The following is a 1,047,274-nucleotide window of genomic DNA, read 5'->3' as shown; positions in this document are numbered from 1 at the left end:
GATATATGCGGGAAGTTTTATGGTCTTGTGTGATTTTTGTTTTCATTCTTCTGTGTGTCAGATGCCAAATGCTCGGATGAAGGCATTCCACTAGTTACAACCACACTTGCATTCTGCTGATGATACTGTTGTGTTACTGGTGTGCAGTGATGGGTTTCTGATTCATGTTGCATTAATTCACTGAATAAAACTGACAGTTTCTGTTCACTGCTCCACCTCATATTCACTGTACAATAGGCTTGATACTTCTAGGCGCATGGGACCAGGACAATCTTGAGCTGTTGAAATATTTGAGTATAGACTGTGCATTGAGATCACATCACCATCTGGAGAGCAGGATGTCAGTTGATGTCTCCTCAGACTGTTGTTCCATATAGCTCAGGATAGCCATCGATGTGACTTGGCATTGGTACAATCTCAGACTCGTCATGCTCATCACTCTCACATTGTTTCAGGGTATTAACCACGCCAATTTTAGAAGAGGCTGTAACTTTCAATTGTTGTCTGATTTTAACAGTTTCTGTGGTTTCTGCCTTTTCACAGACTGGCAACCTGTCCTCTTTGTCAAAATCTTCAGTTTCTGTGTTTAGCCTACTTCCCTGTAAAATTTTTCTCCATGACTTATAAATTGTATCCTGATTTTTCTCTCGCTCCTAGATTTACTGATCTAGTACACAATGTCCTTCATAGTCACTTTCCTTAAAGCTCGTACCATGCTTCCATGACTCCCTAATGCGCAGTTGGTGGCAATTGACGATGATAATTTTTCTTCAGGAAACGGAAACAATGTGTGAATCCCATCACGCAACCATTTTTAACACTTGTCTGTGAGGATGCATTATCTGTTGTCAAAGCAGCTTTGCATGGCAATCCCTTTGCTTTTAACACTTTAAGAGCCAAACCTGTAAAATTTACTGACCTAGGATCGCGCAAAAATCACCAGACCCGTAAAATTTGTAATCATGCCTTGGCGGGGTTTATCAGACACAGAAATTGCGTATTTGATTAATGATAGCGGCACTCTGGATAATGTAGTGTGATTCTGACGATTCTGAATACAATGGTGTGTTTGAAGGTATGTGTTCCCGAATTTTCAACGACATATCACTGCTCGTAATTGTGCAGTACACACATTTCTGCTGAACATGTCTTTTGTGAGATATATATGTAGTTACATATCATGTGATACTCCTTTTAGAGGACAAGATCAACGACGGCTTGTCTTCAGATGCACACGAGAATAATGTTAAAGGTGTTATTTGAAATCCAGCAGCTGTGCTGTATCCAGAAGATGTTAAGTGGACTGAATTGGTCACCTATCGACCTCTGCCTGTCAACACTATATCCAGGCAGATTCTAGTGAATATTGATGACTCAAGTTCTGTACTGGATTGCAGTAAAGTGTTACTAAACAGTGACGTAAAGGAACTCAAGATACAAATTTGTATGCATCACAGACAATCCAGAAGAAAAGAGGAGGAAATAACATGAAGCTTAATTCAGTTTTGAGTTCCTGGAAGCCAGTGACTAAAAGTGAGATGAGGTGTTTCTTGGGTATGCTTTTCCACATGAGTATTTCAAGAAAGCCAAAAATTGTGGACCACTGGGGCACTAATCCTGTTCCTATTTTAAACTTCTGTCCCCAAGTTATGAGTCGTTTGCGTTTCACTCAGATACTGTCGTGCTTGCACCTTGTTGACAATTCTAAACAGAAAAAACCAGGTGAAGATGGATTTCACCAACTTTATAAAGTTTTACCTTATTATAAGAATTTGGACAAGCGATGTATCTAGGCATATCGTCTCTCAGAAAAACTGACACTTGATGAAGGAATATGCCCATTTCGAGGTTGTGTGAGCTTCGGTGTTTACATGCAAAAGAAGCCTCAAAAGTATGGACTGAACGTTTATGCTGTTGCTGAAGCCAGTAGTGGCTCTGTTGTAAACTATGAAGTTTATTGTGGTAAGCATATTGTTGACAATTCATCATATGCTGTTGTATTGTGATTGTCGTCTGACGGTGGCTTGGTGAATAAAGGTGATACTGTGTATTTAGACTGATTTTATTCCCATCCAGCGCATTTTCAACGACTGGCTATCAAAGGTACTGGAGCTGTTGGTACTGTGAACAAATGTAGGAAAGGATTACTTAAAAGATTTAGTATCTACTAAGCTGAGAAAGGATAAAACGTCTTCTCGGTGTAAAGATAATGTATTAGCAATGAAGTGGAAGGATAAGAGGGATGTGTACACATTGTCTACAAGGCATAAGGCCACATTTGGTACGCATACTAAGAAAAATGGGTCTGTAGTAATGAAACCACTTCAGGTACTGGATTACAACCTGAATAAAATTGGAGTGGATATTGGAGACCAGCACCTGCAGTACAAGCCATTCCAGCACAAAACTGTGAAATGGTGCCGAAAATTATATTTCCATCTGCTGCTGATGGGTGTATCAAATGCTTTTGGCTATACAATGCAGTGCACAACAAGAAACTCGCAATAACATACTTCATAACAGTGCTTGCAGCTCAGCTTGTTGAAGATGATACATTTGAAGTCACACAAAGGAAAGAAGGAACGAAGTCTTACAAAGGAATGAAGTGTAGGTCGGCTAACAAAGAGACATTTTTTGTAGCACATACCTCCAACTACGAAGAAATGTGCTGTTCGTGTGTGTCGTGTGCAGTGCCGGGAGCTAGAAAGAGGATGGCAAAACTTCTCGCAAAGAGACACGGTACGAATGTGAATGGTGTGGTGTTTCACTCTGCCTGGAACCTTGCTTCAAAATTTTCCGCACTAAAAAACAATATGATTCTGTGTGAAATTTGTATGCAATTATTGTAGACTGGCAGAAAGATGTTACGTAGTGCCACAATATTAGTTGAAAATAAATAACAACTGCATTCTCTTATCCGCATGACTTTTCTAAATTCTTAAAAACATCTATGTGATTTCTATGCATCTATGTGATTTCTATAACTGTACCTTAAAGCTGAGAAGACAAGAAAAGAAGAGAATAGAAGCTTTCGAAATGTGGTGCTACATAAGAATGATGGAGATTAGATGGGTAGATCACATAACTAATGAGGTGGTACTGAATAGAATTAGGGAGAAGAGAAATTTGTGGCACAACTTGAGTGAAAGAAGGGATCAGTTGGTAGGACATGTTCCGAGGCATCGAGGGATCACCAATTTAGTATTGGAGGGCAGCGTGGAGGGTAAAAATCGTAGAGGGTGACGAAGAGATGAATACACTAATCAGATTCAGAAGGATGTAGGTTGCATTAGGTACTGGGAGATGAAAAAGCTTGCACAGTATTGCGTAGCATGGAGAGCCGCATGGACTGGAGGCAACAACCACCACCACCTTAATGCTGTGCATTCCAAAGTAGTTTCTTCTGCACAGAATTAAAGTAGAAAAGTGAAGCTTCAGAATGTTAACAGATTTGCCACAATCGAAAAATTGCATTTGATGCAGCAATTTTTTAAATATTGGCAAAATTGCCTGGTTTCTAGGGGCGGGTACATAAAATAGGCCTGGTACAGAGAGTGTTGAAAACATCTTGCCCTCCAATATAAATGAGAGTTCAAAGGCCAGATCTTGAAGATTTCCTGGTACAACCAGACATTATTTTGACACATGTAGATAACCAGTAGAGCTGATAATAGACTTCCCAATCACAGCCAGTGTGTTTGTGTTGTGGTAGCCAGTTGCATTTTAGCTGCCATAACTGTGAGCAATTACTTCCATTTTTTTGTACCCAGGAGCAAGTATTTTTTCGTAAGAAGAAAGTGTTTTTCCTAACAACATTTTGAAATTTAAATCAGTTTTGTCACTGTTGTGAGTTTGTTCACTACATAATTTATTTATTTATTAATATAAACTCCATAGTAAATTTCTCAATGACCTCAGTTACCAGAGTTATTCTCCGTGTGCATGAAGTTGACACTCTCCATATATCTTCTTCCATTTGCTAGGCAGTGCGTACTAGTTACAAAAACTGTCAACTTCAGCCTGCAGCTGGTTTCTAAAAGAAAAGAAAGCAAGGCTTTCTTCAGCAAGAAGTGGCAAGAAATTTGAGGCCCCTGCTGTCTTCGTTCTGTAAACCACATGAACAGCTTCTCACTTTTTCTTTGAGACTCTGACTTCTGTATAGTTTTTCGGTTAAGAGATTCTACGGTTCATTTCTTTCAAGACAACTGTTCCATTTGTAAGTTGGTTTCTTTTCCAGATGTCAAAAGTAACTTTCCCAACACCATATCAGAGAGCAAGATTTTCATTGTTCTTCTTTTGTCATGTTGTTGCAATGCTTCTAACTTAACATTCAAAGGCACAAATTTCCTTTTATTTGTTATAGCTCTCACTTTTAGAAGTTGTAAAATAAAACACAGTGAACAAAGAAAACAAAACATAACACCATACTTCACTGACAAGTGGCAAACGTAAAACACCACTTTCAACAAAATATTTGCTTGTGTGAACAATTAAAGTCTAGGGGTAGCATATGCCTGGTTTCATTTATACAGACACAATGAAGGAAGTGAGTGGTTCAATAGGCTTGGATTCACGGGAAGCTTGTATTTCTGAGACTCAAAATATCAAAATTGTACTTTATTAAATTGGAAGCATACTACAGTGATACAAGCCACTTTCCAAATTACATTGAGGAATATGTGGGCACACACTGGAGAATGTGTTTTTGTTGTTTCACAGGATACACATTTCCTCTTACTGCAGAGAAGTGGTCAACTTCATGTTCAGTTGTCGTATTAAGTCCAGATGGCATGTTCATTAAGATCAGGTTAAACTTTTTATTCCATAGGTTGATGGCAAGGAGATAAAGGATGTTGAAGTTTATCAGTTTCATGTTCTGTGGTTCATTTGTATAACAATCCATTCATACGTAAATAACGCTACATGCTAATCTTCCTCTTCTTGTTCTTGCACAATGCATATTTACAAGAAAATGCATGAAATTGTTCCTTCCTCTGCTCATATGTTGAATGTTACCATGATTGTCATGGATGTGGAAAAAGTAGAAAACGCGACATTTTCATTTAAGAGGTAATATTGAAGTTTTCACAAATGCGAAAATGTGTATTCACATAAGTGAACAAGAGAATTCTGTTAATTTGTAGGCTATTGTAGCAGCATATTGTCAACAGAAAGTAGTAGAAAATTCATTACATTGCTGTAACAAAGATGCATAGAACTCACATTGTATGTAACAATCACTTTATTTGTTATAAATAATACATACATTAATACACAATGGTGAAGGAAATGACCAACAATAAATCCTTTAAGCTCTTCTTCCTGAGTTCACTGTACAAATAATTTCTATTCCAATTTTTTGGACTGTTAAACTTTAGCTTGGCTTGATGAGTTACCCAAACGTGATCCAGTAGGACATCATGGGAGGGCCATAAATGAACTAAGCCAGCCTTTTTTTATTTTTTATAACATCTATATGTAACTATTCCATTGTGAATAAAGATTTGTTTAGGTGTCCTGCAGTACTGTCGTAAGCTCCTCACGAATTTATCATCAAGTTGAAATCTTAAAAATGATATTCTGTAATCTCTTTTAGTTGCTTGTCTGCGTATTGCGTACATACACGGGAAGGAAACATCTTCAGTGTTCTGAACTGCATATGGTGTGTCTCTTCAGAGATAAACATGTACATGAATAATTTCTTAACTGCACTTTCTACAACTATACTTAGTTTGATTGTTGTTGCAATATTTGTATCAACTGCAAACAAAACTAATTTGGCACGTGATAATTTTACTAATGAAATTTTAATATAGCGAGAAAAAGTAAGGGCTTTACAATGAAGCCTTCTGTGATCACATGCATTTAGTATCCAGTTCGACGACTGACGACTTAATAGAGCACGTGTCTCTATTGACAGCCTTTGTTTCCATTCAGGGATAAGATCAGCATTACCTTTTGTAATTTTATGATACAGCATAATACTTCAAATTTTCGTAAAAGGATGATGTGATTTACACAGGTAACATAATATACGATTAGCCCGTAGTTTGTCTGATGTGAATTGCATACATTCTTGTTGTATGTGTGCATACCCTTCTCAGTATAGGAAATACAAATACTGATTCCCCCCCCCCCTCTGCTATATATTATTTGTGGTTGGATTGTTAAAAAGCTCGTGTGTATTGCCAATTCTCAAACTTTGTGCAACCATCAAATGCCCGGGAAGGGAGTTTTAAAATCTAGTCAGGGAGACCATTGGTGCAAGGTTGCTTAATCTTTCAGTTGCGTAACACTGTTGAAAACTTTTCCATTTGAAGTTCCGTAGTGGAACTGTTCATTAATTGTAGGTGTGGACAACACCTGGGATTCGGCTATCGTACATAATAGGAATAGCACTGTTGAAACTTGCGTGTCACAATATTTTGAATGCACTATTCACTCTTTCTTCTGTATTAGAATGTCTAGTAGCTCATTTTTTTTCAAGTGCTTTGGACTTCATGCAGCTTTTACTTTTTGAAGTTACACCTAATTTATATGAAAGAATATGTGAGGGGTTAATGGCAGGTAAGTTGGTATGTTGTAATAAAACTTGAATGTCTGCAACAGCAACCCATTGTTAAAATATAAATTTTTATCATGTCTGCTGAGAAAGTAGAGTAGCTCACATTAGTTAATACATATTTCTACAAGGTTCTAATGTTTAATGACATGAAACACTTGTATGGCAAGTATATATGTTCTGTGTTATAAGACTTTCTACTGATATTTGGCATTTTAGGAGCGTCTTAGACAAGTGGAGTGCAGGATGTTATACAGTGAAACATTCCTGGAAATTGGTTGTTCGCTGTTAGTACATAATGGAGATGAATAGGTGGTGTCAGTACATATACCCATTATATTTCCTCCATCATTGATTGTCCTGCATTTCGTTTGTGTGTGTGTGTGTGTGTGTGTGTGTGTGTGTGTGTGTGTGTGTGTGTGTGTGTACTAGATGACTGTTATAACAGTAAATGCATAGTGTCTTATTGTTTTGAAACCTTAAACTTTGAGGGGAAGTAAGTTTTTCCACCTTGTTGGAATCTTGTATTTCTCAATTAGACCAACCCTGTTTTAAAATATTGACAGAATAGTTCGTAAAGGTAAGAAATGTACTGGGTCATTAGTTGGGGTGCTTTGGAAGAAATGTTGATATACTGGCAATTGCCGTTGCAGGTGCAACTCAATCTAAGGTTCTGATTCAGTGTCCCGCAGGTATGAGCTGGGTTGTTGTTCATATTGATTCAGTAGTAATTAATGGGGCACTATACAGTATTCACCAGTTAAATAAATAAATAAAAGTATGTTGACTTCATCCATACATTATTCTAAACCATTAATCTCATTACCCACACATGCTTTCCTGCAACTGAAATATTGTATGGCAGAAAACTGAAGTCTGTAGCAGCTTTCATGGACAAACTGTTTTGATTACCTATGAATCTTCTAGTTTACTTTATATTCATAGTACAATGTGTACAGTACCACTGGTACTTTCCAAGGCACATCACTCTGATAATGAACTCCTCATTCAGAAAGGTGTCACCTCATATTCTGGTTTGTCAGTTTGGATAGAGTTAAATAGATATTAGTTGGCAAGTAGTGACCAATTCTGTTACATCCTCCATCCGAACCTGTATCCTGCCCCTGTCCCCTCCCTCCCCTCCCCACAACTTCTCACCTCACAACATAAAAGATGTTACAAATAATTAAACATGCCACTCCTAACATTGCTTTCATTTATTGAAATGCAATAAGGTGCGGGCAATTTAATATTCCACAAGTCATGCATTTAAAAATGTCATCTTGATTATTCATGTTTTGCTAGCTATTATTATTTAAATACAGCATAATCAGTTGTAAGCAATTTGAAAAGCAATCATTCAGAAATGAATATTAGAATTACTGTTGTGCTTCCCTGCGTAAAGGTTTTGAATACATGGTTGACTGTTAACTCTTTTGATGTTTTGTTACTCTTAAACTCAAATAAATCAATGTTGTTTAGTTTAAATCTCTGTTTTGTGCATCAGTGACTATAAAAGCAACACTTCCCTCAAGAAAAGAAATTTTAAGTGAAATATTGTTTCTGACCACAACATTATAAACCCAACAGTATGTGGAAATGTGCAGATTGTTAGGCCATTGATCAGTTTTCTGTAGACGACAAAATAGATAATTCCAGCTGCCCATACACAATAGACATTGCCTGTAGATTAAATGAGATGATAGTGAGCTTAGAGAAAATGTTTCATGACGTCAACATGTCTTGAGTTAGTATTCGACATATTTCATCTCTCTCTCTCTCTCTCTCTCTCTCTCTCTCTCTCTCTCTCTCTCTCTCTCTCTCTGTGTGTGTGTGTGTGTGTGTGTGTGTGTGTGTGTGTGTGTGTGTGTGTTTTTACACAACACCACAGACACATTGGCATTCACAAATTTTAATGCACAGTTCCGAAAGAGTAGTGTTTGCCATTTACGTCACATGTAGAAGGGTTCAGAAAAATGGACACACACTGTGATATTCAATATTACTAGAACAAAATGAGATGCTGTTAAAATTCTTGCATGGGGAGGTAATTTTTTTTGTTAAGAGACCCCCATTAGCAACCAAACAATGTCGATGCCACTGTACTGTTGAGTGAACTATAGTTGCCAGTGTCATTGCTGTACAGGATGCCTTGATGGTTTCTTGTAGCTTGTTCAGTGTAGCTGGTTGTTGTTGATAGACTTTATTTTCTAATTTAAACTAATTTAATTTTTCAAGCTGCCACATGTTAGAAGTCAAGAGGTGTAAGGTCTGGAGATCGTGGTCGGTACTCAACAGCTCCTGTTAGGCATACCCATTGTCCAGGTAGCTTTTCATCCAAGCAGACTCTGACATCTCTGTGGTCGTGAGGCAGAGTGCCGTCTGTTTTTAAGCAAAGTCTTTCATTTCCAAACACCTCTCGGATGACAGGAAAAATCGCCGTTCGCAGCATATGAAGATACACCTCGCCAGTTACAGTACCTTCAACAGAGCATGGGCCTGTCAAGCCACGTTATGGCAGACGACACAACACATTAACACTCAGTGGATTAACATGTTTGTCCATGCAAGTGTGAGGATTTTTAGGAGCCCAGTCCTCATAGTTGTGGAAGTTTACAGTTTGAATTGTGCTTTGTCAGACCAGATAATAGTCCCTGCAAACCATTCATCCTCACGAAACATGCCTTAAAATTTCTCTCCATCCTTCGATCCAGCTCATCCTCTTTCATAGCATGCAGTGATCTTGGAATGTTCACTTCCCACTTTTCAGCCTTCAGAATTCGTCGTATACTCGTTCGGCTTACCGTGCTTTCATGTCAACCCTGCTTCATACGTTTTTTTGGTGGCCTAGTGAAATGTTTCAACACAGCTGTGCTGGAAGCTAGACTGACATTTTTTTATCGGTCGGACTTTTATTTATCTACATCTGGAACAGTACCATTGGCTTCAAATTTATACCAATTATGATAAATTGTTCTACATGTTCGTGGTTTAGTTCCATACACATTACACCACTGCCATTATACCTTCATCATGTTTTTGTATTTCCAGTACCATTTCAATATGGCCTTGCTCAAATGACAGTCTTACTGTATTCATTAATGCGCTGTTATCTGCTGGAAAACGAACACTCTGATGTGTTGAGAAGACAATGGGCTACGCTACCAAGCAAAACTGCAGCAATGTATCGTTTTGTTCCAAAGATATTAACTATCAGAGTGTGTCTGCACTTTTCTGGACCCCTCTATATGTTATTGTGACCCATCTGTGGGGTGGGAGGGATCTTGGAAAATGTGAACTACCTCCTCTGGACTAATCAGTCGCTAGCATGATATGGAGAACATAAAGGATTTATGATTGAAACTTAAAAAATGCTTTCTCTTTTACTGCAACTTACTGCTTCTTTCATTGTCCTTTTAGGCTAGGTTGACATTCGCAAGTTCCAAATCGGAAACCATTCTGGTGAGGGTCAGTTATTTTAGAATAGTGGGTTAGAGTGTTAAACGTGTCACAGGTAGGTCTGTTAGTGTCAGAACATCGGTGCAGTGAAATTTGCCTTTTCCAATCTCCGCAACATTCAGTCTATAGGCATACAATTGCTATGGGACTCAAACCACATCATTAGGAAAATTTTTCAAACAGAATAGTAGTTCCACCATTCGTACAAAATAGTGAGAACGCAAGAACTCGGTGAAATATATTGGGCCAGTCGCACAGCTCGTTGTGAGACTATCATAGAAGTCATTTCAACTGACAGCAGTCTGCTGGCTAGTGGTAAAGCACACTTTTATCTGTCAGGCTATGCCATTAAACAAAATTTTTGGTACTGGACCACAACCAATCCTCTCTACATTGTTCAGTGCCCACCACAGCGATCATGTTAGTGTTTGGTGTGCTATCACTGGTTTCAGAATTGTAGGCTCATACTTCTAAGAAGACAGAACTGTGATGGTAACATCTGATCGTTCCATACAACTGCTACGCATCTTCCTGCAGCAGACTCTCGTTGACCTAGAGAATCCTGCTGTGTGATTAAAACAAGATAGTTCTGCTGCACACCCAGTCAAGGCATTCATAGGCCTCCTAGGTGATGATGATCAGTTGGCAACCCATTCCCCCAATCTTCCCTCCTGTTAATTCTTTCTCTGGGGATACTTCAAGGTGCATGTCTCTTGTCGTAAGCTGTGAACCCCACATGACCTGGAAGCTGCCATCCATCATGAAATTGGGGCAGCATCACAAGACATGACCAAGAGGGTCATGCTGAACTTACAAAGTGACTTCAAATGTGCGTAGAAAAGGAGGGTCATTGTCTGGATGATAAGATTTTCGAAGGTTAGTGTGTATGTGATGTAAATGGTAGACACTACCCTTTCAAATTGTGCATTAAATTTGTGAATGTCGTTTTGCATTTTTGTGTTATCTATGTTTAAAAGTTCTGGAATTATTTCTACTACACCCTGTATGTCAAGGCACTATTTACTACCGAAATGGAAAATAAAACTTGTGTATTACAGAATAAAGTTTGAATGCTACACATTATCCTCCCACAACGTCTTAAACATTGTCAACTTCACAAAATATAAATTCCTTGGCTCTACTACTTACGGCAGCACAGCATGTAATACTCCTTGCTGTTTCAGTGATAATTCTTCTTGGGTGGAGGACATTTCAAGGGTTAAATATGTAAATTTCATACTCCATCTGATTGTCGTAACGTGGCGGAACTGTATATATACACTTCATAATTTGTCTGTAAAAAGTGTCTTTGAGTATTATGCAAGAAACCTAACAATGCTTTACCAATACAGCAGTAATACCATACAAATCTGTTTATGCTTTTATTTCCTAGGCGTGTGCCCCCCCCCCCCCCCCCCCCCCCCCACACACACACACACACACACACACACATGCTGACATAATTAACAGTATTTTAGGTTTTTCTATCAATTGAAAACAATAAAATGTTGTTCATTGAGGTAGGTGCAGTTGTGAGGAAGGTAATCAGTTCCTCAGTCGTTGGAACCATTAAGTATTTTCCATAAGTAGGATATCTTTCATTTTGTAGCAGTTCTCATATGAAATTTATGTTAATAACTCTATCCATCATCATAGTTTCGCATATATGCAACTAAACGTAATTCTTCACTGCCTTATTTCATAACATAGATACCATACTGACCAGTTGTGTGGCAACTATCTACCACATATCTTGGCTTTTATTAATACTGGAGTGTTGTAATGGGATTAAGAGCCTTAACTTTGCCAAATTGTATGCAAATCAGAAATATCTGACAAAATTATCTGGCCAAACCATCTCCCATGAAATTGAAGCAAGTTTCTCCATTTACAGTTCCATCAAAAAAATGAGGACCGATGATAACGTAACAAATCGCTTCCCACAAGCACACTCTTGGTAAGTTGAAACCATTTTTGATTGTCACATGGGGGTCTCCTCACACCAGTGTACTTGATTTTAGTTTTATGTGGCTGTGGGGTTTAAGTACTGAGGTATGGGGAATGGGAATTAACTTGGAAAGAAAGGGGTTCCTCAATAAATTTCTTTAGCACCTTTGATAGTGACTGTGGAGTCTTAACCTTTAGATGGCTGTTCTTGTGATAGTGTCAATTGTGTTTTGATACTTGAGTAGAATGTTTGCTCTTTGTTTTCATCCACACATGTATCATGTCCTTCTCTCCATTCAAAACTTGTGTGTCTCAATTTATTGAAACCACACATCATGAAGATTTCAGAGTTCTGGGAATAGTTGGTAATGGTTTACACTTTTTTCTCTGCCAGCTCTGATGTCATTGCCCTGAAGGCAGTACAGTGTGTGACTAACAATTCCATTGAAAACAGTGGGTTTCAGAATAAATGGTGGTGCTGTCATAAAATTGGTTAAGTCGTACATTGTTCTTCAAACACACATCACTACATATAGCTTTATATACACTTACATACAAAACTTAATGTTTGAACTTAATATGTTTTAATGTATCTTTTTCCTGATGTATTACATGTGTTCTGATAGTGAAGTGCACTATTAACGGTAGGGAATGGGGCGGTACCACATTGCATGGAAACAAAATTGTATTTCAGTGCATTGTTGATACATTATCATGTATTTTGTTGTTCGTCATGTTTCTTAATAATAATAATAATAATAATAATAATAATAATAATAACGTATTTTGTGAAGTATCGTACCTGTATCAGTTTTTCTCTTCCATTAGCCCACAGGCATACAAGTGAAAGTCAGTTGGATATGATTGTTTTATTGTTCATGCCGAAAGAATTCTGATTCTACACATAATAGTTGTCAGTAGTTTTGCTTTTACGAAATGAGTGCTGTAAGACAAGACTTTCATGCACATTTGGATCCAGATTTGTTTCCTGTCAAGTTTGTTATTCCAAAAGCTTTTTTTTTTTAATCCATCTAAACTTCAACAGAGACTAAACTGTTCCAGGCAGATAGATTTCAAATGGGGATGTCATTAAGGAATAGATATTGCTACTTGGCTTCATATATGACAATTTGGGAATATTATATACCCAGAGACTGGGGAACTAAAAGATAGACTTAGCTGAGAGCCTGCTTTTCTGTTTGCATAATGGGAGATAATGTTAAGATGTATATCTAAAATTTGTGTGTGTGTGTGTGTGTGTGTGTGTGTGTGTGTGTGTGTGTGTGTGTGTGTGTGTGTTCTGAATGGTAGGGCACACACAAGATTTAATGCATTTGAAATATAAAGTGTTACATAATTACTTGTTATATTTGTGTTTATTTTTTCTTGACTCAGCACTTGTTGTTCAGTGAATTCACTTTTTCTTTCCAGCCTCTGAATACACCAGACCCATCTAACCACCATTCGCAGAAGCCAGAGCCGTCAGAAGTGCATTAACAGGGTACACCCTGAAAATGCTCCCACAGGCCCAGCAAAGGAGAAACTTATCCTGCGAGGAGGAAAAAATTCATGTCTTTGTTGATTTTTGTAATTGAATGTTTAAGGAAAAACCAGAAGTTAACGATTTTTCCCATCTCCTGCACAATATCGCCTTCAGAAGAATGAAGAGTTTACAGGAGCAATATTAACATTCACATCTTCATATCTACTGGTGATACAGCATGTTCTTTATTCTGAGTGTGTGTGAGTGGAAGAAACTGGTGAACCAAAAGTGGCCAGACTTTTGATCTGTGACTTGTAGGAAAGGGTTGAATGTTAGACATACAGATGTAGCCCTGGTGTTCCTCCATTTTCTGCTACCTGGGTGTTCCAGCACTGGAAAACTTAAATAAGTTCGCATTTTCTACATAAGGAATACAACACAGTATTGTTTCTGCAGTTTCAGATATTAAATCTGTAAATCATTCTAATTGTTTGTCGTGTTTGGACAGTGCAATTTGATATATGTACAAATTGCGATGTCTGTGTTGGACAGTGATAAAGAGGGATTCTGACACATCACTTAGTGTAAAATTAAGATGAGAAGTTCTCTGAGAAATAGTAGTAAGAGTGATAAGATAGAAATAATTGATTTTTATTGTAATAATTCAGTTTTAGTTCTAAATGAACAACATTAATTTTGAGGAGGCACATTTTTTAATGATTTGAAGAAATTGTTCTTGAGATGCTCCACTTCATCTACTTTCTGTTAAATAAGAATGAAGACATGCTTATTCAGCATTGCCTCCATGAAGCATTATTATCGAAGACAGATGCAGTAGCATGGCAATTGGAACCAAAAGTGTAAAGATTTTCTCATGTATGTATAGTTTCTGCATTTATATTTGCAAATGTACATTTTGTTCTTCTCACATTTGTGTTGTCAGGTGATAAAACGATGCATCTGTTTTTGATAACTGTTCACACATCAGCTGCTGTTGAGTAAAAGGCAACACTATACTTCTCATGGTTTCAGTGTTCGAGTGTTTATAAAAAATAGTCTAGGTCTCTCAATAATGTTTGTTAAATACTTTTGACGAATTCTGTGGTGTAGAGAACCAAATTTATTACCAAAATGCTGAAATAAGGATTTTATTGCATGTGGAAACTGTGCAATACTGCTTTTGTTCATTTGGATATTGGTAAAAAGTACATGAATTTTTAGAATACAGTTTTTTTTTGTTTTGTTTTAAGATAGATCAGTTGTGAATCATATTAAACCATTTCTGAAACCCCACATTTAAAAGTTGTGCATGTGTATACTGTGAAAAGTTCAAAAGTGCTGTTTAGTTCCAATTTGTGAAATTACCAGATTTTGAATAGTGCCACTTAAGTATTGAAGAGTTGTCACTAAATGAGCTGTCATTTGTTTTTGTAGCAATCATAAAAAGTAAATATCAGTCGAATGAAATAACTCTTCAGATAAAATTCATTTCAATCTAATTTTAGTGCCCAAGTAGTAATAAATATGGGGTTTCACAACTGTAGCAATTTTAGTGACATTTTTGTATCACTTATATGCCCAAATATAATTAACTTTATTTCTAAATCTTAAGGTTGTTTTTTTTAATCATTGGTCCCAATTTTTGTTGTTGTCCTGTTTACAGTGTTGCTAACTTACATTTGTCTGCCTGTTGAAAACATTGTGACCTTGAGTTTTTGCAACACAAATTGTATGTCACTTGTTACACTGTAGGCATACACTTAGAACTGGGGAAAGAGAACTTTTGGGAGCTATAAGAAATTGCTTACAAATCAAGAGATGCAGAAATTAATGACACTTCACCATACTTGTTACTCATCTTTTACCAACAGTTGTAGATACTGTTAAATACTATTCTCAGTTAAAAGATAGTCCACTCTGCAATGCCCAAAATTTTAGAAAATTAAAAACACCTGGGCCTAATTATTTCAAACTGCCATGTCACAGCACTTGTTAAATAAAAAATTAGAACATCAGATTATATTCATTGAGTTCACTTCAGCAAGCAACAAACCACTGTCAGCTTCAATTATCATTATTGTTTTTTTTAATGTGATGTGTGGCACTAGTTGATAATGTCAGATACTCAAGTACTGCTATCTAGAATCTATTTTTTAAGTAGTGCTGTGAACAGTTGATGTCTTCCTATTTCCGCTGCCTTTACCAGGGCACATCTGTCATGTATTAACATTCAGGATAAAATATGCAATTTGTCAGACAATTTGGGAAGTAATTTTGTAGAGCGGCATTATTTGGTTGTCAGGAGGAGGCAACGTAAAGCGTGAAAGCTGCCAGTGTATATCAGACTTGTTTGCAGAATAAATAAGTAATTATGAAGTGACTTGAGAAAGATTTCAAAACTTCGTACCATCTGTGAGCACTATTTTCAGTGCTGTGGGTTTCTTTTGCAAAAATGATCATGTTTGGCTGGGTAATGAAGAACTGTCTTTGAAAAGTAAGACAGAAAATCATTTGAACTGGTTACTTTCAACTTTGTTGAATTCTTTGGTTCCTACTACAAACAGGCATTGTGCTAAAAGAAGATTCTTGCTTCCGAATATTCTGGCAGTGGAAAAAGTGCATTAAATCTGTGAGGCTATAGGGAAATTCTAGTTACTTCTGTTCTCTAGATATTACTTCAATCAAGTAATATTTGAGTTTTAACAATGGATAATATTAGTGCATCGTGCATTGTTGCTTTGCTGTATTCCACATGTTACAACTTTTTTATATAACATACTTTCTTAAATTCAGGGAATGGCTATGTTGGTATTTGCTCATTACTCAGAGGTGCAACTTCAAAAAGGGAACCTCTAGTTCTGTCATGACTCCATACCCAGTATAGTTAAGTGATAAACAATCTGCAAAAGGTGGTGTCTCAGCCAGTTAAGTATCATGTAATTTTTAGGTTGAAATCTTTTTTTGTGACATTGCTGAGAGTTCCAGCGACAATTGATGTTTGCTGTACTGCATATTGTAGTATAGTTATTAGTGTTGTACAGGCACTGATGGAGCAAGTGGGAAAACTGTAACAACCTTGTCATAAAATGGGAGAAACAGTAAGCTGAACATTTCAGGTGAAGCTGCTGCTGTTCCAAGATATTTTTTATAATGATGTTTTGCTGTTCATTTGCATTGTTAGAATGTTCAAATTTTAAATTTTTGAACTATGATTGTGCCAAGTTAAGAAATAGATGATAAAACATATCGGCTTGGTCTCATTCCACTAGTTAAAGTTTTTGAAGGAGTGCATCATAAAATATAATTATTATGAAACATCACTTTCAGGTATGTGTGTGTGTTTGGAGTGGTTTTTCTGCTGATAAACATCACAAATTCAAGGACTTGATGCAGTATGTAATGGACATTTCATGTAAGCCATTGTGTAGTAATTTGGTGGGTCAATCCGTATTGGATGATGCAGTGAAGTAATACAAATCAGTAGCTTCCTCTAAGAAGTTCAACTGCTCTGTATTCATGTATTGAAATTATCTTGTCATGATCTCTAGTGAAATGCTAGTGTATTTTGTTTCTTGTAGTGTTAAGTGAAGGAATTTCACCACGTTTGGAAAATAAAGTATTATTCACCATGGCACACAATTTCTGAAATGCCAGTGTACTGGCCTTTTCAATGGACAGGTGTATTAAAAGATGAAGCATTGGTACAAACTGTGCAGTTATTTTTGTTCACCTATTTTTGAACTACATAACAGTTAAATCACTGAACTTGCTACCTCATTTCCTATAAAACCTCTCCTCACACAATAAACTTCTTTGAAAACTCACATGATTGACTTTTCGGTAGCCTGTTTTCTTATGTAATAGCAATATAAAGGGCGCTTTAAAAAAATGCGTCCTTACAATGTATTGGTAAAAACTAGATGAAATGTTGTAATATACCTAGGAACCCATTCCTGTTGAGATAAGGTCCAGTCTATCCTCAGGGCCCATCTGTCCTCTCTTTCCCATCTGATTGTTACATAGTAGATACTGTAGATCGTGCTGCATGTGGTTACACACATTCAGACACACCTTCCAGCCCTTCTTCGCAGTGAGGTATACCCTATTCGAAATACATCTGGCTCAATTTGGAGTGCATCACATGCACTGGCCTCACACTCTTGTAACATAGGTTGGTCATGCAACAATACCTTTGATTGCCCACCATAGCAGAAATCCAATGGATTCAGGTCTGGTGAATGGGGAGGCCATGCAGCTGGACCACGTCACCCATGAAACTGTGCGGTAGGTACTGTCACTCGTGGCCCATCATGCATAAACGACAGTCATTGTCTTTATGCCATTGTAACAGTCTCAAATATTGTAGGTGATTTGTTGCAAAGAAATTGGTGATACAGCACCTGTTAATCTATTTGGTAAAGTGCATGGCCCTATGCGTCTTGCCACAAACGATTCTGTGCACATTATCAACACTTCCTCACCTCCATGATTGATCAAGAATTTGCACCTGCCCACGTGTTTTGTGAATCCTGCCTTATATTACAAATTACTCACCACAAGAAAAATGAACCATATCAGCATAGATATTGGTTCCTGGACGTACAGTTATAGGCAGTTTTCTTCTAGGTTTGATCAAAACTTCATCTTTAAACGGTCTGTAATAGCAAAAATGAAACAGCAATAATCGAAGTCAGTCATTGCTCAGAAATGTGTAAAAAGCATTTCCATTCTTATGCAAACAAAGACCAACAAGCATTTTACATTTTTTTCCTTGCCCTAAATCTTTCATAGAAACATTTTATGGGGTCAGTATATGTAAAATACTTAAACAGCAGCAGTAACAAGTACTTCATGCTGGTATCAAGTAATCATGATGATATAAAATTTCATCTTGGAGTGGGTAATATGTAGATATCTAATGAGACTGCAATTGCAGCAAAGTACAATAGGGCTGATAGTGGTTTTGTGCTTTTCTTTCATAGTTTATGAATTTCACAAATGTTTGTAAGAATTGTAAAACATTAGATGAAAATTTTTAGGGGAAGGGGGGGGGGGCAGTTACTGTGGTGTACAATGTTATGATGAAAGCAAGAGATGTTTTTGTCTTCTTGGCTAGTGGGATAAGGAAATAACTTACTGATCAGCTCCCATATTTTAGGTACTGATATTTATTGTATGAGTAGTAGTAATATATTTTTAACCACCACCTTGAAAAAATAAAAATATGTAATTTGTTCGTTTGAAGATACATCTGCAAGCCTGGCACAGATTGAAATCCCTTCACCTCAGTACTTCAACGAGAGGGGGAGGGTGGGAAAGGGAGAACGGGAGGAGAGAGGGGCATTGTTAAACATTTTGGCTCCACTAGCAGGGTGCTGTGGTACTGTGATGTGAGCGGTTTGTTATTCGAGACTGCAGATTAGTACCTACAGACAAACGAAAAATCAGTTAAATAATTTTTTTTTGTAAGTGATCATCAAATTATTCACAAAATAGGTATCGCATAAGTAAAGATGGAAAAAAAGGTATCAAACATCTTCAGAGCATCTGTTTGGCCTGCCTCAGTAGTTGTTTTGCAGGAGTGTCCCCTTTTCACTATCCAGCAATAGTAAATATGGTTGTACTCTGTTCCTCTCAGCACCTTTGCACTATTAATGATATTCTGGTGATAAGCACTCATTGTTCACATCAATGCAATTTGATTGGAAGAAATCAGATGTGACAGCAAAAAAGTTCATTTTTTAGTGACATTTTACCTTGCAGATATCCATACTAGTACACTAGACCATCCTAAAGTGTGTGTGTGTGTGTGTGTGTGTGTGTGTGTGTGTGTGTGTGTGTGTGTGTGTGTGTGTGTGTGTGTGTGTGTGTGTGTATATATATATATATATAAAAAACAAAGATGATGTGACTTACCATACGAAAGCGCTGGCAGGTCGATAGAAACACAAACAAACACATACATACACACAAAATTCTAGCTTTCGCAACCAATGGTTGCTTCGTCAGGAAAGAGGGTAGGAGAGGGAAAGACGAAAGGATGTGGGTTTTAAGGGAGAGGGTAAGGAGTCATTCCAATCCCGGGGTGGGATTGGTATGACTCCTTATCCTCTCCCTTAAAACCCACATCCTTTCGTCTTTCCCTCTCCTACCCTCTTTCCTGACGAAGCAACCATTGGTTGCGAAAGCTAGAATTTTGTGCGTATGTTTGTGTGAGAACTATTTAATATTCTAAGCATTTGCCATGGTATTCTCTCTCTGCCCTTTGGCACTGCTTCAAATTCTCTCTCTGAAAAATTCTCTTATCTGGGATTTTTCAAAACTAAACTTTGGGACCTTTTGATGTAAGTTAATGCAGAATTTTATATGTATGGAAGTATTGTACTTGGCTCCAAGAAAAGAAGAGGCCCTGTGTTATACTGAATGTGATATTTGAAGCTATCCGAGTGGTGTTATTTCTTAAGGCTACGCTGACGCTTGAGCAAGGCCACATGATGTTGCATTGCGATTTGGTGATCAATGCTGCGTTGTCAGTAGTCAGTTTGAAGCTTGTTCCGAATATAGTTCTGCAAAAAGCCTTTCACAATCAAAGAAAGAGTGTTTTAACAATAAACTTTTTTGGATGTAAATTGTTTAAAATTCTAAGTGAAAGATCTGCAATAAAATATCCAGAGACAGCTGCTCGTACAAAAGGTTGTGCAGATACTGAGCACAAAACTTTGAGCAACTGATTCACTCACTAATGCCAAACACAACTGTGTAAAGAAAATTTGTTAGCTGGAAAATATTGATTATGTTCAGTAGTCTATGGTAAGAAGTCCATGGAAATCAACTAGACTTCTGTCCTCCAAACTACAGACCAAACGAACAACATGCCAGAATATATTAGAAGCTGTTACATGTGTGACCGTACTGAGGAACAGCGATGCAAGCATTAAAACATATGGATTACACACGATGACACTATTGCAAATGATTACTCTGCATGTTGCTGATGGTTATCTGGATCCATATCTTTAATTCAGCTCGGACGAAGCATGGTTTCGCCTTAACAGCTATGTGAATTCTCAAAACATGCTATTGGTCAACAGAAAATCACAGTGATTGCTTTCAGGTGCCTCTGTTTGGTTGGAAAGTAGGCATTTGGTGTGCAGTTCTAGGCCAAGGGATTGTAGGCCCCATTTTCTTTAACAATAATGTGAAATGTCAAGTGTATGTAAAGGAATTGTCAAAGCCATTTATAGTGAAGCTAATAGAGGAAAAAAGAGACTATGCGTTTTCACAGCAAGCTGGTGCCATGGCGCATACTTCAAAATTTTCAATGTCAATGCCTACAAAGCGTATGGAGAAGAATGTAGAGGTTCAACAGGTTTGTGGCCTCCTAAATTGCTCGATCTGTTTATCTCTGATTTCTATTTGTGGGGTAATTTAAAGGCTAAAGTTACAGTAACAGTCTACATGCAGTTAAAGAGTGGAAAACAAACATTTGCAATGCTATCGCAGAAATCATACCAAATGAATTGGCAAAAGTTTCCAGAACAGTTTGAGGTGTGCTGAGTTGTGTATTGAAGTCTGATGATGAACATTTTCAGCACCTCGTGTGAACTATTCACCTATAGATTGTTCAGTATGTGTTTTTCGACTCTATTTTGAATTAACGATAAATGAGGGGAATTGCATGTATATTGTTAATAAGACAAGGGCCTCTTTTTAATTTTGCCTCCCTGTGCAAGACATTTTGCAGAGTACATCTTAAGAGTATACAACTCCTCATTGTTTCTTCATGGTGACACTTTTTTATGGGGGAATTTTTTGTAATTTTGACTGCAGAATTGATTCTCTAGCAAAGAATGTTATTGTATCCTTCTACTGGAGAATGATACTGCAGCAATAAAATATAAACGAGAGGGAAAAAATATAACTTTAGTGGCAAAGGAAATGTGCAATTTACAACAACAAAACACCGTGTACGCACAAGACAAGTGTCTGCAAATAGCAAAAATATGTCAAAGGCCGTAGGGCACAGACTGTAGTTCTTCGTAACAATAAACTGCTTTCTATGAGCATGACGTCACTATCCAATCTCCTGGTTTCCCACCTCCGGAAAGGCAACTCACTCACCCTTCACAACCTTTCCAGCAAACCTCAACCTCCTCTCATTGCACACAAACCCAGTCTCTCCCATCTACTCAATCTCCCACTTCCAGCTCCACTCCCTCCAAAACCTCAAAATTCCGATCAACACAATCTGGAACCACAACACCCCAATTCAGTAGTTAACCTTTCCTCCAAACCTCTCTCCCAATCCGAAACCTCTGTCCTATCCAAAGGCCTCACCTTCAGCCCCACTCCCAGATTCAACCAAACAGCCCTCGTCAAAGATTTACTGTCCTACACCCGTACTCTCTGCTGGAAGTATCACTTTGCCACGAAGAAAAATGATCCTAATCCTACTCCTAATGATCCGACTCCTCAAGACACCATCCAAATTGAACCCTGCCTGGAACAGTTCCGTCCTCCGTCACAGCGGGACCCACCTCCTCTTCCTCAAAATCACCCTCTCCAAACCTTCCAGGAATTTCTGACTTCCAGCCTTGCATCTCAATCCTTCTTAAAAAACCTTAATCCTACACCCAACATTACCACTGCTGAAGCCCAGGCTATCCGTGATCTGAAGGCTGACCGATCCATCGTCATTCTTCCGGCGGACAAGGGTTCCACGACCGTGGTACTTGATCGTCGGGAGTATGTGGCTGAGGGACTGCGTCAGCTTTCAGACAACACCACATACAAAGTTTGCCAAGGTAACCCCATTCCCGATGTCCAGGCGGAGCTTCAAGGAATCCTCAGAACCTTAGGCCCCCTGCAAAACCTTTCACCTGACTCCATCAACCTCCTGACCCCACCGACACCCCGCACCCCTACCTTCACCTTCTTCCTAAAATCCACAAACCCAATCATCCCGGCCGCCCCATTGTAGCTGGTTACCAAGCCCCCACAGAACGTATCTCTGCCTACGTAGATCAACACCTTCAACCCATTACATGCAGTCTCCCATCCTTCATCAAGGACACCAACCACTTCCTTGAACGCCTGGAATCCTTACCCAATCTGTTACCCCCGGAAACCATCCTTGTAACCATTGATGCCACGTCCTTATACACAAATATTCCGCACGTCCAGGGCCTCGCTGCGATGGAGCATTTCCTTTCACGCCGATCACCTGCCACCCTACCTAAAACCTCTTTCCTCATCACCTTAGCCAGCTTCATCCTGACCCACAACTTCTTCACTTTTGAGGGCCAGACATACCAACAATTAAAGGGAACAGCCATGGGCACCAGGATGGCCCCCTCGTACGCCAACCTATTCATGGGTCGCTTAGAGGAAGCCTTCTTGGTTACCCAAGTCTGCCAACCCAAAGTTTGGTACAGATTTATTGATGACATCTTCATGATCTGGACTCACAGTGAAGAAGAACTCCAGAATTTCCTCTCCAACCTCAACTCCTTTGGTTCCATCAGTTTCACCTGGTCCTACTCCAAATCCCATGCCACTTTCCTTGACGTTGACCTCCACCTGTCCAATGGCCAACTTCACACGTCCGTCCACATCAAACCCACCAACAAGCAACAGTACCTCCATTATGACAGCTGCCACCCATTCCACATCAAACGGTCCCTTCCCTACAGCCTAGGTCTTCGTGGCAAACGAATCTGCTCCAGTCCGGAATCCCTGAATCATTACACCAACAACCTGAAAACAGCTTTTGCATCCCGCAACTACCCTCCCGACCTGGTACAGAAGCAAATAACCAGAGCCACTTCCTCGTCCCCTCAAACCCAGAATCCCCCACAGAAGAACCACAAAAGTGCCCCACTTGTGACAGGATACTTTCCGGGACTGGACCAGACTCTGAATGTGGCTCTCCAGCAAGGATACGACTTCCTCAAATCCTGCCCTGAAATGAGATCCATCCTTCATGAAATCCTCCCCACTCCACCAAGAGTGTCTTTCTGCCGTCCACCTAACCTTCGTAACCTGTTAGTTCATCCCTATGAAATCCCCAAACCACCTTCCCTACCCTCTGGCTCCTATCCTTGTAACCGCCCCCGATGCAAAACCTGTCCCATGCACCCTCCCACCACCACCTACTCCAGTCCTGTAACCCGGAGGGTGTACACGATCAGAGGCAGAGCCACGTGTGAAAGCACCCACGTGATTTACCAACTGACCTGCCTACACTGTGATGCATTCTATGTGGGAATGACCAGCAACAAACTGTCCATTCGCATGAATGGACACAGGCAGACAGTGTTTGTTGGTAATGAGGATCACCCTGTGGCTAAACATGCCTTGGTGCACGGCCAGCACATCTTGGCACAGTGTTACACCGTCCGGGTTATCTGGATACTTCCCACCAACACCAACCTATCCGAACTCCGGAGATGGGAACTTGCCCTTCAGTATATCCTCTCTTCTCGTCATCCACCAGGCCTCAATCTCCGCTAATTTCAAGTTGCCGCCACTCATACCTCACCTGTCTTTCAACAACTTCTTTGCCTCTACACTTCTGCCTCGACTGACATCTCTGCCCAAACTCTTTGTCTTTAAATATGTCTGCTTGTGTCTGTATGTGTGGATGGATATGTGCGTGTGTGCGAGTGTATACCTGTCCTTTTTTCCCCCTAAGATAAGTCTTTCCGCTCCCGGGATTGGAATGACTCCTTACCCTCTCCCTTAAAACCCACTTCCTTTCGTCTTCCCCTCTCCTTCCCTCTTTCCTGATGAGGCAACAGTTTGTTGCGAAAGCTTGAATTTTGTGTGTGTGTTTGTGTTTGTTTGTGTGTCTATCGACCTGCCAGCGCTTTTGTTCGGTAAGTCACCTCATCTTTGTTTTTATATATATATATATATATATATATATATATATGTATATAATAGAAGGAAACATTCTACGTGGGAAAAATTATATATAAAAACAAAGATGAGGTGACGTACCGAACGAAAGCGCTGGCAGGTCGATAGACACACAAACATACACACAAAATTCAAGCTTTCGCAACAAACTGTTGCCTCATCAGGAAAGAGGGAAGGAGAGGGGAAGACGAAAGGAAGTGGGTTTTAAGGGAGAGGGTAAGGAGTCATTCCAATCCCGGGAGCGGAAAGACTTACCTTTGGGGGAAAAAAGGACAGGTATACACACGCACATATCCATCCACACATACAGACACAAGCAGACATATTTAAATATGTCTGCTTGTGTCTGTATGTGTGGATGGATATGTGCGTGTGTATACCTGTCCTTTTTTCCCCCAAAGGTAAGTCTTTCCGCTCCCGGGATTGGAATGACTCCTTACCCTCTCCCTTAAAACCCACTTCCTTTCGTCTTCCCCTCTCCTTCCCTCTTTCCTGATGAGGCAACAGTTTGTTGCGAAACCTTGAATTTTGTGTGTATGTTTGTGTTTGTGTGTGTATCGACCTGCCAGCGCTTTCGTTCGGTAAGTCACCTCATCTCTCTCTCTCTCTCTCTCTCTCTCTCTCTCTCTCTCTCTCTCTCTCTCTATATATATATATATATATATATATATATATATATATATAATCTTTCTTTTTATTATTAAAAGTCTCTTCAAAACTTCTCTGCCCCGTCTTTTCTTTTTTTTCTCCGGTAAGTTCTACGCGATTGTATAAAATGTTAACCATTCAAAGGATTGATAAGTTTCACAGTTCTGAGGGAAAATATACGGAAAACCTACTCTACTGTCACTTAGCACAGAAAAAGTGTATTTTCGCCCGGGAAAGAAGCATATTTTTTAAACGGGATATCCGAGAATGATCCGGGAATTTTGTTTCCTTGTCCCCGTATACACCCTGTATGTGTTGGCAGACTTTGTCCAAATCTAAAGGCGGTGCCCATTATTGTCCTGTTCCCTTGTCATAGAGCCAAAATATAAGAAATATGCTTTTTTAGTATATAGAAACTGTAACTGAACAGGTCCTCAGAGCAGATTGTGTCACAGTTAATACAATGGAAACTATTAGTGTTTTTACGAGGCATATGTCTCTGTTAACAGTTGATTACAAACTGTAATTACATCACAATTAAATGTTCGTGTAAACACTTAGAGAAACTTAAAAACACAACCATTAGTGTAGTTCGCCACTGCTTCATAAGACGTTGCATTTATATCCAGTTGACGTATTTTCTCTGGTTAATTGTTCATTATGGTTGCATACTTTGTGACAGCAGTTTGCTACTGGAAGATATGGAACTTCGGTTATTCACTATTATGGATTTTTAAGGATATGTACTGAAAGGTCAACATGTGGTACTGAAGATATGACAATGTCACAAAACTATCTGTGGCCAATAAATCGTTTTGACGCAGCTGTTCATAATAACTTAACAGAAATGTTTACAGTTCTTTGGCAACGTGTGAAGGACACCTGCAGAGCATGTAGCAGATTATGGGTTGATACCTTGCCGTGAACCGAGCTAGGTAGCACAGTGGTTAGCACACTGGACTTGCATTCAGGAGAACGACGGTTCAGTCCCACGTCTGGCCATGCTGATTTAGGTTTTCCACGATGTCCCTAAATCGCTCCAGGCAAATGCTGGGATGGTTCCTTTGAAAGGGCACAGCCGATTTCCTTCCGGTCCTTCCCTAATCCGATGAGACCGATGACCTCACTGTTTGGTCTCTTCCCCCAAACAACTCAGCCCAACCCTTGCTGTGAAAAGTATGATAGGATCGGGTACTGCCTTCAGTTGCTTTTGTGGGGGGTGTGATATTTATTGGAAAAATTTAAATAAAACTTTGCCTTGGAAAAAGAAACCTCTGTGAATGAGGAAATATTAAAACACACATCCATAAGAACAGACGTCCTTTTAATTAATTTAGTTGTATTGATATTTATTCAAACCATGACCGGTTTTGAGATTCTAAAGTCCCATTTTCAAGTGTATGAAATTATTGTATTTGGTAAAACACAACATACGCTGGGCCATTTTGATCCTGCAGCCACTATGAATCTAGACACAAAGGAATTAGACATTAGCTGCTAGTGAATGTTTATGTATATCAGTAGGCATGTTCAACATTTGTGGTGGACTGTGTTTCGAAGCTGGGTCTCCTGCTTACTAAGCAGATGTGCTGATCATTACACGAAGTGGATGCGGGTCGCTGCAACTTCATGGACTACCCTAGCGCACCTCCCATCAAAGACGCTCAACTTCTGTCGGACACTATTGATGTAGTGCCACTGATCATTAGCCTCAGTACTCACGGCATGCTGATTCCTGTATGAGTATGAGCCGAATAAGGTGATTACAGCCAACGATCCCTTTAGTGCACATGAACACCAGGGTTGAACTCTTACGAGAATCGGCGGGATACCCCAAGTAATGAGCCTAACGAGCAGGGGCACGACGTAAGTAGTTTGTGGTCTGACAAGAGACATGCTAGGGTAATCAGTACAGTTGCAGTGACTGCTGTGTCCAGGTGGCATAGTGTTCAATGCATCTGCCTAGTAAGCAGGAGACCTGGGTTTGAATCCCAGTCTGGCACAAATTTTCAGTTTGCACCATGATACAAATCAGTGCCCACTGGCAGTAATGTTTTTAATTCCTTTGTGTCTTAGTAATAAAAGATGAAAGTAACTGATTAAATGAGGTAGCATAAACTTTTTTCCGTGTATCATCTTCTAAATAACCGAGTTCCATGTAGTTGGAATTTTCACAAATACTATTAAGCACTCCAGTTACAGTTAGTTATTATAGTGTGCAGATCAAAAAGTTGTTTGTGGGGTCCAACAAAAGTTGATCCTGACAAGGAAAAAACCTGCAATTACTAAGGTTTTATTGATTGCTGTGGAGGCATTGCACGAGTGTGTGTGAAGAAGCTTGTGACACTAATGTAATTCTACAATGCCTGCTAAAGGTATTAGTTCCACTTGCTATTACTAGGTGCCAGAATCAAATGTAAGAAACATTATGGGGTTAAAACAGCCCATGAAGTTGGACATGAGAATGTCATTGTCTAAAGCTGTATCCCCTAAAACTGCAGTTACTTCTAGTCGATTACATCAGTTCCATCTGTCTGTCGTACTTTGTAATAACACAGTCAATATCTTTACTGACAAAGCCATTTCATTTGAATAGTGAAGTAAGTGGAAATTGATTAGTAGGAGGATGTGTGCAAACGTACCACTAGTATCGGGACAATTTGTGTGAGTGAAAGTTAATGTTGCCTAGCATACCATAAAACTCATTTGTCAAAGGCAGTGTTGTAATGACAATTGGGTCACAGAAAGCCTGCTTTTTCAGCTTTATGAGAACAATGATAACTTCGTACTGCAGCAGGATAGTATTCAGCTGCACTAGTAAGGTCAGAGCACCTTTTAACAAAATACCTACTGTTTCATACATATGTATGTCACAATACAATTTTCATGAAAGGATTTACAAATTGCACCTTTTTCCCAAAATTCTGGATAACGTTGTGCACTAATGTGTTGCCTCCTAGTAATTTAAGACTGTTGTTAGTGAATAATCAACAGTTTGCAGATCCAGAAAGATTGCTGAAACCTGGTCCTCATTATGTATCTTCACTTAGTACTCCTATCATTCCTCTTAATGTGTACGCGTCCCGAGATTCTTCAGGTAATCGTGTGTGTGAACAGGTCTCTTCGTAATGGAAACTTCTTGGCCACATTAAAGATGGCGGCCAACGAAAATATGAAGTCTGTCAAATTGGTTACAAGGTAAAATGCTTGGTGAGATTTAATGAAACATTATTGCAACTAAGTTTGACTTTTGTAGGTGCAGTCCCAAAATGAGATTTAAAATGTCATTTTAATGGGATGTAGTTTCTAAGGAATTCCAATAAGTAAACAGTGTTAAAAATAAGCAGACTCCAGGCACACTTTCTACCAGGAAACTGGTAGAAATAAAGACCTGAAACTTTTTTTACAGAATATAGATTATGCAAATTGCATAATAAGTGGTTACTGTTTTATATGTTATGAGAAAAGCTTTTTTATTATAAAAGAAAAAATTAGTTTAACTTCGTGGAGCTTGCAAATTTTTTCTTGATGTCACTACAGGTTCCTTTTTTATGTGATTAATCATCATTTTATTAACGACAGATACTGAAAGTTTCAAGTATTTATCAGTCTTACTTTTTCAGGAAAGTGTGCCAGAATATATAAAAAGAATTTTGAGAAAAACTGTGTTAAAGTTGTAAATATAAGAAATTAATTTACATTTTCGTCCTGTTCATTTACTTTTGTTTGCTTATCTGGCTATCCTGGCAACTGTGGTAGCATTTCCTGTAGTAATTCCCAAATAATGGATCATGTCTTTGTTGATGCTTTTAGTTCTCTTTCAATACTGATGCCATTTGTTGCTCCAAGAACCTTAACACCAAGTTTTCTTCGTCACACCAGGATTGAAACACATCATTGTATCATGAATCTCAAACTTTTGTAATAAAAACAAATGTCAAAATAAAAAACTTTCATTCATATTCTTAGTGTTACAATGGATACACTCTTTCAGTAGCTCTTGCAAATAGGATAGCTTCTGGACTGGAATGTTTATGCTTATAATTGGAAGCTGTAGCTGGGCTATAAAATTTGCACTGGTTGCCATGGGCAATGATGATGATGATGATGATGATGATGGTTATGTGGCTTCTCATTTGTTAATATTTCATGAAAGAATATAGCCCAGATATGTCTGTCTGTTGCAGTTATTCGTAACTGTCATACCATAATTATTCTGGATACTGTATACTTAAACCTTTCCCAGACCCCTATTACCACCTAACTTCTTTTTCTTACATATCTCCAGAACTTGTGACCCTACTTGTTTTTGTACATGCCGTATACACTCCAGGATATCAGTGTTGACTGTAGGCCCACACAACTTCTCCTCTACCACTTTCTGATTAGCCTCTCCAAAATTAGTTGACTGCTTAGAGCTGATGAAAATGTGAACAACGTTGGCCACTTCCATTCCTCAATTAGAACCATTAATCCTTACTGCTCATATGTGGATTTTTGCCACAAATACTGCAAAACTTAGTAATTATTTCAATATCCAGTACCAAGAGAAATGGTTCACATAACACGAATTACAGATTGTGCCCATGTTTCTGTCAACTGCCATCAAGACCACAGCAATATGCCTTGGGTCAGATTTCAGATCAGTCAACTGAACACTGTTTTTGCTGCTTTCACCATAATACAAGGTGTACAACTATGCTTCTGCCGTTTTTTCCCCAACATTTGAGGCTTTAATGAAACAAGTTGGTTACACATGTATCATTCAAAGTATATTCCATCGCTGGCCACTACTTTCTCCCATCTTTTGGCCAGTGTACGAAGCCTGCATTGAAAAAATTGCTCGTCTTTTGAAGCGATCAAATTTGTGACTTCTTCATGAGATTGGAAGTGTTGGCCAACCAGGCCACATGCCATTAATCTACACAGGTGATAGCCAGAGGGAGGATTGTCTAGAGAATACGGCGGGTGTGGTAGGACTTCCCATTTTAACGTTTTGACCTCTTTTGCAATGTGGGGTCAAGCGTTGTCGTCCTGCAAAACCACGTTATCTTGCCTCTCGCTGTATTGCGGCCATTTGTCTTTTAATGTTCTGCTCATATGCATTAATTGCATTCAGTAATGAGCACCTGTGATTGTTTCACTTGGTTGTAACACCTCATAGTACACGATGCCGAGCTGGTCCCATCAAATGCAGAGCATGATCTTGGAACCGTGAATATTCGGTTTGTCCGTCGACGTGGAAGCATGACCGAGATATCCCCATGATTTTTTGCATTTAGGGTTACCGTAATGAACCCGTTTTTCATCCCCGGTCACAATGCGGTGCAGAAATCCCTTCCATTTTTGCCTCTGAAGCAACTGTTCACAAAAACACAAACCCCGTTCAACGTCTATTGGTTTCAGCTCACACGGGACCCAAGTTCTTCTTTCTGACTCATGCCCAAGGCTATGAGACATTTTGAAATGGCTTGCTGTGTCACTCCCACTAATCTTGACTTTGATGCAAGTCTTCACTCAGCAATGTCTCCAATTCTGTATCTTCGTAAACAGTCTCTCTTCCACCACTATGCTGGTTTACGACGTTAAAATCACCTTACTTGAAGCGTTGAAACCACTCACGACACATTCTTTCACTAATGGCATCCTTACCATATGTACTTGTATGTACTTGAGAGACTCAGCTGGTGTTTTCTTCATATTGAAACAAAACAGTAACACCTCCCGCAATTGACGAGAATTAGGCTCGTAAACTGACAGCTTCAATCAAGAACAACTTTTTGATGCAGACACAAATTGACTAATGTTTGAATGAGGTTATGTTGACCAATGTCCAAGCTAACTGCCTGACGTCTGTGATCTGTTTCTTTCGACCGCTACTTACCGTTGTCGCCACCTGTCGGCAAACGGCGGAAGCAAAGTTGTACACCTTGTAGACTCAACTCAGCTACAGCAGCACCATTAATCTTGTTGTAAACAAACTTTCTGGGAGGTGGGGGAATATTTATCACTCCACAAAGAATTGCTCCTGAATTTCACCCTTTCCCAATAGATGTAGGGGCATATAGTAATCATTTCTTGTTTTCATACACTCTGCTTCTTGTTGCATGAGATAACAATATTGGCAGAAAATTTACATGGCAAATATTTTTGAACTATGTTAGAAAACAGTTTCCTAGGTTTTCCTCACAACCTTATACAAAGTGATGTAGAAAACAGTTTCCTAGGTTTTCCTCACAACCTTATACAAAGTGATGTTTCCACCACAGTCATTATAGCACATGTGTTTTTCCATAAGTTTACATTATAATCTCATGGAAATCAGACTGTGTGTGTTAGTAGAAGCAGAAACACTGTTCATGCCACATGTTTCACTGTCAAGCATTTGAGAGGCACCTGGAAAACAGAAAGCACCAAGAAGTTAATTACTTGAAGTGCTGACACTCGGGCTGGTTTCACGATTTAATTTTGTAAATTTATTTCCATGAAACCTGCGATTGTACCCAAACTTCCTTATTCTACCCATTCTGCTTATACCTTTCCAGAACTCACACTACAACATCACTTTTGTATCACCAAAACATAAACAACAAAGATGAGAGCTGACAAATTATAGTCAATAATGCAAATAGGCTGGCAAACATCGAAACAGTTCTCTGTTGCAACCAAAATAAGAATATCTGTGGAACTCAAATAATGGCTGTACTGTAGGCATTTCTCAGCAGAAGTGGGCCTGGAAACTAGTTACTATGCATCATGAAAAAAATTAATAACTCAGTAACTGATGGTCAGATTTGAACGAAACAGATGGCATTTTGTAACCAAATAATTGGAGCACTAAATAAAACTAAAAAAATCAATTTTTTAAGCCTTTTAATGACTGTGTCCCTTCAATGTTCTACGCTCATTTGCCTTTTTAAAATACTTGTCAAACTACATGGAGCTCCTGTCCAGGATTCTGTACCCTACAACTATTACACGAGGAGGCCCACACCTCTTTCTACGCACTTGTGTGCCTTATTTACATATGATGTAAAAGGGTAGGACTGTTTAGGGAAAGGGAAATGAATGAAACACTCCAGAATTTCTCAGTGCATTTTTTGGTATGCAAACCTTGTGAGAGCCTTGGGAGTGTAAACATGCATCCGATGATATGATTTTGCACCAATGTCTGAGGGCAACAACAAATTCAGACATGGCCAAAGCAGAGCCATTTACAGAGGTGCGACCTTCTGTTCATAGCACAGTGCTAAATGGTAGTGTTGCGATGCCAAACACTGTACTGGGAAAATTGTAGTCCAGTGTCACCAAACACAATATTAGGATTTTTCAGTCATTTCATTTTGGTGTGAGAATACTGCATATCTATATTTAAAATTAATGGCGATGAAGAGGAAATCTTGGGTCAGGAAATATTTTGTGGATTTCACAGAAAATTAAGTTCAGTGTCATTTTGTTCTCAGTAAATCAGTTTAGAAATCTAAAATACAACAGACATAATTTGCCATTTGAAGAATCAAGGAATATTTCAAGGCATTCAGTTGTCAACGAGTAGCTCTAGTTTGTGAGTTACTACTACAACCGAAAACTTGAATATCGTACTCATTTTCTGTAGGTGAAGATTTTTTTTTTTTTTTTTTTTTTTGCATGTGTTCTATGTTACTAACACAATTTGTGACAGTTTTGCCATAAGTATGGTGTACATTGGATTGATTTTCTTTGTAGCAGCTATCTTCATACACCTACAGTAAGTGTAGATTGCATCCAGATGCCGAGATATATTTGCTTTTGAGTTTAAACAAGTTTAACAAGATCATATGCTGCAGTATTTATTAAAATCAAAAAAGTGAAACACTGCTTGAAGTTTTATTGTAAATGATGCAGTCATCCATTTTTGACCACTAGCAAGTACTCTCATTTAAGGTTCCTATTTTTTCTTTTAATTGTCTGTGGTCATATCCTCATGGTAACATCAGTTGAATGAATTTATTGTTTTTTTGCACAACGACAATTTGACGTTGAAGATTTTGTGGAGATGAATAACTGTTGCAGCGTCAGCACACAGCAGACCAAAAATTCGAAATTGTTTCTCGAGAAGCGCAGTGAAAAGAAATAATATACATATTGTCATACTAAGTGCTATTGCAACCAGATGTTTTGTTTCCTCCATTCAAGTACTCTTTAGAATCATAAATTGACCGATTCTATCAATTTTAATATCCCCGTTTTCTTGGGCACCATGTACATAAGTTTTATTTGCAACTTGATTGCTTTTAATGCTGGTTATTCCATGAAAGTTTTAAGATGTGTAAATCTGGAGATTGGATTTTCTCAGCTGTTTCGGAATGTTTTTTGGGGACCTCATTTTAGTATTTGTGGCAGTATGCTTAATACCATTTTCCTCTTGGAATATGAAATTTTCTTATACATTTATAGACACCACCATGTGATGTGTGATTTTTTTTTTTTTTTTTTTTTTGGGGGGGGGGGGGCGGGGGGGGGGGGGGGGGGGGGGGGTGGAGTGATACTTCACGTAACAAAACTTAGTTTTTCCACACTCTTGCACTGCTGATTGATACAATTAGTTCGTGTTGCCCATTAGTCCATCGAAATGCAGGTTTCTGATTTCAGCACAAACAAGGAAGCACTGACTTACCTCCATATTTCGTGATACAGTACTTCTTTGGGCTACACCTTTGTGTGTTATAGATACAAAGTTGAAAAAAATAAGTCATGGATGTCAGCATACTAAATTATTTTGATATAGAAAATGCTATGTTCATTTCATTAAGAACAGAATAAACTCTTCTAGGAGGGAGCAGCAGTTTGTGTTTGTATAGAGTATGTAGTTTAGTGTTTTCTTCTCATGAGCTTCTATCAATTTTAGTGACTCTACCTAATTCCTTTGGTCCTTATAAGGGCATAGGTCATCCATGAGAACTTGCAATTCGTTTGTCTTTTGCCATTTCCCTCATTTCATCCCAAACCTTGCTAATTCTCCTTGCTTTCCCTTCCGCTCTGTAACTTGGATATTATCTTCTTGGTTGCTTTCCAACTTCCAGTGGCACATATAATCACAGCCTTCACAAAAAGGAAATTTTTGTTTTGCATGTGATGTTTCTGTTTCACTATATTGAGTACAACTGACGTGCTGAGAACAGAAGGCCTAATGATCATTGTTGTCAATTTTGAGATTGTAGCATGTATGCCTTGCTTCTGATGCCTGTTGATCTTATGGAAAGCCAAGGTTATCCTTGCTGCAGGCCAACGTTGTATATATGAATATTCATGAAAAGCTGTCTCACCAATTTATCTGATACTCACTTCCATGTGGGCCCAAAGCATAAAGCATAATTTTGTTGACAGCTACACTTTATTGGTGTATGATGTTGACTTAAGTCATATCAAAATAGTGATGTTTGGTACCAAGTTACCTGCGAAACAAAGCTAGCTAAACCTTTCATAGTCTGTCAAATGAACACTGAAGATTTACAATCTAATATTGTTACCGATCTCACTACCAAACCAAAAGTTGATCTACATGGTAAAAATGTCTCTTCAGGAATTTTACAATGATGTTTTCAACAGGTTGCAGAGAACTGTTGTTTAAAGTAACATATTCTTCATTATAGTCTTTGGAGATTTCTGCAAGTCACCCTAAGGGAGACCACAGTTTGCCATTTCCCAGTATCCTGTATATATCTTGCTAAATCTAGTTCCCAAATGAGTATGTGGATGGCAAATATCACCCTTGAAAAACAGGCTTAATAAAACTACTAGATTTCATGCTGGTAGTGGGCAGGCAGGTTTATCTGAACCTCAAGCCACAGAATGTGCATGATGAAAATAACAAGGACCATAAAGTCTTAGAATAGATCAACTTGTGTGTGTGTGTGTGTGTGTGTGTTTTTGTTGCATTTACTATCACTTTTTATGGTCCGATTCTAGTTTCACATTATTAAAAACTTTACAACTGTTAAAAAGTCACTATTTTCGCTAGCGTATATATGAAAGTTTCGTGGATTAACATCAATAGTAATAATAACCAATAGTAAATAAAATTTTCTAACAAAGTGAGTACATTATTTTTTCATGTGAAGTATGGGATGATGATACTTTTTTTAATCAACTCCAATCTGTGAGACGTTTGCTTACAAATTTGATTTTCACAAACATCTGTTTTTCTCAAAACTTATAAACAAAAGTACTTTCAAGTTCCCAGAATTTAGTTTCATTTCCTTTGTATTACCTTCATTTATCTGGAGGCCAGCAATATCAGCTTCTCTCTCTCTCTCTCTCTCTCTCTCTCTCTCTCTCTCTCTCTCTTTCTTGACACGTCCAGAAATGCTACAGAGTAGCTTCAAGAACAATCTTCTGAGTTTTAAACACTTTCGCTGGCCACCAAACTCCCCGGACATGAGCATTATTGAGCATATCTGGGATGCCTTGCAACGTGCTGTTAAGAAGAGATCTCCACCCCCTCGTACTCCTGTGGATTTATGGAGAGCCTTGCAGGATTCATGATGTCAATTCCCTCCAACACTACTGCAGACATTAGTCGAGTCCATGCCACGTCGTGCTATTAGGCAGGTGTACCAGTTTCTTTGGCTCTTGAGTGTAGTATCAACTGAAGAATAGAATGCTAGTAGTAGTGGAGACAATAGCAACGGCGAGAAAGTTGACATACATTAAATTTGTATATCGTATTGCAGTTAACCTATATAGATCAGGTGAATTTCGGGATACAACTTGTATATGTCAACTGAGGCAGACCATGTTAACATTACTTTTGTCCCCTTTTTTTCCACTAGTATTCCATTCTTCAGTTGAGATGTACTGGTCAGCTGAAGATAAGGATACTAGTAGGACTAAAAGGAGCGATATACCTAATATTATGTTCGGAATATATATGTACAATATGTTCTCTCCTTCCTACATTCCTTTGTTTCTCAATATTTGTACCGAGCGAGGTGGCGCAGTGGTTAGCACACTGGACTCGCATTCGGGAGGACGACGGTTCAATCCCGTCTCCGGCCATCCTGATTTAGGTTTTCCGTGATTTCCCTAAATCGCTTCAGGCAAATGCCGGGATGGTTCCTTTGAAAGGGCACGGCCGATTTCCTTCCCCATCCTTCCCTAACCCAAGCTTGCGCTCCGTCTCTAATGACCTCGTTGTCGACGGGACATTAAACACTAATCTCCTCCTCCTCAATATTTGTCTTTGACGTTAAAACTGTGCAATACGTCATCTCTGCTAACTATTGACATCATTCGTCAAAGCCGACAGGTTGTACCCATTCTTCAATCCAGTACCGTGTTTCCCAAGCATCCTGCATCCAGCACTAACGAAAGACATTTACACTTTGTATGGTCTTTGTTAACTGTGTATAACGCCAAAATGACGTTGTGTGTGCATGAAGTGTTTGAACTACAGGTCTCGCTGTGAACTGTCGTCTACAAAATGGTCCGCCATCGTATCACTGGATTTAGTTCACTTTTGCACCAGAGATAACTGTAGATCTGAGATATGCCAGAAGAGACAGTATGAAAAAATACTTCATTGTCAAGCCAGTCTTGTTTCGTAGGCCACAGGAATAGTTATGATATTTTACATAATTTTCAATAGGAAAATCAAAATGTCCAAATATGACATAAGACCATCCAATTAATCTAAATGGATTCTGGTCAAGGTTACGAGACTGGCTTGAGGGCGCGTGATTTTCCCATGACAGCAGGTGTTTTCCCAGAATCCGTTGGAAAGAAATAATTCTTGCAGGAATCATCAACTCTCAAAGAAGTTCTATTAGTCAGAGCAGGAAGTAACAAATGGAGGAAATGCTTGTATTCTCCTTCCATTGTTGTTTCCCTGAAAGGCCTGGATTTTGAAACAATTTGACTGAGCTGTTTGGAATTCATGAAATTAGAAAGATAGTCCGTTGGCAGGCCTTGCTACAGTGAGACATACATAGTGAGCAGGGGCGTAGCTACCGCCATATCAATGGTACGGGGAACCGGGCTACAGGGACCCCGACGTGTTAGTGAAGATTCATAAAATGTGTGGTGTCCTGCCCATTCGTCTCTTATAGGGTGCCTAAAAGATGCTGCTTTCTCGGATAGCTATACAACAATTCAAGCAAATCACGTTAGTGGTTTTTATTACAATAACGCAGATTGACAATAATTAACTTTGGGTCGCAAGCAAATGGCGACATGCAAATAATCAATATCTTTCGCTATATACAGTGTCCAATAACTAATTCACACAAGTTCATACCGATCACTAATCACGGCCCTTCTAGTGCCTCTCTTCTAGTGCGTGGTTTCTAGTCCGGGTCTGCTAGTGCGCATCTTCTACTGCCCAGCCAAGGCTGGCAGGAGCAGCGCTTATATTGTCTTCGGATAGAGGCCGATCCTGTCATGGTGCGGTCCTACTCAGCATACTATTGGCTGACGTTGCCTCAGCCTTCTCTGCGGTTACGTTCTTGATGTGCCGGCGCTTGTCGTTACGCTGGAATATTCCTCCCCCCCCCCCCCCCCCCCCCCAAAAAAAAAAAAAAAAAAAAAAGGCGACGGACCGTCGTCGTACAGTGAGACAGGGAGTGCGACAACGGCGAGGGAGGCAGAAGTGTGGGCACATCACTGGACCGGAAGCTGTGGCTGCAGGGTACGTCAGGATTCGCTCGTAACCCACCATCCACCCTCTTCGCTCTGGCGGAAACATCCCCCAGGAAATGACCAGAAGGGTACGTGTTCACCACCTGCTGCCATGAACTAAATGAAGGCGGCGACTCCTGCGGTGTGGGCGTTTCCAGCTCCATTATTTGAACAGTTTACGAGAAGTGAGTGTGTCTGCAGAGCGTTTTACATGCGTTATTTTGATATTTTACGAGTTGTTTTCGTGTGTTCAATTCAGTGTACTGTAATGTATTATTTTGGTACTGTAATGTAATGTAATACTGTAATGTATTATTTTGGTGATTTACAAGTAGTTTACAGATCAGTATGCTGTGTGCTGCAGTATTTCGGTAATTTATGAGTTATTTGCCTGTCTGTACATCAGTGTACAGCATTATTTATGAGTAGTTTGCAGGTCTGCAGACTGTGTATTGTGACCCCAAGCACATCAGGGCAAGTGTTTCATAACAGTGTGATAAATGAACTAAATGAAATCCGTCCCTAAATAAAGTGTTCCAAAACTTATAAAGTACACTCCTTCCTCTCTCCAGCAGCCCAGTGCAGGTTGAGTCATTTTCCCACAATTTTCTCCTACAGACCACCATCTTGGATTATGTCACAGGAGGGATGACAGCGCCCTCTGGTGGCAGTACTGTGTACCAGGTCAGTTGGACTCCGGACCCCATGGTGAACACACTGGATGGAGGTACTGCCTATAATTGTTTAAATAAAGACTGCATGCAAAATAAAGACTTACGTCCAGAACAGTGTGAGTCCTTTTCTCCACCAGTTCCTAGGAAGAGGTGGTGGTTGGATGACTTAGGTTAGTGGAAATAGCCCAAGTGCCCTTTCTTTCCCAGCATTTTCTTAGGTTAGTAGAGATAGCTGTGGTGTGTTGCATTGTCCTGCTGGAAATTGAACTTCCTGACAGTTCCTAGGAAGAGAGGGCGGTCAGTTGAATTAGGTTAGTGGAGGAAGCCCAATTGACCTATCTTCCCGCCATTTTCTTAGGTTAGTGGAGGTAGCTGTGGTGTGTTGCATTGTCCTGATGGAATTTGAACTTCCCACCATGGCGGCACTTTCCCTCCAAAAGACGCCATCTTGGATAATGGTACTTGCCTCATCAACTGACGTCACGCCCACCATATTGGATAACGGTACTAGCGTCATCAACTGACGGCACGGTCGCCATCTTGGATAATGCTACTTTGGAGTGACACGAAGATTGTCCCCCTACTACTGGGTGCTGGACCTTTGCCTGTTGCGGGTAACTGCTGTAGCAACACATGTGGGAAAACTTGTGAATGTAAAATTATGGAACATATTTTCCTATAAAGATGTATACTGCATGAGTACAAATCTAGTGAACAAGCAGCTCGCATTTATTTATCCAGTGCAGTTTGTTCGACTAGACGACAGACCTAGATGCAACTTTTCATATGCCACTGGTCTCTACCGACATGCACTGCAAGCGCCCCCTTAATCTAACCCTATCGTTTATTACCCTAATTCAATAAATTTACATATTTTGTACACTTCTGTGATGATGTGTAATGATACTTAAACGAATTCCACGCTGCGTAACCTGACCTAAATTATAAACAAGAAGTCTTTTTTCCATGGAGGAAGATAAGTTTTTAGTACTTACCATTGCAAAGTAAATCGCTCACAGAATGTGATTGCTGAAAAAATGAAGAAATTTTGGGCAATTTCTTTAGAACTTCCTCCTTTTATTTATTTATTCTATTCATAGCTCCACTGGAGTAATCTCTCTTTCTTTCACAATTAAACTTACTAACGAACAAATAATAATTAGATTTACAACGTTTGAACGTCATGAACCGCATGTACAGACTGAAATAAACGCGTGTAGATTGTTCCCATTGAACTGAAAAGGAGAAATACCGTAATCATTGTTATCTGGTCACGAGCGCCTCGGGAAATCTGAGACGTTCACTGTTGCTAACATTTGGGTGCCTGGTTGATTAAGTGTTTAGTGTATGGCCTAAGACTTAAGCATTCACCTTGAGTGAAATTGTTGAAAACATTTTGTTCCGGCGTAACGACAACCGCTGGCACGAAGTTCGAAAACGTAACCGCAGAGAAGGCTGTGGGATGACGTCAGCCAGTAGTACGCACCACGACAGGAAGAGAATATAAGCGCCCCTCGTGCCAGCATCGGTCGGACAGTAGAAGACGTGCACTAGCAGACCCGGACTAGAAAACGCGCACTAGAAGAGAGCCACTTGTGTGAATTACTTTTATGGACATTGTATGCAGGGTGTTACAAAAAGGTACGGCCAAACATTCAGGAAACATTCCTCACATAAAGAAAAGATGTTATGTGGACATGTGTCCGGAAACGCTTAATTTCCATGTTAGAGCTCATTTTAGTTTCGTCAGTATGTACTGTACTTCCTCGATTCACCACCAGTTGGCCCAATTGAAGGAAGGTTATGTTGACTTCGGTGCTTGTGTTGACATGTGACTCATTGCTCTACAGTACTAGCATCAAGCACATCAGTACGTAGCATCAACAGGTTAGTGTTAATCACGAACGTGGTTTTGCAGTCAGTGCAATGTTTACAAATGCGGAGTTGGCAGATGCCCATTTGATGTATGGATTAGCACGGGGCAATAGCCGTGGCGCGGTACGTTTGTATCGAGACAGATTTCCAGAACGAAGGTGACCCGACAGGAAGACGTTCGAAGCAATTGATCTGCGTCTTAGGGAGCACGGAACATTCCAGTCTATGACTCGCGACTGGGGAAGACCTAGAACGGCGAGGACACCTACAATGGACGAGGCAATTCTTCGTGCAGTTGACGATAACCCTAATGTCAGCGTCAGAGAAGTTGCTGCTGTACAAGGTAACGTTGACCACGTCACTGTATGGAGAGTGCTACGGGAGAACCAGTTGTTTCCGTACCATGTACAACGTGTGCAGGCACTATCAGCAGCTGATTGGCCTCCACGGGTACACTTCTGCGAATGGTTCATCCAACAATGTGTCAATTCTCATTTCAGTGCAAATGTTCTCTTTACAGATGAGGCTTCATTCCAACTTGATCAAATTGTAAATTTTCACGATCAACATGTGTGGGCTGACGAGAATCCGCACGCAATTGTGCAATCACGTCATCAACACGGATTTTCTGTGAACGTTTGGGCAGGCATTGTTGGTGATGTCTTGATTGGGCCCCATGTTCTTCCACCTATGCTCAATGGAGCACGTTATCATGATTTCATACGGGATACTCTACGTGTGCTGCTAGAACATGTGCCTTTACAAGTACGACACAACATGTGGTTCATGCACGATGGAGCTCCTGCACATTTCAGTCGAAGTGTTCGTACCCTTCTCAACAACAGATTCGGTGACCGATGAATTGGTAGAGGCGGACCAATTCCATGGCCTCCACGCTCTCCTGACCTCAACCCTCTTGACTTTCATTTATGGGGGCATTTGAAAGCTCTCGTCTACGCAACTCCGGTACCAAATATAGAGACTTCGTGCTCGTATTGTGGACGGCTGTGATACAATACGCCATTCTCCAGGGCTGCATCAGCGCATCACGGATCCCATACGACGGCGAGTGGATGAATGTATCCTCGCTAACGGAGGACATTTTGAACACTTCCTGTAACAAAGTGTTTGAAGTTACGCTGGTACGTTCTGTTGCCGTGTGTTTCCATTCCATGATTAATGTGATTTGAAGAGAAGTAATAAAATGAGCTCTAACATGGAAAGTTAGCGTTTCCGGACACATGTCCACATAACATATTTTCTTTCTTTGTGTGTGAGGAATGTTTCCTGAAAGTTTGGCCGTACCTTTTTGTAACACCCTGTATAAGCGCCCCTCGTGCCAGCCTCGGTCGGACAGTAGAAGACGTGCACTAGTAGACAATTACTAGAAAACACGCACTAGAAGAGAGGCACTTGTGTGAATTACTTTTATGGACATTGTATATAGGGAAGGACACTGATTATTTGCATGTCGCCATTTGCTTGTGGCCCAGAGTTAAGTATTGTCAATCTACTTTATTGTAATAGAAACCATTAATGTGATTTGTTGTGTAGGTATCCGAGAAAACAGCATCCCTTAGGCACCCTATTAGAGACGAGTGGGCAAGACACCACATTGGCGACGAGTTATACAACGATCCAGTGTCTGGCGGCCACGGAATTTTCGTTTATATTTTGCTGGCGCTTTAATTCTCCCTTGTCTTCTCTCTGCAGAGGCGTTTACTTGTTTTAACAGTATCTTTTGCTACAGTGTTTTAGGTGGGCGTCGCGGAAATTTTCTTTGCTCTTGTCCTTATTTTGGTTGCTTGCCTTGTCTGTCTGTTGCATTGGTCTCTTCCAAAATGCCCACCCCGCCTATCCCGCCCCCCAGCTCAGGCCCCACAGCCGCAAGCGTTAGATGTCACACAGCAAATGCTGATGTTTCAGTTCCAGACTTTGGTTTATCGTGGCTTTTACTGTCTGGTTTGAGTATATCGAAGAACAAGCAAATAATAATAACTAATGATAATAGTATGTGATCAGTTTATACGAACTTTGCGCACTTGACAATGACTTTTGCGTAAGGCCCGTTCATTGTGAATTGACCGTGATTTTTTGAAAATATCGGGCTTCGTAGTTTCAATAATTCCAAAGCTTTGGTTCTTACTGGACCTTTGATATAATTTGTAACACGGAACCTTTAGCCTTGCCAAGACGCCGTTTAATTGGAACAATAGGTTGCAACATAAATGAAACACACGATTAAATAACATCACTGTATTCATAAAATATTATACTAAATTAAACCATATAGACACATTAATTCTGTTCTTGTGTGCAACTATGAGTACGCCTAGTGAGATTGCGTCTCCTAGAATGACGGCGGTGTGCCAAATAATTATCTGCAGCGGTGGCAGAAATGCGTCCGGCCAGGACGGCTTCCAGAACAAAAAAGGTGCTATCTTCTCCGCAAGACAACTGAACAGCGTAATTATTCTGAAGTTTCAGCGGTTGTACGCCACAATCGATACAACCGCTTATACTAATTAATATATTATGTAATTCTTTATTTATATTCTGAATTTATATCTACGTTTTTGCTATATATCCACGTCCACAACACGGTGCAGCAGCTACTGGTCAACGCTGCGCGTCCAACGAAACAAGCACCACCTACAGCAACACATACTGCTATACCGCCTTTTTGACAGTTTCGTGAACAAGAAGAGGAATGGCTCGAGTGGCTACAACAGTTTGAAGCACACATCCTCGCTCACAACGTACCAGGTACTGTGAAAAGCCATTATTTCTTATCCACAGCAGGACAGACAGTTTTCCGCTTCATCACCAAACTATTTCCTAACGTCTCTCCGAGTGAACTGTCTTGTGAACAAGTTATCGAGTCGCTAACTAACAATTGAATGTGGTAGCAGCTAGGTATAAATTCTTCAATTGCAAAAATGGTCAGAAAACACTCATCGTGAATGGGTGACAGATTTGCAGGATACGACCATGAAATGCAAATTCAAATGTGTTTGCAGTGCTTTATATTCAAATGTTATGTTGCATGATGCGATTGTGTGCAATGTCCCAGATGCCAAACTCTGAGAACAGGTTCTGGAACAGTTTGATCCATCATTTCAGCAGGTAGTGCAAATACTACATCAGTACGATTCCGGTGCCTTGTCGACCCACAAATTTGAGCAGCCAGCTATTTGTCGGGTTGAGTTCTATGTATGCGATCGGCCCATTCAGTGGCAGCTTGCACTAGCCACGCCTCGTAAACACAACTACATGCATCGTAAGCAGCTAGCTAAACAGCCGACTACACAGGCTAACAGAATTAAGTCTTGCCCTCGATGTTATTCACGGCACAGACGCCAAGACTGCCCCTCCCAACATGCTCAGTGTTACACTTGTGGAATGAAAGGACATGTACAATTCGTATGTTTGCAACGCAACTAGCATAAGAATTTGGTACACTTACAAAAATCTAGTCACAAGGACCATGTCATTACTGCAGTATATTCAGTCTGCAACAGGCATTTGCAAAACTAGCAAGCGCGCAGTTTCTTCAGTGATACGCCAATCAAACAAACTTTTTGTTCATTTTTTGTTGTTGTGGGAAACATGGGAAATTTCAGTTGGATACGGGTGTCTCTGTCACATTGCTAAATGGTCACACATATAAACTGTTAGGCTCCCCACACCTGTCTAAAACTAGTACGTAACTGATGGCTTATAATGGACAAGACATTCTTGATCTAGGAAAATGTACTTTGCCTGCCATGTATCGCTTGCATACACGAACAGTGACTTCTACTGTGCTACAATCACGCGAGTGCGAAAACATATTTGGTATTGATTCATTTGATTTGTTTGGTTTCAACATTCAGGACAATGTGTTGTCAGTGTCTTGCTAGCTTGCTAAAAGAATCCTTGGACCTCTTTTCTGAACGTGTACAGGTGTATGTACATGGATGTCAAATTTTACGCATTTCGTGCAGACCGTATTAAATAAATTTTTATCGTGCACAATCAACAAGACGGTGATACATAAAATTTGTTTGCAACAGTGAGATTACGTCAGGAAGAGATCTCTTCCAGCCAGCACATGTGGTGTTGGAAGGGCGATGAAAAGTAAAATCAATGTAGATTTTATTAAACACACATTTAATAAAATAAAATTTTAATCAGTATAGTATGGCATTACTGTTTAACCTCGCTAGTTCGAAATCGCTCAAGACAAACTCATGGTTAACGCGAAAAAAATTTGGTCCAGGCAGGAATACATTAGTTGTAATAGTAAATTTCATCGGTTAGAACGAATTTCGGTTTAGGCGAAGTACGAACTCTTTCTGAGTCGCAAACGTAATTAAATTTCATTTTAACACAAACTTCCAATATTATAGTAATTTATTCCGAAATGAATGCAAGAAATGTAACAACAGAGCTAACTACCTATTGTTGACTTGTTTCTAACATATTGTAGGTCGGGAGTCGCGTTTATCAGCGTGTACCGTTCATTTCACAAAAGATTATAAAAGCATGTTTTACAGATATTTGCACATTGAAAGATGAAAACGTCTGAACCAGCGATGCTATGGATGGTATGTTAGATGTGTTGCCTTAGCTGGTTAGATATTCCCCAAGATCATTAATTTCGTCTTAGAGCTGCTACAAATATTTGTTTCTAATTTTGATGCCCCTTGGAAAACATCACAGGTCAATATGCTTACATAGTATTTATTTCAACATTCATTTGCCACGAATGGAGAGTATGAAAAAATAGTTCACCAAAGAAAGGGAAGGCACATTTTATATCGAAAAAGAACAGGGACACTACAGTATATGTACATAAGTAATATTTTGCTGAAGTGTAACGCGAACGAACAGAAATAGTTCTCGATATACACCGAACTTACAGAGGGCTACAAATGGGGAGGAGCATACATTCAGAGAGGTCAGTCAGCGCACATTGCAGTTTAGCAGCTATTGCAAATTGATATTAGCGTGGAATTTTTTTTTTTTTTTTGCAAACAAATCGCTAATACTCTTTCATAACACACAGACCAGTCACTGTTACGTTCACCGGTGCCTGCGCAGCCGCGAATTCTATTTTACATTTCACATTTTAATAGGAGTGTTATACTTTCAATCTCCAGTGCGGACTTGGTCCACTCGGTTCTATAAAAATCTTCCCTTGGAGGTGCCGAAACGCTGTTCCGGCTCAAATTAAGCCCTGTTCTCCACTATTTTATTCTTATTTTGACGATCCCCCTATTTCTGAAGAAATCTCGCCTGTGATGCTTAGAACTGCTTTGAAGCATCACCTATGCGGTGATCATTTGTGTTGCGCTACAGTGTCAGTTACGCCGTGTATGTTTTATTGTTGTTATTATAGCTTTGTTGAGCGCTAAGTTGAATTTCTAATATTACTAGATGGGCGAAGAAAGTTTTCCTGGCACATTATCTATTACTTTTTCAACGCCTCAAGGGCACGTAATAGGATCGTGTAAGTTTAAAATATACCGTATTTTAAATGTCAGTCTTCTCTTACTTATGAAATACACTATGTGAACAAAAGTATCCGGAACTTCCAAAATCATACGTTTTTTATATTAGGTGCATTGTGCTGCCACCTACCGCCAGGTACCCCATATCAGCGACCTCAGTAGCCATTAGACGTCGTGAAAGAGCAGAATGGGGCTCTTCGCGGAACTCACGGACTTCGAACGTGGTCAGAGGTGATTGGGTATCACTTGTGTCATACGTCTGTACGCGAGATTTCCAAACTTCTAAACATCCCTAGATCCACTGTTTCCGGTATGACAGTGGAGACGTGAAAGAACACGTACAGCACAAAAGAGTACAGCCGACTTCGTCTGTTGACTGACAGAGACTGCCGACAGTTGAAGAGAGCCATAAATTGTAATAGCCAGACATCTATCCAGACTATCACACAGGAATTCCAAACTGCACCAGGATTCACTGCAAGTACTATGACAGTTAGGCGGGAGGTGAGAAAACTTGGGTTTCATAGTCGAGCGGCTGCTCACAAGCCGCACATCACGCCAGTAAATAATTACTATTAAAAACAGTATTGATCACTATTTATTTAACAAGGTGACCGGTTTCGACCACTACTGTGGTCATCTTCAGACCATTGAGTAGGAACCCCTTTCTGTTGTGATTCTCCAACAGAAAGGGGTTCCTACTCAATGGTCTGAAGATGACCACAGTAGTGGTCGAAACCGGTCACCTTGTTAAATAAATCGTGATCAAGACTGTTTTTAATAGTAATTATTTTTTTTTTCTCCAACAGAAAGGGGTTCCTACTCAATGGTCTGAAGATGACCACAGTAGTGGTCGAAACCGGTCACCTTGTTAAATAAATCGTGATCAAGACTGTTTTTAATAGTAATTATTTACAAGACATTGATCACTGCTGTTCCCGTAATGCATTCAAAAAAAAAAAAAAAAAAAAAAAAAAAAAAAAAAAAAAAAAAAAAAAACGCCAGTAAATAGTAAATGCCAAACGATGCCTCGCTTGGTGCACGGAGCGTAAACATTGGACGACTGAACAGTGGCAAAACGTTGTGTGGAGTGACGAATTACGGTACACAATGTACCGATCCGATGGCAGGATGTGGGTATGGCGAATGCCCGGTGACCGTCATTTGCCAGCATGTGTAGTGCCAACAGTAAAATTCGGAAGCGGTGGTGTTATGGTGTGGTAGTGTTTCTCATTGAGGGGGCTTGCACCCCCTTGTTTTGCATGACACTGTCACAGCACAGGCCTACATTGATGTTTTAAGCACCTACTTGCTTTCAACTGTTGAAGAGCAATTCGGGGATGGCGATTGTATCTTTCAACACGCTCGAGCACCTGTTCATAATGCTTGGCCTGTGGTGGAGTGGTTACACGACAATAACATCCCTGTAATGGACTGGCCTGCACGGTGTCCTGACCTGAATCCTATAGAACACCTTTGGGAAGTTTTGGAACGCCGACTTCGTGCCAGGCCTCACTGACCGATATCGATACCTCTCCTCAGTGCAGCACTCCGTGAAGAATGGGCTGCCATTTCCCAAGAAACCTTCCAGCACCTGACTGAACGTATGCCTGCGAGAGTGGAAGCTGTCATCAAGGTTAACGGTGGGCCAACACCATACTGAATTCCACAATTACCGATGGAGGGCGCCACGAACTTGCAAGTCATTGTCAGTCACGTGTCCGGATACTTTTGATCACATAGTGTATCTGTATCAGAACAAACTTACTTTAATGTCATATTCTTTGATAGAAAAATGTGCCAGATACGAATATCAATGGCTCTGTAAGGAAAACGCTTTCACGAAGTATCACTTGTATTCATTGATTCTCCACCACAGCATTTGTGCGGCACGACCGGAAAATGGTACGTGTGGGCTCGTGCGCGTGTGTTTTGTTTGCATTGAATAAGATGGCGCAGATTTGGCCTATTTATTTCACTCCTTTCACCGCACCGTTGTTCATCCGCCTTCTGCACCTTGTACTCCCACTCTGAACAACCTATAAAATATGGCCCGCTTTGACGTCGCACGTCATCAGGGAGGCCCGTGAAACAATTTGGGTTCGCAGAGCCTGGTTTAGAGATTAACTAAAAAAATTAATGATTTGTTTAATTAACATTTTTAACTTTACTGTTTTGAATAATTTCCAAAAATTCTCAATATTAATTTTACTTCATTTTACTTTTATATTCATCTGGAACACATTGTCTGCCAGAGGTTCGAAAATAGGAGAAACTCATTCCGAAGATCTTAATAAGCCTGAGAAATGTTTTGATACATCTTCGTCAGACAGAGGAAATTTTGGCGACAGCCGTACTGAATGCGAACGAAAAATAGTTTTTAAATTGGGCGCACTTAAACCACAAGGACCGTTTCCAGAGGATCCAGAATAAAGCGACGTTTTTCAGCCTGTCATTATTCATACTTCAATAAGGCTGGTATAAAAATTTCAAGGCCATGACTATGTTATTCTAATGTTCTAAACAAACCGTATTGTCACTTCTGTTGGTTGTTTGCAGATGGTCAAAACGAATCATACTCCTCCGCATGGGTTACCGGTGTATCACTTAGAAGCAATTTTACACAATGTGAATCTGACCATGAAAACTCACAGCAGCATATTAACGTGGCTCTATCTTATAATAACTGGTTACAAGGTAATACCATCGGTACTTTACTGCAAAGTGCAATCAATGGTAAAATTAATTTATGGCGAGAACTATTGCATCGTGTTATTAAAGTCACAATTACTTAAGTTTCATGCAGTTTACCTTCTGAATCTGGAAATATCATGTCAGTTTTACGTTTACTATAAAATTATGATCCCATTTTAAAAGAACTTCTTTTAAAGTAAAAGTGAAATAAATTATTTCAGCCCCACGATTCAAAATGAGATTGTTAATTTACTTTCTAGGCCAGTTAGAGAAAATATCGTTTTAGAAATTAAAAAACTTCATTTCTGGCGATTATTTTGGATACAACTCAAGACCTGTCAAAAACTGGCCAACTTTCTGTTGTTTTTCGATACGTGTCGATAACAGAAAATGATGATCGTATGCTTAAGACCCACCATGAACCATGGACCTTGCCGTTGGTGGGGAGGCTTGCGTGTCTCAGCGATACAGATGGCCGTACCGTAGGTGAAACCACAACGGAGGGGTATCTGTTGAGAGGCCAGAAAAACGTGTGGTTCCTGAAGAGGGGCAGCAGCCTTTTCAGTAGTTGCAGGGGCAACAGTCTGGATGATTGACTGATCTGGCCTTGTAACACTAACAAAACGGCCTTGCTGTGCTGGTACTGCGAACGGCTGAAAGCAAGGGGAAACTACAGCCGTAATTTTTCCCGAGGATATGCAGCTTTACTGTATGGTTAAATGATGATGGTGTTCTCTTGGGTAAAATATTCCGGAGGTAAAATAGTCCCCCATTCGGATCTCCGGGCGGGGACTACTCAAGAAGACGTCGTTATCAGGAGAAAGAAAACTGGCGTTCTACGGATCGGAGCGTGGAATGTCAGATCCCTTAATCGGGCAGGTAGGTTAGAAAATTTAAAAAGGGAAATGGATAGGTTAAAGTTAGATATAGTGGGAATTGGTGAAGTTCGGTGGCAGGAGGAACAAGACTTTTGGTCAGGTGAATACAGGGTTACAAATACAAAATCAAATGGGGGTAATGCAGGATAGGTTTAATAATGAATAAAAAAAAATAGGAGTGCGAGTAAGCTACTACAAACAGCATAGTGAACGCATTATTGTGGCCAAGATAGACACGAAGCCCATGCATACTACAGTAGTACAAGTTTATATGCCAACTAGCTCTGCAGATGATAAAGGAATTGATGAAATGTATGATGAAATAAAAGAAATTATTCAGGTAGTGAAGGGAGACGAAAATTTAATAGTCATGGGTGATTGGAATTCGAGAGTATGAAAAGAGAGAGAAGGGAACATTAGTAGGTGAATACGGTTTGGGGGTAAGAAATGAAAGAGGAAGCCGTCTGGTAGAATTTTGCGCAGAGCATAACTTAATCATAGCTAACACTTGGTTCAAGAATCATAAAAGGAGGTTGTATACATGGAAGAATCCTGGAGATACTAGAAGGTATCAGATAGCTTATATAATGGTAAGACAGAGATTTAGGAACCAGGTTTTAAATTGTAAGACATTTTCAGGGGCAGATGTGGACTCTGACCACAATCTATTGGTTATGAACTGTAGATTAAAACTGAAGAAACTGCAAAAAGGTGGGAATTTAAGGAGATGGGACCTGGACAAACTGACTAAACCAGAGGTTGTATAGAGTTTCAGGGACAGCATTAGGGAGCAATTGACACGAATGGGGGAAAGAAATACAGTAGAAGAAGGATGGGTAGCTCTGAGGGATGAAGTAGTGAAGGCAGCAGATGATCAAGTAGGTAAATAGATGAGGGCTAGTAGAAATCCTTGGGTAACAGAAGACATTGAATTTAATTGATGAAAGGAGAAAATTTAAAAATGCAGTAAATGAAGCAGGCAAAAAGGAATACAAACGTCTCAAAAATGAGATCGATAGGAAGTGCAAAATGGCTAAGCAGGCATGGCTAGAGGACAAATGTAAGGATGTAGAGGCGTATCTCACTAGGTGTAAGACAGATACTGCCTACAGGAAAATTAAAGAGACCTTTGGTGAAAAGAGAACCACTTGTATCAATATCAAGATCTCAGATGGAAACCCAGTTCTAAGCAAAGAAGGGAAAGCAGAAAGGTGAAAGGAGTATATAGAGGGCCTATACAGGGGCGATGTTCTTGACGACAATATTATGGAAATGGAAGAGGAGGTAGATGAAGATGAAATGGGCGATAAGATACCGCGTGAAGAGTTTGACAGAGCACTGAAAGACATGAGTCGAAACAAGGCCCCGGGAGTAGACAACATTCCATTAGAACTACTGACGGCCTTGGGAGAGCCAGTCCTGGCAAAACTCTACCATCTGGTGAACAAGATGTATGAGACAGGCGAAATACCCTCAGACTTCAAGAAGAATGTAATAATTCCAATCCCAAAGAAAGCAGGTGTTGACAGATGTGAAAATTACCGATCTATCAGTTTAATAAGTCACAGCTGCAAAATACTAACGCGAATTCTTTACAGACGAATGGAAAAACTGGTAGAAGCCGACCTCGAGGAAGATCAATTTGGATTCCGTAGAAATATTGGAAAACGTGAGGCAATACTGACCTTAAGACTTATCTTAGAAGAAAGATTAAGGAAAGGCCAACCTACGTTTCCAACATTTGTAGACTTAGAGAAAGCTTTTGACAATGTTGACTGGAATATTCTCTTTCAAATTGTAAAGGTGGCAGGGGTACAATACAGGGACCGAAGGGCTATTTACAATTTGTACAGAAACCAGATGGCAGTTATAAGAGTCGAGGGGCATGAAAGGGAAGCAGTGGTTGGGAAGGGAGTGAGACAGGATTGTAGCCTCTCCCCGATGTTATTCAATCTGTATATTGAGCAAGCAGTAAAGGAAACAAGAGAAAAATTCGGAGTAGGTATTAAAATTCATGGAGAAGAAATAAAAACTTTGAGGTTCACCGATGACATTTTAATTCTGTCAGAGACAGCAAAGGACTTGGAAGAGCAATTGAATGGACAGTGTCTTGAAAGGAGTGTATAAGGTGTACATCAACAAAAGAAAAACGAGGATAATGGAATGTAGTCGAGTTAAGTCGGGTGATGCTGAGGGAATTAGATTAGGAAATGAGACACTTAAAGTAGTAAAGTAGTTTTGCTATTTGGGGAGTAAAATAACTGAGGATGGTCGAAGTAGAGAAGATATAAAATGTAGACTGGCAATGGCAAGGAAAGCGTTTCTTAAGAAGAGAAATTTGTTAACATCGAGTATAAATTTAAGTGTCAGGAAGTCGTTTCTGAAAGTATTTGTATGGAGTGTAGCCATGAATGGAAGTGAAATATGGACGATAAATAGTTTGGACAAGAAGAGAATAGAAGCTTTCGAAATGTGGTGCTACAGAAGAATGCTGAAGATTAGATGTGTAGATCACATAACTAATGAGAAGGTATTGAATAGAATTGGGGAGAAGAGAAGTTTGCGGCACAACTTGGGAAGAAGAGGGGACCGGTTGGTAGGACATGTTATGAGGCATCAAGGGATCACAAATTTAGCATTAGAGGACAGCGTGGAGGGTAAAAATCGTAGAGGAAGACCAAGACACGGATAAACTAAGCAGATTCAGAAGTATGTAGGTTGCAGTAAATACTGGGAGATGAAGAAGCTTGCACAGGATAAGAGTAGCATGGAGAGCTGCATCAAAGCAGTCTCAGGACTGAAGACCACAACAACAACAACATGCCTAAAGAAATAAAAATCTAAGAGTCATTTTCGGGATTTATATCAGTAGCTGATTGTAGTACAGAAGGGCTTAAAACTGGAATTTTTAATAGTATAAAAGAATATGTAATTTATTTGTCCATATCTAGAGGGCAGAGCTACGATGGAGCGAATGTTATGTTGGGTGTGTATAGAGGATTACAACCCCTTATAAATGAACATGCACCAATGCCGATTATATTCATTGGGCGGCACACGCATTAAATGTAATTTTAAATGATGCTACGAAATGTGTTCCTAAAGTGTCAGTTTTTTCGATAATTTGGAAAAAATGTGTACCTTTTCTTGCAATGGTATAAAACGCTTGTCTTTGCTGAGTAACGATAAATATTTAAAATATAAAATCATCCTTAAGAAGGTATGCTTCACTAGATGGTCTTCAAGACACGACGTTTTATCGGGTATAAAGATTAAATTTTTCGTTAATAATAAAAACTCTGTACCAGATAAATTTAATTTCCACTAAAAAGGCGAGCGTGACGAATGTAAAAGTATAATTAATATTTTACAGAACTGTGATTTTATAGTGCTTGTCGCCTTTTTAAATTCATTATTTGAAAACATTAATCCAGTTTGTGAGGCTCACCAGCATGAAAATAATGACTTATGCAAAGCTAGTATTTTACTAAGCAATGTTTTCACTAGACTGAGCGAAATAAGAAATCAAAATCATTCTATGGTTTGCTAGGCGAGTCCAGAGACCTATCAAAAGCGTGGGGGGTAACAACTGTTTTCAAAAATAAAAGACGGAAGATGACGAAGCGATATTTTGATGAGTTATCAGAATATGAGAGAATTTCAGACCCCGTATCGTACTTCAAAGTCAATGTGTACTATTGCTATTTAGATTTATTAATTCGTCAAACTAAATAAAGATTTCGAAGCCTCTGTGACCTTGGTAATTCATGCGAAGTATTACAACCGGAGAAACTCCTATCATTTGCAAATGAAATAATAAAAAAGGAAGCGGGAAAACTGGCTGCTAAATACAGTGAAGACATGTCGTTTGATCTGTATGAACAATTAATTTTTCTTTGAAATTGTGCTTAAAAACATAAATTCAGAAAATCCATTCCATTAAGGAACTCACGGAATTATTACTAATTAAATCCAGTAGCCTTGCATCCAGTTTTCCAGAGGTAATAACAGGATGTTTCCTGTTTTTGGTCCTTTCTGTAAAACTGCAACAGCTGAAAGAAGTTTTCGAAATTAAAACTAATTAAAAACTATCTTACGACTTCTATGAGCCAAGGAGGCTTTCACACTTGTCAGTGCTGTCTATAGAGGCATAACATTTCGAAAAACTAAAATCATGTTCAGCTATGGATATTTTAATAACTAAGTTTGCCGAAAAAAGCCGAGAAAAGTACATATTTGAATTGTTTGGTTAGCTTGGCCCTAGGAACATTAATTGTAAATAATTACTTATCTATGTAATGCTTATTTTATTCAAAATGAGAGTTTTTGTTTCATTTGAGCTTCGACCCGCTACAAATATTGATACAGGGCCCTCTAAGGCAAGCTACGACACTGATAGTGAGTCCAGAGGGATGGAGATGCTGTTTTAAATGTTGAGTCCATCAGATCAGTGGTGAGAGATTCCAGGTTGTTGTGGTTTCGGCCAGTATGGGAAACTTTGAAAGTGTTCCCAGGTGCGTTTCCCTCGTGCAGGTGTGCAATTCTGCATGATCTTCTAGTTTTCACAGTGAATGTTGTGGATGAGTGAGTGTGCACATGCTTAGCAGCAAGAAACCTTACTGGAGAGTTTATAGAATTTTTCAACTTGGGGAAAATACTTATATGGGTGCGTAGTACTAACAAGGGAACCTCCCCATCGCACCCCCCTCAGATTTAGTTATAAGTTGGCACAGGGATAGGCCTTGAAAAACTGAACACAGATCAATCGAGAAAACAGGAAGAAGTTGTGTGGAACTATGAAAAAAATAAGCAAAATATACAAACTGAGTAGTCCATGCGCAAGGTAGGCAACATCAAGTGTTAGCTAACGAGCGCCGTGGTCCCGTGGTTAGCGTGAGCAGCTGTCGAACGACAGGCCCTTGGTTCAAATCTTCTCTCGGGTGAAAATTTTAATTTTTTATTTTCAGATAATTATCAAAGTTCAGGCACTCACACATAATCAACTTCGCTCTCCAAAATTCCAGGACATGTTCAGATTTGCTTGGACATATACAGAATTTGACGGTCTACGCACGGAAACATTTGAAAACGTAAAAAACATATGTTTTGACAGAGCACAGGGAAAACTGTGCGACTCTGAAACTGTTGCATTCATTTGATGCAGTTTATGTGACAAAATCTTATGTTTTCATCACTTTTTTTGGAGTGATTATCACATCCACAAGAAAACCTAAATAGGGCAAGGTAGAATAATCTTTTTACCCATTCGCCAAGTGTGCAACTTAGGTGGGTCGACATCATATTCCTGTCATGTGACGCACATGCCGTCACCAGTGTCGTAAAGAATATATCAGACGTGTTTTCCTGTCGAGGAATCGGTTGACCTATGACCTTGCGATCAAATGTTTTCGGTTCCTATTGGAGAGGCACGTCCTTTCGTCTACTAATCGCACGGTTTTGCGGTGCGGTTGCGAAACACAGACACTAAACTTATTACAGTGAACAGAGACGTCAATGAATGAACGGACAGATGGTAACTTTTCGAAAATAAAGAAAGTAAAATTTTCACTCGTGGGAGGACTCGATCCAAGGACCTTTCGCTCCACAGTCGCTCACTCTAACCACGAAACCACGGCGCTCATCAGCTATTGCTGTCCTTTATGTTGCCTATCTTGCACATGGACTACTCAGTTTGTACATTTTGCTTATTTTTTCATAGTTCCACACAATTTCTTCCTGTTTTCTCGATTGATCTGTGTTCAGTTTTTCAAGGCCTATCCACTGTGTCAATTTATAACTAAATCTGAGGGGGGTGCGATGGGGAGGTTCCCTTGTAAGAAACAGATAAGTTCTTCACCGCCTCCTCCTCCCCCCCCCCCAATAGGGAGGGCGCGTCCTACATCCCCCCCCCCCCCCCCCCCCCCACACACCAAAAGACAGTTTCCTCCATTTTTAATCTTTTGCACAAAAATTGTTTATTTTTAGAAGAGACAGCTTTATGAAGTTTCCGGTGTGTTCAGTGTTGTTGAAATGAGAATTATGTGCCCAACAATGAAAATGGGAAACTCCCCATCCCATTAACTCGCCGTTGCCCTAGCAATGTCGTTGCCGTTTTTTCCTATACGTGTCCAGTTTATAGTTTTATGTCGTGAACTTCTAAGATTCGTTCAGGACAGTTCAGTTTGTTGTGTAATGTAGCGTTTTTCCTTATTCTCTTTGCTCTTCTGTGAACCGAGAGAAAAATAACTCCTGGCCCTATACCTGTTTTGATTCGGAAGGAGGGACACCAAAAGCGGTTGGAAACTTTGATACGTGTCAGCATGAGGCTCACACTCCTCTACAAAACGTTGGGATCAATGAACTACACAAGCTACGTCAAGCTGAATATATTAAGCAATGTATCGTAAAAAAACTAAGTAACCAGGAAGCTGCACAAATAGGGGAAAGAAGTTTAAGATCGCTTTCGTTTTATCCATTCAGTTAAAACAATGACTATTTCACACGTGCTGAAAAATGTGACTTAGAAGCTAAAAGAAAAACCACTCCAAAAACGTCGTGGAATGTTTGAAGTTCGTGGAAGAAATGCCAGTTAGGGAAGAAGAGAAACAACGTAGTAAAGACTGTCTTTCTGGCTTGAGTGGAAATGCACCATCCTTCGACGAGTCGGAAAAGATCAGGTGATGCGAAAACTGGGAAATCAATTTGTTGACAGGGGTGATATCAAGCAAAGAGAAAACACCTCACAATTGTGGATACAATACTGAGAGCTCGTTGTCCTGGCATTGCATTTCATCCAGACAGAGCGCATTGGGAATAGAAAACTCCACGTACGTGTATAACGTGTGATGGCTAAGCTTCCCATTTTCCACTTTCCCTATGCTAAGACGGGCCATTTGTACCTCCAGTAAATGAACAAGCTGAAAGAAACCATGAATCCTGCGCAGTTTGATAAATTCACAAAGGACAGCTTTATCACTGTTAACTCTCTGATAAGTATTTTTATGGAGTATGGACCGACATAGTGATCGAACAAACTCTGATGAAGAACTTGAAGAACGCTGGGGGGACGTTCCACATGGAAGAGGTTTCACCAATAGTGTGTATACCAATAGCCCATTACGTATCTGCAGCAATAGAACAGTTCTGCAATGTCTTCAGTGAGCAATATGTTGAACTGAGAAGTTGGAGGATAAAAACTAATGGGAAAAATTCCCAAAACATTTCACCTACGGCTGCAACAACACTTTCCATTTGTGTACAAGGAACAATTGTATCCAGTAGCATCTGGATCAGTTGCTTCTGAGGACGTAAACAGCAACGAAGATGTGTCCGTTAGTGAACAATCTCTTCAAAGAATAGGAACTGACTCGACAAAATTTCGTTCTCTGAAGCTTAAAGTCTAGAGGTCCGATTTTTACATTTTCAACATTTTCTTTGAGGTGAAATAAGATAAGTCACACAATGGTTACATGCTTTGATCAATGCATCTTTTACCTGCATTAAAAATTTTTTTTATCCAAAAATGTTAAGGGGCTACTAAACAAAATGGCGCCGATGATCGTAATGCACGCCGTGCACCACTAGGCGGGTGGATCTGGTTCGGGTAACTAGGTGGTCTGAAACAGACCAGACCTAAAAATTATTAAAATATACGAGTGTAGCTATGCTCAGACTACATGAAAACTGAAAAAGTCATTTTTTCACAATATTGCGGCTATTTGAAAAAAGTAAGAAAAATGGACTTTGTTCGGGCCTCCAAAGGTACATAATAAAATCGATATTTTGAAAATTGGGAGGTTCCCCTGGGTAACCCTGGGTAACCTTGATCAATTCTCGGTGGTTCCCTGGGGGAGAGAGTGTGGAGGTGAACCCGAATTAAGTCGGCCAAGTGTGTAACCTGACATCGGATGTCCTTATCAATAACCTTGTGATAAGAAACCGGTTACAGCTGATTTGGTGGTTGAAATGATACTGATAGCCTACTAACATTGACCAGTGAGTGTAACGTGTTCAATGGTTCAGAAATCAGTATGCCCATGCAACAGTATACCTCCACACACTGTAACACCTGGACGACCGAAGAGGTCGACAATGCATGATGTACCCTCATATGTGGAGAGGTGGGAACACGTAATGCACCAAGGAACCATTGTGTCCAGTTTTTCTCTTAAAAAACATCAGATGGTAGAGCACTTGCCCGTGAAAGGCAAAAGTCTCGAGTTCGAGTCTCAGACCGGCACAGAGTTTTAATCTGCCAGGAAGTTTCATATCAGCGCACACTCCGCTGCAGAGTGAGAATCTCATTTTGGAAACATCCCCCAGGCTGTGGCTAAACCATGTCCCCGCAATATCCTTTCTTTCAGGAGTGCTAGTTCTGCAAGGTTCGCAGGAGAGCTTCTGTAAAGTTTGGAAGGTAGGAGACGATGTACTGGCAGAAGTAAAGCTGTGAGGGCGGGGCGTGAGTCGTGCTTGGGTAGCTCAGATGGTAGAGCACTTGCCCACAAAAGACAAAGGTTCGGAGTTCGAGTCTCGGTTCGGCACACAGTTTTAATCTTCCAGGAAGTTTCAAACATCAGAGGTGTTTGGCCATTGGAACCTATGGATCTTTCCACCATCATCTACAATGTCGAGTTCTGCCTATTGAGGCGTGATATAGTAGTTGCTGCTTTCGTCGTCAACGCTGCAATTGCAAACAACTGTCACTGGTATGAGAATGCAGTTTTAAGTAGTGATATTCTTAAGTAATTGCTTCACCTAGTTCTTGCCATTTCAGATTAGTTCAAGTAACTGGGTTGCAGTCGTCTAGTACCTATGGGTCTCATAGCAACGCTCAAAACAATAGCGAGAGTCTGAGGTGCAAGTAACTGAATTTTTTTATTGAAAGAAGACAGAAATTGTTGTGCTCTTTATTCTTGAAAGACTTTTGGAATTCGGATTTGCATCAATCATCTGTCTTAAAAAAATGCTATACTGACTTATTTGATACACGCCAATTATTTCTAGAGTCGAAGGCAGAATTATTAGTCCGCCTGCTTAGCTGAGTGGTAACTTGCTCGCCTCCCATGCAAGTGGGTCCGCGTTCGATTCCCGGCTAGTTTGGTGATTTTCTCCGCTCAGGGACAGGGTGTTGTGTTGTCCTCGTCATCATTTCATCCTCATCACCGGCGTACAGGTCGACGTCACATCGTCGAATGAAATAAGACTTGGTGGCCGAACTTCGCCGAATAGGGGCCTCCCGGCCAACGATGCCATACGCTCATTTCCATTCCCGTACCATTTAACATGGCCCCCAGAGTAGAGGACGTCACATTTCATGTGTCATGCAAATGACAGGACATGAATATGGGGACACAAACACAAATATCATGGAATGAACTTGGAAAAAGATACAGGAAAGAAGATGAAGATACAAGGAGAAAGACGAAGACCCAAGAAAAGAGGAAGAAGCAATTTGGGGAAGAAGGGGAGTATATCTGTCCAGTTGGTGTTATAAATTCGAGTTTGGCGAACTTCCAAGACGTCCAGCTGCAACTTCACTACTGGCCATTAAAATTGCTACACCAAGAAGACATGCATATGATAAACGGGTATTCATTGGACAAATACATTATACTAGAACTGACATGTGATTACATTTTCACGCAATTTTGTGCATAGATCCTGAGAAATCAGTACCCAGAACAATCACCTCTGGCGGTAATAATGGCCTTGATACGCCTGGGCATTGAGTCAAACAGAGCTTGGATGGCGTGTACAGGCACAGCTGCCCATGCAGCTTCAACAAGATACCGCATTTCAGCAAGAGTAGTGACTGGCGTAGTGTGACGAGCCAGTTGCTCGGCCACCATTGACCAGACGTTTTCAGTTGGTGAGAGATCTGGAGAATGTGCTGACCAGGGAAGCAGTCGAATATTTTCTGTATCCAGAAAGGCCCGTATAGGACCTGCAACATGCGGAAAGTGCTTTATCCTTCTGAAATGTAGGGTTTCGCAGGGAGCGAATGAAGGGTAGAGCCACGGGTCGTAACACATCTGAAAAGTAACGTCCACTGTTCAAAGTGCCCGTCAATGCGAACAATAGGTGACCGAGACGCGTAACCAATGGCACCCCATACCATCACGCAGGGTGATACACCAGTATGGCGATGACGAATACACGCTTCCAATGTGCGTTCACCGCGATGTCGCCAAACACTGATGCGACCATCATGATGCTGTAAACAGAACTTGGATTCATCCGAAAAAATGATGTTTTGCCATTCGTGCACCCAGGTTCGTCGTTGAGTACACCATCGCAGGCGCTCCTGTCTGTGATGTAGCGTCAAGGGTAACCGCAGCCACGGTCTCCGAGCTGATAGTCCATGCTGCTGCAAACGTCGTCGAACTGTTCGTGCAGATGGTTGTTGTCCTGCAAACGTCCCCATCTGTTGATTCAGGGATCTAGACCTGGCTGCACGATGCGGATAAGATGCCTTTCATCTCGACTGCTAGTGATACGAGGCCGTTGTGATCCAGCACGGCGTTCTGTATTACCCTCCTGAACCCACCGATTCCACATTCTGCTAACAGTGATTGGATCTCGGCCAACGCGAGCAGCAATGTCGCGATACGATACACCGCAATCGTGATAGGCTACAATCCGACCTTTATCAAAGCCGGAAACGTGATGGCACGCATTTCTCCTCCTTACACGAAGCATCACAACAACGTTTCACCAGGCAACGCCGGTCAACTGCTGTTTGTGTATGAGAAATCGGTTGTAAACTTTACTCATGTCAGCACGTTGTAGGTGTCGCCATCGGCGCCAACCTTGTGTGAATGCTCTGAAAAGTTTATCATTTGCATATCACAGCATTTTCTTCCTGTCGGTTAAATTTCGCTTCTGTAGCACGTCATCTTCTTGGTGTAGCAGTTGTAATGACCAGTAGTGTATTCTATCGAGACAGAAGCATCATCAGAGTCGTAATACTGAACCACCTCTCCTACTACACGATGTGACGAGGCAGGAGCAGTATTTCACAGGCGCATTCCAGGTGCCACCAACAGCACTCGCAGTTATGACTATCCCAACAAAACATGTTATGCATCGTGAGTAAGATCGATTAATAGAAATTTTGCTTATAATCACTGACTGTGTGTGGGAGAACAGACATTGTCTGCGAGGAAAATAGATTAGGAAAGACAACATGAAGTCGGTACCAAGACTATTGTTTAGGTTAGAAAATACTACACGAAGTATCAAAAAGAATCTTTCGTATTGGCACGTCTATATTTCTGAAACTAATGAACATAGACAACGAATTTTGTTTTTTAATGAACAGGAAACTCAAAAGTTTTTTTCCATACCTTTTCATAGGTGTTCAATATGCCTCCCCTTGAGATACACGAATTGTTCTCACACTGCAGCGAACATGTCTTGAGCTACAGCTTCCAAGCTGATGTTATGCGATGTCTCAATTCATTCACATTATGACGGTTCACCTTGGAATGTAGCCTCGTCACTAAACACTAAGAGCGGAAGAAAACTGTCATCCCCCATCTTGCCAAGAACGAAATTACTGAACTCCACATGTTGTTGTTTGTCACCTTCACGAAGGGCTTGCAGTAGCCGAATTTTGTACGATTTCATGTGTAAACGTCGCCGCAACACACGCTGGATAGACATCGGGGGCATGTTGAGCTGTCGAGTTGCGGACTCCTTCTGAAACTATGGAGGATGAGCTCGACGTCTGTGTCGGACACTCGGGGACGGCGCGGGGATTTGCCTTTACACAAAGAATCTGTTTCTCGGAATTGTTCATGCCATCGTGTAACGCTATGTGCTGTAGGAGGATCCACACCATACATAGAACGAAAGTCACACTGAACAGTTATTACTGACCCACACTGCGCAAAACGTAGAACACAAAGCGTTTCCTGTTGTCCCGACACCATTTTTGCTGGAGCTGAAGTGGGCGCATGCTGCTGCTACCTAGCGGGAACCATGTAAAACTCAAGAGTTTGCCCTTTCCAACAGTACGTTGTTCACGTGCGTGTTTCAGATAACGTATCAGTTATATTTTTTTTTCAAATCGGATGATTCTTTTTGATACACCCTGTATTTGGTCAATGAGTACTTATTTCTAATAGGTGATGACAGTGGAATCTGTTACTACTGCTGCTAGGAATTTATGTATTACTGGATTATCATCATTAAGAAGTGTAACATGTCTCGAGTGTGTATTTGCTAAGCATGGAAAAATACTTTAAGGTAAAATTTTAAGCAGTTTCAAATACTTGCTTATAATATTTAGAATAACGGAAGAATTCGATACATGTGAGCGTAAGTGGAGAGAACGTTTAAACAGAATGCAACAGAGGAGATAACGTATCCTAAAATAGCATTGCAACATACACTGCTCTGCAGAACTTGAGGTAGAGATAAATAATGTAACATAACATAGAAAGGAATCGGTGGAAATGAACGAAAGTGCGGGAACGTGTTGCCAAAGGTCTGCTAGTCGCGCACAGTAAGTTGGACGTCGCATGCGGTGACCGAGCGAGGTAGCGCAGTGGTTAGCACACTAGAAATCGCATTCAGGAGGACGACGGTTCAATCCCGCGTCCGGCCATCCAGATTTAGGTTTTCCGTGATTTCCCTAAATCGCTCCAGGCAAATGCTGGGATGGTTCCTTTGAAAGGGCATGGTCGACTTCCTTCCCCGTCCTTCCTTAATCTGATGAGACCGATGACCTCGCTGTTTTGTCTCTTTCCCCAAACAATAAAAAAAAAAAAGTCGCATGGGTTGACGACAGCTGTCTGTAGCGCCAAACGGGGCTGGCCCCGCAACGTGGAACAGTTGAAGGAACTTGAAAAGACAGAGACAGTTACGATGTACTGTGATGGAGTTCTTCATTACAAGACGGTCCAGAAAGAACATATGGATGATTTCACATGGAGAAGAATTATCGGGAAACTGGAATAAGAACGAAGTGTGATGAGCATTACCGAGATGTCTGGTACTCCTCAAAGCATTGTTTCAGGTGCATGGGGAACTTCCTGAACCACAAGCTTTGCTGCCCAAAGGAAAGGAAGTGGTTGACCACAGTGAACTACCGCAGCAGCTGACTGCTACATTGTGCAACATGCAGGAAGAGACTCTCATCACAGCGGGTGCAGTCGCTACCATATTCAACAGGACTGCGGAGCGTGCATGGTTACGCTCCATGGTGGTATGGCTCCTGTGTGGGGTTGGCCTGCTTGCCAGATGACCAGTAAGTTGTGTACCGTTGACACTCGTACATCGTCGGCATCATTTACGATGGCACCAAGAGCATAGAGACTGGATCAAAGAGGACTTGGATTGTGTGCTCTTCTCGGATGAGAGCTGATTCCGGACGTACCCTAACATGGCGAGAGGTGGGGACACCTAATGCACCCAAGAACATTGTCGAACGTGATACTTTTGGTGGTCCCGGTGTCAGGCTGTGGTAAGGCCTGATATTGCATGGGCATACAGACCTCCAAATCTTCGAACATAGTACACTCACTGGTCAACCTTATTGCGACGCTATATTCCTTCCCCACGTGCTTCTGCCCAGGGTGCGTTCAGTTCTGGCTTCATTTTTATGGATGTTGATGCGTTGGTAGGGGAGCTCTTCGAATGACAGGATATTCATCGAATGGATTGGTCTGTCAGTGACGGCGACTTATATCCCACCATCCCATTTAGGATGTGTGGGATCCGTTGAGGAGACATTTGGAGAACATCCACGTTCACCAGCGACCATCTAGCGGTTATTAACCGCGCTCGTGGAGGAAAGGAACATCCTGCCACACGATCTCCGTACCCACTCTGTGGCCAACATAGGAACACGTTGCAGAACGATGTATTGTCGTCCGTGGTGTTCACAGACCCTATTAAGAACCACGTTCCGCCTTTTGTAATGTCCAGAGAGCCATCTTGATTCGCAGTGAGTTCAGTGTAAGTACTGTATTTGAATAAAAATGTCATTTGTGTGCCTCTCACAGCGTATTTCTTTCAGTTATCTTCTGTACTATACGGTCTGTTTCTAGTATATAATGAAAACGGTTTATCTGTATGAACAACAGCAGTACCACAATTCCTATCACCTTGGACACCAATGGAAAAGGTACGATAAGCAATAATGTCTCTGTCATAATATGACTCTAATCCTGGTAACGGTTTGTCACTCCCTCGCACTATAGCAAGAGTTAACCAGGAATTACCAGTCACAACCTCGGCAGTAGTGCAAGAGAAATTAACCTTGCAACCAGGCTCAGCGAACCCAAATTGTTTCACGGGCCTCCCTGATGACGTGCAACGTCAAAGCGGGCCATATTTTATAGGTTGTTCAGTGTGGGAGTACAAGGTGCAGAAGGCGGATGAATAATGGTGCGGTGAAAGGAGTGAAATAAATAGGCCAAATCTGCGCCATCTTATTCAATGCAAACAACTTCTGTCCTTAAGTCTTGGACACCAGTGTACATCGAAAGGGATGATGGACTTGAGAAATGATGGACCTAAGACGCTGAAGCCGAAGTAGGCTCTTCGAAACCCATGAGTGCAGATGATGATAATGATGATGGTGAAAAAGTACTAGATCCAAGGGTTGTAAAGTCCGGATAGGTTCAAAAATGGTTCAAATGGCTCTGAGCACTATGGGACTTAACATCTGAGGTCATCAGTCCCCTAGAACTACTTAAACCTAACTAACCTAAGGACATCACACACATCCATGCCCGAGGCAGGATTCAAACCTGCGACCGTAGCAGTCGCGCAGTTCCGGACTGTAGTGCCTAGAACCGCTCGGCCACCGTGACCGGCCCGGAAATACGTTCTGTGGTTATGTTAACATGGAAACTGATTATGATGCTAAAAATGTGTTCTGTTGTTGCGTTGATTCGGTGGAAGAGACTAAACGGCGAGGTCATCGGTCTCATCGGATTAGGGGACGATGGGGAAGGAAGTCAGCCGCGTCCTTTCAAAGGAACCATCTTGAAATTTGCCTGAATCGATTTAGGGAAATCACGGAAAACCTAAATCAGGATGGCCGGATGCGGGATTGACCTGTCCGTCCTCCCCAATGCGAGTCCAGTTGCGGCGCGGCACGTTACTTTTTACCGCACTGCCGGTGTCCAGCAATGTTCATTTGTATAGCTAAAAGCTGTAGTAGAAAATACTAGACCACTACTGTCTATTGCAGGTCGCAACATACATAGAATTGTCCGGTAAACGGGATGTGGCTAGCTACTGAAATAAAAATTTTAACTTGGCAATGTAAATTTTCAGGTGTATTTTTACGATAAAGATCACAGTTAATACTGCCAAGTCCGTACTAAGTGGCAACACAATGTAAAGTTCACACGCACACCCAATCACAAACGTAGCCAGTTTATGGCATTTACACCAGTTACTAAAGTTAATAGAGTTCACCGGATCGTTTAGTTATGAAAATGCTCGCTCAGATGTAGTGCACTCTGCTCTACATGTAATACCTGTTCCCGTCTTAGATCGCACAACACGCCACGCGGTTTTAACTAACAGTCAAAAGCAATAATTTTGATATTCCGTCCGAAATCCCACACGACTTCCACTATACCGTTCACTTAAATACACTTTGTACTACTTCGCGAACTCGTAATTAACATTTTTCCGCGATTTTACTGTACTTTCATCGGAGCTGCTTTCAATGAGATGTTACTAGTTCGAACCCTCAGCCCCGACCCGCCCCCCCCTAGATGACACCAAAGGCTTTGTTCCCAGCATAGACTGACGCGAGCTGATATCACAAACAGAAAATCAGGTTGCAGTATTATCCCGCGCTTTACTTCAATGACCAATCACAGTAAAACATTTCTTTCTATGGCAATTGCTAAATAAATAAATTTAGAAAAGTATCAGATATAAAATTACTCCTTCTGAAATTACCGATTAATTTGTGTTCTACTCACGATTTATTAGTACCGTAAACTGACTGCACATTTAATTATAGTAAATCCCCTGTATAGTTTAACTGGTACTTCGAGAATAAACAAAACAATTTTCATTTACTTCTGTTCTTCTCCACTCATACAACACTCACACTGCTAATTACTACACATATAAAACAATTATAATTATGCAAATACATTAAATATTAAGCAAACATAACTTTATAACATCGTTTTGACTACGACTGCTAACACTGTCCGTCAACTGCTGACCTCTGCCGCCTACTAGTACAACTATGTGTAGCTCTGTAACTCAGGTCCATGTCAGCTGGTGATATCTGTCGATGACTCATGCCTTTAACGATATCGTCCTAACAAGTGACAGGAACGACGCGAAGGCGCTACGCCTCACAGTGTGCTAACCACTGCGCCACCTCGCTCGGTATGTTCAGTATTTGCAGAGTATGAAATTACACGGGAGAATAACAGTAGTTGAATTGACAAGTCGATCTATTTTTAGCCAAAATACTGCAAAAGATGTAAAGGAAAATGTAAATAACGTAGAGGGTGTACCTCAGAAGGAAGTAGTACGTAAATAAAAAGATTTAAAAATTCTGAAGGAGAGAAGAGTTGCTGGAGTGGTCGGTAGACCAACTGCCCATCTAGTTTTCTCGCAGCTATGGAACGATAGCAGGGTTAGCAAATGTGGTAAGGACGGCACCATTTTCGACCACACTTGGTGCGTCGCGCGCCTCACGCAGCTGTATGAAAGAACGGCACTTGTAAGCCTCCTGCCACCAGGCCGGGGCCATGCTCGCTCTTCCATCGCTTGCTGTTCTCCAATGGGTGGCGTCACGCATACACCAGAGGACGCTAAACCGAGATGACGTCACTGCTTGCGACTTGGATTGACTGGTGCGTCTCTTTCAGCAGCCGCAATACATAGCTTCAGCTCATTTTCAGGGCTTCTATAGCCTTATCAACATTAGTATGGAAGAGTGCAGCGATGATAATACATGATGTAGTAGAACGCTTATAACCATTACTAATATTCAGAGTCAATGTAAGTGTATGTGGTTTCAAGACTTTGTTTCTCTTAAGAAGTTTCTCTGGTTGTATACAGGGTGTTATAAAAAGGTACGGCCAAGCTTTCAGGAAACATTCCTCAAACACAAATAAAGAAAAGATGTTATGTGGATATGTGTCCGGAAACGCTTAATTTCCATGTTAGAGCTCATTTTAGTTTCGTCAGTATGTACTGTACTTCCTCGATTCAAATGCGGAGTTGGCAGATGCCCATTTGATGTATGGATTAGCACGGGGCAATAGCCGTGGCGCGGTACGTTTGTACCGAGACAGATTTCCAGAACGAAGGTGTCTCGACAGGAAGGCGCTCGAAGCAATTGATCTGCGTCTTAGGGAGCACGGAACATTCCAGCCTATGACTCGCGACTGGGAAAGACCTAGAACGACGGGGACACCTACAATGGACGAGGCAATTCTTCGTGCAGTTGACGATAACCCTAATGTCAGCGTCAGAGAAGTTGCTGCTGTACAAGGTAACGTTGACCACGTCACTGTATGGAGAGTGCTACGGGAGAACCAGTTGTTTCCGTACCATGTACAGCGTGTGCAGGCACTATCAGCAGCTGACTGGCCTCCACGGGTACACTTCTGCGAATGGTTCATCCAACAATGTGTCAATCCTCATTTCAGTGCAAATGTTCTCTTTACGGATGAGTCTTTATTCCAAAGTGATCAAATTGTAAATTTTCACAATCAACATGTGTGGGCTGACGAGAATCCGCACGCAATTGTGCAATCACGTCATCAACACAGATTTTCTGTGAACGTTTGGGCAGGCATTGTTGATGATGTCTTGATTGGGCCCCATGTTCTTCCACCTACGCTCAATGGAGCACGTTATCATGATTTCATACGGGATACTCTACGTGTGCTGCTAGAACACGTGCCTTTACAAGTACGACACAACATGTGGTTCATGCACGATGGAGCTCCTGCACGTTTCAGTCGAAGTGTTCGTACGCTTCTCAACAACAGATTCGGTGACCGATGGATTGGTAGAGGCGGACCAATTCCATGGCCACCACGCTCTCCTGACCTCAACCCTCTTGACTTTCATTTATGGGGGCATTTGAAAGCTCTTGTCTAAACAACACCGGTACCAAATGTAGAGATTCTTCGTGCTCGTATTGTGGACGGCTGTGATACAATACGACATTCTCCAGGGCTGCATCAGCGCATCAGGGATCCCATGCGACGGCGAGTGGATGAATGTATCCTCGCTAACGAAGGACATTTTGAACATTTCCTGTAACAAAGTGTTTGAAGTCACGCTGGTACGTTCCGTTGCTGTGTGTTTCCATTCCATGATTAATGTGATTTGAAGAGAAGTAATGAAATGAGCTCTAGCATGGAAAGTAAGCGTCTCCGGACACATGTCCACATAACACATATAACATATTTTATTTCTTTGTGTGTGAGGAATGTTTCCTGACAGTTTGGCCGTACCTTTTTGTAACACCCTGTATAACTCACCATTACAAACAAACCTATAGCACTTTAAAGCTATGTGTATCTCACTTATTAAGTGTAGCCGGCCGGTGTTCCCCAGCGGTTCTAGGCGCTGCAGTCCGGAACCGCGCTGCTGCTACGGTCACAGGTTCGAATCCTGCCTCGGGCATGGATGTGTGTGCTGTCCTTAGGTTAGTTAGGTTTAAGTAGTTCTAAGTTCTAGGGGACTGATGACCTCAGATGTTAAGTCCCATAGTGCTCAGAGCCATTTGAACCATTTATTAAGTGTAAGTGTTGTAAACAAACTTATAAAGGTGTTACCGTTTTGTAGATGTCTGATGAACGAAATAGCAGTGCCTGTGTTTTCAGCAAGTTTGATGCAGTGTCCCTTCAGACTCGCATGTGTGTCCGAAGGAACTTGCATCGTACTTGTTAATGACACAGGCACCGCTATTTCGTATTTACGCGCCAATAGCAGGCCCTCGACTCTTAGTAGACACGTCCGTTCTGCACGGGAATACACGTAACGTATGAGTGCCAGTTGGGACACAAGGACAATGACACATAGAAGTTTAGGGCTGGCCGTCATTTCTGCATGGATAGCCGAAGCAGTTACGGCGACCGCTCAGGCAAAGCAGAATATCTGGTTCGAGTCCCGGTTCGGCACAAATTTTCACTGGCGTCATTCCAATATACAGCCGAAGGTCGTTCATACTCGCAACTGGGAATACATTTCCTGGAAATATTTTAGACCTTGCAGCTATATAAAGGCAGCACCTTATCGACGGTTTCACCATAGAGACCGTGATGTCGATACAGTGACTATGGTTACTAAAGTTAATAAATCACTCAAGAAGGCTGGGAGAGTTTTTCTGCTAGAAAGAGCAGATAAGCTTTTGTTAGCATCTCACTTAGTGAATTGAGATCATTTAGTTCCAGTATGATGGACATAGAGGAATTAGGGCAAATTTTAAACAGATGGTAAATTGCGCTCTGAGAAGTATGTGACTAGTAACTGGATTAAGGACGGAAGAGACCACCGTGGTTTAATAACGAAATTCGGAAAATGCTGAGGAAGCAAAGGCTGTTGCACCCTCGGTTCAAAAGAGAACGTGCAAATGACGACAAGCAAAGGCTAGTAGAGATTCGGGTTAACGAGTTACGTGCGTCTGTAAAAGGATCCATGCGCGGAACATACTCAGCTACCTCTCACACCTGGCTGAGAACCGAAAAAAATTATGGTCCTATGTAAAACTGCCAAGCGGCAATAAGGCTTTTCCATCCAGTCACTCGTTGACCAGTTTGGTGAGGCAGTAGAAGATAGCAAGAAGAAAGCCGAAGTTTTAAATTTCGCGTTTAAGAAATTGTTCACGTAGGAGAATCGAACAAACATACTGTCGTTGCGCAAACTCCCGTAAGAATGACATAGTAATAGTCCTCCCTGGCGTAGAGAGTAATGTCCTCCCTGGCGTAGAGAAGCAGCTGAAAGAGTTGAAAACAAGTAAGTCGCTACGTCCGGATGGAAACCCAGTTCGGTTTTACATTGGCCCCTTCCTTAGTTTGCCTCTATCGCGAATCTCTCGCCCACAGCGAAGTCCCAAGCGAACGGGAAAGATCGCAGGTGACTGCTGTGTATAAGAAGGGTAAAAGAAAGGATCCGCAAAATTACAGACCAATATCCTCAACACTGGTTTGCTGCAAAATTCTTGGACATATTCTCAATTCGAATGTAATAAATTTCCTTGAGACGTAAAAGTTTCTGTCCACTAATCAGAACGGTTTTAAAAAGCATCGCTGTTGTGAAACTCAGCTTGCCCTTTTTCTCATATTATATATTGCGAACCATGAATGAAGGGCAACATGCAGATTCCATATTTCTGGATTTCCGAAAAGCATTTGACGTGGTGCACCACTGCAGTCTTTTAACGAAGATAGGTGCGTACAGAATAGGTTCCCTGATATGTGAATGGCTTGAAGACTTCTTAAGTAATAGAACGGTGAGTGTTTAACAGAGACATGGATACTGTCAGGAACGCTCCAGGGAAATGTTATAGGACCTCTATTATTTTCTATATACATAAATGGTTCAAATGGCTCTGAGCGCTATGGGTTCAAAATGGCTCTGAGCACTATGGGACTCAACTTCTCAGGTCATTAGTCCCCGAGAACTTAGAACTACTTAAACCTAACTAACCTAAGGACATCACACACATCCATGCCCGAGGCAGGATTGGAACCTGCGACCGTAGCGGTCTCGCGGTTCCAGACTTTAGCGCCTAGAACCGCACGGCCACTTCGGCCGGCTGAGCGCTATGGGACTTAACATCTCAGGTCATCAGTCCCCTAGAACTTGGAACTACTTAAACCTAATTAACCTAAGGACATCCATGCCCGTATATACATAAATGATCTGTCGCATAGGGTGGATAGCAGTCTATAGTCGTTTGCTGATGCTTCTTTGGTGCACGAGAAGGTGTCGTGGTGTCGTCATTGAGTGACTATAGGAGGGCGGGAGTACAGTAGTGGAAATCAGTATAAAGGCACCGTTCCTACAGTGGTAATATACGAAGTCTGAAGCATACATGTATCGAGTTTATTATAAAAGTAGTAGATCCATATAAGACATGAACACTCGTGACTGAATTACAAATCTTCTTTCATAACAAAAGTAACAAAATTAGGCGTTTGCATTTCCTGTATGGAAATTGGTATAAAGGCAGTCACCGTTCTCTTGTGTTATCCCATTGTTAGTACTTTGTCCAACTTCCGTTCTTCCCAGTTACCTCAAAACTTCTCGTCCGCAGCTCGTGGTCCCGAGCACGGGGTGCCGGGTTCGATTCCCGGCGGGGTCAGGAATTTTCACTTGCCTCGAGATGACTGGGTGTTTGTGTTGTCCTCATCATTTCATCATCATTCATGCACGGGGCAAGATTGGACTGAGAAGAGGTTGGGAATTTGTGCGGGCGCTGTTAACCGCGTAGTTGAGCGCCCCACAATCCAAACATCATCACATCATCAAAAATTCTCTTCAGTATTGATTTTGTTAGGATTTGTAATGCTTGCAGTGAAATTGTCGCTCACTCTTTTCCTACCGCTCTTTTCAGCTCACATACGGCCTTAAATTGCCGTCCATCGTGACAAACACGCCTTGTAAGGATTCGCCCTAAGTTTTCCACGGGGTTCAAAGTCAGGCCGGGGCAAGACATCTTCAACCATTATTCCAACCGGCCATGTTAATTTTCCTGCAAATATCCATGCCTTTGTGCTGGTTTCCACCACTCTACACCTAACGGATGAGTGTAGTTTGTGACACATGGACGATGACGTATGGAAGTTTGTGCCTGGCCGTGGTTCGTGCACGGATAGCCGAAGCAGTTACGGGACTAGTCACGTGACGCGGGAAATCACTGTCGTCATTTCAGTACGCAGCCCATGGTGGTACACATTCCCAATTGCGAATGCATTTCCTGATGTCTGATTGTGTTTATTGATCAGCACTTCTAGCGAGACGTCACGTGTCACTTTAATGTGAGCGTAGGTTGTTGTTGTTGTGGTCTTCAGTCCTGAGACTGGTTTGATGCAGCTCTCCACGCTACTCTATCCTGTGCAAGCTTCTTCATCTCCTAGTACGTACTGCAGCCTACATCCTTCTGAATCTGCTTAGTGTATTCATCTCTTGGTCTCCCTCTACGATTTTTACCCTCCACGCTGCCTTCCAATACTAAATTTGTGATCCCTTGATGCCTCAGAACATGCCCTACCAACCGATCCCTTCTTCTAGTCAAGTTGTGCCACAAATTTCTCTCCTTCCCAATTCTATTCAATACCTCCTCATTAGTTATGTGATCTACCCATCTAATCTGCAGCATTCTTCTGTGGCACCACATTTCGAAAGCTTCTATTCTCTTCTTGTCAAAACTAGTTATCGTCCATGTTTCACTTCCATACATGAATACACTCCATACATATACTTTCAGAAACGACTTCCTGACACTTAAATCTATACTCGATGTTAACAAATTTCTCTTCTTCAGAAACGCTTTCCTTGCCATTGCCAATCTACATTTTATATCCTCTCTTCTTCGACCATCATCAGTTATTTTGCGCCCCAGATAGCAAAACTCCTTTACTACTTTAATTGTCTCATTTCCTAATCTAATTCCCTCAGCATCACCCGACTTAATTCGACAACATTCCATTATCCTCTTTTTGCTTTTGTTGATGTTCATCTTATATCCTCCTTTTAAGACACTGTCCATTCCGTTCAACTGCTCTTCCAAGTCCTTTGCTGTCTCTGACAGAATTACAGTGTCATCGGCGAACCTTAAAGTTTTTATTTCTTCTCCATGGATTATAATTCCTACTCCGAATTATTCTTTTGTTTCCTTTACTGCTTGCTCAATATACAGATTGAACAACATCGGGGAGAGGCTACAACCCTGTCTCACTCCCTTCCGAACCACTGCTACCCTTTCATGTCCCTCGACTCTTATAACTGCCATCTGGTTTCTGTACAAATTGTAAATAGCCTTTCGCTCCCTGTTTTTGACTCCTGCCACCTTCAGAATTTGAAAGAGAGTATTCCAGTCAACATTGTCAAAAGCTTGAGCGTAGGTAACAATATGATAACTTTGGACATTCGTCCTTCCAGTTTCACAATCGCGTCGCGGAGGTAGGTCGCACAGAGCGATGGCGTGTGAGTTGAAGCCTGGTGTGTGACACCGTTATCGCATTTTTTTTTATTCCCGAGTAGTAAACAAGTGAGTGGGTTGCCACAGACCAAAGTGGAGCCGACTCCCGCTTTCGGACGGTGCGGCTCTTCCTGGGGGCTGGTCGGCGCGTCGTTATACAACGAATGGGCTGTCCGAGCGCCGCCCGCAGGTGACCGGCAGCCGGCCAGCCGGTTCGCCTTGGCTGTTGCCGGACGTGTCCGCCGCAGAGGCGTGGCGGCCCGGCTCTACCGGAGAAAGGAGAGCGACGGCGCCCGCTGTTGCAGCGCGGGAAAGGTCGTGGCGGGGAGGGGGTGGCGGCAGGAGGAGGGGGCAGAAAGAGACAGCGGCCGGCTTTTTGCAGCCGCGGGGATTTCGACTCGTGCGGGCGAACCGACTGCCCGACCAGCGCTCTTCACCGCTGCCCCAGTCCGCCGACTCCTGAGGACACGCGAAGCTGACGTGACCGCGGGGGATGCTCATTGCTCAGTGCCACCACCGGTGACGCTCTTCCGCATCTCTAGGGAAACCGACCGCGGCCAGTGCGACGTAGGGCGCGCATGTGAGAAGACAGTGTGTGCTGCACCTGCGCTGCCGACATCTTATCTCGAGGGAGGAATAAACGACTAAGGTAGGTACGCCCGGTCGCCTTCTGTGTACAGTTTACGGCTGCGTTTCCCAGCAAATGCATTCCCTTTCCTGTCTCTACTGTTATCTCAACGACGATGTCGGCTCTTTTCGACAACTTACGTATGTACTTATTAAGTTAACCCCATATGAATCTACACCCACAGGGTGTTTCACAATTCATGTTACACACTTGTAGAGGTTGTAGAGCGGACATGGTAGGTCAAATTTTACATAGGAACCCATCCTCGGAAGTGTCATCCAATGATGCTCTAGAGCGTCAAAGTTATAAGCACCGGCGCCTGTAAATGTATGTATATATAAAATGATTCCGTTATTATGTTACGAACTTTCTAGAATGATGGAGAAGAATAAATGTATCAATTTGAGGTAAACGTCTCTCTACCGAAAACGAACGAGTCGAAAATTATAAGCGAAAATCGTCCTGGTACCTCTGACTGTGGAATACATGTGCCGGTACTGTTGTTGCTAAGATTGTAGGGTAGGCAAGTTTCAGAGGTGGCAGTATGGACCAAAACAAGTAAAAATGTCTGGTAAATATCGGCTCTAAAAGGCATACGCGAGGAGCTATGAGTAAGCATTTTAGAGCCCATATTTACTAGACGTTTTTTCTTAATTGGGTCCATACTACCACCCCTGAAACTTCCCTACCCTACAATCTCAGCAACAACAGTACCAATACATGTATTCCAGTCAGAAGTATCAGAACGGTTTTCACTTCTAACTTGCGACTCGTTCGTTTCCTGTACAGGGGACCTTGCCTCAAATTGATACATTTATCCTTTTCCATCACCCAGAAAGTCTGTAACATCATTACGGGATCACCCTGTGTATACATAAATTTACTATAACTTTGATGCCCTGTAGCGTCGTTGGATGAAGTTTCCGGAAATGGGTTCCTATGCAAAACTCGATCTACTAAGTCCCCTCTACAACCTCAAGAAGTGTGGAACATGAATTGTGAAACATCCTGTACATATTCATCCTTACTCTGGACAGCCAGTGTGAAGGACATGACAGAGGATACATGGCATTGTAACAGTTTCTAGTTTTTCCCGTTCCATTTGCGTATGGAGCGCGGGAAGAACGACTGTTTAATTGTCTCTGTACGCGCTGTCATTCTTAAAACTTGTCTTCGCGATCCCTGTGGTAGCGACACGTAAAGGGCTGTACTATATTCCCAGATTCATCATTTAAAGCTGGTTTTAGAAACTTTCAACATAGGTTTCCACCGAATAGTTTGCATCTATTTCCAAGAGTCTGCAGTGCAGTTCCTTCAGCGTCTTCGAGACACTCTTTCAAGGGTCGAACAAACCTGTGACCATTCGTGCTGCCCTTCCTTTTATCCGTTCATTTTTGGTGCAAGTTCCACACACTTGAGCAATATTCGAGGACTATGTGCAGTCTCCTTTGTTGACTGATTGAACTTACGCATTATTCTATCAATGAGCTGCAGTCTTCCAAGCTCTTTATCTACGACTGCGACTATATGATATTTTCATTTCATATCCCTATTCAGGTATTTTTATCAGCTGACCAATTCCAAATGTCCTCATTGGTATTGTAATCACAGAATGCTACTTTTCTGTGAGGTGCGCAGTTTTACATTTCTGTATATTAGAATCCAGTTGCCAATCTTTGTACCACTTGGAAATCTTATCGAACTCTGACTGAATATTTTTGCCCCTTCTTTCAGACTGTACTTCATTATCAGTAACTGCTTAGTCTGGGAAAAGTCTGTGGTTAGTATTAATATTGTCTGCAAGATCATTTATATTCAACATGAACAGCAAGCGACCCAATACCACCCTGGGATACACCAGGTGTTAGGAGAATGATTTTCCATCCAAGATAACTTGCTGCGTCCTCCCCACCAAATTACCCTCAATCCAGTCACAAATTCGCTTGATAACCCACACGATCGTACTTTCGACAGTATGCTTTTCGGGACTCGAGAAAGACTGTACCTAAGTCGCAGCCTTGATCCAAAGCTTTCATTGTGTCATTTGAGAAAAGTGCGAACTGGATATGACATGATCAGTGTGTTTGGAATTCATGATGGTTCGCATGATGGTGGTCATTCTGTTCGAGACACCTCACTGCATTTGAGCTTATAATATATTCTAAGAGTTTGCGACAAATCGATATCAGAGATATTGGATGACAGTTTTGTAGATCACTTCTGCTATCCTTCTTGTAGATGAGTGTGACCTGTGTTTTCTTTCCAACTACTCAGCACTTTTTATTGTTCAAGGAATCTACGGTAGATTATAGTTAAAAGAGGGGCTAACGCAGCCGCAAGTTCGGCACAGAATATGACAGGGAGACCATCGGGCCCTGGAACTATGTTCAATTGTAACGATTTCAGCTCTTTCTGAACACTACTGACACTAACATCTATTTCAATCATCTTTCCAGTAGTACGAGAATTTAACTGTGGCAGCACTGCTGGGTTTTCCTTCGTAACGGGACATTTGAAAACGGAGTTGAACATGTTCTGCTTTTGCTTTGCTATCTTCAGTTTCAGTTTCTGTCTCATTCAGTAGTGACTGGACACAAGTTTTGGTGCCATTAACAGCCTTTACATACGACCAGAATTTCCCTGGGTTTTGTAAGAGATCTTTCGTTAATATTCTGTTGCGGTGGTCATTGAAACCTTTACGCATTGCTCTCTTAGCCGGTAGTCGCGTGTCTTTCAACATCTCTCTGTCTATAGCCCTAAGCTTTCTTGTAAACCTAATACGGAGTAGTCTCTGTTTCTTTAGGCGTGTCATTACTGTGACTGTATACCATGGTAGGTGCCTCCCATCACGAGCTGCTCTACTGGTTACATATCTGTCAGTCATTCTTTTAAACTTGTGCCATAATTCCTCTACATGTCCCTATCCAAAGTTAAGAGTTTCAGATTCCACATTGGGATGTGACATAATTGCTTTTTTATCTAGTTTAGTGAACATATAAATCTTTGTACTTGATTCAGTTTCCCTTTGTACTTTGATAATCATTGTTGCTACAAATTCCTCATGGTAACCGGTACCAGTTTCGATGTGGACTTTCTCAAATAGGTGATGCCTATTTGTTGCTACTAGATCTATTTCCATCACGACAGACTTTTGAACCATTAGTTCTAGGTAGTTCTTTGGAGAAAGCATTTATTAATATTTCACAGGATGACTTGTCACCCCTACCACTAACAAAACTGTTATTGTCCCAATTCATTGTTGGATGGTTAGTCTCCTCCGATGATTGCAGTATGATTGAGGTTTTTACTAATATTTTCGGTTACATCAGGAGTCGGATATTGTAATTTTTTTAAAAATATTCTTTTCAGGCTCCTATATACAGTCAGGGAGTTTCCGGGCAAATACCAGACGTTTTAGTGCTGGGTCAGAGAGAGTCTGAGATGGTAATATGTAGGAGGGGATTTTCAGTTTCCGCATCTGCCTTACAGCCAAGGAAAACCTCTCCAAAATCTTGGTCAGAACCGGGGAACAGGAATAGTTTTAGTGTACAGTGTGAGCATAAAGTCTTTTCCGAATACGAAAATTTATTTCTAAGGAACCATTTTAGGAACAGCTACACGGTTTGTTAAAGTGATACCTTAACTCATAAATGTTTTTTTTTTAATTTTTATTTTTTTATGGGTACACTTCCACATGTCGTCCATTTTTTGCCCATATCACGTCTAGGTGACACTCACTTTCTCGCCATGTATTTACCAACTTCTTTTCCATTACCGTCTCTACAGCGCCTCGTATCCATGAGGGCGATGGTGACCTCGCCGTTGAGCGCCCGTAAGCACCAAACACCTCTTACCCATGACGCACGAGTTTGCACATCTGGAACTGCTGAACTGGGCACGTTATCCTTAACTTAACCCCGTAAAAAAGTCTAGAGAGATTATGTTTACCGGCCGTTGTGGCAGAGCGGTTCTAGGCGCTTCAGTCCGGAACCGCGCTGCTGCTACGGTCGCAGGTTCGAATCCTGCCTCAGGCATGGATGTGTATGATGTTCTTAGGTTAGTTAGGTTTAGGTAGTTCTAAGTCTAGGGGACTGGTGACCTCACATGTTAAGTCCTCTTTGTGCTCAGAGCCCTTTGAACCAGATTATGTCTGGTGAACGTGGTGTCCATGACATTGGACCGGCTCTACCGATCCACCTGTCCGGAAAGGAGTCACCCAAGAAGAACTGCCAAACAAACAACCCTCAGTGTGGTGGTGTACCATCTTGAAGCACTTGAAATTCCTGTAACAGATGCTGTCAGAACACATTTAGAAATGTACGTATAAAAACTTCATGAGTTAAGCTATTGTTTCGAAAACACTGTACTTACATGTGGAAATGATGTTGTCAGAGGACATGTAGAAGTGTCTGTACCAATGCTTTGTGAGTTAAGCTAGCTTCTGCAAATTACCACATAGATATGTTTTAGTGTATCCAATAGAGACGTTATTAGTTAAGCTGCCTAAAAAAATCGAAGCCTAATGTATGCGAAACTGTATTTGTTTATGCGTATACAGAGTCAAGTGAATCGATAGGAATAGTGAATCTGAATGCCTACCGATTACAGTGGGTGCGAACTTCGCTGATATTGTAAAAATCGTGAAGTATGTTAGCTGAATGAGAGCACACTTAACTACGAACAGCCACTTACGTAGTGTTACTTTATTTCCGTTAACTAGTGTTCGCACCTTTTCAGGCTCATCAACAGATGGGAACATACAGAATATTCTTCATTCACGGTTGAATGTGACGCTGGGTACAGGTGGTTGCCTGCAGCGGCAGTGAAGGCGGTACTGGTATTGATATCCGCATGGTAGTTTCCATTTCCATTGCCTGTCGGCGACACAACTGAGTGATTCTGTGGCCAGTGCGTTATGAAAAAGTATGCTACCAGGTGGATATCTACACCAGTACCGCCCACACTGCCGCTAGGAGCCACCTCCAGTACCCAGCATCACACTACACACATGGATACATATTATCTGCTTACCTCTTCTGAAGAAGAGCCTGGCAATGTTCTAGGACAGTTCAACGGAAATAAATATTTAGCAACTGACTCGTTACTGTTACCTGTATCTATTCTAAGTTCTACATCGATAGTATTCACCACTATGAAACTCATGGGTGCGGGTACTTTCCGCTGTACCTTTACATTAGGTTGGTATCCCTGTCCATCTGCATGTGAAGCGCTGCAGGGATGACTGCTCGAATGCGTCTGAGTGCGCTGTAATACTTTTCGCCTTCAAGCTCTCTACGGAAACGACAAGTAGAGGGCTGTAGCATATTTTTGGAGCCTTCCGTAATACTGGTTCTTGAAACTTTGTGAGCATGCTTTCGCGTTATCCATGGCGTCTGTCTGTCTTAAAGCGTTTGCCAATTAAGGTTTTTCTGTATCGCCGTGCGCTCTTCAGTGAGCCAAATGAATCTGTAACTGTTCGTGCTGCTCTTCTTTGTACACCCCCATTTGATGTGGGTCCTCAACACTTGAACAATATTCTAGCATGAGTTGCACGAGTGTTTCGTAAGGTACCTGTTTTGTAGACTTACTGTATTTCTTTTTTAAATGTAGCCTTTCGTGGACGGAAAAATCATACTTATTAAAATATTCTTTGATTTTTCTCAATAGATAAAAAGAATTACCGCAGACTACAACAGGACTACAATATGTGTGAACCACAAGTCCAGTTATTCAATTCACATAAATAACTGGGTGTAACAATCTGTGGGGATATGAAATGGAACGATCACATAGGCTCAGTCTAAGATGAAACAGGTGGCAGACCGGTTCACAGGAAGAATACTAGGAAAATGCCATCACTTAACAGAATATTTCTGGCTAATGATGCTGTGGTGGAATGAATTTCTTGGAGAAAAGCAACGTTCCGTTCCCATCAATGGAGGACATCTTTAAAGGGCTGAATGCTCGGGTCATGGTGTGAATCAAACAGTCACAGAACGTACAACCTTCCCTCCTCCCCCTTGACTATGTCCTCCACAACTGGGGAAGAAACGTTGGATTTATCCAAGAGACTCATTCGACAAGGGCTAATTAGCCCAGAATATTCTGCTGTGTAGCTGCGTTTTTCCGGTACGCTCCCAATTTTCTGCGAATGGTCTCACTCTCAGTTTCGAAAAGACGCAACATATTCAGGCGATACATTACTGCAATGCCTGTTTTTTTCCAAATTGCGATGCAATTTACCTTCTAACATGCATGCATGTCCGGAGGATCGACACTACAGCGACTACGGCAGTTATGAAACACAGGAAATGTATTCGCAGTCGCGAATACGGACAACCATCAGCTGTATAATGGAATAACGACAGCGAAAATTTGAACCGGACCGGAAATCGATCGTAATTCGGAATAACACAGACACTGCTATATTTATCCGTCGACACCGGGCCAACGATTTTCAAGTAAACTGTCTCCCCTGCACGGGAATATACATAATGGATGTAGGAGTACAGATTGTAGACCCATGGTTGACGACATGTGGAAGTTTGGGTGTGACCGTGAGTCGTGCTTGGGTAGCCGAATGGTAAGGCGACCGCTCGCAATAAGCGGGAAATCTCGGATCGAGTTCCGGTAGCCGACCTTTGTGACCGACCGGTTCTAGACGCTTCACTCTGGAACCGCGCGACCACTACGGTCGCAGTTTCGAATCCTGCCTCGGGCATGGACGTGTGTGATGTCCTTAGGTTAGTTAGGTCTAAGTAGTTCTCTGTTCTAGAGGACTGATGACCTCAGATGTTAAGTCCCATAGTGCTCAGAGCCATTTGAACCATTTTTCGAGTTCCGGTCCGGCACAAATTTTCATTGCCGTCATTCCATTATACAGCTGATAGTTGTCCATATTCGCAACTGTACGTTTCCTGTACAACATATTCAGTTCTGCACATCTAGAGGTACTATGCCAGTGATATCACATGACGAGGAAATAATAATTGGGGATGGGCACTTCAAAGTTTTTAGATGTCCATATTGATGAGAATTTAAACTGGAGAAAACTCATTTTGTAGCTCTTAAAATAACTTATTTCAACCACATTTGCGCTTAGAATCAGTGACTATCTTGGGGAGAGAAAAATTAGTAGGTTGACGTATTTTGCGTAATTTAATTCAGTAATGTCACATGGAATAATGTTCTGGCGTAACTCAATTCTTTGAAAGAGAGTCTTCATTGCTCAGAAACGTACTGTGAGAATAATATATGGTGCTCACCCACGACCATCTTGTAGACATCTGTTTCAGGAGTTTGGTATTTTTATTATTGCTTCACAGTATATTTATTCCCTGATGTACGACGGTTGACTGAAAAGTAATGCCTCCACTTTCGTAACTCTTCAACAGTTTGCACCATTGGTATGCGGCAGGTACTGGCTTCTTCCGTAGCCTCTTCTCCGCAGCTCCAGCTGGCGGGAAGCCTTAACAGTGAACGGTTGTGTTGTTACAGTGTAAAGTATTGAACCCTGCGCAGACGGTCGGTCAGTGCGATTTAAGCAACGTGCAGTCATTGAATTCTTGACAGCAGGAGGTGTCACCCCAAAGGAGATTCATCAGAGAATGAAAGCAGTTTATGGTGATTATGTTGATGTGAATACTGTGCGTCGGTGGGCGAGTAAGTTTAAAGATGTTGAGGCGGGAACATCTGATCTGCGTGTCAGACAAGAGTTGGGCGTCCTGTGACAGCAACCACGGAGTTTCACAAGCAAAGTGTTGACAGATTGATTCACGACGATCTTTGTATCACTCAGAGAGAAACTGCAAGCACAATCGGCATTTCACAAGAACGAGTGGGTCACATTATTGCTTTGCTTGGCTATCGGAAGATCTGTGGACGGTAGGTGCACCGGATGCTGACCCCTGAAATGAAATCTCACCACCGCACGGCATCCTCTGTACATTCCAGATTTAGCACCCTCTGACTTCCATGTGTTCTCGATAGCGAAAGACGATCTGCGGGGACATCATTACGCTTCTGATGAAGACGTTGAGAGAAATGCGAGACTGTGGTTGCGGAAACAGAGTATCGACTTCTTCGGTGATAGCTTCAGTAAACTTGTTCATCGTTGGCGAAAAGTGAATATTGTTAATTAAAGATCACATTCTAAGGATTATTTATGCGTTTGATTTATTAAAATATTCCCGTCCAAACCCAATTAAAGACGGTGGAAGCATTACTTTTCATTCAACCCTCGTAGTTTGTCGTAAATAATCCATTGCAGTTCAAAAGGAACAGTCATGTACATAAATACAATACAAGAGGAAAAATATGACATTCATTATTCACATCTATATTAGAAAACACCTTGCAGGTAGTCAGCATGTAGCTGTATTTACAAATTAACGTGTAACGTGAGTGTAAAATGATTCCTTCCACATCATTACGAATATTCGTACAAATGATCCATGGAACATTAACTAACTACGAATCGGTGTCTGCCATCTCCATTACCTTCGACTGAACTGATGTGATCGTTCCGTTTCATACCCCCACAAATTGTTACACCTAGCTATTTGTATGAACTGAACGACTCCAGTTGCGGCTCATTGATATTCCAGTCGTATGATACTGCGTATTATCTTTTGGGAAAACACGGGCTCTAGATTTTAAGCTGTGAAAGTAGTTCTAAGGTAGTGTTCGCCTTTGTTCTCAGTGATGGTCAGTACCTAACTAAAAGGTCCGCCTTAGGCCTTGGTAGAAGCAACGGTCTTTCCCCTGTAGTTGGTGTTCTGGAACTACTGGACGAACTCAAGGCTGTGAGGGTACTCATATCAATAATTGGACCAAAGAAATTGAATCGTACTCTTATGCAGCTTTGGTTTTCTAGAATATATATTGCTGAGTGCGAGGTTGGAGTCAGGGGACACTACTGCGCAGTTGCGCCATAATGACCAAGCGCTGTTGCGAGTACCGCACGATAACGGAAAGCGAAAGTCCGGCGTGTGCGGTGGTCGGATTTATCGTGGTAAGAGTCGTTTGCTTATAGGAGAATAATACAATCATTCGAATTTATATGTGCAATAGCAGAATAATTATCATGCAGAACCCAAGAAGTGAGACAGAATTATTGCGATGTGTGGTCTCTGTGTTGACACTCCCCTCAACGTCCCACAGAAACTCTCCAACTCACTGGACGAAGTTTCCGCCCGCAACATTCAATGTCTCATTCTTACATGAGTGCAACTTTCTTAATGGTAAGTTGGACAGTTAAGAGTGAAATTCAATCTACGTTTCCTAATCGCAGTGGAAACTCAGATGCGAGATGTCTAATCCTAATTATACACACATTCTTCAATTAATTTAATTAACTATCACTCTGCTTCTATTTTACATACAGACAAGCAGTATTTCTTGATCGTGTTTCTAATCTTAGCTGAATCACTCTACGGAGTTTTGGAATCTACCTGCAGTATGGAATATTCCTCCACTGCACTGGCGACCATTTCGTGGCATAAGTTCAGCCATGTTGATGTGAACGACAATTGTAAGTGCAGCACGTTTGTTGCTTCACAACACTCTGAGGTAAATCGTCTTTTTTAAAAATATTTTCTCGGTAGCAATGCGAAAAATGTCTGAATGAATATGTCTTCATTCAGCTTGATAAGATTTCCGCAAGTAGCCGAAAGGCCGAATAATTATTTTTAAATTTCATAAATCGTTGTTTCTCCGAGCTGGATTCCGTGCACGTGTAGTATTAATATCATTTTCATTTGCTTCGAAGAGAGATGATTAGTAATAAAATTGATTCCAAATGTTAAAGAATATGTTCTAATATCCCTCCTTAAAGCATAATCGAGAGGAAACATACGTCGATAGCTAAATATGCAACTTCGTACAAAAATTGTTCGAGAAATGTAGTCGATGTCGTTTAATGACACTTCACTACATTTTTATTGCATACAGTGTGGACCTGTGTATTCATTTGTATGGAACAACTGCACTTTACAGTCAGAAAACACCGCCCTTAATTAAGATATTTGTTCCACATCTATCACTGAAAATGACAGACGAGCTCTTAGCATATCAGAAATCAGGGAAACTTGTTTTTCATGTTTGACTACTTTGCTAATATGGTATTAGCATGACCTAAACGGTCAGGGTCCAGCTTTCTATCGCTCCTGGAATTAATTTTGCCGTGTACCGTAACATGACTGACATATGTGGCCCAAATTAGCTGCATGAGGAAAGATTCACAAGTATAATTTTCTTTGAGTTTCGGTGCTAATGCTCAGGCACCATTATGAATGGGTGGGTGAAATGTTTCGGCACCAAGAGAAAGACAATTACTTATTATTTCCTACGGGTGGACACTTAAGAAAAATCTTCTGTTGCCTAACCCAATTTTACAAATATCTTAGGGAGCATGAGACGTAGCTGCAAGGTGAGCAGGTACGTGGTACTAACCGTCTCTAAGGAATGCAGTAAGGAAGCTCAGGCTTTAACGTGTCGTCAACGAGGAGATCATTAAAGACTGAGCACAACCTCGGAGACGGAGCGAGGTGTCGCCTTGGGAATACATTGGACTCGCTTTCGGCAGGACGGAGACTTCTGTTGAGTCATTCAGATTTACTTTTGCTGTGTTTATCTAAATCGCATAGGTCCTTTCAGTCGAACATTTTCGTGCAATTCTGAATTTCTCAATGGGATTTCGGAATTTTATTTCTCAAGAGGTATTCATCAAATACAGTTTGGCTCTTGTGCTATATTTGTATGCGTTTCTCACGGGAATCCACAACAACCGCTCCAGAAAAACTCCCCGATGGTACGTTACCATTCAAGTGTACGGCCTCTCTCTTATTTACAAATAACTATAGGCTGTCATGTTTCTTTGTTTTCAGTTAGCCACTGGTGCTATCAATTCTGAAAACGACTGCCACAGAGGTCATGCAACAATAAACTACAATCGGAACGAATGACTGACGCTACGATTACTTTTTGTTCAGTTGTAACTCAGAAAGAGTGTGTTCCAGTCAACACTGTCAAACGTTTCCTTCAAATTTACAAATGTTACAAACGCAGGCTTGCCTTTCTTCAGTTTAGGATAAGTCGTACAGCCAGTATTGCCTTGCGTGTTTGCACATTTCTTCGGAACCCTATCTGATCTTCCACAAATTCAGCTTCTATCAGTATTTCCATTCTTCTGTAAATAAAAAGGGAGCGAAAGGTTGTACGCAGCTTGTACAGAAACCAGACTGTAGCTGTAAGAGTCGAAGGACTCGAAAGGGAAGTATTGTTTGAGAAGGGAGAGAGACGGGGTTGTAGCCTAGCCCCGATGTTATTCAATAAGTACGTTGGGCAAGCAGTAAAGAAAACCAAAGAGAAATTTGGAAAGGGAATTAAAATTCGGGGAGAAGGCACCAAATCAGAAAAGCAGCTGAACGGAGTGGATATTGTCCCGAAATTCTTACGAATTAAATTTCAAAAATTTTTTAAAGAAGGTGATGGAGTCGAGTCGTACTAAAACAGGCGATGCTGAGGGAATTAGGTAACAGGACACTACAGTAATAGACAACTTCTGCTTATAAGTGACTGCTGCTGAAGGAGGGGCATAGATGATACGGACTGGCAACAACAAGGAAAACATTTCTGAAAAATAGAAGTTAATTAACATCAAACATAAGTTTAAGTGTTAGGGAGTCTTTTCTGATGGAATCTGTCTAGATTGTAGACTCGTACAGTAGTGAAACGTCGATGACATCGATCTCAGAGAAAAAGAATAGAATTTTTTGAAACGTAGTGCTACAGAATAATGGTTAAGATTAAATGGAATCGGATTATTAATGGGGAGTTACTGAATCAAAGTGATGAGAAAGCAATTTTATGGTACAACATGACTGCAAGAAACAATCGGTTGATAGGGCTCATCATTACGCATCAAGGAATGTCTATTTGGTAATGGAGGTAGTTTTAGGGTAAAGACTGTAAAGGGAGACTTAAATAGAGTAAGCAGGTTCAAATGAATGTAGCTTGCGGTAGTTACACGCGGTGAAGGGGCCTTGTATAGGATAGAATGGCATGGAGAGCTGCATCATACCAGTCTTCGGATTGAAGACTACAATAGCAACTGAGAAGATGGAATGCGAGATCTGGTGTGGCGATGAAACGCACACAGTTCGTAAAGTGACAGTGATGCCGCCCACTCAAATAGCGTAATTAGAGCGCCGCATGAATCAAGTTTCCAGAATCGAATCCTTCACTGTGCAACTGAGAATCGCCCCACAAAATTCAATAATCTTTCGCTACCTCACAGTGCAGAGCTAGCAGGAGACAGAACATGGTTTAGCGACGACCTAAAATTTGTTTCGCGGTGGAACCTTTCACTCTACAGCGATAGACCATCGGTGAAAGCTAGAGATCCAAGAGAATGACCGCGCGTAACGCTGTTTCATTTACCGTTTACTACAACCTACATCTTGTTGTAAGGATGAAATAATATTCCGCCTAGAAACTGTACAGGGTAAATATGCTTTTCCCGACAAGTTTACAAACGTAACAAGATAGCCTCTGCCAAGTTTGGAACAGCAGAAAAGAACACGTGTTGCGTAGTGATGTGTGATCCGGTAAGTCAGTGTAAACGAATCGAAACGTCAGATTTAGAGAGGGCAGAGCCACTCCTTTAATTTGTTTTGCCCTACTAGGAACAGGAAATACAGCAGATATGCAGTACTAAACAACCTGAAACATAGTGACGAGCAGATTTATTTTGACTTAAGAGCAAATATTACCCTTCGCTTCATTAGAGACAGAACATTATCTGAGCTCTCAAAAGGCTATGGGAAGCATGCGAATGTGGCCTTGTTGAGCGATGTAGCCTGGTGCGGGAAGCGAGGGAACAAGAAGGAAGGTATAACAAACCGTTACCTTCATGATCATTATAGTCAGAAAAATGCATCAGATGTTAAAGTAAATATAGTTCCATTCTGTTTTAATGTCCTTTTTTAAAGATTACCGGTTTCGAAGAAAATAATCTTCCAGCGTCAGGTAGCTTTAATAATGGGAAATCATTACCACGGGGCACAGAATTGGTTTCCAACCTCCAACCGTGGCACCAGGAAGAATATTAGGCGTGCTTCACCACATGATGTCGGCCTTCCAGAGAAACCGGGTTCCCAGCCCATTTTATTGAAGGCAAGCCACCCATTCCAAGCCGTATGGTTATCACTGCACATGATCATATACCTGAAGATGAAAGATTAATCTTCGGAAACTAGTAGCCTCTCTTAATGGACGTTTGTGTTGGAGATTGTATTTACTGTAATTAATAACTGCCCCGATAGAATTGTAAATGGATAAGCTTTAGATCACAAACATAGAGATCGCTGACGGAATCGGCAGCAGCCTTGTGAAAGAAATCATCCTAACTTCCCCTAAGGTGATATAGCAAACCACAGAAATCTAAACGACAATGGCTTTCTTTCGCTGGGTTTCACAACCTCTTAGAATTCATTGAAGATTAGAATAATGAATCAATCAGTACTGTAAACTTTTTTTGTAAAATTAAAAATTTATTGGAAATTTGTGCATGAAAGTCACGGAGGACTAAATTTGGCTCTATGGGCTTACCACAGTGTAGCACAGTGTAGGAATAAAACTGTCATTGAACTGGTGGCTAATAACATGTAGATAACGGCGATCACCTTCTCGTCTTGCGTTATAGAAGCCACTGTCTCACATAATTACCTTAAATAACAGCACATCACTGAGTACAGAGACTATTTCGGATGAAGGAATATAAGAGGGATGAAACTTTAATAGTGGCAACTATTTATTTACAGCTCGTACAAATTAGATACGTGTTTCAAAGTTTTACTGACCTTCAAAGTAGTCACCAGCATTGTGTATAACCCGTTGCCAGTGATGTGGAAGTCGTAGGATAGTCTTAGCAGTGCTAGTTGTGTTTTCGAGCGGCGCGGTCTATCGCCCGACGAATTTGTAGCAGTTCTGAAGAGAGTGTGGTGAAGTGTTTCCTTCAGTTCAGAAAACGAGTTGAACTCACGAGGGCTTAAATCAGGGGAGTGCAGTTGGTGGTATAGCACCTAGCAGCCCAATCAGTCAAACAAATCAGTAACAGCTTGCACTGTACGTGCTTGAACACTCTCCTGCAAAATGATGGTCAGGCCCTGCAGAAAGTGTCATCATTTCTGTCTCTATGCTGTTCATTTTTGGAACACAACCTACGACCAGCTTAGAGACAGAAGTGATGACACTTTCTGCAGGACCTGGCCATCATTTTGCAGGACAATACTCAAGCACATACAGTGCAAGCTGTTACTGATTTGTTTGACTGATGGGGCTGCTAAGTGCTATACCACCTACAGCACTCCCCTGGCATAAGTCCTCGTGACTTCAACTTGATTTCTAAACTGAAGGAAACACTTCACCTCATTCTCTTAAGAACTGCTACAAATTCGTCGGGCAATAGACCGCGCCGCTCGAACTGTCAACACAATTGGCACTGCTAAGAGTATCCTACGACTTCCACATCGCTGGCAACGGGTTATACACAATGCTGGTAACTACTTTGAAGGTCAGTATAATTTTTAAACACGTATCTATTTTGTACGAGCTGTAAATAAATAGTTGCCACTATTAAAGTTCTAACCCTCCTAGAAGCCATCGTCTCTACTAACCACACATCAGAGTGGAGTACAGAGTTTAGATCGTGTGAAGTAATATGGCCACTGGATGCTCTAAATGGATATGGGAGCCATCCGGATTGATGCTTGTTGGAAAAGCACTCCCGTCACAAGTTATTAGTGTGCCTAAATGCAGTGTGAAAGCGGGGTATATTTGATTGTGGTGATGATGCCCTGCTATGAGGAAATCTAGGTCGTGTAAAATAGGATCCATGGTATGTCTACCAAGGTCCCTCTTACCAGAAAACGATACGGAGACCTGCTGGCAGATCATGTTCTCCATTTTACTCACAACACATACGGGGGGGGGGGGGGGGGGGGGCAGGGTGGATAAAAGTATGAAAACACAAAACTACCAAATCTAATACAGTGTAGGAAAAGCCCTGACATTCAAAAATGCTTCCAGTAGTCTCGGAAAGGATAAGTATAAGCCTTGTATGTTTTTAAAGAAACCTTTACCATTATTGCTACAAAATAGTGGCAAGTCCAAGTAATAATGATGGAACTGGACAGCGATAACGCATCTGTCTCTCCAAAGCAGACCACAGAGGATCAATAATAATGAGATCCGCTCATCTAGTGACTGGAGGAGACATGACAGTTCATCCTCGTGCTCACAAAACTAGTCCTGGACTGTGAGATTTGAGAACAGGGGCCTTCTTGCCTTTGAACCTGGCGTCACCATTGGCAAACAAATATTGCACCCTAAGATGGACGTGATCAGCCAATATGGTCACTTAACCCTTGGAAGTAATGCGACCTTGCACCACGTTTCCCTATTATGGGCTTGCATCACTAATTAGTAGTTTTGGAATGCCACCATATGGAACTTTCCTTCTTTTTTTTACGCTGACAGGGCTCGAGAGTGCGTCATTCAGTTCTGCAATGACTTCGGAAGCTGTTGCCATCTTCTTTTTCGTCACAATCCTCTTCAACGACTGTATGTCACACACTTCCGTACGCGTTATGCGTTAGGGGATGATGTTTTTCCGCTTTCCCTATAAGCTTTATAAGTTTTCGATAAGGTGCCTTTTGAAAGAGTAACTAGCTACCTGGTTTACGGAATCACTTACCATACGAGCACCAACAATTTTCCCACGTTCGAATTCACTTAGCACTCCGTCGACAGGCCACAAGTGGCCCATCGGGACCATCCGACCGCCGTGTTATCCTCAGTGAGGATGCGGATAGGAGGGGCGTGTGGTCAGCACACCGCTCTCCCGGTCGTTATGATGGTTTTCTTTGACCGGACCCGCTACTATTCGGTCGAGTAGCTCCTCAATCGGCATCACGAGGCTGAGTGCACCCCGAAAAATGGCAACAGCACATGGCGGCTGGATGGTCACCCATCCAAGTGCCGGCCACGCCCGACAGCGCTTAACTTCGGTGATCTCACGGGAACCGGAGTATCCACTGCGGCAAGGCCGTTGCCTTCGAATTCACTTAGTTCCGACAAAATACAATTGAGATTAAGGGATCATTAATGATTTTAATTCGTTGCTCCAATTGTTGTAGAGCTTTTCTTAGTTTCTGTTGTCCGTGGTCTGACAGCTGAAAGCAAAAGCTGATAGCTAGTTTGAACACTCGATATCTAGAGCTTTTCACCTATTGATTCGAGTGAACTCGTAAGCTTATGACACTACTATTACAATTCCTCGAATTTGAACGATGCCTTAATGTAGTGGTTTATAGATTTCAATTTCCTATTAGTTCTTTTAGGACGTGAAGCCATCTCCAACTGCACCCGTAGCCAACTAAAATCGTTTGGCATACCATACCTCGCTTGTCAAGATTTCCTACTGGCGTGGCGCACGGAAAGTCGGCAACCCGGCTAACAGCACTGTCGTCGAGCAGAGTACTTAGCAGGCGCTGAGCCCGTATTTAAGGTTGGTTGGTTGTTTCGGGGAAGGAGACCAGACAGCAAGGTCATCGGTCTCATCGGATTAGGGAAGGACGGGGAAGGAAGTCGGCCGTGCCCTTTGAAAGGAACCATCCCGGCATTTGCCTGGAGCGATTTAGGGAAATCACGGAAAACCTAAATCAGGATGGCCGGACGCGGGATTGAACCGTCGTCCTCCCGAATGCGAGTCCAGTGTCTAACCACTGCGCCACCTCGCTCGGTCCCGTATTTAAACCGACTGTGGTTCCGTTTCTAAGGGATCGCGCAGAGTCATGGTTTTCATACTTTCTTTATTTGATTTCAGAAATGGGTAGGTAACAGATTAATTCGCCACGTCGTTTACCTCACTCCCCTCCAACACTGTTGTGATTCCGATCCGATATTATTTTTTTATTTAATATTTATTTGATTCACATTCAGGCACTATACAATATACAGTCAGTCTCATTGTAAGCTGTTGAATATGAAATGAAGTAATTCCAGAATAGTAGTCATTGGATGAGATGGAAAGATTGTATTTTAACGGGTTTAGTTATTAAAGACCCATCTGTTGATTCGTCAGATGCAAGGGCATCCTCAGAACAGCCCCAGGGAAGAGTGATAGGACCGCTTTTGTTCTCTGTACTCATAAACGGTCTGAAAGACAGAGTGAGTAGTAATCTGCGTCTGTTTACTGATCACTGTAGTGTACGGAAAAGTGTCGATGTTAAATTACGATAGAAGGAGACAGGCTTACTTACACAGAATTTCTGTTTGGCGTGATGAATGACAGCTTTTGCAGATGAGTAGGAAAAACTAACCTCTAGTGTGCGAATTCAGTATTAATGGTGTGCTGCTTGACTCAGTCTTGTTGACTGAATCCCTAGGCGTTAAGCTGCAAAGCGAAATGAAATGGAACGAGCACATAAGGTAGGTAATAGGAAAGGCGACAAGTCGACTTGGGTTTATTGAGAGCATTCTAGGAAAGTATTTGCTCGTGTATAGAACACCTGTGAGCCCCATCTTCGGGGTCGACGCTAGCTCAGATTGAAGGAAGACACCGTAGAACTCACAAGTGTGCTGTTAGAGCTGTTACCAGTAGGTTAGATTAACAGGCGACTGCTACTGAAATGCTCCGTGAACTCAAATGGGAATCCGTGGAGGGAAGACGACTTGCTTTTCGCGAAACGCTATTTAAAGAACCAGCATTTACAGCTGACAGCAGAACGATTCTATTGGCACCAACGTACATTTCGCTTAAAGACCGCGAAGGTAGGAGAAGGGATATTAGGGCTCGCACGGGAGCGTGTAGACAGTTGTTTCCCTTTCGCTCCATTTGCTACTGGAACGGGGAAGGGAATGATTAGCAGTGTTGCAAGGTGCCCAATGCCACGCGCCGCAAGGTACCTCGCAAATTATGCGTGCGGATGTAGACTGATGGCGATAATGGGGGTGGGGGAGGGGGGGGGAGGGTAGCCGTGCTTCAGAATCTTCGACCCCCGCTCACTTTTGCCCCCGCCCTCCCTCCCCTATTTAGCCCTCGTGTGTTTGACGTTAATATGGCTATTAACACTGCGCTTTAATTTTAATAATGAACAGCCTCAGTTGCACCGTTTACCTAGAATTTACCTAGGTTTCAGTCGGGATAACCCAACCTTCTTCAGAATAACAGTATCTATCGTTTGTCGATAGTGGACATCGTCAAGCTAAAACTACAAATCCACAAATTATCGTCGAACTGTAAAACTTATCTGGCACTGCCTTGGCCCCATTTCGCGACCGCGATGCGGCAGCCACGAGTGCTGTTCAAAAAATGGTTCAAATGGCTCTGAGCGCTATGGGACTTAACTTCTATGGTCATCAGTCCCCTAGAACTTAGAACTACTTAAACCTGAATGAGATTTTCACTCTGCAGCGGAGTATGCACTGATATGAAACTTTCTGGCAGATTAAAACTGCGTGCCGGACCGAGACTCGAACTCGGGACCTTTGCCTTTCGCGGGCAAGTGCTCTACCAACTGAGCTACCCAAGCGCGACTCACGCCTCGTCCTCACAGGCACTGGCAGAAGTAAAGCTGTGAGGACGGGACGGGGCGTGAGTCGTGCTTGGGTAGCTCAGTTGGTAGAACACTTTCCCGCGAAAGGCAAAGGTCCCGAGTTCGAGTCTCGGTCCGGCACACAGTTTTAATCTCCCAAGAAGTGTACTTAAACCTATCTAACCTAAGGACATCACACACGAGTGCTGCACTGGAACTCCAGTACAGCACTCGTGGCTGCCACATCGCGGTCGCGAAGTGGGGCCGAGGCAGTGCCAGATACGTTTTACAGTCTGTCGATAATTTATGGATTTGTAGTTTTAGCTTGACGATGTCCACTATGGACAAACGATAGATACTGTTATTCTGAAGAAGGTTGGGATATATCGGCTGAAACCTAGGTAAATTCTAGGAAAACTGTGCAACTGAGGCTGTTCATTATTAAAATTAAAATTAATATTTATACAGTTGCTGACAGGGCCGCGAAATGTTGAAGATATTTGTATTCCGTTTTGTCTCTAGCTACGGAGAGAAGACCTTATCGTTGAGAATTGGAGGTGCTTAATTCCTTGCCGGCATTCTGGTCCAAACACCTGACAATCACAAATTTTTGTTTATCATCCTAGATTAAGGTTGATCTTTACACGCCTAAGCATGCTTTTAGCTTCATACGTGAAGAGCGCTTCAAGAAAAGAACATTAAATTTTTAAAAACAAAGACCGTTGTATTTTTTACACGGAGAACAAGATTTTGTAGAATGTGGCTCTCTTTTTGGAAAAAGATGGCCTATTAGAGAACGGATTACAGTTTAAGAGTGGAGCCTCATGTCCGTGGCTACTCCTTAAACAAAAATAATAAGGTAATTGTAAATAAGAAAGAGAAAATGAACAGTTTTCTCAAAAAACGGATAAGTCCCATGATACGAATCCAAAGCCGTAGGACTCACTGTGGTCACTACAGCCTCGTTAACTCTGAAGAATGACATCGTTTCCACCTGTGTGTATTTTACAAATCGTTCTTTGTTATGTGCCACTAGCTATCCTCGAGGTTTTTCTCATTCTCAAAGGTTTAATGGATCTGGAGACATCATCCTCGTAAGTTCTGTAACACAGAAGTCACATGCTACGCACAATTATAAGTAGAACGGTTGTCAATGTGCACCACCTTCGGACGTGTATCCACAATTTAGATACACACATGGAGCGGCTGTGCCACATGTGTGCGAGTGTGCGCAGGACAATTTGGAACTCAAACCATACGGAGAATCTGCAGAAAATAACACAGATACTTGGTGGATGTTGATTGAGAAAACGAAGAAAACTTCTTGATTAAAATGGTGAAAAGCAAAGTGATTTCACCGCTTACATGGCCCAACTTTTAAATTAATTATCTCTAGGATATCACAGAAGAAACTTCTAACTTCAAAGCTGCGTCCATTATTTTTACACAACCGGCTATTAAAATTGCTACACCAAGAACAAATGCAGATGATAATCGGGTATTCATTGGACAAATATATTATACTAGAACTGACATGTGATTACATTTACATGCAATTTGGGTACCTAGATCCTGAGAAACCAGTACCCTGAACAACCACCTCTGGCCGTAATAACGGCCTTGATACGCCTCGGCATTGAGTCAAACAGAGCTTGGATGGCGTGTACAGGTACAGCTGCCCATGCAGCTTCAATACGATACCACAGTTCATCAAGAGTAGTGAGTGGCGTATTGTGACGAGCCAGTTGCTCGGCCACCATTGACCAGACGTATTCAATTGGTGGGAGATCTGAGGAATGTGCTGGCCAGGGAAGCAGTCGAACATTTTCTGCATCCAGAAAGGCCCGTACAGGACGTGCAACATGCAGTCGTGCATTATCTTGCTGAAATATTGGGTTTTGCAGGGATCGAATGAAGGGTAGAGCCACGGTCGTAACACATCTGAAATGTAACGTCCACTGTCAAAGTGCCATCAATGCGAACAAGAGCTGACAGAGGCGTGCAACCAATAGCACCCCATACCATCAAGCAGGGTGATACACCAGTATGGCGATGACTAATGTACGCTTCCAATGTGTGTTCACCGCGATGTCGCCAAACAAGGATGCGACCATCATAAGGCTGTAAGCAGACACTGGATTCATCCGAAAAAATGACGTTTTGCCATTCGTGCACCCAGGTTCGTCGTTGAGTACACCATCGGAGGCGCCCCTGTCTGTGATGCAGCGTCAATGGTAACCGCAGCCATGGTCTCCGAGCTGATGGTCCATACTGTTGCAAACGTCATCGAACTGTTCGTGCAGATGGTTGTTGTCTTGCAAACGTCCCCATCTGTTGACTCAGGGATCCAGACGAGGCTGCACGATCCATTTCAGCCATGCGGATATGATGCCTGTCATCTCGACTGCTAGTGATACGAGGCCGTTGGGATCCAGCACGGCGTTTCGTATTACCCTCCTGAACCCACCGATTCCATATTCTGCCAACAGTCATTGGATCTCGACCAACGTGAGGAGCAATGTCACCATACGATAAACCGCAATCGCGATAGGCTACAATCCGACCTTTATCAAAGTCGGAACGTGGTGGTACGCATTTCTCCTCCTTACACGAGGCATCACAATAACGTTTCACCAGGCAACGCCGGTCAACTGCTGTTTGTGTATGAGAAATCGGTTGGAAACTTTCCTCATGTCAGCACGTTGTAGGTGTCGCCACCGGCGCCAACATCGTGTGAAAGTTCTGAAAAGCTAATCATTTGCATATCACAGCATCTTCTTCCTGTCGGTTAAATTTCGCGTCTGTAGCACGTCATCTTAATGGCCAGTAGTGTATAATAATGGGACGTAAAGATTCTTAATTCGGTCGAAAGCATTGATTGTGCGTGTCACGTGAACTCCGCTCGCCCACAACAGCGTGCTGTGCGGCGCCTCTTCGTTTCAGTGATGAGAGCACTCTTATTAACAAACGCCACATTTGAAACGTCCTGGCAGACTGAAACTGTGCACCGTGCTGGGACTCGAACCCGGAACCTTGCACCATTTGTAATCCACTAGTAAGTTTCAAATCGGTGCACGCTCCACTTCAGGGTGAAAATTATTTTTGGGAATACCCCATTAGTTATGTTGTCTACGCTGATCGTGTGTTAATGGTGTGGATATCTTTTACAACTCACAGTAGCTGCCAGTCTCAAAAACTGCTTTGTTGAGCTTTCCTTTATTTTGAGGGAATCTAGAATCTTGTAACGCATAATCACTATGTATATCTACATCGCACTCCGAAAAACACCTAATGGTGGGTGTCGGGAGCTACTTCTGCTACCAATATCTGATCCCTCCTACCACATTCCACTCGCGAATGACGCGTGGGATGAATGGTTGGCGGTAAATTCCTGCATTGGTTATAATTTCTCAAATTTTCTCATCGTGATCATTTACGCGAGATATGTGTGGGAGGAAGTAATATGTTGTCCGACTTTTCCCGTAAAGTGCTCTCTCGAAATTTCAATAGTAAACCTATCCATGATGCACACCTGTCTTGTAACACATTGCCACTGGAATCTGTTGAGCATCTCGATAACGCTCTCGTGCCGATTAAACGATCTTGTGACGAAACGCGCCGCTCTCCGCTGGGTCTTCTCCATATCTTCTATCAGTCCTACCTGTATATACCGTAGTGCAGTAGTGATTAAGCTAAGAGTACTTCTCTAACACTGTTTACCGCTGGCAGTTTCTTAAGATAACCATCCGTAACTCTGAATACAAATCAGGAACCTGAGCAATGTGAATTTTGTGACTGGCTGCTGCTGTATGATGTAAAACATCTCCTATCTATTCATTCATAGCGCACACGACACTACTCTAAACGTTCTCCATAAATTAGAATTGTATTAGCGTTCCTCATCGTCTGGGACAGATGTTCTTCGTTTTATACGTTTTCTGAACGATTAATGCTAAAGTCGTCACGAGTGAAATTGCCAGTACAGGTAGTTCTATCATTATGAATACTGATGAATGGCTTGCAGTTGCTACGCTGTAATAAAGAAATGTTTTTTTTTATTCACATTTAACATTAGAAATTTTCGACATTTGGTTGCCATGTTGGGGAAAAGGCGCCGGAAACCTCCCAGCAACCGTCTCACAGCGGTTTCTGAAATATCACTATCAAAACAGTTCTGCTACTGATCAATACTTCTACGTACGAAATAACTACGCTACTGAAGACAGGGACACTTACTTTTCTTTCTAATCTAAGTGTTCACAGTGATTCAACAACAGCGTAAGTGGGCACGCTCTCAACGCCGATGTGCATGATGTAATTCCGTGAGTGACTTCTTGAGAGTCATTCTATTCAGTATGTCGTTACCATTCGATTTTGCAGCTAACCTTTTTTTTCCTTCTTGGAATCATGTTTTTCGGTGGTCCGGCACCCAACGTTTCCCCGTCGTCTCAACTCTGACTTTAGCTTTCTCTCGGGATTAACGCGATTTAGAAAGCTGCTCTGGCAGGTACAGTGACATCCCATGAATCAGCCCTACTCATACGTGTTCCGGTGAATGCGTTGTACGAAGAGTTCGTAAAAAAACTGAATACGAACATTGCGTCTCTGGAAACAATTGAGAGCACAGTTGCCCTGTTTAGTGGTTAACTTCTTCACTTTAGACGTTTCATGTTTTTTGTAAGCAAGACGACCTATCTAACACTCAAGACGCTCAGTTATTTCTTCACAGTAATGAAATGTACGAGGCGTTTCTTGTTTTAGGAGTCGTGATATATGATAAGATACAATATTCATCACGCTTACTGTAGAGTCACATCTCTGTGTTGTCACATCTGTTATAGCGGGAACATTTCGCAGTGTGTTGTAGTGACTGAGCTACTGGAATAGAAGTCGGTGACACTGGAACTCCAGTCATTTTCCTAAAGGGAGGGACTGGGAATAATGGTTTTCTTTTACGACCAATTTCGGCGTTAATTTTTGCGAATTCAGATATTTTTGCTTTGAGTTTCTTGTCTTTTTGTTCCTTACACAGTCCGAGAAACAGACATTTTGTCATTACTTTTTGTTAGATGATAGATTAGTCTTGATATTTTTTGGGACCTGAATTCATATCTAATCTAAGTTTTCTCTGTCTGTCACGAACTGTTCTACCACAATGTGACTTCGTTATAAACTAATATTAATTTTAGAATCTCAGAGATAATCAACATGCTTTACTCTAGTTTCGCTTCTGATAGACGAGGGAACGCCTCGCAGAGATACTTAAAACGTACTCCATCTGTGGGTACGGCTTTCACAAACTGTTCAATTAACCCCAACATAATGTACAGAGGAGGTGCTCTACAGTGCATTGCATCAAATCAAATTTTAAAAACCGTTGATATTATTGATCTTCTGCAACCGTAGGCGAAACGTCGGTTTTGTTCGACTGTAGTTATTTTGCAATATGACGCCGCACCATATCAAAAAGTACATCTATGGCAACTGCTTTTCATCGTTTTCCTTTACTATTAAAATCGCTGAAAATTTTTGGTAAAGAGGACTAGGTGTTTGTTAATTTTAAAATAATGATGAGTGATACAACATTTCTGTCATCTTACGAACTCACACACTAAAAACTACTTGACCTGTGTATTTTTGGCTAAGTAAGTGGCAAGACAGATCAATAGGGAATGAAATAACAAAATATAACAGTGCATGTAAACGCGTTGAAAATACAGTGTACTGCTCTTCGGATGGAGAGGTGCACACCTGGATACAATCACGGTTCCATAAGCAACCGCAAACATTTTTTCATGAAGGCACTGACGGCTTCTCTTACATATTAACAGTTATGGCGATTACTTTTGAAATTAACAGTTTACTTGCTTTTTTCCATCCGTCTCGTTTTCATTTGGCTGCCTCTTGTAGAAGGGGAGGAGAAAACGAAATGAAACTTCAGCGGTGAGTTGATATGTGGTGTTATTGCAGTGATTAGAAAATCGAGCCAGATTGAGAAAGAACTTGGCAGTATGAGCCTACTTCTCAGTATGACGATGTATCATCTCTTGCCTGGAGGCATGCACTGTTCAGCTGGTAAGGGTGTCATAAGGCCGTTGTATGCTCCCCTGACGCAAGATGGTCTACCATTGGTGTAACTTGTCCTTGATTTCCAGGATATTGCCACTGGAACGATGTCCGAGCTGGTCCCACACGTGTCTATTGTCGACAGATCTGGGGATCTCGCTAGCCACGGGAGGACCTCAACATCATGCAGACACTTAATAGGAACACATATTATGTATGTACGAACACTGTCCTGTTGAAAAATGGCACCACAATACGGTCACACGAGAGGTGAAACACGAAGACGCAGAATGTCCGTCACGTACCGGTGTGCCGTCAGAGTTCTCTCAATCAGTACCAGCCGTAACAAGTCGTAACCGATGGGCCCCCACATCAAGACGCTAGGAGTAACTCTGCTGTGTGTCTCCAAAACGTTGGAAGAGTGGGACCTCTGGACCTCTGTCCCAAGTCTCCGCCTACCTGTCGATGGTAGTCATTTGAGGAAGTGCAGAACCATGTTTCATCGCCAAACACAATGCGAATCCACTCATCAGCAGTCCAAATTCCCCAGTCACGACATCGCTCCAAAGGCAGCGGTTTGCGTTCTGGTATTAGCGGCAGCGTCCGCATGGGACGGTTATTCCATAGTCCGGCTGCTGCTAGTCTCAGATCAATGGTGTAGGATGAGACAAAATGATACTGAAATGTAGACTTTCACGGCCGGAAATGTCATGTCCACTATAATTATCCGGGCTGTTATGCCGTGGTCGGTTGATGAATTCTGTGTCAATTCCCAACGTTTCGTCCCCGTCTGCGGAGGACATCTTCAAGGGGGTCTGTAGCTCGATGGAAGGTCCAACACATCCACAGTAGCGAGCCAGTGGGTGTATTGGACCTTCCATCGAGCTACAGACCCCCTTGAAGATGTCCTTCGCAGACGGGGACGAAACGCTGGGAATTGACACAGAATTAATCAACCGACCACGGCGTAACAGCCCGGATAATTATAGTGGACAAGAGACAAAATGGTGCAAAGAATTGTTGTCGGATGACAGGCATGGGTGTCGAGGGGTACTGTGTACCCTATACAGCTATCCTCCTTCCTGGTAGTCAGACATGGTTAATCAGAAGCTTAATGACGAGTGCGCATGCCCTCATGTTACCACGCAGTCCAGCCTCGGCCTACTGTCACATCCGTATGTCCCACAGATCTGGATATTGTTCGATTCGACCAACTAACCGGATCGTGACCCTCAGTGAGACTCCTTCCAAACGCTCTCTTGTACGAGTAAGTAGCATCTCCGTGTCCTTCACAATGATCACTCAACATTTGACGCTATTTAGCCCCTTATATACCCTACCAGGCCTGGTAACAACAGTAAACACGAACAACACTGATGCACTGTGGTGGCCATTCTACCTTTCGCAGAGTATTGCAGCTCTGTTCGTGGTGTGTACGTATACAAAGTTACACTGACTTCACACAATGTCTTCACTTTTTGGCAGGCACGGTGTATTGTAAATACTAATGGGCCTGTAAGCCTACCTTGGCGTACCTCAGAAGTTACTTTTACATCCGCCTGTTTCTCCCCGTTATGAACGATTTTTTGCATTCTATATGCTGGTAAGTTCTGAATCCAGTTACCAATCTGTTCCCATAATGGGAAAATTCGCATTTTGTTCACTAAACGACGTTGTGGAACTCTATGGAATGCCTTCCTGAAGTCAAGTAGTACGGCATCAACGTCATCGCCTTTGTCTATGGCGATCTGGATTTCGCGAAGGAGTTGGGTATTCTAAAACACAAATGTTCAAGACGCATGACCCCTGGGGCTGCAGACAGAGCAAACTATCCTCGGTCGCCCTGTGACGTCATCGTAATTGTAGCCCCGGCAGGCGGTCGCACGCACCTCGGTGCCCGGTGCGTGTCCCAGATACGCGTGAGTGGCTGTTGGGCAACGCGCCCAGCTCGCGCCCGCTCCCGCGCCTGTCCCGGCCGGGACCAGGCGGCGCGAAAGTGGAACCGCTCTGCCGTTCACCAAACAGCCGGCCAGCGGGTTCTTGCTCTGCTGCGGCAGCGGAGGCGCACTGCGCCACAGGTCGACTTAACAGGCGTTGCAGGAGCAAATATCGCCAGTGTTATTCCATTTTCCGCTTCAGTCTGGAACCACGCGGCCCCTACGGTCGCAGGTTCGAATCCTGCCTCGGGCATGGATGTTTGTGATGTCCTTAGGTTAGTTAGGTTTATGTAGTTCTAAGTTCCAGGGGACTGATGACCTCAGATGTTAAGTCCCATAGTGCTCAGAGCCATGTGAAACATGTGTGTTCTTCCATTTTCCATTCTGCCACTTACCACAGGTTTTTATTACCATCTCGAAAAAAAAATTAAGCTGAGATCATGAAACATACTGATGAAGTCCGTCTTTATCTACATGTCTGACATAGAAACTTTAGCACCCAGAGGGGAAGAGGAAATAGAATCAAACTTGAAAGGTCGACAGGGCATGTGATGTTATTTCAGTGATCAGAATACCCTCAAGCGCCAAAGAAACTTGTATAGGCATGCTTATTCAAATACAGAGATGTGTAAACAAGCAGAATACGGCGCTGCGGTCGGCAACGCCAATGTAAGTCAGCAAGTATCTGGCGCAGTTGTTAGATCGGTTACTGCTGTTACAATGGCAGTTTATCAAGATTTAAGTGAGTTCGAACGTGGTGATATACACTCCTGGAAATTGAAATAAGAACACCGTGAATTCATTGTACCAGGAAGGGGAAACTTTATTGACACATTCCTGGGGTCAGATACATCACATGATCACACTGACAGAACCACAGGCACATAGACACAGGCAACAGAACATGCACAATGTCGGCACTAGTACAGTGTATATCCACCTTTGGCAGCAATGCAGGCTGCTATTCTCCCATGGAGACGATCGTAGAGATGCTGGATGTAGTCCTGTGGAACGGCTTGCCATGCCATTTCCACCTGGCGCCTCAGTTGGACCAGCGTTCGTGCTGGACGTGCAGACCGCGTGAGACGACGCTTCATCCAGTCCCAAACATGCTCAATGGGGGACAGATCCGGAGATCTTGCTGGCCAGGGTAGTTGACTTACACCTTCTAGAGCACGTTGGGTGGCACGGGATACATGCGGACGTGCATTGTCCTGTTGGAACAGCAAGTTCCCTTGCCGGTCTAGGAATGGTAGAACGATGGGTTCGATGACGGTTTGGATGTACCGTGCACTATTCAGTGTCCCCTCGACGATCACCAGTGGTGTACGGCCAGTGTAGGAGATCGCTCCCCACACCATGATGCCGGGTGTTGGCCCTGTGTGCCTCGGTCGTATGCAGTCCTGATTGTGGCGCTCACCTGCACGGCGCCAAACACGCATACGACCATCATTGGCACCAAGGCAGAAGCGACTCTCATCGCTGAAGACGACACGTCTCCATTCGTCCCTCCATTCACGCCTGTCGCGACACCACTGGAGGCGGGCTGCACGATGTTGGGGCGTGAGCGGAAGACGGCCTAACGGTGTGCGGGACCGTAGCCCAGCTTCATGGAGACGGTTGCGAATGGTCCTCGCCGATACCCCAGGAGCAACAGTGTCCCTAATTTGCTGGGAAGTGGCGGTGCGGTCCCCTACGGCACTGCGTAGGATCCTACGGTCTTGGCGTGCATCCGTGCGTCGCTGCGGTCCGGTCCCAGGTCGACGGGCACGTGCACCTACCGCCGACCACTGCCGACAACATCGATGTACTGTGGAGACCTCACGCCCCACGTGTTGAGCAATTCGGCGGTACGTCCACCCGGCCTCCCGCATGCCCACTATACGCCCTCGCTCAAAGTCCGTCAACTGCACATACGGTTCACGTCCACGCTGTCGCGGCATGCTACCAGTGTTAAAGACTGCGATGGAGCTCCGTATGCCACGGCAAACTGGCTGACACTGACGGCGGCGGTGCACAAATGCTGCGCAGCTAGCGCCATTCGACGGCCAACACCGCGGTTCCTGGTGTGTCCGCTGTGCCGTGCGTGTGATCATTGCTTGTACAGCCCTCTCGCAGTGTCCGGAGCAAGTATGGTGGGTCTGACACACCGGTGTCAATGTGTTCTTTTTTCCATTTCCAGGAGTGTAGATGGCGGACGAGCTATAGGACACACAGCATCTCCGAGATAGCGATGAAGTGGAGATTCTCCCGTACAATCATTTCACGAGTGTACCGTGAATATCAGGAGACCGGTAAAACACCAAATCTCCGACATCGCTGCGGCCGGAAAAGGATCCTGCAAGAACGGGACCAACGACGACTGAAGAGAATCGTTCAACGTGACAGAAGTGCAAATCCTTCCGCAAATTGCTACAGACTGCAATGCTGGGCCATCAACTAGTGTCAGCATCATAGATATGGGCTTTCGGAACCGAAGGTTCACTCGTGTACCCTTGATGACTGCACGACACAAAGCTTTACGCCTCGCCTGGGCCCGTCAACACCGGCATTGGACTGTTGATGACTGAAAACATGTTGCCTGGTCGGACAAGCCTTGTTTCAAATTGTATCGAGTGGATGGACGCTTACAGGTATGGAGATAATCTCATGAACCCATGGACCCTGCATGTCAGCAGGAGACTGTTGAAGCAGGTGGAGGCTCTGTAATGGTGTGGGGCGTGTGCAGTTGGTGTGATATGGGACCCCTGATATGTCTAGATACGACTCTGACAGGTGACACGTACGTAAGCACCCTATCTGATGACCTGCATCCATTCATGTCCATAGAGTATTCCGACGGACTTGGGCAATTCCAGCAGGACAATGCGAAACCCCGTACGTCCATAATAAATACAGAGTGGCTCCAGGAACATTCTTCTGAGTTTAAACACTTCCGCTGACCACCAAACTCCCCAGATGTGAACATTATTGGGCGTATATGGGATGCCTTGCAACATGCTATTCAGAAGAGATCTCCACCCCCTCGTACTCTTACTGATTTATGGACAGCCCTGCAGGATTAATGCTGTCAGTTCCCTCCAGCAGTACTTCAGACGTTAGCCTAGTCCATGCCACGTCTATTGCGACACTTCTGCGTGCTCGCGGGATCCCTACACGATATTAGGCAAATATACCAGTTTCTTTGGATTTTCAGTGTAGGAACAAATTGACGAAGAACGCAACACCTCTATGTAGCCTGGATGGCTGCACTGATTCAGTTGGGAAGGGTCATAATGCCGTTCTGTTGTCTCCTAATGCAAGCTGGCCCACAACAGTTGTAACTGGTCAGTGATATCCAGGATGAAGTAGACGTCTGAGCCCATTACACACAAGTTCTATTGAGAATATATCTGGGGATCTCGCTGGCCACGAGAGTACATGAACATTACGCATACAGTTCATACAGACACTTGTTCTTTTTCGACGAGCATTGTCCTATTGAAAAATGGCACCACGATACTGTCTCATGAGACGTAACTCATGAGCACACAGGAGGTCCGCAACTTTCCGGTGTGCTGGCGAATTTCCTTCGATAACTACCAGTATGATCCGAAGTTGTAACCTATAGTTCCCCACACGGTGACCCCAGAGAAACAACGCTGTGCCTCACCAGAACATTCGAAGTGTGGTGTCACGTATCGATACCACCATACGGGCGATTGCTATCGACTCGCTATTTCGTTGCCAAGATCGCGACGCCGGTGTGATGGGATCGATACGTGACACGACAGGAAGAATGGGACCTCTCCCCAGATCGCCCCCGACGACGTCCATCCGAGATAGTGCAGAACCACAATTCATCACACAACACCATATGATGCCTTTTATCTGCTCGCCTTGCTTCCCAGTCACGACACCATTCCAAATGTATCCGTTTGTGTTGTAGTGTTAGCAGCAGTCTACGCATGAACAGTATTTCACTAGTTCGGCTACTGCTAGTCTCTGACCAATGGTGTTGGATGATCTTCTCGGATTGCAGGCGCAAAAATGAAGGGGTTACGATGTGCTTCGTGCAAAGTAGGGCAATCCTCCCTGGTGGTGGTCGGACGTGATCAAGCGGAGTCATAACGACGAGCATGTATGTCCTTACGTTCCCATACAGTCAAACATCGGCCCACCGTCATGTCTGAATGCCCCATAAATCTAGAAATCGTAGGATTCGACCAACCGACCGTATCGTGACCCACAACGAGGCCCCTTTCAAACTCTGCCCGGTGCCAGCATTTAGGTCGTTAACGTGCGTAATCACTAGTGAGCAGCGTAGTTAACGTACGTAATCAATAGTGAGCAACGTGCTCAGGAGGGGTTCATGAGCCACTCGGAGGAAAAGCTGATACAGCGAGCCTGGCCTAAGCCCCATTGCTCGCGATCACGAAAATTTTTATGGGTACGCAACAGTGTCCTCTCCATTTCGGCCCTTCCTCCTCACCAGAAGAAAATAGGCTACCTGCGCCGAGCGGCTCACAAGTTTACACATTTGACAGCAACGTGCTCGGGAGTGGCTCATGAGCCTCTCGGCTCGCAATCTTTAGATCCGTCGAAAGCGTCCAAACCTATCACGACAACACTGCCAGCTGTCCTTCAGTGCAGAAACTCTCGTTAGCCACCGGAGGGACGACCTAGTGGCAGGTGTAGTACCTTCCTTTTTTAAGAAGGTACCATTTACAGGGTAGTCAGAAAGTCTCTGCATACCTGAGCTAAATACATTTAACGGTATAACGTGGTAAGATAATTAAGTTTTGAAGTTCTCATCCTAATCATTGATAAGAAACAGTGCTCCTCACGTGAATTGCATTGTGATTGCCACGTAACTACCACGTGACTACCAGCAGAGGTGAATAAAGTGCCGGCCGGAGTGGCCGAGCGGTTCTAGGCGCTACAGTCTGGGACCGCGCGACCGCTGCGGTCGCAGGTTCGAATCCTGCCTCGGGCATGGTTGTGTGTAATGTCCTTAGGTTAGTTAGGTTTAAGTAGTTCTGAGTCCTAGAGGACTGATGACCTCAGAAGTTAAGTCCCATAGTGCTCAGAGCCATTTGAACCATTTGTGAATAAAGTAAGTGAGTTGACCAATTCATTGCTCACTTTTCCATGTTTGGTGAAGTAAAATGACAGATGCCTGCGACCTCACTTTCAAGGAGGGCTTTTTTTTTGTCATCAGTCTACTGACTGGTTTGATGCGGCCCGCCACGAATTCCTTTCCTGTGCTAACGTCTTCATCTCAGAGTAGCACTTGCAACCTACGTCCTCAATTATTTGCTTGACGTATTCCAATCTCTGTCTTCCTCTACAGTTTTTGCCCTCTACAGCTCCCTCTAGTACCAGGGAAGTCATTCCCTCATGTCTTAGCAGATGTTCTATCATCCTGTCCCTTCTCCTTATCAGTGTTTTCCACGTATTCCTTTCCTCTCCGATTCTGCATAGAACCTCCTCATTCCTTATCTTATCAGTCCACCTAATTTTCAACATTCGTCTATAGCACCACATCTCAAATGCTTCGATTCTCTTCTGTTCCGGTTTTCCCACAGTCCATGTTTCACTACCATACAATGCTGTACTCCAGACGTACATCCTCAGAATTTTCTTCCTCAAATTAAGGCCGGTATTTGATATTAGTAGACTTCTCTTGGCCAGAAATGACTTCTTTGCCATAGCGAGTCTGCTTTTAATGTCCTCCTTGCTCCGTCCGTCATTGGTTATTTTACTCCTTAACTTCATTGACTTCGTGACCATCAATCCTGATGTTAAGTTTCTCGCTGTTCTCGTTTCTATTACTTCTCATTACCTTCGTCTTTCTCCGATTTACTCTCAAACCATACTGTGTACTCATTAGACTGTTCATTCCGTTCAGCAGATCATTTAATTCTTCTTCACTTTCACTCAGGATACAAGTGTCATCAGCGAATCGTATCATTGATATCCTTTCGCCTTGTATTTTAATTCCTCTCCTGAACCTTTCTTTTATTTCCATCATTGCTTCCTCGATGTACAGATTGAAGAGTAGGGGCGAAAGGCTACAGCCTTGTCTTACACCCTTCTTAATACGAGCACTTCGTTCTTGATCGTCCGCTCTTATTATTCCCTCTTGGTTGTTGTACATTTTGTATATGACCCGTCTCTCCCTATAGCTTACCCCTACTTTTTTCAGAATCTCGAACAGCTTGCACCGTTTTATATTATCGAACCCTTTTTCCAAGTCGACAAATCCTATGAAAGTGTCTTGATTTTTCTTTAGCCTTGCTTCCATTATTAGCCGTAACGTCAGAATTGCCTCTCTCGTCCCTTTACTTTTCCTAAAGCCAAACTGATGTTCACCTAGCGCATTCTCAGTTTTCTTTTCCATTCCTCTGTATATTATTCTTGTAAGCAGCTTCGATGCATGAGCTGTTAAGCTGATTGTGCGATAATTCTCGCACTTGTCAGCTCTTGCCGTCTTCGGAATTGTGTGGATGATGCTTTTCCGAAAGTCAGATAGTATGTCGCCAGACTCATATATTCTACACACCAACGTGAATAGTTGTTTTGTTGCCACTTCCCCCAATGATTTTAGAAATTCTGATGGAATGTTATCTATCCCTTCTGCCTTATTTGACCGTAAGTCCTCCAAAGCTCTTTTAAATTCCGATTCTAATACTGGATCCCCTATCTCTTCTAAATCGACTCCTGTTTCTTCTTCTACCACATCAGACAAATCTTCACCCTCATAGAGGCTTTCAATGTATTCTTTCCACCTATCTGCTCTCTCCTCTGCATTTAACAGTGGAATTCCCGTTGCACTCTTAATGTTACCACCGTTGCTTTTAATGTCACCAAAGGTTGTTTTGACTTTCCTGTATGCTGAGTCTATCCTTCCGACAATCATATCTTTTTCGATGTCTTCACATTTTTCCTGCAGCCATTTCGTCTAAGCTTCCCTGCACTTCCTATTTATTTCATTCCTCAGCGACTTGTATTTCTGTATTCCTGATTTTCCCGGAACATGTTTGTACTTCCTCCTTTCATCAATCAACTGAAGTATTTCTTCTGTTACCCATGGTTTCTTCGCAGCTACCTTCTTTGTACCTATGTTTTCCTTCCCAACCTCTGTGATGGCCCTTTTTAGAGATGTCCATTCCTCTTCAACTGTACTGCCTACTGCGCTATTCCTTATTGCTGTATCTATAGAGTAGAGAACTTCAAACGTATCTCGTCATTCCTTAGTACTTCCGTACTTAGTGGCAAGTTTGTGGGTTCATGTATGGAAGCACAACAATGAAAATCAGACACAGGCGACGGATAAGGTCCGGTAAGCAGCGACCGAACCCTCAGATTCTGATCACGTGGGAGAAGAAAGCTTACCGCTTGGTAAGTGTTTTCGGTATCCATTCCTCTGGTCCATCAATCTGAAGGGAAACATGTGCTGAAGCTAATGCGTCGGTGTTGCGGTCACCCTCCAAGTCGACCACAAAGCGTGCTGCAGAACTACGAAATAAAAGGAGCACGACGCATTTCCACGCGAAAATGGAATGCATGCATTCCTGACAGTGGCAGTCAGTGCACCACAGACGATGACTTAAACCGTCGGAGGTTTATCAAGCTGTTCAGGGATAGTGGTTGTGCACCTACGAACGTTTTGGACGAGGGAATAAGTGTCATTAAAGTCACAATGAAATAATTTCAAGTGTGGTGGTCTTTCTCCCCACCCTGTTCAATGCATCGGACTTTGCCGATATTACGCTGTATGGAGCAGGTAGTAAAATGTTGACTAGGTACGAGTATTTCACAAGAACGGAAGATTAAAAATATGTAAGTAATGCCCCATGGAATGTAAATCTTATAAAATTTGTTTAAAAACCTGTGGGTGGCAGGAAGCTCGGCTGGAAAGTTGTCAGAAGCAGAATCTTCTTGCGTGTCGGGTGCAAGAAACAGCGAAGGGTGTACCCCAGAAAGGCGGAATAATAATAATAACAACAATAATGCCATTAGGGCATCATCAAAAAAAATGTTGAAATGTGTGTGAAATCTTATGGGACTTAATTGCTAAGGTCATCAGTCCCTAAGCTTACACACTACTTAACCTAAATTATCCTAAGGAAAAACACACACACCCATGCCCGAGGGAGGACTCGAACCTCCGCCGGGACCTAGGGCATCATCAGTTTCAATAAAACTTCAATTACAAATGAAACTCTTTTTAATCATAGAAATTGCAGTGATTAACATTTTGTTGAAACTGTTGCAGATTTTAACATAACATTTGAAAACAAATGTAGATTTTTAGAAATGTAACCTTTATTCTACCACATGACTGTACCGATCTGTAACTATTAATAAGCGAAGTGCAGAAGTAGATAGACAACATAATTGTCTTAGAAAGTTTATTTTTCTACTTCCCGCAGCGCAAGGTGAAATAAAAAATTGAGTTTCTGATTTCTTACAACAGTCTGAAATAACTTCGCGATTGTAAACGAGGCATTCTAACGGCTGGTGATGGCTTTAAAAACTGCTGATCGTCGTCGTTCGAATAACTGTTTTCTAAGACTACTACTACGGTGGAAAGAGTGTACGATTCTACTTAGTTACGTTTTAATTTGTCATTGACAACGACGCCACAAAAAAGGGTTCTGTTCAGGAGCGCAGGAAGAGGAATACTCCTGAGGAACTTGGCAGAGCTATTGAAGGTCGAAACCAAAGAAGGAATGAAGGAAAATTACGGTTTAACATTCTGTTCTCGTTGTCTCTAAGACGGAGCACGAGTTGATGGCGAAGGTAGTCGGCTGAGTATTTTTCAAATGAATCTTCGTGCTATTCGCGTTCATCGGCTTCTGGAAACTACAGGAACAGCAGCGCTTGGTAGTGAAAGCAAAACAAAATGGCTGCGTTATGCTCTGGCGGTGTGCTACGGTAGTGTGACGCGGGAATGTCAGTGTGTAGCGGGACTGCAGACACGTACCTCTAAAGAAACGAAAAATTAATTACGTAATTCTTCTCTTGGTGACAGCTAAAAAGCTTTCGGAAACACCCCTCTTACTTCAGAGGAAGCTGTCGGTGTCTGGTACGCTTTCTCTACTACGTTTGCGTCGGGCTCCCATAACTGGGCGTTGTAAACCGATTTCCTGTACCTCTTCAGTTTGGCCATGTGAACGCTGCAATACAGAATTAGGAAATGCTGTTCCAGCTGCCGGATTTCACTTTCCACAACTGATTTTCGCCCACATGTAAACACTCAATTTTTTGTTTAAAATGTATTTTGGTTTTCAGTTTCCGTCGTGTTTAAAAAAAATATCCACTAATATACACCGACTGATCTTTTTTGTGCAGCGAGGGTGAATAAAAGTAATCTTAGTACTGAAATGAAGAGAAACAACCATCTTACCAGCTAAATTGGAAACTAGAACTGCTGATTTCCAGAGGCCCTTCGTGTAAAATAACTGCCAATAGGAAAATTTTTAGTTGGCCATGCTATCAAAATAGCCTCACAATTAACATGCAAATTACATTGAAGAACAGTTACCGAAATTAGCTTTCGTATTCTGATAAATGTGTCACATGCAAACGTAGCAAATGTCTGTTACTTTTTGTTTTTCTTCGGCCGAGATGACACGGGCTGCTCCCGTAAGCGGCATTATAACAATGACAAAATCGCTTTTTAATAGTTTAATATTGACATGATTATAAATTAGACTTCCTTATATTACTATTTCTTTGTAGGAATGCTCAGTCAAAATAAGAGTGACGTCGTTTACGTCGTCGTCTACTGCGGCTGAAAACTGCTAGATGCGTACGATACTTCAGGCTTAGATCACTAATCAAGAGCGCCTTGTCACGGTCCGTGCGGCTCCCCACGTCGGAGGTTCGAGTTCTCCCTCGGGCACGTATGTGAGTGTGTGTGTGTGTGTGTGTGTGTGTGTGTCCACATCGTAAGTTAGTTTAAGTTAGATTAAGTAGCGTGTAGGCTTAGGGAACGATGACCTCAGCAGTTTGGTCCCATAAGTCCTTATCACAAATTTCCAATTCACTAATCAAAACAGACCTAGTAAGCAAGGTTAAATGCATGTGATAGAGACCATCTGACTTGTTCGTGAAGTAAGTTACCTCTAGTCGAACGGGAACTTACTCTGCTTTCATATTGATAATGCCGAGCGAGATGACGCCTTGGTTAGCAAACTGGACTCGCATTCGAGAGAATGACGGTTCAAACCCACGTCCGGCCATCCCGGTTTAGGTTTTCCGTGATTTCCGTAAATCGTTTCAGGCAAATGCCGGGAAGGATCCTTTGCAAGGGCTCGGTCGACTTCCTTCACCAATCCGATGGGACCGATAACTTCGCTGTTTGGTCCTCACCCCCCAAATCAACCATCCAACCAACGCTGATAGTCCGACTTCTTGCCCTAGAACATTTTCGCTCCCTGCCGCGTTTGCGGTAGGGTGATGTGACACGTCTTTCTACATGAAGGTTTTTAGCATTAGTACTAGGCGTTATCAATAAGCAATGCAACACTTTTTCTGAAAGCAGGTTGGTTTTAATCAGGATTGCAATACACCATATTATTCATCACTCTATCGGCTACAAAACCCAGTTTTTTCAACATAATTTCCGTTCAATGCGATGGCCTTAGGCCACCATATTGGGAGGGCCTGTATGCCCGCATCATACCACTCTAGTGGTCGACGACAGAGCCAATATCGTTCTGCATCAATAACCTCCCCATCATCCACGTACTGTTTCCCGCGCAGAGCATCCTGCACTGGGCCAGACATGTGGAACTCGGATCCTGGCTGTAGGGTGGATGAGGAAGAGAGCCGCGCGGGATTAACCGAGCGGTCTATGGCGCTGCAGTCATGGACTGTGCGGCTCGTCCCGGCGGAGGTTCGAGTCCTCCCTCGGGCATGGGCGTGTGTGCTTGTCCTTAGGATAATTTAGGTTAAGTAGTGTGTAAGCTTAGGGACTGATGACCTTAGCAGTTAAGTCCCATAAGATTTCCCACACATTTCAACATTTTTGATGAGGAAGAATAGTTCAGTGACGTTCAGTGAGCTCCTCCCGGGTGTGCAGTTTTGTGTGAGGCCTTGCGCTGTCACGGAGAATGAGAAGTTAGTTTGCAGTTTTGTGGCGACAAATGCGCTGAAGCCATTTCTGCAATATCCTGAGGGTAGCACAATACGTTTCAGAGCTGATCATTGAACGAAGAGGGAGGGCATCAAACATAATAACCCCTTCAGAGTCCCAGAAGATCGTCGCCGTGAGTGTGTGGCTTTGAACATTTTGTTCGGAGGACAAGTGGTGTGGCGCCACTCCTTGAATTGCAGTTTTGTTCCCGGTTTGAAGTGATGAACTCATGTTTCATCACCTGTGACACTGTTCGAGGAAACATTGTCACGATGAACGTCGCATAGCGCAAGCAATTCCGCACAGATGGTCCTTCTTTGCTCTTTATCGTCTTCTACTGGGCGGCGAGTAACCCAACCGGCACACACCTTTGAGTACTGGTGGGTGCGCGTGTCTGTCCAGTTGAGCAGCGAGGTGTTTGCTTGTGATTTGTCGATCACCTCGAACGAGAGTATCCGCACGTTCCAACACTGCAGGAGTCACAGCTGCGTGCGGTCGGCCGGCGCGCAGGAGATCGAACAAGTGTGCGGGGCCTTGTTGCGATGATGTCAGACGTCTCGCACAACGACTCACCGTGCTTTTGTTAACTGTCAAGTTTATTTAGCGCCTATGAATATCTGTGATGCTCTGGTTTTCCGCCGAAAGAAACTCGTAACTCAATGAGAGCTCTCTTCTTGGAACGAACCTCTGTTACAGGTGCCATTTTAAAAGCTACTATAGGGCCGCCATCTATCGGATCTTCATGAAACTATAGGGGTTGAAGCGGGAATATTCCACAACGTCCTACAACAAATTCTGTTTTTTTTTCCAACCGAAATTGGCCGAGAAAAAAAAGTGTTGCATTACTTATTGAACGCTCCTTGTAGTATTACAGTACACCGAAACTGCGCCCTTAGGGGACAAAGAGACAGTTTATCGCTTTTCGCTTGCTACAGTGAAGTAAAATCTGCAACTTACCCACTTCAAATCGACGGTATTTTCAAGAAATAAATTGAGACAGACTCAAGAAAACCTCTCCCCCTCCCAGATGATGCCCTCTCTCCCTCCATTTATCCCTCCTATCAACTCTGATCCTCACCTCCCCCTCCCTTCCTCTGTCCTTTTCCTGGGCTCCCTCTCCCCCCGCCCCCCTTTCCATCATGTTTTTTCACTGCCTACCCTCTCTCTACCTTCCTTCTCTCCCCCAAGTCCTTTTGCATTTCCCTCCTCTGCCTTTCCTCATTCCCTCTCGCGTCTGCCCTGCCCCCCCCCCCCCCCCCATGAGTCCTCTCCCTCCGTCGGTTCCCCCCACCCCTTTCGTTTTTCCTCTCCTCCCCCCTTTTTTTCTCCTCATCTGTCCAGGTCCCCTCCCATCTGCCCTTGGCTGTGATGTATCATTTTCGTGGCGACTTTTTGGTGCTGTGTTTCCAGTGATTGTTAAGTGTTGTGTGTCTTTTCCGAGTGTTGCTAATGGACATCAAACTGTCGCTGGGTGTGATTTTTCTATCTCCTGCGAAGAGAAACCAGACTGTCACCGTGTTTTTTAATTGTCTGTCTACTATTTTACCTGTCTGCTTCCTGTGTATTTTATTAGCAACCCCCCCCCCCCCCCATTGTTTATGTTTTAACTTTCCACAATTTTCCGCCGTTTTACAATTTAAGTCACCGTTTTATCTCCTGCTTTTATTGTTTCTTATCTTCTTATGTTTTAAAAATTCTGTAGGATGAAGAGCATCGTACTACCCTGCTGCCAGCCCGCCCCCTTCGGGGGGGGGGGGGGGGGGGGGAAGGGAGGGGGGAATCGAAATTCAATAAAGAAAAAAAAAAAAAAAAAAGAAAACTTCTGTGAAATGAGGCAGCAGTACGAAGAACGAAATGGAAGGAAGAGAGATTTGGGGGTTAATGTTCTATTGTCGACGAATTGAGACGCAGCATAATGTCAGGTTTGGGGAAGGACATCGGCCGTGTCCTTTTTAAGAAAACTATCATGGAATTTGCCCTAAGTGATTTAGCAAACCGCAAAAGACCTATACCTGGCTCCCTCGGTAGTAGTGAAAGAGAGCCAACGTGAGCGAGAGGTGGCTTGACGGGCCTGCGAAAGGCACGAGAGGGAAACTTGGTCCCTTCTGTTATAGAAGGTCGCGTTCTGGACGTTTCTCGATAATCGGGACAACACCTTATTGCCCCTCACGAGCGTGGAGAGTAATTGCGAGGAAGGAAGTGGAGAACGGAGTCCCTTCTCTCTTATTTCGATATGCTTTCCAATACGTTATGCACGGGAAGATTTTAACTTGTTGAGCTGGTTAACGTCACGCTCACGGAAGGACCATTACAGAGCAAGCGGCTGTTATCAGTAAGCTAAAATATGAAAGGTGATCGGCCACAATCCTGAGTCGAGAAACGAAAGATATTATGGTGAATGCGAATCATTTGGAATTTAAGCCAGAATAACCGATACAAATTGCAAAACACGAACTTTCAAATTAAGATCGGGCTTGTTACCACAACCACGCTGAAACTGGGCCATAAATGGAGAATCATACGACAGCTATGAAACGCATACAAGACGTTGCAGTACACATTGGCGCAAAAGTCTGGTCAACAGAAACTTTGCCCCTCCTCCCCTTGCCGGTCAAGTACTGACTGTGTAAATTTCTTCCACTACTAAGATTCGAACTGGCTACATTCGAAGTGAACGCTCAGGGCACGACCTCGACTACAGATGTGGGTGCAGCTCTTAGAAGACAGATTCAGTATAGTTAAATGTTCAATGATTATACTAATTGCTACAAAATATTTGTCACGGAATTGAAAAACAGCATTGAAAAATATTGCTGTTCAGAATATTGTTTGATAGCTATTGTTTGTAGCGACTGTACACAAACACTTCCGACACGAAATCTTCCGATTCCTACTGATTCAGGATTAGGTAATCCAGACGCTAATATACCGAGCGAACACGGTCATCTTCCTATTTCTATCAACACAGTTTATTGTTTCAAACAGCCAATATAATATTTACGTACATCTTAGTGGATTCGCTAACGGTACTACGCAATAGTAATACTAAACATTATAGGCCAAACGATGTCGTGGATGGCTATTATTGCTCAAAGAATCAGTTCTGTAACAGTTTCGGTTATGATGTTTACCTGTTTTTTCTGGTTGATATTGAATATTTCAACAGAACAATAGCTAGACAAGGATTAACGTAAGGTCAGTTACTGGAGAAAGCATTGCTTACTGACAACGCTAGCAATTTTGTAGTGTATGATAATAGTGCTCAGCATTTTGTCAAAAGAGTAGCGGATATAGATAATTGCATCAGCTGAGCATTTACCCTGACAGATGTGTTAAATCGACGGACGTTGTGCCCGAAGTAATGAAGACACTGAATTCGAGCTGCAGAAGAATCGAGATCAAGTCAGCATCGAGCTATCCAGAATTAAAGTCTCTATGGTTTCTCAAATTCACTTCCACATTGTCACAGTTCTTTCCTTTTTTCTCTGTTACTTTTCACTCTCCCGCAGGAGTGGACTGCCAACAGGTAGTACTTGCTCTTCAGTCATGCATATTTCACACACAGAAAGAGGAAAATTAAAACATTCGAAGATGAAAAAATCAGATACTATTAATTAAAACTAGTCATCTTGATGAGACAATGGATGACTACGACAGCGATAGAGTCGGTGTTGTTATGCTGCAGAAGATGTTGATGTTGGAGCTGCTATAGTTATATTGGATGTAGTCTGTCTGGGCCATTGTGACCAGCTCCGGGTAAAGTCACTTTCTTTTGTCTCCTGAAGAGGTATGAAACGGTTCCTTACAGGGCAGTTTATTTACGATTCTCTTGTAGCCGGTAGGTATACAGCGAAACCGTAGCTCTCGTTTAAGAACAGAGAAGTCTAGTAAACCGATGACATAACCTGTTGCAGAAAGACGTCATATATCTACTCAACAACGTGAAGTTTTGTTCACTACACTTCTAGGTAAATCGGTGAATGCTTAACGGAAGAACCTTGTGTGGAATGCAATACCTACATTATTTAATTCCCCAAACAAGCCATCACAGCAGCAGCTGAAGGGAAAATCACACAGAAGTGATAATAAATCGTCAAAAGCAATAACACGGCTTCCCGCCACAGAAGAAACCAATTCCACGGTAATTCTTGTTGCGACATCTGAGCCACAGACGGCAATAGTTTACAACACATTCGCTTTGGAAGCAAAAGCAATTACATTTACAAAAGTATTCCTATTATTAGAAAGCAGAGGGAAGTGTGAGAATGTGCAAATCATTAGAGTCCATACAAGATTGTTACGTGTCAACGAAAGTGCCTATCGTAATAAGAACAAACAACAAAATGCGCTGTCCGGTACCATTAACGTTCAAATTCAAATGGCTCTAGCACTATGGGACTTAACTTCTGAGGTCATCAGTCCCCTAGAACTTAGACCTACTTAAACCTGACTAACCTAAGGACATGACACACATCCAAGCCCGAGGCCGGCCACAGCGGCCGGCTTCTGACATGTGGTCACATTAATGTGACTGGACAGTGTATATGCCTCATATGCATGAAACATGTGTTTATATCCTCTTGCTTTCACGGAATAAGCTGCAATTATACATATACATTATACATATATCCGGAAGCGTTGGCCCTGCGGTTCTAAGCGCTACAGTCTGGAGCCGAGCGACCGCTACGGTCGCAGGTTCGAATCCTGCCTCGGGCATGGATGTGTGTGATGTCCTTAGGTTAGTTAGGTTTAATTAGTTCTAAGTTCTAAGCGACTGATGACCTTAGAAGTTAAGTCGCATAGTGCTCTGAGTCATTTTTTTGAACCGGAAGCGGTTTTTTGGAAATTTGTGGTAAGGTCTTATTGGACAAAACTGTGGAGGTCATCGGCCCCTAAGCTTACGCACTAGATAATCTAACTTAAACTAACTTTCGCTAAGGACAACATACACTCATGCCCGAGGGATGACTTGAACCTCCGACGGGGGAACCGCGCTGACCGTGACAAGACGCGAGAGAAGTCGCGACGAAAGCGTTTCTTCATGTATAAGTTATAGCTGATGTCACTGCGTCAATGAAATTCCGGCAGTTTTTCCGTTTATTTCACGATCATTCATGTCTCTTGATAATTTACTAACGCTTGGAACGCAAAACTATAATAATTTCGTTAATCAAGTATAAGTTCATACAACCGATTCTTGTACCGTTCCAACCGTCAGACGATAACTTTCACAGCAGTGAGTGTTGCGACTGTAAATGGTAGACTGTGGCAGAGCTCAATGTGACCAGAGATTAGATTGGCACAAACGATGAAATGTCACTCGCAGCGTATTTTGTATCATTACGGTTTATAAACAGGGAACATACTGATGTTAAACTAATTTAAAAAAAAAAAATGGTTCAAATGGCTCTGAGCACTATGGGACTTAACATCTATGGTCATCAGTCCCCTAGAACTTAGAACTACTTAAACCTAACTAACCTAAGGACAGCACACAACACCCAGCCACCACGAGGCAGAGAAAATCCCTGTCCCCGCCGGGAATCGAACCCGGGAACCTGGGCGTGGGAAGCGAGAACGCTACCGCACGACCACGAGATGCGGGCAACTAATTTCAACCCCCAGATTTTGACCCATATTTTCGGTAGGCTCCAGATGGTTATTAGGTTCAAAACGGTTCAAATGGCTCTAAGCACTATAGGACTTAACATCTGAGGTCAGCAGTCCCCTAGGCTTGTTGTTGTTGTTGTGGTCTTCAGTCCTGAGACTGGTTTGATGCAGCTCTCCATGCTACTCTATCCTGTGCAAGCTTTTTCATCTCCCAGTACCTACTGCAACCTACATCCTTCTGAATCTGCTTAGTGTATTCATCTCTTGGTCTCCCTCTACGATTTTTACCCTCCACGCTGCCCTCCAATACTAAATTGGTGATCCCTTGATGCCTCAGAACATGTCCTACCAACCGATCCCTTCTTCTGGTCAAGTTGTGCCACAAACTTCTCTTCTCCCCAATCCTATTCAATACTTCCTCATTAGTTATGTGATCTACCCATCTAATCTTCAGCATTCTTCTATAGCACCACATTTCGAAAGCTTCTATTCTCTTCTTGTTCAAACTATTTATCGTCCATGTTTCACTTCCATACATGGCTACACTCCATACGAATACTTTCAGAAATGACTTCCTGACACTTAAATCAATACTGGATGTTAACAAATTTCTCTTCTTCAGGAACGCTTTCCTTGCCATTGCCAGCCTACATTTTATATCCTCTCTACTTCGACCATCATCAGTTATTTTGCTCCCCAAATAGCAAAACTCCTTAACTATTTTAAGTGCCTCATTTCCTAATCTAATTCCCTCAGCATCACCCGACTTAATTAGACTACATTCCATTATCCTTGTTTTGCTTTTGTTGATGTTCATCTTATATCCTCCTTTCAAGACACTGTCCATTCCATTCAACTGCTCTTCCAAGTCCTTTGCTGTCTCTGACAGAATTACAATGTTATCGGCGAACCTCAAAGTTTTTATTTCTTCTCCATGAATATTAATACCTACTCCGAATTTTTCTTTTGTTTCCTTTACTGCTTGCTCAATATACAGATTGAACAACATCGGGGAGAGGCTACAACCCTGTCTTACTCCCTTCCCAACCACTGCTTCCCTTTCATGTCCCTCGACTCTTATAACTGCCATCTGGTTTCTGTACAAATTGTAAATAGCCTTTCGCTCCCTGTATTTTACCCCTGCCACCTTTAGAATTTGAAAGAGAGTATTCCAGTCAACATTGTCAAAAGCTTTCTCTAAGTCTACAAATGCTAGAAACGTAGGTTTGCCTTTCCTTAATCTTTCTTCTAAGATAAGTCGTAAGGTCAGTATTGCCTCACGTGTTCCAGTGTTTCTACGGAATCCAAACTGATCTTCCCCGAGGTCGGCTTCTACTAGTTTTTCCATTCGTCTGTAAAGAATTCGTGTTAGTATTTTGCAGCTGTGACTTATTAAGCTGATAGTTCGGTAATTTTCACATCTGTCAACACCTGCTTTCTTTGGGATTGGAATTATTATATTCTTCTTGAAGTCTGAGGGTATTTCGCCTGTTTCATACATCTTGCTCACCAGCTGGTAGAGTTTTGTCAGGACTGCCTCTCCCACGGCCGTCAGTAGTTCCAATGGAATATTGTCTACTCCGGGGGCCTTGTTTCGACTCAGGTCTTTCAGTGCTCTGTCAAACTCTTCACGCAGTATCGTATCTCCCATTTCATCTTCATCTACATCCTCTTCCATTTCCATAATATTGTCCTCAAGTACATCGCCCTTGTATAGACCCTCTATATACTCCTTCCACCTTTCTGCTTTCCCTTCTTTTCTTAGAACTGGGTTTCCATCCGAGCTCTTGATATTCATACAAGTCGTTCTCTTATCTCCAAAGGTCTCTTTAATTTTCCTGTAGGCAGTATCTATCTTACCCCTAGTGAGATACGCCTCTACATCCTTACATTTGTCCTCTAGCCATCCCTGCTTAGCCATTTTGCACTTCCTGTCGATCTCATTTTTGAGACGTTTGTATTCCTTTTTTCCTGTTTCACTTACTGCATTTTTGTATTTTCTCCTTTCATCAATTAAATTCAATATTTCTTCTGTTACCCAAGGATTTCTACTAGCCCTCGTCTTTTTACCTACTTGATCCTCTGCTGCCTTCACTACTTCATCCCTCAAAGCTACCCATTCTTCTTCTACTGTATTTATTTCCCCCATTCCTGTCAATTGCTCCCTTATGCTCTCCCTGAATCTCTGTACAACCTCTGGTTCTTTTAGTTTATCCAGGTCCCATCTCCTTAAATTCCCACCTTTTTGCAGTTTCTTCAGTTTTAATCTACAGGTCATAACCAATAGATTGTGGTCAGAGTCCACATCTGCCCCTGGAAATGTCTTACAATTTAAATCCTGGTTCCTAAATCTCTGTCTTACCATTATATAATCTATCTGATACCTTTTAGTATCTCCAGGGTTCTTCCATGTATACAACCTTCTTTCATGATTCTTAAACCAAGTGTTAGTTATGATTATGTTGTGCTCTGTGCAAAATTCTACCAGGCGGCTTCCTCTTTCATTTCTGTCCCCCAATCCATATTCACCTACTATGTTTCCTTCTCTCCCTTTTCCTACACTCGAATTCCAGTCACCCATGACTATTAAATTTTCGTCTCCCTTCACAATCTGAATAATTTCTTTTATTTCATCATACATTTCTTCAATTTCTTCGTCATCTGCAGAGCTAGTTGGCATATAAACTTGTACTACTGTAGTAGGTGTGGGCTTCGTATCTATCTTGGCCACAATAATGCGTTCACTATGCTGTTTGTAGTAGCTTACCCGCATTCCTATTTTCCTATTCATTATTAAACCTACTCCTGCATTACCCCTATTTGATTTTGTTTTTATAACCCTGTAGTCACCTGACCAGAAGTCTTGTTCCTCCTGCCACCGAACTTCACTAATTCCCACTATATCTAACTTCAACCTATCCATTTCCCTTTTTAAATTTTCTAACCTACCTGCCCGATTAAGGGATCTGACATTCCACGCTCCGATCCGTAGAACGCCAGTTTTCTATCTCCCCCTAGGCTTAGAACTACTTAAACCTAACTAACCTAAGGACATCAAATCAAATGGTTCAAATGGCTCTGAGCACTATGGGACTTAACATCTTAGGTCATCAGTCCCCTAGAACTTAGAACTACTTAAACCTAACTAACCTAAGGACATCACACACATCCATGCCCGAGGCAGGATTCGAACCTGCGACCTTAGCAGCAGAGCGGTGCCGAACTGAAGCGATTATTAGGAGAATGCCACAACTGGAAGGCTCTCCAAAATATTCCCGGTGGGCATTCCCTCTGCCTCTCAGCCCCCCCCCCCTCCGCCCCCCGCCATTCTGCTTGGATATTTGGCTTGAAAGAACCTCCAGGTCTCAGACACTCCGCTCCACTTCTCGACGTAGAGAAAAATTTCAGATAATGCAGTCTCTTTTGCCGTATGTTCTCACTAAAAATCCTCTGCCATAATTCCAACCTACTGCGATATTTATCATAATACAATAAAGTTTGTTTTGCAACAGAAGCTATCCAACATTGAGGAGTATGGAGTGGAAGTTGTGAAAGAAAAAGGTCAGTCAGCCCACTGCTGAGTGTGAATCCCGTGCCTCCACTGAAGCCATGCGCGTGCATTTCAACTTCCACAAGCTCTTCAATGAGCCCCAGTAGTTCAACGCGTAAACAAGAATTGCTGTGTACAGCTTTGTACTCGTTGATAAAGAGAGGTGGGCCGCAGAGTGGTGCGTCAACTGTCGTCGTAGGGGGACTGGACAGGAACAGAAATGATTAGCAAACAAGTTAACAGAGTAAACGGAAGACTTACTTAACTTGTATTTTTCGAAGAGTACAAAGCCTTATTGCAGATAATGCAGCAAGAAGAGCCCAGCTCATACTCTTATCAACAAAGATGAGGCTCTTGGTATTAAAGCACGGACTATGGAGTCAGAGCCACGACTAGGCAGCGTTTGCGTAGTGTCCTGTAGCGAACTGGCTCTGAGTACGAGTGGGCCGTCTGTCTACCGCCAGCCGAGCTATACTGCGGCGGCAGAGCACGCCCGTGGTAGCGAGCTGCTGGAGGTGTGACTCAACAGGCGAGCTGCATTGGGTCAGCTGGATCCCACACAACCGCTATCGTCTGGTGGAAACTTCCAATTCCGCTGTTAACTTTGCCGCCCGTGGGGTGGTATCAGTACTTGATACCATAAGAACAGGCTGTCCCGTGAAATTACTGCCACACTTACATGGAATATTATAATCAAATGGGACTCGGAGCCGCCACAGTAGATTAGTGATCAGTGTGGCTGACTGCCATGCAGGCGACCCGCGTTCGATTCCCGGTACTGGCAGCGATTTTTCCATGGTGCGGGCTACTGGAACAGGGTGCACTCAGTCTTGTGATGCCAACTGAGGAGCCACTTGACCGAGTACTAGCCCTACCAAGTCTGCCAACCCGACAGTCGCCGAAAGAGAGGTATGCTGCCCTCACACCCCTTTATCCCACATGTCGATGACGCCCTTGGCTGAGCATGACACGGCGATCGGTTGGGCCCATCTGTTTCCAGAATGACGGCGATTTCTTTGAAACTCGGAGGCGATGACTATACGTCAAAGGACGAATCAAGTGATTTCTTAGGCAAACGAAGAACGGTTTTAATCTCAAGATTCGTCCGATTTTACCGTTCTTTTCAACCCTAAGAAACAACTTCAAAAATTAAGAAAAAATTGCTTTTTCTGGACACAGCCAAACGAATAGGCAGAACATCATGTTCGAGCAGACACAAATTCTAGTCCACACTTCGAACTACTGGGACTATGTCACCAAAGAGGTTTTGGAAATTAGAGTGGTGGTGTACAAATTTAATAGGGATACGGCTTTGGGCCCAGCCACTTCATAGCGAGAGACTGCATAGGAGTATGTCCTGTACTGTACAGGGTGTCCCTTTGTTTTGACCACCCCAAAACAGTTTTTTGTACAGAAGCAAAACAAAAACTACATCAAGCAAACGTTATTTAGCTGCCCGGAGGGCAGGGGGGGGGGGGGGGAGGTTATTAAATAGCTGCCTTTCTTGTCCATTTTTTCCTTACCTTCTTAAGCATAACGCCTTTTTTTAAAGTATCACTCTATATTTTTTACTCGATGAACTACCTCTTCTCGTCGTGTCCTGTTCAAAATCGTATCACAGTGCGCAGTTCATGTAAATATGACGTTACTAAACACTTAAAAACGTAACACAAAACTGACTGACTCTCCTGACCTAGCACACCGTGCAGGTACTGGGCTTACGTAACTTCTCCACTTGTTGAATTTGAAAGTAAACGCATGGAAACGCAAGGAAAATGCGCGCCCGTCATTAATTAAACGACGGAGGTATAAATCCTACATATCGTTTAAAAGTACTGCAGTATTGTACTAAATGCACCTGTATTGTAAATAAAAAACCATTATTACAGTTACTGTTCTGCTAACTTAAATTCTCCATAGACGATTTCTACCATTTTTTTTCTGGTGCGCACTGTACTCACACAAACCCTCAACTGAAGACGCTTGACTGAGTGACTGGTGTGCAATTTCCGTAGATTTCCATTTTTCTACCGTCAACTCCAGCAAGTGAAGAATTTCGCTTGCCCCGCTACCGGCTCTGTGTGCTAGTTCAGTAGAGTCGTCAGTTTTGTGTAACGTTCTCTGTAACTGTATGTTTAATGAAAGATTCACAATGATACTTTTCTAAACAACTCTTTAGGGGAAGAAGTAAATCACCGAATAAAAGAATATAGGGTGCTATTTAAAAATGCACTGCTTTTAATACCTTTGTAATGAATAAAGTTCAAGAAAAACAGTTGTGTTGGTTAATGTCCCTCTGGCACCTAAACAACATCTGATTGATACAGTTTTTGTTTTGCTTCTGTAACAAGTTATTTGGGGTGGTCAAAATGAATGGGGCACCCTGTACATCGTGACAGAAACAAAGTCGCTGAGAGTAACGTTTCATCGTTGGCGGCAATGTAATTACTGAACGCTTTGAGCACTACTATGTCAGTTATATCTGTGTAATTTCTTTACTTCCTCGACTGCCAGTTGCTTCGCGAAGATAATGGTGGATATTGTCAAAATCTCGGATTTTCGTCGAAAAATTGACACAGTTGCACCTAGAACATTTAATACGACAAAGTTGTCGCGGAAGACTTCGTGATTACCTGTTTAGTTGCCTGTAGGAAGGTGGTGGGACAGAATGAAGGCGCGCATGTACTCGAGGCCATCGTCGTTCGTCGGAAAGATTTTGTGGCTCGACAGAGACCTCGTCTTCTTTATTAAAGCTTCAAGAATAGCCGCCATCAACGATACATTTACTTATTGAGAATATAGAAAAGAGGCCTGAGCTCTACTTAAAGGAAGATTTGGACGAGAGTAATAATTTTGCTCTTTCGCTAGTTCTGGAAAACGGAAATGCCGTGTGGCTAGGGCCTCCCGTCGGATAGACCGTTCGCTTGGTGCAAGTCTTTCGAGTGTACGCCGCTTCGGCGACTTGCGTGTCGATGGGGATGAAATGATGATGATGATAAGGATAACTCAACACCCAGTCCCTAAGCGGAGAAAATCTCCGACCCAGCCGGGAATCGAACCCGGGCCGCTAGGTATGACAGTCCGTTGTGCTGACCACTCAGCTACCAGGGGCGGACTCGCTAATCCTGATACTTATATTTCCCAAAGAGGACGAGAAATTTCAAACTACAATCGAAATATTTCAAATATTAAGAAGGATAAACGTAAACAAGAAAACTGCCTTAAAGCGAAATATCACAAACTGCTCTATCGAACATACACAACTCGCTGCATCATCTTCTGTGTATTAACAGTTACCCTACTTTGAACGCTCTCCAGCATCAACTCCGCAATCAGTGGAAAATTGGTCAACATCATATATAACGCATTTCAGCCGTTAGTCACAAAGTGTTATACTTGATTTGCCATGATTTGCAGTGTCTTTAATTAGTATAAAAAGTAATTAAAATCGTTGGAGATAAGTTTCATTTGTCTCAAAATAACATTTTATTTTGATGATAAAGAGAGCTGCCATGATGTGTCGCGACTCTAAAGGTTCGTATGGAACAATGGCTGAGTCTTTCATGAAAACTTGTATAAAACTTTAAAAACTTTTCTCGCGTCTTCTTCAGATTAAAATGAAATGTAATGATAATGGGATGTTCTGACGTTTTGTTTTATGTTCTAATATTGCAAAGAACAGGTGAATACGTTTCTGCATTACAATTTTAGTAGGTCATAGCTTGAGCAGAATGTACGCACACAGAAACTTGTTAAGATATTTCTACGAAAATGTTTTTTTTTTTTGCGTACTCTTCCAAATAAACAGTTTAGTCTAGTTGAAATCGGATGGATCTTCGATTTTAGCTCAATAGTTGAGTCGACGGAACTATCGGTGGAAACTGGATGGGGATGTGGGGAGTAAAATGGAGACGGATATAGGCGAAGAGCTGATAAGAGTGTGGTTTGGAGACCGGAATTATCATGCGAGATTTGTGAATATTTGGAGAAATAAAACAAGATGTAGCTGCTCTAGTGGTTGATTTTGGGGGCAATAGTATTGGAAACACTGCATGAGATAGGTTAGGAGAGAGAATAAACAAAGACGGGAGAAAGTGAAATGGGGCTGGTTTTGACGGTATGTGGTGAAATATCGAACAGGAAGCTAGTGTGATTTTTTGGAAGATGTGGGATCTCTCTAAGTGCGGGGGAGTTTGGAGAACGGATTGGTCACTACTTTTTTTTCAGTTTTACGTCAACAGGTTAGAAGTTGGTAAAAAACTTCGTCATACATTTATAGGAATAGGTGGAATGGTATAGGTTGCAAATTTTAGATGGGCACAGACATTTTAGGTTAGAACATTATTTCATGAACTGATGTGCGATGAAATGTGGACAAGTGGAGGGATTTTTATAATTTTGGATGAGATGGCCCTTGTAGATTAGTCAGTCGTGGCCTTCGGCCATCCTTCTCTATTTCGGGATTATGATCTGTCTAATGGTCTCGCTGTCGACTGTGAGTCAAATTACTAATATCTTAACTTTCCTAATCGCTATTTTTTTAAGCATAACATATTCTGAGTACGTCCAAAGCTTGTCAAGGAGGACTGACGATTAATGCTACCTAAAGATGGCAATCTACAGTAGTCACTGTTTTGACGACTGGCTCGGCAGTTTAGCAGTCCCAGACAACGACGCATTGGCGATGTAGAGAAACCACCAGAACTAAATCACACGTTGACTGTTTCGGCAACATAGTCCTCTTATCAGTACCACAATTCTTATGCAGAGTACTTGTAGACTTGCATCTTGCTAACAGAACGAAGATGGTGTACCATTGGCAAGCGAGCCACATACATGAAAGTGATTTTCCCTCTGATTGGAACGGCTTCACCGTCCCAACTATGTGGACTAGCCGCCGCTGTTGTGCCCGCAATAACGCCTGTGAGCTTGCGGTAAGCGAGGTCGCCGCTGACGCCTTGAACAAACCGGTTCACCTCTTACCCGTACATCGAAGTCTCCAGTTGGCAAACTGCTTTGCTTCTTCCACATGGGCTAATAAAACGGTGTACCGATTGCATCACTGTGCAGAACTTTCTACAGTAACAGTCGTTGTATTACCTTTAGTGAATTTTTTACTAATATTGCCATTACATTGCTTACGACACGTGTTACTAAGTGCGACCAGTATCTCAGTAGAGCGTAAGCCTACTTTCACCTCTTACCTTAAAGATAGAATGAAGCAGTTCGTATCGGCGACAGATCAGCAAGTAAACGTCGTATCGTAACTAGTCATGATGATTTCGTTTTCCTTTTTATTTTCTTTCGAAATACTGCAATTAATTCAATGACTCTCTGTGAGTTTGACCGCAATTGTAGTCTCATCTGACTCTTTCGAAGACGGGTCAGCTGTGAGTTCATTTCATAACTGCACCTAACTTTCGATGTATGAATCATTAAATATAACAAAATGTTCATGAGGAAAGAACGTACGAAATTTAGTAAAGATCTATCTATTTTTATCCTCTGGGTTATGCGCTCACTTTTTATCGTACATTTAATGGCTGTATTTTAATAAATAGCGGCCGTAGTGATCTAGCGGGTCGAGACTAGACTCTGTCCTGGGAAGTCCCGGGTTCAAGTCCGAAGAGCGGCGGGGAATTTTTTTGTTGCAGTCCTTCTAGGACCGCCCCAGGCCAACTCAACCTACTACTCAGTGAGTGCCGGTGATATTTCTCGAGGTTAAAGACAGCAGGGACGATGGACTTTCCACCCTCCTCCTCCTAGCGCAGCAGTGAGGAAACCCTGCACTCTACCTACAGTCAGGGCAGTAGACCAGTCGCGGGCTGTGCACCACAGGCATTTTTACGTTCAATAGACTAGTGTCACAGCCATAGCATGAAACTTATTATTGTCATATTGTCCAGACAGGCGGGAAGCTGACGTGCAGAGAGGTGCCTCTTCTGGGTCAGCCCTTCAATCCGTGGTGCTTTGCGAGGAACACAGCCTTTCTATTGAAGACCTGCGGAGTAAATTCATTATAGGTTTTTGAAATATGAGCAATTAGATGACCAGGTGTTTATCACACATATCCGAGTATTTAGCCTTCTTGTGGCACAGATCACTAAATAACACTGTGGAAGGAAGGAATCTTTCCTCTGCTGTGATCTGTACCCTGTTTTGAAACTTACTGCAGATTAAAACTGTGTACCAGACCGGGATTCGAACCCAGAATGTTATTTTTCGCCGGCTGGTGTGGTCGAGTGGTTCTAGGCGCTTCAGTCTGGAACCGCGCGACCGCTACGGTCGCAGGTTCGAATCCTGCCTGGGGCGTGGATGTGTGTGTGAGATCCTTAGGTTAGTTAGGTTTAAGTAGTTCTAAGTTCTAGGGGACTGATGACCTCAGCTGTTGAGTCCCATAGTGCTCAGAGCCATTTGAACCATTTTTTTGTTACTTTTAGGGGGCTTACCAACTGAGTCACCCAAATGGTTCAAATGGGCCTAAGCACCATGGGACTTAACATCTGAGGTCATCAGTCCCCTAGACTGAGAACTACTTAAACCTAACTAACCTAAGGACATCACACACATCCATGACCCAAGCAGAATTCGAACCTGCGACCGTAGCAGCAGCGCGGTTCCGGATTGAAGCGCCTAGAATCGCTCGGTCACATCTGTCGGCTGAATCACCCAAACCTAAGAGATGACCACTTACCAGCCCCACTTCCCCTCCCCCAAGCTTCACAGCTTCGCTTCTGCTAATACATCTCTCCTTCTTTCCAAACTGCTCTGTAACTCTCCTGCTTGTTTTGTGGGACAAGCATTCCTGGAAAGCAGCAGAGAGGTGCAGGAGTTGGACAAAAATGCGAGAAATGCATGCGTGAACATAAATGCGAATGTCAGCTCAGCATGCAGGTTACGCTGCCATATATGACCACAAAAGTCACCTGAAACTATCTGTCCACACAGTACTTTGGAAAACTATGAAGAAGGAAGATTTGAGTTTGTAGTGTAGTCAGCATCGACGTCACCAGTAACGAACAACCAATTCGGGAATGTCACGTCGTCATCGTCCTCAGTTTTCGATGGCATGGAGTACAACAGCTTACATAAAGTCATACTGATAATTTTTTGTTTGTTAAACGCAATCGTTACGTTTGTCTTCCGTAAATCCATATTCTTACCACTATTTTTATAGGTATCTGTAAATCATACAACTACAGATAGGACAAAAGTGTTCACTTTTGATTGTCAGGCATTGCCTTGAAATAATAAATACAACTTTTCCTGCTAGAATTTTTATTTTTGACCTACCCTAAATTTCTGTAATATCTTCAATGTCTTGACAGGTTGGAGTTAACATATCTCAATTCCCATGGAAAACATAAGTGAATTTTGTGAGGCCCGCGCGCACGCGCGCGCGCGCGCGCGCGCGCGTTTGTGTGTGTGTGTGTGTGTGTGTGTGTGTGTGTGTGTGTGCGCGCGCGCGAGAAATGTCTGATATTACAGGGTGTGCCACAAATACCCTTACAACATTTGCACGTGGGTTACACTAGAACATTAAAAATATTCAAACTTAAGGCTCAAAGTCCTTTGACTAATTGGAAGTTTACATTCACCTTGTTTCCTACAACTGAAGCTCATAAACAATAACTAAAATTAATTGTCTTAGTTACAGCAATTTTGTTGGGTGAATGAAAATTCTCGTGGTACATTTTAGGCTAGAGACTAGCAGGTGTCCGCCCCCAGTAGCTGAGTGCTCAGTGCGACAGACTGTCAATCCTAAGGGTCAGGGTTCGATTCCCGGCAGGGTCGGAGATTTTCTCCTCTTAGGGTCTGGGTGTTGTGTTGTCCTAATCAACATCATCGCTTAATGCCCATCGACGCGCAAGTCGTCGAAGTGGCGTCAAATAGAAAGACTTGCACCCAGCGAACGGTCTACCCGACGGGAGGCCCTAGTCACACGACATTTACATTTACTAGCAGGTGTCCTCCTCTAGCTGCCTCAGTGTCACGGGAAATATCGCATCTAGAACAATATGATTGAGATATTCTGGAGCTGCATCACGCGTAAACCACATGCTTATCCCTTATTTGCAAATGCACGTCCTGTAATAAGTCTGAAAAGTGTACTGAATAGAGACCTTGTAATCAGCACTTAAAAGACGTGCTTGGAGAACATGTGGGTCTACCAATGACCTATAATTCTAGCTCACACATTATTTGAAACAGAAACGCGGCTGAAATTCCAAAGTTCTTCACAGTATGTCAAGGGGTGAGAACATGGGTGTAAATGTTTATGATTATTAAATAAACAGAAGAAAGATTCTACATCTACATTTACATGTCTACTCCGCAATTAACACTTAAGTGCCTGGCAGAGGGTTCATCGAATCGCTTTTAGACAATTTCTCTACTGATCCATTCTTGAACAGCGCATGGGTAATACGAATTTCTCCGTGCGAGCTCTAATTTCGATTGGGTTTGATTTGGGTGTAACGTCCCGTCGGCAATTATATTACTGCAGATGGAGTGGAACCTTGAACAACCTAACGAAAGCGAGCAATATCTAAGTGCACAAGGGGCATCGGGGCAATTAAATTCTTGCCTCCCAAATGAAACGCAATTTATGATTATGCGTCCTTCGCATACGGACGTTAAGATGGGAGGTCCCGATGGTGCTATTTTTTTCCTTCCATACTTATTCATGAGTATACTACGCGTAGCAAGTAAAAATTACAGTCACCCAAGGAAAAAAGATATACACTTCACCCTTCATGCCCGCCCGACTCTCCCCCCCCCCCCCCTCCCTCCTGCCTTCCACCCCTCTTTTGGAGCTGTACCTGGTCGGTGGTTTTGATTATGAGGTTTACAAACGGCTAAATCTCTGCTGCTTACTTCTCCTTTTTCATTTTTACTTGTTTCATAAGATCAAGGGTCACAAATCACTGTGCTTTGATGCTGTCATAATACAGTGTCATGTTGTATATGGGCTCTCTGGTATTATAAGTTTCATTCGCTGTTACAAAAACCGCAGGTTTGTTTGTCCACTGATTTGCTTTAGTTCATTACGACGAGAAAATGAACTTTCTTGTGCATTCTTGTTGCAGAGGCAGTCGCCATGAAGCGGACTGCCGTCTTGGTTCTGGTCCTGCTAGCAGTGGTCGCGCATGCACAGAGATCGTCATCGGTGAGTACTGCTCAAGGTTCATCATATCCGTACTTCAGATTGATTTTGCACAGGGCATAGCTATCGGCGGAGGTCGACTGGCGCCATCTGTAATGTATGAGAACTTGGCTGAATTAAGAGCCGCTAGCTCGTTGGCTAACTGAAACAGTGCCAGTGAAATGTAAAAGTACTTTATCTTTCTTTTCGGTACAGTGCGCACTTATAAACACTGCACTCTGTTCTAACAGGCTGCTTATACACTCCTGGAAATTGAAATAAGAACACCGTGAATTCATTGTCCCAGGAAGGGGAAACTTTATTGAGACATTCCTGGGGTCAGATACATCACATGATCACACTGACAGAACCACAGGCACATAGACACAGGCAACAGAGCATGCACAATGTCGGCACTAGTACAGTGTATATCCACCTTTCGCAGCAATGCAGGCTGCTATTCTCCCATGGAGACGATCGTAGAGATGCTGGATGTAGTCCTGTGGAACAGCTTGCCATGCCATTTCCACCTGGCGCCTCAGTTGGACCAGCGTTCGTGCTGGACGTGCACACCGCGTGAGACGACGCTTCATCCAGTCCCAAACATGCTCAATGGGGGACAGATCCGGAGATCTTGCTGGCCAGGGTAGTTGACTTACACCTTCTAGAGCACGTTGGGTGGCACGGGATACATGCGGACGTGCATTGTCCTGTTGGAACAGCAAGTTCCCTTGCCGGTCTAGGAATGGTAGAACGATGGGTTCGATGACGGTTTGGATGTACCGTGCACTATTCAGTGTCCCCTCGACGATCACCAGTGGTGTACGGCCAGTGTAGGAGATCGCTCCCCACACCATGATGCCGGGTGTTGGCCCTGTGTGCCTCGGTCGTATGCAGTCCTGATTGTGGCGCTCACGTGCACGGCGCCAAACACGCATACGACCATCATTGGCACCAAGGCAGAAGCGACTCTCATCGCTGAAGACGACAAGTCTCCATTCGTCCCTCCATTCACGCCTGTCGCGACACCACTGGAGGCGGGCTGCACGATGTTGGGGCGTGAGCGGAAGACAGCCTAACGGTGTGCGGGACCGTAGCCCAGCTTCATGGAGACGGTTGCGAATGGTTCTCGCCGATACCCCAGGAGCAACAGTGTCCCTAATTTGCTGGGAAGTGGCGGTGCGGTCCCCTACGGCACTGCGTAGGATCCTACGGTCTTGGCGTGCATCCGTGCGTCGCTGCGGTCCGGTCCCAGGTCGACGGGCACGTGCACCTTCCGCCGACCACTGGCGACAACATCGATGTACTGTGGAGACGTCACGCCCCACGTGTTGAGCAATTCGGCGGTACGTCCACCCGGCCTCCCGCATGCCCACTATACGCCCTCGCTCAAAGTCCGTCAACTGCACATACGGTTCACGTCCACGCTGTCGCGGCATGCTACCAGTGTTAAAGACTGCGATGGAGCTCCGTATGCCACGGCAAACTGGCTGACACTGACGGCGGCGGTGCACAAATGCTGCGCAGCTAGCGCCATTCGACGGCCAACACCGCGGTTCCTGGTGTGTCCGCTGTGCCGTGCGTGTGATCATTGCTTGTACAGCCCTCTCGCAGTGTCCGGAGCAAGTATGGTGGGTCTGACACACCGGTGTCAATGTGTTCTTTTTTCCATTTCCAGGAGTGTAGTTGCGGACGCTATTAATTCCTACATCTGGCCTGCAGGTTGGGTCAGTAGCTCGTAAACTGCCAAGAACGAGACTGACCTTCATTCCTGCGCGGTTTTTGAAGATACGTTATCATCATCCGCTTCATCAAACAGCTGTGTCGAAAGTTTGTAGCAGATTAAATACGTGGGCCCAACTGGAGGTCAACTCCTTGTGTTAGGAAGTTTTATTACAATGTTTACTCATTGCAGACTTAAAGAATAATTCTGTACATTGCATAGATAGATGATAAATCGTTGTCTGCTGAATACTTCCTCTCACAGGTGATAACGCAATAGAGACTGCGCAAGAGCCTGTGTGAAGTGTGGGAAGTTCTGGCAGACTGAAGCTTTGGAGGAGCCGTGAATCGTGCTCCGCTGGCATAGTTGGCAAAAATCTTGCCACCATGGCGTAGTGATCCAAGTTCGAATACGCACATGTTTTTGGCTTCAGGACTGTTATTGACGGAGTGCTTCCACTCTAAAGAAGAAATTTCCATCGTGAAACAACTGCATCGTATGCTAAAAATGACTAATTACCTTTTATTATCGAACTAGCTTTCTTCCATTGGCTTCGTACAGCTATACATGTGTCATATATATTTCACAAACATTTCTACATTTAACACATTTCAGACATATTTTTCGACATGTTTCGTATGTATCTGAAGCCGATGTTGTCCTTGATAACCTGTTTCTGTTTCATCAAAATAGTTTCACTTTTTTTCTTTCCAATGAATCTAATCGACAGACTTAAGTTTCGTTTGAGACATACTGCCGACAGTGCCTGATTGTCATTTCGAAAAAAAAAGGACTGTTGTTGTCAACGGTCTCCTTCTGTGATGTTTTACAAAAATGGTTCAAATGGCTCTGAGCACTATGGGACTTAACTGCTGTGGTCATCAGTCCCCTAGAACTTAGAACTGCTTAAACCTAACTAACCTAAGGACATCACACACATACATGCCCGAGGCAGGATTCGAACCTGCCACCGTAGTGGTCACGCGGTTCCAGACTGTAGCGCCTAGAACCGCTCGGCCACTCCGGCCGGCGATGTTTTACACCATGCGACGCTAGAGAGGAGGGGAAATGTTTTACTCGTAGTGGTATTGAGCCGTTTCGCATTACCTTTGACCCGCAGACACGCTGACAAAATTATTGGCTAGCTGCTGCGTTAATTCTCGTAATCTGGTTGACATACAGAAGAAGAGAGGTAAGGTACATACTGCGCTTGAAGCATATTCCAAGTCAGCTGAATACAGCGAAAAAATCAACAGGTCGTTTCCAAATAATTTTGACATTTCCATCTCTAGGGGCAGTAGGGATATCTTACTCCCACAGTACTTCTATACAAATAATGAGCGTTGAGTGTACCAAATTTGGTTGGAACTGCTGCATGCGTTCTCGAGTTATGATTTTATGTCGCATGTTTTCAGTTCCACGCTCAGTCAATGGGATGCTGATACGAGTGTTAAGTTTGGTAAGTCTTGCTTCAAGCGTTACACTGTTGATACATCATTTTGTTTGCAACACCCCCCCCCCTCCCCCCAGGGCTGAAATGGCATCAGGACTATCGCCAACGAGCCTAGCGATCAAGCTCGGTACTAATACCGGTCTTTATCGGATATTTTTATATATTTGTTCCTGCTTCTCACCCCAATCCCACCCCTAGAGGTGGTAGAGATATGTTTATTGGTTGAAATGGCTCTGAGCACTATGGGACTTAACTTCTGTGGTCATCGGTCCACTAGAACTTAGAACTACTTAAACCTAACTAACCTAAGGACATCACACACATCCATGCCCGAGGCAGGATTCGAACCTGCGACCGTAGCCGTCGCGCGGTTCCAGACTGTAGCGCCTAGAACCGCTCGGCTACACCGGCCGGCGGTATGTTTATTCCCACAGCATTTTCATGAGTCATGTATATAGAAAATTTGATTCAAATTGCTCTAGGCGTTGCTGAATTATTCTTCTATATCATGCCTTTCTCAGCTCCATTCCACCCTACGTGAGATGTAGGAGATTCTTATCCTCACAGTACTTCTTTCCAGATAGATATAAGTGCTTTTAGATCATCGTCGGGTGACCTGAGCACTCCGTCTTCAGGCCACGAGTGGCCTACCGGGACCATCCGACCGCCGTGTCATCCTCAGTGAGGATGCGGATAGGAGGGGCATGTGGTGAGCACACCGCTCTCCCGGTCATTATGATGGTATTCTTGACCGAAGCCGCTACTATTCGGTCGAATAGCTCCTCAATTGGCTTCACGAGGCTGAGTGCACCCCGAAAAATGGCAACAGCGCATGGCGGCTGGAGGGTCACCCATCCAAGTGCCGGCCACGCCCAACAGCGCCTAACTTCGGTGATCTCACGGGAACCGGAGTATCCACTGCGGCAAGGCCGTTGCCTCAGGTCACCTGAGGTGGTTCATAATAGACGACTACTACTGGACCAGAATGGACTTTGTTAACTTTTCAGCTTAAATATTTTCGACTATACCTATAGCTGAATACTACTCGAGCTGCTACCGAAAGAGACGTCGAACGCATAAAAAGAAGGGTAGCACAAATGAAGACAGGGTTGTTTAGAAAATCGGTCGAGTGTCACAGAAAAATATTTTCCATATAGACCTTGCCTACTTGTATGGGATTTAGAGTGGCGTCCCGTGTTCTGCCGTGAAGCTTCTCAGCGAGTTGCGGAGTGATATAAAGCAAAAAATTGAGAATACCTATAAATTAAAGAGACGTGAGACATTCCTACCTGACTACTCAGATTGAAAGATTGAAAACTTCTTTTAACTAGGTGCCAAGAAGATAATGCTCATTGCAAATAAATCTCTACTTTTATGGTACACAGATAATGCTATTCTATAGTGAATATTACTGCACATGTTACCATAATAACAGCAGTATTAAGAGATCGGGGGCATTATTGCCATGAATGCTAGCGAATTTATTATTTATTTTACTATGTTAAATTCAGGTTTATTAAGCAAAAATGACCTACACTAGCTAAAATATAGTTAATTACTAATGTACTTTCTAACATCTACCATATTTGATTAATATTTTCTTTGGTCGTACCACATTCTCAAAGTTATTCCTCACAAAGAGGTGCGCGAAACATATAAAAATTCGCACATATCACGCCTGCAATGATTATCACGATAGCAATAATAAGACCTCGAAGCGGTATTAAAGAGTTATCCTTGTACTCCGTCCATCAGTAGAAAGGAAAGAAACTTCAGTGTACAGAACAATAAAAAATACCTCTCGCTACGAAAGTTTCTGTGATTTTTATATACGAGGGTTGGAACTTAAGTAGTGGCAACTATTTATTCACAACCGATACAAAAGAGTTACGTGTTTGCACCTGTTACTGTCCTTCAAAGTAGTCACCAGCGTTGTGTAGAACCCGTTGCCAGCGATGTGGAAGGCGTAGTACACCGTTAGCAGAGTCTGTTCTGTTAATGGTGCGAATGGAGCGGTCTATTGCCTGTCGAATCTCTGGAACAGTTTTGAAGCAAATGCCACGAGGTGGTTCCTTCATCTTCGGAATCAAATCAAGGTCACAAGGACTTAAGTCCGGGGAGTATGGTGAATGGTACAGTACCGACCAGTCCCATCGACCGAACAGAGCAGCCACAGCTTGCGCTTTATGCGCCCGCGCATTGTCGTGCAAAATGATGGGTGGGTTGCGCAGAAACTGTCGCGGCTTCTTTCGCAAAGTTGGTCGCAGGTGATTCTCCAAAAACGAACAGTAATACTGCACATTGGCGGTGCCGCGGAGGAACGTAATGCGTTAGGATAACACCATCACAGTCGTACACGAGAATCACCATAACTTTCTCCATACTGGAGCTCTGACGCACTTTCGACTTTCGCGGCGACCCATAATGACGCCATTCGTTGGATTGGCGTTTCAGTTTTGGCTCGTACGATGTGGCCCATGTCTCATACATTGTTACGCTACGGCGTAAGAAAGCCTCTCCTTCGCGCACATAGCGCTCAAAGTGCGTCTGAGCAGTGTTGTAACGCATCCATTTCTGCATTTCTGTCGAGTCATGCGGAACCCATCGTCATGCAATTTTTCGCATTCCTAGGCGTTCCTTCAGGATACGAAGCACAGTCGTATGCGCTAATCCGGTTTCGTGGGCGAGCTCACGAATCGTATGGCGTCGATCACTGTCCACTAACGCGGCAACAGCATGCACTACTTCTTCAGAGACGCTAGGACGACCTGCCCGACGCATGTCTGCCAAAGTTTGCCGACTTCTTTGAAGGCTTTTACCCAACGTGCCACTGTTCTGTACGGCAATGCCGATTCCCCACACGCCTCTTGAAGACCTTGATGACACTGTCGTGCTGTACGACCTTTGACACATTCAATGTTGATCCAACTCCGTTGTTCCTGTTTCGAAAGCATAATGACACCGTTACGTTAGACCGCTCGCTCACAAGTTACTGTGTTTCCTTCGACTGTGCGCACGCCGGTGACGTGGGATGGCATTTGCTCGGAGGTAAGATAGATATGTCAACAACGTGTGCTATCAGCGACAATAGTAGATTCCATTCATAGTGTCTACACAGCAGTGTTGCCACTATTTAAGTTCCAAACTACGTAGTAAGTATCAGATATTCTGAAATAGCTGGTTCCAATTTTTTGTATCCGTTTCTATGATGCTAGCACATTAGTAGTACAGTCCCATTAGGAAGCTGATAACGTAACTAATGAGGAGGTACTGAATAGAATTTGGGAGAAAATAAATTTGTGGCACAACCTGACTATAAGAAGTTATCGGTTGGTGGGACACATTCTGAGACATCAAGGAGTCACCAATTTAATACTGGAGGGAAAGGGGGGGGGGTCAAAAATTGTAGGTGGAGACCAAGAAATGAATAAAGTAAGCAGTTTCAGGAGGACGTAGGTTGCAATAATTGATGAAGAGGCTAGCACGGGAGAGCTGCAACAAAATATTTTCGGACTGAAGACCCTAACAACAACAACAGGAATCTCATTATTACGTTCATTTCTACTAAAAGTAAGTACTTGCTCGGAATAAATATACTTACGCACAAAATACTTCCGATACGCCATAATAGAGAACTTTATAAGATTAAATGTAACAAATTTGTTGGTATATTTGCTAAGTTGACGAATAATGTTACGTCAATAATCGTCACATTTCTTGCACTAGAAAACAAGTTCTTGTCAGAACAGCAGTGAAGTGTTTCACAGCACTTATCTAACGAAACACGACGTGTGAAAACCAGGAAATTAAAAGATCTCGAAGCGAATATGTACTGAATTTTTGTAAGTGAAGTGGATGTGTGCCCTCTAACCTATGACTATATGAAAGAAAAAGCAGATTTTGGCACGACGGACGAGTAACAGCAGGTAACATTTCATCCACGTACAAATTATAGTGTGAACGGTTTCGAATCTATCGTATCACATGTCGAAACAAAACCGTGTTATTCTATTAAAAAATCCACCGGAGGGTCCTTTAATATATAAGACGAAAACGTCTGGAACGTAAATAAGTATTAAATTACAATAAGAATGGCGTTTGAATTTTCAAAACAAACAGATTAAATTTGTTGGATGAGACAAAAGTAACGCTTTACGTCTGGGAGCATAGCACTGAGTGTGTGCAACCTACATGGAAACAACTTTGTGGAGGCAGAAGAGAGCAGTAATGTTAGAAGGGACGGGCTGTCGTGTACGCGATGCAAGCTGCACTGGCCACGCCGTGGTGCGTCGGCTCCGATGTCGAAGTTACGTGATGGGCGAGAGTCGACTTGAAACCGTGCACTACACCACTTTCACTTCCGGCGAGATGGTTCAGCGTTACGAGGTATGTAGCTTACTGTGCTCAGAGCGAGCAACAGCCGAAGTATTCATCTTGACTTTCAGGATGTAAGTCACTTGTCATCACTCCGGCGGTACTTGGTTCTCCACAGTACCACTATCAATGATAAATGTTACGTCATTACGATGTTTACTGAGTGGTTCACAATGGTGATTATTCAAAAGAACGACGAAAATCAGAAACTTACGCAAGGAATATACGTAATCCCAAAAACTAGAGCGAAGGTGTTAATAAGACTGGCATTACTTGACAGTAGCCTGGGTGAGTTCAGTGTGCTTTGTAGTCGATTGATATTTCCAGTGTTGTATTTCACGAGGTACTTTCTTTACAGTTATATCACCTGAATGAAACTTTGCGGATGCTACCCGTGGAAAGCGTTGTGCATCGTGCAAAGTCGCCTTTCCTGTAGACTGCGACAGAACGCTCGACAAGATAGCGCCAGAGACCATCATGTGCCTGGTGGTCAAGGTAATGTACTCGTGTGATGGATGAGTTGTGGATCTAGTCGGGTTGGCCATTCTGAATTAGGTTTTCCTGGGTTGCCTTACTTCCAGCGAGTGCCTTAGTGGGACTGGAATTGATGAAGTTGTACCGTTCTAATTCATTATAAACACCGAGAGTTACAAAATGGACTGTCTTCTTCTAGCTAACCGCCAGTAATGGCTGAAACAGGTGCAGCAAAAAAATCTGAATAAATAATATACACTCCTGGAAATGGAAAAAAGAACACATTGACACCGGTGTGTCAGACCCACCATACTTGCTCCGGACACTGCGAGAGGGCTGTACAAGCAGTGATCACACGCACGGCACAGCGGACACACCAGGAACCGCGGTGTTGGCCGTCGAATGGCGCTAGCTGCGCAGCATTTGTGCACCGCCGCCGTCAGTGTCAGCCAGTTTGCCGTGGCATACGGAGCTCCATCGCAGTCTTTAACACTGGTAGCATGCCGCGACAGCGTGGACGTGAACCGTATGTGCAGTTGACGGACTTTGAGCGAGGGCGTATAGTGGGCATGCGGGAGGCCGGGTGGACGTACCGCCGAATTGCTCAACACGTGGGGCGTGACGTCTCCACAGTACATCGATGTTGTCGCCAGTGGTCGGCGGAAGGTGCACGTGCCCGTCGACCTGGGACCGGACCGCAGCGACGCACGGATGCACGCCAAGACCGTAGGATCCTACGCAGTGCCGTAGGGGACCGCACCGCCACTTCCCAGGTAATTAGGGACACTGTTGCTCCTGGGGTATCGGCGAGGACCATTCGCAACCGTCTCCATGAAGCTGGGCTACGGTCCCGCACACCGTTAGGCCGTCTTCCGCTCACGCCCCAACATCGTGCAGCCCGCCGCCAGTGGTGTCGCGACAGGCGTGAATGGAGGGACGAATGGAGACGTGTCGTCTTCAGCGATGAGAGTCGCTTCTGCCTTGGTGCCAATGATGGTCGTATGCGTGTTTGGCACCATGCAGGTGAGCGCCACAATCAGGACTGCATACGACCGAGGCACACAGGGCCAACACCCGGCATCATGGTGTGGGGAGCGATCTCCTACACTGGCCGTACACCACTGGTGATCGTCGAGGGGACACTGAATAGTGCACGGTACATCCAAACCGTCATCGAACCCATCGTTCTACCATTCCTAGACCGGCAAGGGAACTTGCTGTTCCAACAGGACAATGCACGTCCGCATGTATCCCGTGCCACCCAACGTGCTCTAGAAGGTGTAAGTCAACTACCCTGGCCAGCAAGATCTCCGAATCTGTCCCCCATTGAGCATGTTTGGGACTGGACGAAGCGTCGTCTCACGCGGTCTGCACGTCCAGCACGAACGCTGGTCCAACTGAGGCGCCAGGTGGAAATGGCATGGCAAGCCGTTCCACAGGACTACATCCAGCATCTCTACGATCGTCTCCATGGGAGAATAGCAGCCTACATTGCTGCGAAAGGTGGATATACACTGTACTAGTGCCGACATTGTGCATGCTCTGTTGCCTATGTCTATATGCCTGTGGTTCTGTCAGTGTGATCATGTGATGTATCTGACCCCAGGAATGTGTCAATAAAGTTTCCCCTTCCTGGGACAATGAATTCACGGTGTTCTTATTTCAATTTCCAGGAGTGTAATTAATACAAGAAGCTTTGGTCGATACTTAGGTGTCAAAAATGAGCCCAATTATCCAAACGACGTTGCAAAGCATCTGGCCTAGATGAACGCACTGATTCAGTTGGGAAGGGCATTATAAAGTCGTTGTATTCTCTCCTGCGGCAGGATGGCTCGCAGCTGTTGTAAATGGTCTTCGATATCCTGGACACGGGGACTGGGGCTATTCTGGATACTGGCAGTGGTACAGAAATGACATCCGAGTTGGTCCAACACTCCTGTGTGGGTGACAGATCTGAGGATCGTGCTGGCTACGGGAGTACTCCAACATCATATAGAAAGTTCGTAGTGACAAGTGTAGACGAGCGTTGTGCTGTTGAAAAATGGCTCCAAACTACCATCGAATGAGAGGTAGCTAAAGAGGACACGGGGTGAGCGTGTCGCACCGCTGTGCCGTCAGACTTCCCTCACTCACTACCAACCCTGACTTGAAGTAATACCAGATGGCTCCCCACACCATTATGCCTCACTAAAACATTGGAAGAATGGCATCTATCCCCAGATTGCCGCAAGGGCAGAGCAAAACTTCAATTCATCGCTAAACACAATGCGACGCCGTTCATCATCAGTCCTTGCTTCTCGGTCACTGCACCGCTCCACATGCAGTCGTCTGTGTTGTTTTGTGAGAATCGGGACGGTGTTTTCCGAGTCCTGCTGCTGCCAGTTTCCGACCAATGTTACACGATGACGAAGATTGTTGTGGGCAGTCTAGACGTGTCCGACCGGAATCTTGATGACGAGGATGTCTGCCCTCACCTTCCCATGTGGTCCAACATCCGACCAATGTCACATACGAATGGGTTGGGTTGTTTGGGTGAAGAGACCAAACAGCGAGGTCATCGGTCCACATACGAATGCCCCACGGGTCTAGATACGGCAGGATTCGATCAGCCGGCCAAATGGAGACGCACAATGAGGTGACTTTCAAATTCTGTCAATTGCTGAGAACGCTGTCTCACACGAGTACGCGGCATCTTCACAGTGATCACTCAACATCTGACGCTCTCCACGCTTTTATGTACTCTACCAGGCCTGGTATCAACACGAAACACGAACAACAGTAATGCACTCTGATGGCCATTCCACCTGGCACAAAGAATCACAACTCCATTCATTAACATACCTGCCGGCGACGTTTTTGTGTACGACGTTGCACTGACATCCGAGCATGTCTTCAAGTTGCTTCACTTTTTTGTCAGGTAGTATATATTAAATTTTAACACATTACTTACGTTCAGAAAGTCTTTTCTTGTTATTGCGAGTTTGTATTTTATATCCCTTGCACTTCAACCATCGTCCTTTTTTTTCCTGCAAAAGAAAGTCAACGCCTGTGAAGTTTGGAGGCCGCGCGGAGTGGCCGCGCGGGTAGAGGCGCCATGTCACTGAGTGCGCGGCCCCTCCCGCCGGAGGTTCGAGTCCTCCTTCGGTCATGGGTGTACGTGTTCTTCTTAGCATAGGTTAGTTTAAGTAGTGTGTCAGTGTAGGGACCGATGACTTCTTCAGTTTGATCCCTTAAGAACTCACACACATTTGAACATTTTGTGAAGTTTGGAAAGTAGCTGAGAGGTACTGGCGGAGGTAAAGACGTGAGGGTTGGATAGCTGATTTATTAAGAGTATTTACAACGAGAGGCAAGGTTCCGGGTTCGAAGCCCACTCCGGCAAACACTTTTAATCTACCAGGAAGTTTCAAAACAGCGCACACTCCACTGCATAGTGAGAGGATCAGTTGACGGTCTGCTCTTCTTTACATAAGATAAGAACTGACTTAGAAATATGAACATGTGTCGGGTGACCGTACCAGATAATCCCGCAACACGTGTTAGTGATGTTCCAGCGAGTAAAGTCCGCTGCAGTTTGCTGGGAATCAACAGAAACCAGTGGTGACGGACTCTGACGTCAAATGCACGCACGTCGTTCATCGATATTCGCCAGGCACCATTCCTCGCTTTCCTATCCGATTACGCTATCGCATGCTGATTCCTTGCCAAGTAGACTCACTGTCTGGCGACACTGGCTTCATTTTGCGTCTCGAATGCGTTTAAATCAAATTGCTTGCAGTCAACAGCAAATTTAGTACGTACAGCAGCCATGTATCGTGCATAAAACAGAGTGATTTTATAGTCGGATAACAGATGAAAAAGGCAGTAAACGAAACCAAACAGAGATGTGAGACGGAAACAAATTTCAAGGGGAGAAACAAAATTCTGAACTTTTAGCGATGAAACTGTGTTTCTGCCGGACAGAGCAAAGGACTTGAAAGATCAGTTGAATAGAATTGAAACTCTTTTGAAAAGAGATTGTAAGTAAACGTCAGCAGAAAAAAAGTAAACCAATTTAGTAGAATTAAATCAGGCGGTACTAAAAGAATTAGATTAGAAAATGAGATAGTGATAGTAGATGGAAGGTTTTACTTCTTGGGAACGAAAATAACTAGCGATAGCTGAAGTCAAGAGAGTACAAAATGCAGACTTCGAATCGCAAGCAAAACTCTTCTACAAAAGAGAAATATGTTAAAGCCTAAAGTAAATTTAAGTTTTATGAACACTTTTCGCAGTAATACGGAAGTGAAATGTGGGCGGTAAACAGTACAGACAAGAAGAGAATCGTGGTGCTACAGACTATTGCTGAAAATTAGATCGCTGGATCGGATAACTAGGGAAGAAGTACTCAATCGAGTCAGAAAGAAAAGAAATTTTTAACGCAATCTAGTAAAAGAAGAGATAGGTTGATAGGACACGTCCTGAGGTATCAAGGAATAGTTTGGTAATAGAGGAATATCTAAAGGGATTAAAATTGTAGACAGAAAGCAATGCTTGATTACAGTCAAGTACGTTCAAGAGGATGTAGGTTGCAGAAGTTATACAGGGATGAAGAGACTTACACAGGATAAACTGGCGTGGAGAGCTGCATCAAATCAGTTTTCTGACTGAACACCACAACAACATAAATGAGTTCAAACAAGAACCTAATAACATCTTCGGACGATATAAATGAAGTACGTAAGTAATCGTACAAAGCCAGAAAAAGCAGGAGGTTGACATTAAACTAGGAGCAGCGTTCAAATCAACTCAGATTCATACTTTCCGAGCGTCCCATAAATAAATGATGTCATTGTCATTACGACTCCTCTGACAGAACTCTGCAATAGCAGAAAAGTTGTAAGAGCGGTATCAATCACGCAAATACGTTGTGCTGATAATGAGTAAAATGCGAATCTCAGTGAATGTGTAGTGCTGCTAAAGTCTTGAGGAATTCAGTTTTTATAATTCTAGAAGAAACAAATTTCTTACAGCTGTATATGTAAATGTAAGCGTTTGCTAGAAAGCGTAACTGTAAATGAACATACGCGTTGATCAGCTAGACAGATAAAGTGTCAATCCTCTAAAAACGTTTGCAAACGGCTACAGTAGATTGTAAGTGATAAGTAAGAAAAGTTTACAAATAGAGTATAATTTAGGCCATTGGCGACGCGTCAGGAAACAAAAAATGGAACATTAAAGAGTATCTCAGTTGTTTTGAAAGATACTCTGTACTGACACTGTTTTAAAATCTTTGAACCCACAAAAATTTTCACGCCGTACATATTTATCTCTGTACTTGACAATGGCGTAACAGCCGAAAAACGATTCGTGAAATAATAAATATGGCAGAATATTATACCACTGCCGTGTGTTTTTACATTCATGGTGTATAAAATGTCCTACCAAGAACCAAAGGAACAATCAGTTAATGGAAATGTTTGCTATGTATTCGTGTTTTCTGAAATAGTCTACATCCTGGAGGATCTCCTCATTCTGGATCTATTGGAACGAAAAGTAAATCTAATCTAATCACTTGACGAGTCGGGAAGAATGACTGCTTGAATATCATTTTGCACGATATAATTAGTCGAATCGTGCCCTAGAAATTCCTACTGGTGTGATACGCAGGGAGTTGTATTATATTCCCGTGCCATCAATTAAAGTTGGTTCAAGAAACTTTCTAAATAGGCTTCGCCAGGATAGTTTGCATGTATATTGAAATGTCTGCCAGTTCTGTTTCCTCGGCATCTACCTATCTCTCGCCAATGAGCCAAACATAGTTGTGACCGTTCGTGCTGCCCTTTTTTGTATGTAGTGAGTTAGGGTAATTTTTACCTCTCAGAGTATCCTTGTACCACTTAATATTTTTGCTTCAAATGGCTGGCGTTCCACGTACTGCCATTATTTTAGTCTAAATGTAAAGCAGGTAATAAAACTGTTACTTTTCAAACAAAATAAGTAGGTGGAATATCAGCCATTTGAAAGACAAATAGTAAGTGGAGAGAAGATGCCCTGTCAGGCAAAAAATTATCCTGATTGACTGTACGTTCAATACCCCCTTTTAGTCCTATTTGGCACGGTTCCACATTCTTGATCTATTTTCTAGAATTAGTCGTACGAGTGTTCTGTAAGCACTCTCCTTTCCAGCGACACTGTATTTCTTAGAACTGATGACCTTAACAACAACACATCCCGATTTACATATTGTGTAGTTACCCTAAATCGCTTTACTCACAGACCAGGAAGATTTCCTGGAAAAGGAAACGACCGATTTTTGACCCTAATGCAAGCCTCTGCCGTGTTTAATAACCTCGTCCTTGACAGGACGTTAGAGCCTAGCCTTCCTTCATTCTTTTCTGATACTCTTCGTTGTGGTTAGCTGACGACATACAGGAAGGGGCTGCGGTGGGGGCGACGTACTTGCCTCCAGGGTGGCTAGTGGGCCCTAGGGAAGCAGCTGCGAGTTGCAGCGTGCCTTTCTCTTCCGGCCCGGCTGTGTTCCGTGTGCTGCTGCCGGGTACGAAACCCGTCCCCCGGCGCCGCGCCGGGCTAACGTTCTGCACGCTCCGCGCCCGCAGAGGAAAGCGAGAGGTATGCACGCCCGCCACCGCCATCTGTCATGGCTAGTGCCTGCGTCTCAGCCAGTCGCTAGCTGCATCACAGCACGTAGCTACCTAGATCACGTGCGTTTTGTTTCTGCTCATCAGTACAACTAGGAAGTTAACCCTTTGTGCGTCACATTTAGAAAAAAAATTGGGGAAAATTTTTGTGACGAATATTTACTGTATATGTTGCACATATGCCACATCCATTGAAAAAGTTCTTTTGGAGCTATTGGTTAATAAATAAAATAATGACATTACCATGAAATGAACACCCTTAGCTGCTTACAGGCGTTGACATACGTCAACAGGAACGGATGAAAATGTATGCCCCGACCGGGACTCGAACCCGGGATCTCCTGCTTACATGGCAGACGCTCTATCCATCTTTTTTTTAAAAAAAATCTCATTTTGCTCTATATTGGTCGATGAATTTGTTCGTGGCGGACGTCAGACGACAGCCGTTCAGGTTCTTTGTTGATCCGTTCACTCAGATTTTTTTATTACAGGGGGAAGCTAACCCTTTGACCGAGCGGGCTGAGCTACCGTGCCGGCATCCATCTGAGCCACCGAGGATACACAGGATAGCGCGGCTGCAGAGATTTATCTCTGGCATGCCTCCCGCGAAACCCACATTCTCAACGTATTGTCCCGCGCTACATTCGTAGTGCCCCCGCCCATTATACTCATTACCCGCGGCGCGTTGCCGATTCCCGTAAGAGTTCGGGCACTGTTTGTGCATTCGCACAGAAGAAGAAGATGATCAAGTGGCCGGTGAGCCTTAACTATATATGTACTAAGATGGTATCTGTTCTTTCGGACGTGTCCGAAAGAACAGATACCATCTTAGTATATATAAATAAAATAATGATTCCAAATGGCATCATTAGAAATTACATAATAATTACTCAAAAATGCATACATAACTGTGTTGTAAACTTACCGTATTTCTTTCCCTTGCCCTTGAGGAACTACGTAAAGTTGGTTCCATAACCAAGAATTCCACTATACACAGAATAAAACTAAACACAACAGTTATTGTTCACTCACAAATGCACTAGCACAGCTCACGACACTTCTCTGTTCTGCACTTCAAACAAACGGCGAGTCACGAAAGGAAACGAAACTGTCATCTGTTGGCCAAACTTGGAACTACGTGAAGCGATGCCAAACGGTATCATTGAAGCATTGGGAAGCTTGAAAAAGCCAGGAATACTTAATGATGCCATTTGGAATCGCAGACGCAGAAAGGGTTAAAGTGCTAAGGCATAAACATCTTCACTTTGTAAATGAATTCATTTAGTTCTCTCGTATTCAGGTCCAAAGTCTCAAAGTCAGAATCATTTTCCAGAATGCATTTTCACTCTGTAGCGTTTTCACTCTGCAGCGGAGTGTGCGCTGATCTGAAACTTCCTGGCAAATTACAACTGAGTGCTAAGCCGAGGCTCAAACCTGGGACCTTCGCCTTTTGCGGGTAATGTTCCACTGACTTAGCTATGCGAATAGCGCTCCTGACCCCCGCCAACAACCCTACTTTCGCCAGTACTTGGTCTAGTACCTTCCAAACCTCTCAGTTCTCCCGCATACCTAGCCCTAGCGGAACTAGGGACTAGCACTCATCGAAGAAATAATATTGCGGAGACATAGACAATGCCCCACGTTCGAGTCCCGGTCCGGCACACAGTTTTAATTTGCCAGGAAATTTCAAAAACATTTTGTCAACCACGGGCTCAATAATTTATTAGAACACATTAAATTACGAAAATGTGGGTGTTAGCTGCTACATTTGTTAAATGGTGACTAACAACAAGTGCTGAAACGAATTTGTCAGTAATGTTTAGACCATTGTAAAACGGTCGACCGATTTTTTTCCCTGTTTTTCTCTGTGGTTGAGGTGCGTGCCTACCACTTCACGCGAGTAAAGAGGAAGGCAGGTTAAGAATTTAACGTCCTGTCGACAACGAGGCAGTTAGAGACATGACAGAGCTCAGATTACGGAAGGAAGGGGAAGGAAATCGGCTGTAACAGTTTCAAAGAAACCACCCGGTATTTGCCTCAGGCGATTTAGGGAAATCGCGGAAAACCTGGAGTTGGGTGGGCGGATGTGGTATTTGAATCGTTGTCCTTCCGAATGTGAATCCTGTGTGCTAAACACTGCGACACTTCGCACGATACACCAATAACGAAACAACAATAAAAACCGTGGCTAAAAACTTGCATCAGAAAAAGAAGCGGAATTCTATCTGTCAGAAAGATAGCGACCAGTGTATTCCGGAATATGAAAGAGATTTTTTTCGCTATCTTGCAAGGAGGGAAACAACATCTGAAGCATCCTATGCGAGAGTCCTGGACTAGATAGCCGAAAAAATACACGAAAATTATCAGTTGCAAACGAATAAATCAGGACACTGTAGCCGCCCAGCATATTGCTTTTGCACAGTGGACTGTGAAATAATCGGAAAAGAAGGAAATGCAAGCGTTTGAGACGTGGTGTTTTAGAAGGGTGCTGAAAAATTAGTGGACTGATGAGAAATGGAGGGGTTCTCCGCAGAATCAGCGAGGAAAGGTATATTTGGAAAACATTTACTAGAAGAATTGACAGGTTGGTAGGAAAGTTCAACAGACGGAGCCGTGGAGGGCAAAAATTGTGGGGGAAGACACAGGCACGACTACATACAACAAATAATCGGAGATGCTACACTTGGATGTAAAGCTTGTCACAGTGGAATTTAGAAGACATGACAGAAAACTGTTCTACTTTGGCAGTGAGAGAACTTAGGTATGTAAAGTACGAACTGCTGGACCCTGGACTTTAGTTTTAGCACTCTCTAACATCAGAAGAAACTGGTGAGTATAAAAAATTTCCAGTCTAGTGATGATGTTATGGCAGCCAACGATTGGTGCTTTACAGGCCTTCTAGAATCGCATTTCAAGGACAAGTCCACACATTGCAAACACGTAGAATAACTTCCGGTGACATTGAAAAAATAGGTGAATTTTTTTTACTTAAAAATACAGTCGGTCATGGTCATAACGAGAAATTCTTATCTAGCCTTCTACCATGATATCGATGTCAGCCTCTGAAGATTATCGGTTGAATTTTTACATACGTTTGTTGGAATGATAGAGCTGTATGAACGGTGCACCCCTTAGATATTATCTCTCACTACTGTCCGACTGTTGATGTAGTGAAGTCGAGCAGTGCTACATCTGGTGGAGTGATGACTCACGGCCCGGGGGTAGCAGAGTACCAGGCGGGGTCTGTTCTCTCGCCGCGGTGTCCCCCAGCGTGGCTTCATTCCGACAGCGGTCTATCGATCGCGGATCGCACGTCGAGGCATTCCCAGCACGCGGCAGGCGCCAGACCAACCATGCGTGTGATGCAGGCGCGACGTCCCTCAACTATGCGACACTTCAGTACATCGTTTTGTTCTTTTGAACAATAGGTTGAAACTGAAGAGGATAAAATAAAAAGGAATGTATCATGAAATACAGGGTGAACACGAACTTCACCGACAAAATTTCTAAGGTTTTTCGTAACTGTGCAATATTATGCGATACTGCTAAAACAACAATTTATGTAATTTACAATTTACACAGTTTACGTAACTGAAGAACCTCCCCAAAGGCGTACCCTCGGCAACATCGGAAGTTACAATGAAACGAATACCCCTAGCTGCATATAGGCGTTGATATAAGTTAACAGGGACAGTTGAAAATGTGTGCCCCGACCGAGACTCGAACCCGGGATCTCCTGCTTACATGGCAGACGCTCAATCCATTTCTTTTTCTTAATCTCATTTTGTTCGCTTTCGTTCGTTGCATCTGTTCGGAGCGGACGTCGTAAGACACCCGTTCGTCGTTGATCGGTTAACTCAGTTTTTTTTTTTTAATTACAGAGGGTAACTAACCCTCTGACCGAACACGCTGAGCTGCCTTGCAGGCATTTTTGTTTTGTTCAATATTGTTCGTTGACTTTGTTCGGGCCGGACGTCCGATGACATCCGTTTAGGTTCTTCGTTAATCCGTTCACTCAGTTTTTTATTACAGAGAGTAGCTAACCCTCTGATCAAACACGCTGAGCTACCGCGCCGGCGTGTTCCCCGACCGGGACTCGAACCCGACAGCTCCTGCTTACATGGCAGACGCTCTATCCATATTTTTTGTTTTGTTTCTTTATTTTGTTCGGTGTTGTTCGTTGCGTTTGGTCTGGGCGGAAGTCACATGACATCCGTTCAGGTTGATCGTTGATTCCTTTACTCAGTTTTTTTTTATTACAGAGGGCCACCGCCTCTCTGACCGAACACGCTGAGCTACCGTGCCAGCGTCCATCTAAGCCACCGAGGACACAGAGGACGGTGCGACTGCAGGGACTTATCTCTGACACGCCTCCCGTGATACCCACATACCCCACTTATTGTCCCGCACTATATTCACAGTGCCCCTGCCCATTATACTCATTACTCGCGGCTTTTTGCCGATTCCCGTAAGAGTTCGGGCACTGTTTCTGCATCTGCACAGAAGAAGATGGTAAAATGGCCGATGAGCCTTCTATAAAGGTGGTATCTGTTCTTTCGGACATGTCCGAAAGAACAGATATCGTCATCACATAAACATCGGAAGTTACTGAATATTTCCTGGCGATTCATCCTTTTAATTCCAGAAGATTGCTCCACCTCGATATCATTGAACAGTGCTAAGATCTGGTAATGGTAAATCCAGACACAATCTTGCCAAATTGGGACTTCCAAAGAACCGACACAATTTAACTGCGTAGGAGAACAGACAGTGGGTGTCCTGTGCCACTGTCCGTGCTGCCCTGAATCGTACAGTGATGAGGAGCTAATGAGGGCCGAAGACAGTACGGTGCTCATTCTGGGCGAAGACTCGTCATCTCTGGATTTCGTTTGATTTCTTACCACCCTCCATGTGTACTGCACTGAAAATATCTGCAAAACAGTGCAAATGAGGACGGTATACGCTGTGTGTTTTGTTTGGAAACAAACTTATTCCATTAACTCCGATACTTGCTATTGACGACGGTAATGCCTATTTCACTTTCAATTTTCAAGCATGCATTCAATGCTGCTAGATTTTCTTTTTCTAGCAGTGTCAGTTGTACGTTAACGGCGGAACACAGCAGTTTTACTGCTGAAGAGGTGTCCGAGATGCACCTCGTGTACGGATAGAATGAATGCAATGGAAGGGACAGAGAGACAACGGTGCTATGCTGAGCTTCTCCCGCAGCGATTTATTAGTTTGTTGCGAGCCGACGGAGACCGAGAGGTCCTTAAACCAAAGTGCAAAACCACCCTGATTAATCTCAGAAACTTTGTCGGAGTTAGGGTTCACCCTTCAGAATATTGTCAATTTTGTGCACATAATTTTCAACTTCCTTCTATAGCGCCGCGCCTCAAATGCTTCAGTTCTCTTCTTTTCCGGTTTCCCCACTGTCCACGAGCCACTTCCATACAATGCTGTGCTTCAATCGTACATTCTCAGAAATTTATTCCTCAAGTCCGGCATTTGATACTAACAGACTTTTTTCAGCCAGGAATGTCGCCTATGCCTGTACTAGTCTGCTTTTTATGCCCTCCTTGCTTCGCTTGTTATGTGATATTTTAGATGAAAAGTAGCAGAATTTCTTCTCGTTGTCGCCCTCATCTCATGGACTAGTTAATAGCGTTGCTGCCTCTGCATCATGGGGCCCCGCGTTCGATTCCCGGTTGGGGATTTTCTCCGCCTGGGGACTGGGTGTTTGTCTTGTCCTCATAATTTCTTCTTCATTCTTGAAAGTGGCGAGACTGGACTGAGTAAAGATTGGAAATTTGTACGGGTGCTGATAACCGCGCAGTTGGGTGCCCCACAAACCAAACATCATCATCTTCGCATTAGCGATATTGTTATCATCATTTCTGATGTTAAGTTTATCGCTAAATGCATTTCTGCCACCCATGATTACATATGTCTTTCTTCAGTTTACTCTCAATCCATTGTATTTGTTCATTAGACTCTTTAATCTGTTCAAAAGATCCCATAATTGGACCTCACCGTCACTGATATAGGTAATACGCGTCGGGAATATGACAGGATTAGGAACTGTGGCTACTGATAAAGCCACATGTTGCCCTAAAGACGTACGTACGAGTATCTTACAAATATGTCTCACAAACTGACGTAAATTCAGCTGATAATGGAGGTGCCACACTCCGAAACACAGTGGAAAGAAAAATAAATTTTGACTGCGCTAGAAACACTTTACTATCATTCTTTTTTTGTTTTCTGTACCGAGCGAGGTGGCGCAGTGGTTAGCACACTGGACTCGCATCCTGATTTAGGTTTTTCATGATTTCCCTAAATCGCTTCAGGCAAATGCCGGGGTGGTCCCTTTGACAGGGCACGGCAGACTTCCTTGCCCGTCCTTCCCTAATCTGATGAGACCGATGACTTCGCTGTTTGGTCTCTCTCTCTCAAATCAAGCCAACCCCACCCTGTTTTCCGTCTTTCCCTTAGTTGCTTTAAATTCGTGGAGGTATGTTCTGTCCACGCAAACCCGCCAGATTAGCCGAGCGCGCTAACGCACTGCTTCCTGGACTCGGGTACGCGCGCCGGCCCCGGATCGAATCCGCCCAGCGGATTAACGACGAGGGCCGGTGTGCCGGCCAGTCGGGATGTGGTTTTTAGGCGGTTTTCCACATCCCCCTAGGTGAATACCGGACTGGTCCCCACGTCCCGCCTCAGTTACACGGCTCGCAGACGTCTGAACACTTTCGCACTCTTCCATGGATTACTCTAGTCGCAGACAGTTGGGGTTCACTAATTGCCACATCCGATTAACCATGCCGAGCCTGTGTATCCGCGGGAAAAACGGGACAAGCAAATGCAAAAAGCAAAACATGTTCCGTCTACGCAACAAACTGAAGGCAGTTTGTTTACTGCCATACACGTTTCGCTTCTTTTATTTAGGAAGCATCTTCAGTGGCGACATCCCGCGCTGTTAACTCATTATGTTGATGAGATAAAGGAAAGTGCAAGTCATCAACATAGTTGATCACATAATGGAAAGTCCAAGTGATCAACATGTGTTGAATACGTAATGGAAAGTGCAAATGATATATGCGATGTGACTGAAAAAACGTCAGAAATCGGCCGGCTGGAGCATGGAAACTAACGAACACATCTCCAAGACCACAGGCATAACAGCGCTGAAAATCGCCACTGAAGAAGTTTCCCAAATAAAAGAAGCTAACGAGTATGGCAATAAACAAACTGCCTTCAATTATGAAACTTCCTGGCAGATTAAAACTGTGTGCCGGACTGTGACTCGAACTCGGGACCTTTGCTTTCCCGGGGAAGTGCTTTACCATCTGAGCTACCCAAGGACGACTGACGCCCCGTCGATACAGCCTTACTTCTGCCAGTACCTAGTCTCCTACCTTCCAACTTTACGGAAGCTCTCCTGCGAAACTTGCAGTACTAGCACTCCTGAAAGGAGAGCTTTTGTAAAGTTTGGAAGGTAGGAGACGAGATACTGGCAGAAGTAAGGCTGTGTGGACGGGGCGTGAGTCGTGCTTGGGTAGCTCAGATGGTAGAGCACTTGCCCGCGAAAGGCAAAGGTCCCCAGTTCGAGTCTCGGTCCGGCACACAGTTTTAATCTGCCAGGAAGCTTCATAGCACCGCACACTCCGCTGCAGAGTGAAAATCTCATTCTGCCTTCAATTAGTTGCATAGACGGAACATACCTCCACGACTTCACTACCTTTTTTGGGGGGTGGGGTGGAGGGGGGGTTTGGTGGTCGCAATCATGAAGTCCAGGACCACACTCTAACCCCCCCCCCCCCCTTCCCCCGGCCATTCCCTCACCATGCTACCGCACTTCATACTGTACTCAGACCCCATCTATAATCTCGCTCTGCACAGAAGTAAAAGGCGGAACAGTGTGGCCGTCATTAGAAGTCATACATTTTGCTTTCAGACGTCTCTTAAGCAGGAGTGAGAGCATCTGAATGCGGCCGGGCTTCTAGCTCGGTTGCCGTGTCTAGCCGGTTCTAGCTGGGCTAGTCGGCGACGGCTCAGCCGCCACGGGTCCCGGGAGTGAGTCGCTCAGCCGTGTAGAAAGCGCTCGCCGCCTGGGCGTGGCCCGCGGGGTCGCCTAGCCTAGATGTGCTCGTGCCGGCCGCAGTGGCGCCGACCAGCGGGAAAAACAAAACGAGATCCACATTGGGCAACGCCGGCCGCCGTGCCCGCCGAGTGAAGCAACCGACCGCGTCAGCTGCGATCAAGGCGCCGCCGAGCCGAGACTGTCCCAGGCGAGCCGCAGTGTCCGACACTCTCGCACGTGGCTTGGACTCACTCACAGCTGCTCATCAGGAACCCACTTTTGACCCATCTCTTGAGTCAACTAGTTGAACTTCCCGTAAGTGCCAGAGTTCCAGAATCTCGGAGCGTCCAAAGTGTTTTACCAGTCGCTCTGATTTCTTCAATCGACAATGTCAAATCAGCTGCTGACTTTACTGTCCTAAGTGAAAGCGAGGAGTTCTTTTACTTCCTTGTGACAACAATCACAAAAGCGTTCTAAAATGTACACTACTGGCCATTAAAATTACTACACCGAGAAGAAATACAGATGTTAAACGGGTATTCATTGGAGAAATTTATTATACTAGAACTGACATGTGATTACATTTTCACGCAATGTGGGTGCATAGATCCTGAGAAACCAGTATTCAGAACAAACACCTCAGGCCGTAATAACGGCCTTGATACGACTGGGCATTGAGTCAAACAGAGCTTGGATGGCGTGTACAGGTACGTCTGCCCATGCAGTTTCAACATGATACCACAGTTCATCAAGAGTAGTGACTGGCATATTGTGACGAGCCAGTTGCTAGGCCACCATTGACCAGACGTTTTCAATTGGTGAGAGATCTGGAGAATGTGCTGACCAGGGCAGCAGTCGAACTTTTTCTGTATCCCTGAAGGCCCGCACAGGACCTGCAACATGCGCTCGTGCATTATCCTGCTGAAATGTAGGGTTTCGCAGGGATCGAATGAAGGGTAGAGGCACGGGTCGTAACACATCCGAAATGTAACGTCCACTGTTCAAAGTGCCGTCAATGCGAACAAGAGGTGACCGAGACGTGCAACCAATGGCACCCCACACCATAACGACGGGTGATACGCCAGTATGGCGATGACGAATACACGCTTCCAATGTGCGTTCACCGCGATGTCGCCAAGCACGGATGCGACCATCATAATGCTGTAAACAGTACCTGGATTCATCTGAAAAAATGACGTTTTGCCATTCGTGCACCCAGGTTCGTCGTTGAGTACACCATCGCAGGTGCTCCTGTCTGTGACGCAGCGTCAAGGGTAACCGCAGCCATGGTCTCCGAGCGGATAGTCCATGCTGCTGCAAACGTCGTCGAACTTTTCGTGGAGATGGTTGTCTTTCAAACGTCCCCATCTGTTGACTCAGGGATCGAGACGTGGGTGCACGATCCGTTACAGCCATTCGGATAAGATGCCTGTCATCTCGACTGCTAGTGATACGAGGCCGTTGGGATCCAGCACGGCGTTCCGTATTGCCCTCCTGAACCCACCGATTCCATATTCTGCTTACAGTCAGTGTATGTCGACCAACGCGAGCAGCAATGTCGCGATACGACAAACTGCAGTCGCGATAGGCTACAATCCGACCTTTATCAAAGTCGGAAACGTGATGGTACGCATTTCTCCTCCTTACACGAGGCATCACAACAACGTTTCACCAGGCAACGCCGGTCAACTGCTGTTTGTGTATGAGAAATCGGTTGGAAACTTTCCTCACGTCAGCACGTTGTAGGTGTCGCCACAGGCGCCAACCTTGTGTGAATGCTCTGAAAAGCTAATCATTTTCACATCACAACATCTTCTTCCTGTCGGTTAAATTTCGCGTATGTGGCACGTCATCTTCGTGGTGTAGCAATTTTAATGACCAGTAGTGTAGTTTACTGGTCAGCAATCATCATCAGAACGTCTTCTACAAGATGTGACGTATCAACAAACTTACGTTGACAGCGCAGTGGGAATGTTACGATACTGTTTGCAGCACGTGCATTTACATAGTATGATGACGATCACAGACAAGTCCACCGCTAATTGCATTTTGAAATGCTTTTGTGATTGTTGTCACAATGAAATAGAACAAGATTACTACTCAGTCACGTGATCTCCGTCGCCAATATTTCAATTTGTCAACGTGAGGCAGGGGTACTGGAACTGTTGACAGAGACATATCAAGGTGATGCTGCAGCCCTGGCAGAAGTCCCATAGCCTCTCACCGTCCTGCCACCTCCCACCTCCCCCCTCGAAAACTACCTGATTTCAGTTTTTTCCGCACATATTTAGCAAATTTTACAACCTGTAAGGAGACAAGTTTTTGCCACCATACATTCAATATTCTGTATATTCTATTTAATTTATATTTATATTACACTGAAGAGTCAAAGAAACTGGTACACCTGTCTAATATCGTGTAGGGCCTCCACGAGCACGCAGAAGTGACGAACACGACGTGGAATGGACTCGACTAATGTCTGAAGTAGTGCTGAAGGGAAGTGACACCATGAATCCTGCAGGGCTGTCCTTAAAACCCTAAGACTACGAAGGGATGGAGATCTCTCCTGAACAGCACGTTGTAACGCATCCCAGATACGCTCAATAATGTTCATGTCTCGGGAGTTTGGTGGCCAGCGAAAGTGTTTAAACTCAGGAGAGTGTTCCTGGAGCCTCTCTGTAGAAATTCTGGACGTGTGGGGTGTCCCACTGTCCTGCTGGAATTGCCCAAGTCCGTTGGAATACACAATGAACATGAATGGATGAATGTGATCAGACAGGATGCTTACGTACGTCTCACTTGTCACAGTTGTATCTAGACGCATCTGGGGTCCCGCATCACTCCAACAGCATACGCCCCACACCATTACTTGAACAGTCCCCTCGTGACATGCAGGGTCCATGGATTCATGAGATTGCCTCCATACCCGTACATGTCCATCCGCTCGATACAATTTGAAACGAGACTCGTCCGACCAGGCAACATGTTTGCAGTCATCAACAGTTCAATGTCGGTGTTGACGTGCCCAGGTGAGGCTTAAATGCCGGCCGCGGTGGCCGTGCGGTTCTAGGCACTTCAGTCCGGAACCGCGAGACTGCTACGGTCGCAGGTTCGAATCCTGCCTCGGGCATGGATGTGTGTGATGTCCTTAGGTTAGTTAGGTTTAAGTAGTTCTAAGCTCTAGGGGACTGATGACCTCAGATGTTGAGTCCCATAGTGCTCGGAGCCATTTGAACCATTTTTGAGGCGTAAAGCTTTGTGTCGTGCAGTCATCAATGATAAACGAGTGGGCCTTGGGCTCCGAAAACTCACATCGATGATGTTTCGTTGAATGGTTCGCACGCTGACACTTGTTGATGGCCCAGCATTGAAATCTGCAGCAATTTGCTGAAGGGTTGCATTTCTGTCACTTTCAACGATTCTCTTCAGTAGTCGTTGGTCCCATTCTTGTAGGATCTTTTTCCGACCGCAGCGATGTCGGAGATTTGATGTTTTACCGGATTTCTGATATTCACGGTACAGTCCTGAAATGGTCGAACGGGAAAATCTCCACTTTATCGCTATCTCGGAGATTCTATGTGCCATCGGTTGTGCGCCAATCTTGGTTCAAATGGCTCTAAGCACTATGGGATTTAACATCTGAGGTCATCAGTCCCCTAGACTTAGAACTACTTAAACCTAACTAACCTAAGGACGGCACACACATCCATACCCGAGGCAGGATTCGAACCTGCGACCGTAGCAGCAGCGTGGTTCCGGACTGAAACACATAGAACCGCTCGGCCACAGCGGCCGGCGCGCCGATCTTGATAACTAGTCATTTTAGCAGCAGTAACGGATGAAACTACTGCGCCCGACACTTATTTTCGTATATAGACGTTGCCGACCCCAGCGCCGTATTCTGCATGTTTACATGTCGCTCTGGTTGAATACGCAGCCGTATACCAATCGCTTTGGTGCTTCAGTGCAGATCATTGTTTGTAATGCACAACTGGATTACTGATCATTTCATTGACTAATACTAGCTAGCACTATGGTCTAAGAATTTCTGTTGTAATGCATGTCTGAGAGTTAATTAGAGCTGAGCACTGACAGAAAGAGCAACGTGGGACACGTGTCCTTTAGAAGTCGCTGTCGGTTAAAGAGAGACTTGTCGTGTCCTGCTGAGAAGGACATTTACTGCCCTGAGAGAGAGAGAGAGAAGAGCGAGAAGGTGGCAGTTTACAATGCTGGAAGCAGCGAACCCCTTTAGTGCGGACAGTGCGGGTGGGTGGTTGCACTTCTGTAGAACGGGAAAAAAATGAGAATAGCGTACATGGAGAAGGGATAATGGAGGCTACAGCTTAATGTGCAGTTTTTTTAAAAATTTGTGGTAAGTTCTAGGGGACCAAACTGCCGAGGTTATCGGACGCTAGGCTTACACACTACGTAATCTAACTTACGCTAGGGACAACACACACATCCATGTCCAAGGGAGGACTCGAGCCTCCGGCGGGGGGAGCCTCGCGATCCGTGGCAAGGCGCCCGAGACCGCACGGCTACCCAGCGCGTCTGTGTGCAGTTCCCTGCGTATCTTCACATCATTCAGAATTGAAGGCTGAGCCAAGGGCAGAGCGAAATATTCCGTGGTCCGCCCGGGATTCCATACCACGACCTTTCGTTCCTGGCACACGCTTTAGCACTAGACTACTAGGTCCGGCTTGCACATAACAATCTACTGTGTTCTATTGTGTTAAATAAATTACTAGTTGCGTAAATTAAAGTAAACTTATTTGTGTGACAACTACTGTACTCTGGTTTCTGCGTGATACATAATATTGAAGCTTCTCATAATGAAAAATGAGAAGGAGTGATCTGCATGTACTTTAAATAAGTTTTGTATAGGCAAGATTGCGTTCCAAACTGTTTTTTAGTGGCCGGTTTCAACAAGTAATTCTGTCATCTTCATTGAAAAACTGTTTTCGTTGTCCATCATGTTCCATTGTGTATTCATTACTCATGCCATTTTAACATTTTAGTGGAGAGTATATTGCACAATCCACATAGGTTTGTCGAAAATAAAATTACAAACAGGTTTGTCACAAGTAAAAATATTCACAGCCAAAATGCACCTTGTGGAACTTGGCATGTTTATGTATGTAGCACTTCTTTGATGTGAGACCTTAACTTTTCCCGGCGAATTGAATGTTCAAATAACTTACGGATTTGCTGCCGGGTGACGATGTCGACCACCGCCGATATTTCGACAGGAGCGCACCCTCCATTCTCAAGGCACAACTGCTTGGAATCCGGCTCTGTCTCTCATCAAAAAACAGAGGGACAGAATTAGTGCTACCTCACCTGCTGATTAATAGTCACTATCGATATTTCTGATGTTGGTTACCTTGGTTGCGTGTTGACTCTGCTGTTACTTGTTCTGTATGTGGTATCTTCCTTGTTTCTCCTCTGTGAACTGAGGTATTGAATTCTCTTGCACATTGCTTCCTCCTTGCAGTTGTGCCTTGAGAATGGCACGGTTCAAATGGTTCAAATGGCTCTGAGCACTATGGGACTCAACTTCTCAGGTCATCAGTCCCCTAGAACTTAGAACTACTTATATCTAACTAACCTAAGGACATCACACACTTCCATGCCCGAGGCAGGATTCGAACCTGCGACCGTAGCGGTCACGCGGTTCCAAACTGAAGCGCTTAGAACCGCACGGCCACACCGGCCGGCAATGGCACGGTGTACTCCAGTCGAAATATCGGCGGTGGTCGACGACGTCACTCGGCAGCAAACCCGTAAGTTACTCGAATTCATTGATGCTTGTCAGTTCTTAAAATCGATACAATATACACTACTGGCCATTAAAATTGCTACACCAAGAAGAAATGCAGATGATAAGTGGGTGTTCATTGGACAAAAATATTATACTAGAGCTGACATGTGATTACATTTCCACGCAATTTGGGTGCATAGATCCTGAGAAATCAGTACCCAGAACAACCACTTCTGGCCATAATAACGGCCTTGATATGCCTGGGCATTGAGTCAAACAGAGCTTGGATGGCATGTACAGGTACAGCTGCCCATGCGGCTTCAACACATTACCACAGTTAATCAAGAATAGTGACTGGAATATAGTGATGAGTCAGTTGCTCGGCCACCATTGACCAGACGTTTTCAATTGGTGAGAGATCTGGAGAATGTACTCGCCAGGGCAGCAGTAGAACATTTTCTGTATCCAGCAAGGCCCGTACAGGACCTGCAACATCCGGTCATGCATTATACTGCTGAAATGTAGGGTTTCGCAGGGATCGAATCAAGGGTACAGCCACGGGTCATAACACATCTGAAATGTAACATCCTCTGTTCAAAGTGCCGTCTGCGAACAAGAGGTGACTGAGACATGTAACCAATGGCACCCCATACCATCACGCCGGGTGATACGCCAGTATGGCGATGATGAATACATGCTTCCAATGTGCGTTCACCGTGATGTCGCCAAACACAGATGCGCCCATCATGATGCTGCAAACAGAACCTGGATTCACCTGAAAAAATGATGTTTCGCCATTCGTGCACCCAGGTTCGTCATTGAGTACACGATCACAGGCGCTCCTGTCTGTGATGCAGCGTCAAGGGTAATCGCAGCCATGTTCTCCGAGCTGATAGTCCATGCTGCTGCAAACATTGTCGAACTGTTCATGCAGATGGTTGTTGTCTTGCAAACATCCACATCTGTTGACTAAGGGATGGGGATGTGGCTGCACGATCCATTACAGCCATGCGGATAAGATGCCTGTCATCTCGACTGCTAGTGATACGAGACCGTTGGGATCCAGCACAGTGTTCTGTAGTACCCTCCTGAATCAACCGATTCCATATTCTGCTAACAGTCATTGGATCTCGACCAACGCGAGCAGCATTGTCACGATACGATAAACCGCAATCATGATAGGCTACAATCCGACCTTTATCAGTCAGAAATGTGATGGTACGCATTTCTGCTCCTTACACGAAGCACTACAACAACATTTCACCAGGCAATCCTGGTCAACTGCTGTTTGTGTATGAGAAATTGGTTGGAAACTTTCCTCATGTCAGCACATTGTGGGTGTCACCACCGGTGCCAACCTTATGGGAATGCTTTGAAAATCTAATCATTTGCATATCACAGTATCTTCTTTCTGTTGGTTAAATTACACGTCAGCAGCACATCGTCTTCATTGTGTAGCAATTTTAATGGCCAGTAGTGTAGTAACAGCGCACACTTATGTCGATATTTACATTTACATGGTGAGTGAGGGACGTCTTGGAACCTTCTCCTTGAAATGCATAGTGCAATAGTCAGGTTGGTACCCCACCGTTGTCCGGGGCGTCTCCAGAAACGTCTTCACTGGTCATCATGGCTCAGTACGAAGTGGGACTCATCACTGAAGAGAGTTCTACTCCAGTCAATGATATTCCAGGCCGAAGAGGAGTCTGGGGGCGGCCGAGACAGCGGTGGGATACCAACATTATTCTCGCTCGACATATGGGTGGTCTGATGGCCTGGAGCGCCAGTTCAACTCCTTTGGTTGTCATCCGCGGCATTCTTACAGCACAGCGGTAGATGGACGATATTCTGCACGCTGTTTTGTTGATCTTCATGGCAAACAGTCCTGGACTTGCATTCCAGCAACATAATGCCCGCTCGCATACGACGAGGGTTTCTACTGCTTGTCTTCGTGCTTGCCAAACCCTACCTTGACCAGCAAGGTCGCCGGATTTCACCCCGATAGACATCATCCAACCATCTCGGGAGTTTCACGTCTAACGCGCCAATTGGCATAATTTGGCGCGATATCCTTCATCAGGACAAACAACAACTCTGTCAACCAATGGCAAGCCGAATAACTGCTTGCGTAAGGGCCAGAGGCGGAGTAACGCGTTATTGACTTGCTCAATTTGTGAAGTTCTTTCTCTTGATTGAATCATCCAGTTTTTCTGAAATTTTAATCATTTATTTCTCTGTACATGTGCATCACATCTACGGAATTCCGTCCCATTCGGATCGTTCTTTTGTGGTGCTTCTTTTTTGTCTTAGTATGTATACACATAGTCCTGCTACATGGTGGGGGCGTTGGTTAAAGGAGCCACTTAGAAAGGTTTGCGGGTGCAGACGAGTGTGTTGTGGGTTCGGCCCAGCGCATGGCACCGCCCACCGCTGCCACGGCGCCGCTCTCTCCACGTGTGTTCCGATAACTGAGTGCCATCGCGTGTGCCGTACGTCTTCTGTGGCCAGCTTTCTCCGGCCAAATTGCTCTGCCATCTCGCTCGGGATTCGCAGGATTCTTCCGCCTTCGATACAGCGTTACACATACGTTGTTACATCATGTGTCTCCTTTCCCTTTCTTGCCGACAATTTTACCATCTGCTAGTGACATGCAAACATCTGTTGTTCAGATATCCGTCATCATTAGCTGTTCAGTAAAATACATTGCTTGACAAAAAAAGGTGAAGCACCGAGGAGGGGAGGAAACGAAATGAAGCTTCACGGACTGATGAGGTATGTTACGTTATTTCAGTGATTACAAAATCGATTCAAATTTACAAAGAATTTTGCAGTATGAGTCCGTTTATCAGCATGACGTTGCACCCCCTCCGATATTGGTGCTTGCACTGATTCGGTTGGTAAGGGTGTCATAAAGCCGATGTATCCTTTCCTGAGGCTGCCTGTCCCACAATTTATTTAACTGCCCCTTGATATCGTCGATCCTGGCGCTGGGACGGAGTTGGCTTTCTGTCTGCTTTCACACATGTTCTATCGCAGACAGATCTGGGAATCTTGCTGGCCACAGGAGTACACCTCAGTGTCCCTCATCTGAAAACACACCGTTTGTGATCCTCTGTCGATTGCATAATTCTTATCTTAATTTATGTGGTTTCTAAGACTAATCCCGTTCGAAAACTGGTATATTAGTTAACACATCAATGGTCGATTTTTTCCCATTCTAGTCCAAGTGAAGTTCTGATTCAATGTCGACACGATCAAAAATCATAATTTTAAGATCTTCCTTCATTTATAAAACCGGAAGAAAGTGGCTTTTTCATGGTTGAAGTACCATATCGTTATCTTATGAACTGATTCAGAGTAAGCACAGGACACGTAGCTCAAAGGGTGTGAACTAGAAACTGAACTGCGCTATTTTCGACATCGAATTTAGTATCTTCACCACCGACTCAGCCCACTTCGATTTCCATGATTGACTTCCGGATCATGTACAATCGGCTGCACAATGGCTAAATAAAAGACCTCGGCTTACTGGCAGAGAGATGGGAAAGTTTAACACATATGAAATTGTAGAATGTTAATGCCTTCGTAACAGTTTAATTTTGTCCGTGGGGAAGATTTTCTTCTCAAAACGCTTCAGGAGATTTTCCTCGTAATTTTTTATTTGATAAGTGTGCTGTTCTGTCTTCTCTGTTCGGCTCCAATAACGCCCGACTCTACCTGGTCGATAAACAGAAGGCCTAGTAGTTTCTAAAAATGTACTCTTGACTTCTGTTTCTTGTGATTCCCAGGTGTGAGGAAGGTGAAGCAAGGAAAGCTGAAAGAATTCTTGTTGACAGGTTCCCAAATTCTTTACTTCAGCTTTCCCTGTCAACACATTTTGCCTTTATAGCATGCCTGTTAACTCAGAGTCCAAAAGGGAACCGGAATTTCCGCGCTGGGGCCACAGAGCAGAGCTAGAAATGTCAGAAAAGGAAAGCGACGACCCGCTGTCGCAAATCATTAGAACTGTTACATCCCATGGCTTTCCTGGAGAACAGACAAGTGATTGAGGGAAGAAATAAGAGTTGAATATGTTTCACTCTAGATGAGTTAGCGACATCCGAACTGGAGCAGGACCTGAGAATTTCCACGGCCGCATAGTCACTCAGCACACATCTCTCCGAAAGGAATATTTTGTTACCTCGTAAAGAGTAATGAACTGTTTCTTACAGGCGATTTTCGTATCGGAAACATTTTTAATGTTTTAATACCATGGACCACATAAAGACATTAATACGCTAACGTGCATTCATGGAAAATCGTCGTCTACATTCTGTGGCGAGCGGTCAGAAGGTTTGAGAAGGATGGAGTGGTTCCAGCAGTCGCGGGCGCAGGATCCAAGCATCGTGTAAGCAGGTAGGTTTAGCAGATACTTATGTGATCAAAAGTATCCGGACACCTGGCTGAAAATGACGTACAAGTTCGTGGCGCCCTCCACCGGTAATGCTGGAATTCAGTGTGGTGTTGGCCCACCTTCAGTCTTGATGGCAGCTTCCACTCTCGCAGGCATACGTTCAATCAGGTGCTGGAAGGTTGCTTGGGGAATGGCAGCTCATCCTTCACGGAGTGCTGCACTGAGAAGAGGTATCGATGTCGGCCGGTGAGGCCTGGCACGAAGTCGGCGTTCCAAAACTTCCCAAAGGTGTTCTATAGGATTCAGGTCAGGACACCGTGCAGGCCAGTCCATTACAGGGATGTTATTGTCGTGTAACCACTCCACCACAGGCCAAGCATTATGAACAGGTGCTCGAGCGTGTTGAAAGATACAATCGCCATCCCCGAATTGCTCTTCAACAGTTGAAAGCAAGTAGGTGCTTAAAACATCAATGTAGGCCTGTGAGTGCCATGCAAACAACAAGGGGCACAAGCCCCCTTCATGAAAAAGACGACCACACCATAACACCACAGCCTCCGAATTTTACTGTTGGCACTAGACGCGCAGGCAGACGACGTTCACCGGACATTCACCATACCCTCGCCCTGCCATATGATAGCCTCATTGTGTACCATGATTCGTCACTCCACACAACGCTTTTCCAACTGTTGAGTCGTCCAATGTTTACGCTCCTTACACCAAGCGAGGCCTCGTTTGGCGTTTACCCGCGTGATGTGTGGCTTATGAGCAGCCGCTGGACAACCACGCAGAAATATCAAGAGAAAAAATTCAGAGGCAGAAAATAGTCTGATTTGAGGAGGAAAGCTGCAGAAAATTTAAGTAGATGTATGTAATCAACTGAAAAGAGAACGCACGGAAGAGACAACCATTAAAGATATGGACAGCTTTCGTAGAGCCATTTACAAAGCTAGGCGAAAAATTCTACAAACATTACCTACAATTACTCAGGAAGTTCATGTTGTTCTGAACACTTTAAGCATGAAAACTGCAGACAGGGCGGAGTTGTTTCCACATAATGATGCTGAGAAAAATGTTTAATATTCTGTGAAACAGAAAAACTCAAAATACCGAGTCAGTTGTAGGCAATATTCGAGTATTTTGATGAAAGTTTCGAGTATTGCACGACTTTTTTGTCAGTTATGTAGGATCCATGGGTTTGTTAATGTCTTTTTTGCTGTTAAATTTGGTAATGTAGGTCTGAAATTATCTCTATCAAGAATGTTTTCAGACTTTGAAGGAAGCATTATGAAAGCTGGCAGTTAAGTGTGGACTGATGTAAGAATCCAAGGATGTAAATTTCATCTAACACGGAGCTGGGGCTAATGAAACAGAAGTTGGGATTTGCACACGACTACTATTATTGAAATGAAATCGTGAAGGTTCTGTCTTATGCATCTGGTTTGCCAGTGCTGGATCCTGACGCGGTTAGTGAGAATTTTATGGAAGACTTAACGTCAGCAATGTCTGTGTGTGAAAAACTACAAATGTTCGGCGAATACTTGTTGGAGGCTTGTTGTTCCACAGTCCAGAGACTGGTCTGATGCAACTCTCCATGCTGCTCTATCCTGTGCAAGCCTCTTCATCTCCCAGTACCTACTGCAGCCTACATCCTCCTGAATCTGCTTAGTGTATTCATATCTTGGCCTCCCTCTACGATTTTTACCCTCCACGCTGCCCTCCAATGCTAAATTTGCGATCCCTTGATGCCTCAGAACATGTCCTACCAACCGGTCCCTTCCTCTTGTCCAGTTGTGCCACAAACTCCTCTTCTCCCCAGTTCTATTCAATACCTCCTCATTAGTTACGTGATCTACCCATCTAATCTTCAGCACTCTTCTGTAGCACCACACTTCGAAAGTTTCTATTCTCTTCTTGTCCAAACTATTTATCGACCATGCTTCACTTCCATACATGGCTACACTCCATACAAATACTTTCAGAAACGACTTCTTGACACTTAAATCTATACTAGATGTTAACAAATTTCTCTTCTTCAAAACGCTTTCCTTGCCATTGCCAGTCTACATTTTATATCCTCTCTACTTCAACCATCATCAGTCATTTTGATCCCCAAATAGCAAAATTCCTTTACTACTTTAAGTGTCTTATTTCCTAATCTAATTCCGTCAGCATCACCCTACTTAATTCGACTACATTCCATTATCCTCGTTGTGCTTTTGTTGATGTTCATCTTATATCCTCCTTCCAAGACACTGTCCATTCTGTTCAACTGCTCTTTCAAGTCCTTTGCTGTCTCTGACAGAATTACAATGTCATCGGCGAACCTCAAAGTCTTTATTTCTTCTCCATGGATTTTAATTCCTACACCGTATTTTTCTTTTGTTTCCTTTACTGCTTGCTCAATATACAGATTGAATAACATCGGGGAGAGGCTACAACCCTGTCTCACTCCCTTCCCAACCACTGCTTCCCTTTCATGCCCCTCGACTCTTGTAACTGCCGTCTGGTTTCTGTACAAATTGTAAATAGCCTTTCGCTCCCTGTATTTTACCCCTGCCACCTTTAGAATTTGAAAGAGAGTATTCCAGCCAACATTGTCAAAAGCTTTCTCTAAGTCTACAGATGCTAGAAACGTAGGTTTGCTTTTCCTTAATCTATTTTCTAAGATAAGTCGTAGGGTTAGTATTGCCTCACGTGTTCCAGCATTTCTACGGAATCCAAACTGATCTTCCTCGAGGTTTACCATTCGTCTGTAAAGAATTCGCGTTAGTATTTTGCAACCGTGGTTTATTAAACTGATAGTTCGGAATTTTTCACATCTGTTAACACCTGGTTTCTTTGGGATTGGAATTATTATATTCTTATTGAACTCTGAGGGTATTTCGCCTGTCTCATACATCTTGCTCACCAGATGGTAGAGTTTTGTCAGGACTGGCTCTCCCAAGACCGTCAGTAGTTCCAATCGAGTGTGGTCTACTCCCGGGGCCTTGTTTCGACTCAGGTCTTTCAGTGCTTGAAGGCTTAAATAGACGAAAACACACTGTTTCCCCCACCCATGTGGACAGAACTAAGTTGCAATGGACAGAGAACCACCAATGCTTGCGAAAGTTTCCACAGGAAGAACATTAGCTATACCCCTGCAATCCAGATAGACAGGGTAGTTCAGCTGTCCCTACGGCTGGGTGTTTTGCAGCCCGCACCTCCTTCAGAAACTAACCACGAGATTTTCAAATTCTCTCACTCACTATATGCTAACCTTCTTGTAAGAAATTTAATGTAATTAAATTTCGTATAGGGACGAATTTTCGCAGCAGGCTACAGTTTTGGAGCTATTCAAGAAAACGCGTTTGACAGTCACTTTTGTACGTTTTTCATGAATAATTCGAAAACTACGGGGCTCTAGCGAAAATGTATCCTAGCACAAAATTTAGCTACATTAAATTTCCTACAGAAATTTCCATTTATTTTTTTCTGTAGGACTAATAATTTGCACACAGCAAACGAGAGAACACGAAAATCTTGCGCACGGTATTTGGAGACACTTTTATAGTGTGAGACGTTTGCTTCTTCGTAGTGCACCCTGGCATGAACTGGTACAGACACCACTGATCTACATTTTAGCAATTGAGGCTCATTTTCTTCTGATAACGAAGTGCAAGATAATCAGAGTCGTATTTCCCCATTATTTACGACAGAAAAATGTTGTACAGCTTGCACTGGAAGTATATACGTTACTAGCCGCTTTGAACGCAGCAACCGGGTTCCTTCTTTGACTGCGGGACCCCCAGGTCTTGCAGTCAAGCCACGGGTCCTATTTTTCTGACCGCGCGAGACGAGGAATCGGTAGCGCTAGGATTTCACCCGGAACAAGTCCCGCCCACTCACCCCCGGTTTTCCCGGACTTGTTCGGCGCCTGGGCATCGTTTCAGTTGACACACGTGGTTTGCCGCGTTCGGCTGCACTTGGAGTGAATGTTAAATTAATATCTTGCTACGTCTTAAATTTTGCCACATAGTTAAAAGACACGTTTCAAAAAACGCACACAATTGGCCTCAGCTGTGCCAGGTACTTCCACAGCAAACATAAGAGAAAACAATTTAGCATTGAATTCTTTAATTATGAGAACTCAGTATTCAGATGAATAGCTTATGAAGAAACATACTTCTGTGTGAGATAAAACAACCAAAGCTACAACAGGAAAAAACTACCCTCAAAGAATAATTTGCTTAGAGAAAGAGGAACCACAGTATACTTGACACTTAAGTTTCAGAACTCAGACAGTATATGTGAAACAAGTACCAATGTTCACTATACTTCCAGAGGGCATCAAAGTTACTTTGTTCTTGCTAGATCGAGCCAAGCTGTTTTGACGTGTTATTCACTGAATAGTTCTGTTGAAAAGTTTTAGGGGTGGAAGAAGGGCTAGCACAGCATGAAGGACGTTTTACAGCCGTGAAACACTGCAGCATTTATTTCCTCCATAACTGCTCTGTGACAAACATACACATAATAGGGACTGATGGCCTTAGCAGTTAAGTCCCATAGGTTTTCACACACATTTGAACATACACATCATCATTATCATTTTAAAAAAATGGTTTGAATGACATTTACGAAATTAATAAATCTTTTGGTTGAAAACAGACAGGACAAAGAATAACGACAGATTATTTTCCTGGGACGCTTGCAACAGCGTATAGGACACTAATCACACAGAAGCAGCCATAATTCTTTATAACCTCGTTTATAATCTGCAGGTATAGCATTGGAAGAATTTACAAGTTAAAATTCACCCATTACCCATGCAAATACTAACGAAATATGTCATATAAGCAGATATCTTATTGCTTTCATTAGGCATTTCTGCTTTATGACATTATTATATTCTTTAATTTTCGTGAGCTACTGTGAGGGCCTACATCAACAAAACGACTTTGACTTATTTCTATAGAATGTTGATTTTAGACAACAGAGTTATTCGACTGTATCCGTGGCTTTACTGCCGACATGACAGATTCAAGACCATTGTTTTCGCATTGTATGTTTGCTCTGCTGTTTCCCTCAAATAAACGTATTATAATAAGTGAATTAGTTAATGTAAATTTGTCCTTATTGCCCTTAAATAACATGACGTTATTTTTTTGTTTTCTATTGTTGGCGATACTTTCAATTCTCTATAAATATTTTTATTTCTGTAATAATGCACGTTCATATTATATTACTATCCAGAAGCAATATTTCTTATCATGACTGAATTTCATCACAGTGCAACATGTGTTGGACTGTTTAGGGGAGGGCCTTACACTGTGGATAGGCATGGAGGGGGGTGAATGGGCGGGACTTGTTCCGGGTGAAATCATAGCGCTAAGGGCACGTCGCGAGGCGTGGGTCCTGTACCCGCAGTCGCGACCCCTCCGGAGCTGCCACAGGGGTGCCTGCGGGTAACGGCGTGCTGACGTCAGCGCCGAAACGCAGGACGGGGCGGGCTGTCGCTTATCGCCCTTCGCCTTGGCTCGTTCTCCGCCACGCGTCCGGGTCACGAACTGCGGCCAGTGGCAGGGCGTGGCCGCACGGACCCGCAGCTCAGCTCGGGGCCGTCCGGCGAGGATAACTATACAAAAAAAAAAAATAACACCGGCTGCTGGCCAGCCTGTTGCTGAGGTCAAGGAGGGGGCGCGGGGACGCCGGACACGCCGAAATACAGCCACAGGCGTCTCCCTTCTCTTCACACGCCTCGCTGCTCACTCGGTATCGGTTCCCAAACGCTGCCATACAGCCGGCAGTTAGAAGGCGTACAGAACGGGTGTGTCTGATCTTGGCCGTTATGCAATACCAGACTGGCGCACAGAGTCAGCTGCCCAGAAAGCCGAAGTCAGGAGCGCACTCAGGAACGACAGGTAGAAGCAGGGTATCACGTTCAACGTAGGTTTGGTTCTGGGGAAGGAGGCATATAACTTACGCCACTACAACTTTTAAAGTGCCAAATTAATAATAAAATATATAATATGTTCTAATGCGAGGGTATTGTAATTATGTTAGAGACAGCAAAGGATATGGGGGAGCATCTGCACGAAATGGATAGTGTCTTGAACAGAGATTATAAGATGAACATCAACAAAGGTAAAACAACAGTAGTGGAATATAGTCGAATCAAATCGGGGGCGATGCTGACAGAATCGGATTAGGAAGTCGTAGATGTGACTGAAAAACGTAGTAGAGGCGTGCGGCCGTTATAATCACAATGATGAAAATACTTTTAAAACAGCTGCTTAGTCGCAAAATAACAGTCACACTTTGTTTCTCAATCCATTTTTTTTTTTTTACGCGTTTCAGGCTCTACCCACCTTCATATGGCCTGGTGATAAATTGATAACAGAAGAAGTTTTCTTATACTCTTGCATTTTTTTTCTTTACTGTTATTTCATACCCCTTCCCCATGGGGGCACAATTCGCAGCTCTTCAGCCAAGAGACTACATAAAACAACACAGGTGAACAGAACATACATAAAAGACGGGGATAAATGAGGAAGTTTACACATGAGAAGGAGATATAATTGGAGTTAAAATGTACAAGAAAAAGAGGTAGTTTGGCGACGCACGTTTACGTAAAATCCACATATAACTATAATGGCACTTGACGAAGACATAACACATAGACATTGGCGGCACTAGTAGCACAATTAAAACGGCGTTCACAATATGGGACGACGACACTGAACACACACTGCACTGAAGTAACGTACACGGCGAGCATCAAAACACGACGGAGAGTAACTGGATTAAAACTGGAAGGACCTGCCAAGGGCCGGCCGGAGTGGCCGAGCGGTTCTAGGCGCTACAGTCTGGAACCGAGCGACCGCTACGGTCGCAGGTTCGAATCCTGCCTTGGGCATGGATGTGTGTGATGCCCTTAGGTTAGTTAGGTTTAAGTAGTTCTAAGTTCTAGGAGATTGATTACCACAGCAGTTAAGTCCCATAGTGCTCAGAGCCATTTGAACCATTTGAACCAACCTGTCAAGGGAGGGGAGAGAGATGGGAGTCGGCGAATGAGGGGGCTCTTGAAAATTTTCAAAGATGAGGTATGCTAAAATATGACTGAACAACAAAGACATTGAAAACAAAAAACATTGCATTCAGTACCGAATTAACACACAACTTTGACAAGAACATCAATTAATGTCGAAAGAAACATAAAGTCCACTACTCCATTCAGCAAAGAACTTTATGACCTAACATGTGCGCTAGTTACAACCCAGTTACGTGGATGGCAGACAGCCTCACATAACAGAGCTTGTTGACGTTAGATGGCCTAAGCGCTGTGGAACTGCCGTATGTTGCCGGTTCATAATTGCATGTTGTAATTTCAATATCTACTACAATATTTGTAAAGATTTTTCTTGCAATATAAACAAAAATTAGCACGAATTTAAAAGACATAATGACACCTGAAGTATGAAGTTCGTAGTATAATAAAATTCCTGACTGCAAAAATAGTCTGCCACGTTAAAATTTGCACAAAGATAACGAAGCATGGAAATGTGTGAAGCTGCTTTTCGAAAAAATACCTCCTGTTTAATGACGGATGAAACAATATTCATGATGAAGAACGATCAGGCCGAACTTCAGTTGTAACTGACGAATAAAAGACTGAGCAAAAACATTAAAAAAGATAAACGTTTCAATACCGACGGGCTGAGACTGTGGTTTCCAGAAATTTCGCGATCAGTTCTTTATCAGAACGTTAGTGGTGATTTGGGCGTAGAGAAGTGCATGCCAGGTAGGTTTCTCGTTCGACTTTTGAAACATGAATCGGAGCTACAATGACTTTTCTCACTCGTTGCCAGGATGCAGAGGAGTTTTTGAAGTAAGTTGTTATTGGTGACGAGACCTGGGTTTCACACGAAAAGTCCAGAAACAAAGCGCAAGTCACGTGAGTGCCAACATTCACGATCCCCCACCGAACTAAAAAAAGCCAAGAAAGTTCTAAGATCTTACTGAACTTTATACCTAGATGAGGGGCCATAAATGCCCTAGTGTCAGACTCTTCATCGACTAGGCCGCGCCATTTAACACAAACGGCTTTGTTTGTTGTCCGCTTGGTATCATGCTTCTTCACGATAATGGCCATCCACAGCCTGCTGCATTGACATAAGTATTGCTTTGACAGTTTATGTGCGAATTTTTGAACGTATACGCTACAGCATGGCTCCGAGTAACTACCTTTTTTTCCCCTATTGAAACTTTTGGGTGGAAAGCAATACGAAAATGACAACGAATCGAAAGAGGACGTTAGTGGCTCGTACAACTCAGCGGCAACTAAGTGTGCAGAACACATAGCGAAGCTTCTGGAGCGCTAAGACAGATGCTTCAAACTGAACGGCGACAACCTAAAAAAATTATATAAGATATCAAAACAATTTCTAAAATAAGATTTCTTTCATTATCTTTCAATAAAAAGGCCTGGAGAAACAAATAATCTTTACTTTTACAATAATAAACTGGATTATTGCGGTGAAATACATAAAATATTAAATATAAAAATAATAAAATTTTTAATTACAGTTCAGAGAAATACAGCATTTGAAAAGCATCGCTTCGAACATTTGAGAAGTTCATGCGTCATGCAGTTGGTTGAAGAACTCATAATTTTGACAACGTCACAATACAAACAATTCACCATTATAAGTACTCGTATTTCATTTAGTACTACGATTGTGCTCTGCAGACTGTGGCCATGTGAACACCTAAATGAGGAAAATACCATTTCTTTCAATCGTTTTCATCTCTGTTTGGGAAGTTCAAATGGTTCAAATGGCTCTGAGCACTATGGGACTTAACATCTTAGGTCATCAGTCCCCTAGAACTTAGAACTACTTAAACATAACTAACCTAAGGACATCACACAACACCCAGCCATCACGAGGCAGAGAAAATCCCTGACCCCGCCGGGAATCGAACCCGGGAACCCGGGCGTGGGAAGCGAGAACGCTACCGCACGACCACGAGATGCGGGCATTTGGGAAGTCATCACCCCCATGAACCCCACCCCCTGCCCTCTCCCACAACCAACCTCTCTCCCCCCCGCTCCTCCATATTGGACCCGCGCCTGGTTCAACGTGTATGCGATGACCTTCTTTAGGAAGCTGTCCTATTCATAAAGCATACAGAGCACAGCGTAGAAGCTTGCCACAGGTGACTGTTGCGAACACCGCCTCTTTCGATTTTTAACCATCGAAATGGCCACTGTCTTATTGAATCCTCGATTTCGCGCTATTAGCGATATTTATTGAAGCAGATACGTGCATCCTCTATGCTACTGCAGGTATCCTGTGGTGAATTTGGACTACACGAGCGCCAAGACAGGATTATCTGGCTTATTTCTTGCTGAGTGACTTCCTAACGTGGTGTAAAAGCACAAATTGTTAATAAATCAACGGCGAGGCAAATTATAAGAAGAAGTGGAAACTCACTCGCACACAGTCACCCCATACCGTCTGTTAAGTGAAAGGCACCACTGAGATAACACCATTAGACTGATGGCGGAAATGAACGGTCGGAACGTTGGAAAGTGAAGGGCGGAAACGTAGGGTTTTTTTTCAGAGTGTGAGTCAGCGTCAAATGTGCGAGCATTTCTTTTGCGCCAAGTCGATCCGGCTTAAGTGCTGCAGGTCTAACTGCTCCCCCCCCCCCCCCCCCCCCCTTCCCCCAATACAAGATGAATGGCTACAGATAAGTGCCAAGTACTGCGAAACAGGCCATGAAATGATTTTGGATAATCCACTTATATGAAGTTTTCTGCTGAGACTGAGGCGGGGCATAAACTCATCACCGGTCGGAGCTACACACCAACTTCGCGTTCCGGTCCCGGCAGGCCATCGAGAGCTGACTGGCTGCTATTTCACCTATCTGTCTTACGGCGTTATTTATCTGCGGTAAGGAGCGTCATGGGGTCAGCTTTACAGACTGGGAAACGCTATTTCTCACTCCAGTAGCCTCTCAGTTGGCCTCCCGAGGATGACAGCAGGAAATCATCCCTAGCAGCACCAGGAGTTGAACCCAGGCCCCCCCAAGAATAGCAGTCTGGCGCTTTGAGCACTCGCCTACGGAGGTGGACCGAAGCTTTATAAGGCGCGAAAATAACTACTTTTTACAAATTTACTTATGTGATACGGAACACGAAAACTGTTTTAAAAATGAAAGCAACGATCAGAAACTACTAGGGTTTCTTTCCCTTTAGGGGGCTTAAAGACGAAATGGTTGGGGAGAAAGTAAACAAATAACACTATCCGTTATATCTCGACGGCGTTTCAATACTGGCACAATGCTACAGCACTAACAGCTCGGCAGATTCATATTCTTCATTCTACTATGAAATGAATCTGTTGAGATGAGATGATACTTTTGTTCGAACCAGATATTCCTATCATTTGGCTAGTAATTAGGGAAGCAGCTCAGACACAAGCCATGAGACGCTCTACTGCCTTGGAGTACCTCACAGTTTACATATGACCCCCCCTCCACCCGACGGCTCCTCTTCGAAAGTAGTCCGTTGATGTCAACGGTTTAACATCCGGTCGAACATAGCGACTGTTAGACATGATGGTGACAGAGAGGGGAGTTTATAAGTTCATGTTTCCTCGGAACTGGTTGCCTACCAGAAGGCTCTGCTGTTCTGTGGCATCGTTGGACACCTTATTCAATAACACGAAATGTTTCGGAATCATTTTGTTACACTCTGCATAACGTAACAGCGTTCCGGCTGCGCTCCTGCCTAGCACTCCGAGCGCGGTAGCGAATAGGGCTGAGGGGCAAGGAATACCAATTGCGTTGAATTAGATTTACATTCTGCATTAGGTACGCGATGGCGTCTACGTACTTATCAAAAAAATGAAACAGTGGAGAAGCAAAATCATTCAGTGTTGAATGGGAATTGGTTTATTTATCGTATAGTTTGAAGGCCGCGCTACGTGCATAAGACGCCATTGAACTATTAGAGGCTAGAAAAACATTCACTGGAACACCAGCGACAAAGACGATGTGATGTACTTGTCTTCTGACGAACGAGAGTGAATGCTGGCTGAACTTAACATGACCATTAGGAAACAACACAGTTAAAGGTAAACAGGTTAGTGAAATAATCGTTTATGGTCGACGTCACCAATAATTTGATTTCATTGTGTCTTTTAATATAAGAGGAAAATAATTCTGTAACGGATATGACGGAAAAGCGTGATGCTGTCAAACAAAAATTAATCCTATGCAGAAATCAACTCCAAGTCCACGACATGGAGCATTTCCTGCATCTCAGGGCAGTCATTTTCGGACCAGTCATGACGGCTACGTTTCAGTAAATGAAATATTTCATCATGGGTCCTCAAAGAGATTCCAAGACTTTTTTGTACGATACAGTCGGTTGCGAGATGGAAACCACAACGAAAATCAAAAGTGTTTTATTTGCAACCTTCCAGCTGCTTCTCTACATAGTAGCCGCTCCGAGTTAGACATTTGTCGTAGTGTGCTACCAACAGCCTCGTCATAGAATGCAGCCGCCTGTTTTTTCCCCAATTCTCTACGCTGGTCTGCAGCTCGTTGTCTGTGCCAAAAAATGTTGTACTCACAGCCAGTAGTTCATGTGAACAAAGAGATGAAAATCAGAGAGGCCAAGTCCGGGCTGTGTGGTGGGTGATCAAACACTTCCCATCGAAAAAACTCCAGCAGTGTCTTTGTTGCAGCTGCATTATGTAGCCGAACATTGTCATGGAGGAGGAGAACGCCCAATGAAAAAATTCTTCTTTACTTGTTCTGAATTGCCCTTCACAAACGATTATCTCGAATCACCCCATTCACTCGCTGTACCAAATCATCGGTTGACGCACGCTTCCTTCCCTGACCGCGTGCATCATGAACTACTGTACGTCCTGCTTCAAAGTTCCTGCACATTTGACAACTTTGCTCTCAGGCATGACAGTTACGTTATGTGGGCTGCATGGAAATATGGTGGAAATCGAATGACAGCACGCACTTCACACTTGGCGGGGACCGAGCGAGATGGCGCAGTGGTTAGCACGCTGGACTCGCATTCGGGAGGACGACGGTTCAAACCCGCGTTCGGCCATCCTGATTTAGGTCTTCCGTGATTTCCCTAAAATCGCTTCAGGCAAACGCTGGGACGGTTCGTTTCAAACGGCATGACCGACTTCGTTTCCCGCCCTTTCCTAATCCCATGGGAACGATGACCTCGCTGTTCGGCCCCTCCCCCGAATCAACCAATCAACCAACCAACCAACTTGGCGGGAGACTCTTTTGTTCTAGCCTTCTTTATGTGCTCACCGAGCGCTCGGAACTGAAAAGTGGGGCGGACGACTGTCATACTAGACACACTGTGCAATACATCTGCGCAAATCTTCATCGGATTTTCACTGTGGTTTTAATTTTGTGACCTGCCGTACTTTGAAAAAAAAAAAAACATAGGCCTCGCAGATGTGCTCAGAATTACAGAACTGCTCGAGAGCTCATATCACGTCGGTGTAAGGTGAGAATCGCGTAATGTAAGCAACGTCGTCACCGAATTGGAATGCTTTTGAGCTACACAGCAACGAACGAGTTGGGTTGCAGCGCCTGCAGAGAGAGGTCACGGCGGACAGTTTGGCCCAGTTACCGCCTGCTGGGTGCTGGGGTCGACGTCTGTTCTGCCGGCAACCTCAGCTAGACAAGCAAGCAGCCGCTCCGCCTAGCCTGGTGGGCCGTGGGCGCGTCTGCTGGCGTTTAGCAGGCACCACGTGTTGTGTTTAAAGCGTTGTGATGTCAATAACTATAGATTCAGTAACCTTAAACGAAAGTGAAGAGAAATTTATGTTACGATGGGAGAAATTATTTTGAAGTGGAAGACTACGATATACTAGCAGATAGTTCGGCTTCATTTCCATTTCTGGCACATTAATAATTTGACGTACTCCAAACTAAAGCAAGCGATCTATTTCGATTGTTCTCTTTTACTCAAAAATGCCTTGACGTAAATTGGCAGACATATTACGGTGAACCGGTTTCGGCTGTAATGTTTCATCATCAGAACTAAAAATTAATTGACAGTTATTAAGAGTTTATCTGTTTGTCCAATAGATTTATCTTGCATATTATACGTTTTCTCTTTGAACTTTATGCAAGTTATGATAAATTACAGTTCTTTTTTGCAGCAATTTGATTGAATTATCAAGAGATCTTGGAATTAGGAACTGATTGAATTATCAAGAGATCTTGGAATTAGGAATTGATTTACTATGTATTTAATTCGTGCCAGGAAACGCGATTATACGATTTACACAATAGTATATTGTTGGTTAAAACAGTTGTTTATACTTTTGGAGTTAAAACATGATTTTATAAGGCAAAATTTAAAATTATTTGTGACCCTTTTATGAATCTGTGAAACTTAAACTACGGTTAGGTTCCCCTTTGTTTCGTGTTAATCATACCTACCATGGTACTATTAGTTGAGGTCTTCATAGACAAAGATTTTGTGGTATCTCATTCCATTCAGAGGAATCTACTTCATGGCTTATAACACACGATTGGCTCTACTTTATTCCCTTGTTTATAAATCTCTGTTACCAGAAAATCTTTTTAGAGTTATAATTTTCCTCATTTATAATTATAAATTATTTCAGTTCAAGGGGTGCTTACGATTAAGAGGAGGTGGGTTACAACAGATTTGTGTTTATAACGGATTTACTTACACTAATATACCCACCAAATGCGATCAAGGTCATTGTGAATAAAAAGGAGTAATTCAAGTAGGTCGCGTGATTTGGTTTCTACAATATCAAATATCTTCGAATTGATTCCTGGTTTGACAGAATAACAATGAAAGAACGTGGGAAAGCTTTCTTCAAGAACGTCGACATTCCTGCCGCGGTATCCAGCTCGTTAGCTAATGAGATGAAGCTTCAACCTTCCGCGGCTGCGTCATTATCGAAGCGATCAAAATTCTGTTGTCACTTCATTTTACATTCACGTCAAATATTTTGTCATGGAGAATAAAGGCTACACTCTTGCTTTTTATGCGCTTAAGACTATTTTAATTTTTTAGAAGTATTTCATTTGTATCGCTGTTTCTCCAATGATGTTTATACATTGAAGCGCCAAAGAAAATTGTACAAGCATGAGTGTTAAAATACGGATATATGTAAACAGGCAGAATATCGTGCTGCGGTCGGCTACGCCTATTTAAGACAACAAGTATCTGGCGCAGTTGTTAGATCTGTTACTGCTGCTACAATGGTAGGTTATCAAAATTTAAGTGACTTTGAACGTGGTCTTGCAGTCCGTGTACGAGCCATGAGATACCTCCGACGTAGCGATGAAGTGGGGATTTTCCGGTACGACCATTTCACGAGTGTACCGTCAATGTCAGGAATCCTGTAAAACATCAAATCTCCGTCATTACCATGGCCGGAAAAATGATCTTGCAAGAACGGGACCAATGACGACTGAAGAGCGTGACAGAAGTGCATTTCTTCCGCAGTTTGCTGCAGATTCCAATGCCGAGCCATCAACAAGTGTCAGTGTGCGAACCATTCAACGAAACATCATCGATATGGGGTTTCGGAGCCGAAGGCCCACTTGTGTACCCATGATGACTGCACGACACAAAGCTTCACGCCTCGCCTGCCGGCCGCGGTGGCCGTGCGGTTCTAGGCGCTGCAGTCCGGAACCGCGGGAGTGCTATGGTCGCAGGATCGAATGCTGCCTCAGGCATGGATGTGTGTGATGTCCTTAGGTTAGTTAGGTTTAAGTAGTTCTAAGTTCTAGGGGACTGATGACCTGAGATGTTAAGTCCCATAGTGCTCAGAGCCATTTTTTTAACGCCTCACCTGGGCGCGTCAACACCGACATTGAACTGTTGATGACTGAAAACATGTTGCCTGGTCGGACGAGTCTCGTTTCAAATGGTATCGAGCAGATGGACGTGTATGAGTATGGAGACAACCTCATGAATCCATAGGCCCTGCATGTCAGCAGGGGCTGTTCAAACTGGTGGAGGCTATGTAATAGTGTGGGGCGTGAGCATTGGAGTGATATGGGACCCCTGATGCGTCTAGATACGACTCTGACAGGTGACACGGTGATATGGGACCCCTGATGCGTCTAGATACGACTCTGACAGGTGACACGTACGTAAGCATCCTGTCTGATCACCTGCATCCATGCATGTCCATTGTGCATTTGGACAATTCCAACAGGACAGTGTAACACCCCACACGTCGAGAATTGCTGCAGAGTGGCTCCATGAACACTCTTCTGTGTTTAAACATTTGCTCTGGACACCAAACTCCCCAGATATGAACATTATTGAACAAATCCAGGATGCGTTGCAAAGCGCTGTTCGGAAGAGATCTCCACCCCCGTCGTACTCTTACGGATTTGTGGACAGTCAAGCAGAATTCGTCACGTCAGTTCCCTCCAGCACTGCTTCAGACATTAGTCGAGTCCATGCCACGTCGTGTTGCGGCACTTCCGCGTGCTCGCGAGGCCCTACACTGTATTAGCCAGGTGTACCATTTTCTTTGGCTCTTCAGTGTAAAAATTATTATCTAACTTGATGTTGTAAATGCTTTTATGAACTTCGTGATATTGTGTGGGCAGAAGCTGGTGGTTAAATAAGGACATTTTATCAACAACTCTTGGTTGTAAATACGTCAAATGATCATCTTCACTTGGACGTAGCTGTCGGCGGCGTTCGCTTGGAGAACTAGCGGCTCAGCGCGGACCAGATGCGGAGCGTCGGCGACGGCAGCAAGTGAAAGCAAGGCGAGCTGCAGACCAGGGAGCAGGTCCGCGTGCCTGCGGCCGGTCCCAAGGATAGCCGGCCGGCGCTCGGTTCAGCCGTACAGTCTGCATGTAGCCTGGCAGGAGCGAGGGCGGGGCAGAACGGTAAAGCAGCCAGCCACACATGCTAGCAGAGACGACAGCTGGGCCAAAGTACCACTATGTCGTGAACTGGGACCAGGCTGGACACTAACAGACCGCACCTCGTCTCGGGCTAGGCACAGGATACGGATACTTCAGCAACCTTTTGTGTTGGCTGGGTGCAAAGACTGGCAACTTGCCTTATGGGTTCATAAATGTCAAAACTCACGCTAAATGAAAGCGTCAGACGTAGTATTCAATGACAATAATATTGGTTTTTACATTTACAACACTCTCTTGTAGTAACGAGGCTCTAAACACGACAAATCGGACCACTTCTCATCCGAGGATCTGCCTTTCGTCGCCTTGCGCTATTCGTGGCAGCCCTTCGCCACTGTTGTCAAAAAACATGATAATGTCCCCTGTCTCCAACCGGACGCGCAGCACAGAAGGTTCTAGAAAGTCAGAGGTACATGAATATACGAATGGACTGTCTTGATCTGACTATTAATATCACAGTCGATATACACTCTAGTTCGTCCCACCGACACAGAATACCATCGCTCAGAGAAGAAGAATATTGTTCCCTTCAGCCGAAGGTAGACCTTCTGGTTAGACAATGTGAATCGCTAAGGTCAGAGGCTAACTACACCATAGGACTACTTTAAGATCCTAAAATCCAGAGACATTGTTTATCCAAAAATTAAAACGCAGTGTCTTATGACTACAATATCAGTAAGACCCTATGTGAATCACTCAACTCATGCAACTGTCTATGTGTAATTACATGTGGGCGATTGAACTGGAATGATCGCATAAGCTGAATGGTAGGCAAAGCAGTTAGTAGTCTTAGTTTCATTGACAGGATAGTTGGCAAACGCAAACCGTCCGCATAGAAGACAAAAGACAAAACACTAAAGCGATCCGCCCTAAAATGTTGCTCAGCTGTCAGGGACACATAGGAGTTCAAAATGGTTCAAATGACTCTGAGCACTATGGGACTCAACATCTTAGGCCATCAGTCCCCTAGAACTTAGAACTACTTAAACCTAACTAACCTAAGGACATCACACACATCCATGCCCGAGGCAGGATTCGAACCTGCGACCGTAGCGGCCGCGCGGTTCCAGACTGTAGCGCAAAACCGCATGGTCACACCGGCCGGCCACATAGGAGTACTAGGGTAAATTGAACGAATACGAAGGACGGCACAACGAACGAAAGGTGACAGGACTGTTTGACTCACGGGATGGCCGCTCTGTTATTTTGGAAAACCTGAGCTGCCAAACACCTGGAGATAGACGCCAATTATCCCCTGAAACTTACTTCCCGAGTTTCAAGAACCACCTTCAAGCGATGAATCTAGGAATATACACACGTCAAAAAATGTTTTGTATCACCCCAGTTTCCAGAACTCCTGAACATAGACGTTGACTGTGGATATTGTATCATAGACACAGTCCCTTCGACTGTTCAGAGGTGTCACTAAACACCCCCCCCCCCACCTAAAAGATGTATACAACCATGCATGAGCAGCACGGAGGGGGTCCGACAGCCGATCAGTTCCAGTCATTCCACCAGGAGGGAGGTACGCGGCTCGTGTTTTCTGTATTTCAACCAAGCCTGGACAGTCAATAGCGCAGTTCGATCGCGTTCGCAATGTTATTTTGTGCCAGGAAGGGAAGTGTCAAGGCGTCTCGGAGTGAAACAAAGCGATGTTGTTCGGACATGGAGGAGGTATAGAGAGACAGGAACTGTGGATGACATGCCTCGCTCAGGCCGCCCAAGGGCTACTACTGCAGTGGATGACCGCTACCTACGGATTGTGGCTCTAGGAACCCTGACAGCAGCGCCACCATGTTGAATAATGTTTTTCGTGCAGCCACAGGACGTCGTGTTACGACTCAAACTTTGCCCAATACGCTGCATGATGTGAAACTTCACTCCCGATGTCCACAGCGAGGTCCATCTTACCAACCACGACACCACGCAGCGGGTACAGATGGGCCCAACAACATGCCGAATGGACCTCTCAGGACTGGCATCACGTTCCCTTCACCGATGAGTGTCGCATATGCCTTCAACCAGACAATCGTCGGAGACGTGTTTGGAGGCAACCGTATCAGGCTGAACGCCTTAGACACACTGTCCAGCGAATGCAGCAAGGTGTAGGTTCCCTGCTGTTTTGGGGTGGCTTTATATGGGGCCGACGTCCGCCGCTGGTAGTCATGGAAGGCGCCGTAACGGCTGTAAGATACGTGAATGCCATCCTCCGACCGACAGTGCAATCATATCGGCAACATATTTTCGAGGCATTCGTCTTCGCGGACGAAAATTCGCGCCCCCGTCGTGCACATCTTGTGAATGACTTCCTTCAGGATAACGTCTTCGTGCGACTAGAGTGGCCAGCATGTTCTCCAGACATGAACCCTATCAAACATACCTGGGATAGACTGAAAAGGGCTGTTTATGGACGACGTGACCCACCAACAACTCTGAGGGATCTACGCCGAATCGCCGTTGAGGAGTGACACAATCTGGACCAACAGTGCCTTGATAAACTTGTGGATAGTATGCCACGACGAATACAGGCATGCATCACTGCAAGCGGACGCGCTACTGGGTATTAGAGGTACCAGTGTGTACAGCAATCTGGACCACCACCTCTGAAGGTCTCGCTGTATGGTGGTACAACATTAAATGTGTGGTTTTCATGAGCAATAAAAAGAACGGAATTAATGTTCTGTTGATCGCTATTCTAATTTTCTGTACAGGTTCCGAGAGTTTCGGTGATGCAAAACTTCTTTTGATGTGTACTACAACGCTGCCTTCCCCCCCCCCCCCCCCCCCCCTGCCCACCGATGTATAGCCACCGTGAGGACCACGAAGAGGGATGACTTCACAGTGCTTTGTAATCATCAGATGTAGATGTAGAGCGAACGCCATTGGCAAGCATCTACAAACTTTCAACGACGCGTCACGGCCCGGATATCCATACATATTATAAAGATGTGTGTGTGTGTGTGTGTGTGTGTGTGTGTGTGTGTGTGTGTGTGTGTATGCCTATTCCACATCTCCTCCTAATCCACTAGACCAATTCTGACCAAACTTGTTACACATATACCTTACTGTCAGGCGACAATCGCTGTGGGGTAAGAACCATCTACAGTACCTATCAAAAGGGTAGGGGTGAGGGCCGTGGTGAAAAGGAAGCGTAACCGGTGACGCGTGAGTTGCCAGACTTTATTCACCCAGTATTTGAGAATGAGAGCACGTGGCGATGTGCAACAAACTTCACATAATTTCAAACCTTTAGGAAATTTTTTCTCCCTGACGACCCTTGATGAGAGTAAAAAAATTTATTAAATACTACCTTTCCGCTGTTCATGCAATAAAAGTACTGCATGAGGCAAGATGTTATAATTTGTTACTTATTTACTACTAACTGTATTCACTATACATTTTCCAGACAGTATGTACACATAGCACTGAATGTAACTGTAAAATTGTATCATTGTACGATATGTAGTTCAGGAGACATGACGTATAAACAGTGAGATGCGTGAAAAGCTGCCTCATCATGCATGGCGTTTAAATTTATTACTTCTTTGCTAGTAACTCTATTCGCAAAAATTTCTCACACAATAACCATACATGTCGCTGAATGTACCTACAATATTAGTTCGGGAAATATGACGTCATAAATGGCGAGATAGTCAAAAACTGCCACATCGTGCAAGACGTTTAATTTTGTTATTTTGTTGCTACTAACTCGATTCGCAACACTTTTTGGAGATAGCATCCACATATGCCGCTGAATGGACGTACAAAATTAGATCATCGAGCGGGACGTAGTTCAGGAGAAGGGAGATATTACTCGTACCTCATAAACATTAAGCACAAGTCCATACGCTGAGTAGTTGGGGGTGTGAAAGCACAGCTATAAAGAAACATCTGGGGAAGTCGAGTTTCTCTGCTAGTAGGCAGTAAGTAACGTTATCCATGTAGAATTGTGCCCCACGTAAAAGCAGCGTGGAACCTCCATTGGTTAACTTTGTATAGCCATAATTTTCCTTCCATCTACAAGTGAACAGCACAAGTTTCCACATTTTATTACTTGTGTTAGTGGTCAGAGCTGTTATCTCCATTGCTATAAACTGGGCACAAACCTACAAGAATGGCGTTATAATTACACTGAGGGGCGAAATCATTATGACCACTGCCCACAGCGAGTTCTGAATACCGCAATATGGCGTTGGGTGCACGTGACGCGGTAAGAGAGCATACAGGCGGGAAAAATACGAATAAGGAATCATTCTAACAACCAAAATGGCCACAAATAGGGAAATCCTCTGACAGAAGCGACTTTGACAAAAAGCAGGTCGTTCTGCTGCGGCACCTAGGATAGATCATCTGGGAAACAGCAAAGCTGGTGGGCTGTTCGTATGCTACTATTGTGAGCATCTACGGACATGGTAGAAGGACAGTGAAACCAGGAGCAGGTGACAAGATGTTGGATGTCCACACCTCATCACAGAACTTGGAGGTTGGAAACTTGCCAGCTCTGTAAAGTGGGATAGGCGGCGATCTGTGGCACATCTCACAACACAGTGCTATGTTAACATAGGCGAAATTATTAAGACGCACATCGCTCAACGCACGTTGCCGAACATGGGGCGCTACAGCAGATGAGCCCTGCATATTCGTATGTTGACCCAACGACATCGTCCATTACAACTACAGTGAGCTAGCAACCACTGAGATTGGACCATTAATCAATGGAAAACGTGTCGACTGGTTGGATGAATTTATTTCTTCTTATATTAGGTTGATGGGCATGTCCAGATATATTGTGTTATGGCGAAGAATAATAAGGGGTAGAAAGTAGAGGACTTTTATTAAAACTCATTCACACTGCCACAGGCAAACTCAAGTCATGACAGAGACAGAGGCAGAAGCAGGAAGTGAGCCAGTATGTTGCAAGTGGATCAGGTCGTCGACACATTAAAACACTATCTGCCAAGTGAATGTACAAATTCAAGAGAAAGGAGACTGAGACAGAAAACCAAAGGAAGTGAGACAAGCATATCTGTAAGCTCATAAGACATGTTGCAAGAACCTCTCTCCTTCACAAGTGCACATAGTAAGGAACTGACACAGCAGTTAACAGCCTTTTAAGTGAATGTAGCAGAAGGAGGACATGCAATCATTAAAAACTGAGCCTTGGGTCATAGCATCACACTAGTTCCCTTTAAAAACCTTAGCCCTCCAGCTCTCATCATGAGTTGATCATTCGGATCGATAGCATTCACAGAAACAGCTCTCGATTCCATGGCTATGATACTGTAACGAGTCTATGCCCTAGATGCTCCAGTACAGTCTATGAATCGGCCAAAGATGTACTCAGGATGATGACCTTCATCTGATGAACTTCGCACTGCTAATCGCTTACCATCTACTGATGAAGGAACTGACTGTCTTCCAACAACACAACAGCATAGGATGCTGCAAGCGCTGAACTTCAGTGTGGACGCCAGCAACAGGGCCCCGTGGAATCCACATTCCTGTTCAACCCTCAGGTGCATCCAGTTGCTGAAACCTATCAGCCAGTAGGGAGTAGGTCAATTGAACACATGACTAGCGATATCAGGTACATATTGGATGGATCATCAAGGGTCATTGTAGAATTTGGAGTGGGACCGATGACACTCCAACAGCCTGAGACGACCTCAGACTGGACCATGGCCTTATTCGCTCGCCGGCAAACCGCCATGTTGCCAGGGGCCCCGACATCTTCGTGTAGGCTGCAGTCACTGAGCTGACTCAACGAACGTCAGATGTGATCCAGCCTGCAGCAGAACGAGCAACATCCACGGAAGAACGACGACTTGCAAACACTGAGAATAAAAGATTGAACACCAATAATGTTTTACTAGCGTGAAAGACGCTTCACAGGTTCTCAGCAGCTATCCTGACTTCATGCAGAGGCGTCTTTGCTTGGCCTTCTGTTGCTGTCATCCATGCAAATGGCTGCTCAAAATATGCCATGTGCAGCAGGCACAGGAGGCACAGTTATACAACGATCAGCTCAATAGCGTATTATGCTACGGCGAACATTCACATTTTGGACATGTGGTAGTAATAGAAGGCAACATGCCATCTGTGGAGTAGGTGAATGTTATTGCAGACCATTCATGTTTGATGTCTTCTCTGCTGACGATGGCGTACACCGCGTCACAAGATAAGAGTCATACTACATTGGTTTGAGGAGCATAGTAGTGAAATGATATTGATGTCTCGAATACCATAATCGGCTGCTCTGATCCTGATGGGACACATGTGGGACACTGTCAGGCGCCAGCTTTGCGGCCAAAAACTACCGGTCCGTAACCTACAGGAACTGCGTGATGTGTGCACAGACATCTGGCGCCAGATATCTATAGTAACGTAATAAGGAGACTCCATGCCTCACAGAATCGCTGCAGTGTTGCATTGCAGAGGTGGAGCAACACGCTATTGAGCAGATGGTTACAATGTTTTGGCTGATCATTGTATATCTGTGCTGTGATACGGTGGAGAATATTTATAAACGCTTGACAGCGGCTTGACAACGAAAAGCAAATAACATAATAAATAACTTCTACAGCCAAAAGCAGAATGACATCGTGTGACTTTTAAAGCAATTTCGTGTTAGTCACGGTCCACTCACTTTAATGTGACCACCAGCTGTGTTCGTCGGCAACGTGCAATAAGCGCTCACAGACTGCAGGTGGCAGCACTAGCAGTGGAGGGTATACAATGAGTGTCAGGGAGACGCAGGAAACAGTGCAGTCGTTGTCGTAATATGGACTTCCAAAATGGGCATGATCATTCGCTTTCAGATCAAGGGTGGAAGCATTTACGAAACGGCTAAATTTGTAAACTGCTCACATGCTGCCATGGTTAAAGTATGCCATGCATGGAAAAATGCCGCTATCCAAGACTGGCACCAAGCTATCTGTGGTGCACCACAGGCCGTAAATGGCAGATGAACTAAGGGGTTACGAACAGTGGCTCGTCAACGGTAGTTCAGTGAACGTTGTTGCGTATGGGCCTCTGCAGCGGGTGCCCGGTTCAAGCACCCATTCTGACTTCCGTTCATTGGCGACGAAGACTGCTTACCAGTACTGCACCTGGACGCCCACTGAGTGGCGACAGGTGGCCTTTTTAGATGAGTCACGTTTCCTGCTCCATTGGACAGAAGGTCATTGGCCCTGCAACAATCGTTGGAAGGGTTCAGCTCAGAGGTTGGTTGATTTGGGGATGGGACCAAACAGTGAGGTCAATAGTCCCATCGGATTAGGGAAGGATGGGGAAGGATTTCAACTCTGTCCTTTCAAAGGAACCATTTTGGCATTCGACCGATACGATTTAGGGAAATCATGGAAAACCCAAGTCAGGATGGCTGGACGCTGGTTTGAACAGTCGTTCTCCCGAATGCGAGTCGAGAGTGCTAACCACTGCGCCACCTCGCTCTGTCAGCCCAGAGGATGGAGCATTATAGTATGGAGAATGTTTTGTGCCATTCCCTAGGTGATCTTGTGATTCTGGAAGGTACAGTGGATCAACACAAGTAGACATCTATTCTTGGGACCGTTTCCACCAGTACACGCAGTTTGGTATTCCTAGGCACGATGGCATCTACCAGCAGGACAATGTGTCACACAGCTCGAGGTGTAGATGCGTGGTTTGAAGAGCACCAAGATGAGATCTACCGTACTCCTCTGGCCACCAAACTCCCTGGGTTTAAACCCTATCGAGAACCTGTAGAGCCACCTCGATCGGTCTGTTCGCGCCATGGATTCTGGACCTAGAAACCCAGCGCAGCCACGGCACTCGAGTCGGCGTGGCTCATCACCCCTGTTGGTGCCTTCAAGAACATCATTGACTCCCTTCCTGCACTTCCGCACTGCAAAAGGCTTTCGACAGGTGGTGACATTGATGTGACTAGGTACTGTACTGTACACTGAAACCTTGAACTTGAGCGAAGAAATGACGGACATCGTTTACGGGAATCTAATCACAAGGCTTAAGATTTGTCCCTCCACGCCAATTGATGAACTCTCTGATTCTGATCTTTGGACGGCGAGCGCGCCGGAGCGGCCCTGCGTCACACGCGGAGAGGTGAGAGGCGCGGCAGACAATGAGGAGTCACGGTCGTGACCCTGGCACTGCGCCGCTCTCGTCTCGTCTCCTCTCCTCCCCTCTCACTGCAACAAGTGTGACGACACCTGCCGGGCTCTCTCCCGCGCGTACTGATGCGTCGCGTAACTGCCGCACTGTCTCCCGACCGGGGCAGCGACTGGCTCTCCAGTCGCCACTCAAAAGCGGAGCGCCGGGCGCGGTGGCCGAGCGGTTCTAGGCGCTTCAGTCCGGAACCGCGCGACTGCTACGGTCGAAGGTTCGAATCCTGCCTCCGGCATGGATGTGTGTGATGTCCTTAGATTAGTTAGGTTTAAGTAGTTCTAAGTTCTAGGGCACTGATGACCTCAGGTGTTAAGTCCCATAATGCTCAGAACCATTTGAACCATTAAAAGCGGAGCACACGTGTCATCAGTATCCATTACTAAATAAAGTCGGCCCTTTAGACTTTGTCAAGCTTTGCGAGTTTCAGCTGCTTCTGAATGTCATCTGTTGTGGAACCTCATCGTCTCCCAGCGGATCGAACGTTCAGAAACTTAGTGAAATTCAGCCGGGCAACGTCCTCGACAAGCGCAGAAGTTTCGGCATTTATTTTTATATGAAAGAACAAACAGTCTTGTCTGCAAAACTGGATTTTTTTGTATTATTTATCCTCCAATGACGCATTTCGCCGCATACAAAGCCATCTTCAGATTGGTTTTCGAGAGAAAAATATAAAAATGTATAAAAAAAATTATTGGCAAAATATGATGTTAAGCTTACAGGATGCCGCGCATAGAAATGTCCCAGCACGAAACTGCTGTGGCAAGAATTTGAAAAAAATAGAAACAGAAAAAATTGTGCTATGTCCCATAACATAAAGAGTAAAATATATCGAAATATGGCAGATAAAATGTTCAGAAGCCAGTAAGCAGTCTAATACGCTAAAAGCCTAAAACACATTCAGATCAAATTCAAAAGTGTATCAAAATACGTTACTGACATAGAAGACGTTAAGTATAAGGGAAAACCGCGCCTAAAGTAGACGAAAGCTCCAGCAGGTAGCGGCCCTTGTGGACTTTTAAGGCCTCGCGCAGTGTCTATAAAACACATCACCTCGAGAATAGCCAATATCTCACAAGAGCCAGTAAAAATAGGCGGCAGATTACCTTGTTAGGTATGCAGCGCCCTCCGCATCCACTAAAAGGGGGTCAAGTCTGCATCACACAGTAAATACGTAGGAGGTGTAGCTGCTCACGCTTTCGGCTGTGCACATAGTACTGGGCATAGCAACGTACAGGAAGTAGGTGGCTAGTTTGCAGCCCACAGCAGATTACACGTGTGGGCAATGGGTGGCGATGGCGATAGCTATTAGGTTTCCACATACAATCACAAAGAGAAACATGACAAAGAGTAAAGCCGAATAAGAGATCTTGCTTACAATTACAGGTAACATGTTTGTACAAATGGGTCATAGTAAACAATAGTAAATAAATTTTAAAAAAATCAAAAAGTATAGAAGTATTTATTGATGTGACGCAAACGAATAAAACTTGCTCGAGGGAACTAAGAGAACTAATTTCCCTGTGGGCCAGATAATACTGTGGCTAAAAATAATTTCATACCCTTCAGTCCAAATTAGGCCACACACGCGCTAAATAGCGTCATATTACAGTCAGTAAGCTCAGAAAGTAATACAGAATCAGTAATACCCTATCTGGATGCTAATAACTGAGTAATAATATATTCCATTAGAACAATGACTGATAAAAATCTAACGTAGAAAAAATATAAAATTGCGTCATTACTATTATCTGCAATAGCTAAGCATTCCACCCTTAGATACTTTTGCGGACCATATGTTCCATTAACGACGTAATTAACAAACGTACAGTATACTGCCTGACGAGAAAGGAAAGTACACAGGAGATGAGGAGGAAAAGAATTCGGATACCACTGTTTGAAACGGTATCTGATTTTTTTCCAGTGGTTGCAAAACTGTGTCAAATTTACGAACAACTTGGAAGTATGAGTTCACTTTTATGACTGAAATGGAGACAGAACTTTTGGCTCCTCTGTTTTTGATTTCTTCAGAAGATGCCTGGTTCTGCATGGGAAGGTATGTGAACTATCACAACATGCACGGTGTAGTGGCTTGCGGAGTGTGTACGTACATTGTGCATCAGAAAATCCCTATCAGTACATACTTTGAAGTGTTTGGTAAGACGAGTTTTTCGCCAAACCGTTAATGCCCAGAAATTGTTTAATCCCTATGTGGCTCACCTCATAGAAGCAGCAAGATGGGGCAGCAGCACCACCGCCTTGACAACCTGGTCACGAGTGTATGAGGAGATGATAATAAGCAGAGGCAGTGCATTCTCCTGGCCACTTCGATCTCCTGATCTCTCCCACATGTGATTTTTACCTGTGGGACAAATTGAAGGGTCAGTTGTATTCAAGTAATCCTCACGCTCTGCAAGAGCTAAAGAAAAACACTGAAAATGCTATTGCTGCTATTCCTCAGGCAGAGCTGCTACGCGTGTCTCATAGTTTATAAATCGAGCTCAGCACTGCATCGAAGTAAACAGTGGCCATTCCTCCATCTTCCGTAATGTTCATTACGAGGGTCAGTCCCGTGTCAGTCTTATTACAAACGGTTTCGGATCAGTTTTAGTTCCTTCACCCTGTATCTTCATCACCATTAAGTTTGCATGTTGAATGCTGCAGCTGTCCTGTGCAGAATGAATTCCTTTAGCTACCACTTTTTCCGAATCGTATATTTACATCTGGGTTAAGCGCTCTTACTTTTATTGTTTGTACAGAAATAAATACAGAATAATCTGTACATTCTACATTCCTAGTCTGACTTACATTTGATTTTTCAGACTGATCTACTGAACAAAATTCGTTATTCTGCAAATGGTTTCTTACGAAACTGCTACTAGAAGTATAAATACATTACAAATTGAGAAAGGCGAGACCTCTCATGCAACGTAATGTCGTACTCCGGGTACGCCCCTAATCATTTTTCAGAGGCCTAGACCATGAGCAAGTTAATAATTAAAAATATATATTCCAGCGTTACCACTTCGTGTGCAAGTCTGCATACTTTCGCGGCTGTTATAAATGGAGGTGAAATGTTCTAGGATGTTAGGCTGCGTCACGTTACTTTTCAGTTTCCTTTCCTCGATCGACGTTTCGTCCCCTCTGCTGTGGTCTTCTTCAGGATCTTGCGGTGTTTACGGTTAGATCCTGAAGGAGATCCCAGCTGTGGGGTCGAAACGCCGATTGAGAGGAAGAAATCGAAGAGGAAAGTGTCGCGGCCTAACGTCCTAGAAGATTCTACCTATGCTATGAAGCAAAAATAAACATAACTATTGTTACCTGGCTAAAAAAAAAAAAAAAAAAAAAAGTTCAAACGTGTGTGAAATCTTATGGGACTTAACTGCTAAGGTCATCAGTCCCTAAGCTTACACACTATTTAACCTAAATTATCCTAAGGACAAACACACACACCCATGCCCGAGGGAGGACTCGAAGCTCCGCCGGGACCAGCCGCACAGTCCATGACTGCATCGCCTTACCTGCCTCACACAGGCGTATTATTGAGCCCTATACTTATTCATTGAACACAACTGGAGCTTGTATTAACTGCAGTATTTAAATACAATCCAGGCAGCTTACATTTTGTATCAAAATTGGCAGTTTCGTTTAAGGTAGAGTATTACTCTAATCATGTCCGTCGCACAAGGCATCAAATTTTATAACACACAGCGTGTTTGTTGTGCACTGCAATGTTGCAAAGATCTCTTTAAACAAAATACTTTGACTCAAACTACCGCTGTTTTTTCGTACAGACGTTGCGTCTAATATTACTGACAACCCTGAAGGGTCTGCCAGACTGAACAGCGTCCCTGAGTTGGAATAGTTTGTCTGCCCACCTGAGATAAGTGTGGGAACTGGGCGGGGAGATACTTCGTGAATGTGGAACTGGTCGTTATGCGGTTTCAGACGAACACTTATCCGCCGAGATATCAACGGACCGAAAATTGCTCCGTCGTGTTCGCCGGCCTAATTGCAGCGTGTCTGGCTATTTGGAAATCCAGTGGCGTTGCGCGTACATTGAACAGCTAAAGAGGCTTAATATGCTGGAACCACGTCAAACGTCTGAGATGCTCGATATTTTTGTGGTTATACAGGAATTTCGCTTATGCGGTTCGGTGAAAGAAGGAATAACTTCACCTACAGCACAAACGTCGCCCTCGTCCACGTTTCTTAACTGTGTCTTAACGTGTTGCTTTCAGCGCGGAAAGATTGTTTCGTGGGAACTGAATGCCATCCAAGTTCATCTGCTGCTAGTCTTCGTGTGAAGTCAAGCACGTAACGTATAGTGTGGGCAGTCCGAGGGCACCAATGAAATCAATGCGTTAACTATTGTCAGTAGCATTTTCGACGAGATACAGTGAATTCCGAGTAAGTCACGTTGGTTGTTTTATATAGAGCTATTTTGTTGGAACCTGTGTTACAGTACAGTGAGATTTAGGACTGAGTCTGTGATACTTCATCTACGTTCAATCACCGTGGAACATTCTCGCATCAGTCCCTATAGTTTCACGATCTTCCGGTAGGTGGCGGCGCTATATGTAGCCTTTTTGGAGGAAAACCAAAGCGTCGCAAATCTTCACAGGCGCTTTCAAAATTTCTACGGAGACCTGGTAATGAACAACAGCACGGTGAGTCGTTGGGCGAGGCGCTTGTCATCATCGCAATAATGTCGCGCAAACCTGTCCGATCTTTGAAGTGTATTGTGCTAGCCTCAGGAAACTGAAGAAAAGACTTCAGCATGTTCGTTGCCACAAAAACGCAAACGAAATTCTCCTTCTCCATGACAACGCAGGGCCTTTCACTAGTCTGCTCGCCCTAGAGGATCTTAGAAAAGTTCATTGGATTGTTGTTTCTCAGCCACCATACAGCTTGGTCTGTGTGGAAATACGCACACCACACGGAATTTCAAGTTCACTCACATTGGTTCTATACAGCTGGTGTCTACTGGATCTTATATACTACGGGGTGTTATTCGACCTGACTCATTCAGCAGTCATGCTTTGTACATTTTGACGAGCATCTTTTGGGCTTACTCAATTTTTTACGAAAACCCACCAATGTTCAAAATGGTTCAAATGGCTCTGAGCACTATGGGACTTAACTTCCGAGGTCATCAGTCCCCTAGAACTTAGAACTACTTAAACCTAACTAACCTTATTTCATCACACACATCACAGGGTTATTTGGTAACCGTGATAGCGTTACGGAGATGTTTAATAAACTCAAGTGGCAGACTCTGCAAGAGAGGCGCTCTGCATCGCGGTGTAGCTTGCTCGCCAGGTTTCGAGAGGGTGCGTTTCTGGAGGAGGTATCGAATATATTGCTTCCCCCTACTTATACCTCTCGAGGAGATCACGAATGTAAAATTAGAGAGATTAGAGCGCGCACGGAGGCTTTCAGACAGTCATTCTTCCCGCGAACCATACGCGACTGGAACAGGAAAGGGAGGTAATGACAGTGGCACGTAAAGTGCCCTCCGCCACACACCGTTGGGTGGCTTGCGGAGTATAAATGTAGATGTAGATGTAGATGTAGATGCCCGAGGCAGGATTCGAACCTGCGACCGCAGCGGTCGCGTGACTCCAGACTGAAGCGCCTAGAACCGCTCGTCCACTCCGGCCGGCCAACCCACCAATGTGATTTGACTCTTAACGTGGATAGCTTCCCGAAAGCTGGGACTCCGTAACAGTCCATGTACATTTTAGAAATATAACCATTACAAAGCTGAAGATGCGTCTATACTGGCGTGAAACCGATGGTTGCGAATAAAGCGCTTTCATACAGCCATGTGGCCATTGGAAACACCTCATTATTCATGTCTTTTCAATTATTATGTAATTTGAATGATTATTGAGTGTCGACTATTGTTAGTCACAATATCTCTGACCTGTGGTTGTCCTCTCCAGAAAGTTGCTTAAATCAGGAAAAAGCTAAATCTGGATGGTGGGGATCTGAACCTTCGCTAAGGATTTAGGCTGCCACTGTTAAACACTCAATGTGAATCGCTCTGCCGCTTCTACAGATGTTCGTGGTGTGGCATTTGACCACACTACAACTCAGATCCGAACTCCACCGACAAAACCTCTGAGGTTGTTCAGGAATATTTTCTGGGTATTTTGATATATGGTTCCCGTGGCCTCCAATAAGTGCTTACGAAGTAATTGATAATTATGATTTATTTCATTTATTAACCTCAATGATCTTTGTTTGTCTGAAAATACACTGATCGAGTGAAAAATCCTATAATATGCAGTTACCAAAATGTGCAACGTACATACAGAGGCAAAAGACTGCGGTGTGGTTGCCGTTACTTCGTGACCAGCGGAGCATAGCGTCCTTGTGCCACTTTTCCATTGCATTCTGTGGACGAATACACGACGTGCATATAGGCCAACTCTTCATCACTAAACCTTTCCATACTGCTACCTACAGTGGCTGCACAAAAATATCGAAACAGCACGAGAAATGCATGCTTGAAAATAAATGCAGACGCTAGCCGAACCCGCAGGAAGTGCTATTGTATTTGACTACGAGCGGCATCTGTGCAATGTCCTCAAGATGTTTCAAGTTTCACTCGTGAAGAGAAGCGTTCTGTGTAGTTGTGATTGCATTATGCCGCGGCTAGCCGACCGGTGTGGGCGAGCGGTTCTAGGCGCTTCAGTCTGGAACCGCGCGACCGCTACGGTCGCAGGTTCGAATCCTGCCTCGGGCATGGATGTGTGTGATGTCCTTAGGTTAGTTAGGTTTAAGTAGTTCTAAGCTCTTGGGGACTGATGACCTCAGATGTTAAGTCACATAGTACTCAGAGCCATTTGAACCATTTGTCGCGGCTAAGTGAATTCGAATATGGGACGATGGCGGAGATGGCCATCGAAAGCTCGAGGATTTTATTCGAATAGACGCGGCTGGAAAACCGAGAAAGTTTTATTCATGTATGCCGTCGCGAAAGACTCTGAGGACACATGGGAAAACTGTGGGCGCTCATGCAGTGGATGCTTCCGTAACCAAGGGAGCCGATGTGTTTATTGGTACAAGAGGCGCCATATTGAAGATTTATAACGCTTTCAGGGGATGCGGAAAAACACCATCAGCTACTTCACAACACGGACGTAAGTTTGTGTTGAGTAACCTTGATATACCCCTAGCTGCAGAGTATTGTGACGAATAATAAGGGGACGGTTGTTTCAAAAGTCATTGCAGAACTGAATGTCACACTGGCGAACTCTGGCAGCACCAGAACAACATGAAGGGAGCTCCATAAGCTGGGAAATACAGAGCGGTCTGTAATTCCAAAACCACACGTCAGTGATGCAAATGCGCTTAACGGGAAAAAGTGGGGCCAGAGCCGCAAAATCTGGACTGTGGAGCAATGGAAGGAAGTCATTTCGTCGGATGAGTCTTGTTGCATGCTGTTTCCAACTTCTGGCCTAGTTTACGTCCCAAGAGTGGAACATGATGGGATTTCGATGATGATTTGGACAGCCGTACCTTGGTATTCTAAAGGCTTACGGCTACTCGGCTAGATGCAATTACTGCCAAGGGTTATGTGGCAATTTTGGATGATCAGGTACATCCAATGGTGCAGTGTCTCATCCCCAGTGGTGATGCTGTGATCCAAGAGGAGAGTGCCCCTTTACACACAGCTCCATTCTGCTTGGGGTACCGTGCGGTCTAGGGCGCCTTGTAACGGTTCGCGCGGCTCTCCCCGTCGGAGGTTCGAGTCCTCCCCCGAGCATGAGTGTGTGTGTTATCCTTAGCGTAAGTTAGTATAAGTTAGTTTAATTAGTGCGTAAGTCTAGGGACCGTTGACCTCAGCAGTTTGGTCCCACAGAAACTTACCACAAATTTCAAAAATATTTCGCATCGTCCAGGACAGATCTTGTGTGCACGAGGATGAATTGTCGCATCTCCCCTGACCACTACAGTCTCTAGATCTCAAATTTTTGAGCCTTTGCGGACTACTTTGGAGAGAACGGTGCGTGATCAGTATCCATCTCCGGCAACGTTACCTGAACTTGTCACTATTTTGCAGGAAGAATAACAGTCCCTTGAAGACGATAAAGGATCTGAATTTATGCTGTCTGTAGACGACTGGAAGCTGTCTTGAAGGTCAACTGGGGTCACACAGCGTATTAAGCATGATAATGTATTGTGTTTTTGGTGTTTCCACGTTCTTGTCTACCTGCTGTATCTTTGTTAACGTAAAAGTTTTCACGCTGACCATTCACCACCTACCGGGGGCGGACGAACGTAAAAGTAACACTGTGGGATAAATCAATCAAAGACATAGTGAAGCGGCACTGAATGCAACTTTGAGGGTGAACAGCAAAGAGGACATTGGTGTCAACATTAGCTGCAATGAGTGAACGGAACAAGTTTTTTTGCAAACAAAACACAGGGCATAAGCTCGAAATTTAGACAGGTGTGTATTGAATCTCAATGTAGACAAATGTAATGTGCTGCGAATACATAGAAAGAAAGATCCTTTATCATTTAGCTACAATATAGCAGGTCAGCATCTGGAAGCAGTTAATTCCATAAATTATCTGGGAGTACGCGTTAGGAGTGATTTAAAATGCCAGACTGAGATTCATTGGAAGAATCCTAAGGAAATGCAATCCGAAAACAAAGGAAGTATGTTACAGTACGCTTGTTCGCACACTGCTTGAATACTGCTCAGGTTCGCACACTGCTTGAATACTGCTCAGCAGTGTGGGATCTGTACCAGATAGGGTTGATAGAAGAGATAGAGAAGATCCAACGGACAGCAGCGCGCTTCGTTACAGGATCATTTAGTAATCACGAAAGCGTGACGGAGATGATAGATAAACTCCAGTGGAAGACTTTGCACGAGAGACGCTCAGTAGGTCGGTACGGGCTTTTGTTGAAGTTTCGAGAACATACCTTCACCGAAGAGTCAAGCAGCATATTGCTCCCTCCTACGTACATAACGCGAAGAGAGCATGAGGATAAAATCAGAGAGATTAGAGCCCACACAGAGGCATACCGACAATCCTTCTTTCCACGAAGAATACGAGACTGGAATAGAAGGGAGAACCGATAGAGGTACTTAAGGTACCCTCTGCCACACACCGTCAGGTGGCTTGCGGAGTATGGATGTAGATGTAGATGTAGATGCAGTACAGCTACAAAGATGAATAGGAGTAAAAAAACAAGCGAAATGCGATTACTGTGTAACCAGCCGATGGAGAGCAAGGTGTCGCTTCCACCGAAGTAGAAAATATCCCCGGTGAAGTTCAGGTTCACCCTTCATACCGAAACTGAGCGAATCGATTTCGTCCCAAATGGAACGGCTGTAAGAGAAAGGCCGCAAAAAAGGCTTAAATACGCTATATGACTATACAGGCGCTCTCCCGTGTGTCGTTCCTTCCCGCTTACAAATTATTCTCGCGAGTTTCTTCGTCACGACTCGCTGTAACTCATACCCGTTAAATTCGGTCTTTACTGCGGGTGTAAGCGACTAATTCCCGCTTGCGGCTGTGAGGGTTAGTTTCACTCGCACCTCTCAGCAAAATGTGCCCGGCCTTAACACGGTCGTTCCTGCAGCTCGGCGTGACATTGCACGATTGGAGGCGGCGCGCGCGGTGGCGCCGGAGAAAGCAGCCCAGAGTGGGAAAGGCGAACCCCTCGCCGGCCGCGACACTTGTGGTCCACCGGGGACGCTCGTCCCAATGACCCGGATGAGGCGACAGCCTGCTAAAACCGGGCACCAGGGCGCTCTGTGGGGCTACAGAACTGCGTGATAGCCCGGCGCGAGTGGAGACACACACACACACACACACACACACACACACACACACACACACTCACAGAGAGAGAGAGAGAGAGAGAGAGACAGAGAGAGAGTGACACCACAAAGAGGAAACTTGAAGATCCACCATGTAAAGCTAAATGTGGCCTCGGACACATTAATTCACGTGACAACTCATGACTGAAACTTCCTGGCAGATTAAAATGGTGTGCCGGACCGAGACTCGAACTCGGGACCTTTGCCTTTCGCGGGCAAGTTCATTCTAGAAACATCCACCAGGCTGTAGCTGAGCCATGTCTCCGCAATATTCTTTCTTCTAGGAGTGCTAGTCCTGCAAGCTTCGCAGGAGAGCTTCTTTGAAGTTTGGAAGGTAAGAAACGAGGTACTGGCGGAATTAAAGCTGTGAGGATGGGGCGTGAGTCGTGCTTGGGTAGCTCATTTGGTAGAGCACTTGCCCGCGAAAGGCAAAGGTCCCGAGTTCGAGTCTCGGTCCGGCACACCGTTTTAATCTGCCAGGAAGTTTCATATCAGCGCACACTCCGCTGTAGAGTGAAAATTTCATTCTAACCCATGACTACTCACATATCCAAAATAAACTGCCTGACAGAAAATCTAACCATACAGAAGGCATGGTTCCTTCGTACATGTTCACACTATCGGTGGGTATGTAAATAATGCTGTAATTCTCTATGACTGGTAGAACGGCCACCAGAGTGTACTGGTGTTGTCCGTGTTTAGTGTGCCATGGACTGCAAGTATAGAAAGCCATCAGAGGAAACATGTTGGACGACACTTTGATGTTAAGTTAACTGAGTCTGTAGGAATTTATTCATTACGATATATAACACGATCTTGCAGTTGATTTATTTTGAAATTTAATATGAATTATTTACGCAGCAGCCACCAACATAATTTGAGAAAATAAATTAAGCTTCAAAAATATGGCTCTGAGCACTATGGGACTCAACTGCTGAGGTCATTCGTCCCCTAGAACTTAGAACTAGCTACTTAAACCAAACTAACCTAAGGACATCACAAACATCCATGCCCGAGGCAGGATTCGAACCTGCGACCGTAGCGGTCTTGCGGTTCCAGACTGCAGCGCCTTTAACCGCACGGCCACTTCGGCCGGCCAAATTAAGCTTCCTTCCACAGTGGGATCCGAACTCGGATCTCTTAATTTTCCTAAGTAATCTTCTTAACTGTTCATACCCGCTGAGCACGAAGAATGAGTTCGTGCCTGGCTGGTCTCAATGGTTCATGAGATTGTTCATGGTTAGTAGGTGGTCTAGCTTCGACCCCAGTCTGGCACAAATTATCATTCCTCACGTCAAATTAATTAGATCTCAGTTTCAGATGTTCACTGATACAATTTCATGGCACTACATTTGACTGACTCCATCCCCACGGATCCCATTAATTACTTTCAGGTATGTCAATTTACTTTTGCTAACACATCCCCAGCTTTGAAAAATAATGGAGAGCTTTCTTAGCCGGCCGCGGTGGCCGAGCGGTTCTAGGCGCTTCAGTCTGGAACCGCGCCTCTGCTACGGTCGCATGTTCAAATTCTCCCTCGGGCATGGATGTGTGTGATGTCCTTAGGTTAGTTAGGTTTAAGTAGTTCTAAGTTCTAGGGGACTGATGACCTCAGATGTTAAGTCCCATAGTGCTCAGAGCCATAGAGCTTTCTTATGGATCACCACTCGTTATGTAATCATAATTGTGTTAACATAATAGTGACAAAGACATAGGTGTACGGCAATGCTTATACGAACTACACCGAAAGTTAACTCGTATCAAGCAGTAAAGAGAGTAACAATAGACTGATGTACAGGAACGTCTTTGTAATCACTGTATCAACGTAAGTTATGGTTCAAATGACTCTGAGCACTATTGGATTAACGTCTGAGGCCGTCAGTCCCCTAGAACCTAGAACTACTTAAACCTAACTAACATAAGGACCTCACACACATCCACACCCGAGGCAGGATTCGAACCTGCGATCGTAGCGTTCGCGTGGTTCCAGACTGAAGCGCCTAGAACCGCTCGGCCACACAGGCCGGCCATAAGTCATGATTTCACAGCATATGATATATCTTATTTTTGACAATGAGATTTGATGTATCTAAGCTTCTTAACAAACTTGCGTCAATTGTGCCTGCTTCATAAAAGATTCGTACCTATCCGTACTTTCGTTTATTGACGAGCAGGAGTGAAGTTTTAGTCATTATTTGACCACCGGCTGAAAGATACATGCGTGGATAAATCTTTTTACGAAACACATAAACTGACAGAAGGAATATGAAATTAATAAAATCACCAGTTTAGAACCGCTCGGCCACACCGGCCGGCCATAAGTTACGATTTCACAGCATATGATCTATCTTACTTTTGATAATGAGATTTGATATATTTAAACTTCTTAACAAACTTGCATCAATTGTGCCTGCTTCATAAAAGATTCGTACCTATCCGCACTTTCGTTTATTGACGAGCAGGAGCGATGTTTTATTCATTATTTGGCCTCCAGCTGAAAGGTATATGCATGGATATAATCTTTTTACGAAACACATAAACTGACAGACGGAATATGAAATTAATAAAATCGCCAGTTTATTACTAGGTCTTAAGCCAAGCTCAAAGGACACATGTTCATTAAAATAGTGTGAAAACTGTAGTTGAATGATACGTATATTGTCGAATTGCACATCTATCAGAATCAATTATTCGGTACGTTCGGTACGTAAAACAAATGAAAAGACAAATAAACGTGGAGACAACATAAATCCACTAAAAAAGTAATGATATAATTTCGCCATAATCAATAGAACACAGGACAGGTAACCAACGGAATGTAAGACAGAGGAGCTCAAATGAAGCAGTGACTGATGTTCACACTCTCATATCAAGACTTCGTGTTTTCAGTTGATGTATTAGCAAAAATACACGTTCACCTTGATTTGAGACGATAGTCGGACCAAAGAGTAAAACCCTGCGATGAATTGTAATTTCGTACGTACAATGATGATTCATTTTCAGTTTATTTTTAGTTTAGACCTTAAGGCAAACTTCAAACAGTACCACGCAGTTATTACGCAAATTTTACATTTCTCTCAAGGAGAGAGAAACTATCATAAGGTTTTTAAGGAACGCGTTTTTGCTGTGATATTGACATGAGTAACCTATCATCGTGAAAATATTCTTTGTGTGTGTAGTGACCCTACACTAATAAGTGTACAGTTATCATATTCAGGCCAAGAAGCTCTTATCAGAGTATCGAGAAGGCAGCAGTGAGAAGATGACGTAATGTGGTGTGAGGTATCGATAACAGATAGTTTGTTCGGTACGGGTATCGTGAGAAAAACCACCTAAATTGTGGTCCATCTCCGCGATTGGCTGCTGAATTCGGAAGTTGCACGCCAAAATAATAATCTTCTGTTATTAATGTTAGACAAACTAAACAGCGTATTTACTTGCATTTCAAATTAAAGCATCTCTCAATAGCGTGCCATCGTTCCATTATTTCACAAGTATTAATAACCAGCAGAATAATAAACAACTGCTAAACGAAAAGGCAGACGAAACACTTCGGTGATCTTCGGGTCGCGCCCAGCTTAGATGGCGGGCGAAGTGGTTCCACTGTAAGGTTAGAGCTGCTTTGTCAGTCTCAGAGGACAGACATTATGTCTGCCGCAGTCTGCATCAGTTAAGACTTAATTTGCATGTCTACTTTGTAAATGTGAGACTGTAATTACGAAAATACGCAGTTCATTAATTTGTCGAGGAATGGAAATTATTTTTGACTCTAAAGTCGAATGTAATGTGCAGTTTCTCGTGTTAAGCCAATAAAAAGCGAATGGCATCCCGTATAAACAAAATGATCGGAAATTTAATTATTTCTAAAATAACAGTTCCTCGCTAAGAGTTTCTTACAGCCTCAAGATTACGGATTCACGACCTACGTGCTGCCCAGGGGACAACAACTGTAGAAGATTGAAGGCTGGTGAACATTTATTAGAACTGATACATTCCACGCAGGGCGGTGGAAGCAAATAGGCACCTAGCGTGTACTGCAGTCATATCACAAATGAGATCAGTGACACGTCATCTGTGGTAATACAGAGGAAGTATGAAGGAGAGAAATTTTTGAGGGAGGGGTTTATCATACGGATGTAAATATCACCCTCTCTCCCTCTCACTCACTCTTTTTCAATTTGCCGTAGTATGGAGTCAGCTTTGTAGGCAATGAGACATTATCGCCTTGTCGTTGAATTAATCGTAACCATGACATTTAATGACATTCTACTCAGCCTTTTTCTATATTGACTGTAAAAGAAACTCGTTCTCAGAGTTCTTGATACTTCTGTAATGCCTTTCTAAACTATTATCAAGAACTAATGCACCATTATATAGTGCAACAAATTTGACTGTCAAAGAGGACGAAATTATATGGCCTCAAAAGAGGTAAAATACTGTAATAACTGCGACGTCTAAACTCACGTCGTGATAAACCACTTAGAACAGAAGTTGAACAACCTTTAAAGAAAATCCCTGACATAAAAAGCGTGGGATTAGGTTAACACATGAGGTGCAACTGTCTGCTGGCCTCTAGCTCAGGGTTTCACACTTGTGTGAACTCTTCTAATTGGAGTCGTCTTTCTAACTGGGACCTTCCTCATTATGAGTTACCTCAACTGGGAAATGCATTTAATTAGGATTGCGACCTCCGCAAGAACTGTTCTAGTAGGTCACGAGAAATATAATTCACAATAAGAAGCTATTGTTTAGTGGGACAGGAGGAAAATGCTCTCAATGGGCCACAGTTAAAAATAGATACAATTTTCTTTTATGTACGGACCGTAAGAAAATGGCAGAAGTCAGTGAATGAGAAACTATATAAAATACAACGCTCAGCGAGTGGCAGTTTTTCTGTTTAATACGACGTTCCACGCTCTTCAAACTGCATCTCCAATAGGAGTCAGCACAGATATTGCTTATTTTTGATACTTAGCCACCGTCTGCTAGAGCTAATAGTCTATGACCTCTCTGAATCGTACTGAATACAAAATACAACGCTTTACGAAAAGTACGTATTTTGACATTTAAAACAATGCTCTATGCTTGTCAAACCACATCTTCAATAGGGTTAGCATAGATGTTTTTTAGTTACTAGTTGACGTCTACTAAACGGAATACTTTATAGTCTTTGTTAACCGTACTATCTACGACCTCTCGTGGCTACTGGCAAAGCAAGTTAATGAATAATCGGATAACTAACACATTTTCCATGTCACACATTTATTAGTTGATTTAGAAACTGTAGAACACTGGTGTCGTAATGGAAATGAGACAACTACGAGGCTCATTTTTTAATATTGCCAAAGACTTACTCTTACAATACGCCTGGTCGAGTAGCTGTATCGATAGACATCGAATGCCGTTGATAGGCAGTGACTGACTAGACGGTCTCTACACGAAACCAGAAGTGACGAATGAAATTACGATAGATGATATTTTTGTATGTTATCGACTTAGAATAATTTTAATCTTTGACATGTTAGATCCATAAAATGTTGTCTACTAGCTAACGAGACAAAACCAATCAATCCGATATTTATTGATTCAGATATTCTCCTTAACCACTTTGCCAAGAGTCTTCGTAAATTGCGCGTACGGGGTTGCTGAAATAATCATCTCAACTTCCCTTACAAAAAGCACTCGAAGCGTTAGTAATGTTGCGATGGAAACAAGATTGTAGAGGCTAAGTGTCACGTGCGTCTCCTATTAGTAAACATAGAAATCGGGTTCAATGTATGTATCTGTTCAAAACATTGAGAGTTCATTTACCAGTCAGGCCTGCACATCAAAAAATAATCTTGATAATTACTGCACAAACAGCTCTGTCAATCACGATGAAACAAGTTCTAGACAAAACTTACATTTACCAATAAAGAATAAAACTAATTTAAAACAGCATTTTCTACCAGAAAGAGCTTATTCACGAGATATTTAAGTAATACATTCTTTACAGCGATGCATAACTTAGATAACACACAGCAAAAAAGTTTGGTGCCACATGGAACACACGCATATAACAACAATAGCAAAAATGTCTGTCATTTCATATAATACTTTTGAACTACAATGATTTTTTTAAAAAGAACTTCACTGCTAAAGCTCTGCAATGTATTGTACTAACACCATATCCTGTTTCTGACCTCAACATCTCACTCCTTATTGATGGATGCTGACTCAGTTTTTCAGCCAAGCAAAGGCAAAGTTACGGTAGACACAATGGAAACCAAACACTATCGCTTCGTTCCTGACGGCAGCTGGTAGCATACGTAGTGAAATTGTTTATAAAGTGTGTAGTGACTGGTAGCGAGAAATGAATGAACATTATAACAATAAGTAGCATATGTAGCGAAATTAAGTGTGCATAAGGTGTGTAGTGACTGAGCGAGAAATGAATGAACAATGCAACAACAGGTTTTTACATTATTACGGAACTGCTTTGCAAAACGGTATTGTGAAAAAGGGATAAACCGTACGGGGCTGCGCTGTTTTATACAGACTGTCCCTGAATTGGTGAGGATGGAAGCTCCAATATTAATTGGGTCATTCTGATTTAAAGTTTTCGTAGTTTCCGGACATAACTACAGACAAATGCCTGAATGGTTCTGCTATAAGGTCACAGCCGACTACCTGACCCATCTTTGTCAGACTGAACCCATATGTATATAAGTGCCTGTTATTATAACACAATTTTTTCTTGTTTTTAAATTGTACTACTGTAACCACTACTAAATTACCAGCATTCTGTTTGTTCACGTAGTTCTGTTTTAATAAGCAATCTCTTTTCTCTTATTTTAACAAATGCCTAACACTTATGTAATTTAATGCAACCGTAGATGGCATATTCGAAGCGGAAAACGACTAAGATGTTCTTGATTGAAACAAATATAGAGAACGTTTAAGTTCAATGCATCGCGATTTCCTTCTTTTAGGTTATAAGTCTAATCCTGGACTCTGTCCTTGAGAGCTGCTGGTGTTGCCGCTTATCTACTGGAGTTGCCGCTGAGCGACAGTTCAAGGACACGCCCCGACCTCATTCTCTGACGTCAGCTGTGTGATGGCCAATCAGGGCAGGCTCTTTGCTCGGCCAGGTCCACGAAATGCATGACGAGAACCAGTTCCGCGTCCTTGAGCTTTCTTTTCAATTTGTGTCGCGCTTCTACGGACCCGGTGAGGGCATCGAGACAAAAAAGAAAGTCACGCTGCGGAAATTGGTTTATCTTCCTCTTACGGTTTTATGGAACGGTGGTTGCGCTCAGCTCATCACTAAGCTGAAACAAGTAATGCATTAGAGGTTAAATATATTATGCCTACACCTCTGGTTTTTCATTTGCGTACAAGAAGTGTGACTAAGTGGTAAAACTGTCAGACTACAAATCCAAAGGTCTCGGCTTGCACCCCCGGTCAGTACTACCATTTTTATCTGTCACTTATTTCTTTCACGTGTGGCAAAGATTTCTGATGTGAAAAATACCGAGTTGCGCGTGATTCGGAATCTATGCTAACCTGTAGGCATCCGTACCTGGCTGGGTAAATCAGTTGAAAGGTCGGAGGAAGTCAATTGCATACCACCTCCATCATAACCATGTCTAGTAAAGCACTATGGCGTTCAAAACAAGCTTCGGACTGATGACTGATTTACTTACTACAAGACGAAAATAACACCACCACGTCACCTTCCACAGTGAAAGGAACAAAGGAACCTTAAATAACGAAGGGCAACAACAACGGTGGCCCTTAAATGAACACTAAAACGACTCATTGTAGTGCATCTGTCGTATGAATCAACTATTTAATACGGAATACAGAGAGAGACATACACTATTTTTCATACCCTAATTCATGGCGCTTGAGTACTGCAGTGTATAACGATGCCACCAATGTGATTCACATACACATCGAAAAAGGTTACTGTGGGCATACATGCATATTTGGATCTCAATTGCATTCTTCATTATCCTAAGTACACTAAGAAGGTTTTGTAATGGGGAGCTATAGCTGAACTAATTACGAACTGCTTCACCACAAATTTAGGCTTGACCGTAAATCCACTGCACCACAGGCATCTGCCTTGTCCAGTAAGTCTTAGCTTTTAATAAGTTACCAGCGTGACATGTGCTTGTACACGGGAAACTGATGTGGAGTGTTGTCTCCAGAGATGACTGGATCAGTGGTTGAAAAAAAAGTATCGACGAAAGATCTTTAGAGACTGTTTGACTATATTCACATGCTTCAGAGATTGTTGGAAATGTAACTTCAACATTGAGTGGTATGGCTTTCATGGAAAGCTTTTGATTTTCCTGTTCAATGAATTCGTCGAAATTGCGCATCGTTTCGATCAGTGTAACTTAAAGCAAATGTAGATGGCATATTCGAAACCGAAAACGAGATCATATCGACATATGGCATTGTTGTCTGAGAGACCTGAATACTTGGTTCAGCTGCCTAATTCGAAATTCTTTCTTTCTTTGCATACAAAGCCAAATGTGAGAGCTGTCCCCTAAGTGTTGAATGTGGTGAGTGGGTGTGTAATTTTAGTGTCGTATTTGTGTTGTTTACGATGATACTAATAAGGGAGTATGTGAAACCCAGTGTAGAGACAGCCTGTTCCTCTTGAGAAACACCAAGAGTGTATCGATCTTGACGACCACAACATTATCATGATGTCTTTGCGCCAGGTTATATCGAAGAGATTTCAAATTTGACCTAGGAATTTGACGTAGAGTCTGGCGATCAGGATCCGTCCGCCACCAGATCTTCACCTCTTACCGGCCAAACACATAGTTAACGAAAACTTTCTCACCACTGGGAATCGAACAGACTACTTTCGAGTCTAGCACTACCACACAAGCATCTAGTAGCGTCACCGGCTTCGAGTACGAGCCTTCTCGCCACTCAATGAAGATAATGTTGCTGCAGTACAGAAATAAATGAACGGGGACGGCTGTATCTCGTATCACAATCACACAGTACAGTGAGGAAGATCTACTCTGTGTGAGTCTCGAACTGTACGGGGAAGAATTTGTCGAAGGGGGTTGAGTGCTTCAATTAAATGCTTATAATATTCGAAAGTGGAGGATCTCGCTATGTGAACGGTATTGTTACACTAAAAAAATGTGTCTTTGTTATACGGTAGTGCAGCCTAGCGCGTATTTAAAGATGAAAATTGGCTCTCAGAGAACGGAAGGCATGGCCTATCAAAACAAGAATGGCTTTGAGTCTTTTCACCTTAGGGGGAGTGTTGAAATTTGTCGTGCTCGGCTAGTAAACACAATCACTGGAAATGGCTAGTGAAACTTTCTTTTTTTCTAGAATTGGAGGGGGGAGCTCTTTGTCTTTAAGGATCGAAACCCACTCAGTTCTTTCAGCCCCGAAATGTTCCAGGTCATCGACTTGCAATTTATCGGCAAGAGCGGATATCATGATCTTATATACGAAAGCCCTTGTCCAATGTATCTCCATCACGGGGAGTATCCGAGTGCACAGCAGACGGTTTTTTATCAGAAAAATGAATAAGGCAGCTCAGAGAGCTCCAAAGCAGCCTTTCTAGAAATATATTTGTGATGCCATATGAATATGGTGAAGCAATCTCTAAAGTTCTTCGTCGATAATTTTATCCAATTACTGATCCAGTCATCTCTCGAGACAACACTCCACACCAGTTTTACTTTCTTCAAGTAAGTATACCTCTTGACGGTAACTGATCAAAAGCTAAGATGTGCTGGATTATCCACGGGGTGTGGGTGCAGTGCACTTACGATCAAGCTAAACTTGCTTTGAAGCAATTTCTGAAGCTGAAAACGCATGCGCATGAGTATAAACAGAACAGAACAGATCGATTATGTGACTTTTTCCGCCCTTTGTAAATACTACGTTTGGAATCTGTAACGAGGAATGAAACTTAGAGGTATTCGACAAATGTTGCTGGCATTCTGCGAGGGATGTGCTCGTATGTGCGCGCAGTGTCATGGGTCGAGGATAACTAGGCCTGCAGCAAGGCGGGTGAGAGCAAATGTTTCTTGCTCTGAGGCTCAGGAAGTCATCAGGTTCAGAGCGGCAAGCAGCGTCAAGGTACTGGGACGATAACTCCTCTGTACCATCTTACGACGTATTTTGTGTGGCAAAAACAATGACCTTGAACAGTTTAAGCGAAGCTTTCGACTCAACCACACTTATATGTTAATCATGTAAAGTTAAATATAGGTACAGATGAAATTAAAATGCTCTCGAAGATGCAGTCGCAGTTTTTTCATGCATTCGTCACGTCTAGCGTGGAATCACTCTTTTCTTTGGAGTTCCAGATCTCAGAGATAGCGACTCATGTTTTCCGAGGAGCACGAAGTTTTCGACTCAACCACACCTATATGTTAATCACGTTAAGTTAAATCTAGGTAAAAATGAAATTAAAATGCTCTCGAAGACGCAGTCGCAGTTTTTTCATGCATTCGTCACGTTTAGCGTGGAATCACTCTTTTCTTTGGAGTTCCAGATCTCAGGGATAACAACTCATGTTTTCCGAGGAGCACGAAGTTTTCGACTCAACCACACCTATATGTTAATCACGTAAAGTTAAATATAGGTGTAGATGAAATTAAAATGCTCTCGAAGATGCAGTCGCAGTTTTTTCATGCATTCGTCACGTCTAGCTTGGAATCACTCTTTTCTTTGGAGTTCCAGATCTCAGAGATAGCAACTCATGTTTTCCGAGGAGCACGAAGTTTTCGACTCAACCACACCTATATGTTAATCACGTTAAGTTAAATCTAGGTATAAATGAAATTAAACTGCTCTCGAAGACGCAGTCGCAGTTTTTTCATGCATTCGTCACGTTTAGCGTGGAATCACTCTTTTCTTTGGAGTTCCAGATCTCAGGGATAACAACTCATGTTTTCCGAGGAGCACGAAGTTTTCGACTCAACCACACCTATATGTTAATCACGTAAAGTTAAATATAGGTGTAGATGAAATTAAAATGCTCTCGAAGATGCAGTCGCAGTTTTTTCATGCATTCGTCACGTTTAGCGTGGAATCACTCTTTTCTTTGGGGTTCCAGATCTCAGAGATAACAACTCAGGTTTTCCGAGGAGCACGAAGTTTTCGACTCAACCACACCTATATGTTAATCACGTTAAGTTACATCTAGGTATGGATGAAATTAAAATGCTCTCGAAGATGCAGTCACAGTTTTTTCATGCATTCGTCACGTTTAGCGCGGAATCACTCTTTTCTTTGGAGTTCCAGATCTCAGGGATAACAACTCATGTTTTCTGAGGAGCGACAACCGAGTTTTCGCGGAGGTTGCAGCGCGGGCAGGAAGACATTTATGAGAGTTTGTGGTACGGTAGGTAGTTACAACCAACAAACACACCGTTACAAAAATAAGGCAAAAAATTAAAAAAAATCACTATTATAGATTCTAATCCTTAGCTTCGAAATGGAAAACACTGCGCTGGATACACTTTGCACGAAAATTGCCATTTTTCGACGAAAATCTGTACTGTCTTTTCACTCTCTCTCTTTCTGTTTGTCTGTCTGCCTGTCTCACTCACTCACTCACACACACACACACACACACACACACACACACACATACACGGAACATATCAAATGAAGATCTATATAATAGCAGTGATCATTCTGCGACTTTTATTAATGTGTTGAGTCTAGGTCGTAAGTGCCTGACTGTAACACCCTGCACCGTAAGCACAGTCCTGCAAGGAGATGCACTATACCAGATGCTTAACTTCTGTGATCTAACGATTTCCAAGTAGCAGAAACAAATGTGTGACATGTAAATAATTAAAATATTTACGATCTAAACTAAATGCATTAATCAAAAAGAAGATATTATTTTATTCACGCTCAGGGCACTATGTAGAAACTTAACGAAGCAGACACTCAGTAATGGAGTCTCTTCGGTATTTCGTAACGCAGCTGTGAAGATGAGCTCGATCTCACGGAACCTGTTCCATTAGTGAAGGTCGGAAGGTTAGACGCGCACTTCAGGAGGCGACCAGTGAAAGGCGGAAGCAGATATCACCTTAGAGCGAATTGTTGGCAGGTTTAACGGGCAGGTTCCGCTGTCACACTGAGGCACGTGCAGTCCAGTATTGTAATGTAGAATGCCGCTACAGCGTCTCTCACTCACCAAGTACGCATTTCGGGGTTGCCCGTGATACTACACATACGTTACCACCTTAGCCGCTCCCTGCACACACACACACACACACACACACACACACACCTCGCGGTTCGTGTACTGCATTCCTCGCTGACGGCACGGTTACTCAGCCATTGCGCAAGGCCTGTGAAAGGCTCCAGTTGCTCCCACGACCTGTTCCCTTCACCTATCCACCTGCGGCCGTGTGCATCATGACCAGTACTGCCAATATGCACCCCTAACGTCTTTTGGACGTTTTCTTTTACTATAAGAACTGATCACAAATCGTATTTTAGATGGTGGAAATGATGTTACATGTCACATAACACAGAAATACGCTACTGGCCATTAAAATTGCTACACCAAGAAGAAATGCAGATAATAAACGGGTATTCATTGGACGCCGGCCTGGGTGGCCGAGCGGTTCTAGGCGCTACAGTCTGGAACCGAGCGACCACTACGGTCGCAGGTTCGAATCCTGCCTCGGGCTTGGATGTGCGTGATGTCCTTAGGTTAGTTACGTTTAAGTAGTTCTCAGTTCTAGGGGACTGATGACCTCAGAAGTTGAGTCCCATAGTGCTCAGAGCCATTTGAACCATTTTTATTCATTGGACAAATATATTATACTAGAACTGAGATGTGATTACATTTTCACGCAATTTGGGTGCATAGATCCTGAGAAATCAGTACCCAGAACAACCAATTCTGGCCGTAATAACGGCCTTGATACGCCTGGGCATTGAGTCAAACAGAGCTTGTATGGCGTGTACAGGTACAGCCGCCCATGCAGCTTCAACACGATACCACAGTTCATTAAGAGTAGTGACTGGCGTATTGTGACGAGCCAGTTACTCGGCCACCATTGACCAGACGTTTTCAGTTGGTGAGAGATCTGGAGAATGTGCTGGCGGGGGCAGCAGTCGAACATTTTCTGTATCCAGAAAGGCCCGTACAGCACCTGCAACATGCGGTCGTGCATTATCCTGCTGAAATGAAGGGTTTCGCAGGGATCGAATGAAGGGTAGAGCCACGGGTCGTAACACATCTGAAATGTAACGTCCACTGTTCAAAGTGCCGTCAATGCGAACAAGAGGTGACCGAGAAGTGTAACCAATGGCACTCCATACCATCACGCCGGGTGATACGCCAGTATGGCGATGACGAATTCACGCTTCCAATGGGCGTTCACCATGACGTCGCCAAACACGGATGCGAACATCATGATGCTGTAAACAGAACCTGGATTCATCCGAAAAAATGACGTTTTGCCACTCATGCACCCAAGTTCGTCGTTGAGTAAACCATCGCAGGCGCTCCTGTCTGTGAAGCAGCGTCAAGGGTAACCGCAGCCATGGTCTCCGAGCTGATAGTCCACGCTGCTGCAAGCGTCGTCCAACTGTTGGTGCAGATGGTTGTTGTCTTGCAAACGTCCTCATCTGTTGACTCAGGGATCGAGACGTGGCTGCACGATCCGTTACAGCCATGCGGATAAGATGCCTGTCATCTCGACTGCTAGTGATACGAGGCGGTTGGGATCCAGCACGGCGTTCCGTATTACCCTTCTGAACCCACCGATTCCATATTCTGCCAACAATCATTGGATCTCGACCAACGCGAGCAGCAATGTCGCGATACGATAAACCGCAATCGCGATAGGCTACAATCCGACCTTTATCAAAGTCGGAAACGTGATGGTACGCATTTCTCCTTCTTACACGAGGCATCACAACAACGTTTCACCAGGCAACGACGGTCAACTGCTCTTTGTGTATGAGAAATCGGTTGGACAGTTTCCTCATGTCAGCACGTTGTAGGTGTCGCCAACGGCGCCAACGTTGTGTGAATGTTCTGAAAAGCTAATCATTTGCATATCACAGCATCTTCTTCCTGTCGGTTAAATTTCGCGTCTGTAGCACGTCATCTTCGTGGTATAGCAATGTTAATGGCCAGTAGTGTACTAGTCAGTAACTGTATTCGTCAGGTTTGGGGAAAACGTCTGTCGGACACACCAAAACACTGATGTACGAGGGTTGTCGAGAAAGTAAGTTCCGATCGGTCGCGAAATGGAAACCACTGGGAAAATCCGGTAAGGCTTTGGACAGGTGTGTTGGGCAGTGTCTTTGGTATGCCCGTCGATCGTGTCGCGTCGCTCTTTTCAGTTTTAAGTCAACAGTGAGCACGTAAAGATGCGTAGGGAATAGCGTCTCCGGCCAAGTATGAGGGCCTGGTTAGAGATTTCGCCTGTGCCATGCAGTGCACGTAACACAATTGTCGAGCAGTTCTTTCTCCATACCAATTCTCGGCCGCACACTGAAGGAGCAATGAAGACGCTCCTGCAGCGTTTCCGATGAGAACTGTTTGATCACCCGCAATACAGTCTGTAATTGGCTCCACCTGAGTCTTATCTCTACTCACAAGAACCGCTGGCTATGAAGACAAAATTTTTCCACAGTCAACGAGCTGCAGACCAGTGCAGATACCTGGCCGAAAGCATAGGCGTCTGCTTTCTATGACGAGGATATTGGAAAGCTGATACAACAGTACGACAACACTCGAAGTTGGAGCGGCGACTATGTAGAGAAGTAGGTGGGAGGTGTACCTAACCGTTGCAAATAAAACGTTTCTGGTTTTCACTGTGGTTTCCATTTCGCGACCGATCGGAACTTACTTTCTGGACAACCCTCGTGTATAGCAGTGTACTTCAGTCTTGGCGAGGATACTTTTTCTTCTTCTTCTTTTTCACAAATTACGAGGGCCATTCGGGAAGTAAGGTCCGATCGATCGCGAAATGGAAATGAAACTTTGCACAGATGTGTTGGGCAGTGTCACTAGTATGCCCGTCGATTGCGTCACGATTTTTTTTTATTAGCGCACAATGAGCACGTAAAGATGTCTAGAAAAAAGTGTCTCCCGCCTAGTGAGTGTGTCTGTTGAGAGATTTCGCCTGAAGCTATTCAGCCCACATAACATGAATGTCTTGCGTTTCCTTCTTCATGCCAATTATCGCCCGCACTCTGCAAGGTCAATGAAGATGCTCCTGCAACGTTTTCGATGTGAAGTGTTTGATTACCAACAATGCACCCCGTCGTCGGCCCCCACTGAGTTTAGTTTCCGCTCACATGAACTGCTGAGCTACGAAGACAAAATTTTGACACAGACAACGAACTGTAGACCAGTGTAGAGATTTGGCGGAAAGCACAGGCGGCTGCCTTCTATGACGGGGGTATTGAAAAGTTGGTATAACGCTACGACAAATATATAAGTCGTAGCGGCGACTATGTAGAGAAGCAGATAGATGCCGTAGCCAAATGTGTCAAATAAAACATTTTTGAATATCACAGTGGTTTCCATTTCGCGGCCAATCGGATCTTACTTTCCGAATAGCCATCGTAAGATTCAAACATAATGCTGCAGAGTTACCTTTGAATGTTATTAACAAAGATTGGCCTTAAACAGTAAATGATCAAGTTATAAAGCAGCGTCTCAGAATGTTCAAAGCTGCCTATAATTCTCTTGAAAACAGTAAATGATCAAGTTATAATGCAACGTCTCAGAATGTTCAAAGCTGCCTATAGTGCTCTTGAAAGTGAACGACATCGACGTTGTTCGATAGTATTGGACTGATCTTATTAGTGCAGTCAAATCATTAGCAAAATATGCTGTCTGTCATAGATCAAACAAAGTGAGTTTACATCTCAAATGTGATCATTCTTAGCCCAAATGTAGAGAGAATAACGACAACGTTGAGAGCACAAATTCACACAAGAACATTGTATTTCAACTTGGAAGTTTTATATTTCCGAAATGATTGTGCCGGTTTGATACAGTACAAGTAATGTCGATACAAAATGTGATGATCCCAAATACTAATACAGTGCAAACAGCGATACGAGACGTTCTTAATGTCGGTGTCTGTGCTTTACAAAGGAAGCGAACGCCATTTTCCTTGCAGAACTGCTATGCGGTTGAGCTTTGTCACTTTTTTTAGTTGAAATCACTTATATCGCCGGTACAACGGCCTACATAATACCAGTGACTTTATCTCTACGTGCCTGCGCAGCCGCACTCCTATCTGGAGCCGGCCGGTGTGGCCGAGCGGTTCTAGGCGCTTCAGTCTGGAACCGCGCGACCGCTACGGTCGCAGGTTCGAATCCTGCCACGGGCATGGATGTGTGTGATGTCCTTAGGTTAGTTAGGTTTAAGTAGTTCTAAGTTCTAGGGGACTGATGACCTCGGATGTTAAGACCCATAGTGCTCAGAGCCATTTGAACCATTTTTTTTTCTATCTTGAAAATAGGCCTGTACGTTCACTTAAAGACATCCCCTCCTATGCATAGACACTGCGTCGTTCGTAGACATCCCTTTCATTGATATTTGACGAGTGACAATGAATTCCTAGTGCCTGTCAATCGAAGTGCACACACAGCCATACTGAGAGCTAATCTGATACCCTTACATGAGGAAGACACCCCTCCATTGATGTAACATCTAGCGTACCTATTAATTTGCCTCTTGCAGTCACTTTTACGTAGGCAAAGAGTGGCAATTCACAGCTGCGAATGTCACATGCTTATTACTTCCATGGTGCCTTTCTATTCTCGTCGAAATAACGCTTCTGATATACGTATGCACACGATCGATGGGATGGTATAATTTCATATCACTCAGCTAAGGACGTTCTAGGCCTTGGCCACCCTTGACTGAATCAGTTCTGATTCGTAGTTAGAAATTGTAGCCGCAGTCTATGAATAACAGTAAAAAAATTTAATCACCTTTACCTGAAATTGGTCTGCAGTCTGTACGCACTTACGTCTCCATCGGTGTTCGTGAGGTAAATGATGTCTCCACGACGAAGCTAATTACGTCTAATGTATATATTCACTATCGCACCACCATTTGCTATCCTACACTTACACGTACAGTTGCTGCTACACACAGATCAGCTAAATGGATTGTTGTCTCAGCGTTTTGCATGTGATAGCTTTCTGCAGTACACTCAACTTTCGAGTCAATTGCTTCATGTTTTTCTTATTTATCGCTTTCGGTTTTTCCCTAATTTGTAGAAACCAGACCATCACTACGATACCATATTATTCTACCAACACTTGCAAGAGACACGGTAAAACAGTTCCTAACAATCCACGTAACTAGACATTAAAATACAGCCTTTTTTCGTATCCAGGACAGAAACGCTCCTTCGAAACAGTGACGTATGGCGGAAAATAGCTACTATAAGATGTCTGGTGTGCAATGGATAGGTGCTGACTAATATTCCAAAACACATCATTCGAATAAAATGACATTCTAGTGCTACTCATTACACGATCTTGTTAAATGTCTGGTGATGAATTCCGAACAATACGATCGTCGGTCTAGTAACAGAACATCGAATTCATACTAGTTATAGAACTTAGAGGTGTGTTTATCATTGGATAACACCTATTTTCATGTAGGTTAATTTCCGCGAACTTACTGTTCTTGAAGCTAAAATACATAAACCACTACAGGAGAATGCTTAAATGGTTCATAGCCTTTTTCTTATTCTATTGATGACCATCAATTTAATGGTCGGTTTCTAATGATTCCGATATCAAAGGTACGTTGAACTGTTCATATGGTTTCGAAGCAGACTACGCCATTATAGTCTGCATTGTTTATGTTCTCGAACGACTTCGGTGAATGTGCAAGCTATATGAGTATATTGTGATACAATCACTTATCTACACTCAATACTTTGCTCAAGTATCGCACCAAGTTCTTTGCACGGACGCCTTCCATGAATGTACTGGAATGGGTCTGCATATGGATTTTTAAAATTACTTTTTTTATAATCAGCTTTTAAGAAGTGAAAGGAAAGATGTGAGAGCAATGCCTCTGACATGATCGTAATGCTGAGGGTCATGCCGCTAGCACTTTTGCAACCTTCACGGGTCATCGCAGGCTTCATAACCCGCTGCAGATAGCTATCTGATTTGTGTAGCTGAGCACTCTTTCACTAACAGCGTAACGCAGACTGCCAGTTTTAACGGCGAAGTGTTGTGGTTTCCAAAGTTACCAAAGAACTAGCTCTGAATGTTTCGTCACCATTAATGTAGCTTTTGGCATACCTACTTAATGTCTCCATAATGAATCAAATGTAAAATCTCATGAGACTGAGCGTAGTGACGTCTCATTTGGTGGTGAATAAAATAACAATATTAAGCAAAATATAAAATGTGTAGATCCTCGTTATCATCGATCAACTCCTGAGATCCCAAATACTTAGAGACACTACCTTTACTGTGTTTGAGGATTATACATAAGAACCGGCTTTTTGCAAACAATATATGTCTTTCCCATGTTGCCTGCTTGTCTGTCTTTGATTATCCAGAACGCATTTCCCTCCAGATCTGAGAAAATAACTCTACTAGATCTAGAGAATTAGGATCTGTCTTAAACTCAACGTTCTACGTATTTCTGTACTTAATACGCAATTAAAATGTAAATGTAGGGAAGATTATGGGATTAAATAAAATGATAGAGAGAACAGGATATAGTAACAATATTATTACCAAAGGGGCTTCACCAATGCGAATTTTTATTATAAAAAAAAGAATGTAAAGATTTTTCAGCTTTTTTTTCACACATGTGGGCAACCCGGTTCAAGGAAAATGAGTCCAGTGCGGTAGCCCATCCTTAGGTGTGTCCTTTTAGCTTCGTCCATCATACATTATCTTCAAAGGTAGCAGAATTCCTTCACTTCTTCTTCTTCGTGTTCCATAATTCTGATATACGTTTCTTACTAATTTCATTTCTGCTACTCCTCATTACTTTCGTCTTTCTTCAATTTACTCTCAGTCCATATTCTGTGCTCACTAGATTGTTCATTCGATTCAGTATGTCCTGTAATTCTTAAATAGTAGCATGTTCTCAAAAAAATCACTTTCATGTGTAGCTTTCTGCTCCTACGGCAGACGCCGCAATTGTGATCTGTAATTAGTACCACTAGTGCAAGTGATAGCTTTCGTAGTGCCAGTTGTCGTTTTAAGACAACAGAGATACGTTGATGTTTCAGTGCAACACCGGTAAACTCTGCAAAGACTTTTGAAAGCGCGTTTCTTCCACCTGTTTTCGACGGCGGCAGGAAGAAGCACCGTGACCTACTGATGCGTGTGGTCTCTCCCGCCAAAGCAATTTATGTCGGACGCCCGGGCAACTTTCGCCGGAAACACAGGCGGTCCTGGTACATTTGGGTACAATCTGCAAACCGCCGTGTGAAAGCAGGGGAAACAAAATAAGTCTGCGCGCCTGCGTCTGCCTCATTGGGGGGACCCCAGCGGACGGCGGGAGCACACTGTGACCTGGGAAGAAAGCTGAGGGCGCTCCCCGGAGTTGAACCCGCGACTCGCTGGTTGCGTAAGGCGGCTGCACCCACGTCTGAACCGCTCGGCCCGCAGTCCACTTTCGCTGGACGCTCGTCGGACACGGCAGACGCTGGGTTTCAGCGCATGCCGCAGCACACAGGGCTACGCGGGTCTAACGGCTCGCTACTGCGTACTGCGTGAACCGGCTGGACTGTGTCGAAAGCTGCCCGGCAGGCTTCTCCAGACAGCAGCTGGCACTTCCTGGACGCTCCAGCGCCGTCTCCAGTCCCGGTCTTTCAATTAAGGGTCCCTTTCCCTGGCCCTTTCTCTTAAGTAAACGCACGCCCTCCTCCTCGCTTCTTACGAACAAAGAACAGAAGAGAATAACTCTAAGGTTTCGCAACTGGATGGTATCTGCCACCCTTGTTCGTTGTCAAGTTTCCAGCAGCCGTTTGCTGATGGGCCGTCCTGTCTCCCTATCTTAAGCTCTGAGGGTACATCTCTCTCTCTCTTTGTGTGTGTGTTTGTGTGTGTGTGTGTGTGGGCGGTTGGCTGGGGTTGTATGTCACACAGTCTCTCTCGTCCGTTCTCGAACCGAACAAGGTGGCGCAGCAGTTAGCACACTGAACTCGCATTTGGAAGGACGACGGTTCAAACCCGCGTCCGGCCATCCCGATTTAGGTTTTCCGTGATTTCCCTGAACCGCCTCAGGCAAATACCGGGACGGTTCCTCTGAAAGGGGACGACCGACTTCCTTTCCCATCCTTCCTTCACTAATTCGATGAGGCCGAGGACCTCGCTGTTTCGTTTCCTCCCCAACTAACCAACAATTGGTTCAAATGGCTCTGAGCACTATCGGACTTAACATCTATGATCATCAGTCCCCTAGAACTTAGAACTACTTAAACCTAACTAACCTAAGGACATCACACAACACCCAGTCAACACGAGGCAGAGAAAATCGCTGACCCCGCCGGGAATCGAACCCGGGAACCCGGGCGTGGGAAGCGAGAACGCTACCGCACGACCACGAGCTGCGGACAACCAACAATTCTCGAACAGGAACTTGTCTTCGTATGCTCATCACAGATAGACTGGAGAATGCCAGTTTTTATTTATTTCTTTTTTGTTTTTTTCAAGTGTGTATGATTCCTTCAACAAATAAAGCAAGAAACTTAAATACAGCTGATGTACTCATTCAGATCAGGGCGCTGTTTCGGTATATATTCGAAACCGTGGTACATCCCAACCAACCAAACATTCTCGAACAGGAACTTGTGTTAGTATATTCATCTTCAGACCAGGGAATGCCAGCTTTTACTAGTTTTTCTGAAGTGTGTGTGATTCCTTCAACAAATAAAGCAAGAACCTTAAATACAGCTGATGTACTCTTTCTGACCCGGGCGCTGTTTCGATATGTAACCGAAACCGTGGTAAAATTTCTTTGCCTGTAGCTGAGCAGCCAACTGCTTCGTTTCAATTTGCGTAGTCTCCAGTTTGCTGAAGTGGTCGCAGATGAAGGAATTATAATGAAGAGAAAAATAGAAACCAGTATTCCTTCATTTATTAGTCGATTTTTACGCGTTTCTGCGTCAGCCGTCATCAGGATTCTGGTTCGGATGAAAGCCATGGTTGTTGCAAGTCAACCATGTAACTATGTAATCCTCTGGGTTTTACCTGTACCAGGATTCTGACGATGGCTAACGCCGAAACGCGTAAAAACGGATTAATAAATGAAGGAACACTGGTTTCAAATTTTCTTTGCTTTAAAACTTCGTCTGCAGGCTACGCAAATTATTCACCACGCTCACCTCCCTCTTGGCTGCCTTTATGGCATACATTTGTCACCTGCTTTTCGTCTTGCCATGATGCATGCTCTCTCTCTGCCACGCCGACTTAACGGCGGTCCGCGTGAGCTCGCCCTCAGTTGTAGACCACCAATAATGGCAGGATGGCCTTCCGAGGACAAGTGCTGGCAGCCACGTAAAGCATAGACGCAATGAGCAACACCCCAAATCGGGTGTCGTTTTGAGCGAGTCTGTGCTCCTATTCTATCAGCTCCCAGGCCAGAGAAGCACGTCGCCCGGATTTGGTTGAAGGCGGCCGTGGAACTTTTTTGTATCTTCAGAAATCACGGGCACAGCGGAATTGCTGAACCGTATGATATTGTTTGGTGAGCTCCTTAATGTGTAGAACCGTACGAACTGCTATTCGGAGCTTTGCCCATTTGTTTCACAGTTTTTTTTATAGTGCCTCATTGGATGTTCTGAGCTAATAATTAAATATTTATGTTGGATTTCTTGTTATTTACTATTTGTTGATTGGAACGTTTTTCTCTCTCTTCCTGTAATACCTGAGTTCACAATGTACGTTCTTTAATTTAATGGCTCTGAGCACCATGGGACTTAACATCTGAGGTCATCAGTACCCTAGAACTTAGAACTACTCAAACCTAACTAATCTAAGGACATCACACACATCCATGCCCGAGGCAGGATTCGAAGCTGCGACCGTAGCAGTCGCGCAGCTCCGGACTGAAGCGCCTAGAACCGCTAGGCCACCGCGGCCGGCAAAATCAGCCGAGAAGAACTAAAATTTCAGTACTGCTGGAAACCCATACAACGAAAGAAAGATCACAAAAAATCTCGATCCAGTCAACAGTTGAACCACCCATTGCTCACACTGGTTTTTCATGTAGGGCACTGAGTACTCATTCAGACGAGATACCTATGATGCCAGTTCACGTCAGTCTGATGAAAACTGTAAGCAGGGAAGGAGATTCAGCACAGCGGACATCGATTTTTTTTTTGCCCCGTATGAGATATATAATGATTATATCCCGGAATCCACGTGACCGTCATATAACATAGAGACCTCTGAAGATGGTATAACGTGATACTTAAATCGACTGCATATAAAATACGTAAACGATCGTTCACAGGCCTTGGATAGCTCCACCGGTACCGACCGACCGCCGTGTCATCCACCATTGGATGTGGTATGGACGGGCGTAGGATCAGTACACCGCTCTCCTGACCATTGTCAGTTTTCGTGACCGGGAGCGGCTACTACTCGGTCAGGTAGCTCCTCAGTTGGCATCGCAAGGCTGAGTGTATCCCATTCTAGTCCATCTACCAAGGAAATATGCGTGGCGGTACCGCCAAACGAACGCGGGCCTTCCGCATGGCAGTTAGCCGCGTAAACCACTCTGCTACGGGGGCAGACGGAAATAAGACCTATAAACGCAACTGAAGATGTCTTCCCTGCTACATAAAGAAATGCAGGGTGATCAGAAACAGTATTAAAATCCTGTAAGGGTGTTGCAGGGTAGGGTGTACTGAGAAATAATTGAAAAAAAAAATTCGATTCGTTGCTCCGTTTTCAAGATAATTAACATTGAATTAGCCAATCAGGCAACTGTGAGTGCAGATTCAAGCGTCACGCTAGATTCAATTAATGTCGGTTGTTCTCACAGTAGCCAGCTGCGGTGACGAGCGGTTCTAGGCGCTTCAGTTCGGAACCGCGCAACTGCTACGGTCGCAGGTTCGAATGCTGCCTCGGGCATCGATATGTGTGATGTCCTTAGGTTAGTTAAGTTTAAGGGGTTCTAAGTTCTATGGGACTGATGACCTCAGATGTTGAGTCCCATAGTGCTCAGAGCCATTTGAACCATTTTGTTCTTACAGCGTATATCAAGGGTAGTCAACCTAGTCTACCTGCCGCACACTTCCGTATCTTCGTTAGTCGTAAAATTTTCCAGTCGCCCACCATTTCCACGGTAATGGTGATTTATAAGGCAGGGAAGTAACTTTATAAAATTAATGAAGTAGATTTATAGCAAGTTAAAGTACTTAATTACAATTATTTACGAAATGCTTTATGTCAAATTTTAGAGGGGAAAAACTAATGAAAATGTTTTTGAAATCCGTGCCGTCTGCCGCCCACCACGAAAGCTGGACTTTCAGACCAGGTTGGCCACCACAGGCGTAGATGTAGCGCACGAGATTGCTCAGTCATTTCGGTGTTTACTACCATTCCACGTCCAATTTTTGTATCGCTCTCTTGTTCGGTTTTAAGAGGCCAAAAGAAGAATGCGTTTGGGGCACCGTCTCTGCCGGGCCGCTTGAACTTGTGCATACATCGACCTGATCGGCTAACTTCAGTGTTATTCGTAATTAACTCGGAAACTGCGCAACGTATCATGTTTTTTAACAATTATTTCTCAGCACCATCTACCCTGCAGTTTCCTTACAAGCTTTTCAGACTGTTTCTGATCACACTGTAGTTTATAGCTTTCGTCCCATGATCTATGAGAAGATGGATATACAGGGTCTCAAATCGCTTCGGACAGCATATTGTTTCCAGGATGAAATTTTCACTCTGCAGCGGAGTATGCGCTTATATGAAACTTCCTGCCAACTGAAAACGGTGTGCCGGACTGTGACTCTTAACTCGGGACTATTGCCTGTCGCGGGTAAGTGCTCTACACAGCACGACTCACTATCCGTCCTCACAGCTTTACTTCCGCCAGTACCTTTTTTCCTACGTTCCAAAGGCAAAGGACGCGAGTTCGAGTCTCGGTCAGGCACACAGTTTTGGTTTGCCAGCGTACTGTATACTTGCGTTAGAAGCTACGGCAGCCACTGTCAACGGACGCTAAGGCGGGCCCAGGGAGACGCTGAGCTACTGGTTGGGTCAACAGCCTCCACTACTGGAGTGAAGTAGGCGACCCTTGGCGAGGATGCGCCTGCAAGTGGTCGTGAGGGCAGTGGCGGGGGCGGAGGTGGGAGTGCGAATCACGACGGCGGTCACGGCCACATCACGACAGGCGACTTGCGCGCGGTCGCTGTCTGGCCCTCCGGATAGCGGTTGCGGCACTGCAACTCACAGGCCACAATACGTACGAGGAGCGCTGCTTGCGTTACGCAGTATACGCTCTGCTTCAAGACTGCTTTCGTCGCAGTTATAGTCATATGTTATTGGACACTTTCTTTGACGTGTCAAGGCTGCACATCTGGTCGGTTAAGAAAGAGTTGAAGTTTGTGATGTCTGAAGATGGGTATAATCCCGAAGCGCGTAACATGTTCTACTAAAAGAGTCAATTGAACGTCTCATGACATTATTGCGATTGTACAGCACTGGTTGCCAATTATTGACATAAAAATGATCGCAGGCATCAGACGGGATTTTATGTCCTATACATCATATTTTACAAGTGTGTCATCTTACAGTGAGAAAATGCTGCTGCTTTAGTATAAATGAATAATGAAACTGTAATCGATCATTAAGGATTAAGTCAGGAATCTGTGATTGACATTTAGTAATAGCCAGAATTTTCAGTACCCATGGCAAATGATGGTATTGCAATTTACTTCTTTTTGTTTAGGCCAGTCAGACATTGGGTTTACGGATCTATACTCATACCTTTAGCACCTAAAACAATCAGCATTATGTTATATTTCTTATTTTGCACTCATGTCAAATTGAAGCATTCCAATTTTGCGCTTTTTCGTACAGTTGTATAATCTTTAAACGTCACACATCTTTAGAAATAACATTCCTTGTACAGTTATAAGCCCTCGCTTAAGTTGCTTGACGACATCTAAAAGTTCTAAAGCCGATCCATAACAGAATATAAAATATTTTTGTGGACCATTAATACTGTGTAATTAATATATTTATGTTTGTGCAAATGCCGACGGAATATCCGATGTTTGTCATAAAGTTTAGATTATCGTCTGGAAATAATGAATCTGCGACCATGCAACTAGATACTGGTTCTTCTCTACACGTTGACCCTTCAGTACGACACATTTTTTCTCAAAGTTGGACATACTTCTCAGTACAGAATGATCCGAGATGGTTATTTTCAGAAAATTTATTTTCAGTTTGTCGATCACTATTTTATTGTGTCAAAATTACCGGTTTGAGTAACAAAGCCCCCCTTCGGATCATTCTGTTAGTTACAGAGTGAATTATCTTAACGGAAACACTATGTATGACAATGAAACAATAAATATTTCCATTAAGGCAATTAATTCTGTAACTGCGCTAATGATCTGAAAATGGACGTCTCTTCACGAAACCGTAATTCTGATACATTAAAACAGAGATTACAAATTTTTCCCCAAGAATGGATGTCTTGGCGAAGACTGTGGTTCTAGAAGTATATATTCTGACAAAAAAAAATCGCAACACAAATAAAAATAATTAATGTAGAGTAATGAAATTTCTGAAATACATTTGTCTAGGTAACATATTAAGATCACAGATTAATGTAAGCACGAGATAAACCATCGTAAATGTTAAATGTTGGTACAGTAATAATTGGTGTAGCCTATCGCGATTGCTGCTCGCGTTGGACGAGATCCAATGACTGTTAGCAGAATATGGAATCGGTGGGTTCAGGAGGGTAATACGGAACGCCGTGCTGGATCCCAACGGCCTCGTATCACTAGCAGTCGAGATGACAATCATCTTATCCGCATGGCTGTAACGGATCGTGCAGCCACGTCTCGATCCCTGAGTCAACAGATGGGGACGTTTGCAAGACAACAACCATCTGCACGAACTGTTCGACGACGTTTGCAGCAGCATGGACTATCTGCTCGGAGCCCATGGCTGCGGTTACCCTTGACGCTGCATCACAGCCAGGAGCGCCTGCGATAGTGTACTCAACGACGAATATGGGTGCACGAGTGGCGCAAAATTTGTCAGACATTATCTTTCAGATGTAGGAAAACGCTGTTGTAAAACTCCTTTTCGATATTGTGACTTTTTCCGTTAGTGTACTTTGACTCCTCAGGAAATGTTCCACCTCGAAAATAACCTTATCGTCAGTCTGGAAATGACAGCCACGCAATGGTTTATTCTTTTGAGGAAAGGGGAAGAAAACACTCGTTGTCGAATACAGTGGATGAGGCAAGATTTGATTGCCCAAAGAAGCAGCGTGTATGTCAATATCCCGTTCTGAACAAGCTGTCACATTGTCGTAGAGCAAACAATACACCATGAACATTCACGCAGAAAGAATGGATGAATGCATGTATGACCGTGATCATAACTGATACTTGCACGGTGCAAAGACTGAGGTTAGACAGATGATATTCTGAGTGCGCAACCGTGGAAGGGATGAAAGATGACCCGGTAACCGGCTTCTAGAGAAAATTGCATCTGTACTTATATGACTTATTTTAAAAATATTGGGCTGAGAGGTAATTATGGACTGCTGTGGTGGTAGTTTTGTTCGGAAAATGCTCTTAAGTCGGACGTTGCACCTCATAATTACTAGCGATCATTAACAACTCTTTAGGTTCTGTTAAAACACGCCAGACACGCCAAACACGCTACACAGACACACACACACACACACACACACACACACACACACAAGTTCGCTTCACTTTCCCACTTCTCTTGAGCTTACAAACTGCTGACACGACATGCAACAAGCACCAGCCACTGTAATTAGAAAGCAATGGTCTAAACGTTGGCAGTCTGTCTTTTCTCTCTTTTACGTTTACATAGGGTCGTTCTGTTTTTTGTGGCTCTTGCATCTGCCTGTGGCTACTAGATCTTTTACGCTCCTCATAATTTTCACCATCTGTGCCGCTTTCCTCTATGCGCCTTACTAACCGGGAATACTTAACTGTGAGCTGCAACGATCCGTCTGTACTTCCACAATATAACAGACTGACAAGGAAATATCTGCAACCGTTCTTTCATTTTGTCTCGAATGGGCCTTACGGATACAGGTATGGGAAAACGTATCAGCGTTATACAGCGGTAAACTTGTTGGCGTCGCTAGAAAATGTTTGTACGTAATTTTTCTACTCATTTAATACAAGAAGCTTCATGATTCTTGATAATAATCAGCTCTTTATTACTTTTTTTAGTAACTTCATTGCCGCAATTCTTCTGGTAAATACCGAGCGAGGTGGAGCGGTGGCCAGACGTTGGACTCTGATTTAGGATGACGGCGGTTCAGATTCCTGTCCGGTCACACAAAATTTGGTTTTCCGTGATTTCCCTAGATCACTTAAGGCTAATTCCGGGTTAGTTCCTTTGAGAAAGCACAGTTTATTTCCCTTTGCAATCCGAGCTTTTGCTCCGTCTGTAGTGACATCACCGGCCGGAGTAGCCGTGCGGTTCTAGGCGCCACAGTCTGGAACCGAGCGACCGCTACGGTCGCAGGTTCGAATCCTGCCTTGGGAATGGATGGTGTGATGTCCTTAGGTTAGTTAGGTTTAATTAGTTCTAAGTTCTAGGCGACTGATGACCTCAGAAGTTAAGTCGCATAGTGCTCAGAGCCATTTGAACCTTTTTTTTTTTTTTTTTTTTTTTTTTTTTTTTTTTTTTTTTTTTAGTGACATCGTCGTCGATGTGAATTTGTGAATTTAAATTTAAATTTTCCTCCCTTCCTTTCCCGTAAGTGTGACTGACGTGAACTCATTAGTAGCTCTTTATTGTACATTCTTTTTCATGTTCAAAAGGTTGTAGATGATTATTTCTGAACATTCTTGTGTCTCCGTCAATAACGTTGAAAGACTTCTACCACAATAATAGTTATTCTGTGGACATCAGAGAACCCAAACTATGTTTTGCAATATTCATTCCCATCTTTACACTGAGGTAAAAAACCGAAGGGAGTTTTCGTTACGTTACAAACTTGAAGCTCACGTCCGCCATCTTACATAGCCCAAAACGTTAGGCTCACAGCTTTTATATCTCCATGATTTACCTCGGTGATACTTCCCCGTGGTATCACTGTGACGTGCCCGTGCCCGGTTTTGATCGTTGGGGATATCTATCGCTTCTTTGGTCGTATCCCAAACAGCTTCTGATTTTTAGACTGTTTGGAGACGTAGAAGTTTAATAAAAAAATGACAGCTTGCGTCGTTTACTGGTGTACTAATCGATTCGATCGCAATCTAAAATTTAAAGGAATCACATTTCATTAGTAAGTGGAGCCATTCAAGGAATATATATATATATATATATATTTTGTATGCATGAATTATGGTTGCGTTGTTTACTTTTATTCTCTACTGTGTATTTCTAAATAGCAAACACTCCGACATCCGAGCCACAATGTATCAAACGGTCTCGTACCCGCACAACACACGGCCACGTGACCGCGCAAATGTTTGGTGCAGCATCTCATGCCCTAAATTCCTCCCACCAATAATTACTCCTTATTCATAGTTCCTCCTCCTTTAAGAAAGATTCTGGCTAGAATAGGCGGAGACAGCGATCATGTTTGTGTGAGCTTTTTATGTGTGATTGTGTGAATGTGTGTGTGTGTGTGTTTGTATGTGTGCATGCTTTTCTTCCTTTGTGAAGAAGGCTTTGGTCGAAGACTTACGTGAACACACTTTTCGTCGTACCTGCCTGCTGCTCGGCATGTGAGTGAGAATCTATCCGCTTCCTAATAGAGTTATTCCCTCAATGAAGTTTGTTGTAAATAATCCACTGCTTTTCAGTTTGATGTACATAATGACAATAGCAGAATTAAAAAAAAGACATCCATTACACCACATTAATCTTGTCTGTAGCACGAAAAGGGGTTCAAAATGCTGCAATTAAAACTTTTGACCGCTTACCCAGTGATATAAAATGCGTGGCAGATACCAGAGTAAACTGAAAACGTTTGTCTTTGACAGCTCCTCCTATTCCGCAGAAGACTATCTGTTACTGTAAAGCGGTGATGCATAGAAATTACTAAAATCTGTCTTACATTAAAAAACACAGAAACTTGGTTCAAATGGCTCTGAGCCCTATGGGACTTAACTGCTGTGGTCATCAGTCCCCTAGAACTTAGAACTACTTGAACCTAACTAACTTAAGGACATCACACACATCCATGCCCGAGGCAGGATTCGAACCCGCGACCGTAGCGGTCGTGCGGCTCCAGACTGTAGCGCCTAGAAGTGCTCGGCCACTTCGGCCGGCCACAGAAACTAATAAGTGATTAGCATGGAGGCATACTTAAAAAAAAAGTTAATAGAAGATGACACCACGATTTAGCGTGCGAAATGATACACAGGACATGAAACTAACTTACTATTGGTGTGTCGCAAAGCATGGTGTAAGCTTATATACCTTGAAAACCTCAAAATTCAGAAATAAAACGAAGCAGATGATCAAAGTAGACCTACATTCCAATTGCGATATGTTTGGTTATTCCTGAAAAACTGACAGATACACATATAGTGACAAGACATATTTCGGGAAAGAAGAAAATAGGCTACTGTCGGAAAGGTAGGCCCACATGTTACACAAAAAGTGGTTCAAATGACTCTGAGCACTATGGGACTTAACTTCTGAGGTCATCAGTCCCCTAGAACCTTTTTTTTTTTTTTTTTTGGTCATCAGTCTACTGACTGGTTTGATGCGGCCCGCCACGAATTCCTTTCCTGTGCTAACCTCTTCATCTCAGAGTTGCAATTGCAACCTACGTCCTCAATTATTTGCTTGACGTATTCCAATCTCTGTCTTCCTCTACAGTTTTTGCCCTCTACAGCTTCCTCTAGTACCATGGGAGTCATTCCCTCATGTCTTAGCAGATGTCCTATCATCCCGTCCCTTCTCCTTATCAGTGTTTTCCACATATTCCTTTCCTCTCTGATTCTGCGTAGAACTTCCTCATTCCTTACCTTATCAGTCCACCTAATTTTCAACATTCGTCTATAGCACCACATCTCAAATGCTTCGATTCTCTTCTGTTCCGGTTTTCCCACAGTCCATGTTCCACTACCATACAATGCTGTACTCCAGACGTACATCCTCAGAAATTTCTTCCTCAAATTAAGGCCGGTATTTGATATTAGTAGACTTCTCTTGGCCAGAAATGCCTTCTTTGCCATAGCGAGTCTGCTTTTGATGTCCTCCTTGCTCCGTCCATCATTGGTTATTTTACTGCCTAGGTAGCAGTATTCCTTAACTTCACTGACTTCGTGACCATCAATCCTGATGTTAAGTTTCTCGCTGTTCTCATTTCTACTACTTCTCATTACCTTTGTCTTTCTCCGATTTACTCTCAAACCATACTGTGTACTCATTAGACTGTTCATTCCGTTCAGCAGATCATTTAATTCTTCTTCACTTTCACTCAGGATAGCAATGTCATCAGCGAATCGTATCATTGATATCCTTTCACCTTGTATTTTAATTCCACTCCTGAACCTTTCTTTTATTTCCATCATTGCTTCCTCGATGTACAGATTGAAGAGTATGGGCGAAAGCTACAGCCTTGTCTTACACCCTTCTTAATACGAGCACTTCGTTCTTGATCGTCCACTCTTATTATTCCCTCTTGGTTGTTGTACATATTGTATATGACCCGTCTCTCCCTATAGCTTACCCCTACTTTTTTCAGAATCTCGAACAGCTTGCACCATTTTATATTGTCGAACGCTTTTTCCAGATCGACAAATCCTATGAAAGTGTCTTGATTTTTCTTTAGCCTTGCTTCCATTATTAGCCGTAACGTCAGAATTGCCTCTCTCGTCTCTTTACTTTTCCTAAAGCCAAACTGATCTTCACCTAGCGCATTCTCAATTTTCTTTTCCATTCTTCTGTATATTATTCTTGTAAGCAGCTTCGATGCATGAGCTGTTAAGCTGATTGTGCGATAATTCTCGCACTTGTCAGCTCTTGCCGTCTTCGGAATTGAGTGGATGATGCTTTTCCGAAAGTCAGATGGTATGTCGCCAGACTCATATATTCTACACACCAACGTGAATAGCGTTTTGTTGCCACTTCCCCCAATGATTTTAGAAATTCTGATGGAATGTTATCTATCCCTTCTGCCTTATTTGACCGTAAGTCCTCCAAAGCTCTTTTAAATTCCGATTCTAATACTGGATCCCCTATCTCTTCTAAATCGACTCCTGTTTCTTCTTCTATCACATCAGACATATCTTCACCCTCATAGAGGCTTTCAATGTATTCTTTCCACCTATCTGCTCTCTCCTCTGCATTTAACAGTGGAATTCCCGTTGCACTCTTAATGTTACCACCGTTGCTTTTAATGTCACCAAAGGTTGTTTTGACTTTCCTGTATGCTGAGTCTATCCTTCCGACAATCATATCTTTTTCGATGTCTTCACATTTTTCCTGCAGCCATTTCGTCTAAGCTTCCCTGCACTTCCTATTTATTTCATTCCTCAGCGACTTGTATTTCTGTATTCCTGATTTTCCCGGAACATGTTTGTACTTCCTCCTTTCATCAATCAACTGAAGTATTTCTTCTGTTACGCATGGTTTCTTCGCAGCTACCTTCTTTGTACCTATGTTTTCCTTCCCAACTTCTGTTATGGCCATTTTTAGAGATGTCCATTCCTCTTCAACTGTACTGCCTACTGCGCTATTCCTTATTGCTTTATCTATAGCGTTAGAGAAGTTCAAACGTATCTCGTCATTCCTTAGTACTTCCGTATCCAACTTCTTTGCGTATTGATTCTTCCTGACTAATGTCTTGATCTTCAGCCTACTCTTCATCACTACTATATTGTGATCTGAGTCTATATCTGCTCCTGGGTACGCCTTACGGTCCAGTATCTGATTTCGGAATCTCTGTCTGACCATGATGTAGTCTAATTGAAATCTTCCCGTATCTCCCGGCCTTTTCCAAGTATACCTCCTCCTCTTATGATTCTTGAACAGGGTATTCGCTATTACTAGCTGAAAATTATTACAGAACTCAATTAGTCTTTCTCCTCTTTCATTCCTTGTCCCAAGCCCATATTCTCCCGTAACCTTTTCTTCTACTCCTTCCCCTACAACTGCATTCCAGTCGCCCATGACTATTAGATTTTTGTCCCCCTTTACATACTGCATTACCCTTTCAATACCCTCATATACTTTCTCTATCTGTTCATCTTCAGCTTGCGACGTCGGCATGTATACCTGAACTATCGTTGTCGGTGTTGGTCTGCTGTCGATTCTGATTAGAACAACCCGGTCACTGAACTGTTCACAGTAACACACCCTCTGCCTTACCTTCCTATTCATAACGAATCCTACACCTGTTATACCATTTTCTGCTGCTGTTGATATTACCCGATACTCATCTGACCAGAAATCCTTGTCTTCCTTCCACTTCACTTCACTGACACCTACTATATCTAGAATGAGCCTTTGCATTTCCCTTTTCAGATTTTCTGGTTTCCCTACCACGTTCAAGCTTCTGACATTCCACGCCCCGACTCGTAGAACGTTATCCTTTCGTTGATTATTCAATCTTTTTCTCATGGTAACCTCCCCCTTGGCAGTCCCCTCCCGGAGATCCGAATGGGGGACTATTCCGGAATCTTTTGCCAATGGAGAGATCATCATGACACTTCTTCAATTATCCTGTGGATACACGTTACGTGTCTTTAATGCAGTGGTTTTCATTGCCTTCTGCATCCTCATGTCGTTGATCATTGCTGATTCTTCCGCCTTTAGGGGCAAGAGAGTGCCCTGAACCTCTATCCGCTCCTCCGCCCTCTTTGACAAGGTCGTTGGCAGAATGAGGCTGACTTCTTATGCCGGAAGTCTTCGGCCGCCAATGCTGATTATTTATCAAAATTTAGGCAGTGGCGGGGATCGAACCCGGGACCGAAGACGTCTTGATTATGAATCAAAGACGCAACCCCCTTTTTTTTTGTAATCTCATTTTGTTCGCTTTTGTTCGTTGAATCTGCTCGGGGCGGACGTCGTAAGACATCCGTTTAAGTTCGTTGTTGATCGATTAACTCAGTTTTTTGTTACAGAGGGCTGCTAACCCTCTGACCGAACACGCTGAGCTACCGTGCCGGCGTGTCTGCTCGGGGCGGACGTCATAAGACATCCATTTTATGTTCGTTGTTGATCGATTGACTCAGTTTTTTTATTACAGAGGGCACGTAACCCTCTGACCGGACACGCTGAGCTACCGTGCCGGCACCCCTAGACCACGGGCTACCTAGAACCTAGAACCGCTTCAACCTAACTAACCTAAGGACATCACACACATCCATGCCCGAGGCAGGATTCGAACCTGCGCCCGTAGCGGTCGCGCGGTTCCAGACTGTAGCGCCTAAAACCGCTCGTCCATCCCGGCCGGCCATGTCACACCGGATAGGCTATCATTACTAAATATAATTACTTACATACGTGTTAAAGCGTTTGAGAGCATTCCTTTAATCACATTTATAGTATTGCAAAATGCTGGAAGTGTTTAAAACGTTAAATCGTTTTTTTACCCAGAAAATTATTAATGGTCACACACTGAATGACACATCATAGGTAAAATTTCAAAGTGAGTAGATGTGTAAATTATAGTGAAACTAACGAACTGACATCTTCTTAAAACAAGAACTCTATTCTGCATGGAAGTATACCTCTACGCAGTTCTGTTCCTTTGACATTTCAATAATCGTTCACTTTGCTGACACGCATATGGTACGATCGCTTCCCTTGTTTCTTTCCTCATTGCACACGTTTATGCGCTAGCATAGAACACGTAGGTAAGTATTTTGCAAACGTGAACATCAAAAATATTGTGCATACGAGTTGAAAACTGAAAATCTAACGAACAAGAAGCTGTACCAGTAAGCAAACAAGCATTGGTTTGGGGATTCCAGGTTCATTTGCTATCGTCATAAATACAGTAAAAATGGAATTAAATGGATTACGGAAGCTTGATTTTCACGTCACTTCCTTGTCTTCTTGGTTATTCGGAATATATCAACAAAAAACAAGTTACATTAATGAGGCCAAATGTGTCGTATCACTAGAGCAACTATGCGTTCACGAAAAGAAAAACGTTTGAAGTTGCCTTCCTGACGCTACGTTATTCTTGCAAGCATCGTAATTTTTAGTATTTAAAACAGTTGTTGCTTGCACACAACAGAAATAATGAACTAGAAGCAATGATAAACAGCAGTCTTCTTATGTATTGGGCTATTTAAGATAGCAGAATGCACCGCCCATTCTGGCTTCAAAACAACGTACGGCATAAGTCTGTAGCACCTCTCCCTTCTTTTTTTTTTACCTCTGTGAATCTTTAACTGTTTCGCTCCCCAAGTTTTGTAATAACCCATTGTGAATTAATGCGTGACGGGAGGCCCTAGCCACACGGCATTTCCATTTATCAGAAAGAACAGACACTGCGTCATCTGCATTCATTTTGTATTTCCAAGCTCTTACTGGTATTATCCCTTCCATTTTTCATTATATTCACTAACGCGTCCAACCACTGGTTATACTATTAGTGCTTTACAGACACCTGCGTTGTAGAATCTGTTTAGATTAGGCCAAAATTGTTCATTTTGGCACGTTTCTGCTGCTTGTATTTTGCTTTCTTCCGTTCGCCTGGGGTTCATACATTAAGGCAAGCAGGACATTTTCATTAAACTTCAGTTCTGTACATTCCTGTTACTTGTTTTCAAAATCTGCTGTACGGTCTAAGATTCTGGAATTTATATATTTTATTATCTACGTCATCGTACTTGTTGAGATACTACATAATATTTTTAACTCTACGCCCAGTGGATTGTACTGACTTTCTGGCTGTATGCTCGACTTACGCTGTCGAATAAGCTGCAGGGATTTTCGCTAAATGTTTTAAATAGTTGTTGCGAACATCACGAGTGCTAAATTCGGAACACTGCAAACATATTGACCAGATCTTTTTGTGACAATATTATGTGAAACCTGTAATTTACGTTTCGAAGTGAAAGCGGTAAACTCTCTTGACAGGCTAAGTAATATGCTGTTTGGTGCGATGTAAGAATATAATAGTCGTTTTCGCTCGTAACAGACTTTTTACCCAGTGTTCGTCACAAATTTTTATTTACTTGTGTCCAGAACATAGCGTACCGTACGTATATAGCCGATAGACAGCAATTTACAAATAATATAAGTACATGATTAAATTCCATATGACATCAATTTACAAACAATATAAGTACTTGATTGAATTCCGTACGACATCCAAAATTCCGCCATTTGAACTGCTGTGTCATTGGCAATAACCAGATCGCCCATCGGGCATGGGGCTGGGAGGTTTCTACAGTTGAGCAGGTGTTGATGATCTTCTGTTCGCCACATTCGCATAGTTCATCTCCTGGAGAGAAACCCCATTTCCTAAAATTGACCTTGCATCAGGATACACCAATTCTCAGCCTGTTGAGGGCTTTCCATGTTTTATATGGGAGGTGACGTCCTTTAGCAAGCTTTCTTTAGGGTTGTGAGTTACGCCAAAGATGTATTCGACGGTTTGCAGGTGACGTTAAAAGTGGTTCTGTTGAACGGAGGAAACTCTTTCTTGATCTTAATATTGGATGTAGGTATTCACATCCGAACAATGGGTGTCTTGGATCTGTCTCCTGTTTCCGCTTCTCTTTTTCTGCTGCTGTTCTTCTTCTGATATGTGGAGGTGCTATGCCCAAGAGATGATATATTTTATTGATAGGAGTTGCCCGCAAACAGCCAGTGACAATGCGTCCTGTTTCATTAAGGGCAACGTCCACTTGTTTGGCATGGTTGGAGTTCTGCCACACGGGTGCTGCATATTCAGCAGCGAAGAAGCATAAGGTCAATGCAGATGTGCGAAGAACATCTGGTTGTGCCCCCCAATTGTCACCTGTCAGTTTCCGAATGATGTTGTTCCTAGCAGATACTTTCATTTTTGTGTCCTTGCAGTGGACTTTGAAGGTGAGGGAACGGTCTAGCTTTACTCCCAGGTATTTTGGGGTATCGCAGTTGGTCAGTTGTTGTCCTCTCCAGTTTATGTTTAGGTTCCTTCTAGCCTCTCTGTCCCGTAAATGGAAAGTACACACTTGTGTTTTAGAGGGATTTGGGATTTGGTTACAGGTAATTGTGATCATAATAGGCAGGCAGTCTTTGAAGACCTGTAGTTAGTTTTTCTTCCACATCCTCAAAGGTTCTTCCTTGCGCAACAGCTGCTGTATCACCTGCATTGATGAAAGATCTTGTGACCGGTTCTATTGGTTGGTCATTGGTATAGATATTTTATAACAATGGGGCTGACACACTTTCTTGTGGAATGCCATTATTCTGTATCCTCCATCGACTTCGTTTGTTTTGTAGAGTAACAAAGAAGCGTCTATTTTGTAATAGACATCTCATAAATTGCGTCAGATGGTAGTCTTTCGCCGCGCGGGATTAGCCGAGCGGTCTCAGGCGCTGCAGTCATGGACTGTGCGGCTGATCCCGGCGGAGGTTCGAGTCCTCCCTCGGGCATGGGTGTGTGTGTTTGTCCTTAGGACAATTTAGGTTAAGTAGTGTGTAAGCTTATGGACTGATGACCTTAGCAGTTAAGTCCCATAAGATTTCACACACATTTGAACTTTTTTTTTTTGGTAGTCTTTCGTAACAGCATACCTGTAGGTCTTTTCTAATAATTTCCTTTGGTTGATGGTGTCATAGGCGGCAGTGAGATGGACGAATGCAACACCAGTTATCTGTTTGCGTTCGTAACCGTCTTCTACATATTGTGTCAAATTCAAGATCTGCCCACAACAAGACTTCCCTGGACGAAAGCCCGCCTGTTCTCTTATAACGTATTACAACTCCGAAATACAATCTCCTGAGATATGTCTCGAACGAAACTTTGTCCATTAGCAGGTTATTTGACGGTGAAGTTTAATTAGTCGTCCGAATGGGTACAGCTTTCCGCTCTTAGTGCCGACATGGAGAGCAGTAGCGCTGCTTCTGAGCGGCGCAAACAGGTCGCGGGTGGTTTGCTGAGCGGTGTAGCCACCTTTCACTTCCGCCAGCAGTGTGAGCAGACCCGCAGAATGCCAGCGGTCAGGAATTTCCAGCCATCGGCTAAAGTTTCGACCTATTCTCTTCCTTTTCTCCTGCAGCAGCACGACACCTTAGTTCCACACGAGAAGAGCTTCCAGGAAAGAATGTGAATTAATCGCAACATGTAGTGCAGATTCATCACCAGCAGTCACAACAAAGAGGATGAACCCGATAGTATTTGGCTACAAGATTAGCGCGAAGTTTGTACTAACAAATGGTACAAGAGACCAGGTATCAAAATTTTTAACATTTTAGTGCAAGTGATTTCTCATTTTTCCATTTGTAGTTTATGAAGCTGGCCAGTGTGTGGCCAAAACTAGTCACGATAAATGTGGCTAGCTTTGATTTATGTAAAATTAAAAAAAAATGTAAATGTCGCGTCGGTAGTTACGATGCCACAACGTAGGTGCACGCTCTCGTAAGTTGGCACTACGAGAGAAGACGAACCACGCCGACCACAGTGCCCTCTGGCCGACGCTGTGGAGCTCAGCGAATGCCGTCTTGATTTCTGCCCTTTTCATCAAGGGCAGACGGCCTGAAAATTCGCTTCTACTACCGAGTGGGCTAGCTTGCTACTGAGCCTACGTATTAGTTACGTTCGGTTAAAGTTTGGACAGCAACGAGTATTTGTTAGTTTTGAGATTACACAGAACAGTCATCCTAACTTCGCAGGATTAGACATGGATTACGGCTTCACACCTACGTGCTCGTCCTAGCCAAAGTGATGTATGCATTCGATATTTACTTGTGTTTTTGATTCTATTAAAAGTGTTAAAGTTACATGCAGTACCGAAGTGCTTCACCTCTCCTGCTCCTGCTCGCTTCCTTCACTCTCGGCCTATATTACAGAAGCTGTTCACAGGAGCAGACCCACGCACCGCCTATCCAGGCGGGATACGAAAGTAAAACTAATAAAAATAAGAGAAATAAAACATCTACTACACTATTTTCATTGTCATATATACTGATCTTGTAACGTGCAACACGTGCAGCCATTTCAGTATGAGTTATATGCATATTCTGTACACTGATTCCTTCTACGAGGAGCGTTCCATAAATAATGCAACAAATTTATTTCTCTACCAGTTATGGTTGAAAAAATGCGGTCTTTGTTGTGGGACATCGTGGTATATTCCTGCTTCAGCCCTTGAAAAAATGCAGAATTTGTTGTGCGGTATCGTGGAATATTTCCACTTCAGCCCCTATAGTTTCATCAAGTTCCGATAGGTGGCAGCGCTATACGTAGCCTTCAAAATGGCGTCTGTAACGGTGCTGCGTTCCAAGCATGGAGGTAAAAATAAGAGGAGTTGTCATGACGTCACAAACTTGAAGCCGACCCAAGAGAAGGTCCGCCATGTTAGCTACCCCAAAACATTCGCTTCTGGTGGTTTGATTCAGTGTAGTCGTGAAGTGTTTTGATAAAAAATGCCGGGCCTGCGTCGCTCACGGGTGTACTAATCGTTCTGATTGTAGTCTAAAGTTTAAACAAATCACATTTCATTCGTAAGTGGACTTATTTAAGCGCTATTTTCTTATATATACTTGAAATTCTGATGCACTGTAAAGTTTTACAGTATGGTTTTATTTCTGTGATTTAACTTTAGATTTCTATCAATCCAAGGCGAAGAGCTGTCTGGAAGTGAGCATTACACTTGGTTTTCACTGTGTGGTTATTCTGAAGTAACTGAAAAGTCCTGGCAAGAAATATCCTGGAAATGGGGACTAATGTTTTAAAATCCAATAATTTAATATAAAACTAATGTAACTACATGTAGTTAATTAAATCTTCAGTAAAATGTGTGGAACACCTGTTACAGTGGTTAAATTATAAGTACTTAAATGGTTCCATATTTGTTAAAGCAAAGTTCCCTATCGAAGTCCAGGCTTAGATCATTACATTAATCACTGTGTTGTCGTATTACCCTGTAAATTTCTGTTCTTTGCCACACTGAATGTCATTTGGTAGGTTCAATTTAAAAAGAAAGCAGATGTGGAAATTGCAATGGGCCTGACAATCTTAAATTCAGTTCTGTTCCTTCGTAATTTAACGTATTTTTCACTTTGTTGACCGACAGCTGGCTTGTTTATATCATCCCTGCATACATCTATGGGACACCAAAGGAAATAAGGTAAGTTTCTTGCAAACGTGAACATTTAAAATTTGCATTTGACTTGAAAATGCAACGAATACAAATCGGTGCCTCTAAACTATCAATCATTGTTTTTGGAGTTCTGGCTTTATCAATTATCGACACAAACACAGTGAAAGTGAATAGAAATGGATTACAAAAGCACGCTTTTCATAGCACATACGTCTCTTCTCGGTTATTCTAAGTGTATAAACTAAAAGGAATTACAGTACTGAGGCAAGAAGCGTAATATTTTTACGTATTACTGTATCGAATACGCATTTAAGACCAGAAAAACGTTTGAAGTTGCGTTCCTTATGCTGTGTTGTTCACTAAAACCGAGTAACATTTACTATATAAAACAAATATCACGTGCACACGACATAAATAACGAACAAGAAGCAATTGTAAACACTCGTCTGCTAATGTTTTGGGGGATCCAAGATGGCGGCAGGCCCCGCCCACTGCCTTCAAAACAACGTACAGCGCAAGTCTGTAGCGCCATCTCCCCTTATTCTACTTCCATGGTTCCAAGCAGAGATCTGTCACTGAGTTTCTTTTGGCGGAAGACCAAAGCATCACAGATATTCGTAGGCGCTTGCAGAATGTTGATGAAGACCTGGCACTGAAAAGAAGCACGGCGACTCGTTGGCGAGGCATTTGTCATCATCGCAACAAGATCGGGCAAACCAGTCCGTTCATCCAGGTGCCGGCCGGCCGCACACAGCTGTGACTCGTGCAATGTTGGAAAGTGTGGACACTCTCATTCGAGTTGATCGACGGGTCACAATCAAACCCCTCGCTGCACAGCTGGACGACTCAGTTGCTGATATACTCGTCCATCAGCTGGGTATTTATAGGTGTGTGCTCGCTGGATTCCTCGCGGCCTAACGCAAAACCGTAGGGGACAAAGAAGAACCGCCCATGCGGAATTGCTGACGCATTACGTGCATGATGCGGAAGTTACTGATGCAGCAAGACGCTATGGACCAGTAGAGTGGTACCATGCATACAAGCTCTCAACTGTGGCCAAGACCGTGGCACTGAACGGAATTTATGTTGAAAAATGGGGTTTTGTAGCCAAAAGAGTGAGGAATGGTATGGTGTATTGGAATCCTGAATAAAATCGACCTGCTTTGAAAAAAAAAAAAAAGATTGCTGCATTGCTTACTGAACGTTCCTCGTATATTACAACGATATACGTTGTAAATGATCTTTGAAACATACTAGTAACTAATGATGAGGTATAAAGCTTCGAAAATGTTTCTAGTACGTTGTGAAAGGCGACGAGAGGGAATACTCCTGCCTGTGAAATACTTTTCCTCCCACAATTTAAATCGGATGGGTGTTGTGGTGAATGGTGGGAAGAGCAGAGAAGAGGGGGCTCCATGGAGCAAGCGATTCCCTGGCGCAGCGTTTAATGAGGCTAGGCGGGCAAGCAGAGGTTCCGCTCCAGAGACCAGCAATGCAGCGCCCTGCAAGTTGGGTGTCAGCAGCTTCCACAAGAAGAGACCGCGCTAACAGCTGACTTCCTGTAACCGGACCGGATTTCTTTTCCAAGCGGCATTCGGCTTCCCGGCTATACAGCCAGTTCATTCATTTTTAAGTCATCCATCGCATGAAAGCAAAGATTTACGTGTTGCTGTACTCGTATTCGTGTCCAGCTGAAGTGATATTTGAAAATGTTTTCCAAAACTGGGTCGTGAACCTGGATGCTTTCTTTCCGCTAGGTGTTTCTTACCAATAGGTAATCAGTGTGTACCATATTGCCTGACCCATATTCTCTTAGTTCTACAATTTTTCCTCCTCTATGACGAACTATTATACAGCGTGTTTCTGTAAGAACGTGTGAAGATTTAACGGTACATAGAGGATGCTCCACTCAGCAATTTGACGTAGAGGACCTAAGGTGGGAGAAGCCAGCTTAAGGAGATAATAAGAATAAAAACACATTACTGTACACTTTTTTATTTACATTAGGTACAGTTAATTGCAAATACCCTCATTGACACAATGAATGTACTATTTGTGCTGTATCTTACAAAATGTGCTGAAACTGACGGCCATCATCCTCAATGCAAGCATGGCATCGGCGAACAAGATTCTGGCGCACCCTGACAAATATCACTGGTGTGTTTAGAATCTCATCACAGACAGCTACAATTCTGGCATTAATGCTATCCCCGTGTCCACTGGGCTCTCATACGCAAGTGACTTTAGATATCTTCATAGGAAATAATAAAGGGGACTAAGGTCAGGTGAACTCGCAGGCCATAGAATAGGACCTCCCCTTCCAATACAGCGACCAGGAAATACAGCACTGAGCTGTTTGCGGATATCCACACTGAAGTGAGGCGGTGCACCGTCATGTCGTATCCACATCCGCTCACGAACAGCCACTGGTACGTTCTCCAACTCGGGTAGAGCTAGTTGCACGAATCTCAAGTACAGGTGGTTAATCAGATTCGTCCTCCTTGTTTCCTTGCAAGAAATAAAGGATGTACAAGTAAATAAACAGCACAGTACGTGTAAACTTGTAAACACGTTAGTTTAAATAAGCTGGAAAACAGTAATGCAAGACAAAGCGGTAGACAAGTTTACTTCCATATCTCCTTAAGTTGGCTTCTCCGGCGCAAGGTTCCCTACACCAAATTGTTCAGTGGAACATTCTCTATGTCCTGTTACAGTTTTGCACGCTCTTACGGAAACACCCTGTATGCAGACCGTTCTTTCAACACGTAAATATTATAATTGCAAAGGGACGGAGATGAAACACTGTTCGTACACAGGCAGGTCATATACAGTAAAACCAGCCTACATCACCTAAAACATTGTGATGTTTGCGCCGAAACAGCAGATTCCAGCCAAGGCTTTTCACCTTTAGCACATGTTTCGAATATTTTTACGGAAAGTTTCGTCACAAATATGAAACAGACTGTCCGAATTATCAAATTTCAGTCTATCATCTTTAATGCGTCTGTAAACTCTCGCGAGCAGTCTTTGCTAAAGATATCTGTGTCCACTAGTCGATATCTGTGTAGTCACTCCGGGCTATGCTACGGTAGTTTGTCTTAACTACGGTGTTAGCGGCGATCGGTGGCTCAGTCAATGAGTTCCCGGGTTCGATTCCCGGCGGGGTCAGGGATTTTCACTGCCTCGTGATGACTGGGTGTTGTGTGCTGTCCTTAGGTTAGTTAGGTTTGAGTAGTTCTAAGTTCTAGGGATCTGATGACCATAGATGTTAAGTCCCATAGTGCTCAGAGCTATTTGAAGTCAATGAGTATTCGAGTCGGTCGTAGCAGACGGTATAGCCAGTGGGTCTGAAGAGGAACAAAGATTGGTATTCCGCTCTGGTTTCCGTCCTGTTCGGTTCTCGTGTGTGCATCGATACGGTAAGAAATCTGGCTGTTCTAAATATATTCAGAAGGGAAGGTCGTTATGTGTGATTGCAGCCTGGGTTTGCATGTCTGTAGTCATAATGCCGCAAATAGCATTTGTCTGTGGCAAATGCATGCATGGCGTACCATACTGAAATAAGGTGTTATCGTCTCTACTGAGCCAGTTTGAGTAGCAAGTTTAGATTAGTATCTGCCAGTCTTTGTTTTCTCTATATAATATATTTGATTCGCAACCAGGCTGAGTAAACACACTCTTCATTCGCCTAATGTTTCTTTGCATTTTTGGTTTCACGAATATTTTGTAAACTAAACCTTATTTCTGGTCACGTGACGGCCACGACGTAGTTATTGTAACACTAATTATGGTGTTATTGTTAATTAACTGTACATTTTGAGTCCCAATAATTATCAAGTCATACGAAATTTCATGCATTTATTCACACAATTTCCATCATAAAATTGAGCTAAAATATGACGCTTATTTTAGGTAACAATGTGGCCATGAACTTATCCATTATTGAGTAATGACACCCAACTGTAATCTTTTGCCTTCAGCATGTTTATCTGTTCACTTGGAACCAGTCTTCATGTACATAAATTCAGACAACGTGAGATTGCCTGCAGTGTTTTCAGTAGATTTGCACCCTACAGAAAGGAAGTTTCCGTCGAGATCTCTGGCGCAGCATTTACTGTGCCATTTCCCATGCAATAGTCTACGAAAAATCACTATTATAACGTTCTTTGTAGAAAGGTGTTCTAAATTACAGTTTTGAGCAGAGCATGATCAGTGCGAATGTTTTGCCTATAAGGTGTGACATATGAAATTGTTGCAAGATCAAGTGTTACTTGTTTTGATAAGTTGCCCAATCATTAAAGAGACTTAAGCAATCCAAATGCCCGATCGAATCGTTGCGTCAGGTAATTTTGTCTTTGTTAAATTATTCATTAACTGAAGACAGACTGCGTTATAATAGTACTTTTCCGATTCACATTCATAGAGAGTGGGCATCTTCAGCAGGGTAATTTTCGGTGGGGTATTTCACTGTCAATTTCATTTATAAACCACAGGTGCCTATAAACATTAACCAGCATTACATCACTATTCTCTTGTTTTCAAGAACTTTCGAATGCCGTTAATAGAAACGTACATCGTTGTATTCTAAAAACATACTTACTTCAATATCTCAGTTGACAAGACAGTTAAAGAGAATTACCCACACATAAAAATCGCGAGCCGCTTTCCCTAGTGTTATCACCTGCTGCAAACCTCGGTCTGATATCTTGGATCTTTGACGTCCAACTTTTACAATGGAGAACACACAAGAACCTTACGTGGAAATGAATGGGAACTTACATTCAGCAAATAATTTCCATTGGCGCTTACTTTTGGCAAACAGCTCTCACTGACATACCGCAGTCCAACGAGCCATATACGTGGTGTAATATCAATGAGACAGAAGCCGATGACGTAATTTCCTGTCGAAAGTATGTCCTCAATCTCATTTCGTAACAGTTGCAGGAAATGTCCAGTCTACGGGACATGGACCGCTGCGACTATAGGCCTCATTGCGTAACAGGCACCGACGTGTAATGGAGACGGACAGCTGCTGGCAGTAAATGGAGGAACCAGGATGGCTGCGTGAGAAAGTAACATGTTCAGGATGTCACTCTTAAAAGGCAAAATAGATACGAATTTGCGTCTGGAATCTGTCCGAGTTGTTCTGTGACGTTAAACTACAGTCAGGAATTAATTTTGCACGCGTGGGATTCTTGTTCCCTCTGTAGCACTGTGCACTTGACTTTTCACTTCGCTAAGATACCCTGTGAGTCGGCTTGCCCTTAGTATTCATTAATAATGAATGTGGTCCATGGCATAGATTTTAAAAGGAGCTTCCTAAGTTTTGAAAAATGGCTACAAAACAGTGATTTCAAAGCCTTCACCAAAACGTCTGCCGCAACGTCCAAACATTGGTCCTTCAGTTGCAAGCAGAAAAATGGACTAATTTTTAGGTAACTGGGGAGGAACTCTAACTCTTAAACTTAAACCCCTAAAGAGTTGAACTTTTGTTCCTTGGCGTTGACCGTTGTCAGCTTTTACATCATTGTAGCAGTATGGGAATTGCTTCAGAAGAAAGAAAACTGGAGAGATATACATTTTTGGCATTTTCTTTCTTTTTATCAAAAAATAACTTCAGAGTCCTTTCAGCCATAATGGTCCAGTCATCGGTAAACACTACTTCATGAGAATTGGTTTTGATATAAGCAATATTCCCTGTCATTCACAATTTAAAACATTTTATATTAGAACACCTTGAATGAGTTCTTGATTTTTTACGGTAAATAGCAGAACTTTCACATTTTCCACTATTAGCAGTAAAATCAGGGCATGAGCTCCAAAATTTCGGATTTAAAATTCTTTTGAAAGTAAAAACCTCTTCTTTCTTTCTTTTGCTCTGAAAATAATTAGGAGACATTTCTTATCACTGCCGCCTTCTAACTGAATTTCTTCATTTTATTTAGAATAAATGGAAATATTCTGTTGATGATATGGTGTAGTGTCAATTTTTGTTTGTTTGGCGTATAAATTAGCGAATTCGAATTATTCAACAATGTATTTGTTTCAGAATCGCTACTTTTCTAAATCGATGTAATTGTATCAAATGTTGAAAACTTCTAGAGTAGATCTGAAATCTGCATATTTTCCAATTGTCTTGGAAGGACCTGTCATCCAATAACATGAAGCTATGGACCTGACAGGACTTAACAAGTACTGAATAATTTATACGAAAAAGTTACAAAAATTTTCTATGTTCTGTGCTTCTAAACAGTTATTATTGTAAACAGATTTACCAGGAAACTGGGGAAATATGAGGACCAGATTATCACAGTGTACACTCAAAACCAAACACAGAATAAGCCACATTCGGCTACAGCCAACAGGATAGCGTGAGCACTGCAAATGCTGAGATTCAAACTGCTCTGGAGGAGCCACTGATAATACATCCGTAAAAGTTCTTCGATATGTTAATAATGTATCAGACTAAGAATAAACGGTTCGCAACAACCCGACAGACATTTAAGGGAAAGTAATATCTTATTCTCCTTTTTTCTAAGGTGAGAATCGAAGTTCCGTCAGATTATAAAGGGTTAATCATATGCGTAATTTCTCAGGAGGAAGATCGTACATTCACTAGCATTCGCGGGTTTCACTCATCCAAGGGCGTGTAGTGGATTGTAAGAGAAATGCCTTAGGTCCGACATGTACAAGTGAATGAAACCAAACGGTACCACGCCGTACGCGATCCGTGTTTATTTTTTGCAAGGCATCATCAGTGGCGAGGTTTGTAACAGCTGCTCTATGTGAGTAATAATCTGAAAGCCTGGAAGGATAAAATCAGCAAAGCGAACGCTCATGTAAAGCAGCAGCTACCACTGGTGATGCCTTGAAAAAGAAAGGTGGAACGCTTGTGGCATGATAAAATTTGATTTAATTCAGTTGTTCGTGACAGACCTAACACGACAATTATCAATATAATGTTACAAGCAGATGAGGACAAGAAAAGTTAAAGGTGTAAGAGAAATATTCTTTGTTGTCATGATTTCCACCGTGCAGTATAGATTCCGGCCACCATGATTCGAAGGTGCAAACTTGCATACCCTCCACGACACACCGTGCAGTTGCGTGCGAACGACCGATGTAAATGGCGGAATCCAAAGTTACTTTGGCGGTAGTAACTTCGCGCATTCAAGTGTCATTTCCGACTTCTTAAAGTTGCAATAACTACTTTTCATAATTTCTGTTTATTCTGTTGTTGATGAGTGATATTAATTCCTTCGACGATCTAAAACAAAAGATAAAAATACAGCTCTTCAATGAGGCGCATGCGACCACGCGAAGTCGATCGACAGATGCTTCATCCTTTGGTAATATAGAGTCGTATGCTCCATGCACCGCTTTAAAATCGTCTTACGAATGACAGCTACCGTTTCGCCTTCGACTAGATCCTCGGCAGTTCTTACGAAGCTCGTATCTTGCATTTATCCACACACGAGGCGGAGTGCTGTTCACTACACACAATGGAAATTTTCTCCAAGTCGTTACGCATTTCGCTACAGCTGGTCGGCAATGATACTTGTGGACAACACTTTCTGGTGCTCCTTCCGACAGACCGTTCAGACTGGTGGATGTAATCTATTGGGATAGTCTTCAGGAAGCAGCTACTGAAAAATAAAAAAAAAAAACTTGAAAGACCCCTTATAAGAAAAATAATGGATGCAATACAAAGTACAGATGGTTGGAAGATGGGAGATAATGAGGAGATCTATTAAAATACACAGAAAATACCAGAAGTAATGGCGAAGTGAAGATAAACCTTCTTTCAGCACAGAATGGATAGCAACAGGCTACAAACGAAGTAATTATTCCTATATTTCTGGAAAAATAAGTAATCAGTAGTACGGATTACATAAATACGAAAAGTACTAAACAGAAACAGCGTCGAAGAGACAGAAACAACAGAAAGGAACTATTTTGAGGATAAAATACCGACCTTAGAAGGCTTTCGTGGCAAGAAGGAAAACGAAATCAGGAGCGAGAGGGACAGAAGAAAATAAAAAGATATCAGTGTAAAAGGTGGGGAATTTGAAAAATGGGAAACAATGAAGAGAGAAGTGCAACTGAAGTTTTTGCGTGAGCCTATCTGTCTACTATGAAAATTAAAAAATAATGAAACCAGTTTTCACAAGCTCATGTCTGGAAAAACATACGAAGCATATGAAAACAAGTATCCATGTGATAAGGAATACCACTCACTCCATGATAAGAAGATTGCAACACTGCATTGATACCAATGGTCATCACTTCGAACACCTTCTGTAAATGGACGTTCATGCCACTTTTATGACTTTCGTTGACCTTCAAACACCTTACTATTACACATCATTGGATTCGTGTCGATAGCTGCTATCAGAAAATAAGTACTAAACTATAGCATCCCATTAAAAAACAAAAAAAAAACTTTACCTTCATATGTCTGAAGCGACCCCACCAAACAACAAAAAACCAACGTCATATTATGGCCCCCGTTATTCCATGGAGCTTTTGTCCCACGAACTTTTGAGCTCTTATCATACTTTCTGAGTTATTCTAAGTGGCAATATTAGTGACTCATCATATATATAGCTTTTTGAGATTTTTGTTACGTTTCCCTACTATTAAATTTATAAAAATTATATATTACGTATACTGAAAATAGGGTCATAAAAACACAAGCGTATTTCAAGGCAACGCAATGTCAAAATTTCAAAGCATTTGGTCAAGAACATTCGGAGATTTACGATTAGAAACATTTACAGTTTCTATATAAGTACAACGTAGATGTTCGTTTCTTCGAAATCTCAAATCTCCATAAGTTCTATACGGATTGGTTTGAAATTTCGACACAACATTGCATTCGAATACTCACTTGTTTTATACATACCGGGTGATCAAAAAGTCAGTATAAATTAGAAAACTTAGTAAACCACGGAATAATGTAGATAGAGAGGTAAAAATTGACACACACGCTTGGAATGACATGGGGTTTTATTAGAACCACCCCACATTGCTAGACGCGCGTCGTTTGGTGATGATCGTGTCTCAGCCGCCACTTTCGTCATGCTTGGCCTCCCAGGTCCCCAGCCTCAGTCCGTGTGATTATTGGTTTTGGGGTTACCTGAAGTCGCAAGTGTATCGTGATCAACCGACATCTCTAGGGATGCTGAAAGACAACATCCGGCCGCAATACCTCACCATAACTCTGGACATGCTTTACAGTGCTGTTGACAACATTATTCTTCGACTACAGCTATTGTTGAGGAATGATGGTGGCCATATTGAGCATTTCCTGTAAAGAACATCATCTTTGCTTTGTCTTACTTTGTTACGCTAATTATTGATATTCTGATCAAATGGCGCGCCATCTGTCGGACATTTTTTGAACTTTTGTATTTTTTTGGTTCTAATAAAACTCCATGTCATTCCAAGCATGTGTGTCAATTTGTACCTCTCTATCTACATTAATCCGTGATTTATTCAGTTTTCAAATTTATACTGACTTTTTGTTCACCCAGTATATACCTACTGTGAAACCATTTGGTAAATATGAAATATGTATGTAATAAAAGGGGAAACGTTATAAAAAAGTAAATGTTGGTTTGTTGAAAGTTCTTCACCGACTGCTTTGACATTTTGACGCAACGTTGAATTCCAATATGGCTTTGTTTTAGATGTTTAATTGTTTAATGTATATACAATAGTGAAACGTTGTTAGCAAGCAATATAACTGTATTTATAGGTTATTGGTTTCGGATTGGAATACTATTACGGAATCTGAATTTGGATTGAGAATAAACAAAGCTCAAAGTCAGAGAGGGAGGGGGGGGGGGGGGAGAGGAGATGGACAAAGGGATGGCAGGAAATTGACATAAAAAACGGGAAGGAGGAGATGGACAGAGAGAGAGGGGGGCGAGAGCAGGTCTAAACAGAGGAAGGGAGGAGAAGATGGACAGAGAAAGGGGAGTAGGTGATGGAATGAGGGAAGGATAGACAGAAGGGGGCAGGAGGAGATGGAGAGGGAGGGAGGGAGGAGGTGATGGACAGAGAGAGTGGGAAGGAGATGATGGATAGAGAGAGGGGCAAAGAAGTGGAGATGGACTAAGAAAGGGGAATGGGAAGATGGACAGAGACAGGGGGAGGAGAAAAATAGAACGTATATCCTAAACATATTAGAAACGTGTCCTTCCTCTTTTCTTTCCATTTAACCATACAGAGCCACAGCTAAGCTTGGCCAGGTTCAGCTAGTGAGAAATATAATTACAGTCAAATGGCGAAAATGCTATCATTTAGGCCGTGCGGTTCTAGGCGCTTCAGTCTCGAACCGCGTGACCGCTACGGTCGCAGGTTCGAATCCTGCCTCGGGCATGGATGTGTGTGATGTCCTTAGGTTAGTTAGGTTTAAGTAGTTCTAAGTTCTAGGGGACTGATGACCACAGATGTTAAGTCCAATAGTGCGCAGAGCCATTTGAACCATTTTTTTGCTATAATTTAGAAATTGCCGTGAGTGCTAGCACACCTTTTAGCGTATACACTAAATTAAAAGTGAGCAGGAAGTCCGGAATCAGGACGACGTAGCAGTCTGCTACGTGGGAGCGCAAAGAGACGTGTATGGGAGAGCAGCGTCCGCTGGTCACTGCAAGGACGCTAGCAGCCTTGGCGTCGCTGCAGAGATAAAGGGCAGGCAGCAGAGCACCGCTGCAGCGCCTGGGGAAAGTGGTGCAACTGCTCTGCTGGTGCAGGGCTCTCTGGTCGGTGTAGATGCAATATGGTGGACGTTCATTCCTGATTATACACAAAAACCGCAACATTGTTCCTTTCCACGATAGTATAGCAGCCGTATCTGTATTCCAGCGACCGAAACGTCTGCAGTATGTACACTGGTTCTTTTAAAAATCATACAAAATTAATCAAAAAACAGCAATTCATTGTGTAGGGATTGGCAACTGACACTCAGCATAAACGAACGTAACGTATTACGCGTAAATACGAGGAAATGGTTTACGTTACACTACATGACTTGGTTGCTTTCAGTTTATAGTTCACGGATGACACGTCAGTAACCAGAATGTATCAGAATGTTGCATTTGTCCTTTTCTTCAGTGAGAAACGAAAACTTCACCCCATCGATCATTCACTTACGTGTACATAATTCCAGTACTATTGCTATTAAGGGGAGGTTTAGTATCTTTTGGTTCAAAAGATCCAATTTTTTAAAATTGCATTTTTGGATCCATAAAAGTGTTTAGAATCCACCCCTGAAACGGTTTCTCCGAATACGGAACGGAAATGTTTGTTATTCGCGGTTGAACAAAAAAATGCACCTGCCTGCAATCGGCCTTTTTCACGCACTAGTTTTTTTTTTCGTGAATTGCAACTTTGTAGCTACGAAAAATTATTCTATGTGCTTGCCCATGACTAAAACTGATAAAGTGATCAAGGAGCTTAAGACGTACTACGGCTTGGCAATTCGACGGCATTCCAATTCGGTGGAACAGATGAAGAAGGCAATTTGAGCAACGTATTTCCACAAGTCTTCGACGGATGACCACCCACAACATCAAAATTGTCCGGCTGGGGAAACTAGTTGGAGCAAGTGGCGCATTGCAGAGCCTGCCGGACATCTGGACGAATATCAACACGACCAGCCGCTCTCCAAAGAAATTCAAGAAGTGATTCATCCGATCTACGAGGCCCCTTCGGAGGACGAGTTATTGTACCGGTGCTTGGGAGGAAACACACAAAACTCAAATGAAAGTTTGAACGCGTGTGTTTGGATGTTAGCCCCCAAACATTTGCATTCTGGTGCGAAGACTGTGGAGATTGCGACTTTCCTGGCAGTGAGCAGCTTCAACGAAGGGTATTCAGCAATTCTGAAGACCACGGATTCAAGCAGCCGAAAACCGCTTGTCACCGGCCGTACGAGCGGCTCTGGAGCAGCGCAGGATGGCCCAGATCGAGCAGAACGCCCTCTATGAGGAAGAGGAAGGACTAGTTTATGGACCCGAAATAGCAGCTTGCATAAGTTGGATAATATTGCATTTATATGTAGTCAAAACTTCAAACGCGTTTTTATCGAAATGACTTTTTTTTATCGCGCTGTATGGTAACTTCAACTCTACTGAACCGATTGGCATGATTCTTTGTTTCCGACGAAGCTAACTAAATTGTCTAGGGGTTGTACCACTTTTATTCCGATGCATCAACTATAAATATTTTGACTTGGCCGACAAAGTCGAAAAATAGATGGAAAAAATCCTTTTTTTTCAAATGGCCGCCGTTTTGTTTCCTGTGGTCCAAATAACTTAAGCGAGGTACAACTCCTAAAGAAACTTATATACTTCGCTAACGTCAACTCAATTTTGATTTAAGCCGAACCGGCTGACCTGTGACATACCGCGCGTGGAGGTCTACATCGAAATTTTGCTTCGTTCCGACGGCACTTCCGCCTTTACTTTTCGACGTTTCCGTTCGAAAAAATTCCAATTTGTAGAGGCAATATCAATAAACATTTGACCAAATTTGACACTGATATCTACAACACATAATAAAGAAAAACATATGTTTAATTGGAGCTTTCTTGTTTCAAAACGACAGATTTTAGAAAAGTAGTTAAATGCTGTCAGGAGGTAATGTTTCCGACTGTGAGAAAACCATTTTCTATGTTCGCAACACTTCAAGGTAAGTTGTTTCCTTGTGAACTATGCAAATTGCAGAAGGCTGAAAGATGGTACTGTTACATCTATAGTTTTCCGAAGCATATACGGTTGAATTTAAATTACTTTTGTAAACCAAAGGGCCTGTCATGTTCTATTCTACCAACAGAGGTTTAAAGATGCTGTAGTGCAAGCAAGAGGAGAATTCACGCGTAACTTTACCACCACAATGGCCGCTATTCAGTTTGTCGACTGTTCACCTTAGACCACTCACGGTATTGTGGAGCCCGCATCTCGTGGTCGTGTGGTAGCGTTCTTGCTTCCCACGCCCGGGTTCCCGGGTTCGATTCCCGGCGGGGTCAGGGATTTTCTCTGCCTCGTGATGGCTGGGTGTTGTGTGATGTCCTTAGGTTAGTTAGGTTTAAGTAGTTCTAAGTTGTAGGGGACTGATGACCATAGATGTTAAGTCCCATAGTGCTCAGAGCCATTTTTGGTATTGTGGAGCCTTGTAGCAGACGAAAGCATGGGCAAAATTGTCTTTGCAGCCTGCAAGTGCCTCGCAACTCGCAGAGTGTTACATTGCATCAAATACATTTGTAACAGAAGGTGGCAAAGGTTGAAAAAGTATGGGACGAGTCTTACTATTGTTTGGGTGTGTATCATGCATTCGGCGGAGGGCACAATGAACATTTCTGAAAGGCAAATGAAAGCTTTGGTCTTAAATGTAATTGTAAAAAGAACCACAACGTTTGTACGTGCGTAGTTTTACAATATATACTCTTGTAAAATGGGATGGCTCTTTTGAGAACAAAAAGTTTTAAGTACTATATGTAACATAAAATTTACCGCAAATTTGCATCTTCATTCAAACAGCAGACAGTCTCGTGGAACTGAACGAATCTTTTATGAAATACCCTATATTTTCAATAGATTGTACAACAATAATGCTCTGCTTATAAATTGTAGGCAACTTTTCTGCGGAAGTGTCCAAACCAATGAACGTTCACAGTTGCTTTATCGCCAGGCACAAAGAGGACAGAGTGCAGCATTCCACGATCACCAGAGCCTGTTCTCACAGAGTTCCGTGGCGCTCGACTCCGGCGTTGCGCAACAGCCGCTCAGAATTTTTGCCTTTGTGTCACGGAGAGGCCAGGACGGCAGTTTGTCACGCTTTCATTCTGCCATTACAGAAGTCACGGCTTTCAGCGGATCGAGAACTGGACGTTCCACTGCTGAATGCTCCAGTCTGCGTCCAGCGTAGGTAACAGACCGCGGACGACAGGGGTGGTGAGCGTAGTCGCCAATCCACGCCGTCCACTGCTCTACACTAGCTTGAAGCTAGACGACGCAATTCATATCGCTTGGAAGGAACTGTCAAGTCATTTAGCCGCATTGATGTGGAGCTTACCGTGTACTGCTGTCATACTGCGACATTTTGTCCACGGACGCATGTCTCGGCGGGTTCCAATTACGTATGAGGGGCGTTCATAAGTAATGCAGCACACTTTCTTGTCAAAGCATATTGATTTTATTCAGGATTCCAATACACCAAATTGCAAATTGTTTCCCACTAAAAAAAAAAAAAAAAAAAAAAAAAAAAAAAAAAAAAAAAAAAAAAAAAAAAAAAGTTCAAATGTCTCTGAGCACTATGGGACTTAACTACTCAGGTCATCAGTCCCCTAGATCTTAGATCTACTTAAACCTAACTAACCTAAGGACATCACACACATCCATGCCCGAGGCAGGATTTGAACCTGGGGACTGATGATCTTGGAAGTTAAGTCCCATAGCGCTCAGAGCCATTTGAACCTCTCAGCTGCGCAAACTTGTGTGAGGCCTCGTGTTTTCTCGAGAAGAGAGAAGTTGTGGCGATGAACACGCTAAAGATGTTTCTTTAATTACCTAAAGATAGCACAATACATTTCAGAGTTGTTTGTTGCACTGTGAGGGAGGGCATCAAACGGAATAGCTCCTTCAGTGTAGCAGAAAAAATGGCTCGGAGCACTATGGGACTTAACATGTGAGGTCATCAGTCCCCTAGACTTGTAACTACTTAAACCTAACTAACCTAAGGACATCACACACATCCATGCCCGAGGCAGGATTCGAACCTGCGACTGCAGCAGCAGCGCGGTTCCGGACTGAAGCGCCTAGAACAGCTCGGCCACAGCGGCTGGCTGTGCCAGAAGACTTCACCGTCTTTGAACTTTTTCTTCGGAGGTGAGGTGGTGTGGTGCCAGTCCATGGATTACCGTTTTATTTCCGGTTTGAAGTGATGCACCCATGTTTCATCGAATGTCACAATTTTCGAAAAAAACTGACACGATCAGCCTTGTACCGCGCAAGCAACTCCAACCAGATGGTCCTTCGTTGCTGTTCATGATCTCCTGTTAGGCGTCGAGAAACCTATCGGACGCACAACTTTGAGTACCTCAACTGGTTGGCAAGTATTAAAGACTCACCGTGCTTTTGTTCACTGCCATGTCTCCTTAGACTTCTGCAATGAGTATCTGCGACGCTCTCTTTATCCACCAAAGTAAATTCACTTACAGCTCTCTGCTTGGAACGCACATCCGATACAGACCCCCCATTTTTAAGGCTACGTATGGCGCCGCCACCTATCTGAACTTCAGTCCGGAACCGCGCTGCTGCTACGGTCGGAGGTTCGAATCCTGCCTCGGGCATGGATGTGTGTGATGTCCTTAGGTTAGTTAGGTTTAAGTAGGTACAAGTCTAGGGGACTGATGACCTCAGATGTTAAGTCCCATAGTGCTCAGAGCCATTTTTGAACGGGAATATTCCACGATGTGCCACAACAAATTCCGCATTTTTTCAACCGAAATTAGCAGAGAGAAAAAATGTGTTGCATTTCTTATTGAACGCCCATCGCAGAACACGGTGCTTGTCACTGCTGCATGCGCTAACATTTCTGAATCTTTTCAATTACGCAACGTTTTCCTCGGGTCATCGCCTTTTCAGGAACAATAGTGCTCCAAAGCCAGAGATTTGTTTTCTGAATAGCGAAGTTTGAGTTGTAAAGGAAGTAGAAAAGAACCAAAGAAGAGCAGAGCGTTTCGTTACATGTTAATTTAAGAAGAGCTTGAGCGTCCCGGAGATGCTAATCCAACTCCAGTGGCAGGCGTTACAAGATAGGCGTCGTTTATTATAGTTTCGTTTACTGTTAAGTCCATGAGGGTACTATCGTTAGAAGTATCAACAAATATACGGCTTCCTCCTACGTACATTTCGCAAAAATATGGCGAAAGTAACATTATACCGATACGAGCGCACATGGAGGCTTACCAATAATCGTTCTTGTCCCGCCCCATTCATTGCTGGAATAGGAAAGGGCGAAATATACAGTTGTACACAAAGTATCCTTCGCCACACACCAAACGATGGCTTGCAGGGTGTATAGATGTAGATGAGTTTAATATTCGACACTGGGTCCTACAAACAGTGCACCTTTCAAAGCTAAGTACTTCGTAGTTATAAGGCAAAAACTACCACTATGACTGTACAAAGGTTTGTTATTAAAACAACGACCGATTTCTCGCCAGTCTTAGCTCATCCTCATGTGACCTAAACAGGTATTAGAAAGCAAGTATTTCTCATTTTTTCTTGTTACATTGGCTTAGGAAATATTTTTATGTGGGGTAGAATAGCCCTGTACATGAGGCACTTACATAAATTCTGTCCACACCATTATTTTACGCTGTCCTGAAGCGTTTGTCATATTGATAAAAAGGGGTTGTCGCTAAAACAAAGTAATACGAGTATTTGGTGCGGACAAAATGAACTGATCCCAGCAAAGCGTGCGAAAATGTGTATAAACACCAACAGATTCATACACGGCCATAAAGAACTCTGACTATCTAGAACCCTATGCAAGCATGTATGAAGAAAACTACATTGGCCGTGGTATCCCAAAACCTAGCTAGATGCCGCTAGAGAAAGTGGCGCTAATACACCGAACGGCGGTGCTATATATATATATATATATATATATATATATATATATATATATATATATATATATATATATCAGGAACGGCCTTTCCGCAGTGGTAACAGATCACCGAAGTGCTTGCCTAGAACTTGGATGGGTCACCGTAAACACAACGGCTGGGAGAGCTGTGTGCTGACCACAGGCCCCTCCGTATGCGCATCCGGTGAAACCTACGGTCTCAGGACGACACGGCGGCCGGTCGGTCCCGTTGGACCTTCATGGCCTGTTTGGACGGTCTTTGTTTGTTTTTAAGTGACAGAAAACATAGTGATGCGTGGATAGAAAACTAATACGCATAATCCCATATGAAGCAGGCTACTAATATTTATAATGGATTTTATTCCAGGCATTTTAAAATTCGTTGGAGAATTTATAAACAGTAAAAGTTTCTGCATTCCGCAGAATACAAGATGAAAAATAGGAACAATAGGCTATCTGGTTAGGTCATCAAAATATCCTAAAATATCCCTATAATTCAGTTCAGTCTAGGTGTATAAGTTGAACTCATGAGATTTTTATAAGACTCGTAAAATCGCTATTTTGTCTAAAATATTAAGGTTATTACCCTTATTCTCCGCATAAATGATTTGTATACCCTCGCGTATGTCCGTGATCTGATGTCTTGTGCCTTGTAAATGATCCTGAATTCACACACTCAGTATGCTCTTTAAACCGAGTTGAGTAACTTTTCCTTTTTTGGCCATTGTATTTGGCGTCACATTGCTGTCAGTGTGGTAGTTAATGAAATCCTTGTTTTAACAACTGGCCACAAAACCGTTTGTTACGTAGCGAACCAAATTTAGATGAAATCAGATACCTGTCAAGGAAATCATAAATTTTCTGCACGTTTATGAAGAAACTGCGATCCTCTTAACTCTCAGAGCACCTTTGGAAGTGCCTACTCAACGAAATCTATTGGTCGATTAAGACCATCTCCTCGGTCGTATTTTGAGAGCATTCGGACCGAAACGCATAGAAATAAAATCGGTGCTGCCAGTCTAAAATCTCTTGTAACCCTGTAGGCGTTTTCAACTAGAAAAATATAGAAAAACTGAAATGCGCAATGTTTTGAACAGCCAGTACTGGTGACATGCTCTGACGATTTTGGAAAGAATATTCCCTGTGAATATTCATAAGTAAAAAACTCCAAAAGAATACACCACTGACCGTAAATGGTCTCACTTTCAAGGCAGTTGACCACTTCAAGTACTTAGGGAGTCTTTTTAGCAGAGACAATAGAGCAGAAATAGAAATAGACGCCCGTCTAGCAGCAGCTAATAGAACTTTTTACAGCTGTATCAAAATTTTAAGGATGAGATCACTTAGTACTGAATTCAAAATCCGTTTTTATCAGTCAACTATTGTACCAGTAGCATTATATGGATGTGAAGCTATTACATTCAGGAAAAAAGATGAAGAAAAACTGTTGATATTTGAAAGAAAAATACTAAGAAAAATATTTGGACCAATCTTCGATGAAAATGTCATGGAGTGGAGGATAAGGAAAAATGAAGAACGACGGGAGCTGTACAAACATAGTACCATTGTGGAAATGTTAAAGAAGAGAAGACTGAACTGGGCTGGTCATGTAGCAAGGATGCCGGAGAACAGATTACCCAAAATAGCATCCACTAAGAAATTAGAAGGAAAGAGAAGAAGAGGAAGACCTCGAATTAGGTCGATGGAGAATATCCGGGAAGATGCAGCTAGGATGGGCATCAACTCTGATTGGACAACAATTTCCCTGGATAGAAATAATTGGAAGAGGCTCGTAGAGCAGGTGTATGGTCGATAAGGCCTTAGCCACGTGTAAAGTAAAGTAAATATTCCCTGTGAACAATTTCATCTTTGTCTTTTGCCCTGCAACAAAACTCAAGCAGAAACGTTTTTCTTGAGAATTCTGTAATCTAGCATTTCACACCCGCCAAGTTCATAGTAGTCATACAAAGACCTGTCGTCGATAACCCGTCGTTCGGAAACGGTACTTTCATATAAAGCTTCAATGGAAAGAAAGTGAGACAACCTTCACCTTTGCAGTGGCTGACATTTGCAGACCACACTTTCAGTTCTCGCTGCTAGGCTGACCGTGCTACGTCTGCAGACACAGACCGTTTCAACTGATTATCTCCAAGTGGACGGTGGATCACGCGATGCGGACGCGCCCGTGACATTCTTAAAGCAGCGAAGTCTGCAGTTAGATCGAGTAATTGTATCTAACTGACACATTACAGAGGAAGAAAACACGCGTAGCTCGCAAAAGGGTTTGGCCTTGGATCCGAGAACTGTATTTTCTGATTCTGCAGTCGCAAGATACTTTCACTTCTAGAACTTGACAGAAATTTTGTGGGCACCTATACTTTAACGCCACCACACTGACAATTCGTCCCCTATGTTGGATTCCAAAGCACTTACCGACGTTTAATAGAGCAATCGTTTAAGTATCTGTAGAAACAATTGCTGCTTTTAGTGCCTCACCGACATCGACATTAGAGACGTAGCATCAAGTCAGTTGTGCATAGGAAATGCAGGAAAGGAGCCGTAAGACACTCAAGAGTTTACGTCGGTGTCTTCTTGATATTTTTTACAGAAAAACAGCGTTATGCCTCAGTCAGGTATACTCATCAGCATTTTAAACCCATTCCTCCTGGTTATCAGTCTGTGATCATAGTCACCAATCGACAAAGGCGATGCTTCATTCTATGAGGTCTCGGGATTGCAGCCGGATCATGTTGACTTCTTGCTACAATATTTCGGCTGGCAACCGTCCAGCCATCTTCAGGTGAGTGTCCTCCACTGGAGATGGCTTGTGGCAGCGGTACAATCCGCCGCTCTTCAGTCGAGTGATACATTTAATAAAAAGATGAAAACAATACATATAAAAGGCGATAAAAAAGGAGGCCACAAGAACATAAGAAGGGGATACAGTGGAGGTTAAAATATACACTTACACAGAGACGTTCATGTGGGATGGTTAAAAAAAAGTCCACATAAAGATAAAATACACAGTTGGCGATTCGTGGAGCATGTAAAATACACTGAAGTCCAATGCACAAGGTAAAAGTTGGCCACAGTATTAAAACACACCAAAACATCGACACTTTAAAACTGCAGTATGAGACACGGCACACAGAATGAAGAGTAAAAACTGTGGGGAGCGACCTGCAGAGGGAAGGGAGGCCAGAGAGGAAGGAAAATGAGGGGTCAGGAGGGGGCAGCAGGGGAGGAGGGCTGGAGAGGGTGGGAGGAAACACAAATGGGTCAGGGGGCGCATAAAGGGGCAGGAGATGGGCAGGGTGGGAGATGGAAGGCAAGTCAGGAGGGAGCACAGAGAGGCAGAAGGGATGCACTGGAAAGGGAGAGGGCTTACGAGGGAGGGAAAAATTGCTCAGGGAAGGGAAGAGGAGGGGAGAGGGAGCCCTGAGGAGGAGGAGGAGGGCTGAGGTGGGCTTAGAGTTGGTGGGAGGGGGTAGATATCAGGGCAAAGCTCCTCATCCAAGAGGGGTAGGCACTGGAAGTTGCGTTGGTAAAGGAGGTGGAGGGTGTGGAGAATGAGAGAGGGTGGGACATCACAGTAAAGACACAGCAAAGGGCTGGGAGTAGAAGGGATAGAAGATACCAGGGGGTGGGGAGGATCGAGTCTGTGGATGATGTACAGGGTGCAGATGTGTTTGAGGAAAAGGAGAAAATGTGGGAAGGGGATGAGCTCAAAGAGGATCTGTGTGGGGGATGGGAGGCAGGTATGGAAGGCGAGGGGGAGTGCATGGCATTCAAGAATTGGAGGGCTTTATAGGATCTGGGTGGTGCAGAAATCCAGGTGACACTGACATAACAAAATATGGGACGGATCAAGCATTTGTAGGTATGAAGTATGGTGGAAGAATATAGTCCCTATGTCTGGTTGGATAGGAGTTTCAGGAGGCAGAGTCTATTGTGGACTTTGTGTTGGATCATAAGGAGATGAGGAGTCCAAGTGAGGTTGCAGTCGAGGGTGAGGCCAAGGTATTTCAGGGTAGGAGTGAGGTGGATAGGACGACCATAAATGGTAAGGTAAAAATCTTGGAGCCAAAAGGACTGAATGGTACAACCTATGATGATTGCCTGGGTCTTGGAATGGTTGATGCAAAGGAGCCACAGGTTGAACCGGGCGGTGAACTGGTCAAGGTGGGTCTGAAGGGTACATTGGGACCATTGAAGAGTAGGATAGAGAGACAGGGAGGCGGTATCATCAGCAAATAGGAGGAGGTGAACAGGCAGGGGAAGTTTGGGCATATCTGCAGAATACAGGAGATAGAGGAGGGGGGAAAGGTCGGAGCCTTGGGGCACGCTGGTGGTGGAATAGAAAGTATGCAAGTTGGTATTGTGAACAGTGACATAAGAGGTACGATGGAAGAGGATGGAAGCAACGAGATGGGCGAAATTGATGGGGAGATCGTAGGTTTGGAGTTTAAAGAGGAGCCCAGGATGCCATACACAGTAATGGGCGTTCTGGAGGTAAAGGGAAACAAAGATAGCGGAGTAAATTTGGAGGGAAAGAAGATTTGTAAGATGAAGGAGCTGGTCATCGGCTGAAGAGGAGGGTCAGAAGCCACACTGGGTAAGGGGAAGGTGGTGGTGCTGGTTAAGGTGGTGATGAATACGGCAGAAAAGGATGGACTCAAATACCTTACTGAACACAGAGGTGAGGCAAATGGGCTGGTAAGAAGAGGTGTCAGAGGGGGGTTTGTTGGGTTAGGGGAACAGCAGGATGCAGTAAGTCTTCCACAGGTCAGGGTAAAAGCCAGTGGAGAGGAGGACGTTATACTGGGTAGCAAGGACAGCCAGTAAGGAATGGGGGGTGGGGGAGGATTCCTTGAGGTGGTGTAGGTGACACAGTCGTAACCAGGGGCTGGGTTGCGTTTGGACCAGAGTATGAGTTTGGTGTCGTGTGCGGTAATGGGAGTGTTTATGTCTGAAGAGGATAACTGCTCCAAGTACTGGAATCTGGGGGCGAGTGACAGGACAGATGTATTGGAGCAGTCAAGGACTGTAGGTAGGAGGGAGTAATCAAAGTGAGGATCGTGGCGAATTGAGAAGACGTTGGAGAGGTGAGAAGCAAAATGATTACCCTTACTGAGGTTGTTAGGCAAGGGGTGCTCGTCTTGGGGAAGGGGAGAGACTGCTAATTCGCGGTGTCGGCTTTATAGCAAAAATTGGCGCAGAGACGCATGCGCATTGACGGCCATCGCAGGAGCGTCCTCTATCGAAATCCGCGCCCTCTGGAAATACTGTTCCATCTGTGGCGTGCAGGCGCGAGCTTGGTGCACAATACGGAGATCCTCCCTTGTCGTCGTCAGGTGTGGCCAATCAGAACCTCGACGACGAGTATACCTGCTCTCACCTCATGCAGTCCAATATCGGGCCATTGTTACATCCAAACGCGCTACAAATCTGAATATTGGACAATTCGGTCAGTCGACCAAACGGAGATCTTCAATAGTCTTCCAAACGCTGGTACTCATAAAGCTATTTCCATGTCCTACACAATGATCGCTCAACACCTGGCGTTGTACACACTCCTCATACACCCTACCAGGCCTGGTAATAATACCAAAGGCGAACAACACGGATGCACTACGGTGGCCGTACTACCTGCCACAGAGGATCGTGGCTCTAATCATTTACATAACCGCCAATGGTGAATGCCTACCTTTACATCCGACCACGTTTTCTGGATGCTTTACCTTTTTGTCAGGCAGTTTATGTCAGAATTATTATCAAGAGTTGGATTCCATATTATATGTAAGTCTTTTTGTAATGAATGTTATCTAATACGTGAAGAATCCCTGGTCAGATGTAAGGAAGAGCGTACTAGTCCTTAACTTGCCAGGATAAATAAATTAAAATGAAAATAAAATTCTTGGTATCTTTTAGTGTCTGGTTAAGATATTTTCTCGTTGGTGACGAATAATCTGAGGATAGAAAGTCAAGGGAAGAGCTGCCGCCATTTGTAGACATGTCCTGTAAGAGGCCGAATGTTGCGACCAGATGCGGCATTTGGCGCGAGTGTAGGCACCATATCGGAGCAGTCTGTTGCAGACAGATGTACAGTGAACACGGCAGCATTAGGCGAGTTAATCGACTTCGAATGTGGGACAATTATGCATGTCGGAGAATACTCAAGAATTTGGGCCCACGAAGTCTAGGATGGGTCTTCTGTTTCACGAAAGGACGTCACATCGTCTCCGCAGAGCCACAAGAGACTATCGACCGTCTAAGTCTTCAGATAGCCGCCGATTTGAATGTGTGACGTCAGGAACCCATTTCTAACAGGACTGTACAGAGATGAATGCACCGCGTAGGCTGCTGCAACCGACGGCCGATTCGTGTGACTGCGTCTCCCCATGACTCAAAGTACTACCATTATTGACATTTCAGGGTATGTACATTTTGTAATTGGTTTCTGACAAAATAAATATCGGACGAAAGAAGATAACTGTGGCTAAGTTAATACAAGGTTAATGCTTGGAACAAGCCCCTTGGGTGGAGAAAGCGTGAGCGATGGCACCGACGCCGACGTATCGTCAACTTTCTATGCGCCGGCTCTGCCCCGTGGTCAGAGGCTACTCTGTCGTGGAGGGGGATCGAACAGCTTCCTTCACGCCCCCACGCCCCACCCGGACCGGTTCCTCGAACTACAAGGACGACTTCTTCATATCCTGGTGAGTCAGGGCGCACTATGGAAAGCCTCTGATGTACGTTTAAATTATTGAGTAGGTCCACATTACGCTGCAGCAAGTTGTGCTGTCATAGAACCCGGTAAGCAGATACAACGTGGAGGGAAGCCTGCGTCACACGATGAGCTAACGGATTACATTACGATGAATAATATAGATCATATTACCTGAGTGTAATTGCTCCCTGAGGGGTAAAATATATTTTTTTTAGGGGGTATGTCTTTCGGCGACAAAACGAACCCATTTTTAAAAAGCATTACTGCTATTACTATTTCGTCATGCTGTAATACTTAGTACATAAAATATCAATAGTTACATTTTTTTGAAATACTAGTACTATACGTGCCACAATGTGGTCGTGGCTATAGCTAGTGAAGCAAATGTATGAAAATAGACCGAGCGAGGTGGCGCAGTGGTTAGCACACTCGACTCGCATCCGGGAGGACGACGGTTCAATCCCCCGTCCGGCCATCCTGATTTAGGTTTTCTGTGATTTCCCTATATGGCTTCAGGCAAATGCTGGGACGGTTCCTTTGAAAGGGCACGGCCAGCTTCCTTCCCTAATCCGACGAGACCTATGATCCCGCAGTTTGGTCTCCTCCCACCAAATCAACCCAACTCTGTGAAAACAACCTTCCTTATACAGTTCAACTGTTACACACATTCTTTTTATCGAGTGTGTTAACACTGTCAACCAGCAGATATGCGATCCGTTGAAAACATTTTTATTTATTTTAGGGACAGAAAGCCCACGAAGTCAAGAACGCACATGGAATCTTATTTATTTGAATTGGTTACTAGTTTCGGCTAACAATCTAGCCATTCTGAGTTTACAAAACATTCTTGATTGGTGTTGCCTCCATTCGGGTTTCACATGGCATTAAAATGTTTTTTTTTTTTGTTTTTTAAATGTCGGCATCCAAACATGACATAATTAAAAACAGCTTTTCATCGTTTGTGGCCAGTGTAATTCAACGATGATCATAAAACAAAAGCGTTATACCGTCACAGCTTAGTAAATGATACAATGAGTGTATACATCATTTCATAACAGAGATCGTCATTTGGTCAGCAACTGACATATAACGTTCTCAGTTAATAAATAATATAAATACTGACTGTGTCTGTTAGTAGCTGTAACAGCATGACGCTCTTGTCTTACGACCATCGTCCAATTACGCTGGCCGCGAACGGTGAAAAGGTGTTTTTAATTATGTCGTGTATGGATGTTGTCATTTTAAGACAGATTTTAACGATGTGTGAAGCACCAACACTAATCAAGAATGTTTTATGATCTGAAGACGGCAATATTGCTAGCCGAAACTAGTAATCAATACAAATAAAGAACATTTCATGAGCGATCTCGAATTCATGGGTTTTCAATATGTAACACAAATAATAATAGTAACAACAATAATAATAATAACATACTTTTTAGTTTGTACGAAGCATGTACGACAGTAAACCTGTCACATATACATCACATGCTTAAATATTTTATGAAATGCCTTCTCAGAGTTGTAATTCCAGCAATAGACGATAAATTGCTTCGCTATTCAATTCGCAACAATAAACAAAATAATAGACACCACAGCACAACAGTAACTATGCAATGGCTACTACACTGTAGTAGGGCCTACACTGTGGTATTATTATTAACATTGTCAGACACAAAGCAGTGGCAGCATGAACTCTTTAAATTTCTTGTAGTTCAGAAGTAAAGCGTCCAGTAATCACATTAACTTGATTGATTTCAACTGACGGTGCAGGATATAAGTGAAGCAACTGTCGCTAGGGACAGGCGTGGTGCAGAGGAAACATGTCTTGTAACAAGTGTCTGCCCTCGATGTGGGTACTTAGCTTTCTTTTCTGAGAAGAAGTTGTAGGTAGCACGAGCGAGAGCTTCGTCATTCTATATAAAAAAAAAGCTGTTACAAATAACCAGTGCCAATTGCCTCGCTAACTCATTAGTTGGTGGTTTATTAAAATGCCCACGAAAACTAAATCCTTTCGCCATCTTAGAAATGAAAGTCTTCAAAGAAAAGTCTTTTCATTCTGAAGTTCAGTTAGGCGCTAACCAGTCATGTTCAGGGCTTACTTTGTCATTGTACCAAACAGCAGTCAGATTCTAGCATCTTAAATACATCCAAGAAGTTAACTGTAGTTGATGTTATACTAGATCTATTTTGAGACTTCTTGTACCACCCACAAGAGCTGTTTTGGTCCAGCACTAAGAGGCTAATTATGAGAAGTTTATCGTTTCAAAGTGGAGATTTTTTGAGTACTCAACTGCGCACAAGCGTGTAGTTCGCTATCATGTACCACTTTCACAACTCATCTTTCATGATTTCATCTGCAGCTGGATACTCTATAAATCACACTTAAGCGCCTCTCAGAGGGTGCATCGAGCCACCTTCACAGTAATTCTCTATTATTCCACTCTCCAATAGCGCATCGAAAAAACGAACACTTACATCTTTCTGTGGAAGCTCTGATTTCTCTTATTTTATTATGATGATCGTTTCTGCCTATGTAGGTTCAAATGGTTCAAATGGCTCTGAGCACTATGGGACTCAACAGCTGAGGTCATAAGTCCCCTAGAACTTAGAACTACTTAAACCTAACTAACCTAAAGACATCACACACATCCATGCCCGAGGCAGGATTCGAACCTGCGACCGTAGCGGTCGCGCGGTTCCGAACTGAAGCGCCTAGAACCGCTCGGCCACCATGGCCGGCTGCCTATAAAGGTCGGCGTCAGCAAAATATTTTCGCGTTCGGAGGAGAAAGTTGGTGATTCAAATTTCCAGAGAAGATCCCAACGCAACGAGAAATTCCTTTGTTTTAATTATGTCAGCCCCAATTCCTATATCATGTTCGTGACGTCTCTCCCCTATTTCTCGATAACACAAAACGTGCTGCTCTTCTTTGAACTTTCTCAGTGTACTGTGTTAATCCTATCTGGTAAGGATCCCACCACCGCGCAGCAGTACTCCAAAAGAGAACGGACAAGCGTGGTGTAGGCAGTCATTCTAGCAGATCTGTTACATTTTCTAAGCGTTCTGCCAATAAATCGCAGTCTTTGGTTTCCCTTGTCCACAACATTTTCTGTGTGTTCTTTCTAATTTAAGTTGTTCGTAACTGCAATAGGTATTTAGTTGAATTTATGGCCTTCAGGTTAGACTGATTTAACGTGAAACCAAAGGTTAACGGATTTCTTTTAGCACTCATGTAGATTACCTCACACTTTTGAATATTTAGGGTCAATTGTCAATTTTCTCACCATAGAGATATCTTCTAACTCGTTTTACAAGTGGTTTTGGTATTCCCATGGCTTTACTAGACGATAAACGACAGCATCATCTGCAAACAACCTAAAACGGCTCGTCAAATTATCTCCTTAACCGTTTATATAGATGAGGATGAGCAGAGGGCCTGTAACATTACTTTGGGGAATGCCAGAAATGGCTTCTGTTTTACTCGACGGCTTTCCGTCAAATACTACGAACTGTCACCTCTCTGACGGGAAACCAGGAATTCAGTCGCATAACTGAGACGTCACTCAAAAGCCACGGATACATTGGCTTCTCCTGAGGAAAAGCTTGATAAAGTGACTCAGGCAGTTAAATCTGAGCAGTATAAAGATGGCCGGCCGGTGTGGCCGTGCGGTTCTAGGCGCTTCAGTCTGGAACCGCGTGACCGCTACGTTCGCAGGTTCGAATCCTGCCTCGGGAATGGATGTGTGTGATGTCCTTACGTTAGTTAGGTTTAAGTAGTTCTAAGTTCTAGGGGACTGATGACCTCAGATGTTAAGTCCCATAGTGCTCAGAGCCATTTGAACTAATTTAGTATAAAGATGTCATGAATCCTGCCAGCCTGAGATACGGAATTTTATAATAAGGTGGTCTGTGATAGAACTATTACGGATGCTACATATAGTTTATCAGAAGGAGATACAAAATGAACTTCTTATTAATCTTCCATACCACTGACTTTTATTAGGCAATATATGTTTTTGTAACTCTCACGCTCATCATATTCGCTAACCTGCAAAGTACAAATTGTTGTTTCTTTAGTTACTTGTTTATTTTTTAACGGAACATTCAAAAAACAAAGTTGTTTGGTGGAAGAGCGAGACAAGTCCAATTTTTTTAACATTCATTAAATATCTCAATAAATCTTTGTTTGGTTATGTAATACTCCATTGCGGTTTGTTAAAGAATACGAAAAGGCAAGATCGATTAATAAAGTTTTCCAATTTCTGGAGAGTTTTTTGTTTTACTGGGAAGTACGTAAACGTGATTTATCTGTTTATTGTACCAATGCCTTCAGTTGAGGAGCTACTTAAGTGAGAAGTAGGGACTCAGAGGTCTGGGAAGCCGGCAACGGCCGGGAGAGCGCTGTGCTGGCCCCTTGCCCCATCACACTGCATCCAAATGATGCCGTAAGGGAATACCGCATCCAAATGACGCCATAAGGTGAAGGATGACACGGCGGTCGGTCAGCAATGGCTAACCCGTCAGGATCGGATCGCGCATCTGGTACGAAACAAATAGGAATCAGTTTTTCCAACAGATTTGTGAAACATATTGTACAACACTTCTGTCTTAAACCGACAGCCCCCAACTTATCACATAAAGGGTTCAGCAGCGATAAGCGGCACGTGTACGCGAAGAGCGAATTACAGTTGTGCGTCCGTTAGCCACGCCCGCTGCTATGCGACCTTGCCGACTGTATGCCGCCGTCTGTACGCAACGTTGCGCGGCAACTAGCATTTTCCTGCAACGAGCTCAGTAGCGAATCTCAGCGCTAAGGGGGGCTCGCAGTGGGAGCCGACCTGCAGACAGCGTCACGATAGCGTTCACAGATTTAAGTCACGTAAGGCGAACGTGGTACGTCGAGAAGTATCCTCTGCAATGCACTTCACAGTGGTTACTGGGTATAGATGTACAAATAGATGTACGTTTACTCATAGGACACACCGGCAGCACTCTGGGTCTTCAGAAACTTATACTCACAAGTTTGTAGCGTGTAGTAACGAACTTATGAGTCTTCGTTATCAATTACCACTCCCTTCGAAGAAAGTACTGTTACTGAGAGCCTTACACAATTGAAGCTCCAAGCTTTTTGTAAAGTATAAGCTCTGTGCTCGCAAAACTGGAGTAAAGCGCAGTATTTGAGTCAGGGGTGTCTGTCACAGTAAAATATCTGTTCAACACTAGCGTATCAGGAGACATCAAAGTCTTTCGTAGAATACCAGCCTGATTTCGTAGTCAAATGCTGTCTCTCATACGGTAAAATGGAAATGCCCGCCGTGTAGACCGATCGCCTGCTGCAAGTTTTTCGAGTTGACGCCACTTCGGCGACATGCGTGTAGATGGGGATGAAATGATAAGAACAACACAACACCCAGTCCCTGAGCGGAGAAAATTCCCGACCCAGCTGGGAATCGAACCCGGGCCGTTATGCATGACATTCTGTCGCCCTGACCACGTTTTTTTTCGTATTGTTTGGTATGGTTCGTTGCGTTTGGTGTGGGCGGACGTCACAAGTTGATCGTTGATTACGTTACTCAGTTTTTTTATTACAGAGAGCAAGCAGCTCTCTGACCGAACACGCTGAGCTACCGTGCCGGCTACCACTCGGATACCACGGGCGGACTCTCATTAGGGGGAGTGTACTGAACATTTCTGTAAGTGCGGGAGCGCATACCTCTCTCTCTCTCTCTCTCTCTCTCTCTCTCTCTCTGCTGTGTATGTGTGTGTGTGTGAGTGTGTGTGTGTGTGTGTGTGTGTGTGTGTGTGTGTGGGCGAGCGCGCGCGCGCACCTTGTGCGTGTGACTATTACTCCCGTCTGAGCACCACTTACTGTTAACACCGTCGAAGGTGAAATACTGAAATACGAATCTGAAATGCCATTTATGCCGCTTGAGAAATCTGTATGTTAGTTCGTTACATGCTCCGTGTCTCATTTGTAAGCTGTAGCGCAATGGCGTGGAGCGAGTCAATTTATACTCGTTAACTTAATTTACACTTAAACACCGTTATGGTGACTAGGTGCAGATGAGGTGACAGTGAAGAAAAAAAATTTAATTAATAATAGATGTATGTGAAATATGCGAACTAAATGACACAAAAGCTTCTAAATTTGTTTCTATCATATAGAAACAGATGCACGTAAGGATCTTTTTAGCTTACCTTTAAATTTATTCCCGCAATTTTCCAGGCATTTAATAACACTAGACAAGTCATCAGAGAATTTGGCATTAGTGTTACTCGGCCTGTTACGACCTTACTGCAACTTTAATCTTCCAGTATTCTGGTTATGACCTTCATTATTCCTTCAGAATGATTCTAGGCTACGGACAAATGATTTGGAGGGAGAGCATATGTACTGTGATGATTTAGTTAAAATACAGGGATGGACAGAAATATGGAAACCCCAAAAACTCAACACCTTACCATGCCTAATATGATATAGGAAAATTGTTGGCTTTCAAAAGAGACCTCAGTCGTCTTGGAATACAAAAGTACAGTTCCTGTATGATTTTCAAGGGAATCTTACACCATCCCTTAATTGATGCGTCTCATTTAATTTATGAGTAATGTTACATCATTTAATGTGCAGAACAGAATATACTGTTTCTTTTTTAATCCATGGAGAGACGGTTCGTAGGGAACCTGTCATCACTTCTTTTAAACAAATTATGTACCGTTTCCTCTATCGCAAAATCACTGTTAGCGTTGATTTCAATATTTGATAGCTGCAATAAACGTCTTAGATGTGTACTAAACGAAATATCATATTTATATGTAAGATAGTGGATTAGAATAATGTTTGCCCTGGGAATTAAGACAAGCTTTTTAAATAACACAATATAATATAAAGAAGTTCATTCGACGTGTGACAACGTTCTGTTTGGAACATTTCACGGCTAGTTAAAATTTATGCCAGACGGGGAGTCGAACCCAGATTTCCCGTATATATAATAGAAAACATAGCCTAACGGTAAATGCGACTGTGTGGAAAATACAGGAAAGCTGGGTTCGAATCCAGTCCGCATCTGGCACAAATTTTAATTCGTCGTGATATATTCAAAACGGAACGTTATCACACACCGAAAGAATATATCGCTCAGCGATGAACATCTCAAGAGCTGTCGAAAACATGAAGTCAGCGAAATAGAAAAATAACGATTGCTGTGTAGTAGCACCCTTCCAATTCTGCCTCAAACTTTTACAGTCATTTATTTCCTTCTATGAAATTTTAAATCATGCGTGGCGGCGTGCTCATGCAGCCTAATAGTTAAGAGCACAAAATCGAGGTTCGAGTACTGGTCTGCCACAAATTTTCATTAATCACAACGTATCCGATACATATCGGCATTTCTGAGCATAACTTAGCTGCTTTCATTTCATATCATTGCATTTTTACCTCCTCTTTATTAGTGAAGGGTGTCAGTGCTTGACTTTGAGATGATGATCGGGCTGTATAATTTATTTGAATGTTATCGTTCTGTTGACACGATAAATATCACGGAGCTTTGTGGTACGAAAAGTTAGCCTTTGTGGAGTATTCCGGAAATGAAAACAAGAACGGACGGAGGAAAAGGCAAAGTTGTCTTCTTATTACAGACCGAGGGACTTAGATCAATGCACCATTGTGAACCACTCTTACAATTTGCTGATTCACAGTTAGGAATTCATTTTCATGTTTAATGTAGTGAACAGCCAACTTTAAAAAGGCAACTTCTTCATCCGTGCCTTGTCGACTACTCTAGAATGGTTCAGTCACTCGTATTCTGCGTGAAGCTGTTACAAAGGGCACTAGTCGGAATTCAGCGTACTTGGCGCGCTTCCACCTGTTGCGTGACCTTACCTCAGGCAGCGTGCGCTACGCATACTCATTGCGTACTCCGGATCGCAGCGAACGCATTGTCACAGGTAGGCTGGCGCATCAAGCAACTCGCTAACCTTCTAGGCTGGCGTACAGTATGACCTCGAATCGAAAATGGAACCGTGACCTATACCGTACAGTGTGTACTGTCTGATACCTAACACGTGATCTTTTTTTCTCTTCAGTAACAGTCTAGGGGCCTGTGGAAAGATCACTTCGATTCGCCTTCTACTGCTTTGCTTTCTAGTTTTGTCTGTTTGTCATGATAATCTGTCGAGAGTTTTCCTTGCATACATACGTAGATGCACAGGATGACCTGCAGGAGTGGGGAGGGGGAGAGGGCCTTAGCTTTCACTTTTTTACCTAAACTACCTATCTGTAACATTACGTCACGTTACACAGTCACGGCCTGTGTTTCAGCAGCCACTCTCCACTTTCTCTTCTTGATTCTGGAGATATTTGTCTCTGGAATTTTCTGTTAAACCACAAGCCGTTTCACTCTGTTACGCACGTTGTCTTTTGCACACAAGTAACGATTAACTTGGTCAATTCAATTATAATAAGGCTTTTATATGAAAACAAAATGATTTCATTACGAGTGTCTCTTAACTCCATGTCTGTACACCAATTAGCATAACATCATCTGTGCCGCGCGGGATTAGCCGAGCGGTCTAAGGCGCTGAATCATGGACTGTGTTCGAGTCTTCCCTCGGGCATGGGTGTGTGTGTTTGTCCTTAGGATGATTTAGGTTAAGTAGTGTGTAAGCTTAGGGACTGATGACCTTAGCAGTGTGTGTTTGTCCTTAGGATGATTTAGGTTAAGTAGTGTGTAAGCTTAGGGACTGATGACCTTAGCAGTTAAGTCCCATAAGATTTAAAATATTAAAAAAAACAAAAAAAAAACAGCTATGCTTTTTACCCACCCGAAAAGTTACCGCTGATCGAAGTGAGATACGGTTAAACACAACACCTGTCAGTAGTGGGACTGTCATTCCCTTTCGGGTATCCCCGCGTATTTTTTCTTGTATCACCTACTAGCTGACGAACCCGGCACTTCCCAGGTATTCATTTTGCCGATTTTCTATTAGAAACTAGAACAAAAAAAAAAAAAAAAAAAAAAAAAACACTGTGCTTGTAGTGTAATATCGAAAAAGTTTCAATTCCATGTATTCGTGAAAACATGTTTGGGATTATGAAACAGTTTCTATACGCTGGGCGCAACTGCTTCTCGTACCTACAACACAATTTTTTAACGTCTTATGATAACGCCTTTTCGTAGCTCTATAGACGGCTATTGTTTTCACCTACAACTTTGAAGTTGAAGACTATCAAAAGCACTGTCAAGTGTTTAGGATTTCCTTAAGCTTCCTCGACTGTAAGAGTATCTTAGTAGTAAAGAATAAATATATTAAAACAACATACATACATTTTTCTCAGAGTTTATGAGCTCATATTTCTTGAACTATGTGTCGTACAATGATGTATGTGTGGAGTTACATTCAACGGCATACGTCGATACTATCTGCAGAATACGCTGCGAATAGAGTTAGTAACAAAGAAGTAAATAATTTAAACGCCATGCATGATGCGGCAGTTTCTCACGCATGTCAGTGTTTATGACGTCATATCTCCTGATCTATATATTAATGGGAGCCCTCTCAAGTAGCGGAAGCTTAATTATAACTACCCTGTATACTGCTAATCTACCATTAGCCAAGTAAGTGAATTTAAATATCTCGGAAGCACAATAACTGAAAACTTGAGATGTCACCAGGAGGTGAAATCTCGAATTGTCATAGCGAAGGAGGCATTCAACAGAAAGAGGAGACTCTTATGTGGCAAATTAGATAAATGACTAAGGAAAAGGTTTGGCAAATGTTTTGTCTGGAGAGTGGCACTATATGGGGCAGAAACATGGACGCTGAGACGAGAGGATAAAAAAAGGTTAGAAGCATTTGAGATGTGGATGTGGAGGAGAATGGAGAGAATAAGATAGATGGAAAGAGTGAGTAATGAAAGAGCATTGGAAATGGTTGGTGAGAGAAGGTGTCTGCTGAAGGTTGTAAGAGAAAGGAAAAAGAACTGGTTGGGACATTCATTGAGAAGGGAGTGCTTGCTAGTAGATGCTTTGGAAGGACTGGTTTGTGGGAGAAGGCTGAGAGGAAGAAGGAGATACAAGATGATAGACAACATAAAGGGAAGAGGAAATTATGCAGACCTGAAGAGGATGGCAGAAAACCGGACAGCCTGGAGAACTACCATGTGAAGACCTGCCTTTAAGCAGAACACTGATGATGATGATGTATACTGCTACGCCTCAACAACCTGCCTCCCTTGACTAGGCACGTTTTCCGCATGTAGACATGGTCACCTAATTCTTCTACCAAGTTTGGTCACACAATAGTAAAACATTCCTGAATCTTGCGTGGTTTCATTGAAAGGGTACATCCCATTCCGAGGTTTTGCTTTTTCCGATGACCTCGCCGTAGTTGAAACATCAAAGCCTTATCTTTGTTTGCGTTCTACATTTTCTGACCAATGTAAAGTATGGCATCATTGATGTATGTTCTACCGTGACACGTAGATTCGCTTAGCGATTCGGTTCTAAGGGGAAGAAGGCGAAACTCTTCAGCTGAACTGCGTGCGACTCGAGACGATAGGGAACAGCAGTCCAGCCAGTGTCCTAGTGAGAACGGGAGGGCCTTTCTGCCTGTTAGTCATTCTGCGGCACGAGCACCGACAGATTTTACGATCTCCTGTCCCTCGCGTCGGCAAACACGTTCGCCCGAGGGCGCCGCTTGGGAAACAACTGGCCGGCCGGCCACTGCGGTCTTCGCCTTTCGCCCAGCCGGCACGATCTCCCAGTCTAACAGTCTGCTCGTTAATTGGCCCCCTATACGTGGGACTGGACCACTGGACACTGGGCCACGAGTTGCGCAACGAGCGAGGCACAGCCGGCAGGTGTCTCGAGGAGGCTATCCAGTATTTGGTCGCTCCTTATATGCAGTCTATACTTTAAGAATGAATGTACACTGAAGAGCCAAAAAACTGGTACACCTGCCGAATATCGTGTAGGGCCCCTGCGAGCACGCTGAAGTGCCGTAACACGGCGTGACGTTGACACCTTGAATCCTGCAGGTCTGTCCATAAATCCGTAAAAGTACGAAGGGGTGGAGATCTCTTCCGAACAGCACGTTGCAAGGCATCCCAGATATGCTCAATAATGTTCACGTCTGCGGAATTTGGTGGCAAGCGGGAGTTTTTAAACTCAGGAGAGTGTTCCTGGAGCCACTCTGTAGCAATTCTAGACGTGTGGCGTGTCTCATTGTCCTGCTGAAATTTCCCAACTCCGTCGAAATGCACAATGGGCATGAATGGATGCAGGTGATCACAGAGGATGTTTGCGTACGTGTCACCTGTCAGAGTCGTATCTAGACGTATCAGGAGTCCCACACTACTCCAACTGCACCGCCACACACCATTACAGAGTCTTCACCAGCTTGAACAGTCCCCTGCTGACATGCAGGATCCATGGATTCATGAGGTTGTCTCCATACCTGTAAGCTTCCATCCACTCGATACAATTTGAAACTAGACCAGGCTACATGTTTCCAGTCATAAACAATCCAGTATTGGTGTTGACGGCCCCAAGCAAGGTGTAAAGCTTTGTATCGTGCAGTCATCAAGGGTACACGACTGGGCCTTCGGCTCCAAAAGCCCATATCGATGATGTTTCGTTGAATGGTTAGCATGCTGACACTTATTGATGGCGCAATATCGAAATCTGCAGCAATCCCCGGAAGGGTTGCACTTCTGTCACGTTGAGCGATTCTCTTCAGTCGTACGGGAAAATCCTCACCTCATCGCTACCTCGGAGATGCTGTGTCTCATCGCTCGAGCGCCAACTACAACACCACGTTCAAACTCATTTAAATCTTGATAATCTGACGTTGAAGCAGCAGTAACCGATCCAACAACTACTGCCAGACATTCGTTGTCTTATATAGGCGTTGCTGACCCCAGCGCCGTATTCTGCCTGTTTAAATATCCCTGTATTTTAATTCGCATGCCGGTACCAGTTTCTTTGGCGGTTCATTGTATACTGTTACTCATGAAACCGTTTTATAATGTTTTCAGGACAGCTTCACTTTGTAGTGTCTAACAATGTCCAAATGACTACATAACGAACAACAAGGTGTTTCGTAGTTCGAGCCGTCCTTGACCGGTTACGTTATGAAGTTTGGCGTGTGCCGTCACATGATCGGTAACAGGGATAATGTAAAGCAATGACATGCAAAGACTCTTCAGAGAGACCTACTAATCATAATTTTTTGTTAATTTACTTAAATTATTTAACAAAGCAACACCTTTCAAGGTACAAACCTCATACTCAGGCTAGAATGTCAATACAAAAGCATTTAACCGAAGTACACATAAGTATTAAAATTGATCTTTAGAGAATTGGCCATCTCGCGGAGAAAGAGATAGATGACCCACTATAAACGAATGCTTACTACGCTTGTTGGTCTGCTGTTCGCAAAAAAAAAAAGATATTAAATGCTTTCAGATCTGAAGGTGATTGTGCCTGACAATAAACAGCTTTAAACAGCAGGTAGGTTAGACTATAACATCTCGTCGACATTGAAGTCAGTCGAGTTTTGAGGGGCCAAAGATGGTCGAAAGAAGTGTCTGTCAGCTGCTTAAGGAACCAGATAACAATCTCTGGACAATCATTAATTTATTTATTCAGTTTTTACACTTCCCTCTTACAGCTGAAGATGCTATAACATTAAAGAATATCCATCACGCTATTACGGATATATCACAACTTTTTTGGGATTACACTTTCTTTTCATTTTCTTTCTTACACGGTTAATCACATTTATCGTCTTGCCTATGAAGTTAATTTTGTTTTAGTTCTCCAGACCTTTACGGAGATTATTTTTATTTAATTTTACTTTATTTTCATTTATTGGCATCTGATCAGTGGTCAACATTTTATTACAAAAGTTGCACACGTGAACGACATAAAAGACAAAGAGTGCGCAACAACAGACAACTGATCAGTTATCACATCATGGTATCTGGTAACAAGTTCAATCATCTAGATTGTTAAGGGGGAAAAAAAGAACAATACAGATAAAGCAATTTCATCAGAAGTGATGTCGCTGTCTAAAATTTCTGTTGTCCTTGGGATCCAACAAGGTAAAAATTAAAGAATACGTAGATATGTCTCTACAGGCGGACTGGCCTTCCATGGGATGGTACGGGTATTCGCTGTCGGAATAGGCACTCAATTTATGTGTAGACTACAATTTGTTAACAAGTCTATGGCAATTTTATGAGACGTATTTTCTGGTGCGAAAATGGTGATGTTATATTCGGGAAAAACTGTTTCAATTTGATTAATCTCTCGTACAAAAAAAAAAAAAAAAAAATGCAGGCCGCAGCCGTTCACACGAAAAACGTAGGTGTGTTTAATCATTTTCTGATGCTACGTTATACGACAAAGTTGGGGAGTCTCTGACGCCCATTCTGTAAAGACGACTGCCAAGACTGCTACCATTTCGTGTCAAGAAAATGTTCCATATCCAGTCTGAAAAAAATGATTTAGTCTTCTCCCTAAATTCTTTTCACATTTTGGAAAGGATTTCTCCAGCACAACTGCCACTTGTCTGCAGTTGACAGTAGGCACAAATTGCCTGGCCGTCTCCCTTACAATGGTAATAAAGCCACAGTCCTCTGTGGCTTGTACTCGTCCACGGAGCATTGCAACACAAGGACACTAACGCGAAAGAAACTGAAATGATAAAACGAGATGCTCTCCTTCACGCCGCTCGCTAAACAGGTTTGTAACTGTTCCTCTGCGGCTTCGTCTGCCTTGGAACGTCTTCATCATGTCGAGGTCGGCTTCCCGTTACGAAGCAGAAGGCACTCCATGAAAATATGCAAGCGTGAACTTCGCTTTCGCTTATTAATTTCTCCCCCGAAGCACGCTTCTGGGCGTCAAAATTACCTTCCTCGGAGAAAAAACTGCTTGATTATTACGGCTACTTTCGCTACTATGCACGATAAGGAACAATTTTGTTGCTTAATGTTTCTTGGAAGAAGAAATATGAAAGTACTTTTCGTTTCGTTCGTTTTTCTCGGGGCAAATCTCCTGTCTACGTCGATGTCTTTAGAGAAGAAGCAAAAAAATCAAACCCCCGAAGATTATCAGGGTTCTCGTACGCTCTCGATGAAGGTAGATGCAGGCGTTTACTGCACTGAATAAGTGAAACTACTGAAAACTAACTCATAATGGCACTGAATGAAATAATGCAACGAAAATTTTTTCGGAGGCAACAAGTGCCAACGTCCGCATTTATTTTGAGTGTGAGTGTGCCTTTATGTATCTCAGTATGGAATACAGATTTTACCTAAGGAAGTGTTAAAGGGCTATCATACAAGTTCTCGTACAGTGAAAACATGCTACGTCGTGAACAGTCCTCTTCACACAACGAGGGATCAGAAGCTCTTTGAAAAATTCATAGATTTACATTTTCGGTAATTTTCTGGAATAACCGCTGGGAAATACCAAATAAAAAGTCTTCTGAGTTTGAGACAATAATAGCGAAACAAAATTCAGAGTTCTTTCGCAAGCTAATTTTTAAAGTATATGTAGTAAGTGTAATTTCACTTTCAGTAAGCTCTATAAACCCATTATCGTGTGAAAGCTAATATAGTTTCAGTGAAAGATTAAGTAGTTATAGTAATAATCATTTTAGAAGCACTTTCCTTGTCCACGTTTGCTTCTTAATATGTAACACGGAAATGTGGTTCTACCTTGAGCATAAGAAAATGTGATTCTTCCTTCCTTCCTTCTTGTTTTACTACCCATATATGTTTCGGAGAAGTTTCTCCATCTTCAATAGGTTTTATATTAATTATTGTCTTATTATTACATACTGGTGTTCACAAGCCCGTTTGGTATTTGCAGCATAGCTGTTATATTTCCATCGTGTTTCTACACCCTATAGAAGCCGGTATGTAACAGTGAGATAATAAATAAAACCCACTGAAGGTGGAGAAACTTTTCCGAAGCATGTATGAGTAATGAGATAAGAAAAATTGTGTTTGCACAAGGCTGGACAACATTTCCATATCATATAGTAATGGTAAAAAATTTTCCAAGTGTTGTACGTGAGATGCTTCGTCAGCTGCCATCGAACATACAGTCACAGCATGTAAGCAGCGGACTATGAGTCGTAAAACCTACTAGAACCTATTCGAAGGCGGAACAGAGCGCAGAAAAGCCGGGCCTACGTTAACAAAACGAAAATGCTGCTGCACATCTACTTCTATTGAGAATTACTGGAAACTACAAGACTTCGCACGGAAATAAGTGTGTGTTTCGGTGTCATAATTCTGAGGTTATGTTAGCCGATTACTGCGTGGATCATCATCTAAGCTGCCCCCACCCAATTTAAACTCGTTTATCCACTTGGAAAGAGCTGAATATGAAGGAGCAGTGTCCCTGAGTGTGCTCTCAAAATCGGCGAGAATTTCCTCCTCTTTCTTATATTTCTTTACGAAGTACTTTATCACTGCTCGAATCTCAATATTATTCCATCCTCACAAATCACTACATGGGCACAACAACAGAAAGACGCCCGCATCACAGATCCCTAGCCATAGCGTTGACGCATCACTTTTTACTCACAAAAGATGATTTATTATTACTAGGGAATCTCGTTGCACTAGCGCTGACATCTGGTGGTGATTTCTCGACCTTCTCAATGCCCTCCTAAGAAGCAGTGGGAGTATTCCGAATCTTACAATTTTAACGCCCCATCGTGTCTAATGTATTTCACTGTTATCCTGACGCACTCTTATAGAATACCAGACTCGACCGGTTTCCTTGTCCAGTGTAAACTAGGACTCGAAGTCGCCTGGCCTTTAAACTCTAGGTAAAAAAAGAAATGCAGAATATTGGTGTCGCAGTGAAAGTTTCAGATCTTATTACAGATGGAGGAACGTAGCAACCAGTCCAGCGTCAAGCATTTTCTGTAACGACCTTTCACCCACAAATTCCACTGTAGGTGTCTCCTAAATTAGCGCCTTACAAGGTGCAAGCAAGTCCCGGTTGACATCATAACTGTCTGGAACCACACTTCCGGCTGCCACATGTGTAGTTCTCATTAAGGACAGTCCGCTAATGACTTCATTTGCTGTACCAACCGACTGTTGTCTGAACGTGACTGAGAGAATATTAGAACGAAAATTGAACTAATTTGTGCGCTAGTAAGGTAACAAGCAATGTTCGTCCAGTGCGACACAAGTTTTCTTCGCATTTTTTGCGTATTAAGAGAGATCGCGACGGTGCTCCATGTTTGTACTGTTCCTTGCTCCGATAGGTGCAAAATCTCCAAATTATTACTCTCTTAAAAATATGCTACGTCACAGTCTTTTTCCAAGCTCCGTCTCTGTCTGTGTTACTAAATGCTTAACCCGGTTCAAGGTTCATGGTGCAAGATGCCTATTTTTCAGGTTGCCTATCAAACGGTCTTTAGGGACAGTAAAAAATTTCATTTTCAGTGTCTTATATAATTGTCGACCGAATTTAAAAATTTAAAATGCTATCACAATCTACTCTTTAAGGGGATACGGAATCGGATTTTGGGTTAAAAAATCGAATTTTTTTTTATTGGCGTATTATATTCTGCCATGTTTCCTCTTTAAAATGACGTATCATACATAGCTCTACTACAATTATAACTATTTTATTTTTATATATTTGTGAGATCGGGTATTGCGCTTTAGTTATACACGTCTCTCGTGGCTGACCATGAACTTTTTGGCAGTACCTTTAAAGTGACATGAATTCAAATATCCCGGTTTCCAGCGACTATTTATACACTAGTTGCCCGAAAATGTTTCTCTCTGGTTTCCTCAAGTTACTCTTTGACTTTGTGGCGGGACTGTTTTGTAAACAGTGTGATATAAGAAAGTAGTTGTTGTTGAGTTATTTCGTATTTAGTGCTTCATTTTTCGCAGTGAAAATGCCTAGAGCTAAAGCAAAAGTATTTAAAAAGCGTGTGAACTGGCAAAAGAAAAGAAATAATGATTCATTAGCAAAGCAAAGCAGTTCATCATCATCACTGTTGGAAAATGTGAATCCACTTATTACTGATTTGCCGAACGAACTTACACCAAATGAAAACAGTGCTTCTCATAAAAAACTAAGAGATTTGGAAGAGAAATATAATTTACTTGATAGAGGGAATGAAGTTTTTGAACTCATTGATACGAATATATTGTGTGAAGCTCTTGAAAACAGTTTGTGCTGCAAAAAATGTCATGGAAACGTTTCTCTGAAAGTAGAATCCCATGTTGGCCTGGCTGCCCAGTTTAATTTAATATGCAGTGTTTGTAAATACAGCTGTAAGTTTCCAAGTTCGGTTTCAGTAACTGTAAATAATGGATACAAGAAAACTGAACTTTATAGTGTAAATATTAGGTTAGTTTATGGATTGCGAGCAATTGGTAAGGGCAAAGCAGCTGGTGATATGCTATGTGGTGTTCTAAATCTTCCAAGTGCACCTTCAAAGTTTGAAGCTTACAATTATGTACTAGGATCTGCAGTTGAAGATGTAGCACAGAAGTCAATGCAGGTTGCTGTGGAAGAAGCAGTGGAAGAAAATGACGGCAGTCGTGACCTCACAGTGGCGTTTGATGGCACGTGGCAGAAAAGGGGCCACACCTCCAACAGTGGTGTTGTAACAGCAACTAGTGTTGATACTGGCAAGGTTATTGATGTTGCAATAATGTCTAAATACTGTAGGTGCACAGGCAGGCTGAAAAATGAACACAGTGATGACTGTATTGCTAATTATTATGGTAGTAGTGGTGGCATGGAGGTTGCTGGGGTGAAGAAAATTTTTCATCGCTCTTCACAGTGGTATAATGTTCGCTATGTCAAATATCTGGGAGATGGTGACTCTAAAGCATTCAAAGAAGTTTTGGAAAGCAAACCATATGGGAACAGTGTAAATATAAGCAAACTTGAATGTATAGGACATGTGCAGAAGAGAATGGGTGCCAGGCTGAGAAGGTTAAAATCAGTTATGAAAGGGAAAAAACTAGATGATGGGAAAACCTTGGATGGCAGAGGAAGATTGACTGATTCCATAATAGACCACATTCAGAACTGCTATGGCCTTGCAATCAGGCAAAATACAGGCAATCTTGAAGAAATGAGGAGAGCTATATGGGCTTTATATTTCCACACCGCATCCACGGATGAGCATCCACAACATGGTTTGTGCCCCAAAGGTGAAAACAGCTGGTGTAAATACAATAGGGGACTAACAACAGGAGAGAAATACATTCACCACCACAGTCTACCATCAGCCATCATGGCAGAAATAAAGCCCATTTTCAGAGATCTGGCTGACAGAAGTCTTCTGATGAAATGTCTTCACGGAAAAACGCAGAACCCCAACGAGTGCTTGAATAGTGTGATATGGCATCGTCTCCCAAAAACAGTGTTTGTCGGAATTAATACACTACATTTTGGTGTGTATGATGCTGTGGCAACCTTCAATCTTGGAAATATAACTAAATGCCAGGTCCTTCAAAAGTTGGGTATGTGTGTTGGTTCCCGTACGGTACGTGCTATGTTCTTTTTAGATCAGCACAGACTAAGGCATGCTGATAATATAATCAAGACATTAGTGAAAAAAGCAAGACAGGTGCAGAGGGGTGCCAAAAGAAGACTTGAAGATGATTATGAAGACTGTGAAGGGGGTATTAGCTACGGATCAGGAATGTTTTAATCTTCTTTCTCCGTTTCCCGTAAGTTTACTTTTTACTTCATCTAGGAACATTATCTCAGGTACTGGTCAACCTAGAAGTCTGAAATTTTTATGACGTAGTGACATAGGTCCCTATTACACACTGAAACAACGATTTTTTAATTACTTGATTTACAAAAGACTTAGGGGTGATAGTCTAGTAAAAAGCGATGGAAAAAATTTACTTAAAAATAAATGTACAATATCTCTGTAAGAAAATACTTTGACAATAAACTGTTGTTTCAGTATTGTTGTAACATATGAATGCACATACAGTAAAATTTTTACCTCTCTGTCTCCAGTAGTTTGTGAGAAAATGTTCCCTATAGTAGGCATATATTAACATTGCGGGGATAAGTGATTCCGTATGAGGTACAATCTTACGTTAAAGGTTTACACATCAAGGCAAGTACAAAAGTTAGAAACTGTGTATATGTCCTGAGAAAGAGCAATTCACGACGCGCAAATCGCCCAGACTATGTTCACCCAGTATTTGAAAATGGGAGCACTTAGCGACTTGCAATTATAAGCTTTGCACGTAATTTAAAACTTTTACGAAACTATTTCTCACTAACACCCCCCTTCCCCCCCCCGCACCCTCCCCCCACCCCGCACCACCACACCCTCGCTGCCACAAAATCATTATTTTATTACTAATTCTATTCGAACACATTTTACGGACAGTAGCCACATATACAACTGAACATAACTGCAAAATTATATAATTGTACGAATCATAGTTCAGGAGATATGGCGTCATAAATATTCAGATATGTGTAGTTTTTGCTTAAAACGGACCGCAAAGTACTCACAATATACTCATCCAGTGTAAAGACAGCGCATAGTGACTTCCAACAAACCTTAACCATTATTCCAAACGTCTTCTAAACTATTCTCGTTCGCATGTTTGACGTCAGAAGTTTAACACATTAACTCACATGTAAAGTAATCAGATGTTTGAAACTGCTTGATACATGGAAATTCGACTAATTAAAGAATCGAGGGTTCACTGGTTGTTCACCAAAATTTCCGTACAGATAAAATTAGCTTATGCTCATCAACTGTCCTATGTACGCGATCGTCATTGAAAAGTACTAATACAAACTTCATTATTCTCTTCTAAATTTCGGACAGTTACTTTTTCGTATTTGCATTTTCCATACATTCTCTGTCTCACCTAGCAAGCTTGCTTTTGGTGTTTATTTGGGCTACATAGCCGACTTTAAATTTTCATGCTGCCATTCTTCTGCTGTAACAATTTGTATAAGCTTGCAAGGCGATTTCATTTTTGAGCCTAACTTTCTGTAAACACCATCACTCTTAGGCTGAAATTTGCCCATATTTTTCTGAGTCGGGAGAAATAATCGGTTTTATACTTGTTTACGAAATCATAATGAATTCTGGAAATAATTTTCATCACGGAGATCAAATAGCGAGCTAACTGAGTGCGTGTCTAGTACACTGTGTTGTAGGCTACAGATTCATAAAAGGACGAATTCACTTTCATTTCCATGGATGATGATAGTGTTGCGAAGCTAATGTCGCATATTAAGTATCTGTTGATGATCGGTGAAAATCCTCTCCACAAAAATTTATGGTAGTACATCGCTAGCTTGCAGAACTACTGTGCAAGATGGTGCCAGGGCCGATGTTAATACTGTCTTTTGAAGTCGTAGGTTTTAAATCTTCAGCTGCAAATATTAATATATTATTTTGATATATGATGTTGAAAGGAAGAGACTTTGTGCAACTCACTTCAAATATCTTTATCATCGTAGACTGATTGTACAAAACACTTCTAATTGAAAGCTGAAGACTAACAGTGGCACTTCTCATCTTGCCTATTATAATACTCGCATAGGACGATTTCTTACAAAAGTTTACTATACAGAATGATTACATACTCAGGAACAGTATGAAAGACAGAAATTATAGGTAACAGCTTTATATAACTGGCAATGTGGTCACTATGCTTACTAATTTCTAGATATTGAACAAATGGTACTAAAATTTAGATTCTACGTTTATGGGCTAAATTTTGGGCACGTACTATTTTTCGGCTACCTAGCAACATGACGACAGAAAATGTATCCTCAAAACAATAAAACTGGCATTTTTGAACGATTACATCCTAAAATTCGAACATTTTGGTATTCTCACAACAACAATTAGTTTGGATTAAAATATTTACTAAATTACATATTTTTCAAAAAACGTAATGTTATATACTAAGAAAAATATAACAGTTTTCAAATAAAGTATGTCAAACCTAAAACAAACAATTATTAACATGTTCGAGAACTTCCAGAATCTAAACATCTGAAGATTTTCTCAAGTCGACTGTTTTCAATCAAACTATTGATAAGATTGCCATGAGTCAAACTTCAATTACATCTGAGTAACACAGAATATAAAATTTAATGTTTACCACAGACTTTGTTTGTGCTACATAGAACGCTGCACTTATACAGGCTATACTCACAAAAATCGTTGTATGTACCGGGGGATCAAAAAGTCAGTATAAATTTGAAAACTGAATAATCACAGAATAATGTAGATAGAGAGGTACAAATTGACACACATGCTTGGAATGATATGGGGTTTTATTAGAACTAAAGAAATACAAAAGTTCAAAAAATGTCCGACAGATGGCGCTTCATCTGATCAGAATAGCAATAATTAGCATAACAAAGTAAGACAATGCAAAGATGATGTTCTTTACAGGGAATGTTCAATATGTCCACCATCATTCCTCAACAATAGCTGTAGTCGAGGAATAATGTTGTCAACAGCACTGTAAAGCATGTCCGGAGTTATGGTGAGGCATTGACGTCGGATGTTGTCTTTCAGCATCCCTAGAGATGTCGGTCGATCACGATACACTTGCGACTTCAAGTAACCCCAAAGCCAATAATCGCACGGACTGAGGTCTGGGGACCTGGAAGGCCAAGCATGACGAAAGTGGTGGCTGAGCACACGATCATCACCAAACGACGCGCGCAAGAGATCTTTCACGCGTCTAGCAATATGGGGTGGTTCTAATAAAACCCCATGTCATTCCAAGCATGTGTGTCAATTTTTACCTCTCTATCTACATTATTCCGTGGTTTATTACGTTTTCAAATTTATACTGACTTTTTGATCACCCAGTACATTCCACATCTTCTCCTAAACCACTCGTTTGATTTTAACCAGACTTGGATACATATTGGCCTTGCCGCAGTGGTAACACCGGTTCCCGTCCCGTCAGCTAAGTTAAGTGCCCCCAGGCTTAGCTAGCATATCGAAGGGTGAGCGTCCGAATCTGCCGAGCGCTGTTGGCAAGCAGGGTGCACTCAGCTCTTGTGAGGCCCATTGAGAAGCTACCTGATCAGAAGTAGCAGCACTGGTCACGAAAACTGACAACGGCCGGCACAGCAGTGTGCTGACCATATGCCCGTCTGTATCCACATCTAGTAACACCTGCGGATTCAAGATGAGATGGCGGTCGCTCGGTACCGTTTCGCTTTCAAGGCTTGTTCGGATGGAGTTTGCTTCTGAGTCTGAAATACACTGAAGAGACAAAGAAACTAATACACCTGCCTAATATCGTGTAGGGCCTCCGCGAGCACGCGGAAGTGTCGCAACATAACGTGGCTTGGACTCGACTAATGTCTGAGGTGGTGCTGGAAGGAACTGATACCGTAAATCCATTAGACTACGAGGGGGAGGAGATCTCTTCTTGAGATATGCTCAATAATGCTCATGTCTGAGGAGTTTGGTGGCCAGCGGAAGTGTTTAAACTGAGAAGAGAGTTCCTGGAGCCACTCTGTAGCAATTATGGACGTGTGGGATGTCCGATTGTTCTGCTGGAATTGCCCAAGTCCGTCAGAATGAACAATGGACATGAATGGATGCAGGTGATCAGACAGGATTCTTTCGTACGTGTCACCTGTCAGAGTCGTATCTAGACGTATCAGGGGTCCCATATCACTCCAAATGCACAAGCCCTACATCATTACGAAGCCTGCTCCAGCTTGAACAGTCCGCTGTTAACATGCAGGGTCCGTAGATTCATGAGGTTGTCTGCATACTCGTATACTTCCATAAGCTCGATACAATTTGAAACGAGCCTCGTCCGACCGGGCAACATGTTTCCAGTGATCAACAGTCCGATGTCGGTGTTGACGGGCCCAGACGAAGCGTAAAGCTTTGTGTAGTGCAGTCATCAAAGGTATACGAGTGTGCCTTCAGCTCCGAAAGCCCTTTCGATGATGTTTCGTTGAATGTCAGAATGAGATTTTCGCTCTGCAACGGAGTGTGCGCTGATATGAAACTTCCTGGCAGATTAAAACTGTGTGCCGGAACGAGACTGGAACTCGGGACCTTTGCCTTTCGTGAAAGAGTGAAAATCTCATTCTGGAAACATCCCCCAGGCTGTGGCTAAGCCATGTCTCCGCAATATCCTTTCTTTCAGGAGTGCTAGTTCTGCAAAGTTCGCAGGAGAGCTTCTTTGAAATTTGGAAAGTAGGAGACGAGGTACTGGCGGAAGTAAAGCTGTGAGGACGGGGCGTGAGTCGTGCTTGGGTAGCTCAGCTGGCAGAGCACTTGCCCGCGAAAGGCAAAGGTCCCGAGTTCGAGTCTCGGTCCGGCACACAGTTTTAATCTGCCAGGAAGTTTCGCTTAGTTGAATGGTTCACACGCTGACTCTTATTGATGGACCAGCATTGAAATCTGCAGCAAATTGCGGAAGGGTTGCACTTCTGTCACGATTCTCTTCGATTGTTGTTGATCCCGTTCTTGCAGGATCTTTTCCCAGCCGCAGCAATGTCGGAGATGTGATGTTTTACCAGATTCCTGATATTCACGGTACTCTCATGAAATGGTCGAACGGGAAAATCCTCACTTCATCGTTACCTTGGAGATGCTGCTTCCCATCGCTCGTGCGCCGACTATAACACCACTTTCCATCTCACTTAAATCTTGGTAACCTGTCTTTCTAGCAGCAGTAACCCATCTAACAACTGCGCCGACCGCAACGCCATATTCTACCTGTTTACATATCTATGTATTTGAATACGCTTGCCTATATCCTTTTCTTCGGCGCTTCAGTGTATATGAAGAACTGTATCTGACAACTGCGCCAGACACTTGTTGTCGTATATAAGCGTTACCTAGTGCAGCACCATATTCTTCATGTTTACATATCTCTGTATTTGAATACGCATGCCTATACTAGTTTCTTTGGCGCTTTAGTGTATATACAGTGTTATATAAGATCTTCTTCTAATGTTTGAGAACAGCTTTACTTTTGTAATGACTAGAAATGTCCAAATGATTACATAACAAATAACATGGTGTTGTTACCCAACGAAGAATTGTGATTTAACGGATGTGCAAAGACTTTCGAACAGCATACTTTTATTTTGGTAACTTTTTTCTTTTTATTTGACAGAAACGTATGTTGTTTAGTGTCAAAATGATTATTCTTTCGCTGCACCCTCCTCTTGATGCTGAATCTACACGCAATGCCAGATATGCAGGTAGTCATAAATTTCTTTGAGCAGGTGATTTTGAGTCCTTAGAGCGCTAGCAAGATGTTAACGGTTTCGTTAGCGCCGCGCTGTTGTACAGGGGATTCGGCACGCACGTCGAAATCAGGGTCACCTTGCGGTACGAGAGTTGCGCGGTAGTTGTGTTCGAGACTGTGTACCGGCAGCGGTCGCAGACGCAGACACATTCCGGACGTGTGTCTGCGATTCGTATCGGCGGGCGGGCCATGCCGGGCTGCGGAGTCGGGTTCGCTTCCTGACGCGGAGGCGGCGGCAGCGGTGAGCGGCGGCGAAAGCACTCGCAACAGCGGGCAGCCACTCCCGACTGCGTCATGCGGCGAGAAAGGCGCTGCACAGGCACGCTTAGGAACATATTTAAAGGCGGCGCACTGGGACCGCCCACGCGCTTGCGAGGGCTCGATTTCTGCACCCCTAAGGTGATCAGCGCTTCCGTTTCGTTCTTGCACTAAGGGATCATCGTATCTAGCATCTCCATATTATTTTTGGGATCTTACATTGCTCATTCTGGAAACTGGATGTCTCGAAGCGGAAAAAACTGACTCTAGACACATGCATAACGCAATATCCAGAACTGATCTAGCTGTTGTTATCTCAAGCTTCGTTTTTCTGATTTTGACACAGTATCTTTCAATGTTATACATCGACATTTCTAAGGTACTTCCTCTCATAACAGACTCTCCTTTACAGACTGCCGTTTGCTTTCCTTGTTATTTTAAGAATTATTATCTGCTGCGGCGTTGCCGTATTTTATTTAGCACTAGTGAAACTGACAGTACTTTGGAATTGCTAAATATGTATGGGAACTGGATATACATCCTAAGGTCTTCTCTCGCCCCCCGCCCCCCTTGCCAACTATACCATCTCACTGTGCGTCACCCCGTCCCCCTTTCTCTCTGTCCATCTCCTCCTGTCCCCTCTCCTTTTTTTTCAATTCCCCCCTCTCTGTCCTACCTCTCTCTCTCTGACCTTGAGACATCTATAGTTATAGCAGACGAAATCTTGATTGTGAACTAATGTCGCTTAAAATGAATGGGTAAATCAGTTAGGATCGTTGGTATATGGGGTATGAGATACACCTTTCTATCTGCTGGATCTGTGAGGATAGTGTTTCAGTGACAGTGTTTTTCGTTAGAGTATCGTGTCTAAATTTGAAGTAAATCGGTGAAGATCTTTTCGAGATTTTTCGTAACAACATCTTCTCTTTACGTATTATGTACATATTGTCTATGTTAAAAATCTATAGCCCATGTCCATCCGAATGTTCATTCGACTACCATGTAAAAATTTGAAGTGAATCGGTTAAGAATGTTTCGAGTTTCTTGCTAACAACGTTTCCCCTTTACTTACCAGATGGTTATAATTAATATTTCCCTATTTAACACGTTATAACACGAAAACTAATTACAGTACGAGTACAAAACATGCTAGTATTAATGTCCAGAGTATGGGGTGCATGATTTCCATGCGTCACAGCGCCACCCTCCAGTTCCAAGTATGGCCACCAGGTGCCATGATCAGTCATAGTCTCACACACATGACGAGTCGCAGTGCACTTGTTGACGTGTCAGCATGAGCTTGGACAAAAGTAGCAGGGCATTATGGCGAAGTTCTATTATCAAGTAATGCCGCAGCTGCACTTCGAGAATATTGGTAGCTGAAAGGATTGCGGAAGAGTACTCTTTCTCTACCTGATGTGCGGAGCATGATGAAGTTCGAATCAACTGGAGAACTGGGCGTCGCTCCAGGGGAAAAGGCCGACGACCGGTTGCACCACAGGTGGTTGATGAAATCGCTGTTGCTATGGCAGACAACGCTCCACGCAATTCCCGATCGTCAGCCAATGCACGTACGGAAGGTGCTTCGAATCATTCTCAAATGGTATCCATACAAGACTCCGCTGTAATTTCTGGTTGTGGGGCTACCTGAAGGACAGGGTTTACCAGGAGAACATTCACACACGTGCTGATCTGAAGCGCAGCATATCAAGGAGGGTAGCCAGAATACCTATGGACATCTTTCATTCTGCTGTGCAGAATGCAATCCTGCGCTTTCAGACTCTTCTGGACACTGATGGGTGCCATATTGAGCCTCCTTTGTAGCAGTAATGGTACCGGTATGTAATGGTACGATGTACCGTGGCAGAACATTAAAAGTATTTCAATTCAATTGAGTCTGCATTATTTCTCTTCCCCAAGTCCTTTACATTAATGCTAGCAAGTATGGTACTCGTATGATAATTAGTTTCCGTGTTATAACATGTTAAATAGGGAAGTGTAATTATAACGACAGGTATTACATATATAGTTACATATTATGTATATATAAAAAAATATATAGCCTATGTCCGTCCGAATGTTCGTTAGAGTATCGTGTAAAAATTTGAAGTAAATCGGTCAAGTACTTTTTCAGATTTTTGGTAAGGAAGTTCAACAAAGACTTGTCTCAAACAGTAGCAAAGATGAAGAGGAAATAGAGAAGGTGCAAAGAAAAGCAGTACATTCCGCCACAGGTTCGTTTACTAATGTACTAATCTACACTAGTGTGTAGAATAACATAACATCGTCCTACAGTTCCCATTACACTCATTCAGGATAGTGAGTTCAGAATTCAGATAAGAGCCTGGAAAAGATATTCCACATCACCTATTCTCACAAGACTTACAGGAAGGCTTCCCTTCCTTAAATTTGTTAATCGTACATATCTCAACCATTTTCTTTGTGATAATAACAGAGAACTGTTTGTCTCTAGTGCAGATTAACCTCAACAATAAGAAAATAAACTTGAAGGGTCAAGTTTGAAATAAGATTTAATAAAGCAGTTATAAAGAGTAATTTAATACACAAAGGGGTTCAAAAAGTTAGTTACTCATTATTATGGAAGGCCAAGCAGCTTTTATTGAATGCTGCACTACACTTCTACTTAACAAAGATACATGACACTATTTTTCGACATTCATTCATCTACGATAGAAATCCGCATCTCAGTCACGGAGAAATTCCGCTGTTTTTGGACGTCCTCATCGTCGGAAAATCTGGGACTGCTCAGAATCAGTTGCGCGACTGCCAGGACATTGTCGTCCGTAGGTGATGTCATTAGGGAGCCACCCCGATCGTCGTCACCAAAGTCAGTGCGGCCTTGGTCAGATTGTTGCCACCATTTCACTACGGCTGATGTACAACTTAGACGTTTTGCCCACAAGAATCGTGCTGTCCCGCCTACTTCAACTTTAGAGTACGTTTCTAGTTGCCGCGCCATTTCACCCCCACTCTGCGATGTACCTGTGATCCGTAACGCAGCAGAGCTATGTCATCAGGAAGTCCAGAACACGTGCTATATTCTGACAGTGCGCTAGCTTTATTTCATAATGGTCTTAATGTGGCACGGCTTGTGTAACTTACTTTTTGAAGTCTGCTCGTGCAATCAACGCACTGATAATAATGTGGTTCGAATTCACAATTAAGTCATAGAATTATTGATCAGATACTTTATTTGGGGCACCTGATGACGACTGGACGGACAGGAAAAAAATGAACGCAAGAACAGAAGTGGCCTGGCTTGCTTTTGATAACCGAAATAGGGTTTCCAAATATGAGCCTCCGACGTGTCTGAAACGGAAAGTTTACAGGCGGAAAGTATTATCAACTTTGATTTATGCTGGTAAGATATGAACTTTTAAGGGGAGGTACCGGTGAAATTTCAGCCCAGTCGTAAAAAATTCGCAAGGGGCTGAGAATTTGTTTCATGGCATATCTTGGAATGCTGAATTCAGTGGGTAAATTCAATTTGCTAAACAAAAATTTTTGATTCTTGAATTCTAAAAACAAAATCAATATTTTTTTCCAGATCCTAGATCACGGAACGTAGTCACAAAAAAAATTTGAGCCAAAAATATTTAAAATTGACAGAGATGTAGCATTTTTTTAATTGTGACCTTTTTGATTTTTTTTTCAAAAAAGTTGAAGTATAGTTAATTTTTTGTTAGTAGATAGATACATACGGCGCAGAAATTTAATTGAAAAATAAATTTATATAAATGTGTCTGCATATGTGCATAATCTGTATGAACACCCGTAATCGTATATGTATATGTGCCTATCTACATGTACATCCGAAACCAACGTAAATAAATAAACTTAACTAAAATTAACATATTTTTGCAATTTCGAGACATGTGGTTTTACGTTCGCGGTGGACTCAATTGTGAACTGGATGGGTGGCGGCGGGGTATGAGGTTCTTAGGGCGAGCAGATGATTAACAATAGAACTCAGTTCTATTAGTTTACATTGCTTTATTCATACTAAAATACATACATACGCTCTATAGGTAACACCGCTTCAGTCTACCAACTCTAACGCGTCGCGGAAGCCCGGAGATTGACGCCTGGTAGCCAGAAAAGACCAGCTTCTATTCCACGTGGCCAGCTACACCCGCGGCCGACGAACCGCCTGTGCGCACGCAGAAGACGGGAATGTGTGATGCAAATACGTAAACTGAAAATAAATAAGACAATCTTCAAACGTATCAAGTCGTCTTTTATTTATTTTTCCTTTATACTGAGCCAAACACTGCATAATGTCGTAGTGATTCTTGTCACATATTATAAATACACAATTTTTATAATTTATTTACACTTTTCGTTTATACATAGTGTCAAAAATGTCATTAAACTTCAATTTCTTTGAAAGATCAGAATGGCCGAAACGAAAAAATGCTACTCCTCCGCCAAATTTAAAATTTTTCGTCTCAAAACATTTTAGTGAATATTTTACCTGATAACCAACAACTCCACGTATGGGTTTGAAAAAAGTATTGATTCTTTTCAAAACTCAGAAATCAAATAGTATGAAAAGAATTTTGTTTAGCAAACTAGATTTACCCACTGAATTCAGCACGCCAACAGATTTTCAGTCCCCTGCGATTTTTTTCCGACCTGGTTGAAATTTAACCGGTACCTCCCCTTAATGCTGAAAACATTCAGAAGTGACGAGCCCATTGTGGTTTAGTGCACTGGTCTGAGGAATATTAAAGATTCTAAAAAGCTATTTCATAAGATTCATGCGTATACAAGTGATTAACTTATCCTGTGCGTCAATGATGCAAATGGAACAGTTTACTACAAGGAAAGGAGTTCTTCTCTTAAAGAACTGTTTAACATGAAACTATTGGATACAGCGCAAAAATAATTTTGGCGACGATGGCTTTGACACTGATGATCCGCCGATTGTTGGACGATGTCGACTGTCAGATTTCGTTACTCGACCAGCATTTCGGCTTGGGGCTAACACATGACGACTTGCTTTTCCCTCGTCTGTCCGTCTTTTCCTGCCCTGTCTGGTTACTACAGACCATGGCGCCATTTGGCAGTTCGTAACTCCGGCGTACCTATCACCGAGAACAACAAAGATGGTTCAAGGTTAATCTAGACGTCTGACAGTTCAAACCGCAGGAATTGACGGTAAAAGTGGTGGGTGACAGGCGACAACGTGGTGGTAGAGGCAAAACATGTAGAGCGTCAAGATAACCAAGGTTACATATCGCGCCATATGCAGCGAAGGACGTAGTGACTGAACAGGTGCAGACACAGCTGTCATCAGACGGTGTCCTGACCACCACGGCACCAAAGAAGGTTCTCTCTCCAGAATAGGGTGGTGAGCGAGTTGTGCAGACGCGTGTTCCAGCAGTTACCAACTAGCAGCAGTGGGGAGGAGAGAAGATGGAGCCGTGAATACTCCACTGCTGATGTACAAACTAAGTTTTGTACTGGTTGATAGATTATATTTTTGTATTTTCATTGTACTTTCTTTCAAGAAATTTAACATTCATTTTTCTGCTTATCATCATGGAGGTGTTATGTATGTGAAAGACTGCATTTAATGATTTTTGAATGACTTTAGTTTTCTGTAAGTGAAAAACAATGTTCCAAACATAACTGTTTGAAGAATACATTTAGTCTACTGTTTGTAGTAATGCGTAGTTCTCACAATTATAAGACTGACAGTATTTGTATTGATATTCAATAAAAAATTTCTCTGAAAAAAGAAAGTTGATCAGTGATCGGTGCAAAGTTTCGTTATGCGAATTCCTGTGGGAAATAGAAAAAGAAACAAACGGATTAGATAACAAACTGCCATGAAAAACGTAATTATGACTGCACTAAAAGTGAACTGGAAATAGTGTAGATGTAGCTAGTTAAATGCAATTTAGATGAACAAAGCAAGTTCTTTGCTAGATTCAGTTACGTTAGAAAAGACATAGATGACGAGCTAGTGGAAAATAGATAGAAAACATCAGAAAACGTGCAGGATCAACAACCGCGCTAAGATCGTGGTAGATGGAAAAGTCCAGAGGATGTTTTTATCTAACAGTGGACGCCAACTGTCAGCTTTTGCTGATGGTGCTGATCATACGCTATTAATTTGATCCTGTATATCGTAACTCCCTCGTGAACGAGTTGTTCTCAGTTTTTCAAGCTGCTTTTGTCAGCTGTGTCACTATGTCACCAAGGTTACGATTCCATTCCTCTTCGTTACTTATTTACCGATTTCCTAACGTCATTGCTAATTCTGTACACTTTTTTCGCTTCTGAAGCTATAGTGCCAATGAAGTTATCAAGACACTTCAAAAGTCGAGTTCGCTAAAATGCATATGACAGTGTGCTCGAACCGGGAATGGAGCGTTCCTTATTGTCAGTGGAGTAGACGTGACGGGGTACGATGTCTGCCACATAGTGCACAAATATGTTCAGTCGTGAAATTGTGGCAATGTGACGTGCGATATTGCTGATGGCGTTTCGTTCGTTGGATGAGAAATATCACCCTTGCTGTTCGAAAGAAACAGGGTATGAGCTGACACCAGATTTCGCTTTCTTCCTTCTTTTCAATTCCACAATCATCCATAACACACAGACACCACACTATACTGCCACATACTCTACAAAGTCGTCCATGGGTCCGCAAATACCCGCTCGACATACTTCGGCGATTATAGTAAAGAGACTGCATAACTTTTTAATATCCCAAGAACACCAATTGCAATATACTATGAGGTTCCTGTTATAGTAGTCAGTAGTATTCAAGACCTCAGGACTACGTCTGTTCGTAAAAAGTCCTCTATAATGCAGTCCGCTTACATTTATTCTCTTCCTCCGTTGGGTATATAAATGTGTAAATAAGTGACATGCTGTCCACCAAGAACTAGCTAAGAAAATGAGTAGCATACATCCGAAAAACTGATCGTACAATGAAACCTGAGACACATCCACAAATAAATTTTCTAGGTCTCAAAGTGTACAAGAAAACTTGGCAAGCGTCCCTTCCAAATATCCAGCGCGCCAAAGAGCACTGACGTTATTATAAACGCCAAACCATATCATTCCTTTCAATGTAAATACGATTATTTCTCCTCACGCATTCATAGCATTCTTCGTCTTCCCACAGAGCAGTTAGAGATAACGAAGGATCTCAGTACCCTACGGAAAATTGTCCAAAATATAGAGTATGATCCGAAAACAGTCGACTCCATATGTGACAAAATTACGAAGAAGATCAACACTTTACAAACTCCGGATCCCCAGAAGAGAGTAAAGTTTATTACCATGAAATATATAGGCGGGATGTCTCACAAATGGAGCAAATGTTCCGTACGAATAATACAAAAAAATTTCCTCCAGAACGACAAATATAACATTACAACACAAGTACGGCATAAATTAAGGAAGAGAGAGAGAACAGTTAGCAACGTTTGGGTGTTCATAAAATTTCATACCGCAATTGTGATATAAAATATGCAGCCAAGAGGGATAGAGAATTCTATTTTACAAAGAAGAATCATCATGTGTACACCCACACTACAAAACGGTTGAGGCTGTGAGACAATCCTAATTGCAAGCTGCCATCTGATAGCTTACAGTGGCAACAAAAATTTGATGTTCAGTGTTTCATTTATTGACCGAATTTAAATTTTTAAAATGCTTCCGTAATCTGTTAATCGAAAAGCGTAAACTTACGTTAAAGGACTAACACAATAAGCTACATCAAATTTGATCGTTAGAAATTTTATAGGCCTATATGTCCTGAGGTAGCCCAACTGACGGCCCTCCAATAACCCAGACAATAGTCTTCCAGTGTTTTAGAACGAGAGCCCTTAACTATTTCCAACAAGTTTTACACGTAACTTTAAATCTTTTCGAAATTTTTTCTCGCTGACTCCCACCCTTCCTCTCCCAAACAAAATAGTGAAAGGGGAAAAGTTTATCGCTTACTACATTTGCACTTTTCATGCAGTAAAACTTCAGTTATCAGTCGTGAAGTTTTAGTTTATTACTTCTTTACTACTAACATTATTCGCAACACATTTTGTTTTTGCAGATAGCGTATACAAACGAGCTGAGTGTACACTGAAGAGCCAAAGAAACTGGTACACCTGCCCAATATCGAGTGGTGCTGGAGGCAACTGACACCATGAATCCTGTAGGGCTGTCCATAAATCCGTAAGCGTACGAGGAAGTGAAGTTATCTTCTGAACAGGATGTTCCAAGGCATCCCAGATATGCACAATAATGTTCATGTCTGGCGACTTTGGTGGCCAGCGGAAGTGTTTATGGAGCCACTCTGTAGCAATTCTGGACGTGTGGGGTTGTTGCATTGTTTTGGTGAAATTGCTCAAGTCCGTCGGAGCGCACAATTGACATAAATGGAAGCAAATGATCAGCGGAGTTACTTACGTACATGTCACCAGTCAAAGTCGTACCTAGACGTATCAGGAGTCCCATATCACTCCAACTGCACACGCACCACACCATTACAGAGCCTCCACCATCTTGAAGAGTCCTCTGCTGACATGCAGGGTCCATGGATTCATGAGGTTGTCTCCATACCCGTTCACGTCCATCCGCTCGGTACAATTTGAAACGAGACTCGTCCGACCAGGCAACATCTTACCAGTCATCAACAGTCCAATGTCGGTGTTGACGGGCCCAGGCGAGGCGTAAAGGTTTGTATCGTGCAGTCATCAAGGATGCACTGGTGTTTCGTTGGATGGTTCAGTCGCCGACACTTGTTGATGGTTCAGCATTGAAATCTGCAGCAATTTGCGGAAGGGCTGCACTTCCGTCTCGTTGAACGATTCTTTTCAGTTGTCGTTGGTTCCGCTCTTGCAGGCTCTTTCTCCGGCTGCAGCGATGTCGGAGATTTGATGTTTTACAGGATTCCTGATATTCACGGCACACTCTTGAAATGGCCAACGCTACCTTGGAGATGCTGTAGTCCATCGCTCGTGCGCGGACTATAACACCACGTTCAAACTCGCATAAATTTTGATAACCTGCCATTGTAGCAGCAGTAACCGATCTAACAACCGCGCCAACCGCAACGACGTATTTTGCCTGTTTACACATCTCTGTATTTCAATACGCATAGCTATATCCGTTTCTTTGGCGCTTCAGTGTGTATAAAGAACTGTATCACTGTATGACACATAATTCAGGAGGTATGACGTCATAAACACAGAGATACGCGAAAGTCTAACTTTACATAAAACAGAGCGGAAATTATCCGTACTACGAGTATATTGATCCTATTCTATACATGGGAGTTCGATTCTTTAAAGAATCGGCGTCGGAAGAGAGATGTTGTGGGGCTAGTGATTGCCTCTGAGATAAGTTTGGTATTGTGAAATGATCATGTATTTGTATCACAGAAAAGGAACATATAGTCTTTCATCTTCTCTGGTCCTTTTATTTCTTCATTTTCTATCTACGAAACAAGTCACCGGCTGTTAAATGCGACACAAACTGAAGGTAATGTTTTTTTTTTTAAGTGAATACCACCACCCCACCAGATTATTGCAGCCGGTCTGTTGTCGTTTGTAACGAAGCTTCATTTCGCTGATGTTAGCCAGTTTGTCAGTGACACATCGTGTATCAGGACCTAGACTAGGCAGCATCCCCACAGCAGTAGCATCGTTTGCAGACACTTTAGAGACCTTTCTGTGTCAACCGCGGCGTGTCAACAAGTTTGCAGAGGCGTTCACAAACGAATGTTAACTGGCTTCTGATTGCGCCACTTGTTAGCATCTCGGTTCTAAGCGTTTTATGGGCTCGGCGCCGCTGTGAAGCTGACAACGTCAGAGCACCGAGATATATTGCCTCTTGATGAGTCACTCAGCTACAGCTAATCTACATCATTTGTCCCAAGCGGCCATCATAGACGCAAAACATCTTTAGTCCGAACGTAAACATAAAAATATAATCAGGTGACAGTCTCAGAGGTACTCTCTGAAAAATGGTTCAGATGTGTAAATACAGTGCGGCTGTATCATGCCATACGTTGGACAGAGTACAGATATCAGATTAGATTAGATTAGATAAGATTGGGTTAGCTGCGTAGATCCATAGTGAGCAGATTCTGAAGGTTGCAGAACATGTCATAAAACAAGAATACACAATACATATTCACAAAGAAAAATAGATATGTAATGCACCGTCCACAGATCCAAAGTGAATTGGTCCTCACGGATGTGGCCTAAGTTCAAAAGTGGTTCAAATGGCTCTGAGCACTATGGGACTTAACTACTGTGGTCATCAGTCCCCTAGAACTTAGAACTACTTAAACCTAACTAACCTAAGGAGTACTGCGTGAAGTCTGACTTCTGTGCACATTCAGTTCACTAATGTGATCAATGTAAGCAAGTATTGTACTGATTGTCTGTAATTTATCTGTTATTGTACCTTTATATAGTTTGCGACAAGTTCATTACTTTTAAATGAAAACGTACTTAACATTTTTTGATTTAGGCCACATCGCCGGCCGCGGTGGTCTAGCGGTTCTAGGCGCGCAGTCCGAAACCGCGCGACTGCTACGGTCGCAGGTTCGAATCCTGCCTCGGGCATGGATGTGTGTGATGTCCTTATGTTAGTTAGGTTTAAGTAGTTCTAAGATCTAGGGGACTGATGACCTCAGAAGTTAAGTCCAATAGTGATCAGAGCCATTTTTTTTAACCCTTTAGAAATCCATTCTTTGGCAATACATTATTTCTTGTCAGACGGTTTAGAAGCCCATTGTATATTACCTACTCAGAAATTTTCAACGATGCTAGCCAAACTGAAATCGGACGAAAATTTGACGATATTTCTTTACCTCCTTTGTGATACAAAGACGTAACTTAAGCAAATTTCAGCTATTCGGGAGATGTTCCACTGGTAAATGGTTACGCAGATAGCTTCACATTCGTGTGTTACTAAACACTGAAGAACACTCTATAAGAACATCTGAACAAATATGTGAGGAACACAAGCGTTACATTAATTTTCATTGGATTTTATATCATCCTGACTTGAGACTACACATGTGCTTGTCAAAAAGAATGTTTTGTCTATCATCTATCAGTCAGCGTGTCGGCAGACAAGTCTAGGGTTTTTCTCAACTCGCAAATAGCCCGGAAATTTCGACAGCACGGCGATAATGTGCACTAGAATGGCCCCTAAGAGAGGGTGCCTGCTACAAGGAGAAAGTTGTTGACATATACTTCTTATGCGGAAATGTAAGTCCTGTTCGGAAAGCGTGAAGTTGCACGGTATCCTGTTATTGCCTGCGAAGCAAACGTTCACGGTTTGGAAGTAGAAGCGGCCACATCTGAACCGCATACAGCGACAGTAGCTACATCCTCAGTGTAATACCACTAAATGTCGCAACTGTCGTAGTAAATGAGAACGGAAAAGGAAGTTTCTAAAGGCAAGAAAGTAATCAATTTCATTAAGATAATGAACTAGGAAAGATGATGGTTAACTACAGACATTACAATCACCTGCTTAACAGCTGGTTTGCCGGCCGAAGTGGCCGCGCGGTTAAAGGCGCTGCAGTCTGGAACCGCAAGACCGCTGCGGTCGCAGGTTCGAATCCTGCCTCGGGCATGGATGTTTGTGATGTCCTTAGGTTAGTTAGGTTTAACTAGTTCTAAGTTCTAGGGGACTAATGACCTCAGCAGTTGAGTCCCATAGTGCTCAGAGCCATTTGAACCATTTGAACAGCTGGTTTGTCCGTCTTTGGAACGAAATATGTCACTGATTCTGCGCATCAGGGATCCGGCAATTGGTTAGTAGGTTTGCGGAGGTATGTGGCATTAGAAGTCTGCGCACAAGTCGCGTAATTCGCGTAAATAAAGGGCTGATTTGCGTACGCGGTGATGGCGCCCCAAAGTGATCCAGAAGGATTCCATAGGATTTACATCAGGCGCATTTGGTCGCCGAGACATCAACGTGAGTTCACTATAATGCTCCGCAAACCACTTCATCACGGTTCTGTCTCAGATTCACGGAAAATTACACTGCGGTCGGGGAAGACATCAAGCATGAAGAGATGCAGGTGGTTCGCAGGTGCCAGTGTCTCTTCGATTACTACCACAGATCTCATGCAAGCGCAGGAGAATGTCTTCCATAGCACAATACTCCTCCCAGCAGCCAGCGTCCGTGGCGCGCTGCACGTTTCGAGTCGCCGTTCACCTCGATGACGCCGTTTGCGGAAACGGCCAACAACCCATTGTAGCAAAAATGTGATTCACTCGAAGACCCGACACTTTTCCATTGATCGACGGTCGAATCTCGATGGTCCCGTGCCCACTGCAATCGTAACTGACGATGCCATTGTGTCGACATGTGAACACGTGTGGTGGTCTGCTGCGGAACTCCATGTTCAACGATGAACAATGAGTGCTGTGCTCCGAAACACTTGTGCGCGCACCAGTATTGTGCTCTTTTGGCAGAGATGGCACACATCACCATCTATCCTGCTTTACGGCGCAAACAAGACTCCGAGCACCACTTTCTATGAACAGTTGTGGACGTCCGACCATTTAGTGTCTTGTGGTAGTTTCATTTCTACCACTTTCCATAGATGCTAACAACAGTAGCTTGTGAATATTCGACCATCTTCGCTGTTTTTGAGATACTCGTTCACAGGCTCTGGGTAATAGTAATCTACTCTTTGTCAAAGTTGCTTATCTCAATGGATATTCCAGTTTGCAGCCCATATCTTCGCTAGGGTGATCCTCCGCCCGTGTTCGCTCCGCTTACATGCTTTTGTTACCGCGCCACGTGTTCGCAGCGCCACCACGCGGCATCCAATGTTGCGGTGGACAATGGTGATAATATTTTAATTGATCAGAGATTATCACAGATCATCTGGATGTTTTGAATTTTTACTTATCCTAGAGCTGGTTAACAAGGTAAAAATTTTAACAACAAACTAAACCGAACGGTGTGCTCTTCCTTCCTGCAGGTTTTTGTCTGTTCGCGAAAGTGATGATTATTTGAAGTGTCAGCAAATACGTGAGCTAAGGAATAATTTTTGTGACTCCGGACCCTTAAGTGTTTTTGATGACTTTTTTGATTCTGTTATAGTGACTGCAATGACTTTTGACGTTGAAGTGTACTGATATGCAGTGATGTACGGTTAAAAGGTAAACTTTTTCAGGAAAATTTCTGAAATAATTTTATTTGGTTTAAGGCAGCAAAACATATATCGTTCGCAACACAGACGCACTAAAGTGGCGAGAGTGTATGCCTGTACGTGGCTTCCCGAGGAAGTATCCAACTCAGAAAATTAACAAATCGAGGTTGCGACCGCGCGAGTGAGTGACGGAGACAAAATCGCATTAGTTGCCTGAACTCATCTGCGGTGCAAACATAAACTTGATGCTTATTTCCACTCTGACTAAAATAAATCCTGTCCCACGTTCATTCATTACAGTAAAACAGTTGTTACTAATACGTGGACTTCCATTGTGGTCGCTAATTCGGTGTTCGATAGAGGCGAGAATATTCCTGATTCATTGGTCGTTTCTTAGAAGGATATCTTCTCTGTTTATTTGTTGACAAATGAAAAAGCGACGATAAGGTAATTAAAAAAATTTATTCTAAAATGCAAATCTAAGGTGTAATTCTACATCTACATATATACTCCGCTATCCACCAAGCAGTGTGTGGCGGACAGCACAATTCGCGCCAAAGTCATATTCCCCCCCCCCCCCCCCCCCCCCCATCTGTTCCACTCGCGGATCGCGCAAGGGAAAAACGACTGCTGAACGCCTCAGTACGAGCTCTAATTTCCTTTATCTTTGAATGGTGATCACTGCACGACTTGAAAATTGGTGGTAATAATATATGCTCTACATCCTCGGTGAAAATCGGATTTCGGAATTTAGTAAGCAGCCGCTTTCGTTTAGCGCGCCGTCTCTCTGCAAGTGTGTCCCACTCCAAACTTTCAATGGGATTTGTAACGCTCTCGCGATGTCTAAGTGTACAAGTCGCGAGTCTTGCCGCTCTTCTTTGGACCTTCTCAATCTCTTGAATCAGACCCAACTGGTAAGGATACCATACAGACGAACAATACTGTAAGACTGGACGAACTAACGTATTGTAAGCTATTTCCTTTATTGAAGGACTGCATCGCTTCAGGATTCTACCAATAAACCGCAATCTAGAGTTCACCTTACCCATTGCTTGTGTAATCTGATCATTCCATTTGAGATCATTTCGAATAGTCACACCCAGATACATGACGGATGTTACCGCTTCCAAAGACTGGGCATTTATTTTGTACTCGTACGTTAATGGGGATTTTCGCTTTGTTATACGCAATAGATCCCACTTACTAATATTGAGAGATAATTGCCAGCCATTACACCATGCATTTATTTTCTGCAAGTCGTCATTGATTTGTTCACAACTTTCGTGTGATTCTACTTTCCTGTAGACTACAGCATCATCGGCAAACAGTCCAAGGCCGCTGTCAATACGATCAACCAGATCGTTTATGTAAATCGTGAAAAGCAGCGGACCTGTTATGCTGCCCTAGGGCACACCTGAAGTTACGCTTGTTTCTGTTGAAGTCACCCCGTTCAGGACGACATACTGCTCCCTGTCTGTTAGAAAACTTTCTATCCAACCGCATATTTCATCGGATAGACCGTAAGCGTGCACTTTTTGGAGCAACCGACAGTGCGGAACTGAGTCGAACGCCTTTCAAAAGTCGAGAAATATGGCATCAGCCTGAGAGCCGGTATCTAGAGTCTGTTGTATATCATGCACAAAGGGGGCCAGCTGTGTCTCGCATGACCGCTGTTTCCTAAAACCTTATTGGCCAACTTGTCAACACTGCTTATCAGTGCTACTGTTAGACACTTGCCACTGATGTTTTCTTGTTTTTATTGTATTCCGCTAACCTACATCTACAGACTAGGGAAAAAAATCGATATGCCTTTACCGTATGCTCAACGTATGAAAATCAGTGATGAAAGAAGACGAAGTGATGAAAGATCAAGAGGAATCGAGAGATAAACGAAGAGCTGCCACAGAAAGCTGTCGGGAATTGCTTGGAGTTGTGCTGTGTGATGCTCAACTGAGAAATCACATTTACCTGTCGGAAAATAACGGCATTTATCTCAACTTTCATAACAATGATAGACTTTTGCCTAGGATTCGGTAGCGGTTTCTGTAGTGGGATGCTGTTTACGACACCACTCTATAACGCACGGAATCAAGCCGTGAATACGGTATGGCTGTGACCATATGCCTGTATGTTTTGACATTGTAGTCTTTCGTGTTTTGAAAGGGTTTGGGATTACAAAAGTTTTTTCTAAAATTTTCGTTTCAAACGTTGCTGTTCTGGCACACTACAGCGTCATTCTTAGCTACTTTCTCAAAAGGTACCATTTAGGTATGAAAATGTACCACTCATCGAACGATTTTGAGTAGTAAATTGTTCCATAAAAAATAATATTTATTAATAGACTGATAAAATAGCTACGAAAACTAAACATACTCGCCATTTGTGCGATATCACTTTCTAAAAATGCTGTTCTGATATTTTAAACTGATTGAGAAATACTAGAACACACCCGTTTTGCGTCTGCATCATTTGCACCCGCATGCCTATTACAGTGTTAACAGTAGAACATTTTGAAACTAATTAGGAGAGAGTCCTCTAATATAATCACCTGCAGCTCACAAACAATAGAGCTTTTATTGAGCTCTGACAGCATAGTTCAACCCGCTTCTCGACAACATTTGGGGCCCATTGCGTGAAGTCACCGGTATTTGATCCCGTCCTCTATCGATTCCAGTACTCAGCAGCGTCACCCACGACAGAATCTAGCTGACGGGTATCCTCTAATGACTTCTCTGCCGATATTAAATTATTGATGACTGTGCTAACTGATTACAGGTTTCACAATTTTCAACAAGATGGAGGAAGGGAATCTAGATACTGCTTTGACGACTAGGTCCTTGCTTATTTATTTATTTGTTTATGCATTTATTTAACTGACAAGATTAGGAGCGACAGGCCCTGTCTTACGCCTAACCAGACATGGACCTGAGTCACATTAAGTTTACAGTCAAGACTGAGCATTATTTTGCTGTTCCTTCAGGCTACAGTTTTGCCTTCTCACGAACATTACTTAACACTGTGCTTAGTTGAAGCTATTGATTCCTAGTGTTGTTTCTTCTTTGCTACCGAAGAGGCGGATTTATTAATTTGTTTCTTATTTTAGTTAATTGTTTTAGCTACCTACGGGCTAAGACTGCACATTTTCCGCCACTCTTTAAGTTCTTTTCACCTTCGCAAGCAATCTTTCGAAGTCTAAATTATTCTTGCTCGCTTTTATTTCGCAAATACTCTTTCGTTCCTTTTGTATTCCGTTGGTTAAATCTACAAGCCCCTCTATTTTTGCTCTGAACTTCTTTTTCCTACATCTTGTTCAATGATTCCACATAGCATAGATCTTGGTGTATCCTCTCCATCTGTAGGAGTAGTGTCTTTCTGTTCTCCTGGTAAGTCAATACCTTATTTGTAACTGCTTAAGATTCCATTCTTTTAACGCATTAGTAGAAAACAGTATTCCCTGTGGGAGGGATCTTTTCAACTGTGGTTGAGATCTTTTCAAATTTTTCGTGTAATTCCGTTTTTTATCTTAAATAATGTGTAAACCTAACAGCTGTCCTTTGGACTTTTCTTATTCCCGGTTCCTTCTTGGAAATTATGCCTAGTGTTACTCACATGGACAATAAAGGGAATTTCTGGACTAACAAATATTGAAAAGTATACCAACATGTATTCGAAAACGAAAAAACACGGACTGAAGTTATGTGGGCATATTACAAGGATGGAACCAACTAACTAGACACGATGTGAAATTCTATGAAGCTCATAGTGAAGCAAAAACTGAAATAATACAATGGCTCGGTGCAACAGAAGGCCTGAAGAAACCAGGTGTAATAACTTGATATACGCGACAGGAGAATATTTAGGCAGAAAATTCACGACTGGACAGATAGTCTGGAAGAAAAGCCCAAGACCGATCAACTCAGTAGGATGAGTGGAAAAGAGCCCATTCTGAGAGGGTTAAAGTAATATGGGCACAAAAGAAAGCTAAAACAAAATTCTGAAAATGTCTTATGTTGCTCAGCGCATGGTCCAATACAGTTCAAACGTGAAAAATTACACATTTCAATTGCTGTTTTTGCTCACCGCAACAACGTATTATCTAGCCATAGTTTTTACACAAGCCGCTATCAGTAGTCTATACTAACGGTAAAGTATCTGGGGAGTCCCAAGTTCCTGTCTCTTCTCTGCTGACAACAATTTAATGACTTTTGCACCAGAACATAAACATCCTTTCTGAATCCTAAACAATGTACATAGTTTATACGTAAATTTCCTTTTAGGTCTAATATTCTAGTTTTGAATTTTATTCATGCTAAATTCGTTGTTATTAACCACAAATGCCAATATGAAATAGACATCGTGGTGAGTGTTGGAGTACAGAGTCTGGGAAGAGACCTCTGCATTATGTTGGGTTAAATGGTTCAAATGGCTCTGAGCACTATGGGACTTAACATCTATGGTCATCAGTCCCCTAGAACTTAGAACTACTTAAACCTAACTAACCTAAGGACATCACACAACACCCAGTCATCAGGAGGCAGAGAAAATCCCTGACCCCACCGGGAATCGAACACGGGAACCCGGCGCTATGTTGGGTTAAGAAGGTCACATAACATTCTTACTGTACGCTTCTGTTGAACAAATACTTTTGTGACACATTGCATCCTTTCTGTTGATACTTTTTACATCTTAGCGCAGTTCCCCGTAAGATTATACCATGGCGTTGCATTGCGTAAAAGTGTGCAAGGAACGCTAGCAATTCCGCCTACAGGTCAACGCAGTAAGAGAACTTTTTTAGTGAAAAGTGTGCAAACGTGGCCATTTTGCTTAACTCATCCTGATAATGGAACCTGTTTGTTATCTGTCTGATTACTGCGAAATTTCACAGAAGAGTTTAATTAATTGTAGGTCCACTGATAGCTATTTGTGGCATCTGCAGATCATTGTCATTTATTTGGAGTTCTATAATATCGGTCTTAGTAACATTAAAGACTAAACTTTTTTGCTATGAAGTAGTTGTAATCCGTAAAGGTATATGTAACTACAAAAATATTATTTATTTACCCATGCACACTTCATTTTATTCATTTCCAGCGTCGTCAACGGTCTAAAATAAACCATACTTTCAAGCTTGGTTTGCTTCTAGGTCCAAAAACAGTTCATTACAAAAAATATAGGAGGGTGTGTTTTTACTTACATCGTTCTTGTCTGATTTCCGCTCACATCTGAATGTTTTTAGCCTGGCACTCCACAAATGTGAAATTACGCTTGGAACGTCAGTGACAAACCCTGGAAAATGTACAAGCAGACGACACCTCCAGATGTAAACAGACGTCCGACAAAAACGCTGTGAGTAAAAATGAGTTGCTTTTATATCTAGAAGCAAGCGATAGTGATAAATATGTTTTATTCCAGACCAATGACGATTTTTAAGTTTCCGACATCCGAGTGGGTTAATACCGGACTTTTACGAAAGTCCCGCCACAGTTACACGATTCGCACACGTTTATAAAACCGCGCAATTTCACATGGGACAACACCAGACGAGGACAGCTGCGGTACAGAAAATCCTGTGCCGTGCGGAAGTGAGGGTGGGGGGCGGGAGGGATGGTGACAGGAAGGCATCTCGCCACACCCGAACATTGATCAAATGGCTCAAAGCACTATGGGACTGAACATGTGAGGTCATCAGTCCCCTAAACTTAGAACTAAGTAAACCTAGCTAACCTAAGGACATCACACACATCCATGCCCGAGGCAGGATTCGAACCTGCGACCGTAGCAGCCGCGTGGTTCCGGACTGAAGCGCCTAGAACCACTCGCACACAGCGGCCGGCCATAACATTGTCAAATCTAATAATTAACATGTCGACCCCGTGACGATACGGAATAAAGGTCAGGGAAAAGTAGAAAAAGACTGACGATGTTTTTAAATGAGTGAAACAAAACGTGTATGGTAAAACGATTAAGTATATTTTAGTAGTTACGAAGGTGGATTTGAAATACCTTTAATAATCATAAAGCACAAGAAGATATATATATATATCAAGAAGATATATATATATATATATATATATATATATATATATATATATATATATATATATATATATATATATAATAAAGCGGTAATCTCTTAACAAAACGTTTGTGACTATAGACGTACATTAAAGGAAACCTAATCGTAAAGCAGTTATGTCACTATGGCCATGCAAAACGAGAATCACTTTGTAGTTTTGTTCCACGATTATCAGGCTGCATGTGATATGGATGTGGTTGGGCTTTTATCAGTTGTACCAACTGCCAACGGAGCAGGCTTTTAATAGTTCTCTAGTTTCATAGGAATTGGTTTGTGTAGGTTAAGAAAAGGAGTGGACCAAGTATCGAAGCTTGCGGGACTCCACATTTTTTTTTCCTGCATAAATGTTCTGTAACTGAGCTCCAGCTTGTAATTGTGTCAGCCTGGTCGAATCGTGCCCCAGGTAACTTAGCTGGCTGACATGTCGTAGACTCCTCGAATTTCCGCCGTACGGGTAAACAGACTGGCGATCGCAGCGCCGCTGGACAGCTGACGGCTCGCCGCGGAGAGCGGTCCGCGCAGATCCCGTTGCCGGGGCCGGCCTCTCCTTGGGACTAATGAGACGTAGCGCAAGGATAGCGGCGATGGCTGCTCTCGCTTTTTGCCGCCCGGTTCGACCTTGCTGGCCGACCCGCACCGCCGGCCGCAGCCGCCGGATCACATATCGTGGAAACGGGGCAGTCGTCCGTGGCGGCTGCGCACAACACGTGTCTCTCTGTCGTCGTGTAGTCCACGGGGCACCAAATATACGTGTGCTCTGGTTTCGAGGCCACGTGTAAACACGCTTCCCGATTGCTGCAGAGTTTCGCGTCTTAACGATCGTATGCCACAAGCGACTCTCTCGTCACGGTTGACTATTCGTGACAAGTCAATCTTCTAAAGCGCCCTTGGCGTATTTATTTATTACACGTCTAGTTCCGTAGGACCAAACTGAAAAACCATGCACTTACGTCTTGAATTGCATTCATACAATGAAGGCTCTCACGACCGGATGTTTCAGCCGCCGAGAATTCTTCCAGGTCCATGGAACTCTTCTGTCCCTGACGTTTCGTCCAAAGCTACGTTGGACATCTTCGGAGGTGCTCCTGGTTGTACTGAGTCTTGCCGACTGACGAGTCGGACGTCGAAGAACGGCCTAAGTACCGTGGAAAGTGGGTGTGGTCTGGATTTCACGTGATAGCAGAGATAAACCTTGTCAAGGATAAAATATAACTATCGATCATTGTACGTCAAAGATAAAAACTTATCATCGATTCTGTAGTGCCACTGTTCATATATCGCTGAGTTTCACAGCTTCTTCTTTTATATTAAAATTATTCCGAATTTTATGTATTATCCACGGCTATATAGAACACCCATCGAAATATATAAACATGGAGATAATTGTAACAGAAAAAGGTATGAAACTCAGCGATATATGGACAGAGGCGCTACAGAATCGATGAGAAGTTTTTATCTTTGACGTACAATGATCGATGGTTATAGTTTATCCCTCACAAGGTTTATCTCTGCTATCACGTGAAATCCAGACCACGCCCACTTTCCACTGTACTTAACCCATTCTTCGACGTCCAACTCGTCAGTCGGCAAGACTCAGCACAACCAGGAGCACCTCTGAAGATGTCCAACGTAGCTTTGGACGAAACGTCAGGGATAGAAGAGTTCCATGGACCACGGCCATACAACTCGGAAGAATTCTCAGCGGTTGAATTCCATTATTTGATACATTGCATATGTTTCACCCAGCGTCCTTCACTACTAAGCTAGTGTTATCAGTAGACAGAAATATTTTAGTATCACCTGTCATATTATAAGGCATACCAGTTATACAGGATGAACATTAATGAAACCGACAAACTGCAGGGACGGAGTACTGGTGGGAAATGGAGGAAAAAAGGTTCTATGAACATGTGTCCAGAAATGGACGGTATGAGTGCAACAAGAACAAATCGTCCCGGAAACCAGTACAGTGATGCATCGCATCCACGTCACAACAGTTGTTCATAGTGGCCTCCGTGGGGTCCAATGACCGCTAACATACGTCGCATCATAGATTAACGCAATCCTTTACACTTACCGGCCTCTCTCCGAACAGTGTCACAGGCATCGAGAACACGCTGTTGAAGGGTGTGCACATCAGGAATTTGTTTATCATACAATACGCTTTTCAGATGCCCCCAGAGGTAAAAATCCCTGGAGAATATTCCGCAGTAAGTCTTGGTACGTTCCTTCGTCTAGGCGTTCTGGAATAATAACCGGTCTGCATATGTGGTCGCCAAAAATTCCTGCCCACACATTGATGCTGAACTAATGCTAATGAGACACCTCAGACATTCCCTGAGGATTGTATATACCCCACAGATGATGATTATGCAGATTGATGATGCCAGCTGTGGTAAAGGTTGCTTCGTCAGTAAAAAGGACTGGTGACAGAAATTCCATAATTTTGATGGGCCGGTGAAAAAATAATCGGCAAAATCCTTCCTGTAGAAGGAAAATAATCATATTTTGGCTTACATCATGTTAGCGGGCCACTTGCGTGGATCTTGTACTAGGGTTCGTTTCAATATCTTATCAAACCCAGTCCTCCAAATCTGGTGTACGCACTGTCCACCACCTCCCTGCAGATTCGTCCAATTGAAAGGACTCATGGTCACACAAATGCCCCAAAAGGGCTTGGAATGTTGTATGATGTGGTTTGTGTCTGTGAGGGTACCTGTTTTAGTGTAGCTATGCTGCCCCTCGACCATTTCCATCAGCGAACAGCATCTTAGCTTGTTCCCAACACGAATACCGGACCAATTCTGCTGCTTACGGTGCACAGCGTCAATCACATCGCCTCCATTTCCAGTCATGGATCCATCTCACCAGTTCGTCGGTTTTATTAATGTTCACCCTGTATCTATAAGAAACAGTAGTGGTCCCAGCACTGACCCCTGAGGCACCCCCACACTTACCAGTGCCCCAATCAGCAGCCCTCTCAAAGCCATTGTGATTGCTGTGGAGACTGACCTTCCACTGTTTGTTTTAAAGCATGAGAGGAACCACCTGTGAGTTATTCCCCATATTCAACAATGGTTCAACTTCTGCAGTAATATTTTCTGATCAACACAATCAAACGCCTTAAATAAACCAAAGAAGACGCTAAATGTTTACAACATTTTGTTTAGTCCTCCCAGTCCCTCACAGAGAAAAGAAAATACAGTATTTTCAGTCGTTAAACCACTTCTAAAACCAAACTGTGCGTTTAACAGCGGATTACTTGAACTAAATGATCATTTACCCATATACATACAGCTTTTTCAATAACTTTTGCAAACACCGATGGCATCGAAATAAGTTAAAAATTGGCTACGATATCCCTTTCTCCTTTTTTAGAAAACTATTTCGCTATTCAGTTCTTCAATCGTTCAAGAAACAGGGCACTACTAAATGCAAAATTACAAATGTGGGTAAATACAGGCCCCACATATCCAGCACAGTGTTTAGTATTCTGCTAGATAACTCATTACATCCAAGAGAATCCTTACTCTTCAGCCATTTAATTACTGACTCACTCTCCCCTTTGTCAGTATCACGGAGGTGTATTTCAGGTAAGACTTGGAAAGTCATTTTGAAAGAGAATTGCATGTTTCCCTATAAAACCTAAGTTCTTAGTTAATTCACGTGCTATATTCAGTGAGAAGTTGCTAAATAATGTACATACAGAGTGTTCCAGGAGGAATGATCAGTATTCAGGTACACGACAAGAACGATCAACAGAATCAAAAAAAAAAAAAAAATAAAATAAAATAATGTAGTAAGCGTGGGCTCGCAAATGTGTACCTTACTAGCAATGACCATTTCTACATCTCCGATAGTGTGAACCAAATCTCTTCTACTGCAAGCTCTTTGCTTTCCGTATTTTGGGAGAAGGTGGTGTGAACCAAAACAGGAAGAAAAGACTAGAAACATGTGCTTTAAAATGCATAGCTTAAGAGTTCTGGGCACTTGATTCAGTAAAAGAGATGTGATTCACAGTAGCGAAGATAAACAAATGCCATAGCTCTTATGGTATGCACTTCAGAGCTAATGTTTGCTGGGTATGTTTTTCTTCTTTTGGTCGATACTGCAACCTCTCAAAATATGGAAAGCAAAGAACTTCCAGTAGAAGAGATTTGTTTCACTGTATCGAAGATGAAGAATTGCTCAGTCATAGGTCGTAAGGTACGCATAGGTCGTAAGGTACGCATTTTACTAGACTTTTTTGCTTCGAACGATCGTGCCAGTCATGTTCCTGAATACTGACCATTCCTCGTGTGACAGCTGTATATCAGTAACAAGTACATGATTACTACATACTGACTTTGTATCTTAGACAATGTGGTGGTGTGGGAATCGCCTATCACGAATGCTCCTTTTTTGTCTTTACGGGTTGCCGCGAAAATTCTGTGATTCGTGAGTGAAGTTTGCTGTGCAATTTTGCATCTGAATAGTGAAAGTGATGTTCTGAAGCTCCGACTTTCTTAAAAATGTCGAAATACAACAGCAAATTTAAGAAACTAGCAATGATAATACAGTTATTAATTACCAAAGCAAAATTCGTACTGGATATTCTTGAAAAAGATAGCGCGGTAAATTCTCCTCACTGCTGAGAAAGGGGGGAATAGAAAAAAGTTATTTCTAAACATTCATTTACCCGAGAATATTTTTATACAAACATGTCAAATAATATTCAGACGGGAGTACGTCCTGTTTTCCTCCTACGTGCCAAATACACTCCTGGAAATTGAAATAAGAACACCGTGAATTCATTGTCCCAGGAAGGGGAAACTTTATTGACACATTCCTGGGGTCAGATACATCACATGATCACACTGACAGAACCACAGGCACATAGACACAGGCAACAGAGCATGCACAATGTCGGCACTAGTACAGTGTATATCCACCTTTCGCAGCAATGCAGGCTGCTATTCTCCCATGGAGACGATCGTAGAGATGCTGGATGTAGTCCTGTGGAACGGCTTGCCATGCCATTTCCACCTGGCGCCTCAGTTGGATCAGCGTTCGTGCTGGACGTGCAGACCGCGTGAGACGACGCTTCATCCAGTCCCAAACATGCTCAATGGGGGACAGATCCGGAGATCTTGCTGGCCAGGGTAGTTGACTTACACCTTCTAGACCACGTTGGGTGGCACGGGATACATGCGGACGTGCATTGTCCTGTTGGAACAGCAAGTTCCCTTGCCGGTCTAGGAATGGTAGAACAATGGGTTCGATGACGGTTTGGATGTACCGTGCACTATTCAGTGTCCCCTCGACGATCACCAGTGGTGTACGGCCAGTGTAGGAGATCGCTCCCCACACCATGATGCCGGGTGTTGGCCCTGTGTGCCTCGGTCGTATGCAGTCCTGATTGTGGCGCTCACCTGCACGGCGCCAAACACGCATACGACCATCATTGGCACCAAGGCAGAAGCGACTCTCATCGCTGAAGACGACACGTCTCCATTCGTCCCTCCATTCACGCCTGTCGCGACACCACTGGAGGCGGGCTGCACGATGTTGGGGCGTGAGCGGAAGACGGCCTAACGGTGTGCGGGACCGTAGCCCAGCTTCATGGAGACGGTTGCGAATGGTCCTCGCCGATACCCCAGGAGCAACAGTGTCCCTAATTTGCTGGGAAGTGGCGGTGCGGTCCCCTACGGCACTGCGTAGGATCCTACGGTCTTGGCGTGCATCCGTGCGTCGCTGCGGTCCGGTCCCAGGTCGACGGGCACGTGCATCTTCCGCCGACCACTGGCGACAACATCGATGTACTGTGGAGACCTCACGCCCCACGTGTTGAGCAATTCGGCGGTACGTCCACGCGGCCTCCCGCATGCCCACTATACGCCCTCGCTCAAAGTCCGTCAACTGCACATACGGTTCACGTCCACGCTGTCGCGGCATGCTACCAGTGTTACAGGCTGCGATGGAACTCCGTATGCCACGGCAAACTGGCTGACACTGACGGCGGCGGTGCACAAATGCTGCGCAGCTAGCGCCATTCGACGGCCAACACCGCGGTGCCGTGCGTGTGATCATTGCTTGTACAGCCCTCTCGCAGTGTCCGGAGCAAGTATGGTGGGTCTGACACACCGGTGTCAATGTGTTCTTTTTTCCATTTCCAGGAGTGTAATATCCAAAAATATTCTTACCCTTTAGCAGAACTGATTTTTCAGTGTTGAAGCAGTTTTAATTAAATATATTTCGTATCTATTTACGTTCTTCTTTACGTACACTGTCGGTATTGGAGAAACTGAATAATTATAATGTTTTGCTTTCAGATGTTTGGTTCCTCTTGTCCGAGGCACTTGCAGGAAAAATATCACATCTTCATGTAGCCACTCTAGAGTGTCAAAAAAATAAAGCAAACATGAAGATCAGGGACACAAAGTATAAAATTCATCACTATAATACGAGTGACAGCGGGGGGAAATTTTTATCTTCTGTTAGCAGAACGAACCACAGCCGCTTGCTTCTTCGCTTGCGTACTCTGCAGCATACTCAGAACTCAACACTCGGTACAGTTAGTTGATCACTGACCCATTCGCGGCTTACTTGGCAGCAGACCTATAGGCTAGCATGTTACGCGCATCCACCACGGTTAGTCGATTTAGACAAGAAATTGCTCGTCTATAACTGGCTGTAAACGGCGACAAGCGTTTGTAGTAGCGCTGCACAGTGACCTCGGCATCGATTTCGTCGTTACGTCGTAACACTGCAACCCTCCTGTGGTGAAACCGCAGACTCTTGTTGCGGCCAATGTTCTACCGTTTCCCAGTAGATGCAAGGACGAGATAAATAAAAATGAGACACAGTTATTTTTTATAGAAAAACACGTAAGATTGTTGTAAGGGTGTTGGCTTCCGCGGTCGATGTCATCTGACGGTGCACTGCTGCATCAGCCTATAACTCAAGCGTTAAACTCGCAGGGCGAACGACAGCCGTTGTGATCTTCTCGGCGACAGTGGATGTACAAAAGTCTTTTTTATTTTGCTGGTTCTTTGCACAGGCTTTACTTATGACCGTGTAACTTAACTTCCTGTTCAGACTACACTGGTATGCCTTTTTAGGTGTAATCGAGCCTAAGGCATAGTCCTACCAAGAACTCTCCGATATCGGCGGGTATCGACCACTTCATTTATAAAAAATTTAGAACCTTGTGTAAATCGAATTATAAGTAAACTGTATACTTTTTGAGCTACTGATTTCCTTCGGTATGAGTAGAATAATTTTGAAGCTAATTAGCTAGAACACATCAATAAATTTACACTGTGTTCACTTAATACTTGAGCTATATAGTTTTGAAAGCTGTAGGTTCTTCTGTGGTGCTGAGTAGTACTCGATGACGTTATTACTGCACTTGAGCTGCCGTGTCCTTTACCGAAAACATGCGGTGACGTTACATTATATGTATGAAGATGGTACCTGTTCCTTCGGACATGTCTGAAAGAACAGATACCATCGGCGACCGTGCAGCTCGTTATTATGGAATTACAATTAAATCAATACAATGAAATGAATACCCTTAGCTGCATACAGGTGTTGATATACGTCCACGGGGACAGTTGAAAATGTGTGCTCAGACCGGGACTCGAACCCGCGATCACCTGCTTACATGGCAGATGCTCTAACCATCCGAGCCACTGAGGACACAGATGATAATGTGACTGTCCCCGTTGATGTATATCAACGCCTATATGGAGCTAAGGGTATTCATTTCATTGTACTGATTTAATTGTAATTTCATTCTAACGAGCTGCACGGTCACCGATGAAATCTCTTCTTTCGGACATGTCCGAAAGAACATACCATCTTCACATATATATATAGTTAAGGCTCACCGGCCATTTGACCATCTTCTGTGCGGAGGTACACACATTGCCCGAACTCTTAACGGGAATCGGTTAAACCGCGAGTAATGAGTGTAATGGGCATGGGCACTATGAATATAGTGCAGGACAATAAGTTGGGAATGTGGGTCTCATGGAAGGCGTGCCAGAGATAAGTCCCTGCAATCGCACTATCCTCTGTGTCCTCGGTGGCTCAGACGGATAGAGCGTCTGCCATGTAAGCAGGAGATCCGGGGTTCAAGTCCCGGTCGGGGCACACATTTTCAACTGTCCACGTTGACGTATATCAACGCCGGTAAGCAGCTAAGGGACGTTAAATTAAACAAGTGTAATGGTGATTAGGGAAAACTCATCGCACTGTCAATGATTTCAGGGCACTTTTGATTTTAAGAAATAGTCCTGACTGCTGATAGACTTATATTTAGTAAGGCGTAGTAGCAATATTCTGCTTTGATGCAGTCTTCCACCCTAACCCAGAACAATTAGTGCACGGTACCTGGGAGCGAGCTCGTAACTGCGGCTGCTTAAAACTATATACCGGCCAATCAGATTTGCGTGCAGTGAGGTCATGTCAAATCAGAGTCCTCTATTAGCACCACACGACGGAGAACAGCGACCGATGCAAGAGATTTAAAAACGCCGTTTCTCGCATAGCTGCCAGCGCCGTGCGACACACTGCGTCACCGCGTGCGGCTGACGAAGAGGCCTTCTATATTGCACTACGTAAATTTTATAAAGTTATTTACAACAATGTTTTCACTAACTTTTATTATATGTACATAAATAATACGTGAAAAGTCTATTTAAATACTTCCGCTGCCAACAATGTAAATGATAACTCCTCGCCTACAGTTGTAATCTCTCTGATATCGCTCGCATCGCGGGATTAGACGGTGTTAAAGTCAGATATGTTTCTGCAGTCATACAATTTCGTAATTTATGTGAGCAGATGAAAATTATATTACTGTGGAAGATGAATGATTATTGTGAATTAGTTTTTTGAGTATTTAGAAAATACAGAAGCTAAAATGAATTTCCTTTTATTATTTAATATTTAAAGTTGCACATTGAGCTATTACGATTTTGGAAAGTTCTATATTTCTTTGTACAGGGGAAACTCGAGGTAACAACCATACTCCGAAGAAGAGAACGAAGACAATTTACGACCAACTAACTGCCAGATTTATAATTTTATCAAAGTGGCAATATCTGCTTTCAATTTTACGAATAATGACGAATATCCGCAAAGTTGATACGCCACTGGGTTTACAATCCCTTTTGAAAGAACATATCACAACTTCCCAGCAATTACACACCATAATTTCGACGTTATATTAAAATCAAACAATGGAAAATCCAGGATCGAATCATGACAATGTTATGAAAATGATAGATCGCTACTCACCTTACAGCGGTGTTGAGTCACAGATAGGCACAACACAAAGGCAGTGTTCGACCACTTCAGTGACAAAGGCTAATCGGACACGTGTACAATGGTTATAATTTTTGGTTCGGATGTAACTTGCTGTTGCAGTGAAGACGTAGTACTAATTCATTTCGATAAGCTTGTCTGGAGGAATCAGCCATGGAATTCTTGAAGGTCTAACACCGGTACTTGAATGAAACCACTTAAAATCGGCATTGCCCGATATTTCGTACACCACTTCTCCTCTCAAACATCGCATGGCGTCATAAATTTCTACGCAAGTTGCTTTATTAGGACTCTTACAAATAACTATGTTAGACTGTTTATCGAATTGGTTACCTGATGCTACGTGGCCCTGGCAACACTTTTTGTATGCGAACGTTCACGCGGAACAGTTGTTACCAGTCACGACTATACCAGCCAGTCTCTTAGTTGCGAAATTCTGTTCTGCTGCTGGAAACTGAAAGCGTCGACGCGGTATAGTAAAAATGAAAGTACATACAGCCAATGGCGCACAGTTGCTGTGTAGTGTGTTCACAAGAAGCAGTTTTCTTTATCGAGCAAGAAAGATCAGTCTCTACAGACGTGTGCAGAAATGCGAGACAAGGGGTTGTGGATTAACAAACACGTCTGTCGTTGAAACAGAACTTTATCTCCACGGGAAAAGGCAGAAATACTTTACTGTAAGGTTTAATTCTGTACTGAACTGTAATTAACAGAATTGTAACGAACAAAGCAGTCTATAACATGATTTTTTTTACTTTTTTTGACATGTTTCGGCCTAACTAGACCGTCTTCAGCTCTGAATCTAAAGGCAGGAGGACTACTGATACCTTCAGTTTGTCACTGCCGTCAGTTGGTGTGTTCCGTTACAAAGAAATTACATCAAGATAACTTCATAACAGTAAATTCCAAATGGATGGCCCTTCATTTTCGTGTTTATGTATTCGATATTGAATTCGGAAAGAAGGTCAACGTTAGTAACGTTAACGCAGACAGTGCGGATCTACGTGATGAGCTAAAAGCCTTCGTAGCCATTTCGTCTGCCGAGTTCGTGTCAGCAGTTGGCCGGCTGTGTGCAGGAGGCACGCCTCATGCCAGTGCTCACTTTGCTTGCCATTTCTGTAGTTTCCCTGACACCAAAAATTCCAAAAATTGTCTTCAGCTCCTCTTCGTTACTGTCATCAGTTTCATTCCTGAAAAGCGAGCGCGGGAAACGTGAAGAAAGATTTTATCTACGCAGAGATGCTGGAAGATCCGGATCACCTATCACCAGAGTATAATCATCCGAATATGAATGAAAATGAAATTCATCATCAGAATGTCAGGCTATAAATAGCCTTTCTGTATCCACGTTTGGCAATGCCCGCTTGCACATCCTCAATCTGGTTCGTTACATGCCCCTACTATGTATTCTCGCCGAAATGAGCAAATGGTGAATAGTGAAGCTTCTTCTGCCATCTGTGAGCAATGTCATAGGAGATACTAGTACGAATAACAATTTCATGAAGCGCTGTTGATAAAGTCATGTTGCCTTAAGGCATCGAAACATGTTACACGGAAAAGCCAAAGAAACTGGTACACCTGCCTAATATCGTGTAGGGCCCCCGCGAGTACGCAGAAGTGCTGCGACACGACGTAGCATGGACTCGACTAATGTCTGAAGTAGTGCTGAAGGGGACTGACACAATGAACCCTGCAGGGCTGTCCTTAAATCTGTAAGAGTACGAGGGGGTGGAGATCTGAACAGCACGCTGCAAGGCTTTCCAGATATGCTCAATAATGTTCATGTCTGGCGACTCTGGTGGCCAGCGGAAGTGTTTAAACTCAGAAGAAAGTTTCTGGAGCCACTCTGTAGCAAATGTGGACGTATGGAGTGTTGCATTGTCCTGCTGGAATTGTCTAAGTGCGTCGAAATGAACAATGGACATGAATGGATGCAGGTGATCAGACAGGATGCTTACGTACGTGTCACCTGTCAGAGTCGTATCTAGACGTATCAAGGGTCCCATATCACTCCACCTGCACACGTTCCACACCATTACAGAGCCTCCACCAGCTTGAGCAGTTCCTTGCTGACATACAGGGTCCATGGGCTCATGAGGTTGTCTCCATACCCGTATACGTCCATTTGAAACGAGACAGGATCTTTTTCCGGCCGCAGCGGTGTCGGAGACTTGATATTTTACCGGATTCCTGATATTTGCAGTACACTCGTGAAATGGCGGTACGGTAAAATCCCCTCTTCATCGCTACCTCAGAGATGCTGTGTCCCATCGCTCGTGCGCCTATTACTAGGGTTGGAACTTTAATAGTGGCTAATATTTATTTACAGCTCGTACAAAATAGATACGTGTTTCAAAGTTTAACTGACCTTCAAAGTAGTCACCAGCATTGTGTTTAACCCGTTGCGATCTGGAAGTCGTAGGGTACTCTTAGCAGCGCCAGTTGTGTTGACAGTTCGAGCGGCGCGGTCTATTGCCCGACGAATTTGTAGCAGTTCTGAAGCGAATGCCATGAAGGGTTTCCTTCAGTTTAGAAATCGAGTTGAACTCACGAGGGCTTAAGTCAGGGGAGTTCAGTAGGTGGTATAGCCCTAAGCAGCCCCATTAGTCAAACAAATCAGTAACAGCTTGCAGTGTACGTGCTTGAGCATTGTCCTACAAAGTGATGGTCAGGTCCTGCAGAAAGTGTCATTATTTCAGCCTCTAAGCTGGTAGTAGGTTGTGTTCCAAAAATGAACAGCATAGAGACAGAAGTGATGACACTTTCTCCAGGATCTGACCATTTTGCAGGACAATGTTCAAGCACGTACAGTGCAAGCTGTTAATGATTTGTTTGACTGATGGGACTGCTAAGTGCTATACCACCTACTGCGCTCCCCTGACTTAAGCCCTCGCGAGTACAACTCGATTTCTAAACTGAAGGAAACACTTCACGGCATTCGCTTCAGAACTGCTACAAATTCGTCGGGCAATGAACCGCGCCGCTCGAACCGTCTACTTGACGACGATGACGGCGATGAATACTTCGGTTGGCACCGCAGGTAGTCGGGGAAGTGAGGGTTGGGTTGTTTGGGGGAAGAGACCAAACAGCAAGGTCATCGGTCTCATCGGATTAACGAAGGACGGGGAAGGAAGTCGGCCGTCGCCTTTCAAAGGAACCATCCCGGCATTTACCTGGAGCGGTTTAGGGAAACCACGGAAAACCTAAATCAGGATGGCCGGACGCGGGATTGAACCGTCATTCTCCCGAACTGTCTACACAACTGCCACTGTTGAGAGTATCCTACGACTTCCACATCGCTGGCAACGGGTTATTCACAATGCTGGTGACTACTCTGAAGGTCAGTAAAACTTTTGTGAATAAATAGTTGCCACTATTCAAGTTCCAACCCTTGTATATAATGCCACGTTCAAAGTCACTTAAATCTTGATAACTTGCCATTGTAGCAGGAGCAACCGATCTAACAACTGCGCCAGGCGCTTGTTGTGTTATATAGGCGTTGCCGACCGCAGCGCAGTATTCTGCCTGTTTACATATCTCTGTATTTGAGTACGCATGCCAGTTCCAGATTCTTTGGCGCTTCAGTGTGTATCCAACACTCACACTCCTGGCGCTGTTTACTACTGCCGCATATACATACTGATCCCGTGATGATGTTACAAACTATCAGGGATGATGGAGAAGGATACATGTATCAATCTGAATCAAGGGACCGGAAACGACCGAGTCGAAAGTTATAAGCAGAAAGAATTTCTGATACCTCTGGCAGTGGTAGTAGGGACAAAAACAAGAAAAAAATTTGGTAAATATGGACTCCAAAAAGCATAGCCTAAGAGTTATGAGCACTTGTTCATCTTCGCTTCTGTGAATCATATCTCTGCTACTCAAGTGCCCTTAGCGCTTAAGAGATCCCTTTCAAAACCCATATTTACTAGATTTTTTTCTTCTTGCTTTGGTCCAGACTATAACCTCTGAATGTTGCCTATCCTACAATTTTAGCAAGGAGATTACAGGTACATCTGTTCCATTGCCATATTTTAATTTTTTTAAAAAAATCTGAAATCCGAAAGCTGATTATTGAGATAAAGCTATCGAGTAGCTCGGCCTTGAGCCTCAGAGAAAGGAACAAATTAGAAACTTGGATTCGAGGAGGGTAATTTTCAGTTTCCAAAACCAAGGCTCGTCGCCACTCCATCACAGAGTCGATGGCTGTCGCAGAGGGTGCCTGTGCAGAGGCCGGGCTGCGCAGCACGAGACATTACGGCTCCCGCCGGACTGAAATTGCTGTCTCACAGATGGAGAGGAGAAACCGGCGGAGCGATCGCTTTCTCGGCTGCGGTGAATTTTCACTTGCGTGCAGCTGCGAGGCGTGTCCCCAAGGCGACTGCTCGCTGGCAAAAAGTGATGCAGTGCCGCCTCAAAGAGACAGCCGCCTTAATTGGCCTTGTCATCCCTCGGAGTGTTGGAGACCCCGCGAGTGCGTGCAAGTCCCCTTAAGCAGCTCAGCTAGAGTCCTGGTTCAACGAACTGAATCTCTAGTTTCCACTCCGAGTTGCAGTTTAAATCCGTGTGTCGGACAGACAAAAATAATGGAACGCAGACCTCAACCTTTGCTGTCCCAGATGAGCTACATGGGCACATCGCTTTTACGCCAACCCTTGCCACCTCTATTCTTTCTTGGTGCACACTTCTGCCTTATAAAAAGAGCACACTGCTATACATAATTTTTCCCTAACGTATGTCAAGTCATCAGTTTTAAAGAGAAAAAGTGTAGCAAGTTGGACATTGCTACCACACCACATTTGGAAAAGTCGTCTCCACGAAAAGACGGACTCGATGCGGCGTGTGTTTCAACAAGTCGAGAATCTTACGTGTTTCACTCAGAAATATCCGTCTGCTGCTTTCCGCTTGTTCGCCCAGAAAGGTTTTGTGTGATTCGATGGATGTCCAATCAAATGCAACTATCACACTACTAGAATTAATTTAGAAAATTAAGGGATTACCAAGCCGGCTTTCGGAGGAACAGATCAACTATAGAACAAATATTCACCCTGCGTCAAATTTTGGAAAAGAAATGGGAATACAGTAAACCAGTTCATAATCTTTTCATAGATTTTACAAAAGCATATGATTCAGTGTTGCACTCAAAATTATACAGAATTCGTTTGGAATTTGGAATACCAAAGAAGTATGTTAGACCTATAGAAGCGAGTTTGAAAAACACAAAAGGTAGAGTACGCGTGGGGAAATTGGAGTCAGAAGAATTTGTAATAAAGAACAGACTTAAGCAGGGAGATCCCCTGTCTACGCTACTTTTTAAATTAGTCCTAGAATATATTGTACGAATGGCAGCAGATAATTCAGAGGGTGTGGAGTTAAATGGAAATATTAAGATATTAGGATATGCAGATGATCTAAACATCATTAGCGATAGGAAATAATCTGTAACAGCAAATGCGAATGCGTTAATCAAGGCTAGTGAAGATGTAGGTCGAAGGATAAGTGAAGACAAAACTAAATACCTGGTTACTATTAGAATGCCAACAGCAGTAGCTCAGGAAATGTTAAGAGTTGGAGACATGCAGTTTGAAAAAGTGAACACATTTAAGTATCTGGGCGTGGACATCACTTCGAGAAATGAGATTGAATCCGAACTGAAGAAGAGATTACGGGCAGGAAATGGGTGCTGCTTCTCACTGAATAGATTACTTTCATCACGGATATTGCGTAGGAATTTAAAGATTAGAATATACAAAACTATTATTCTACCAGTTACGCTGTATTGGTGTGAGACTTGGTCTCTCACTGTGCAAAATGAAAAGCCGTTTCGAGTATTTGAAAACAAACTTTTGAGGAAAATTTTCAGAGCAAAAAGCGATGACATTAGCGGAGACTGGCGAAAACTGCATAACGAAGAGGTTCACGAACTCTATTCAAGCCTTGACATAATCAGTATTATTAAATCACGTAGGCTGCGATGGACGGGTCACGTAGCTCGAATGGATGAGGGCAGGGCAGCGCGCAGAGTACTGGTAGGGCACCTACAAGGAAAACGTCCTGTGGGGAGACCGAGGCGTCGATGGGAGGACAATGTGAAGGCTGATTTGAGGAGCCTAGTTATTGAAGGTGAATGGAAGGAAATAGCCCAAGACAGGGACAGATGGCGAAAATACGTTGCTGCGGTAATGGACTCTCGAGTCCGGTATGACCAGTAAGTAAGTAAGGAATGAGTATTCGTGCTGACTCCTCAAACAGCCTGCATTCGCTGACGTTTCACGTACGTATCGACTACAGAAGTAAGAGAGTAATTTCGCCATCACACAGTTTCTCTGTGCTCTGTAAAAAATTTGTTTTTAACGTTTTTGAAGCTGCGTTCCGTTTTGGATCTTTTGACTCTTGAATTCCTTTCTTGTAACACAGTTCAGACCCCTTTATTTGTTGTTTTCATTTCTGTGAGACTTACGCTCGTATATGTGGTATCTCACCTGATCTCACTATTCACAACGTTCACTTGCGACTAACTGAACGGACAGTTCGTAATGTTGCGAAAAAAATAAAAATAAATACAAACGGCACGAGGGAGTTTTGAACCCGCTTCCTCCGCTTGATAGTCCAACAACTCGACCACTTTTTTTTTAGTCTCATTTTGTTCGTCGCATTTGTTCCGTTCGGAGGTCCCCTGACATCTGTTGAGGTTCATTGTTGAGCCATTCACTCAGTTTTTTGATTACAGAGGACAGCTAACCCTCTGACCGCGCTGAGCTATCGTGCCGGCACTTAACTTTGGCGCCGCGGATGTTAACCTCCGGTCAGTATTACACTCGTTAAGCTTGGACCGTTAACTATTTTTATTTTGCTGTTTTTTTTTCACAGTTCAGTCACACCTTCTTCCTGTTTTTATACCTGATTTGTGTTCAGTTTTTGAAAGGCAATCCACTGGGCCCTCTTACACTAAATCCGAGGCGACTGCGATGGGGAGTTTACCTTGTTAGTACTGAAACGTCCCCTTAGAAAAATTATTGAATTACTGTGCTGGAGACCCTTAAGTTATTTGATTTTCAAACAGCTGAGCAGAACTGAACGTACTCTGACATTTCGCTCTTTACTTATTCTGACCAACACTAAACTGGCACACAATATTTTTAGCGCAACGCAATCTGACTTTCAAAAATCACTACAAAAGAATGGCCCTGACTAACATTAACCTATACTTTTCATGAATCACTTACCTCACAAAAATCTTCGTTACTCGAACTACTGCAATACAGCGAGCGCCACTACTGCCAGCTAAATAAAATATTCTAGCACTACTTCTTCAAGACTGCAAGGAAATCCACTATATCCGTGTGCATTTTCTTTTCCTGCTCAGACTTTGTGCATAAAATTGTAATTAATACTGTGATGAATGATCAGGACTGTCTTTATGGACGGTGAGAAAATCTTTGCTTTTGGCCAACAGTGTACCAATAAGTGTGTGCATTTGATATCTTTGTTATTGTAATTATGAAAAATTTTAACAAATATGTATTGGCCAGTGCCCAAAACAATTTGTAAAATTTTTTGTGGGGACAATGGGGGCTATGTAAGTAGGCTGTTTAGGTTTTTTTTATTGGTAACGCCACGTAGCGCTCTGTATGAAAATCACTGGCTGTGCTGTGCGCAGACTGTGGCTGGTTTGCGTTGTTTGCTATTGTAGTGTTGGGCTGTTGGCTGTTAACAGCGCGTAGCGTTGCGCAGTTGGAGGTGAGCCGCCAGCAGTGGTGGATGTGGGGAGAGAGATGGCGGAGTTTTGAGAGCGGATGGTCTGGACGTGTGTCAATCAGAGACAGTACATTTGTAAGACTGGATGTCATGAACTGCTATATATATATATATTATGACTTTTGAACACTATTAGGGTAAATACATTGTTTGTTCTCTATCAAAATCTTTCTTTTGCCTACTATGCCTATCAGTAGTTAGTGCCTTCAGTAGTTTGAATCTTTTATTTAGCTGGCAGTAGTGGCACTCGCTGTATTGCAGTAGTTCGAGTAACGAAGATTTTTATGAGGTAAGTGATTCATGAAAGGTATAGGTTATTGTTAGTCAGGAACATTCTTTTGTAGGGATTTTTGAAAGTGAGATTGCGTTGCGCTAAAGATATTGTGTGTCAGTTTAGTGTTGATCGGAATAAGTAAAGAGCGAAATGTCAGATTACGTTCAGTTCTGCTCAGCTGTTTGAAAATCAAATAACGTAAGGGATTTACCACCACAGTAATTCAATAATTTTTCTAAGGGGACGTTTCAGTACTGATGCTCTCGAAGTCTGCGACCGAACTGGTGCCGACAGGCGATGGACGACTGGATAAGTCAGCGTTGACAGGTGAAGCTAAACTCTGTTTTTCCGGAAGTGTGGCGCTACCCACTCTTTCCACAGATGCGGTTCAGTGCCTTCTCGATGCCGTTTCGCGGCTCTGTGCTGTTCGGTGTGCAGTCGATGCTTTAGGACTGCAGACACAACCCTCTCCACCAACTACTTTTCCTACTCCCATTCTGGATGCTTCACTGTTTTTGGCAGGCAATGTAGTTCCAAAAGATCTGCACGACAACAGCTACTTCCAAGTAATCTCTTCATCATTTTCTTTCCAAATTACGTTATTTTATCAAATTGCAAACCGATGGAGTAATTCGCTGGCGTCTTTAGCTGACCAGTATTTGGACGTAGTTTGTAAATAGTAATGTTTCGACTTACATGAATTAAGATTTGGACGCGCACTGGGATTTGAACCCGAGTCTCCTGCTCGTTCCTTTTTCTCTTATCCCAATAGCTGGAAGTGCATGCAAAAATTGCCCTTTCGTTAATGACCTGTGCCAAGACAATATTTTGCAATAGCAGATTTGCTTGGCTGTTGTAAAGTTGAGTGACGCTTACGCTCAGTATGACGTGGCAGAACTCCAAGGAATACGGTAAGCATACGCCTTATGCAAACCAAGATCATCCTATACAGGAATTAAATGGAGTTATCTTATATAGTGGTCGAGGAACGCATTTCAAATCATATTTCGGAAAAATACGACCAGTCCTACTGGAAATGCTCCTTGCGTTAGGCAAAAAGGCCGTAGACTTTGGTGCCAGACTTTGGTGCCACCTTACTACTACCATCACGCACGTCCATAGCGCAACGCACGTCTGATCTGTGTTTCACTATAACCATTCCGACGAAAGATGACATCAAGATGGGCTAACCCAGCTGATACTCTCAGGGATCGAGATGGCGTGGGCCCTGTGAGTGAGTTAGGAGTACCCATTCACCCTGAGCTAGATGGTGACAGTTCAGCTTGTAGATACAAGTCAGTATGAGTAGGCTTCCTCTGAACGGATGTCCATCGTACCATCCATCAGCTTTCTTTTTGACCAACACCTCAAGGTAGGGAATGCAACTATCGTTTTTACGTCCATTTTGAAACATTCCGGTGAACTGAATTCAAATGGTATTAAAAGTTGTTCTAATTCTTACTGCCACGGGGCCGAATAACAAAAGCATCGTCTACACGCCGGAAAAAATACGCAGCTTTCGAAACCACATCAGAACCTCAAAAGCCACCGTCCCCAAGACACGTTTCTCGAAGTCTTTGAACGAGTCTGACATCCAAATAAGTTTTGATGTGATCTCTCTCTTCACATTGCTTCGTCTGATTCGTTACGATTCATTGAGGTTAGATTTGCTGTTGAATTAACGAAACTGTTTCGGCATGTGTTGACTTCCAATTGCTTTTTATTTAATTATGCTACGAGCAGAAAGATGGAGTTGCGGTGGAAAGCCCATTGTCACCTGTTATTGCCAGTTTGTGTCCCTGATTACTAGTTAAAGACGCCACCCTCAGAACACAGGTACATTTTTTCTAATTTTTTAATGGACTTCAAATAAAGAGTGACTGAAACAGGAAACCAGTATTATTTGTTTTTTTTTTTTACATTTTTTCTACTAACGTTACTTCAATTTTTTCGGATTAAGCGTATCTTTAAGCAAATTTTCATTGCTTTTCCCTGTTTCCGGCACGATGTAACTGACAGGTAACAAACTAGAACCGATGTAAAGTAAGATTACTTTCACTTTTTTAGATGAAGCTAAGTATGGCATTTTCCGAATATTAAAGAATATCGATTTAAATTGATTGTTTTCTTAACAACCTGAAGAGTGATAGATTTATAATACGGTTTGAATCCCTTACGATATGTTTTTCACCTTTCGCCATATTTTTTAAGGAAATACAAATAGCTTGAAAGGTATCTGCAATATCAAAATATTGTAGCGGTGCTGCTCTCTACTGCGTTCCTTTTCCCCACAGCTCCTTCAGTTTGATTTTATCCGATGCCTTTATACTATGATAATATTGTGGGTATGTTAGCCACAATAAATAATACGCATATCAAAATGCTGAATAAGAACTAATTTAATTACTGCTTGTAAATATACACACAACATTAACCTGCACACTATACAACAAGGGAATGTGCCTAGTACCTCAGAGAGAGCTGCTTCATTTATAACCGTGCAATAATTCACTAACTCGTTTTTCATAAGCATGTTAGTTCGATGATGATGATGATGATGTTTGGTTTGGGGGGGGGGGGGCGCTCAACTGCGCGGTTATCAGCGCCCGTACAAATTCCCAACCTTTGCTCAGCCCAATCTCGCCACTTTCATGAATGAGGATGAAATGATGAGGACAACACAAACACCCAGTCATCTCGAGGCAAGTGAAAATCCCTGATCCCGCCGGGAATCGAACCCGGGACCCCGTGCTCGGGAAGCGAGAACGCGACCGTGAGACCACGAGCTGCGGGCATGTTAAAAAAAAAAAAATGGCTCTGAGCACTATGCGACTTAACTTCTGAGGTCATCAGTCGCCTAGAACTTAGAACTAATTAAACCTAACTAACCTAAGGACATCACACACATCCATGCCCGAGGCAGGATTCGAACCTGCGACCGTAGCGGTCACGCGGTTCTAGACTGAAGCGCCTTTAACCGCACGGCCACACCGGCCGGCGCGGGCATGTTAGTTCGAGAAATATATCAAATGAACCGAGACTTACTTAGCTAGATTTCAGAAGCAGAAAAGACCAAGGTTACTAGACAGATGCGCTATCCATTATTCCACATTGACACTGTAGCTTCAATAGCTGCGTCGAATATCCTAGTACGTCTGCCTCGCCGATACGGATTCCAACTCACGCCACAGCCCATGGTGCTAGGTGGAGTGCCCATGTGGCACCACAGGTAGCGCATCTGCTTCGTAAGCAGGAGACCCCGGTTAGAATCTTTTTGCTGCTACGAATTTTCATTGCTTCAGCTTTATCATTAGTGTAGAATACGGTGAGATTCAATATGTCTCAGAAACATCAACTGTATATGGTTTGTAAATATTCAGGACTTGAAACGATGTCATGCGAGTACAGAATATCCGTCGGTATTGAACCTTTCAAGATGAAACTGATGATGTTTGGTTTGTGGGGCGCTCAGCCGGCCGGTGTGGCCTAGCGGTTCTAGGCGCTGCAGTTTGGAACCGCGAGATCGCTACGGTCGCAGGTTCGAATCCTGCCTCGGGCATGGATATGTGTGATGTCCTTAGGATAGTTAGGTTTAAGTAGTTCTAAGTTCTAGGGGACTGATGACCTCAGATGTTAAGTCCCATAGTGCTTAGAACCATTTGAACCATTTTTTTGGGGGCGCTCAACTGAGCAGTTATCACCGCCCGTACAAATTCCCCAACTTTGCTCAGTCCAATATCGCCCCTTTCATGAATGATGATGAAATGATGAGAACCGCACAAACACCCAGTCATCTCGAAGCAGGTGAAAATCCCTGACCGAGCCGGGAATCGAACCAGAACCCCCTGCTAGGGAAGCGGGAACGCGACCGCGTGACCACGAGCTGCGGACAAATCTTTCAAGACATGCACTCCACTTTTAACTGCGCCCGTTCCGACCGCGGTTCCAAACAAGTTGCAGTGACGGCTTCCCACGTGCACGCACTGTCGCGTCGTTCGTTACTTGCACTCGTGGATGCAATTACGGGAACTCTTAGCCGTGCTCTCTAGTGCAGCCCAGAAGAAGTTTATGCAGAAAGCGTGAAGGCTTGGCTTGAGATGGCTATCGCTGTTGCCTCACCTCACGCGACACGGCTTGCTCCGTAGCTTGCTGCGAGAGCAAGCAGGCATGTCTTGGGAGGGAGAAGGAAAGAACCGCTCCGCAGCGCACTCTCCATTTCGTCGAGAGGCAGGGGCACGCCTAAAAGGCGGTCATTAACGACCAGCAAGCGCGATGGCGGGCGAGCAGGTTAACAAGTCAGTAAAACATCACGTGGGCGGAGGCGAGGCGAAATGTGTTCCTCGACCGCTCGATCGTACCAGAGCTGTTGCGCTGGAACAGCACAGTGAGTGGTCAGGACGTAGGTAGTGTACTGTTCTCTGCTGAGAAGAGTGTGAGCGACAGAAATGCGGCAGTACATCGGATGTGCTTTGTGACGTATGGCAGAATAATACGAGTCGCTCTAAAAACATTAGCGAAGTGCATGTCTATCAACTTTGTACACTACTGGCCATTAAAATTGCTACGCCAAGAAGAAATGCAGATGATAAACGAGTATTCATTGGACAAATATATTATACTAGAACTGGCACGTGATTACATTTACATGCAATTTAGGTGCATAGATCCTGAGAAATCAGTACCCAGAACAACCACCTCTGGCCGTAATAACGGCCTTGATGCGCCTGGGCATTGAGTCAAACAGAGCTTCGATGGCACATACAGGTACAGCTGGTGAGAGATCTGGAGAATGTGCTGTCCAGGGCAGCAGTCGAACATTTTCTGTATCCAGAAAGACCCGTACAGGACCTGCAACATGCGGTCGTGCATTATCCTGCGGAAATGTAGGGTTTCACTGGTATCGAATGAAGGGTAGAGCCACGGGTCGTAACACATCTGAAATGTAACGTCCACTGTTCAAAGTGCCGTCAATGCGAACAGGAGGTGACCGAGACGTGTAGCCTATGGCACCCCATACCATCACGCCGAGTGGTACGCCAGTATGGCGATGACGAATATACGCTTCCAATGTGCGTTTACCGCGATGTCGCCAAACACGGATGCGACCATCATGATGCTGTAAACAGAACCAGGATTCACCCGGAAAAAATGACGTTTTGCCATTCGTGCACCTAGGTTCGTCGTTGAGTACACCATCGCAGGCGCTCCTGTCTGTGATGCAGCGTCGAGGGTAACCGCAGCCATGGTCTCCGAGCTGATAGTCTATGCTGCAGCAAACGTCGTCGAACTGTTCGTGCAGATGGTTGTTGTCTTGCAAACGTCCCCATCTGTTGACTCAGGGATCGAGACGTGGCTGCACGATCCGTTACAGCCATGCGGATAAGATGCCTGTCATCTCGACTGCTAGTGATACGAGGCCCTTGGGATCCAGCACGGCGTTCCGTATTACCCTCCTGAACCCACCTATTCCGTATTCTGCTAACAATCATTGGCTCTCGACCAACGCGAGCAGCAATGTCGCGATACGATAAACTGCAATTGCGATAGGCCACAATCCGACCTTTATCAAAGTCGGAAACGTGATGGCACGCATTTCTCCTCCTTACACGAGGCATCACAACAACGTTTCACCAGGCAACGCCGGTCAACTGCTGTTTGTGTATGGGAGATCGGTTGGAAACTTTCCTCATGTCAGCACGTTGTAGGTGTCGCCATCGGCGCCAACCTTGTGTGAACGCTCTGAAAAGCTAATCATTTGCATATCACAGCATCCTCTTCCTGTCGGCTAAATTTTGCGTCTGTAGCACGTCAACTTCGTGGTGTAGCAATTTTAATGGCCAGTAGTGTATAATTGACTTGTTCACGCGCAAACGATGCAAATATACAAGATGTTTATAAAGACCCTTACTGTTTATGTTTTAACATTAAAAATTTTGGTTTTTTGTGGGTGATATAAAAGAATGTACACAACAGAAGAAAGAGCATTTGTTGTTGCTGACCAACTGCATCCGGGACTATGTGAGTAACTTTTTTCCTGGGAGATGAGTTGGTCATATATCGCCAAGACTGCGCTTCCCGCTCGCCCGGTTTGACGCCAGTGAACTTTTTCATCTGGGGATTTATCAGGTCCGAGGTGTATCAGGTGCAAATCAGTAACCTTCAATAGTTGAAAGGCCGCAGTTTTGCAGATGGGGAACAAACAACGCCAGCTACGTTAGCAACGATGTTTCAGGCTACAGAGGAACGATGGAACTTGTACTTGCATCTGCAGGGTGATGACATTGAAATGAACTAAATTTGTGTCAGGAAATGTATCAATGTACGTTCATGATATTTGTAGCCCATAATAAAGTGGGAACTGCTAAGTGACACTATAAACTACCTGTACTGTTGAATCATCACACCATCTCAGCGTAGTGATATTATCCGAATAGTATCAGTCAATGTCTTAATTTCTGTAGCTACGATATTGACAGTGAAATATAAATACATTGCGTGACAAAAACTAAAATAAAGTAAAGCACCCAGAAAATATGGTCGGATGTCAATGTTACTTCTTACTCATACAAATCATCGATGAGTATGTAAATGATTACAGTTCCGATTCTCTGCGACAAACAGAACGACGACCAGTGCGGGCACGACTCGGAAATATGGGAAGGTCTTGATCGCGGAATTCTTTATTAAGCGTTACGCGTTTCAGAATTTCGTCGCCAGACTAAAGATTTAAATCAAACTTTAGTAAACAGCTCACGTAAGTGAGCACGTAGACTCAATATAATGCCATAATCTATTCGAAGTTAACTAGGTTTTCACTGAAGTTTCATTTAAATCTTCAGCCTGATGATGAAATTTTGAAACGCACAACGTTTAATAAAGAACTGTGCGATAAAGACCTTTCCGTATTTCAAACATGTGACAAGTGTGAATGGCTCACCACCTCTGCCATGGACGTATTTATCTATCGAGTAATGAGACCACTAGAGTGTATTATTGTTGTTCGTATTTAGTGTTGTTACCAGGGCTGGCAGGGCATATTAGGGCGTGAACAGCGTCTGATGTCGAATGAAAGGCCGCGTACACGTACGAGACAGCGTTATCAGCACCTGACAGTTTGAAAGGGGCTTACAGTGGGCCTCTAGTTGGTTGGCTGGTCGAACCGCGTAGTGTTCATGTTTGTGGGACATTTAGATGTGACAGTGGCCTGATATTGGAGTGCATGGGAACGAAAGAGGAGGTATAGAGGAAGACAGCAAGTATGAGCCACATAAGCCAAAACTGGTATAAAATATTTGTTGTTTGTGTTGAAGTGATGCATAGCTGCATAAAACCTTTATTTAAATGTTTTTTTGTATGATTGCCGAAGAAAAAACGACGCAAAGCAAGAAAAGATTCGAGATGTTCAGAAAAAATGTTGCGTATTATGGGCCACACAACAAAACAGAATTGTGATTCACAAATAAATTAATCTGCTTTTATATCAACATTACAAGATGATAAAAACATAGTTGGTTAAAAAACTTTTCAAACTCTGCAAGACATTTCTAATTGTTTCTTCGTCAAACTCTCCTAGAAGTCTTCACTTGCTAGTTTCATTTCTCTGTTAAATCTGTGAGGCAGTTATAAATTTTCTGTCAAATCGTAAACGAACGCATAAAACTCAATTTTAGCTAGCGGCATTAACCTAGAATCTAAATCTCTCATGTGCGTAGCAAGCATTTCTTCGTAATTGTCTTCAAATATTTGTTTGAAAAAACCGCGTCTGTGGTGTCGTAGATGTCGCTGATTCCCTACAATTCATTTTAATCTCCTTTTTTATGTAGTTCTAGGGACATTAAAATGCATTAATTCTGGTCTAGCTGTGAGGCGGTGGTGATAGTTCCCATGTGATTCTTGTTTACAATGAGTATTTGATGTGTGCATGGATGTTTCACGAGAATTTTGACTTATATCACTGACACTGTAAATACAAAAATTGGCGGGAAAAATCAATGTCAAAGGTAAAGTTCGTCGCTTTTCGTAGGAGAGAAACATAGCATAGAACACGCATGCACACACATACATGAAAATAATATTCGTATCAATTACTGCGTACTAAACACAGTGTTTCAATGCATAAACTAAGAGAATGCCAGCAACGAAACGCGACGCAACGAATTTACATCCAAGTCTGCCAGGAGAACTATATTTTTCGAACGGCCGATACCACTGATCATATGCAGTCGCGGAACGGTAGGGGGCCAGGGAAGAGGCTTTGAATTACTTCATTGCCGTACAAAAGAGCTGGAACTGCCATCATTTTGTAGATTTTCGTCTGTGTCTCCCTGTGGCTGTCTTTCAACAGTTATAACTCGCCTGCACATTCACACGAAAGTAGCTAACTTCCGATGTCTTGGTCGCCGCTTATGTGATTATGCAGCCTAGGTAAGTACTGATACTTTTACGAGACTGGTGCTACATACGCGTATTTTTGATTTTACATCGTCCTTTCAGGTGATACTACGCTAAAAGTAGTAGAGCAGTTTTACCATTTTGAAAAAACGCGCTATGTTCATATATGTAGAATGAAAAATAGTCATAGGTACCAACAATTGATGTAACACATGAGCACGAGTCAGTAAATAGCGCAAAACGCTCAAAGTTTTTAGGTGTACTTACAGATGACAACTTAAACTGAAAGAAGCACTTTAACAAGTAAGTTCAGCTCTCTTCGTACAGTTGGTAATCTTGGAAACAAACAGATTAATATCTTGACATGTTTTGCACATTTCCACTCAACAATGTCTTATGGAATAATTTCACATGGTTACTCATCACTTAGAAAGAAAGCATTAACTGCACAAAAGCGAGCAGTAAAAAGAATATGTGGTGTTTACCCACGGAAGTCATGTAGCTACCTCTTCAAGGAGCTAGGCATTTTAATTACGCTGTTCAAAAAATGTGTGTGAAATCTTATAGGACTTAACTGCTAAGGTCATCAGTCCCCAAGCTTACACACTACTTAACCTAAATTATCCTAAGGACAAACACTAACACCCATGCACGATGCAGGATCGAACCTCCGCCGGGATCAGCCGCTCAGTCCATGACTGCAGCGCCTTCGGACTAGAACAGTGCACCAGAAAAACTGCTACTTGTGTTCCATATCAATTACTTGCATGGACATACTAAAGACCGCTCGGCTAACCCCGCGCGGCAATTATGCTGTCATAATACATGTATTCGCTAGTGGAATTCGTCGTAAATAATCCATCACAATTAGAGAAGAACAGTAATGTCCATGCCTACAACACTTCAGTGAAAAATGACCTTTATTACCAATTATTAAGGCTTTCAGTGGCTGAGTATGGAGTCCAACATGCAGCAATAAAAATTATCCTTCTCCACTTAGAGACACTCATTCTTAAGGTTATTTTATTGAAAATCACTCTGTCAGTTTACAGGGGGCGGCATCATGCAGCACACTTTGTTAATAGACCCCGAAAATCGTCGAGCAGCCTCACTTGCAGCAGCTTTGACACATACTAGTGATGCCGCGTTATCATAGGAGGAGAAGGCATTCGTGCCCTGCAGTATACAAAGCTATTGATAATATTGCTATTAGTATGAAGAATGGAGTAGGTGCCCAAGTGATTTTGCATGGCCCATCAGTCTTTTGCGGGTGCGTATTGAATTGCACGCTTACGAACGCAGACGATAATAGACATGGTAGTGGTTGTGTTACTGTGGCTGTAGTACGTGGTCCTCAAGTAGACACTGTAGCAGGGCAGGAGACATTTAACAGTCGAGAAATTATTGCTTATCGGACATTTCAGATGTGTGAAGTCTGTAACAGAGATTGAGGTACATCTTATTATATGTCTACAATGCCGTTAGTTCTCAGGACGAGGAATCATCGTAAAATAAATGAGTCAGAATCTGTGTCCGTATGGCTTAATGGAGCTCTTAACTGTAGCAAGATTAAAGTTGTTTGTGATGTAACACATTGTTACAGAAACTTAAACAAACTAGCTATCCCTTCCTTATCTCCCGTGAGATTAAAAAAAACAACAAAAAAACAAAAAAACAAAAAAAAACAATCTACACATTGATCTTGCCAGAAGTCAAGTTTGGTAAAATCTCATCTCGTTATCCCAGGGCCAGCGAATACTAAAGGACGGATAATGTAGCCAGGAAGCCCCTACATACACTCCTGGAAATTGAAATAAGAACACCGTGAATTCATTGTCCCAGGAAGGGGAAACTTTATTGACGCATTCCTGGGGTCAGATACATCACATGATCACACTGACAGAACCACAGGCACTTAGACACAGGCAACAGAGCATGCACAATGTCGGCACTAGTACAGTGTATATCCACCTTTCGCAGCAATGCAGGCTGCTATTCTCCCATGGAGACGATCGTAGAGATGCTGGATGTAGTCCTGTGGAACGGCTTGCCATGCCATTTCCACCTGGCGCCTCAGTTGGACCAGCGTTCGTGCTGGGCGTGCAGACCGCGTGAGACGACGCTTCATCCAGTCCCAAACATGCTCAATGGGGGACAGATCCAGAGATCTTGCTGGCCAGGGTAGTTGACTTACACCTTCTAGAGCACGTTGGGTGGCACGGGATACATGCGGACGTGCATTGTCCTGTTGGAACAGCAAGTTCCCTTGCCGGTCTAGGAATGGTAGAACGATGGGTTCGATGACGGTTTGGATGTACCGTGCACTATTCAGTGTCCCCTCGGCGAGCACCAGTGGTGTACGGCCAGTGTAGGAGATCGCTCCCCACACCATGATGCCGGGTGTTGGCCCTGTGTGCCTCGGTCGTATGCAGTCCTGATTGTGGCGCTCACCTGCACGGCGCCAAACACGCATACGACCATCATTGGCACCAAGGCAGAAGCGACTCTCATCGCTGAAGACGACACGTCTCCATTCGTCCCTCCATTCACGCCTGTCGCGACACCACTGGAGGCGGGCTGCACGATGTTGGGGCGTGAGCGGAAGACGGCCTAACGGTGTGCGGGACCGTAGCCCAGCTTCATGGAGACGGTTGCGAATGGTCCTCGCCGATACCCCAGGAGCAACAGTGTCCCTAATTTGCTGGGAAGTGGCGGTGCGGTCCCCTACGGCACTGCGTAGGATCCTACGGTCTTGGCGTGCATCCGTGCGTCGCTGCGGTCCGGTCCCAGGTCGACGGGCACGTGCACCTTCCGCCGACCACTGGCGACAACATCGATGTACTGTGGAGACCTCACGCCCCACGTGTTGAGCAATTCGGCGGTACGTCCACCCGGCCTCCCGCATGCCCACTATACGCCCTCGCTCAAAGTCCGTCAACTGCACATACGGTTCACGTCCACGCTGTCGCGGCATGCTACCAGTGTTAAAGACTGCGATGGAGCTCCGTATGCCACGGCAAACTGGCTGACACTGACGGCGGCGGTGCACAAATGCTGCGCAGCTAGCGCCATTCGACGGCCAACACCGCGGTTCCTGGTGTGTCCGCTGTGCCGTGCGTGTGATCATTGCTTGTACAGCCCTCTCGCAGTGTCCGGAGCAAGTATGGTGGGTCTGACACACCGGTGTCAATGTGTTCTTTTTTCCATTTCCAGGAGTCTATTTGAGGCAAATTACTTTGAAACATCATTTTTAAGGAAGAAGAACGGACCCAAAACTGAACCTTGTGGGACTCTCTTCGTATACAATTAATTAATTATCTTTTGGATTTCCCTGACGATGAGCACATACCTCGAAACATATTGCGGAAATCAAACACTTCTAGCAACACAACAAAGAACCTGTTTATAAATTTCATCAAACGGTCACGGTCGAACAGCAACTGATACGGTTATAAACTGTTCGATGGAGCCGCTTCGTCGACTTGGCATCGAGGCGTGGACGGGTGTGCAGCAGCGACAAGTTTGGGCGGCATTCCGCGACCGGCCGTGGAGAAAGTCGCTCCATTTGCAGCGCGCGACTCAGCGGTTGATAGGCTCGTTCTCCTAGCGGGGCAGCCCGGGAGAAGCAGGAGGAGTAGGAGGTGGGTCCACTGGCCGCTCCGCTTGCGACACCTCGCCAGCGCTCTGCGCTCTACATTGCCCTCTTATACTGTCTCTGCTCTGGACAGCCGCGCACACATTTGCATTAATATTTCCTGTTCCATTCCGTCTCTCAGTGGTATCCAGCTTTGCGACACGCACACTGCTTTATATGATCGTTAGATAACCTGGGCAGTCCAGGAAAGGGATCGCTCACGACTGCGATGTCGTCATCTTTCATTCCCCGCTCACTGAAGAGTATGTGAAGTTTCAATTAAGTGGTAGTATTACAATGGTAAAGCTGCTATTCCAATTTATGGCCCACGATCCTCAAAAACTGAAACTAAAATCAAATTTATTGACACTATGGGAAAGGAAGTTGTTGTGCTGTCAGTAAAGACATGTGATGCAACTTTCCACCTAGTCAAATCCTGCTCAGCATCCTCATTTCTGCTTAACTAATCCAGCCTACATCCATTTGAACCCCACACTTCTCTTCAGAGCCGAACGAAAATTCCTAGATGCCTCATGACGTGTCCTACCAACCGATCCATTCTATTAGTCAAGTAGTGCCATAAATTTCTTTTCTTCCCAACTTAATTTAGTGCCTCTTCATTAGTTACCCAACCTATGCATCTAATTTTTATCATCATTCTGTAGCATCACATTTCAAAGCTACTATTTCTTTATTGTCTGAATTGTGTATCGTCCACGTTTCATTTCTGTGCCATGCTACATCCCCAACAAATACCTTTTTATAAACTTCCTACAACTTAAATTAATATTCATTGTTGACCTCAATCAGTTAGTTTTCTGTCCAAAGCTAGGTAGTTACATAGTCCACAGACCATTTGGACGATTCTTTTATCGAAATGATGGAAATTTGTGGTGAGAACTATGGGACCAAACTGCTGAGGTCATCGGTCCCTAGGCGTACGCTCTATTTGATCTAAATTAAGCTAACTTACGCTAAGGGCAACACACGCACCCATGCCCAAGGGAGGACTCGAACCTCTGACGGGGAGAGCCGCGCGATCAGCGACAAGACGCCCCGACCGCACTGGTACCCCGCGCGGCTATCGAAATGATATTGAAAGAGCCAGTTTACAGGGTAACGTATTCATGATTGTATTGTATGTCAACCGGGGGCCTAGAAACGATGGAGAGGTTCCGTCCCCGCCGCAGCTGCAGTGCTCCACAACCCCACGACGACTGCCGCAGTCCACTTCACTCCTCCGCCGCCCCACACCGAACCCAGGGTTATTGTGCGGTTCGGCCCCCGGTGGACCCCGCCCCCCCTTCCCAGGGAACGTCTCACACCAGACGAGCGTAACCCCTATGTTTGCGTGGTAGAGGAATGGTGGTGTAGGCATACGTGGAGAACTGGTTTGCGCAGCAATTGCCGACATAGTGTACTGAGGCGGAATAAGGGGAACCAGTCCGCATTCGCCGAGGCAGATGGAAAACAGCCTGAAAACCATCCACAGACTGGCCGGTTCACCGGACCTCGACACAAGTCCACCGGGCGGATTCGTGCCGGGGACCAGGCGCTCCTTCCCGCCCGGAAAGCGGTGCGCACGGCCAACCGGGCGGGCCGTATTCATGATTAGTGTTAACATTAATGAACACATTATTTTCAGTCCTAGTCATGCAGCTAAACTTAAAAACAAGTTTTGGAACAGAACGAGTTGTCCAGGGGAAATGATTTAAGTTCGATTTAAAACTTGTTTTTTACTTGTCAAACATTTTGTTGGCATTGGATAAATGATAAAAAATTTTAGTTGCTAACAGTAATTTATCCTGCTGCTGCAAGTGCAACTGCTCGACGACTACTGGAGTCTATTAACAAAGTGTGTTGCATGGTGCCGCCCCCTGTAAACTGGCAGAGTGATCTTCAACAAAATAACCTTAAGAATAAGTGTCTCTGAGTGGAGAAGGATAATTTAAAAGCGAATTAGTAACTTTAATTTTGTTTGGCATACTCCCTTTCATTTGGAGAAGTGACTGGCTCATAGGCAACACACAACGCATATACACGACGCAGAGTGCCTACGCCCTGCCGCCTCTCACTGGCAACACCAATACAAAATGACGGTATGGCCAGTGCACATTTTCCAGAATGAAATTTTCACTCTGCAGCGGAGTGTGCGCTGATATGAAACTTCCTGGCAGATTAAAACTGGGTGCCGAACGGAGACTCGAGTTCGGGATCTTTGCATTTCGCGGGCAAGCGCTCTACCATCTGAGCTACCCAAGCACGACTCACGCCCGCTCCTCACAGCTTAACTTCCGCCAGTACCTCGTCTCCTACCTTCCAAACTTTAGAGAAGCTCATTTTGGAAACAACCCCCAGGCTGTGGCTAAGCCATGTCTCAGCAATATCCTTTCTTTCAGGAGTGCTAGTACTGCACGTTCGCAGGAGAGCTTCTGTAAAGTTTGGAAGGTAGGAGACGAGGTACTGGCGGAAGTGAAGCTGTGAAGAGGGGTCGTGAGTCGTGCTTGGGCACGTCAGATGGTAGAGCACTTGCCCACGAAAGGCAAAGGTCTCGACTTCGAGTCTCGGTCCGGCACACAGTTTTAATCTGCCAGGAAGTTTGAGCGAACATGTTATCTAACAAAAGTGATGTATCACCTCTCCACGTTTGGTGCGAAGTTTTTGGAACAACCTGTATATGTGAATGGCCTTCCACTTAACATTCATCAAACAGAATTAGTCCTCTTTAGAGACGATACTAGTACTGCAATAAATTCCTTTAGTGAGAAAACGACAGAAGAGATTATTAATGACATTTTTCAAAGAATTATGAAGTGGTTCTAAGAAAATGGACTAAATTCTGAGAAGACACAGCTATATTCAGTTCTTATAACAAACAGACGCATATGAACAACTGAAGTAGCACATGAAAAGGAGTCAGCAAACAGGGTAGAAGGCAATACATTTTTGGATATACTTATTGATGAATACTTTAACTAGAAGTACCTTATCACTCAGCTGCGTAAAAAATTGAAACCAGCTTCTATTTCTCTTCATGCAATTGCTAGTCTTGGAAACAAACATATGAATCTCTCGACGTATTCTGCGCATTTTCACTCAATAATGACTTACAAATTTCCTGGGAGAACTCATCATTTACGAAGAACGTACTGATTTAGCAAAAACGAGCGGTTAGAATAATATGTTACTGTACCATAACTATAGATATATATTCGCTAGTGAAATTCGTCATGAACAACCCATCGCATTTTGAGACGGATATTGACGTCCATACCTAAAACATTAAAGGAAAATTGACTTTTATTACCCATTATTAAATCTGACAGTGGGTCAGAAAGGAACTGAATATATAGCAACAACAGTGTTCTATAATTTGTCCATAAATATCGTACATGACAAACCTAAATTCGAATATATGTAGTGATATTTTCGTATTGAATATAGTGTGTGCACGCCGTAATTTGTAACTAACTTACTTTTTTTCATATAGTTCAACAACTGTAACCCTGTATCTATATATGTATATGTAGATGACGCAATTCGTTGATGGTTTCGGTTTTGTGCTTGTATCTGCAGAGGACGTCAGATGACTCGCCGAGGTCTTCGCGGGGCAGCCGCAAGTTCGACAGTACGAGCGCGCGCGAGGAGCTGGGCGTGTCTGCCGCGGACTGGGAGGCGGCCGTGACGCCGTCCCTGGGGGCGGCGCGATCTGCCGGCTCTCGCAGGGGGCCGTCCGCCTCCAGGGGGCAGTCACAGCAGCAGCCCGCCTCCAGGAGGAGACCGGCCGCCCCCGTCGCTCGCCCCAAGATCGACCTGCAGGTACGGACACGAGAAACCGACCCGTTTAAACCGATACCGGTATTTTAGTTCTGATTAACCGGTATTTGTTTAATCTCGACTACAACAGCTTTGTTTTTCATTTTTAGGTTTCCGTACCTCAATCTATGAAAACGGAAACCTTATAGGATAGCTTTCTTGTCCATCTGTCTGTCTTTTTCTCTGTCTGTGCGATTGTTAAGAACCCTTTACCTCAGGAACGGGTGAATGTATCAAGTTCAAATTTATGTCAACTATCAAGATTTTCGGTTCCCTGACAGTGTAAAAACTTTGAGCTTCTAAGTCAATTCAATCAGAAGATCAGGCCATTTATGTCAAGGAATTTGATACTTGAACTCGCACATCAAAGCCTATAGGATACTTTCCGTTGACCTAGAATCATGAAATTTGGCAAGAAGCAAGGTTTCACAGTACAGGTAAAGGAAAAAATCCGAATATTGTTGATTTATAATTATACCACACATAAAGAATTTTTTAACGTTTTTTATCCATCTGTCTGTCTGACCGACTGCTAAGATCCCATTTTTTGGAACAGGTTGGCGTATCAAGTTCAGATTTATGACAGATACCAAAATCTGTAATTCCTTGGCGGTGTAAAACACTTATGATTCTAAGTCAATGCAATCAAAAGATGCAAAATCGTTAGGGAATTCAATATTTCGAGAATTACAGTGTCAGGGGTGTGCCAGAATGCCAAATTTCAGGCATTATCTCTCACCATGGACAAAGCAGTGGCCAACGGCCTTCACTTAACGGCTGAGAGCAACAACGTTTGCATAGAGTTGTCAGTGTTAACAGACAAGCAACACTGAGTGAAACAACCGCAGAAATCAATGTAGGGCGTACGACGAATGTATCCGTTATGACAGTGCGGTCAAATTTAGCGTTAATGGACTACGACACCACACGACCGACACGAGTGCCTGTGGTAACATCATGACATCGCGAACAGCGCATCTCCTGGCCTCGTGATCATATTGATTGGACCCTAGACGTCTGGAAAACAGTGGCCTGGTCAGATGAGTCCCGATTTCAGTTGGTAAGAGCTGATGGTAGGGCTCTAGTGTGGCGCATACCCCATGGACCCAAGTTGTCAACAACCCACTGTGCTGGCTGGTGGTGGCTCCATAATGGTGTGGGCTGTGTTTACGTGGAATGGACTGGGGCTTCTGGTCATGCATATATTCGGCTACTTAGAGGCCCTTTGCAGCCATTCATGGACTTCATGTTCCCAAAAAAAACGATGGAATTTTCATGGATGACAATGCGCCATGTCACCGGGGCACAATCGTATGCGATTGGTTTGAAGAACTTACTGAACAGTTCGAGCGAATGATTTGGCCATCCATATCACCTTATGAATGCCACCAAACATTTATGGGACGTAATCGAGAGGTCCGTTCATGCACAAACTCCTGCACCAGCAATACTTTCTTAATTATGGGCGGCTATAGAGATAACATGGCTCAAAAATTCTGCAGGGGACTTCCAATGAACTGTGGGGTCCATGCCTCGTCGAGTTCCTGCACTACGCCGGATAAAAGAAGGTCCAACACGATGTTAGGAGGTATTCCATGTCTTTTGTCACCTCGGTGTAAGCACATTCGAGAAACAGTCACGTCACAGGGGCATCACACTAATAAGGTGTAACACTACCTCTAGCCTAGACGACGGCCTCAGTTCAGCGAGCATGAAAATCCACACATTTCTTCCGGTGCGCCAAATCCAGATGAAGATTCACTTTTGGATGATAAGGTCCTGTACAGCTACCAAATTGTGGGGACGTTGCTAGATATATTTCACCTGCTGTTCGAAATACCAGTAGGCATTTTTATCGGTTTGAGATGAGGTGATCTAGCGGGCCAATTGAGGTACGGCAGGGTGTTTGGGTCTTCATCGAGCCAGGAACGTATGCGTGCAACCGTATGAACACGGCTGTTATCTTGTTGGGGGGTGTCAACAGCATACTCATCACGAATACGGTATGGAGGATATTGAAATAAGCATCCTGGTTCATGCTGACGGTAACCTAATAGAGCAGGAGCAATTAATGGTACAAAAACGACAAAAAAATTTCACATAACAACCACCAACCTCAACTACACCCTCCGCACCCTGCGGCTAAATGCTTAATCGGATCCTTGATCCACCCCATCCGTTGCATCATTTGGAAAGAGGATCGTCTAGCCACATTATGCGCCTCTATTGGGCTACCTTTCCACTGCGGTGACAGGAGTTATGGGATACTTGCCAGTATCGTGTCGGACCTTCTTTCGCCCGACATACTGCAGGAAGTCGGCGTGTCGTGGCCTCAAGAAGTCGTTGGAAGGCCCCTGCGGAAATAGTAAGCCATGCTGTCCCTATAACCAGTGGAGCATTTTGTGCTCGAATTGGCGTCTCGATTACGTTCCATATATATTCGATAGTACCCAGGTAGAGAGATATGGATGGGCAAATCCAGAATGTTCTTCAAACCAGTTGCAAAGAATTGTAGACCGATGACATGACACATTGTCATCCATAAAACTACAATCGTTGTTTAGCTGCAAAAGTCCTCCAAGTAACAGAACATAACCAATTAGTTCAGGAGCCCAGGAAAGGCGATGTCGCGCTGTTAGCAAAGGTACTCTCGTTGGTCGTCTGTTGCCATAGCCCATTAACGCCAAATTTCGCCTCACAGTCCTAACGGATATGTTCGTTGTGCGTCCCACATTGATTTCTACGGTCATGTGACGCAGTGTCGCTTGTCTTCTAGCACTGACAGCTCTACGATAACACTTTGGCTGTCGGCCTCTGCGTTTTCCGTGGTAAGAGGTAATGCCTGAAATGTGGTATTCTCGGCGCACCCTTGACACTATGGATCTCAAAATATTGAATTCCCTAACAAATTCCGAAACAGAATGCCCCATGCGTCTAGCTTCAACTACCATTTCACGTTAAAAGTCTGTTATTTCCCGTCGTGCGACCATAACCACACTAGAAACTTTTTCACATGAATCATCTAAATGCTATTGACAGCTGTGCCAATGCACGGCCCTTTTATACCTTGCGCACGCGATACCGCCACCACATATAAATGTGCATATCGCTATCCCATGACTTTGGTCACCTCTGTGTACGTTTCTGTGTTGTGTGACCACTGAAGGCGCAGAATGAACAGTGATCTTCTACGTGGTACATGACTTCATACTCCACTGCATCCAGTTCAGTCCCCACTATTCGCTCTGAAACTGGGTGAGAAGGATATGCATTCACTGACAGAAACAGTTCCTGATGGGTTTGAAACAGACAGCCATTGAAAAGGGTTGACACTTGTCTACGGCCCCTGACGGTCATGATCCGTTTATGACCACTGATCGTAAGCTTTGCTACATGGCTACGAGCGGCGCGCCATTTATTGTAAACATAGTGGACATCCTGCGTTGATCTCGCTGAGGTTCGCGTCCACCTCAGCGAGTGCAGGGGTCTGCCATATAGCATGTGAAGCACTTAAAAATACTTTGCGGACTGTCAACCCATGCCCATCGAAGAGATATGTTGCATTGTAAATAAAATATTTAAATATTGTTTGTTCGAGCTTCGTAATGTATTACATTCCATATCTTACGTACCTATTTGAAGAACTATTTTCCCCAAATAGATTTCACAAGAAAGGAGGTGGAACAACGGTGGACAACCGCTGCTCTATATCACTTAATCGGCTCTTCTGAGGTAGACTATCCGAATCCTGCTTCATTCAGTGATATAACCTGTGCAAGTACGATTGACTATAGTACCAACTTACCCACATTTTAGACATTTTTGTCATTCATTCTAGTTTTTTTGTGTCAAAAAATTGTTAGTCCTGTATACCAGGTAGGTCTTACATCGGTAGTTGATGGTCCTTTTACTACTGATGTTTTATACTGAACGTATTTTCTCAGCTTTTCCTAACATCTTTATTTTCTTTATTTCATTCCTCTTTTTACTCCTTACAAGCAGACAGAATATTGCAATATTTCGTGCATTCTTATTTACTTTTCTCACTGCAGATTATTTCAAATGAAAGTTTTTATACTTTAAATTTGTGAAATTTGCGTTTTTTACAGAAGAATGTAGACTTTATGATTCTGTCATTTTAGAATAACATAATGATAGATTACGATAATTTCTTGAGTCCTCTGCATTAGTAAAGCAGCAGCAGTTAGGCCCAAGCCTTCTTTTTCCCATTGCAAGTTCCCTGTAGTAGCCGACTCCTTGAATTTTTCAGTCATTTTGATATTATAGGCATTTCCGATGGGTACTGGCACACAATGATCTATGCAGAATGCTTGGCGAATGGCTAATGTATTTCCTTAGTGTACGTCTCTACTGCTCCTCTCTTCCGTTATACCTTTGGGTTTTCGAAGCAACTCCTTCCACTCTGTAGTGGTCATCTCGAATGGCCATTTTTAAAAGGTTATTCCCACTGATCTGAGGCGTGATGTTACATCTGCGAGCAAGAAATCTGTCCAGAGCTAAAAGACAGTAAATTTGAGATTCTACCAGCACTAAAGTCTACGCTGAGGAGCGTAAGAGAGGGGTTGATGATGTGGGAAGCGGTGATGTAACATTTCAATTATTAATAGGTTTTTTTTGGAGGGTCGCACTGGGATACTTCCAAGAATGAGAACATCATCTGAAAATAAAGTTATAATTATCATTGAAATGCTGATTCATTAATTATTACAATAAAAAAATGGGTGCAGACACAAGTTCTTAATCTGAATGGTTGATGTATTTGGTTATCTTAGCTGTGAAAGCTAGTAATATAGTAACTAGTTTAAAAAGAAAGAACAAAATATGAGAAACCCATCACTTTGGCCAAAAAAATGCATGCATGTCCAAAACAACTTAGCATCGTAGAATAACACAGGCACTGCAATATCGTATTTACCTGCCGTACCGTTGTTGCAGTCGCTGGAGGTAGAGCAGGTGGCGGCGTCTTCGGTGATCGCTCCGGTGACGCAGCAGTTCGTCTCGCGCCGCCCCTCTGCAGAGAAGGGCCGCTCGGCGCCGGCGGTGGCGGCGCGCCGCAGGGACGTGGAGACGCCGGGCGCCGCCCCCGAGTCAGCGGCCCCCACTCGGCGCCGGCCGCAGCCCAGCAGCGACGCAGACCTGGCGGCCGTCGCGTTCGAGCCCACCTCGTACACCCGCCGCCGCCCCTCTCCGTCCGCCTTCAGCAGCGAGCTGTCCGGCGGCACCTACGAGGGCTCGTCTTCCAGCCGCAGGCGGCCCGCGGCCGCGCCGCCCACCGCCGCCCCCGCACCTGTCGCCGAGCCCCCTGCGCCTCCGCCGGAGCCGTCCACTACGACGACGACCACCACCACTACCACTACTACTACAGCGGCGCCCGCTCCGGAGACACCATCCACTCAAGAAAGGGTAAGACTGCGAAGCACCGTTTCGTGCTGCCCACTTCCATTCTCATCCAGTAAAGTCGAAACTACACCTCGAGTTCCTCAACGAAGTGTGATAGGCCCTCTGCTGTTCATTATCTATACCAGGGCCGGCCACGCCGTGCCAAATTTCACTCGGGACGAGCGTGCGAAGATGGACCGGCCAAGGCTCAGCCTTTATTGTCTTTAGAGAATGAGATTTTCACTCTGCAGCGGAGTGTGCGCTGATATGAAACTTCCTGGCAGATTAAAACTGTGTGCCGGACCGAGACTCGAACTGGGGACCTTTGCCTTTCGCGGGCAAGTGCTCTACCAGGTTCGCAGGAGAGCTTCTGAAAAGTTTGGAAGGTAGGAGACGAGGTACTGGCAGAAGTAAAGCTGTGAGGAGGGGGCGTGAGTCGTGCTTGGGTAGCTCAGTTGGTTAAAAAAAAAAAAGAAAAGAAAAAAAGTTGGTAGAGCATTTGCCCGCGAAAGGCAAAGGTCCTGAGTTCGAGTCTCGGTCCAGCACACAGTTTTAATCTGCCAGGAAGTTTTTATTGTCTTTGCTCGTTCCTTCCCGGAAGGACTCGCTTTTCTTTCTGTTTTTTTTGTTTGAGGGGGGGGGGGGGGTGGAGTCATCACTCTTCTGACTGGTTCGATGCGGCCCGCCATGAATTCCTCTCTAGGCCAACCTCTTTATCTCAAAGTAGCACTTGCAACCTACGTTCTCAATTACTTGCTGGATCCATTCCAATCTCTCTCTTCCTCTACAGTTTTTGCCCTTTACAGCTCCCTCTAGTACCATGGAAGTCATTCCCCCATTTCTTAACAGATGTCCTATCATCCCGTCCCTTCTCTTTATCAGTGTTATCCACATATTTGGAAATTTGTTGAGGAATGGGAGAGCAGAACAGCAGTAAACTGACACAGTATGCCATGCATCTCTAGTAAACCAAAAGGATTTGATTGCCCTCGCAAAGTTTGGTCAACTCTTAATCGCATCAGAACCAACTATGGGAGATGCGCCGACTCCTTATACAGATGGGGTAAACTTCCTTCGGCCGCTTGCGACTGTGGCGCTGAGAGACAGACGGTCAAACAAATCGTGCAGGAATGCCCACTAAGGGCATATGAGGGTGACCCACAGGATTTCCTAATGGCGACCCAAGAGGCAATCGACTATATATTATCTAAGCTGGACGTTTGTTTGTGATTGCTCTTCTGTGAGTGTACATTTACAATTGGTGGTGTCCTTATATACAAACTGTTATTTATTGTTCTGTTTATGCATATGTGATTTTTTTAAAATCGTGTTGTTTCTGTAATTTTTACTGTGATGTTATGAGCCATACGCAAAATAAATAAATTGGAAATGTGCGATAAAAAATGGTTCAAATGGCTCTGAGCACTATGGGACTTAACTTCTGAGGTCATCAGTCCGCTAGAACTTACTTACACCTAACTAACCTAAGGACATCACACACATCCATGGCCGAAACAGGATTCTAACCTGCGATCGTAGCGGTCGCTCGGTTCCAGACTGTAGCGCCTAGAACCGCTCGGCCACTCCGGCCGGCAATTTGTGGTAAGGTCTTATAAGATCAAACTGCTGAGGTTATCGGTCCCTAAACTTACACGCTACTTAATTTAACTTAAACTAACTTACGCTAAGGACGACACACACACACACACACACACACACACACACACACACACACACACACACACACACACCCATGCCCGAGGGAGGACTCGAACCCCCGACGGGGGAAGCCGCGCGGACCGTGACAAGGCGCCGTAGACCGCGCGGCTATCTCACGCGGCTTTCCACATAGTTCTTTCCTCTCCGATTCTGCGCAGAACCTCCTCATTCGTTACCTCCTCAGTCCACCTAACTTTCAACATTCGTCTGTAGCACATCTCAAACGCTTCGATTCTCTTCTGTTCCGGTTTTCCCATAGTCCGTGTTTCACTTCCATGCACTGCTGTGCTCCAGACGTACATTCTCAGAAATTTCTGCCTCAAATTAAGGTGTATGTTTGATACTAGTAGACTTTTTTGCCATTGCTAGTCTGCTTTTGATGTCCTCCTTGCTCCGTCCGTCATTTGTTATTTTACTGCCTAGGTAGCAGAATTCCTTAACTTGACCTACTTCGTGACCATGAATCATGATGTTAATTTCTCGCTGTTCTCACTTCTGCTACTTCTCATTACTTTCGTCTTTCTTCGATTTACTCTAAAACTATATTCTGTACTCAGCAGACTGCATTTCATTCAGCATATCATGTAATTCTTCGTCACTTTCACTCAGGATAGCAATGTCATCACTGAATCGTATCATTGATATACTTTTACCTTGAATTTCCACTCGTGAACCTTTTTTTATTTCCATCACTGCTTCTTCCATGTACAGATTGAACAGTAGGGGCGAAAGACTGCATCCCTGTCTTACACCCTTTTTCATCCGACCACTTCGTTCTTAGTCGTCCACTCTTATTATTCCCTCTTGGCTCTTGTACATATTGTATATTACCCGTCTCACCCTATAGCTTAGTCTGCAGCTCCTGGTCTCGCGGTCGCGTTCTCGCTTCCCGAGCACGGGGTCCGGGGTTCGATTCCTGGCGGGGTCAGGGATTTTCACCTGCGTCGAGATGACTGGGTGATTGTGTTGTCCTCATCATTTCATCATCACTCATGAAAGTGACGAGATTGGACCGAGCTAAGCGTGGGAATTTGTACGGGCGCTGCTAACCGCGCAGTTGTTCGCCCCACAAACCAAGTGTCATCATCCCTATAGCTTACCCCTAATTTTCTCAGAATTTCGAACATCTTGCACCATTTTACATTGTCGAACGCTTTTTCCAGGTCGACAAATCCTACGAACGTGTCTTGATTTTTCTTTAGTCTTGCCTCCATTATCAATCAGAATTACCTCTCTCCTACCTTTACCTTTTCTGAAGCCAAACTAATCGTCATCTAGCATTTTGGGGTCGGCACAACTCTCTTCGGTTCGGCAGAATCGTGGTGCCTGCGCTGCTTATCTTTCGCTGTTTTTTCGTGGTATAAAAAACGTGCACAGGTCCACTGGATGTTTGCAGTAAAGGAGCAGTGTAGCGATCTATCGTCACAAGCTTTTAAAATGGATGGGATCAACAGAAGAGAGGGATGAGAATTCTCAATACATAAGCGACCGGTGCAGCAGGTTTCCTAGGAGACGGTATTACAGTATATTAGAGTACCATCCAGGAAAAATTTAAAGATCCAGTTGACAATGGAAGAGCAGAAAATTACAGCGATCGGCAAACGGGATTCATTGTTCTGTACATCAGGCATGCAGCAAGTGAACATATTGGTGATACGAGTAGTAAATTTTCTGATGTCGCACGCGTTATTCCAATGCCAGTTGCAACTGTTTCCGATGGAACTGAACAAAAGTATGGGGACTTTATATATTACAGCAAAGAACATTGGTTGTATCAGGGAGCAAGCCTGGAACGATTTTTCGGTTTAAAACTCGCAATTCTTGAGTTTATGAAGGAAAAAGAATGCAGGAAAGAAAATTAGACCATCCAGAATGGACTACGCACCTCGCATTTTAAGCAAGACATTGCAAGATGAGGGACAACTTCTTCTGATTTGATGGGGGATGCATCTAAAAAGAAAATCGCGTTATAGCGTTGCAGGAGTGACACATTTTGATAAACACAGTCCAGTTCCCTAGGCACACTGCCGATAAAGAAAATGCGCGGTTTAAAGAATTCTTTGTGGCCTTGAAAGAGTTACAAAGATAGTTCACTAAACGTTTTGTCTATTTTCGAGTTGTTTTCGAGACCGTTTTCCGTTTCAGTTGAAAGCGCCCCTGCACGTGTGCAGATGTAACTGATCGATCTGCAAGATAGCTCCCGTTTCAATGACAAATCTTTTTATACTAAAATTGTCCAGGATGCCGACATTGCTTTCCTCAGATAGAGTTTCCACGTTTCCATAATGAAGTTGCCAAGTGCTACAGTATTTCGCTCGATATATTTGTGTGAAGTGCTCTTCTCAATTACGAAACGAAATAAGTCACAATTAGGCGGCAACTTGAGTGCGAAAATGTGCGAAATTGTCAGCGTCTGTCAATTCGGCAACGGTTTGTACTAGATAAAAATTATGTCTTAATGGCGCCAAGAATAATTAAATAACACTGAACACTTGTTTTGCCTGTAATATTGTTGACAAATGTGAAATATAAAACCATGTCGTACGCAGTGCGACTATAGTGCGATTTAAATGCGACGCGTTTCCAGTTTCCTCCTCTTCCCCCTCCTCACGCTCAAACACCATAGCTTGGCGGTGGGATATATGTGCAGCGAAGTTGATTGTTATGGCACTCGTACCAGGTAACAGCCCGCGAGTCGAAATCTTAGTCACTACTGATCTATTCAGAATTTTTTTAAAAAGTATTGGATACTTTGAAGCGTCGTAATATACCAAAACGAGACAAAATTGCCCGGTAATTCTGGGCTCTAAAATGCATACCTTAAGAGCATTTACCACTTGTTCATGTTCACTACTATGAAACACACCGCCTCTACTGCAAACATTGCTATTGCAAAGCGATAGACACGCTAAGACCCACACACGCAAACAAGACGATGCACCACGAAGGAATTATCCGAATGGGACGGAAATCGGTAGAAGTAATGAACATGTACACACAAACAAATGATTACAATTTCAGAAAAATTTCACGAATTATTAAAGAGAACGAGCTTCACAATTTGAGCAGCTCAATAACGCATTGGTTCATTTCCGGCCCTTATGCAAGCAGTTGTTCGGCTTGGCATTGACTGATAGAGTTGTCAGACACGATATCCTGAGGGATATCGTGTCGGATGTCGTCCAATTGACGCATTAGGTCGTCAAAATCCTGAATTGGTTGGAGGGTCCTGTCCGTTATGCTCCAAACGTTGTCATTTGGGGAGAGATCCAACAACGTTGCTGCCCGAGGTAAGGTTTGAGAAGCACGAAGACGAGCAGTAGAAATTTTCGCCGTGCGGGGGCGGCCATTGTATTGCCGAAACGTAAGCCCAGGATCACTGCAGATTACTGCTTCCAACAGAGCCCCGATGACCAGCGAACACATGCCTGGAGATCGCCTGGACAGCAGTGGGGTACCAAATTCACTGTCACCCGCCATAATGCCTGACATACAGGAGAGATGGTCTGGGGTGTCATCCGCAGCATTCTTACAGAACAGCGGTACGTTCACGATATTCTTCGTTTCGTTTCTTGCCCTTTATGGCAAGCCGCTCTGGGCTTACATTGCCGGGCCGCAGACGGCAAGAGTTTCTGCTGCTTATCTTCGTGCTTGTCAAACCCTACCTTCGCCACTAACGTCGTCGGATCGCTCCCCAGTTCAGAGCGTTTGCGGCGTTGTGGGCCAGGCCCTCCATCCAGCTAGAGATTGTGGCGGCATAACGCGCCCATTGGACACAATCTGGGATGATATCCCTCGGGATGACATCCAACCACTCTATCAATCAATGCCAAGCAGAATAACTGCTTCCATAAGGGTCAGAGGTGGACTAACGCGTTGCTCAGTTGCTCAAATGGTGAAGTTCGTTTTTTGAATACATCATCCCCCAGCTCGGTCGGAGATTTTCTCCCCCCAGGGACTGGGTGTTTCATCCCCATCGACGCGCGAGGTGACGAAGTGGCGTCAAATCGAAAGACTTGCACTCGACGAACGGTCTACCCGGTTGGAGGCCCTAGTTCAAATGGCTCTGAGCACTATGGGACTTAACAGTTGAGGTCAACAGTCCCCTAGAACTTAGAACTATTTAAAACTAACTAACCTAAGGACATCACACACATCCATGCCCGAGGCAGGATTCGAAGCTGCGACCGTAGCGGTCGCGCGGTTCCAGACTGAAGCGCCTAGAACCGCTCGGCCACTCCGGCCGACAGGCCCTAGTCACACGACATTTACAGTTATTCAGTTTTTCTGAAATTGTAATCGTTTGTTTGCCTGTAAATGTACATCACACCTACGGATTTCCGTCCCATTAAGATAATTCCTTCGCTGTTCCTCGCACGGAGATTTCCAGAAGCGATTTCATACATGGGCATCACACAAAAGCCATGTATTGCCATGGTTTACAACTAGAATTTGGAGGCGTGTATTGGAGCGATTTTTAGCTCCAAAGCTAGCTACCAAATAGCCAGGAATTCAGGATTAGTCTCTCGGAGTAATTGGCCATTTCCTCTCCACAATAGGAGTCATCAACTGGACGTGAACATGAAAAGTGACTCCATTTCCAGAATTTTTGTCATAAACAACTAAGAAAAAAAAAATGGCTCTGAGCACTATGGGACTCAACTGCTGAGGTCATAAGTCCCCTAGAACTTAGAACTACTTAAACCTAACTAACCTAAGGACAACACACACATCCATGCCCGAGGCAGGATTCGAACCTGCGACCGTAGCGGTCGCGCGGTTCCAGACTGTAGCGCCAGAACCGCTCGGCCACCAGCGGCCGGCAACGAAGAAAAGATCAACAAAGTGATGAAGAGTATGCACCAAAAGAGGCATTCGAGAAGTGACAATCTTATTGTTGTGCAGAGTGTAAAGTTTCTTTCGTGTAGCACTACGTTCTAAAATGCTTCACACAAAAATGATCTGCAATTATGTGAAAATGAAACACCAGTCTCTTCTGTAACACAGTTTATTTGATACTAATCCACTTTAGTTTTCAGAATGAGATTTTCACTCTGCAGCGGAGTGTGCGCTGATATGAAGGCAAAGGTGCGCTGATATGAAGGCAAAGGTCCCGAGTTCGAGTCTCAGTCCGGCACACAGTTTTAATCTGCCAGGAAGTTTCACTTTAGTTTTGTTCCATAAACTAAAATCAACAGATAAATGTCTTAATGAGTGGGAAAGTCACGCGATGCGATTGTGACGGCCAGTCAATTTATCCAACTGAGACAGAGGAGCGCACCCGAAGAATACCTGGCTAAGATTATGCTTATCCATTACGGATATTTTAGAACCGTGACTGTATATTGCATGTAGGTAAGTTATACAAAACTGCAACCAGTCACTTTTTTGAATAATTTTGTTTTATTCCATGAACCGGTTTTCGAGCCTTTTCAGGATCATCTTCAGATGGTTTTAGGAAGTTACATCATTATTGCTAGCTGGGTGCTGGCACTATGAAAAACAGGTGGAACACACTTTAATGTTTCGCCATGACTATATCTGTCGATATGGATGTAAATTTAGTTTTTTACTTACTGCGACAGTATAGGCGGCTTTCTTCGGTTAGTGTCCATCTCTCTGTCTCCATTTTGACGTCCAGTTGTTATATCGCTACACACACTTCCACACAATCTATATTAATTTACAATATAGTTTTTGCGGACGTGTGTGTAGTGATATAACAACTGGACTTCAAAATGGAGGGAGACAGATGGACAGTAACCGAAAACAGCCGCCTATACTGTCGCTGTAAGTAAAAAACTAAATTTACATCCGTATCGACAGTTAAGCTATAGTCATGGCGGTACAGTAATGTGTGTTCCATCTTTTTGTCATAGAGCCAGCACCCAGCATTATGCTAGCAGTAATGATGTAACTTCCTGAAACTATCTGAAGATGAACCTGAAAATGTTCGAAAACCGGTTTGTGGAATAAAACAAAATTATTCAAAAAAGTGACTGGTTGCAGTTTTATATAACTTAATTACCTGGTTAAGAGATTGATTATGGGTACTAGTGTCTCTATCAAGCTTAATTAGCGGGTAGAGGATATGGAATAAGATCCCAGATATGTGAGTGGCTTGAGGACTTCTTACGTAACATAACCCAGTATGTTATCCTCGACGGCGAGTATTCATCAGAGACAAGGGTATCACCAGGAACGCCCCAGGGAAATGTGATAGGCCTGTTGTTCTGTATGTACATAAATGATTTGGCGGACATGGTGGGTAGCGATCTGCGGTTGTTTTCTGATGATGCTGTGCTGTACGGTAAGGTGTCGAAGTTCAGTGACTGTAAGAGGGTACAAGATGACTTACACAAAATTCTTAGTTAGTGTGATGAATGGCAGTTAGATCTAAATGTAGAAAAATGTAAGTCAATGCAGATGAATAGCAAAAACAAACACGTAAGATCGGATACAGCATTGGTAGTGTCCTGCTTGACACAGTCACGTTGATAAAATATTTGGGCGTAACGTTGCAAAGCGATATGAAATGGGACGAGCATTAAAGGATTAAAGTAGGGAAGGCCAATGGAAGAATTTTAGGAAAGTGTGGTTAATCTGTAAAGGTGTAAGGTGCCAGGACACGGGCACTTACACGTTAGCTTACCAACATTAGTATTAATAATAAAGGAACTGGCAAGGGCATCAGATCATGACTCTATTGAATTATGATAAATATGAGGCACTCTCGAGCAGTATTCCCTGCATGTCTGCATGATTAAGTCACTAACTTAAATCGTTGGTGAAAAGTGCCGGAAGTTGAAAATTATGGAATATAAAGTCTGCAGCTGGCCGTAGCTCGCCGGGCCGCCGTGGGCGGCAGGTAGCGGTCACCGGAAACGCGGGACTGTACGGCGCTTTTGGGGATAGCCCGGCATCCGGAGCCACCTGCGCTGGGCAACACGTGGCGAAGACGGGAATTTCGTTTGCCTAGGGGCGTTATGACCTACTCGATCATTGGGTAGATCTCAGAAATGTCGTTGGAGGGATTTCGGCGATGACAGAACATTCGACATTGATCGAAACTGAGTATTCTTCCGCCGCGTTTTCGTACGCGTGGGAGACGGGAGAATCGTGGAGAGAGTAGACTTCGCCTTCAGCCATCGTGCGGTACGAACTTGGAGACGGCGTCTTGGCCATCGTCTTCGAAGGGAAATATACGGTCTGTATCGCAGCACTGCACCAACGCGTGTTCCGTGCAGAGTTCTGCGGTTAGAGCTCTTTGTGTGCTCAGAAGCGAGATTTTCACCAACGCTTAACCACTTCCAACAAATTACCTAATATTCTTGATCTGGTAGTTATCCTTGCGAGGTGCCGAGTATTTATCAACGCAGCTGCCGGTAATAGGGGCGCGTAATTACAAATTATTAATGCGCCATTCTCAGGAGTGTATGGGTGGACAAAGAAATTCACATTTTTTTGTAAATTTTGTCAGTTGTGGGGGATATCAAATTAAAATGCCAATATTACAGTCGAACTATCGACTTCATTGTAGCTAGCATTTACCCTGTCCCAGTAAGCTTTACATGTACTCTAGTCAGTGCACAGCTTGCCCAGACGGGAAGGAAAGAAGGTTTGCGGTCTTCTGTGTCAGCGACGGACAAATAACCTTACAAAGGAGTTCGCATATAGGACGCTGGTGCGACCTACTCTCGAGTACTGCTCGAGTGTTTGGCATGCGTACCAGGTTCAAAATGGCTCTGAGCACTATGCGACTTAACTTCTGAGGTTATCAGTCGCCTAGAACTTAGAACTAATTAAACCTAACTAACGTAAGGACATCACACACATCCATGCCCGAGGCAGGATTCGAACCTGCGACCGTAGCGGTCGCTCGGCTCCAGACTGTAGCGCCTAGAACCGCACGGCCACACTGGTCGGCGGTGCCAGGAATACGCCAAAGCAATTCAGAGCTAGATTTGTTACCAGTAGGTTCGAACAACACACAAGCATTACAAAGATGCTTCGGGAACACAAAAGGGAATCCCTGAAAGGAAAGCAACGTTCTTTTCAAGGAATCCTGTTGAGAAATTTTGGAGAAGCGGTATCTGGAACTGACTGGAGAACGATTCTACTGGCTACTGCCAACAAAATTTCGCGTAAGAAGCACGAATATACGATAAGTTAGAGCTCATACGGAGCCATAAAGACAGTAGTTTTTTCCCTCACTCTATTTATGAGTGGAACAGGAAAGGAAATGAGTAATAGTGGTACAGGGTACTCTCCGCCACGCACCGTACGGTGGCTTGCGGAATATCTACATAGATATACACTACTGGTCATTAAAATTGCTACACCACGAAGACGCAAAATTTAACCGACAGGAAGAAGATGCTGTGATATGCAAATGGTTAGCTTTTCAGAGCATTCACACAAGGTTGGCGCCGGTGGAGACACCTACAAAGGGGATGACATGAGGAAAGTTTCCAGCCCATTTCTCATACACAAACAGCAGTTGACCGGCGTTGCCTGGGGAAACGTTGTGATGCCTCGTGTAAGGAGGAGAAATGCGTACCATCACGTTTACGACTTTGATAATTGTCGGATTGTAGCCTATAACGATTGCGGTTTATCGTATCGCAACATTGCTGCTCGCGTTGGTCGAGATCCAATTACTGTTAGCAGAATATGGAATCGGTGGGTTCAGGAGGGTAATACGGAACGCCGTGCTGGATCCCAAAGGCCTCGTATCACTAGCAGTCGAGATGACAGGCATCTGTGCGACTGCTACGGTCGCAGGTTCGAATCCTGCCTCGGGCATGGATGTGTGTGATGTCCTTAGGTTAGTTAGGTTTAAGTAGTTCTAAGTTCTAGGGGACTGATGACCACAGCAGTTGAGTCCCATAGTGCTCAGAGTCATTTGACCCATGACAGGCATCTTATCCGCATGGCTGTAACGGATCGTGCAGCCACGCCTCGATCCCTGAGTGAACAAATGGGGACATTTGCAAGACAACAACCATCTGCACGAACAGTTCGACGACGTATGCAGCAGCATGGACTATCAGCTCGGGGACCATGGCTGCGGTTACCCTTGACGCTGCATCACAGACAGGAGCGCCTGCGATGGTGTACTCAACGACGAACCTAGGTGCACGAATGGCAAAACGTCATTTTTTCGGATGAATCCAGGTTCTGTTTACAGCGTCATGATGGTCAGATCCGTGTTTGGCGACATCGCAGTGAACGCGCATTGGAAGCGTGTATTCGTCATCGCCATACTGGCGTATCACCGGGCGTGATGGTACGGAGTGCCATTGGTTGCACGCCTCGGTCACCTCTTGTTCGCATTGACGGCACTTTGAACAGTGGATGTTACATTTCAGATGTGTTACGACCCGTGGCTCTACCCTTCATTCGATCCCTGCGAAACCCCTACATTTCAGCAGGATAATGCACGACCGCATGTTGCAGGTCCTGTACGGGCCTTTCTGGATACAGAAAATGTTCGACTGCTGCCCTGGCCAGCACATTCTCCAGATCTCTCACCAATTGGAAACGTCTGGTCAATGGTGGCCGAGCAACTGGCTCGTCACAATACGCCAGTCACTACTCTTGGTGAACTGTGGTATCGTGTTGAAGGTGCTTGGGCAGCTGTACCTGTACACGCATCCAAGCTCTGTTTGAATCAATGCCCAGGCGTATCAAGGCCGTTATTACGTCCAGAGGTGGTTGTTCTGGGTACTGATTTCTCAGGATCTATGCCACCAAATTGCGTGAAAATGCAATCACATGTCAGTTCTAGTATAATATATTTATCCAATGAATACCCGCTTATCATCTGCATTTCTTCTTGGTGTAGCAATTTTAATGAGTAGTAGTGTAGAATCGTCTGCTTGCCTGGAATGACCACCGTGTACCCTGCAGGTGGTACCTCCGAGATTCGACACCGGCCGCAGACGCGGCGGCGGCGGCAGCGTGGCTGAGCCAGAGGCGACGTTCGGCCCCAGACAGCGAGGCGGCGGTGGCAGCGGCGGCAGCAGCAGTCGCAGGTCCGGGGGCGGCAGCTCGCGCCGCGGGGGCGTGTCCTTCCAGGAAAGCGAGGCTGCCGCCACCCTCAGCCGTGACCGCGCCCGCGGCAGCCGCCGGGAGCAACTCGTCACTACGCCCAGGTATCCTACTGCCGACTCGTATTTCTTAGAGAGTTATTCGTCGTACAAACGGAATGTTTCTATATATTATTGTAACGGTAAATTTTTAATGCAAATGTTTTGGGTCAGCAGTCATCTGGCTGCTTTGACTTGCTGATCTCTTCATTTCACGGGAATTCTTGTTGTTGTTGTTGTTGTTTTGGTCTTCAGTCCAGAGACTGGTTTGATGCAGCTCTCCATGCTACTCTATCCTGTGCAAGCTTCTTCACCTCCCAGTACTAACTGCAACCTACATCCTCTGAATCTGCTTATTGTATTCATCTCTTGGTCTCCCTCTACGATTTTTACCCTCCACGCTGCCCTCCAGTACCAAATTTGTGATCCCTTGATGCCTCAGAACATGTCCTACCAATCGATCCCTTCTTATAGTCAAGTTGTGCCACAAACTCCTCTTCTCCCCAATTCTAATCAATACCTCCTCATTAGTTATGTGATCGCCGGCCGCGGTGGTCTCGCGGTTCTAGGCGCGCAGTCCGGAACCGTGCGACTGCTACGGTCGCAGGTTCAAATCCTGCCTCGGGCATGGATGTGTGTGATGTCCTTAGGTTAGTTAGGTTTAAGTAGTTCTAAGTTCTAGGGGACTGATGACCACAGCAGTTGAGTCCCATAGTGCTCAGAGCCATTTGAACCATTTTTGAAGTTATGTGATCTACCCTTGTAATCTTCAGCATTCTTCTGCAGCACCACATATCGAACATTCTGTTCTCTTATTGTCCAAACTATTTATCGTCCATGTTTCACTTCCATACATGGCTACACTCCATACAAATATTTTCAGAAACGACTTCCTAACACTTAAATCTATACTCGATGTTAACAAATTTCTCTTCTTCAGAAACGCTTTCCTTGCCATTGCCAGTCTACATTTTATATCCTCTCTACTTCGACCATCATCAGTTATTTGGCTCCCCAAATAGCAAAACTCCTTCACTACTTTAAGTGTCTCATTTTCTAATCTAATTCCCTCAGCATCGCCCGACTTAATTCGACTACATTCCATTATCCTCGTTTTTCTTTTGTTGATCTTCATCTTATATCCCCCTTTCAAGACACTGTTCATTCCATTCAACTGCTGTTCCAGATCCTTTGCTGTCTCCGACAGAATTACAATGTCATCGGTGAACCTCAAAGTTTTTATTTCTTCTCCATGGATTTTAATACCTACCTCGAATTTTTCTTGTGTTTCCTTTACTGCTTGCTCAATATACAGATTGAATAACATCGGGGAGAGGCTACAACCCTGTCTCACTCCCTTCCCAACCACTGCTTCCCTTTCATGCCTTTCATGTCCCTCGACTTTTATAACTTACGAGGAATAAACTCGAAATTTTACTGTTGCATAGATCAGCTCTCTATCCTCTCTATTTTGAAATTAATTCCAAGCAGCTCTATTTCATTATGTTCGTTTATTATGACCGATTTCGAAGGAAGAAAGAAAGGAAAGGAAATTAAGAGCATAACATCCTGTCGATCAGCGAGGCCATTAGAGACCGAGCACAAGGTCGAATTACAAAAGAATGGTCAAGTAAATCAGCCATGCCCTTTTCAAAGGAATCATTCTGGCGTTGCCTGGAGCAATTTAGGGAAATCGCGGAAAACCTAAATCTGGATGGCCGTACGCGGATTTGAAGTGCCGTCCTCCCGAATGTGAGTTCAGTGTGCAAACCACTGTGCCATCTTGCTCGGTGACCGATCAGGCACGTGCCGTGAGAATCAGATTACCGCACACCAGCAATATATACAGGGTGATTCTGTAATGATGGTACAAACTCTCATGTGTGATGGAGAAGAGTTGTGAAACGAAAGAGTCGAAAGTTATAAGCGAAAATTTTTTTTACACCTCTAGCAATGGACTTCTTCGACAGCAAGCTCTTTGCCTTCCATATTCTGGGAGAACGTAATTGGACCAAAACAAGAGAAAATTATCTAGTAAACATGAGCTGTAAAGTACGTACCTTAAGAGCTGTAAGCACTTGTTCAGTAGAAGAGATGTGTTTCACAATAGAAGTGATGAACAAGTGCCCATGGCTGTTTAGGTATGAAGTTTGGAGCACCTATTTTCTGGACTCTTTTTATTCTTTTGGTCCACACCGCATCCTCTCAAAATATGCAAAGCAAAGCTTTTCCACTGTTACTTCAAATTGGTACATTTACTCTTCTCCATTAACCCTGAAACTTCGTAACATCATCATGGAATCACTCTGTACATCTTGACAAGCATAGAATTGTCAACATCAAAACATCAAGTTGAACAATATAGTGGGTACGTCGGGCTGGGCTAGCATTTGGATGGGTGACCATCCGGTCTACCGAGCGCTGTTGGCGAGCGGGGTGCACTCAGCCCTTGTGAGGCAAACTGAGGAGCTACTTGATTGAGAAGTAGGGACTCCGGTCTCGGAAACTGACATACGGCTGGGAGAGCGGTGTGCTGACCACACGCCTCTCCATTTGCGGATCCAGTGACGCCTATGGGCTGAGGATGACACGGCTGCCGGTCGGTATCGTTGGGCCTTCACGGTCTGTTCGGGAGGAGTTTTTTTTTTTTTAAATAAACAGGTATACATGTGTAGCTGCAGAGTAACTAGCAACACAACAGGCAAAAACGGCTGTTGTCCGTTACGTCGGAGTTACACATGTATACTTGGATATTTTGTATCCACGATAGTGTTCGACTTGGTCTTTCGGTTAATGTTGCCAATTACATAATTGTGAAGATATAGGTACTTTGTGGGTGTGCTGCTATTTGGATGTCACGAGATGTCCCTGACGTGGATCCATCAGAGCTTCGAAATAAACATCATCAAATATAGCTGTTTGGAATAAATTTCAAACTAAAGAGTATAAACAGTTGCTCTACGCAACAACACTACATCGGCTGATGCCCGCATCTCGTCAGAAAATGGAACAACAAAAACCATAATGTTTTAATTACCACTTAGAAAAAAGGAAGTATCGTAACTAACTTTTTGTTTATTTGTACGTATATGTCTTGATTCCCAGTATAAACTGTAATTTCCACACCACAGCACTGTAACACACTTCTAGAGGAACCAAAATAAAATGGAGCACCCCATCTCCACTTCTCAGTGGGCTGCGCCGAAATTTCAATGTGAACCATGACTGCAGGCAAATATACATTGCCGGAAAAAAATTAGTACACCCCGTCGGGCAGACCGTTCGCCGGGTGCCGGTCTTTCAATCTGACGCCACTTCGGCGACTTGCAGACAATGAGTATGATAATGGTTTCAGCGTCGTCCTTCAACAAATAGCGGTAGTGACGTAGCTACTAGAACGCCACCTGTGTCTACTCTGTAATAGAGAATGGACACAGCTCAGCGTGGCGCAGCCGTGTGAAGGAGGCAGACAACCATGCCACGGACACACGCTGGTGCTTGCTAAAACCAAGTGTGCGAGTTTGAAAGGGGTCAAATTGCGTCGTTCCGAGTGGCGGGATGGCCCTTTCGAAGAATTGCCACTCAAGCTGGACGTGCTGCGTCAGTTGTGCAGTGATGCCGGTAGTGGCCACGTGAACATTCTTACGCTCGTCGACGAGATTCTGGACGTCCACGTGGCACAGACATCCCCCCAGGATCGTGGTACTGTAAGGGCAGCAGTGGCAGATCGTACAGCTACCACAGCACAGATAAGAGAGCTTGTGAGCCCAGACGTGTCAACACGAACTGCTGCGAACCGGTTATTAGCAGTGGGGACTACGGGCACGCACACCTGTAGCCCGCCTTCCACTCACGTCCCAGCATCCACGTGCACGGCTCTATTGGTGCCGTCAGAGGATCACTTGGAAGATGGTATGGCGCGCTGTGGTCTTCAGCGATTAAAGCAGATTCTGCCTGCATAGAGTTGATAGTCGTTTGCGTGTACATCATAGATCTGGAGAGCATGTCTCGTAGACTGAATTCGTTCAAGACATACTGACCCCACTCCAGGCCTTACGGTCTGGGCTGCGATAAGCTACAACTCGCTTTCACCTTTGATGTTTATAGAGGAGACGCGAGCCAGCATTCGGTATGTACAGATTGTTGTTAGATCTGTTCATTGCCTTCTTTGCAGCAGAAAGGTGACGTGTTGTTCCAACAGGATAATGCTCGCCCACACACTGTCCGAGAAACTCAACGTGTCCTGCACGACGTGCAGCAACTTCCCTGGGCAACACGATGCCAGGATTTGTCTCCAATCGAGAATCGAGTGGAATGTGATGGAACGAGAAGTGACTCGTGCGACTCGTCAACCAAAAACTGTTACATAACAGCGTGAACTGGCCGAGCAGGCTAGGCAGAACGTATCCCACAACAGTATTCGCCACATGTACGATCGACAGGATGCCGAATCAGCCCCTGGAAGGTACACCACGTACTAATATGGGTGTTTCAGCATGGTCGATAGCTGGTACCTCAGAACCGCTTGTGCTATTGATCTTTAAATGCAATCATTTCATGTGCTCCTTATGCACAACAGATTTTGAGTGAATTGGAAATCTGTGAAAGGGTGTATTAATTTTTGCCGGCAGTTTATGCGCAAACAAACAAAATAACAATAATTATTGTGATCGTTATTACCTTTTTGGACATGTAGTTTTCTATGGAACTAAACAGAGGGCTGTTTCCTTTTATGCCACATGCATTTCGCTTTCTTTTACTTAAGAAACATCATCGGTATGGATTCCATGGGACCTTGTTATCCCATAGAAACAACAAAAGTTTTGAAATAAGACTCAGTGAAAGTGAAGTGTTTAGATGAAATGTGCTCACAAACGCCGAAAATCGGATATACTGGTGTAAGCAGGACCATATTCCAAGACGATGCCTCTGTGATAACGAAACCCCATAAAACACCACTGTTGACGCTTCGCAAATGGAGGGAAGCGATTCGAGTATGACATAAAAACAAAAAGCCTTTTACTTGGTTGCAAAGACCATACCTCCAATAATGATAATAATAATAACCATAGTAGAAGCAACTAAGGAACTACAGAAACATAAATACATTAAACTCTTCGCTAATCCGGCCATTCCTTGCATTTGTGGGTGCCGGATTAGCGGAAGTGCCAGGTTACTGAGTGAGTTTTAATTTAGTGTAAATGTATAGGCATTGTACTTTATTAAATCCAGAAGTAATTTGATTTTTCATAAAAAAACTTAGTCCTTGAGCGTGTACATATACAATAATATCACTGACTATGAAACTTGTTCCAACTTTCTGTTTGTCGCAATGCTAATGCGCGACGGCAGTACGCTTAATCATACAACGGTACAAGCATTACTTCGGTACTGCATGTTTCTTACTGTTGCCTAATGTACTCCAGGAAGATGTGTGCGTGTTCAGCACCAGCAGTGAGAGATGTCTTTTTGTTCTTTCCTTCTGTGTCCTCTTCTTCGTCACTTTCATCGTAACTTTCCTGTACGCTTTTGATTATCTCGTCGTCTGTTAAAGTTGCTAGTCCAACACTGTACTCAGCAGTAATGGCTTTCTGCGAAGAACCTCATTTCTTCTTATCTCTAATTTCGAGTTTCTGCTTGAAGTCTAGCATAACGTGTCTCCTTTTAGAAGGCTTGATACTGAACTGTAAAGAAAGCCACAAATTTAAACATATGTGACATTCCAGATTGAGATTTCCACTCTACAGCGGAGTGTGCGCTGATATGAAACTTCCTGGCAGATTAAAACTGTGTGCCCGACCGAGACTCGAACTCGGGACCTTTGCCTTTCGCGGGCAAGTGCTCTACCAACTGAGCTACCGAAGCACGACTCACGCCCGGTACTCACAGCTTTACTTCTGCCAGTATCTCGTCTCCTACCTTGTACTTGCCCGCGAAAGGCAAAGGTCCCGAGTTCGAGTCTCGGTCGGGCACACAGTTTTAATCTGCCGGGAAGTTTCATATGTAACATTGTTTAACGTCGTCATTAATTAACAACTTTGATGCACACAAGAATTCATTATTGTATGCGTCATTTCTGCTTCAACGACTAGAAGTTTGAGGCCGGACTACTCAGCGCCGGATTAGCGAGAGTTTAGTATAGAAAGAAATAAAAAATTAATTATGTAAGTTTATTTTTACGAGGTTATAATCAAAGCTTAATCATTATCCCTCGTGCACCCTGCGTCCTCTTTTTTTTTCTTGGTTATATTCCAATCTCTCTATCCCATACAGTTTACGCTTACTGTGGTTCCCTCTACTATTGCGGAAGTTATGCCTTATATCCCACCACAACCTATCCATTCTTCTAATCATTGTTTTCCACATATTCCTTTCCTCGAAGAAACACTTCATTACTTATCAGTTCACTTAATTTTTCCAACTTCCTTCTGTAACATCGCATCTCAATCGCACCGGTTATCTTCTTTTCCGGTTTTTCCAACAGTCTATTATTCACTTCTATACAATGCTGTGCTGTAGAACTACATTCTTAGAAATTTCATCCTCAAATTAGGAACTAAGTTTGATTCTTGCGAACATCTTTTAGTGAGGAACCCTCTCTTTGCCTTTGCTGGTCTGCTTTTTATATACCCGTTGCTTCGTCCGTCATGCCTTATTTTCCTTCCAGTACAGGCTGCCCAGTTTTGATAAGTTTATCGATAATCTCATTTCTGCTACACGTTACTACTTTCATCTTTTGTGTGCTCTTTTCACATTCTGTGCCCATTACACTGTTTATGTCCGCAGCTCGAGGTCTCGCGGTAGCCTTCTCGCTTCCCGAGCAAGGGGTCCCGGGTTCGATACCCGAGTGTTAGGGATTTTCACCTGCCACGAGATGACTGGGTGTTATTGTGTCGTCTTCATCATCATCATTCATCCCCATTACGGTCGGAGGAAGGCAATGGCAAACCACCTCCGCTGAGACCTTGCCTAGTACAGCGGTGCGGGTCACCGCATCGTCCCCTACGCTCTGTCGAGGAGTATGGGACTTCATCATCATCACACTGTTTATGACACGCAAGGTCATGTAATTTCTGCTTTCACCGAAGATTGCAAAGTTGCCAGCGAATCTCAACTCTGATGTCACTTTACCCTTCGTTGCATTTTCTGTACTCGAAGCTGTCACATGGAGCCGTTACTTCTTGGAGTTCGTTCGTCTATCGTCGGATTCGGGTTGCATGATGGACGGAAGAGTTCCGTGTTTCAAGGTGACGAGAGTGCTGCGCGTGCCCCTACAGGTCGACCGCTGCGCGAGGGCGTGGCTCGTCAAGGACCACAGGCAGCTCGACCACCTCAACAACGACGACCACGACGACAACCACGACCACGGAGGCTCCCCTGCTCACCAACCCGGACACGGAGGTCGCGCCCGAATTTAATGGGTGAGCCACTTCAACTTCTACGCTCCAATTTGCTTTTTTGGTTTAGTTATTAGCTAGAGACATTCACCGACCTTGCACAGGTAGCGCTTAAGTATCTACGGCCAGACTGGTTGTCTGGCGTAGTAGTAACAAATCATATGGACAAACGTGCCTCGTGAATCAGTCAGTGAAAACAGTATCAAAACCCCTCTATCCAGAGACAGCAGAGTGGACCAAAATAAGAAAAAAGTATCTAGCAAACATGGGCTCTAAAAGGCATACCTTAAGAGTTATGGGCACTTGTTCAGTAGAAGAGATGCGTTTAGCGGTATCAAAAATGAACACGCTCTCATAGCTCTTAAGTCATGTGTATCAAAATTCCTACATTCAGACGTGGCAGTATAGATCAAAACAAGAAAAAACAGTCTAGTAAACACGGACTCTAAAATATGTCCCTTAAGAGGTATGGGCACTTGTTCAGTAGCTGAGATGTGTTTCACAGTATCGAAGATGAACGAGTGCTTGTAGCTCTTACGATACGTGTAACAAAATCCCTACAGTCAGAGGTGGCAGTATAGACTAAAACAAGAAAAAAAAGTGTGGTAAACACGGGCTCTAAAATACGTCCCTCAGCAGCTATGCGCACTTGTTAAGTAGCTGAGATGTGTTTCACAGTATCGAAGATGAACGAATGCTTGTAGCTCTTAAGGTATGTACAGAACCGGTACATGTATTCCTGTAAAACAGAAGTGATTTCTGGCTTTCCCCAAAGTAGTGTTATAGACCCTCTGCTGCTCCTTATGTATTTAAACGATTTAGGAGACAATCTGAGCAGCCGTCTTAGATTGTTTACAGATGATGCTGTCGTTTATCGTCTGGTAAACTCGTCAGAAGATGAAAAGAAATTGCAAAATGATTTAGAAGAAAAGATATCTGAATGGTGCGCCGGCCGGTGTGACCGACCGGTTCTAGGCGCTTCAGTCTGGAACCGTGCGACCGCTACGGTCGCAGGTTCGAATCCTGCCTCGGGCATGGATGTGTGTGATGTCCTTAGATTAGTTAGGTTTAAGTAGTTCTAAGTTCTAGGGGACTGATGACCTCAGATGTTAAGTCCCATAGTACTTAGGGCCATTTGAACCATTTGAATGGTGCGAAAATTGGCAATTGACCGTAAAAAATGAATAGTGTGAGGTCATCCACATGAGTGATAAAAGGAATCCGTTAAACTCCGGTTATGTGATAAATCAGTCTAATCTAAAGGCCCTACATTCAAGTAAATATTTAGGAATTACAATTACGAACATTTTCAATTGGGAAGAACACATAGAAAACATTATGGGGAAGGCAAACCAAAGATCGCGTTTTATTGATAGAATACTTAGAAAACATAGCAGATCTACTAAAGAGACTGCCTACACTACGTTTGTCCGTCCTCTTTTGGAGTATCCTTACCAGATAGGATTAACGGAATACATCGAGAAAGTTCAAAGAAGAGTAGCACGTTTTGTAATATCGCGAAATAGGGGAGAGAGTGTCGCGGACATGATGCAGGATTTGGGGTGAATATTATTGAAACAAAGCCGTTTTTCGTTGCGGCGGAATCTTCTCACGGAGTTTCAATCACCAACTCTCTTATCCGAATGCGAAAATATTTTGTTGATGTAACAGACCTACATAGGGAGAAACGATCATCATAGTAAAATAAAGGAAATCAGAGCTCGCACGGAAAGATACATGTGTTCGTTTTTCCCGCGAGCTGTTCGAGAGTGGATTAATAGACAATTATTGTGAAGGAGGTTCGATGAACCCTCTGCCAGGCACTTAAGTGGAATTTGCGGAGCATCCACGTACATGTAGATATAGTTGTAGATTGTCAGAGGTGTCAGAACGACTTTCGCTTATAGCTTTCGAATCAGTCGTTTACGTACCAGGTCGGCTACCTCAAACTGATACCTTTAACCTTCTCCATAGTTCCTGAAAGTTTGTAACATCATCACGGAATCACCCTGTATATCAGTGCAATCAGGAAAGACTAGAATTTTACAAAGTTGTAAAAAAAAAAAGTTGTCTCAGAAACTGACATACGGCTGACCACATGCCCCTCCATATCCGTATCCAGTAACGCCGGTCGGCTGAGGATGAATGGCGGCCGGTCAGTACCGTTGGGCCTTCATGGCCTGTTCGGGAGGAGTTTAGTTTTAGTTTAGTTTTTGTAAAAAAAATCCATTTTACACGATTCAAAAGTATTAAGTCGTTCTTTATTTCTGTGTTGTTTTCCTAGATAGTGTATGCTACCGTCAGTAACGTAGTTATAGATATTAAAGTTCAGTTCCCAGCTCTCCTGACATCGATGTTTGGTGCTTGTATTACCGTCAGTAACGTGGTTATAGATATTAAAGTTCAGTTCCCAGCTCTCCTGACATCGATGTTTGGTGCTTGTATTTTGCAGTGGCGACGAAGACAGCAACGCAGTGCAACAGACAGACGCGGCGACGGCGGAGAGCGCAGCGCAGGAGCTGCCGCCAGTTCCGGCCGCCACCGAAGCGCCGCAGGGGGCGGGGAACCCCCGGGCAGAGACGTCTCGCCGCAAGAACGCAGACGACGGCGGCGCCACTAGGCAGGCGCCGGCAGCGCGGCGGGGCTCCGTCAGGTAGCGCACGCTTCTGTAACACTGTGCTCACTACAGTGGCCGACACGAAAATAGGCAAACCAAAGTCATCTACCGTCTTATGCCTCTGCAGTTAGTGATAATTTTAAATGTTAGTAAAATTCCGAAAAAATATCAGGTGTATCTATTTGTAATTTAGAATATGGTGGAGTACTTTCGAAAACAAAATTCTTGCCACTTGCCAGTCGTTATGATGTTAAAAGAAATTTTCAAGAAAGATATTTTGCTACTTCATTCTTCCAAAAAAAAAAAAAAAAAAAAAAAAGTAAAATCAGCAAATGCCATAATCCGATTTTCCATAAACTACGCTTAGTTGAAGAGGGATCAAAATAAGCGAGTATGCCCTGTCTTGACCGTAGATACTTGAGCGTTTCTGAGAAAACGACGGTCAAAGTTTTCGAGGTACTTTACTTGTCTTTTAGCGAGTCAACAGTTCGGCTGAAGCGTTGGCTCAGTGGCTACTGTCGTGGCTTTAAACTTTTGTGCGCCGTGTTCGAAACCCGATTATTATTTTTTTTCTTTTTCATTTATCTGCCCATGTCCACTGAAGATTACTACAAAAACATTTTGCAGTGTATATTGAAATAACGCTGTCCTTATCCGTTTACTAATTGTATGTCTGGTGAATAAACGACAAAATATTATAAGCAGCCTAAATGAATGGAAAAATTATTTGAAATTGTTTTCAATGAAATTCCTGTAGCGTAATGCTATTTTGTCTAAAACTGACATGGTGAGACCGTGGCTGCGTACAATTAATGTAATGACATTTCTTCGCGTGAATCTCACTCGGGAAAGAAACGTCGTTAACATTGCTAAGGATTTCACTCTAACTACGCAAAATGGATAACTTGTCCGAAAACTGGAGCTTGCAGTTGATTATGTGTCAAGATACGCTACAGGAGGTTAATTCTTACAAAGAAGAAAACAGCAACGAGCCACTATTAATACTGCCATTTATTTAGGTAAATAGCGCCGTTACCGGTTTCGAACTGGCAAGTTCATCGTCAGACGGCAGTTCACATGATTTTCAAGATACACTACATTATCGTCCGTTTTCGATTTTTATTATTCCAATGTGGCGAAGTGTGTGTGTGTGTGTGTGTGTGTGTGTGGTGCTTTGCACAATATGGTGATGTACAAGTTACGTAAGTAATGGATGTATTTAGGAATATGCGAAAAATACAATCCTGCAACTTCGCAACAAAATGGCGCGCAATTTTCGAGCGCAACAACACACCAAAAATACTTCGCCACAGTGGAATAATAAAAATCGAAAACGGACGATAATGTAAAGTGTATCTTGAAAAATCATGTGAACAGCCGTCTGATGATGAACTTGCCAGTTCGAAACCGGTAACGGCGCTATTTACCTAAATAAATAGCAGTATTAATAGTGGCTGGTTGCTGTTTTCTTCTTTGTAAGAATTAACCTCCTGTAGCGTATCTTGACACATAATCAACTGCAAGCTCCAGTTTTCGGACAAGTGATCCATTTTGCGTAGTTAGAGTGAAATCTTTAGCAATGTTAACGACGTTTCTTTCCCGAGTGAGATTCACGCGAAGAAATGTCACTGGCGCTAACCTGCCTCCGCGCCATGCTCGTGTTGTCTGGAATTTTTGTGTTTAGAATGTTTCTACGAACGGTATCGTTCAACAAGGGAATGAACCAAATCTTCCCTAAGAAAAAACATAAGAATAAAATATAAGAATCAAGGATTCATATGAGAATGGAATATAACAATATGAGACTTTTAAAAGATTGTGTCCCCTGAAAACACCATACACACATATGTTATACGAGGGTTCGAACTAAAATAGTGGCAACTATTTATTCACAACCGATACAAAAGAGTTACATGTTTGCACCTGTTACTGTCCTTCAAAGTAGCCACCAGAGTTGTGTAGAACCCGTTGCCAGCGATGTGGAAGGCGTAGTATACCGTTAGCAGAGCCTGTTCTGTTGATGATGCGAATGGAGCGGTCTACTGCCTGTCGAATCTCTGCAACAGTTCTGAAGCGAATGTTACGAAGTGGTTCCTTCATCTTCGGAATCAAATCAGTCACAAGGACAATGTCTGGTTCCGATTGTTGAGGAAGAACTGGATGCTGCCCATCAACAGACTTTCAGAAACTTCACGATAAATGATGACAGCCAAAACAGTTGCAGGATAAAGGTTAATTAAAATTCTTGACCAAGGTTTCGGTATATACAAATATACCTTATCTGCCCTAGGGCTTTCACACTCTCTTCACGACAGTTCATAGGCGAAGTACTGATGCTAAACTGTGTTCGCATCGACCCTGTGTCCACAATCGTGTTGTATAAATGGAGATGATGTCTTAACTACTGACGACGCCTTTGGCATAATTGTTTTATTAATCTCCATTGCAGGATGTAATTTTAGACATTTTACTTCTTGGTCAAGAATTTTAATAAATCTTTATCCTGCAACTGTTTTGGCTGTCATAATTTATCGTGAAGAATTTCAACAGTTGCTGTTTCAGCCATGTTTAAATCTTGAAACCTTCAGAATCCTCACTGAAGGTGTCCCCATTTCAAATCATCATAAAGGCAAAGGATGGACACACCCAATTTTAAAGTCACCAATAGGTGTCCGGTTACTTTTGATCAGATTGTATAGTAAACCGTCCCACCTTCTCAGTGTCTCACGTGCAGAGTTCGTCATGAAGCTGAATATGAGACTGCTCAGTACGCTTCTACTAGGAAGGACAAGGAAGGCCTGGGCAAATGTAGGTTGAGTATCATTCGTTATAAAAATTCACATAATTCCAAATCAACACTCCTAAAAGGTTGGCCCCCAAAACTAGAGTACTGTTACCAATTGCAAAATTGAGAGCATTGAGCATCTGAGAGTAAAATTACATAATCTTAACGATGTAGGGCTTTAAATAATATAAAACAACATTTAAAACGTTTTAGCTGTTCGTGTAATAATTTACATAAACTGACAGTAACACCTAACTGAACATTAACTGGACACATTCTGCGACATTTAAATCAATCTAAATAACAGTTTAAGAAAAGATATGTACAACTATTCCCATAAGAATGTGGAAGATGAAACTTTTACAGAATACTCTGAGCAATCGCTTGATTCTGCGAGCGGTTCGCAACAGGTGGTAGATCCCTTGACACTACACAAGAACACGGCCAAGTAGCCTAAATTAACTTTTTCTAAAACATACACAAGGATATTATTACAAACAATAAAATTAACGCACACAAGATGGCTTGGCAACTAATAGCTGAATCTTAAACTCGGGGGATTAGATTTAGGGATTAGCAGCTCCCCTTCCTTCAAAGCCATTCTGTTTTACCTTATAAGAAAGGAAAAATAAAAATTCCTGGTACCAGGTGATATAACAGAGAACTACAGCACTATCGGGTTTCATAAAACAACCCCATTGATAGCTTAGAGAGCCCAGCCTGCCTCATCTCCACAAGAAGCACCTGCAAAAACACAGATGGAGCGTGAAGTCACACCAAAACTTTAAGCTGTTCACAACGACAAACATTACTGAATATAACGTCGTATGTCCTTCTTCATTTCTCTCACCAAAGGACCAACGTAATAAACAGCAAGGATGTAACTATAGGGAAGCTTTACCATGGTAGGCTGAATCTTGTCAAAGGAATCGAGTGATTTAAATAGCGAGATGATAATTAGCGGCTATTGCAACTTCACTCGGGCTTGTACACAACATTTTACCATGACTCGTCTGCAAAAGGGGTTCGGTTGTGCACAGTTGCATTCGCGCTCTATATCGAGTAAATAGCCATCCTAAGTACAGCAGTGAACGAATTTAAGTATTTGTCTAAATCACGATCGTTCACAAATGATTTACACCGACAACAGTTTAGAATGAAAACGTTTTCTATTTTTCTAAATCACATCCACAAAACAAACTGATGGCCACATGATACTATGTCGGCGGCTCTTAGCCGCACCGACCTTACCGCACCGACGGACCACGATCAAAAGACCACGACCTTTGTCCACTATCCTCTGTCCTGTGTCCGGTCACGTGACACTGCATTAGTCAAATATATTATTTCGAAACATGGCCATCGTGCATTTACAATGTTACAATATTGGAATACATAAAACTAAATACCTTATATTGTTTTGTAGACAATCATCAGGTTATTTACACATGTAAGGGCACTCCACTTTTTGGCAGTTTCACCCCTCTTCTTTTGTTTAATCACGTCTTCGCCTAAAAGGTGTGGCATACGAAATATTCATTTTGCTCTACATAGATCGAAAACTGAACAGTACCTTCACATTAAAAGACAATAACTTATTATGCAGAGGTTCTCAAACATCCTTACAACTTTTTATATAAACATGTTCTTTAATGTCCAAAATATTATCCCTGCTACTATGCTTTAAATTTGAATTTTGAGTTATTTTGAAGAGCTCTTATGTTTATGGAGTATTCCTATTTCAGTGATCAGATACCTAGCTAATCCAATGATTAGCAAGGCAAGCACACCTTACATTATTAACATATGTACTAAGTTATGCACTGAGACATAGGCAATTATGTAACTAACAAGGGAACCTCCCCATCGCACCCCCCTCAGATTTAGTTATATGTTGGCACAGTGGATAGGCCTTGAAAAACTGAACACTGATCAACCAAGAAAACAGGAAGAAGTTGTGTGGAACTATGAAAAAAATAAGCAAAATATACAAACTGAGCAGTCTACGTGCAACATAAGCAACACAAAGACACTATAAGATCAGGAGCGCCGTGGTCCCGTGGTTAGCGTGAGCAGCTGCAGAACAGGAGATTCTCGGTTCGAGTCTCCCTCGAGTTAAAATTTTAATTTCTTTATTTTCGCAGTTATGATCTGTCCGTTCGTTCATTAACGTCCCTTTTCACTGTTATAAGTTTAGTGTCTGTGTTTTGCGACCGCACCGCAAAACCGTGCGATTACTAGACGAAAGGACGTGCCTCTCCAATGGCAACCGAAAACATTTGATCGCAAGGTCATAGGTCAACCGATTCCTCCACAGGAAAACACGTCTGATATATTCTATACGACACTGGTGACGGCATGAGCGTGACATGACAGGAATATGTTGTCGACCCACCTAACTTGTACACTTGGCGAATGGGTAAAAAGATTCTTAGGTTTCCTTGTGGATGTGATAATCACTCCCTAAAAAAAGATGAAAACATAAGAGTTTGTCACATAAACTGCAACAAATGAATGCAACAGTTTCACAGTCGCACAGGTTTCCCTGTGCTCTGTCAAAACATATGTTTTTAACGTTTTCAAATTTTTCCGTGTGTAGACCGTCAAATCCTTCATATGCCCAAGCAAATCTGAACAAGTCCTGGAATTTTGGAGAGCGAAGTTGATTATGTGTGAGTGCCTGCACTCTGATAACTGTCTGAAAATAAAAATTTAAACTTTTCACTCGAGGGAAGACTTGAACCAAGGACCTCTGGTTCCGCAGCTGCGCACGCTAACCACGGGACCACGGCGCTCCTGAGTTGACACCATCCTTGATGTTGCATATCTTGCGCATGGACTATTCAGTTTGTATATTTTGCTTATTTTTTCATAGTTCTACACAACTTCTTCCTGTTTTCTCGATTGATCTGTGTTCAGTTTTTCAAGGCCTACCCACTGTGCCAACTTATAACTAAATCTGAGGGGGGTGCGATGGGGAGGTTCCCTTGTAAGTAATTCAATGTGAAACTGTTATATGCTGCCTCCTCTCTTTATCAAGAAGGTGACTCCATAAATATATTGACTTGTGCTGGCTACACCCCAGCTGTTTTTCCACAGTAAACAGTACCAGATCCAGCAAATTAGTTATACTATTACAGTATCCCTTGTAACCTCACACTATCAGATTCTGTCAGAAGTCCACCTAAAAAAAAAAAAAAAGGTTCAAATGGCTCTGAGCACTCTATGCGACTTAGCATCTGAGGCCATCAGTCGCCTAGAACTTAGAACTACTTAAACCTAACTAACCTAAGGACATCACACACATCCGCGCCCGAGGCAGGATTCGAACCTGCGACCGTAGCGGTAGCCCGGTTCCAGACTGTAGCGCCTAGAACCGCACGGCCACTCCGGCGGCAGTTAACGAACATTACCCAAGTTAGAGCACCTTGCAAGACACTCGGATGGTATGACGTGTAACTGCGCGTAGAACAGTCATGTTGCACTGCTAAATGTAAGAAAGCACTTCAAAGCTTCTCACCGGTTATTAATGGAGAGACGTAAACATGCAGCTTGCGGTCCCGTATCAGCACGCCGAGTAGAAGCCTGTCCCAGGCGGCGGTTTGCAGCACCAGTTCTTAGACTGTAGTGAAAATGGCCGCTCTTCCCGTTACACCACCAGCTACGGCGGAGCACGGCCTGCATGGTTGATGTCAAAAGCACAGTCGCCAAACCGGACTCCCAGGTGCTCAGCACGCCACACGAGTTCTGCTAGGCACCACCAGTCTTCTCATCGGACTGTCTGCGAGAGAGCGAGTTCCTCAGATGCATATTAATGTCCACTAAAGGATGTCCGGATACTCTTGATCAGATTGTGTACGACGCTGAAGAGGGCGCAACCCCAAACACCACGCAGGTTTGCCCTCTGAGCTACTGGACTGGCAGGTAAAGTTTCAGTTTTCATAGGGAATGTGCCAAGTGTGACTGTTGACCGCAGGTCGCGGGGCGGGTCCAGCGCCGGCGACGAAGGCAGGAGCGCCACAGCAGCCGTGAACAGCCGGCGGTCTGGCTCTCGTGGCGGCAGCAGCACCAGGGGCGGCGCCGCTCAGCCTGCGGCCGCACCGGCCCCATCCGCCCCCGCAGAGGACGTGCTGCCCACGGGGGCGGGAGCACCCGCAGCCTTCGCCAGGACGGGCTCACGTCGGCCTTCCCCCAGAAGCCGGTAAGACACAACAGCACACTGCTGGCCACTCAAATTGCGCACCAGCGAGCATGGCAAGTAACAAAATTATTTCACTTACTGTTCATTGCTATCTATCTTTTTCCCTCTGCCTTCAATATATATATATATATATATATATATATATATATATATATATATATATATATATATATATATATACTGGTTCACCTGCCTAATATCGTATATATTATTGGGTAGGTGAACCAGTATTTTTGGGTCTTCAGTATATATATATATATATATATATATATATAGAGGGCGTCCCAGCTATCTTGTCCACCCAAAATATCTCTGGAACAATAACAGCTATTGGAAAACGACTTTCACCGGTATCAATGTATGGCTGGGGCCCATGAATGTACATATTTGGAAACATTCTAAAACGAAAGCATATGTGTTTTTTAACACAAACTTATGTTTTTTTTAAATGGACCTCCCATATTTTTTCTTCAGCAATCCATAGCATGACAAAGCACATACACAATGGCGTTGATTGCATCGCAATATTCCCATTACATCCCGAGATATTAAGACGCGAAGTTGGCGCTTGAAACACCCGACATGCGCTGCTAGCGCACGTCCTGAGGCTCAGGCGTGAACCCCATGCTGCCCGTAATCGCGATGTGATTGACATGCGTAATCACACTTCCATACTTATCAACATAAGGTCATGACACAAGGTGCAGTAAAATCACAGCATGATTCTTCTTCAGGAAATAGGACTCCAAGGTAACATCGTGATGAGAAATGAAATTTGGCAACAAACTTTTAAATATTTCTTGCTTATGCCTCCTCATTGTTTCACAAAGGGTTCATTTCTCTTGTGAGCTTCAATTGTAAGTGGACGAGACCTAAAAAAATTATCAGTGGTGATCCTGTAATCTTCTCTACGCAGCTAGTTCGATCCAACACTACTCTTTGTTCTTGATTTTTTTTTCTGGGACATTCCCTTCTTTTTCAGTATACACTTGTAAGTTCAGTGAACAATTTGATTTGGCATCAACCAAACCCCTATACTTTCATCTGTCCTTGGCAGTTTCTGAAATCATATGAATAACAAACAGGCAATGCCTCTGGAACGAACAAAGTGGTTCATCTACTGTAAGGTGTGAATGAGAACTGTAATTAGATTTTCAGTGGTTGGCAAACAATGTGAAGACATCTCTGACAGCAGAGAGTGTGTCATTCTTTCTCCTTTTGTTTCCTGTAGTAGTGTCATCAAATCTGATGAACGTAGATCACAGCTGAAATCGAGTTCGAGACATGGAAGCAAGGAAAATATTTCTTTTGGATATAGGATTCGAGCTCCACAAGTCCACAAGCTTCCATTTAGGTTTTCAACAGTCATAGTTGTCACACTCCTAGAAATGAGAATGTCGTCACCATCTGTCAATAACCATTGTTTCTGCTTTTATGGATATCTTGCGCCCCATTCCTCATAATACGTCTGGGCCTTTATGTTGATACTGTCCACAATCTTTTGTAATACCGTCATCAAAGAACAATTTGAAAGCATCACTTACTGATTCAGTGTCACTAGTCGCACCTGTAACTCTGGAAAGACTTCAGTAACATTATGAACTGTTCAAAACACATATCGGTGAATTTCTAAACCGAAATATTCCATTTTTACTGACATAATTTTCATTTACATTGTTTTCTATTTCATCTGCAGTTTCTTCTTTTAACTCTTCCACAGTCTCATTTTTTGAGTCGCTTGCGCTACTATCATTTTGTACCATGGAAATTACTTAATAAAGATGCTCATATCTGCCATGATATATTTCTGTCATTTTTATTTCACTGGCATAAACAGCACTTACGCTAAATAATAAACTAAATGAAAGCAGACAAAACAGCAATGGCTGCTCATGCTCCCAATAATGAACGTACTGAAATACTTATTAGGTGCATCATTATTGCCAGTGGAACGAAATCATTTACATAAAAAGAAATTTTTGTATCATGCTGATTGCGAAGTGGGTTCCATAAAGAACCCATTAAATAAAAATAAATATTATTTTCATCTTATTCGCTTCGTTATGTAACCAACTCAAGAGACATGAGGTAACAAGCGAATCTGACCGTAATGAAAAGTTACATTAAGTGCAACTGTTCATTTGACGTCAAAATAAGGGAAAAGTGTATGGAATCTCGCGAACCCCGCTTGGTAGTTTGAACGTTAATAGAACTAGGCTACTTGATTTGAAATGTTACGTTGCTTTCTTTGTTACTGTTGTGCCGTAGAGATACATCGTTATTGTAGCGTGTAAACGTCGTCATAAACCAACCATTTCTGTTGAAGATGTCACAGTATTTCATTCCCCTGAACGGCAAACAAGTTCCCGTCATTAATTTCAGGAGACATGCGGTTTGAGGTGGTACGGAATCCGAAATACGGTGTTTTACATTGTTCCACAAAGATTGTCAGACGTGAAATTCGCGATACCAAGAAGAAAAATTTATCATGGACGGGTTTTTAGTACATGCTGTAGGTTTAGGCGCTGTTATATACCGGATTAAACGATGATGTTCTTACGCATAATAAACGTTTTTGATTATTCGAACGGAAAGGACTAGTGGATAATTTATTAACAAAAGCGTGATTACAAATATAACAAGATTTCGTGTGCGTCTACTCTTGATTTTGCAGACAGATTTCGTAGCACTTACCACAAAAATAGCGAGTATCACCGTCAGTCCACTGATATCTGCGATTTCTGCTGAACAGTACCAGGGTTCGGTTTAGGGGGGGAATCAGTTTGTCGCTTTGACCCTCTTCACCAAATATATAAGTACCATTTTTAACGTGCCACGGATGGGTACGAGTTTCATAATAATAATACTAAAACACACAAAATATTTTAATATACCGTTACCAATATTAAAAATTTAATTGTCATAAAATATGTATGAGTTGTTTTAATGCACCGATAGTAATAGTTTGTTTAATAAGTTAACAGAACTTTGCTTTAGTATGGTGTCCAAGACATTTCATTTGGAAAAATACTGCCTTTACAAAGCATATTCAAAAAATTGATAAATACATGTGTTATGTAGTTAATTTAAAAACTGGAATTATAATAGCAACAAACTATCGTGACTTTGATAACGCCATAATTTGCACAATATAAAATCAAATGCACACTCGTAAATTAAGAGTATTTCACTAAGCACTGTGAATGTGAACAATAGTAGTACGAGTGTGTGAATGTGAGGAACGCGGTTTTTTTTCGATCGTTTCCGCAAGCGTTTGCGAAGTCACTTTTTTGGGAATCTTCTCTCGGTCTTTCCTTACTCAATTTTCCATCTTTTGCAGGCTGTACGTGTGAATTCTTTTTTTACGTTCAGTCATGCTACTTTATTCTCTGAAAGTTAGCCTACAACACGTGATCAAAAAGTAAGGAAATTTTGTAGTTTCTCATGTTGTGTTAGTCCAATTCACGCGATATTTCCGTTGTTGTGTGAGAAACATATCAGAAAAATATCCACATAATGTTTAGATATCGTCTGTTTTTAGCACGTAAGTTCCCAAAGGCGGGTCGGTGCGAGGGGGCGGGGAGAGTCCGGATCGCCCCCCCCACCAATATCTCTTAAATTAAATTACGGACGACCCGTTTAGACAAACTGAAAGATATTCTGATTTTCAGTCATACGACGAAATGGTATACGCGTTGTCGATAGTAAAGAGGCCATCGATAAATTGAAACTCTCGATATATTGATAACACTATTGTCTAATCACCCTCATTTACTTTAGCCAAGACATTGTTGGCCTTACTTTAGTACATGTGTTGTTCTGTTATTCAGTTCCGTTCCAAGTGTTTATGCTGACCCTGTTTGAATGAGCTCACTTTTCTGGGATTAGTAGACTTAATGGTAGAGGTCTTCAGAGTAGGAGATTGGTTAGTTTAGAGACAAGGGACCAAACTACATGGTGATCAGACCAAGAGTAGGAGACAGTTAACATAAATCATAAAGTATGTGTAACAGAAAATTTGGAATAATATAGTAATTTTCTGCAGAAACTGATTACACCAAGCATTTCTACCAGCTGCCTGAAGGGTATAGCCTTTCAGAAATTTGTCTCTGCAGTAAAATGTAAGCATTATTAGTCTCATTTGAAACGTTAATATAGGTCCGGTAGATGTTTAAATGTTGTTTGACAGACTTCTCGGTTGTCATCAGAATTGAAGGAGGAGATGACTCTTACAATTGTGGATTGTACAGAGCTTAATTATGTGTCTGTTGTTTCCAGGCCCACAGCAGTGGACTTAACTACTGCTGACACATCACAAAATGATGTGCAACCTCGCTCATCCACGAGAGGCCGTAACCATGCAGACAGTGTCCCTAGCAGCAGCAGCAACAGCAGGAGGTCAAATCGCAGAGGCTCTGCCACATCAGATGTAGATGCTAGTGGGAACTCTGCAGCAGGTGCCTCTGTGCAGAGAACGAGCCGCAAGATCAATGCCGAAACGAATGCACGTCCCAGCTTTAAGGTACAGTGGTGTAAAATCTGTAGCAAATGCGTAACCACTTCCTTAGCCCAAGTTTTTCAAATTCCATCCTTTCTTTGAATGAACCTTTTGTACATGATTGATTGAACTCTGGCAACACAGTCTCAGTACAACTCATTTCTCTCAGTCTGACCACACTGTTTATTGGAAAAGATAGAAAGAACGGCCATAAGTTCAGATTTTTCTGTCACATTTGCTCACAGATGGCAAAAAGTTGTGGCAGATCCGAAGCAGAGTGGCTCCCCACAAAGTAGAAGGGAAGACACATTTGTATACAGAAGGACATTGGGAGTTTTTCATAAAGCAGGGGGGGGGGGGGGGAGGGGGGGGGGGAGGTTAACATTTTATGAAAGTGAATGTGTGTGCCAAAGTAGCAGTTTTGTACAGTCCTTGACTCACAGTATTACTAGTTCCCATAGACACTGCCGTATTAGCTATCTGCCATCTGCAGAATAGTCTTACAGATAGGTGTCAGACTATGCCACGCCAGTCTGGTCGCTTTAACCCCCGCAAACCAACCAACCAACTGTTGTTGTTGTTGTTGTGGTCTTCAGTCCTGAGACTGGTTTGATGCAGCTCTCCATGCTACTCTATCCTGTGCAAGCTTTTTCATCTCCCAGTACCTACTGCAACCTACATCCTTCTGAATCTGCTTAGTGTATTCATCTCTTGCTCTCCCTCTACGATTTTTACCCTCCACGCTGCCCTCTAATACTAAATTGGTGATCCCTTGATACCTCAGAAAATGTCCTACCAACCGATCCCTTCTTCTGGTCAAGTTGTGCCACAAACTTTTCTTTTCCCCAATTCTATTCAATACCTCCTCATTAGTTATGTGATCTACCCATCTAATCTTCAGCATTCTTCTGTAACACCACATTTCGAAAGCTTCTATTCTCTTCTTGTCCAAACTATTTATCGTCCATGTTTCACTTCCATACATGGCTACACTCCATACAAATACTTTTAGAAACGACTTCCTGACACTTAAATCTATACTCGATGTTAACAAATTTCTCTTCTTCAGAAACACTTTCCTTGCCATTGCCAGTCTACATTTTATATCCTCTCTACTTCGACCAACATCAGTTATTTTGCTCCCCAAATAGCAAAACTCCTTTACTACTTTAAGTGTCTCATTTCCTAATCTAATTCCCTCAGCATCACCCGACTTAATTCGACTACATTCCATTATCCTTGTTTTGCTTTTGTTGATGTTCATCTTATATCCTTCTTTCAAGACACTGTCCATTCCATTCAACTGCTCTTCCAAGTCCTTTGCTGTCTCTGACAGAATTACAATGTCATCGGCGAACCTCAAAGTTTTTATTTCTTCTCCATGAATTTTAATACCTACTCCGAATTTTTCTTTTGTTTCCTTTACTGCTTGCTCAATATACAGATTGAATAACATCGGGGAGAGGCTACAACCCTGTCTTACTCCCTTCCCAACCACTGCTTCTCTTTCATGTCCCTCGACTCTTATAACTGCCATCTGGTTTCTGTACAAATTGTAAATAGCCATTCACTCCCTGTATTTTACCCCTGCCACCTTTAGAATTTGAAAGAGAGTATTCCAGTCAACATTGTCAAAAGCTTTCTCTAAGTCTACAAATGCTAGAAACGTAGGTTTGCCTTTCCTTAATCTTTCTTCTAAGATAAGTCGTAAGGTCAGTACTGCCTCACGTGTTCCAGTGTTTCTACGGAATCCAAAATGATCTTCCCCGAGGTTGGCTTCTACTAGTTTTTCCATTCGTCTGTAAGGAATTCGCGTTAGTGTTTTGCAGCTGTGACTTACTCGTATTAAACTGATAGTTCGGTAATTTTCACATCTGTCGACACCTGCTTCCTTTGGGATTGGAATTATTACATTCTTGTTGAAGTCTGAGGGTATTTCGCCTGTTTAATACATCTTGCTCACCAGATGGTAGAGTTTCGTCAGGACTGGCTCTCCCAAGGCCGTCAGTAGTTCCAATGGAATGTTGTCTACTCCGGGGGCCTTGTTTCGACTCAGGTCTTTCAGTGCTCTGTCAAACTCTTCACGCAGTATCATATCTCCCATTACATCTTCATCTACATCCTCTTCCATTTCCATAATATTGTCCTCAAGTACATCGCCCTTGTATAGACCCTCTATATACTCCTTTCACCTTTCTGCTTTCCCTTCTTTGCTTAGAACTGGGTTTCCATCTGCGCTCTTGATATTCATACAAGTCGTTCTATTATCTCCAAAGGTCTCTTTAATTTTCCTGTAGGCAGTATCTATCTTACCCCTAGTGAGATAAGCCTCTACATCCTTACATTTGTCCTCTAGCCATGCCTGCTTAGCCATTTTGCACTTCCTGTCGATCTCATTTTTGAGACGTTTGAATTCCTTTTTGCCTGCTTCACTTACTGCATTTGTATATGTTCTCCTTTCATCAATTAAATTCAATATTTCTTCTGTTACCCAAGGATTTATAATAGCCCTCGTTTTTTTACCTACTTGACCCTCTGCTGCTTTCACTACTTCATCCCTCAAAGCTATCTTCTTCTACTGTTTTTCTTTCCCCCATTCCTGTTAATTGTTCCCTTATGCTCTCCCTGAAATTCTGTACAACCTCTGGTTCTTTCAGTTTATCCAGGTCCCATCTCCTTAAATTCCCACCTTTTTGCAGTTTCTTCAGTTTTAATCTACAGGTCATAACCAATAGATTGTGGTCAGAGTCCACATCTGCCCCTGGAAATGTCTTACAATTTAAAACCTGGTTCCTAAATCTCTGTCGTACCATTATATAATCTATCTGATACCTTTTAGTATCTCCAGGGTTCTTCCATGTATACAACCTTCTTTCATGATTCTTAAACCAAGTGTTAGCTATGATTATGTTGTGCTCTTTGCAAAATTCTACCAGGCGGCTTCCTCTTTCATTTCTTAGCCCCAATCCATATTCACCTACTATGTTTCCTTCTCTCCCTTTTCCTACACTCGAATTCCAGTCACCCATGACTATTAAATTTTCGTCTCCCTTCACAATCTGAATAATTTCTTTTATTTCATCATGCATTTCTTCAATTTTTTCGTCATCTGCAGAGCTAGTTGGCATATAAACTTGTACTACTGTAGTAGGTGTGGGCTTCGTATCTATCTTGGCCACAATAATGCGTTCACTATGCTGTTTGTAGTAGCTTACCTGCATTCCTATTTTCCTATTCATTATTAAACCTACTCCTGCATTACCCCTATTTGATTTTGTGTTTATAACCCTGTAGTCACCTGACCAGAAGTCTTGTTCCTCCTGCCACCGAACTTCACTAATTCCCACTATATCTAACTTCAACCTATCCATTTCCCTTTTTAAATTTTCTAACCTACCTGCCCGATTAAGGGATCTGACATTCCACGCTCTGATCCGTAGAACGCTAGTTTTCTTTCTCCTGATAACGACATCCTCTTGAGTAGTCCCCGCCCGGAGATCCGAATGGGGGACTATTCTACCTCCGGAATATTTTACCCAAGAGGACGCCATCATCATTTAATCATACAGTAAAGCTGCATGCCCTCGGGAAAAATTACGGCTATAGTTTCCCCTTGCTTTCAGCCGTTCGCAGTACCAGCGCAGCAAGGCCGTTTCGGTTATTGTTACAAGGCCAGATCAGTCAATCATCCAGACTGTTGCCCTTGCAACTACTGAAAAGGCTGCTGCCCCTCTTCAGGAACCACACGTTTGTCTGGCCTCGCAACAGATACCCCTCTGTTGTGGTTGCACCTACGGTATGGCTATCTGTATCGCTGAGGCACGCAAGCCTCCCCACCAACGGCAAGGTCCATGGTTCATGGGGGGGGGACCAACCAACTATGCCGTGCAATATGAAATAAAAAGTTAAAGTAGGTGTTTCCACGGGTGTATCCAAAATGACAGTGTTATGTTTGTGAGAGACTGAAATGGAAGGATTACATGAGCTGCTTGAGCAAGATTGCGCCGTGGAGTGCCTCTTGGACTACTGAATTTCCTCACTGAGTTTCCATTCATCTGTCAAACTGGTGTTGTGACGAATTGTGGTCGCAGATATGTCCAGGTTTCTCACATGTGTTGTTTCTCCTTATAACGTAACTTGTTGATTTTATTTGTATTTTCCCAGTACATACCAGTACTATTATAATTTCCTTGCTCTTTTTTTTACAGTGTTATCACTGTAACATCATGCAAAACTTTAATTATCATGTTCTTTCAGATAATAGTTTAGGGCTGTCCTAGGCAATATTCAGTCTCTTTCCAGTGTGTGTGTCTTCAAATTATATAAAGTGGAGCTAACCTTATAAATCAGCTCATAGAATCATTATTTATTATAACAATCTATTGCATCTACATCTACATTTATACTCCACAAGCCACCCAACGGTGTGTTCCGGAGGGCACTTTACGTGCCACTGTCATTACCTCCCTTTTCTGTTCCAGTCGCGTATGGTTCGCGGGAAGAACGACTGTCGGAAAGCCTCCGTGCGTGCTCGAATCTCTCTAATTTTACATTCGTGATCTCCTCGGGAGGTATAAGTAGGGGGAAGCAATATATTCGATACCTTATCCAAAAACGCCCCCTCTCGAAACCTGGCGAGCAAGCTACACCGCGATGCAGAGCGCCTCTCTTGCAGAGTCTGCCACTTGAGTTTGCTAAACATCTCTGTAACGCTATCTCGGTTACCAAGTAACCCTGTGATGAAACGCACCGCTCTTCTTTGGATCTTCTCTATCTCCTCCGTCAACCCGATCTGGTACGGATCCCACACTGATGAGCATTACTCAAATATAGGTCGAACGAGTGTTTTGTAAGCCACCTCCTTTGTTGATGGACTACATTTTCTAAGGATTCTCCCAATGAATCTCAACCTGATACCCACCTTACCAACAATTAATTTTATATGATCATTCCACTTCAAATCGTTCCGTACGCATACTCCCAGATATTTTACAGAAGTAACTGCTACCAGTTTTTATTCCGCTATCATATAATCATACAATAAAGGATCCTTCTTTCTATGTATTTGCAATACATTACATTTGTCTATGTTAAGGGTCACTTGCCACTCCCTGCACCAAGTGCCTATCTGCTGCAGATCTTCCTGCATTTCGCTACAATTTTCTAATGCTGCAACTTCTCTGTATACTACAGCATCATCTTTTTTATATAAAATAATACTCCCTATTTATTCCGAGTATTTTTCTCCCATATCAATTTCCTTATACATATAACTACCCTATGAACTTTTACTGAAGTTAAACAGTTCTTTGTACTATGGAACAGTTACTAGCATAATACAGAACAGCTCGTGATGTAATACAGACACTCTCTGCTAACCCATGTCATTTGCAGGTTGTTTTATGTAGCATGCTTCATTATGAAACCAGATTTGTATTTTTCAAGGAATCCCTCTATGTTAGGCTGCTACCCTTATAGCCCAAGGGTTGTGCTTTGTTTACTCCAACCTACTTTGAAATTTAGAAACAGTTGATGTCCAGTTATCTAATTGCTCACATAAATATTTAAAATTCATCAACAAAGTGTGTATTAATGAGTAATTATAGCCCGTTTAGTATATTACAAAATGCAGCTCCAGCAGAAAACAACTGAGTTGAGTTTGAACTTTTAATATGTATTGAAATAAATTTCTTAATGAGTTCATAAGACAGTTTTATAATCTTAAGACTGCTATTTGCAAATGAATGTTGTGAAAATGAATCACAGGTTTCCCTGTACTTGGTACTGACACCAGAGTTTACCTACATTTCACCTTCCAGAACACAAGAAGAGGCACTTCCAGTAAAAAATTAACAACTGAAACTACTTCAGTAAAAGATGAAATTGATGAGTCTGAGAACTATCCTCCTGAGTTCATACACAAGATAAAGTCTTCTGTTGATACAAAGGTAAGTGCAGATATTTAACTTCTAATTAATTGTATAACATATATTAGACAAAACATATCACATTTCTGTCCAAGATACCCTTAGTTTTGCAGAGGAAGTCAATTTAGCATGTAAATAATTACTGCAACACATCATAAAGTAATTATTATATTATAACAATGCAAAAGAGGATGTGGTTATAGTGCACTTATGGTGTCTTGTGGTGATGTTGGCCATTTGTTGATGTTGGTTGCAACCAATTGGGTGGTAATGCACGGTAGCCAGTGACAATCACTGAATGTAATGATTTATTTTGGTATAAGATACAAAATGATTACATTCCTTTTCAACACAGAGAGTCCCAGAATAACTTTTACTGATCTCTTTATTATGAATTTTATGGTTGCTTACAAATTTTTATATTGGTTTGATGACTGGAAAAAGCTAGCTGTGCTGACAGAATAGACTGACCTTTAGTGAAGTCTAAGGCCATATTAATTTGAAATGTGACATTTTGGTTGTGAAACTTCCCACAAGATTAAAACTGTGTGCCAGATTGAGACTCAAACTTGTGACATTTGCCTTTCACAAACAAGTGCTCTGACAACAGGATCTTCTGAATTTCATAGGAGCTCTCATGTGAAGTCTGCAGTACCAGCACCAATGGAAGAAAGGATATTAAGGTGACAGAGCTTGGCCACAGTGGGTGGGATGTTTGCAGAATGAAATTTTCACTCTTTGTGGAGTTTGTACTGATGTGATACTTCCTGACAAATTAAAACTCTGTGCGAGACAGAAGACTCGAACTCAGGGCCTTTGCCTTTTGTGGGTAAGTGCTCTACTGACTGAGCTACCCAATTGAGTCCTCACAGCCTTACTTCACCCAGTACCTCACCTCCTACCTTCTGAACTTTACAGAAGCTCTCCTGTGAAACTTCAAGGTCTAACACTCGTGCAAAATAGGATGTTGCAGAGTCATCGTTTCACCACAGCCTGTGGGATTTTTTCAGAATGAAATTTTCCCTCTGTAGTGGAGTATGCACTTACATGAAACTTCCTGGCAGATTAAAACTGTATGCCGTACTGATACTGGGACTTGGGACCTTTGCTTTTTATGGCCAAGTGCTCTGCAAATATATTTTTTTTAATTTATAAAATATTTATTTATAGGATTAACAAGTGGGAACTATAGCAGTGCACATGAAAAATAAAAACAAATAAGGTTGTGGATGAAAGTTATCTGTGAATAAACGTGTAAGGGAAAATATTTAGAAGATGAAGAGAAAACAATTGGTCAAGTGCGAGTGCGACTCACGCACTGAGGGCTCAGTACAAACTGAATTATCTATGTATGAGTATAGTATTCCATGCAGTAATGTTCATCTATTATGCTTTTGACAGATGGTGAATGCAGTGTATATTCTAATGCCAAAAAGATATTTTTGTGTGATAGACTTTACAATTTTACAGTTTTTGGATTTTTTTTGCTGTACTTGTACTGTGAAATCTTACAACTTGCCGAATTTCAGGATGCATAGTCAATGGGAAGTATTCTATAGGTTTTGATGAGTGAGTTTGCAAGTATCAAAATATGTACATAAATGGGTGAATCTTTTGGTTGCATTGGCTTGGAAGGTTAAATCTTTACACCACTAAGGTGCCATAGACTTAAGACATAGATCTGAACTTGATATGCCAACTTGTTCCAGAGAAAAATGGGTCTTAACAGACAGATGGACAGACAGACAGATAAAAACTGAGAGAAATTTTTTGTGTGTTTTAAGTACAAATTAACAGCTTATGGATTTTTTTCTGTACTTGTATTGTGGAATGTTGCTTCTTGCCAAATTTCATGATTCTAGCACAACGGGAAGTACTCTATAGGTTTTGATGAGTGAGTTTTTGAGTATCAAAATATGTGATTTAAATAGCCTAATCATTTGATTGCATTGACTTAGAGGCTTAAATTTTTTTTTACACCTCTTATAGATCATAGACCTTAGTATGTGACATAATTATTAACTTAATACGTGTACCCGTTTCTGAAAAAAAGGGTTCTTAACTATCAGACAGACAGATGGGCAACAAAGAGTTCTGTTTTTACAGGTCGAGGCTTGGAACCCTAAAAAAGAAGGGGGAAAGTTAAGGAAACTATGAAGAGATGTGGTGTCAAGTTCAACAGTGTCTTGTGGTTGGAACAACGTCTACTCAGATAGTGGAAAGGGGGGATGTCTCGTCTCGTCTCGTCTTAATTGATACGCTTCATCAAGATTCCAACTCCTGGACTGGTTGACAAAAATATACTGTAAATAATTCCCCAAATTGGCCCGATAGTGTTGGATGTGGTGTGGGATGTGGTGTTGTACTTGGAGACACATCCATGAGTCTACCATACTGATGATGTCATCCATACCATTTAGATGGTAGGAAATCAGAAAATATCAGCATGGTAGGAGAGCAGTGATGTTGTGGTACACTGGGGTAGAAAGCCATGATCTTCTGTACAAGGGTCCAGATGTCCGCTGCTGCTCATCACTCGAAACTGTGTAAATCCGTATCTTTGATATTACACTTGAGGCACAGGGGTGAGTCCACCAGCACAGTGCGGTACAGTTTCTGTCTTGTAGCATATTTGCCATTGACGAAAAGATACCTCATTGCTGTAGTGTCAGTGGTGTAGTATGTTTGATGGATAATTTTCCAAACTGTGGTCTACAAAATCTGGGGGTGGAGACAGTTGTAGAAGATGTTAGATGTCTTGGGTGGTCGTCTTCCTGGTTCCTGGGAGCTTGGCACATATGTAGAGATGTTCCAGAAGGAAATGGCCAATGTGTGGAACTGGAGGTGCAATATGTGCCACTAATGTTGGCGGGCATCTCAAAGTAGGTGTGAATTCAGCAGTCAGCAGTCCAGTGAATCTAATATCCTGGAATCTAATATCCAGCGAATCTAATATCCACAACCAGGCCATGGCACTGGTGTAAATTGCTGTGGCCCTAGCTGTAATGTTAACCTGAGCTAGACCACCATCTCACTTCTCTAAAGTGAGGGCATCATACTGGACTTTCAAAGATATCTCCAAAACATATAAAATACCCAAAGGCCGCCTGCAGTCTGGCCACCATTGTTGCAGTGATGGGCAGAATCTGCGTAACGTGGGGTATCTGGGCTGCCAGAAATGGCTTGGAAGGTTAAATCTTTACACCACCAAGGTGCCATAGACTTAAGACATAGATCTGAACTTGATATGCCAACTTGTTCCAGAGAAAAATGGGTCTTAACAGACAGATGGACAGACAGACAGATAAAAACTGAGAGAAATTTTTTGTGTGTTTTAAGTACAAATTAACAGCTTATGGATTTTTTTCTGTACTTGTATTGTGGAATGTTGCTTCTTGCCAAATTTCATGATTCTAGCACAACGGGAAGTACTCTATAGGTTTTGATGAGTGAGTTTTTGAGTATCAAAATATGTGATTTAAATAGCCTAATCATTTGATTGCATTGACTTAGAGGCTTAAATTTTTTTTACACCTCTTATAGATCATAGACCTTAGTATGTGACATAATTATTAACTTAATACGTGTACCCGTTTCTGAAAAAAAGGGTTCTTAACTATCAGACAGACAGATGGGCAACAAAGAGTTCTGTTTTTACAGGTCGAGGCTTGGAACCCTAAAAAAGAAGGGGGAAAGTTAAGGAAACTATGAAGAGATGTGGTGTCAAGTTCAACAGTGTCTTGTGGTTGGAACAACGTCTACTCAGATAGTGGAAAGGGGGGATGTCTCGTCTCGTCTCGTCTTAATTGATACGCTTCATCAAGATTCCAACTCCTGGACTGGTTGACAAAAATATACTGTAAATAATTCCCCAAATTGGCCCGATAGTGTTGGATGTGGTGTGGGATGTGGTGTTGTACTTGGAGACACATCCATGAGTCTACCATACTGATGATGTCATCCATACCATTTAGATGGTAGGAAATCAGAAAATATCAGCATGGTAGGAGAGCAGTGATGTTGTGGTACACTGGGGTAGAAAGCCATGATCTTCTGTACAAGGGTCCAGATGTCCGCTGCTGCTCATCACTCGAAACTGTGTAAATCCGTATCTTTGATATTACACTTGAGGCACAGGGGTGAGTCCACCAGCACAGTGCGGTACAGTTTCTGTCTTGTAGCATATTTGCCATTGACGAAAAGATACCTCATTGCTGTAGTGTCAGTGGTGTAGTATGTTTGATGGATAATTTTCCAAACTGTGGTCTACAAAATCTGGGGGTGGAGACAGTTGTAGAAGATGTTAGATGTCTTGGGTGGTCGTCTTCCTGGTTCCTGGGAGCTTGGCACATATGTAGAGATGTTCCAGAAGGAAATGGCCAATGTGTGGAACTGGAGGTGCAATATGTGCCACTAATGTTGGCGGGCATCTCAAAGTAGGTGTGAATTCAGCAGTCAGCAGTCCAGTGAATCTAATATCCTGGAATCTAATATCCAGCGAATCTAATATCCACAACCAGGCCATGGCACTGGTGTAAATTGCTGTGGCCCTAGCTGTAATGTTAACCTGAGCTAGACCACCATCTCACTTCTCTAAAGTGAGGGCATCATACTGGACTTTCAAAGATATCTCCAAAACATATAAAATACCCAAAGGCCGCCTGCAGTCTGGCCACCATTGTTGCAGTGATGGGCAGAATCTGCGTAACGTGGGGTATCTGGGCTGCCAGAAATGTGTTGGCAAAAATGACCCTCTGGCACACATTCAGCAGATGGCTCTGTATGTTTGCCTGGATGCATTGTAGAAGCACAAAAAAACTGATCGCTAAAGTCACATGTGTACACCTTTTAAAGACACCAGACGGCATCCATCTGTTGAAGGGGGTTGTGTTACCTATGGGAAGGTCCTGGCTGACCCTTGTGGCACATGATTTTGTGAAATGTGCTGTAACAGGCAATCCTGTGCTTTGTAGCCTCTATTTTGGCCACTAAACGTACACTGAGGGCCAAGTTGTCTATGTAGGTGCAACATCGGTAAACATGCTCCTGGAGTGGAATACCCACCAGACATTTCCGTAGACCACAGATGAGTGGTTCCATCGCAGTGATGTAAAGCACAGCCAACAGCAGGTAACCCTACCATACTGAGTGCTCAGTCCATATGGGTTGGCTGTGTCTTCCATTGGCAAGAAGCCAGGATGTTGCCCCTTGAAGGAGTCATATGATCACCAGTGTGAACATTTGGCTAATTACCACCTGGTACATCTCTGCATTCAGGAATGCATAGTTGATGTGGTCTAATACTTGGTTGAAGTCAGTGAGGATTAAAACAGCTGGCAGTCAGATGTGTCTTGCCATGATGATGGCATCTAAATATTTACTGAGGGCAGTCTGGATCTTATTATTGCCACCTAAGAAGGTTTGTCGTGGAACACAACTTGCCGTAACATATGTTTGGGTCACATAGTTTGAAGGTATGTGAAAATATTGAAATCGGAATGTAGTAATGTGTCTGGCCAGTAACTATTAAGCTGTGTTCCTCCCGTGTGCTTTGCACTGGGATAGGTAAACCTCCCATGAACTGTGGTGGTGGGAACACTGTGCCAGACAGAAGTTTCCAGTACATGTCTCTCCATTGCAATAACATCAGAACTGGAAAAGTTTGAAAAGTCTCCAGCGGTAAGCTGTCCAGGCCAGGAGACCAATTCAGTGATCCATTGGCCACAGCTGCAAGGACATTTTTGGTGGTCACTTCCATGGTGAGGAAGGTTGCTGCCACGGTGTGTACCTCCTTGAGAACCTTGACAGTAGTTCCCCCATCATTCATTACTTCTTGACAAAGGTATCTGCAGCTTGTGAAGGCATTAGTGATGTGAGCTTGCAGTGTCAGCCATCATCCATCAGATTGGTCTAAAAGTGACATTAAGGCCTGTTGACATCATCAAAAATTTTGAATGATGTAATCCATAGAAGGTTCTTCACCACTAGTCCTGTCTTGGCTGTGTGCTCATACAACAGCTCACTCTAAGCAGCATCTGGTCAAGGTTAAAAATTTTGCTTTGATACATTGAACTTCTTTTTTATGATCTGGGGGTGGGTGTGGTCCATGAGATTGTGTACAGTACTGTAGTAAAAATGTGTTGTGTGGTGATTCACCTGGCTTTGGCTTTAACATATTGTGTAAAGGTGTAGCGACCGGTGAGTCAGGCACACAGTATCCATCACGACAATGTGTTCCCACATGATTTGATGTGGTTAACATGAGTCTGCCGTGTGTCTGTGAGCTGTTGTTGACATTCAGGGTCTTGTTATATAGCACAGTGTTGAGTTTCCAGAGTCCTGTGCTGTGACATATAGATTGTCTACGGAGGTTGATGGTACAGATTTCAATGTCATCATCTGAAAAGACAGACAGCCAATATTCTGCATCGAGAAGACTGGCTGTTAGAGCTTCAGCGATATACAATCTGCTGAGTTGGCTGGCAGAGTGGCTTGTAATGTGTTCAAGCCCTGGGTGGTCACCATGTATCAGGCTCCAAGTGTTGACGAGATGAAGGCGCTAGACCAAGAGCGGAGTTCTGGGTATGTGGTGAACTGTGGGTATTGGTCTGTATGCTCGAGAATGCATTTGAAATCTGTACCCATGATGAGGTCCTCCATTTATCCATGTGTGAAGATGCGTAGAGATTTATGAAATCTGGTTCCTTCAACTGTCGGGGTCATCCCTCGCGCTACTTGTAGATATGCAATGTCGGGAAGTGAAATCTCTTCTCAGAGGATGGACATGCCGATGTGTTCCTTATCCATCAGGGCGGAGTGCATCTCATATCCATAAGACCAGAACCAAGTCTCTTCCTCAATTCTTGTAGCAGGGTGATGTCAACGTCCATTGCTCATAGCGTGTTGTGGAGTAATTGAAGTTAATGCAAGAACTGATATTGGTGTTTATAGTAGCTATTCAGTATGGCTGGTGGGGGACTTGTGCTTCTGGTATGCTTGTAGCTGCTGAAGTTAGTTGTGGAGGACTGCAGAAGTCCATATTGGTTGTAGGGCTCATTTCAGTCAGGTAGAAGTGGCAAATCCATGTCATCTGCTCATAAAACAGACCATCAGTTTCAGCATTGACAAGAGGTGGCGGTGCTGACTGAGTCAACTAAACAACCTCAGTGACATCAAATGTGCTATTTTCCATATCTTCTGGGTGTGGTTCTTGCTAACAGTGTCTGGTGAATGACTGACAGTCTTGTGGAGAAAGTGTCTTCATGGCAGTGGAAAATGAGTCATCTTGTTTGTCAACAGATTTGTGCACCATCTTGTTGTCCTGTGAAGGTGTGTCAGTGGCTGATTCTGATGCTTGTGGCATGTTTTGCAGTGTTTGTGTGACTGTTGCTTCCGGCAATGTGTGTCGGTGTCTTAAGAAGGAAGAGACTTGCGTTATTCTGGTACAAAAGCTGTGGTCAATTTAATATAGTTATTAATCTCTATAAACTCTCTTGGGTATCCTTGTGAACTTCTAGTGTAGGTGTGCCCATTTGGAAATCAGATTTTCAGTGGCACTGCCAGTGGAAAATTCCTGTGATGCCTCCAGTTGTGTCAGTCCTGGGAGAGGGTTATGAACTGCATCTTGTGAGGGCTTGATGTGCAGTGCCACCACCTAGGTTGGTGGAAGAGTGTTTGTGGTTTGGTTGGTGTCCATGTCATTGTGTCACAGCTGTGTGTTGTAGTGTTGAAGGCATTCACTATGGAAGCAGCCTTCTCTGTCACAACTGGAACATGTAAGAGATTGTCTATTGAAAATCACCACTGCCTACAAAAATGTATAATTGGACATGGTGGATGAGGGCTATATGGACCTATCGCACACAATTGAACTCCAGGGACATGCCCCTGTTTCAGCCACATGGTTGTGGACTTTTCCATATAGGCTTAGTGGTGTTATGAATTTGTCTTCATGTACCTCAAAGGCAGTTCGAAAACATGGATCATTTGAAGGCCAAGTCAGATGTGGTCCACGTCCACCAGCCTGAAGTTGCTGTTGAAGTGTCAAAATATGAATCGATGGATAATCTTGTTGCAGGCAGCATTAGACGTCATCTTAATGTAAACGAGACTGCTGACAATCGATAGGAGAATGACAATGAGATCATCGCATGGGATCATGACATCATCACATAAGAAGTGCTCAGCGGACAGCACTTTGAGTCATGAATAGGCATTCAGAAAGCTGAACTTATGGGTGTTCTTCCTGTAAGAGTTGGTCATGATACTTTGTTTGGCTTAGAAGTACAGTGATGCCGAAGTCAACAAACACTACACATGCACAGTGGTGCGGATGGCTGAGCATGGACCAACTGCAGAACTGCTGAAGGCAGACTAGTGAATGAGCTCCCCAGGCATGATTCACGACCTGTCCCCACAGTTTTACTTCTGTCAGTAACTCATCTCCTATCTTCCAAAGTTCACAGGCACTCTCCTGCTAAACTTACAAGACTAGCACTCCTAGAAGAAAGTATACTGTGGCGACGTGGCTTAGGCACAGTCTGGAGTATGTTTTCAGAATGAAATTTCCATTCTACAGTGGAGTGTGTGCTGGTAGGAAGTTTTATATCTGTGCATACTCTGCTGCAGAGCAAAAAATTTACTCTGAAAAATTTACTCTGCAAACAGCCCCCATGCTGTGGCTAAGCCATCCTTTTTCCATGGGTGGTAGTCTTACATATTTCTCAGGAGAGCTTTTGCGTATTGGAAGGTATGAGGTGAGGTACTGGCAGAAGTGAAGTTGTGAGAACGGGTCGTGAGTCATGTTTGGATAGCTCATTCGCTAGAGTACTTGCCCACGCAAGGCAAAGATCCTGAGTTCTAGTTTCAGTCTGGTATAGAGTTTTAATCCACCAAGAAGTTTTATATCAGTGCACACTCTACTGCAGAATGAAAATTTCATTATAGAATTTGATTTTGAGTTGGCAAAGCCAACAAATATGAACTAAAGAAAACTAGATATTCTGACAGACTGGCCTGAGCTCTAGGTTGGATTGGAATGTGACATTTGGTTATGAGTTGGTGAAGCCTAGATGTGAAAGAAATGGAACTAGATGGGCTGACAGACTAACCTGTAGCATAGTCCAAGGCCTAAGTTAGGTTGGAATTTGATAGTTTGCTCGTGAATTGGCAAAGTCAACGAATCTAACACAAAAATATGATAATTGTTATAGATTGATGTGTAACAAAACGTGAGATGACAGTTTTCATTGCAGTAAGCTACTCATACATGTCTTATTTCTGAGTGTGACAAAACTTCTGATAATGGAGTTCAAGTCTAACCTAGTTAAACAAAATACTAGCCAACCGTATTTACAGACCATAGGAAATTACAAAATAGGATCTCATTTGCAGCCTACATCTGAGTTATCATTCATTGTGTCTACTCACCTGGATTCATCATATGAACTGTTAGCAACAGCAGCACACAGTGGAAAAACACTGGCCCCATTAGTGCACTTATATTGTCACTGTTGTATGAAGCAACTTACCTAGTATATATTTTCTGGCATTCAACTTGTGTATTTTATTTTCAGGATGAGAAAACCACACAGCCATCACTGTTGTCTAGTTCTCCTGAGGACACATTCATTACTAAAAGTTCGGATAAAGTGGTTTCTGTTTTTACACCCTCCTTATCTGAGGTAAAATTCACTATTTTTCTGATTGGTGAATTATATTGAACAGATTATCATCTGAACTTCAACATATCACTTATTATATATTTCTACAGGATGAGATAAATGCTGATGAAGATAAAGAAAATCAGAACAATGAAGTTCATCTGAATAAACTGGAGACAAGAAGGCGATCAAATAAGTATACTGGTAGGGCAAGATCTTATAAAACAGGATCAGATGAAACAGGAAAGCAACGCAAAGTAGATCTTCTGGTAAGTAAAATAAAATTTTAGTTTTAATGAGAACTACAAAGTGCTACATAAGAAATTCTATGTTCCTAGCTAGCAGCATATTTCAGTATTTCTTGTTGTATTCTAAGAGAATGTTAAATATTAATTACTTCAATAAATTGCATTGCTGAGAGAGGGAGCATATACATATATTTCAATGAGAAACACCATCTGGATCATAATTTGTTATTAATGATGACTGGTTTTCATCTGACTAGCAGATCATCATCAGATCTAGTGCTGCAAGTGCAGTTTGCCGGCCGGTGTGGCCAAGCGGTTCTAGGCGCTTCAGTCTGGAACCGCACGACTGCTACGATCGCAGGTTCGAATCCTGCCTCAGACATGGATGTGTGTGATGTCCTTTGATTAGTTAGGTTTAAATAGTTTAATAGTTCTAGGGGCTGATGACCTCAGATGTTAAGTCCCATAGTGCTCAGAGCCATATATATGCAAGTGCAGTTTGTCAGTAGTGGCAAGAATGCTGCTTTCACTGCACAAAATGTAGATAACTGTTAGTCTTTCACAAGTATTAGTTCCACTCGTACAATTATTGAGTTACCTAAGAAGTGGAAATGCTGCTGATTATATTAGGCCTACATTAATTTATATAATTTCTATGTGCAAATAACATAACAATTCAACTTTTGTTAACTGTTAATAACAGAAGTAATTCAGAATAGCTGTGTCTCTCTGCTAATGTTGACATTGACTCCTTTCAAATCCGTGAATATTTTCCTTAATGGTGGGATACAATGTATAAACACATAAGTGTAACATCTTGAAAAACTAACCTATGTGTAGATCTACATTCTACAATGCTTGTTGTCTAATTTCTGCTGCTTATACGTGGAAGCTAAATGACAATTGGAGTTACTAATGGGTAAAATCAGATTTTGAAAATTAGGTTTCTTTTTATGTAGAGATAAGAATGAACAATGGACTGTACCCAGCTACAGGAGTTTTTTAAATAATATGTGGGAAGTTGTGTGTGAACTGATTGTTAGTATGGGGATATCATAGGAAGTTATACTGTGGAATAACATATGACGAAACACAGTGTCAACTATATAAACTTCAGAAAACCCCAAGACACACTCTGTTAAAAACTTTGGACATAGCAGTCCATCTTTGAAATTAGTGAGATAATGAGATATTAAAATTGTTGTTAAAACCTTATTATAAGGTGAATTCTATAAAGTAGTGCTGGAAATGATACGTTAACTGCATCATTGATGGTAAAAATGATCTTGCGATAGACACAAGAACAGAAAGAATTTGGAAGAGATGTACATTTGCAATAAGTTAAAATTATAGTCTCTCTGGGCACCAGAAGATGTGCTGTTTTTGTCCACTGTTAAACTCTTTTTTAACCTTTTCCAATAATTGCTTATGCAACATGGGAAATGACCAACAAGGGCAGTTGTGGAGAAAATGTTTCTGTGGGGGCTGAGTGGGGGCTGAGATATACAGAAACTGATGACAATGTTTGGAGAGCACACTTAAGCCTAGAAAGCAATTTACAAATTGTTAAAAAATTATTGTGTTTTGAATGGGTGATAAATGTTGAAATGTTGGCCAACATCAAGCAGATGAAACAGATTATTGTGGACAGATGGCTCATTAACTTCTCTGGCAGTGTGGTTTCAGTTGTCTGAGATAGCAGACGTGTGTGCAAGTTGTGTGTGTGTGTGTGTGTGTGTGTGTGTGTGTGTGTGTGTGTGTGTGTGTGTGTCTGTTTCTGACAAAGGCCTTAATGGCCAAAAGCTATAATTGTGTGAATCTTTTTGCTGTGCTGGTGAGTAGCAAATTTCCTTCCCTAATATCATCAACTTCTCAGATAGAGAAGCAGCTATGGAATTTTCCCAGTTCACACTGAAGAACATAATCCATGAACACCTTACGTATAGACCGCTACTGTTGTGCCTCGTCAATAATGTGCAACAGCAGCACAGGGAACTTGAACAAGATGAAAAAATGTGGAAAATTGTGCTATCTTGAAAGTAGGGTAGATAAAGATGTAAAAGAGAAGAAAGACATAGTGTTGGACAATTCAAACACTCTCAGTGTAAGAATGACAGTTGTTGACACCCGAAAAGATAAATCTTGAGACCAGAAAAAGTTACCTGAAAAGCTATATTCAGAATATAACTCTATATGGGTGCTAAACATGAACAGTGGTGAAGATAGAAATGAAATAGTCAGAAGCATTTTAAATGTGGCATTGCAAGGAACTGGTGAAGTTTGGATGAATTGATCAAATGAAGAAAATGCCCCACAATGAGTGAATGAGAAAAAAATGCTGAAAAACTAATGTAATGAATCAGAGAGATGGAATGATTGGGCGTATTTCTGTTTCTGAGCCTTTGCTGAAAACTGTATCTGCAGGGATGATACACAGAATGAACTGCTAGAGGAGGCCTAAGTATGTTTATATATAGGAGCTTCTTGAAGATGTGGGACACAGTAATCATGCTCAACTGAAGAAGATTGTTGACAAGTGACAGGTATGGAGAAAAGCATTAAAAGAAGAAAGCTCAGGAAGGAGTATATTAGAGCAGTAATTGGAATATCATGCTGCACTGTATTGAGGCCAAGGGGCTTCCATACCAACTTGTGACTGGCAATGAGTCATGCCTCCATTATCATGGAGACCAAGTAGCGATGAATGTACTCAACATCAAAGCAGAAGAAATTCTGGGTGACATCCTCAGATGTCAAGCAAAGTTTTGGTTGCATTTAGTGTTCTGAAGCAGGAACTGTTGAAGGCGGCAAGTGTGTGAGGTGGCCTGTTACAAAAGAGCAAGAAACATTGAGGAAAAGTCTGCTCATGCACAATAACATGGTCTGTTCCAATATGAACTGAGAAGTTTCTGTAATGCTCACCCAGATGCGCTGTCAGATATGGCTATATTCCCAATATTCACCTGACATGAGCCTGCCTGATTGTTACCTGTTTTGGGCAATGCAGAAAACTCTTGGCAATTGTGATTGTAATAATGTAATAACATATGTGATCAGCTATCTCACCAAGAGTGGACCCTACAAAACTCTTGCATTGGCAGATTGTGTTGAGAGAGTTGCAACTATCCAGAAAATCTTCCTTCTCTCTTGTCCCAAAACTGCGTGTAAATCACTGTAGTATTTTCCTTATATGTTGAAGTGCACCTGTTGTTGTTGAAATTGGAAAGGCTGAAACAAATGTAGCACATGATGTAACATAACCACAAGAGTACCTACATGGTATGGACACTGGGAATGGTTCTTGTGCCATACTTTTTAACAATTTGGAAAGGGATTAAGAACAGAAACAGGCTTGGAAAGTAGAGTTAGTTAGTTAGTTTCATGTTTTATGGATCATTTGCCTGATAAATTGTAGTGATATGGAACGAACTATTTTATGTACACATCACAAAATAATTTTTAAATAAGGCTAAATTCTGAACATTTATAAAGTTCTTTTTTTTTTTTTTTTTTTTTTTTTTTTTTTAAAATACCTAAAGATGTGAATTTGTAATTCATACCCACCATCTTTTACACATTACAGCAGTGCTTGCTAAATTTAGTTTTCAGCAAATCATGCTTACTGATAGAAGCATACAACCTACGCATTTTGCATTTTGAATCTATGTAAATTATGAGCTATCAGTATTACATGCCTTTTTCTGAATGCTTACATAGTGACAAATTTTTCATATCTAAATGCTTTCAGTGCCATGGCAACGGTATCCCATGTTTTTCTGATTTCCAGGCACTTTTTCTATGCATCTTCACAACCTAGTATCAGAAAGAACAACAGTGGCTCCAACAGATCATTTTCAATATCAGACTTTTGTACTAGGCCATATAGAACAGAGATGATTTTAAGTAATATAACTTAATTAATAGAAAATTGTCACAAAGGACTAGAATGATGGATGATAGCTTCATCCATTTTATCCATTGTGTTTTGCATGTTTTTTTGGAAGTAACTAACTCTTATTGGGTTGGAGACCTTGGCCACTTTTCCTGATGAGTACTGTGTTGACTTTTCACTATTGGGCACCTTGCCGGCATTAATGATCTACAGAAGAAACTATCAAACTGAAATAAATAACAAGGAACTACTTCAAAAGATGTTGTTTAAACATTTATATTGTAAGGAATTATCACTCACCATACAAGTGAGGTAACAATAGTAATATAAATGACTTATCTTACATCAGACGACTCAAAAACAAAACAAAAAAAAGCTGTACTCGAAAGTCTGTAAAAGCGTGTGACTGTGAAAACAATGGGTTTATTTATAAACAATTTTTCTGCTACCGGTCATGTTATTCCTTTGGTTATGCTTTACACATAGAACATAACTTAATCATAGCTAACACTTGGTTCAAGAATCATAAAAGAAGATTGTATACATGGAAGAAGCCTGGAGATACTGACAGGTTTTAGATAAATTATATAATGGTAAGACAGAGATTTAGGAACCAGGTTTTAAATTGTAAGACATTTCCAGGGGCAGATGTGGACTCTGACCACAATCTATTGGTTATGAACAGTAGATTAAAACTGAAGAAACTGCAAGAAGGTGGGAATTTAAGGAGATGGGACCTGGGTAAACTGACTAAACCAGAGGTTGTACAGAGTTTCAGGGACAGCATTAGGGAGCAATTGACACGAATGGGGGAAAGAAATACAGTAGAAGAAGAATGGGTAGCTTTGAGGGATGGAGTAGTGAAGGCAGCAAGGGATAAAGTAGGTAAAAAGACGAGGGCTAGTAGAAATCCTTGGGTGACAGAAGAAATATTGAATTGAATTGATGAAAGAAGAAGATATAAAAATGCAGTAAATGAAGCAGGCAAAAAGGAATACAAACGTCTCAAAAATGAGATCGACAGGAAGTGCAAAATGGCTAAGCAGGCATGGCTAGAGGACAAATGTAAGGATGTAGAGGCTTATCTCACTAGGGGTAAGATAGATACTGCCTACAGGAAAATTAAAGAGACTTTTGGAGAAAAGAGAACCACTTGTATGAATATCAAGAGCTCAGATGGAAATCCAGTTCTAAGCACAGAAGGGAAAGCAGAAAGGTGGAAGGAGTATATAGAGGGTCTATACAAGGGCGATGTACTTCAGGGCAATATTATGGAAATGGAAGAGGGTGTAGATGAAGATGAAATGGGAGATATGATACTGCGTGAAGAGTTTGACAGAGCACTGAAAGACCTGAGTCGAAACAAGGCCCCGGGTGTAGACAACATTCCATTAGAACTACTGACTGCCTTGCGAGAGCCAGTGCTGACAAAACTCTACCATCTGGTGAGCAAAATTTATGAGACAGGTGAAACACCCTCAGACTTCAACAAGAATATAATAATTCCAATCCCAAAGGAAGCAGGTGTTGACAGATGTGAAAATTACCGAACTATCAGTTTAATAAGTCACAGCTGCAAAATACTAACGCGAATTCTTTACTGATGAATGGAAAAACTGGTAGAAGCCGACCTTGGGGAAGATCAGTTTGGATTTCGTAGAAATATTGGAACATGTGAGGCAATACTTACCTTAAGAGTTATCTTAGAAGAAAGATTAAGGAAAGGCAAACCTACGTTTCTAGCATTTGTAGATTTAGAGAAAGCTTTTGACAATGTTGACTGGAATACTCTCTTTCAAATCCGGAAGGTGGCAGGGGTAAAATACAGGGAGCGAAAGGCTATTTACAATTTGTACAGAAACCAGCTGGCAGTTATAAGAGTCGAGGGACATGAAAGGGAAGCAGTGGTTGGGAAGGGAGTGAGACAGGGTTGTAGCCTCTCCCTGATGTTATTCAATCAGTATATTGAGCAAGCAGTAAAGGAAACAAAAGAAAAATTCGGAGTAGGTATTAAAATCCATGGAGAAGAAATAAAAACTTTGAGGTTCGCCGATGACATTGTAATTCTGTCAGAGACAGCAAAGGACTTGGAAGAGCAGTTGAACAGAATGGACAGTGTCTTGAAAGGAGGATATAAGATGAACATCAACAAAAACAAAACAAGGATAATGGAATGTAGTCGAATTAAGTCGGGTGATGCTGAGGGAATTAGATTAGGAAATGAGACACTTAAAGTAGTAAATGAGTTTTGCTATTTGGGGAGCAAAATAACTGATGTTGGTCGAAGTAGAGAGGATATGAAGTGTTGACTGGCAATGGCAAGGAAAGTGGACAAGAAGAGAATAGAAGCTTTCGAAATGTGGTGTTACAGAAGAATGCTGAAGATTAGATGGGTAGATCACATAACTAATGAGGAGGTATTGAATAGAATTGGGGAAAAGAGGAGTTTGTGGCACAACTTGACAAGAAGAAGGGATCAGTTGGTAGGACATGTTCTGAGGCATCAAGGGATCACCAGTTTAGTATTGGAGGGCAGCGTGGAGGGTAAAAATCGTAGAGGGAGACCAAGAGATGAATACACTAAACAGATTCAGAAGGATGTAGGTTGCAGTAGGTACTGGGAGATGAAGCAGCTTGCACAGGATAGAGTAGCATGGAGAGCTGCATCAAACCAGTCTCAGGACTGAAGACCTCAACAACAATACTTTACATGACGTGTTTCAAGAAATGATCCCCACATCAAGTGCGTTCTTCTCCGTATACTATGAGTAATGTTTTTGATGTGTGAGGTCCTGCATTGTTCTGTTGACTTTATTGCAGTATATAAAAATGTGCAATTTTTAGTTGGTTATCAATTTGTGTATTGTGTGTAATTAGTGGCAAAATTTGGAAGAACTTGTATTTATAGTTTTTTGATGTTTAACAAGTGTGAGCCTCTGCAGAAAGAACCGTAAGAAAACTGTAAGTACAAGTCCTTCCAAATTTCACCACTAACTACGCATACAGATCAATAACCAACTAAAAATTGCCAGTTTTTTGTATATTGCAGTAAAGTCAACAGAACAGAGCAGAACCTTACTCATCAAAATTATTACATAAAAATGGTGTAGTACAGAGAAAAATGTACTTGAAAAAACGAATCATTTCCCAAAGCACATCATCTAAAATATAAATAAAAGAAAACCATGAACGGTAGCAGGAAAGTTATTTATAAGCAAACCCGCTAAAAATAACAGGTCAGTCTTCATCTGTCAAACATGCTGAGATCAATGGCTGTGTATATTAGACCTAGCCTGACCTCTTCTCAGCAGGCAGCACTGTTTTTGAGGGCAAAAAATATGCAATGGCCCCTTCTCCCATCCTGGTCACTTTACCACACATTACTATTAATTGGTAAAATACATAAATTAGTATCTTATTATTTAATAACACAACTGCAATATGAGACATGACCACAAATGTTAGTGAATGTTACATTTTTCTTTTACTCATTGCATTGTATTACAGCAGCTTTGATTTGATTTTATATTATCTGCTAGAAACATATATCACATTTGAACATGATCGTCTCTGTAATGCACATTCACAAATCCATGTCGCTTCCATCTGACATTCATATCATAGCAAAATCTGATGTACTGTAAGTGGAAACTTTTCATAGCTCACAGACAAATTCACCAATTTCAATTAAAATTAAGCATATCTTAAAATATTACTGTCTCTGCAAATATTCACATACACAAGCAAGTCCACCTAATATACACATAACCACCAACTCCAGCATCTCGGGTTGGAATGCAACTATCACGTGGGATACAAGCAACAATCTGGAGGGGGCAGGGGAGGGGAAGGGATAGCAGTGAGCAGCCAGGGAGAGAGACGAACACTGCCTGGTGGAGTGTGCAGGGACTAGAATGTCAAGAGGTGCAGTGTAAGAAGATTGTGGGGCAGGGAGGTGAAAGGAGAGGAGCAGAGAAAGACGGGCAGATGCATTGTCAGAGGGCAGCAAATGGATGTGTTGAGAGATGAGAATTGGGGGGGGGGGGGGGGGGATGATGGACAGAGGGGGTGGAAACTGGTAGGGTGGAAGGTGTGGGGACAGTAGTTACTATTGGTTAAGGCCAGAATAATTGCAGGAGTGTATAATGTTTTGTAAGGATAACTTCCATCTGTGCAGTTCAGAAAAGCTGGTGGTGGAGGGAAGGACTCATATGGCTCAGGTAGTGAAGCAGCCATTGAAGTCAAGTATGTTATGTTCAGCTGCATGTTGTGCCACAGGGTAGTTTACTTTGCTCTTGGCCATAGTTTGGCAGTGTCCATTCATCCTGGTGGACAGCTGGTTGGTAGTCGTACCAATATAAAAAGCTGTGCAGTGATAGCAGCAGAGCTGATACATGACATGTCTGCTTTCAGAGGTGGTCCGGACCCTGATGGGGGTAGGATAAACTTGTGACAGGACAGGAATAGGAAGTCCTGGGTGGGTAGATTGGACAGGTTTTGCATCTGGGTTTTCCACAGGGATATGATCCTTGTGGGAAGGGGTTAGGATTGGGGGTGGCATAAGAATGGACTAGGATGTTGTGGAGATTGGGTGGGCGACAGCACAGCACTTTAGGGGGTCTGGTAAGCATCTCAGCTAGGATGTCCCTCATTTCAGGACATGGTGATAGGTAATCAGAGCCCTGGCAAAGGATGTGGTTTTGTTATTCCAGTGTGGGATGGTACTGGGTGACGAAGGGGACACTCCTTTGTAGCTGGTTTTTGATGGTGGTGGGAGGATTGGGGGTGTGAGGGGAAATGACGCAGGAGATCTGTTGGTGGACTAGTTCTGGGGGATAGTGCCTGTCTGTGAAGCCCTTGGTGAGACCCTCAGCATACTGAGCAAAGGAATTTTTATCACTGCAGATACACCGTCTCCAGGTGGGCATGCTGTATGGGAGGGATTTTTTGGTGTGAAAGGAGTGACAGCTGTCAAAATGCAGGTACTGTTGGTGGTTGGTGGGTTTAATGTGGACAGAGGTGCAGATGGAGCCATCAGAGGGGAGGAGGTCAACATCTAGGAAGGTGGCACTCTGTGTTGAAGAGGACCATGTGAAGCATGTGGGAGAGGTGTTGAGGTTGTGAAGGATTGAAGATACAGTGTCTTGGCCCTGAGTCCATATCATTAAGATATATCAGTGAACCTGAACCAAACTAGGGTTTTGGTAGGTCAGGAAAGTCACCTCCATATGTCCCATAAAAAGGTTGGCATAGGAGGATGCCATGCAGGTGCCCATGGCTGTGCTGCAGATTTGTTTATGTAGATGTGGGTTAGCATAAAGTTAGTAAGTTGTATGAGAAATGAGGTAGTGGGTTTGGAGTCTGAAGGATGTTGGGAAAGGTATCGTTCAATAGCAGTAAGACCTGGGCATGAGGGCTGTTGGAGGTGTAGTCAACAGTGACGAGTAGGGTCTGGGGGTGAGGATGTTGTTGGAGAGTTGGTGAAGGAAGTGGTTGGCATCTTTGAAGTTTCCAAACTATTCATTATTTGCTCAGCAAGTGTTATGCTTTTCATTGGTGTTGTACCCCTAAATGTGCAGAAATGAATGTGTTGTGTCTTTTAAAAACTGAGGGTGAGATCATTCATAGAAAACCAGCCATTGATACTTCTAAGAACATTGCTTACTATTTATTCTGTTTCTGTTTGTATGCCTGGATTGATTAAAATACTAGTGTTATCTGCAAAAACAACTAATTCTGTTTGCTACATATTAGGCAGAAGACCATTTACATATATGAGGAACAGTAGTATACCTGAGTGAGCCTTGGAGAACACCATTCGTGACTTCACCCCAGTCAGAATTATGTTCCCAGACTAAATTGGTTGAATGAACTAATTACAACTTTCTGCATTATTTTGGTTAGATATGACATTATTGGCTGGCTGGCTATACCATCAGTTCCATAAAACTTCAATGTGCCTAGGAGAATATTGTGATTCACACAAATGCATTAGATAGCTCACAGGAAACATCAACTGGCACTATTTTGTTTTTTAATGCATATGAAATTTGGTGAATGGCATTCTCAGTAGAACAACTTTTCTGAAATTCCAACTGTGATTTACTGAGGATATTGTTGTTGCTCAGATGAGATACTATTGTAGAATATAACACCTTCTCAAAAATTTTGGAAAATGTTGTCAGGAGTGATGGTAGTTATTGACATCTCTCCTATCACCTTTCTTATGGAGGTGTTTGACAATGGCATATTTCAGTCTCTGAGTAGTTTGATAAGCTAGTACAAAAATACTATGGAGAAGAATAGGCAATATACGTGCACCATTGTTCATGCTGCTTGAGACAATGCAGTGGGAAGATATTGTTCAGAGATGAAGTATGCTATTGCTTAAGATACCAACCAACTGGTTTGCAAATAATTTTTTTAATGCATTGACCCAGATTTCAACACCTCTAAGGACATCTTTGTCAGAATGAAATTTTAACAACTGTAAAGTTGCATTGCGAGAAGGCAATAGTCAAAGTTTTGAGCAAACATGCTCAAGTCAGAAATGAAAAATGAAAAATGTTCCAGCCTTTGGTACGTATAACTTGCAGTATACACACTGCAACAGTCTGCTGCTGTTCATTGTGAAGTATATGTACAAAAGGCTGGAACATTTGTAATTTTTAATTTTTGTCTTGAGCATGTCTCTTCAAAACTTTGACTATTGACTCCTCACAATGTAACTTTACAGTTGTTAAAATTTCGTTCTAATGAAGACATCCAAAAAACCTAGGTCAATGTATATAAAAAATAGTAATGGTAATATTTGCAAACAATTGGCTGTGTTATTTCTTCATTGGTTCATAATTTTGTACAGACATTTAGTTTTAATAAATCACTCCAGATGATACCAGAACAATCCTTGAAACAAGCAATGGACACTTTCCTCTGCCTCCAATAATCTTGTTGTTGATGAGACATTAAATTCTGACCATTGTTTCAAGATGAATGATTTGCCTGGTGCTGGGTGAAGTTTGTTAACTGTATTAGTTTTCCTAGTACATCTGATCTAGTGTTTAATCATTTATAATAATTTACAATTTGCAACAGTTTCTTATATTTGTTATTAGTTTTGTTATTTTATATCATTTTTGACTTACACTTCATATATCATCTAATATGAGTAAATGAAGTAAAATTAGATTACTTATAGCTGCAAACTTACTGGTTCAGTTACATTCTGGTGTGCTCAAAGCACATGATGTCCATTTTGGTTTACAAAGGTATTATGTCATACTTAGTTACTAAAAATCACTGTCTGGGTTTCCATTCAGATGTCTTTCCAGTGTACATTAATATTCTGTTTCAGTTGGCACCCTCGCCACCATCTGAGAGGGAAGTGACAAAGCCAACAGTCCGTTCCTCATCACGGAGCCCACATAAATCTTCCAACGGCTACTCCTTGCGAGGCAGTAGACCACTTGACAGCAAGAAAGACACTGCTACTGAAGAGATAAACAAGGTAGATATTCATTTATTTTCATTAGAGTTGTAATTTTCATTGACATTTAGGTCAAAAGAGATGGAATATGTGTACAGGTTTGGAAAAAAAAAAGATAAGGAAAAAGCTAGCCAGGTCATATTCTGGGAATCACTTGGATATATTTTTGAAATTAATGTGGGAAAATTATAGAAAAGCTCCAACAGATTGGCTAGATGACACTTGAGTAACAGCCCTAATTATGACAGCATGCTTTTTGCTTTTTCATCGTGCCCAAAAATCACAGTCATGGATACAATCTTCTTTCATTGGAATGTCAGCGTTTAGCTTTCCACTACCTCTCTGTAGTAATTTTTGTATTCAATCTTTTCTTGTTTCTTAAAGATAAAAGTGATTAAACAGGAATGATTATGTTTGTAACTTACATTAAATTTGTTTGATAGTATATTGAAGCATCTGGTATGCAGTAACTACCACATTCAAGAAAAATAAATCAACTGCAACATACAAAAGCTAGTTCTTCCAATTTTGATATCATTAAAAATGAAAGACTGAAGGTGAGGTATGCCTATGAAGGGGTTTGTGACAGTTTCTCTTAAATATTGTGTTTGTTCCTCAGTTTTTGATGACCTTGCTTGACAGCACTTTATAAGCCTGTTACAACTGTTTTCCTTTGCTAATATTTGGTTCCTATTATAGGTTGAGACTCCTTCTCCACCAACACCTGACACTCTGCAGCTGGACACTCCTATTACTTCCCCTACACAGAGCACCAGAGCGGCATTTCGTAGCAAGTCAAACTTCAGAAGTCATCACATTTCAAAGCCAGAGGCAGAAAACATTGTAACTGCTCCAGGTGGCACTGATACTCAGGATTCATCTCCTCGGCCATCATTCAGAAGAGCATTTCCTACAAGATCAAGATCAGCAGTTTATAAAAGCCATTCATCAAGAAATGAACAGGTCACTGCTTCAACAGAAGATAACATTATTTCAAGCAGGAGCTACACACCAAGATCTACATCTAGCAAAACAAGAACTACCTCAAGTTTTCGCAGAAGTATTGCAGCTACAACAGACGACATTCAAAATGAGATCCAAACTTCTGCCCAACCGGTATGTACATTATTATCTTTACTTGTATTTTGTTAGTGATATTTTCACTTCAACAGGTAAAATTATATTTTAAATCAGGAAATTTTTGTACAGTTGTAATCTGCTAGATATTCTAGATTACAGATAAAGTGGTGTGAATAATTATGATTTTTAATTATTGATGAAGGAACCTTATTGTTTTCCCATAAATACATTCAGTAGTTACAAGGAGGCACAAATTCCACACAGTCCCTCATAAAGTCATGTTTATGTACAAGAAAACATCTCCAGATCACAGAATATAGTAAAAGTTTTTGAGGTGCACATTAATAAATAGTAAAATGTGTGCATGTTTAGTAGCAATGAAAATACAATTTTTATTGACTTCAATGGCTAAAAGCAAATCCTGAAACATTAAGTACAGTTTTCCAGTACAGATGCTCACTGACAATGTTAAATGTTGCATTTTGTATCACCATACAGCGAGACCTTCGGAGGTGGTGGTCCAGATTGCTGTACACACTGGTACTTCTAATACCCAGTAACACATCCGCTTACAGTGATGCATGCCTGTATTCGTTGTGGCATACTATCCACAAGTTCATCAAGCCACTGTTGGTTCAAATTGTCTCACACCTCAACGGTGATTCGGTGTAGATCCCTCAGTGTGGTTGGTGGGTCCCGTCGTCCATGAACAGCCCTTTTCATCCATCCCAGGCATGTTTGATAGGGTTCATGTCTGGAGAACATGCTGGCCACTCTAGTCGAGCGATGTCATTATCCTGAAGGAAGCCATTCACAAGATGTGCACGATGGGGGCGTGAATTGTCACCCATGAAAACCAATGCCTCACCAATATGCAGCTGATATGGTTGCACTATTGGTCGGAGGATGGTATTCACATATTGTACAACCATTACGGCGCCTCCCACGACCACCAGTGGCGTACGTTGGCCCCATATAATGCCACCCCAAAACAGCAGGGTACCTCCACATTGCTGCATTCGCTGGACAGTGTGTCTAAGGCATTCAGCCTGATCGGGTTGCCCCCAAACACGTCCCCGACAATTGTATGGTTGAAGGTATATGCGACACTCATCGGTGAAGAGAACGTGATGCCAATCCTTAGCGATCCATTGGGCATGTTGTGGGGTGTATCTGTACTGCACTGCATTGTGTCGTGGTGGCAAAGATGTACTTTGCCATGGACGTCGGGAGTGAAGTTGCTCATCATGCAGCCTGTTGCGCACGATATCCTGTTTCTTGATGGCATTGCTGTCAGGGTTCCTCCGAGCCATAATCCATAAGTAGCAGTGATCCACTGCATTAGTAGCCCTTGGGCGGCCTGAGCAAGGCATGCCATCGACTGTTCCTGTCTCTCTGTATCTCCTCCATGTCCAAACAACATCGGTTTGATTCCCTCCGAGATGCATGGACACTTGCCTTGTTGAGAGCCCTTCCTGGCACAAAGTAACAATGTGTACATGATCGAACTGTACTATTGACCGTCTAGGCATGGTTGAACTACAGACAACATGAGCTGTGTACCTCCTTCCTGGTGTAATGACTGGAACTCATCGGCTGGCGGACCCCCTCCATCTAATAGGTGCTGCTCATGCATGGTTGTTTTCGTCTTTGGACGGGTTTAGTGACATCTCTGAACAGTCAAAGGGACTGTGTCTGTGATACAATATCCACAGTCAATGTCTTATCTTCAGGGGTTCTGGGAACTGGGGTGATGCAAAACTTTTTTGATGTGTGTAGAATTCTTAACTCTTGTGTCATAATTTGGTTGTGATCCAAATACTGTCCTCCATATTATCTCTGTAATAGAACACAAGAGTCTCTATTACAGAGTGCTATGAGTCTAACTGTTTAATGATTAACTGTCAAAGTCATTAATAAACTTTTGAGAAGAATAATGTGAAAGAGGAAACAGCTCTAACATTTGCTACTGCTTCTTTTGAAGTAATTCTCTAAATAGGCAGCAGAAGGCAGCACCTATCAAGTGACAGGTAGCAGGACGTCTGTACATTGCTCTCATACAAGATGAGTCCAGTTTTCGAGAAAATTGCAGCCCGTGGTATACTTATGCTTCGTCTCCAAAGTGTTAAGCATAAAACAAAAACATATGTGTCAAGTGCAACTTCCATACTTATTGCTCTGAAATTTGCTTTCAGTCAGGAAAAATTTGTCATTAAGGTGTTTCTCTCCCCAATTTTTCTTATCTTCATTGTTTTTTTTTTATTTGAATACAAAAAATTTTGATTTACATTTGAATCAACACTAAAATGTGTGTCAATTACCCATGTTTTTTGGCCCAGCTTTCATTTTAGAACAGTAGATTTTCTTCTGCAAAATATTTTGTCAATTTTTTTCTTTTCAAATTTGTGTGTTTGTGCTACTTGACAGTGATGTTATTGGATGACTACATCACATGTCCTATGCTCTGAATATCCGCTGCCATTGTCTGGCAAGGTCATGGGACAAAAGTGCGTCATGCAGCACAATTTGTATTTCAATGTAAAAGCTACAATGCTAGTTTGTTTGGATTTGTATTTATACTTCAGTAGTATGAAAATATACAGTGTACATGGTGTCATGCATAAAAAATCTTTGCAAACCATGTTATTTTTTTTGCTGGTTTTCATTTCCTAAAATGCCAGATTGGTAAGTTTTACAGTTCCGAGGGAAAGTATATTGTCACCTAACACAGAAAAAAATGTAAAATGTACTTGCACTTGGGTCTTTACATCTGGGAAAAGTTTTATTGAATTCAAACAGAAAATCCAGGAACTTTTTCTTCCTTGTCCACATATATGCCCTGTAAATGCACATTGATATAGATTTTTTTATAGTTATTGTTATTTTTGTAGTGCTGTCACAATTAAATTCAGATAGGTCATGTAGAATGAAAAACATATTCAGGTGAGGTGATGTATTAATTGTTATTGGTGGCACAAATGGCACTGAAAAACCTCTGGAAGAATTTTGGAAGAATGTGATATATTCTTTGGAATACAAACTTAAACTCACAGACAGAATGAATTTAATAATTCATCCAATACTGCTTAGACAAATGAAAAAAATCAGATCTGTATATCTCATTATGTTTGAAAAAAATCAACACTGCCACAGGCGTATGTAGCAAGAGATTATCTGTGAATTTTGACATCATGTGCCTGAAAAGAAATGACTATACAACTCATGGCTTACATTTAAACAAACAAGGAAAGATTCACATTTGTAATAGGCTCCCTTCTTTCATACACATGGAGGAAACTGAAAAACCAGTACCGGTACAGGGGAAAAGCGTACGCAGATGGACAGTCAGATAAAAAGTGCCAGTCTTGAAGTGAAAGTACCACACATAAAAAACAGTCAGTTATGGACCAGTACATAACAATAAAATGAGCTCAAAGTAAGTCTCAGCAACACACTTACTAGGTTAAATTTCAAGTCATCAAATGCAGTAACAAGGCAGTTTAATGGACAGATGGGTGAAAAAGGACGAAAAAAAGTGGAAATTGGGAACATTTCAACAGAAGAAAGTCAGGAACTCACATATGGTGAACCAGCAAGCCATATGTCAAACACCATGAATGCCATCCCTGGAAAACATTAGGATTTTTTCCCACTAGGTATACTAGTTCAAATAGTGAGGTAAGTGGTCAAGCAGGAAATGATTTACTCCCCGTACCTAATTTTGAATTCTTCCTTCAAAATGTTCAATCACTCTCAAATGAACTAAATGAAATAGAAGTAATGTTAAATGACCTAAATGATATTTCTGTACTATGCTTTACAGAACACTGGCTCAAATAAGATATGTTAGAACAAACATACATTCCTCAGCTCAAACTTGCAAGCATATTTTGTAGGAAAATATCCAGTCATGGGGGTACCTGTGTATATGTTAGAGAAAATATTGAATTTAGTAGTGTAACTAAACACCGAAAACTATCATGGGAAAAAAATATAGAACTCTCTATACCTGAACTACAAAGGCAAAATACAGTTATTATTTGTGTATACAGGTCACCAGATGGAGACAAAAAGTGTTTTACAATCACATGGGGGACTCTTGGAAGAAATTCACTCTCCCAAGAAAAATATAATTATATGTGGTGACTTTAATATTGATTTCTCGAAATCCAATAAAGTCAGAGATGACATTATAAATCTACTACCATCATTCAACATAAGTGCAGTGGAAACTAAACCAACTTGAGAAACACCAACCTCTGCATCTATTATTGATCATATCTTGATATATACGTGCAAATATGCCTGTAACATAGAAGTTGTAAACACGGGTTTTAGTAATCACAATGCTCAAATTCTTGCAATGAATATTTTAAGACTCTCAGTTCCCAGTAGAATACAATACACTGGAAGGAATTTCAGCACAAAAATGTGGAATATTTTTGTTCTCTCCTAAAGGGTGAAAGTTGGAAAGATATATGTGACTAATGATAACAATGAGAAATATCATATGTTTATGGCTATATTCAAATATTTTTTTGAAATGGCTTTTCCCAAGAAAATGACTACATTTAAACCTACTAAAAAAACAAATAAGTCGATTACAAAAGCGATAAGGATATCATGTCAAAATAAAAGGAGATTAAATGAATACTCCAAGCAAAACACTAATCCTGACTTTATTACATATTTCAAAAGATACAAAAGAATACTGACACGAGTTATTTAAAAAAAATAAAAAAAAACAAAACTAGAAAATGACAAAATATTGTGTAATTTCAAGAATAAAACTAAAGCAACCTGGCAAATCATAAGGAAAGACATGGGCACCAGACCAGTTAATCACAGTAATATAGAGCTGATTATGAGTAAAAATAAACTAACTGACCCCAAACACGTGGCTAGTGCTTTCAACAATTATTTCTCTAATATAGCACAGCTGCTAATAAATACACACCTTGACAAACAGCCAGCTGTCACTCAGATCAAAAAACTCACCAAAACACATTATTCATGTATCCAGCAACACCTGAGGAACTGTCAAGAATCCTAAAAGAATTACCTAATTACTTTTCAGTGGGTGTCGATGAGATACCAGATGCTATTATCAAAGTTAGCTCAACATTTATTGTGAAACCACTAACAGACATAGTAAATTCATCTTTTGAGAGTGGTGTATTTCCAAATAATCTAAAAACTGCAAAAATAACTCCTTTGCATAAGAAGGGTGCAAAAATTGATATTGCTAATTATAGGCCAGAGTCAGTATTGTCAGGCTTCAGTAAAATTATGGAAAAAATGTTCCATAGAAAATTAACAGTTTTCTTAAATAAAGAGAGGCTCCCAACATGGGTTCAGAGCTGGAAAGTCAACTCAGACAGCAAATATTGCCTTCTTAAATGAACTATTAAAAGCAGTAGATGATAAGCAACGTGTTTCTGGGATATTTCTGGATCAAAGTAAAGCCTTTGATGTTATTGATTTTGGCATTATCTTGCATAAATTAAGTAATTATGGAATTAGAGGCCATTCTGAAAGGTGGCTCCAGTCGTACCTCAGTAATCATCAGCAGATTACAGAAATAAAAGACAAAGACAGTGAAACACAAAAAAAATTTCTAGCTTTTATGGTGATAAGAAGAAAATCAAGTATGGAGTCTCACAAGGGTCAGTTCTGGGACCTGTCCTAATTCTGCTGTATATAAATAACTTGGCTAATAAAATACGTGATGAAACCATTGTACTCTTTGCAGATGACACTACTATTCTAATTAAATCACAGAATGAGGAAAACCTGCAGGAGGCTGCAATATCAGTTATGCATTCCTTAATACACTGGTTCAGGACTAACAGGCTCCTCATAAATTCTGAAAAAAAGAAAAAAAAATGTGGCAGTTAACTTCCACACCACACAAAACCTCCATCCTGCAAACCCTGTTTTCACCATTGAAGGAAAAAATGTGTCGAAGGTCAGTCATACAAAATTTCTAGATATGCATGTTTAGGCAGATCTGAAGTGAGAGGCGCACCTAAACAATTTAAGTAAGAGACTGAATTGACTAGCACATGCTGTTATGGTCCTCACTCAGAATACAAGCTGCTCATTAGTGCTGACAATGTACCAATGTAGTATACAGTCACTACTTATATATGGAATAAATTCTACAAAAAATTTAAAATACAGAAAAAGATTATCAGAGTGATAAAAAAATCTAAATGCAAGGGTTCCTGCTGACCCCTTTTTAAAATTCTCAACATATTGCCACTGTCCTGCTTGTATGTATACGAAATACTAATTTTCACTGAAGGGAGCATCTCATAAAAGAAAAAAAACTCTTCAGACACAACTGTGATATACACACATACGAAATTAGGCAGAAGATGAACCTATACATGAACACAGTAAATACAAACTCATGCAAAAGAGAAGTGTATCTTTTTGGAGCTATATTATATAACCATTTACCTTCTTACCTAAAATGCATACCAACATTAAATGCATTTCAAATAAAGATAAAACAATTCTTTCTTGACCACTGCTTCTAGTCTATGTTTGAATTTATGGAACATCATAATAAGTATAGGCCTACCTCATTTACCAAATTTTACTAAATGTCAGTTCATAATATAGTTTTGCGTTGTGCTTATCATGTCATTACACTTTATAATTGCTATTATCACATGTAGAAGCAATGTAGTACACCGACCTACATTATTATGAATTTGATTATGTCAATAATGTAGTCAAAATGACTATTGTATTGTAAATTAACTAGAATTATCACCATCCTATATCACATGTACAAACAATGTGCAAAAATGGTTCTTGGACAGATAAATAAATTTACCTCAGATCAAGGCATTTCTAACTATCATATATCACTAGGTCAAAATTAGATGAAAAAAAGGTGGTAGTGATTAATAATTATTTCTCTGAGTTGCAGTGTGATGAGTTGTGATAATTCAGTGACCAGTTCTGTAAACGTGTAATTTTGAACTCTACCCTTATTCAGTGTAAACTCCAGTTATCATCTTACAACTATCTCCATGCAGATGATGTGATGTTGAGGAGAAGACTGAAGTTTCAGAGAATTGCCTGGAAGAATCAGTGTGGAAAGATATGGGATACTGAACTACTGAGGAAGTAGGACGTGCATTTGGAGTTCTGTAAGGCTGTAGATAAAACAATAATGAATACCAAATCAAGCATTTCTGGTGAAGAGGAATGGACATCTCCAAGAAGTGCAATCATAAAAGATGGACTTATAAATATAAATACAAGGAAGACAACCAGACAGAAACCTTCGGTAACAGAGTAGATACTTCAATTGAATGACAAAAGAAGGAAATACTGTACAAACAAACACAGGAAAAGACTGGAATATAACAATGCAAGTCACTTGGGAATGAAATAAATAGGAAGTGCAGGGAAGCTAAAGCTAAGTGGTTGCAGAGAAAATGTGAACACATCAAAAAATAAGTGCTCATCAGAAGGACAGATTCAGCATATAGAAAAGTCAAAACAACTTTCAGTGAATTTAAAAGTAAAAATGTCAGAATTAAGAGTGTTAGTGCAATTCTAGTGTTACTTGCAGAGCAAAGAGTGCATTGTTGGAAAGAATACGTTAAAGGCCTTTACAAGCAAAAAGACTTGTCTGATGATGACAGAAGAAGAAATGGGAATTGACTTGGAAGACATAGGTGATCCAATAGTAGAGTCAGCATTTAACAGAGCTTTGGAAGACTTGCAGTCAAAAAAGGTGTAAGGTGTAAGGTGTAGGTCCTTTGACATTTCTAAAGTCATTAGGGGAAAGTGGCAACAAAATGGTTCTACAAGTTGGTGTGTAGAATCTATGAGACTGGAGACATACCATCAGGCTTTTAGAAAAATATCAACACTTCATTTCAAAGATAGCATGGGTATAAAAGTGCGAGTATTATTTGACAATCAGCTTAACAGTACATGCATTCAAAAATAATATGCAGACGCTTGGAAAAGAAAACTGAGGATTTGTTAGGTTACAGTCAGTTTGGCTTGAGATACAAAGGCACTTGAGAGGCAATTCAGGCATTGTGCTTGATAATGGAAGGAATACTTAAGAAAAATCAAGCCTCTCTTTACAGGATTTTCTGCCATAGAAAAAGCATTCAGTAATGTAAAATGATACAAGATGTCCAAAATTCTCAGAAAAAATATGTAAACTGTAGGAAATGATGGGTAATATACAATATGTTTAAGAACCAAGAAGGAGCAATAAGACTGGAAGACCAATAATGAAGTACTTGGATTAAAAATGATGTAAGAAAGGGATGCAGCCTTTCTTCCCTACAATGCAGTCATCACTTTTAAGAAGCAATACTGACCTTACGACTTATCTTAGAAGAAAGATTAAGGAAAGGCAAGCCTACATTTCTAGCATTTGTAGACGTAGAGAAAGCTTTTGACAATGTTGACTGGAATACTCTCTTTCAAATCCGGAAGGTGGCAGGGGTAAAATACAGGGAGCGAAAGGCTATTTACAATTTGTACAGAAACCAGCTGGCAGTTATAAGAGTCGAGGGACATGAAAGGGAAGCAGTGGTTGGGAAGGGAGTGAGACAGGGTTGTAGCCTCTCCCTGATGTTATTCAATCAGTATATTGAGCAAGTAGTAAAGGAAACAAAAGAAAAATTCGGAGTAGGTATTAAAATCCATGGAGAAGAAATAAAAACTTTGAGGTTCGCCAATGACATTGTAATTCTGTCAGAGACAGCAAAGGACTTGGAAGAGCAGTTGAACAGAATGGACAGTGTCTTGAAAGGAGGATATAAGATGAACATCAACAAAAGCGAAACGAGGATAATGGAATGTAGTCGAATATAGTCTGGTGATGCTGAGGGAATTAGATTAGGAAATGAGGCACTTAAAGTAGTAAAGGAGTTTTGCTATTTGGGGAGCAAAATAACTGATGATGGTCGAAGTAGAGAGGATATAAAATGTAGACTGGCAATGGCAAGGAAAGCGTTTCTGAAGAAGAGAAATTTGTTAACATCGAGTATAGATTTAAGTGTCAGGAAGTCATTTCTGAAAGTATTTGTATGGAGTGTAGCCATGTATGGAAGTGAAACATGGACAATAAATAGTTTGTGTTGCTTAAGGCTTTCCCGATGGACATGTTGTATATATGGTTCTCGGGCGAGATGTCGGATCTCAAAGTGAAAAGTCCACAATATTTCGTCAGCGCAACTGGCCGACATCTTCAGGTGCGATGAACACACTGCTAAGGCAGGACCAGGGCTCCCCATTTATGCCAGTTTTAGGCAGGAAGTGCACATGCGTGGAGGTGCCAAATTCGATGGCCAATAGTGACGATATCAACTGATAGCTGGAAGGACAGTAACGCCACCTACAGGATGAAGAACCAAATACTTCGGCGCACGCGCGGAGGCTGCCGCCGCCGCTGCTCTGCGCTGCCATCGGCATCCCCAGCGACCTCTGTCGCCGATGGCAGTGCAGAGCAGCGGCGGCAGCCTCTGTGTGTGCGCCAAAGTATTTGGTTCTTCATCCTGTAGGTGGCGTTACTGTCCTTCCAGCTATCAGTTGATATCGTCACTATTGGCCATTGAGTTTGGCACCTCCACGCATGCGCACTTCCTGCCTAAAACTGGCATAAATGGGGAGCCCTGGTCCTGCCTTAGCAGTGCGTTCGTCGCACCTGAAGATGTCGGCCAGTTGTGCTGACGAAATATTGTGGAGTTTTCACTATGAGATCCGACGTCTCGCCCGAGAACCATATATACAATAAATAGTTTGGACAAGAAGAGAATAGAAGCTTTTGAAATGTGGTGCTACAGAAGAATGTTGAAGATTAGGTGGGTAGATCACGTAACTAATGAGGAGGTATTGAATAGGATTGGGGAGAAGAGAAGTTTGTGGCACAACTTGACTAGAAGAAGGGATCGGTTGGTAGGACATGTCCTGAGGCATCAAGGTATCACAAATTTAGCATTGGAGGGCAGCGTGGAGGGTAAAAATCATAGAGGGAGACCAAGAGATGAATACACTAAGCAGATTCAGAAGGATGTATGTTGCAGTAGGTACTGGGAGATGAAGGAGCTTGCACAGGATAGATTAGCATGGAGAGCTGCATCAAACCATTCTCAGGACTGAAGACCACAACAACAACAACACAAATAAAAGATAGGTTCAGGAGTGGAATTAAAATTCAGCATGAAATAATATCAATGAAAGATTTCCTGATGATTTTGCTATACTTAATGAAAGTAAGGAAGAATTCCATGACTGAAGAGAAGGAACTGTGTACTGAGCACAGGATATGAATTGAGTGGAAATGGAAGAGAGACAAAAGTGATGTGGAAATGTAACATTAAAATAGAGGACCACAGAGTAAATGAAGTGAAGGAATTCTGCTACTTTGGAAGCAAAATAACACATGATAGATAAAGTCAGGAGAACAGCCTAAGAGTGTACTCCTGGCCAAGGAAGTCTACTGTAGTCTGATTCATGACAGATGGCAGTTTGTGCAGGTCAAGCTGTGGATGGGGATTGCATTGTTGCCTGCTGCAAATGACAGTTGTGGTATGTGCATGCACTTGCTTTGCTCTTGAAGAAAGTATGCATCCTACAAGTTTTGTCTCTCAGATTGCTTATGTAGAATTTATTACTTGCCACCACCATCAGCATTGACAACTCACAGCAAATGGAATAAAAATTCACTAAATAACTCCCTACCATCACATTTAATACATGCATTAGCTATGAAATTCACAGCAGAAAGCTCAGAACACTACTGAACTCTCACTAGTTATTGGAGAATGCATGACATAAGTGTGCAGAACAATGACTCCTACTATTGCATCAAGCACTGATATTAATTTGAGAAATAAATGTCTAAGAATGTTTTAAGTGCAACATTTTATAGGAAGGTGTCAGGGATGGTGGGAAAACCAGAAAATGTTTGAGACATGTTACTACAGTGGGATGTTGAAAATTAGCTAGACTGATAGGATAAGAAAAGAGGGTATCTTCTGCAGAATTTGTGAGGAAAGGAAAACATGAAGCACAGTGATAAGAAGGACAGGGTGATACGACATGTGCTAAGATATCAGGGAATAACTTTCCTGGTGCTAGAGGGAGCTGTAGAGGGTATAATCTGTAGGGGAAGACAGAGATTGGATGCTGGGAGGACATTGTGTGCAAATGCTGCTCTGAGCTGAAGAGACTGACACAGGAGAGGAAGTCATGGTGGACTGCATCCAACCAGTCAGAAGAGAGATGCTTTGTGGAGTGCGGATGTTTCTTTTACAGTTTTTGACACATTTTTGTGATCTGTACTATTATATGTGTATCATCTGACAACTATATATAAAATTAAAGCTTCCAGTCTGGATGTTAAAATTCAATTTATTACTGCTATATATTTCACAAGACGAAACGTATTGAATAACCTGTGAAAAACTGGTGAAGCTTATTATTTAATTTTTGTGAATCCACTCTGATATATGAGGACCAATGAGAGACATATCTCAAAGTGATACAAGATGTTTCAATACCTTAATATAGAACTATGGCTGGTGGTGTCAAGTCTGTCTCCTTTTTGATAAAGGAGAGATGGTTAACAAGGTTATTGAATTCAAAATCTTAGCAAAAAAACTCCAGTAACTATCCCAAGCAAAAAAGGGGAGTAATCGAGACGTCGGTAGAGCAAGCTAAAATAATACATGAGCCACAGAGCTTGGAGGAATAGTTCAGTTATTTAAGAACCAATGTCAAAAGAATCAGTTGCTCTGAAAAAGAGAGAAATAGGGTACTGCAATATTGTATTGTATTGAACTGGGGACGTAGAAACGATGGAGAGGCTTCGTCCCCGCCGTAGCCTCAGTGGTACATAACCCCACAACAGGCTACAGCAGTCCACTAACCCCTCCGCTGCCCCACACCGAACCGAGGGTTATTGTACAGTTCGGCCCCCAGTGGACTCACCCAGGAATGTCTCACACCAGACAATTGTAACCCCAATGTTTGCATGGTAGAGTAATTATCGTGTATGCGTATGTGGGGAAAGTGTAACTGAGACAGAATAAGGGGAACCAGCCCACATTTGCTGAGAAAGATGGAAAACTGCCTTAAAAACCATCCACAGACTGGCCTGCACACCGGACCTCAACACTAATCTGCCAGGCGGATTAGTGCCGGAGAGCAGCATGCCTTCCCGCCCAGAAAGCAGTGCGTTAGACCGCATGGCTCACCCGTCAAGTGTACTACAATATAGTAAAAGATCTGTATCTTCTGGCAAAAAAGAAACAGCTAAAGGAAAAGTTTTCCTTTGGTTCCTTTGTATCAGCAGAGAACTAAGAAGACTTGATATTGATAGTGTTTAAACTGAAAAGAAATGTAGATGAATATCTGAATATTGCAAAGAACTTATGCCCACCACTTGCCACAGCAGGTATAAATAAAATTCCTTGCCCATGTAGCCAGGTGTACATAGGAACTACTAAAAGCAGCAGCAACACATGGCTTTAAAAAAATCTCTTCTAAGCAACATAGATAAATTTCCAGTAATCAATCATGCATTGGGACCAGACAACCACAAAAGCTAATTCTCTGATGGTATAGTTTTAAATCTGTACTATGTTAAGATGTACGGAGAGCCCTTAAAAATTCAGAACCATAAAAACAACTTTAATGGAATAGATAAAGAACTGAAATTAGACAAGTTGTCAGCCTTAGTGTTAGAAAAAGCAAACAAAATCAACCGTTCTGCTGTAAAAAAATCCATAAAACACTTTGACATGACTCTGCGATCGTTGGTGGCTTCTGGATGACACCATGGACAAACTGTGATGTTCTCACATATGAACAGTTTGGCAATGATGGCTCACTGAGCATTTTTAACTTTCAAAATTAAATTACTATATCAGTATAGACTTTGAGGATGTCTCCTACAGTAGGAGAGAAAACATTAGGCACAGAAGCATGTCTTGAGCCACAGTCTAATGCCCATAAAACTGAGATCACCAAGGATATGATGGGACCAGATCATCGAGTGGTTTGAGATTATATGCAAAAAACTCAAGTCACTAGTCAAAAGCAGTGCCTGAGACATTGTTGACGGAGAAGAAAATAGAAAAATAACTGATCATGGGCAGCTTTGAGAAATGAGTATGTTAGAGACACATGTGTTCTTTGGAGAAAAGCATGTTCAAATATTGTACCAATGAACCTGAGTTGAATTAATGGAAATACAGCTACAAGTATTGAGACTTTTTAACTATACAAGACTGACGTTAGCCAAATTCAATTTTTATATCATGCAGCTGGATATCATCTCTGCATAGTCTCATTCATCAAAGTCTTAAAGAATTAAGGACACATCAGACAGGTTAACAGTAACATGTCAAGTTAAATGGAACTCTGGAAGTATATGAACTTCAGTCAACAAATTCAGATCCCTGTGTGTATAAAGACAATCAGAGGAATTGTTCAGTCTTCCTATTTATTATCCCTGTGCCACAGTATCACAACATGCTGATAGAGGAGCCAAAACAAACTGGTGCATCCCATGGACGTATTGGAGTTTTGTGTGGTAGTTGGTTTTCTGTATTTGGAGAGGAACAACACTGCAACAACCCATACTGAACTAGTGGAAGTGTAATACAACAGTGCATCATCATATAACACATTGGTTAGGTGATGCAGATATATGAAAAATTTGTTCTCACATTTCTGAAACTTTTCCTAGAGCTGGATGTAAAGTAAAATATTAGATGTTTTAAGAAAATAGATTATAGATAGTTCCTCAGGTGAGATATAGTTGAGGTATGGAATGTAAAAAGTAGCTCAGTTTAGTTGACTGAGTCTGACCTGAGTGTCACATTCCATATATTCTTCAAACAAATAATAGAGAAAGTAATTAGCAGATTGGAAAATGCAGATAAGGGAATGAATAATGGTAGAAACTGAATAGAGATGGATAATTTTGATAGTAGAGCAGATGAAGTCAACAATTAAGACACAGAACAAAACTTCCTTGAAAGAGACAAAGAGAGAGAGTATCACAACTACAAAAGAATATGTCAAAGAAAAAATCAGCAATAAACATAAGGAAAGAATAATGAAGAAGAAATGACAAAGTCACTGGGAAGTGAACGAAGAAAGGAATATGAAATGAAGAAAGGAATATGAGAAAGTGTAGCATGTGGAATAGAAATGAGGCATGAAAACTGATTGTACAGTAGACTTCCATTGCACTTTCTTTTGAAGTGGAGCATAGGACTCTCTTAGATTTGAACCTTATATCTGGATAGTTTAGCAGTTGGTTAATATACATCTTCTAACAGTAATTTTTACTTAATCCACAGGATGCAACTTTTTCAATGAATTTTCAAATATTTGTATTATTAGACTCATCTTTACACAAATCTGAACTTCAGTTCTGCCATTGCGTTACTCTTTTTCCTTTCTTTATTTTCTCTTCACATCCTAATGGAAAAATGTCAAGTGTATGGTGAATATGCTGTATTCATGTTCTGTAGATAGTATTAATGTTTTACTCTTTTATGCTACTGAAAAAAGTTGTAAGCCCTTCAGTTGTTTCTACTTACCATTTATCTATTTTTATAGCCTGCTACCCCACGCTCATTAGTTGGAACACAGAGATTCAGTGCACGTTTCCGTAGTGATCTGCTGTTAGCCACAGGAGGATTAAGATCTACTACTACTACTCCAGCTTATATACCTACTGTGCCTCTCATCAGGGCAGCAAGTACAACAACCACAGAAACATCAGCAGTAAGTTCTGTTGCACATGACCTGCAGCTGTGCATGTTGCTTCGACTTTTCCATGGCTGACTGAATTGCAACTGGCAGCCAGACTCCAGCTTTTAACTTTCAGCTGATAGGCTATGTAACAAAGCATTAATTAATATCTCATTTAAGAGTTGCCTAACCAAGAGAGCTTCTTTGATTTCATTAATTTATATAAAATTGCAGCTTATAATTTCACTAGAAATCATTCTGGTGTTAAATTCATTGTTTGAAATTCTATATACATGTTACGTAGAATTTACATCATAATGAAAACCTTAAAGCAGCCTTAAAGAATACAACAAGCTTAAGATCAAAACTATCTATAGTAATACAAGGCTTTTTATAACTTGATGTAATTTTATGTAGTTGCACAATCAGTTAAATGTAAAAAAAAATTGCTTCAAACATTATGTAGATAACACAGAAGTGCACCTCATTCTTTGTGTTTGTACAATACACATAAAACAAAAATTTTATAAGTATAAAAAAAACTCTGCTAAAAGCACTAGTAAACATGTGTCAATAGTTAAATTATTTCATTTAAACATGAGCTTTTATTAATATTGTGCCAAACATTCATTACAAAGAAAATTTTGTTTCATTGTTAGATATATGATTTATTGTATGACAGATATCTGGCAAAAAATGATAACTATTCTTTCGTAAATGATTTGCCCAGTGCAGTGTGCAGTAACAGATTACTAATAGCATTCTTTAAGTGTGATTCAAAATGGTTTTGCACTGTGTTTTGTATGAATCATGAGTGGCCCAATAAAGATTCCTTCATTATTCAGGTACTCACTTCAGTTTACAATTGGTTTCAAACATCCTTCTCCCAACTGCTTAAAGCCAATGCTTACAAAAAAGCTTGTGATGGATTGTGCTTTCTCTGGTCGATTATTATCATAGATATCTACTGTCTGTCACACAGTGATCACAACAGTTAGATATCTGATGGTATTAAGTCTTCTTAGTAGACTTGGTGTTCCAATGTTTCCACTTCATATTTTGATGGTTTTACACTGCACCATAGTGGCAAGCATTATAATACTGAAGAAAATGTCCTTTAAAGTCCTCTTTCTTCCTTTGAACCAGCAAGGGATTTAGTTCTTGCAGCTGTAAATCACAATAGTTGACAGTTATGATGATTCCTCTGCTTTTCTGGTAGATATAATTACAGAAATTTGGACATTAGAGATAAAAATCAACACTTTTCCAATTAACGGTTTTCTGCTAAATTTTTTTGCATCTTATATTGTTCACATTTTGTTGTTTACTTTCCTGCTTTCTTTCATGTTCATAATTCTGCCAACAGAAAGGCTGAACCACTGACAAATATGTCAACTAACATAAATTAAAATCGAAATGTTTTGTTATTTTCACTTGTCATGGGTTGATGCTTTGAGATTTGCTGCTGCATGGATTTTGATAGGGCACTGGGATGTTTTGAATTGTGGATAGTGCTGTTTGACATTAATTCTCGATTGACCGGCAGTTTTGTAGAACAAAAAAAAATCAGAAAATGACAGTTTAAGCTGTTGAAATCAGTCATCAATAATAAAGATTTATTAATGCAATCTTAACTAAAAAAAGTTTTTCAAGTTAAATATAGATTGCTTCTTTCATTTTTTCAATATGAAGAATTTTATTCAAGCCTTAGTGAAGTGCTGCGTATGTGAACATGCCCATTTGCACAAGGTGCTTTTCATCTGTATGTGGTTAGTGGTTATGCTTTTGACAAACCTATGTGTAATGTGATTAATTTTTAGTCCACCCCACATTCATCACACTGATTATGTTATACTGAGGTGTATAATTTTACTTGATGGTGCAAAGGTTTTAGTTGCCACTTATTTTTGTTACTTTTGTAGAGGACTTTATTATTACTGTCCTTTGTAAATTAATTAGACAGAACATAGCCCTTTATTCTTTACTTTAAATTTCTTCATTAAAACCACTAATTTTCACCTGAAAAGAGAGTCTGGTATGATACTTTTGAGGCTGAGTTGGTTAGATTAGTCTCTGGTTAAAATACTGAAACACTGGATCTGTATTCTGTAGGAGTCAAGTTCAAATTCCCATTTGGGAATCTAATCATAGGGTTTTTATTGGTTTATACAAATGCCATAACGATTGCTTCTAATGGCTGTAGCCAGTTTCCTTTCTCATCCTTGCTCATTTGAGCGAGTGATCCATCTTTAATGCTCATGCTGTTGCTAAATGTTGTTAATGTTATGATAAAAACCCAGCTGTTGAAGTAATAATGCTTAATTTTCTTGATCCATGCTCTGTAAGAAGACTCTCACCCTTATTTCTCAGCACTGCATCTACTAGTATGAAGCGAGTATGACATATTTAAGTAGCCCCTTCTCATGTTCATATTCATGTCCCTTTACATTTGATATGAAGTGCAGAACATTTTTGAATCATTCTTGTATATTAAACTCCTGTGCAGCTTATATGTATAAAAAAAAAAAAAAAAAAAAAAAAAAGTTGCATGTTCAGTCTTGTCACTAGTCTCTTCTTTTGCATGACTTGTTAATAACAAACTTTCCTTCTTTTAATGTTAATGACGACATCCTTGTAATCACACTCCCATAGGCTTTATCTGTGTGTCTGTTTGAAATCTGATGTTGTAGTATTTGTACAACAAGCCATATCTGGTCTGCAATCTTAGTTTCAATATATTTAACAAATCTGCTTTTGTTTAGTATCTTATCTGTGTTGGCATGTTGCATGCACATTGTTTTACATTTTCCTTATACTGGTTTCAGTTTTCCAATGTAATTTACTGTCATGAATTTGTGGTCATTAACTACACAAAGGTTTAAGTTTCTTATTTAAACTGTAATCAATTCTAACCCCTCAGGTAATATTTGGGATATCATCCACTTGATGTGTGAAAATATATACCTAACAGTTGATTTTTTTTCTGTATCCATTTCTTACTTTAGTGTTTCACAATTTTGATAAAGAATAGGAGACTTAGACATTTAAAGATAATTCTGTATTTCTCCACCTCAGATTTTTATGATAAAATAACTGATGTTCAGTTGTCCATAATACAACATGCCACTATTGATACAATACACATATTTAAGCCAATATTCCACAAAGACATTTTAATTGGCATTTGGAAAGATGAAGCAAACAATTTATGTTTTAGTGGGCTGCTAAACAAGAAATTAATTTTTTAATGTAGATTAGAACAAGGACAACTTTGTCAGATGATGGATGACAAGTATAACAAATTATTTTGCTGGACCTTTTGTCCTGGAAGTAAAGGAGTAGCATTCTGTGTGGAAAAGGCTTCTCTCAGGAAATTAAGCAACTGGGAAAATAAGCCAGGAGTGCTGTTAAACAGTGTAAGAATTTATTTAGAACAGTAACTTTTGACAAAAGACCTAAACAAGAAGCTCTTGCCTAATCAAGTGCAAAAAATGCAGTCTGCCACCTTTGGTGACTAAACTAATCAGTGATGCTGTAAAGAGAAACTATTACAGCTGGGATGTGAAGGTTTCATGACAAGCTAGTGCAAGCTCAGGCGTCACATGTAAGGCGAGAAAACTGGACTTTGTCCAAAAGTGTTTTTAATTGACACTTCTGGATGAAGAATAGTTTGCTGTTTATAAAAACTGGAGGGATGCAGAATTGAACAATTTAATTTTTAGTATGAATTGAGAGAACAAAGAACTGTTCAAAGTTTACATTGATGGTGAACTTGAATATAACTAATTTCAGTTTGCAGTGATGAGGGTAATAATAATGATAACAATGATACTAGTGATAAAATTTCACATGTCAAGTGAATGATGGCCCATTTAGTTTTTCAAATTTTATATTTGTGTGAGTTATGTATTATTGTTTCATAAATCAGTTGTAATTTGCAGTAGTGTAGCCAATAAAGGGGAAAAGTGAGTTTAACACTTTCAGTGCTTTGCAGTAGGCTCAGGTGCATAGATAGATTATATGACATAAAAAATAAAGAAGTCTTATCTTTTCTTATCAGAATCATTGACAAAGATGAACTTAATATAGTGTTTTTAGTAATAACTGTTGAACAGGAACAGAATTGGCCACAGCATCTGAAGAATCTTTTATTATTTTTATCTGAAAATTGACAGCCAAAAATGGGGATATTAATGCTGATGGCTGCATTGATCAATCATTGAGTTGTTCACAATACATCAGTGGAGACAAAAATGCCATTTCATTAATGGCTAAATCTGATGAAATTCTCTGTTTCCTGTGAAAATATTAAATGTGAGATTTACAGATTAAACATGCTTGAAAATATTCTTCAAAATATATCTTCTTCAATAAAATGGCATCTGATGGTGTACTGTCTTCAGTTTGCACAAATAAACTTCACTGTTCCCGTTTTTCCTGCACAGACGTTTTCTCAATATAAATCACACATTTTCTCTGTAGTATAATAATGTATAACAAAAACTACAATTTGGTTTGTACAGAATAGGCTGTTCATAATGTTTCTTGTTTCTGAAGGGATCTGGGAAATGGTCGACTAATCGTGGACGAGCAGATACACGCTCTCGCTCTGCTCGTGTGAACCTCTTGTGACGTCGTACTACTGGAGGCCATTCATAGGATCACTATTTCACTATTGTTCCAGTATTCAGTATGCAAAGTGCAAACTTTGAGTTTTTCTATAAAAAACAAATGTGCAGGCTGGTGAGAGCGTAAGCACAAATGCAACTATTTCCCACAGAAATTTTCTTTTTAAAGAAAGCGTAGTCACTCTGAGCTGCTTGGTGCAGTTCACCTTTTCTAGCTGCGAGAAATTACATACGACAGAACTAGAGATTCATCTCTAGTGTTTTTGATATCCTGAAGGATGTTGTCCATCAAAGTTTATACAACACTATCTCATTTTATTTTGAAATTGTGTATTTTAACTTCAGGTGACTGAAGGGAAATTAATCATTATCATTTTATCATTTTTTAACAATTATTTCCTCTAACTTTGCTTAACTGTGGTAGCACTGGAAGCAAATTTTTTGGAGATTAACCAAATGTAGTGGAATCTATGTAACTTTCAGTAGTCTTGCTGCTAGCATTTGTTTGGATCTCACAGCCTGCACAGTTGGCATAGTAATGACAAAATTTAATTTTGTATCAGTTTCTTTCTTTTTGTACTGTAGAGCCAGTAGATAGTGGAAATAAGTAGTTTTATTCTTTGTGATTACTGAGCGTGTTTCATCCATGAACATTTTGAAGCATGATTTATTAGGGGAGTTCCACTTGTAATGTTCTTTTTGTAATATATTATCTATTATGTGTTTATATTGTGCTGTAAATATTTTGCACAGGATATATGATCTTCAGTGTTGTATATAGTAGCTGTAAAATTGTATTTAAGTGATGTAGTTTACTCAGTCTCCATTTCTGTAGACATCATTTATTCATAATATACATTGGTACTTTTTTCATTGTGGTCTGTGTCAGTGGAACTGGATGCCTGTAGAAACAAGTAGCAGCATTAAACATCATGACCTAAGAGAGCTGTCCACTCATAATTAAGATAGTGTTTGTATCTCCATGATAACTTGTAAATTCATTGTTCTAACATCATCTCACATTAAAGCACCTGCACTGTTAATTACTGTTTGTTAAAAATCCTTCATCTAGGAGACAGACATGTATGGTGCAAAGAAATAAAGACTATTTTCATTGTAATGAATGTTTGGCATTTGTTTCAAAGCCATTAAAATAATTTTCTTAAATTAAAATTGCATTTCTTTACATAGTCTCTGAATGATTTTTAATTTCAGGAAAGTCCATCTGAAGGTTTGACATTGGACGAGAGTAGTTTGACAATGACTGAGGACAATTTACTTGATGACTCCTTCCCGGACAAAGTAACAGTGGATAATGATGTTAGTTTTTTCTTGGACAACTCTACAGAAATTAATTACTTAGATGAGGAAACAGTGAAATCTCATTCTACAAGTAGTAGTTCAGTTCCACCTACAACAGTGAGCAGCTTATCGCCTGCATCTGATAACAATGATGTAAATGCCCAGGAGACAATGATGACATCAGAAATTACTGACTCTGTTTTCACTACTCTTAACCCCGGGACCATTATACCAAACAGCCCCTCGATACAAACCACAACCAGCATTATTTCTTCCCCCTCTCAGTCATATGGAAAAGAAAGCAGTGAAGTGCCTGTGATGACTGAAACGGTATCAGAGGTACCAGAGATGCAAAGTACCACATTTGGCAGCACATCTACAACTACTCGATTTTCTCCTAGCACTCGGAAGAGAAGATTGCCTTTGAGAAAGGATTTTGCTATCGCACTCTTAAAAATAGTTTCCCGTGTGAATCGCCCTACTGTACCATTCTATGTTACAACTGTCACTTCTAATTTAAATGAAGAATCTACAGTACCATACTCCCCACCTGTTACTTCAGCAGCTGAAATGATTTCAGAGCTCTCTCAACAAGATGTCACTACCTTCTCTCCATATGTCACATCATTGGCAAAAAAGATTACAACAAGAGCTGTAACATATTCTCCGAAGGTTGTTTCTTCTGCCACTGTGGGAACCACACCACATAATTCCACTGCTAAACTAAAAGCCACTTCCATTAATTTGGTGACAGAGAAAATGCCAGAAGTTTTCACTACATCTGACTTGTTTAAATCCACATCTACATTTGCACCACTGTCTTCACCATTACTTAGCCTTTCTTCTGATGCAATAAATTCTACCACAGCAACTCCAACTGCAACTGTAGCAGTTCCCATTACTGAAACTACTTTATCAGAAACTGTCACTGTTGTTTCCAGTACTGAAACTCTCACGTCAACAGTTTCTGAAATAAAGCCTTCTACAAGCACAGAAGCTGTAAACAATCTTGCTACAAATAAGTCTGTAGCTGCCTTTACAGAAAATATTATTGATGAAATACAGACCAGTTATTCCAATAAAATTGTACATACCAGCAACTCGTCTTCTCAGGAAGCAATGAAAATTAGGAATTCTAAAATCAGATTTGTTTCTGTTGACAGACCACCTCTGGAAAGTGACAATCTTGTTACTGAATCGTCACCTGACTTAAGTTCTTCAGTAAAAGAGTCTGTAGTTACGGAGCAATCAACAGCAACTTATTCAAATACTGAAAAAGTTTCAGCATCTTCTACTGTACAAATTCCTGCCTCTTCTAGTACAACAAGTGACAGTGAGTTTGCTTCTGTAGAGATGCTGAAGATGATAAATACATCAACAATGGCTGTTTCAGTTGACAGAGCTCTTCCAAACAATGATACCCTTGATGCAAATCAACCAATCAGTCTCGTACCTTCTGCTTCACCTAACACATCCAGCATTTCCTTGCCAGTGACAGAAGCATCAAAACTCGTTATAGACTCTGTGACACAATCTGTACCATCTTCTACAGAGACTGACTCCTTAGTTAGAACACGCTTCCCAGTGAGAATTACTATTGCACCAAGAGGTACTGCTAGTACTACTACTATACCTCCACTTGTAAAAGGAAAAAGCAATAGTGATCCAGTTGCCCAAAGGAGGATTGTGGATAATGTTAATGACGAGACTCAGCATTTAGCCACTACATCTCATTATCAAACTACAACTACAGTCCGCACTCCTCTTCCCTATGTTATCTTTGGAATATTCCCTAATAACACTGTGTTCCGCAAATACCCTCATTCTGGAAAGACAGAACAAGTCAGTGAAAATGAGATTGCTAGACATCAAGAGTATTATCCTGAAGAGCAGACATCACAGACCAGTTATACTACCTCAGTAACTGGTGACCCAATAGGAAATGAAATATTATACAGGAATGCAATGAGAAATTCAGTTCAAACAAGTCTGCCTCGTGCTACAGTGAATACAAGGCTGCCTGCAGGAAGAAATCCATCAGAGAATGAAGTAGCATGGGCTCTTGGCACCAGAACAAGCATCCCTATTCCACCAGCACAAAGTGAAATAGACAGCGGGCAGCAGACTGAAATGGTAGATACTGAAACAGCACTTTGTTTATCAAGTCCCTCTTTAGGATCCAGATTATTAGCAGTTCTGTATGGTATCCCAGTTGTGCTTAGGACTCTCTCTCTATCTTTTGTGAAGATGCTTTAAGATGATTTTCTTAATTCTGATCATTCTTCTTTAATTAATTAATTCATTACTTGTAGATTTCTGTGACAGTGGAAAACGTTGTTTTAATGACAACTGTAGACAGGCACATACATGATTCTGTTGTACTTCAGATTGAAGTACAGTATTTTAGGAACATGTATTCATGTACAGAACTGCTAGTAATATCAGTGTCCTATGAAATAAGTTTATTTTTACTGCATGCAATAAGAAATACAGACTTCTACTGTGGTTGTCTTTAAATCTCCAGGTGAATCTACAAGTACATAACTGTATCGAAAAATTTCTGCAATTGTTGCTCTCTGTACATGTTGTAGGTGACTGTCTTGAATAGTAAACAGATCTAACCTTATTTGATAGTATTGGTATATACACTGGATATGCATAAACGGAAATATCACTACTATCACTAGTCCTCTAATTGCAGTTGTAAACCTCTATCAAGAAGTTTGACGTGACTGCTATAACAAATCATCTTTATAAATTAGCTTCCTTCTTGAATCCGATGATTTTTGACATTATTTCTTCATTATGGAGACAATATTTTTTGTAAAAACACAAAACTTTCTGTAGGTGATTTTATCTCAGTCATTACATAACAACCAAGTTATTTTAATTCAGGATTACTTTTTTCGCTGTGTAATAGATCAGACAGTAAAATTTATTTTATTATGTAAAGTTTATAGCCATGTAAAATGCCCCTATACTGAAGTTGTATCACATCTGTTGATGCATACAAAAAATTATTTTTGTGCCTCAAGAAAATTTACCCTGATTAATTACTGATATTTCCTGCTATATTTTTGTCATGATTTCATCATCTATCATCTTTGATTTTCAAAAACATTGCCCCAAACTGTATACAATTCAGAACTGAAGGGTGTTGATTTCAATGATGTTAGGGCTCTTATTCAGCCGAAATCTATGCACAGTTTTTTTCTTTTCAATTGTGTTGAACAGTTGTGGTCCTTCGAATGCTGTCCTTTCCATACATTCAGTATATGATGTTTCAGTCCATGCACCAGTTGTGTGATTTGCATTTTGTAGCCATGAATTAATGCTAGCAAACACAGATGCAAGATAATTTCATGCAATAGTGGTGATGGTATTTGACTTTTCTGAATATAAATGCAGATCAGTGACTCATAAAATGTCATTCTTTACATCACTCCATTTATGTTTCCTTAGAAGAGGTTGTGCCTCTTTTGGAGAGGGCTGATTTTTTGTGACATAAAGTTGAAAGGTATTCTCTAAACATCTAAAAATTCCAGGCAAATTATTGTAATGTTGCACAAACACAATATTAGAACTTCCATCACTAACTTTTAATTAATTTCCACATAAAGGAAAATACAGCCATATTGAATGATGTAGTAAGTACAACACATGCACAATGTAACTTATAGGACACCGAGGGCCTGAGGAGCCTGCTTATATACAGCTTTTTGCACATGGCACAGTGCTTGCTCTGCCATTTGTGCCACTGTGAGGTGGCCTCTGTAAACTGCCCATGGAGGCTTGCACTGTTTAATTAAGCACGCTCTGTGTATGGGATTATACCATCGTAAATGTGGCTTATAAAGCCTTGGCAGAAAACTTTGTTACTGACCCAAAGTGTCTTTCAGATCTTTGAAGATTGCTCTTAAGATTTTATAGACCTTTATTCAATGATCTAAAAACAAAGATGATGTGACTTACCAAACAAAAGTGCTGGCAGGTCGATAGACACACAAACAAACACAAACATACACACAAAATTCAGGCTTTCGCAACAAACGGTTGCTTCATCAGGAAAGAGGGAAGGAGAGGGAAAGACGAAAGGATGTGGGTTTTAAGGGAGAGGGTAAGGAGTCATTCCAATCCTGGGAGCGGAAAGACTTACCTTAGGGGGAAAAAAGGACAGGTATACACTCGCACACACACACACACACATATCCATCCGCACATACCGAATGGATATGTGTGTGTGTGCGAGTGTGTACCTGTCGTTTTTTCCCCCTAAGGTAAGTCTTTCCACTCCCGGGATTGGAATGACTCCTTACCCTCTCCCTTAAAACCCACATCCTTTCGTCTTTCCCTCTCCTTCCCTCTTTTCTGATGAAGCAACCGTTTGTTGCGAAAGCCTGAATTTTGTGTGTATGTTTGTGTTTGTTTGTGTGTCTATCGACCTGCCAGTACTTTCATTTGGTAAGTCACATCATCTTTGTTTTTAGATATATTTTTCCCACATGGAATGTTTCCCTCTATTATATTTTTATTCAATGATCACTGTATATAATTAAGGCAGATAAGCAGAAGTAAAAAGGTTAAAGTATGTGGTCCATTCCCATGACCAAACTGTCAGCGTGACTGCAGACAGAGTGCAACCAGGAGAATTTAAGTATCACTATCATTTTTCATATCAGAAACAGTGATGGATGGCGTCACACCTATCATGGCTAACAGTTGTCCTTTTTTACTGAATGCTAAAATGATATTGCTGTAGATGAAGGAAGAATGAAAGAAACATACTGTTCTGAATTGAGAATTAAACAGTAGAGGAACACATCTTAATACACCACATGGTTCTGGAGTCCATTCTTGTGTCTTCAAATGTCAACAGTAAACCTACTTTCAGATTCACAATTGGAAAAGTTATAAATGCAGTAAATAATCTCCCTCTCCTGCTTGTGAAGTACTTCACATTTATTGCCATCACCTGACTATTTTTTTAAATCACACTTAAATATTTGCAGATAGACATTCACAGCTACACTGCTACAAGAAAAAAATGAAAGAAAAAAAAACTGACAGTTGAATGAATAATTTGGTTGTCATGAAGTATGGCAACAGTGCAGTATGTAGGAGCAATATTCTCGCTGTCTAGCTGTAAATTGTTGCTAGCTGCTCGGAAAGAGAATGAATATTATTGGCTGCCTGTGGCTAGTGGAGGGGGATGCACAGAATGGCTGAAAATTGGGCTACCTTCTGTTATGATGCCGACTTTAGTACGTTTAACTTTTAAAGTCCTGTGTGTTATACTGGAATTCATGGCCTGCTCTATATACAAAATGTGGCCATTATTTAAGTAATGACAGATGTGATGTTGTGGCCTAAACTGTTTTAACTCTGTATTCATGTATATTTTGTGCTTCCTTGGGAAAGAATTTGTAACATTTCCTGTATACTACATTTATTTTTTTGTATCTTTGAATAGAGCCCGTGAAGGTGGTCTGTGACTGAAGGCAGTTGATACTTGGGTTTTAAATAAACAAAGCAGCTGATGATGAAATGCATATTTTATACATTACATGACGGCTGTTAATAGTTACCTTCCAAAAATGTTCAAATAGTTTGAGATGTGTTACAGAACACTCAGAGTGAACTGCAAAGTAATTTTAAGTAAGCATTCTAATCAAAGTCCAGTTTGCACAGTAACTGGTTTTCTCCAAGTACAGAGTCTGAAATGTCTGAAATGTAAACACTGTAAACCAAGCAATGTACCTGTCACAGAATGCAGACGTTAATTGCCGGTATTTGCATTATTGCTGGTATTTGTTTTATGGGCATAAAGGTCATTGTCCAAGGCATAATTTCTCTGCCTACTGTTTAGTCTTTCAGTGTTGGAGACATCATCAGAGGCTTTAATGGCTCAGAAAGCAGATACATTCTCTAACAAGCATAGCAGGCCACACTGTTTTATGTATCCTTGCAATGGTCAGTACATGACATCATCAGATCACTGCCTAAGATCTCAGAGTTGCACTTACATGTATTGTGGGGCTTGTATTGGGGAAGAGTTGACGCTGTTCTGTTTTATTTAGCACTACGGCCCACAATTTGCCTAATTTCAATCATACTTTTCTATTGAAGCTGTTTTTGTGCATTTGAATTTGTATGGCCTCCCTGTACATTCTGGCACAGTAAAGATTACGTCTTACGAAAATCCCGTTGTCAGAGAAACAAATCTGATGGTTCTAAATTAGACAAGTTGTGGGTCATAGTGCTAAATAAAACAAACAGTGCCAACTCTTCCACACTACAAGCTGCTTAACACATGTCGGTGTGACTCTGCAATCTCTAGCAGAGGTCTGCTGACTGCATGTATTGACCATTGCTTGGATACAAATAAACAGTTCAGTCTGCTGAGCCTGTTTGAGACTGTAACTGCTTTCTGAGTCATTAAAGCCTTTGATAATGTCTCCATCATTGGAAGATGAAATGTTAGACAGAGAATTATGCTGAATCATGCCTTGGACCATGGTCTCATGTCCATAAAAGAACTATCAGCAATAATTACCAACTGGTGTGCACTTCACTGACCAAATTACAACTGCCTCAGACCAACCCTGGGCTGGCTTATATATAGGATTATAGATATGGGTGGCATCTATTCTGTTGGACATGTCCAACACTATAGACACCACTTGTGATGAAGCAGCTGAGACATATAAATGAATAATTGGGACGAAAGGAATGGAAAACAAAATGTAACAGAAAGAGATAGGAAGGAAATAATGACTTCCAGGTGAACAGGGCACTGCGGCAACGCAATGAGGAGAGTTGAAAATTTGTGCCTGGCTGGGAGTTGAACTGGCTCATTCCACTTTTCTAGCAGTTAAGGCAATTGTATTAAAGAGAAACAGAGCTTCCAGGACTCAAACTGGGAACACTGCTTCAGTAGCAGTTAAGTCAACATTTTTACAGAAGGGGAACTACTAGGTTTGAGTTCTGGTCTAGCACAAATTTTCAACTTTCACCATTGCATTGTTGCAATGCCCTGTGCGCCTAGAAGTCATTATTTCCATCCTGTCTCTTTCTTATCCTGTTTACTTTCCATTCCTTTCACTCTAGTAGTCATTTATATGCATGAGTCTGATATGGTCTTGTCAAGGGTACTCTTGATGAGAAATACCATCTGGTTGGTGGTGCCACGGTAGTTGACAGTAATGTTGTACCAACCACTGTGTTTCCATACTGAACGGTGGCACCACTACAATAAGGATCAAAATGTTTTGTGAAAAGATATTTTAAAAAGGATTCAACCAGAAGATTGGTTCAAAAAGCTCAGAATTTCTATCATTTTCTTGTCTCAGACAAGATTATTTGAGGTATAGGTAACATAGTAGATATCTGATGAAATAACACCAATATATGAGTATGTGATGCATTCATTAGGAAAATATTATTGGGTTGACTTTTACTCAGAGGAGAATCTTCTTGACAATACTGTATCTATTGGAGTTTTCCAGTTGCCATACTCAGTGTTTCACTTGACTTTTATGCTTCTGCTGTTCTCCACTGCTGTGCCAGTGGCTCATCATCTCCCTTTGTCATCACTGACTGCACTTTGTATTAACTATAACTAGTCTCAAATAAACAGGTGCAGCCTGTTGTGAGATTCAGTCATTGGCGCTGTTGGCTTTCACAATGCACCCTTTTTCCCAACTGTAGCAGAATGCATTGTCATTTTGGGTGACGGGGATACACTGGTTCATGAAGGGGATCTTGTCACCACGGAGGCAGCTTGTTAATGTCACACTTCCACTTCAGAAAATGTTTTCATGGAGACATTTGTGTATTTAATTCTTAAACAAAATTATCAAATATTTAAGTGTCACTTTCTAAATAATCTGAATTAAGGTAAATCTGATAGCAAAACAAGATTTACAAATTTTTACAACAGGCTTTTACTAACAATCAAGATTCTTGAACTAAATAATTCATAAATATTCTTCAGGTGAAAAGCGAGGGATAGTTTCTGTGCCCTCCAGCATTTTTTATGACATTCGTGGAAGAACAGCAGAGAAACTTGCAGCATGGTACTGGTTCTTTACCATTATATCAAATGGCAAAGTAAAGTCTGATTGAGGGCTAAGACTTCCAGTTATTTAATGTTGATCACCTTATTATTTCAGCACACTCGCCACCCTCTTCCGATCAAACTTCTTTTCTCAAAGTGCTGGAGTCCCTCCTGGAAGTTAAGAGTACAAATACAAGATCTAACTCTCAAAATAAATGTGAGGCTCCTCATTAACAGTGTCTCATATACTGTATTCATATTTACAGTATTTGTGCATTACAAAGTTGTTGCATTATGCAGAAGATCACAAAACATTGATGAGGATGAAGTCCAAAAATGTTCTGTCTTCATTAACGTAAGTCAATTAAATCTATCTGTGTGACAAGTTTTCTCTTGCCCATGTGACATCACAGGCATTGTCATGCTGCTCTTGCTGTATGGTGTGCACCATGGGTCCAAGGTCAGAACTGCTGATGACACGGAATAAACCTGACCAGCAGGTACCGCGAATGAGCTGCAATGTTTATCATTGTCCTGACTTGCAGATACACATTGTCCATCCATCTCACAATACATACGCATAAATAAAACTTACATCCAAACAGTAGATTACCTAATACATTGTGGAAGTAAACTTTTTATAGTGGCGATCATCACTCATCAGTACAAAAAATGCTTGTGCAATACATCACTTCATGAAAATGATTTGCCATTCTACAAACTGTAAACAATACAACATCTGGAAGCCTGTTCACAGATGATGCTGTTATGTATAACATAGTTGCAATAGCAGAAAAATGTAATAAAATGCAGGAAGACTGCAGAGGGTAAGTGCTTAATACAGCACGTGCCAGTTGACCTCAACATATTGTGTGTAAGTAGGTGGAAAGACCCTTTCTTATTTGATTATGCTATTATCCATAATTAACTGGAAACAAGAACAACTATAAAATATCAGAAAGTAATTGTCTGGATCATCACATGTGGAATGACTAAATAAAAGTATTGTAATAAAGTCTGACTGAGACTCTTCAGAAGTGCCCTAAGGAAATGTAATTCACTTACACAAGAGGTGACTTACAAAACCATTATTCAATTGATACTTGAGAATTACCTGTCATTTAGAACAGTACAAGTAGGATTAGTAGAGGACATAGAGAAGATCCAAAGAAGAGCAGTGAATATTATCTTAAGTTAGTTTGGTAAGTGCGAGAGAATATTGTATCAAACTCTAGTGGCAGACACTACTGAGATGCCAACTCCTAAAGTTCCTAGAGCCTATGTTCCAAAGAGAGTTATGAAATGAGATTTCACAGGTTGCATTATATATAATAACTTGATTCTTGCTTCTGGCATTACTGTATTATTACTCTCTCAAGCAGTAAAGCGTTTCAAGTGGGTGGCAAAGGGTACTGATCATTCCTGATGATACTTGTGCAATTTTTATGCTTCAAAAACCTTTTACGTTTGTTTTGGTAGCTGACTGTTTGTGTTCTTTTACTCAGAGTCAGTAAGTTACTCTAAAAGCCTGGCATTCTGTAGTCATCCACTGTTAGTACATAGTCCTTTCACTGCACAGCCCAAGCTTCTATCCTTGCTCTTGACAATCATGCAGGACCTACAATTGTCAATTTCATTTTCTTGTGATTGTGGGAATTTATATATTCATTTTTCATCCTCTGTGTACACATTCAACTTTCTCATTTCTTTTGTCTTGTTTGGTAGTTGACTATCATTAAAGTTCTAGGCATTCTGCATCAACAATACAGATCACTATGAAATGTGAGGCAGAGAGTAGTATTTATTGTACCAAGGTTTCATCCCATTCCATTCACAAATGTGGCGAGGGAAGAGTGATTTCTTGCTTGCTTCTCTGATAGCCAATATTTGCTTAATTTTATCTACACAGTCTCTACAGTGTCAGCATGTAGGTAGATAGCAAATATTCATAGTTTCTGCCCTGGAAGACAGTCCTTGATGTTCATATATGTTACACACTACTCAGCAGTCTTAAAGCCTGTGACAATTTGTGCTACCCTTCTTTATATACACTTGATGTTGCCTGTCATTTTGACTTGATATGGTGACATACAGTTGAGCAATATTAAAATGTATGTATAAGTATTTAGTATGCAATCCTGTTTGTAAATGAACTGCAGTTTTCCAGTATTCTACCAATGAATTTGATGTTGTCATTTGTTTTACCTGCAAATGGGCCAGTGCAGTTGTTCTGTTTTTATCTCTAAACACTGTTACTCCAAAATATTTGTGTGATATGGCTGAATTTGGTTATAACATGTTAATACTATAGTCAAAGGATATCACGGTTTTATGTTTTATGAAATATGCAGCTTTGTATTTCTCTACATCAGAGCTACTTGAAAGTCTTTGCAATTAGCTGTTATTTTGTCAGGATCTACAATTTTTACTGAACAGAATGTCCTCATTTATTACTTCATTATCTACAAAAAGTCTGAGATTTCAACAAATACTGTACTATCCACTAAGTTATTAATATATATTATGAACAATAATAATCATAGTTCACTTCCCTGAAACAGAGTAGGTATTACTTCAATGCCTGTAGATGATTCTCAGTCCAGAACACAGAAACATAGGCTTCCACAAGGGGAGCAAGAGGGGGCACTTGCCCCCTCCTGGAATCTGGGTAAAGGCTTTCTACTCATCAAAGAATTCTCTCAAATTTATAGCAATCATTGTGTGTGACTCTAACAAAATTCAGATTTAATATTGCTGACTGTGACAGAAAATACTACAGTTTTAGCAATCAGTATATGTTGTTAGTTCATGGGAAATTATGCTGCAGTTTCATCACAGTTAAGCTGGGTTTGAACCTGTACAGACCAGTGCTAAAGTAGGGGCTTTGATCTTTTTCTTTCACTCCTTCATTCAGCCTTTACCAAGTTGCAGAAAGCAACTGGTCCAACTCCGTGGTATACGGATTATAATGTCAATTTGGAATGCATCAAAAGCGCGGTTGCAGTATACATGCCAGTCATTCCTGCACAATTCTCATAAGGACATCCCTCCTTGCAGCACAATGGAATCACAACACTTGTCTATGGATAAGGAATACCCATGATTGCTTGCTGGTTTTTTATCCAGGTTTACGTGACAGAGCTATTGTAATACACTCATGAAAACATAGCTATCCCATACTATAGATTTATTCATGTATACTAAATACCAAATATGTCAGTCAGAAAAATAAAATACCATTTCCTGCGCTAGAAAAGGGGGAAAATAATGTGAACTTTCAGGTACCACAGTACCACAAGAAGTCAGAGCTACAAATTGTGCAATTCAGTTAGCTTGACTGGATAATAATGTGACGAACTGGGAAGACAAGGATTACCTTGGTTTAGTCCTAGGATGTTAAAAGTTGATTCTGCCAGCCAATTCGATGGTGAGTTTGGGAGGCTTCACACATTCACATCATTTACTGACACTGGGTGACGCTTTATCTACCTGACAAAAAAATGTAGCTTGTAAAATACATTTTGTTTTATGCCACTAACAGTAAAAATTATAAAGTGTGAAAGTAATCCCATAGAGTCATTAATGTGATTAGATGTGAAATTTTATGAGTGAACAAAGTTTTCTAGATTGTATCAAAGTTAAGTAATCCTTTTTTCTCAGTCTATTCCCTGTTTTTCCACATTGAGAAAAATCAGTGTGGCATTTTGTCAGTCATGCTAACTTTTTTCCTATTCCCTGTTTTTAATTTTCCACTTTCAGCCCTACATTACAGGAGTGAGAATAAATGTTTTTGTGAATGTTTTCTAGCTTAATTCTGTAACTTGTTGGATACCCTGGGTTTAATCATATGAGGATGGAAGTTCAGATCACTGAACCAAAAAGGTGGTATCCATATTTGTATTCATAACATAAAAGACGTCTTTTCCAAATGCCATTGAAATATGTTTACCATTTAGGTATCAAAGTAATCTTTTACATAGATAACTATGAGTCTTTTGCGATTCAATAAGTTTCGTGTATTGCTTACCACATTTAGTTTTTGGGTCATGTCACATTCTCAAACTCGCTGAATCTGTTATATAAAAATTCACAATTTAGTTCCTCTTGGTCAAGTTACTGTGGATGCCCATGCACAGAAATATAATTTGTTTGAGGTGTTCTTGCGATAATGAATCAAAGGTTTTCCAAAACTCTAGAAATACTATTTAGTGTGGTTTCCTCTTTGCCTGAGCTTGTCATGAGTGAAACATGCAAGTTGGATTTTTTGGAACTCATGCTGAATTCCACGGAGTTTATTTTGTTCCCTGTAAGATTTTTCTGTACTACTGATTTGTGGGAGGAAGTAATATGTTGTTTGACTCCTCTTGGATTGTACCCTCTAGGAATTTTAGCAGTAAACTTCTCTCATGTAGCAACTGAATCCAGAATTGCTTCATGTGTTAATTATGTTTCCTTAGTATTCTTGCAGTGAATCTGTCTTGCATTTGCCTTTCCAAAAACTAGCTTTTTGTAGTCATTTTACTCAAAATCACCAGATATGCAACAATTGTAACTGTTTTCAGTGACTGATTCCAAACTGTCTGATAAAAAATAATGGATCCTTATAACAATTTATTTCAAAAATGCTACATATGTTGGGGTTGGTAGTTAACTGATAGCCTCTGTACCAAGAGTCCTCTGTAGAGTTTCCTGTAGTTTCCTGGCTTAGTAGCTCTCTTATGTGTGATAGCATCAGCTGTGAACAACATTACAAAGATTCCAGCATCAGCCACCAGATTTATAGGTATTATGAACTGTAATGGCCCTATAACATTCGCTTGGAGTATGCCTGAAGCTGCTTTCATATCTCCTGACTTCTTTCAGTTAAAAACAATGAGTAGAGTTCTATATCCTAGAAAGCCTTCAGGTCACTTACAAAGCTGATCCAGTATTCTGTAAGGTCATATTTTATTCAGTAAATAATAGTGTGGAACTGCGATGAATGCCTACCAGAAGTAAAAGCATGTGATGTCAACCTGTGTTCCACTATTTACAGCTTTTTGAGTCTCATCTCATCACCTTTACTGATTCTTATTCCAAAGTATATTTCTTGTTTCCAAAAGAAAAAAAAATCATAATACATGAGTATAAAATGTATTCTATAATTTTACAAAAGACTGACATCAGCAATAAAATCTGTCTGATGATCCTTCTTGAATACAGGAATGACCTGTACTTTTTTTTTCATCTGTTTTGAATGCTTCATTGATCTGTGGTAAAGAATGCTAGAAGCAACTTATTCATGTGGTATATTCTATTAAAGCCAACTGCATTATTCTATTAAATAATTTTTGGTGATTTTTCTATTCTGTGGTCATTATTTTCATGTTGTCATATTGCCATTTCTGCAACAATTGAAAACCAGAATATTGTATTCTATTTTGAAATTTCAGCTTTCCCTATGTCCTCCTCTGTCTGCATGCTTGTATTACAATGAGTGGTGGGTTAGATGTCATTGATCTGTTTCCTAACTTCAACTAAGACAAAAACTTCCTTTTTTAATATTTCTTTTGGTAATTTATACTATTGCAGCATTATGGTCACTCTTCATTGAATTGAAAAGTGTTGAACTCTGTGTGAGAGAAAATCTTAGATGTTACCCACATGAGTCAGTTCTTTAGCTAATTGCTGAAGATAAGCTTTAGATACAATGTTTAGTGCAGTTCACTCTTCATTGAATTGAAAAGTGTTGAACTCTGTGTGAGAGAAAATCTTAGATGTTACCCACATGAGTCAGTTCTTTAGCTAATTGCTGAAGATAAACTTTAGATACAATGTTTAGTACAGTATCATATGACTTCACATCCCTGCCAGTTGTTGCAATCTTGTGCATCCCCCAGGCCACAGCTGCCATTAAAATTGGTAACTTAAACTTTCTTGCTATTACCATAACATGTCAGGAAATTTCCATGCAAATTCTGCAACTTTTTCGTTAAGGCTGCTGAGAGAGATGAAGGATCTGATTACCATGTCTGACTCACCTAGGCCACTCAACTTCATCCAATCATTTCACATTCAAAATCTGCAATAACTTCATTAAATGCATTTGGTAATAGGAAGTCATAGATTGTGAGCATACCTCAAGGTAGTGTACTTAATAATGATTTTGTTACTAACAGTAGTATTATAATTTATGTGCAGTACTAGCATTGATAAGAGTTTTGATGGACAGAAAAAGGAAATTAGACACCAAAACTAAGAAATTGAGAAGAGAAGAGGATGTTGAAGAAGACAAAAAGGCAGTAATGTTTAGAAGTATTGATTATAGGTATAACCATGAGCTGAGGGCTAGAAAAGTGAAAAAAAGGAAGTAAGTGAAAGGAAGTAATGGATAAACACCAGTTTGAGTAAATGATGTTGGCGAATAGCAGCGTAAAGTGTGGAAAGACTTAATTGAGAATGACAAAAACACGAATAATGGAAGGTTCTAGGAAAAAGACAAAGCTTTCTGGGCCAAATTGTAATGTTCGAAGTTATAAAATGGTATTACTTACTGCGAGACTCTAGATGACAATGACACTAATATGGATATGATTACTAGTATCTTTCCAATGGTAGGATTTAGACCTACTGCTATAGGTCTTAGGGCAGTCTAGAGTCTTGCCAAGTGTCCGTGTTAAAGTAACGGACAGAATAGAAAGTTTTAACTTGCGCTTTTCATCCCATAATACCTAAATATTATTACATATTACATCTTTGGATTACGTGTGACAAATGATCTGTCAATAATGAATTTTGTACCAGTGAAACACAATCACCAAATACTGGTATACCCTTTTCAAATAAAGAAAGGAACAAGTTACGAATGTCTTCTGACATATTTGAATTTATGGGCTTTGTTATTTAGAAACTGGTTGTTTCATAGAAATACATTAAAATCTATAATTGGTGGAAAAATGCCTACTAACAAATTTCAGTCTTTACAAGTTTTCATATAACTGTTGGAGTTGCCATTATTAATAAAAGAGGAATAAATCAAGTCAGAGATTTTGACTGTCTGAGAGATGGCACTAGAGACAACTGCATTTTTATTGCTATGGGAAATGATAGTTCTAGTCTAATAGCATAGACTTACAGTTTCCACCTATTTCTTAAAAGCTAAGTGAATTTATTAAAACAAGTGAAGCACCCTTCAATTATCTTACTGCTTATAGACTTTCACAAAAGTCTAATCTGAATACAATACATTTAGAATATACAGATGGTATGAATAATTGACAAAAATGTGAAAACAATTTAGCTTTACATATAAGTGTACAAATCTTGTGCGTAATCCAGTGGTACCTGTAAATAATTAGTGAGGACAGGCAATCACTCTCCTGCAGATGAATGATGGTGGATCACACACACACACACACACACACACACACATGTATATAAATGCATACAGTTCAGGAAATACTCTCTTAGTTTCACATTCTGTGCATTGTTAATAGATAACTATGTTTTAAATCTCCATGAACACTTAACATTTTTCCTTTTATGTTTAGGGCCCCTTGTACATTGCAGTAATCTTTGTTTCTAATATACTTACTTCAGGCTTGTTTAATACCTCATGTAAAATTTACACACTTCAATTAGCAATAAATTGGGTTTGTCACAAACTTAAAAGTAATCACTCACAAATTCCACTGTAAATTTATCCTTCATTTAAAAAACTAGAAACTTCTTAAGGCATGGCTTGTTATTTCTGGCAATGCATGAATAAAAAAAACCTGCAGTGTTGCATTAACTAGTCTGTAATAATAATAGTATTGCATTATACACAGTTCATATTTTTGTGTTCACACTTACAGTGATGTTACTCTTTGTGGTGGATGGATGCCATATTTAATACTTCATGTGTATGAATAAGCTACATGAACTTACTGTCTCTTACTATTGGGTGAAATTAATTACTCTCAGTATAAGGCTGTATGTGATATTATTAACTCAAAACATCACAACTAATGTAGTATTTACCACCAATCTGTTTTAATTATAAGGAATGTTCTAGTTACACTTTTATCTTATTAGTAGTTATTAATTGTGAATAACCTGTTTTGACAAATAAGTTTTATGAGGCTTGTTGTGACATTCAAGTTTTTAGGCCTTTGTTGTCCAGTAAGCAGATTTCTTACTTTTCTGACATCAATTTTCATTCTATGAATGTAAAAGTACTGCTGTTGTAGTGTGTTTTATGATTTATACTTGGCACCTTTAGTTTATTCAAGTATTGGTCATATATTTAACTGTGAATTACAGATTGGTACAGCAGTATGAGGGTGAAATGATAACTCTGATAAATTTCTATGAAATAATTATTATTAAGCATTGTGACCAGGGATATAAGTTTCTCGTGTGGGTTTTGTTCATATTTTGAAGTACACGCAACAAAAAACTGGCAACTTTGTTAAGTAAATGGTGTCACAAATTTTTTAGCAATGCATGAAATGAAATGACTGTATGGCATTATTGGCCAAGAGACACTGTCTGTGGTTCTCCAGCTGTCTGGAGCAAATATTTCTATTTGACGCCACTTCAGTGATTTGAGTGTTGATGAAGATGACATGAAATGATAAGCACAACACAAATGCGCAGCCCAGGGCAAAGAAAATCTCTTACCCAGCCTGGAATTGAACCCAGACTCCACAGTCTATACCACAAGTTGCAGACCAATGGGTACTAATGAGTATCAAGCAGTGAACATATTTAAAAAAAGAAAATTTCAAGAGGGTTTGTGACTGATAAATAAAGGTGAGAGAAACTGATGAGGAATCTGCATGAATACTCTGGACACTATAGTACTGAATAAATGAATTCAAAGTGCTCACACAATTACTGAATTAAACTTGCTTCAGATGTGTTATTGATATTACTTGCAAATAAACACTGAATAAAAACCATGATATTGTGACTGCAAACATACAAATTAAGATTCATGAGATTATTGAGATGGTGGGTATTTTATATAATTAGGCATAAGATACCCTGAATGAAGTACTGCATAAGAAGAAACTGTGTGTTCTGGTGCTGTATTTATTAACTCCATACCAAAAACACTAATGTAAAGATATCTGCAAAGTGTGTTTGAAGAAACTGATGCAACCTCTGACGAATTTGAAGTGTAATTATTTAGCTGAATAAAATGTGAATGCACCATTGTAACACAGAGTTAACAGTACAGTAACAGTTTTGGGTAGATGAAGGCAAAAGCACCTCAGAATGTGATTATCATTTTATTGGCAGTCAAACCAATGGCAAATTTTATTTTGAGACTCACAAGTCATTATCATTATTGACTATGTACAAAATGCTAAAAGAGTGGCTAGCTCATTTTATGCCATGTTATTGGGCTATTGTCATAGCGAGTTCAATCATTTATGTGTGAAAAGGAGCTGTGACATGACAATATGTATGATTATACACTAGCAATTACAGTGGCAAAAGGGCAAAAGCTGGGCTATAAAGCTGTTCCCTAAGCATCCTTTAGAGTACCATATGCCATTTTTCTATTTTGCAGTCCTGGAAAATGGTTTGGGTGGAGTACATTTGTTGAATTATTTGGTTATAATTTTTAATGGAACAGAAAAGTAATTTATTCTGGCATATCTGTGAGCACTGAGCTTGTCACAGAATGCAGTGGTAAGTAAATTGTTCTTTTTACAAATAAATATTTTTTACTGTGATGTTTACAATACCCATCAGTCCACTAACTTGTTACTGTTTCTTCCATACAGGTTAAGTATATCTCGTGAGCACATGTGTGGATGACATAGCAGTTCTTCTTTGTCTGTTTAGATCAGTATTTAAATGTATCCAGTTTCAGAAAAAACAGATTACATTTGATTTGTGTGTTGAGAGCTCAGGAAGAGCTGCTGATTTGATTTGGATGCAAAAGTTAACTGCATGCTATGTTATGTACAATTATGAAGGGTTGCCACATTTCTATGTGGTGAATGTGTAACAGCTAGATTACTGAATGACTTTTATTGCAGTCTAATGTCATAACATGAGACTGCACTAAGTTTCCTTCAGTTAAAACTTCTGGGCTAAGATGCCTTGGTTGATGCATAACACTGTTCCCTAATGTTTCACCTCTTAGGAGATGAAATAGCAACTAAGTCAAAGGCTCAAGGTGCCCGCAAAATTTAAAAGAGTTGTAGAGAGGCACCACCATTGTCATATGATGCCAAATGCATGATCATTTCTGGTTGGCATCATTACCCTCAGTGTTTATTCATAAAAAGAGCTTTAGATGACTATCACAGGGAATAGAAATGAAATGTCAGGGAAAAGTATTGTGTACTGACTATGGCCTTTCAGCCTGCAAGCTTCAACTGAAATAAATACTATACGAGTAACTAATTTCAGTTTGTATGAAATTGCTGTGTTCAGTGAAAAATGGAATGTATGCAGTTATTTATGTTCTATGCAATGAGAATCTTGGTTAATTTATGATTTAATTGAATTTGTGTGTGTGTGTGTGTGTGTGTGTGTGTGTGTGTGTGTCTAATCTCACCACAAAGGAAGACCACTGGAAGTCACAACCTTATGATGCTGCCTGCAAGACTGTTATCAATCTCATAGCCAAGTAACTGGAGGAGGACCTGGTTTCGTTTCTTAAGAAAGGGGTCAATTTTGCAGCCACTCCTAAAAGCGCATGCATCACATACATCATCAATGCAGTGGAACAGGCAGTTGCACAGCTTCCACTTGAAGAAGCTTAAGAAGTACTTTTTGAAACTTGTCATGCTCTCACATGAACAAAACCTGTAAAACTTCTATTTACTCAGCGGGATCAGGAATAATGACTACAAGTAAAAGTTTTGTGTTTTAACTGATTGATATGTTCTGTGAAAGGTTCACATGCACAAAATATTATATTATTACTATTATCCCTATTGGAAACAGTGCTATTAACAGTTCCAAGGTGAGCCTTCTTCTCATCTCAATGATTTTTTATGTGTGGGCCTGAAGAAAAAGAAGGGACAACAGTAGGTAGTGTCAGGTGTCTCCTCTCTCCTGTCTCAAGGCAGACTCCAATGGATTCTCAGTCAGGTAACAGCACTAATAGAATGAAAAAGCAAGAAGAAGGCATCTCTTTCTTTCATCAAAATATAAGGGGCCTCTTAAACAAATCAGATCAACTCCTTATTAACTTTAGTGAAAAGGACAGTATAAATAATGCCCAGATTTTGTGCTTAACTGAGCATCATGTTACTGATAAATGTGCCTTGCCATCTATAGTAAGTTATAGTTTAGTAACAAACTACTGTAGGGAAAGTAAAGATAAAGGTGGAGTAGCAATTTATGTTAAGGATAGTGTAGCATACAAAGCTATAGATATTAAGAAATGTTGTGTGGAACAACAATTTGAGGCATGTGCTACAGAAATAACAACTAAATTCTACCCAATAATAGTGATGGCTGTCTACAGGGCTCCTTCAGGTGACATAAAGACTTTTCTGCATTCAATGGAACTCCTTCTGTCAGGGTTACTTTCAAAAGTGAAGGATATTGTAGTTTTAGGTGATTTCAGTATAAACTTTTTGGCAGAAAATAAGAATAAAATAGACTTTGAGAGTGTGATGACCTTACATAATCTGACATCAGTAATAAACTTCCCAACAAGAATTACATACGAGTGCCAAACTATGATAGACAACATATTTTTAGATGTAAATAGACATCAGAATTGTATTGTCAGGCAGGTTATAAGTGGGCTTTCAGATCATGATGGGCAAATTCTCACTATTTATGACGTTAATCTGTTCAAAAAGAATTTCCTTGATGGAAATTCATAAGGGTAACTAATGAAGAGGCAAAAGGAACTTTCAATCACAGGTTGCAGGAAATGGATTGGTCTTTAGTATATAGCCATGATGATGCTGATACTAAATTTAACTGTTTTATAAATGAATTCTGTGCTCTTTTTGAAGAAATATTTCCCAAGAGATGGGTCAGAAACAGTGCTTCCAATTCTGTAAGCAAGCCTTGGATTACAAAAGGCATAAAACAGTCATGTAAAACCAAAAGGGAAACTTATGCTGCAATAAGATTCTGTAAAGGTGTAGAAAAATGGGAACACTATAGAATATACTGTAAAATTTTGAAGAAACTAATATGGAAATCAAAAGCCCTTTATTATGAGAAGAAAATAGATAATTCTAATAATAAAATAAAAACAATTTGGAGCATTATAAAAAAAGAAACAGGAAGAGATACAACAAGTAAGGAAGATGTAAATAATATCAGATATGAAGGTACCCTAGTAGATAACCCCAAAACGGTGGCTGAGAGTTTTAATAAACACTTCCAATCAGTAACTCAACAGATTGGTTGCAAGCCCAATGTTGATGAAGCTGTAACTCTTTGTCAAGCAGTATATTCAAACACAATTTCAGAAATGCACCTTAATCCTGTCACTGTAGAAGAAATTCAAAAAATCATCATGTCTCTAAAAAGTACGAATTCTGCAGGGGTTGATAATATATCTAGTAATTTACTGAAATATTCTTGTGTGTGGATAAGGGACATTCTCTGTCATGTTTTCAATGCTCCCCTTCAGAAAGGTGTTGTTCCCAGTAAACTTAAGTATGCCATTGTGAAGCCCCTATACAAAAAGGGCGATAAAGCTGAACTAACTAACCATCGACCTATCTCTTTGCTGACAGCTTTCTCCACAATTCTAGAAAAGCTAATACATGTAAGAATTACTGATCATCTCATGAAGAATGGAGTTCTCAGCAAGAGCCAATTTGGCTTTCAAAAGGGCCGTTCAACAGAAGACGCAGTCTACGCACTTGCAAATGAAGTCCTAGAAACCCTTAATGAAAAAATGCTAGCACTTGGTGTCTTATGTGATTTATCCAAAGTGTTTGACTGTGTTCATCACCAGATTCTCTTGCAACAAGCAAAATTAATAGGAATAAGTGGTGTTGCAGGCAATTGGCTACAGTCGTACCTCCAAGACAGAAAACAAAAAGTTGTCTTGAATAGCTCGGGTGCAGTATGTGACACTTCCTCAGTTTCTGAATGGAGTTCCATTACATGTGGAGTGCCTCAGGGCTCAATTCTTGGACCACTATTATTCCTGATTTTTATAAATGATCTACCATCATGTACAAGCCTGCCATGTAAATTTACATTATTTGCTGATGATACCACAATTTTTATGAGCAGTAGAACAAACAACAATCTTGAGGAACTCATTAATTACATACTCTCAGATGTGGTTAATTGGTTCAAGGTAAATGGTCTCTCATTAAATTCCAATAAGACCAGCTTTATTCAATTCTGTACAAAAACAGAAAAAGAGAGAGAGATAAGTGTGACATATGGTAATCAACCCATAGTTAGAATGGAAACAACAAAATTTCTTGGAGTGCACATTGACAAGAAAATGAACTGGTCTTCACATATTATTGATCTCTGTACGAGGCTTAGCTCTGCTACCTATGCTTTACGGGTTGTCTCTACATGTGTTGAACCTAACACTGCAAAAGTGGCATACTATGGCTATTTTCATTCTCTCATTGAGTACGGAATTATTGTTTTGGGCAACCAGCCATTAGCAAGGAAAGTGCTCATTGCACAGAAGCGAGCTTTAAGAATTATATGTGGATTGCGCCCAAGAGACTCGTGTAGAAATAGTTTTCGTAATCTTAAAATATACGAAACTACATGCCAATATATTTTTTCTCTCATGTGTTTTGTTTGTAAAAATATAGAGATATTTCAACCAAACAGTAATTGTCATGAGCATAACACACAGAGGAAGAATGACATACACCGTGAACTCAGAAATTTGAGCTTGGCACAAAAGGGTGTCCACTACACTGGAGCAAAACTCTTCAATGCTCTTCCTCCTGAAATAAAGACAAAAATTCATAACAAGAGTGAGTTTAAGAAAGCACTAAAAATATTTCTGCTAGAAAAAGCTTTTTACAGTCTAGATGAATTTTTAACTAAATAAATTGTAATATTTTAATATTATATAATACAAGTTGACATAATGCAACTAAGAATTTTGTTTAACCTGAGCTCTGTATCTGTTTGTGCTCTGTATCTGTTTTCTGTAGTGTTTTAATGATTCTGAGAAAATATGTATTTTCTTTTTCTGTATGGCTGCCCAAAGAATATACTGTATAAATTTTTATATAATTATGTACTCAAATTTCTGTATATGCTATAAGATTATCAGATGGTATTTGTAAAAAACTGACTCGTTCCACGTCCATGTGTATCCAACACAGTTGGACCTATGGATCACGAAATAAATCAAATCAAATCAAATCCTCTGTGGGAAGTTCTAAGTAAAATGGTCTATCACCCTGACTTGTAATTGCCAAAGTTAACTGCTCACCTTAAAAGTGGAAAATAATATCGCCACTTGCCATGTGGTTTAGTCAGGCAAACAGTTAATTCCGTGAAATCTAAGCGATCCATGATGGTGTACAGCCCTCATGAGTTCACTACCTACTTTTACTGAAAACACTATTGGTAAGTGACTAGCTCATACATCATCTGATGCACAGTGCACACAGGTGTTTGATTGATACAGACAGAGTGATATTTCGGTGCGAAGTGTCTCTTCCCACTGCCTCTCTGCTGAATTTATATATCAGTGCAGTAGACTGCCAAACAGAATGTCTGCTATCAACTGCCCTAGGCACAGATAGCAGCATCTAAATGGCCCCTTTGTTGGACACACATTAATTAATATCTCTGTTGTGTAACAATTTACAATTTTCTTAATTTTTATACAATTGGAGTTAAGTTTCCTCCAGTTACTGAAAAAGTTGTTACTCAAGTGCATTGTAACTTTTCCATCTAGAATTTGTAGAGTTGAACCGACAGTAGAATGACTTCTGAACTGTGTCTTTAAGATTCCTTGTAATGACTGTTATTTGCAATACAGCCTTGAAACCTGTTACAGGTTATACTTAATCTATTATCAGTAAGGGCATTTTCATTCCAAATTTGGTTATTAGCAAATAACTTGAAAACTATTATTGGTGGCAATGATATATTGTTAGATCAAACTGAGGCTACATATGAATTTTCATCTTTTTGAGTCTAATATTTAGCGCGTTCAATTTACTGTAAAAATGCCGATTTAGACCAAAATGTTGTTCCAAGCAAGTTGAGATGTGTAACTTTTTATTGTCATACATTTGCGCATTCTGAACAGTTTTTAGCTTTCCAACTGTGTGATATATATAAACAAAGATGATGTAATGTACCAAACGAAAGTGTTGGTATGTTGATAGAGACACTAACAAACACCAACACACACACAAAATTCTAGCTTTCGCAACCCACGGTTGCTTCATCAGGAAAGAGGGAAGGAGAGGGAAAGACGAAAGGATGTGGGTTTTAAGGGAGAGGGTAAGGAGTCATTCCAATCCCGGGAGCAGAAAGACTTACCTTAGGGGGAAAAAGGGACAGGTATACACTCGCGCGCACACACACACACACACACACACACACACACACAAATATCCGTCCGCTTGTGTCTGTATATGTGCGGATGGATATGTGTGTGTGTGCGAGTGTATACCTGTATAAATACATCATTTAGTGTGTGTGTGTGTGTGTGTGTGTGTGTGTGTGTGTGTGTGTGTGTGTGTGTGAACTTCCATAAAGACTCTTTCTGAAAGCTAAGTGATTTTTCTGCTTTTTCTATGTGTCTATCTGCTGCTCAGTGGCTTCTCAATTTGGTGGGCAGTAATATTTCTTTATATACATAACAAAGTTTGAACTCATGTGGACCCAGGGGCAAGACACTTTACCCTCATTCGTCAGCAATAACGTCTTTTTGCCTATCTGTTTCATCTGGTCCTCTTCGACCCAGAATACCATCTTCCTGGATGTTAACTTCCATTTCTCAGGTGACTTAATAAAAACAATAAGAGACAATCCTTTGCCCAGTATGCTGCATTTCTAGCTAAAGCTTTGACAGATGGGCACAACCGTTCAAAAAGAGAACAGAAAATATCTCCTGTGCCATACTCACGCATGCCTTTAATTTTCCAACCATCCTCATATACTAGGTTTGACTACTTTTGTCATAAGATTAATTGTCAACTTTGGGAATATAACAGCCAGTAAGTAAACATGTTCTGGATATTTTCATTCACCGATGTGTTATGGGATAATATTCTTGGGCAGTCCTCACTTAGACAAAAAATATTCATTACACATAAGAAAATAATTAGAGTTATGTGTAGGGTTCACATAGGTACATCCTGCAAGCTTCACTTTAAGGCTGGTGCCTCATGAGCAGAATTTTTCCACAATGGAAGACGTACTGCAGTGAGATGCTGAGTCCTGCAGCTATGCGGCTAACTGTAAAATGGCATGCAGAGAGCCAAATATGAGTATTCTGCTGCGCTTCTAAAAATTTTGTTTTATTTAAATCAAGCAAAGCTGCATCCAGCTCTGCAGTCTGTTTCTCATAAAAACTTATGCTTTTTGTGTAACCAGCATTTTGGGATTCACATGTGTTCTCCACTATACAGTCCATCTCATTTGATTATGAGGAAATTATTTTATAAGGGAATGTGATTCGTTTGTGCCTTTTGGTCTCACATCACAGCTTGATAATAAACTTGCTCTATTTTTGTTGTTGCATATAGGTATTATGTTACTTCGAAATTAAGTAACCCACTGCATATATTTTAAAAAAGCGTGTAGTGCATAAATAGTCGCTGGCTGTTTACATTTGGTACATTTTATAGCAAACATGGTTGTTAATGAAATGTTGCCAAAATATCAAAATTGTTTTTAAAGCTGGAGGCAGAGCCATGCTTATTTCTGGTTTCTATTAAACAGATAATATATATTGGCAGTTTTCCGCTATGGGTTATGACACACCTCGCCAAGATTATGGTCATGCACTATGTGGAGCTGTGGCTCATATTTCCCTTTTGTATGTGGTTTATGAAGTCAGTTACAGCCATATTCAAAGTGAACATAGCATTAAGAGTTTTTTTAAATTTTAAAACTAGAGTTAGAGGGTCACAGATCCAGCAATAGAGTTAGTCGTCTACTGTACACAGAATTTTTTCTTGTCTGCACCAACAGTTTTCTACATGTAATTGTTTTTGTTCATGGAATGTGTCCAGTGGATTCTGCTATTGATATAATTGAAGTATGCTGTGTTCTGCATAATTATTTAAGTGAGAGAGATGATCACCAACTTGAAGACACATTCACTGTGAAAGGATTTGAGTGTGCCACAAACTGGGTCAAAAGAAAAAGGATGAGTCAGTCATAAGAAACAGAGATACAAAGGATAATTATTTTGTAAGTGTATGTGGTAAAGTGCTTGGCAGGACATAAAAACCTAAAGTGTTACCTAAGGCAGAATTTTTTGTGCTGTCATATCACTTTCCCTTTCCACTATATTTTTGAACTTTTATTGTTCTGTCTTGATTGTTATTTTCAGTGCTTGTACCTTACAAACTAATCTGCTACTGTTGACTCTGTCATACTATCCAGAAATCCTTTTTACAGCTGTGCTTACTGAATGTTATTTGTTTAGTGTTCTATTTTCATTGGTGTAAGTTATCACTCTTTCCACTAACTAAACTGTCCGAGGCAATCATGTGGCTTATATCATATGATGCAAAGAAATCAATGCCATTATTGCCACTTCTTCACAAAATTTTCATTGATCACTCATTTCATTGTTTGTTCACGTTTACAGTGAGTAGCAATCTATACTTTCCATAATACTGTTGATATTCCAACCTGGATATTCTGTTTTTTAGTTAACAAATTATGCATTTATCTGTATATCAATGGTGAGTATTTTATACATGTTTCCAGTATCTTGTCGTAGCTCAGTCACACCATGAAGATTTCAGAAATCATATCATTTTGAATTTTCATAAATAATTTACCTGTCTCATCTTTAGTTGCTTGTGAAAAAACCTGTTATTGGATTCCATTGCAACTGCAGTTGAGTTAATCTATTTACTATATTGTATTGGAAAAAGCGAGATGTCAACAACAGAAGAATATAGGGGTTTCTCTTAATTTGTCACTATTGATAAGTCTCTGAACATCACATTTGGATTTACTAAATCACTAACCGTGTTGCAATCCTGATGAACTGTGTAACCCAGAATATTATTGCAATAAAAGAGGTGAAAAGAATTACTTACCAAAAATTTTCTCTCTCTATGTGAACAATTCACAGCAAATGTTCTGTCATGCCATATCTTTCATGATTATATCCTTGAATTCAACAGTCTATATGTCCCAAATACAAGGCCTTTTCTCTACCTTCATTATTAATATTTTTGTGTTGAGTTTCTCTGTACCCAGAGGAAACATCATGGAAAACACAGAATCGAGAATGCAACACCGTGTGCTTTCAATTGGCCAGTCCACTCCCAGTACTGACTGCCATCAGCTGGCCCCTCTTTACACACCTGCCACGCTACCCATGTGAACTGCTCAGTTTATTCTCATGGCCCATGGCACTGTGACTCCCACCATTTAATTCCCATCTTGCTATGGGCGAAATGGCTGGCAAGTGGCAAAATTCTGCAGCTGCAGATGTTTCATCCTATGTTGACTGCTGCATCTACCTCATGCCCCATAGCAGTGCATCCATTTACCACACAGCTTACGTTTCACAAACATTCCACTCATGTGAACCCGGCCTAAGCTGCTGGGGACATTAACCACAGCCTCACACTATATTTGTTCACTTATGAAATTCGCTATCAACAATCCCTCTGTGCTAATACTAGAGGTATTCACAAGTACAACACTAGGAGGAAAAATGATCTGCAATACCCTTTAATGAATCCAACTTACACCCAAAACAGGGGTGTAATGTGCAGCTATAAAACTCTTTGACAATCTACTCTTGAAAATAAAATTCTGACAGATGGGAGAAGTGTTTTCAAATGCAGTTTAAAGATGAAACTTCATGGCAGTTTAAAGATGTTTCTCCTTATCAACTCCTTCTGTACCATAGGGGAATTCTTGAAAAGAAATAATTAATCATTTTTACATAAAAAGCTGTAAATGATCAGTACGTAGCCATATAAATATTTTTTCATGGGTGTGTGTGTGTCCTAAATTTGTTTTATTGAGACATTCTGCATCACAATATTTATTGTGAATATTATCTATGGAACAACTAACTAACTAACTAGGTACAGAGGGGCACCTCCCTTATTATCCAATAGTACTGTGGTCTGGAACAAGCTGAGCACATTCTCTGTTGTGATTATGACTACCTGAAAGGAGCCCTTCTCAAAATCCTTCTCACCTCTCCCAAAGTGATATTCTGTCACCCACCTAATCTACAAGGTATCTTGGACTATCCTCTGCCACAACTACACTCAGCGCCTTGCCACATGGACCATTTCCCTGTGGAAGACACATGTATAAGATGTGTCCTATAGATTCAAATAAACATATCCTATTCTAGGTATGTCGTAAGTCTATCCTACCACATCAAAGGGAGAGTTATGTGTGAAAGAAGTCATGTCATTTATAAACTCTGTTGCAGCTTGTGCACAAACTTCATTAAAGTCTACACAGCAACAAACCACTGGGAATCCCGGATCTGTTACCTTGAGGCTGTCTTCTGTCTTGTTGAAGCTATTCTCGTGTTTGTGTATTTCTATAGCTTCTGTGAACAGCAAGTGTGATAGATCTTCTCTACAGCCAGAACTGTGGTGTCGGTGAATTTTACTATGTGGTCAGCCTCACTCAGTGCGTGCTCTGCCATAGCCAATTTCTCCATCTGCCACAAATTGCAATGTCACTTATGTTCTGTGATCTTGGTGTTGAATTTGTCCAGTCATTACATCATAAACTTTTCTTCATGTGCATGGTATATGGTATATTCCCGACATTGCAAGTGGGTGCCTTTTCTCCTTTGCCAATCTGAGACACTTTTTGATCTTCTTTGTCAGTTAGTAAATAGTCTTTACACCATGTTTGCGCAATATATGGCTGATTCTGTCCATCACTCTAGGAATGTATGGCATAAAGGCTGTACCTGACATTTCTTTTTCCCGGTGTGTCACTTCGCCGAGTGTTTGACTCTGTTATACTTCTAATATAACTGGTTGAGTACCCATTGCTCCTTAGAACACTTTCCAGGCATTGCATTTTGCATCTCAGGTGCTACGATTCACATATTTGTCTTACTCGCATTATGAGTGTATTAATCACGTCTCTTTTATGTCTCATGTGGTGATTTTGCAGTTGGTGCAGATATCTGTCCATGCGTGTTGGTTTTCGATACATGCTGTGTCCCTGGTTTTCACCATCCCTTGTGACAAGCACATCTAGAAATGGTAGTTGTTCATCCTTTTCTACTTCCATGGTAAATAATTTTATGTTGGCATGGATGCTGTTCAGGTTTCTTAGGAAGTCACCAAGCTGTTCCTCACCACAGCTCCACACAACAAAGGTATTAGATTAGATTAGATTAATACTAGTTCCATGGATCATGAATATGATATTTCGTAATGATGTGGAACGAGTCGAATTTTCCAATACATGACATAATTAGGTTTATTTAACAACATACTTAAGTTAATATAACAACTTTATTTTTTTGTGTTTTTTTTTTATTTTTTTTAGTATTTTTGTTTTTTTTTCTTTTTTTTCTTAATTTATATCTAAAAATTCCTCTATGGAGTAGAAAGAGTTGTCATTCAGAAATTCTTTTAATTTCTTCTTAAATACTTGTTGGTTATCTGTCAGACTTTTGATACTATTTGGTAAGTGACCAAAGACTTTAGTGCCAGTATAATTCACCCCTTTCTGTGCCAAAGTTAGATTTAATCTTGAATAGTGAAGATCGTCCTTTCTCCTAGTATTGTAGTTATGCACACTGCTATTACTTTTGAATTGGGTTTGGTTGTTAATAACAAATTTCATAAGAGAGTATATATACTGAGAAGCTACTGTGAATATCCCTAGATCCTTAAATAAATGTCTGCAGGATGATCTTGGGTGGACTCCAGCTATTATTCTGATTACACGCTTTTGTGCAATAAATACTTTATTCCTCAGTGATGAATTACCCCAAAATATGATGCCATATGAAAGCAATGAGTGAAAATAGGCGTAGTAAGCTAATTTACTAAGATGTTTATCACCAAAATTTGCAATGACCCTTATTGCATAAGTAGCTGAACTCAAACGTTTCAGCAGATCATCAATGTGTTTCTTCCAATTTAATCTCTCATCAATGGACATACCTAAAAATTTGGAATATTCTACCTTAGCTATATGCTTCTGATTAAGGTCTATATTTATTAATGGCGTCATACCATTCACTGTACGGAACTGTATGTACTGTGTCTTATCAAAATTCAGTGAGAGTCCATTTACAAGGAACCACTTAGTAATTTTCTGAAAGACAGTATTGACAATTTCATCAGTTAATTCTTGTTTCTCAGGTGTGATTACTATACTTGTATCATCAGCGAAGAGAACTAACTTTGCCTCTTCATGAATATAGAATGGCAAGTCATTAATATACACTCCTGGAAATGGAAAAAAGAACACATTGACACCGGTGTGTCAGACCCACCATACTTGCTCCGGACACTGCGAGAGGGCTGTACAAGCAATGATCACACGCACGGCACAGCGGACACACCAGGAACCGCGGTGTTGGCCGTCGAATGGCGCTAGCTGTGCAGCATTTGTGCACCGCCGCCGTCAGTGTCAGCCAGTTTGCCGTGGCATACGGAGCTCCATCGCAGTCTTTAACACTGGTAGCATGCCGCGACAGCGTGGACGTGAACCGTATGTGCAGTTGACGGGCTTTGAGCGAGGGCGTATAGTGGGCATGCGGGAGGCCGGGTGGACGTACCGCCGAATTGCTCAACACGTGGGGCGTGAGGTCTCCACAGTACATCGATGTTGTCGCCAGTGGTCGGCGGAAGGTGCACGTGCCCGTCGACCTGGGACCGGACCGCAGCAACGCACGGATGCACGCCAAGACCGTAGGATCCTACGCAGTGCCGTAGGGGACCGCACCGCCACTTCCCAGCAAATTAGGGACACTGTTGCTCCTGGGGTATCGGCGAGGACCATTCGCAACCATCTCCATGAAGCTGGGCTACGGTCCCGCACACCGTTAGGCCATCTTCTGCTCACGCCCCAACATCGTGCAGCCCGCCTCCAGTGGTGTCGCGACAGGCGTGAATGGAGGGACGAATGGAGACGTGTCGTCTTCAGCGATGAGAGTCGCTTCTGCCTTGGTGCCAATGATGGTCGTATGCGTGTTTGGCGCCGTGCAGGTGAGCACCACAATCAGAACTGCATACGACCGAGGCACACAGGGCCAACACCCGGCATCATGGTGTGGGGAGCGATCTCCTACACTGGCCGTACACTACTGGTGATCGTCGAGGGGACACTGAATAGTGCACGGTACATCCAAACCGTCATCGAACCCATCGTTCTACCATTCCTAGACCGGCAAGGGAACTTGCTGTTCCAACAGGACAATGCACGTCCGCATGTATCCCGTGCCACCCAACGTGCTCTAGAAGGTGTAAGTCAACTACCCTGGCCAGCAAGATCTCTGGATCTGTCCCCCATTGAGCATGTTTGGGACTGGATGAAGCGTCGTCTCACGCGGTCTGCACGTCCAGCACGAACGCTGGTCCAACTGAGGCGCCAGGTGGAAATGGCATGGCAAGCCGTTCCACAGGACTACATCCAGCATCTCTACGATCGTCTCCATGGGAGAATAGCAGCCTGCATTGCTGCGAAAGGCGGATATACACTGTACTAGTGCCGACATTGTGCATGCTCTGTTGCCTGTGTCTATGTGCCTGTGGTTCTGTCAGTGTGATCATGTGATGTATCTAACCCCAGGAATGTGTCAATAAAGTTTCCCCTTCCTGGGACAATGAATTCATGGTGTTCTTATTTCAATTTCCAGGAGTGTATAATAAGAACAACAAAGGACCCAAGACTGACCCTTGTGGAACCCCATTCTTGTTAGTTCCCCAGTTTGAGGAATGTGCTGATCTTTGCATGTTACAGGAACTACTTATTTCAACTTTCTGCACTCTTCCAGTTAGGTACGAATTAAACCATTTGTCCACTGTCCCACTCATGCCACAATACTTGAGCTTGTCTAGCAGATCTGTACCACACCTTATGTTCACAAGGTGCCAAGTCCAGTGCCTGTACTTCAATATGTACCATGAAGAAGTTGGCCACCGCTGGACTAGGAGGTCTGCCCTTGGTGACACCTTCCAGCTGTTCATAGAAGTTGACATTCCATGTGAAATAGCTTATGGAGAGACATGCTTGAAAGAGCCTGGTGATGTCTTGTGGGGAACAGGCACCAAATGACATCCTGGTCATTTTTTATGTTGTTTTCTTGTTTACCAAAGTGCCACTTAGTGACTCTCTGGAGCACATCGGTTCAATTTTCCCATTCAGTCAAGCTGTGCCATAAATTTCTTTTCTGCCCAATTTAACTGAGTACCTATTTGTTAGGTACCTGAGCTCCCCATCCAGTCTTCAATATAATTCCATGACAACACATTTTAAAAGCATCTCTAACATCTTGTCTGTATGGATTATTGTCTACATTTCACTTCCTTATTATGCTGCACTTCAGACAAATAGCTTCAGAAAAGGCTTCCTAAACCTTCAGTTTAAATTTGATCTTAACAAGTTATTCATTTTCATAAATATTTTGCCTGCCATTGCCAGTATGCATTAGGTGTCCTCTTTAATTCTGTCATCTTGTTTTATTTTACTCCCAAATAGTAAAAAATCATCTACTGCTTACAATATACAGGGTGTCCAGAAAAGGACTCCCTGATTTCAAAATTAAATATCTCGAAAACAAAGATCGATAGAGGAATGCAGTAAACAGTTTGTTTATTGTGAAAGCTGTAAGAAGTTTATACAGCAGTTTGAAATAATAGTTACAAAAGCTGCTAACAGATGGCGCTATAATCGCCATACGTAATGCCTAGTATAAATAGTGATTCGAAGCCCAGAGCAATCAGTTCCACTATTGAAACGTGGAAGGAGGTTAGCGTACCGAAAGAAGAGATTAAAACCATGTACTCCATTGAACAACGCGTTTTTCTGGTACTAGAGTACCACAGGTTAGAAGAGAGTCCTACGGCAACAAGGCGAAGTTTTCAAGCACGATTTAATGTTCCAAAAGGACCTGATGAGAAAACCATTCGTACGCTCTTTGCAAAATTTCAAGGAACAGGCAGCGTAACTGATGATCTAGTGGGGCATGTTGGCTGCAAACAAACCGCAGTTACGCCTGAAAATATTGCCACGGTTTCTGGAATTATTCAGCGAAATCCAATGTCATCCATCCATAGAATTGCATCTGAGACTGGTTTGAAGCGTTCCAGCATGCAGAAAATACTGAGAAAGAGCCTACACATGTTTCCATTCAAAATTCAAATGCACCAGGCCATACCCGTACGAGCTGTGCAACAAAGGGTTGCCTTTGCTAGTCAGATGCTCACAATGATTGATAGTGAAGGATTTGATGTTGGCAGCATCTGGTTTACAGATGAAGCACACTGCCACCTGAATGTATACGTGGATAAGCAGAACTGGCGATTTTGGGGTTTCGAAAAGACATATTGGTGTGAAGCGAAACCCCTGTATTCTCCTAAAGTTACTGTGTGGGCTGCAGTATGCAGCAGAGGCATTATTGGCCCTTTTTTCATTCGAGAAACGGTCACTGGTGCACGTTACATTGCAATTTTGGAACAATTTGTCGCCACACAGCAAGCGTTAGAGGATCGACCAGGTACTGAATGGTTTATGCAAGATGGAGTCCAACCACATTGGACCGAACAAATGTTTCGCTTACTTGAGGAATACTTCGGGAATCGAGTCATTGCTTTGGAATATCCCAAATTTACTGGTGCAGGCATGGATTGGCCTCCGTATTCGCCGGATTTGACTCCCTGTGACTTTTTTTTGTGGGGCACAGTGAAAGACATGGTCTACCCGAAGCATCCCGCCACGCTGGACGAGCGTCAATCGGCAATCTCTGTGGCATGTGAATCCATTTCGGTTGAGACACTACGAAATGTGATGGCGAATTTCATTCTTCGTTTGCGCCACCTCTGTAGTGCCAATGGTGAACATTTTGAAAACATTGTGATGTGATTGTTTGCAAAGATTGTTTTCATACGATTATTTCACTTATGTATGCTGATATGAGCTGTACAGCGTACAGTTCGATCTGTTAGCAGCTTTTGTAACTATTATTTCAAACTGCTGTATAAGCTTCTTACAGCTTTCACAATAAACATACCATTTATTGCATTCCTCTATCGATCTTTGTTTTCGAGATATTTAATTTTGAAATCAGGGAGCCCTTTTCTGGACACCCTGTATTACTTCCTATTTGACTACTACTGTTGCTTTACTTTATTTATGTTTATCTTATAATTTCTTGGGTTCTGTTCAGCTGACCTTTCAAGTCCTTTACTGTCTCTGATAGATTACAATATCATTAGAAGGTCTTGAAAGTTTTTATTTTTTCCCCATTCACTTTATTTTTTCCAAATTTCTCCTTTGTTTCCTTCACTGCTCTATAGAGACTGAATAATGTAGGGAACTGACTACAATCTTATCTTAGACTTTTCTCAGTTACTGCTTTCCTTTCACGGCCTTTAACTCATGCATTCCGATTTCAGCAGTGTAGATAATCTTTCACTCCCTGTATTTACAAATGCTATAAATGTGGACTTGTCCTTCTTCAGTCTATCTTTTAAGATAAGACTCCAGATCAGTACTGTCTACAATTATCCCAAACTGATCTTCCCTCAGTTTGGCTTCTACCAGTTGTTCCAACTTTCTGTAGATAATTCATCTTAGTGTTTTGCAGCCATGGCTTATTAAACAAGTGGCTCTATAATATGCACAGTATTATTACATTGTTCATGAAGTGTGAGAGTATTTCATCTGTTATATATTGTGCATATCAGTTGGAACAGTTTTGTCATGGATGGTTCTCCCAAGTACTGTAATGATTCTGAAGGAATGTCATGTTCTCCAGGTACCTTATTTTGACTTAAGTCTCTCAGTGCTCTGTCAAGTTCTTCTCTCAGAACGACATCGCCAGTGTTATTTTCCTTCACTTACTCTTCCCTTTCCATAACTTTGTCTCCAAGTTTCTTTCTTTTGTATAGCTTGTATTTAAACTCCTTCCATCTTTCAGCAATCTCTTCTTTGCTGAGTACTGGCTTACCATGTGTGTTCTTCATGTTCATAAAGCTACTTCTCTTTTCTCCAAAGCTTTCTTTAACTTTGCTTTAAGTGGTTTCTATGTTTCACATAATCATTCATTTTTCTACAACTTTGTATTTTGTCCTCTAGTCATTCCTGTTTTGCCAGTTTACATTTTCTGCCAATATCATTTTATAGGTGGATGTATTCCCTTTACTTACCTCATTTATTACATTTTTATATTTTCTCCTTTATCAATGAAATTTAATATCTTGGATCTACTTGTCAGTATTGACATTCAGGAGGCAAAATATTAGCAGCACCAATTTCCACAAAAAAAAAAAAAAAAAAAAAAAAAAAAAAAAAAAAAAAAAAAAAAAAAAAAAAAAAAATCACTATCCTAGTTGGTTGGTTGGTTGGTTGGTGGTTGGGAAGAGACCAAACTGCGAGGTCATCGGTCTCATCGGATTACGGAAGGACGGGGAGGGAAGTTGGCCGTGCCCTTTGAAAGAAACCATCCCAGCATTTGCCTGGAGCGATTTAGGGAAATCACGGAAAACCTAAATCAGGATGGCCGGACATGGGATTGAACCGTCGTCCTCCCGAATGCGAGTCCAGTGTGCTAGCCACTGCGCCACCTCGCTCGGTTTACTATCCTAGTTTTTTATGCTGTTACCATATTTACCCGATCATAAGATGAGGTTTTTTCTCTAATTCATCATTCAAAAAATATGGGGGTCATCTTATATTCATAGATTAAACTATTGCTAATGAAGTCAATGTTTTTATATTGTTTAGTAGAGTACATAGGGTTAGTCTCACATTTCTAGGGGTCATCTTACATTTGGAGGTGAAGCATTGGCTGTTGAGGTCACGCGGAGATTTATTTTGAAGAATTTGAAAGGGTAGGGCTTGAGATTTCCCAATATACTAAAGCATTTGATATAGTATCAACATTGCTTGAACAATCACGTGAAACTGACTTGCACAGTGCTAATGCAAGGGATATGCGAGAAACTAACAACTAGCCACTACAAAAGTCTATTACTCTGATAAAAATTTGAAAGTTTTGTGAAACACAGCAGGAAATATCATTAAATTCTATCATCATACAAACTTTTGATGTATTTGAACAGGTTTACAATAAATGTTCTCATGCATGTATGGATACCATATACAAAGATTAATCCTGCTTTTTAAGTAAACATAACAACCAAAAACAGGAATGTTACTCTTCAAAAAACATTAGTTGATTCAGAAACCAGACCAATGTTTTACTTGGTTGTGGGAGATTAATGGCCTACTAAGTGGATTTGAAATGAGAGATTCAGTCACTTTCCAACAGCAGGGCAAATGGCAAAGCCATCATTGGCAACATCCTACATCTCCTGCACCAAAGAAGTCCAAAGCTGTTCACATAAGTTCTGCTAAGGTCATGATGATATTCTTCTTCTTCAATTGCAGCGGCCTCGAGCATGGAGTCACAATCATTCCACAGTACTATGAAGACACTTTGCAGTAACTTTAATGCTCCATAAAGCCAAAATGCCCAGGAAAGCTGTTGTATGGAATCATCCAGTTGCACGATAGCACCTGACTCCACACTGCCAATTGGACAAAGGCTATGCTTCAGTGATTTGGTTGGAAACACTGCAATGTCCTCTGTACAGCCCCAATCTTTCACTACATGGTTTTCACATCTTTGGCAACCCGAAGAAAACCATGCATGGATATCAGTTTCAATTGAACAGGGAAGTGCAAGAATAAGTGTGATAGTGGATTTGTCATTGGTTAACCTTGTTCTATGAAACAGGAATTTACCCCAATAGGATAAATGTTTAAATGCATGTGGTGATTACTTTTGAATGGACCATTCCATGGTTCCATTGTGGTAGGTATTCAGTTTTCATAAGACTGCCCCTCATACAAGGATCAAGGATAAATCAAATGAAAACGTTAAATAATTTTTTACATGTGACTAGTTGAACAGAAGTGGAACACAAGTGTATCACTTTTTGACATAGTTTTCCTGACAGTGAATGCACTTCCTTTTTTGTTATGGAGAAAAATTCTTGTTGTTTATGCAACCACTCTGCACTGTGTGGTGCACATCATCTTTGGAACAATTTTGTTTCCTCCATTCACCCCTTTGAGTAGTCCAAACATGTAATTACTTGGGGTGACATTTACTGAGTAAGGTGCATGTGGAAGAGTATTGAAGTGAATGTCAGCAAGAGTTACGATCTTGTACAGGCAGAATGAGGTTCAGCATTGTCATGTCGCAAAATGACATCTACCATCAGAATGTCCATGTCAATTTGCTCTGATTGTAGCCTGAAGATTATTTTTCAACAGGCCAGAGTATGACACACTGGAGATAGTGTTTCCGCTAGGCTTACAGTATTACAGGATTACACCCCATGCACCCCAAAAGAGAATCAGCACAAACTCTTTGCACATGTCTGGGCACTCAGATTTGTTGATGAGGAATTACACTATTCCTTGTTTGTACTCTTGATTTCAGGTAGTAGGGGGATGCTAAGATTTCGTCTCCTGTAATGATCTTCACAAAGAAGTCCTCACCCTCTGTTTCAGAGTGCTGCGAAAGTTCTTCACAGACAGCAACATGTCATTCTTTAAATTCTGGAGGGAGATGCCACAGCACCCACCTTGCAAAACCTAGTCACATTTTGAATAATATGATGTTTTGAGCCATGTTCAGATCTGCAGGTGTTTCAGCCACCATCACTCATTCATTATCCTTCACAATGACTTGAGCAACAGATTGTGGTGTCATTATGTGTGGTGGAGTTGGCTTGGGTGGGGAGCATATGCCGCAGAAGTCATGCCATTTCTGAAGTTACTACTTCACTCATAAATTTGCTGCGGTTTTAGACATGCCTCACCATACAGGACTTCTATTCGCCAATGTATTTTGATAGGTTTTTTACCTTCATTGCTCGGAAATATATGACAGAACATTGTTGTTTGTTGTTGCATATTGCAAGTGTAGCAGCCATTGTAAACTGGTATTGTGGCTGTGTTTAATTTTTCTGCAGTATGTTACTACCTTCTGGCCATTCTGTAAATGTCTGTAACTGTACTTCCAACTTACGGAACAGTGACACAGGGAATCAAATGTTTATTTTTTTAAGGTTTTCATTTGACTCTTCCTCATATATGCCTGTTAACAGCACTAACATTTCAACTCCTTGAGGTAAATAAAAGTTAGCAATTCTGTTTCATAATTTTATAGTTTTCTCAAGAAAATTTTCCTCTTAGTACAAATTTAGTATCTGTTGTATTATTAAGGTATTTCTGCTGGGTCTTGTCTTTTACTCAGTTTTTTTCTTTTGCTACCTTAATTATTTCATCTTTTAAAGTTACGTATTCTTCTTATGCTTATCACTCATCAATGTCTTATCAAGTTTTACAGGTCCTGTCTTCTTAGTTTTCTGACCTTTCACAGTTTCTTCAACTGTAATCTATATTTCATAAATAATGAAACATGGTCAGACTCCACATTCCTTAGAAATGTTTTATAGTTTAAAACCTAGGTTTCTTCCACATACACAACCTTCTTTCATGATTTTTAAATTAAATGTTAACAATAACTAAACTGTGCTCTGCCGGGTTGCTTTCATTCCTATTCCTCAGTCAATGTTCCTCTAGTGTTTTTCCTTCTCTTCCTTTTCCCACTATCAATATCCAGTTTTCCATCACATTTAAAATTTTGTTGCCCTACATAATTTGTATACATATACTGCAGTGGGGTGTCATACTTTTGCATCTATCTTGACAATGATAATCTGTTCATTTTGCTGTTCATAACAGTTCACCTGAATTCTTACCTTCTTATTTATTTTGAGACTTATTCCTGAAGTATCCCTGTTTTATTTAATGTTAGTAACACTAATCAGTCAAGAGAAATTATGTTCTTCCTGCAATTGCGGTTCACTAATTCTCACTGTATCTGACTTCAGTCTATCCATTTCCTTTCAAATTCTGAAACCTGCCGACACAAGTGAGCGTTCTAACGTTCTTTGTTCCAACACATAGAATGCTGGAATTGTCTTTTCTTTTAACGATGTCCCCCTGAGTAGTCCCCACCCAGAGACCAAAATGGGGGACTGCTTATCTCCAGAATATTTTATCCAAAAGGATGTCATCATCATTAAGCAATGTGCAGAGCTTCATGTCTTGGGAGATTATAATAACTGTACTTTCCTCACACTTATTGTTGTTGTTCTAAAGTAAATTATGGTGTTATTTTGTTTTTTAATGCAAGTTAAGTCATCTGAGGCCTTTGGATTCTTTCTTTCCTCTGCTTTTGTCTTAACTTCATTTAACTGAATTATGGAGTTGGCACATATTTACTGTTTAATTGCATTTTGTATGATGATCTATATACACTGACTGGTTTAATAACAGTGATAAATATTTGCAATTTTTCTGTTAACAGGTTACTAAATGCTACCCATTTTGTGTTATACTTCTCTACTTCCTTTGCAGCTTAATTAAGTGGCTTCCATTTAAAGAAGCAAATGTGTGTTCAAGTAAATGTAAGGGCTCAATTTTGTTCCTTTTTCTGTCATTTTTATCCAACTCTAAAACTGTAAAATTTCACCGGACTCTGAGACAGTTGTCTGCAATGAGCCAGTTCTCATGTGAATGCATTTTAACTACTTGAGTAGAAGTTATGATATCAAGTTTGTCTAAAACAAAATGAGCTGTTTTATTACATGTGATGAAAACAGTCATATTCAGCCTGATTGCTGTTCCTTCAATGGTTTCTTCTTGATGCTATTGATATATGTATTACTGATATTATTCTTTTGGTTCTTCCTCTTGTGAAAGTGCTTCAGTTTCCACAATAACAATTTAATTACTCAGATGGAAGGCATTGCACAAAAATTGTTTCTGTTTACTACATTACTAAAATTGAGTAACAGTGAAAGTTTGGTTTCAATTCTTGAGGTATTAAATGGCTTTTGAAACAGACAGCCACAGGTGGCACACATTTTATGCCATTCTCATTCAATTATGGTACTGCATTTTCCTAAAACCAACCTTGTGAAAAACTACGGATGTCATAAAATTTCTAAATTTGTCATGTTTCTATACTCTGCTTATAAGAGATGAGGTATTTGCAGAAGTAAAGCTGTGAGGATGGATCATGAGTTGTGCTTGGGTAGCTCAGTTGGTAGAGCACTTGGCCATGAGAGAGGAAAGTCCCAAGTTTGAGTATTGGTCCAGTACACGGTTTTAGTCAGCCAGGAACTTACATATCAGTGCACACTATGCTGCAGAGTGTAAAATTCATTCTGTAAGGATCCTCTAGGCTGTGGCTAAGCCATGTCTCCACAGTATCCTTTCTTCCAGGAGTGCTGTTGTTGTTGTTGTCTTCGGTCCTGAGACTGGTTTGATGCAGCTCTCCATGCTACTCTATCCTGTGCAAGCTTATTCATCCCCCAGCACTTACTGCAACCTACATCCTTCTGAATATGCTTAGTGTATTCATCTCTTGGTCTCTCTCTACGATTTTTACCCTCCACGCTGCCCTCCAATGCTAAATTTGTGATCCCTTGATGCCTCAGAACATGTCCTACCAACCGGTCCCTTCTTCTTGTCAAGTTGTGCCACAAATTCCTCCCCAATTCTATTCAATACCTCCTCATTAGTTATGTGATCTACCCATCTAATCTTCAGCATTCTTCTGTAGCACCACATTTCGAAAGCTTCTATTCTCTTCTTGTCCAAACTATTTATCGTCCATGTTTCACTTTCTTACATGCCTACACTCCATACAAATACTTCCAGAAATTATTTCCTGACACTTAAATCTATACTCGATGTTAACAAATTTCTCTTCTTCAGAAACGCTTTCCTTGCCATTGCCAGTCTACATTTTATATCCTCTCTACTTCGACCATCATCAGTTATTTTGCTCCCCAAATAGCAAAACTCCTTTACTACTTTAAGTGTCTCATTTCCTAATTTAATTCCCTCAGCATCACCCGACTTAATTCGACTACATTCCATTATCCTCGTTTTGTTTTTGTTGATGTTCATCTTATATCCTCCTTTCAAGACACTGTCCATTCCGTTCAACTGCTCTTCCAAGTCCTTTGCTGTCTCTGACAGAATTACAATGTCATCGGCGAACCTCAACATTTTTATTTCTTCTCCATGGACTTTAATACCTACTCCGAATTTTTCTTTTGTTTCTTTTACTGCTTGCTCAGTATACAGATTGAATAACATCGGGGACAGACTACAACCCTGTCTCACTCCCTTCCCAACCTCTGCTTCCCTTTCATGCCCCTTGACTTTTATAAGTGCCATCTGGTTTCTGTACAAATTGTAAATAGCCTTTCACTCCCTGTATTTTACCCCTGCCACCTTTAGAATTTGAAAGAGAGTATTTCAGTCAACATTGTCAAAAGCTTTCTTTAAGTCTACAAATGCTAGAAATGTAGGTTTGCCTTTCCTTAATCTATTTTCTAAGATAAGTCGTAGGGTCAGGATTGCCTCACGTGTTCCAACATTTCTGCGGAATCCAAACTGATCTTCGCCGAGGTCGGCTTCTACCAGTTTTTCCATTCGCCTGTAAAAAATTCGTGTCTGTATTTGGCAGCTGTGACTTATTAAACTGATTGCTCGGTAATTTTCACATCTGTCAACACCTGCTTTCTTTGGGATTAGAATTATTATATTCTTCTTGAAGTCTGAGGGTATTTCACCTGTCTCATACATCTTGCTCACCAGATGGTAGAGTTTCGTCAGGACTGGCTCTCCCAAGGCCGTCAGTAGTTCCAATGGAATGTTGTCTACTCCCGGGGCCTTGTTTTGACTCAGGTCTTTCAGTGCTCTGTCAAACTCTTCACGCGGTATCGTATCTCCCATTTCATCTTCATCTACATCCTCTTCCATTTCCATCATATTGTCCTCAAGTACATCGCCCTTTTATAGACCCTCTATATACTCCTTCCACCTTTCTGATTTCCCTTCTTTGCTTAGAGCTGGGTTTCCATCTGAGCTCTTGATATTCATACAAGTGACGTTTATATACCTTTTTGCCTTCTTCATTTATTGCATTTTTATATTTTCTCCTTTCACCAATTAAATTCAATATTTCTTCTGTTACCCAAGGATTTCTACTAGCCTTCGTCTTTTTACCTACTTGATCCTCTGCTGCCTTCACTACTTCATCCCTCAGAGCTACCCATTCTTCTTCTACTGTATTTCTCGCCCCCACTCCTGTCAATTGTTCCCTTATGCTCTCCCTGAAACTCTGTACAACCTCTGATCTAGTCAGTTTATCCAGGTCCCATTTCCTTAAATTCCCACCTTTTTGCAGTTTCTTCAGTTTTAATCTACAGTTCATAACCAATAGATTGTGGTCAGAGTCCATATCTGCCCCTGGAAATGTCTTACAATTTAAAACCTGGTTCCTAAATCTCTGTCTTACCATTATATAATCTATCTGATACATTTTAGTATCTCCAGGATTCTTCCATGTATACAACCTTCTTTTATGATTCTTGAACCAAGTGTTAGCTATGATTAAGTTATGCTCTGTGCAAAATTCTACCAGGTGGCTTCCTCTTTCATTACTCTCCCCCAATCCATATTCACCCACTATGTTTCCTTCTCTCCCTTTTCCTACTCTCGAATTCCAATCACCCATGACTATTAAATTTTTGTCTCCCTTCACTACCTGAATAATTTCTTTTGTCTCATCATACATTTCATCAATTTCTTCATCATCTGCAGAGCTAGTTGGCATATAAACTTGTACTACTGTAGTAGGCATGGGCTTCGAGTCTATCTTGGCCACAATAATGCGTTCACTATGCTGTTTGTAGTAGCTTACCCGCACTCCTATTTTTTATTCATTGTTAAACCTACTCCTGCATTACCCCTATTTGATTTTGTGTTTATAACCCTGTATTCACCAGACCAAAAGTCTTGTTCCTCCTGCCACCGAACTTCACTAATTCCCACTATATCTAACTTTAACCTATCCATTTCCCTTTTTAAATTTTCTATCCTACCTGCCCGATTAAGGGATCTGACATTCCACGCTCCGATCCGTAGAACGCCAGTTTTCTTTTTCCTGATAACGACGTCCTCTTGAGTAGTCCCCGCCCGGAGATCCGAATGGGGGACTATTTTACCTCCGGAATATTTTGCCCAAGAGGACGCCATCATCATTTAACCATACAGTAAAGCTGCATGCCCTCGGGAAAAATTACATCTGTAGTTTCCACTTGCTTTCAGCCTTCGCAGTACCCGCACAGCAAGATCGTTTTGGTTGGTGTTACAAGGCCAGATCAGTTAATCATCCAGACTGTTGCCCCTGCAACTACTGAAAAGGCTGCTGCCCCTCTTCAGGAACCACATGTTTGTCTGGCCTCTCGACAGATACCCCTCCGTTGTGGTTGCACCTGGCCATCTGTATCGCTGAGGCACGCAAGCCTCCCCACCAACGGCAAGGTCCATGGTTCATGGGGGTAGGTCTAGGAGTGCTAGTGCTGTGCATACCACAGGAGAACTTCTGTGATGTTTGAAAGGGATACTAGTGGAAGCAAAGCTGTGAGGATGGTTTTGAGTCATACTTGGTTAGTTCAGTAGGTAGAGAACTTGTCTGTGAAAGTCAAAGGTGCAAGTTTGAGCCTCAGTCTGGTACATGTTTTTAATCGGCCAAGAAGTTTCATATGAGTATGCACTTCATTGCAGAATGAAGAATTCATTTTGCAGTTGATCATCTTGGTGCAATAAGTGACAGAATTTGGCTATTGATAGGTTTGAAATACTTTAACCATTCAGGAAGTTATTTGTACACAATTACAGTATAAAATAAAAGTGAATATTCAAAAAAAATGCAATTGATTTTGTAACTGTTAAAAATGGACTTAGGGTGTGAAGAGACTATTACAAAATTATTTACATGTGATATGATATAATGAAAATGTAAAGGTATTTAGAACATTGCAACTAGTTTGTAACCTTTGTAAACTCTTTCAGTAAAATGTTAATTGAAAAAATTTAGACCTCTCTTTCAAGAATTTTTGATTAAATGATCACATACAGAGTACAGTACAAATGACAGTTTTAATAGAATAAGAGGAATAGAAGAATGAAGGAAAATTGTGTGAATGAATTGAACCAATATATACATTATACATAGCTTATTATTTATCATTTGTAATTGTTTTACTGTCAACATTAGGACCTTTTCTACCTGACATAGCATGGCACACCCAAGATGATGAACAAGTTACAGCTAGTACTAATACTAACATTACTACTGCTACTACTGATTACAATAATCCATGTAACAGCAACACTTGAGAGTATGCATTGTAATTAAAGTAGTGGCAGTGGTAGGAAATGTTTTGACACAGAGGCAAGAGTTAACTGAGTATTGGATGTATCATGCAGAAGATACTGGTACTGTTTAAGAGAGGTAGAGATGCATATATAAATAGATTAATAATGTTGGAGAACATTTAGGATCATTGTGTGATTTGATTATTGTCATAACAGTTATCATTTCTGGGTTGTTTGAATAAGCTGTAAGATTTCTTCTTGGTAATTGATGTTTCATAAAAATGATTTATTTATACATGTATGTTTTACTGAGAACTGTAATTACTAAGGTCTTATCTATGATGATTCAACGGTAAGAAATCGATAATGAAATTTACATTTGTTCAAGCACATGTGCCTTTCATTTCATTAGGAAGTTTTATTTATTTATTTGGCCCAAGTGATCTGATATTACACAGAGTGCTGCTGATGGCAGGCAATATTATGTTAATATTTACATTGGGTATCATATGTGTGTCTGTTTAGTGCATGGTATTCCTGACAAGTTGACTAACAGATATTATGTTGACTTACACATTGTTTTGTTTCCAAATTGGCATTGTGGAATAATGCTGTGAACTTTTAAAAATCTTTTTCAGATCAGTGATTCCAAAACGTTCATCACAGGGCCTGAGTCAATAGTAGTGAGTGCTTCTGACAGATCAGTGATTCCTACTGTAAGTGGATACTATTATTAAATTAGCATACTCATAGCTGAAAATACTATTTTAGTTACACATGTGTACATCAGAGGCATTGCACAAAAACATGAATTAAGGGCCATAAAACTGATAGATACCTTTCTTGGCTATAACACTATCGTATTGACATTAAGGTGATTATTATTTTATAACAGTTAGGATGAATATTCAACCTTTGTAACTCTGAGAGAGGAGAGAAAGAGAGAGAGAGAGAGAGACCACTTGCCTGCCTAAAACTCAGGTCAAGAAACAGCATACCCCAGAGGCCCAGTTGTTCTGCATGCCCACTTACGTCCTCTGTTTTAAAGTTCATCAGTATTGCTTATGGTTTTTCTCCGAATCTTTTTTATGTTTCTGTGATTACAGTACTGAACAAAACATTTGTAAAAGGAATTTATTTACTGAAAATAGAAAATGAAGAAAATATTTTATGTGGTTAAAATGGATATTTCACTCTTGAAAGTCTCATCAAAAAATGACAAAAATAGTTTATCATTTGCACGTCCTTATAAAATAACAGTTCACTACATTTGAGGGGCATGAGTGAATAGTCTTTTCCTTTAGACTGTTACTGTTTGTCTTCAGATGAATTTTTCAGACACAGAGCAGGGGGATGAACTGAAGTTATGAAAACAGAATTCACTCAGTAACGTTGGATGAAGATATTTGATTGCTTTAGTTTCAGTCCCCATGACATTTTGTCTACTTCAGATTTGGAAGAAATGGCAGTGTCACTCTCTTTGTGAATTATTAGCGTCTTTTAATTTCTATATATTATTTTGAATCTCATATTTCACTCACTTTCTTCCTGTGACACAGCACAGAAAAACCAAGCCATGAGCTGACATGAGTAACTTTTTGTGAAAAGTGTGTTCATCTCTGTGCTGCTTTCTGTCAGTGTATTTGGTAAGTTAACCTAGTAGATAATATTCTCAGCCATTAAGAGAATGTATGGCAGGTGAGTAATATTACACAACTGTGACAGCAAACACTAAATGAAAGTTACTCCCTTGATCAGCATAACAAGTGAGGAACATGCAGGAATCATCTGGCACAAATGAGTTAACATGTCAGGAACCAGAGGAGAATTTCTGGCATGAACAGGTTTACAACACATTAGGGGGTTTGAAATTGTAGCTTGTGAAATCCACACTGCAGTGGGTTGCTATTTTCATGGCAGTTGAAGGGAATGCTACATACTGCTAAATTAATATTCATTGTGTTCATAAAATTAGACTTATCAGAATAACAAAATAAAACACATAAGTAATGAGTTTCTTACTTAGCTCTTATAGATCATTACAAGAGTTAAAAAAAGGACTTATATACATAGGCTCTTATAGGAATGCAGAGCAGTGTAACCATGCAGGACTATTATATTTTCAATCAAAACTCTATATGCTCAGACTTAACCTAGGATATCATTCAAAGTAAAAGCACACAAGAGATACTTGAGTTGTATTGGAACACACTATTTAAACACATTTAGATTTAAAGGTTTTAATGTTTTTTTCTGTTCCAAACACATCAAAATCACTTACAGGGGAAAAAGATTCCTACAAATCTGTTAATAAAGAAGATTGAATGAAAGAATTATAAAAATTATTTTTCAGGTTACTCAACGTGTACAGCCTCAAGTGACATTTGCTCTTCCATCTGAGGTATCAAATTCTGTCTATAATGTTCAGGTATGAACAAATAATATACTTATTTTCACAGTACTTGAATTGGATATTTGTTCTGCATGTCTTGCAGTAAATGCATGTCTTATGTGTATTGGAAGCATGGTAGTTATCTACACTTGAGGCGTAGTTAGAGGTTAGAGCAGGATTTGCGGTTTTGTGTGGCATGGAATGAAATGCTTACTGCTTGTACATAGCCCAAATAGATTACATTGAGCTTATGTCTCTAAACTATTTTCTCAACAGCTTCAGTAAGCTTCGTACATATTGGAAGTGGATAAGAGAAATGCATATAAATTGATACTACATTTCTTTAGCTGTATTCCAGCTTGTGTGTCATGTCTCTCAACGCTAAATTTGACCTAAAAGGGAATGGGCTTCAAACTTTCCCCTTCATTAAACTTCAGCAACTTCACATACAGCCATCTGTACACAGTGGTTTAACACCCTGTTAACAGGCTCATTACCAGGGGTGTATGTAAAGCCTTAATCTTCACCTCAAAAAATTAGAGCCATATTGTTAATTTTTTGTTTGTACGCTGGTACATGTCTGCAGTCCTGGTACACATTGAAATATACTCATGCAAAATTACTGTAAAGGAGGCAAAACAAAACGGCAGTGCCCATTGGTAAAGCAGGCTATTGTGCAATCATGTATTTTCTGCATTTGAAGATGAACAAGAACTAGGAATCACAAGAGAAGTGAGACCTCTGGTGCAAGAAGATTGGTGTATCACAACCAAGGAGATAGTGGATAAAGTGAAAATCAGTGATGGATTGATTTCCAACAGGGCACACTGGACATCTCCTGATGAGGTGAAGATGGAGTTTCATGAAAAGGGGGTGTTCTTTTTTTTGTGGGATATACTCACACATATTGCTTCTAATCAAATTTTGTCTTATAGTCGCCTGCTGAGCAGGCACCCAGTGACTTCTGCCACCTTCCTTGGCTGAAGGAAACATTATGTGGCAGATGTTTACAGAATTTTTGAGGTAGAACATTTCCCAAATAGCCACACTGCTGACTACTAGTCACAAAAACTGACAATGGCCATGAGAGTGGTGTGCTAACCACATGCCCCTCTGTATCCACATCCAGTGATACCTCCTTTTTTTTTCAATCAAATCAAAGTTACAAGGACTTAAGTTCAGGGAGTATGGTAGATGGTACAGTACTTCCCAATCCCATCGACTGCACAGAGCAGCTACAGCTTGCACTGTATGTGCCTGCACATTGTCATGCAAAATGATGGTTGGGTTGCACAGAAAGTGCCACTGCTTCTTTCGCAAAGCTGGTAGCAGGTGATGCTCCAAAAACAAACAGTAATACAACTTAAGACCTTGTGACTTTGATGTGATTCTGAAGATGAAGGAACCACTTCATGGCATTCACTTCAGAACTGTTCCAGAGATTTGACAGGCAGTAGACCGCTCCATTCGTATCATCAACAGAACAGGCTCTGCTAACAGTATACTACACCCTCCACATTGCTGGCAATGGGTCCTACACAACGCTGGTGACTACTTTGAAGGACAGTAACAGGTGCAAACATGTAACTCTTTTGTATCGGCTGTGAATAAATAGTTGCCACTATTTAAGTTTCAACCCTTGTATAAGTACAAGTGACTCCCATTTGACATTACCTCAGCTCCAGCAATTTTCTGAAGGTATCTGGGACAACTGATGTAGCACATTCAAGCTTGTGTGAATTATCTGGATGATCTCATTGTTATGGAACCCTCCCATCAGAAGCATTTGCAAAATCTCTGCACTCTCTTTACCAGCCTGCAGGATGTAGGTCTGCATTGTTATATGAGAAGTGTCAATTTTTTTCAACCAGAAGTACAGTATTTGGGGAACTGGCTCACTAAAGAGGGAATCAGGCCTACTGATCAGAATGTTGCCAACATTTGTTCTCTTCCCTGCCCGAGGAACTTAAGTTAACTCCTGGTGTTTTTGGGGAAAGTCAACTATTGCTCCAAGTAGCCCATTTTTCGCAACCCCTCAGTCATTTGCATAAGAAAGCAGTGCCCTATGACTGGACCTCTGCCTGTGACCATGCTTTTAAGCAATTAAAAACCTACTGAAATCTGCTCCTTGTCTCACACCTTCCTCTCCCAGATGTCTGTTGCTTGTGGAGGCCGACACATTTACCTGTGGCATTGGGATGGTTCTGATGCACAGGAAAGAGGATGACTCTGAACAGCCAGTTGCTTATGCTTCTAAGACATTGACCCCTGCACAACACAACCACTCACAGATTGAACAGGAGGCATAGGTGATAGTGTTTGCCATTAAAAAATTTAATATCTGCCATTTTGGTGCAAAGCTCTCTCATTACAGATCACAAGCCATTGGTTACCTTATTTGGGCCACAGTCAAACATACCCGTGTAAATGGCTCATCACTTATAGTGCACTGTTCCTTAGCGCCTACAATTATACCATCTTGTTTAAGCCCATGGTGCAACATTCTAATGCCGAAACCTTTTCACGTCCACCCGCTGGACTGGACCCTGATTTTGAAAACAGTAGGTCCTCTGCTTCCACACTGATACTGCAAGGCAACATACATTGAATAGTTTCCCCATTATGGCCATATGTTTCACTGCCATCACACACTGCAACCCCACACTGTGACAGGTCGTCTGATATGTGACGTGTGGCCGGCTGACCTACCTCACCCATCAGCTGGCGATGGAGCTCAAACCCTGGAAACTACTTTCTCACAGGTTCTCAGTTGTCAATGATGTTCTTCTCTTGGATACTGGGACTGACACGCGTCAGGTGGTGATTCCCGTCAGATTGCAGTGAGTCCTGTGCAGTCCTGTGCTTGCTCCACCAGAGACATTGGGGGATGTCCTGCATTAGGGGTTTCATTCACTGACACATATATTGGCTGGATATCAGTAGTGACATCAAGAGAATGGTCTGTGGTTACATGGTATGTGCCCAGCACCAAACAGCACATCCTTTGTCATTTCAACCCTGGCCTATATGCATCATCCCTGGGACCGCATCCACCTCAATTTTGTGGGCCTGTTTTTGGGGTCAATGCTTATTATGGATGCCTACTCCAAATTACCCATATGTGTTATGCATGGCACCACCGTGACCAATGCCACCCTCACTGCCTTGGCCCAGGTTTTAGCCATCGAAGAGTTACCTCACACTTTGTTTTCAGATAATGGCCCCATTCGTGTTGTCTGTCTTCAAAGAGTTCTGTGTGGCAAATGGCATAAATATATTGTCAGCCCTCCATTCCATCCTCCCTCAAATGGTCAAGCAGAACATCTTGCAACAAATGAAGAAGATTGTTGAATCCTCTGTCACCACCTCTGCCCTCTGCCCTCCCTCTGTCTTTGAGCACCTATCACACCATGCCGATTGATGGTCATAGCCCTGTGTAGCTGGTCTACAGGCAGCAACCACAGACGCTGCTTCATCTTCTGACATCACCCTCTCCTGCATTGTGCTGTCAGCTGTCTGGGCATTAGGCACCTGGTGTGGCTATGTGGGCCCACTCCTATGGAAGTCCTGTGGCTTGGACACCAGCAACAGCAGTGGAGATCCATGGGTGTTGGGTTACATCTGTCCAAATGTGGAAGGGGCTTGAGTGCCACCACCACAACCAGCTCCGGCTATGAGCTGATACGGAATACTCATCATTGCCACCTCCCCCTCCCTCTCTACCTTCTGTTGATAATGAGGTCCCAGGGCCAGTGACTCCCCCGAGGGCTCCAGGACCGCCTTCTGCTTAAGCAGGAATCAAAGGAACCCTCCGGTGCCCTCACTTCTAGCGACATCATGAGGGGCACACCGATCACCATGTCTTTGCTATCCTGCTATTGATGGGTTTGGGTCATCGCTCATACCTTCTTTCCACCCCTATGGAACCATCTGGGATGCTCCCATCTGTTCATGCCTATTGTGAAGGGGGTGGGGATGGTGGGGAGGGATCTGGTATTGAGTACCACAGAGGTTGAATGTCCACTGGAGGAGATGGACCTCGATAGCTGATAGAGGACACTGTGGCTGCACTGCACTTGCATGCTGAGCCTGTCACTCGCTTGCCACTTTAGTGTGCAAGGCAGTACCGTTCCACGCTGCCAGTATTTAGGCAGCTGTACATTGCACAGCCAGTCAGTTAAGTGCTCACACTTGATACTTATGGATTGATCTTTGTTGTGTCAGAACCGTTGGATAATTACCTTGTATGTCACCCAGTTATTCTCTCTGGTGGCATCTTGGATTTGTCTCTCTGCTACTTTTGGTTATGGTGTCATCATTGTGGCAACTGCTTTGTGTAGCACCTCATTGTCATAAGATTGTTTGTCTGTGTTCTGGTCTATTGTCTTGTCCATAGTCCATCCGTCACATTTTGTTCTCCATACCAGAGGGTTGGGTTACTCTCTCACTTGGCAGCTTCCTCTGATTCTGAATTCACCAATGTGTGCTCTGACATCTGTCTGCTGCGGATATAGCACACTCCTCTGGGAATCATGTCATCTTGTTCAGACAATAATATTTGAGGAGGAATTGTAGGATGGTATAATTCTGGAGAAAGAAATTCTGTAACATTACCAGGTTATGCACATTAAGTCCTGTTTTGAAAATATTATCCCACAGATCCAAAATGTGTAGTACTCCTCCAAAAATTGACCCTTGACTAGTGAATAAGGAATAGGTGTTACATGTGCATTTTAACACTAGATGAATAAATATGCTTTTGTCTGTGGAACACAGCAAATATATGAAAATATGTTTCGTTAGTCTATGAATGAGAGTTAAATACTAGTATGGTGATACGTAAATATTTTTTTGAGTTGATTTGTTTTCATTTATTCAAATAAGGTGAAGAATTACTTTTGGGAACTTGAAAGTACCATTTTTTTATTGCCTGCTTTATAAATTATTGCATGAGTGTTTAAGGTTCAGGTGCATGTTGGCATGCTGATTAAAGACAGTATTTCAAAGCCAACTGGCAGCTTATCATCCAAAGTGAGTAACATTTTTGCTTAAAGACATTTTTTCCCAAAGTGTAGATGCAGCTTATGATCCAGTGTGAGTAACATTTGTTAATTAGTTTGTAAAATTATTTTTGTATTTCCTTCTGTATATCTGCAATAACAAGCAAGATTAAAAACTGTTACCATCTTTAGGAATTTACAAATGGCTAAAACAATAACTTTTTTCTTCAGTATCACTAGGCAACTGATTTATCGTCTAGTTTTAATCTATGAATTTGTGTAATAAGCAGGTTGCAGCAGTACCTTTAGTTGCAGGTTTACTCAGTGTAGATCAAATAAACCAAAACATGAAAGTTATTCATAATCAAAAAATATATTCAAGTATCATATTCTGATAAACTGCTGGCCGCGGTGGCCATGCGGTTCTAGGTGCTCAGTCCGGAACCATGTGACTGCTATGGTCACAGGTTCGAATCCTGCCTTGGGCATGGATGTATGTGATGTCCTTAGGTTAGTTAGGTTTAAGTAGTTCTAAGTTCTAGGGGACTGATGACCACAGATGTTAAGTCCCATAGTGCTCAGAGCCATTTGAACCATTTTTTTCTGCTAAACTTGGTATGAACAAACTTCATGATCAACCATTATGTTAATGGAGAAAATCATCTGACACCTAGCTAAATTTCCACAATGAATTTTTACTCTGCAGTGGAGTGTGTGCTGATTTAAAATTTCCTGGAAGATTAAAATTGTATGCTGGACTGGGAATGAGAGCTAGGACCTTTGCCTTTTGTGGGCAAGTGCTCTACCAATTGAGCTGTCCAAGCACAGCTCACAACCTTCAAACACAGCTTTACTTCTGCCAGTACCTCATCTCCTACATTCCAAACTTCATCAAAGTTCTCCTGCATGTCATGCATGACTGGCACTACTGGAAAAACAGATATTTCTAGTTACATCTCAAGGATGAGTTCTCTGTGATAACACTGGAGGCACTGTGACAGAGATGGAAGTGATTCTTTATACTGTCCCAACCTAATCTTCCACTCTATATTTCTTATCCACAGACAGATAATTTACCATCTTAGCCATTTTAAAGTATTAAATCTTTATTTTGTAAAAACATAAATCTTCCACAATCCAAAGAATAGTTTGAGCACTGCAACACTTTACAAGACATGGTCTTGTTGCAGATGATATGCCATTGCTTTCCTCCAACCATTGAACTAACTGAATTAGCCAATTGAGATCCTGCCATGTCAGAATATACTATATGGCCACATTATGACGTTTGAGTGGGTGATGTGGAGAGCCTTCAATCATCAATCCACAGGAAAGAATATTCATTACATTTGGATCCCTTGTTCCATTCATCCAATGCCTTCTAAGAAGTTGTTGCTCATTTTGTACACATCCTATAACTATTTAATTCTTACTATTTAATCCGCCCCCATTAACTGAGTGGTCAGCGCGGCAGAGTGCTAAGCCACGGGGCGTGGGTTTGAATCCTGGCTGGGGCGGGACTGGGTGTTGTGTTGTTCTCATTATCATTTCATCCCCATCTCCAATGTGCAAGTTGCCCAATGTGGCGTTGAATGCAATAAGTACTTGCCCTCAGCAGCTGAACATCCCCGAATGGGGGACTCCTGGCCCACAATGCTGTATGCTCATTTCCATTTTTTTTCTTACTATTTAAACATCATTCATTTTTTGATTGACCTATAAGCTTTGTGCTCTTTTCATAATCACTTCACTTGTGTGATAACTTCTATGAAGTGTACTCTGTATGTAAATTTCACATTGGACAAATGCCACCAAGACATATCCCCATATTGTATATCAGTTGTGACCTGTATATCTTTATAATACTAATTTGTATAACCTTTGTAAATGCTGCTTCTGTTAAAAAAATAGTTTAAACACAACATGTAAAATATGGCATTTGTAGTGCATGAATAAGCCAGAACACATAGAAATAGAGGCTATAGTAAATGCAGTAGTGTAGCCAACTTGTACTTAACTGTGTGTAAGTAGTATTGTATGCTAATGCCTTGTACAAATCAAGCAGTTACTTTTTTGCCTATTTCAACAGTTTATCAGCATAGGAACAATCTGATGACAAATACATAATGTACAATATTTATTGAAATTGTGAATTATTTGCACCCTGGGCATTACCAGTAACAAGTGTGTATATGGCTTATCTGATAAGAAATGCATTACAGCCTGTTACTCATCTTTTATGTTAATTTTCAAGTTCTATTTGTAATGTATGTACAAATTACCAGTTTTATAGATTTTAAGACATTTCTGACTCAGTTAAAAAATGTCTGTACTAGCAAACTTTGAGAAACATGGCATTACTTGAAGTTCCTTTAGTAAACAAAAAAAATATCTGCATCAGTGTTACAGCTTCCCTTAGACTCCATCAAGATTATGTGGAGTTTTGAATTGAAATGGTGGTATGGCAAGGAGTTTCTTCACTGCCAAAACCATTCTCATCAACTCTAGATGCAATTTTCAGATCCTTAAACTGGTAAAAAGAAGAATGAATTTGTGTTAATGTGGAAATCTCTGTTAATTCTTATGTTGATGTCACTGAAGTTTTTGAATCCAGTGCAGGTGAATGGCAGCACTGAATGGGAGAACCTAATAGAGCAAGCTTTATAACAGACTTGAAAATTTATTATTCTGAGTCTAAAATAATGTGTGGTCATGAAATCAAGAAAAAATAGTACAAAATTTGGCCAAAATCATACAACCAGTTGATGAATTTTTGTTTCTAGGGCAGTTGAAGCAAGTACAGGATGGACAAGAAAAATAAATAAATAGAAGAGTATAAATGTCCTGCATTGCTTTTGGTACATAAAGAATACCATAGTTTTTAAAACTAAGCTTCCTATGTGTCTATGACTGAAAATATATTATCAAACAATAGAAACTCCCGGTAGGAATATCAACAGTGTAAGGAAAGATAGATTGCTACTTACCATAAAGATGACACATTAATTTTCAGACAGGCACAAGTAAAAAACAAAATTATGAAAAGGAAAGTTGCCTCTCATCATGTAGCAGAGATGCTGAGTCGAGATTGGCACAACAAAAAGACTCTCACAAATAAAGCTTTTGGCTCGTAAAGCCTTTGTCAAAAATAGATGACAAGCAGACACACACACACACACACACACACACACACACACACACACTGCGCAAACACAGCTCACACACGACTGCAGTCTCAGGTAACTATAGCCACCCTGCAACTGTAGTCTAAGACTGCAGTCATGTGTGTGTGAGTTGCATTTGCTTGAGTGTGTGTGTGTGTGTGTGTGTGTGTGTGTGTGTGTGTGAGACAGTCTTTTTGTTGTGCCTATATGTGACTCAGCATCTCTGCTATATGGTGAGTATAAACTTTCCTTTCCATAATATTGTTATGTTCCATCCTGGATTTTCCATTGTTGACAAGTAAAAGACATTTACAGAAAGCTTTCAGCCACAGCCTTCATCAGAAAGAGAGAAACACACACCATTCATTCACACAAGCAACTGCATATCATGCACACATGACTGCCAACTCTAGCAGCTAGGACCTGTCTGCAGCTTAATGTTTCATCTTTACGGTGAGTAACAGTCTACTATTACCAGTGAATATCAGTTTTCACTTGTGGCAGTGTCATATAATTTTATATTAAAAGCTGTTCAAGGTGAACGGTGTAGAAATGGAATGGACATTGGGAATTACTGGTAGAAAATGGGAGTAGCTCAAGCAACAAACTGGAGTGGAAGATGTAATTATGGTGCTAATGAAAATGGAATGGAAGCAAGTGGCTCATTTAGTCATGTGAAAGGAAGGAACATGGACTAAGGAAGCTGTTTACTGGACTCAAAAAGATAAGACAACACTGAGAGAGTTTTCTAATGGAAAGTGAATAGCCTGTATTAAAAAAAATGCAGATGCAACATGGGTACATACCACTGAAAATTGTGATTCATGAAAAAGTCTAGAGAAGGCACTCATTTCGGCAGTGGATGTTAAATGGTTGATGACAACAAAAATGATTTGAAATTTGCTGTTACTTTTTACAAAATTACATTTCTCAAAATGATAGAAGTGAACCTGGGTGTTGAAGTTAAACTTCTAACATTTATTTGAAAAACATGTGGACTGTATTTTAAATATCTTCTGAATTATGATCAGTAAATGATCCACAGACATTAAGTATCAAATTAATGAATAAGAAAATTCAAGGGAAGAAGCATACTCAAAATGAATGAACTGAAATTATTTGAAAAAGTTAAAAAGGATGCACAAAATTAAACTGTATCAGAAGCTGTACAAGCTAAGATACATTGGATGTTCAAGGAAAAGATGAACCATTGGACCTTGTACATTGGAGGTCAGTATTCCAACAATTAAAAAAGAGAAGTTAATGAACCACAGTCTCATTAACCAAACGAACTGCAAATTATCTGAACATTTGGATGCTGCAATTTCAGACAGCTGCTAGTGTGGTGTGCCTCAGAATTTATTGCACTTTATTATTTTGTGCACTAATGGTTTCTCAACACCATAATAGTGTAACTGCAGGGGTGATGACTAAGTGCCAACTTTCCATTTAAGTGTGTCAGTGAACAAGAGACTCCAATTTAGAAACATATCACTGAGTCTTTTATTGACTAACTTACTTGCACATATTAGAGTTGTTTAAAAAGAATTGAACCACAGGCTGTAAAATGAAAACAACTGAAAGGATGGTAATGTCACTATCTGTGGAAGAAGAGTGCTGAGGTCCTGACCTTGCTGCTAGAAGTAATGAGTGGATACCCAGATGATGACATGAATGAGCATGTGCACATGTCAACTGTCCACTGCACACAGTTGTGGTGAAAACAGAGCAATGGGAGCTTCAGAAGAAGGATAAAAGGGATGTTGTGCATTTCCTCTCAGCAGAAGGAGTGTGGAAAATGGAAATTCATCAAAGAATGGAACACGCATACAAAGAGCACTGCATGTCAATTGCAAGAGTCAGGGCTTGGCACAAGTGATTCAAGGAAGGACAGACATCATTGCCTGATGATCCACAATCTAGAATGTCACACTGCATTACTGATGGTATTCTCCAGCAGGTGAATGCCCTCATTGTTGAAGCAAGGCGAGTTACAATGGCAACGATTGCCCCAGTGGTTGGATTCAGCATCAGAACTGCAACAGATTTTCATTGCTCTCCATCTTGTACCATTCTTTGATGAACTTCTGTTCCCTACACCCCTCCCAATATAAAGGAATGCATTATACCTCTTTATTCTTCTTTTGAAACCTTCATTTCTCTGTTTTCAGCATTGTACATGTTCCTTTCAATCAGTGCCTCTAGTACAGAACTCAATGTTTTAATGTACATTTTTGAAAGAAAATAGGCTGCTTTTGATGAGAAATATGAATTATTTGTTTCATAATGTCCAGCTTTTAAGTCATATGGTCTATCATACAATAGATCTGTCAAGAGTTTTAATGAGTGACCATTATTTATATTTTATTTAAAAAAAGGAATAAAAGGCACTCAATTATATTGTCACAATATGAAGTACTACTTGTAGTTTTGACACTCTACAGATAAATACATACTTTCATAGCTAAAATAGTAAATTTTTTCTCCATGGACTCTTTAATGGAATAGTACCACTTCTCCACTATAAGTATTGTTAATGAACCAATACACTCCTACCTTTCAGCTTATTATAAATTTTTGGCTGTGTAAAATGGAGTGTTTAGTTATAAAGTTTTTTAGCAATCTATGGTGTGATTAATACTTTTTGGTAATAAGTATTGCAATTGTGCACTAAATGGAAGTTTTCTAGTGTGTGACAGTTGTTGTAGAGGAATTAATAATTTAAAAATTTACAAGTAAGAAATGCTCATTAGTTGAAGACTTTGTGACTTTCTTTGTTGGGCAATATACAGGGTGTTTCAAAAATGACCGGTATATTTGAAACGGCAATTAAAACTAAACGAGCAGTGATAGAAATACACCGTTTGTTGCAATATGCTTGGGACAACAGTACATTTTCAGGCAGACAAACTTTCAAAATTACAGTAGTTACAATTTTCAACAACAGGTGGCGCTGCGGTCTGGGAAACTCTATAGTACGATATTTTCCACATATCCACCATGTGTAGCAATAATATGGCGTAGTCTCTGAATGAAATTACCTGAAACCTTTGACAACGTGTCTGGCGGAATGGCTTCACATGCAGATGAGATGTACTGCTTCAGCTGTTCAATTGTTTCTGGATTCTGGCGGTACACCTGGTCTTTCAAGTGTCCCCACAGAAAGAAGTCACAAGGGTTCATGTCTGGCGAATAGGGAGGCCAATACATGCCGCCTCCTGTATGTTTCGGATAGCCCAAAGCAATCACACGATCATCAAAATATTCATTCAGGAAATTAAAGACGTCGGCCGTGCGATGTGGCTGGACACCATCTTGCATAAACCACGAGGTGTTCGCAGTGTCGTCTAAGGCAGTTTGTACCGCCACAAATTCACGAAGAATGTCCAGATAGCATGATGCAGTAATTGTTTCGGATCTGAAAAATGGGCCAATGATTCCTTTGGAAGAAATGGCGGCCCAGACCAGTACTATTTGAGGATGCAGGGACGATGGGACTGCAACATGGGGCTTTTCGGTTCCCCATATGCGCTAGTTCTGTTTATTGACGAATCCGTCCAGGTAAAAATAAGCTTCGTCAGTAAACCAAATGCTGCCCACATGCATATCGCCATCATCAATCCTGTGCACTATATCGTTAGCGAATGTCTCTCGTGCAGCAATGGTAGCGGCGCTGAGGGGTTGCCGCGTTTGAATTTTGTATGGATAGAGGTGTAAACTCTGGTGCATGAGACGATACGTGGCGTCATTTGGACCGCAGCTGCAACACGGCGAACGGAAACCCGAGGCCGCTGTTGGATCACCTGCTGCAGTAGCTGCGCGTTGCCCTCTGTGGTTGCCGTACACGGTCGCCCTACCTTTCCAGCACGTTCATCCGTCACGTTCCCAGTCCGTTGAAATTTTTCAAACAGATCCTTTATTGTATCGCTTTTCGGTCCTTTGGTTACATTAAACCTCCGTTGAAAACTTCGTCTTGTTGCAACAACACTGTGTTCTAGGCGGTGGAATTCCAACACCAGAAAAATCCTCTGTTCTAAGAAATAAACCATGTTGTCTACAGCACACTTGCACGTTGTGAACAGCACACGCTTACAGCAGAAAGACGACGTACAGAATGGCGCACCCACAGACTGCATTGTCTTCTACATCTTTCACATCACTTGCAGCGCCATCTGTTGTTGAAAATTGTAACTACTGTAATTTCGAAAGTTTGTCCACCTGAAAATGTACTGTTGTCCCAAGCATATTGCAAAAAACGGTGTGTTTCTATCGCTGCTCGTTTAGTTTTTATTGCCGTTTCAAATATACCGGTCATTTTTGAAACACCCTGTACATGCCTTTACTTTCTTTCTCTCTTTTTATTCCTTTTTAGCCTTGTGATATTAGTTGATTGCTCCCAAGTAATTCTACTATAGCAAATAACCAATTCATGTGGTTTTAGAATTTTGTTTTATATTGTCAATTTTGTTTTATATTGTCCTCATAAGCACATCTTGAATACTAATAATTCTACTCTAGCTCATTCATAGCAGGCCTGTGTAATTCGTTTAGGTACCTTGGCTCCCCATATTACTTTTCCTAATGTGTTTAAAGCCCATGCAGTACAAATATGTAAATGCACACTTCTAACATTCTATTTCACGTTGCTCATTTCATTGCTTATCTTTCTCTCTTGTTATTTTTATTTTTTAGTGAAAAGGTACATTTACATATGAAACTCCTTTCCTCATAGCAAAAAAAGTAATTGAAAAAACATTTTGCACCATCCTTATGATCTCTTTTTCAATAGTTTTTTAGCACAAGAAATCTCTATGTACAGTGACCTATGTAATGGAGGTAAAGCTAACTAAACCTGTATTCTCAGTGGAGTTGCATATGTCTCCAGTTGTGAATGGAGCAATGCAGTTTGTGTACAGTGTTCCTCAAAGGGTCTTTTCAAACTTGGGTTATGCTCACATTGTCACTTTCTGGCAAGAACATTCATTAGGAAATGTTGATCACCGAATTTCCATACAACATGGCAACCACTGTTGTGATACATGTCACATTTAAGATGCGTCTTATAGTGGTGGCTTGTGGTTAACAATAACAGCTGGTGACTGCTACACACAAATTATGGCTTGTGAGCACCCCACAATGAAGCAGTAGAACTGCCTGCTACCTTTTTGGAGTTATCTGGCAGGACTGTTGACTCAGGCAGTGCTCAAACATTTCCATACAGCCAATGAAGCCTATAGATGTGCTTTATAAACAACTGTACAAACCCCAAAGCACTGTGTTATGTGAAGAAGGTGGCCAAGAGAACACCTGGATTAATGATGTTGGTTTTCATCATCAAGCAGTGTAGAACTTGGCTATTGCCTAGTAATAATTGTAGAAGTTCGACGCGCAAGTCGCTGAAGTGGTGTCGAATCGGAAGACTTGCACCCAGCGAATGGTTTACCTGATGGGAGGCCCTAGTCACATGACATAAAAAAATTGTAGAAGTGTACGGAGACAACCAACTACCATTATGCATCTCAAGTATGCAGCCCATATGTTCATCAGAGAGGTGGGTCACTCCTGTTGTAGGAGAGAAGAGGGTCACTCATGTTTTATGCTGATATCATGTATATGCGTTGGACGCCTCTCATTGCTGTTAAGGGCAATTTTAGGGCTGTGCAATATGGAGGACAGGATCTTCCTGTCTGCTGTCCATCCTTGTAGTTAATGCTTTGGTGATGGGCTTGTCTTTGAAAATGAAGATGCACAAGCATGTGGTGAAGAAACTAATGCCACATGCTGCCAGACGTACCAGATACACAGGGAAGATACTCTCTTAGGCCCATTGTTAGTGCAGTCAGTACATCTTCCTATAAACCGGCAAAACATCTAGCAGCATTACTAACACCCAAACTAGAACATTGCAAACGGCATGCTGTTAATTTGAAAACGTTTGTTGATAAACTCAAGAAAGTGAAGGTAGACTAAAACAACATAAAGGTTAGTTTGACTGTAGTGTTTCTTTTTACATGGGTGCCAGTACAAGACCACAGGGTGTCCCTAAAGTTTCTATTTTTGATCATCAGGTCGTTCCTCTACACCTTAATGACAATGTACTGCCTGTACCATGATGAATGTAATAAGATGACATGTGGTACAACGATGAGATCCCCACTGTCTCTGGCTGTTGCAGACATCTTCATGGAGAAAATTCTGACTCTATGACAGTGCATACAATTTGCTTTCTACAGTGTGTTGGCAGTACTTTCCTGGTAGGGCCACACTGTGAAAATCCACTGCAGCAGTGTGTTGATCACATTAATGATGTCCATCCCAACATTACATTTACTGTAAAGATTGGAAACCAACAGAAAATGAATACACACTGACTTGTATTTGAAGGCAAATAGTTCTCACCATCTGGTACACAAGAAAATGATCATGAACACATAGGTACACAGAGCAGAGATTATTTTTGACAATGACCATCTACTGTCTGAATTACGGAATGGGAGACATTGCAGTTGCTTTAATGTACTTTTCACAAAAGATGCCTCATGAATTGGCAGAAAAGCCCAAGGCGTCTATGTTCTTTCCATACCATGGGCGAGTGACAAGCAAGATACAATGTGTGCTGTAGAGACATGGACTGAGACCAGTATTACCAGTATTCTGGGGCACCTCCAAGACAAGAGATTTTATGTGACTTCTGAAATTTTCCCGGCGTATTTCTTCTTCTAATAATTTCCGGGTATGCAGCCAGACCCCGTCGACATTCTGCCACGATATTTTGGCCCAGAGACGTCCGGCCATCATCAGGTGAGTACCCAACTACTGAAGAGCCCAGGTGCAGTCGCGGTATTTATGCTGAATCTCGCGCATGTGAAATGTACTGGCATCCTACAGCTTTCAGCTGGATAAAAATTGGAATCCTGTTATTAAAATTATACAATCACAGCGGAATCGACAGTGTCATTCGATACTCAATGACTAGATGAACCTTTATTTCCACCACCGAGGGCAGCACGTACAACTCGGCTATGCTGCGCATGTCAACACCTGACGCATGCGCTGTAGGATGCCAGTACATTTCACATGCGCGAGATTCGGCATAAATACCGCGACTGCACCTGGGCTCTTCAGTAGTTGTGTACTCACCTGATGATGGCCGGACGTCTCTGGGCCGAAATATCATGGCAGAATGTCGACGGGATCCGGCTGCATACCCGGAAATTATTAGAAGAAGAGATTTTATGGTCCATTAAAGACAACGTAGGCCTGTGAATGCCTGGTGTGTATGGTGTTCTTGAAAACGCAGCTGTATCTACATGGGCCAATTTATTTGCACTGTTGATGTATGCTGTGCTGAGAAAATACATCACATTAAACAAAGGGTGCTTGAAAAATCAGCTGTGGTTGAATATTCTTGTGAATTTAAAAAGGGAAGAGTCCTGCCTCATGCGTCATAATGTTGTGGTTTCGTTATAGGAGGTGACTGAGATTAGAATAAACAACAACAGTTTTAACTGAGATCAGGGGTAACCAGTTAGTAGGGCGTGGTTGCAGGCTTTGAATATTTAGTAGAAGCAGAGACAGATGCTTGACACTTATTGGAAGGTGAGGGTGTTAGATTCGAACGTGGTGTCAGCACCTTGTGCCACCTGCTGTTACCCAGTCCTGCAGCAGACAGGAGCTGCTATGACCTGCCTATTAACCCTCCCGACCCTCTGTGTAAGTCCCAGATGCTGTTATCATACCTGTATAAATAGAGCACTGTGACTGCCCTGGTGTTTAGTGCATTTTTTACTTCTGATGATGGTGACAGCTGTTGAAAGCTGAGCATTTTATTCAAACTGACATGGCTTGAAAACTGAGAAGATTTTGGTCAGTGCATGAGAACACTGCAACCACCCCATGAACACCTTCCTCCAGGAAACAGGAATCAGTCAAATGGAATGGCCTGAAGTATCTGCTAATGCGGACCCAACTGAGTATTATTGGGCCTAGCTGAAACCTGCAGTGCATCATTGCAGGTACCAACCCTCCTCACACTCTGGATGACCTCAGTATGGCATCTGTCAATGAGTGGCTTAGGCTTGGGCAGCAACATCTTGACTACTGTGTGGACAGCATATCAAGGCGAACTCGTGTGTTGCAATACACGAGGTAGAGAAATGTGGTATGGAATGTCACACAGTAGCAGGTTTTGATTACTCTTTCACTACCTGCTCACCTTGAATACAAGGTCACAGACATTTGCAAATATGTAGGTGGTGCAAAAATGTTTTGGTCCTTTTTTATATTAAGCTAATAATCAATAGTTGAAATCAGAGTGCAGTGAAGATAACATAGATGAAACGTCAAAGGGAAAAAATAAGTTACTTAAACAAAAACATTTGGAGGAATGTTTGCAGTCATATAAATTAGAAATTTTGGTCTTTTAAAAGATTTCATTTTGACAGAAATAAAAAGTAAGAACCAGGCAACAGAAAGTTTGATAAGAATAGGTGCTTGGGGAAAGGGCAACTTGTATAAAAAGCCATGTAAGTGTTGCTCTTATTTTGGGCATAGGTAAGTAGGTGATGCCATTCCATCTCAAGTGTTTTAATATTACTTTCTCTACTTTTACTTCAACTTTTTGAAAAGAAGCAGTAAACACTGCATGATAAATTACCAAGCTATGATTTATACAGGGCTCCAAATACAGCAACTATTGGTCCAGCTCCACGAGTGAGAAGCCCAAGTTCCACTACATTACCAGCAACTCTCTTTTTGCTGTGAGTTATTTTACTAACATTATTGTATGTGCATATTAAGTACCAGAGTTTGACATTAATATATTACAGTGAGTCTGAATAATTGTTGGTCTGTATCTGACCAGCTTAAGAAGATGTATGTAACAAGAATTTTTTTTTCAGCTACATTTATTGCCAGAGTGTGATGATCCTTCAGGGACTACTAGAGAAGACAATTCATGTAAATAATGAAACTGAAAGTAAATACACATTTAGGACTCTTGAATTGGTTAAATAATTACACAGAGAGAAGTTCTGTTCAAGAATTTGTTTCAACTGGTCTATCACACACAGTACTGAATGTGTAATTACATACACTCATGAACATTTATTCTCCTACCATATTTTATTGCCACAGTTACTGCATTTTATAAATTCCTTCAGTATGATGATCTCAGTAAAATTTTAAACTACGATATTAACTCAACTTGAGAACTGACTTTGTGCCAAGATCCTTCTCCTTCTGTTGTTTGTGATAACTGTCACAAATATTGAAATCTGGCAGGTTGTAATGCAGTCTTTTAGTAAACGAAAGATTGACAGTGTAATAAATGGACCATTAAATTACAACTTTCTGTTCTGCTTTTAAAGTTCGTAGCAGATACACTGACCAGAGATGATCAAATTTAATAAGAATGAAATAGCAGTTGTTTAGTTCTTTTATTATGTGTCTTTTCTTGCAGTTTAGTTTATTTTGTTTACAGTTTTGTCAGTGAAAGGATTACATTGTTGGCCACTCATTCCTGGCAATTGATGTGTTTTTGTCTGTTGATCACACCAATGAATGTTCAATTTCTTTTCTTAGCTCCTCCATTTCTCTTTTTATTTCTTTTTTCTGTGACCTTTTGTCATCCAGATCCAATAGCAGACAGAGTTTGGGCCCAGATATCTTATTTGTTTAATCTGAAAGAAAATGAAAGTTGTAGGTACTGTACAATTTACTGAGGGTTGAGTGATATGAGAGAGAGCAAATGCTCAGCCTGTAAGTGAAAGAAAATGTGTTTTACATGAAATATGCACTTATTTTCTGATATACTGCTCTTTTTAGCCAATTGTGGATCAACTCTTTCTACTGTGCAACATCCACAACTCTAATGCTTCTCAGTAAGTTCCGCAAAATACTTACCTACTGCTGCCATCAGACAACAGATATTTCCCAGCTACCAATTTCTCCAGATGTGAACTTAGATAGGGGGTCTGAGGACGCCATGGTTGATGAAACAATCCTTGCAGAAACCCAGTTTCTCATTTCCAAAGTACTTTTGTGAGCAGATCCATTGTCCTGAGGAAAGATGGTTATTTTTCCTTTGTGTTCAGGGCCTCTACTCATATTTTTCGTTAAGTTAGTCGAAGACTTGTAGTGTTCACCAGCTACTGTTTTACCTTTTGTAAGGTAATCAATAAAAAAGCCCCTTTTGCATTCCATATAAAAGTGATCATAACTATTCTGACAGATAAAATAAATTTTGTCTTCTTTGGTACAAGGATACAGGCTTCCAGCACTTCTTTGATGTCTTAATTGGTGAATCCATCCATAGTGTCAAAGTGAAACATAAAATCTACAGAAATCTTTTTAAAACAGTTCATACATTGCCAAGTATATTATTTTCACATTTGCTTTTAGTCACACAAAGCTTTCTCATAGTTAAATCTCCACATAAAATGTACCTTTTCTTTGTGCTGATATGGCCTCAGCTGTTTCACACGCATTTAGTTCTAGATGTTTCAGTATAATATTGTGAATTTTATTAATGTTATTATCTGTGATTGCAGTTTTGAGATTTAATTCATGTGCACAATGTTCAGCAGGACCATCCATTTCATAAGTGGTGAAAATGATGTAGCAGCTTCCTCATAAATATTGTCCAACTTTGGATGAATTTACATTTGTGATTTGCCATTGAAAAATGAATTGTTCAACATCATGGTCATCCAGTTTAGTATTGATTGAAACATACATAACATGTTAACTGTTGAAAGCTAGGTCCACAAAAATTATTTAATGAATAAAGTTATCATCTCGCTTATGTCATTGTGCAACAGTACCAACATAATGAAAGCAAAATTGCAATTTAGTTAATAAAGTTTCTGTGAGAAGCAAAGAAATTTTTTTCTTCCCTTGTGGAAATCATTGTTTGACGTTAACAATATATACAACCCAGTATTTAAAGAACAGTGTAGGGTGATATGAGATGACTGGATGCCAGATGATGTACTGCACATACGCAGACTTGCAAATATAGACATTTTGTAGAAAGGAAGGAAAGAGGTTAAATTGTGTTTGCAAAAGTAGTTTTGGTGTCGTATGGAGAGAATATTTGCTGAGAATTTAAAGTTAGAAGAAAGTAGCAGCTTTAGTATGGATTATTTTCATAGTTTAAAATTTTCTTGGAGCATGTGGTGTATCATGCTTTGATTATTTTTTAAATTTATTTATTTTATCTGAAGACAGTTATTAATTACTCATGTATCCACAAATTTCTTCTTGTTTGAAGACTGCAGCATGTTTTAAAATAATGTACAGTTGTATTAGCACTAACAGTAGTGGCTGAAATGTTGGTATATCATTTTATAGCTGTCTCTGACCCAAAAGAAATTTATAAAAATTGACTGCTGTCGCAAAAGTATATAAACGTACATTACCCATACACTTCATTTTTTCTTCAAGACAAGGCACCAGTTTGTCATGGCAAAAATTAGTGTTTGGTGAAGCCAAATATGCAGAAATTATTTGGTGCTGTATCTCACAGCATTGTATGTAAAATCATATACACATTTTTCCCCTTTTACAAGTATTCTTACAATTAAAAAATCACAAAAGAACAATATAAGAGATGAACAAGCAGTTTTTTCAGGCAATATCCCTTTTGTCTCTTAGAAAAGAAGTTCATTCACATTTATTTTAAGTGTAAATAAAGTAAAACAAGTACTTTGCTTAATGAGACACTTTTAAATCTATTTTACTCGACTTCAGAATAAAATGCAATACACAACTCATAATTTTTTAATTAGTTCTGTATTTGTTAATGTTCTTCTCCTTATTGTTATTTATAGAATGAAGTGTAACTGAATGAAAAGAGAAACGAGAAAGGCATAGCTATATTCTTTATTGGGACTAAGTTCTTGAAATATTTAAGTACATCGTCCAGTCACATTAATGTGACCACTACCTATGTTTGACATCAGTGTGCAATAACTACCTATGTTTGACATCAGTGTGCAATAACTACTCACAGAAAGCAGGAGGCAGCAGCAGTAGTAGTGGATGATGTACAAAGCATGTCTGTGGGATGCAGAAAACAGTGCAGTTGTTGTTGTAATTTGGGAGTGGGGCGATTTATCTGATGTTCAAAAGGGTACTGTCATTGGCTTTTGGGCCAGGGATGGAATTTTTTCCAAAATGGCTGAGTTTGTAAACTGTTCATGTCATTTTGGAAGGTACAGTGATCAACACAAGTATGCATCTATCCTTGGGGACCATTACCACCTCTACATGCAGTTTGGTTTTTCTCGGTGCAATGGCATCTACCAGCAGGACAGTGCAAAGTGTCACACTGCTTGCATTGAATGTGCATGGTTTGATGAGCACTAGGATGAATTTACCAAACTTCCTTGTCCACCAAACTCCCCAGAGTTAAACCAAATCTAGAATTTGTGGGGCCAGCTTGATTGGGCTGTTCTTGCAGTGGATTCTCAGTCAAGAAACCTAGCACAACTGGCCACGGCAGTGGAGTTGGCATCACTCCACATGCCTGTTGGTACTTTTCAGAACCTTACTGACTCTTTTTCTGTACATCTCACAGTGGTCTATGCTGCAAAAGATGGTTATTCAAGCTTTTGAGAGGTGGTCACATTAAGTAACTAGAGGGTACATTTTTGAAAGATGTGCAAGATCTTACTCAGGATGTTTCCTATTTCATGTTCATGTAATATTTTTTCTGAACTGAACATACATATGACTAAATTATTGAGTCTTTTGTGGCGCTCATTTATGTATTGCCTGTTGGCTTATATTTCAGGATCTTCAGCCGACATTTGTTAGCAAATTTTCTTATGTTTTGCCAGCACGCATGGTTGATGTTGTGAAAGATTCATACTCCATTGCCAGTGGCAAACTGGAGTCGATACAATGGGCTGAGATATGAACCTATTGCGCTAAAGTCTGAGGGCTTTCCCCTGGTCATTATCACTATGGTTCTCCTCTTTCTACCTGCAACTGCCATTTGCAGCAGCATGGAGATTCAGGATCTGTTTGTCTTGAGGCTTTCTTCTTTCCTGCTGAAACTGTTGCCATGTTTGTGAATTTCTGTGGCTGCCCTGAAGAAGTGGGCATTGTAGCTCCTCTTCACAGTGAGAACTTCTGTGTCAGCAAATTTTATTATGTGATCAGTCTCACACCATGTTTGCAACGAACATGAGTCGCGGGGGTTCACAAGCTTGCTAGCACTGTCTTCCTCCCACTCTGCCATCACAAACCCAGAACACTGTCTAGCCTGTGATGTGTCTTTGCAGTCTACAGTGCCAGTGAACTTGAATTTAAAATGATTTGTGTTATCAGTAACAGTGAAATATTTTTGTTAGTAGCTAGTTTTATGATTAAAAAAATTATGTGGGCTATAAATTGAAAGTAATAGCTTGTGCAGAAGAACATGGAAACAGAGCAGCTGAGCGGCATTTTGGCTCTCCACCACCAGAAAAAACCATTTGTGATTGAAGGCCTAGTAAAGAAGACTGAAAAAAAAAGGAAGACTAAATGTGTAAATAGAGGATGAATACAAGATGACCAAAACAAGAAGATGATAATTTTCAGGATTTTAAATGTCAGTTCAGTTTTATAAACTAAGATTTTTTTTAGTCTGGCTGCAATCTACTAATAAAATTGGTAAAAATGTTATTTCTTAAAAAATTGCTTAAAAATTAAGGTGCATCTTATAGTTCATACCGTCTTATAGTCTGGAAAATAAGGTACTTATTATGCAGCAGATGGAGTGTCCACTGCTCCTCAGATTGCATTCCAAGAGTTGCTCATCACATCTGAGGTGCTGCAGCTCATGTATTCATCTTGCACATGTTACAAGTGTATTAATCATTTCTCTTTTCTGGCTTAGTTAATGATGACACTGGACTTGGCACCCTGTAAACTTAAGATGCGGTAAAGTTACATAAGTGACACCTTTGTCATTGGGAAATGTGGCAAGGATCAGCTCAGTGAATTTCTAAGACGTCTGAACAGTGTCTATGCCAACATAAAATTTACTATTGAGATAGCAAAGGATCAACTTCTGTCTTTTCTAGAAGCGCTGCTTACAAGAATGGTGAGAACTTGGACCACACTGTGTTCTGAAAACAAACACACATGGACTCATATCTGAACAAACTGTCAGATCATCACCTAAGGCAAAAAGTCATATGCTTATAATATATTAATATGATTGTTATGTGTATTAGATGGACATGTGAGCTACAGCACCTCAGACACGAGGGGCAACATCTGGAGTTTGTTCTAAGGGGCAGTGGGTACTCCATCAGTTGCATAAGAAGTTTCGCATAACCTAACACTTTTCAAAGTGACACACTAGATGGAGAAATGTTGGGTACAGCTTTCCTGCCATACATTCTTGGGCTTATGGGCAGAATTGTCCATATATTGCGTGAACAGAGCATGTAAAATATTTCCAAAATGGACCAAGAAAATCAGAGAGGAAAGGGATAAAAGGGACCCTCTGGCAATGTTGGGAATATACCACATACCATGTACATTTAGGAAAGCCTGTGTTGCAATGACTGGATGATCCATCAGTACCAGAATTATCAAATCGAAATGGTATTGCTGGTTGGGGCAAGTGGCGAAATTGGCAACTGCAGAGCACATACTGTGTAACCAACCACATATTAAAATTTGCTGTCACACAGGTTCTCACTGTGAAGAAGAGTTACCATACCCATCTGTTTAGAGAAGCCACAGAAATTCACAAATGTCGCAAAAGCTTCAACAAGAAAGAAGAAAGCCTCGAGGTAAATTGATCCTGGATTCCTGTGCTACAGTGAATGACCATCGCAGGTAGGAAAGAGAGATCCATAGCATTACAACCAGATGCAACAGGCACATATAGGCTAATCTTTGTACATAAGCTCAACTCTTGTCTGCCACCAGCAATGTGGGGTGGATCTTTGACAATACCATCTACTCAAGCAGACAAAAAATTAGGAAAATTGTTAATCACGAGTTGAAGATCATGGCACAGAAACCAACAGTCATACATATGACTGTTCACTTCATTTTGCAAATACTGTATATGGCCAGTGAATTCAGTTTTGTAGGAAGCTTGCTCATTTCAGCAACTTCCATAACAGCAGTATATAATGTTTGTGTATTACAGAATGTTTGTATAAAATTTATTTTATAGACAGTCTGCAGTGTCTCATTGTTCTATCAGTATTTCATTATTTCTAACTGTGTTACATTTATACTGATATCCAAATCTACTCTATTTATATATTTAGTGGTGAAAAAATTAGAAATTTTCTTCTTTTGCACACCGTGGCAAGTGTAAGAAGCAGGTTGATTCCTACAAAGATCAGATTGGATATTTGTGCCGATAACTCTTTGTCGTAACTGATTGATTTAGCTTTAAAAATCTCAGATTGCACTAGGGATCCTTCTGAATTGCCCTGTTGGTGGCTCATCATCTGGAATAATATGGTATATTGTGCATTTCAAAACTTCTTCATGGCTCAAAAACGAAGTAATAAGCAGAAGTGCTCTAAGGGTAGGACACACGTATCAGATTCCACTGAAATACTGAAATAATTAAAAAGTGATTAAAGTGTTTTTATGTTTCTGTACTTTGACCACCTGCTGTCTTTCCTCTTATTTCATCTGCTTTCTAATTTCTTTTTGTTATGTGATGTATCTAATTTGTTGAGTAACAGTCTTAAATTACTGTAGGAAATTTCAACATCAACATCTATCCCCCTGTTCATTGTTACACCTGAACCAGCAACTTCCAGTACGACAAAGATAGTATATAAATGGAAACCAGTTACTGAGAAGGTAAGTTTCATTTTCATTGTTATTAATTTCAGTTTAATGCATGTTTGTGCATGAGTATGGTACAAAATGAAGAGAATGATGTTAACTGCATGATATTTTACTTCTTTTGATAATTTTTGCATGAGTGCCACAGGAACTATGGGTTTAAAATTATGCTATAAACACAAAGTTAACTGTCTACTTTAATGTGTAACAAATACAATTATGAGAGCATAAGACTGTTGTATTTGTCAGGAATAAGTTTTAAATATGAGTGACTCACATTTTGAAGGATTAAAATTATGCAAGGCCACATAGCAATTTTGTAGAAACACACCAACTTGAGAATTTCATGTAAATGCAGTTTCTTTGATGGAATTAATTCCTTAATTATCAACTAAAAGTGAGCCAATAGCACTACTGGTAATTTTTTTCTTCGTGATATTATTTCAAGAAAAAGTTAGTATGAAGAAGTTCTAATGTGGCGAATTATGCAGATTTTCATAGCTGTGGATAATTTTCTAGTAAATGACTTTTCATTGTACAATTTTTCCTGGCACCAGTGACCTGCATTATCAAAGAATAGTGATCTGCAGCAGGTGTATAACCATTACCAGAATTATACTGTCACCAGAGATGGGAGTTGTGTTAGCATGTAGTAACATTATGAGCCAGAACTATTGACTGAAATGTATAACATGAAGCACAGTTCACAATTCTAATTCAGCTGCTGTCCCTGTTAGCATTGTGTTTTGTTCTTTTGATTCCAAATGTATACAGAACCCCAAGTGTTACTTCAGCACATACAGAAATGGATCTTGTTCACCTTTGGCTGTTATCAGACCCATGCTGATTGTCATCAGATCCCCTTACGCAAGATTTGCCTAGTAGAATATCATTCATAGCTGCTATCAATTTAACCTTAAATGCAACTATTCATTTATCCTCAGCCATATATATATATTTACTGTTGCTGGTATGGTGACCTGTATGAATTCAATGTAAACTGTGTTACTTACATATTCTCCATTTCCCCAAACCAAAATATCAAAGAAAACAAATTAATGATATTTGTATCTAAACATTAACAAGAAATTGTTGATAGTCAACCTACATGTTAATACTGTACTTGTCTGTGGTAACATCATGTTACCCACTACACTTTGCCAATGCTTTGCATTTGTGCCAGTGAAATGTCTGCTGATGAGAAGTACAAGTGTTGGCATAAAAACTCAGAAAATTATCCTGTATGTAACTGATCACTGTAGGGGAAGTCAGATGTACAATGTGAGTGCCTTGTAACAAGTAAGTGAGATATAAAAAAAAGTTTAAATGCTTCGTATGTATCTCATTAGTTGCAAACTAGATTCCATTTTGTAGCATAATGTACAAGGCAACACAGGAATTCAAAAAAGTATATTGCTTAGTGGAAGATCAACAAAATGAAAAGGCTAATTGCTACTCACCACATAGAGGAGGTTCCAAGTCACAAGTGGGTAAGTGGGTGCAGTGGAAAAGACTGCTAAACATTTAAGGTTTTGCTAAAAAAAGTCCTTCTTCTGAAACAGAAAACACACACATGTATCCACACAAGCATAACTTAAACACATACAGCCACTGTCTCCAGTCACTTGGGCCACAGCATCCAGAGACAGTGGCCATGTGTGTGTGTTATGCTTTCGTGATCTCTCTCTCTCTCTCTCTCTCTCTCTCTCTCTCTCTCTCTCTCTCTCTGTGTGTGTGTGTGTGTGTGTGTGTGTGTGTGTGTGTGTTTTGAAGACTTTTTTTGTCCAGAAACTTAAATACTTAGCAGTCTTTTTCATTATGCCCATCTGTGTCCTGACACCTCCTGTATGTGGTGGCTATCCTTTTCATTTTGTTGTTATTCCATTTTCATTTTGTTGTTATTCCATCGTGGACTTTCCATTTGTGGAATATCATTGATATATGTAATAAGAAATACAGTGAATCAAGAACATAATATTGCATTACCCCAAGCTTTTCAGCATTTCACTTGGATTCATATTTGTTTACAGTTCATTAATGCTGGGAAAACATTTTGCTCAAATATATTAATTTGAATGGAACATTTGATAAACTTTCATTTAATTCTACAGAGCTACAATCAAGCAAGAATATACCATTTTATGTACATTGAGATGCCTTTTTTCACTGAATGGTGTAAGTGCCGCATTCATAAAGAATAAATTAATTTCATATTACTGAAACTTTCCTGAAGCCAAACTGCAAGTGTGACAACAAATATGCATTTAGTGTCTGCTTTCTGAATACAGTGAATGAGCATCTTTCATAATACAATTTGTGTGGTTGTCATATTGTAGACCCTGAGATAAGGAGAGCCAGGAGGGTTTGTTTGAAAACACTAGCAAGTAAACAAGTATGTTTATGACAGCTGATTTCACTGCAAATATTTAAGTGAACATCCAGCTGACATTGCCTTTGATCAAATTTAATAAAACAACAAGCAACATAGCAGTATGGTACAGTGTACTCATATTCCGTTGCAGTCTGTTATGTGTTAAGTGTCAGATGTGAATGGAAGGAAAAGTTTAAAGACAATGTTTTCAAATAAAATAACTCATTGAATTGGTAAACGATTCTGTAAAAGAGGTGAGATAGTGGTGAAATTTATCATCAACATGAAGCTTTATGTACAAGAATTTGTAGGAAGATAAGAAAAAATCAATGTGGCATTAAAAAGAAAGTATCTAAAATTTTTAATATACACCTGGTGATGGCCAAAGCTCACATGACAGCAGTTCATATTTGTTTGAATTTATTAAACATTGGGAAGTCCAGGATTGAACAACAACAATGTGAAAGGATAGATCGCTACTCACCATGTAGAGGAGGTGTTGAGTTGCAGAAAGGCACAATGGAGAAGACTGCTAAAATATTAAAACATTTGGATAAAGTCTTTTTTCTACAGTAGAAAACACACACAAGGAAATTTACACAAGTACAGCTCACAAACAGATGACCACTGTCTCAGAGTGCTTGGACCTGACTGTGACTGCATCTGAGAAAGCAGCAATCCATTGTCCACTGGGATCCCAGTTCTAGCTCCCTGACATAGTGGCCATGTGTGTGTGTGTGTGTGTGTGTGTGTGTGTGTGTGTGTGTGTGTGTGTGTGTGTGTGAGAGAGAGAGAGAGAGAGAGAGAGAGAGAGCTGTGCTTGTTTGAATGTGTGTATTTTTTCTACTGCAGAAGGACTTTGCCAGGAAGTTTTAATATTTTGTAAGTCTCTTTCATTGTGTCTCTGTCTGTGAATAAGTGTCTCCTTTACATGGTGAGTAGTAATCTATACTTCCCATACTGTTTAATATAAAAATGTGTGATTAGAATAACCTTCAGATACTACTGTAACTATTAACACAATAGCTAGTCATCATCTATAAAAAGCACTACTTGTGATAAAACAGTGGCTGTTAAACTGATCCCTTAGCATGGGATGTAATGATTTAAAATGTGATAAGGATGTACTGATAGATAACACTTTGCTTTGGTTCAGTGGGGATTAAACTTTGAAAAAAAAAATTATAAAAAAGAGCTAAAAGAATGAGTTAAAACAATTTGTACTCTTTAAACATTAAATCATTTATCTTTACTAAATGTATAACTGAATCTTTAATTTTTCTAAAACAATCCTCTTCATTATATTGACAGCAAAATCTTGTTGAAAAGACCACCGACAATGGCATATCCTCAACAAAAACTGAAAAACTGAACATTGCTACACAGTTGCCCATACAAACAAATGCTCAGACAGTCCCTTCATCAACTGTGAGCAGTACTGAAGCAACATTACCATTGTCATCATCAACCATGACTATATCCCAGATCACAGACAACATATTGCGTGGAGTACCTAAACTTGAGACTGCTGCTACCATTCTATCTGGCATCAGTAACCCACAAGAGATGACAACCCCAGTGATCAGTGCAAGTGAATCAACAAGCAAACTATCCACAGTTGAAAGGATTGGTAGCACACTTTTATCATCAGTGCCAATGATGAAAGAAAGAGTAACTACTAGTGCTAGAGTAACCACAGAAAGATTCTTGTCACAACCAGCAACATCACCATCACCCCCGCTGAGTATTAGAGGCTTGATTTCGAGGGTTCTGGTAAGTACCTGTATGTTGGTAATCTCGAACAACTAACTGTTACAATAAAATCATAAATAAAAACAAATTACTAAAATAAATACATGCAAAATAAAAGGTGTCTTGTGAAGTTATAAGTTAATGTCTGAAAGTTTGCTTGTTTTGCATAACAGTGAATAGAATGTAATTCTTCCAGAATGAATTTTTCACTCTTAAGCATAACATATGCTGATCGAAATTTCCTTGTAGATTAAAATTATGTGTCAGACAGATACAAACTTGGGACGTTTTTCTTTCACGGCAGAGGCAAAGGTTCCAAGTCTGTATCTCAGTCTGGCACACATTTTTAATCTGCAAAGTAGTTTCATATACCTCTTGCTTTGAAGGACGATTCTACAGTACTCAGATCAGTAGGTATATGGTGCTGACTGTGAATGTTGATATTGTACAGAAACATATTATTCTAGATGCTGGCTGCAAATTGTTTTTGCACTTGTGATTTGTACATTAGTGTCATCGTTTTACATGTGTTTGAGTATATGGAATTTACTTTGTTAGTTGAATGAGTGATGAGGCAGTCATAGCAGCTTTTTACTGCCTACAAATGTGATGTTCAGTAGCAATTCCAGATTAGCCAATGCCATACCTTCCCTGGTACATATTTTACAACAAAGAAATTGATTCCCCCCCTCCTGCACCCCCTCTCCACTGCCAATAAGAGAGATTATTCAGAAGTCATACAGGACTTGTGTAGGAAGAACTGATTGGTTTAGGAATTTTGTGGGGAGTAGACAAGTGTGGTGTCTCCATTATTGTTTTTCGTGGTGATGGATGAAATAGTAAAACAGACAAAAGTTGCTTATGGAAGAAGGAAGATGAAGTTACTGCTACCTACTGCTTATGTTGTGTTGTGGGAAATTAACAGAAAGGATGTACAAGAGCAATTGGACATACTAAATGAAAAAGTTGGGAAATGAGGCATGAAATGCCCTATGTACAAAAGTAAGATTATGGTGGCAACCAGAGAAGATGCAGGAGGGAAATGAACAAGTAACATTAAAAAGAAGGAAATTGAAATCGTGGACAGCTTGAATAATTTAGGAAATGAGATAATGCAGAACGCAAAGGTGGAGGCTGAAATTAGACAGAGTTGTAACAGAGCAATGCATTTTGCAAGGGTATGAGGAGCTTAGTCTGGGAAAGGGAGCTGCCAATGAAATGTACATAAGTAAAAAACATACTGTACAGCCATACTGATATATGCATCCAAACTAGTGAAATGAAATTACAGAGTTGAACTTTAGGAAAAATAAGGAGAGACAGAGTGAGAAATGAAGATGAAATGAAGGAAATTGAATTAGGAAAGTTGAATGATGTATTCAAGAAGAGTAGGTTAAAATGGTTTGGACATGTAAACAGAATGAAAGGAATGTCAAAACAAATGATGGAGGCCTAGTTTCAGAACAAAAAGGAAATCCAGAGCAAAGTGGATTGATTTGATCAAGACCAGTATAAGAAGAAGGAATCTGGACTGAAACAAAATAGTTACAGAAGAATGGTGGAAAGATGGCCGAAAGTAGAGAAGTACTACCTTGATGGTGGATAACGGGAAACAAAGATGACAATAAACTTTCAAATATTGACAATGGGGATACTCTCTGTCATGTGATGTGTTCAGTGCCTGTCATCTGCACACATTCAATAATATAGTGATGTGTCAGTTATGTATTTGTTCACATTCATTCAGCACTCACATGAAATTATAAAATGTTAGGAAAGGGATAGTTCCTACTTGCAATATTACATAAAGTTTGATTTCACAAATAACCTGAAACTATGTTTATTTCCTTTAACAATCTACTAGTAAGAAGATATAAACAGAAGCTACAAAAAACAAAATTGAGTAAGACCCACTACTCACGTACAGATGCATGACTGGTGAGACATAGACACTAGCATTCACACTGCTGCTCTTTTTCTAGATTTAGTGCAAAGACTCCCTCTCTGACTGCTGAAATGGCTGCAGAGGCAAGCATTTGGTAGTCTGTCTAATTATGTGAGAGGAAGAACATTTATTCTAAATCTGGGAAAAGAGTAAGAATACAAAAGCGAAAGCAAATTTCGAATTTTTCAGTATGCCTATACATCATCCACCATTCATCTGCAGATGTGTGTTTATGCTAATCTCTTACTTTTTAACTCTATCCTGGACTTCTAATATCATAGTAAATTAACATTTATTTATCATTTTTACAGGGAAATATTACACCAAACTTGTCAACAGCTTCAACTATTGGAAAGTCTACTGTATCTCCAGTAATGACAGTGACAGCCAAAAGACAGCTGACAACTATGACATCACTACCAGTAAGTTCCTACATAACTGAAAGACTGGTGACAGTAACTCCTGTTGCCCCACTGACAAATAATTCATCTTCAAAACCTATTGACATATCATCTGCATCTGTAGAAACTAAAACAGTTGCTCCGACCACTAAACCAGCAACCTCACGACCGACCACTGCTAAGGCTGCACCTGCCACAGTAACAACTATTAAGACAACAACCAAAGCTACAACTATGAAACCAGCTATTATGACCATTGCCACATCTCTCATGACAACAACTTTGAAACCTACCAGCCAAAAGTCATCAACCTCTAAACCCTCTACACCAAAGCCTACAACTCCCAAACCTACCACAGCAAAGGCAACAACTCCCAAACCAACCACACCAAAGCCAACAACTCCCAAACTAACCACATCAAAGCCAACAACTCCCAAACCTACCACACCAAAGTCAACAACTCCCAAACCTACCACACCAAAGCCAACAACTCCCAAACCTACCACACCAAAGCCAACAACTCCCAAACCCACCACAGCAAAGCTAACAACTTCCAAACCTCCCACAGCAAAGCCAACGACTTCCAAACCCACCACACCAAAACCAACAACTTCCAAACCCACCACTCCAAAGCCCACAACTTCCAAACCTATGACACCAAAGCCAACAACTTCCAAACCTGCTGCTCCAAAGTTAACAACTTCCAAAACTGCAGCACCAAAGCCTACAACTCCCAAACCAACCACACCAAAGCCAATGACTCCCAAACCCACCACTGCAAAGCCAATGACTTCTAAACCCACTACACCAAAGCCTACAAATTCCAGACCCACCACACCAAAGGCAACAACTTCTCAGCTGGCAGCACCAAATCCTAGTACTTCTAAACCAACAGAAAAAATTACCCGTCCACTGGAAAAGACCATATCCACAGTTGCTCAAACTACATCTGACTCAACTTCCGCAACTTATACTCCACCTCCTGTTACTTCTCCTAGAAATTCACTTGCATACTCATCACTGAACACTGTAGAATCAGGCATCAAACATGTAGAAAGTGAATCTGTGCATGAAAGAAATAACTGGCAGACACTAGACAGACAAGGTCGTTTAGAAGAACTCTCTCTTCTTAATATTCTGGTAAGTGATATATTATTCAGTTATTAATTTTTAATTTAATGAAATAATTATACTAAAAGTTAAAACTTATCTAATCAGATATATTGTTTAATTCATCAATAAAGGCTGAAAATCACTGTGTCAAATATATTTTCTTTGTTCCTAAACTAATAATGTACTTGCTAAAATAGAAAAACAGCAAATATTCCAAGTTAATTTATACCATATTCTGTACATGAATTTCTCCCCTTTATTTATATAACAGTACCAGTAGAAAATTCTCAACACTTGTTCAGCCTCCTTTACTCTATAGTTTCGTTGTAGAACTGTCATTTGCTTATGAGTGCAGTTGTGCAGGTGGTTTCCTTCTCATTGTGCCCACTGAAAAATAGTTGTTATTTACATAAAACCTATTTCAGTTTTATGTGGAGTTTTGTTTGATTTGCTGAACACACAGTAAAATTGCCAAATTTATTATCTTATAAAACAATAAAGAAATATTGCGCAAGAAACCATAGGTAGCATGACTGTAAGATTAGTAATCAATAGGCTAGTTTGGCTGATGACAAAAATGTGTGAAGGAAAGCATTGTGGATTGAATTGACGGTCTTCTGTGTACAGTTCATTTCTTTTATTTGAGATTTAGAGCTTCCATCAGCAGAAAAGCAACCATTCCACTAAAATTAAAAACTTTTTAGTGAAATACTAGGTGTTTTAAACCAGTAATTCACTTACCAGATTATACAGTCACAACATAGGCACTAGGCTATCAAGATGGCAGAGCAAAACTCATTGTGTGTCATGTCTGCTTGTGTATTAAGCCATACCATTATAAACCTAGTACTGATATGCAATTCATATTATTTCTTGACAGGTTGTCTAAAAAGGAAAACAGTTTGCATGACTATTATATTTATCAAATTCACATATCAAATAATTCCTAGTTGTTCATACACTGTTGTACTGTTTAATTTTGTTATAGTCTTTTTTCATTCTGGGATAAGCCACATCATTGTCTCACTGCTTAAGAAGTGATAATTCATATTTTAGTCTTGCTACAATGCTAAAATGTTACTTTAGTCTAATGACAAAGTTCACAACTTCTGCCTATGCTTATGTTTCTAGAAACGTTTTATTTACCTAAGCTTACAGTTCCTATTATGCATACCAGTTAATGCGCAGGCAAATGCTTCATAAAACTGGTGCAATGTACTTGATACACGACTATTTATGACAGCTGGGTAAATGTGAGTCTCTTTATTGTCCAGCCACTACCATTCGTTACTGAAAGTGGCTGACAATGTGATATTTAAAAATAAATGTTAAATAACCCATGCAGTAACTTTCCAGAAAAGCTCGACACTAAAAAGAGCCATCCTAGCCAGCAAAGAGTCTGGAATTACCAAGTTCTGTACACTTACATTGTATTTTGCACCAACAAAAATGATGCTTATTTTTTCTCATGTGGAAGCAACTCATGCAGTCAGCTGCATACAGATTATTTTTACATGTTTCATATACGATAACTAAACCTTCTATCATAAAACTCTCTTGCTCTTCTTCACACACATTGCTATCACTTTCTGTTATATTTCAGAAAGCAAGTATTTTTAGCCATAGAACATGTATGGTTCTTATACATTTATTTGAGTCTGTTGTCAACAGTTGTACCAGGTTTTTAGAAGAAGTAATCGTTATTTCATTATTCATACATCACAAGTGACAATGTTTTCCACTGTAAGTTATTGTAACCAACACTTTCATATAATTTAATGCCATGTTGTTTCTAACTTAGACTCCAGAAACATAATGATAACAGAAGTTTCAGAATGAAGAAAATGCTTAGAAGTGGGTGTAGGCAGAAACTCACTTTCAGGTGGATAGTGAGTTCTGTTTTGGTAACAGTAGTAAAATTGAAGCAGTAGAGTGTGAGCAAAATGGAAAGGAGAACAGAGGTACAATGTTAGGAGTGAACAAGGTATGAAAGGAGAACAGAGATACAATGTTAGGAATGAACAAGATATGAGAGGAGGAGGGTAAGGGAGCAAACGGGTGAGGGGATATCTGAGAATGTATATTAGTGACAGTTGAGTCCAGAGGAATTAGAGGAATGGATGCTGTCCTGCTGAATCACTCCTACCCCAGCCCCTTACCCTCCATCTCCGTCTACTTGTCCTGAGACAATACATTAACAGTCAGTAATGCCACAATCACGGAGGCAGCAGAGTGGAAGCTCAAAATGTTGTAGAGTTATACAGATCTATATCTCTATGTGCCACGCACCGTTCATCTGCAGGTGTGTGCTTGCATACCATTTTCTGTTATCAGACTCCAGAAAACGACTGACATCTGATTTTTCTTTTCAGGCACAAAATGTTGGTGGCAGGCAAGAACAAAAGAAAGTGAATCTGGCTGATAAGGTAAGCAATCTGTGATTTGTTGTAGTTAATTTACTTTCACTGTTACATGTTGTTGTGAAATATTATCATCAGTTGATAAGCTTCACCTGAGAAATTTTTCTGTTCTTGACTTGATTTGCTCCATATATTTTCCATAAACTATAAACTGGTATTTATGCCTATATTTATGATGAGGGAAGAGTTTCTGTGCATCATCTGCTGAAGACAAGGCTAAGAAATACACAAATAATAATAATAATAATAATAACAATAATAATAGAAAGAGCCTGAATATCAAACTTTAAATTTTTCACTATTTATTTGTGTCAGTAATGGCACAGAATGGAAACAGGAATCTACATCTACATTGACACGCTGCAAGTCACCATATGGTGCTGGGTGGAGGGTACCTTGTACCATCACTAGTCATTTGCTGACCTGTTCCACTCACAAATAGAGTGACGGAAAAACAATTGTCTTTATGCCTCAATATGAGCCCTAATCTCTCATATCTTCCCTTCATGGTCCTTACATGAATGTTGCCTGCAGAATAATCGTTTGGCAGTCAACTTCAAATGCCGGTTCTCTGATTTTTCTCGATAGTGTTTCTTGAAAAGAATGTTGCCTGTCCGCCAGGAATTCCCATTTTAGTTCCCGAAGCATTTCCATAACACTTACACGTTGTTTGAACCTGCCGGTAACAAATCTAGCAGCCCATCTTTGAATAGCTTTAATGTCTTCCTTCAATCTGACCTGGTACAGATCGCAAACACTCAAGCAGTACTCAAAAACTGGTGCACCAACATCCTATACACAGTCTTCTTTACAGATAGACCACTCTTTCCTAAAATTCTCCCAATAAACTGAAGTCGATCATTCACCTTCCCTACCAAAGCTCTCACATGCTCATTTCATATTGTATCACTTTGCTACATTAAGCCCAAATATTTATACAATTTGACTGTGTCAAGCAGGACACTAGTAATACTGTATCCAAACATTACAGGTTTGTTTTTCCTACTCATCCACATTAACTAACATTCTTCTATATTTAGAGCTAGCTGCCATTCATCACACCAACTGGAAACACTGTCTAAGTCATCTTGTATCTTCCTTGTCACTCAACTTTGAAACCTTACTATGCACCACAGTATCATCAGCAAACAACCAGAAATTGCTGCCCAGTCTGTCTGCCAAATCATTTATGTATATAGAAAACAGCAGCACTCCTGTCACACTCCCCTGGGGAACTGACAATACCTTGTCTCTGATGAACATTCGCCTTTGAGGACAACATACTGAGTTCTATTACTTAAGAAGTCTTCGAGCTAGTCACATATCTGTGTACTTATTCCACCTTTGTTGTTAAAAGACTGCGATGGGGCACTATGTCATGGGGACATTTAGTCAGCGCGAGAGCGTTACGGAGATGCTGAACAAGCTCCAGTGGCGGACACTTCAAGAAAGGCGTTACGCAATACGGAGAGGTTTATTATCGAAATTACGAGAGAGCACATTCCGGGAAGAGATGGGCAACATATTACTACCGCCCACATATATCTCGCGTAATGATCACAACGAAAAGATCCGAGAAATTAGAGCAAATACGGAGACTTACAAGCAGTCGTTCTTCCCACGCACAATTCGTGAATGGAACAGGGAAGGGGGGATCAGATAGTGGTACAATAAGTACCCTCCGCCATACACCGTAAGGTGGCTCGCGGAGTATAGATGTAGATAGATGTAGATGTATGTCAAATGCTTTCTGGAAATCTAGACATATGGAATCTGCTTGTTCCCCTTCATCCATAGTTTGTATATATCATGTAAGGAAACATCAAGCTTAGTTTTGCAAGAGCAATGCTTTCTAAAACCATGCTGATTCATGGAATTCTAATAATTGTGGTGAATAAAAGGAATAAATGTATTTGTGTTTATTTGGTCCAGTAAACCTTACACATACAGGACAGCACATCAGATATTGGACAGGTCAATGCAAATATATCTGCTTGTGTCTGTATATGTGTGGATGGATACGTGTGTGTGTGCGAGTGTATACCCGTCCTTTTTTCCCCCTAAGGTAAGTCTTTCCGCTCCCGGGATTGGAATGACTCCTTACCCTCTCCCTTAAAACCCACATCCTTTCGTCTTTCCCTCTCCTTCCCTCTTTCCTGATGAGGCAACAGTTTGTTGCGAAAGCTTGAATTTTGTGTGTTTGTTTGTGTGTCTGTCGACCTGCCAGCACTTTCATTTGGTAAGTCACATCATCTTTGTTTTTAGATATATATTTCCTACGTGGAATGTTTCCCTCTATTATAACCAAATATATCTTTATGTTTACATGATGTTTTCTGTTTATTAGTAAATACATTTTTTCCAACTCTGATGTATAATTGAACAACTTTAGGTAGAAACCTACAATTGAAAATATATTTTCAGCTCTGACTTATAATTACACCATTTTAACTAGAAAATTAAACTGAAATTAAGAATAAATGGTTATGAATGATTACAGTCTTTACATGCTACAAGTAGATAGTCATATTTACACAATATTTTTGTATCTGATAAAGAATGTGGCTTTACACTTAACATTAACTTTCTTAGGCTCTCAAAGATTTTTGGGGACTCTACCAGACTATAGAAGCAATGTATTAATAGATATTCTTTCAATACTGCTTTAAATTTTTTTAGGTCATTTATTACTTTAATTTCTTTTGGAAACCTATTGTAAATAATTTTACCATAGCATAGTGCTCCTTTTGGGCACAAATTGTTTTTTTTTCCGGTCATCTGTTATGTTCATGCAGACTTTCATTTTTTAGGAGGACACAAGAATTTATTATTGCATATTTCTTAATAAACATTGAACTTTCAAATGTGCAAATACATGGAAGAGGGAGAATTCTCATCTTTTTAAATAGTGCTCTGCAGAGTTTGTTCCTTTTTATTCCAGTCATGATTCTCACTATTTCTTTTTTTGTTCTGAAGAGTTTTAGGTGGGATGATAAGTTACCACAAAAAATGATACCATACTCCTCAGAATCCAATGTATATTAGCATAGTAAACAGTCATGAGGCAGTTCTTTTGACAATGGTTTTCAAGCACCCTCATTAAATAACACATGATACTTAGTCTCTTAAATCTTCTGAGTGTGAGTATCTCTAAGGTTAACTTGGAACCAGGAAAAATACTTTAAACATTGTATCAAAGAGAGCACAATGCACAGTAATGATGTGGGAAATAATAGTAGCCTAGTAGCTGTGATGAAGCTGATGGAAATATCTCATGTATCCAGCTGATGGTAGTGTTGAAATTCTGCAGTGTTATGACAATCCCTTAAAAGTAGCCAACACATTTAACAACTTTTTCACTGGTGTTGCTGGTAATATGATAAAATCAAACTTTAATAAGGACACTCAAGCCAATGAATGTAAAATAAGTGCATGTAGAGTATCAATGTACATCAACTCTGTCTCAAAAAAAGATGAAATAGCAAAAGCAGTAAAAGAACTAAAAATTACAATTCTGATAGTTTCGCTGCAACAATATTAAAAAAGAGTGCACTAAACTTAATAGAAATACTTGCACACTTATTTGACTGATCACTTCAAGCAGGCATTTTCCCTGATCTATTGAAAAATCTGCAGAATATGAAATATGTGAGAGAGATAATGTAAATAGCTACAGACCTGTTACAGTTTGCCCTTACATTCCAAAAATGCTAGAAAAACGTTATCAAACCATGGAAACTCCAGGTTGTAATATAAACAATATAAGGTAAAGATAGATTGCTACTTGCTGTAAAGATGGCATGTTAAATTGCAGACATGCATAACTAAAAGACACTTACACATTAGCTTTCAGTCATGGCCTTTCTCAATAAAGGAACACACACACACACACACACACACACACACACACACACACACACACATACACACATTCATTCACACAAGCAAGCACACATCACACACACATGATCACCAACTCCGGTAGCTTGGACCAGAATGCCATTCCAGTCCGAGCTGCCAGAGATGGCTGTCATGTGTGCGCGAGTTGTACTTACTTGTGTGAATCAATGTGTGTGTGTTTCCTTTACTGATGAAGACTGTGGCTGAAATCTAATGTGTAAGTGCCTTTTAGTTGTGCCTGTCTGCAACTTAAGGTGTCATCTTTATGGTAATTAGACAAAGATATGTATGACAAACTTATGGAATTCATAAATAAAAACGGTACCTTGTGTAATGAGCAACACAGATTCAGAAATAAAAGGTTAACAACAACTGCATTTATGTGTGCTCCAATTGCATACTAAGCCTGATGAACAAGAAACAGGAATTAACAGGAGTATTTATTGACCTACTACTTTTGATGTGGTGGGTCATAAGATTCTGCTGTTAAAGCTTGAAAAAAAAAAAAAAAAAATGGTTCAAATGGCTCTGATCACTATGGGACTTAACTTCTAAGGTCATCAGTCCCCTAGAACTTAGAACTACTTAAACCTAATTAACCTAAAGACATTATATGACTTACCGAACAAAAGCGCTGGCAGGTCGATAGACACACAAACAAACACAAACACACACACACAAAATTCAAGCTTTCGCAACAAACTGTTGCCTCATCAGGAAAGAGGGAAGGAGAGGGGAAGACAAAAGGAAGTGGGTTTTAAGGGAGAGGGTAAGGAGTCATTCCAATCCCGGGAGCGGAAAGACTTACCTTAGGGGGAAAAAAGGACAGGTATACACTCGCACACACGCACATATCCATCCACACATATTTTTCCCCCTAAGGTAAGTCTTTCCGCTCCCGGGATTGGAATGACTCCTTACCCTCTCCCTTAAAACCCACTTCCTTTTGTCTTCCCCTCTCCTTCCCTCTTTCCTGATGAGGCAACAGTTTGTTGCGAAAGCTTGAATTTTGTGTGTGTGTGTTTGTGTTTGTTTGTGTGTCTATCGACCTGCCAGCGCTTTTGTTCGGTAAGTCACCTCATCTTTGTTTTTACATATAATTTTTCCCACGTGGAATGTTTCCTTCCATTATATTAACCTAAAGACATCACACACATCCATGCCCGAGGCAGAATTCGAACCTGCGACCGTAGCGGTCGCGCGGTTCCAGACTGGAGCGCCTAGAACCGCTCGGCCACCCCAGCCGGCAAAGCTTGAAAAATATGGTATTTGATGTCTGTATAACAATTTGATTAGTTTCTTCCTGAAGTATTGTAAGCAAGCAGTGTGCATCGGACACACAAATGTCAACCTAAGAACTATTCTGAATATTTGTCAGGCTATAAACTAATTAAATTTGGCACACACCAAGGATCAATAATGGAATCCCTTCTGTTCCTTCTGCACATAAATGATCTAAGCTCAAATGTGGATTTTCATCAAATGATCGCATATGCAGAGGACACCATAATTCTCTTAAAAAGGGAAAGAAAGGAAGATTACAGCAATTAGTAAACACTGTCACAAAACAGCTTAGCAAATGGGCACAAAAAAACCACACACATTACACTAAAATTCCACAATGCTTAAAACAAGGAAATGCACATCCCATTTGTCTCTATCAACTATGAACTAGTTGGTATTAGTACAGAAAAGAAATTCTTAGGGCTGTGACTGCACAGTAATGTGAAATGGAATAAACATATTGGATACCAATATGTAAAGCTAAGCAAGACATGCTACCTTCTTTGCCCACTAAAAACTTGCTGCAGCAATAATGAACACACATAATACCCTCTTTCACTCTCTCCTTAAATATGTAGTTACTTTTGGGGGAAACTCTAAAACAACTAACAGCACTTTCACAGGGCCATTACAACCATATTTGGATGCAATCACAGAGACTCATGCAAACATCTGTATAAGATTACTGATATTCCTCCTTTACCGTATATCTTTCTACATAATGGAATCTGTTATATTCTTTAAAATGGATGCAGTGTATAAGGACTGCAAATTTCAAATAAATTTGATCACCTTTCCAGACAGAACAAAAACTTACATATGCCCCAAATCATCACATCTCTGTGCCAAAATGTTACTTTCCACATGGGAGTTAAACTTTATAACAAACTTCCCAAAATATCAGAACAGTTACCTAGGTCAAAACATTTGGAAAACCTTTACAGTCATGTTTACAGTATAACTGCTAGTACTCCATTGAAGAATATTTAAATTTATAAAGTATACTTTAAAATATTTAATGCATGATGTGTATTTTTGTGATTTTAAATAAGTATGCATAGAAATCACTTTCACCTACGTACTTACAAACTGATATGACCAATCAATGTCTTATGCATAAGCTGCTTTGTAGGCAACAGGACCAATCAAATATATTCTACAATTGAGATTACTGTTCATTATGAATAATTTCTTTATGATCATCTCTTAGTAGTTACTGTTACACAAAGCACTATGAGATGCAGTGAGACACTGCATATACCTGATTTCAGTAGTTTCACATGGAGAGTCGAATACTTATTCCATCTTTTGTGAATGTAAAAGAAAGTGTTAATGTTGCATTTTGCAGTCACCCTTGTGAGCTTGACTATGTCCTTTTCACATGTGGTCTGGGGCATAGAGTAAGGTGGTGAACACTGTGTACCATTGTCAGGTGATGACAGACCATTGCATCCAAATGTAGGTCTGTAATGTACTAATGTACTTTCTTGCTTATTAAGATGCCTAAGAAAGGGAGATACTCACCATGAACAAAGATGACTACTAGACAACCTGTGCCTAAAATGTAGGTTATCTTATGAATCTCAGGTGATGTGAATAATTCACAATGACATAAATTAATGGAACTAGTGAGGTGGTAATGTATGTGATAGGTATGTATCTATCAGTGTGGATATACAAATTATGGTGCAGCAGCAAGACTGGTCAACAGAAACCTTCAGGATGTGCAACTTCCAGTACTGCTGGTACAAACACTTGACATATAAAGTAATACTCATACCCTTTGAAATTATATGTTTCTTCTTGAGGGAGGAGAGAGGCACTGGTTGGGGAAGGCTGTAAACTGAGAAGGGGAAGTGCAGGTCACTCAAACTTTGATTGACTGTGACTTTTCTGCTGTATGGAGGGAGGGCTGTTCTGTTCACTAATGGCATATCATGGGTTGGCAAGTGCTTACAGAAAATGTATTCTCTTTCCATTATTACAGAGTGGTTAGTCACTAACAAGACTGTCAAAATTAAGGACAGAAAATCTGATAACTTCAGAAAATAAGTGTCTTTAATCTTTAAATATTGGTTTCAGCTTAAGATTAATGTTCACAGAGAACCATGTGAATGTCACCACCACAACTCCACTATTAATGCCAGGCAGTGAGGCACTGCATGATGCTGTAGCGCATCACATAGGTAGAAACTCTAACTTAAAGTAACTGGAATTCATAACATTTTGAATCAGTTACTCTGCATCTCCCATTCAGCACGATAGTGAAAAGTCCATACCATCAGTTCTACAGTACTAGGTCAACAGTTATTTTTTCTAAGAAATGGCTTTGGTGTTAATGACACATGATACTAGTTTCCAGCCTTTGTTATTTAAAAATGTATGGCAGCTAAGGATTTTATAACATAAACCATGTGTCATCAGTGATAATTACTTTTCAATGTACCCTCCAGAAACAGCTTACAATATTCGAGTTTGCAAACAGCTGTAATATTAACCTCAAAACGTTTTAGGAAACTAATAAAAATTTACCACAGGTTTTTGTGTTGCCTTAATATAAATCTCATTTTGTGTATTTGATTCCATTCTTATAGTTAATTAGCAACTATTTAGCCCAACAGATTAAAAGATAAGCAGGGTGCTTATTTTAAAGTTACTTTTTCACTGCCTTGCAGTACATTGCACCAGCCAAAATGCAGACCGACTGCAAAGGCTGTTCTCGAACTTGGGATGAATTTGTTGACATTTGTAAGCAGCTGGAAAACACCCTGACTATTGTCAAGTGACTGGCAGCTGCTGCAAATTGATGTATTGGAAGATCTCTCAAGAGTCACATACATGTAATACTGGTACCAGAGCTACCTCAAGTACCATCCTCTCTGTGGACTCTATCTCCTCTGCATAAAGTACAGGATCTGCCATTACTCATCCACTTGACTGCTAGAGGTGTCTCAATGGTAGATCTGGGCATCCTGTACAGTTTGGATGGGGATCAAGGAGGACTCAATGTGTTGCACTGATCCCTCTAACCAACAAGTTTCAGGTGCTCTCTCTCACTAAATCTGAGTCAGTGGGACTCATACTTGCGTCATTCCAGTGACTGGCAGAGACATTTGAAGAAACCAGCCTTGCGCTTGGAGTTTCAATAAAGCTCGCAATTTGTAGCATTTTCCCCAGAACTGATCATGGCCCTTTGGTCCTGAGTCAAGTGCAGGGAGTGAACCAGAGACCTTGAAGGTTCCGTGACAAGCTAGGCAGTGGCTTTCTACATCTACATCTACATCCATACTCTGCAAGCCACCTGACGGTGTGTGGCAGAGGGTACTTTGAGTACCTCTATCGGTTCTCCCTTCTATTCCAGTCTCGTATTGTTCATGGAAGGAAAGATTGTCGGTATGATTCTGTGTGGGCTTTAATCTCTCTGATTTTATCCTCATGGTCTGTTATCGAGATATATGTAGGAGGGAGCAATATACTACTTGACTCCTCGGTGAAGGTATGTTCTTTAAACTTCAACAAAAGCCCACACCGAGCTACTGAGCATCTCTCCTGCAGTGTCTTCCACTGAGTTTATCTATCATCTCCGTAATGCTTTCGCGATTACTAAATGATCCTGTAACGAAGCACGCTGTTCTCCATTGGATGTTCTCTATCTCTTCTATCAACCCTATCTGGTATGGATCCCACACTGGTGAGCAATATTCAAGCAGTGGGCGAACAAGTGTATTGTAACCTACTTCCTTTGTTTTTGGATTGCATTTCCTTAGGATTCTTCCAATGAATCTGTCTGGCATCTGCTTTACCAACGATCAGCTTCATATGATCATTCCATTTTAAATCACTCCTAATGCGTACTCCCAGATAATTTATGGAATTAACTGCTTCCAGTTGCTGACCTGCTATATTGTAGCTAAATGATAAACGATCTTTCTTTCTATGTATTTGCAGCACATTACACTTGTCTACATTGAGATTCAATTGCTATTCCCTGCACCATGCGTCAATTTGTTGCAGATCCTTCTGCATTTCAGTACAATTTTGCATTGGTACAATCTCTTGATATATCACAGCATCATCCGCAAAAAGCCTCAGTGAACTTCTGACGTTATCCACAAGGTCATTTATGTAAACTGTGAATAGCAATGGTCCTACGACACTTCCCTGCAGCACACCTGAAATTACTCTTACTTCGGAAGACTTCTCTCCATTGAGAATGACATGCTGCATTCTGTTATCTAGGAACTCTTCAATCCAATCACACAATTGGTCTGATAGTCCATATGCTCTTACTTTGTTCATTAAACGACTGTGGGGAACTGTATTGAACACCTTGTGGAAGTCAAGAAACACGGAATCTACCTGGGAACCCGTGTCTTTCTGGACTTGGCTGTAGGATTGAGAACTGTAGGGACACTCTAAATGGGTTAAGCGTGCACTACACATCAGAGGCTGTTACTCAGGTAGGTGACTGTGTGGTGTGCGTACAAGGATTTTTTTTTAGCTTAGGCAACTCTCCAACCAATCCAGATAATGATAACTGTAGGAAACCCAGAAGTATCAGTGTAAGATTGAAAGAAATGCCTCCCCCAGGTGAGCATATTAAAATTGTAATGGTAACCTGCTGAAGCATTTGCAACAAGGTGCTGTGTTTTGAGATGCGCACGAAAAGCAGTGAAGCTTACATAATACTTGGCACTGAAATTGATAGCAGTGGGATTTTTGGGGAAATTTAAGTGTATATTGAAAGGGTAGGCAAATGAGGGTGGTGTATTTGTTGCAAAACAAGAAACTCAAACCCACTAAGATAGGTTGAAGCTGCATGTGAGATTGTTTGGGCAAGACTCAGTTTCAGGGGCAGGCACAAAATGATAATTGGATCCTTCTATTGCCCACCTGACTTTTCTCCAAACATAACCAAAAAATTTAGAGAAAACTTCAGTTCACTTGTATGTAAGTTCCCCAGTCATACTGTAAACATTGTTGGAGACTTAAATCATCCAACAATTAATTGGGAAAATTACAGTTTTGTTAGTGGTGAGTGTGGTAAGATATCCTGTGGAAAAGTATTAAATGACTTATCTGGAAACTACCTAGAACTGATAGTTGGGAACCCCACTCATGATGGAAACATATTGGATGTAATGGAAACAGACAGACCTGATCTCTTTGAGGGTGTCCATATCGAAACTGGTATCAGTGACTATGATGCTGTTGTGGCAACAATGATTACAAAAGTACAAAGTACAACGAAACTGAGCAGAAAGATGTAAATGTTTAATAAACAGTCAGTAATATCATGTCTCAATGAGGAACTTGAAACTTTCAGCACCGGGCAGGAGCAAGTAGAGGAACTATAGCTCAAGATTAAAAGAATAGTTGACCACGCACTAGATAGATATGTACCCAGTAGAACAGTCCATAATGGGAGGAAGCCTCCATGGTATACAGGTAAAACTTCTAAATAAACAGAGATTACTTCATAATAGATGTAAAACAAAGCAGAGGGCTGTAGATAGAGAGATGCTGAATGAAATATGTTTCACTGTTGAGAGAGTAATGGGTGATAACTACAATGACTGCCGAAGTCGAATATTGTCAGGTGATCCTTCATAGGATCCAAAGAAATTCTGGTCATATGTAAACGCTGTTAGTGGCATCAAAGGTAGTGTCCAGTGCCTAATAAATGAGACAGGAACTGAAATTGAGGGTAGCAAAGTAAAAGCTAAATTCTTAACTCTGTTTTCAAATGTTCCACTACAAAGCAAAATCCAGGAGAATTGCCCGCTTTAATCTCCATACCACTGAAAAGATGAATGAAATAATTATTAGTGTCAGTGGTGTTGAGAAACAGCTAAAATTGTTAAAATTGATCAAAGCTCCAGTGTCTGATGGCATTCCTGTCAGATTCTATACTGATTTGTGTCTGAGTAGCCCTCTGCTAACTATATAATCTGTCATAGATCCTGTAAACAAAATACCGTACCAAGTTCTTGGAAAAAACACAGGTCACACCCACCTACAAGAAGGGTAGTAGAAGTGATCCACAAAACTACCATCCAATATCCTTTACAACAATTTGTTGTAGAATCTTAGAGCATATTCTAAGCTCAAACTTAATGAGGTATCTTGAATAGAATGAGGTCCTCAACCCCAAACAGCATGGATTCTGAAAACTTCGATCATGTGAAACCCAACTTGTACTTTCCTCACTGGACATTCTGAAAACTTTGGGTCAAGGCAATCTTTCAGTCAGGGCAATCAGATAGGCGCAGTATGTCTTGATTTTCAAAAATCATTTAACTCAGTACCACATCTAGGCTTATTGTCAAAAGTTTGATCATATGGGGTATCAAGTGAAATTTGTGACTGTATTGAGGACTTTTTATATAGGGAGGACACAGCGTGTTATCTTGGTTGGAGAGTCGTCGTCAGATGTAGAAATAACTTCAGGTGCACCACAGAGAAGTGTGTTGGGACCCTTGCTAATCATGTTGTATATTAATGCCATTGCAGACAATTTTTATAGTCGCCTCAGACGTTTTGCAGATGATGCTGTTATCCATAACACAGTACTGTCTGAAAGAAGCTGCATAAATATTCACTCATATCTTGATAAGATTTCAAAGTGGTGTAAAGATCAAAGATTGGCAACTTGCTTAACATATTCAGAAATGTAAAATTGTACACTTCACCCCCCCCCCCCCCCCTACCCAAAAGGAAAAAACCATAGTATTGTGTGACGATAATATTAATGAGTGGCTGTTGGAATCAATTAACTCATACATACCTGGATGTAACACTCTGTAGGGATATGAAATGGAATGATCACATAGGCTCATTTGTGGGTAATGCAGGTGGTAGACTTCAGTTTATTTGTAGAATACTAGGGAAGTGCAGTCAGTCTACAAAGGAGGTTGCTTACAAACTGCTCTTGAGACTGGATCTACATTATTGCTCACGTGTGGAGGATGTATACTGGATAGGACTGACAGATGATATTGAATGTATACAGAGAAGGGCAGCATGAATGGTAATAGGTTTATCTAACCCATGATAGAGTGTAACAGAGATACTGAAGGAACTGAACTGGAAGACTCTTGAAGATAGACGTAAACTGTCCAGAGAAAGTCTATTAACAAAGTTTCAAGAACAGGCTTTAAATGGTGGCTCTAAGAATGTACTACAATCCCCTTCTTATTGCTCGCATAGGGATCGTGAGTATAATAGTAAAATAATTTCTGCACTCACAGAGGGATTCAAACAATCATTTTTCCCATACTCCATACGTGAAAGGAACAGGAAGAAATTCTAATAACTGGTACAGTTGCACATACCCTCCACCATACACATCAGAGTATAGATGTAGCTGATCTCTGTGGTAACATATATCCTCTTGCCTTATGTGCCTGGTATTCTTCTTGAAAATGAAGTCTTGGAGTGTGGATTGTGTGGATCTGCTGTTCGGGAACAGTGTTTAAAACCTAGGAAAAGCAACTTTTGTTTTGGCTTTTGTTTTCCAAATCTATATTTCCACTACTGTGAATCAATGCCAGTTAATATTTTTTCTCTTCAGCAGTTGATTTGTTTATGAAAAGTTTGAATTTTATCAGCAAATATTGTGTGCAAAACTTTTAGGTAATTAAAAGGTATTGCTTTTCTGTGTGTTTAGGTCATTGAAGCAGCTTTGCAGCGGTCTTCTACAACTTCTTTGCCCCTTTTCAACAATAATCTTCCAGTAAGTAGTGTGTCTTCTCTCTGACATTTATCATGTATTATATCTTTTTGTATGTTATCAGAGCAAAGAAAATGGCAGCTGCAATGATCAGAAGGAAACAAAAGGGGAAAATGTTTTATTTAATTGTGGAATCATTAAGATGAGTCAAAGTCACTCATGGGAGTACCATGTAGCTACCAGTGTGCAAACAACACTTATAACCTCTACAGACGACTTTCAGTTGACAAATCATGTAGGTATTTTGCTGAATATCATTTGACCACTGAGACGGGAATGCTGATGTGGATGAGTGTAGCTTAGCTTTAGACTGTTGTAAAGAATGTAACTCTTCTCATATAATTATTTGCATCTAGATATATAGGAATCAGCTACAGTGCTAATAATATAAATTTAAGTCACAAAACCCACACTGCAAAATCACAGTGCTAATTGTATACTTGATTGATTTTCAGATTATGATACTCAGCTAGTGATGTTTAATGTCATGGTGCTACTGGCTTTGGAGGTTTTGCTCTTTTTCCATTGGAAGTCTGCTCTTTCTGTATCTTCTTGTATCAATCTCTTGATTTTCTGAGAAGACATATGAGAGAAGGAGAGGAAAAAATTGGAGGTATGGGACAGGTGTGGAAGGGGATTTCAATGTCAAAACAGTGGAGAAAATGTTGGAAAATGAGAGAACAGTTAAGAGTTGGGGAAAGGGGGTGCATCTCAGAACAAATGAAGTTCTCACAGGTACCAAACTGTACGGGAGGAAGTTTTCAGCATGGAACAATGACAGGCTTCTGCATTTGATATGGACAGAGATTTTTATGGAGTCCTTAGAAGGTTGAAGATCAACGTATGTAGCTCAATCAAACAATGGAAAATCCAGGCTGGAATAACAACAATATGACAATATGAACTTGATAGATTGCTACTCACCACATTGAATGAAAGTCAGGTACATTGAAAACAAGGTGGCAGTTCTTCTGGAAAACTTGGAATTATCAGGAAATTTCATGAGTTTCATAAAATGTCAGGGAATTCTGTGTTTTTAACCTAGCATTGAAATTTAATTTCATTGAGTTTTATAAATCATAAATTTTAAAATACTTATTATTTCAAAGTGTGTAAATTATATGAATATTATTCCATATAAATTATCAGTGTTTAACAGCTATAGTTAAACTACTGCTAATGGCTAGTACAGCTCAGCTAAAGAAAAGTCATTATTGTGGCATGCCCCCCTTCCCTACGCTCAGCATTAATTTATCAGGAGCTTTTGGACTCCATCTTCCTCCACACACCTGGAATGCTCAGGGAAATTTCTTTTCAAGTTTGAGTAACCAACCTGAAAAAAAGACCACTAGATATTATGAGCTGTTGAACTAAGTCCTTTTCCACTTGTAGAAAAAAGTCATACACTTTCACACATCCATAACTCACATACACAGTGACTAGCATCTCCGGGTGCTCAAGCCTGACTGCAACAGCAGACTGCATCTGAGGTCGCTGCTTGCCTTAGATGCAGTTGGGCCTTAGTACCTGGAGATGGCAGTGGTCATGTGCATGTGAGTTATTCATGTGGGAATGTGTGTGTGCATGTTTTGCCTACAGTTGATGTGGGAAGGTAGCTTATTTAGGTGAGAAAGTCCAGGTGAACTGAAAATGAGTGCAACCGTGAAATTTTCCTCAGCAGCATCTTTGTATAAAATTTTCTTAGTGTATGGGGGTTGTCACTGTTATGAAGGAACTTGTTTATGTGACAGGGTTAGGGATGGACATAATGTGTTGAGCAATTACTAGTGGCCATAATGATATTCTATGCGGGAATCACAGTGGTAAGTTTTGCATATGCAGATGTTGGAAACACACACACTTCAGAATATAACTCAAAACTAAAAGACGGGTATTCTTCATATCATGGAACACTAATGATTACAGGTTAAAATGACATTACAGAGTGTACTGTATAGTTATAAGGAGCATAAAAACGTAAGTACTATGAAAAATGATAAGCTCCATTAGCAACAAGATAAGAACTATTTGAGAAGCAGTTAAAAAACTGAATTTTACTTCCACCTAAGTGTGAAACATTTGTGTGTCCCACAACTCCAGATAAAGACCAAGTGTGGTGGTGCAGTGATTAGCACACTAGACTTGCACTCAGGGAGGTGATGATTGAAATCCACATCTGGCCATCCAGATTTAGGTTTTCTGTGTTTTCCCTAAATTGCTCCAGGCAAATGCTGGATTGATTCCTGTGAAATAACAGGACTCCTTTCTTTTCCCACCCTTGAAACAATCCGAGCTTGTACTCTGTCTCTGATGACCTTAGAGTCAAAGGAATGTTAAATCCTAATCTTACTTCTTTCTTTCTTTTCCAAACAAAGGTTTAGTATTAATTGTATCAAACACTTGAATATAAGTTTTTACATGGGTACCATGAAATCACAAGTAAATAATCAACAACAGTATTTCTTCCTGGGTATTTAGTATGCTCTGTCAAGTTGTCAAAACATACAGTATACATGCATGTGCCTGACTCCTTTCTTAGCTAGTGTTACACCACCAGAGGCTTTGTACACATTGTTTTGTGTTCTGGTATTATCATGTTTTGTAATATTTTATTAGTAAAGAGGAGTACTGATAATGGTGAAGAATATTAAGGAGTTTACATATTGTGAAACAGCTGTATAATAATATGGCAGTACTAGACAGTAGGTAGGATGAAAGAATTCAGATTCAGATTCTTTATTTGTCATTGACCACATACAGTAGAATAGGCTTTTCCAGTGATAGAAAGTTACAGTTACAATCAAAGTACAGGGTATATCAAAAGAAAGTTCATATTTTAAGAGCTATCTGTGCATGTGCAGCAAATCAGAAGAGAATGGGTGTTATGTTCATCACTTGCTTGGCCAGTAGGAATCCAGTCAATATGGAGCACTTCTTAGGAATGGACCAAGCAGTCTGTGTGCAAGAATTTTACGGAGATGGTGAGTCAGTGATTGTAGCATGAAGGAAATTTTGCTATGATCATGAATTGCATAAGGTAAATGAACTTGATAATCTAAAAATAACAAAACTATATCATTATAGATCCTGCTGAAGATGCCATAGAGCAAGAAAAAGGCAAAACACGTCTGGGAAATTTAAATTAAGTTTCAGCAAGAAAAGGCAGTTTTATTTACATAACAAGTAAATCTCCATTTGGTTCATAGTGAAGCATCCTTCATGGCACTGAGCAGTGAGATATCAGCATTTTTCCCAGAGAGAGCAAACACCATCTCTGGCCAGCCACCAAATTATCTTCTAAATCATTCAGTGCCCTTGAGGCATATGGAGCTGCCTTATTACCAGCTTCTTATTCCTAAAGAAAAACAGCTCCTACTCCCAATTCCACTGATAAGTTTGAAGGATAAATTCGGGGTTGGAGACTTGCAGGGCAAAGGATCTGGAATTATTCAACCTTATACTTTCCGAAATTTCCTCATTTATGTTTGCATCTGTCACATCTCCCAATGTAAGAAAGACCATTTTCTACATTAAATAATGTTCAGCAGACAAATGCATGAGCCCAAATGAAGAGAATTTGGATTATTATGTATTTATCGTTTGGCTGTAAACTTCCGAGGAGATGCTCGGCTCGCCTTCGATTCAGCTCTTTGCATTTAAGGAGAGGGGCTGCATCTTTAAAGGACTTGATAACTGTCAGGATAGAAATGTATTTGGAAGGGATTGGCTGTGTCAAGTAGAAAGGGACCAACCCCAGCAATTGCATAAACTGAAAATGGGAAGCCACTGAAAACCATTTTGAAGGTTATCAGCAGATGGATTCAAACCACCTCGCCTCCTGAATCCAGGGATTGCTAGCTCAGTGGCTCAACACTCAGAGCTACCCCAGACTGGTGGAGATTTTGGAAGAACTGATTGTTGTACATTGTTTTAAAATAATATAAAATGAATCACAACAAAGGATTCAATTCTGACATTGCAATTTTTCCTTTAATTTCACATTCATTAGATAGTGTATGAATGTATGCATTTTTTAAGATTTAATTGTGCATGGAATTGCTGTCTTTAGTTATTATAATATGGAAGAGCCTAAATAGAGTTTGGACAAAATGGGGAGGAAAGGATGCAAGATGTAGTTGGGAACAAATGAACTATGGAATGTGTTGTCATCACTTACCCCTTTTGCTTCCCACAAACCCCTCTCCATGACTCCATATCGCAGCTGGTTTTCATAACTGAATACTGCTTGGGTAAGGAGGCCCGGCGATATTTTGCCATATGGGCTGCTAATGATAGATTATTGAGCAAATTTTTTAAAGAAATGAAACCATCATCATTTGGGTGATATTTTTCTTGATCAATGCTGTTTTTGGATGAAATAGACAGATCGAAGTGCATTTTTATGCACTGATTTTAATTTTATTTTATTTGTAAAGATATTTACTGCTCTGCTGTCTTGTAAACAAGCTGGAGGCATAATTACAGAAACCAGTACCTGTATGTTAGAAGTATTAACTCTGGCTAATGAGACACTTGTCTCAATGTGACATAAGGTGGTGAATGGCTGTCTCATAAAATTCCCGGGGCTTCGATGTTAACCAGTTCCGCATGTACAGCTGGACGTTGTTGTCCGAGATGGATCATTTGCTACTATGTTGACGTACTTCATTGATGAAGATGGCCCCCTTCTGATTCACTTCCTGCAGCACAGGACAACACTGAATGCCCAGTGTTACTTGCAACCTTGACCACCCATCGCCAAGTGATAAAATCAAAATAACCAGGCAATTTTACCTGTGGGGTCATTCTGCTCCAGGGCAATGCAGAGCCTCAGACAGCCAACACAGTCATGGCACTCCTGCAGAAATTCAAATGGAAGGTTCTCGGCCATCTTTTGTACAGTCCAGACATCTCTCCCTATGATTACGCCACTTTTGGTTCCCTTAAAAAGGCTCTGAGGGGCAAATGATTCACCTCTGATGACGAAGTCCAGCTGTACGAGCAGAACTGGTTAACATCACAGCCCTGGGAATTTTATGAGACAGCCATTCACCGTCTTGTGTCACAGTGGGACAAGTTCTCAACAGCCAGGGTCAATACTTCTTACATACAGGTACTGGTTTCTGTAATTACGCCTCCAGCTCGTTTCTTTTTGAACACCCCTTATATATAATGTGCACATATTTTTAACTTGCCATAATGCTAACAGACAAATCAAAATGGGTTTTCCTCTTCTACATTGTTACAAACGTATCCATAATTAGAAAATACCACACAGCACATGGACAAAAACAATAAATGGTGGCACTTGCATTAAATTTAACTGCACTTAAAAACTGAAATGATTAACAAAACGGCAATTGACCTCAAGTGAGGCTGACAATTGGTCTTGGCTAAAATAGAGACATGCAATAGCTTATAGTGCTATGGATGTATATATAATTTAAATCTATCATTGTCCTTGCTGACTATCAATAGTACATATCCCTTTTTCATCATATGCTTGAAAAATCAAAATAGCTGTCAGTTTTGTTACCTGGGAACTAGGGTGTGTGTAGTTTTATTTAGGTAATTGGGAGGGGTGTGAGGGGGTTGCAGCCTAGCTTGTAGATCACAGACTGGTTTCACAGGTAGACCTGCCTGTGATGGGATAGGTGACGTTTGCGACCAGACTGGAGTTGGTCCAGTCGGGTCACAAACGTCACTTTTCACATCAAAGGCAGGGCTCCTTGTGAAACCAGTCGTGTAATCTACAAGCTAAGTTGCAACCACTGTGCTGCATTCTATGTGGGCATGACAATCAACAAGCTGTCTGTCCACATGAATGGCCACCGACAAACTGTGGCCAAGAAACGAGTGGACCACCCTGTTGCTGAGCACGCTGCCAAACATGACATGCGTCATTTCAATGACTGCTCCACAGCCTGTGCCATATGGATCCTTCCCACCAACACCAGCATTTCTGAAGCACAAGTGGGAACTTTCCCTGAAATACATCCTACATTCCTGTAACGCCCCTGGCCTCAACAGCCGCAGCTCGTGGTCTTGTGGCTAGTGTTGCTGCCTCTGGATCACAGGGTCCTGGGTTTGATTCCTGGCTGGGTTGGGGGTTTTCTCTGCCCAGGAACTGGCTGTTTGTGTTGTCCTCATTAGTTTGTCATCTTCTTCATCATTTGTGACAGTGACTAGATTGGATTGTGAAAAAAATGGACTGTATAAAAATTGGGACTTTGTATGGGCGCTGATGACCACGCCATTGAACGCCCCACAAACCAAACATCATCATCGTCATCATCCTGGCCTCAGACTTTGTTAGTCATTGTCCTCACCCATCCTGTCTTTTCGCTGTTCCCATTCCAGCACTACACTGCCCTCGTTCCACTATTGCACCCAGTCTTTTTACTTCTCTCCTTTTCCGCTACCCCATTCCCCTCCTCATCTCTCTCCTGTTCACTGTCTAACCTCCCGACCGGACATAGCTGCCCTACCATCTCTCCACCTTGTTCCTTTGTGCCCCTCAGCAGCACTTCACTGTCCACCACCCCTACCCTACTATCCCTCCCCCTCCCCAACCCAGCCTCCTCCTTACCCCCACCCAGTTGCCACTCCCATCAGGCACTGATGCTGCTGGTTGCAGTGTGGCTTCAGTTGCCTGAGACTGCAGTCATGTGTATGTGAGTTGTGTTCATGTGAATGTGTGTGTGTGTGTGTGTGTGTGTGTGTGTGTGTGTGTGTGTGTGTGTGTGTGGTCTATTTTTGAAGACAATCTTTCTGGCCGAAAGCTTTATTTCTGACAGTCTTTTTGTTGTGCCTGTCTGTGACTATATGGTGAGTAGCAACTTTCCTTTTCATAATATTGCAAATAATGTAATGGATGCTAAGTACTGTGTTACTTTATTTTTCTCTACAGTCATTTTGCTTATCGTCTCAAGTCTCATAGTGTTGCAAATCTGATGGTGAATCCTTTGTAACAGTTTACTGGCACCAGCACTCCAAATGCCCTGGTATAGAGCATGGTGAAGATATTTCATACCATTCAGTAATTTGCTCTCCTATTATGTTTGCATGTTGACCAAGGGTAAATGAGTGTTCTTATATCAGGGCATATGCTCTAATGTCTTCTATCATATTCTTTTGATGCCTATGTACGATATATACAGTAGAGGTAGCAGAATTGGTGCACAGTCTTCTTTGAAACTGGTTGTCTAAATTAGTTAACAGAGTATTTCAAAAATAATGCCTTTTTTTAAAAATTCTATGGACATCCTTATTAAACTTTTATGTGGACTTTACCAACCTCCATGATCACAATGGTGTATCCATAAACAACTTCAAAGTCTGCATTCATACCTAACATTGGAGCATGGACTCGCATTCCGGAGGACGATGGTTCAAAATATCTGTGTAGAATGTGTAATGATACCTTGGTTATTAGTTGATGATGTGGCACAGTGTTCAACACATTTTGGAAATACATATGAAGATGGAATCTGCCTGATCACACATATCTACTATTTTCAAGGTACCATATGTGAACAAAACAAGCTGTGTTTCACATACATAATTTTTCCTGAAGCTGTGCTGATTCTCAGAGAGAGTTTCATTTCTTGTGGGAACATTATAATGTTCAAGCTTCAAATGTACTCTAGGATCCTGCAACAAACATTAGTTCCTCTGTTGAAATGAGTGTAGCTTCTGCTAAGTTAAAGACTCATTAGAGGATTTTGTGTTAGTTGTTCAATTGTTCCAATGTAGAGAAAGAATAAGTGAAGATTTTAAGTTCTGTGCCGCATTTTTAAAGAAAATAGTGTAAAACCATTACTGCTTAACAGCCATTTTTAGGCCTAAATGTTGTGTGCAAAAGTTAAGTGATTCGAAGTGTAATTAAGTACGTAAATTAATATTATATTTATATTAGAGCACTATAGAGCATAGTAAATAGGAAATTATCTTTATTTAGTGAAAGCTTAAAAAGTAGGCCTATATTGTAAACAATCATGAGTGTGAAGTGTTTTAGCTGCCGTAGGAAAGTTAGTTCTGGGGTGCTATGCAGCTGCTGTGACAGATCGTTTCACAGGGAGGAATGCAGTGGCATGGAAGCTGGGGAACAAAATGAGACTCTTCCTAGGTACTGTAGAGTGTGTTCATGGGGTATGAAAATAGCAGAACAGGAGGGGAAGATTAGAGCACTTCAGGCTGAATTATATAAAGCTCAGGAGGAACTAATTAGGTTAAGGGGGGAGAAGAGTGAAGAGAAGTGGGAAGTGGCCACAGAAAGAGGACAGTATCAGACAGTTTCATTGTTGGCACAAAAAATAGATTTGCCCTGCTGCCACAGTTAAGTACTGAAGAGCCTCATGTAGATGTACATGTAGCTGATGCACAGCAGAATTCAGTAAGGAAGCCTGTTGCTTCAGAAAAAGTAGAAAGAAAATTCTGCTGTTAGATAGCGATCTTGGAAGAGGTGTGGGCCAACTTCTGCAGTGTATATTAGGTGACAGCTAATTGTCCTATTGTTCCTATTATATATTAATGACATTTCATATGCAGTGTCACAAAATGCAAATTTTGTCTTATTTGCAGATGATACAAGTATTGGTATAAAAAACAGTACCCATGATCTCACTGAGCAATCAGCTAATGAAATGAAACTTCCTGGCAGATTAAAACTGTGTGCCGGACCGAGACTCGAACTCAGGACCTTTGCCTTTCGCAGGCAAGTGCTCTACCAAATGAGCTACCCAAGCAAGACTCACACCCCGTCCTCACAGCTTTACTTCTGCCAGTATCCTTTCTTTCAGGAGTGCTAGTTCTGCAGGTTCACAGGAGAGCTTCTGTAAAGTTTGGAAGGTGGGTGACGAGGTACTGGCAGAAGTGAAGCTGTGAGGACGAGGCGTGAGTTGTGCTTGGGTAGCTCAGTTGGTAGAGCACTTGCCCGCGAAAGGCAAAGGTCCCGAGTTCGAGTCTCGGTCTGGCACACAGTTTTAATCTGCCAGGAAGTTTCATATCAGTGCACACTCCGCTGCAGAGTGAAAATCTCATTCAGCTAATGAAATATTTGTAAGTAACAATGGGTGGTTCACAGCAAATGGATTGTCACTGAATTTTGACAAACCCAGTACATACAGTTTAGTACCTCACAAAGAATACCTGACCTTATAAGTATAATGTATTCAAACAATGAAATTAAAGCTGTAGACAGTGTCAAATTTTTAGGGCTACAAATTGACCACAACCTAAATTAGAAAACTCACACTCTAGACTTACCAGGGCATATCAAAGGTATTGTAAGTGATACAGATCGGTTTCAGAGTGAATTAAAGAACTTCCTGTTGGCCAACATCTTCTACTCCATCAGTGAATATCTTCACTAGGATTATAGCTCATAATTAAAAACATTGGCCCTTTCCACATTGCAGAGACTCCTCTCCAAGGGATCCATGGGAAACGAAAAGTGTAATGTAATGTAATGTATGTAATATAAGAGATAAAACTTACACAAAACAAAGAACTGTTAACAAAAGACACAAAGATACCCATTTGGTATTATATACTCACTTCATTTCATATATTTTACATTGCTGCTGGTAGCTTACTTAGGTTATTCTCGAAGGTATGTTAGTACAGGTGACAGCTTGGTATAATGTAAGAATTTGTTTAATCAATAAAATGAGTTTATTGCCAACATCTTGTTGGTGAGTTTTCAAAGCGTTTCTCAGCCATCTCACCAGTATGGGTATTTTTGCCATGTTCAGTTTAAATCTATCATACATAAATTTAGTATTCCGAGATGTATTTGTTTGTTTATTAATCAGTAAACAAAATAACTTGCATTGTGAATGTTAGCTCAGACTTAACAGTAAAATATTTTAAGTATTTTGTAATGTAATATGTGATTTTGTTTGCCTGTTTCAGAAAACAAAAGTATTACAGACATTGGAAAATGGTGTAGAGAGTAATCGTTTCTCTTTGGTAAGTATTTTATGAGCCACTGGCTTGCATGAATAATCATAAGACCTCATAAAAACACGAGAAAATTGTCAGCTTAATGGGGATAAGAAATCAAACCAAATGCAATTAGTCTGTAACAAGTCACCAGAGACCACAGGTCCTGTGTACCAAAATATTCTGAAAATGTACCTCAATAATCTCCAGTTTTGTCGATAGAGTTTGAGTTCATCTTGTAAGGAGAAAAGGGCTTATGTAAACATGTTTCTGCCCAGCCTGTAGAAAATCATCAGCCTCCTAAGCTCCTCCATTTCTATGGTGTAAAACTCAGCAACATTCATTATTTCCTGGTGTGCAGCTCCACATATTCAACAGCGATACATCCTATAAATAACAAATCAGGGCTAAGGAAGTACAGATTTTATGAAATTTCTGTTGACATGTTGGTATTTACAGAGGAAAGACTGACTTTACTGTACTTTTACTGCTATACAGTCCAACTCAACAGACTGTGGACTGCTACATATCTCCTTCTCCATTGTCTTTTATCCATTGCTGCCATCTGCCATCCATTCACGCCCATCACTGATTGTTTCAGGTCTACATGGAGGCCATTTCTACACCTCTTCCTTGGTCTTCTCAGGGGGGTCTTCTAGCAGTGGGCATGAAATTCAGAAGCTTCCATAGCCACCTGTTGCCTTCCATCTGAGCCCCAAGTTTGGCCCACAGTAGTCACTTGCATCTTATGATTCCTACTATGTTGGTGTCTTGGTGCAGTTCTTCTAGCTCATTGTTGTGCCTGTTGTTCCAGTTACTGGAATCTGTGTCCAAGACTGGACCAAAGATCTTGTGCAGCACTTTTTTCTCAAATACAGAAGTTTATTAAAGCCATACTATCAAATACTCCACATCTCACAGACTTATAGTACTTCAGGTTGGATATGGGTTTTACATAGCCAAATATCGAACTGTCTCAAGAGACACCTGGGCTGAAGCAATGGTGTTAGGCTGTAGAGGGATCGGTGCACTGCCTGTATCCTGGCATTGATCTCTACTTCATATGATGAATTCTCTATGAAAAGTGCTCCCAGGTATTTAAATTCATGGACTCTCTTTTAGGCCTGGTCTGCCATCCACAGTGAATGGAGTTGTTCAGTATCTTGACCTTGTCGAATAGTCATAATGAGGTAATCCATTGTGGCTTCATTTATGAATAGCCAAATTTGCTGACAGCCATCTCCATTGCCATAGTCATTTGTTTCAATTCCTTTTCAGATCTTCTGATTAAATAGACATCATTTGCATAGGCTACGTATGCCAGGTTCTTCCTTTTGACTTGGATCCTTCAAAGTTCTGTTTAATAGTCCGATGTATGATCTTCTCAAGGACAAAATTGAACAGGGAAGGAGATAAACCATCTCCTTGCTTGAGACCCATCACAATTTCAAGGTTGATGAGCTCCTGTGGCATCCCAAACTCTTTTAGATAACTGAACAGGCTCTCGTAGCATATTCAATCACAGGTCTTCATGAAATTTATAAACAAAATGTGTGGTTCACACAATGTAGGCTTTCATGGCTGGTATTGTCTTCAGTTAAAACTTCTTTGCTTAGAGGCCATGGTCGATGTGTAAAATTTCCACCTAACACTTTGTCTCCATCTGCAGGAAACACCTTCTGAGGTCGTCTGGCTACTGCCACTGAGGCTCCAGGTGCTCTCGCATTTATAGAGCGCATAGAGGGCACCACCATTCATCACGTGATGCCAACAGTATGCCTATCTTTGGAAGGCATCATCATTCTTGATTAAGAGTAATTGATTGTCATCCGTATTTTGTCTAACTTTAAAACTTCCTCTTTTCTCTTAAAATTGTTATGGTGTTTGTGAATCTCTGTTGCTTCTCTGTACATGCAAGCATGATAATGGGATGTTCGTGCTAGAATGCTTGTCTCATGAAATTTAATATCATGGTTCCCATCTCGAAAAACATGCTCAGTTACGGCCAATTTTTTGATGTGTCCTAAGCAACAGTTTCTTTTATGTTCGGCTAAGTGGATGGTTACACTTCATTTCGTTGTTCCAGTATATACTTGTCCACAACTGCATGGAATTTTATATACCCCAGGTGTTGCTAGGGGGTGTCGGGCATCTTTTGCAGTTCTTAAATATTCCTTAATCTTCTTGAAGGGTCTGAAGATTGTTTTGATCCCATACTTGGCCAGAACTTTCCCGATATGGTCTGTGACTTTATTAATGAATGGTAGGCAAACTTTTCCAGTAGGTGACTGTTGTTGCTCTGGACTTCTGGCTTCTTTTCTTCTTTGATGGAGGGCTCGATCAATTTCCTTGCTGGTATATCCGTTTTTCATGAAGGCTGACCGTAAGTGATTTAGTTCATCTTGTAGTAAGCTGGCTCGCAGATTTTGTTGGCTCTGTCCACCAACGTTTACATGACACCTCTTTTTTGCCTAGGTTGAAGGTTTGATTCCTTGTGGAGGTATCGATCCATGTGAGTGTTCTTTCTTTATACCTTGTGACCCAGCGTCCCATCGACCCATTTACTTACCGACAGATCCAAGAAACTGAGTTGATCGTTGCTCTCTTTCTCCATTGTAAACTGTATCTTTGAGTTAATACTTTTCAGATGCACCAAGAAGACATCAAGCTCTTCTTCACCATGAGTCCACACTACAAATGTGTCATCAACATAGCGGTACCATTTAGCTGGCTTTTTTTGTGAAGAAGCTTCAGAAGGATCCTACAAACAAAATTTTGAGAAATACCAATCAACTGGTAAAACAATCTTGGACTCCCAAAGGTACATAAACCACAGGTCCAGTTGAGACCGATTGTGAGTGCCATACGATCTCCAACACAAGAGGTGGCCAGATATCTCGCCTGCTTGCTGCAACCATACATTGGCAGAACGGAAAATGACATTAAAAACTTGGTGCATTTTATTGAAAAACTGAGGGAGATTAACGTCAACCCAAGTGATATTCTTGTGAGCTTCGATGTCATGTCATTGTTTACCATGGTGCCTGTAAATGAAGCTATTTCTTATATAGCAGATATTTTTCTGACTGACATAGTGGCTTTATTTAAACACTGCCTGACGACAACTTATTTCCAGTACAACAATGAGTTTTATGAACAGATCGACGGGGTGGCGATGGGAAGCCCTCTCAGCCCAGCTGTTGCCAATTTATTTATGGAGATCTTTGAACAGCAAGTGCTGCAGACTGCCAGTAAAATGCCATCTAAATGGTACCACTATGTTGATGACACATTTGTAGTGTGGACTCATGGTGAAGAAGAGCTGGATGACTTCTTGGTGCATCTGAACAGTATTAACCCAAAGATATAGTTAACAATGGAGAAAGAGAGCAATGTTCAACTCAGTTTCCTGGATCTGTTGGTAATTAAATGGGTGGATGGGACGCTGGGCCACAAGGTATGTAGAAAGAACACTCCACAGATTGATACCTCCACAAGGAATCAAACCATCATCATAGGCAAAAAAACCTCATTGTCCTACACCTCATTGTACTGTGTGAGTTTGGTGATATCTTCACTACTAGCAATGCTTTCCAAAAACAGGTAATTATCTGTAAGAAAAATAGACACATTTATCCTTAGTCATCCATTTCTCAGAGTAAGATTAATGTATATACAATAAACCCTGCAATCAAAACAACTGCTACAATGAAATCTTGCTAATGTTATTTTAAAATTTCATGTACAACTTTTAAAAATTATGATGCTTCCAGGATTTGAACCTGTGTTCTTCTTATACATTTTTACATGCTCTATCCATTACACCACCATGCACATGCTTCTGCAGGTATCTCTGCAGAGTTTCTTGTATACTGGAAATCAGCACTAAGATTTGCCAAGAATAACTTTATTGTGCTTTGGGTTGTGGTTCATGACTGATAGTTGACAATGCACTTATAGGATAGAGACCCATTTGCAAAAGTTCCACAATTCCTTAGTTCTGAGTGGGTTTAATACTGTTGCAGGAAGCAGGTAAAAGAATGTCTGTCCTTGCCCATATCACCACTCTAAATGAGTGGAGCATAAATGCATCAATTTTTCTTAGGTTTCCTCTATCAGTATTCATAAAATTCCTTTCTGTTATTACTTAAAAGTTATAAATGTGTTTTCTGTTACCAAATAGCTAAACTGTTTGCAGAGAAAGTGCATAAAAACCTATTAACTTCGGGCTAACACTCCTGCACGTATAGCTCCATCTTACTCCTAGACTGCGACATCACCGGAGCTTCAGCCAATAACAGAGGATTTTCAATTATGTAACCAAATCTTGATATTTAATGGCTTTTTAACATTTGATTACGTAAAAATAAGAGATATTTTGTGAGAATATTGACCATAAATGCAATTTGAATGTTATAATCATTTCGAATAACAACAATCCAACCCTTCAGTGTGAAATTTGTAAGGTAGGAGATGAAGTACTGGCAGAATTGAAGCTCAGAGGGTGAGTCGTGAGTTGTGCTTGGGTAGCTCAGTTGGTAGAGCATTTGCCCGTGAAAGGCAAAAGTCCCGAGTTTGAGTCTCGGTCCGGCACACAGTTATAATCTGCTAGGAAGTTTCATATCAGCGCACACTCTGCTGCAGAGCGACTATCTCATTCTGGAAACAACCTCCAGGCTGTGGCTAAGCCATATCTCCACAGTATCCTTTCTTCCAGGAGTGCAAGTTCTTCTAGGTTCGCAGAAGAGCTTCTGTGAAGTTTGGAAGGTAGGAGACAAGGTGCTGGCAGAATTGAAGCTGTGAAGGCAGGTCATGAGTTGTGCTTGGGTAACTCAGTTGATAGAGCACTTGCTCATGAAAGGCAAAGGTCCCAAGTTCGAGTCTCGGTTTGGCACACAGTTTTAATGTGCCATGAAGTTTCAATCCAAACGACATTTTTAACATAGGAAAATAGTGTATTCTGAACATGTCATTGACTTGATTACATTGTTTGGTGGATATAATGCCATTGGATCTTGTCAGACCTTACCAATAAAGTAAAGGATGCCTAACGAAAAACCATCTTAATTTCAAGTACACTTACAGCAGGAAAAGCCAAATAAAATTAGTTGTAGAACTCCCAGACATTACACCTCAAAGCACCTTTTGGGAACTGATATGACCATGATGGTAATATGCTGATGTTAAGGGAAAATATCACAGGTCCAGTATTTAGGTTAAGGCTTATGTGCAGAGGTGGCAGTAGTCAGTTTTGAATCTTAAAAAGATTGTGGAGATATTTCTCAAATTATAACATGATAATTCATGATTGCCATGACAAGAATACCCTGAGCCATTTATATAAGGATGCTACGATCCTCATGATGTGGACTGTAACAATTTGTTTCATATTTTTTCTCAATATTCAGTTCTGTATTTCCTTTCAAATCATGTTGTTCAAGACACTTATTTAATTTGTTTTAGTTTTAATGTACTCTCCTAGTGCTATTAAAATACTTTGTCATGGGGAAATGTTTTTAAAAAGCAAACAATATTCAGTCCCCATAAGTAAAGCACTGCTTTGAGGCATAATGACTGGGAGTTCTATACTAATTTCATTCGGCTTTTCATGCTTTACGTTACTTTAAATTACGAAGGTTTTTCATCAGACATGCTTTGCTTTTTTAGTAAACCACCAAAAGTGATGATTTTTTCCATGTTGTTGTTGTTGTGGTTTTTGGTCTGAAGATTGATTTGATGCAACTCTCTATATTTTAAATAAATGATACCATTTTACATCTTGATTCCTATAAATTTAAATACAGTTTTGCTTAAAAATGCTATTTTACGAATGGAATTTATTCCTCCTCTTTTACATGTTTAGATGACAGCTGATTTTTCTTCTTATTGTTAGCAGAGGTGTCAGTTGCAAAAATTCTGAGATCTCTTTCACTGCTCTCTTTTTTTGGCTTTTCTAAGCCCACATTGCCCATAAATTTTTATAAAACCTAAATGCAGTTAACAGGAAAGAAGATTGTTGGAGCTAGTGTAAGGTTACTGACCTTAAAATGTCTCGTTCAAAGTCTCATGTTCAAATGATGATTAAACAGGTGCATGGAATATTTTAAATAACTGACATGGCAGCCACTTGAAGTGCAGTGACTGAACACTTACTTTTCATAATAATATGCACATAGGCTGGCTTGCAGTTTTTAAAGTTCATCAAGGTTGACATTCCACAGAGGCTCCACTGAAGCTAATAAATTAAATGAATGGCAATATTGTTTAAACATAACTAAGGAGGATAACTAAGGAGAATAGTGACTCTAGAAACTTACTCGATGAGTGCTAAATGTGAAGTCACTTCAATACAAGTTCAGTTCGAAACAAATTTTCTGTGACCACTCTGATAAAGCAAGTAAGCCTGGATACAGGTTTGTTGGACTTGGCACTCAAGTATAACTGAAAGTCATCAGCATACATGTTATATTTTCAGTGAAGAGAATAGCTGACACATCATTAACATATAATTAGAAGAGTAGTGAAAGCTTTGCTGAAATCCTAAAAGCACATAATAGTCACCTCTAGTCTGTCCACAGCTTATTTCAGATTGTCTGTCAGTTTTGTAAGAACAGTCAACTGTCATTTTTCTGGAAACCTGACTGGTATTCATCTGAAAGTTTATTCGAGGTTCATAATTAGCTGATAATGAAATATCTGATGTAAATCCTGAAATAATGCTGGTAGAATGCATATTGGCATGTTGTCACAAAGTTTTTTGTCAGGGGTAATGGTTTTATCAGCGTGTTCTTTTAGGCTGATGAGGAGTTTCTGGAGGTCAGAGAATTGTTAAAAATTCCATTATTTTGGGTGGTAGTGGATCGATGAGCAAATTTATCATTTGCAGTGTAATGTTATTGTATAATGTAGTTGCCAAACGAATTTGTACAGTTGGCTTCTGGCCATATTATATTACAGGCTGCAGAATTTTTTTTCTTTTGTAACAACAATTGCTTAATGGAATCAACATTTTGTGCCTTCACATGTTGGTCAAGTAAAGATGTTGGCATGATGTAGTACTTTACAGATTCTTAATAGGAACTAGAGGTTCAGCTGTAGCTTTGGGTTTGCCTGTTACTAAACCTCATAGATTTTTCCACAAGATAGTGGGCTCGTGTAAATACTAAAGTAACATGTGGGCAAACCTGAGTTTTGCATTCTCATGGATAACTGATGTTGCTGTGGCTGCATTGTTGCTTGCAGGTGAGATGAGTATCAGGGGTAAGGTTCCACTTATATGTCCTGTATGTTGCAACTCTGATTCTCATAAGGTGTTTAAGGTGATTGTCCACCATGCTACAGGTTTTCTCTTTACTCTTACTGTTTTTAGAGGAGCATGCTTATAATATAAATTATTGAATTCCTCAGTAAAATTAGATACTTCATAATTTATATCAAAGTTATCGTGCAATTACCTAGCAAGAAATATCGTAGGCAGCAGCTGTAAGCTCAACATATTTATTCACCTAAAACCTCTAAATGTCTCCGCTTGCTGCTTGCAGTGAGTAGGTTGTGAATATTATTATATCATGAGCACATGTGTCAGGTGCAGAAATCTGATCAGTGTCAATCATTGTATTTGGATATTTGGTTGCAAATTTATTGATAAACATACAAGTGTCTATTGTATGTGGATTTTATCCAAGTGGAAGCAGTGCACAGTTTGAACAGGAAAGCGTACAACTAAATTTTGAAATGAACAACTGATGTATAGAAAAGTTATGTTCATATCTTGAGTTACAGTAAGGTGTTCATACAAAGATTCAAGGCCTGAGAGTGCAAATTCAAAGCTAGAAAGCTGTCTAATTTTGGGTGACTTGTATACCACAGAGATAAGATACTCTGTTTAGACGTTTAATTTAACTAAACATACATTTGTGCTGTTTTTCTTCATTTTTGGGCATGAGCATGACATTGTGAAACAAGTTTCTATGTATGTATGCTGCCATACTGCCCCTCGTCTATTAAATCTTTCATGCCTCAGAAAAACTTGGATATCAACACTTAGAGAGCTGGAGTGTATTCTTGGCTTCAGCCATGTCTCTGACAGGAGTATGGTATGAAAGCTGATGTCCTGAAATATGCAGTAGACACTAACAAATGGACTAGTAATAAAAACTGCACATCTGTGTGCCGAGTTGTAGTACAGAGCCATTGAGAGTCACTTCCGGGATAAGCCAGCAGGTAGTGAGAACACCTGTCATTGAAAAGGGCGTACCTCTGTGCCTTTCATAATGTAGGAGGATCAGAGGAGGATGAGAGGGAGGTCCACACAAATCTGAAATAGTCAGGTAGAAGGCCAGAGAAAGAGGGGAAGCTCAAGGTCATGAAACTTGCTGTAACAGGGTGTGTGGTAGTTGAAGGTGTTCGAGAGCAGGGTGAATAATTCATTAATGAAATGGATAAAGCACAGTGGCTAAGTAACAGTGTATAAATGTATAAGAAAGTAGCAATAATAGTAGTGATTACACCAAATGGTAATAAAAAGTAATAACTTAAAATGGAACAGTAAGAACAACAGAGCAAGAGTGTGTCTAAAACTGCATTACTTATGAATAAAATGATAATTTGCCAGTAAATTATCAACCAGGATCAGAATCCTTCATGAATAATGAAGAAACAGTGAAATTCAGATTATGCAAGTAATGAAAGTGCAAAAATTGAACCCTAAATTAATAATTAGTGGTTAAAGTAATCCTAAACAAACAAATCATAATAACAGAAAACTGTTTAAGGAAAGATAATGCAAAACAAAATGTTTATCAATGAAAGAGACGTTTTGGGCTCATGCAGTTTGTGCTTTAAAGTTATGTGTTGTTGTTCATGGATTCTTTTTTTTTTCTTTTCAGTTGTGTTTATTATTATTCTGCCATCACTGATCCATACATTCTGCAACAAACTGGAAGATCCCCATGTTCAACATTTTCATCCTTGCAGATGTAAGGCCTCTCTCATACAGTCATTCTTGATTTTGCTAGTTTCTTTCTTTACCTTACAGACTTCAGAGCATTTTGAATAGGACAGGAATTTTATTATGACAGGTCTGATTTTTTTGGAATTTACTATCTTGCATTCTGCCCTGTGGCTCCTATCAATATCAGTTTCTTGGATCTGTGGACCTAATTTTTTACAGGAAATTTTGATGATCACTTCATCTGTGTTTTCATCAGGTTCTTCTGGTACTCGAAAGGTTTCGAGATTATTAGGTCACTGATACTGTTGAATCTCATCTGATCTTTCAACAATCTGCTTTTCAAGCATACATACTTTCTTGTCAGCTTTGGCAAGGGACTTATGTGTGTGGCCATCATGTGAGTGCAGTTGAGCTTGCTCATATCTCCTGGGATACTGGCCAGCATGGCCACTACTGCCAGAGTCAGCTGACCTCCAGTGCTGATATCATCAATGGTGGTGGAATCACTGCATGTTCTTCAATGTTTTAGCTATTACTTTAATGATACACAACCAAGAGTACAAAAGAATGGAGTGTAGCATATATTATAAACACTCAATACATTATTTATTGATAACATAATGTAAATGGACAGATAAAAAAATCTATTCACAAGTGGTGGCAGAGGAACAAACACACAAAAGGATTTAACTTTTACATGCTTTCAGAGTGAGTTGCTCCTTTTTCTGGCAGAAGAGTTGAAGGGGAAGGAAGAGGAGTGAAGTAAAAGAACTGGACAGGTTTAGGGAAAGGGGTACAGCTCAGAAAGGTCCCCCAGAACCCCAGCTCAGGGAGACTTACCGGGCAGGTGAGAAGGAAAGTCTTTCTTTTGCATCCTGTCCAGTAAGTCTCCCTGACCTGGGGTTTTGGGTGACTTTTCTGAACTGTAACTTCTTCTGCAAGAAGTAGGAGCCACTGGCTCCAAAGCTTGTAAAAGTTAAATCCTTTTGTATGTGTGTTCCCTTGCCGCTGCTTGGTGAGTGGATTTTTTTATCTATCCATTTACATTATATTATGTATACATAATGTGAAACAGTGGCACTGCTGCAGAACACCTTCAAACTCTGAGTAAACTAGCAAGCTTTATGGAGCACAGTTCACTTGCCAGTCACCATCTTAATATGCGAGTTGGTTGGATACGGAAGTCTATAAGCAAAAAGTGAAACAAGGAGGAATTACTTGTTCACATATAAATTGTTTGTCACAAATAAAAGAAGAATGTGGACACTGTCTCAGATTATAAACACACCATCTGTCTACACAAGCCACAAAATGCATTGCTATTGTTGGTAACATTCTTTAAAATTTTATTTTATTTTAATTTATATTAAAATAACAATCTGCTATTTTGCCATCACCTGCAGTTTTCTCACTCCTCACAGTTTCAAAAATTCTGAAATCATTAAGAATCTATCATATATCTGTATGAAATCTTTTATTGTGACTTATCCTGACAATGCCTCTTTCCCCTGAAACACATTGTTTATTTCTGTGCAATGATTAATATAAAATGTTCATGAAATTTTGATGCTGACTGCTGTCAAACGAACAGAAATTGTTTTCTAGTTATTTTTTAAAATATTGTATAAATTACTTTTTAATTTTTCATGACCTTCTCCATTATTGTAGAAGGACAATTTTATAATACATGCAAATGACAATGAGTTGATAGTCTTAATTAATGATGTTCCAATATTATTTTGTAGGACCTGCTGGGACAGCAAAGTGTAAATATTAATGCAGATGATGTGACTGATGAACCAACTGTTAGTTCAAGCGTAGTGGAACTGGAGATTCCAAAGAATACTCCTGTAGTTTCTTCCAAGTCTCCTACAGTGGTAAGCATAGATTTGTTTATAATAATGTGCACTGAATTAAAGAGTGTAACGACAATACAAAATTATTTTAAAAAAGACTGGAGCAATTTGTGATTGGCTGCTTCTACTCTAAGACATATAATACTTGAAATGAAACTGACCCACCCACCTACCCACTGTCCCACCTAACCACCCACACTCACCCACACTCCCACACTGAAACATTATATTTTCAGCATGTCTCATAAAAGCAAAAAGCAGAATCTTTTATATGAAGGAATAATGGAGTAAAAGTAACAGTTCATTGTATATTTGTGGCAATGAGTGACTGAAAGGCAGATAAACAACACTGAAAATGTTGCTAAGCTTTCAGATTGTGTCAGTCTTGAAGGATAACTAGTACAGAAGGGATCATTAAAGGATGGCACGAGTTCCAGTAGGTTAAGGATTCGGAAACAAACCAGTCATGCTCCATTCAAAGGAATCATCCTGGCATTTGTGATCATCATTGTAAGGAAATAACTGAAATCTAGAACCAGGATGGCTAAATGAGTTTTAAACCATGCTCCTCCCTTCCGTTTGCCAAAAGCCTAAACCATTGTGCCACTACACACAGCGTTGATAGTCTTTACAGCTGTGAAATTAACCAGTGGAACAAATAGGCGTGATTCTGATTTTTTTTTTAATATCTAAGATTATTCACAATGAGAGATACTTATGCATGAGCAAATGCCAAAGAAAGACTTGTACATTGTGTACTTTCCATGGCTCTGGGATACTATTTTTGTTTGATCTGAGATGTTTATCTGCATAATGTCATGAGCTGTACACAGGATGCTACATCAGTTGCAATCTTCCATAAATTTATCTGAAAGGAGCTCACTTTTTATTAACTGAATTAAGTATAAACTTCAATAAGTTGTAAATGTTCTGCTTACAATGGTTACCCTTAGGAGGACTACATTTCTTACTTAATCTAATTCTTGTCTGTATCATAATCTAGAGGGTGCAATGGATATCAGTATCCTGTCTGCAGCCACAGTCACTGGCTCTTTAAGGACTCGAGAAATTGACTCACTTTATAGAAACTGTGCTCAGTGTATATAGCTTCAAAACATAAAAATTTAGGAATGAAATATGTACAAGTATTCTGTAGATCTAGAATGATTGTATGGAAGACAGGGGAAGCAGAATCATACATACAAAAGGTATTAGACAGGATTACATATAAGGAGCAAGAATGATAGAAAGAAAAGCTCCAAAGATACACACTCTGGACACCACATTTGGTAATATGTGTAGCAGTGAAGAATTTTTGTCTTTTTTCATATTTTAAAACTTTGATCTTTTTACTCTTAGTTGTGTGAGATGGTTGGCATGTGGCACGTTCAAATTTGTGTGAGATCTTATGGGACTTAACTGCTAAGGTCATCAGTCCCTAAGCTTACACACTACTTAACCTAAATTATCCTAAGGACAAACACACACACCCATGCTCGAGGGAGGACTCGAACCTCCGCTGGGACCAGCCGCACAGTCCATGACTGCAGCACCTTAGTCCACTCGGTTAATCCTGCGTGGCATGTGGCACAAACAGCACTTTCTTTTTGTGCTTTGCAGTCAACAAAGTGGCAAAAGCAGGACACATATTACAAAGCAAATTCCTCCATGGGTCAATTTTCATAACAGTTGCTCAGCAATAAGCCATGAAATAGAAGTTAGAAATCAATTTGAGACTTAACATTAAAGCTTCTTATGATGACTGTTTATTATATTGCATAAATGTGTAAGGAACTGTAGGTATTTATTTGTAAAAGTGTAAATGAACATTCATATACAGTGGCTAGAAACTAAGATCACTCATGGAAGAAATAAATAATAAGATAAATGGTAACTTTTTTTGCTTCTTAAGGATTGTAATATTTTAAAACTGGATTAATGACTTCTTGTTTTCGCACATATTTGATTTCTCTTTGTAAATTAACATTGTATTTTTTCAGTTCAAACTTTTTGATGTCTGTTTTCTAATTCTTTTTTCAAATAACTGTTTAGAGAACTTTACAGATATATAAGCTCTTTAATATAGTTACTAATAAATTTTTTTAGGAAACAGTCACTTCAGGAAAACTGAGCCCTCAGGATGAACAGCTTCTTTTAGCATTGTTTGGAAATCAAATTTCAGGTGCTCTTCAGCAGCCAAAATCTCAGGTAATGTCTAATATAAAAGTTTGAAAAAATAATTATAATTTGGTCATTGACATATTATTTTGATTCAGTCAAATTACATAGTGTAAAATTAATTTCAATGGGATTTTTGTTTGCCCTTTTTCATGTGGTTTTCTGCCTAGATATCAGTGTCAACACACTTCTCTATTTTATTTGCAAAAATACTATGCATACATGTTTAGCTGTTTTGTGACTTTGATAAAATACAATATAATTTTACAAAATAGCTCCTTCATATAAACATATAAATATCTTGAGATATCTGGTGACTTAAATAATTAGTCTTGACAGAGACATAAAATAATGAATGGAGTTCTCAAGTAACCAGATTCAAGGATTCTTCCATAGGCTATGAGGGGAAAAAAAAGAAATAAATTTTGTATGCTGAATAGTTAGTTGATTAGTTGATACACTTTGAGATGAATACTGTAGAGCCTTGAAAGCTAGATGCTTGGAGTCGGCAGAACAGATGAAAGAGTCATCATGGTAGTTAGTGTTGAAATTGTCAAAGAGATTGTCAGAATTGTCAAAGGGGTTGTTTTGTACATGATACAAAAAGTTTATCAAGACTAGTCAAGGACAACATTGCAAGAATATACTAACTATGAAAGTGACAACATAAAATATAAGACTTAAAAGTCCTGATTACTAAATTAAAATTTGCATCATGATCAGTTTGATCATAGATAAATAAGAAATATTTGATGTTGCAAACAACTGTTATGATAATATTTTTCATTATTAATATGAGTTTAGTGCAGCTTTCCACATTAGTCTATCATATACAAGTCTCGTGTAACTGCTTAACTACTGCAACCTACACCTATTTGAACACTGGCCGGAGTGGCCGAGCGGTTCTAGGTGCTACAGTCTGGAACCGCATGACACTAAGGTCGCAGGTTCGAATCCTGCCTCGGGCATGGATGAGTGTGATGTCCTTAGGTTAGTTAGATTTAAGTAGTTCTAAATTCTAGGGGGCTGATGACCTCAGAAGTTAAGTCCCATAGTTCTCAGAGCCATTTTTGAACCTATTTGAACCTGCTTACTATGTACAAACCTTGACCTTCCTCTAGAATTCACACACTCACTTTCTTCCTTTTCCTACTTAAGTGTTCCTTAAAGCCTTTGGGTATATCTTGTCAACTTGTCCTTTTTTTGTCAGGTTGTGCACTACAAAGTTTTTCTCTTTGAAATGGTTCAGTACCTCTTCATTAGATACTCAGTCTACCCATTTATTCCTCAGAATTCTTCTGTAATACCACATTGTAAAAACTTGTTTTCTCAACATCTCTATTCAGTTTATCATCCACCTTTCATTTCCATATAATGTAACACTATAGACAATTATTTTCAGAAAGTATTTCGTAACACTTTAATTTGGATTTGATGCTAACAACTTTTATTTTCCTATAAGCTTTTCTTGCTGTTCCCAATCTGAACTTTTAACCACCTTTAGTTTTAGCTTCATCTGTTATTTTACTGCTCAGTTATCAAAACTTGTGTACTACTTTTAGCATCTTATTTCCTTATCTAATTCCTGCAGCATCACCAAATGTAATTGATAACATTCAGTTACCTTTGCTAAACTATTATTGGTGTTTATCTTATAATATTTTTCAAAGAAATTATTCAGTACATTTAACTTATCATCCAGAGACATCAAACAACGGTTAAATATTAAGAGCAGCTAAAGTACAAGGGGTCTGCCCCTCGTGGTCTCGCGGTAGCGTTCTCGCTTCCCGAGCATGGGGTCCCGGGTTCGATTCCCGGCAGGGTCAGGGATTTTTCCTGCCTTGAGATGACTGGGTGTTGTTGTGTCGTCTTCATCATCATCATTCATCCCCATTACGGTCGGAGGAAGGCAACGGCAAACCACCTCCATTAGGACCTTGCCTAGTAAGGCGGTGCGGGTCTCCCGCATCGTTCCCCTATGCTCTGTAAAGAAGCATGGGACTTCATTTTTTCATTTCAAAGTACAAGGGAGTGGGATGAGATACTTTTAAGAGGCTTAGATTCAGTCACATATGGCTATTTTTTTAAATGCATAATAGGTAACAATAAAGCAATCATTTGGTTTTGATATGTATTTTCATGTTATTTGTAATTCATGACAAAGTAGCTGTAAAGAACTGAAAAATGTCTGCAGAGTACACGATCTCGGTCCAGACTGAGCCCAGAAGAGCAATTACTAGCTTCACTGCTTCGTCAGCAAGCCTCAGCAGACTTAAAAACCTCTTCAAAGGTAAGGTGACAGATCAGTGTACTATGATTTTTTTATTTTACAATAGGTATTATAACAAGCAGTTTGATAATACTTCCCTCCCTCTCTTTTTGAACCCAAGGGTGGCCAGCAGCAAAAGGAACAAGTACCTGAGGGACACTCCCTATCTACACCATCAACAAGACCAAAATCACAGGTATGCTATGATAATTCATGAATCCATGTCCGTATTAATCTGTGTACTGGTTCCTAGCCAGGTAAAAATTTTGTCAGTAATTTACTATTACACCTTCACAATTATAATCTCTACAAATCAGTGTAAAGTGCATGTAGAGAAAGAGTTACTGCTTACATGACTTTGCATTGACTACTATTAGTCCAGTTTTATTTTCTCTGTGCCTCTGGCAGCAGCATGAAGATAGCTGATATTTTTCCATCTAAGACACTAGATCTTGGAATTTTATAAGGTGATATTAAATTTCTCCCTTCAGTTGTTTGCTGTTTCAGATTTTCAGCATGATTCTCCATTGTGTCAGATAGTACTTAATGCTTATTTTTCCATTCTTTGTTTATACTAAAAAAAATTCTATTTGTTCAAATTGATAAATATCTTTAATAGATACACTATAGTTTTCCAGGAAATGTGAAGTGAGTCTGTTGGATTTCATGCCATAGAAAATTTTGGAAATGCCGTGGAGAAAGTTATTTTGTTTAAGGCAGATAATTATATTTGAATTCACAGTATACTCCAGGTTTCTGTTATAGACATAGGTGACTGACAATGGGACATAGCTATGTGAATATGTTCTGATACCTTTTTCTTACAGAAAGAAAGAAATAGATATAATACACTGTCCAGTCACGTTTATACGATCACCAGTCAGTAGCCTGAATAACCTCCTTTTGCTGTGCAGATCTCTCCAAGACATACAGGAAAAGAGTCAGTGAGGTCCTGGAAGGTATGTGGACCCATTCTGACTACAGTGCCATGCTAGCTGTGCGAGGTTTTTTGGATGAGGATCCATGGTACAAACAGCCCAATCAAATAGTCCCACAGATTCTCAGTCGAGGTTTAAATCCAAGGAGTTTGGAGTTCGGGGGCCAAGGGAATGTGGTAGTGGTGTAAACTCATCCTGCTCTTTGAAGCATGCACGTACATTGTGAGCTGTGTGACACATTGCATTGTGCATTGTAGATGTCATCGTGCTGAGCAAAAAAAAAAAAAAAAATGTGATGGTAGTTGTGCTCCCCAAGGATAAATGCATTCATTCTTGTGTTGATCCATTGGGCCTTCCAGAATGCTGAGATCACCCAAGGAATGCCATGAAAACATTCCCCAGACCATAACGTTGTTGCAGGGTGTTTGCTTTGAGATGTTTCATGCTGTACATGCCAATGGCCATCAGTCTGATGGAACATAAAATGTGATTCATCTGAAAAGGCCACCTGTCCCCACTCAGTGAATGTCATGTTGTGGTATTCATGTGCAAATTCCAGCCTTTGTTACCAATTAACAGTAGTCAGCATGGCTGCATGAACCAGGCACATGCTGTGGAGGCCCATATGCAGTAATGTTCACTGAATGGTCAATTAGCAGACACTTTTGGTAGCCCTGTAGTTCATCTGGGCAGTCAGCTGCTCAATAGTTGCACATCCGTTCACTTGTACACATTTCCACAGCCGTCATTCACCCCTGTTATATATGGCCCGTGGTGCACCACAGTTTCTTCAGTGTCAGTTTTGGATAGCACCATTTTGTCATGCATGGTATACTTTAACCATGACAGCATACAAACTTAGCCATTTTGGGAATGCTTCCATCCTTGACCCAAAAGCCAGTGATCATGCTGTTTTGGATGTCAGACAATCACTCTTTTTCTGCATTGCGACAACGACTGCACTGTTTTCAGGCCCTGCAGACATGCTTTATATACCTTCCAGTGCTAGGCTACCACCTGCCATCTGTGAGTGGTTGATGCATGTTGACACTGAACATATATTGTTGTTACCCTAATGTAACTTGAACATGGACACCTGTCCCTTACTCTGAGAACAGTTCTCTGTTCAGCAGTTATGTGGTATATCATCAGCAAGAGTGGAGTTAGGGGCTAGATCCCCAAGCCTTGTTGATTATCAGTTACTTCAACTATTTTTCAATACCACTAGTTCCAATTTATTTTATATGTGTTCCTTACTTCTAAAGTTCTAAGCAAAGAAGGGAAAGCAGGAAGGTGGAAGGAGTATATAGAGGGTCTATACAAGGGCGATGTACTTGAGGACAATATTATGGAAATGGAAGAGGATGTAGATGAAGATGAAATGGGAAATACGATACTGTGTGAAGCGTTTGACAGAGCACTGAAAGACCTGAGTCAAAACAAGGGCCCGGGAGTAGACAACATTCCATTGGAACTACTGACGGCCTTGGGAGAGCCAGTCCTGACAAAATTCTACCATCTGGTGAGCAAGATGTATGAGACAGGTGAAATACCCTCAGACTTCAAGAAGAATATAATAATTCTAATCCCAAAGAAAGCAGATGTTGACAGATGTGAAAATTACCGAACTATCAGTTTAATAAGTCACAGCTGCAAAATGCAAACGTGAATTCTTTACAGACGAATGGATAAACTAGTAGAAGCCAACCTCGGGGAAGATCAGTTTGGATTCCGTAAAACACTGGAACACGTGAGGCAATACTGACCTTACGACTTATCTTAGAAGAAAGATTAAGGAAAGGCAAACCTATGTTTCTAGCATTTGTAGACTTAGAGAAAGCTTTTGACAATGTTGACTGGAATACTCTCTTTCAAATTCTAAAGGTGGCAGGGGTAAATTACAGGGAGCGAAAGGCTATTTACAATTTGTACAGAAACCAGATGGCAGTTATAAGAGTCGAGGGACATGAAAGGGAAGCAGTGGTTGGGAAGGGAGTAAGACAGGGTTGTAGCCTCTGCCCAATGTTGTTCAATCTGTATATTGAGCAAGCAGTAAAGGAAACAAAAGAAAAATTTGGAGTAGGTATTAAAATCCATGGAGAAGAAATAAAAACTTTAAGGTTCGCCGATGACATTGTAATTCTGTCAGAGACAGCAAAGGACTTGGAAGAGCAGTTGAACGGAATGGACAGTGTCTTGAAGGGAGGATATAAGATGAACATCAACAAAAGCAAAACGAGGATAATGGAATGTAGTCGAATTAAGTCGGGTGATGCTGAGGGAATTAGATTAGGAAATGAGACACTTAAAGTAGTAAAGGAGTTTTGCTATTTGGGGAGCAAAATAAGTGATGATGGTCGAAGTAGAGAGGATATAAAATGTAGACTGGCAATGGCAAGGAAAGCGTTTCTGAAGAAGAGAAATTTGTTAACATTGAGTATAGATTTAAGTGTCAGGAAGTCATTTCTGAAAGTATTTGTATAGAGTTTAGCCATGTATGGAAGTGAAACATGGATGGTAAATAGTTTGGACAAGAAGAGAATAGAAGCTTTTGAAATGTGGTGCTACAGAAGAATGCTGAAGATTAGGTGGGTAGATCACATAACTAATGAGGAAGTATTGAATAGGATTGGGGCACAACTTGACCAGAAGAAGGGATCGGTTGGTAGGACATGTTCTGAGGCATCAAGGGATCACCAATTTAGTATTGGAGGGCAGCGTGGAGGGTAAAAATCGTAGAGGGAGACCAAGAGATGAATACACTAAGCAGATTCAGAAGGATGTAGGTTGCAGTAGGTACTCTGGGATATGAAGAAGCTTGCACAGGATAGAGTAGCATGGAGAGCTGCATCAAACCAGTCTCAGGACTGAAGACCACAACAACAACAAACTTCTAAAGGGCTATAATCTTCTCAGGATGTGAAAAAGTCAAGATTATTGCTACAATTACTAAGTTGTATATTATGTATCAATAATTTTTTTAACTATGATGCCATTAAACATAGTATTGTAGTAAAAACACATTGACAAGTGCTTATTATCTTCACACTTCCCTGAGGAGCCACAACTCTTCATTGGTAATTAGTAGCTGAAATTTTAGTGTGAGTAATTTTTCAGTTGTGAGTGATCTGCTTAAGGAAAACATCCATCACAACAAAATGACTATCACTTGTACTATTAGAATTTTTTTTTAGTTGAACCTTATATTTTTCTCTGCTTTTGCCAATAAGATCTCAGCAATTGCATCTTTTGCTTAGCAAGGTATTTATATGTGTATGGGCCTGATGCTACTCCATTAGGAAGAGAGAGTTTTATAAGATGTCGTGAGTGTCTCTGTCACATAAATGAGATCTAATGAGACTGCTGGCTGGAAGTCAATGAACTGGTAGCTAAAATCAAAGCATGTAGTCTCTAGGCAGATTTACTTGTGGTGGTTTAAAAACTTTTAGTTGTAAACTCTGCCATGAACTAGGGAGAGACATGTTCAAAAAATATTTTGAGATAAAGTACTTGCCAGTTAGTTCCTGAATGTTTGATAAGAGCTTACCTTCAATAAACTATGCTCCTTTTCCAGAAGAATTTCACACTGATTATTGTACCATAAGTGAAGCAGCATTTAATCATCTCAACCTGTGTAGAATGTATACCATGATGACAAGGCAAACTTTAAATGCTTTTTAATGGCAAACATCAAAGTAGTATAATGTTTAAGGAGATCCTAAATCTGTGCTCAGGAAATTATATTGGAAAAGCTAGGTACAGTCTGTGTTGGCCCAACCATCTGCTGTGTTCCACGATTTATTGCCATTAAGAGGAAATTGCACATCTGTTTAGTGTTCACATCCCACTAGAGCTAAGATATTTAACTGTTGTTTGAAAGTCATATGATGTTAGATGTGTCTTGGATGTAAACGAGAATACTAAAGAATTTCTCAATGAGATGCTTAGTCCAGTTCCCTTCAGTTATGTGAATAATATAGCCAATGTGTGATGTATTTTATGTTTCTTGCATGCATATCACTCTCTTTGTACATATATACATACATCAACAGCTTATTATATAAGCTTTACATTTGTATTTAAGGCATCTTGTAAATCTGTCATAAATATTTTAAACAGAAGTGGGAACAAATTTAAGACTTGTGGAAGACTTCTACTCATTCTCCTATGACCTGCTTGAGTATTTTGTGTATTAATGATCAGTGACCTAACAAACAGTACTAGTAGGAGACTTTCACAGATTTGACAGGAATCTGCTACATCCACATTTCACTTTACTACTTTATTTATTTATTCTGTCATAGCAAGTTTTGGTGTTAAAGCCTCATTATCAGGTGTCATCATCATAATCAGTATACAGTCAAACCAATTGCTAATAGTTTTCAAAACTATAAATGATGACCAGCATGAAAAAAACCAAAAATTATCATAGAAGTCCTGCCGTCATATTCATACCAACATAAGAGAAATTGGGGCTCGTGTAGAGGCATCTAGATAGTCATCTTTCCCTCTCTCTATGTGGGAGTGGAATAGGAAAGGAAATGATTAGTAGTGACACATGGTACCCTCTGCCATATGCCGTACAGTGGCTTGTGGAGTATGTATGTTGATGTAGATTCCAATCTGTTCTTTATCATTTTTCCTAAGACACTTGCTTAGCAGCATTGTGGGCCTGTAACTGTGGTTATTGTAGGGAAGTTTGAATAAGGTTGACTTGTGCCATCTTGTCAGTTCCATATTTTACTGGAAAAATAATCCATAAAGGGCCCATAATCAAAATCTTGTGAGCTGGATTGAAGTTAAGCAAATAGTAGTTTTATTAATTGTTCCCGTGATGTATCACTTTCTTGTAATCGTCTCCAATTTCTGGTCCTTTCTTCTTAACATTCACAACATTTTATCAAAATATCTCAGTGGGATGGTCACAGGACTATTCTAATATTTTAAACTGATAAAAATTAAGACAAAATTTGTCAAAATTTCTTATAGACACCTGCAATAAATCCTCAGCATAGCCTGAGTGTGCACGGAAGCCTGGAAATGATTATTATGAACATTACAGTTTTAATTTTGATATAATGAAATCTAATAGCTTATTTAATAAAAATTAGATTTTTCAGGTTTTCTGGAGTGACAAAAAGGTAATAATTCCTGAGAACATTCATTAAGCAAGAAGCTGTTCTTTATTAACATCCTTACAGCTGGTCTATAGCATTCTGGATTTGATTCATCACAGGCCTTTACTCCCTAACATATGAGTTCTTTCACTTACGATCATTTATTATTATTATTATTATTATTATTATTATTATTATTATTATTAAGCAATACTCAGTGTTTATGGATCCATCGAGTTCTCAACAAAGGCGAGATAATAATAATAAAGCTTTAACATATTTTATTACTGTAGGCAATTTCTTGATGCATTCAGAACTCTAAGGTACCATCATATGTAATGATTATTTTGATTATGTACAAAAAGAGAAATTACTCTCAGTTATAACAATAATTTAGGCCTTAGAGTAACTTGAGTATACACAGATCCATGTAAAAGTGTGGGGGTTATATCAGGCACACTGAATACATTGTTTAGTTTATAAAAAGTGCTCCACATTATTTTGACTCTTGTGCTTGTTTCTTTTCTTGTCTGTCAAGTTTTTTTCTTCGCTTGAACCAAATACAAAAACTCATCAGCTGCTTCTAGGACTGAACTGCAAATTTTTACAGTTTTCTTTGTGATGTCTACATTTTGGTTTACATTATTTTAGTCTTATCATAATCAGTTTTCAGCCATAGTTTCAAACTTGTTGCATTATGTTCTTCCATTTGTTGTAAAAGTTTATCTGCACTTGAGAAATACAATCTTTCAATTGTGATTAATTCATATTCCTTGTCTGTTTTCCCAGTGTAAGGATCTGAAAACTTCCTCTAGGACTAATGTGAGTAGTTTTGCTGTTATGGAAACTCTTTGTTTCACTCTTCATTCAGTTCTGAATTTCCACTGCTTTGTTGAAGTAGAACTGTTGTTTCATGCAGGGTGTTTCAAAGTTCCTATTACAGACATGGAGGGGTTGTACGGGGGATGTATCAGTTAAAGGTTAGATAAGCAACCCATGTCTGGAAATGTACAATTTGGATATAAAACAATTTCGTAGAGTGGACCACTTTCATATCTACTAGTTGAGCATGCACACAGAAATTGAGAATCCCTGTTGTAATTATGACATTACATACCATTTTTGTCTGACTACAACAACAGCTACAAGCAATGGGTACTTTCACAGAACAGTTGACTGAGGTTCTCCATAGGAAAATTACACTCTCAGTTTTGAAGAGCTCATCCATTGTCACGCAGAAGAAAACCACATCATCAGTTCTTGAAACATTGCTCATGCCATGGGCTCTTGTACAGCACATAGGTCAGAGCCCATTGTCTCAACTGTTTGCATACCATGAAGTTGGAGATTTGAAAGTGATATGATTGACAAACTTATTTTACACTCAAACAGTGCATTATGGACATGTTGTTCTGATCAAAACTTTATCTGCTAAGTCCCATCGACAACACCTACAAGCCTATAATAGGGATTGTGAAATACACTGCATGTCCATCCATATACTAACATAGTTTGATCTGAAACTGAACTGAAAGCTGTCTCAAAATCTATGAACTCCAGACAAACTGGTAATTCATGTTCATAGGCCATTCTATAATTTATTTTCACGACTTGAAAATGTTCCAAAGTACTATTTCCAGTTCAGCAGCCTACATGTTCTTTTGCTTCATTAAAATCCAGTGCTTTTTCTGTGTCACTGGTAATGATTTGAGTGAGTATGTTGTAAGATTAGATTAGATTAATATCAGTTCCATGGATCATGAATTCGATATTTCGTAATGATGTGGAACAAGTCAAATTTTCCAATACATGACATAATTAAGTTAATTTAACAACATAATTAAGTTAATATAACAACTTTTAATTTTTTGTTTTTTTGTTTTTTAATTTTTTTAATAATCTTTTTGTTTGTTTTTTTCCCCTTTTTTTCTTAATTTATATCTAAACATTCCTCTATGGAGTAGAAGGAGTTGTCATTCAGAAATTCTCTTAATTTCTTCTTAAATACTTGTTGGTTATCTGTCAGAGTTTTGATACTGTTTGGGAAGTGACCAAAGACTTTAGTGGCAGTATAATTCACCCCTTTCTGTGCCAAAGTTAGATTTAATCTTGAATAGTGAAGATCATCCTTTCTCCTAGTATTGTAGTTATGCACACTGCTATTACTTTTGAATTGGGTTTGGTTGTTAATAACAAATTTCGTAAGAGAGTATATATACTGAGAAGCTACTGTGAATATCCCTAGATCCTTAAATAAATGTCTGCAGGATGATCTTGGGTGGACTCCAGCTATTATTCTGATTACACACTTTTGTGCAATAAATAATTTATTCCTCAGTGATGAATTACCCCAAAATATGATGCCATATCAAGCAATGAGTGAAATTAAGCGTAGTAAGCTAATTTACTAAGATGTTTATCACCAAAATTTGCAATGACCCTTAATGAATAAGGAGCTGAACTCAAACGTTTCAGCAGATCATCAATGTGTTTCTTCCATTTTAATCTCTCATCAATTCACACACCTACAATTTTGAATATTCTACCTTAGCTATATGCTTCTGATTAAGGTCTATATTTATTAATGGCATCATACCATTTACTGTATGGAACTGTATGTACTGTGTCTTATCAAAATTCAGTGAGAGTCTGTTTACAAGGAACCACTTAGTAATTTTCTGAAAGACATTATTGACAATTTCATCAGTTAATTCTTGTTTGTCAGGTGTGATTCCTATACTTGTATCAACAGCAAAGAGAAGTAACTTTGCCTCTAAAGTATGCAGTGGAGGCTGATAGATCTGGGTCTTTACACATTCTGCCTCTTCTCTTGTGAAGTAAAGTAATTATGTCAGTCTTCTAATTTTTAGTAATGGTTTCTGTAAAGAAGTTTGCAAGTTCTTATAACTTTTCCTCCAGTTTTAATCATCTTTCTTTAAATGTCATCATTTTCTTCCTTCAGCCCTCAAATGACTTTGTTCATCTTACTGGGCATTTTTGTTACTTATTGTTTGTGTTTCTCATTTATCATTTAAATTATTCATACATTTAATGAAACCTTTGACAAAACAACTATGATCTCTGCCACTAGCAATTCCAGTGCTAACAAGGGAAGACTCGCCTGTGACAACTCCTGCAGCCTATTGATTCATATGCAGATGTTGCACTACAGATATGCTCTTTGTAAATAGTGTTTAAAATTTCAAAGATGGCAGAGTAATTGGTGTAATGTGAGGAGGAGTTTACAAATTTAACCTTGTTTCAGTTAATTCAAATATGTAGCCTAAGTCTTAGTTCTAGAACAATTGCTTGGCTGCTTTTGATTATTTGCTTGATGAAGTAACTACAAATGCATTTCAGGGGCTGCCAGTACCTGGGAAACTAAGTGAAGAAGAACTGCTTCTGTCCTTATTGGGTGGTCAACCCAAAACAACACAGAAGGCAACAGAACGGGTATACAGAGAAAATCATTAAAATCATTATTAAAGCCTCTCCCTTTTTCACACACACACACACACACACACACACACACACACACACACACACACACACACACACACACACAATTTGTTCTTTACTTTCTATTATGAAAAATGACTTTTAGATACATGGAAAGGCTCTGTTATTATGAGCAAAAATATTGATAGTGCCACACTTTTTTGAAGAAAGTTCATGATGATAATGTGCCAATAAAAAGAGCTGTCTTTAGATGCTACTTTTAAATTTTAATATTTGCTAATGAATGTACTCCATGCTATGTGTTACACGTCACATAAGATTATTAATTTTAAAGTCTGCTGTTTATATAACATTATAATATTGGTGGATACCTAGGCCTGTACAGTAAGATGACAAATCTGCATTCATATGAAAATGATAAGTGCTACAATAATGAGCCTCACGGAAGGGGAAAGCTCTGAGCTGCATAAATTATATGAAAATGACATTAAGGTATAGAAGCAGCTATGTACTGCCTCTATAGCAGACAGTAATGACTAACTGGCATTAAAGATTGACAACATATATTGTTTATTAAAGTAACTTTCTAATGCCTTACCACACTCATCAATGATGCTGAGGGAATGAGACTAAAATAGTAGATGAGTTTTGCTATTTGTGGAGCAAAATAACTGAAAATGGCCAAGGTCTCGATGATATAAAATGCGAGAATAGCAATAACAAGTAAAATATTTCAAAATGAGAAATATATTAACTCTCCTCCCATCATGCCATTGTATTTTGTACAACACCTCACTTATTTTAAACTGCCCATCATTTATGATCAGCTTCTGAGAACATTGACATCAGCTATCCATCACAACAATACTCTTCTTGTGACCTGACGTGGCCCACCACTTTGTTGTGGGTACATAAACAATTTAGTCACTGCATGCCTGGTTGTTGTACTGAATCCAATATATGAACAGTGAAGGATTGAGATCAAATATAAATTTAAGAGTTTGGAATTATTTTATGAAGAAGGAGGTACTGAAACGAATGGGAGGAGAAAATAAATTTACAGCACAACTTGACTGAAAGAAGGGATTGGTTGATACGACATATTCTGAAGCATCAAGAAATTGTCAGTTTGGTAATGGAGGAAATGCGAGGAGTAAAAATTGTAGAGAGAGGACCAAGGCTTGGCTACAGAGAGAAAGTTCAAGTGAATCTATGTTGCAGCAGCTATGCAGAGATGAAGTGTCTTGTAAAGCGTAGACTAACATGGAGAGTTTCACCAAACCATTCATTCAGCAACAACAACATGTGTAACAAATATGGCTGCAATTGCTTTCAGAGTTCCAGATTTGTGCTCTGTGAGTCACCCCTTCTTATCTCCACCCCGATATAATATGGCATCAGGACTGTCGTCAGTGAGTCCCTCAACCCCCAAAACTACGGGTTTAATATTAGTCAATTTGTTTTCAGTTATTTTAGTATGTAACCTTCCGCGCATACCTACCCCAACACTAGTGATGTTTTTACTCTGACAATAGATTTTTCCAGCTTGTAAATGATGTATATATCAAGTTGAAATTTATCCAGGCATTGTAAATTTAAGGTTACATACTGACAGTTCAGAGCAGTTCTGTTGTAGCACACTTTGGCAAAAAATGAAGCTACAATGCCACTGCATTGTCCAAATTAAAGTTTTGTCTGTAAAACAAAATCATAACTTCTCTGCTTACTATTCCAGCATACAAAGAAGATGCTTGAACATTGTAACTGCAAATTCCATATATTATCAGTGTAATAGCATTGCAACTGCTGTTATGATCCTTTTCACACTCACACCTGTGTCAGCCTGAGCTACCTTTTATCGTAACTGCTTTTATGATTTTGTTTCACTGAACAAACAAATGATTGAGGAGTGGAAGTGGAGAAGAAATATTAGAAAAGAAGCTTATCAGGAGGGAAAAAGTATACATTAATTCAAGTTCTTGAATATCAAGTGCTAAATGTATGCAAAACTAAGTTTCTGCATACCTTTGGTATTACTGATCAGTGGATAAAAACAATTTTTGGGAAAACCAGTCCAGAAGGTGTAGTGAGTTAGACCAAACATCAACGAAAATCAGATGATATTATGGAAGGGACAGGTAATCTTATATATTCATTTGTTAAAGTATTAGCACACTACATTAGAAAGGATGATCTATGGCAGTCCTAGATAGCACTCTCAGCATTCTAAAGATGTATAGAACGTACATTCAGAAGTGCCAAGAGGAGAGGAAGAAACATGGATCAGCTTGGATGTATAGTTTTTTCAATAAAAATACAGTCTTGGGTTTTTCAAGCCTAAAAAGGATGCATGTGATGAGTATGAGGTCTGCAAGAATGCTGAACCAGAAAATAAAACTGCTTTAGAGGAAGAAAATACAATGAATTTTGAAAAACAAAGACATGCCTCGAGCAGGAAAAGATGCTGACAAATTGAAGGCACAAACAGGCAGTACATTTCTGTGTGCTTGTTTTGATTTATAGCAGGTACTCATCGCTTCACAATGTGAAGTATTCTTGCTCTAGTGCACAAAAACTGAGCACCTACTATATGATTATCTACAACACAGGAATATGAAAGAGAATGTGCTTCATGTGGCATAAGGGAATTGGACATAGAGGAAGCATGGGCATAGCTTGCTGGATCTACAAATTCCTAAAGCAGCAAAGTGAGAATGGCTGCCATAATGTTTATTTCTTTTCTGACAATTGGTCAGAACTGAAACAGACTTTTTTTCATGTATCTGTACAGTATGAGTATTCTACAAATAGCTCCAACCACCTACATATTTCTTGAGAAGGGGTGCACCCAAAATGAAGGAGACAGCATGCACAGTGTTATCAAGAGAGCAAAAAAGGGCATGAATATTTATGTACCACAGCTGTAGCAAAATGGGAAAAGGTATGTTATACGTGAGGTGTAACAGAAGGGTTTTTTGTTTATTTATTTATTTTTTTATTCCAAAGAGGCTTTATTGAAGGTCCAAAATGGAACTAAAGTTGAAAATGGTGAAAGGATCAGAGGGTCTAATATAAGAGTAATAATGGTGAGGAAAGAAGAACCATGGATGATGTCATTTAAATATGAATATGACCCAGATTACAATACCATTGATTTAATGCACAAGTTTGGAGGTTGCAACCCAAGTACAGAACAAGTTGTGGAAGACTTGTCATGTGTATATTCATCCTCAATGCCAATTTCAGAGGAAAAATTTTCTGATCTGATCCCCTCTGCCAGAACAACATTGTTCCAACAGTTTACCAGGAATTCTATCCCAATCTGAGGCATGGGGAAGCTTGTAATATTAAAAAGAAAGATGAATGAAGTGTTAAAAATAATATCATCATTAAATATAACATACAGTCTTTATTTTTTTCCTGGGAACTGTTTTTATGTTGTGTTGCTTTTACGTATTATCATATTCATGTGCTAAAAAGTTCTGGAAATAAGAAATGTTGTAGAGGCATTGTTACTGCCAACAGAATTTATGAAATAAAGTGATTCACATTTGTAGGCACATGCTGATGTAGTACAATTTCAGTGAAATATCATTGTAAGCGACATTAATGTCAGACATCAATGCTTTTGTTAGTAATGCCCTCTCTCAAATAACTTCTGGAACATTTTTTGCTCTAAAGTACATAATAACGTTGGAACACTAGTACATTCTAAGCAACATCCGCAGGTGTACATTTTCAGGATGATTTATGGAAAATACTGGAACTTTCAATTTGTCATATCATTACTGTAAAGTTTAAGAAATGCTCGCTACAATAGTATTGCTCTGAACCTTTGATTTTTCTCTTTGTTGTTCCACCCTTACAAATAGGGTTACGTTAGCCGTATTACCCTCATGGTAATCTCCTGGTACAAAGTGGGGATGAAATTGTTCCAAGCAGTCCAGAACTTTGGTGGAACATACAACCACATACACACATACATATATTTTATGAATTAGGTATTGATGCAGTCCTATGCAATCATAAAAAGCAATAAATTAACATACATAATGTATTTTCATTCAGTAATGTCGTATGGAACCGTATTCTCAGCCAAATGGAAAGGAAATTTTCATTGAATAAAAGTATGACACAGTAATAATATTCAGCACTCATCCATAGTAATCTTGTCACCTATTTAAAGACTCAGGCATTTTAACTGCAGCTTTAGAGTACATACATTCTCTGATTACATTTATTGTGAATAATACTTCACATTTCAAAAGAAATAACAGAATTCATAATTATGACATTTTAATCCATTCCCTTAAAAGTAAATGTGATACTAGTAGGAGTGAATTATGGTCCAACAAAATTTTTGAATATTTGCTCAGTGATTTAAAATGACTGATGGATTTACTGTCTGCCAACCTTAAAAGCATGTTTATAATTATAGTTATCTTGGCAACTACATGTACACAAAAAGAACATACTTTCTTTGTTAATCCAATTCTTATTTACTTCTTGATGCCTAGGGTATGAGAAATGTAAATCTTTGCCTATTTGTGGATATTGCCTCTCTCGCTGACAGTCTTCCATCTTGGATGTCCTGGAGTGCCTACTTTGCTCCATTTTTACATGTCCCTGGCTGTCCTCATCCACTCTTGCCTTCTTCCCCTACACGCTTCATTGATCTTGGTAGGCAACCTTTCAACATTTGCTAGACATTTCCAAGTGACTTCAGCTGTTGATCTTGGAGCAGAGGATTTCATTTAAATTTTTCTAAATGGATGTGCTTTGATTCATGCCTTTCTTAGCCTATTTTTCTATTTTTTGAAAGAAGCTCATTTCTGCTGCTTGGATACAACTTATGGTCCCATACTTACTATCCCAGATTTATAGCCGTAGGTCAACCTCATTATATGTGTATGCAGCTAGCTTTGTCTATTTTGATATCTCTCTATTGCTGAGCTAATTCCTTATGATTTAAACAGAAAGTCTGCTGGCTCAATTCTTTCTCTAATTTCCTTTTATATCTTCCCATTTCTATCTAAAGTGTGCATCTTTGTACTGTAAAACAATTACATTCTTATTAGCTGTCAGATAATTAAGTAATTTTTTCTGCAAATGTGTAGCATGCACGTGTATAAAAATCAATTACTCTAACATATTTTAAGAACTGCAGTTATGCGATATCCAAATGATCTCTGGAATATGTAACACCTCCATGATGATGAACTCTTTGGAATATTATATGAATAAATGAATACCTCACTCAGTATCACTGAGCAAGCTCATTTACACTGATGTTTACAGAACACAATATGTTTGTACACATATGAATATGCATGTATAGGAGAATTTAGCAGGAAATTCCTAATGACATGTTCATAAAAATTGCAGGTAAATTCCACCCGTACAAAGCTTTCTGATGAGGAGATCCTTGCTGCATTGTTAAGTGGACAATCAAAAGGATCTACAAGAACGGTGGCAACCACACAGGTATTTAACCCTTACATATTGGGGGTGTCCCATTTACTATATTGATTTTAAGTAAAGTGTCTTATGACTCCTGTCTGTAAAGCATGACAAATTATTTTGCATTTCTAAAAGTGTAGTTCTACCAGTACTCTATGCAACCACAGTTCAAAATAACTGCCACCTAATATGCCATATTAAAAGAGTCCGCAATATACAAATTTTCTAGCTTTAGCTAACAAACAAATGTAAGTGTTTGTTTCATATAAAATGCTACATCCCATTGCTGAGTACTGTGTTGCACTATGCTACGTGCATCTTAAATAGACCATTCACCTGTGCACAACTCTCATTGCACTATATTCATTGAAGGCACTGATACATCATTGCATTCATGTGCTTTTTATTTTACGAAACAGGTTTTTATGCACATCATCTTTCCAAATTGGGCTTTGCCAGTACCAACAACTGAAAATTGGTTGTATTTTTTATATTTAAATGCAGAAAATGAAGCAATTTCAAACCATCTCTGATAAAATAGTTCATCTGGATACAATTTTCTATGAAAGACTGTCTTAAGTATTTTCACGTTTTTGCATTTTGAGGTAGAATTTGCATCTATTTTGCATTTATCACAAAATGCAAATTTTTCCGGTCACTACAATTAAGTTGCTGTTAGTACTGAGTAACAGTTTGTATATCCTGATTGCAATTGGTTCCACTGAATTTCCTCACTGCTGATATTGGTAACTGCTGTTGTTGGATAGAACTGGACACTAATTTCTGCAGGTTCCACAAGCAACTTACATTCAATTTATCTACTGGTCTACTGTATTTTCAATTCTGTCACTGGACCACACACGAAACCTAACATGTTAACAAGGATAAGCTGCCTTATGAGGCAGTACTACTATACCTATCTGTACATGAAACATTCAGAATTTTCTTTGTGATGTACAAAATATGTAAAAATGAAATTTACAAATTATGCTTCTAGAAATCTCCCTATAAATAGTTGAATTACAGATTACTAAACAGTGATGAGATGTAGTTCTTTTATATTCTGTTCTTGATGTAAAATGTATGTACTTCTTATTTTGAAATGTCTTGTTAATGAACTTTATTGTTTCAAAAGAAAGAATACATGGAATATTTTTTTTCATAAAATGACAAAAAAATTTTAGCATCACCTTGGTTCTGAGACATTTGGAATCTGTACAGAAAACTGGAATAGAGATCAACATAAACATCATTGCTGCCCTTTTTATTGCTAATGAAAATCACACATTGCATATGATTGACAAACTTATTTTACAATCAAACAGTGCATTATGGACATGGTGTTCTGATCAAAACTTTATCTGCTAAGTCCCGTCAACAACCCCTACAAGCCTATAATAGGGATTGTGAAATACACTGCATGTCCATTCATATACTAACATAGTTTGATCTGAAACTGAACTGAAAGCAGTCTCAATATGTATGAACTCTAGACAAAGTGGTAATTCATGTTCGTAGGCCATTCTATAATTTATTTTCATGACTTGAAAATGTTTCAAAGTACTATTTCCAGTTCAGCAGCCTACATGTTCTTTTGCTTCATTAAAATCCAGTGCTTTTTCTGTGTCACTGGTGATGATTTGAGTGAGTATGTTGTAAGATTAGATTAGATTAGTTTAGATTAATACTAGTTCCATGTATCATGAATACAATATTTCGTAATTATGTGGAACAAGTCAAATTTTCCAATACATGACATAATTAAGTTAATTTAACAACATAATTAACTTAATATAACAAGTTCTGGAAATAAGAAATGTGGTAGAGGCATTGTTACTGCCAACAGAATTTATGAAATAAAGTGATTCACATTTGTAGGCACATGCTGATGTAGTACAATTTCAGTGAAATATCATTGTAAGTGACATTAATGTCAGACATCAATGCTTTTGTTGATAATGCCCTCTCTCAAATAACTTCTGGAACATTTTTTGCTCTTAAGTACATAATAACGTTGGACCACTAGTACATTCAAAGCAACATCTGCAGGTGTACATTTTCAGGATGATTTATGGAAAATACTGGAACTTTCAATTTGTCATATCATTACTGTAAAGTTTAAGAAATGCTCGCTACAATAGTATTGCTCTGAACCTTTGATTTTTCTCTTTGTTGTTCCACCCTTACAAATAGGGTTACGTTAGCCGTATTACCCTCATGGTAATCTCCTGGTACAAAGTGGGGATGAAATTGTTCCAAGCAGTCCAGAACTTTGGTGGAACATACAACCACATACACACATACACATATTTTATGAATTAGGTATTGATGCAGCCCTGTGCAGTCATAAAAAGCAATAAATTAACATACGTAATGTATTTTCATTCAGTAATGCCATATGGAACCGTATTCTCAGCCAAATGGAAAGGAAATTTTCATTGAATAAAAGTATGACACAGTAATAATATTCAGCACTCATCCATAGTAATCTTGTCACCTATTTAAAGACTCAGGCATTTTAACTGCAGCTTTAGAGTACATACATTCTCTGATTACATTTATTGTGAATAATACTTCACATTTCAAAAGAAATAACAGAATTCATAATTATGACATTTTAATCCATTCCCTTAAAAGTAAATGTGATACTAGTAGGAGTGAATTATGGTCCAACAAAATTTTTGAATATTTGCTCAGTGATTTAAAATGACTGATGGATTTACTGTCTGCCAACCTTAAAAGCATGTTTATAATTATAGTTATCTTGGCAACTACATGTACACAAAAAGAACATACTTTCTTTGTTAATCCAATTCTTATTTACTTCTTGATGCCTAGGGTATGAGAAATGTAAATCTTTGCCTATTTGTGGATATTGCCTCTCTCGCTGACAGTCTTCCATCTTGGATGTCCTGGAGTGCCTACTTTGCTCCATTTTTACATGTCCCTGGCTGTCCTCATCCACTCTTGCCTTCTTCCCCTACACGCTTCATTGATCTTGGTAGGCAACCTTTCAACATTTGCTAGACATTTCCAAGTGACTTCAGCTGTTGATCTTGGAGCAGAGGATTTCATTTAAATTTTTCTAAATGGATGTGCTTTGATTCATGCCTTTCTTAGCCTATTTTTCTATTTTTTGAAAGAAGCTCATTTCTGCTGCTTGGATACAACTTATGGTCCCATACTTACTATCCCAGATTTATAGCCGTAGGTCAACCTCATTATATGTGTATGTAGCTAACTTTGTCTATTTTGATATCTCTCTATTGCTGAGCTAATTCCTTATGATTTAAACAGAAAGTCTGCTGGCTCAATTCTTTCTCTAATTTCCTTTTATATCTTCCCATTTCTATCTAAAGTGTGCATCTTTGTACTGTAAAACAATTACATTCTTATTAGCTGTCAGATAATTAAGTAATTTTTTCTGCAAATGTGTAGCATGCACGTGTATAAAAATCAATTACTCTAACATATTTTAAGAACTGCAGTTATGCGATATCCAAATGATCTCTGGAATATGTAACACCTCCATGATGATGAACTCTTTGGAATATTATATGAATAAATGAATACCTCACTCAGTATCACTGAGCATGCTCATTTACACTGATGTTTACAGAACACAATATGTTTGTACACATATGAACATGTATGTATAGGAGAATTTAGCAGGAAATTCCTAATGACATGTTCATAAAAATTGCAGGTAAATTCCACCCGTACAAAGCTTTCTGATGAGGAGATCCTTGCTGCATTGTTAAGTGGACAATCAAAAGGATCTACAAGAACGGTGGCAACCACACAGGTATTTAACCCTTACATATTGGGGGTGTCCCATTTACTATATTGATTTTAAGTAAAGTGTCTTATGACTCCTATCTATGTAAAGCATGACAAATTATTTTCCATTTCTAAAAGTGTAGTTCTACCAGTACTCTATGCAACCACAGTTCAAAAAACTCCCACCTAATATGCCATATTAAAAGTGTCCGCAATATACAAATTTTCTAGCTGTAGCTAACAAACAAATGTAAGTGTTTGTTTCATATAAAATGCTACGTCCCATTGTTGAGTACTGTGTTGCACTATGCTGCGTGCATCTTAAATAGACCATTCACCTGTGCACAACTCTCATTGCACTATATTCATTGAGGGCACTGATACATCATTGCATTCATGTGCTTTTTATTTTACGAAACAGGTTTTTATGCACATCATCTTTCCAAATTGGGCTTTGCCAGTACCAACAACTGAAAATTGGTTGTATTTTTTATATTTAAATGCAGAAAATGAAGCAATTTCAAACCATCTCTGATAAAATAGTTCATCTGGATACAATTTTCTATGAAAGACTGTCTTAAGTATTTTCACGTTTTTGCATTTTGAGGTAGAATTTGCATCTATTTTGCATTTATCACAAAATGCAAATTTTTCCGGTCACTACAATTAAGTTGCTGTTAGTACTGAGTAACAGTTTGTATATCCTGATTGCAATTGGTTCCACTGAATTTCCTCACTGCTGATATTGGTAACTGCTGTTGTTGGATAGAACTGAACACTAATTTCTGCAGGTTCCACAAGCAACTTACATTCAATTTATCTACTGGTCTACTGTATTTTCAATTCTGTCACTGGACCACACACAAAACCTAACATGTTAACAAGGATAAGCTGCCTAATGAGGCAGTACTACTATACCTATCTGTACATGAAACATTCAGAATTTTCTTTGTGATGTACAAAATATGTAAAAATGAAATTTGCAAATTATGCTTCTGGAAATCTCCCTATAACTAGTTGAATTACAGTTTACTAAACAGTGATGAGATGTAGTTCTTTTATATTCTGTTCTTGATGTAAAATGTATGTACTTCTCATTTTGAAATGTCTTGTTAATGAACTTTACTGTTTCAAAAGAAAGAATACATGGAATATTTTTTTTCATAAAATGACTTGCACACGCATCAAAAAAATTTTAGCATCACCTTGGTTCTGAGACTTTCAGAATATGTACAGAAAACTGGAATAGAGATCAACATAAACATCATTGCTGCCCTTTTTATTGCTAATGAAAACCATGCATTGCATGTTGCACCAGCCCCTACAGCGAGACCTTCAGAGGTGGTGGTCCAGACTGCTTCACACACCGGTACCTCTAATACCCAGTAGCATGTCCTCTTGCATTGACGCATGCCTGTATTCATTGTGGAATATTATCCATAAGTTCATCAAGGCACTGTTGGTCCAGATTGTCCCTCCTCAAAGGCGATTCGGCGTAGATTCCTCAGAGTAGTTAATGGGTCACGTCATCCATAAACATCCCTTTTCAATCTACCCCAGGCATGTTTGATAGGGTTCATGTCTGGAGAACAAGCTCGCCAATCTAGTTGAGTGATGTCGTTTTCCTGAAGGAAGTCATTCACAAAATGTGTATGATGGGAGCGCGAATTATCGTCCGTGAAGACGAATGCTCACCAGAATGCTGCCAATATGGTTGCACTATCAGTCGGAGGATGGCATTCATGAATCGTACAGTCGATGCGGTGCCTTCCATGCCCACCAGCAGTGTACATCAGCCTCACATAATGCCACCCCAAAACAGCAGGGAACCTCCACCTTTCTGCACTCACTGGACAATGTGTTTAAGGCGTTCAGCCTGACCAGGTTGCCACCAAACACGTCTCCAACGATTGTCTGGTTGAAGGCATAAGCAACACTCATCGGTGAAGAGAACATGATGCCAATCCTGAGTGGTACATTCGACATGTTGTTAGGCCCATCTGTACCATGCTGCATGGTGTCGTGGTTGGAAAGATGGACCTCGCCATGGATGGTGGGAGTGAAGTTGCATATGATGTAGCCTATTGCACACAGTTTGAGTTGTAACAGACATCCTGTGGCTGCTTGAAAAGCATTATTCAACATGGTGGCATTGCCGTCAGGGTTCCTCCCTACCATAATCCATAGGTAGTGGTCATCTACTGCAGTACTAGCCCTTGGGCAGCCTGAGCGATCCATGTCATTCACAGTTCTTGTCTCTCTGTATCTCCTCCATGTCTGAACAAGATCACTTTGGTTCACTCCGAGACGCCTGGACAGTCCCCTTGTTGAGAGCCCTTCCTGGCACAAAGTAACAATGCAAATGTGATCAAACCACGGTATTGACCATCTAGGCATGGTTGAATTACAGACAACATGAGCTGTGTACCTCATTCCTAGTGGAATGACAGGAACTGATCGGCTGTCAGACCTGCTCTGTCTAATAGGTGCTGTTCATGCGTGGTTGTTTATATCTTTGGGTGGGTTTAGTAACATCTCTGAACACTCAGAGGGACTGTGTCTGTGATACAATATCCACAGTCAATCTTCAGGAGTTCTGGGAACTGGGGTGATGCAAACCTTTTTATGATGTGTGTATTTACATTTGTATGATTTAAGTATAGTGTCAATTAGATGCTTAGTGATAACACATCATATGTTTTTCCTGGCTTGTTGCAGGCTTAGTTCCTTTCTTTGTTCATTTCCTTCTCCTCCAGTTTCTAAAGATGATTTAAGTAATTTACTTATTTCTTGCAGTTTTTTTTAAGATGACACATTTTGATATTTGAAAGATACATAAATGTCACTTTTTTAGAGAACATCCACAAAATCTAGAAGACTGTTGACAGATGAACAGATCATTGCTGGGTTGCTATCAGGCTCAACCCCAGCAAGTCCAGCAGACCAAGCTCGCTTAGCTGTAAGTTCAAAAATGTTTATTACAATTATAATTTCTTCTGGTAAATGCAATACAGTATTATGGATGTTCTTTTTGAGATAGTATCGTTAACTATAAATATTGATGTACTGTTAACCATAAGGAGTACTGATCAATATAAAGCATCTCAAGGGAGTAGGATGTTGGAATGTCCTGTTGGCATTATGAGTCTCTTATAATGTATTAATAGAGTTGAGTAAAGTAAGAAAATCAGGTGTTTTAGAGAAACATGCATAATATTTCTATAAAGTTGTTTTTAAATCATCATTGTTTTTCACTCACACAGCGAACTGCAGCATTGCACTTGCAGTAAATGGTAAATGTGAGGGTGGCTTTTGGAAATGGAATGTTGGGTCGTGCTGGAAAATTGTGGCATTAGCTTGGAGAAATGTAGAGCTATTTGAATAGTAAATTGCCAGTTTGGCAGAATGCAAAATTGTGCCTTAGGGGTGAGACTAGGATGTTTAGTCCAATCTTCCCTCCTTATTTCCGTACTTACCATGCTTCAGTCTGATTCAGTGAGAAGCTAATTCTCATTGATACTTCTCAAAACTGTATGGAAAAACTTTCTCTTGTGTGTCCTACATAGATATTCTGCACCTTCTCTTATTTCTTATTGTGAATCAGAATGTGTTACTCATAATCGCTGTGCTTGAATGTGTGTGTGCTCTCTCTTTTTCACTTGTTTTCCATAGATTTTTGTTCAATGTGACTTATTATAATTGAATGGCATCAGGGTGGTGTGTGTGATGTATCACAACAGTTCATTATACTGACCTGAAATATTTCATGATTGTTCAACATTTGTTTCAATTGTCTGGTGAGAAGGTATCTGAATAACCAATAACATCAGCAGTGAACAATTTGAAAATATTACCCTACCCACCTGACAGGTGTTACTTTAGACTGTGCACAAAATGTTTACACTTACTGGTGCATTACTGAAATTACTGAGAGACATGTGGTGCATTGTTTTTCATTGCATTCTTCACAGATGGAATATGGAAAGAATTACTGCTAATGTATGTGGAAGATCTTTCCGTGTACATAGAATGTACTGCGAAAGGTAACCATAAGGAAGGTGAAATGGATTGAACTGTACCCCAGTGACGAAAGATATTAATGTTCTTCACAAAGAAGCAGCTCATTAAACTTCCAGTATAAATTTTCATAAAATTATTTAAGTCTTTCTTTGATCTTCTGACAGTTCAAATTATTCAAAATTTTCATAACATTATTATCAACAATATCTGATCATTAAATAGAACCATGCTACTTTCTTACAAACAACTGCATATTGCCCTTTCCAGCTCTGATAACTACACACTTTTCATCCATTCATCATAATTATGAAGGTACTGTTATATTTAGGTATCAGCATACAGGCTTGGCAAAGGAAGGGAACAAATATATGCAAGTAACAAAAAACCTTTGTGTTAAGATTATTTATTCCTGACTAGCTAACAGCTTCATTACATACTCGAACACCAACATATAAGCAATTTTTGTTGCTCCGATGGTAGAAGAGACATGGATCAGCCCTACTGTTTTCAAATCCAGCTTGTTCCAACAACGTGGTGCCTGCTTGTGACCACACAGACTTTTCTTCAGTAAACATACATGTCCAGTATCATCTTCAAGATGAGCACCTGTGGTCTAGGGGTAGCGTCTTTGATTCATAATCAAAACATATTCATTCACAGGTTCGATCCCCGCCACTGCCTAAATTTTGATAAATAATCAGCATTGGCGGCCGAAGACTTCCGGCATAAGAAGTCAGCCTCATTCTGCCAATGGCCTTGTCAAAGAGGGCGGAGGAGCGGATAGAGGGTCAGGGCACTCTCTTGTCCTAGGGGTGGGAACTTGCCCCTAAAGGCGGAAGAATCAGCAATGATCAATGACATGAGGATGCAGAAGGCAATGGAAACCACTGCATTAAAGACACATAACGTGTATTCACAGGACATGTGGCCTGTAATTGAAGAAGTGTCATGATGATCCCTCCATTGGCAAAAGATTCCGGAATAGTCCCCCATTCGGATCTCTGGGAGGGGACTGCCAAGGGGGAGGTTACTATGAGAAAAAGATTGAATAATCTACGAAAGGATAACGTTCTACGAGTCGGGGCGTGGAATGTCAGAAGCTTGAACGTGGTAGGGAAACTAGAAAATCTGAAAAGGGAAATGCAAAGGCTCAATCTAGATATAGCAGGGGTCAGTGAAGTGAAGTGGAAGGAAGACAAGGATTTCTGGTCAGATGAGTATCGGGTAATATAAACAGCAGCAGAAAATGGTATAACAGGTGTAGGATTTGTTATGAATAGGAAGGTAGGGCAGAGGGTGTGTTACTGTGAACAGTTCAGTGACCGGGTTGTTCTAATCAGAATCGACAGCAGACCAACACCGACAACGATAATTCAGGTATACATGCCGACGTCGCAAGCTGAAGATGAACAGATAGAGAAAGTGTATGAGGATATTGAAAGGGTAATGCAGTATGTAAAGGAGGACGAAAATCTAATAGTCATGGGCGACTGGAATGCAGTTGTAGGGGAAGGAGTAGAAGAAAAGGTTACAGGAGAATATGGGCTTGGGACAAGGAAAGAAAGAGGAGAAAGACTAATTGAGTTCTGTAACAAGTTTCAGCTAGTAATAACGAATACCCTGTTCAAGAATCACAAGAGGAGGTATACTTGGAAAAGGCCAGGAGATACGAGAAGATTTCAATTAGATTACACCATGGTCAGACAGAGATTCCAAAATCAGATACTGGATTGTAAGGCATACCCAGGAGCAGATATAGACTCAGATCACAATGTAGAAGTGATGAAGAGTAGGCTGAAGTTCAAGACATTAGTCAGGAAGAATCAATACACAAAGAAGTGGGATACGGAAGTACTAAGGAATGACGAGATACGTTTGAAGTTCTCTAACGCTATAGATACAGCAATAAGGAATAGCACAGTAGGCAGTACAGTTGAAGAGGAATGGACATCTCTAAAAAGGGCCACCACAGAATTTGGGAAGGAAAACATAGGTACAAAGAAGGTAGCTGCGAAGAAACCATGGGTAACAGAAGAAATACTTCAGTTGATTGATGAAAGAAGGAAGTACAAACATGTTCCGGGAAAATCAGGACTACAGAAATACAAGTCGCTGAGGAATGAAATAAATAGGAAGTGCAGGGAAGCTAAGACGAAATGGCTGCAGGAAACATGTGAAGACATCGAAAAAGATATGATTGTCAGAAGGACAGACTCAGCATACAGGAAAGTCAAAACAACCTTTGGTGACATTAAAAGCAACGGTGGTAACATTAAGAGTGCAACGGGAATTCCACTGTTAAATGCAGAGGAGAGAGCAGATAGGTGGAAAGAATACATTGAAAGCCTCTATGAGGGTGAAGATTTGTCTGATGTGGTAGAAGAAGAAACAAGAGTCAATTTAGAAGAGATAGGGGATCCAGTATTAGAATCGGAATTTAAAAGAGCTTTGGAGGACTTACGGTCAAATAAGGCAGAAGGGATAGATAACATTCCATCACAATTTCTAAAATCATTGGGGGAAGTGGCAACAAAATGACTATTCACGTTGGTGTGTAGAATATATGAGTCTGGCGACATACCATCTGACTCTCGGAAAAGCATCATCCACACAATACCGAAGATGGCAAGAGCTGACAAGTGCGAGAATTATCGCACAATCAGCTTAACAGTTCATGCATCGAAGCTGCTTACAAGAATAATATACAGAAGAATGGAAAAGAAAATTGAGAATGCGCTAGGTGACGATCAGTTTGGCTTTTGTTGTTGTTGTGGTCTTCAGTCCTGAGACTGGTTTGATGCAGCTCTCCATGCTACTCTATCCTGTGCAAGCTCGTTCATCTCCCAGTACCTACTGCAACCTACATCCTTCTGAATCTGCTTAGTGTATTCATCTCTTGGTCTCCCTCTACGATTTTTACCCTCCACAGTGCCCTCCAATGCTAAATTTGTGATCCCTTGATGCCTCAGAATATGTCCTACCAACCGATCCCTTCTTCTTGTCAAGTTGTGCCACAAACTTCTCTTCTCCCCAATTCTATTCAATACCTCCTCATTAGTTATGTGATCTACCCACCTTATCTTCAGCATTCTTCTGTACCACCACATTTCAAAAGCTTCTATTCTCTTCTTGTCCAAACTAGTTATCGTCCATGTTTCACTTCCATACATGGCTACACTCCATACAAATACTTTCAGAAACGACTTCCTGACGCTTAAATCTATACTCGATGTTAACAAATTTCTCTTCTTCAAAAACGCTTTCCTTCCCCATTGCCAGCCTACATTTTATATCCTCTCTACTTCGACCATCATCAGTTATTTTGCTCCCTAAATAGCAAAACTCCTTTACTACTTTAAGTGTCTCACTTCCTAATCTAATTCCCTCAGCATCACCTGATTTAATTTGACTACATTCCATTATCCTCGTTTTGCTTTTGTTGATGTTCATCTTATATCCTCCTTTCAAGACACTGTCCATTCTGTTCAACTGCTCTTCCAAGTCCTTTGCTGTCTCTGACAGAATTACAATGTCATCGGCGAACATCAAAGTTTTTACTTCTTCTCCATGAATTTTAATACCTACTCCAAATTTTTCTTTTGTTTCCTTTACTGCTTGCTCAATATACAGATTGAATAACATCGGGGAGAGGCTACAACCCTGTCTCACTCCTTTCCCAACCACTGCTTCCCTTTCGTGCCCCTCGACTCTTATAACTGCCATCTGGTTTCTGTACAAATTGTAAATAGCCTTTCGCTCCCTGTATTTTACCCCTGCCACCTTCAGAATTCGAAAGAGAGTATTCCAGTTAACATTGTCAAAAGCTTTCTCTAAGTCTACAAATGCTAGAAACGTAGGTTTGCCTTTTCTTAATCTTTCTTTTAAGATAAGTCTTAAGGTTAGTATTGCCTCACGTGTTCCAGTGTTTCTACGGAATTCAAACTGATCTTCCCCGATGTCCGCTTCTACCAGTTTTTCCATTCGTCTGTAAAGAATTCGCGTTAGTATTTTGCAGCTGTGACTTATTAAACTGATAGTTCGGTAATTTTCACATCTGTCAACACCTCCTTTCTTTGGGATTAGAATTATTATATTCTTCTTGAAGTCTGAGGGTATTTCACCTGTCTCATACATCTTCCTCTCCAGATGGTAGAGATTTGTCATGAATGGCTCTCCCAAGACCATCAGTAGTTCTAATGGAATGTTGTCTACTCCCGGGGCCTTGTTTCGACTCAGGTCTTTCAGTGCTCTGTTTGGCTTTAGGATAAGTAAAGGGACGAGAGAGGCAATTCTGACGTTACGGCTAATAATGGAAGCAAGGCTAAAGAAAAATCAAGACACTTTCGTAGAATTTGTTGACCTGGAGAAAGCGTTCGACAATATAAAATGGTGCAAGCTGTTCGAGATTCTGAAAAAAGTAGGGGTAAGCTATAGGGAGAGACGGGTCATATACAATATGTACAACTACCAAGAGGGAATAATAAGAGTAGATGATCAAGAACGAAGTGCTCGTATTAAGAAGGGTGTAAGACAAGGCTGTAGCCTTTCACCCCTACTCTTCAATCTGTACATCGAGGAAGCAATGATGGCAATAAAAGAAAGGTTCAGGAGTGGAATTAAAATACAAGGTGAAAGGATATCAATGATATGATTTGCTGATGACATTGCTATCCTGAGTGAAAGTGAAGAAGAATTAAATGATCTGCTGAACGGAATGAACAGTCTAATGAGTACACAGTATGGTTTGAGAATAAATCGGAGAAAGACGAAGGTAATGAGAAGTAGTAGAAATGAGAACAGCGCGAAACTTAACATCAGGATTGATGGTCACAAAGTCAATGAAGGTAAGGAATTCTGCTACCTAGGCAGTAAAATAACCAATGACGGACGGAGCAAGGAGGACATCAAAAGCAGACTCGCTATGGCAAAAAAGGCATTTCTGGCCAAGAGAGGTCTACTAATATTAAATACCGGCCTTAATTTGAGGAAGAAATTTCTGAGGATGTACATCTGGAGTACAGCATTGCATGGTAGTGAAAAATGGACTGTGGGAAAACCGGAACAGAAGAGAATCGAAGCATTTGAGATGTGGTGCTATAGACGAATGTTGAAAATTAGGTGGACTGATAAGATAAGGAATGAGGAGGTTCTATGCAGAATCGGAGAGGAAAGGAATATGTGGAAAACACTGGTAAGGAGAAGGGACAGGATGATAGGACATCTGCTGAGACATGAGGGAATGAGTTCCATGGTACTAGAGGGAGCTGTAGAGGGCGAAAACTGTAGAGGAAGACAGAGATTGGAACACTTCAAGCAAATAATTGAGGATGTAGGTTGCAAGTGCTACTCTGAGATGAAGAGGTTAGCACAGGAAAGGAATTCGTGGCGGGCCGCATCAAACCAGTCAGTAGACTGATGAAAAAAAAAAAAAAAAAAAAAAAAAAAAAAAAAAAAAAAAAAAAAAAAAAAAAAAAAATCATCATCTTCAAAACCTTCAGCTGTTCCATGTATACATCTTCTTCTATTCTTCTAGGATACCATTGAGAAAAGCTGTTTTGATGTCAAACTGGTCGAGTTTCATTTTCTGTGCAGCAGGTACTGCCATCAGGGTTCGAATTGTATTACAGCACGCAACAGGGCTGAATGTTTCTTCATTGTCAATTCCCTACCTTTGCACATGTCCTTTGGCCACAAATCAACCCTTGAAACATACACTCTCATTTTCTGCTGTTTTCTTACGTAAGACCCAATGATTCTGCAAAACCTGTGCATCACTTGGGTGCTCAACTAATACCCAAGTATTATTCTCTTTGAGGGACTTCAATTCTTCATGAATAGCCTGCAGCCACTGAACTTTATTACTAGACTGCAAAGCTTCAGTATAAGAGCTAGGGGTTCCAGCTATGTACACATAATTTCCACTGCTCATCCATTCTGGTTTTTTCTTCTCACGTTTGTTTCTTTGTTTCTCGCTTAAACCTTTACTTCCTCTGGAACTTGATGTTGTGTCTAAATCTTCTTCCTCCTCACTTAATCCTTTTGGCCTTTTGTTATGACTGACATTTTCTGATTCCTTTTCCTCATCAGAAGTCTCATTAGGTTCACTTTGTCTAATGGTTTCATCCTGAGCAGCTTCAAATTCAGTAATGTTGGTCTGCAGATTGCATACAACTTTAGCCTTAAGTTTCACATCATGACTTAGCACAACCTTCCCCTGAGATGGTATCCAGGCCTTGAAGCCATCTCTGTCATTCACATATCCAACCAGATGTCCATGTTACAGCCTTGTCATCAAACTTTGTGCGAAAATTCTTGTTTACATGCACATAACAGTCCGTTCCAAAGATTGTCAGATGATTCAGGTTGCCAACTGGTCATCCATACCACAGTTCATATGGAGGTTTGTTTTCAATAGAAGACGTCCCAGTGTGATTCAAAAGGTATGTAGCAGTACTGCATGCTTCTGCCCATAGTTCTTTTGGCAGTTTATTAGGATTCAACATCGAACATGCACATTCCATAGTTCAGTTTTCTCTTTCGGCAACACCATTTTGCTGTGGTGTGTAAGGTGGGGGTGATGCAGTGTTCAATGCCTCTGTTTGCCTGCAATTCTGAGACCTTCTTGTTGTCAAATTCTTTTCCTCCATCACACCTGGACTGTTTAACAATATGACCATCCATCTTCACTTCATTCAAGAACTGTTCCAAGACAGTGCTGACTTCATTCTTCTGCCTAAGGAAGAAAATTTTTTGAAATTTGCTAAAGTCTTCTTTAAAACATACATAGTAATGAGCTTTTCCAAGAGATACTATAGTCTTGGGTCAATTTACATCAGCATGGATTTGTTCACCAGTAACCATTGGTCGATTCATTTGAGTCCTGAATGGCAATCTATGCATTTTACCCTCTGCACATCCATCACAAAATTCTTCTTTGCACCCTTCCAAATTGCTGTTCATCTGCTTCAAAACACTTTTACATGTTGTTTGTGTTGGTGGCCAAATCTCTCATGATAAATTTGCAGCATATGTGACGATGTCACCAAGATCACTTCAACTGGTTGGAATTGTTTGGATACATGTATGTCAAGAACATAGAGACCATGATTGACATGACCAGTTATCATTGTTTCACCAGTCACTTTGTCTTCAATGTGGACACTTTTGTCATCAAGTTTTGTGCAGAAACCTTTTCATGCAGCTGCTTTTACAGAGAACAAGTGAGCACTTGCTTCAAGAACATAAAGCACTTCTCTCAGTTCAGCATTCTTTGTGGAATTATTAAACTGAATCTGAATTTTTACAGTTCCCTGTCCATGAGCCAACATGCTTACACCTCTTTTCCCAATTGAAATCTTTTCAGAAACAGCAAATTTTGTATAAGACACAAAATATTGTTTATTTTCAGTGAGGTGATGTGTGGCACCACTATCGCAACACCAACTGTCGACTTCAAATCCGTTATTGACCAAGGAGGGGGAAAAAAAAAACCATGTGCCAAAAATGCAAAATTCTGTTCAGACTGATTGATGCAAATGTTTTAATCTGACTTTTTCGCTGATCACTCTGCTGCCCAATGCCCTACCTGCCCACATTTATGACATGGAAATTTTCGTTTTGCACGTTCCACATTCTTTTTCAATTTTTCACTATCATCACATTTATTTCACTGAATTTTCTTCTTAGGACTACTGTGTACAACAAACGCAGCTGATTCAACCATACTTTCATCACAAAATTCAATGGTGCACAATTTTTCAATCAGAAGATTCGCACTTTGATTTTCAGACAGAATTGTGTTCTACAAGTCTTTAAAGTTCTATGACAACTTTGCCTAGTGTGGATAAAATTTGGCCATGTAAGATTCTTTCAGCCAAAACATTTTCTTCATGCTTCTGCAGTTCATCATTCAAGTCCACGAAAAGTTTCTGCAATTTCGCGACGTGAGTGCTAATATCCTCTTTGTCGTCACGTTGAACACGAAAAAATGGCTCTGTCAACATGTTCAGTCATTACATACTGCTACGCTTGAACTGCACACATAATTTGTCCCAAATTTACTTGCATGAGTGCATGTTGAAATGAGTTTGAATTATATTTCATCATGTGCATAGCTTCCAGTTTTTTCATTTAGAAACAGCATATAACCCCTGATTCTATTTCAAATTTTGTCTAGTTCAGATTGGGTAATTGTGTTCTTACTTGATATAGAACACAGTAGAATGGTTATCTGTCTGAGTCACATTATTTTTAATAAGACACATGGCATGTTTCGAAGTGTGTTGTTGATTTATATATATTTCTGTTATTTTGTAAAGCAAGTGGTGCTGATATCTGTGTACTCATTTCTACTGAGGAATAAAAGTAACAGGGTGATTCATGGCTGGAAACTGGAAAATAAGTTCAGCATTTAAGTTATATTAGGTTTGTGTTATATTTGGTTCCTATGCTGTGATCCACTGACAGTATGTAGTTCTTTTTGCTCCACTGGTAGCCTTAATACATAGGTGAAATTAGTTTGGTTTTGAAAAATATTCTGTAATAATATCATTCTATGTTGTTTTTTATTCCTACTGAGTGTGCCTGACTTAATTATAGGGAAGCAGATAAAGTTTTTAAAAGCTTTTTAGTATTTTTTGCTCAACCAGAAGGGCTTCCTCCACTTTGAAGTATGCTGGAAGGAAGACACTTATTTAATACTTGATAAGCTGTCTGGCTGAACTTGACCACATCTCATTTACACTTTTGTATGTGGGATCTCCAAAAAGATGGTATTTGCAAACATCATACTTCCTTAATTATTGTCTGATTATCAGTGTTTTAATCAATGTTCAATTAAAAGGGTAATGTGAGACCTAAATCTTGTAAAAAGTACCAATCAGATATAGTCCTTGCACACACTGGTTTGCAACTTAAGTGAAATGCAACATAAACATCAATGAGCTGCTAGACATCTCACTTAAAATTGTTGGGACAAACACAACAATTTAGCTATTGAAAAGACTTCAGTTTTGTCTTGAAAATATTCTCCTTAGATATTCTATAAGAGTCTGACATTTGTTATACTATATCAGACCATTGCTATAAAAGCTTCAGTCTATAATTTTTAATTGATTTCCTTTTTGCAAGCAGTTACATTTGGGATTGTAATTGTTTACATCACAGCTGCACATTATAGTTCCTTTTCTTGATGCACAAAAAGTAAACAATTTAGGTACATAGGCATAAAGAATATATTGTTAAGTACTTATGCTGCACATAAACTTCATGCCCATTCCATGCATAAACCTTGTCACCATCTTCTGTACTTGCAACATGCTATTTAGATATTGTCTGTTGAAAATCCCCACAATTATGTACCATTATTAAGATAAACTGTCTTGGTGATAGTCACAAGTGAATGTAAATAATTTAGATTTACTGAAATTCACTTTGAGGCCATGATGAATGAACTATTTTGTTATATCTATTACACTAATTGTAGCAATGATTACCATTTCCCTATAACCTCATCCATAGAATAAAACTGAGGTGTTATATGTGTATCTTACCTTATGGGTGTTGGAGTAGTTGTGTCATGCCATTATGAAGAGAACCAGAAACTATACCTGTTGTATATCTTTTATTGCTGATGTTTTTCTGGATTGGCAATTCACAGTCTTATTATCTATTTTCTATCCCGCCAGCTCTTGTGCAGATTGGATGTAAAACAGTAGAAATGGAGTGAATATTGTGCGAAGACTGGTCTAGTGACTGCATTGCCTAATCAGCAGTGCTTCAGTCTATGTAGGTGTTGGTTTGTCTGAAGACAGAGTAAGCTGCTGTGTTATGTGACTTAGGCATCTGGTGACAATGGTAGGCCCAAACCACTGTGCCACCCATTTAAAGCTGAAAGGCCAGCCTGACTCATTCCACAGTAACTTTGGAGGTTTTGCCATTAACCGATATCGTCATCATGTGGGTATTGCATTATAATACCAGATACAGATCCATGTAAGGTGTAATGCTTACTGAGTCTGTATGTAGCTTGATGTGAGAGCACAAAATGAGATCTTTGTGAAGGAAAATGGAGGGGTTCATGTGGCAAGATGCTGTGGATGGAAAGAAACTAGGTCTTGATTTGTTGTAATAAGAAGGGAGTATCTTTAGGTGGATAGTCCCACTGTTGGCTGAAGAACTATACAGGGAGCCTGATGGTCTCACCATACTAGCATTGGCAGATTCTGTAGATGCAGTCCTGTATTTGGGGTGTTGGCAAACACCTGTAACTCTGCAGCATTGTCTTGCACCCTAGCCAGTTGCATGAGGCCAATGCCTGCGGAAACCACATTTATTCCAGAGAAATAATCAACTACAACAAATTACAACATTATCTGCACCACATAAATGTCAAATATCAGTTGTAAACTGACTGATAAATTCCAAATGATGGGACTCTCTTGGTGAGAATGAGTTGCGTGGGGTGTTCAAAACAAAATGAGCCAGCATGTGATCAGCAACCACTGTGAAGTGCCATGCTTCCACATTCAGTGTGAAATACTTAGTGGCTTTGTCTATATATTGTATTGATCCAAAAACTAACTGCACTTTTTATCCAAATTTCAGCCTCAAAAATTAGAGTGCAGCTCATATCCGATGCCTTGTCTTTTTACAAACAATTGCTGTGCAATAATGAAGCTCATTTTCAACAATACAATTGGTGTCTGTAGCCAAAGCTGGCAACATGACATTTTATTACGCAACAGTGCAACCTTTTACTGATGTAATACTGGCATTAACTTTGTGTAGGTCTAACAGTATTGTTTCATTAGATACAGATAAGAAAGCCTTATTTATGATGATGTGAATGACCATTTAGACTGAAAAGCATCCAGGCTAAGGAATTTGGCATAGTTACAATGCAAGCTTCAGACCTACAATTGTCCATTATGTGCCGTCACCACAACCAACTGAGAGACCAGAAGAAAGTATATACTGAGCAAATCTAATGTACAACTTTGGGTTGCTTCAAAAGAAAAGTGGAAGAAGATAGTTTCAATGAAAAAAAAATCATTCACGGGACTGAAATGTGGCAAGTATCTGGAAATATTGGACACCTATCACGTGAGAAATGATCCAACTGAAGGCCTTGGAAATCAAAAAAGTCTTTTACATGCCACAATGAGAATTTCATGTGAGCATTGGGTGGTGTCATCAGTTTATGCAGAGAAATGGCCTAGCTCTCCAGTGAAGTACTACACTAGCACAGAGAGCACCAGCAGGTTTCAAGAAGAAGCCGATCAACTTCTAGTGTTATGTCATCCAGTTGAAAAAGGCTCACACGTACTCCTTTCATCAGAGTAGCATTGCTGACAAAACCCTAGTGTTTCTTGGCATATCAAGCAATACGACAGTAAACATGAAAGTGGCAAAAAGTGCCCTTGTTAAGAGGATCCTGGAATGAAAAAAAAAAAAGGAATAACTGTGATGTTAGCTGTTACAGCTGATGGGGGAAGGCTACCACCTTGTATCATTCTGAAGAGAAAAACCACACCCAAAGAAAACTTCCTGTAGGCTTTGTGATTCACTGCCAAGAAAAGGGCTGGATGACAACGCAACTGATAGGTGACTGGTTGTCTACTGTTTGGAATTGCAGACCTGGGGCACAGCTTACTTAGACACCCATGCTAGTTCTGGATGGTTTTAAGGGACTTCTAATTGCTGAAATAAAAGATAAATTTTCTGCTCAAAAGGCAGATCCTGTCGTAATACCTGGAGGAATGACTTCAAAACTACAGATACTAGATGTTGATATTTTAAACATTTTGTGGCTGTGAGCCAGCAACCATGCATGAAATTATATAAAATGTAATAGTCAGCCATCCGTTTGCAAACGATTTTTTTAAAAAGCACATTAACCAGGTTTCGATAGCTCTAAGACTATCTTCACCAGAATGGTAAAAGTTCCTGAGAAAAATATATAAGGTATAGATAGTATACATAAAATAAAGACATATGTCAAAATTCTCAATCAACACCAGAAAACTGTACTTTGTACTAACATGAAAACACATAACAACTTTAAAATTCCAGCAACAGTGCTCTTGTCAAATGACATGTTTGTATTCCATGAGACAAAATAAAAATCCTAATAATGATTATGATTTTTATTTTGACTTGTGGAACACAAACATATCATAATGATTGTGATTTTTATTTTGACTCATGGAACACAAACATATTATTTGACGAGAGCTCTGTTGTTGAAATTTTAAACTTGTTATGTGATTTCATGTGAGTGCAGTTTTCTGGTTTTGGTTGAGAATTTTCACATCTGTATCTATTTTATGCATATTATCTGCACCTCATATGTATATTTCTGGGCAACTTTTACCATTATGATGAAGATAGTCTTAGAACTATTGAAACCTGGTTAATGTGTTTTTTTAAAAAATCGTGTGCAACCAGTTGACTGATGATTACATTTTACCTAAGACTGGGTCTTAAAATCTTTTACTTTATCTTTTCCCCCCTGGATGTGGAAGGATCTGCCATTAGGATTTCTCCTAACTTTATTTAAGGTACGCCTGATCATCTAAAATGTCATGTTTTTCATTGAGAATAATATTACTTGCATGATCTTCATGGATGCTCCTTGCCTGTACTTTATCACCCTACAAAATAATAAAAATCTGTTGAGGATGCAGAAAAATGGCCTCCCTCAGGGAGGTTTGTAGTCCCTGATGCTGTATAACATCTACACAAATGACCAATCAATTAGCTCTGGAGCTAAAGCATTTATTTATGCTGAAGAGACAATAATTGCTTCCCAAAGTAAAGCCTGTGAGGAGGTGTAGATAAAGCAGTCAAGGGCTCTCAAAGATCTGCCCAAATATTATGATGATAACCATCTGAAGCCAAATCCTGTTAAGACACAAGTTTGTGCATTTCACCTAAGAAATAGGAAAGCCAAAAGAAGACTGAACATAACTTGGAGAGGAGAACAACTAGTCCATTGTGACACTCCTAATACCTTGGAGTAAAGATGGGCCAATCCCCTACATTCGTATCCCACCTGTTACCTATGCAAATTTGCCCATGGTAGCTGCTCCACCTTTGAAACTGGCAGAAAAACAGATATAGAAAATAGGCTGTTGTCAATAATACAGTTTACATCAGATTTGCAATTCACACACTTTAATTTCATTTGGACACTGAATGGCCAGTTTGAGTTTCATTTATTATAATTATGGTACAGATAATTGGATAGCCACATACTGCACTGATTTCCTGCAATATTGCTCAAGAGCAGTAACTTAACACTGATGCAGTTAAGCACAATTTTTAATGTTCAGCAAGAAAGTTCAAAGAAGGGCAGTGTGTTTTGTATTATTGAGAAATAGGGGAGTGAGTGTCACAAATATGATAAAGGGTTTGGAGTGGACATAATTAAAACAAACGCATTTCTCATTGTAGGAGATCTTTTCACGAAATTTCAATCACCAACTTTCTCCTCCAAACGGCAAAATATTTTGTTGATGCCAAGCTACATAGGGAGAAACAATCATCATAATGAAATAAGGGAAGTAAGAGCTCTCATGGAAAAGTATAGGTGTTCTTTTTTCTGCATGCCAGTCAAGAGTGGAATAATAAAGAATTATTGTGAAGGTGGAAGGAATCCATCTACTCTGTTACACTTTCAAAGCTCACTGTGAAGAAATAAAACTCAAAGTATGTGTAAGGAACAACAGCATCCATAAACTTACAGAGACTCCTGGGGCACTCTGCCAAAAACGCTTTGAACATATGCCCTGGCTCTATGTTTCTCCGCAGCAGAATGTCCTGCATCAGTCTGGCAAAATCCTGTACATGCAAACAGCTCTGAAAGTGACTGGACACATTGTGACTGGCTGTCTATGACCAATTCCTGTCAGTGAACTGTACCAAATTACATGCATAGTACTACCAAATATCCACAGGAAAGCAGCTTCAGAAGTGGAGAAGAAGAAGCGGGAAACTGATCACAGAATCCTTTGTTTGAACATGGGCACTGAAACCAAGACTGAGATCAAGAAAGAATATCACACTGACAACTACAGCAATTCCTTCATCTCCTGGAACTCATTGAATGCATTTTGGATGTGATTTGTTTGCTTGAGTCATACCAAATGAATGTCAAAGAGGAACCAGCTGCAAGCTCACACCTGCTTTATGTGTCATGGAAGGTGCTGAATGGAGTGAGATGTGGGATGTCATGATGCAAAGTCAACCACAGGAAATGGGGCTTGAGCAATGATGATGAAATTTACCAGTGTGGTGATGTACAGGACTAACGGCTTTTGCTAGTCTGCAAGGACCTGCCAGATACTGCACTATCAGTGACCTTGCTGCAGCTAACAAAACAGCAGTGAGCACTGCCAAATACTGGGCTCTCCACAGAACAGCTCTTGCTGTTTGTTTGTTTTTCTTTACCTTCCTGTCTGTATTTTATTAATTCTTATTGTACATATTAAACTCTGTATTTTTACTCCTATTACTTTCTGTCTATATTTTATTGAATTTTGCCTGTAATTGATTCTTTGTATTATGTAATTAATCTCTGTGTGCATGTTATTAGTACCCTGCTAATACTGCATAAAATAAATATATAAACAAACTATATTATTTTCCCACTCTGTTTTAGACTCCTGCTATTTCTCACTCTACAGACATTTGTGCTGTTTCTGATTTTTGGCTGATGCTTTCAAATATTTTTGTTTGTTGTATACATTAAAATTTAGTAGCATTAAATGTTTGTTGAATTATTCATAAAAGAAAATGAAAGGCTGCTGAATACCATTTTTATCATCTGGTTAGGAATTACTTAATGGCGGGAGACACAGAACAAGAGCGACAACAACTACAACTCCTGCTGTGCCAAGAGGGCTTGGTATTCTCTTAGCACGTCCTGGATCACAGGTGATTATATGAGATACAACTCAGATTTAGATCCCATATATATTTTTGTGACCATAGCTGATAACTTGTTAATTCCAGGTACATTAAAATATATTTGCAGCTATTATAGTGAGTCTTATTAAGTTTTCTGCATTTATCTGTCTTGTCAACAAAATGCATTTAGACAAAGAATATTTAAAATTGGCAAAATTTGTCAGATTATTATGCCATGGTCTTCTATGATCTGTTAGATAACCCAACATTTCATGCCTATATGTGAAGGGCATCTTCAGGAAGGTTACAGCATTATAGCCCAGAGAATTTTAATTTTAACTTCTCCATTTGTGAAATTTGCATTTCAGAAAATTGCCAAATTGTCAACAATGAACATTCCTTAATATCGGATCAAAAGAAATTAGTTCAAGTCTTCATACCCCATATTTCTAGTAATGATTCTTTGATTTGATCTGTTGATGGGAAAGAAGTTTGCATTCTTTCTTCCTACATGGCATAGGAATATCATATTCTAGGTTTAAGATAACATGTTCTCCCTTCCTTACACTTCTGTGTACCATTCTATGTCTTTACCTTCCTGATGTCCCTAGATCTGTTATTCTGAAAGATCATGGTATATTGTTTGTTTATGTGTGTTTCTGTCACCTTCAAGATTTCCATTCTGCTGGGTTTGTACATCATTTCTGTCTTGTTCTTGGTGTGAATTTTACGAATTGTAGATTGTGTAAAACAGTTTCTTGTTATTTATTTTTTTGGCTGGTATTCATTTTCTATTTATCTCTGCACTTTTTTAAAGGTACCCCCTTTGTTGTTTTCTTTGTTCTTCACTGAAGGTTCTTTATATTTGCTTTTTATTACTATTTCTCAAAAATAATGGAAGTGTTTTATTTTTATTCTGAAATTTTCTTTATTTTGTATTTGTTCATTCTGTATGGTCAGCTCTTCTAAATGTTTTTGATTTTCATTGAGCCTTTTTTTGGTCCAATTAACAACTGGAAAAATTGGTTTGGCTAATCTGTTGTTACATTCTTTGTGATTCTAGTTTTATCGGCATTAGACCGTGATATAAGACACATTTCATCTCCTAATGCTGGAAATTTATTCTGGGGCTATAAAGATTTTGCTAAGTTGTTTTTTGAAATCGGAAAAGCTGAAAGTGTCTCCAGCATTAAGAGATGAAACAATGGGTGTACAAACATCCTTTAGACCATAGCCTAATGCTCATAAACCTAAAATTAACAAGAACATAAATTCCAGCTGTGAAAGCCTACATTGTATATAAGATGGTAGGGAGCTAGGTTAGTGAGTGGTAAGAGTCTGGAACAAATAAATTGATACAATTCCAATTAATTTATTTAACAGTAAAATCAAACATAAGAAATAACAAGAAGTTTTTTAATTAACTCAAATTTTCCCCAAGGCAAGCAACATTTCCTCAGTAAAAAACTGACATTGTGTACCTTTTGCAGAGGAGGGAGCCCATTATACTACTAGTAGTCAAACAGCAGTGTATTACTATCTGAGTCCAGCAAGGCAAAATGGATTCATGATTCAAAGTAACACAAACGAAAGGTAAACCAGACCTAGAAACTGCTTTCACTTCACAAAAAGCCTTAAGCAGGCCCTGTAAGATCTTACTGTGAGCTGCCACTTCATTGTGCCAGCTCTGCTTCACTCTGTCCCACATTAGTGGACAGTCTCACACCAAGTGGTCTCACACCCAGGGGGCTCACTACTCTTTGATGGGTTCGTGTTTGGCTACCACGGGGCCCCAGCCATTACAGCATCTTTTCCCTTCTGTACTGCATGCCTATCCTATTGCTGTTCCTTTTCCCCTGCCATGGGGAATGTGTGGGATGTTTTTGGAAATGTGTTCTGCATATTTAGTAGCTGATATCAGAACAGTCTGTCCACTGTCTTCATACTTTTTTTCTTTCTTCATTCCCCTTCTCCTATCCTTCCTCTGCTTTGGCCTTTGAGGTTCCTCTTTTTCTTCTTCCTCACTGTGTGCTCCTGAAGGCCAGTCCATGCATCTGATGTGTAACAGGTGATTGGGTAATGCATAATTCCCAACCCGAAATCGACAGGTAGGGTTCGCATGTACTCCCTGGTACAGGCCAGGCCCAGGGAGAGATGATTGCCTGAGCTGCTATCTTCCCAAATTGCCGATTGGTCCCTCTGTCAAGTGTTCAGGAGGTGTGACCTGAGGTGTGAACAATTACCTAAGGCGTGTTCGCCCCATTCAGAGGGGGTCCACAGTTGGAAGGAGTGTACCATTGGAGATGCTGGCAATAGTGGGGGATTTTCTCACAGTGAACCAGTCATCTTCTTCTCAGTCAGTGTCTACCAAACATAAACAGATTGAGGCTGACGATTTCAAAGACCCTCCCAGCTGTACAATGGTTCCTCGTGGTTTCATGTACTGACGACAGTCAGTCCTTTGCTATGTTTAATCCATTTATTATTTAGAAAAGTGTTGATGTAATTGCTGGCCCTGTGAAATCCTGCTTTCATTTACAAAATGGCACTTAGCTACTTCTGATTCTCAAGCACAACTACTATTTGAAGCTTTGCTCCTCCATGGCTATCTTGTTCATGTTGAGGTTTATCGAACACTGAATTCTTCCAATGGTGCTATTTACACTATGCTGCTCAGTGGTCTGGCTGAGGCAGAAATCCAAACATGCATCTCTGATCAGAGTGCATTGCAGTCCATTATGTGATAAAAAAGGTAGATGCATCCTTAGTCCCACACACACTCTTGTTCTCAATTTTGATAGAGTGGTGCTTTCATCAATGTTATCACAGTTGACAGTACATTCCAAACCTGATGCGCTGCAACCAGTGTCGTTGTTACAACCACACTCAAATGTCCTGTTGAAACCCGGCCAAATGCGTAACCTGTGATAGGGTTGCTCACGACTGCAATTGTCCACCTCCTCCCCACTGTATCAACCGCAATGACAACCATGCCTCCTCCTTCCAAGATTGTCCCATGTATCTTGATAAGCAGACTGTCCGGAGATCTGGGTGAAGGCAAAAGTGCCTTACCCTGTTGCTCGGAAGTTGTTGGCTAGTCGGAAACCCTGCATCCTATCATCCAGCACTTAAAGTACTGTACTTGCTACATCTCACTCCACGAATGACGTGGCCATGCAGACACGCAACCTCAAATTCAGCACTGCAATTAAGAAATCATCCATTGTCATTGTAGCAGACCCGTCTCCTCCTCCAGCTGTGCAACAAGCCACCAAACTTTTGCCTCACTGGGGAAGTCACCTGCTATACAATTGGCAGGCCAGATAGGACAGAAGGAATACTGCTACAGACTTCCTGTGTCCTTCCAGCCATCAAACGTCTGAGTCTTCCTCTACCAACCAGAAAGGCTCCAAGAAGTTAAACAAAGGCAATTGGTCTTCTCCTTTGCCAACTCGGAGACCCTCTTCGATGATGTTGCCCGGGCGACCTACGTGTTGCTGGTGCACATCACCAACCATTTTTCTGCCCTGGACTCTACAAATCCACAAAGGGAGAATGCCAATGCCTCTTCAGATCTCATGGAGCAGGATCCTCAAGCCTCTGCACTCCGTTGCAGTGAGTCTTCGAAGGCTGGCACTCAGCAACTGCCGAGGTGACTCCCCTTCATTTTTTCCCTCCTCCTCTTTCCTCATTATGACTCTCCTCTAGTGGGATGTCCATGGCCTTCGATCCAACTAAGAGGACTTACAGCAACTCTTAGAATAGGAGGGTCCATTTGTTCTCTGCTCCAGGAAACAAAAAATTGCTTTCTCATGACCGCTTTCAGCTCTCGCATTTTTTCCCAGAGCACTTTGACCTTCTCCTGAGGATGGCATTCTATGACGTGGGGGACTCATGCTGCTCATGTGGGATAAGGTTCTTAGTCAACCTGTCTCCCTGACTACCGAGCTTCAAGCTGTTGCAGTCCACCTTATACATCACTCCGTCACTTGCTGTCACCAGGGCCAACTTCCATCAGCTTATTGGGCCACTGCCTCACCCCTTTCTGCTGCTCAGTGACTTTAAGTAGACATTGTATGTCCTACGCTGCCAATGTTAAATTATCGAATTTTGTGACCCATTATGTTGGAAACTTTTTAAGATACTGACTTACAATTTTCCATAATTATTGAATGCACCTTTCTAGATACACTGAACTAGAATTAATACTAAAATTGTATTGTGGGGCATGTAATCTTCTTTTTCAAACACTAAATTTTTTGACAGAATTTTGCAAATAAATGAACATAAAAACAGAACAACTCAGGAAATTTTAATTATTCTAGTTCCATATGTGTTGAATCTCACACTTGGCAAGCTGTGAAAATTTCATGTATCTACCATCAGCACTTTTTTAGAAAATGGGTCATTTATTGCAAAAAATGTAGTTAAGAGATACTGAGGTTTAAAACTTTTTATATTACAAATTCTTATACTGACTTCCATTTCTGCATCTTTTATGCACTAGAATTGTCCTGGCCCATAGTCTGTGTCTTCTTCAGTGTCACAACAGCCCAGTGCTTGCCTCCTCCTTTTCTTTCTTGCTCCTTTTATCGTTTTCAGAGCAGCTAACTCTGCTTCACGTACACAAAGCTCATCCAGTTCCTGTAGTCCTTTAGCTGTGTTCTGTCCAAATCTTACCCCTAACTTCTCCAGAACCTTAAGTATTTCATAGTTCCCACCATTAAAATTTATTACAGCATCAGACTCTGCTCACTTTACAGTCATTAGGCCAACAAATACATTTTTAGGCATACAGCACCACACAACATTACTGAAGGACTCAATCACGTTCAGGGTCTTCCCATGTAAACACTTCTTTAGTAGCTGAGGATTTGCCAAATCTCTGTAAATAGGTTTGATTGCCTCCATTAATGCCAAAGGAAGAGAATGTTTACATGTAAATCCATGCATGGTGCCAGAAAATTCAGCTTGCCTATATTTACACCAAGTGTTTGGTGGAGGTGGACACAAAGCATGACACGCCTTTTCATCAGTTGATATTCGATGAAAGAAAGTGCTCCACACAGCTCTTTTCATTGTCTCTAAATTGTCACAGTTACCTCTACTGGCCTTCCCATAATACTCCTGTAATTCATCAATTACCCTTGTCCAGTAGTCTTCCAGCAAATTTTATTGTCTTGCCATCAGACAGTTTTGTGTTACCCAGCTTGGTTTTTAGGCTATGCAGATGTGTTCGCATCCTTTTCTTGACATATCCTACATGCTCGAGTTTTTGTACAGGAACTGGCTTACTGTTTTGTACTACAATGAAAGCCTTGATGTCTCCATCACATAAGTAATTCACATCTCTGACACCTCTCTCCCTCTGCGAACACTGGAAAATGTTAACTGCTCCTTTTAGCTCCAGTCTTCCACTTGTGGCATCATAATTTTTTATACACTGCTGCTTATGAAGTAATCTATTCTTCTGGTTCACTGTACAACCTTGGCAGTACTTACTGAGAAATTCAAAATCCAAAACTTTTCCAGTGTCAATACTTATTGCAGATGTAAAACCATTTTTAGAACTAAAACCATGCTTTTGACAGGATCCATCCACAGAAATGGTGATCTTTGTGTCACCCTCATTTTGTTCAACAGCTTCTGATGTAACAGCAACCACTGAATCTTCAGCCACAGCATTTACAGAGTCCCTAATTACTGTTACGTACTTCATGTACGTAGAAGGTGGTTTTGGCAAATACAACACAGTGTAGAGAACATTATCAGCCCTTGCACCTTTACCAATGCATCTAAGGCCATACAACAGTCTCACATTAGTTTCATACAATTCACTACCTGAACACTTTGATGAAGTATGAAATGCTTTTTTGTTTTTGCACGTATGACATTTAATAATTAATTTAGACACAACACTTATTCTAGCTCCAATTCATTCATTTCATTCATTTCATTGTTGCCCTTATGGACAGTGTTTGAACTCGAAAATCACATGATGACACAATTTTCACTTCTTTCCTTTCTTCCTCTTCTCTTCCCAAAATCTCTTCATCCTTTGGCTGTGCTCCTGTTTCCTTTGCTCTGTCCATAATGTTCCTTTCTTCTTTCTCTCCTTTACAATAAATTTTGCACTCCTGACTTTGTTTCTGAAGTATTTCCTATCATTTGCCTGTTGATCCCTATCTGCCTTAAGCCTTCGTCTATTTCATGATACCAATTTGTTTTCTTGCTTGAGCTGTTTACTACATCAAAAATTTTCTTTGTAAGTCAGTTGTTGTCCATTCTCTGTATGTGCCCATAGAAAGTTAATCTGCGTTTTCTGATCGCGTCTGTTAGTCTGTCAGTGTGCTGGTACAGCTCTTTGGTAGGTCGCTTCATCCATACGCCATCTCTGTGAATTGGTCCAAATATTTTTCTGAGAATTTTGCGTTCTGTTTTTTCTGTGTCTATGATGCCTGATGCTCCAATTGTGGTTGTTTCTGACGCGTACAATGCTTCTGGTAATACAACTGTTTTGTAGTGCCTAAGTTTGGCCTGCCTCGATATGCTTTTCTTATTACAATGTGACCATGTGAGTTTGTATGCCTTCTGGAGTTTCTTCGCTCGTTCCATGTTAGCCGCCTTGTTTGATCCTCCCATTTGTATGTACTCCCCTAAATACTTAAATTTTTCGACTCTTTCTACGGATCCATATACCGTATGCATGGTGTGTACATTGTTGGTCTGTCATTCCATATATTGTGTCTTCTCGTAAGATACCTGCAGACCTGTTTTGGCAGCTATTTCATGCAAGCATTCCAGTGCTTCCTTTGCCTCCTGTGTATTATTGCTGAGTATGGCTATATCATCTGCAAATGCCAGACATTTTATGATTGTTTTGGTTTCACGTGTTCTTCCCAGCTGTATTCCTTTAACTTGTTCCTCCCACTGCTTGATAATTTTGTCTAACACCATGTTGAACAGGATTGGTGAGAGCCCGTCTCCTTGTCGGACACCTGTGTGTATGTGGAAGGGTTCCGAAATTTCTCCCATGAACTTAATCTTGGAGGTAGTGTCTGTAAGCGTCTGTTGTATAAGTGCCCTGGTTTTTCTGTCGATACCATATTCTTCCAGTACGTCAAAGAGTGTCTGTCTGTCTATGGAATCATATGCTTTTTTAAAGTCCACAAAGGTAACTACAGTGTTTCTTGCCTGTCTGACTTTCAAAAGTGTTCTCAAGTTCCAGATCTGTTCGATGCATGATCTCCCTTTTCTGAAGCCTGCCTGGTATTCCCCAATTTGCAGATCTGCTTGTGGTTCTAGTCTGTTTAATAGCACCTTAGAGAAAATTTTGTATGTAACTGGTACTAGCGAAATGCCTCTGTAATTGTTTGGATCTGACTTATCACCCTTTTTATGTAACGGATGGATCAATGCACATTTCCATTCCTCTGGCACTTTCTCTGTGATCCAAATTTCGGAGATAATCTTATGGATTTTTTTGGTGATGTTTTCATCTTGGAGTTTCTAGATCTCGGCGATAATACCATCTTCTCCGGCAGCTCTGTTATTTTTCATTTGTTTTATGATTTCCTCTATCTCTTCTATTGTGGGTGGATCAGAATCGGCATTAGATGTGGTCTTTTGGAATGTTAATTTTCCTGTAGGTTTTTTGCAATTAAGAAGTTTATCAAAGTAATGTTTGAGAATTTTACAGTTTTCTTTTGTGTTTGTTTCCAGGGATCCATCTGTTCTTCGGAAGCAGAGGCTAGGGGGTTGATAGCCCTTAATATTTTCTTTGAAAGTTCTGTAAAAATTTCTTGTGTTATTTCTTTTGAAATCTTCCTCAATTTCTTTTAGTCTGTTATTGTCATATGCTAGTTTTTCCCTTCTGATTTCCTTCGATGCTAGTTTCTGAACTTCGTGAAATTCTTTCCATGTTTCTGAATTTCTGTAGCTACTGAACTTGTCCCATGCTTGCTTTCTTCTCTCAATGGCTTCATCCCACTTTGCGTTCCACCACCTATGTTTGCGTTTTCTAGGTGGTTGTCCCCAGCACATAGTCTTCTGAACTGCCTTCGCCAGATCTGTCCATGTGTCTATTGAGTGCCTATTAATTTCTTCAACGATTTTATCCCTGTTTATCTTCAAGTATTCCGGATCAGGTTTGACTATTTTGTTTTGCGCTGTCTGTTTCAGTCTTGGGATTGGCCTAATCTTAACTTGTAGCAAATAATGATCAGACTCGAAGACTCCTTTACGTGTTCTGACATTTAGAATTTCCCGCGAATTTTTCTTGGATATGGCCACATGATCAATCTGAAATTCTCCCCACACTGTATTGGGTGCTTTCCATGTTGTAAGTTTTCGTCTTGGTTTTTGAAATTGTGTTGACATGATTTTGAGGTTAAAGTTTTGACAATATTTTATGAGGTGTTCCCCATTTCTGTTCGTGCGAATATGTGCTGAGTATGGGCCTGTTATTTCTCTGAATTTTCTCTCCTTACCAAGCTGCGCATTGAAATCATCCATTACAATTTTCACATGTCTTTCTGGTACGTTGTTAGTTACTTCCTCCATGTCTTCCCAGAAGTCTTCAATTTCTTGTGGCTTCTTTCTGTTATGGTCATTTGTAGGTGCATGTGCGTTGATAATTGTGTATGCTTTATTACCTGATTTGAAGGACAGTGTCGAGATACGTTCTGATATTGAATTGAAGTCTATGATGTTATCCATGACTGATTTGTGTACTGCAAACCCTGTACCAAACAATAATGGTGTTCCTCTTCTGACAGCAGGTTTACCTTTGTAAATCCTGTAATGTTCTGTGTCGAAATGGTTTTCATCTACGAAGCGCGTCTCTTGGATGGCAAGAATTCTTATAAAGTTTAACTTCACCACCACAAAGACAGCAAGAGACAGTTTCAGAAAGAACTTGTGCAAGGATTTTCAGATCAATAATGACGTTGTCCAAAATATCATTATTTTTTCCACAGTCACCCGTTTCTAAAGTTACTTTCCTTTTCGATGCACTTGGGGGTGTGGTCACTTCAGAAACATTATCATGGTTTCTTTCACTGCTAACACATGTGTTTTTAAGAACTTCAGAAGAAAATGCAGGTCTCACATATCTGTTACATGCAAATTTGCGTTCTTGAAGTTACTTTTACACTTAGTCATCTTATTTACATATAAAAAGCAATAGAAGTTAGCTTACTACAAAAATAGCTGATAATCACACTACTTTCAACAAAAACTCATATCAGAAACAAAGGACTGATTTGTTTATTCGTAATGCCAACTTCTGAGACATAGCAGTAGGCACAAAACAAAGTTATTCACAGCCTTCTAGAGTGTGTAGTTCCCAAGATATGACTGCTTAACTGTAGCAGTATATGCGTAGCCGCAAAATTTGACAGTCACACATATGTTATTTGAAGGTCTCACAATTGTCTGATCTTAATGTATTATATACCAAAATGTTCAGGAAAGTCCAAAGTACATTATGGAGTAGAAAACAGAAAATGTCAAATTTCAACGAATTTCACATACATTACTTAAAGCATGCCATCCCCTTTGGGGTTCACCCATAACCTGTCAGAGAGGTGCCTTTTTGGCTGACCTCCTCAATCACCTTCATCTCATCTGCCTTACATGAGAGCACCAATGTTCCTTTCAGACTCCATTCATACCTATTCCCATTTGGATTTCTCTTTCTGTACTGCCCAGCTTGGCCATCTCTTGAGTGGTCCATTCTCTCTGACATGTACTTGTAGGCATCTTTTTAAAAGGTTAGGAATTCTTACAACAGTCTCACAGTACATTTACTCAGTAATGAAATTTGTTCTCAACAACATGGACCAGTTTAAGAACAACAGTGACATTCACGATTATATTACCAGAAGAAAGAATGACTTACACTATCCTCTACTTAACCTATCTTTGGCACAGAAAGGGGTAAAATACGCTGCTGTAAAACTCTTCAATAAATTGCCAGATGAAATAAAATATCTGACAGACCGCAGTAACAGTTTTAAAAATAAACTGAAATTATATCTTCTTGACAACTCCTTCTATACCATAGATGAATTTTTGAACACTTAACTTTCAATTGCACATTTCTTATGCACTTTTTACCCATTCCACATCATAACTGTTGCTGTGAGATTGATCAATGGAACACATAACTAACTAACTAATTAACTATCTTCCTCTTTGCTGCACCATGTCCGGTCCCTTGGTGGACTGAGGTGTGCTGTGAAGCAGTTTGTGCACAGAGACTTGCTCTCTGTATTTTTAACCATCATTCTATGATGGCAAACTGCATTCATTACAAACAGTTGCATGCACAGTGTTGTTGTCGTGTTCTTTGGGATAGCAGGGAAGCTAGCTGGATTTCCTTTACTAGTACTTTTAGCAGTTCCACACTATCTTCCATCATGTGGGCCAACCTCTGACAGCTGTCTGGGACCAACGTCTATTCCCCAATTTTCTTCTTCCATTGGAAACAAGTGGAGGAGACTCGGGTGATACTCTTCTCTTCTTAGAATCATGAGTGCTATTATGCTGCTTTTACTATGAGGGAGCTAGATCATGCTCTCACTTCATCCCAATGCTCTGTCCCAGGGCCGGACAATATTCACATTCAGTTGTTGCAGAACCTTTCTCTTGCGGGTAAGCACTTTCTCCTTCATATGTGCAATCACATCTGGGCAGAGGGCATGTTTCCCACATGCTGGCCTGAAGCCACTGTCATACCCATGCCTAAGGCCAGCAAGGACAAACACCTTCCTTATAGTTATCACTCCACCTCTCTCACCAGCTCTGTTTGCAAGGTGATGGAATGTATAATTCTTGCCTGGCAGGTATGGTGGCTTGAGTCTCACAATTTACTAACCACTGCACAGTGTGGATTTTGAGTGTGCCGTTCTGTGGTTGACCATTTCATCACTTTGTCAACCCATGTCATGAATGGTTTTGTGCAGAAATACCAGACTGTGGCCATGTTTTTTGATTTGAAGAAAGCCTACGACAACTGCTGGAGGACTGGTATCCTCCGTACTCTCTACACGTGGGGCGAGCTTCCATTGCCACATGCCCTGTTTCCTTCAGGATTTGTTAAAAGACTGAGTTTTCAAGGTATGTGTGAGTTCTGCCTTGTTGGACACCTTTTTTCAGGAAAACGGTGTGCCTCAGGGTTCCATCCTAGTGTCACCCTCTTTGCTATCGCCAGTAACCCTGCTCTGGCCCATTTCCTGCTGGGTAACTCCAGCTTCCTTTTCATTGACAATTTTGCGATCTATTGAAGTTCTTGTCTCCTTGCGTGGCATCTTTAGTGATGTTTCAGTGACCTTTACTCATGGAGCATCAATAATGGCTTTTGCTTTTCCACTGACAAAACTGTCTGTATGAATTGCTGGTGGCACCATTGGTTTCTTCGACCGTCTTTACATCTTGGGTCTGTTGCTCTTCCGTTCACTGAAACTATGAAACGGCTGGGGCTCATGCTCAATAGGAAACGTTTTTGGCCCTCTCGTGTGTCTTACCTGGATGCCCACTGTACATTGCCTCTCAAAGTCCTACGTGTCCTCAGTGGTACTTCCTGGGGAGCGTATCGGACCACCCTCCTCCATTTGTATCAGTTCCCTATCTGGTCGAAACTAGGCTCTAGCTGTTTTGTTTATGCCTCTGCATGTCTGTCCCTCTTACACCCTCTCTATACTATCCACTATCATGGCACCCTTTTGGCCATTGGCTTCTTTTACATTAGCCCGATTGAGAGTCTGTATGCTGAAGTTGCCAAACAACTGCTGTCATAATGCCGTGACTTTCTCCTCGGAGATACGCATACTGTTTTGTCTGCCATGCCTGGCCACCCATCCTACGCCTCTTTCTTTGATGACTACTTTGACCTCCAGTGTGGGGCGCATTGTCTTCTCTGTTACCTCCTGGAGTTTACTTTTGGCCCTTGCTTCCGCAGCTGAACTTCATGCTACCTGTCACTTTCCCGAATGGATGTGAACCAATCATCATCCTGGCTTCATGCGGAGGCTTGTGTTCACCTTGACCTTCATTCACTTCCTAAAGACACTACTACAACCTCACTCTATCACCATAAATTTCACAACTTTCACACAGAACTTCACGATAGTACCTTTGTGTACACTGATGGCTCTCAGACTCACCGTGGTGCCGGGTGTGCCTTCATCATTGGCACCGATGTGTTTTGCTATTGGCTTCTGGAACACTGCTCAGTATTTGCAGCAGAGCTCTTCACACTGTATCATGTCATGCAGTACACCTGGCGACATAGGCTTTTCAATTGTGTCATTTGCTCTGACTCTCTGTGCCCTTAAGAGTCTCAGTGTGCTGTTCACCATCCATCCCTTAGTGCAACGGGTACAGGAAAGCTATCACTTGCTCACTCTTGATGGAGCCACTGTGATGTTTATATGGGTTCCAGGTCATGTCAGTCTGATGGGGAACAAGGCCACTGATTCTGCTGCCAAGGCTGCAGTTATTGTACCTCGGCCAGCTAGTTCTTCCACTCCCTCCAATGATCTTCATGTTTCCATCTGTCAGCAGGTGGTGTCACTTTGGCATCCCTTGTCCTCCTCATGTGAACAAGCTCTGGGTGATTAAGCCCCTCCCATCAGCTTGGACGACCTACTCTCGGCCCTCTTGCCATTTGTTATGTGGTGCTCCCCCACCATTCATTGCCCTCAACCTCTAACAGTTCAGCACTTCCTGACAGAATGCTCTTTTTTTAACCACTTACTTTCTCATTTATGTTTGCCATCTGAGTTACTGGCCATTTTAGTGAACAGCACATGGTCTGTCAAGCACATTTTACTTTTTATTCACCATAGCAGGACATTTAATCTTTAGTTCAGAACTTCAGTTTCTCTATGCCGTATTTTATGGACCATTCTCCAAGTTGCTGTTTTTACCTGTCTTTCCTACCATCGCTTGGGCTTAATATGTATTCATTTTTAACTCCTTTTTTCGTTAGTGTTCTATGGTTCTGACTTGGGCATGTATGACCCTAGTTGTTTTTTGCACCCTAAAACAAAACAAAACAAAACAGAATAAGTGGCCTCATTGATTCATCAAAAACATGTCCTATTGGTGGGTGCCCTCGGCTTACACACTTTGCTGTGGAGCATTCCCACTTACAAGTGGCTATAAGCTATACTGACTACTGCCATACTTTTCATCACAAAAATGGATGTTTTTGATGACTGCCACTGGCTTTTCAATTTCAGTGAATGTTTCAGGTTTACTAGTGAAAGGGATACATATCCAGTCCTCCATGTGCATGCCTTCAAAAGCATTATTGACTTCCTCTACTACTGATATACCAAGGCTATAGGCCAACATATCCAGAAAGCTTTTGCAGAACATGCTCAATGATTCCCCTTTGTCAAGAGCTTCCATAATAATTCTGCTTGATTTTCCCTGAGTTAAGGGACAGATAATTTGAAAGATGATGGAGTTGGCAAGTTGTAGTGGCTCAGCCTGATTCTGCAAATGAGCTGTCAGTCTGAACAGGTCTAATATCTGATCACTTGTGTCTAGAGATAATTTATCAGTGTCCTGCATTATTGACTAAAGTGGGTTAGACAGCTTATTAAATAATTTCCACCTTCCTTCATAGTTCCTAACCAAGCCCTCAATCCCTTCCTCATGTGTAGCCTGCCCAGAAAGTGAACTTTTGTCCTGCTTGCCAAGACACAGAGAAAAAGTGTTCTGTGGTGAAACGATTGATAGTTGTGAAAACAAAGCTACTGCTTGTGGTTTATGGTGGCATGTGGTGGTAACCACCATTGCATCATTTCACATACATCTGAGCTTGAAACACTGCTATGGCAGATACTTCCAGCAAATAATATTGACTGAGCAACTTATATTAAAAATAATGAGGGTAACACACTCATTTGTAAGGAGTGGAACCTTTTGAACCCTCTACAGGGCGTTATAAAAAGGCATGGCCAAACTTTCAGGAAACATTCCTCACACACAAATAAAGAAAAGATGTCATGTGGACATGTGTCCAGAAATGCTTAATTTCCATGTTAGAGCTCATTTTAGTTTCGTCAGTATGCACTGTACTTCCTCGATTCACCGCCAGTTGGCCCAATTGAAGGAAGTTAATGTTGACTTTGGTGCTTGTGTTGACATGTGACTCATTGCTCTACAGTACTAGCATCAAGCACATCAGTATGTAGCACCAACAGGTCAGTGTTCATCATGAACGTGGTTTTGCAGTCAGAGCAATGTTTACAACTGCGGAGTTGGCAGATGCCCATTTGATGTATGGATTAGCACGGGGCAATAGCTGTGGTGCGGTACAATTGTATCAAGACAGATTTCCAGAATGAAGGTGTCCCAACAGGAAGATGTTCAAAGCAATTGATCGGCGTCTTAGGGAGCACGGAACATGATAGTAAATTTATCAAAATTAATTTCTGCAGCAGCGAAAATACACAAGGATGAACTGTGAACTGGAAGTGTAGATTCATTTTTTGAGTCAGAATAATGTCACATACTTCTCTGGTAATTTCTACTCTCATTTGTGAATCAATTTTTACTTGTTAGATTTTCTTTTTTGTAGAATTCTAGACTTTCTCTCATTTAATTGACTTCTGAAGTGAAACTAAGTAAATATCTTTGAACCTTAGAGGCAGCATTGTCATGCCTTAGTAGGTGATTTGCATAATGAACATGTCCATAAGCAAATGAAGCATTGGTACTGACACATACAGCACTGATAATTTAGTTTCGTATAAAATTATTTCTCTGTCAGATTTCATCAAGCATAGGAATAGTTCGTTTTATACTGTTATGGAAGTGGCTTTAAAAGATAAATGCTTTTTTTATGGTATATCAGTAGTCTGTTTCAGTGGTTTATTTTCTTAGACCCTTAAAATACTGTAAGTAGATTATCTGACCCTTTGCTCCCATCACAATCCCTCAAAGCCAGCTCACAGAAATCACAAAATTTCTGAGAAAGGGAGGCCCTATTATTGACTTTTTTCAGGATCAAAATTAAATTTTAATTGCTTGTTACTAGTTGCAAGGTATTCTCAAGCAAATAGTGGAACCATGTGAAACTGTAAGCACTGTAGCCCAACGTGCACCATAATAGCCTATTTGATGCAGGGAAAATAGTAGCATGTTGTTGTTGTTGTTGTTGTTGTAGTCTTCAGGGTGAAGACTGGTTTGATGCTGCTCTCCATGCTAGTCTGTTCAGTGAAAGCCTCTTTGTCTCTGTTTTAAATTATGTTGGCCAGACTGAGGGAGTGAAACGTCAGAGTGTGGTGCTCCAAAGCAGTGTAGTATTTAAATGTTGAATGAATATGCAAAGTATGGAAATTATTTCCAATTATCTCTTAAACAGTAAGTACTGAAAGTAACCAAAGTAAATAGGATCAGTCGTTGCTGATAACTACCTCTCTGATTTTAATATCCATGATAACAATATAACAAAAAACATAGATTGCTACTCACCACAAAGATGACACACTGCATTGTAGTCAGGTACAACAAAAAGACTGTTTCACATTTAGCTTCTGGCCAAAGTCTCCTTCAAAAATGGACCACACATACATTCATTTGCATAAGCAAACACTTATTGTGCACTCCTGATTGCCATCTCCGGCAGCTAAGACCAGTACGCAACTGTCACTTTGAATGGAAGCGGCAAACTGGATGGGGCAGGGAAGGGGAAGGGATAGCATGGTATGAGTTGGGGGAGAGAGCTGTCTGGCCAAGCATTCTATGACTAGAAGAAGGTATGACAAGATTGTCAGCAGGTACAACCATGGGAGGCTGTGGGGTGGGAGTTGGAGGGGGCCAGGAAGAGGAGTGGTGGTGAATAGGGAGCAGAAAAGGAGAGGAGCCGCGAAGGGGAAAGGGGAAAGACAGGTGGGAACATTGGCAGAGGGTGGCACACCAAGAGGGTGAGGAGATTAGATTAGATTAGAGATTAGATTAATACTAGTTCCATGGATCATGAATATGATATTTCATAATGATGTGGAACGAGTCAAATTTTCCAATACATGACATAATTAAGTTAATTTAACAACATACTTAAGTTAATATAACAACTTTTTTATTTTTTGTGTTTTTTTATTTTTTTTATATTTTTATTTTTTTAATAATTTTTTTGTTTGTTGTTTTTTTTCTTTTTTTCTTAATTTATATCTAAAAATTCCTCTATGGAGTAGAAGGAGTTGTCATTCAGAAATTCTTTTAATTTCTTCTTAAATACTCGTTGGTTGTCTGTCAGACTTTTGATACTATTTGGTAAGTGACCAAAGACTTTAGTGGCAGTATAATTCACCCCTTTTTGTGCCAAAGTTAGATTTAATCTTGAATAGTGAAGATCATCCTTTCTCCTAGTATTGTAGTTATGCACACTGCTATTACTTTTGAATAGGGATTGGTTGTTAATAACAAATTTCGTAAGAGAGTATATATACTGAGAAGCTACTGTGAATATCCCTAGATCCTTAAATAAATGTCTGCGGGATGATCTTGGGTGGACTCCAGCTATTATTCTGATTACACACTTTTGTGCAATAAATACTTTATTCCTCAGTGATGAATTACCCCAAAATATGATGCCATATCAAGCAATGAGTGAAAATAGGCGTAGTAAGCTAATTTACTAAAATGTTTATCACAAAAATTTGCAATGACCCTTAATGCATAAGTAGCTGAACTCAAATGTTTCAGCAGATCATCAATGTGTTTCTTCCGTTTTAATCTCTCATCAATGCACACACCTAAAATTTTGAATATTCTTCCATAGCTATATGCTTCTGATTAAGGTCTATATTTATTAATGGCGTCATACCATTTACTGTATGGAACTGTATGTACTGTGTCTTATCAAAATTCAGTGAGAGTCCGTTTACAAGGAACCACTTAGTAATTTTCTGAAAGACATTATTGACAATTTCATCAGTTAATTCTTGTTTGTCAGGTGTGATTACTATACTTGTATCATCAGCAAAGAGAACTAACTTTGCCTCTTCATGAATATAGAATAGCAAGTCATTAATATATATTAAGAACAACAAAGGACCCAAGACTGACCCTTGTGGAACCCCATTCTTGATAGTTCCCCAGTTTGAGGAATGTGCTGATCTTTGCATATTATGAGAACTGCTTATTTCAACTTTCTGCACTCTTCCAGTTAGGTGTGAATTAAACCATTTGTGCACTGTCCCACTCATGCCACAATACTTGAGCTTGTCTAGCAGAATTTCATGATTTACACAATCAAAAGCCTTTGAGAGATCACAAAAAATCCCAATGGGTGGTGTTTGATTATTCAGATCATTCAAAATTTGATTGGTGAAAGCATATATGGCATTTTCTGTTGAAAAACCTTTCTGGAAACCAAACTGACATTTTGTTAGTACATCATTTTTACAGATATGTGAAGCTACTCTTGAATACATTACTTTCTCAAAAATTTTGGATAAAGCTGTTAGAAGGGAGATTGGATGGTAATTGTTGACATCAGATCTATCCCCCTTTTTATGCAAAGGTATAACAATAGCATATTTCAGTCTATCAGGTAAAATGCCCTGTTCCAGAGAGCTATTACACACGTGGCTGAGAATCTTACTTATCTGTTGAGAACAAGCTTTTAGTATTTTGCTGGAAATGCCATCAATTCCATGTGAGTTTTTGCTTTTAAGCAAGTTTATTATTTTCCTAATTTCAGAGGGAGAAGTGGGTGAGATTTCAATTGTATCAAATTGCATAGGTATGGCCTCTTCCATTAACAGCCTAGCATCTTCTAATGAACACCTGGATCCTACTATATCCACAACATTTAGAAAATGATTATTAAAAATATTTTCAACTTCTGACTTTTTGTTCATAAATTTTTCATTCAATTTGATGGTAATACTGACTTCCTGTGCTCTTGGCTGACCTGTTTCTCTTTTAATAATATTCCAAATTGTTTTAATTTTGTTATCAGAGTTGCTGATTTCAAGACATGATACACATACTTCTGGATTTTTAATAACTTTTCTTAATATAACACAGTAGTTTTTATAATGTTTAATAGTTTCTGGGTCACTACTCTTTCTTGCTGTCAGATACATTTCCCTTTTCCGGTTAAAAGATATTTTTATACCCTTAGTAAGCCATGGTTTGTTACAAGGTTTCTTATGAGTATATTTAACTCTTTTCTTGGGGAAGCAGTTTTCAAATGTATTTACAAAAATGTCATGAAATAAATTATATTTTAAAGTGGCATCAGGTTCACGGTACACTTCATCCCAGTCTAACTGCTGTAGACTTTCCCTGAAATTTGCAATTGTTAAATCGTTGACTGATCGTACTACTTTGGAGGACTGTTTAGTATTGCTGAATGGAGCTATGTCATATATTGTAACTAGCTGTGCACCATGATCAGAAAGACCATTCTCAACAGGCTGAGCATTTATCTGGTTAAACTTATCTTGGTCTATAAAGACGTGAATAGGGAGCAGATGATAGGACAGAGTGGGTGGAAACTATAGGATGGAGGGTGCAGGGACAGTAGGTTACCATAAGTTGATGCTGGGATAATTTCAGGAGCGGAGAATGTGTTGTAAGGATAACTGCCATGTGCACAATTCAGATAAGCTGGTGGTGGAGGGGAGCATCAAATGGCCCAGGTTGGGAAGTAACTATTGAAATCAAACATGTTATGTTTAGCTGCATGTTGTGCCTCAGGGTAACTCTGGAGATGGGGGTTATCCTTACAACACATTCTCAACTCCCAAAATTATCCTGGGCTCAGCTCACTATAATGGTAATCTTCTATCCCCACACCCTCCATACTACAGTTCCCACCCTCTCTGGCCTATCATGTCCTCCCTATTCACATTCCCTCATCCTCTTTGTGTGCCGCCCTCTGCCAGTTCACTCACCCATCTTTCCCCTTCCCACCTCCTCTCATTTTCCATCCCCCATTCCCACCTTCCCTCCCTCCCCCCTACCCCCAACAACCTCCACCCTGCAGCCTCCCAACACTGCACCTGTTGACAATCTTGTCATACCTCCTTCTAGCCCCAGCATGCTTCACCAAACAGCTCTCCTCTCTCCCTTTCCCACCTGCAACCTGGTATCTCTTTGCCTTCCCCAACCCCTCAAGATTTCCATTTCCATTCAACGAGACTGTTGCATTAAAGTCTGAGCTGCTGGAGATAGTGGTCATGTGTGTGTGAGGTGTGCTAGATTGTGTGCACGAATGTGTGTGTGTTTCCATTTCTGAAAGAGGCTTTGGCCAAAAGCCGAATTTATAACAAGTCTTTCCATTGTGCCTGACTGCAGCTAATTGTGTCTTCTTTATGGTGAGTAGCAGTCTATCTTTTTCCTTATATTGTTGATATACCAAACTGGAGTTTCCATTGTTCAATATCCATGTTAAATTTTCCACCTTTTTACTTGCTTACTTCATCATATGTAGTCATCTTACTGGTGCTTTTTCCATTTCAGAATTCTTAGTTAATGAATATTCTCCTTCCTCTCTTCTTTTCCATGTATTTTCATCCTTCTTTCATTTCCCTGGCAGTTATGCAATGTCCATACCTCTTAATTCTCTGAAATTATTTAAGTTCCATTTTGCCCTCAATTTTATTTATAGCTACTTGTTGCCTTTTACTTCCACCATTACTAATGAACTTTCCTCATAATCATCATTGTCATCGTTATTGTCATTGTCATCAACATCTTCTTCTTCTCACTTTTTTTATTTTTTTCAAATGTTCAGTATCTCATTTGCATGAATATAAAGGAGATAATATTTCATTTTTATTTTTACATGACTACAACCAGGCACACTCTTATTTTTTATTTGTTTCAGGGTCTTTTCTCATCTGCCCTCCAGCCAGATGCAGGAAGTATTGATCCAGGAGCAGATCTGGTGTGTACTAATTTTTTATTTCATCATGGTACTATAACAAAACACATTTGGCAGTTTTACCTATATACTTCTTAGACATGTAATTTAACCTTTACGTTTATTGTCCTAGTTACCTATTAAATTGCGGATATGAGTGTCCTCTTTTCATCTAGAGACCAGCCAAAGTTGGGGCCATTTTATCCTCTTCCTACATTGCATTGGAGGAAACCAATATAATTTCCCATGGAGATCTTTATTACAAAAGTGCAGCGACATGCCTCAGTCTCCCTTGATTATGGATTTGGGGGGGGGGGGGGGATTTTGAATAGGTATGATTGAGTTAAAAACTGAGTAATCAATATTTTATATCTATAAATCTATGTCTGCACTCTGCAGGGCACCTCATTGGGTGTGGCGAAGGGTACTTTGTGCACCACTGTTGCTTCACCCCTTTCCTATTCCATTCTTGAACATTGTTCAGGAAGAATGGTTGGTGGTAAGCATGTGTGTGAGCTTGACTCTCTCTAATTTTATCTTCATGGTTTTTTTGTGAGATATGCATAGGAGGGAGCAATATGTTGTTTGCCTGTTCTAGAAACGTACACTCTCATAATTTTAACAAGAAACCACACAGTGATGCACAGCATCTCTCTTGTAGCATCTACCACAAGAGTTGGCTGAGCATCTTTGTGATACTCTTGTTCTTACTAAATGAACCTGTAACAAACTGCAGTGCTCTTCTTTGGATCTTCTCTACTTCTCCTGTGATCTTGTAAGAATCCCATACTGACAAGCAAAATTTGTGTATTGGCTGAAGAAAGGTTTTGTAAGCCATCTCCATTGTGGGTGGCCAACATTTCCTGAGGCTTGATCCCATAAATCTCAGTCTGTCATCTGCCTTACCTGTGATCAGTTTTGTGTGTTCATTCCACTCTGAATCTCATATTCGTAGATGTTTTATGAATGCAACTGCTCACAGTGATTGTTTGCAATCTTGTAATCATATGAGGCTTAACTGCTAATCTATGCACCAAGTATCAATCCTTTGCAGGTGTTCCTGAATTTTGCTACAATTTTCTAGTGTTGCAACTTTGTTATATGCAACAGTGTAAGCAAAAAGCTCTATGGATCTTCTGAAGTTATCCACAAGGGCATTTATATGTATTTTTACAAAGTAATGGTCCTATAACACTCCCTTTGGGTATGCCCACAGTCCAGCACATACAGTCACTACACTGCTGCTCATTTTAATATGTTTCTATTAGGTCACTTTCTTGTCTGTTTGTCTGTTCCGTGCACATTTTGCAGTTAATGAACTAGAGACTTGAAACTTTCAGCATAGCTCAGAAGCGGATCATAGCTCAGAACTTTATGATAATGTTATAATAACTCACTTTCATGGTTGGTATGTGATGGAGAGTACTTCATTTTTCTCTGTGTATGTTCAGTACAGATTCTGGAACTGACTTCAAACTAATTTCCTGATGAACTAAAGACTTGAAACTTTCAACATAGTTCAAAACTGGATGAAAATACAATATTAATTCACTCTTTTGTCTGGTGTGTGGTGGAGGGTACTTTGTTTTCCTGTCTGTCTGTCCATCTGTCTGTCTGTTTGGTATATATTTTGAAATTGATTTTAAACTAACTTCCCAGTGAGCTAGAGAACTGAAACTTTCAACATAGCTCATAAGTGGATGATAATGCAATATTAACTCCCTCTCATGCCTGTTGTGTTGCCTAGGATACTCTGTCTGTCACTGCTACTTCAGTCTTTTCCTGTTCCAGTCACAAATGTCTCATGGTAAGAATGATTACTGGTAACTCTTTATGTGAACTCAAAACCCTCGTAATTTTTACCTTTATGGTCCCCTGTGAGATGTGCATAGGAGGAAGCAGTACATTGGTTCACTTAGGCGAGCAGGAACTCCAATTAATCTGAAATTTACCTTGTGCCTCTGTTGTAATCTCATCAGAGTACTTGAAGATTAGTGAACAATTTCACACACACAAACAGACAACCAGAAAATAATTATTTAAACACAAAAACTTTTTAATTCAACAAGTTTTTAAAATGGATTAAAAAAAGTGTAAAATAATTTCTCCTAGCCCCATACAGATCCTAACTCATATAGGTAGTCCCAAAAACCTGTGCTCATGAATATTTAATAGCTATGACATTATTTCTAAAATTTCAAATTAAAAACATGGGGCACATGCACTAGGTAACACCAAGGAGTATAAAGAATAGCTGTTGATGAGTAAAACCACAAAACAGTTCAGAGCATTCATAATGCAATAAAATTGCTAGTGACTTAGTTGAACTATTCATGCATCAATTATCTGTTGCATGCACCCAGTGTTTTCATTTTCAGTTTTACAAGTATTGTTATTGCTAGTAAAAATTTACAGTTGCTAGTTTTCAGGACTATCTTCATGGGGTAAGGAAAAATTATTTTATACTTTTTATTCCATTTATAAAGATTCTTATTTAAATAATTATTTGTAATACACTGCAACGGCAGTACTCAAAGCAGAAAGGGTGCTACACTTCTGCATATGATATCAGAGGAGTGTGATTGGTGTTGTTTTTGTTGATTTTAACCTAGTAGCTACAACAGGGAGCATATGTAGTGCCATAAAAATCAGCAATGACTAAAAATGGCACAACATTTGTATTTATTTAGTTTTCTAAGGATCTTGGGAATTATGAAATGGTATGTTACTGGACAGTCTATGTACAATCCTCTTGTGGCACAAACATATTTACTGAAGACTGTTGTTCTCTTTTAAGAAAAAAAGACTGGTAAACAGTAGATGACCTGAACTTTTGCAGAATGATGTGGAGTTTCATTTGCTACAATTCCAATCAGGTCAATGGACGTGGAATGCAGGAAACTTGCGAGGAATGCAATACCTACATTATTTAATGCACCAAATACACCACCACAACTGTAGCTGAAGGGAAAACAACTGATAATACTATGTAATAAAACTGTTTCCCAACACACAGAAAACCAATTCCACAATTGACTATGAAGTCTTTTGCGATGGAGTCCTTACATAAAAAGTTCTTAGTTTACTTGCTGTGTCAAATTTGGATAAAATCCCGAGCTTTTGATGACTACCTCCGTCATCTTTGTCAGGGGTAAAACTGACTGTCGTGGGCCAGTGAGGCATCCTCTTTTATAAGCAGTGGATGGCTCTTCATTGGCTGGATAAAGTCACGGTGAAAATGGTGTGTATGGAGGTGGCAGCCTCTATGTCCATAGATTTTGTTCGCGTGCTTTATCCAGTGTTGCTTGCAGCACCATCCATCGCAACAGGCAGAGAACTGCAAGGAATGTAAGAAGTCTCCCTCTGCACTCTTTCTTTATCAACTGCGTGCTTCCATGCATTGCTGAGTGCATATCCAGAGTCTCTGTTGAAATTATTTTCACGTAGTCTAATTTCAATTGTTTCCCTGATGACAGAGTCCCAATAGTTTGAAGCGTGAGCAAGTATTCTTGTTTCATCGAATAAAATCTTATGTTTATTTATCAAACTGTGCTCAGCCACTGATGATTTTTCTAGATACCTGTATTTCAGGTGATGCTGATGTTCCACATAGCGATTGGCAACAGTTTTTATAGACTGGACCACGTAATTTTTGCCACACTTGCAAGGAATGCTGTAAATTCCTGGTACTCTCAGGCTGAGATTATCATTCACAGAGACTCCGGATATGCACTCAGCAATACATGGAAGCATGCAGTTGATAAAGAAAGAGTGCAGAGGGACACTTCTTACATTCCTTGCAGTTCTCCGTCTGTTGCGATGGATGGTGCTGCAAGCAACACTGGATAAAGTGCGCAAACAAAATCTATGGACGTAGAGGCCGCCACCTCCGTACGAACCTTTTTCACTGTGACATTATCCAGCCGATGAGAAGCTGTCCACTGCTTATAAAAGCAGAAGCCTCACTGGTCCACGACAGTCAATTTTACCCCTGACGAAGATGACGGAGGTAGTCATCAAAAGCTCGGAATTTTATCCAAATTTGACGCGACAAGTAAATCAAGAACTTTTTATGCAATTTCACAGTTGTTGCTACATCTGAGCCACAAACAGGTAGAATCTTCAACACATTCACTTTTAAAGCAAAAGTAATCACATTTACAAAAATATATGCATATTAGAAAATCAAGTAAAGTGTAAGATGTGCAAATCTTAAGACACTCTACAAAATTGTTACATATAAAGAAAAGAGCCAGTCATAATAAGAATAGAAAACAACAGAAACACATGCTTCTCATGCATGAAATATGTTTATATTCTATTGGTTTCCAGGAGATAGCAATTACACACATGTTCAGAAATATTTCTTTATGATTAAGTTGTAGCTCATGTCACTGAACCATTGAGATTTGTTTTTTTATATTTATTTCATGATCATTCATGTCTCCTGATATTTTATTAATGCTTGGAATGCAAAAATATAATAACTGTTTCATTAATTAAGTAGAAAAATAATTAAAAACAAACATTAATCAATTTGCTGACTTTCTTGCAGCTACGGCACTAGTGTCATTCCAACTGTTAGATAATAAAAACGTTCACTGCAGTGAGTATCATGACTAACTACATTAGAATGTAGTATGCCCAAAGGCACTTTTACATCTGAAGATTTCTCTATTTTAAGAATAACATGCTGTGTTCCGTTTACTACAAACTCTGCAACCAATCATGCAGCTGGACTGATGTTCCTTAGGCTCATATTTCATTCATTAGGCAGCAGTGTGGAACTGCATTGAAACATCTTCTGAAATTTGAGGAATGTGGCTTGAAGGGCGTTGGTATCCACCACTTTCTAGGTCTCATAGATGAACAGAGCAAGCTGGGTTTCAATGATCCTTGTGGAAAGCTTGTTTATTTCTACAGAGGAGTTTTATTTCTACAGAGGAGTGGTCGTAAGAAATGTTATAATATATGAGCAAAAAACATATTCCAAAATTCTACAGCATACCAACAACAGATATGCCTACGGTTCTGTGCATCTGTTCAGTAACCTAGATAGTCCAAAGCAAGTCATCATAAGTGAAGTTCATGACTGAGGTCAGCTCCAGTAATGCTGTAGCAGTCCAATAAATACTAGGAAATGACTGAACTGTGTTGGTGGACTGTTATTTAAGCCCAGCTCTGGCTCTCAGGATTAATTCAAACAAAACTGACATTAATCTAATTGCTGACTTTCTTACAGCGAGGGGACTAGTGTCGTTCCAATTGTCAGACAGTTAAAACTTCCACTGCAGTGAGTATCATGACTGTATGTGCTAGACTGTGGTATGCCCGAACCCTTATGTTGGCATGTCTTGGTTTGTGGCACCTCCTGTGCAAAGTTAGTTTCACTTTCTGAGATCAATTCTGGATTTGTGACACCACCTAGACAGTTAGTGTCTGTTCTTTTTAATGTGTTGTCTCAATCATTCATGGGTTTGGACATATAAGTGTTCAATTTATAAATGACATGTAATGTTGATAAATCACTCCAGCTGATATTCTAATGGTTCTTGTTCAAGTTTTCAGTTACAAAATCATTAAGTGCTCAGTTTCCTTTCTCAAAAATTTAGTTTTGAGTAGTCATATAACCTATAATGGTTAATTGATTATCAGGGTCTGAGAATGCATTTATTACAGGCTGGATGTTAACTAAATTGTGTCATTAAGGCAGCAAAATTACTGTAATTTATGTATGTTACTGAATTTGGTTTGCATAACCACCATCTGTCACTGTTCAACTGTTAGAACATGATTTGTATGATATAAAATGACATAAAAAACTAGAAAAACTCAAACACAGAAGACTTCTCTGGGTAGTTATTGTCCAACATCTGCTGCCATGCTGGTGTTTTGCCATAAGCAGCACAAGCAAGTTATTTGATTCTGGGGAACTTGCATCAACAGGCTGAAAAGACTGAGCTATCTGGGAACAGGCAGAAGAAAATTGAGCACAAAAAGAGGAATTTCTTTGCAACAGTTATCAAATTCATTTCTGGAAACCAAGGAACTTAAACAGATGATAGACATTCACACTAAACACAACATACTCATTGCAGCAGTACAAGAAACAAAAATTTACCTATAAGCAGACCTTTGAATCAGAGGGCTATAAAACTGTCATAGGAAAAGTATGAAAAGGATTATAAAAAATATCCCAAATTTAGGAACAGCCTCCATTGTCAACAGCAGAATTCTAGATTCCATAATAGATTCCCAGTTGCCTGATGGCAAAATATGCATGCTCTTCTTTTAGGCGAAATATGCATGCTCTCCTTAGATGCACAAATAAGTTCTGTACAGGACTGGCGCTAGGATTTTTGGGCCTTGCATAAGCATTCTTAGGCCCCTTTCCCAAATTTTTTGTTTTAAACTTCGATTTTTTTTATTAAGACAGAAAATTTTTATGTAAAACAAATAAAAAAAATGCATTTTTTAAGAAATGGTTTTTAATGCCTACAGTCATTTGGAATGCTACAAAGTAACACTTTCTTTCTAGCTTTTTCAGATGTGAACTATTTTATAATTTTAGTACAATCTAATGAATGGCATAGCTCTGACTCTATTGTGACCAGAGCTAATCCAACAAACCACTCTTGCCCCATTGTATTTTCCAAACAATTTGTTCCTAGCTCTTGCAAGAAACCTGAATGACCACTCTGCTTGGGCAACAAAAATAGGGAAAGTGCAGAAAATCCATAAAGCTACTATTACGTGTGGAAATAGCCTGTGTTATAAAAACTTCAATTGTGAATAGCATTGAAAAGGTACAGAGGAGGAAGTAGCTTAGACTCATAACTAGCTACATGAATCTTTTCAACCACAAAATTTCCTTCTTTCAAATATTGCTTATGAACTTCTATGACACACAAAGATGCCAGGTTTCCTAAGCACTCTGATAGTTTATAATTGTCTAAGCTTACACAGTTCTATAAGAATCCAAACGTGTTCCTTATGTTGTCTATGGCAGCATACTTTATAGTTAAGTTACCTACAGGCTCAGGTTTAAAACCTCTCCTGCTGTTTCATCTACAAAGCATTTTTCCTCTGTTTCTCAAAATGTTCAAATGTGTGTGAAATCTAAGGTCATCAGTCTCTTAGCATACACACTACTTAACCTAAATTATCCTAAGGACGAACACACACACCCATGCCCGAGGGAGGACTCGAACCTCCACCGGGACCAGCCGCACAGTCCATGACTGCAGTACCTTAGACCACTCGGCCAATCCTGCACGGCCCATCTGTTTCTCTGTGTTGCAAATTGTTACATACAGTCAGGTGAGATTCCAATATTGTTTGCTAGCCTGCAACTTTCTGCATAAACAGTTTCTGTCTACTTCTTAATCTATTTAATTGTCCCACTAGACTCTTAATATTGACACTGTAAACATCTGTTGTTGGTTCCCATATCTGTTGTGGCTTCCCTTGCTTGAAGCACTACATTATGTGTCTTGAATGCAGCTAATACTTTGTACCACTTTGAAGGCATCAAGTGATATTGAATTAATTTCAAGTAGTTCTGCACAGCCTTTAATCTAGTATGTGCCTTGACCTTTGTAATCCTGACAATATCATAGAAAATGGACACACAGAATCTACCCTAGCAGACCATCTGATTTCTGATAGTCTGTGAAAGGACAATCCAATATTTTCTTATAAGGCTTTCCATCTTGGGAGACTAGACTGATACTTACACTTACATTAAAACCTGGTATCAACTGATGGAAATTAACATATGTTTATGAATATTACAACACTTGCTCATATGTAATAATAATATTATTTACGCTACAGTGTCTGATGGATTGGTTGGGCCTTACATGGAAAACCTTAATATTTTCCATTAATTTAACCACTACTTATATGGGTATATGGTTTTTGAAACTATCCCACAGTACTCAGACCTTCTATTCAAAATCATAAATGCACATTTTAAAACTTGCATTTGATATTTGATGTCTTTTTAGTAAAGCATCTGGGGTGGGGGCAGACCTTGGATTCTTTCACCCTCCCACACAAACGCACACTCTCACCATCACACCAACACAGGCCCTGGGTGTATCCAGTAGTTACTGGCCATGCACAAATCAAAGAGCCCAAGAAACAAACAGGAAGGAACATTGAGAAGAAGTTGAAGAAATTATTACAAAAATTTCAAATAAATACACTGCAATATGACTGAGGGATTTTAATGCGCAACTGGACAGAGGAAAAATTCAAGAACATTTCTGGGAACTAGCCAGCTCATAAAAAAAGGAACAATAAAAGACTGATAGAACTTGGCAGAACAACCAGAAAAGTAATGAAACACATTGCCCATAAGCATCTCTCCAGAAAATGGAAAATGTGGAGTTCCAGACTCCAGTGTAGGTGAATTTCAAATACACTATCCACTCAGATTAATGTAAGTGAAGAACCATAATTTGCAGTACAGACTGCTTCAAGACCTGAAGACCTGCAGGAAGAGAGTCATGCCAACTCCAGTATGATGGCCAGCTTCACTGGGTTTATTGGTTGATGATCCATTGCATGAACAGTCTTATCAAGATGGCCTCACAGATTCTTTATTGGGTTTGAATCTCGCAAGTTTGGTGGCCAGGGCAGTACAGTAAACTCATCCTGGTGCTCTTCAAAACCACGTGCAAACAGTGCGAGCTGTGTGACATGTTGCATTGTCTTGCTGGTACATACCATCATGCCGAGGAAAAACAAACTGCATTTATGGGTGGATGCATTCCCCAAGGATAGATAAATACTTGTGTTGTTTCATTGTGCCTTCAAGAATGAAGAGATCACTCAGGGAATACCATGAAAACGTTTCCAACACATAATGCTCCCTCATCAAGCCTGGACCCTTCTCATGATCTAGCGGGCATCTATCAGATGGAGCATAAAACATGATTAATCTGAATAGGCCACCTGTCAGCAATCGGTCAATCAGTGGACATCCATTTGCAGTGCTGATGTGCAAATTCCAGCCTTTGTCACCAATAAACAGCAGTCAGTATGGGTGCATGAACCAGGTGCCTGTTTTGGAGACCCATACACAGAGACATTTACAGAATGGTCATTGACGAGACACTGATGGTAGCCCCTTGGTTCATCTGGGTGGGCAGTTGCTCAACAATTTCACATTTGTTTGGCCATACACATCTCCACAGCCACTGTTCACCCTTTATCTATGGCTTTGCTGCACCACAGTTTCCTCGATGCTGGATTTGGGTAATACCAAATAACCATGGTGGCATGCGAACTGTTTACAAACTTAGCAATTTCACAAATGCTTCCACACATGACCTGAAAGCCAATGATCATGCCCTGTTGGATGGCAGACAAATTGCTCCAGTTCTGCATTATGACAATGACTGCACTGTTTTCTGCAGCCCCCCTCTCCCCCTCCCCCACCTGACACACTTTGTATACCCTTCACTCCTAATGCTGGGACCTGCTGCCTGTGACCGGATATTGCACTTTGACGTCAAAAAAGGCAGTGTTCACATTAATGGGACTGGACCGAGCAGATCAGGTTGCAATATCTAGATAATCCTCCCAAGAAATCCAGGATGTTAAGGTAATAAGAAGTGCTGATTTAGATTCTGACCACTGTAATGAAAGTTAATTTACCACTTAAGAAGAACTAGGAGATAAGCCATACCATGGACTCTGAAATATAACATGCAAAACACGAACGAGGAAGAAACTTTAGTGGTAAACTGGAAACCAGAAATCCAGAAAACTGGGAACAACTGAAACAATAATTTGTTCAAATAGAAAAAGAAACAATTCTTTTGACCAAAATCAAATGGCGGTAGAATTGACATTCATAAGAAGACAAAATGCACGACAAAAATGAAATAAAGATAAAAATATGGAAAACAGACAATATTCCTTGAAACCAGCAAGGAAACAGCCAAAATTATAATAAAGATAAAAATATGGAAAACAGACAATATTCCTTGAAACCAGGAAGGAAACAGCCAAAATTATTAGGAATACAAAGAAAAATTATGGTGAAACACTAAATAACACCTATTTCAAAGTGAAATTTAGAGGTGAAAATTCTAGATGTTTTTAGATTAAATCTGGAGTCAAGGAGGGAGATGGTCTCTCCCAATGCTCTTTAATTGTGTTGTAGAAAAAGATCATTAAGGAATAGAGAATGTCATTCGAAGAAAGCCAAATCAATGAGGGAGTTATGTTAAGTTACAAAAAGAACAACCTACAAATAGACTGTCTAGCACTTCCAGACAACCTAAGTATTTTTTCAGAAATAACGGAAACAGCCACTACACAGACAGAATTGCTGGAAGAATAATCTGGAAAAAAAAAAACAGCTTACAAATCTCCTTTGAGAAAATCAAATTCATGACCATCACAAAAGCAGCTCCCAAGATAATGAAAACTAAATACAGAAAGACTGAGAGAACTGTAGAATTAATTTGAAATCAATTCTCTGGGTGCGAAATCTTGACATTGGATGTATTGGGTATAGATACGCTATCTGTTAGTGAGATATGAAAATTTGAGCCAGTCTGGTGCTCAACCCTGGATTTCCTACTTATCCCAAGTGCTCACCTAAACTATTTTGGTGGTCTACACACACCTAGATCTACCCAAACTTCCATGTGTCATATTGACACATCCTTGTACCATAGTCGCCAACATTCATGACTTGATGCTCACAGTATTCCTCTGCATTCCAGCATCAGTGAGAATGAGACCATCAGGAATTGTGACCAATGATGTTATCATCTTCTGCCTGCCTTGGCATATAATACTAACTTACATGTCTAAAGGAACAGACTATAGAACTGCTGAAAGAACCAGCTGAAAAAGCAGACTTACAAATCTCCTTTGAGAAAACAAGGATAAAGATTAAAGCATTCTCCAAGATATTGAAAAGTAAATATGGAAAAATGAGAAACTAACAAATTCAAATATCTAAGAGAAGTAACTGAACAAGACATTTCAGCAAAAGCAACGATTAAAGCAAGAGTTAAAAAGATGAAAAAAAGTGTACTACCTCACTAAGGATGTACATAATAAGAAATCAATATTCCTAAATGCTAAACTGAGACACTACAGTAATTCACCCATAAACACTTTATGCTACATAATATTTAATTATAAACAAAAAGGCAATGGGGGAAACATTGATAACCATAGAAAGAAAAATATAAAGGCAAATTTTAGGACCAGCTAAAGAGAAAACACAGTTCAAAATAATTCATAATGCTTTATACTTGTACTGAAAACATTATAGTCATGATTAGGAAAAGAAGAATAGCTTTCTGTGACTACATCCAACAGACTGACAAAAAGGCTGTTCACTTATTTTGGTAAATTAAAGGTAGATAATGCAGGGTGCAAAGAAGTTGGAAGGACATATCCAAACTCTGAATTACCCCACTAGATACCAAGGAATTTCCACCACTCAAAATGGAATTGCATGGTTCCAAAGGTTTTTGTCAAAAACCTATGAAGGAAATGTGGAAGAAAAGAAATGTGTAACACTTGTTCTATATTAATGTCAAAGATTGTTGTGTATAAATGTATTTCATTTCTTAATTATCTGACAGGTACTAGGGCTTAGTTAGTCTGGGGTGCAGCGTGATGAAGACAAGTAAAATCCTTTTGGTATAATTTCGTATCTTATGTTTGATTACAATCCTTTACAGAGAAGAAAGTATATGTCTTGTAGTCCTCAATTTTGATCACAAAAGACATTTATTAACACTTTGATGAATACACTGCAATGCAGAATGAATGACACATAGTCCATAAAAGTTACCTACACTGTGAATTTTCCAGTACTAAAAATGAAAACAATCAAGACTTAACACACAACTTGAACTATGGTGGTGAAAACAACTTGGTGGCAAAAGAGTCACTAGACTGTATATCTCTGTCCAGTGAAGTACTGCATAATAGCGGTATATCAATGAGGGTAAAGAATAATTAGTGTAGTACAGCAGAGTCACCATCAGTACTTCAGTCTGCTTTGGAGAGTAACACATTAATAACTGAACAGTACTGAGGCTGGGCCTACAGCCACTTGACCTTAAATTGGCTGGCAGATGGACCCACATGACATGCTAGTGACAAATGATGGTCCATTCGCAGTGACTCTGCCAGATGTAGGTGTAATGAAGCATATCAGTATTGTGGACTGCCCATTGATATGTTCAGGTGGATTAGAAGGAAATCCTCTATTTCCTTAATTGGTTTTGTAGTACTGTACTGTAATTACATCAGTCATACTGACATTGTTGAGTTCATGCATTTTTGTTACCACTTAGTGTATTTTTTCTACACTACAGTTAACAATCCTAAAATTGACATACAAAGTACTTAAAATATTGGAATGGCAACCAGTCACCTATTGTGTGTCGATGCTTGGAGCACACTAACACATAACAGAAAGCAGCAATCACAATAGTTTTCAACCACTAGCTCTTTTACTAGCAGTAGTATACACATTCACACACACAACCACATGACACTCAAATCCATGCTTCCATAGCCATGGCAATACTGTGCTCTACGCATTGATCTGATTTAGAAGAGTGGTTGCCTTCCATTTATTTTACATATTTTACATCCAGAAATTTCTAGTATTGTTATATACAAAGTACCTTTATATGTAGTTAATAGTGACATAGTTCAGCTTATATTTTACATACACATCCTTTATTTGTCTGATTTCAGAAACAGATTTACCTTCTGCTTTTTCCTGCTTATTCTAAATTCCAACCAGTTGTAGATCATAGAAACAGATTAGTTGTGATTTAGTTATTTTATGTGATGGTATACATTTAAGTAAAAAGTGTATGGTATTCCAGAAAGTATCATAATTTTGTTATCAAAATCATACTCTTGCAGTCTAGTGACATGCATTTATCACCATGCATTTACTTTCAGAGTGGTGGGGAAGATGGAATCCGTGGTCCAAGGGAACAGGGCACACTTGTGAAGGCTGCGATTGATGTAACAAAGGCTGTTTCGCAGTTTATGAGTGCTGTTATCCAGGTGGGCAAATCAGTCAGTATAATGGTATGAAAGACAGTAAAGTTAGTTAGTTGGTTAGTTTCATGCTCCATGGATCATATGCATGATAAACTGTAATGATATAGACCAAGTGTTAAAGTGTCAAATAGGCAATAATAATGTTATTGACAGCAATTAGTATAATTTATTTCAATACAGTGTATAGTATCATGCTGTATAAATCTGGTATTTTTTATTTTATTTTATTTATTTATTTTTTTAATGCTGATGATATCGCTTTCACTGACACTGGAAATGACGGAGAGGACCTAAAGGAACAAATCAAAACCAACCTAAGAATTTCCATTATCTGCTTTAAAGACAATGGATTAACTGTAAATCAGAATAAATGTGAAAATGTAATCTGTAATTTATACAGCACTAACATTAGTTGTATGTCTGTTATACTTGTGGGTGTAAGCTTAGAATCACATACTTGTTATGTAAACTGAGAGCATATATGAGTACAAACTTGATGCTTAGCTCCTATTATGCATTTTTTCATAGCCACATAACATACTGCATACTGCTTTGGGGCAGCTCCACTGGGAAAAAAAGAGTTTTTACGTGGCGAAAGGGTGTAGCAGGTGTTTCTAGAAACAACATAGCCTGTAGGTCACCTTTTAAGAAACTGATTGTTGTGACAGTCCTATCATTACTTGTACTTAGCTGCCTAGTCCACCCAATAGAAAACCAAGAGAGCTACAAATTAAGGCATTAATTTCATTATCATAATACATGGCACAAAGAAATTATCAACCAGCTGTTTGCTAGACTGAGCAAGACTCACAATAGTTATATATACCTTCAAGTTAAATTGTTCAGGGCACTACCACTAGAAGCACACACTACCACATTAAAATTTTTTTATAAATGTTATACAAAAGGGGCTTAAAAAGAAAGTTTTTTGTCAGAGAGGAAGACTTTGATTGTGTGAAAGAAGAACTTAAATTTTAACTTATACTCATTGTGAGTTAGCAAGAAAATCTGTATGATTTAACTGTTAAGTTTAATACCATATTATATTATTATATGCCTGAATATTAATAATTTAATATGAACAAATTATTGACATCAGCAGCATGCAGAGTGCTCACAGATTAAAAATAAATAAATAAAAATATTGTAGAAGTATAGAGATGCATGTGAAAATAGATGTTATTTCCTATTTGAAAGAACAAGCAGGAGACTCATTTTCATGTGGTATAAATTAGGCTGCTGTCTCTACAGCTTCATGGTTTGTGTGTGTTTTTCCATTACACTGTGATATGAGAGTCCATGTGTTTTCTTTGAATAGTTTTGAATGAAAATGCTACAAGAACCAAGAGAGAATCTAATTAACGCAATTCTATCTTTCATGTTCTGTTATTTTGTAAACTGCGACTGCGTAAAACAAAGTAAAATCCTGCACCATTACATTGGGTGAAGACAGTAGGTTTTACTTGACTGGTGAGATATGTGTGGATTTTTTCAGGATGCAATCATTCCACCTACATTAATACACTATAGTCGTAACCATAAATACTCAGTTTCAGAACTCAGTAGCATAAAAAATAACCAAAGGATTCTACAATTGAAAATAACTAATAACACATAAGGCAAAATAAATAAAGAGCATTACTCGTACAGAAATCTTTAGTTCACTTAATGTGCAATGTTATTGCATTGTGTATTATTAATGGTGAGAATGAAATTTTAGCATGGTTTTTATTGATTTTTACTGCTGTTTAGAGAATGGCAAAATTAGATTGTCAATATGACTTTAAAGGCTTCATGAAGAAGTGACTGTATTGTTAATATTCTCAGACTGGATAGTCTAGAGACGTCAAGATATATTGAAGCATTTGGTCAGCTTTAAAGTGGTACACTTCATACACGCAAGATGTTACTTTGTTTCTGAGCGGAAATGGATTCTTTTCATATCACAAACTATATTGTGAACTATTCTTGTCAAAAGCCAAACAATGACTTAAAAATAGTTTATTTGCAATTACTTTTCTTTTTTATCTTCTCACACTGATTAAAGATTTAATCTGAGGGCTAACAATGCATTTCCTTTTTGGACAACTGTTAACAACCCTCATCAAGCAACAGTCACCTTGACCCGCTGATTATCATATATATTAAACAGAGAAAAATTTTCTGTCATCTATCCAAACATAGAAATTTAACTGTGAAAGCATGAATTTTGATCATCATGATGGTCTTTTAATTCATGGTCAGTTTGCATAGTGTTGTAAACATGGTCACCTTTGCTGTGACTGTGATTCAATGCTTCCTCATGTCAGACGACTGATAACACACCATATAACTCCCAGCTTTTGAAAGCTCTAAAAAACAGTTCACCAGTACTATTTTTGAGTGGCAGTAATATAGTTTTCTTTCTGTTAAAATATAAATTTGCATTCATCTTAATGTGGCTTTACTTTTCTTAGACTTTTTCACACATTGTGAGTAGGTACATTTAATATAAAAATATTTTGTGCTATTTGTATATGTAGTTAATTCTTTGGCTGTTAAGATTATCTGATATTAAAAAAAATACAGACACAAATAATGTAAACCACTTGTTAAATTACAAGTCTAAAGTAATGAGTTAGCAGATTTGGTTGTGAATTTTCTGTCATATTATGTGGAAGAAATATTTGATTTAAACAACTCTTAATTACCATTACTGTTTGTAAAACTAATCTCATAATGTTACAGGGTGCAACTCGTTCTTTCCAGTCATTCTTTAGGAGTGGCACAAATCTACTGAGCCAGTATTTTAGCCTGGGTTCAGCACAAGCAGGAAACTTCCAGTTACGGTAAATGAAAATGTGACTGCTTATAGCTGATAATTCTTATAATCATTGTTTCTCATATCTCTTCAACTTAATATTGTTTCTGATTTGTCCAATCATTAATTCAATGACTATTAATGTTCATTCATGAAAGACAGCACATTTCTCTAAGCCTATGGACAAAAATTTCTCCCTTGTCCCACTTGATATTTTTGTGTAATCAATTTCTCTTCATTTTCTACTCTCATGAGCTGATGAAAAACTCACCTTGTGCACTTAGCAAATTATAACTGAAGAACTGTGGACTGAGGTGGATTTGGTATATCTTTAATTTTAATAAGTAAAAAACTTCCACAAATTCTCCCAACAACAACTTACACTTGGAGACAGTGGCCAGGTGTGCAACAGCTGTTGTGTGAATGTGTACGAGTCTTCTGAAGAAGGGCTCTGTTCGAAAATTGCAATATTTATAGCATTCTTTTTCTTTGTATCTGCCTGCAGTTCATTGTATTCTCTATGTGATGATTTGCAAATTATTGTTTCCATGTTGTTATTCCCTCCTGCACATTCCATTACCTAATTTTGATAAGATTTAGGTACAGTGATGTGTAAATGTCTACTTTAAATGGCATATGCAGTCACATTTAGAAGTGGGTTGGGAAAGTGTTGATAAGTAACATATATTGCTGGGAAGAAATTTATTCACTGAAACAAGAATAACATGAAATATATGGGAAATAGTTTCAGTTATATGGAAATCTCATTGTTGTGATGATCACAAGCCATTCTGACCCTTGAGTGAGTGTTATAGGAGTGCTGAAAATAGGCAGTGTGAACTGCATAAAGAAAGACTACTTCCTACCCTCCCCAAAATATGGCTAATTAATTTCATAAATCGGTTTTAAGTGAGTAAACTAGAAACACCATTTGGTGAACCCTCTCTTGAAATCGTAACAGAAAGATATTACCCAGAAAAGATTGAGACATGCAGAAGGGTAACAATGACTAAATTACAGCTATGCATACATTTTGAGAGCAGATACTTGGCTGCAAAGGATAGACCATAATCTACAAGAGAAGGATAGTAAGTTGAAATTACAAAGGATGAAGAAAAAGAGAAATACACTCCTGGAAATGGAAAAAAGAACACATTGACACCGGTGTGTCAGACCCACCATTCTTGCTCCGGACACTGTGAGAGGGCTGTACAAGCAATGATCACATGCACGGCACAGCGGACACACCAGGAACCGCGGTGTTGGCCGTCGAATGGTGCTAGCTGCGCAGCATTTGTGCACCGCCGCCGTCAGTGTCAGCCAGTTTGCCGTGGCATACGGAGCTCCATCGCAGTCTTTAACACTGGTAGCATGCCGCGACAGCGTGGACGTGAACCGTATGTGCAGTTGACGGACTTTGTGCGAGGGCGTATAGTGGACATGCGGGAGGCCGGGTGGACGTACCGCCAAATTGCTCAACACGTGGGGCGTGAGGTCTCCACAGTACATCGATGTTGTCGCCAGTGGTCGGCGGAAGGTGCATGTGCCCGTCGATCTGGGACCGGACCGCAGCGACGCACGGATGCACGCCAAGACCGTAGGATCCTACGCAGTGCCGTAGGGGACCGCACCGCCACTTCCCAGCAAATTAGGGACACTGTTGCTCCTGGGGTATCGGCGAGGACCGTTTGCAACCGTCTCCATGAAGCTGGGCTACGGTCCCGCACACCGTTAGGCCGTCTTCCGCTCACGCCCCAACATCGTGCAGCCCGCCTCCAGTGGTGTCGCGACAGGCGGGAATGGAGGGACGAATGGAGACGTGTCGTCTTCAGCGATGAGAGTCGCTTCTGCCTTGGTGCCAATGATGGTCGTATGCGTGTTTGGCGCCGTGCAGGTGAACGCCGCAATCAGGACTGCATACGACCGAGGCACACAGGGCCAACACCCGGCATCATGGTGTGGGGAGCGATCTCCTACACTGGCCATACACCACTGGTGATCGTCGAGGGGACACTGAATAGTGCACGGTACATCCAAACCGTCATCGAACCCATCGTTCTACCATTCCTAGACCGGCAAGGGAACTTGCTGTTCCAACAGGACAATGCACGTCCGCATGTATCCCGTGCCACCCAACGTGCTCTAGAAGGTGTAAGTCAACTACCCTGGCCAGCAACATCTCCGGATCTGTCCCCCATTGAGCATGTTTGGGACTGGATGAAGCGTCGTCTCACGCGGTCTGCATGCCCAGCACGAACGCTGGTCCAACTGAGGCGCCAGGTGGAAATGGCATGGCAAGCCATTCCACAGGACTACATCCAGCATCTCTACGATCGTCTCCATGGGAGAATAGCAGCCTGCATTGCTACGAAAGGTGGATATACACTGTACTAGTGCCGACATTGTGCATGCTCTGTTGCCTGTGTCTATGTGCCTGTGGTTCTGTCAGTGTGATCATGTGATGTATCTGACCCCAGGAATGTGTCAATAAAGTTTCCCCTTCCTGGGACAATGAATTCTCGGTGTTCTTATTTCAATTTCCAGGAGTGTACTATGAAGAGAAATTTTCTAAGGCAGTAATCACCAAGCTACATAGATAGAGTACAGTTCAGTTGTCAGGGACTGAAATATTGTAAGAAAGGGAATATGACCTTCATTCAAATGAAGCCTGGTCAGTGTATCTACCTTTGCCTTACACGCAAGGTGGAACCACATAACTGCAGGTATGGTGGTGCCTTCTACTGGTAAAGAGACTGACGTGTGCACACTGTTTGATGTGGTGCCAGTGTGGTTTCACGCCGAAGAGAAGGTGGTCACACAAGTTATTGTCCACTACAGAACATGCAGGTGAGTAAGCAGGAACAATGAGGAGTGATTTAATTTTTGGAGGTGGAGGGAGTTGGGGGCCGTGAAATGTATCGATGGATGAAGGCTGTGTATGGTGAGAATAGTCTGAGTTGTTCAAGTGTTGTGGAATGGCACAAATGATTCCTTGAGGGGCACGAGTCACTGGAAGACGAGGCTCATCGTGTCATCACACCGGAAATGGTTGCAGAAGTGAATCCTGTAGTCTTGGACAACCGCAGAATCACATTAGATGAAATTCATTGGTTACTGGGTATTAGTGTGGGCACCACCCATACCATAATGCATCAACACTTGAACTTTCGAAAAATCTGTGTGCAGTGGGTTCCCCACCAACTGACCACCGAACAGCACAGTACTCGAATGGCGCTGTCTTTGGTCATCTGCAACTTTATCAGGAGGAGGACTGTCACTGGTGACGAAACATGGTGTCACCATTTAGAACCAGAAAGCAAGTGTCAGAGCAAGCAGTGGAAACATGCAACTTCACCACCTCCAAAGAAATCAAAGGCCATGCATACCAGTTCTGGTAAGCTCATGATGTCCTTCTTTTTTTACTACAAGGGACCACTGCTTGTTGAATTCCTGGAACAGGGAACCACCATCAATTCCCAGCGCTAGCAAGTCACTTTACAGAACCTTAGATGAGCTATCAAGTAGAAACGCTGAGGCATGTTGTCCAATGGCATTATTCTCCTGCATGATAATGCCTGCCCACACACACACGACCAATGCGGCGAAGATGACATTGCAGCAGTTTCGGTGGGAAACCCCGGAACATCCACCGTACAGTCCTGACCCTTCACCGTGTGACTTTAATGTGTTTGGACCTCTAAAACAAGCTATATGCGGACACCAATTCACAACGGATGATGAAGTGTGTGGCTGGGTCCAGGCCTGGATCTGACAGCAGCCCAGTAGCTTCTTCAAGGATGGAATCGTCAGGCTAGTGTCGCAGTGGGATAAATGTGCCAACAGTTTTGGTGACTATTTTCGAGTATGTGCACTGTGTATAACTACATTTTTGAGTTAATAAAATCATTACGTTACTTTGCACTAATGAACAGGTTTCATTTGAATGCCCCTTATAATTCAGGCTGAAGAGACCAGCATAGATGCTGAAAAACTGTATGAGAAAAATTTGTGGGCATGTAATCGAAGATGCCAGCTTCAAATAGAACAGTAGAAAAGAGGTAACTTAAAACCGTAAAATAGGAATCATGTTTAGAAATGAAATCAACGTGAAATGTAGTGAATTAGAACCAAAATGGATGAATGATATATGAAACTACAGGGTTTAAGAGGGTATGTGATGTTAGTTTAGTGATTACAAATTCAAGTTGGATTTACAAAGTACTTGGCAGTATGAGCCCACTGATCATTATGATATTATACCACCTCTGGCCTGGATATATGCTCCGATTCGGTTAGGAAGAGTGTCATAAACTGTTCTATCCTCTCCTGAGGCAAGTTGGCCTGCAACTGTTGTAACTGGCCCTTCATATCCTGTATTCGAGCATTAGGATGGAGCTGATGTCTGAGCTGGTTCCACACATTTTATTGGGAACAGATCTTTGGATCATGCTGGCCACTGGAGTATCTTTGCATCATGCAGACAGTCCACTGATACATGTGCCATGTGAGGATGAACATTGTTCTGCTGAAAAATGGCAGTACATTTCTGAATTCTGTTGCATGAGAGGTAACATATGAAGACATAGGATGTCCGTGATGTAGCATTATGGCACCAGAGTTCCCTCAGTCACTACCAGCCCTGACCTGAAGTCATACCTAATGACTCCACACACCAGGGTGTCAGGAATAACACCACTCTGCCTCTTCAAAACACTGGGAGAATGGGACCTCTCCCTAGGTTCCACTATTCATCAGCACATCTTGCTTTCCAATCATAGCATCACACCATACACAGATGCTTGTCTTGTGGTGTGAACAGCAGCATATTCATGGGACAGTAATCCTCTAGTCCAGTTGCTGCCAGCCTCTGACCAATGGTGTGGCGGTCAGACACAGTTTACAGGAACCTTGATGACAAGTATGCTTGCCCCTCATGTTCCCATTCAGTCCAACACCAGGTCACTGTTACATATGAGTGCTCCACAAATCTGCATATTGCATTATTTGACAAGTCAACCAAATGGAGATCCACAATGAGGCCTCTTTCAAACTCTGCCAAGTGCTGATAACGCTGTCTCACACAAGTATTTGGCATCTCTGTGTCCTTCACAGTTATCACTCAACATCTGATGCTGTTCTTGCCTGTTATACATAGCCTACCAAGTCTGGTAACACAAAACATGAACAACTAACGAACTCTGGTGGCCATTCTACCTGTTGCAGAGAATTACAGCCCTAATCATTTACTTAACTGCCAGTGTTGTGTATATGTACAATGATACACAGACATCTAACCACATCGTCTGGGTGTTTCATGTTTTTTGTCAGGTAGTGTATATGAAGAAACTGGAAAAGCTATGGCTGTAGAAGAGTAGATTCTGAGTACATAAAAATGAAATGTAATTTGAGGAAAACAAAAGATAGTAAAGGGCTTAATGTATTGGGGCTTATGAGAAGGTTATGTTACGTGCGGAATTAAGGGTACATAGATATTAGATATGATAAAATCTCTGCATTAATCAGTGGCGTAGCATGGTTGTAAAGGTTGGAGAGACTCTACAGTTATTATAGGGAGACAAAATAGTACAATAAACAATAATTTAAACAAATGAAACAAAATGCATCAAATAAAACAACAACAACTACTACTACTACCACTACCACTACCACTACCACTACCACTGCCACTAATAATAATAATATTAATAATAATAATATCTAACTTGTTCAAGAAATGATGACTAATTTGTAGAACTCCAGCAATAAGAGAAGAAGCACTTATATTTTCTTGTACACAAGTGCAATGTGCCTGCCTTTTCTTTACACAAATAAGTTGGTTGGTTGGTTGTTTGGGGAAGCAGACCAGACAGCGAGGTCATCGGTCTCATTGGATTAGGGAAGGATGGGGAAGGAAGTCGGCGTGCCCTTTCAGAGGAACCATCCCGGCATTTGCCTGGAGTGATTTAGGGAAATCACGGAAAACCTAAATCAGGATGGCCGGACGCGGTATTGAACCGTCGTCCTCCCGAATGCGAGTCCAGTGTCTAACCACTGCGCCACTCGGTCTACAAACATCTGATCACTGGATAGATCTCCAAGTAGTGTCTTTTCTATTGCTAATGTGCTCAAACATGACAGTTGGGTGTTGGACATTGAACTCCTTAAATAATTCTTCACTCATTTAAGAGTACTCATGCTTCATTCTATGCTTGCTATAATTGCGGGTAGGGTCAAAATCAAACACAAGAACTTCGTTTTTTCTTCATAAACAGAGTTTAAATCATTGTTGACAATGTACTCTAAGAGGATCCTTGGAGATAAATGTTTTTTTCTCATCAGCATATATGTTACACAGTTCATTCTCAAGTTGTTCTTGTTCGTAAAAAGGGTACTGTTCTAGTAACTGAAGCAGTTTCAACTTTGGGAATGCTCTTTGATAGTTTGGGAAACACTTTTCATTCAGAAGTTCAACAAACTGAATTTGGGATAAAGTCTTTAAATCTTCTTTCCATCTGAACAATTTGCAAATCCAGTATCTTGTCAGTTAGTCCCCTGAGAGATGCCTTTTGACTGTCACAGAATGATAAGTTGCCATTCAAACACAAGCTGCATTTAATGCATTCATCAACAAATGTTTCTGTTCTTAATCATCATAAGTTTCTCAAAACAGTTCATATTTCATCGTGGCAAGCAGTTATACTGACCGATTTTGACTGAAGAACATTAAAGAGATGATTAACATAAACAAAGCACCCTCGGTAGAAGCAAAGCAAGTAGACAAACATAGGATCATCCATTCGTCATTTCATTCCCACAGCACAGCTCAAAGATTCTGGGTCCCATTGAGAGTCTGTATCACCAATTATATAATTAAAAATGGTATATAACTCTGAGAAATGACTAGATATTGTTGAAACTGCCCTGGAATGAAAGTGTCAGCGACTGTTGCTTGCATGTGGCAGCTTAAATCCTTTCTCAGTTAGCAATATAATTCATGTTGATGATTTGCTGAAAAACGAATGGAATGTAGTACGATCACTTACAAACATTCGTACTTGTCATATGATTTTGGAGGCATTAACAGTACCAAATTCAGGTGGTGTGCGTAACAATGAATAAACAGCACATAGAAAGAGAACTGCTTCACCAATTTTTGTAGTCCTCTTTCTCTGCCCGCCATTACTGAAGGGCCAGCATATGTTTGACTAATCACTTTTCCTTCCACATTCCATTCTTTCAATACTGCACGAACAATACTTGACAAACTTTCAGCCGTTTATCTCCAGAAACATCATAAAATCCAACGAATCTTTCCTCATTTTTGTCTGCAATACAGTACCTGAATGTTATACTCATTTGACTCTTGCATGACATGTCTAATGTTTCATCAGCTTCAATCGAAATGATATTGCAGTTCTGAATTTCAGATTTTATTTCCTCATTAACTGCCAGAGTTATCATTTATATTACATCATTCTGTATATGTGGAGAAGTTACATTAAAGGTTGCAGATGATGACAGATGGTCTCGGATTAACTGCTCTCCTTGAGCTAGTAAATCCAACAATTCCAGATAGTTACTGTTGTTGCTAGAGGATTCGTTTTCTCGATGGCCGCAAAAGGCTAGTTCTTGTTTACAAATAAATACAATTGCCTGAATAAGACGAGCCAATACTCTCCATCTGGATGCAACTTGTTTGTTGTATTTTGTTGCTGTCAGATGAGCGGCTTCAGAAAGGATGTGCTCAATTCTACTTTTGCCCAATAACTGAAATGATTCTTTGTTCTGCAGGTGACTTTTGATATCTGATTCTTTTGCGCTTTGCTGTCAAAGTTCTTTATTGTACAAATGCCCTCATAGCACCATTCCTTTTCACCACCAAACAGAAGACATATATAACATTATAATCTGTCATTAACTGTATTTGCAGTCAGCGAAGTATACTTTTTGTACCAGGCTGTCTGAAAAGTGCGTTTTTGTTTGGCTTCACTTAAAACTACACTGAGTATAGGAGTAGGTTGTTTATCCTTCAATTCCCACTTCTTTCATTCATTAATGTAAAAAAAGGCATTTTCAATAAAAATTCTATAAGGTGTTCAGTTGCTGGCTCGCTCATGTTGGCGACACAACGAAAATATGCACAAAAATCACACAAGAATGACTATGAACACAAACCGCGTGACTGTTCACTTCCATGTTAAAAGCTAGCATAGAAGCGGTAGAGACTAGTCTCGATACCTGCTAGCAAGCGCAGGGCACCAGCCTTCGTGGAAGAGGTGAGGGGGAGGGGAGCCGAGAGTGCCAACAAAAGCACAGGCACACACAGCCAGGTAAGCGGAGGGAGGCAGAGACTGGGAGCAGTCGAGTCTCAAACAGGCAAATACACCAATACTCAGGGTGTAGCGCGGGCTACAAAAATGATGTCTTCATACATTTAGGGATCTTAGTAGAAAGTTGTTTATATTTTTGTTATGAATTACTATTGCATCTTTTTTAAGCAGGAATACAGGGGAGACTAAGTCCCAAAGTCTCCCCTCACACTACATCACCGGCATTAATAGAAATATGTCATACAACATGATAGAAGAGAAAGAGAAGGCTGACATGGAAGAAGTAGATGCTGATGCTCTTTTACAATTAATTGCAGAACCCCTATACAGTTAGAGTCAGAGGAAAGCATCTTCCAAAATAGCCATACATGCACTATGTTGTCAAACAAATGTTTCAGTCAAGGACAGGTCCTTACTGCATCATTAACTGGAAGTTCTTGAATATTTATTTGGAAAGGTTAACTCTGAACAGATCCATTTATTGACATTTTACAACAAGCACTTTGATGTACTCCACCTCCATTTCTGATGTTTTGGGCTCATGTCTTCCAGTCATCACCGCAGTTAACCAAAGACTATATGTGTAGATAGCAGTGTATGCATCTGCACTTTATATTGACTGGCAGTCAGAAGAGCTGCATGACCACCGATATTAAAACTATCATATGTTAACTCCTTGATCAGACTGTCCCTTGTGCCACTATCTGTTCCCACCTGTGTAATTATTCCCATGCCTCACAGTGCTTTCTTGGAGTGTGGCATAATGTAACATGTTTTGATGCATTTTCCTGAAATAAAGTGATTGTTGCTATTGTACGTTGTTGACAATTTGAAGCTTTGGCAACAGGTACATTTATTATGAAAATGAGTATGTTACAGATAATTTATTTTGACAGTTACACGAAGGTTTTAGCTGAAGGGCCAAATGCCTGCACAATACTTTTCGGGTAATAGATGTTTCAAGATTTTTTTCCTCAAGTAATAGATTTCAAAGTTGGGTTTCTGATGCATGCTTTGTAGGATTGTGAACAACGAATAGAAATCTCAATTGTTATTTGCTACCCATCTGTTCACTTATGATCATTGTTTCTGTGTATCCAATGTGAACTTACAAACTGTTCAGCATATTTGTTTGTCTCATTAATTACTACCATTAACAATATATCATTGAAAATGAATGTGAAAATACTAAGTGGACCCTTGCAGCTGGTGTAAAACTCTAAATACACTTTGTAGAGCCTCCTGAATGTCTCCAGCTGTGGGCCCAAGCGCTGTTGATGGAGCACACAGTGCAGCACTGCCAGGCAGGCTGAACTCAGTTTGCTAATCACAGTTGAAGGGTTAATACTGACTATTAAAGAACTTGAAAATATACCATTTTGTTACAAAGTCTGTTGTAATTTAAAACTATCCAGTGTATTCAATCAACTTAGTTGTGAATTTTGCACTGTCTGTGGACATATCACTATAGGACTTGAGTTGTCATCATTTAGTGAAAATCTCCAAGTATTTGTAGTTAAATGTTCACCACAAATGTTCAGTTATTTGTTTATTTTGACTGTATATTTTCAATGGGATCAAAAATAGGATCAGTACTGTAGGTAAAGCATATACATTGGTGGTTTTGTTAGGTTTCTGTAGATTTATCTTCTACATTACTTACTTTTGTTGAGAAAAGTTTGGTTAACATGGATAGATGGGTGTAGGAGCCACTGTTCAGTCACTGGACAGGGAGGTTTACTTAGAGAAATGAAAAAGTGTGGTGCTGCCATGTGAAACTTACATTTTAATTTGGCATTTAATGTTTTAAGTGGGAGTTTTCTCCCACTCACATGGAGTGAATATCTAAGAGGCATTATGTTGAAAGTGCTGTAAGTGTAAATATTTAGAGTAGCTGACTTCAGTGATTATGTAAACTGCTGTATTTCTTTAAGTTTTAAAAAGTTGAAGTTAAGAAGAAGTTTTATTTATTTATTTATCTCTTGTTCCGGTGATCCATATTGTGACACTATCACAGGATATGGAACGCATCAATTTTACAAGCTTTTGGCAGAATTTATGGTAATACATAAAACAAATCAAAAACAGCAAACAGTAACTTAGGTCCCACTACAAAAAATACATTTTAGAGAGAGATGGAGAATACAAAAAAAACAACAGTAAACAGTAACTTAGGTCCCACTACAAAAAATACATTTTAGAGATAGATAAAGATTACAAAATAATAAGTGTTACAGAGAAATAAATATTGCAAAATATGTGTTTACAATAAAAATATCTGGTATTACAAATACAAATTTGGGCATACATTTGCAATTTACAATACAAGAAATGTTAAACACTGTAGTTCAGGAACTCTTCTATTGTATGAAATGATCCTTGCAATAGTAACTGCCTTAAGGTTTTTTTAAACAAGAGATCATCATCTACCAAACACTTAATTCTTGAAGGGAGGGCATTAAAAATCTTACAGCCACTGAAATGGACTCCTTTTTGCACCATACTTAGATTTGGCTGTTCATGGTGGATATCATCTTTCCTTCTAGTATTGTGACTGTGATGTGCACTATTCAGCCTAAAGATGGATTTTTCTTTCCTTAAAAAGCACATCAATGAGAATATACATTGCGCAGTGGATGTAAGTATTTCAAGCTTCTTAAAAATATTCCTGCATGTGGCTCTAGGATGGACTCCACACATGATCCTTATGGCTCTTTTTTGTACACACAGTACTTTTTTAGCCAGTGGCTGATTTCCCCAAAATATAATTCCAAATGCCATAATTCCATGAACATAACCATAATACGCTGACTTCATGGTTTTCATATTTCTATAAGAAGAAACAATGCGCAATGCGTATGTTGCTGAACTTAGTCTTTTGGATAGATCCACGATGTGGTTTGACCAATTCAGTTTGCTATCAATATGCAAGCCTACGTATTTTGAGGAATCTACCCTGGTTATTGTCTGCTCACCTATTTTTATGACTATTTCCTCATCTTTGGATGTTTTGTGGAACTGAATGTAGTTTGTTTTACAGTAATTTCAAGAAAGACCATTAATGTTGAACCAGTTCACCGTTTCATTTAAAACCTTATTTGATGTTACCTCAAGTTTATCTACTGAATTATCAATAAGTAGTGTAGTGTCATCCGCGAAAATGGAAGACGATGTTGAGATTTAGCCGCTAGTTAATACCTCTTGATAAAAATATGCAACCACAGTCATCAGGTTAGTAATCCAATCCACTGGCTTCTGAAACATCAACATGAAAGGCATATTGGTGAAGTATTGTGGTTAATCTTTAGGCCCACCATGTACTGTCAGCAAATATAAGCTTCCAATTTCATTTGTTGATGATGATATAGTGAGGAAATTTTATTTTATTGTCTGTACTTCAACCACTACCTCTGTGCTGACTGTTATCATTTAATGGGGCTAGCCTCTGGCTATCAGATAGATTATATAATGGTAAGACAGAGATTTAGGAAGCAGGTTTTAAATTGTAAGACATTTCCAGGGGCAGAAGTGGACTCTGACCACAATCTATTGGCTATGAACTGTAGATTAAAACTGAAGAAACTGCAAAAAGGTGGGAATTTAAGGAGATGGGACCTGGATAAACTGACGAAACCAGAGGTTCTACAGAGTTTCAGGGAGAGCATAAGGGAATAATTGACAGAAATGGGGGAAAGAAATACAGTAGAAGAAGAATGGGTAGCTTTGAGGGATGAAGTAGTGAAGGCAGCAGAGGATCAAGTCAGTAAAAAGACGAGGGCTAGTAGAAATCCTTGGGTAACAGAAGAAATATTGAATTTAATTGATGAAAGGAGAAAATATAAAAATGCAGTAAATGAAGCATGCAAAAAGGAATACAAACGTCTCAAAAATGAGATCGACAGGAAGTGCAAAATGGCTAAGCAGGGATGGCTAGAGGATAAATATAAGGATGTAGAGGCTTATCTCACTAGGGGTAAGATAGATACTGCCTACAGGAAAATTAAAGAGACCTTTGGAGAAAAGAAAACCACTTGTATGAATATCAAGAGCTCAGATGGAAACCCAGTTCTGAGTAAAGAAGGGAAAGCAGAAAGGTGGAAGGAGTATATAGAGGGTCTATACAAGGGTGGTGTACTTGAGGACAATATTATGGAAATGGAAGAGGATGTAGATGAAGATGAAATAGGAGATATGATACTGCGTGAAGAGTTTGACAGAGCACTGAAAGACCTGAGTCGAAACAAGGCCCCTGGAGTAGACAACATTCCATTAGAACTACTGACAGCCTTGGGAGAGCCAGTTCTGACAAAACTCTACCATCTGGTGAGCAAGATGTATGAGACAGGCGAAATACCCTCAGACTTCAAGAAGAATATAATAATTCCAATCCCAAAGAAAGCAGGTGTTGACAGATGTGAAAATTACCAAACTATCAGTTTAATTAGTCACAGCTGCAAAATACTAACGCGAATTCTTTACAGACGAATGGAAAAACTAGTAGAAGCCGACCTTGGGGAAGATGAGTTTGTATTCCGTAGAAATATTGGAACACGTGAGGCAATACTGACCCTACGACTTATCTTAGAAGCTAGATTAAGGAAAGGCAAACCTACGTTTCTAGCATTTGTAGACTTCGAGAAAGCTTTTGACAATGTTGACTGGAATTCTCTCTTTCAAATTCTGAAGGTGGCAGGGGTAAAATACAGGGAGCGAAAGGCTATTTACAATTTGTATAGAAACCAAATGGCAGTTATAAGAGTTGAGGGGCATGAAAGGGAAGCAGTGGTTGGAAAGGGAGTGAGACAGGGTTGTAGCCTCTCCCCGATGTTGTTCCATCTGTATATTGAGCAAGCAGTAAAGGAAACAAAAGAAAAGTTCGGAGTAGGTATTAAAATCCATGGAGAAGAAATAAAAACTTTAAGGTTCGCCGATGACATTGTAATTCTGTCAGAGACAGCAAAGGACTTGGAAGAGCAGTTGAACGGAGTGGACAGTGTCTTGAAAGGAGGATATAAGATGAACATCAACAAAAGCAAAATGAGGATAATGGAATGTTGTCAAATTAAGTCGGGTGATGCTGAGGGAATTAGATTAGGAAATGAGACACTTAAAGTAGTAAAGGAGCTTTGCTATTTGGGGAGCAAAATAACTGATGATGGTCGAAGTAGAGAGGATATAAAATGTAGACTGGCAATGGCAAGGAAAGAGTTTCTGAAGAAGAGAAATTTGTTAACATCGAGTATAGATTTAAGTGTCAGGAAGTCGTTTCTGAAAGTATTTGTATGGAGTGTAGCCATGTACGGAAGTGAAACATGGATGATAAATAGTTTAGACAAGAAGAGAATAGAAGCTTTTGAAATGTGGTGCTACAGAAGAATGCTGAAGATTAGATGGGTAGATCACATAACTAATGAGGAGGTATTGAACAGAATTGGGGAGAAGAGGAGTTTGTGGCATAAGCTGACAAGAAGTAGGGATCGGTTGGTAGGACATGTTCTGAGGCATGAAGGGATCACAAATTTAGCATTGGAGGGCAGTGTGGAGGGTAAAAATCGTAGAGGGAGACCAAGAGATGAATACATTAAGCAGACTCAGAAGGATGTAGGCTGCAGTACATACTGGGAGACGAAGCAGCTTGCACAGGATAGAGTAGCATGGAGAGCTGCATCAAACCAGTCTCAGGACTGCAGACAACAACAACAACAGCCTCTGGCACATACATTATTATTATAATTTATGTCTGTTTCTCTCAGCTATAATTTTATATTATTTTTGTCAGTGTTATCCAAATTCACTTACTTTATACTTGGTAGAAATAACTATCCTCACAGATGAGTTTGTATTGATTGTTGGATCATGTAAAATGTCTTTGCGGCACACACATTTCACTTCCCATTCTGTGCAATTTGTGCAACTACATAATGCTGAACTGTAAGAAGTACAGCTAATACTTTTGGAAATTCTGACAGAATTCTTCAGTTTTCCAATATTTATGTGAATGTTGAATTTTTGTTAGCTGTCATTGGCAATATTCGCAATATCATTTCTGATATCAGTTGCTGTAGTGTATCTCATGGTTAGGATGTGATTCCCTTATTGTGAGAAAGCACAATAAATGCAGAAGTATATGAACACATTTGATAGTATTGTGTACTGCTTATAGAAGAGGAACAATTTGAAGATGATGATTATTTGTATTGGCATGACAATGCAACCTGTGAGAAAGCAGCATTTGTGAGGCAATGGTTTGTGGACAGTAACAGTCCTGAAATGGACTGGTCTGCTCAGAGTCCTGACCTGAACCCAGTGGAACTCCTTGAAGATGAGCTATAACGTTGACTTCACTCCAGACACCAGTGTCCAATATCACCACCTACTCAGATTTTGGCTGTTGAAGAATTAGGGGCTGCCATTCCTCCATACCTATACAGAAACTTCACTAAGAGTGTCCACAGCAGTGTTAAAGCTGTCATAAGGGTGAAGGGTAGGCTGCTAATAGGTGCCCAAATACTTTTTATCAAGGAGCTTATATGTGGTTGTGTGTGTCAGGCTCTGAAGAAAAATGTGGATTGAATAGCTAAGCTACAGTATTCAGTCACTTCTTTTAGCAATTGTCCACTGCTCAATGCTTCTGCAAAGCGAATTTTCTTCACACATTATTTACACATTCAGTAATTTATATTTTGTTCAAAAATTTACATTATTAATATTTTCATTTTAAGTTTTTGATTGTGTGGGATATCCAGGTGTCAAGGTTGTAAGAGACCCATGCAGCCATGCCTAATACCTAAATTTTGCTTTACTTTCCTCCCTATGCTGATTATTCATGTAATTACACTAACATAATTTGTACATGTTTTAAGCATTTTGTACAAATTAGAAAGCATACCTCTTATATTCATTTCTACATGCAATTCAAACAATGGACTTTGGTTTTTCTCTTTCAGGTGAAACAATGGAAAGAATACATGAAGAATCATATGGCAACTTGCAATACTAATATCTCAGGATGGAAGTACCAAATTCAGGGAATAACCAATTTAATTAATATGCTACATTTGTGATTTGTGGCATTCAGTTTGGTAAAGAAGTTCCTTATTTTATATCCCAGTCTATTTTGTGTACTTCAGTCATATGAGGGTATCTCTTTTGAGGAAGTGACAAAGTACAGAAAGGCTGTGCAAGGACAAATAACTTCATAAAAACTTGTCAACAACAGCTGACTTAGATCCTAGTGTGTATTTTGTTTTGGGTTTGTATGAATCTTTTTCAACTGAGACAAATCAGTATCTTGAAGATTCACAGCATTTAAAGTCCACATTTTGTTCAACTGTGATGCATCTTGCAAACCCAAAATTAAATGCATAAAACTGAACTCCAGTGTTAGATGACTGTTCATAAGGATCACTTGTCTACTGGAGTAATAGCATAATTTTTTGTCATTAATGAAAAGCAAAAATCATTTATTTCCACTAACAGATGACCACCCGTTTATGTGTAACAGCTTTAACTGTCCTGTGCTTAAGATGGAATTTCTGCTTGATGTGGTTTTGATTAACAATGTGTAAAATGACATCTGGTATAGTTGTAAATATTACACTATCTTTTTTTAATTTTCGTTTTGTAAATATATTTGGATCTCACACCACCTAAGATCCTGTGTAATGAGGTACTGTACATGCTCTTGCTTCGATAACATTATTATCACAGTCTGAAGTTCATATTACTGTTTCATTTCAGTTGAATGACCAGAAATGAAATTTACGTTCTAGAATCATTTATCTTGATACTTTTTTAATTTGTGGATGTTAATTTCCTTTAAAGCAGCAGCTTGACTCAATGTTGTATTATGAAACCGCCACAGTAGTTTTCCAGTTAAGAGAAAGTACAAAGTGCTTGTAATTTTTTTTAAAATATGAGACTTAGTATAATGCTCCAAAATGATCTTTGCAGTGTGACTGAGGATAAAACTAAGACACAAATAATGCATATATGTTGTAAACCAAGATTTATTAACAATTATCAGCTAAGCTGCTGACATTCCAGAAAATGTTTTCAGTATGTAATCTCCCAATTCATTGTTGATAACAGAAAATTTTTGGTAGTTCTTCTACTGATATGTACATTATTTATGTCTCTCAGAGGACTAGGTGCAGTTACTTTCAGAAAAAACGTGTATAAAATTGCTTTTGTTGTTTGTACAGTGTATGTTTGTTTGTATAATAATAAATGATACTTGTTAATAAAATGTCATTAGTTTCTTATTGCTCATATTCCCAATAAGAACACAAGGAAGACATTTCAAAGTCAAAAGTAAATAGATCAACAGAAACAGGATTTTACCCATTTTTGTATTTACTTTGTACATTTGTTTATATAATTTCTTCTATTTGCAAATGCGTTTGCGAGAGAGTGTGTATGTTGTCAACTTTTGACAAAGGCCTTGTTGGCCGAAAGTAAGGTTACCAACAATATATTTTGTTGTGCCTTTCTGTGACTCAGCATCTCTGCTATATGGTGAATAGTGAATACTATCCTTTTCATTCTATTGAGAAATCTAGATATTCTTTCACTCAGATGACTGCACCACAGATGTACATAAAGAGATGAGACATGCAACACTTTATCTGTAGTTTTAAATTCTGGTCTTAAAATTATTTGCTGGCACTCTTTCATACATGTGACTTGAGTACAAACATACAGATCATAAGTTATTTATGTATACAGGGTGGTCCATTGATCGTGACCGGGCCAAATATCTCATGAAATAAGCATTTATTATTACATATTAGTGTAGTACGTAAAGAAATATGAATGTTTTAGTTGGACCATTTTTTTTGCTTTGTGATAGATGGCTCTGTAATACTCACAAACATATGACTCACAATTTTAGACGAACAGTTGGTAACAGATAGGTTTTTTAAATTAAAATACAGAACGTAGTTACGATTGAACATTTTGTTTTGGTTGTTCCAATGTGATACATGTGCCTTTGTGAACTTATCATTTCTGAGAATGCATGCTGTTACATCATGATTACTTGTAAATACCACATTAATGCAATAAATGCTCAAAATGATGTCCGTCAACCTCAATGCATTTGGCAATACGTGTAACGACATTCCTCTCAACAGCAAGTTGTTTGCCTTCCGTAATATTCGCACATGCATTGACAATGCGCTGACGCATCCTTCAACTTTCCCTACAGAAAGAAATCCGGGGACATCAGATCTGGTGAATGTGCGGGCCATGGTATGGTGCTTTGACGACCAATCCAGCGGTCGTGAAATATGCTATTCAGTACTGCTTCAACTGCACGCGAGCTATTTGCCTGACATCCATCATGTTGGAAGTACATTGCCATTCTGTCATGCAGTGAAACATCTTGTAGTAACATTGGTAGAACATTACATAGGAAATCAGCATACATTGCACAATTTAGATTGCCATCGATAAAATGGGGGCCAATTATCCTTCCTCCAATAATGCCGCACCATACATTAACCTGCCAAGGTCGCTGATGTTCTACTTGTCGCAGCCATCGTGGATTTTCCATTGCCCAATAGTGCATATTATGCGGGTTTACGTTACCGCTGTTGGTGAATGACGCTCCGTCGCTAAATAGAACACGTGCAAAAAATCTGTCATCGTCCCGCAATTTCTCTTGTGCCCAGTGGCAGAACTGTACACAATGTTCAAAGTCATCGCCATGCAATTCCTGCTGCATAGAAATATGGTACGGGTGCAATCGATGTTGATGTAGCATTCTCAACAGTGACGTTTTTGAGATTTCCAATTCTCGCGCAACTTGTCTGCTACTGATGGACGGATTTGCCGTGAGAGCAGCTAAAACACCTACTTGGGCATCATCATTTGTTGCAGGTCGTGGTTGATATTTCACGCGCGAACACTTCCTGTTTCCTTAAATAACGTAACTATCCAGCGAATGGACTGGACACTTGGATGATGTCATCCAGGATACCGAGCAGCATACATAGCACATGCCCGTTGGGCATTTTGATCACAATAGCCATACATCAACATGATATCGACCTTTTCCGCAGTTGGTAAATGGTCCATTTTAGCATGGGTAATGTATTACGAAGCAAATACCGTCCGCACAGGTGGAATGTTACATGATACCACGTACTTATACATTTGTGACTATTACAGCGCCATCTATCACAAAGCGAAAAATGTGGTCCAACTAAAACATTCATATTTATTTACGTACTACATGAATATGTAATAAAAAATGGGGGTTCCTATTTAACAAACGCAGTTGATATTCGTTTGACCTATGGCAGCGCCTTCTAGCGCACCAGCTATAGGGCCATCTGGTTTCCCCCTTCAAGCTGGACAAGTTTCGTTCTATGTAGTTTTTTCGTTTGATGCTTATTTCATGCGATATTTGGCCCAGTCACTATCAATGGTGCACTCTGTATACTATTTTACACTGTAAAAATCTCTTTGTGCCAAATGATCCTTAAGAAGTTTTTGGAATACCTTCTTATTCACACTATCTCACTACCTCTTTGGCATACACTGTCCTAATTGAGCATCTGAGTATTGAGGATCTTTTTCAACAATTCTCACTCTGTGGGAATGCTTTGCAACTGATCTTTACATCTTGTGTCATTTGAATGGAAACCAGTGTGTTTCCTAGAAGTGTATTACCTTGTATTAATGTAACAGTTATTCTGTATATGCACACAGAGAACTGTCAATATTGTTAGATTATAGAAGGCTGTTCTGTATGACTCAGTTTCTATTTTATGTTTTATGGTGTTTTCTTTTTGCAATGCAGAAATTCTTTTTGTATTATTGCTGTTGCAGTTTTCCCCTGCTACAAGTATGGCTCAGAAAGACCTAGATACACTCTACAAAGAATTTATTTATTGGCATAATGTGTAAGCTGTTTCATAATAAATAATGCAGTTTCAATTTCTGGCAAACATTGTCTGTATGTGGCCTCCATTGAAGCTTATTGTCTTAATATCATTCCCAAAAAATTTATGGCTGTAAAATTTCCAGTCTTGTGTTATCTATAAATATATCTATGAGATCCTTCTCTTCTTTATTTGTGAATTTTTTAGGCTTAGACGAAGTCATTCTGTATGACTCACCTCATTGTGTTATTTGTTGAAAGAAATGTGCTCTCTTCAAGTGTGTCTTAGATTTATTTCTACGTGTCATCAGCATACAGTAGTTTTTGTTCGTTCTGACTGATTTTGACGTTGCTTACAAAGAGGTTGAGTGATAGTGGGCCAAGTACAGACCCTTGAGGTATATCAAACTCAACCCCTTCCAGCATCAGTGGTTTCTGCCTAAAACGACAAGTTCATTGTTTTTGTTTTGAAGTACCAATATCTTTCACCTGAAACCACTTATGCTATTGGAATACAGAAACAGGAAACGCTATACTGAGGTATTTCTGCAAATGTAGATCATTGTAGCAGTCACTTGCAGCATTCAAATCAACAGTTGGTGTGAGGATTGTGTCACGTGATTGTAGAAGATTGTTATGTGTTTTTTTTAATAGTGATTACACTGTTGAGACCATTAACAGTTCAAAGTTACTGTAAATGTAATGTAAATTTGAGTTTATACTATTGCTTTTATAAATGGTTTCAGAGTGAAATAACTGGGTAGTATGTACTTCTGATAAAAATTTATTAAGTTTTAGGCCCAGTTTTGCTTGTTATTTGTGATGATAATTTGTTTTTGGCATTATGAGGTCACTCAAGTTTTTAGATGTGGTATTGTGTCCAGGAAAAGTGTGAAATTGCTTTCAGATCTGCCTCATGAAATAATGGATGATTGAAAACTGTATGTCTCAGTGGTTCCAAAGTGAAACCTTCTTCTTAAAACAACTGATTCTTTACTTTTTGCCAATTTCTTCTTCTATTCATTGCTCACTATGATAATGAACATTAATTTTGTGAAAAATTTTAAAAATGTAGTTCAAAGTGAAACCACCTCCTTAAAAATTGAATACTTACTTTTGGAAATTTCTTCTTGTATTCATTGCTTACTATTTTGATAAAGGTTAATTTTATGAGTAATTTTAAAATTAAAGATTTATTTGTAATATCAGGACTCAAACAGTTAATAACCTTGATTTCAAATATGTATCCAGAGTACGTAGTCACACACTACTTCCTATTATGAACATATTATTTTATCCATTGCACTGCATGGGTATGCATGCTGTACCTTCCAAATTTCCTATTAGAGCTGCATGATCAATTGAGACAAAAGCTTTAGAAAAATCCAGAAACATAGCAGAGGCCAAATATCTTCTACGTATGGCATCTGTAAGAAATATAGCTGTTTTTGAGTTTTCCCTTTTTGAACATCCTGTAATGACAGATTCAGAACACTGCATTCATCTAAGAGTTGAATCAATCTAGTGTGTATAATAAGCATCTCTAATATTTTTGAGAAACTATATATTACAGATACTGGCTTGTGGCTGCATCATCTTCATTGCCTGTAATGTACAGGGTGATTATAATTAAAGTTAAACTTTCAGACTGCTGTAGAAATAACACCACTGGCCAGAATGAGGTCAAATAACAATGGAATGTGATTGGAGAAGTGGGAAAACATATGGCAGAAGAAAAATAAATAGTTGAAAAATGTAGCATCATAATTTAATAATGGTCGACTACAAATGACAAATGAATCATACAACAATGGCTAAGGTGTACTTTTGACATTAAACAAACTGTACTACTCAGTGTGCTTGGGTGTACAGGTGTGATACTGTTAGTTACCCATCCAACACAGCAAGGTTGTATCACATCGGATGGGAAAAATCAGTTTTAATTGTCCTGAGGCCAAAAACTGCTTAAAAAGCATCACTGTCATCAGTTTTTATTGTCCTGAGGCCAAGAACTGCATAAAAAGCACCAATCAAAATCAGATCGGATTATTAACCTCCATGTGAGTGGCACAAATCATGTTCAGTATGCTGTCCACCATTTTCTGCAACAAGTTGAAATTGAGAAACAGCATGTTCCACAGCTGATCGAAGTGTTTCCAGGGTCCCATTCAGAAAATGTTGGGCATTGCATGCCTTCAATGCAATCTTTTAGGAAGCCCCACAGCCAGAAGTCATATGGATTAAGATCAGGTAATCGGGATGGCCAGGCCGTAGGGAAATGGTGTCCGATAATTTTAGCATTTCCAAAATAGCGCTTCAGCAGCTGTTTAACTGGATTTGCATTGTGCCGAGGTGCGCCATCTTGCATGAAAATGACCCTATCGACACATCCACACTTTTGGAGAGCTGGAATAAGGTGGTTGTGCAAAAGACAGTCATAGCACTTACCAGTGATGGTGCAGGTAACAGGACCAGAAGCATCTGTCTCTTAGAAAAAATATGGCCCTATGATAAATGATGCCGTAAACCCACACCACACAGTGACCTTTCTAGGATGAAGTGGTACTGGTTGATTTGCGTGTGGATTTTCAGTTGCCCATATTCGACAATTCTGTGTATTGACATATCCTGTCAGATGGAAGTGAGCTTCATCTGTCCACAAAATCTCCCACGGCCAATCATTGTCCACTTCCATGCAAGCAAGAAATTCTAAAGCAAAAGTCTCTCTTGCTGGCAGGTCAACAGGAAGCAACTCGTACATACGAGTAATTTTGAATGGGTAGCAAACAAGGAGGTTTTGTAGGATTTTATGCGCCGTGCTCATGGGTATGTCCAATGTTGACTAGTCTTCTCCTGCATTGCTGTGGCCACTGCTGCCACTGACGTTGAATCAATTCATTTTCTACCTCTTTCAGGTGGCAGACCATAAGAACCCATCTTTTTGAATTTCTGAATCATTTTCTCCAGATCCAAGGCAGTCATTGGACCGATGCCTTTTTTCAAGCCCTTCAGTGTCTGGAACTTCTGCAGAGTGATGTGTGCACAGTCATCATTCTTGTAATACAGCCTTACAACCAGAGCATGATCCTGCATTGAGACAGTCGTGGCGACGATCGCAGATGCAAAAGGAGGAAAAGCCGCGTACCCAACATGTTTATACCAACTTCAATGGGTCATGCGCATGACGGGTGTTTTCATTTATGTATTCTGACACACACAGCACCATCTATTGGTCAATTTTCACACTGTTTTTTTTTTTTTTTTTTTTCTTCTGCCATATGTTGTCCCCCTTCTCCAATAATATTTCATTGCAATTTGATGTCATTCTGACCAGTGGTGTTATTTCTAAAGTGTTTTGAAAGTTTAACTTTAATTATAATCACCCAGTATATTGGCTATTTTGCTCATTTTTAATTTTTCTGGAAGTACCCCTTTCTCTTACTAGTCAGTAGCATCAGAAGAGATGTAATGTGTAGGAATGTCATAAGATGCAAAGGACTTACACAGCTGAAATTAATAACTGTTACATCTGGCCCTTTCCTGATCCTTGCTCTCTTGACACCATTGGTTTTCACATCTTTGATATTATACAGGATCTAATAAGCACTCTGTTAATGTTTTTTGTTCTTCTTTTGTACCAGTTATAAATTTCAGATTGTTCCTCTTTCTTCTTTTTCTCTGGCATTTCTTCTGTATGCCATAAGATCTGTTTATGATTGGAGATGATGATGATGATGTTTGATGATTGGTTTGTGGGGCGCTCAACTGTGTGGTCATCAGTGCCTGTACAAAGTCCCAAGTTTTTTTTATACAGGCCAATTTTTCTACACAGTCCGTTCAAGCCACTGTCATGAATGATGACGATGAGGATGAAATTATGAGGACAACACAAACACCCAGTCCTTGGGCAGAGAAAATCTCCAACCCGTCCGGGAACCGAACCTGGGACCTCATGATCCAGAGGCAGCAACACTAGCCACTAGACCACGAGCTGCGGACCTTTATGATGGGGAGTCAGCTATCCATAATTTGGCAAGAATTCAATTATTTTCATTTTAATTCTTTGGTTGTCTCGCCTTGCTGTTGCTCCTAACATCAACCATACTTCCGGAGGAAGGCAGTGTGTACCATTTGTTTTTCAGTCATGCTAAAATTTCTTTCTTTGCCTTGTTTGATATTCTAGAAGTAATATTATTCACCAGAAAAAGCTGTGGTGGAAGGAGTCAACATGCTTTTACAAGTGAAAGTATCCAGTTTTGTATAATACAAGGAAAGGCAGAATCTGCGCATTCAGCACACATACACAAAATGAGTTGAAATGGGCATCTGGATGAAGGGAAAATGTTTTACAATAAATTACCACTAAATATAAGACAGAAAAAGAAACTGAAAAATTTCAAGTTGGAATGAAAAATTACATGCAAGAAAAATGCATCTGTAGTGCAGAAGAATTCATTCTAACATAAATTTAAAAATTTAAACTTCATTTGACTTAAGACTGTAAAGAAAGATACTGTTGCCATACACAATAAAAACAAACTCTGTAAAATGTATATTAACATTCTTAAAATTAAATTTATGTGTGGCACATATAAAATTTATGAATTGTATTATCAAAGTGAAGGAGTGTGTTTTTGAAACACATAATAACTACGTGTTCATCAATAATACTTATGCATAAATTTATTTATTGAGTTGTTAAACTGTAGGTGTATTTAACAGTGTTTTAACAACAACAGTGTCCTTATATATTTGTTTTGTAATGTCTTTGTAATTATGTCTCCATTTCAGTATGTTTTCCTTCCTTTAATTATGTCTTCATCTAATCATATATGCCACAGCACAACATTTGGTACAGTCCAGTCTATCACTACTGACTTCCCCTATATCTCTTGTACTGTAATAATCTACGGACCAGTAAAGTAGAGCTATAATTATGACTTTTTTGTGAGTATTTATATTTTAACTCTGTGCATTTAAGTATTGAGGTATAAATTACAAAGTAAGGGGGCTTACATAATTACTTTGAATTTTTTACTCTGTTTTCAAGATCAGTTGAGGTATTGCATGTCACATGCACTACTCAGTCGGCTATCCCTCAGAACAGTATCATGCTTATATATGTGTGTATATCTTGCTGTATATGAGTGCAATGGTTCTTACAATTATTTCAGTGCAGATGCACATTACATTGGAACTCCTGTTGGAATCAGATGAGAATGGATAGGGACACTGCTTGCTTATGACAGAATTGGACACCATGCATATATGTGTGTGTATGTCTTCAGTTTACAGATTTGACTCGTGGGAGAGTGCCACAGAGATACTCAGAAACTGAACTGGCAGGTACTTGAAGATAGATGCAAACTATCATGGGAAAGCCTACCTACAGAGTCTCAAGAATTACTTTTAAGTGCTGTACCTAAGAATACACTACAGTCTCCTACTTGTTGCTCCTTTAGGGATAGTGAAGAGAAGATTAGACCAATTACAGCATGCACAGAGGCATTTAAGCAATGAGTCTTATCGTGTTACATATGTAAAAGAAGCCTCAATAACTGCTGCAGTGGGAAGTCCCTTCTGCCTGCACCTCACAGTGGTTTGGAGAGTATGGATGTATATGTAAAAAGACTAGCAACATAGCTTAGGGCATTTGTGTGACACTTTCACACTGGCTAAATGAACACATGATCAGTTCTTCTCTGCTTTGGATATTCTTTATATCATCACTTAGTCCAACATGGTAACAATTCCAAACTGATGAACAGTATTCATGCATCAGTCAAACAGTGCACTCTTTTGTATATGAAGTATACTTTCTTAATATTGTTCTAAGAGTCTGGGTCCATTTACCCCATGGTGAGTTCTAAGCAGCTGTTTTAACTTTATTCCTAGTTACTAGATGGTAAAACTTATACCAGAGACTGATCATCAGTTTCAAAAGAAACTAGATCTTTTTATACAAATTACATTGTGTTTAAAGTCAATCTTTGCACCAGGTGCCGATCATCTACAAGTTTCGTTGTGTTTTGTAACTAAATTCTAAACATGTTATATATCTGTTTACAACTATGGGTCAGTTTGAAAACAGTTTTCCTCACAAGTGACATATCATCTCAGTAATTGCTACTTTTCCTTCCTCAGACATTAGTTTTAGTTGCTTGGGCTAAAGGCAAGACCTTTAAAAAGATTCTATATATAATGATTGTTGAAATGGATATATTATTTTAAAATAAGTACAACATAGACTATTCTCTTGCTGTGGCTGTTGCCTGAGTAGGCCATGAAACGTGGTCAAGTGGGCCACCAGTCATAGAATCCCAGTGGCAGATATCTAGAATACTGTTACCTCAACATCTTGCACTCTGCAAGCTGCCCTCCAACAGCCCAGGTTGCATCACACCAACAACAAGGGCAGCACTTTTCGTGCATACGTGGCAATAGCCACAGGACTTTTTGTCACAACAATGCCAGCAGATGAGTATATCTGGGTCTCCAGTGCAGCAGTGGAGCACTTGCACTGGGAACTTCTCTTGTCATCAGTGTTAGAACTGTCAAGTCCTGACATCAGATTGGGCTTCTGATGTAACTACTACAGTGCTGTGCTGTGCTTCAACTTTGCTCCTGATTTGGCGTCCATTCGTGACTTCAATGCAGTCTCAGTGCTAGCCTGTTGCCTCCTCAGTCTACCCTGACTACCAGATGCAGTCATGAACTTTCTAGCAACAGCTAATTTGGTGTCCTAGGCATAAAACTTGGTCTACTCTGGTGGGGCTGTTCAGTCCATGTCAGCACTGAGCGCTCCATCACTGCCAGACCTGGGCTATGCTGAGCCCTGCTTTACACCTTCAGCACTTGCTGCTGGCTGTTCTATGTGACAGGGCTGTGCTGACACTGACTACCTCAGCAAATTTGCCACAGCTGGCAGCTGCCAGCATAACAGATATTAATTTCTGCCATCTCAGTAGTTCCTGACTACTGACAATGGCCCTCTTCCTGTATATGCTGTAGTTACAATAAAAACTTATTATCTCGATGCCAATATATTCTTGGTGTCACCACTGTGGACAGGCAGTCTGGCATCAGCAGTGGGACTGGCAGAGATGCTACAGTCATCAAACAGTGCAAGTGAGTACCAGCATATGTGTTTTATAATCACTCATTGGGTACTGGTATCTATCTGTTTTTGGATTTGTCCTCATCCTACTGTCCTGATTCTCACTATTTCTAGAACAGACTCAGTATCAGTAACTGGGTAGGGCCTAAGGGTTGAGCAAATGATACCAGTTGTATGTACACAATATAGCCTACTGTGTCAAGTGCCCCCGTGCACCGACTCACGCAATATGGTATGTTGGTTAAGGAAAGGCGATCACGCACCTATAGCAGATCAATGCATGGAGCACAGTAGCACATAATGGAACATACCATTCACACTAACTTTAGCTCCAGCTGTTTGTCTGGCAATAGCACACACATTCATGCACAGTCACACAGACACCCAAATATGAACTCCCATGGGCACAGCAAGTCACTTGAAAGGGCTAGTGCTTGAAAGCTAGTGTGAATAGTGTTTTCTGTTAGGCATTACTGGTTCCGTGCATCAGTCTGCTATAGGTGACTAGTTGCCTTTTCCTTACTTTGTGTATTGCTCCATTGAGGAATTTCCATATAGTATGTTGAGTATGCACAAGAAAAGAGTATTTTGCCAGGCAGTGCAGGGAGAGTGCATGGTTGAGATGTGGAAGACTGTGGGCGCTGTAGATAATAGGTGATTGTACATACAGTGTATTGTGAACTGTATCAACACATTTATAAGGAATTTAGGAGTTCTGCAAAAGTATATGCTAGCAGATATGGAATTTGACATATACAGAGTGCTTCGGATGGGTGTGGAGATTATCTTATTCAAATTCTCCGCTGCACTCCTACTGCTTATTCTATTTCCTAGTGGGTTAGAGGTAAACTACAGTACAGTGCTGACAAAGTGAAACATAGATAAGTGTCAAAACTGTATTGTGTGGTTTGTGTTTCGGGTCTCAGTATCATGTGACATTGGCTCATAGCAAAGTAGTGAGGTGCCAGGATAGTACACAGGAGAGATGGTCATTAGCGTGACGTCTAGGGTTTAAGTGATAGTTTCCAGTTTTGTAAACATCATAACACAACTGTAGTGATTCTAACATGGATTATTTACTAATTGTGATAGTTCATGTTAAGTATAAGATTTAAGGAGAATAGCACTTGAGAAAGCGTGGGTACATAGTTTTGTAATGTTGTAGGGTGTCTGCCAGATCCCAGCACTCCTACTCTTACAAGATGGTTGGCACTGCTGCCAAATGAGCAGATCAAAGATGAAGACACTGTGCTGTGAGTGATGACTGAATAGATGATGAAATGTACATAATATCTGTGTGAAAGTGGAGATGTAGAAATGTAAACTTAATAGGAATTATAGAAATGTCACAGGTTCCATCCCAAAGAAGTGTGTAAGTGGGCTGCAGGTCAAAATTCTGGTAGTAGGCACTGTAGTACCGCTACCTCAGCATCCTGTACTCTGCAAGCTGCCTTACAGCAGGCCAGATCACATCATGCCAACACCTTGGGCTGCACTTTTCATGCATATACACTGAACAGCCAAAGAAACCGGTACACCTGCCTAATAACGTTTAGGGCCCCCAGGAACATGCAGAAGTGCTGCAGTGTGATGTGGCATGGACTGCCTGAAGTAGTGCTGGAGGGAATTCACACCATGAATCCTCCATGGCTGTCCATAAATCCATAGGAGCATGAGAGGTGGAGATCTCATCTGAACAGCACGTTGCAAGGCAGCCCAGATATGTTACATAATGCTCATGTCTGGGGAGTTTGGTGGCCAGCAAAAGTGTTTAAACTCAGAAGAGTGTTCTTGGAGCCACTCTGTGGGGTGTCTCATTGTCCTGTTGGAATTGCCCAAGTCTGTTGGAATGCACAGTAGACACGAATGGATGCAGGTGATCAGACAGGATGCTTACATTCACATCACCTGTCAGAGTCATATATAGATGTACCATGGGTCCCATATCACTCCAACTGCACACACCCCACACCATTACAGAGCCTCCACCAAATTGAACAGTCCCCTGCTGACATGCAGGATCCATTGATTCATGAGGTTGTCTCCATGCCCGTACACGTCCATCCACTCAATACAATTTGAAATGATACTCGTCTGACCAGGCAACGTGTTTTCAGTCATCAACTGCCCAATATTGGTGTTGACGGGCCCACGCGAGACATAAAGCTTTGTTTCGTGCAGTCATCAAGGTAAACAAGTGGTCTGAATGCCCACATCGATGATGTTTCATTGAATGGTTCACGCGCTGACACTTGTTAATGGCCCAGCATTGAAATCTGTAACATTTTGTGGAAGGGTTGCACTTCTGTCATGTTGAACAATTCTCTTCAGTCATCATTGGTCCCATTCTTGCAGGATATTTTTCCGGCCACAGCAATGTCAGAGATTTGATGTTTTACCAGATTCATGGTGTTCATGGTATACTCATCAAATGGTCATTCGGGAAAATCCCCACTTCATCACTATCTTGGAGATGATATGTCCCATTGTTCAAACACCGACTGTAACACCATGTTCAAACTCACTTAAATCTTGATTACTTACCATTGTAGCAGCAGTAACCGATCCAACAACTGCACCAGACACTGGTTGTCTTACATAGGCATTACTGACCACAGCACTGTATTCTGTCTGTTTATATATCTCTGTATTTGAATATACATGTCTATACCAGGTTCTTTGTGCTTCAGCATATGACAACAAGTACAGGACTCATTGTCACATCAGTGCTTATCAGATGAGTATATCTATGCCTCCAGTCCAGCCGAAGATCACTTGCACTGGGGACTTGTCTCTCATCACCTGACATTAGACCTGCACTGTCATGATGCCAGACCTACCATCAGACATGACACCTGCACATGCCATGTTGACAGGGTGTGCTTAAACTTTGGTTTGGTCTTCATCCCCAGCCTCAGCACCAACAAATTCTCAGTGCCAACTGGATGCCTACTGGATTAAACCAGAGGCCAGCTAGCACCAGCTATCCTGATGCTCTCAGGCGATGGTCCACTCTGTTCGGGAGATTAGCAAGCACCATCACCTAGCACTCCATTATTACCATAGGTTATGAATTCAACCTGGACTATGCTGAGGCTGGCTTGCTGCCTTCACTACCAGATATTGCATTCCTCCAACTCAGTGGTTCCTGCCTATGAACCCTAATCAACATTACTGTATAGAATGAGCTACCAGTGAAAGCTCTTTATATTCTGAGAGCTTTCTCTGACTTCATGTCACCACAGACCTGCCATTATCCATTCCCTGAGATAACCCACACTTGATATCCTGATGGCCAGGCGACTATTATGCTATCCTTGGGTGACTATTTGGTAGTCAGCAATGCTGACTGCTACATTCTGTAACAGACATAAATTTCTGAATCTTACTCCAGTGCTAAATGTTAAAAGAAAAGAACAACTCATTCCAATTTATGGTAATTCCTGAGATTTTAAAAGCTTTTAGTGAAAACAGAAAGAACCAGATCATTATATTGTTCTCACTGAAATAAAATTGTGTGATCTATTGAATGGAGTGAAAAAAAATGAAAAGGAGATATTTCCGTTTTCTTTTTACTTTTTTTTTAGCCTAATAATGGAACTGTTTAATTCTATAATTTACAAATTATTTTATTGTCCATTGGAAAAACTGGGACAGAAATACAAAAAATCTCATCTAAATTTGTACTGAAATATTAAACATAAGGCACTGCTTATTTGTGTCAGTCGTATGTTATGTGTGATGGTAGCTCACTGCTAAGCAGAAAAATTTTAGAAAATTTACCATAAAAATAGTTGAAAACTGATAAACATTTGTATGAATGTGCGGTGTCTGTTCTTTGTGGACAAGAAGAAAACTCTTGTTCAATAAAGCACTTCTCCTTCTCTCTCACCCTTTGTTAACTGATAATTTCACACTAGCCTCATCCATCCAACACTTGTCATTTATGTGAACAACAACACCTGACAATATTTCAGAGGTTTTGGCATTGTTTTGTGCTTGGATGGCACCTATATAGACTGTGTAACAACTGCAAAATGTCTAGGAATGTATACTGATTCTCAGTTGGAGCGCAATATGAAAGGACAAAACTGCAGTGCAGTGCATTTTTTCATGTCCACTTGTTGTAAAATCATGTAGAGTGGGGGAAGTTGTGCAGCAAACTGACACGTTTATCGAGTTGACAGCTAAGTACGACATGTTCTGTCTCAGCATTCCAGTTTATGACAGCAGCAATGTTAGTGCCTCAATAATAACTGTGTTTTGTGTTGTTATGTTAAAATTAACAACTTGAGAGTCATCATAGGACATATTTCTAAAGCAACAAAGTGCCTTGAACACACATTGTCTGCAAAAAGTGATATGTGGTACAGTGGAGCCAGAACAGATCTTTGTTATTTTAAGGTAGTGGGAGCACTGAGATGGAGCTGTGCTGTTCGTGATTTCGATCACTCAATCATTCTAAGATCAACGAAAGTTCAGTGCAAGATGGTATACCTACTCCAACAGATTTTGCCTGCAGTAAATGTAGAATTCAAAGCATACAAAAACAATTGACTTCAAAATACTGTCACATAGTTTCCGAAGGTCGTTCAGCGCTATTGAAGTGCAATGATGCTGTGTGTGGTACTCTCTCTCACCATTAGCAAATGTTCCGTTAAAGCTAGTTTGTTCCAACATATGACCATTATCAAGAATATTCCTGTCACATTCCAACAGAAGGGAGTAGAGTGTGTGACACAGTCACTGCCAGGAAGGAGCAATTCCGATGTGGTGAATAGGTGTTTGAAATTCTAAGAGGCCCGCGAGGGTCGACTGACTAAAAGCGCCTTCTAGTGGCCAACTTAACATCAGTATTTTCGAATCTTTATGATTCGAGAGGCGATCACTGACACAACACAATATTTTCTCTCAAAGCAGATTGGTGTGTTATTCAGGATTCCAAAACACCAAATAATACCCCTTCCTTTTGGTTACAAATGCAACAGCCTTGCTGCAGTGGATACACTGGTTCCCATCAGATCACCAAAGCCAAGTGCTGTCGGGTGTGGCCGCCACTTGGATGGGTGACCATCCAGGCCACCATGTGCTGTTGCCATTTTTCGGGGTGCACTCAGCCTCATGATGCCAATTGCAGAGCTACTCGACCGAATAGTAGCGGCTCCGGCCAAAGAAAACCATCATAATAACTGGGAGAGCAGTGTGCTGACCACACGCCCCTCCTATGCGCATCCTCAGCTGAGGATGACACGGCGGTCGGATGATCCCGATGGGCCACTTGTGGCCTGAAGACGGAGTGCTTTTTTTTTGGTTACAAATCTCTATCTTTAAACAAAATCTCCTTTCAATGCGATGGTCTTACGCCACCTTACTCGGAAGGCCTGTATGCCTGTGTAGTATCACTCTACTGGTCGACGTGGGAGCCATCGTCTTGCTGCATCAATAACCTTCCGCAGAGTGCACTCTTCTTTGGGCTAAACAGACGGAAGTCAGATGGTAAGATATCTGGGCTGTAGGGTACTTGAGGGTCAACAGTCTAATAAAGTCTTGCGAGCTCCTCTTGGGTGCGCAGACTCGTGCGAGTCCTTGCATTTTCTGGCGACGAACATGGCGAAGTCGTTTCTTCAATTGCCTGGGGGTTAGCACAACACATTTCATAGTTGATCGTACCAGAATGAGGTAGGGCATCAAACAGAATAACCTCTTCAGAGTCCCAGAAGACCGTCGTTATGATTTAACCGTCTGAGAGTGCAGCTTTGGACTTTTTTTTCGGAGGAGGGATGGTGTGCCACCACTCTGTGGATGCCGTTTTGATTCCAGTTCGAAGTGACGAGCCCATGTTTCATTGCATGTGACGATTTTCGACAAAAATTTTCACGATTAGCACAATAAACTCCATACAGATGGTCCTTCGTTGCTCTTTATGGTCTTCTGTTATGCGGTTGAGGAATCAGCGGGTACACACCTTTGAGTACCCCAACTGGTGGACGAGTGTGTGTCTACGCTACCAACAGAGACGAAAAGTTGTACAGTGAGGTGTTTCGCCATGATCCGTCAATTACCTCGAATGAGAGTGTTCGCACGTTCCAACGTAACAGGAGTCAGAGCTGTGTGCAATCGGCCGGCGCATGGGAGATTGGACAGGTTTGCGCGACCTTATTGCGATGATGACAGATGCCTTGTGCAATGAATCACCACACTTTTGATCACTGGCAGGTCTAATTAGATATTCTGCAAGGGTCTATGACAATCTGCGATGCTCTTGTTTCCCGCCAAAAGAAGCTCAATGACAGCTCTCTGCTAGGAATACACCTCTGTTACGGGCCCCATTTTGAAAGCTACGTATAGCGCTGCCACCTATCGGAACTTCATGAAACTACAAAGGCTAAAGTGGGAACATACCACCATGTTCCACGACAAGTTCAGCAAATTTCCCAATCGAAATTGGCCGAGGAAAAAATGTGTTACATTACTTGTTTAACGCCCCTTGTATTTATACTGTAAAACGGTGAGAATCTTGTGAGTACTAATAAAATAATGAAATTTTAGACATAATGTTTTTGTTCCTTATTTTAACGAAACACGTAAGATATTTTTATCCCTTTTGTAGCCATCACTAGGGGTCGAAGTGGAGGAAGTTTTATGTTATTTTTATTTTTCGATTCTAGTATATAAAGTGTAGCAGAACAGTTTTACTTTAATGACAATGCATGGTCCGCCTGTGCAGCAACTGGGTATGAGATCTTGATTATCTCTTTATTTTATAATGTAAAATAAATGTTAATGTCGTGTAACTAGGGCCTCCCGTCGGGTAAACCGTTCGCCGGGTGAAAGTCTTTCGATTTGACGCCACTTCGGCGACTTGCGCGATGAAATGATTATGTTTAGGACAACACAACATCCACTCCCTGAGCGGAGAAAATCTCCGACCCAATAGGGAATCGAACCCGGGCCCTTAGGATTGCCATTCTGTAGCGCCGGGGGCGGACATTTTATAAAAATAAATGTATTTTAAATGTGGCTTCATTACCTATTTAGGATTTTTGCTATTTATTTCGGAAAGTGACCGTTAGAGACTTTACAAAGCACTAGTCGGAAGATATTTCCGAGGGTTATGGAAAATAAAAAAAGAAACATTTTAATTTCTGGTTTTATTGTTTTGTTTAAGAGCAATTCTATGGAGCGTATGCTGTCTATTATATTCAACAGTCCTTCCAATTCTTTATTTTCAGCCGGAAGGACTATATTATCTGCAAACATTAGCCTTTGTATCTGCTCCTCTAGCACTTTTATTCTTGTTAGCCTACTATCCTCTCTATCACACTTCCCAGGGTGTTGTTTTCTTTCTTAACTTTTGATATTTATTACTCGTACTTGGTTTATACAGGTATTATACATCAACCGTTTGTCTCCGTTACGATTCCCCGTCCATGATCCAGTACACGAATTCAACCGTCTTATTTTTAATACCGGTAGTATGTTCTCAAAGATTTTCTCTAAATTTATAGAAATGTATGTATTCTGGATTTTATTTACTGCTCTTTCTATATTATAATAAATGTAAAAAAGAGCACCTTTCACTGTCAAATGCTGACATGCTGTTATGTAGTTTTCATGACATCAATACTCATTTGTTTACGACAATGCTATTACGACCAAACTGCGGTCTAGGTTTAGGCACACTAATTGTTACATGTCCCAGAAACTGAACGGTCTTCTGAGAAACAATGACTCTCAGACAAGCGAAGTTTGGATGGGTAAGTCTGATAAATACTTTTAAGGGGTGAAAAATGTTGTTAAACCGCACCTTTGGTGCTACGTTTAACTCTTGTCACGGTTTTGTTGAATGTTCCAGATATATTCATAGTAGTTTCTAATTAGTAGCTGTTTGGAATGGGTTGTTGGTCATGTAGTGTAGAAACTGGTGGCAAACGTATTTCGCGCTATTATCAAACACTTTCATTTGATGGGTTCGGCAGTTCAGAGTAAAAAACCGACATTCATTAAGTTCATACGGCCTCTTCAATAACGTTAGACCTATTTCTTTCTAGATTTCTGAATTTAAGCGTCGAAGGTGAACTACGTTCCAGTCAAGCAGTTGAAATCTTCACACATGTAATCAATTTAATAAATGGTTTGGAACTACATGTTGGCAATATGAGTGTGAATCAAAAAGATGATACTGAAAGGCATCTCAAGTGAACGAATACGCGTTCCCCAAGAAAATCTGGACATCAAAAAGCCCTGTGTGCGCTAGGTGACACTTATGTTATCAGGTGTATTGGGCAGATCAATATCAGTTTTGCGATGTGGCTTATCAGGCAGTTCATTTACGTATATTAAGATGCAGGCCATCGGTTTATTCTTTTATACTTTCCGAAAGCAAGATTTCGTGTATGTCGTGTTGGAGTGTAGGTCTGCCAATCCATGTTAATTTTTTTTATTAATATAGGTATCAATCCAACTGTAAATTTTACTCAGAATTTCTTAACTGAATGAAGTAATCTATTTTACATGATTGATATTTAATTAGGACGTTTGAAATTACTCTACAGTAGTTAAAAACATATTTACAATTACGAGTCTCATCAAATCAAAATCTATAAACACAAAACTAAAAATAATCCTTGTAGAGAATAACCATTAATTAACGGGAAAGTAGTTTTACGTAATTAATAATTGAATTGTAATGTAGTTGTTGTCTTCAGTCCTGAGACTGGTTTGATGCAGCTCTCCATGCTACTCTATCCTGTGCAAACTTCTTCATCTCCCAGTACCTACTGCAACCTACATCCTTCTGAATCTGCTTAGTGTATTCATCTATTGGTCTCTCTCTACGATTTTTACCCTCCACGCTGCCCTCCAATCCTAAATTTGTGAACCCTTGATGCCTCAGAACATGTCCTACCAACCGGTCCCTTCTTCTTGTCAAGTTGTGCCACAAACTCCTCTTCCCCCCAATTCTGTTCAATACCTCCTCATTAGTTATGTGATCTACCCATCTAATCTTCAGCATTCATCTGTAGCACCACATTTCAAAAGCTTCTATTCTCTTCTTGTCTAAACTATTTATCGTCCATGTTTCACTTCCATACATGGCTACACTCCATACAAATACTTTCAGAAATGACTTCCTGACACTTAAATCTATACTCGATGTTAACAAATTTCTCTTCTTCAGAAACGCTTTCTTTCCCATTGCCAGTCTACACTTTATATCCTCTCTACTTCGACCATCATTAGTTATTTTGCTCCCCAAATAGCAAAACTCCTTTACCACTTTAAGTGTCTCATTTCCTAATCTAATTCCCTCAGCATCACCCGACTTAATTAGACAACATTCCATTATCCTTGTTTTGCTTTTGTTGATGTTCATCTTATACCCTCCTTTCAAGACACTATCCATTCCGTTCAACTGCTCTTCCAAGTCCTTTGCTGTCTCTGATGGAATTACAATGTCATCGGCGAACCTTAACGTTTTATTTCTTCTCCATGGATTTTAATACCTACTCCGAATTTTTCTTTTGTTTCCTTTACTGCTTGCTCAATATACAGATTGAATAGCATCGGGGACAGGCTACAACCCTGTCTCACTCCCTTCCCAATCGCTGCTTCCCTTTCATGCCCCTCGACTCTTATAACTGCCATCTGATTTCTGTACAAATTGTAAATAGCCTTTCGCTCCCTGTATTTTACCCCTGCCATCTTAAGAATTTGAAAGAGAGTATTCCAGTCAACATTGTCGAAAGCTTTCTCTAAGTCTACAAATACTAGAAACGTAGGATTGCCTTTCCTTAATCTATTTTCTAAGATAAATCGTAGGGTCAGTATTGCCTCACGTGTTCCAACATTTCTGCGGAATCCAAACTCATCATACCCGAGCTCAGCTTCTAACAGTTTTTCCATTTGTCTGTAAAGAATTCGTTTTACAACTGTGACTTATTAAACTGATAGTTCGGTAATTTTCACATCTGTCAACACCTGGTTTCTTTGGGATTGGAATTATTATATGCTTCTTGAAGTCTGAGGGTATTTCGCCTGTCTCATACATCTTGCTCACCAGATGGTAGAGTTTTGTTAGGACTGGTTCTCCCAAGGCTGTCAGTAGTTCTAATGGAATGTTGTCTACTCCCGGGGCCTTGTTTCGACTCAGGTCTTTCAGTGCTCTGTCAAACTCTTCATGCAGTATCATATCTCTCATAACATCTTCATCTACATCCTCTTCCATTTCCATAATATTGCCTTCAAGTACATCGCCCTTGTATAGACCCTCTATATACTCCTTCCACCATCTGCTTTCCCTTCTTTGCTTAGAACTGGGTTTCCATCTGAGCTCTTGATATTCATACAAGGGGTTCTCTTTTCTCCAAAGGTCTCTTTAATTTTCCTGTAGGCACTATCTATCTTACCCCTAGTGAGATAAGCCTCTACATCCTTACATTTGTCCTCTAGCCATCCCTGCTTAGCCATTTAGCACTTTCTATCGATCTCATTTTTGAGACGTTTGTATTCCTTTTTGCCTGCTTCATTTACTGCATTTTTATATTTTCTCCTTTCATCAACTAAACTCAATATTTCTTCTGCTACTCAAGGATTTCTACTAGCCCTTGTCTTTTTACGTAGTTGATCCTCTGCTGCCTTCACTACTTCATCCCTCAGAGCTACCCATTCTTCTTCTAGTGTATTTCTTTCCCCCATTCCTGTCAGTTGTTCCCTTATGCTCTCCCTGAGACTCTGTACAACCTCTGGTTCTTTCAGTTTATCCAGGTCCCATCTCCTTAAATTCCCACCTTTTTGCAGTTTCTTCAATTTTAATCTACAGTTCATAACCTATAGATTGTGGTCAGAGTCCACTTCTGCCCCTGCTAATGTCTTACAATTTAAAACCTGGTTCCTAAATCTTTGTCTTACCATTATATAGTCTATCTGATACCTTCTAGTATTTCCAGGATTCTTCCATGTATACAACCTTCTTTTATGATTCTTGAACCAAGTGTTAGCTATGATTAAGTTATGCTCTGTGCAAAATTCTACCAGACGGCTTCCTCTTTCATTTCTCTCCCCTAATCCATGTTCACCCACTATGTTTCCTTCTCTCCCTTTGCCTACTCTCGAATTCCAGTCACCCATGACTATTAAATTTTCGTCTCCCTTCCCTACCTGAGTAATTTCTTTTATCTCATCATACATTTCATCAATTTCTTCATCATCTGCAGAGCCAATTGGCATATAAACTTGAACTACTGTAGTAGGCATGGGCTTCGTGTCTATCTTGGCCACAATAATGCGTTCACTATGCTGTTTGTAGTAGCTTACCCGCACTCCTATTTTTTTATTCATTATTAAACCTACTCCTGCATTACCCCTATTTGATTTTGTATTTATAACCCTGTATTCACCTGACCAAAAGTCTTGTTCCTCCTGCCACCGAACTTCACTAATTCCCACTATATCTAACTCTAACCCATCCATTTCCTTTTTTAAATTTTCTAACCTACCTGCCCGATTAAGGGATCTGACATTCTATGCTCCAATCCGTAGAACGCCAGTTTTCTTTCTCCTGATAACGACATCCTCTTGAGTAGTCCCCGCCCGGAGATCCGAAAGTGGGACTATTTTACCTCCGGAATATTTTACCCAAGAGGACGCCATCATCATTAACCATACCCTCGGGAAAAATTACGGCTGTAGTTTCCCCTTGGTTTCAGCCGTTCGCAGTACCAGCACAGCAAGGCCGTTTTGGTTAGTGTTACAAGGCCAGATCAGTCAATCATCCAGACTGTTGCCCCTGCAACTACTGAAAAGGCTGCTGCCCCTCTTCAGGAACCACACGTTTGTCTGGCCTCTCAACAGATAACCCTCGGTTGTGGTTGCACCTACGGTACGGCCATCTGTATCGCTGAGGCACGCAAGCCTCCCCACCAACGGCAAGGTCCATGGTTCATGGAGGTAGGGAATTGTAATAACAGCCAACATATTTTATAGAGGAATTTTACTGTAAACATTCAATTGTATATGTTATCTTTCTTTCTTGAGTCATTTGTGGCAAACATATGTTTTGTAAAATAGATAGTTCTTTGAGAAAGCTTATGGCGAACGGAACTGCGTGAGAGAGTTCAAGGAGAGCGATTTAATGTAGAGAATGGTCACTGTATTGTCCATAAATGTTTAAAACTTATAAATAAAACGTAGTTCATTGTGAAAAATATGTTTGAAGAAAGTTGTACCAAAAAATTTGATGACATGGATAGGAAAAGAATTATGATGAAATTCAGACAACGACAATCGTTCTAGATGACTTCAAATGCTAAGTAATTTTTCCATCATTTAGTCACTTATCGTATCCCCATGCTGCATAATAAATTTCTTTTACATGACAGGCTGTAAATCTGTTACAGTTTTAGATTATACGCTGATTTTGGATATTGAGCCGCTAAATGGAAAATTAGGAAGTTACACGCGTTGTTAACTTTTACTCCATAAAGGCATGACGCTGAAAAAAAAAAAAAAAACCATAAGAGAACATGTAAATGAGTAGGGGAAATATTGGTAACGTTTTGTTCAGATTTGGCACAATGCGTAAAACTTAGATCTATCGTCATACTGCTGAGTCCAAGCAACATCTAGAACTATAGACAACGACTTGCGAGAAGTCACAAAAGAAGGCAACAGGCATTCTGGCATGTGGTACCACACTTTTTAGGGTTTCTAGGGTGTAATTCTAGAAGATTATGTAGACAAAGACAGAAAAAAACAACATGCGCTATAAGTTTCAGTGGAAGATCGTTGATAAAAAAAAGTTGATTGATAAATTGTGAAGAGTGCTACACAAGGGTCAAGGAAAATCAATTTCAGCAGGACAACGATCCAACAGTTATAGCAGAAATTACAATGGCTATAGTTTGGTTTCTCATCCACGTTAGTCTTCTTGATTATCCTCTTCTTATTTCCAAACTTAAAAATTTCTTTTATTGAAAGTAACTTACAGCAATGACGTCCTCAACGAAAGTAAGCTGTAGAATTTGACAAAGCGCAAGTCTCTGATATGTTGAAAAATCTGGATTCTCGTTAAGTTTATAACTGTAGAATAAATATGTTTTGAAAAATAATTTAGAAAAACAGTTCTTTGTTGCTTTTTAAGCCGACTCGTCAATCTTCTTTTGTTGTCTGCTGTTGCCATGTTACTAAAATTATGTGTTTAAGAGACGTTAATAGTAGTATAAATCATAGAAATGTCAAATTATCGCCAGTAATAAGTGTAACGACAATCAGACAAAAGATGTTTTTCCCACATGGTGAGCAACATTTTCAAGTGTAGTTAGAAATTACGCTGGTTCTCAACCTGTGCGGTTCGATCCCGGAGGGTGGGAGCCACAAATTACTTACAATGGGGGCGTGGTATATTAAAAAAAAAGGATGGTGTCTGTTCTTTCGGACATACATGTACGAAAGAGCAGACACTATCCATATATAATACGTAAATAATGCCAGACGATGTTACGATATTTCAGCGCGGATGCACAACAGTAAACGAACCCTTGCGGGAATGCAGTTAGGCTGGGAGCAAGTGGATTAATGGATAGGGTGCGCTACTCTGTAGCGGGCGGCATATGAAGATTTGTGTCGGACAGAGGATGTGCACGGATAGGCGAGGCGACCGCCTACGTAAAGCGAGAAATGCGAGTTTCACTCCCCGTCCAGCACAGATTTTCGTCTGATGACGAGCACTTAGTGCTCCACTGCAGCTAAATGTCGCCAAAAACGTTCTTAGTACACAACAATTAGATTTATCTTCTCCCTCAAACAAACAAGGTGCCCTTGATCCAGACTGAACTCCTCCCGACGTCAGTGTTAACGCGGGACGCGGTTGACGACAATGAAGCCGCGTACATATTTTTAGCATTGTTTGAAATGACCCAGCGGGAAGAGCTACGTCGCCGTCATGTTCGGTTCCATTGAGAGACCGTATCCTTACTTACAGCGCGCAGTGCAACGTTTGAATCGTGTATCTCGATGCCCCCTTACAGCCTTTCACACTTCGCGAGGAAGACTTGACTGTATTAAGAAGTGGCTTGTGGTTAGTGACGGATATGAAAGCACCGGCGCACAGTGGGCCAGAATCCCAAAAAGCTGGTCAAAATATAAGTAGTTGTTCAATTGGTACCAAACTTAGTATGCAAGTGTTTACGGAGTTTCTGATTAAGAATATGATATCAAAAAATGAAAAAAACAAAATGGCGGACCCAAGATGGCAGGCTCTATGTACACTACTATCATTTTTTACGTATAAAAGTAATTTTTAGGGAATTATCGAGGTTACTGATGATGACAGAGTTCAAAAAATTTAAAAATGGTGGATCCAAGATGGCGGTCAAAATCTATGTCTTTTTATTTATTTATATTTATATATTTTTATTCATATAAAAGTCAGTATTTAGGGGTTATTGTAGTTAATGCTTAAAAAATAAACCAAAAAAGTGGAAAACACGAAGAAAGGACCAAATATAGGTTACAAGATGGTGTAAAATATTACAAAAAATTATTTCATTTTAATTACAATTATTTATTTTGTAAATTTTTTATAACTTAATTTACAAGTTTTCATTTTCTTATTCTTTTTCATCTTCTGCTTCAACTGAATCGTCATCATCCTCAAACACTGTTTCCTCATTATTTGCATCTGCATCTGAATCTTCATAGTCTTCCGCCACAGGAACTAAGAGGGCAACAGCTTCTGGCGACAAACTCTTCAGTTTCTTCGGCGAAGATTTGCGTAAGAAAGAAACATAGGGGTCTGTCGTTGTCAACAATCTCCTGAGCACGTCTTCCATAGTCTTAACTCTTGAAAACTTTCGAGAAAAACTCAGGCGATATTGCTTTATCAACTTATTGGTTGATTCTTGAGCATCCTCCGATAGTTGACCGATGGGTAAAATGACCGAAGAAATAATGTCTGGACCGTGAATCAACAATCTATGGACTGCTGTTGGCATGTTGTACGAGGGGTATTCTTTCACGTAGTGCCTGGCAGTTGCTAAGGCGTATGCTCGAAACTTTTCAACGTCGATCTGACGTCCGCTCGAAATCGTCTGTAAAATTATATGGAAACGGTGGATTAGTTCTTCGGAAACTCCAGTTATCAGCACTGATGTTGGAGTGTTTTCAAAAAAACGTCGAGCGGTGATTCCGTCATTCGTACTGCCAAACCCTTGTTTCGACATCTCAATTACAATCCCAAGCTGCTCTTTGAAAGCTTTTTGAATGTTGGCTTTCAGTATTGCTTTTCCTCTTTATCTTCTGCTTTACGTGCCTGCCACTTTTTTGTTTTCATTTGGTATGCCAAATGAATACAACATTCAAAACATCGAATCCAGGTGTGAGGAGTTGATAGTCCGTACTGCAGATAATCGGCGGTAACCTGTTTTTTCAAAACATGGTCAATGTTATTAAATTGGGCAGACGTAGCCTAGCAGAGATAGCACCGTTGCGCAGATTTCGTGTTGGTGATAGCATTGCACACTTTACCATCTACCATGGTCATGCTTAAATTGTATTTAATGGAAATGTCTTTCCCATGAATAACTGTTTCGAATGACTAGAGTTGTTCAATCTGTTTGTCGTAATACGATTTCTCATTTAAACATGTTTTCTCTGTTTCCTTTGTAAATTCTAACTTCAGTGGTCTGCAAAAGAGGGTTGAAGACGGCTTTGGATTAATCCATAAGATCTTTTCTTCTTTAGTTTCTTCATTTACACCTGCAAGTTTCAGTGGAACAAGCGAAGTGAAAAATAAAGTTGCATCTGAAATACTCGAATCTGAAAACTTCATTTTATACATGCTTTGCCCGGAGGTTCCGTCAAAGCCCCACTTACAAATAAGGCCCATATTAGACATTTCTGAATCACTCATATGTAAAATATCGTCTCGTTTCAGCAGTAGAACACGTTGAACAGTGTGGTCTAACAAAGCTTGCAACCGTACCTCAGCTTTTGATTCCGTAAAAGTGAGGGTTACGTCTGGAGGGCAGCAAGCTTTTTTTGCTACCAAAACAGCTGAATAAGGTGGATATAGTGTGTTTAAGCCTTTTCCTTTAGCCCCATTTCTCAAATGCTGGTAAGATTCTTTTGACAATTTCAAGTCGAAAAGGAGTGCTAGACCTTCATTTGCATCATATGAGGATGGCGATGATGTTGAAAATCGCGAGCCTGCCTTGTATTTTTTCACCTTGGATGAACTTGAGAGTGTGACGTCTTTCACAATCTTTGCAGCATCTGGGTGCCCCAAAGATCGAAGACTCATTTGCGCGGCGAATGATAATTCGACAAGACTGAACTTCGTACGAATCTCCTCAGTTCTCCTTCTTTTAGACCTATCAGATAATGTTTCAAATTTTGTGGCAGGTCGGCCTGTTGATTTAGTCACACTTGCAGGTTTTGAATCAATTGGAATATATACTATTGTATTTAACCAGGTTTCGTTCTTCTTGAAAAAATATCCTTGTCGCCGAGTTGCTTCCTTATACTTGCTTCTTAACTTTGTTAACAAAATCGAAATGGTAGGCCTCATATCATAGGGAATTTTAATTGTATGTCCACTTTTTTCTGTCAACGACCTTTCCAAATGTTCTATGACCCCTTCCAAATCGTTTGACAAATACTCTTTTGTTATTAGAAAAATATCTTTCCTCGAAAATCCGATTCTGGAATACGCTGGATCAGATGAAACTGAAATAAAAAATAAAAAAATCTGTGTTACACTTTTCGTCATTTTTCTAATTATTTTATTCTTTACAAAGCTTCTACGTGTCAATTGTAATTTAAATTGTACAAATGAAACTTATAATTAATTGATTCTACTGTCATTTTTGAAGATGTCTGAACAATGACATTTTGCAAGTGTCGCTTAAAACGTGGCTCAAAGCCAGAGTCGCAACTAGTCGCAGGATTTGAAGCTTAATTTACAAACGTAATAATATATACTTGCGTACACAGCGCAAAAGAAAGCGGAATGTCGTGGAATTCGTAACTTATCTCCATTTTTAAGCGCATTTTACGATTTTGTCATTCATTTCCCTGTAGTACGTTAATTGAAATGTAAACGTGCATAATTGATGATTTAATAGTGATACCTCCTGGAATATATTCCATATTGAAAGTATTGGTTTCACTTGCACAAAACATAAATAACTTCCTTCAACAACACGACTGTTTTTGTAGCCTGGCCAACTGCGCGCACACTAACAATGAACTGCCGCATTTGACCTGAGATATTACCAAACAAATGAACATCTCGTCGTCCGCGCAGCCGGCATTCAGTGGTCCCAGCAACGCTGCTGCCAACCTGATAGTCCAAAATCTCCATCTTTAAACTTTTTTTTCCTTTTTGGCCACGTTTTCAAGATTCTGGCCCACTGTGCGGCGGTCCATCAAATGGCAGAGGGGAGGGAGATGCTCCAAACGCGAAAACAAGAGGGTATTATGAGAACTGCTTATTGCTAGGCTTCACGAAAGCTACAGTCAGTGATGATGAACGTCACAGTGTGTGAATTAACCGCTTCAGCTGCTGATAGCATGAAAACTAACAAGTTAAAGGGATCTCTTGAAACTAAACGTCCCGAATTAACGGGAAAACCAAGAGATTTTTTTTGTCAGGAATCTAAATGTTTAACTGTCTACTTAGAAGAACTTTGCTAAAACGATAAATGTGACTTCCAAGGCCCTTGTAGTCTCTAACTGGATTCCACATAGGATGCCTAAATGCAAGAAACCACACACAACTGCGGAAAATCTGGTTTTACTGGCAGCGATTTAGATGTCAAAAATGTTTGGTGACTCATTTGGTCAACAACTGAAAAGTATTCCTATCTCTAATGATACTGAACGTAGAAGAATTTTATACATTTCTAGCTTAAACAGTTAATATATGAAATGCATAGCAACAGTTTTGCACGTTAAGTTGCAGCCAAGCAAGCTGGGACCCATTCCTATTTTGTTTTGTTACCTGCCTTCTTAACTGTTATTTTTTTTGCTTTCTTAATTACCATTAGTCTTAGTAAGAGATGAGCCGTAAGACAAATCTGTTATTCTGTAGTCCCGAGTAAAAGACCTGCTCCGCATTTGTTAAATTACATTAGTCACAATAATTCCCTAAGTAACTTGAATCATTTTAAGTAACAAGTTTTGCTGAAGCTCAGTTCAGTTAGATAATAGTAATTAGTTCCTATTCCAGTTATATTGTTGACATGTAAACAGATGTAATTACTATATTACTGATAAATTTAAGAAAAAAGCCCATGGAAATCTTTAAAGTATTCATGTAGGTAATTTGCAAAACATGGTAGGAAAATTATCACTTAATTAGTTTCCAGGTAATTAACGCTTTTATCTATGGTGTAGTTTGTTTAGCCATTTTTGCAGTTTTCGTTGTCAGTGAGGTTTATTTCAGTCGGAACTCTTACCAGTTAATTTGAGATCTAAAGTTCTAATTGCAAATTATCGAAATTACGCATTTAATAATTTGTTACTTTAGTACCCATTTTTGCAGAGCTATATAAGCACCTGGCGTGAAGCCATTTTTAAGTCTGTTCCAAGATTTCGAGAGGGTAATCCGTGTCTGTCAGAACCGTAATAATGTAATGGTGCAATGATGTGTTGTTGTGAATAAGAAAACGGGCAGTAAAGAAGGAGGACAACAACAATGATTATGATTAACTTTAATACAAAAGTGCCACATGTATTGTTCATGTGAGTGAGACTGTTGTTGTTTGGTTAGGTTATAGTGCACAGTGTCGTGTAGTTAGAAGGGGCAGGATGTGCATAACTGGTAAATGAGACTTAAATACGTAATGAAGACACCGACTCGCCATAACTAACTCAGTGAGGGGGGGGATTTGACGTTTGTGGAAGTAAAACCTGTGAAACAAAATGTGTATGTGGCGACCACATATTGGACGTAGATAGTGCTGTACGCACCAAATTTACAGGCAATTTTTTTGCCGTGATCGCTGTCACCGAAAAGCTACAAGCTGAGACATGATCAGGTATGTCACAAAGTGGACGATGCGACTGATATTCATAAAGATATTTGTCATTTTTTCCATTTCCCGTCGTTCCTTAGTTGCTTCGAAATTCATGGAGGTATGTTTGGTCTTTGCAACTAAATGAAGGGAAGTTTGTTTTCCAGATTAGAAACAAATTTTGTAGCACAAATCTCGTGAGGTTAAAGTATCGTTTGTTATTACTTATGATTTCCAGTACTGTTAGTCCGCATGTGTGGTCCTGGAGATGCGTTCATTCGGTGCCCATGCTCCAGATGGAAGTCGGCCAAGACCACACATATGGACTAACGACACTGGAAAACGTAACACCAAACGATAATTTAACTTCGCGAAATTTTTACTACAAAAGTTGTTTCCAATCTGAAAAAAAGATAAAAACATGAAAAAATGTTACATAGTAACATATAATAACTACTATGTAACACACTTATTATATGTATAAAAACAAACATTTATAAAGGCCGCGGAAGATGCTTCGTAAATAAAAGAATCGAAAACAAACTGCCTTCCATTTAGTTTCAAAGACGGAACATGCCTCCATGAATAAAGATGCTGATTTGATGCTTATGTTTCATTGATGCCCTTAATATTCGAGAACAACTGCTTTTTTGTGAGCCGATACTGAAAACAGCTACAGCTCAAAAAAGCGTTTTTGACGTGATCAATAAGTTTTAAACCAAAGTGGAATTCCTTGTAATAGTTGCATTGGAGTAAGCACAAATGGAACTCGCTCAGTATCTGGAAAGCGTGATGGACTACAAACGAAAGTTAGGGCTTTGGCTCCTGATGCAGTGTGGACTCACTGCATGATACATCGGGTTGCTTTGGCTACTAAAGAACTTAGCCCGCCACTTCAGGAAGTGCTGCAAACGTTTATAGAAGCAGTTAATATTGTTAAGGCAAAATACGTAAATTCAAGACGTTTTAAAGTACTACGTGAGAAGATGGGTGGTGAACACTCAGTTGTTGTTTAGTAATGCTATATGGCTTTCAAGAAGTAAAGTGCTAAAAAGAATATTTGAACTGAGGTATGAGGTATTCTGTTTCGTAAAGGAGAAAAATCACTTTCTGGCAGACTGTTTCAGCAACGGAGATTTTCTATTGAAAATGGCTCACCTCACTGACATTTTTGAGAAATTAAGCATCCTTAGCACGACACTTCAAGGCAAATGGGCAACTGTTCTACCTTGGGATGAAAAAGTGAAGGCGTTCATAAAGACATTAGAGCTATGGCAAATCCGAATGGAATGTGGCATGCTAGATATGTTTCCTATTGTAGTGTCACTCTTAGTGAATACAGATGATCAGATACTTCCAACTGAGATAAAAGCCTGCCTTATTCATCGTCTTGCAACACTAAAATCTCACTTCGAAAAGTATTTCAACATCGATTTTCATAAATTTAATTGTATTAAAAACCCATTCAAAATGCTTCTGGACCATCATGTCTAAACATAAAAGAGCAGGAAGAACTTATTTTTCTCACTTATGATACTTCACTGGAGAGTAAATTTAATGAAGTGCCTTGTCGAGTTTTCAATACATATTAGTTAGGAATTCCCAACGCCGAGCCAAAATTTTCTTCTCAAAAGCAAACTCATCGATCGTAGTGAACTTCGTAACTCAAATTTTTAATGTTCTTTAATTCTTATTTGCTTAATTGAAAATATTTTTCATTCATAGTGTCTGAATAAATAAAATGTGATAAACAATTTTGCTCTGGACTTTCATTATAATAATTCATGTAGTTGTGGATTCTGTTGAATAAAGTTTTTTTTTAATTGAATACGGTAAAGCAGAGAATAATGCAAAGTAAATATAAAAAATAATTATCTTTATTAATAAAATAGGCTATGGGGGCCTGATACTATTAATCCACGTGATGGAGTGCCCAGAGAAAAAAGTAGGAGAACTAGGCTTTAGTGTATCGTCTCAGTTTTACTTTAGGGGTACACAACGCACACGTATGACGCACCAGGAATATCGCTTGACAAGATGTATTTCTCTTCAGTTTTTTCCAGTCATCCAAACACGTCCTTGTAGCCACTTCCGTTCTCCAGGGAAGTCGTCGCTTAATTGCAATTGACTAGTCATCTGTATTCAGGGATGTCATTTCACTTGAAATGACCTACAATTAGCCTGATGGGTGTTTGCAGTCGACTCTTAATATCGGAAATTTGCTTCTGCACACATCGTTTAGTCAAGTACATGTTTGTGGCAGAGTATCGTGCACATTCTGTCGATCCTCACACGCAAACACTGTTCAGTAAAACGCTTTAGCCACACCTTTTCTAAGTTTCCAAATCCTTCGTCACTTCTGAGAGTTTTTGTACTGATTTAAATCAAATTTCAAAGTAAGAGTACGAGTTAATATACCATACTTTCATTTAGGTCATAAGGCTATCGCACGGGAAACAATATCGGCGTGTGTCCCTCTCTTGCAGCTTTGCACGCATTTACACTGTCCATAAAGTGACTAGCAGTGGCTAGTATTCTTTAACACGTTTGTGCTTCGAGTTAGGCGATACAAAATTCAAATAAAGATTGAGGTTTGTTCTGATACATTTGGCGTCAATAAATGAAAGCCATTGACTTGGCAGTACCAATGGGAGGAGAAGTCTTGAGCCGGCCGTTGTGGCCGAGCGGTTCTAGGAGCTTCAGTCCGGAACCCCGCGCCTGGTATGGTCGCAGGTTCGAATCCTGCCTCGGGGATGGATGTGTGTGATGTCCTTAGGCTAGTTAGGTTTAAGTAGTTCTAAGTCTAGGGGACTGATGACCTCCGATGTTAATTCCCATAGTGCTTAGAGCCATTTTTTGAGAAGTGTTGATTAAATCATAAATTTTCAACCCCCGTTTCGTACAGATGTAGCTACAGAAACTGTAGCTATACAGTGCTTGACAAAGAAGTGAAACAACAACAAGGGGAGGAGGAAATGAAACTTTACGATTGAAGGAGTGAATGTCGTGTGACTAGGGCCTCCCGTCGGGTAGACCGTTCGCTGGGTGAAAGTCTTTCGATTTGACGCCGATTCGGCGACTTGCACGTTGCTGGGGATGAACTGATGATGATTAGGACAACACAAAACCCTGTCCCTGAGCGGAGAAAATCTCCGACCCAGCCGGCAATCGAACCTGGGCCCTCAAGATTGACCACTCAGCTACCGGGGGCGGACACTTAACGAGTTGAGAGGCTATGTGAAGTTATTTCAATGGTGACAAAATCGTGTCAAATTTACAAAGAACTTGAAAGTATGTGTTCACTTAATTGTTTGACCTGGCCTGGAAACATGCACTGATTCGATTGGGAAGGGTCTCATTAAGATGTTGTATCCCATCCTGAGGCTAGGTGGCCCCTAACTGCTGAAACTGGTCTTCATATCCTGGGTAATGGCAGTGGAACAGTTGACGCCCTAGCTGGATCCACACAAGTTCTATTGGGGAAAGATCTGAGGATCGTGCTGGCCACGGGACTGTCTCAACATCACACAGACAGATCATAGAGTCTGGTGCCATGCATGGACAGTTATTGTCCTGTTGAAAAATGGCACCACAGTACTGTAAGTGAGAGGTAACTACACTACTGGCCATTAAAGTAGCTACATCACGAAGATGACATGCTACAGACGCGAAATTTAACCGACAGGAAGAAGATGCTGTGATATGCAAATGATTAGCTTTTCAGAGCATGCACACAAGGTTGGGGCCGGTGGCGACACCTACAGCGTGCTGACATGAGGAAGTTTTTCAACCGATTTCTCATGCACAAACAGCAGTTGACCGGTGTTGCCTGGTAAAACGTTGTTGTGATGCCTCGTGTAAGGAGGAGAAATGCGTACCATCATGCTTCCGAGTTTGATAAAGGGCGGATTGTAGCCTATCGCGATTGTGGTTTATCGTATCGCGACATTGCTGCTCGCGGTGGTCGAGATCCAACGACTGTTAGCAGAATATGGAATCGGTAGGTTCAGGAGGGTAATACGGAACGCCGTGCTGGATCCCAACGGCCTCGTATCACTAGCAGTCGAGATGAGAGGCATCTTATCCGCATGGCTGTAACGGATCGTGCAGCCACGTCTCGATCCCTGAGTCAACAGATGGGGACGTTTGCAAGACAACAACCATTTGCACCAACAGTTCGACGACGTTTGCAGCAGCATGGACTATCAGCCCGGAGACCATGGCTGCGATTGCCCTATACGCTGCATCACAGACATGAGCGCCTGCGATGGTGTACTCAACGACGAACCTGTGTGTACGAATGGCAAAACGTCATTTTTTCGGATGAATCCAGGTTCTGTTTCCAGCATCATGATGGTCGCATCCGTGTTTGGCGACATCGCGGCGAACGCACATTGGAAGCGTGCATTCGTCACCGTCATACTGACGTATCACCCGGCGTGATGGTAAGGGGTGCCATTGGTTACACGTGTCGGTCACCTCTTGTTCGCATTGACGGCACTTTGAACAGTGGACGTTACATTTCAGATGTGTTATGACCCTTGGCTCTACCCTTCATTCGATCCCTGCGAAACCCTACATTTCAACAGGATAATGCACGACCGCATGTTGCAAGTCCTGTACGGGCCTTTCTGGATACAGAAAATGTTTGACTGCTGCCCTGTCCAGCACATTCTCCAGATCTCTCACCAACTGAAAACTTCTGGTCAATGGTGGCCGAGCAACTGGCTCGTCACAATACGCCAGTCACTACTCTTGATGAACTGTGGTATCGTGTTGAAGCTGCATGGGCACCTGTCCTTGTACACACCATACAAGTTCTGTTTGACCCAAGGTCCAGGCGTATCAAAGCCGTTATTATGGCCAGAGGTGGTTGTTCTGGGTACTGATTTCTCGGGATCTATGCACCCAAATTGTGTGAAAATGTAGTCACATGTCAGTTCTAGTGTAATACATTTGTCCAATGAATACCCGTTTATCATCTGCATTTCTTCGTGGTGTAGCAATTTTAATGGCCAGTAGTGTATACGGCGCTGGCATATCTATAAAAAGTTTTTGAGAATTTTGACTGGAATACTGAATAAGGAATTTTGCAATTATTAAGGATAAATCATAGGGAGCCAAAATTTATCTAGTATTCGAATAGAAACCAGACTGCCATTATAAGAATGGAAGAGTGGTAAAGGAAGAAACTGAGAAAGAATTGTATTATTATGTCCACCTCGTTATTAATTACGTACACTGCGCGGAAATTAAAGGGAACTAATCGGAAATTTTGGAAAAGAAATGAAGTTCAGAGAAGATAAATATAAGCTTTGAGATTTGCTGATGATACTATAATTCTGTGAATGGTGGCAGAGGACTTACAGGATCAGCTGAATGTAAAAGATAATGACTTTAAAAGAGATTATAAGCCGAACATAAATAAAACTCGACACTGCCGGTAGTGGACACGAGCACTTGCAATCCGTACAATAGTTATGTTTAAGTTTGTACACAATACTTTTACATTTGTACTGTCAGTGGGTGGTGATCTTCATGGTAGTGTGAAGGTATTGCTGTAGCTCTTAGCGCACGGAAGATATATCGAGAGCGTTGGTACCCGTTTTTGAGACAAGTGATTAATTTTTGTGCTTTACTTCTGTTATCTGTGTTATATATTGAATGACACCTACCAAAGCTTTCCTGAAAATTTCTCTAAAAGAATGTACAGCATGAATAGATGTTACTGCGTGTTTGTCGTGCAGTACCGGTCACCATATTGTCTTTCAGTGTCTGGCAGAACTAATTTTAATTTTTAAATTATATTTTCTTCTCGTTACTTCTTTTCATATTCAAATGGCGAAGAAAGAGAAAAAAGTAAGAGGAAAATGGAGCGAAGAGTGCGTGTAAATGGCTGTGAGCAAGGTTCTATTTAACTAAATGACCACTTGGGAAGCAGCTGAATCGTTGTTAACAGTTAGCAAACAAAAAGATCGCCACCGAAGAGAGGGATTAAAAACAGAAAAAATACAGTCTGGAAAGGCGTTTAAGGAAGCTGAACTTAAGTCGGATGTCGCAAAATAAAATAAACACTCAGGGGGTGGCTATGGAGAGCCAATTACAAAGTGGCGAAGAAAACTGGAATCTGCTGTAAATAAAGGGTCTACGGAAGGCTAGTTGAGAAGGTAATGCACATGCTGGATGTTGGAATGAGAAGAATATTTTGTATTTTATTTGTTGTCTCTGCAAACTGCACTGGAGAACCCAGTTAAAATAATAACGATAAGATCCCATGCTTATGTGTTCTATTATTGTTCACTAAGTATCAGTGCAGCCTATCATTAACAACCGATATTACCACGGAAAAGACAATGACCGATACTGCAAAACACTTTCTACAAGCCTTGTAGCTGTAGCTCTTTTATTTTCTACTTAGTTCAGTACTATAAATAAAAAAATCATTGCACTATAATATTCACAGAGAACGTTTTGAGGTAAAGAATAAAAAAATAGCACTCCGTCGTCAGGCCACGAGAGGCCTACCGGGACCATCCGACCGCCATGTCATCCTCGGTGGAGGATGCGGATATTAGGGGTGTGGGGTCAGCCGCTACTCTTCGGTCGAGTAGCTCCTCAATTGCCATCACGAGGCTGAGTGCACCCCGAAGAACGGCAACAGCGCATGGCGGCCTGGATGGTCACCCAGCCAAGTGCCGACCACGCCCGACAGCGCTTAACTTCGGTGATCTCACGGGAACTGGTGTATCCACTGCTGGAAGGCCGTTGCTGAGGTAAAGAATAGGGTATTAATATTTCTATTAACCACCACAGTTACAAGGTAAAGGCAAGAAACTTAAGCCGACCGATATTGCACGACTCTCTCCTAAAGTAAGTTCCACAGCAACTAAAACCACAATAAGAATGACTCGGAGAAGAAGATGCGTTACGTGCCGTGTACAGTATAGTGCAACATGCAGTGTGAGGAACCCCTCTAGCTCTTTTTCGTCAAGTAAGTGCCTTTGTTTTCTCTTAGACTTACTACGAAAGCACTGGAAACACTCGCTCGGACCGCATATTAGTCGGAAACCCCCTGTTCTCACCAGTTTATCCGATTCGCTGACCGCTTCTCTACATTTCCTAGTGTTTATCCCGTCTTGTGGATTCGTTGTATTCATGATTTGTCAAATTCATGTTATCTGAGCTTTGTGTTCCAATAGCCTTCTCGTCGCCATAGTCGTTTGATGTGGGGAGTTGTGCGCTCCACCTGTCTGCGAATCGTATATACTTTGTTCTGCGTGGTATCCTATTTTGACGTTGTGTATCGTAATTTATGATACGGAGTTTGGGCAGCAACTTAGCGTTTGCCACAAATGAACATGGAAAGCGGCCAAACTATCGCCGGAAGACAGTTGAACCCTTCTGTTTTTACTCCCTCCCCCGGAAAATTACATTTTACCCCTTAAGGCGTATTTACCCATAGGTTGGGAATCACAGGACTGGAAAGACGGCTAGAACTACTGCGACAGATCAGTTAATAATGGTTGTCTGTAATCCGTACTTTGAATTCCAGTTGTGAGGAGCCTGATACGTATTTGATTTAAATACTGGAAGTAACACGTTGGCCGTTACAGTAGTTACACCACAAAGGCGGCAGGCAACATGCGTCATTGGCATAAATGTTACTAAATGCTTGGATCTGCCTATGACACACAAGTAGGCAGGAGTATCTGTATGTAAGGAAAGATTACGCAGCAGGTTCCTTGTTCAGAGACTGGATTTGAGTGTTAGTTGTATGAAGATCGCGTTATGCCTCGCTTAAGAAGGAGAAACGTCTGCCAACAAATATCGGAACAATAGCAGCATCGTAGTCTATCGAGACTACAATCTGGAGTGCCGTTATACTGCTCCTCACTGTGGTTGGGGTCCCACGACAGTCGTGCGCATATGGAACTGATGTGTTCGTGAGGGCCGAACTCAACGTTATGCAGGATCTCAATGGCCGCAGGCGACTAGCGCCTGAGATTACAACCAAATCAATTGCTTGGCTGTGCATTGTCTAACAATCACCTCAGGAAAGGGGCTTGTTTGCCGCAAGGCAGTTATCTTACCTGGACGACGCAACCGGATCTGACGCTCTACGAACTGTCATCTTGACGACCACTGTTGCGGGCTTCCTCGACATGGCATTAGAGAGAGTCGCGCCAACAATTGTGAGGCCAATCATTACAACTGACAGAAGGGAGGCAAAAAGTCGTCTTTTAAGATTAGTCTGAGTTCTGCATGCACAGTAACGATGGACGTTTCCTATGTAGAGGGCCCAAGCAGATAGAACTTCGTTTGATTCATTACGTTATCACTGTCGTGAGGCTGCAATACCTGAACCAACAGGGAGGAGCGCGCAAACAAATGCCGAACCGCCTAAACATATCTGTACGTGCAACATGAATGTTGTCAGACATAAGCGATATAAAAATATAGAATCTGGCATACTAGACTTACTTTCATTCCATAACGTCACAATTTTTTTTTTTTTGCCAGCTCGTGAAGCCAAGCTATCATTTTTTGCGTCCAAAGATGTGTTATAAGAAGTATCTGTGATGAGAACTCAAGAACATCTTGTAGAGGCCTGTTTACGGAACTAGGGATACTAACTGCTGCTTCTCAAAATATTTATTCCTTAATGAAATATGGTTGTTAAAAGTGTATCTCTTTTCCAACCCAACAACTGGTTCATGCAGTCGATATTAAAACAGTTTCACTGCTAATAAAGTCCAGTTTAAGAGGAGCCTAAAGGATTAGTTGATGACCAGCTCTTTCTACACCACTGATGAATTTCTTAGTGTAACCAGCTGATGATGGTATGTTATTAATAATATGAGATAATGAAAATATTGCGTACAATCTGATTTCTGTACAAATTCAGCGCAGTAATGCGATCAATGTAAATGATTTTTCCATTTGAAGACGTGTGCCTACGATAGGTAAAGAATTACCATATCATATCAGTGTATTCAACGCTTACATGTTTTGTGACAAATTATTATTTTAACTTTAAGATTTCTTTTATTTTCTACACATCCATAAGAACCACTCGATTTCGGACCTGTGGTAGATACATTTGCATATTCGTTTGCTTTGTAAATATTTACACTGAGGTGACAGAAGTCATGGAATAGGGATTTGCACACATACAGATGGCGGTAGTATCACGTACACGTGGTATAAAATAGCAGTGCTTTGGTGTAGCTGTCATTTATACTCAGGTGATGCATGTGAAAAGGCTTCCGACGCGATTATGGTCTCACGACGGTGGTTAACATACTTTGAACGCGGAATGGTAGTTGGAGCTAGACGCGTACTACATACGATTTCGGAAACTGTTAGGGACATCAATATTCCGCGATGCACAGTGTCAAGAGTGTGCCGAGAATACCAAATTTCAGATGTTACCTCTCACCACGACGGCTTTCGCTTAACGGCCGAGAGCAGCAGCGTTTCTGTAGAGTTGTCGGTGCTAACAAACAAGCAACAATTCTTGAAATAACCACATAAATCAATAAGGGAGTTACGACGAACGTATCCATTAGGACAGTGCGGCGAAATGGGGCGTTAATGCGCTATGGTAGCAGATGACCGATGCGAGTGCCTTTGCTAACAGCACGACATCGCCTGCAGCGCCTCTCCTGGGCTCGTGACCATATCGATTGGACAGACGACTGGAAACCCGTGACCTGGTCAGGTAAGTCCAGATTTCAGTTGGTAACAGCTGACGGTAGGGTTCGAGCGTGGTATAGATCCCAAGTTGTCAACAAGACACTGTGCAAGCTCGTGGTGGCCCCACAATGATGTGGGCTATGTTTACAATGGAACGAGTACCCGTGGTCTAGGGGTACCAACTCTTACTGCGCCGGTGCCCCAGGAATACCCTGGAAAAGAAGTACCCAGACAAGAACTGGCGACAGATATGGCGCGTTATACGGAACGTTTACCTCCCAACGTCGGTACGCTCAACATGGTATGTGGTGATAAATAGGAAGTTCGCAACGAATCAACGGCGGCACGCGATTCATTTGGCAGACACTCCACTATGTTTAGGCTGCGCAACAGTGGACACTGATGAACATCGTTTAACATGTAGTGGGACGGCTCCAGTGTGGCTCTTGGCACAACAGATATTGGCGTTCCTGTTACGCTCCGCCCCTCACACAATTTCATCAGACACGCTTTTTTTCCCCCAAGAATATTATTTCCCGGTCCAAAAAACCAATGCAGTGACATGGTTGAGGGGAATGGTGGTGGGCTACGTGTATAACGAATCGGAAAAGGACAAAATTGATTTTTGGCATTTTCTCCTGGATGGACACACGAAGCTGCAACAGCATAAGAAATATAGACAAGACTTCGCTAATTACTTGCGACTTACATTTACCGACCCGCCGGCCAGATGGGGTGTGACGGGTGAGAGATGAGATAGACGAAGAAGCCGAGATAGACATCGATCACACTTACGGACCCTTAGTTCATTTCGAGAAGACGACCCAGTCTTACACCAACGTCTGGAGAACGAGTCGATAGATGGCTCTCTTGCTCTATCGAACGTCGGGTCGTGAGCAGGTGTCGCCCCCGACACGAATTTCATTTCATTGCTACAGGAGCATGTTTCTTTTGTATTTGTACTATCCGCAATGTCTTCATGTATTTCATTTGGGAATTTTCAGTTTTATTCATTTCATTAATTAATTAATTTTCTAAGTAGCCACTATTTGTCAACATATGGACTTTGTAGACACTATTTATGCGATAGTACAACAACATGTATGTCAGCAAAGGTGGTAAGCCTGACATTGGATAAAAAAAAAAAAAAAAAAAAAAAAGGCGCTGCAGTCAGGTGTTTAAAAAAAAAAAAAAAAAAGAAAAAAAAAAAGGGGTAGCGTCTTTCACTCTTAACCAAAACGTCTTCGGTCCCGGGTTCGATCCCCGCCACTGCCTAAATTTTGATAAATAATCAGCATTCGCGGCCGAAGACTTCCGGCATATGAAGTCAGCCTCATTCTGCCAACGGCCTTGTCAAAGAGGCCGGAGGAGCGGATAGAGGTTCAGGGCACTCTCTCGTCCTAGGGGTGGGAAATTGCCCCTAAAGGCGGAAGAATCAGCAATGATCAACGACATGAGGATGCAGAAGACAATGGAAACCACTGCATTAAAGACACGTAACGTGTATCCACAGGACATGTGGCCTGTAATTGAAGAAGTGTCATGATGATCTCTCCATTGGCAAAAGATTCCGGAATAGTCCCCCATTCGGATCTCCGGGAGGGGACTGCCAAGGGGGAGGTTACCATGAGAAAAAGATTGAATAATCTACGAAAGGATAACGTTCTACGAGTCGGGGCGTGGAATGTCAGAAGCTTGAACGTGGTAGGGAAACTAGAAAATCTGAAAAGGGAAATGCAAAGGCTCAATCTAGATATAGCAGGGGTCAGTGAAGTGAAGTGGAAGGAAGACAAGGATTTCTGGTCAGATGAGTATCGGGTAATATCAACAGCAGCAGAAAATGGTATAACAGGTGTAGGATTCGTTATGAATAGGAAGGTAGGGCAGAGGGTGTGTTACTGTGAACAGTTCAGTGACCGGGTTGTTCTAATCAGAATCGATAGCAGACCAACACCGACAATGATAGTTCAGGTATACATGCCGACGTCGCAAGCTGAAGATGAACAGATAGAGAAAGTGTATGAGGATATTGAAAGGGTAATGCAGTATGTAAAGGGGGACGAAAATCTAATAGTCATGGGCGACTGGAATGCAGTTGTAGGGGAAGGAGTAGAAGAAAAGGTTACAGGAGAATATGGGCTTGGGACAAGGAATGAAAGAGGAGAAAGACTAATTGAGTTCTGTAACAAGTTTCAGCTAGTAATAGCGAATACCCTGTTCAAGAACCACAAGAGGAGGAGGTATACTTGGACAAGGCCGGGAGATACAGGAAGATTTCAATTAGATTACATCATGGTCAGACAGAGATTCCGAAATCAGATACTGGATTGTAAGGCGTACCCAGGAGCAGATATAGACTCAGATCACAATATAGTAGTGATGAAGAGTAGGCTGAAGTTCAAGACATTAGTCAGGAAGAATCAATACGCAAAGAAGTGGGATACGGAAGTACTAAGGAATGACGAGATACGTTTGAAGTTCTCTATCGCTATAGATACAGCAATAAGGAATAGCACAGTAGGTAGTACAGTTGAATAAGAATGGACATCTCTAAAAAGGGCCATAACAGAAGTTGGGAAGGAAAACATAGGTACAAAGAAGGTAGCTGCGAAGAAACCATGGGTAACAGAAGAAATACTTCAGTTGATTGATGAAAGGAGGAAGTAAAAACATGTTCCGGGAAAATCAGGAATACAGAAATACAAGTCGCTGAGAAATGAAATAAATAGGAAGTGCAGGGAAGCTAAGGCGAAATGGCTGCAGGAAAAATGTGAAGACATCGAAGAAGATATGATTGTCGGAAGGACAGACTCAGCATACAGGAAAGTCAAGACCACCTTTGGTGACATTAAAAGCAACGGTGGTAACATTAAGAGTGCAACGGGAATTCCACTGTTAAATGAAGAGGAGAGAGCAGATAGATGGAAAGAATACACTGAAAGCCTCTATGAGGGTGAAGATTTGTCTGATGTGATAGAAGAAGAAACAGGAGTCGATTTAGAAAAGATAGGGGATCCAGTATTAGAATCGGAATTTAAAAGAGCTTTGGAGGACTTACGGTCAAATAAGGCAGAAGGGATAGATAACATTCCATCAGAATTTCTAAAATCATTGGGGGAAGTGGCAACAAAACGACTATTCATGTTGGTGTGTAGAATATATGAGTCTGGCGATATATACCATCTGACTTTCGGAAAAGCATCATCCACACAATTCCGAAGATGGCAAGAGCTGACAAGTGCGAGAATTATCGCACAATCAGCTTAACAGCTCATGCATCGAAGCTGCTTACAAGAATAATATACAGAAGATTGGAAAAGAAAATTGAGAATGCGCTAGGTGACGATCAGTTTGGCTTTAGGAAAAGTAAAGGGACGAGAGAGGCAATTCTGACGTTACGGCTAATAGTGGATGCAAGGCTAAAGAAAAATCAAGACACTTTCATAGGATTTGTCGACCTGGATAAAGCGTTCGACAATATAAAATGGTGCAAGCTGTTCGAGATTCTGAAAAAAAGTAGGGGTAAGCTATAGGGAGAGACGGGTCATATACAATATGTACAACAACCAAGAGGGAATAATAAGAGTGGACCATCAAGAACGAAGTGCTCGTATAAAGAAGGGTGTAAGACAAGGCTGTAACCTTTCGCCCCTACTCTTCAATCTGTACATCGAGGAAGCAATGATGGAAATAAAAGAAAGGTTCAGGAGTGGAATTAAAATACAAGGTGAAAGGATAGCAATGATACGATTCGCTGATGACATTGCTATCCTGAGTGAAAGTGAAGAAGAATTAAGTGATCTCCTGAACGGAATGAACAGTCTAATGAGTACACAGTATGGTTTGAGAGTAAATCGGAGAAAGACGAAGGTAATGAGAAGTAGTAGAAATGAGACAGCGAGAAACTTAACATCAGGATTGATGGTCACGAAGTTAATGAAGTTAAGGAATTCTGCTACCTAGGCAGTAAAATAACCAATGACGGACGGAGCAAGGAGGACATCAAAAGCAGACTCGCTATGGCAAAAAAGGCATTTCTGGCCAAGAGAAGTCTACTAATATCAAATACCGGCCTTAATTTGAGGAAGAAATTTCTGAGGATGTACGTCTGGAGTACAGCATTGTATGCTAGTGGAACATGGACTGTGGGAAAACCGGAGCAGAAGAGAATCGAAGCATTTGAGACGTGGTGCTATAGACGAATGTTGAAAATTAGGTGGACTGATAAGGTAAGGAATGAGGAGGTTCTACGCAGAATCGGAGAGGAAAGGAATATGTGGAAAACACTGATGAGGAGAAGGGACAGGATGATAGGACATCTGCTAAGACATGAGGGAATGACTTCCATGGTACTAGAGGGAGCTGTAAAGGGCAAAAACTGTAGAGGAAGACAGAGATTGGAATACGTCAAGCAAATAATTGAGGACGTAGGTTGCAAGTGCTACTCTGAGATGAAGAGGTTAGGACAGGAAAGGAATTCGTGGCGGGCCGCATCAAACCAGTCAGTAGACTGATGACCAAAAAAAAATTTTTACATGAAATTGTCTTCGTCCTCTGATACAACTGAACCGACCATTGACTGGAAATGATTATGTTCGGCTACTTGGAGACCATTTGCATCCATTTATGGAGCTCATTTATATAGACGATAACGCGCCGTCTCTTAGGTCACAATTGTTCACGACTGATTTGAAGAACATTCTGAACAATGTGAGTGAATGATTTGTCCATTCAAATCGTCCGACATAAATCCTATTGAACAGTTATGGGACATGATCGTGAGGTCAGTTAATGCACAAAATTCTACACCGGCGAACTTTTGCATTTATAGACGGCTATAGAGGGAGTAGGGCTCAATATTTCTGCAGGGACTTCCAACGTCTTTTTGAGTCCTTTTTGAGTTCCTGCATTATCCCGGACGAAAGGAACCCCGATACAATATTAGGAGATATCTCATGACTTTGGTCTCCTAAGTGTATTGGGTGTTCTTGTCTTTCTGACATGATCTACACTGCTAAAGGATCTCCTCACTATCGATCCAATGAAACGAGAAGCACATCTAATCTAACCTGAACTGTGGGATGTCACTGGGTACACAACTTGAACATCTTAGATTCGGGTAGCCGGTAATTTCGATAGAAGCCATTACATTTCAGACGTGATAAGGCCACTGGCTGTACCTTCGGTGTCTCAGTGACGTAACGTTTCAGTATGATAAGCTCGACAACATGTTGCCCGTGCTGTCCTGACCTACCAAAATACAGGGGACGGTCGTCTCTAATGCTGGCCAGCATGTCCTCCACATCTGTCACATATTAAAAACAGCTGGATATGGGTTTCTGGGAGACTGGCAGTCCATCACTTGCCATACATTACGACTGATGAAGTATGTGGATCCACAAGTTGGAGGGTAACAGATTTACTTTATTCTCACATCGATACCAGCACATCTAGACTTTTTAATGACCTGTCAGACGATGTCAATAGTAACATGAAACTTTCCACAAATTATTCAATTATCTCTAATGTAGTGTTGACAAGAAAAAGGGAAGTGTCAACTAGAATCAATCACATTTTTCTTTTTTCGGGCCATCAGTCTTCCGACTATTTTGATGCGACCCACCACGAATTCCTCTCCTGTGCTAACCTCTTCATCTCAGAGCGGCACTTGCAACCTACGTCCTCAATTATTTGCTGGATGTATTCCAATCTCTGTCTTCATCTAGAGTTTTTGCCCCCTACGGCTCCCTCTAGTACCATGGAAGTCATTCCCCGATGTCTTAACAGATATCCTATGATCGTGTCCCTTCTCCTTGTCAGTGTGTACCACATATTCCTTTCCTCTCCGATTCTACGCAGAACCCCTTAATTCCTTACCTTATCAGTCCACCCAATTTTCAACATTCGTGTGTAGCATAATATCTCAAATGCTACAATTCTCTTCTGTTTCGCTTTTCCCACAGCCCATGTTTCACAACCATATAACGCTGTGCTCCATACGTATATTCTAAGAAATTTCAACTTCAAATTAAGGCCTGTGTTTGATACTAGTAGATTTCTCTAGGCGAGGAATATCCTTTTGGCCAGTACTAGTCTGCTTTTGCTGTTCTCCTTGCCCCGTCTGTCATTGGTTATACTGCTGCCTAGGTAGTAGAATTCTTTAACTTCATCTACTTCGGGACCCTCAATCCCCATGTTAAGTTTCTCGCTTTTCTCATTTCTGCTACTTCTCATTACTTCCGTCTTTCTTCGATTTACTCTCAGTCCATATTCTGTACTCATTAGACTGTTCATTCCATTCAGCAGAAGATGTAATTCTTCCTCACTTTTGCTCAGGATAGCATTGCCATCAGCGAATCTTATCATTGGTACCCTCTCACCTTCAATTTAATTCCACTCCTGAATCTTCTTTTATTTCCATCTTTGTTTCTTCGATGTACAGACTGAACAGTAAGGGTAAAAGACTACATTCCTGTCTTACACCGTTTTTCATCTGAGGACTTCTTTCTTGGCCGTCCCTTTTGGCTCTTTTACATATTGTCTAAACGCTTCTTCCAGGTCACTAAAGCCTACGAATGTGTCTTGATTTTTCTGTAGTCTTCCTTCCATTATCAACTGCAACTTCAGAATTGCCTCTCTCGTGCCTAACTGTCATCTAACACATCCTGAATTTTCTTTTCCATTATTCTGTATATTATTCTTGTCAGCAACTTGGATGCATGAGCTGTTAAGCTGACTGTTCCGTGATTCTCGCATTTGTCAGCTCTTGCAGTCTTCGGAATTGTGTGAATATTTTTCCGAAAATCAAATGGTATGCCGCCAGACTCACACATTCCACACACAAATGTGAGGAGTCGTTTTTTTGCCACTTCTCCCAATGATTTTAGAAATTCTGATGAAGTATTATCTCTCTCTTCTGCTTTACTTGATCTTAAGTCCTCCGAAGCTGTTAAATTCTGATTATAACGCTGGATCCCCTATCTCTTCGAAATCCACTCGAGTTTCTATTACATCGGAGAGGTCTTCCCCTCATAGAGTCTTTCAATTTTCTCTTTCCACCTATCCGCTCTCACCTCTGTGTTTCACAGTGGAATTCCCGTTGCGCTCTTTATGTTACCATCCTTTTCATTTCACCGAAGGTCGCTTTGACTTTCCTGTATGCCGAGTCAGGCGACAATCATTTTTTTTCGATTTCTTAATATTTTTCATGCAGCCATTTTGTCTTAGTTTCACTGCACTTCCTCAGCGACTTATATTTCTGTATTCCTGAATTTCCCTGAACGTTTTTGTACTTCCTTCTTTCATCGATCAACTGAAGTATTTCTTCTGTTACCCATGGTTTCTCCTTTTCCTATTCTATGATCGCACTTTTTAGAGATTTCCATTCCTCTTGAACTGTACTGCTTACTGAGCTATTCCTCGTTGCTGTATCTACAGTCTTAGAGAAAGTCAAGCGCATCTAGTCATTCCTTAGTACTTCGGTAACACTTCTTCGAATATTGATTCTGCCTGACTAATCTATTAAACTTCAACCTACTCTTCATCACCACTACACTGCCATCTGAATCTATATCTGCTCCTGGGTAGGCCTTAGAATCCAGTATTTGATTTCAGAATCTCTATATGACCACGATGTAATCTAACTGAAATCTTCCCGTATCACTCGGTCTTTTACAGGTGTACCCCCGCCTCTTGTGATTCTTGAACAGAGTATTCGCTATTACTAGCTGAAATTTATTGCAGAACTCAATTTTTATCCACTCTCATTCCTTGTCCCAAGTCCAAATTCTTCTGTAACCTTTTCTTCTACTCCTTCCCCTACAACTGCATTCCAGTTGTCCCCGTGGCTTTTAGATTTTCATCTTCTTTCGCGTATTGTGTTACCCTTTCAATATCCTCAGATACTTCCTCTCTCTTCATTTGCAGCTTGCGACGTCGGCATGTCATTTCATACTAGGCTGGAAAATAGTCCTCAATGTGCGTACATACAGCGTTGCCACGTTGTCTGCCATTGACATAGCGGTTAATGCGTGCCACCTGTCGTCGAAATACCGTGATGACATTCGCCCTGTTTGCAAAGCGCCTCCAACTCAGTAGCTTGCCCAGTTGTGGGACGAGGTCTAGGTGTAGGGTGGGTGGGGGAGGATCCATCTTGTAGCACGGCCAATCTCACACTGAATGTTTCAGACGCTAGTGCCGAGCCATCCTCGCATGCGGTTGCAATCTGTCGACTGATTTCGGTAAGCTTACCGCGGGTTTTCGGGTGTATTTAGTGCAGTGACGGTGGTACACACGTTCGCACTATGTACGGTAGATGCCATGACTTGTGAAATGACACTCGTATAAGGCGCAGACAAATAAAAACGAGGTGGATGGAAATAAGTAAGTAAACTGTTTATTATTTCAAAAGTTCAAATGGCTCTGAGCACTATGGGACTTAACATCTATGGTCATCAGTCCCCTAGAACTGAGAACTACTTAAACCTAACTAACCTAAGGACATCACACAACACCCAGCCATCACGAGGCAGAGAAAATCTCTGACCCCGCCGGGAATCGAACCCGGGAACCCGGGCGTGGGAAGCGAGAACGCTACCGCACGACCACGAGATGCGGGCATTTCAAAAGTAATCGCCCTAACTGTCAGTACATTTATCCCTCAGTGAGACATTTTCCCACGAAGGCGTTGACCGTCTGGTCAATGCCTTCGTGGGAAAATGTTTGCGGTTGTCTACAGAAACATGATTTTACCCGGGTATGCACCTCTTCATGGGAAGGCTCACATGTTGACAGATGTTCCGCTTGGAAATCCTTGCACATCCTCCATACAACCATGATCTGCCCCCATGCGATTTCTGAAGAAATTCGAGGCCGTCGATTTCCTTCGACCGCTACGGTCGCAGGTTCGAATCCTGCCTCGGGCATGGATGTGCGTGATGTCCTTAGCTTAGTTAGGTTTAATTAGTTATATGTTCTAGGTGACTGATGACCTCAGAAGTTGGGTTGCATAGTGCTCAGAGCCATTTGTACCATTTTTGATTTCCTTCGGGTGAACACCCAGGTAAAATGACATTTTTCTATCAAGGCACTGACCGTTTTGTTTCACAGGAAGACTTATTGTGATTGCTTTTGAAGTAATAAACATACTTACTTTTTCCATCTGTATCGTTTTCGTTTGAGTACACTTCGTATATAGGACGAAGAGGGTGTATACAAAGATGGACGATGTGTATGGTGATACTTTTGTTTACTTCCGGGAGTGCGAGGCGGAAATGTTAAGAATCCTGAACTGGTAGACTCTTGCATATAGAGAAAGCCTATATGCAAGCCTCTTAGGTACGGCTACCGTAGGGACTGTGAAGACAAGATTAGACTAATTACACAATGAGCAGAGGCAGTCTAAGCACTTGATGTTTCCGCGCTCCGCACACGAATGAACCGGAACGAAGCCTTAATGTTACGTAGTACAAAGGTATTGTAAGCTGGGGCTTATGCCTTCCCGCATTACGGGCTAGTCTGCCGGGCTGCCTACGCGCCAGACGTCAAGCACATCATAGCAACATGTTTACGGACAGACTTGAGGAAGGCACAACTCGGTAAGGAGCACCATGGGCGCCATAGGCGGCGCCAAAATCACCGCACTACTTCCTGACGACCGCCACCTGTATGATAAGAGAGCAGCAGAAACAGCCCTCCGCTCAGCCTGTATTTGGGAGACTACATGGCTCCAAACCAGCCAGTTGTGGTTGCACGGCCAGTTGAATTGTGACTCCAGTGAAGTGAAGTGGCCAACAGCTACCTCTGAGTTCACGATTGGTTATCCAAACGACTGGCCTAGCTGTAGTCATCAGGGAATTGCAGATTTCTTTATGGGGTTGGGAGAGGTCGCGAGGGGGGTGCGAGGAGGGGGGGGGGGGGGGGGAGCGGGGAAGAACGAGTGCTCAAACTGCCGTTGCTCACGCTGTAGTTAGTATAATCTTGTCTTCACAATCCTCACGTTAGCCATACATGAGGGGCTGCAGTATTTCTCTAGATTTCTAACGTATTGTATTGTATTGAACTGTATGTTAACCGGGTGCCTAGAAACGACGGAGAGGGTGTAAGAGGTACATGACTAAGGAATTTATTGCTAGCGCACTCGAGCAGATGTAATTTCAATGGATTGCTCACGCGCTGCCTGCGATGTGTAAGCTATAAGAGAATCTCAGACCAGAGAACAGTGTCGACTGCAGTAGGAACTGTGTAGCAGTAGGAGTAAGTAGTAGCTAGCAGTCTGGTGTATCGAGTTGGCTGGGCTGGTCGTGGAGAGCGATGGCGGTGCGTGAGCGATGTAGTATAAGGTAAAAGCAGCCTCACGCATATGTACTATTGTTATATCAGGTCCCATGTAAATGTTTTAAAAAAATATCTTAGTAATAATCTTTCTTATAAAAATTAACTTTTGACAATCATTCATCTCAATTTAAAGAATTTACTAATTTCTCCTATCCATGGCCATCCCGATTATTGTAAAGAAAAATCATTTGTTTCGTTTTATACATGACAAATCTATCGGCCAGCATTGCGCTGGGCTGTGCCAGAAAAATTTCTTAATAGGAGCAGATATATATGCGTTATCCGGCGACTTTATTGAGGTAAGAATTTTCAACTTATTCAGAATGATCTTTCAGGGCCATGGCGCAGCACTGCTGACGTCCAAAATTTACCAGTTTATATTCACAGTCAATTATTGAAAGGTTATAAATAAGTCACATTTTTTATAGGGAGGTTATTCACGTTATGATTGCGAGGTTACGGAATAATAAACTGTGGGGTAATTACGCTGAATGTGAATGATATAATTAAACATTTTTTACTGTTGGGAGGTTGCAAGGGTCCGTCCCCTTCGCAGCCGCAGCGGTCCACAACCCCACGACGACTACCGCAGTCCACTTCACCCTTCTGCCGCCCCACACCGAACCCAGGGTTATTGTGCGGTTCGGCCCCCGGTGGACCCCCTAGGGAACGTCTAACACCAGTGGAGTGTAACCCCTGTGATGGCGTGCCAGAGTAACGGTGGTATACGTATATGTGGAGAATTTGTTTGCGCAGCAATCGCTGATGTAGTGTAGGTGAGGCGGAATAAGGGGAACCAGCCCGCATTCGCCGAGGAAGATGGAAAAACCCCAACCATACACAGACTGGCCGGTTCACCGGACATGGACACAAGTCCGTCGGACGAATTCGTGCCAGCGACCAGGCCCTCCTTCCCGCTCCGGAAAGCCGTGTGTTAGACCGCACGGCTAACCGGGAGGGCAGTTTTCTCGTAGTATGGTTACGCCAGAAATCTGACTAGCCTGAGCTAGACTCTGGAACGTGTAATTTTCCAGCTTTGACTTTGCTCCTTTGTTGCACTTGTGTCATTTACGCGGAGGCTCCGCTTATGACTTGAGTTGTATACATTATGCCTTGAATAAATGTGGTGGCTTTTATTAATACTGTCATTTGTAATCACGTAGCCATTTTGGATACACTAACATTTATTTGACGTGCAGTGCGGCACTCGGTGACTGATATCACCACAAAATCGCGACGAGGAGGTTTGAAAATGAGTGATAAATTATATTTCCAATGTGTCTAATTCATGCAGTGCATATTTATGAACTATTCTGAGTGAAATATGTGGTTGCGCCTGAGCCCTGTAGCGTGGTCGATACATCGCGCCCAATGAGTTGTACACTGCCTTTGCTCATAAGAGGATCTTTGGCTGGCGGCCTCCGGGAAGAAGAGACGAGTTTTGTGTGGCGACGGAAGTCAAAGCTGCACGGTCAGTGCGAGCAACCGTGCAAGGGCCAATGTACTTGTTTCTTCGGGGGGCGGCGCAGACATTTTTCTAATGGAGGACTGAGAGCGGTTCTTGCGGGACGTAGCTGGGTGGTTGTTGTCGCGGCGTGCCTGCCGGTGCTAGTGCTGTCCCGGCCTGCACCAGGCCTGTGTCTCGCTTGGGTTCCCTGATAGGGAACAAAGCTCCGAAATTCCTGTCACATACTCCACGATGAGCATCGTTTGTGAGAATTCTCGAAAACACCGTGTCTCTCTTCTGCAGCTTGTTGTGTTGGAGCGGCTTGGTGCCCGCCTCCCTGCGTGGTTTGAAGTTAGCAGTCATACGACCGCACGGTGATCTGTTGGTTCTCTGCTAAACGAAGCACCAATACGTGCTCAGCTCGCTCCATGTTAGAGTTAGTTTCTCTTCAAAATCGTTCACATAGCTACGGTTAAGGTGCCTGGTGGCTTGTGAAGCTATTTCCTGACGTCTGCTTCTACATTTGTTAAGGTGGTTATAGTACGTTTAATGCTTTAATAATTATCGAAATTTGTCGCTCTCGCATTTGTATTTGCCTTGAGTGTGGTATTGCTGAGGCACGCCAAAGGTTTATTGTTGCGACCTTGCGTAGTGTAACAGAGCTATGCTATGTGCGTTGTAGTTACTTCACTACTTTCCTTGTCTCATGCGGGCCGAGAACTGGATCTGATGTCAACCTCTGAGTCTATTGTGCCTTAAAGTCTGTTGGTTCCAATGAAAAAAGACATTTATGCTTTGGAATCCTTGAACGCAAATTTATGCTTGGACCTTGTAACGCGTTATTAAATGGTTTTAATGTTACATAAACTGTTTATTAGGATTTACAAGTAACAAGCGGCGTTCAATAAGCTTCCCAGCCGTTCCTCTAGGATCTGATTGTTGGTGTCCTTTTCTTGGTATACCTCTTTTATCGTGTCAGTTCGCACCACTTCTTTGATTGCATTCACCTTCCAGTATGGCGACTCCGAATCGGATATGGCAGCCCAAGACCTATTCTTGCTGCACAACATTCAAAAGACACACCATACTGAAGGTAGTGAGAATACCGCCACCTCCGTTTCTTAGTTCTGATAAGAAGTTGAAGCCGTGGCGGAACTAAATTACCCTGCTGGAACAGCATTTCGTGCCCCGTAGCGTTAGAGGTGACATGCAAGAGATAGCTTTTTGCTTGCATATTGTGGTACAGATGTATGTAGACTTTTTCGGCATCTTAAATCGGAGGTAACTCCTCGTGAATTAACGTACTTTCAGTTGAAAGACAGGTTAGCAAATTACTATGATTCGCATATACATGAAGCGACTACCAGAAACAAATGTTACTATTGCCATATAGGAGTAGACAAAGTTACCGCAAGTGGAGGGTACAGGGATTGAAGCGTGACAGCAAATTACAGTGTCTCAAAGACAAGTGTAAGCAATCATTAGTGGTCGAAATGATCGTAGCACATTCACCGGGCGAGTTTCTGGGAAACAAGTTATTGAAGACGAACAGTCCTTCGTTAGATGCTCGTCTACCACTCGTCCGTGCTTTTGAACAGGCAGTGACGCGGTACTGCAGGATTCCTCGTTCGTAATCCCGGCTAGTAAACAACACACGAGTACAGAGAGCTCTCGTCTCGTCGGTGCACACGACAGGCTCCGTGCGTGACCCCGCTCTCAGGACATTGTAGGTAAAGAAGTTCCCACTATGTTACACTCTTGACTTAATTGTTTTATTATTCACCAGTTCTAGAATTGTTAGTTCCTAAGGGCAAGTGTTTTTCTTGTCACAAGAAAGGCCACTAGACAGGAGCGTATAAATCTGCACATCGGATGAAACTGAATGGCAGACGTCTTAGTGACGACAATTCGGAAACGAGCAAGATTTGGCTGTTTCAGTTTACGACGATTTTAAAGTCAACGCAGCTTTACCACGCTCCACAAAAAATTTAAATTTAGATGAAAATTATTCCATTCCCTTGTCGCAGTGTGTTCAAAAATGGTTCAAATGGCTCTGAGCTCTATGGGACTTAACATCTGAGGTCATCAGTCCCCTAGAACTTAGAACTACGTAAACCTAAGGACATCACACACATCCATGCCCGAGGCAGGATTCGAACCTGCGACCGTAGCGGTCGCGCAGTTCCATACTGAAGCGCCTAGAACCGCTCGGCTACACCGGTCGGCAGAGGGTGTTACAGCAAACAGTTTCGAATTATTCTAGAATAAAAATCGTCTTGGTTGCAAAGTTATTTAATGTCAATGACGCGTTTCAACTTCTGGAGGATCATCAGACTGTCTATAGAAATAAGAAACCAGTCAGTTAGTAATTTTTAATTTGTTTCTTTTGTTTTTTATGAAATTAGGTAAGTTATATTTCAAAGAGGAGACTTATAAATGACCTTATTTTATCGTGGGTGACTTTACCTGTCTTTATATTGTGTTACTGATATTTTTATGATATTGATTAGAAATATGTCTTTGTCAATGGTTTGCAATACTTACGACTACCTTGTTCCTGATTCTGTGATGTTGAGGTTGTTGGTTTTGCATACATACGCTGTGCATTGCAGTTTTAACGACAAATTTTGAGTTACTATTTTATATATTACTATTTTATATACCTGCGTAGACGTGCAAGATAGGACCATGCCCCTCCCTCTATTTGTTATTAACTGATTGGTTTCTTATTTTTTTGCAGCGCGGGATTAGCCGAGCGGTCTAGGCCGCTGTAGCCATGGACTGTGCGGCTGGTCCCGGCAGAGGTTCGAGTTGTTTTCGGGCATGGGTGTGTATATTTGTCCTTAGGATAATTTAGGTTAACCAGTGTGTAATCGTAGGGACTGATGACCTTAGCAGTTAAGTCCCATAAGATTTCACACACATTTGAACATTTTTTTCTTATTTTTATAAACAATCTGGTGATTCCGCAAAATGGTGAAACGCGTCACTAACAATAAATAATTTTGCAACCAAGACTGTTTATACTCTGGTTTACATTTAGAAGTGGCAGTCAACGGCACCCCCGTCACTTTCCATTTCGATACATGTTCGCAGTCGACGATACTCGTTTTGTAAACTTAGCTACCGTCAGGCCCGTCACAGCTGACTGTTCCGCAATAAGTTGACCATTCACAATAATGAGTGCATAGCCGTCAGAGGTCAGGTCTGTACCAATGTACATTATGAGGATACTACAATTCAGAACAGCTGTTAGTGTGAAATCGCAAGATGCTGATAAATCACTAGATATATTTTCAAAATTAGGACTGGAAGTGCACACACAGACAATCAGTTGCAGGCTACAGTACCCCATACGTATTTTACGAACCTCTTACGCAATTTCGCAACTATCTTTGGTGGCGAAACAAGTCTTGCCAGGAACTGTGAAGCGCATAACACGTCTGAACCGTCAGTAGTACTAAAATTTTGCAAAACGTGAATCGTACCCTTTGTCTAAAGTTTAAACTTCACTTCGAACAGCAATGTGTACAGTACGAAAGATCTACACACCGCAGCTTGCCACAAGAGAGTCAAAGTTCAGCGGAAAGGCTACGTTGTCGACCAATGTCTATTGCTAAGCCAGTCGTCCATGGTGATCCACTAACCATCAGGCATATGCACAAATTCAAGCCCTATGACGAGGCGTATGCCTCCGTCTTTCAACATGCAAGCAACAGTTTTCAAAATGTTCAAATGTGTGTGAATTCCTAAGGGACCAAACTGCTTAGGTCATCGGTCCCTAGACTCACACACTACTTAAACTAACTTATGCTAAGAACAACACACACACCCATGCCCGAGGGATGACTCGAACCTCCGGCGGGAGGGGCCGCGCAGTCCGTGACATGACGCCTCAAACCGCGGGGCCACTCCGCGCGGCTAAGCAACAGTGTTTGCTAGTTCGATTCACCAATCTGTTAGGTCCTCTCACGTTATAAGTTCGAACGGACGATCAGACCTCTTCCAGGAAGCACTTACGCAACGGAGTTTGGTCTCGTACGATATAGCACTTTTCTTTGCTGTTCTCCACTGCTCTCTCTCCACTGAAAAGGGGTGTGGACTGCATCCTGCAGCTTATGACCTCCCGCATTACAACCCAGTGTGCCGTGCTGCCTACACAGCGGATGTGAACCACATAATAGTAACATAATTAACTTGCAGAAGATGTCACTCGGCGCCAGAGGCAGCGCCAGAATTGCCGCGCTACTTTTCTTTTTTTCATACCGGTCACGTTTTCTGAAAGGGTGTGACACAAGCAAACTTTTGCTCGGCCGGTGTTTGGGAGAATGCACGACTAAGCCAGCAAATATCAGTTGCAAGGCCAATTAAATTGAGACTCCAGTGAAATAATATGGCCAGCAGCTACCTCTATCAATGGTTATCCTCGACTTTCCGATCATGACACCAAGTATCCTTCGCGAAATCTTCCATATTTCTACTCAGGTTTGCGGATTAGTCTGGACGACATAGAGCAAGCTGGCTGCCCTGAATTCGACTTTGAATGGGGAAAGTATAACTTATCTAGTTCGGACTTTGCTTCTACGTGATACGTGGTGAATTTGTGCATTTTACTCACAGTCTGTTTATACGACTTTATACTTTATACGACTCGAACTGTTTGTATTGTGCCCTGAACACATGCGGTAACTTTCACTAATACTGTTACTTGCAGTTACGTAGGCATCTTGGAGAAAGTGAAATCAGTTAAGCGTCCAAAACGCCGCTGTGTAACAACCATCACAACACATGCAAAGTATTCTCTACCATGCTCTTCAAATTGTTTGTTGAGAATTAAAGTACGTCGGCCGGGGTGGCCGAGCGGTTGTAGGCGCTACAGTCTGGAACCGCGCGACCGCTACGGTCGCAGGTTCGAATCCTGCCTTGGGCATGGATGTGTGTGACGTCCTTAGGTTAGTTAGGTTTATTTAGTTCTAAGTTCTAGGGGATTGATGACTTTAGAAGTTAAGTCCCATAGTGCTCAGAGCCATTTAAACAATTAATTAAAGTAAACTTAAGTTTACTTAGGACAAGCAGTGCTACGTCTGTTTTCTGAGGTGTATGTTACACTGAAAGTAAAAACTTTCATGTTTTAAAAAATGTCAAATCAAACACCTTTCAGCCGTATAAATTTCGAAATTATTATTTTACTCGGCTATCGGTTTCGGCGATATATTGAGACATTTTCCGGCCCCTGACAGACGTGTAAGCAGACTCCCACCTTAGGTCCAGTGAGAACAGGGGCCAACATTCAATGACAGGCATCCGTAGATTTTTGAGATAGCGGTCATTTCAAACGTCACCCGCCAGCTGACTGGACCAGAGGTGGGAACCTCCCTACAGGTCGGTCAGGGAGCCCGAAGATGACGTAATATATCGCCGAAACTGTTAGCCCAATAAAATAACAATTTGAAAATTTAGACGGCTGAAATGTGTTTGATTTGACGTTCTGTAACGAACAACCGACGTCCCGCAACCATCTTTGAAGGGATGGACACACGCTCTGTATTGTAAGGTTTCATCATGTTCCTCTCCAAATTTCAATAGGCAGTATCCTGCTAGGATCGAGAACACGTTTCTTCCGGTATTCAGCCAACGGAAGACACAGAAAAATCCTAAAGACGATCCCAGTTGAGTAGTCGAAACGTCGACTACTGAAGTTTTTACTTGACGGCCACGAAAGCTTGCTTCTTTACATCTGACATTCCTTTCGTCGCTGTTCAATTATTTCCAGAAGAACGGAATAGATCAGCAAAAGCCAACACCAGGGAAGGTCAGATGGGTTCTGGGAAAAAGTAGGAACACGTGAGGCAACATTGACCTTGCTATTTACCTTGGAAGACAGACTAAAAAAGAAATTTACATTTATAGCGTTTGTAGATTTAGAGAAAGTTTTTGACAATGTTGACTGGAGTATACTCTTTGGAATTCTGAATGCAGCAGTGGGAAAATCCAGGGAGGGAAAAACTTGTACAGAAACCAGACTGCAGTTACAAGAGTTGAAGGGAAGCAGCAGTTGAGAAGGGAGTGAGACAGAACTGTAACCTTTCCTCAGTGTTATTCAGTCTGTACATTGAGCAAACAGTAGAAATAAAGAATAAATTTGGGAAGGGAATTAAAGTTCAGGGAGAAGAAACTGAAACACTTGCCGATGAAATTGTAATTCTGTCAAAGAAGGCACAGGACTTGGAACAGAAGGTAAACTGAATGGAGCGTGTCTTGTAAAGATGTAAGGCGAACGTTACAAAAGTAAAGAAAACGTAATGGAATGTAGTCGAATTAAACAAAGCGATGCTGAAAGAATTAGATTAGGAAATGGGACACTTACAGTAGCAGGTGAGTTCTGATATTTCGTCAGAAATGGAATGGAAGAACTAGCGGGGATATAAAATGCAGGCTGGAAATAATAAGAAATCTGTTTCTGAAAAAGAGTAATTTGTTTGCAGCGAATATAAATTTCTAAGGGCGCACTGAAAAGTAATACCTCCGTAGTTTATTATTCTGATATGAACATAGGTTGTAGCCAGCCGCTGTGGCCAAGCGGTTCTAGGCGCTTCAGTCCGGAATAGCGCGGCTGCTACGGTCGCAGGTTCGAATCATTCCTCGGGTATAGATGTTTATGATGCCCTTAGATTAATTAGATCTAAGTCTATATCTAAGACAAGGGGAATGATGACCTCAGATGTTAAGTCCCATAGTGCTTAGAGCCATTTGAACCATTTGAACATCGGTTGAGATATAACGAGAGGCTCTCAATAAGTAACGCAGCACATTATTTTCTCGGCCAGTTTCGGTTGAAAAAATGCGGAATTTGTTGTACATAGCGGAGTATTTCAGCTTGAGCCCCTGCAGTTTCATGTAGTTCTGAGCGGTAGCGGCGCTTTACGTAGCCTTCAAAATGGCGTCTGTAATGGACGGGCGTTCAAAGCAGAGAGCTGTAATTGAGTTTCTTTTGGCGGGAACTAGAGCTTTGCAGACATTCAATGGCGTCTGCAGAACGTCGACGGAAACCTGGCAATGAACAAAAGCACGAAGAATCGTCGGGTGAGGCGTCTTCCATCATCGCAACAAGGTCACGCAAGGCTGTCCGATCTCCCACATGGCAGCCGGCAGCACCAAGCTGTGACTCCTGCAATGTTGGAACGTGCAGACACTCTCATTAGATATGATAGACGGATCACAAACAAACGCCTCGCTACTCAATTGGACGTCTCTGTTGGTAGCGCTGAGATACTCGTCCACCAGTCGGAGCACTCGGAGGAGTGTACCTGCTGGGTTCCTTGCTGCCTTACAGAAGACTTCCATCTCTTCCTGCGGGAAGAGTACGTGGATGATGGGAAGACGTTGGCTCCGACGTCTACCAGTATAGTGGTAACGTGCGGGCATGGAGGCCCTCCCAGTGAGGTGGCGTAGAGTCGTAGCACTGAACGAGGATTATGCTGAAAAGTAGGGTTTTGTAGCAAGAGTGTGGCAAATAATATGACGTACTGGACTCCTGAATAAAACCAACCTGTTTCTAGAAAAAATGTGTTGCGTTACTTACTGAAGTCCTCTCGTAAGTATCATGCATATTACTCAGTCAATCTCCTTGCTTCTCTGGTGGAAGTTAGAACGCTTTGCCGCTAGAGGCCTCCGAACCGTAGCACGTAACATGGCGGTGTATAATGTAACTATGTTGGTGTGTGAGAAACAGAGAACTATAATCGAGTTTCTTACGGAAGAAAACGTGCTTCAAGTTGAATACCATAGTTGAATGACAGCTGCGTATGTCGATGATTGTATCTACATCAGTAATGTGCGACGATAGGTTGTTAGTGCTCGCAGTGAAGGAGGTGGGGGCACCTGCTTCAGCTTGGTGCCATCAGATTTACATCTGTATCCAAAACTTAAAGAACAACTTCGAGGGCCGGCCGCTGAGGCCGAGCGGTTCTAAGCGCTTCAGTCTGGAACCGCGTGACCGCTACGGTCGCAGGTTCGAATACTGCATCGGGTATGGATGTGTATGATGTCCTTAGGTTAGTTAGGTTTAAGTAGTTCTAAGTTCTAGGGGACTGATGACCTCAGATGTTAAGTCCCATAGTGCTCAGAGCCATTTGAACCATTTGAACAACTTCGAGGACTATGCTTTAATAGCGATGAAGCGATTCAAGCAGATAAGAAGTTGTGGCTCCGTCAACTAAGTCAAACATTCTACAGAGACGGTATCGGCAAACTGGTCTCTGGTTGGGAGAAACGTGTTCGTTGTCATGGTGACTTTGTTGGGAAATAAATGTACAGACATGAAGGTCAAATATGTAAACTGTCAATAAAGTTCTTTTTATTTAAAAACCTTTAAGAGATTTCTTATAAATATGCGGAGGCACTTCTTTTCAGCACGCCCTAGTGTATGTTGGAAAGTTTTCTTGTTAAGGTGTTTGTCTGAGATATAGCTTCTTATGGAGTAAAATGTTGGCAATAAACAGTTTAGACTAGAAGAGAACAGAAGTTTTTGAAATGCTGTATTATAGAAGGATACTGAAGCAAAGACGGGTAGATGGAATAGCTACTCGGAGGAAGTAGATCGTATTGGGGAAAAAATAATTTTATAGTATACCTTAACTTGAAAAAGGGGTCGGTTGATAGGACACATTCTGAATCGCTAAGGAATGTAGCGCCGCTGTTTTGGACACAGACGAGACAGTTGAGACCGTCGGACCGCTGAAATATCCTCAGATAATGGAGTGATAAGGATTTGGTATGGAGGACTTGGGTTCAGAAAACAGCTTTCACGGTCGTTGTCTGTTTAGCATACCTGGTGTTACTCTTCCTCTTTCAAGTAGCTCCTAGAATGGCTCACCAAGGAAAAATACGTGGCAGTAGCGTGAGTCAGACCTGGGCTCTGCACATGGAAGTCAGAAACACTGACCACTCAGTTACGGAGGTGGACCATTACGGAATAGTCAGTCTAGTAAGGAGCGAAGTATGGGATACCAAAGCTTGAATGCAGTAAGCAGGTTCAAATGGATGTAGGTTTCAGTAGTTATGCACAGGTGAAAAGGCTTGCATAGTCATAATGAACGGGGGAAGCCTAAAGAGGATATATCGGTTCAGATACCTCCAATCAGCCGTGGTAAGTAATAGAAATTTTGATTCTGTGGTAGATATCAGAGTGAAAGCTGGATGGGGGAATGAGAAAGGATGTCTGGAAGACTTGCTCATACGCAAAGTCAACATGACATTGGTCTCTTCTCATGATATGTCCGTAACATTGCAATCTTCTGGCCCAAACTGTCTCGGACACTTCGAAAGCTCACAGAATTCCTTGCGTTGACTTTTTTATGTTGACCTGGTACACGAACAAGTCATTTGATTGGTTCTTTGGAATTATGCTGCTGTCAAATATTAGAGATTCGAACAATGGTTTGAAATGAACACAAGCGTTTGAAAATAATTACCGTTAGGGGTTATATGCAACTGTGACGGAAAAGTAAATAAACAATAAAGGATAATAACTGACGCAAGACGGCACGCAGAACTAGGAAAACGGGAAGAAACTTGCCAGAAAGGACTACCCTATGTAAGGCAGGAAAAGACGAAGGAGAATAAGAGAATGAGAAGATGCTTTTCCAGGATAGACTAGGGTGCAGAGCTGCATCAAATCAGTCATCGTACTGAAGACTACAACAACAGTGTTGATAAAAGAAACTGGAGAGGAATTCTGCATTATGTGAGACAACATTTCGTATTTTTGTTACTGTCCAGACATGTCTCAACACTGTATGTGCTATGTGGAATTTTTGTTTATTTTATTTTCCATATGAGGCTAGTAGTTGTGTGTCATGGTAGCTTTGTGGCTACCACACATTCTACAGCTTCTCGAGTTTCTTTGACGTTGGGGTCTTGTTTCCCTTGTTTTTGATGTGTCAGAGCGTTTATTCGATTTGCTGCAGTTTATTTTCTTGCGAAAAAAAAAATGGTTCAAATGGCTCTATGCACTATGGGACTTAACATCTGGGGTCATCAGTCCCCTAGACCTAGAACTACTTAAACCTAACTAACCTGAGGACATCACACACATCCATACCCGAGGCAGGATTCGAACCTGCGAACACAGCAGCAGCGCGGTGTCGGACTGAAGCGCCTAGAACCGCTCAGTCACAGCGGCCGGGTCTGGCGAAAAACATGTTCCATATGAAAAGTTAATATTTTCAAGAAGAACATCTGCTTATGCTAAAATTGAGGACGCCGTAACGCCCCATCCACCATGGAGAGGGGTCTAGCTTTTATTTCCAAATGGGAACCCCGTCGTCCATTTTTTGTTGAAGATTCGGATTCTACGCCACAAAATACCTAGACTTTACCAAAAGAGATTTTTTCCGTTCGTGATAGATGGCACAGTAGTCGACAAAATTCAATGTTTCCAGTTTTTGCAATTAAGGACCGACTCATTTGATTCTGCTTCACATTTTCTATAAAAGTATAATTCTTGTTCTAAACTGTTGATAATGTTAAAAACGTAATTCAGTTTTGCAAATTTTATTGTACAGTAAAAATTTGGCTTCACTCATTTGAAAGTCTTACAAATAAGCTGCATGTAATGTTTTCTGTTCAGTTAGGCGTTGGTTTCGGTTAACCCCGCACCGTCGGGATGCTTTACTGACAAATATTACAAAATGCGTGCTTAACGGCAAAAAAGGTGACAGTAAAAGGAATAAGTGCTTTAACACGTCATAAACACGATAAGCAAGATCACAACAGCCAAAAACCATGACAAACTGTAGAATATATTATAGATACACTATGTGATCAAAAGTATCCGGAAGCCTGGCTGAAAATGACTTACAAGTTCATGGCGCCCTCCATCGGTAATGCTGGAATTCAGTATTGTGTGGGACCACCCTTAGTCTTCATTACAGCTTCCACTCTCGCAGGCATACGTTCAATCAAGGCTGGAAGGTTTCTTGAGGAATGGCAGCCCATTCTTCACGGAGTGATGCACTGAGGAGAGGTGAGGCCTGGCACAAAGTCAGCGTTCCAAAACATCCCAAAGGTGTTCTATAGGATTCAGTTCAGGGCTCTGTGCAGGTTAGTCCATTACAGGGATGTTATTGTCGTGTAACGACTCCACCACAGGCCGTGCGTTATGAACAGGTGCTCGATTGTGTTGAAAGATGCAATCGCTATCCTCGAAATGCTCAACAGTGGGAAGCAAGAAGGTGCTGAAAACATCAATGTAGGCCGGTGCTGTGATAGTGCCACGCAAAACAACAAGGGGTGCAAGCCCCCTCCATGAAAAACACGACCACACAATAATGCCACCACCTCTGAATTTTAGTGTTGGCACTGCACACGCTGGCAGATGACGTTCACCAGGCATTCGCCATACCCACAGCCTGTCATCGGATCGCTACCTTGTGTACCGTGATTCGTCACACCACACAACCTTTTTCCACTTTTCAATCGCCCAATGTTTACGCTCCTTACACCAAGCGAAGCGTCGTTTGGTATTTACCGCCGTGATGTGTGGCATATGAGCAGCCGCTCGACCATGAAATCCAAGTTTTCTCACCTCCCGCCTAACTGTCATAGTACTTGCAGTGGATCCTGATGCAGTTTTGATAGATGTCTGCCTATTGCACATTACGACCCTCTTAAGTTGTCGGCGGACTCTGTCAGTCAACAGACGAGGTCGGCATGTACGCTTTTGTGCTGTAAGTGTCCCTACACGTTTCCACTTCACTATCACATCGGAAACAGTGGACCTGCAGATGTCTAAGAATGTGGAAATCTCGCGTACAGATGTATGACACAAGTGACATCCAATCACCTGACCAAATTCGAAGTCCGTCCCATTCTGCTCTCTCACAATGTCTGATAACTACTGAGGTCGCTGATATGGAGTACCTGGCAGTAGGTGGCAGCACAATGCACCTAATATGAAAAACGTGGATGTGTCCGTGGGGTTGTCCGGATACTTTTGATCACATAGTGTATGATGCAACCAGCATACATAACTAAAAGAGACAGGTGTGGGAAAAAATAAAAAAAATTACTGGTGACTGCACAGACAGTAGTGAAACATGTAATACGAAAACTGTAAAACGGTGTTGGCAAGGCATAATTCGTCATTTCGTCTTTTGGAGATGGTGGGGAGTGGAGCTATGGATGCTTTATTTTTTCTTTTTTTTGAGTCATCAGTCTTCTGAATGGTTTGATGCGGCTCGCAACAAGTTACCTATGCCAGTATTTTCATTTCAGGGTAGCACTTGCAATCTACGTCCTCTATTATTTGCTGGATATCATCCAATCTCTGTCTTCCTCCACAGTTTTTGCCCTCTACAGCTCCCTCTAGTACCGTGGAAGTCATTCACAGATGTCGTAAAAGATGTCGTGCAATCCTGTCATTTCTCCTTGACAGTTTTTTCCACATATTCCTTTCCTCTCCGTTTCGCACAGCACAGCACAGCAGTCCACCGAATTTTCAACATTCGTCTGTAGCGTCACATTTCAGATGCTTCAATCCTCTTCTGTTCAGGTTTTCCCACAGTCCATGTTTCGCTACCGTACAATGCTGTGCTCCAAACGTACGTTCTCAGAAATTTCTTCCTCAAATAAAGACCTATTTTGATACTAGTAGACATGCCAGGAATGCCATTTTTGCCAGTGCTAGTCTGCTATTGGTGTCCTTCTTGCTCCGTCTGTCGTTGGTTATTCTGCTGCCTAGTCAGCAGAATTCCTTAACTTTGTCTGCTTCGTGACCATCAATCCTCTTGTTAAGTTCTCGCTGTTCTCATTTCTACTACTTCTCATTACTTTCGTTTTTCTTCGAATTATTCTCAATCCATACTCTGTACTGATTAGCCTGTCATTCTATTCAGCAGACCATGTAATTCTTCTTGAATTTCACTCAGGATAGCAATGTCATCAGCGAATCGTATCATTGATATCCTTTCACTTTGAATTTTAATTCCACTCCTAAACCTTTCTTTTATTTCCATCATTTCTTCCTCGATGTACAGATTGAAGAGTAGGGGCGAAAGACTACATTCTTGTCTTACACCCTTTTTAATACGAGTACTTCGTTCAAGGTCGTCCACTCTTATTATTCCCCCTTGGCTGTTGTACATATTGTATATGACCCGTCTCTTTCTATAGCTTACCCCTGTTCTTCTCAGCATTTCGAAAATCCTGCACCATTTACATCGTCGAGCGCTTTTTTCCAGGACGACAAAACCTATGAATGTGTCTTAATTTTTCTTTACTCTTGCTTCCATCATTAACCGCAACGTCAGAATCGCCTCTCTGGTGCCTTTACCTTTCCTGAAGCCAAACTGATCGGCATCTAACAGAACCTCAACTTTATTTTCCAACCTTCTATATATTATTATTGTCAGCAACTTGGATGCATGAAGTCTTAAGCTGATTGTGCGATAACTCTCGCACTTCTCAGCTCTTGCCGCCTGTGGAATTCTATGGATGATATTTTTCCGAATGCCAGATGGTATGTCGCCAGACTCATACATTCTACACATCTACGTGAATAGTCGTGTGGCTTATTTGATCTTAAGTCCTTCATAGCTCTTTTAACTTCTTATTCTAATACTGCATCCCCTATCTCTTATAAATCGGCTCCTGTTTCTTCATCTATCACATCAGACAAATCTTCCTCCTAATAGTGGCCTTCAATGGACTCTTTCCACCTATCCGCTCCTTCCTCCGCGTTTAACAGTGAAATACCCGTTGCACTCATGATGTTACCACCCTTGCTTTTAGTTTCACTGAATGTTGTTTTGACTTTCCTATATGCTGAGGCAGTCCTTCCGACAATCATTTCTGTTTCTTCACGTTTTTCATGCAGCCATTTCGTCTTAACTTCCATTCAACATTTATTTAATTCCTGAGTAACTTGTATTTTTGTAGTCCTGAATTTCTCTGAACATTTTTGTGCTTCCTTCTTTCATCGATCAACTGAAGTATTTCTTCTGTTACCCATGGTTTTTTTCACAGTTACCTTCTTTGTATCTATGTTTTTCTTTCCAGCTTCTGTAATAGCCCTTTTTAGAGCTGTGCATTCCTCTTCTACTGTACTACCTACCGAGCTATTGCTTAATGCTACATCTATAGCCTTAGAGACTTTCGGGCGTATCTCGTCATTCCTTAGTATTTCTATATTTCTTTTCCTGACTAATCTCTTAAACTTCAGCCTACTCCTCATCACTACTACATTGTGATCTGAGTCTATATACTTTCCTGGGTAAGCTTTACAATCCAGTATCTGATTTCGGAATCTCAGTGTGACTCTGACGTAATCTAACTGAAATCTTCCCGTATCACCCAACCTTATCCATGCACACCTCCTCCTCTTGTGATTCTTGAACAGAGTATTCGCTGTTACTAGCTGAAACTTGTTACAAAACTCAATCAGTCTTTCTCCTCTCTCTTTCCTTGTCGTAAGCGCATATTTTACGCTAGCTATTTCTTCTATTCCTCTCCCTACAACTGCATTCCAGTCGTCCATGACTATTAGATTTTCATCTCCCTTTGTGTACTCTATTACCCTTTCAATATCCTTCTACACTTTCTCTGTCGCTTCATCCTCAGCCTGCGACGTCAGAATGTATACCTGAACTATCGTTTTTGGTGTTGGGTCGCTGTCGATTCTGCTAAGAACAACCCTACCTCTATGCTACCTTCCTATTCATAACGAATCTTACCTCCATTACACCATTTCATGCTGCTGTTCATGTTGTCCTATACTTATCCGACCAGAATTTTTGTCGTCTTTCCATTTCACTTCGAACCCGCCACCGCTTAAATTTTGATTAATAATAATAAGCATTGGCTGTTCTGTGAGTGGGCCTTCGTCTCCGAAAGCCCATACCGATGATGTTTCGTTGAATGGTTCGCACGCTGACACTTGTTGATGGGCCAGCATGGAAATCTGCAGTAATTTGCGGAAGGGTTGAACTTCTGCCACGTTGAACTATTCTCTTCAGTCACCGTTGGCCCCGTTCTTCTAGGATCCTTTCCGGCCGCAGCGACGTCGGCAATTTGAGGTTTAGCGGATTCCTGATATTAAGGGTAGGCCCATGAAATGGTCGTAAGGGAAAATCCCCACTTCATCGCTACCTGGGAGATGCTGTGTCCCATCGCTCGTGCGCCGACTATTACACCACGTTGAGACTCACTTAAATCTTGATAAGCTGCCATTGTAGCAGCAGTAACCGATCTAAGAACTGCACCAGACACTTGTTTTATGTAGTCGTCGCCGACCGTAGTGCCGTCTTCTGCTTGGTTACATATCTCTGTACTTGAATACGCATGCGTACAGCAGTTTCTTTGGCGTTTCAAGGTATTTTGGATAACTTACGAGGGGCCTTCTGGGAGGTGCATCGAGTTATGAGCTCCCACTTCGCTTGCTTATAGTGTGGGTAGGCACCTATCACACTCTAAAATTGTAGGTGCCAATGCGGCCACGTTTTTGAAATATTGCCTGTTCTTTCCCACAAATTTGCTGATGTCCTTCATAAATAGCTATTTATGCTTCTGTAAAGATTGGAGCACATGCAATTCAAAGCGCAGATTTTATTTTTTCATGTTGAAGTTTGAATGTCTTTTTTTTTAAAAAAAACTTTTCTTGTTGTTTAACTCAATTCTTTCTGGTAATTTAGTCAGTAACACAATCTTCTGTTGTCTTTCTTTAGCATCAGCATAATTGAAATGATCAAACTGTTTTTGTTTAAACCACTTCATGTATAACATGTGTACATGGTTAGTACATGAACTTAGTATGTATTTGGAATGTGTAACATTGTTTTTTTAATAAATGTTTTTATAAAAAAAGTGGCAAGCGAGCTAGACTCCCGTTCAGGCGACCCTGGTTCGAGACCCGTCTATGCTACTTTTATTTCCTTTTTTTTCAAATGCTTACTTTAATTTACAATTAATCATGAATATTCCGCAAGGAATTGATTAAAAAGAATTACAAGCCTCTATAAATCAAAATTAGAAATTGAATGTCACATTTTGTTTCAATGTTTTGCGTTTTTTATTTTAACAGGAAATTAACCGTAATGTAATTACTTGAAATATTTTATTATTGTTCAATTTGTTTTCGTTGTATTTTTAATTTTCTTCCGTTGAGGCAGGGAATATTAAAAAAACCGACGAATGAGGGATTAAAAATATGTTTCATTTAATGGGAAGTTAATCGATATTTCATATATTTTGACGAGTACATTCCGACTGATGGTACTTGTAAAAACAATCACAACATTTGTTCTTTCGACACCACGAACATTATACGAGTGCACATTCATTTTCGTCGCAATCGCATCTGTATTTTCTCAAGTCCGCAGGAAACGCCACTGCATTGAGATTATGGAATACTTCTTTTTGCGATGGATCTAGCGTCGCGAAAACAAAAGTAGCATAGACGGGTCTCTAACCAGGGTCGCCTGGACGGGAGTCTCGTTCTCTTGCCACTTTTTTTTTTGAATTTTGCATATCGGCTTTAATTATATGGACCTGTAATTTAGTGGCTTATTCCTGTTGCCTTTCTTGAATACTACTTTTAGGCTGGCGAGGTTACTGTTATAAAAAATGGTTTTAGTGCCAACACATCCAAAAGTAGCCACATGGAAACTGCATGAAAAAGAAACCAGATACTGTAAAAGGAACGAAAAAAACTGTACATTATTATGCTGAATATAGGTTTCTCTGCACCAGCTAATGCTTGATCATTATTTTTGCGCAAGGAAATTTAGGGACAGATTCGTAGGCGAACCCAGCTCTTGATTGAAGTGTTCTCCTGCATTACATACGAAACGATCAGCTACTTCTGTCAGTACAGAAATAAAATTTCCTCCCCCGGATGGGCTCAAACCACCAACCTTTTTTAATTCTTTCTTTTTTTCTTTTCGTTTTTTTGTGGGATATGGGTCAGGTAGTGGGGTGGCGGAGGCAAGGTAGGCAGGGGTCGCAATCCGAGGCCTGGCCACGATGTCTCCTCCCTCCCCTCCTGGGGATATGGTACAAAGGATGCAGTTGGTGTATTATTGTGAATATTTTTTATTTTTTATTTATTTTTAACTTTTTTATTTTTCTTGTAATTTTTTTAACAGTAAGTAACTGAAAACTAGTAAGTACACTCGTTGCGTCGAGTTGGGGACGCACATAATTAAAAACATGCTTATAGTTGTAGCAAAAGGCATAAAAATGGCTCTGAGCACTATGGGTCTTAACTGCTGTGGTCACCAGTCCCCTAGAACTTAGAACTACTTAAACCTAACCAACCTAAGAACATCACACACATCCATGCCCGAGGCAGGATTCGAAGCTGCGACCGTAGCGGTGGCCCGGTTCCAGACTGAAGCGCCTAAAACCGCTCGGCCACTCTGGCCGGCAAAAGGCATAAAGAAAGATAGCAAAGTGCGGCGTTAAGGAAGCCATGAAACAAAAACTAAGGGTGGAATCCATTAACCGGTGCTACATTTTGCACCGGATGGGAAACGAAAACTGCGAAGACCTTTTCGCTCTGGAGACAAAAAGAGGAAATGAGGCAAATACTGTTATAAGCTATAAAGTACGAGGTTTCACGACAAAACTCTCCATCTGCTGTATCGTCCAGGTATGACTTATCGTAATGACCAAGGTAGATCCCACGTTGTACCGTGTAGTATTCTATCATCGTCTTGTAATTTTAGCTTCTCTTACCCGTGATGTTCCAGCTACGTGGAGGGTCGTGGAACGCACTCCACAAATAACTGGGAAAATATTGTCGATACTTTGGGTTACGGAGGACATTGCAATGTCGTTCCTGCAGATAGTTCCCACTCGGCTACTCGCTCACTTGCCACAATAGCGAAACTTTTCTGTATATAAAGAGCTGCCCAAACTTTAACAGGCATTATTTCAAAAACGTGGCCGCATTGGCACCTACAATTTTAGGGTGTGATAGGTGCCTGGCCACACTATAAGCAGGCGAATTGGGAGCTCATAACTCGATCCACCCCCTAGAAGGTCCCCTCGTTAGGTCTCTGTTAAATGTAAACATCCATACTCCGCAAGCCACCTGACGGTGTGTGGCGGAGGGTACTTTGAGTACCTCTATCGGTTCTCCCTTCTATTCCAGTCTCGTGTTGTTCGTGGAAAGAAAGATTGTCGGTATGCCTCTGTGTGGGCTCTAATCTCTCTGATTTTATCCTCATGGTCACTTCGCGAGATATACGTAGGAGGGAGCAATATACTGCTTGACTCCTCGGTGAATGTATGTTTTCGAAACTTCAACAAAAGCCCGTACCGAGCTACTGAACGTCTCTCCTGCCGAATCTTCCACTGGAGTTTATCTACAATCTCCGTAACGATTTCGCTATTACTAAATGATCCTGTAACGAAGCGCGCTGCTCTCCGTCGGATCTTCTGTATCTCTTCTATCAACCCTATCTGGTACGGATCCCACACCAGTGAGCAGTATTCAAGCAGTGGGCGAACAAGCGTACTGTAACCTACTTCCTTTGTTTTCGGATGGCATTTCCTTAGCATTCTTCCAATGAATCTCAGTTTGGCATCTACTTTACCGACGATCAACTTTATAAGATCATTCCATTTTCACCCTTTCAGACCTCTATTTTTTTCTGGAGGGAAGAGAATTTATCTTTATGTGGTAATGCTCTTGGGTGATTCTTTAATGATCTTAGATGCAAGATTTATACAAAAATATGCACCTGTTTTCAAAGTATACATTGTATACTTGGCTTCATTTTATGGTCTAAAATAACTAATTAAGAAATATTCTCTATTGTGATAAACAGTAAAATGATCATTAAATAACAACCATTCAAAATAACAATAACAATATTCGGTTATAGAGTGGAATATAGCGAACCAACCACATCCGTGTATTCTGGTGGTCACGACCTGCTGCACACCGCCATACTGACTTGCTGATATTTTCATAGTGATGCCCAACATTTGGCAGTAACTCCACATAATGAAAAGATTAAACATTCATAAATGTGAACCTCAAGTTCACATTGGGAAAAAAACACGTCTGTTGCTGTTAAGGGACAATAAATGTTAATGTACGCAAATGTAGCCAGAGGGTCTGAAAGGGTTAAATCACTCCTAATTCCTACTCCCAGATAATTTATAGAATTAACTGCTTCCAGTTGCTGATCTGCTATATTATAGCTATATGATAAAGGATCTTTTTTTCTATGTATTCGCAGCACATCACACTTCCCTACATTGAGATTCAATTGCCATTCCCTGCACCACGCGTCAAGTCGTTGCAGATCCTCCTGCATTTCAATACAATTTTTCATTGTTACAACCTCTCGATATACTACAGTATCATCCGCAAAAAGCCTCAGTGAACTCCCGATGTTATCCACAAGGTCATTTATGTATATTGTGAATAGCAACGATCCTACGACACTCCCCCGCGGCACACCTGAAATCACTCATACTTCGGAAGACTTCTGCGTTCTGTTATCTAGGAACTCTTCGATCCAATCACACAATTGGTCTGATATGATGGTCAACTGTGGCCCTGAAAAGGACCAAGATGATGTTTCTGGTGTGAAAGGATCAGCCGCCAGAGAAACCTGACGCCCAGAGTACGCCCGATCGCAAGTCTTATCTTGGTCGGAAATCATTACAATCTTCGTGGAGGCTCCTTTCATGTACAATCGGAACCAACTCAGACCAAACCCTTCGAAGACACAAGTGTGTCCCTTTCATTCAAGGAACAGGGAAGCCAATCGTCAGCTACATATTGCATGGTCAGGCATCCAACTCCAGCATCATCACGCACCTAAATATTTGGGAGCCACTCTCGATAGAACTCTGACATTCAAAACTCACTGCAAGACACAGCGGGGACACAGTGGGGATCGCATCCACAAACTATTCGCTGTTCTGCAATGGCACAGTGCTTTTCTACTGCTAAATATGCTTCTCCAGTCTGGTACAGGTCATCTCATGCCAGATTAGTAGACATTGCTCTCAACGAAACCTGCAGGTTGATCACAGGTTGCTTAAGACCTACCCCAACTGATAAGCTCTGCTGCCTGGCTGGAATAGCGCCACCATGGATACGCAGAACAGTGGCTGCCAACAAGGAGAGACTGAAAGTGGAACAGGACAGTGCCCATCCTCTGCACGGACATAATCCACCACAGCAACGGCTGAGATCGCGAAAGAGCTTCCTGAGAACATCCGAGAAGCTCACCATTTCACCAGATAAGGCAAGGCTGGAGTTATGGAAGAAGTCGACGCCTCACCTGCAGACGTCAGAAGCTGAAGAACTACCACCTGGACACAACGAGAGCTGGCTGGTGTGGAAATCTTTAAACAGGAGTTGGACGATCCAGAGACAACCTGAAGAGATGGGGCTTCATAACAGAAGATACGTCCTGTGATTGTGGACAAGAAAAAACCACAAGTCACATGCTCCAGTGCCTTTTGTGTCCTACATCTTGCACGAAGATTGATCTCCTCAAAGCCACTGCAAGCGCCTTGGAGGTTGCAAAGTACTGGGCACATGTAATATAAATACAATTTGTGTATATATATATGTACATATTTATTGATGTGTATGGCTACTGTAAATTTGTATGTTTCTGATTCGAGAATATATAATATTGGTCTGATAGTCCATATGCTCTTACTTTGATCATTAAACGACTGTGGGGAACTGTATGGAACGCCTTAAGGAAGTCAAGAAGCACGGCAAGTACCTGGGAACCCATGTCTATGGCCCTCTGACAAGGGGAAGGCCTCAGACACGGCCAACCGATTCGTCTCAGATTTGGTAGGTCGCTTGTGTACAACCTAAAACGAAGGAATCTAACATATTTTGGGTCAACACCCCCGCGTTTTTGAGAAAATCACCTCTAAAGGTTGTGACGAGCGATCGACTCGAAGTTGGCGGGATCGATAGATAATTGTAAATAGAGCATTTTCCATCACCAGGTATGGGGTCCGAAAACGCATACTTTTCCAGAACTCGAGGTAATAAACTTTTACAACTGTCGCTTCTGTACCCACATGGTCAACTCTTTTCGCCGACAGTACCGATAGCGCAACGGCCAAGGTAACTGGCTGCGAATCTCGAAGAAACGCAGTGGATGTTATTCTTTTGGTTCGTATTTTTCCATATTTCAATTGATATGCATAGGAGGGTTAATAAGGTAAGTAAATCAACAAGGAATGATAATAAGGTAGGCAAATAAATTTCTCAAACCTCTTGTGATAGTAAACAACTAAAATGTTACTCCAGGTCACTTTACAATGGCTCTGTTACGTGTCCTCACTTTTCTTCGAACAACTAGATGGATGGTACCTGTCATACAAACATTCGAAACAAATATACTCACGGCACCAAGAGCATCTAATGAATGCAATCTTTCGACAGCCACATTGTTCCTGCCCTGTGATATGACGAAGAGGCAACCGGGACAACATAACTCTCCCCGCGTGCATCCTATCCCGTGCCTCGCTGTAAACAAGCGCCGCGCGGTTGGCTATCTGTGATACCGCGTGAGGAAGTTGCAGCACTTTTACTCGGAGTTGTTTTCATGTGACTAGGCTTAAAAGTTTAATACTTTACTAACTCACGGCGTTTGGGAAATTAGTTTGCCTACCTTATTATTATCATTCCTTATTGATTTACTTACTTTGTTAACCCTCCTATCCCTGTCAATTGAAATATGGAAAAATACAAACCAAAAGAATAACATCCACTGCGTTTCTTCGAGATTCGCAGCCAAATACAAACGAGAAGAATAACATCCGCTAGATTTCTTCGAGATTCGAATCCGGGTTTTTCGATTCGCAGCCAGTTGCCTTGGCCGTTGCGCTATCGGCGCTGTCGGCGACAGGTGTTAACCATGTGGGTACAGACGCGGCAGTTGTAAAAGTTTCTTACCTCGATTTCTGGAAAAGTATGCATTTTCGGACCCCATACCTGATGATGTAAAAATGCTCTATTTACAATTATCTGTCGATCCCGCCAACTTTGAATCGATCGCTCGTCACAACCTTTAGGGGTGATTTTCTCAAAAACGTGGGGGTGTTGGCCCAAAATATCTTAGAGATCTTCGTTTTAGGTTGTACACAAGCGACCTGCCAAATCTGAGCCGAATCGGTTGGCCGTCTCTGAGGCCTTCCCCTTGTGAGTCTCGTGGACGAATAGCGAGAGCTGGGTTTCACACGATCGTCTTTTTCGAAACCCATCAAATTTATAGAAAAACGCTACGAACTTACGCACCAGTCCAACAAAAAGTGCTAGAACATCCGAAAGCCGATTGCAGTACTGTTGATGACGGTGCAGCAGATGGAAACAAAGTGCTGTTGCGCAGCGGGCACGCGCGCCTACAGGGGTTCTGCTGGCTGCTTGGGCGCAGCACGTGCGCGCCGGCCGCACACGTGGACCGCACGCGGGCAGCGCGGCTCGGTGAGGACCTGTTGCTGGCGGCGCCCCCACCGCCCCACACGGGCAGCCGCCGGCTCGGCTCACTCGCGGCTCGGACGCGCCGCTGCACGCACCGCCGCCACTGCCGCCGCATGCCTCGCGCCACGGCAGCCGCTGTCGACTGCTCGCTCGCCGCACACGTTCGCGCTGTTCGTGCGCTGGGGCGGTCGGACTCCGCCAGCGCAGAGTGTTGTGCTGCTGCTGCTGCTGCTGCTACTACTACTACTACTACCGCGCGCCTAGTGACAAGCGAGTGCTCGTGACGGCCAACTCTGCGGCGTCGATGTCTGCTGCTGCTGCCGCCGCCGGCTTCGACACCGGGACATAATTCAGTCGGTGAGTCGTCTGCCGCATTGTAATTCGTGGGCTTCGCGAGCGGCCTTCCTCGGAACAGCTCTACACTTTCAAAGTATTTCTGGAAGAAAAGCGGCCAGTTGCGAAATTTTTTTATGCATGGAACTAGAGCCACTGTGAATTTCTCTGAGGAAACCATTTACCTGCATAGGCAGCTTTATTTTGAAGTAACCATTTCATTGACATTTTCAACTTTTTGTAGTCCTGACTTCCTCAGTTACGTGTAATATTACGGTGTGTTGATAATTTTTACTTATGGACCGTCTGACAGCAACTGAATGAAACACAATGTTAGTGCCATACGCGTTTCGCCTTTATTTTCTGCAAGGCGTAATCAGTTGCCTGGAATACGTACATATATTGGAACAAATAAGCCCTCGGTCACAAATATTAAGTCAAAATTGACCTGGTTTCGACGCTACTACGAGCGTCGTCTTCAGAATTAGATTGGATTGGATTGTTTGGGGGGAGGAGACCAGACAGCGAGGTCATCGGTCTCATCGGATTAGGGAGGGACGGGGAAGGAAGTCGGCCGTACCCTTTCAAAGGAACCATACCGGCATTTGCCTGGAGCTATTTGGGGAAATCACGGAAAACCTAAATCAGGATCGCCGGACGCGGAATTGAACCGTCGTCCTCCCGAATGCTCAGAATTAGACTAACTGTTCTAAAACATATTAGGTATATAGTACATTAATAAAATTAAAGTTTGTACTGACTGGAAAAGATGCAGTACTTACAAGTCACATATTAAAAAATATCTAAGCCGGAAAGGCGACGTCATGAGCAGTTGTGAGATGGCGAGCCGCTAAGGGCTGCTCGTACTGTGAACAAGTGTTGCAACAAGACTTTTTTAATATGTCACTTGTAAGTACTGCAGCTTTTCCAGTCAGTACAAACTTTAATTTTATTAATGTACTTTATACCTAATATGTTTTAGAACAGTTAGTCTAATTCTGAAGATGACGCGCATAGTAGCGTCGAAACCAGGTCAATTTTGACTTAATATTTGTGACCGAGGGCTTATTTGCTCCAATATAATTCTGACACGGTCACTGAACCTTAGCAGCTATGTTCAAAGTTTTATATGTACATATGTTTGCTATTTAATTAAAATTTTTGTCACTGTACCTATAGGTTATAAACAGTTCTGGTGGTTGGTATTTCCTATTAAGTAGTAATGTTTTGAACTGTACTTACAAGTTGCGTGGACAGTTTCTTACATATTACGCTCCTGTTGCATTTTTGGTGTTGTTCTTCTTCTTATGAATGCCAATTTGCGGTTTTTTTCGCACATTCCACAGCACTATGAACTGAACGCTTGTTTCAATGCAATGTTTTGGTTTCTGTTGCCGACTGTCAAATGTTTTTGCCAAATATCGAATGTTATTGCCAAACTTTCGAGTGTAATTATTGAAGTATCTGTGATCTGTTCGTGTATGCATTTCTGTGTGCGTGTGTGTGTGTGTGTGTGTGTGTGTGTGTGTGTGTGTGTATGTATGTGGTACATTTTTTTTTGTCCACGCAACCTGTAAGTACAGTTCCAAACATTACTACTTAATAGGAAATACCAAACACCAGAACTGTTTATAACCTTTAGGTACAGTGACAAAAATGTAAATTAAATAGCAAACATATGTACACATTCCAGGCCACTGATTATACCTTGCAGAAAATAAAGCCGAAACTCGTACGGCACTAAAATTGTGTTTTATTCAGTTGCTGTCAGACGGTCCATAAGTAAAAATTATCAATATACCGTAACTTCATTTCATTACTTAGCGACTACAGAAATTCACCCTTTTGGCATTATCAAGGTACATCACAGTAAAAAAATTACTATGCGTATACGTAGCATAATACAGAGTATATCAGAAAGAATCATTCGATTAAAAAAAATTCATAACTATTATGTTATTTCAGACATGTGTTAGAAAGTACAAACTCTCGAGTTTTACATGCTTCCCTCGACGCAGCAGCAGTATGCGGCAATTTTTAAATCATAGGATTCCTGAACGATGGATCGGTCGTATTGGACCAAATGTTTCAGCCTTACGTTACTGCCTTCCAAGGTCACCTGACTATATGTGATTATTTCTTGTGGGGGTTTGTAAAAGACTCCGTTTATGTACTTCCGTTACCAGCAACAATGAATGAACTGAGACATCGCATAACAGCAGCTGTGGAAGCTGTAACTCCAGACATGCTCACTGCAGTGTGGGAAGAATTTGAATACCGCATTGACATATGTTATGCATCTCAAGGGGGGCATATTGCCATCATCAGATCTTCTGCAGTAAGCCAAGGAAAAGGTACGAAAAAACTCTTTTCGAGTTTTCTTTCATCAAAAACCAAAATTCTTTGCATATGTTGATTAGTTTTAGACACAATAGATGTGCCAAACCGGATGATCCTTTTTTTATATACCCTGTATATTCCACACATCTGTGTGGGCGAAGCAGCATGTGGAGGCGTAATTAATAAGGCTGTCACACAACCATAAGTAATGGGTACAGCTACCTTAGGCGTGAAATCCATATCTAAAGACGAAGAAAAATTCGAGCCTTAAACAATTATGTTGACACGCTATCCACATTATGTACGTTTTTATTTTAAATAGTTACAATATAATATTGTAATGTGTTGTTTGCCATGACAGTGACAAAAACCGCACAAGGATCGCATTTTTTTCAGTGTTACATATGCACGTTACATCTGAGATAGTATTGCCCGAACTACTACGATTCTGAGAAACCCTCACCAGGGACGCCATCACAAATTGATTACTCCATACAGGTGTGTGGAATGTATCACGCTACGTAGGCTACAATTTTTTGTCGTGTTATAGTTTGATAATGCCCAAGGGACGAAATGAGCTAGTTGTTACATAATGAAATAAGGCGGTTATTTCAAAATAAAACAGCCTACACACGAAAATGACTTCCCTGGAGGTAGAAACACAGTACAAATTCAAACAGTCGAGGTCGCTGTTGTACAACATTTATTGTGATGACCGGTTTCAGCAAAGTACGTTGCCATCATCAGATCTTCTGCAGTACGCTGTTTTATGTAGTAGTTATTTATGTTTGACTTGCTGATATACCACTGTTCTCATTTTCATGAAGTCTCGTTCAAATGAGTATTCTACCGTGTCATATCATAGAACAAGTCAGTGAAATGTACTGCAGAAGATGTGATGATAACAAAGTAGGTTGCTGAAATCGGTTATCACAATAAATGCTGTACAACAGCGATGTTGTCTGTCAGAAGCTGTACTTCTGTTTCTACACTGATCTAGATCGCCTTTTAACTTGGTAATGTCAAGCGTATATGATTTACTCTCGGTGTTATTTTATTATTGGTCGTCCTTCAACACACTCATCATGTAACCATGACAATTACAGGAGACTGCAGCGTAAACATCGCGCAGTTATTTATAAATATTTTCATTGTTGCAGAAATTACTTGTGGTGTGATGGGTTATGCTCTTAATCGCGAAACTTCGAATTGCAAATCACTAAAGGACTATCTTCGGTGTCAAGGAAGTATTGTAGGTAGTATTGTGAGCTGTAGGGTGAGGGAGCGGGGGCATAAAAAAATTAAGAGCGAGGCCAAGGCTTGATTATAGCAAGAAAATTCAAATGGGTGTATGTTGCATTACGTATGCAGGGATGAGGTGGCTTACACAGGACAGATTTGAGTACGGAGAGTCATCAAATCAGTCTTTGATTTGACGAACTAAGAAAAAGCTACGTATTGGACTTCGCCTGCGTTTTTCGTAGTTTGTGCACGATATATCCACATAACTTGCGTTACAATACTGTCTGAGATTTGTCCATTAACCACTATAGGTTGTCTGAATTTACCATGCAGTTTTAATTTTAATGACGACAGGTGCGGGCGTTAACATTAGCGTACGCTACAGATCACTCTGTTATCACAACTTTCAAATTCGTTGACAACCAAACTGTCATCTTCCATCCAAACGCAGACCCCGAACTAGACTACAGACCAACCCATCACCACTATGGAGATTTTGTGTGTGTGTGTCTCACTCTAGGCAAAACCCCGACAATAAGTGTTACAATTTTTGATAAGAGTTTCTAGTGCCTACCGTCTCCCATATATGTTCATATTTACCAAAGTATTTGTCAGAGATTTGTATGTTACACAACAAAACTTTTCTAAACTTCTTTTGCACCTCAGACTCAATCTGTTACACTTGTTGGCTACGTCAACTCAAAACCAATTTGTCACTTTTCTACTTAACCTAGATCTCAAGCGACGGTACATATCATTCCGTGACCACAACCAATACTTTAAAGGAACTATCACACTCAAATTCAAATTTTATGCATTGTGGGACTGTATTAATAACTCCATCTTGCATCATTCTAATTTTCTGGAATGAAACAATCGTCAAGTGTATCAGCAGAAAGTAGCTACGTATGGTGTAAACAAGGATAAAAAATGTAAAAACAATTATGAGATTGACTTACTCATATTTGAGGTGCTGCGATAGAAGTGACTGAGTAAAATATATAAACTAGGACAAAACATTTAAAAAAAGTTGAGACTTACCTGCGCGTCTTCTTCACATACTGGAGCGATAGTATTATATGCACTCTGTCTGGGGCCCCAGACGTGTCATTCGTAGAATTGTATCGAATCATCAACTGTCAGGAAACTCAAAAGTATTATCTTTAAATCACGGAGAAAATCTCAGAAATCACAATGTAAAAATAGTCTAAATTTTCCATGGAGAAATTGTTAGTTCCAAAAAACCAAACAAGATAAAAAAATCATCACTATTTATGGTGGTATTACAGGAAAGAGAACGATATTCGAAAATCTTTTTATATTTTAACAAGATGGTGCCCCAGAGCTCATAATTGTTTGAGGAACCTCACGGTTTACCGCCAAGAACTGCTGATAAAATTTCTTTTATTATACAACCAGTTTAGGTCCGCAGGTTATCAGTAGGATCATAAAAGCTTTTACAACGTCATACCAGGAGATAAAATCTGTGGCATCAGACCGTAAAATTCGTCAATTCGTCGCTGTTGTCAAACAGTAGAAAATTATATCATCAACCATAAAAATATGCAGAACAGTGCACCAATTCATATGTTTTATAACATCGATCAGTGGTGCACAGAGCAATATATAGCGTGTCCATTAGTAATGTTAATGGTGAATGTTAATATAAAACGAATGAGTGCTATGTTTTGCATATTTTTATGATTCACGATGTAAAGTTTTAGTTTTTGATGACCGTACCCAATTTCAAAGATTTTTCCTTTTTTGAAGCCATTAATTTTATCGTCTAGTACGATGCAGAAGCTTTTATGAAACTGGTGATTGTCTGTGGACCGAAAGTGGTTGTTCAATAAAGAAATTTTATCAGATGCTCTTGGCGGTAAATGAAGACGTTCGTCAAGAAAGTTTTTTTGACACTCACTCTAATCCACCATTGGTAGTGAACGAAGGGGTTTTGAAAAAACACGTTCTGCAACACGAGCCTGAGCAAACATATGGTTGTATTCACATTGTGGCGTATGCGTTAAAAAGCTAAGATTGAAAAAAAATAGGCTAACGGACAAATAAACATTTCTAAAAAGAAATCTACTGGTTACTGTTTCTGCTCGAATTAATCTCAATTTACGAATGTCGCAGCCTGCGATGAAGTCTACTAGGGCAAGATAACACAGACAAAAAAAACCACTCAAGTCCTAGAATAATACCTGCAGTTATCACATCTGTGCAAGTTTCATTCTTCTGTGCGAGAGAGCTGTATATTGCCTGATATTTGTTTTGGAATGCTGTTAAACATCTGCAGAAGCTACAGGATCGGCTACAGTTTCTAATTGCGATGGAAATTCTGCAGATTTATGGAAATTCGTTTATCTGTCAAGTGTTTCTCGCACATATTTATACCGTATATTTTTCTGTAAAGTAAGTGACACTGGATATTTCTAAAGTGATTACTTCTATTTCCATTGTCTAATACTTACTCTCGCTTTCACCCAAGTTTTTACCGAGATTTCCAGTTTCTTTCTGTGAAATAAATTTAGACGTTTGTGTCGAACAACATCTTCTTCTTTTTTGTGGAATAACCGAAAGCTGGTTTTCTTTTATTTTTATATAACTGTATTGTAACGATCCAAATAATTACTGAGGCCCTAATTCGTAATTATGAAGCACTGCTATTTAACCCTCGTAAGTCGACAAATTCTTCAGCTCAAATGAAACTACTTATTAACTACTCACATAGACTAGTACTTTTATACATTGCGTGAAATATGCTTTGACAGTATTGTAACAGCCTTTGTTGCCCCAAAAACGTTAAAATTTTGTAAATCATCTTTGTGAATGCGAATTTTTTGTAATACGAACGTATATATTACGGGTTTACTATCTAGTTCATCGAGTTTTTACACCCTGCTTTCATCACAACAATAGCACGCCCAGAGCATAAAAATTGGTATTCCCATAGTAATTAATGCAGAATCTTACTTTAATTTTTGCTCTGTATGGTGACACTAAGGTTTTTAAGTGTTCTCGAAAGTAAAACATTTGTAACAAACGCTGTGAAGATCAGAGTACGAAACGATTGATACGTGAGTAGTGAATGCGGCAACTGGAACTTTTTTTCTCGACCTTTTTTTAGCATCCACGGAAACTGTCGCCAATAGCTCACGATCTACTGACTATACAGTTTTGAGACTTTTACCATACTGCTGAAAAGCTCGTGGTCAGTTGATAGGATTTCGTAATCTGTCTCAATCCGATCTCTCGCACTTTGTTGTAACTATTGTCGAATTCTCTTAGTTTATACTTTGCGCCTATAGCAGTTTTTTGCGTGATGTATTGTATCAGATAAATACGACTCATAGAAACATATCTCTATGGAGGGAAAAAATTTATTAACTATCAGACAGATATAAATCTATAAGCGGACGAAACAGGAAATCTTCAGATATTGTTCCTTCCTATGATTTGTTCAAGAATGTGCGCAAGGAAATCGATGATTTCCCTACTTGGATAAATAAAATTTTGCTTAATTTTATTTATAGTTGCCAGTGTTTCTTCCGTGACTGTATTACTTTCGTAATCAAATTTTGTTTGTGAAACCCTAGATTATGAATTCACTGTTGAAGCCACTGTAGATAATAAACGATAAATGTAGTCAAAACCATGAACGATCTAGGAAGATATTTATTGGGAAGACCGACTCACGAATCAGTTGTGACAGCTAGTAATTAATTTTGCTAATATTCTGATGAATTTTGTATACCTCATTATCTTACGCAATAATCATTTTGGCCATAGTTATCAACATGGTCTCACGTAACTCCACTTTTTTTGGGTGACTTGGCTTGACTTTCGTATGGATAACACAAATTATGGTTCCTGATCTTGCAAATGTGAATAAGTATCACGAAATTATTTTTAGAAAATATCAACTTGATATTGAGTATACCGTCAGCAGAAAATTATCATTACTATTGGATTTTACGTTGTGCTAAATACTTTTGTTTGAATGTCTGTCCCTATGTTTTGGTGGTTATTGTCAAAACTATTTTTTTGATTTCAACATTCTTATCAGCCAATGACATCGACTGCTAGGTAAAGGTCTCCTGACATTAGTGCATTGCATTCTTTAGCTAAATGCGTACACTTGCACGTTGCCCCTGAGTGGATTTTTAATGTCATATACACGGATTCCATTACTTATCTCCTGGAGTCCAGCAAAGTATTTCGCTGTTACATCGGACATCCATCCGATATCCGTATGTCTTACCAACCCATAACTGAGTTAGTTCAATAGCAAGTTGATTTTTAACATCATTCGTGCAAGGTGGGAGTAGTACCGGCTGCTAACTGACTTTCACAGCACAGTAGCCAAATAAAAGTAACCAGTAGATAACTAAAGCGCATTTAGTAAAGCATCCCCATCTACCGATTGCATCTATAATTATGATTTCTTCTACATCTTCTTTTTCTACTCCTTCTTTGTCTTCTCATTCTCCGCAAGCGTCCGTCGAAATGATCCATAACTGCCTCTGGAAGGAAGAAAGGAAGATTAGGGCATAACATCCCATCTACCCATCTACGACGACGTCATTAGTGGTGAAAAATAATTTCAAATTTGAAGAACAACCACTTAAACTCGCCGTGTCCTTTTACAAGGAACAATCCCGGCATTTGCATTGAGCGATTTAGAAATCACAGGAAACCTAATTCTGGATGACCAGGCGGGTGTTTGGATCTCCACCCTCCCGACTAGGATCATAGTGTTTTACCAGGGTGTACAGGTCATCTAGCCAGTTCAAATTTTTTCTCACTTAAACTTTTGCCTGGTATCTTTGAGTACAATTCGTTGTGGTCTCAGCAGCGAGTAGAGATGGTGGTTATAACTGAAACAACTGTTTTTCGATTTTATCGTTTTTTTCCACGCCAGTTCAATCCGACGGATAAAATCACTCAAAATATTCGGTTTCTGAATTAACAGATCTTCGATTTTTTATTTTTATTATTTCCTGAAATAAACGTAGAAATAGAACGAAGACTGAAAAATTTTGACTGTCTCAGTTCCAGGATACATACAATCAAAATATTCAATTAAATACGCTAATAAAAGAAACCGCAGTTCGTCCAGTATTCACTGCTTTTCTCGAAAAGTGATAAGTGGTTGAATACCACTAAATAATCACCAGTATTCTCCTGCTGATTCCAATTTTTTGAAACTCTGCTCAAAAATTATGTTATAATCGGGAATTATATCACTATTTGAGTACTACGAATAGTCAGCGCTAAAGAGTGAAACTCGAGGTTCAAGAACTCTGTTTTTCGTGTTAATTTATCCGTTTTCGAGGACTACAAGCAGACGATGGCGTATTATATAGACACAGGCAGCTGAGCAGCTACTTTATATTTTTATTGTATACTGTGAATGAACTGCTGGTATCCGGCTGGAGTGGCCGAGCGGTTCTAGGCGCTACAGTATGGAACCGCGCGACCGCTACGGTCGCAGGTTCGAATCCTGCCTGGGGCATGGGTGTGTGTGATGTCCTTAGGTTAGTTAGGTTTAAGTAGTTCTAAGTTCTAGGGGACTGATGACCTCAGATGTTAAGTCCCATAGTGCTCAGAGCCATCTGAACCATTTTTGAACTGCTGGTAAGTTTTTAATTTATCACTGCGACCATAATTTCCTTCCTCTTTAATTATTTCACAGAAATCTATTAAAGTAAATTAAGCATTATACTTCATTACTAAGTTTCTTTGTAAAAGTATTTCCAGGCTAAGATTGCCTGCGACGACAGCGATGAACTACCGAATAGACCAGGTGGGGGCAAGTCTTACACGCTGCGCGTCCACGCATACCTTAAGCCACGATACATGGCAACAGGGACATCATTGTCTCAGCATTGCTGTACCAGTGCTTATGCTATGTGTTTGCTGCTCGTTTCTGTCAGCATTGATATTAAAAGAGCACTGTTTGGTTTTCTCAATCTCTCAACTCAATATTTTATATCAATGCAATTTTTTCAAATTAAGATTGCTCCCTTTTTAACAAAAAGATTTATTTAAAAACGAAAATTTTAGCACTCATGCTATGGATAATTGATATTTCGGTTTTTTACCTAGTTGTTAACAAATAAATAAGACACCTGTTATAATCGAGAGCAAGCTAATATCGAGAAGTACCGGTTATTCAGGATTTAAATACCGCCCCTTTTTCCGAGGAGGATAGGCGCTTCAACGTTAGCTGTTAGTTCCCGTGAACTCTGCTGACCAATAAGCCGTTACACAGCTTTTGAACAGCCAATTATGAGAGTGGGAGGGAAATCACGTGTTGAAGCCATTCAGTCTGGCACAATTGCGTCACCTGCATACAGAGGCCATTATGCAGTGACAGACAGGAACGTTGTACCTTCATACACTTTTCAGACGCATAAGTGCAGACTGAAATGACGAATGAAAATCTGTACCATGGTGAGGATTCAAACCCAGGTCCCCTGCTCGCTATGCAGATGCGCTAACCATGCGCCACCCTGACACAGCACGCCTCCCTCCTTGATCCAAATACCCATTCACGCTTCTGGCCTCTTTTGTTCCTTTATTCTTATTTTGACACCTTATACAAAGGTAGGCCGGCAGCGGCAATATTACGCCGCTCTTTGGCCACAGATAATACATTTATTACAAGTTGAAACATCGAAAAAAACGAAACAACACGATGGATAGACAACAGTAGACACGCAAACATAAAATACATGAAGTCGTTCACAGATGTAGCGTCCAAAGAAATACATGCAGCACTCGGACACTAACAGAGACGACAGAAACGGCACACGTGAACGAAGGAGCACAAATGACGAAACACGGAATCACTAACACGATGGCACACACAAAACAGTGGGGACGATCTCTGGCGCGCGAATGTTCACTTTACGTGTATGAGCCCGGCGACCTGCCAAAAGATGAAAGAGGGGGGGGGGTGCAGAGAGGGTGTAGATGCCAGTGGCAGAGGAGATGGGAGGGGAGGAAAGAAGGTAGGAGGGGTAGGGGAAGCCTTGGGGAGAGGAGGGAGGGAGGGAAGAATGGAGGAGGGAGAGAAGGGAGAGAGGGTGCCCTTGGGAAAAACAGAGGGTGGATGGGGAGGATCAAAATTGGTAGGAGAAGTAGATGGGGGGAAGGGGGGCATCATCAGGGAGGGGGAGTTGGTGGAAGTCACCTTGGGCGAGGGAATGGAGAGTGGAGAGATGGAGACCGGGTAGGATGTGTGCATGCGGGAGTGGCAGTGGATGGGCGTGGGAGAGGATGGGGGACACAAGCAGGTGGGGGGATCATATTTTCGGGGGGGGGGGGGGGTAGAGGACCCATACCCGTTCGAGGAAAAGGAGGAGGTGCGGGAATGGGATGAGGTCATATAGGATATGCATGGGGGATGGGAAACAGATGCGATAGGTGAGGCAGAGCGCATGGCGTTCTAGGATTTGAATGGGTTTGTAAAATGTAGGAGGGGCAGAGATCCAGGCGGGATGAGCGTAGCAGAGGATAGAGCGGATGAGGGATTTATAGGTGTGGAGGATGGTGGAGGGGTCCAGACCATATGTGCAGCCAGAAAGGAGCTTGAGGAGACAAGAGTTGGGAGCGTGCCTTGGCTTGGATAGTCCAGAGATGGGGGTTCCAGGAGAGGCGACGGTAAAGGGTGACGCCAAGGGTGGGAGTGAGGGTGACAGGACGGCCATAAATGGTGATACAGAAGTCGAGGAGACGGAAGGAAGGGGTGGTTTTGCGTACAATGATCGCCTGGGTCTTGGAAGGATTGATCTTGAGCAACCACTGGTTACACCAAGCGGTGAACTGGTCAAGATGGGATTGGAGAAGGTGTTCGGAGCGATGCAGCGTGGGGATGATGGCAAGGAAGGCGGTGTTATCGGCGTACTGGAGAAGGTGGATGGGGGGCGAAGGCGGCGTCATGTCCGCCGTATGCAGAAGGTATAGAAGAGGGGACAGAACCTTGGGGCACACCGGCGGAGGGGTAGAAGGTGTAGGAATCCGTGTTATGGATGGGCTTCAAGCCTCTTGGTATTCCTCCTAAATTCGAACAGCACTCATGGATCTCAAATTGCATTGGAATAGCACCTCAGCATCAAAAGAAAAGGCAGATCCAGCCTGAATCCCTGGCGCAGGCGTTTTAATCAAATGTATCTACATAGTTCCAGAGACCCTTTCAAATCTTAAACATCCATGATGTATACTTGCAAACTAAAACGAAGAATGAAAACTTCTACTAAGGCCGAGATTCGAACCTGGATCTCACTAACCATTATGCCGTCCTGGCGCAATGGCTTTGCCTGGAAAACGCTCCCTCCTCACTCGAATCCGTTTCGTTCGATGCTGATATGCTCTTCCAATACTGTTTGAGAGCCTCTGCAATGCTGTTCGAGTTTAGGGGGAATACCGAGTTGGGTGAGGCGTGAATGGCAATTTGGCCCGAGGAGGAAGGCGTGCTAGGGTAGTCTGTGCAGTTGTGCACTGTGCCAGGGTGACGTAGCGGTCTGGTGAGCAGGAGGCCCGGGCTCGAATCCCGACCTTCGGTACACAAGTGCTATTCTCACTTCAGTCTGCATATATACATAATACGTGTCTGAGATTTGAAAAGAACTCTGGAAGCATATAGTTTCATTTGATAAAAACACTTTTCAGAAGTTCAACATATCTTCTTATTCCATTATTACATCATGGAATTCTCTTTTTATGTTCTACAGTCTTTTTCTGAAATTGCAAAAATTACTCCGGAAAATTAAAGTTTTCCAGAGGTGCAAACATGTTCCATGGTACAACGTGGTCATATATCTAGGATAAATATCCTATTCAAATATAAAAGAGTTGTAGTCGAGAAAATCTTGTGAATACTATGTTTAGCAGCCTATCTGTTAAGTTATTATTGCTTTGCTACACAGCAATGACCAGTAAGTGAAACCAAATTCAGCTGAATTATTATGAAAAATCAGTTGCATGTCAAATACGTTTTGAAATAGAATCTACTGCAAACTTACACGAACTTCCATTTTCGAGACAGGTGAATTGTTAAGACATTAAAGAAGCTCAGTTCGTTTGCATGTGTCAAAGGTTTCATAATAAAAGACCTCCTTCTCTTTGAAGGCACAAGATGGTGCGTGACCGACAGAGTATGACTTTATTGTCCACATATTATATAAATAGTTTTAAAAATATACAACATTTTACCTCCAGAAAATTCTGTCCCAGGAGGAATGATCAATATTCAGGGATATGACGCGAACGATAATTTCAAGCAAGAAACTTCGTATGGACACATCCCCTGTTCTGAATGATTTCCAAGATAGATGATGGTTAATGTACATTTCTTTTTGAGATGGTGAAAACACGTGTGTGTGTGTGTGTGTGTGTGTATGTGTGTGTGTGTGTGTGTGTGTGTGTGTGTGTGTGTGTGTGTGTTTTATCCACCTAACCTCTACGACGTTTTAGTATAACTCAACCTACCTCGTTAGTTTCAACCTCTTTGTTCGGGATCTCTTTCTGTCATTAAACTAACTCATTGAACGAATATTTGCCGATGGTTCATTGTGAGTGAAGTAGTGCGAGAGATTGAAAGCGTATCAGAGAGAAGCATCGGTTAACTGAGTTTGTGCACGCGCTGGCTAAAACGCCAAAAATCTTCACTAATGAAGAACATGCCGATTTGATGCATGTTTACTGCCTCCGCGATGGTAGTACTCCTGCTGTTGTCGAAGAATACAGTCAGTGCTTTCCGAAGCTTCGAATTCCTGGAGTGTTTACCAGAATTACCGTCACATTGCGTGAAACGTGTAATGCAGCTACCTGTGCAGGAACAGCAACTAATTGTTGAAATGGTGAAGCGCAGTCCTTACTACTAGCGTAAGACGACTTTGTGCACGTATCAGTGTACCACGAACACGCATGTGTCAGACATTACACGCGGAAAACTTGTACCTATTTTACATAGAGTATGTCCACAATCTTCACATTGGCGACAGTGCCACGCGACTAGACATTTGTCATTAGTTAAATGACAATCGTCATTTGCTTCCATAAACACTATTCACTGATGAAGCCACGCTTACACGGAATGAAATCAGCAACAGACGTAATAATGACCACTGGTCGGGGTAAAATACACACGCTGCAGTGGAAAGTAACTTGCAAGTTCTTTTTTCCATGAACGTTTGGTGTGACATGACCAGTAACATGCTGATCAGTCCATTCGTTTTAGAATAGCGAATGACGGGATAGAATTACTCGAATTTTTTTGTTGTTTGTTGAATGCCTTGAGAACATTCCTTTGGCCACAAGGTCTACAATGTACTTCCAGTATGACGGAGCCCCTCCAAATTTTACCAAACGCGTGAGGGAACATCTCGACCGTACTTATCCGAGGGTAGTGGAGGTGTGTAATCCACAAGTTAATCCAGTTGGTATTTTTAGTCTACCGTTACCTTTCTGTTAGATGGTTAGCAGGTGGGATATCCGCGTTAGTGGCTTGTTAAATGTTAGTCCTAGATATGTGTTGGTTAGTAAGAAAGGATCATCATAAATGGTTAGGTAGAAATCATGGAAGTGGAAGCTGCGGGTGGTTCGTCGTATAATTATTGCCTAAATTATGGAATGGTTTATCTTGAGGAGCCACTGATTATACCAGGAGATGAGTTGTTCAAGGTGGATTTGGAGGATAGTTTGGATTTCTGAAGTATTTGGCAGAGGGATAGCAAAGCGGTGTCATGAGCGTACTGAAGGAGGTGATGATTTTCCAATAAGTCGAAATCGGTGATGAAACTACTTGCTTGACCCATGGGCTGATGAATATTGTAACAAAATTCGTCACAAGACGAGCACTGTTTCCCTCAGGTAGCACGCTCAGTCTGCGCCCTTCTTTGACGAACAAAGCAACAGACGGAAAATATACTCTTTACATTTTCGATGCGTTGTTTCACTTGGGATAAAGAGTGGTGCCATCTACCAAGCAAAAATAAGAAATAAGGGTTTCCGTATCAGAGAGAGATAGAGGTCTGATACAACTGTTGCTTAGCAGAGTCCAATCCGAATCCTCGTATGATTTCCTTTCATACATCTCCGCCACTTCCTAATTTAGCACCCACTAATCCTTTTCGTTCTTCTCCGTCTCCTTCTAGTCGTCCCTCGTACTTTGTTTTCCCTCTTTCCATTTCCTTTCACCCTCCATCAGTTTCTTTCTCCTGTCGGAAAACGGCGACTCACTGGAAACGGCGCCCATACCTTAGCCAAAGCACTGATCGGACTATAACAGGTTTGCACTGATGTCCTCAATAATTTACCTCTAATTCACTTTCGTAGGTATCTGTAATTGACACTGCAACTGAAGAAATAGCCTGCTATGACTAGGCCGCGTTATACACCGTTACCCACCGATTACCTTTCACGCCACCAACCTTCTCTGTCTTCGTAGTGTCGGGGTAGCGTCATCGCTTTGTAAAGTGTTGGTCGTTGAATTTGGTCCCAATTAGATTCCAAAATCTTTGTGCATTTTAAATGTCTGGTTACAGTATGTTGCCTTCAGAGCAACAAAAAATAATCAGTGATCATCTTCACACACATTAGCAATCAGATGGACAGGGTCAGCAGCAATCTGCGGCGGTTTGCTGATAATGCTGTAGTGTACGGGGAAATGTTCTCTTTGAGTGGCAGTGGGAGGATACCGGGTCTTATGTGTAAACGACAGCTTCCCCTAAATGTGGAAAAGTATGAGATACTGCAGATGAACGCCGGCCGCGGAGGTCTAGCGGTTCTAGGCGCTCAGTCCGGAACCGCGCGACTGCTACGGTCGCAGGTTCGAATCCTGCCTCGGGCATGGATGTGTGTGATGTCTTTAGGTTAGTTAGGTTTAAGTAGTTCTAAGTTCTAGGGGACTGATGACCACAGATGTTAAGTCCCTTAGTGCTCAGAGCCATTTGAACCATTTTTTTGCAGATGAACAGCAAAAGTAATCCTGTATTGTTCGAATACAGTGCTAGTGGTATGATGTCTGACACACTCACGTCGGTTAAATATCTAGGCGTAGCGACGCAAAACGACACGAAATGAACAAGCACGTAAGGCCGGTTGTAGGAAATGCGAATGGACGATTTAAGGGTATTAGGAGAGCTCCACGAAAGTGTATCTCATCTATAAAGGAGACTGCGTAGAGGGAACATGTGGGATCCATTCTTGAGTGGTGCTAGAGTGCTTGGGATCCTCGCCATGTCGGATAATATGAAGACATCGAGGAAATTCGGAGACGTACTGGAATTAAATTTTTAGTGTGCAATGGAGTGTGTGCTGATATGAAACTTCCTGACAAGTTAAAACTGTGGGCTGCACTGAGACTCGAACTCGAGACCCTAGTCTTTCACGGACTTGTGTTCTACCGACTAAGGCACTAAGCTATCAAAGTACCGCTCACGACCCGTCCTCACTGCTATACTTCCGCCAGTATCTCGTCTCCACTTAGCCGCGACAGGCAAAGGTCCCGAGTTCGATTCTCGTCCTGGCACACAGTTTTATTTTACCAGGAAGTGTCATATCAGTGCACACCCCGCTGCAAAGTGAAAATGTCATTCTGGAACATACCCAAGGCTGAGGCTAGGCCACGTCTGCGCAATATCCGTTCTTCCATGAATGATTGTCCTGCAATGTTCGCAGGAGAACTTCCGTGAAGTTTGGAAGATAGGATGTGGGGTACTGGCTGAAGTTAAGCTGTGAAGAAGGGTCGTGAGCTGTCCTTGGGTGAATGCTGCGTGAATTCAAATTGGAGACATTGGAGAGAAGACATTCTTCGCGGGAAGCAGAACTGAGAAAGCTTAGCGAATCGGCATTTGTGACAGACTGCAGGCTGATCTTACTATCACCAACATAATGGTCCACGCAATGGTCACGATTAAAGGAGAAGAGCTTGTACGCTTTATCCTGTGCCACAAAGTTCCAGCCTATAAGAAATGTTGTTCAGTACGTTGAGAAAGCTGTGAAGAAAGCCTAGGATAAATTTGGCAATAGAATTACACTTAAGAGAGAAGAAACAAAAATTTTTAGGTTTGCCGACGGAATAGCAAATCTGTCATAGCAAAGGACTGGGAAGAGCACTTGAATGGAATGTATAGTGGCTTGAAAGTGGGCTACAAGATGAACATCAATAAAAATAATAAATGGTAATGAAATATGTTCGAAGTAAATCAGGCGGTGTTGAGGAAATTAGATTAGATTAGGTTTGCTATTTGGGCAGCGAAATAACTGATGGTGGTCGAAGTAGCGAAGATATGAAATGTAGACTGACGATAGAAACAAAAGTGCTTCTGAAACTTAAGTGTTGAAGTCCTTACTGGGGGTATTTGGAGTGTAGGCCGGTATGGAAGTGAAACTTTGACAACAGGGAATTCGGACAAGAAGAGAATAGAAGTTTTTGGATGCAGCGCTGTAGAAGATAGCAGGAGATTAGATGGGTAGATCGAATCACAGATGAGGTGGTGCCGGTTCGAATTGGGGAGAAAAGAAATTTATCGCAAAATTTGATCAAAAGGAGGGATCAGTTGACAGAAGACAGCCTGAGGCATCAATGAATTGCAGTTGCGCGCTTGTGTGTGTGTGTGTGTGTGTGTGTGTGTGTGTGTAACGGGGGGAGGGGGGGTAGACCAATGATTGAATACAGTAAGCAGCTCAAAATTGATTTCGATGGCGCTAGTTACACTGAGTTGAAGATCTTACACAGGATAGACTAGCACAGAAGCTGAAACCAATCTTCGGACTGAAGACTACAACGGAAACAACAAACATAACAACAGTAAAGAGATCATCATCTGAAAGGCTGGTGGTTTTTTAATAAGCGTGATTCTATTGGACTTGGAATGTCGTTGCCGTTCTTCGAACTATAAATGATTTACCCAGCCAGTTAAAGGGTGACCTACAGTATCGCTACAACGCCTTTCGATTAGCCGTGGATTGCACTTCTCGCTCAGGCAACCGTTTGGAGTCACGCAGCCGGTCCCCATTAGCGCAGGTCGTCTGGGTGGTGTCTGTTTCTGGGAAGCTCTGGGTAATAATTCAGGGGCGGGCCGCTTGGGGTCTCCTCCCACGCAGCGACGCTAGTCAGTCGGGGGAGGTGGAGGCGGTTCGATGAGGCATTCTCCCTCTCCCTAACCCCCCCCCCCCTCCGCCCCCGTCCCTCCTAGTTCTCCCCTGTCACCGCGACGCGACGTAAACAATGGAGCGCGCTTATCTGTTCCAGCACGCCCTCACCTCACCTCAGCTCAGCTGAGCTCGCCTTCCAGTTGGCTGCAGGCTCGCGGGGCTCGATGCGTGTCACGTTCTCTACGACTCCCTCCTCCCGTGCTGTGGAGCGCACGTGATGCAGTGAATCGCTGCGATCCGGAAGGCAAAGCGAGAGCTCTCGCCGATAAAAGTTTTTCCATAGGCTGTTGCACTATCTCTTTCCTGGCGTTGATCCCGAAGTGCTGGGTTCGCTGCTTTCACGATTTGGTATATTTATTGTATTTAACTTTCTGCCCGGATGCTGCTCCTGTGGCCAGAGTTAACCTAAAGCCATCGGCACACGGACCGTCCTTCCGAACGTTAACATTGAGCCTGCCGAGTTCCACGTGCTGCTGAATGCTTAGAAACGATGCGACTTGTGCATACGGTACATGAGCGTCAAGTCCGCCCCCGGTAGCTGAGTGGTAGCCGGCACGGTAGCTCAGCGTGTTCGGTCAGAGGGTTAGCTGCCCTCCGTAATAAAAAAAACTGAGTTAATAGATGAACAACGAAATTAAAAGGGTGTCTGAGGACATCCGCCACGATCAGATTCAACGAACAAAAACGAACAAAATGAGATTAAAAAAAAAAAAGTGGTCAGCGCGACAGACTGTCAATCCTACGGGCCCGGGTTTGATTCCCGGCTGGGTCGGTAATTTTATCCTCTCAGGGACTGGGTGTTGTGTTGTCCTGATCATCATCATTTCATCCCCACCGACGCGCAAGTCGCCGAAGTGGCGTCAAATCGAAAGACCTGCACCAGGCGAGCGGTCTACCCGACGGGAGGCCCTCGTCACACGACATGAGCGCCAAGACAGTGTAAACGATCTCAGCGCGTTCCAGCGGCAGTTTTCGGTTGCATCTGGCTCGCAAATCACACCATTTTCGAAACTGACTGGCTTAAAATTACGTTGGCGCTATTAAAAAGCGAATTTCTTTCCATGTCCATACAAGTCATGTTGTTATTCCTGTAGTATACATAAATAAAAACTTCAATATCCGTGGACATTTTATAAGGCAGAAAGAAAAGTACCATATCCTGTCAATAAGGACATTAGCTTACAGAAGTTCCATTACAAATAGTGCCATACAAGTTTACAATAGTTGACCTCATAAGATAAAGATTATTACATCATTCTCACTTTTAATAAAACTCTTATGTCATTCTTACTTGATTACTGTTCCCATTCAATAGCAGAATCTTTAGAACACGTGAAATACAAAGCTTGAAGGAAGGAAGTGCAAAATATCATACTGCAAGTAATGCAGGCTGCCTTGTAGGTAAAGTCAGTCGAACAAGCCCACCCGGCGGATTAGTGTCGAGGTCCCATGTGCCGACCAGCCTGTAGATGCTTCCAAGGCGGTTTTCCATCTGCTTCGGCGAATACGGGTTGCTTCCCCTTATTCCGCCTCAGTTAAACTATGTCGACGATTGCTGCGCAAACACTGGCTCCACGTAAGCCTACACCATAATTACTCTATCACGCAAACATTTGGGGTTACTGGGTTACTCTCGTCCGGTATTTGGTTTGAGAAGTTCCCGGAGGGGGGCGGTTTCCACTGGAGTCCGAACCTTACAGTAAACCTGGGTTCGGTGTGGAGCGACGATGGGGTGGGTGAATTGCTGTGGCCTCTTGTGGGGTTGTCAGCCACTGAGGGCTACGGTGGGACGAACCCTCTCCGTCGTTTCTAGGTCCCCAGTTCAAGGAGAGCGTATTTATACGCAACATCGAGTATTGTATAATGTAGTTCTGTTAAAGCAATGAGAAAGTGTCAGAATCTATTAGAAACCGTGAAGACAAGTGAAAAATGTTTGGATTCAGTGAGACGCGAACCAGCAAAACATAACTTGCTGCGCCTGTGCTCTTTACGTTAGACCAACCTTGAAGGCACTACGACTATACTTTGCGTCTTACCGCTTCCTGAAAGCTTTAATCGTACATATGTTAGTCCATTAAATTTCGGGCATGCAGCCGCTCAAATAAAATTTCCTCCAGTGATATTTCGGCCGCGTATCGTCCGGCCATCCTCAGAGTGAGTCACAAGACTGACGACAAGATTACAAGCGCGGCCTTATATGCTCCACCGCGGCGGTACTGCGCATACGGGTCACAGATGCTGGTCGGCGGCAGAGAAATACACTTACACATGCGCCGCCTGCGGCGAAGGCGTAGAGACATTCGATTCGCTTATCGATGTATGATCGGCGGCGGTGACACCATGATGACTTCTCTGCAGTTTAATTACCCCAAGAGCCGGATTCCATGCTTCGTCCAAATTAAAACCATTATCTCTATTTAATAAATTTTAGCTAGTCTAATCTCTATAACTCCCCTCTCCCCTCTGGTTCCTAATATATTCACTGGACTCGCATTCGGGAGGACGACGGTTCAATCCCGCGTCCGGCCATCCTGATTTAGGTTTTCCGTGATTTCCCTAAATCGCTCCAGGCAAATGCCGGGATGGTTCCTTTCAAAGGGCACGGCCGACTTCCTTCCCCGTGCTTCCCTAATCCGATGAGACCGATGACCTCGCTGTCTGGTCTCCTTCCTCGAAACAACCAACCAATCCTAATATATTCATGGAAGACTTCGAGGACAGGGCACTGGACTTCTTCTGGAGGTACGTGGACGACACATTTGTGGTATGGCCGCGGGGGATGGATCAATTACATCGATTTCTTGAGCATTTGAATTCCATCCATACTAGCTTCAAATTTACTATGGAAATATAAAAAGACGGCTGCCTCCCCTTTTTGGATGTCCTTTAGGACATGCCGTCTATCGGAAACCAACACACACAAATCTATATCTTCATGCTAGTAGCTGCCATCACCCTTCACAGACCATAGGTGTCTGTAAGACCTTAGTGCATAGGGAGCACTGTATATCCGATAAAGACAATTTGCAAGAAGAGCTCACATACCTCAAGAGCATTTTTAAATCGAATGGATTTTCTCCGCAACAAATTCGTAGAGCATTCAATGCAAAACCTAGAATGCGGGTATGTGATGGGGAAGAAGATAGTAATTCCTTCAGATCTAGTGCGTTTTTACCCAATATGTAGGTGCTCTTTCCTTGAAGATAGGCTGTATTCTCGAGAAAAACTGTGTTAAGGTGATCTTCCGCCCCCTCCCCCCCCCCCCCCCCTCCACGAAGATTGCAGCTCTGTGAAGGACGATTTACAACTCCGTAAAGCGGGTGTGTATCAGATTCCTTTCGGAAATTGTGAGAAGTCGTACATAGGTCAAACAACAAGCACAGATCGTGAGAGATGTGTGGAGCATGGAAGATACACACGCTTAGTACAGCCAGACAAGTCAGCTGTGGCCAAACATTGTATTGATACAGGGCATTCCATGAATTACAGTGATGTGAAGATTTTAACATCCATCTCTTCCTTTTGGGAATCTATCTTTAAGGAAGCTATAGATATTAGATTAGCTAATAATTTAATAACTAGAGATAATGGTTTTAATTTGGACAAAGCATGGAATCCGGCTCTTGGGGTAATTAAACTGCAGAGAAGTCATCATGGTGTCACCGCCGGCGATCATACATCGATAAGGGAATAGAATGTCTGTACGCCTTCGCCACAGGCGGCGCATGTGTAAGCGTATTTATTTGCCGCCGACTAGCATCCATGACCCGCATGTGCAGTACCGCTGTGGTGGAGCATATAAGGCCGCACTTACCATCTTGTAGTCCAGGAGATCATTGTAGGCAAAACCACCCCTTCCTTCCGTCTCCTCGACTTCTATATCACCATTTATGGCCGTCCTATCGCCCTCACCCCCACCCGCAAGTACCTTGGCGACACCCTTGACCGTCGCCTCTCCTGGACCCCTATCTCCGGACAATCCAAGCCAAGGCACACTCCTGACTCCGTCTCCTCAAGCTCCTTTCTGGCCGCTCGTGGGGTCTGGACCCCTCCACCATCCTCCACACCTATAAATCCCTCATCCACCTTATTCTCTGCTACGCCCACCCTGCCTGGATCTCCGCCCCTCCTACCTTTTACAAATCCCTTCAAATCCTAGAACGCCATGCACTCCACCTCACCTATCACATGTGTCTCTCCTCCCCCACGCGGATCCTGTATGATCTCATTCCGTTCCCGCACCTCCTCCTTTTCCTCGAACGGATACAGATCTGCTACACCTCTTGTAAACTTGATCCCCCTCCCCTGCTTGTCTCTCCCATCCTCTCCCACCCCCGTCCACTGCCGCACCTGTATTCCCATGTCCCACCTTCTCTCCATCTCTCCACTCTCCATACCCTCGCCCAAGGTGGCTTCCACCAACTACCCCTCCCTGATGATGCCCTCATCCCCTCTATCTACCCCTTCTACCAACTTTGATCCTCCCCTTCCACACCCTGTGTTTTTTCCCAAGGGCACCGTCTCTCCCTTCTCTCCTTCCTCCCTTCCCACCCTCCCTCCTCCCCCCGGGCTTCCCCTACCCTCCTACCTTCTTTTCTCCCCCTCCCATCTCCTCTGCCACTGGCATCTACGTCCACAGCTCGTGGTCGTGCGGTAGCGTTCTCGCTTCCCACGCCCGGGTTCCCGGGTTCGATTCCCGGCGGGGTCAGGGATTTTCTCTGCTTCGTGATGACTGGGTGCTGTGTGATGTCCTTAGGTTAGTTAGGTTTAAGTAGTTCTAAGTTCTAGGGGACTTATGACCTCAGATGTTGAGTCCCATAGTGCTCAGAGCCATTTCAACCTAACTAAACACGATTTTTTTAACCAACAGTGTGACATTTCCCCTCATTTGATTACAAGTTGTAACGTTAACGACGTCTTTCCGAAAGATCCTCACTCTTTGAAACGGCATGTATCCATAGGACCGACAAACTAAGTGATTCAATCGAAAGCGACGAAATCCAATACGACGTTTCCCAAGTTCTGCTTGTGATATAGGGAGAGCTCTTGCCTCTTAGTGGCCAAATATTTCGTTGCACGTTGCCGAAATATCACAGAAATTGTTTCGTGTTTCACGTGCGGCACTGCTTCTTCAATGAGAAATAACTGGAACTGACGTCACAAAACTCGTACAGCTCCACGTGCACATCAATTTTTCCGTCTCGTGGCGGGCGACTTAAGGAAGTCGCGTTGTGCCATTTGTTAGTGAATTGTGAGAAGTCGTGTTTTTTCGTATTTTAACTGTTTGTCTATTGTGTCATTTGAAGGGAACGGATAGTGTCTTGAAACAGGGTTGAAGGTGAACATCAACAGAGGTAAAGCAATGTAAACTCCATAGGCAGTAATAAAAATAAAGCAAAATTAAAAGTAAGGTATTAACATTACGAATGCAAGAGGGGTTTCACAGTTAAACGGAGAGGAGAGAGCGGATAAGTGGAGGAGTAAAACGAAGGTGTCCATTGGAGAAGAAGTGGTGTGGGGGAACTGATGACGTAATAAAAGATACGGTAGTCGATAAGGACGACGTAATTCAAAATGGTTAAAATGGCTCTGAGCACTATGGGACTTAACATCTGTGGTCATCAGTCCCCTAGATCTTAGAACTACTTAAACCTAACTAACCTAAGGACATCACACACATCCATGCCCGAGGCAGGATTCGAACCTGCGACCGTAGCAGTCGCGCGGTTCCGGACTGAGCGCCTAGAACCGCTAGACCACCGCGGCCGGCGACGACGTAATAAGAGTTCCAGTGTTAGAGAGTTCAACAGAGCTTTGGAAGACTTACGATCAAATAAGATTCCTTGGAAATTTATAAAGTCATTGCGGGGTATGATAACCAAACGACTATTTAAGGTAGTTTTTAGTATCTATGAGTTTGGAGGCGTACCACCACAGTTTCGGAAAAATACAAGCTACATAATCCAGAAAACAGCAGGGGCGGGAGAGTGAGAACTATTGCAGAATCAGCTTAACATCTCGTGCATGGATGTTGCAGGCAAGAAGAACGGAAAAGAAAGACCTGTTAGATAACGTTCACTTTGGCTTTAGGAAAAGTAAAGACGCCGTAGAGACAGTTCTGCATTGCGCTTAGTAATCTAAGCAATACTTGAGAAAAATCAGGACATGTTCATGGGATTTCTTGACCTAGAAAGTGTTAGAGAATGTAAAATGGTGCAAGGATAGTAGCAATATGATTAGCTGATAACATTGTTATCCTCAGTGAAGTTGTAGAACACTTACGAGATCTGTTGAACGGAATGAACGATCTAATGGGTACTGGATATGAACTGAACGTAAAGTGAAAAAAGAAAAAGGTATTAAGAAGCAGCAGAAATTTTGGACCATGGAATTCTGCTACCTATGTACCAAAATAACCCATGATGGACGGTGCAAGGGGGACATAAAAACAGACTAAGACAGACCACGAGAGCAATTTCTGTGCCAAAAGAAATCTACTAGTATTAAACACAGACCTTAAGTTGAGGAAGAAATTTTTGTGATTCATTCTGAGAGCGTGTTAATTATGTAAATATTAGCTGTTCCAGTTTACCGCACTGTATACACCTATTTCGACAATCTCCTGACAAATTATCAGAGTAGTAAGTATTATATTCAAATGTTTTATGTTTTTATACTATATTTTCTGACATGTTCCACACCCACGTGTATCAACTCATTTTTTGGGTCTCTAGAACGAAAACTGAATCTAATCTAATCTGATACTATACTCATACGTCTGAAGCTTTACAGTCTTTGGAAGTGAACCATGGACTGTAAAACCCGAAAAAGAAGAGGCTCAAAGCGTTTGAGATGGGGTACTAGAAAAGAATATTGAAAATCAAGTGGACTGATAAAAAAAACAAAGAGGTTCTCTGCTGAATCTCCTAGGAGAGGAACATGTGTGGAACGTTGACAAGAAGGAAGAGGTTGATAGGACATGTGTTAAGGTTAACTTCTATGATGCCACATGTAGGGGAATATGTCCAACAAATAAATAAGGAAATTTGATGCAAATACTACTGTAAGATCTAGAAGTTGCAAGTGGTATCAACGCAGTCGTTAGGATAGCGTAAAAATGACAAAAAATAGTGCTGTTACAAACAGGTGTCATCCTTTGGTTGATTATTGACGGCAGTGTCTCAGGATGATGCTTATTTTATTTGATGCCACAGAAAGAAAGTAACCATACAGGATGTTGTAAATAATTTGGAACACCTGAGTATGATCAGTTTATCGAAATTGTGAGTTAGCTCTCGGCGGTTCTCGAAATAAAAGATGGTGCAGAAACACAATCATAGACTAGTTCACAAATGTAATGAAGTAAAATTGGAGTGGTGGATGGAGGCGAACCGATTTAGTCTTCCTGCATTCCCCAACGGTTTTAGACACTATACCACATTGTTAATTGACAAATAAAGACACAAATATATGGAATATCTTCACAGATGCGCGAATGACTCGAAGAAAATAACAGAGCACAGCACTTTATACTGGCGAATGTGAACAGAAAGGAGAGTACAGTAGTTGGACACAATATGGGAACACACACAAAAAAACTCGTTATCATATCTAATATGCTGTAGGAGACCCATTGGCATTCAAAACAGCCTCCAGTCGTCTCGGAATAGATAAACACAGGTCCTGTATGGTTTTTAAGGGAATATTAAACTATGATCCTGCAAAATACAAGTTCAGGTAAAGATGCTGGAGAGCGATCACTCACTCTTCTCTCCAAAGTATACCACAAAGATTGTCAAATCGAGAACTGGTGCCTGGTGGCCAGGGGAGATGCGTCAGTTTATCCTCGTGCTCACAAACCAGGCTCGAGGATGCGAGCTGTGTCAACATGGGCCCTATCGTCTTAGAAGACGGTATCACCATTGGGAACAAACTTTGTGCCATGTGATGGATCTGATAAGCCTAAATGGTTACATAATCCTTATGAAAAATGCGACCTTGCAGTGTAACTATGGCACACCACGATACGGTTGCCCAAATTATTACCGAACCCCATCACGTTTCATTCTTGGCAGCATGCTGTCTGCAACATAAACTTGAGATGGCGTAGCAAGCAAGCTCAGCCAGAAGCTGGAAACAGTGTGAAACAGAACTTATTCGATCAAACGACTTTCTTCCATTTCTCCATATTCCAGGTTTTATGGATTTGGCACCACGTTTTCCTTTTGCAGGTATTTGTTTTACTGAGGAGTGATATTGCAATCGCAGCTCGCCCGCGATTGTCTGCTTATGGAGGTCCCTTCGTGCACCGATAGGATTCGCGAGTGAGACATTCGGCTCTGCAGCGACAGTTCATCCTCGTTCTCACAAAACCAGGCTCGACGATGCGAGCTGTGTGAAAAAGGGCCCTATTATTTTTCTTCACAGTCTTCTTGAATCTTCTGTTATGATCACTATACGAAACTTTCGTCCGTCTTGCGACTTAAGGAGAGTTGGAACGCTCTATCCCGACGATGTTAAATTTAGTGCTTTCGCTTCCCTGTATTTCAGGAACCACTGTAGCCACTGACATGAAACTTTTACAGGCCATTAAACTGTATGTTCTTAGTCTACTGAACTACAATAATTGCATTTCGGCCAATGCTTTCGGAAATACAATTGTTTAATTACATGGTTAAAAAGTTGTTTACTTTTTTGTACGTTAGCCTAAATAATTTTAATTATACATAACATTATGTTCTTCTTTTAGTTCAGTAGTCTCCTGATGTGTATGTTATTACTCCCTGAAAATTTCAATACTCTACTTAAAGTGGTTTCTGAGTCTTAGGGGAAAATGCAACAGAAAATGTAAATTTTCAGGAACGGCTTCTAAAGTTTCAAAAGACCGTAACTCACTTAATATTTGCTTAATTTTTTATTTTTAGTCTCTCAGAAGCACCCCGCGCAATACTGTATATCACCCTCTTGATATTTTTCCAAGTTCTTTCTTCTTTTCGTCTTTCTGGACTGCTGGGTGGCCAAATGTGCTGCATACTCTGCTTTATCAATGCGAACCTTGTCCATCCGTTCAAGTTCTGATGCAGTTTGCTCCAGGATTAATTCCCATATGCTGCAGCACTTTCACCCTACTAATGTTGCCATCATTAGAAGCAATAACAGTATCATTGACCCCTCACTTTGGTGTCTTCATTCCAACAAAAACATTTTTTGGTAAGCGAGTCCATTCAAGATCATTGGATTTTGAGTCTGACCATGCAGACACTTCTTCAGTAATTCATGATTTGCCAGGTCTCTGTAAATAAGTTTTATGATATCCATGACTGCTGCTCAATATTGTTACAAAAATTCAAGAGGAGCCTCACGCCGCAGTACACGTCCTATGTCTCTCACACGAAGAAGATATTACTTCAAAATTTTCTCAAAAATTCGTGTACTTACACTCAAGGATAAAGCACAACACTAAGTGTTAAGCATTGCGCCACGCCAGTGTAGTTTAGTTAGTGGTACTTACTAGTAAGTGACGGCTAAGTTACTAATGATTAAACTTTCTTTTTTTGCTTCGATGGAATGCTGAACTGAATCAGTGTAACACTATTTAGAGATACAGTAAACTACCAAGACCTACTCGTCTCAAATTCCGGAATTTCATCTGCAGAAGTTTAGGAGGAGGATGACATTTGTATTAAAAAAAAGGCCAACCAACTTAAATTTATACATCTGGCCCAAGCAGGCTAGCTGAACGTAATGAATTACCAAAGTAGCATCAATTACTCGAGACACAAGTCACTCCAAGAGCGCACAGTAAAGTAGAAAGACTCCAGTCCCTCGTACTAGTATAGCAGATAAAACCATATGGAACAGCCATTTATGCTATGACCATCAACGACTTATTTGTGTGCCTCCAAAACTAATACCAGCAATGATGAAAATTATCAAATTAATTGTAGTCATAAGGATCTGAAGGTCAGCATCACAAAGCCTGCAATGAAGCGTTCACTCTAAATTGTCTTGAGCACACACAAGTGACGTATTTTTTTATGAAAGATTAAGCAAAGCTCATCATTTTTCAATAAGAAATAACCGTTGCCTTTCAATGAACCACCACATTAAATGGTATATGTAATCCTCAGTAGTTGCCAGGAATTTGGAACATCCGCAGCCGTCATACTAGAGCAGCATTGTGTTTAGGACCCGCTGGATTGGTTGGTTGATTTTGGGGAGGGGACCAAACAACGAGGTTATCGGTCCCATCGAATTAGGAAAGGATGGGGAAGGAAGTCGGTCGTGTCATTTCAGAGGAACCATCCCGGCATTTACGGAAATCATGGAAAACCTAAATCAGATGGCCGGACGCGAGTTCGAACCTCCGTCCTCCGAGTACGAAACCCGCCTGTGTACCACAGGTCACAATATGCTGCGTTCTACGTGAACGCAAGTTAGCTGTAGTGTAGTAATGTTCCACAGCTAATCGACACACATGAGTGTACTGCAATTGAGACTACGGCGGCAGGCGGAAAGACAGCATTAACTCAAGTTTTGCTGCCTTCAACTTCGAAAGACAAAATACCTCAGCAGTTCTTAATTCCACATGAGAAAAGGAATGACGAGATAACAAAGCACGACCACCACGAAACAAGCCCAACTACACGTATCACTGCTGTACGACAAACAAATTTCAAATCGTTCTGACTTTGTGCTTAGTAATTGAAAGAAGATTTATGAACAACAGTATACTGTGGCATTTGTAGGTGAAGGGAAAATCTTTGATAGTGCCGGACAGATGAATGAAAATGTCATATCGTATCGTTCTCTGGGGGTACCCATTGGTGGTCAAGCATGCTGAATCGGAAAATTCTGTATTCACAACCACTGAGCACCTTTCACTTTCGTGTGTGTTGTGTCTTCAGGTCTTAGTATAGGTGACTAACGAGTGCTTGTCGAGAACGTGTTTGTGTTATTAGTATAAGTGAAGGGAGCAGGTGGAACCCGATACTGCTGTATGGCCTACTCCTATCGGATAGTACCAAGGGGAACGTCCGTCCCCCGTTTAATTAAAAGTAAAGTACGATGCGTTTACAGTGTTTAGCACACATCGTCGGTGTATGACGTACGTAATTAACATATTAATATTCATCGAAAGCTTAAATATTTAAATGTCGTATAGTGAAATTATTAATGTACTAATGTTGAACTCTAACTTGTCCTACTTAATGCCACTATAAAGCAGTGCACAGGACCACTAACCAGGTTAAGCTTTAGTTTTACATCAGTGTATTGATTCTGTTGTACGACTGCAATTCATTCGAAACACGTCATTATTTATGCTACTGTGAACCAATTTTGTTTTAGCCAAGAGTGGGGGCATACGTTTATTACTAGTTCATTGATTTAAAATAATAAGCATTTTCACGTCCAACCAACCATTATATTTAATTTGGTCCTTACGGCTACATCAGTAGTATTTGATGAAATTTACCTTTGCAATTATTGATTTTCTGCTGTTATTCAATGTCGGGAAGATATTTGGGGGGAGGAAGTGTAGGGGGTATAGTGATTTACGAGAGATGTAAACAGGGGTCTCGACTGTAGCTTAGCCACTGCTCTCAACATACTTGTAACAATCACACTTAGAATTCTAGTTATTCTTCAGTCACACAGTCTGGATAAATGGGACATCAACTATCATTCGTAGATAGTATGTGCACTATTCATCCCTATTCTTCGCCTGAACTACTTTCGTAGCTGGTGATCCACTTGTTACTGTTATTAAAGGATTTTTATCATAACTTAGGGCCAACAGTACACAGAGTCTTCAAAAACTCCGTGCCCACACTACAGGGGTGATACAGGAGAGCAAAAACAAATATTTCGTAAACAATCATGCGCTATTTAAAAGAGTAAACCGTCTTTTGACTGTGTGTTATTATATTTATCTTTTGTATTATCTAGATTTCGACTTTTATGCCATTCTAAAGTACAATGCTAAAAGCAGGAACATATAAATAGTAAGACACATAGTAAAAAATTGAAAATAAAAAACTTTGATGCACACCGACATAAAATTACGAGATATTCACTTACTTGTTAGACTGTTATTACGTCATATCTGTTAAGGCACTCCAAAGCAGGTAAACAAAACTAACATATGACTTTAGGATGTAACTCTCATCAGGTGTCATCTGACAGCACGTGATTATCTTTGGAACCAGCATTGTGAATTATCTTCTTTGCATTTACTTCTATACACCAGACCGTTAATAACAGAAGGTGAATGTGCGTTATGCAGCGTCAAGAAACCAAAGTCTGTAAGGAATAGACGAATAAACTACAGAAGCCAATGAACGATATACTAAATATAGCAAATGACTGTAGTAATATAAAAAGTATTAAATATGATATATAAATAAAATAATATATGTGTGCAAAACAGAAGAATGAAGTGCAGAAGTAAATGAATCGTGGTTAGCGATCTAGTAAGTTCTAGTACTGATATAATAAGTACTAAATATAACAATATGAGTGAAAAAACAAGGGTGACAGGAAGGTGGGGTGTGGTAGAAATGGGGGAGAAGAAATAGTAGATATTATTGTGTGAAGGTCATAAAGATTCTGAAAATGAAGAAAATGAAGAGAGTGATTGGAAGGGTAGGCGGGTGAGGCAGTTGGTGGGGATTGTAGGGGAATGGTGGCCCAGATGTAGAGGTTAGTTAGTGGAATGGGTAAGTAGAAAATCTAGTGTTAGCAGTAGTTACACATAGGCAGAGATGGTAGAGGCGGTTGTAATATGGGCGGCTTGGAAGTGGGAAACAGCATAAGAAGCATGAATGAATATTTTATTGAGTGCTGAATTTGAATAGGCCAGATTGGGGATCAGGGGTGGGGGTGGGAGAAGACTCTGGATGGGACAGGACAAGAAATTATGAGAGACGGAGTGATTAAGGAGGAGTTGAAAGCTTGCAGGAAGAAACTATAATCATCATTATGATAGGTACAAGGAGTTGAAGAAATGGGGGAGTGGGGGAAGGAGAGTAAGTCTGTAGGATTGGATTAATATAGTAATGTAGGTTGGGGGGGGGGTGGGAAGGGAGATGAGAAAAAATGAGGATGGGAGAAGGGATGAATTGGCAGATATGTATGATGAAGTTTACAGAAAGGGCATTTGAAAGGGGAGAGGATGGTGGGGGATAGGTGGAGCAAGGTTGGGCAAACAAAGGGCAAGGAATAATATTTGATTGCAGCCACACAGCAGCTTACAAGTGAGCCTATGAAATACAATAATGGGAAAATATACAGTACCCATAATATGCTTACAGAAATGTGATAACACACTACAAATTACATTGCCAAAAAGAAGTCAGCAATAACTTAATGCAGAAACAGTAATGGTCATGTTTGACCAACTGCAACATAAAAGCTTTTACAGAAACTTTTTACAAAGTACATCTAGCCAGAACATCTTACATACACCTAACTGAGTTAGAAAATCAGTCAGCAACACAGGGGTAAACCACAGTAGCAAGTACCTAGAAATATTTGTTACTGTGGTATACTAACATACAGCTTTATATTTTACAGGAATGATGCAGGCCAATATGCAGAAAACATTAAAAGTGATATGCACTGAAGAAAACTTATTGTACATTGAGCCTATGAAAGGGAAAACTTATAACAATTAAACTGCACTTGCACAAAGGACTCAACAATTCAGCATCCTAGTGCACATGTGAAATACATTGCAAGAAATAGGAACTATATAGTAACCACAGTATATTCATAGAAGTGTCTTAAAGTATTATATTACATTGGGTAATGGACTGTAGAAAACCCACCTACTGAAAAATAACGTTGGTTCAATATAACAAATATAGACCAGTGAACACTTTCATCATAGCTTGTTAATGACAGGTGCAAATCACGAGCGCTGCAAAGAGATTTGCTAGAATTGGAGAATTTACAGATACCTCCAGTATCCAGCAGGTTCAGTAAACCTCAACTTAACATAGTTCCTATTAAGTAAAAATTATTGCACACTTTTGTTGTGGATAGGATCAGAAATGCTCTGCTGGAGACATGTAGTTATTCAATGTAAAATAATGCCAAAAAAGAAGTAACCAATTACTTAATTTAGAAATAGTAATAGTTCTGTTTGCATTGTCAAATGAAACAAAAATACATTCCTCACATAATCTCACTTACAGAAACTTTCAGAAAAGTACATTGTTCCATAAAACCTCATACAGACACAACTGAGTAAGAAAATCTGTGGTAACATAGAAGTAAAATACACAACTAAGAACAAAATGTTTGCCACTATGGTGTAATAAAATACAGCTTCTGACTTCACGAATACCATAAATAAAAAAAGTACAAAACATAAAAAGCATAGACAATTACAAGTTTGGTAAGAAATATCTTATTCATAATGCTCATGAGAGGGAGAAATTAAAATAAGTAACACACATTTGTACAAATATATCACAATCTACCAGCCAAGTGTACACATGAAATATACTGCATGAGATAGGAAATGCATATAAACTACAGTATGCTCCCATAAATGTATTAAAGCATTGCAGATTAGATAACATAGGGTAATAGACCCTTAGTAAGAAAAACCATCTAATGAAAAATAATTTTGAATTGAACCCAATAAGCACACATGAGTGAACGACAAATGCAATCAATTCAATAGAATTTAGGAACATACAGAAATCTCTAGTGAGTACAATAAACCTAAATGTGACATAGAAGCTACTGATGTAAAAAATCATTATACGATTCAATTTTATCTAATTCCAAGCTTTTTCGGATAAGTGAACTTGATATCTTCAATTTAAGACATTACCATAAAGATATCAGCGATAATTTAGTTAGAAAAAGTAAAAGTCATATTTGTATTACCAAGTACAATGTATTGCTTCCAGGATACTCATTTACTGGAGGTTTAAACAAATACATTAACGTAGAAAACTACATGTATGTACTTGAATTAAGATTCTATGTAGAATATAAAATATGCCTGGACCTGTAGCATGATAGTGTATAGGATTACGCATTACCAGTTTTTTTCTCGTCATTTTTCATTTAATTAACTGGCTGTGGACACCTGAAAAGGTGGTACAAAACAGCCACACAGCCATTCTATGCATGAAGGGTGGAGATGGAATATTATTGTACCGATTATATGGTAAAAAGTAGTGCAACAAAGGAAACAGGATAAGGGTAGCAGAACAAGAGAAATGACTGCCACCTACCTAGAATACAAACAGAAGGTGTATCTGTAGTAAGCTATAAATTGAACCTATATGCCATAACATGGTCAATGAAAAACGACAAAGTTAGATGAACTATTTCTCTACATAAACGCTAGCGATCATACAGCGAATGTAAAATTTTGCAAGAAGCTCCTGTTTCTAAGGCCTTGCTGATCATTCGGAACTGTATCAGCGGCCTTAGACAAAACATTATATATTTCTGTATCTTCTAAGATATTCGTATTTTTACTCTTAGGAAACACCTGTATTACGTCTATAGATTGTTCAGTACTCACGGTGTCATGGCCACTATCCCTAAGATGTTTACTGAATTCGGAAGTGTTGCTTTCAGTCTTCCTACAATGCTCTTTGTATCTGTCCTGCCAATCTGTCCTATATAGCATTTATTACATGGACCACAACTGACCTTGTGTACTCCAGATTTTGTGTATGGGACAATTTCATTTTTACAGTGTCTTAATTGCTTGCCTAAATTATTATCAGTTTAAAATGATATTTGCACCCTTGCATTTTTGAATACTGAGGCAATTTGGTGGAAACTGTGCCAATGTGGGCTATAGGTGCAAAGCATTATTTAGTGTTATTACTGACCTCCTTAGCTAACGTGGTCAACTGCACTTCATGCTGTGACATATGACTTTTTAGCATTCAGAATATTGGTCACTGCGGGGGTGGGGGAAGGTTGGTGCAATTATTGATGGCAACCTCTTCCAAGGTGCATACCTCTTTATCTACGGGTGTAAACGGTATAAACTGCCAAAATTATACAGACGGTACAGCTCGGTGTGCTTGATAAAAAAGTCTAATGAAATATCCTTGTATCATGTTCTTTATTCTTGTATTCCTAAAACACAGATATTTGTAGGTGTAATAGTAGTCGCATTTCTGTTTACATTCTCAACTGGCGGCACGCGTCCTTGCTTGTGTATTACCAACTTCGATACGACAGTCAGAGAAAGGCGACAGACGAACGGGAAAAATGTAAACATTGGACGTGTGCAACGACGTGGCGTAGCAGTTAGTTACTACCGAAACATGCGGTTTAAACAGTCATTGGGTTGTCAAAAAAGTGTAATTCGTTTTACGTAAGCAATGGATTACGCACAACCAGATGTTTTCTCTTTCACAAGATCACCGTAACGAAGATTGTTGGCGCAAAATCAACTAATTACGACGTATTTTGTTGTCCATTCATTACAATCAACTGTTTCCTCTTTCTACAGCAATACCACGACGAAAACTAAATTCAGATTATTTTCCTTTTCTACAACAGTACCGTAACGAAAATGAAACATAAATTACTTTGTTTCCTGTTACATCAATACTACAGTAAGTGTTCAAAATGCCCACCATTAGATTCGTCGCATGCTTCATTACGGCGAGCCCAGTTTCGTCGCTCCCGTTCGCGCACATGCACATTTGCTTTTATGGTACTGGCAGCATCGAAAATCCTCTTCGTTAGTTCGTCCAGATTATTCACTTGCTGAGCATAAATAAGCACCTTCATATGGTTCCAAAAGTAAAACTCCAGTTGATTTAAATCAGGAATGCGTGCTGGCCATCGACATGGACCAAAACGTCCTATCCATCACCCTGGAAACAGTCTATTCAAAAACCTTCGTCCTCTGTGACCAATGTAGGGTGGAGCACCACGTGTAATGATGTATGGCTAACGGAATATTTTCTAATAAGGTGGCAGCAATGTTTCCTCTAGAAAGATTCGGTAATTGTTACCAGTCAATCGTGCAGGTAAATCGTAAGGACCAATAATGTAATCACCGATTATACCCGCCCTTACATTTACGGAAAAGTGGTGCTGAGAGCACGTTGCTGCTATTTAGAGCGGACTGTGTGCACTCCACCCGTGCATTTTACGGAAATTTGTTACTCCGTCGAGAGCGAAACACGCTTCATCTGTGACGAATATGTTGTTTACAAAATCATACTACGCACCATTCTGAGAATCCTCATCGCTAAGGAAAATCTTACTCTTCAAACTCTCGTACACGTTGAATGTGGTAAGGCCGCAGACGCTCCTCTTTCAAAGTGCGGTGAGCGACAGTGTGCGATACACCCACCTGGCGGGCGATGCTTCTAGTACTCTGAACAGGCTCTTCGTGGGTGCGGTCCAGAATTTGTTCCCTACCTTTCAATGTGCGTTCTTTGCGTTGTGGGCCTCCGCCTTCTGCGCGGGGAGTAAAGAACCATTATCTCTCAGTCTATGCAAATGAATACGTTTTCGTAAGCTTTAGTCTGTCACGATTTATTTAATAATAAAACGAAAGCATAACAGAACAGGCAATACGTTTCGCATACAGAATTAAGGTAAAAAGATAAAGGTAAGTTCTGGACTTAGGTGCGAATGAAGTCTTCATTATGGGAAACGTTCTCTGTAAATTCGTACAGCTGCCCTCGCAACACCTTTTGCCTCGCCATAAATTAAATGAGTATCCCATAGTTCAGTGATGGTAAATCTCCTTTCGATCCTAACGTTTAACAGAGTTGCAATAACGTCTGCGCAAGTAACTCGACGACTGCCGATGATCGGCGTATTATAGCGACTCAACCACGTAGGCCAAAGTTGCCCATGTGTTTGCGACACACGCTCGCGATGTCAATACGCACAGCGGTAAATAACACGAACCGTTTGCTTACGTAAGTGTACCTGTATTGGGAGAGAGATGGAGCAGCCACCCCGTAGTGTTTTGACCCCGTTTAATGAATTCTCCCAGTCTACTGCGCATAACGTTTCCACAAGTCACGTCTAATTAGTTTTCACTGCGCAGTGTCTGCTTTTCCAAAAACATTGTCCCTAGACCTGTTTTTGTTTTTCTGGGGCAACGCTAGGAAATGGACAAATATGTTACGAAACGTTTTAAGTCAGTTATTTGTGTTCTATTAACAGTTTTTTGGCAGCTTACACCGTTTACACCCTTTATTTGAGTTCGTGTTAATGGTAAAGTTCTCAGTCTACTAATCATGGAATTTAAACAAGCTTTCTTAAGAGTATCTGGATGACATGATGCTAAATTTATAATGCGATCAGTAGTAGTAGGCTTAAGATGAATCCCCAGAGTAATCTCATTATTCCATCTTTTAAAGTGTAAATATAGGTAATTGTCTCAACTTATTTTGTAAATTATGTATTATGATGTAAATCGTTAGAGAATTGTGCAGATCATCAATTTCTTGCACAGAACCTTCAAACAGAAAAATAGAGTCTTCTACGTATGTTTTATGTAATTTTTTTAGTACTTTGTTCAGAATTGATACACAATTTTCCTTCTAGACTATTGATAAAGATATCAGCTAGTATGCCTGCCAGGCACCTTCTCATAGCTAGACAATCTTTTTGGATATATTGCATGGGGGCTTAGTTATTTATTATGCAAAAACTTTTTAATTTTTTGATTTAGTAGCTGTCTGTCCGATTACGTAGTCTCGTAAACGGTTGGCCCTGACTAGTTTTAGTACGCAATCTGACTGCATAGAACAACAACAAAGAATGAAATGAAAATTTCCGTTAATACAATCAATTAATTAAGTCCCCAGCAACTATAAAACCTACAAACCCAACAAAGCACAAGTACAACTGTTCTGTGTGTGGAAGTGTGATTCAACGTACGCATCTGGCACGGTTCTTCTTCAATAAGACAAGAAATTTTGAGTACCATTTATACTGAAGTAATTAAAGAAAATAGAAATACTATAATGGCGCAAGAAAACCAGAATTACACTCTAATACAAGAACACAAGCCAGATGCTTTGTTGACTGAACTTGTAATGATGCATTATTTAAGACATTGAAATAATAAAAAGAATAGGATTTTTTTTTTACCTTGATATATATTGACGAAAAGCACTCTGATCATTACAATATCTCCATTAGAACAACATCTGCTGTCTATCCCATCAAACAACTGGATAAAACATCTCCACAAGCACTCCCTACTACGACCTCTCGACAAGAACTCTTCACAACGACATCTCAGCAAGCACTGCCTACTACGAGTCCTCGACAAGCATTGACTACTACGAGTTCTCCCCAAGCACTGCCCACCGCAACTTCTCAATAATCACTGCCAGTGGAGGCGGCGGAACAATACTCTCTAGCGCGATCTCTGGCGCTGTGGCTCAGTGTAGCCACCTTTAAATATTTGTGGTCTTTTAACAGAATAATTACTGGAAGTTACGAGTTGTAAAAGGTCAATAATCTCTGCGGTTTCTGGGTGGGAAATTTGGTTAAATTTAAGGGGAGGTTCAATCTTTGGCCCAAAAAAAGCATGTTGTTTGAGAATTTTTTTCTCGGGATGTGTTACAGATATCAATGTCAAATTTGGTCAAAATATTTATTGATATTTCCTCTACAAACTGGAATTTCTTTGACCGAAAATGTCGGAGAACAAAGACGGAAGTGCCGTCGGAACTAAACAAAATTTAGATGTAGACCTCCACGCGCGGTATGTCACAGGTCAGCCGGCTCGTCTGAAATCAAAATTGAGTTGAAGTTAGCGAAGTATACAAGATTTTTTAGGAGTTGTACCACTCTTAAGTTATTTGCACCATAGGAAACAAAATGGCGGCCATTTAAAAAGATAGGGCTTCTTCATCGATTTTTCGACTTCGTCGGCCAAGTAAAAATACTTATAGTTGATGGATCGGAATAAAAATGGTACAACTCCTAGATAATTTAGTTAGCTTCTTCGGAAACAAAGAATCATGCCAATCGGTTCAGCAGATTTGACGTTACCATAACGCGCCATAAAAAAGTCGTTTCGACAAAAACGCGTTAGAAGTTTTGACTACATATAAATGCAATATTATGCAACTTACGTTCAATCAGCTATCCCGGGTCCATAAACTAGTCCTTCCTCTTCCTCATAGAGGGCGTTCTGCTCGATCTGGGCCATCCTGCGCTGCTCCAGAGCCGCTCGTACGGCCTCTTGCATCCTGTGGTCGTCCGAGTGCTTGTCGAACTGCGTCGAATAGAGTCCCAGAGTGACGTCCATCGTAGTCATGGTCTTCAGAGTTGCTGAATACCCTTCGTTGAAGCTGTTCACTGCCAGGAAAGTCGTAATCTCCACAGTCTTCGCACCAGAATGCAAATGCTTGGGGGCTGACTTCCACACACACGCGTTCAAACTTTCATTTGAATTCTGTGTGTTTCCTCCCAAGCACCGGTACAATAACTCGTCCTCCGAAAGAAAAAAAAAAACTGATGCGTGAAAAAGGCCGATTACAGGCAAGTGCATTTTTTTGTTCAACCGCGGATAACAAATATTTCCGTTCCGTATTCGGCAAAACCGTTTCAGAGGTGGATTATAAACACTTTTATCGATCCAAAAATGCAATTTTTAAAAACAGATTTTTTGATCCAAAAGATAGTAAACCTCGCCTTAACGAAATTACTCCTTATTAGTTGAATTGTCTCTGATATCAGGATGTTAGTATACACATAAGAAATATCAGATGAGACAAATTTACAATTGGGAGTGACAGTAGTGATCACTAATTGTGAGGGAATTGTCCTTGAGTTTTTGATTGTGTAATTTTTCCCCAGATAAAAATATCTCTGATAACCTTGTCTAATTTTTTACTTAAACATACGCTGGGCTATTTATGCAGTTAATGAGTGGATATTGTCTTTATATAGTTTGGGCTGTGCCCTGAACTTAGGAGTACGAGGATTCATTATTTTGCATTGCTTTACCTCATGCTCTCTGAACAGAAAATAACATTCTTTTAACTTACGTTTAATCTGTCAATTGTCCTTTGCTGTGAGGTCTTTCACTATCATTATAAAATTATTTTCATCAAACAATTCCAAGACTTTAGTTTCATATTCCACCTCCTTCCTTATTAAATGAAAATTTCATTTACTGCTGTTAAACTTATTGCATTGTTGTCATCTAATTTTTGGTTGATATCTCTTAGTTCTATTGTCACAAGCACTCAAAATATTATTTAGTTGCTTTGATTTGTCTACCTCATACTTAACTATTCCAGCTACCTTGTTATTTGTTTGACTTCAGCGGAAGATAACTTTGCTATAACAGTGGGTACCTTAGTGGGGGTGATAAGATTTTTAATTGCACTGCGTTCCAGTTTTTACTTACGTTTAACTGTAAACACTTATTTAAAAACTCATTTCCACATAATTAAAAGATATACCTCTAAAGTTTTCTTCCATCATAAATAATTTAAAATTTTTGTTGTCTGTTTTATTCACGTGGTTCCTACTGCATTTTGTTGTTTGTGTACAAGATTCGCTAACTTCTTTGCTTAGATATGCTTGATTTGAAGAGCCGCATATTGAGAATGTTGTTCAATAGAACTTGTAGTGTAATCAGATTGTAATGTAGATAGCACTGCTGTTAACATTAGGTAGTCTGCATAGAGTTTCATTTGAGTGACTTCTTATGTTTGTAACTTTCATTAATCTGAGACTTAAGCCATGCCCATTGTCCTGCTTTGATAGCCTGTCTTGGAGTTTGTTCGTAACTGAATGTGGTTTGCCACCACATTATGAGATCTACATTTCTTATTTGATTTGATGCACTTTACGGTCTTATATACATGGTTCAAATGGCTCTGAACACTATGCGACTTAACTTCTGAGGTCATCAGTCGCTTAGAACTTAGAACTACTTCAACCTAACTAAATGGCTCTGAGCACTATGGGACTTAACTTCTAAGGTCATTAGTCCCCTAGAACTTAGAACTACTTAAACCTAACTAACCTAAGGACATCACACACATCCTTGCCCGAGGCAGGATTCGAACCTGCGACGGAGCGGTCGCGCGGTTCCAGACTGTAGCGCCTAGAACCGCTCGGCCACCCCGGCCGGCAAACCTAACTAACCTAAGGACATCACACACATCCATGCCCGAGGCAGGATTCGAACCTGCGACCGTAGCTGAAGCGTCTAGAACCGCTAGGCCACACCGGCCGGCAAAAGTCGTTGTATCTAACGTTGTTACACCAAACGTTAGTTTGAGATATCTTAGCATATTGTGATGCCATGATCTTCGACACTGAGTCAGTAAACAGTAGGTAGTTCTAGTTTCTGCATGACAGTTGCAGTGTCGACATGAAGCGCTACATATGGAGAGAATTGCGAGACATGCACTTTGTGTTTATGGTGTGGCTGAAGACAATTGTCGAATAGCCCAGTGAATGCACAGCAAATGTCCACATTATCGCACATGTACTACAATCCACGCACATTGATGGCAAGCAGGGATGATGCGGGCAGACCATGGACGGTGCTGTTACACTTTGAGAACAATCCACAGACACATACACGAGAAATTGCTGCTGTGCTCGGTATGCACCATAGTTTGGTATGGGATGTGTTGCGCGAACAGCTGCTTCATTCTTATCGCCCTATGAGAGTACAGGCTTTGAGACCAAATGACCGTTTTGAGTATGTACTCTGGTTCCTGTAACAAGCTAATGAACACCCTCGTTTTCTTGAATTAATGTTTGTAGATGAGGCTTGATTTACTCGGGAAGCTAGACACATCAAAACAAGTTTCGCATCACCTTGGTTCCGTGAGTTCAGGAACCTGTACAGAAAATTAGAATAGAGATCAACATAAACATAATTTCCACCCTTTTTATTGCTCATGAAAACCACACATTGCAGGTTCCACCATACAGCGCGACCTTCAGAGGTGGTGGTTCAGATTTCTGTACACACCGGTACCTCCAATACCCAGAAGCACGTCCTCTTGCATTGATGCATACCTGTAATCGTCGTGGCATACTATTCACAAGTTCATCAAGGCACTGTTAGTCCAGATTGTCCCACGCCTCAACGGCGATTCGGCATAGATCCCCCAGAGTGGTTGGTGCGTCACGTCGTCCATGAACAGCCCTTTTCAATCTATTCCACACATGTTCGATAGGGTTCCTGTCTGGAGAATATGCTGGCCATTCTAGTCGAGCAATGTCGTTATCTTAAAAGAAGTCATTCACAGGATGTGCACGATGAGGACACGGACTGTCGTCCATGAAGACGAATGCCTCGCCAATATGCTGCCGATATGGTTGCTCTATCGGTCGGAGGGTGGCATTCACGTATCGTACAGCGGTTACGGCGCCTTCCTGTACAACCAGCGGTGTACGTCGGCTCCACATAGTGCCCCCCCCCCCCCCCCCCCCTCTCCCAAAACAGCAGGGAACCTCCAACTTGCCGCACTCGCTGGACAGTGTGTCTTAAGACGTTAAGCCTGACCGGGTTGCCTACAAACACGTCTCTGACGATCGTCTGGCGACAATCTTCGGTGAAGAGAACGTGATGCCTATCCTGAGCGCTCCATTCGGCATGTTGTTGGGCCCATCTGTACCGCGCTGCATGGTGTCACGGTTGCAAAGATGGACCTCGCCATGGACGTCGGGAGTGAAGTTGCGCATCATGTAGCCTACTGCGTACAGTTTGAGTGGTAACACGACGTCCTGTGGCTGCACGAGGAGCATTATTCAACATGGTGGCGTTTCTGTCAGGGTTCCTCCGAGCCATAATCCGTAAGAAGCGGTCGTCCATTGCAGTAGTAGCCCTTGAGCCGTCTGAGCAAGGCATGTCATCGACAGTTCCTGTCTCTCTGTATCTCCACCATGTCCGCACAACATCGCTTTGGTTCACTCCTACTAGACGCCTGGGCACATTCCTCGTTGAGAGCCCTTCCTGGCACAAAGTAACAATGCGGACGCGATCGAACCGCGGTGTTGACCATCTAGGCATGGTTGAACTACTGCCAACACTGTGTACCTCCTTCCTGGTGGAATGACTGGAACTGATCTGCTGTCAGACCCCATCCTTCTAATAGGCGCTGCTGAAATGCATGGTTTTTTATGTTTTTGGGCGGGTTTAGTGACATCTCTGAACAGTCAAAGAGACTGTGTCTGTGAGACAATATCCACAGTCAACGTCTATCTTCAGGAGTTCTGGGAACCGGGGTGATGTAAAACTTTTTTTGATGTGTGTTTTTACGATGGTCACAATTCATGTGTGTGCTCAGATCATAACTCACGTATTACATTTATGAGAGGTCATCAGTAAACATGTGGACCTTTATTCTGAGCGACTCCTTAGGTGGGCCTTACATGTTGCCTGCTAGACTCAGATTTCCAGTGTACAGACTGTTATTGGAAGGTCAGCTGCCGACGTTATTGGAGGAGGTACCCCCAGATATCAGGGGGAGGACGTGGTTTTAGCATGATGGGGCCCCACCACACTTCGGAGTGCCAGTCTGAGCAATAATAACAAGTACTCTTGGCAATCGATGGAGCGGCCGGGGAGGACCTGTACATAGGTTGGGAAGATCCCCGGACCTCACCCCATTAGACTTCTATCTCTGGGGCTACACGAAAACCGAGGTGTATCCTAATCATGTTGACTCGGAGGTGGAATTGGTTACAAGAATTCTTGCGACAGCCTCGCAAATGTAGAAAATCACGCATTTCCCAGCGAACGCGGATCTCCTTGTTAAATCGATACCTTCCATTCGCCGAGGTTAATGGTGATCATTTTGTGCATATTGTAACGTAATAGTTCTCAGAATAACAAAGCAATGGAAAATATTTAACACCATTTTATTCCCAATCCCACACAATAATCTCCTGCATAGTCACTACTCCAACAATATGCATCTCCGTTACGTGATTGCTTTACGAAATGTGTTAACTGTTTTTGTCACCGCCATCATCCCTGTTACTTTGGGCAATGAATTTTTGAACACCCTTTGTGTCGAGTTGTGCATTTTTTGAGTAAAATTTCGAGAGCGTAAGATAAAATAGGAGTATTGTCAGAGTAATAGATAGCGCCTTTTCCTTTTGTTCCGTTTCGCGAAAGAACTCTGAGACGTCTTGTTGCTGATAACTAATATGTCCCTGTTTGTATTTACTATTCTTAAATTTCAAAATTAGGACCACAGATAGTTAATACAGGTTAATCTGAAACTGTAAATAGATCGGCTAATGTTACGCCTTTCTGTGCCACACTCAGGCTGAACTAAAGACAGCGAATATTATTTACCCTTCTGGTGTTGTACGTATGAATGAAACTTTAAGCGGTAATCAATTGTTAACAACAAAGTTCATAAGGGAGTAAGTGTATTGTGATGCGGTTGTTGGTGTACCCAACAGTTAAAAAAAAACTATGTACAAGAGATCCTAAATTGGACACGATGCGTACATTACACACATCTGTGGAACGAACGTTTCCTCATTGACAACTTATCACAGAATATGATGGCATAAGGCATTAATGAAAGAAAATAAGTCAACTGTTTAACATTTTCATATCCAGAGTTTTGATGTATGTAATATAGCAGTTGCAGCGCTGAGACGTTGAACAATGTCTACAATTTGTGACTTCCAGTTCAGGTTCTTATAAATATAAACACGTAAGAATTACGAATTCTCTCTTTCATTTATTGATTTATCTTACGTATTATTTGTAATTACGTGATCAGGCCTTCAGATGTACTAAAGTGCATGTATTGTCTTTCTTCGAACATCTGATCAAAATTTTATTTACATATTCAATTCCTGAAATTTCTCCATAAGACTTAATTATAATACTTGCATCTTCAGTAAAGAGAACTGTTTCTGATTCTTGGGTATATCATGGTAGATAATTCACATACAACGAGACCAGGAGTGGACCTAATATAGGCTTCTGTGGTTCATCTGTGGTGATTATTCCCCATTTTGAAGATCCTGTGTTACTGTGTACACTCCCTGAGTTTATTTATGTACCACCCTTCATTCGTCAACACTCAATAACCATTCAGATTATCATAAAAACTATAACAGTTAAAAAGTCAAGAATGATGAGGTGTTTCCAAACGGCACATAGCTGTTCAAATGTGTGTGAAATCTTATGGGACTTAACTGCTAAGGTCATCAGTCCATAAACTTACACACTACTTAACCTAAATTATCCTAAGGACAAACACACACACACACACACACACACACACACACACACACACACACACACACACACACACCCATGCTCGAGGGAGGACTCGAACCTCCGCCGGGACCAGCCGCACAGTCCATGACTGCAGCGCCCCAGACCACTCGGCTAATCCCGCGCAGCGGCACATAGCTGTATGAGGGTGCTTTATTTGCAATACCGATTTTACGTCAGTGTGGATGCATCTTCACGTTTGTAATGGTTATATTTCCATAATATAATGTTTTGACTCATAACGTGGATAACTTCCCGAAAGCTGAGACTCCGTAATTGTCCATCTACAGTACGGAAATATAGCCAAATATATCCAATATAAACCTGAAGATGCGTCTGTTGACGTGAAACAGGTAGTTGCAGGAAAGCACCTTCATACAGCTATGCGGTTTTTGGAAACACATCGTTCTTTACTTTTTAATTGTTAAAATTTTTACGATAATTTGAATGGTAATTTGGTGTTGTTATTGTTATTCATAAAGTCTCTGAGCTGTGGTTGCCCTCCTTAGAAAGTAATTCGTACATTGCAACTTTTTAGTTAGATAGAATGTAAACCATTTACTACTAAACCATAATACTTCAGTTTCTGTAGGAGAATACTAATCAGATGCGTCTGACATGTCGCATAAATGACAGTATTTTGTCATTTAAATTTTTTATAATGTGAGTCATGAAGTATCTTATTTTGAGGGAGATGTGTTTCGGTTCTTGCATACATAATATTTCTAGGTACCTTCGAGGAGGAGCTAAATAGTGAGGATGGTGAGTAATTATTAAAATCTGCGTTACTATTTTCTCATAAAGAGGCCAGACTGCAGCGTACCTCACATTCTTTAACTGATTTCCCGATTCTATTTTGTCCATATGGGTTTAATTTTTCCATCAATATGTTAATTTGAGAGATAACAAGGGTGTTTTTCTTTTTTAATCACTTTCCTTAAGATAGCACTGTGTTTCTTGTGATATGTAATCAGTCCTACTTCTCTGTTTGTTGTAACCATTTTAAAAAAAAATCGTTTTTCTTGGACGTGACAGTTTGATTATTGTTACAACTGTGGGAGTTTTTTAGTGTCTTACTGGTACCATACTTTATTTCCTTGGGAAATCAGGTCTTAACGATTGAAATAGCTCTATCAATAAACACATTAAATTTAAGGTTAAGATTGGCACATTATATACGACCTTAAAGTCATCTTCCCCTAAGGCTCCTTGAAACTTTGTTATCTGTTCATTAATTATTCTACTTTCTATGGTATCACTTCACTATAATGAGTTATATATCACGGTCAGAGAGGCCATTCACCTACAAATATGTCGTCTGTTAGTGTACTACTTTTCTGTCTATTTCTGATAGGAAAATAGTTGTAGAACTTATAAGTGTTGAGCAACATTTCCAAATCATTTGTTTGACTTTAATCTTTCATAACATCAACATTATAATCTCTACAAACTATCATCTGCTTTATTTTGCCTGTGGGGATCTATAACATGTAATAACTGTAAGTGACTTCTCCAGTAGACGATACTGCTGGACGATAGGCATCTGCTGTTGTGTGATTTTTTTCTAGGCTTTAATGTATTTACAGTAATTGATATGCCCTGCTGCTCCGGTCCGTGCAACTGTCCGCAGAAAAGAGACAGGTGAACAGATTTTGGTGAGGGACTCCAGGTATAAATGTTGTACAGAACATACACGTTGATCTTGCCTATAATATTTGCCACCATTACGGCACACAGCATTTTAGTGAATCAGATTGTTAATAAACTGGAAAGTGTAATGAAAAACTGAAACTTCTGAGGTTTGTAAACCTATCACATGCAGCTACAGAACAAGTATTTCGAGTAATTAGAAAAAAGAAATGTCCTCTCAGATTCTACGTAAGGAACGACTAAGGTTCTCTAGTGCTTCCGTGTTAACTATTTATTGATTAAAATTCGTAATTGTTGTAAAATTTCTAATAATATAAAATGTCATCGTGAATTTATTAGGATTTTTCAATCCGTGGGAGAAAAGTAACAGTTTCGGAACTATGAAGTGATGGAAACTAGCACTGATCTAACATTTTATTACGCTGCCAAAGCAACCCAACCGAATGAGACTATAATAGATCGTCAGCGCCACAAAGGTATTTCTAGGTAGGCATATGTACGAGGGTAAGTCCAGTTTTAGGAGTTTGCATAGGTAGCACTGATGCTGGAGGAGAAAACATCTTGGATGGGCAGCCAGAGTGCGCCCGTCTCGTCATGCACTGCCCACTGCTAGGGGAAGTGTTGCTGTTCCTGGCAGCGTCATAACATTTACTTGACGCGGGGGCGGGAGCGAATTTTCCGGTAAACAACGAAGCCCTTGTATAACACGAATAAGCGCCTGTGTTTGCCGTGAAAGCCGGCGGTATGTTCTGGAACTGGCAGCTTTGTTTGCTCTTCTTTCAGGGGGTGCTGGCTACGTGATCGCATGGCCAACGCTTATTGTAATATATTTACCTCTATGTTACTACGTTAGTCACATACACTATACTACGATTTCTTTGGTTGTTTTCTGTTACTGTGAAGGAAACATTCATCAATGACACATTTAAACTACCCCTGGATTGCGGATTCTAATCGGGATTTCTTCAGCGACCTAGGCTTTACTAGGTGCCCACATACAAGTAGGTGACTTCTACTTTATACTACGTGAATCAAACACATGGAAGGACAATTGTGGAAACTTAGTGTTACAGACAATCTTAGATTCATGAGTTAGACGCGGCTCTCAAACAATATTTTGTTCGTGTTCTGATCAATTTTTATTCTCTCAGTTGCTAAATTCATGCCATATACAACAATGTTCACTTTGTTAATAATAAAATTTCCATATATATATATTTCTAAAAGCAAGACAATTTCTCAATAATATAACACGATGATGTCAGCAGCCGATCAGAATGTGTTAAATTAGTTGTTCCACACATTTCAAGATCATTTCAGTTGTGTTAGTATACGACGACACCCAACATACAACTGATGATATTTGTGGAATACGGTTCGAAACGTCTATCGTGTAGAAGAAATATGACGAGGCCTAACAACCCCGAAGATTTTCATTGATAATTTACGCCTGATTTTTTTTAACTGGCTCGATGCTGCCTACCACGAATTACTCATTTGCGCAAATTTCTTCATCTGTGAGTAGCACATGTACCCTGCTTCAAACTCAGAGTTCCCCCATAATTTTAGTCTATACGGAATCCTGTAGTACAGTGATTTACAATCTTTCTGAGCACCTAACTAAACTTTAGGATGAAAAAAGAATTTTCTTTGAACACTTATTTTTGAAATGACGAAAGGCAAACGATATTTAGGTTTTGTAGGTGTTTTATTAAAACACAGACTAATGGGTCAGTTAGACAATGGGTACTGCTTATTTTTTACAAACTTTTTTTTTTTTATAGAATGATGAAGCAAATTCTCAATCCATCGCGACTGCTGCCTACAACTCCTTCTCAGAAGAGAATTCTGTCCACATTGAAGCTACACACTCGACACAAAACACGTTTCCTCTGCGTCTCCCTTCTCCCTAGCGACACTAACTTCATCCATGTCCTGTACCCCATTTAAAATCAACTAAGTTAAAATGTTTGCAATACACTTGCTGTTCGCAAATCACTTGATTGATTGACTGCTTATTCTGTAATGGAATAAAGTGGAAGACTTCGCTCCTTGTGTAGGACAACTGCTAATAATAATAATAATAATAATAATAATAATCCCCGTGGAGGCCCGGGAAAAGAATAGGCCTCCTGTATGTTCTGCCAGTCGTAAAAGGCGACGAAAAGAACAAACCACTAATAGGGCTAACCCCCCTTTTAGTGTGATTAGTTGGTTCAGGACAGAACTAAAGAAGCCTCGGACAAGCGCCGTCATGGTCGGGGTCGACGCTTGAACCCTATGTCCGCCCACAATGGTAACGACACTGCTAGCCAACTGGAAAATGATTTAAATCCAAATAGAGGTGTTTTGCAGGATATGCTTCCTGCAACCACCCTAGAAGGAAAACAAAGACAGAGGATGAGATGGTCAGATGAAGTTAATCGACACCTCATGTTCTGTTATTACCAAGCAACAAACCTAGGAACCAACACAACTGGATACAGATCACAAGTATACACAACATTTATTACCAGATACCCAGAATTACAATTTTTAACAGAACAACGACTAGCTGATCAGATCCGTGTAATAACAAAAAATAACAGGATACCCCAGTCAGAATTAGAAAACATCAAACAACAAGTACAACAAATACTGGAACAAAATAATGTGCAATCAGAAGAAGAAGAAAATACAGTAATGGACTCAAACATCCCAGAGCAAACAAACAAAGAACAACACGCACCAATTAAACAATCAGAGGAAAACGAAATCTTAAGACAGCCACCAGAACAAGCACAAATAGAACACGAAGTGACACAGATGTTAGATATAGAAGAAAAATTTCAGCTAACATATATAGAATACAGAGACACAAATACAGACATTAGACCATTCTTACATAGACCACCAAATAACCCACAAGTCGAAACAACAATAAAAACTATCAACACAATCATACACAACAAAATAAATGAAAACACAACTATGGAAGAGTTACAACTACCGGTTTATATAGGAGCACTCACTACACTAAATATACACACTAGGCAGAGATCCGAACCAACCAACACACAGAAGAAACCCACAAAACCAGCATGGCAACACAGGCTACAGATCAAAATAGAAAAACTGAGAAAAGACATCGGACAGCTAACACAATTTATAAGAAATGAAATCTCGGAAAAAACGAAAAAGGTTAGGTAAAATCTCACAACAAGAAGCGACAGAGCAATTAGACGAAAAGAAGCAGAAATTACAAGCATTAGCCAAACGACTCAGAAGATACAAAACAAGTGAAAATAGAAGGAAACAAAACCAAACATTCAACACAAACCAAAAGAAATTTTACCAGACAATAGATAACACACACATTAAAATAAACAATCCACCAAACATAACAGACATGCAACACTTCTGGAGCAATATATGGTCAAACCCGGTACAACATAACAGGCATGCACGATGGATACAAGCAGAAACAGACACATACAAGATGATACCACAAATGCCTGAAGTGATAATTTTGCAACATGAAGTCACCCAAGCAATTAATTCTACTCACAATTGGAAAGCCCCTGGAAATGATAAAATAGCAAATTTCTGGTTAAAGAAGTTCACCTCAACACATTCACATCTAACTAAATTATTTAACAGTTACATTGCAGACCCATACATATTCCGTGATACACTTACACACGGAATAACATATCTGAAACCTAAAGATCAAGCAGACACAGCGAACCCAGCTAAATATCGCCCCATAACATGCCTACCAACAATATACAAAATATTAACTTCAGTCATTAAACAGAAATTAATGACACATACAACACAGAACAAAATTATAAATGAAGAACAAAAAGGCTGTTGCAAAGGAGCACGAGGATGTAAAGAGCAACTGATAATAGATGCAGAGGTGACATATCAAGCTAAAACTAAACAAAGGTCGCTACACTACGCACACATTGATTACCAAAAAGCTTTTGATAGTGTACCCCACTCATGGTTACTACAAATATAGGAAATATACAAAGTAGATCCTAAATTGATACAGTTCCTAAACATAGTAATGAAAAATTGGAAAACCACACTTAATATCCAAACAAATTCAAATAATATCACATCACAGCCAATACAGATTAAGCGTGGAATATACCAAGGAGACTCATTAAGTCCTTTCTGGTTCTGCCTTGCTCTGAACCCACTATCCAACATGCTAAATAATACAAATTATGGATACAATATTACTGGAACATACCCACACAAAATCACACATTTGCTATACATGGATGATCTAAAACTACTGGCAGCAACAAATCAGCAACTCAACCAATTACTAAAGATAACAGAAGGATTCAGCAATGATATAAGCATGGCTTTTGGAACAGACAAATGTAAGAAAAATAGCATAGTCAAGGGAAAACACACTAAACAAGAAGATTACATAGTGGATAACCACAGCGACTGCATAGAAGCGATGGAAAAAACGGATGCCTATAAATATCTAGGATACAGACAAAAAATAGGAATAGATAATACAAATATTAAAGAAGAACTAAAAGAAAAATATAGACAAAGACTAACAAAAATACTGAAAACAGAATTGACAGCAAGAAACAAGACAAAAGCTATAAATACTTATGCCATACCAATATTGACCTACTCATTTGGAGTAGTGAAATGGAGTAACACAGACCTAGAAGCACTCAATACACTTACACGATCACAATGCCACAAATATAGAATACATCACATACATTCAGCAACAGAAAGATTCACATTAAGCAGAAAGGAAGGAGGAAGGGGATTTATCGACATAAAAAACCTACATTATGGACAGGTAGACAATTTAAGAAAATTCTTTCTAGAACGAGCAGAAACTAGCAAAATACACAAGGCAATCACTCATATAAATACATCGGCTACACCACTGCTATTTCATAACCACTTCTACAACCCTTTAGATCACATAACATCAACAGATACGGAGAAAGTAAATTGGAAAAAGAAAACACTTCATGGCAAGCACCCGTATCATCTAACACAGCCACACATCGATCAAGACGCATCAAACACATGGCTAAGAAAAGGCAATATATACAGTGAGACAGAAGGATTCATGATTGCAATACAGGATCAAACAATAAACACCAGGTATTACAGCAAGCATATTATTAAAGATCCCAATACCACAACGGATAAATGCAGACTTTGTAAACAACAAATAGAAACAGTAGATCACATCACAAGCGGATGTACAATACTAGCAAATACAGAATACCCCAGAAGACATGACAATGTCGCAAAAATAATACATCAACAGCTTGCCTTACAACATAAACTTTTGAAACAACACGTTCCTACATACAAGTATACACCACAAAATGTACTGGAGAATGATGAATACAAATTATGCTGGAACAGAACCATTATAACAGATAAAACAACGCCACATAACAAACCTGACATCATACTCACCAATAAAAAGAAGAAATTAACACAACTAATCGAAATGTCCATACCCAATACAACAAATATACAAAAGAAAACAGGAGAAAAAATTGAAAAATACATCCAACTGGCTGAGGAAGTCAAAGACATGTGGCATCAGGATAAAGTTGACATTATACCAATTATACTGTCAACTACAGGAGTCATACCACACAATATCCACCAGTACATCAATGCAATACAGCTACATCCAAACATATATATACAACTACAGAAATCCGTAATTATTGATACATGTTCAATTACCCGAAAGTTCCTAAATGCAATATAACACATATCGTACAGTTAAAAGGAAGTGACGCTTGATCAAGGTCCGCGTCACTCCATTTTTAACCGGACTTAACGTCTGAGAAAGTGAAGGAAATAATAATGATGATGATGATGATGATGATGATGATGATGATGATGATGATGATGTTGATACCCTGTGGGTTCTACAGCAACGTAGTGGCCATTATTACAGTTACTGGTGTGATGTGCTGTTAATGATCTTTTAAAAATAATTTCGTTCTCTGAGCGAAACACAATCGAATCCTTTTGTTTTTACCCTCAGAAAATTTCATGTTACCCCTCAGCTCTACTGCGAAGCAAGTTGTTCCATAATGGCTTAAAATATGACCTCTTACTTCGTCTCTTCTTCTTGTCAGTGTTTTTCATTTGATACTTTCTCGCTGATGCTATGGAGCCTTCTCATACCTTATCAGTCCCCCTAATTTTCAACATTCTACTGTTGCACCACATCTCAAATGGTTCGAGTCGCTTCTGTTCCGGTTTTCCCACAGTTTGTGATTAACTTCCATCCTGTACCCCAAACATACATTATTAGAAATTTCTTCCTCTGGTTAAGGCAGATGTTTAATTCTAGCAAACTTCTGTTGGCCAGGAATACCCTGTTTGCCTGTTCTAGTCTGCTTTTCATGTCACCCTTGCTTTTTCAGTCGTGGATTATTTTCCTTCCAAGGTAGAAATGGCTCTGAGCACTATGGGACTCAACATCTTAGGTCATAAGTCCCTTAGAACTTAGAACTACTTAAACCTAACTAACCTAAGGACATCACACACACCCATGCCCGAGGCAGGATTCGAACCTGCGACCGTAGCAGTCCCGCGGTTCCGGACTGCAGCGCCAGAACCGCTAGACCACCGCGGCCGGCTCCAAGGTAGAACAGCTCCTTAACTTCGTCTACTTTGTGGTCGTCAGTGTTGATGCAAAGTTTATTGAAAGTCTCATTTCTGTTGCCCTCATTATTTTCGTTCGTCTTCGTTTACTGTCAGTCTGTCTTCTCTGCTCATTAGGCTGTTAACCCAATAAACAAACACTGTAATTCTTTATCACTTTCAGTAAGGGTCTGGCAATCATCCTATCATTGATATGTATTCATCTTTGATTTTAATCACCCGCTTGAATCTTTCCTATTTTGTTTCCGTCATTACTTGTTTGATTTATAGACAGAACAGTAGGGGAGAAGGACTACATCTCTGTGTTACACCATTTTTAATCCGAGCACTTCGATCTTAGTCTTCCATCCTTATTGCTCCGTCTTAGTTCTTGTAGATAGTGCAGTGTTATCCGTCTTTCCCTATAGCTTTCTCGGAATTTCGATCAACTTGCACCATTTTACATTGTTATCAGTTTTTGCTGGTCGACAAATCCTACGTACATGTAATGGTTTTTCTTTAATCTTGTTTCCATTATCAGTCGCAACATCAGACCTGCCTATCTGGTGCCCTTACCTTTCCGAAAGTAAAACAGGTAGTCACCTAACAGATCCTCAATTTTTTTTCCTTTCTTCTCTGTGTGATTCTTGTCAGCATCTTCGATGCATGACGCGTTAAGCTGACTGAGCAACAGTTCTTGCCTTTGTCTGCCCTTGCTGTCTTCGGGATTGTATGGATGATATTTTTCCGAAGGTCCTATGGTGTCTCTCTAGACTCATAAATTCTACAAGCCAGCTTTAATACTCGTATGGGTTCCACTTCCCTCAATGATTTCAGAAATTCTGAAGATATATTATCTATCTCTTCTGCCTTATTTGATAGCAAGTCTTCCAAAATTCTGTTGAACTGTGACCAGGATGTTGAATCCCCTACGTCTTTCATACCCATTTCTTTCTCAGTCACATAATTAGACAAGTCCTCCTTCTCTTAGAGACCTTCAGAGTACCTCTATATAGACGGATTGGATAAAAATATGGAAACACGAACAATAAAATAAATTACCATGACCAGTGTGGTATTGGAACCACTTGGGCATTCAAAACAGCTTCCAGAGTGGGGTTTTCAAGGAAATATTATTCATTCTCCCTGCAAAATAGTGGCAGGATCCGGTAACGATGGTGGAAGTGGATTCTCTCTGTGGTGTCACCGCCAGACACCACACTTGCTAGGTGGTAGCCTTTAAATCGGCCGCGGTCCATTAGTATACGTCGGACCCGCGTGTCGCCACTGTCAGTGACAGCAGACCGAGCGCCACCACACGGCAGGTCTAGAGAGACTTACTGGCACTCGCCCCAGTTGTACAGCCGACTTTGCCAGAGATGGATTACTGACAATTACGCTCTCATTTGCCGAGACGATAGTTAGCATAGCCTTCAGCTACATTTGCTACGACCTAGCAAGGCGCCGTATTCAATTGATAATTAATATTATGAAGCATGTACCGTAACGAGAGATGTTCTACAATTGTAGATTAAAGTTAAGTATTACATCATCTACGTACTTTATTTACAATTCTCAAGATATTGTCCTGTTCCAGACCTCACGCCAGTCAGAGTGTAATTAAACGCGTGCATTTCGGCCTCCTCTAGCAACACAGTGTTGGCGCTTCTGCCAACACTACACTCTCCAAAGTAGATCTGGTGACTGGAAGCCAGGGGGACGCGACGACTCGTCCTCGTGGTCATAGAACCTGTCATGCACGATACGAGCTGTGTGAACAGGGGCCCTGTAGTCTTGGAGGAACAAACGTTCTACCGTGGGATGGAAATGATCAGACAAAACGGTCACATAATCCTTGGCGGTAGTAAGGCCTCGGGGAGTATCCATGAGGCACATGGAATATGGAATGCCCCTACATGGCTGCCCAGATCATCACTGAACCTCCGCCATGTTTCACTGCTTGGACGTAAACTGGGCCAGAAGTTGGAAACAATGTGAAGCGAGACTCACGGAACCAGACGAATTTTTTTCATTGCTCCATAGTCCACGTTTTATGGCTTTGGTACCACGTTTTCCCGTTTCCGTCATTTTCATCGCTGAAGACTGGGTTTTAATTACAGCTTGCTCTGCAGTTCCCTTCTTGTGGAGCTCCCTTAGAGTTGCTTTGGCGCTGATGGGTTTCACGTGTGTGACATTAAATTCCGCAGTGGAGTGACTTTTGCTGCTGCAGTCCTCTTATTTTTCGTCACTGTCCTCTTCGATAACCGTTCGTCACCATAACTCAACACACACATCGTCTGCAGTGTGACTTAGCGTTTGGTGTTTTCCTGCTTTTCCCGTATACAGTACAAGTCTCCCATATGGTGTCTCTTCAAGTATCAATCATTTCGGCTACCTTCGTTAGGGAAGCACCCACCATATGAGCACCGACATTTTGTCCACGTTCGAATTCAGTTAGCCCCGGCACACAGAAAACTGATCACGACCGACACTTGAAGACACTGCACAGATAACTGTTCGTGGTCGAACAACATCCTGCAACCTGTAAGTTTGGCTAGCATGTGCATTTATGTTCAGGTATGCGTTTCTCGAAGTGTTTCCATATATTTATCCTACACCCGTACTTTCTCCTCTGCATTTAGCAGGGGATTTCCCGTTGCACCCTTAAAGTTAACACCTTTCGGTTTTTATTTCACCGAAACTTGTTTGGACTCCCCTATATATTCAGTCAGTCCTTCCGAGTCCAGTCTCTTTTCGCTCTCTTTACATTTTTCCTGAAGCCATTTCAGCCTTCCTTCCCAGCACTTCCCATTTGTTTCGTTCCTAAGTGACTTGTATTTTTGCCTTATGTCGACGGTCAAGTATTTCTTCCGTTGCGCAAAGTTCCTCGTACTTACGCTGGTCTGTCCAACATCTGCGTTTGCTCTATTTAGAGATGTCCATTCTTTCTAACTGAACTGTCTACTGTGGTAGTATATATAGCCTCAGGTAGTATATATAGCCTCAGGGAACCTGAAACGCATCTCATCATTTGTCAGTACACCACTGTCTCACCTCTTTACGCATTGATTTTTCTGGACAAGTCTTGTAAACTTGAAACTGCTCTTCATCATTGCTAAATTGTGACGTGAGGCTATATTTTGTCCTGGGTACGTCCTAAACTCCAATACCTAATATCGGAATCTGTGTTTGCCCATTATGTAATCCAAATTGAGTCTTACAGTACCTACAGGCCAAGAATACCTTCTCCTTTTGTGATGCATGAACAGCATATTGAATATTCCTAATTGAAATGCTTATTAGATTGTCATCTTAGTTTGTATACCGAATTACCAGTTCAGTATAGTCACATACTTTTTGTATCCCTTCATCTTCTGCTTGCGGCGTCGGTATGTATACCGGCATCATTGTTGTTGATTTTGTTTGCTATCGATTCTGATGGGAGCAACCTCGTCACAGAGCTGCTTACAGTATCTCATTCACTGCCCTACTTTCCTATGTATAACGAGTCCTACGCCTGTTGCACCGTTTTCCGCTGCTATTCTCCTACACTCGTCGAACGAGAAATCTTTGTCTCCTTTCCCTTACTTCACTGATCCCACTATATCTAGAGAGAGCTTTGCAGCTTCCTTTTCACATTTTCCACTTCCCCTAGAACTTTAAAACTTAAGAAATTTCACTTTCTGGTTCGTAGTATGTTACTTTTCCTTCGGTTATTCCATCTTTTTCTCGCGGTTACTCCCGCCTTGGCAGCCTCCTTCCGGAGATCTGATTGGGTGACTAATCTGGAATCTTCTGCCAAGCTAGAGATCATCGTGACACTTTTTCAGTGACAGGTCACAGATCCTGTCGATATGATTATTTATCCTAAATATAGTGACATTTTCTTTGGCAAAAATAACAAAAGGTTTCTGTTGTTAAAGTTTGATTCTCATTTGCCTTTGGAATATCGTCTTTGGCTGCAAAGAGTTTTGGTGTGCCACCTGTGCTATGACATGGACTTTTTGCATAGCTTGTGTCAAAGAAATGCACAACACAAATTTTTTTTTGTAGCAGATGGAGCTTCAGGTTGGTACATATATACGAGAACTGAATGAAGTGTAACTTGATTACACATCCAGTAGTACTCTTGCACTGCATCTTGAGTATTATACGAGATGTTTCAAGCAAAATCCTACAAAATAAATCTCACATTCTTTTAACATGACAAACAATCGTCGCTAGTGTTGCGCGGGGTGACATTATACGATGTTTGACATCTGGCACCAAGTTTATTCGTTGATGAACTACGAGCATCATCTGGGCACTTCAAACAGTTTTGTAACTTCTTTACTGCCCAGCTAACAGGAACAACTGAAATGGGTTTCATTTTTTTCTGCTGTGGTTTTGCTAACTGTAATTTTAGGTTCATATTTTGCAATAGTTTAGCATATTCTTTTCCTAATATTACAAAGTTTAATTCATCATAGGTGTAATGTGCTTGTGACGTAGGCTTACTTGAAATTTCTTTTCTAGATTTTCTTCTATAACAGCAGCTGTAGTCTCTTGGAACAGCAAGACAGAAAGACCATCTTGGGATAAGTAAAACATGTTGCATTTCTTTCGTGGAATCCAATGAAAGCATGCTAAAACTACTACTTGTTTCTGCTTTGAGCCACTTTTATGAATCACAACAAATTTCTCCAAGTTCGTGGCAATGCACTGATTCATCACAATACATTTTCTTGTCGTGTAACAGATATACGTGTATTCCAAACTTCCGTCTTACTTAATTTTAACTTAGGTGTGCTATTATACTTATCAAGGAGATTAATTACCCACTAACGGCTAGTTGGTTGTTGTATGTGGTTTTGTATTTCATTCTTAGTTGATTTACCTAGAGTAAAATGCATTTTATTACGTTGTGAACATGAAAGATACAAAGAATGGCAAAACTTGAGTGAGACTGATTACCGTTCCATTACTCTTTTTCAAGACAGTGCTGCGCCCAGATTTAACTATTGTCCTTTGCCTGATGAACAGCGTACAAACTCCTGAAAACCAAAAACATATTTTGTTTCTTACCAATAGAAACTGAGATTTTATAAGTGCTCTAAGAATGTTCGTATTCAAATATCATTTGAATTAAAAACCAAGCTGATATTTAATATATAAATTAGGAAATAATTGCTGAACTTCTCATTCATAAGTTTCAGCTTTGGTAATACTTTTGTAGCTTGAAGACGTAACATAACTTTTCTTACACTAAAGAAACTGAGTTAGTAAAAAGTCCATCAGTTTTTAAACTACGGACAATTTAACTATGAGAGTGGTGTAATGACTACGTTCACTAACTGAATACCAAATTTTTTTTTCACAGACTAGAAATATCTCTGTAAATTCATCTTTATACAAGATGGTTGTGGGACCTGGGCTGTTCACTATAAAATGTCAAATCAAAAACACCTTCAGCGGTCTATATTTCCAATTTTATTTTATGTTTGCTACCAGTTTCGGCATTACACTATGCTATCTTCACGCTCCTTGACAGACGTGTAGGAAGAATTCCGCCTCTAGTACGATCGAAGTAGCGGCCGCTTTGTTTCTATCATAGATGCAAAAAGATCTATAGGATGGTACTGATTGCTGCAAAAAGGTCACTTAATGACAAAATAATATAAAATGCAGAGAATAAAAGCAAAGCAATCTGGGATATTATAAAAAAGGAAACGGGGACAGGCAAACAAACGCAGAATAACATACTGCTAAGGGAGAGGGATAAGGTAATAAATGATCCACAACACTTAGCAAACTATGTAAACGAGCATTTTTCAAGTATTGCAGAGAAGTTACAGAAAAAATTCTCCGAAACAAATATAACAAATGTAAATAATTTTGCACGAAATACAATGATGTTACTTCCAGCCACAGAGAATGAACTCAATGAAATTGTTCAAAAACTAAAAAATAAAAAGTCAGTAGGCTTAGATGAAGTACCACTGCTTGTAGTGAAACAATGCATAGGGATTATACAAGGCCCCTTAACAAATATAATAAACGAATCCTTCCCATAGGGACATTTCCAGAGCAGTTAAAACAGGCAAGAGTTGTACCTTTGCTTAAGAAGGGTAATGCAGAAGATACAGAAAATTACCAGCCAGTTTCCCTGCTGTCAGCAGGCTCAAAAATAATAAAAACAATTAAGAAAGAGAGATTAATGAATTACCTGAATAAATACAATCTTTTAAGTAATGGAAATGAGCGTTTGGCGTCATTGGCCGGGAGACCCCTTACGGGACAGGTCCGGCCGCCTTGGTGCAAGTCTTATTACATTCGACGCCACATTGGGTGACCTGCGCGCCGGATGGGGATGAAATGATGATAAAGACAATACAACACCCAGTCCCTGAATGGAGAAAATCCCCGACCCGGCCGGGAATCGAACCCGGGCCCCTTCGGACGGCAGTCCGTTATGCTGACCATTCAGTTATCGGGGCGGACATTTTTGAAGTGAATCACAGTTATCAAGAGCATCAAGTACAACTTTAGTGTATTCTACTATGCCACTTTGGAAACCAAACTGTGATTCTCCTTTTAAGTGAATCACAGTTTGGTTTCCGAAGTGGCAAAAACACGGAGTCAGCCGTAGTAGAATACACAAAAGTTGTACTTAATGCTCTTGATAAAGATGAGTGTGTCACAAGCATATTTTTGGATGTTTCTAAGGCGTTTGATACAGTCCATCACAAGATTCTATTAAAGAAATTAGAAGCATTAAAAAAAAGAGGGATAGCTAATGACTGGTTTCTATTATACCTAGCTGATAGGGTACAAAGAGTAGAGATAACACACACTTCAAATAAATCGAAACATTTAGTAAAACACTTATTAGAACCAAAATACATTAATATGGGGGTTCCACAAGGTAGCATATTAGGAACAATACTATTCCTGATATACTTCAATGACTTTACCAGTAATATTACTTATGATGAAAAAATTCTCTTCGCTGATCACAGCAATATTATGAACTCCTTCCCGAGAAAGGAAATGAAGCTCTCAGGGAAGTTTATGATGGTCAATAAGCAATAAAGTGACATTGAACATAAAGACAATAAATGCGATGAATTTCAGTTTGAAGAGGAAAAATGACAACGTTACATTAAATGTAGATGGCACGTCTATAGACCCAGTAACAAATGCAAAATTTCTAGGCATCAATTTCGATTCTCAGTTGAAGTGGTGTGAACACAAAAAGGTACTTGCAAAAAGAATGTCATCAGCATGTTATGCCCTTAGAATCCTATCATCAGTGTGTAAACAAGCGTGTATTTTAGTTACATACTTTTCATATGTACACTCAGTTCTTAGCTATGGCATTCTTTTTTGGGGAACAAACGCACAAAATATGAACACAATTTACTAACTCCAAGAAAGAGCCATATGAATAATAACCAAAAATATTAGTTGAGCTCATTGTAAAGATCTGTTCAAACCACTGGGGATTTTAGCTGCTCCATGTGAATACATTTACCAGTCAGTTGTACACATCAAAAATAACATTGGCAATTACTGCACAAACAGCTCTGTCCATGACCATGCAGCTAGAGATAGACTCAGCTTACATTTACCAAGAAAAAATAAACATAAAACACAAAACAGCGTTTTCTAAAACTGAACAATAAATTATCAAAAGAGATTAAAGAAATTGCAAGATACATTTATTTGAAAAGGTAGCTAAAGAGTACCTGTCATGCAATACATTTTATACATTGAAGGATTACTTAGATAAAACAGAGTAGGGGTTTGATAAAAAAAAAGTTATACAAATAAATAATAACAATATTGATTACAAAACATCCAACATTCCACATAGCACCTTCACACTGTTTTTCTTTCCTGCTTTTTTTCCTTTTCAACTTACCCCCAAGCTATGCATTGCACAATACTAACACCTCTTCCTCTTTCTGAGCTCACATCCCACTCATTGTAGAGGGATGCTAACTCAGTTTTTCAGGATAGCAAATGGGAAGTTGTGGTACAAAAAATGGCCCAGAAATCACCAGTGTGTGTGTGTGTGTGTGTAATGAGTGAAGTGTTATGAAACAATGTCTGTATAATATGTGCAGTGACTGATAGTGAGATATGTGTGAACACTGTGGCATTACATTATTTAATAAGTTATTTCTAGAAAAGTATTGTATACCAGGAGTAAATCTAATGATTGTCTCTAACTAGCAGTCTGTAAACATGTGTCTACGAATTTGCTTATTTTAAATTGGTCTAAACTTGTAAATACTTTGACATGTCCTATATCCCTGTAAAAAGAGATCTACAGATGAATAAAGCTACTACTACTGCTACTACTACTATTACTACTACTGTCCGCCCCCAGTAGCTGAGTGATCAGCACGAGAGGATATCAATCTTAAGGGCCCAGGTTCGATTCTCGGCTGTGTTGGAGATTTCCTCCACTCAGGGACTGGTTGTTGTGTTGTCCTAATCATCATCATCTCATCCCCATCGACGCGAAAGTCGCCGAAGTGGCGTCAAATCGAAAGACTTGCACCTGGCGAACGGTCTACCCGATGGGAGGCCTTAGTCACATGACATTTGCATACTACTACTACTACTACTACTACTACTACTTCTACTTCTACATCTACAGATACCAGCGACTGTAGCTGGCCCCTATTTCGATTGTACAAGAGCTGGGATTCTTCTTACACTTCTGTCAGAGGGCTTGAAGATGGCGTAGTGTAACGCCAAAGCTAGTAGCAAAAACAAAATAAAATTGGAAACATAGATAAATGAAGGCGTTTCGATTTGACATTTTATTACAAATATAGTACACCCACTTCTTGAGAGGGAAGGTCGAAAACGATAATTTCAAAGCTGTACAGGGTCTTTCAGAAAAGACTTTACAACTTTAACAAATTCATATAAATTTATTTAAAGAAGATGTAGAGCTGGGTTTAGTGTTATTTTGTAAAGAAAAAATAGAGTTTTTTTTTTTACCTTAAACCAAAGATATTGTACGTGGCATCCGTTGGTTACCCTGCACACATTAAATCGGAAGTCAGTTTCTTCCCAAACTCGCTGTAGCATTGGAGCCGTAACATGCTCAGTGGCGGCGTAAATTCTTGCTCTAAATTCAGGTAAAGAAGCCGGCACAGGAGGTACAAACACGATGGCCTTGATGAATCCCCATAAAAAAGCCGGCCGCGGTGGCCGAGCGGTTCTAAGCGCTTCAGTCCAGAACCGCGCGACTGCTACGATCGCAGGTTCGAATCCTGCCTCGGGCATGGATGTGTGTGATCTGCTTAGGTTAGTTAGATTTAAGCAGTTTTAAGTTCTAGGGGACTGATTACCTCAGATGTTAAGTTCCATAGTGCTCAGAGCCATCTGAACCATTTGAGTAATTTTGTCAGAGTCTTTTATTGCTTGTACGATTGTCTATCTGTACGGTTTCAAATGCAAACGGTTTCTCAACACACGCCAAACAACCGTATGTGGGATTTTCAGTTCGCGAGATGCACGCCGGTTCTATTTCGGAGGGCTGTTGACAAAACGTTGTCTCACTCGTTCAGCGACGTCGTCAGATGTGCTTGGACGACCTGATGATTTCGCATATCTTACCGAGCACCCTGTTTCTACAAAACATTTATGCCACTCATAAATTGTAGGCTTATTAGCAGGATCTTTAGCGTACTTCGCACGGAAATTACGATGGACTGTTGTCGCCGATTTCGATTCTTGAAATCAAAACACACAGCTAGCACGATCGGGTTCAGTGGAGGCAGCCATCTTTAACGCAACTGCCGCTAGCGCTCCTTAAGGCGTGATCCGGCACTAGCGACCTATGCGGGACAAAACTTGATGCATTTCCCTACAAACTGACACTACAATCACCGCTATAGGTACTATGAATTAATTTATACTAAATTTTAAGTTTGTTAAGCCCTTTTTGAAATACTCCGTATTGTTTCAAAACTGTTGTCATCCCAAAAAAAAAGTTTTGCGTGGTAGATTAGACCATGTCTGATAAAAAGTATTCGGACGCCCGTATGTAACTACCTCATAAAATCAGTAGAAGGAATCACTCTTGAATTAAAAAGTGCTGCCAGAAATGTAGCTAGCGCAAGGACTGGGCATATGGTGTTAAAAATAATGGGGTACAACGTCCGAGCAGCTCCTCATGTCACACATTTCTGCAATCAGTGCAAAGCGACCCCTTAGGTGGTATAAAGAGCAACGCCACTGTATAGTGGATGACTGAAAACTAATCATTTGGAACGATGAATCACGCTATACTCTGGTGTATTCGGAAGTTAGGATTTGGGATTTTGGCGAATGCCCGGAGAACCTAACCTGCTATCACGTGTAGTGCCAACTGTGTCGGACAGAGGAGGTAGTTTCATGGGATGTTTTTTTGTGGTTGTGATTTGGTATCCTTATTTCGCTTAAGAACCACGCTAAATCTAGAACGACTTAAACATATTTTACGGCACTGTGTGCTGCGTACAGCAGAGGAACAGTTGGGAGACGATAATTGTATCAGAATGACAATGCGGCCTGTCGTAAAGCAGTACACGAAGCGCAACAAAGTTAGCATATTATCACCTTCAGAGCGTTTCTTATTTTTTATTTTTATTTTTAAGGAGAGTAGAATAATAACTTTCATTGTATTCAGTGTTATTGATTATCACGGCGGTTACTGACACTCGCACAATCGATTACTCGTGGCAGAGGTCGTTGCGGTAAAGAAACAGCCTACGCACGCACTCTCTTTTCATTTAGAAATCTGTTCATTTCAAATGAGTCACATTTGCGGTACGTACAGGTCATCAAATTGTCTCCTGACTCCGGTCCTATTTCACACACTGCACTAAGAAAGCTGTTTGATCGGCATCATGTGTCACGATCGACTTCGTTTCTGTGCTTCGCTTGTTCATCGATCTTCTCCGAAGTGAAATCCCGAACTATGCTTCACTGTAATTGAAAGTGGCACCTAGAATCTCTCCTAGAGGACACTGTCACCGACTTCGTTGTCGATATCTACAAGAGGGGCTGTCCTTCATTGTATGATTTTACACAATTTGCCAACAAAAAAAGCTGTACTTGCGTGAATGGTGAAATAACTTTCATATCATCTGGATTTAAAATCTTATTACTTTTAATTTTAAACCTACAGCCTCAGTTGCAAGGATTACCTAGATTTGCCTAGGTTTCAGTCGGGATAACCCAACCTTCTTCAGAATAAAAGTAACTACCGTTTGTCCATAGTGGACATCTTCAAGTTAAAACTGCAAATCCACAAATTATCGTCAGATTGTAAGAACTTATCTGAAACTGCCTCGGACCCACTTCGCGACCGCGATGCGGCAGCCACGAGTGCTGTACTGGAACTTAATATTTATACGGTTGCTGACAGAGCCGCGAAATGCTGAAAATATTAAAAATTATATAGTGGAGCAGAAAACTGAAATATTTTTCACGTATAACACGATGATAGCTTAAAACTAAGAGCGTAATAAAATAACTAATTGCTGCGTTGTTTTCGGTGAGAGAGTCATAGATAATTACCTTCAGCAATATAAAAGAAATTAGAAAATTCGTTTTCTTATTCAAAACTTAAATAGATTCTGGTTGTGACAAATCTGTGGATATTCGGTCCTTTATATATATATATATATATATATATATATATATATATATATATATATATATATATATATATATATATAGTGGGTGTATTCACTTTCGAAAGCCGGATTTAAGTTATAAATTACAGTAATGTTGATCAGCCGAGGCCAGATACCTTGGGACAAATGGATTGGGAAAAACATGTATTGCTTTAGAGAATAATTGACGTTTCTACATTACCAGTGAACTTTGGCGGAGGCAACTTATTTTAGTGTCTCTCGCATCCAGCTCCATCAAGAAAAGTTGGTTCGATTCCAGGGTTATGGAGCTCTAAGCAGTTTCAGGGCGCCTATGCCTGTTTAATGCTGGAAGAGATATAGTCTCTGTAATGCCGTGTCGTCTGGTGATGTATCTTGTGACCGTTTGTCTGTATCCTAATTTTCGTTGGTTTACTTAACGTTTTCCAATTTTTTTGTCCCAAGGCAACTACTCACGACTGGTTAGCATGTAATGATGAGATACCTAGTTTTTACCAAATCTTACAGTCTATATCAAGTCAACCCCTACCACTCATGTAATGTCTTTTTTAAGTCTTCTCTCTGGTTTTATGCGACCCGCCAAGTATTCCTCTCCTGTCTTAGCCTCTTCATCTCAGAGTAACCCTTGCAATCCACGTCCTCACTTACTTGTTTGCTATATTCCAGTATCTATCTTCCCATCTGTGATCATCTTCTACGGTTCCCTCTAGTACCATAGAAGTTATTCTATAATGTCTTACACATGCCTATCACCCACATTTGTTTACTGTGAAACTATGTGCACCTAAATACTGTGTGTTCCATCCCGAAAAAGGTACAGCGTCGGAATGACTTTGTCATGGATACCATGAGGCAATGCAATCAACTCGACCCTAGCGTCTAGCTGAAACATGGTTCCTGTAACATCTCCTTTCCTGCAGGGGGCGCTAGAGGGTGGAAAACTAATATAATACTTAAAAAACAACGACTGGGTGCACATAACACCTGAATAAACCTCCAATTTAAATCGCAGTGGCAGTTCATCATCCGAGGTGGGAATAATGCCTAGTACTTTTGTTTCTGATTTTTAGTTTCCTTTGCACTAGTCTCTCACGTGAACGCTAGTCAGTTGTTTCCTGGCGATGGACAAATAAGCAAAAATGGTTCGGAACGAACAAGTGTTAGTGGGAGAAAAATGCCGATTTTCTGCAACCTTAAACACGAGTTGTTAATTAGGGAACAGACTCGTTAGGACAGCTTTTTGGATATAATTATTACCAACATACCCTAATTTTTTCGATTGGATTATCGTAGACGAGGCAATCAGCCAGAACAGCGCCCTTATAACAAAATCACAAGTATTTAAAGAAATGTTAACAAAGATAGAAAAATAATTTTACTAGCAAGTGTAATAACAAAAAAAGCGGTTCATCTGAGTATTCGAAATCAACTTTTCACCTCTGGGGTCGAAAAATGTGGAGCACAAATAGGTAAAAATCAGAAGCATCGTACAATACGTTTCACAGGGAAACTTTACCAACTTGACCTCTAATTTTAAGGACCTCATATTGTAAGGAGAAAAGAGTACACTTGCAACATATCATCCCTAGCAGTCGATCCCACACGATAATTTAGGCGATAACTGTCGTGTACGCAGTTGTCACCTTTTTCTGAACAACTAGTTTAAACAGGCGCGCACAGTATGCCACTCGTACCGCCTCACTGCAGCCGCCTTAATGCCTGAACGCGAAGTATTATTCAGTAAGAGGTTTGTAAATTACTGTTTTCACTTTCTTAGCTTGCTTTGTTCACTGCGTTGAAGTTCGCGGTTTCTAAACTGTAGCAGGTACTAGAGATCTCTTTGCTTTGAACATGTTTACAGGGTGACAGTTATTGATCTATATGAAAAAAGTAAATTAGTTACAAACTACGTCCTGCACACACTTTATTCAACATGTAAATGTCACTACAGATTTACGGATATACGTTATGACATGTTCGATACATCTGCCATCATTGGCGACTTTGTGGCGCAGACAAATAGCGAAATTCTGAATGACCCGCTGAAGTGCCGGAACATCGATGCTGTCGATTACCTCCTGAATGGCTGTTTTCATCTCAGAAATAGTTTTGGGGTTATTTATGTAAACCTTGTCTTTAATTGAGCCCCACAAAAAGGAGTCGCATGTGTTCAGATCTGGAGAATATGGCGGCCAATAGACACCCACGCCAGTGGCCTCTGGATATCCCCGAGCCAGCAGGATGTGGACCCCAAAGTGCTCCTCCAGGACACCACTCTCCTGCTTCGATACTCCGTCTTGCATGAACCACATCTTGTCGAAATCAGGGTTACTTTGAATAATGGGGATGGAATCGTCTTCCAGAACCTTCACATACCGTTTGGTAGTCACCGTGCCATCAAGGAATATCTTACCGATTATTTCGTAACTGGACGTTGCACACGACCCCGTCACCCGTTGAGGGTGAAGAGAATTTTCGATCGCGAAATGCGGGTTCTCGCTCCCCAAATGCGACAATTTTGCTTATTGATGAAGGCATCCAAATGATAGTGGACTTCGTCGCTAAACCAAACAATGCCCATGCTCATACCAATTCTCGTCATGCCCCGCGGCCAACCGTGCAGTTTGAAAGTCCTAACGTAATCCGTCCAGAAGTCATGGCGATTTCATTTCGTGTAGTTCAGTAATTGTCACCCTGTATGTAGCGATTCACAAGTGCGGTATAAATTAATCAAACGAATGTGTGCGTCTTTAAAGAAGCAGCGTAGCGCTATTTCATTACTAACATCACTTTTCTGCGTTATTTTCTTTCGATTTTAAAGGTGATGCTCTTAAAGTAAAGTATATTTTCAGAAGACGCTCTAGTCTTCAACGTAATTGGCATGATTAAACTGTAAGCAAAACTTCATTTCATAACAATTGTTCAGTTGCTTGGATATGTTCATTTTGATTTTGAAGCGTATATGTATCTGCAGAATATCAGTACGGGAATATTTCTAAAATAATATTGAAAGCATACAGGCTGAATCAGGAGGGAACAAAGTTTGAGGGGTGATAGTATTAGTGACGCTGAACAAAACACTTGATTTGGACATATGCCCTATCCTGAATGGTTTACGAGACAGAATACATTCAAAGTACATCGTTATTCATTTTCTGTAGTATTCGAACGTTGTAATTGTTTACAGTGTACCACAGTAGTGAGGAGGAAATTGAAGCGAATAAACAGCCTCAAACTGGCCTATAAACTTATCTAAGCTGGAGCGTATACGGTTTTCATTATTCGTATGCTCTCTTCGCGCAAGCTATTAATCCTAGAGAAGAAATGACTCGGATCTTTTTTGCCAGAAATTTAATGTAGTTTAATTTTCTACTGCGACACGCTTACGCTTCAGTGCCTGGTTTTAGAGTTATTCAAGAAATGTGATAGTAAATGTTTTCTTCCTCGGAAACTGTTCGGAATAAAGCATTCGTCCATCTGAAGCTTTTGTTCAGAATCACTGATACTGTAGCCCCTCAAAGCATGTACCTTTACTCCGACTCTGTATATGTGCAAGGTCCGCATTATTATGCACAAGAATTACTTATTTATTGTTCGCATCAATAAAGCGTTCTCGAACAAAATTCAAAACACGTTACGCAGAAGTGCCCGCCTCTCCCTCCTTCTCCCTCCTCTGGTGGTTACTCCGCGCACAGTGTTTCTCGCACGGGCTTTAGGCGATTGCAATGGGGCGGAATGAACAACTTGTGGCCTCGAAGTTTAAAAGTTGTACTTTCAGAGCATCGTAATTGCGTACTGTCAGAATTGTGGTCCAAATTTTCGGACAGTATTGATTGCTGAGGCTGATATCTTACAACTGCACTCTTTCCTCCGTGAAGTATGGGATCAAGCTGGTGATGTGGCTACGAAGTCTTTCGCAACGTATTTCTTCAATAAAAATCTCTCGGTGTACATGCCGCGTCAATCAGGATAAAACTCCAAGCTTTCGACCACTACCTCCATGGTCGTCGTCAGAGCTAAAACTGACTGTCGTGAACTAGCGAGGTTCCCACTTTTATATGCAAAGGACGGCTTCTGATTGGCTGGAATACGTCATAGCAACAGCGATATGGCGCGTAGTGAAGTGGTGCCCTCTGCTTCCATAGATGTAGTTTCTATCCCGCGTTGCTTGCAGCGCCTTCCCTTGAATCAGGAGGTAATGTGCCGGAAGTTTTTCTCTGCGATTTTTCTTTATCCAGTGTACTCGTCCAACTGTTGCTAAGAGCATAGCCGTTGCCTCTGTTAAAGTTATTATCGCTAAGTCTAATTTCGACTGCTTCCCGGATCACAGAGTCCCAGTAATTCGATGCGTGGGCTATTACTCTGGTTTCTTCGAATAAAATCTTACGCTTGTTAAGCAGGCTATGTTCAGCCACCGCTGATTTTTCCAAATACCTGTATTTCAGATGGCTCTGGTGGTCGATGCAGCGGTCGGCAACGGTTCTTACAGACTGGCCCACGTAATTCTTACCGCATTCGCAAGGAATAGTATAAATTCCCAGCACTCTTAAGCCGAGACTATCTTTGACTGATCTCAACATTTCCTTAATTTTCCTAGGTGGTCGGAAAACCGGTTTTATTCCTTGCCTCTTCAGGACTCTGGCTATCTTGCTCGTTGTAGCACCGCAAAAAGGAAGCCGCGCTATGTGTTGGTCCTCTTCTTGTTTATGGCCGGCATCGTGTCTTACTTTCTTGGACAATACTGATTTAATTTCACCGGCAGAATAACCATTCCTCTTGAAAAACTGTTGGCTGCTCATTTTTCCTCAGAAATTTTGACGTTGTTTTGGCATACCTTGACGACCACTTACTTTTTATACAGTGGAAATTATTATGAAATGACGGATGGAACAGCCATGGGTTCGCCACTGTCACCAGCAATAGCGAATTTTTTCATGGAGGACTTTGAAGAACGAGCGTTGAGCAGTGCTCACCTCCGCCCATCATGCTTCTACATATACGTCGACGATACTTTTTTAATCTGGCCACACGGCAGCGACACGCTGCAGCAGTTCGTCGAACATTTAAATGGTGTACATCCAAACATAAAATTTAGTTTGGAGGTAGAGAAGGAAGGGAAGTTACCTTTCTTAGATGTGTTGGTGGAGCGAAAGCCGGATGGGCGACTGGGGCATTCTGCGAACAGGAAGCCAACCCATACAAACCTATATCTGCATAGCCACAGCTTCCATCATCCGTCTCAGAAGAGAGCTCTGGTGAATAGTTCAGTACACAGAGCGAGGATTATTTCCGATAAGGACCACCTCGGTCCCGAGATTGATCATTTGATTACTGTTTTCAAGAGGAATGGTTATTCTGCCGGAGAAATTAAATCAGTATTGTCCAAGAAAGTAAGACACGATGCTGCCCATATACAAGAAGAGGACCAACACATAGCGCGGCTTCCTTTTTGCGGTGCTACAACGAGCAAGATAGCCAGAGTCCTGAAGAGGCAAGGAATAAAACCAGTTTTCCGACCACCTAGGAAAATTAAGGAAATGTTGAGATCAGTCAAAGATAGTCTCGGCTTAAGAGTGCTGGGAATTTATACTATTCCTTGCGAATGCGGTAAGAATTACGTGGGCCAGTCTGTAAGAACCGTTGCCGACCGCTGCATCGAGCACCAAAGCCATCTGAAATACAGGTATTTGGAAAAATCAGCGGTGGCTGAACATAGCCTGCTTAACAAGCGTAAGATTTTATTCGAAGAAACCAGAGTAATAGCCCACGCATCGAATTACTGGGACTCTGTGATCCGGGAAGCAGTCGAAATTGGACTTAGCGATAATAACTTTAACAGAGACAACGGCTATGCTCTTAGCAACAGTTGGAAGAGTACACTGGATAAAGAAAAATCCCAGAGAAAAACTTCCCGCACATTACCTCCTGATTCAAGGGAAGGCGCTGCAAGCAACGCGGGATAGAAACTACATCTATGGAAGCAGAGGGCACCACTTCACTACGCGCCATATCGCTGTTGCTATGACGTATTCCAGCCAATCAGAAGCCGTCCTTTGCATACAAAAGTGGGAACCTCGCTAGTTCACGACTCTATCCTCTTTCTTTCACACCTCCCCTATCTTTGCCCCCTTCTCTCCCCCGAGTCCTTTTACATTTCCCTCCTCTGCCTCCTCTCATTCCGTCTCGCGTCTGCCCTTCTCCCCCTTTATTAGTCCTCTCCCTCCTTGGTTCCCCCCCCCCTTTTCGTTTTTTCCTCTCCTCCCTCCTTGCTTTTCCCCATACTCAAGTTTCCCCCCCCCCCCCCCCCCCCCCCATCTACCTTGGATCGGGAGTGCCATCTTTGTGCCGCCTTTTTCGTGCAATGTTTTCCAGTGTGTTTTTCCAGTGCGTGCTCCGTGTTGTGTCTTTTGGGAAGTGTAGCGAACAGCCATCATACCGTCGCTGGGTGTGCTTTTTATCACTTGCAAACAGAAACCAGACTGTCGCCATGTTTTTTAATTGTGTGTCTACTATGATTCCTGTGTATTTTATCAACATTGCCGTCCCCTTTTGCTTTCTGTTTTAACTTTCCGCATTTTTACGCCATTTACCACTTTAAATCACCACTTTATCGCCTGTTTTTTCTTGTTTCTTTCTTCTTCCTTTTTTAAAAAAAAGTCTGTAGGCTGTAGAGCAGCGTAGTAAGCTGCTGCCAGCTCGCCCCCTTCGGGGGGAATTGAAAATCAATAAAGAAAAAAAAGTAGTTCACAACAGTCAGTTTTAGCCCTGACGACGACCATGGAGGTAGTGGTCGAAAGCTTGGAGTTTTATCCTGAATTGACGCGGCATGTACACCGAGAGATTTTTATTCAAGTTGGTGATGTTTCCTCATCAGACTAGCTTTTCCCCTAACTGATGTTGTGATGGATGGAAAAGATCCAAGGTGGTATAGTAACCACAACACAAAGTTTCTACGAAAGCAAAGAAACCTTCACTTTTTAAACCAACTCAACGTTTGTGAAAATAAAAGGAAAGAAACCAAAAGGAGTGTGAGTAGAGTAAGGAAAGAACCGTTTAGAGATTCAGGAGGAAAAATTTTGCCAGCCAACCCGACTAAAAGTCCTAAGAAGGTTTAATTGTACGTAAACTCAATCAGTGGATCATAATTGCCTGAGTCACTCTTCGGGCGTACTAGCACCTAATCAGAAGAAGACGGGAAGAAGACCTATACACTGAATTGGCCTTCAGTAGTTGTTTCACTACAAAATATTGTAATACGTTTTCTCTTTTAAGTAATTACACGAATGCGGAAAAGTAATTGTGGATTAAAAAAATCAAATCCCTCAACAGTTGAGAGCCATCTATTGCGGATGCGATAATGGTGGTATTTTAGAGGGATTATGCAAAAGAACCTTTTCCTCCCTTCTATCAGCAATTATTCATAAACAGAATTTCTTTTATGCTCCTTTATAATCTCCTTCCAGATCGAAATTGTAAACTCAGTTCGCCTTGAAACTTCCTGACAGATTAAAATTGTGTGTCAGACCGAGACCCTAAATCGGCGTCTTTGCTTCTCACGGGTAAGTGCTCTACCGACTGAGCCACCCATGAGAGACTCACGACCTGTCCTCACAGCTTTGGTTTCGTTAGTACCTCGTCTCGTACCTTCCAAATTTCACAGAAGTTCTCCAGAAAAACTTGCAAGACTAGCACTCCTTTCGTCCTGGAGTGCTTGTCTGCTTGTCACACAAGTGCTAGTTACGAAACACTCGTTCGACCCCGAGTATTGCTCATCAGTTTGGGACGCTTACTAGGTAGTATCGATAGTAGAGGAGAGGATCAAAAGAGAACGGCTCGTTTCCTCACGGATTTCTTTAGTATGCGCGTGAGCGTACCTGAGGCGCATAGGTGATTCCCCAGTATGTCTACCCCACTATGTCACAAGAAGCAACTACAGGGTGTTTCACAAAGGTACATGGGCCCTCCACAGCGCGGCTTATGATCACTGGCAATGCAGTGCGCATACATGACTGGGGATTGTTTATTTTGTACAAAATACGTTAGCGCTACATGGATGCAGATATGGGTAATTAACAACACTAACGCAGGTAGTGCATATGGACAGAACTTGCGTGTATCTCTGCACACTGCTGTACACTGCTAGAGGAGAAATTGATTCTTACAAGGGAACCTCCCCGTCGCACCCCCCTCAGATTTAGTTATAAGTTGGCACAGTGGATAGACCTTGAAAAACTGAACACAGATCAATCGAGAAAACAGGAAGAAGTCGTTCAAAAATGGTTCAAATGGCTCTGAGCACTATGGGACTCAACTGCTGTGGTCATAAGTCCCCTAGAACTTAGAACTACTTAAACCTAACTAACCTAAGGACATCACACACATCCATGCCCGAGGCAGGATTCGAGCCTGCGACCACAGCGGTCGTGCGGTTCCAGACTGTAGCGCCTTTAACCGCTCGGCCACTCCGGCCGGCGAAGAAGTCGTGTGGAACTATGAAATTATAAGCAAAATATACAAACTGAGAAGTCTATGCGATTGATATGCAACATAAAGGTTATTTTGAGGTCAGGAGCGCCGTGGTCCCGTGGTTAGCGTGAGCAGCTGCGGAACGAGAGGTCCTCGGTTCAAGTCTCCCCTAGAGTGAAAAGTTTAATTTTTTATTTTCAGACAATTATCAAAGTTCAGGCGCTCACACATAATCAACTTCGCTCTCCAAAATTCCAGGACATGTTCAGATTTGCTTGGACATATGCAGGATTTGACGGTCTACACACGGAAAAATTTGAATACGTTAAAAACATATGTTATGACAGAGCACAGGGAAAACTGTGCGACTGTGAAACTGCAGCATTCATTTGTTTCAGTTTATGTGACAAACTATTATGTTTTCATCACTTTTTTGGGAGTGATTCTCACATCCACAAGAAAACCCAAGTCGGGCAAGGTAGAAGAATCTTTTTACCCATTCGCAAAGTATAGAAGTTAGGTGTGTCGACAACATATTCCTGTCATGTGACGCACAAGCTGTCACCAGTGTCGTATAGAACATATCAGACGTGTTTTCCTGTGGAGGAATCGGTTGACCTATGACCTTGCGATCAAATGTTTTTGGTTCCCATTGGAGAGGCACGTCCTTTCGTCTACTAATCGCACGGTTTTGCGGTGCTGTCGCAAAACACAGACACTAAACTTATTACAGTGCACAGAGACGCAATGAACGAACGGACAGATCATAACTTTGCGAAAATAAAGAAAGTAATCTTTTCACTCGAGGGAAGACTTGAACCAAGGACCTCGCGTTCCACAGCTGCTCACGCTAACCACGGGACCACGACGCTCCTGAGCTCACACTATCCTTGATGTTGCCTATCTTGCGCATGGACTACTCAGTTCGTATATTTAGCTTATTTTTTTCATAGTTCCACACAACTTCTTCCTGTTTTCTCGATTGATCTGTGTTCAGTTTTTCAAGGCCTATCCACTGTGCCAACTTATAACTAAATCTGAGGGGGGTGCGATGGGGAGATTCCCTTGTTAGTCATCCTGCACGACAGCAGTAATGTTCGTCTGGTAAAGGCAACTATCCTAACATGAGCGCTGCTCGATTTTCAGTTTACAGTCAGGCTGTACCTCACCAGTATTTCCTGTGCAGTTCTCTTATGCGAGTGTACAAAATAACTTCCCTGACCTCGTGTTTATACAGTGGAGTTAGCCGGCCGGAGTGGCCGTGCGGTTCTAGGCGCTGAAGTCTGGAGCCGAGAGACCGCTACGGTCGCAGGCTCGAATCCTGCCTCGGGCATGGATGTGTGTGATGTCCTTAGGTTAGTTAGGTTTAATTAGTTCTAAGTTCTAGGCGACTGATGACCTCAGAAGTTAAGTCGCATAGTGCTCAGAGCCATTTGAGGCTCTCTGGCTCTGAGCACTATGGGACTCAACTGCTGAGGTCATTAGTCCCCTAGAACTTAGGACTAGTTAAACCTAACTATCCTAAGGACATCACACACATCCATGCCCGAGGCAGGATTCGAACCTGCGACCGTAGCGGTCTCGCGGTTCCAGACTGCAGCGCCAGAACCGCGCGGCCACTTCGACCGGCAGAGCCATTTGAGCCAGTGGAGCTATTTTCAGTTTATTATGTGAGTACTTATCTGCAGTTGCTACATGAGCGCAAATGCGAAACCAACTAGCAGTAAACGACAAGCGTCCACTTGCGGAGTAGTTCACGAACACATAACACGTAGTAATTCAAGCAACGAGCTGTACGTTACGTATTTCTGCCAATTGTCGCACAAGACAATATGACACAAAAGCGAAAAAAAAAGACAGGTAATATCCTTCGCTGAACCCATCAGTGAACAAACTGAAAATCATAAATCCAGTGCAGAAACTATTTTCTTTGAATTCAGGATTTCAGCTATGGCAAAGTTACGTCACTGTTGATAACCATGTCTGCTTTATCATACAATGGGAGAGGCGTGTGAAGAAGCGTTTTGTAAATGTTTCAAAACTCTCAAGAAAGGAACGCCACGTAAAGCATCTTGCCGCTCGACAGAGCTGTGGGGTTTCCAGCATCAAGGCTTCCCTGTCAGCCAAATCGAAGTCTCAGGGCTGTGCTTGCTGCTGAAGGTCAGTGTCTGACATTTCCCGCCGTCTCCTCCTGACATAAGGAAAGCATTGAAAAGACGGTGATACCTACAAATGTTGGTGTCGTAACTACGACGTTGCACGTAAAGATGTACGCCAAGCCGCGGGAATGTAGATTTCTCAGCTACATACGTTCCCATCCTATTTTTCACAATAGCTAAACCGTCATTCAATTTAGCTATATTTGTCTGCGAGCTCTTACTTTACACATATTGGAGTAAACAAAGTTTTAAGTATTATGAACTGAAAAAACCTAAATTTGCTGAACAAACTCGTTTTTGTGAATTAGTATTACGGGCCTGGACTTCACAAAGTACTTGCTGAAATACAGATTCTCAAAGACAGATTTTGTGCAAAAATCACGAGTATAATAAAATAAGTATTCGCTAGAAGGTTACATGTAGACTACAAAGTGTCCAGGTTGTTTTAGTGTTAATGATTCAAACTTTCAGGGCAAATGTAATAGGTGATTCTGGTACACGAACTACTGAGTCGCTAGTGAAGAAGTGGGATAACGGTGTCAATTGAAGACGAGGGCGTGCTAACCTTTTGTACGAGATAATAAACTCTATTTGTTGTGTACAAAGTTGCTTCATCTATGTCGTAAGGGAAGTCAACCAATATGTTGGGGTACTTAAGAAGTCCTGTTTTCGTATCATTATTTGTGCGGTATGATAAAATTATTTATTATGTAGGTACTTGCAAGAAATTTTGCGTAACTAAATGCGGCCAGTACTTAGCCGTACATCATAACAAGTTTTCTTCGTGAATGGCTACTTCATTTTATCTGAATTCACATTTGTGTTGCTGTGAAAAGACTCATTCATGATTGAAGAGGATCTGATTAACTTCTCGTAGCTGGGATTCCGAAATCAGATACTGTATTGTAAGGCTCATCCAGGAGCACATCTCAGGAAAAATCAGCATGCAAAGAAGTGTGGTACGAAAGTGCTAAAGAACGAAAGACACACTTGAAGTTCTCTATGTCTGTAGATACAGCAATGGGGAATAGCTCATTAGGCAATACTGCTGATGAGGAATGGACATCTCTAAAAAGAGCAACCACAGAAGTCGGAAAGAAAAACAAAGGTACAAAGAAGGTAATTGCGAAGAAACAATGGGTAATAGAAGAAATACTTCAGTTGATCGATGACAGAACGAAGTACAAAAATGTTCAGGGAAATTTAGGAATACAGAAATAATACTCGCCGAGGAATGAAATACACTGAAGAGCCAAATAAATTGGTACACCTGCCTAATATGGGGTAGGGCCCCCGCGAACACGCAGAAGTACAGCAACACGACGAGGCATGGACTCGACCAATGTCTGAAGTAGTGCTGGAGGGAATTGACACCATGAGTGCTGCAGGGCTGTCCATAAATCCGTAAGAGTACAAGGGGATGCAGATCTCTTCTGAACAACACATTGCAAGGCATCCCAGATATGCCTAATAATTTTCATGTCTGGGGAGTTTGGTGGCCAGCGAAAGTGTTTAAACTCAGAAAAGTGTTCCTCAGCTACTCTGTAGCAATTCTGGATGTGTAAGATGTCGCACTGTACTGATGGAATTGACCAAGTCCTTCGGAATGCGCAATGGACGTGAATGGATGCAGGTCATCATGATGCTTACATATGTGTCACCTGTCAGAGTCGTATCTAGACGTTTCAGGGGTCCCATTTGACTCCAACGGCACATGCCACACACCATTACAGAACCTCCATCACCTTGAACATTCCCTGACCTGCAGGGTCCACGGATTCATGAGATTGTCTCCATACCCGTACACGTCCATCTGCTCGATACAATTTCAAGCGAGACTAGTCTGACCACGCAGCATGTTTCCAGTCATCAACACTCCAAAGTCATTTGACGGGCCCAGGCGAGGCGTAAAGCTTTGTGTCGAGCAGTCATCAAGGGCACACGAGTGGGCCTTCGGTTCCGATAGCCCATATCGATGATGTTTCGTTGAACGGTTCGCACGCTGACACTTGATGATGCCTCAGAACTGAAGCCTGCAGCAATTTGCAGAAGGGTTGCACTTCCGTCACGTAGAACGCTTCTCTTCAGTCGGCGGTGGTTCCATTCTTGCAGGATGTTTTTCTGGCCGCAGCGATGTCGGAAATTTGTTGTTTTACCGGATTCTTGATATTCACGATACACTCGTGACATGGTCGTAAGGGAAAATCCGCACTTCATCGCAACCTGGGAGATGCTGTGTCCCATCACTCGACACTAACACCACGATCAAATTCAAATCTTTATAACCCGCCATTGTAGCAGCTGTAATCGATGTAACAACTGTGCCAGACACTCTTGTTATATATAGGCGCTTTTGACTACAGCGCCTGTGTTCATATCTCTATACTTGAATACCCATGCCTATACCAGTTTCTTTGGCGCTTCAGTGTAAAACAGGAAGTACTGGGAAGCTAAGACGAAATGGCAGCACGAAAAATGTGAAGAAACGGATAAAGAAATGAGTGTCGGAAGGACCGACTCAACATACAGGAAAGTCAAAACAACCTTCGGTGAAATTAAAAGCAAGGTTGTTAACGTTAAGAATGCAACGGGAATTTCACTGTTGCAGAGGATAGAGCGGATAGCTGGGAAGAGTGCATTGAAGGCCTCTGCGAGGGGAAGATTTGTCTGATGTGGTACAGAAAGAAATGGGGGTCGATTTAGAAGAGATAGGGGAGCCAGAATTAAATCAGAATTTAAGAGAGCTTTGAAGGACTTAAGATTAAATAAGGCAGAAGGGATAGATAACATTCCATCAGAATTTCTAAAATCATGGGGAGAAGTGGCAACAAAACGACTATTCATGTTGGTATATAGAATGTATAAGTCTGGCGATATACCATATGGCTTTCGGAAAAATGGCATCCACACAATTACGAAGACTGCAAGAGCTGACAAGTGCGAGAATCATCGCACAATTAGTTTAACAGCTTGTGCATCCAAGTTGCTGACAAGAATAACACATTAAAGACTGGAAAAGGAAAATGTGGATGCTTTAGATGACGATCAGTGTGGTTTTACGAAAGGGAGAGGCACCAGAGAGGCAATTCTGACGTTGCAGTTGATATAGGAAGCAAGACTAAGATAAAATCAAGATTCGTTCATAGGATTTGTCAACTTGTAAAATCGTTTGACAAAGTAACATGGTGCAAGACGTTCGAAATTCTGATAAAAATAAGGGTAAACTATAGAGAGAGACGCTTAATATGTACAAAGGCAAAGAGGGAATAATGAGTGGACGACCAAGAACGTATTGCTCCGATTAAAAAAGGTGTAGGGATGTGGTCGTTCGCCCCTACTGTTCAATCTGTACATCGCAGAAGTAGTGATGGAAGCAAAAGAATGGTTCAGGAGTGGAATTAAAATTAAAGGTGAATGGGTATCTGTGATACGATTTGCTGATGACATTGCTATCCTGAATGAAAGAAGAAGAATTACATGATTTTCTGAATGAAATGAACAATCTAATGAGTACAGAATATAGATTGAGAGTAAATCGAAGAAAGCCGAGAGTAAAGGGAAGTAGCAGAAATGAGAACAGCGAGAAACTTAACATCAGGATTGATGGTCACGAAGTAGATGAAGTTAAGGAATTACACTACCTAGGCAGCAAAAAACCAATGACGTACGGAGCAAGGAGGACATAAAAAGCAGACAGGCAGCGGCAAAAAGGGCATTCCTGGCCAAGAGAAGTCTACTACCATCAAACATTGGCCTTAATTTGAGGAAGAAATTTCTGAGAGTGTACGTTTGAAGCACAGCATTGTATGGAAGTGAAACATGGACTGTGGGGAACCGGAATAGAAGAGAATCGAAGCATTTGAGATGAGGTGCTGCAGACGAGTGTTGAAAATTGGGTGGATTGATAAAGTGAGTAGTGAGGAGGTTCTGCACGGAATTGGAGAGGAAAGGAATATGTGGAAAACACTAACAAGGACAGAATGATACGACATCTGTTAAGACATGAGCGAATGACTTCCATGGTACTATAGTAAGCTGTAGAGGGTAAAAACTGTAGAGGAATACAGAGATTGGAATACATCCAGCAGATAATTGAGTACGTAGGTTGCAAGTGCAAATCCATAAGTACACTACTCTGAGATGAAGAGGTTGGCACAGGAGAGGAATTCATGGTGGGTCGCATCAAACCAGTAAGGAAACTGATGACTCAATTAAAAAAAAAGAAAAGGAAGTGGAGTTCAGACATGTAAAAGTCTGTAAAAGACGCCACACTCACATTTGCACATAATTTATGCGTCATGTCTATTATCATGCGGTATACTGCAAAAGCTAAACAACAAAGAACAGATTGTATATATGGAATGGCATTAACGTCATGCCTTCCTTATGGCAGTTAAATTGCAAAAAATGTCAAAAATTATACGTTGTTTACACTGTATTTAGCACATGTGAAAATATGGAGATCTGTCATGTATGTCATTGTCGTGTTTGTATGTTGAGCCTTTTAACTACAACAATACATCGCCATTTAACGAGTGCGAGGCTGCGTCTACATCGTGAAAATGGAATTAATTACATATGACATTCCTGTTGTTACCATACTCAACACGAATCCCACACTGTTTACATGGCAGCTGAGGAAAACGTTCAAAGGTCGTATTTGTTGCTCTTTGTGCGTATCAGGGTTGTCCGAATGTGTACAACACAATTTTGTGTGACAACGTCACGCCTGCACAGAAACTGGGGATATGTCTCGACAGCTGTTCTGAATGTACCACCTTCTGCATAAAATAAAATAATTACAAAATACCTTCATAATCATCGACATTAGATCTTTGGTAAACCTGATATTTTCCAATTGTTGATCAAAACATTCGAATTAGTCGTTTCCACTGCAACTGTCAGATACATTTGGCCTTGTCCATCGTTCACTATGTTTGTATGATATCAATGGAAACAGGGTGTAAATGCATTATTGGCGTTCACTGTGAACGTTACATCATGTAAATAAACTAATTATGTTCATATTGATTGCATAGAAAGAAGAATAGTGCGTCCATCACATTACTATAAAAAACAAGCTATCTTCACACTAAACTATCCCAGCATTCAAAATCATGTTCCACGGAAGTAGCAGACAACAAGGACACGGTTAATTTAATTAAGTTGTAAGACTTTTTTTCACGACTTGAAAGGAATGCTATGTTGCAACATTTCATCGACGATTAGACCATCAGAGACGGAGCACAAGCCGGAGTTCGATCAAGAAAGAGGAAAAAAAAGAAAATCAGCTGTGTCCTTTCCAACGGAACTGTTGTGACGGCAGTGACGAGTGCTGCATTGAAAAAAAAAGTAGTGTCAGGTTTTAAAAGGTGAATGACAGTATTAATAATTCACCACTTTTGTTCAAAGCATAGTAAATAAGGTTACTCATAAGAAGAGACAGCATAAAATTCACATATTCACGAAAGATGACTCAGAAGCAAAGTTCAAAGTGGATGCTTTATACATTCCTGTTTTCAAGTCAAATCCAGGCAAGCTGGCTTGCTGGATACAGTACCGTCGACAAATATTCGTAAACCAAAGTGGAAATCTGGAAGGCCGCTCGAATTACCCGAAGACCGCCGCTAGACAGTTCGTGAGAAACGTAATAGAATTTGGAGGTATGTGCTGATCACTTCACTGGAGTGACAATTCAACTGGCTGTCGTGGAGCTTCGCAGCTTCCTAAATGCCAGCAGAGCAGACAGTTACTTGTCCAGCTCTCTTTTTGTATACGTGAATAATGCGACGATGGTGGCGCCGCCTGTTCGTGTAGCGTTTTTCCGCAAGGCGTCCGTCCGTGTCGGATGGGGATTATCGTGAAAACATGTTACGCAGTTGATATCTGTAGGGTAGGCAACCCGGCAGACCAGATTGTATTGCGGAAGGGCCTAAAGCCCTAGGCTACAACATCAAACGTACCAATATTGCCATTAATCGGTTTAATGGAGCCTCAGACAATTAGAACTGGGTACATTTACAGAGGTATTAATTGACCCCATTTGTGTCGAATACGAGTCCATTCCCTTAACGGCTGCACCACCTCACTCATTTGTAACGTATTAGTGAGCAAGTAAGAAGTAAGGAACGTGTCGCTTTCTGCACAGAGCATACTTGCCGGAGTAGCTATTGTGTTCTCTGCCGTTATTACATGGATATGCTCCAGCTGCTGGTAAAAGTTAATACTTGCATAAGCGTTAACGGCCGTGACAAGGTGGTCACAGCGCTTTCCGTCAAATCAGCGAGGGCACCTGCACTTGGATGAGGGACTGTCTAGGTACGCTGCGCGCCATGGACAACTTTTCCTTTGCCTTTGAGCAAGAAGGGACAAAAAGAATGGTGGCGTGAATCCTCTGATCACTAGTCTTTGCGCCAATGTCCTGGATTATATTTTAAAACCTCTCCGTAATGTCTCACGAACTGACGGCATGCTACACTGTTGACTATGGTCCGTCCGTCGGATGGGGACATTAAGCTCGGCTACCCTCTTGGTACTCTTCGAGATGAGTAGGCTAGGTGTCGGTTCCCATCTCTCATCATCATCGTCAACCAACACTTACATGACTCTACACTACACACACAAACCCATTACAACCGTCTACACTTAACAGGTACTCACAAAGCTCTCATACATCACGGATGATAGGAAACCGTTCCAGTTAGGCGGCTGAACCTGCCCTTCGGCACCTCCCAGCCATTCATACTGTACGATTTTACTCTATTTTGCTTGGGTAAGCGCTATGTCGAGTGGAAAACGCTTAACATAATATCTGTAGTCTGCTTTATGCCACCAAAAATGAACACTACATTCCCTAAGTACCTCCACCACACCTAAAATAGCATGAAAATTAACACCAAATGCTCTACGTCTGTCTTGAAGCGCACACTAATGTCAAACGCGGCAGAATAACGCTATTGGCTGGACCGTCATGTGGTGCACCGCCCCTTGCTGCTACGCATCGCTAACCACCCTCATCCCTAAGTGCGTACAAATTTGAATGATCCAAATACGAAGGTGCAGCACGACACTTGTAAAACCTGTCCGAAAATGCGATTTTTTTTGCACACTGTTTTCTTTGTCGATTCATTAGATACTGGTTTCCTCCATACTTCTCTTCACGTTTTGGATGCCTGTCAGCATATTTCACAACTGCAGCACAAGATCAGATACGTTCAGCGTCTGAGCTGCGTCTGCGCATAACTCTGAGTGCCTCCCTTCCCACACTCCAGCACATGGCTCTGCACTCTGATATCCTGAGTCTGACCCAGAATCACTCTGCAGTCAAGACGATATTAAAAATTTGTCTGTTATCTGCTTAGCTTCTTTCTCGGGATACCACTGCTGTCTTTATACTACCCACTGAAGAACCAATGATAGTATGGCTTTGTAAATCATATTATTCCGGTTATCTGTCTCCCGCTCTCTGTCCCCCCCTCTCTCTCTCTCTCTCTCTCTCTCTCTCTCTCTCTCTCTCTCTCTCTGTCTCACACACACACACACACACACACACACACACACACACACACACCGACGGAAAAATTGTAACTTCAAGAAGGAACAGTGCGACCTAAATGAAAGTTGGTATGCGTGTTTCTACATCTGAAAGATACTGTCTATTCAAATTTCGTTTTAGACTGAACGCGACGAATAGATGTTGGTCAAGAACGTCTTTAAGGCAAAAAAGGCGTCATTATCAAACATCTCACTGAGTTGGAACGACGTCGTGTAGTAAGGCTACTAGAAACTGTATTTTTCTTCTGCGATATTGCAGAAAGATTTGTCAGAAATGTAGCAACTCTACTGATTGCTGGCAGTTGTGGTCACGAGAATGTATGGTCGCAAGAAGACTGGGCTCCAGACGGGCACGTATCACTACCGAGAGTAAAAAATTGGAAATTTGTGGTAAGGTCTTACGGGACCAAACTGCTGAGGTCATCGGTCCCTAAGCTTACACACTATCTAATCTAACTTAAGCTAACTTACGCTAAGGACGACACACCCAAGCCCGAGGGAGGACTCGAACCTCCAACAGGGGGAGCCGCGCGGCCCGTGACAAGACACCTTAGACCGCGCGGCTATCCGCGACTACAGAGAGTGAAGAGCGTCGTGTTTGCCGTATGGCTCTGGCGCATGTTACTGCATCTGCTACAGCAATTTGAGCTGCATTTGGCACCACAGTAACACAAAGAACTGTTACAAACGGGTTCCTTCCAGGGCAGCTCCGAGTCAGACACCCTGTAGTGTGCATTCCACTGAACCCAAACCACCGCCACTTGCAGCTTCCATGTTGTCAAGCGCGAGCTCATTGGAGGACTAGGGGGAGATCTATTGTGTTTTCTGATGGAAGGGCGTTCTGCGTCGGTTACAGTGATGGCAATGTGTTGGTTAGAAGGAGACTGGGTGAGCGCTTGCAACAAACCTGTCTGTCTGCATGCTAGACACATTGATCTTCACCTGGAGTTTTGGTCTGGGATGCGATTTCGTATGAAAGCAGGAGTATTCTCCTGGTTATCCCACGCACCCTGACTGCAAAACTGTGCTGCGATTTGGTGAATTGGTGGCATTCAAGAACAGCATTGCAGAGGCTTCTCCAGATACCGCTGTTGTAACCCAACATGCTCTACTGAGCGCCAACATGTTGCCTGGCCCTCACTGATCACCAGATGTGTCTCCAATCGAGCACATACGGGATATAATCGGACAACAACTCAAGCGTCACCCACAAACAGCATTAACCGTCCCTGTACTTGCTGACCAAGTGCCAAGGCATGGGACCCTGGGCCCAAATTGCTATCTGGCACCTGTTCAACACAATACATGCACGTTTGCATGAATGCATTTGCCACCTGGCGGTTACACAGGTTATTAACACTCTGCAGTGCTCACGTCTCGTACAAATTTATTCGCTTGGCGCCGGCAGTGCTAGTTCAGATTACATGGCTTGTCGCCGGCCGCTTGTCACCTTTCCGTAGACGACATGCTTAAGACACATTGACTTCTGCGCGCTATAATTTAATGAAATCCTCTATTTTGCCGTATCGTTCCACAAACTCGAAATTTCTTTTCAAGTAATTTCTCTGCAAGTCCTACACAGTTATAATACACTACTAGCCATTAAAATTGCTACACCAAGAGGAAATGCAGAGGGTAAACGGGTATTCATTGGACAAATATACTAGAACTGATATGTGATTACATTTTCACGCAATTTGGGTGCATAGATCCTGAGAAATCAGTACCCAGAACAACCACCTCTGCCCGTAATAACAGCCTTGATAGCCTGGGCATTGAGTCAGAGCTTGGAAGGCGTATACAGGTACAGCTGCCCATGCAGCTTCAACACGATACCACAGTCCACCAAGAGTATTCACTGGCGTATTGTAACGAGCCAGTTGCTCGGCCACCATTGACCAGACGTTTTCAGTTGGTGGGAGATCTGGAGAATGTGCTGGCCACGGCAGCAGTCGAACATTTTCTGTATCCAGAAAGGCCCGTACAGGACCTGCAACATGCGGTCGTGCATTACCCTGCTGAAATGTAGGGTTTCGCAGGGATCGAATCAAGGGTAGAGCCACGGGTCGTAACACATCCGAAATGTAACGTCCACTGTTCAAAGTGCCGTCAATGCGAACAAGGGATGACCGATACGTGTAACCAACGGCACCCCATACTCACACCGGGTGATACACCAGTATGGCGATGACGAATACACGCTTCCAATGTACGTTCACCGCGACGTCGCCAAACACGGATGCTGTAAGCAGAACCCCGGTTAGTCGTTGAGTACACCATCGTAGGCGCTTCTGTCTGTGATGCAGCGTCAAGGGTAACCGCAGCCATGGTCTCCGAGCTGATAGTCGATGCTGCTGCAAACGTCGTCGAACTGTTCGTGTAGATGTTTGTTGTCTTGCAAACGTCCCATCTGTTGACTCAGGGATCGAGACGTGGCTGCACGATCCGTTACAGCCATGCTGATACGGTGCCTGTCATCTCGACTGCTAGTGATACGAGGCCGCTGGGATCTAGCACGGCGTTCCGTATTACCCTCCTGAACCCAGCGATTCCATGTTCTGTTATCAGTCATTGGATCTCGATCAACGCGAGCAGCAATATCGCGATACGATAAACCGCAATCACGATAGGCTACAATCCGACCTTTATCAAAGTCGGAAACGTGATGGTACGCATTTCTCCTCCTTACACGAGGCATCACAACAACGCTTCACCAGGCACCGCCGGTCAACTGCTGTTTGTGTATGAGAAATCGGTTGGAAACTTTTCTCATGTCAGCACGTTGTAGGTGTCGCCACCGGCGCCAACGCTGTGTGAATGCTCTGAAAAGCTAATCATTTGCCTGTCATAGCATCTTCCTCCTGTCGGTTAAATTTTCCCGTCTGTAGCACGTCATCTTCGTGGTGTGGCAATTTTAATCGCCAGTAATGTGACCATCCATGCAGAGGTGATGCCACTTTCCATCACAATGTGTCAATAGCTTCATCGCTATTTTTGCTAAAGGCTGTCCAGCGGCGGAATATATCTTGAATAAGGAAATGTATCCCGTACTCGAACACACAGTATCCGAATGAGTATGCCGTATTTCGTAATTTTCGACGGTTTGTGAACTTTAAAATTTAACTGTCTACGCCACGGTATCATTCCTTCAGTTTGACACATTTTGACTTATATTAAACGTTTCTTTAAGATTTTTGGAAAAATAATCAATTGCACTTTGACAAGCGAGTCGGCATTATCCGGGTTATTGTTTCTGTCGGAAAAATGTAAAAATGATCATATTTGTGTGAATCGGTTGCGGGGACATCGTTTTGCGAAATATAGGTGTGTGTATCAACAGATTCATTCACCGAAATCATCGATCTATGATTTTTTTACAATTCCCATAAGGATAGCAAGCCCAAACCATTTTCTAAAATGGTTCAAATGGCTCTGAGCACTATGGGACTCAACTGCTGTGGTCATAAGTCCCCTAGAACTTAGAACTACTTAAACCTAACTAACCTAAGGACATCACACACATCCATGCCCGAGGCAGGATTCGAACCTGCGACCGTAGCGGTCATGCGGTTCCAGACTGTAGCGCCTTTAACCGCTCGGCCACTCCGGCCGGCCAAACCATTTTCTAAGTTCGGGTCCCTTAATGTCGACAAATTTGGCATTTTTTAAATCCAGTTTCCTTCTATGGCAATTTTGACTGTAGTACTCGTTGGATTCGTTGCAAATATATTCAATGAGATCGTTCGAAATATGTTATTCTACGATATCCTCGACGCTCTGTGTATCTTTGGGAAATACGTTTGGACTCAGGGAACCTTCAGATTTATTATTGGTCCTCGGTAAATCAAAGTCTGACCACTATGTACCGTCTTCTTCGTCTGCTTCAGCCGAATCGGTTGGCAACCGTAGCGTTCGCCGAATTCTCCTTGGACTAATCCCCTATCTTCCTACGATTCTGCTTCACTTCCATTTTTTTGCTACCGATTATCTTCTTCCCAATCGGCCAAGTCGTCCGGAACGGCAGACAAGACGTCCGCGCATTCATCGTAAATAATCCTGCACCATGATGAAAGACACAAGTACTTATAAAAACAAAAAACTTGTTGTCGTGTGTAACTTATTGTTATCTAACCAAAACACCAACAGAATGCAAAAGATACTAAAGTGCTGTCGCCGACCACTGCGCGATACTATGCAGACGACAGCACTGTGCAGGCGCGTACATGCAGAGGATTACGCCTCGGCAGAGATGAAGTTCTAGCGCTACTGGGACGCTTCACCTTGAGACTTGGTGGGTTGTGGAGGAATTACCATGGAGGGCTGATGTTTCATGACGGTGTGCTTGACACCACTGTGGTGTCGCCGGTCGTTGACAGCCGTTTCGACCACGACACCACTGTGGTGTCGCCGGACGGCATAGTGTTAATATACCTGCAGTTCACATTTGAAATGGCTTATCTCCTTTTTTTTTACCCCAACCAAGATCTGTTTAAAAATGCATCACATTGTAACATTTTTGTCAATAAGACATAAATGTCCGAACGATAAGGAGTACGCATGTTGTGAAGAAACCGAGCTGTTTACTACCTTCATTGTACACATTACGTACCCAATGCAGTGCTATAGTAGAGGTGTGTGTTTTGTTTGTGATTTATGACACGTAAATACCGATGCTCGTCTCCTCTCCCCCCCCCCCGCCCCCCCCCCCTCCCCACCGACCTCCCAGCCGCGCTCTCTAAGGTGACTTGTCACGGTCGGTGCGGCTCCACTCGTCAGAGGTTCGAGTCGAGGCATGGGTGTGTGTGTGTGTGTGTGTGTGTGTGTGTGTGTGTGTGTGTGGGTGGGTGTGTTGTCCGTGGCGTAAGTTAGTTTAAGGTAGATTAAGTAGTGTGTAAGCTTAGGGACCGATCACCTCAGCAGTTTGGTCCCATATGACCTTACCACAAATTTCCAATTCCCCCACCGCCGCCCCACCACATTTGTTGTTGCTTTAGCGTACAGTACACTGCATACCACTGCAGTCATGCATCAAAGTAACTTAGTATCTGCATAGCGCTAGTACACATTGCAAATACAATTTTTGTTGTGTGAAAGTGTATGACGTACACACAAGACAATAAGGTAGGAATGCTGCTGATCTACGGAGAAAGTATGTTGACAGGAAATGATTTAATAACTCCCATTTTTATGTTCAGTACTATTAGGGAACATTATGTTTATTAAATTACCATGTCTATCTTGTACCCTACTGGGCGAAATTCTGCTCAGGCACAAATACTGTACAGGAGACGATTGCCTAACAAGCTATCCGCTTCTCGCCCTGGATGTTTGGTCGTCTCATTTCTCGTCTATGTGAAACGGTAACTTTAAATGCAAGACCTTAAATAGTTGCACAACACGAACAGACGAAGCTGTTGAGGTCGCTGTGTTCGCTGCCGTAGCCGTGAATCCTCAAGTCGGCACACTAAGAATTCAACATTAAGCTGGCGGCTCGAAAATAAGTGCACATCGCATTCTGCAACGTCATAAATTCTGTCCTTACCATGATATTCACTCCAAGAACTTCATGGAAATGACTTCAACGGCAGGGTTCAGTTATGTCGCTGGGCTCAGCAACAACTTAACACTCATCCTAATTTCTTCTCAAGTGTTCTTTTTACCGACGAGGCGTCGTTCTCCAACAAAGGAATTGTCCATATGAGAAATATGCATTACTGCTACGTCAAGAATCGATGATGGCTTTGGACGCCGTACCTCTGAATCAGTATCGATGCATGGATTCCCCGCACATAACGTCTTTACGAGCACAACGAATTCTGGACCGTAAATACGCTGGTAGGTGGATTGTACGTGGTGGGACAGGTATTTGGCTTGCCTGATCTCCGGACCTTACACCGCTGGATTTTTGTTTTCTGTAGGTATAAATCAAGAATTTTGCCTACCAAAACGTTCCAGCAACACAAGATAACATGCAACAACGCATTACTGATGCTTGTACAGCCATCACAGATCACAGAGGAAGTAGTAGCACGTTGTAGAGCACCCTTCATCCACAAAGTGACCCTAAGTGTGAGTGCCAATATTAGCCATTTTGAGTATGTTGTTTAAACGCTCTATTTTTCATGTATTGGTGATGTCACAGTAAAATTTACTACAAAGGGCCATGTTACTTTTGCATTGTCATAAGTACTGTAATACGGTACTGTACAGTCACAATGCAGTACTGTTGCATTCAATTTTTACTGGTAATTTGTAAAATATTCAAACGCATCTTTAAGGGGTTAAATGATGTTGTTAATGAAATCAACTTAAGGATATTTAAGTTAGAGAAGTAATAGATTTATCATTTGCATAGCTACTAGTTTCGTGGCTAAAATGGTACAGTGTGATACAATTTTGAATAGCTTTTGGAGAGGGCGGGCGTATTCTTGAATAAAATATACATTATTCCACTTAAAAAATTTAACCTCTACCCTGCATCTCAGTACATCTGTGGCGATACCTGAAACGTACACCCTCGGCAATAACTACCCAATGATGTTAAAAAAAACATTGGTTGAAACAATTTTTCTTTTTTACATAAGTGAATAAAGTTATTTTGTGTGAGCAACAATAATGGGACACCCTGTGTATACATTCTTGATTCTCCAATTCCATCTTCTGTTTGCACCAATTATTTCTCGCTGTTCTAAGGGTTAGTTAAGTTTCTCTCCTCATTTGTGTCTTTCTCTACTGTTGGCATGCATTTCTGTTGAAGTGTCTTTGCTTCCTTTCGACAGTAATGTTATTTTTTGGAAGATTACTTAGTACGATGTTAAGAAGACTGTTATGTAAGTCTGCAGGCTTTCGTGGCCGTTGTTACTACAGTTAAAATCTTCTGGGTTGTTAGGCCGCGTCATGTTTCCTCTAAAGTAATCGACGTTTCGACCCCTCTTCAGGATGTTTCGGTGTCCACTATTGCACAATGTTCTAACGATAGTGGACACCGAAACATCCTGAAGAAGATCCCAGGATGGGCTCGAAACGTCGATTACTTTCTACGAAATATGAAGTGGCCTATCAACCCACAATATTTTAACTTTAGGACTGAACTTGGTGTAATTCCATCTATTCAGTATCATTATTATTATTATTTATAATTATTTATAATTCGTGTATTACGCACTTTATTCTCTAAGAATGCTTGTTTGGATGTCAGTGAAGATTTGAATGCATTAGCTTTGCCAGGTGGGATAAATTCATAAATAAATCAAATACATTCAAATATTAAGTAATATTTAGCGCGTAATATAGTGTTAAACCCTGTTTTGTTCGTAAGAGACTGGTGTTGCACTGATAATATATCTCAAACGCGGATCATTTTGATTATCTTCACCTACTGACTCATATATTAAATAAAATTACACATTATTCTTTTAAAATCTCAGAATAGGAATAACCAGAGAGGATCAATATTGAGCAAATAATTAATATTAATTATGAATTTCAGCATTAATTGTTGATTTAAGAACTCTGACATCACAGCAGTACTTCTCATGCAGCAATATCGTCGTGCCATTTTTCAACGGGACAATGCTTCTCCATAAATGGCACGTATCTCTATGGACTATCGGCTTGATGTTGATGTAACCTCGTGGCCAGAAAGATCCCCAGTTCTGTCGCTGAAACAAGATACGAGGGACTAGCTCGCACATCAACTTCGTCCCACTGCTAGTATCAAGGATATCGCGGAGCAGTTACAACAGCTGTGAGCAAGCTTATCTCAAAAGAGTATACAACGGCTTCGTGGCACTCCTCCCAACCGAATGAATGCGTGTATCCAGACCAGAGGGGGTACAACGCCATACTGACAAGTGGGCTCATATTGGCAAGTTCTTTGTAACAACCCGTGAAGTTTCATTCCGTTGCTTCGCTTTTTTTTGTCAGACACTGTACATTATAACAACAACATATTGGTGGGATAGGTTAAAACGTAAAGCATCATACCCAATTGTCTTCGATATAGCGTTTTGTGTGTTAACTTATCCTACTAACAAGTTCTTGTTATAATATACTTTCGCATCGACTTTCAAATGGTACGTCCCATTAAAACTAGTCGTCAGTTACGCATTATTCAATAAAAGCAGCTTATGGCGGTAGCAAGAACATCTTCAAATGTATTACAGCTGTGCAGCGCTTTCTACAAAAAATATTACTATTTTGTGTTTTGCTATTAGAGACTATACATCTGCATCCATACTCTGCAAATCACCACGCAGCGTGAATTACATGGCAGAGGGTACACCCTGTTCTGCCAGTATTATGGTTTCTTCCCGTTCCATTCACATATGGAGAGAGCGAAGAATGACTGAATGCCTCTGCACGTGATTGTAATTATTCTTATCTTGTCCTCATGATCGCTATGTGAGCGATACGTAAGGGGTTTTAGTATATTCCTAGAGGCATCATTTGAAGCTGGATCTTGAAACCTTGTTAGCCAACTTTCTCGGGATAGTTGACGTCTATCTTCATGAGTCTGTCAGTTCAGTTTCTTCAGCGTCAATGTAAAACCCTCCCACGAGTCAATCAAACCTGGGATCATTCGTATCGCCCTTCTCTGTAAACGTTCTGTTACGGCATGAAGTCAAGCACCGGCACGCCAGTCTGGGACGAGAGAGCAGAGTAGGCTGTGAAGAAGACGTCAGCCAATTACACGCTGACCGACCCGTCTCCAGGACGACAACGCGACAGCAGCAGCTTCTATGCGAAGAGAACATAAACACCGCGCTCGAGTGGCCGCGGCCCAGTGCAAGAATAGCTTTAAGAGTAGTCGTTTCGCTTGTACTAAGCAGCACTTTCTGTACCGAAGAAATGTTTATTTTGTAGGTCGTCTTTGCTTGCGAGACTTCTGTGTAATAGTCCAAGTTAAATAGCTGTAAATTTCATTTTGTAATATAACTCATTAATACGATTCGTTTGAATGTTGCCTAGCGATCCGAGAAAGCAGGTTTCCTAAAAAAAAATGGCTCTAAGCACTATGGAACTTAACATCTGTGGTCATCAGTCCCCTAGACTTAGAACTGCTTAAACCTAACTAACCTAAGGACATCACACACATCCATGCCCGAGGCAGGATTCGAACCTGCGACCGTAGCGGTCTCGCGGTTCCAGACTGCAGCGCCTAGAACCGCTCGGCCACCCCGACCGGCGTCACTTAACAGCAGCAACACCAGATTTGACAGCAAATGTAAATTCTCCAAGGTTTAGACTTGGTAATTTACTCGCCAAAAATGGAGGTAGGCCTTTTCTGTTTCCTCTGACGGTACCACAGCTATAAGGCCCCTGTTTTCTCAGTTCCTTCATTATTCTAAATGTTGAAAAGAAATTATCAAAAACTACAGTTCTGTTGGAATTAAAAAATGGTTTACAGAGTTCCAGCACTACTCTTTCACACATTTGGCAATCTTTGAATTCCCCTCTACTGGCAGCAGATTTACCTGTGTAGACTTCAAAATTTGAAATAAAACCTGTGTTTGCATCAGCAAGGCACCAAATTTTGTAACCTCTTTTAACAGGTTTCATGGGCATGTACTGTTTCAGGCTTGTTCTTCCTTTGAATGCAAGCATTGACTCATTAACTGCAAGTGAAGTAGAAGGGTGATATACTTCCAAACAGTTTTTGTTCGGGGCTGAGATAAGTGGTCTGATTTTGTACAACTTGTCATAACCAGGATCGTTTATTGCTGGCTGAAACAAATTATCATTGCAGTGAAGGTTCTCTCTTATTTACTTATAGCCAGCAAGTGCCATAACATTCGATACTGCATTTACATTTAGATACGGGTCTGAGCTCCAGTAACTGGCTGCCTCAGGTAAATGTTGAATTCCCATTACTATGATCATACCCAGAAGAGCTTTTAGTTCCTCAACAGAGAGTTCCCTCCACTGTGCACTATTCTTCTGTTTGGCATACAAATTTGTTTGGAAGCAGATCTGTTGCATCATCGAGTCGTCAAATAATTTTTCAAAATACACAAGTTCTATTGTTTGCCAAAGCAAAGTTTTCTGTTGGTTTTGGGTCTAACACTGAGGCTAAATTTAGTTCTTCGAAGTGAGTTTCATCATCATACCAGTGAGAATTTGTTAATTCACCAGTTTCATCATCTTGCTCAAAATTCACTCCAGTTTCACTCGCAACACTGATGTTTTCATCTATCAACGAATTTAGTTGCACATCGTTGTTGACAATCTGTTCCATATAATTGTGTGTCCATGTTTCTAATGGTGTGCCTGGAGTAGACAATGGTCATGAGATGAAAAAACCTCCTCTAGATCATCATCATCAGCTTCAATGTCCGATTCTTCTGGTTTATCTGGCAGTGAAAATAGAGAATCCAGATTCTCGCTGTCTCGCAGCTTCTGCATAAAGTAACAATAATATGTCTTAGTTCTAAACCACATACCGTACATTTACTAGCACAAAATGTTACAGAAAAAAGCTGTTTCTCTGAAATATAAGTGCTACAACATCCTAACGTAAAGGAACTATAGGGTCACACAATGGTTACTGGGACACAGGTGTCGCACTAATAGTAACTTCGCTAAAAAATATTTTAGAAGTAAAATACGTTTTAGAAAGTGTAGTTGTCATTTGTAAATATTTAAGAAATTGAAAATAGCAAAAATACTTACTTTGGAGATTTTTTTTTTAGTCAGAATACGCCGAAAGCTGTCTCGAGACACAAGAAATTGAAGTTTTGGCGCGGAAACTCACGCGACAACGCACTGCAACAGTCACAGCCTTCTATAGACTGAGAATTTCAGTGCCTCGATTTCTTCCGAGTTCAGAAGAGCTGCCAACAGATGACAGGACTGAGCAGAACTATGCAACTCGCTTCCCAGTGTTTTAAATAAGGCCCAGCAACCACGAAAGGGTTATAGATTGACTGTACTTTCCCAGTATTCTAGCGCTAAACCAAAGTCTACCACATGCTTTACCCGCAATCAACCCTAGGTGATCATTCCATTTTACATCCCTACAAAGAGTTACACTCAGGTATTTGTATGAGCTGGCTGATTATAACTGTTTTATAGTCACAGGATACTGCGTTTTTTCCATTTTGTAAAGTGCACAGTTTTACATGTCTGAAACGATTCGGAAACGTTTCGGTGGGTTAGCGATAATTGCCTAGATCTTTTTTCTACGCCTGTGTTGACGCACTGAAGTCGCTGTGTTTACGATTTGTAGCGGGGTACAGCGAGAGGGAAAACAGACTTTGATGTTGATGCAGCCAGCGCGTGTTGGACCTCGGTGTGTGTAATATCAGGGGCAGGCCGGAGCGCGGTATCTATGGCGAGGCTCTGATTACCACGCGTCTGATGGATGCCGATCGCGGTGCACACCAATAACAGCGTGCACACACACACACACACACACACACACACACACACTAGCCAAGGGCAGTGCGGCCGATTCTGGCCGCCCTTTGTGCCGGCCGAACTCCGCGCGGTGGACAGTGGGCGGCGAAACGTGGTTACACCGCTCTATTGTTGCTTCTGTCACCTGAGCGGGCCGTTACACTGCACTGCGATCAATCTGCGTTGGTGGAGATTGGAATTTACTGAGATTACGGAATGAAGACCTGCGCTTTGGTTTGAGCGGGTCTGCAATTACAGTATGGCGAACGAGGTTCTGAATAGCCTTGGACCGACTTTCCAAGCTACGTAAACAGTCACTGGCGAACTCCTGGCTGTCAGTTTCAATCTATACTGTATATATGCCAGGTGGCCCACGCACGCCGTGCTCCGTTGACGTTAGTTAATCCTGGATATCACAGACTCCGAAAGGTTTGCCTGACCGGAACAGTAAAGGGGACTCCACACCAACAGAGAGGAGATGCTGCTAAACGAAAGATCAGCACTTGAAAACAATCACTTTACGACTATATCTGGTTCTTTAGCTCGTCGCTAGAAAAATTTTTTAGTATAGGAAGGGTACTGGGTTCGATTTCTGCGTTCAAGAAAGGTGTCTGTATAGAAGAAAGATTGCCCCTCACCAAAACAATGTGCACAAGGGCCAAACCATATTAACTATCTGCAGAATGAAATTTTCCCTCTGCAGCGGAGTGTGCGCTGATTTTGAAACTTCCTGGCAGATTGAAACTGTGTGCCGGACCGAGACTCGAACTCGGGACCTTTGCCTTTCGCGGACAAGTGCTCTACCACCTGGAAGTTTCAAAATCAGCGCACACTCCGCTGCAGAGAGAAAATTTCATTCTGGAAACATCCCCCAGGCTATGGCTAAGCCATGTCTCAGCAATATCCTTTCTTCCAGTAGTGCTAGTCCTGCTAGTTTCGAAGGAGAACGTCTGTGAAGTTTGGAAGGTAGGAGACGATAACTGGTGGAAATAAAATTGCGAGGACGGATCGTGAGTCGTGCTTGGGTAGCTCAGCTGGTAGAGCATTTGACCGCGAAAGGCAAAGGTCCCGAGTTCGAGTCTCGGTCCGGCACACAGTTTTAATCTGACAGGTTGTTTCATATTAATTATCTCTTTCAAGGCATATCAACGTATTGTACCTAATTTATTAACACCACACAATCCTTCAATCCATGTTTCACAATTGGCAGTATTACATAAATGCTGTCACATATATCTGACTGCAATAAAAAACAATGAATGTAATGAATGTTAAATGATGTTCCTTTAAACCTATGTTCTAGACTGACTGATCATTATAATTGCATTATTTGAAACACAAATGTTCACATGTAGATCCGCCCTGTTGGATGCATTGATGTAAGCGCCTCTCGGTGTTAGCATGGACATACCTTAATATTTATGCAGATATAGAAGCGCAAGCTTGACGTATTCGTTAACACATCCGGATTCTCCGGTTCAGTTTCGTACATCCTGGCTCTGATATAACCCCATAAGAAAAACTCAAAGGGCGTTAAATCAAGCGATCTCGCTGGCCATCGAATGCAACCACGAGGACTTATGCATTGTTCAGGGGACACGTTTTTGACATATTCCCTAACCCCTCTGCAATGATGGTGTAGTTTACTATCGTACTTAAACCAGTGCTTCACAGCTAACTGAAGTGGGATGTCTTCTAGGAGATGCCCAAGATTCAGATTCAGCTCATTCTGTAGGAATTCTAAATATAGCCTACCAGTTAGTATGGGAGCCAAATAAACTGGTCGAATATCTCTAGACTGCCGCACCGTACGCTAACACACCAGTGCCCTTGCATGTGCATATGATGTGGTCGTATCCAGTGAGAATTTGCAGAAGCCCTGTAATGTAGACTGTGTCCGTTGACAGGGACGTCATTGGCGAAATAGCATTTGTCTCCCCACAAAATATGCCTGATGAAATCCGGATTTACGGCTATTTTATTTACGAGACGTCTACAGAACGATACCCGATTTTGAAAATCTTTTCCATATAGCTATTGATGTGGGTACAGCTTAAAGAGATGCCATTTCAGTATCGTTTGTACCAAACACTTTGATATCCCCAGGTCCGCAGCAGATCTTCTTTGCCCTGAGTCCTTTGAGAGATAAGTATTACTGGGCGAAATCTAATGACTTTATTAATAATGACCGTATTATTATTATCGTCATAGGTAGAAGTAGTACTGCAACCTAAATGCTATAGCACATTGTAAGCACGAGTTATTTTCATATAAGCTGTGCTAACCGTGCGTGGGATGTGCTTCAAAATACTCAATAACGTTCCATCTGGTGCGTCGCGGATTGGTCTTTCCATGACGCGTTTTACATGGAAAGCTCGCTCTGTTGTTAAACGCATGTCTGGACGTCTAAAAACATGCACAGAAGATAGACGTCGCTGTGTAAAACGTTGTGAATACTGCCTTCGGGCCCCAGCTGCATTGCGGTTCGTCTCCCGATAGGTCAGTATTATGTCGGTGTAGTCTTCGCTGGAGGACATTGCACTTGTTATCTGTCTGAAAAATGTTCAAATGTGTGTGGTTTCCTAAGGGACCAAACTGCTGAGGTAATCGGTCCCTAGACTTACAGGCTACTTAAACTACCTTATGCTAAGAACAAAACACACACACACACACACACACACACACACACACACACACTCTCATGCCCGAGGGAGGACTCGAACCTCCGGCTGGAGGGGCCGCGGGATCCGTGACATGGGTCCTCTACCTACGCGGCCACTCAGCGCTGCTAACTGTAAGACCTGACTCGAACTACAGAGAGACGGCGTCGTGACCTTATCAGAGCAGAACCAGAAGGAAGGCGCACGCAGATGGCGGCATAGCTCGGTGGAGGTTCGCTTGTACATGCACTTTCCTTTGGACAGAAGTGGCGATGAAGAAGAAGAAGAAGAAGATGATGATGATCCTGATGATGATGATGATCCTGATGATGATGATGATCCTGATGATGATGATGATCCTGATGATGATCCTGATGATGATCCTGATGATGATCCTGATGATGATGATGATGATGATGATCCTGATGATGATGATGATCCTGATGATGATGATGATCCTGATGATGATGGTGATGATCCTGATGATGATGGTGATGATCATGATGATGATGGTGATGATCCTGATGATGATGATGATCCTGATGATGATGATGATCCTGATGATGATGATGATCCTGATGATGATGATGATCCTGATGATGATGATGATCCTGATGATAATGATGATCCTGATGATAATGATGATCCTGATGATGATGATGATCCCGATGATGGTGATGATGATGATGATCCTGATGATGATGATGATGATCATGATGATTGTGATGATGATCCTGATGATGGTGATGATGATCCTGATGATAGTGATGATGATGATCCTGATGATGGTGATGATGATGATCCTGATGATGATGATGATCCTGATGATGGTGATGATGATGATCCTGATGATGATCCTGATGATGATCCTGATGATGATGATGATGATGATGATCCTGATGATGGTGATGATGATGATGATCATGATGACGATGATCTTGATGATGATATTTTTTTTGTGGCTCGCTCAACTGCGAGGTTACCACACTCACACTCACACTCACACACACACACACACACACACACACACACACACACACACACACACACACACACACGACCGAGGGAGGAGCCGCACAATCCGTGACATGGGTCCACTAACCGCGCGGCCACTCCACGTGGCCATATACTCTCTCTTCATTTTCAGCTTGCGACGTTGTGTCTGGTCATGACTCCTGCTCAGGTAGCCTTATTGTGAACCGGCCGCCCGCGATAAGCGGGAAATCCGGGTTCGAGTCGTTGTCCGGCACAAATGTTGATTATCGTCATTCTGTTACACAGGTGATGGTTAGCCATACTCGAAAACGCGAATACATTTGATGTATAAAATATGGCAAGGTTCGCTTTCTCAAAGCTTCCACGCACCGATGCGTCCATTGTGATCTTGCATGCAGAACCAGGACTGAGCTGAACGGGCAGTTGTGTGTCACTCCTGTGTCAAGTGCTGCACAGTGGACACGACAAAGTCGGGGCGCGCGCCTCTGCTGCGAAAAGGGAAGCCACAGCTATGGTTGCCGTGATAACAGACTGTCTCAGAGGTTACTGCACTTTCAGCGTGGATACTTGCCTTGATGCAGACTAGCCCATTTCCCGACTCAAGGTGCATGATGTGTGTGTGTACAAACCTGCACGGCGAAGCAAACAATATGTCTGCCCTCATGAGTGCTAGTTACGTGGGGCCATTGAGGTCCTGCTTGGCTTGGAGTATTGTCCTACGGAACCCTGCGATTCGATATTTGCGTGATTAATACAACAATGGGGAACAATAACCTGTAGCTTTGATGGAATGCAAGCCCACCATTGTCGATTTTCGACAAGAGATGCTAGACGTTCCTGACACGATCTTCTCACAAACAGCTGACACTCAGATGCACTTCTGAATATGAAGCTCGCTCTATTATCCTTCCTTATTTCCGTTCCATTTACCTTTGAAACCCCCCCCCCTCCCTCCGCCCCCCTCCATAACCCTGTACTGACTTTCTCCTCAGGGACTCGTTGTAGTTGAGACATATCTGTTTTACAAATACAGTGCTTAACATTATGTACTTGGCCATGAGTGACCAATCGTTTGAAGTTCCATGAATATTAACTGAGTATTAGCCCTACCTTCTATCCTAAGAAGGAAACTCTACAATGGAAATTGAATTAGTGAACTCCAAAACAACTCATTGGGGTTTGCACTTCATTAAAAATTTCAAATAATTTTCTCTTCAAATGTTTCAAATGGCTATAAGCACTATGGGACTTAAAATCTGAGGTGATCAGTCCCCTAGACTTAGAACAACTAAAACCTAACCAACCTAAGGACATCACACACATCCATACCCGAGGCAGGATTCGAATCTGCGACCGTAGCAGCAGCGCGGTTCCAGACTGAAACGCTAAGACCCCTCGACCACAGCGGATGGCAATAATTTTCTCTCATAGGGTACATCAGGTTAGACATCACAGGACAAGGTAAAGCGTGCTGGTATGTATATTCTGACGAAGCTTACTAAGTAGCTTCACAATGAGCATTTATTTATCCGATGGAGCATACTCCTGAATCTGCGCTTACAAGGAATACTCATAAAAATACTAACACTATGGTTAACAAAATTTTCTCGGGCTTCCAGCCGCGTCAGGTGGTTAAAATCCCACGTGCTTTCGACCGAGCTCTCCCCGGTCATTGTCAAGTGGCAAGACTGACTGCTGTGTCGCCGTGGCCACGTCGTTATATAGCCGCACTGCTGGCTGTGACGTCACTGGTGCTCTCTTCCTCGCCATATACGGTAATGTTTCCATCCCGCGTGCTTACGCCTACGCTATCCAGAAAAATCAGCCGTGGCAGAACACGCCTTAGATAATGGACACTGAATTCTATTCGACGAAACATCTGTCGTTATGAAGACGGCGCGATTTTGGGATAGCGTCATAAAAGAAGTTATTGAAATAAAAACCTCTGAAAACACCAAGGACGGCGGTTTGCAGCTTAGTACAGCCTAGGACCCGGCTATCGCGATGTTTAAATGGGCGCGACGGACGCGGGGTGGAAACATTACCGTATATGGCGAGGAAGAGAGCACCAGTGACGTCACAGCCAGCGGTGCGGCTATATAACGACGCGGCCACGGCGACACAGCAGTCAGTCTTACAACTTGACAATGACCGGGGAGAGTGCGGTCGAAAGCTCGTGGGATTTTAACCACCTGACGCGGCTGGAACCCCGAGAAAATTTTATTAATTCATATCGCCACGAAACAATGGATTCATACTATGGTTATATACGAGAAAATGCTAATAACGTATCGATCATAGTTAGGCAGCAAGGATTTGTGCACTAAGGAAAGGCATTAAGAACATGCATGTGCTTATACACGAAGGTTCATACTCAATGAGAAATCGATTGCGAGTTCGCTAATTTCATTAAGCCGGCCGCTGTGGCAGAGAGGTTCTCGGCGCTTCAGTCCGGAACTGCGCTGCTGCTACGTTCGATGGTTCGAATCCTGCCTCGGGCATGGATGTGTGTGATGTCCTTAGGTTAGTTAGGTTTAAGTAGTTCTAAGTCTAGGGGTCTGATGACCTCCAATGTTAAGTCCCATAGTGCTTAGAGCCATTTGAACCATTTAGCTTCCATTGATACCTGAATCATGAAAGCCAGCTCGTGATTCAGAACCAAAAGAATCATGAAAGTTCACTGGCCACACGATGCATGATGTGAATCGTGCCAGATTAAGGGCCGAGTTTAGTTCCATCGGGATATAGATAAACTGCTCTGCTCCCAACGATTGAGTTTAATCGTTATAGAGAATTCTAATTCGAACAAACTGTCATCCAAAAATCACTGTTCATGTACGCACAGAAGCAGAACATCATACCTATTTCATCACGGAGCAACGACTGCTTGCTGAGCACATGTCGTCCACAGCCTCGTCAGTTCTGTTTCAAATCCAAACTGAGTGGCCTCTGCGGACAGAGACTAAACAAAGTTGGTAGGGGCACACTGACCAATCAGCAAGACGAATTTGCTAGGGCTGCCAGGCGTTTCCTCCTATCAAGTAAAAGGAGAGGAAGCACCTGGTTCCTTCGCTCTAAAATTTTCTATCTAGTTTAACATCTGAAAACTAGAAGACGGCGTCCCTACCCTTGAATTCGGAAGGAGCAATTACATGGCTGCGCATCTAGGGATGCACAGCCGAGTGTGGTAACAGAGTGGCATGACAGACTGTCACGGTCAGGTGTCTCCCACAGACTGCCTCAGCATCCGAATTTCTCTAGTTGCTTGCATTTATAATTACACACACATTCATTCAGCCACCTATTACCCATGTTTGAGGCAGGTGGTTATAGGTAAATGTGCTCATTATCAGTTTTAAACAAGACGAAAATAAACACATTCAGTTTAGGTTCCCAGTGTAATCTTATTCTGTGACACGTATGAGCGAAGTCAGGTGAAGGAAAGATACTCTGTTCAAAATGGCTCTGAGCGCTATGGGACTTAACATCTGAGGTCAACAATCCCCTTGAACTTAGAACTACTTAAACCTAACTAACCTAAGGACATCACATACATCTATGTCCGAGGCAGGATTCGAACATGCGACCGTAGCGGTTGCGCGGTTCCAGACTGAAGCGCCACAACGGCCGGCAAAGATATTCTGTCAAATGTGATAAACCACAACATTGCATAGGGCTCTTCTCATCTTTACCGAGCGAGGTGGCGCAGTGGTTAGCACACTGGACTCGCATTCGGGAGGACGACGGTTCAATCCCGTCTCCGGCCATCCTGATTTAGGTTTTCCGTGATTTCCCTAAATTGCTTCAGGCAAATGCCGGGATCGTTCCTTTGAAAGGGCACGGCCGATTTCCTTCCCCATCCTTCCCTCATCCGAGCTTGCGCTCCGTCTCTAATGACCTCGTTGTCGACGGGACGTTAAACACTAATATCCTCCTCCTCCTCCTCTTCTCATCTTTGCTGTGTGAGTCATTGTAGAAAATGGTAAGGAGATGTGGGCTGCAGAGGGGTGTGAAATTGTCTTCGTATGAAAGCTGGACAGAAGCAGAAATGATTAACGAGCAAGTTAATACAACAAACAGAAGACTTTACGAAGTGTACAAAGACTTTATAAATAATGCAGTAGCATAGAGTGTCCAGATCTTACAACTGCAGCAATGATGGAATCAGAGCAGCGACTAGGCAGGTTCTGCGTAGTGTCCTGAAACGAACCATCTCTAAGCGCGAGTAGACTGAGTCACTGCCATCGGCCAGCCTACATCAATTGCGGCGGCAGAGGGCGCTTGTGGTACGGAGCAACTGGAGGCAGAGCTCAGCGGAAGCAGAGGATTGGGTCCTCCAGATCCCGCGTGACCGCTATCAGCGTCAGAGGGAATCCTACTGGTGGTGTGGTGTGTCGATACTTGATACCACAGTCTTGACCAAATCAAATAACATCCTATACAGCAATACGAAAATGTATCCAGCAAAGGCTGTTTGGTTGCCAGAACGACATTAAGCAGAATTATTGTCTTTCATGTAACTTTGGTAGTTACAAGGATATGGACAGCTGTATATTCATTTTAAATAGAACCTACATTTTTCTTTTCGGTAATCCACTTCTTCTCTTCAAGACCTGCTCAAAAATTAGTTACATTGTACCATTCATCTTTGCGTCGTTACAAATGTAACACGAAACTGACTTTGATTCAGCTGTATTAGCACACAGTGCATGTATCTGGGATAGTGAGACGCGTCGAAATGCTAGGATTGATAGTAAAAAGATGGAAACACATTCGCTGCACATATTCCACACCACCAAGCCACACTGTCTGAGCTTGGAAGGGGATGACGGGGAAACAGTGAACATGACGCATTTAAACGGTAGTGCAGTCGCACTGCATGCGACTTGGTTTTATATTTTACATTTTTCAACAATATAGGTCACAAACAAAACAAACTTTCAGTATTATTAAATTAATTTTGGCGTGCTGAAGACACAATACAATTTTTATATGGTTCGAGATATCGGCATACGGACAGATGCAGACAATTTCTGAGATTTTCGCAATCAACTTGGCATGTAATCACGACTTATTTCGTTTCGTAATCGGAACAAGGTATTGAACACAAATATTTTAGCACTTTAGCAACCTCATTACGGAGAGGTGAAAACTCTACCTGTGGAAAGCAACGTAGACATCCTGAACAGTTTTAACGTAAAAAGATTTGTCATTATAACGGGAATTACCTTGCATGTCAACCCATTACATCTGCACTTGCATAGGGGCGCTTGCAACTATAATGGCAAACGGTCTCGAAAACAGCTCGAAAACAGATGTAAGATTGACAGTGCCCTCAGAGTTTATGAAACTATCCCTGTAACTCTTTCAAGGCCACAGTGAATTCTTCAAATCTTGCGTTTTCTTTAATAGCACTGAGGTTAGGAGCTGTACTGTTTTTCTCTGAATGTGTCCTTTCTATAAAGCGATTTCCTTTTTAAACGCATTCTCATTACATCTGAAAGAAGTTGTTTCCCATCATGCATTGTGTTACTGGGGGCACTGGGCAGTCAAGTGAACTTAAAATGCGAGGTCTGCAATACATTCTGGATATTTTAATTTTCGTTTATGCTTTGTTGTTTCCTGCACAAATTCAGCAAAGGCGGATTTTAAATCGAAAAGTAATTTCAGATATGCCTCTTCACTTAAACAACGTACTTTGCAGTAATATATATACCGTCCGTACTTTTTGTTCAATTCCATCGTTAACTGTTGCAACTGACGGTGGAATAATGCATGCGACTTCAGAAATTTTACGATTCATACCACCAATTTCTTCACATGCTGCATGAATTCAAATTTAGCACAAAGTGCTTCTTTATGCACAGACCAATGAATTTCGTACGTCAGTCATTGTAATTTTTTGCTCTCTCATTGTCAACTAAATTTTTAAATTCTTTCCGCGTGGTACTATAATGTCATTTAGTAACAAATTTGCAGTACCTGTCTATTACTCGACTGCTTAATGGAAATGAGAATTTTCATCCCACTCTTGTGTAACTCCATTTCATTTTTAAGAGCTTGAGATGACTGATCGCTAGACTGCCTGAGCAAACATCTACTGGGCCTTGAGCATCCTTCATATCATGAACAAACAGCGAAGGTAAACAGCGCTGACACCACGGCTCTGGCGAACTGAAGAGAGTTTTGTCGACCAAAAAATGCCACACTGCAGCACTAAATGAAATAAATGGCATGCATTCGCAGTTGCGAATATGGATAACCATGAACTGTTAACGGAGTGACGACAATGAATCTTTGTGCCGGACTAGGACTCGAACCCGGATTTCTCTCTTGACCTGCACAGTACATTCATTACGTATATTCCTGCACATGGGCGTCACTTTAGTTGAAAGTCGCTTGCCCGGTATAGGCGAATAAATACGATATTTCAGAGCCTGTGTTGCTCAGAATTAAGAAGGTGTTAAAAGCAGACGGAATAGGGATCGGCGAGTGAATATGTGCATAAAGGCTGCTGGTACAGATTGGTACACACATGGAAATATCCATATTGTATTTCTTTTGCTTCATTCAATATCTATTATAGCTCGGTTTTATTCCATAGATTTAAAAATACAACGGAGTTGATGTGTCTAAAAGCAATTCAGAAACTTCCTGCCGGCCTTTAAAATGGTGGAATTGCTAAATTGACACTGTAGTCATTTTCTCGCTTATGATGTTTGTGGTAAATAAGAAATTTGTTTAAAAAGAAACATGTGCTCATCAGAAAGAGGAACAACTCCTAACTCGGAAAGCTTGTACAAGTGTTGCATTTTTAGGATTCCTTTTGTCTGTTACAACATATTTCCAGTTGGAGTACTCAAGATTTATGTTAAATGTGTTGTGAAACTTACTGAGGTAAATGGGAAACTACATGGTAGTACTAAAGACCAGTCATCGTTAAGTTTTCGATCCATCCATCGTGGTTTACACCTTCGATGATTTTCCGAAAATGTTACAACAAATGCGAGAAACGATCCTATAGGTATGCTATGTCCGACACTTTTCGTATCCTTTAGCGAGGCTCTGGTGCAATATTTATTTATTTAATATTATTCTGATGATCATTAATGTTATCATCCTTCACGTTTGGACCCTACTGATACACACGCTATACACCAAAATTCAAATCTCCTTTTTCATAGACCAATACTTCCATTCTATCATGATGCACTTTTTTTCCTATCCTCAGACGAAGTCGTTTCGGTATTATTGAATTTTAGTGCTTGGCCAAACGTCCGATCATGAATTTCCGGCCGTTTTTACAATCTTGCATTTCCTGTTGTTTTGTCCTTACATCTTTCAGGTCTTACTTTCCTGCTGTGATCTTCTTTACTGGCTCAGTTTTAGCTTTGCCTCCAGGTTGGTTGGTTGGTTGTTTTGGGGAAGGAGACCAGACAGCGAGGTCATCGGTCTCATCGGATTAGGGAAGGACGGGGAAGGAAGTCGGCCGTGCCCATTGAAAGGAACCATCCCGGCATTTGCCTGGAGTGATTTAGGGAAATCACGAAAACCGAAATCATGATGGCCGGACGCGGGATTGAACCGTCGTCCTCCCGAATGCGAGTCCAGTGTTTAACCACTGCGCCACCTCGCTCGGTTTTGCCTCCAGCTTTGTAGCACTTGACGTTTGATGTAGTTGATGTGATTGGTTCAACTTTTCTGCGTGGCCAGAGAATTTTAGCCTTCATATTTCATTTACTAAGAAATGTTAGTATACTCGTAAATTTTCTTATTTGCTCTTGGTCTTAACTTTATATATTACTTTTATCTTGGTTCTAAAACACTTCTCTTTTGTCAGTTCTTTAATATCTCGTTTTCATTTCCGAATGAATCACAGAAACGTTGGTTTAGTGACGCTTTAGTTGTGTTCATTGGTTCACTTTGAAACGCATTTCTGTTGTACCCCTCCTATGAGTCTGTATCATTTTTCCATTTTGTGCCAACAAATTTTAGATCCAGTCTTTTCTAGGACATTATCTTCATTATTTCAGTGACGGCGTTGTGACGATGGTGGTGGAGGTGGCGGTGTTGTTGTTGTTGTTGTTGTTGTTGATGATGACGACGATGATGATGATGATGATGATGATGTATACAGCTGACTCAGAAAGTTTTTAGTGGTGTTTCCTGTTTTTTTTGGGAAGTACGTATGAGGAGTAGGAGCCTTTTATCCCAGAAAACTTCATAATGTATTACTTTTTGTATGGCTAGATATTAAGTGGGTATAACGTTCTAACATCTGTTTTGATGGGTACTGGCTCCATTCTTTATATACAATAGTAGTAAGCAAGTACTGCAAGTTTCTTAGTGTACATTTCCAGTCTTAGCAGCTAACGCTGGATTGTCAGTGCATTCGAGATTTTATTGATTTGGTGTAGCATATATACTGAACGTATTGAGGTTTTGCCCCCCCCCCCCCCTCCCCCCTGTTCTTGTGACCCAAATATCATTTGCTACGGTCAAAGGTGCTGCAGTCATGGACTGAGTGGCTGGTGCCGGCGGAGGTTCGAGTCCTCCCTCGGGCATGGGTGTGTGTGTTTGTCCTTAGGATACTTTAGGTTCAGTAGTGTGTAAGCTTAGGGACTGATGACCATAGCAGTTAAGTCCCATAAGATTTCACACACATTTGAACGCACATAATTTGCTATGAGGGCGATGTACTTGAGGACAATATTATGGAAATGGAAGAGGATGTAGATGAAGATGAAATGGGAGATACAGCACTGCGTGAAGAGTTTGACAGAGCACTGAAAGTTCTGAGTCGAACAAGGCCCCGGGAGCAGACAACATTCCATTAGAACTACTGACGGCCTTGGGAGAGCCAGTCCTGACAAAACTCTACCATCTGGTGAGCAAGATGTATGAGACAGGCGAAATACCCTCAGACTTCAGGAAGAATGTAATAATTCCAATCCCAAAGAAAGCAGGTGTTGACAGATGTGAAAATTACCGAACTATCAGTTTAATAAGCCACAGCTGCAAAAATACTAACGCGAATTCCTTACAGACGAATGGAAAAACTGGTAGAAGTCGACCTCGGGGAAGATCAGTTTGGATTCCGTAGAAATGTTGGAACACGTGAGACAATACTGACCTTACCCCTTATCTTAGAAGAAAGATTAAGGAAAGGCAAACCTAAGTTTCTAGCACTTGTAGACTTAGAGAAAGCTTTTGACAATGTTGACTGGAATACTCTCTTTCAAATTCTTAAGGTGGCAGGGGTAAAATACAGGGAGCGAAAGGCTATTTACAATTTGTACAGAAACCAGATGGCAGTTATCAGAGTCGAGGGGCACGAAAGGGAAGCAGTGGTTGGGAAGGGAGTGTGACAGGGTTGTAGCCTCTCCTCGATGTTATTCAATCTGTACAGTGAGCAAACAGTAAAGGAAATAAAAGAAAAGTTTGGAGTAGGTATTAAATCCATGGAGAAGAAATAAAAACTTTAAGGTTCGCCGATAACATTGTAATTCTGTCAGAGACAGCAAAGGACTTGGAAGAGCAGTTGAACGGAATGGACAGTGTCTGTAAAGGAGTATATAAGATGAACATCAACAAAAGCAAAACCAGGATCATGGAATGTAGTCGAATTAAGTCGGGTGACGCTGAGGGAATTAGATTAGGAAATGAGACACCTAAAGTAGTAAAGGAGTTTTGCTATTTGGGGAGCAAAATAACTGATGATGGTCGAAGTAGAGAGGATATAATATGTAGACTGGCAATGGCAAGGAAAGCGTTTCTGAAGAAGAGAAATTTGTTAACATCGAGTATAGATTTAAGTGTCAGGATGTCGTTTCTGAAAGTATTCGTATGGTCTGTAGCCATGTATGGAAGTGAAACATGGACGATAGATAGTTTGGACAAGAAGAGAATAGAAGCTTTCGAAATGTGGTGCTACAGAAGAATGCTGAAGATTAGATGGGTAGATCACATAACTAATGAGGAGGTATTGAATAGAAATAGGAGAGAAGAGGAGTTTGTGGCACAACTTGACAAGAAGAAGGGACCGGTTGGTAGGGCATGTTCTGAGGCATCAAGGGATCACAAATTTAGTATTGGAGGGCAGCGTGGAGTGTAAAAATCGTAGAGGGAGACCAAGAGATGAATACACTAAGCAGATTCAGAAGGATGTAGGTTGCAGTAAGTACTGTGAGATGAAGAAGCTAGCATAAGATAGAGTAGCATGAAGAGCTGCATCAAACCAGTCTCAGGAGTGAAGACCACAACAACAACAACAACAGCAACAACAATTTGCTATGACGTCCGCCTTTGACGTTCTCCACAGACACTTAGAATTTTACTACTACTCTTACTAACAATAACAATAATAATACAAATTGTTTTAATAAATAAGTTTATATTATTACTTAATACTTCACTGTAACATAGTTTGCAAACCAGAAAAATCCACAATTTTAAAACATTCGCCCAAAAATTTGAGAAGCTCATCTGTCATTTAAGAACTGTAAGTTGGCTGTTTCTTTTACATTTTTCATTACTTTTTATTTCGCTTATTAGTTCTGTACCTACTTATCGACTTTTGCCTACATAGTATGTCTTTGGAGGAGCTTACAAGGTGTTTAGGAAGATCTCTGAGTTTTAGTTCAGCGTCGAACTCTGGGTAGCAGGTCTGAAAAGGCTCGTAAATTCTGTCGTGTTTAGCGCGACGTCGTATTTGGCTGTCTGATGGAGCCGTTGCCGGTTTGCGGCTATAAGGTTTGGAGAAAGATTTCGTTTGGCTGTGTGGCGGAAGAGCGCGTTTGCATCATGAGTTTGTTAATTAGTCACAGAAATCGTGTAGTTCACGTAATTATTTCTCTGGTACGTACTGCGTTGTTTACAGCAATGGATTTCACTGAAACTTTCGTGACTTGTAACCGCGTCTTCCATTTGGGGATATGGTCCATGTGCGTTTGTAAAAACATATAGATTTTGCTTTGTTTCATTTGTTCACGTATTGATAGTGTACCTTTTATTTCCGACTACTGCTGTTGAACATCATGTCGTGGCTTAACTACTTTGGAGACAATTCTATGTCTTGATATACTAACCTCATTTAAATCAATTTCGTTTACTTCTCACCACTTCCCTCTCTATCGCATTTATACCTGTGTGACGCGAAAAGTGGCAACTGTTTCTAATTAATGAAAGGTGTGTAGTCGTTCATAGATTTCGGTTACACGATAAATCCGAAGGCTGTGAACTGAACGAAGCACTTAAGGATTAAAATTACGAACATTTTAAATTGCAACGATCTGATAGATAATGTTGTGTGGAAAGCATACCAAAAACTGCGATTTATTGACAGAAGACTAAGAAAATGCAACAGGTCTACTACGCTTGTTTGTCCACTTCTAGAGTATTGCTGCACGGTATGGGATCCGCATCCGATAGGAGTGACGGAGCACATAAAAAAAGCTCAAAGAAGGGCAGCTCGGTTTATACTATCGTGAAAAAGGGGGGGGGCAGAGGAGTATACCACGGATATAGTATGCGAAGTGGGTTGGAAACCATTAAAACAAAGACGCTATTCTAATGAAATTTCGATCACCAACTATATACTCCGAATGCGAAAATATTTTGTTGTCATACACCTACACAGGGAGAAATGATCATCATAATAAAATAAGAGGAATCAGAGCTCGCATGGAAAGATTCAAGTGTTCGTTTCCCGCGCCCGCTGTTAGAGAGTGAAGCGGTAATGAAATAGTTTGAAGGTGGTTAGATGAACGCTCTGCCAGGCTCTCAATATCGGTAGAAACTTTCACGGATTCTTAATACGATTAGTCTCAAAATTAAAATTAATTGCTGTGAAAATTATACGTACGGTTCTATGCACGATTTTTCAACACAAAAGGTAGGTGTTGAAGTATGATGTAGATGCGACAGTCGCAATTTGTTCAGTTGATAAAGTGTGATTATTTGATGTCTTGCATGTGAGCAAAAATAAGTGTGGGTCCACATGCCCATAGCTTATTACCGTGCTAAAAGAGCTGTAGGTTATATGCTTTTCATACAACGTCAGATTTTGGTTACTTCTATTCAGGTTGATGTTAATTCAATTGGCCATTGTAACTGATTGCATTAAGTAAACCTTTCCGGCCCATGTCATTTCCTATATATTTTTCAGTCAGATCGTGTTACTAATTCGATTCATTGTATATGAATGGGTAGTGTTCAGTTCAGGACATGTTCCAGACTTTCAAAGGTAATCTTTCAAAACCTGACGGAACTTTACAGAACTGTAATAGCTACGGTTTATTACAATTTTGACAATGTCGTAATAATTTACACGATATAAAATCGTAAAATCCAATTGTACACCGACCATTAGGGAGCCAATACTGTTTCTTTCAGAGCATTTCGCCTCAGCTTGGGAACGTCAGTTCTTCGTGTTTTTCTTATTTAATAAAGGGCGTTTCTCTTTCTGTCTTACTTTACGTAGATTCATACAGTTTGTCGGTTTTACCTGTGGAATTACGAACTGTCGGCGTTGTTGCTGGCAGCAGATACTGTGAGCCTGTGAGTGGGTCCTATTTATGAATGTAATGTTTTATGCAGCCCGTCACGCCACAAACACACAAATATTTCTTAGCCCTCATGTGTGCAACTGAAAACTATCAAAGTGTCCAGGACTAGACGTAGCTTGTCATTTTCTAAACTTCATTGCATTTTTTATATTATTAACTTTCATGATACCTTATTTTCCGAAAGTTAGTTGAGAAATATTGAAACTGATATAAGTATGGCTCTGAGCACTATGGGACTCAACTTCTGAGGTCATTAGTCCCCTAGAACTTAGAACTAGTTAAACCTAACTAACCTAAGGACAGCACACACATCCATGCCCGAGGCAGGATTCGAACCTGCGACCGTAGCGGTCTCGCGATTCCAGACCGCAGCGCCTAGAACCGCACGGCCACTTCGGCCGGCCACTGATATATGTAGAAATATAAAAACATTCAATAAAATGCTCTTCTTTGGTGGTGGGTGTCATGAACACCTCGGGTTCCGTGCCTATCACTACTCAACATATTTGCGATTAGCCAGTTTCTTGGATCAGCCATAGTGTCATTCAGTAGACTTTTTTTGTGTCCTTCTCTATACGAGTTGCTCTTTTACTCATTAACGATTTAAACCCCGTTTTTTCCAGAGATGGACGATCTGCGCAGTTTATCTGGGCTTAATCTAGGTCACAACAGCGCCGTTATTGTAGCAACAAAGCAACGTACGTAATTCTCTGCCTTCGCGGCTGATTTGATGAGTTTCCTGCGGACAGAGGCGAGGCCGAAGTCAAGGCCGCTCCGGTGCACAAAGGCCGAAGCTAGGCGAAGTGAAGAAGGCGGTGGTCTTTAGCAGGCCTCCGCCTCCGCCCCCATCTCAATTCTCCGCCCCCTCCGGAACACGAATCTAAGCCGCCTGTACTACCGCTGGCGTGATTGATGGAGGAGCACCGCGGGTAGCCTACCGCCAAGCCGTTGGCGCACGGCGCCACGAAAATAACAGCTGCACTGTTGTGTGCCCCAGATTACGCCATTAGGGGAAAACATTTTCGCCGTTATATATATGATAAGCATACCGGGAAAAATATTAGTCACCCCCAGGAGGCATACTTTAATACCGCGTCTAACCCTTATAATGACCTCAGTTCGGCGAGGAAAAGAGACCACAACGTTCTTGAGGTGTACCGCATTCAGATGAGGCCACTCATTGATGATTAGACCCTCATTGGACTGTCACAGCATAAGACAGGAAATCACGACCTGTCGGACCTATATATCTCCAATCAGTTACTACCTACTTCATCTGATCTGTCGGAACCTGGTAGCGATGAACCTTTATTCACTGACTACAACGATTCGTATCGTGTTTGAAATCCACTATCGGTTAGGATCTTTTTTGACCATTGTTCTTACGCTGTCCCACATGGCTGCGAATGATGCGCCATGCCCTGTGGAAACGTAGCCAGTGTAACAAATGGGGTAGCGTCATTCATTGTGTGGTCACGGTCACTACAAACACTATAATCCCATGTTGTGGAAAAAAATGCTCCATATGCGAGACGATGACTGATTTTTTGTTGTTGACACAATCACTTTTTTATGATACAATCACAATCGGTCTTCAAGGACCACAGTGAGATGCTACAATAGAAAGCATAAAAGCTGAAATTAAGACCTGAAACAAGAACAGTTATCTTCACTAGGTCTACCTGTGAGCTTAGTAAAGAGCTATTGAGATGCGTATGTTTCATACCTACGGGCGATATTTGATGAACAGGTGTTCACGCGTTGTCAACTAATCACAAAATTGGAAATGAAGGAACTGAATAATACAACCAAGCCTACACTTCTTTTTTTACGCTAGAAGCGCGCGTCTTCTATAACCACAAAATATGAAAATTATTGTTTAATATTTTAATCGATTATTCATCAAATATGAAAATAAATACGGGTCGTTAAAACAGTAAAACATTTTAGAACAAAGTGAAGTCTTTACAATAAAGAGACGGATAGCGACCCTTATGGTATATTTTTCAGTGCCCGGTGGGTCTGCACTTCACGCTGGTAGAGGTTTATGCGACAGCACAAAAGCTTAGGAGAGACGACATGGAATGGACAACCAGGGCAGTTCCTTATTACGGCTCACTGGCACTCTTCTTCCGGCTGCGAGGTGTTAACGTTTACTGGGTACATGTTAGAAAGAGTAAACGCGGCCCGGACAGCACAATGCGGCACTCTGTCGCAAGGCGGCCCATGATCAGCTGGAGCATGTAAGCAGGAAGCAGTGACTAAGTCAGCTAAGTAAATCTTCGTAAACATTAAAATATGGTTTGGTAGTACACCCCTTTTCTCCACTGAGGAGTTGATCCGTTTCTTTGCGTTTCGCGATGTAGTCAACTTTTTTCAACATTATGTTAATTTTTAGTTACTGCTCAATGCTACCAATATAATGTGCCTCCTCCTGCATAAGAAAATCTAGCGTTGTTTTATTGCTGGTGTAAGTGTGTTCTTTGAATCTTAAGTCAAAGGACCAGCCTGTCTGTCCGACATAGATTTTATTACAATCACGGCATGATATTTTGTAGACCCACTATGACGCACCAGTGTTTTTGTGTTATCTGCTGAAAGCAACTTTGACGCGCTTTCTCCGTAATACAGGGTGTTACAAAAAGGTACGGCCCAACTTTCAGCAAACATTCCTCACACACAAAGATAGAAAATATGTTATGTGGACATGTGTCCGGAAACGCTTACTTTCCATGTTAGAGCTCATTTTATTACTTCTCTTCAAATCACATCAATCATGGAATGGAAACACACAGCAACAGAACGTTCCATCGTGACATCAATCACTTTGTTACAGGAAATGTTCAAAATGTCCTCCGTTAGCGAGGATACATGCATCGACCCTCCGTAGCATGGAATCCCTGATGCGCTGATGCAGCCCTGGAGAATGGCGTATTGTATCACAGCCGTCCACAATACGAGCACGAAGAGTCTCTACATTTGGTACCGGGGTTGCGTAGACAAGAGCTTTCAAATGCCCCCATAAATGAAAGTCAAGTGGGTTGAGGTCAGGAGAGCGTGGAGGTCATGGAATTGGTCCGCCTCTACCAATCCATCGGTCACCGAATCTGTTGTTGAGAAGCGTACGAACACTTCGACTGAAATGTGCAGGAGCTCCATCGTGCATGAACCACATGATGTGTCGTACTTGTAAAGGCACATGTTCTAGCAGCACAGGTAGTGTATCCCGTATGAAATCATGATAACGTGCTCCATTGAGCGTAGGTGGAAGAATATGGGGCCCAGTCAAGAATCACCAACAATGCCTGCCCAAAGGTTCACAGAAAATCTGTGTTGATGACGTGATTGCACAATTGCGTGCGGATTCTCGTCAGCCCACACATGTTGATTGTGAAAATTTACAATTTGATCACGTTGGAGTGAAGCCTTATCTGTAAAGAGAACATTTGCACTGAAATGAGGATTGACACATTGTTGGATGAACCAATCGCAGAAGTGTACCCGTGGAGGCCAATCAGCTGCTGATAGTGCCTGCACACGCTGTACATGGTACGGAAACAACTGGTTCTCCCGTAGCACTCTCCATACAGTGACGTGGTCAACGTTACCTTGTACAGCAGCAACTTCTCTGACGCTGACATTAGGGTTATCGTCAACTGCACGAAGAATTGCCTCGTCCATTGCAGGTGTCCTCGTCGTTCTAGGTCTTCCCCAGTCGCGAGTCATAGGCTGGAATGTTCCGTGCTCCCTAAGACGCCGATCAATTGCTTCGAACGTCTTCCTGTCGGGACACCTTCGGTCTACAAACGTACCGCGGCACGGCTATTGCCCCGTGCTAATCCATACATCAAATGGGCATCTGCCAACTCCGCATTTGTAAACATTGCACTGACTGCAAAACCACGTTCGTGATGAACACTAACCTGTTGATGCTACGTACTGATGTACTTGATGCTAGTACTGTAGAGCAATGAGTCGCATGTCAACACAAGCACCGAAGTCAACATTACCTTCCTTCAATTGGGCCAACTGGCGGTGAATTGAGGAAGTACAGTACATACTGATGAAACTAAAATGAGCTCTAACATGGAAATTAAGCGTTTCCGGACACATGTCCACCTGACATCTTTTCTTTATTTGTGTGTGAGGAATGTTTCCTGAAAGTTTGGCCGTACCTTTTTGTAACACCCTGTATATACTCAGTTACATTTGATGTTTTGCCTACATATTTCACGAGACCGGTTGGTCATAAAAATGTGACTCCGTCAAAAATAAAAGACTAAAACCTTAATATAACTCCTTTCTGCCGTTCTGTCACATCTTCACCATATTATTTCGCTCATTCCACATAATCAGCTAGCACATACAGTCCTAGCCAATGGAATGAACACTGCTAAGCACAAAATATGGGTGGTGGTGGGCGGAGAGGAGGGGGTCACAGGGTCATACAACGCCGAATACCGATTGTAAACATCCACATCAGATATTTTAAGGAGAGGCCTAATATTCTAACCTGTGAATTTACCCATGAGCGGCACCTCGTAATTACCGTTTCATTGAATTAATTACCTACTTCAGCATGAAATTGGATGATGATGAACTTCGTTCAGTATTTCTTGTTGAAGAATTCTTGGCTTCCACACTAGAGGCCACTTTCTCAGTAATTGAATTAGGTAATAAGAGAATATAATTATTGTCAAGAATTCTGTTAACATGTTTTTAAAATGCACTGTTATCAGAAAATAATTGTTCCGATTGACGTCACTAGGAATAAAGTAATGACTGAAAGCGACTGGCAACACATTTAAAGCGGGAAATGTATAATACACACAAAGATATAGAACAACTTCCGACTAACGGCTACTGACCAAAGTCCAATAAATTCTGTCGAGATTCGCTAAATGTAAATGTGCTAGTCGCTTGCCCTGTTCTAAACTTCGACTAATTGGACTGTCAGATTAGTTACAAAATTTGAACAAATGCCTATTTACAGTACTTGTTAAATGTAACGCGACTGCTCTGTCATGGATTAAATACCAATAACTCTCATTTTCTACAATTTTTGCCCTCTATGGCTTCCTTCAGTAATGGTAGTTATATGTTGAAGACTTAACTCGTGCCTTATCATTCTGCCCTATCTTCTAGTCAATTTTTTAATCTTTCCCTTCCTTCATCGATTCTGTGGAGAACATCAGCATTCCTTATCAGTGCACTCAGCTTTCAGCACTGAACAACGTATCTCAAACGCCTCGCTCCTCTTCTCTTTAGTGGTTTTACCCACTATCCATGATTAACACCACTGTGGTTGAGACGTACATTTTTAGAAATTTCTTCCTCAAATTAAGGCCCCTGAATTCCTTAACCTCGTCTAATATATGGTCCCAAATTTTGCTAAATTTATCGATAATTTCTTTCTGCTACTCCTCACTAGTTTAATTTTTCTTTGGTTTCCTTTCAGTCCATATTTTCTGATTAGTAGTGTTCATTCCATTCACACTATATTTCTTATTTAGTTAAACTGAGCGTAGTAGTTTCACCAGAGAATCTTGTCTATAATATCCTTTCACTCTGAATTTTAATCCCACATCTGAACATTCCTTAAGTTTTCACTCTGAGCATTTCTCCTTTGGTCTTCCCTTCCTACTGTTTGCTGTTGGCCGGCCTGGGTGGTAGAGCGGTTCTAGGCGTTACAGTCTGGAACCGCGCGACCGCTACGTTCGCAGGTTCGAATCCTGCCTCGGGCATGGATGTGTGTGATGTCCTTAGGTTAGTTAGGTTTAAGTAGTTCTAAGTTCTAGGGGACTGATGACCTCAGAAGTTAAGTTCCATAGTGCTTAGAGCAATTTGAACCATTTGTTTGCTGTTGGTTGATATGTTGTTTCTATTTTTCGCATCAGTGTTCCAGTTTTTCATTTAAACTGTACTAGCGAACCCAGCAATGCTTTGAAACTTCTACATCTACGTGCTATCTACAATAAAGTGCCGGGCAAGGGTTCGATGAACCACCTTCAAGCTGTCTCTCTACCGTTCCATTCTCGAACGGCCTCCGAGAAGAACGAGCACTTAAATTTTTCTGTGTGGAGCCCTGATTTCTCTTATTTTATTGTAATGATCATTACTCCCTATGTAGATGGGTGCCAATAAACGAGCCACCCTTTTTTGAACTTCTTCGATGTCATCCGTCAGTCCCACCTGATGCGGATCCTACACCGCACAGCAATACTCCATGGTGTAAGCAAAAAATGGTTCAAATGGCTCTGAGCACTATGGGACTCAACTGCTGAGGGTATTAGTCCCCTAGAACTTAGAACTAGTGAAACCTAACTAACCTAAGGACATCACAAACATCCATGCCCGAGGCAGGATTCGAACCTGCGACCGTAGCGGTCTTGCGGTTCCAGACTGCAGCGCCTTTAACCGCACGGCCACTTCGGCCGGCTGGTGTAAGCAATCTCTTTAGTAGACCTTTGCACCTTCTTAGTGTTGTGCCGATGAATCGCAGTCTTTAGTTTGCTCTACCCACAACATGATCTATGTGATCGTTCCAATTCAGGTTATTTGTAATTGTAATCCCTAAGTATTTACTTGAATTTACACCCTTAAGACTTGTGTGACCTATCGCTTAGTTGAAATTTAGCAGATTTCCGGCACACAGTTTTAATCTGCCAGGAAGTTTCAGATTTCTTTTAGTTTTCATGTGAACAACTTCACACTTTTAGTTATTCATGTTCAATTGCCACTTTTCGCACCATACAGATATGTTATCTAAATCATTTTGCAATTCGTTTTGGTCATCTGATAACTTTACAGGACGGTAAATGACACCATCATCCGCAAACAATCTAAGACGCCTCCTCAGATTGTCTCCTATGTCGTTAATATAGATCAGGGACAATAGAGGTCCTATAACACTTCCTTGGGGAACGCTGGATATTACTTCTGTTTTACTCGATGACTTTCCGTCTACTACTACAACGTGTGACCTTTCTGACAGGAAATCACAAATCCAGTCTCACAACTGAGGCGATATTCCATAGGAGGTAGTTTGGTTAGAAGACGCTTTTGAGGAACAGTGTGAAAAAGCCTTCTGGAAATCAAAAAATATGGAATCAATTTGACATCCCCTGTCGATAGCACTCACTACTTCATGAATATAAAGAACTAGTTGTGTTCAACAACAACGATATTTTCTTAATCCGTGCTACGAGTCAATAAATCGTTTTCTTGGAGGTAATTCATAATGTCCGAACACAGTATATGTTCCAAAATCCTACAAAAAATCGACGTTAGTGATATGGGCCTGTAATTCAGCGGATTACTCCTATTTCCCTTTTTTTGGTATTGGTGTGACTTGAGAAATTTTCCAGTCTTTAGGTACGGATCTTTCTATGAGAGGGCGGATGTATGTAATTGCTAAATACGGAGCTGTTGTATCAGCATAATCTGAAAGGAAACTGACCGGTATACAATCTGGACCGGAAGCTTTACTTTTATTAACTGATTTAAGCTGCTTTGCTATACCGTGGATATCTACTTCTATGTTTCTCATCTAGCAGTTGTTCTTGATTGGAATTCAGGAATATTTACTTCGCCTTCTTTGGTGAAGGAGTTTCGGAAAACCGTATTTAATAACTCTGCTTTAGTGACACCGTCATCGGTGATTTCACCGTTGTTACCGCGCAGTGAAGGTTTTGACTGCGTCTTGCCACTGGTATGCTCCATGTATGACCAGAATCTCTTAGGGTTTTCTGCCAGACTCCGAGACAGAGTTTCGTTGTGGAAATTATTATATGTTGAGTGGTGCTTAAGATAGGTAAATAAACTAGTGAAATCAGTGTGAAGTGGAGTAGAAATTAGAAAATTAATGAAAAACTTAGTTTAGTTTAGAAGAATTACACACTGTCAAACAGCGGACAAAGCAGCAGTGGCAACGGCCGGCGCTTGAAGTCAGCACGCCCAGGAGAGAGGCGGAAACTGTCGATTCAGCCGTCAGGGCATCGCCCGACCGACTCACGTCAAGAAGATTCTCCGAGAAGATTTCCAACGTGACAGAAGAAGCCATCGCCCTCCCCACATAAGCGGACGCTGTCGATTCAGCCGTCAGGGCATCGCCCGACCGGCTCACGTGTTTCTCAATTGTCAAATGTGATCAAAGGCCCTCGCCTACATTCCAAGAGCCAATGACCGACGTTAAGAAGATTCTTCGAGAAGCTTTTTAACGTGACAGAAGAGGCAATGACCGTGAAGTCGTTCACCTCCAGTGAACTGAAGTGAATAAATACGTGAGACGCAGTGGGCCCCATGAGAGTAGCAGCAGTTTTCAGTCAGTTTCGGTGCTGAAGACCGTCATGCAAGAAGAGACTACATCATACACAGACGCACCAAGTCCACCGCTGTAATAAATTGCAAGCAGCAGCCTCGGCGCCAGAGGACAGAAGTTAAAATGTACTTGAAGACTGATTTTTACGTACCCGGGTGACTCGTGAGGACGGGAAGGAGACGGACTCACATCCGCAGTCACCTGTGAGCTCGGATGAAGATCTGACAGTCGAAGACTGGCAAGCGGGAGTCCGTTGTTCGAGTTCTAGACACTGGCCTTCCCCCGCCGCACCGCTCCGTTGGCCGACGCACAACACACGCGGCTGCTTAGAGAAGAGAAACACTGGGACGCCACATCCAAGGTATCACCATCCATCCGATTCACGACTTCGTTCTGAATAATTAAACGGGCCACAGCACGATGCGCGTCTCCAGTCAACTGGGCGAGACGGCGACACGAGATACACACCGCCACGCGTAATCAGACGCCGCCGCTGCCGCAGCAGAAGGCTTCGCAAAAGACACAGCTGCCGCTCTCCGAGCCAGAACATCCAGTAAGGAAACGGTTGTATAAAACTTTCAATAAAAGTCATCTTATGTAAAAATGCTGTTTCATTCTACCTCATACCCGAGCCAAGGGAGAACCCACCATGCCCTCCCGCGTCCGGCCATCCTGATCTGGGTTTTCCGTGATTTCCCTAAATCGCTCCAGGCAAATGCTGGGATGGTTCCTTTGAAAGGGCACGGCCGACTTCCTTCCCCATCCTTCCCTAATCCGATGAGACCGATGACCTCGCAGTTTGGTCTCTTCCCCCAAACAATCCAATCCAATCCACCATGCCCAAATGTTGTCAAGAGAGAAAAATTAATTTATTCAGTATTTTCACCATGCCATAATGCTTTAGAATCACATGCTCTTTGCAGTAATGCTCATCCTGACAACTGACTAGCATCAAAACAGAAAACCCAGTTACATTTAGTGTCAGAACTGTTGCATGTAAGCATCTCACATTGAAATACAGGTTATATTTCGAACTTAAGCAAAAATTTGCCTATCTTGGGGATTTCACGTTGTTTTAAATTTGGCATGCCTTATTCGCTGCTTCTGCAACAGCGATCTGACCCGTTTTGTGTACCATGGGGGGTCAGTACCGTCACTTACTTTTTTTTATGTGGTATATATCTCTCAATTGCCGTCGATACTGTCTCTAACACTTGGTTGTTCAAGAATCATAAAAGAAGGTTATATACATGGAAGAAGCCTGGAGATACAGACAGGTTTCAGATACATTATATAATGGTAGGACAGAGATTTAGGAACCAGGTTTTAAATTGTAAGACATTTCCAGAGGCAGATGTGGACCCTGACCACAATCTATTGGTTATGAAATGTAGATTAAAGCTGAAGAAACTGCAAATAGGTGGGAATTTAAGGAGATGGGACCTGGATAAACTGACTAAACCAGAGGTTGTACAGAGTTTCAGGGAGAGCATAAGGGAACAACTGACAAGAATGGGGGAAAGAATACAGTAGATGAAGAATGAGTAGCTTTGAGAGATGAAGTAGTGAAGGCAGCAGAGGATCAAATAGGTAAAAAGACGAGGGCTAGTAGAAATCCTTGGGTAACAGAAGAAATATTGAAATTAATTGATGAAAGGAGAAAATATAAAAATGCAGTAAATGAAGCAGGAACTGTGTGAAGAGTTTGACAGAGCACAGAAAGACCTGAGTCGAAACAAGACCCCGGGAGTAGACAACATTCCATTAGAACTACTGACGGCCTTGGGAGAGCCAGTCCTGACAAAACTCTACCATCTGGTGAGCAAGATGTACGAGACAGGCGAAATACCCTCAGACTTCAAGAAGAATATAATAATTCCAATCCCAAAGAAATCAGGTGCTGACAGATATGAAAATTACCGAACAATTAGTTTAATAAGTCACGGATGCAAAATACTAACACGAATTCTTTACAGACGAATGGAAAAATTGGTATAAGCCGACCTCTGGGAATATCAGTTTGGATTCCGTAGAAATATTGGAACACTTGAGGCAATGCTGACCCTGCGACTTATCTTACAAGAAAGATTAAGGAAAGGCAAACCTACGTTTCTAGCATTTGTAGACTTAGAGAAAGCGTTTGACAACGTTGACTGGAATACTCTCTTTCAAATTCCGAAGGTGGCAGGGGTAAAATATAGGGAGCGAAAGGCTATTTACAATTTGTACAGAAACCAGATGGCAGTTACAAGAATCGATGGACATGAAAGGGAAGCAGTGGTTGGGAAGGGAGTGAGATGGGGTTGTAGCCTCTCCCCAATGTTATTCAATCTGTATATTGAGCAAGCAAGCAGTAAAGGAAACAAAAGAAAAATTTAGAGTAGGTATTAAAATCCATGGAGAAGAAATAAAAACTTTGAGGTTCGCCGATGACATTGTAATTCTGTCAGAGACAGCAAAGGACTTAGAAGAGCAATTGAACGGAATGGATAGTGTCTTGAAGGGAGGATATAAGATGAACATCAACAAAAGCAAAACGAGGACAATGGAATGTACTCTAACTAAGTCGGGTGATGCTGAGGGAATTAGATTAGGAATTGACACTTAAAGTAGTAAAGGAGTTTTGCTATTTTGGAAGCAAAATAACCGATGATGGTCGAAGTAGAGAGGATATAAAATGTAGACTGGCAATGGCAGGGAAAGCGTTTCTGAATAAGAGAAATTTGCTAACATCGAGTATAGTTTTAAGTGTCAGTAAGCCGTTTCTGAAAGTATTTGTATGGAGCGTAGCCATGTATGAAAGTGAAACATGGACGATAACTAGTTTGGACAAGAAGAGAATAGAAGCTTTTGAAATGTGGTGCTACAGAAGAATTTGATTTGATCCATTATAAATGGTTTCTGAAAGCCTGCGACTGTAGATACAATAGGTTTGTTTATAAATAAATAAATCTTCTGCTACCAGTCACGATTTTTCTTTATTTTACTATTAGCACGACGCGTTTCGAGAAATAATTCCCATTTTCAAGTGCGTTTTTTGATGTGTGTTAAGGCTTTTCTTTTGATGTTGTCAGTGTTATGAGTGTGCTTCATTTTGTTGACTTTTACTGTAATACATAAGAAACGCGATTTTTAGTTGGGTATCAATTCTTTCTGTGAGGTTAGTGGCTAAAGTTTGAGAACAATTTGTACTTACAGTTTTCTAATGGTCCATTTGTGTAGAGTCTCACACACACTTAACATCACACACAACTTGTACACTTTACACATCGAAAATATCTTATATAAACATAACAGTTACAGAGATCTTCTTACAGGTAGTTCACAGAGATAACATTATAGGTCTTCCACAGATTATGATATGCTTTTGTACAGAGGTTATTTATCTTAACAGTTTCATTTTACAATTGTGCTTATTTATATGTTTTACTATTTTTACTTAAGTATATTATCGAAACATCTGAAGAAATTCACTGATTCACTTTCAAGGTTTTCATTTAATATTTCATCTTCATATTTTCTGTAATGTGAATATATCTCCAGTTCTTCAAGCAAATCCATTTTATATCACTTGACATCACCAACCATTATTCAAACATACCCATACAAGAAGCTCTAACAGTAATACAAGAGAACCTTATGCAACACAAGAAACTTTGATACACAGAGATTGTCGAATTTATGGAACTCCTTCAGCTAACCCTAAGTTACAACTACTTTACCTTTAATGGCAACATTTATAAGCACCCAGATGGCCTAGCAATGGGATCATGAATATCCGGGACCATAGCTGACATATACATAAATCATTTAGAACAAAAATTGACAGCCAAGAACCTTGACTAAAGAAAATAGAATTTTATAGGAGATATGTAGATGACACACTACTGTTAGTAAAAGGAGATACCAAAGACATCACAGACATTCTTAATCATTTCAATAATCTAAATGAGAAAATCAAATTTACAGTGGAACATGAGCAAAATAAAAGTATCAACTTTATGGACCTAAATATTACAAGACACAACAACACATGCACATTCAAAATTTATAGAAAAAACACAATGACTGACACCACAATCCCTGCAACCTCATGTCACCCAAATATCCATAAACAGGCAGCATACAGGTCAATGCTGCATAGGGCAACTAAAATACCATTGAACCAGGAAAATATGCAACAAGAAATAAACACAGTGAAGAAGATTAAGGTTGCCAATCTACAATGCTTCCATGGTTGACACAATCTTAGACAAAGTGAAGAGAAACCCAGGTACAAACTGCACCACAGAAGAAAAAGAGAAAAACAAATATATATCTAGCATTCCATACATAGGCAATGTATCACAGAAGATTGCAAATATTTTCAAAAATCACAGAGTAAAAATTGGGTTTTCTACATCCAATAAACTACACCAAAAACTAATACATAATATAAAGTGTAATCATGATCCATATTCAGACTCTGGAATATACAAGGTAACATGCCAGGAATGCTCCAAGTTCTACGTAGGACAAACAGGCCGAAATATTAACACCAGGTACACAGAGCACATTAGAGCATACACACACATCATCAGCAATAGCAACACACATACATAATACAGGACACCCATTTGGAAAAATAGAGCAAAATGTCAAAGTACTCCACCGACTAAATAAAGGACATAAAATGGATTTGCTTGAAGAACTGGAGATATATTCACATTACAGAAAATATGAAGATGAAATATTAAATGAAAAACTTGAAAGTGAATCAGTGAATTTCTTCAGATGTTTCGATAATATACTTAAGTAAAAATAGTAAAACATATAAATAAGCACAATTGTAAAATGAAACTGTTAAGATAAATAACCTCTGTACAAAAGCATATCATAATCTGTGGAAGACCTATAATGTTATCTCTGTGAACTACCTGTAAGAAGATCTCTGTAACTGTTATGTTTATATAAGATATTTTCGATGTGTAAAGTGTACAAGTTGTGTGTGATGTTAAGTGTGTGTGAGACTCTACACAAATGGACCATTAGAAAACTGTAAGTACAAATTGTTCTCAAACTTTAGCCACTAACCTCACAGAAAGAATTGATACCCAACTAAAAATCGCGTTTCTTATGTATTACAGTAAAAGTCAACAAAATGAAGCACACTCATAACACTGACAACATCAAAAGAAATGCCTTAACACACATCAAAAAACGCACTTGAAAATGGGAATTATTTCTCGAAACGCGTCATGCAAATAGTAAAACAAATCAAAATCGTGACTGGTAGCAGAAGATTTATTTATTTATAAACAAACCTACAGAAGAATGCTGAAGATTAGATGGGTAGATCACATAACTATTGAGGAGGTATTGAATAGGATTGGGGAGAAATTTGTGGCACAACTTGACTAGAAGAAGGGATCGGTTGGTAGGACATGTTATGAGGCATCAAGGGATCACAAATTTAGTATTGGAGGGAAGCGTGGAGGGTAAAAATCATAGAGGGAGACCAAGAGATGAATACACTAAACAGATTCAGAAGGATGTAGGTTGCAGTAGGTACTGGGAGATGAAGAAGCTGGCACAGGATAGGGTAGCATGGAGAGCTGCATCAAACCAGTCTCAGGACTGAAGACTACAACAACAACACTGTATCTTTGAAATCATTCCACATATTTTCTAAGCTCACATGATCAGATCGGAAGGAGTGGAACGTTAAGAGCATTTATATCAGCTTTTTTAGATAGATGTAATTTGCGTTACTTTTTGGTTGTTGTGTGTGTTATGGTAGTTAGCCTAGCAGCAACTGCCTTGTGGTCGCTAATCCCTGTATTCGTCATGATACTCCCTATTAGTCCAGGATTATTTGTTGCTAAGAGGTCAAGTATGCTGTCGCAACCATTTATGCTTCCAGTGGGCTCATAGTCTAACTGTTCAAAGTAATTTTCTGAGAAAGCATTCAGTACGATGTCAGATGACGTTTTATGCCTGCCGCCAGCTTTAGACGTATAATTTTTCCAGCATATCGAGGGTAGATTGAAGTCACCACCGACTATAACTGCTTGAGTGGGGTACCTACTTGAAATGAGACTCAAGTTTTCCTTGAACTGTTCAGCAACTATGTCTTCTGAGTCGGGGGGAGGGGGGGGGGGGGTCGGTAAAACGATAAAACGATCCAAATAATAGATTAGTACTACCTCTACCCATAATGTTTCGCAGGAACTATCTACTTCAATTTCATTACAATTAAACTATTTCTGACAGCAATAAATGCTCCACTACGAACTGTATTTGCTCTATCATTTCTGAAAACTGTTAGGTCGTTCGGCCGAACTTATTTCGGGCTTTAGCCAGCTTTCCGTATCTATAACTATTTGAGTTTCAGTGCTTTCTATTAGGGTTTGGAGCTCTGGTTCTTTCGCAACACAGCTACGACAATTTACAACTACAATACCGATCGTTTCTACGACTACCTTACTGTGTTTTACCTGTCCACTTTTAGAGCCTCTAACCTAAAACCCGGCCGGCCACTTCCACATAGCCCCCGCTACCCGTGTAGCCGCTTCCTGTGAGTAGTGGACTCCTGACCTATTAAGCGGAACCCGGAAACCCACCACCCGATGGCGCAAAACCGCCTGAACCTCTGATTCAGACCCTCCACTCTGCTCTGCAGCAAAGAACCACAGTCGGTTCTGTCAACGATGCTGCAGATGGTTAGCTCCGCCTTAATCTCGCAAGCAAGACTGGCAATCCTTACAATTTCCGCCAGTCGCCCGAAACCAGAGAGAATCTCCTCCGATCCAAAGCGACACACGTCATTGGTACCGACCTGAGCCACCACCTGTGTTCGGCTGCACACTGTATCCTTCATGAGATACTGAAGCACCCTTTTCAGATCCGCAATGACTCCCTCCGGTATGAACACGGAGTGCACACTGGCTTCAGTGTCGGTTAGACCGTCAGTGAGAGAGCATCGGGAGTTCCTGCTGCTAATAAGGCGAGTACACCGTTCGCTCACTACAATATTACAGAAGGAAAGTTGCTACTTACCATATAGCGGAAATGCTGTGTCGCGATAGGCGCAACAAAAAGAGTCACACAATATAGCTTTCGGCTATTAAGGCCTTTGTCAGCAATATACTCACATATACCCACATACACACACTCACGCAAACGCAACTTGCACATCACGTCTGGAGTCTCAGACAACTGTTTGACTGCAGACGTGTGTCTTGGTAGACCGAAGACATTGTAACACCCTCATCACATTTAAGAGACTCGGCGCTAGGGCCTGCTACCTAATTAAATAGAGTAAGAATGAACGGGGGCAGCGCTACGTCTCCTTCTTGGGGAACATATGGCTCTTCCTAGATCGAATAATTTATCAATAGCCGTATGCATTGTAGGAATTTATTTTATGAACTTCTTATGTGCTACCAATTTCGGCATTACATTGATGCCATCTGCAGCGCCCTGTACAATGAGTAGAACAAATGTACTATTATAAAAATATAGATCATACGTTAACAATTGACAGGTATCGTGTTAACTATGTACGTGGCGCAAAAGGACATATTGTATATCATTAAAGCTATATGTAACATTAGGGAAAAATATGCTTCTGCCTATGTCATGCTGTTGTTAATAGTTTTCACTGGTTCAAAATGGCTCTGAGCACTATGCGACTTAACTTCTGAGGTCATCAGTCGACTAGAACTTAGAACTAATTAAACCTAACCAACCTACGGACATCACACACATCCATGCCCGAGGCAGGATTCGAACCTGCGACCGTAGTGGTCGCTCGGCTCCAGACTGTAGCGCCTAGAACCGCACGGCCATTTCGGCTGGCAATAGTTTTCACTGTTTTACTCGAATATAGCATAATATATGAACATATGTATACGCTATTATTCATAAATTGGTATCACACAGTTGTAATAGGCCATGCAACACAACAATCAAAGGTACTGCATACAATCATATGTCCAATGGAAGAATTTTTTAAAAATAATTAACTAATATAAATAAATAGTACAATAAATTAAAATACAATAAAATGTGACAATCATGTCAGAATACGTAAGTTACGTATGTGTAGCCTAGGTCGTTTTATGTGTGCTACGTTAAAAAGCTGCCGCAATATTAACGATAAGAAGCATAAAAAGTTTGTCTTGAAACCCAATTGAATTCACGAATTAAACAAATGCAATCGTACTATAAAAATCATCAAACACCTGGTCCCATAGGCACTACATTAGAACCCCTATGTAAGACCGCCTCGCACTGTGCTGAGTGGGTTAATGCAACGGCTGATATAGAGATCAGTGGCACTGCTACATCAGCTACATCTGTGTGATCCCGTGACCACTTCGGCAGTCTGTCACTTTCCTCAGGAAGATAATGAAGGATATTGCCGAAGCCTTGGATTTTGTAGAGAATTAATACTTTAATTGCCCTCAGATAATTTGTAAATGCTATTTCAACACATCTTGACACAGACTCCCTGAAAACTAAACGCGTTGGGCAGCCATTCTGTTCCATGATTGCACAACCACCGCCCACGATTCACTGAGGTCGTTCAGAACCGGCTCCAACACCAAGCATGTTGCTCGTTGGCCTCACACATTGCGTGCAGTAGGAATGTGATCACATGGTGACCTAGAGGGCTACTTGGGCCCTCTTCTGCCCAAAGAGTATTCCACAAATCCTTCTAATGCAATTAGGATGCGGGGTGGGAGATACCCGTGGAATGCTGAAGACGTAGAAGCTTTTGCACATACTCGCGTGGTAGGTTGCAGTCGTACCAAGGGTCCAACTTCACTCCATGTAAATATCCCTAACACAAGTATATCTCATCCACAAGTGTGACCTAATGGGGCTAAAGCATCTTCTGCGAGGAGATCCACATAGCGGCCTCTTCTGCCCATGCCTTTGTCATTAGATACGAAGAGTACACAAAATGTTAATGGAGTTGGAACAGTTTGCTTACTGAAGTGCGTTGAGCTTACCGTCATGCAAGCAGCATGCGCGTCGGCCGTCCGTCATGTACTGCATCAGCTTAGATCGAGAAGCTGACAGCATTAATGCGTTGCAGGTACTGACATAGATACGGTAACCTCATCACCTCACCTCGCCACAGAGTGGAATCTAGCATATCAGAGTACTGGAAGAGTTACTTCTTTCCACAGATATAGCATACTATCTATACTTAGATTACCTAACAAAACAGGGAAGTACCCATAAGCAGCCCGCCCAGTTAGCCGAGCGGTGTAACGCACGGCTTTCCGAAGTGGGAAGAAGTGTCTGGCCTCCGGCACGAATCCGCCCAGCGGACTTGTGTCGAGGTCCCGTCAGCCGGCTAGTCTGAGGATGGTTTTTGGCGGTTTTCCATCTGCCTCGGTGAATGCGGGCTGGTTCCCCCTATTCCACCTCAGCTACACTATGTCGGCGATTGCTGAACAAACAAGTTCTCCACGTACGCGTACACCACGCAGACATACGTATTACACTCGTCTGGTGTGAGATGTTCCTTGGGCGAGGGGGGGGGGGGGGGGGCGAACCGCACAATAACCCTGGGTTTGGTGGGTGGGGGGTGGAGGGATGACGTGGACTGCAAATGCGGTAGTCGTCGTGGGGTTGTGGACCACTACAGCTACGGTAGGGGTGGAGCCTCTCTGTCGTTTTTAGGTCCCCGGTAACATGCAATACAATACAATACATACAATACCCATAAGCAGAGGGGGAGACGAGATGAAACTTTAAAGGTTGAGAGGGTACATACTGCTATTTCATTAATAAAAAATCTAGTCAGACTTACAAAGGATTGGGTAGTAGAAGACCACGTAACAGTATGACGTTGCACACGCTCTGGTGTGGAGGCTATGATGAAGCGGTTGCATCCTATCCTGAGGCAAGCTGGGCCACAACTGTTGCCCCTAATATCTTGGATACTGGCATAGGACGGAGATGACGTCCGAGCTGGTCTGGGGATCTTGCTGGGTATGGGAGTACTTCAGCATTGCATAGACAGTACATAGAGATGAGTATTATGTGTGGACGAGCATTGTTCTATTGAAAAATGGCACCACAGTACTATTGCATGAGAGGTAACAGTTCAGTATATAGAACGTCAGTGACGTACTGTTCTGCCATGAGAGTTCCATAACTAGCAGCTGTGACCTGAAGTCATACGTAATGAGTAAGGCTGCTGTGCTTCTTCAAAACACTGGAAGATATGTCCTCTTGCAGTTATTTAGAGTAACAATTAGGCCATCTCTTGCGCTCTCTCCTCTCTCTCTCTCTCTCTCTCTCTCTCTCTCTCTCTCTCTCTCTCTCTCTCTGACAGAGAGAGAACCATCTCTCAGCACATAAAATTGGCGCATTTAGGAGTAGTTCTCTTTTCTACAGGATGTATGAGCTCCCATGTTAAAGGAAGCTTTTGACAAAGAATATCACCCGACCCAACAAATAACACAAAACAAAGGATATGTAACAGAAGTATTTTTTTTTTTTAAAGTAAGTCGACTTACCCAAAGGGTCATCCCTTGGTTAATATATCCGTTAAGACTGCTTCCACGATGAAAAGAAAAAGTATACCGCCAGCTTACTTCATTCCTAACAGTGTCGGAGATAAGTGTAGGCATGGGTAGAAAGCCAAAAATCCCAATTATTCAACTATTGCGTATACTGCATCAGATGCGATAGTTGCCCCCCTTGAAATATATTGACAGCAATTTTGAGAGCATGATTCGTGATAACTTTAATTTGACGAACCAGAAATTAGCAAAAAGTACTAACCTTCGTGAACACGAGCACACAATTACCATTTTGTCAAATAATTTAAAAATGTAGCATCGCCAAAGAAAAGGCCTCACTTTAAATATAATTGAGGAAATGGAGATTCTGTGGTGGTGGAATTGCCACCCTAAAAATGCATTCAACAGTCAAACGGAGTTAAGCTGCATGTTGTTGATGATTCTGACAGTCTATACCGAATCAAAAAATTTGGTACTTATTGTATTTCATTTATTATCGTTTTACTTTCATATGTTTTTTGATTATTTTTGTTTAATACAGCTCAAAGAAGGTAAGAGCTCGTCCAAACACCCTTATTCATGTTTTATTATTTCCTGTATTCCTTCATCTTGCTGCACCATCTGTTTCTGGATCTGGTCCCTTTTCTTTCTGTTTGACTATTGTGCATGTAGTCAGTATTCATCTGGTATCGGCCCATGCTTAGTCTCATCGTGTCAGTTTGAATGCATATGGTAAGACACAAGATTTTTATCTCCTACTTACCTTGTTTCTTTGCCATTCTTCTTATCTTCTGCCAACTTTATTTTCATGATGGGTTCCTGTATTTCACTGCAGTTTATACAGTTTTAGTGCTTTTATAGTACAGTCCATTTCATGGTCTTAACTGATAATTACGGTTATTTTCCTCTGGGTGAGCAAATGGTTCAGATGGCTCTGAGCACTATGGGCCTCAACTTCTAAACTCATCAGTCGCCTAGAATTCAGAACTACATAAACCTAACTAACCTAAGGACATCACATACATCGTTGCCCGAGGCAGGATTCGAACCTGGGTGAGCATGTTGCAAGAGACTTTCATGAGTTTTATCCATTTCTAAGTCTGGTTTAGAAGTTTTGGCACTTACCATAGCTGTCTTCTTCATAATGCCACTCTTATTCTGACTACCGTTCCGTTTATGGACGCTTTAATACAACTTACATGAGAGTGATGGGGGCATCCAATAATCTCTAGGTTTCATTCTAAATGACTGGAATGTGAGTATTCTGCTTATTACATACCTGATTCTCTCGAGGATTATGTCCTTTTCGTATATTTAGTATCTAAACATTATTGTAGTTCCATATTGATTTCTTGTCAAATTTTTAAAAATATTTTTCCTCCTCTGTATTTTTTTTCTATTGATATTTACCTGATGATGCAACTTTAGGTTGCAAAACTAGTTGTACCAACAAAGGACTGTTCAGAAGCTACCGTGGTTTTGTTTAACAAGAATGCATTCTTGTAGCTGTGGTTGCCCACAATATAAAGTGTGTTGCTATGTCACGAATGTTGTACACATCTCCTCCACAAATCTCTCTTTATCTGTTTCCTCCTACCCCCTCTCTCCGTCCACCTGCCCCCCTCCACTATGTGCATCTCCTCCTCTGTTCCCTCACTGTCATGTCCTCCTCCTTCTCCCTTTCTCTCTGGTCATCTCCTCCTGTCCTCCTGCCCTTCAACATCTTCTCCTGCCTTCAACAATTCATCCTGCTCCTCTCACCCCACCCATGTCCTCCTACCCCATTACTCCTTACTTCTTCTACTGGACCTTCACGTTATCCATCTCCTCCTGCATCCTTCTCCGTATTCATGTCCTCTTCTTCCCACCTCCTCTCTGTACCCTTATCTATCCATCTCAGCCTTTACCCACCCATGCTCTTCTGCATGTGTGGCTCTGCAAAGCAGGTCGATTAACCAGGCCGATATTGCTACCAAAACATACCTGTTAGGTAGGGCGACCTACAGATCAGGGAACTGAATATAATTCTTTATCACTCACGGTATAGGCTGCCTGCAAAGTACATCGATAAAGCAGGCAGCTTGTACTACATCAATGAAACACACCTGTCATGCACGGAAGCCTATATGGCTGTACCTCAGCTCATACTGGCGCTAGTAGGTTACAAAACCCACAGTGCTGATACTTATGGAGTTTGCTGTTTTTAAGCCAGATCTGACTGAAATTGATTCAGGGATTTGGGAGGAGGTCTGGACATACATACATTCGTACATATACATACATACAGTCAGGTTGTATAATTTTACTCAGATTTTTAAACCATTCAACTAACTTGAAATGAGTCACAATAAGAAAGTAGAGCTGCGTCATAAAGAATATTTTACTAAAAATTTATTTTTAAAGTGCTCATGACATAATAGATTGTATCTAAATGATTAAAGATGGTATATAAGTATGCGACTGTGTAAGAGTAATATTTCCTCTTTTTTGAGCTACATTTACTCCGTGATGTACTGGACACCTGTACATAAAGTGCACCAAATACCTACAAGGAAATGTAAAATAGTATTACAGAATTGCCTATTATAAAACAAAAATGCACCAAATACCTACAAGGAAATGTAAAATAGTATTACAGAATTGCCTATCATAAAGAGAAAAATCACCAATCAGAATTAGATATTTTTCGGGGCACATAGGCTCTGGCTTCATGGAAAGCCATTTCACGTTAACTGACTTCAAGCATTTGCCTGCAGGTGAACAGCGACCGTTAGAAATTGAAATTGTACAGCAGCCACAAGTCACGCATAACTTTTTCTTTTTTTAAGATGTCTCATTAGATTAATGCGAACACCTTCAGAAACTACGTAGCCGAGGGCCAGACGTTACAAATATCAGACACTGAATAACGTCTCTCTCATACGTTATGCAAACATGTGACAGTACCTTCGTAAGCGCAAAAGGTTTATTGCCTCCAATACATATCCCACTAGCAGCGATTGAATATTACGCATACTTTGTGCGTAAACAAACACCGAAAGTGTATTGAATCTTGCCTTACAGGCTCGATTCGTAGTTCATAAATGTGCTTACCGTTTGTTGAAGACATCACTTCAGAAGAGCTAAGCAATGAGCTGTAGTGGACCTGAAAATTACTAAGCTTCCATTCCAAACAGCATCTCAGGATCTTCGTCATGGCTCAGTAATCGTGCGAAACATAGCAGGCGTGCGCATCGCAAAACGTGTAGGTGCTCTGATTCTTTAGGGTCCCATAAAATTGCGTCGGGTGCCATGAGGCCACCTCATATCAGTATGGATGGATAACGCCAATTGGCTGTAGGGAAGAAAAGGATAAATTCTCTACTTCAATAAATATGCGATAGGAAATCTCACAAAATGAATACTATAACGTATAAGACTGAATAATACAGACTTTGTAATACTCTGGACAGTACAATGCACTAACGCAACTCATGCATAAATTCAATTCATAAATCGCTTACTTACCAGATAATAAAAAATGTTTCCAGTTGGTTTAGGGAAAGGTGTGTGTGTGTGTGTGTCGGGGGGGGGGGGGGGGCGGGGGCGGAGAGAGAGAGAGAGAGAGAGAGAGAGAGAGAGAAAGCAAAGCCAGTTCTATTTTCGGATGTAAAATTTATAACTCGATTTGGTACCCACAAGTGCACATGGATTCTAGGAGGTCGCGAAAGGATTTACACAAAGTCCCGCAGCAAATATGTTCAAATGTTCAATTGTGTGTGAATTTCTAAGGGACGAAATTGCTGAGATCATCGGTCCCTAGACTTACACATTACTTAAACTAACTTATGCTAAGAACAACACGCACACCCATGCTCGAGGGGGAGGACTAGAACCTCCGGCAGGAGTGGCCGCGCAGTCCGTGACACGGCGCCTCAAACCGCAGGGCCACTCCGCACGGCCGCAGCAAATAGATAAACACTGTTCGAGAAATTAATTTGAATGTGACATCATTCGAAATACATGCTTGAAACACGAGAAACATAAACTAATCGTGAATGAAATATTGGCGCTTGCAACAAGCAACAGTCTTAAATTGAAATGAGTCAACATCACAATTAAAATGGTTCTGAAGTACTTTCTGTCTCTCTCATTCGTCGAGGAGGTACATAGAAAAATCATTACCAAAATTTTAAAATTTACTAATTACTTATTGGTTGAACAATACAGAAATGTTTCAATAAATCAAGAGCCTGGATTTTTTGCACAGAAATTTCTGCTCCCTTGGGTTTCTCACTACAAAAACTTTCGTGTAACATTTAACTTCTAAAGCTCGAAATAAATTGTTGACGCGGTAGACACCCAAGGAGCACAGCGCGAATAGCTTAACCTGGCTATGTGTGTAGTGAGATTACCGCCGAAGCTTTGGAGGATTACACCCTACTCAGGGGGCAATCTCACCAAGCCCACAGCTGCGAAACCGCTAGACGGCATAAACAAGTCGACGAAGCAGTCCTTACCAATAACGCAAAAGATAAATGTTGTTAAAGTACACAAAAATTTGACAGATTAGTATAAATATTGATTCAGTCTGGACTATTTACTCTGATGCTTTCTGTAAATCCATGAAGATGTCATTAATTATTTTTCAAATACGGGCACACTTGGCTCCACATAATTCAGATCTGGCCATTGAGACCAATGAGGACGTAACGTTCCATTTTCGTTAATATCAAACCAATTTTGCACACTTTTAGGCGTATAAGCTGAGCATTAAAATTAGAATACTTAGTCTCCTTTTTTAGCTTTTTGCTGGAAACAATGGGGCTATATAAGAATATCGGTTAACGTGAATAACGTAATTTTATACGTTTATTCGTAATCAAAAACAAGAACATTCAACTTGTGTTATCTTAACTTATATCCTTTTACGAATAAAAAAAATGTTAATGCAATGTGATTAACACTACAGAGAGCCAACAAATCACGAAAATGTAAGACTCAAAGGTACTCAGAAGTGTCATCTGTAATCTTCAGTCGAATTTCGCTGGAAAACTGATCGTAGAAATGAACAACGCAGTCACCCCAGAATAACTTCTGCTATTTACGCCTGCCCAGAAGACCTACTGAAAAGTAAGGTATTACAAAACTCTCAGTATGCCTAACAAATGTATGTAGATCGTATCTTTGGTCAGGTATTCATCATACCCAAAACCGTCCTGCGGCAGTGAACAGTATAAAAGTAAATTCATCAGACCACCTCCTTGTACCGGTAACGCCTCATTTTTATACAAAACTGGTTTACAAGGCGTTTGGCAACAATTGCGTGTACCAATAATCGCTACTGTTTTGTTTAGACACTCCTATAGCCCTGATTTAATTGATTAGATATTCTATAAAAGAACATTAAACTCAGAAGTGACATTCATGACTGTGGTCTTGCTAGATTAGGTTCTTTATGTTATGTCGCAAACTTCATAAATTCTGTCGGAAAAAACACAGGCCAACGAAAAATTATTTTTGAAAAACGTTTTTTTACTTTGATAGCTAATCTTCATAGATTTTTATGAGCTGAATCCAAATCTAGCCTTAGTTTTTTTGTACCACCCATAGTTTCCGTGTAGTATGCTTTCTATTATATAGTATAAAAATCCTATGCTATACGGTAAACAGGGAAATTAGTGAAACGCTTTGTTACAACGTAAGTATGGTTTGTATTTATAATAAACTACTTAAAAAAATGGTATGTGGTAATAGAGGTTTCACTTGTCAGTTGGAACTGGTTTGTATTTTCTTTCTCTTTTTTCTTTGAAGCTTCTTGTGTAGCTTTTTCTACAATGATTCGCTTGCTGAACTTCTCGGTGGAGCCCACCAACAGTAGTCCTCCATCATGTTGGTGTTCCAGCGGCCTTGGTAGCGTTTTCCCATCACCCTACTTTTGGATAAATCAATAAATAGCCTGCAGTCTTCCTTTTTGTATTCAATACCAAAGTCATTCAAAAGACCAGGAATGTCTGAGGAGTACACTAAATCACCCTCTTTTTTAAAAAACATGGAAAATTGCTGCTCTCTCTTTCTATACATATATATATATACTGGTTCCAACTGCCAGTAAGTTCTTTTCTTTTAAGAGCCGAGCAGTTCAGCATTTTCTTTCGTTAAGCCCAGATCCCTAACCAAATCGTTAAGCTCGGTCTGACTAAACAATATGGGCTGTAAGCTTTCTGTATAACAATGGAATTCATCATCATCTGGTTCATCTAAATCAGACTGTACGCCAGAAAATACTTCTGTTGGAATAGAATTAAATAATCGGGGTGGTTCAGGAACCGGCAAATCTGCACCATGCTCTAGTGGTCGGATGGCGCACGGAAGGTTATGGTAGCTTATTACCTTCCTGTTTTTCGAATTATGACCAGTAATATCAACACTGCAAAAGTAGTAATCATCGCGATGATTTCTTGGCTCCCTCCATATCATAGGAAAAGCAAATCTAAAGGCTTTTTTTCTCCTTTTTGGATCATTTTCTCAGCTCTTCAACACACACATAACATACCTTATGCGGCGCCCAGGATTTATCTTGATCACCAAGTTTATATCCAAAGTATGATAAATAAACCTTTTTCACATAGTCTGTATGTTTCTTTGGTGTTTTTTAATCACAAATTCATCACAAACACAACAAAAACTGCCAGCAGAGTTCTTACAACCACGATTACACATTGTACTGAGCACGTGTACAGGAAACGGGAAAGTGAGGTTAGAGTGATAGTAAACAAAACACTATCTGTTAACACAAAAATAGAATCTTACTTTTTTCGCCAGCAAATGCTTTTCAGCAATGCTGCAAACGTCATCTACATTCATTGCACCTCCTTTTCAAATTATTTTAACTATATAGAAGCTGTTAAATTCTTTAAAAATTGCTTAATTTAATAAATTTAACTGTAAAATGTGAAGAAATGGTGAGTGATACAGTTTTTTAGGTATCGAATTTGGATTTCCCACCATAAAAAACATAAGATTGAGGTATTTTCAGCAAAAAACTTTTTCCATCTTTGGCCTGTGTTATCGATCCTTTGCTTCTTATTATTGATATCAATTCTGTTTTAGTGCTATTAGCTTTGTTTTTCTTTTAGTATTTATTATTGCCATGGCCTCTGCATGCTGTCATGAAACTATAACCATTAGCTGTTAATATACTTCGTCTGTTAGTATTCCTCACTGGTGACGTAAATGACCTAATTTGCCCTCGTTGAAAGTACTTATGGGTTAGACATAGTAGTACGTCAGTACAAGAAAATAAACCATGAGCTACCTTTAGGTTACAGGTATACCTGACGATGTTCAAGAAGCTACACAAACAACAACGCACGTCTGTGCTTCAGTCATGTCTACTTCAAGGAACGAGAGCATTGCATTAATATTACCCTCCCCCGCTGCCACGAATTGATAATCCTGTGAACGTACGGACCATTGCAAGCAAGATATGGCCAATTTCAGAACTGAGGTAGTGGATGTCATTTCACTAGAAATAAAAAAATTCTACTTAAAGCGTAGTGTAGCAGCTTGCCGAGATAGGGCAATGAGCTACATCTGGATTAGATCGAACAACCAGTAGCCCGCAATTCAGGTGAGTCTGTGTGTGGTTAGTGCGGAGTTTCCCACTCCCGTGTAGCGAAACGGAGGCTGATTTCTCTTTTCAATTACGAAACAAAATCAAAAAAGACACCAAAATAGTCAGAAAACAATTATAAGAGTATTGGCGGGTAGTGTGTACCTCCGATCTTGGTGTAGATGTTGTGGAACTAGAGAAAGAAAATACGGGTAACAGATTATGACTCCAGGGTGTACGAGTACCCATGTTGTCGTAAGAAGCAGAATGTAATAGGTTATTTCTTTGTCATCGGAGTAGTAATCCGTTTTGTTCATTTGCTGCAATAATTAACCGCCTTGCTGATAGTGATTTGTCTTTTACGGTCTATGGATACTGAAGATAGCCGTGTATGGCCGAAACCTGTAATGTATGTAATCGTCTATTGCGGTTATGTCTGAAAGAATTTGTTCATGAAAAATGCGTCCAAGAGTCTGGATAGGAGACTAGTATTCTGCCAAAGAAGTGGGGCACATTCACCAAAAGTTTCACTGTCTCAATAAATATTTTGAGAATGTGGAGGAACTGTAGACAGAATTAGTAGTTTTCATACGTGACATTTACATTGCATTTAATTAGAAGAGACAATGTTGTAAATGCAAAAACTCTCTTCTCTAGCGAATTTGTTAGTAAAAGATAGCAGTCTTAAGATGCATAGAAGAATCGTTGGAAGAATGTGCTATTGAGTATTTTCGCATTTCTTTTCCTTGAATTTTGTGTAACATTAATAACTCAATCTTATACACGAATGGAAAACGTATATGTTAGAAAAGGACGTTTATCAATTGCAGACTAAAGCTGCGATCGCTGTTACCTACAACGGTGGCTAGACATCGTCATCAGAGATCGCACGATAACATCGGCCAACGGTTTGGTCCGAGTGCGACCGATATCTTTGGTCAGGTTTCAGCGGGATCAAAGAGGTTGGAATATACTGTATCATGTAGGTTGGAATCTGTTTTATCAAGAAGGTAGAAGCTACACTACTGGCCATTAAAATTGTTACACCAAGAAGAAATGCAGATGATAAATGGGTATTCACTGGAAAAATATATTATACTAGAACTAACATGTGATTACATTTTCACGCAATTTGTGTGCATAGATCCTGAGAAATCAGTACCCAGAACAACCACTTCTGGCCGTAATAACCGCCTTGATACGCCTGGGCATTGAGTCAAACAGAGCTTGGATGGCGTGTACAGGTACAGCTGCCCATGCAGCTTTAGTGACTGGCGTATTGCGACGAGACAGTTGCTCGACCACCATTGACCAGACGTTTTCAGTTGGCGAGAGATCTTGGAGAATGTGCTGGCCAGGGCAGCAGTCGAACATTTTCTGTATCCAGAAAGGCCCGCACAGGATCTGCAACATGCGGTAGTGCATTATCCTGCTGAAATGTAGGGTTTCGCAGGGATCGAATGAGGGTAGAGCCACGGGTCGTAACACATCTGAAATGTAATGTTCACTGTTCAAAGTGCCGTCAATACGAACAAGAGGTGATCGAGACGTACAACCAACGGCACCCCATACCATCACGCCGGGTGATATGCCAATATGGCGATGACGAATACACGCTTCCAATGTGCGTTCACGGTGATGTCTCCAAACATGGATGCGACCATCATGATGCTGTAAACAGAACCTGGATTCATCCGAAAAAATGACGTTTTGCCATTCGTGCACCCAGATTTGTCGTTGAGTATACCATCGCAGGCGCTCCTGTCTGTGATGTAGCGTCAAGGGTAACCGCAGCCATGGTCTCCGAGCTGATAGTGCATGCTGCTGCAAACGTCGTCGAACTGTTCGTGCAGATGGTTGTTGTCTTGCAAACGTCCCCATCTGGTTACTCAGGGATCGAGACGTGGCTGCACGATGCGTTACAGCCATGTGGAAAGATGCCTGTCATCTCGACTGCTAGTGATACGACCACTGCTAGTGATACGACCACGAACGGCGCCTGTGTAATGTCGGCAAAATGTTGGAAGTGTAAGTCGCCGTCAGAACAGTGTTCCATGCAGTTTAGTGCTTTATGTCGAAGCTAACTGATTTCGAACGTAGGCTAATTGTTGGTGCTCCTATTGTCGATACTTCCCTAATCAAGATAACAGAAGTGTTTGGTATTTCAAGAGGCTCCGTATCGAAGACCTATACCGCATTCAGGAATAGCGGAAAAACGTCATCCGCTAAGTCACAATGCGGACGCCAGTGTGTGTTGAGTGATGGTGACAGACGGTCACTAAAGAGGATTGTGACGAAAAGTAAGGGGACGACAGCTGCGAAGGTCACTGCCGAAATGAAAGGGGCACCCGCGAACCTTGCCAGCAGCTAAACAACACGAATGATACGAGGCCGTTGGGATCCAGCACGGCGTTCCGTATTACCCTCCTGAACTCACCGATTCCATATTCTGCTAACACTCATAGGAAGGTGGAAATTCTCGCCGTGCGCGGGCGTCATCTTTCTGAAGTGAAACGTCAGGATGGCTTGCAAGAAGGGCAACAAAACAAGGCGTAGAATATCGTCGATGTATCGTTGAGCCGTAAGGGTGTCGCGGATGACAACCAAGGGTGTCCTGATATGACACGAAATGTTAGCCCAGAACATCGCTCCTTGTTGTCGGCCCTTATGGCAGGCGTCAGTCACCTTGATATCCCACCGCTGTCTGGGACGTCTCCAGATGCGTCTTCGCTCGTCATCGAGGCTCAGTTTGAAGCGGGACTCAAGACAATTCTACTCCAGTCGTTGAGATTCCAGGCCGAATTCGTGTCCTAAGACACTTTGGGGCTGGGATATGCTGCTCTGATCTGGCAGAATGCGACTTAGATTGATTATTAAAGAGGTGGATCGTCGTCGTCGTCGTCGTCGTCGTCCTAGTCGTCGTCATTAATTGCACATCCACCTGCTCTAGACTTGTCTCTGTATTTTGGTTTACACAAATTTCCCAATGTCATTCCGGAATCGAGCAATGAAATTCATTGGCCCGTTTATCATCCATTAGCCCACCTAAACGTCATGATCACCTACATTTCGTTTCCATCACGGCCACAATTATGTCTTACACTTCATTCTCTTTACTGATCCATCCTGGCCATGTAGCAGTGTTCAACAGAGACCTCTCCATTGCTTTTCGAATATGTATGCAGACGTGAAGAGATTAATGTAGACTAGAAAAAAATGCAGTGATACGTCAGACAAGCCGTGGATCTGTTGACTGGGAAGATAGACAAAGTGCAAAAGGGACCCAATAATACGGAAAGGAATAGGAAACAGGAACAGGAAATAGAAACCAGAAACAAGAATAGGAAACTGGGTAAGGAAGCAGGAAGACGAAATAGAAAGAAAATAAATAAACAAGAGGTAGGAAGAAGGTGAAAGGAAAGAGGAGGGGGAAAACATGTGTCGTGCCTATGTTTGACAGTGACTGTCAAGTTCGATGCAATATTCCTTCGGACATGCCTACATTGCTAACGATCTATAACCGTACAAAATCATGTAATAGACCCGCAAATTGGGAATACGGTACCACCATAGCTACACAGTTTATTGGAAACAAATGGAAATGTGCCAGACGGGGATAGAATCCTGGTTTCCCTCTTTAAGCGAGAGATCACCTTACCTGCTTAGCCCATCCGAGCACACTCAATAGACAGACCCGAACTTCAATATGTTCCGTTGTCTACTACCCATAGTGCTTGCCATGATGTGATTGCCGCACATGAAAATATGTAGTTTTCTCGTCACATTGCCTTGGCTTTGGCATGGAATACATTGGTGCAGTGTATGTATTAGACAGTGTCTGTAAAGTTCGATGCAGCGAAGAAGAAAAGGAGGCAAAGAAAAGAAAGGGAAAAGAGAAAATAGAGTGGAGTGAAAGCAAAACCGTATGGTGAATGGAATTAGAGCTTTTGCTTCAAGTAGACACTACAGACAACAGCGCAGGCTGACACAAGGGCGTTAACATTTTAATAAAAATCTGCAAATACCGGGTGATCAAGAAGTCAGTATAAATTTGAAAACTTAATAAACCACGGAATAATGTAGATAGAGAGATATAAATTGACACACATGCCTGGAATTACATGGGGTTTTATTAGAACAAAAAAAATACAGAGTTCACAAAATGTCCGACAGATGGCGCTGGACAGCAAAACGTCAGTGATTGCGCATGACAATCGTGTATAAAAGAAGCTGTAATGAGAGAGAGAATCAGATGCGCTAGCAGTCGCAGCATGTTGACGTTACCTGAAAAGGCGCTTTTAGTGAACCTGTATTATCAGAATGGGGAATGTGCTAGTTCAGTGTTACGATACTATCGCCATAGGAAGGGGATTCAAACGGGTAAAGGTCCGTTGACAAATGCAGCTGTGGCGAGAATGATTTCGAAGTTCGAAGCCACGGGTTGTTTAGACGATAGACTCCGTAGTGGCCGACCGAGCACAAGGCGTAATGCTGCTGAGACAGTTCAGGAAGAAATGGAGACTGCAGCGGGTTCGTCTATGCATGCGGAAGTCAGCGCTCGTGCTGTCGCACGTCGCACCGGCATTCCATACACTACTGTTTGGTTGGCACTTACGCGTACCCTTCGATGCTATCCGTACAAAATCCATCGGCATCATGAACTGTTACCTGGCGATTTATCGAAGCGGAGGGCATTTGCGGTGCGGGCGTTTCAAAAGATGGCGGAAGATGACGATTGGTTGAGTAACGTGTTTTGGACCGATAAAGCTCATTTCACGCTCCGAGGGTCTGTCAACGCCCACAACAGCAGAATTTGGGCTACCGAAAATCATAGAACTGTCGTGGAAACTCCATTGCACGTCGAGAAAGTCGCGGTATGGGTTGGATTTACCACATCTACCGTTATCGGGCCTTTTTTCTTTGGAGAAATGGGTGATTCTGGTTTTGTAACTGCTACCGTGACGAGTGAGAGGTACACCGACATGTTACAGAAACGCATCATCCCCAGCCTGGCTGATAAACACCTGCTGGAACTTACGATGTTTATGCAGGATGGCGCTCCACCCCATGTTGCTGGACGCGTGAAAGATCTCTTGAGCGCGTCGTTTAATGATGATCGCGTGCTCAGCCGCCACTTTCGTCATGCTTGGTCTCCCAGGTCCCCAGACCTCAGTCCGTGCGATTATTGGCTTTGGGGTTAGCTGAAGTCGCAAGTGTATCGTGATCGACCGACATCTCTAGGGATGTTGAAAGACAACATCCGACGCCAATGCCTCACCATAACTCCGGACATGCTTTACAGTGCTGTTCACAACATTATTCCTCGACTACAGCTATTGTTGAGGAATGACGGTGGACATATTGAGAATTTCCTGTAAAGAACATCATCTTTGCTTTGTCTTATTTTGTTATGCTAATTATTGCTATTCTGATCAGATGAAGCGCCATCTGTCGGACATTTTTTGAACATTGGTATTTTTTTGGTTCTAATAGAACACCATGTCATTCCAAGCATGTGTGTCAATTTGTACGTCTCTATCTACCCGTTATTCCGTGATTTATTCAGTTTTGAAATTTGTACTGACTTTTTGATCACCCAGTATAAGCAAGTGACGAATTGAAACTATTTGTCCGACCCTGGATCGAAATTTGCTACTGGACTTTTGTGATCTGTAATAAATTGATAGTGCTCTTGTCACCTGTATGTGCAACGATATAAGGCATTTCGATGGCAGACTAAGCGTTTTCCGTTATGAATTTGAAGAAAATATCTGGAAATGGGGTTCTCCCGCTGGCTAATCCGAAGTAAAAAATAAGAGAACTCGGCAACGTATGTGTAGTTTATAAATTACCAGACTGACAATGGAGGGTGCCAGAACGGACTTAGGACAAGCAAGTATCACATCAACGTAGTAACTCGAGCACCTCTGGAGAAATGTGCAAGAGGCGGTGTAGCGAGTGTTTTGAGGGTGGTCCGTTGTCAGATGAAGAGTATTCGGAGCATCTGGCGGAGAAGATACGGCAGCCATTGTGCGCGGGGCTCCTTTGTGGCAGGCCGAGGCCCAGGGAGGCTGTAACGAGCTCGCCACGGCCGGCTCCGGTGTCCCAGCACCAGACACTGCTCTGGCCGCCGACACAGCTGCACGCGCGCTTCGGCTGCAGACGTGTAAAGGACCGCACTATCGCGCGAGTACACTGTAAATCACGTTATTAACACCATTTTCTGTTCTCTCTCTCTCTCACTCACAAACACACATACAACCCGCCACAAAAAATTGAAACACCAGGAAGACATAGTTGGTTAACAACTAACTTTCTACAAGTGTACACCAACAGTTGTTGCAGTCCTATGTGACTGGTGCACCAATGGGCATCAGCATTATTCGTGTTTAGTGTTATTACCAAGGTTGGTATAGCATATACGGCTCGTGAACAGCTTCTGATGCTGCATGAGCACTCTGAAGCAGACATATGCTGCATGCGTGTGTGAGAACATGGCGAATATGGTGGTGACCTGGGAAGAGGACCCATTCTTCTAATTTATTCCTATTGGCGTTATGGTATTGAAGGCTGTTGGGTATGACTTTAGATCACAACTGGTAGTGATTGATGGAAATTTCACAGCACAAAAAAGGCAGTCGTGCATCCCCAAGTGACATTATCAAGGTGCCATTTTCCAACAGGACAATGCTCGTCCACTCACGGCACATGTCTCCTTGAACAGTGTGCGTGATGTCGAGGTACTCCTGCCACCAGAAAGATCCCCACATCTATTTCCAAAAGCACATGTGTGGGCCCAGCTCGGACGCCAACTGCGTCCTAGTGTGATATGAGAACCAGTTAGAACAGACGTGGGCTGTCTTGTATCAGGAGAAGATGCAACAGCGTGACGGTGCTCTTCTCAGCCCACTGCGTATATCCGTGTTACAGAGAACAGTATCTAGAAGGGTGGTAAGGATTCTGTCAGGTACTTACAGGCAGCACCGTACTGACAGAGTGGTGAGATACTCCTCCACAAATGGCGCGGGTCAGAGGGACACAATATCAGGCCGAAAAAAAAAAAAAAACAAGAAAGAAATATGATTTAAGAATTACGGGTGTTCTTCTCTGCTTACAACGAGTGGCCTCTAGCTCTGTCTGAGGCTATAAACCAGTGCAGGCCGTGGTGGGGCAAACTAAACATGAACGCCACGTGTGGGCCGAGTGCTAGCTGTCTCGGCTGTGCTCGGTCCATGTCGGAAATTTTCCCTGCAGCGATACATTTCATTTAGCATTACGGTGCGGCATTTTTCGGTCGGTACGATATTCTTCGATTTGGCAGTATCGTGGTGTTACCGCTCTTTAGCCTTCGCTGTTTGCTCGTGGTATAAAGGAATTTGACAGGTTCAATGACTGTTTGTACAAAAAGAGGCAGTCAATTTATCTATCGCCACAAGCCTTTAAAATGAATAGTAATGACAGAAGAGGAAGATAACAATCCTCTATATTTATTACGGAGTCGCATAATCGACAGGTACTGCAAATTTACAATGGAACAGCTTTACAACACCATACAGAAAGAATTTAAAGGTTTAGTTGATGATGAAAGAGCAAAAAAATACAACGATCGACAAACGGGATTCATTGTTCTCTTTATAAAAAAGAACTCCATGCTAAATTTGCACGCCTGGAGCACATCATGGAATTGCTAATGCGAATAGTAAACTTTCTCAAGTCGCACGCATTATGACACTGTCAGATGCAAAATTTTCGATGGAATCGAACGAAGAGTATAAAGACCTTATATATTACTGGAAAGTATGTTATTTAAGTCTGGGGGCATGTCTAGAACGATTTTTCGATTTAAAATCGGCTATTGTACAATTTATGAAGGAAAAAAGAAGTAGGAACGAAACTAAGAACATCCAGAAAGGATTGCAGACCCCGCATTGTAAGTGAACTTGATTGCCCACTGCCCACAGTACGAAATAGCAAGGTGAGAAACAATCTGTTTCTGATTTTATGGTGATGCATTTGAAAAGAAAATCACCATGTAGAGGGGAAAAATTCTGACAAACACAGTCCGTTTGCCTAAGCCCACTGGCTATAACGCAAGGTTTTAAGAATTCGTTGTTGTCTCAAAAGAATTAGGGTAGTTTTTGAACATATTCAGGTCACTGCTAGTCTTCGAGCTATTTCCGAGCCGTTTTCGTGACCGTTCGGCATTTCAATGAAGTGCCCGTGTACATGTGCCGATGGAAATGATTGATCCGCAGTGTAATTCTTGTACCTTGAAATTATCCAGGAGATATGGGTAGTTTTCCTCAGCAAGATTTTCCACATCTTTATAATGTGGTTCGAAATATAATACAACATTTCGATCAACATTTGTGTCTGAAAGGCTTATTTCGGTTATGAAACTAGATAAGCCTCGATTACTTGAAAACCTGGGTGCGAAAATCTGAAATTGTCTGCTTCTGTCTTGGTACCAGACAAAAAGTAAATACTGAAAATTTGTTTTGTTGTGATTTGCATTGTTGAGGAATATGGAATCAAGTCCAATGTAGGGCAACTGCAGTGGCATCTAAATGTGGCATATCGGCAGTTTACCCCTCTTCCCCCTCCTAATGCTCGGACAGTGGTGGGGGGAAGTGCGCAACCAGGCGACATAGCTCCGCAGGCGTTCCGAGGTTTCGGTCGTCCCTGCTAGAAACGCACACTGTTGTCACAGCCTGATTTCTGCAGTGTCATGTCGACAAACAGCATCATAAAGAAATGACAATTGTGAAACAAATGTCTATTGCTGGCATGGTTTATATGGCAACAGTGCACTTGGTTCACACAGCTGCCATCTACACAGCCTATTCGCCGGCCGGTGTGGCCGTGCGGTTAAAGGCGCTTCAGTCTGGAACCGCGTGACCGCTACGGTCGCAGGTTCGAATCCTGCCTCGGGCATGGATGTGTGTTTTGTCCTTAGGTTAGTTAGGTTTAATTAGTTCTAAGTTCTAGGCGACTGATGACCTCAGAAGTTAAGTCGCATAGTTCTCAGAGCCATACACAGCCTATTCATGTTCATCAATGGAGTTCTTGTAGTTACTTCTCTATGGTATGGTAGGATTTTAAACTCTGTTGAGCGGTTTCTGAAACAGATGTGATATTTGTCAGAAGACTTCAGATTTTATCTGGCTTCTGCCGGCTGAGGGCTTGTACAAGATTGTTTGGGATAGGATGTTTTGATACACTAATAAATGTAATGGAAAACAGATTTCACTGTCCATTGGACAATAATTTCTTATCAGGAAGCAACTTGTCTTGGAAAATATGTGCAACTGATCTTAGTGCCGATTACGGCTGACATCTTGATACAACTGAGCTATTTAACTCACTAGCTGTTTCCAACTTCCATATGAAAGAGATGATGAAGAGTATGGACACAGGTGTCCTTGTGGATATTCTGAAGGTTTTTTTCAAAGTGTGGTTTAAGAGATGATTATCCAGTCACTGAAGTAGCTTTGAGGATCTTTATGACAATGCCAGTGACTGCAGCATCTTGTAAACTCAGTTTAAAGATGATAAAAAGAATACTTAAGGTCGTGTACCTGTGAAAGCTAATTTAACTTTCTTGTCGATTGCTAATGTGAAAGGTGTCATCATCTCCAGATAAGACGTTATCATAAAACGATTAATCAGCACAGAGAACTCGGCCTCGGGATCTGTGAAGAAAGAATGCATATAACAGATCGCCAATAGACCCTACTGTGCGCAACAACTGCACAACAGATCCGTAGCCTGGAAAAGGCAGTGTTAATTATCCTTCACATTGTCGAAAGCCGAATGTGAAATATGTATGACCAAATTCTTTAGCTTATTCCAGTGCATTTTTTGTACTGTCAACATAAGTATGATCACTTTGAAACAAATGGGCACCATCGTCATGGCCAGAGCATTAAACGCTGCAGCTTACATATGTGCCAGGCAATGTATTTTTTGACTTGCTGTAGCTAGCGAGAAGCTGAAGTAATAATGAGCCAGGTTACAAAAATTATGTTTGAACCAGAAAAGAAAATTTATTTCTAAGATAATTCTCCAAATAATTAGGCATTTCTTTAGCACATCTTCAGTAAGTCTTGAAAACTTCAGTAAATGCCACCAAATGCACATTAATATTTTAGAATTAGAAATTAAATACTTTGACTAAGGGCAGTCAGCTGTTGAGTTTAACGTCTTCAGTAGTCCTGTTCCGACACAGATTAAATAAGTACGTATGAACTAAAACAGAGCCTTTTTCACTAGCAACTAATATACAAAATGGTTCAGCTATGGGTTTTATGCTACCCAGAACACCTTAAAATACCACATGTGGGATTTTCATATCTTCCCACTTGCTACGAACAAACTCAGTCCTAAACAAAACAAAAAAATAAAAATCAGGAAAAACGCATTTGAAGGTCGCTTTTCTACGTTTTTCTTGAATAATTGGTAAACTAAGGCCTCTAGCTAAAACGTATCCCAGTATAAAATTTAGCTACATTACATTTACTACAGAAAGGTCCCGTTCATTTTTTCTATAGGAGTAGTAGTTTGCATGCAGCGAGCGAAAGAATAGGAAAATCTTGCATTTGGTATTTGAAGGCGTTATGGTTTGCATAGAAACCATAGGTATGGGAGATGAATTACCCTGTACACCAATAATACTTACATGAATTGACATTTAGTTATCATTTCGGAACAGGGAATGAGCCACTATTACAGAGAAATGGCAACGATGAAAGAGGTAGAAATGAAATTGAAAGAAGAACGACCAGTTGGCGCCAACGAAAAGTAATACGTGTAACCTTTTTGCCCATCCCATACCAAATAATACTCCTACATTACAAAGTGTGCTAGAGTGTAATTGACAGGAGAAGTTGCAACCTTACTAACGTACGTGGCTTGATTCTGAATTCCACGTGATGGCATCTATATAAAATTTGGACCAGAACTCCCATGTGGCTTCAGCTAAGATTGAAAAACTGAACTTCCCTTTACGGCTCAAATGGTTCAAATGGCTCTGAGCACTATGAGACTTAACATCTGTGGTCATCAGTCCCCTAGAACGTAGAACTACTTAAACCTAACTAACCTAAGGACATCACACACATCCATGCCCGAGGCAGGATTCGAACCTGCGACCGCAGCAGTCGCGCGGTTCCGGACTGAGCGCCTAGAACCGCTAGACCACTGCGGCCGGCTTCCCTTTATGCTGAGTACTCATTACAGGAACATCTCACAATATTCATGAAATGTCACCAGAGAGCAAAGGCAGCAGAATAGAATAAACTTGAAGTAAAACTAAGTTTATCAGTAGAGCTGCTAGTCCACGACTCTTAATAAAGTTGCGGTTAACTGAAGCCTAAAATACAGAGCATAAGAGTCCCAAAGCACAGAAGATAACTTCAAAAGACTTCTAGTACAGTCTGCACATTGAGATGGTCCCCTAGAACTTAGAACTACTTAAACCTAATTAACCTAAGGACATCACACACATCCATGCCCGTGGCAGGATTCGAAGCTGCGACCATAGCGGTCGCGCGGTTCCAGACTGAGGCGCCTAGAACCGCTCGGCCCATAGCGGCCGTCTACTGTTTAGTCTATAACACTATTTATTTATGGTTCATCTAAATTTTTTATAACTTTTTTGCTTTAAAATTTTCGCATGTTGGTAGTCTATTTTCTGTATATGTAAAGTAAGGTGTGCTATACTGGAGGCTGAAGTTGTTTGCATTGTGGTGAGTAACGTATGTAAAATACTATGTAAATTGTTTATTACGTTAAATAATTTTCTGGCGACGTTTTGTGTTTAAAAATATTTGTGTATGTAAACTGTTCATGTTGATGTGAATTTGACAATTGTAAAAAAGGGTCACGCTTAGGAACAGTGTAAGAAATAGGTGTTATTTAAAGGCCAGTGTGTTTTTAAATGAAACGAAAGTGGCTCTGAGGAGTGGAAAAGGTGGCAAGGGCGAATTGTTGCGCTACCTAGGGCAAGGGTGGAAAGTAAGTCACACAGTCTAGAGACAGCAGCAGTGGAGCAGGAGAAGATTTTCCTGCAAATTTGCACATAATTGCCTCGGATGAAGGCTGCAAAAGGTTTGCGGCATAGCTGCGAGTTGTTGGGCTACTGAATATGAAATTGAACGACGCCAAGAAGAGAAATTGAGCCCATACAGAAAGAAACTTGCGGGCTATACTGTGGGTAAAGTAGCCACCGTAGCTGTTCGCCACACCCAAGCCTAAGCCACCAGATAAGATTTTTTGATATTTTACTTTTGTACAGCGTGAACCATTAAACTGTGTTTTGTTAGCGAATAATCATTCTTGAACTTTAAAGAAACTGGTTCACCCTGTTATTTCATCCTCATCATATACCTATATAGGGTTCCTTCCTGGTTTTCGATTAATCCGCGTGTCCTGTTTTACAGACTTATGAAGTGCCAACTTAATATAAAGGAGGTAGCACTTAATTTGCTTTTTTGTGTGAAGAGTAATAGCTTTTGAAAGTAAATTCCAGTAAGAACGAGTTTTTTTTGAAGTGAAATATTCATTATAAAAAGTGTGTGCTTTAGTATCTAAGTATTTTCGTATTTAAATTCGTTGGTTATGAAAAATGCTTTTCTGATGGTCCCCTCCTGGCCAAACTTTATTATCTTCCTTGGAGTTATCTACTACGCTTTTTCTATTTTAGAAACGTAATGTATAAGGGTGTAGTAGTCAAAAAGACACTCCAAAGTCTGCACCAGCATTATTTACGTGGAGTAATATTTATTTGAAGAAGCAACTTAAACAGTAGCAAGAAAGTAGGCAGAATTCATACTTCTGGTTTTGCAGTACTTCGTTGTTTCATTGCCTGGAGAGGCTGGCGACCGTTAGTACATGTTGTAAAGCACTGAATGAACATGGAACTGAGTTGTCCTAGCTTCAATATAATACTATTCATACTGCGTTTCTACCTAACCGCTGGATGAGATCTTAGGGAAAAGAATTGAATAGTCTGATTTGCTTATCCATTAGATACAACAGACGGTCAAATCCTATAATAAGGGTAACTCTACTGATTAGCTTTCCTATTAACGGGACTATCCTCCCTTACTTTATTTGGAAACTAAACTAAATTTAGTAAGAGAAATACGTGGCAACATAGAGACAGGGTTTTCTGTTGTTTAGGTGAAAGCATACTAAATTACAGTAGTAGTGGTAGAGTTATAGACCCACCTCCTTTTATCAGTGAGCCGATTTCGAGACGGCGTTAAGTCAACGCGGTGGACCGCGAGCGTGCATCCTGGTGGAACACTCAGGAGGCTGCTGCTTTGCTACAGTCGAAGAGGCTAAATCTCGCTTTCGTTTGCATGTAGAAATCTCGCACGGCTCATTTTTGGTTGATCTAGAATTGGTGGAAGACACATTCAGTACTTTTTAATTGTAACGGTCAATATAAGCAGTTAAAATTTAATTGTTCTCTGTATTGCATCGTTTACGCGAATCACATTACACCGTCAGGATTCTGTTCCATGTTGATAATAAATTCGAGTCACATTTCAAATGACAATTTGTTGAAACAGTAAATAATTTGCTTTTCAAATGATGTTAACTGGTAGGATATGTTTCCCAGTAATGAAAGCTACAATTATTTTCAGGACACAAAGGGATTAATGACGTTTGCTGCCAGTGGGCGTTAATTTAAATCAATGGGGGAAGTTGATAATATGTGCTGGACTGGGATGTGAATCTGGGTCCCCTGCTTACAAGTCAGATGCACTGACTACTGCGTCATCCGGATACAGTGGTCACTGCAACTGTACGGACTATCCTAGAACACTTCCGTTATACCCAATTTCACAAATTATCCACACACAACTGATGTAGTGCCCCTTGTCCATTATCCTCATTACTCGCGGCATTTCGCCGATTCCCGTAAGACTTCGACATCCGCAATGTAGTGGTCAGTTGGTCGTCGTCATCTTAATTATAACCATGATGTCTCTTCTTTCGGACATGTCCAGAAGGACACATAAAAATGGTTTTATAACCAAAGAACACTTAGTTTTCTTCATTCCCATGATGAAAGTAACCAAACAATCTTTTCAAATAAGTGACCTTGAAAGTAACACATCAATACTCCAAATTTCGTATCTTGTTTGCCTATTGCACTATCAAAAGACAAATCTGTTGGAAGGTCAATTCCGAGTTTATTTCCAAGTAAAAATGATAACACAGCTTCATGAACTTGCTGTTGTTCTTATTCCGTTTGGCTTGTTTCTGATTTGGACATTAAGAAACTTTACACATTACATTTAATTAAGTGGCAGACATTTGCCAGTTTTTGGTGCCTGCAGACTACTTTTATTTCTTTATACGAGTATTTAAATAGTGCGAACTGTTATTAGACTAAAACTGAAAGTGATTGCTGTGCAGGGGTATTTCCTATGACTAGTTTATATTCCAATTTAAGAATGATGTTGATTCTTTCTTGTGTTTTTGTTGAAGCTGTTGATTAACTTTTGGTGAGCAGATGTTACTATTAGTAACAATCTGCTTTCTGTAGGTGTACTCCATCCTTTGGGTGTCATTGAGGTCGCAATATTTTTTTTTAAGGATCTTACAAGACTGCAGGAGAACTAACAGAATAACTCTGATTCAGCAACGTAGAGCGATGTGAAAGATGTGGTAACTTCACTGAAAGATGAAACCATCCTGTGCGAAGTAGTTCGTGAGCCACATTTACGCGGCTTGAAGTAACTGTTTTATTTGCTACAGCGGCAAACGAAAATACGAACACTAAGGAGGATGTCAAGCATTCCGCCGCTTTTGCTGAGACTCTTATGATGTGCACCATCCACTTCAGATGCAGGCAACCTCTCAAGTGCCTTTGGGCTTCCTGTAAGACGGAGCTATAGTGAAAGAAGCGCCTGGAGATGCTTCTCTTGCAAGACGTTGGCAGAGAGGCGCTTTTGGCACTTACGGAAAAATGCGCAATTTTCTTTCGTAATATTGAGTGACAAGGCCATGTAAATACTTGGATTTAAGCGTTTCTCAAGAAACAAATTTAGATATAATCAGACGTACACTGTTTTTTTCCGTCAACAAAGAATTGCGTACAGTGCTTATGACAATAATTTCCATCATCTGTTGTACTTGTCCTACACTTCAGGTCTAGCTCCAACTTTTTTTTTTTTTTTTTTTTTTTTTTAAATCACAAGTACAGCCATCAAGTCCGTAGTAAGCACCAAGCACATTTTTCGCATGGACACTTCTTGGTACGAATGTTAAGGTTTACCAGTTTCCTTTACTACATGATCGATTCGAACCCTACATTCCCACTAGCAGTGAACATCCACATTAAACCGCCTATCTACTGGTTAGAAACCGCATCAAAAATTAATCTGTTAAAACTTAAACACGAGGGGTGGAACTTTAATAGTGGCAACTATTTATTTATAGCTCGGACAAAATAGATACGTGTTTCAAAGTTTTACTTCCCTTCAAAATAGTCACCAGCATTGTGTACAACCGGTTGCCAGCGATGTGGAAGTCGTAGGATAGTCTTAGCAGTGCCAGTTATGTTGATAGTTCGGGCAGCGCGGTCTATTGCCCGACGAATTTGTAGCAGTTCTGAACCGAATGCCGTGAAGTGTTTCCTTCAGTTTCGAAATCGAGTTGAACTTATTTGGGCGTAAGTCAGGGGATTGGTTCAAATGACTCTGAGCGCTATGGGACTCAACTTCTGAGGTTATAAGTCCCCTAGAACTTAGAACTACTTACACCTAACTAAACTAAGGACATCACACACATCCATGCCCGAGGCAGGATTCGAACCTGCAACCGTAGTGGTCTCGCGGTTCCAGACTGAAGCGCCTACAACCGCACGGCCACTCCGGCCGGCTCAGGGTAGTGGAGTACGTGGCATAGCACTTAGCAACCCCATCAATCAAACAAATCAGTAACAGCTTGCACTGTACGTGCTTCAGCATTGTCCTGCAAAATGATGGTCAGGTCCTGCAGAAAGTGTCATCACTTATGTCTCCATGCTGTTCATTTTTGCAGCATAACCTACGACCGGACAGAAGTGATGACACTTCTGGTCAGGAATTCGACAGGGGGAACCCACTGTCTTTCCCAAACAGTAAACACACACCACTTTCCGCGCCAACACAGTGTGCTTGAATTTAGCCTTCCAGGGTGAACCACTGTGATGCCAGTGCGTTAATTGCTGCTTTGTTTTTGGGGTATTGTGAGCAACCCACGTCCATGTTGCTTAGAACACGGTCGAAAAAGCCATAATTCGTACCAGATCAGCATCTAAAGGATACGGTAGCATCAAAATAAAAAAAAATGAAACTTATTATTGATCCACTACTGTCGATTATAACAGATGTCTTCAACTACTTCTTAACTACAAGTTTTTTTCCTGAGGCTTGAAACAGGGACTGTTTAAGCTGTTACCTTCCGCAACACCCTCTTATTTCCGGTTTATATACGTTCTTCCCAGCCTTTCCAAGGCCTTATAACATACATGGTGTTAAAACACGTTTCGAATACTTTCAGAGGTGGTAGTACTCATTCAAACACCAAAAATTATTCCAATAAACATGGGTCCGAAAACGTGTGCATTCCGAGAAATAGAAAGAGCTGAGCGACGCTTGGCTGCTGATATTAGCATAGCGTTGCATTGGCGCTCCGTCAAATGTGTCAGCAGGGTATTACGATGTCTTACTCGCAGGACTCTACCTGCCATTAGGTGGTTCGTGCGTTATTGTACAGTACTGTTAACCCTGGGTACGTACCATGGTGTTTTGGCTGTTTCCAAACGCGGATTCACTTACCTGTTGCCAGGTACTCCATATCAGCGACCTTAGTAGTCATTAAAGATCGCAAGAGAGCAGAATGGGGCGCTCCGCTGAACTCACGGACTTCGAACGTGCTCAGGTGATTGGGTGTCACTTGTGTCATACGTCTGTACGCGAGATTTTCCACACTCCTAAGCATCCCTAGGTCCACTGTTTCCGATGTGATAGTGTAGTGGAAACGTGAAGGGACACGTACAGCACAAAAGCGTACAGGCCGACCTCGTATGTTGACTGCCAGAGTCCGCCGAAGTTGAAGAGGGTCGTAATGTATAATAGGCAGACTCCTATCCTGACCATCACACAAGAATTCAAACAGCATTAGTGTCCACTGCAAGTACTATGACAGTTAGGCGGGAAGTGAGATAACGTCGATGTCATGGTCGAGCGTCTGCTCAAAGCCACGCCGGTAAATTCCAAACGACGCCTCGCTTGGTGTATGGAGGGTAAACGTTGGACCACTGAACAGTGGAAAAGCGTTGTGTGGGGTGCCGAATCACAGTACACAATGTGGCGATCCTATGGCACGGTGTGAGTACGGCAAATGCCCGATGAACGTCATCTGCCAGCGTGTGTAGTGCCAACAGTAAAATTCGGAGGTGGTATTGTAACGGTGTGGTCGTGTTTTCCATGGAGGGAGCTTGCACCCTTTGTGGTTTTGCGTGGCACTACATTGATATTTTAAACACCTTCTTGCTTCCAACTGTTGAAGAGCAATTCGGGGATGGCGATTGCATTTTTCAACACGATCGAGCACCTGTTCATAATGCAAGACCTCTGGCGGAGTGGTTGCACAACAATAACATCCCTATAACGGACTGGACTGCACAGAGTCCTCACCTGAATCCTATAGAACATCTTTGGGATGTTTTGAAAAGCCGACTTTGTGCCAGGCCTCACGGACCAACATCGATACCTCTTCTCAGTCCAGGACTGCCATTCCCAAAGAAACCCTTCAGCTCCTGATTGATCGTATGCCTGCGAGAATGGAAGCTGTCATCAAGGCTAAGGGTGGGCCATCACCATAATGAATTCCAGCATTACCGATGGAGGGCGCCACGAACTTGTAAGTTAAAATGGCTCTGAGCACTATGGGACTTAACTTCTGAGGTCATCAGTCCCCTAGAACTTAGAACTACTTAAACATAAGTAACCTAGGACATCACCCACATCCATGCCCGAGGCAGGATTCGAACCTGCGACCGTAGCGCTCGCGCGGTTCCAGACCGCTCGGCCACCCTGGCCGGCGAACTTGTAAGTCATTTTCATCCAGATGTCCGAATACTTTTGTGCACATAGTGTATATGTTCACTGTCACGGCGCTGTTTGTACGTACAAATGGTGAAGTACATTTACATTTTCTCTCTTCTACCAGTTAATAGCGATGGAAGCCTGCTACTCGACAGTGAAATGGCGAACATGCTATAGTTCAGCGAATGCACGGGGCCTGCGAGCTCGTGCCCTCTCGGCTGAAAAATATCCACAGCGCAGGGTGCCCTCGATAAGCTGTTCGGCAGACTTTTCCAGCCTCTGAGAGTCTCAGATACCTTCGCACCTCAGAAGACTGACAGTGGACGGGCCCGCACAGTCCGTGCACCTGACATGGAGGAGCGTGTGCTACGTACGATGAAAGAAACCCGTGGGACCAAAGTAAGACGGTTAGCAGCAGCAGAAGGCGTGTCACACTCTCTTAACTGTGGTGTACTTCATGAACAATTGCTGCACCCATATCATCCACAGCGTGTTCAGGCCCTCAGGCCGCAGGATCATCATTGCACACGGCGGTACTGTCAATGGGTGTTGCAGAAGTGTGCCGCAGATCCACTGTTCACATCTAAGATTTTATTTAGCCATGAGATAGGGTTCACGAGAGATTTTGCGAATTTCCGTAACCAGAAGGTATGGGCAGATGTAAAACCCCAAGCAATTCAGGAAAGAGGCCATCAACGCCGATTCTCAGTCAACGTATGGGTGAGCGTACTTGACGATAGATTAATAGGGCCGTACGTGCTACCACGAGGGATAACTGGGGCGCATTATCTGGGCTTTCTCATTAATGTATTGCCTATCTTGCTGGAGGCTGTGCCATTACATAAACGAATACAAATGTGGTTCACGCATGATGGCGCACCAGCACGCTTTCGTCACAATGTGCTCGAAAATTTGATGCAGACATTTCAGGACCGCTGGATTATTTGGGGTGCCCCATACCTTAGCCTGATCGTCCCCAGACCTCAGTACCCTAGACTTTTAGTTAGGAGGGCACTTGAAGGAACTGGTCTACGCCATGCCAATCAACGATGTGCGGCCACTACACGGTCACGTCTTCAATGCGTGCCAGAAGGTACAACAACAACAGGGTATAGCTCAAAGGGTGCGACATTCCTTATGCCGGTGGTCAGGGAATGCACTGTCATGAACGGACGCAACGTTGAACACCACCTGTAACCACGTGTTTATCGCAGAAAGTATGCATTTCCGGACCACGTTTATTGGAATTATCTCAGAAAGTATGCATTTCCGGATCCGTGTTTCGTGGACTTATTTTTCTTGTTTCGATGAGTACTGCCACATCTCAGAATATACGACACTTTTCTTTGAACACGCTGTATAACCCACGACCAGCTACTAAACGACCCAACTACGAACAGCCTACTAGACGAGTACCAATCAGGCTACTGTAAAGATCCCAGCACATCTGCCTACATGGATACACGTCTGCTTACATGGATACACAAGAGGCAACTATCATGTGCTTCAGTAAAACAGACTTCAGTAAAGCATTTGACACCGTTTTGCTTGCCAAACTTTTCAGCCTAAATTTCTCGCCAAGTGCAGTGCAATAGTTTGTCATATCCGACGTCTCGCCAGCATTGCGCGGTGTCCGGCACAATAAAGTCACAATGAAACGGATGGTATCAAGTGTACTCCAGGATTCGGTATTATGTCCTAAACTCCTTTCATTGTACACAGATGATGTTTTATCAGTTTCGTGCTACTAAAAATACCACATGTTTGCTAATGACCCCTAGTTGTGTGTAGTCTCCATAAGTTTCCTTTTTCCAGAACTTGCTGTATCAGAAAACATCTATTTTGTTGACCTGAAAATTCTCCTTTTATCTGTAAATTCTCCTTTTATCTGTAAATTCTCCTTTTTTATAGCGCCACCGTAATTCTTATTAATGTCACATTACTGTTATTATTATTGTTAGTATTATTCCTGTTATCACTATTAGTGGCTGCAGCAGCAGTAGTACAAGCAGTTGCATTAACTTTGTTATAGTTAGTATAATGTACTCACACCGACTCTTCAGATACTTAAGTAATTTTGATACAATTGTAATTTTCTTAGGTAACAATGATGTAATAGATACTGTATGCGTGAAACCCTGGTCTGATTTAAGAGAGGGCCTAATGTCCCTAATCGGATCAGGTTAAATAAATAAATAATAAATAAAATCTCATATGATAAGCCGATCCAGAAACTTGTCGTCCGAGTTATGGTACCACCACATAAAATTCAAAGCTGCGCCCGGGAGTTTTGTTTAGTATTCTGGAGTCAGTTGCTTCGGCTCCCGCCTGGCACCGTAATTCTGGAACAACAGGTGCACCGTGACAATTTCGTGTAAGAAGTAACGGCACATCCGTGGGAACTCACTGCTGGTTTCCGTGATTGCGAAGCGGTAATTCTCCGTAAGGCGTTTCTGCACAAATTCTACAAGGTCACCTGCAATGATGGAAGGCTTCCTGCTGCACCCCACACCAGGACCTTTCCCGGACCTGCTGCAAAGTCTCTGTACCAGTAACGTGCCATCCGCTTCCTTATGGTTAGGTCCATACACATGGCACAGTTGAAGGTGAATTTCAGTTCACACGACACGGGAGCTGGAATACGACCATCAATTTTCAACCGCTGCGGCAAAGCTATTGTGTGGCCTCGGAAAGTATCGTGTGAAGTTCGCTGTGTTATTCAGTGGTTTGGTATTTAACTAATTTGTAAATGAAAATGATAATCTTATTTTATTACGTTGAGTAATTACTAAATAAATTTTCTCCCGGCTAAAGAATTGGTCAAGTTGCTAAAGAACTCCAAGTTAACGTCGTGTTAAAGTGTTGTCTGTACATTGTGTAAGTGTCACTAAATCACAGTTCATGCAACAGATTCTATACAACTATGGATGATGATGGAAACAGTTATCTTCAGCAAAATGATCATTAAAACCACCGAATATCAGCCGCGCACAAGACTGACGTATGTTACCTGAAACAATATTCTTTGCAACTCGTGTGTAATTAATTTCGGCTCCATACATCAGCTAGAAAAGTTTGTTATAACGTTCGTGCTATGAGCAGTGTTTGTTAAGAACCAATGTGATTCGAATCATTTTCATTCAAATGAGTTCGGGACCACCGGTGCACATTTGTTTTTACGCATTTGTATTACGTTCAGTATTTATGTCTGCAGAGTTGTGTAATTTGAATTCGCCGCTGAGACAATTGTTAAGATGACGTCAGACAATTGATAGAGACTATCTATTGTTAGACCAAATAAGTATTTTAACTGCTTATTAAACTTTACAGAAACTCTACTTTCGCATTGTGCACTATTTAGACTTCATCAAGCAAACATTTGGTTTGTTTCTAAGGAAAACACAGACAAAAACGCGATACAAATCGCTATCATCAATGGCTGCGCTCCTTGTAGCGGAAAGAAAGAATTAACACAGATAATGCTTACTGAGAGAGGAATTACAGTTACAAATAATTATTCACTCATGTTTATAATAATGATGAACTCTATTTTCAAGTAATAATTAACAAATAATTACAATTTCTTAACAGATCTCAGTTTGATATGCGTCTTGCGTGCTGAACCTACAAAAGCCATCCAACAAAAGGTAAAAACAAAGGAAGACAAACGAATATCATAAAAGGAATTTACAACTATCATTGTCTTTGTATAATACACATCGATATGTCTAATTACATCATAGAATATTATATAAATAATTAATATTTATAAGTTTTCACTATTTTTTCATACGTCGAATAGATAATGTTTATAACTGTTAGAGGCATAATTTCCTCTCGTCGCACTGTAGCCAAAAATTTATCACGTGGATGTTACAATCGTTAGTCCATGCATCAGGCCATGGCTCCTCGTTTTAGAAAATGACTTACGGACTGTGTACGTTATCCACTACATGACTACGCACGTATTACTTACAGTTACAAGATGGTTTAACTTACGCAGTCAGTCAGCCACACTACCACTTGCAGACTCAACAACAGCAATTGACCACTGCAAAAAACACACTGACAGAAGAACACGCTGACCTTACCACTCGTCCATAAATACTTTGTGACGACACACACTGCTGAATTCAAGTTAAACACTTAATGATCACCATTTATATCTAATGCTAATTGGACCTACACGTAAGATAACAACACAGCACAGAACAAATTATGAGTGAAGTTTACAAACATGCCTATGACTGGTTTCACAACATCACAAAATTTACTTAACATTATAAACACACTGGTGTCCAAAAGTAAAGCAACAAACCGCTACTTCCCCGTCTAGTGCCTAGTTCAAAATATAATCAAAGAAACTGTCAACCAGATGTTCATACGATCGTGTTCTGCACGGAAGATGGATTCCAGCCAGCGTGCAATCATGCCTACGATGTCAGGGCACCTATGAAACGACGTATTGTATGTCGTTTAGCCCCACATCCACAGACGCTGTGGTTAGTCACAGACGGCGCGGTATGGCACAGAGAAGATGCCTACCAGAAACTCTGCGTTGGAAGACCATAGAGAGAAAGAAGCTAGACACCGGACCCGCATTCGGGAGGACGACGGTTCAATCCCGCGTCCGGCCATCCTGATTTAGGTTTTCCGTGATGTCCCTAAATCGCTCCAGGCAAATGCCGGGATGGTTCCTATCAAAGGGCACGGCCGACTTCCTTCGCCGTCCTTCCCTAGTCCGATGAGACCGATGACCGCGCTGTCTGGTCTCCTTCCCCAAACAACCCAACCCCAAAGAAGGGAAGCAGGACAGTCGCAGTCTGATGTGGGTCGACGGTTCAAATGGCTCTAAGCACTATGGGACTTAACATCTGAGGTCATCAGTCCCCTAGACTTAGAACTACTTAAATCTAACAAACCTAAGGACATCACACACATCCATGCCCGAGGCAGGATTCGAACCTGCGACCGCAGTAGCAGCGCGGTTCCGGACTGAAGCGCCTAGAATCGCTCGGCCAGAGGGAACGGCTGGGTCGATGGTTCAGTGGGAATCGTTCTATAGTTTCTCGAAGGTGGCGACAGTGTTTATAGACGGAAACTGTGTCCCGAAACCAGGACAGAGCGAATCACGTGTGATTTCAGTGGAGAGGACCGTCATTTGGCTGTAAGGGCACGACCGACAGTACCGCGTTAGCACTGTACGGTAACTGGAATGCGAGCTCGCAGCATCCACTGGAAGTTTTGTATCGAGGTAAACGGTGTGCAGAAGGCTTCGGCAGAGTGGCCGTCGGTAACCTGCAGTATGTCTAATTCTGAAGCGTCTTCACAGAAGGGAACTCTAGAGTGGAATCATCAGCAAGCCACCTGGTCGGTCGAACAGTGGGCCGATGTTGTTTTCACAGATGAGTTACGATTTAGTCTGGAGAGTGTTCTCAAGGGAATCGTATCTGGAGGGAACGTGGAACACGATTTTGGGACCCAAACATCGTGGAAAGAGAACGTTACGGAGGAGGATCCCTAATGGTGTGGGCAGGGATTATGTTGACTACTCGAATCCCTCTTTATGAAATTGTGAACCGGCAACGTTTAACAGCTGTCAGGTATCGTTACGACATCTTGGGATCTCAAGTGAGTTTTTGCGAGGTGCTTTGCCGTGACTTCGTATCGATGACGATACTGCTCGACCTCACAGAGAGCGGGTGGCTGATGTTTCCTTGCAAGCGGAAGATATTGCACGCATGGCGTGGCCTGCTCGCTCTCGCTATTTGAATTCCATAGAGCATGTCACATTACAGAGTTGTCGGAATATGTGTGATCAAATCCGTTAAGTTGGAAAAAAAACGAAGAACATTTTTGTCTACCGTTACGCAGTTGTTTACGTTCTGTAGTCTTTATTTTGTTTCTACTTAACTATCATCAGTTTATACTGTTTTCTGGCAAAATAAAAGCAACTTTCCAAAATTTCCGTCTGTTGCTTTAATTTTGGACACCAGTGTGCATATTAAATAGACAAATGCGCAGACTCGTACACAAGGAGGTTCGAATCCTCCCAGGGCATGGGTGTGTATGTCGCCCTTAGCGTAAGTTAGTTTAAGTCAGATTAAGTAGTGTGTAAGCTTAAGGACCGATGACCTTAGTAGTTTGGTCCCATAAGACCTTACCACAAATTTCCAAATACACTAGGAACATCAGGCAAGGATCTGGAAAGCTTATGTTGACTTCATGTTATGTGTAACTGTGGAGGGCTGCTATTACTGGCACATTTGCATACCATCTTTGGATAATCTCTTCTGTGGTTCTTTATAAACTTTCGTGAGTTGAAACGTAGCTGTTTGTTTGTGTTTATTGATGACATCTTTTCGTGTGTGTGTGTGTGTGTGTGTGTGTGTGTGTGTGTGTGTGTGTGTGAATTCCTAAGAGACCAAACTGCTGACGTTATCGGTCCGTTATGCTAGGAACAACACACACACCCATGCCCGAGGGAGGACTCGAACCTCCGGCGGGAGGGTCCGCGCAGTCCGTGACAAGACGCCTCAAACAGCGCGGCCACTCCCCTAGGCGATATCATCTTTCACACGATGATCCAATGGATCAGTTGTTGTCAAACTGTATAGCCCATCTTAATTAAAACTGTATTTATTTTTCTGTATGTTTCTAGAGTGCGTATCATAGTTTCATTGAAAATTTAATACTTTGCATTTGAATCACCTTTGTCGTTACTGAGTCATCTCCACCCTTCAGACAAGCATGCAAGCCCCGCCCGGATAAAGCCCGCACCCGGCGCTGTTTTACCTGCGTTCTTGCCCGGTGAGTTAGCCGACATGAGCTGTCAAAACACTGACCACAGCCTCTCGCTCCGAAAGGGCTTCTCGTAACATGTCTCGTGGCTCTATCTCCTGCGATACACTATCCCAGACAGACATGCAGCACTGATCCTTTGGTGCCTTTGAGGACAATGCATTCTTATGACAGTCTATTGTAACCCTAAATCTCAAAACGATGTGATGTAACTTCAGTATTTACAGCTATGGATACTGTAGCATGTGATTTGGAAACAAACTGCTGGTGTTTCAGATTGCGACTAATATTTTGTAGACGGGTGTGCAGTGATACCCATCTACCTGGGAGATTAAAAATGGGCACTTATGTAGACTTTTATTCTACCAGGAACGTTTCCTAAAAAGTTTAAGGATTGGATGAATGTGACATATGTATGAGAAAGCAAAAATATATAAATTTTGAATAGTATTATTTTTGAAGGGAAGACGTTTTAGGTAAGATTTCAACACTACGCAGCTAGTTTGTGGGAATGATTATTGTTAGCTAGTTAACTTGCTCAGAGCTGAGAGAAAAACCACCCTATTTCTCTGTGTCATGCATTGAGATATCAACTGTTTAAGTTGTTTGGTTTTTATAGAAATCCTCTGTTAACATTGTACCCTTTCAAATCACTACTCATTCTGTTAGCATAGTATTGTTCAGACCTGTGTTTTGTGTGAAGATGACGCGAAATTTCACTCTTGTCTTTTTGAATCATACTTCATTCTAAAATCATTGTACTGGAATATCATTTCATCGGAATAACTGCTCTCCCCATCCCACTGTTTATCATTACACATTACCACATTACACCATATGGTACGCAACAGTTGAATATTGTTTGGAAATTTTGTTTAAAAACAGAAATCTAGCTTGCTGTTTGTTGTTGTGCTTTCGGGAAATGGGAAATCTGCAACAATGTTGTCAAGACGCTAGGTAAGTGGAAATTAATATTAGGGCCAGATAATTGTTTTACTTCAACTACCCATTTAATATAAAGACAAGTTATATTCCGACCATTTGCAGTTCACTTCAAATTAAGTTCTGTTCAGTCGAACGTTAGCATACTTGTCTGAGTTGGATAACAGTTTGTGGGTACATATTTTTGGTAATTTACATATTTTTGGTAATACGTAGACTTGTTTATTGAGTAGGAGCTAATTTTGGGCCGAATTTCATACAGAAACATTTGATGGGGAGCTCACAACATGTATCCAAGACAATCGGACCAAGACACATGATCACATTGTATTATCTTCACTAAAAGTATCGATATTTTCTATTAAGGACCTGTCAAGGAACCATATCCGAATCGCAATGGGGGGAAAAGTTACCATTTATTCACTATTATTAAGCGATATTAGTTAAGGACAAAACTCATACTAAATAAGACGATCGACGCTACTAACAAAATTAGAGGTTCTCTGTCAGCAGAGCTCTGTACTAATCCTGTATGCTATTTGTAGTACATCGATAATTCCTGGCGAACATCTTTCCTATCTTTGCCATTTACGAAGCTGAAATGTCCGTCTTCGATGACATCTTCCATTTCCTCCTCCTTCTGAATTATTATATGAAAAATTATCACACTATAATAAGTGATTTCGAGCGAGTGTTATGTCTTATAGTTATGCACTCATACATATGTTTACTTAGTGTTGATATTGACTCTCTTCTGTAGGCCTGAGTATATTTTTGCCACAACTTTAAATACAATGGTGTTCCTAAACTTCCATTCGTCTGATCTTTAATATTTTATTATTGGTTTGGGTTGGGGTATGGGTGAGATAGGAGGGACAACGGTTGGTTTTCCTTAAGAACTGAGTTAATTATGTGCATTTTGGAGATAAGCTGCGGTCCAAGGCAGTACGTGTGCATCTGAGGAAACTGCAGTTGCTGCAAATCATGAACCTGTGCAGCACGGCCTCGTGACTAATAGATAACGCAAAATCTTTTAGGCGGACAATCAACTTGTGGTATCACCAGCAAGAAGCCAGAATATGTATAAGAGAAGAAAATTTCTGCAAAAATGACAGAAATTGTTGGAAAGTTATAAGTAATTGTTTATTACAACTAGTAATTGCTATTTAATCTGACCTATTTCGTCGGTTGAGGGTCATCTTTCAAACATTTCAGCTGAACTGCGATGTAAGATGTCGAAATCGCCATCCATATACGGCTGTCCTAGCATTAAAAAACGGCATTTGAATTCTGATATAGCGAAGTGATCGTGTCACACTGCAGTTCAGCTGAAAAACTGCATGAATTATGAATTTATGTTTACGAGATGGTTTTCTGGTCGATCAGGAGAGTGCAGTTTTGTGTTGTTGGGGACGCAGGAAGACAACCGATGCTAGCATATAGCTCAATACTCTTGACTAGATTCCATTGGGGATGCTGAGGCCCACGAACCACAAACCTTTCAGACGGACGGTTTACCATCAAAATTTGAAATGATGTGAGACACTTAACTCGGAACACTGGCATATTATGTGGTGAACAGTAGCTGCACATCTCTGCGTCTCGTCCACTCGCTGGCAGAGAAAAGGTGCTGAAAACGTCTTTGGAGAGGCTATACACCGTCTGTTCAAAGCGGTCAGAGCCTGATTTTATTTCTAATGTACAAGCGACGTTCGCGCAATAACTGCGGTCGCATCTTGAGCAGATGTGTTTCGACCAATCAGTTGTAAGCAGGCAGTCTTTAAGTAGTGGACATGCGACTGTAGCGTGTTAACGTTTCTGTGTCACAAATCGCAATGGAGCAAGAACTCTAAATCTGGTGTTCAAGACATTCTGCAGAATGTTTCGAAGAAGAGAAAAGTGTGTCTAAAGTTTGTCCCGCACATTTTGACAAACGAATAAAAATGCCGACGCGTGGACTCCTGCCGCTACTTGGCTGAAATGCAAAACGAGGACAGTTCTTTTCTGGAAAGAAAATCATCGCAGTGACGAGACCTGGTGTTATCACTACGAACCCACCACAAAAACGACACAGTGCAGTAACTCAGACGAAGGGCAGAGTTTTGACTGCATACGCGACGTTCAAGCCAGTGTCACGCGCAAGTTGAACAACAATCCAAAGAAGGAACTTCCTTTTGACATGGATTACATTGAGGCGACCAAAGCCACGGGATAGCGCTATGCACATATGTAGATGGCGGTAGTATCGCCTACACAGTGTGTAGAAGGGCAGTGCATTGGCGATTCAGGTGATGCATGTGAAAAGGTTTCCTACATAACTAAGGCCGCACGACGGTGGTTAACAGGCTTTCACAACGGAATAGTAGTTGGATCTAGACGCATGGGACATTACATTTCGGAAATCAAAAAATGGTTCATATGGCTCTGAGCACTATGGCACCTAACATCTGAGGTCATCAGAATTCGGAAATCGTTAGGGAATTTAATATTCTGAGACCCACAGTGTCAAGAGTGTGCCAAGAATATCAAATTTCGGGCATTACCTCTCACCACGGACAACGCAGTGGCCGATGGCCTTCACTTAACGACCGAGAGCAGTGGCGTTTCCATAGAGTTGTCAGTACTAACAGACAAGGAACACTGCGTGAACTAACAATTCAAATCAGTATGGGACGTACGACAAAAGTGTCACTTAGGACAGAGCGGTGAAATTGCAGGCCCATATCGTTAATGTCGATATGCAGCAGGATTTTAGAACATATATTGTGTTCGAACTTTATGAATTACATCGAAGGAAACGGTCTATTGACACACAGTCAACATGGGTTTATAAAACATCTTTCCTGTGTAACACAACTAGCTCTTTATTCACATGAACTGCTGAGTGCTATTGACAAGGGATTTCAGATCGATTCCGTATTTCTTGATTTCCGGAAGGCTTTTGACACTGTACCACACAAGCGGCGCGTAGTGAAATTACATGCTTATGGAATATTGTCTCAGTTATGTGATTGGATTTGTGATTTCCTGTCAGAGTGTTCACAGTTCTTAGTAATTGACTGAAGTCATCGAGTAAAACAGAAGTGATTTCTGGCGTCCTCCAACATACTGTTATAGACCCTTTGCTGTTTCTTATCTACGAGGGCGGTTCAGAAAGTAACCTCCGATTGGTCACAGTGCGGGTTGTGGGGGGAGTAGCGACGCCATCTGTGCGTTCACGCACTCAACAGGTCAGTCGGCATCAAGCCGTGGTCGAGTGAACGTCGTACCTGCGCTAGTTTAGTTTTTGTGGCAGTTTGAAATGTGTGCTGCAATAGAAAACCCCGCCAAATGTGAAGTGCGTGCTGTCATAAGGTTTTTTACAGCCAAAGGATATTCTGCAGCAGCTATTCATCGTGAGCTTTGTGCCCTGTACGGACCAAGAGTTATGAGTGAAGGAGTTGTCCGTGAATGGGTACGTTTATTTAAAAGTGGACGAGAAAACGTTCATGATGAAGAGAGGAGTGGTAGACCATCATTGGTGACTGACGAACTCGTTCAGACAGTTGATGCAAAAGTTAGTGAAAATCGACGTTTCTCAATGTCGGAGTTGTCTACTGGTTTTCCACAGATTTCTAAGACTCTCTTGTACGAGATAGTGACAGCAAAATTGGGTTACCATAAGTTCTGTGCACGATGGGTGCCCAAAATTCTTACCGACCACCACAAAACTCAAAGAATGGCCTCTGCATTAGACTTTCTGTCACGTTATGAGGACGAAGGAGAACCATTGTCAAAAAGAATCGTGACCGGTGACGAAACCTGGATTAAGTACGTGAACCCTGAGACAAAAGAACAATCAAAGATGTGGGCACATTCAAATTCGCCTACCAAACCAAGAAAAGCCTCGCAAGATTTTTCTGCCAGAAAACTGATGGCAACGGTGTTTTGGGATGCCAAAGGGGTGTTGTTGGTTGAATTCATGGAACGTGGTACGACCATTAATCAAGACGTGTACTGTGAAACAATAAAAAAGTTACGACGGGCTATACAGAACAAACGCCGTGGTATGCTGACTTACGGTATCGTTTTTTTGCACGATAACGCCCGTCCTCACTCTGCTCGCAGAACAACGGCCCTTCTTGAGTCCTTCAAGTGGGACGTTATCAACCATCCACCTTACAGCCCAGACCTGGCGCCAAGTGATTATCACCTCTTCATGCATTTGAAGAAATGGCTCGGGTCACAGCGGTTTGATGACGACGAAGAGCTCAAAGATGCGGTCACAGGCTGGCTCCAGGCACGAGCGGGTGATTTTTATGCAGAAGGAATTTCAAAGCTTGTGAAGAGATACAATAAGCGCCTCAATCGCTATGGAGACTAAGTAGAAAAATAGTGCAAAGATGTAGTTGTAAGATGTATATATTAAAATATTTTCATTTAAGTTGGTGTATTTTTTTAAATCAACCGGAGGTTACTTTCTGAACGGCCCTCGTATATTAACGATTTTGGAGACAATCTGAGCAGCCGTCTTCGGTTGTTTGCAGATGATGCTGTCGTTTATCGACTATTAAAGTCATCAGAAGATCAAAACAAACTGCTAAACGATTTAGAAAAAATATCTCAATAGTGCGAAAAGTGGCGGTTTACCCTACAAATCAGTCTAATCTAAGAGCCGTAAATTCAACTATATACCTAGGTATTACAATTACGAACAACTTAGATTGGAAGGAACACAAAGAAAATGTTGTGGGGAAAGCTAACGAAAGACTGAGTTTTATTGGCAGGACACTTAGAAAATGTAACAGACCTACTAAGGAGGTTGCCTACACTACCCTTGTCCGCCCTCTTTTAGAATACTGCTGCGCGGTGTGGGATCCTTACCAGATAGGACTGACGGAGTACATCGAAAAAGTTCAAAGAAAGGCAGCACGTTTTGTATTATCGCAAAACATGGGAGGGAGTGACACAGAAATGATACAGGATTTGGGCTGGAAATCATTAAAAGAAAGGCATTTTTCGTTGCGACGGAATATTCTCCCGAAATTGCAATCACCAACTTTCTCCTCCGAATCCGAAAATATTTTGTTGACTCCGGCCTACAGAGGAAGGAACGATCACGACAATAAAATAAGGGAAATCAGAGCTCGTACGGAAACATATAGGTGACCATTCTTTCCACTCTCTATACGAGATTGGAATAATAGAGAATTGTGAAGGTGGTTCGATGAACCCCCTGCCAGGCACTTAAATGTGATTTGCAGAGTATCCATGTAGATGTAGAAATCTGACGTTAGTAGGCTATGGTAGCAGACGAGTGATCTTCCTATATAGAATCTACAAAAGTAATTGGACTTAAGGAACGTAATGACATGTCTAGCTGTTCTATCTGGAGTCTGCACAATGGATATTACAAGAGAGACATTATTGTAGAATGCCGTAAGTGATTTATATAGTCAGAATATTTCCCTTCGTGGGTTCTTCTGAATTGAGGAAAAACGCAGCGCCGGCCGTGGTGGCCGAGCGGTTCTAGACGCTTCAGTCCGGCACCGCGCGACTGCTACGGTCGCAGGTTCGAATCCTGACTCGGGCATGGATGTGTGTGATGTCCTTAGGTTAGTTAGGTTTAAGTAGTTCTAAGTTCTAGGCAACTGATGACCTCAGATGTTAAGTCCCATAGTGCTCAGAGCCATTTGAACCATTTGAAAAACGCAGCCGTTAACTCTGAACTTTGAGATTCTCTCCTGCTCTCCTTACACAATATCGAGCTATGTTAGCATTCACTTCCAGTAATGTATTCGTCGTCCCACTTTGAGATGCAAATTCATGAGTTCCTCGGCTTTACAAATGAAGTTGTCACTGCATCTGTTATGTGGCTCTTCTACTTCACCGTGAATAAGGAAGTAGGAAATCATTTATTTCATGTCTCTTTTGCTTATGAAATAACGGGCAACGTCACTGGTAACTTCTTTCGCTATCGTCGCACAGATTATATTATTATATGCAAATTTGATTTTCGATAGTATTTAAAATTTTCGATTCAGTTTCTCTCACACCACAAATTACTCTGAATAAAATACGCCGAAATAAACTGAAATAATGAAATTTCTGCGGATGCAGTAAGAAAGTTTCCTGTTGGTGGTCGTCTTCAAGTTTCACAATGTCAACAAAATATTAATCGGCATTTGTCAGAACTAGGTGCATTAGGTACTCTCTTTCGAAAGATATTGTCAAAGATGCATTACAGGTATCGTCCTTGAAATTGCTGCAGACTCACGTGTGTGAAGGGTACATTTGTTTGAAGAGTAGAATTCGATGAATGACTTTTTTACTTAATCGCCGTGACTACAGTTGTCGCAAGAAGCCATTTTAAAAGACAGCCAACAATACTGCAAATGACAAGCTCACCAGCAAAAATCTTTGTGTCCTCTTAAAAGAGCATATTGGTTGATATGGAGCACTGTAAATAGCGTAGACTTGTTGCCAGGCGGAACTGCTGCTTTCGTAGCTATAACCGATTTAATAATCAATGAGTTCTGTTGGATGTGGCGTAAAGAAAACTGAAGTTACTCTTCCTAGTCAAATTGAAACCGTTGTCAAACTAGAGGTAGTGTCAGACGGAAGTAGCATGATACATTCCAGAGGTATTAATTTTTTGTCTGGTTTGCTGATCTGAATTTAATGCGAGACTTGATGAAGTGATATGAACATCAGTGCTCCGAAATTTGACTTTCGTAAAATATGACAGCGGGAGAGTGGCGGGAAGTCTTCACTAAGGCCAAGTCACCCATTTATTGGACCGGTTCGATTAATAAAAATTTTTAAGAGCAAAGCAACACTCAATACTCAATAACCATTCAAATTATTATAAAAATTACAATACAGAATCAAGAATGATATGTTTCCAAAAGCCACATAGCTTTATTAGCAACTACCGGTTTCACGTCAGTTTAGACGCATCTTCAGGTTTTAATAGTTATATTTTAATAATGTAGAAGAATGATTATAGAGTCACACCTTACCCAAGTTGAAAGTCAAACCAGAATGGTGAATTGTTATAATAAAGTTGAGTACACCCAATTTATGCTTTTAAAAATGTACAAAGCATGCCTTCTGAATGAACCGGGCCGGATAACACCACGTAGGATATAAGGTCCGGTAGACTCTAACTGTATAAAATCAATGAACTTAAAATCCCGTGAAATGTGAGTGCTTCCACCGGACTGATATGGTGTTAGCAGCTCGTAGAGGATAGCAATAGTGTGTGTGTTGGTAGCCTCCTGGGGCTCCTCACACCACATCGGCCGGTTATCAATACGGCCGGAGTACGCGATCTACGATAATGATCGAAGCAGACGAAATGAATTAAAATTTATGCTGCGGCCGGGACTCGAAACCGGGTCTTCGAGCTTGCTAGGCAGAAATGCTAACCATTACACCACGGCAGTACGATAGTCAACAGTGCTGCACGAAATGTTTAAGCTGAGTGCCCTCCCCAACACAAAGTTCAATTCATTTTTCCCTTACATATTGTCACTACTGCCAGGACTCTCCCGGCCGGAGCACAAACTTTAATTCATTTCGTCTGCTTTGATCATTATGGCTTTTTACAGATTGTGTCTACCAGATCTTACGATATATCTTACGTGGCTGATTGAGCACTCATGCTTCGTATATTTTTACAAGCATCTTTTAGGTGTATTAAACTTTATTATGACAACCCACCATTGTGGTTCGATTTTTAATGTGATAGATAACTTCCCGAAAGCTGGGATTCCTTAACTCTTCATCTACATTATGGAAATACAAGTACTGTAAACCTGAAGATGCATATATACTGATGTGAAACCGGTAGTTGTGAATACATCACCTTCATACAGTTATGGAGCTTTTGGAAACGCTTCATCATTCTTGACTTCTTAATTGTTGCAATTGCTGTGATAATTCGAATATTTATTGAGTGTTGGTACTGTCATTCATAATGTCTCTGAGGTGTCGTTGCCTTCACCAGAAAGTTGTTTGTAACAAATATTTTAGTTTACTTCAACAGTGATATAGTTCGTGAGGTACAGAATATGACAGAAGCGTCGCAAATCTTTTTTTTTTTTTCTTGTATCACCATTGAAGTCTGCGACATGGCAGTGGCCCAGGAATAGTGTGCACCATGTTCCAATGGTCCTGTTCAGAGTGTCTGCTGAAATCGATGCTACTTTTAAATTTAAAACTGAATTTTAATTTTTTATGTGACATGGTAAATTCATTGTTTTCGTGTAGCATTTGAAGCTCATACAGGGTGAAGAAAAATTCGCGCACTCAGACCTCTTAGCGCGGGGGCAGGGCCTCAAATATCATTCTACCACCGTGGTAGTCCGATCCCAGTTTGCTCGCGTCAAGCACTGCCAGTTATCTGGAACATAAAACACATCAGAGGCAGACAATATTTTGAGGGATGAGATACACAATCGGCCGGCCGGTGTAGCCGAGCGGTTCTGGGCGATTCAGTCCGGAACCGCGCGACTGCTACGGTCGCAGGTTCGAATCCTGCCTCGGGCATGGATGTATGTGATGTCCTTAGGTTAGTTAGGTTTACGTAGTTCTAAGTTCTAGGGGACTGATGACCTCAGATGTTAAGTCCCATAGTGCTCAGAGCCATTTTTGATACACAATACTAGCTGCACAACAAATTATCATTATCGTTCAATGATATACTCCACAAATGAAACCAACAGAATTAACCTCCTTGAGTTACTTGGGCAGTCATGGCTCTTAAAATTTGGTTAGCCAATCCTTTAAAACCATCACTAATTAGAATAGCAAGAATAAACTCAGAGCTTATTTAAAGGCCAGACTAAAATAACGATATAACAGGTAAAACGGGAAAAATATTTCAGCGCAGCTTGAAACGCCAATCACAGACTTACGCACTATTTAGTTACTCTTCTAGCTTCGTGTCTGTTTGGTGGGCGTTGTTACACTTCGTTAACTGCCGTCAAAGTATCAAGTAACGACACCAAATTCAGTGATTCGCAACTAAAACAATTCCAAATGGTTTTTAGTAAAATGGCTCTGAGCACTATGGGACTTAATTGCTGAAGTCATCAGTCCCCTAGAACTTCGAGCTACTGAAACCTACCTAACCTAAGGACATCACACACATCCATGCCCGAGGCAGTATTCGAACCTGCGACCGTTTCGGCAGGGGCGGTTCCAGACCGTATCGCCTAGAACCGCTCGGTCACTCCGGCCGGCAAATGGTTTTTAGTACACTGGAATATTTAGTTAATATGAACACCACCCACCGAAGCAACTCGACGACTCCAATTCATTCGCCCTGTGTAATTTGTAACTAACACGACGGAACTTGTCCGTCCAACCTCGAGGAACTCCCCTTACCACGCGCAGAAGATTTGCCTTGTAACGGTTAAACTCGCAATAGCAGCTAGCCATGCTCTTTCTTCATGCCGATTCGGCTTCTCGCCGTGCTGCATACAAACACAGTCCCACTTCACACCACAACACACCGCGGATACCCGCACACCAGCCACCAGCAGAACGCCGGCACTGCAGTTAAAATCCCCCGCCGCCAAAGATATGAAGAAGACAAATAAGCATCGAAAATGAAATGAGGATGATGGAAACTGGCGCAGGCAACGCACCAGCTCACAATTCGCGGCCAAACGTGCAAAAAGCTTCTTTAAAAGCTGATCAATGAAAACTATTGCACTTCCATTTTTGTGTTCGTAGTATGTAAGTACAAATGTTTTGTAGAAGATTCACTTAATCGCTGTCTGACGATTAAGACACCAGATACCGCACCACGAAGACTACATTTAACAAATAAAAACAATTACGTCTTGACCCTTTATCGAACACTTGACCTCCAGAATGCTAACCCAAAACGCTGTCCACTGCTCCAACCTGCACGGCACTACTACAGCATGCTGACAGAGGTAGTTACTGTACATTTCTTTACAGTGGTGCCAGATTGTCAGTCTTTAACGTCCGTTAACTGTCGGAAATATGCGCAGGACGAAATTTTGTTACAGATATATTTGTATTGTTAGTATGTGTGGAATCGCTCTGCGAAGTCAGAGTGCGCAATTTTTTCTTCACCCTGGATGGATTACTAAACGGCAATATGGAAAACCGGAAACGATTTCCAACTGCAGGTTGCCGATCTAATGGTTCCCAGGGCTAACAAAAGTTTGATTTTCAATTTTTCGCGTAATAATTGGACATTAAATATTTAAGATGCTGTCGTAATCTAGTCATTGGCAGATACAATCTTCTGTTAAAATTTTAATACAATAAGACATGTGTGTGAAATGTGTGTGAAATCTTATGGGACTTAATTGCTAAGGTCATCAGTCCCTAAGCTTACACACTACTTAACCTGTATTAGCCTAAGGACAAACACACACACCCATGCCCGAGGGAGGACTCGAACCTCCGCCGGGACCAGCCGTACAGTCCATGATAGCTGCGCTTTAGACCGCTCGGCTAATCTCGCGCGGCAATAAGACAAGTATTAGCGTTAGAAACTGTATGTTTACGTTGTAGCAGCGTAACTGACGACTCACAAATACCTGGACAATTGAGAATGGAAGCACTTGGTGATTTTCGACAAACTTAAAGCGTAATATCCAATCTTTCCTGAACTTGTTCTCGCTTACATGCTTAAGGGCAAGTATTTAACACACTAACTTATTTACAAACTGATCAGACGTGTTAGACTGTTTCATGCATGAGAGATCAATTGGGGACCCACTGGTCTGTACTAAAACACTGTATTTGACCAGACCAAAACTGTTGGTTTGAGAGCATTAAAGGTCCCCCACCTTCCAGAGGTAATTATACTGAGCAAGACTGGATGATAACAAAGCTTAACTAAAAGTTAGGCTGAAAAAAGAAATTAACAAGCCTACTTCGAAAATGAGAAATACTAACAAAGATTTAGTTAACGATAGAACAAATTAAATAGAAACATTTTTATATAGCTTTTACGATGAGTGCCCAAAAGTCATCGAAAGACGCTAGATGTTTAAGATTATGCATTTCATTTGTCCCCGTATGGTCCTGGCACGAATGGGGTCCCGTCGCCCCACATTACATCGGCAGCGACAGCAGTATGTCGATCTCCCCGTGTGGCTGTCCGGGGATGTCCGCTCGTCATACATTTGCGGTCATTCTTTACGATGGCTTACGCATGTGGAAACACCATCCTTCGTTACTGAATATCCATCCAGATAAACACTGTTGATCTTAGAAATCCGAATTCTTTGTGCAACCTTAGAGATGCTATGACCCGTACATCTTGCATCAATAATCATCCCACGTTTTATGTCTGTTAACTCGCGACGTGCTATTGTTCTCACAACACAGACCGCTCAGATATGGCGTGTATAAGTGCTGTTCAGGCCGTACCTAGCCGCATGCGACATACGTATTGAAAAGTGAATGTGTAAAGGACTGGCACCAAATTTCATACTCACAGCTTTTTCGAGTTGATAATTGAAAGTCTGTGGCCGCCTCCCGTAATATTCTTTCATTCTATCTGATAATGTTTATCTTCGGCTGACTGTACCCATTCTGAATTTACGCGCTCGCACATGTTCTGTTTCGCTCAATGAATGTAATAGCGGATAGGAATGGGTGGACGGGAGTGGACAAGGTGCGAGAGAGACTGTCAGAATAAATAATGTCCCCGCACGATGCGCTGAGCCTAAAACATATGTGCGGGTGTTTCTGCTGTGCGGCGACTTCCGCGTTTACACAGGCGGCGCTTAATCCGGACAACGCAGGCTCTGGGCCGCAATTCATCACGACCAGGGCGTGGCCACGCCCTCCTGGCCACTACGCGTCAGGTGTCGTGTGGTAGCAGCGACAAAAGGGGGACTGTAGTGTGTGTGTGGGTGGGTGTGTGTGGGTGGGTGGATGTAAAAACTCTGACAGCAGCAGTGGGGTGGCTCTGAGTCATCGACAGTGTCGTACAACTTAAGCTTGGAATGCAAAAAGGGACAGCCAGCGTTGCCATTCTGGCTGCCTCTTTTTGTCTCACAATCGCACAATCTAAAACGAGTTACTGTCTCACTATACACAGCACGCTGCAGTTATTTGAGCTTGAAAGTTTCATTCTCGGCCTTCGGCATATTTTCTTCCATTTTTTGTAAATGTCGTAATGTATTTTAGAATGTCACTGAACTGGGTGGTGTGAAAAGTCACATCTAATTTCAGAAAACACTATCTCCTGTGTGAATGCAGACAGTATAAGCCCAATCAAAAATCCACTTGAGGGCGTTTTTGCAGGGTATATGTAACGTAGTGCGACTCCGATGCGGGTATACAGATTATCTCAAGCCTTTTGGATCAAACTGAAACAGGTGGTAGTGGGCCCAAAACCGATTATATTGAGGTTAGGACTCAGTGATCGGAAATTCATATTTATTGTGTTATGGACATAGCATATACCGCGCAACAGCGTAGCTCATAGTAACTGTTCAAAGTGATGACCGCCACTCTCAATGCATGCATGGCAAAGGTGTATGTATGAATTGCTGTTTAGTACAGGATGTCAAATCAGAACTCCTTTCAGGTGTCTAAATTTCCAAATTTTTATATTACTGAGCACCCAGTTTCGGTGATATATTATGTGATCTTCAGGCCCAGTGACTGACGCGTAGGAAGATTCTCACCTCTGGTCCAGTCAAAATAGGGCCAGCAAGATCGACAGGTGATGATCGGAGAGATAGCTAGAAAAAAAAAAAATCTACGGATACGATTCGTTGAATGCTGGCTCCTTTTTTTTTTTTTTACTAGAACGGAGGTGGGAAACGTTCCTGCACGTCGGTCAGTGGGCCTGAAGACAACGTAATATATCGCCGAAACTGGTTGCTCAATAAAATAACAATTTGGAAATTTAGACAACCGAAGGTGTTCTGATTTGACATCCTGGAAATGGTTATGTTCAGCTACATGGAGACCATCTGCAGACATTCATGGACTTTGTTCCAAAACAACGACGTCACGTCGCTATGCCAAAACTGCTACCGATCGGTTTGAAGAACATTCTGGACAGTTCGAGCGAATGATTTGGCCTTCCAGGTCGCCCGACATGAATCCCATGGAACATTTATGGGTCATACTCGAGAGATCAGTTCGTGCAGAAAATCCTGCACTGCAGTTATGAACGGCTGTGGAGGCAGCACGGCTCAATATTTCTGCATGGGACTTGCAAAGATTGGAGTCCATGCCACTTCCAGTTGCTACAATGCGCCGAGCGATAGGAGGTTCGACACGATATTTGGAGGTATCTCATGCCAGTGGGTCCCCCTCCCCCCAGCTCAACTAGAAAACTTGCTCGTTCTCTACCAACTATGAAGCTATTCCAGATGACGAAAGAACAGCAACAAAAGCAGTTTGGCCTTCTCCGTTTCAGCAGATGCAATTTGGTTACCACTGTGTCGAGTGATTTTCTTCTAGAGTACCTAACCAAACAATGGATTGGCCGTAAGTGGTTTACGGATTTCGCATTGCACCATTAGCTTCAGAGGTTGCCTGATATCACGGTATGTTTGTGGAAGAATGGCTCTGAGCACTATGGGACTTAACATCTGAGATCATCAAACCCCTAGAACTTAGGACTACTTAAACCTAACCAACCTAAGGACATCACACACATCCATACCCGAGGCAGGATTCGAACCTGCGACCGTAGCAGTCGCGCTCTTCCGTACTGAAGCGCTTAGAATCGCTCGGTCACCGCGGCCGCTGTTTGTGGAAGACTCAGTCTATGTGCCTCCCCTTGTAACAACTTTTAATGAACTGTGGGGCCGCAGAAAAACAATACTGAATGCATAGTTGAGCATACTCTCTCAAAAGGCTCAATATCGATGTTTGCAGAGCGTCCGATAGAGGGCGCATCGTACATTCGTTAATGGAAAACAACTGCTTTGATTTTAGACGCTAATGATAAGGTATCCGTGAATAGTATGTGCAGGAATGTGAAAGATACACCGTTCAAAAATCGGATGGTCCTTTTCAAAATAAAAGCTTCTTAGCTGCATACTTTACTAAAAATTTACCAGAAATTGCTATCTTTGGTGATGTGGAAAGTATATATTTTGAAGGCCCGTTATTTTAGAATGACTCTGTATTTATGGAAGATGCAGAATCGTTGTGTATTGTCGCATTGTAAGGTACTCTTGTACTGATCATCCCACTCAAACTCTTCACTTCTTACATAAAATTAAAAAAAAAATGGTTTGGTGTTTTGTGAAATGTTTTGTCTAAAATTAAGAAATAAAATAGTTTAGAGCAAAATTTGATCCACCTCAACTGGTGTACATGGTTTCAAGCATAACTTAAAGGTGGGCCAAACATTTCTCTATTCTGTTTTATTATTTTATTTTTAGACAAGTAATTTCACAAGACACTTGTCGAATATTTTTCAAATTATGTCTTCATCTTCAAGTTTTGTTCAAAATGCATGACATTATTGACACTTATTTGTCTTCCTACTGTCTACTTATCTCATAACGTCCTAAATGTAGTACCTGATTGGAAGGAAACGATTGTAAAAAAAAAAAAAAAAAAAAAAAAAAAAGTATCACATCAGCGCAACATTTTACGCAAAGTACTACACCTTGAAGAGATGAACTTTTTCACACTTAATTTGTATAGCAGCAGATGCTCGTTAATTATTTCAATTTTCCCTCAAATCACTAAGTTTTTCTTAATTACACTGAATAGTCTCCCCAAATAAACCCTTTCTTGCCAAACTAAACCTCACGCTGGTCAATTTGATACCCTATTTTCCATTTCCCACCGTTTGGCTATCAAAAATCTGGCGATAAACCATTGTGCAATTTATACGGAATCTTGATATCACCCCAGTAAAAGATCTGACCAAACGTTTAGCAATATTTCGTGGCATATTCCCTGACAGAAGGGAAAGAATCAATTTGAAGAACATAAATGCAAGTCTTGGGATCTCAGTAGCGGTGCTGCTGCCTTGGTGGTCTAGTGGTAAAGTGTAAGCAAGCGTGGAGACAATGATGCGGTCTAACATCAGTATGTTTCAGTCTGCCTTTACTCCAGTCTCTCCCTCATAGTGATGTGTAGATTCGCTAGGAATAACACGTGATTCGGATTCTACTTTAAAATGAAGGGTCCCTTTCCCTCGTATGATTACTAGGGTAGATTAAGGTTGTTCATGTCAGCAAGGGTGGTCCAATTAAAAGAATTTCAGGGAATCCCAACCAATAATGCCATAAGAATTTATTTTTATTTGTGGTCTTGGTCCTAACATTTAATATTGGTTTAAAAGCGGTATAAAAGCGGAATGTGATAGTAGGTAGGTCGGAACCTACAGAGCACTTAGTACTACATGGGAGATGTCGGGCAACAAGTCTTCTCTGCAGAATTTTATGACCTTCTAAGGGACCCAGGACCATGCTCATCAAACTGTAACTTGACCTTTCCGATGATTTATGTTAGTTTGTATTCAAGTTGCACTTAAAACTTCGGAGATGAGACGCTGTGGTCGATCAATAAAGCAATTCACAAACGTTTGGTCTTCAGGAGACATCTTCTGCGAAGAAATGGCATCTCTGAAAATATCTCCTGCAGATGTAGTTGCAACGTTTTCGAATTGTTTCATGAATGAGCTCTCAGCCAGAAAATTGTAACTGAAGTAAATACCGGCAGTGAAAGCCTACATTTTGTTTAAAAGTTATCAGTACGTTAATATTTTTTTGTGCGGCGTTATTTCAGCAGAGTGTAGAATTCAGTATTAGTATCGCTGCAATCACGACAACCAACGAAGATAAGAGTAGTGCCTAGACACGTAAAGTCGGAGAGTACTTTGAACGGATTAGACTAGGTAGTGCATAGTTACTTAGGTTGGAAGCACGACAAGGGATTAGCAAGACTCCAAGTCTTTCAGATGCGGTTATGAAACTTCGAAAGCGTGTGGAACAGAAGCAAAATAGTACGATTTCGATGGGGTTTACTTTTACACAATTTGTTGATAGTGTTTTAATACCAGTGTCTTTTCATTTCTTTTCATTCGTCTACTTATGTTGAGTTGAGTTGAACATTTATTTTCCTTCAGAAAATTATGACTGTAATTTGAACAGTAACAAATGGTAATACAGTACCATTTGTGTGTCGAACGACCTGAATTTGAAATATAAGAGAGCAAGTATTGATGAGGTAGGAATAAATAAATAATTCTTGTGCTGTACTGTGCTCTCGTATTGTCCTGTATTTTTCGCAGAAAACAATTTCGCACTTGGAAATGCTAACAATTAAAGACGTTGTTGGAATAATTATTAAAGTAAAATTTTTGGGTTTAGTAGGTCATTTTGGTTATTTCTAAAGGAACTTGGGCAAATCTTTCTACATCGCCTCTAGCTCTTGTTTAAAAACATTTATTCATTTAATTTATTTATTGATAATTATTTCACTGAACTAGAGATTGTACACTTATACATTTTCAAATATAATCTTTCAGGATCCATATTCTTTTTTATATTTGTGAGATTTACTGAAATATTGTCTAAAGATTTCGAGCAATTCAGTTATTCACAACTGAAACATGATTACGGTAGTAGTAACAATAAGAAAGGTAATGGTGAAATAACATAGTTTCAGCGAACTTGGTATTTTTAAACAATGTGACTAACACATGAAAATGAGAAATTATGCCGCGCGAGATTAGCCGAGCTGTTTAAGGCGCTGCAGTCATGAACTGTGCGGCTGGTCCCGGCTGAGGTTCGAGTCCTCCCCCGGGCATGGGTGTGTGTGTGTGAAACTTCCTGGCAGATTAAAACTGTGTGCCGGACCGAGACTCGAACTCGGGACCTTTACCTTTCGCGAGCAAGTGCTCTACCAGCTGAGCTACCCAAGCACTACTCAGGCCCCGTCCTCACAGCTTTACTTCTGCCAGTATTTCGTCTCCTACCTTCCAAACTTTACAGAAGCTCTCCTGCGAGCACTGGTTGAGCACCTGCCCGCGAAAGGCAAAGGTCCCGAGTTCGAGTCTCGGTCCGGTACACAGTTTCAATCTGCCAGGAAGTTTCATATCAGCGCACACTCCGCTGCAGAGTGAAAATCTCGTTATGGGTGTGTGTGTGTTTGTCCTTAGGATAATTTAGGTTAAGTAGTGTGTAAGCTTAGGGACTGATGACCTTAGCAGTTAAGTCCCATAAGATTTCACACAATTTTTTTTTTGAGAAATTATTGCAGCAGGTATACGACTGAAATGATGCTTTTTAATAAAGAGGAGGGCCCCAGTTCCAGAACATACTGTGGGATGCTGGGGTAAGTGAAAGAATCCGATCTGAAGTTTATACAGAATGAGATTTTCACTCTGCAGCGGAGTGTGCGCTGATATGAAACTTCCTGGCAGATTAAAACTGTGTGCCCGACCGAGACTCGAACTCGGGACCTTTGCATTTCGCGGGGAAGTGCTCTACTGATACACTTTTACAGAAGGAATTATTGTTGTGATAGCAGAGATACGATTAACTGTCTCCAGAGGCTGGAAAATTATCTCATATGTGGCTTTTACCAGACATGCATGCTATATCGAATCAGTTTTATTTATGGGGTAAGTATTCAAATATTCGGACCCAGTTGTAAGTGGTGAGTGGTCTCTCTGCTGTTTGGTATGAAGATCAATATCAATGGGAAATTTCTTTCTGAACTTCATAATTCCTCTGCCAGTAAACCAGATAGATTTTTGCGTGCCCTTAAGAATACTCAGATGCAGTGATAGTTGTTCTATTCACTTTGTATATGTGAAATAAAAACCATCCACAACGTCGTCTCATAAGATGATTCGGCTATTTTTACGAGTATGAAGTCCGCATTTTCCAAAGTTTGTGTTTGTAGCCTATGTACATTTATAAACATAATTTAAGAATTAGTTCCGTCGTAGATTAGATGTTGTTCTACTTTAACATTGTTTAGTAACACCTAAGTTGCACAACGAGAAATTTCGCTTCTTTATGTGTCAGCGTACACATTCAATACTTGAATCGTTTCAACTCATCAGTAGGTGCTGATAAGCTTTCAACTATGGGTAAATTATTGCTATTATTGGTATTTACTGTTTTGGATTTACAGTTGGGCTGTATTGTTAGTCCAACCAACAAGCTGAAAAATCAGCTGACGATCTATAATGTAATGAAATTTTGTATTTCCTGCAATGTTACTGGAAAGTATCTACGAAGTCATCATTAAATCATAGTGTACATAGATATTATGGCCGTATGTACATACTGGATATATACTAAGACTCCATGTCCATGTGTGGGGGTCACATTGCTCTACAAACAAATTAGAAATTACTTGTGATTCACCAGTTCCAGCAAAGTTTTCGGCAATTTTTCTCGGTCTGTGACGCAAGTCTAGAACAGGAGATCTAGTCCAAAATATTACCAGATTCTTAGTGCCGCCCCCCCCCCCCCCCAATGAACCATGGACCTTGCCGTTGGTGAGGAGGCTTGCGTGCCTCAGCGATACAGATAGCCGTACCGTAGGTGCAACCACAATGGAGCGGTATCTGTTGAGAGGCCAGACAAACGTGTGGTTCCTGAAGAGGGGCAGCAGCCTTTTCAGTAGTTGCAGGGGCAACAGTCTGGATGATTGACTGATCTGGCCTTGTAACACTAAACAAAACGGCCTTGCTGTGCTGGTACTGCGAACGGCTGAAAGCAAGGGGAAACTACGGCCGTAATTTTTTCCGAGGGCATGCAACTTAACTGTATGGTTAAATGCTGATGGCGTCCTCTTGGGTAAAATATTCCGGAGGTAAAATAGTCCCCCATTCGGATCTCCGGACGGGGACTACTGAAGAGGACGTCGTTATCAGGAGAAAGAAAACTGGCGTTCTACGGATCGGAGCATGGAATGTCAGATTAGAAAATTTAAAAAGGGAAATGGATAGGTTAAAGTTAGATATAGTGGGAATTAGCGAAGTTTGGTGGCAGGAGGAACAAGACTTCTGGTCAGGTGAATACAGGTTTATAAATACAAAATCAAATAAGGGTAATGCACGAGTAGGTTTAACAATGAATAAAAAAATAGGAGTGCGGGTAAGCTACTACAAACAGCATAGTGAACAGCTTATTGTAGCCAAGATAGACACGAAGCCCACGCCTACTACAGTAGTACAAGTTTACATGCCAACTAGCTCTGCAGATGACGAAGAAATTGAAGAAATGTATGATGAGATAAAAGAAATTATTCAGGTAGTGAAGGGAGACGAGAATTTGATAGTCATGGGTGACTGGAATTCGATATTAGGAAAATGAAGAGAAGGAAATGTAGTAGGTGAATATGGATTAGGGGTAAGAAATGAGAGGAAGCCACCTGGTAGAATTTTGCACAGAGCATAACTTAATCATAGCTAACACTTGGTTCAAGAATCATAAAAGAACGTTGTATACATGGAAGAAACCTGGAGATATTGACAGGTTTCAGATAGATTATATAATGGTAAGGCAGAGATTTAGGAACCAGGTTTTAAATTGTAAAACATTTCCAGGGGGCGGATGTGGACTCTGACCATAATCTATTGGTTAAGAACTGTAGATTAAAACTGAAGAAACTGCAAAAAGTTGGGAATTTGAGGAGATGGGACCTGGATAAACTGACTAAACCAGAGGTTGTACAGAGTTTCAGGGAGAGCATAAGGGAGCAATTGACAAGAATGGGGGAAGAAATACAGTAGAAGAAGAATGGGTAGCTTTAAGGGATGAAGTAGTGAAGGCAGCAGAGGATCAAGTAGGTAAAAAGACGAGGGCTAGTAGAAATCCTTGGGTAACAGAAGAAATATTGAATTTAAATGATGAAAGGAGAAAATATAAAAATGCAGTAAATGAAGCAGGCAAAAAGGAATACAAACGTCTCAAAAATGAGATCGACAGGAAGTGCAAAATGGCTAAGCAGGGATGGCTAGAGGACAAATGTAGGGATGTAGAAGCTTATCTCACTAGGAGTAAGATAGATACTGCCTACAGGTAAATTAAAGAGACCTTTGGAGAAAAGAGAGCCACTTGTATGAATATCAAGAGCTCAGATGGAAACCCAGTTCTAAGCAAAGAAGGGAAAGCAGAAAGGTGGAAGGAGTATATACAGGGTCTATACAGGGGCGATGTTCTTGAGGACAATATTATGGAAATGGAGGAGGATGTAGATGAACATGAAATGGGAGATATGATACTGTGTGAAGAGTTTGACAGAGCACTGAATGACCTAAGTCGAAATAAAGTACCAGGAGTAGACAACATTCTATTAGAACTACTGACATCCTTGAGAGAGCCAGTCCTGACAAAACTCTACTATCTGTTGTGCAAAATGTGAGACAGGCGAAATACCCTCAGACTTCAAGAAAAATATAATAATTCCAATCCCAAAGAAAGCAGGTGTTAACAGATGTGAAAATTACAGAACTATCAGTTTAATAAGTCACGGCTGCAAAATACTATCGCGAATTCTTTACAGACGAATGGAAAAACTGGTAGAAGCCGACCTCGAATATGATCAGTTTGAATTCTGTAGAAATGTTGGAACACGTGTGGCAATACTGGCTCTACGACTTATCTTAGAAGCTAGATTAAGAAAAGGCAAACCTACGTTTCTAGCTTTTGTAGACTTAGAGAAAGCTTTTGACAATGTTGGCTGGAATAGCTTCTTTCAAATTCTGAAGGGGGCAGGTGTGAAATACAGGGAGTGGAAGGCTATTCACAGTTTGTACAGAAACCAGATGGCAGTTATGAGTCGAGGGGCATGAAAGGGAGGCAGTGGTGGGGAAGGGAGTGAGACAGGGTTGTAGCTTCTCCCCGATGTGATTCAATCTGCATATTGAGCAAGCAGTAAAGGAAAAAGAGAGAAATTCGGAGTAGGTATAAAAATCCATGGAGAAGAAATAAAAACTTTGAGGTTCGCCGATGACATTGTTATTCTGTCAGAAACAGCAAAGGACTTGGAAGAGCAGTTGAACGGAATGGACAGTGTCTTGAAAGGAGGGTATAAGATGAACATCAACAAAAGCAAAACAAGGATAATGGAATGTAGTCGAATTAAGTAGGGTGATGCTGAGGGAATTAGATTTGGAAATGAGACACTTAAAGTAGTAAAGGAGTTTTGCTATTTGGGGAGCAAAATAACTGATGATGGTCGAAGTAGACAGGATATAAAATGTAGACAGGCAATGGAAAGGAAAGCGTTTGTGACGAAGAGAAATTTGTCAACATCGAGTATTGATTTAAGCGTCAGGAAGTCGTTTCTGAAAGTATTTGTATGGTCTGTAGCCGTGTATGGAAGTGAAACATGGACGATAAATAGTTTGGACAAGAAGAGAATAGAAGCTTTCGAAATGTGGTGCTACAGAAGAATGCTGAAGATTAGATGGGTAGATCACATAACTAATGAGGAGGTATTGAGTAGAATTGGAGAGGAGTTTGTGGCACAACTTGACTAGAAGAACGGATCGGTTGGTTGGACATGTTCTGGGGCATCAAGGGATCATCAATTTAGTATTGGAGGGCAGCGTGGAGGGTAAAAATCATAGAAGGAGACCAAGGGATGAATACACTATGCAGGTTCAAAAGGATGTAGACTGCAGTACATACTGGGAGATGAAGCAGCTTGCACAGGATAGAGCAGCATGCAGAGCTGCATCAAACCAGCTTCAGGAGTGAAGACCACAACAGCAACAGTGTATGCCAGAAAATACCAGAAATAAAAACTTTTTGGCACTGCAGCTGGGCAATGGAACGAGAAGAAACCTTATAAAGAATACAGAGTAATAGCTTATATTAGTAACACTGAAGTTTTTTTTTCCAGAATAAACATATAAGTTTTGTAAGTGATGTGGATGTGTACTACTAACATTTTCAAATAAGCATCTAGCAGCAGTAGTAGGAGTACAGTATTGACAATTTCCCAATCTGTGAGAACTTTGGGGTCACCAAGAAGTTGGTACTGGGACTCCTGAACAGCACATAAAGTCACATCAAAGTGCATCTCTCTCACTGCTCGCTGAGCTCAGACTTAATACATGACAGAGTAATGGGTATTATGTGACAAGTGTTGTATTTATGAATGGTGGCTATTCATGTGATCAACAATCTGCTCCAGAGCATCCATATAACTTACTATTATTTATTTAGGTACAATCACGTAACATGATTAGAATCATTGCCATAGCGCCCGTCATTAGAAGTGTTGTGTCGTTTATGATGCGTGGAATCCAAACATGTTCAATGTGTGACCGAAACTGGTATTAAATGACACATGTTACGGTTGTGTTAAAATAAAAACTGCATTAATCACTTTCCTTTTCATTTTGCACATACATAGAGCTGTTACACTGTCGTCGTGCGTAATGTATAGTTCCTCCAGTTTAATCTGTAGATAAAACCCAAAATAGCCTTGCAGGAAAAAAACAATAATTAAACGTGTAACAGTAGATCTGTTGCGACGTGTCTCTCTCTGTAATTAGAACTGGGTACTGTTGTTAATTAAGACGCACATTGACTATTATCACGTGCACCACGATCGTAATAATCTGCCACGTCTGATGCTTCACGAACAAGCAAATACGGATAATTATTGTTTCATATGTACAGAATTTCTGCAAAAAACTATTGGTTTAACGTTTCTTATAATGAGCAGGGCCACACAGTGGACTAATAAAATACTTTAAACATGGTTTGGTAATCTGTATTGCTAGCCGTATAAAACGGTCAACAAAGTTCCATGGCAGGTTGCCTATCTAACTGCTTCCAGGGGCAACAAAAAAATTTATTTTCAATATTTCCTATAATTATTGACCGAATTTAAAATTCTAAAATACTGTCATAATCTACTCATTAAGATATATAATATTACGTTCTAAACTTAGAAAATTTGTATACGTCCTGAAACAGCGTAGCTCACGGCACGCAAATTACCCAGATTATTCATCCAGTTTTTGGACAACATCGTTCTGGAGATGAAGCAGCGATTAGTATGATCAATCGATTATTCAAAAACAGTCTTAATCGCATTTATTATTATTATACCGCCAACCGGTTTCAACCCGACGTAGGGGACATCTTCTGGGCGTTTACACCATTGGTCGGCTGCTGGTGGTGTCACTCCTGTCTACATAACGGCAGGAAACTATAGTCTACATAACGGCTGGAGTGACACCACTAGCAGTCGACCAATGGCGTAAACGCCCGGAAGATGACCTCCACGTCGGGTTGAAACCGGTTGGCGGTATAATAATAATAAATGCGATTAAGACTGTTTTTGAATAATTGATTATTCATCCAGTATTTGACAACGAGGCCACATAGTGACTTCCAACAAACTGTACACGTAATTTCAAACTTTTACTTAATAATGAAAAGAAAATTTAACGCTCACTACATTTTCACTTTTCTTAGAGTGAAACTTCAGCATAGGCATGAAGTTGACTGTGTCTCCAAGTCATATCGTAGTTCAGGGAATATGATATCATAAACACTTCCAAAGTCCAAGATATACCAGGTTTAGTTTATACTCTTTCATTAATGGATAAGCGAATAATCCATTACTAATAAATCCAATATAATTAATGTCTTGGGTGTTCAACCGCGAAGATTTTACGTACTTAATCTCAGACATTTAACACGTTCACTCATGTGTGAAGTAATCAGACGTTTGAAAGAGTTTTTTGGGTGGGAGTTCGATTATTTAAATAACGAAGTAGGGTTTTCTCCTATAAAAGTACAAACCTTGCTACGCACATATACTAATGCGCTATTTCACTGAGACAAATAAATTGTTTTTATATTCCATACGTCACAATGACGTGAGCATTTTACGCAACCATAAAATATTCCGACCAGTCAGTGTTCGACTTCAAACTACCACTAGATAAAAAGACTTAACAAATAATTGTTACAGAATCTATTAAACCCGATAAGTAGCTAGCTACGTATTGATAAAGAACAAAATTATACCTTCCTTCTTGTCGTTGTGCGTCTTTACTTAGCAGATTTAATAGATTCTATGAAGATTTTTTATCATCTCATTATCTCTTGATATGCTGAAGATAAGCACTGATTGATCGAAAGAGGTTACAGTTGTATGAAATATTTATGTCGCATAAAATAAAATAAAGTAAATAAAATAAGAAATTAAAGAACATAATCGAGTAATCTCCGTGGACATTGTGTCATATTTTGCAACCTAAAAACATACTGTGTTGGAGGTAAAACGAAATTCGTAATTAGTAACAAATAATTTTATTAATTATTGAAGCCATTTGTAATCCTTGTGCACAACTATTAGAAACTGCGCATTTTTGTCCCCAAAAACGCTTGGTTTTATTGATATAAAACATGATCATTGTCTGTAATGAAACATATTTACAATTTGGTTGTCTTTCAAATCTCAAATCATTTCTTTGATAATAAGCTGTTTTAGTCCGATTTTCATTCCCATCAGGAAATGTCGTCTGCTTGCACAATTCTGAAGTTTTCTGTCGTTTGGCACCACTGTAGTTTTGCCTAATCACACGTTTATTGACGTGAAATACGACATAATATAGCACCAATACTGTATGTATACTTCTGGTTAAAACTGTGTCTGTACGTTTTTGTGAGTAGTGCTAGTTTTGGTTTTCACTTATTCTAAAAATGTTGTCTTCGTTTGGGTTTTATCATATGTGTGCTATTCCATTTCGTTTACAAATATCAATTCTCAGCCTGTACGCTACGTTTCGGGAAGTATACTCGCTTCTGTCTTCTCGCTTATGAAAAAATTGAACATTCATTGTCATACAATTAATAAAGAAAGCAGAATACCATGTTAATATACTGTTGCATTTTACAAGTCTTAATCTAGTTTGTGAAGAATAACGTAATGTAAATACGCAATTAAAACATGTGAGAATAATTCAACATTGCATCTACAGTCAAAGAAAAGTTGATCTCAGTGTTTTCAGTCTGAGCTGGGTGAGCAGTGAGAGAGATTCAATATGATGTAACTTTATGCGCTGTTCAGGAGTCCCAGTACCCATTTCTTGATGTCCTCCAAAGTTCTCACAGATTGGTAAGGTGGCAATACTGTACTCCTAGTATTGCTGCTAGATACGTATTTCAAAGTTTGTCACGATTTAGGTTCCGCTGGTGATCTCTCTTCATCGATGTCGCTGGCTCCCGTTGCGTAAATTGCTTTTAGGATAGTTAGAGCTTTACCAACTTACGTCAGTCACATATGGTATCCACACAAGTAGTTTTATGTCTCTGTTCTATTTCAGGTTGCATCAGACGCATTCTGATAGCTATTCAGCGATGTTACTGTTTACAGGAATAATTGCTAGGGCCTCGGTCTTCCTTGCTCTCTTCGGCCAATGCATCTGTATGACGGTGCCACTACCGGAATCATTGTATTCTCCATTCTTTCTAAATGCTCTTCCCACTTCCCTATTCATCCACTTAATCTCGTGTTGGAAATATTTGTCACTGATTCCGAATATCCTGGTTTCTTATTTTATCAAGGCCGTGTGTCCCATCAGTGCTCTAAGGTAATTCATTTCTGCGGTATGGCTGTGCTGTTTCGGTCTTAATTTCCACGTTTCTCTGCCAAGTAGAATAAACGGCACTGACACCATCTTATAGAGTTTGAGCTGTCTCACGGTCCATGCTGTTTTCATTATTCTTCGAAGAGTTCCGCACATTGTCTGGTATTTATATACTTTATTATTTATGTCTCCATCGTAGTCATACCCAAATATCACAGCCTAAGTAATTGTTAAACCAGTTCTAAAATTTCGTCATCCAAAACAATCTTTGTTTTTATTGGGTGTTTGTCCTGGAATGTCAGAGTTAACGATTTTGAGGTAGAAATTTTGAAATTATTTTCTTTACAAACACTGTGAAGTAAAAAAAGCTCTTTGAAGATTATATACAGTGTTTTGCATAAGCACAAAAGCATCAGCATATGCTAGCACATGACTTAATTCCAGGTGGTGCCTGATCCTTCCGTCTTTGTAGGATATCATCCATATAAATGTTAACTAGTGTGGGTGATAATGCACTTACATGTCTCACTCCCTTGTTAATAACTATATTTCCCCAGTGTAATTCGATAAACGGAGTCTGAAGCAGTTGCCATTATAAAAACTTTATGTACAAATTATTATGCAATGAAGGTAGTCCCGTTTACCTATTATATTCCAATGTTCATGCCTGTATACCTTGTCGAAGGCCTTCTCTAGGTCAACAAATGCCTTAGAGGTGAGAAAACTATTTCTCTGTTAGCTGTCTCATAGTAGATTCATTGCCATCGTAGACATTTTCTTTCTGTTCCTTTTTGCAACATGAACGCGCTATTGACTTTAATTTGTCATTTAATATACCAAAATATAGTTATAGGTTGAATTTAATATATTTCTACCTCTGTAGTTTGTGAATTTATTTCTTTCGCCTTTCTTAAATATTGAAGAGACGGTTGCCGTTAACCTAGGACCGGAGACCATCATTGTAAGTGAGCAAGTGTCCAATAGATGAAGAAGGTTGAGACCTCCATTGTTTATGAGTTCTACATGTATGCCCCTTTAGTTGGTTTATTAATGCCACTAATTCTACCGAAGTAAGATAGTCGATATTTACAATTAATTCTCCGATCCTATCTTCAGATTAGTAGAAATTTCTGCCTGAGGCTTAAACGAAATACTTCTATAATATTCAGTCCATTCATCATGTGTTACCACATATATTCCTGTGTTGCCTTCTTCTCATTTATATAAATTCTTTAGTTTTTATAAGAAAAGTTCAATGTTGAACGCAGAGGACACAGCGGATAGGCGGAAAGCTTTGAAAGATTTGAGATCAAATAAGTCATAAGGGATAAATAGCATTCCACCGAAATTTCTAAAATCATTGGAGAAAATGGCAACAAAACGACTATTCAGGTTCGTGTGGAGAACCTATGAGACTGCCGATATACCAGCAGACTTTCGGGAAAAAATTATCCACACAACTCCGAAAACTACAACAGCTGCCAAGTGCGAGAATTACCGTACTGTCAGCTGAACAGCTGATGAATCCGAGTTGTTGACAAGAATAATATACAGAAGAAGGGAAAAGAAAATTGTGGATGTGTTAGACGGCGATCAGTTTGGTTTTAGGAGAGGTAAAAGCACCAGGAAGGCAGTTCTGTCGTTGCGGTTGAGAATGAAAGGAATACCTGAAGTATCGTTGTTGGTGTTGGTTTGCTGTCGATTCTGGTAGAAACAACCCTGTCACTGAACTGTTTACAGTAACACACTGCCGCGCGGGATTAGCCGAGCGGTCTCAGGCGCTGCACTCATGGACTGTGCGGCTGATCCCGTCGGACGTTCGAGTCCTCCCTCAGGCGTGTGTGTGTGTGTGTGTGTGTGTGTGTGTGTGTGTGTGTGTGTATTTGTCCTAAGGATAATTTAGGTTAAGTAGTGTGTAAGCTTAGGGACTGATGACCTTAGCAGTTAAGTCCCATAAGATTTCACACACATTTGAAAATTTTTTGAACAGTGACACACTCTCTGCCCTACCTTCCTATTCATAACGAATCCTACTCCCGTTATACTATTTGTTGCTCCCGTTGACATTACCCTATAGTTATCTGACCAGAACTCCTTGTCTTCTTTCCATTTCAGTTCACTGATCCTCCTACTATTTCTAGATTGAGCCTTGGAATTTCGCTTTTTAGATTTTCTGGCTTCCCTACCATGTTCAAGCTACTGACATTCCACACCCCTATCCGTAGAACTTTATCCTTTCGTTGGTTATTCAGCCTTTTTCTCATGGGCACCTGCCACTTGTCAGTACCCTCCCAGAGATTCGAATGGGGGAATATTCCGGAATCTTTTGCGAATGGAGAGATCATCATGTTACTTTTTCAATTACAGGCTACGTGTTCTGTGGATAGACATTGTGTCTTTAATACAGTGGTTTCCATTGACTTCTGTATCCTCACGCCGTTGATCATTGCCGATATTTCTGCCTTTAAGGGGTGTTTCCCACCCCAATGACAAGAGAGTGACCCGAACTTCTAGCCGCTCCGCCGCCCTTTTTGACAAGGCCATTGGCAGAATGAGGGTGACATCTTTTGCCGGAAGCCTTCGTCCATCAATGCTGATTTAAGCGTTAGCGGGTTTCGAACCCGGGTCTGAGGACGTTTCGTATACTACCAAAGATGCTATCCCTAGACCACAATATTATCGCCCAAGGGTGTGAGGGCGCTTCGGTCGGCCTATTATGACTCAGGATAGAATGGTAAAACTGTAGTGACCTAAAAAAAAAACTGCACTAACCTTGATGATTAGAGTTACGAACATCACACAAGCGGTAGACGCCAGGTTAGTCATCTGGTGTATCTGTTTCAGTGAAATCTATTCCACTTTCACCCGCCGTGTCATTTTCTCTATTACTATTTCGTCATGTGCCGCATATTCATCTTCACTCTCCAGACCAAGATCGATTATTATATTCTTTATTGCTTCTTCCAGTAACCCAGCTCGATGTCAATGTCCATTTTTAATTCATCATACGTGTTTCCAAGCTTTCAATCAACCATGTACTGATATCTTCGATAAAGACTCTAGTTATTTGTTTTAGTGGTATTAAATTAATGGAAGAAACGTTTTTATGAAATTTTTTGTTTCATTATATTCCAGATTAGCTTTATATTCCAGATTAGCTTTATATTCCAGATTAGCTTTATATTCCAGATTAGCTATATAGGGTTCAGATCACTTTGGTACAGCGGATGCCTGAGAATAGGATATTCCTTATGTTTTAGAACTGCTCCTGCTTTAAAAAACAGGCTTTGGCTTATTATAACATACAATCTGTAAAAGTTTATCTCTTGCTACGTTCGGTCCAAAGCTGATTTCGTTCATAATGATCAATTTAATTAATATCTTTTTGTGAGGTGCACAAATGAGGGCTTCATTTGTCTGAACAGTGTAACACTGTGCATTATCAAGAACAGCTGTGCTACCAGCTGGAATGCTGTGAATCAGCTTTTCTTTTAACCATTTCATAACTGTCCCCATTCATATAATCAAGATGGGACAGATTTCGAATCATAAATTAACTTTGCTCCCTCTATGAAGCCCACTGCTCCTCCTGTATATCAACAATAGCTCTTAGGCCAGCACTGCTATTAGTCATTACACCTGGAATTCGTCATGCTGCTAGCAAAAAATGGTTCAAATGGCTCTAAGCATTGTGGGACTTAACATCTGAGGTCATCAGTCCCATAGACTTAGAACTACTTACACTTAATTAACCTAAGGGCATCATATACATCCATCCCCGAGGCAGGATTCGAACCTGCGACCGTAGCAGCCGCGTGGTTCCGGACTGAAGCGCCTAGAACCGCTCGCCCACCACGGCCGGCCATGCTGCTAGCACTTTTTGGTGGTATAATGAGTACAGACTCACGTTTCGACAGTGAATACGATTGGTATATTTGACCACTTTTCATTGTTTCTGATTCCTACGAAGTATTCCTCATGCTTTGCAGCAATGTTAGGACGGTTCTCTTGTTTCTAGATTCTTTTTTTTTTTTAACTAAATCTCATCTCTCTTAAAATTTTCCGAAAAGTTTCTCTTCCCCGCTGGAAATTTGTCTACGTTTTTGAAAATATAGGTAACTTTCTCAGTGTTGGGATTTCTTTCGTCTGCTCATAACACTCCAAAAATTTTCTTGCATAAGTGCTTCACCGGAGTTATGTAGGGAAAGTACTTTACTAGAACGCCTTTATTTTCCAGGGGAAATAACTTTTAACCCATTTCTTCCGGTACCGTAAAGTCTTTGAAAATGTATTTTACTGCTTCTTTTCTGACTTCACTATTTTTGCCACCCGAAGGATTTCTCACACTCAGTGTTGAGTGCTATCCACAAGGGATTTTAAATTAATTCTGTATTTCTAGATTTGCGGAAGGCTTTTGACACATTACCTTACAAGTGGTTTGTAATCAAATTGTGTGCTTATGGCGTATCGATTCAGGCATGCGTCTGGATTCGAATTTTCTGTCAGAGAAGCCACAGTTCGTAACAACTGACGGGAAGTCATCGACTGAAATGGAATTGATTTATGACGTTCCCCAAGGTTATGTTATAGGCCCTATACTGTTCGTATTCTAGATAAACAATTTAGGAGACAATCCGAACAGCCGTCTTAGGGTATTTGAAGATAGGTGATGTTGTCGTTTAATTTCAAGTTAAGTCATCAGAAGACGAAAATCAAGTGTGAAAAGATTTAGGTTAGATATCTGTATGATGCGAAAATTGCCAATTACCCCTAAATAACGAAAAGTGTAAGGTCGTCCATATGGGTACTTAAATGAATCTGTTAAACTTGGGGTACACGTCCTTTCCTCTCCGATTCTGCGTAGAACCTCCTCATTCCTTACCTTATCAGTCCACCCAATTTTCAACATTCGTCTATAGCGCCACATCTCAAATGCTTCGATTCTCTTCTGTTCCGGTTTTCCCACAGTCAATGTTTCACTACCATACAATGCTGTACTCCAGACATACATCCTCAGAAATTTCTTCCTCAAATTAAGGCCGGTATTTGATATTAGTAGACTTCTCTTGGCCAGAAATGCCTTTTTTGCCATAGCGAGTCTGCTTTTGATGTCCTCCTTGCTCCGTCCGTCATTGGTTAATTTACTGCCTAGGTAGCAAAATTCCTTAACTTCATTGACTTCGTGACCATCAATCCTGATGTTAAGTTTCTCGCTGTTCTCATTTCTACTACTTCTCATTACCTTCGTCTTTCTCCGATTTACTCTGAAACCATACTGTGTACTCATTAGACTGTCATTCCGTTCAGTAGATCATTTAATTCTTCTTCACTTTCACTCAGGATAGCAATGTCATCAGCGAATCGTATCATTGATATTCTTTCACCTTGTATTTTAATTCCACTCCTGAACCTTTCTTTTATTTCCACCATTGCTTCCTCGATGTGGGGTCCTTAACAGACAGAATTAACGGAGTACGCCGTGAAAAATCAATGGAGGGCAGCACGTTTTGTTTTATTGAGAAATAGGGGAGAGAGCGTCATGGACATGATACAGAATTTGGGGTGGAAATCATAAGCAAAGACGGTTTTCGTTGTTGCAGAATCTTCTCAGAAAATGTCAAACAACATTCTCCACCGAATGCGAAAATATATTGTTGACGCCGAGCAAAATTTGGAGAAACGATCATCATAATAAAATATGGGAAATAAAGCTCGTTTTTTCCATGCACTCTTCGATAGTGGAGTAATAGAGAATTAGTGTGAAGGTGGTTCGGTGAACCCTCTGCCACACACTTGAGTGTGATTTTCAGAGTTGCCATGTGTTAATTGGTGTCATAACCTGGTTCTCTTTTGTTTTCTTCCTGGGAAAACAGTACAACTTTGAATATAAGCTCTTTTCACGAGAATGTGTCCACTTACGCGACGTCTTTCTTTTTTCGACTCTCGGGTATATTCGTGATTATATAATGGATAATACGGCACTGCAGTAGCGACGATATTTCATCCAGGACACGCTGATTCACTTGATACTGCACGCACAACCGAAATGAAAGCAGTGCGTTGCCTTTCCCTTGGTCACTGCTGTACTTGTTTACTGCAACGCCGCTTCGCGTTTCCGATAGCGGCCACGCGAGGCCAAATGCAATAATACCGTGATCAGGTAATAACCACCCTGTGTTATGCCGCAATTTATATCGCAACAAAGACCGTACTGTGGGATTATAGTGTCCTTTTCTTTCATATGTAGTAGTTACGACGGTTCGGCACAAGTACTCGACGCCACACCTTACGCGCGATGGCAAATAAATAATAAACAAGCAGCACCAGCACGACGGCGAGCGGTTTGCTGCGTGGCGGGCCAGCCTGCCTGCGCCTGCGGTGCGCACGGCGAGCCATCGAGCAGCAGCGCGAGGGCAATAATCGATGTGTGCGCGTGCGAGGTGCGGCGCGCACCTGCTGCCGGCCAAACAATGCTCGCAAGCCGCCGCCCCTGTTCGGTCGATGTGGCCGCCTCTGTCTGCGGCAGCCCGTTCTGTTTAGCAGCACCCGCAGATGCTTCGGGGTACCACTGTACAGAGAACATCCGGCGTGAAAGTGAATTCCCTGGTCACCGCGAGTATACATGAAACTGCTGCTGCAAGGTATAGTCATTCCATTAGTGGATATTTGTCAATTGTTATTGGTATTTTTTCCGTCTTAAGCATACTACAGTTAAGGAGTATTTCACATCAGACGCGTTTCACGTTTATTTACGAAGCATCTACTGTGGTCGTTCTGAAAGTATGGATACATTAATGTGATGGCCATGTATCTTCTACGTCAACGTGCAATGACCACTCACAGATGGCGGGTGACACTAGGAATGACGGTAATCGCCGAAATACCGGTTTTCTGCTATATAATTTTTTTCCCACATCAGTTTAACCGAATGTTAAACCGCTCAAAATAACCAGTTTCTGAAATAAAGCTATTTTCGGTTGTTTCTCCTAGTTATTTCATGTAACAAACGTAGAAATCGAGCAGAGACTGAACAATTTTGACTACCTGTGCCAAGATACATAGGATCAAAATACTAAATTAAATAAACAAATAAAAGAAAATTTTGTCTGTCCACCGTCGGCTTTCCTCGAAAAGTGATAAGTGGTTGAATACTACAAAAAATCGTGTTGTAATCTGAGAACATACCACTACTTGGGCATTACGAATAGTCAGTGGTAAAGGGTGGAAACTGAAGTTTAAGAATTCTGTTTTTCGTGTCAATTTGTCCGGTTTCTGATAAAGTCATATCACATAGACACAGGTAGCAGATCAGCTACTTTCTGCTTTTATTGTGTACTATGAATGAATTGTTAAGTTTTTAATTTATTGCTGTTAGCATACTTTCCTTCCTCTATTATTTCATAGGAATGGCAGACAAATTTTACTTTTAAAGCAAATAAAGCATTGTACTTCATTGCTACATCACTTCTTAAAAAGTATTTGCAGACTAGGGCTGGTGCAATTCTGCGATACAGCAGATGTCTTGCGACAACAGCGAGTAAGTACTGTATAGACCAGATAGGTGGCAGATCTTGCACACAGCACGTATACGCATTCCTTACGGTCAGGGCATAAGGCAACAGAGACATTGTAGTCTCAGCAATGCTGTACCAATTCTTTACTGTGGGACCTGCAGCATATGTTAAGTCACAGTAGGATATTATGCAAAAACTTAACAGACAGTGCGCTGCTTTATGTTTTATTTTAGCATATAAGCTTATTCTTGTCGTACGTGTCATGACGTTAGAAATGGACACATGTCAACTTCGAGCAAACTATTACTGCTGTCCGTACTTGCTCGGAGTAACATTCTTTTCCGTAACGTTTTAAGGATGTTCGATGATCTAATATTGTACCTAAAATGATGTACGTTTTCTATTATTATGGCGATCGTAGAAATTCGAGGTTGACAGCTAGTTGTTTGTTCAAAGATGAAGGCAATAAAGCCAAAATAAGCTTATATACTAAAATAAAATATCAAGCAGCAAAGTGTCTTATAATTCGCTGCATAATGTCCTTATGCAATCCATTTGTTGCTCGTTTCTGTTGGCATTGTTATTAAAATGGCACCGGTCACTTTTCCCATTGCTACAATAGCGCAGTATTTGTAACTATTGCAAATTTTACATATAAAACCTCCTCAATACTTAAATAATGTTTATTTAAAAACGAAAAATTTTAGCACTGCTGATCTGGGTACTCGAGATTTCGATGTTTTTACTCGGTTATTAGTTATAAATAAGAAACATTTGTTATAGCCGAGACGAAACAAATACTGAAAACTGCCGGTTATTCAGAACAACAATCCGGTATTGATTTTAACCGGATGGTTTTTCACATCCCTAGGTAACTGCTTTAGCAGTGGACAATATACCAGGTGATCAAAAAGTCAGTATAAATTTGAAAACTGAATAAATCACGGAATAATCTAGATAGAGAGGTACAAATTGAGGCACATGCTTGGAATGACATGGGGTTTTACTAGAACAAAAAAAAAAAAAAAAATAGAGAAGTTCAAAACATGTCTGACAGATGGCGCTTCATCTGATCAGAATTGCAATAATTAGCATAACAAAGTAAGACAAAGCAAAGATGATGTTCTTTACAGGAAATGCTCAATATGTCCACCATCATTCCTCAACACTAGCTGTAGTCGGGGAATAATGTTGTGAACAGCACTGTAAAGCATGTCCGGAGTTATGGTGAGGCATTGGCGTCGGATGTTGTCTTTCAGCATCCCTAGAGATGTCGGTCGATCACGATACACTTGCGACTTCAGGTAACCCCAAAGCCAATAATCGCACGGACTGAGATCTGAGGACCTGGGAGGCCAAGCATGACGAAAGTGGCGGCTGAGCACACGATCATCACCAAACGACGCGCGCAAGAGATCTTTCACGCGTCCGGCAATACTTTTTTTTATTCTTATAAAACCCCATGTCATTCCAAGCATGTGTGTCAATTTTTACCTCTCTATCTACATTATTCCGTGGTTTATTAAGTTTTCAAATTTATACTGACTTTTTGATCACCCGGTACAATAAAACATTGTCGGCGGGGAAGGACTGTGGAAGACTGTCCTTTCGTTGACGTAATGCGGGAACGGAGCGATTTATCTGAGATCCAAAATGGCATGATCATTGACTTGGGGCTATGGGTAGAAACATTTCCGAAACGGCTAAGTCTGTAAACTGTTTGCGTGCCGCCGTGGTTGCATGCAAAGTAGCACTATCCAAAACTGGCGCCAAGGCAACTGTGGTGCATCACGGGCGATACATAGAAGAGGTGAACGACGTCTGTGGAGCTATTTACGTGACGAAGAGAGACGCAGCTGTTGAGCAAATAACCGCCCAGATGAACCAAGGGGCTACCAACAGTGTCTCATCAAAGACCATCTAGCATATTGGTCTTCGCAGCTGGCGCCTGTTTCATGCACCCATACTAACTGCTGTTCATCGGTGACGAGAATTTTCCCGCCCTGGACGCCAACTGAGTGATGACAGGGGGTCCTTTCAGATGAATCACGTTTCATAGTCCATTGGACACAAGGCACCTGGCGTGCATGGCGTGAAACGTCTGAAAGCAAACACGCTGCAACAATCCACGAAGCGTTATGGTATGGGGAGTGTTTTCGTGTCATTCTCTGGGCCATCTCGTCATTCTGGCATGCAGAGTGGATTAACACAAGTATGGGTGCATAATTGGGGACCATGTGCACCCCTGCATGCGGTTTGTTTCTCCTCGGCACGATGACATCTGCCAACAGGACAAAGCAACATGTCACACAGCTCACAGTGTACCGTTCTTCCCTGGCCACCAAACTTCCCGGATTTATAACTAATTCAGAATCTGTGGGGATACTGTTGTGTTGGCAGAAGAGCCAACACCGTGTGACTAGTGGAGGCCGAAATGTACGCGTTTTAGCTCACGCAGGCTCGCGTGATGAGGGAAGAACTATACTGACGTGAGGTGTGGAACATGACAAGGAATGAGAATTCAGAAAGCGGACATAATTAGTTTGATAGTTAACTTTAATCCAATAATGATGAACGTCGCTCTTGGCGGTACATGATTCACAAGTAACTGAATATGGCGCCCTGCTAGGTCGTAGCAAGCTGAAGGCTATGCTAAACTGTCGTCTCTGCAAATGAGAGCGTATGTAGACAGTGAACCAACGCTAGCAAAGTCGGCTGTAGAACTGGGGCGAGTGCTAGGGAGACTCTCTAGACTAGACTAGACCTGCCGTGTGGAGGCGCTCGGTCTGCAATCACTGATAGTGACGACACGCGGGTCCGACGTATACTAACGGACCGCGGCCGATTTAAAGGTTACCACCTAACAAATGTGGTGTCTAGCGGTGACACCACAGATACTTTGTTCGGAATGTTCGCGCCATGGATCCTGAACCGAGAAAACCAGCTGCAGCTAGCCACGCCACGGCTCTACATAGCTGTCTGTACCATGCAGTACCTTATGGTCTCTATTCCTGCACATTTTGCATCGGCCCACGCAGCAAAAGGTGGCTTTTCAGCCTTTTGACAGGTGGCCACATTAATGTGACTGGAAAGTATAATACGTGTGTACATTTTGCCCATTAGAGATTAAAAACAGTAGGATTTCCTTATAAAGCTAACATACAATTTATTTGCCGTATTTCTGCCACTTGTTTACGTATTCTGCAAAACCACTGCTTCTTCCTTTATTGTTAGCTGAGGCTCAGGCCGAAAGAAACATTTACATTCATTCGTGGCAATTTTTCGCTTTATTTGAAAACACTTTTTATTGAGCTGCATTTGCGTTATTCCCTTTTCGCAAAAGAAATAAAACCAAGGTTTCACGTGTTCCTCAACCTCCGCTAACACCGAAGGAAAAAAGCGGTGGTTTGCGAAATATGTAAACGAGGTACAAAAACAACGTAAGTAAATCGTACAACTTAGGGAAAGGCTTTTTTGAACCTATAAAGACCCTATTTAGAGGCATATTACTATCCATATTTCCAGAATGACCACAAAGAGGGTTTGTAGATAAAAGCTAAACGCATCTGCTGCAATGTACTCCTTAACTGCCGTAAGCTTACGAAGGAAAATACACAATAGTAATTGATAATAACAGCTGCTTAGGAAGAAGGCCAATAGTGTTTCCATGGCCGAATGAAGCCGCATCCCATGGAACGAAATTACAATGATAATACTGTGAGGTGATTCATTTTAAACTTTTATGTCCGTATGCATGGCTTGATAGGGTTAATTTGTTTCTCTAAACTATGTTCGGCGTCTCTGTGGTCACGAAAGGTGACAGATAATACAAGACTCACAGATAGCTGACTAGCTAGGAAGGTTACAATTTCAGGAGATGTTGCAGCAGCATTTGCATTCGGCCTCAGCCCCTTCAAGGCACCAAGCCTACAATTAGCGTCAGGTGACAAAGGGAAACAGCGCAAAAACTGTACCTGAATGAGCTAGTGTAATGTTAATGTTTAATATTCCACTAAAAACTGGAAGCGATTTTCACCCGGTTTCGAGTGTCGCGTCTTACGCATCTAACCCTATTTCCCTCTGAGAACTAAAAGGATCACGACACTATTCCACATTAACTGTGGATACTACCCCACAGAAGCAGATCTGTATGTTACCCCAGATTATAGATTACGAATGAGCACTTTATCATCCAATATCTTGTTTTAGCGTGCAATTTCGTGATTTCCATTACTCAAAAGACCAACGGCATTAGTGCAGCAGTAGGGTAGGGAAGGGTAGTGTAGACCCTGTTCAGGGTCTAGTGGTAGAGCAATCAAAAGTACTAGGCCTAGGATTCGACTGAAACGCTGCTTAAATTTTGAATAAAAATCATAAGAAATTTCGACCGAAGACTTTTCGTAAATGTAGTTCTACAGAACGGTCTTCTCAAAGACAGTGGAGAAGTGAACAGTGTTTCAGTTCACCCTCTTGACCTTCGAGTATAAAACTGATCCTTAACGGTGGAAGAATCAGCAGTGATAAACTGCAACAGGATGCAGAAGCAATAGATACCACTGCAGTAAAGACGCGCAATGTGTATTTACAGGACACGTGGCCTGTAATTGAAAAAGTGTCATTATGATATCTCTATCAACAAAATATTCCTGATCAGCCCCCTTTCGGATCTGCGGGATGGAAGTGCCAAGTGGGAGGAAACAACGAAGGAAACAGTGAATAACAAACAGACGGGTAACATCTATTGGTAGGGGCGTGGAATATCAGGAGTTCGAACGTCATAGGTAAATTAGAAAATCTGACTAGGGATATGCGAAGGCTCAATTTAGACACAGTCGGCAGTCAGCGGAATCTAATGAAGAAAGATAAGGATTTGTAGTCGGACGAATATAGGATAACATAAACAGCAGCAAAGCTGTAGCATGAGTAAGGAGGAAGGCGAGACAGGGGGCTGCTGTGAGCAATTCAGTGACAAAGTTGTCTCGTCACCACTGAAAACAAACAAACGCGAAGAACAATAATTCCCGACTTCGAAAGCTGAGGATGAAGAGATAAATACTAGGAGGATACTAAACAAACGGAGATGAAAATCGAATTATGATGGAGGAACGGAACGCTGCAGTAGGAGAAGGAACAGATCACAGAGCTACAGCAGAATATGGGGAGGGGGCAGAGTTTATTTCAGTTCTGTAATTAAATTCAGCCGGTAGCAGCAAATACAGGCATAAAAAAGTCACAAGAGGTTGAAGTATACTTGGAAAAGACTGGGTGACACAGGAGGATAACAGCTGCATTACATCATTGTCAGACAGAGACTCCGCAATCCTTTATTGGTTTGTAAGTCGTATCCAGGAGTAAATATAGACGCGGATCACAATTTATCAACAATGAAGAGTAGACGGAATTTAAAGGGGACCATCTCGAAGAATTAATGTGCAACTATATGGGTTACTGAAATATGAGCAATGATGAGATACGTTTGAAGTTCTCTGAAGCTGTAGGTGTGCGGTAATGAATAACACAGTAGGCGGTTCAGTTCAAGAGGAATGTGCACCTTTAAAAAGAGCAATCACAGAAGTAGGATAGACTGTCGTAGATAGAAGAAAGCAGTCTGTAAAGAAACCTTTGGTAACAGCTTCAGTTGATGAATGAAAGAAGTAAGTACAAAAATATTAATGGAAATTCTGGAATTAAAAATAAATCAGTCATGTAGGAACGAAATAAATAAGATGACTAGGGAAGCCAAGGCGAAATGGCTACAGGAGAAATGTGAAGAAATGGAAAGAGAAATGGTCATTGGAGGGATTTATTCTGCACAGAGAGAAGACCAAACAAACTTTCTCCAAATTAAATAAAAGGCGTCAGTGGCAATTCCATTGTTAAGTGCAGAACAGGGAGCAGAATACCCGCCAGTGTAGCTGAGAGCGCTAATTCGCAGCTTTCTGGACTCGGGTTGGCGCGCCAGCCTCATATCGAATCCGCCCAGCGGATTAACGACGGCCAGCCAGGATGTGGTTTCTGGCGGTTTTCCACATCCCACTAGGTAAATATCTGGCTGGTCCCCACTTTCCCCCTCAATTACACGGCTCGCAGATATTTGAAAACGTTCACACAGACAGCTGGGATACACTAATTCTGTCCTGGGGGAGGGGGGGGGGGGGGAGGTGCGGGGTGACGGCCACCCTCTGCAACTAACACCGCCAAATGAATAGTAACACGGCCGACCCCGCAATGGCGCGGGACAAAGGCCCCGAGAAAGAAAGAAAGAAGAGAGAGCAGATAAATGAAAAAGAGTTTACTGCAAGCGTCTGTGAGGGGAAGCACTTGTCTGATAGTGTGATTGTGGAAGAAATAGGTGTCAATATGGAAGATGTAGGGGATCCAGTATTAGAGTCAGAGTTTAAAACCGATTCGATAAACTTGCTTTCAACTAAGGCAATAGGGACGGATAAGGCTCCTTCTGAATTTCTGTAACAACTGGTAGAAAGTGGAAACCAAGCGAATACTCGAGTTGATGTGAAGAATCTGCGAGTCTGGAGACATACAACCTGATTTTGAAAAAATGTCATCAACATTATTCCGAAGATTGCAACGGCAGATAAGTGTGGCAACTATCGCACACCAGTTTAACGGCTCATGCACCCAAGTTAATGACAAGTGTGGTAAGGAGAAGAATGTAAAAGAAACTTGAGAATCAGTTGGATGATGATCAGTTTGATTTTCGGAAAGTTAAAGGCACCAGAGAGGCAGTTCTGACATCCCTTCTCCCCATGAATCAGCACGGTTTTAGAAAACGTCATTCGTTCGTAACTCAGCTTGCCCTTTTGTCATCGTGTATGCTGCGAACTGTGGATGGTAGGTCCAATTTTTCCGAAAAGCATTTGACATAGTACCCCACTGAAGACTCATAACGAAAGTACGAGCATACGGAATAAGTTCGCAGATACTTGAGTGGGTCGAATACTCTTTAATTAATAGAACCCACTACGTTGTCCTCGATGACGAATGTTCATCATAGACAGGGGTATCGTCAGGAGTGCCCCAGGATAGGGCAGCTATTAGTTTACGTATACAGAAATGATCTGGCGGACGGGGTGTATAGCAATCTGCAGTTGGTCGGTGATGATGCCGTGGTGTACGGGAAGTGCAGTCATTGGGTGACTGTAGGGTGATACAAGATAACTTAGACAAAATTTACAGTTAGCGTTATGAACGGTAGCTAGCGCTAAATGTAGAAAGATCTAAGTTAATGCAGATGAGTAGGAAAAACAAACTCGTAATATTCGAATATAGCATTGGTAGTGTCCCGCTTGACATAGTCACGTCGTATAAATACCTGGCCGTAACTTTGCAAAGCATGTAAGAGTTGTGGTAGGGAAGGACAACTAACGAAATGGATTTATTGAGCTATTTTTGGGAAAGTGGGTTCACCTGTAAAGGAGACTGCACATAGGACGCTGGTGCGACCCATTCTTGAGAACTGCTCGAGTGTTTGGTAACCGCACCAGGTCGGATTAAAGGAAGATACCGAAGCAATTCAGATCCGTTCTACTAGATTTGTCACCGATAGGTACGAGCAGCACGCAGATATAACAGAGATGCTTCGGGAACTCAAATGGGAATCACTGGATCAAATGCGAAGTTATTTTCGAGGAACGCTATTGAGAAGTTTTAGAGAACTGGCATTTTAGGCTGACTGCAGGACGATTCTGCTGCTGCAAACATTCATTTCGCGTACGGACCACGAAGATACGAGAAATCAGGGCCCATGCGGATGCATGTAGACAGTCGTTTTTCCATCGATGTGCCAGTGGAACAAGAAAGGAAATGACTAATGGTGGTGCCAGGTGCCCTCCATCACGGGCAGAACGTGGCTTGCGAAGCATGTATGTAGATGAAGATGTACGCGATTATTTGGGATAACTTCACTGGTACTAGAGGGACCTCTTGAGGTTAAAAAACTGTAGAGTAAGACAGAGATTGGAATACAACCAACAAACATTTGAGTACGTGGCACGCAAGTGCAGGACGGCAATTCGTAGCTGGCTGTATCAAACCAGTCAGATGACTGACGCATCAAAAGATAACTTCAAAGGGTGAAAGTTCTCTCATGTCGAGTTTCACACTCTTACAGGGTATATACGTCACGTAAAACTCGTTACTCTGTAACTGCGAGACATGATTTGAAAATGGGTTACATGCCCGAAACCTGTCATTATGATACAAAAAAGAAAAACAACTTCCGAGAGGCAGAAAATAAGCCTATTTTGTATTAAGAAGGATCACAGATACCTCCCCGTGACAAATGTACGAGGGTGAGTCAAATGAAAACCTTAAATATTTTTTAAAATATTATTTATTTTGCAGAAGTGGTACAAATCTGTATCACTTTTCAACATAATTTACCCCACGCTCAATGCAAGTCCTCTAGCTCTTACCAAGTGCATAAATTCCTTTAGAAAAAAAAAATTCTTTTGGTAGTCCGCGCAACCACTCATGCACCGCGTGGCGTACCTCTTCATCAGAACTGAACTTCTTTCTTCCCATTGCGTCTTTGAGTGGTCCAAACATACGGAAATCACTTGGGGTAAGGTCTGGGTTGCTCGCTCTCTCAGTTTCCGGTTGGTGGAAGTAAACCCAGGTTTCGTCCCCAGTAACGGTTCTTGCAAGGAAGCCATCACCTTCTCGTTCAAAGCGCCGAAGAAGTTCTTGACAAGCATCAACACGTCGTTCTCTCATTTCAGGAGTCGGCTGCCATAGCACCCATCTTGCAGACACTTTGTGAAACTGGAGCACATCATGTACAATGTGGTGTGCTGACCCATGACTAATCTGTAAACATGCTGCAATGCCATTGAGTGTCACTCGGCGGTTTTCCTTCACTATGGCTTCAACTGCTGCAATGTTCTGTGGAGTCACAACTCGTTGTGCCTGACCTGGACGAGGAGCATCTTCCACTGAAGTCACACCATCTGCGAACTTCCTACTCCATTCGTAGATTTGCTGTTGTAACAAGCATGTATCACCGTACTGAACCTTCATTCGTCGATGAATTTCAATAGGTTTCACATCCTCACTGCGCAAAAAGCGAATAACAGAACGCTGTTCCTCCCTGGTGCAAGTCGCAATTGGGGCGGCCATCTTTATACTGATACTGCGACGGTATGTGTGCATCTACACTATGCTGCCACCTACATGCCATTCTGCACGGTGTTTGTAGCACGCTTACCAACTTACAGGATAACGGCTCGAAATTTCGATTTGTTATTAGAAATTTAAGATTTTCATTTGACTCAGCCTCGTATCTAGTTTTGATGTAGGAAAAGAAGAGGTCCGCATGTAAAATACCACCAAGTGAATACAGGGAATATAGAGAAAACAAAAGACCCTACCAGCCGATTTAAAGTTTGTAATCGGCACCTACTTGCACCCTTCTTCTTAATAGTCCTTTTGAGCTGCTGCTGCTGGTCTGCAATTGTTGCTTTGCGGTCCTTGATGTCACTGATGCCCGACAGCTTACTGTAGTACCGGCTGGATCTTCTGACATCAGATGAGGCGTCGTCGACAGCGCTGGATAACGTCGACCCTACGGAAGGATGGGAGATCAGAGCAGGTCGTCCGACGCTCTCACCACGAGCGTTGGGTTCTCTAGTGGAAAAGCAGAATCAATTGCAGCCAAGTTCAGGTTGGAACCAGTTTATATAATTCTCCAGCAGGTAGGAAGCTGGGCGTTCAAACCGCGGTCCTCTGTAGCAATGCCTTGTATCCTCGTCTGTGACCGCCACGGCTTAGCGTGGCCCAGAAGCGGAGCGACCTCTCTAAGGAAAACATTCACGGCCAGCGACCGGATTTTTGTGCCAGTTGGTGGCGATGCTGACCATCACAGCTATGCCGCGAGTAGGGTGCGCAGGTGGCCTGTCCCAGCAGCGGCTGGTGTCAGAGGCGAACTCACACAGGGAGCCAGCCCTAGCCTCTGACGTATGGCTGACGGTAGAAGTCGCTAAGCGTACGTAGATAAGTCCTCGATCGACAGTTGCCCCATCGGAGCTGCTACTGGACCGAAGGGTAAGCAGTCCCATAGGATGACGGACGTCAGTGGAAGCACCAGCGGACAGAGGTAGAGCGACAGTACTTCTCTAGGCCACACGGCAGTAGCCAGCTCTACAGCATTCGTTCACTCAACATCCTTTGTCAACTGGACACACATATAGTGTGAGCATAGTTTGTGGTTTATGAATAATGGTTATCAGTCTCCGAAGAAACATTTCTATGAGAAATGTGAAGAATGTAGAAAGAATAGCAGACATCAGTTGTAAGGAATGACTGAGGGATAGATCACTCACATTACAATTTTGATTATTTCATTATTTAATAATTATTAATAATTGATATGATAACATCGCAGTTATTCAAAAAATTAGAGGTGCATTAGCTGTGTAATAATTTGATGAGAAGCAGGAGAACTGTAATTCTAGTGTGTTGACAGTTTCGTCCCACATTTTAGTATGTAAGGAAGTTTTCTAAGATGACTGGAAATTTTTAGAATCTCTTCCCTCTTGGACCTGCCCAAAACGATAATTGTGCAACGGGAGTTTCTGGCGGTAACTGCCGGCCTTTGTGACCGAGCGGTTCTAAGCGCTTCAGTCTGAAACCGCGCGACGGCTACGGTCGCAGGTTCGAATCCCCCCTCGGGCATGGATGTGTGTGATGTCTTTAGCTTAGTTAGGTGTAAGTAGTTCTAAGTTCTACTGGACTGATGTCCTCAGCTGTTAAGTCCCATAGTGCTCAGAGCCATTTGAACCATTCTAGCGGTTACTATTAAAGAAACTGTCTCACAACTTCACAACGAACATGCCTCCGCTCCTGCCCGACCTTGGGTTTTGATGGCCACCAACCTGGGAAAGCAGAACCACTCCGCTAGCCTCGTTGAAACTGGGTTGCCATCTCTTGCCACTGGAGATCTGTTGGCTTTAAGACACAGCTTTGGGACTTCGAAGTCATTCCTTTCGGACTGAATTTGTAAGATCCTGACCTGATTCTCGGTCTTTTGGTGGAGTGGCCGACTTGCACACATACCGTATGTTCTGCCAACATGATTTTATCACAGAAGATCCGAGGGTTACCCAGAAAGTAATGCATCGCATTTTTTCTTCAACAGTTCTTTATGGAACATAATGAGAATTACACACGCGAAAGAATGGTCTTTTATCTACACACTCTATTTATCCACGTAACTGCCATCCCGTTCTACGGCTTTCCTCTAGTGCGAAACAAGGGCTTGTATGCCCTGTCGGTACCAATCCTTGGCTTGGTGGCGGAGCCACTGCTTCACTGTGTGAATCATCTCCTCATCGTCCTCAAAGTGTCTTCCACCAATGGCATCCTTTAATGGCCCAAGCAAGTGGAAGTCCGAGGGGGCCAGGTCAGGTGTGACAGCCGTGGCTGGTCTCCCCGACTGCTGCAAATCGTGGAGCTTCGCCGAACCGCCTTCTGATGACCTCACCCTCCCCGCCCAGCGACTAACTGCACTTCTGTCGACAACAGAGTCTCCATAGACTTTTCACAAGCGGAAACTTTGCGCGCTCACTCAGGAGACTTACAATAATACACGTATAACTTTTCGCATTCGTAGCGTTGTTTTCGGCTGAGAAAAAAAAAGTGCGCTGCATTACTTTCTGGGCAACCCCCGTACAACTACAGAATGTTTTGATGAATGTGAGCTTAGTGCAATATGGACCATCAGCCTTGTGTCTTCTGAAATAGTAGAAGTAGCATGAAGCGATTGACGGTGTTATTGAGGAGCACTCAAATGAAAACCGAATACCCGCCGCAGTGGAATTGTTCTACTCAAGGGTAATCACCACACTCGTTACGACATTTATCCCACTAGGGGACGAGACGGTAGTTCTTGTTTCGTAGAACGCGGTCGGCCGCTGACGGATCCACAACCGCATCCACTCGGATTCCATCGTCCGACTAAAACCGATGCCCACGCAAGTCTTTCTTCAGGTCACCAAAATTATGAAAATTACACCATGAAAGATCTGCTTTGTACAGACTAACTTTCAGTGTTTCCTAACCAAATCCCTGAAGCGTAGCCTTTGTTTGGTTGGCGGTGTGGGGGCGCGGACGTTATCGTGCAGCCCGAGAGGGAACGACAAGGCCAGCAGTGTAAACATGCCACATCTCCCCAACCAAATAAATCCGAAGATATTTACGCAAGTTCCGGTGAGGTCATGATGACCCACTTCGACCACAGGGGCTCTCTGCTTGTCGAGTTCCTCGAATGTGGAACCGCAATCAATGCATAGCGCTACAAAGGCGCTTTGCAGAATCTGTGACGCGCCATTGAAGTCAAAATGCCGAGGAACGTCTCTAAATACCATCTATGTGTATTTGTCTGAATACTGGTGTAACTATACTTATGGCTGTAATACAGAGGTCTGGTTCTCGTAAACTGTTCTCCTGTACTCTCTAGGTGGTGATTACAGGCCTGCACACATTTTATATTCTTTGTCCGCAGCTTTTTAAACATTTCTTGAGGACACACAAAATATCATTTTGTTGTTAATTTAAATATGTAGTCATTAATATAGATTGACTTTGGAAGATCCCTGATATGTATCAAAGGAGATCTGTAATTTTTTATTATGTTATCGGTAGGGTTGTTATAGCATACTGCCTCTGTGTATCTTGTGTTATATTATCCTATTGCTTACTCGTAACAGTATACTGTGGTCGTAAAACTTGTTTTGTGTCGGAATCAGTAATTGGTTAAGTCTGTGTAGCTTCGCACCAGGCTACTACTGATACTAATGAAGACTTTGAATTGTCATCCTAAACTTCAATCTCTAATATAACATTTCCAGTTTTGAGACGGCTGTATGGGTACATTCCGAAAGCCAATAAATTAAAAATCGAGTTGTACACTAAACTACGTAACCTTTCACCTGAAGTCAAGGAACATGCAGTAACCTGGATGCTGCTTTCTTCGACTCTCTGGCTGTCAATGACGAATTAAGCGAGGTTAGTTTCGCAAGGCCTCTCTTTGCGGATTCCATGTTGATTACACGAATGGGTGTTTGGGATCGACCATAATCAATATGGATTCTGCTTAAAGAGATTTTTTGAAACTCAGCTTGCTTCCTTCGTCCTATGTAGTATATACCCCTTCCCCAGGTTCTACTACCAATTTGTGTGAGAATAATGACGTCGCCCACAGAGAAAAAAAAGTATCTACGTGCTGTGGAAGGCAACTGCAGCACAACCGAAATGTCGCTTTTTCAGAATTCTGAGTATTGGGTATCATGATGCGGCTCTACACCCAGAACGTTTCACGACAATTTGAAGTTTCTTGTGTCGCGAAAATATCACTAAAGTAATGCAAATGCTGCATTCACCTTGTTCAATATGTTTGTTACCTACTGAAAGTCGCTAATTTAAATATTTTGATTATTTTTTTATTACTAGAGGGAGCAATCGCGCTGAATGATAATAGTACTGAAGACGCCTTTCATGGTTTCCTTCAGCTCAAAGTGTCCGGCGTCTATGAAACTCAAACTGATGCATTGAGAGTTTATGAGACACCCATTTTGATTATTATAGAGTGCCCTCTACGCAGAGGCACTTCTGTTTCTTGAACTGCATTGTGCAATACACCATTCATCGTACAGGGTGTCCAGAAAGTATTGCTATCACTTTAGAAAGTCTTAACTTTGTTGTAGGGCGTCTAGCAGCTCTCAAAGTGCATTCTTTTGTCCTTTGTTACGGATTTGACTTGGAGTGCATTAAAACAGTGACAGCCCAGCAGAAGTGATGATGTGTCATCTCGTATGCAGAATCCAAAATTGCGACAACGGTAGAGCGAAATTACCGACTCCTGTATGGGAGAGAACCTCTGGCAAAAATATGCGCATATAAATTGTTAAAAACTTTAAAGAGAGAGGAAGTGGCGAACACCTTCCTCGAAGTCGGCGTCCCCCTGTATTTCAAGCACGACTTGGTAGGGTGGAAACTGCATATCAGTGCAGCACCCAGAACTCAATTTGTCGGGTATCACGCGAACTGCAGGAAGTAAGTTCAGTTGTCCATTTAATGTTGCTTAAGAACAATTTTTTATTTAGTTGTCTTGATTGCAAAGTTTTTTGAACAGAATTACCGGACTCGGCTATGCAAAAAAAAAAAAAAAAAAAAAAAAAAAAAAAAAAACCATATTCGGAATCTACAATAGAAGTGAAAGAAAATCATTCCTATTATTACAATAAGAGATTAAAAACAAAAGACAGAAACTATAATATGAAGACGATATACCTCTCATTCTGCGGAAATGAAACTAATCATAACAATGGAAAAAATGTTAAGAGGTAAAACTGTCAAGCATGCCTCAATTTCACATACGATAACAGCATGCAAAGCTATCCGAGACCTTGTAGATACATGCATATATGTCCGGTTGAAGCACAATGCCAGTTTTTACATACCATTTTTACATAGTTACGACTTCCTGTAGAATGAGAGGTACATCGTGTTTATATTATAGGCCTACCTTTTCTTTTAATCTCTTATAGTCGTAGATATTAATGTTTTTTCTATCACTTCTGTTGTGGATTCTGAAGATACTATTGCATAGAAGAAACCGGTAATTCCGTTCAAAAACTTTGCGGCAAAAACAATTAAATAAAACATTACGTAGGTCTGTATAATGCGATCTCTCTTCAGATTGTCATTTTACGTCAAATTCTCTTATATTACGTAAGCGATTATCTCCTTTTTTTGCGAACAAGGCCCGAATGGTCCAACCACTGAGCCAACGATCGATCTCTCCCATGTGCAGTCGCCTGTCACTTGCTGCCTTCCATAGATGCTGACAATGACAATTACATCTTCCAACATGACAGTGCACCGCCACATTGGAGATTGAATATGGGGGACATACTGAAGGACACACTTACCAAGAGGTGGATGGGTAATGATGGCCCCGCCGCACGCCTGCCACGCTCTCCCGACGTCACGCCACTAGATTTGTTTTGGGTGCGTTACGTCAAGGATCGCGTGTACACAACACAGATCAATGACACTGCTGCCCGTCGTGCACGAATCAGTAAGGCAAGCAGAACTGTTGATGGCGAAATGGCGATCCGTGTATGTGCAGAACTCGGATATAGTCTTGATGAACTACAAGGGACATGTGGGGCACACATCGAAATTCTGGCAAAAGAGGAAAAAATTTTTTAGAGCTGTATAACGTTTTACAAGCCACGATTCTATGATAGTTTCCGAGCTATGATTCTTTGAAATGGTAGCCTGACTTTATAGCTACTACACAACTGGCCATTAAAATTTCTACACCACGAAGATGACGTGCTACAGACGCGAAATTTAAACGACAGGAAGAAGATGCTGTTATATGCAAATGATCAGTTTTTCAGAGCATTCACACAAGGTTGGCGCTGGTGGCGACACCCACAACGTGCTGACATGAGGGAAGTTTCCAACAGATTTCTCATACACAAACGGCAGTTGACCGGCGTTGCCTGGTGAAACGTTGTTGTGATGCCTCGTGTAAGGAGGAGAAATGCGTACCATCACGTTTCCAGCTTTGATAAAGGTCGGATTGTAGCCTTTCGCGATTGCGGTTTACCGAATCGCGACATTGTTGCTCGCGTTGGTCGAGATCCAATGACTGTTAGCAGAATATGCAATCGGTGGGTTCAGGAGGGTAATACGGAACGCCGTGCTGGATCCCAACGGCCTCGTATCACTATCAGTTGAGATGACAGGCATTTTATCCGCATGGCTGTAACGGATCGTGCAGCCACGTCTCGACCCCCGAGTCAACAGACGTTTGCAAGACGACAACCATCTGCACAAACAGTTCGACGACGTTTGCAGTAGCATGGACTATCAGCTCGGAGACCATGGCTGCGGTTACCCTTGACGCTGCATCACAGACAAAAGCGCCAGCGAGGGTGTACTCAACGACGAACCTGGGTGCACGAATGGCAAAACGTCATTTTTTCGGATGTATCCAGGTTCTGTTTACAGCGTCATGATGGTTGCATCCGTGTTTGGCGACATCGCGGTGAACGCACATTGGAGGTTTGTATTCGTCATCACCATACTGGCGTATCACCCGTGTGATGGTATGGGGTGGCATTGGTTATACGTCTCGATCACCTCTTGTTGGCATTGACGGCACTTTGAACAGTGGACGTTACATTTCAGATGTGTTACGACCCGTGGCTCTACCATTCATTCGATCCCTGCGAAACCCTACATTTCAGCAGGGTAATGCACGACCGCATGTTGCAGGTCCTGTACGGGCCTATCTGGATACAGAAAATATTCGACTGCTGCCCTGACTAGCACATTCTCCAGATCTCTCACCAATTGAAAACGTCTGGTCAATGGTGGGCGAGCAACTGGCTCGTCAGAATACTCTTGATGAACTGTGGTATCGCGTTGAAGCTGCATGGGCAGCTGTACCTGTACACGCCATCCAAGCTCTGTTTGACTCTATGACCAGGCGTATCAAGGCCGTTATTAAGGCCAGAGGTGGTTGTTCTGGGTACTGATTTCTCAGGATCTATGTACCCAAATTGCGTGAAAATGTAATCACATGTCAGATCTAGTATAATATATTTGTCCAATGAAAACCCGTTTATCATCTGCATTTCTTCTTGGTGTAGCAATTTTAATGGCCCGTAGTGTATTTTATTAAAAGTATTAGACTACAGTGTTTCCTATTATATCAGATTTTTGTAACATTTTTGTATCTTCTTTTGTTTTATTTTACATTAAGTATGTTACGTATTTGACAATAATGTTAGAAAATTTTTTCATGTCATTTACTCATACTTACAATTCAAGCCAATAGTTCCTGTTATTCATGGTTCAGTTTTTTCGTTTATTTACGAATAATGTCAGATATCTCTCCAGCAGCTGTTACGCTGTTAAGTTATTATGTACATCATCTTCATGACTTGTCACCACTTGCCTTTACAAATTCCAGTATGTGACCACATACTTGCTGCCGTCAGTGTCAATTTGTCATTTACTTATTCTTCATAGACACTGCTTTGACACTTTTGTTATAAAACCATTATTTCTTTATAGTATGTAATATCTGTTGGACTAGTCACCTGCAGCATGAGGTCTACTTTCCATTTAATGTTTTTTTGTTCTTTATGCTTACAAGTTCATATGTTGTTTGACAGTTGTCCACTAGATATTAGGTACAATTTCTTACTAGCGTCTTAAACATCCAAGTGCTTTGACCGCTACCTACAGATTATTGCTCAGAGAAACACTACCATGTTTAATATTGCTTTTCGTGCAACCACAGGACATTGTGTTATGACTCAAACTGTGCGCAATAGGCTGCATGATGCGCAATTTCATTCCTGACATCCATAGCGAGATCCATCTTTGCAACGACGACACCATGAACCGCGGTATAGATGGGCCCAGCAACATGCCGAATGGACCGTTGAGGATTGGCATCACTTTCTCTTCACCGATGAGTGTCGCACATGCATTCAACCAGACAATCGTCGGAGACGAGTTTGGACGGAACTTGGTCAGACTGATCGCCTTAGACATACTGTCCAGCGAGTGCAGCAAGATGCAGGTTCCTTGCTGTTTTTGGGTGGCATTATATGGGGATGACGTACGCCGCTGGTGGTCATGGGGGACATCGTAAAGTCTGTACGATACGTGAATGCCATCCGACCGATAGTGCAATCATATCGGCAGCATATGGCGAGGCATTCGTTTTCATGGACGACAATTTGCGTCCCCGTCGTGCACATCTTGTGAATGACTTCCTTCAGGACAACGACATCGCTCGAGTAGAGTAGCCAGCATGTTCAGACATGAACCCTATCAAACATGCCTGGGGTAGATTGAAAAGGGCTGTTTATGGACGACGTGGCCCATTAACTACTCTGAGGAATCTACGCCGAATCGCCTTTGAGGAGGGACAATCTGGACCAACAGTGCCTTGATGAACTTGTGAATAGAATGCCACGATGAATACAGGCATCCATCAATGCAAGAGGACGTGCTACTGGGTATTAGAGGTACCGGTGTGTCAGTAATCTGGACCACCACGTCTGAAGGTCTCCCTGTATGGTGGTATAACATGCAATATGTGGTTTTCAGGAGCAATAAAAAGGGCGGAAATGATGTTTATATTGATCTCTACGCCAATTTTCTGTACAGGTTCAGGAACTCTCGGAACAGAGGTGATGCAAAACTATTTTTGATGTATGTATATTTGTAATGGTGGCTTACTTATTCACTTCTGTCTACCTGAGAGACTGCCAAAGAAGTTCGCCGAAGATCATCGAGTCTCCTGCAGTCGGTAGTTATATCGTCATCATATGATGGAAGGTTTGGTGGAGGTCGTAACCAACTTTTCAGTGTTTTTACCATGATAGTACTTACTTCTCTAGCCCTCTAATTAGTGACTATACTGTCCTGTTAAGTGATGTCACTACTGAGTGCACCGTTAATATCCTGTGTAGAATAGGAATTCATTACGTATTGTAACACCTGAGGAGCATCCACTGTCGAACAGTGACATAAGAAATGTATTTACTTGAACACTTCTTAACCTTGTAAGAATTCGCGTTCGTTTTGTATGTGTTTATAAAATCTTAACATAATTTACCTGTACCTTTGGATGGATATGTCTAAGACTGAAAGCCGTTGATGCTTAAAGTTCTTATGAAACTCTGTGAAATAGGCTTTTCATGTCTTTATGGACCCCGCGTCCTGCAGCAGCCATATGGAATAGACTACTGGTGCTTGCCGTTAGGCATACGTAATTGACTGCCACAGATTCAAACTGAAAGTGACATAACCGGCAATTAAAGCCTTTAAATCTCTCGATTTTATCGAGGCGTATAGCTAGTTAACCAATATCGCGCTGGTATTTGATTAATTGACTTTCATGTAATGGCTAAGCCCCTTGTCTCAATATTATTAAGGTCACTGATCGTAGAGGGCAGTTCCTTGGTTAAATGCATGTTTCATTACGATCATTATGTGCGAACTCACACAGACCAGAGTGTGTACTACTGTGACGTGATGCATCACATACGTGTTCTTCTCTACTGCAAGTAATACCTCGCTGGCTGATCACGTGATTTTTACGCAGTGGCGTTGTTGGAACGAGCAGTATAACTGCAGAGCTCAACTTCCGAGCACTTATGCAGGAGACGTGACCAAAACTTCTGTCGGCGAATCGGCTTCCGTGCAGCGACATTTCCACTAGAGTTTGCTTAATTAGAAGGTACGACTAATTTAAACTTCCTCATTGTGCGTAAACTGTACTTCCTTAAACGTCAGATCTCCAGTTTGTGTGTGACTCCGGTCGCTACTTAGTGCTTCTCACTTGTTCAATATAACACCTCCCATACTGTCTACGGCTGCCAAACATTTATCATAAGAGCTCCAAGTCGGGTGAAACTTATTTTTCAGATTACATTGGATGGCACCTCTGGACATGCTAAGGACGAAATAGGTTTTAAGGGAGATTCGAGGATTAAATTTCGCGCACTGATATTAAAGAATGGCATTACTCCGCAAGATGAACGGTTCTCGGCTTGGTTGTAAAAAAAGTGACTTTTAGGCCATAAATACTCAGAGTAGTAACCTTACTTTTTAATGTGCTTCGTCCAAATTTTTTTCTCTGTGTAGACTTCCGATGCTCCAAAAAATACCTATCTAAGACTGTCATAAAATCAATACTGAATTCTAAACGTGTTCGAGCTACAAATGTTCGAATAACTTGTTGTCAACAAGTTCGAAATTAGCTAACGGGGGTGCATACTTATGAACAGGTGCTGTTCCTCGAAGACAGATTATTTTTCTTTTGCAATTTTGCTTTTTATTACGTACTTTGTCCACCCAGTTTTCAAGTGTGTTATCTTCGCCATTAGTTGTCTTAACCTCGTCAGCGAACTCAATAAGAAGAAGGCCTTTTGAAGTCCCAGAAACCACGAAACGTAACCTGTCTGGCAGATGAAACAACGTCCCCTTTTGTGGCGTAGGGCCAAGGCCTTACAATCATTGATTTTTATTGATGTCTCGTGTCTGACTCTTAGTGTTGGAGCCCCGTCCCTTTCATTGTGACAGTACGGCACACAAATTCAGTTGCTCCTTTTAAAGCTGTCTAGATATCGCTGAGAAAATCGTTTTCACGTTTCGTTAGGCAAATGTCAAACTTAACATACATCATTCGCAAAATTTTCCAGTAGTTAACGAACAATCAAAAATGCACCGTGCAATCTGATGTTTGTATTTCGCCTTTTATCAGCCTTTAATGATTGCTCTCTCTATAGAATAACGTGCAATTATTGTTGGTTTTATCTGTGGCCTTAATTCTTTGAAGTCTAGCCGGTAAAACTTTTCAAAGAGAAATACAGTTATGTTTGAATTCAGACAGCTAACTGTTGACAATCAAAATGTAGATTTCTTACAACGTAATACCAGTTGTGGATGCCTTGGCAATAAAGCGGCCAAAACGAAGAATTTTATTAAGAAAAAGTGTTCCAAGAGAAAGACAGGTTGCAATAGTACTGTAGCGGTCATCTTACACACATCAGTTAGGCACCTGTCTATAACGTCTTCATAAAGATTACATCCTTTATGTCTTTGGTCGACCTGTGTCTGTCCACCCTTTCCGAGGGAAGTTCAGAATTTTCTTGAGTAATTTCATTTCTCATTCTAACCACTAGTTCGCACTTAGCCTTACATTCATCTGTTTTCTCAGTAGTAGCTCTTACACTCAAACACGAACGCTTTCATTTTTGTGCAAATCACTTCAAGAATCTCATCTCTTGTGCTCGGGTATTCTTGCTATCTGTCTTCTCATTTGTACATTTATAGCTTTCATACCATAGCAAAATTATAGTTAGTTCTATAAAATCGAATTTTTGTAACTTTTGGCGATTTGTGGTTAAATGTTCTGTTTATTGTTCCACATAATGTTTTCAATTGGAACATCTTTTCGTCTATATCATTAGCACAATCAAAGCTTTTGTAACGACCCAAATATGTAAAACATTACACCGGTTGTTAATTACCGTCTTCGACCGTAGTGACTATTTACCTTGAATGACCATAACTTACGTCATATATAATGAGATTTTCTGTTCTTATTTGACTCATCACGTATACTCCATATTGGATATCATCTTGACCTTCTTGTGTTATTACTTCACCATCTGAAACAGTAAATGAGTATTTTTACCTAATCTAATTTCTAAACAACTAGCTGAGTTACTGTTTATAATGACGGGTGAAGAGAACAGCTCTATCTTGTTCCTTGCTGTTTTTTTTGTCTCATTTGTTCCTTTTGCTTTTGTACTTATTAGTGTTTTCGTTTAAGGTAAAAGCTTTTGATTGTCCGTGTAAGTAATGCGTAGTGGGTAGCCAATGCCACATTTTACTGTCTATAATATGTGCCGATCAACTCAATCGTCGTCTTTTTCAATATCACTAAAAGCAATTTCGGTTTCAGGAATAAACGTTTTTCTGCGAGTAATTATCCTGTAGTAATAATGTTACTACACGAATGCACTTTTCTAAATCAACTTTGATCTTTTTAAACATGTTCCTCAGCTACAACTACCAAGGCCCCGTCTAGAAAGTGAAAGTAAGTCCACACATGTTCTGAATCAAGTGCTAAGCCCTCTCACACACAATATTTAGATCCATAAATCAAACTAGTACTGCAGTCAGACTGCAAAGGGTTTGTAGAAAATTACCTTCTTATTTTCTTTTTCCGCACGGATTACAATGGGCATAGTAAAAGGAAACTGAATTTATGTGAACCAGAATAATGATAACAAGCTTCTCAGCATCTGTGATAATTGTGTAACGTGCACCGTTGAATGACAATTTTTTTAATGGCAAGCCTCAAGAAGAGCCTTACGACAGATCGCCGTTGAGTGCTCAACCAGCGTACAGTTGAAGATACTGTTATTATCAAACGTTTTACAGCCACTAGCAGCTGTACTCTGGGTTTGTGACTTGGTTAATTATATAGTTATAGTTTTTTAATATCGATAGTGACCGGGCCAAATATCTCACGAAAGAAGCATCAAACGAAAAGACTACAAAGAACGAAACTCGTCTAACTTGAAATGGGGAAACCAGATTGCGCTATGGTTGGCCCGCTAGATGGCGCTGCCATAGGTCAAACGGATATCAGCTGCGTTTTTTTTAAACTAGGAACCCCCATTTTTTATTACATATGCGTGTAGTACGTAAAGAAATATGAATGTTTTAGTTGGACCACTTTTTTCGCTTTGTGATAGATGGCGCTGTAATAGTCACAAACGTATAAGTACGTGGTATCACGTAACATTCTGCCATTGCGGACGGTATTTGCTTCGTGATACATTACCCCATTACCCGTGTTAAAATGGACCGTTTATCAATTGCGGAAAAGGTCGATATCGTGTTGATGTATGGCCATTGTGATCAAAATGCCCAACGGGCGTGTGCTATGTATGCTGCTCGGCATCCTGAACGACATCATTCAAGTGTCCTGACCGTTCGCCGGATAGTTACGTTATTTAAGGAAACAGGAAGTGTTCAGCCACATGTGAAACGTCATCTACGACCTGCGACAAATGATAATGCCCAAGTAGGTGCTTTAGCTGCTGTTGCGGCTAATCCGCACATCAGTAGCAGACAAATTGCGCGAGAATCGGGAATCTCATAAACGTCGGTGCTGAGAATGCTAGATCAACATCGATTGCACACGTACCATGTACCTATGCACCAGGAATTGCATGGCGACGACTTTGAACGTCGTGTACAGTTCTGCCACTGGGCGCAAGATAAATTACGGGCCGATGACAAATTTTTTGCACGTTCTGTTTAGCGACGGAGCGTCATTCACCAACAGCGGTAACGTAAACCGGCATAATATGCACTATTGGGCAACGGAAAATCCACGATGGCTGCCACAAGTGGAACGTCAACGACCTTGGCAGATAATGTATGGTGCGGCATTTCGGGAGGAATGATAATTGGCCCCCATTTTATCGATGGCAGTCTAATTGGTGCAATGTATGCTGATTTCCTACGTAATGTTCTAGCGATGTTGCTACGTTTCATTGCGTGACAGAATGGCGATGTACTTCCAACATAACATGATTGATGTCCGGCACATAGCTCGCGTGCGGTTGAAGCGGTATTGAATAGCATATTTCATGACAGGTGAATTGGTCGTCCAAGCACGGCCCGCACGTTCACCGGATCTGACGTCCACGGATTTCTTTCTGTGGGGAAAGTTGAAGGATATTTGCTATCGTGATCCACCGACAACGCCTGACAACATGCGTCAACGCGTTGTCAATGCATGTGCGAACATGACGGAAGACGCACTACTCGATGTTGAGAGGAATGTCGTTACACGTATTGCCAAATGCACTGAGGTTGACGGACATCATTTTGAGCATTTATTGCATTAATGTGGTATTTACGGGTAATCACGCTGTAACAGCATGCGTTCACAAAGGTACATGTATCACATTGGAACAACCGAAATAAAATGTTCAAACATATCTACGTTCTTTATGTTAATTTAAAAAACCTACCTGTTACCAACTGTTCGTATAAAATTGTGAGCCATATGTTTGGGACTATTACAGCGCCATGTATCACAAAGCGAAAAAAGTGGTCCAACTAAAACATTCGTATTTATTTACGTAGTACACGAATATGTAATAAAAAATGGGGGTTCCTATTTTTAAAAAAAACGCAGTTGATATCCGTTTGACCTATGGCAGCGCCATCTAGCGGGCTAACCATAGCGCCATCTGGTTTCCCCCTTCAAGGTAAATAAGTTCCGTTCTTTGTAGTTTTTTCGTTTGACGCTTATTTCGTGAGATATTTGGCCCGATCACGATCAATGGATCACCCTGTATATACCATAATTTTGGTATATCCTTTTATATACATTCTTCCAACCTAAGGTTTGGGAACACAAGAAACTTCTGTATTTATTATCATTGCAGGGCCGACATTGGTTTCCGATGTTCCACACCCAACCCTGAATCTGTACGCTGTACCTTGGTTGAGAGAGTAGCCTATTCTGAGGCGTGCCACTCGCTACCTCTGTCGTAGCCTGTATTGCTCGATCCCCCGGAACGTGGCCTAGCCTTCGCACTCCCACTCAACTATACATCCAGAGTTGAGGAGGACCATATCAAAGGATTTAACTGAAACAGTAAGATCTAGCTCTCTGTCAGGTCTGGGAATAACAAACGTGGAGGTGGCGAGAGTCTATTCCCATTCTGTTTTCCCATGCACCCGGTCGATATGGCAGTGCGGTTCTAGGCGCTCCAGTCAGGAACCGCGTGACCGCTACGGTCGCAGGTTCGAATCCTGCCTCGGGCATGGATGTGTGTGATGTCCTTAGGCTAGTTAGGTTTAAGTAGTTCTAAGTTCTAGGGGACTGATGACCACAGATGTTAAGTCCCATAGTGCTCAGAGCCATTTTTTTCTCATGCTCTTTGTTTTATTGTTTTGTTTGTTTTGTTTCGTTTCGTTTCTTGGTTTTCCATATTACGTTTGACGTATATTTTGTTATTTTACAGTATTTAGTTTATGTTGCGTCTCTGATAGTCAATGCAATAATGAGGGATCTTATGTTACAAAATTACAAAGAAGAGGTGCATACACATACAGATAGTTCACCATGTACATCTGATTGTTACAATAGTACTGCACAATTTACAGCGTGTATCAAAATTTTTAAAGCAATTAGGTTTTTCTGTGGTTTATCCGCTCTTGAACCACGCGTACCTAAACATGTTCACAAATCGAGGGGATGAAAACTTATTATGAATAAAAGATTGATTATTCCTCTGGTGCAGATTTACATCATAGCCGAATAGTAGGATTACATCAGAGGACTGTTTTAGAAAATTCTTCCACCGTCTGAATGTGCAAACATCAAGTGGCTGGATTATGCCTACTGTTCCATCAGAGATCGTCATAATTTTACGTCCTCATTACCTTTGTCTACGTTTTTAAATTTCTTTGCGGTTTTTCCTGCCTAGGAATCCAAACGCAGAATCCTACAGATAGCATGTAAGTGAACATCCGCAAACCATTTAACAGCGAGATCTGATGTTAATTTACCAGACGTTTAAGCTAATGCCACAATATTGTCGGTTTTGTACAATGGGTCGATACTGGCCACCTGTTTACGTCAGAACTACAATCAAAGAGGATTGTAAAACACAACTTGCAGTTAGGATTGGCTGTATCATGTAGCTATGAGTTAACGAATTCAACGATTGCGCGAGATATTCAATTTTTAGTGTTCCTTTGAAGGATAGGGTATGACATGCGCGGATGTCCAAATTAAATCGAGATTGGTCCGAATTGTAAACATTATCCTCTCGTAATGATGCATTATTAGACTTTACTGTAAATGCATCAGCTTATTCTATTAATTCCTCTTTATTGGTTAATTGTTTTTGAGTAACAATTTTATTAATCTTTCTGAAAATAATTGTATGCCTTACCTTAAAATGGTGAACCCCTTTCGCAGATGCTGTGAATATGTGGCACGACAAATTAACTTCGTCTTTCGCCCTCAAAGCCCATCGTTTCAGGTCCAACTAATGAATAGGTAGTGGTTTGTCTTCTTTAATTTTTCCAATACGTATTTGGAAAATCACTTCATCTATGAAGTGATTTTGTATCCTTAACCTTTCTGAAATTATGTTGGACTGTTTTTAAACATTTATTCCTCTTCTTTTCATTTCAAAACGTAGCTGCCCTTTTTTATATTCCAGGTCTATTACCATTTTACGCATCTTACTGTCTTCCACAACATTCCCATAATCCTCTTCAAACACCTCTTCCACTGCGACTGCCACAGAAAATACTCTTTCGTCATCATAGGTCAAAGTACTATAGCTGTCTCCAAATACATCTGTGTTGATGGCCTCTTTAATCAAATTCGCTAAATGTAATGCGAAAGATGTTTCTCTGTCGGTAATGATAGAGTCGATATCGTATTGCGGATGATCGAAGCTTTTGTGTAATATGTGTAATACATGCTTTGAATCGATCGTGCTGCATTTGGAAAAAACCTGTATACACTCAATCTGTTACACTCTGTATACACAATTCGATTTCAGTCCAACGTATGGTCTGCAAATTCCGGCCTCCTGTGTATGGGAGCGGTAATTACCGAATGACAGTACGTGCACCTGTACGCACGCAGTTGAAGCGCATACATTGAGTACCTATCCTACTGTCCGGCAGTCCAACACTTCATCATCATCGTGTTTCCGCCAAGCGATTTGATGTCCGTACCCACCCTGCCGCATGTGTATTGGTGTAAACAACAGGCGGCCATGCGCGCGTGTGCGAAAGTCTTGGGCAGACCGAGGGCGTCGTGCTCTCGTCGCCGCCCTTCCCCCAGAGTCCACTGTCGCAGTATACATGTTGTCAGTAAAGCCCGTATTAATGCTTCCTACATGCTCATAGTTACAGCAGCCTTTGTAATAATTTATATTGTTGATTAGGCTTTCCATTTTTACGCTCTTCTGGCGATCTATCGCAAATACGAGGATTGGAACTTTAATGGTGCCAACTATTTTTTCACCCTACCCCCATGAACCATGGACCTTGCCGTTGGTGGGGAGGCTTGCGCGCCTCAGCGATACAGATGGCCGTGCCGTAGGTGCAACCACAACGGAGGGGTATCTGTTGAGAGGCCAGACGGCCAGACAAACGTGTGGTTCCTGAAGAGGGGCAGCAGCCTTTTCAGTAGTTGCAGGGGCAACAGTCTGGATGATTGACTGATCTAGCCTTGCAAGACTAAACAAAATGACCTTGCTGTGCTGGTATTGCGAACGGCTGAAAGCAAGGGGAAACTACAGCCGTAATTTTTCCCGAGGGCATGCAGCTTTACTGTATGGTTAAATGATGATGGCGTCCTCTTGGGTAAAATATTCCGGAGGTAAAATAGTCCCCCATTCGGATCTCCGGGCGGGGACTACTCAGGAGGACGTCGTTATCAGGAGAAAGAAAACTGGCGTTCTACGGATCGGAGCGTGGAATGTCAGATCCCTTAATCGGGCAGGTAGGTTAGAAAATTTAAAAAGGGAAATGGATAGGTTAAAGTTAGATATAGTGGGAATTAGTGAAGTTCGGTGGCAGGAGGAACAAGACTTTTGGTCAGGTGAATACAGGGTTATAAATACAAAATCAAATTGGGGTAATGCAGGAGTAGGTTTAATAATGAATAAAAAAATAGGAGTGCGGGTAAGCTACTACAAACAGCATAATGAACGCATTATTGTGGCCAAGATAGACACGAAGCCGACGCCTACTACAGTAGTACAAGTTTATATGCCAACTAGCTCTGCAGATGATGAAGAAATTGATGAAATGTACGATGAGATAAAAGAAATTATTCAGATAGTGAAGGAAGACGAAAATTTAATAGTCATGGGTGACTGGAATTCGAGAGTAGGAAAAGGGAGAGAAGGAAACATAGTAGGTGAATATGGATTGGGGCTAAGAAATGAAAGAGGAAGCCGTCTGATAGAATTTTGCACAGAGCGTAACTTAATCATAGCTAACACTTGGTTCAAGAATCATAAAAGAAGGTTGTATACATGGAAGAATCCTGGAAATACTAGAAGGTATCAGATAGACTATATAATGGTAAGACAGAGATTTAGGAACCAGGTTTTAAATTGTAAGACATTTCCAGGGGCAGATGTGGACTCCGACCACAATCTATTGGTTATGAACTGTAGATTAAAACTGAAGAAACTGCAAAAAGTTGGGAATTTAAGGAGATGGGACCTGGATAAACTGACTAAACCAGAGGTTGCACATAGTTTCAGGGAGAGCATAAGGGAACAATTGACAGGAATGGGGGAAAGAAATACAGTAGAAGAAGAATGGGTAGCTCTGAGGGATGAAGTAGTGAAGGCAGCAGAGGATCAAGTAGTTAAAAGACGAGGGCTAGTAGAAATACTTGGGTAACAGAAGAAATAATAAATTTAATTGACGAAAGGAGAAAATATAAAAACGCAGTAAATGAAGCAGGCAAAAGGGAATAGAAACGTCTCAAAAATGAGATCGACAGGAAGTGCAAAATGGCTAAGCAGGGATGGCTAGAGAAGAAATGTAAGGATGTAGAGGCTTATCTCACGAGGGGTAAGATAGATGCAGCCTACAGGAAAATTAAAGAGACCTTTGGAGAAAAGAGAAAAACTTGTGTGAATATCAAGAGCTCAGATGGAAACCCAGTTCTAAACAAAGAAGGGAAAGCTGAAAGGTGGAAGGAGTATTTGCAGGGTCTATACAAGGGCGATGTACTTGAGGACAATATTATGGAAATGGAAGAGGATATAGATGAAGATGAAATGGTAGATACGATACTGCGTGAAGAGTTTGACAGAGCACTGAAAGACCTGAGTCGAAACAAGGCCCAGGAGTAGACAACATTCCATTGGAACTACTGACGGCATTGGGAGAGCCAGTCCTGACAAAACTCTACCATCTGGTGAGCAAGATGTATGAGATAGGCGAAATACCCTCAGACTTCAAGAATAATATAATAATTCCAATCCCAAAGAAAGCAGGTGTTGACAGATGTGAAAATTACAGAACTATCAGTTTAATAAGTCACAGCTGCAAAATACTAACGCGAATTCTTCACAGACGAATGGAAAAACTGGTAGAAGGCGACCTCTGGGAAGATCAGTTTGGATTCCGCAGAAATGTTGGAACACATGAGGCAATATTGACACTACGACTTATCTTAGAAGCTAGATTAAGGAAAGGCAAACCTACATTTCAGGCATTTGTAGACTTACAGAAAGCTTTTGACAATGTTGACTGGAATACTCTCTTTCAAATTCTAAAGGTGGCATGGTTAAAATACAGGGAGCGAAAGGCTATTTACAATTTGTACAGAAACCAGTTGGCAGTTATAAGATTCGAGGGGCATGAGAGGGAAGCAGCGGTTGGGAAGGGAGTGAGACAGGGTTGTAGCCTGTCCCCGATGTTATTCAATCGGTATATTGAGCAAGCAGTAAAGGAAACAAAAGAAAAATTCGGAATAGGTATTAAGGTCCATGGAGGAGAAATAAAAACGTTGACGTTCGCCGATGACATTATAATTCTGTCAGAGACAGCAAAGAACTTGGAAGAGCAGTTGAACGGAATGGACAGTGTCTTGAAAGGAGGATACAAGATAAACATCAACAAAAGCCAAACGAGGATAATGGAATGTAGTCTAATTAAGTTGGGTGATGCTGAGGGAATTAGATTAGGAAATGAGACACTTAAAGTAGTAAAGGAGTTTTGTTATTTGGGGAGAAAATAACTGATGGTGGTCGAAGCAGAGAGGATATAAAATGTAGACTAGCAATGGCAAGGAAAGCGTTTCTGAAGAAGAGAAATTTGTTAACATCGAGTATAGATTTAAGTATCAGGAAGTCGTTTCTGAAAGAATTTGTATGGTCTGTAGCCATGTATGGAAGTGAAACATGGACGATAGATAGTTTCGAGAAGAAGAGAATAGAAGCTTTCGAAATGTGGTGCTACAGAATAATGCTGAAGATTAGATGGGTAGATCACACAACTAATGAGGAGGTATTGAATAGAATTGGGGAGAAGAGGAGTTTGTGGCACAGCTTGACTAGAAGAAGGGACCGGTTGGTAGGACATGTTCTGAGGCATCAATTAGTATTGGAGGGCAGTGTGGAGGGTAAAAATCGTAGAGGGAGACCAAGAGATGAATACACTAAGCAGATTCAGAAGGATGTGGGTTGCAGTAAGTACTGGGAGATGAAGAAGCTTGCACAGGATAGAGTAGCATGGAGAGCTGCATCAAACCAGTCTCAGGACTGAAGACAACAACAACAACAACATTTTTTCACAGCTCGTACAAAGTAGAAACGTGTTTCAAAGTTTTACTGACCTTCAAAGTAGTCACCAGCATTGCGTATATCCCGTTGCCAGCGATGTGGAAGTCGTAGGATACTCTTAGCAGTGCCATTTGTGTTGACAGTTCGAGCAGTGCGGTCTATTGTGTTATATTACCTACTGCCCTCCCTGACTTATGCCCTCGTGAGTTCATCTCGATTTCCAAACTGAAGGAAACACTTCACGGCATTCGCTTCAGAACTGCTACAAATTCGTACGGAAATAGACCGCGGTTCTCGAACTGTCAACATAACTGGCATTGCTAAGAGTATCCTTCGAGTCCCACATCGCTGGCAACGCGTTATACACAATGCTGGTGACTACTTTGAAGGTCAGTAAAACTTTGATACACGTATCTACGAGGGTTATTCCAAAAGTAAGGTCCGGTTATAAAAAAAAAAATCAAAACTAAAATGTTTTTTCAAAACAATTGTTTTATTTACATTCCTTACATCTTTATCTATTTTTCTACATAACTTCCATACTTATTTAAACATTTGTCACATCGTTCAACAAGCTTTTGAATGCCCATGTTATAGAAATCGGCCACCTGTGACGATAACCAGTCCTTAACTGCTTCTTTCACTTCATCATCTGTGTCGAAGCGCTTGCCGCCGAGAAACTCCTTTAAGTAACGGAACAGGTGGAAATCACTTGGCGCCAGGTCCGGACTGTAAGGAGGATGGTCCATCTGTTCCCATCCAAATTTCTTGATCAGAGCTTGCGTTTCATTTGCAGTGTGGGGTCTGGCATTGTCATGCAACAACAAGATTCCAGACGACAAAAGACCACGTCGCTTATTCTGGATTGCACGTCGAAGTTTAGTCAGGGTAGCGCAGTAGGCGGCTTTATTAATCGTTGTTCCTCTCTCCATAAAGTCGACTAACAATACTCCACGTCTATCCCAGAACACAGTCGCCATAACCTTACGTGTTGAGATTGTCTGCTCTGCCTTGACCTTGACTAGCGATTACGTGTGACGCCATTGCATTGACTGACGTGAGAAACCCATGTCTCATCCCCTGTGACAACATTGTCTAAAAGACTGTCACCTTCCTTATGATATCGCTCCAAAAAATCAAGAGCAAAAGCCATTCTTTTCATTCGTTGGGGCTCAGTAAGCAGCCTGGGAACCCAACGGGCACACAATTTGTGAAACTTCAAATGTTCAGACACAATTCTGTACAAAGTAGTTCTACTCACATTCGGAAAATGCATGTCTACGTCTGTAATAGTGAATCGGCGATCTTCACGAATTTTTTTGTCAACCGCATTGACCAAATCGTCTGAAATCACTGATGGTCGACCACACCGTGGTTCATCGTGCACATTATCCCGTCCTTCATTAAAAGCTCGCACCCACTTGCGCACTTTACTGTCGCTCATTATGTTAGGACCGTACACTTCAGTAATCTGCCGATGGATTTCCGCCGCTGAATTGTTTCTTGCAGACAAAAACCGTATCACTGCCCTTACTTCACAATCGGCGGGCTGATCAATTGTCTTAAACATTGTAAAGTGACACTGTGAACTACACTCAGCAACAGTAACAAAGCGAAAGGCGGCGTTTGACGCGCAAGGCTTGCCGGGAGTCGGCGCGCATGCGTGTTTTGTCATTGGCGCCAAATTTCAATAGTTACGGCGAATCGGACCTTACTTTTGGAATAACCCTCGTATTTTGTACGAGCTGTAAATAATCAGTTGCCACTATTTAAGTTCCAACCCTCGTATATGAAATAAGGAAATAAGAACGTACAATGTCTGACGATTCCTATTGGAACAACTGGCATAATCCAGACACTTGATATTTTCAGTCTGGAACCGCGTGACCGCTACGGTCGCAGGTTCGAATCCTGCCTCGGGCATGGATGTGTGTGATGTCCTTAGGTTAGTTAGGTTTAAGTAGTTATAAGTTCTAGGGGACTGATGACCACAGATGTTAAGTCCCATAGTGCTCAGAGCCATTTGAACCATTTGAACTTGATATTTACACATCAGACCGTGGAAGAATTTTCTAAAACAGTTCTCTGATGTAAACCTACTACACGGCAATGATGTAAATTTACACCTGAGGAGTAATATACTGAAAATTCAATCTTTGATTCATAATCAGTTTTCACCCCTCGACTTGAACCACGCACACCTAAACGTGTTTCCAAGAGCGGATGCGCCACAGAAAAATCTCATAACCTCCTGTTAATTATTGCTTTAAAAATTGTGATACATGCTGTAAATTGTGCAATAATACTGCAATATTCAGATGTGCGTGGTGCACAAGTGACTTTGTATACAGCACTTCTTTGCAATGGATAATACAATGTCCCCTCGTTATTGCACTGACTATTAAAGATAATGCAACACAACCAAAATACTACAAAATAACGAAGTGGATGTCAAACGTAAAATCCAAAGGCAAAAAGGAAATAAACGAAACAAAACAAACAACAAATAAATAAAATAAAGACCATGAAAAAACAAAACGATGGTTATTCCCGGACTCGACAGAGAGCCAGACATTTTTGTTTCAGTTAAATCCATCAGGAGGCCGTCTTTTATGGCTGCACTGTGCAATTGCAAACAACATTATCGCCGTATACAGTCGAACACTAAAATCTACATACACCCCCATTTTGTAACATGTTGCGTACAGCCTAGACGCACAGAGGAAGATGTGCAACTGTGTGCTTGCGTCCACGTCCACAGTAACAGAAACTAAGGTCTTCAGACCGGTACCGTGCAATGCAAGCGTAATAGATGCAACAGTGTTTGTTTACTGCAGTACAGAGATCAATGTACACTTCAAGTCTGTTGTTAGTTGCAAGAGAGACGTTGCAGTGAACACAGACGTGTGATGCAATACAAAATTTGATCGCGTAACATTGATTCAAAAAGAACCGAAATACCAGTGGAGGTGAGGAACAATATTATCGAGCTCAGTGAAAAGGGATTTTCGCTGCGGAAAATTGGGGAATTTGTTCGAAGGAGCCACGCAAGTGTCTAAACCGTAATAAGAAATTACAGGGATCCAGGAAGTATAGAAAACACTGCTAGATGTGGACGACCACCAAAATTATCTAATAGTGAGCGGCGATACATCATTGGAAAAGTGAATGCGGATCCCAGAATAACAGCTACGGAGTTGGCATTAGATGTCGCAAATACTAGCGGAAATAATGTTCATCCTATAAATGTACGAAGACTGCTGCACAATCGTGGTTTTGAAAGTGTAACAGCAAGGAAGGAAACATTCATATGCAGGGTAAATGAACAGAAGCGCCTAGAATTTGCAACTCTGCATCGAAATAAAGGCTCCACATTTTGGAATACAGTACTTTTCACGGATGAGAGTAAGCATAACATCTTCCGGTGTGACGGACAGAACAAGGAATGAAAGTTGGAAGAAGAAAAATCTTGTCCCATCAGTGAAGTATGGTGGAGGAAATGTTCTTGTGTGGTGTAGCATGTCTGGAACTGGAGTACTGAATTTAGTATTTATTGAAGGTATTATGGATAAATGGAAGTATCTCATCATCTTAAAGGAGAATCTGAAGCAATCTGCGGAGAAAGTGGGACTATGAACAGACTGGGTGTTTCAGCAAGACAATGACACCAAGCATACGGCGCATTGTCGTAAGCGAATAGCTACTTTACAATGATCCAAAACAGTTGCATTCGCCTACCCAATCACAAGAAATTAACGCAGATGTACATCTATGGGGAGAACTAAAGCGTAGGATAAAAAAATACATCAAAAGCAAAGATGATTTAAAAGCAGCCTTAGTGCAACAGTGGAATAACTTTACACCCGCGTGCACAAAAAGGCGTGCGTGGTGGAATTTGTGCCTCGACGTTTGGAAGCTGTGATCGAAGCAGAGGGCGGCAATACAAAATATTAAATTGGGCTTGAAAGTGAAGAACATCACTGACCGCTTTTTCATCTGTATGCTGAAGATATCAGTATATGGAATTATTATAAATTATGCAGCGTATATGTTGTTTTTCAATTCCAAACAAGTCTGTCTCACAGGAAGGAATACATAATATTTTCTTGTTTGATTTTAACTTCATGTGTTATTTTTAAGATGTACGTAGACTTTTGTGTCCGACTGTATGACAAGTGTCATAATGGGGGCACAGCGCGTTTAGCGGCATATAGGGCTACTTCCAACTTACATCTGACTTCTGCGACTTAGGGATGTGGCTTTCTCCTATATGATTTAATTTGTTGTTACATATACTGTTAGATTTACTAAACAAACTTTCTACCGTTTCAAAAATTGTGAGGTGAGTAGTCCGAAATATACCAAAATGTTTAAAGGTATGAATGCACAGTTGTAAAGTATAGTTGCAGCCACGGAAATTATGTTTCAACAGTTTTGTTATATCTCCTACTGTTTCGACGATATGTGCTGAGAAAGATAACAACAACGTTTTCTTCGGGAACATTTTCTCCACTTCAACGGCCATATGGGAACGTATAAAAATATACGTATCTCATATTTTGATCTAGACTGCAAGATATTCGCAGTGAATATGAATCGGGGAGTGGCACTTTGGTAGTGTTACTTGTGTGTTGCAACTCCTAGCAGATAAAATCTAAGCTAACGAAGCACGAGTCACGAACCGCGTTCACAGCCCCACTTCTGTAAGTAGCTCATCTTCTTCGTTACAAATTTCTTAAAGTTCACCTGTATACCTTGCTTGGCGGAGTTTTTACAGATGCGCTGGCGGAAATAAAGCGAATCGTGAGTTGTGGTTTGGTATTTCAGTCCGCAGAGCACCTGTCCGCGAAAGGTAAAGATCCCATGTTCCAATCTCGGTCCATTACACACATTTTATCTGCTAGGAATTTTACATCTGCGCACATTTCGTTGTAGAGTGAAAATTCTGAAAATTAAGTTGTTCGGAGTCAAGAATTAGTTACAGGACTGCTTATAGCAAAGACATGCATTAACTAATATGCGAATTAAATTAGTGGTGTAAGTAGCAATTAAATATTGGTAGTTGCAAAAGCAACAGCCAGCTTTCAAACTCTTACTCTGTTGAAGTTTTTGAGTAGATTTTATACACAGCTTTCAACAGTCTTTTGTCTCTCAGGCTTCTCATTTATTTCTGTTGTCCCTTTCTTAACAAAGAGAAGTTCCACCGACTTGAGCGAGATATTACACCTTTTGCATCATGTACTGATGCAATGTACAAACCAGGAATTGCTTGTCTATATACGAGTATTTATTCCATCTGCTTCTGAAAATCACTTTTTTTTGGTTTCTTTTGAGAGCGTTTTGTGATTCGCACGTTGTTATATTGCCAACATTAAGACATTCTTTTTGCTCGTAAAAACGGTAGCCATTTCCATTATAGTTGGCTTGTATAATTAATTCTTGGTAATTTATAATCCACAAATCACTTTTAATGGTGTTCAGTCACGCTATATTCTTTCCTGACTGGTAAGCTAGTGTATGTCTTACGTGTATATTTCTTTTAATTGACTGGAAGATGGCCGAGCTGCTTAATTATACACTGCCGGTAAGGAACTAGTACACCATTTTAGAGGTTTCCAATTCAACAATGGTTCAAATGGCTCTGAGCACTATGGGACTTAACATCTGTGGTCATCGGCCCCGTAGAACTTAGAACTACTTAAACCTAACTAACCTAAGGACATAACACATATCCATGCCCGAGGCAGGATTCGAACCTGCGACCGTAGCGGTCACGCGGGTTCCAGACCGAAGCGCCTGGAACAGCACGGCCACACCGGCTAGCTGTTTCCAATTCACCCAGGATTTATTGTTGCAATAGTGCATATGGAGTACATAAAACGATTACATTTATAGATCTACAGCAGAGGCGGTTCTGAGGTACCAGGTATCGACCCACGCAGAAACACCCATATTAGAACTTCCAGCAGCCTCTGTGGGCGGCAATGCAGGCGCTGACTCTGGCATTCAGTCGATTGGAGAGATAACGCATACTGTTCCGGGACACGTTACGCCAAGCCTGTTTGACTGGAGACAAGTCTGGAGATCAAGCTATCTGTATTTCAGAGGACGTTGAATTTCACAGGCAGTACATGGGCGAGCAGTATCATTTTGGAACAACACATCACCTCCCTGTTGCAACAACGGCAAAAGATCGAGTCTAACAACAGTCTGCACGTACCGAGTGCTAGTTAGCATCCCCTCCAGAAACACCAAATGTGAATGACAGTTGTAGCTTATCGCACCCCAGACCATCATGAGCTCTGGGTTGGGATCAGTGTGTCTTGGACGAATGCAGTCTGTGAACCGATGCTCACTGTGTCAACGACATACCCGCAAACGACCAGCACTTGATGTAGGCAGAATGTGATTTCATCGCTGAAGACTACGACGCGCCATTGCATCTTGTAAGTGATCCTATGACGGCACCAGTCGAGCTGTGCACGTCAGTGCTGTGGCGTGAACGGAGGATGGGCTGGAGGTGTGTGTGCCAGTAGTCCCACCGCTAATGACCTGTTAACAGCAGTTCATGTTGACACGTGTGCCCTCACAAGCCGTGTTCTCTGTGCTGTGATGGCTGTAAGATCTGCCGCTGCTGCCCTTACAGTACGATGATCCTGGGTTGTATATGTGCTGTGTGGACGTCTAGAACCTAGTCTACGGATGTTCACGTGATCACTGATATCAGCGTCCTTCTGTAACTGATGCAGGGCGTCAAAGTTGTGTGGCAGTTCTCCAGAAGGACCATCTCCCCACTCGGAAGGGAAAGCACGAGTGCGTCCCCGTGGCATGGCTGTCTGCTTGTTTGAAACTTTCACCCCACACTGTGCCTTCTGGCTGTGAGCATTTCTTATTAAAGGGTAGACACACATGACGCTCTTGGAGCTAGTCCACTACGCTCTCTGTTGGCGGTCGACGGAGTAACCATTATCAGTACTTTAGAATCGTTGATGGTTGTACCTCCAGTTCCACATTTACATTCTTCTCGTAGCTCATGTCAGCTGATCGTCAACAACACTTATAAAACAAGTCTCCCCCGTCCTCGAATCCGCAATCTGTAATAACTGACCTACAAAATGCGTGGCGAAAGCTGCGTTCTGTATTCCAAGTGTTCATTGTAAATCAGGTGCATTCTTGCTGACAGCCACTGTAGTTTCGCCGTTTTTGAATGATTTCATTGGAGGAATAGTAGAGCATAGAACTCAAAATAGGAACGCCATTTTCTTAATTTAAAAAAGTAGTAAACAGAAAAACTTGTATTTTAAAAGTATGCAATACGTAGTTGATAATATTATGCATTGATAATGTTATGCATATTTGCATTTTACTGATAGAAAAAGTAACGAAAAAAAATTTTGAAAATTATTGAAAAATAGGAGTGGCTTTCAGTAACTAATGCAATAAATTTTTTTTGAAAGTATGTTGGTTTTATTCAGGATTCCAATGCACCATACTATTTCCCCACTCCACTCTTTTCGCTACAACACCCTATTTTAAAGGGATGGACTTTCACCACCTTAGGGCCTTTATGCCCGCATGGTACCACTCTACTGCTCGAAGTCAGTCCCAAAGTCTCGCTGCATCAATAACCTCCCTGTCATCCACGTACTGCTCCTTCATTGGGCCAGCCAAAGAGATGGAAGTCGAAAGTTGAGAGATCCGGACAGTAGGGTAATGAAGTTGTGGGGAGGTGCTTTCGGATGCGGAGACTTGTGTGAGATCCTACGTTGTTATGGAGAACGTCGTTTGCATTTTCGTGCCGAGAAACACGCTGAAATGGTTTCTTCAATTTCCTGAGGGTGGCAGTCACAGCTACGTACGGCCGGCCGGCACGGTGAGATCGGACGGGTGTCGCGACCTTGTTGCGGTGATGGCAGACGTTCGCCCAACGACTCACTAACAGTGACAAATGAATCTTGCCACCATCCAGGCCCTCACAAACTGGCCATGTTCCAAGACATCATGTACTACGAGGTGTGGCTAGAAAAAAACCGGACTAGTACTGGTGAAACAATAAAACGAATGCAATAAGGCTGAAAGTCGCGTGGCCTGTCACGTGACTCTCGCTCCGCCTACTGCTCGAGTTTCATCTGCCTCCTGCACTCAGTCTGCCCGTGGCGTCTGTTTTAAGTAGTTGACGTTTTGTCTGTGCGTCGGAAAATGTTGAGTGTACAGAGAGAACAGCGTGTTAACATCAAATTTTGTTTCAAACTAGGAAAATCTGCAAGTGAAACGTTTGTAATGTTACAACAAGTGTACGGCGATGATTGTTTATCGCGAACACAAGTGTTTGAGTGGTTTAAACGATTTAAAGATGGCCGCGAAGACAACAGTGATGACACTCGCACTGGCAGACCATTGTCAGCAAAAACTGATGCAAACATTGAAAAAATCGGTAAACTTGTTCGACAAGATCGCCGTTTAACAATCAGAGCAGTGTCTGAGTTAACAGGAGTTGACAAGGAAAGTGTTAGGCAGATTCTTCATGAAAGTTTCAACATTAACAAAGTGTGTTCAAAAATGGTTCCAAAGTGTCTCACAATTGAACAGAAGGAACGCCGAAGAATGATTTGTTCAGACATCCTGGAAAACATTGAAAGTGATCCCACCTTCTTACAAAATGTTATTACTTGCGATGAATCGTGGTTTTTTACTTACGATCCCGAAACTAAACGCCAATCGATGCATTGGAAATCTCCTGGTTCTCCACGACAAAAAAAAGCACGAATGTCAAAATCGGAATTCAAGGCAATGATGATTGTTTTTTTTGACATCAAAGGGATTGTGCACATTGATTGGGTACCAGAGGGACAAACAGTGAATCAGCATTACTACATTAGCGTCCTGGCTACCCTACGTGAGCGAATACGGAGAAAACGGAACGATTTGTGGAGAAAAAAGTCATGGATCCTTCACCAATACAATGCCCCAGCTCACAGTGCGTTGTCAGTGAAGACGTTTTTGGCAAAACACAACATTCCCATCTTAGATCATCCACCCTACTCACCTGATTTGGCCCCCTGTGACTTTTTTCTTTTCCCTAAAGTCAAGTCAGCTTTGAAAGGAACTAGATTTGAGACTGTTGAAGCAGTAAAAGAAAAAGCGACGGAAGTAATGTATGGACTTATCGAAAATGATCTGCAGCATTGCTATGAACAGTGGAAAATTCGTATGGAGCGGTGTAGAGACCGAGGAGGAGAGTACATTGAAGGAGTTAACAGGAAATTGTAAATAATTGTAAATAAATGTTTTTTCCAGCATCAGTCCCGTTTTTTTCTAGCCGCACCTCGTATGTGGATGTTTCACTCGTATAGGAGGTGTCTGTCACTGACTTCGAACTGCCCACCGGGTACACCCTGTTTCTCATGCTTCTGACACTGGTACTGGAATTAGCATCCTCCTAGATGACGGGCTTCCTGCAGAGGATATTGCATGGGGTATGGCCCTCACACTATTTGTCATGCGTATCATTAATGTCTGTGCACCGTCTGGCTCTAGCCGCTATCATGGCCGATATACATTCTTCACCAAGAGGTCATACTGCTCTTCACAGGCCCGAAGACGATTTGATGCTCAGTGGGGATTTCAGCTTGACACAATGGCCCACTCACTAACTACCACGGAATTCATATTGTGTGGCTTTATCAGTGATCGTCGCTCAGCTGTGACTCTCTGCCACTTGGACAAAGCGTCACAGAATTGAATCAGGTTAGACATTTTACACCACTCACTCATGAAACCTCATAGACTGCATCTATCTCACCCGCCTGCTTGCTGAAGGCACCTGCTATGCAGAAGTCTGGTCAATGGCCTTTCGAGACCATGAAGCATACAGCTGCGACGTCACTCTCGCCCGACCGCGCCTGTGTCATAGTCATGGTCTGTGGAAATGCAGTGTCGCCTTCCTGACCTCCCCAGACTGTCCCCATATGGCCGACCCCCCCCTGCGGGTCCGGGGTAAGAATAGGCCCGAGGTATTCCTGCCTGTCGTAAGAGGCGACTAAAAGGAGTTTCAACCGTTTCGGCCTTCCATGTGATGGTCCCACTTGGGGTTTGACCTCCATTTTTCAAAATTCTACAGAAGTACAAGCCTTTTGGGGAAGGACACCTTACGTGGTGTACCACTGGTCCTAAGTGCACTAAGACCTTGGCACTCAGCATTGTACCGGCGTTGCAACCATACCCATTATTCCTCAAATTGGGCCTAAACGCCTGATTGGTTGTACAAGTTATGCCCATAGTGCGTCCCCATCTGCACCAGCGATCATGATGGACTTTCCATGGCACCAGAAATCCAGCACGGTAGCCAGCCCGTTGTGGTGGGGTCGTCATGTACCCTCTAGGTTGTAGCCCCCTGACAACACAGGGATCGTACTGCCGATACCTGAGCTGCACCCTCCCCACGTCAGCCAAGGAGTAGATGCCCGTCTCCTTGGGGCATCAGGACTCCCGGCAATGGTCATCCTGCCAGGTGGCCCTTGCTGAGGCTGGGTGGCGCCCGTGGGGAGAGCCCCTGGTCGGAGTGGTTGGTATCGGGGCGGACGTTTCGCAGATGAAACGTCAACACGTATCAGGTCGCTCTGCGTCCGAGTCTTTCAAAAGAAAAGGTACCGTTTCTAGTTCTGGTTCTCCTGCCCTTTCGCCCTTGGCCACTCCCTGGGAGGAGGGACAGGCCTGCCGGCTTGGGGCGAAGTACTTCCCCCGCTATTTGGTCTGTTCTCGAACCGATGGGGGGACGTTCGCGACCTCCAAGCCCATGTTCTTTGTTCAGCACATTGAGGACATCTTCGGGGAAATCGAGGCTCTCAGCAAGATGCGTTCAGGGTCCGTTCTTATCAAGACCACCTCCGCCACACAGTCGGCGGCGCTCCAGGCGTGCGACCGCCTAGGGGACATCCCAGTGTCCATTGTCCCGCATCTGGCACTAAATAGAACTCCTGCTACAATCTGATGAGGAGCTCAGGGCCAACCTGGAGCGCCGAGGCGTGCATTTCGTCCGGCGAGTTCAGCGTGGCCCCAAAGACCGTCGCATCGACACCGGGGCCTTTATCCTCGCCTTCGAGGGCGACGTTCTCCCAGAGAAGGTAAAGGTGATGTGCTACCGGTGCGACGTGCGGCCTTACGTCCCACCTCCTATGCGCTGTTTTCGGTGTTTGCGCTTTGGGCACATGTCGTCACGGTGTGAGGCTCAGCCCCTTTGTGGCGATTGTGGACGTCCTCTTCGTGAGGAACATACATGCACCCCACCACCTCGGTGCATTAATTGTCCTGGCATCCACTCGCCTAGATCCTCAGACTGCCCCGCATATCAGAAGGAGAAGAAGATACAAGAACTCAAAACTTTGGATCGGCCCTCTTATTCTGAGGCCAGAAAGAAGTATGACCACCTCCATCCCATGCCGTTGACCACTTCGTTTGCCTCAGTTGTGTCCACTCCTTCCGTGGTATCCTCACCCTTATCCTGTCCCCCCTCCGCCTCCTCCGCACATCAGGGGGCTCTTCCTCCGCCTCTCAAATCCCTCCCTTCCAAATCCTCCTCCCCCGTGGCCCCCGCCCCCTCTGCCCCAGGGGCCACCCTTCCTCCTCCTCCTCCTCCTCTCCCCCCGCCACCTGAGAAGTGGTCCTCTTCTCAGGCGTCCATCGGGGAAACGTTCCGGACCCCAGCTTCCGAGGTCTGGCGTTCCAAAATGGACACCGCACGTGAGGACCTTCTTCGGGTCCAGCCCACCATCCCTGTGCCTCCTCGGCCTTCCAAGAAGGCCTTCAAGAAGAAGTCTCTATCCCCCTCTCCACCCCGGCGCGTTTCGTCTGACGCTCCATCCGTGAGTCGCTGCTCCCGGCCGTCCTCAGTTTCGCCGGTATGCTCTGCTGCCAAGCGCTCAGCTGGCCTCTCGTCGGCAAATGATGCTGCCTCTCCTACACAACCAGGGACAGCGGCCGCAGCTGGCGACGACTCGATGGAACCGGATCCGCCTCCCACCGGTTGGAGCGTTGTTCCCTCGCAACCTGGCTCTCCGCAGCCGTCGAGGTGACCAGCTCTTCCCCCGTCTCGTTCCCCCAACTTTTTGACTAGCGATGGCCTTGTTACATTGGAACATAAGAGGTATTCGATCTAATCGGGAGGAATTACAACTGCTCCTCCGCCTGCACTGTCCGCTCGTCCTTGGTCTCCAGGAAACCAAGTTGCGCCCGACTGACCGTATTGCCTTTACCCACTATACCTCGGAGCGGTATGACCTCACCCCTGTGGACGGTATCCCAGCTCATGGTGGGGTCATGTTGCTCGTTCGGGACGATATCTATTACCATCCCATCCCATTGACCACCCCACTCCAAGCAATAGCTGTCCGTATTACTCTTTCTGCTTTTACTTTTTCAGTTTGTACCATCTACACTCCACCGTCATCTGCTGTTAGTCGGGCTGACATGATGCACCTGATCGTTCAGCTTCCCCCGCCGTTTTTATTGTTTGGCGACTTCAATGCCCATCATCCCCTTTGGGGCTCTCCTGCATCCTGTCAAAGAGGCTCACTCTTGGCGGATGTCTTCAACCAACTCAATCTTGTCTGCCTCAATACTGGCGCCCCGACTTTCCTCTCGGACTCTACTCATACCTACTCCCACTTGGACCTCTCGATCTGTTCTACCACTCTTGCCCGTCGGTTCGAGTGGTATGTCCATTCTGACACCTGTTCGAGCGACCACTTCCCCTGTGTCGTTCGTCTCCTGCACCACACCCCATCCCCACGTCCTTCGCGCTGGAACATACCGAAAGCTGACTGGGGACTTTACTCCTCCCTGGCGACCTTTCCGGACCACGATTTTCTCAGTTGTGACAGTCAGGTCGAATACCTCACGGCTGTTATCATCAATGCTGCCAAACGTTCCATTCCTCGTACTACCTCTTCTTCACGTCGCGTTTCCATCCCCTGGTGGAACGAGGCTTGTAGGGACGCTATCCGTGCTCGACGACGTGCTTTACGCACCTTTCGCCGCCATCCTACGTTGGCGAATTGTATTGAATACAAACGACTCCGAGCGCAATGCCATAGAGTCATCAAAGACAGCAAAAAAGCTTGTTGGGCCTCTTTCACCAGCTCCTTTAACAGTTTTACTCCCTCTTCCGTCGTTTGGGGTGGCCTGCGCCGGCTGTCGGACATTAAGGCCCACTCCTCGGTACCTGGCCTGACCTCAGGTAATGAGGTCCTTGTTGATCCTGTGGCTGTCTCCAACGCCTTCGGCCGCTTTTTCGCGGAGGTTTCAAGCCCCGCCCATTACCACCCTGCCTTCCTTCCCAGGAAAGAGGCAGAAGAGGCTCGGCGACCTTCCTTCCACTCGCTGAATCTGGAAACTTATAATGCCCCCTTTACTAGGTGGGAACTCGAACGTGCGCTTGCACTGTCCCGGTCCTCTGCTCCTGGGCCAGATGCCATTCACGTTCAGATGCTGGCACACCTTTCTCCGGCGGGTAAAAGCTTCCTTCTTCGTACCTACAATCGCGTCTGGACCGAAGGTCAGGTCCCCATGCGTTGGCGTGACGCCGTTGTTGTTCCTATACCCAAACCCGGGAAGGATAGACACCTTCCTTCTAGTTACCGCCCCATTTCTCTTACAAGCTGTGTCTGTAAGGTGATGGAGAGCATGGTTAATGCTCGGTTAGTCTGGATTCTTGAATCTCGACGGCTACTTACTAATGTCCAATGCGGCTTTCGTCGCCGCTGCTCCGCTGTTGACCACCTTGTGACCTAGTCGACATTCATCATGACCAACTTCTTGCGAAGGCGCCAAACGGTAGCCGTGTTCTTCGACTTGGAGAAGGCTTATGATACCTGTTGGAGAGGAGGTGTCCTCAGCACTATGCACAGGTGGGGCCTACACGGTCGCCTGCCCCTTTTTATTGATTCCATTTCAATGGATCGAAAGTTTAGGATACGTGTGGGTTCCGTATTGTCCGACGTCTTCCTCCAGGAGAACGGAGTGCCTCAGGGCTCCATCTTGAGCGTAGCCCTTTTTGCCATCGTGATCAATCCAATTATGGATTGTATTCCACCTAATGTCTCAGGCTCTCTCTTTGTCGATGACTTCGCGATCTACTGCAGTGCCCAGAGAACATGCCTCCTGGAGCGCTGCCTTCAGCGTTGTCTAGACAGCCTCTACTCATGGAGCGTGGCAAATGGCTTCCGGTTCTCTGAAGAGAAGACGGTTTGTATCAACTTTTGGCGATATAAAGCGTTCCTTCCGCCATCCTTACATCTCGGTCCCGTTGTTCTCCCATTCGTGGAAACAACTAAGTTTCTAGGGCTCACGATGGACAGGAAACTGTGTTGGTCTCCACATGTCTCTTATTTGGCGGCCCGTTGTACACGTTCCCTTAATGTCCTCAGAGTTCTTAGCGGTTCATCTTGGGGAGCGGATCGCACTGTCCTGCTTCGCTTGTATCGGTCCATAGTCTGATCGAAGCTGGATTATGGGAGCTTCGTCTACTCGTCCGCTCGGCCATCTCTCTTACGCCGGCTCAACTCCATCCACCATCGGGGGATATGTCTTGCGACCGGAGCCTTCTGCACTAGTCCTGTCGAGAGTCTTTATGCTGAAGCTGCCGAATTACCATTGACCTACCGGCGCGACGTACTGCTGTGTCGGTATGCCTGCTGGCTGTTATCTATGCCCGACCACCCCTTTTACCAGTCCTTCTTCGCCGATTCTCTCGACCGTCAGTACGGGTTGTATGTATCTGCTCTGCTGCCCCCCGGAGTCCGCTTCCATCGCCTGCTTCGACAATTGGATTTTGCCCTCCCTACCACCTTCAGAGAGGGTGAGAGCCCGACACCACCTTGGCTCCAGGCTCTGGTTCATATTTATCTCGACCTCAGCTCACTCCCGAAGGAGGGTACTCCGGCTGCAGTGTATTGCTCATGGTTTGTCCAACTTCGTGCTCGACTTGCCGGTCACACCTTTATTTACACCGATGGCTCCAAAACTGACGATGGTGTCGGCTGTGCCTTTGTCGTCGGGGCCGCCACCTTTAAATACTGGCTCCTCGACCAATGTTCGAGCTTTACGGCCGAGCTTTTTGCTCTCCATCAGGCCGTTCAGTATGCCCGCCGCCACCGCCATACATCGTATGTACTCTGCTCTGACTCACTCAGTGCTCTTCAGAGCCTTGGAGCTCCCTATCCTGTCCATCCCTTGATTCAACGGATACAGCACTACCTCCATTGTTTCGCTGATAATGGTTCTCCTGTCAGCTTTCTGTGGGTTCCCGGACATGTAGGAGTGTCTGGGAATGAGGCTGCGGATGCTGCAGCCAAGGCTGCAGTCCTCCTGCCTCGGCCAGCCTCCCATTGTGTCCCATAATCTGACGTTCGTGGGGATGTATGTAAGAGGCTCCCAACTGCTTGGACAACCTCCTCCCGACCATCTCAGCGAGAGGACGTCCTTCTGACCAGGTTGCGGATTGGGCATTGCCGGTTTAGCCACCGCTACTTGTTCTCTGGTGACCCAGCCCCGCAGTGCCCTTGTGGTCAGGCATTAACAGTGCGCCATGTTTTATTGTCGTGTTCCCGTTTTAGTCAATTTCGTGTTGTCCTGTCCCTGCCATCTACTTTACCAGATGTTTTGGCTGATGACGCTCGAGCAGCTGCTCGTATTCTGCGTTTTATAACTTTGACTGGCTTGTCCAAAGACATCTAACCTTTTTACTTATTTTATCTGCATCTTTGTCAGGTCCTTCTGGTGTCCCCCCCCCCCCCCCATCCCCTTGAGTTTTACTAGATTCCATGTGCTCTAACAACAGTGACTGGGCGCTAATGACCTCAGTAGTTGAGCGCCCTTAAACCCCACCAAAAAAAAAAAAAAACCATATGGCCGAGGACGCGTCGGCACGAGGCTGGCGTCGTTGAGACGATTATGACTCCTGTGCAAACCCAACCCTCTGAAAAACATTGATGAGCTATAGTAAGGAAGTCAAGGCATGCCAAACTAATACCTTGCACTTCTATTACTCCATTCTTCATTACTGTGCGTCGATGTCTTTTTCATCAGCTCGGCACATGGTGGTACACAGATTTCGCTGATCATGTGGCATGATCTGGAAAGAACTGTAGTAGTCTGATCTCGGATCCCTAATCATATACACTGGGCCTGATGGTATACCAATTGAATTTAACTCTTTATTGGCTTCCACACTGATGACCAGCACATAAGAGCTGATGTCCCCAATGACAGTTGTCCCTAATGTCTTTCTCAGACACATCATTTTACCTGCTGAAATGTCAGACAGGTGGTGGAGGGTCCACGATTATTGACCAATCACGTTGCTCAACACTGATATCAAAGTGACTGAAGAAGGTGACTCGTTACATCTCCTCCTGCGACCTCCCAGACTTCCCTAGGAAGTGATAACAATATCCATATGGCCATTTGCCATTACCGAGATATGCTAGCATTTGTTCGTCACGGCAGTCTCCCTAGTGCCTTGGCATCGCTGGACTTTAGCCAGGCTTTCAACCCTGTAGATAGTTCTTCAACATACAGTTTTGTCATGGTAGTTTTGCGCCTTTGGAGCAGCTCGACCTCCAAAATGATGTACAACGGCCACCTCACGCCACCCCTGGTCATAGCATGCTCTGTCTGGCAAGCTGCCCCTTTTTCCACGATTTTATATGCAATAGCTTTGGAATCCCTGCTCCAGGGACTGCGCTCACATATGGAAGGTATGACGCTGCAAGGGCCCCTGTTTCTGTTGCATGGCCTATACAGACGACCTAGTCCATTATCTGGGCAGTGAGGAAGACATTCAAGCAGCCTTGACATGAGTGGTGTCACTGGTTTTGTCACTGTTAGGTCTCCACAGACCTTCTGCAAGTGCCTGTGAATACCTACGATGCTCTGGTTTTCCGACAGCTCTCTGCTTGGAAAGCCCTCCGTTCAGAAGCCATTTTGAAGGATACGTACAGCGCCGCCACCTCTTAGAACTTAATTATAGGGGCTGAAGCTGGAATATTCAGGATGTTCCACAATGGGTTCCACATTTACCAACCAAAACTGGTCGAAAAAGAATGTGTTGTAGTATTTATTGAACGCCCATCGTAGTTGTCGAAAGCGGTCCCCTCCCCTCCTGTAAAAATAATCAAAATAGTCTTCAAACAAAATTAGGAGGAGATATTAAATCGGAGAAAACATAATCTAGCTTCAAAGTAAGTATAATAAAACACCTTACAGACGGTTACAGAATTTCTCCGTATTTTCTTTGCTGAACCCAAGAGCCCTGCTATAAGATGTTCCTGTAGGCGTTATTGCTGGCAGTTTCGTTTTACAGCGTTTAAGAAAAAGACTAACCCACTTTTCCCCACCAATTCCTTTGAAAGGGTATTTATTGTTATTTCTCTCTGGCAGTTCTATGGCCAATCTTCGCAAGTTATTATGAGCATGCCCAAAGAAAGAAGCTCCCATAGTAAGACAATAGTTAATAATTTCTTCGAGATCCTTACACAAAACTGCTAGCGTGAATCTTTTTGTTTATTACTGCTTGCTTACGTGTATTGTGCTTCATGATGAACAACCTCATAAATGTTGTTTTTCAGACATTAAACTGTTTACCGACCTCCTTCCAAACCACCTGCTTTTCCTGAACTGCGTCAATAGCTGTAGTCATTTTAGACAGAGTCCATTTTCTTTGATCAACTATCCCCATTATCCGCTTGGAATCTTCCAGAAAATTCCTGGTCTATGAGACAGTAAGGCTTTATACATGAACAAGTAAAGGGTCCGGGCCAAGCAAATGAAGTTTTGTGCTACCAGAGTCTACATTGTGTTAACGCAATAAATTTTTAAGCAAACTTCTAAATGAAACGATTTAATCATAAAGCGTTCCCCATAAACCCTAATGTGGAAGAAAGGTTGAAACGCTTACCTACCAATAACATTTTAAAGAACATCGTTCCTATTATAGGAAACAGCGATCTATAATTATTATAAATAAACAGGAAGCAGTCTTGATCGCATAAATTTTTAAATGTGGCGACCGGTTTCATCTTCAGACCATAATTGCCTGCCGGAGGCGGCGGCGCATGGCAACCCTCTTGGTTGTGGCTGGTGGTGTACCAGACGACTGGTGTACCAGGTGAAGCAGACGACTTGTGCACCCCACTACAGAGCGGCAAAAGCCTGAAATACCATTCATTCTTGGTCACATCAAAGGGAGGAAGGGGGGGGGGGGGGGAGAGGGGCGATTGCAGTTTAGGAGAATTTCCTCCATTAATATGCGCTTCAATTTCGGCGCTATGAGTTTTATATATGGACAGGAAAAAAAGGAGAAATATTAGAGCTTAACGTTCTATGGCAAAGTTCCGATGCCTTTCCGGCTCTACGATGTAGGAAAACCTAAAGCAGGGTGGCTGAAAGGTAACTGAATCGCCGTTCTCCCGAATACGAGCGCAGCGTCTTTCCACTCCACCCTCCCGCTATGAGCATTTCTCGATCTCGTTGAATAAACGGCTGACTGTACCAGTTATCTACATCATTTTTATACACCGAACGCTCAGTGTGCAAACTATTACGCACGGGAATTCACGGGTTCGTGAGTACTCGACGCTTGCACGACTTTTCGATGAGGTTAATTTAAGGCAGTGAAGATTGTTCGAAGAAATACATGGAACATTTAGGGTGAATTAATGACCAAACAAAAACAATTGGGAATTATCATGCTGTAAAGGAGAAGAAAACGAGTAATGAGGAAGGCTTAGTATGCCCTTTCTCTGAACGATATGGTGTTGTAGCCAAGTGCCAAACTCCTAACCAGAAGGGAGAATATCTTTCAATCGAACTTTCAGTTCTTTCCAAGACACGCCATTTAAATGGCAAGACGGTTACTTACAGAAGATCACACCGAGTTAGTAAACGTACCAAATCCGACGCACAAATCCGTTTGACCTGTAGCGCGCGGTTTCTTCAAGAGATTCATATAATGAACATGCGTAACTGTTGGTCCGTGGGTGCAATCTCGTAAATATTGTAGTTCCCCATCAGCGGGCAGTGGCGAGATGCAGCGGTGGAGCCTCTGGGCTAGTCTGTGAAGTCCGCCTCACTCCTTTTTTTTGTTCCTTTCTGGCGGGCACTGACGCTTCTTGCCTCCGGCGATGAACCTCACCATCGATCCGGACGCAGCTGCTGCCAGCTACCTGGCCAAGGAAATTCCATCCACTCTGTCAGTCACTCTGAAATGCTGAAATTTTTCTCAGACACCTAGCTGAAATACTAACAGTTTGATATGAGACACAGACAGAGAGATTTTTCTGATAGTTTTGCATTTATTTCAGAACTCGTCAGTTCCTAGGCCAAGCAGGCAGAGGTATGCTAATAACTGAAGGCATTATGTATGCGATACATTTAAGTGAGTTGCATTTCTTCTGAAAGAAAACCGACGAAATTTTAATGGGACCGCTGGTAGGTTTGTCTACAGAAAGCGCTCCGCATCTAAAACTGATGCCAAACCTGTCTACAAAAGTTAGATTAAAATTCTTCTTCCGTTTCCTCAGCGTTTTTTCCTTCAGTGACAGGGTTCTTTAATGATGAGCCATCGTATATCGACGATTTGTCATTATTTTTGTACTGATACTATGGTTGGATGCTCTTCTTGTTATTAAACACTTAAGGCGCCGTGACGAGGATGGATATATGCATCGTCTGTGTATGAAGCGTTCAAATTTTGTTCATTTTTAGCTATGAGTGTTTTGCTCTGTGGTGCTTACGGGGAAACAGTCTAGATTTCCCAGGCGTGAGCCGCTGCCACACCTGTTTGTACCCTCTTCCTTTTATCTATGTAGTCCACAACCAACTCAAGACGACTGGCTTACAACAACAGCTTATATCGCAATAAAAACTAAACTCCGTCCTAACAGGCCATGGAAGGCCCGCTGTATCGACCAGCCGCCGTGTCATCCTCAGACCACAGGCATCACTGGATGCTGATATGAAGGGGCATGTGGTCAGCACACCGCTCTCCCGGCCGTATGTCAGTTTACGAGACCGGAGCCGCTACTTCTGAATCAAGTAGCACCTCAGTTTGCCACACAAGGGTTGGCGGCGGCGCGGTTACTTTCGTTCATTACCTGCACCTATCTGTGATCTCGTTGCAGCAGATCCCCGGTAGGAAAGCCGAGCAGAAACCTACCGTACTGCAACTCGCACCAGGCTGAATATAACGTAAGCATAAACCTAGATATTTTACGTAAGAATCTGCTTCCAGTGATTGTTCTGCGATTTTTAGTCCTACAATATACGGTTTTCTATCTATGTATTCTCAATACGTTACATTTAATATGAGGGTTAATCGCCATCGTTGATCCTCTACAGATCTTCCTTATTTCACTACAATTTTCTAGCGCCACGACGTCTCTGCATACAACATTCGCAAAAAGGCTCACAGACTTTATCTGCTAGGTCATTTATACATAGTGTGAAAAGTAATGGTCCTATAACACTCCCCTACAGCTCGCGCGAAATTGATTTTACGTCTGAAGACATCTGTCCATTTAAAACGACGTGCTGTGTTCTAACTACTGGAAACTCTTCACTCCTGTTACGCAGTTGCTCTGACATTCCATAGATTCATATTTTGTTCATTAGGCGGCTGTGCGGAACTGTATCGATTGTGTTTCGGAAGTCAGGGAACACGGTATCTACCTGGGTCCTGTATCTACTGCTTTCTCTGTCTCGTAGACGAAAACTCATAAACACTCAGAAACCACACGCAGACCACAACAGATTATTTGCTGTCAATTCAGCACCGATTACACTATCTGATCAAAAGTATCTGGAGTCATCTACACTATGAGGTCAAAAGTACCGGACGCCCCCAAAAATATACGTTTTTAATATTAAGTGCACTGTGCTGCCACCTACTTCCAGGTACTCCATATCAGCGACCTCAGTAGTCACTAGACATCGTGAGAGAGGAGAATGAGGCGCTCCGCGGAACCCACAGACTTCGAATGTGGGCACGTGATTGGGTGGCACTTGTGTCATACGTCTGTACGCGAGTTGTCCACACTCCTAAACATCTCTAGTTGCACTGTTTCGGATGTGATAGTGAAGTGGAAAAGTGAAGGGACACTTACAGCACAAAAGCGTACAGGCCGACTTCGCCTGTTGACTGCCAGAGACTGCCGACAGTTGAAGAGGGCCGTAATGAGTAATATGCAAACATTTATTCAGACCATCACACAGGAATCCCAAACTGCATCAGGATCCACTGCAAGTACTAAGAGTTAGGCGGGAGGTAAGAAAACTTGGATTTCATGGTCAAGCAGCTGCTCATAAGCCACACGTCACGCCCGTAAACGCCAAACGACGTCTCGCTTGATGTAAGGAGCGTAAAAATTGGACGATTGAACAGTGGAAAAACGTTATGTGGAGTGACAAATAACGCTACACAATGTGGCGATCCGATGTCAGGGTGTGGGTAAGGCGAATTCCCGTTGAGCGTCATCTGCCAGTGTGTGTAGTACCAACAGTAAAATTCAGAGGCGGTGGTGTATGGTGTGGTCGTGTATTCCATGGAGGGGGCTTCCACACCTTGTTGTTTTGCGTGGCACTGTCACAGCACAAGCCTACATCGATTTTTAAGCACCTACTGTTGAAGAGCAATTCGGGGAGGGCGATTGCATCTTTCAAAACGATCGATCACCTGTTCATAATGCACAGCCTGTAGCGGAGTGGTTACACGACGATGACATCCCTATTATGGACTGGCCTGCACAGAGTCCTGACCTAAATACTATAGAACACGTTTGGGATGTTTTGGGACGCCGACTTCGTGCCAGGCCTCACCGACCGACAGTGATACCTCTCCTCAGTGCAGCACTCCGTGAAGAATGGGCTGCCATTCCCCAGGGAACCTTCCAGCACCTGATTGGACGTATGCCTTCGAGAGTGGAAGCTGTCCTCAAGGCTAATGGTGGGCCAAAACCATATTGAATTAGAGCATTACCGATGGAGGGCGTTACGAACGTGTAAGCCATTTTCAGCCAGGTGTCTGGATACTTTTGATCACATAGTGTATGTAACGCGATATTGATCACGAGTGGTCACTGGGTATCACCTGCGAAACAGCTCCATTACGGATGTTTGAAACACTCTAAAACTCCCAAAGTCTACCTTCGGTGATGTGACTGTTTTGTGGGAACGCGAAGGAACAACCACAGTTACACCAATACCTGACAGACCTCAAATGCAGACGGCCGAGGACTGTAGAGAACTGCGGAGGGTGGTTGTACAAAAATGGCTCGAGATCAGGAGAAGGAATCAGTCATGAGTCATAAAGCACTACCAGCAGTCCAGCTAAGACAGTTGTTACAGGGAGTTAAAAAGAATGGGCTGCAACGGTCGAGCAGCTCCTTATAAGCCACACATTTCTATAGTCAATATTAAATGACGAGGGGTGTAAAGAGGGCCAACGCTCCAGCTGATAGCTGGAAACGTGTTATTTGGAGTGATGAATCGCTCTGTACTCTGCGGCAATCAGGTTGAATGGTTTCGATTTGGCAAATGTCTGGGTAACTGCTCAAAGCACCTTGGGAGTAACGTAGGGCAAGTATGGTCTGCCATTTCTTCACCGAAATTCTGATACCTCAGCAGAGTTCAATCCTCCATAGAGGTGAAGAGTGACCATACCCCTTGTTGGTCCACTAATAGGCGTCCAGATGCATTTGATAAGATCGTGTATTTTCGATACTTCTTCAGTTAGAACTTAATCCATCCATTTAGTTTGTAACAGTCTCTGATAGCATCACATTTCAAATACTTTCATTTTCTTCCTCGGATTTCCGACTAACCACGTTTCGATTGCATACAATGCTGTCCTCCACACCTATAACTTCAGGAAGTATCTCAGTTCCTCATCAATATTTGATTTTTGGACAAAATTATATTTATACTAAAGTGTTGATAAAATAAACGTTTTCGGTACCAGTTCCTATTGAAATGATCATGTTCAGCCAAACTAAAATTATTATAGCAGCCTCTATGGTATTACTCTTACTATAGCGTTAATAAAAGTAAACTTACTAATAACAGTCCCATGTCACTTTCGTTATGGGTTAGATGCATTTATGCAATTAAGTTATCGTATTACACTGCCCATTTCTATGTTTCCTGTTTGTATCTGTAATGCATTCTGCCATTCTTAATACTGAATCATCTTTCTTTATTACTCAGAGATGGTGTACATGTCAAGTAACAACCCATATAAATATTTTTCTCCTTTTACCATTTCGTTTTACTCGCTATATTTTGTAATAAATGTCAGTATATCCAAATACGAGGATGAGTCAAATGAAAACCTTAAATTTGTAATAACAAATCGAAATTTCGCGCCGTTATCCTGTAAGTTGGTGAGCGTGCTACAAACAGCGTGCAGAATGGCCTGTAGGTGGCAGCATAGTGCAAATTCACACATACCGTCGCAGTATCAGTATAAAGATGGCCGCCCCACTTGCGACTTGCACTAGGGAAGAACAGCGTGCTGTTATTCGGTTTTTGCGTAGTGAAGGAGTGAAACCTACTGAAATTCATCGACGAATGACGTTTCAGTATGCTGATGCATGTTTGTCACAGCAGCAAGTCTACGAATGGAGTAGGAAGTTCGCAAATGGTGTGACCAGTGGAAGATGCTCCTCGTCAAGGTCAGGCATAACGAGTTGTGACTCCAGAGAACATTACAGCAGTTGAAGCCATAGTGTAGGAAAACCGCCGAGTGACACTGAATAACATTGCTGCATGTTTACAGATAAGTCATGGGTCAGCGCACCACACTGTGCAAGATGTGCTCCAGTTTCACAAAGTGTCTGCAAGATGGGTGCTACTGCGGCTGAGTCCTGAAACGAGAGAACGACGTGTTGATGCATATGAAGAACTTCTTCGGCGCTTTGAACGAGAAGGTGATGGCTTCCTTGCAAGAACCGTTACTGGGGACGAAACCTGGGTTCACTTCCACCAACCGGAAACGGAGAGAGCGAGCAACCCAGACCTTACCCCAAGTGATTTCCACATGTTTGGACCACTCAAAGAGGCAATGGGAGGAAAGAAGTTCCGTTCTGATGAAGAGGTACGCCACGCGCTGCACGAGTGGTTGCGCGGACTACAAACAGATTTTTTTTTCTAAAGGAATTTATGCACTTGGTAAGTGCCGGAGGACTTGCATTGAGCGTGGGGGAGATTATGTTGAAAAGAATGCAGCTTTGTACCACTTCTGCACAATAAATAATATTTAAAAAAATATTTAAGGTTTTCATTTGACTCACCCTCGTATTACAAATATAACTATTTTAAAATAAATGTTTTAATGTGTCTGTGCTAAAAGAGAGCCTGTTTGGACTATCGAAACTGAACAATCGAGCGGTAGGACGTTGAAGAGAGAGGCGAACTGTCCTAGTGACTACATGAGAGTGGGGTGACTTTCATGTCTGAGGACACTGATAAAACTTTTAAATCAAAATTTGTACAGTAAAACGTGAACTGCCGACAGATAGTGATTGATACTGAGTAAACTGTGTGCTGGGCTTTTATTTCTGGACGAAGTACTACTGTTTTTGCATGTGCAATAGACGCAAATCGGGGTCGCTGGTGAAACAATGCGTGTGCACTATATTAGGTTTGAATGTTACGAGGATAGTGCTTTGATATGAATAATCGAACTGTGTCGTCTCACTCACTGAACTGGAACTGGAACAGGGGTGCGACGAGTACAACGTCGTTCAGACAAATATACTTCGTTGTTACTTCAGTGCCGTATATCTCAATTTGTGCACGCTCCGGAACTGCAATCCCACGAAATCAAGCTCCCGACTGCAATTGCGAAAGCACGGGAGTGGCGGTGAGTCAGGAGGAATGGTACATGCTTTGAGGGTTGATAGTGATTCTGAACAAAAAACTTCATATGGATATGTGGCCTATTCTGAATGGTTTCTGAGGTAGAACACGTATGGTATCACTTTTGTGCGTTTTTCTCGAATAACTCGAAAAGCGCACCCTACAGCGAAAACGTGTTGCACTACAAAATTAAACTACATTAAATTTCCTACAAAAAAGGCCCTATTCATTTTTCTCTAGGACTAATAGTTTGCGCGAAGAGAGCGCAAGAATGTTAATAACTTGCTGGGACGTGCATGCGCTGTAACTTAGGTAGTTTTTTGTAGGCCAATTTGAGGTAGTTTGCCGACATGATAGACCACGTACGTCCTCTGAGGCTATGATGAGATGGGATGCGGTGCGCCGCCCGCGCACACGTACACGGCCCACGCGGACAGGCAACGCCCGATGGACCGGCGGGTAACAAATATCACCCCGGAGCAGCGCCTCCAAACGCTACGAACAGCTCGGGAGAGGAAACAAGCAAACATATAATTCATGTATAATAATCATAGAATATGCGAAAGTGTTCAGACCGAGACAAGAAGCTCAACCTGAGCGTGGCCCAAAGCCTCAACCAAACCTAACGTAGAACAACAAACATTTTACACTGAGAATTATTAAAAGGATTAACCGGTTAATCTCTCTATAAATTATAACAAGTTAATGTAATAACCAGAAATCACATTACCCTCAAACACATTAACTTAAGTGGCTTAGAAGGTAACAGGTAAATCTTGAGGGATAACACTCAAACAGCTGCAATGGTAATTGCATTTGAAACAGTAAATATAAATTTTCCTGAAAGGGGCCAAATCTCAGCCAGAGTTATGAAATTAAATTACTAAAATGAGGCCGGCCGTTGCGGCCGAGCGGTTCTAGGCGCTACAGTCTGGAACCGCGCAACCGCTACGGTCGCAGGTTCGAATCCTGCCTCGGGCATGGATGTGTGTGATGTCCTTAGGTTAGTTAGGTTTAAGTAGTTCTAAGTTCTAGGGGACTGATGACCTCAGATGTTAAGTACCATAGTGCTCAGAGCCATGACTGTGCTTCCTTACTGCAGGGCAAATCGGCTGAGTCAAAATTAGGCCCAAGCATTGCCGACTAACACAGCTCTAGCAACGACTGGCCCCGTAGACAATCGTGCGCCTAAGCCCCATGAACAGCTCACCGTACGTCACGTGTGCATCTTACTTCTCTCTCACCCAGACTGTGACCGACTACCTGTCAATGTAGTCAACAAGCTGCTCCAGGGAACTACAATCAAAGACTCCACTAACAGGTGACCGAAGTGCCACCCGGCGACTAGACAGAGACGGGTCGCGACAGTAGGCAAGGATGTAAAAACGTAGACCGTATCATAAGGTGACTTGCGCAGTACAGATGTACATGGGCATAGTGCGTGACTTAACTTCCGGCCAACAAAGGAGACGCCGGCAAGGCTATAGCAGAGACTTCATTTAGAGACTCACAGTAGAGGATAGGCTTCGTTTTCAACCCCTCGACCGAAAGACACACACTATTCACCGCATCCAGGCTGTAGTGAGATAGACTACCATGGAGGTATACGTGGTGGATCACCTAAAACTTGCAACGCAAATACTGTCGAAATGAAAAATGGTATTGTTGCGCGACCTACGAGATAACATATTTTGAAAAGTTGTTTGTAACATTCAACCTCTGTAGTTTCTAGGTACGACATTGGCATGTTTGCTTATAGTCTGCTTGTGTGTTTCTTGAGTGCATTGGGACCTGCTAGTCAGTTAGTGTGGCACTGTCCAAGCAGTAGGTCGTGAATGGGCCATGGGATTTACCAACGCAGAAAAAACGGACATCCTCATGGTATATGGAGATTGTAGGAAGACTGCAGTTCGTTCTTGCACGATGTTGGCGGGATTATATCCCAATAGGTATCAGCCATCTCGGCAGTTACTTATCAACCTCTTGAAGCAGTTCCTTGAAAGTGATAATGTAACACCTTTACAACGTAACAGAAGCAAATAACTGACAACAGAGGAGCGGGAAATTAAAGTTCTTCCTGCTGTTACAGTCAATTCGAAAGTTAGCTCCCGCTCAATTGCACGAGGACCTGGCATGAGTCAGAAAAGTGCCCTACGCATTCTCGATTGACTCAGTTTCCATCCCTATCACACCTCTCTGCATCAAGAGCTGAATGGAGACGATTATAAGAACCGTGTTAACTTCTGTACATGGGCATTAAGAAAAGATACTCCATATGTATCATGTACCTTAGTGATCAAGCCACCTTTACCAATCATAGCCAGGGTAACCACCGAAACATACACTATTGGTCTGTTGACAAGCCACGTTTGCTTCGTCAGGTGGAGTGTCAGCGTCCATGGAGTGTAAATATGTGGTGTGGGATAGTGAACCATCAGCTCATAGGCCCGTTTTTGAAAGACGGAACACTGATAATAGCAACTTCCTAACAGACCATCTTCCAGGATGCAAGAAGACGTTCTTCTGTGGGACAAATATGATGGCTGTGCAGCCCATAGAACACGAAGTACTGCAGCATGTCTTCACGAATTGTTTCCAAATCGTTCGACTAGACGCAGAGGATCCGTACCTGGGCAGGCCAGTTCGCCGGATTTGATGCCAGTACACATCTTTTGTGGGGAAAGCTGCAAACGCCGGCCGGAGTGGCCGAGCGGTTCTAGGCGCTTCAGTCTGGAACCGCGTGACCGCTACAGTCGCAGGTTCGAATCCTGCCTTGGGCATGGATGTGTGTGATGTCCTTAGGTTAGTTAGGTTTAAGTAGTTCTAAGTTCTACGGGACTGATGACCTCAGATGTTAAGTCTCATAGTGCATGGAGCCATTTGAACCATTTTTTTGAAAGCTGCAAACGCTGTGTAGAAGAAGATACAGACTACACCAAATGATATGCAATGATGTATTGCTGCAACCTGCTCGGACATCCCCGCTGAAATGCTAGCACGTGTGCAGCAGTCGTTCCATACCAGACTGAAAGCGAGTATTGCCGCTGCCGGCGGTCATTTTGAACACAATCATCAATGATTGGCCGGAATCCACATAACTGGTGTATGGACTTCTTTTTTTTTTTTTTATTTCGTGTGTGCTGTCAGAGCTATTGCACAAGTGTAAGTGTGTGAATTTTTCAATATACTAAATCTCGCAAACTACTCGCACTATAATCCTACAACAAACACTACTAACATTCCAATTTCCCTTAAGTTTAGTTTGTTAATGTCAACAGACATTGTTATATTTAATAGTGTATGTTTGTGCAAAATATACACTTCCTAAGTATTATTACAATCCGTTTATGGACTAACAGTACGAGCCCTTGACTATTACTCTATTTCGTGAAAACCGGACTTCAGTAGCACTTCCTGTTTTCGCAATATCTGCGGTGCAAGTTTTAGAGATTAACCGTGTACAGAGACCCTAAAAACACCAAGCAAGAGAGAGTTCGGCAGAAGAGGTCCAGCAACAGCTGTCTCAAGTGAACGAGCGTACAGCAGATGCTACGTAAGTGAGCAGTCAGACTTTTGGCTTCATGCATTAAGAAGGACTTCCAAAATCTTACTTCTACGTACCTCTTGCTAGTGTTATTGTTTTCGATAACCTCCACATCTTTGGTCCACAGTCATGTAATAATGTTTGATTGAATTTTCTCAGTACAAGAGTACTGAAGTGCGATCTGTTTTAATTCTTTAAAACCATTCAAAGCCAAGATCGCCCAAAATATTTTTTTATTCAACACAACCGGTTTTAACAGTCTCCGCTTTCATCTTCAGGTCTTGGACATCCTTTTGTAGTAAAAAATGTTCATTTGATGCCGAACCTCATGCACAGGATATCACGTGGTTAAACGCAGCACGTTATAAACGCTAGTCATCGCTATAATATATAAAAACACAAAGCACCTTTTTAATAATAATGCTTGAATGATATTTCCGCCGTTTGACTGTAAGAACTTCTTTACTGTCAAGACTTTGGCCTAAAGCCTTTATCAAGCACAACAGTGAATTTTTTTTGTATTTTTTTGTACAAATGGTTAAAAAGTGATAAGGACCAAAATTTAACATCATTATGCTATTCCAATATGAGAAGAAAAATAATCTAAGTAACACTTTTTACGTATTGGATATAATCAGAGTTTGTTAAGTGAAGTCATCGTCAAGTTCTAGTGAACTGAATTTCCCAGCGTGTAGATAAATATAAAATCACAAAAATGTATGGCAGACAGGCAACAAACATGTTTTCCAACCAGAGAACAGTTGAGCCACAGAATGAACAGTAATACATGTGCAGTGAACATAGCCTGAAAATATGCTATGGAAATTACAGGTTGGTTCTTGGTCAAAGATGAACAGCACTCGTTCTGTTTCTATGTTGCATATTCCATGATTACACGAAGATCGCCGCGCGGACTGGCCGAGCGGTTTGAGGCGCGATGTCACGGATTGCGTGGCCCTTCCCGCTGGAGGCCCAAGTCCTCCCTTGCGCATGGGTGTGTGTATTGTTCTTAGCATAAGTTAGTTTAAGAAGTGTGTAAGTCTAGGGACCGATGATCTCAGCAGTTGGGTTCCTTAGGAATTCACACAAACATACGAAGATCATAGATACATAAAATTGAAACGCACTCACATATCTCTGGGAGAACAGTGTTATCTTTGAATACATCGATAAGTACTTCTTGGCACCCGCGAATATAAGGTGTGAGCAATATTCTGGTTGCCCTAAAATTGACATCATTCCGAAAAGTGTACCGTGCATAATAACTGGTTGAAATGAGAAAAACACATACTTCAGTGCTGTAAAGAATAATTACAACCACCAATGAACCCAACTATCTGTCGAATCTTATTATAGAGAGGTCTTATGTGCTATACATGAACATAAACCGATGTGCTATAAGGCATCCTAGATAATCACCTCTGGTTGTCGGGCCGTATGATGATGGGCGGCAGTCAGTTTGGTATCCCATCGTTGTCTGGGGTTCTCCAGGCACGTCTCGCAGGTGGTCGGTGCTCAGTTCGAAGCGGGACTTATCACTGCAGACAGTGAGATTCAAGGCCGAAGACGTGTCTGGAGTCGCCCCGGACAGAGGTGGGATATTAGCCTAACTGTTGTCCGCCTGAATAACTGCCTGGATAATGGCCAGAGATGGACCAACAAATGGCTCTGAGCACTATGGGACTTAACATCTGTGGTCATCAGTCCCCTAGAACTTAGAACTACTTAAACCTAACTAACCTAAGGACATCACACACATCCATGCCCGAGGCAGGATTCGAACCTGCGACCGTAGCAGTCGCGCGGTTCTGAACTGAGCGCCTGAACCGCTAGACCACGGTGGCCGGCATGGACCAACAGGTTACTGACTTGCTCACTTTCTGAAGCCCTTTTTCTTCAATAAATGACCCAGTTTTCTGAAATTGTAATCATTTGTTTGTCCGTATCTGTAGTTCAGCAGCCGACCGCGGTGGTCTAGCGGTTCTCGGCGCTCAGTCAGGAACCGCGCGACTGCTACGGTCGCAGGTTCGAATCCTGCCTCGGGCATGGATGTGTGTGATGTCCTTAGGTTAGTTAGGTTTAAGTAGTTCTAAGTTCTAGGGGACTGATGACCACAGATGTTAAGTCCCATAGTGCACAGAGCCATTTGAACCATTTGTAGTTCAGCGATAGGGTTCTCCTCTTCAGAATCGACAGCAAACCAAGACCGACAACGATAGTTCAGCTACACATGCCGACGTCGCAAGTCGAAGGCGAAGAGACAGAGGAAGTATATGAGGATATTGAACGGGTAATTTAGTACGTAACAGAAGATGAAAATCTGATAGTCATGGGGGATTGGAACGTGGCTGTAATGGTAGGAGTAGAAAAAAGGTTTATGGTAGAATAGAGGCTTGTTACTAGGAATGAGAACGACTAATTGAGTTCTGCAAAAATTTCAGCTGATAATAGCGAAAACTCTGTTCAAGAATCACAAGAGGAGGAGGTATACTCGGAAGGTACGGGAAGATTTCAGTTAGATTACATCTTGGTCAGGGAGAGATTCCAAAATCAGATACTGGACTGTAAATAGCACCCACTAGCAGATATGAACTCGGATCACAATTTAGTAATGACGAAGAGTAAGTTGAAGTTTAAGAGACCAATCAGGAAAAACGAGTGCCCAATGTTGTGGGATAGAGAGGTACTAAGGAATGAGGAGATAAGCTTTAAGTAATCTGAGGGTATAGGCAGTGCGATAGGGAATAGCTCAGTAGACAGTTGAGTTGAAGAGGAGTGGACATCTCGAAAAGGATAATCAGAGAAAATGGAAAGAAAAACATAGTTACAAAGATGGTAACTGCGAAGAAAACATGAGTAACACAAGGAATACTTCAGTTGATCGATGTAAGAAGGAAGTACAAAAATGTTCTGGGAAATTCATGAATACAGACATACAAGTTACTTCGGAATGAAATAAATAATAAGTGAATGGAAGCTAAGGCGAAATTTATGGAGGAAAAATGCGAAGAAATCGAAAAAGAAATGACTGTCGGAAGGTCTGACATAGCATATAGCAAAGTCAGAAGAACCTCCGGTGAAATAAAAAGCAAGGGTGGTAACATTAACAATACAATGAGAACTCCACTGTTAAATGCAGAGGAGAAAGCAGATAGGCGAAGACCTCTATGAGGGGAAAGTCTGATGACGTGACAGGAGAAGAAATAGGAAATGATACAGAAGAGATAGGGAAGACTTGAGATCGAATAAGGGAGAAGGGATAGATAAAATTCAATCACAAGTTCTAAAATCCTTGAGGGAAGTGGCAACGAAGCGACTACTCACTTAGATGTGAGGAATATATGAGTCAAGCTTTATATCATCTGACTTTCGGAAAAACATCATCCACACAATTCCGAAGACGGCAAGAGCTGACAAGCGCGAGAATTATTGTACAATCAGGTTAACACGTCATGCAATCCATGTTGCTGACAAGAATAATTCAAAAGAATGGAAAATAAAATTTAAGATCTGCTGGATGACGATCGGTTTGGCTTCAGGACAGGTAAAGGTACCAGAGAAGCAACTCGACGTAGCGGTTGATCAAGGAAGCAAGAATGAGGAAAAATCAAGACGCGTTCATAGGACTTGTAGACTAGTAAAAAGTATTCAACAATGGAAAATAGTGGAAGATTTTCGAAATTTTGAGAAAAATATGGGTAAACTGTAGGGAAAGGCGGCTAATATTCAATGCCTACAAAACCCAAGTGGTAATGGTAAGAGTGGTAGCCGAATTAGCTCGGATTAAAAGGGGCGTACAACAGTGATTTGGTCTTTCGCACCCTCTGTTCTATCTGTACATCGAAGAAGCGATTAAAGAAATAAAAGAAAGCTTCAAGAGCGGTATTAAAATTCAGCGCGAAAGGATATCAATGATAAGATTCGCTGATGACACTGCTATGCTCAGTGAAAGTGAAGAAGACTTACAGGATCTGCTGAATGGAATGAACAGTGTAATGAGTACAGAATGTGGATTGAGAGAACTTAACATCTGGACTGACGGTCACGAAGTACAATGAAGTTAAGGAATTCTGTCACCTAGGCAGCGAGGTAGCCCATAACGGTCGGAGCAAGGAGCACGTATAAGGCAGACTAGCACTTTCAAAAAGGGCGTTCCTGGCCAAGAGAAGTCTGGTAGTACGAAACACAGGTCTTAATTCGAGGAAGAAACTTCTGAGAATGTGAGTTTGGAGCACAGCATTATCTGGTAGTGAAACTCGGACTGTGGGAAAATGGGAATAGAACAGAATCGAAGCATTTGAGATGTGGTGCTGCAGAAGAATGCTGAATGTTACGTGGACTGATATAGTAAGGAATAGGGAGGATCTCCGCGGAATCAGAGAGGAAGGGATATATGAAGGACACTGACAAGAAGAAGAGACAGGGTTATTCAGCTTCCGTCATTATCGTAGGTAGGACATCTGTTAAGACTTCAAGGAATAATTTCCATGGCACTCTTGTGTAGTGAGAAGCTGTAGAGGGCGAAAACGGTAGAGAAAGACAGAGATCGGAATGCATACAGCAAATAATTGAGGTCGTAGGTTGCACGTGCTACTCTGAGACTCTGATGACTCTGATGACTCAAGGGAAAAAAAGTGTATATCTTATCTACAGATTTCCGTACCATTCGGATAATTCGTTTATGACGTTTTTTTTTTGTCTTGTCTTGGTGTGTAGATTACAAGTCAGTTTAAGATTTTGCAAGAAGAAGATGATATCGTGTTCTGTGAGTTTTACAGAGTTTTTCCACTATACTTACAGTTCCGTAACTTTCGACTCAGTCGTTTCCAGTAGGGAACGCCCGTCTCAAATCAATACATTTGCCATTCTCCACCATCCCTGAAATGTTGGACTATCGTAACGGAACGGCTATGTATATTCTGTATCAATTTCCACGTGTGCACTTAAACAGACGTCGTTTTTTCACAGCGCTTACGGGGTCCATACTTACATAGGATGCTGGTTACAGCTGCTGCTGCTGCTTTGCCGGTTTTGATTTTAATTTTACGTCGCGGTTAGCTGAGCAGACTAGAACATTCGTTACCAATTAAAAACTTTGTTTGCACGCTCGTCATCGCTGTGTATGTGCAGCAGTATTTCGTGTACATATTGTTCGTTACGCAACGTTTCAGCCTCCACGGAATTTTTATTTCTCCGTCTGGAAGCCTACGAAAAACAGGTGCGCACCTGCAGTACCGCTGCTTAAAAGGCTGCCCACCGGAAATTTTGCCAGTGCGTAGTGGCTTACGTCAGTAGTAGGGCGGTTGTCTACTGATAAACAAACTGAAACGGATGGATTTATATCACGACAGAAAAATGAGGCAGTGTATGAGGATCAAAGCGAGCCTTGAATATTCGGTCATCGAATGACTCGCCAGATAGAGCATAAAACGCTGGTAATACGAATGAAAAATGAATTACCACGGTACGCACGAATTAGTAACATTACAGGGAAATAGTAAAATGGTTCGAGGATCTCACGTTCGGAATAAAATGTGACAAAATGTAGCCTTTCGATTTAAATTTAGAAGTATAGGATGCTCTACATATTTCTGTTTTAGTGTTCTTCAGTCTGAAGAATGGTTTGATGCAGGTCTCTGCGCTGTTGTGTTGGTTGCAGCCCTCTTCGTGTTTATGTTACGACGACGGCGAGCTGAAAAGTAATGCTTCAGAATATTTTACGTTCAGCTCTTAAGGCTTTTTAAATAAAACAAACGTTATTAACATTGTACATCTTTATTCCCAAGTCTAAATATTTATTTTTTAACACAATCACCCTGATGACGAACACATTTCTCCCAGCTAGAGACCAATGTGTTGATACCGCCATTGTAGTGTGTTTGCCGTTGATGACAGAGCCACCTCATATTTGCACTGCTTCATCACTATGAATTTGTAGTCCTCGAAGGCTTTGGAGACACATGGAAATCGGATGGAATTGACGTGAATATTACCACATATCAGCTTAGTAAGTCACGCTTGCATATTGCAGACACGAATTGTTTACAGGAGTAAGGAAAATGTGGTAGAAACAGATATTGGAAAGATTAGTTTTTGTTCCGGAGAAATGAAGAAAGCACGTGAGGCAATACTGACGTTATGGCTTGTCTTAAAAAATAGGTTAAAGAAAGGCTAATCAATGTCTACCGGTTCTGTAGATTTAGAGACACCTTTTGACAACGTTGAGTGGAACACACTGTGTGCATACAAAAGGACTTACTGATCTATCGTGTTTAGTGGCAGAACATTTCTATTAGGGTGACTTGCCGACATGTACGGAAGACCAGATATTGTACGCTAAATAAAGATACAAGAAACGCAAATTAGTGTTGCCAGAACCACATCTAATTTTCTGCAGATCACAAACCAAAAATTGAATGAAGATTAAACTAATTAAACTTAAAATGCTCAAATTAAAATGGTTCCGTGGACTAATTAGTGCAAACGAAGGGTGTTGGTAGCAGCAAGCACGAAAAAAAATCAGTGGTGAACCATGCTAAATACGTAACTGACAATGGAAATACCGTATTTACTCAGTGTCTGCTCTGCACCGTTTCGCTTTCTCTCGACGCCTGCACGCGGCTTCCATCCACAGCGTAATTGAAATGATCGTGTGCGTAAATAAAAATATTTGTTATCGCTTGATTAAACCGTTACGCAAACAAGAAATGGAAGCGAAACTTTCGAGTGAGAATTGTCTTTTCTTTCTACTGCGATATTTCCATACGCTCGGAAAATAACACCTTATATCAAGAAAATATGTGATAACACACAGTAATCTTATGATACCCGTATTTTCAGTGCCTACCTGCACCGCATATGGATAAAATATTTCACTTTTATTGATATTGCTTTCTATTTATTAGAAAGTGGGGAAATATTGATAACCGCCTCCCGTATTTAAACATTTCTCCATATTTGCGCAGAAGTACAGCATTTTCACCACTGTCAATAACAGAGCTTAAGATTATTTACTATCCCGAAGAATGACTGGGAATACAGTACTACGGAACACAACTCGCTGTTTTAACAATGCCAAGATTTTGACCGCCCTTTGTTTTTTCCGCGTTCAGGTGCTGTGCAGTAAATAGGGTGTAGCGAAATTCCTACTACAGGCCGCTAGAGTTGTAAAAGCGATTTAGAAGTATACGTAGCCTACGTTCAGAAAGTACCATTTGGATATACTGAGAGCTTGAAGATTGTACAACTTTCAAATCTCCCGCTTCACGGTACGCACACGGTGAGGATGAGTTCTGACCCGTGTGTTGCGAACCACGTGTTCGTTCCACAAGCTGGCTGTGCGACACGTGCTTTCATACGAGCGGGACACAAACCCTGTTGCAAATCCGTAGAGTACCACAATCAACTTTCCTAGTCCCGGACGTACCAATTCCTTACAGCCTTGTTATGGATGGACGACAACTATATTGCAGACCGAGACAACAGAAAAACATATCGGATACATGATCTGTGCAGCTTTACCATCATGTACCTCATTGCGAAGTGAACGATGTGAAGATGATCCCGTTTTTAAACATTTAGTGAACCGTTAGAGTGAGACACATTTCAGATGTTCTGCGCAAAACTGATGCGACAGGACCATTCCCGGGGAGGCTGTTGAAGTGCACGCAACCTAACGAGTATTCGGCTGTGAGAAACGAGGTTGACGAATTGTTTGTTTGTTCTTTCCAAGAACGCGTCCTCTTGATGTAAATTGGTACGGCGTACCTGGGCACAACAAGCGGTGCTGTGGTAAGGGAACCACGGTCACTACCGAAATGCCGCAGGTCCTGTAGTCCTGGAAACGCTGTGATATTATTGATGTTACCTGTGTACGAATACTCGTACGTTGAGGAGCAGCAGATATGCTAGCGACAGGAGCTGATCAGTTTGTTTGCTCCATGTGGGGACTATTTAATACAGCGTCTTTTTATGGGACACTTAATGGGCACACAATGTGTATGGTGACAGATTTCTGACGCTGTCTGTCCGTTGGAGTAAATTATGTTAACTACGTTTTTTGTTTACGAGTAGTGCACTTTAGTACCACAATTTGTCACCTACAAAATGAAAGGACTAGGTGCGCCGGCCTCTGTGACCGAGCGATTCTAGGCGCTTCAGTCCGGAAACGCGCTGCTGCGGTCGCTACGGTCGCAGGTTCGAATCCTACCTCGTGCATGGACGTGTGTCATGTCCTTAGGTTAGTTAGGTTCAAGTAGTTCTAAGTCTAGGGGACTGATGACCTCCGATGTTAAGTCCCATAGTGCTTAGAGCCATTTGAACCATTTTTGAATAGGTGCGACAGGAACAGGAATGTAATGAAAAGAGTCTCAGCTGCTTTTACTTCTACATGAACTGTCTTTATTGGGTCATAACAATATCTATAGTACGAGCCGGTGCCGAAAAATAGCGCCTTCAATTTTTTTACGTGTGAACTTTCGAAACTTTTCAAATAAAACAAATGTTATTAACGTTCTGCTTTTCTGTGTCAACGTAGTCACCGTATTCATCATTTTGATTCACAGCTCCTTGTGTTGGCCGTGTTTGCCGTTAAAATTGTTGGATGCGAGGTACGCCAGTTATGAAAAACACCGTTATTTCTCAACATCCAAACACGTTTCGGCACCACTGTGCCATCATCAGTGGGTTTTCGTTTTTATTTATTCTGTAATGTGAACATTTTTGTTAAGTGGTTATAAAATGATGTGCATCTTCAGTTCAAACAATAGATCGTTTCTTTTTGTAAATACCTTTGCATTTGGTGTGCATGAATTTTCTGTATCACTTGTGTGTAAATTACTACAGGTAGCTTGTCATCTGCAACCAAACGATGTTAATGAGAAAGTGTTTTTCTGGGAGTTAACCTATCTTCTAGAATGTAATTTACTTTGTCGCGATGTTTTCCTGCCTATATTCGTTTTTACTTACATTTTCGTGTGGCAAGCACTTCCATTCTCCGTATCATGCTGGGGTGTTGTGATGCACATGTATCCATGTATCTATAACAAGTATTTTCCACAAATAACGTAGTAAGACACTTTTCACTTCACCAAAACACAGTGTGATTGTGATTTGTTGTGTGTCCCAGCGCAGTCAGGGTTCATTTGTTCACCAGGGAGTTCGGCGCCAAAATTGAATTTTGTTTGCATTCTATCTTTGTGTGTGTGTGTGTGTGTGTGTGTGTGTGTGTGTTTATGTTTTCTGTGCGCTTCTTAGCTGTGTGTGTTTCTTTTATATGGTATTCCATTTGTGTGTAAATGGTGCGGCTTTGCAGATTTTACTGTATCTATTTATCGTGTGTGTGTGTGTGTGTGTGTGTGTGTGTGTGTGTGTGTGTGTGTGTGTGTGTGTGTGAGAGAGAGAGAGAGAGAGTGAGAGTGAGTGAGTGTGTGGACTTTATCTGTTAGTGCTGTTTTTATTTGTAAAGTTCCTTTAATGTGTTAAATAGTGTGCCCTTGCAGAGTGTAGTGTATTCGTTTAAGACCTGTTTTCCTTCTGCTATTAAGTTTCCCTGAGTGGTCAGTTTGCTGTATAGGGTGTGGCTGGGTTTTAGTATTCCTAAGTCTGTTTCTATTGTGGTTGGGTGTTGATTGTGTGCTACAAGATAGTCAGCAAATGTGCTATGGGAGCTTTTTAAAGCTCTGAGATGTTCTGGATATCTGGTTTTGAAGTTTCTGCATGTTTGTCTTATGTATACTGACTTGCAAGTGTTGCATGTTAGTTCATATATTCCTGATCTGTTAAATTTATCGATGGGTGTTTCTTGTGTTCTGATCATTTTCTGTGTTGTGTTCTCCGTCGTGTATCCTATTTGGAGTCCCTGTTTCTTTAATATGTTGCCTATTCTGTGACGAACCCAATCCTCCGAATGGGAGGCTGGTTTGTTGTACCATCACTGTGGAATGTTTGACTTTTTTGATGGAACCACAACTTCCTCTCCGCTTGCGTCGCTTCATCACAGTGAAAGTGATATTCTCGAAAGTGTTCTTTAAGTTTTGGACAAAGAGGAAAATCGGATGGAGAAACGTGGAGACTGTATGGAGGATTACCGATGACAGTGAAACACAAGCGTCGCATTGTTGCAAATGTGCAGCGCTTGTGTTTTATCTGGCATTGTCATGCTGAAGGAGGGGATGTTTCATGTGTGGAGGAATTCTTCGACTTCGAAACCCTATTACACAACACCCTGTTTGTCACGCAACGACATAGTTACGTTACACATCGCCATGTTACACCCCACAATTCGGAGCCCTCCAGCAGCAGATTGCTGCTAATATGTAGGCATGAAGAATAAAGATGTTGAATGTTAACAACGTCTGTTTTATTTAAAAACCTTTAAGAGTTTTCGCATCAAGTCGGAGGCATTACTTTTCAAAACGTCCTCGAAGTTTACAAAATTACTTAATATTTTACTGTTGTTGTTGTGGTCTTCAGTCCTGAGACTGGTTTGATGCAGCTCTCCATGCTACTCTATCCTGTGCAAGCTTCTTCATCTCCCAGTACCTACTGCAACCTACATCCTTCTGAATCTGCTTAGTGTATTCATCTCTTGGTCTCCCCCTATGATTTTTACCCTCCACGCTGCCCTCCAATACTAAATTGGTGATCCCTTGATGCCTCAGAACATGTCCTACTAACCGATCCCTTCTTCTGGTCAAGTTGTGCCACAAACTTCTCTTCTCCCCAATCCTATTCAATACTTCCTCATTAGTTATGTGATCTACCCATCTAATCTTCAGCATTCTTCTGTAGCACCACATTTCAAAAGCTTCTATTCTCTTCTTGTCCAAACTATTTACCGTCCATGTTTCACTTCCATACATGGCTACACTCCATACAAATACTTTCAGAAATAACTTCCTGACACTTAAATCTATACTCGATGTTAACAAATTTCTCTTCTTCAGAAACGCTTTCCTTGCCATTGCCAGTCTACATTTTATATCCTCTCTATTTCGTCCATCATCAGTTATTTTGCTCCCCAAATAGCAAAACTCCTTTACTACTTTAAGTGTCTCATTTCCTAATCTAATACCCTCAGCATCACCCGACTTAACTCGACTACATTCCATTATCCTCGTTTTGCTTTTGACACCATCCATTCCGTTCAACTGCTCTTCCAAGTCCTTCGCTGTCTCTGCCAGAATTACAATGTCATCGGCGAACCTCAAAGTTTTTATTTCTTCTCCATGGATTTTAATACCTACTCCAAATTTTTCTTTTGTTTCCTTTACTGCTTGCTCAATATACAGATTGAATAACATAGGGGAGAGGCTACAACCCTGTCTTACTCCCTTCCCAACCACTGCTTCCCTTTCATGTCCCTCAACTCTTATAACTGCCATCTGGTTTCTGTACAAGTTGTAAACAGCCTTTCGCTCCCTGTATTTTACCCCTGCCACCTTTAGAATTTGAAAGAGAGTATTCCAGTCAACATTGTCAAAAGCTTTCTCAAAGTCTACAAATGCTAGAAACGTAGGTTTGCCTTTCCTTAATCTTTCTTCTAGGATAAGTCGTAAGGTCAGTATTGCCTCGCGTGTTCCAGTATTTCTACGGAATCCAAACTGATCTCCCCCGAGGTCGGCTTCTACTAGTTTTTCCATTCGTCTGTAAAGAATTCGTGTTAGTACTTTGCAGCTGTGGCTTATTAAACTGATTGTTCGGTAATTTTCACATCTGTCAACACCTGCTTTCTTTGGGATTGGAATTATTATATTCTTCTTGAAGTCTGGGGGTATTTCGCCTGTTTCATACATCTTGCTCACCAGATGGTAGAGTTTTGTCAGGACTGGCTCTCCCAATGCCGTCAGTAGTTCCAATGGAATGTTGTATACTCCGGGGGCCTTGTTTCGACTCAGGTCCTTCAGTGCTCTGTCAGACTCTTCACGCAGTATCGTATCTCCCATTTCATCTTCATCTACATCCTCTTCCATTTCCATAATATTGTCCTCAAGTGCATCGCCCTTGTATAGACCCTCTATATACTCCTTTCAACTTTCAGCTTTCCCTTCTTTGCTTAGAACTGGGTTTCCATCTGAGCTCTTGATGTTCATACAAGTGGTTCTCTTGTCTCCAAAGGTCTCTTTAATTTTCCTGTAGGCAGTATCTATCTTGCCCCTAGTGAGATAAGCCTCTACATCCTTACATTTGTCCTCTAGCCATCCCTGCTTAGCCATTTTGCACTTCCTGTCGATCTCATTTTTGAGACGTTTGTATTCCTTTTTGCCCGCTTCATTTACTGCATTTTTATATTTTCTCCTTTCATCAATTAAATTCAATATTTCTTCTGTACCCAAGGATTTCTACTAACCCTCTTCTTTTTACCTACTTGATCGTCTGCTGCCTTCACTACTTCATCCCTCAGAGCTACCCATTCTTTTTCTTCTGTATTTCTTTCCCCCATTCCTATCAATTGTTGCCTTATGCTCTCCCTGAAACTCTGTACAACCTCCGGTTCTTTCAGTTTATCCAGGTCCCATCTCCTTAAATTCCCACCTTTTTGCAGTTTCTTCAGTTTTAATCTACAGGTCATAACCAATAGATTGTGGTCAGAGTCCACATCTGCCCCTGGAAACGTCTTACAATTTAAAACCTGGTTCCTAAATCTCTGTCTTACCATTATATAATCTACACTCCTGGAAATGGAAAAAAGAACACATTGACACCGGTGTGTCAGACCCACCATACTTGCTCCGGACACTGCGAGAGGGCTGTACAAGCAATGATCACACGCACGGCACAGCGGACACACCAGGAACCGCGGTGTTGGCCGTCGAATGGCGCTAGCTGCGCAGCATTTGTGCACCGCCGCCGTCAGTGTCAGCCAGTTTGCCGTGGCATACGGAGCTCCATCGCAGTCTTTAACACTAGTAGCATGCCGCGACAGCGTGGACGTGAACCGTATGTGCAGTTGACGGACTTTGAGCGAGGGCGTATAGTGGGCATGCGGGAGGCCGGGTGGACGTACCGCCGAATTGCTCAACACGTGGGGCGTGAGGTCTCCACATTACATCGATGTTGTCGCCAGTGGTCGGCGGAAGGTGCACGTGCCCGTCGACCTGGGACCGGACCGCAGCGACGCACGGATGCACGCCAAGACCGTAGGATCCTACGCAGTGCCGTAGGGGACCGCACCGCCACTTCCCAGCAAATTAGGGACACTGTTGCTCCTGGGGTATCGGCGAGGACCATTCGCAACCGTCTCCATGAAGCTGGGCTACGGTCCCGCACACCGTTAGGCCGTCTTCCGCTCACGCCCCAACATCGTGCAGCCCGCCTCCAGTGGTGTCGCGACAGGCGTGAATGGAGGGACGAATGGAGACGTGTCGTCTTCAGCGATGAGAGTCGCTTCTGCCTTGGTGCCAATGATGGTCGTATGCGTGTTTGGCGCCGTGCAGGTGAGCGCCACAATCAGGACTGCATACGACCGAGGCACACAGGGCCAACACCCGGCATCATGGTGTGGGGAGCGATCTCCTACACTGGCCGTACACCACTGGTGATCGTCGAGGGGACACTGAATAGTGCACGGTACATCCAAACCGTCATCGAACCCATCGTTCTACCATTCCTAGACCGGCAAGGGAACTTGCTGTTCCAACAGGACAATGCACGTCCGCATGTATCCCGTGCCACCCAACGTGCTCTAGAAGGTGTAAGTCAACTACCCTGGCCAGCAAGATCTCCGGATCTGTCCCCCATTGAGCATGTTTGGGAGTGGATGAAGCGTCGTCTCACGCGGTCTGCACGTCCAGCACGAACGCTGGTCCAACTGAGGCGCCAGGTGGAAATGGCATGGCAAGCCGTTCCACAGGACTACATCCAGCATCTCTACGATCGTCTCCATGGGAGAATAGCAGCCTGCATTGCTGCGAAAGGTGGATATACACTGTACTAGTGCCGACATTGTGCATGCTCTGTTGCCTGTGTCTATGTGCCTGTGGTTCTGTCAGTGTGATCATGTGATGTATCTGACCCCAGGAATGTGTCAATAAAGTTTCCCCTTCCTGGGACAATGAATTCACGGTGTTCTTATTTCAATTTCCAGGAGTGTATATGATACCTTTTAGTATCTCCAGGGTTCTTCCATGTATACAACGTTCTATCATGATTCTTAAACCAAGTGTTAGTTATGATTAAGTTGTGCTCTGTGCAAAATTCTATCAGGCGCCTTCCTCTTTCATTTCTTAACCCCAATCCATATTCACCTACTACGTTTCCTTCTCTCCCTTTTCCTACACTAGAATTCCAGTCACCCATGACTATTAAATTTTCGTCTCCCTTCACTATCTGAATAATTTCTTTTATTTCATCATACATTTGATCAATTTCTTCGTCATCTGCGGAGCTAGTTGGCATATAAACTTGTACTACTGTAGTAGGTGTGGGCTTCGTATCTATCTTGGCCACAATAATGCGTTCACTATGCTGTTTGTAGTAGCTTACCCGCATTCCTATTTTCCTATTCATTATTAAACCTACTCCTGCATTACCCCTATTGGACTTTGTGTTTATAACCCTGTTGTCACCTGACCAGAAGTCTTGTTCCTCCTGCCACCGAACTTCACTAATTCCCACTATATCTAACTTTAACCTATCCATTTCCCTTTTCAAATTTTCTAACCTACCTGCCCGATTAAGGGATCTGACATTCCACGCTCCGATCCGTAGAACGCCAGTTTTCTTTCTCCTGATAACGACATCCTCTTGAGTAGTCCCCGCCCGGAGATCCGAATGGGGGACTATTTTACCTCCGGAATATTTTACCCAAGAGGACGCCATCATCATGTAATCATACAGTAAAGCTGCATATTTTACTCTGAAGTGTAAAACCTAAAAGACCTAACGCTTTTCCAACATAAATTAAAACGTCGGGGACACTTACCTCGATGCTACCCTACTATTTTGAGACCAATGGAATAATCGTAGATGAGGGTTTACTATCATTTATGCTTAGTTTTTCTAGGCAGTACAAGGCAATGAAGTTGGCACTGGGCGACTCATAGCTTTTATGCAGTTCACATCAGACAGCATTACCTGCACACAGTGGCCGTTGTGTGTGTGGGTGTGAAGCGGCGAGACTAAACCATATAACTGACACTATTCGCTCTGGGCGTTTCCTTACCTTTGAATGACGAACTAGAGTTCTTCGATGAACCAACTGAATTATTTGTTGCTCTTCGGTAATGCAGCATTTTCTGTGCAAAAGCACAAAGAATTACCAAAAAAGCATTCCATCTAAAAGACTTTTGGAGCAATGCTCAGTTTCTGAATGGTGAATTTGTTACAGCATTTGCAACTATTTGTATTCAGTGAAGTCTTAATGTTTATACATCTGCATCCATACTCAGCAGGCCACTGTGAAGTGCATGGAACAGCGTACCAATTATTAGCGGTCCTTCTCGTTCAATGCAAGTTCGAAGCGCGGAGAGAATGCTTAGACATCAGATTATCTAACCTGGTCTTCGCGATTCCAGCGGGATCGTTACGTAGAAGGTTGTAGTATATTATTAGGCCAATCACTTCAGGCTGATTATAGAACCTTCACAAGTTGGCTTTCACGGGATAGTTTGTTTCTACAGGGTGACAATTATTGTACTACGTGAAATAAAATCGTCATAGCTTCTGAACTTTTTGTGTTAGGACGTTCAAACCTCACGGTTGCCCGCGGGGCATGATGGGAATTAGAATGTGAATGGTTTGGTTTAGCGACGGAGCCCACTTTCGTTTCGATGGGTTCGTCAATAAGTAAAACTGGCGCATTTGGGGGACTGAGAATCCGCATTTCGCGATACAGAAGTCTCTTCACCCTTACCAGGTGACTGTGTGCTGTGCATGTCCAGTCACGGAATAATCGGTGCGATATTCCTTGACGGCACGGTGACTAGCGAACTGTACGTAAAGGTTTTGTAAGACGATTTCATCCCCATTATCCAAAGTGACACTGATTTCTACAACATATGGTTCGTGCAAGACGGAGCTCGACCCCATCGAATCAGAAGATTGTTTGATGCCTTGGAGGAGCACTTTGGAGGCCGCATTCTGGCTCTAGGGTACCCAGAGTCCACTGGCATGGGTCTTGATTGGGTGCCATATTCTCCGGATCTGGACACATGCGACTGCTTTTTCTGGGGGTATATTAAAGACATGGTGCACAGCAATAACCACAAAACCATTGCTGAGCTGAAAACAGCCATTCGATAGCTGGTCAGGCAGAATTCCGAAATTCGTGTGCACCACATCGTCGCCAATGATGACAGGCATAACGAACATGTTATAACTTAAATCCAAATATCTATAGTGACATTTACATGTTGGCTCAAATGGCTCTGAGCACTATGGGACTTAACTGCTGAGGTCATCAGTCCCCAAGAACTTAGAGAACTACTTAAACCCAACTAACCTAAGGAGATCACACATATCTATGCCCGAGGCAGGATTCGAACCTGCGACCTCAGCGTTCGCGCGGTTCCAGACTGTAGCGCCTAGAACCGCTCGGCCACCCCGGCCGGCTTTACATGTTGAGTAAAGTGTGTACAAGCCATAGTTTGTAACTAATTTACGTTTTTTTCATGTAGTTCAACAATTGTCACCTTCGATCTTCAAATAGCTGACTGGTCAGCGGGGCGGTCTGTCATGCCAAGAGGCCCGGGTTCGATTCCCGGCTAGGTCGAAGATTTTCTCCGCTCAGAGAATGGGTGTTGTGTTGTCCTCATTATCATTTCATCATCATCAGTGGAAGGCAACGGGAAACCACGACTGGAATCACTTCTCTAGCCGGTCATGCGGTGGACCTCTCTGATGACGCTTCCCCCCCTGACAAGAACTGCCGCAAGGCAGAACACAAAGTTTTCTATCTTCAAACGCTTTCCAGTTCGGTTTTTTCAGCACCTCAGTGATGATGTCCCATCGGTCAGAAAAACCTGTCCAAATCGGTGCTACCCTTCTTGGTGTACGTTTAGTACATTCCGATAGCGCTATTTGATGGGCCTCCCAGACGCATGAGCAATATCCTAGGAAGGTTCGCACAAATGTTTTGCGCGGAATCTGCTTTGTAGGCTGATTACATTTCCGTAGTATTTTATCAACGAGCCAAAAGCTGCCACCAACCAAATTTTACTATCAACACACAACCAATAAATGCAGGCCACGCGAGTACTATTAATACGAAACATTTGTTAAAACTGATTTCTTCTGCAAGCTGTGATTGCTGCCACATTGGCGTTATATGTATACTAACTGAATGTGATAAATAAGACCGTCCAAGAAATATAGTAAATATAGTAAGCAAAGGAAATATAGTACTCTGTAACAGAGTACTATATTTTAAGAACTAGGACTATTTTTCTCTCGGAGTAGCTCTTAGTTCCAGGAACTGGTCCTTTGCCAGACGAATTTGCCGTTTCATATGCATTTATCAAAGAGATCTTAAAAACTTTAGACTCTTTTCTTGTATTTCATTATATGTATTCTCTCTGACAAAGGCAGATGAAACGGAGAGTTCATCTGGCAATAGACCGGTTCATGGAACTAAGAGCTACTCTAAGAGGAAAAATAACCCTTAATTTTTAATATATTGTGCAGTGTAATTGTTCATGGCTTTTATCCACCCAGCCGGACACTGTCGAAAAAGCTTGCAAGGGTGTTGCAGGTTAGGCCACGCTGAGAAATAATTGTTGAGAAAAAGTTCGATACGTTGCGACTTTTCCGAATTAATTACCTTTGAAGTTATCCAAAAAGAATCGCGCGCGCCAGTTCAAGGGTACCGACAGAGACTGTGTCGCCAAACGTGTTCTTCGTTTGGTTTCCTGAAACCTATCAACAGAGCGATACAAAAATGGGGCATGGGACGGTAGTAAGGTTCGAACCCGAGTCAAAGGCTGAGCAGTCTCATGCGCTATCGTCTACGGCGGCGGTCACCAAACTACGGCCCGTGGGCCAGCACTGACTAATTCCATCAATCCGGCCTGCGGTAACTGGTCAGAAACCCATGGAATACCGGCGCACCGTATTTTTTTAAATTTACAGTCGAACCTTGTTGATCGAGCACCTCGAGTAACGACCGTTTCGCACAAGTAGAAGAAAATGTAAGACACTGACTCGCTTAACGAACGATGTTTCGCATAAAGAGTTTGTTTAGTGTTATTTTTTCAGTCTTTAATAACCACCTTCTGATTAGATTCTTTGCAACAATATTGCCAGAACTTTTCTTCGCTGCTCATGGTAAACCTTTCCTTTACAGTATCTATTTATGAAATCCAATTTGGATGTGTCGTCGTTAACTAATACGAAATCATTAAAAATGCCCCTAAGGCAGCAACTATGCACTTTGCGAATTTAATGAACAATAATGCTATTTCCCTTTCCGACAAATTTTGAAGTACAAGCATAAACAAATATCTTCCGACAACTTTCTTCTAAAATAGGGTGTACTGCACTATAAAAAAATTGCAATACTGTATTATAAATCTGTTTTAGTACCTCTTTTCGTATGGAACGCATTGACCTATACTACATGAATATCTACGGAGGAAACTGTTTCAACTAACAGCGTAATTACGAGTAAGTTTCACGAACGAATCACGTTTCATTAAGGAAAGCAACAATGTACAGTATAAAATTTAAAATTAAAATGAATGACACAAATTACGTACAATAATCAGTTATTGTTTTATGACACATTAAGATACACATTGACTGGCATACGCTGATTAGCTATATCATTAAGACCACCTACCTAATAGCCGGTGCGTACCTTTGACGCAGGTAATAGCGGCGGCGCATCTTGACATGGAAGCAATGAGGTCTTGGTAGTTCGCTGGAGGGTGCTGGGACCGTATCTGCACACAGAAGTCACCTAATTCTTGTAAATTCCGGAGGGAGAGAGAGAGGAGGGGGAGGGGGGCGAGAGCTCTGACGCCACGTTCAATGACATCCCATATATGTACGACGGGATTCAGTCCTAGCGAGCTGGGGACCAGCACATCAACTGGAACTCGCCACTGTGTTCCTCGAACTACTCCATCAATCTCCTGGCTTTGTGACATGGCGCATTATTTTTTTGAAAAAGGCCACTGCCGTTGGCAAATACGAGGCCTGTCCAGAAAGTAAGTTCCGACTGATCGCGAAATGGAAACTACAGTGAATATCAGAAATGTTTTATTTGTAACAGTTAGCTACACCTTCCAGCTACTTCTCTACGTAGTCGCCGTTCTGACTTAGACATTTGTCGTAGCGTTGTACCAACTTTTCAATACCCTCATAATAGAAGGCAGCCGCCAGTGCTTTCCGCCAATTCTCCACGCTGGCCTACAGCTCGTTGTCTGTGCCAAAATGTTGTCTTCGTAGACAGCAGTCCATGTGACCAGAGATGAAACACAGAGGGAGACAATTACGGGCTGTATTGTGGGTTATCAAACATTTCCAATTGAAAACGACGCAGGAGCATCTTCATTGCCCCTGTAGAATGCGGCTGAGAATTATCTCGAAGAAGAAACAGCACGACAGTTATGTAGTGTTGGCTGTATTGCTTCAGGCGAAATTCTCACCAGGCCCTCTTACTTGGCGGGAGACACTACTTTCTAGACATCTTTAAGCGGTTGCTGTAAGTTCAGAAATGAGGAGACGGACGTGATGCTGTCTGGGGTCATACTAGAGATACTGCCCAACACATCTGTGCAAAGCTTTATCGGATTTTCGTAGTCGTTTCCATTTCGCGACCGATCGGATCTTACTTTCTGGACGCCCCTCGTATGATCGTCATTAAGGGGCGTACGTGATCTTTAACCAGTGCACGATACTCCTTGGCCGTCATGGTGCCTTGCTGCAGAGGACCCATGGATGCCCACGTGAATGTTCCCCAGAGAATAATGGAGCTGTCGCCGGCTTGTCTCCGTCCTGCAGCACAAGTGTCAAGGAGCTATTCCTCCGAAGAAGACAGATTCGCGCCCTCCCATCGGCATGAAGAAGAAGGTATCGGGATTCATCAGACCGTGCAACGCCCAGTGCCGATGGTCACGTTCCCATTTCAGTCGTAGTTGCCACTGTCGTGGTGTTAACATTGGCAAATGCATGGGTCGTCGGCTGCGGAGGCGCGTCGTTATAGGAGTGTTCGGTGCACTGTGTGTTCAGAAACACTTTTATTCTGCCCAGCATTAAATTCTAATTTTAGTTTCTCCACAGTTCGACACCTGATTTGTTTTACCATTCTGCCAGCGTATAACGTCCGACATCTGTAATGAGGTTTGGCTGCCCAACCCCACGACGTCTGGACGCCGTTACACCTGGGTTTCGCCACTTGTTGAAGGCACTCACCACAGCACTCACCGAAAACGCGACAAGTCGTGCAGTTTCCAAAATGCTCGTGCCGTGCCTTTAGGCCATCACAATTTGCCCTCGGTAAAGCTCAGATAGATCGCGCGCCTTCCCCCTTCTACACACGGATAGCATGCTCACTGTCACTACATCCACCGTCCGTGTTGAATCATCCCCTTCGAGAAATTAAGAATGATTGTGCTGCAAACTTCTACGTTATTTGATTTGAAAACAGCTGTGCAAATTTCAACGTACTCGGACAGTTTTCTCTTTACTTATCGTGATCATCACTAAACTGACACAATATTTTTTAGCGCAACGCAATCTGACTTTCAATAATCCCTACAAAAGAATGGCCGTGACTAACAATAACCTATAACTTTCATGAATCACTTACCTCACAGAAATCTTCGTTACTCGAACTACTGCAGAACAGCGAGCGCGAATACTGCCAGCTAAATAAAAGATTCTAACTACTGAAGGCACCAAGTACTGATAGGCATAGTTAGCAAATGAAAGATTTTGATGGAGAACAAACAATGTATTTACCTTAATAGTGTTGAAAAGTCGTAATATATATATCAGTTCATGACATCCACTCATACAAATTTCCTTTTTCTGACAGACACACTTCCAGATCGTCCGCTCTCAAAACTCTTGCCATCTCTCTCCCCACATCCACCGCTGCTGGCGGCTCATCTCCAACTGCCCAACACTACACAAGCGAATATTCCAACAATGAGTCCAACCAGCCAGAGACTGCACGCAGCGCAGTCAGCGACTTTCATACAGAGCACTACATGGCGTTACCAACATAAAAACCAAAACAGCCTACTTACAGTGTGTGTGACTAGCAGTCATTCCTCGCTAGATGACGCTGCTGTCGCCTGGACGGGTTTATATCGATAGATGGGTGGTCATAATGTTCTGGTTGATCAGTGTGTATAGTGTAACTGAACATTCTAACTGGAGTTAGTTGTCAGAGATTTCCTGAAATTAAGCACTGTAATTAGGATTGTGTTTTATGTAGCTGTAACTTCCCACTTACAATTGTTTGCAGTTGTGGATCAAATTTTCTAGTAGAAATTATCAGCAGTGACTTTGAATGCTCACCAGTTAGTTTATATCTGTAAATATGTTTCGTTTTGGAGAACATTTTTTCGCAGACATAATTAGTGCCGAATCCACAAGCGAACTTACGCAAGTGATGAACCTGTGCGAGTAGACTCTTACAAAATTCCAGCAAAGCTGAATTTAAATCTTTATCTTTATGAAAATTACCACATTGCAAATCCACCATTTCCGTTTTAAGTGCTGGAGCAAGAGATTCTATAATTCTATATCGGCGTTGAAAGGATATTGAAGAATCTGAATATCGTTTCCAATTGAATGAAAACCTGAAAAGCTGAATTTTGTTTCAGTCAACTGGGAGTTAAAAAAAATGGCTCCAAGCACTATGGGACTTGACATCTGAGGTCATCAGTCCCGTACACTTAGAACTACTTAAACCTAACTAACCTAAGGACACCACACGGCTGGCGAAATGGGAGTTAAAATTGTGAAATCTACCGGAAGTAGAGTCTGATTGCTGATTGCATATTTGGCATCTTTAAAACGCTTGATGTACTATTGGTTCAATTCAGATTGAAAGAAATCAATTTGTTGTCGAAAGGTTTTAATATGAATGTACAAATGAAGCAGTAGCTGGTTTTTTCCTTGTAATTTAAAATTCAGGTCGTTCATATGTTTAGTTAAAACAGTATAAAACTTGCATAACCACTCACTGTTTTAACTTAGCCAGAGGACGACTCCTTTAATTCACGAAGATTTCAATTCTTGTTAGGAGCTAAACAAATCGCGTCAGAGCTTTTCCACAGCTAAGCCAGTGTACTGCTGTGTGATACGGTAAGTCATTTTCTTCAATGTCTTCTATCAATTCGTGGAACTGACGATGACTACGAGCTTGTAATCTTAAGTAATTAACAGCTGATATCACTAGCATTAAAACTTTTGACATATCCAAGCATTTTCCGCATAAAGGACTGTTGATGAAAGGTGCAACGTTTTGATCGCCATTTCCAACCACCTTTGGCACGAGAGAAACGGCAACTTTATTTTTTCTGCACATGTTTTTTGCCACCATTAGTTGTGAAACACCTGAAGTTCTTGTCTGAAGGTTACTTTTTTAAATAGCATTTTCTACTTCTTTAAAAATTTCTCACCCCTTGACAGTGATGTGAAAAATGTTGTGAACATCAAAATGCTCTTCATGTACTTCATAATTCTTTTTTATCCCTCGAATAAAAACTAACACACGTGCGGTATGTCAGACAACTGAGATAATATATTTTTAGCGGTATCATTTGCTATTCGAGTCATAATATTTGCTGACAAACGGATGTTAGCTCTTCTAACAGCTGCAATCATGCAGTCCCTTATTAATTCGCCGTCAGTAAATGATTTTCCGTTTTCTGCTATTTAGTAAGCCACGCGGAAACTAGTTTCTGCTTCTTGTTAAGCATTTACTATCTTAACCAACATTTGCTGCGATTTCAAACTGCGTTTCAAAGACCCATAAATTTCTAACCGTTGGCTTCCGGTGAATTTGGAACAAATTTGATAATGTTTCGTCTCATAATGACGTTTTATAATATTCACTGAGAACTGATATTGTTTCATTGTGAACTGCATATTTATTTTTTGGGGTCATCATTCTTCTGACCGGTTTGATGCGGCGCGCCACGAATTCTTCCCGTGTGCCAAACTCTTCACCTCAGAGCAGCACTTGGAACCTACGACATCAACTGGATTATTCCAGACTCTGCCTTCCTTTACACTTTTTACCCTGTACAGCTAGCTCCCTGTAGTACCACAGAAGTTATTCCCTGACGTCTTAACACATGTCCCATCATCCTGTCCTTTTTCTTATTAGTATTTCCTCGCCTTTTCCCGTCAGTTCTGGGAAGAACTTCCTCATACTTTACCTTATCAGTCTACCCAATCTTCGAACCTCTTCTGCGGCACCACATCTAAGATATTTCGATTCTCTTCATTTCCGATTTTCTCACAGTCCATGTTTCACTACCATACAATGCTGTGCTCCAAACGTACATTCTCAGAAATTTCTTCCCCAAAATATGGCCTGTGTTTGATACTAGAAGAGTTCTCTTGGCCAGGAAAGCACTTTTTACCACTGCCCTCATTCCTCCGTCAGTCATGGGCTATTTTGCTGTCTAGGTAGCAGAATACCCCAACTTCACCTACCTCACGCCCATCAATCCTGATTTTAAGTTTGTCGCTGGTCTCATTTCTGCTACATTTCATTACATTCGTCTTTTTTCAATTTTCTCTCAATCCATATTCTGTACTAATTAGACCGTTCATTTCATTCAGCGGATCGTGTAATCCTCCTTCACTTTCACAGAGAATAGCAATGTCATCAACTAATCTTGTCACTGATGTCCTCTCACCGTGAATTTCAGTCCCACTTATGAGCCTTTCATATATTTCCGCCATTGCTTCTTCGACGTATAGATTGAGTAGCAGGAGCGAAAGACTACGTCAAATCCTTGAACTTCGTTCTTGGTTTTCCACTCCTATTCTCACCTCAAATTCTTCTACATACTGTATATTACCCGTCTACCCATATAGCGTACCGCTCAGGATTTCGAATTTCTTCCGCGATTCACATTGTCGAACGCTTTTTCCGTGTCGACAAATTCTATGAACGTGTCTTGGTTTTTCTTCAGTCTTGCTTCCGTTATCAATCGCAACGTCAGAATTGCCTCTGTGGTGCTTAAACCTATCCTGAAGCCAACTGATTGTCATCTAACGCATTCTCAATTTTCTTTTCCATTCTACTGTTTTTTTATTCTTGTCAGTAACTTGCACGCATGAGCTGTAAAGCTGATTTTGCGATAATTCTCGCACCTGTCAGCTCTTGCAGTCTTCGGATTTGTGTGGATGATATTTTTCCAAAACTGGGATGGTGTGTGCCAGACTCATATATTCAACACAACAATGTGAATAGACGTTTTGTTGCCACTCCCTGCCCCCCACCCCCACCCCCCAATGATTTTAGAAATACTTAAATACTTACGGAATTTTGTCCACCCCTTCTATCTTATTTGATCGTAGGTCTTCCAAAGCTCTTCTAAACTCTGATTCTGGATCCAATATCTCTTCGACATCGACACGTATGTCTTCCATCACGTCATTAGACCAGAATCCTCCCCTTCATAGAGCCGTTCAGTGTACTCTTTCCACCTATCCGCTCTCTCCTCTACATTTATCAGTTGAATTCCCATGTCACCACCCTCGCTTTTACTTTCACAGAAGATTCTTTTGATTTTTGTATATGCTGTGTCAGTCCTTCCGACAATAATTTCTTTTTCGAATTCTTCACATTTTTTGTGCAGCCATTTCACCTTTGCTTCCCTGCGCTTCCTATTCCTCAGGGACTTGTATTTCTGTATTCCGGAGTCCCCGTGAACGTTTTTGTACTTCCTCCTTTCATGGATGAACTGAAATATTTCTTCTGTTACCCGTGATTTCTTTGTAGTTATATTCATTGTCCATGGTTTTCCTTTCCTACTTCTGTGACTGTCCTTTTTAGAGACGTCCATTCCTCTTCAACTGTACTGTGTACTGAGCTGTTCCTAATTGCTGTAGCTATGTCCTTAGAGCATTTCAAGCTTATCACTCCAATGCTTAATACCGCAGTATCTCACTTCTATGCTAATATCTTAAACCTCAGCCTACTGTTCATCACTACTAAATTGTGGTCTGAGTGTATATCTGCTCCTAGGTACGCCGTACAATGCAGTATCTGATTTCGGAATCTCTATCTGACCATGAAGTCCGGTCTCGGAAACTGACATACGGCTGATAGAGCGATGTGCTGACCACATGACCTCCATACCCGCATCCACTGACGCCTATGAGCTGAGGATGATACGGAGGCCCGTCAGTACCGTTGGGCCTTAATGGTCTGTTCTGGAGGAGTTTCGTTTCGTTTTCGTTGTTATCTGACCATGATGTAACCTAACTAAAATCTTCCAGTATCTCCCGGCCTTTTCCAACTATACGTCCTCCTCTCGTGATTCTTGAAGAGAGTATTCGCTATTACCAACTGAATTTTATTGATGAATGTGATTAGTCTTTCCTCTCTCTCATTCCCAGTACCAAGACAATGTCTTCCGTAACCCTTTCTTCTGCTCCTTCCCTACAACCGCATCCCAATCCCCCATGACTATTAGATTTTCATCTCCCTTTACGCACTTAATTACTTGTTTCATATCCTCATATACTTTCTCGGTCTCTTCGTTTTCAGCTTGCAACGTCGGCAGGTATACCTGAACCACCGCTGTCGGTGTTCGTTTGCTGTCGATTCTGATGAGAAAAACCCTACTGTTCATAGTAGTTGACTCTCTGCCCTACCTACCTATTGATAACGAATTCTACTCCAGTAAAACCATTTTGTGCTGCTGTTGATATTACGCTATACTTTTCTGACCAAAAAAACCTTCTGTTCTTTCCACTGCACTTCACTGGGACCCCACTGTATCTAGATTGAGCCTTTGTATTTCCCTTTTCAGATTTTCTAGCTTTTCTACCACGTTCAAACATCTGAATTCCTCTCCTTGACTCGTAGAACATTAGCATTTCTTTGAGTCTTTTTTTCATGGTCACCTCACCCTCGGCACCACTCTCCCGGAGATTCGAATGGGGGACTATTCCGGAATGATATGGTAACGGAGAGGCCACATGTCCTTTGGATACACAATACGTGTCTGTAATGCAGTGGTTTCCATTTTATTCCGCATCCTAGTGGCGTTGATAATTGCTGATTCTTCCGTATTTAGTGGCAGTTTTCCATCCCAACGGCAAAAGAGCTGGGAACCTGTGTCCACCCGTCCGCCATCTTCGACAGGGCCGTTGGCAGAATAAGGATTACTTCGTATGCCGGCTGTCCTCGGCCGCCAAAATTTAAATGGTGACGTCTTTGGAACCCGGGACCGAGAACGATTTCATTACTAATCAAAGACACTACCAGTACGGCACTATCTTGTTACGTGAGTTAATGAAGTAACTTTTATGTCCCTATTAATCTTGAAAACATCTGAACTCACTATTTGCACTCCATATTTACACAAATCCACATAAAAGGGATGTAATTACAAATAAGAATGATTCCAGTTAGTAGGAGTAAGAACAGGGGCCCTGAGTAAAGAATTACACCTATGGCAATTTTAGTTGCTTAAATACTCACTGTTAAAGACACTGTATCTTCACTGAGAAACTGCTGTCACAAAATACGCTAGTCCCACTATATTTTGCTTCTCAGATAGCATATGTTGCCACTACGCGGAAGATAGTACTGTACTACTGAACTTCTCTACTCTCCGGAAGACGTCACTTCATATACATTTAGCATCGTCAGAAGTAGTCCAACAATACGTAAAGGGCAGCCCGACCATCGGCCATGAGCGCGGCAACAAAAATTTCGGAGTGGAGTCCACCCCTCTTTCCCCGTGCCACAGATAAATCAATATAAATCTTAATCGAAAATTAACGTATAATTCAACACTACAGTATGTTGGTATGATGAAATATAGCATGTCCATCTTTTTTTGAGCAATTTCAACTTTGACAGCAGGGAATGTAGAGGTAAGCACTATTGTCGCCGTGTGGCGAGGAATGCTACGGTGGAAAATTTCCCGCTGTCCTGATACCATACGCAGCTCTCGCTACTTTCTGAGCAGTTGTGACGTTATTGATGCACGTGAGTAACATGGTTTCGTGACAGCGTTACAACGACCTTCACGAGCGGCGTTTATTTGTAGCAGTGTATATGAAATGAAAGGAAGATCACAACTCAAGGTTAAACAAAGAACAGTTTGATGCCTAATGACTACTGCATTGGAACTGTGTAAGGTAGGAAAGACTGGTAGCAATGGTAAACGTCACGAGATCTTCTGAATTGTATCGATGATTTTCGAACTGTACTAGAGTATTAGGACTCAAGAAGACTTAGACCGTACCTTACGGTATAAGAACAATAGACTCTAATCATATCTGGCATGCCACCTGATATTTTTTTTCAGCGCAAGAGCCTTATTGGTGAACTTTAGTGCTAATGAGCTTGAAAACTGCACAACTTATCGAATTTTTTCTTAAAAATTAATTCTCGGTACAGATAAGCGTGCATCCTTACAAGTTTTTCAGTCTGTTTCTGGCCACCCTCAATACGAGGAGTTGGTTTCAACCTGGAGCAAATAAACATCTCGAAAAATACACATATTATTAAAAGAATGTTCCAGGTGAAATGTAATATTTTCAAAGGGGATATCTGTCTGTACTACAACTGGTGAAATGAATCTTTATTTTCAAACGGGAACCCCCTTATTTTTATTGTGGATTCGGATCCTACGATAAAAAATACCCAGGAATTATCTGAAACAATTTTTCCATTTGTAATAGATTGTACGGCAATCGGCGCATGAGCTATGGCTACTGGACGGAAGAACGCATCGAAATAAGTCGCTCTGAGGCGACGTTCGAGGGGACTAACGGAAATCAGGTAACCTGATGGTGTCGGAACTAACCATAACCAACCCCCAAGGGAATGGGCAACTACCTTACGTTAAAATTAGCTTACTTGTCAGACTCTTAAATGTCTAGGCGCAAAAGTTATAATGTGCAATGAAATTTGCAAAACTAAATTTAATTTTTAACAGTAATATCAACTGTTTAGAACAATAAGTGCCGCGCGGAGTGACCGTGCGGTTTGAGGTGCATGTCATGGATAGCGCGGCCCTTCCGCCGGAGGTTGGAGAGCTCCCTCGGGCATGGGTGTGCGTGTTGTTCTTAATATAAGTGAGATTAAGTAGTATGTAAGTCTAGGGACCGATAACCTCAGCAATTTGGTCCCTTAGAAATTCACACACGTTGAACATTTGAACAATAAGTTTATGTTTTTATTGAAACTGTAATGTAGAAACAAATAAGTCATTTCTTAATTGAAATACGTGAGAAAATGATTTATGTCGATTTCAGCGCCATCTGCCACGAGTGAAAAAAATTGTTTCAGATAATCCCTAGGTATTTTCTGGCGTAGAATCCGGATCCGCAAGAGAATTTACCGTTGGAAAATAAGTTGAAAGTTATTCCTGAACCCCCCCCCGTGGCGAGTGGCGGGGTTGATGAAACAAGGGCAATATCAAAAACTAATGTAGGGTAATGAAATTTCTGGAACACATTTGTCTAAGAAATATATTTAAGTGATTGAAATTGCAAGATCTCGGGTTAGTGTACGCGCGAGATACGCCATAGCAACTGTGAGTAGTCGGGTGATGTCCTATATGTGCACGATTGGGGACAGAGCTTTTGATCGAACAGACTAAGGCGACATGTCGGTACTCTGCAGAACTTGTTGAGTTACAACAGCGGTATGTCGGCGAGAGTTATCGTGTTGGAAAATACCCCCTGGAATTCTGTCATGAATGCAACACATGAGATCGAATCAGCAAACTGACGCAGAAATTTTCAGTCAAGGTGCGTGGCATAACCACGAGAGTGCTTCTGCTGTAATACCAAATCGCACCCCAGACCATAACTCCAAGCGCATCTCGAGGGTGTCTAATACGTAGACAGTTCGGTTGCAGGCCCTTATCTAGCCTCCTACAACGCACGGCTATCAATGTCACACTGGCAGAAGCACGTTTCAGCAGAAAACAGCAGGTATCGACAATAAGCTCTAACGAACTCTCGCTTGACACCAGGCGAAGCCATAAATGGCGGTGGTTTGGGGTAAGTGAAATGCACCCTGCAAAACGTCTGGCTCGGAGCTGTCCTTGAAGTAACTGGTTTGTAACAATACAACGAAAAACCAGTTCAGGTTACAAATATTTTAGTTTTCGTTTGATGAATAGTTTCGAGCCAAGACTTATTTTCAAAGCAACATAACTTAGTCGAAAATGGCACTTTCAAAGACGTCAGAAAAATGTGTAATGTGCATGAACAGTGCATACAGATAACTATAACAGTTTGTCGTGTCACTGTGGTGCCAACTGCTGTTAATTTGCTGCTACAGGTGAAATACGAAGAGCCAGAGCATAAGCCAAACACGATGGTTTTCTCTCTCGGTGGTGCCACGTGGCCGTCCGACGCCCGGGCTTTGTGCGAATTCTTTAGACCACCGCTGACAACAATCATGTCCAGTGGCTACATTCCTGCCTCGTCTTTCTGCAATGTCTTTGAAAGAAGATCCAGCTTCTCGTGGCCCTATTACAAGACCTCTTTCAAGCTCAGTGAGATGTTAATAAGAGCGTCTTTGTCGACCTGAAGGAATTCTTGACTAACGTCATCTCTCCACGTCCAATCTCAAAGGTAACTAACGCTCACGACATGTGTAGCATGTATTTAAAGCAAACCTGATAACCTGATTTGCATCCGCATATGTAACTGCCCCCCCCCCCCCCCTCTCCCTCAGTATAATGTCCTCTAAGCGTAGGCTTCCTCGACCCTTGTCAATCTCTATAAAATTCTTCTGGGCTGTTGACCGCATTGTGACTTGCAGTAGTCGCCGAAACGTTGGAGTATTTCGTATACTGACAATGCGGTCAGGAGCCAAGAAGAATTTCATTGACTACAATTATTTCACATAACGACATATGACTGTTGAAATGGGATCTGTCCGAAACCAATGTCTTCCGCATGCTTTAACTACGACTGAGATTACTTAATTGCTTCACTTCGTATTCCTGCTTTTATTTATTTAGCCTATGGCTAATACAGACATATCATACAATTAAATTCATATACATATGTACCTATTGACACACAAACTCAAGTTTGTCTTTACAACTGAATATCCAGTCCTTCAATCCAGCGCACTTCATCTGGAGTTGCTAGCAGGAAGTCCTCTTCAGCACCGTGATAGGCTCGAATCTTGCATTCACTGACAATGTGGTGAACAGTCTGGTTTGGAGCCCCGCAGTCACAGGCTGGATTAGACTGTTTCTTGCACTTAAAGAGAGCATCACTGCATCGGCAATGACCGGTGCGGATTCTCTTGAGAGTAGTCCAGGTCTTGCGTGGTAGGTCGAATCAACTTGGAAGTATGGCACCTGAGAAGATGATATGCAGGCGCACATCTGTCACTCCTTCCCACCGACCTTTTCATTCTTCGAGGGGTTTGAAATCCTTAGCAACAAGTTCCTACAAATTGTTACACTGTATGCTATGCTTTATCTCTTTAAAAAATGAATAATTTTACATTTCTGAGCAATAAAAGCAACTTGTTAACCTTTGCACCTCTTTGACACTTTTCAGTACCCTTCTGAATGTTTGTGGAGACTTTTGCGGACAGTAGTTCAGTATTGATAACTCCATCATCTGCGAAAAGTCTGGAGTTACTATTAATAGCCGGCCGGTGTGGCCAAGCGGTTAAAGGCGCTACAGTCTGGAACCGCGTGACCGCTACGGTCGCAGGTTCGAATCCTGCCTTGGGCATGGATGTGTGTGATGTCCTTAGGTTAGTTAGGTTTAAGTAGTTCTAAGTTCTAGGGGACTGATGACCTTAGAAGTTAAGTCCCTTAGTGCTCAGAGCCATGCTATTAATATTGCCTGTAAGGTCTTTAATACGGCGCACCTGAAATTGCTTCTGCATCTATCACTGGCACTCAGCCCGCGATAAAGTATTACGTTCCTCCTACATGGAATGCTCAGTTCAGTCACAAATTTGATATTCTAAAAATGGGACCTCCGAGAAATTACTTGGTGCTGTTACTAGCGTATAACTGTTAGAAGATTTCTTATACAAACAGCGGATACTATATTTATGTCAATGGAGGCGACTCGTGTCCCATTGTTGAGTAGCTCCAAGGCAGAGATCAAAGACGATACGTTCATTCATTAAAAGAACTGATAACATCAAGCAAAATGTGAATAAGGATGCTCAAAGCATTTTTACACAATTATTATGGAAATAGCAACGAGAGTCGAATATGAGTGAAGCTTATGACTCATTGAAGGTTTTTTGATTGGGAGATAAAACGGTGCTTTTTAGAGAGTCTCATCGCAGGCCGGGGTGGCCGAGCGGTTCTAGGCACTACAGTCTGGGACCGCGCGACCGCTACGGTCGCAGGTTCGAATCCTGCCTCGGGCATGGATATGCGTAATGTCCTTAGGTTAGTTAGATTTAAGTAGTTCTAAGAGCTCCCATAGAGCTCAGAGCCATTTGAAGCATTTTTTGATAATGTCATCGACAGAACGTTTATTTGGACCCATGCTGTTCATGTTGTTGTTAATGATCTGACAAACAATACTAACAAGAACCGCAGTCTTTTTCAGGTCATAATGAAATGAAATGGCCGTATGGCATTGTCAGCCGGGAGGCCCCATTCGGGGAAATTTGGCCGCCGAGTGCAAGTCTTATTTCAGTCGACGCCACACTGGGCGACTTGCGAGCCGGTATGAGGATGAAATGATGATGAGGACGGCACAACACCTAGTCCACGAGCGGGTAAAATCTGCAATCTGTCCGGGAATCGAATCCGGGCCGGCTTGCACGGAAGGCAAGCACGTTACCAGCCAGCTAAGCAGACGGATCTTTCAGGTCATACAGTTTCCTATAATAAAGTTTCATAAATATCGAGACAAAACTCGGTAGTTTTCAAAGTACTGCAAAAACTGACAAGTCGCCTTATGTGTTCGGAAATGTAGAAATGTGCACTTCACAAAACACAAGCACATAGTACAATAAGACTCCACTGTCAATGAATGACAATGGTAGTCGTACAAATATCTGAATAACAGAGTTTGCGGGGATGTTAAATGGGATGTTCACATGGGTGAAATCACATGTGAAAAGGTTCACTGGGAGAATTTTCGGAAAATGCAATGAGTCTACAAAACAGTTTGCTTGCAAGACATCCGTGCAACCCGTCCTAGAAAGTTGCCCTTGTGTGTAGGACCCATACCGAATAGGCTAATGGGGGATATTGCATAATGACAACTCGAGAGGTCAGAGATTTGATGAATCGAGAAGAGAGCACCACTGAGACGCTGAAAAACGTTGGCTGACAGACGCTTAAACGTAGACGGTAACTTAACTGCTGTATGGTACTGATGGGTGACCCCTACCTCACGGTGCTTGGAAAGTAACAAGAAACAGTAATTCGAGGGAAATCTACGAATGTATTACAGCCCCTTACATATAGCTCTCGTAGGGTCAACGAATAAAAGATGAGACTGATTACAGCACACACAGAAGCGTTTAAAGGGGGAGGTTAATGAAATTGACAGAACATGTCAGTTTTCAATTTATTTTTTGTTTATTAGTAAAACTCATGGGCAACAAGTTCCCAGAGTTTCAACAATGAAACTGCATCCGACGTACCTAAAAAGATAATGAAATGTGTGAAACGACCATCGTGCCACGCCCATGTTTTGAAGCAACAGTTCAGCACTAGCTCGATGAACAACGATTCTGTGGATTATTTTCAAGGCAAGTTGCACAGGTACTTACTGCGATACCTACTCTTTGGTTCAAATGGCTCTGAGCACTATGGGACGTAACATCCGAGGTCATCAGTCCCATAGAACTTAGAACTACTTAAACCTAACTAGCTTAAGGACATCACACACATCTATCCCCGAGGCAGGATTCGAACCTGCGACCGTAGCAACGGCGCGGTTCCCGACTGAAGCGCCTAGAACCGCTCGGCCACCGTGGCCGGCCTTACTATTTGGTTTAATAGATCATCTGTGACTGTTCCATATCTTAGCAAACTACAAGAAACCAGTTGCTTTGTTTACGAAGAAGCAATTCTTGTTTTAACTTGTGCTAACAACGGATTTTATAGAGAATTGTAATTTATGATGCAGTTTTTCCATTTAATAATGGGAACGTTGGAGCATGAAAGTGTTTGAGAGAATGCGTTTTAAGATAGGAAATCCCACTCGAGACATCGCGAGAAAATAAGATTTACAGCGCCTCTGTTCTCTTATATATTACAATTAAAAGAGTTACTAAAATTCTCCTACTCCATATATTCAAAAACCTCATGCGAGAAGCTTAATATATGCAAAGGGATTAGACAGAGAAAATTTTCTAGAAATCTCTTGAGCAGTTTCCGAGAGAAAAGTATATATATTATTTTTTGAAAAAAAAATAATTTTTTTTAGTTCCATAAAAACTTAATCGTAAATTTTTCAAAAAATGATATGTATACTTCTTCTCAGAAAAAAATATATAAAAACCAAGGAATTTAACAGTAAATGTGTTGATTTCATGTAAAGCATGGTACAAAGTTCCGTTGCCTTTATCTTTGAAGCTGTGTATTTAGTGCATAGCCCGCATCTCGTGGTCGTGCGGTAGCGTTCTCGCTTCCCACGCCCGGGTTCCCGGGTTCGATTCCCGGCGGGGTCAGGGATTTTCTCTGCCTCGTGATGGCTGGGTGTTGTGTGCTGTCCTTAGGTTAGTTAGGTTTAAGTAGTTCTAAGTTCTACGGGACTGATGACCATAGATGTTAAGTCCCATAGTGCTCAGAGCCATTTGAACCATTTAGTGCATCTTTAAAATAGTGTGCATTTCTTAATAAATAACTCTTCCAGTGCTCCATACGCTGATAGGACGAGACGAAATCTTAATAGGTCGTACAGTAGAAAGTGTCCTTCACTGGTTTGCAGAGTGTAGATGTAGATTCATAATTCCGGTGCTACACGTTCCACAGAGGATTTCGTACTGTGATGACTGTTCCAGTTTGTCTCGTGGTATGAAAATATTGTATTCTGCTAACCGTCTCTCTTCTGCGTCTAGGATACTTGCATTTGTATTATTCATTTTTATTTCTGCATATATTAGGTAAACACACACACACACACACACACACACACACACACACACACACACACACACACACACACACAAACGCGCGCGCGCGCACGCGCGTATGTCCAGAATTGTTACATTAAAATGTATGATGCTTGTCGATGATCTGTTTTTAAATATCTCACTTTGGAAATGAAATGGGACAGAATTTGGATGCGGTATTTAGTTTCGTGTAAACTAGTGCCCGATGGTGTAAACAAAAGGTTTCCTTTTTAGAGGTCACAGATGAATTCTGCCTAAACTACGATGAGCATGTTCATAAAGAAATAATGGTGTGAGAAGAGATCAGTGTAAGGTCTCATATCCGATCGTATATTTTTTATTGCATTTCTGAAAGGTAACGCTTTTACTTATTTCATGATTGTACCTAGATCGAAAATATTTTGTAAAAAACGTACTTTTCAATATTTAGCAAAGTACACCACAGTTGCTATTGTACTATGACGTAGACTGCATTAAATCTTAGCCGCCACCTAGTCCCTTGCCCGCCCCTCCCTCTCCCAATCTTTTCGTGGTCAGTGGACTGAGGAGGGCTGTTGGAAGTGAAAAAGTTGGATTATAGTAGCAAAAACTGTTATAGTAAGAGAAAAATTATCGCTGCGGTTAAAATTAGGTGTGTCACAGCTTTTATACATTGTTGCAACAAATATCTCTTCGTTAACGTTGTGAAGATAATTTTTCACCAGAATTTCAAGACAAATGCGCGTCTGTCACCAGGACGTGCTGCATTATGACAATGTTTTCCTTACATTTCCCTCTGATTGTTAAAGATTTGGGTTTATGCAATAATCGCGATGTAGAGAAAGGCTGCAACAACTTAGTCACTATTTTTTTAGAATCGAGAATCCGATGTAAGAAAACCTTAAAATTTGTCGTAAAGTAGCCCAGCGTAGCGGTACGTTTGTGCTGCAGCCACTCTGCTCGCTTTTCTCTACCACGGCCATCATCCACCATGATGCAACTAAAGCCATAAGCGTGACAGCAACAAAGTGACCATCAGCACTTCTGGCGCTCCATCCTCATCAGACGAGAATAACAAACAGGTTTATTTTCGTCGCCCTTAAGAGGATCGCTGGAAAGTCAGTTAGAGCGCTTGTTTATAGATGACTATTTTGGAGTTATAAACTGAACTGGTCTAAGACCAAAATGATTTTATTAAGAAAGAAGAAAATTGTATTCTATAGTCGCAACATACGCCAGCAGTCCTCAGTATAGAGCTGTGACTGGCTGCTTCTTCACGGGCACTCCGATCGCGCCTTTATTAACTGGACTGCTCATTGTGAAGCGTTCTCTCTGAAAAAGAGCGCCAATGGCAGGCAAATATTTTTTGCTGTCGATTACGGAAATGCCTCATTTTAGCGGTTTGAAGTGTGATTACAAACTATAAACATTCATTTATAATAGCATAGGGCTAGACTTAAGAGAGCAATGCGTGAAGCCTTCACTGACTAACATAACAGAATATTGTCAAATGATCTCTCACAAAACCCAAAGAAATTCTCGTTTTACGTAAGAGTTGTTGCTAGCATTAAATTTATTGTCCAAACACTCGCGAATAAGACGTAACTGAAATTGAGGGTAGCAAAGCAAAACGTGAAACGCTTAAATTCGTGTTCAAATGTTCTTTTGCATAGGAAAATCTAGAACTACTCCAATTTAATCCTCGTGGCACTGAAAAGATGAATGAAATAAGTGTTAGCGTCGTTTATGTTGAGAAACAGCGAAAACGTTAAAATTGAACAAAGATCCAGAGCTCGACGGAATTCCTGTTATACGCTATACTCAATTTGCAGATGAGTTAGCCCCTTTTCCGACTACAATCTATTGTAGATACTTCGAACAAAAATCGGTGCCCACAAGTTGGAAGTAAACACCGTCACCCTCTTACATGAAGGGAAATACAAGTCATCTCTAAAACTACCATCCGATATCCTTCACATCAATTTGTTGTAGAATCTTAGAGCATATTCTAAGTTCCAACATAATGAGGTATGTCGGACAGAATGACCTCTTCCATGCCAACCAGAGTGGATTTCGATATCATCATCATGGGAAACCAAGCCCACACATTTCTCACATGACATACTGAAATCTTTGTATCAAGGCAGTCAGGTAGATGCAGTATTTCTTTATTTCTTCGGTACCGCATCTACGCTTATTGACAAAGGTAAGATAGTGCGAGGTGTCGAGCGAAATTTGAGGATTTACTTTTTTTTTTTTTAGATGGAGAGCCAGCGTCAGATGTAGAAGTAACTTCGTTTGTGCCCCATGGAAGTGTGCTGGGACCATTGCTGTTCATGCTGTATATTGAAATTGCTGACAATATTAATAGTAACCCAAGACTTTTGACAGTTTATGCAGCTGTCTGTCTGAAAAACGCCGCATAAATATTCAGTCGGATCTTGACAAGATTTTAAAATGGAACAAAGATTGGCAACTTGCTTTAAATGCTCAGAAATATAAAACTGTGCACTTCACAAAACGTAAAGAACGTAGTATCCTATGACATAATATCCATGAGTCACAGTTGGAATCGGCCGACTCATACAAATTCCTTTGTGTAATACTTTTAATACCTAGAGATGTGCCGCGTGTGTCAGCGTGCTGTTACGCAATGACTTAATCCCATAATTTAATAATAATGATTATTCTGTTTTTAAGTGGTATAGCCAGGGGAATACGTTGTAAACAGTGTTACTCTGATGTGAGCCCTCACATCGTCAATCTACTGCTACCACATCGAATTAAATGTGATACCACTGTTAATGTAGTTTGTGTACAAGTAGTGTTCACTTAGATGTAAAAATTTTATTTCAAAATTTTTTCTGTTTTTCTTTTTCTTTTTTATTTTATAATGTGATCACCTAAGATTTTCTCAGACTGTAACTACAGCGCACACTGCTACTCAAATGACGTTGTGGCTGTCCGGTTTGTGACACTACCTCTTCAGTTTTCGGAATGTGAAAGGGTTTGTTTAAAATTTCTTACGGGTTTTTGATGGCTGTAAAATTGTGTCCGTGTACTTTATAAATTACTAAACGTTGTATTAAGTAATCAGTCGTATACAAGTTGTGGTAACCGCGTCAAGTATTAGCGCAGTCTCTGTATAGGTACACTGCGTGAAGCGTGCTGCAAGGATATAGCTTTTAGCTTTTGCAAGTAATTATTATTTGGCAGTAATTTTTTAAACATGCGCTTAGGGCTCTTCCACATATTAGCATTAACACTATAGTGTAATTACAGTGTGTAGATAGAGTATGTGTCTGTAGTATGTCATCAGATCGTCGATCTATTGCTGCCACACTGAACTGTCCATGCTACCACTAATGTTGGAATTATTCCTTTTTGGCTCACATGGTTTTCACTCAACATTTTGTGAACCGAGAGAAGTGGTACAGTGGTTAGCACACTGGACTCGCATTCGAGAGGACGATGTTTCAAACCCACGTCCGATCATCCAGATTTAGCTTTTCCGTGGTTTCCCTAAATAGCTCCAGGCAAATGCCAGGATGATTCCTTTGAAATCGTACGTCCGATTTCCTTCCATATCCTTGACACAATCCGAGCTTGTGCTCCGTCTCTAATGACCTCGATGTCGACGGGACTTCAAACGCAATCTCCCTTCCTTCAAGCTTTCCTGCAGCAAGGATGACGAACCGAAAGACATATGTAGGCCCTGCTGATAACTATATCTCCGCATCTTTAAATAAAGAAAAGATTTTAATTTTTATTTTTACTATGTTACTATCCTAGTACATTTTTGTTACTTTATATGAAACCACAGTTTATGCTGCTACTCACATGGATTGCATGGTAGAAGCCAGGATTATCCAAACGACTTTGTGTAAGCCCAATTGATAATTATATTTCCGCGTTGCTATGATAAAATTATTTATTGTATTAATATTTCTGTACATTGTCGTTACATTGGATATAATCACAGCTTACACTGCTACTTTAATGACATTACACAAGCCCAGGTTCATGTGTCTGTGGTTTTTCTAAAATTTTAAATGTTATATTAAGTAACCTACTGTATAGAAGTGTGCGGTAACTGTAATAAATACAAATACGTTGTCAACCTAAATACATTGCGCAGTTAAGGTCATAAGAATTACTGTTAACAGTCTGCCTGAGTAATTTTGTCATGTTTTTAGATTTATTTTAGTTTGTTTTAGTTATCGCGCTGTAGTATAATCACATAAATGATATTACGTAAGAAGTTCATGTGACACTAGGGACACCCGTCGGATTTACTGCCTACGCCTATCCTTTACTGTTCAACACCTGCCAGTCTAGCGACGGTCTGGCTACAGTGGTTTTGCTCTGTTGTGAGTGACATAAGACAGATATATATGATGAATAAAACTGTCCACATCGTTTTTTTATTTATTTTTTTAAATCGCAACGCCCCGGTGCATCAGTCTTCTAATCTGTTACGTACCTACCAATTCGTGAGAAAGTGTACCTTTATTGCTATTTTATGTCATACATAATAACGTATTTGTCTAGGTGCGTTGTTTTTTCTTTTATATTACACCTAATACTGTATATTACATTTGTTTTGTATATATTATCAGAGTATAAATGCTTTCCTGATTTGAAGATAAACACTGATTACCGAAACCAGTTATCGAGAATGAAGATTATTAGTAGCGACGCGATCTCGGCAAAAAACTATTTCTTCTCTAATGTATTTAAATACTCATTCTCCCAGTGCTCCATATTCGAATGGAATGGAAAAAAACCCTAATAACTGGTACAATAGGACGTACTGTCTGCCGTGCACTTCACGGTGGTTTGCGGAGTAAAGCTGTAGCGGTGCATGTTCATATAGAGATCTCGGCCCTTTTTATATTGTTTATCACCGTCACACAATATTAATATCGCTATTGCTAGACAATGCAGAGAACATGTTTTGCTTCAAACCACTGACTGAAAATTGAACAGCTACAGGATGAAAACTATCAGCAGACAGCGAGATGCGCGAGAGAGTATGCAACAGAACGTGTTAGGAAAGGTCCTACTTAACTCTTTCGCACGAACAGATATAAAGGGAATAAAAATGTATGTAAGATTTGAGTGTTCAAAGAAGCAATAAGAAAGAATTTTTGTATAGAAATGACATTTTTGAATCGTTTCACCGATATGGGTCTGGGGTCCGTGAAGATATCGTCCCTAGTGATGTTCAGAGGCGATGTGAACATTGCTGTGTGAAGAACATTTTTTATAGGCGAGTCCAGCGACCTAACGTGACTAGCGCCAGAGAGGACAAGCGCATTGTTCTCTCGTCGATGGAGTATAACACATTCATTTCACTTAACTTCAGTCAAGAAGAAGCTTGTTTACAGCAAGACAAGTATCCAAAGGGACAGTGAAGTTGATACCTGGTGTTCCACGGACTGTTAGCTCGCTGACCACTGTTGCAGATTTCATCATGATGCATACGCACATGCGAAGACTCCAAGGAGAGCGAATGTTGTTACCACATTGCATTCGTCGTCGTCATACCGATCCGGCGTCTAAACTGGTAGTATGGGGTGCCATTAGGTACACAACAATAACCCCTCTGGCAGTGGAAAATTATGACAACAGGTGTTACACTTACGACGTTTTAAGGTCATGACGAATTCTTTTAAAAAGTTAACACAAGTAGCTTAAGTCCGTACGTTGGCCTTAGTCTCCTGACCCACTTCGGTACAGATGCTATTGCTACTGTCAGCAGTTCCGATCTCACTCACTGGAAACATCTGGTTCTGGGTTGCGCTGACGTACCCTTACCTGTCATACAAGCCCAGTTCGAGTGTATGCCCATTGGTGTCAGATCCACTGTTGTTGCCAGAGCTAGCAGTTGTGTGTAGTAATTTGCGACCCTGTTCACGTCCAAATAATCTAAAATACGCTCATGTTTTCTTCTTATTATATTGTATGGGAACAGTAAGAAAAAATTCAGAGTTTGCTGTCATTCCAAGTAGCCGGCCGATGTGGCCGAGCAGTTCTAGGCGCTTCAGTCCGGAACCGCGCTGTTGCTACGGTCGCAGGTTCGAATCCTGCCTCGGGCATGGATGTGTGTGATGTCCTTAGGTTAGATAGGTTTAACTAGTTCTAAGTTCTAGGGGACTGATGACCTCACAAGTTACGTCCCATAGTGCTCAGAGCCATTTTGAGCAACCTGAAAGTGGTATTACCGTCACGTACGTAAGCTGCAGTTATCACCACAACACAAATAGCTGAATTGGGAGTGGTGCAGTGACCGGGAAGCGTGGACTGCTGGTGAATGGCGTCGAATTGCGTTCAGCGATGAATCGCTGTTCTACACTACCCAGGTTGACATCGTTGGCGAGTATGGTTTCGACGTACAGAGAGGTCTCTTTCTGCCACTGTTTTGGAGAGCCACATCTGTGTTATTCCTGGCGTCGCGGAGTGAAGCCGTCGTGTATAACAGTAGGTCACAGCTGGTGGCGTCTGGGGGAACTCTGTCGTCACGACGGTACGTCACGGACCATCCTCGTATGTTACCTGTCATGCAACCGTATCGTAATGGCGTTTATCAATAGCACAATACGTGTTTACACAGGGCACGTTTTTCTATGAACTCCCCATGTGCGTGATGTTGATGTAATTCTGTAGCTAATGGGATCCGTATAGCTGTCCTTGATGGACCATTTCGGACTTCAGCTCTGTCCCAGTGCCAATATTCAGGTTATCAAAGACCAATTTCAACAATTAGGGGCCAGCTTGCCTTGGAAGAGGATACAACAGCTGATTTAGTGAGTGCATCTACATCTACGTGATTACTCTGCTATTCACAATAAAGTTCCTGGCAGAGGGTATAATCAACCACCTTCAAGCTGTCTTTCTTCGGTTCCACTCTCTAACGGTGTGAGGGAAAACGAGCACTTCAATTTTTCTGTGCGAGCCGTGATTTCTCTTATTTTATCGTGATGATCATTTCTCCCTATGTAGGTGGATGCCAACCAGTCTTTGGTTTGCTCTACCGACAACATTAAAACAGTAACTATGTGATCGTTCCAATTTCGGTTATTTGTAGTTCTAATCCCTAAGTATTTAGTTGAATTTACAGCCTTCAGATTTCTGTGACTTATAGGGTAATCGAATTTTTTTGGTACTCGTGTGAATAACTTCCCATTTTTCTTTATTCATGTTCAATTGCCACTTTTCGCACCATACAGATATATAAATCATATTCCTATTCGTTTTGGTCATGTGATGACTTTACAAGATGGTAAATGACAGCATCATCTGCAAATAATCTAACAGCGGTGCTGAGATTGTCCCTTATGTCATTAATATAGATCAGGAAGAAAAGAGGGCCTATGACACTTCCTTGGGGAACGCCGGATATTACTTCTGTTTTACTCGATGACTTTCCGTCTATAAGTACGAACCGTGTCATTTATGACAGGAAATCATGAATCCAGTCGCACAACTGAGGCGATGTTCCAAAGCCACTCAGTTTGATTAGAAGACGCTTGTGAGGAACGGTGTCGAAAGCCTTCTGGAAATCTAAAAATATGGAATCAATTTGACTCCACTGTCGATAGCACTTATTACTTCAAGAGTATAAAGAGCTAGTTCTGTTTCACAAGAACGATGTTTTGAGAATCCGTGCTGACTATATGTCAATAAATCGTTTTCTTAGAGGTACTTCATAATGCCCGAACACAGTGTATGTTCCAAAACCCCACTGCAAATCGACTTAGTGATATGGGCCTGAAATTCAGTGGATTACTCCGATTTCCCTTTTAGGGTATTCGTGTGACTTGAGCAATTTTCCAGTCTTAAGTACGGAACTTTCTGTGAGCAAGAGGTTATATATAATAGCTAAATATGGAGCTATTGCATCATTATACTCTGAGAGGAACCTGACTGGTGTACAATCTGGATCGGAGGCCTTGGCTTTATTAAGTGATTTAAGCTGCTTTGTTATACCGAGGATATCTACTTCTATGTTTCTCATCTTGGCAGTTGTTCTTGACTGGAATTCAGGAATATTTACTTCATCTTCTTTGGTGAAGGAGTTTCGGAAAACCGTGTTTAATAACTCTGCTTTAGTGGCACTGTCATCAGTGGTTTCATTGTTCTTATCGCGCAGTGAAGGTATTGATTGCGTCTTGCCACTGGTCTGCTTTATGTATGACCAGAATCTCTTTGGGTTTTCTGCCCGAATCCGAATCAGAATTTCGTTGTGGAAATTATTAAAAGCATCTCGCACTGAAGTACGCGCTAGATTTCTAACTTCTGCAAAACTTTTCCAATCTTGAGGGTGAAACGTCCCCTTAGAAAAATTAATGAATTACTGTGCTGACAAACCTCTTACATTATTTGATTTTCAAACAGCTGAGCAGAACTGAACGTTCTCAGACATTTTGATCTTTACCTATTCTGATCAACACTAAATTGACACACAATATTTTTAGCGCAACCCAACCTAACTTTCAATAATCCCTACAAAAGAATGGCCCTGACTAACAATAACCTACACCTTTCATGAATTCTTACCTCACAAAAATCTTCGTTACTCGAACTACTGCAATACAGCGAGCGCCAATACTGCCAGTTAAATAAAAGGTTCAAACTAATGAAGGCACTAACTACTGATAGGCATAGTTGGCAAATGAAAGATTTTGATAGAGAACAAACAATGTATTTACCTTGATAGTGTTCAAAAGTCATATTATATATATATATCAGTTCATGATATCCAGTATTACAAATTTACTGTCTCTGATGGACACACGTCCAGATCATCCGCTCTCAAAACTCAGCCATTTCTCTTCCCACATCTACCACTGCTGGCGGCTCACATCCAACTGCGCAACGCTACGCGCTGTTAACAGACAACTGCCCAACACTACATTAGCGAATATTACAACAGTGCCAACCAGCTACGGACTGCACACAACACAGCCAGTGATTTTCATACAGAGCGCTACGTGGCGTTACCAATATAAAAACCTAAACAGCCTACTTACAAGGGGTTTGCGTTCTTTTAAATCTGGCATGCTTTTTTCGTTGCTTCTGCAACAGCGATCTGACCCGTTTTGTGTACCATGGGGAATCAGTACCATCACTTACCAATTTATGTGGTATAAATCTCTCAGTTGCCGTCGATACTATCTCTTTGAAATCATTTCGCATCTTTACTACGCTTACTTGATCAGGTCGGAAGCAGTGGAGACTGTCTCTTAAAAAAGCGTTAAGAGCATTTTTATCGCCTTTTTAAAATAGATATACTTTGCGTTACTTTTTGATTGTTGTATGTGTTACGGTAGTCAGCCTAGCAGCAACTGCCTTGTGGTCGCTAATCCCCGTATTCGTCATGATACTCTCTGTATTTGTTGCTAAGAGGTCACGTAAGCTTTCGCAGCCATTTACGCTTCGAGTGGGCTCATGAACTAATTGTACAAAATAATTTTCTGAGAAAGCATTCAGTACAATTTCGGATGACGATTTGTGCCTGCCACCGACTTGAAACGTATAATTTTTCCAGCATATCGAGGGTAGATTGAAGTCACCACCGACTATAATTGTATGAATGGGGTACCTATTTGAAATGAGACTCAAGTTTTCTTTCAACTGTTCAGCAACTACACTCCTGGAAATGGAAAAAAGAACACATTGACACCGATGTGTCAGACCCACCATACTTGCTCCGGACACTGCGAGAGGGCTGTACAAGCAATGATCACACGCACGGCACAGCGGACACACCAGGAACCGCGGTGTTGGCCGTCGAATGGCGCTAGCTGCGCAGCATTTGTGCACCGCCGCCGTCAGTGTCAGACAGTTTGCCGTGGCATACGGAGCTCCATCGCAGTCTTTAACACTGGTAGCATGCCGCGACAGCGTGGACGTGAACCGTATGTGCAGTTGACGGACTTTGAGCGAGGGCGTATAGTGGGCATGCGGGAGGCCGGGTGGACGTACCGCCGAATTGCTCAACACGTGGGGCGTGAGGTCTCCACAGTACATCGATGTTGTCGCCAGTGGTCGGCGGAAGGTGCACGTGTCCGTCGACCTGGGACCGGACCGCAGCGACGCACGGATGCACGCCAAGACCGTAGGATCCTACGCAGTGCCGTAGGGGACCGCACCGCCACTTCCCAGCAAATTAGGGACACTGTTGCTCCTGGGGTATCGGCGAGGACCATTCGCAACCGTCTCCATGAAGCTGGGCTACGGTCCCGCACACCGTTAGGCCGTCTTCCGCTCACGCCCCAACACCGTGCAGCCCGCCTCCAGTGGTGTCGCGACAGGCGTGAATGGAGGGACGAATGGAGACGTGTCGTCTTCAGCGATGAGAGTCGCTTCTGCCTTGGTGCCAATGATGGTCGTATGCGTGTTTGGCGCCGTGCAGGTGAGCGCCACAATCAGGACTGCATACGACAGAGGCACACAGGGCCAACACCCGGCATCATGGTGTGGGGAGCGATCTCCTACACTGGCCGTACACCACTGGTGATCGTCGAGGGGACACTGAATGGTGCACGGTACATCCAAACCGTCATCGAACCCATCGTTCTACCATTCCTAGACCGGCAAGGGAACTTGCTGTTCCAACAGGACAATGCACGTCCGCATGTATCCCGTGCCACCCAACGTGCTCTAGAAGGTGTAAGTCAACTACCCTGGCCAGCAAGATCTCCGGATCTGTCCCCCATTGAGCATGTTTGGGACTGGATGAAGCGTCGTCTCACGCGGTCTGCACGTCCAGCACGAACGCTGGTCCAACTGAGGCGCCAGGTGGAAATGGCATGGCAAGCCGTTCCACAGGACTACATCCAGCATCTCTACGATCGTCTCCATGGGATAATAGCAGCCTGCATTGCTGTGAAAGGTGGATATACACTGTACTAGTGCCGACATTGTGCATGCTCTGTTGCCTGTGTCTATGTGCCTGTGGTTCTGTCAGTGTGATCATGTGATGTATCTGACCCCAGGAATGTGTCAATAAAGTTTCCCCTTCCTGGGACAATGAATTCACGGTGTTCTTATTTCAATTTCCAGGAGTGTATATCTTCTGAGTCGGTGGGGAAGAAAGGGGGGGGGGGGGGGGGTCGGTAAAACGATCCAATTAGTAGTTTACTCCGATTGTCAAGAATAACCTCTACTAATACTATTTCGCAGGAGCAATGTACTCCTATTTCACTACAAGGTAAAGTACGTCTGACAGCAATAAATACTTCATCACGAAGTGTATGTAATCTATCCTTTCTGAACACTGTTAGATCGTTTGAAAAAATTTCGGCTGAACTTATTTCCGGTTTTAGCCAGCTTACCGTACCTGTAACTATTTGAGCTTCAGTGCTTTCTGTTATGGCTTGGAGCATCCAGGAGAAAGGAGGTGCAATGTTATACTGGTAATGGAAATCATAATGTCAAGTTCTTTGTAAATTTACTCGTTATTGTAATTAATGAAATAACATAGGATTCCCTATGATCTTGTGAAATATAATTTACTTTCCTCCTCTTCTTCTAAGAACTTCACCCTTTTGTCAGGCAGTGTACATCACACCTTGGTTGCAATATAATAGTTCCCTTTTCGTCTTTATTTATCTTGTCAAGTATCCTTTATTTTCCATTACGCGCTCTTAATCAACCTCTGTCACCGTCTCATTTTCAGATGTCTTAAAAATAAATGAAGAGTGGCAGACCTTATTTGTCATTTTCTGATAGCCGCAGTGGCGCACTCACGGTTTTGTAACAGATTTGCTAAAATAAATGGTCAGATAAATGGACATATTCAACAAAGGAGCGAAAATAGTTCCCTCAATCTCAGTCGCAGCATCTAGGTTATAGCGGACTAGACCACTTCAATAGAGCTATGATTTCAACACTTGACTCGTATTTAGACGAGCTAGTTCGAAATCTCCTATGGTTATCCTGATTTACGTCTTAGTTATTTCCCTGGGATACATCAGGCAATTACCAGGATACTTCCTCCAGTAACGACCGATTTCATATCCCATTTCGTATCCCTGGGATACATCAGGTAATTACCAGGACACTTTTCTTCCTTCGCACAGAATGTCATCGAAGTTTCTGAGGCGAATAGATACTGTGAATGCAACACAGCGAGCGTTAACCGTGACAAGAAATGTGAATTGAATGCTTAAATAAACAAAATGCATGATAATAATCCAAACCCGTAAAAGCATCCAATTTACTTCTGTATGCATGGCCGAATGAATTTCAGAAGACAAAATATGTCGGATACGGAACGAATTTTCTCTCCGTCTCCCCCCTCCCCTCCCCTCCCCTACCCAACCTCTTCCCCCAACCCTCTCTCTCTCTCTCTCTCTCTCTCTCTCTCTCTCTCGTGTGTGTGTGTGTGTGTGTGTGTGTGTGTGTGTGTGTGTGTGTGTGTATGTATGTGTGTGTTGCGCCACAAAAATATTAAAGCACCAGCGGCGGTAGCAGAGGGGGAAGAGACACATTCGGCAGAAATCTGATTTCTGCCAAATCTAACACAGGTGGCACCAAAATTGCATGATGAAGGGAAAACCAGCACGTGTTCGTGGGCGGGAGACGTAGTGGCCTCAGTAGACTGAGATAACTTCGCTAGATTTCAACTTCTAATTGAACAAGCAAATTTTTTTTATATTTGCGCGAGAGAGCTTACTGATGGAGCCACTAATTAATACTGCCTGCGCCAGAGTTGGGGAGCAAAGCAAAGAGAGGATCCAAGAATAATATTAATGAAAAGCTTCAGACTTGTTTTTCAGTTTGCGGTGGTCCACTCGTTCATACATTAACAGCAAGAGAGCCTGGCGCTGTCTTGCCCGTCTGTTTTTTCATTAGGCGAAGTAATTATTTCCATCCGTAATTAATACTAGCGCGAAGCACACACCAACTTTCAACAGATAAAATCTACGAAAACCGTCGTCACCATCCAGTAACACCACGAAGTAGTCATATTATGTAGGTAAAGGGCTGTGAAACCAGGACGTTGGCATTTTGCTTTGCTTTGCAAGTTCGTTTAGTTCATAGATTTAGTATGGCGCACTATCTACATCTACATATATACTCCGCTAGCCACCAAGCGGTGTGTGGCGGTGGGCGCAAGTCGCGCCAAAGTCATATTCCCTCCCCCCCCCCCCCCCCCCCCCCCCCCCACTGTTCCACTCGCGGATCGCGGATCTTTGAGTGATCACCATTACGCGATTTGAAAGTTGGTGGTAATAATATATGCTCTTCATCCTCGGCGAAGACTGGATTTCGGAATTTAGTGAGCAGCCCCTTCTGTTTAGCGCGTCGTCTATCTGCAAGTGTGTCCCACTTCAAACTTTCTATGAGATTTGTAACGCTCTCGCGATGGCTAAATACACCAGTCACGAATCTTGCCGCTCTTCTTTGGACCTTCTCAATCTCTTGAATCAGACCCAACTGGTAAGGGTCCCATACAGGCGAACAATACTCTAAGACTGGACGAATTAACGTATTGTAAGCTGTTGAAGGACTGAATAGCTTCAGGATTCTACCAATAAACCGCAATCTAGAGTTCGCCTTACCCGTTACTTGTGTAATCTGATCATTGCATTTGAGATCATTTCGAATAGTCACACCCAGATACTTGACTGATGTTACCGCTTCCAAAGACTGATCATTTATTTTGTACTCAAACATTAATGGGGATTTCGCCTTGTTATACTCAGTAGGTTACACTTACTAATATTGAGAGATAATTGCCACTCATTACACCACGCATTTATTTTCTGCAAATCCTCATTTATTTGTTCACAACTTTCGTGTGATACTACTTTCGTGTAGACTACAGCATCATCGGCAAACAGTCTAAGGCCGCTGTCAATACCATCAACCAGATCGTTTATGTAAATCGTAAAAATCAGAGGACGCATTACACTGTCCTGGGGCACATCTGAAGTTACTCTTGTTTCTGTTGAAGTTACCCCGTTAAGGACGACATACTGATCCCTGTCTGCTAGAAATATTTCTATCCAACCACATATGTCATCGGATAGACCGTAAGCGCGCACTTTTTGTACCAAACGACAGTGCGGAACTAAGTCGAACGCCTTTAGAAAGTCGAGAAATATGGCATCAACCTCAGAGCCGGTATCTAGAGCCTGTTGTATATCATGCACAAAGAGGGCCAGCTGTGTCTCGCATGACCGCTGTTTCCTAAAACCGTGCTGGTTTCTGCAGATGAGCTTCTCAGAGTCTAGAAAGGTCATTATGTCTGAAAACAAAATATGTTCCATGATTCTACAACAGATCGATGTCAGTGAAATTGGCCGGTAATTATGTGCATCCGATTTTCTACCCTTTTTATAGATTGCTATGACCTGTGCATTTTTCTAGTCCCGTGGAACTTTCCGCCGTTCAAATGATGTCTGACTACACCATAACTACAAGTGAGGCTGAGAAAATTATTTAAGGTGAGTGGGTGAGTAACAAGGCTGTCTATCACTACAACATTTACAGACATCCGCAAACCTTAAAATTTCTGGCAGATTGAAACTGCATACCGGACGTCGACTCGAACCTGGAACGTTTGCCTTCCGTGGACAAAGACTCGATCACTGTGAGGACCGATCCTGGGTCGTGCTTCGATATCTCAGTGGGTATAGAACGCTTCCACCGAAAGTTCCAGTTTAGAATTCTGCTCCGACACATGGTTTTAAGCTGCTAGGAAGTTTCAAACCAGCGCACACTCCTCTGCAGAGTGATAATTCGTTATGAAAAAGAGGGAAAACCTCTCATATTACAACTGAATCTCTCGTTTTGTAGAATTTTCGACGAGTTCGTAAGTACATGTATATCTGCATCTACATGGATACTCTGAAAATCCGATTTAAGCGCCTGGCAGAAGGTTCATCTAACCACCTTCACAATAATTCTCTATTATTTCAATCTCGTACAGTGCGCGAAAAAAAGGACACCTATATCTTTCCTTGCGAGCTCTGATTTCCCTTATTTTATTATGGTGGTCGTTTCTCCCTATATAGGTCGGCGTCAACAAAATATTTTCGCATTCGGAGGAGAAAGTTGGTGATGAAATTTCGTGAGAAGATTCTGCCGCAATTAAAACGCCTTTGTTTTAATGGTGTCCACCCCAAATCCTGTATCATTTCAGTAACACTTTCTCGTCTATTTCGCGATAATACAAAACGTGCTACCCTTGTTTGAGCTTTCTCGATGTACTCTGTCAATCCTATCTGGTAATGGTCCTACACCGCGAAGCAGTATTGTAAAAAGAGGACGGACAGGCGTAGTGTAAGCAGTCTCTTTAGTTGACCTGTTACATTTTCTAAGTGTCCTGCCAATAAAACGCAGTCTTTGGTTAGCCTTTTGCGTCAATTTAAATTCGGCATGTTTTTTTGTTGTTTCTGCTACAGTGTTCTGATCCGTTTCGCGTACCAAGGAGGATCATCTCCTTTTTTTGTTATTCATTTGGTATAAATCTCTCAATTACCGCCGATGCTATTCCTTTGAATTCAAGCCACATGTGGTCTACACTCAAATTGTTGATTTGGAAGGAGTGGAGGTCGTCTCTCAGGAAGGCGTCAAGTGAATATGTATCTGTTTTTTGGATAGGTATATTTTTCGTTTATTTTTTAGAGGATTTGGCGGTTACAATATTCAATCTTGCTACGACAACCCTGTGTTCACTAATCACTGTATCCGTTTTGACGTTCGCTATTAACTCTGGGTTATTTGTTGCTAAGAGGTCAAGTTTGTTTTCACAACCGTTTACTATTCGCGTGGTCTCATTTACTGATTGCTCAAAATAAAGGTGAAGTGTGTTTTCACAACCGTTTACTATTCGTGTGGTCTCATGAACTAATTGCTCAAAATATAGGTCAAGTGTGTCTTCACAACCGTTTACTATTCGCATGGGCTCATGAAGTAAATGCTCGAAATAAATTTCAGAAAATGCGTTTAGCATAATTTCGGATGATACTTTATACGTACTTCCGGAATTAAACATGTATTTTCGCCAACAAGCTGCAGACGACAAATATAATCCTTTGTCATCTTTTACTTCTCACGAACAGTTACGCAACTATTTTATGTGTCAATAGTTACGATGGTTTTGTGTATCTTACTTTCTCAAGAAAGAAACAGATGCCTCCCTCATTAACCCCCGCCCCTCCCTTCTCCTCAGCCTCGAGGTATTTTTTTTTTTCCGTGTACAGACGCGTCCGCCGTCCAGGTAGGCAATGTCCTCTACAGCTTGGCCAGGAATCGCGACAGATACCACCCAATGGCTTCTACATTTATACTCACCATGATCCAAACGTTTAATCTCCCCACGCCTTCTTCACCTAGCGCAGATCTTTCAGCTGTTTAGTGGAAGTGCACTGCTTCATTTTAACGAATGTTGCCGTTTCATTTTCATTTCAAGTTTTAAATGTCCATTTTTATCTTTTTATCTTAACTGCCAGACTTTCTACTTTCCCTTTGAAACTTCACTTTGTATTTTAAAATCTTTTAATTTTTTTGCATCTATATATTTTGTCATCTCTTCGTTAATCAAGGTATACATGCTGTGCTATAGAGCGATCAATATGGTTAACAACAAACATACTAAATATTCCACAGTCACAGAGTAGACATGTTTATTGCACCGAGATGACCGGTTCCAACAGTCTTATGCTACCATCATCTGAATCTCTGGAACTTGCTATAAAACTGACACGTTATACTACATGAAGTCAAAGCATAAAAATCACTCGAAATGTATACATGTCTAGATAAAAATCCAGCCGATAAAATAACACAGTTAGTAAATTGCACACAGCATGGTGCTGTGGGGCAAGCTTGTTAGAATCATCTTCGCCGCCAGCTTCCGTGGACGATACGGAGATTTTAACTGTATGTTTTGTATCATTTGCGTGCAATTTACCAACTGTGTGTATTTTATCGACTGGATTTTTATCAAGAGTTCATGTAATGTAACATGGCAATTTTAAAGAAAGTTCCTGAAGGTCGGATGATGGCAGCTTAAGAGTGTTGAAACCGATCGTCTTGGAGCAATAAATATGTTTGCACTGCGATCGCGGCGTATGGAGTGTGTTTATTGTCATTTCTTCATTAGTTTTTGTAAATGCTCCACTCTGTAGATCAGGATAGTGTACCGCTGGCAGTCCACCCCAACTAAAATTGTCGTGAAATGAGCAACGAACGTCCGTCTCCAAACGAGCTGGACACACAGATCGTTGACAACATGCAAGGCATGATTCAGCCTGCCTTGACAAACGGTAAAGATGGTATGTCGGCGTCTACCGTTGTCTAAAATAAAGTATAGTTCTGCAGGGAAGAGTATGACCGCACCACGTGGAAATCTGGGCGAAAGGAGGCGCTATCTTCACATAGCTGATAACTTTGTGGTTGAATTATTTTTGTTTTCCAGCATCTACCTAGGCAAAAGTGATTTAAATTTTGAAGAGGAACTAAGAATGACAGATATGTGTTGCAGATATTTATGTGGTACCAGGGGGTTAGATGACGTACACAGCTTCTGAATTATGAATGTACGATCTCCTCTTTGCCCTTTGGTAAGCCTGTGATGGAGAGCATCTAAGAATTATGTAATCAGAATTCGGTAATGCGCTAGCAAAGGAGTAAATAAAGTAGAAGTCGTAAAGAGTATTATGAACATTCTAGAATTAAAATGTGAGAAAATTCGCCTGTTTTCTTGTTGATTAGGTCAGTCAGCCTTGAGGAACACAGTCCCCGGGACCCTCCTAAGCGATCTATTGTCAGCATAATGTGTTTACAGTCGGATCTGCACTTAATGGTAATGTCCGCTGATCGTCATCGTAACTACTCTTTGGCACTATTTGTTCAGTGCTTTTGAGGATGACGAGAAATGAATGTCTTACATAAAGTACGAGGCAGTTGCTTTTGAAGAGCTAAATGACGTTCGTCACGCACTATATGGTGGCCATCTGGAGTATATATGTAGATTTATATGTGGTTCAGTTTCTCTAAAGGGGTAAATGAATGTGAATTTTAATTGAATACGATAGCTCTGTTTCCCACGTTCCGGCTTTAAATTTAGTTTGTGATATCAGTGTATCTCAAAATAACACCAGTGTTAAATTAAATTCCTGGTGATCATTGCCTTATTGCCGGCAGCGACAAAGCGGTTACGAAACGAGGGCGGAATGACTAGCATTCCAGTGCAGCAAATTACACATAATGAAAATGAAAGATGCATGGCATATTTTCACGGAAGATGATATTGAAATGCGGTAAGAGTAACCCTTTGAGAAAACGCTTAGGAAAGAAGTTAAGGAACAAAATTAGAAGTGATTAAAACGAATAAGTTTCTTAACTGTATTGGATCATAGTTTGTTAAAATATTACTGGTTTCGTATTAGAAAGAATCCCTCTTTAAATATATTCTCCTTACAAAGTAAGTCACCAATTTGGGTGCTAAGAGGTCCCATTGTGTCACGGAAATTAAAATGTGGAGGATGCCTACCTTCTGAATTGACGCGCTGCTCTGTTAGAAGAGGAGATCTGAAGACGGTGGGCCGCGGTGGTCTAGCGGCTCTAGGCGCGCAGTCCGAAACCGCGCGACTGCTACGGTCGCAGGTTCGAATCCTGCCTCGGGCATGGATGTTTGTGCTGTCGTTAGGTTAGTTAGGTTTAAGTAGTTCTAAGTTCTAGGGGACTGACGACCACAGAAGTTAAGTCCCATAGTGCTCAGAGCCATTTGAACCATTTCTGAAGACGGATCATTTGTTAGCCAAAATCGGTAATACAGTTAAGCACTACTACACTGCTGGCCCTTAAAATTGCTACACCAAGAAGAAATGGAGATTATAAACGGGTATTCATTGGACAAATATATTATATTATAACTGACATGTGATTACATTTTCACGCAATTTGGGTCCATAGATCCTGAGAAATCATTACCCAGAACAACCACCTCTGGAAGTAATAACAGGCTTGATACGCCTGGGCATTGACTCAAACAGAGCTTGGATGGCGTGTACAGGTACAGCTGCCCATGCAGCTCCAACACGATACCACAGTTCATCAAAAGTAGTGACTGGCGTATTGTGACTAGCCAGTTGCTCAGCCATCATTGACCAGACGTTTTCAATTGGGGAGAGATGTGGAGAATGTGATGGCCAGGGCAGCAGTCGAACATTTTCTGTATCCAGAAAGGCCCGTACAGGACCTGCAACATGCGGTCGTACATTATCCTGCTGAAATGTAGGGTTTCGCAGGTATCGAATGAAGGGTAGAGCCACGAGTCGTAACACAACTGAAATGTAACGTCCACCGTTCAAAGTGCCGTCAATGCGAACAAGAGGTGATCGAGACGTGTACCAAAAAAATGGTTCAAATGGCTCTGAGCACTATGGGACTTAATTTCTGAGGTCATCAGTCCCCTAGAACTTAGAACGACTTAAACCTGACTAACCTAAGGACAGCACAAACATCCATGCCCGAGTCAGGATTCGAACCTGCGACCGTAGCGGTCGCTCGATTCCAGACTGTAGCGCCTAGAAGCGCTCGGCCACACCGGCCGGCACACGTGTAACAAATGGCACCCCATACCATCACGCCGGGTGATATGCCAGTATGGCGATGACGAATATACGCTTCCAATGTGCGTTCACCGCGATGTCGCCAAACACGGATGCGACCATCATGATGCTGTAAACAGAACCTGGATTCATCCAAAAAAATGACATTTTGCCATTCGTGCACCGAGGTTTTTCGTTGAGTACACCATCGCAGGCGCTCCTGTCTGTGATGCAGCGTCCAGGGTAACCGCAGCCATGGTCTCCGATCTGATAGTCCATGTTGCTGCAGACGTCGTCGAACTGTTCGTGCAGATGGTTGTTGCCTTGCAAACGTCCCCATCTGTTGACTCAGGAATCGAGACGTGGCTGCACGACCCGTTACAGCCATGCGGATAAGATGCCTGTCATCTCGACTGCTAGTGATACGAGGCCGTTGGGATCCAGCATGGCGTTTCGTATTACCCTCCTGAACCCACCGATTCCGTATTCTGCTAACAGTCATTGGATCTCGACCAACGCTAGCAGCAATGTCGCATTACGATAAACCGCAATCGCGATAGGCTACAACCCGACCTTTATCAAAGTCGGAAACATGATGGTACGCATTTCTCCTCCTTACACGAGGCATGACAACAACGTTGACACCATGCAGCGCCGGTCAACTGCTGTTTGTGTATGAGAAATCTGTTGGAAACTTTCCTCATGTCAGCACGTTGTAGGTGTCGCTACCGGCGCCAACCTTGTGTGAATGCTCTGAAAAGCTAATCATTTGTATATCACAGCAGCTTCTTCCTGTCGGTTAAATTTCGCGTCTTCGTGGTGTAGCAATTTTAATGGCCAGTAGTGTATTTCTTACTAATCGGGGTAGCTCCCAGTTCGCTTTATTGAAAATTCGAGCTAATGTGTATTTAAAAAGTGAAATATGGCATACAGTGTATGCTGCGATTAAAATTGAATGATCTGTTATATTTGGTGAAATTCTGCACAGAATATTAATTTAAAGCAACTAATGTAATGATGTCGCAATAATGCATGATAGGATTAAGCAAACGGATGTTTCAGTACATATTCAAAGGTTCCATTAAACAAATACGAGTATTTTTTGATAATGGGTTGAGGAGCGAACTTGTTGTTGGTGGAAAAACTATGTGCACTGTCCTTTTATCACTTGTTATTACCGATCTTTTACTGTAAGGTAATACTTTTGCTGATATGGATAAATATCACTGAAACTGACAAGATCATCCAGATTTTCCTTAAAGTTTGATAGATTAAACATTGGTCTATTTCTGTACATTGACATATCACTGACTTCGTCTTTCGCAGTGAAAACTCCTTGTTCTTGGTCCCGTACTTCGTAACTGGCGTACAAAGATTAAGGTTTCAACAAAGAAATTCTGACAGAGGACGAACATACCTATTAGTTGTAACACCAAGGAATCTTATATTCCTTCGAGACCAATGTCTGTGTCTTTGTTGCACGAAATACTGTATTGGGCGTGCTAAAGTTTTACATTATTCCAACTGCTGTCTCAGTTGAAAACGGTGGTTTTGATATTATAAGTTTTCAGTTTCATTAGAGCCGTTGGATCACATTGTCTTTATCATTGTTATCAGCAAAGAAAATCATCATACATTGATCAAATTGCTTGCGTCTATAATGGCACTTACAAGCAAGGATCACTCTTAGCTCCATACCAAGGATGACAGTTGCGCCAATCAACTGCCCTTTTATACCTCATGTCTGCGATATTATTGCCGTCTGTGTATCACTATCTCATGACATTTGTCACCCAATGCATAATACTTTAAATATACTTCCAAGTGATCACAGAGATGGCGACACAATGAAGCATCTCTTCAACAGTCTACATCTACATCTATATGGATACTCTGCAAATCACATTTAAGTGACTGGCAGAGGCACAATTCTCAATTATTCCACTCTTTTATAGCGCGCGGAAAGAACGAACACCTATATCTTGCCGTACGAGCTCTAATTTCCCTTGCTTTATCGTGGTGATCGTTCTCCCTATGCAGGTCGGTGTCAACAAAATATGTTCGCATTCGGAGCAGAAAGTTGCTGATTGGAATTTCGTGAGAAGATTCCGTCACAACGAAAACGACTTTCTTTTAATGATGTCCACTCAAAATCCTGTATCATTTCTGTGACTCTCTCTTCCATATTTCACGATAATACAAAACGTGCTGCCCTTCTTTGAACGTTTTCGATGTACTCCGTCAGGCCTATCTGGTAAGGATCCCACACCGCGCAGCTGTATTCTGACAGAGGACGGACAAGCGTAGTGTAGGCAGTCTCCTTGTTAAGTGTCCTGCCAATAAAACGCAGTCTTTGGCTAGCCTTCCCCACAACATATTCTGTGTGTTCCTTCCAGTTTACGTTGTTCGTAATTGCAATTCCTAGGTATGTAGTTGAGTTTATGGCCTTTAAATTAGACTGATTTATTGTGTAACCGAAGTTTAAAGAATTCCTTCTAGCACGCATGTGGATGACCTCACACTTTCCGTTATTTAGGGTCAACTGCCAATTTTCTCACCGTTCAAATATCTTTTCTAAATCGTTTTGCAATTTGTTTTGGTCTTCTCATGACTTTATTAGTCGGTAAACGACAGCGTCATCTGCAAACAACCTAAGACGGCTGCTCAGATTGTCTCCCAAATCGTGTATATAGATAAGGAACAGCAAAGGGCTGGGGAACGCCAGAAATCACTTCCGTTTTACTCGATTAATTTCTGTCAGTTACTACGAACTATGACATTTCTGACAGGAAATCAGAGATCCAGTCACATAACTGAGACGATATTCCAGAAGCATGCAATTTCACAACAATCCACTTGTGAGGTATAGTGCCAAAAGCCTCCCGAAAACCCAGGAATACGGGATCGATCTGAAATCCTTTGTCAATATCACTCAACACTTCATGTGAATTAAGAGCTAGTTGTGTTTCACAAGAACGATGTTTTGTAAACTGATGTTGCCTGTGAGTCAATAGACTTGTTTTCTTCGAGCTAATTCGTTATGTTGGAACACAATATATGTTCCAAAATCCCGCAAATCTGCGGCTGAAGGTGACCGTGGAATGCAGAAATGAACAGTGTTCACAAGCCTCACTGAAATTTCACGATCAGACACACAACTACGCACTACAGAACTGCAATGAGAATGGAGATGCGCTTGCCTCTCCATTACAGAAGTACACAGCGATTTTCAGTGGCCAAAAGCATTGAAAAATAGGTTTTTCCATCAAAATGACACGAATAATAAAAGTAATACTTGTGGTGCAAATGACTGGGTGTTGTGTGCTGTTCTTAGGTTAGTTAGGTTTAAGTAGTTCTAACAAGGGAACCTCCCCATCACACACCCCTCAGATTTAGTTATAAGTTGGCACAGTGGATAGGCCTTGAAAAACTGAACACAGATCAATTGAGAAAACAGGAAGAAGTTGTGTGGAACTGTGAAAAAATTAGCAAAATATACAAACTGAGTAGTTCATGGCAAGATATGCAACATTAAGAACACTAACATCGTAGGAGCGCCGTGGTCTCGTGGTAACGTGAGCAACTTCGGAACGAAAGGTTCTTGGTTCGAATCTTCCATCGAGTGAAAAGTTTAATTTTTTATTTTCAGTTTATGTGACAAACTCTTATGTTTTCATCACTTTTTTGGGAGTGATTATCACATCCACAAGAAAACCTAAATCGGGCAAGGTAGAAGAATCTTTTTACCCATTCGCCAAGTGTACAAGTTAGGTGGGTCGACAATATATTCCTGCCATGTGACGCACATGCCGTCACCAGTGTCGTATAGAATATATCAGATGTGTTTTCCTGTGGAGGAATCGGTTGACCTATGACCTTGCGATCAAATGTTTTCGGTTCTCATTGGAGAGGCACATCCTTTCGTCTACTAATCGCACGGTTTTGCGATGTGGTCGCAAAACACAGACACTAAACTTATTACAGTGAACAGAGACGTCAATGAACGAACGGACAGATAATAACTATGCAAAAATAAAGAAAGTAAAATTTTTACTCGAGGGAAGACTTAAACGAAGGACCTCTCCTTCTGCAGCTGCTCACGGTACCACGGGACCACGGCGCTCCTGAGCTACCACTCTCCAAGATACTGTCTATGTGGCCCATGGACTACTCAGTTTGTATATTTTGCTTATTTTTTCACAGTTCCACACAACTTCTTCCTGTTTTCTCAATTGATCTGTGTTCAGTTTATCAAGGCCTATCCACTGTGCCAACTTATAACTAAATCTGAGGGGGGTGCGATGGGGAGGTTCCCTTGTAAGTTCTAGGGGACTGATGACCATAGATGTTAAGTCCCATAGTGCTCACAGCCATTTGAACCATTTGAATTTGTGGTGCAAAACTTTTTGAGCCGCTTATTACGAAGACAGGTAACGTCGACGATTGTAAGATAATTACTAACGTACTTTTAGATAGGAAGCTTGGGCTCGCGAAGATAGAAGCTGCTTTAATTTCAACAGTGAAACGGATGAGGGAAAAACTAATTTGCTGAGTGAATAGCCTTATTTGCATTTTAAGAGAACGCTGACGCTGTGGAACGTGCTATTACGTGATTGCGAGATGGCATGGCGATAATTACTAGTAGCGTAATAACTCATAAAGTAATGTGACTGAAGTGAATCCTCTCAACTGCGTTTAATGCTGTTATATCAGTGTTTACCATATACACTGACCTGGTAAACGACGTGGGATAGTGATGCGCACACATACAGATGGAGCTAGTATCACGTACGCTAGATATAAAAGAGCATTGCCTTGGCAGACGTGTAATTTCTACTCAAGTGAGTCGTGTGAAATGATTTCCGACGTTATTATGGCCGCTCTACGGGAATTAACAGACTCTGAACGCGGAATGGTAGTTCGAGATAGACGCATGGGACATTCCATTTCGCAAATCGTTTGGGAATTCAGTAGTCTGAGATCCACAGTGCTAGGAGTGTACCGAGTATACCAAATTTAAAGCTCTACCTCTCACCAGGGATAACGCAGTTGCTGACGGCCATATTGGTTGGACCTAGGCGACTGGAAAACTGTGGGTTTGTCAGCTGAGTGCCGATTTCATTTGGTAACAGCTGATTAGAGGGTTCGAGTATAGCGCAGACCAGACGAATCTATGGACAAAATTTGTCAATAAGGCACTGTACAATCTGGCGATGGCTCCATAATGACGTGGGCTGTGTTTACATGGAATGGACTGGGTCCTCTAGTGCAACTGAACCAACCATTGACTGGAAATGGTTATGTTCGGCTACTTGAAGACGATTTGCAGCTATTTGTGGACTTCATGTTCCCAAACAATGATGGAATTTTTGTGGATAATAAAGTGTGATGTCCGCGGGCCACAACTATTCGCGATTGATTTGCAGAACATTCTATACAGTTCGAACGAACGGTTTGGCGATCAATATGGCCCGGAATGTATCCCATAGAACAATTGTGGGACACAATCTAGAGGTCAGTTCGTGGACAGAAGCTTGCATCGGCGACACTTTCGTAATAATGGACGGCTATAGAGGCAACATAGCCCAACATTTCTGCAGGATACTTCGAACGACTTGTTGAGTCCATGCCTCGTCGAGTTGCTGCACTACGCCGGAAAAAGGAGATCCGACACGATATTAGGAGGTATTCCACGACTTATGTCACCTCAGTGTACAAATAAACATAAAATGGTTTAATCGATTACCGAGTAACAAAAAATCAACCTGAAAAATTCCGGAAGTATATCTTAGGTAGTACACATGTGTGAAGAGGCACATTGAATATTGAAGTGATAGAGCATAGTAATTTAGATTATCATATAAAATTCCCTCATGTGTAAAGATTAAATATCAGTCAAATCGTATCTGTTATCTTCAACAGATTTAAACAGATTCACTTAAAAAATGGTTCAAATGGCTCTGAGCACTATGGGAGTTAACATCTGAGGTCATCAGTCCCCTAGAACTAAGAACTACTTAAATCTAACGAACCTAAGGACATCACACACATCCATGCCCGAGGCAGGATTCGAACCTGCGACAGTAGCAGTCGCGCGGTTCCGGACTAAAGCGCCTAGAACCGCTCAGCCATCGCGGCCGGCGATTCACTCTAATTTGTTGTCATTGTTGATGTGATCTTCGGCCCAGATGCAGCTCTCCGTGCTAATCCATCCTGCACAAGCCTCTTTATTTCTGTATTATTGCCACAAGCTACCTGCCTTTCAACCTTGTTTCTTTATTCAAGCCTTGATCTCCCTCTACAATTTTCACCTCCTATGTTTCCTCCCATTGCCAGACTGGCAATCAACTGATTCCTTCCTTTAGTGAAACTGTGCCGCAGATTTGTTGTTTCCCCAATGCGACTGAGTAACTTCCCATTTGTTATTCCATCTACCCAACCAACCTACAGCAGTCTCCTGTAGGACCATATTTCGAAAGCTTCTGTTCTATTTTTATCTGGATTGCTCATCGTCCACGTTTCACTCCCATAAAAAGCAACATTACAGACAAATAGGAAAAGGAAAATTAGTCCTTATCAGAGATCTACAACTCAGACAAATACCTTCAGAAAAGATCACCTAACACTTAAATTGTTATTAGATGTTGTCAAATGCTTTGCTTGTCATTGTCAGTCTGTATTTTATGTAATCTCTATTGCAGCCACCATCAGTTGTTTTGTTGCCCAAACAGCAAAACCCATGTACTAATATTAGTGTCTCTTACCCTAACCTGATTCCCTCAGAATCACCTGATTTACTTCGAATGCCCGCCTGGGATTAGCCGAGCGGTCTTGGGCGCTGCAGTCGTGGACTGTACGGCTGGTCCTGGCGGAGGTTCGAGTCCTCCCTCGGGCATGTCTGTGTGTGTGTGTGTGTGTGTGTGTGTGTGTGTGTGTGTGTGTTTGTCCTTAGGATAATTTAGTTTAAGTAGTGTGTAAGCTTAGGGACTGATGTCCTTAGCAGTTAAGTCCCATACGATTTAACACACATTTTAACTTTTTTTTAAATTCGAATGCGTTCCATTACTCTTGTTTTACTTCTGTCGGATCAGTGGTTAGCACACTCGACTTGCTTTCGGAAGATGACAGTTCAACTGCCCGTCCGGCCACCCAGTTTTAGATTTTCCGGGATTTCCCTAAATCGCTTATGGCAAATGCCGGGATGGCTCTCTTCAAAGGGCGCGGCCGAATTCCTTCCCTATCCTCCCCTAAGTTTGTGCTCCGTCTCTGATGACCTCGTAGTTGGCAGGACATTAAACCCTGATCGTTCTTCCTTTTATTCATATTGATCTTACAACCTCTTTTCAAGACACTACACATTCAGTCGAACTGCCCTACCAAGTCCTTAGGGATTACCTTGTAATTTTGTCAAATGCTCCAGAGTCATGGCAGCTCGTATCCATTCTATTTTGGATAAGAGTCGCTCTCTTTGGTTCCGAACTGTTTGAGCTGGCCAGGCGGCGTGCGGCGGCGGCAGGAATATTTTCGCGAGTACGGGTAGCTAATGAGAAAGTTGACGCGAAGTGAGTAGAGAACCGGAGTGCTCCTGGCAGATTTGGCGCTTGCTTTGCCGTAGTGCGAAGGATCCAGGCTCCTGGTGATCCTGTCGTAGTGCCTTCTTGAGCGTTGGCATGCTGTGGAAGATAGTTTGGTTCCGCCTTCGCTCTGGTCAATGATTTACACTACTGGCCATTAAAATTGCTACACCACGAAGATGACGTGCTACAGCCACGAAATTTAACCGACAGGAACAAGATGCTGTGATACGCAAATGATCCGCTTTTCAGAGCATTCACACAAGTTTGGTGCCGGTGGCGACACCTACAACGTTCTGACATGAGGAAAGTTTCCAACCGATTTCTCATACACAAATAGCAGTTGACCGGCGTTGCCTAGTGAAACGTAGTTGTGATGCCCCGTGTAAGGAGGAGAAATGCGTACCATCACGTTTCCGACATTGATAAAGGTCGGATTGTAGCCTATCGCGATTGCGGTTTATCGTATCGTGACATTGCTCCACGCGTTGGTCAAGATCCAATGACTGTTAGCAGAATATGGAATCGGTGGGTTTAGGAGGGTAATACGGAACGCCCGTGCTGGATCCCAACGGCCTCGTATCACTAGCAGTCGAGATTACAGGCATCTCATCCGCCTGGCCGTAAGGGATCGTGCAGCCACGTCTCGATCCCTGAGTCAACAGATGAGGATGTTTGCAAGACAACAGCCATCTGCACGAACAGTTCGACGATGTTTGCAGCAGCATGGACTATCAGATCGGAGACCTTGGCTGCGGTTACCCTTGACGCTGCATCACAGACAGGAGCGCCTGCGATGTTGTATTCAACGACGAACCTGGGTGCACGAATGGCAAAACGTAATTTTTTCGGATGAATCAAGGTTCTGTTTACAGCATCATGGCGGCCGAATCCGTGTTTGGCGACATCGCAGTGAATGCACATTGGAAGCGTGTATTCGTCATCGCCAAACTGGCGTATCACCCGGCTTGATGGTGTGGGGTGCCGTTGGTTACACGTCTCGGCCACCTCTTGTTCGCATTGACGGCAAATTGAACAGTGGACGCTACATTTCAGATGTGTTACGATCCGTGGCTCTACCCTCCATTCGATCCCTGCGAAACCCTACATTTCAGCACGATAATGCGCGATCGCATGTTGCAGGTACTGTACGGGCCTTTCTGGATACAGAAAATGTTCGACTGCTGCCCTGGCCAGCACATTCTCCAGATCTCTCACCAATTGAACAAGTCTGGTCAATGGTGGCCAAGCAACTGGCTCATCACAAAACGCCAGTCACTATTCTTGATGAAATGTGGTATCGTGTTGAAACTGCATGGGCAGCTGTACCTGTACACGCCATCCAAGCTATGTTTGGCTCAATGCCCAGGCGTATCAAGTTCGTTATTACGGCCAGAGGTGGTTGTTCTGGGTACTGATTTTTCAGGATCTATGCACCCAAATTGCGTGAAAATGTAATCACATGTTAGTTGTAGTATAATACATTTGTCCCATGAATACCCGTTTATCATCTGCATTTCTTCTTGGTGTAGCAATTTTAATGGCCAGTAGTGTACTTCTTGGATAGCCGGAAAGTCCAGCGTTTCCTATTGGGAAGTTGGCGGATTGTGTTTGAATATCTCTCACTCCGCGCTTTGCAATTGCTTCTGCTTCTACTTGTGGCGCTGTTCAGTGTGTGGATTAGGAAGTGCCTTTTGAGCTGTTATATGATGATGGTGATGATGGAGCCGCGATCGTATCGTATGTTACTTTTTTTTTTTTTTTTTTTTTTTTTTTTAGAAAAGACGAATTGATCTTCATAAGAAAGGTCTCTTTCTATGATATTGAAAGTGAACTGTGTGCTACGATTTTCTTTTTTTCTTATATTTCCTTGGAGCGCCGCTAAATAAGAGTCGTTGCGTGCTGGGGCAGGGTCCGATTGCGGCGTCTGACGCTTTGGTCATGTGCATGAAGTTAACCGCCGGTGTGTAAAGTGAAGGGAAGCAGGTTGAAAACTATAAGCAACTTCGGTATTAAAAGTAGCACGTCTCTATGTACCCTTGACTACTTAAAAGCCGCTTATATCAATTTCGATGTTTGAGCGCCTATGAACACTAATGCTGGTTCGTAGCGCTAACATTATTAGAGAAATTTGGTTAGAGTACCTACCTTTGGGTTACCAAGCCCTCACCGGCGCATAATTATCTATTATATTAAATCGCTATCACTGGTTTATTGTATTGCTAAGGTAACAACTTTTTAAGGTGATCTAGTGTTATGTATATTATCTGCTGACGTCATTAATACCTGATTCTAGGTGCAGCTTGTACTTAGGCCAACCCTTATTGATATATTTTCTCCTAATTCGACCATAAAGGCTATTAATGAACTATGCTCATAGTAATGATGAAAGTGAGGGAGAAAACTCTAAAGCTGCTTTATTTCAGTTGTTTGTAGCTTGCTTTAATTGACTATCTTGGAACCTGCCCATTCTACTCTCTGTTTCGTGTGGAATCTGGTGCTGAATATTTATTATGCGTTCATGCAGAACAGTTCTGCAAGGTTCCCAGGAGAGCTTCTGTAAAGTTTGGAAGGTAGGAGACGAGGTACTGGCAGAAGTAAAGCTGTGAGGACGGGGCGTGAGTCGTGCTTGGGTAGCTCAGTTGGTAGAGCACTTGTCCGCGAAAGGTAAAGGTCCCGAGTTCGGGTCTCGGTCGGGCACACAGTTTTAACCTGTCAGGAAGTTTCATATCAGCACACACTCCGCTGCAGAGTGAAAATCATTCTGATTAGAAAAATTTCAGAACAGGAATACAATTACACTTTGCAGCCAAATCAAATCTCTTGCAATCACTGTCTGCAACAATAGTTCATAGACCCTTTGCACAGGAACCACGATATATGGAAATTCACCATGAGAACACTGCAGAATGTGTAAAAACCAGAACACACACTTTCTTATAATTATAAATAATAATTACATACAATAAGAAAAATAATATCATAAATCTCTTAATTTTACAAGAGAATGCCCCTATGGGTGGATTACACTTAATAGCAAAAGCCAAAGAGAAGTGTCAGAAAATCGAACCTGCCGTTATTTCAATGTGCACAGACACTCAGATATACACTCCTTGCCGGTATTTCAAGTGCGACCAAAACAGGCAAACCTCAGGTAACCTGATGTGTCGACAGAAGTGCCGACACAGTGTGATTTGAGGGGACCGCAATGCACACTATAAACACACGAAGGATGGCGTGAGGTCTGAAACAGGATACGTAATGAATGCTATAAAGAAAAGTACGTAGCTTTTGGAATACTTAACTTTAATCCACCCTTGTTGTATACATCGTTCTTGATGAGACATGCTTTATACGATAAGTATCAATTGCTATGTAAGGCTAATGGCGCCTTGCTAGGTCGTAGCCATGGACTTAGCTGAAGGCTATTCTAACTATCTGCTCGGCAAAGGAGCGAGGCTTCGTCAGTGTAGTCGCTAGCAAAGTCGTCCGTACAACTGGGGCGAGTGCTAGTAAGTCTCTCGAGACCTACCGTGTGGTGGCGCTCGGTCTGCGATCACTGACAGTGGCGACACGCGGGTCCGACATGTACTAATGGACCGCGGCCGACTTAAAACTATCACCTAGCAAGTGTGGTGTCTGGCGGTGACACCACATTCCTCCCCCGCAAATCGGCGAACGGTCGTGTTATAAGGCTTCCGCCCGCCGTGGGGAGGACCCCATGTTGACGTATGCGATGAGGTGGGGAGCCTAACAACAGGCGAGGCTGTGCCACCCGCACCCGGCCATTCGGTCCGAGGGGAGCTAGGAAACGCCTGAAAACCTAGTCCAGGGTGCACGTCAACATGCGGTGTATGCGCCCATAGAGAGACAGGAGGGGCCGAAGGGTCGACCTCCATTGCGTCGGGGTACCCGACGCGCGAAGACGCCATGTGGTCCGGAGCGGGCAAGAGTTCCATGGCGGAGGACAGCTGGTCACGGGAAGGGATCGGCGGCGCGTAACCCAGGGAGGCGCTTGGCGGTTGCAGCGACGCGTCCACTGCGGGCGGCGCCGGCGGGAGAACAGGCGGCGGCCCGTCGCCATGTGGCAAATTGGAAGGCAGCGTCGGTAACACCTGGGGATGAGGCGAGCCAGTAGATGGTTCCCCAGGGCGCTGACCGGACGGCACCGTCGCTGAAAGCAGACGGGGAGCGGCAGAACCCAGGCGACGACAGAGGCGCAGCTGATTGAGATGCCGACGCACCTCACCAGAGGGCCCCAACACTAGATACATAGCGCGGCCGAGGCAGCGAAGAATACGCCCTGCGAGCCAACGCTGTGAACCGCGATAGTTGCGATAGAATACAACGTCGCCTGGAGCAAAAGCAGGTGGCTGCCGCTGCACAGGAACCTGATACGGCGGATGCAGCAAAGACATCAAGGTTCGATGAGGACGACCGTGGAGCAACTTAGCCGGAGAGCGACCATCTCGGGGCTGAGAGCGATACGAAGACAAAAAGAGCAACAACGCGTCATCCCGAGAATGCGACTCTTTCAACTTCAACATCTGTGACTTGAAAGTCCGGACCAATCTTTCAGCGGCACCGTTTGACTGAGGCGAAAACAGCGCGGATGACAGATGTTGAATACCATTGGCCGTGCAGAATGACTGAATTCTGTGGATATGAATTGTGGGCCATTGTCGGAAACAATAGTCTGTGGCAGGCCTTCAATGCAAAAGATAGCAGATAACGCTTGGATGGTGGCAGATGACGTCGTGGAAGACATCCGGACAACAAAAGGAAAATTACTGAAAGAATCGACCACAACCAACCATCGAGCATTCCAGAACGGACCAGCAAAATCGATGTGCAAGCGTTGCCAAGGGGAAGTGGCTTGCGGCCATGCAAAGAATTTCCGCGGCGGTGCGGATTGTTGTTCGACACACGCCATGCAAGAAGAGCACATATGCGTAATCGCAGCATCGATTCCGAACCAAGTACAGTGCTGACGAGCAAGTTGTTTCGTTCCCACTACACCCCAATGTCCTTGGTGAAGAAGCTTTGACAGAGGACTGTAACGAACGTGGGACCACGACTCTGGACTGGTCATTATCAGAACGCAACAACAAAACACCACATCGTACAAAAAGTCTCTCCTTGTGAGCAAAAAATCGGCGAACCAACGGATCCTCGATCTTTGACTTTGACAAGGGCCATTGCGTAGCAACAAAATGCAAAACCGTAGCAAGGACAGGGTCAGCAGCTGTGGCTGTAGCTACACGACGAAAATCAACCGGAAACGATTCGACCACGCCATCGGTTTCCGAATCAATGAACATGCAAGCAAGTTCGGAAGAATCGAATGCTCTATCCTCAGCAACAGGCAAACGGGACAACGCATCAGCGTTTCCGTGCTTAGCAGTGGACTGATACAAGATATCGTAGCGGTACTGCGAAAGGAAAATAGAGCAGCGAATAAATTTCTGCGCTGTACGCCGAGGTACAGGCTTGTTCGGATGAAAAAGCGATGTCAAAGGTTTGTGATCTGTGATGGATCAAGGAAACTGCAGCCCCCGTATCTAACTGGAATGGGATCACTTTGCCTTCAAAGTCTAAGTCTACAAAAAGTTTATTGTCCTGCTGACGACAAGAGCGACTTTCTCGTGCAATTTGAACTGATACAGGTACAGAAGCACTTGCGACCTGATGGGATTTCTGGCGACGTTGACGGACACTTTTTGTGGGACGAACACAGTCACTGTTAGAAAGAGTTGCACTGGGCAGAGTGGAATTAACTACATGAATGTCCATGGGTGAAGGTTCACGAGCCTGAGTATTCTTGGTTCGATTCCAGCGCAAAGCAAAGGGCCAGGAATGATTAAGAGTGTCTGATCTGAGCTTTTTCTGGCAAACACTTTGAACATGTCCTTTCTTATTACAGTAAAAACAAATAGCTTGGCGTGACGGGCAATTGTCACGCGAATGTCTAGTTGCACACCACGGGCATGATTTCACTGCATTTATATGTTTGCGTGGCACACGTGGAGAGCTAGGCGGCAGCTGCGCGGACGAGCGCGAGGGCTGTTTACCATTCCGTGCAGCGCGCCCGGCGTGCTGGTTAATGTGACACATGGCTGGCGAAGTTTCAAATGATTCCTGTGCAAAGTCAAGTGTGTCTTGCCTATCTAATATGTCTATCACTTGTTGAAGGGAGGGATTAACTAGTTTCAAAATCTGTTCCCGTATACGAACATCAGAAACGGTCTGTGCAATTGCATCACGTACCATTGTATCTGAATAAGGGAGTCCACATTCACACTCAAAAGCACAATCCCTTGTAGGGCCTTGCAAAGTTGCAACCCACTCCCTATTAGTCTGACCGGCCGTACGTTTCGTATGAAAGAAAGTATACCTCTTTGCAACTACATTGACTGTTTCTTTAAAATAGGCATCTAACGCCGACAAAATTTCGTCGTAGGACAGAGTTGCTACGTTGCGTTGGGGAAATAATTTCACTATCACACGGTACGTTTGCACGCCGACACAAGACAATAAGTGAGGCTGATGCTCGTTACCTTGAATTCTGTAAGCGGCGAGATGAAATCCAAATTGGCGTGACCACTCCATCCAGGATTCCATAGCTGGGTCAAATGGCCGGAACGGGGGTGCAACAGCATGTTGTGGCTGCGGTAGCGGTGAAGCGGCGGCTGCCGCATCGTTTTGCATTGCACGTTGACCCTGGACGAGCTGTCCAAGGGCATCCAATAACGCCTCAGTCTGCTGATTCTGCAAGCGATAAAATTCGGACAGTACATCTGGCGAAGCCATGACACAAGTAAATGTAAGCAAGTAGAAAGAACGAGACCCTTTTTTGACTCGTCGCCATATGATGTGTCAACAGAAGTGCCAACACAGTGTGATTTGAGGGGACCGCAATGCACGCTATAAACACACGAAGGATGGCGTGAGGTCTGAAACAGGATACGTAATGAATGCTATAAAGAAAAGTACGTAGCTTTTGGAGTACTTAACTTTAATCCACCCTTGTTGTATACATCGTTCTTGATGAGACATGCTTTATACGATAAGTATCAATTGCTATGTAAGGCTAATGGCGCCTTGCTAGGTCGTAGCCATGGACTTAGCTGAAGGCTATTCTAACTATCTGCTCGGCAAAGGAGCGAGGCTTCGTCAGTGTAGTCGCTAGCAAAGTCGTCCGTACAACTGGGGCGAGTGCTAGTCCGTCTCTCGAGACCTGCCTTGTGGTGGCGCTCGGTCTGTCTGCGATCACACAGTGGCGACACGCGGGTCCGACATGTACTAATGGACCGCGGCCGACTTAAAACTACCACCTAGCAAGTGTGGTGTCTGGCGGTGACACCACGTAACCACTGTGCAATAAGTTGGGCACCAGCAGTCAATATGAAACATACACTTCGGCATCCAAACACTGGGAGAGCCGTTAACTGCAAACAACACGAAATTCAATATACATATATTATTTTATTATTATTTTGAGCTTTTCCTCATTACAGAGGTTTATCTCCAACATAATAATTTACTTGGAAACTACAATACAGACAATAAACGTTCTTAAACTATAATCTCAAAATATTTCTCCAGGTGTTTCGATCTTGTGTGTCCTCCTCCTCTGCGCCCATTCTCCTCATTATGTGCTGTACATTTTGGAGCCAGATGGTCATGGGTCATCCTCTTCTTCTCCCCTCCGGTTCCCACTCCAGTATCAATTTTGGTATTGTGGCTTTCTCCATTTGTCGTACATGCCCGTACCACTGTAATTTCTTCCTATCCATTACGTCATATATTCTTTCTTTTATTTCCATTCTCCTTATTACTTCGGTGTTCCTTATCTTTTCTTTCCTGGAGATTCTTGCCAATCTTCTCCAAAAGTGCATCTCTAGAGGTTGTAATTTTTTAATGTGCTTCATTTTAATTGTCCAGGTCTCCGTTCCATACAGAACCACACTCTCTAATATGGATTTGTATATTAATTTTTTAGCTCTGCTCATTTCATTCCTGCTCCATAAGACTGAGTTAAGCATCCCAATGACCCTCCGTCCGCTACTAATTCTTTTATTGATTTCTGACTCTGATTTTCCCTCGATTTCTAAAATGGATCCAAAATAAATACATATATATAATAAATAATAAATACATATAAATATATACATATAAATAATAAATAAATATAATATAAATACATATAATATAAATATACATATATACAGCAGGAAGTTAAGAACGTGAATAATTCCCACCGTTTGATACTGTAGCGTATCCGGTTCCGGCTGATGCATCGCAAAGCCACTTCCACATGCTCACATCGTTTAGCAGCACAGACAAAACCATCACCCTTTCATTAGGTAAAGTGGCATCCCACCGAGCCGAACTCTTAGCATGGTAAATGCTAAGAGTCGCCTTTAGGTTTCTGTTCACCCGTTCGGCAAACGAGGCCTTTGAATAATATGGTGGAGTAGTAATATGTTTGATCCCATGGTTAAAATAGAAATTCTTGAAGATTTTCAACAGAAAGGCGGGTGTGGTATCACTCACAAGGGACTTGGGTGGCCCAAACCAGGAAAGAACCCTGGATAACTGCTGAACCGTAACTTCGACTGTCACCTCTCAAGTAGGTAATAACCAGGTCAAAGTAATAACCAGGTAAAACGAGAGAAGGCGTCTACCACCACCAGCACATACCTATTTCCTTTCTTCGTACGAGGTACGATCCCGATATAATCAATGAATACCTGGTCCAGGGGTATAACTCTCTCTGAGACTGTAACAGCCCTCTTCGTGCTCCGGAACCCGGTTTAGCACACATGGATTGCTCACATCCAGACAAGAAACGCCGGGTATCACTATACATGTTCGGCCAAAACAGACCCCCATGAACCCTGTTCAAGGTTTTGTATAATCCGAGATGACCTCTCACGGGGAATCGTTTGAACCAGATCGACCGGAGGCAAATCTTTAATTCGTAATCGTCTCCAAAGTGCTTACGTAGGACTCCTTTATTAAGGCAAAACACCGGAACCGCCTTTTTCAACTTCTCGCGTATAGGCGCCCATGTGGGATCCTGCGCCTGCTTAGCCCTTAAATCGCAGAAGAGCCCGGGTGTCATGGATAGAGTAGTATTCCCCCCGAGATCCGGCTGAGCATTCTCCTGACCTTTCCTCGACTCTTCCGCGAACATGCGACTGAGCACATCAGCGATGACATTCCCGGTTCCCCACATATGCTTCAGCTGAAAGCGGAAAGCAGAGACCCGCACCGCCCACCGCGCTATGCGGTCTTGCGAGGCCTGGCTAATACCCAACTCAGGACCTCATTGTCAGTCTTGAGGAGAAACTCCTGATGTTAAAAGTAAAAACTGAACTTCTCGAGACCGAAGAGCACGTGCAGGGCTTCACATTCATGGATAGAATTATTCTATTACTCTCGGCATTGGTAAGGCACAGGGACGCACACGCGACCAGGCGTCTATCTCTTTGCTGTTCTTGGAGAAGTACCGCGGCAATTCCAGTATGGGACGCATCGGTTTGTACAACAAAAGGTACCATTAAAATCGGGCACCGCCAAAACCGGAGGATTGGAATAGGTGTTTTAATTGATTCAAAGGCACGATGCTGATTTTGCCCCCAAACGAACTGTTGATTTTTCCCCATGACTTAGACTTCCATAAGCTTTTATGTACGCGAATTAACGGTTCAGTATCCTCGTACACTTTCTTCATCTCTTCATTTTAGGCTTGCGATGTTGACATGTATACCTGAACCATCGTCGTCGGTGTTTGTTTGCTGTCGTTTCTGACGAGAGCAGTCCCCTTACTGAACTCTTCACAGTATTTCACTCTCTGTCCTACATCCCTGTTCATAACGAATGCTACTCCCGTTGCACCAGGGGAAAAATGCTAATATCAGATCACAAAAGTATAGGTACCAGAAACTCCATTCTACATTCCTCAGCGCTCTTAAGTTGTGCGAACATGTTCGTGCTTTTTTGTGGAACGGACAAAGAGACACACGCTGTGGGAAAGAGATGGAAAAGTGATAAATACTGGAAGGTGATAGAGAGTGGTTGTGGTGTAGAGAGAGCGAAGGAGGCAATGGTAGTGTCAGAGAAAGAGAGGGACCCACTGTCAGTGGAAAGTAATTGACTGTGACAGAAAAGTGCTAATGAAAGAGTGAAGGAGACAGTGCCGGTGGGAAAAAAATAATGAGAAGGAGAAAATGGATGTGAGCGAGAACCAGTGATAATGAGAGACAGAACATAGGACGACGACGAGGAAGAGAGAGATTGTGACACTGGGAAAAGATAGCAGCAGTGGGAAGGAAGGATTGAGATAGTAGCATGTAAGAGAACAACAGGGAGGCAGTGGCAGTGAGACAGTAGTAGTAGGGCAGAAACGTAGGAGACTGTAGTTTTGGGACTGGACACAGTGTCAGGTAAACACACACAAAGAGACAATGACAATGACTTGGGCTGAATCAGTGAGAGAGAATGGGCAAGTGTAGTGGTTTGGTATGAGGTACTTACTGAAATTGACCAGTGGGTTTTAGCAAGTTATGATGCGAGCTTGTGGTAGTGAGAGGCGAACTGCATGTTAAAAAGATCACGAATATGTTCGCATGCCACAATTTTTGGAAAAAATTTGAAAGCTGTCGAGGAAGATAAAAAGAGGCAGCTGGTGCCCCACCTTTCAGTCAGAGAGTTTTAAACCTGGAAATCATTCGCATTATTGTTTTCCGATAGGAGCATGTTTCGTCCAGGTTACTGTGGAACAGTTAATAGAGGAAGGAAGGGAATACAATTTCTCCACCCTGGAGTAGAGTGGTATGAATTATGGAATATAATGGATAATCGACGATGTCCTCGACACATAATAATATGTATAAAAAAGTTGATATCATGGCACCTGCCTCAAACACAATTTATCTAATTATAATTGGGGAAATATAGTTACAAATGAGAAATTAGAAAAAAAAAATGTAAATTTGTAGTTAGGTCTTATGGGACCAAACTGCTGAGATCATCGGTCTCTAATCTTAAACACTACCTAATCTAACTTAAATTAACTTACGCTGAGGACAACACACACATCCGTGCCCGGGAGAGGACTCGAACCTCCGACGGGAGGGGTACCGCGCCAACCGTGACAAGATGCCCATAGACCACGCGGCTACCCGGCGGGGCGAGAAAGTAGGACAAGAGTGTGTGTGATCACTCACGCTTTTCGACATTTATATGGACGATATTCCACACAGACGGATCAGGCACCACCTGGAATCAGAAATATCTACTTGAAATTTTATGGCATATGCTGAGGGTTCACTCTGAGGTGATAAGTTATGGGATAGCGATATTCACGTATACAGATGGCGGTAGTAACACTTACACAAGGTGTAAAAGGGCAGTGCATCGATGGAGCTGTCATTTGTACTCAGGTGATTCATGTGAAAAGATGACTGACATACTTATTGCCGCACGCCTAAAATTAATAGACTTTGAACTCGGAGTGGTAGTTAGATCTAGGCGCGTGGGACATTCCATTTCGGAAATCATTAGGTAATTCATTATACAGAGACCCACAGTGTCAAGAAAGTGCCGAGAATACTGTATTTCAGGCATTACTTCGCAGCACGGACAACGCAGTGCCCGATGGCCATCACTTGACGACAAAGTAGCAGCGTTTGTGTGGAATTGCCAGTGACAACAGACAAGCAACAATGCTTCAAATGACGGAGGAAATCAGCGAACTTACCTGTTAGGACAGTGCGGGGAAAATTGGCGTTAGCGGCCTATGGCAGCACACGACTGACAAGAGTGCCTTCGCTAACAGCACGACGTCGCCTGTAGCGCCTCTTGTGGGCTCGTGACCACATCGGTTGGACCCCAGACGACGGGAAAAAGGTAAACTGGTCAGATGAGCCCCGATTCCAGTTGGTAAGAGTTGATTGTAGTGTTAGAGTACAGACTCCACGAAGCGATGGACCCGAGTTGTCAACAAGGCTCTGTTTACGTGGAATGTACTGGGTCCTCTGGTCCACCTGAGCAGATCATTGACGAAATGGTTATGTTTGGCTTCTTGGAAACGTTTCGCAGCAATTCATGGACTTCATGTTGCCAAACACGGTGGAATTTTTCTGGAGGACAATGTGCCATGTCACTGGGTCACAATTGTTCGCGAATGGTTTGAAGAATGTTTTGGCCAATTCGAGCGAATGATTTGGCCACCCATCGAATATTTATGGGACATAATCGAGAGATAAGTTTATGCAAAATAGATCAGTTTATGCAAAATAGATCAGTTTATGCAAAATAGATCAGTTTATGCAAAATAGATCAGTTTATGCAAAATAGATCAGTTTATGCAAAATAGATCAGTTTATGCAAAATAGATCAGTTTATGCAAAATAGATCAGTTTATGCAAAATAGATCAGTTTATGCAAAATAGATCAGTTTATGCAAAATAGATCAGTTTATGCAAAATAGATCAGTTTATGCAAAATAGATCAGTTTATGCAAAATAGATCAGTTTATGCAAAATAGATCAGTTTATGCAAAACAGATCAGTTTATGCAAAACAGATCAGTTTATGCAAAATAGATCAGTTTATGCAAAATAGATCAGTTTATGCAAAATAGATCAGTTTATGCAAAATAGATCAGTTTATGCAAAATAGATCAGTTCATGCAAAATCCTGCTCTGGCAACACTTTCACATTTATGGATGACTATAGATGCAGCATAGCTCAATATTCTTGCGGACGCTTCCAACGATTGTTGAGTGCATTCCACGTCGAGTCGCTGCACTACGCCGGTCAAAAGGAGGTCGGACACGATATAGGAGGTATCTCACAACTTTTGTTACCTCAGTGTTAAATTATGCAAAACATCGATAATCTTCAATGAGCTATTTATTTTATAAAGAATTTGTAAGGAACACAACTTTAACCACGGTATTTCAGGGAGACACCAAATAAGGCCAAAATTGACACTGATGACAGAATTTTAGAACAAGTTCAACATTTTAGTTATTTTGGATGCTTTATATTGTATGATTAGGATAGTGACATAAATAATAAATTAGAAATATACCAGACAATGTGTGGAACTATTCGAAGAGCACTGAAAACAGCACGGACTGAAGTGCAATTGAAGCTTTAAAGATGATGGCAGTGCCGTTTACTCTAGATGGCAGTGGAACGTGGACATTAACAGAGAAACATTGCAATCAAATACAACCCACATAAATGAAATTCCTTAACACACTACTGGGACATGCATGCTTCGGTAAAATAAGAATCCATGATGTGCGGAATAAGTTAGATATATTTGCAATACGGAATAAAATCGACGAATATAGAAGCAGGTGGGAAGATCATTAACAACGAATGAGCGATACAATGATTCCGAAAACTGCTCTGTCATGAGGACCTATTGGCCAAAGAGTCTAAGGGAGGCCTAGACGAAGATGGACTGAGACTGGAACAAGACCAAAGGCCTAAGGCCTAACCCTGAAAGGATGATGATGATGATGTATTTGCCAGTTCTCAAACAGTGGGAGGACAGACGGAGACTACTCATGAATCGGGGAAGGGCCGGTGGTAGGTGAGTAGGGAGTAGTACACGTTAGCTCTGCAGCGGGTAATGGTCCGTGACTTTCAGGCAGATGGGAGCCTAAGAGGAAGAAGCAGCCGCCCCCCCCCCCCCCCCCACCCCTTGCAACTCCTTGGGCTAACCGTGGGGTGGGTTAAGCAGCAAACCGGCTGATGGGCAAAGGACTTACTCGTGCAGAGGACGAGAGCTGCACAGGACAAAGGACGTGGGGAGCGCTACTGGCAAAGAGCCCAAAGCACGCACGTCACGGAGGAGGAGAGCGTGACCCAACAGTAACACAGGGAATGAAAATGTGTAGTTAACAGCACCCGTCTAAGCAAATTTTAAGTACCGCGTGCTGCCACCAATGTAAAAATAAAATTTACTAAAAAAGCTTGTTATTTGGTACTCAAAAAATCGTGTAGCTGTAATTCAGTCTACTTCACCAGGTCGACTGCCTTCATTTTCATTATTACTCCTCTGTTTTCAAAAAAATGGTTCAAATGGCTCTGAGCACTATGGGACTCAACTGCTGAGGTCATTAGTCCCCTAGAACTTAGAACTAGTTAAACCTAACTAACCTACGGACATCACAAACATCCATGCCCGAGGCAGGATTCGAACCTGCGACCGTAGCGGTCTTGCGGTTCCAGACTGCAGCGCCTTTAACCGCACGGCCACTTCGGCCGGCTCCTCTGTTTTCCTTGCGCTATAGCTTATAATATTTACGGCATACATTTCTTTCTCTAAAATCTTTACTTGTTACTGCCCTTAATGGTAGTTCCTATGTGAGGTTGTGAGTCTCAAATCAACTAGCGAGGTAGGGTTGTGATGGAAATGGAATGCTGTGTGGCTAGGGCCATCCGTCGGGTAGACCGTTCGCCAGGTGCAAGCCTTTCGAGTTGACGCCACTTCACCGACTTGCGTGTCTATGGGGATGAAATGATGATGATAAGGACAACACAATACCCAGTCCCTGATCGGAGAAAATCTCCGACCCAGCCGGGAACCGAACCCGGGCCGTTAGGCATGACATTCCGTCACGCTGACCACTCAGCTACCAGGGGCGGACAGGGCCCTCTGATTACGGTTGCGGAGTCGCCATCGAGATGAGTGGGACGCGAATTACAGTCCGACCACGCGGATTTAGGTTTCTCGTGGTTACGCTAAGACTAATGCTGGTATGGTCCTTTTGAAAAGGTCCTGAACGGTTGGAACCTCCCCGTCTCCTCTATATCTCTTTTGTTACGCAACCTTCACTTAGGATTTCTACTTCTTGCTTAATAATAACAAATGAAATCTTCCCTTTGAAATTAATTCTCTTTCTCAATCTTCGCATACAAATTTAAATTCTGTTTATTAAAAGTTATTTTCTGATAATTTCGACGAAACATAGAATGTGTCGTCGTCGTGGCCCTCAGTCGTCACCTGCAATAACCCAAAACTGTTCCTTACCTTTTTCACTGTTACTGGATCGCCATCTGACTGCTACATCGAACTGCGACATGAATATACTTACTCTGTTTTACTATAGTCTATTAGCTGCTGGTGGGCTGTCATAATAAGTGGCAGACATTCCCTGCTACCACAATTACTTACAACTGGACAAATATTAATTATTGCTACTTAATCCTATTAATAAAATATAAAATCTTTCATAAATTATGCTTTGACACTAGAAATATACACGTCACGTCTTACACGGTTCCCTTCCCTATTTTTGTTCAGTTAGGTCTTACACTCCATCTCTACAGAACTCAAGTCGTCAATTCCTAATTCCCTCCCCCCCCCCCTAATTTCCCCATACTCTCCTCTTTCTTAAAGCAAAAGAGATAAACAAAAGGGCCTAGAGTGCTTTTTTTTAAACAAAAAAAGTTTACATAACCAAGCTTCGAATAAATTTATCCGAAGCAAAAAACTACAACAAAACACTTTTTCAGCGAAATGATTACTAGCTTCCAGGTAGTGCCCGTAGACAAAGAGCGAGTACGTACCGCAAGGCTCTTACACTTTTTTGTCTTGAGCAAAGATTTTATTTTATAACATTAGAGCTACCTCATGTTCAGCATCTCAGATATCTGTGGTGCAGATCTTTACGCTGTCAACCGGTAAATTTCATTTCGATTCCTTCATCCTATGTGGATGATTCACTTTTTTTCAGGCAGTATATGTGTGCATATATCATTAGTATAATGAAGTACTTGCATTGGTCTTGTCAGCTTGAGACCCATGCGTAAAAATTAAACAGTAGCTGGTTTAATATCTATCCCTGTGGAAGGCGAACAACAGCATACCTTGAGCCTACAGTCTGCTTAGGCGTAAGACAACAGTCCCAACGAAATATTTGCATATACCATAAACGAAGTTGTACGGCAGTCCAAGTTCTGTTAATCTTTGACATAATAAGGCAACGCTAACAGTATCTCATGCCTTTTCAGTATCCACAAATGTGGATGTAGCCCACTGTCTTTCGTCAACCGCTCTTTCTGTGTCCAAAGCGAGATGCGTCAAATTGCCTAATGTACAACGATGTTTGTGGAACCCATTTTGCACGCCTGATAGTAAATTGTATGTTTCGAGCCACTACTCAAGACGATATTTAAATATTTCTTCTAAGATTTTTGCAGTGCCCAAGTAGAGTGCTCCAGGTCAGCAGATTGCGTCAGACGCTGCATCCTTACCAGGTTTCTGACTGCGTCCTTTCCAGGTTTCGGAATTGGTATCATGATCTGTGTAGTCCAGTATTAGACGCTTGAATTTCCAGCAGCTATTCTTTCACGAGTTCAGATAAATTTCGCAGCATTATATATTAAATACTGTCTACTCACAATGTTGTATTCGGTGAGCGGTTTAAGAGAATCGACGCTCGTCCTTTGTGAAAGAGATGCTTAGGAAATGGTGTGATATTTCTCCTAGAGCAAAAAAAGGTTATGACGATACTAATGAAAGAGCAGTTTTGTCTAGGAATGTATATGCGAATGGTTCATCCATCATTTTGAAGTTTATGGTACCTTGGTTCGAATGCTATAGTGTCCATATAAGTCTCCATAAAAAAGTAAAACCTTTCCTCAGTACAAAAGTGTGAAATATCTGCGAGAAATCCTCACTGCTGTCTGGATATGGGTCAACACCCGCAACTGGTTTTGATGAAGTAAATCATTCATTCAAAAAGTGTGAATGATTGCAGTTTCTTCCTTCAGTGATAGTTACAAAGGTAGCTACGGTTTTCTCAAACCATCGTGGACAAAATAGTGGCCGCGCGGGATTAGCCGAGCGGTCTAGGGCGCTGCAGTCATGGACTGTGCGGCTGGTCCCGGCAGAGGTTCGAGTCCTCCCTCGGGCATGGGTGTGTGTGTTTGTCCTTAGGATAATATAGGTTAAGTACTGTGTAAGCTTAGGGACTGATGGCCTTAGCAGTTAAGTCTCATAAGATTTCACACACATTTGAACATATGAACAAAATAGTGGGTTTCAAATACATCTAAAATGGAAAATTTATAACAGTGTGTACCACCTTTTAACGAGAAAAGCGAAATACATTTGCAAGTGAGCAGCTAGGAATGGTAATGTATGAGGGCGTATGTAAAAGTATCCTCCGTGCCCATCATGCTACATACTTAGGTATATTCAGTCTTGGCTGAGATCTGTGTTCTTCTTAATTCCATGTCTGGCTGTTTTAATGAGACAACCGCTATCTTTCGATGAGAGTTCAAATAACATTTCTCTGATTTACGTAATATTATATATCACATCATTTTATAGTTGCTCATTGCTTGTTTTGATCTGCTGTGTAAACAGGCGTTAATGGATGTGTTAAGTAAATGTTTAGTGAGTCTTGATTTTTCTTTTTGGAAGAAGTGTTAATTGAAATATTTTCTCTGTCGCTCTAGTAATAACTAAATTCAAACTGTGCTTTACCAAATTTGTTTTGAGACAGAATCTCTACTCAGTGTCAGGGTTTCAAGCCTCAACTGAAAATTGCTCAAATTTCAAATATTTAAGATTTTTGGTGATTTTCTTGCATTCATTTGAGTTTGTCAAAATGTTAATAGTTCTCACACTTATCTGCCCTTGTAGTATTCGGAATTTTATGGATGATATTTTTCCGGAAGTCTGATAGTGCGTCGCCAGTCCCATAGATTTGACACACCAAGTTGAATATTCGTTTGTTTGCCATTTCTCTCAACGATATTAGAAATTCCAATGCAATATTATCTGTTCCTTCTGCCTTGTCCAATACTGTTTCCTCTATGTCATCCTTAGCGATTGGAGATTCTCCTATCGCGTCATAAGACAAATCCTCCCCCTTATAGAGGCCTTCAATGTAATTTTTCCACCTATCTACGCTCTTCTTTTTTAACAGTGGAATTCCCACTGCACTCCTAAATGTCACCCCCCCCCCCCCTCCCCCTTGCTTTTAATATCAGGAAGACTGTTTCTGTTTTGACTTCCCTGTTGCTGAGTCTGTCCTCCCGACGATCACTTCTTTTTCCATTTCTTCACATCTTTCCTGCAGACGCTTCGCCTTCGCTGCCCTTCATCTGGTATTTATTTCACTCCTAAGGGATTTTATATTGATGCACTGCTGTCATTCCCTGAACCTTTTTTGTACTTCATTCTTTCGTCGATCAGTTGGAGTATTTTTTCTGTTACCCGAGGTTTCCTTGTAGGTGGCTTCCTTGTACCTATGTATGTCTGTGCAACATCTGTGATTGTCTTTTTTTTTTTTAAAGACGACCGCTCATCAGTTGCCTGCTCTGGTATTCCTTATTGCATTATCCAAATACTTAGCGAAGCTTAGTGATCATATAGGCATCGAAGCGGAAGGTAACAAAGAGAATGCCGAAATGCTGAATCCGGTCTTCCGAAACTCTTTCACCGCGGAAGATCGTAATACGGTCACTCTTTCAAACATCGCACTAAGTTCGAAATTGTATATATCAAGAGAAATGGTTCGGATGGCTCTGAGCACTATGGGACTTAACTTCTGAGATCATCAGTCCCCTAGAACTTGGCACTACTTAAACCTAACTTTAAAGACATCACACACATCCATGCCCGAGGCAGGATTCGAACCTGCGACCGTAGCGGTCGCGCGGCTCCAGACTGTAGCGCCTAGAACCGCTCGGCCACCTCGGCCGGCTATATCAAGAGAACTGACAGCGGAATGGAAAAGCAGCTATAATCGCTTATTAGTGGAAACGCATCTGGACCAGATGAGATACTTGTAAGGTTCTATTCGCCCTCCAGACGCAGTTTATCGTAGTTCGTAGCGACTACGAAAGGACAGGTAATTTCCGTTTTCAAGAAGGGTCTTAGGACAATAGCACATAATTAAAAGCCTATATTGTTGATGCCAATCCGTTGCGGAATTATGAAACATATTTTATGCTCTAGAATTGTGACTTTTTCGAGAACCAAATTCTCCTCCATAAAATATCAATATAGATTCCGAAACTCAGCTTGCTCTGTTCATCTGTAAGATCCATAATGCTGTAGGCAACGGCGCTGAGGTTGATGCGTGTTCCTTGATTTCAAGGAACGCACTTGACACCGTCTCACACTGCCGTTTAGTGAAACAATACGAACCTACAAGACCTTCGACTGGATTCAAGACTTCCTTGCAGATACAAGTCAACATGTCGTTTTTAACGAAACAAAATTGACCAGTGTAAAGTTTATTTCCTTAATACCCCAGTGAGCCATGGCTGGCTCATGCTATGCGCTGGATTAAACCTTCGTTGCGATTCTGTGTGTAGTCTCCTGCGGTTATCGCGATTATGCTGTTATCTTCTCCTTCCGCGGGTGGCAGCAGCGGTGGGTATCGATATTCGCACCTTAGACTATCTTCGACCTGGCGCTTATAGTTTCCGGCTGGGCGGTGTGCAACCAGTCGGTCGGTTGGCGTTGAGCAGCGAGGAATTCTCCGCGGGATGTAGTTTGGCCGGAACCGCTGGCGGTCTCTACGTGGTGTCGGAGTGTGTGGGGCTGCTCACACTGCTACGAGGTCTGTGGCTCACCGACCCTGGACACGAAAGTTGAGTTTTGATTTAATCTACCAGCATGTCAAGACTGTTCATATAGTGTCCTTTGGAGTTCAATGTCGGCTGTTGGGATATTCCCGCAAGCAACAACGTGGTTTTCAAGTTGGACAATTCTAGCCACCCATCGGTGGAGTTTCACTGTATTTCGTTATTTGAATTGAAGTGCACCAGCGGAATCTTCTGCCCTGTGGCCGTTAACGTTCCGATTACCTGCCCTGGCTGTTGACGTAAATTTCAGGCAGTGTAGTTTCCTCATCGTGTTGTTGCTGTCCAGCACGGTGCGTAGTTTGACAGCCCCATGTATCTTCCACGATGTTCCTTTGAACTCACTGTTGTGCCCGGGTTGGGTGAAGTGGAAGTTATCTTGTCGGTGGGTCCGTTGACTGTCGGTCGGTTGGGTTGTCGTCGGATCGTGAATGGTTGACCCGACTGCCTGTCTCACCTAAACGAGCGTTATTGTTTGAGTTCTAGGCCGACGCTCGAACATCTAAGCGCCTTTGGGCGTACTGACTTTTTTAAATTTATTCTTGTTGTTTGTACTTATATGGCTTCTAGCCGTTTATTTTAGATTAAGGTTATTTTGGCCTTAAGGCGCAAGATTCTTTAGGTCTTCAGCCTAATTTCACGTAAGACCTTCGACATTTTAAGGCTTTTAATGTTGTTGGACCTTACGTGTTGGGCCTTCAGCCGATTTTGTATTTAAGTTGTTTTGCTCTTAAGGCCTTCAGCCTAAATTAAAGAACTGTTTCACGTAAGGCCTCTGGCATTAAAAAATTAATGCTATGGAATTTTAAGTGTTAGACCTTCAGCCGATTTTAATTTATCTTGTTTCCTCTTGAAGCGGCCGGCCGAAGTGGCCGTGCGGTTAAAGGCGCTGCAGTCTGGAACCGCAAGACCGCTACGGTCGCAGGTTCGAATCCTGCCTCGGGCATGGTTGGTTGTGATGTCCTTAGGTTAGTTAGGTTTAACTAGTTCTAAGTTCTAGGGGACTAATGACCTCAGCAGTTGAGTCCCATAGTGCTCAGAGCCATTTGAACCATTTTTCCTCTTGAAGTGTCTGACTCCTTGGGCCTTCAGCCCAACTAAAGAACTGTTTTAAGGTAAAGCATTGTCTTTTAAATTTCTGTTTTGGTTATGTTTTGCCTAATTAAGAACTGTTTTACGTAAATCCATTTTTTTAAATTTAATGTTGTTTAGCCTAAAGTGTTGGGCTTTCAGTCGATTTTGAATTCAAATTGTTTGCTGTGAAAAGCTCGGATTCTTTGGGTCTTCAGCCTGAATAAAGAACTGTTGTAAGATAAGGCTTGTCTTATTAAATTTCTGATTGTGCTTGCGATTTAAGTTATTGGTCTTCAGCCGTTTTTAAATTAAAGTGACATTCAACCGGTAATTAAGTCCCAAAGATTAAAGCTGTGTGCTTAAAAAATTTTTTTGGGGGGTTCTTGTGTGTTTGATCAAATAATACGAGGGGGGACCCAAAAGAAACCGGACTCCGAGGGCGCTGCCACTCGTAGACGGAGTGCAGGGTTCTCACGCTAGATGGTGTTAGTAGAGACCTTCATGAAACAGCTGTGCAGACGGCGTCAGTGTAGAACTGAACGTGCAAGTGTGGTATTGTGTTTCTGTGACTGTTGGCGGGTTACCTCTGCGAAGTCGTAATGGGAACTTTAAAAGAACAAAGAGTGTGTGTGAAATTTTGTTTCCTGCTTAAAAAAAACTGCAACGGAGACACACCAAATGCTTCAGGAAGCCTGCCAGGAGGACTCTATGAGTCGCACACAGGTTTTCGAGTGGTTTGGGCGCTTTAAACGTGGTGAGATGTGTGTTGAAGACCAAGCTCGTTCTGGACGCCCCTCAACATCGCGAAATCAGGAGAACATTGAAAAGGTCCGCCAAAAGATCAAAGAGGATCGTCGCCAAACGATCGACCAAGTGTTCGAGTGTAACTGACAGCTCCTTATTTTGGCCCCTTTTCACAATTTAAACTATCTGTCCTGTCCTGCAGGTTAAGCCGGGGCGTCTCACCCAGCTAATATAGATCACGCGGTTGTCTATACGAAATTAGCAACGCCAGAAAGCAGTATCTGTTTGCAGAAAGTCTCACAGAGGATTGATGAATGGCGCAGCGTCTGGTAGTTGTCCCCGAACGTAAATGTAACATATTGCGCATACAAGAAAAAGAAATTCACTAACATACAACTTCACTGATGATGACAAACTGCTGTAAACAGCAACTACCGTAAGACAGACCCAGAGCGATCTTAAGTCGAATGACCAAATGAAACAAATAGAAGGAAAAGCAGATACCAGACAAATTCGTAGGAAAAATCTTGAGGAAACGTAACTCACTAACGAAAGGAGTGGTTTGTAAGGGGCTTGCCTGGCCGATTCCTCTTATTCATGTCAGGAACCCCACATGTTGAAAAATGACCACGACGAAAAAATTCAAGAAACTAGAACTAAACCGGCAATAATTTTTTTCCCATTCGCGAGTGGAAGAGGGAAGAGGCAAGAGTTTCCATTGCTTTCGCATCCTCGTGCCGTTGGTCATTGCTGATTCTTCTGTTTTTTGGGGGCAGTTCCCACCTCCAAGTGGAAGAGTGCCTTGAACCTCTGTCCACTCCTCCACCATCTTTCATAAGACCGCTGGCAGAAAGGTCGATCTCTTCGGCCGCCACTGCTTAAGTTATGAATAAAAATCATTACCAATGATTTTTATTCATAGCTTAAGCAGTGGCTGTGTTTGAACCCGGGATCCAAGACCTTTTGATTGGTAGTCAAAGAAGATACTCCTAGATCATGGGTGCACCATCATGCCATAAGGCATTTACAGTAGCTTAAAACCTTAGATTATCGGAAGGACAGACTCAGCATACAGGAAAGTCAAAACAACCTTTGGTGACATTAAAAGCAACGGTGGTAACATTAAGAGTGCAACGGGAATTCCACTGTTAAATGCAGAGGAGAGAGCAGATAGGTGGAAAGAATACATTGAAAGCCTCTATGAGGGTGACGATTTGGCCGATGTGATAGAAGAAGAAACAGGAGTCGATTTAGAAGAGAGAGGGGATCCAATATTAGAATCGGAATTTAAAAGAGCTTTGGAGGACTTACGATCAAATAAGGCAGAACGGATAGATAACATTCCATCAGAATTTCTAAAATCATTGGGGGAAGTGGCAACAAAACGACTATTCACGTTGGTGTGTAGAATATATGAGTCTGGCGACATACCATATGACTTTCGGAAAAGCATCATCCACACAATTCCGGAGACGGCAAGAGGTGACAAGCGCGAGAATTATCGCACAATCAGCTTAGCGGCTCATGCATCGAAGCTGCTTACAAGAATAATATACAGAAGAATGGAAAAGAAAATTGAGAATGCGCTAGGTGACGATCAGTTTGGCTTTAGGAAAACTAAAGGGACGACAGAGGCAATTCTGATATTACGGCTTATAATGGAAGCAAGACTACAGAAAAATCAAGACACTTTCATAGGATTTGTCGACCTGGAAAAAGCGTTCGACAATATAAAATGGTGCAAGCTGTTCGAGATTCTGAAAAAAGTAGGGGTAAGCTATAGGGAGAGACGGGTCATATACAATATGTACAACAACCAAAAGGGAATAATAAGAGTGGGCGATCAAGAACGAAGTGCTCGTATTAAGAAGGGTGTAAGACAAGGCTGTAGTCTTTCGCCCCTGCTCTTCAGTCTGTACATCGAGGAAGCAATGATGGAAATAAGAGAAAGGTTCAGGAATGGAATTAAAATACAAGGTGAAAGGATATCAGTGACACGATTCGCTGATGACATTACTATCCTGAGTGAAAGTGAAGAAGAATTAAATGATGTGCTGAACGGAATGACAGTCTAATGAGTACACAGTATGGTTTGAGAGTAAATCGGAGAAAGACGAAGGTAATGAGAAGTAGTAGAAATGAGAACAGCGAGAAACTTAACATCAGGATTGATGGTCACGAAGTCAATGAAGTTAAGGAATTCTGCTACCTAGGCAGTAAAATAACCAATGACGGACGGAGCAAGGAGGACATCAAAAGTAGACTCGCTATGGCAAAAAAGGCATTTCTGGCCAAGAGAAGTCTACTAATATCAAATACCGACCCTAATTTGAGGAAGAAATTTCTGAGGATGTACGTCTGGAGTACAGCATTGTATGGTAGTGAAACATGGACTGTGGGAAAACCGGAACAGAAGAGAATCGAAGCATTTGAGATGTGGTGCTATAGACGAATGTTGAAAATTAGGTGGACTGATAAGGTAAGGAATGAGGAGGTTCTACGCAGAATCGGAGGGGAAAGGAATATGTGGAAAACACTGATAAGGAGAAGTGACAGGATGATTGGACATCTGTTAAGACATGAGGGAATGGCTTCCATGGTACTAGAGGGAGGTGTAGAGGGCAAAAACTGTAGAGGAAGACAGAGATTGGAATACGTCAAGCAAATAATTGAGGACGTAGGTTGCAAGTGCTACTCTGAGATGAAGAGGTTAGCACAGGAAAGAATTTCGTGGCGGGCCGCATCAAACCAGTCAGTAGACTGATGACCACAAAAAAAGTAATAATAATAATAATAATAATAATAATAATAATAATAATAATAAGAAAATACACTCAGAAATTATGGAGGTAGATGTAGAGAGCTCGTTCGTCTTGAAGAAAGACTCAGTGTTTCCTGTGAGCTGTAAATAGCCTACGAAATTATAAATGGACTTAGTTTGTCAATAATTAGTACACTGTTTCTTAGCCGCAACCTGCTTCATTACGGCTGAGTTAGCTGTAGTTGTTCTAACAGAAGACGTGCTGACGCTTGCACTTGTTTCGTCATTGAGGATAGCAGTCGCCCTCTGTAACTCTACTGCGACAGGGAATGAAGGATTAGGATTTTGCGTTCTATCGACAATTAAAAAGCTAAATAACAGGCATATGCTCCTATGGAACAGGGAGAAGGGGATGAGAAATCTGACGTGACGTTTTCGAAGCAAATAATTTGCCTTAACCGTGGAAAGTCTAAATTGTAATGATCTCTCTCCATCCGAAAGGCCTTAACAACTACACAACTTAGCTGTTTTTCGTCTAGGTAGTGTATCGGTTAATAAAAAAAATGGGAGAAGAGAGACCGTGAAAAAGGGAAAGAATGAAAGAAATGCAGATCGGACTTTGTATTACGGAAAAGCTGTCGGACTTCGTTATTCGGAAAAGCTATTGTTGGGGTGGTCCTTGTGGCGTTCTTGAGCAAAAGTTAAACCAATTTTCACTACAAAAGTTATTGAAAAGAAACAGAGAATAACAGAATGCAACTGACAGGGGGAAGTGGCGTAGACGAGAGATCATCCTTTACCAGATTAACTTATCTTCTTTCGGGCGGCGTCCACGTCTTCAAAAATCTCCTTCATTTCAGCGTGAAAAAATCTGCTCCGAAATCTTGTAATAGTCCAGGGATCACTAATTTATACCAATGAAAATCATCTTGATACTGTATGCAATTTAATTCACTTTGCTACTTCCATCCACCGAATTTCTTAATAACTTCCACAATGTCTACACATTACAATCAGATCAAGATTAGCCATTAAGTTTTTACGTCAGCATCCGATCACGTCTGCCTTAAGCTACCGCTATCAAGAGACAAAAGAAAAAACGGATAGAAAACAAAAAAAGTGTTACCATTTTAGTATTTTCTCTGCCGTCGAGCGCTCATACCGCTGCGACGGGACATTTTTTATCTGAGGGAACGAGTGTAGCGCGGCGAAATTTAAAGCCCCGCTACAATAGTATTGGGTCGTCGTCGTTTGTGACTGACGTTCGAATGTCAGTCTGACGGAAAATCTTGGAGTAATGTCCAACTACTCTGATACAGTAAGACAACATTACAAATCTACTGGTTACTGTCAAATTAGAAATTCCTTGTAGTAGCTCTTCTGAAATTTGTTTACAGCTGTGCCTTAAATTTTATACTCTTTGATGTTTACTAAGCGCGTCCAGTAAGATATCAGGTGACTCTAAGTTCCGAGAAGTCATTTGTACCGACCAGTGATAACAGTTATGCACCAACGAGGGTTAAGATCCTCAGTGACAAGCAAGGACGTCATCTTGGCCATCTATCTACTCAATGACATACGTATATACGTATACACCCTCGTTTTGCCATTGGCTGAAGGAGGAGATAAGAGCGCAGACCTCGAAAAACCTCAGACCACTTCACATCACTTCTTCTAAATTGCACATTCAGGGAAGACATAGTGGAGCAGCATGGCCACTTAAACCGTCACAGTCGTTCGAGAAATACCGCCTGTTTAAATATTCGGTGTGCGTCGTCTGAACAACAGTGTTGCTCTTTGGGTCGATATTCAGAGAGATAGGAGATGTTATGTGTCAACAACAGAATAGTAAAGGAAGAAAATGTAGGTCCCCGGGAATGGAATAGGCAGAGTATGCGATATCAAGACCGGCATCGATCAAATAACAAACTGCGTGCTGCTCCGAAATAATTCAGTACAAAGCAGACGTCTGTGGGAACACGTAGCCTTGCGAGACGAGTGTTTTCTTATTGTATTTGGTAGTCCATTATGGAGGTGAAATGGAAGAAGGAAAAAAAAATTAGAGAAGGGGGTGAAAGAATCCAGAGCAGGGTGCATAAATAAGTAGATCACATACGGACTTCAGAAACCTAGTGGGGAAAGGAGTTCTTTAAAGACCCGATAAGGGCCCGGCGTCTGGGAACGAGGTCTTCGGAAACGGAGAATCTGGTCGGCTTTTGGCATGCTATAGTCGTGGAAGTGGCAGAAAAACGGTGTAACTGCAAGTGGGCGACGAAGTGTCGGACGTTCACGCTTCTTCACAGAACGTGGTGGTCGGAGGATTGGCCCCTCTCTAACGTAGAATAGGCGGTGACCTGTGGCAGATCTGTCGACAGCGTGCAATGTTGGTGCAGGAAAAGTATAACAGGACATACTTGTCAGCAGGAGGTGTTGAAGATGGTGCTCCACATCGGACGATTCGTACGTTTTCCTATGTTGTGTCAACGACACCGTCATTTGTGACTGCAGTGCGCACGGAGCCATAGAGGTCAATGTATGATAGAACAAATCACGTTCATTGCTGTATCATGTCGATTGTCGTGACCGGAGCTACTGTCATCTAAAGGAACGCCTGTTCGAAACATCAGCCTCGCCACCGCGCAGACTGGCGGGGACAGCAGTGTGTTGTGGGAGACACTCATCTGGGCTTCCATCTGACCGGTGGTATTAATCGATAGTAATAAATCACCATGACATCTGTGAACTAGGCAGTGCAGATGATCATCTGGATCCCTTCAAGCTTGACCATCTGGATGCCTCCATGCTTGGTGTCTCTCTGGATGGCGATGGCACTTTCCAGCAGTATAAGGGTTAGTGTCGCAAAGCCATGACCGTGCTGCAGTGGCTTGAGGGTAGCAATCTCATGAAACTAGCTTGGTGTGAACCCAATGGAACACGTCAGTGACACCACCGGACACCAGCTCCTTACCCACAAGACACCGGCCCCTATGTGGACTGTGCGCTAGTGCATAGACATCTGGTTGCGTACTTCCGAAAATCTACCATGAACATATCGAATCCGCGTCACCCGTAATCGTTGCTGCATTGCGTTCCAGAGGTGGAGTGATTTGCTATTAAGCAGGTGATCATTATGTTTTGGGTTCCAGTGCATGTCGCCGTAGGACTGTTCATTCTCTGTGCGTGACTGAACGGCATCAAACATTGATCTGACACTCTGGAAGCGGCGGAAGTGAGATGCTGCCGGAAATAAAGCTGAGGACGGGTCATGAGTAGTGCTTGGGTCGGTCAGTCAGTAGAGCACTTGCCCGCGAAAGGCAACGGTCCCGAATTCGAGTCTCGGTCCGGCACACAGTTTTAATCTGCTAGGAAGTTCCATATCAGCGCATACCCCGCTGCAGAGTGAAAATTCCATTGTGGAGTATGATGAAACTCAGGCACAAGCATAAGCAGT

The 1,047,274-nt window shown here is 41.6% G+C and overlaps 3 protein-coding genes, 1 non-coding gene and 1 pseudogene across 10 annotated transcripts in view; 4 read left to right on the top strand and 1 right to left on the bottom strand.

Annotated features, from left to right (window-relative positions):
* LOC124605404 (C-terminal-binding protein) overlaps positions 1-17,085 on the top strand; it is a 191,474-nt gene extending 174,389 nt beyond the window's left edge. For 4 of the 5 annotated variants that reach the window (XM_047137049.1, XM_047137050.1, XM_047137051.1 and 1 more), the window contains exon 9: positions 13,400-17,085. In XM_047137049.1, the coding sequence (XP_046993005.1) occupies positions 13,400-13,465 (66 nt within the window). In that variant the 3' untranslated portion in view covers positions 13,466-17,085. Of the gene's footprint in view, positions 1-11,915; positions 11,979-13,399 lie in introns of all 5 variants that reach the window. The other variant, XM_047137053.1, reaches the window with a different exon arrangement.
* A 9,865-nt stretch (positions 17,086-26,950) lies between these two features.
* Trnat-agu lies at positions 26,951-27,023 on the top strand. The gene has a single exon. It is a non-coding gene; the product is annotated as a tRNA-Thr (tRNA).
* Positions 27,024-72,823: 45,800 nt separating this feature from the next.
* LOC124605503 (mucin-5AC-like) lies at positions 72,824-423,334 on the top strand. Its single transcript, XM_047137235.1, has 16 exons — positions 72,824-73,096; positions 129,055-129,134; positions 335,584-335,826; positions 340,780-341,247; positions 352,855-353,099; positions 360,311-360,454; positions 362,883-363,083; positions 369,809-370,033; positions 374,312-374,555; positions 380,351-380,479; positions 390,034-390,141; positions 390,231-390,389; positions 401,615-401,767; positions 402,446-402,862; positions 417,452-417,619; positions 422,144-423,334. Exons 2-16 carry the CDS (start codon positions 129,066-129,068, stop codon positions 422,216-422,218), a joined length of 3,048 nt encoding a protein of 1,015 aa, XP_046993191.1. The 5' UTR covers positions 72,824-73,096; positions 129,055-129,065; the 3' UTR covers positions 422,219-423,334.
* LOC124608639 lies at positions 89,075-89,191 on the bottom strand (annotated as a pseudogene).
* A 106-nt stretch (positions 423,335-423,440) lies between the features above and the next one.
* On the top strand, positions 423,441-631,654 carry LOC124605502 (mucin-17-like). 3 transcript variants are annotated; one of them, XM_047137231.1, is made up of 23 exons: positions 423,441-425,649; positions 467,803-467,880; positions 469,518-469,592; positions 486,396-486,479; positions 493,447-493,551; positions 497,219-497,680; positions 499,916-501,145; positions 503,491-503,544; positions 516,392-516,457; positions 526,370-526,426; positions 537,098-537,229; positions 539,315-539,416; positions 541,581-541,676; positions 541,777-541,851; positions 551,071-551,163; positions 556,555-556,653; positions 560,336-560,434; positions 563,264-563,368; positions 579,265-579,366; positions 599,201-599,260; positions 612,200-612,307; positions 615,032-615,132; positions 630,382-631,653. In XM_047137231.1, exons 1-23 carry the CDS (start codon positions 423,475-423,477, stop codon positions 630,383-630,385), a joined length of 5,562 nt encoding a protein of 1,853 aa, XP_046993187.1. In that variant the 5' UTR covers positions 423,441-423,474; the 3' UTR covers positions 630,386-631,653. The 3 variants fall into 3 exon arrangements, with proteins under 3 accessions (XP_046993187.1, XP_046993188.1, XP_046993190.1); XM_047137232.1 differs by lacking the exon at positions 560,336-560,434 and having other exon boundaries at positions 630,382-631,654; XM_047137234.1 differs by lacking the exons at positions 486,396-486,479; positions 493,447-493,551.
* The last annotated feature ends 415,620 nt before the right edge of the window (positions 631,655-1,047,274 follow it).

The sequence above is a fragment of the Schistocerca americana genome, chromosome 3 (genome assembly GCF_021461395.2).
Source record: "Schistocerca americana isolate TAMUIC-IGC-003095 chromosome 3, iqSchAmer2.1, whole genome shotgun sequence".
NCBI classification, from domain to species: Eukaryota; Metazoa; Arthropoda; class Insecta; order Orthoptera; family Acrididae; genus Schistocerca; species Schistocerca americana.
Note: the sequence above shows the minus strand (reverse complement) of the source record. Positions and strands in the feature narration are given on the sequence as shown.

Excerpts from the sequence above, each read along its gene's own strand:
- LOC124605502 (XM_047137231.1), top strand. The coding sequence starts at position 423,475 with ATGACTGAGGACAATTTACTTGATGACTCCTTCCCGGACAAAGTAACA. Across the intron at positions 493,552-497,218 it reads GGAAACCAGTTACTGAGAAG|CAAAATCTTGTTGAAAAGAC; the intron begins GTAAGTTTCATT and ends TTATATTGACAG. Across the intron at positions 551,164-556,554 it reads CACAGAAGGCAACAGAACGG|GTAAATTCCACCCGTACAAA; the intron begins GTATACAGAGAA and ends TAAAAATTGCAG.
- LOC124605503 (XM_047137235.1), top strand. The coding sequence starts at position 129,066 with ATGAAGCGGACTGCCGTCTTGGTTCTGGTCCTGCTAGCAGTGGTCGCG. Across the intron at positions 374,556-380,350 it reads ATGCACGTCCCAGCTTTAAG|AACACAAGAAGAGGCACTTC; the intron begins GTACAGTGGTGT and ends TTCACCTTCCAG. Across the intron at positions 402,863-417,451 it reads TCCAAACTTCTGCCCAACCG|CCTGCTACCCCACGCTCATT; the intron begins GTATGTACATTA and ends CTATTTTTATAG.